Source organism: Plectropomus leopardus, chromosome 15 (genome assembly GCF_026936395.1).
Source record: "Plectropomus leopardus strain MGB_pleo_1.0 chromosome 15, ASM2693639v1, whole genome shotgun sequence".
NCBI classification, from domain to species: domain Eukaryota; kingdom Metazoa; phylum Chordata; class Actinopteri; order Perciformes; family Serranidae; genus Plectropomus; species Plectropomus leopardus.
In genome coordinates this window covers 9928728-11076540 of record NC_142190.1, presented here as the reverse complement: position 1 = coordinate 11076540, position 1147813 = coordinate 9928728, and the positions used below count along the sequence as shown (strand labels likewise).

General features: G+C 38.8%; 28 protein-coding genes, 2 long non-coding RNA genes and 30 other non-coding genes across 94 annotated transcripts; 14 read left to right on the top strand and 46 right to left on the bottom strand.

Annotated features, from left to right (window-relative positions):
- Positions 1-2129: 2129 nt before the first annotated feature.
- On the bottom strand, positions 2130-32147 carry trim37 (tripartite motif containing 37). 2 transcript variants are annotated; one of them, XM_042499160.2, is made up of 25 exons: positions 31913-32147; positions 28596-28675; positions 28199-28300; positions 27128-27168; positions 26779-26895; positions 25179-25266; positions 24940-25062; positions 23331-23454; positions 21917-21984; positions 21306-21430; positions 20336-20386; positions 18772-18853; positions 17913-17989; positions 16086-16265; positions 15796-15910; positions 15499-15690; positions 15096-15229; positions 14796-14878; positions 12669-12896; positions 11792-12100; positions 11024-11173; positions 10437-10632; positions 10227-10318; positions 8713-8835; positions 2130-7184 (listed from the first exon to the last, which is right to left on the bottom strand). In XM_042499160.2, exons 2-25 carry the CDS (start codon positions 28614-28616, stop codon positions 7138-7140), a joined length of 2868 nt encoding a protein of 955 aa, XP_042355094.2. In that variant the 5' UTR covers positions 28617-28675; positions 31913-32147; the 3' UTR covers positions 2130-7137. The 2 variants fall into 2 exon arrangements, with proteins under 2 accessions (XP_042355094.2, XP_042355093.2); XM_042499159.2 differs by having other exon boundaries at positions 2130-4340.
- Positions 32148-33697: 1550 nt separating this feature from the next.
- pou2f3 (POU class 2 homeobox 3) lies at positions 33698-52803 on the top strand. Its single transcript, XM_042499726.2, has 13 exons — positions 33698-33834; positions 34104-34160; positions 39851-39879; positions 42212-42313; positions 43328-43433; positions 44726-44814; positions 46059-46235; positions 47171-47312; positions 48371-48504; positions 49249-49413; positions 50028-50070; positions 50167-50281; positions 51446-52803. The coding sequence occupies exons 2-13, from the start codon at positions 34112-34114 to the stop codon at positions 51483-51485; spliced, it is 1191 nt and encodes a 396-aa protein (XP_042355660.1). The 5' UTR covers positions 33698-33834; positions 34104-34111; the 3' UTR covers positions 51486-52803.
- A 1352-nt stretch (positions 52804-54155) lies between these two features.
- On the bottom strand, positions 54156-73563 carry slc37a2 (solute carrier family 37 member 2). 2 transcript variants are annotated; one of them, XM_042499466.2, is made up of 18 exons: positions 72962-73561; positions 71062-71143; positions 69413-69503; positions 68940-69018; positions 68665-68800; positions 65659-65735; positions 63254-63420; positions 62616-62653; positions 62386-62535; positions 60814-60904; positions 60647-60709; positions 60034-60119; positions 59294-59342; positions 58909-58982; positions 58212-58290; positions 57958-58055; positions 57719-57783; positions 54156-54450 (listed from the first exon to the last, which is right to left on the bottom strand). In XM_042499466.2, exons 1-18 carry the CDS (start codon positions 73018-73020, stop codon positions 54435-54437), a joined length of 1500 nt encoding a protein of 499 aa, XP_042355400.1. In that variant the 5' UTR covers positions 73021-73561; the 3' UTR covers positions 54156-54434. The 2 variants fall into 2 exon arrangements, with proteins under 2 accessions (XP_042355400.1, XP_087944251.1); XM_088088125.1 differs by lacking the exon at positions 54156-54450 and having other exon boundaries at positions 57715-57783; positions 72962-73563.
- Positions 73564-74025: 462 nt separating this feature from the next.
- ccdc15 (coiled-coil domain containing 15) lies at positions 74026-81810 on the bottom strand. The gene is made up of 10 exons (XM_042499462.2): positions 81372-81810; positions 80217-80366; positions 79627-79755; positions 78431-78547; positions 78211-78339; positions 75927-76046; positions 75728-75831; positions 75237-75431; positions 74840-74988; positions 74026-74738 (listed from the first exon to the last, which is right to left on the bottom strand). Exons 1-10 carry the CDS (start codon positions 81546-81548, stop codon positions 74689-74691), a joined length of 1320 nt encoding a protein of 439 aa, XP_042355396.2. The 5' UTR covers positions 81549-81810; the 3' UTR covers positions 74026-74688.
- A 1790-nt stretch (positions 81811-83600) lies between these two features.
- On the bottom strand, positions 83601-93342 carry psmg1 (proteasome (prosome, macropain) assembly chaperone 1). The gene is made up of 7 exons (XM_042517065.2): positions 93134-93342; positions 91935-92038; positions 90178-90323; positions 87813-87875; positions 87489-87687; positions 83911-84041; positions 83601-83773 (listed from the first exon to the last, which is right to left on the bottom strand). Exons 1-7 carry the CDS (start codon positions 93250-93252, stop codon positions 83696-83698), a joined length of 840 nt encoding a protein of 279 aa, XP_042372999.2. The 5' UTR covers positions 93253-93342; the 3' UTR covers positions 83601-83695.
- Positions 93343-107550: 14208 nt separating this feature from the next.
- On the top strand, positions 107551-113129 carry LOC121953100 (uncharacterized protein C11orf87 homolog). The gene is made up of 2 exons (XM_042500048.2): positions 107551-107990; positions 109320-113129. Exon 2 carries the CDS (start codon positions 109418-109420, stop codon positions 109841-109843), a length of 426 nt encoding a protein of 141 aa, XP_042355982.1. The 5' UTR covers positions 107551-107990; positions 109320-109417; the 3' UTR covers positions 109844-113129.
- Positions 113130-121806: 8677 nt separating this feature from the next.
- mybbp1a (MYB binding protein (P160) 1a) lies at positions 121807-147728 on the bottom strand. The gene is made up of 27 exons (XM_042499009.2): positions 147489-147728; positions 146319-146414; positions 144914-144997; positions 144761-144835; positions 144438-144545; positions 142919-143109; positions 141935-142102; positions 140870-140987; positions 139836-140125; positions 139182-139292; positions 138972-139097; positions 137774-137980; positions 136748-136856; positions 136533-136623; positions 134280-134440; positions 133255-133371; positions 132627-132800; positions 131398-131571; positions 130750-130907; positions 130504-130638; positions 129117-129207; positions 127444-127575; positions 126994-127062; positions 126761-126874; positions 124551-124652; positions 124319-124443; positions 121807-122428 (listed from the first exon to the last, which is right to left on the bottom strand). Exons 1-27 carry the CDS (start codon positions 147663-147665, stop codon positions 122065-122067), a joined length of 3867 nt encoding a protein of 1288 aa, XP_042354943.2. The 5' UTR covers positions 147666-147728; the 3' UTR covers positions 121807-122064.
- An 885-nt stretch (positions 147729-148613) lies between these two features.
- On the bottom strand, positions 148614-154138 carry tbl2 (transducin beta like 2). Its single transcript, XM_088088430.1, has 7 exons — positions 153914-154138; positions 151978-152102; positions 150936-151120; positions 150640-150791; positions 150346-150472; positions 149927-150079; positions 148614-149334 (listed from the first exon to the last, which is right to left on the bottom strand). Exons 1-7 carry the CDS (start codon positions 154038-154040, stop codon positions 148875-148877), a joined length of 1329 nt encoding a protein of 442 aa, XP_087944556.1. The 5' UTR covers positions 154041-154138; the 3' UTR covers positions 148614-148874.
- A 1476-nt stretch (positions 154139-155614) lies between these two features.
- Positions 155615-168103, bottom strand: pom121 (POM121 transmembrane nucleoporin). The gene is made up of 13 exons (XM_042499597.2): positions 167510-168103; positions 165239-165448; positions 164940-165089; positions 163815-163895; positions 163521-163692; positions 163343-163431; positions 163184-163263; positions 161479-161600; positions 161275-161374; positions 160683-160952; positions 158381-160069; positions 157587-157685; positions 155615-157148 (listed from the first exon to the last, which is right to left on the bottom strand). The coding sequence occupies exons 1-13, from the start codon at positions 168079-168081 to the stop codon at positions 157048-157050; spliced, it is 3735 nt and encodes a 1244-aa protein (XP_042355531.2). The 5' UTR covers positions 168082-168103; the 3' UTR covers positions 155615-157047.
- A 411-nt stretch (positions 168104-168514) lies between these two features.
- LOC121952490 (G protein-activated inward rectifier potassium channel 3-like) lies at positions 168515-175594 on the bottom strand. The gene is made up of 4 exons (XM_042499210.2): positions 174597-175594; positions 172637-172859; positions 170661-171867; positions 168515-169353 (listed from the first exon to the last, which is right to left on the bottom strand). The coding sequence occupies exons 2-4, from the start codon at positions 172814-172816 to the stop codon at positions 169145-169147; spliced, it is 1596 nt and encodes a 531-aa protein (XP_042355144.2). The 5' UTR covers positions 172817-172859; positions 174597-175594; the 3' UTR covers positions 168515-169144.
- Positions 175595-175714: 120 nt separating this feature from the next.
- On the bottom strand, positions 175715-184799 carry zw10 (zw10 kinetochore protein). Its single transcript, XM_042499027.2, has 16 exons — positions 184570-184799; positions 183279-183413; positions 183056-183157; positions 182643-182720; positions 182039-182198; positions 181307-181459; positions 180713-180910; positions 179541-179677; positions 179264-179446; positions 178680-178903; positions 178279-178350; positions 178021-178190; positions 177785-177915; positions 177479-177610; positions 176798-177000; positions 175715-176449 (listed from the first exon to the last, which is right to left on the bottom strand). Exons 1-16 carry the CDS (start codon positions 184672-184674, stop codon positions 176329-176331), a joined length of 2304 nt encoding a protein of 767 aa, XP_042354961.2. The 5' UTR covers positions 184675-184799; the 3' UTR covers positions 175715-176328.
- A 2950-nt stretch (positions 184800-187749) lies between these two features.
- Positions 187750-197445, top strand: mks1 (MKS transition zone complex subunit 1). Of its 2 annotated transcripts, none has more exons than XM_042499692.2 (18): positions 187750-188094; positions 189456-189577; positions 190312-190364; positions 190566-190733; positions 191752-191849; positions 192139-192267; positions 192492-192596; positions 192836-192944; positions 193079-193135; positions 194063-194105; positions 194198-194260; positions 194385-194455; positions 194537-194606; positions 194738-194845; positions 195225-195358; positions 196098-196180; positions 196360-196457; positions 197011-197445. In XM_042499692.2, exons 1-18 carry the CDS (start codon positions 188018-188020, stop codon positions 197118-197120), a joined length of 1698 nt encoding a protein of 565 aa, XP_042355626.2. In that variant the 5' UTR covers positions 187750-188017; the 3' UTR covers positions 197121-197445. The 2 variants fall into 2 exon arrangements, with proteins under 2 accessions (XP_042355626.2, XP_042355625.2); XM_042499691.2 differs by having other exon boundaries at positions 191749-191849.
- Positions 197446-200379: 2934 nt separating this feature from the next.
- On the top strand, positions 200380-219443 carry ap2b1 (adaptor related protein complex 2 subunit beta 1). Of its 2 annotated transcripts, XM_042498677.2 has the most exons (22): positions 200380-200513; positions 203676-203730; positions 203963-204068; positions 204651-204786; positions 205196-205441; positions 205879-206069; positions 206864-207085; positions 207676-207796; positions 208099-208194; positions 208330-208445; positions 208543-208708; positions 209027-209125; positions 209490-209749; positions 210783-210975; positions 211702-211743; positions 212716-212868; positions 213022-213167; positions 213628-213757; positions 213972-214056; positions 214489-214575; positions 216010-216164; positions 216941-219443. In XM_042498677.2, exons 2-22 carry the CDS (start codon positions 203694-203696, stop codon positions 217013-217015), a joined length of 2862 nt encoding a protein of 953 aa, XP_042354611.1. In that variant the 5' UTR covers positions 200380-200513; positions 203676-203693; the 3' UTR covers positions 217016-219443. The 2 variants fall into 2 exon arrangements, with proteins under 2 accessions (XP_042354611.1, XP_042354613.1); XM_042498679.2 differs by lacking the exon at positions 211702-211743.
- A 19-nt stretch (positions 219444-219462) lies between these two features.
- LOC121952732 (serine/threonine-protein kinase pim-1-like) lies at positions 219463-248591 on the top strand. Of its 2 annotated transcripts, XM_088088128.1 has the most exons (10): positions 219463-219528; positions 238651-238763; positions 239772-239872; positions 246242-246520; positions 246957-247216; positions 247307-247354; positions 247472-247690; positions 247884-248064; positions 248181-248354; positions 248456-248591. In XM_088088128.1, the coding sequence occupies exons 4-10, from the start codon at positions 246256-246258 to the stop codon at positions 248545-248547; spliced, it is 1239 nt and encodes a 412-aa protein (XP_087944254.1). In that variant the 5' UTR covers positions 219463-219528; positions 238651-238763; positions 239772-239872; positions 246242-246255; the 3' UTR covers positions 248548-248591. The 2 variants fall into 2 exon arrangements, with proteins under 2 accessions (XP_087944254.1, XP_087944253.1); XM_088088127.1 differs by lacking the exons at positions 219463-219528; positions 238651-238763; positions 239772-239872 and adding an exon at positions 240665-241432.
- On the bottom strand, positions 220703-220791 carry trnay-gua (transfer RNA tyrosine (anticodon GUA)). Its single transcript is given in 2 exon segments — positions 220703-220738; positions 220755-220791. It is a non-coding gene; the product is annotated as a tRNA-Tyr (tRNA).
- trnay-gua (transfer RNA tyrosine (anticodon GUA)) lies at positions 221043-221131 on the bottom strand. Its single transcript is given in 2 exon segments — positions 221043-221078; positions 221095-221131. It is a non-coding gene; the product is annotated as a tRNA-Tyr (tRNA).
- Positions 221723-221811, bottom strand: trnay-gua (transfer RNA tyrosine (anticodon GUA)). The gene is given in 2 exon segments: positions 221723-221758; positions 221775-221811. It is a non-coding gene; the product is annotated as a tRNA-Tyr (tRNA).
- trnay-gua (transfer RNA tyrosine (anticodon GUA)) lies at positions 222063-222151 on the bottom strand. Its single transcript is given in 2 exon segments — positions 222063-222098; positions 222115-222151. It is a non-coding gene; the product is annotated as a tRNA-Tyr (tRNA).
- trnay-gua (transfer RNA tyrosine (anticodon GUA)) lies at positions 222740-222828 on the bottom strand. The gene is given in 2 exon segments: positions 222740-222775; positions 222792-222828. It is a non-coding gene; the product is annotated as a tRNA-Tyr (tRNA).
- Positions 223080-223168, bottom strand: trnay-gua (transfer RNA tyrosine (anticodon GUA)). Its single transcript is given in 2 exon segments — positions 223080-223115; positions 223132-223168. It is a non-coding gene; the product is annotated as a tRNA-Tyr (tRNA).
- On the bottom strand, positions 223757-223845 carry trnay-gua (transfer RNA tyrosine (anticodon GUA)). The gene is given in 2 exon segments: positions 223757-223792; positions 223809-223845. It is a non-coding gene; the product is annotated as a tRNA-Tyr (tRNA).
- trnay-gua (transfer RNA tyrosine (anticodon GUA)) lies at positions 224775-224863 on the bottom strand. Its single transcript is given in 2 exon segments — positions 224775-224810; positions 224827-224863. It is a non-coding gene; the product is annotated as a tRNA-Tyr (tRNA).
- On the bottom strand, positions 225115-225203 carry trnay-gua (transfer RNA tyrosine (anticodon GUA)). The gene is given in 2 exon segments: positions 225115-225150; positions 225167-225203. It is a non-coding gene; the product is annotated as a tRNA-Tyr (tRNA).
- Positions 225455-225543, bottom strand: trnay-gua (transfer RNA tyrosine (anticodon GUA)). The gene is given in 2 exon segments: positions 225455-225490; positions 225507-225543. It is a non-coding gene; the product is annotated as a tRNA-Tyr (tRNA).
- Positions 225795-225883, bottom strand: trnay-gua (transfer RNA tyrosine (anticodon GUA)). Its single transcript is given in 2 exon segments — positions 225795-225830; positions 225847-225883. It is a non-coding gene; the product is annotated as a tRNA-Tyr (tRNA).
- Positions 226812-226900, bottom strand: trnay-gua (transfer RNA tyrosine (anticodon GUA)). The gene is given in 2 exon segments: positions 226812-226847; positions 226864-226900. It is a non-coding gene; the product is annotated as a tRNA-Tyr (tRNA).
- On the bottom strand, positions 227490-227578 carry trnay-gua (transfer RNA tyrosine (anticodon GUA)). Its single transcript is given in 2 exon segments — positions 227490-227525; positions 227542-227578. It is a non-coding gene; the product is annotated as a tRNA-Tyr (tRNA).
- trnay-gua (transfer RNA tyrosine (anticodon GUA)) lies at positions 228167-228255 on the bottom strand. The gene is given in 2 exon segments: positions 228167-228202; positions 228219-228255. It is a non-coding gene; the product is annotated as a tRNA-Tyr (tRNA).
- On the bottom strand, positions 228844-228932 carry trnay-gua (transfer RNA tyrosine (anticodon GUA)). Its single transcript is given in 2 exon segments — positions 228844-228879; positions 228896-228932. It is a non-coding gene; the product is annotated as a tRNA-Tyr (tRNA).
- On the bottom strand, positions 229184-229272 carry trnay-gua (transfer RNA tyrosine (anticodon GUA)). The gene is given in 2 exon segments: positions 229184-229219; positions 229236-229272. It is a non-coding gene; the product is annotated as a tRNA-Tyr (tRNA).
- Positions 229521-229609, bottom strand: trnay-gua (transfer RNA tyrosine (anticodon GUA)). Its single transcript is given in 2 exon segments — positions 229521-229556; positions 229573-229609. It is a non-coding gene; the product is annotated as a tRNA-Tyr (tRNA).
- trnay-gua (transfer RNA tyrosine (anticodon GUA)) lies at positions 229861-229949 on the bottom strand. Its single transcript is given in 2 exon segments — positions 229861-229896; positions 229913-229949. It is a non-coding gene; the product is annotated as a tRNA-Tyr (tRNA).
- trnay-gua (transfer RNA tyrosine (anticodon GUA)) lies at positions 230201-230289 on the bottom strand. The gene is given in 2 exon segments: positions 230201-230236; positions 230253-230289. It is a non-coding gene; the product is annotated as a tRNA-Tyr (tRNA).
- On the bottom strand, positions 230878-230966 carry trnay-gua (transfer RNA tyrosine (anticodon GUA)). The gene is given in 2 exon segments: positions 230878-230913; positions 230930-230966. It is a non-coding gene; the product is annotated as a tRNA-Tyr (tRNA).
- On the bottom strand, positions 231218-231306 carry trnay-gua (transfer RNA tyrosine (anticodon GUA)). Its single transcript is given in 2 exon segments — positions 231218-231253; positions 231270-231306. It is a non-coding gene; the product is annotated as a tRNA-Tyr (tRNA).
- Positions 231558-231646, bottom strand: trnay-gua (transfer RNA tyrosine (anticodon GUA)). The gene is given in 2 exon segments: positions 231558-231593; positions 231610-231646. It is a non-coding gene; the product is annotated as a tRNA-Tyr (tRNA).
- Positions 232235-232323, bottom strand: trnay-gua (transfer RNA tyrosine (anticodon GUA)). The gene is given in 2 exon segments: positions 232235-232270; positions 232287-232323. It is a non-coding gene; the product is annotated as a tRNA-Tyr (tRNA).
- On the bottom strand, positions 232912-233000 carry trnay-gua (transfer RNA tyrosine (anticodon GUA)). The gene is given in 2 exon segments: positions 232912-232947; positions 232964-233000. It is a non-coding gene; the product is annotated as a tRNA-Tyr (tRNA).
- trnay-gua (transfer RNA tyrosine (anticodon GUA)) lies at positions 233252-233340 on the bottom strand. Its single transcript is given in 2 exon segments — positions 233252-233287; positions 233304-233340. It is a non-coding gene; the product is annotated as a tRNA-Tyr (tRNA).
- On the bottom strand, positions 233589-233677 carry trnay-gua (transfer RNA tyrosine (anticodon GUA)). The gene is given in 2 exon segments: positions 233589-233624; positions 233641-233677. It is a non-coding gene; the product is annotated as a tRNA-Tyr (tRNA).
- trnay-gua (transfer RNA tyrosine (anticodon GUA)) lies at positions 233929-234017 on the bottom strand. Its single transcript is given in 2 exon segments — positions 233929-233964; positions 233981-234017. It is a non-coding gene; the product is annotated as a tRNA-Tyr (tRNA).
- Positions 234269-234357, bottom strand: trnay-gua (transfer RNA tyrosine (anticodon GUA)). The gene is given in 2 exon segments: positions 234269-234304; positions 234321-234357. It is a non-coding gene; the product is annotated as a tRNA-Tyr (tRNA).
- Positions 234609-234697, bottom strand: trnay-gua (transfer RNA tyrosine (anticodon GUA)). The gene is given in 2 exon segments: positions 234609-234644; positions 234661-234697. It is a non-coding gene; the product is annotated as a tRNA-Tyr (tRNA).
- On the bottom strand, positions 235718-245521 carry hepacamb (hepatic and glial cell adhesion molecule b). Of its 3 annotated transcripts, XM_042498680.2 has the most exons (7): positions 245367-245521; positions 242255-242596; positions 239727-240008; positions 238667-238760; positions 238506-238579; positions 238339-238412; positions 235718-237139 (listed from the first exon to the last, which is right to left on the bottom strand). In XM_042498680.2, the coding sequence occupies exons 1-7, from the start codon at positions 245449-245451 to the stop codon at positions 236990-236992; spliced, it is 1101 nt and encodes a 366-aa protein (XP_042354614.2). In that variant the 5' UTR covers positions 245452-245521; the 3' UTR covers positions 235718-236989. The 3 variants fall into 3 exon arrangements, with proteins under 3 accessions (XP_042354614.2, XP_087944255.1, XP_087944256.1); XM_088088129.1 differs by lacking the exon at positions 245367-245521 and having other exon boundaries at positions 242255-242941; XM_088088130.1 differs by lacking the exons at positions 238339-238412; positions 245367-245521 and having other exon boundaries at positions 236982-237139; positions 242255-242942.
- Positions 248592-249046: 455 nt separating the features above from the next.
- styxl1 (serine/threonine/tyrosine interacting-like 1) lies at positions 249047-254376 on the top strand. The gene is made up of 8 exons (XM_042499880.2): positions 249047-249186; positions 249288-249349; positions 249560-249659; positions 250267-250400; positions 250477-250622; positions 251371-251474; positions 252389-252501; positions 254228-254376. The coding sequence occupies exons 1-8, from the start codon at positions 249084-249086 to the stop codon at positions 254357-254359; spliced, it is 894 nt and encodes a 297-aa protein (XP_042355814.2). The 5' UTR covers positions 249047-249083; the 3' UTR covers positions 254360-254376.
- Positions 253431-253519, top strand: trnay-gua (transfer RNA tyrosine (anticodon GUA)). Its single transcript is given in 2 exon segments — positions 253431-253467; positions 253484-253519. It is a non-coding gene; the product is annotated as a tRNA-Tyr (tRNA).
- A 1936-nt stretch (positions 254377-256312) lies between the features above and the next one.
- tmem120aa (transmembrane protein 120Aa) lies at positions 256313-283320 on the top strand. Of its 5 annotated transcripts, none has more exons than XM_042499538.2 (12): positions 256315-256512; positions 258322-258440; positions 259956-260087; positions 260369-260428; positions 260520-260615; positions 261465-261554; positions 262109-262174; positions 262313-262374; positions 263071-263163; positions 264329-264393; positions 264647-264715; positions 265425-265974. In XM_042499538.2, exons 1-12 carry the CDS (start codon positions 256435-256437, stop codon positions 265536-265538), a joined length of 1044 nt encoding a protein of 347 aa, XP_042355472.1. In that variant the 5' UTR covers positions 256315-256434; the 3' UTR covers positions 265539-265974. The 5 variants fall into 5 exon arrangements, with proteins under 5 accessions (XP_087944120.1, XP_087944119.1, XP_087944121.1 ...); XM_042499536.2 differs by having other exon boundaries at positions 263068-263163; XM_088087994.1 differs by lacking the exons at positions 264329-264393; positions 264647-264715; positions 265425-265974 and adding exons at positions 275512-275559; positions 279443-279675 and having other exon boundaries at positions 256313-256512.
- A 1106-nt stretch (positions 283321-284426) lies between these two features.
- mcama (melanoma cell adhesion molecule a) lies at positions 284427-357434 on the top strand. 5 transcript variants are annotated; one of them, XM_088087988.1, is made up of 20 exons: positions 284427-284746; positions 286073-286128; positions 288193-288245; positions 289780-289921; positions 291804-291944; positions 337354-337487; positions 338635-338863; positions 338982-339052; positions 339192-339279; positions 340207-340386; positions 341947-342074; positions 343138-343282; positions 343663-343778; positions 344562-344703; positions 346903-347033; positions 348112-348253; positions 348948-348983; positions 352197-352326; positions 353797-353917; positions 353997-354134. In XM_088087988.1, the coding sequence occupies exons 5-20, from the start codon at positions 291887-291889 to the stop codon at positions 354117-354119; spliced, it is 1974 nt and encodes a 657-aa protein (XP_087944114.1). In that variant the 5' UTR covers positions 284427-284746; positions 286073-286128; positions 288193-288245; positions 289780-289921; positions 291804-291886; the 3' UTR covers positions 354120-354134. The 5 variants fall into 5 exon arrangements, with proteins under 5 accessions (XP_087944114.1, XP_087944118.1, XP_087944117.1 ...); XM_088087989.1 differs by lacking the exon at positions 288193-288245 and having other exon boundaries at positions 284429-284474; positions 284659-284746; XM_088087992.1 differs by lacking the exons at positions 288193-288245; positions 353997-354134 and adding an exon at positions 355834-357434 and having other exon boundaries at positions 353800-353917.
- A 4526-nt stretch (positions 357435-361960) lies between these two features.
- On the bottom strand, positions 361961-382633 carry LOC121952169 (E3 ubiquitin-protein ligase CBL-like). The gene is made up of 15 exons (XM_042498686.2): positions 382056-382633; positions 377968-378215; positions 375046-375192; positions 374575-374731; positions 373638-373759; positions 373305-373442; positions 372435-372522; positions 372099-372230; positions 370736-370942; positions 370395-370511; positions 369935-370224; positions 368483-368650; positions 367218-367321; positions 366458-366643; positions 361961-365756 (listed from the first exon to the last, which is right to left on the bottom strand). Exons 1-15 carry the CDS (start codon positions 382197-382199, stop codon positions 365407-365409), a joined length of 2598 nt encoding a protein of 865 aa, XP_042354620.1. The 5' UTR covers positions 382200-382633; the 3' UTR covers positions 361961-365406.
- An 828-nt stretch (positions 382634-383461) lies between these two features.
- On the bottom strand, positions 383462-388160 carry alkbh4 (alkB homolog 4, lysine demethylase). Its single transcript, XM_042498687.2, has 3 exons — positions 388003-388160; positions 386335-386523; positions 383462-385071 (listed from the first exon to the last, which is right to left on the bottom strand). Exons 1-3 carry the CDS (start codon positions 388117-388119, stop codon positions 384550-384552), a joined length of 828 nt encoding a protein of 275 aa, XP_042354621.2. The 5' UTR covers positions 388120-388160; the 3' UTR covers positions 383462-384549.
- A 730-nt stretch (positions 388161-388890) lies between these two features.
- lrwd1 (leucine-rich repeats and WD repeat domain containing 1) lies at positions 388891-401754 on the top strand. 4 transcript variants are annotated; one of them, XM_088088825.1, is made up of 16 exons: positions 388891-388964; positions 390480-390566; positions 391115-391349; positions 392097-392216; positions 392370-392516; positions 393496-393588; positions 393679-394044; positions 394191-394305; positions 394445-394551; positions 395336-395546; positions 396327-396399; positions 396836-396979; positions 397165-397268; positions 397831-397992; positions 399162-399271; positions 399985-401754. In XM_088088825.1, the coding sequence occupies exons 2-16, from the start codon at positions 390487-390489 to the stop codon at positions 400135-400137; spliced, it is 2220 nt and encodes a 739-aa protein (XP_087944951.1). In that variant the 5' UTR covers positions 388891-388964; positions 390480-390486; the 3' UTR covers positions 400138-401754. The 4 variants fall into 4 exon arrangements, with proteins under 4 accessions (XP_087944951.1, XP_087944950.1, XP_042355464.1 ...); XM_088088824.1 differs by having other exon boundaries at positions 397162-397268; XM_042499530.2 differs by having other exon boundaries at positions 394188-394305.
- Positions 401755-404706: 2952 nt separating this feature from the next.
- Positions 404707-424439, top strand: bckdk (branched chain keto acid dehydrogenase kinase). The gene is made up of 11 exons (XM_042498810.2): positions 404707-405114; positions 408561-408629; positions 408739-408849; positions 411151-411198; positions 414830-414949; positions 415491-415589; positions 415935-416008; positions 416571-416699; positions 418114-418203; positions 418501-418656; positions 420278-424439. Exons 1-11 carry the CDS (start codon positions 404869-404871, stop codon positions 420420-420422), a joined length of 1287 nt encoding a protein of 428 aa, XP_042354744.1. The 5' UTR covers positions 404707-404868; the 3' UTR covers positions 420423-424439.
- Positions 424440-449517: 25078 nt separating this feature from the next.
- LOC121952256 (uncharacterized) lies at positions 449518-452457 on the bottom strand. The gene is made up of 3 exons (XR_015778929.1): positions 451822-452457; positions 451379-451510; positions 449518-450462 (listed from the first exon to the last, which is right to left on the bottom strand). It is a non-coding gene; the product is annotated as an uncharacterized LOC121952256 (long non-coding RNA).
- Positions 452458-452613: 156 nt separating this feature from the next.
- orai2 (ORAI calcium release-activated calcium modulator 2) lies at positions 452614-464079 on the bottom strand. 3 transcript variants are annotated; one of them, XM_088088513.1, is made up of 4 exons: positions 463731-464079; positions 461336-461407; positions 460636-460871; positions 452614-457565 (listed from the first exon to the last, which is right to left on the bottom strand). In XM_088088513.1, the coding sequence occupies exons 3-4, from the start codon at positions 460864-460866 to the stop codon at positions 456990-456992; spliced, it is 807 nt and encodes a 268-aa protein (XP_087944639.1). In that variant the 5' UTR covers positions 460867-460871; positions 461336-461407; positions 463731-464079; the 3' UTR covers positions 452614-456989. The 3 variants fall into 3 exon arrangements, with proteins under 3 accessions (XP_087944639.1, XP_042355889.1, XP_087944638.1); XM_042499955.2 differs by lacking the exon at positions 461336-461407 and having other exon boundaries at positions 463731-464078; XM_088088512.1 differs by lacking the exons at positions 461336-461407; positions 463731-464079 and having other exon boundaries at positions 460636-460899.
- Positions 464080-467731: 3652 nt separating this feature from the next.
- Positions 467732-492651, bottom strand: usp28 (ubiquitin specific peptidase 28). 3 transcript variants are annotated; one of them, XM_042498690.2, is made up of 26 exons: positions 492494-492651; positions 489534-489611; positions 488552-488672; positions 488124-488211; positions 487029-487191; positions 484060-484146; positions 483724-483861; positions 483433-483500; positions 483262-483338; positions 483027-483175; positions 482794-482921; positions 482533-482628; positions 482278-482451; positions 481195-481394; positions 479653-479723; positions 479147-479375; positions 478031-478366; positions 477771-477907; positions 476441-476722; positions 475157-475252; positions 474199-474377; positions 473668-473746; positions 472175-472254; positions 471564-471687; positions 470067-470265; positions 467732-469416 (listed from the first exon to the last, which is right to left on the bottom strand). In XM_042498690.2, exons 1-26 carry the CDS (start codon positions 492536-492538, stop codon positions 469241-469243), a joined length of 3600 nt encoding a protein of 1199 aa, XP_042354624.1. In that variant the 5' UTR covers positions 492539-492651; the 3' UTR covers positions 467732-469240. The 3 variants fall into 3 exon arrangements, with proteins under 3 accessions (XP_042354624.1, XP_042354626.1, XP_042354625.1); XM_042498692.2 differs by having other exon boundaries at positions 477771-477904; XM_042498691.2 differs by having other exon boundaries at positions 489534-489608; positions 492494-492650.
- Positions 492652-493643: 992 nt separating this feature from the next.
- htr3b (5-hydroxytryptamine (serotonin) receptor 3B) lies at positions 493644-502203 on the top strand. Of its 2 annotated transcripts, XM_088088417.1 has the most exons (10): positions 493644-493677; positions 494604-494606; positions 494758-494921; positions 495016-495060; positions 495721-495830; positions 497246-497415; positions 499145-499302; positions 500146-500356; positions 501332-501541; positions 501930-502203. In XM_088088417.1, exons 1-10 carry the CDS (start codon positions 493644-493646, stop codon positions 502193-502195), a joined length of 1371 nt encoding a protein of 456 aa, XP_087944543.1. In that variant the 3' UTR covers positions 502196-502203. The 2 variants fall into 2 exon arrangements, with proteins under 2 accessions (XP_087944543.1, XP_042354628.2); XM_042498694.2 differs by lacking the exon at positions 494604-494606.
- A 3673-nt stretch (positions 502204-505876) lies between these two features.
- Positions 505877-515526, top strand: htr3a (5-hydroxytryptamine (serotonin) receptor 3A). Its single transcript, XM_042498693.2, has 9 exons — positions 505877-505946; positions 507318-507481; positions 508453-508497; positions 508989-509098; positions 509212-509381; positions 510244-510404; positions 512971-513181; positions 513918-514154; positions 514324-515526. Exons 1-9 carry the CDS (start codon positions 505877-505879, stop codon positions 514632-514634), a joined length of 1479 nt encoding a protein of 492 aa, XP_042354627.2. The 3' UTR covers positions 514635-515526.
- Positions 515527-524264: 8738 nt separating this feature from the next.
- On the bottom strand, positions 524265-713637 carry zbtb16a (zinc finger and BTB domain containing 16a). 2 transcript variants are annotated; one of them, XM_088088753.1, is made up of 8 exons: positions 713548-713637; positions 712433-712559; positions 698419-699743; positions 636293-636390; positions 595193-595279; positions 547088-547258; positions 535263-535433; positions 524265-530946 (listed from the first exon to the last, which is right to left on the bottom strand). In XM_088088753.1, exons 3-8 carry the CDS (start codon positions 699654-699656, stop codon positions 530717-530719), a joined length of 1995 nt encoding a protein of 664 aa, XP_087944879.1. In that variant the 5' UTR covers positions 699657-699743; positions 712433-712559; positions 713548-713637; the 3' UTR covers positions 524265-530716. The 2 variants fall into 2 exon arrangements, with proteins under 2 accessions (XP_087944879.1, XP_042355985.1); XM_042500051.2 differs by lacking the exons at positions 712433-712559; positions 713548-713637 and adding an exon at positions 702875-703081.
- Positions 548422-550594, top strand: LOC148187218 (uncharacterized). The gene is made up of 3 exons (XR_015779035.1): positions 548422-548495; positions 548641-548741; positions 550021-550594. It is a non-coding gene; the product is annotated as an uncharacterized LOC148187218 (long non-coding RNA).
- Positions 713638-731462: 17825 nt separating the features above from the next.
- On the bottom strand, positions 731463-1034324 carry ncam1a (neural cell adhesion molecule 1a). 11 transcript variants are annotated; one of them, XM_088088676.1, is made up of 23 exons: positions 1034038-1034324; positions 836219-836293; positions 832224-832433; positions 830719-830862; positions 825403-825540; positions 824983-825100; positions 819757-819917; positions 817940-818082; positions 811461-811490; positions 802729-802879; positions 795320-795504; positions 794789-794885; positions 791487-791654; positions 784635-784760; positions 780484-780498; positions 780293-780328; positions 778693-778740; positions 770385-770509; positions 768740-768920; positions 748893-749100; positions 746609-746722; positions 745336-745797; positions 731463-738402 (listed from the first exon to the last, which is right to left on the bottom strand). In XM_088088676.1, exons 1-23 carry the CDS (start codon positions 1034087-1034089, stop codon positions 738282-738284), a joined length of 3108 nt encoding a protein of 1035 aa, XP_087944802.1. In that variant the 5' UTR covers positions 1034090-1034324; the 3' UTR covers positions 731463-738281. The 11 variants fall into 11 exon arrangements, with proteins under 11 accessions (XP_087944802.1, XP_087944803.1, XP_087944804.1 ...); XM_088088677.1 differs by having other exon boundaries at positions 745336-745779; XM_088088678.1 differs by lacking the exon at positions 811461-811490 and having other exon boundaries at positions 1034038-1034323.
- Positions 1034325-1147813: the final 113489 nt, after the last annotated feature.

The window sequence follows — 1147813 nt, the reverse complement described above, 5'->3', positions numbered from 1 at the left end:
TAGTTTTAACTGAATAAAGATAGAGTTGGGACTGCCTTAAAGTTTCAAGTCAACTGAAATTGAGAATAACCCCTCTCAAAATCGATCAACATAAAACCTAAGACAGGTTTTTGGCAAAATTGCCTGATATATATATATATATATATATATATATATATATATATATATATATATATATATATATATATATATATATATATTAGATAGGATTTTTTTTTTAGATAATCTGGGGTTCCTACATTTTACGACTCTTAAAGACTTTTTAAATGCGACTCAGAATTAAAGAATTAAACACCATTTTTTCACAATAACCAAAACATCAGAAATAAACAATTAATAAAATCCTACTTCCTTTGTTTTTGTATGTTGAAGACTTTTTTTCAAGACATTTCATATCACTCAAGGTTGATTTTTTTTAGGTTATTGAATATGTTGTCTTTTGAGATTTTTTAAGGATCTGTGGGAACCCTGATAATCTCTTTGTAGGAGATAAATGTAGGTTTGGGCCAAGATTGCTTTAAAAAATCACCTTGCCTATTGGGTTTCTATTAGGAGTGGAGTAAATTTGTATACCTGAACTTGTGTCTCTTCATTAATCATCTCACAACTCCGCAGATTAACGTCAGGACTCGTCTGAGCTGCACATAATTAGGATTTTCTGTCTCCAGTTAAGATACTGACAGGCAGCAACACTCAAACCATCCCTTCAGACAGCTGTGGCTGACGTCACAGATGCTCCATCTTTGATTTCGTACAGTTTAAAAAAAGAGAGCCATCTGTGTGAAAATGAAATACAAAGCAGAGGTTAACTGGCTAACCCATTAATCCAGCTCCGGGGTAATAAAATCACACAGTAGAGGGGTCGACAGAGTAACAGGGAACCTGAACAAATTGTTTTCATGTAGCGGCGAGAAATGCCAGAAGCCACACAGTGTGAGGAGCGATGTGATGCTGTAACAGGGCTTTCATGTGGAACAGTGCTGTCTGCTGTTACATAAACAGCTTTGCAAAAAAAAAGTGAGCAGTCCTCCACATTCTTTCTATAAAAAGACTCATCATTTCACCCCACACTCATAATCTGGCTTTATTCTCTCCATTCCTGCAGTTTGAGGAAAAAAGTGATAAAATCCAGAGGAAAGAACGTGAGAGCTCTTCCTTCAGTGCGGAGACAAGGAGCAATGTGTGGATTATACTTCCTGTCCCTGTATGAGGGCTGACAGGAATCCTACAATTTAACTTTTAAGACTTTTATAATGCCACTTGGAATAACATTTAAAACCAACTTTCCTATAACCAAACCTGAAAAAAAGACAATTATACAGGGGGCTAGGAGGAATTTTGAGAAGCACATTGGGAGCCACCAGGTAGAAAATTGCCACAGTGAGATTTATTTTTGCCGAAATTGTAATTGTAACATAAAACATGACTTCTTTTAATCTCATAGTGGAGAAAAAAAGAAGTTGTCTTGGTGATTATGCGTTTCTCACTCTCAAATCACGTCTTTTATTTTGGATGTATGATTTTGAGGTACAGTCTTCTCATGCCACGCTATCAGCGTAAACACAGTGTGCTACAGTTACGATCATTCATGCAAAACGCGGTACATTATGAGTTCACTGTACAGTGGATTTAACGATGCTTCGATGCAGATTATTTTTAGTTGATTTTCAGATCTAAATTTCCTAAACGCAACATCATAACAAAAAATGATTCATAAAATCCTACCTCCTGTGTCTTAGCATTTTAAGACATTTTAATACAAATTAAGGCCTTATTTTGAAATTAATTAATTCAATGCTTTTCAAGTCTTTTTAAGAATCCGCAGGAATGCTGTGTCAAAGACTTTAGTCCCAGTCTAATCACTGATCAACCAGTTTGTTTTAACTCAGCATTCACTTTTAGGTATTTTTTGCCCAACATTTTTTTCTGTGAAAAAAGAAAAAAAACAAACAAAAAAACAAACATTGTCCTAGTTCTCAGTAATTAAAATAGTGAGCGGAAAGTTTAAGGCAAACTCTCTTTTGTATGAATCTAAATTCTACATTTTCACATTTCACCTTGAAGTGATGATCGTCTGTGGTCAGAAGGTAGTTGAAGTGGGAGTCAGAGGACGGGAAAAATGCAGTCACTTCCAGGATCATAAAACATTTTATTTGTGAATTACACAATATTGAAATGTACACATCAAATAATTTGCAGTGCATTATGGAAACATTCAAAATAGAAAGCAGCTTTTGACACAAGCACAAAAGAGAGTAAAGGTTAATAAACAATGAGAGCCTAAATTATGTACAAGAAAATGTAAAGAAATGGTAACAAAATCACGACTAAGAGGACTGGAATTTCATACATTAACCTTATTTAGTTTGACTCGTCATGTCAGCAAACAAGACGTCCTTTCTCCTTCAGCTGATAAAGTCATGCACTTTCAGGCACATGTACAGCAAGCTGCTGAATAACTAAGATATTTACGACGTAAACTAATGACTGCAGAGGTGTACAATGCCATTATTTCTTAGATGCAAACATTAAAGGGTTAGTTCACTGGTTTTCAACCTGGACCCTTTTTCCCATGTATTTGTGACTGTCTGACTTATGGGAACAACAACTTTTCAACTTGCACAAGCAGCCGGCATCGGCAAAACAAGCTGCAACCGACAGACCTCAAATTGTTATTTTAAGTGTCTGACAGCTGCATGGAAAAAATCCTATAGAAAAATAGCTTTTTGTTACAGAGTAAGATCCTTTATGTTTAACTAGAAACAGCCTTAAAATTAGTTTCCAAGCCAACACACTCCATTGAAATAAACAGCAATGTCAGTGCGTAGGCTGTAAAGCAAACATATTTTCACATCTAACTTTGTGAATTCAGGGTTTATTTCAACCAAACCAGAGTTGGCTTTTGCTAGAACAGCGGAAAGATGAACCGAGACAGCTGAAATTATTATTTTTTCCCTCCTGACTTTGAATGAAGTGTGTTTTATAATGATCAAATTTGAATTTATTCATGTGGCGTCTGGTGGTTTTAGCAAGAACAGTGTCAGTGCTGTTTCTGGTTAAAAAGGATCTTTTTCTTTGCCGAAGACTGTATCTTTGCAGGGATCTTTTCTATAATGTTGTCAGACACTTGACATAATATTCTGAGCCTGTCAGTGGCAAAAATAAGCACTTTTAGTGGACTCACATTGACACATAGAGTGTTTACAGGTATCAGACAGTTAAATTAAATGCTTTTTAATACGTTTACAAAATAACTGTTTTTAGTCTGATTTTTGGACAAATAACATTTTTCTTACTCAAACACTACATGTAAGCACAATGGTAAGCATGTAGTCCCGTGCAAAGGCAGGATTCATGTAGAAATACGGTTATTAGAGTGAATTAGATTAATTTAAGTATTAAGTAAAAAGACAGAATTAGCTTTAGTGCATGATTAAAGATTGGTAACGTCTGAAATGTGGAATTTCACACAGTGACTCATTTTGACAAAATAAATTAACCCTTTGAAACCTGAGTAAACTGGTTTGATTTCTTTCAAGACACGAGAGGGCCATGAGCCATTTAACAACACATGGCCAAAACAAGAGTAAGAAATTTGTAAAAAAGCTACCAGAAAATTACCTGAAAATAAGAAAAAAAGAAGAAAAAAAAGTTTTTAAAAAAGTAAAGTAAATAACAATAAGCAAGAAAATTACACAAAAAGTACAGAAAACTAAAATTAAATTTCTGGACCTAATTAACTTATTTTCAGGCCATTGTCTTTGTCCCCATTGACTAATTTCTCTCAATTTGTTGGACATTTTTTACCAAGTTGGTCATTTAACCCATGATTTTGAAAGAAATTAAACCAATTTGTTGAGGTTCCAAAGGGTTAAATAGCTTGTGAGAGGCATCTGAATGCAGCACAAGAAAACCAACGTTGAACTAGGTTTTAAAGGGTTAAAAGATGGATAAATAAAATTGCATAAAATATTTGTGGTAGCAAAGATCATTTAAAGACTTTTAAGGCTTTAACAATACATTGCAGCCTCTTTCACTGCTGCTGGCTGCAGTGATTTATTTTTTAAATTGTTGTTCCCATCAGTCACTTAGAGATAAAACATGAAAAATGAGTCCAGGGTGAAAAATACCAACATTACCCTTGAAGTGACCTTCAAAATAAGATGTGGCTCAAGGACACAGAAAGTCAGTAAACAGTCAATCATCAGTCTTATTAAGTGCAGAAAAGTCTGTTTAACAGCTCACACATTGTACTTCTGTTCTGTATAACAGCACTTCAGCGCTGTGTTCCTCCCAGATTTGCAGCAGCCTTTGACGTGTTTGTTTAGTTTGTAGGAGCACTGAGGTGAAAAATAATATATCCATGAAGAAAAGCCAGTGAAGCAGTCAGCCATCAGTGCAGCACAAAGCACGTTACATAATTACACAGATTTTTAAACCTTTGCTGTCAAGTTCTCTGAGAATTAAAAAAGAGCCTTCAATGCACCACAGTTTGAGTCTGTTCACCCAAATTACAAAAAAAAAAAACATTTTCAGTCAGATGTCTAGTGGTATATAACTCTGCAGATGTTTTTTTTTCTTTTATTTCTCAAAGTTTGGAGATGTCTTTTTCTGAAATTTCTGCCTCCTCACCAACAAATAAAGTTTAATTAGATATCATTTATTTTGCTCCATGTATGTAAAAATGACATTTGAAAAATGTATCAAAAACATTTATTTCCACACAAGATGTTGCTGTTATTCTGTACCAGGAAGTTCACAGGATACACTGGCAACAGTTTTGAAAGTGGAAACTGAGAAAAGAGATGCTGCGTTCAAACTCGTGTTCATGTCATGGGAAGTCGTGTAAATAAGGTCATGAACTCAGATCTCTCCGAAAATTTACACTCACGAGTTTGTGAATACCACAGCGTCATATGGACTCCTCTCGTGTAAACATAACCCCATCTGAATGCAGCAGGAGTAAATGGTATTTTCACAATTGTGATAATTTTGTCAAAGCAAAAAATGCGGCTCAAAATCCAATTTTTGAAATGTGAATATATTTGTACTTTTCTATGACAGTTAACGGTATATCTATGAGTTTGGGACAGTTGGTTGGTCAAACAAAACATCTTAAAATATCTGCCTCAAATTATGTGGGGACTTTTTCAGTCTTTGCAGTGATTGATGAAAGTAATCAATGCGTTAATCACTAGTGGAAACAATCATCACTTGAGCCCTACATTCACCTCTTTTGTTTTAGTGTGGAGGCAGAAATCTCAAAACTTGGACAAATAAAACAAAAACTATCTGCATGAATGGATACCACGACAGAGAATTACTCTGGGTGAACTATCCCTTTAAGAAAAAAGGCTTTGCTCCATTTCAGCACTAAAAACAAACCAGGTATCGACCCTTTCTCACAGCTGACATTTTGACTCGGAAAAGCTCGGGGTCCTGGTGTCGTGCATGTTGGCTCACTGTCTCACTTTACTGGGACACTTTAATAGAACAAAGCCATAGTTAATGTTATTAGTAACACCTGTGCTTTTCCTTCCACGACAAGTCAAAACATCTGCTGTGAATGCTGTGACCAAAATTTAATGTCAGGACAACATCTAATGCCAGCATAAATTTGACATAAAATATAATTTTGTTGGATTTAAGTTGTGTTGTTGAATAACTAAAATTCCAAACTTCTCATGCCAACTAGGCTTTGGCAGTATCACGTTATTAAATTTAACATCTGTCCAAAGTAAGAGTCCAGGGCTGAGTTTGACGGCTGTTGTAGCATCAAAGACTGAGGCGTAACTTATCTCAAGAGTCCCCCTGAAAAAAGGTAGTCCTGTTGGACAGCAGTCTTGATGCTAAACTAAGCTAACCAGCTCTCTTCTCATCAAACTCTTTGACAGAAAGCAAATGTTTCCCCAAAATCTCAAATTGCTCCTTTAAATGAATAATAAATAATAAATAATGGCTGAGTTTTGAGTTGTGTATAAACTGTAGTGAGCAGCTCACTGTGGGTGGAAGCCATGGAGCATGTTGCACCTCAGTCAGTGATGTCCGAGCAGACGACGTCATTGTGACAGAGTCAGATCTGCAGCATGCTTCAAAGTTTCAGCCCACAGACATCACTGGAGCAGCAGCAGTTTCATAAGCCGTGTGATTCAGTGATCATTCAACCTTTGCAAATGTCACATAAAGACAGACACGGTGCTCGCTGCTGCTGCTGTTATTAAGAGACATTTACATAAATTACCAGAAACGAGCTCTAAATGAGGTTCACCTTGGAGAAAAAAATGCTGCAGTGTCACTAAAAGTGAATGTTTGAGGAGTGAATAAAGTCTTTTTGGCACCGATGCTGGAAGGTGCAGGGACACGGGTGAAGGAAGTCGAGTAGGTGTGGAGAATAAAGCCCAGACAGACTGAACTAAACATCAACAGCAAGCCATTATAAAACCACTAAGCTCTTATGACAGGCTGCAGATTATGTACAGTTTCTCCTCAGAAATATGCCGTAGACTGTAGATTTGTAGAAGCATTTATATACAGAGAAGGTGTGCAGATTTGTGCTGATTAAAGTGACTAAATGCCCTGCAGCAGGTAAAACGTAATGGTTCAGGTTTGCAAAATAAAAGTACACCAACAGTTTTTATGCCTTAAACATTAGATTCAGTCATTGCACAAGCGGCTGTGGTAGTCGTGTTTTACTCTTAAATATCTACTGAACTGACCAAGAATGAACTGAAAGTATGTTCATCCCTTTATAGTGACGACCAAGAAACGCATCGGGGAAACAAGTGGTCGAAAAATACAGTAAAGGTCCAATTTTAGTTCTTTAAGTTGTTTTAAAGGGGCAGTTTCATTGCGTTCACACAATATTGTGACATGATTTGGCCGTCCACCACCACAACCACCTGAATTACTGGATGTCATTTCCATTATTTCTGTTAAGGTCCAATTCTGAAAATACTCAAGATACCAAGAGAAATCTGTTTCTGGACAAGCAGGTGAGTTTGTCTTCATTTCGACTTCATGCATAACGAGCAGTTTCTACTCTACAGATGTGTTTGACGAGCGATGAGCGTCGCCTCCGGGACGTTATTGCATCGCTGTGCGGCTGATTGTAGATAAAGCGGTGGGTTTCAGAGGGAATCACCTGTCAGCAGGCAGACTCATGTCATCAGACAGAAGCTGCTCTCCTGGAAGAAGGAAGTGGAGGAAGAACTCATGGAAAAGAGTGTGTATACAAAGACTAAATCCATGTTTGAGTAACGTGGTTGACACGAAACATGAAAAAAAAACCTGCTTGCTCCCAAATGTGCCAGATCATTTAACCTCTTAGGTAGCTGTGACCCACACATATAATTTTTCTTTTATTACCACACCAGATGTTACTGTATTTTCAATTTAGCGGCTAAATCAATACGATCGTATTAACGATGGATCTCATGACATGAAAAGGAGACACTGGTTGTAATTAACCCACAGAGAATGATCTGCAGACTCTGATCAATGGAGCTTTGTAGCGCCTTTCAGTGGATTTCATTTTAATCGTCCTGAGCATAAAAAATCAGATGGAAATAAAGGACATAAAATAAAACTTGAAATGTTATCAGAAAAGTTGGTATCAATAAAATAAAAAACAAAATGTGACAAATAGGGAAACAGGCAAGATGAATAAATCATGATGCATGTACATACACACACGCACGCATGCACGCACGCACGCACGCACGCACGGACAAAAGTCTAACCTGGGAAAGCTAAATTAACCTACTACAAACCTTCATGCATTACAAACTGTCACAAACACAAATAAGAAACAGTGTAGCTGTGTGGGCAGGAATTGTCCCTCTCGGCTCCCTTACAGTCAAGATAATGGCACAGACGAGGAGAGGATTTGCGCCTAACTGTACTGGATCATAACATATTGGGTATACAATTAATGTGCAGATGCTTTGGTTTAAATGATGTCAATTTTTGAGTCAAAACAAATGTCAAACTGTGGCCTGCAAGACTCTGGGTAAAGCTTGTTTTGAGCTGAGAGGATTTACTGAAATGCCTTCTGCTACGTGATTTTTGTTGACGATTTGAGGCTCCGACAAGCCAGTCATGAGGAGTGAGGAGTCAGCAGTAAATGACGATGTAAACCAGGTAAACACGTTTTTCAACATTTAGGAATCACCACAACCACGAGAGATCCTTGAGCATACAGTCATGAATGTGCACATCAGTTGCAGACAGAGAGATACACACATACACTTCTGCACACACACGACCAAAGGCATAATCCACTCCAGGTGTGAGATAATGATAAATGTCATATTTAAAGCATGTTTTCCACATTGCTATTGAGTATGTTTTAATGCATGAAACTTCAAAAATTGTGTAACCAGGTGATTATCTTGATGAACCAACGTCTAATATTTGCATTGTTAATTTTTTCCTTTTTCTGAGTTTCCCCAAAAAATGTTTGCATCAAATTTGGGTAAAAACTTAACATTTTTATTTTCCTGCCTACAAGTTTACTGTTTTGGTTCACTCTCACCGCTGCATTTTTTGGTACACAGCTGGGCGTCAATGTGGGATATAAGTCCTCAATCTCAAAAGTGAAGTGTTTCTGTTCTGTTTGTCAGGCGTTCGTCTTCTTTTGCCCAATCCCAAAGTGTAAAGGGGCTTTGACCTGAGCTGTGTGTGCGAGTTGTCATGTACATGTGTGTTGGTTACCTGTGCAGGGAGGAGTCTGGTTGTCATAGCGAGAGTTGTTGCTCTGCAGAGCTTCGTCCTCAGTGTCGCTGTCACTGCTTGTTGCTGCCACCAGGATGGACGGTGACTGATCTACAGACAGGACTAAAAGACAAGACTAGATGAGACAATCAGACCTGTGTTTATACTCTTTCACCCATATTTAGAAATTTATGTTTAAGGACAAAATATATATAAAAACTGGAACCAAAATAACTTTTGAACACACTTTTAATCAGAGTTTAGCAGTCAAGTCCTGTTGTTTTACAGGTTTTCTATGATGTTTCTATGTGAAAGATTGATTTAGTAAGGCCTTATTCTTAGTTGATGTATTTAATGCCTTTTAGACTTTTCTAATGATCCACGGGAACCCCGTAAAAACTCAAAGCCGTCGATCAAAAGTTGGGATGTGATCACAAATTTTAACTCCTGATTGCAAGACAAATAATCCAAAGCAAAAGTTTAACATTTTTGGCAATACTCGTGTTTGCTTTCATGTTCAGAGTATGATGAGAAGATCAATACCACTCTAACGTCTGCTCATTTCATATCAAGCGTTAGCCAGCAGCCCGTTAGCTTAGCTTGTGCCAGACTATTTCTTGGCTCTGAGCAACAAACGGAGCCTCCAGGAAGTTACTGGTCTCAGCCAACATGAATCCCAGTACATAACTGGGGTCATATTACACTTCAGTTTTTGTACATATTAAACAAACGAGATATAACGTCAATGAGAGAGCTTTAGAGGTGCTGACAGGTGGATTTTGTTTCCATTGAACAGAGCCAGGTTAGCTGTTTACAGTCTTTGTGTTAAGCTCAGGGTTTCCGCTGCTTACGGCAAGTTAGATTTAAGACTTTTTAAGATGTTTTTAATGCCACTTGGAATGAAGTTTAAGACCCGTCTTCTATACCAAAACTGAAGGACAATTTTATTTTGCCCAGATTTTTATGGTAATATAAAACATGGTGTTTTTTTCCCAGGTGGAAAATGTAAATTATTTAAGTCAAGTGTTGAAAAAATATAACCCTTTAGTAATGGAAAACATGGAAGACAATGAACATATCATAATAACATCTATTTAGTTTACCAACTAAAGTGGGAAAAATCTGGCATTTCTTGCCTGTTTTGTTGGCGGATTTGTGTTTCTCAATCTGCATGTGAGATTCCACCGTTTCATAGCCCATCATGACCAGTTCAAGAGGAGAAATTTATTAAATTATTTAACAAAAAATAGATATTACCAATTATTTTTAGGTTTCAATATGCAACATCAGAAAAAACACAATTCATTAGATCCTATTCCCCATGTACAAGCATTTTTAAGACTTCTAAAGATCAATTTCAGTCATTTTTACACCAACTAAGGCCTTATTTTAAGATTGATGACTATAATGCTTTTTAAAACTTTTTAAGGAACAGCAGGTACCCTGGTTAAGCTATGTGGCTACATGTGCTACAAAATAACACTCAGAGTCTAACAGTCAGAGGGTAAACAGACCTTCATTTGGCTGTGGCTGTGCAGAGGGTCCCTCCAGCAGGGAATGATGGGAGTTTCCTGAGCTTTCAGATTCACACTCCAACATGGCTGCCCTGCAGGTCGAATGAAACAGTCTTTGTAAGAGGCAGGCAAAAAGATGAGGGCAAAAAAAGCTCTCTGTTGTACTTTATGTAACAACGTAACTGTGTATGCTGAGTCTCTGAGACACACCCTAGGGTCCTACTGCCGCAGTTCTTGCTGGAGGTCATGTAACTTGGTCCTCCCAAAGAAAAAATGTCGTCCCTGGACCCAGAGGCTCCGTACAGCTGCTGCTCCGACGAATACTGCTTGGAGGTGGAGGCCTGCTCTGACGAGGAGCTGCCGAGAGACACAAGGGGACCCTGAGAGCTGTCAGCCTTCAGCGCTCCTGGAGCAGAGACAGGAGCACAGTTACACAACGGGAAAACATGGGACTTGATTTGTGTTGTTTCTCAGTTTGAAACAAACTTAAGTGGGTGTTGAGACCCACCAACTACACTTTTAACCTGCTGGTGAACTAAGTGGAACATTAAGAAACTAAAGAGCCAGATGTTTCCCTCTGGGGTTAATCGCAGAAACACCAACATAACTGCACATGAATGCTGCAGATTTTCCAGATGAGTAAACTGTGCTAACAAGCTTACCATGTAAAATGTATGAGGTGATATTCAGTCTTTGCTGGATTTAAGGTTTGTTTCTTCTGTACCCAAGTAGCAAAAAAAAAAACACAATTTGTACAGATTTTAATAGAAACACAAGTTAGAAAACAAACTACTGACCCTCTGCACCTCCCAGCACCTCTTTAAGATGCAGACTGAGCTCTGTGGTCACGTCTACTCCTCTCAGGTCCTTCTCCATCTCCTCTGGACTCCTCCTCTTCACCACGAGAGAGCTGCTGCTGTCCAGGACAGGAGACAGAGATTTCCTGGCTGCACACAGAATAAAGACAGAGGCAAATGTGTAATTATCTCAGATCTATGGACCCAAATAACTGTAAGAGTCTTGTGACAATCATCAAAAAAAAAAAAAAAAAAGATACTAACTAGCCCTGTGAGCCCAATCATCTACAGACAAGTATAAAGTGGGGTTCATGTCTCAGTATCTCGCACTCATATGAAAGCAAAAGTACTGTAAGATAACGGTGCCAAATATACTTACAGATAAACTTCTTTAAACTAGACTCCAAAAACACCTTGGGCTCATCTTTACATGGTGAGAAATTACGCTGATACTTAATGACGATCATGATGATTCGAGCAATATTCACAATTTGAACCGAGAGCAGACTTCTTATTTAAACTGTTATAAAATGCTAACTGTGTCAGGTTTGTTGGAAGCAACAAATACTGACCTTCAATTTTGCTTTGACAGAAAAAAAACTAATTATGTACGAACAAAAGATCAGACAGTCAACTTATTTCACTTGCAGCATTACTGTAGGTTGGGCTTTTGTTTTATTTTGATATAAGTGACTCACACAGTCTGACAAACAACAAGGTTATTTATAGTTCTTTTGATTTCTAATCCTGCAGTGTAGCAGTCCTCACCAGGGCGGCAGGGCCTGGACCGAGCCGCAGCCGCTCTTCCCAGCACGTCGAGCTCACCAGGCTTACGACAAGCCGCCAACTCTGAGTCAGCATGGTGGGAGGGCACCTCCTCCAGACTGAAGCCCCCTGAGGGGCCAGGCCTAGGCTCTCCAGTCCCCCGAGCCTCCAGCACTTGACTCTTGACATCAGACATCTTGCTGCGGACCTCCGCCATCTGAGCCTTGAGGCGGATCAGGACCCCAGAGTCTGGAGCTGAGCGACGCACAACCTGAGGCCGCCGCTCTCTGTCTTTCCTGGAGTGATGATGAGCTGGTGGACGAGCAAGAAGCAGAGGAGCGGAGTTACAAACTGAGTTAATTAAATTAATTTGGAAAAACTGCTTATATTCACTAAATTGTCACTAAATTCTATGTGACTCAGTGGCTGAATTTTTGGGAGGGTGATTTAGCAACCTCTAGATGGGGAATAAAACAGCCCCTACACTAGAAATGGCCCCCTCCCCCTTTTTTTCTTATTTTATTTATAAATTTTAAAAATGGATTTATTTTTTTTTTAGTTATGTATTTACTAATTAATTAATGGCTCTTTTTTCTCCTTTCTTTCTCTCTGACACACCAGAATGATGGTTTAGAAAATAGGCACAAGCTAATATCAGAGATGATTTCAATCATCGCAGAAAAATGAATTGTATTAGTCCACTCTCAAATGTGATATCACTGAATCCTTTAAAAAGATAAACCTCTGTACAGTCACAGTTCTGCAGCCGCTACAGTTGTGAAAAGGGACTTTATTTTTGAGGGACTGTGGCTGTGAGTATTGATTCTCAGTTTAGCTGGAATGATCTGTTGGGATTTAAGAACAGAGCGTGTTTACAGACCCTGGCTGTGCAGCAGAGACACAGGAGGCCGAGGCTGGAGGCCCCACAGAGACTCCACGCTGCTACGCTCCTTTAAATCCAGCAGCTGAATCAGGATGACCGGGTCGATCTCCAGGAGGCTGCTGCTGCCCGGACCAACGGCACCGGCAGCAGCAGCTCCGCTACTACTGCCACTGCGACTGGCAGCAGCACTGCGATGTAAGGAACGCAAACTGGAACTGGATCCACCTGCAGAAGACAGATTTTATGCGGTTTACATATTTTCTTTAGGGAAGCTAGGGTTACGGCTTGTAATAATTCAGAGCAAAAGGAATAATGTCTTTCTTAAAAAAGAAAGTGGAGGCAGAGATGGTGTTGCACTAGAACTAGGGCTGCATATATTAATATCCATCACAATTTTTGCTTCCCACAATCAAATGAATGTGACAGACTGCGATATATACATTTAATCTTAAAAAATTTAAAAGCTGTTATGTTACATTATGTTGAAAGTTATCACTGGAAGATTACTGTAACAATGTAATACAAACAACAATAAATCAAAGACTTTCCCAGGTCTGGAAAATGACTGGGTGAAATTCCATGGCTTTTCCAGGTTTTTCATGACAATGGGAACTCTGTGTACAGCGTGCCAATATTTCAGACAAACTGAAAACCACATCAATTGCATTAAATTTGGCCAAAGATACATGTCCAAATAACACTGGAATCAAATGAAGAAGAACTGTATCTTAAGTCTGAATTTGTTGCAAAAAATGTTAATTAACAGGAATGCAGCAGAGCGTGAAAACTGGAAGTGTGTTCTATTTTTTTAACTTTGGGAGATAATAGTTTTGGTACAATGTTATTTATATTTTGTTTCTCGAGGTGAATAAGGACTAGTCTTATTTTGATGCAAAGATTTGTAAATTTATTTGCAGGAATATAAAATATGAAGTTAAAGCAGTGCTCTATTCATTTAAATGTGAATGTGTAATAATAATAATAATAATAATAATAATAATAATAATAATAATAATAATAATAATAATAATACTTAATTGCCATTTCAATATTAATAGAAATATATTTTTAGCCTGCAGTTTCATAGTTCATTTATTGTCAAGATCAAATTTAAATCTAATAAAAACAAACCATCATATAATTATTGCTCCATTATCCTTTCTAAAATTTGTTTATGTTATGTCAGCCCATATTCTTCTTAATTTTTGTGTAGATCTTTCAAGAAAAATGTATTCTGCCTTTTCGGGACTAAACTCCATTATTTTAAAAAATATCAAAGCAAAACTTTATTATAAAAAAAATCACGACACAATGGGACTTAAACAATGTGCAGCAACGTTTTGCTGAGCTCAACTCTGACACCTTGCCAAGTTAACACACACACACACACACACAACCCCCACACATGTGCACATACAGACACCAAGTGCTTCTATATCAGCATGCTGGAAGGTGCTACAGTGCACCAACAATGACTCATGCTCTTCATGCCTTTCAACACCAACACAGTCAAACACACTGAAGGAGCTGCTCTGAGGCCCACTATCGTATCGCTATGTTCTGCTTGTACAGCTGCCAAACAACAGAAATAGATTTGACTCCGTAAATTCTCAAGTAGTGGCTGCAGCTTTTATTTGCCTCAACTGAAGAGAGAGTGAGGCCTTTATTTGTGGAAGGACATTAAATATTTGATGGTTTCAGCTCCACAAACGTTTGGGATTTGCTGCTTTTCTCTGTCTGGATATCTCTGGGTTTTGGGAAATTTCTGATTTTATACACCAAATGTTTTACGGCAGAAAATAATCTGCAGTAATAGAATCTATGTTTGCATCAGTTTTGCTTCGTTCTCAAATGTAGTCAAAGTTGATGGAAAATGTTTGGGCTGGACCCCAATATTTGGCTATTCAAATATTCGGTACTTTGGTAGGTATTCGATTTTCAGTCTAGGGATTCAGGTATTCTTTTTTTCCTGCAGAGCACAAATGTCATTTCAATGTTTGTGATAAATAAATAAATAAATAAATACATCTTAAATCTTAGATTTGTGGAGTCAGTGTGCTCTACTTCTGTGTCATGGGGCTTTGTCAGGTCATTATGAGTAGTTTGTAGGTCTATGAATTATACCTGTGGCTCCGGCCAAGTCATCAGGAAGCTCTCCCTCTTCAGTCTCCAGGTTCCCAATGAAGTCTACATCATTCTCTCCTGACCTGTACAATTATAAACCAACAGAAATAGCAATGTTTTCAGTAATTCTGCGAATGGTAAACTCTGATTTTGTGTACGGGCAGGCATGTACAAAATTCCCACTTTGAGTCACTGTCCCTTTACCACAGCCCAGAACATAAAGGCCAAAACAGAGATGATTTGGGCTTCTGGAACTTTAATAATATGCTGCATTAAGAGATGCAGACAAATTCTACTCACATGGTCTCCTCATCTATGTCATTCTCCTCGGTGTTGCTGGTGGCCGTGGAGCTCCCTGAGGTGCTGCTGCCATCCAGCGGGTTCACCTCCTCCTCTGTCAGACAGTCCACTTCCAAGTCACCGTCCGACAGCTCCTGAACAACACAAAGAAGTCATGATCACACTAAGCTCAGGGTTTTGTGATAGACATAACCCATTGTCTCCAAGAGTCACCTCACCTAGTCAAAGACAGTTAAGGCCAAAAACGGTCAAACACAAACATGTCCCATAAGATAAGACGTCTGACTTCATTGCCTTTACAGGGCAATAACTCACTTTGTGCAGGCACAACTTCAATTAACCAAATATACTTAGTTAAATATCTAAACAGTAGTAAGTCCGCTGCAGGATATTCTGTCCTTACATTAGAGTCATCGTGCTGCGTCCTCTCTTCTTCTTCCCCTTTTTTAGTGTTGGTCAGAGTGGTCTGGATGTCGTCGTCACTCTTCACAGAGCGGGGGTCTCTCTCGGAGGCTGTGGTGCCTGCAGCGAGCCTCAGGTCAGGGGGTGAGGAGCTGCGTGACGTCTGACGGCGAAACAGCTCGATGGCCAACCTCTGAAATCAGAAATATGAATCAGTTCATGAGATTTATAAAGTGGACACAGCTGCATACTATCTTACTCAGAGCAGAAAGAAGAAATAAAGACACACACACAGTACCTCTTTGAGGTTGTTGATCTGCTGGATGTAGCCGCTCTGAGCCGACTCCAGCTGGCTGATGTACCAGTACTGATCTCTGCACTTCTGGAAGAAGGTGGGTGAGCGAACCTGGTAGCTGTGAGGCACAAACACATGACACCCCTTCTGTTATTCTCTAACAACAAAACTGCTTTACTGAAAGTTTCTAAAACACCTGAGCATGATCTACAGAATGATGATGATGAGAGTGTGTGTGTGTGTGTGTGTGTGTGTGTGTGTGTGCATGCGTGCGTGTGTGTGCATGAGCCCACCGGAGGACCAGTGTGTCTGTCTGCATGTTCAGGTAGCCCTCGCTTGCCAGAAGGTCCAGTCTGAAGAAGCGGTTGTAGCCCCAGCATTCACCGACCTCAAAGTCAGAGGCAAACTCGCGAATTATGTTCTTGGTTGGGTCGCTGGAGGCCTGATGGACCATCTCAACACGGTACTCATACCTATAAAGTACCAGACGTTACATTACCAAACAGAGGAACATGAAACAAGAAATGTGAAGAGAAGGCGACCTTTCCTATGGTGTTGTGAAAAACAAAAATTGATTCTTTTGTTTTCCTAGATAATACAGCTGCATGGTGCACAATTTAAAAAGGCCTCTTTAAAGTTACTTTTAACAATACCTGCATCAAAGCTGTTCTATGATGTTTTTTTATTTTTTTTATTAGCCTAATATAATTATATATTTATTTATTTAAAAATATAAAGAGGAAGACCATCCCTTTAATTTTGTTGGCCTCCTCACTCTCGAGACAGCGAGAGAAGAAAGCCCTTTAAGAGTCCATCTGTATTCTGTGTTTATTTTCTTTTCTATATATCTTTTGGGTGGATTACCCTTCATTAATAAACAAGCCATGTTGGCTTTTTGGTTGCGGAGCTCGCGTACTTGCAGTGGCGAGTGAGGCTGCAGTAAACTCAGCACTGCTGTCTGTCTTTCCTTGGAGCAGGGCAAAGAAAAATGCAAACAGCAAAGACGAAAAAGGCAAGACTCTCTTACAGAGCTGAAATGAAACAAGTTCTCATAAACAGGGTCATACTGCGTTTTCCTTTATGGCGTGGTGTTTTGCAGCTGGTGGGGCTCAGCTGCTGCTCTTAAGTTCAGCAGAGAGGAGAGACAGACATCTTAGTGGAGCAGAGGTGACTAAAGATGAACTCTGTTTTGCTGTGTGACAGCTGACATAAAATTAAGGATTGGACGCTCTGTAAGATAAATATTGCCTATCACAATCAGTAAAAAAAATTGCCTTGACCGGCCCCCAATCCGATGTTTGAGATCAGATCAGGAAATCCCTACTGAAAACATTTAACTCCTGTTGGGGATTTCATGATATGACGCTTTTATCTATCAACACTCTCACAGGAAAAATCACGGTTTTATGTTTTTTTACGATTATTTATAAAGGAATATATCATTATATATAATGTTAATAATTTATAATATTTATTAGCTGCATTTTAAATAATTAAGCTAACAACATTTAAAAAAGATCAAAACAACAATGTATTAGTCCTTCGATACTCTGTCTGTGGCTTTCAGTCCCACTACATGCATACTTTTATTGGGAGGAAAGGCAGCTTGTCAATGTAGTTTGTAGAAAAAGTTACTCAACCAGAAGTAAATGGAGCATTTGGGACTATTTTCAGCCAGAGATTACTACACATTTGGTGCTCCGAGGAGTGTTTCCAGAGGCAGGATGGTGTATGGGACAGGAATGATCACAATAAAAACTCCAATAAGTGTGTTCAAAGTAATGACTGAACACGTGCTTGTAATAGTTTTTGAAGGAATAGCTCCAGGACACAGAGAAAGATATCACTTGATAATATTTGTTAGTAGGACGATCTTATTTTCATTATTAATTTTGTCCTTTTCATGGATCCTTAACTTGGCAATAATTCATTCTGTCATGATCACAACTGCTCCGTGGGTGGAGAGGTCCTTATGCCATTGTTAATATTATCATATTTACAATATCACAATTAGACAAATTAAATTATGTTGCCAAAAGACAGAAATCTAAAAGCAGCATTTTCAACCTGATATTTCATCCACGTAGAGAATTGGAAATTTATTCAGAGATAATTCATACTTAGATGTTTCAGGGAGTCCAGCAGACAGCTCAAGGAACACAGACAGGTAGTTTCCACGGACCACACCGTTACCATCCTAAGGAAACAAATCACGAGAGTTATTTTTCCTGCATTTCCATAATGACAGTAACCAGTCACCATCACCTGGAGAACAAACAACAAATAAACTGCTCGGGAATACAATTTCTCAGTACAAATCCACTATAGTGTTCTCATAACTACAGAGGGTCAGTGCTTTATTTAAAACTGGCTTATTATAGAGATATTTCTAATACTCCCTGCTTTATTTGTATATTATTATATTTTTGTAAAACACAGTGTTTTCTAAAGTTCTCAAATTTGAATTTACCATTCATGATCAACAACGTTTTTTTTAATTAAGTTTTATAGTGCTAGGAAATGTAGGTCTGTGCAAAGAGCAAACAAAAACAACAAAAGCATATAAAATTAACACGGAAACCACACTTCAGTACTCTATTTTCTCTTTTTTTTTGACAGAAATTATTTTTATTGATCACTCACAACCCTGACATCATCATATCTGGACTATTGATACTATTTGCAACTCAAAGATGAACAACTATGCACTATAATGTAGATGCTAAAGCTAACTCCAGACAGTGAAGCCAGGCTTTGTAGAATTTCAAAACTACAGTCCAAAAAGTCAACATTTAAAATGTAGAAAAATGACTCACTACAGTAGGGTTAGGATTTTGAGGTCAGGGCCAGGGTTAGGGTTAGGAATTCATCAATCCAAATGTCAAAAAAAGTCATAATATAGCATTTTGAAGAGGTTTTTGGTGTAGAATCTCAAAAGAACAGCTATTAATGAAAATTATCATAAAAGGTGGAACTCACTGGGTAAACTTTGAGTCTCCAGCAGAGTCCTGATATCTGTAGAGGAGGGCTGTAGACCGGGTCTGCCCGCTGCCTCAGGGTGCTGCAAACACACAAACACACACATATCAAACACTCTTATATACACACAACTTGACAAGTGTTTACATCCTATAAACTTTGCTCTTTCATGTATTTATCTTTTGGGAAACCGCTGAGACCCTTCAGTGGACAGAAATCTTGAAATATATCGGGGGTGGGGGGGTGGGGGGCTTTTTCAAAGCGCTCCCTATACTCTTTGTCGACAACTCTCCCTGAACCCCACTGACTTTCTTCTCTGCTGTTTTGCCTCATAGAGAGCTACTTTGTTCATTTCAGACAGATGTTCCTTTATATTTCAGACTCAACTTTTGATAAAAGAAAAGTTTTCAACTCGAAGAAGTTTGTGTTGTAGTTACAGCCCCAGTGAATACAACCACTGGCTACTATGAGTAGAGCTCTAATTTTCTGCCCGAAACCGACGGGGCCCTATCCAGCAAACCGCAATTTCTCATTGTTCCCTTGGGCTTGAATCGTGTCGGGTTCTCGCTGTTTATTTATTATTTTTAAATGAAAATGTCGTGAACCGTCTCATGCTGACATGGCCCTTTGGCAGGAGTTTTAATGGACTGAATCAAGAAGGAAAGAAAGAGAAAGAGGGAGGGAAGAGGGGGAAAGTTACGAAACAGCAGAGGATGTGGAGAACCAGGGGAGAGAGAGGGATGGAAAATGGCAGTTTGCTTCTGCCTCCCCAGCAGTGGGAGAAATGTGCATAACATGCAGCAGAGTGGTAATCATCATCTGCTCACTGCGTTGCTGTGGAACGCCGTGAGTCCTAAATGCACCAAGGGATGCAGCTTACTTTGCCGAACCTGTCCTGCACATGCTGCAGGTGCTTTATATTTTACTGTATACACTGTATCCCAGTTCCTTGGTTCCTGGTGCACTTGCCTGATTGTATATTGTAAATGCTGCTATGTGTGTGGGGTTTTATTGTATTTATGAACATACTGCTCTTATCTAATTGCCCCCTACTGGGATTTATAAAGCTATTTGAAACTGAAATTGAAACAGGCTAACAGAAGGAAGAGCAGGAGAAGTGGTGCGAGGAAACACACCAGCTACTTGCTTGTAATACATGTTTTAATGTAAAAAAATTAACATATAATATATAAAAAGTAATATTATATAGGCCTATTTTTACAGTGCAAATTTGGATTGTAAATTGGGCTCAGCTGCTGCCGTGGGTCGAGGGCAGGCTGGGCTTGGACAGAAAATGTGAGGATTCATGTCGGGCCTGATTTTTGGTTCTGATCAGAGCTCAGAGGGTGGTAAAATAATGGCATCACATTTTACCGTTTAACTACTATTAAAACTAGCCAAGTTGGGTTGCAGAATTTGAGGAAAATGTGTGATTAGCAATTCAACTTTTATTTTAAGATTATTTACAAACACACACAGCTGATAAACCTCTTAACAGCAGTGGATTTAAAAGAAAAATATTGTCTGCTGCAGCAGTGACGGCTTAATAGGGGAGGAGATTTACCTGAAGTTGACGAGAACAAAAGTGCTGGAGTCGTAGGCAGGAACCAGCTCACTGAAAGCACACAGAATACAGAATACACACTGAATAAAGCTGTAGTTTACTCACACTGTCTGGCTTCTGTTTCATCAGTTATCCACAGACTTACAGGCCTAAATACATTAAACATAACTGAAGACTCAGCATCCTTTCTATTTCTTGATAGGAAGTTTAAATATGGGATGCAGAAATGAAACAACTTCATCAAAGGTTACAAACAGGCATAATATTGAATTAATTGTGTTTCTGTTATATTTGTAGTGTGAAAATTCACTTCAAAACAACTTATTATTCATCTATCTCATTACTGCAATCCATTTTTAAAGACCCATAATCCACATAGTCATGATTTTGTATCTTGAAATATTGAAATCAGTCTGTTGATATATTCTACATTCTATACTTATTCTGAATATTACGGTTTATTCTGTATATATTTTACATTACTGAACAGCTTTTTGCATTTCTGTTAAGATGCTAAACAACATTTTACTGTCTCAGTACTTGTTACTTATGCAATTAGAATAAATCTGAATCTGATATGATCCAATAAAAATATTTTGATTAACATTTACTAATTAACCATTTCAGTCATTTATTTAAATGCTGAACATTCTCTGTTTCCAGCTTTTCAAATTTAAGTATTTGTTGTTATATTTAAATGGGCATTTTTAACAATTTTTGGACATTCTATAGTTTTAAAGACTAATCAAATAAATTAATAAAATTTAAAGATTGAACCAAAAATGATAAGGGCATATTTTATTGCACCTAACTTTTGACTCATAAAACTTTACATAATTAAGAGATTTGCAAAACAGCTCAAACATTAATGGCCTTTGCTTTGCCAGTTCGCTTTGACTTAAGCCGTTTCACCTGAAATAACTTGGACAAAGAGCGCTAACGTGACCTCACCTACAGCGGAGCAGATTACCTGGTGAAGTCTGGAGGGACCGGCGTGGTGACAAAGGACTGCATGGGTTTCCGATGGACCTGCTGGAACATGAGCAGGATCTCTGGGCTCTTGGAGATCAGTTCACTTTTACTGCAGGAGTGAAGCTGTTTAACAAAGGAACAATCATTGTGTTGTCACCACCATCATGTAACTGAAATATCAGAGATGACACATTGTTTCTGGCTGAATAGCTGAGTGGATCTCATGCACCACATTCAATGAGCATCTTCACATGCACTAAATGATCCAGTGTACTAGTTTGTATACCTGTACTTACTCCAGTATTGGAAGCAAAATGTTTTGGTAACATCGTGTTTAGAATTTAGTCAGTTTTTAGTTGTTCTGCCTCCCAAAAGTATAGTAATTTGGTATTAAAATAGTAAAAAAAACAGCTCTTTAACTATTAAAATATCGAATCTGATCATTGTTTTGATGATGGGAGGGGATTTAAGATACCTTTTATTGCACTCACACAGTACAATACAAAACACACAACAGGCTTACTAATGAAAACAGCTGAGCGTACACCTCCAACAAAACAACATCATGCAGCACCGTTAAATGAATGGAGGCTCCAAGCTGCTACCAACCTGATGCTCCACCTCCTGCAGGAGAGACTCCAGCAGCTCTGTCTCCTGGGTCAAGGACGTCTTCTGGCCTGGTGGGGAGGAAGCATTTCTATTTTCAGTGTACTTGTGCTGAATGTCAGCCCTGATGGAGGCCGCTGAGTGTGAGTGGTTGGGTGTGCAGGTTGTGGGCGCTGAGTGCACGCATCCACTCAGTCCAGATAAATATTTCACATGTATATTGCCCCGTAGCTATAAAAGGGGCCTCTCACAGCTTTCAGCAGGGAGTCTGCATATTTTGTTGGGGGAAGGTCTCAACCTTTAGACACAATGTGCCAGTTAAGGTGTCTTGCATCAACAAGAGGTCTTTCAGACATGGATTACATAACACTGCTTGCATCATAACGCTGTTAAAAGGATTTTTTTTTTTGTCATTCAGACAAGGATGACATTTACCTCCACACACGGCCGTTTACATATTCATGTTATCCTGTCTATATTACACTCTAGACATTTTCGAAGCTTAAATCAGAACATTGACATTTGAATTCTAAATCAACGCTCAAGTGCTGCCTTTTCTGCATGTTTATTCACATTTCAGACAACTCTAGAGCACTGTAAAATCTTAAAAATGATTACATCTTTTCTTTAAATACGTTTGGATTTTTAAATTCACATGTTTTCATCTAACAACATATTCTGATTGAATCCATACTTTTGGTGTTAAGCCTTTTAAAGACAACATTTTCATTGTGGTCAAGAAACTTTTCGCTCTTGTGCTTGCCGCACACAAAATGAGGCACAAACCTGAATAATACATCTATTCATTAAAAAATGCTGATTAATAACAATAAGACTAACTCATTTAATGTGATTTATAACTTTATAACAAGTTAGGATTTTTTATTTGGTGATGACATTATAAAATATGAAAAACACTGTTTCAGAGGTTAATTTGAAAAACCTCAATAGAAGCTTTGAATGGGAAAAAAAAGACATTCGGTACAGGAATTTACCGTAAATATATTATATTTTATTCTTACATTTTACCTATTGCACAATTTTATGATTAATGTCTTGGAGTCTAATTTTTTCAAGACTTTTTGGGGGGACTTTTTGCTTTTATTTGACAGGACAGCTTAAGGGTGAAAGAGGGAGGGGAGATGACATAGCAAAGGTCTGCAGGTTGGAATCTGCAGTGAAACATCATGATAGACGATGATATCGTTGATAAAAGATACTATAGTTGTTTTTACCAATGTTCAAAGTAAAATTGTTTTAAATGATGCAAAAAATAACTAATTTGAATTTTAATCAACTGTTTCACAATTTTCAGTTAAATTGTGATTTAATAAAAATTAATGTGAAGATTTTAAACCCAAATAAAAAACGAACGCCAGAATCAACACAGCTGCAGTGTGACAGCGAGGAGTCTTACCCATGAGGGTGATGAGTTTGTTCTTGAGCTGGTTGTCCAGACGAGCGATCATCATTTCCACAGCGTTTCGGATCTCTCTGACCCTCTCATCCTTCGCTCCCCTGACAGCCTCCACGTTCCTCTCCTGACCCCATGACAGAACACACACACACACACGCATGCATGCACGCACACACGCGCACGCACACACACACACACACACAGCTTCAGGTTACTCTAACAGACATCAACTGAAATATTAATATGTTAGTGCCATCTAGTGGATGACTGTAATCTTCAAGACACCCAAACTACTTACATTTTTTAACTTTCCTAAACTTTTCATGTCACTATTTTAATCTTTTTGAATTAAGGTATTTTATGAGTGAAGTGGTAATTCAATGACTGTTTATCTCCATGACTTAAAGAATGAGCATGGTCAGTATATAAAGTTTTTCCCCCTCTTTTGCCTCACTGAATACTGCGTAAGATGCAGTGCTGCATTAGAAAGGCTTATTTCTGAAATGCTTTATTTGATGTCTTTAAAAGGCAGAAGAAACACTATCATACTTTTTCTGTTTTACTACACTTTTGCATCCCAATATATACACAGTATATTTATTACTCCTCACTACACATATACATTTACTTCATTCCTGTTTACATTACAAGCAATTACTGTAAACATATCTAACACAAATATAATTATATTTCAGCCCTATATTTTAACCTCAAAATTATTTTATGTCTTAGAGTATAATTTTTGACTTGCTTTTACTTGATTTTTTTATACATATTACATGAGCATTGTCGGAGGAGCCTGAGATGTAAGACTTTCATTGCCAACAACTATTTCTCTGTAATTGTTGTCCATAAGCTATGACATGACTTGAAACTTGATAATCTCAAATTAAAACTCACAGTTAGAGAAATGTCACCATGTTGATGCAAAAATGATAAGTGACTCTGGGTATAATATTACATTTTATGGCAACATGTAAAATTGCTGACTTCTTGCACAGAGAATATTTAACAGAAATCTCTGAAAGATTTTGAGACATTTGGCCTCATGGAATAACAGCTCATACGAGCAGATTTGCTCTGAAGTGGCACGTACGAGTGATTTAAGACAACTTGTCAAATTATGTAATTTTCTCGCACATTTCTTCACAGGTACAAACAGATTTCAAGAGCGGTCCAGACCTGACAAAACACTTTTTTCACTTAAGAGTTATTACGCATTAATCTGAATGGATTTGGAATATGATCCAGAAACCAACTAAATTTTTTTAAAAAATGAAAATAAAAACTTTTCTGTTCACTATATATTTTTTGAATGTCTGATTTTATAGGCATATTTTTGGCAGTGCAGTAGCTGCTGAAAATTCTCACTCCGACAGCTGCCTCAGGACCTTAATGTACAGCTATTTATGATTCTCCTCACCCCTTGAGTCCCGCTGTGCTCACACATAACAATTTGGCCTGAGGGTGGTGTTACAGAAACGCTCATAGACGTCCAGAATAGAAAGGTTACATCCTCTGAGGAGAGTGAATATGCTCAGTAAATGTTATGGCCACAGGTCCTTTAGATTTTAGGATATTTTTGTATAAATCAAAGAGCAGTCCTCACCACTTCCTGCACCAGACTGATGAGCTCCATGAGGCGCCGGCGGAGCTTGGCGACTTCCTCCTTCACCTTGGTCACGTGTTGCTCGTAAATCTCAACCAGAGGTTTGAAGGTGTGGCCGCCGTGCTGGACACAACAAAAAAACCACATCGATCTCTGGTTAGAGTTTCTCTTACGTGATGATTCAGGTATTAAATCACTGTAAACAGAATATTTTGTGGTTTTAGCATTACGAACATTACCATGCCTCCCCACAGAGCACACTGGTGACAGATACATTTCTTGCAGGTCCAACAGAAAACACTCAGCTTCTCGTGGTGGTTCTCACATCTGCAATCAAATGAAACCAGGATCTTAACATTTTTTAAAACATTTAAACACAAGCATTTTTAGTGAACAAACATTGATGGCACAGCTATTGACTGATTGGTTATCGGGGTACATCCAGGGTTCTCAAAGTTGAATTTAAGACTTTAAAGACCTTTTTAAAACCACAGACACACCACCATCTTGGCCCACAAAGCAGAGCCTGGGGCATCCATACCATAACATACCATAACATACCATACACTTTATTGTTCCCATAGGGGAAATTTGTCTCGGGCTCAGCGCTGCACAGATAATGCCTCCACATTTACAACAAAAACAACTGTCACACCATGACATTAAAAACACAAGCCTGAACAAAAACAACACCAGACATGCAACTGCACATAGTCCCAGTTTCACTGAATACAAATTGTACACACATTGCACACTACACCTATTGCACTCACCCAGTAATAAAAACACCATGAGACTAAATAACACCATTTCTCAGGCAGCATTGTTTAAGCAGGACACTTATCGAGCATCATGACTGCGAAAGGACGGCTCAAACATTTTTTAGACCTTTATCAATGAAAGAAATAAAAGAAATGAAATGTAGTTCCCATTAGTCAATGAGACACAAAAACATGGGAAAATAGGGTCCCTGTTGAAATATACTGGAGTTACTCTGAGTTCCATGTTAATCATAGATACACTCCAACTTTGAAATGTTATATTATGGTTACATAACTAAATCAACTTTTCAGCTACAGGTTTAGCGGGCAGCTTGCAGACCAGCTGTGGGTTTAAGCATTGTTTTCAGGTTGCCAGTTTTCATGATTTTGGGGTGAGCCGGAAAGTATCTCAAAGTCTTATCCCACCAAAACAAAACTCATGCTGAAAAGTAAGCAAAACAACTCCTTGGTAAAAAATGTATAGTTACACTGTATATAGACTTCACGTCTGAAAGTCAGACTTTGTACACAGAGATAGGTCTATAAAAACAAATTGTAAGCTTTTGATTTCGTCTCCAAAAGCCACGTAACATCTTTTAATTACATTAAGTTGTGTCTCTTTCACTTGATCTAAAATTTCACATCTGATGCAGTTTGAAATGTCCATTTATATGCAGGTTTAATGATTTTAATGGCAGAGCAGAGAGTTTTAGTGATAAAATTGTTCACTAAATGTAATCCAAAGTTTTGCAGAATCTCAACAATGATGTTCTGTTTGTTGCCCACGTCTGTTTATATTTTTTCCTTTGAGTTTGGTAAATACCTGCAGGCATCACACAGCAGCAGGGTCGATATGTACACCTTCCATGCATCATTTTTATTTTAAGCTTAACATCAGAAAATTCCCAGTGTGTTTTTCGTCCTCAAAGATAGTATACTCTAGAAGTAGCTGTTGTTCTTCCACCACATCAAAGCAATGATGTGCAAGGGAATTAAGTAGTGAGAATTAATTATCATCATTGTTGTGGTTAAAATCAGATTTCATGTATGGCTAGAAATCCTGGTAGGAGGTGCTTACTTGTCCTTGTCATTGTCCTCGTGTTTGGTGAGGCTGCAGAGCTGCAGAGTGTCCAGCTGTTGTGTGACCTCCTCCGCCCAGCGACAGTTGACCAGTTCCCTCAGCTGGAGTGGAGCCCTGTGTGTTGATGAACACACACACACACACACACACACACACACACACTTTAAAACCTTACCACATGACACACACTTAAGAACAAACATTCTAGATTGAAAGATGCTACTGAATGTGATTTCCTACACACTTGTTACATTTCTATGAAAAACAATTTAACTGTGTCTTGTCTATTTTAAAGTCGCACACTTTCAACAGTGAACAGACAGTATGCGTTTTAGCGGGCGCTTACCGACAATGTGGACACTGGGCTCTCTGCTCCGTCAACCACCGCTGTCAAAAAAGATATTACAGTTCATTGATAAATACATTTAAATAAAAACATTGCAAACAAACCTCTAATGTTAAATATTCTTCTCTGTTCTGCTTAGGATACAGCTGGCAATTCGGGCCGTCCCAAATACCACTTTCTGGGCTCTGGAGCTTCGGTGTTAACTACCAGCGAATAATCGGAGCTTCGGTCAGCTGAGGGGGCGACTGTGTGCTTCACAGCTTCAGCGAGGGAGAGATGCCCTCGATAGTTTTCAGCGTCAGGAGAGAGGGAGGCACTGTGCACCACAGAGCTTCAGCGTTAGGTGATAGAGAGCGCGGTTTATATATGATTTTTTTCTGACCTCTTTACTCCTCTATGACAGTAAACTGAATATCTTTGTGTTGAGGACAAAACAAGACATTTAAAGGACATTATCTTGGACTTTGGGAAAACAGTAATCAACATTTTATACAATTTTCTGACATTTTGTAGATCAAACAACTAATAAATTAGAAAATATTTGAAAGATTAATCAACAATGAAAATAATCATTGGCAGCAGCCCTACTGGCAATAGAGAATTTGAAGTTGACATCAAATTTGTATTCATCCACAGCTGAAAATAGTTCCCAACAAAGGCACTTTTTATTCTGCTTGTGTAACATTCGAGTGATGTGAGTATTAATCTGGTAGAAAGGGTATTACGAAAAAGACACTACTATATTGCATTGTGGAACACCATAGTTTTGGAGCTAAAAAGTCTGGACATGATGTTTCAATTTTGACCACACTTTTTTTAACAGTCTATTGTGACTCTCCCAGTTTTATGAAAGTGTAATATCCCATATGTTCAGGGTATCAAACCTTCTTTTAACCCCCTTTTAAGTTTACATCTGTCTCATTCTGCCAGAACTGATTCTGGGGAATACATGCTATTAAAATGTTTGTGACATGTTTGTGTATGACACCAGAATTTACTCCTTACAGCAGAACACAGAGAAGTGCTGCGCGAGAGCTTTTTCTGGACCCTGCCTGGAGGAAACAGACTTACTCTTATGCAGCTGAAGCAGCAGAGTTTGGAGCAGTGTGGGCAGAGACGAGCATCCCTCAGTTTCTCCATGCAGATGAAACAGCGAAACACCTCAGCGATGCTCTGAACAGGGACAGCAGAGAGATGATGAAGCTCAGTTTAAAACTATCTACAGCCACAGAAATCACCACAGGGTTGAATCAACATCACTCAGACACAGTGTCAACAAAAACTGACTATACAGTTCACAAAGGTCATCAAGTTTACTGCAAAGCTGTTTTACTGAATTATTCTGGATTGTACAGTAAGTGCAGAGAAGAACAGACTTATTACATCCATAAACATCAAAATAATATCCAGTCGGTCACTTGCTGGTCCAGCTGTTAGGCTGGCCTGAGGTGTGTGACACTGTACATACCTCAACACTTTGTTCATCCATCTCAGCCAGTTTGAAGTTGTTGTTTTCGTAGATGAATCAATGAAGTCGTAGCCGGCGGTCTAAAAAGAAAAGCACTGTTAAAATGAGCTGTGTTTGTTTAACTGTGCTTTAAGCTTCCAGAAAGGCTGAGCAATATAAACATATTATACTGTACAATGATATGAGACTATATATTGTCCTAGATATTGGATATTGCTTCTTTTAATACTTGTCTTTATCCACTTTGTCATTTTATCTATATTACAAATGATTATTTGTCAAAAATGGAACTGTGTTAATATTTTTTCCAAAGTACCAGTTCCTACAATATTGTCACATCAAAGAGGGAATTTGGGAAAAGAAAATTTATAATGTTCGATTCAGTCTCCCAGTTCTAGCATTATTGAAGTGCTATATATATATATATATATATATATATGTATATGTATATTGTGTATTGAGATATAGCATAAAAATATCTCAATATAATTTTCAGCCCATATTACCGAGCCCTAGCTTTTTTTTGACAGACCTGATATTTCTGTTTTGCCTCTTAGTCACTGGAGTATTGAGTCAAACAACACAAATGTGCCACTGCATTGTGATTTTTACACTACAGCTGACTATTTTAATGAAACATCATATTGCTTTCAGTTTTTGCGTTTTATTTCCCTTCACTTACCATGTCATGATCACTCTAAAAATAATGATGAAGACATAAAATTAAAGACATAAAATTCACCATGATGAACTGCACAGCTCAAGTTTCAAGTTTTTACAAGTCAATATGATACAGAAATGAACCCCATGAAACTAGTGGTTGCTCAGAGGGCATGAAAGCCTCTAAAAAAGTAAACATACTATTTTTTTTTTATACTTTAACAATGTTTTTAGACTGTTTTAGATTTATTTTCTGACTATTCCACATTGTTTTATTTTGTGTTTTAGTTTTATTTGTTCTGGAGGTCTCTTTTTATTATTATTTTTTACTTTATCTCTTTGTTTTACTATTGCGCATTCTGTTTAGGAAAGTGCCATACAAGTGAAGTTATTATTATCTAAACATTTAAAAGACAGTTGATGATTGTTCATATGAAGTACATAAAACCATACAAAAGTTTGGAGTCTCCTGCCACAAAAGCGCAATTGGGGACAAACATATGGCTGAGAGGACGACTCTATATTTCTATATGTTCCTTGTCTATATGATCATGTTTTTAGGTTATAGAAGTCCTTTACAAATAACTGTTACTTTGTATGGAGGGTTTGTTTAGTACATAGAGAACAAAACACTATAATATGGTTGCACCAGACTGCCAACTGAAAGAGCATAAAGAGACAAAGACATCTCTGTGCAACTGTTCAGCAAGAATAGAAGAAATCATCAGACATTAGTAAAAGAAACTGGGAGCTAAGCATCAAAATGTGTACAGATTTAAATATGAACAGGTTCCTGTCTAAATGTTAAGTGCACAAAAAACCTATAACATATTAGAAATAAACGGCAACGTGTTGTTTTAGCAAAGCTTTTGCTCAAACTTTATAACAGAAATAGGTCAGTCTAGAGTTAGCACTGACAGAACTGGATCATATCCGCTAAGCATAGTGTGGAATGACAAATCACTGTCTAAACCTCTTAAATCTATCCACTGTAAGACTTCAGAGGCCTAAAGGAAAATGGCTTTACAGAATATTTAGAGCCTATTCTTACTACTGTGGCTCAGGAATGACTGAAAGTCACTTAAGCTTTTATGGACTCAACAACAAATTTTAAACCAAGATATAACAGTATTCCCCCCTGTCATGCAACTCTGTAGGGACACTAATTAAAAAGACATTTGAATCATTTAATTCTTTCCTCTCTGGGGGCAAACACTATTTCAAATATAAGTTATATAATACATTTTATGTTTAGATTATACTGTTTGTTTGTTTTTTAACTCTGTCAAAATAGCCATTGTTGAATGATAGAAGAAAAACATAAACATAACAGGTGAGTCCAAACTTGTAAAATGTAGTGTGCAGAACGCGCATTTGCATGGTCCTTTAGGGAAAATACCGATTACATAAAACTTTAAATAAAAGCTTAGTCCCAATTGAACACCCAGTCCCTTTTACTAGCCAGGTGCGGCAACACATTTTGACAAATAAAGGCCTATCTCAATTAGAGGCCCGGTCTGGTAACCATGCAGTTCACTTTTATAAATGTTCTTTGGATGTATAAAAGTGGGTTGTTGGCTACCTGATAGTAACACAGTAAATGTTAGTTAGCTGCTTAGATCACGCATATAATATGTATATCAGGATTGGAAATGCACTTTTTCTCCACCTGCCACTATGGCTGGTGGAGTCAAAAATCTACCAGCCACTGAACAGATTATCATTGGGGTTTTTTGGGCTTTTGAGTGACACAAATCTAACAGCCACTTGCACATTTTACCAGCATTTGGCCAGTGACTGGTGCTAATTTCCAACTCTGGTATATGTGTTTAAACTTTCTTCAATATGGACCTGACACACACATGTTTAGCTTGGTAACAATCTCTACAATTCAGCCGTTCAGTTAATTTTACTGAAACCGTGAGCACCAAAGAATACGGCATTGGAAACAAGAAAGACAAAAAAGAGGTTTGTAGATGTAGAAGACTGTTTTTAAAAAGGCAGGAAAAATGTCCAATTAACTGTATTCTTAATTATCATAATTATATATTTGATATTATTTTACATACGTACTATAATTTTTAAGCATTTTTCAGGTCATTTGTTTTTTTTGTTTCGATTTCTCCTTTTTTGTTTTATTTGTGTAGATTGTTTTGTTTATTTATTTTTGGGCCAATTTTCAGGTAATTTGTTTGTACTTTTCACAGATCCCATGCTAACATTGCTTCTTTCCCTCTTCCCATGTTTAAGAGAAAAAAAATCTAGCCGATTTGCCCAGGTCTCAAAAGGTTAAACAAATAATTTCATTATATTTCCATCTTTGTTAAACAAGTTTAGTGTGAAAGCAACTAAAAGCCCCGTCCCATATAGACGCCAGTCCCAAATATAAGCCTGTAGAGTTTCGTGATTTAAGCAAATAATAGTGCAACTAAGCATTTTCATCACCGCTAGCTTGTGCCAACCTGCCATCCCACATAAGAGGCCCAGAATCAGCAGACACACTGACAGCTAACCAACCTGTCCGGGAGCAGTAATAACAAGAGCTATCTTTATGCCTTTAAACATAAATTAGCAACCTAAATAAGCAGAAAACAGACTACCTGTATATAACTGTGATGCTAGCTAGCTTGCTGACATTAGCAGGGTGGCTCACTTACCTTCTCAGAGACTCGGCTTCGTCTGTCACACCTGATAAACAAACGAAAAAACTACATTTATCTATCCTAACACACCGCAGGCGTTGTCGCGGCTGATTTATCGACCATAAGAGACCAAAATGTGTCCAGTCGCAGTGGCGTAAAGGCAGAAGTTACGCTGAAAAACGAAAAAACGGTTTGTTTTTTGCCCTAAATTGAAGATGTAGCGGTCGCGCTTGCTCTGAAGCTGTCTGTCCCCTAGCAATAACCAATCAAATGGCTCCTTTTCTTCTTCGCTTGCTTTTAATGTTCCTCGTTTTTCAGACTGCTTAAAGGGGAGTTACCGCCACCTAATGGACAAACCACAGAATCACAGAAGAGGTGCATCAAAAACAGTTCCCCTGCTTCACTATTTATACTTTTATTTTAACCCTTAGAGACTGCTTTAACCCTTTGAAACCTGAGCAATCTGGCTTCATTTCTTTTAAAATCGTGGGAAGAATTTGATGAACAACTTATCGAAAAATGCCCCTAATACTACTACTACTACTAATAATAATAATAATCACAATATTAATTCATGTAGCACTTTTCAAGCTCCCAGATAAAAAGGTTTACAGAATAAAATAAATATCAGACACCCATGCAGGCCCTCCCCCTGCCCCCTTGTGACATAACCAAAATTCAGAATAAAAACAACATTAAAACACAAATAATAAAATACTGATGTGTACAAAGCATGAGGGTGTAAATTCATAAATAGAATTTTCCAATGAGTAAATAAAATGTGGAGAAGAGAATTAACCCCATTTAAGCGGACACAAATTAGGATTAAAAGAATAACCACATGTACAAGCAGAGAAGACGCTAACAAAAGAAATAATGTTATATAAAACAGGTTGAATTTCAATAAAAATAAATAAATAAAAGTTTTTGAATGTAAGACAGGTAAAAGTGCGAAGTATATGAAGTGCATAAAGTAGTCACATGGCAAAACCAAAACAGGACCACAATAAAATGCAAGGCAAGCAATTGATCGTGTGATTTTTGACAATATGAGACCTTTTGGATACAGCTATGAGCCAGTAGGTCAAAAGTTCAAGATATTTAGTAAAAAATCTTTACTTTTTAAAGATAGATTTATTATAGAATTCAAATTTCAGGCTCATGTAATCCAAAATATGAAGAAGTAAACACTTTATCAATATAGTATAATATGTGAAATTTAAGCTTTTTTAATTATTTTGACTTAAAATGCTTCCCCATCACTAGCACACACTGAGCCATCTCAGCTAACTGTGTGGATTTATTTATAATATTCTTGTTGTCAAGTTTAAAACAGTCTATATAGCACAGATGTGACATCACAACTTTAAGGAAGTTTCTTCTCAAAATATGGGACCTTTAAGTTAAAACTAAAGGTCAACATTTCAAGATGAATGAAAAAAATGTTGACTATTTAAGTTACAAATTTGAGAGAAATCAAAATTAGGCTCACTTAGTTTTGTATTATAAAATATTATTATAAAAATGTTAGCATGTTAGTTAATGATACATACTCAGCTGTCTCAACGATTATACATCATCTTGTCATCTGAAGCCGTCATTCAGCCTTTTTTATGGACACACACACACACACACACACACACACACACACACACACACACAGACACACACACACACACACACACTGTAATTTGCAGTAACCCCATTGTTGTTTTATGCAAACAGTCTGAAGCTGGATAGGACGCACTGAGACATATGCAAATCAGCCCATCAGGCAGTGCAGGGTGTACTGCAGAGGTGAACGTTTCTCCACTTAGGAAAATGCTGATGAGCAGCTGTGGATTTCCAAAACTTTTCATCCTAATACTTGCTTTATTTTAAGTAATCAGGGAGGGCAGACAGCCGCTGAAGCAGCACAACCTGTTTGTCTGTCTGAGGTGAGTCACTCCTCCTATTAATTACTTTTATAATATATTTATTATTTTATGAGTTTCAAGGGTTTTTTTGTGCTTCGTGGTTACTCCACATGGAGATGACGGGTGCGTTGTGAGAATATCTGCCTTGCTTATGAATATTACAGCTGTTGGTATGGAGGGGAGGGCGCATTAGAATAAACTAAAGATCATTTTCCTGGGTGGCCCGAGTGCTTCATTGTCCTGATAAAGCTACAATCCTGTAGGAAAATCAGCCATATTTATCATTACAGATATTAAGATGAGCGCAGACACGGTGGAGCAGTCAGAGGCTCCAGCCGAACAGGCAGGTAAGATAAATTTCACCTTTCCTCGTGGCGCACGTAAATACAGCTGAACCACACCAACACACACACACAGACAGAGACAAGATGAGGCTCAGGAGAGTGTGTTATTTATTCGTGATGCTGCACTTCTACACAAAGAGTTTGTTTGTTGACTGTATGTGAAGTATTTTAGTTTTTATTTCATTATTCTTTTTATTTTATTTATTTATTTGATTTGTCATGTTTTATCAGTTGAGTGTTTGATTTTTATGAAGTTTTCAATGTTTAAAAGATGTCTAGAAAAGTCAGGGATTATCTGAAAGGATACGTATTGGATGCAAACATCTTAGGAGTATTTTAAATCCTGCCTTTTACGGTAAAAATTTGACTTTTTGGTTCTGTTTTTTCACTGTTCGGTGGTCTGTGTTGCTGTTATTTACATCAGTTTTTTTTATTTCCTACTGTGTTATTTAACTCTTTAAAAGCCAAGCTAACTGGTTTGTTTTCTCCCCAAAACATGCAAAGAAGGCAATGAGAAACCAGAATTAGCCCTCAAAATTAGCAAGAAATTAGTAAAACATCACAAGAAAATTACCTGAAAATATTCATAAAAAGAAAGGGAAAGGGAAAAAAACCCAAAGAGACAAGAAAAAACTTGGGGGAAAAAGTGCAAAAATAAAACTTTTTTTTCTGTTACATAATTTTAAATACATAATTATAAAAATTATAAATATGGTTTTCTGTTTATTTTGTCCTTTGTTTTGGATAATATCTAATGACTAATTTTCAAATCATTTATTTGTCAGCTTTTACAATGTTTTGTACATTTCTTGTTAAGTTGCTCATTGGCTTTTTCCCACATTTTCAAAACAAACCAAATCAGTTTTCTCAGGTTCCAGAGGGTAAAATGCTTGTAATAGGCGTCTGAATGCAGCACAACAAAAACTGATGTTGATCCAGGATCTAAAGGGTTAAGCACAACTTTTTAGAGCAGCTCCTCTTAACTTTAATACAAAGAGCACATTTTGTGTAATAAATTGTTCCTCATACAAATAAAAGCAGCATTTTGCCCTGCTCCTGTTTCATAGGGAGCTTTTTGTTAGCGTGAGCCTATGTGAGTGTGTGTGTGTGTGTGTGTGTGTGTGTGTGTGTGTGTGTGTGTGTGTGTGATATTATGGCAGTTGGTTGCTATACCAGGATGCACCTGAGGCTGTTTGCTGAGAAATGCTTGCTGCCCGGGGGCCGAGAACGCCAACCAGCCACAAAACAAAACCGGGAACCAGCAGCAACAGAAAAAGTGGAACTTTTATTTAGACAATGGCTGCGTGAGAGAAGTGAACGTCTCTGTTTCATGGAAGTGCTGCACATCATATGTTTTTGTCAATATGCATGATCATTGCGACTCTTTTTCAGTGAGAGCTGCACTTTCTGTCGTAAAGACATTTGCATGCAGCTCTCAATCTCCAATATTGGCTTTAAAATGATTTCAGCTATCACAAACCGATTTTTTAAATTATTATTATTATTGACAAACTTAGTTTGCACAATGGATCAATGTTACGCACATTGAAAAGCATTGAATTTCACGTCTCCATCTGCTGGTGCGCCATCAAGAGTATGTATAATATCAAGGTAATTTTAGAGCCTGACTGATACCAGATTATTAGGGCCGATATCGATATTGGGGAGCAAAATAATTCAGATATTGATCTATCTATCTATCTATCTATCTATCTATCTATCTATCTTTCTATCTAGCAGGCAGGATATTTTACAGTTTACCAATAAAATTAGCCAAAAAAAACAACAACCCCTTTTTATTTTGGTACAAATTGGGCAACATATAAACAAAAACCATATACTATATCAGTGAGAGGCCAATATCGGCCAATAAAATCGTCTCTAGTTATTTTCACTACTGAAGAGACTTGATGATCTTTATAATTAATTAGGAAAAAAGTGGATATATATGATGTATCGGTTATCAGCCACATTAGTTGTTATATATCGGCATATCAAATATCAGGAAAATATCCAATATCGAGCATCCCCACATTTAATTGAACAGATTTGTCAGAAAAAAAATACAGTTTAATATAAGTTTATGTAGAATAAACATGCAGCAAAGGGTTTTGACAGTATTGATTTTAGTTTGAATCCAGAGTCTTGTATGATTACAGTTTGGGAGAGACTTTTCACGTTATCTTTCCTCAAATTGAGTGCTGTGAATGCCTGAACATAATCATAAAAAATCTGCATTGTGCTGCTTTGTGAATACTATGGAGTAAATACTGCATAGAACACAAGTTCAGGGGATTTTTTTAGATACATTTTGTAATTTTTGGGAAAAAAAAACCTCAGATAGTGTTACATTGCTCTCAAAATGCAAATAATTCCTGTGCGATTTTAGTCAGACAGTCTGACAACCTACATAACAACTTGTCATTATTGTGCTGCTTCACATCTTCATAAAAACCAGATTATTTACATTTTTGAATTTGCATTTTTGCATTGCTTTTGGAGTTGTTTTTGGTAGCTTGAGAATCTGAAAGAAATGGTAAAATAAATATATAAAACAAATATTAAGATACTGTCGTCTACAATGTCCTAGAAATAAAAAATATTAACATGTGAAAAGAGAAAAAGCTAATACAAAAGAATAATCCCGATGCAAGTTAGAATCTGGATCGGAGCATTTGTATGTTTATGGTTTTTTGTTTGTTTGTCCAATTACAGTTACAAAGTGCTATAGTGAATAAGATAAAATAGCATACAATGTAAAGATAAAAACAGCAAAAACATGAGTAAAAACAAAAAAAAATCTGGGTATTTTTGTGATGTTTAAAGTAAGTTAAACATAAGTTAAACATATAAGTTTGGTGTTATTTTACATTTTTCTCGTTTTCCAAAAATCCCATGATACGATCAAAACCAACAGTGATTGAATCCTGACATATCTGTTTCCTGGTCATTATTGTCCAAAAACATTTAAAAACACATTAATGAGCCACAGTGTTGAACTGGTTGACACGTTACTTCATTATCATAAACACACACATTGTAGTTTGTTTTGACTCAGTCTCACAGACACCGTCCTGCTGCCCCAAACAGCAACAAAATTAGTCTCTGACAAACACTCTTTTTCCTCCTGTCTGTTTAATAAAAACACAGTGACCAGCTGATTTGAATAAAACTGAAAATTGTGACTATTTTTAAGATTTACTAGAAACCAGTGGACTTGGAATCAGAAAATACTGAGAGAAGAAATGCAGATTTTAGTCTTTTTGTAATGCAGAACAACATCAGAAATTCTTTAAATTTGGGTTTTTCAGGGCTGTTACAGATACCGATTAATAGTAGTTAATGAGACACATAACCAGTATTTGGAACCAATATGCATTTACAACAAAAAACTAAAATCTTTTTGTCAATATTTATAATTTGAAATATAGCAAAGTCCAACACAAAACTTTGTTTAGAGGCCTTTAGCAAATGTTTAATCAAAACAGAAACTTTCGACATCATATACAGCAAGGTCTAAGCAACTTTTTTTTATAAAGTCAAGTGACAATTTAAATATAAAATGAATAAATAACAACAGCTCCCTGATGTTTTACAGAGTAAAAGTTCCTCCCATCTTGACACTTTCTTTGCACTTTTTAATTAATACATTTTATCTGCAATCATTATTATAAAACTCCAACACAGATAATCTGCAAAATGCCAAAATACTTGTGGCGTTCCAACATTACAGTTTTTGATGCCAGTGTTCACACTATAATAATGTAAGTAATTACAAGTGCAATAGGCCACAACTTTTCAGAATCATAATTACATCTAGTTTGCACAATGTACGACAACTTGCACATTGCATGCATGCATGTTTTTTTTTTTTAATTAATTAATTTAAGCCATATATTAGCACTTCTGTTTTTGATATTTGTTTATTTGCACCATTCTTGTTCAGAGTGGTTTTGTTTGTGTACTTCTACATGCTACATGAGAATTTCCCCACTGGGATAAATTAAATATCTTGCCACCTTTTGGCTGAAGTACAGGACTTCTGTGACTTATTATATATCGCAGGACTGTCATATTTGTCAGAATTGTCCCTCAAGACTAACTGAAGCCAGACATATTCTCAGGCTGAAGAAATGGTGCCTCTCCACTTGTTGCCAGTGGAGTTTTTAATCACTTAATTACACACTTCTAGGACGGACAGACAGAGTAAAAGACAAAGCAACTGGTTAAAATGGAGGCTTTTTTGTGTGCAACCACCGTTTCCAGCGTGTGTGCAGGCAGAGCTCTAACACAGGCTTCCTGCGCTCGGAGCTGATTTGCATGTCTTGGTCATTTCCATACTGGAAGTTTGGCTGTGAAGCTGGTTGTGCTGGGGGGCAGTGACATCGTGGGGCGGTGGGGGTTGTTATAGGTGTATTTGCATCGAGTGTCTCCTGCAGCTCACTGCCTCTCTCTCTCTGTTTCTCTCTCCCTCTCTCACACACACACACACACACACACGTACGATCCCAAATAGCCCCATTTGACATTCAAATGATGCAAGCTTATCCAGCACACCTTTGAACTCCCCTCCTCTATCAGCCCTCTGCCTGTCCGCTCACTCAACACTGACAGCTTCACACTGCAGGAGGAAAACTGCACTTCTTGAAAAGACGTGTCAGAAGTGTGTTTTGTGTACACACAGATGCAGTCAGCAGCCGGTGCAGTGAAAATATACAGCAAACTCCTAAAAAAAGTTCAAATATCAGACAAACGTCTCCCATACTGCCTATAATGCTTGATCAGATATTCTGCAGTACACTGATCTAAGTACCACATTATTTTATTATTTAACTTTAACCCTTTAACACCTGAATTAACATCAGTTTTCTTGTGCTGTATTCAGATGCCTTTCACTAGCATTTTAATCTCTCTGAAATCTGAGAAAACTCGTTTGATTTCTTTCAAAAACACAGGAAAAAATTTAATAAGCAACATGGCAAGAAATGTCCCACAAACTGCAAAAAATAGTAAAACCTGATAAGAAAATTATCTAAAAATCAACTGGTGGGATTAATAGATATAATCCAAAAAAGGGGGGGAAATGTCCAGAAAACTATACTTATAATTCTCTTACTTTTACATTTAATTAATATAATTTTAATGCGTCATTAATCTGTTTTTAGCGTTTCACTCTGTATTTATGTTGTAATTTGTTTGCACAGATGTAGTTTGGGTTTTAAGATTAAACTGTATGCATGTTTTCTATCTTTATATTAATTCAGGTTCATGGTAGAAATAAGTTGTTTTGACTGTAATATTTTACCACCTTTGGAGTGGTCAGTTTTAGTAAATCAATTTTTTATTTTATTTTTTTTTTTAAAGAAGAGAACTCTAGTTTTATGGTTCATTGGATTTTGTTTAGTTTGGTTTTATTAGAAATTATATTCAGTAACAGTCTACTGAGCCAGTTAGGAAATTATGTCATTGCAGCTGTAAAAAGAGGGCAATTTAGTGGTAAAATAATTGCAAACAGTAAACAAAGTATCACCATACATCACTGAAATAATGTCTCACGTACACACTGAACGCTCACAGACTCATTTATATGATTTAATTTGACCTGTGTCACTCTGGAGAAGCTGAATATAATTATGAGCCACAGAGTGACATTTTAAAAACCTGAATCTCTCTTCCTCTCCTCTGACTTTTAGAGCAAAACGGGATCGACTTCAATCGACAAGTAAGTAACCGAGTTTTAATAATTCACTGCACTTCCTGCGCTCAAATTCGTGAATGAATGACGACTGGATTGTTTTGATTAACACGCCGTAACCTTTTCCTGTTTGCCAGCATGATTAGACGCTAATGTTTGTATCCAGCACAGAGGGAGAAACTGTGGTCATGTGTACACTTCAGTCATGTATTTTAAAGGAAAACATGGATTACATTAACTTCTTTATCTTTCACAAAAATGCTTAACTTTAAAGTGCACTGATGTTAGTAGTTTAAAAGCCATTTGGTCTTTCTGAAATAAGTGAAACTGCCAGTGAACGTTGAGCGGGAGCATCACGAGAAAGCAGACTTGTCCAAACCCCCAGCAACCAGTTGCAAAAAAAATAAATATCAATCAGAATGATGTGGATTAGGAAATTCCATATTTTGCTATCCAGGACTATAGTAATCCAGATAAGCGGTACTCTAAATTAGATTACATTTCACAATGTAGGATACTAGCTGTGTCAAGAATAACTGGTAGAAAAGCCGGCGTGGAGTCACTTTAACGGTTTTCTTTAGGAGCCAGAAAACAGCATGGAGGATGCAATTATTAGGAACTACTTGTAACTGTGTAATTGTATTTAACATAAAGTAATGAAGTATTTTTGGTTTGATATAGACAGCTATTTGGGTAATATTTTACAGTAGCTAATCAAGTGCAAAAGTAAATAAATGCACCCATTTAAAAGATTTATTGCATTTTGTACCAGAATCTGCCCTTCTGCTGGGATCAGGATAATCCTGATATTTTAAAACAAAGGCATCCCAAACAAAGGCATCAGAAGTTTTGAACAGCACATAGTAAAGATAATATAATCCAGATCAAAACCAAGATTGGATTACATTGAATCCTTTCTTTTTCTTTTTAACAACTTATTTTCAAGATTTGACACAATCCAAGAGCTGATATGTGATCAGATTGCTTCTGAACAACTAGGCCCTGATCCTGTCATGATAACTAAGGTCTTACTGTTTGTAGGTTATAGTATTTGTCCGCTGTTATTTATGTTTTTGTTATTGACATCAACTCTGACCAAAACCAACAAAAGACTCAATAACTGCCGTAAAACGTTGGTCACTGTAGTTTCTATTGTTAGAAATATTAGTCAGGCAGGAGTATATGATGCATTTGTCTGGTATTATTTCAGCATTTTCTAACTTTTTTGGCTCATGATGCATCAAAAGTCACCTTAAAAATAATAATAATAATAACAATAATGATAATAATAATAATAGCAACCTATCATCAATTGTCTCTTTTCCAGTAAAGTGATTACACTAAAAATACAAGTGCAGTATTTACACAATATCATTATGGGTTCAATATTAATTAACATGGTACCAATAATTCATTTTTTAAAATATCACGGCTATTGTCAATACAGGTGTATTACAAAATCCATAGACGTAAGTGGAAAAACAGTCTAGAAAAGATACAGGATAACAGCTGAGCACTGTAGTTCTTAGAGTGCTTTTGTTTGGGACTATTTTTAGCGGCGGATAAATACACATTAGTTCTGTCGTGAATATTTAGCAGCAGGATGATGTATGAGAGACTGACTGAAAATATCTACATTTTCAATAGTTTTTGGGAGAAAGTTTATGACAGAGGAAAAGATTAATCAGAATGGGGATACACAGATAATACTTAGAAGGATCAGATGTTGATTTCTGTGTTGTCATGGGACTTGATGATAAGAAAAATAAAGAATAACATCAAGACTCTCTGTATCCTTAGTAACCAAGCGCAGTTATAGAATATAAACAGCCTTGAGCCACGAGAATGGTACTGAACCTTTACCTGAGGCTCAACTGACTTTTAGACGGCTAACATCCTCGGGATAAACCACCGGCTCCCTCCACAGATGTCAATAATGATTGCCACCTCTTCTCAAACATCTCAAATAGTTTGCAGCTATTTGGATACTTCTCCAAACACTGTTTTTGGCAGCGGAGGACCTTTCTTTCAGTGTTCGTGTTTTCAGGAAGTGACATGGCTTTCAGGGGTTAGGTGCGGGTGGGTGATGTGAGGATGGGGAGGGATATTTGCATACTGGCTTGCCCAAGGGGAGGGAGAGAGTCTATCAGTCTTTGTATTATGTTTAGTGACCAAACTGGTCCTGGAGCGAGAATTCACCAGTGTTTGTGTGCTCCATCTCTACACACAGACACACACATGTAAAAATGCACTCATTTGCCCCTGACACAGACAACGTTTCCCCTCCTTTTTTAATTACTTAATCTAATTATGAGAAACCTGAGGTAATACTGTTTTGGCTGTGCTTTTGATGTCTTAGATAAAGACGGAGGAGATCAGTGACTCGCCTCATTCAGCCGCCACGCTGAAGACATGTCACCTGACGCAGAGCTCTCAAGTGCCTGGAGGTCAGCTGTCTGGGGTAAACGCAACAACTCCATTTTTTTGTTGAGCTTTTCAACACATAAACACAAACATACACATTCACAACACACAGTGGCCACAAGTACTAAACCTCCGACTTCACACACGTTACTAAAGTAAAACTACACACACCACACTGTAAAAAAAGTACTACTTTGAAAACGTGATGTAGTTAAAAGTATTAAAGCATAATTAAGAGTATGTAGTTAAGTATTTTGTGACTGTTATACTGATAGAGATTATATAAGCATTAACACAACTGTTGTAGTTGGTTGTTATTGAGATCATTTTGAACTATTTATTATTTTTATTTTTTAATTTATTATTTTTTTTTCATTGATTGGTTCTTTGATCAATCTGCTGATTATTTTCTCCATTAATCGATTGGTTGTTTGGTTTGTCGATTAATTGGCTGATTCAGTTTCAGCTCTCCTTGTACATTTTTATATGTATTGTGTGCAAAAACCTTAATTTGTAAAGCAACAGAAGTTGTCAGATAAATTTTGTGAAGTAAAAAGAACATTTACCTCTGAAATGTATTGGAGCAGTAATAGAAAGTGGCATTGAAAGGAACGACTCAGGTAAAGTACACCTTGTAGGCTACTTAAGTAGTATTTGAGTAAACATACTCACATTCTACTGCTGGTAATTAGTATGATTAGTAAGATATGCATTTTAGGGACTAAAAGTGAAGGTATCTCAGACTCAATCGCACCCAATGTGACCTTTTTTCCTTTAAAAAAAACCTGTGCTGTGCTAAATAACTGGAGTAACATACTAAAAAGAAACTAAAAAATAGGTACAACAAGACATATGGCCACAGTAATATCTAAGAAATTGTGATCATCACTTTTAACTTTTTACGCAATTAAAAGTCCAGTGTGTCGGATTTAGTGCCATCTATTGACAGAAATAGTATATATTCATAACTATTTTGTCATTAGTGTATAATCACCTGAAACCAAGAATGAGTCGAGACTCATTCAGTTGGTTTTTTTTGTCTGCTGTGCAGGAGCTCACCTCTCTCCACCCCATGCAGCAGCTGGTTCTGATGCCACCGTCTCACCTGTCCTCTCCCTCCCCCTTCCTGCTCTCCCAGAGTCCCACCAGCCACCAAGGTAAAACCTGAAACAACACAGAAAGTTAACACAGGGGGGATTATTTTCAGGGATTTAAGCTGCCCTTTTGGTTTTAACAAAAAAGAATAAGCAGAGCAATTAATGGAGAGGTTTTCTTCAAAGGACTGACATTTTGGGGAATATACTGCATATAAATAAAAAGAAATATACCAGTTCGATGAGAATATCCACTCTCATGTCTGTATAAAGCAAATATACCCAGCTGGCCACCAACGTTGTTAGGCGTTCATATATAAATGAATTGAGGTTGTGACATCAGGTGACCAAAATTCAGCATCAGGCCGTCAAATGTAAACGTCAGTTTAACGTAGAATACTGATAATAGACGACATGAAAGTCACGTACACAAAGTCGTGAACTTGGACATCTCCAAACATTTACACTTACAAGGTTGTGAATACCACAAGGCATTAAAACGTCATAATGTTAACGTACGTACACAACATGAAAAATGTTGTCAATCTGCTTTTCATTACAACCAAAATTTAACAGCTGTCCATCATTAGAGTTCATTGTCTCTTTGACATCATATTGAGTGGCAGCAGCTCATTAGCTTAGCTTAGCATAAAGACTCTGTTCAAAGTTAACAAAATCCACATACCAGCTCCTCTAAATCCCACTAATTAACATCTTATATCTTGTTTATTTGTACAAAAAGGCTATATTTTAGCATAGATGTCTTAAAGGCAAAGTGAAACATCTTAAAAGCACAATTTTCTGTCTTTCCAGGAGTTGAGTTTAAAAAGTGATTATGAGTCGGGACATTGTTAGCCTAGCTTAGCATCAAGAGTGAAAGTAGAGGGAAACAGCTAGCATAAGCTTTGCTGGTTGAAATGTTTATAAAGTTACTTTTGAGCTAATAACAGGAGCATAAAATCGGTTTTACGGGGACTTACTATTGACAGGCAACAGTTATACATTCTCTCAGTACGTCTGACTCGGTCCAAAATGAAGAAATACACTGAACAATACTTCTAAAGCTAGCTAACATTGAATCTGTGCATAAAAAGAAGGGTAGAAAACAACAATTTGCGCTGACAATAGGGCCCGCCCTACTGTGCTTTACTTGGCCTCTGATTGGCTAACTTACCCTCACCCCAACCAATCAAATGAACGATGGCAACAAGTTCTAGCCAATCAGAGTGACAGTAGAAAAGTGCATTAGCAAGTGCATGTTGCATCCATTTCTCCACCAACAGCAGCAGCAGATTGTCTTGAGGTTTTTAGTCAGAAACTGATAATTAATGAAAACACGCTGTTTTCCTTTGCAGCTCTTCTGCAGCAGAACCTGCTGTCTCTTCCCTGTCAGAGTCAAACCAGTCTCCTTCAGCATCAGCCTGGACTGGCTCTGACTCCCCAGGTGAGTCAAACACAGTTTAGCTTAGTGTAAAATGCAGCAAGAAAGTCCTATCACCTATATACTGTATGTGACTTTTTGTTTTGGTTTTATATCCTGTAACTTTTATTGTTTTGTTTCACTCTTACTGCTCTCATCAACAAATTTAGCTGCTATAAAGAGAACGATATTTGACTCAAGAATTGGTGGAGACCAAAATGAGAGCTAAAAGAAAGTCAATATTGGACTTACATGTAATCAGGTGAACAAAAACATAAATACTCCAAATAAATGATGCTCTGCTGGATTTGGAAAAAAGAAACCGTTTGCTAACAAGTTTAGCATAACCATCAGTGTTGGGGTATAACTAGTTACATGTCATTAGATTACAAAACAAATATTATCTGTTACAGTAACTGAGAAAAAAGTAATTAAATTACAATTTCAAATCAAGGTAGGTTTATTAGTCCAAAATATTATTATTTATTGGTATTACTCCAAAAGGTGTAGCAGGATTTAAGGAAAGAAATTAATTTCATTTTTCAACCAATGTTTAAAAAATGACAATTACAAATCAAAATGATTACTCAGGAGATACATCTAAATAAATTATTTTCTGTGAAAGGTTTATATGTCGAATATGACATTCACTGTGTTACTTTGCATCTTTAAACTGTGCAGTAATGCTCTTATTTTCAGCTTTATCACTTAGTTTAAAACATTTCTAAGAAAAGTAATCAAAAAGTACTCAAATGTAGTACCTTATTACATTCCTTATTACATTTCTAAATGGTAACTAGTAATCTGTTACCTATTACATTTCAAAAGTAACCTTCACAACACTGATAACAACTTAAAAGATGATGATATGTGTATGATAAGTGTTGTATTAACAGCTTGATTCTGCCCCCCAAAAAACTGTTAAATTAGGTTTAAAAGAACAATTAGGGTACAAATTTGTACTTTTGGTATAAAGAGTATCTGCACAGTTAAATGCACAAATAGCAAACTTTAATACTTAACTTTTTTGCCGCAAGTACAGTTATCTTGGTGAATGTTGGACAGAAACACATGAGCCACCAGTCGATTCATGCTTAAGCTGACACCACTGTCAGCAAACACTAAAAGCTCTGAATACTTGCAGTTAAATCACAGTTACTGTTGTGCTACAGGACAGTTAAAACCTTTTTTGTTTGTTTGTTTTGTTTGTTTTGTTTTTAATTTTACCTGGAAACTGAAGATCTTTCTGTGACGTTTCTCTGATCCAGGCCATGAGTCGCTCGGGTCTGGCAGGGCCGTCTATGGAGAACCACATGGACATGTCCCACCTGCAGATGCCCAAACACATGTCAGTCCCACCACAGGAGGAACCCAGTGATCTGGAAGAACTGGAGCAGTTCGCAAAAGCATTCAAACAAAGACGCATCAAACTGGGCTTCACCCAGGTAATAAACAGAAAGCACCCCCGCTATATTTTCTTTAGAGACCCTAAAAACTACTGTTGCTTGTTGAGTTGTGAATATTTAGTGTCACGGAGAAGAGTTTCTAGAGAGCGTTTTTTTATAATTTGTATTTCTTAGGTCGCATTTGTGGTTTGGGCTAGACACCTGGTACTTAAGCTTTATTATAACTCAGGTCTCATTCGTATTGGCCCTCATATTTATTAAATTAAAAACACAAGCGGTCAGACAATCAGTTTTAAACACCCCAGAAGGTGAATGGGGAACTCATAACCCATGCTGTCTCCTGCATCAGCTTTGACCTACTGTGCTCCACATAGTGCGCAGTTTTTCCGTGAAATGATAGATTCACCTTAAGTTTTCCTTCTTAAACATGCGGTTTATGAAATTTTGGTTTTACATGTTGGCTGCTGGCAAGCTTGTATTTGGTCCCTCATTAAACTTGAAGCAATGTCAGTGTGTCTCTGGATTTTCTCATTACACAGATCAATTCGGGGTTCTTAACTCGATCGTATAAAACTAAAATGACTCAAATGCCTGATCAAATATGGGTGTGATCGTCATTCTTGATCTTGGAAACAGCAGTTTGACAAATAACCTTGAGTCAAGGTTCACCTCAGACAAACTCCATCCGCCGGGAAAGAAAGGGATGGGCACTTTTTTGTCAAACTGATCAAATATATTTTGTGCTTACGTGTCGCCTCCTTGGAAATATAAGGTTTTATCTGCGTTCTGAGAAGTTTCGAGATACTGAACTTCAAAGTTTTGCATTTCACAGAAAAATAATATATTAATAATTCAATTTTGACACAAATGTCAGATGGAACTTTACTATACTTTTAATTTTGCATGAGAGGGTGTTAAAAGTCTGTATGTGTGTGTGTGTGTGTGTGTGTGTGTGTGTGTGTGTGTTTTCACAGGGAGATGTGGGGCTCGCGATGGGAAAACTGTACGGTAATGATTTCAGCCAGACCACAATCTCTCGCTTCGAGGCTCTTAACCTGAGCTTCAAAAACATGTGCAAGCTCAAACCTCTGCTGGAGAAATGGCTCAGTGACGCAGGTACAGCACAGTAATCACCACTGTCACTTTTTATTTAGTGCCACCGATTATTCTGCCTTGATTCTGAAAAAAAGCATAAAAACAAGCAAAGCAAAGTTAAAATTATATAAAATTCTCTTCATGAATAATTTCGTAATTCCTTACAGTACAGGTAAGGTTGCAGCAGAATGAGATTTTTACAGTAAGATAACTGTATCAGAAAAGATCACGGTTTCACAGTACACGTTATAGCACAAATACTATTATTTGGAGTAGACTGATACTGGTTTTTCAGGGCCAATACAGATTATTAGTCAATGATGCCAATATCCGATATTTGGAACTGATATGCATTTACAAAAAAGAAAGAAAGAAAGAAAATCTTTCTGTCAAAATTTTGAATTTTGAATATAACAAACTCCTAAATGTCTTTGGAAAATGTTTAATCAAAATTTAGACTTCATATACAGCAAGTTACCAGCATTTTTTAAAAATAAAGTCAAGTGAAAATTTAAATGAAAAATGAATAAATAAAAAAAGTAAAAGTTCTTCCCATGCTGATGCTTTCTTTGCAGTTTTTAATTAATTAGATTTATCTGCGATCTAAAAACAAAAGACCCATAGAGATAATGGGCAAAATGCACAATATTGGTCCTGATAATCAGCCAGGCTGATAATCTGTTGACCCTTAACTATTATCATCATGAGGAAATGAAAACAAGGGTTGTTGTTTTTTTTTGTTGTTTTTTTTTTTTTTGGTTGAGCAAACATTTTTAAAAAAATGAATATTAAAACCATTTTGCCTTTTTCCATTCAGTTGCCTTTTTAAATATACTGCGCATGAGCAAATACAAACAGTATGAGAACCGTCAACTTTCATACCACCTTGAAACCGGTAGCCTATGTATCTGCAAACAGAAAAACAACTTTGCATAGATTTCTGAGTTAAAAACAAAACAAAAATGGTCATTAATACTAATTCTGCAGCACAAAACATGCTCTAAAAATGTTTTTTTATCAACCTCCCTGATTTTATTGCAGCTCAAAACTGATGTTATATGTTGATTATTTTACATCAGAGAACTCACCCTCTGACTCCATGAGCAACCCCACCTCTCTGCCGCCCCTGATGGAGGGCTACGGACGCAAACGGAAAAAGAGGACAAGCATTGAAACAAACATCAAGATGACTCTGGAGAAACGCTTCCACGATGTGAGTTCAAGGCTGAATCAGCATTTAATATAAACATTTTTTAGAGTGAGCCTGTTCTGCTTTTTAAGTTGTATAATTTATTGTGAACAGGAGACAAGTTGGTCAGTATTGTAAATTCTGTTACTAGACATTTGCTTGACACAGCTGACACTACATTGTTTTATTTTAAAATGTTAAGCTGACAAAGTTTTAGTTGTAGGATGGCCTGATCAGTGGCTGACTGACAATATCATATATCAGCGATTCCCAGGCAAAATTCACAAAAATCAGCAAGAAATGAAAATAAATTAAAAATAGTAAAAAAAAAAAAATTACAGGAAAATTACCTGAAATTTAGTTTAAAAAGAAAAAAGAAAAAAAGGGAAGAAGATTTTTTTTTAAATGAAATTAACTGGATAAATGCTTTAAAATCATGATAAACCTGTAGCATAATATTAACTATCCAATTATGACAGTTAGCTATAAATTTATTTTTTCCTAGCTTATATTCTTTCTTTTTTTTTTAGGAATTTACCCCTACCATTTTGAAAATAATTTTCTTAATCTACTTATTTCTTGCAATTTATTTTTTAAAATTTCTTCCCAAGTTGCTTATTGCCTTTTTTCTGATGTTGTTGAATGAAATCAAACTTATTTGTTCAGGGCTCAAAGGTTGAAATACTTGTGTGTGTTGCTTGCAAAAAAAAATGATGTTGCTCCAGGTTTCAGAGGGTTAAAGGAGGAAATAATTTTTTTGTTTTTCAGAACCCCAAGCCCAACTCTGAGGAGATAACCCTGATCTCGGAGCAGCTGTCGATGGAGAAGGAGGTGGTTCGAGTTTGGTTCTGTAATCGTCGTCAGAAGGAGAAGAGGATCTACTGTCCGGTGGCCAGTTTATCCGTGAAAAACCACAGTTACAACTCCAGAATGGTTAGTTCTGTCTGCGGCATCGATCCTTTTCACCTAAAAGATTATACCTATTTTATCAGGGTTCCCACATTCATGAAAAGTTATGAAATTAGAAAACCTGTTTTCCAGGCCTGGAAATGTTTTGAAATTAACAGATCATTTTAGGAAAGTTTTCAATATACAAATTGTTTTGAGTATTGTTTAAAATGTTTTCATTCAACATTTCGCAATCTTTGTTATGTTGCATGACAATTAATTAGATCTTCAGTTTTCTATCCCAAAAAAGGGGCACGACCTTGATGTATACCTGTTTTTTGGTCTGATCTTTTGGCGTTTGCAGCAGGTTGTAGGCGGAAATATCAAATTTGTAAGCAAAGACAGCAGTACTTTATAAATCATTTTACGTAATGAGTTCACTTTTTGTACTTTAAGTTTATTTTGATGGAGTTTACTCAAGTAAAATTTCTAATGCAGGACTTTTACTTGTGACGGAGTATTTTTACACTGTGGTGTTACTTTTACTTAAGAACCGAGTACTTCCTCTACCATTGCTTAAATATAGAAATTGTTGGTTGTAAAGCAAATATATTTTACATTCTTAGTGTGAACTTTATCTCATTTTCACTCTGTCTCAGGCCCCTTCATCCAGATCCTACAGTCCTCTGGCCTCAGGAGGAGGCAAGTACTGTTTCCTGCATTCAACCGCTGATAAAGTGCTGTTCTTCATTTAAGTATTTTTGCATTTTTAATAATATTTCGACCTTTCCCTTTCAGTTTCATCAAATTCCTCTCCAAACAGTGCAAGCCGTGACGCTTCTCCCAACAGTCTGTCCACAACCTCTGTGCCTTTAACGTCTCAGGTCAACCCAGCCTCCTACAGCACGCCAGGGTAAGAAACACTCACCGAAACAGGCCGCTTTATCTCGCCTTTTCTCTCACTTCACTTTAGAGTTGCTGTTACAGAGTTTTTTTTTAGCATCGGACAGATTTAGGCTAGCTGAGTAGCCTCATATTTACTGTGCATTTGTCTTAAATAACTCTCCACCAGGAAGCAAACATGCAAATTTCCTCAAATGTCAAACTATTCCTAAAAGACCAAACAGTTTTTAAACAGAAGCATCTATAACAGATAAAAAAAATCCATCATCTCGTTTAATCATTCAGTGTTCGTCATGCATTTTTTTAACTATTTGAAACCTGGGAAAATTGGTTTGATTTCTTTCAAAGAGGGGGGAGAAGGCAATGAGCAACAAGACATGGCCAGAAAGTTAGTAAGAAATTAGTAAAAAAAAAAAAAAAACAGAAAATAAGTAACAAAAAAAAAGAAAAAAGTTAGAAACAAAAGAAAATGATCCAAAAAAGTGCCAAAATGTTTTTTAAAAAATGTCTATTTTTTTCTTTAACATAATTTTAAATTTTTTAATATTTTTTTAACCCCCCCTATTTTTGAACTATTTAAATCACGTCACTCACTTCTTGAAATTTGTGGGACATTTGTGGGTCATTGATTGCCTTTTTATTCTATGATTTTTCAAATAAATTACACCAATTTGCTCAGGCTTCTGAGGGTTAAATAGTATGCGGATGCAGCCAAATAAAATTTCCAAGTTTCAAAGGGTGAAAGGAATAGATGATCATTTTAGGAAATGTGGTTACTTGCGGATGTTAATGCATGAGGCATTCGATAAGAATGATAAAAAAAAGATGTTACCAATTATGTTGACATTTTACAATGCAATGTCAGATAAAAAACAATTCATAAAATCCTGCATTTTTAAGACTTTAAAAGATGGATTTAAGACTTTTTACTACCAATTAAGGCCTTATTTTTACATGAATGAATTCAATGCATTTTAAAGATCATCAGGACGCCTGAAGAAACACTTCATCCTTCAGTTTAAAAGAAAAATTTACATTCAGTATCACCACATTTAGACAGGAAGGGTATGAAAAAGTGCAAACCGAAGAGTAACTAAAGCTATCACCATTCCCCGTCTGGTTTTTCTGTCACTTCATTTGTTTAGATAAATAATGCTGTGATCTGGTCTTACAGGTCCTGGTACCGATGGAATCCTACTGTGTATCATCACTGAGAAACTCGAACTGTATCATATGAAGTTTGTTTTGTTTTGAGAAGGACGTACATTGAAGACGTGACCGAGTAACACAATGACCCCTGTTAGGAACAGGGTTACAACTACAGGCTAAACTTTAGACGGACCCGTGAGACAAAACAGCAGAGGACTGCAAACACAGCGCTGTCAGGACAGCCTCGAGCTGTTTGATTTGTGTTCATGTGATTCCTTTTTTTCAGGGGGGAACATGAAGAAAAACACAAATATCGCAAACACTGGCGGGAAAAGTTCAATATGTTTCAGTTAATCAGTTTGAAGGATTCAGGTTCAGATTCTTTAAGATTTTGTGCCGAGCTGTTCCTTTTTATTCTGTCATCTTTCTGCTCATAGTTGTTGCTGTTATTGTATGTTTTTATGTTCATATTATAGTTATTGTTGTGTTAGTGACATTGATTCAATTCGACATCGTGCACTGCTAGCCTGTCTAAATAAATGTGCAGTCAAAACAAAAGGATTTCATTCAATTGTTCACACAAAAAGGCCTCATATCATTGAAAGCAGCAGCTTTATATTTAAGGATAGGTCTGTGTAACTAGAACTTGGGTTGTAATATTGCAGTTTGATTATTTCTTCTATCAGCTATGATAACAACTAAAACAGTTTATGTAGATTATTGCTCTCACTCTGCAGTCACTAGAAGTGACCTCAGGTGTTGCTAATAATCCCAAATTGCACTAGAAAACTATGAAAGCACAACGAGTCTAAATTAACTCTGTTTGTAAACTGTGGTGGATATTTGTAACACACTGTTTGGTCACTGAGTTCACTCTCTGACTTTGTTTTTTCCTCCACAACACGTTTGAACCCTGAAGGTATTCAGCTCTTTGCAACTTGTCCTCTTCTTTAAGATGTTGAAACTTACAAATAAAGACCCAAGATATAATAAAACAGAATTAAACACACCTTTTTTAAAGAATTCAGAATAAATTTAACAAAGTTAGCACTGTTATTGGTTATTTTTTTTCAAATGAGAAACATTTCTGTATTTTATTTTTTTGTCCTTACTCTTTTTTTTACACTTTTTGGAAGTTGGCAAGGCTCAATCGCAGTCTTGACAGAGTATTTTAGGTATATTATATTCATATTAGCTCATATTAGGTCTTTTTTTTGTCAACAAATCCAATGGAAAAGACTAAAACCAACAATGTTAGTTTGAGTTTTGATACTTTTTAGACTTCCCACCCTCACTGTGGCCCTCAGCCCCAAAAACCTTTAGTTTATATATATATATATATACATATATATATATACATATATATATACATATATATATATACATATATATATATATATATATATATATATATATATATATATATATACATATATATATATATATATATATAAAAGTATGTTTAGTGGCCCCCTTTTTAAAAGAAATAACTTCTGTTCTGAGTGTCCATTGTATATTATGTTTAAAAAATGCTTTGCAGTGGTTTAAAACTGAGTAAACCAACCACTATAATGATGTTATGTAATGTAACAGCAGATACTTTGTAAAGTGAAGTTTTTACGGATGTAACTGAAGCTGCCGTGCTGCGATCCTCTGTGAAATCATCTGTCTTTACCTCTTAACTCCAGGGACGCTGTCTAACTTTTAACTCCTGTCATTAAACTGAGGATGGCCACGCGTGTCAGGTCTTTCTTTCTTTTCCTTTTTAAATGGCGCACGGAGTACACAAGAATATTGCTTCCTGTGCTGAGGGCTACCTGAAGGCACCCCCTGAAGACCGTATTTAGAGGTCAAAGGTCAGTGAAGTTAAAATTTGGACGTATTCTTCGCAGACAGTCTGAAGCTCTTTTGTAAACTGTGAATATGCAATTTTTTTTCTCTTCCACTATTTGCAACCTGTTGCACGAGATGGAGCATGGTCACGTTATTTTAATCCTCCCTCTTTAGCATTTGTAAGTTACACATAAACATTTGATAAAACAATATAATGTGGTTGTAAGCAAATGCAATTATATTTAAGTGCTTGCTAATATCCTGCAGTTGTCGACAGTCACTGTGTATTTACATAGCAGCCTTCACTTTGGCAAGCTAAATAAGTGTTGGTACAGTCGGACAATTAAGAAGCGGTTCTCTACAAAATGAAATATACATATTTTCCCTCATACCTGTAGTGCTGTTTATCAGTCATCTGAAGAGACATTGTTTTGGTTTTGCTTCTGATTTTCAAACAGTCACATGCAACTGACAACAAGCTACCAGGCAAGTTTTTACCCTTCAAGAGAAATTCAGGGTTCAGTGTTTTACATATGGACGTCTACAACATCAAACCACCAACCCTGGGATTAGACCTTCCACTCTTTGAACAACGTTTTGCTGGATATTCATAATTTCATCCATAAAGTTGGCACAGACGAAAGGTGGAAATAAAAGAACGGGGCGCTGCTGAATTTTTAAACATGATTCAGACCTGAGAAGAGTCTCAACTACTTAAAATCAGCTCTTTCAGTGTTTTCCCAGAATGTTGATCTGAACTATCTCAAAGATAGATCCTGAGTCAACACTCATTAAGGACTAAAGACTGTGTAAAATATAAAAAATTAAATAAATAAAACTGACCTGAAATGGTGTGTACTGAGTGGATGCAGTGACTTAAGAAGACAAATTGAGAAAATGAGCAGTATGTACACTTTTAATGATAAAAGAATATTTAAAACAAGTTAGTATGAGCAGATTAGTCATATAAAAGGCGTTGTCTCCATAAAGACATAATTCTCTGATTTACAATAAGAAGAAGGCTTCAATCGTCACTTTAGTGCCCTGAATCTTCCACTGGTGGCTCTGCTGGTTTCCATTACGCATGAACGGAAAGAGGTCGTCCACTTCACACTGAGGTCGGTTTCGGCATTGTTCCTCTGTTTTCTGTGTTTGGGTCCCGGTTTGATTGTGTGAGTGTTTCAGATTTCTTTGAACCTGGAAAAATAAGTGGAGTTAATAAAAGTTACACTGAGTTAAAGAATGACTGACGATGCAATCAAATACAATAATTGTATTCCCTGTTTAAAGGAAAAGTTTGACACCGAGTTATTTGCTGACGTGCAGAGAGTTAGATAAGAATATATCAATAGCGCCCTCATGAGCTGGAGCCAAGAGACTGTTAGCTTAGCATGAAGACTGGAAACAGAGGGAAAAAAACTAGCCTTGCTCTCTCTAAAAATAAAATAAATACATTTTTAAAAACTTGAAAATTAGGGGGAGACATATTATTGCTGATGAAATTAAATTAAAAAGTGCAATACTTTGGCTCCGCTGTGGCTGTGGCTCTCTCTCTGATCCGTTTTCACCAAAGACTGTACGTAAAGACGGACGCCACGCCCTCACTTATCGCTGCTATGCCTAAGTGAAGCTAAAATACTCTGCAAACGGCTGCTGCCATCTTGTGCTGGTGGCGTCATTCAGAGCCAGAGTCTACGTCATGGATGTTTTATAAACGTAGCGGCGATCTCTGGGGTGGGGGAGTTTCCAAAACATCCATCCGACCAATCGCGAGCAGTCCCATTGAACGCAAGCGTGTAGATTACTGTTCACAGCTGTCTATCATGGCCGAAATTCCCCTTTTTGTGTAACTGAATAACTCATTAAAACCGAACTTATCATAGAAATGATCAGTTGAACAAACATCAGGGTGATGAGAACTACCCTCAGTGACAGAAACCATCTTTAACTCTAATGATTAAGCATTAATGGATTTATGTATGAAGCGAAAACTAATGTTGCGTCTCTAAATCACACTGGTGGCAGCGCAACAGGGACATATTTAAGCTTCCACACTGCAAATCTAACACTAATGCATATGTGATGGTGTTTTCATGTTATGTGTTACATTAGACGACAATAACGTCGACTGAAAGTTATTTCTTAAAAAAATAAAATAAAATAAAGAGCTCAATCTTTATCAGCTGAAACATTAAGTGATGACCTCATGAATGCATCAGTAGTTAGAAACCAGCAGTACAATATATTATTCTGATACACACCTTTACTTTTGTTACATTAATTATACTTTGTTTGTCAGAGTATTTTTACACTGTGTTATTGCTACTTTTATTGAAGTAAACAGTTAACACATGCATGCACTGTAGAAGATGTACACTTTTCAGGGATAAAAATTCACCTTTATTGCTGCTGTACATATTCCTCTGCAGTAATGAAGTAGCATGTTATTTTTCAATGACAGGTTTATGTCCCCACATGTTGTAAATCAAACATTTAAATAACTGAAACTCACTAATGGCTTTCCAAAGTGGTTTTCATGTAATAAATGCTACACAATGACTGCAGCCTCACTTTAACTGCTCACTGTTTCAATCTCTCTCTCCAAATTTTCATTGCAGATGGACGCACTGAAGAAAAGATCCAAAAGTGTTGTATGGGAGTATTACACTCAAACAACACCAGGAGAGGCAGTCTGCAATACATGCAAAGAGAGTGTCAGCATGAGAGGAACTCTAACTTTATAAAACCTCAAGGAGCTATTTTTATTTATTCATTTTTACATTTAAATTTTCACTTGCCGTTATAAAAAAGGTGCTGGGAACTTGCTGTATGTCGACAGTTTCATTTTTGATTAACAATTTGCTAAAGGCATTTAAATAAACTTTTGTATTGGAGTTTGTTATATTCTAGGGGTCGAACAATATTGTTTTTTCAGAGCCGATATAGATTATTAGTACTTTATGAGACCGATAACCGATATTTTGAACCGGTATATGAAAATATTTATGTCAATATTTAGAATTTGGAATATAACAAACTCAAACACAAAAATTTGTTTAAACGCCTTTAACAAATGTTTAATCAAAACTGACTTTCAACATCAAATACAGCAAGTTCCCAGCAACTTTTTTTTAAATCAAGTTCAGTGAAAATTTAAATAATAAATGATTAAATAAAAAAAGCTGCCTGAGGTTTTACAAAGTAAAAGTTCCTCCCATGCTGACACTTTCTTTGTATTTATTAACTTATTAATTTCATTGGCAATCATTAAAATAAAGTACCAATACAGATGATTAGCAAAATGCCAAATATCAGCCCTAATAATCTGCCAGGCCGATAGACCCCCTTTTTTTTTAGATTGTAAATATTAACAGAAAGATTTTCATTTTAATTGTCAATGCATATCGGTGCCAAATATGGGCTATTTGTCTAATCAACTGCTACTAATCGGTATCGGCCCTGAAAAACTTATATCAGTCGACCCCTATTAAAAATAACTAATTAACAGGTCATATATCAATTGATTGACCCATATAAAAATGACGAGAAATGTAAAATGATAATATGTGGGTTTATGGGGAGTTACACAGTGTAACTATTTATGGTATTTATGGTTATACTGGTCTTATGATTTATGTTTTGTTTTGTTTTTTTAGATTTCATGACTGTAAGATTTATGGTTTAGCTTTTTATTGAGCTAGGATGCCTTCTGTCTTCTCTACTTTAAACTTATTTTCATACATTTGAATTGTATGGACATGTCCTTTCACACCTGTTGGCCTGTTTTATGATCACTCTTGTCTATTTTTGTTAAACTCAGTGCATATAATTTCCTTACTGTGAAGCACTTTGTGTGAATGGTGCTATAATAAGTTAACTCTTACTCCTAGTTCTTGATGAATAACAGCTGATTAGATATAACATGTTGATTAGTGAGCTTTAAACGTGATGGTAGACAGATTTTTGTTACCTTTGGGCAGAGCCAGGCCAGCTGTTTCCCCGTGCCTCCAGTCTTTATGTTAACATAAACTAATTGCGTCCTGACTTGAGCGCTGTATTCTTAATGCACAGACGTAAGTAGCATTGTTCTTCTCATCTACTCTCTGCAGGACAGGGATTTCCCAAAATGCTGAGCAAGTATTTTAAAGACTAATTGGCAAACTAATCTATCAGCATCTTGACTCTTCTTTCTAATAGTAAAACAGGAAATGGAGACTATTATTTTAATGTGAATGACTTTTCTTGCCATGGGTTTTTATTGTAAACCATCCTTACTGGCTGTTTTAAAACATGCTTTCACAGATATGCTGTTTTTCTAATAGTTTGCTTCTCTGGCCTCCTGGTCAGGGTTAAAAAAATACACTGTTAAACTCAAGAGACTTCCTGACATTATTGTAAATAAAGGTTAAGTAAAAAAATAAATAAAATGATAAATTTTAATGAATGACAACAGTCTGATACTCACCCCCTGACTCGGGGCGTACGTCCACACCATCCCTGAGCTTCTTTATACACAAGCCTGGACAAAAACTGAAGACAATCAAACAATGTGTCAGTCAGTGTTGTTATAAAACTACAGAAACATCTTTATCAGTCACAATAATTCAATTATCCAAAGCATGAGAGAAAAAGATCCAAAATTTGAAGCTCTGCTGTGTAAAGAGATTAAAGATATCAGTGAGTAGAGAAAGGCTCGTATCTGACCAGGCAGGCCAAGACGTCGGCAGAGATCAGCATGTAGAAGACGTTGTTCCAGCCAGTGGGAGAGATCACACCGGCTAACAGCGGACCCACCGCAGCTCCTACAGAGAACACGCAGACAGCATCAGCACGTGCAAATACAAGTGTTTCTTTAAGAGGAAAAAACAAGCAGTTTCAACCTTTTTTTAGACTTCTAATATAACAAATGATGATTAGAGGAGCTTTAAAAGAGTCATGTAAAGTAACTTCATACATACCAACTGAACCAGTGCCGTCAATAATCGCTGTCACCGTTGACAACGCCCTGGAGTTTCCTCTCAGACTCTCATGTGTTCCCTGTTACAACACAGTGTTGAGATATTAAGATCTTTTACTTGATTAAAAGCAGCAATACCACTGTGTATAAATACACTGTTAGAAGTTAAAGTCCAGCTTTAATCAAAGTATAAAAGAATAAGTTTTACAAGTAAAAACACTTTTAATGCAGAGTGGCCCATTTCAGATTAATACTGTGTAATATTGCTGATGCATTTATTTCTTCATAACTTTGATGTTGGGAGAGGTGGAGCTCTTTCTAAATTATCTATACACTGTTGTGTAGCTTAACCGATAATAATACATTATAATTTAATAGTTAATCGATATTTTTTATTGATAATCTAATTTTGCAAAGTAACTTCAATTATCAAATCAATGCCCTGCAGTAAAAATTACAATCTTTGACTCCAAAATGAAGTGAAGTAGTAGTATGATGAATTGTAAAAAGGAATTACTCAAGTACAAGTACATGTAAATTCAACCTCAAAAAGTACAGTGCTTTATGAATGTAAATGTTTATGTTATTATATGTCATCAGGATCATAGAATCTGTGTTAATTTCACAACAGACTTGTTTTTATTGAACGATTTGTTAACAGGCGGCAGAGACTTTTCCCATGATGCCTCAGGTCTTACCAGGTCAGCAGAGACAGCAGTAGTGATGAGGGCGTACGGTCCGTTCACTAGACCTCCACACACCAGCAGCATACCTACATATGGAAAAAAACTGTTAATAATGAATCTACTTCAGAACTATTTTTATACACTGTGTGTAAATTAACTCTCGCAAGCAGATCATGATCCAACACTGACCAAAATATCAAAGGCATAAAAAGCAAATTGACTTGTTACTCTTCATATTTCCACAAAAGTTTAACACCATGAGAAACCCTTATCCAAGTAAGTATTTTCCATAAAGTAAGTTTTTGTTTGTTTTGTTTTTAAACTTTGGCTCATTCTAGCAGGAAAAAAACAAAACCTTCCAAGAAATTAAAACCAGAAATACAGTGAAGAGTCTTACCGACTGTAGTACCAATGCTGCTCTGTCCGATGTAATTATAGAGGAAAAGCTGGAACAAAAACAAAATAAACAATCAGCAGACATCAGAATCAGCTTTAATGACCAGGTACACACACTAACTTTGTGTTGCATTGCCTGCCTGTATTTTAGTGCACATGATCATATTGTTAACCCGTACCTGCATGTTTTTACATTTCATTAAGGGTCTACGTAATCACTCTTGTATTTTATCTCTGCTTCTGTCTGTTGCTGTTTCTTGTTGCTGCTCTACATGTCTGCATGTTATGCTTAGTTGTGTGTTGTTGCTTCATGCAGTGTGTGTGGCTTTTTGTGCTATATATTGTTGCTGCGCTATTGTTTTGTACTGGTGTTCTGCTGTTTCTGTGTGGGAGTTCCTGCTTGTGGTAGCTGTTGCTGTCGTTACGGTGTCCTGCTGCCGTTGTTATGTGAATTTTATCATTTAAAGGACTAAAGTTGAAAATTAGCCTGATGGTTTACACTGGCACATTTACAGAAATGTTGATTAATGTGTGTTGTCCTCATAAATAAAATAAATAAAATGAAATAACAGCGACGTCCACATATAAAACATACTGTATTAATGGTTTTAGTTTAGCCTCATCCTTTCAACATGTGTAGGCTAATCTTTGGAATAAAGCCACTGGTTAAAAGGGTGATTGTGCAAATATGTAAACAAAAGTGCTGTCGTTAAATAATTAGATTTATTAGATGACACTCACCATTGGACCAGCAGCGAGCAGCATGACGCAGCAAGTTGTTGCTCTTCCACCAATGTAGTCGGACACAAGGCCCGCCGTGATGCCTCCTGCAGACACACGAGATTCAAGTCACATCGTGTTTTCCTGGCAGCACTGTGATGATGTTTATCTGTCTGACTATTTTAACTCTGCTGTTTTCTATTTGCAGCCCGACCAAAAATTGAACTGCAGAGATGTATTTGCATTGTATAATTAGTATCTGACATATTTCCTTCTATATCTTCAAGCACTGGGCAATATTTTTTTAATATATTTTTGACCAAATACCTGGATATCAGTATTGTAAGGATATTTAAGGGTTGACTTCTGATGCTGTCACAAAATAAAGATAAATTGATAAATAATTGATAAACAATCATCAGTAATGTGGATATGACTAAGTGGGTTTGGATAAATTATAGAACAATCTGGTAAATTAAGAAAATAACATCACTTTACTGTAATTCTGCCTTTGAAACCAGGAAAAGTCAACATTTATAATCAACATCCTAATTTCTTTCCACATAAACTTGTTGAAAAATACAAGCTTGTTAGATTAAGTGATATTACTGATGAGTCGAGGCTCACCGCTTACCCACAATTCCTCCTACATCAAATAGTGTGGACAAGTCTCCCGCGTCTTTGGCATCAAAATGTGCTGAAAATGACAAACAAAATCCACGTTAACTTAAAAAAAAAGACTTACAATGTTACATGTATGATGTTATAAAACGATAAAACAAAAAGCATGTGTTTACTGACCAACATTTGAGATGTAGAGAGGAAGCCAGTAAAGGAAAGTGTAGCTGACCAGCTTGGCGAACAGCAGGCAGAGAGAAAACTCCACCACTCCCTGTGTGAGACACAAAAACACTGTGAAAACCACAGCAGGAGCTTTTCATCACCTCAAAATGTTTCCATTATCACAGTACTGTAATTCACAATCAACTGCGAGACAGAAAAACACCATGAAAACCACCACAGGAGCCTTTCATCACCTCAAAATTCACATTCAATGCACAAAACTATTTAACGCCATGTGTGATGTGACAGGAAGCTGGGTATCATGCATCAAATGTTGACAGTATGATACCTTAAATTCTACAGTGATATATAAGCTCTTATAAAGAATTTTAAACGTGTTTAATTTTGCCTCATTACAAAGCAGCCATACAGAGACTGAAATTTCTATAAACCAGAAATGATCTGATACCAGGCCCTTTTCACAGCAGACATTCTGACTTGTCATATTAGCAAAAGCAAAAGCATTATTATTAACATTAATGATTGTTTTGTTCTCAGTGACGACGTTTACATGCTCACTAACATTCCACTATTATTCTGAATATAATTTGATGTACATGTACAGCATGTTCTGCATGGATACACCTAATTAGGCGTTTTTATGAATACCTTTTTTTTTAAATACATGCAAATATTAGAAAGCCAACCTTTTTAAGAAGGCAGTTGAAGAAATGAAAAAGTCCAACAAGTCCGCTACCTTTAGAAAATTGTGAAAAAAATCCTAGTTTGATGTTAAGTGACTCCAGCTGTCCACTTTCCAGATTTTGATCTGATAAATGACTCGTAGGGCACATTAGTCCGCGTATGCATGGCTGCATGTAAACAGAAGAATTAGTGGAATTAATTTTCATTAGCCATAAATAGCTTAGCAGAAATATTTTGGGTGATAAGAATTTTTTAAAAAAGGAGAAAACAGAATATTTTGTGCTAGTTAATGTAGTCAATGTGACAGTGAGTGAGCCAACACTCACAATATCAGGACACTTACACTGAAGCAGCCAGTGTAATTCAGCCATCAGTTACATTTATCATTTATTTTTTGAGATTTTTTTACATGTCACAAAGTCAGAATATAAGAAGGGTGCAGCTGCTTTCAGGAAACTCTTTCTGCAGGTCTAATGCCTCAAAGAATTAAAAAGCAGAGTTTGAATTTAAAGTACTTGATTGAATTAAATTTTGTAAATCTGTTTTTTCTAATCAACAGAAAACCTGCTCTGTGTTCATTTTTTTCTGACCCTAACAACTGTCAAATTGTTCTGTCAAAATTTTATTTTGTAGAAAAATGAAACAATCAGTGTCGTTCCTGATGCCGCCACCAGAGGGTGACAAAAAAAGAAATTAAAATAATTCAAATCCTTCACACAACAGCTGCGTACCTTTCAAGATGCACAAATTCTGAATTTAAAATATACTGTTATCTTTTTTTGTTATGAATGAATAATGCTTTAAAATAGTACGTAGTTAGCCTGTCTAAAACTAACTGAATCCAAACAAGACTTTTGATGGTTAAAAGCAGTCGTCTCCACTCACAGGTATACTAAGAGCCCCGCAGAAGCTGATGGCCTGTGCGTGCTCCTCAACGACCTCCACAGGCTCTGTGGTGATGGCACCATTAACGGTTCTGTCAGCATGGGACGAGTTATGCAGGAGGGGCTCCGTCTCTCCATTCTCCTCTTCGCTCTGACGCACACATGCATGATGAGTTCAAGAGGTCCCGTTTTGTGTGAAAACGAAAGATGAATATTTGTGTTTTAACTTACGTGGTGCTGAGGGGGACTGCAGTTGACGTCTTCAGGTTCTGCATAAGAGAGAGGGAAAGATACAAGTGAAAACTAAAAGCAAACATTCAAGTTTGACAAGATATATTAAGCAAGACAAAATACAACATGTAAATATGTCACATTTTTCAGCCTCCACCCTTAATGTTAACACTAAACATGTCTCACAACTGACTCTATAGTGAGGACTGAAACTAATAATCGATCATTTATCTAAGAAAGGGATGAATCAACTGATCAATCTGTAGATTCAGGGTTAATAACTCAGGAAAAATGTCAAACATTTGCTGTTTTTTTCTGTTTTATATCAAAGTATTTATCTGAGGGGTTTAGATTGATTGTTAAAAAAAACAAAAAACAATCCATACATTGATCAACAATAAAAACTGGATCAGACCAGACAGAGCTGAAGTTGACTTAGTTTAAATGAGGTAATGGTACTCAACTGAGTTAAAGATTTGCTCAGAAACCCCCCCAAAATACAAAAACTCTTCAGATTTACACCAATCATGGAGCTGTCATATTTTTCATTCAAAACCGTAAATTTGTAATCTAAACCCTGTCCAAGATTAATGCTTTGTATTTTGGTGTTTGTGTTTTTCTGATAAATAGACACATACTCTCAACCAGGAAGAAGAAGCACAGGATCCCTGTGGAGGCGATGATGAGTCCAGGGACGATGAAGGACATTCCCCACGCAGAGGACACAAAGACTCCTGCGATGAGGGAGCCCAAGATGTTTCCCACTGAGGTGTGTGAGTTCCACACACCCATGATGAAGCCACGCCTGATGATCAAAACATAAGCACACAAAAGGTAATGAGTACGTCCTTTCAAACCGCTGCACTTATTTTGAAATCCGGTTGCATCTCACACATAAGGACAAACAGGAGCGTTTCTTCTCTCTAATCTCAAACATGCACACACTAAAGGATCTGAAAATAATGGCGCATCGTGCCAAATGTCGTGCCAAATGCTTCCTTTGAATTAATGATAGCAAGGTTAAATAGTGACAAAGGGTAATTTGATCAGGTTTGGGAACATTTTTTAAATGATATAAACGGTGGAAATAGGTATCTCTAATATGTGAGGGTAGAAAGACTATGTATTTATTTTATCATACTTTCTTTAATTAACATCACTCAAAGGGACACAATTTCTAGTATGTAACAAATGATGATATGCTCTGTTATATTTGTGCACTGAGATATGTATGACGTTGCTGTTGTTTGTATGTAATTGTTTTTTTAAAGATGGCTGTACTGTTTATATTGAAGTTGTTTTTGTATTTATATCACGTTTGATTAATTCAGAGACTTAAATAAAAACTGAAGTGACAAAGAACGACTGTCGTGCCAGAATCCCTACAGGATATAACATATATGGAGACGTCAATAGCAAAAATGCATAGTGCCAAACAACCATCTGTGTCAGCCAGGGTTTCTTTTACTGACAAAGTGAGGGATCTCATGTGCACGACCATTGAGTTATAGACCCTGTGCGTCTAATGTCATTTTATTTATTTACAAAATTTTTATTGTTAATTTTACTTTTCATTAAGTTTGTTATTTTTCTTTTCTTCCTTTCATTTATCTATTTTTTCTACATCTCATTTTCCCTCATAATTTCTTTATGGAGGTGAAGGGTACTGTTGTGTATTTGCGTGTTTGCTGTTTGTTCTACATATTAAAAAATAAAAGATGATAAAATAAGATTGTTGTGCCAGAGGGAGCATGAATTAACAACCTAACTTGATCTCATGGAGAAGCAGATGTAACCAAAACAGAGACTGAAGTTCTGCGACTGCTCTCTGTAACGTTAACAATGCTTTAAATTCAGAAAAACAAAGGCAGAATGGCTAGAATGGTCACTGTTGCTTGGCAACACCGTCAGCTGCTCTGTATTAATCTTAACCGTAATTATCCAGATTTTAGATCCTAAATATCAAATCACTTTGAAATGATCACGGCGGCCACAATGAGCCTGTGAGCAGTTCAGAAGGTTAAGATAATCTGGGTTGAACATTAAAACCGACTGTGGCCCCTCACGGGATTTGTCCCAGATTGTCAGGAGAAGTGAATCAGGGATAAATCAGCTCGAAACTCCTGTAGTCTGAGCCCTGCTTTAAAACAACCTTTATCATGTCTCATATTCTCATACAACATGTTTGAGGATGCAGTTTTTATGCCATTCCTTTGATCGTCGGTCGTCGGTCATGTTAAAAACTACATTTTGGGAAATATTGATATTTGCTCTCTTTGTGATAATTCCTGAGCCAGTTTCAACAGTGCTGACTGTAGACTGTTTCTGATGTTTGAGGAAGAGTTTTGCTATAGCAACACGTTGCCTGTAACCTGTCTGGGAAATTTTTGCGCACTCGACACTGAAACAGGAACCTGATCCTCTTAAAATCTGCACACTTTTTGATGCCAAGCGTTCAGTTTCTTTTAGTAATGACTGCTGATTTCTTCTGTTCCTACTGAAGTGTTGCTCAGAGGGATCTTTGGCTCTTTCTGCCCTTTCAGTTTTCAGTCTAGTTGTAAAGCATTTTGTTTTCCATGTAGAAAACTAACCCTTCATAACAAATGATTTCTGTTTGTAAAGAGGAATTTTTACAAACAAAAAGCATAAAAAATCATTCTATTTTATTTTATTTATTCATTTTTAATGTATTCCATTTCTGACCCTGAAAACTGACAATGGCAATGACAATGTTTTTCATTTTTCATTCTTAAATTTCAAGATAGAAATCAAATTATAATTTGTTTTTTGTTTTTTTCAAGGAAAAACTCAAAGACCAAAACACACATGGACCTGAGCAGCAGTGTGTGTATATAAGGGGCAGTTTAGATTTATGATTGAAAGGATTTGCTGCTTGTGGTCTGAGATAAATCACAGCCTGAGTCTCACTGTGCTGTCAAAACGTGACAAATGTTCATGTGTGAGTCAGCCAGCTTAAAAAAAAAACACTACTGCTGCATCGTCAGCAGGATTGTGCTGCTGATGCACATCGCTCAGTACTCACTTCCCCTTTCCGAACCAGTTGCCAACACAAGCCACCACTGCTGGCCATCCGGTGGTCTGCATCAGCCCGTTCATGACCTGCAGAGTGAAGCAAAAAGCATTAAAGCCTCTTAACGCTGGTACAAACTCTACATAATGAGGAGAATAAGAGGAGAGCAGTGAGCACACCATTCCTACACCTTAACATTCCCACACCAAACCTACACAAGCTCACACACACTTCTGCAGTCATATGATGCAGCTGTGAGTCATGTGATGTGTGTGAGGAAAGCCTGACTAAGCCACCGTGAGATCTCTGCATTTTTTCAAGGAAAGAGATGATAAATAAGGTCTATTACTGACCCCCAGAGCTCAGAGGTCACACCTGTAATGGGGTAAAAGGATTATTAGTCAGTACAATAAACCTGTGATTTCTTGATAGCCACATGTAGGAGCTTTGGTCTTAAAAAAAAATTCACGTTCTCTATGTTGAATTTTTATCTGTCTTAAATCAAGGAAGACTGTTATTTTCCCTTAAAGTGTCATTATAAATTAAATGAGTTTAAAGTGGGTCAACAGGTCTATAGGCCTTTAATCCATAGGTTAATATTTAGAGCATGAGTACTATTTCTAATTATAGTTTCCTTTGAGTTTTGAATTTACTTGTGGAATTTGACTCCAGGGAGGGTAACATGACGTGAGGCTCATCTGATTCCTCAGAGCTACTTTTGCATTCATGAGCTAACGACAAACTAAGGAACAGAACTGTACATGCACCGTAACAGCTGACTTTTTCTTCAGTTTAGTGCCGTTTTAAAAGTATTTTCATTTTCCAGTGATGAACTGAAGTTCATTAGCACAATATTAATTATAATTTCAGTCATTGATCAAGAAAACATTCACTGATTCTGGTCAAGATCTTTGAGGTTTTGGCTAAGACAGCTAACTCTGGGAAATTATGACAGGTATTTTTTTCTTTTTCTTACAATTTTCTGACATTTTAGAGACTAAAAATGAAAATAATAGTTAGTTGCAGCTTAAATATATGGGAAGAGAAAGTAGCTTGAGTCCAAAACTGGTGTATCCATTTGTTTCTGCGGTTAACCAACTCTTGCACACCTAAAATCTGATTGTGGGGGCTGATGTGTGGTTATTATTGGTTGATGGGACTTTTTAAAAAAGACTGAAGTGAAACAAAACTCTTGACAATACCTTAACTTGCACTGAGGCAACAAGCATTTCCTACAGAGTCCAACAACTTATGAAACCTGACTGTCAGCATGGCTGAACAGGTCAGCAATAAACATCTAATTTCTTCCCTGTTTCTCCCCTGATGTGAGTTTGTTGTGTGCAGTAGTTCTGCCTGCCAAAGTCTACGAGAGATTGTTCATAGCTGTTCAAGTGTCATATATCTTTACTCTGTTTGAAGGTTAATGTCTAAGTGTAAACAAAGAGTTGTACAACAACAGAAACGCACAAGACAGGATGCAAACCTACTCCCAAATTGGGCAGATAATTTGGTACACAAACTAACAGCGTTAAAGGAATAGTTTAACATTTTGGGAAAAATTTGCTTTTTTTCAGAGAGAGAAATGAGATCTCTGCACAAACAATCATTTTAAGTGGCGTTATGTGCTGTGTCTTTTTTGTAACGAATAATAGTTATCCATCTATGCAGAACTCCTGCAGTGTCTCCAGCCATACTGTGGCTCGCCAGATATGGTCAGTGAGCACAGCTGTTGGTCTCTGCAGAGGCATGATAGCACCAAAACTGTTATCCCGCTAAAGCTGTACACAGTGTCCAACTGTTCTTCCCCAAGAAATTTTTCCAATCAGCAACTTCCTCTAAAACCACAAAGTATCCTTAGATGACTGTCTGTTTGTGTACAGCTTAAACAAACAAGAAACAAGTTTTGCTACTATGGAGAGAGCCAGACTAGTCTGCTTCTAAGCCCAGTAGTACTAATAGATCTACGGAAAAACTTCTTAAATCTATAACTCTTTAAATGAATAAATTAGTGAATAATGTTTATCGTCCAAAAATTACAGGTCAGGTCTCTAACCAAACCCCACCCAACAGCCTAATTTACGGTATGGAGCTTAACTCTTTGACATATTTTCCACAGGAAAAAAAGGGTCACACTATACTTTTCTTCTTTCGAAACGCATCTGGTAAATGTTGCTATGTCGTGGACATCATATTGTGTCACACAATGTGATTGGTTGTGGTACAAACATCCCTGTGTTGATAGTACTTTTTAATCCACACCAACTCCAACCTGCTCGTGGACAAACTGTCTTCACCAGCCTGACTGATAGCATTTACTGAACCCAAGTTTTCATGTCAGCACTATGGAAAGAAATCAATAGTGTTTGCATTTATTGATTTACTGATTTAATTTCCCAGCCCACCAAAGCAAGTGAGGGGAATCTGCTGCTCGCAGAAAGACTGGGAGCTGATTAATCAATTAAAAATAAGGTGAACAAGTTAAAAAACTATACAGCTGTGTGATTTAAACAGCTATCTGTGCACATTATGCTTCACTAAACACAACTGAAATAGACTCTGATCTTAAATCCGTATGTGGAGGAATACGGCGGGCGAGGAGCCATTCTTGACTAGTGCCAATGTTCTCATAATGTGTGTATAATTTAACAAGTTTACAAGAAAAGTCATATTTTAGTACTATCTACTTGAATCAGAAAACATTTAATTCACACAGATTTAATTACATCATCAATCGAGTCTTGTGATTGGTTTGCTCGCTCCATATAAAAGTGTCTTTTGTCCAATGGATGTAACCTTTTACGTGTTTGTCCCTGCAATGTTACTGCCTTCATTCACAGTTCAGTAGTATCAGCATTTTTTGTGAAATGTTACGAGGTCTTGAGGTGGGAAATTGACGGTACAGATTTCCCTGAATCTTAATCCCTGCTCCCATTCACACGTTACGCCACATGTATAGACTGAATGTGTGTAAGGGGCTTTAGTGATGGTGTGTGTGTGTGTGTGTGTGTGTGTGTTTACCTGAACGAAGGCGTAGTACCCTAATGAGTGGATGTCCCAGTAGTAACCGAGGCCAAACAGACATGTGAACAATCCACTCATGAGCATCCCAAAACTAAGATAGTACCGCAGAGGCAGGCGCTCTCCAAATATCCCACTGTGGATACAAGGCATGATTATGACTTCACATAGCACACACACACACACACACACACACACACACACACACACACACACACACACACACACACACACACACACACACACACAGAGAAAGATCTGCAGAACATACAAACCTGAAGAACATGCCGATGGCGTAAGCAACCAGGAAGGAGTTATCCAAGACCCCAAACAGCGTCTTGTAGTTCTCCTGGTCTAGAGAGACGACACAGACAGCACTCTAAGCTTCATCCATATAATCGTTTTGTTTTCTAGATGTTTTGTCAACAAGTAAGAGTTGTGCAGCATCAAGAGCCCTTAACAGCTTCACACCCAACAACACTTGAAATTGCATGACATAAATGAACCGTGTGATGTGTGAACAGAACCTGTGCCTTAATGAAAAGCATTCATATACCAGACAGTAGCTTCATATCCTACATGCTGAGGACAACATCGTTCATTCTCAGTTACCAATATTTAGCATAGATAGTGTTGACGATGCCTTGGAGCTTTAACACATTCTTTTTTTGTTTTGCCACGTTAAATAAATAAAAAAAAATTATCTGTAAGTGCCAGTTATCTGTTTGTTTTTGCAACATTTACTTACCAAAAGGCGCCCAATCACACCAAGTCTCATTGTTGGTTATGTTGAGGTCTGCTGGCCGAATGACTGTGGAGCAGTTTTTGTGCAGCTCACTCTGAGAATCAGGCAGAAACACATAAAACTGAGCAGACGAAACAACTCAGCTAAAACTGTCGGTACTAGATATGTTTAGATGTTGGTATTATTACACAGGAGTTACAGGAACTTGTGAGTGCAGACATATGAGTAATTTTGTGTCTTTTTAACACACATTTCCTTGCCTTTTATTATATTAAACATGCCCACTTTGACATCAAATTATCTGTCTGTTGATTTTGAATGTAGTTGTTTTTTTAAAACTGAATCTTAACTATCAAATGCCTTTTCAGCATCTTACGGGTTATCTACGGATGAAGAGCTTTTGATATCACAAGCATGAATAATGTGTGGGAGTCTTCTGGTATCATCTGTAGCATTGTCTGACAAAATCAGTTTGATCATTATGGATAAAAAAGAGAAAATAGTGGGTCCAGAAGATTTACCTTTAGCTGTATGTATGTAGAGCATTCAAAGTGGAATTTATCTGTTTTTGGGAGTAAAGAACTGAATGCAAGATGTGAAATACGTGAAAATAATGCTTTCTTAAACGGGGATGGAAATCACGAGGCCCCACGATCCAACATTATCAGGATCCTTGACTGACGATAAAATATTACTGTGATTTTTAACGTTTTGTGATATGCTGAGTATTACGAAAACATATTTTGCCACTGTTTACCTTTTTCAACTGCAAATTATGTCCCCAATTTTTTTAAAAATCTGTTTTGCCAAATACGATAAAGTTTTTAGTCTGTCCATCTCACTTCAATCATATTTACTGCAGCAAAATGTATATAGTGGACTGAAAAAGCAACTGATTTCATTATTCTAGAAGGCAACCAAAATTTAATTTGTATTTATATAAGAAATGATATTTGGCATCTGCATATCAATACAATATCACCACATAAAGTATTGCCACACTATGCTGTGTCAACTTTTTCGCCTCCACTATTCTTAAACGATGTATGATGTATGTGGTGGCATGTCAAAAACATGTTCATTTATTTAACTAATTGAACCTAATAAACCTCTAATGTATCTGGAGGGAGTTCTGGTAAATTTGCATCAGAAATTCGTCACTTGCAGCTGCATCTGAGTTATTTTTTGAGTTAACATTTTTTTTTAAATGAGTCTAAAGTGAGTGTTGACTTCTGCCGCCTCTGTGGCTGTGTGCTATCTGCTGTTCTAAATTAACCTTGAGATCCAAATAACAAACGGCTTGAAAGGGCATTAATATTTTGTCTAATAAGAAATGGTTTCATACATTTATTCATCTCCCCTCTGATCCTCTCATATTCTTAAATAACAAAAGGAGGAGACTTGACAGTAAGATTCAGTACTTAAAATTAGTTGCTGTTTTGTTTTTTCTGCCACTAAAACCTCCGCTTCACTTAGCTAAAACAACTCAACAAACTCAAGACAGAGATTTTTTATCTTTTTCATCAGTTCCAAATTTATATGAAGGGGCTCCTGAGAACATCTTTACGTGCAGCTTTTTGACCCATGACCCACACTTGACAAGTTCCTGCAAAAACTGCAGATAAAAAAAGGAATTGAGTTGTCCCAGTCACCTTAACAATGCTGATAGGTTTCCGTGACAGATGGTAGGCCGTGTAGAAGAGGAAGGTGAGGAAAAGAATGAAACCGCGGTACCTACAAAAGAGAGAAAAAAAGATGTAGTGGCAAAGTCTCTCTGATAGGACAGTAGATATTTATAGTGAATCTTCTTTATTTTGTACATTGCAAGCACAATGAGACATAAAGAAAACTAAGAGAAAAACTGAAATCTTTACTTGTTAGTTTTTTTTTAAAAACTCTTGCTACCATAAATCAATCCTTAACATAAATAAAAATGCCTAAGAATTACAGCTTTCTGCTGTTAATAAACTATAAAAACATGTTAGAAACAGATTACGATTTGATATACCTTTACAAGTACTTTATTTCTACAATTTTGAGGTATTTACATTTTATTACTACTTTATAGGGAGATTGTACTGTTTGATCCAATAAACCTACAAGATTGTTCTATTATGAATTTGATAAATATCACGAAAATAGGATTTATTGCAAGGCTGTTGTATTCATTTGCATTAGATTGTACAGGTGTACCTAACAGACAGGTAGATTAGTGTTTATGGCACATCAAGGTTAAATGGCTCCATAACATTAGCCTTCTTCAGCTCTTCATTATGTTTTTATCACATACACTAGAAACATGGCATTGCACTGTGACATACGAGTTTTCAATTAACATGCACCACTCATTACTATGAAGTTACTTGAGTATTTTGCAACTGACAGACTGTAAAAAATTGCTACAAGTAAAAGCCCTGCTTTGAAAATGGTACTTGCGTAAAAGTAAGTATAATCAGGAAAATGTACTTCAAGCATTAAAAGTACCCAATGCAGAAAAATCTAAAAGAACACATAAACACACACACCTCCAAAGTATTTTTAAAAAGTAACAAAAAAAACACACACACACCCAAAAACCTTAAAAATTATTAAAATAAGAAGAGCAAAAAACACCCCAAACTCAAAATTATTAAAAAAAAGGATTTTGATGATAACTCTTCTTATGATTTCTATGTAAAATATCTTAATTTGTAAGGTAACTAAAGCCATTGGATAAATGTGTAAAAAGTACAATGTTTCTTTCTGAAATGTATAAGTGTAAGTAAAAGTAGCATGAAAATAAAATACTCAAGTACATGTACTTCAAATTTATACTTAAGTACGGTGCTTGAATAAATGAACTTTGTAATATTTCAATACTATAAATGTATATATAATATACTATATACTATAAATGTATATATATGTGTGTGTGTGTGTGTGTGTGTGTATGTATATATATATATATATATATACATATATATATATATATATCTTTTAACTGGTAGGAATTATCTAACTGCTGGGGTATCAGGGTCTTGATTAGTGTAAAATCAATAAAAAGGAGTAATAATCACCACAGTGTGATATTAGAAACTCAGATGTTACTAGAATAGGGTGAATCTAGTCTTTAACCAAATTCCTTAAATTCTTCATTTGTCGATGACTGTATTGATTAGTTACAGGTCAAATCTGTGTCGAGAAGGCAGGAAGCTCAAAAATGCCAATTTTCTAATGGAGTTTGGCGTGGCTCTTAATTGTCACATGAGAAACCAAAAGTACCCGGTGTATACTATATACTATATATATATACTATAAATATAAAAACAAGCAGCAGTTATGAGTTTATAACAGATAGGGTATAGAAAACAAGTTAATTATACGGGTGCGTTGGGTTATATAGCCTCAAATAGCCTACAAATTCTCAGAATGTGTTTATTGATGAGGTTAAGACAATCATTTACAGCGGGGCTGATAACACACACACACACACACATGAAACTAGACTAGCGGGTGTAATGAGGATGTTATTAACTGGCTGTTTGATGAACAAAAGGGACAATGGAAACTTACCAACTATCTCGAGAGAAGGCAGTAATAAGTCGTATCCCGGGAGCCAGAGACGACTTCATTTTTCCGATGAAAACGGTGTCAAAGTTTACCACAGAGAGTTAAATCCCGGGCATGTCCTCGGAGGGCTGTTCCCGGTAAAGAGGCACTGCTGGACGGTTTGTAGCTGGCTAACGTCGGTTGTATAACCGGGTTATTAACGGGTTGTAACGGTTAAAAGCGCGTCGGAGAGTTAGCTATTAAAAAAAACACACTTGTTTCGTGCTACTTAAAACACGAAGCCTCTTTAAAAAACGAATAAATTAAGGCACATGCGTAATTTAGACGCCAGCTGCTAACTACAGGAATAAAGCGGCAGTCTGGGAGCTTCCTGGTGGGAGAAAGAGTCCGTAAACATCCAGCAGGTCTCCATACTGAGCGGCTTTGAGTTTATATCCACCGGGTCCGGAGAGCCAGCCTACCTCTGTGCAGCTCTGATACACACATTAAAGACCAAAAAGGCGTTTGTTTCGTTAAAAAAAAAAAAAAAAAATATTATTAGCCCAAGTGTGTTATTCCATAAGATTTTCCAGACGGAGCCTCCCGGCGGCCATGTGACCCTCGGCTCCTCTGACGTCACGGCAAACAGGAAGCAGCTGAGAGGAGCAGCAGCTGATCCTCCATTGATTCCCAACATGGGGGTCGTGGCCCCTTCAGTGGGTCGCAAGATGATTAACTTGACGATGCTGATGAGTGCGTGAGTATCTCAACAGAGAGCAGTCCATTTAAAATGTGTCTCATGTAGGAAGATATTATTGTTATTCAGTTGTTGATATCAACAATTAACAGTTCTATTAGTGAGAATAGAGGTGTAGATATCATTAACCCCTTTAACACCTGAGCACAATGGCTTGATTTTGGTCAAAGGCAGTAGCGGAAGAAGGCAATGGGCAAAAAAAAATTGTCCAATGATTAGCATGAAATTTACAAAAAGTTACAAGAAAATTAACTGGAAATAAGTGACACAAAGAAACACAAAAAACAAAAACATATGCAAGAAAATGACCTTAGAAAAAAGGAAAAATGTATTGGAAAAATGTTTTATTTTGTAGAATAACTGTAAATATTTATCAATCAAATTTTCTGGACATTTATCCCTAGTTTTTTGATAATATCACCCTACTTTGCACAGTTTCGACCTGATGATGCCACTAGGGACAAAGTCTGATGATCATCAAAGTCTTTAGGATACATAATCTACTGTAGGTGCCATCAACGTCTTTACAAAATATTGCGCCAATCCATCTTGCAGTTGTTGAGATACTGGATCATCAGAGTCAACTGGATTCATTTTTAGGAAAACGTGTTTTGAAAAAATGTGATAATCCGGCTCATATTTGTTGAGATATTTCAGTCTGGGGGTTAATCGCATCCTAAAACTCCGGATAAACAGTGATTTAACTGGTCAGGGTTACGTGTGTCAAATCAGATGGCTGCTTATGTTTACATTTTAGATATTATTAAAACCTTATGTAACTGTAATGTTTGGGGGTTTTTTTGGTGTGAAATATAACAGACATAAAGTTTGAATAAAATCTAAAACATAACGAAAACCTCAACCTGATGTGACACTGAATGAGCCATCAACCTCATCGGCCTCTTGGTTTGACATCTTGCGTTGTATAATCCAAAATGTTGGATTGTTCCTTTAAACAGACAGCGAGGAGTCTGTTTCAGCGCATCAGCATCCTTTACTGTAATTCCAAACTCACCATTGTTGAATGTAACGCCTTCGCATATGCTGTGGAGATAAATGATTTTCAGTGTTTCTGATGTTTTCATATTTATTTCCGCTAAAGTTCAGCAGCGGTATATGAGACAGGTGTGTGTACGAGCGAGTACCTTTGGGATTGTTGTAGAAGACACAGTTGTTGGCGCAGGTGTCCGGGTGAGAGTCCCAGAACGAGGACGCGCAGCAGCAGAGAGGAGGCGGCTCGAGCTTCTCCTGAGACAGTCGCTCCTTCATCTGAGCTCTCAGAGCCTCGATGAACCTGCAGAGAGCCACAGTCAGACTGTTTATCAGGGCAGCTTCAGCTTAAGGATGGTGCTTAACATTTGTTTTTAAGAGTGCATGTGTAGTTCAGAGCATGTGGACCAGGTGGTCTGTGATTCACGCTACTCACCGACTATTTTGACTCTAGATATTTGCACTGTAACTCCAACTTCTGCACATCTGCACTATTCCTCTATTGCACCTTTTATACATTTTGTGCTCTTTATATTCAATTACATATATTACCTTGTGGCTACTTTCCCTTTCTCCTGTCTTCTCCTCCTCAGCAGCTCTTCATCTCTCTCCTCCTCCTCCAGCTTCAGTCGCTCCAGAATCAGCAGCTCTCTCTCCTCCAGCTTCTGTTTGACCTCCGCCAGCTGCCGAGCTCTCTCCAGCTTTCTCTCCTCCTCCAGACGAACCTGCTCTTTCTCTGCTTTGATCCTTCAGTGAAAGCAGGCATTTGAGAGATCTTCATTGAGATCAAGGCTTAACTAAGATGCCAGTAGATTAATCAATCTGCACGTTGTACACAAAGGTGGAACGTTGAGCCATATTTTGGTAAAATATGGAAATGTAGGAAATATTAGGAAATAGGATTTTTTTTCTGCTGCGAATACTTGTTATCAGCTTATTCATATGAACATTTAACGGCCATGTTTCAAAGATGCAGAGTGTTTGATGCTCTAAAAACACTGATCATTCAAGTGACGCGAGAGAAACTATGCGGTTTTCGTCACCTTGCCGTCCTCTTCAGGTGTTTCCTGTTCTGCTTGTTCTCCTTCACTTGCTCTCTCTCAATGCTCATGTATCGCCGGCGGTGCATCAGGAACTGAGACTGACGCTGCAGGGAGAGACATGCTGTCTGTAACACCCAATCTGTCAGGACATAATTTGAACACGTACAGTCAAAGCTTGATGCGCATGTCTGACGTCTACCTGTCTTTTCAGTTCTTCTTGGTCAGTCAGAGGCCACAGGACCTGCGGGACTCTGAGGCTGGACTTGAAACCAGGATCAGGCTGTGATTTGTCAGTATCCCAAAACACAGGTCCGCTGACCTGAAACACATACACAGCCAGAATAGACAGTATTTCTCTATATTCTCTCAGTCTGAAAAACAGGTTTTGATAATGACCAGCTTCAATCAGTATGAATGTACCAAGAAGCCAACAGCTAATTCACACAGCTAAATAAATATGTTTTGTATATCTTCAAGCTCGCCACATTCTCAATACAAATGTTATGGGAGAAGTCTGATGATATTCTTTATTTTTGTTATTGTTAACAAATCCCATAAAAGAACTGATTCTTTTAACAAGTTCTATGTTCACCGTAAAAAGACACTAATTGTTTTAACTTAAAAGAAAGCTTGTGTCAGTGCTGCCTTAAAAGTTTACTGATTTTGAGCAGACAGAAGTTTTTAATAATTCAACTTCTATTCTCAAATACTAAACATTTAAGGCAGCTTGGACACAAACCTTTTTAAGTTAAAACAAAAAGTTTCTTTTTACAGTGTGTTCAAACTCTGATGTTTCCTGTTCCTCTGAATCATAGAGCGCTTTTGTTGTACAAAAACATTAGAGCACTGTTGCACTATGACGTTTCTTCATTACCATGAAAACAAACTGTAGTTTATTTGAAGAAAATCCAATATACACCATCCTGCCGCTGTAAATACTCACCGAAACATTTAACCCGTGGATGAGAAATATCCTCCTGTTTGTATATTTACTAAAAATAACAGTCCAGCTGTTTCAGCAAATTAAATCTTCATTAGGAACTAATAGAGTGCTGCAGGAATGAGTCCTAAACTCAGGGGCGAGTAAGCGTTTTTGGACCTCCAGTTCCCTCATCTCTAAGTCAGTGGTTGTTAAAAGCCTTAAATAAGGTCTGTGGTTAACATAAGTTTAAGAGATTTTCTTGTTTTGTTCTACGAGCTTTTACTTGTTCTTAAAAAAAGACCATTACTGTAGCAAAATGAGACTAGAGAATGTTATCATACCAAACACTGTTACAGCCTCGTTGTAGTGTGGTGTGGTTTATTTAAAGCCTGACGCTCGCTTTTTACCTCTGTCAGCTACACTTTTGCCTCAAAAATCCTAAAGTCGAGTTTAATTGTGAAGATAATCTTGCCGAAAAAAAGTGTAAGTATTATAAACTTTTGTTTGCAACAGAGCTTATTTTCTGCAATAGTCCAAATTTTAAAATCCAACTGGCTTTTTGAGGAGTGACCCCAGGTGAGACAGACTAAGGTATTGTTGGTTCTTGACTTTTCATGGGATTTGTTGATAACAACTGAAATATAGAATATCATCAACATTATCCATTATCTTATCAAAATACTTCAGATTTGGTTTATGGACAGAAAAGATTAGCATTAGAGCCATGTTTGGGGTGAAAATCCCTACCTGACATACAGTGCAATAAATAAAAACTATCTGCATCGGTGTTGGCTGAGACAGTAATGGATGCAAATGTTTATAAGACAGCATCTAGATGTCGCATCACGTTTTGCTGGTTAGGCAGTCTTAAAAATAGGAACAAAGTGGAAAAAGTTGTCTAGCTGTGTCATAAGATTAATGGTGTTACCCTAAATGACCTTCAGCACTTGTTTAAAGTGAGGGTCATCTCAAAGGAACAGAAAATTAGAGCCTCAGATAGCATTTTTTTTATTTTTCCATGATTTATGGTGTCAGTGTGGGAGATGTGCATCATATGTTGTGTTATGTATATTGTATTGTATGTATTTGTATTGGACTATTGATGATGTTAAACAAGCCACAACTTTTAAAGCCACAACCACTTTTAAACAAAGCTAAAAACTTTCCTTTTTAAACACAGTCCTCTCCACTCTGTAATGACTGCAAAATCATTTTAAACTTGATTTTAAATCCTTTAAAATAATACTTTTAATCTTTGCACCTCTTGGCTCCACTTTTGCTACTTTTAACAGTGTATTTTTTAAAAATAAATTATTTCATAATTATTTTTAGCTTTTATACCTTTTCTCTTTACTCTTTTATTGTAAGTCTCTATCTTTTAATATGTTTGATATTTTATTGCTCTGTAAAGAAAATTGGGCGTTAACATTTTGAATCTCAAATTACGACCGTCAGGCATCCTAGATGAAACTTAAAATTTGCATTTAGAAAGCCATCAGCATGGCACACAGACTCAACCATAACAAAAGGTGCCACAGCTGCACTGTGGGTATTTATTAACCTTCTGCTGAACGAGGGGACATTCATGTTGACTGGTGAAGAGATAATCATCTCCCTCTTCCTCTTCTTCCTCTGCCTGAACATCCTCCTCTTCCTCCTGCTCTCCTCTCAGCACGTGAGATCCAGCTCCCTGATGGGTGCAAAGGATTTTTATTTCACTCACAAGTGTAGGAACAATGTGTTTCTAAAAAGAGGAACAAGTGTGACACACAGACGCTCACATGTCTGGTTGGAGAGATGTTCCATTCGCCTCCAGGAAGATCTGACTTCGTTTCCCCGTGTGGGATCATCCGACAGGAAGCCAGTCTGAGTCTGACCTGCCTCATGCCTCCGTTAGGCTGGAAAACAGTGGAAATAAATCCTCTTCCAGATTAATCACTGTCACATTATTCTGTCACTCACACAAGGAAACAATCTAATCATCCTGCCTGCCAAAAACACCACACACCATTGATTTGAAGAAATAAGGGCAACATAGGGCCGACACTACATTACAAAAGGGATGATAGGCGATAAAAGTCTCTGGCCGCCTGAGCTGACTTTGATCCTCCACAGTTAAAGAGCCTGACAAATACTGGGATTTTGAGGCCAATGCCATTATTGATTTTGAAAGTTCAAAGGATTTGATAATAAAAAAATCTATATTTAACATCCCAACACAAAATAATCAAACACTTTGTTTAAAAAATGAGAATCTCTTGAATTTGTGACCATGATATGTATTGAGTGGGACATTTTAAAGCTGAATTCTTCACCAGTGCTCTCTGGTGGACAACCTATGCAGTAAAGACACTTCTCTTTGCTTTTTGTGACCTGACATTTCTCGTTGATTATTGGCTGAACATCCAGCTAATTGTGATGACTTAACATGTCGCACTATAATCAAAGCCATTTATCTGCTGCAATAACAGCCCCCACTTGTCTGGTTTCAGTTTTCTCACAATATTTTTGAACCTGGCTGCTCCCATTCAGACACAAGAGCATTAGTGAGGTGAAAGAGTGACTTTCCAGTTTATCCCAGAGGTGCTGGATGCCGGCAAATCAAGTTCTTCAACACCAAAGTAAAAACATTTCATTATGTACCTGGCTTTGTGCACTGGGGCATTTTTATTTCCAGACAGAAAATTGCAGGTAAAGTATAAGTTAAGTTAAACTTTCCCTTTTTTGGAGCCAAGCAGCCTTGACTAAAGCATTAAAAACAGCCCCAAATCTGAAGCAAACAAAAGTATGTGTCCATATACTTTTGACAAATAAGTGCATGTTGTTATATTGATTTATGTAGGTAACACCAAAAACATAAAGAAACAGGTATCTTTTCCTCACAGTTTAATGGAAAGTGAACATATCAAAACAGTAAATAAACCATGAGATTACTTTGCCAAAATGTTAAATATTGAATAATATAATGCCCTCTCACCTCCTCAGAGCTCCTCTCCATCACCCTCTGCTGCGCAGCACTTCCCGCAGACATCGGCCTCTCACCAGCGGACACATGATGGGTCCAGGCCTGATACTGCTGCTGTGGGAATCTCCTGTCAGGTTTAATCTGGACATAAACACATTGTTTTACGATGAAGAGGTCAATAAGGCAGGGGCAACAGCAGAGTCATGCATCATCATAATCGTGTAGTGCCAAAAGAATATTTAATTTGGTCAATTCAATGATCAGTAACTCAAAGGACAAAAATATAATCCACTTTTATAATAAGTAGGCAATAATAATTGTAAACTGAATATCTTTAAGTTTTCGGACCATTGGTCAAATAAAGCAGTTCAAAGAACTGTGAGATAGTGATGGGATTTTTTTCCCTATTTTCTTACACACTGCAGACTAATTGTTTTATCAATTAATTGGAAAAAAACATTATATCCAATGTTAAAAATACTTAAATGCATGTGAAAATGAAGCCGCTCGGAGCTCACTTTACCCAAATCAGCCCTCGACCCTTACTGATTTTGTATTTTGTATCAATAAATCCATGTCAGTCACAATAATGTAATGTTTACCAGTGAGTCTGCCTGAGGCTGCTGTCGCTTCTTGCTGACTTGAGCTTGCTGCGCCACACGATGGCGTACTTCATCCTGAAATCGTTGAAGGCTCTCTTCATTCTCCCTCCTCTTTTCTTCCTGGATCTCTTCAGTTAGCAGAGCCAGAGTCTAAAACAAAGACATGCGAAGACTGTTTCGATGACTTCAGTAAAATATAGGACTCATGGAGAATTTTTAACAGTCCGATATCTGCGATCAAAACTGCCACAATCATTCAATAAATCTATCAATTCAGTGAAAACGAATCACTCTTTTTTGCACCATCCCCTCCCCTCTCATTAATAAAGAACAGTCCCTTGTTGAGTTTTAATTTTCTTTGCAACTTAATCAATTTTCTTTTTATCATTTTAACACATAAAAACTGTGGTCTGTGGTTCCCCAATCAAATTGAAAGAAAAGCGTCAACAAAAAACTAAGGGTTAACTTGAATTAGGGGTCGACCGATATTGGTTTTTGACAGCTGAATTCGATTATTGTATGTCAATATTTAGAATTTGACATATAACAAACTCCAAAACAAAACTTTGTTAAAATGTATTTAGCAAATGTTTAATCAAAATTGAAACTTTCAACATCGTATACAAGTTCCCAGCAATTATTTAATAAAGTCAAGTGAGAATTTAAATAATAAAAAAATAATAAAACTCAAAGTGTAGCATGTCGAAAAAAAGCCCCCAAAAACTTGTTTTTTAATGCCTAAAAAAGTCATAGTATTGCATATCGAAAAACGCTCTAGTATAACATGTAAAAAACACAACCTAAAGTTTGTTTAAATGCCTTTAACAAGTTTAATAAAAACTGAAACGTTCAACATCATATACAGCAAGTTCCTGGTAACTTTTTTATAAAGTCAAATAAAAATTAAATTAAAAAAAAAGAATGAATCAAAATAGCTCCCTGGGGTTTTATACATTAAAAGTCCCTTCCATGCTGACACTTTCTTTACACTTTTTAATTGATTTTATCGCAAATCAATAAAATAAAATACAGACACAGATCATCCGTAAAATGCCAAATATCGGCCGCAATAATCGGACAAGCCGATAATCTGCAGATCCCCTACTGGAAACAAACAAGCTAGTTTTGTTTATTAGCGTCAAAAGCCAAACTCACAGACGGGTGCTCCTGGATGTCTTGCCCGCCCTCCACCCAGGCTCCCACAGCCACCACCGCCTGGTTCCTCTCCGCCAGCACCTTGCTGGCTCCTCTGTGGGCTGGTTGCTCCTTTCTCCGGTTGACTGAAGCTTTGCACCTGCAGCTCGTCGACGTTATCCGCCGGTTGGCACTCATATCAGCACCGTTAGCCTCGTTAGCCAAGCTGCTAACTCACTGATCTTCACGGTTGGCGTCGTCATACATTAATATTGACGTAACGTTGTTAGCGGTTTTATCGACTGTGAAATTCACGATATTTAATGACTGTTTGGACGAAAAAATAAAGAAAAACACGTCTAACATTTGACAAAAGTTGGTAAACGCCAGCAGGTTTGTTTGAGTTTCGCTCACTTTATCTTCTTTTAGTTTCCGGCGTTTGATAAACAGCTCAGTGACGCAATACTGCCCCCATCTGGACAGGAGGAGACACTGAGAATATATTCAGCCAGCACTGAAAGAACTGAAAATAAAAACACACAATATTATTAAATATCATTGTACATAATTATATATAACATTATTGCTCAAAACAGCAGGTGGAAATCTGCTTCAACTATGCCAATCACGACAGCTCCCAGTGGTGTAAAATTAAAAAAGGACATCTATTCAAGTATTTTAATTAGGTGTAATTTAAATTTTCTGCCACTTTATACTTCTGCTTCAATAGAGCTCAGATTAAAATATTGTACTTCATAATCCACTGCATTTTTTGGGTAACTTTTTATTTATCTTTTTATTCTGTCATGATACTAATAATAATAATAATTATTATTATTATTATTGTTATTATTATTAATGAATAATAAAACCATTGTATTATTATTATTATTATTATTATCATTGTTATTATTATTAACTTTTATTGTTATTTTTATTGCATTTACTTTTAATGCTATGTCATTTTATTTGATGGTTTTTATGTGTATCATTATCATCTGTCTTCTTTCTAATATGTTCTTGCATCTGATCTCTTAATTTGACCATCATTGTGTCTTGCATTAATTTGCTAGGGTTTTTTGGTTTCTATTCTCATATTGCTATTGGGGTATCTTGCATCTACTTTGTTTTGTCAAAGTAACTTTGTTCTTAAAACTGCTATATAAATCTTTCATTTTAATCATACAAAATATAATCAATAAATAATTGTGTATTATTATGGATAAAGATAAGCTATTATATATATGTTTATATGTATGTTTATCTATTTATTTATTTATTAAACATCTACCAGCTGCAAAATTATAACAATACACATTAACACATTATTATAAAATGGGACATTTTGCATAATGAGTCCTTTTACTTTTGGTATTTTGATGCAAATATGTCTGTATGCATAATTTTTATTTGTTGACAAAGTATTTCTACACCATGGCATTGCTACTTTTACTCGAGGCAGGGATCAGGATACAGTTTCCACACCACTGCCAGTTCCTCTTGTAAGCAGAATATGATAAGACAAATTGTTGTATTTTCTCAGGCTCTGTGATGTTTTTAGGATCTCTTCAATGTCACATTGCATTGTTTCAGCTTTACTGTCCAGCTCCAGATTCATTGTTGTGGTAATACCATCACTGTGTGCAAAGCAGACTGGACACTGGGGATTCATGCATTTTCCGTAGTCACTTATCCTGTTAGGGGTCGCAGGGGGGGTCTGGAGCCTGTCCCAGTTGAAATGAGGAGGCAGAGCACATCCCACACAGGTCGCTACACTATCACAAGGCTGACACATAACAATACACACTCACACCTTCAGCCAATTTAGAGATCTCTAACCTGCACATTTTTGGACTGTGGGAGGAAAACCCACTCTGACAAAGGGAGAACATACCAACCCCACAAAACCCAAGATGACATTGTGAAAAAAAAATCAAAATTTTTAATCTTCAGAATGAGAGTAAATTTTGTGAACATCAAAGGAACTTTATCCCAATCGGTGCATTTACGGGTGCTTTCGAGCCCGCTGGCCACACCCGAGCCCAGTCACTGCAGATCATTTTTGCCAGTTCTGATGCACATGCCAAATTTCTTGAAACCCTTAAAAAACGGATTGCACAGCAGAAAAAAAATCTCTAAAAAACAATAGGTACCTTGTATTTTCAGTGCCAGTGACTGTTGGGCCCTGGCACTGAAAATGCTTGGGCCCTGATTAAGTAAATCATTAAATTACTGACATTCATTCAAAGGTTTTCTTTACTTAATCTGTTTATTAAAAAATGACAGTATTTTACCACAAGGAAATAGAATTACAATGCACTTCACAGTGTGCAACAGGACCATTTTCAGATATAAAGGTTACTCTGAATGTTGGTGGTTCTGACAAATTTGCGGAGGACATCTGTGCTGGGAGACGGGTCCAACTGAGGACAAAAACAGAAAGAAAAGCCAGAGTACAAAATGTTAAAAATAAGGAGAAGAAGAGAAACTCTTCAGATGTTGTTCAGTTTTACTCTGACCTTTAAAAGCTACTTCAGATATGAAAAGAAAAGCTGCTCACCTGTATGGACTTGCCAAGCTTTGTAAGTGCAGGCTTGAAGGTCTCCATGGTGACAGAGTCAGGGCCAATGACATCACTGTAACACTGGTAAACAACTGAGGCGATGTGGTGGACCTCGCAGTGGTTCAGTACTGAAGAAGAAGAATGCAAGGTTATCCGACGACTAGAATATGAAACAGATGGGCTGAAGACTTTCAGAGTCTGTAAGTGCAGCGGCACCAAAATGACCAAATCAGGATGAAAGACGATGTGAGCTCCGTGAGTGGAGAGGAGCACTAATGGCACCACATTTCATTGAGTTGGCAGATGCTTCTGTCCAAAGCAACTTTTTCCCCACATACACACATCAGAAGCAATTTGAGATAGTGTCTCGCTCAAGGACACTTGAGAAAAGTAGAGAATCAAACCAAAGTAAAGCTGGATTTATTGGCCAAACAATTTACATCCTGGTAACATTATGTGACTTTCCAGACTACCGGCCAGCGTTTCGGTTCATTAACTCATTGAGGGCAGTGATTACAGTGAGAAGAAGGTCTGCAGAGTCTTTTCTAGACATTTAGACACTAAAGAGAATAAGCTGATAGAGCAGTGATACTCGACCAAACGAAATCTGGGCCCAGAAAAGGTGCCAGGTGGCCCACAACCATTTTGTAATTTGCAATAAAAAATAACCTGACTCACACAAGGAAATGTTTTTGGACTTTTAGTTTGCATAGGGTGCCAGAGTGCATAAAACAGCATCAAAATAGAGCTTGTTTATCAAAAAAAGTGCCCTGAACTCCCAAGAGAGGTCCTAGCAAAGCCTGTAATGACTGAATATCATAGAAATGCCTCAAAATCTGAGAAATGTCCTTAAATACAAGAAATGTCCCCAAATCCTAGGAACATCAAAAAAATTCTTGACACATCTAAAAATCATAGAAACATCCCAAAAGTCTAGAAATGTCCTAAAATCCTAAAAAAAAATTCCTACAATCCGAGACACGTCCTAAAATCTTAGAAGTGTCCCAAAATCCTGGTGATGTCCTAAAATCCTAAAAAACTTCCCAATTTTTTTCTAGAAACATCCTAAAATCCAAGAAACCTAAAAAAACTTCTTGACACATCCAAAATCACAGAAATGTCCCAAAAGCCTAGAAATGTCCTAAAATCCTAGAAATGTCCTAAAATCCCAAATTTTCTACAATGTGAGATATGTCCCAAAATCCTTAAAAAATGTCCTAATATCCTAGTAATGTCCCAAAATCCTAGAAAAATCCTAGAATTCTAGAAACATCCTAGAATCCTAAAAACGCCCTAAAATCCTGGATATGTCCTAAAATCCCAGGAATGTCCTTGAATCCTAGAAACATCCTAAAATGCTGAAAATGTCCTAAAATCATAGAAATTACCTAAAATTCTAGAAAAATGTAAGGGGCTAATGCAACTGGCCGCTGGCCTCTTGTCATTTAGCGAGTTGAGTCTCCGTGCTTTCGTCTTTCTGCAGCCCGCTCTGTGTTGTTACCAACAGCCTCTACCTGTGCGTATACTTCAGGTCATGCAACTTAACCCTACTTTACCTGAATATTAAGACGTTTCTGCTTTTCCAGCAGAAGTTATAGTGGGATACAAATTTTTTCAGGCTGCATTATTGCACAGGACAATGAACTGGAGAAAAAGACTCTGTATGACAGAGATAAGCCGGTCCTGGAGAGTGAGGTAGTTAAAGAGAGAATAACAGTCTGTAAGTGCATCAGTGTTTCGAGGTGTTAAGTGTGAATGAGGCGGAGGGTGAGCTGTTTCCGTCCAGCCTTAACGTCCTTACAAGCAGTCTGACTGGCTGAAAAACAGCTGTTATGAGAGCGTGCCCCGTGGGTGTTGACGCTCTCCGGCCTGCGGTGTCTCAGGTTGTATCCACCTGAGCAGAGAGAGATGTGGGTGGAGTCGGTCACTGAGGATGCTCTGTGCTTTCCTCCTGCAGCGTTGTGTGTATTCAGAGAGAGGAGGTCAGATTCTCTCTGCAGTTTTGAGTCCTTTTTTTAGGACTTTTTTTAGGGCTGACGGGTAAGTTAGTCCCCAGCAAGCAGAGAACGTTCCCACAACATTGGCTGACAGCTACAAGCTGTAATAATGCTTTAAAGAAAACATTTTGATCTGATGTTCAAAGAATGTTTTACGGATGTTTATCATTTCAAATAATGTTCCTTGAAGAAAGAAGTAAATGCTAACTAAGACGTTACGTTATAACTGCAACATTCTGCGGATGTTTTGGTGATGTTGAGAGGTGACACATCATTGATCGTTCTTTTATAAAACGTTCCCACAATGTTACATGAGAACAAAGGAAGAACAGAGCTGACGCTTCCCCTCGCACACGCAGCAGGCAGCCAGGCTCCGACACACAGAAGAGCAAAAATGCTTCATAGACGAATGTCTTCATCTTATCGCAAGTTAGAAATGGAGTTAGTGAGACAGAAACTGTAAACTATAACATTTATGTATCCTAAATAAACAAGAAATATATTTTCTTGATTTCTCCAACGCTGACAGCAGAACCTTTAACAACGGAGCTTATCAACACTATGGTCTGTAATAATTTGGCCCAAGGACTTGTTTAATAACGGGTATCGGTACCCATGATGACTCGCCCCCCTCTTTGATGAGACCAAGGACGGTCATGTCATCTGCATATTTAATTATAATGTTGCTGCACGAGGTCGAAACACGGTCATGTGTGCAAAGGCCGTAGAGTTTGTGGCTGAGGTTTGGGGGTTCCTTTACTGGTTGTTAACTCAGCAGAGCCTCTATTTTCCATCCTCGCCACAAAAATGTGAATAAAAGGACAATTTATGTGAAAGATATAAACCTCTTCTGGTTTCTGACAATTACCTCATGTATGCACAAAATAAAATACTTGATAGTCGACAGAGCGTATCGAGAGGGGATACATTTTGTGGCAGGTTGAAAAAGCAGTCTGAAAATTTTTATATCCCTTTAACTTTTGCCAGGAAAGAAGAAACATCGCCATATTCATCGAGGTTATTAATTAAGGTTATTAATCTAAACTGGAACTTTTACTAGTAACATTAAAAAGAAGACAATCATGCACAGAAATATTAAGGTCTGGTCATTTGACTTCGCCTTTGTATTGTTTATTCGTTGATTGTGAATTCTTTTGTGGTTAAAACGTTTAACATTTAGCAAGTGGCGCCTAACTGCACAACTTATCAACATTAACTCATTTTCTAGAGTCAGCAGCACTCTGATGTACGACACCACACCTGACACCAGAATGCCTCTTTATAAAGCTAAAAGAAAAGGTCGACCGAGAGCACAGTTTCACGAGAGGTGGACGATTGATTTTTTTCTTTTCTTTTTTTTGGCAAGGGTTTAAGGTGAATGCTTCACTTTTCATCTGCAAGAGGAAAACCGTCTTTCTCCGAATCTAAAGATGCATTACTAAAAAAAGAAAAGCAAAGTCGTGCAGCTTGGATGTGCTGGATGTGTTCTCTCAAACATGAGCGAAGACAAGAGGAAAAGCTGGTGCTAATGTGGGTTTTCAGACACTTGAATTAGAGAATGTTTAAGAGTGAAAATACCTGCGGCTGGAAGTCCTGTGACTATGTTTGGCTGCTCCAGTGACTGGCACACAGGCCGACCACTGAAAGCACTGGTGTGGAGAGAGCGCAGGAAGGGAGCGGAGCTGCAGCACACATAGTCGGCCGCCTTGTACTCAGACACAGAGCTCTCTGACAGCAGAGTCACATTCAGCTGTCTGTGCTGCAGACAGTCGAACACCTACAAGGGACAGAGAGACACAACATCACCTTCACCATGTTGATTACCCCCAAAACACCCCAAATTTCTCCTATAACAACACAATTTCATCACAGTCCCATCTGACTGATTTTGCTATGTAATACCTTTTCTGTCCACTGGAAAAGCTGGTCTTCTGCAATGTAGCAAGTCACTTGGCATATCAAAACCTTCAAGAAAAGCGGCACAAGAGACATTTAATGCAACATTCGTGGATTTAAGACATGCTTAACCCTGTTGGAAACATACCAGTGTCACTTGATGGATCATAAATTAAAAGGGAAAACATGTTCATTTTCTTATTTTGTACATCCTTGATTCATTTCCTCTACTCGCTTCTCCTTCTCCTCGCTCTCTTTCACCTGAGATGCGAGTGGGGGAGGCAAGAACGAGAGACACGGTGAGAGAGGAGTCGAGGGAACAGGCACTTAATAAAACCAAATCTCCGTGCTTCAGAGCCGTCATTTTAAATCAGCGTGAATTAAACATGACGACGGCACAGCTGCATCATCAGCCGTGTGACATGCCTCACACATGGCTTTTAAGTGCTCGAAGCATCTGCATGACATTCAGCACATAAAAATACATTAACCACAGGCAACCAATATACAGTGGACAGCAGGGTTTCACATGGCTTGGACACAAAAATTCAAGAAAAGTATTAAAAATGTAACCATACGATGAGACAATAAATACTATAAAACTCAAACTGGATTGTGAGACCGTAAGTAGTGCAAACTTAAAGGTGCTTTATGTAAGATCTGGACATAATTTTAGTTTAAAAAATAAACTAACCCTGTCAACAGAGTGTGAAGAAGTTACATCTTTGACATTATGTCCCAGATGCTTATGTAATGTATTGTAGAGATATCCACTGCTAACAGCCGGGGACGGGCTGTCCCTTCTGTAATAATACGTCCTGGCCTGAGAGACGACAGTGAGTCACTGTAGGAGTTTAGATTCAGTGGATACAGCGTGGAGGTTAAAGTCTCAGTTAGTTAGTCAGTGTGGAAGAAACACAGCGATGGCAGAAGCTCCAGGAAAATGACTGTTGCCCCCATCACAAGCAGCTCTCAGAAAGAAGCAACGGCAAAGAAAAGAAGCAAAGCAAGAGGAAGCCAAACTAGAGTAAATATTGGTTTGGCTTTCTAACACTGGAGACAGCTCTTGGAGAGTAAAAAGATACAGTTTGATACTGAAATTAAAACGTTTCTTTTAGACTGGTAAGCTACATCTAACGTTGGCTATTTACCAAAACATATCTTTTGTGTAACTAATGACAACACAAACTATAGGCTTACAGTTCACGAGTTAAGTAAGATATTAAGTAAACTATACACAAACATTGCACATGAAGATCAGAAGACAGCAGCTTTATTTTGAGTGGCTGGTGACTGTAAATTGCAGTTGAGTGGACACGGTAGTAGAATGATAATTAAAGGGTGAAATACGTTCCCCTGTTCGGTTGGACAGGGTGGCTTGAACTTACATAATGCACCTTTAAGCAACTAAACTAAGGTTACTTTTGCATCTGCAGGTTCTGTAACATCTGCCCAACAGTAAAATTTCATATTAATTTCAGACGATGTGTGTCACATCGCTTAGTATCCTGCATGTCTTTGTACATAATCACATAAAATCACAGCTGACAAAAAGACTTGTGCAAAGAACACGCCTGTGCATCAGGTTTGGACTGTATGTAATATTTCATAACTTCCTGAAATGTCACCGGCGTATACGGTACACGACGGTATAAGTGTGCATTTAAATCAGTGATTTATACATTAATAGGTGTAGCAGTATGTGTTGTTCACAGCTGCTTGATACTGTATCAAAGTCTTCTCTTTCTGCTCATTAAAACCCTGCAGCCGTCTGAAGGCAGCAGAACAGAAATGTGTGTGATAAATCTAACGCCTCACGCACAACCATCCACTGTGTTTATCTCGATTAAATCATGTGCAAACGACACCAAGGATAATAGAAAATAACCACACACACCTCTGCACTCACCAGACTGACTGGTTATAACTCTATTCTGACAGTTTATGGAAGAGATGGCTGATTACGTCTCATTAATCCTTCGTGTCACGGCCTACTGTCCAACTCTTGTAGCTGAAGTGGGGTTTCATTTTATTCTTGAAACATGCAAACACAGCTGTATCAGGTTATATAAACAGCTTCAACAAACCATTATTGTTCATATGATTAATTTCTATTGTCATCAGACGCATCTGCTTTCCTTATATTGCTTCAATTTATTGAGGTTTTTCCTCTAATTTGCCTCCTGTTTGTAGCTTTACAATAACAGCCATAATGATGTGCTATTATACACGAGAAAATAAACAAACAAATTAAATAGAAGATCAAGTGCTAACTCATTAAACTGAAAGATTATGATTGAGTTTACAACAGGTGCTTACTGTGGCATTAATCAAACTGCACACACGCTGTTTTGCTCAGTGTGTCACTCACTGATGGGTTGTCCTTGTGTCTGTAGAAAACACACGCAGACTCCTCGCTGGTTTGCCCGGTTACAGCCCGGCTCCGCTCGTTCCACACGGATGCATGTCCCACCGCGTCCCAGTTTTCAGAGGTGAGAACGTACACTGACAGAAACCCTGTGAAGACAGGCCGACATTAAAATGATCCTCACAGCAGACATTGGGACTGGTGTGGATATTTTCACAAAGAGCTGAAACACTGAACAGATTGATCTATCAACATAAAATTGAGTGGTGACTTTGTTGGTAACTGATTAATCATTTTAATTACTTTCTTTCTGGACAAGAAAATACCAAAAACTGAATAGCTTTTTAACTTGGAGGATTTTCTGCTTTATCCCTTTGAAACCAATAAATAAAGGGAATGAGCAACTCGAGAGGTAATGCCCCAAAATTAGCAAAAAGTACAAGAAAATTACCTGAAAATTAGCACACAAAAAAGAAAAGAAAAAACAAAGTAGAAACAAACAAGGAAACTACTTAAAAAAACAGTGCTTTAATAATAATAATAATTCTGTAACATAATTTTTAATATATAATTATGATAATTATATACATGGTTTTCTGGACATTTTCCAGAGCTTATTTTTTAATACATTTCTAAATCTACCAATTTCTTGCAATTAGTGTGACATTCCTTGCCAAGTTGGTCATTTATTTTTTTTTTCTTATGTTTTGGAAATAAATCGAACCAGTTTGCTGAGGGTTCAAAGGTTTAATTACTTGAAAAGTGTGGAAGCAGCAATAGAAAAGTGATCTCAATTCAGGTTTCAGGAGTGAACTCTGGCATAACGAGTGTGAAAATTAACTTCATTTTTAAAGATTTGATGATTTTCTCAACCTTTACGTAAGTTTATCTGCATCCATGTTAACTGCTGACGAAAGTTACATTGAGGACATCACTCCCGATTTTGACCACTGACTATAGTTAAGACTGTATGTCTCTGTATATAGCCCGTGATTCTAACTGATTAAAATAGGCTGGAGGTGGCACAAGTGTGCAAAACTTGATTAAAATAGAGCCAGGGAGAGCAGTTTTCGCAAACAAACAACACACAAGAGGTGTAAGTCAGACAAAACAAGCAATTTGAAGAAATCATCTTGTGCTTTACCAAACTGTGATGGACATTTTTCACTATTTTTGTCATTTTATAGACAAAACAATCAAATGATTACTTGAGAAAATCATTAGCAAGTTATTTAGTGATGAAAATAAACATTAGTTGAAGCCATTCTGTCATTAATGGTTGACTGTATTACAGTTACTGGAGTTTTAACGTCTTTAGACTTCTTTTCCTTCTCCATGCACCTTGGAAGTAAGTAAACTTGTGCCAAAAGCCCCCAACCTGCATTAAATTTACATCCTGCTAACTGAATGGAATGGAGCCATCATCGATATTATTAATCGAGAACCAACAGTTCGTAACAAAGTTGAAGTAGTTACGTTACTTTTATTGATATTAACTGCGTCTGTAAGCTTGAACTGTGTGCTGATTTGCAGAGATTATTATGTTGAGCTAATAATGTTACCAGAAGTAAAAACATTTCTGGAAGTCTGTAAGACTGCAGAGCTAACGTTGCTGGATTACTCTATGTTGCAATTTCTTTTTGGGAATTATTTAAATTTAATTTGATCTGTAATATTGACTGAGCTGTCAGAAGAACTAATTACAGGTAATGTAGCAAAGAGGAGAGTTGTGACTCAGAAAGCTGCTGGCAGCCACTTACTGGCAGCGTTATGTCCCACAGCGAGGATGAAGTCTGAACACTGCAACTTGTTTCCAGACTTCAGCGACTCGGAGACTTCAGGGCTCCAGTGCAGATGAACCTCCCTGATGAAAAAGTGACGTGTTAGATGGAAGAAACCGTTGTGGTAAAACCCTAAAACAACTCAACATAATCAAATATTTAAAGATGTTTATTGAATTGCACCGGGGATGCAGGTGCCTTCAAGAAATCGCCATATTTTTGTTAAATCTCGTGCATCCTGGCATGAAGGTCTCTCTAGTAGATGTTAATCTGATTTTTTTGGGCTTATTTCACAGGTATATTTGTCATTCTCTTCAATACTGCCGCAATAACCAGAAAAAAACTTCCCTAACAAGTATTGCAACTTTGCTCAAATACTGTAATTGGAAACAATGTTGAAGGTGTTTGTACTTTTCATTTTATACTTTGAACTTCTACTTAACTTTTACTTTTTATTTTTTAAAGTGAGATGACTGGCTGCTCTGTAGACTACAAGCAAATGTAGTTAAAAAAAAACAAAACCTTGTATCAGGTGCTCATGGCAAACATAGTAAAATTATCCGTCATAATCCTCTGTCATATCCACTTTGTTAAGAATAAACAGCTTCTTTAAAAAAAAAATCATATTGCTATTAGTTTTATTACACCATTATCACGTTACTTATTTATTTTGTTTTTTGTTATTATTTTTCTCCTGCCTTATATGCCTTTGTCATGTCTTAATCCTTTTATGTCTTTTTTATACACACTAAAAAGAATAAACTGATTAGAGATAAATAAAAGAATAAAAAAAGAATAAATAGATTAAAAATAAATTTTAAATTCTAAAAATATGTCCTCTTTGCACGAGTTGAAACGAATAAATATATTGTAAAATAAGTACATACATATATGTTTTAAAATCTCTATATCTTTAACTGCACTGTAATGTGCTACAGTGTACTGATGTTACCCAAATGTCATGTGTCATGTCGCTAGCTAAGGAAGATGCTAATTAAGTTAACGTTATATAAACATGTGGCGGGAGGTACCAAAAGATGGAAACGTGAAAATGAAGACCACATACAACTTGATGTAATCAAAAAGTAATTTCATAATGATTTTGAACGTTTGTGATTATTTCCACGCTGTCTGACTCCCTGTCTCAATGCTAACGTTAGCTGGCTAACGTTATTTACCTTTTTTCCTCCAGTTCTCTGCGGATTTCTTCATCTTCTTCGTTTTCATCGAGCTCCTCCTCATCTTCCTCCACGGCCCGAGAATACACAGACAAAACTTCACCGAAAAACGTCGCCATAATCACCAGGTTTTGTGAAGAAAACGAAAGTTTGGCTACAGGGTGAGACGGCCAGTCATGATGCACATCCGCCACTTCCGCCGGCAACAACACCCCTTCAAAATAATAACCTCAAAACTGAAATCCTTCAGGATAAAAACATAATTTTTGACAAACAAAAACCAATACACAGAAAAAGAGCAAAAAAACAACGATAGCAAAGCTGGGCAAAGGTAAACCACGCAAGAATTTTATTTTCATAGCACGTGGTTTCAGGAGGAAGCACAATGTGCTGCACAAAGTGTTGTTGGAAGTTGCAGGCAAAAAACAAAACCAGCAACCGACCATAAAAGTGAATCAAATCCATTAAATCTAATAATAAAACCTTATAGGATAATAATTAAGATGGATGATAAAACAATGAAAGATACAAAGACATGCGAGTCAGACCTGTTAAAAAATAAATAAATAAAAGCAGTGAAAACAGAAAAATACAAGATAAACAGACCAATAAAAGATGATAACGATTGAGTGAAAAAAAAAAACAAAATGCAAAGAAAATGCAAACAAACAGGGTATTGCCTTGTATTGACATCTCTGACATACTACTTCTTCTACTGTTGCTGCTGCGTGCTGCTTGTTCCTGTCCACAAGTTTTTTGTTTGGTTTGGGTAGATTGTAAAACTGAATTGCTCCTCTGGGATAAATAAAGTTGTCTAAATCTGAATTTGTATCTGAAAATAGAATAAGATGCAATAATACTTAAACCAATAAAAGTAAAAGCACATCTGAGTTCAAAACAATAAAATGAAATAAATTAATTGAACCAGATAAACATTTAGCCAAACTAATATATACAGAAAAAAAATATGTTAAAAATATATATATACTTTTTTAATATCAATAAGTATACAAAATATGATATGTATCCTATAACAAAAAACAATTAATTTGAAAATACAAATAGTATTACAAGTTTGTAATTTGTAATTTGTAATTGCGCAATAATGCAAAGTGCAAAGGATGCTGTTAATGAAGTTTATTAATTAATGTAACATGTTGCTTTATATGCATGATGTAGGTGGATTTGACAGTGTGTGCATATAGGCCTACATGGTGCTTAGATTTATATTTGACAGTGATTCTATTTACATGTTTTTAAAAAAGTGTGTTTTTTAAATATAATAAATATAATTTACTTTTTTGTGTTAGTCATGTTATAGGGTTATTACACAGGGGTTGTTTTTGACACTATGTGACTCAGGATGTACACATAGACCTGTGAGTATATAGTTTAAACCTATAGCTATGGCATTAGCATATGTTTTACTGTAAAACATATTCCAACAAATGAGATCTGACTAAATATTTAAAATGCACAGACAACACACCGTCCATGCACATGGAGACGTACAACACCAGTCGATTCCCACAATCCCTGTGGGAAGCTCAAAGCCCCGGCTGCATGCATGAGTTCTGCCTGTCCAACGCATTTTTGCCTGAGCTGCTCACTTAAATCAATGAATGATTTAAGGACGTGTCTCTCCACTGGAGTCACATGGTGTTTGGTTATACAATGCATAGGAGCTCGAATATGACTAACAATTAGCGTAGGAATGCTTGATGTGCTATTTCTGGCCTTTATGCCAATTAAGGGTAAACTTGACATACCACATGACTCCGCCAGCTTCTTAGTGGTGATACATAATTAACACGAGTAGGAGAAAGCAGGAAAACATCGTTCTGAAAGGATGCTGGCAGGTCGTTGAGCTGTATAGCTCGATGGAAACATAAGCCAAGTCATGTTAGGGCAAATTGGCCTCAAGTTGACTGCAGAACATCCATCCTCTCCATTGTGTTGTATAATTCATTTTCCTGTAAGCTGTGCCCCGGGAGATGAGGGACAAACAGAAATGTGATGACATCAGCACGGCCATAAAAATGCTTCATTGTCACCAGAAAAAATGTCCAGTGTTGGAAAGACAAATTGGATCGCAGGGCAAAGCCTGGAGTAGAATAGAGAGTAAGCTCTATTACCAGTGTGGTGCAATAATGTAGCAAGAGGCCATAAAGTAGCAGCACAAAGGTTTCCTGTCACAACATGGGGCAACATGCTTCGAGGAGGCTTCAGGCAGCTGTTAATGTAATTGATAGAGGAGTGAGAGATAGAGGAGGAGAGGGAGCGCCGTTCTGCTGCTTAACAAACACTGAAGCCTCCAGGCTCGAGACAACAAGAGACGAATGTCAACAACACGACAAACTGGGACTGTCACAACATCATTGACTATTAACAGGACAGTAAGAGGACAACAGCACCCGAGCCTGCCTGCGCTCTGAGAAATAAAGTTGCCAACTAGAACCATATAGGGTTCTGCGGCTTGTTTCCATAGGAGAACTCTTTTTGGTTCCTCATAGAGCCTTCTATTAAGGTTCCAGCTAGGACCCCCTCAGAGGGACCTACCCTGAACCTTACATAAAAGGTAATACCTAGAACCATCTCTGAAAGGTGCCACCCAGAACTCACTATGAGAGGCAGAAAACCCGTCATTGGTGTAATGGTTCCACCCCTTCAGAACCTTTCCACCCTCCAAGGGTGTTCACAAGAACCCATACAGGAAGTTCTACCCAGAACGTATTTATATTCGAAGTGTTTCATCTGGGATTCTGCTGGGAAACAAAGGGTTTCATCTAGAATCCACCCAAGCGATTTTACCAAGAACCTTTTCATATTTGAAAGGTTTCATTTAGAACACATGCAGGTGATTCGACACAGAACCCATACATATTCCGAGGGTTTAATCTGGAACCCATACAGGCGATTTTACCTTTCATTTCTAAAAGATCCAAAACCAGTTCAGGGGATTCTATACTGAGAACCCTGTTATTTCAAAGTGTTCATCTAGAACCCACCCAGACAACTCTACAGAGAACCCTTTCATACTCCAAGAGTTTAATCTAGAATTCACCCAGGAGATTCTAGTAAGAACCCATTTATGATTAAAGTGCTCCCCCAAGAACCCACCCAGGCGATTCTACTGAGAACCCTTCCATATTCAGTGTGTGTTTCATCAAGAACCCAACCAGGGGATTCTACACCCAGAACCCATTTATATTCAAATGGTTTCATCTAGAACCCATCCGGGGGTCCCTAAAATAAACATTGATTACATTACCCAAATACATTTCTCCCACTATCATCATGGGCTTAATTCTTAATGGGACTCTCGGCCATACAAAGAACCCTTTCTTCAAAAAAGGGTTCTTCAGAAGCAAATGCCTCTGGGTAGAACCTCAGCCCCTCAGGATGAGCCCTTTTGGAACCGTTCTTTCTAAGAGTGCGTCTTCACTTTGCCCATGTAAAAGCAGCAGAGCCTGAGGATGGTGATCGTCTCTCCTACGGGCCAGACTGCCTCGCTGGTTGGCATGCACTGAACATTAAATGGGAATTGATTCAGTTACAGAGAGGCATCCCTCCCTCCTGCACAAATTAAGTAATTCAAGGGCACAAATTCAGTATAGTACAAGGTTTATTGCCAAGTAGGTTTTCATATAAAAGGAATATGCGTTGGCTTTTTGGTGCATAATAAAAATAACAAGACAAAATATAGAGGCCCTAAGTACTGCAATAATCAAGAAACATAAATAGAGTAGAAAAGATGGAGGTGAGCAGTTTTGTGCAGGAATGTGCAAAAAAGATTTTTCCAGTGAATGTGTAAATGTTCACAGCACAAAGGAGGGGAAATTAAATTTGCTTTGTTCAGGGGCCACTTTTAGAAAAGCGACATGAGTTCACAAGCCAGGATGAGAAGTGAGTACATTTGGGGCTTAGCCCAAACCTCTGGCAGAGTCCAAGGGATCCTCCTCTGCCACTTTTTTTTTTATAAACAAGCTCTGATTGATGCCTTTCATGCACCTCATTTATATTGAGTTGAACATCACTGATATAAAGTATAGATCACTGGTTGCCAACTGATTTCTCCTTAGTCATTAGTTCAAGGTCCACACATTAGATAAAATATCACCCCCCTCAATTTTATTTAACAAAATGTAAACAACATGTTGGCTTAGAACACGAAGAAATAAAATAGATTACATGAATAAACAGAAAAGACACTTCAAAATAAAAGCTCTGTGCCAAAATGACCATTTGTAAATTAATAGATTTCCATGTTACCGAGAATTTGTGAAGAAAACTTTGTTTATCTTGTGTGCCTCCACAGAAAACGGCCAACACTTTGATTATTGAGTTATTGATTGATTGGTGTCCACATTTAACGACAGCAACACTATATCAAAACATCCATTTGCAAGCTCTTACGCTACTCATGCAGCAATCCACATCTCATTTATGCAGTCGTTTGCTCAGTACTTCCTAAACACATGTATTTTCGCTAAAACCCTATTTAAAGCTGAAGTGAAATTGAAATTTATCTACACTCTCTTCGGATGTTTAGGAAGTACTGAGCATACAGCTGGATAAATGAGATGTTCAGTGTTTTCTGTGGAGGCATGCAGGAAAACTACATTTTCTCCAGAAATTCAAGGTAACACAGCTTGACTTATTGATTTAAAAATGGTCATTTTAAAGCGTGAAGTATTTCTTTAACCCTTTTTTCTGTATCATATTTTTAGTATATAATTGTAAGAATTATAAATATAGTTTTCTGAACATTTATTCCTATTTTGGATAATATTTAATATTCTCTCCAAAGCTAATTTTCAAGTTGTTTTCTTGTTGCCTTTTACTTTTCTTTTTTCTTTTGCAGTTTTCCAGACATTTCTTGCCATGCTGCTCATTGCATTTTTCCCATATTTTCAACTGAATTTAAATAAATTTTAACAGGTTTCATAGGTTTAAATGCTCTTGAGAGGCATCTGAATGCAACGCAACAAAACTAATGTCCAGGGTTAAAATGACAAGGACAACTGAAGATTGACATGAACGGGGAGCTCACAATCAAAATATTACAACAGAAGAAGCAGAACAGTGATAATACCAGCTATATAATGCTTTTTATTTTTATTTCTGTGGTTCAGAGGAGCTTTTTCAGCCACAGAGGGCACGCTGACATTGTTCCGAGTTGAGGAATCGTAATTATACTGGTGACCCTGACCTTTCCATCACTGCTACCATTTCCATCTACAGTCTAAGTGGCAGATTATGAGATTTATTGAGCAAAGCATCGCTCGCTCACTGAGAGGGCAAAGCTTTTATTTCAGCCCACTAAAGTATGACTTTTTTTTCAGGGCATATCATTTAGAAACTCCCACTCCTGATGTACAGATGCATGAAAAGTGAGGGGTCATTACAAAAACACTAAAAAACACCTTTGAGTGTTCATCATTCTTCCATTTTCCATATGTATGGCTGTCACAAAGGGATGGAGCGCTCCACACACACACTCATGCACCCACTCCATCAGACCACCTACTCACAGTCACATTTACCCGTTGGGGTAATTTAAAGTGTTCGCTCCAGCTGAGCTGCATGTCTGTGGACTGTGGGAGGAAAGTGAAAGCGCCTGGAGGATTTCCCACGCAGACACACACGGAGAACATGCAAACCCCACACACAGGAAGGATCAGTTGCTTAGGAACAGAATTGTTCATCAACTGGGGGTGTGATCACTTCTGAGTAAAGTGTGGGGTTTAATCATACCAACTTGTGTGTGAATGCTAGCAGGGCCATGATGATGCTCACAGTGCCTGGAGGTGGGTGGGAAAGGTGAGCTGCCGCTGATGATGTACCATCCACCAGCCAAAGAAAAGATCGATATAACGACGTCAGTGAGAAAACTGTGAAGAGGAGGACGTTTAGACAAGTTTGAGGTTTGATTAAATATATATAAATAACCACACTGACTGACTGACGTTAATGTTTTTCTGCAGGAAGTTCAACCTTTAATGGTCTGTTTGGCAGAAAAATTAAAAAAAAAAAAAAAAGTTTTCAACCTGATTAACCTTCTCCAGCATACTGTTGAAGTGTGTGTCTAAAAAATAAATAAGCTAAATAAAAAATAAAAAATCCCACAGTACATTGCTTTTTTTTGTTTGTTTGTTTAGAGCCAAACCTCTTCAGGTGGCTTTCTTCCAGGAAGTTAGCATTAGATAAATCACTCTTGGCATGCGTCCTGTTTGCACTGAAGTACTGACTACTAATTATATGTTATCAATCTTTTCATTAATTTACTGTCATTTTAGAGTTCTTATTAAACAGAATGGTTTCAATATCTACCCCCCAAAAATTCCATTAATGTTAAAGGATATATATTATTATTATTATTATTATTATTATTATTATTATTATTATTATTATTATTATCTTGGACTTGAGTGCAAAGACTTGTATTACTTGAAACTTGCAAATAAAAGACTTGGTTCAGCCTCTGATATACAGTAGTTTAAATGTGCTCTGCTCTGTAACATTAAATGCTTACTTACTTACTTACTATAGTTATATATATATATATATATATATATATATATATATATACACACATGCACACACATTAACCAGTCTGCCCTTCAAGTTTACTTTAATACTTTGTGTACATTTTGCAGTGTGATTTAAAATAAGAGAAATCATGAATGTGACACTTTAACTTGTAACCGATTATTTTTACAGAGCACTGTCACTACTTTGAGCACTTCATTACATTGATGCTGACACATGTATGAATGTCCTGGTTGCATTCGTGCATTGTGGAGGTATGAGAAATGTATGAAGAGCAAAAAGTGAACCCAGTATTGAGAAATGTGTGACCAATTAGCCGGACAGACCCCCTTTTCAAGGAAGAGTTCAATCTACACCTCTCAGACACAATGCCAATAACAATTTAAAGGATAGGTTCACTTTTCTTTCAAGTCAGTCTCACATGTCCTTATATACATGAAAGAGTTATTAATGGCTGTAATGATTCCTCCTGTCCATACTGGCTGTGAAGGGATCCCTTTTTAGAGCAACTTCGTAGAGTCTTTTTTATTAGCTAGCCAGTGTTCAAGTAGCCCTAAAATTCACTCTTTCTCTACAGGCTGGTGTCACGGTCACCTTGTGGCTCAATGCAACGTGCGTGGTTCAGTTCATATTGGTGATGTCAATCTTGGCTCTTTCCCCATGTTTCCTTTTCTCTGCCTCAACTGTCATTATTGTATAAAGCCATTTACAATGAGAACAAAGGGAGGTTGTATGTCTTCATTTAGGGTTGCACAAATGTAAAACCCTCATATAATAAATCCACACACTTTATCACACACGGCAGTAGTGCTTGGTGACAGGGTCATCATTAAGGAAAAAGAAAAATCAATTTGTGGAAGACATTTCCTCTCCGCGTGCCTCATTCAGTCTTTCCTAAAGCCATTTCTGCTGTGCACAAAAAGAAGTTGGTCTGCTCGTGTGTGTGTTTGTGTGCGCGAGTGTGTGTATGTGTTTGTGTGCGCGCGCATGCATGAGTGTATGCATGGTAAACCGGCTTTTGTGCAGTTCATTAGAAATTCTGCTGACAGAGACTTGCAGTGAAAGCAGTGGTGTATGCGTGGAAGGAATATCAAGAGGATGGCTCCTGCCTGGAGATGGCCTGCAGCTTTAAAGATATCAGCTCATTTCATATGAAGACGCAACGTCACACACACACACACACACACACACACACTGAGAGGGCAGCATCAATATGTGTTTAGCATTCAGACCCACAAAGCTTTCTCATTACAGTTAATAATCCTGATTAACACAATCTGCAGTCGGAGCGCCCCGGCACTGGAAGAGAATGGAGCGGCTCAATAATCAGCAGATACATAATGTACAGTGTCATTAAGAGAGACAAAAGTGTAGTTTCAGTCATAGTTTGGATTTATAATTATACTGTCAGTGGTGGAAACTAACCAAGTAAATTTACTCTTGCTCTTGCTTTTAACTAATTCCACCTATTTATTTTTATCGCATATTATGGTTGTTACTTTTTAAAGATGTGTTTTATACTTTTTATGCGCTTTTAATGTGTTTACTATTGTTTTTTATTACTTCTGTTATGTTTCCATTTATCTTATTTGTTTTCCACCTCCTCCTGTCTGCAGCTTATTTCCAGAGTTATGGTATCCATGTGCTGTATAATGATTTTATTTCATTTATTTATATATAGCAGCGATATGTGATGACTAGGGATGACAATGCATTGGTAAAACCAGAACAAGATGGAGACCAAAAAATTAGCTCAAAAGATTGTCAATATAGGACTTAAAATCACAAGGCAATCGGAAACAACAATAATAATAATAATAATAATAATAATAATGTTGCTTTGTAACTACTGGATGTGTAAATTAGCCACTGTTTAATAAAAAAAAAGTTTGCTATTTCAGCATTTCAGCAACTCTCAGCTCATCATTTTGGCTTTTACAGCTCATAGCTTCACTGTTGTGGCTCACTCTCTCATCAACCTCGTTTCCAGCCTCAGCAGGCAGCAGAAAAGCACCAATAAACCAACTGCTGCTTGGTGACGGGCAGGTGGCACACAGTGTGCAGAGGTGTGAAATTGGACAGGGTTTAAACTTCTCTCTCAAGCTCTTTTTTTCCATTTTTCACACAGCTACTCTGTCACTTTTTGTGTGTACGACACCATGAAAGCCTTCAGAGAGTCTGAATGTTTGCACCTTTATCTCTGTTTGTACAATTCATCATTGACTACAAAGATACACTCTGCACGACATAATCTGTTTGAAAAGGCCTAGACTCTTTTTGCACTTCTACTCCACAGCATCTCCAGAAAATGCTGCTGCTTGTTTGTTTTTTTAAATTCTTTTCAGTTTATATCGACCTTCAGGGCCCCAGAGAAGCTTTAGCTTGGGATTTTTTATATAAGTTATTCCACTTATTAGAAGATTAAGTGGTTCCTCTGTGGTTGGAGTTGGATCTCTGCTCTAATGTGGGTCAGTTTGACCCGAAAAGCTGAGCAGACCTGTGTGAATATTAAAATAAGTGCTATAATCACTCTCCATTTAACAGCCCTAAAACATATGCCAGGCCTTAAACTGTGCATGAATAGCTGTATAAATCTTTCAGTATGCACTCATCTTCAGTGAGTTCATCATCCAGGGACCCTCTCTCCCTCCGAGGGCATTCATTTTTCATGGAGCCCCGCTGGTGATGGAGCATGTCCACAAGTCGGAAATTACTGTGAGAATCTTAAACGCTCTGTGGTACCGACACAAAAAAAGCACAGAGACTTTTCTTTGCTTTTATCTGTTCTCACTACACAGTGTTTTACCTACCATGCTGTACTGTAATCCACTTTTCTGCATATTCTTTTGAATTTTGAGGTTACTCAGATAAAAATCTGTTCTGTAACCCTGCCAAATGTGTATGTATGTATATATATATATATATATATATATATATATATATATATATATATATATATATATATATAAAACAATAGAGTACCTTAATTTTTATAGTATCAGATGGTGCTCCCAAATCCTAAAATTTACTTCTAGCTCAGTACTATGAAATCTGACTTAAAGTGTTTTGTTCCCACGTCAGGCAAATCGAGTCTGGGGGTTACTGATGCATGGATTATGGTTTCAGCACCACACAATGATAAAATAAGTGGGATTTTAGCAACATCGCTGAGATGGAAAAGTGCTGGTAACTGACTTGACAGGAGTGACAGACAAGAATCAAAAAATCACTTTAAGTTTTTGCAGGACAAACGACTGTCTTATCAGATGTAATTTCAGTCTCAGCAGTGAATGATTTCTGTCATATTTAATTGATGAAGACGATTTAAAGTCAGATAAAAGAGACTGCGAGGACATCAGTGCAAAATGACGAAACAAATACCCCACAGGGGACGTTCCTGTGTGTTCTTCCTCCACACACACTTCAGATATTACACACAGTGTTTTCTCAGCTCTTGGATGACTCTGCCTGTGTGGCGTTTGTCAGCAGGAACTAAGAGGCTGAATGCAGAGGGGCTGTGGAGTGGTGTAAGCTGAACCACCTGCAGTTGGACTTCAGGAGAGAGAAGACTCCCCTGTTCCCTGTTTTCATAAGAGGAGATGATGACTACCAGCACCTGGAGTCCCCCTGGACAGCACCGAGGCCCCCATCAAGGAGTGCTGCTCAGAGCCGGCTACCTTCTGTTCAATATTTACAGTATCGAGCTGCAGATGTTCTCTATCAGTCCAGCCAAGCATCCCTCCCTACTGATTTACAATTTAGTGTCAAAGTGCAGTGCCAATGTTCCCATTTTAGTACAGACCCTGACTTGTTTTTATTAACCCTTTAACACTCAGATCAACATCAGTTTTTCTGTGCTGCATGCAGACCCCTTGCACTAGTATTTTCATCACTGAGCCTTAAGAAAACAAGTCCATAATGAGCAACTTGGCAAGACATGTCCAGCAATTTGTAAAAAATATAGTAATATATGACATATGACCAGAAAACTCTATTTTTAATTCATATAATTTCACATCAGAAAGTGCTGCGTTCAGACACCATTTTATTTTATCCTTTGAAAGCAGAGCAAGCTGGCTTGATTTCTTTCAGAAAAAGGTACATGTATACATATATATAAATGTTTATATGCTATGTTTATATATAAATGTTTTTATTTTATTTTTTCCTTGTCATTTAAAAAAAACCCTTTTCTTATAACTAATTTCTTACCAATTTTTGGGCTGTTTCATTTTTACCCCCTTTTTTTGTATTTGTATTTGTATTTGATCCAAACACAAGTAGACAGCCAAGAGACATTGCTGTTCTCATCTGTGTCCATCATGTGTCTCCAGCTGACCATGTGTGTTCAGATTTCATTACTGCCTTCATCACTTACCTGAGGAGGTCAAAGGGCCCAGGGCACCGCTGTGACGTCCACACACTCTCACTGGCATGCACACATGTTAACACCAGGTATAAAGAGGATCACCGACTATATATACTGGGGAGGAAGAGTAATGAGAGACAGGTGAATCTAATCAGGGTGGAGTTGGTAATCACACAGGTGGGAAACACACAAGGGCAGGAAGTAAAGTTATCTAAAAAAAGAAGTGAGATACAAGACAAAACAGGAAATAATAGAAGATTGACTGACAAATAGAAACAGGAAAAAAAACCAATTTGCAGACCGGGAGGAAGAAGAAATAAAAATCAAATAATTAAAATCAGCAACTGACCAGTAAAAATGTGAATTAAAACCAGAAAAAAGAATGAAATAAAATAATATGTAAGACTAGCAGTGAATAAACAGTAAATTCTCACCTGTATCCCCCATCAGCTTTACTGAGCTTTACAAAGACTTTAATGTTTAAGCTCCCTTTCACTACTCTCAAGCTCTAAAAACCCACTGTACACCACCTGCAGCAAACAGCTGACAGTTAGATTGGCCTGTGAACAAAGTGAAGCATTTAGCAGCTAAAGAGACAGATGTTTCCCTCAGGAGTTTGTGGAGACCAAAAACAGAGATTATTTTGGATTTAAATTCACCAGGTGGCCGTACCACCTAAATACATTTTTTTTTATTACTGATGCTGATTAAAAATGCACTTTTTCTTTTTAAATGGGCTATATATAAATCCAGTTTTCAGATAAATTGTTAATACACATGTAATATACAATAAATATTCTATTATGACATTAAAATGTATTGAAATTATATATAAAGTGCACATTATAAATATTTTTTTAAAAAGAGAACAAAGTCAGATTAAAGTATATTTTTAGGAGAGCAGTATTAGAAAAAGTTTTTCTTAAGTACATCTTAATGGTCTCTGAACATACAACTACACTTAATTGTATTTTAGTTATCTTTGATAACACCAATGATATATCATAAGCATACAGTGCATTGTTGCTATGACAACAGATCACACTATCAGTATATTTCTGCTAAGTATATACTAAGTCGAACTCTAGTCCTGTTTATTTTTTCCCTGGGGACAACAGAAAGAATTAATCATTTTTGTTTTGTTTTGTTTTCTGCTGTGTTCACAAAGCTGTTTTACCTCTGTCCAAATGTTGTTTTGTTTTACAGCTGTGAGCATGCCCTCCTTTTCATTTCTGCAAAACACAGTGGGAAAATAGAGTCATCAATCATCACAACACACTCAAAAAATCTGCCTTTTTTAGTACGCATATTTCACCACTTTTCCAGTGTGAACACACTACATACTGAAACCTGCTTGTAATTAGTATGTAGTGAGAAACTGGGCTGCAGATCATCCACTGAAAGATAAGTCACTACAGCAGACTTAATCAGTCATGAAAATGGATTTTTTTTTTTTGTGCAGCATTTTTTAACAATGCTGTAAGGTAGGTCAAGGTGTGGCCTCATTGTGGAAACGTGTCCATGCTGCGTTCTCCTTCACCCACACTTCTATATTTGGAGAACATGCCACACAGCCTGCAGCAATCTTCCAGTCAGGGAGGAGCTGAGCTCAATCTGGTGGAGGTCTAAATTGATGGTTTTCTAATTAACTTCCATGGGCGGATTAGAGACGATAGGTCCCAGGGCACAGATTTGCAAAAGGCCCCACCACCTCAGACTTTGTGTCAGCAGTGGTTTTGTGGGGGTCGTTACATGTCTATTTGTAGTTTTGTGTCCCTTTGTAGTGATTTTGTGTCTCTTTACGGTTGTTATGTTCATTTTTGCAGCTATTGTATGTCTCCTTATGGTGACTTTGTGTCTTTATAGTAGATTTGTCATTTTTTGTAGTAATTGTGTCTCTTTGTGGTTGTTTTGTCCATTTTTGTTATTACTTAGTTTCTCTTTGCAGTGATTTTCTATCTCTTTGTAGTTGCTTTGTGGAGATTTTTTGTCTCTTTGTGGTCATTTTGTCCATTTTTGTAGTGATTTTGTACCTCTTTTAGGTTGTTTTGTCCATGTTTGTAGTAATTTTGTCTTTTTGTGGTTGTTTTGTCTGTTTTTGCAGTGATTTTGTGTATCTTTGCAGTTCATTTGCATCTCTTTGTAGTCTTTTTTTGGCTCTTTGTTTAAACTTTGAGTCTCTTAATTCATAATTTGAATGACATTTTGCATATGGAGGCCAAGGGGCCCTTGACACTTTGAGCTCCTGGGCTTGTGCTCTGTGGGCCTGTTCAGTAATCCGTCGACACTTACTTTAAGTGACGTTTTTTTTGTAAAATATTTAATCTCTTCACCAAAAGTAAAAGTGAATGTGTAACATATATAATTCAAGAGTACTTTTAATGTGAAACCATGTGCTTAACAGTTATATTTAGCCCCTTATTTGGACATTTCCTTAATCCTTACTGAATTTCATGACTGCAGTGAGTCTATGAAGATTACCAGTTATCCAAGTGATTTGGGTTTATTACTCATCACCATCATTGAGCCAGAAAACCCAAATTTGGTCAGGAAGGAAGTATGTGGGGAGATGGGGAAGTGGCAAACATCACAGCTGACTTTTCAAGTGTTTTTGAATGGAGTTCAATAAAAGCTGACAGTGTGTGAAGGTCTGGCTGCTTTAGACTGCCATAAAACTTTGAAAAATATTAAATAAACAGCATTTATTGAATGAAACATTTGGCCCTAATCAACTTCAATCACAGGTCCCCTCACAAACAGCTTCCAGTGATGTTTAATGAGTATAGTGACAGCATTTAATAATAATAATAATAATAATAATAATAATAATAATAATAATAATAATAACAATACATTTTATTTATAAAGCTCTTTTAAAAGGAACTCAAAGACGCTGTTGATTTTGGTAGAGGTTTGTAAGCGCTTGTTGTGTTGCATAAGGTAGGAGGTATATATAAGACGGGGGTCAGGGTCTCCCACCAGATAAATTTTGAGCATCAAACACTTAATTTCCTGCATTCTGATTTTTTGCACCATTTGTGTCATTTCTGCATCAATTTATTGTGTAAGTGTTTATATTTTTGTCAAAATAAAAGTCATCTGCTGCTTTCATGTTTTTGGGACAAATGCACATGTACAAAATATTAAAGGTGTCCCTTGCGTCCCTCCCTAAATCCACACCTATGCTTACCAAGCACATATTCTATAATGACTCACAAACTCCATAGATGTCCATAAATATTCGATTTTTTCAACTTTTCCTTTCCATAAATCATGGAAAAAGCTAATTATTGACAAAAATCCTATAGTTATATTAGCTAAAATGAATGCATGCCAGGTAGACATTAGTTACACCCCCCATAATGAGGCTTAAACGCTTCAAATCATGCAGCATTTGAGTGACCACACCCTCAGGAATGCCAATGGTTACTGAAATAATTTACTTCTGAGTTTATTCTTTATTTGATTCATGAAGAGAATAAGGTTTTGTGAATATAGAGATCAGAGCGCAATAAAAGCACTCTGGTGTCTGTAATACATAGACTACATTAGAAGAAAAAAAAAGCCCTGCCAGCTGACTACGGGACCTTTAATGCAGCTGCAGCTCTTCATTCAGATGCTGAGCGGAGCAGCGGATGACCGGAGGAAGGGGCGCTTTTCTAGGAAAAACCAGAACACAGCTCTTTTATAATCGCATTTTCAAACTCAACTTTGGTGCACACTGAGGGATTTTCCCCTGTTACTTATAGTATTTAGCTGTGGAAGCGCTGTCCTGGATGCAGACTGAGCGGATTGCGGCAATCAAAGCGTCCTGAGTGATCGGAGCTCAGCAGCAGCATCTCATTGTATGAAATGCGTCACCGTGATCCTGTTCTCCCATTTACTCATATCGGCTCCCCACTCACGGACTGTTCCCCGCACTGACAATTTCATCAGGTAAGAATCGGCTTCATTTTAATTTATATGGCTTGAGGTGCACCAAATGCAGACGTTATTCTCTAACATTAGACAACGATGCCGCGTTGGAGTGCAGGAAAGGATGGCTAAATCTCGTAGGCCTACACAATACAATAGATGATGTATTATCCTGACTTCTACTCCATTTTATATGCAAAGCAACGTCCGTTTTTTCTAATTGAGCATGTGCTCTTGTAATGGTTGTTAGGTTTTATCTAACATAGTGATTCAGTGTGCAATGGTGTGCACTGACGACGCTGAAGTTGGCTTCGTATTCGTAGCTTCCGACTCAGCAGTTAAGGGGAGAGCTAAGGGGAACGTAATTTGCAAATCTAAACGACCGATTCTCGACTTTTTGCACCTCGTACTGTGGTGAAAGCATGTTAGACGTTTTGAGTCAAGCCTCGACGTTGTCTTAAACACCATTTCACATTTGTGAAACATTTATTATATTTGTGAAAATGCAAAAAAGGGGTATTTTTCACATGTAGACCTTATTGGACCAGGTCCAGATCAAAAATCATTATACTTAAACGGGTCAAATCTGGACTAGATTATCCCAGAGAAACATAAGACTTTTTAAAATACAATTTCAGATTTGTGAAACCTTTTTTCTTTGTTTGAAACTGCTAAAAACTGAGATTTTAATGCATTATTCACATGTAGATCACAACGGACCAGGTCAAAAACCACTGTACTCAGATGGATTAAATTTGGAGCAGATTATCCCAGAGAGGCTAAAGATTATTTAATATGTAATTTAAGATTAGTGAAACTGATATTCTATTTCTGCTAAAGCAAAAAATTGAGATGTTGCTTTTTTGTCATGTACACAGATAGAATAAAAATTTCACAAATCTGACACTGTATTTAAAATAAACTTAAACCTTGCTTGGATAATTCAGATTTGACCTCAGTAGCCTACAGTGGATTTCAAGAGAGACCTGGTTCAGTGTGGTCTTCCATGTGAAAAATACAGTAAAGTCTCATTTTGCATTTTCCCAATGAAAATAAAGGTTTTAAGACAATGCTGAGGCTTTAGTCAAGACGTCTACCGAGTAACTAGAACTATTTGACCACAGTAGGAGGTGCAAAAAGCTGCGAATCTATCACTAAGCATTATATTCCCCTTAACTCCCCCCTTAACTGCTGAATCGGAATCTACGAATGTTAAGCTAACTTCAGCTCTGCCCGTTTAAATGCTCTCAAACTGGTGTTACTGGTGAAGCCTGGACCGGGTGAGGATGGGCAGGTGGGCGGGTATCTGATTGTTCTGAGCGGTTCTCGTGTGTCTTCTTTTCGGTGCAGGTAACCACATGCGCGGGCCGGTGTCACCGCGCTGAGCCCGGAGAGCACGAAGGGTACTGGGGTCAGAGAGACACGAGTGGCCGGTAAAAGTGGACCGGATGACAACCAGAACCTCAGAGGCCTCGGGACTGCCGGTGCCGCTGCACCGCTGTCACGGGCATTTCCAGGCCAATAACGGCACCTGCGCGGAGCAGCTCAGCTTTTTTCCACCGTTCTCCTCCACCCTCGCGCTCCTCGTGCTGGTGGCCGTGCTCGTGGGGATCATCCTCGTTTCCCTGGCAACGTTCCACTTCCACAAGAGGAAGCTCCGGAATAGGAAGATCCAGCGCGCGCAGGAGGAATACGAGCGCGACAGTCGCAGCCCCGCGCGCGGTGCCGGAACGAGCGGGGAGCCCGCGAGGCCGTGCATCATCGTCCGACCTGTGAGATGTGAGGAGAAGCTCTCGTGCCAGAGCGCGGAGAGCGGCGGGGACGCCACGGAGGGCAAACAGGTGCTGCACGAGACAGTTCCTCTTGACTGTTAACTTAGTGCAACCAGAGTGCCCCAGGGATGACGTTTTTCTGTAGGCCAACCCGGAAGCCAACGTTGCCCTGGTTCCCTCGTCAAAAAGCCTATGGGATTTTTCCAATGACGCTGGAGTTAGCTTCTGATTCACAGCTTCTGATTCAGCAATTAAGTGGAGGGTTAAAGGAAATGTAATTTACAATGCTTAAAGCATGTTAGACGTTTTAAGTAAAGCCTCAGCGTTGTCTGAAACCCATTCTCACATTTGTGGAAACTTTATTCTATTTGTGAAAATACAAAAGAAAAGTACATTTAACTGTCTTTTGCAAATATAGTAAAGGTTTCACAAATCAGAAATTGTGTTTTAAATAATCTTTAGCCTCTTTGGGATAATCTAGTCCAGGTTTGACCACTCCAAGTGTAATGGATTTCCTGGAGAGACCTGTTCCAATGTGGTTTAGATGTCAAAAATGCAGTAAAATCTCCTTTTTTTTTACATTTTCACAAATAGAATAAGGGTTTAACAAGTCTGAAATAGTGTTCTGAATAATCTTTATCTTTGGGATAATCTAGTTCAGATTTGACTGGTTTAGGTATAGCGGTTTTTGATCTGGACCCGGTTCAGTGTGGTTTGCATGCAAAAAACAGAGTGAAATCTTAATTTTTAGCATTTTCACAAATAGAAAAAGTTGTCACAAGTCTGCAATTGTGTTTTAAATAATCTTCTCTAGGATCATCTAGTTCTGATTTGACCAGCCTAAGTGTAGTGGTCAATGTGGTCGACATGTGAAAAACACAGTAAAATGTACTTTTTAGGGGGGGATTTTCACAAATAGAATGAGGGTTTCACAAACTTGAAAGTGCATTTCAGACAGCGCTGAGGCTTTACTTAAAACATCAAACATGCTTTCACCACAGTAGGAGGTGCAAAAAGTCGAAAATCGGTCACTAAGCACTGCAAATTACGCTTCCCTTAAATCTCTCCTTAACTGCTGAGTCTGAGGCTAACTGCAGCGTTGTATTTTTCCATTGGATTCTGGATCATTCTAGAAAATAAGCTCTGTGGTAAACAAATGTTTATGATACTTACAGGTATTGTTCAGCAAGATAATCTCCACGGATGAACACCACCTTCAGGATTTTTAAACCCTAAATGCAATTGCCAGAAATAAACTATAATAAACTACACTATGGTCGCGTCGCCACCACCATGAGGCTGCAAAGCTGTGTTCGGCACGACGCGGCGTGATGCGGCGCGATGACTCGTTAGCCACTTGTTAGCAATGATGTTTTTAAGACACATAAAAACTTCAAAGTACACAAGTGAGGTATTTACTGACGTAAAACAGAACAAGAAAGTCCCTTCAGCTTGTGTTAACCACAGGCCTTATTTCAGACTTCTAACCAAAAAACCCATTCAGAAAACCCATTGAGTTTGAGACAAGGGAACTGGAGGTGTTGAAATGCTAACAGATTTCCGGGTTTTAGGATTCATTACTGGGGTTCTCTCTTCAGGGAATGAGACTGTGGAATAAACAGGAAAAGCAATAAGGCACAAAGAACTCCCACACCCATCTCTGCTGCTTGTAGATGACTTAGAAACATTAATGCAGAATACTGAGCAGAATAGAGGTAGTACTACAGTGGCGTAGGTTAGCTATGAGGCCACACACCTTCCTAATACACTAGTATTTAGCCAACCGGTAATTCCTTATGGCACTGTATAAAGTATTTGCCTGCTTTGACTTTTGGACCTCTTCCTCTTCCCCAGCCTAAGACATTGTTTAACCCTTTGAAATTTGAGCAAATTGGCTTTATTTTCCTCAGAAACATGGAAAGAAGACAATGACAATTACCCCAAAATTTGCAAAGATATTAGTAAAAAGTACAAGACTATTACTTGAAAATAAATGAATAAACTTACAAACAAATAAGGAAATGACATGAGGGTGTGCTTAAAAATATATAATAATTCTGTAACCTAATTTAAAACACGTAACTATGATAATTCTACATTTTCCCCAGTTTTTTTCTGTAGACGTTTTCCTTTTTTTATTTTTTTTTTTTTTTTAGAAAACATTTCTATATCTATTTCTTTCTTCCTTTCTTTTCTTTTTTTTCTTTAAAAAAACCCATTGTTGTCCTAAAGGAAATTTGTCTTGGGCAAAAAAGTGCTAGGCACAGCTGCATAACATTAAATACACGAGAATACATTAACCAAAGGGAAAACAATACACAGTGGACAGCATGGTATCACATGGCTTGGACATAAAAATTAAGGTTAAAAATACACTTACACCATAATAAGTTAACTATTCTAAGTGACAAGAAATACTTCACCTTACCCTGAAAATACCTCGATCAAATTTAAAAAAAAAAAAAAAAAAAAGTGATGGGGTTATGTTGTTTATTTTCTCTTTTTCTACTAAATTCTTGCAATTTTTGGAACATTTCTCACCAAGTTGCTAATTGCCTTTTTCTCCCAAATTTGGGGGAAAAAATCCAATTTGCTCAAATGCTCAAAGGTTGAAATACTTGTAATAGGCGTCTGAAAGCAGCACTAGAAATGTGATGTCGCTCCAGGTTTCAAAGGGTTAAACCTCAAAGATGTTTAAACTTTAAATCCTCCTTGGGATGTGACACACGGTTGTGCTAAATTATTAAGAGTTGGTGACACAACACAGACCATAATGGCTCGCTGATCTTCCTTGGCATGTCTCTCTGACACACTACCAGTATGTAGTTAGACTATAATGGATGTTGTGGTGCTGTTAGGCAGTGCAAAGCTGCATATAGGCTGTAGAAAAATGGCTTATTTGTTTGCGTAGTATTTTTTCCTTAAATTAAGTGACTTAGCATATTTGCCTAAAGTACTGTCCTCCAATGTCTGGTAGACATCTGTAGGTAGCTCTAGTTAGCCTGACAGGATGCAAGACTTTTTGCTGTAGTATTGCACATAAGATTTTTTTAAATGTGTCAGATAGTAAGTTTTAGCGCTTATATAGTATTTTCATTTTTGAGTATTTATAATGTATTCTCTGACATGTAATAAATTGAGGATCCTTCCAACAGAGGGTTTCAGTTTGAGCCCGTCTTTATGTTTTAAAAATCCTTCATATTGTATCATAGTGGGCCTACTAGAAATTCTGTGTCATTTATTATATGAATTCACTGTAAATGTATGCCATTATGAGAGCTGGAATGTTTTACAGTAACATCATCTTTCTGGAGTTCATATAACCTGCCTTATCAAAGGAAAATATGTAATATTCTAAGTTTATAAATAAATACTTACATTATGTTAATCCTTTGAATGTGTCAGTAACCTTTAACACTTGTTGGCTGGTACAAATTCCCACCATTCACCCCATATAATGCCATACACTACATAATATGCAAATGTTTAAATAGATTTTCAATACGTCACACAACGCTCATTTATGTCAATAATGGAGATCCACAGCATTTGCACAGGGTCTCCCGCATACTGCTTACACAATTTATATGATACACTGCAAATTCTGACAAGCTGATCTTGGTAATTGAGTGTCTGAAAAAGTAAATTGAACAAATTATATTAATTTATGGTTACTTTACATCTAATTGTTGTTTACTTAAAACTCTGTTGTATTTACTTGATTTTGTAAATTTGTTGCAACCTAAAAATGACAAGTGAATTTAAATCAATCTTTTTAAGTTTTAGCAACTTCAGTACCCAGTTTACAATGCTATAATTCTGTATTATGCTATTTGCAAACTGCTGAATAATATTTGTATTTTCTAAAACATGTTAGAAAGATCAAGGTAATTTCACTTGTAATTTTTAAGTTGAAATAACTTCACAAAATTCAGTAAATACAACTACATTTCAAATAAACTTGTCACTTAGATATAAAAACCCCCTCTAAATTAATAGTAATATTTACTTTTTAAAGGAGAGGAAGATTATTTTAAGTCAACTTGCCAGATTTTACAGTATATATTAAATAATATGCAAATTTTTGAATGGATTTTCAATATGTCATGCAACGCTCATTTACCTCACTACACAAATGACCTTCCCAAGAAGATCCATAGCATTTGCACAGGGTCTCCTGCATACAAACCCTTTAAGAATAACTACTTGTGCAATTTCCATAGTACACTGTAAAATCTGACAAGTTGATCTTACCTTAAAATAATCTAGGAAACTGATTGCCCTGAAAAAGCAAAAGCCAATATAACTAATAATCTTAATTTATGTTTTTTTTACATTCAATTAAGTTTACTCAAAATTTAGATAGATAGAGGACACATTCATAGTTAATTTTGTGAAATCGTTGCCACTTAAAAATAACAAATAAAATGACTTTGTTCTTTCTAAGTATTAGCAACTCCAATAAACCAAGTTGACTGTGTTATAAGTCTGTATTCTGCTGGTTGCAAACTAGTCAATCATATTTGTATTTTCAAACATGTTAAAACAGAACTCGCAGATCTGTGAACTTCATCAACAAGATTTCAACTACACTTAAAACATAGATAAATTAAGATTAGTAGTTACATGTACTTCCTTTGTCGATGCAGTCACTTTCAAAGGCTTTTTTAAGTAAGATTAGATTTTACAGTGTACATTAGATAATATGCAAATGTTTGAGGGGATTTTCATTACGTCATGCAGCACCAATTACATCACTAGACAAATGACCTTCTCACGGGAGAGCCATAGCATTCGCACAAGGTCTTCTGCATAAAAAACCCTTTAAGAATCACTGCTTACGCAATATCTGTGGTATATAGGACCATGTGCACGTGTACTGAATACAGAATCAGATCCACTGCATACAGAACATCTCCTGTATACACCTCATCAATCTTTCAATTTGATTTATTGACATGAAGGTTATCCATAGAAGTACCACCCTTAATCTCAACATCTCCCCATAATGGCGCCACAGCCTGTCTTATTGGAGGTCAGTGGAAGTGAATCAGCATCAGTCAGTGTGTTGGCCAGGTACCAGGACACCATGTTCCTAATTGTACCCAGCAAGAAAAGGCCTGGGAATATGAAGCAGTTTTTGGCAACGCTCCAGCCCCTGGAAGATGCACTGACAGACTGCCCGTCGTCTATCTTATCTCATTGGCATAAGTGCAACAGAATGAAACCATTTATCTTCGCCGGGAAATTGGAAGTAAGTCAACGGAAGATGACTAATGCATTCTACATTCAAATGTGTGTTTCCTTTGGAGCAATTTATAGATTAGGATCCGGAACATCATACATGTTTCAGCAAAAAAAAAAGTGGAACTGTAATAAAGAGACGTGGATTTCTTATAAATTACGTAACTGTATGCAACCGAGACCAGATATAATTACAATATTTTGTCTTCCAACCATTGTCCTGAAATACGTATCTCTCTATTTGACTGTGAGGCACTTTTCCATCTGCTAAAATTGGAGATAAATTATATTTACTGGAGGGTCGAAACACCTCTTGCTGGTAAGATGGGATGAGGGAAGAAGCTGGCCAGCTGTCAGTGGCAAATAATGGATGCAAGTGACGAGGGATGGAGGCCAATGGCGAATAGATGGATATTGGCAGTTAGAGATGGATGAAATGGGTGGGAGTTCGTGGCTAGGGGAGGATGGGGGTCAGTGGTGCTCAGGAGCAAGGCATGGAAAGAGGTCAGTGGCTGGGATTGGATGGAGATCGATGGAGAGAAATTGATGGAGGACAATGGATGGGAATCCACAGAGGTCAGGGGCTTTGGAGAGGATGGAGGTCAGTTGCTAGGAATCGGTGGAATGGATGCAGATCAGTGTCAGTAAGTCGCAAGGGATGGAATGGATGGAAGTCAGCGGGGCTAAGAATGTTTAGTGTCTTGGAAACAAAGTAAGTCAGTGGCTGAGAATGCAGCGAGTTTGGTAGCAGTCAGTAGCTAAAAATGGATGAATGAATAGAGGAACGTTGGTGGTAGTATTTTGTTCGGAATGGATGCATCCAGTGGCTAGAACTCAGTGAAGGTCCGGCTATGGCTAGAAATGGATGAAAGCCAATGGTTTCAGAGGGGTGAAGGTCAGTGACTAGGAATGGATGAAGGTTAGTGGCTAGAATGGATGGAAGAATAGATGAAAGTCAATGACTTTGGATGAAAGTAGGCCAGTGGCAAGGAATGAATTAAATTCATCGGCAAGAGTGGATGGAGGAATGGATGAAGTTTAGTGGCTACACGTGGATTAAAGTCAGTGGCTTTTAGAGGTCAGTATCTGGAAATGTATAAAACTCAATGACTAGAAATGGATGAAGGTCAGTGGCTTAGAATGAATGAAAGTCAATGACTAGGAATGGATGAAGGTTAGTGGCTAGAGATGGACAAATGTCAGTGGCTAGAAGTGATGGAGGAATAGACGGAGGGCAGTGGCTATGAATCGATGAAGGTCAGTGGCTACAGATGGATTAAAATCAGTGGCCAAGGTAGAAGAAGGTCAGTGGCTAGGATTTCATGGAGGTCAAGTGTTTGAAAAGAGTGGAGGTCAATGGCTAGGAATGGATGGAAGACTGGAAAGAAGCTAGTGGGTAGAAAGCTATAGTCAGTGGCTAAGGTCAGTGAGAAAAAGTAAGTGGTTAGAAATAAATGGAGGATGGGCTCAGCAGAAGTTGGTGGCGAGGGAATGATGAAGGCCAATAGCTAGGAATGGATGACTGTCACTGGCTAAAGGAATAGAGGTCAGTGGGTAGAAATGAATGAGATGATGGTGGTCATTAACTTTGGATAGATGAAGCAGGATTGCTTTTTTTATTGTCACTCGTGGCGCTGCAAAGCAAAGAGAGAGACAGAGGCAAAGACTTTTGTATGACTTAAGTTTGCTCTGGGAATAACCTAGTTATTGTGTATAGCCTCATTTAGAATTAATGAGGCCAGTTTTCAGGGTTTTGTTGTCCCACGGGGTTCTGCTCCTCAGTGCTGCAGATAAACTTTGCAAAGGACGATGGCTGGCCAGTGAGTGGATTAGGTCCTCTGAGGCTGTTTATTATAGCATTAATACAGTTGTGTGTAATGTGTGTGTCTCCTCAGGCAACTGGTCTTCAGTTAGCATAAGCATTTACATAGTACCACATCTCAAAGGAAGATTTAGTGAGTATCTGTGCTCCAGAGTGAATGAAGGCCTGGTTTAAAAAATGCTATATAAATAAAGTTTTATATACTTTAACTTTTATTTACTGTTCCACCAAGCTTATCCTCCTATGCCACTCCCAGGAGAAATTTTACACTTCCATCCCTACTATAGATAAGGATTGGTGTTGAATTGATTGGCTGCACCATGGTTTTTGATAAATGGTTGGGCTGTTTAGGTCAAGGATACTCAATTTTCTTTGCGCGGGGGCCACTTTGCAAAATGACAGGAGGCAAGGGGCCAGTAACAGCAGCTTCACAGAGGTCAGGAGAACAAAGGGCATTTCTAGGATTTGAGGACATTTGAGGCGTAGCCCGAACCTCTGTTGGGGGGGCCACCTTCTTTTTTAATTTTTTTTTTATAAACAAGCTCTTTTTTCAATGCACCTGGCACCTTATTTACATTAGAGTGTCAATCAATTAATTTTCACTGTGAATTGAAAGATAGTTAGGGGGCCGGGTCTATCGCAGGCCATACTTGGCCCACTGGCTGTAAGCTGAGTATTAATGATCTAGGTTCAAAAATAATCTTTGAATCGAATCGACCCCCCCCCCTCGGTTGATAGTTTTTTCAGTCTTGTAGGCACATTTTCGCAGGGGTACAATACACAACGAACGAGTAAAAGTTGATTAAAACTGCCAGACGGTGTCATTTTGAAAACACTGCAGGTACCAACAAAATAGATGGAGCTTGAAAGTCGCTAAAAAGTGGACGGGAGGAGAGTTGGATGGGTCTAACAAACCCTGGACTTTCACTCGGGAGCTATGTGATTGTATTGCACAACCGACTTTTACCGATGTAAGTTTAAACTAATGAGCAGAAACTGCACATTTCATGTGAAAACATGAAGTCTTTTTGTAAAGGACGCAATACATGTTACAAGTGTAAATTGACACACCGTCCAGGAGTATTAACAACAGATGCAGGAGGACAGCACATCATATGTAGATGTGAAAGTGACTAATTGGCAATATTTGACGAGTTGGGATAAAACTGTGTTGTCCAGAGAACCATAGATTTGCTTTCATTTCTGGATAAACTTGCAGAAACTTAAAACTTTAGTTTTGTTTGGAATCACTGCTGCGGTTCACACACCAGTTCTTCTCACCTGCTTTGGAAAAAGGTCAGAATTGTTAAAAAACACAGTATGAGTTTTGTAGAGAGAAAAAAGAAATGGGTATGGTCCTTTAAATTACCGTTACAGGAACAGGAATATTTCTGCACAGCAGGTATTTAACAAGAGACTGTGTGAGGCTTTTGGGACGATTTGGGCAGCCTCCCAGTAACAGTAGAACTCTACTTAAGTTGTTCCTACAAGGCCTGGCAAGTAAACTACTGGGTGCACTAATTAATAGGTTTCCGGTTGCACTCAATATAGAACCAACACCCTGCCAGCATCCTGCCAACCTGCCTGCTGTGGAGCATCAGACTCCAAAGGGCCACACTCAAACAAAAACAACACGGGCGAACACAAACTATTTCATAAGGTGAGGGGATGAATCATCAGGGCTGCATTCAGTTACAGCTTACTTATATTGATGAGACTCTGCCCTCGACTTTACAGCCCACTCTTATTATTCCACTGAGCTGCATTAGCAGATTGGTTCTGCGCTCTATATCTCAACTCACAGCGATGACAAGTGACAGTTCACTGTCAGGAAGAAAGGACACCGCTGCTCCTATTCTCACCCCTGCTGTCAGGGTTCGAGGTGGATGATTTGTCACCACCAGTGTCTGTTTATACACTTCATTATTGCAGGTTCAAGCTGTGACTGCCAGGTATCAGGAACTCAGACAAGCACCTCAGCTGCTCTGTATGCAAAGGAAGGAGTAACAGACCAGCAGGTTCAAAGCTTTTAGCATTTATTGTAAAAGCTTAACTTCTGAACTTCTTGTTAGAGCTACTGAACATGATCTCCATCTGATACGTACACACTCTTTCTGCCCTCATTCTCTCATTACATTTCCTAGTATATTCAGCCGTGGATAGCTGCAGTGTGGCTCTAGGGATGGCAGTGTCAGCCTATATATTGGTCGATCCACCACCTTGACCCAGACTGAAATGTATCAACAATTTCTGGATGGATTAAGATGAATTTTTGTACATCCATTGTGTCCAGAGATTGAATCCTAAAGGACTTTGCTGGTCTTTGCTGACAGATTTAAATAGCCTCCTTTGATCTTTTTTAAATTGTTCTCACACAAAGTTCAGATATTGGCCACAAGCCAAAGGGAAAACTCGTGGTCACAAAAATGTGAATGATTTATCTACTAGAGAACTCTTAAACTTGTCAGAGAAAAGCATGGATGTCAGAGTTTATGTCAAACTCATTTATGACCTCAATGTTAATTTAAACCAATTCAGTTTTGTGTTAACTGAGTTTTTTGCCATCTGGGGGTGGTGCCTGGTTTCACTCCTAATTTGACAAATACTGATAGGTCAGTGGCTCTTGGCGGTAAACACTGACGCACAGAGGCAACCTTAGTGGCGGTTTGACACAGGTGGCAAGGGTTTCTGGGCAACTCTGAAGTATAAAGAGCGAGAGCGTCTGCACAGGGCAGGTGAGAGATGAGGTGGTGAAATCAAAAGTCAGTCAAGTTATTATAAAACGTTGTGTGCTTGTATGTGTGGCATGCTACGCTAGTGACGTTACTCTACGCTCAAAACAACTGTAGTTATTTGAAGCCAAACCATGATTGTTTATTTTCTAAACTTAACCAGATACTTTCACTGACTAAACTTAAGGAAGCAAACTCTAAAAACAAAGTGTTTTGCCTACATTATAAGTTTATTTTGAGAAAGACTATATGAATTAAAAAGCTGAAAAGGTACATTCCCTGTGAAACTGAAAGTGAAAAGACAGCATCCATGTACCTGAACATCCTGATGCAGTACCTAGCATGTCATATTTAGACTTTTTTGTTTGTTTTTTAATTCAACATGTCGGCAAACTTCGTTATTGACACAACCAGCAGATCTGAAGCATCAAAATTTTCATTTGGGATCATGTGTCTGGCCACCTAGTCACATTCACTCTGTTTTTGGTCTCCACCGACTCCTGAGGGAAACATCTCTCTTCAGCTGCTAAATGCTCCACGCTGTTTACTTGTTCTGACTGTGTCTGTCTTGGTGCTTGGAGCTTTTTTTTTTACTGAAAACAGCTGCTATAGACACAGACTTCGATGAGAACAGTGATAGTAAATCAAAACAGTTAAAAAGAAAACAAAACAAAGAGCTTAAAGGAGCTACAATGCTTTGTAGAGATGAGGTTAACTGCAGAGTTGGGTGATAAATCTGTGTTCAGCACTATATAATTAAAATATAAACATATATAAATATATACACATATACTCAGTTTATGTATTAGAGCAGTCTGGTTCTATTTTCATACAGATTCAAACTCTGATATTTAGTTAGGACACAGACAAATGTACCACCATGCGTCTTGACTCACTGGGACTGTGTACTGTGCATGCAGCACCAAACACGTTGTATGTAGGATGGCTCCAGTTGATACTGAAGGTTCCTAAAGTGGAGATAACTGATGGATGGGGCTGCTACCTGCCCGGCTCTCCTGTAGATTTATGGCAGCATGGCTTCCTGTCCTGTATAGTAATCCATTTGTGGGACACTGCATCATTTTTCCGACAGCTGAATTGGGGTTCTGTGCAACCGCTCACCGTAGTTTATAGCACAAAGGCTGGCAACATGAAATCCCGTGCAAAGGCCAGAGACGTTTTCACTAATGAGAACGTTATATAATGAGGTTAAATTTCTCCTGTCAGTCTGAACAGGTGACACAGAAAGGTGAATGTTGACACAGGTCCTCACATGTCTTTCAGTAATGGTTTTATTGAACTTTATCATGTTTGGCAGGCTGAGCAACTGGGTTTTGGTCAGTGACAAAATTAATGTTTGGATAAATCAATTAAAAAGGGGGAAGTCTGACTATATTCTGAGTGCTGCAGACAGAGTAGGGAAGTTGTTTATTTTGGTCTTTTACTGAATTTGCTGATAGAAAGTGAAAAGGTGAAACTTGATTTAAATAGATTTCCTGCAGATATTTTATAGAGTAGTTACAACATTTTAACAGCTTATTGTGTTGAGATTCAGTAGTTAAACTGTTTTGTATTTTCCGTAGATGTTTATCTAGAGTATATGTGACAAGTCACTTCATATTCTTATAATAACTTAACATTAACTTCCAAGTTCACATACATTATTCTAAGAATATGAATTCATGAATTGTTGCATATACTCAATAAATAACTTATTAAACATCTATAGATTAAAGAGAAACAGATGAATTGTTGAATCTCAACTAAAAAATTGTTGAAATATTAAAAATACTAAATACTAATATATAAATATTAAAATATCTGTACGTGGACTATACTCGGGGTAGCTTTTCCTCATTTACTGGTTTTAATGAGTACTCCTATTTTTTGGTGCTTAACTTTATCAAAGTCTTGTTTTTATGTGTGTGTGTGTGTGTGTGTGTGAGGGGGAATTCTATTTTTATTGTATGAAGCACTTTGTGTTACAGTTTGTATGAAAAATGCTACACAAATAAAGTCTGATTGATGAAGTGTTATTTTAAAATAGTAAAAGTTGAGATTTCTGATATTTGTTTAGATCGAATACTGTATTTATACATTTATACCACTTTCCCAGGGGCTTTTTTTAAAGGTCTGGCTATAACAGACTATAACACTGGACTTATTAACCTTAAATATAAACCTTAAAAATAAAAACTATAATATTCATAGCAATAATATGAAATGGTCTGAATAAAAGGCATATGATAGAACAGTTGGAAGCAGAGTTTTGAGGGATTTCCAAGAAGAGAAATGGATTTATTGTTGGAGACATGTTTTTCTAATCTAACAGCAGTCACACATTAGAAAAATAATCCATCTTGATTCACATCCCACAAATCTAAAGATTTCAATATGTATAATAATATCTCACATTGAAATGCTGATATCTTCATATTGTTCACGCAGGACAGTCAAGTAAGAAAAATTAACAGACGAGAAAACATATTTAAAAGGGAATAAACGTTTAAATAGCAGTGTCCACTTTACGTCTGCCCTCCTCCCTCTTTCTTCTGTTTTTGTTTCTTCTTGTTCTTCTTCTTCTTGGCTGTCTGGCTCTCGGGCTGCGTCTTGCTCTTCTTGGCAGGGTTGGGCTGACTGGCTGTGGCGCCATCGGCCGGTCGTTTCTGTTTTGTTTTCTTGTCATGTTTCTTTTTGGCTTGTCCTTTGTCTGCTGCTGGTTTGTCTTTGGAGGTTGAGCTGTCCGCTGCCGCCGCCGCCGCTGGCTCTAAAACAGGCTTGTTGCGCTTTTTGCGTTTCTTTGTTTCTGGCAGAAAACCTTTCTTCTTCTTGGGACCTTGCTGTTGGCCATCCTGCTTGTCGGGTTTTGTTTTTTCAACTTTGGGTTTCCTGTGAAGGTTAACACATGCAAGGTCAATGTGATGACCACAATTAACTATAAAAAAACACACAATAATGACAGTTTTTAAAAAACGAAAACACGCATTATAAGTAATAATGAAGAAATAAGCGGTTCGAATTTCTGTGGTTTGACCAACAACCTGTCTAAAATGCTTTTAATCAAAATTATTGTTTGAGAGGACACAGAAGAGCACAAATCACATGCTAAACCCATCTACTTCAATATTTAGTATGAAGTTTATTTTTTGGTTAAATTTGAGTCAATAAACTAAGTTGCTTTTTTTAAAAAGATATATAACATAATGGTGGAGCAAACAAATGCTGCTACACATTGAGGAAACACTAGAGTTGCTAGTTGAGATACATCAGAAACTGGACAATGAGTATTTTTGTAACCACTTTACTGCAGCCTTTCTGCAGTAATCTGATTCCTTTAACGTCATGTAGACAGCATACCTAGTTAACTTGATTGGGTGATAGAGAAACCCAATTTCCTCAGCTAGATTTCCTCTGCAGAATGCCAATTTCTTGGCCATGTATACACATAACTGGGTTTCCAAACAGCTTTTCACGTGAACGCACGTGCATGACAGTATGTCTTTAACCGCAGGGCAGAGCCCATAAACACGCGTCCTCGTCTTCAAAATACTACAAATAACCTACAAATACACAGCTATATTTGACAATTTAGCTTTTTTTAAAAAAAAAATCAACCAATAACATAACAACAAAACAATAATTAATATGATTAATATTAATAATTATGAACAAATGAAATACATATTTGATATTCCCTGAGCAAATAAAGGAAATGGTGCTATTATGACAGTGACAGTAACAGATACAGAGAAGTAACAAAAAGGAAAATACACCTGCATCTTTTTAATGTTCCTTAACCCTAACCTGCCTCTTAAAATGTCGCTTTTTCTATTCATTTTAGCCTTGCGTTCACATGTAAAATGTTTGTCGCTGCAAACGTACCTTTCGTAAATCTCCATCCGTCGTAAAAATTTTCATAAAACTGTTTTCAGTGTTGACATGCAGACAGGAAACCGGCGTTTTTGGCTTGTAACATCAGAGTATGTACCATTATCTCCTTTGTGAGGTGTCACAAATGAGGCGACATTTCGTGTATTGATGGACGCTGACAGAGAATTTTTGGTGAAGCAAGAGTAAGGTCAGTACCATGCCTGAAAAAGGCGTCGAGGTCAGATACTTGACCATCACAGCTGCCTTTCTTTATCTCGGTCTCAGCAGATTTAGTGTCTGTTCTCAGAGGTGTGCAGTTGCATAGTGGGAGAGACGGGCAAGGTGATTTTGGGTGAACACGGTGAGCTCACTTGTTTGTTATACTTTGTGCAAAATAACTTTATCTGGGGACATGTAGCGTCTTAGAGGACTGTTGTGGTTAAGTACGAGCCTCAGACAAGGACACCACCAGAATCTCTGGACCGCATACACTGCGCCACACTCTGTGTTCAACCGTGATTCTCCTCGATCAAGTCCTAATTAAATATTGTGTGTAATTCATCAAAACCTCCTGAGTTCTTCTTCAGTCATGGAATCACCAGCTCAGTTTTCTCCTCATCAGACGCTGCCAAAATAGTGCTCGCTCTAACATTTTACACGTTCAATGTTAATTTATTCTACCATCACATGTGTCTTTACACTCATTATCACTACTTTAGATTAATAGAAGTGAGTCATTGATCCAAAATTAGTGAAGGGAGGAAATCTGATTCCTGACCTGCTGCATGTGTCTGAGGATTTTACAGAAACCTGATTATTACCATTATAACCTGATTTTTCCTACTAATCTGGTTTGCATCACACACTGCATGCTTATCAAACCTAGAGTGCAAATCACAATAAACTCACGTGACTCCAAAGTGTTTCATAACGGCCCAGTAGGTGTCCTCCAGCTTGCCGGTCTTCTTGAAAGCAATGAGGCTGGTCAGAGGCTGCAGGACCTTCTGAAGGGGCTCCAGGTCCACAGACAGCTTCTGCACAGTGTGGGGAGCAGATAGCAGAGCGTTTAGTCTGAACTCAAACCACGTCAACACATTCCCATGAACTCGTGTTCATCCTCACACTTGCAGCTCACACCTACCTGATAGTGAATGTGTTTGACCAGGAACTGACAGAGCTCCAGGGTTTTCAGCACTTTCTCCTTCACCACTTTGCTGTCAGTTTGACCAACTTGCTGAAGACTCTAAGAGAAGAGGACAATGAGGTTAGACTGCTGTCCATGTTGGCTTCATTATCAGCGGATCCATTGCCAACAACCCTCTGGTTTGACGTAGTTTTGCTGTTGTTGAGCACGGACCTCTATCACCTCAATTCCTTAAGAAAGGTTCTTTGCTTACTGGAGAAATTAGAAAAACACATTTTTTCCGTTATTTTTAGTTAATAAAAGCCTTATTCCCACTGCACAAAAAAATGCTATAATCCCTAATGCAATAATAATGCGTACGATCAGCATTCACATTCGGGTCAAATGACTCTGCATTAGACTTGGGTATTTATCGCCTTTGGCTCCAACTGGCATTGATGGGAACACAACACCTGGCTGAATGCGAAAATTTCAGCTACTTAACTGGCGAGATGCAATGACGTGCCATCACTAATTACCCTCCATCTCCTCCCAAACTGCGCTAGTACCAAATTAGTCTGCACCGGGTTTGAAAGAGAGACTGAATAAGTAAGAGATATACAAAGAGATGACACCACTGAAAAGTTTTAAGCGACCTCTGTTCTTACTGCTTCTGCTGTTAACCCGTTCTACGGCTTGTCTGTGACGTCAAACGGACACACAAACAACAGCACACACACGCCAGCTGACACAAAGGTAGACTCATGTGCTACAGCACTGTGTTCAAGCCAATCACATATATTTAGCAGGTTTACCCATGTTTTAAAAACCTGTGAGAAAGGGGTATCATACAGTATAATGTGGTTTATAACAGCACTAAACTTAAGTACTATAAATTTGTCTTCTTGATTTAATTGATCTGTTATACTGTTGTTTTTTAACTCTGCCTTGGAAGGTGACCTTGAGTGTTCAGAAAGGCGCCAATACAAATAAAATGTATTATTGTGATTATTATGATTAATATAATCATTATTACATGTAGCTTTTAGAGATAATTAATGAACAGTATGTCTATAATCACTGTAATTGGTTTGTAATTGACAGATCCATTAATAAGTTCTTATACCTGCCTATAACTACATTATAGTGTGTTTAAAAATAAGAAATGTTATATAGTGCATGTAGATGTTAGACAGGGGGACTTATAGTGAAGTTATTTTAAAACACTGCATGTTGGAAACAGTTTTTAATTACATGTTTAAAGGAACATTTCATTCAAAAACAATAAAATTTTGATTTCATGCTCAGCTCCCCTTCATGGGAAAAGACTCAGAAAATGCTTTGTTCAGCAGTGGTTAGGAGAGAAAATGCTAATATTTGGATTCCCATGAGTACATGAATGGATACAAGACACCTGTATGATGCTGCACAGGAATTTCTGGAAAGTTTTTCACACATTTTTTAACATTTTTTGCTGTCTTAAGTTCAGACTCCATCAAAGCCTGTTTGCACCGATATGCCTTCATTTTTTGGGTTCTCCGTTCTCCTTAACGCCAGTTGATAGAAAACTTTCTGGGACCATAGAGAGCCGAGGGAGGGGAGTACTCTCTACAATCTATATTATCTTTGTGTGAACTTCCTTTAACAAAGCTTGATAAAGTAGAGCAGCTCAGAAAATGATGGCAGATATTATTTGCTACAAAGTTTTGGCAACTGGAGCGAAAAACTTTTTGGAGAAGATGTGTTTGTTTGTTTAGCAGGTCTGTTTTTGTCCGGGAGGAAAACAGCGGGTCAACACAGAGGTGAAGTGGTTTGGTGAAGAATTGCTGAAGTATGTAATTATGTATGTGTTTACCCCCCGGCTATCGTGTGGACACGCAGAGGTCATGGAGTGGCTCTAATCATCATTTATCACAGCACGATGCCGCTTTATAAACCTTGTGGAACAACATAATTAAAATTTGCACAAGCCTAAAGGACGCTGTTGTGTGAACGTCTCTGTTTATAATGAAGAACTGATGTGTAGTTATAACCTCACGTTATATTAGACACAGAAAAGTGACTTTTAATCACGGTTTTTACAGAATTTTTGAATTTTAAAAAGACAGCACTGATTTTGAATTGGAATTTTTTGGCCACTAGCAAATTTATTTGCAAACACTGCCTCCAACATTATGGCCTCTTGAACACTGTAATGTATCCCAGGACCGTGATGTGTGTTGACTTACCTCGACCAGCTGACCTGAGACCTTCACACAGAGCTCTGTCCACAGAGCGCCGCTCAGCAGCTGCTGAACCTCTCTGCTCTGCATCGCCCGCAACACCAACACACACGCTTGGCCCTGAACAGACACAAAACAATGTCCATCAACAGGAAGTACAATGTGCATACGAACTAAAATAGAGAGAGAAAGTAATACATTAATTTGTGGCTACTTAGATGGAGGAGTTTTGTCTTTACCTGCTGGTGAACTCTGACCCCAGACGTGATGTGCTGCATGGCCGTATCCAACAGCCTCACACACAAAACCTGGAAATAAAAAAACAGCATCATTAGTTGGAGTCGACTGATTATCGGCCTGGACGATTATTAAGGGCCGATATTTGGCATTTTGCAGATTATCTGCATCAGCATTTTACTTAAATGATCGCTGATAAAATTTATTGACTAAAAGGTGCAAAGTGTCAGCACGGGAGGAACGTTTACGATGCAAAACCACAGGGGAGCTATTTTTATTTATTTAATTTGACTTTATTAAAAGAAAGTTGCAGTTCATTAACTACTAATAATCGGTATTGGTCCTGAAAAACCAATATGGGTCGACTCCTAATCAGTAGTTACCACCAGCAGAGACGTGGTTTCTGTCCCCATGGTAACCTGTACTGACACATGACGTGTCGCTGTACTCACGGGGAATCTGGTGAACAAGTCTGTGAACATCTGAGCGGTCAGAGGGCTCTTCCTCTTGCCCAGGAAGGAGCTCAGAGCCTCACTGAAGATTTTGGAGACCCGATCCACATCTACGTTGCCCATGAATCTCAACTGCACACCAAGAAAGAGCAGACAGCACGACATCAGAGATTTTTACTGGTTTTAACAGATGACAGTGCAGCACCACAATTTAAAAAAAATGTTTATCAAAACAAAACAAAAGAAAATCAGTGTGAGGAATACACTCCGGCTAAAAAGGGGGCTGAGTTATCCAGGACTGACCCACTTTCTGACCCAGTAAAATATGGGAACAGATCTTGGAAGTTTTCTGGTGCAAAGCTGGATGTATTCATGAGAGACAAAAATGCAACGTTAACAACTATTGTCCAGTGATCCGACCTCAGCAGCACCCCACTGCAGAGAGGTTTAGATGAGTAGTTGTAAACTAGGAGTCAGGGGAACCTCACACAAAACATACACGACTCAAAGAGATTCACTGCCTCCATTATTTCAAGGTTATGTTACATACATTTTACCCTGCTGTATCCCCACTTTGTGATGAATGTAAATCAGACGATGGTACACTGTTGCATCTGTTTTCGGACTGTCCTTTGATTTATTCTTTCTGGGCAACTATTTTAAAAACAAATTAAAAAAAGAGACTTGACTCTCTTTGGATGCTCTGCGGGCTCTGCAATTCTTCCTTTACACATTTTAACAACCCTGATGATGCATGTGGTACAAACAAAAAAACTCATCCCCAAAGACTGGAAGACACCAATCCTACCAAGCTTTAGAAAATGGTTGCATGAACTTAAACCAGTTACATACACAGAGAACCTGCTCATCAATTATTTAAAATGTCAAGATAAACAGGAAAAATTCTGGGGTTTTGTCTTGCAACATTTTGACTCAAAAGTCATAAGAGTCAATATTATGATCATAGGTGTCACTTCCTCCACATATATCTCCTCAGCTGCAGCTGGCACCAATATAATTCTGCTCTTAATCATATAGAACAGGGTTCGGCAACCTTTACTATCAAAAGAGCCATTTCTGGCCCAAAACAAACAAAAAAAATCTGCCTGGAGCCGCAGGTAACACAACACATAGTCAAACTAGCCTGTCAATATTATTAATGGGTCTATATGAGCATTCATTAATATGTTTTACCAGTATTTATTATTTTTTGTTACATTAACTTTGCAGTGTTGGTGGTAAAAATTAAAGATCTATTTATGCACTATTATTATTATTATCTATATGCATTATTAACTTCTCTATTTTCCTCTGAGACTTCTCCTATCTTGGATTTGGAGTCCATAGCTAGTCAAGCTTTTTTGATTCAGGAGCGTCCACCACTTTTGAAATTTGGCAAAATTAAGCAGAAAAGGCACCACCGCCACAGAAATATGATGCATATTTTAGTTAATGAAATGCTAATACATTTTCATATTCTGTGTACAGGCTACATATTTTTGCAATTGAAAAATTGAATGAAAATCTTTAAAAAATAATCGCCATTCATTTCCATATAATTTTTAGTCAGAGACACAGGAGCCACTGGAGAGGGGCTTAAGAGCCACATGTGGCTCTAGAGCCACAGGTTGCCTACCCCTGATATAGAACAACCACACAATAAAAAAACATACGTCATTTGCTGCAGCTCCGTCAGCTGTCTGCTCCTCTTTGGTCTCAGCAGGTGGAGCTCCTCGCAGCACTTTCACCACATACAGAGACGCACTGCAAGGACAGTTCAACATCAGCAAAATACTAAACACCGCAGGCACAAATTATAGTTTAGGCTCCAATATTTCATTCTTGACCTTGGAAACAGACTCTTTCAGTTTGCTGTGTTTTTCTTGAGGTTTTGCAGGGCGTAACAAAAGCGTGGTATCATTCTGGGGACCAGTATATAATAAAAGCACTCGGCACCAGTGCCAACATATTATTAAAACGTTAATTCACATTAAAAAAAGATAGATAAAGGATGTTTATCTATCAACAATAAAACAGTCCTTTCCAGTCACTGCCTGTGAGCTATACAGTTACGTCCTGATCTACCTGCCACATCAAAGACCTGCAGTGAATGTGTGAATAGTGTTTAATGTGGTGAAGCTGCACTTAATAATGAAGCACTTTTGGGGTCTGTTAACTATTTCGAATATAAAAAAATACATGTGGTGTCTAAATTATATCAGTTTTATCTCTGTTAAAACAGCCATTATTTAAGGAAAGAAGAGAAACATCAACACAACAGCTGATTCGCCTTTAACGATCGTATAGACGTCTCAGAATCATTAAAATATGTACAATATGTATATATGATGCTGAAGCATAACGCATTTATTTTTATATATCTAAACCTTAATATACTGGTTTGTACATTGTAATGTAACATAAGACACATATTTGTATATGTTTGTAATTATATATTTTTACACACATTACATACTCATTTTAAAAAATTTTTTACATTTTTTTTAAATTAAATTACATTTTTACAAATGTAACTTTTTAAATTGTTTAAATACCAGTGGGAAATTGAAGTATAATGCGCAATATTTTTTACTAATTCGCATATTTATTTATTTAATATTTCTTGTTTTATTTATTTATTTATTTTTCTTAATTTTTTTCATATGTCTTATTTCTGCTTATATACATCCTTATTCTTGGCATCAGAGCGACTGTAAAAAAATCGCAATTTCCTCTCAGGGATCAATAAAGTATTTCTGATTCTAAAAGTTTGAACAAAATCATAGACATATAGCAAACTCAATCATGCTTATGAAGACTGTGCTGATAGAGCCAAAAAGGGTTTTTAAACACCCTTTTGGCTCAAATATGAGACAAGAGCAATTTTCTCACAAGTTAATGTACTGTAATTTTCTGTCATGCTGTGTGTCATTTCTCCCATTTACTCTGCTTTTTTCTCTGTTTCGGTGACCCGTTTTTCCTAATATGGCATAAACATTCACATATATAATGTTGTGTGGGAGAGTTCAGAGACATTAATCATTCAGCTGAGTCATGTACCTGAAGTAGTAGAGGCAGACTGAAGAGTCGGACAGTTTCTGAGATTTAGTCATCAGTTTCTCCAGCAGGTCGTGGAGCTCCCCCTGTCTGTCCCCGGCGGTCCTGCAGTAAACCTTGGACCTACACAACTCATTCCTAAATTTAAACAAAAAGAAAAAATAAATAAATATTCATACTCAGAAAAAAAACAAAAGAAAAAAAGAAACTACAGATAGAGATGTTTCCTCCACAGTGAAGGTGAGTCACCTGAAGATGCCTGCAGCTCGGCGGAGGAAGTCCTGCTCCTGCTGGTCGCTGCCGGAGGTCATTCCTCTGTCGATGATGGCGAGAAGAGGCTCCACCAAACCCAAAACAAGAGGACTGCCAGCCTGCCGCGCCACAAACACCTCAACCAGGTCCAGCACCTACAACAGTGGAGGAAGACAGTTTTGGGGACAATGGAGGTTGTATTTTTTTTCCCACTTTTGATGGAGACATGCTCACAGCTTCCTCCTGCATCCCATCTTCATGCAAGTAATTTGGCTTGATTTCTTTCAAAAGCGTGGAAAGAAGGCAATGAGCAACTACAAATGACCCAAAAATGATTGAGAAAATAATAAAAAAGTTAAAAAAAATAAAATAAAATAAAAAGACAATTACCTGAAATTTGCACAAAAGTAAAGTGAAAAATAATTATAATAAAAAATATATTTCTCTGTAGGCTTATTGTAAACATATAATTATAAATATAGATTTTTTTTGATATTTTCAGTAGTTATTTGATGATTTTTCTCTCTCTCTCTCTCTCTCTCCTTTTTAAGGCAATTTTCAGGTTATTTCTTTATCACCTTTTACTGATTTTTTTGCAGTTTGTGAGACATTTCATGCCAAGTTGCTGATTTTAGGCTGTGGTACCTTGATTTTGAAGTCTCGGACCAGCATCTTCTCTTTCTGTATTTTTGACTTCTCATCCTTCTTGGCCTGGTTCTTCTTCTTCTGCTCTGAGAACAGCGCTGCGAGGCCCTTATCCAGCTCCATCATGGCGTCATCGTCCAGATCTTCATCGCTGCTGCCGTCCTCCTCTGTGGCCTGAATACACAGAAAAACATCAACACTGTGAGCTCGGATCACACACACGTTGCTCTGTTTACTTCATCTAAAACCTCTCGACAGGAGAGACAAGGACGTGGCTAAATGAATCTAGCAGTAAGGTTACTTAATTATAATAAGCACAATTATTTTGGTCAATAACTCTGTTTTTCTTAACATCCTGTTTTATGTTATTTCTGCCTTTTTTAAAAAAAATTATTAATGTAGAGCACTTTGGTTAACCTTTTTTAAATGTGCTTTATGAATAAATCTGGACTGGATTGGAAAATCGGCATCATGACTATTTAACAAAATGACTCACTAACTTTGGAAACATCATGCATTTGTTGGACTTTAGAAAATAACTCATTTAAAAAAATGAAAAAAATGTAAACATCTGTTAAGATAAGCTATAAACACAGCAGGAGCGGGAGAGGCCCCGCACCATGGACTGTGATTACTCTGAGCAGTGTGCATGGAAATGAACTACGATGTGACAGATTTGAATATATTTGTGTCTCTCCTCGATGGTCTGAGTAGCTACATTTGTCGCCAGTCGCTCATTTTAGAAATAAAGTCACAAAAACAGTCTGAAAAGTTGCTAAATCGAGGGAGAAAGTCACTAACTTGTACGGAGTGCATCGCTGTAAAGAAAAGAAGTGTGCAGGACTTATCACACAACACAACAGGTCATTTAGACGAAATGCTTTTTAAGACCTTTTTCATGATAATTTTTAAATTTTATATTGATAATATGCAAGTCCTTTAAATAAATTTTAAGGACCTACAGATGTATGAGCATCCTTGCAAAACAGACTGCGGCACAATAGGTCACTGTATCTTGATTATATTAAATGTCCTAATCGATGGAAGTCAAAATTGTAATTGATAAATAAAATCAGACTGATCACCTGCTACTCTGGAATATTAATCACAGCCTGAAGACTTAAAAACAGAAGAAAAACACATTGCTCTGCTGTTTATAATTGTGCTTAAGTTCACACGTGTGCACACGTGAATCACAGACACACGGAGACGCAGCCTAAAAAACCCACCAGAGCGTTCTGCTGCTTCAGGACCTTCATCAGCTCCAAACGGAAGCTTTGGTCCACCTCTCCCTGTTCCATCTCCTCCTCCTCCTCCTCCTCCTCCTCTGACTCCTCTTCCTCCATGGCCTCATTATCTTCATCCTCATCATTGTCATCATCTGATCCGTCAGACTCGTCCTCCTAGAGGGGCAATAACCGTATTTTTTAGGACATCAAAAGTTAGCACAAAAATCAAACCGTAACAGTGAAGACACGTTTATTAAGTGGAATAAATCAAAGATTAATCATAATACGGCATTAGATGCTAAAACGATTTTACTGAATGAATGAATCTTTTATTTTGCACACGTAAAAACAAAACAAAACACACAAATAAAAGCAAACGAATTTTACGGCCAACTGCAATCAACAAAAAGACAAAAAAAGACCGATAAAAAAACTATACATTAATCTCAATAATAAATACTAAAGCCACTTCAGTTTAAGTATCACATGTATGAAAAGGAGCAGGAAAAAGTACACACTTACTTATTCCTACCCGTATATATACATTCACAGTCTACATAAACGACTTCCCAAATTGCATACGTAACCTGCTGAAAATAAGTTGTGAATAAGTAAGAAAAGAACCGACCTCCATCTCCTCTTCATCGTCCTCATCATCGTCCTCACTTGGTTTCTTCTTCTGGGTTTTGTTGTCGTCAGTGACGACCACAGCAGCGTCCTCATCATCCTTCTCCGGGTCCAGGACCTGCACACAGTCCAAAAACTCACATTACAGACATGTGAAACAGATCGAAGTAACTCTGAATACAATTAGAGATTACTCATTTATTTAAGTATGTCTAAACTGTTGTATTTTCCTTCATTTTATACACGTTAGAAACTCTGTTTTTAGCTTAATTATTAGCTCATTATGTTATGCATTCTTGTACCTCTATTTTTTATTTATTTGTACCTCTACTTTTTATTTGATTTGTATTTTTTGTACAGTATATTGATCTTTTACCTATTAAATGTTATTTTATTTGACCTTTACCCTTGTACTGCTGCAAAACTTGAATTTCCCCTCTGGGGATCAATAAAGGATTATCTTCTCTTATCTTCTATTTTTATTTTTATCTTACTTTTACTGGTATTACCAAATTAATTTTATCCATGTGAAGATGTTAGTATTCTATTCTTATCTTATTTTTACTTGCTGGTTTTATTATGTCTTTATGTCTTCTTTGTATTTTCATGTGAAGCACTGTGCATGCACTGGTGCATGTAATTTTTTATTTGTAAAGCACGTTGGGCTGCATTTCTTATATCAAAGGTGCTATACAAATAACGATGATGATAATTATTATTATTATCTGGGCATTTAAAAAACAAGAAGTCTGTCCATCGATCCCTTGTCTAATGATTGTTCCTGGATGTCTGGCAGAAGATTAACAGCCTGTTAAGAGACTTTTGTGCGACACTTAACTGACCTCTTTACAAACTTTACCCTCCTCTAATAAAAGCCTCAAGATTTGGCTAAAAGTTCAGAAAAAAACGAGTGAAGTGGACCTTGTGTTTTGGCAAATTGTGTTTATCTAAAATAATCTTGAACCTGTAAAATCATTTTCACAAAGTGTGACAGGTTATGAGATTGACTTTGAATTTGTTACTCACATCTAAGATCGCAGTGAGGGCCGCTGCAGTAACATGCGGGCAGATGGACGAGAAGACCGTCCTGCAGACCTGTCTGATGTGTCGGCTCGGCTGGGACAGCAGAGACAACAAGATGTCCACCATCACCTCCACCCACTCAGGCTCCTCCTCCTGCTGTGTGGCTGCAGCGCGGAAAAAGAAACACACAGTTAAAACAGGGTAACTGACTTTTTTTTGGCCACTTTGGGCAGCGACACAAACTGATAATGTCTCACTTTGGTCACATTTTGACACCTGAATCAGCTCCATTTGCTGAATTACCCCTCTACCGAACTTCTCTTTGAAAAATTAAATCCACCTCTCATCACACGCGCCTCAGATCAGAGCTTTGTAAATCAGCCTTTAGCTTCTTTGGACCAAATAAGTGGAACAAGTTACAGAAAATATTAAAATTAAACAGCTATGTGTCTGAAGATCATTTTAAGTGTATGATAGTTAATACGGTCAATGTACAGTTCTCCTGATTTGGTCAATTCACAGATAAGATCGCCATTTATTGTTTTCATTGTCATCATTTTTCCTGTTTTTTTTTTCCTGTTTTGTTGATCCTGAGCATGTATTTGTGGGGGGGTGGTGAGTCTGCAGTGTTTTTGAGTCTCTTTGTGGCTGTTCAGCCTGTTTTTGCAGCTTTCAGTTCCTTTGCATCTATTTGTCATCTTTTGCCGTCTCTTTGTTGTTGTTTTGTTTGCAATTTCATCTTTCTCATCCCTTTTACTGATTTTATAGCCATTTATACATTCTGAAAGCTATTGCTGCTAGTGATTTGTTTTTATTGAATTTATTATTATTGTATGATATATATACCGCTGAATAGAAATCCAGGGCTCTAAAAGACCTTAATGCTCAGTCAATTTTCCCTAATAAACAATGATTGAATTAAGTTTTCTTTTAATCACTTTATTTTGAGTTTTTTTTTGTTTCTTGTGGCCAATGTACTAAATGGGCATTAATATCATCAAAAACTGTAAAATGTAACAATAAAGTTTCACTGTACTACACTGCTTTTATAAAAACATTTCTAAAGCTAAAGAAAACATTTCAGCTAATTTAAGTTTTTTTTCTGAAAACTTTGAGATATCCAGTTTCGACTATTCCCTCGTTTCGTGGGGAAAAACCTCCCTCCGGTGACCACACTGACGGCTGAGTTAAATACAAACAGAACTAAAGTCTCAAATCTGTAGCAATTGGTGGAGACATTGTGCTCGTCTCGTCTGAGACCTGGTTTAAGTGATTTAGATCAGTAAAAATGAATCCTGTTTAGTGCAACATTAGGACGTGAGAGAGTGACGGAGGCGGCTAACCTGACACGGCAGATGGTTTGTCACACAGAACCATCTGAGAAAATGTCTTTGGAAACTGTTAGGAAAAAGGGCAGGCACCTTAAAAAGACACTTGGCAGGTGATTGGATGAATCATCTGTCTATCGACGTCTGTCACTGGCCAGTCGGAGGAAAAGAGAAAACATCTTTTCCATACAGAAAAGCCTTCAGTGCCTTTCTTTGCTCCTCTGTAAAAGAGGAAATACTCTCCTGTTCTAAAATAAAACAGATGTAATTGAAACATCTAAATTAACCTCTTTAGGCCGACAAGATGGATTTCCCTGTGATCTTGTGATATCTTGAGTATTCAGGGCAAAGCCAGGTAAAGAGGAAACACTGTCATCAGCAGCTGCGTTTACATGCACACTTTTTCTCAACCTGATTGAGGATTTTGGGTCAGCTGTTGACATGGGATGTCCTCTAATACGAACGCAGGCGCATGTAAATGGAGCAGCTGTTTGACATGCGTGAAAATGACACAACTGACACCTTTCACACACTCTTACGCCACAAGTGCATTTTCTCGCGGTGAAAAACAAATACTGGATAACTTCTGGCGGCAGCACAGCGCTCTGTCCCTCTCTGATATTTATTGTCTGCTCGGTGCAGTTTTTGCTGTTGTTTTGATGCTCTTAATCAAGCAACAGCACGATATCAGTGTACTTCTACTGGAGGCGATGAAGAGGAGAAGAAGGCGAGCACAAGAAGGCTGTAACGTGAGGATGGAGCACGCGCTGAAAGAAAGCAGCCAGAGATGCTTCATCATTTACATGATGCACATTTTCTTTTGATCGGTTTATAAAAAGTTTTAAACTCCCCCTCTGCAACTGACTGAAATTTGAATCAGTTTGAATCAGTTTCCATGTAAACATACCTATTGTATCTGAAAGCTCACCTTGTTTCTTCTTCTTCTTGGCCTTTTTTTCCTGAGCTTTGTCCATGCAGCTCTGCAGGTCCTTCATGATGTCCAGCAGCTCTTCAGGAGCCTTCAGGAGAAAGTTTTCGTGTCAGCAGATTAGTGTTCGCTGACCAGAAATTAAACTACAGGACAACATTAAGGCTGCAACAACACCAGTGCCGCTCTATGACGGCTCTGGTGGCGAGCTGTACCTTAAAGAGGTGCATGCCGACCAACAGGAAGAGCTGCTGGAACGCGATCGTCTCTGCAGTCTGGCCTTTCTTTGCTTTCTTCTTCAGGTTTGCCACCGACTCCAACATGCTGGAAAAACACACATGGAGAGCCAGAGCTGTCAAACACGTTCCTATAATAGTTTTCATTAAAAAACAAGCAAAAACAAGCTAAGATTGTCAACATTAAAGGAAGGTGACTGGAAAGTCACAGAAACTGCTCAGCAATAAATGTGACAGTGCTGTACGCAGGAACGCCAAACATTTAATGTCAGATGCCTCACATCCATTACACTCTGAGCTGCTTTACTCCGGCCGTCAATGTAGGATCCCAAAAATCAGTCGTCACATTTGTAGGATGTCCTTTATTCCCTATGCCATTCAAGCAATAAACTCTGAATAATCGTATGAGGGAAAACTACTATTTTGTAAGATGTGGTCTCTATATATAATGTAATATAATATAATATAATGTAATATATATAATGTATTGCTCATACCTGCCTGTTTGCAGTATTGTGTTTTGTACATTTGTGCATTTTTAATCGTGTGTTGTTTTTTGTGTTTGTATGAAGCTTTACTGTGACAAATTTCCAATGAGGTGGACAATAAAGTCTATCTGTCTAAAGTAAGATCTACATTGTAATAAACTGTATCATCTGTTAAACCTGAACTACATTCATGTAATACTCTATTAAGGAAAATGAAGAACTGAGCTGTATGTCGACCTCGTTCTGCTATTAATTTTACCTTGTTTTAAATAATCTTTTATATCCTTGCACCTCTTGTCTGCAGTTTGCTATCTGTAATGTTGATTTTTATTTTAAAAATTAATTAAATCACTATTTAAATAATTAAGAAATTGATTTTAACTTTTATTTTTGATCTCTTTACTCTTTTTTAAATTGTAAATCTGTTTCCTTAATGATGTTTTTCATATTTTATTGCTCTTGAAAACACCTTGCCTTTAGTCACAGAGACCACACTGAGGAGAAACTGTTGTCCTACCTGTCCCAGGCCTGTCTCTGCTCAGGGCTGAAGGGCTGGCTCCTCTGGACGTGTTTTGTCTGGGTTAGGAGGACTTGGGCGTACTGGACCAGGTGGTAGATCCACATGGTGCCATCGGCCGTGACGCCCTGCACACGCTTTAGGTTGACTGCCTCGCCTTCGGCCGAGTCCTCTGTCAGAGGCAGGTGGTGCATGGACAGGAGGAGTCTGAGGAGCGGACAGACGGAAAGTCAGTGATGCAGCAGTGATATGAGACACCTGAACATGATTTTTTGGATAAAACAGGGTCCCAATCTGGCTGTGACGGTCCATGTTTCTTGCGGGGTAAAGCCTAAAGCATGTCGTCAGATTTGTCGTCCTTTTGCTGATTTTCTGAAGATGTGAAAAGTCCCATTTCCAGTCAGACTTCTGAGGCATTAGTCAGAGATTGTTTCTTTACACATTTCCACATCATTTGGATTTTTCTATGTGGTTCCTTAAGGTCCTTAAGGTCTTAAGGAACCGCCAAGTCTTAAGGTGCCTTAATGTGGTATTCGAGGGACTTTTAACCCTTAAACAGCTCGACTGTCATCGGTTTTCTTGTGACGTCTTTCAAAAGCATTTTAACCTCTGAAACCTGAGAAATTTGATTTCTTTCAAAACACAGGAAAAACACAATGAGCAACTTGGCAAGAAATATCCCAACGAAAGGAGAAAATTAGAGAAAATGTCCAGAAAATCATATTTACAATTCTCTTACTTATATATTTAAAACTGTGTTAAAAGAAAAAAAGAAAAAAAATTGGGGGCAATTTCTCAATGTTATTTTCTTATTTTTGTGTTTGTTTTTTACTCAATATAGTCTTTTATTGCTTTTATTCTTAACATTTCTAAAAGTTTAATTTAGTACTTTAAATGCTTTTCGAGATCTGCCTGTTTTATCACTTTTATTTGCTTTATTCTGGCTGACATTTTGCATTCGCATTTTGTTCTTGCCTTTTTGACTTTTCTAGACCTTTCTCTGCTTGGCATGTTTGTTGCTGTTTATCTTATTATTCCCTGAGCTCCTGCCTTTGCTTTGACTGTTAAAGCACTTTGCAAACATCTGTTTATAAAGGTGCAATATAAATAAGGTTAATATCATTATTATTGTTATTATTATCACTATTAAAGAGGCAGCTGTCTCAGGACAGCAGAGAAGTTTTCCCTCGTCTCTCACCCAAAGAAAGAACTGATGAGCACTTCTCTGCTTTTATCGTCCAGAGGGACAGAGAGCTTCCCCTTCGTCTCTGGGATGTCGCCTGAGGCCTTCTTGGCGCTGAAGAACGCGTGGAAAAAGACAAACCTGGAAAAGAAACGACAGCAGCTGATGGTCCTCCATTCAAACAAACTGAGACGGTGACGTTGTTTAACTCCAGGTAGTTCTCACCTGGCCACATCCATGATGAGCTCCTCCTGCTTCTTCACCTGGTGGTTGTCAATGATCGAGGAGAGCCGAGAAACGATCCACTTCCTCAGGCGGAACACGGGGTTCTCCCTCCTGAGAAAGGAAGATCAGTTACATTCATCCAGTTTCTATGCAGACGCATAAACACGCTACTAAAGCAAAGACTGGATATTAAGATGGACGATGCTTAAAAGAAGCTAAAATATTCCGGATACAATCGCTGTCGTCTTGTACTGGTGACATCATAAAGAGCCAAAGCCTGCACTGTATCGATATTTGCAGAAGGGAAGTTCCCGCCAAAAAACATGTCCGACCAACTGAGTAGCCCCACTCAACACAAGTGCATGGATTGGCTGTCACAGCTGTCAATCATGGTGGAAAATCTCCTTTTTGTATAATTAAATAACCCATTAAAACCAAACTTATAAAAACAAACATAATGGTGATGAGAACAACCTTCAGCGACAGAAACCATCTTTGTGAAAAATTTATTTGGCGTGTACTTTGAGTTTTTAGTTTGACCCATGTCCCATTCACTAACATGGAGGGGCGGGCTTTATGACCTATACTGCAGACAGACACCAGGGGGAGCTGTCATGTTGTCCATCTTAATAAACACACGGGTGTTTCACTCACTGTTCCTTTCCTTCCTGATTGTCCTTTTGCTTGCGAGTGCTGAAGTCCAGCAGTTTGTCGAGCTGCGGCTGCAGGAACATGTTCTTCAGCCACTCCACGTACTGCTGCAGAGCTGCAGGCTGCAGGTGCTGCACCACCCTCCACACCGACGGCACCACCGGGTAGCCCTGGTTGGTCAGCGAGGAGAAGCCAATGATCACCGCTAGCTGTTTGTCGGCGTCCTGACAGCCCTGCAGGAAGTCCGACACATAGGTGTCCATCTCCGGGGACAGCTTGAAGCGATCCTTTTTCTGGTAGAGAAGAAAAAAATTGATGAGATTTGGATTAGTCAGTTGCTTATGTTCTGCTGGGAGTGAAAAAAATAATACTGACCAAACAGGGATGGGACATTAACCAATATAACAACAAAATTCCATGAAACATGACAGTAACACGACAATTAACGCTTTAATTTAGCTAATTTTGTCCAATACCCACAGTATTTCTACAAAACTATGATATGTATATGCCTGCAAATAAATAGCGAGCTTTTCCTAAAACACTGATGGTTCTGTGGTGCATCATAGAGCCTCAGCTGTCACCTGTCAAACAAGGCGATTAGAGCTTTCAGTGCACTTAGGCCTTAAATTATAGGTTAAATAATGTTTGGTGATAATATAGAAATGCTTTACAGATCATTTATGTTCCAATAAAAACATTTTTTGTGGTTACAAAAAATTGTGAAAAATCTCTCTGATGCTTATTGCAAAACAATTAATGTGAAACCTCGAATTAGTGCTACGGAAATGGACGTTAGTACTAAATTTGTAAACATGGAGGGCATTTTGAGATTATATTAACTGTGACGAATTTGAAATTAAAACCTGTTTCTAATATAAGCCCAATAAAGATCTGGATTTCTTTTTTTTTTTAGTGATCATTTGACATAGACAACTTTTTTTAAGTAGCATACATTAGACAAAAAATATGCTCTAACTGTCTGAGATCATTCCCTGTTGAAAAACGTAACGTGTCGTTTAGACGTCGCCACTGACCTGAGAAGACACCACGTGCTCGCCATAGTGCATCATCACCTCTCCAGACAAAACCTCCTTCAGCTGAGCCTCAGACAGCAGCGGCAGGGCGCTGCCCAGCAGACGGAAGCCCAGGTAACTGGACACAAACAGGACGACACCAGAGGGACGTGTTAGCGGGACGCATCAGCTAGACAAGGTGACACATAACATACAGACGTGATGAATTAACCCTTTCAAACCTGGATCGCAATCATTTTTCTTGTTCTGCATTCAGAGGTTTTTCACAAGTATTTAACCGTTTGAACCCAGAGCAAGTTGGTTTGATTTTTTTCAAAAACATGGCGGGGAAAAAAGGGCAACTCGGCAAGAAGTGTCCCGCAAATTTTAAGAAATTAGTAGATTTCGAAAATTATTTTTTTAAAAGCTAGTAACATTTTTCTTGAGAAATATATTTCAAATTATCAGTTAAATATTTTAAATTTTTCAAAGTAATTAATATTTTTTCACACAACTTCCCTAATCCACACATACACACACACACACACACACACACACACACAAACACACACACACACACAAAGCAACTGTACGCAACTGACTGTCCCTGCTATATTGATTCTGTTTTATATTTTTTCCTCCCTCTTTCAATGTTGCTCGTTTGTCTGCTCGCTCTTTTACAACCTGTCATGTCACTCAGTGTATTCAGCTCTGTCCGTCTTGCCTATCCTCACCTGTTTTGTCTTGATTCATAAAAAAATAAACATATAAAAGTAATTTCCCTGTTTTTTTCGTTTGTTTTTTTTACTTTCCCATTTGGTTGTTTTTTTCCTTCTAATTTTAAGGTAATTCTCTAGTTGTTTTTTTTTCTAATTTCTTGCTAATTTCTTGGTCATTTCTTTTCCCAGGTTTAAAGGGTTAAAGGAAACGCAGGCTGCAGGTTCTCCGTGCAGCTGAGGTAAATATAAAAATGGCCTGTAGAATTTCAGACACGATCAGCAGAAACGCGCTCAGCTCTGACTGTTGGGATAAAAGTTAGTTAGCCGCTTGTTGCTCTACGAGGCTGCTCGCTCTGTGCGGACTCACTGAGCGGGCCCCGGAGGCTCCTTAAACATGCCGTCGATGATGGCGTTATTCCAGAAGAGCTGGAAACTGTCTTCCTTCAGAGAGAGCTTCAGGAGGTCAAGGGTCACAGCTGGGAGGACACACTCCTTCTTCACCGAGCGAGCTGCCATCTTCAACACCTCCGTCAACCTGCAATACAACAACACACGCTGCTCAGATTTCCCACGCGGCAGCCGTCGGAAGAGAAACGGACGCTCACATTTTGCATAATTCTGGGGTCCCTGCAGCTTTTAGATTGAAGACTTTTTCAGACTTTTTATTGCAACTCAAAGTAAAATAAACTTTAAATATTTATTAAGGACTATTTTTCCTAAATGTTTACTTCAACATAAAACATTAGTTGGTTAGCGGCGCCCTTTAAACAGAGGTTTAAAGGGTCCTCGGCCCTTTGCTGCATGTCGCCCCCCGCACTCCCCCCCACGCTTAAAAACTGCCCTGTCAAATTAAGGCAATAAAAGCCCTAAAAAATAATGTAAAACATCAGATGGTCTACTTCAAATGCTGAAAAAAATAGGACTTTCTACAGTGGGACACGTGGAAAACACTGAACATTTTATATTATTAAGTTCATTTGGTAAATGTGTATGAGTGTTGCTGGTTCCTATATCCTTATCTGCCTGATGTTAAATTCGGAAAATTATTTTAAAAATATATATTACCAGATATTTTGAGATTTCATGATGCAATGTCAAAAAAAGAGATAAGAAAGTTCTTCTCCCAGCGTATTAGCATTTTTAAGACTTTCGAAAGATTGATTTAAGACATTTTAAAACCTATTAAAGCCTTATTTTTAGATTAATGAATTGAATGCCTTTTTAAGACGTTTTAAGGATCTGCGGGACCCCTGTGACATCATGTGCATGAATAGCAGCTAATGTTAGCTGATCAGCACAATATGGTTAAAGGCATTGCTGAATAATTGAGAGAAAGTCGTGGTTTTCGTACTTGGGGATGTTGTCGGCGTTGATGATGGTCGAGGAGCCCAGCAGCTTCTTGAGTTTCTTGGGTTTGAGGGTTTGTGGGAAACGCTGCAGAGCGACCAGCAGCAGCTGCAGCTGCTCCGGAGTACTGAACGCTGATGCCAGTTCAGTTTGCAAAGAGCTCAGCAGCACCTCCTCAAACACCTCCTCTGGGATCTGACGGATCGGACACACACATCACATCACACATCTGACAAAAACTAGGAAATATGACACATTTCTCTGGTTCTGAAGTCCTCACAGCGGCTACCAGTCACTCGGAGATGTTGAGTTCAAAATCTTGCTGCTTGTCGATAAATCGTTGTGGCTCAGCACCCAAATATATCTCTGACTTTCTGTTATCATGCAGCAGAAACCTGGAATAACCCCCAAGATTATGTTAGACAAGCCCCGACTTTGACCACTTTTAGGTCAAAGCCAGTAATTAAATTTTAATTTAATTAGTAATTAAATTTTAATTTATTTATTCAGCCAAAAATGAACAAACCGACCGTTTTCTTATTGGAACTCAACATATCCGCAGGGCCCTGGTACCCTCACATTCTTAAACCCAAAATAGTAATTTAGCAAACAGCTTAACACTGTAATGACGCCATGTCATTACAGTGCAGCAAACATGTTACAAACAAAAAAGCCTACCTGTGACCTCTTAAAGCTTCCTATGACACAATTTCTAACACAGACTCCATTTTTCTGGAGGGTTTGTATTTTTCTAAAATCCAAGGATCATTAGAGCAGCTGTGACGACCCCTTAATTTATCACAACAAAGTCATGTTTTGATACATTTGGCTCTTCGGTTTGGTCCCCCATACGACACAGCCTTGGTGACTAAACCACTTCCCTATGTGATCCACAACTTTTTTGGAAAATGGGTTAATAAGTGAAAAACATTCCTTTTTTCCACTGCCTACTCCAACGTGCGATGACTGCAAGCTTATTCTAAAACTTCATTTTAAATCATTTTAAATAATCTTTTTATCTTTGCACCTCTTGTCTGCACGTCTTCTGTATTTAAAATCTTATTCAAAAATTGTAAATCATTCAGTAGGTAATGTTTTTTCTTTACTCTTATTGTAAATCTGTGTCCTTTATTATGTTTTATAACCAAAACAAGGAAGAGAAAGCATATAACAACGAGTTTAGCTACACTCCACTGGCTTCCAGTATCTTTTAAAAAAGATTTTAAGGTTCTTTTACATATTTTTACAGATCTTAATAGTTTGGGACCAGCCAATATTATTACTCATTATTCATCTCTTAATATGTCGTATAATTATTATAATTATTATTTTATTTTATTGCTCTGGAAAGCACTTTGAATTGCCTTGTTGTATGAAATGTGCTGAACAAATAAAGCTGACTTGCCATCAGTTTTAGAAAAGAAAAGATGGATGTGGAGTTTTTCTTTTTCAATTTGCATAAATTAAATACTCCATCTGTTAAAAGTGGATAAATGGCTCCAATAGTGTCATAAAGCTGGCACCTCATTGAGGATGTCCGTCATGGTCTTAGTGGGCAGGTCCTTCAGGTGTTGTCTGCGCTGACTGAGGCTCTGCAGGAGCTGCACACATCCCAGCACCACCTGCGGCTCCTGCAGAGACACAGGAGAGACCACAACACCACGTTACACTGCAGCTCACGCACATCAACAACACACACACACACACACACACACACACACACACACACACACACACACACACACAAGCTTTAGATTCATTCCTCTTTTTCATCATGATCTCTATTAAAAACACCAAAATCTGAGCCTGTCCGTTAAAAGCGATGAGTCATGGTGAGACTACTTACTTTAGAGAGGCGACCAGACTGATGAAGTGCGAGGACGCCAAACAAGTTTCCAAACAAAGCATTTCTGAAAAGTTTCTGTAAAAACAAGAGAAGACCTTGACATTTACAAAGAGCCCATTCATGAATTTTTCAGAGAAAATATCAAACACTCACCTTTTTCACCGTCTGCACATTGTACTTCTCTTTGATTCTGTCGAGTATACTCTGCAGGGTAACGTCTCCAAAAGCACTTAAGACCTAAAAGACAAAAGCTCCTGTCATGCCAGTGCCAACAAAATGAACAAATGATCATTATTTCTTGCGTGGATCAGTTCTTACAGATCTTTTTTTTAACACTAACAGTGGAGAGGTCACCACTTCAGCCAAAATGGATCACTTTTGGATTCCAATGCAAAGCCTCATGAATGATTCACATCACCACGACCATCTACAAATGCAACTCTTACTATTTAAAACTAAAGAGGCACAATAACGGCACCGCAACCTGCTTGGAGGCAGTTGGGCACGCTTCGGCTCGACCTCAAGGACGGTCCATCTCGGGTATGACTTAAGATTTAAACTGGTAATGGAAACACAAATCAACACAGCATTTTTGACTCTGCACAGACAAAAGTGCTGATAGAAAAGTCCCAATAGGCAGTGACAGTGCATGAAGATATGTTAACAACAATGTGCAAAAATTACTTTTCAGATATCGTCAAATACAAGTCAATCTGAAATGTAAAGATGGATAAATAAATCAAACTGGGTTCAACACTAGAAGGGCCATGATGGTCATTTTGACCATTTTCATATTTTTATGTTGTATAACTTTTTGAATTAAAAATTACAGTGCTGCTGATCCCTGATGTCTCCCCTAAAAATTCCCGTATTTTCATTTAAAATGTGATTTATACAATTTGCACAGAAGGCAAAAAAACGTGATCAATGTTTTATATTTCGGCCACAGGCGGTCAAAATGACTGCATAGATTTTGCTGTAGTAAAATTGATACCTTTTTGCTCGGTGGCAGCTGCATCTTGGTTACTTAGCAACAATCATGGTCTCTATCAAAAGTTAAACTTTAAAAGCGGCCTCTTTCACAATCATAACTATCTGAAAATGTGCATTATAGCTCTCAAATTTTAGCAATGTTTACAACTTGTTTTTTTAAATTTTTTTTGTACAGTTAAAATAAATACACAAGAACGACAAAGACATGGTGCAGGAAGAGACAGAAAACCCATTGGGCTTATGTGGAGCCTCCATCTAACTAATGTGAAAGTTTCAAAAAGCCAGGCTATACATAACACATCATACATAACATGAGTAGATGGGACAAAAAAAACCCCAAAATAAATAAATAATAATAAAAGCAAAATAAAGTCTAAACTTGTTCAAATGTAATTGTAATTGTGGTGTTAGTTAAGATATCCTAACACAACAAATGCATTACTCTCTATATTGGGATCATGACATATTTTAGAGTTTGGAATCTGGCGGTCAACATGACCACTAACGGCCTTTCCGTTCTGGCCTTTCTATCATTAAACTGGTTTCGGTAGTCGAATCCACTCACCTGTCCCAGAGCCAGGCTGAATCCAGGTCTCGCGGCCTCTCGTGTGTGAGCCAGTCCGTCCACCAGCCTTTTAAAGGTGTAATCCAACTCATCTGCCTGCAGCACACACACAGCAACAAGCACATGATGCACGCAGGAAATCTTCTTCTCTTTTGGACTATTGTATAAACTGCATACATTTTTCAAAGTAAAATTTCTATAAGTAACACAGTTCAGACAGTTCACAAAATAAATTCCAGGTTATGTTATCCACCAATATACACATGCAACTTAAGATGAACTTATATGTTGAGTAATTTATGTCCTTTTACTTTAAGTAAATAATAAAAATACTTCTTCCACCACTGCTGACTTAATGACTCAAAATTATCTAAGTACTACTCAAAAACAGTACTTAAGCACAATATTGAGGTACTTGCTCCTTACTTGCTTTAAACTACATGGGAAAAAGGAAAATGGCTTGAAAAAAATGCTAAAAATGTAAATCTAATGAACTTTAAATATGTATTTATAATACACTTATTTAAATTATTATTATTATTATTATTATTATTTTCTAACAATTATTTTCTAATATTTCTACTTTTTTTAATTGTATTTCTTGTCTGTTTGTTTTTTGCAAATTTTCAGGTCTTCTATTATCATCCTTTCCTAATTTCTTGCCATTGCTTGTTGCCTTTTTAAGCCATGTTTTTTTTTTTTTAAATAAGAAATCAAACCAATTTTCTCTGGTTTCAAATGCTTGATAAAAAGTGTCCAAACGTAACACAAGAAACTGATGCCAATCCGGGGGTGAAAAGGTTAAACTAGCTCCACCTTTACCAGTTACAACCTCCAGGAGATGGACACGTTAATACAGAAATAAATAAAATCCAGTAATATGACATACATTAATCTGACGCTTTGCATAATGAATACTTTCACTTTTAGTTATTGAAGTATATTTTGATGTTAATAATTTTGTACTTTTACTTATTTTGAATGCAGGATTTTTACTTGCGACAGTATTTCTATACTGCGGTGTTGGTACTTTTATATACAATCTGAGTACTTCTTCCACCACTGCTGACATTAAAACTGTAACTACTACAAACTACTAACTACTGCCACTGTTACTTCAGTGAGTAAGCACGCTGCTCTGACACTCAGACTCTCAGAGTTACTGATCACCTTTTCGTTGGTCTTCAGGTACTGGATCAGGTTTTCCACCGCCTTCAGCCGGACCTCCTGATCCGGTTTGGCCAAGTCCCAGAAGAAGTCGAGGAAGACGCGGTTCTGTTGCAGGATCCCGGCCGGCCGGACCGGCTCCGGTGTTTTCACGGAGAGCTCCACCATCTCTACAGACATCTCCTCACACCGACACTACACATGCTGCTGCTGCAGGAGGAAAACGTGCCGCACCGCGAGGATACTGCTTCCGGGTCAACAGCATTTTTTTTCAAATCCTCGAAAACTTTATTTAATAAAGTAAAAACTGAATAGTAGCAAAAATCGGGACAGTATAACAAAAATAATAATAATAAAAAAAAAAAATACTTTGTGCTTTTCTGTTTGACTGCTTTACAAAATACATACATATTGTTACATATACAATATTTTTGTGTATATTTACAGTGGTGAAAGAAATACTCAAATACTTTACTAATGGAAATGTGTTGCATTTTTATATATTTTATCCTTTTCTTAAGGTGAGGTCCCTAAAAAAGCCCATTGTGGGTTTCTACCATACTATATATATATATATATATATATATATATATTAGCTATTTGCACATTTATATATATGTATGTAAATGTGCAAATAGCTATTTTTTTATTTATTTAAAGCACCTCCTGAACCCCACATCTCACATTTGAAAGGCATGTATTTTGTAAAAATCACCAAAATCACAGCATTTGTCAAAGCAGGAACTGTACAAAATTAAAAATTAAAAATAAGCTGTAAGTTTTTTGTAATAACTTTAACTCCCCAGCTGTTTGCTCTTTGCATTAATTCCAATACATATATTTGGTATAAAAATAAAAAATATATGGTTATTTATAGACTGTAGTGAAAATCTGAGAGCCCTAATCCATCCTCGTTCTTAGTGAAATTATATGGATATAATAATAAAGCAACTAAACTATCAACTTGTTGTGATGTCACAAACCCTGCTCTTACAAACATGTCTTGAACTGATATTTCAGACAAACTCATGTTCAAACAGCCTTCTGGTGTCAAACTCTGCACAAACATCATCCTGCAGAGTGAAGCAAAAACATCCGAGTGAGGGAAAAAAATAAGCAAAACACGCATTTTTGAGTGGAGCAAAATTTTAAATTGAAGCTTCAAAATGCAAATAGAAAATCAGCCACAGCAGAGTAACACTGAAAACATCATAACAGGACAAAAAGACCTGAACTCAAACCATTTTATCTTTCCATAAAAAGAAGTTCTTTATTAAAACTGCATGCAAATTCCATTTTTCCTGGACCAGATTGTTAGTGACGGAGGGAGAGTTGAGATTGAGTCACATTATCACAATCAAAGGGGAGTTTTTTTTGGGGGGGGCTCTTTCACTCAACGGGGGCAGCAAGCACCGTGTCCAGGGTACTCTGAGCCTCTCTGATCTGCTGCTCCAGTCTCTGCTTCATGGCCTCATTCTGCGCCTTCTTCAGCATGTCCTGCATGTCTCTGATGGCTGCCCGGTAACCCGGGGCGTTGTGAAACACTCGGATGGCCTTATCACCGCTGCACACCAAGAAGCGTCCGTTAATGTCAAATCTGAGGTCGTTGATATCTTCGCTGTGGACGCCGTGCAGCTCCTCCTCTAGTTGTCCGCTGGCAGCGTTGTACATAGCCACGTTACTGCCGTCGCTGACGGCCACCACCCGGCCGTCTGGAGACAAGGCCACCAGGCTCCCTTCAGATGACGCACAGGGGACTGTTTTTAGGAGGTAGGGGTCCTGCTGCTTTTTGTACTCCACGTCTGTGTTCCACAGCTTCCACGTACCGTCTTTGGAGACGGTCACCATTCTGATAAATATAAACAAACAATTACACAGCGTATATTATCAAAATTTCAAATTCATTTCAAATTGTTTTGCAATTAGCATACCACACTTTTGAATCTCACTTATTATCTTGGACTTAGACTTGGACTTAGACTTAGACTTAGACGACTTTATTGATCCCCGGAGGGAAATTTAGTTGTCACAGCAGCTTGGCACATAAGACATACAGAGACATATATAGAAAAATAAGAAGAATAACAGAAGATAGAAATAAACATAAATATATAAAAATAGAATAAATGGAATGCTGAAGTAGAATTATTAGTAGAATTAAAATTATTAACATGTTCTAACCTTTTTATTTATTACATACAACAGTGTCAAAACATGAATTATAATGTTAAAAAGGTGCTATGGACATAGTAAGCTCTTCCACTACTGACTCTCCTTTGCATATATATTTGTTGTACAGACATGAGTGGTACCAATTTTCTCATCTAACCATGTAAAAGAGAGCAAAGAAGCTTCTCAAAATGTCAAACTATTCTTTTAAAGTCAAAATAATGTGAACTGCCTCTTTGGGTTGAAGTTATGAGCAGAAAAGCCTTCATTACCTGTGAGAGTCATTGGAGAAGGCGAATGCGTGAACTCCAGCAGAGTGGCCCTTCAGGTCAAAAGCTCGGGCGACCTCTTTGAACTCTCCTCCCTTCCCAAAGCAAACCTCCCACACCTTCACGTCAGGAGTGAAACCGCATGAGGCTACAAACCTGAGAGCGCAGAGATGGACAAATACACAGAATTACATCTCCACTCAAGTCACGTGGGAGTTCATTAACTGCTTTTCTGTTGTTGTTAAAGAGCATTTTCCTGTTGATCAGCACCAAAACAGGCACATTAAATCTACTTTGATTCGATATTCTGAGACAATTACACATTAAAAGCTTGCAGAGGGGTGAATATGTTTTCTGTATTTGAGTGATCCGTGTTTGATCTTTTTGGTGGAAGCTTTGCAGTGATAGAGGTTGGGACTGACCTGCCACACGGAGAGATGGCAGCGTAAGAATTGGTTATCTGGTTAGTATTGATGGAGGCCAGTACCTCTCCTTTCAGGTCCCAGATGTGGATCGTGGTGTCAGTGGAGGCGCTCATGATGAATTTACCTGCAGAGGAGAAACAAAAAACATCTTTTAAACTGATGGCACTGATGAAACACTTAACCATTGTCCTCTGGGAAAAGTATGGCATAGTCTCTACTTATTAAAACACAATAATAACACACACAAAAAAGTCAAATTCATATGTGATTTAAAGACACTGTGTTCTGTACCCGTCTCTGCGATGCCAATGTTGAGGATGGGGGCTTTGTGTTTCTGTGGAAAGTCCTCAGGAGCAGCTTTGAAGGTGAATGTGCCGTCCTCCTTTTTGATCATTTTAAAGATTCGAATAGTATCTCCGTTGGCCAACCAGGTGATGAACGCTCTGTGATGAAAAGATGAGAGTCAGGGAAGGCAAATTCATCTGCGTTTCTATCTCTGTTCTGTGGTTATATGGAAAATCAGTAAACAAAGTTTGAAAACAACAACAACAACAAAAAGAGTTTATAAGAAAGAGAGAGGAGGAGACCTGGAGTCTGGGCTGAAGCGGACTAGTGTCGCGTGATCCAGCTCCACATTGGCCCTCAAACACTTGTGCTCCCTCTCCAGGAAGTCTTTGGTGCTCCAGATTCGGACGGTGCGGTCGTCAGCACATGACGCCAGGTACTTCCCGTTACTGCTGAAATCCAGGCACGTCACGTTCGCACTGTGGCTCTAAAAAGCACGTAGACACAACGTCATCCTTCAAAGAGGGGTTCAGGAGAAGGAGCCTGAAGCTAAGTGAGGCGTCATTTGTTCGTATTCAAGATGTAAACCTTTAAAAATGCATCACAAACACACTCAGTGAAAGTTTATTTATCATCTGTGCGGCTGAAATGCATTCATCATGCTACGCTGTTGCTGTGTCTCCTGTAGTGTGAACTAGAGTTGCAAATTGAAAGCACTTTCCTTAACTGATTATTGCTAAAATTCATGATTTATCATTAAATATATTTTTATATATTTATATAATATATATTATATTATATATATATTATATAATATATTTTATATATAATTTATTTTAAAAAAACATAAAAACATTGTTTATTTCACATAATACCAAATATGTTTTTCCCCAATCAAAGCTCACAGCAAATTTTGAATAAATTTGGACAGCACTGCATAGCCTATCGATAAATCGAAGAATTTTCACATGCTCGAATAATATCTTAACGACTGATTAACTGATCATTGTTTAATTGTTATCATCCCTGGTGTCAACACAGCATTAAACACAATTTAATGAAGGTTATATTGTTTTTAATTTTAGAAAGGTGCTGATTCGTCTTGATATCTTAATGTGGTTGAATTGTACACCTGAGAGACGACTAATATTTTGTCATAATTTTGATGGTAGACTGAATAGAAACAATAAGTAGAACCAGGGTCGTTTTGGAGCTCTGATGAGTTCATGACGACAGAAATGTCCCTGAACAACAATCCCAGTTGTACTCAGAGTCTCTTACAATACGAGTGTGAGTGTGTGTGTGTGTGTGTTTGACAGTGTGTCGTTTTGTGCTCCTGTTTACCTTCAGTGAAGCTGCCAGGAGCGGATGGCTGAAAGTGTGCTGTGACGTTTTATCTTTACGGCTGCGCTGTTTCTCCTGTCTCTGTTTCTTGGATGCAGCCGGGCCTTTTGCAACACTGACTTCAGCTGAGAGACAAAACACAGAACATCAAGCTCAACAACATCTGAAGTTATGAAACTGATACTTCAGTATTGCCACTGTGTGACCAAACAACATAAACCTTGTGGATTATCTTGTCACAGAGTCTGACACACGAAAAGCGATGACATGGATTTGCAGCTTGTAGCATCTGCTTACAATAGCTCTGAAGCAGTAATATTTATGTTATTAGAGACTAAACCTCGTGCACGTACTCCTTCTATAAAAATCCCTGGTGCAAATCCTTTGTAGCTAATGACAGGTGACAGTCACAAAAAGTTCTTGTCTAAATGGACATGTGTGTGTCAAAGTTTCTTTTCTTTTCTGTCAAACTTTTCTCTGTGTTTTAAATTTGTTGTTTGTAAATGCTATTTTGTGTTATGATGTTGTGAATATTTGTATGCTGATATTAATTTACTTATAATTTCTTATTTATGACTAGGAAGAGATTTTCATGGTACGTTACCCGTCTCAGAAAATTAGCATTATACAGACATATTATCATCAGTCAGAACCCTTCAACAGGTTAGACAAAGACATACAACATAATATATCCAGGGGTTATTTTAACACCTGCCACTGTTGCTGGTGGTTTCCAAAATCTACTGGCCACTCAGATTGTTATTGTTTCTTGACTGGTGAGTAAAGAAAATCTACCAGGCACGTGCATATTTTACTAGCATTTGGCCAGTGACTGGTGCTAATTTCCAACCCTGATTATATCATCATAAAAATATCCACTTAGTTTACCAACACACGTGGAAAAATATCTGGGATTTCTGGCTGGTTTTCTGAGCAATTTTGTGTTACTCAATCTGCATGTGATATTCCTTTTTTTATGAAAAGAAATGTATTTAACAAAAAGAAAGGATGTTAGATGTTACATCGGCAAAAAAAGTATTTTCCGGTCAAATTTTGCATACTGTACCTCTGCAACTGCAGTCACTCCGCACTTTACTCTTGTATATATGTATATATGTATAGTCTCTTAGTTTTTAGTTTTTTTTTAAGCGTATTCCTTTTAATATTCTGTTGTTATAAATTGTGTTGTTGAATATTGTTTGCTCTTTATTCTCTTTGTTCTTACTGTATGGCGCTACTACACCCCAATTTCTCAGTTTTGAGATCAATAAAGTATATCTATCTATCTATCTATCTATCTATCTATTAAGGCCTCATTTTTAGATTAGCAAATTCAATGGCTTTTAACATTTTTTAAGAATCAGCAGGAGCCCTGGGCATTAGTGTGCACTTGACCAGTTTCTTTTACAAATGACTGGTGATTTCCTCTGCTCTTGTTGAACTGTTGCTTTGAGGGATTTTTGTCTCTTTCAGTCATCAGTCTGGCTGAACTGCTGTGCAGCATTTTGTTCATCGTGTGCAAAATAAAACACCTATTTTTCAGAGGATTTCCCACAACCTAAAAGCAGTTGTGGGGCTCAAAGAGGTCAAACACAATCGTGATTGAATTATCATCTGTGTTTACATAATTGATAGTAAATGACTGGACAGAAAGCTGTGATCTGATTGGTCCGTCAATGTAACCTTTGCTGATTGGCCGACGGCAGGTGACAGTCGCACAAAGTTGCTTCAGTTTTTATTACTGGTTTCGTAAAAGACCGCGTGTTTCCGTGAACGAGCATGTGCACTAGTTTAGTGTTCACACCTGTTATTAATGAATGAATGAATGGATGGATGGATGGATGAGCGCGTGAGTCAAAGAGCACGGGGACAGAGTCGGTGACTCACCACCTCTTCAACAGTCAGCTAGAGTTACGTTAGCTCGCGAGGCTCTTACCGGCAAACTCCGCCGCCTGCTCTATCTCCTCTCTTATTTCTTCCTTCCGTCTGCCCACCGCCAGTGCCACCAGAATAACCAGTGCACCCAGTAACAAAGTCAGGGCGAACAGTGCAGCTACCTCCATGTCGAAAGTTTTCTGCCACGTACTTTTCACTGCTAACGTCCACTTGGCTACTATTCACTACTAGGACACTGCGCATGCGTACAACCGTCTTTGTCCTCTTCTTCGTTGATTTGATCGTGTAGCGGCAAACTGAGATAGCTGCCGCCACCTGAAGGACTGGAGGTCACAGTCGTATATTTAAAAAACAACAAATCTAGAGTACCGTTTAACTTCATTGCTATTATTTGCTTAATTCATTGACCTCATCGGGGTTATAATCGGGACACATATCTTTGTTCTTTCTTTCTTTCCAAAATCAAGAGAAGGAGGCAATGAGCAATGAAAGAAGACTTGACCCAAGTACAAGAAAATTAGCTGAAAATTTGTAAAATAATTTTTAAAAAAACCAAACAAACGAGAAAGTAAATCAAACGCATAAAGAGCAAAATAAAAGACCTCAAAAAATTCTTTAAAATTGTATTGATTCTGGAAGATAATTTTAAATATATAATTACTTTATGAATATAGATCGCTGGACATTTTTCTTTACTTTTACAAAATAGTCTTCTACATCTACCCATTTATTTCTTTTTTAACGTCTTTCTCTTCATTACAATATCAATAATACAGTCGTGTTTGGTGCTCATGGTTTCAATAAATTAACTGCATGACTGAATATTACATATATATATACACACATACATAGTATGTGTGATCTAAGCAGCTAACTAACGTTATCTCAAGCAGGTGGCCAACAGCCCTGTTTTATATATCCAAAAAACTTCTATAAAAACGAACTGAATGGTAAGCGAGGGTTTTTTAGGTAATTTTCTTGTACTTTTTTTTTTTTACTGATTTCTTCCTCAATTTTGGGTCATTTCTTCTTAGATTGCTCATTGCCTTTTTGCCATGTTTTTGAAAGAAATTGAGCCAATTTGCTCAGATTCCAAAGGGTTAAGGCTGTGCTTCTTTGAATCTTTGTTTCTTTTACAGATATGCACCAAAAAAAAAAACAAAAAAAAACATTGAGCAATTTGGCAAGAAATGTTAAGCAAACTACAAGAAATTATTGAGTTAGACATTTGTTTTTTAAAAAGCTTGGAAAAAATGTCTGAAAATTATTTTATAATGATCACAATTATAATCAAATTAATTATCAAATTTATTTTATTTTCTAACATTTTTTCACGTCATTTCCTTGTTTTGTTTGGCATTTCTCAGGTAATTTTCTTCACTTCACTAATTTCTTACTCATTTCTGGATAATTTCTTCATAATTTGCTCACTGCCCTTTTTTTACATTTTTCAAAGAAATCAAGCCAATTTGCCCAGGCTTTAAAAGGTTAATCTATAACAAAGCAAGCCTGTGATAACTATTTTTTTAAGGAAAATACTGCATAGCATATCTTTACATCAGAATATGTTTTTGGCAATTAAGACCTCACAAATAAATACGTAAGACTATTTTAAGGCCTAATATCCATAAAATTCAATGAACTTTTTAAGGATCTGCAGAAACCCTGATAACGCATCAGTGGCCTGGTCACATGATCTAATGGAAGCAAAGTACAAGAACAGGATCATTAAGGGTTAAAATGTGTTCTTGTTGGAACATCCACGTCCAAAATTCAGTTTTATTAATTCAAAATTAACCATCAAAAAACTGCATCAGATACTTATCACTTTTCACAAGAAGATGAGTTTATGACTAAGAACAGAAATCCTTTTTGATAAAATGCCGACATCAGGTTTACCGTCATGTTTGTTTGACAAAATTCTTCAACTCCCGGTGCAAGTCATTACAGAAAACAAAAACCCTGCATCATAGTGAGAAATTCTGTAACTACCAAGCATTTGACAGATTGTACTTTTAGTGAATCGGATTTTTTGTTAATGCTGTGTTATCTATTATGACTGATATTCCAGAAGTGGGGATAACGTGTTGATGTGCGGATGTTTAAAAACTGTTTTTATTAAAGGTACGTCTGTACTGACAGTAGTTTAAGGTAAATGGATCCAGTCGATCCTGTCAGATTTATTTGTTCAGTGAAGTAACACGGATTCAGTGCCTGGAGCAAAGAGAGGTAGTCTGGCACAAACAAACACATCTCAGGATTTAAAGATAAAGATCACAGATTCTTTTCACAGGCATGAAGTTGAAGAATTGGCTTTGGTTTTGTCAGTTAGGAGTAGTCATCCTAATCATATACTGACCTGCTAATTACATCAGTGTTGGCAATCACTGTCAAACAAAAAAAAAAAAAAAAGGCGGTCCACAGGAGGACTCTGGGAATGCTTGCAATGACAAAGAGTATGAAACAAGAACATAAGGGTCTGCACTAACTACATTAAGACATTTACTAAGTCGCCCTTTAAGTGCAGAAACACATCATTCATTTACAGGGTCAGAGAGCCAATTAAAAAAATAATTTAAAATGCAAACGTCTCATTACTTTACATTTACACTGCAGTGTTGTGTACCTTATCTGAATCAACTGTGCACGTCACCCCGTCCAGACTCGTTCAGATAATGTACTCAAATATTCTGTAACATACAAACCAGTGAACGCTTCACGTAAAAAAATAAATGTTTGAGCCGAGGCTCCATGTCTCTGCCGGACTTTCTCCTTAAGACGAATCAATGGGAGTGTCCACATACTGAAACGGAAAAGAGAACTTTGGATATGCTTTTGTTCAGAATCAAACTATTCACTCGTCTTCTCTCGCTTCAAGTAAAGTACATTGTTATGGATTCTGTTTCCTCACTGCTACATCCCCACGCTGGGTCATGTAGACATTCAGGCAGCGTTTACTCAGCAAGCTGGTGTGCTCTTTCTAACTCCTCTGAAAACACAATGTTTCGGGCCAGCACAACCCACTGGAGGAGGGGAGGGACGCAGAGGGCATGGTGGCGGCCTGGTTTAGGGGTGGTGGTATTGGGCTTAGAACAGAGCAATGTTAGCCAGATTAACCATAGCAGCAACAGCAGCAAGAGCCAAAGTCCTCTGAAAGCGGCCACATGGAGCAGGTTACTTCTTCCTGTTGTGTTGCCTCCTCGCCTGCAGCCTCTGACGTGCTCCGGATGGCTTTGATCCGGCTCCAATAGAGAAGGAGGGAGTCGCTGGAGACCCTGATGATCAAAATACATAAGGCGAGTCATTTTTAAACACCGATATTTCTGTCTACTTCAAACATTTTCACATAGATATGTTTTTACCTGACTACACTAAAACTTTCGAAACAATTTACCTGAAACCTATAAGAAAGTTTTGATTGTGAAAAAGTTATAGGACATGACGCATAGTGATGACTTTGTCACCAACTTTTTTAGCCAAACTTTTCTTTAATAAAAACTGGCCCACATAACCAGAGCTACTTGATAGCCTTTAAAAAAAACAGCATTTCTAATCGAAATATATTACACACAATCACAAAACTAATGTTCTCACAAAAGGATCAATCCTGTTATATATATAATTTATTTAATCATATATATTACTTATTATTTATTTTATTAAAAATACATTTTTATTTAAATTATCTCTCTTTTTTGCAAACAATGACCTACCAAAAGGAACAGCATTGAAGCCTTGGACTGGAGTTCCAGGACTTCCAAAGGGAATTGGACCTGCAGCGGCGCTTTGGCCGAAGGATGGGGTCGACGTCCCTGCGGAGAAAGCAGATCATCACTTGATTAAACAAAAAAACAAAACTCAGGCTAAATGATTGAACTTGACCAGGCAGATACCTGTGCTTTTACAGCAGTGTGAGTGAGGGTGGGTTTCCAGTCTCCCCATTCCCTTTTTTCTAATTTTGTATGGAGAGTTTTTAGTTTTGAATGAGGAAATTTTACTCAGGAATATGTTGTACATATCATTTCATTATTCACATTGAACCAAGAGTGTATAATGCTTCCAAATAATTGCTGGGTTTATTTTCAAATAAAAAAGTTCTTCATTCTCACATACCTTTATCTGATTATGTTTTGTTCCATCAGTGACTTACTTAGAGACAAATCTGCTGAACTGTCAGTTACGTTTCATAATCAAATGGACTAAAAACTGACTGCAGAATTGATTCTGAATCAAACTGTGAAACCAAGATTTGGCATTAGACCACGAGAAAGATTTCCACATGCACTTTTTAATCACATATTGTCTCTGAAAATCAGAGAGCAGTTGATCAGTAACGCAGCTGAGCAGTAAATGGGGATCACTGATGCCTCGTAGTATTTGTTCTGCAGGCAAAATCAAGTTTTAGTAATCGTGAAGCTAAAAATGTGGTTGTGACTCTAAAGAAATCTTTCTGTAGCTCTGTTTAAATTATAAACAAGCAAAACAAAGCAGTAGTCTTCACTCTTACCAAAAGCTGGTTTGTCAGTAGCAGCAGCCCCAAAGTTGAAGCTCCCCATCTGTGGTGCAGGATTATTGGCGACTGGTGTTCCAAACTGGGGGCATGGCATACTAGCTCCAAAGTTAAATCCACTGGATGCTGACTGCGCGGGGCCGGAGGGAGCCTGCTGAGGAGCAGCACTGCCAAACGTGAAGGTGGCTGTGGAGGAGCTCTGAGTCTGAGTTGCTGCACCAAAGCTTGGTGCAGCTGAAGGAGCGGTGGTGCCACCGAAAGTGAAACCAGCGGAGCTGGCTCCAAATGCTGGTTTAGCTGGGGTCCCAAAGGTGGTGGTTGTGGTGGCAGCAGCTGACCCGAAGGCGAAAGGGGTTGGGGCAGGGTTGGAGGCAGGTGCGGATGATGCTCCTCCGCTGTTTCCAAAGGTGAAGGGTTTTGGTGGGGCCGTTGAGGCGCCAAATGTTGACTGCACTGACGGTGCCGCTGTGGTGCCAAATGTTGACTGCGCTGTTGGTGCTGCTGTGGTGCCAAATGTTGACTGCGCTGTCGGTGCCGCTGTGTTACCAAATGCCGACTGCGCTGCCGGTGCCGCTGTGGTGCCAAATGTCGACTGCGCTGATGGTGCCGCTGAGGCACCAAAGGTTGACTGCGTTGCTGGTGCTGCTGAGGCACCAAAGGTTGATTGCGCTGATGGTGCCGATGAGGAGCCAAAGGTCGTCTGCGCAGCCGGTGCTTGAAATGACGACTTTCCAAAGGTGAAAGTGGACTGGGTGGTGGCAGCAGCAGTGGTGGGAGCTGTGTTGGCCATGGCAAAGCCTCCAAATGACGCAGTGGTTGTGTTCTGACTGGGTGCTGCCTGTCCAAAGGCGAATACCTTCTGGTTGGCAGCTTGAGGGTCCGGCTGTGTGGCACCAAACGCGAAGGTGCTATTGCTGGAGGTTGTGGTTGCAGCAGCAGCGGGGGCAACTGCAGTGGTGGTGGTAGCAGCTCCAAACTGAAACGTGCTCCCTGTATTAGGGGCCTGCGCTGTGTCTGCGCTGGTGCTTGTTGTGGTTGGTGTTGACCAGTTTCCAAAGAGTGATTTGACAGTTGGCTGAGCTGCAGGCTCTGTGGTGGAGGTGGTGCCAGTGGTGGTCAAGCCAGGAAAAGCAGATGGGGTAACTGTGGTGCTGCTTGTTGATCCAAACATTGAGGATGTACTACTTGAAGAAACTGTAGGAGCTGGGTCAGTGGTGGTGTAGGGTGGAGGCTGTCCAAAGCCTGCAGCTGTAGTGGCTGCTCCAAAGATGGGCTTGAAACTCTGGACAGGAGGTTTACTCTCTGGGGCTGATGTTGCAGAGGAGGTGGTGGTGGTGACAGAAAAAATGGGCTTAAACCCTGACGCCAGCAGGGGGTTGGTGGTACTGACTGAATCGGAGCTGCTGGCTGGGACAACTGCAGTAGCAGTGACTGGTTTAGAGGCTGAAGAAGCAGCGGGGGTGCTGATCTGACTCGTCAATCCAAACAGGCTTGTTCCTGCTGCAGGCAGAGGGCTGCTGGATGCCTTGGAGACCTGAGTCAGCACCTGAGTAAAGGCAGAGGGCTGCTCCACACCAGCTGAGGAGGACTGAGACTGGGAGGCAGGTGGGGGCTGTGGTGTAGGTGCTGGAGTCGAAACCTTCAGGGTTAAGCCACTGGGTTGTACTGGCGTGGTCGATTCAGACACTTCAAACACAAAACAAACAAGATGTTATTGATAATTGTTGGGAAGACAGAACCGGAAAAAATGACCTGGTTAAGGAACAATGGGACAGTTTGAGCGGATATATGTCTGGAGGACACAATGTGACTGTGAAAACATTGATGATGCAGTATAGTACACTTGTGAGTGACATGTTTCACTAATGCCTGGCACATTAGCTGCTTTTTTTGTTTCAATTTCTGTCAATACCTGTTAGTTTACCTGTCTTTTTTTTTTGTCTCAATTTGTTTCTGATTTTCTCATTAAAAATCTAAATGATAAAAAAAATAAAATAAACAAATAAATATGCAACACATAAAAATAGAAATCACTTCTATCTTTTTTTTTTTTTTTTTAATTATTCTGTGTTTGGGATCCTTAAGACACCAATTTATTTAAAAACTACCTTGTGGTTTCAGGCTTCATCTTTAGGTTAGAAAAACAACAAACAGGAATTATATGCGTATTTTTAAATGCTAGATTAAAAATGTTAACAAAAAGTCACACCTGCAAGACAACTTTGTACCAACTTCGAGTATATATGGCAAAAATGAGTTCAGAGCTTCCCTGAGAGCATCTCACGTTCAGTGATTGTACCTGTAGTTGTGTTGGCAGCAGATGTGGAGCTAGCAGGGGAGCTGATCTTCATCTTCAGTGCCTCCAGCAGTGGGTTGGAGGCTGCAGGTGCTTTGCTAACACTGCTGCTGGGGCTGGGATCCAGATTGATGACTGGGATGGCAGGGCTGGAGGCTGTGGACAGAGGAGCTGCCAGAAGGCTGCTCAGGGTGGTGGTGGTAGAGCTGGTTGAGGAGGCAGGCTGGGTGGAGGTGGAGGCTGGGGGAGAGACAGACTTCTCTGGCTCTGGAGCTAAACAAGGACACATCAAAGGGAAAGGTCAGAGGTCAGAATGGCAGCATCAAAAGTCTGGTCAGGTCTAATGGTCCTGATGCCACAGCCAAAACAGAACGCATTTTAGCATCTCTGAATGAGCTAAGATGTAATGCCACATCAATATTTGGAAGAATAAGCCTATCACACAGCTGCAATACTCAAGAAATTCGACTTTTGATTTTTCAGTTACGGTGGGCTGCAGCAGCCTGCCACTATTCCAGTGTTTGTACAGTGCAGCACGGCCCAAACAGTGTATCAGTTAAAATAAGAAGAATTAACTGTGACTGCTTCAACTCACCAGGCGTCTCCAGGACCTTCTGGATCTTGCTGATGGCAGCCTTTTTCTCTTCGTCGAGGTCTTTCACAGTTATAGTGTAGCCTAGCTCTGGAGGCGGGGGCTGCAAATCGACAAGCACCAAGAGTTAAGCAGAGAAACCTGGGGTTCCTGTAAGACGTGACTATATCAACATGGGTTTACATCTGAAAGTTTAGCATCCATTACCAGAGAGATTTGATCATCCCGGTGGCTGGACACCAGCTGGATTTTCCGTTTTCTCTTTCCACCACTACCAGTAGAGTCTGTTGAGGTAGGGACTGGGACCTTGGGGACTGGAGTCAGTTTGGCTGCAACATCATCATATAATGGACATTAATTAAATCCATGTAAGAGATAAAAGCCACAGTCTAATTCTATTCAACCAACTCAGTTTTTGCCATGGATGCACTGAATCAGCATTAGGCTTTCTGCAGTAGTGGGTATTACTGGTGTTTCACAGTGTTGAAGCATAACACAATTACATTGCTTGTCCACTGCCCCTACCATCATTCAGTAGTAGTCCGATAAAAACTGAAAGTGCCTACTCCATGCAGCAGCAGCAGCAGCAGAATCTCAGTGCAGGGTAGCAGCAGTCAGATTTCACTAATCAAGCCATGAGAGGAAGTAGAGTTGACCGACAAAACGATGGCTTTAGTGTCAAAGCAAAAGGCAAAAGCATCTATTGGGCAGTATTTCAGATTTAAACTCAATGCTAATGGGAACCTAATAACAATAACACGTGAAAAGAAGAGGGTTACATTGCTAAAAAGCTTGACATGTGCAGCCTGTCACCTGCATCTAAAAGCTCTGAGGCTCCTGCTTCTTGTTGCAGTATTTCAAACTGATCTGCTATCAACAACTGCCCAAAATGACCACTATTTTTGATGAACGTTCGAGCTAATTTTCTCATTTTCTGCGAGTACTTCAAAATAAAAATCAACTTGTGTTTTGCTAGTTAAATGCTTCTAATGTGAAGCTTCAGCAGCAGCAAATGTTCGGTTTCTATTGGCGGTAACTTCATACAGCATTCTACTAAATATTGAACAACATCGATCTTGTCTTGTAAAATGTCTGATGTAATCTGTAACACGAGTGGTGTCACGACCTCATTAACCTGTGGAATTTTTCCACTGTGGCTTTGTGATCAGTTTGTGCAACAATACTGACCTTAATATGGGAACTGAGTATCCCCAGGCGTGAAGTAGCTTCTTTTCTGTGTCTTCAAATTCTATTATTCTGCTGTCAACTACATTCAGTCACTGTGGACTTGCAGAGCCACGACAACCCTGTCCTCAAGTTGCCTTTTATAAAAATAATTCTAAAGGCACCCAATCGCTGAGAGATCAATGCGCTGACTGTGAACTACACTGTCCGTGGTTCAAATCTTGCCAGTAACTTTTTTTTTTAGATATTCGAATGAGTTCCAAGTTGCATTTTTTTTTTTTAAAGGAGACCACCTGTGCACGCCAAGTTGATGTATCTGAATTATTATTAGTCAGACCAATGCATCACAACGTTAAACTCATAGCAGACAAAGTGAGACCAACAGCTTACACATCCAACTGTCCATTTATGTAACACACTGTTTGACGTGCATCTTATGTCAACGGCTTAACACAGAAACACTGCACTTAATCAGGTTAAGAGCAGAGGAGTCTCATACAGATTAGCTCGTGTTTGGAAAATTTGAAAAAAAGTCCTTGGTCTAGAAGGAAAGAAATCACATTTCAGTTCAACTAAAGTAATCCTCTTTTTCTTTGGGCAAAGTAGACGCACTCTTACCATTAATTAAAATGCCCTGTCAACATTATAAAGCCTTGTATAATCTGCCTCATGTCTAAAGTCCTTTGTTTACTACATAAGACAGCCACTGGACATAAATAAGACTTACAAGTCACAGGTGCCTTGTCGGAGGCTGTCTGGTCTGACCGCACTGAGGAGGCTGAGCTGGGAGACTGTCCCTCGTCCTCTCTGGTGATGAAACCACAAGTTACAAACTGCAGTATGAGACTAAAAGTAGATGAACGGCTGTAAATCATCTGAGACATACCTGGGTCTTTTGGAGGCTCCTTCTGGAGTCTGACAGCGGGATGATCCGGGGCTGGACAGAGGGGAGCTAGGTGCTGACCGCTTTCTCCACTGTGATGGTAAACAAAGAGTTAAAGCTTAACAACTCTGCTTTATCTTTGCAGGCTCATGAGCACTGTAGTGCAGTGGGTAAGTATTACCTGGCTGAGGCCTAGTGAGGAGCTGTAGGAGCTCTGGATTGGGTTTCTCCTGGAGCCCGGGGTTCCTCTCGGGGCATGGACCCCGCTGCCAGAGCTGATGGAGGAGGTGCGAGACCGCTTCATAATAGAGTCCTCCGCCAGGGAGGCCATCCCTCTTTTCAGGCTTCCTGGCCTGGAGGAAGGAAGGAAAAGCATTTCCACTCACATTTAGACAGCCACACATCACACGGTGTTATGGGCTTCACAGCGTTAAATACAGACAGAATGATGTCACTTCAGAAAAGTTAAACTCACTTAGGGACCAGCTGTGATGGTGTGCCGTTGGGCAAAAGAGGCTCGAAAGCAGAGTGTGCGCTTCCACCGCTGTCGTTACGCCTGTGGAAATAAAAGAATTACAAACATGCATAACACTGGAAGTGACTAAGACCCTCTTTACACCTTGCATTATAATCAGGGTTCACACACATTTTCATGGACCAAATTTCAAAACTTTTCCAAAACTTTTCAAGGATTAATCCTAATCATTTTTTTCTTTTTCCATTTGCCCTGCATTTTCAAACATATAGGATTCAAACTATTCAAACATAATTTCAGCTAGCCGGCATTTATGAAGGGAGAGCCGGAAAGCAGGGTGAAACTGAAGAAACGTACCTGATGGAAAAACAAATCGTTGTCACACATCAATGTAAATTACGGTTATAATTTAATAATACAACAAAATTCTTTTCCAATCAATGATTTAAATGAATTCCATGAAACTTCCTGGTTTTCCATGACTGTGGGAAACCTGAATAATGAGTCTCTTATCAAGATTGTATCTAGTTATGATTTTACTACATTTTATTAGTTATTAGTTTTTATTACATTTACACCTGGAATTATAACGGGCCCGCACTGAGATCTGATTGAGATCCGAACGCTCTGTCCAGCTCAAACAACTGGACGCCAGTCTTTTCATATGACCGGAGTTCATTAATGGCTCAGTTTTCATTTGTATACTTTCATCTGCCCAAACTAAAAGCTTGAATCCATCCACAAGTTTCTTTAATATCCACAGACGTTCTTGCTGCTTTCTTAGCTCTCTAACCGTTCCAAACCAGTCTTGCCGGGTTTTTTTCTGCCGTCGTAGTTCTTGAATATGGTCACAATGCTTCCCTGCACAATTTAACCCAATGTATAAAAAAAGGTCTGAATCTTGATTTAAGTTACAATAGGAAAGATGAAAAAAATCTAAAACCATTTCCAGAGACATAATCTCTAACATGCCTGGTTTCATCTACATGTTAAATTAATGGTCATTGAGACATATGTGCTGTAACGATAATGTTGCCTGAGGCTTCGTTCCAACATGACGGCAACATTACATTAAGAGCCAGCACGCTGTGTGTGAAGCACTCTGCTTGATATTCAGCTTTGTACCTTCTTTTGCTTTTCTGCTCAGTTGTGAAGCTCCTGTCCTCATCCTCCACTTCTCTCTTGCGGCTTTCTTTCAACACCTTGAGGACACTCTCTCTGGAGCAGGGGTCCACAGGGGCCCTGGGGAGCCCTGCACAGCTCAGATGGTCGAAACTAAAAACAAAAACAGTTAACAATGAAGCTCTGGCAGATGTTAACATTCAAATAGCAGAGCTCAACCCACAAATCGGGTGTCAACACATATTTAACATTTTTAATAGTAGCTTAAAGACAATATGTGGAATATGTGTTTAAATTGAGACCTGGGGGAGCTGTGGTGGTCCGGCCTAGCGATCTTCACAGTGACGGGGCTGAGGACAGCCGGTGAGTTACGAGGGCTGAGGATATTTTTCTTCCTGAAGCCATCCCACTTGACAGGAGGTAATACTCCCACTGATGAGACACCCGGCTGCTGCAGGGGGTAGTGACGCTGGGGAGTGATGGTGAACCTGCCCACTGTGCCCAGCGGCTCCCTGGGTGGTAGAAAAACAATATGATGCTAGAGTTGACACATCTTACCTGCATCAAATAACAAACATACAGCAAAGATGTATTCACTTTTTTATATAACACATCATACAGAGTCTCGTTTGTGACTTCAGCTGTCCGTTTATTACTCCGTTTTAGTCACAGTCTTCCCTATGAGGCCCTTTGGGGAAAAGTCCAAACTTATTTTTGTGATCACAAAGATGTCTACTGTATGCCAGGAATGATAAAAATGTTTGGCTTGGCTGAAAACATCATTCAAACTCATTATTTATTTTCCACACATTGCACTGTCCACTATACTCCTCTCCACTACACTCTCCGTGTCAGGCCAGCGTGGAAATATCAGATTTAAATGCTGGCTTTGCCCTCGGTAAACATTTCATCACTTTGGGCAGACAGGGGACATCTTTGAGATCACAGAAAATTCCTTTGAAACTACAATCTGCAGCTAGAAAACAAATTTAAAAAACATTTAGATTTTCCCCTGAAGCGTTGAGTAGAGGTTAAAAGACCAAATCATACAATAACTTGTAGAGGGCATTTGTACAATATGTTGAAACTGCTGTGCATGTTTGTATAAATCCATGGCATTTTTCTCCACCAACAGTAGCCTCAGAGGACCATTATACCATTAAGCCACGAGCTGACTTCAGGAGAAATCCAACACTTATTGCCTTTACATGATGACAGAAAAAGTAAAATTATTGTGTTAGTGTGATTAAATCTGTACTTTTAAAACACATGTAAACATGTTAATTCATATGTAACATGCGCTGACTTGTTGGCAGGCCAGGCACACTTATATTGGAAAATTATGGGATCTTTAGATCCAGGAAAACAAGTTCATGTACTTTTTCTGTAGGTGTTGCTGGCAGTCTGGGAAATAAAAAGTACAGATCACTCACTAATGTTGATATAATAGGGAACGATTTAATACAGCACAGCTTTGTATGGCAACATTGTACGGATATATTACCACATTTTGTTTTTTTATTATGTATATTTTTATTTTTGATATATATTTTAAACTTTTAGTAGCCTACAAGAATAATAAAATCAAGAGCTTCTTAAATCTACAAGATACATTTTGCTGCCGTAAAAGTGACTGAACTGAGATGAACAGAGTGAAAATTTTAGATGAAACAAATTTTGGCAGAGTTTTGCTTTGGGGACAAAATCTTGCAGTTGGAAAATGTAATTAACCCCTTAACACCTGAATTAAAATCATTTTTTTTGCCTGCTGCATTCAGACACCTTTCACAATAATTTAACCTCTAAGAAAATTGGTTTGATTTCTTTCAAAAACGGAAGAAACATTATGAGCAACTTATGTACCGCAAAAGGTGGTAGGTTCACAATAGGTGACAAGGAAATTATGTGAAAATTATCTGGGATGAATTATTGATTATTACTATTTTTAAAAATGTCCATAAAACTATATTTATACTTCTCTGAATTATATTTTTAAAATTATTATTATTATTAATTATTTATTTTTTAGGCACTTTCTTGAGGTCATTTCCTTATTCTGAATTTTTTGACCATTTCCTTTTAAATTGCTTGTGCCAATTCAAAGAGTCAAATTGCAATCTATGTTATCGCCATGCACAATATATCACAAAACATTTCTTTCCCACTCATTTTCTTATTTTTTTCCAAGTAACTTTATCGCACTTTTTGCGAATTTGTTGCTAAATGTTGTGTCCTTTCTTATTTGGTTGCTCATTGTGTATTCTCATGTTTTAGAGATAATTTTTTGCTCAGATTTCAAAGGGGTAAGCCATTTTTCCACTCATTTTAGTAGTTCACAACTTCACAATATCGCCTTTTTTTTCTTAGAAATATCTCTGGCTCCATCGACTATTCATAAAGAGGTAGGACTAAATACAGTTTTTCTGATTTGAGTGTTGCCGTTAATAACGCATCCAACGGTTTCGGCGTCAATAATTAACGTTAAAAACCCGCCAAGAAATTGAACTTTATCTTCTCCGCCTCCTAACAGACCGGAGCTTATGCTGAAGTAGCGTGTTTGGTTTTGAACGCACCCGGTGAATGACAGCCTCCTGTTGGGGGTGTAGACAGCATGGTTGGGTCTGGACAGTTTCTCCCGCAGTTGTTCTCGGGGGTTTCTCCCCGCTCTCGGCCTCCCGAGGTCGGCGGTCGGACTTTCGGGTTTCCCGATGTAACTCCCCATGAGGAAATCCCGGGGGCTGAAAAGAAATGAGTCACTTGACAATGTTTCCCTCCGATAAATCCCAGTTTCAGCGTGTCTGTCTCTGAAGTGTCCCTCTGCCTCCCGGAGCTCGGTTTTGTTTCTGCCGCTCTTGGTTCTCCCCCGTGCGGCTGCCGACACGCCGGTCACCCCCCAACCCCACAACCAGCGCCGAAGAACGGCTGGGACCGTCAGCCCAGCCCGAGGATTCAGGCCTAACCTGGCGGGAAGCGGTTCTCCGCTGTGATAGTAGCACACAATACAACACACTGCAAGAATTAAAGTCGCGTAAAGAAAAGTAGGAATATAATAAAGAGCAAGACTAACTAGGCCTAAAGCAGAGAGAATCGCTAAATGTTTCTCTCTCGGTGACATGGCGGCAGCGCGCCGCCGGAGGACTCTCATATCCCATCATGCTGCACTTCTCACGCTACTTCTTCTTCTCTGGATTTTAGTGCTTTCCACTGTTTGGTGCATCAGCGCCACCTAAAGGGCCGGAGTTCACACTGAGGCGCTGCATTAAAACAGTTTTATATTTTAGCATTTTGAAGATCAGTATGGTATTTGTGAGGTGCATTTTTATCCATTAATGTAAACTACAATTACCACAACGCACCGTAGACCTTATTGTACCTGAGGGAAATGTGCCTTGGGCTTCAGTGTCTGAAGTATAAATCAATACAAACAACAACAACAATACATACACAGTAGAATACAGCAATAAAAACATCAACAAATACATTCATCCATCAGTCGCACATCCCCATCATGAAAATGCACGTTACAATTCTTTGCTGAACAGCAAAAAAGAAATGATACATATTCAGCTTAGGTGTTGAGAGATTTAAGGAACAGTAGATCAGCAAACACCTCAAATAGAACAGTAGCTGAGTAAATGTAACAGGTACTTTCCACTCTATGACATTTACGATTGATTTGTGATGCTTTAGCTAATTATTTTATAAAATGTGATAAATAAGCAAAAACCACTACAACCAGCTACAACAATACAAATCTGCTTACGTGTATTTTCATTCAAATGAAAATACACTGACATGGACCAGTCTACTTCATAAGGAGTATATAATTTGTTGATTGTATCATAACTGCAGTTTTATCCTTAGGTTTAATGATGTCAAATGAGTCCATTCACTGAATAAAGACTGCAGAGTTGAACCTGTCGGTGTTGAAAGTTCAAGAAAATTCAGTGAGAAAGTGGATCTTTGAGTGGAGCTTATTTTGGAGCACTACTTTTTCAATTGCATAGAAATGACCGCAGACTACTGGGTTCAGCAGGGTGTTTATTTTTAAAATATTGTTTAAACACAACATAAAACATTCCAAATTGTAATACTACACAAGACAGAACAACAGAAACGATGGTTGCCCTGAGATAAATATTCATGACATATGATAATTTATCTTACTGATTAAAGTCACTCATTATATGCAGACAAAAACTGCTTATTCAGCCAACATTTGTGTAAAACAAATCTTCTTCTCTTGCTGTGCTCCTGTCTTTTGCACTGAGTAGAGACATTTGGACTTCAAAGATTTTGTCAAATGCACTGTAGTCCACACGAAACGCCCCTTTCTCCAGGGAAATGCACGACTCAAATCGGTGGCCCCAGAGGACCTCGTCCTGTGTGTATGAGGTCCTCGCCTGGCATGTCATACCTGCAACACAACAAAGGATGAGAGGATCAGGTAATGTCATTTTATTGGGAGGAGTGATAACATTTGAAATTGCCTATGTCCACAATTATGCATATAAGTTTCAAACACATTGTTTAATTTTCATTGCTAGCCGTTAACATCAAGTCAGGCAGAAACAAAGATATTTGAAGCACATCACCTGTGTTGTGTATTTGGTGATGAATCATATAATAAACGATCAGAGAGAGTCAGTGAAGATACGACATCCTGAAGATTAAGTTGCAGGCCGTGGTCTTTCCATCCAACTAAACCTCCCACTTTGTACCATTTAAAGGTCCAGTGTGTAGAATTTAGGAGAATATATTGACAGAAGTTAAATAATATAATAAGTATGTTTTCTTTAGTGTATATTCACTTGAATATAAGAATTATTTTGTTTTTGTAACCTTTGAAGGATGTGTTTATATCTGCACAGGAAGAGGATCCTTGTCCAAAGAAATCATCTGGTTCATATAATTTGTATGACATACTTGGGCCATGTTAAAGCAAAAAAACAAATCCTTAGATTTTGAGAATAAAGTCATAATTTTACGAGAATAAAGATGCAATTTCAAGAAAAAAAAGTCGATATTACAAGAAAAAATGTGTAAATTTAGTTGTAATACTACAACATTCAACTCGTAAATTTTTTAACAAAAAGTTGCAATATTATGAGATTAAACTTGTAATTTTATGACAAATAACACCACAGATTGAGACGGGTCACTTCTGATCATTTATTCATACTTGTTATACCATATTACCCAATTTTCCGATCTTACTCTGTGACTTAATTAGTAACTATGACTTTATACAAGTAATAATATGACCTTTTTCTAAAAATCGAAGATTTTTTATTTCTTTAAGATAGCCCTAATCCTCCAGCATAGTTTTGGAAAGGAAGAGACCTTTGTGTATAATTCAGCTCCCAGTAAAAACCTCCTTAACATCTGAATCATAATTTATCAGAGAAAAATGGTGAGCACACATTAGCAGTTCCTGAGCTAGCGAAAACTGATTTGTAACGTGAAACGGCTTTTTTCGGTGTTTATACCAGTTTAAATCAAAATATCCATTTGTTTTGGAGGGGAAGAGACTGCCACGGAGAACTTTGCTCCCAGTATAAAGCTCCGGTATCACGAACAGTCGAACACAGAAGGAATTCTAACCGGGAGAAGTTTCAGCTGCTTGCAATCTGCAATCCTCACTTCTACAAGCCACTAAATCCCTCTAAATCTTACACACTGTTCCTTTAACTGTTTGACAACTCTTCTTTAATTTTTACAAACCTGATGCTTCCACGATGCCCTCCAGGATGACAATGATCTCGAAGGTCTCCCTCTTCAACCGCTCTGACCCCACCTCCCAGAAAGGGCTGCTTTCATTGATGATGTGGGTGATGGTCTGTGGTTCCACCAGGAGCAGCCTGTCTCCACCGGTGTCGTAGCCCAGATTGATCTCAGACTGCTCCAGGGGAATGAACTCGCCCTCCTTGGTCTGCCTGGACTTGATCAGCTTGGCCCGGATCTTGGCGTCCACCATGTGGCTCGCTCTCAGGTCACCAATGCGGAAGAGCATGCACAGCTTCTCGTCACGCTCACATATGACACAGTGCTTGCTAAAGATCAGCGTCTGGGCTCTCTGCTGTGGCCGGGAGATTTTCACAAACATGCAGCCCACCATGAGAGCATCGATAATGGAGCCAAGGATGGACTGGACCATGAGGAGAACCGTACCCTCGGGGCAGTTGGCCGTCACCATCCTGGAGCCGTACCCAATTGTCCTCTGGCTTTCTAATGACAGCAGCAGGGCTGAAAGGAAACTGTCTACATTTTGGAAACATGCCTTCCACTGTGGGTCATGAACATGTGCAATGTCGTCACGCAACCAGGCACCGAAGAGGTAGATTCCACCAAAGGCCACCCATGTGAGAATGTAGCACATAGTGAAGACGAGAAGGAACCAGCGATACTTGAGGTCCACTAGCGTGGTGAAAATATCTGAGATAAAGCGACTCTTGTCTGCAATAGGACCCAGATTGACCCTGCACTTGCCATCCTTGGTGACGTAACGCTGCCGCTGATTGCTGGCAGAAACATGCAACGAGTGGTCGTCCCCGAGCAGCTTACAGCGCTTCCTGTGACTCTTTGCACCATTCAGCTTCTCTATTGCAGACATGGGAACGTTGCTGCTGCTGGTGGAGCCTCTAGATTGCCACCTGGAGCTGAAACGCTTCAGGCCTCTGTTGCGATGCGAACGCTGAGGCTTCGAGGTCACTTCTGCTGGTTCCAGAGGAGCGGCTTGGTTAGCGTGCTGTTGGTGCAGTTGCTCCTGCTCAGCCAAAGTCAGAGCGTGAGAGGACTGGCTGAAGGGACTCTGGGAGGGAGAACCCTCCTGAGATGGTGGAAGTGACGAGCACTTAGCATAGTTCAAGTTGTGGATAAGAGAGCCTCTTTTTGTGGTCATCATGGCACCAACACTGGATTTAGTTATAACCTTACAGGAAGGAGAACAATGCATTAAATAAATTCATGTGGGGGCGACCACTAGCAAACTAGCTCACCCGGTAGAGTGTGTGCCCCATATGTTGAGGCCTGTGGCCCTTTGCTGCATGTCATTTCCCCTTTGTCTTCCCCCATTTCCTGTCAATCCATAGCTGTCCTGTCAATAATATACATAATCTTAATAAACAGATGTCGGTACACGGTCTGTCCTAAAGGCAGGGACTGATGACGATCATTGTGTCAATGATGTTCCAAAATAGTTTGAATTCACCAATTAGTTACTCTTTTACCCTGCTTGTTTTTGCCACAGCCAGGCTTTGATTGTTATTATTTATGTATAAAGTTTCATGTTACCTGTTTATGATTATGTTTAAGTGTTTCTCAAGGAGAAGTCTCAATTTGAAATCTCTGAAGATATGAAATGTTGCAGGAGGACAATGGTGGTAACACAAGTGAGAGGGCAGTGTGTTGTCAGAGTACAGACAGTGTAGCTTTGTTTGATCTTAAACGCTCTCTCCCAGTACTGGACCAATTACAGAAAATTATTGTTCACATCAGTCACTTGGACACAAAGAAAACACGGTCCAGGCTGAAAAATGCAAACAAAGAAACATTTCCTCTTCAGCAGATCGCTGTCAAATCAGTCTTCTCAAACTCTGCACACATCTGTCTGCAGAGTGATGCCCAAACATGCAGGTAAAATAAGAAAAAGGAAAACACATTTCTGTGCACATCATATCATATAATATAGGAAACTGTACCTTATAAGTGTAAGGAGTGTATCGGATTGATTCAGACTGTGGTCGAGGCAGGTACGCCAGCAGATATTTAGCAGGTCGATTCTGCGTTGGGGGAATGGAGTTCCTGCGAGGCTCGATCCTGACGGGGCCCCTGATCTGACTGTTGCACTGAACGTTTTGTAACGTAACAGTGGAGATCATTGCTGAGGTCCTCGCAATGTTGATTTCTTTTTAGGTTCTGCTTCTGTTTGGGTCACAAAATTACATCCAATTACGTTATATATGTCAGTTTTCAACAGAGTTTACGAGGCAACAAAAACTCATGTTAATGCAGAAATATGTTCGAATATCTGGTGACAGAACTTAAGAGGTTTTGAGACAGTTATTCAATGCAACATGACTTAGGGCTATATTACATTTTCTCAACGTTTTATATAAATGCTGCTTCTCTTTCAAGAAAAAAAAAAATCCTGCGAGCCCTCTAGATGCATCTGCTGATCAGCCCGAGCTGTGATGGTGTATGATGACGTGCCAAAAGCAAATGTTTCACTACTTCCTTATCAGCACAACATGAGGTTTCATCAGCCTGAAGTGGGCTGATCGGTGTCTCTATCCCCTCTCCGATTTATTACACATGTAGGGATTATCACTAATCCTCAAAATTAATCGGAGAAACACCAAAGAACATGATGGATTTGAAAAGATTACCAACTGTATTTGCCCGAAGGCTTAGAGAAAAGTATTGTCCAGATGTGTCCAAGTGAACTGTGGTAAATTCACTCGTCTCTTCAGCAGAACTCTGATTATTGTGTCACAACACTGACACACAACATTTGAACAAGTTTCTTAATCCACAATGCACATGTGATCCAGCTGTGTGATGCAGCTGTTTACAGGAGCCAATCAGATGGACAGGATTTTACTGCGGGAATCTATCTTATTAAACAGGCACGGAAACTAAAAGGTCTGATCTGAATCTGAGTGTTAGACTGGTTTTAGCGAGGGTGCAGGTATCTTGAGGCAGTCATTTAATTTCTTGCATTTTAGTTAATTTTTCTGCACCATTGTTTGCATTTTCTGCATCAATGTATGCTGCAAATGTCTTTAACTTTGTCAAAGTAAAAGTCTTATGCTACTTTCATACTTTTATTTGGAGGGCAAATGCATATGTCTAAATACTGAGGAAGACCTGTCCTTGTAAACTATCATACACAAATCAATTTAAATATAACTGGTAAATAGACAGAAAACAGTAAACACACCTTTGTTACACTCATAACTGTCCCTTGTGCAACAATAGCAGCTAGGATCTAAAATTTACCTTCAGGCAAGGCGGCATGACTGGGAAAGTTAAAGGTTACATATCTAATAAAATAAATAGAAATAGAATAAAAACAAAAGGAATAACTACTGTGGATATAATGATAAAACTTAAATGTGCAACACTTTAAAATAATGATGTGGAATTATTAAAAAGTTGAAAATTATTTTTTCGTACATAATTTCTTATCTTTTTTCCTAACTTAAGTTCCATGGAAAGAAATAATAATTATTGCTAATCTGGTTCTAACTACAGGGCAAACATGAATTCCCTTGAATAAAATGCCAAATGCGTAATTTATCACTGAGAACTATTGGAAATGTTCAACTGACCTAAAAGTGCACACTGACTGACAGTCTCAGGTTCTGTTAATCAGCAAATATTTAAAGTTACGAGTAAAGAGAAACAACTTTGCACCGTCTGTATTCTCCCTATATTTTCTAATGTTATGCACAAAATGAATAATAAAATATAGAGAATCAACAATTAATATAATAATCAAGTAAACTTAAGTAACTGAGGTCTTTAAGGGGTGTAGTAGCTTCCACTGATTCATATGTCAAAAGATCAGAAAGCTTAACTCCTAAACAACAGAATTCAAACAAAATAGTTTTAATAATACATTATTAGAAATAAAAAGCATACCTGTGTAAAACATACCTCAAGATGAACACAGCTGCTGCCAGAACTTGACTTCCATCTTTGAATCATCAGGTTTGATCTGATGAAGGAGGAGACGAGGAGCAAGTGAGGAGGTGCTGCTGCTGCTGCTGTGTGACTGTCCAGCTGTTTGTCTCCTCCCCCTGCATCACTCATGGAGAAAATACTGATGAAACTCTAAAACACTGCAGCTCCAAAGACAATCTGACAATTAAATTAATATTATAATGTGTAATAATGCATTTGTTACATACCGGTAGCACTTTCCCCAAAGAGGCAGCAGTCTGTAGCTCCTCAAATCCTTGCTACTTTTTTTCCCTATATTTTGCTTTTTTTTCAACTCCGTGGATCCTCCTGCTGAAGCCCAACTTTTCTACGATAGAGAAGCCCCTATCAACATCAGGAAAAGTTGTGTGGAGTTTGGACTGAATGCAGCAGACAGCGAGAGGATCCCCACCAACGGCATACGCCGAGCGGCCAGTCAGACCAGAGGGGAGAAACGGAACCAAGAGCGCCGGACAACGAGAGAGAGGAGAGCTGGCATCAGGGCGAGGTTGACCCGACTTGGACTGAGAGCTGTTCCTCTATCTCTAACCATCTTCACAGAGACATGGTTAACCCCTAAAATTCTGGATCAAGCTATTGCACTGGATAGACAGACCTTGTAAGGAGCCATAAGGACACAAGACTGATGCAAATACAAAAAAATGCACTGCAGGAAATGAATGATGCCACCAGCAGCAACATGCCCAAGCAACCGGATGGAAATTTCATAGTAGCTGCTTTAATCAACTCATCATTCAACTCCAAAGATGTAGCAGGATCAAAGACAAATTAAATTTCATTGACTAATAAATAAACCTTCTACCTTCTAATCATCAAAGTCCCTGATTAATCATGATCTTGTGTGTAATATAGTAAGTCTCCAAGGCATCAGAGTTTCCTTGCCTCATGAGGTGACCTAAATTGAAATGGGTCATCCTCCGAGGAGCATAAATGTGCTCTGGCACTCTCTAACTTTTGTGCAAGGTAAAATTTTTGACCTGAAAGTGGTGCAACATGGACCAACAAGGAGGCATCAAAATCATATAGATCAAACCCAAACAGTTTGGAAAAGGTTCTGTAAAGAGTCTTTTGGTTTATTTGGACAAGTAATAAATACATTGTAGAAGAGGTCAGTTAAGGTTCGCACAAGAAAGCTCTTGACAAGAGACAAAAGGTCGAGGGTATAACCTTTGACAGGACTTAATGGTTGTTTAGAGACGTTTAGGTCCAAACAAACTCCTGAAATGACATCAGTTTAGAAAAGCTGAGACAAACTACAGACGAGGTTTAATTAACAACGTGCAGTAATGTTAACGATAGGTACAACACACATGTCAACAGATGGCAGGCCGCTGGTTACACAACCTCAGTTGGCTTTGTTGTGGTAAACCCCCAAAGCTATATGACTGAGGCTGCTGATGTAAAGAAGCCTTTGTGTAATCTCTGTGGGACTAATTGCAGTCTGAATGCTGAGAAGGAACATATCCCACAGATTGATTACAACCGGCTTATAGGCACAGCGACAGCACCTTCATCAGACGGGGCAACTATGTCTCTGTGACAAACTGCTCAGTCTACACACAGAGAAATGCATATTCAATGCAACAGAAAATGGAAATGAATAAAGGCATGACTCATATTTTCCTCAGGAGGAAAAAGTGCTTTAGTATCGTTCTTATGCGTTCATTTATTTGATTTTGGTCAGAGCGACAGCTCTCCTCTCTGTATTCTGAAACAAGGCTCGGATCAGATTCTTCACCTCTGAACTAGAGAACTCCAGCGCCAACGGACCTTTACTGTCAGCCCACCTGTGGAGAGGAAACACACACACACACACACACACACACACACAGAGCTTTTAATGTGTAAATAATGTTGTGTATATTTTATGATCGTTAAGTGTCTTTAAGTATCACAAAAAGTGTTATAAATGAAATGCATTATTATTATTATTATTATTATCATTATTATTTAAAATGTATGATGGATACCAAAGCCTTTCTTTTTATGCACTCACATAAAAGTTAGTTTACTACTGTCTTATTAATATTTTTTTAAAACAATGATTTATCATCAATTATGTTTTTTAAGACCTGCAATTACCTTTTTTTTTAAAAAAAACTTTACATTATCATTTATTTGCACAGTTTCCTTACCTGTCGACGATTTCCTGCAGGTTGGCCCGCAGCACGATGACCAGCTCCTTAAAGGTGCTCCACTTCCTCACGTAGAGCGGCACTTCCTCCTGATACTTCTTGTTCTTGTTTTCCTCTGCCAGAGGGATGAAAACCAGCGGACCTTCCTCGATGAGAGTTTGACACAGAGTGTGGAGGTGCTCCCCGTCCTCAGAGGAAATATCCTTCAGATGGGTGAGTGGGAAATTAAATCCTCAGTGATTATCAGTAACGTAATAAAACAAGTATACAGCAGATTAGCATCACAAATTATCAAGATAATATCACTTCAGGGTTTGAACTTAACAAATTTGGGTATTTAACCTGGGACTGAAACCAAAGTGGAAGCAGCAATCAGAGCCCACACTTACTAATGACATTAGTGCACGTGCCGTGTGTAAATCGTGTTGAAATTAATTATCTTAGCCACTGTTTTAAAGGTTATTCAACGCCACTGTTTTATCTATTTATTTTTTTTACCAGGCTCCTAAGTGACCAACATTCATTTGTTTGTGGCATCCACCAACTCATTATCATTATTCGTCATCTAGATTTTATTTGATAATTTACCGTACGTGTCTTCATTGGGAGTTTTTGCCTGACAGTGCTCAAGAAAAGTCCCACATTTATGTTGAGGGACCGTCATGTTAAAAAAGTACAAACCTCCAGCATCATGATTTTGGCGATGACCTCTGTGATGGCTGTATTGAGGAGGTTGCCCATGGCTTTACAATAGATGCTGACTGGTAAGACATCCTGCCACACTGTGCCAAGCTGCTTCAGCTGATGGATGACCTGCAATCATGCAAATAGATCATCAGCGTATAAAGAAGAGGCAGTGAATAAATGAAAAAAAAGAACTGTTTCATACAGATATATGTCTGTTTGCTCAAACACCATTTTCATGACACACTCACTATTATAACACATTTACACAATACATATTATTTTCAGGGCCTTTCCTCTCACCTGTCTTACTGCTTTGCTTGCAGCAATGTAGTTATCTTCATCATCAAGGTTGCAGAAATTATGAGCAGTGGAAAGTCTCTCCAAAAGTTCTGCTCTCTGGACGTTCATCTGAGCTAAGAAGCACTGTGCACCTGGAAGAAAATGACAAAAGGGTGCTCAGTATATTTTAAGTCAATCTGCGGATCAGATGTTGATATTTCATATGTAGAAGTGGAAATTCAGAACTCTTTGCGTACCCAGTTTCCTGAATCCGGGCACCATGTCAACAAACGTTGCAACGCCCTCGCTGAGGGGCTGCGGCAGGTGAGATCTGAAATGGTGTCCCAGGGTGAGCAGGTGGTGGGCCAGGTACATGCAGTTGTTGTGCTGGATAGCAGCCAGGTGAGGGAACTTGAGCAGGTTTTCCCTGGATGGAGTTAGCAGAGAAACAAAAAAAAAAAACTCTTAGCGCCTTAAAGGGAGTAGGGGCCTTAAAGTAACGGAAATATTCTTACTTGTGGTACGTCGGTACGACATCGTAGAACAGCTGGAAGATGTTTCTCACAGTGAAGAAGAGTTGTAATGCACTGATAAGAACAACAGGAAGATTTGTTATATTTTGCAACATTTTGTTTTTTAAGATTATTTTTTGGCATTTTAACCTTTATTAGATAGGACAGATCAATAGCGTGGGGCTTTTCCGATAGGGGCTTTTCCAAAATATACGGTCTACAACATGGTTCTCCGCCTATCTCCTTCTGGGTAGTTAGAGAGTGTTAGATGTGCACAAACAGACAAAAACTGGCCGCACAGGATCTCTCGACTGGCCTTGACTCTTGATATGACATCACCGTGGCTGTGCGGACATTTGAGCCCCACAAAGAAGCATAAATCGAGCATTCGGTCTGTAACATACCATTGTGTGGAGCTTCCGACGGCTTCACACAGGGTGTTGAGTGCCAGCTCCATCAGCTGCTGCACCGACTCACTGATGCGGCAGGCTGGAAGGCACAGACTCCACGCAGAGAGCTGCTTCGCGTTCTCCATCATCATCTCGTCCTTTGTGGTCTCTTGCTTCACCTTCAGCTCTGAAGCTGGAGCAGGCAGCTTGGGAAGACGCAGTTTGTAGTCTGGTGTGATCTAACAGGAAAGATTGGGGGGACAAAAGGAAGCATTAAAACACATCTGGAGATTTTGGGAAATATTTAATGTAAAGTTGGACATGCAATGGAATACAACAGTGAAAATTTAGTGCCCAAGTTTAAGTTTGCCACAAGGGAAATAAATTCCTAATGAGTGAAAATCTGTCACCGAAAACCAAATTTCAAGCAGAAAAGTGGTGGCGTGAGAGAATGTCATGACAGGGGGTCAGAGAGTCTAAAGAAACTAACAGCCCAAGAAAATCACGTTTGATGTTTCCCGTTTTCCATTTCAGGGTAAAGCAACTGAATCAATCACCACGCTCCTGTTTCTTCACACTCAGCCCTCGCTCACACATACTTTGACGGTGTTGTGCATCTTGGAGGTCATGAGTTTGCGGGCCGCCACGATGACATCCTTGCACTTCTTGCTGGCAAAGTGACAGTTGACGTCTCTGGCATATTTGAGCAGGTCTGTGGAGTCACCCTGCAGATACTCCATCTCCTTCAGAGACTTCTCAAACTCCTCAGTTTCCTTGATCACCTGGAACACGGAAAACAAAACAAAATTTAAAAAAAGTAAAAACTGAATTCTGTATGTGTTACAGCATGATGGCAAACTGTTATTGGGTGCATACAGTGTTGTATTTCTCCAGCTGGCTGCTGTTGGTGGGGATGGAGTAGAGCAGACACTCATGGATGATGCACTGGGAAATTTCCTCCCAAATCAGCTCCCCCAAGATAGCTGACAGCTTTCTGTCTCCAATGGACACATCTGAAAAACAACACACACTTATTTGCTTACTGATCATAATTTAAAAATTGTTCACCTTCTGATCTCATTACTCAGGAAATGATCGAGTTGTAAAACACTGTGACAACTATAAAAGGTTAGATTGCTATTTGTCAACCTGGACCCCATTTTTCCATGTTTTGCGGTTAAGAGACTAAAGAAATTAGTGCAGTATTGAGGAAGAAGGCTGCAGCTGGCAGCGGTGAAACGAGCTGCACTGTAACCACTTGGGGCATGTTCACATTGTCAGCTTCCATCCACTAAAAGTTGTTTTTGCCACAGACAGGACAGCACTCCTGAGACTTTATTTTGAAGAAAAATGTCTCTGCAATGTAATGATGATACCCAAATTGAACACTTTAAAGTCAGAGGATTTGGATCTAAATTCATTATGTAGCCTATAAATCATAATTTTAGGGTGATGTTTTTTTTTCATCAACACTAGGGACTTCTGCTTCTCCTGGTAGCAGTCAACACCACTATCTACTGGCCAGAATCTGGTACAGTCAGGGAGACTAATCAGTTATTGATGACTAAATTGGCCAGAATATAATGGCTTTAATTTTTTTTAATAGTTATAGTTTTTTTTTATAGTTAGTAGTTATCGTTCTTGGCATAAGTTTCTATTTTTTTGATAAAACAAAATTGCTACCGCCAGAGTTTAAGATTGTTTTTAAATGGAGTCTGGTGGGTTTAGGAATTTCTGGGATGTTTCTGGTGTAACAGCAAGGATCTTACTCTTTAACAAAAAGGTCTATATTTGAAGGGATCTTCTCCATATTGTTGTCAGACACAGAATAACAATCTGAGCCAGTCAGTCAACAACAACAACAAGGTCTTTTAGTGGATGTTAATTGAAAGTGTGAGCATGCCCTGAGTGATTACATTGCAGCCTGTTTTGTGGCTTCCAGCTGCAATGCTCTTGCTCAATACTGGACTATTTTCAAATATTATTGCCTCCAAGTTACCCTTTAAAGCATGACATATAATTTCTACGTGGGCCTGGCTGTGCTGTACCTAGCAGGTGTGAGTGCAGCGTCCTGAGCACCAGGAGCAGTTTGCTGTAGACTTGTGAAGGAGTGGATCTCTCGTCGAGGCTCTCCTCCAAACACTGTAAGGCCAGGATGGTTCCCTCACCCGGCTGCTCTGTCACCCTCACCGACAGCGACGGGTAAATCACCAACGGCTTCAACATGGTCTTCAACAGCACCTGACCTGAGGGACAACAGAAATCAGCACTGAGCGGGTTCTGACCTGGGACACATGGTGCTTTAGAGCTAGATCATAGATTTATCTGGCCGATAAATCGGAGGATACTAAGCTTATTGTGGATACACAGTATGAATTCACACATCAACTCATACAGCACAAAAAAGGAGTTTAGAAATGCCAAAAACATGCTTAGGAAAAGCGTCCACCGCAGAGCACTGAGTAGTTAAAATTTTAAACTGTAAATTGTCCCGCTCAGTACAAATGTTGTACACAATTACCTAAAAGTGTGGTGCAAATTTTTAAGTAACTCAAAAAAAGTGTCTAGAAGGTATGAAAATGGATTTAATAGACTATGAAAGTGCTGCCTATTGAAGAGTGAGCAGTGTTGGTTGCTCTTACTGAAGAGTTTGATCTTGTGCTGAAGGTCTCCCTGGATGGCCAGTGCTTGCAGGACGCAGCGCAGCAGAGCAGGTGGTTTCTCTTCACTGTCCTTACTGCACGCATGGCTCAGGTTCAGCTCCACCTTCAGGAAGGACTTCATACCTGCAGGCTCTGATGACACATCCAAAAGTCACTACACCTTGCACTCAGATGGGACTTCTGTCATGTTTTTGAAATATACAAACTAAGAAAAGACCAGTTTATTCATCAATGATTAAATTTTGGACAAGCTGGGTAGAAGGGATCCCTAATTGTTTTTTAGACAATGACTGTAATTAATGCAGTAACTGGGTAAAAGGTGAGAGTGAGTATTGATTCGCTGCCTGAACAATCCTCTGTATGATCAGTATCACATATACACCTACACGCAGATGGAAAAAAGCAATGCTACGTATAGTTTAATGTACCTTTAAGACATCATTGAATGCTGCTGCATTTGAAAATGTAGGCTTTTTTTTGTTTGATGAAATTTTTTTTTAAGAATAAAGTTCAAAATTAGCAAAGTACAGAACAGAGTATACTTTATATAGATGTATTAGTACCATGTCGGTCTGTCAGACAGACAAATACATTTCCCAAAGGAAATTAATGCAGTCAGCTGCTCATGTTCACTCAAACAATAAAGACACAACAAAAGCATAATAAAAATATCAATTAAGAAAAAAAAGAAGAAAAAGTAGAATGTCTTACCCTTTGAGGACGGTAATCTCCAGATGACGAGGCGCTTCCATTCATCTCCCAGGTGGTAAATTAGGTTTTCTCTTTGCACTGTCAACTCAGAGCTAAGAGCACTGAGCAGTGGCAGCTGGGACGTCTTCCAGCCCTTCAGTGAATCCACACTGGCTCTTGCCTGTAAACAAACAAAAAAAAAGTCATATCAGTATCAATTAGTACATTGACATGCACTCAGGGTGCTATTTATAGACTGAAAAGAGAGGCGGAACAAATATGAGAATGTGGTTAAAATCCTCCTGTATAGACAAGCTTTTACTGTTAAAATAACATTTCTTATTTAGCTTTCATTTGTTCTGCATAATGTTTACTGACGCTAAATCACGCATGCATGTATGACACACCCACATGGCATTTTTTTCCTGTTGCAGTTATTCCTCTGACATTTGAGTCAATTTATTTAACAAGATATAGCCACTTCCCAGGATGACCTGGGGTTAAGACTACTGGGCACTACTGGTGATTGGATATACATGTAATTTGAAAAAATGCTGGGTGAAAAAGTGCAGTCACAATTTCCTCTTTTTGAAAATAAGACAATAACACAATAAGCAGCTCTCACCTTTTCCAGCTGGTTGGCTGCATCAACATACTTCTTGTCCAGTAAAGCTTTGTTGAACTCCTCCATTGCACTGTGAAACTGAGTCACACAGAAGACGTGACAGTTACAGAAACATGCAAACGTGTAGATTGTTAAAAATTATAGCTAGACGTTTACAAATGCATATAATAAATGTTATAATGATCTTATTAGAGAAAGAAATTCATAGAAAAGTATGCAGAATTACAATCATTTCTTTCTCAATAAGGTGACATTAGCACCCTAATGATTTCAATAAGTGGATGTGAAGTTACTTCTATCTATGATGTGTTCATAGACTGGCTAATGGAGTAATGTGGAAACTCCCTGACACTATTGATTTGTGAAAAATATTACTTCATAATTTATTTAATTAACTGCCATGTATGTTGTACCTCTTTCAGATGTCCAAGCATTGTTATGACGATAGTGTTTTTCTCCAGCTGCTGCTTCAGCTTTGCATATTCTGCCACAGCCACGTGAATATTTTGCTGCACCTGTGTCAACAAACACAAACAGGTAAAAACTATAGTACTGCCCTGAAAGCTGGACCCAGTCTCTGCTTTCAAGTGACCTGGTCTGAGCTTTACTTTCATTTCTAAACAGTATTATGCATACCTCAGTCTCAATGCAATTTTTAAGGACATCCATTTCTTTGGAGACCTCCTCAACCTGCACCATCAGCTCCTCAGATCCTTGAAGGCTCGGGAGGAAGTCACTATACTTCTTGTTTATCATTTCACACACTTCCTCCTATGAAAATAAAACACAAAGAAACAGAGTCAATGGATATATTGCATCATTAGATGTCATTACTCATGCATACAGTTGCAGTGATATACCAAGAAAACGCATGTCATACTATGTAAATTTGCTTATCTATGGTATTGGAAAGCAACCTGAGAAGGCATCTCACCACGGTGTGCAGTGCAAAACTCCTTTCCTTCTTGACTGCCTGTCAGGCTGTTTAAACATACTTTGGTTTAAGTTTCTACATAATACAGTGTTTATTCAATCAAAAAAAATCATTTAAGGGTCACTTTTACTGATAACAATAATAATAACCTACTGATTGTAAAATACAGTATCATGGTGAACTTTTCAAGATGGTTATTGTACCATGAAAATCTCACACTGTTGCAGCCCTTCTCATGCATTAATGTAAAAGCAGGATTTTTCTGCTGTAATTTGATGCAGTAGAGCTTATTTCAAACTACTAACTAATTATAATTTTCATTATGGATTAATTTACTGATTATTTTCTTCATTGCTGATGGTTTAATTTTTAAAAATTGTCTAACTTGTGATAAATACAATCACAATTATTAGGAATCCAAAGTGACACCTTTACAATTTTTGCTTTATCCAAACAATAATCCAGACATCAACATAATTTCAATATACATTAACAATATTTAAGTAATTAATGGGAAAATCAGCACAGTTTTACGTTTATGAAGCTGACATCGTGAAACGTTTTGCATGATGATTATCAAAGTAGTTTTAAAAGCTCTCCGTATAACTTGTGTTCACACATTTTAATTTGTAAAGTTACAATTAATTACAGCAGATAAATATGAGAAAAAAAGCCGAAACATTATAGTTTTACTGAAAATAATAGAGCCACGTAGCCTGATGTCACCACTGAGCCTGCGACTCATTTGGCTAACTGTTAGCAAACAAAAAGGCAACTAACATTAACAGAACAGTCTGCTCTACATCAGCTAATAACGTGGCTGGCATTTATGTGCAGCTGTGTATTATTTCGGGGAGCACCGTAAAAATCTAGCTAGCGTTATCTAAATGATCAGAGAAGTTTAATGCCTCTCTGTGTTAGCGCTAACTGCTAACGCTGGTTCAAACTTTACTTAGCTTCGCGGAGCTAATGCTATGCTAGCTAAAGGATTACCTTCGTATCTTCCACCTTGCGCGACATTTTGCTTATTTTGCAGGACAAATCTTCCTTCTCAAGTTTGCCAGAGCTGGCGAGCACTTCGGTCACAAACGACGACATGCTGTTTGTGTACAGTACCCTTATAATGTTTCAGAAAAGTGTGACAGGTCAGCACAACAACAACTCAGGACCCGCCAGGTGGTGTGATTGGTCCCGAGACGCGCCGAGACGTCGGCGTCTGGTCCCGCCCCCTGAGTTCTTCTTCGTTTGTTTTTATTTAGTGACAAACCTCTACCGCCACCCTCTCTCAAGAAATGCCGAAAAAATGAGAAAAAAATACAGAACATTTTTCAAGAAAATTACCTGAAAATAAGAAAACAAAACGAAACAAAACAAACAAGAAACTGTCCCAAAAAGTGCTGATTATTTTATATAAGAGTTGGTGTAAATTGATGCTATTTCCTTCAAAAACATGGGAGATGACGCTAAGCAACTTGGTGAGAAATGTTACACAAATTGAAAAACATTAGTAGATTTAGAAAATTATTTTTAAAAATTTTGGAAAAATGTCTGGGGAAAAAGGAAAAAAGGCTAGGGAAAAACTATGCAAACAATAAATGTAACTACATATTTAGAATTATGTTACAGAATTATTAGCACTTTTTCCAAGTCTTCTTACCGTTTTCTAACTTTATTTTTATTTTTCTTCTTTAACTCAGGGAATTTTCCTGTAGTTTTCACTAACTTCTTGCAAATTTTTGGGTCATTTCCTCTTTCATTGCTCATTGGCTTTCTCCGATTTTTTTTTTTGTAAGAAATCAAGCCCATTTGCTTGACAAACAAGTCTGAACGTGTACTAAAAACTTTTGCTGATCATCTTGTTAATATAAATAAATTTTAACATCTCACTCTCACAACAGACTGTTCCCTCCTGCCTCAAGATAGCCATCATCATCCCTGTACCTCAAAAGTCTACCGTGTTTAGTCTTAATGACTAGTCTTAATGACTACCACCCAGTGGCTCTTTGAGAAACTGGTTCACCAGCAAGACAACATCCCTGCCAGCCTGGACCCTCACCAGTATGCTTTCAGAACCAACAGATTCACAGACAGATTCATATCTACTGCTCTTCACTCAACAGCTACATCAGGATGCTGTTTGTTGACTTCAGCTCAGCATTCAACACAATCTCTCCCATGCAGCTGTTTGGAAAACTTAACACTCTGGGCTTCAGTACAACACTCTGCAACTGGATACTGGACTTCCTCACATGCAGACCTGAGATGGTTGGCATTCACATCTCCTCCTCTACATTAGTGCTTAACATTGGAGTCCCCCAGGGCTGTGTGCTTAGCCCCCTTCTGTTTACACTGTACACCCATGACTGCACTCCCAGACATCAGGAGAACTTTATTGTGAAGTATGCGGAGGACACCACCATCATCGATCGTATTATAAACAATGAGAATTCATACCGGGAGGAAATCAACAATCTTGCAGGGTGGTATGCAGAGAACAACCTACTAACCTAAAGACACACACCCCTGTCTACATCAGTGGAGCAGGTGAACAGCTATAGGTTCCTTGGAAGTACTTTCACTGAGATCCTATCATCATATCACCACCCAGGTTAAAAAAAGCACAGAAAAAGACTCTACTTCCTACGGTAACTTAGGAAGGCTAAACTTCAGAGCAGGGGTGTCATAGTGGGGGGAAAAGTGGGACTGACTACCCAGGGCCCAAGTGGGGAGGGGGCCCTTATAGGGCCTGAAATAAAAATTATTTTTTTATTTTCATTTTTTTCTCTTTAAGTAGTGACTGCAATAAGTTAACTAAAATTATCTGAGTTAATGAACAAACATTCAGAATTCCTTTCTAGAAAAAATGTGGAGTCTCTCTCAGAGGCCCCTCTCACATTTTTCAGGAGTGTAAAACAAAGTTATAGTTGTTTATTGCTTTTAATGGGTCATCAGGTAATGCAGGTGTGGTTATAACAATTGTACAGGGTTGGCTTGGGCCGTAGTGATGGGGCCCAATGAGATATGTTCTCATGGGGCCCAGAATTCCTGGCGACGCCCCTGCTCCAGAGCAAGATCCTGGTTAACTTCTACAGAGGAGCAATAGAAAGCACACTGACTGGAAACATCACAAACTGGCATGGTTTGTGCCCAGGACAGGAAAGCTCTACAGCAGGTGATTAAAACTGCCCAGAACATCACTGGTTTTTTATCTACAGAGCATCAGTGACCTCTGTGAAGTGTCTGCACAGAGCAAAAAGGATACAGAAAGACAGCAGCCACCCCAGCCACAATCTGTTCACCCTGCTGCCACCTGGAAAAAAATACAGACGTATTCGCAGGCTGTGAGACCCCTCAACTCCTCCTTTGATACCAAAAAGATGTAGCAGGATTCAGGATCAACTTTAATTTCATTTCTTCTTAAACCACATTTAAGAAAAATGACAATAAATCTAACTTGTAGGTGTTTTTTATATCTAGCAAAAAAGTGTATTTTGCTACGCTGGTCTGCGCTGCAGATTCCTACTGTTGATATGTGGATTTCTCAGATATCAGCTTTGCTTCCACTGGAGAAACTGACTTACGAACTAAACCATAAATTGGACAAATTTTGGAAACTCTGGAAACCCTTGCATACTTTTTTACAGAGACTCTGACCTGTCCACTAACAAATATTAATATCTGACCCTACCCTGTCATGACATTTATTCCCTGTACCACGTCTCTCCGTCTACGCCTTTCACTTGTTATTTTCGTTTTTGTTTTTGGTTTTGTGCTTTTTGTTTTGTCCCCCCCCCCTTTTTTTTTTCTTTCTTTTTTTGTGTATCTGTTTTGTTGCAGCACCTGTTGTTGGGGAGGGTATTTCTGTTTTATATGTTTATTTGTTGTACTTAAATGCAAAAATCCAATAAAAAGAAAATGTATAACTTGTAGGTGTTTAAGTGTTGCAGCCATGTATGTGGGAATTCGTTTAATTCAAAACAAATAAGATAAAAATGTGTAGATGTGTCTGTTGAATGTTTCCAACACTGCAACAAGCAAAAACACAACATTATAATAAGACGTGCATTTTCCTGCCATATCGCCATTTCACTGCTCTGTGCTCCGGCTCTGAAGATGGCGGTAATGCTCATGTAAGCTGGTTTGCGAACCGCCAAAAAAATCTAAACCAGAAGAACTACGTATCTCCATGGCAACGACTATTATCCATTTTCTGTGCTAACTTCTTTGCTAAAGGCTCTTTAGCTTCTTGTGTTTGCTGATATGTATTAAACCAAGTGTTTATATAGTGACTTTTTTCACTTTTGAAAACGCCGCAAACAGTTAGCTATCAAACTGCGTGTTGTTGCGAGTACGTTAAAGACAAATAAAGTAGCTGTTTGCTAACTGTAGCTAACGAAAATAACTAGCTATCGTCATTTTGCTTAATATTAACGCAAACTTCATGGCTGACAGCTGGAACACAGATGCCGGGGAAGCTGTGTATCGGTCCCGGGATGCTGTGAAAAACATGAGAATAAGGTAAGTAGCTAATTGTAACGTTAAGGTTAGTTTAGCTACAAACCCCCAGTGTGCTAACAGTACTGAGAGGTGTTGTGGGGTTCACAGTGGTGAGTTTCCCCTGTCTCAGGACACATTTTGTCTTTTTGTGAACATTTTATTTATTGAGCACATAACACAAAGACAACATACAGAACACATAACATAGAAGAGATGTTTAAAATAATAATTACATACCTATCAATACTTTTCATGTCCACATGAACCCCTTGAAACCTGGATCGACAGCAGTTTTCTTGTGCTGCGTTCAGACGCCTCTCACAAACTACTTGACCCTTGAAACCTGTTTTCCCCCGAAAACATGGGAAAAAGTCAGTGAGAAACTTGTCAAAAAATGTCCCACAAATTGCAAGAAACCATTAAAGGGTAGCAAGAAAGTTACCTATATATGTTGTATATAACTTTAATTCCATGGTTCTGTTTCTTGCACTGTTACACTGTTACTTGTGTTACTTGTTTTGTTTTGCACTGTAAGACTCGTACTTTTTATATTTTATATTTTATATTTGTATCTTCTATTTTATCTGTTTTCTTTTTCTATATTTATGTTGCACCAACCCACCAGAACAAATTCCTCGTATTGTGTTAACTATACCTGGCAATAAATCTTTTTCTGATTCTGATTCTGATTCTAAAAAATAATTTTAAAAAGAGGGGAGGGTTGTCATAATAGTTAAAATAATGTTAAGTACGTATATATATTATGATTTTTCAGCATTTTTTTGGTCTTTTTGTTGTGTGTTTTTTAAAAAAAGCAAACTTTTTGCTTATTTTCAGATAATTAATTTTTTTGTAACTTTAAAAAAAACCTAATTTCTTGCTAATGTTTTGGTCATTTGCTTGTTGCCTTCTCCCCATGTTTTTAAATGAAATCCAACCAGTTTTCTCAGCTTTTTAAGGGTTACAATGGTGATATGACTTTATAAAATACACCTATTACTTTGGCACAGAATGCATACTTTACGTTTACTGTATAATCCAGTAAAAAGAGCACAAGAAATCAAATAACCATATTTGTATAACAAAACAGTAACAATAATAGCAATGAAAAAAGTGATAAAAATAAAATGAAATTCTTTTAAAAAATAGATAATAACAATAACAACAATTATCTATTTATCAATCTATCTTTCTATCTATCTATCTATATGTATATACGTATACATATTTAAGACAAAGAGGTAACTAGAATTCCAACATCGCCTATATTAAAGGGACCATTATGTGTTCAGTGCAGTTATTTTTTGATAGTGTTGACACTGTAGGATGCAGCTATAGGACACTTAATTTCAACATGTTTTTCATCTGTTTCTCCACTTCAGGGTGCGTATAGAGAGGGTGACCTCCATAGCAGCACTTTCTCAACACCACCAGCAGCAGGCTCTGTCCCAAGAAGAGAGAGGAGACATTGAACTGGAAACCCTCACCTCACAAGGACAGACAGGTAAAAAAAAAACAATCTGTGAACCTCCTTAAAAGTTCAGCATATTCCAGATTCACCTCAATAATGCTCCATATCTTAACCTTAAAACATCCTCAAGCTCTCTTTAGGTGACAATTGCCCTGCTCTAGTCCCTAAAAAAACAACAACAAAACACTTTACTCTGTAAGTTCAGTTGAAACTCTGTGTAACAACATGAGAATCCAGAGTCAGATTGTGATGATTTCCCTTGGATGTAGTTGAACTACTTTTTGAAACTAGTCAAACTTTGACAAGCTATTTTTTGAGAGTTAAGAAGTAGTTTAATTACTTCTCATTGTGAAGTAGCTATTAGTTTATTAAATTACACTTTTAATGTAGTTTCCCTATCACTGGTGATTTTCTACATTTCCCTGCTTGACTTTCGAACATATCAGGAGTTGCTGGTTTAATTGTCAGCTGAGTTATTGCCAGCAAGTATCAGGAAGTACTTGAACATTTAGGAAACAATGCACCTTTTACTCAAAACACAGTACTTCTTGACTGTGTGAATAGTTGACTATTTTGGCGGCTGTTGGACACTTAGTGTTGTCTTTCTTTGTTCTGCAGTTCACACTAAGTAAGATTTACCATCAAATACCAGAATGGGTGCAGAAATGTGATAGATATTGTGTATAACTTGTATTTGCACGTGGTTTATTGTGGATTTTTCCCTCAAATATTTTAATATCTTGACATTTCTGTTCCTCTGTCAACAGGTGATAATGAGGAGGAGCAGGTGGTGGGCTGGCAAGAAAAACTCTTCAGTCAGGTAGAGTTTTTAGCATCCTCAAAGTGCTTTAGATTATATATAAATAAATAAAAATAATAATAATAATAAAGAGAGTTCAAGAGTTAAAGGTTACTTTGCTATTATTCCATTACTTTGTCATGCAAAAATCTTGATTTATCTCTGTGTGTCCTGTTTGTGAGCCCCACCTTCTTACCCCCGTGTCTCTGTCTGTGCTCCCAGTATGAGATGGAGCTGTTCCAGAACGAGGCAGCGTGTCAGACTCCTCTGGACCGTCAGTACCACACAGAAGTGAAGGCGCTGAGCAAAGCAAAGGGCCGACGTAACCACAGGATTTTTACATACACTGATCATGACCGTTACACTGCCTGCCTTCCGTTCCACCAGCTGGTAGGTTATGCATCCTCCTAATTATTCATATAGTGGGGGTGTATTTTTGTAAACAAAACAGAATCTGAATAAGGGCCATTAAAAAAATTTGAATGATTCAGTTTATTGCACTTTCTTGTATTTGTGCCTTTTAATTATTTAGCACAGTTTTTGGTGTTACGTGATAATTATAGCTCAGATACCAACTATTAAAAAAAGACATTTTCCGACAGCAGTGATTTAGATTTGATTTTATTCTATTGGGTGTTTTTTTAAAAAAAATCATTTTAGTCATGATCTTTATATTTGTTATGACTGTGATTTTAAAAAAAAAAAAAATCTTTTTCAAAATAAGCAAACAACACAGACACAGATTGACAGTACAAAAACATCAATTTACATTACAAATAACTCAAAAATAAATGAACAGACAATAAAATACATGTGCTCGTAACGATTTGCATAAAAATGTAACTATTAAAGTTAAGTACAACAATAACATAAACGGTAAAAAGGATGAGAGATAGGATAGCATTAACCTGTTATAACACTAATGTGGTGAAAATTGGGACATAATGCAGACCGTTATTAAATCATATGGGATGGGAGATTCTCCATGTAGTTGATAAAAGGTTGCCATATTTTATAGAAAAAGTATCTTATTCCTTAGTGAGTAAATTATCTTTTCTAGAGGAATACAACTGTTCATTTCTGAGAGCCACAGTCCAGCAGGCAATGATGGATCTGACTACCATCTTATTGCAATGTACTTTTGGCGATGAGCAGTAGGATTTCTGTTAGCTTGATGAAGTGGCTATTCCTTATATTAAAATTTGAGTGGTTGCCCAGAAGGCATATCTCAGGATCCATTGGGAAAACTGTGATATTTTTTATGGTAATTTAATCTTGTTCGACACCCTGGTGTTGCACACAAACCAGACTTCTCTCTACACTTTCAGTGTGAGTGCTGTCAGTGAGGAAGGATTCCTGTCTGTAACTATGTTTGTAATTAGCTTGTTGTTTTTTAACTTGAAAGCAGCACTCCACTGACGTACTGACCACAACCAAATCCAGCCCCACGTTCTTGTCTGAAAGGATCACCAGCATAAGACACAGACGGCAGGAGAGACGTACCATGTAGGTGAAACAACAGCTCACTCATTTATTAATTCAGTGGTCCTCCGTGGAGAAATTCTGTATTCTGTTTTACAAATGTCAGTATGTAACTAGAGTCTCCCCTTGTGACTGTCTTTCTGTCTGTGGAGCATATAGTGTTTGCTTTGAACTGTGTAAATAAATAAACTTAGGATCAAATTTCTTTAATTAACTTTCATCCAAATGATGCTTATTAATCATCAAAGAGAATACCTGTAATGTTTACTGTTTTTAACTGTCCTTTGATTGGATGATCTGGCATATTTTGCAGGGATTCTAGTATCCCCAAATCAAAGATCGTCAACTGGGAGCCCACAGAGGAGTTTGTGAAGAACCGTCATGTGGTGAATAATGCCATGCAGACCATGCACATCATGGGAGATCTGGGCCCCCCTGGAAGGTAAGACCATTAACACACTCGCAGCGTGGCAAAAAAAGACGCATCAAAGCAGACTCATCCATCAGTTTCCACCTGGTGATCTTTACTGTTCTCAAAAACTCAATTTAGCCCTTTAGGAGGTAAGTTTTGCAGCTCAGAAAATAACTACATGAAGAAACCTTTTGCTTTCACTGACAGTATGATTTGAAATCTAAAACATTTTTTTCATGTATTTTCTTTCTCAGGCTTGGCCAGAAAGAGAACGAATATTTGTTGGTAACCATAAAGGCAGATGGCAGTGGAACAGTAATTATAAAACCTGACTTCAACAAAGGCAAAGAGCCATACAGGCGAGTTCACAACATGACTCTGTGCATCTCCAGTATTAACAGATGACTTTTGATATCATGTTTTAAAACAAATGTTTGATCAGCAAGGATATTTCTAAAGCTGCGTTATGAATTTGTAGCCACATCATCGACTCACAGTTAAGGTTTTAATATCTCTGATGGATTATGATGAAACTATGTTCATCATATTTATTGATTAATTAAAAGAAAACCAGTCTGATGTGTGTGCTGTTGTGTAGGGTTGTAACAGAGGGGGAGAAGAGAGAAGTTTGGCGTCTCACCGTGGAGAACGTAAGCCCAGTCATGCAGCCAGAGGAGAAGGAGAGGGAGCTGAACATGTACAAAGACGTGAGTTCATCTCCACATTTCCTCCAGGACCAGAGCAGAATTAAGGAGTATTTTAATGCTTGTGTTCATATTACTGATTATCGAGTCAAACAACATGTTTTATGATATGGACACGTCCACTTTTCTGTCTCTAGCTGTACGTACGGCACAAGGAGTACCTCAACAGCCTTGTTGGACAGGACTTTGAAATGGTAAGTCATTTAACAAACTGTAATTAAAGCTGAATTTGATCTGAAAATAGGGATCAGTGCTCATAATAGTTTACCAGAGGCCGAGGTCACATTTTCACGTAGCTTGTTTAATCAGCCGGCACGGGACATCAATATGACATCAGAAAAAGTTGGATTCTTCGTTTTAAATACGTAAAATTTTGGTTGGAAAGAAAATCGGGGTTGATTATGTTTTAAATGCCTAATGACTTCAGAATTACTTCTTGTCTGGACATTAACATTATGATACTTAGCAGATGTTTGGTTTTGATTGATAATTTGATTTGATAAATACTTTATTAATCCCAACAGGGAAATTAATGTGACCAGCAGCTCATATGCATAAAAACATACAAATAGTCACATTAAAAAAAACCAAAAAACAACTACATTCAAGGTCAAGAAATACATAAATAAATAGGCCAATGCAAATAGAAATGAGTGAGCCAGCAGAGTGGTCTCCATTCCTCACGACTAAATGTTGTTATTTTACATAAAGTTGACTTTATCATGAGACGGTTGGAATAATGTTGGGTTTAAACCCACCAAAATATCAGTGTATCTGTTGTCAGTATTCTACGTCAAATTGACGTTGGCATTACATGTTATTCTGACACTGATTTTATTTTCATTTGATGCAACAACCTAAATTCAACAAAATATCAGTGCCTAACTGTTGACATTGGTTACCAGCTGGCGTCTATCCAGCCATCCGAACCCAAAGATTTTCTACTCACTGTCATATGTGACAACAAAAAGCAGCAAATCTTCACATCTCTGAAGCTGGAGCCAAAATGTTCCTCATTAATTAACATCTTTGCTTGGAAATTACTGAAATGATCAAATATTATCATTGGACCTAAAATAAGAGGCTGGGACTTTTGCACTGACTATCTCTCTCTCCTTTAGCCTCCTTTAGGTATTCTGCGTTACGTGATAAATGGAGAGATTGGTGAGTAGGACAGCTTTGGTCACCACTACTGTGTATATAATCTGTTTATACTATCTTGCCTAAATCTCCCCCTTTTTCCTCCTTTTCCAAAGTTTCAGCCAAAGGCTTTGAATATGATAACTTATACATCCACTTCTTCATGGAAATGCCCAACAGTGAGTCACATTCAGCATATCACACAAGTTACGTCGGCATGCTGAGGTGTTGTTGAGACATTTTAAATCTGTTAAACTAAATTCAGTTAACCTCCTTGACTTGTATTATTCTTTCTTGTTTAAGATTGGTCCAGCTTGCCATTTCAGGCTCTCTCGGGGGTTACTCACACCTGCCGGGCCAAAACATTAGGGAAGGTGTGTATACCATACAAGAGACCTGTGATCAGCTTGAGAGTGTGGCTGCTTAGATTTGTAAACCCTTCTCTATGCCCACAGGAAAATGTAGCTTTCTTCAGTTTTCCCTTCAGCTTTGAGGCTTTCTACATGAGTGAAAAAGAGAGTGAAGGTGAGTATCAGCCATGGAGTACTAAGTTTAAAGAATTTGTTTCAGGCATTAGTTATTTGTGAGTAATTTTTGTTTTATTTGTGCTGCGTTCAAGAAATGAGAATAATACATGGGTTTTGTCCTTGTTTCAGACTCAGTTCTGCAGTGGCCAGTGATCTACTTCAAGGTTCTGTCTCTGGACTCGTGGCAGCGCTATCGAACTGAAGGCTACGGCTATCTGCTTTTTCCTGCCATTCCTGGTATGCTGTGTATGCTGTAACGTTATTAGATTAAAATTAGGACTGCTGCAGGCATTTAATTTCATTGTTGATTAATCAGCTGATTATTTTCTTGATTTCATCTGTCTTTTTTCTGGAAAATGTAAAAAAAATGTGAATAATGATAAGTAACAATTCATGAAGCTGGAATCAACAATATTTGGGCATTTTTGCTTGAAAAATTATTTAGATTATTTATCTATGACTAATGTTTTCTGTGTTACTCTTCTGTTGTTACAAAGCAACTAAATGTTTGGTAAATTAATGAACATTTCATCAAGTCCTTGCTGGTATGTTCATGCTTAATGTCTTGTGTGCGTGTGTGTGTGTGTGTGTGTGTGTGTGTGTGTGTGTTTTCTAGGTAAGCATACAACAACATGCCATACATGGAGACCCCTTCAGACGGGGACGGTCTCTGCACTGAGGCGCTTCTTTATTGGAGGATCTCCAGAGCTTGAAGAACTCAGTTATGTCAGAATACCAGGGACCTTTAAGGTAGGCCTAAACCTCTGTGTAAGCTCTTTGGGTATTTGAGAGCTAACATGAAAAATGTAAGATGATCATTTTCACTCAAAGATGCACAGATTGATTTGGATTTACACCCAGTAGTTGCACTGCTTTCCTGTGGCTGTCAGCACAGTTTAAGTAAATGGGTCCATCTGGTGATTTAAAACATAATCTTACTAATTGGAAGTGAAGAGAAAAAAGGTAGAAAACAAAAGAAACTACACATCGTGCTGCTGTTAGTTAAACTGTGAGTAGTTTTCTGTGAAGATCGGAATCATTTTGCTTAAAATTGTATTTCCAGTCGGATTTATTGTTTTATTAATGTACAAAAAATATAATTATTTAAAAAAGCACAAAAACACGAAAAAATATAATAATATTTAAGCTCTGTATCAATATTCTTCACAGCATCACTCATGTAAATGCTGCTCCTGATGCTGATTAATCACAGGGTTTTTGCCATTTGGAGCATTGCTTTACTTTAAGGTTAAATAAAAACCCAAGGTAGGATCACTACTAAGTTACTTAAGTTGCATCATATATAATTTGTGTCCACTGTACAGGCACTGTGGAGGTAAACAAACACAGTTCTGGTTACATTCAGTTTTTGTCACACATTTGCAAAGGCCGTTTAGGAACCTGCATCATATATGTCCATGTTCACACGATGTTAATGAAGTGTTTTTAAAATTTATTTTTATTTTTATACTTCCACATATGGCTGCAGGGTGATAGGTTGAGCCGCTTTGGCTTTTGCACTGAAACCACAGGAAGTGTCACCTTTAATCTGCACTGCATCCAGCAAGCCAGGTGAGTACACCCTAAATATGTCAGTAATGATTATTATAAACCTCAGTTTTTGTCTTTGCACAAACTTTCTGTGAAATGTGTTATTTGTCATCATCATCTATCATACTGCTAAATGTTTTAATGCCCTCTACTATAGCTGTAGAGTGTCCTTTAATGTGTTTATATTGTGTATGTTTCAGAGCCTTTGTTGATGCAGCCATGTTGAAGAAGAGGAGGCAGAAAGTTTTTGACCAGCTGGGAGGATTTAGTCAGCAAGGAGCTGTTTGCAACATACTAGGTAAAGACATTCAGTCACAATGTGTTATTCACAGGGTTTAAAGATCAGCTTGAAAGCTAAGTTGTGTGCAGCTCTTCGGTTTGGTCCAGCGTTTAAGCTCAAAATATTTAAGATATCTGCAGAATGAAGAGCAATTTCTACAAAGAGTGCTGGATTGCAACAACAGATCTAAGGTCACAAGAAAAGAGGCTTGCTTTGTTTCATGGCAAGTGGAGCCAAAATGTTCTATGGAAAAACACATGATGATTAGAAGCACTTTTGTTTAAGACCTATTTTGTATGAAATAAGACAAACATTTACAAGAAAATCAGATCTATCAACAATGTGTTTTAATTGTGTGTAGCAAAAATAGAAAAGTAAAGCGAGAAAGTATTTGAGGAGCTACTGGCTGCTGCATCTGTATGCACTTCTGTCATCAGAACAAAAGATGTAGCAGGATCAAGGACAAATTTTAATTTCATATTTAAACTATATTTTTAAAAATGAATATTAAATCGACATTGTACCTTAATTGTATTAACTGTAATGTTTATTTGTATTTGCTTTCTGTCAGAGGCCTTTCAGAGGGCCAGGAAAAAGATGCAAGAGGCCCGAGAAAGTCTCCCCAGAGACCTCATCAGCGCCACCTCCCAACCCCAGATCAAATCCTCTGCATTGCTGTGAAAAACAGTGAAAGATTGTGTCTGATTACTATTTATGCTTTGTAAGCACACGCCATTCTTTGTTACAGCTAACATGTGGATTTTATGTTGCAATGAATAAGGAGCAAAGCCAATATGGTTACGACCGTAAGTATGGCAACACCATGCATTGCATTTTTTGTACAGTGAGTTTGTCTTAGATTTAAGACAATAATAGTCTCATTTCCAGAGTTATAGACTGTGAGGCTCATAAAGAGTGATGTTTTATAAAATAAATCATTGTTTTATATTTGGATTGTATATATTTTTCATTGGTTCTGTCAATTACAGCAAATATGTCAATTATATTTTCTGTAATTTAATCTTTTTACATGAACTATAACCACTTTTTGTGTGTACTTTTTTCCATGTGATTATAGCCATATTTATTCAAATGTCTTGCAAAATTATATTCATACAATTTTATTTGTTTTGTATATGCAGTTTAAGGCTGAATAAGTTTTGTTAGGAGCTACTGGTGTATTGCAATAGTGGACTGTAACTAAGTACATTTACTCAGTTGTGAAGTGCTTTTATATCTTGTATTTACATTTTATACTACTTTATACTTCTTCCCCAATACATTCTAGAGGAAAATATTGAACTTTTCACTGCACTACCTTTCTCATTACCTCAATTACTTGTTACTTTGAAGATTCTGATTTTTAATGCAAATATAAATAACTGATAAATTATTATGCATTATTATGAATTAAGTTGACTGGCAGTAAATAAAACTGCTGGACTTAGCTCCACATTTACCAGCTGCAACATTTAAGTGATGAACATATAAATACATAATAATAATGATATATATGATTATGAAGTGGATCATTTCAGCAAAATGACAACTTTGCTCAAGTACCTATATTTTTTATGCTTATACTATTTTTTCTACTTCTACCCAGTTCTCAAAACGTACGGAAGCGGATAATAAGGAGAATAAAGTCGAAATACAATATCGAGATTTAAGTCGAAATTTCGAGAAAAGCAGTCGAAATGTGGAGAATAAAGTCGTAATATAATTTCGAGGTTAAAGTCGAAAGGAGAGAGGAGAGCCGCGCCGAACTCTGTGTAGTTGCCCGGCGAGTTCTGCTCGTGGCCAGGTGGATGGCGGCGGGGAGGTACCCCCCTCCTATCTCCTAGGGGAAGCTCCGGAGATCAGCGCCGACCTCTGTGTACTTGCCCTGGGAGGGCTGTTCGTGGCCGGGGTGCTACTACCTAGGGTCCCCGGGATGAATTTCCAACGTTTTCCCCTCCTCCTCACCACCACCAGTCAGGCTGCCAGGCCGGCGTCAGGCTGCCAGGCCTCACCCTCAGGGGTGAGGCCTGGCCTCCGAGACCCCCGTCTCGATCCCAGCCCGCCCTGGGGGTCTCATCTCACCCCCAGAGCCAGCCGTGGCTATCGTAAGAGAGTCAAAGTTATTCCCGCACTTTACCCGCGGCTGCATTGAGGGACCCCTGCCCGCCCTGTGTCCCAACCCCAACTGGGCCAGGTCATCCCGGGCCGGACCTCCGGGAACCCCGCCTCAATCCCACCACGCCCTGGGGGTCTCACCTCACACCAGAGCCTGCCCTGGCTGCTCTAAATGTGTGAGATTTACTACATAACCCGCGGCTCCATCACGGAGCCCCTGTCTGCCCTGGAGACCACCCAGCTGGGCCACGTCTACCCGGGCCGAGCCTCCGGGACCCCCGCCTCGATCCCAGTCCACCTTTGAGGTCTCATCTCACCCTCAGAGCCAGCCGTGGCTACTGGTTACTCCTGCACTTTACCCGCGACTGCATTGAGGGACCCCTGCCCGCCCTGTGTACCTCCCCAGCCAGGTCAGGTCACCCCGGGCCAGGCCTCCGGGAATCCCGCCTCGATCCCACCACGCCCTGGGGGTCTCACCTTCCACCACTCTGTGGTGGCTGGTGGCTGGTGGTGGTGAGGAGGAGGGGAAAACGTTGGAAATTCATCCCGGAGAGCCCCGGTAGTAGCACCCCGGCCACGAGCAGCCCTCCCCGGGCTAAAACACAGAGGTCGCTTCGGCTCTCCGAAGCTTTCCCTGGTGGATAGGAGATACCAGTCCGCCGCCATCACCCCGGCCACGAGCAGCCCCCGCCGGGCAAATCTCGAAATTATATTACGACTTTATTCTCGACATATTGACTTTTTTTCTCTCGAAATTTCAACTTTATTTTCGTCATTTCGACTTCAGTCTCGACTTGCCCAAAATTATTTTCTCCAGAAAATATTACATTTTTTAAGAAGTTGAGTTGTAAAGTTGAATCCTACCTGAGCAATACGCAATGTTTGCTGATCTTTTTTTTTGTTGCATATCAGAGCTGAAACAGACAGAAACGCATGACACTTTGACACTTGAGTACTTTTAAAGTGTTTTGTTCATACTTATACCTTGGTACACAGAGAACTTCTTCTGCTCCTGCAAAAAAATAGCCTAATGTTACAGTCATTTTCTATTTGACCTGGAGTTTAACAGAAAGACACTAACAACACTGTTATAATTTCAGTCATCAGATACCAACCGAGTCTTTCCTTCCGTGCTGCATTCACTGCCATGGAAAAATTGTAGGACAGTTTCCAGTCACACCTAAAATCCGTGCTTTTTAAATGTAAACCTCATTCTTAATTTAGATATAGCCCTGGCACTGATTTATTTTACTGGTAAACATAAAGGACAATGTAACTGACTGATCTGTCTATGTCATCCACATGCACATGATTATATGTAGTGTCACTGCAAATAATAGTGACCTTGCATCATGCAGTGTGTCCTATGCTTTGCATACATTCATATTGCTTTATTAACAATTTGCAGATCCAAATCATATGAAAAATAAAAATACAAAATACATGGTTAAAAAAATGAGGAAATAAGATTTGATTGTGAAAAAAAAAATAGATGGTGGAAAAAATAAAATTATGTAAAAAATTGATGGTGAAAACAAAAAAATATGGTGGAAAAAAATGTAGATGATGAAAAAAAATCTCCTGAGAAAATGTCTAGTTCTTCCAAGAAAAATCCTCCCTAACAAATTGGAAGAACAAGAAACTTTCTCTGGAAATTTGTTTTCACCATGATTTTTTTTCCAGCGTCATTTTTTCCGTCGTCATTTTTTTCTCCATTATTTTTTCCACCCTCTATTTTTTTCTCCCAAATGTTCCTTTAGGGGCCCCATGGGCTCCATATCTTTTAGTAAAAGTCTTCAGTGAAGCCTTTTACTAAAAGAAAAAAGGAAGTCTTCCAGTGTCCGATGACAGTGAACGCCCCATCACAATCCTGATTCTCCATCTTCCTCAAACCAGGCAAGGGACCAACCTTCGTCTGCAGCCACCGCAACATTTTCCCGCTGACATACACTCAACCAGGTATCTAAAATATCTCACACTTCAACATTTCTATCACGTTATTGCTATTTTTGTGTTATTTATGGGGGCCAGTCCGTTGGGCGGCTAATGACAGACGAAAACCCAGCTCCCTGTAAATGGAAGCTGGGCCGCCGCTGGTCACTTTTCTGTTTTGATGTCAGATTTAATGCTAATATCACAAGTCAAACCAGACTGGAAACGCGGACTCACCAACGTTAGTTGGTTTGGTTTGTAACGTTAATATGTCGTTATTAGCGAGCTAGCATCGTTAGCGGCGATCGTTGAACTGGTGCATATAACGTTAGCATGCAGCAAGCTAACGCTAGCAAAGCAAAGCCGCTGTGGTTCGAGTTAATTGTAGCTGTATTGATGTGAAGAGGTCAAACGTTTTCACGCCCCGGGTATTATCGGAATTGCCACAACTAATATAGGTTTAGCCTTGCTTTAAGAAGGAAATTGATGTTATTACAGTTAACCTAGCAGCTACAGTGCCAGCGTCAAAGCTATTTGATTGTAGTTAGCTAGTTGTGTGTATGTTAAGATAGCTAACGCTAACGTTTACTTTACGCTTAAATGCGTTGTGGTAATGTGTAACGGTGGATAGTTGGCAAAACTGAATCATAAATCCAATTTTCATGCCAACAAACGTTACTTTTTGTGTATTTGACATTGAATATGTTTGTGTAGCATCCTACCAAAACCCTGGACATGCCTCATAAAAGCCAAGGAACTATGTGCACATACAAACAACCTACTTTTGTCGTAAATAACATGGCCAAAAGTATGTAGACACCTTAATATTTGACCCCACTTTTTGAACATGTCACTCTACTACACTGTATTATTTATATGTATATTTATAACCACTTCCACTCTAATGGGGAGGCTTTTCACAAAAATGTACCTGTGGTGGTCAAGGAAAGAAATGCGGTTGTTAACTTTTGTTTGATGACTCTCTTGATTTTAATCTACATGTGGTGTACCTGGTGAAAAAGCTGAGGTTAAAACTGTTTTTTTCCCATAAATTTTCAAAACAAGTTGTGTTTTTATTTTAATGTAAAAAGTCCTGTGTTGGACTATGGTGATCGTTTTTTTACATGCACACCTCTGCTCAGTGTCTCCATGTGGATGTTTCAGTTTACCATGTGTCCTTGAGGTTCATTACAAATTGTAAAGCTCTGACTCACCGTTAGTGAATTTTACTCTCGGGTAGGATGGCCTGCTCTGGTGAACCGTAGGCTCGTACACTGGTTCTCCTTTATATACAAGGCAATTCTTGGTCTGCTCCTACCTATTTGTTTTCATCATGCAGAAAAGTACCAGCCAGAATTAATTGTGTTTTCAAGACCTCTTTATGATCTCTGTCTCAAATGTTCAGACAGAAATTGGGAAAAGGGCTTTTGGGTATTCTGCACCCTCAGTCTGGATTTTGTTGCAGATGACTTGAAACTTAAGGAGCTGGTGTCGTTAAATGTTTTTAAATCTGAAATAAAAGACTTAGAAGCAGATTATATAGGATGTCAGTGTTTTTAGCCTCCCTGGTTGTAGAACTGACTCCCAGACTCATTTGACTCATGGATAATTATTTTTATGCAAATTTTATTGCTTGTGAATTGTATTTTGTCTCCTTTGGTGTCTCTGTCTGCAACTTTGTGTTCTCACTGCTGACTGTCTTGACCAGGTCTCCCTTTGCAAAGAAATTCTTTATCTCAGTGGGACCAACCTGGTGAAATAAAGGTTAAATAAATAAATAAAATAATATTGTGGAACCTGCTGCAAGGGATTACTTGCTCCCTCGCAGCCACAACAGCATTAGTGAGGTAATGTTGTGATGTTGGGCAATAAGGCCTTGAATGTGGTTAAGGTCAAGGCTCTGTGCAGGCCAGTCAGGTTCTTTTATATTATACTGGGACAACTGTTCCTTTATAGACCTTGGTTTGTGCACAAGACACTGTCAGTTTAAAACAGGAATTGACCCTCCCTAATCTGTTGCCACAAAGTTGGAAGCACGCCTATCTAAAATAAAATTATATACTGCTTAGGGTTGCAACAGTGTGAGATTTTCATGGTATGATAACCATGACACCAGAAAATATCATGGTTTCATGGTATAGGGCATTACACAATACGATTGGCCATTACAATGTCCCCTTATGTTGATTGAAATTTGAAACCTTTGGGTTTGGGTGAAAAGTGGCAAGTAGTCAAATATGAGATGCACAGTTAAGATTCTCCATCTGGTTGCATTTTTTGTCAATACCATAGATAAACAAATTTACACAGTATATTAACAATCAATTTTCATACCAAGGTATACCTTGAAACTGATATCCTGCTGCAGCCCGAATGCTGCTATAGCATGAAGGCTTCCCTTCTTTGGAAATGAGTGACTTACAGTATCCAAAACTTGAGACCATTATTCAAACTCCAAAAAAAAATTATAGGTAGCACTTCAAATCCAGGCAGATACAAATTTTCTGTCATACTCAAAACACCAACTGATTGCCAGATAGTGAAGCCTGATTCATTTCTGCAGATATGATGTTTCCACAGTCAAATAGTGTGTTTTACACCACCCCAACATGTTATCTTGGATATCCATGTTACGAAGCTGCCAATAAATAGTGCTGACGTTGCTTCCTGTGGCAGCTTGGAACTTGCTAGTCAGTATTGCAATTTGAAATGATTAGCAGTGCAGTTGACGGCCCAGTTTTGCAAACTTGTGTTGCCTGCAGTTTCATGGGAAGATACTGTTGTTTTTCCCAAACATTTCAACTTCACATTAACGACATATACAGAGGACAGGGGTAAATACAGTGGGGCAGAAATCTGACTTTCTAACTCTTATTGTACACAGAGCAAAATCCTAAATACAGCACTTTTGCTTTTGCTCCCTGGTTTCATGAGTTGAAATAAAAGATCATAAATAATGATAATATCTAAGATGTTTTTTATGTACATAAACAGATTATTCCTCTGACATTTTGTGCACAGATTTGTTTAATTACGTGTTGGTGAGCACTTACAGCTGTGGCAGCTGTGGCATATCAAGTTGCTGATTTAATTGCATGGTTATTATACAGGTGTGCAATAATAAGAGGCCAGTCTAAATTGTGCAGTTTTGTGGATGGCATAATAACACACTTTATTTCTCCTGTACAGACTTAAAGGACCACAATCATGACCGATTCCAAATATTTTACAACAAACAAAAAAGGTGAGTAAAAACACGTGGTGCTGAGATGATTGTCAGTGTAAAAATCTGACAAACATTTTAGACTTTGCTGTTATTTTTCATTTTCAGTCTATGCAGTGAAGAATTTGTTTAACCCTTAAACATCCAGTTTCCTTTAATTCACTGTTTGAGTAGCTTCAATGTTGGAAAAATCATTCTGACAAATTTATTCAAATTGTGCTGCCGCCGACACTCTGTGTGATTCATCTTACAGGGGAGATCTTTGAACTGAAGGCAGAGCTGAACAATGAGAAGAAGGAGAAGAGAAAAGAGGCAGTAAAGAAGGTCATTGCTGCCATGACCGTTGGCAAGGATGTCAGGTATTTATTGAAATTCAAACTCTATTAGAGCTTTCTGGTTTGTGTCAACCGACGGAAATTCTAATGAAATGTGTAGTTACTATGATGAGATCTGCTTTTGTTTCCATTGTTAGTGGAGTTACATTTGGTACTTCTTAGGAAGTGAAACTGAATGTAAGTTCTAGTAACTTGTAGGGTTGCCAACAAAGCTATTTTAATTTTGATTGGTCAAAAAATATTAGTCAATACAGTGGAAATGCACTTGGAAACCTTGTGCCAGATCGTCACCAGACACTTAAAAGTGAAAAGTAAAGTGGACCCAGCCGGTGGCGGAGGTAGGAATGTCAGAAATGTTGAGAAAACTGTTTGTGGAGAGCTTGGAGCTCTGCTTGGTGTCACACCTTTGCACATTTGGACTATTAGGAAACAAATCTGGAAACGTTTATGTATACAACTCTCAGGCTGCCCGAACAATACTTTTGAGAGAATATATATTGGCCTTTAGGGTGACTTGTTTATCACATTGCTTACAACATAAATAAAAGAATGAGCTTGAAGCCTCAATCTGTAAACCCTGACTGAGTTCCTTTGCTTTGTGATCAGTTCTTTGTTCCCAGATGTGGTGAACTGCATGCAGACGGACAACCTGGAGCTGAAGAAGTTGGTCTACCTTTACTTGATGAACTACGCCAAGAGCCAGCCTGACATGGCCATCATGGCTGTCAACAGCTTTGTCAAGGCAAGGCCCTAAAGAAGATGCTTTTTGTACTGTGTATAATGCTGTCACTGCATCTGTGTTAGTTGCAGCCCTAATTGTCGTGCTGTTTGGAGTTGTGTTTTACAGACAAAAAAAGTCATGAATATGAAGTTGCATTCTCTGTAGATGCCAGGCAGTTTTCCAAAAATATCTTTTGATGGGATATGGTAGTTTGTACACTTGTGTTTATGCCATTAATACATTAAAAAACTCTTTAAAACTAATTTTCTCCCCTGTACAAAGCAAAGCTGTAGTGAAAACAACTTTGTATTAAATACACAAAGGATACATTTAAGGTCATAGACTTAGTCATAGCACACTCTGCAATATGACTTTCGGGAAGTTGTCTAATATTATTAATCTAAACTGCCTTTCCTGTCTCGCCCTCCAGGACTGTGAGGACCCCAACCCTCTGATCCGAGCTCTGGCCGTCCGCACCATGGGCTGCATCAGGGTGGACAAGATCACAGAGTACCTGTGTGAGCCGCTGAGGAAGTGCCTGAAGGATGAGGACCCGTACGTGAGGAAGACGGCGGCTGTTTGTGTGGCTAAGCTTCATGACATCAATGCCCAGATGGTGGAGGACCAGGGCTTCCTGGACTCCCTGAGAGATCTCATTGCTGACTCTAATCCCATGGTGCGTGTCAGTTCTGTTCAACCTGAGCCATATTTTCTTAGGTTTTGATTTAATGCCAAGACAGGCCTGAAAACAGATTCTGATTTAAGTTTTGGCATGTATATCTATTATCCACTCATCAACACAACCAGTGGAATAAGGTTAAACTCAAACAGTCGAACTGACCAAGTGAGCTTCAAATGCATTTTAATGTCATTTGTTTGCCACATTTCCAAGAAATATTTGCATGCAGCAAAGGGAATTAAAGTTTGGACTTTGTTGGAGGGAATGTTTTTTGACTACTTTTTGAGTTTTCCTGAGTTTCTTTTGGATTATGCTGATGAGTAATGCTCCTCCCAACTCTTAAAGACGTATTGATTTGCAGTGAATTTGTTGATGAAATCCAGATGGCATAATAGCTACAGAGCTATTTATCACAAAACACCTCTCTTCTTCAGGTTGTGGCCAATGCAGTCGCAGCCCTGTCTGAGATCAGCGAGTCTCACCCCAACAGCAACCTGCTGGACCTCAATCCCCAGAACATCAACAAGCTGCTGACGGCTCTCAACGAGTGCACAGAGTGGGGACAGATCTTCATCCTGGACTGCTTGTCCAACTACAACCCCAAGGATGAGCGTGAGGCCCAAAGGTAGCAATCACTCCGACTGCAGTATGCCATGCCCCCCCCCTTTGGAAGGAGACAGCTAATAAGGCAATATGTTCAGCAGAGCAGTGATTTATTTTAGTTTGATTAATAGATTGAGATGGAAATGCCAAATGCAATTCTGTAATTAAGATATGTTTATTAAGTAGTTAAAATGTTAATTTCTTTGATTTCTTTCAAAAACATGGGGAGAACTTAACGAGACATGGCCCAAAAAATGGCAAAGAAATTAGAAATAAAGTTACAGGAAAATTAACTTTAAAAAAGTTATGTATTTATTGTAAATAGTTTTTGAGACATAATTTTAAATATAAAAATATTATAATTATAAATATAGATTTCTGTACATTTTCCCCTGTTTTCCTTTTCTAATAATTCTCCCCTCTTTTTTAAAACTAGAAAGTGATTTTCTTGTCAGCTTTAACTAACTTTATTGCAATTTGTGGTAAATTTCCTATCAAGTTGGTCATTGCCTTTTCCCCCATGTTTTCCAAAGTAATTTAACCAATTTACTCAGTTTTCAAAGGGTCAAATACTTGCGAATGGGGTCTGAAGGCAGCACAGGAAAACTGATGACAATCCAGGTTTTAAAGGGTTAAACTAGTTAGTTTGTGATGCCTAAAGACGAATGATAAAAGCTGAAACGGTGTAAGAGCAGACATAAGCCCAACACAATCTCTACAGCTCTCTCCTTTTTGAAATGATGACCCTCACACTTGTTTCAGATTAATGTTAAATTTCCTCACTGACTCTCATCTTTCCCTCCTTCTCTTTCAAAGCATCTGTGAGCGTGTCACTCCGCGGCTGTCTCACGCCAACTCAGCAGTGGTGCTGTCAGCTGTCAAGGTGCTGATGAAGTTCTTGGAGCTGCTGCCCAAAGACTCCGACTACTACAACACCTTGTTGAAGAAGTTATCCCCACCACTGGTCACCTTACTCTCTGGAGAGCCGGAGGTGCAATATGTGGCTCTGAGGAACATCAACCTCATTGTCCAGAAAAGGTGTGTGATCACAAACAGCAGGGACTGGGTTTTTATCTTTCACTGCAGTGGACTTCATATTGCTGCTGCCCATGATATTCTGTAATGGCATGAAAAACGTTATGTTGGAATCTATTTTTATTATTGCTACATGTGAGTTATTAAATTATATTAAGTATTGAGCTGTTAGGATATTTCCTGGTTCTACAGCTGAATGACAGCTGTAGCTCTGCTATTATTTCCTGTCAAATATTCACACACACTGGTGTTAAACTCTTGGAGGCTGCTGGTTTTGGACTGTTTTTTGGTTGCCATGTTTCAGATGATTGTTTGGGGCTTACCACCCTATAGTAGGATATTCTTTTAGTAAAATTTAGCTTACTAGAAAGTAGAAATTAACAAGCCTGCAGTATGAGGTCTACAAAATACCCTTAATACATCACTCTCCTACAGTAGGAGCTTGCATTTGCTTAATTCAAAAGTAACATGTATAAATGTGTATACCTCAAATAGAAAATAACTGGTTTTTTTTCAGATTTAAGTTTGACAGAGAAAACCATTGTCATGTATCTAGGCCACAGTCTGATATGTATTGTGTTGCTTTTGTGCAGGCCTGAGATCCTAAAGCAGGAGATCAAGGTGTTCTTTGTCAAGTACAATGACCCCATCTATGTGAAACTGGAGAAACTGGACATCATGATCCGCTTGGCTTCCCAGGCCAACATCGCACAGGTACCTGATATGAAACAACATTGGAACATTTTTAGAAAGATAATTTTGCAACGTAAGATTTCATCTTCTTTAACAGTTATGGTTTATAGTAACCAACCTTTGCATTGGAGTGGATTAAATTAGATTAATAGATCAACTTTTTGTCCTTCAAATGAATTCCATTGTTGTTAGAAGGTCCACTGTAATTTTAATGAAACTGGAACAAATAAGTACAATTGAATCTCAACTAAAACTGATCGATATGTAGTTTTGTATTGTGTACACATAGAGTTAATCTCAGTTGTGTTCTCGGTCACTCTCAGGTGCTAGCTGAGCTGAAAGAGTACGCAACAGAGGTGGATGTTGACTTTGTGCGCAAAGCTGTAAGAGCAATTGGACGCTGTGCCATCAAAGTGGAGGTAAGAAATACTGTCATCATGGCTGATCTTTATGCCAAAATATTCTCATGCGCATCATCAGACTTGTCACCAGAGTGTTGTGATGGTAGCAACACCCTAATGTTGATATGATGCCTCTGTCCTGTTCCTCTCCAGCAATCAGCTGAGCGCTGTGTCAGCACCCTGCTGGACCTGATCCAGACCAAAGTCAACTACGTGGTTCAGGAGGCTATTGTGGTCATCAGGGACATCTTCCGCAAGTACCCCAACAAGTACGTTTCCCACTAAACCCCCGAGAACTACTCAGTCACATGTAAAGCAGTTTCATTCTGACCACTGAGATACTGGTTTTGTTTTGGTGTTGTTCAGGTATGAAAGCATTATTGCCACACTGTGTGAGAATCTGGACTCTCTGGATGAGCCTGACGCCCGTGCTGCCATGATCTGGATTGTTGGCGAGTATGCTGAGAGAATCGACAACGCTGACGAGTTGCTGGAGAGCTTCCTCGAGGGCTTCCATGACGAGAGCACTCAGGTGGGTTCATTAGAAAAAAAACACACGGCAGGTCTTGAATCACTTAAAAAGTTGCTGACATCGAATTCAGCAAATACACAGATCGTGAGGATCTGTTTTGGAAACAGACTTGTTTTGTGTTAAAGTTGTATGTTTTATACAGATAATAAAAGCGACAGGAGAATTCTGCCCAGTTGAGTTTGTCCAGCATAACACAGCATATCTCCTACACAATGCTCTGTTTGGCTGTTAGCATACTGTGCATGTTTCCCACTCTCACTGCAAGGCTCGGAGTCATTGTAAATGTAATAATATAACAGTGTGTGTTTTGATTTACAGGTCCAGCTCACTCTGCTGACTGCTATTGTCAAGCTGTTCCTCAAGAAGCCATCAGAGACTCAGGAGCTGGTGCAGCAGGTCCTCAGCCTGGCCACTCAGGTGAGTGTCGTCTTTTATTCTAAAGAAGTGCACATTTTATTAATGATGTTTTTTTTCTTTAATTTTCTTTTCTTTAATTTGTTATTTGTTTACTGAGATTAAGAATCTGTTTTTTAAGAGACCTGACCAGGACAGTCAGCAGTTAAAACACAAAGTTGAGACACAAAGGGAGACAAAATACAAATCACAATAAATAAAATTTGTATTCAAAAATAACTATCTATGAGTCAAAAAAGAACTCTCTGGGAGTCAGTTGTACAACCAGGCAGGCTAAACACATCAACGTCCAATAAAGTCTTTCATTTTAGATTTAAATAGATACAGTGAAATATGATTTACAGCACGTGTGTTGAACTCTCTGCAGGACTCTGACAACCCTGACCTGCGTGACAGGGGCTACATTTATTGGCGCCTGCTGTCCACCGACCCTGTGACCGCCAAGGAGGTGGTGCTGTCAGAAAAACCCCTGATCTCAGAGGAGACTGACCTGATTGAGCCCACGCTGCTCGACGAGCTCATCTGCCACATCGGCTCCCTCGCCTCCGTCTATCACAAACCCCCCAGCGCCTTCGTCGAGGGCAGCCACGGAATCCACCGCAAACACCTTCCTGTGCAGCACAGCAGGTCAGCCACAAACGTTATGATAGATCCACACTTCAAATTTTCTGCTGGCAGTTGTGCTCCCTTTGATTTTTCACACATGGTGTGACCGCCTTTGGCTTTCTTGACGTGTGTTTTCAACATGACAGGCAAAGACAAAGTGCTGTTTATGTGCCTGAAGAACCATGTTAGATCTCTTTAGGGCTCTTGAGTGATGTTGTACAGCCTGAAAGCAGCAGCTGTGGTATAAAATGTGGCATCAAGTTGGGAGTGGAAAGTACAGAGTCTGCTATACAATATCTGTCTTCTGCCCACACTAAGTAGAATTTTATTATATGAAATCATAACAGACAGTTATTCTCTGTCACTGTTTCCAGTTCAGTTGATTGAGTTGCGGCACAACAATACACACACAATGTGCACTGCGCATTACCTAGGTGCGGTGGGAGCTATCTAGAAGAGCTGCTCATTCAGTGATTCGCTTTGTAATGGATGGTGGACAGTAGGCACTATGTTTGTACATTTTAAGGCAGCCAGCTGTCTGTCAGCAAAGTCAACAGAAAAAAAAAATGAATAATGTGAGCAAAAACAGCAGCGTGTGATGCTGCTTGGACCCCTAAAAATATAATAAGCAAGATATTTACGTCGCAAAACATCGAAATTTCACCACCTCTAAATGAATAGTGCTTCGAAATGCAGTGCTAAAGTTCACTAAATTGATGGACCAACAGACTAAAGGAACAACCCCTTGTATTTCAGTTCATTTTGGGGTTTTTTCCCTCAAAAATCACCTGCTTAGTTCCCAGTTACTGGGTGTTGGGCTATTTAAAGCAAAATTAACTAAAACTGACATCCCTGCTTAAAAGACATCAAGAAATGGGCACTTAAAAGTTGTTAACCTTAAAATCTTCATTATATAAAACTCAATGTTTGATAGTATTCATGGATATTTTAAGCCACATTAAATATAAATTCATGCTAAACCTTTGACTTAATGTCACTACTGGACTTAAAATTTTCCTGTCTTTACCAGTACAACTGTTTCCTCCCGTGACAGCATTGACACAGGTGAGAGCCCTGTGAGCGGCGGACCAGCAGCTGCCATGGATCAGCCACATGTGATTCCCAGCCAGGGTGACCTCCTTGGTGATTTGCTGAACCTGGACCTGGGCCCTCCAGTCAATGTGCCTCAGGTCTCCTCAATGCAGATGGGAGCTGTGGATCTTTTGGGAGGTGGCCTGGACAGTTTGGTGAGCTTGAAGACACACACACACGCACACACAAGCTTTAATTTTGCTGTAGAGTGGAAGCATTGGCTAAACTTGGCTGAAGATGTTCCATGCTTTCTTGTTTGCACAACAAGACTTATCTTGAAAAGTGCTTTGGTGTTGAACCTTTAAAGAAAAATGAGTTAATTATAGAAGCTCACAGCACAGAGTCTCTACAGCTGTTATTTAAACTGTAGTTGGCCAAAATGTTTGCATACATGTTGTCATTGCTGAAGACTTTTATCTTATAACACTAAGTTTAGCATTATTTTCAAATAAAATTGTGCTGAGACATTTTTTCGGTCTTTTACTGTTCACTCAAGGAGGCTTGTATTTTACTTAAATAATTTTTGATATGAAAACTTATAAGAAATGTTTTTGAAATGAATTCAAATCCTGAAAAAATGGTACAATAACATGTTAATATTTCCAACACAGAGCTACATTAAGTCTTGTTGAATTCTTCCTCTGTAAATGGTCACTCTTCCACTTTCTCCGAGCCGCTGGAATAACTGGACTCCTTGATGATCTTCTCGCAGATTTTAATGTCTAACGTTCCATGGGGAGTTGGTATTTTCCCAGAACGTGAGGGCTCCTCTTGATGGGTTGCGGTTGCTAAGAAAGTCTCTGTTTCTGTCTTTGTTTGTGTGTTTGGTCTGTCTGTGATGTTTGGATGCTGTCTTTGGGGGCCTCTCTTCTCTCCTGTAGCTGGGGGGAGACCTGGGCGGAGGTGTTGGGGGAAGTCCAGCAGTAAGTCCAGCCCTTCTGTTTGGCAGTCTGCCTGTCTGCATGCTGCATGCTGCAATTTAACCTACCACACTCTCAAACCAACTTCTTCATCTTCTTACAACTGGCTTCTCTGTCTCACACTCATATATTAATAGTTAGAAAAAAACACAGATGTTTTGCATGCTTTTGCCCATTTTCTGTCCAGGAAAAATCTTCCCACAATTTCCTCTTGGCACTAATCTTGGTTCGAATAGGCTGCATATTTTAGAGTGGACTTTTATTGTGTCCAGCCCTAGTCACACCTGTGTAGTAATCGTGCTGTTTAATCAGCACCTTGATATGCCACACCTGTCAGTTGGATGGATAATCTTGGCCCAAGAGAAGGGGGGCTTTCACTTCAGGGACCGTGCCTGGATCCTAGTACACTTGACCCCAAAGTCCAGTTTGTTTGATTTTTGTGAACCATACTGTACCATGCAGATCCATGCCAGAGTCACTTGGAGTACAGTTAACGTACACTCCCGTACAGTGGCATCAGGTGTGAACACCAACTGTTGAAGAAAATCTCTTCACCCTGAATGTGTGACAGGTGCGTCAGAGGAGGGAACAATCTAAAAACAAAGAGACAAATTCCTGCACACTGTCCCGCTTATTACTGATATATTTGAGTGAAAAAAAAAAAGTTATTTTAACTTGTAAAAAATGGGAACAAAAACAAAAGAGTATATTTCGCTCAGTGTGCCATTCTAATTTATGGGCTAAAACACACAAAACTGCAGGAAGGCTCTTTTAAACTCACCTCACATTTGAGCTTGTTCACACTTTCTCTGTCATGAGGGCTTTGGCTAATCTCCTGCTATATTTCAAATGTTTATAATGTTTCTTCCTTTGGCATGACTTAAGCTTGTCTGTGAGCAAATAGTCAAGTTGCTAGTAAAGCATAGTGAAATTATGGTTGCTTAGATTGTGTGTGTGTTTTTGTTATTTCTTTAGGTGGGACAGAACTTCATCCCGTCATCTGTCCCCAGTACTTTTGCACCGTCACCTACACCAGCTCCTCCGGCTGTCAGCAGTGGCCTTAATGACTTGTTTGAGCTTTCCACCGGCATGGCCATCACCACAGGAGGCCACATAGCCCCGAAAGCAGTGAGTTCACACCACCTTAGAATTCTCTAGAAAAATAGAAAACATGCATTCGGTCAATTATAGATGCAATGCTCAAAATGAAATACAAAATAATGGGAGATCCTTCATGGTTGGACAGTGTACTTAACTTTTTCTTTTTTTTTTTTTTAACAGGTGTGGCTGCCTGCAGTGAAAGCCAAAGGACTAGAGATCTCTGGAACCTTCTCTCGCCGCCAGGGTCACATGTACATGGACATGACTTTCACCAACAAGGCTCTGCAACACATGACCGACTTCGCTGTCCAGTTCAACAAGAACAGGTCAGTGAAACAACACAGGAGATGTTGCATTGAATGACAGTATAACTATCTGCAAATTGAATCAACATCTCTCTAAAACCGTAAACTGCTTTATTTGACCTCTTTCACACTGATTTCCAGGGTCAGACTTCAGTAATCTTACCTGTGAAATGATAAATAGATCTGCACTTGTATAGAGCTTCTCTAGTAATTGTGACCACTCACAGCGCTTTCAAACTATAGCCTCAGTCCCACTGCACAAAAAAACATTAACACCTGCTAATATTTGGCTTTTTATTGCAATGAGAATGTGTACAACATGCATTCACACCTGGATCAAATAACTTACTGTTTTTTATAGCATCTGGCTCCGATTGGCCATAGCTTGGTGCACCTCATAAATCAAATGTGTATTTGTTAACTGAATGCAGGTACTGAATGTCATTAATGTTGGGTTTTTGTTTGTTTTTATTTCCCATAGTTTTGGGGTGATTCCTACCAGTCCTCTGCCCATTCACACTCCCCTGATGCCCAGCCAGAGTATTGAGATCTCTTTGCCCATCAACACTATTGGGCCAGTTATGAAGATGGACCCTCTCAATAATCTGCAGGTACAAAAGTACTCACTCACCAGACATCTGAACAGCAGTGCTACACATTTACAAAACCATCTAATACTTTTTGTGTTGTGTCCTGTTAAAATTTTAAGTCATTGTGTAGAGTAATATAACGATAATATGAACCTCAGCACATCTCGGCTGTACAGAACAGGTATAATGAGAACAAAGAGTGTCGGAAACCCATGTCTTGTTTACTTGTGCCCAGGTGGCTGTGAAGAACAGCATCGATGTCTTCTACTTCAGCGTACTCATCCCTCTCAACATATTCTTTGTTGAGGATGGAAAAATGGGTATGATTGTTACTCACAACTTAATTGTACTGCATCACATTTCTCTTTACACCACCACTGTCACACCATTCAGCAGTAAATAACATCTTCTATAACCATTAAAGCACGGATAAAATATTGCTTGAAAAATGTTTATTCATATAGTTTTCACTTTTCACTATACGATATCTGAAAATATATTTGAATCGAGCCAATTTTAGAATCAGGTTTGAGCTGCAGCTTTTGAAGAAAATGAATGCCATAAAAATTTGAATCTCATAAGTAACCGAAAATCAAAACAAGAACTCTGTAAAAGGTCTTAAATGTGCACTTTATGGCTACATGCATGCAATACTAAAAGACCAAAAGACCATGACCATAGTCGTGTTTCTCTGTGTTGAAATCAGCTTCCACATCACTGATGTTGATAAGATTTTGTTTTTTCTTCTTCAGAGCGACAGGTGTTCCTGGCTACCTGGAAAGATATCCCCAATGAGAATGAGCTGCAGTACCAAATAAAGGAGTGTCACCTAAATGCAGGTAGGACAATTTTGTAAATGTTTCCCTCTGTTTCATATCAATGTTTCTGATGTCTCTCAAAACAAAATCTCTCTGATGGACAAGTAAAGCTGATCACTGTTATAGTGAGTTTATCTGTTTAATCTGTCTTCTCCATATCTGTTTATTTATTTTTATTGAATGCAATTGAAGATGTATGTTTCTATTTATTGTGCAACCAGTAAAAATACAAGTTATCAGTTTGATCAGACAGTACCACTGTGACATCAGCTGATGTTATATTAAACATACCTGAGATTGTATCCAGGCTTCTTAATTTCCCGCCATCTTCTTCTGATGACCATTCAGAGTGTAATAAAATTTTTATTTTTGGAAATATGTTCATGTTTGTGGTGTAAAATTTGTTACAACGACAGTAAACGTAGGCTAATTTATGGCTCTGAACATCTGTAATGCAGAATGATAAATGCATAGTAAAAAGTCCCGGTGCTGTTCTGCTGTACATTAGCACTAATGAAATGCCTCTTGTCCAATTAAAATACTTAACAGTTTCTAATATATTTTTTTCCAATTTAATCTTCACATGTTAGAGTGGCTTTCTATTGTGACCAGTCTGAGGCACACCTGTCAGTAATGATGCTGTTTAATCAGCATCTTGATCTGCCACACCTTTCAGGTGGATGTATTATCTTGGCAAAAGAGGTGTGCTCACCAATGTTTTAAAAAAAATCTGTGAGGAAACTTAAAGAGAAAAAAGCCTTTTGTGTGCATAGAATAAGCATTTTATTTCAAATTATGAAAATTGTGAGCAAAAGCAAACAAAAAAAAAGTTGTGAGTATATAACATATACTATATGTAAATTTATAAAACAAATTTTCATTCTACCTCCTACAACCAAACAAATTGTCCCCTTTTGATCCCTTGACATTGACATTTTTACACTCATCCTGGACTAGTCCCAGTGTAAAAAAAATGTTCCTCAGAAACCATGTCTGGACTGAAACCTCGCAGTTCTTTTGCTACAACTCACCCAAAGACCTTACTCCTCTCTCTCTTGTTTTCTTTCTCCATCCACATGCATATCTTGGGACGTTTCCGCTTCCTCTGTAACTGAAGGACATTTCCAACTTGTCCTTAACTGTGCTGCTATTATTCAGACAGCAGGATGGCTAACAACCTCTTAGCTTGGCCCAATACCATCAGGTTTACTGAAATCTGAAGGTTTCCCATTATAGTTCATTAAAATCCTTGTAGAACTAAATAACTGTTATTACCTGATACACCTTTTGTCAGTGTTAGCGTTTGCATTAGCTCAGTGTACAGTAGTGTTAGTACCTATAGTGATTATGGTTCCAGTAGTGATTACAGCCTTCTTTTGTGTGTGTTTTATGTGGTTTCTCTTTTTTCAGTAATTTAGGTGTGTTAATTACTTGAACTTGATTCTGTTGTTGCAGACACAGTCTCAGGCAAGCTGCAGAATAACAACATCTACACCATCGCCAAGAGAAACGTAGAAGGCCAAGATATGCTGTACCAGTCCCTCAAGCTGACCAACGGCATCTGGATCTTGGCTGAGCTCCGTATTCAGCCCGGCAACCCCAACTACACGGTAGAGCATTCAGGAATTTACCATTGAACCTCCATTGATCTCTATTTTTTGCACATTATGAATGGAAAAAGGCCAGGTAACATCTACATGGTTTACTGTAGAACTTTAGTGCAGCTCGGTGGGTTTGAAAGGGGCAGAAAGAATTTTAAGGTATGAAAACTTTAGGATTAGGGCTGCCACTAAGGGTTATTTTCATTGCTGATTAATCTGCTGATAATTTAGAACAGCAACATGTGGAAAAGGTAAGTTAAATTAAATTAAAAAGTTTTTTAAAAAGTGAATCTTAAAGAACCTTGGATTCATTTAATTTGTTTATCTTATTATCACATTGGGCATTGAGAAACATGGAATTTTGGTGTTTGGTATCGACTACTAAACTTGCCTGCTTAAAAGGCAATGCCAAACTTTGAATTCAGACAGATCATTATAGATTTAAAAAATGTTTTTAGGTTATGTCTTTTTTTATTTTATGGTGAAACTGAATGCCAATTTTCAGATTTGTGGTCAATAAGGTTTCTGTAATTCAGAATGAAATATTGACATTTCCCACATTAAAATGCTAGTTCAAATTGTAAGACAGCCCTATTGACCCACAGGCTCTCTTGATAAAGGTAATGACTAAATACAACTAAAAATGTAAAATGTACCTCTGTTCCAGTCCTGTATACCTCAGAGTTTAGAGACAGATTTGATTCGGCTCTTAAAGCAGCGTCTTGCTTATATGTGTGACTGAAGGTGTGTCCTGTTCTAACTCTGCGTCCCCTCTGTATCCACAGCTGTCTCTCAAGTGTCGGGCCCCGGAGGTTTCTCAGTACGTCTACCAGACGTACGACGCTGTGCTGAAGAACTGACCTGCTCTACCACTCAGCAACTCTGCTTCATCCTGATGACAAACTGCAGTGTTTAATTAATCATTTTCTGCCATCTGCAGCTGACTGCCAAAACAAGGGAATCCAAACAGGAAACAATAGATTTTTAAATAATTTGGAATATTGGGTGTATTTTTCTGTTGTAGTGATCAACAGATGTCAAAACAAAAGTATTGTGGGTGTAAATTGTACTGGAGTTAAAAAGTACAAAAAAACGTTGATGTTTTTTCCTTTATTTTGGCAGTTGGGAGCATCATTGAACCCTGACTCAACTCCCCATGTCGATTTTTACCTTCCAGTGAAAACATGTCTGCCATTCCATCCTTAACTTAGTGTCTTAATGTTGTAAAGATGTGACTGATGGTGAAACTGTCATGAGTGGAAAAATTATCTCCCAAGTTTCCACAAAGCCATTGTTTTCAATTTTGTACTATGTGTGTGGCTCACACTCCTTTTGGTTATTATTATTTTTTTTTTTTACCTTGATTGCTTCAGTTGCACCTACAGAATAATACCAGTGTTGATTTGTTTTCTTTTGCCATTAATGTGTTTGACACAACAATGTGACTGTCAGAAGCTACTAACGTCTGTGCTACACCAGGTTTGCCTCCTCATAGCTTACTTCAAGAGACAAGATGAATTTACAAACATTATATCAAACAGGAAATCTATTCCTGTCCTTCCTGTCATGACCTTTAACATAGCTTCTTGTCTTTAATGTGCAATAGAAACATTACTTTTTCCTCCAAAAGTATCAAACATTGTACAGAAATTAGAAAACTTTATGACATTCCAAAAAGTTGAAAAATGAAAATGCAGACCAGACATTACATAAGTAAGAGGACCAATAACTCTAATGTAAATGATGGCATTTCATTTCTGTTTCCCACCTGTGAATTACTTTAGTCGCACTTTTTTGTCTTTTGTCCTGTCATTTGTGGTCGATCCCACGGATAAATAACTGCAGTTGATAAAACAAAGAAGCATGTCCTGCAGATGTCTTAATTACAAATGTCTCTCCATCTGCCTTCACCATGTAGTCTTTATCAGCTCTCCGCCTTTTTCACCTCATCTACGCATAAATGCACTTTTTTTTCAGCGTTTGTAGATGTTTAAATGCTCACATTCAAAAAGCACATTACACAGGTAACTGGGATGCAACAGATAATTCCAAATGTAAAAAGCAAACAGAAGTGAAATGCCATGTGACGCACCTTCAACAGACCTGGTATACCTCTGGTATAATAGAGCAAAAATTTCTTTAATTATAAAGTCATAGAAAATAAAAATACATGTGTAGTGAAGTGTTAGCAGGCTGTTGAAGAGGAGGAATGCAAACCGTCAGTGGAGCAGACAGTACAGAAGCCTCTGACTGAAAATAACGCACAGTGCATTTGCTTAATTTCTTGTTTAAATTGCTGGTTGCCCTGAGTTTCAACCTGCAAGTCTTCACTTGGAACCACTACACAAAACACAGCAGCTAATACATGTTAACGCACCGGTGCCACTCCGAAGAATATTTGCTGTATCATTTTTCATGTAACTCTTTATGTAATAGCCCTGTTTACTGCAACCACATAGTTGTACATGGCTTTATGCATCGTCATTCCTATTTATTGTGCATCTACCTCTGCGCGTTTCCCTTTTAGGTGGCTTCGTTGTTGCAATAGCTTCAATTCTGTAATGTGCTTTAAATGTTTTCACCTTTTCTTTTGATTCCAGTGTTTGTAATCTTCATGCCGTTGATGTTAACTCAATCTAAACCTGTGGCAAGTCAGCCAAACCAATCTCACAGGACCAAGCGTTCACGCAAATTAAATGCCAAGTTTATGTTTTAATACCGTTATATCAATATAACCCTTTAATGTTGGCTTTGTGTGTGCTATAGAACAAAGGGTGCATACGCCCTCAGGCCCAGAGTTGCGGTAGTAAAGTGTAGTCCAGTGATGGTGTAGTTGATGTAGCTAATAAATGAATATGTTTTGGTATAACTCTGAAAAGGAAATGAAGCCCTGCCTCTATCTCTTCAACAGAAAAGACATTTTCAGCATAGCACTTGTGTTGGTGACACTATTTTCCTACACGGTAATGTAAAAAATATGTTTATGTGCCTGCATGAGCCCACTGTCCATTTTATCCTTTCTCATTTAGGCTGTGGCTTTGCTTCATTTCAAAACTAACCTCCCAATTTTATGTCTCTGTTGCAGATCTCATATTTTTTTAAGCAGCATTGTCTCCAGCACTCCCTCACATAGACGTGTAATTGTTGCCAACAATACAGGATGTACGGTGAGAGATGTCATAGCATCTTATGAAATGGAATATTCCAAGCATCTTTGCTGTAACCTTGTTGTAAATGATTTATTGTCACAGTACCACATCTTATGTCATTAAACTGTCAAACACGTGATCCCTTCACTGTGTGTTCAGACGTGCGGTGTAAACAAAGCAGAACAGACTTGAGAGGCGTGTCAGTCAAGTCAGTGATCAGAAAGGTAAGTTGAAAAGCCAGACACACACATCATCAGGGATCTGTATCAAAAATCAAGATAGTAGGGGCAGCTAAATTAAATATTTCGTTTAAATTATTTTGGTGCATATTGCCAAATTACCACGATCACACTGTCACTCAAAAAACCTGGGGCAAGGTAAGGCACCAGCATGCAGGTTTGTTTAGGGTCTCTGTGGAAATGATGGAGTTGTCATTAACAGCATGCTGTGTGCACTGCACATGATGGGGGCCTTGGAGGTGACAGGGTACATACACAATGCACAGGGGGGTGGGAGTTAGGCCTTGTCAAAAGGGGGGCACAAAACAAGTCAATCCAGCTTTAAGTGCAGCCACTGGAGCTGGAGTCATCACTTTCACACATAAAGGGGGGGCAACAACATACATAGAGCAACATGTTTACAGATATTTTCCTAAATGTACAGAGTAGTACAGGGCTCTAAAACTGTTAAATAGGACTGGGAGAATGGGACAATATTTTCCCTATTTGTAAAAGGACACAGTTACAGACTCTGCTGATTAACGATTTGATGATGTATATTTCCATAATAATTCAAAATATGAATTAAATGTTTGTGGCATGCAATGACTGAAATGGTTGTGCAAAAGCAAGTTGATGTTCTTCTGATGTGTGCAGGTATTCTTTTGTTCATCATCAACCTACAGTCCTTTGCTTTATCTGGGCTATGGAAAGTAGGCAGCAGTCGTCAATTGTTTAGCCCCTGCATGGAGACTGAAACTCCGAATTAACCACAGTTTATTTTGCAGGTACTAACAAAGCACATGCCTAAATAGTTGGATGACTATCCTCGATGCCCAAGGAAAGGATTAGACGAGGGTCAGTGTTTCAGACGAAATCAAGCAATAAAACCTACAGCTCTGAAAATGAGGCCCATTGACATATTTCACCTTCTACACCATCGAAGGGATGTTAGATTACTTTGTTCAGGTTTTGCATGAATACTGAAACTGATGCTTCACCAAGCTTTATTTACAACATTAAAAGACACATGCACACTGTTGGAGATGAACTCCATTTGATAACAAAGGGTCATTGTGTCAGACCAATGAAGAAATGTAAACAGCAGCTCTGACAATGAGGCCAAATGACATGTTTCACTTTCTGAATGTGTTGTCCTTAAACAACAATGAAAAGTCCATCCTTCGAGCCGGAGTTGAACCAGCGACCTAAGGATAACTGCTATTTTCAACCTACAGTCCTCCGCTCTACCAACTGAGCTATCGAAGGGATGCTCTAGGCTCCTTTGTATAGCTTGTGTATGGATGCTGAAACTGATGCTTCACCAAAGTTAATTCTGGAAATGTACAAAGCATCCTCTTAAAACTATAGAACTGCACTCGACCACAAAGACGTTGCCGTCAACAAGGGTCAGTGTGTCGCACCAAATCAAGCAATGAAACCTACAATTCTGACAACGACCCCCACTGATATATTTTACCTTCTGAATGGTTTGTCATTACGGACCATGGAAAAGTCCATCCTTCGAGCCGGAGTTGAACCAGCGACCTAAGGATAACTGCTATTTTCAACCTACAGTCCTCCGCTCTACCAGCTGAGCTATCGAAGGGATGTTTTAGTTTCCTTTGTATAGCTTGTGTATGGATGCTGAAACTCATGCTTCACCAAAGTTTATTCTGGAAGTTTACAAAGCATCCTCTTAAAACTGTAGAACTGCACTCGACCACAAAGACGTTGCCGTCAACAAGGGTCAGTGTGTCGCACCAAATCAAGCAATGAAACCTACAACTCTGACAACGACCCCCACTGATATATTTTACCTTCTGAATGGTTTATCATTACGGACCATGGAAAAGTCCATCCTTTGAGCCGGAGTTGAACCAGCGACCTAAGGATAACTGCTATTTTCAACCTACAGTCCTCCGCTCTACCAACTGAGCTATCGAAGGGATGTTTTAGTTTCCTTTGTACAGCTTGTGTATGGATGCTGAAACTCATGCTTCACCAAAGTTTATTCTGGAAATGTACAAAGCATCCGCTTAAAATTGTAGAACTGCACTCGACCACAAAGACGTTGCCGTCAACAAGGGTCAGTGTGTCGCACCAAATCAAGCAATGAAATCTACAACTCTGACAACGACCCCCACTGATATATTTTACCTTCTGAATGGTTTATCATTACGGACCATGGAAAAGTCCATCCTTCGAGCCGGAGTTGAACCAGCGACCTAAGGATAACTGCTATTTTCAACCTACAGTCCTCCGCTCTACCAGCTGAGCTATCGAAGGGATGTTTTAGTTTCCTTTGTACAGCTTGTGTATGGATGCTGAAACTCATGCTTCACCAAAGTTTATTCTGAAGGTTTACAAAGCATCCTCTTAAAACTGTAGAACTGCACTCGACCACAAAGACGTTGCCGTCAACAAGGGTCAGTGTGTCGCACCAAATCAAGCAATGAAATCTACAACTCTGACAACGACCCCCACTGATATATCTTACCTTCTGAATGGTTTGTCATTACGGACCATGGAAAAGTCCATCCTTCGAGCCGGAGTTGAACCAGCGACCTAAGGATAACTGCTATTTTCAACCTACAGTCCTCCGCTCTACCAGCTGAGCTATCGAAGGGATGTTTTAGTTTCCTTTGTACAGCTTGTGTATGGATGCTGAAACTCATGCTTCACCAAAGTTTATTCTGGAAGTTTACAAAGCATCCTCTTAAAACTGTAGAACTGCACTCGACCACAAAGACGTTGCCGTCAACAAGGGTCAGTGTGTCGCACCAAATCAAGCAATGAAATCCACAACTCTGACAATGACCCCCACTGATATATCTTACCTTCTGAATGGTTTGTCATTACAGACCATGGAAAAGTCCATCCTTCGAGCCAGAGTTGAACCAGCGACCTAAGGATAAGCGTTTTCAACCTACAGTCCTCCGCTCTACCAACTGAGCTATTGAAGGGATGTTTTAGTTTCCTTTGTACAGCTTGTGTATGGATGCTGAAACTCATGCTTCACCAAAGTTTATTCTGGAAATGTACAAAGCATCCGCTTAAAATTGTAGAACTGCACTCGACCACAAAGACGTTGCCGTCAACAAGGGTCAGTGTGTCGCACCAAATCAAGCAATGAAACCTACAATTCTGACAACGACCCCCACTGATATATTTTACCTTCTGAATGGTTTGTCATTACGGACCATGGAAAAGTCCATCCTTCGAGCCGGAGTTGAACCAGCGACCTAAGGATAACTGCTATTTTCAACCTACAGTCCTCCGCTCTACCAGCTGAGCTATCGAAGGGATGGTTTAGTTTCCTTTGTATAGCTTGTGTATGGATGCTGAAACTCATGCTTCACCAAAGTTTATTCTGGAAGTTTACAAAGCATCCTCTTAAAACTGTAGAACTGCACTCGACCACAAAGACGTTGCCGTCAACAAGGGTCAGTGTGTCGCACCAAATCAAGCAATGAAACCTACAACTCTGACAACGACCCCCACTGATATATCTTACCTTCTGAATGGTTTATCATTACGGACCATGGAAAAGTCCATCCTTCGAGCCGGAGTTGAACCAGCGACCTAAGGATAACTGCTATTTTCAACCTACAGTCCTCTGCTCTACCAGCTGAGCTATCGAAGGGATGTTTTAGTTTCCTTTGTACAGCTTGTGTATGGATGCTGAAACTGATGCTTCACCAAAGTTTATTCTGGAAGTTTACAAAGCATCCTCTTAAAACTGTAGAACTGCACTCGACCACAAAGACGTTGCCGTCAACAAGGGTCAGTGTGTCGCACCAAATCAAGCAATGAAATCCACAACTCTGACAATGACCCCCACTGATATATCTTACCTTCTGAATGGTTTGTCATTACAGACCATGGAAAAGTCCATCCTTCGAGCCAGAGTTGAACCAGCGACCTAAGGATAAGCGTTTTCAACCTACAGTCCTCCGCTCTACCAACTGAGCTATCGAAGGGATGTTTTAGTTTCCTTTGTACAGCTTGTGTATGGATGCTGAAACTCATGCTTCACCAAAGTTTATTCTGGAAATGTACAAAGCATCCGCTTAAAATTGTAGAACTGCACTCGACCACAAAGACGTTGCCGTCAACAAGGGTCAGTGTGTCGCACCAAATCAAGCAATGAAATCTACAACTCTGACAACGACCCCCACTGATATATTTTACCTTCTGAATGGTTTATCATTACGGACCATGGAAAAGTCCATCCTTCGAGCCGGAGTTGAACCAGCGACCTAAGGATAACTGCTATTTTCAACCTACAGTCCTCCGCTCTACCAGCTGAGCTATCGAAGGGATGTTTTAGTTTCCTTTGTATAGCTTGTGTATGGATGCTGAAACTCATGCTTCACCAAAGTTTATTCTGGAAGTTTACAAAGCATCCTCTTAAAACTGTAGAACTGCACTCGACCACAAAGACGCGTTGCCGTCAACAAGGGTCAGTGTGTCGCACCAAATCAAGCAATGAAATCTACAACTCTGACAACGACCCCACTGATATATCTTACCTTCTGAATGGTTTGTCATTACAGACCATGGAAAAGTCCATCCTTCGAGCCGGAGTTGAACCAGCGACCTAAGGATAACTGCTATTTTCAACCTACAGGCCTCCGCTCTACCAACTGAGCTATCGAAGGGATGTTTTAGTTTCCTTTGTACAGCTTGTGTATGGATGCTGAAACTCATGCTTCACCAAAGTTTATTCTGGAAGTTTACAAAGCATCCTCTTAAAACTGTAGAACTGCACTCGACCACAAAGACGTTGCCGTCAACAAGGGTCAGTGTGTCGCACCAAATCAAGCAATGAAATCCACAACTCTGACAATGACCCCCACTGATATATCTTACCTTCTGAATGGTTTGTCATTACAGACCATGGAAAAGTCCATCCTTCGAGCCAGAGTTGAACCAGCGACCTAAGGATAAGCGTTTTCAACCTACAGTCCTCCGCTCTACCAACTGAGCTATCGAAGGGATGTTTTAGTTTCCTTTGTACAGCTTGTGTATGGATGCTGAAACTCATGCTTCACCAAAGTTTATTCTGGAAATGTACAAAGCATCCGCTTAAAATTGTAGAACTGCACTCGACCACAAAGACGTTGCCGTCAACAAGGGTCAGTGTGTCGCACCAAATCAAGCAATGAAACCTACAATTCTGACAACGACCCCCACTGATATATTTTACCTTCTGAATGGTTTGTCATTACGGACCATGGAAAAGTCCATCCTTCGAGCCGGAGTTGAACCAGCGACCTAAGGATAACTGCTATTTTCAACCTACAGTCCTCCGCTCTACCAGCTGAGCTATCGAAGGGATGTTTTAGTTTCCTTTGTATAGCTTGTGTATGGATGCTGAAACTCATGCTTCACCAAAGTTTATTCTGGAAGTTTACAAAGCATCCTCTTAAAACTGTAGAACTGCACTCGACCACAAAGACGTTGCCGTCAACAAGGGTCAGTGTGTCGCACCAAATCAAGCAATGAAACCTACAACTCTGACAACGACCCCCACTGATATATTTTACCTTCTGAATGGTTTATCATTACGGACCATGGAAAAGTCCGTCCTTCGAGCCGGAGTTGAACCAGCGACCTAAGGATAACTGCTATTTTCAACCTACAGTCCTCCGCTCTACCAACTGAGCTATCGAAGGGATGTTTTAGTTTCCTTTGTACAGCTTGTGTATGGATGCTGAAACTCATGCTTCACCAAAGTTTATTCTGGAAATGTACAAAGCATCCGCTTAAAATTGTAGAACTGCACTCGACCACAAAGACGTTGCCGTCAACAAGGGTCAGTGTGTCGCACCAAATCAAGCAATGAAATCTACAACTCTGACAACGACCCCCACTGATATATTTTACCTTCTGAATGGTTTATCATTACGGACCATGGAAAAGTCCATCCTTCGAGCCGGAGTTGAACCAGCGACCTAAGGATAACTGCTATTTTCAACCTACAGTCCTCCGCTCTACCAGCTGAGCTATCGAAGGGATGTTTTAGTTTCCTTTGTATAGCTTGTGTATGGATGCTGAAACTCATGCTTCACCAAAGTTTATTCTGGAAGTTTACAAAGCATCCTCTTAAAACTGTAGAACTGCACTCGACCACAAAGACGTTGCCGTCAACAAGGGTCAGTGTGTCGCACCAAATCAAGCAATGAAATCTACAACTCTGACAACGACCCCCACTGATATATCTTACCTTCTGAATGGTTTGTCATTACAGACCATGGAAAAGTCCATCCTTCGAGCCGGAGTTGAACCAGCGACCTAAGGATAACTGCTATTTTCAACCTACAGTCCTCCGCTCTACCAACTGAGCTATCGAAGGGATGTTTTAGTTTCCTTTGTACAGCTTGTGTATGGATGCTGAAACTCATGCTTCACCAAAGTTTATTCTGGAAGTTTACAAAGCATCCTCTTAAAACTGTAGAACTGCACTCGACCACAAAGACGTTGCCGTCAACAAGGGTCAGTGTGTCGCACCAAATCAAGCAATGAAATCCACAACTCTGACAATGACCCCCACTGATATATCTTACCTTCTGAATGGTTTGTCATTACAGACCATGGAAAAGTCCATCCTTCGAGCCAGAGTTGAACCAGCGACCTAAGGATAAGCGTTTTCAACCTACAGTCCTCCGCTCTACCAACTGAGCTATCGAAGGGATGTTTTAGTTTCCTTTGTACAGCTTGTGTATGGATGCTGAAACTCATGCTTCACCAAAGTTTATTCTGGAAATGTACAAAGCATCCGCTTAAAATTGTAGAACTGCACTCGACCACAAAGACGTTGCCGTCAACAAGGGTCAGTGTGTCGCACCAAATCAAGCAATGAAACCTACAATTCTGACAACGACCCCCACTGATATATTTTACCTTCTGAATGGTTTGTCATTACGGACCATGGAAAAGTCCATCCTTCGAGCTGGAGTTGAACCAGCGACCTAAGGATAACTGCTATTTTCAACCTACAGTCCTCCGCTCTACCAGCTGAGCTATCGAGGGGATGTTTTAGTTTCCTTTGTATAGCTTGTGTATGGATGCTGAAACTCATGCTTCACCAAAGTTTATTCTGGAAGTTTACAAAGCATCCTCTTAAAACTGTAGAACTGCACTCGACCACAAAGACGTTGCCGTCAACAAGGGTCAGTGTGTCGCACCAAATCAAGCAATGAAACCTACAACTCTGACAACGACCCCCACTGATATATTTTACCTTCTGAATGGTTTATCATTACGGACCATGGAAAAGTCCATCCTTCGAGCCGGAGTTGAACCAGCGACCTAAGGATAACTGCTATTTTCAACCTACAGTCCTCCGCTCTACCAGCTGAGCTATCGAAGGGATGTTTTAGTTTCCTTTGTACAGCTTGTGTATGGATGCTGAAACTGATGCTTCACCAAAGTTTATTCTGGAAGTTTACAAAGCATCCTCTTAAAACTGTAGAACTGCACTCGACCACAAAGACGTTGCCGTCAACAAGGGTCAGTGTGTCGCACCAAATCAAGCAATGAAATCCACAACTCTGACAATGACCCCCACTGATATATCTTACCTTCTGAATGGTTTGTCATTACAGACCATGGAAAAGTCCATCCTTCAAGCCAGAGTTGAACCAGCGACCTAAGGATAAGCGTTTTCAACCTACAGTCCTCCGCTCTACCAACTGAGCTATCGAAGGGATGTTTTAGTTTCCTTTGTACAGCTTGTGTATGGATGCTGAAACTCATGCTTCACCAAAGTTTATTCTGAAATGTACAAAGCATCCGCTTAAAATTGTAGAACTGCACTCGACCACAAAGACGCGTTGCCGTCAACAAGGGTCAGTGTGTCGCACCAAATCAAGCAATGAAATCTACAACTCTGACAACGACCCCCACTGATATATTTTACCTTCTGAATGGTTTATCATTACGGACCATGGAAAAGTCCATCCTTCGAGCCGGAGTTGAACCAGCGACCTAAGGATAACTGCTATTTTCAACCTACAGTCCTCCGCTCTACCAGCTGAGCTATCGAAGGGATGTTTTAGTTTCCTTTGTATAGCTTGTGTATGGATGCTGAAACTCATGCTTCACCAAAGTTTATTCTGAAGGTTTACAAAGCATCCTCTTAAAACTGTAGAACTGCACTCGACCACAAAGACGTTGCCGTCAACAAGGGTCAGTGTGTCGCACCAAATCAAGCAATGAAATCTACAACTCTGACAACGACCCCCACTGATATATCTTACCTTCTGAATGGTTTGTCATTACAGACCATGGAAAAGTCCATCCTTCGAGCCAGAGTTGAACCAGCGACCTAAGGATAAGCGTTTTCAACCTACAGTCCTCCGCTCTACCAACTGAGCTATCGAAGGGATGTTTTAGTTTCCTTTGTACAGCTTGTGTATGGATGCTGAAACTCATGCTTCACCAAAGTTTATTCTGGAAGTTTACAAAGCATCCTCTTAAAACTGTAGAACTGCACTCGACCACAAAGACGTTGCCGTCAACAAGGGTCAGTGTGTCGCACCAAATCAAGCAATGAAATCTACAACTCTGACAACGACCCCCACTGATATATCTTACCTTCTGAATGGTTTGTCATTACAGACCATGGAAAAGTCCATCCTTCGAGCCGGAGTTGAACCAGCGACCTAAGGATAACTGCTATTTTCAACCTACAGTCCTCCGCTCTACCAGCTGAGCTATCGAAGGGATGTTTTAGTTTCCTTTGTATAGCTTGTGTATGGATGCTGAAACTCATGCTTCACCAAAGTTTATTCTGGAAATGTACAAAGCATCCTCTTAAAACTGTAGAACTGCACTCGACCACAAAGACGTTGCCGTCAACAAGGGTCAGTGTGTCGCACCAAATCAAGCAATGAAATCTACAACTCTGACAACGACCCCCACTGATATATCTTACCTTCTGAATGGTTTGTCATTACAGACCATGGAAAAGTCCATCCTTCGAGCCAGAGTTGAACCAGCGACCTAAGGATAAGCGTTTTCAACCTACAGTCCTCCGCTCTACCAACTGAGCTATCGAAGGGATGTTTTAGTTTCCTTTGTACAGCTTGTGTATGGATGCTGAAACTCATGCTTCACCAAAGTTTATTCTGGAAATGTACAAAGCATCCGCTTAAAATTGTAGAACTGCACTCGACCACAAAGACGTTGCCGTCAACAAGGGTCAGTGTGTCGCACCAAATCAAGCAATGAAACCTACAATTCTGACAACGACCCCCACTGATATATTTTACCTTCTGAATGGTTTGTCAATACGGACCATGGAAAAGTCCATCCTTCGAGCCGGAGTTGAACCAGCGACCTAAGGATAACTGCTATTTTCAACCTACAGTCCTCCGCTCTACCAGCTGAGCTATCGAAGGGATGTTTTAGTTTCCTTTGTACAGCTTGTGTATGGATGCTGAAACTCATGCTTCACCAAAGTTTATTCTGGAAGTTTACAAAGCATCCTCTTAAAACTGTAGAACTGCACTCGACCACAAAGACGTTGCCGTCAACAAGGGTCAGTGTGTCGCACCAAATCAAGCAATGAAATCTACAACTCTGACAACGACCCCCACTGATATATCTTACCTTCTGAATGGTTTGTCATTACAGACCATGGAAAAGTCCATCCTTCGAGCCGGAGTTGAACCAGCGACCTAAGGATAACTGCTATTTTCAACCTACAGTCCTCCGCTCTACCAGCTGAGCTATCGAAGGGATGTTTTAGTTTCCTTTGTATAGCTTGTGTATGGATGCTGAAACTCATGCTTCACCAAAGTTTATTCTGGAAATGTACAAAGCATCCTCTTAAAACTGTAGAACTGCACTCGACCACAAAGACGTTGCCGTCAACAAGGGTCAGTGTGTCGCACCAAATCAAGGAATGAAATCTACAACTCTGACAACCCCCACTGACATATCTTACCTTCTGAATGGTTTGTCATTACAGACCATGGAAAAGTCCATCCTTCGAGCCGGAGTTGAACCAGCGACCTAAGGATAACTGCTATTTTCAACCTACAGTCCTCCGCTCTACCAGCTGAGCTATCGAAGGGATGCTTTAGTGTCTTTTGTATAGCTTGTGTATGGATGCTGAAACTGATGCTTCACCAAAGTTTATTCTGGAAATGTACAAAGCATCCGCTTAAAGTTGTAGAACTGCACTCGACCACAGAGACGTTGCCGTCAACAAGGGTCAGTGTGTCGCACCAAATCAAGCAATGAAATCTACAACTCTGACAACGACCCCCACTGATATATTTTACCTTCTGAATGGTTTGTTATTACAGACCATGGAAAAGTCCATCCTTCGAGCCGGAGTTGAACCAGCGACCTAAGGATAACTGCTATTTTCAACCTACAGTCCTCTGCTCTACCAGCTGAGCTATCGAAGGGATGTTTTAGTTTCCTTTGTACAGCTTGTGTATGGATGCTGAAACTGATGCTTCACCAAAGTTTATTCTGGAAATGTACAAAGCATCCGCTTAAAATTGTAGAACTGCACTCGACCACAGAGACGTTGCCGTCAACAAGGGTCAGTGTGTCGCACCAAATCAAGCAATGAAACCTACAATTCTGACAACGACCCCCACTGATATATTTTATCTTCTGAATGCTTTATTGTCACGGACCAATGAAAAGTCCTTCCTTCGAGCCGGAGTTGAACCAGCGACCTAAGGATAACTGCTATTTTCAACCTACAGTCCTCCGCTCTACCAACTGAGCTATCGAAGGGATGCTCTAGTCTCCTTTGTATAGCTAGTGTATGGATGCTGAAACTAATGCTTCACCAAAGTTTATTCTGGAAATATACAAAGCATCCGCTTAAAGTTGTAGAACTGCACTCGACCACAGAGACGTTGCCGTCAACAAGGGTCAGTGTGTCGCACCAAATCAAGCAATGAAACCTACAATTCTGACAACGACCCCCACTGATATATTTTACCTTCTGAATGGTTTGTCATTACAGACCATGGAAAAGTCCATCCTTCGAGCCGGAGTTGAACCAGCGACCTAAGGATAACTGCTATTTTCAACCTACAGTCCTCCGCTCTACCAGCTGAGCTATTGAAGGGATGGTTTAGTTTCCTTTGTATAGCTTGTGTATGGATGCTGAAACTCATGCTTCACCAAAGTTTATTCTGGAAGTTTACAAAGCATCCTCTTAAAACTGTAGAACTGCACTCGACCACAAAGACGTTGCCGTCAACAAGGGTCAGTGTGTCGCACCAAATCAAGGAATGAAATCTACAACTCTGACAACCCCCACTGATATATCTTACCTTCTGAATGGTTTGTCATTACAGACCATGGAAAAGTCCATCCTTCGAGCCGGAGTTGAACCAGCGACTTAAGGATAACTGCTATTTTCAACCTACAGTCCTCCGCTCTACCAACTGAGCTATCGAAGGGATGTTTTAGTTTCCTTTGTATAGCTTGTGTATGGATGCTGAAACTCATGCTTCACCAAAGTTTATTCTGAAGGTTTACAAAGCATCCTCTTAAAACTGTAGAACTGCACTCGACCACAAAGACGTTGCCGTCAACAAGGGTCAGTGTGTCGCACCAAATCAAGCAATGAAACCTACAACTCTGACAACGACCCCCACTGATATATCTTACCTTCTGAATGGTTTATCATTACGGACCATGGAAAAGTCCATCCTTCGAGCCGGAGTTGAACCAGCGACCTAAGGATAACTGCTATTTTCAACCTACAGTCCTCCGCTCTACCAGCTGAGCTATCGAAGGGATGTTTTAGTTTCCTTTGTACAGCTTGTGTATGGATGCTGAAACTCATGCTTCACCAAAGTTTATTCTGGAAGTTTACAAAGCATCCTCTTAAAACTGTAGAACTGCACTCGACCATAAAGATGTTGCCGTCAACAAGGGTCAGTGTGTCGCACCAAATCAAGCAATGAAATCTACAACTCTGACAACGACCCCCACTGATATATCTTACCTTCTGAATGGTTTGTCATTACAGACCATGGAAAAGTCCATCCTTCGAGCCGGAGTTGAACCAGCGACCTAAGGATAACTGCTATTTTCAACCTACAGTCCTCCGCTCTACCAGCTGAGCTATCGAAGGGATGTTTTAGTTTCCTTTGTACAGCTTGTGTATGGATGCTGAAACTCATGCTTCACCAAAGTTTATTCTGGAAGTTTACAAAGCATCCTCTTAAAACTGTAGAACTGCACTCGACCACAAAGACGTTGCCGTCAACAAGGGTCAGTGTGTCGCACCAAATCAAGCAATGAAATCCACAACTCTGACAATGACCCCCACTGATATATCTTACCTTCTGAATGGTTTGTCATTACAGACCATGGAAAAGTCCATCCTTCGAGCCAGAGTTGAACCAGCGACCTAAGGATAAGCGTTTTCAACCTACAGTCCTCCGCTCTACCAACTGAGCTATCGAAGGGATGTTTTAGTTTCCTTTGTACAGCTTGTGTATGGATGCTGAAACTCATGCTTCACCAAAGTTTATTCTGGAAATGTACAAAGCATCCGCTTAAAATTGTAGAACTGCACTCGACCACAAAGACGTTGCCGTCAACAAGGGTCAGTGTGTCGCACCAAATCAAGCAATGAAATCTACAACTCTGACAACGACCCCCACTGATATATCTTACCTTCTGAATGGTTTGTCATTACAGACCATGGAAAAGTCCATCCTTCGAGCCGGAGTTGAACCAGCGACCTAAGGATAACTGCTATTTTCAACCTACAGTCCTCCGCTCTACCAGCTGAGCTATCGAAGGGATGTTTTAGTTTCCTTTGTATAGCTTGTGTATGGATGCTGAAACTGATGCTTCACCAAAGTTTATTCTGGAAGTTTACAAAGCATCCTCTTAAAACTGTAGAACTGCACTCGACCACAAAGACGTTGCCGTCAACAAGGGTCAGTGTGTCGCACCAAATCAAGCAATGAAATCCACAACTCTGACAATGACCCCCACTGATATATCTTACCTTCTGAATGGTTTGTCATTACAGACCATGGAAAAGTCCATCCTTCGAGCCAGAGTTGAACCAGCGACCTAAGGATAAGCGTTTTCAACCTACAGTCCTCCGCTCTACCAACTGAGCTATCGAAGGGATGTTTTAGTTTCCTTTGTACAGCTTGTGTATGGATGCTGAAACTCATGCTTCACCAAAGTTTATTCTGGAAATGTACAAAGCATCCGCTTAAAATTGTAGAACTGCACTCGACCACAAAGACGTTGCCGTCAACAAGGGTCAGTGTGTCGCACCAAATCAAGCAATGAAATCTACAACTCTGACAACGACCCCCACTGATATATCTTACCTTCTGAATGGTTTGTCATTACAGACCATGGAAAAGTCCATCCTTCGAGCCGGAGTTGAACCAGCGACCTAAGGATAACTGCTATTTTCAACCTACAGTCCTCCGCTCTACCAGCTGAGCTATCGAAGGGATGTTTTAGTTTCCTTTGTATAGCTTGTGTATGGATGCTGAAACTGATGCTTCACCAAAGTTTATTCTGGAAGTTTACAAAGCATCCTCTTAAAACTGTAGAACTGCACTCGACCACAAAGACGTTGCCGTCAACAAGGGTCAGTGTGTCGCACCAAATCAAGCAATGAAATCTACAACTCTGACAACGACCCCCACTGATATATCTTACTTTCTGAATGGTTTGTCATTACAGACCATGGAAAAGTCCATCCTTCGAGCCGGAGTTGAACCAGCGACCTAAGGATAACTGCTATTTTCAACCTACAGTCCTCCGCTCTACCAGCTGAGCTATCGAAGGGATGGTTTAGTTTCCTTTGTATAGCTTGTGTATGGATGCTGAAACTCATGCTTCACCAAAGTTTATTCTGGAAGTTTACAAAGCATCCTCTTAAAACTGTAAAACTGCACTTGACCACAAAGACGTTGCCGTCAACAAGGGTCAGTGTGTCGCACCAAATCAAGGAATGAAATCTACAACTCTGACAACCCCCACTGATATATCTTACCTTCTGAATGGTTTGTCATTACAGACCATGGAAAAGTCCATCCTTCGAGCCGGAGTTGAACCAGCGACTTAAGGATAACTGCTATTTTCAACCTACAGTCCTCCGCTCTACCAACTGAGCTATCGAAGGGATGTTTTAGTTTCCTTTGTATAGCTTGTGTATGGATGCTGAAACTCATGCTTCACCAAAGTTTATTCTGAAGGTTTACAAAGCATCCTCTTAAAACTGTAGAACTGCACTCGACCACAAAGACGTTGCCGTCAACAAGGGTCAGTGTGTCGCACCAAATCAAGCAATGAAATCTACAACTCTGACAACGACCCCCACTGATATATCTTACCTTCTGAATGGTTTGCCATTACAGACCATGGAAAAGTCCATCCTTCGAGCCGGAGTTGAACCAGCGACCTAAGGATAACAGCTATTTTCAACCTACAGTCCTCCGCTCTACCAGCTGAGCTATCGAAGGGATGTTTTAGTTTCCTTTGTATAGCTTGTGTATGGATGCTGAAACTCATGCTTCACCAAAGTTTATTCTGGAAGTTTACAAAGCATCCTCTTAAAACTGTAGAACTGCACTCGACCATAAAGATGTTGCCGTCAACAAGGGTCAGTGTGTCGCACCAAATCAAGCAATGAAATCTACAACTCTGACAACGACCCCCACTGATATATCTTACCTTCTGAATGGTTTGTCATTACAGACCATGGAAAAGTCCATCCTTCGAGCTGGAGTTGAACCAGCGACCTAAGGATAACTGCTATTTTCAACCTACAGTCCTCCGCTCTACCAGCTGAGCTATCGAAGGGATGTTTTAGTTTCCTTTGTACAGCTTGTGTATGGATGCTGAAACTGATGCGTCACCAAAGTTTATTCTGGAAATGTACAAAGCATCTGCTTAAAGTTGTAGAACTGCACTCGACCACAACGACGTTGCCGTCAACAAGGGTCAGTGTGTCGCACCAAATCAAGCAATGAAATCTACAACTCTGACAACGACCCCCACTGATATATCTTACCTTCTGAATGCTTTATTGTCACGGACCAATGAAAAGTCCATCCTTCGAGCCGGAGTTGAACCAGCGACCTAAGGATAACTGCTATTTTCAACCTACAGTCCTCCGCTCTACCAGCTGAGCTATCGAAGGGATGCTTTAGTCTCCTTTGTATAGCTTGTGTATGGATGCTGAAACTCATGCTTCACCAAAGTTTATTCTGGAAATGTACAAAGCATCCTCTTAAAATTGTAGAACTGCACCCGACCACAAAGACGTTGCCGTCAACAAGGGTCAGTGTGTCGCACCAAATAAAGCAATGAAACCTACAATTCTGACAACGAGGCCCACTGACACATTTTACCTTCTAAATGGTTTATCATTACGGACCATGGAAAAGTCCATCCTTCGAGCCGGAGTTGAACCAGTGACCTAAGGATAACTGCTATTTTCAACCTACAGTCCTCCGCTCTACCAACTGAGCTATTGAAGGGATGCTTTAGTCTCCTTTGTATAGCTTGTGTATGGATGCTGAAACTGATGCTTCACCAAAGTTTATTCTGGAAATGTACAAAGCATCCACTTAAAATTTTAGAACTGCACTCGACCACAGAGACGTTGCCGTCAACAAGGGTCAATGTGTCGCACCAAACAAGCAATGAAACCTACAACTCTGACAACGACCCCCACTGATATATCTTACCTTCTGAATGCTTTATCATCACGGACCATGGAAAAGTCCATCCTTCGAGCCGGAGTTGAACCAGCGACCTAAGGATAACTACTGTTTTCAGCCTACAGTCCTCCGCTCTCACAACTGATCTTTGAAAAGGGATGTGCATTCTTCTTGTTTTCAGCAATTGCATGGATACTAAAACTGATGCTTCACCAAACTTTATATACAACATTAAAACGCACATGCTAACAATTGTTTTCTTGATAACCAAACGGCTGGTTTTACATGGGTCATTGTGTCAGACCAATGAAGCAATGTAAACAACAGTTCTGACAACGAGGCCAATTGACATGTTTCACTTTTTGAATGAGCTGTCCTTTGCCACCAATGAAAATTCTGTCCTTTGAGCCAGAGTTGAACCAGTGACCTAAGGATAACTGCTATATTCAACCTACAGTCATCTGCTCTACCAACTGAGCCATTGAAGGGACTCTTTTTTATAGGTTTTTCATTGATTCTGAAACTGATGCATTGCAACCTACAGCTCTCACAATGAGGTTCATTGGTATATTTTACCTTTTGAATGGTTTTGTCAAAAAGTAGTCTTGGTCTTTTGTGGTAGTATTTACTGCGGAGCCCAGGGGATGAGGGGATTGATAATGTCTTTCAAGAAAAAAAAAGAAAAAGAAAAAAAAATCACTAAGAAATTTTGAGGTCAGCAACTAAGAGTTTCTTTCTCATAAAAGTATAAAACCACACACCATCGCCAGAGCTCAGGCACACCTCACACACAAGCTGACTGCTGCCAATTCGTCCACTGGCCCTGTCTACTTGTCTCCTCTGGTCTAATGTTAGGTATAATAAAAGCATGCTCATTTGTGACCAACTTTAAGTTTAGTTCTCTTGTTAATTGAGTCGTTGACAAGTAAGCATTGGCATTCAGATTGTTTTTAATTGTGAGAAATAAAACCTTTTCCATCAGTATAAGTCAAGATGCACAGCATAAAGAATAAAACACATAAAGACTCAAGGAGCGCAGTGGAAATACACAAGAAATTGATTTTTATTAAAGTTTGTATAAAATTTAAATACCATAGCTTTTTCACCAAAATGGCTTCACCTGTCTTCTCAATTAAAATGCTCTTAAATCATGTAGTATAACTGAAATAGTAATGTACAAACTGCTGTATTTCATTTCAACACTACAGAAAAGATCACACACAATACTGTAAATGAGAAATAGAGTAGCATGTCTGAAGGTGATTTTTTTCTGGTTTAACTTTAGTTTTAAGTTATTTCAAAATAAACAACAAATCCCATCTAGTGTGGTGGTGAATTTGAAGTGACAATAAAACGTAACTTAAGTATCTTTATCGCAAGACAGTTTGATTCTTGCGTCTCATAGAACCTGCCTCAGCTTCATGTAGACGCCATGCCAATTCCTAAGGTTTGTAATTTGTAATTCCAGTAACCAACAACAGTGGTGGTTAGTGGTGGATCCCAAAACCTGCCTGATGTCTCACTGCCTTCATATTCCTCTACAGGCTGTGTTGTTAACATCCAACACAACTTGTGTTCAATTTCCAGTTTACTTCAATAAAAGAAATTATATCAATAGGCAGTGATGACATTACTGTAAAACCCCAGAAAACGGTTTTGAATTCTTTCAAGGAACTCCGTGTGGATGTGAAGAAAGTTGCTTTCCAGAGTCAGAATGACACTCTGAACTCACACCTGCTGCGACGTGGAGAGTTTGAATCGATCAGCCCTCAGGTATACCTGTAGGAGGAGCGGGCAGGGGACCCATTAGAATGGGTCAGACAACCAGTGTACTTGGGGGAGCTGTTGTAGCTCGGTGGGTTGTCAAGTTCAGTGGGAGATCCAATACTGTTGCTGGATGAGTCATCCATGGAGGGATCCTGCAAAACAAGATGGCTTCAGCTCAAATCATTTCTCTGCTAACATTTACCCTGTCAAATAAAAGTCATGTAGTAAAATAGAATTTACACAGTAGAACAGGCATATAGGCTCCCTGATAAGAGCGCTCACTGGCGTCAGTGAAAGCCAATTGGTTTAAAGCACTGCAGTGACTGTTAGTTTACTTTGATAGATTTGAGACATCATTAACTAGCAGCTGTTAAGTGAGTAGAGGAGTTGCACTGTTAAGTTACTGACTTCTGCAGTAGAAGTGACAGATGATCAAGTTTTCAGGAACTGCTTGTTGTTTATTGTGTGTGGACATGCAGCTATTTTTGATTTTATTTGATTGTATTTGTTCTTGAAGTGTCTAACCCTCATGGGTTAACAAAACACAAAAATGTGATTGCTGGCATCAAATATTTCTTTTACAGAATTGCTCTTCCAAGTTTGACCAAAAAAACCTGCTAAAGGTTTCCTTCCTGAAGCACCACTCAAGTCATCCAGCCAAAGAAATCAACTTCAATGGATGTTACTTTTTAAGAAGTACATCCCTTTTGGTCTTATAGACAGGGCAGCAAAACAAGAAAAAAATCTCATTCTCAATTTCACTTAGCTTTGCACAACAAACAGGACAAACTTGCTGGTCTCAGGCACTAATGATAGTTTTTCCTAGCGTAAAGTTGCACGTAGGGATCGATGTCTTTTTTTTTTTTTTTTTTTTTACAATTTACGGTTAAGTTTAATATATTGGCATAAAGGGAATATAGTACTCATTACTATGTTTTTATTAGTTTATAATTACCCAAAACTAAAAATTTATGTTTTCAATGAACTTAGAATGAGCAGTTTATATCTAAATATAGCGTGGGTCCTTTTCCACAAAGTTTACCATGTTGTTCCACAGTAGCCCAGAAAGAACAAGCCAAACGCTGGCTCTATAAAAAGTCATTTGCATTCATGGTTTTTCATGGCGGTCAGTTGCAGTCTCCAACCTCACCACAAGAAGCCACTAAACCCTACACACTTGACCTTTAAATTACACTTTATTTTTTTTACTGTCCACTCTCAGAACAAACTTTAAATTTTTAGCCCCACTATAAATAACCATGTTTAAGCCTCTAGAGGACATTAGCATTGCTTCAGATTTTTACCTTAATCACAGAGTGTAATAAGATCATAGTGGTAATGAGAGAGATACCTTTTGCTGGAGGATGTAAAGTGAAGTTACAGCATTTACTCCATTGTGCTCTGTAAATTTTGGAAGCACACCATCTGTGGTGAAACACAAAATTGGATTGTCATTCGCCTAAATTCTCACTTTTTGTACTGTCAGTGGAACATTAATTCAGTGTAACAAAACTATACCTGTGTGATTGACTGGTGGGTGATCAGATTGATCATAAAACCTGGAGAGAGGCTTTCTAGCGGGATGTCTTGACCTAAAAAAGATATAGATAGATAAATATGATGCATTAACATTATGTTACAGTGTTTGTTTATTTGCATTCAGGATCTACACTTCTCACTTTTTGGAAGGTGTCCAGCAGGCACATACTGTTACCAAGGTGATGAGGAGGAAGATGCCTCCAGTGGACAGGATGATGTAGAGGGAACTTCTTCCTGGTAGGATATGCACAATAATAATGAATCAACATTAACATTACCAGAACAACACAGGAACAATATACATTGCCATCTGATCTTATAATATCAGGCTGTCACAAGCATGGGTCTCTTATTTATGAATAGATGCACATTTCCTTTTGCACGGTGATATGATTGGTGGGTGTAATACAGTGGAAAGAAAATAGTTTATTTATGAAACTGCTCACAACATGTTCTGTGGATTATTTTGAGTAACCAGGCCATGATTTCTGAAAAGAGACATAGCTCTCTACAGCCAATATCTCCAACATTTCTCACAACAGAACAACTGAGATTGAAAAATTGCACTAAAAATAAGAACAAAAATATGAATTTTTGATTTGTGGATAAACTCTCACTCTAACCTGCTGCATATGTCACTATGTCAAACATGATGTGTTTAATCCTTTGCAACCTGAGCAACCTGGCTTTCTTTCAAAAACATGGGAAGAAGGCAATGAGCAACAAAGAAGTAATGACCCAAAAAATTGGCAAGATTTTAGTAAAAAGTACAAGAAAATTACATGAAAATAAGTTGGTGGATTTTTTTAAGAAAGAAAGTTTAAAAACAAACAAGAAAATGTACCTGGAAATATGCTTTAAAAATATGATAATTTTAAGATAATTTGTATCTGTAATTATGATAATTAAACACATTGTTTTCCCAAGCTTTTTTTCTGTAGATATTTTTTCCCTAGCTTTTTAAAAATAATTTCCTAAAACCATTAATTTCTTGCAATCTGTGAAACATTTCTCACCAAGTTGCAAACTGCCTTTCCCCTCATGTTTTTGTAAAGAAATCAAACCAATTTTTTCAGGGTTCAAAGGTCTAACACTTGTTAAAGGCAATGGAAAGCAGAACAAGAAAGTGATGTTGCCCCAGGTTACAAAGGGTAAACTGTTGTTGGTGTTGCAGTTGTTAACTCAGTCAGTATCACTTACTGTAGACAGTCAGTCTGATCGGCATGCTTGTCATGTTGCCCACAGGATTCTCCACTGTGCAGCTGTAGGTATCATCATCTGCCATCAGCACCCGTGTGATGGTCAGCAGCTTCTGGTCAGGTGACAACATGAACCTCGTCATATTGGTGAGTGGCTTTCCACCTTTGAACCACCTGTATGTAGTCCTGGTTCCGTTGTCATGGGAGCAGTTGAGGATGACGTTTTCACTGAGCTCCAGTACTGATGAACTCTCCATGTGGATATAGGGCCTGGATATAGACTCTAGATATAGGTGACAGTACATACAATCGTTTTTAAAATTTAGAAAAAAAAGACCATTAAACATACTATTCTCCATCTTTAATGCAGTATATGTGGTGAACCTGGAGCAAAAAAATACAACATTGCAAAAAATAGAGCAATTGCAGAAAAGACATGTAGATGCACATGCCTAAAATCATTCTTTTATTAAGGTCTTAATTCTGATTAAATTATTGTCTTCTAATTTTCCATTGTGGTTCTCCAGGCTCATCTGTTTGTACCCTTAACTATTTAAAATATTTAATCTTGTAGTATCACAATAGTTTGTGTTTTGGCCACTCTGAGGCAGCGAAACAAACTAGACAACCTGATGAGAATCAGACAGAGGTCTACATAAAGACTGTGGCAAATATCGCAGAAAAAGAACCAAGTCGTTGTTTTACAAGTCAAAAATAAATTTCAAGACTTGACATTTAGATTCCAAGCCTGAAACAAATGGGAAATTTGGGGAATTTAAGAAAAGTATACTGTTTTAATAAACAGTATAATTGTATTTGTGTATTTTTTATTTTAAACACTACAATGTCAATCATGTTTTGGAAAATTCAAGACATTTGACTGATGGAACATTGACATCGATGTATAGTAGATGGGTCTTAAAAGCCATGAAATCTAGGACATCACTTGGCATGAGATTACATTCTCAGCAGTAGCGTTGGAAGAAAATATTCTCCCTGACAAAGTTTGGCTCCTGTGGAACGTTGTTGCTCCCTCCTACTCTTTTTCGGGATACAGGTGACCTTCACACAGGCCTCTATGTGGGCAGGGTTGATGCCATTCTTTCAGTATTACATGCACCAATCGGCTGCAGCATATCATGAGGTATTTCCCATTTAAATGTGTCCCTGTTGAACAGATTAGATGTGAACATAAGGCACAGGAGGTCTAAATACATGGGGTGTTTAGAGCACAACAACCACTACCACAATTGCTGACAACAAATAAATGTTCCCCATATATAGAAGAGTGACCCAGAACACGAGAGATACAACTAAAGATTAGACTAAAGTTTGCAGCAGCATCTCTACCACCTGCTGTGCTTTGTTTGTCAGCTGATAGACATTCATCATCATAACTACCGCCTCATATGCAATAGCTACACCTAGTGCAGTATGCCAGCATGCAGCGATTGACACATGGAGGTCAATGACCTCATGTTGTATCCAACGTAACTCCGCCCACCTACAACCTGAGCAGAAGCCTAATCAGCCAAAGTGAAAACACCTGTGTGGATGTGTGTTGTCTTTAAATCTGTCAAGCTGCCTGGCTGTCTCTCAAAGTTTGGATAAAGTTTTTCATTTCAGTATTTTTTTTTAAATGTCTGTTTGCTGTGCCACTCTGAGCCAAAAGTGACTAAATTACTGATTCACTCTTGATGGAGCAAGGTAGGCAGCTTTCTCCTCTGTCCATCTGTATTCCCACTTAACCAAAGGTGAAATGATGAGGCAGTAGCATACATACCTCTCTATTATTATCCATCGCGGTAATCTGGGGTCTCACTTTGAGGAGACAGGGCTTCAACTAACAAATATCATATATCTTATATCATGGGATTCTATGGACCCAGAGCGTTTTTCATTTTTTTCTGTAAGCATGAGGAGTAATCTGCAGCTCATAGAGCAGCATGATGACCTCATAAATTCCTCCAGGTCTACTTTTTGACTTTTTGTTATTTTAACAGCCCATTATTCAAGAGTCAGTGTTTTAAGGACTTGGGACTTGAATTGGACTTGATTCTAAGTCAAAGACAGTCATATGTTTTCTATGACACTGGTTTAGAGGAATAGGTGTGACTTTAGTATCACACTAAAGGTATATTGTGCAGAATCTAGCGGATATTGTTTATAAACAGCATCAGTGGTAAAAGTGAAAGGCCAACCCAGATTCACTCTCCTTCGCAATATTTGCCTTTTTTCCGGCATTGAGTCTGCAGTTTTTCATAACTTCCTCTTGCATGCGTGCTGCTCATGGTCTTGCACCTGCTCACTAACTTATTGCTAAAGAAACGTTCTGAATGCAGTAAGAGGAAAATTAGAAAATAGAGGCAGAAGACAGTCTCTGCAGATAAATACACTGCCTCACACTTCATACGTAATGATTGAGAGGGTTTTCTTTTCAATACACTGTTTTGCTTCTTTTTTTTTTTGAAAAATTGTGGGAGACAGATTTTTAATCTTATAATTGTACAGTAAAACTCATCCTCATACCATCCACAGTGAGTGTGATGCTGCCCTCTCCTGTAAAGGTGTCATCTGTGATGGAGATTTCCACATCATACGTTCCATCATCAGGCATTCTGAGGTTGTGGAGAAGCAGAGTCCCATTCTCAAATACCAGGATGCGGTCACGATATTCAGGCCTCAGAGTCCCAATGATGTCAGTTCCAATCGACTGGACGACAGTGACAGACTTTTCCCTTTTGAGCTGCCACTTGATGACCGGCAGGTCGGGGCTGAAGCTGTTGTAGCGAACTGACAGCAGGGCCTCTCCCCCTACTGTGCCTCTTATTAGAGTGTTGGGGATGGTCATGTTCACTGCCAGGACCCCACCTGCAGAAAGACACAGAAGAGTTTTCTGCCCTAGATGTTTCTTTTTTATGTCCACCCAGAACATAGCACTTGATACCATAGTGAGACCGTCCACAATACGTAGAACCTGGGCATTTGTCCATGCCAATAAAAACATGAAAGTAGCAGAGTATTTTTATATTTTTTCATGAAGTGGTAGAACGCAACTTGGACATAACTATGCCTCTGGTAAAGTAGGCTGTGGCAGTATGCAGCCTCAATAGTAATGACTGCAATCTGCCATAAAACAACAAGATGTAACTATGCACAATTGTGAAAGCAACATGAATTCAACCACTGTAAATTAATACAGAAAAAAAAATCACCAGGTGTTTGACATAAAAAAAAATGTTAGGGGCTATTTATACAGCAGTTTGACACAGTCGTGTCTTTAACTGTCATACTGAGTATCGTAAATCTGCAGGAACAGTCATCTTTATTTCAGCTTGACTCAAAGTTCTAATACAACCCCAGACACAATATTAAATTGGACAATTCTGCAAACCTGTGTATTTTTTTAAAATAAAAAACAACAATTAAAAGAACAAAAAACAAACATTCATTCTCAATTCTTTGTTTACTGCGTTAAAAATCAGACAAGCCACACACCCATCCAACTGACGAGGCATGATAATATCGGCATATATTTGCCTTAAATTGAAACATCTGTATCAGCCAACATGCTGACTTCTGCCTATATCACACACTGATATATATATTTTCAATAATTTAAGTGTGCATGTACAAAACATCAATCCTAAGTTTCAGTATTTTTCTTATTTTGCACAATAATTGAATATTACATACATTGAAGAACATTGTATTTTATGTCTCCAAATGCTTGTGGACCATCATGATAAGAGTATGCATCATATAATATTAACTACACCGCAGGTTAGAATTGATGATCACCAAAATTAGATTGGGATTATCGTCCAAATTAGTCGATTTCATATTAGCAAATCAGATATCAGCAAAAAATCCAATATCGTGCATCCCTACTTCCGATCTCCACATTCTGCCTTGGTACATAGAGGACACACCACTTCCTGCATTGACAATGAATGGCGGCATTGGACATAAGTAAATTGTGTACAGTGGAATCATCCCATTTGAATGTTATTTTGAGGAATGCCACTCTTCTTTGGCTTTATGAACAATCAACAGTTGTTATACGCAGGCGTGACGTAAACAGTCATCATTACTCACTCTACATGTCAGTTTTATTGTTTTTTCATCTACAGTGACTGATTACAGTAGTTAGCTGAAGGCTAGTGTGGGCATCCCGCCCCATCTCTGATGTATACTGGAACCAGTTTGCATGGAAGATACGCATTACCATGGGAACAGCTGTCAGTCCTCGGGATGGGCCAGCATGAGCCAACAAAAGTGGGGATTGTTTGTTCAAATTTCCTTCTTGGCAGTTCATGAAAAGAACGCTGGGAGCAGTCCAGATGCCATGCTAGCGTTGCAGAAACAGAGCAGCTCAGTGACTCTGCTGCTAGCCACAACAATAGCAGGACAGTGATGAGACACAGCCACAGCTGAAAATAACTGAACATCTGAAAACACTGGTTCTGAGTCAGCCTCTGGGTACAATTACAGTATTACTTACAAAGAGTGGGCACAAGACTGTAAAAGCACCCACACAGTCTAAAGCAATCAAATACCAGAACAACAAATACCATCTTTGTGATGTCTTTGATGCTGCAATATTACAGCACAGTCTCACAGAGAAATGGACAAGACCCCTTAAAAACGCATTACTAGTTTACATGTAATCAAATTACAAATGAAAGGAAGTAGTATACAAAGTGTTATATATATATATATATATATATATACAACATAGTTTATTTGTGTTTATGGTTGTTTTATATGATTTATTTGAATATTTTTAAATTTTATTTTCAAACATAAATAAGTTTATATTTAAAATATAATATTAATTCTATTGCTTTGCAGCTTCTTTGCTGTGCAGGAATGGCTTCTTTTGGTCTATCTTTCTCCTTTTAATCTTTATTGCCCAATTTAAAGTATTTGTTGGAAAAGTCATCAAATACAGTAAGTTACATTACTTTGATTAAGTTATGTAATTGGTTATATTACTTCTCACATGTTTAACTATAGTTTGTAACCTCTTACATGTAAAAGGTAACCTCCTTAACACTGTTCACTGGTGGTCAATTAATGTATTAAAATAACATGCTGGCAAAACGTAAACTTATGTACATCGGGTACATAAAGTACTTTGCGTAGTTAAGTAAGGTCTGAAAAGTCACATTATTATTTTGACGTTGGTTTGATCCAACAGCACTCCTCCAGCCCACCATTTGCAGGCGTTCTCACTCTTTATACGTAATTTGTGTGTCTATCACAACAAGTGATCCTCACTGACTTTGCATTTTCTTCCAGACCCAAGCTAGTATTGTGAAAGCACAGTAAAAGTAAATTACACTAAAAATATGAGTGTTTATTCCATAATCTACTGGGAGGACACTCTAGATCGAACAACACTGCATTAGAAATTCAAAACTTCAATTTGTAATTATTTGATCCCCATACTGACCCCAACACACAAACAAACAAAAGCTGCATTTTATGAATCAGCTGTTAAACTTTATCTTTGCAAAATCTGTCAAACACCATGCATCAACATGCAAGTAAAACATTAGATCATTAGGAAAACCTATGTGAACTGTTTATATCAGCAAATTTCAAAGCAAATTATAAAGTAGAAAATGCAACATACCTGAATTGAAGGAACCGAGACACACGAGCAATAAAATCTGGGAAATAATTTGAGGTTTTGCAGGAGCCTCCTTCTCTGCCTTCATCTTGGGTCTCAAGCTTTGTTTTCCTCCCAGACAACCAGCATGATTTGCGACTCTGGGCAGGACGGAGAACACAGTCATTCATTCAGACTCTGCCGGGACTGAGTACATGTTGTTCTCAAAAGCCAGTGTAGAAGCAGGACAAAAGTGTGTGTGTGACTGGATGTCCACTTTGTATGTTCAGTTAGCATAATGTTTTTATTGAAACAATAACTGATACATTCATAAACAGACCAGAAGCTTTAATGCTGTCTGCATCAGTGCTCATCACCCCACAATATCGGTGCATTAGTGTTGTTTAAACCTGGTTATCTTTCAGCCTTACCGGTGGTGGAGTTTAACTTGTGAAGTATAAGTGGCTCCAGAGGAGGCCATGGTGTAATAAGAAAAGAAGATTAACCACTGGGAAATGAATGTCCTCGGCAAATATAATGGCAAACAGACCATAGGACTTGGATATTTGTAGTGTATAAGCTGATATGTTAGTCCAATGTTATGATTATGTGAATAGTTAATTATCTTTTAATTATCGTTTTCTTCATGAATTCAAGATAACACAGCATGACTTACTGACTCACAAAGGTCATTTTGTGGGTTAAGTATTCTTCAAATGATCTGACTTATTCATATAAAGTAGACTTATTAGATTATTAGAGCAATTCAGAGAAAGTACCTCAAAATAGATCTCTGATTCCTGCTGTTCTGTTTCCCTCACTGTGAGATGATGAAAAAACTGTCATACAGATAGTTAATTCTGAATAAATTGTTCAACTGTGCTTTTCCTCGTTTATAGAGCGAAATGGGAGCATGTCAGAGGAGAAAAGAGAGACGGCAAAGGATGGCCTGACTAGGGGGATGAAAAGGAAGGCCAATCCTGAAAAGGCGACCCTCAGAAAACATATTAGGGTCTCTGAAAGTGAAAACACCTCAAGTGAGAGGGTCGGAGTTAAAAAACTCAAAAGGAAGGTCAGAGAAGATGGAGAGGGACCACTGAAGAAAAAGGTTAAGAGAAGACTTGACCTTCTCAAATATGACCGGGAGTCGGCTTCCTCCTCACCGGACACTGGCAAAGGTAGGCTTTTCATGTGAAGCTCATCACCATCGTTTTACTGAACACAAAGTTTAGACAGTAGTGGAAACCTTTGAGGTAAAAATACCAGAGTGTAGAAATACTCTGTCACAAGTAAAAGTCCTGCATTTAAAATGTATTATTGTTTATCATGATAATTACATTACAGTGTTTATTTTGCATTTTAATCTTAATCTGTTAAGTAACTAAGGGTATCAAATAAATATATAATAATCCCTTTGAATTGTAGTGCGATAGAAATATAAATAAGCAGAAAATGGAATTACCCAATTTGTACTTTCTCGTACTTACTTACTTGTACTTTATAATTAACTGGAAGAATGATGACCTGTTTTGTCATTTAGTTTGGAGAACTGTTTGTCCACGTTAGTGATTGTCAACAAGCAGATGTTCTCCCGTGTTTATTCCTCATCTCCAGAAAACTGCAACACATCTGTGGAGGATGTGAGCAAGAGAAGGCGTAAGAGGAAGGCTGCCGCTGATGGAGAGGGACCCACATGTAATAAGACAATCCTGATGCCAGAAGAAGTAAAAGATGAAGCCAGAGAGCTAAAAACAGAAGATCTGTTGGTAGATGCCCAAACAGCATATGAGGCCAAATATCAGCAAGAGCACCAGCTGGGTGAAGGAGGCTGTGGATCAGTGTTTGCCGGCTACCGGAAAGAAGATAATTTACCAGTAAGTGCTACTAACATTCTCATTCAGACACATATACACACACAGTATGGGCAGGAAGTGCTAACAGAAGTTCTGTTTTTTTTCTCATAGGTGGCCGTCAAACACATCCCAAAGGACAAGGTCTTTTGTAAACATGTGGTGAGCGAGCATCACCTTAAATCTGCTGTTTTTAACGCTGCACTCTATTACTGACCAGTATACAGTGAATGAATGATGGCTCTCTCGCTCAATCTCTCTTTCTTTGTGATGTTTCAGGATAAGAATGGAAAGGAGATATCGGTGGAGGTCGCCATAATGTTAAAACTGGCAGCCGGATCAAGTGGGTCAGTGGGGACGTCAGCACCTGTGTCCCTACTAGACTGGTATGATCTGGGCCAGGAGCTAATCCTAGTACTGGAGAGACCAGTTCCCTCCAATGACCTCACCGAATATATTGAGTTAAATGGCGGCTCTCTCCAAGAAGAAGAGGCCAGGGTAAGCTACTGGAGGGTCCGTGTGAATATATTTGTGTTTAAGCCTTTTACAGCAACTTAATGACAAATCATCAGCATTTTTGAGCATTTTAGCACGTATTGGCTTGAGAATAGTTTTACAATCTTTGTATTTTGAAGTTAAAAAAAGTTGAACCTCCACTCTGATACCTCATCTCTTTCTTTGTGTCTCTCAGATAATCCTTAAGCAGCTCGTTGATGCAGCACTCGATCTTGAGGGTCAGCACATCTTCCACCGGGACATCAAGTCTGAAAACATCCTCATCGAGACCGGCTCGGATGTCCCACGTGTGCGCATCATTGACTTTGGACTGAGCTGCTTCGTTAAGAAAAGGTCTTCTTATCACATCTTTTATGGTAAGAATCAAGCTTCTACTGCTGCTCTTCACTAACTTACCCATATGGGATTTTTACATTAAAGCAAAGCTGCAGCTCCTCATGCTCACCATCTTATTATTATGTCTGTAATCTAGGCACCTCTTCCTACACCCCTCCAGAGTGGCACAGACGCTTTACCTACAGGGCCGGCCCCACCACGGTGTGGCAGCTCGGAGCTGTGCTGTATGAGACGCTTCATCGGTGTACTGCTTTTGAGACCACAAAGTTTCTTGAAAAGCAGCAGACAATCAGCAATAAGCTGTCTGAGCGTAAGAAATACACACACACACACACACCAACAGAGTCAAATCTGTTCATTTTAGTCACATTCCCATGCATCGCCTTCACCTCTCATCTGCTTTTTCTCCAGATTGCCAAGATTTCTTGCAAATGTGTTTGAAGGAAGACCCCAAGCAGCGTCTTACCCTGGAGGAGCTACAGCTTCACCCATGGCTCAGATAACCCCAAAATATTAAACTGAAAGGCACTACATTGTCACATTTGAGGGTTGGAATTTTTTAAAAAATATTTATGCATGAAAAATGACTTGACGTTTATCAAAATTGTGGATTGATTAGTCAGTTCAGTTGCCTAATTGTTGTGTGTGAAAACCTCAAAAAGCTGTTTGTTATAAATAAGAGGAAACTGCCAGTCAGACTCAACATGACTGCAGAAATGAAACAGTTAATCAATGATAAATCAAATATAACTAAAACTTTTTCATCTTCATGTGTGGATAAACAGCAAGTCATTTACATGGTCAAGAAATTGATTCTTGTGACTTTAAGACTCTACATCATCACCAACCACCAATGAGGGAAAGCGCTGAGTCGCTTAGCAACAAAACCTAAACAAACAGCAACTATGCTCCTTGAAGGCATCTTAGAAAGTTAGACCAGGTGCTTATTTGTAAGATGCTATGTTCTTCCTAAAAGGTCAATCTATTTATCATGTTCATCTACTCTTGATATTTGTTTCTGGCCACTTTTTTCCCTTCAATGGCTGAAATAATTATATTTGAGCCACTTGAGCTCTACAATCTGCTCAACCAGTGCTGCCGAGTGTCGAGGCTGGCAGAGATCAACTACCTCTGTTTGGTTGGTAAGATACGGGATGGATTTTCTTGAATGATCTGTTTTAATTAAATTTAACTGTAGTTGTAACTTCCTTATATATTTTTATATTGTTTGTCTCTTTTCTAGATGCTCGTGAAACTCAGGATTACACAACGAGTCACATCATAACAGCCAAAAATGTCAAAGTGGTACGGATGTCATTTTGTCCACATTTTTGCGATTCATGCCTGTGTGTGTCAGGAAAATGAACTGAGCGTACCAAAAGTAAAAGTACTCGTCTTGCAGGAAGGCAAATTGAAAGACATGCCTTGCAATGCAACTCAGTTTCTTGGTTCCTTTATTCTCTGGGTTTAGTTTGTTTAATCAAATATCAAAACTTTCTGGTTGATTCTTTCCAGGATTCAGAGGGCACATTCCTCCTGCCAGAGGCTGTGGAGGTTGACAGTATGCAGCATGTGGTGGTTTATGACAACAACACAAGCAATTTACTGGAACAAGGTAATTGGTTTCATGGGTCGTGCTCCTTTTCTGAGACAGGGGGAGCTAGTAGTTCCCTTCAGATGAGATGTTGTATTACTGATGGATTAAAAAAAAAAATTAAGGATGTATAGCTATTGCTCAGGATTTTTTTTCAAAAAAGATCTGTCCAGCGAATCTAAGTGTCAGTAGAAAATTACTGGAAATACTGTTTTCTTATGATTCACTCGGCTTATGATGAATCTCTTTGATTATGTTCATAGAGCATGCATCTCGGGAGGTTTTTAACATGCTGTTAGGCAATGTGTTTTAATAAATTTAGTCATTGATTTGAGCTATGACAAATAAATAATAATAAAAAAAAGGTATGTGAAGACCATTGTTAGTTAGGTGATTTCTATGTTGAGATTTTTTATCTATTGAAATGGACAAAAAACATCATGAAGTATCCTAATAAAAAAATGAAAATAATTTATGGTTAGAAATCCACCATTACAATTTTTTTTAATCTTTTGCTATTTGGACTATAATTGGGTTCTGAACGGGTTAACGAAATGCTCCCCTTATTGATTTTAGCCACACAGGTATTAATTGATGTTTATCAGTTGGCTTCTGGCTGTGATTGCAGGCAGAGCAGCTGAATGTGCTCGGGCTTTAGCTAAAGTGAGCCTCTCTCCAGTCCACGTGGTGAGAGGAGGCTTTCAGAGGTTCTCAGGTCTGTACCCTTTTTTAAGGACTGAGAAAATCATCTATACCATCACGGTAAGACACCCGATACACCCGATGGCTCAAATTGGTGCTTGTAAATACAATTTAATATATTTGTGGACTGTCACAGGAGCTGGAAAACCTGAAGAGTTATCCAGTGGAGATCATAGCAGGACTGCTGTACATGGGTGACCAGAAACAAAGCATGGACTCCAGCGTCCCCAAAGACCTGAAAATCAGCGCTGTCATCAGCATCTCACAGAGGGACACTCTGGAGTAAGACAGGCCTGCATGTTTAAAATGTCATGCACTGTAAAAAAAATAATAAATCAATAAATCTGTTGCTTATATGGAAAAAAAATGGCAGCTGTGGTTGCCAGAATAATTCTGTAAAAAATACAGTGAAGATGTAAACAACTTTACAAAACAACACGTAAATTTAACAGTTTAAAACTGTTGGAATAGCAGCATTTTTAAACTGTTAAATTTACACTGCCAGTTAATAAAATGTATGCAATACCATCACAAATTACATTATGTGTAAAAACCCTCCAATTAAATTAATAATTTAAAATCAACATATTAGAAAATCATAATTATTTGTCTTTCAACTTCAAATAGCTGGTAAATAGCATGTAAAATAACTCTTTTGTCAATGTCCTAACATTTATACCATTTTTAAATGTTTTTTTTAAAGAGTTTAAAGAGTTCAAGTTTAAGAAATGTTCAAATGTAACACTCAGATACTTTAAATCCACTGTAAAGTTTTAAAAAAAACTACTGTAATCTGTAAATTCTGCACAGAAATATCATTAATTCAGCATATTCTTACTTTAAAATTAACCATTTTGTTTGGTTCGGTGCTTTGCAAAATATTACTAAATTTAACACTGTTTCATTGTTTTTCTATTTAAAGTTTTATGATGTCTGGTTTTATAGCACTCTGCTTTTAATTTTAGCAACATTTTTTAGAGAAAGCTCTGAATGTTGTGTATTGAGTTTGTTCTTATTGTGATTCTTTTAGACCTAAATCCATTCAGGGGAACCAGAGCGTCCTGCACATCCCTGCGGCCGACTCAGTGGCGTCTGATTTATATTCAAGTTTTGAGAGGATTTGTAGTTTTATTGGTAAGTTGTACCTTATTTAATAAGCTGTTTTAAGTTCTTACAAATATTGGTAGTCTCATATATAGAAACAGGAAGCACATGAATTGTTGGCATCAAGGTTGCACTCACTGTAGCCTGCAATGATGAAGATTACTAATCTAAATTTAAAATGCTGTAGTGCATCGCAGTTCAGATTAACGACCGACTGCACATGTATTTCCAAGCTCAAACTGTGTGATATTAACTGCATATCATTCATAAAATTCAGACTTGTTGTGTGAATTTAAATATGGAGATATTACTTTCTTGTACAATTGGTGTCACAGCTGTGAAACAAGATAGATTATTAAGATAAAATTATCAGAAAAAAGGAAAAGACGCAGATATTTGTGCCATCAGGTGCTGATTTTAAAGATTTATAATCTGAATATGTTAAATGTCAATCTGAATTTGTTTGTAAAAATTTAACACTGGAATCTGGGAATTTGTAAAGGCAACAAAAAAAGAAAGTAGATGTTGCACTGATTTGGGTATTTTAATTCAAAATTAGAGCTGAGCAGATTTTTAACACAGGACCACAAAACTTAAAAACAACTAAAATATATGGGTGAAAAATGCAAATAAAAAAATCCTTTCTTGTTTTATTTTTTAAAAATCACAGGTCTCTGTAGGTTTAAGCTGAATTTAAAGAACTGACTATAAAGTGCATTTTGTCGCTACAATTTGAATTCATAAACTCTACAGTCAGAGGTCATTTAGAGGGTTTCATTAACAAGTTTTTTTAAATTATTATTTTATGATGAAAGGAGTTACATGCAGTAGATATGATCGCCTTTTTATTGTGTGTGTGTGTCTAATTCACCATAAATATCGCTTATGTTGAATGGATTGAGTTTTTTGGTAACTGAAATAGCCATCCATCTTCTTGTTTTCAGGTACACACATCAACATGGGCTCTCGTGTCCTGATCGTCTCCAGGCAGGGCAGAAGCCGCTGCAGTGCTGTCGTCATTGCCTTTCTTATGCACCACCTTAAATACACACTAAAGGCAAGTGGGGTTCATTCGTTTTGGTGTCAGTGTGCGCAGAATGCAGCAGTGCTGTGCAAAATGTTGTAGTATAGTTACAATGTAATCTCAAGATGATAACAAGTAATAAGTTAGCAGTTACACTCTGCTGAGAGTGTCTTAAAACTTTTATGTTTTTGTTCCACATCAGAATAAGAAAAAGAAGTTTTCAAAGCCCTGGACATTCAACAGCATGAACAAAACTGTAAAAAAGAGCATTTACGGTTTCTACTTCTTCCAGTCTACGTGCTAAGCAAAGCTTACCGAGTCCTCGCTCCAGCTCCGCTGTTATATTGAGTGTAGTTTTTCTCTGATGATTTTAGTTTAAGGAGGTGATTTGTAGATTTTCTCATGTATGTTATAATGTTCAGTCTTTTCAAAATCAGCTTTGGCTAAGCGTCAGTTTCAGTATTCATGAAGATGCTGAACAATTTCGATCAGCTTGTTCCTTTTGTTAGCTCATTTAGCAGAGGGGAGAACTGCAGATTGATAAGTTGCAGTTATCCTTAGGTTGCTGGTTCAACTCCAGCTCAAAAAAAAGAAAACTGATGTGAATGGACCTTGTTTTCAAAGCTGTCGGTTATATTGCTTGATTTCGTCAAAAGAATGTTTATAAAACACATAATCCTGTTTACTGAGTGGTGTTGTTCTGACACAAATATCTTTTTTTCATATTTTTTTAAGTAGCACCATTCAGTAAATACAGATATGTTGCTTGTGCAGAAAAGCTATGAAATTGTCTGAAGTCTGGAGTAATTTTAAGCAGTTGCCTCACAATTTTGTCATGAATGTGCCAGTGTTAAAGGAGCATATGTAATCTAAGACACGTGACTCTTTGTGATGTGTAATCTTTACAAAATCACCTTCATTTCAGCATCTATGTAGTGGCAGAACGAAGGCATCACTTCATCCCTTCGATAGCTCAGCTAGTAGAGCGGAGGACTGTAGGTTGATAGTAGCAGTAATCCTTAGGTCGCTGGTTCAATTCCGGCTCGAAGGATGGATTTTTGTTGGTGTCCACTCACTGATTGTGTAAAAGGAAAATATGTGAATGGGCCGTGTTTTCAGAGCCGCGGTTTACACTGCTTGATTCCACTAGTCAAAAGAAAGCAATGAAAGATACGTTATAGGCCCCACCACCTCTCTTACAAAGAGCATGACACACAAATGGTGGCTGTGCCTTTCTTTTGTCGTTTTTATTCTCTTTGTAGTCAGTGTGTGTGTGTATGTGTGTGTTTGTGGATTTGTGTCTCCATGTGGTTGTTTTGTAATTACCTCTTTGTGGTCTTTTGTGTTTTTTTGGGGTCATTCTGAATCTTTTCCTGGCCGGGACATGTTAATTTTAGTGCCATTTTGCAGGTGAAGTCCAGGAAAGCCCTGACAATTTGGGCCCCTGTGACTGATAGGCCTGTTCAGTAATCCATCGCATGCTCACAGGATTAGTTGGACATCTTGGGAAATATACTTATTTGCATATTTGCCAAGAGTTAGTTCACAAAATTGATAATATTTTAATGTCAGACTGCAATATAAATCTTATCATCTAAGTCCCGGCAGCAAAGGGAATAAGTGTATTTCCCCTATCGTTAAACTACTCGTTTAACACACAGGCATAAATTTAATATTGATAATAGAAATAAAGCAGGCTACCATGAGAAATAATATAACATTTATAATACATAACACTATGGGTGTGCCTTCTTTTCAGGATGCCTGGAGGTACGTGCTCAAATGTAAACCTAACATGAGGCCAAACACAGGTTTTCTGCAGCAGCTGTCTGACTGGGAGCTTCACATTACAGGATCAAAAGTGACCAATATCTCTGAACCTAATTTTTAATAAATGAACCAACAATGTAGACAATTTTGTAATGCTGTTTTTACAGTTTAAAAAGGTGAAATTGATGTAAAAATTGTAAGGGGGTGTGTTTGACACACTTCTGTGACATTGTTTACCTTAAATACCTGTAATATCATTCACATAATCTGTACATAAACATCTATGAGGGAAGGTCAGCTCAAAATTATATATATATATATATATATATATATATATATATATATATATATATATATATATATATATATATATATATATATAAAGAAGAAATAAGTGAAGACTATGAGGGACTTAAAAAAAACATTAAACTGTGGAGATAAACAGTTAATAATAAAAGTTATTTATGTAAATGTCATTAGTTGTAGTTCAGTCCTTACGTGGATCTGCCAGAGGTGCTAACAATATTAGAGATGACAGGTTCCTCTCTCCAGAGTTACATAACATCAGCTCTAAAAATACAGGCCACATGCCAAGTGGTGAGAATATTTTGTCCTGAAATTTTCCTCACAAAGAACAAAGCGCCCTCTTTGCAGAGAATACACCAAACAGCCTATGTCACTGTAATTGCTGTGTTTTATAACAGTTCATGTTAATATATGTAAGGGATAATGGTGCTTCTCTCAGGGCAAAATATTTTCAAGACACACAAGCGGCTGTTTAAAGGTCCTGGTGCTGATTGGCTGAATCAACGGGACATCTGATTGGACCAACCAGTAGCGAATAAGCACGTCCACCGCGCACGACTCACGCACTCACGCAGAGGAATGATCGTGAAGTTTTGTAAAATGCGTCACTTTTAGCCGCAATAAAATCGGACATTGTACGTGGCCTTCAAAATAAAAGCACAAAAGGTGTAATCCTTTAGATGTTATTAGATCGAACTGCAAGATAGTTGATTTAACTCATTACATTTAACTCAGATCCGTTAAATCACAACAACATATATGGAGAATGTAACAGGCTACTGTTAATATAGATTATTTTGTTAAAAAATTAAATTATAACACTAGTTACAAGTGATAAAAAGGGTCAAATGCCATTTTATTACAATGTAACCAAAATATGTAACATCACATGGAAATACAGTTTAATAAATAGGGAAAAATTAATAGTACCCTATTTTTACCATGACTCACCCTGTAAAACCTGAGTAGCCTCCTGTGGTTGCAATCTATTTTGTTTTTAGTCCAGATTAATGCTTCATTTTCTGCAATAATTTCCTACAACATCTTTGGAAGAACATAAAAGTGACACTAGAAAATGATCGAAGGTGAAATAGAGATTATTTGGGTAAGCAAAAACGTGCAAAAAATGGGCAACCTGTCAAACATATATTTACAGTTACTTAGAGTTATGGTTACTGACTCCCTCTTCACCTCCACACTATTTTTAGTTAATTTATTAGCCAAAAAAAGAGATATAGATAGATATAGTCATAATATTGTTTTTGTAGGCTAATCGTGAAAATATGACATAATCACAACCCTAGTATAATGCCTTTGTATCAAAGATATTGTCTTTAAGTTAATGTACAGTGTTTCATTTTTTATGATAATGAATGAATTAAAGATTCAGCAGATCTGTCAAAGAAAATCATCAAAACAAAATGTTTTAGAACAACAGCAATATCAATGTCAGATTCGTGTCTCAAATAGTAGTTGTAGTAGTTAGATCTTGATTTCAAACATGACAAATAAAAAAAGACAACAAAAATAAAATATAAGCAATAAAAAAAACATCAGAAAATATTAAATATTTAGTAAACAAACACAAGTATTTCATGTCCAAAAGGGGAGTAAAAGAAAGTGAATACTCCTCAAATCCTACCCCCCTTTTTCAGTTCATCCAAAAAATTACAAGAAATACATATTTTCCAGGAAAGTAGGAAGAAATAACCAGAAAATAAACTAACACCAAAAACAATTCAGTCACTAGGGCTTTTATTCTGAAGGCCGTGACAGGAAGTCACTGTTGTTCGGTGGTTTGTTTTGACGCGGACAGCAGCTCAACTGTTGCACACAGCGGAGCGTGAATATTTCCCAACTCCAGAGGGTTTCCTAATGCCGGAGTAGAAAATGTTGTTCACTCCGACAGGTTTACCTGAATGTCTACGCGAATGGGAGGATTTAGAGAAGAACTACCAACAAATTCAGGTACGTTGAAACGACAGCGTATCTCCCGTGTCAGCTAACCCCTGTAGAGGTGCGCCCTGCCCGACAAGCTAACAGTCGGAGCAGGGTGGGAGCGGCCGGGGGATCCACCCTCAGCTGATAGAAAGGTAAATGTCCTGTGAAAACAAAAAACTCAGTGGAAATTGAAGTAGAGAAATGTAACCGCGTTGGCAACTGCTAGCGGAACTGTTGTTACATTGTCCGAGCACGACACTGTTTTGGGGGAGCACCGCTAGCCAAAGTTTATGGCCACTATATATAACTTAAAGTGTGTCTCTTAGTTATGGAGAGTACATTTACTCAAGTACATTTTTAACTGAGAATATTAACTTTATGCCACTTTATATTTTATCTATTTCGCTGCATTTCATTGTACTTATGAAGAGTGGGAATCACCAGAGGCCCCTGATTCGATATCATCACGATATGTAGGCCACGATAAAATATTATTTCAATTTTAAATGTTTTGTTATATGTTATTACAATACCATATATTGGTTACATGCAATGGAGTTTGAGGGCCACATTGAGAATTTTTTTTTTGAGACTTCGAGAATAAATTCGTAATATTATAAGAAAAAGTCATAATATTATGAGAATATAGATTTAGTTTTACCGAAAAAAACCCCCTGTGATTTATGAGAATAAACTAGTAATATTACGAGAATAAAGTTATAATTTTACAAGAAAAAAATGACCAAAAAAATGTGAGAATCAAGTTGTAATATTACGAGGATGTAGTTGCAATTTTACAAGAAAAAACGTAATTTTTCAAGAGTAAAGTCATATTTTTATAAGAAAGGGGATATTACATAATGTAAATCAACATATTGTCAGCAAACTTTAAAACAGGTGAGAGTGCAGGCACCACTGTCTCAGGTGTCGTGCTGTGCCACACACAGTTCAACAGGTAACCTGCTGACCTGGGATCTCGTCTGTTTTTCTCTGAACCTTCTCAACCTCAATTGATGAACCAACAATTTAGACAATTTTGTAATGCTGTTTTGTAGAGTTTAAAAAAAATGAAGTTAACGCGCAAATTCTGAAATTGTGTATTTGACACATCCTGTAACATTGTTTCCCTTAAATAACTAGTATCATTCACATAATCCACAAATAACCCTTTATAAAAGGAGGTCAAAATAAAAGACAGGAGAGACTGAAGTCTTTGAAAGACTAGCCACAGTTTATGGCCCCGATGTATAACTGAAAGTGTGTCTCTTAGTTGTAGAAAATACATGTACTTGTGTACAAGTTGAAGTTATGTTTACTTTATTTTAGAGTTTTAATTTATGCTACTTTATATTTGTACTATTTTGCTACATTTCAGAGTGTAATATTTTACAGTTACTGATCAGACAGTTGAATTTTGAACAGAAAGTGCTCCGAGGCACTCTGAACTCAAAGTATCATTCACTGTGGATGTCAAAACATGATCGTGATTACAACACAGCTAACTGTGCAGCAACTGTCAGCAGAGGTCACATGCTGAGTGGAATACAATAAGCCTCTGTCAGTAAATAAAACAATTACAACTCACAGACACTATATAGACACATAAGTACAAGCAAGAGGTGGGTAATTCTAATGAGAAATATCATAACAATAAAGTCTAATGACAAAAGACAAAAATTAACAACAAGCAAGTAACTTCCTCATGAAAGGACCTTTTTGTTATCTTTAGCCAATTAACTTCCTGTTGTTTATTGTGGAAGATTCACTGGTACGCCTCCTTTTATAATTTGGCACTGTACAAAAATGATATATGCTTTTTTTTTTTTCCACCCCCAGGACACACATCGTCTATATAAACAGAAACTTGAGGAAGTGACCAAACTGCAGGACAGCTGCTCGAGTGCTATAGCACGTCAGAGGAAGAAACTTAAAGAGCTCACTGCGTCACTAGAAGAGTAAGTATTGATCAGTGATTCAGTGAGCATCTGCTGGCAGTATCTGTGCAAGAGCAGGCCAATACAGTACAACATGATGGATTACTTTTAAGGCCTTTTTTAATGGTCTTCTTGTAATGAACATTTTCAGCTTATTTAAAATACAGCTGCCCATATCTTGGCGTGACCCCAAAAGTCAGTTGTATCACTCTGTTTGTCATTACAGGTTCTGGTTCTGAAAGTTATCATTTTTGTATAACCCCCCGATAATGCATCTGACATGCCTCTTAAGCAAGGACCTATCATATTGTTTTTCGTACTTGTACTTTGGGTCTATATTAGAACATGTTTCTATGCTATAATGTTCAAAAAACACTTGATTTTCCTCATAATGTTTGTGCTGAAACAACTGTATTCACCCTCCGTCTGCTACATTTTGGCATCTGTCTCTTCAAACTCAGCGTCTCTGCGTCGTCTATGCAGGAATCTGAATCGAAATTAGGGAGAAATTAATAACATCAGCAGCCAAGATTAGATGTTTCCCTGACGCTAGCATTGACGTGTAGAAGTGTAGGCTGCGTGATGTGTTAGGGCTGGGCAATTAATCAAAACATTCACAACCTCTAACTGACGTAATCTTGCCCATGTTGGTTATATATATATTTTTTGCTTTATTTAATTCTGTAAATCCTTTCCCCGCTGGGGTAGTCAACCCTCACGTATCTGGCGTGAGTCTCACGCTTTTGGGCTTTGACTCACGCTCTAAAGACACCAAGGCAAAACTCCTGCCAAAACTCTGCGACAGCTGAAGTGTTGAACAATCATGTACTGAAGTGAACGACTTTGACTCTAGAATACAGCTGAGTATTTGACGACTGTATGTGCTTTCATGGCGTTTCATTATCGCGGATCAAACAGCTGATGGTCCGACCCGGAAAAGTCATGGAATTTTCCAACATTTTCCAGGCCTGGGAATGCCATGGAATTCATGAAATCCTTGGAAGTTTTGGAAAAGTCATGACATGTTTTTATATGTAGTAAGATGAGTTGTGACAGTAATCTCCCATAGATTAGCCTCTCACATAATGTTACATGACAGCACATTTATTTTCTGTAGATGCTGATTTAAAACAGCTCTAGTATGCGTTGATGTGTGAAAACATTTTTTAACTATCATATACGTTTCTTCATTTTCTCCCCCGCTTCGTCCCTCCCTCCATGTATGCCACTTAACTGGAATTATGTTTGAATAAGAGAAAAATAGCATTGTGACGATGTAATTTAATATGTAGGTCGATGAACTCCAAAGTTTCCATGCTATGTCCAATTAGTGCTTTTAAATTGTACTGCTTTTTTAAGATGGAGCAATGTTCATGTTATACATTGTGAGTGGTCGTGGAAATTTTATTTTGGGTCCTTTTTTATATTTTCAATGAAAATGTTTGGGGACCCTGTTATTCGGTTTACTCTTCAGTCTGTGCTGTGTTTTAAATGTTGTATAATGAGTGTTTGTTTGTGTTTTTTATCCACAACTAGATGCAAAGACAACCATCCAACACCCAAATTAAATCCAGAGGATGTGGACACCATTGCTGAAATCCAGGACTCCATCAAAGACAGAGCAAATGCTTTCTCTGAGATGGAGGCTTTTCTGCCAAAAAAGAACGGGTGTGATTCTGTCATATGATCCATTGTGTGTGTTTGGGTGACTGAGGAGTTTTTTTATAAAGTGCAACAATGACTGTCAATGTGAAGCTGTTCAAAGTTGTTGTACATTCACATGAAATGTGCCATAACAGCTCTAACAGATCTGATACATGAGCGAAAAAAACACCCAATTCTGTTTGAAGCTTCACATTTCAAAATACCAAATTTATGTTTTATGTTAAATTTTATGTTTATGTTTAGGACGTTAGCATTTTGAACGACTGACACCTTTTTCTGTTTAGGTTATACCTCACTCTTGTTTTAGGAAACGTGAATGTTACACTCCTCAACAAACAGTCCAAGTAAGTCATGCAGATGTTCATTTTCTTATAACCCCAAATATGTCTTCAAAAAAAGTACAATGGTGTCAACATCACATTCACATCGTTTCAGATTTGCTTACAAAGATGAATACGAGAAGTTTAAGCTGGTCCTTACGGTCATCCTCTTCGTGTTCTCCTTCACATGTCGCTTCTTGTTCAGCTACAGGTAAGATTCACCTACAACTTTTTGATGTTTGCTGAACTTTTCTGAGTAAGATTTGTGAATGTAGATGTGCACAATGTAGCTATTTACCAGGATTAATACACATTTGGTGCTCTAGGAAATATTTATCATAGTAAGACGGTGCATGTGGGGCAGACTGAAGATGAACGACAGTGCCCCCGTTTGTCCTGATAAAGGAACAAGTCACTGAATATACTGTGATGTCTAGGTCTTTGAAAATAAGGTAATGTCCAAACTAAATTATAAAAATGGCTTCATTCACGACAGTTATTAAGTCACCCTGATAACTCCCAGTACATGAATGCTAGAGCCTTACTGCTAGTATCAAAATTTCCAAACTGACAGAAGTTTTCATATTAGATAAGATGCAAACCTTTATTGATCCCCAGAGGGAAAATTTGCAGTTGCAAAGGCACATGGACAGAAATAAAGATACATAGAAAAAGTAAGCAATACATTATTGTAAGTACAGTGTATGAAATTAAATAAGAATAAAAATTTAAATATAAACTATGCAAGACTTGAACACAAAATTTCACGGCAAAAGTGAACTGGCGGCACATATACCGTATATTTAGCACATTACATAAACAAAACATGGTGATAATTAAGCAGGACGGAGCATGTGGGGTCAACTGGACATAAATACTTGCTTATATTTGGTTATTATTTGGTGATTATGAGCAGTATGCGCCTGATCAGAATCAGTGTAGACAGACACAGGACTTCTGCCTCTGCTGTACGGCTGGTTTGTTTAATCATTTCTGCCATATGTGTACATTATTTGTGTGTTTAACCTCTTAATGTTAATCTTTTTTGACGTTGTCTCAGAGCCCTTGATGCCCTGTTCAACTTCCTGTTGGTGTGGTACTACTGCACGCTCACCATCCGGGAGAGTATCCTCATCAGCAACGGCTCAAGGTCTGTGACACATTTAATGTCTCCACCGTTTTTTGTTATGTTTTTTTCAATGGTACAAGGTTATTTTGGTTAACTACAAACTTAAACAAGGTGTGACTAGTCCTTTTACTTAACAGAAAAAGTAAAACTAGTCTTAATAACTGACGCTATATTATGCACTGAAAAAACTATCCAAAATAAAATTTAAAAAAACAAAACAGGATATGTCTTTTGTTTTAGTCTCTGTCAATTCTTGGTCTTGGTCAAATTAGTCAACACAACAAGCATGAGAGGCCACTGTTGCTTATGCTTATAGAGACCGGGACTAATAACAACTTGACTGAAAAGAGTGAACTCACTCCAAGAACTAATTAAAAGTAAATCTTATTTTCTCATTTTGGGGGTCATAATATGCGCGACACGCTGCATATGGACATATATATAATGTCCTGCAACTTTTTTGTTTGATGTCACGCAGACCAAGCGTGTACCTACATCTAGAATAACATCGTGCAGGTCTGGCAGTACTGCACACAGTCCTGATCCTGCCTGTCTGTGTCCTTGTGTTGTTTCAGGATCAAGGGTTGGTGGGTTTTTCATCACTACGTGTCGACCTTCCTGTCTGGAGTCATGCTCACCTGGTGAGCGACATTACCCAACATATTACATCTTCTCTATAACTGCACGAAGCATTATCATAACATTGACGGCTTGGTGTCAAAACTTAATTATTAAAATGTTTTTACACTTTTGAATGTCATGTTTGTGTTTGTTCTCAGGCCTGAAGGTGCTCTGTACCAAATGTTTAGGAACCAGTTCCTAACATACTGTCTATACCAAAGTAAGAGACTCAAACTACACTACATTCTTACATCATAAAATATACATGTTGTACTGCTCAGTAGTAAACTGGTAAGGCCTGTTGTTCACAGTGTTTTTGGTTTGTAATGCTTTAAAATCAAGCAAATCCTGTTTGTGACCCCTTGTCACAGGATATAGTGTAGACCTGTCTTATGTTGTTTTGTAAAGCTCCAACTATAATCGTGTGCTCCAGAGTGATTTCTCCTTCTCATATTGTGTAATTTTAAGGATTTTTGAGGCCTGAAGAGGTCAAAGTGTCTTGTATTATGCAGTTATTTAAAACAGATAAAGCATAATTTTGTGTAACAGGAATCCAGCCTCCATGTACAAAACAAACCCTTCATACAAAATAACACATTCGTAAGAGGACATGCTGCAACCTAAAAGCATGAAAGACCATTCAGCGACACAGAGTCATCCTCTCAGACATCTGACTGTACTCAGTCAAGCTTTTGAGGCACGGGATTACCAACTTTTGAACTGTGTCATGTGTACAAGGCTTATACCAGAAGATAAGAAAGCTGCCAGTTTCAAAAGGAAAGCTGAAGTTGTTTGAATATACTTACTTTTTTTTAAGTGTGCGTAAATAACACCTAACATATTTTATGACTGTGAACTTGGTCTACAATTAACAACTTCTTTTTCTTATATGTTCTCTGTTCTGTTTGCAAAGTAGGCTTTGTCCAGTTTCTCCAGTACTACTATCAGAGCGGCTGTTTGTACAGACTGCGAGCGCTGGGAGAGAGACATAACATGGACCTCACAGTGGGTGAGTGCAGTCTGAACTGCTGTCAGTCACACGCTTGTTAGTTTATATTCATAATTAAATGACTCTGAAATCATACAAGGAGAAGGTGCAGAAATCAGCTACACGTAGCTCCGGGGTCAGTCTACCACTCTGGTCCAGACTGAAATATCTCAGCAACTATTGAAAGGACCTCCATGAAATTTGATCCAGACATTAATTTTCTTCAGGTAATGAATCCTAATGACTGAAGTGATTCTCCTTCTTTCCATCTGTTGACAACAGCAGGTTCACAACTGTGGTTTTGAGTGAAATGTCTTAGCAAGTGTTTTATCAACTGTCCAGAATTTGGTACGGACATTATTGTCCTCCTCAGCATGACTTGTAATCACTTTTGTCAATCCACTGACTTCATCTAGTGCCATCATCAGATCAGAATTTCAACATTCAAGACCCAAAAAGGTTTATTGTCATCCCAAAACACTGCACAAAAAAAAAAACAAAGCACTGAGGTCCCGGTAAAGCAACAATAACATAGGACACTAAAATCTAAAACTAGCAGAAACAACAAATAAATACCATGAAATAAAACCATAGTCTAAGATTCATAAAACAATAGTTTCAGATTAGCAAGGATAAAAACAGCACAATTTAAAAAAAAAATGCATTAATTAATATAAGTACGAAAAGTCTCTGGTGTGTGGGTGTTATTGCAAATGAAAGAGTCTCCAGTGTGTGGCAGAGTTTGGCAAAAACTTTGGTTTATAACTAAATACCTGGAAAAACTTGAGTTTAGTGCTAATTAGGAATCCTTAGCAAAAATCTTAACGTATATAGCATGACACCTCATTGACTTTTACATTTTTCTTCACACTTTCCATCATGTAATGTCATTTTATCAGTGGATGACCATAAAAACACACTTAGCAGGGTACACTGTTTTTTGTGTGTCTTTTTCTCCCTTTTTTTTTTTTTTTATCCCTCCTACCCGTACATCTGTGGGGAGCACTGGGAGGAGGTGGATAATGTTCCACTTTTTTTACCATCCTCAAGCTTTTTTACTGAAAAAATAAAATAGTTACAAAAAACGTTTATGATTTTCAGTATAAAAAAAACAAAAAAACGAGAATAATGCCGGATAAGTCCATCTCAGCTCAGTGACTCTTGTCTTTCCTCTCCTGGTGTTCAGAGGGTTTCCAGTCCTGGATGTGGAGAGGGTTGACCTTCCTCCTTCCTTTCTTGTTTTTTGGTCATGTGAGTAGCCTCTCTCATAAAAGTGCTCGCTGCTTCCCTACGTCTAAGGCTCATTCATTTCATCAAGAAACAAAACATGGATATTTATCACTGCGTATTCCGAAGATTAAAGCGGATGAAATATTAATTAAAAATAAAAACAATCTGGGTGAAAATCTCACTTCAGATATGCAAAATAAAGAACTGGGAAATTTGATATCCAAAGTTACCTTTTCAGAGCATTTATGACTGTCGACTGTTCCTCCTCTCACAGTTTTGGCAGCTCTACAACAGCATAACGCTCTTCAAGATGTTTCAGCTCCCAGAGTGTAAAGAGTGGCAGGTTCGTACACTTCAACGTTCCCTCGTAAATTTATTCTGAAATTTTTCAGAAGTGTTGTACCACTTCTGTTTGGAGTCTGAATCCTGCCAGTGTTAAAAGGATTTCTGATGTCCATTTTGGATAAACATGAACAAAAATGTTTTTAAAGATCATTACAATGTATTTTTACTATAGATCTTGGCTCATAATCATCAGACTCTTTTTCTTCAATAAAAGTAAAATGTGTACAGTGACAGCACATTAATGGCTAGTAGCCATACCAGCTTGACTGTCATGACTCAGATTTGTTAAAAAATGTAACAAATAAAGGTATATTTATGATTATCTGGCACTTCTGATGATTATCTGGCCAAGAAAGCAAAGCAATATTTTTAGGAAGTATTAAATACTGAGACTAGCTAGGGATGCTCAAGATCGGCCACTGTTATTTAGGTTTGGCTAAATTTAAAAGGAAAAGGCACCAGGATGTAGATGTTTGACACATTTTAGTGAGTGAAAAGTTAAAACATAATTTTAATTTGATGTATAGGCTATACATTTTTCAGATTGGAGAATGTTAGAATCACTTCAGGCCTACAGATGAAAAATGAAAAATAACTACTATTCATTTCCATATAATTTTTGTGGTTTGTGTAACAGCGTATTCTATTAGAGTTCTTTAAGTCACAAAGAGCACCTCACTAAGCTTTGTTTTTTTGCTGCGGTGCAGGTTGCGATGTGCGGCTGCTCCTACATGGTGCTCTTCATGGGAAACTTCTTCACCACGCTGGGAGTGGTTTACCAAAAATACATGAACAACCAGGACAAGCCAAAGAGCTTATAAAGCCTGAACAGAAAAATCACCAAAAATACTCCTGTTTCTGAAATGTGCAAAGTTACCATTGGCTCTAATGTTCTCTTTAGAGCTCTTTATCTATGTTATGGTTGTCCTAGTGGATCATTTACATTTCCTGCGACTTTTATCAATGTTGGTTTCATTTGTGTGAAAAATTATGGTCAAAGCAATTCGTTGTACGGGTCGGCCAAAGATGTTTTCACATTGACCTGTCCAAGAAAAATAAGTACCCTCCAGGTCTTTCCTATTGAGGCTGTAAGGTTGTGTATCAGGATGAATTGTACAACTCTGTTGAGGAAATGTTACTGAATGGACACAGTAATGGGGTTTGCATCATATTTATTTAGGGTCTGTTACTCAAGAGCTGCTTTGTATTTTAGCCTTACAGAAAGTGCTTGATTAAAACACTCCTCCCCAAAAAAAAGTTTGCATGTTTTTGTTTTTCCTCATAACAAAAACAGCAAAAATTAGAGAAATTCTGGAAAGCTAATACAAATTTGTTTTTTTCTTCTTTCTTCTCCCATTAATCATATAACAACCCCTCAGATTTACATTGTGGCCCTTTGAGGGACCCGAACCCAGAGGTTTGGAGCTGTCAGACTAAACCAGCATATATATATATATATAAGTAAATGAAACAATTAACCAACTACAGCTGATAAGACTGCTTTTACTAAATTAGGATTTTGCATGCAATACGTTCTTTTCCTAAAGAATCTGAGTGATTTTTCACCACTGGTGAGTGGATAATTATTTTACTGCAGCACGAATATTCAGCATTTTTAGATCTAGATCTGTCATGGTAACTACTTTTTGTGGATGATATATTGTCTTACAGATAATTTCAGGAAACAATATAGTAAGTTTTAAGACCATGATATGTCACTAATTTACTGATATCATAATAACATAGTAATACAAGTACACCCTTTTTAAAGAGCAATGCAGTTTAAAAACCTTATAATATTCAGACATGGGAATGTAAAAAATGAATAAAACATAAATAAAATAAAAACCACACAACTTAAACAAAAAATCAAACTGAATCTCCGGCTCTATTAGCAAAAAATGTGCTCCATAAAATTCTGGCATCATTTTTGGCAAAATGTTGGTGATATTGTTATGTAACTAAACATACAAAGGCGATATCAAACAACATAGGGACATTACCTCGATAAATTGATTATTAATTATTGTGAGAGGCTTAATATGATCTTCTTATACCTATTTACACCTATAATGTGTCTGTTATAATAAGCTCATCCTGTTGTGTTGTGTTTCTGATGTACAAAATTTAATGTAAGAAACAAATTACATTTAAAGGGAAAAAAAATCATAATTTAAAGCTGTCTTAATACAAAAGTCAGGTGTTCATATGAACATTGGAACAGGTTTCACTTGCAGTAATAACTGTTGATACTGGCAGTTATGAGGTACTGCTCTAATCAAATCTGTGGTTCTTGCTCTAATGGCAGTGTTTTTGGCGAGTACATGAAGCATTTATTGCATTACATCAAAGTGACCACAAGGTGGAAGTATTGTATTTTGACTGAACGCAATCCGATTCCATGTAAACACGCAAAGTGGATTCATCCATCAAAACTGAAAATCTTTTCTTAGAGAAACATCATCACACTTTTCTTTATTTTTCCAAGTTGTGTTTTTAACGGGGATCCTGGGAGTCATTTCTCCAGATGGATCACATCTCTTTGAGTGTTTACAGTTCACCATCTGCTGCTGCAGGACTCTGAGGAGGATGAGGAGGTGTTGAACCCAAGTGCTGATTGTTCGCACGCCATCAGAGTCAATCGTCAATTTCAATGAGTGAATGTTGCTAATCAGCGAATGCTTCAGAGTAATTGTAATGCAAACAAGACAATTATCAGGCCTCAGTGGGAGGGCTGGACTCAGAGCTCTAGGGCCACATTTAGAGTCATGACTGGGAGCGAATGTTAATCTGGACTAATCTGGAATAGCGCCATGAGTTTCTGTGGTAGCTGGTTGGTGGCGGCCTTGGAAATGTCTTTTTGAGGAACGAATTCTGCGTGGAGTGTGGTTGCTACCTCCATAATCTGGGCGTCTGTGGTGGCACAGATGTCTTGCTTGATAGAGTTAATATCGACCTTCAGTGAGGTGATGGCGTCGAGAACATTTTGTTATTTTTTGTTGTGAAGGTGGGGCATGGCGGCGTGGTGTCTTCCTCTTGTTTCTCTGTTCTGGCTCTCGCGGTTGGCATTTTGGCGCAGTTTTCTAACTTTTTTGTCAGTCTCGTATCAGTGATTATACAGAGTTGGTTTGGGATTAATAAGTATCAGATTTCCAGGATTTTAGGACATTTGTCAGATTTTAGGACATTTGTCGGATTTTAGGACGTTTTTAAGATTCAGGACATTTCTAGGATTTAAGGATGTTTCTGTGGAATTTTCAGAAGTTTCTAGGATTTCAGGACATTTCTTAGATTGTAATTCATTGAGGTCATAACTAGGGTCTCTACAAGCTTTATTTTTATGCTTTTTGATGCACACCGGCACCTGATTTATACTTAAAAAGTACAAAAGCAATTACTAGTGTGAATCACTTTGGGTTTTTTTTGTGAATTAGAAGACGATTGGAGAGCCACCTGGCACCCTATCAGGAGGCCAGAGTTGTCCCGTTTGCCATAAGTTGAGTATCACTGTTGTAGTGTCTTTTAAACACACATCGATATACTGATATGCAAAAACACAAAAAGAAAAACTTCATGAACACCATTATCATTGTAACTTCACTAGATAAAGCTAGAATTCAATAAAGCTTTGTTTCTTAGGCTTTATGATTTAAACATATCTGCAGCAGAGCCACAGTGGCAGAACACAAAGAAATGTGAGCTGTAAAGAAATTTGCACTTCAGATCAGAGGGAATAATACCTGAAATATTTAAAATGGAAACCAGCTTCACTCCCAATTTATTACAGTAGATCTTCCCCCACCCCAGCAAAAAGTCCTGGAAGAGTTACTGCTGCAGGGCCAGAGAGAGCGAGCCTGGGCTGAACAAACGGGACGAGGAGCAAAGTGAACGGGGTGGTAGAAGGGGAGGAGGAGGGCTGGGGGTTCTCCCAGCCTGCACCTCTTTCATCTTTCTCATTAAAGCATGGAGCAGTGGGGGCCGTCAAGAATGAGCCCAAGGACATGGGGATCGGGGACTGAGTCTGAGCCTCGCATCAGGAGGTGGAGAGGGAAGGAGGGAACAGCCACAGCAAGCAGCCGGGCCGCCATGTCAAACCTTCACCTTAAACTTAACCCACCTTCCCTCTGGGACGCAGATAAAGACCTCTTATCTGCGCTCACCTCCTCTCCCGGCCTGGGAACGACTCTGGCAGCAGAAGGGAGGGCGAGAGAGAGGAAGAGAGGAGGTGTCTCTGGTTGAGTAGCTCTGAAATACACGTGCTTTCTCTCAGAGAGTGTGTATGAAAGAGAACGGCAGTTTCCATGTGGGACAGAGTGATTAAAAAAGAGGCGAGGAAGTAGTTCATGATAGAAGAGGTGATTCTGAAGAAAGAGGCTGATCCAGGAGTGGAAATCTCACTGAGATATCACTGAGAGATTTGGATTTATGTTGGTGATAGTCTTTTTGTTCTTTTGTACAGCTTGTTGAGATGCTAGTTTTTTCTCAAGTAAAAAAATTGTCTAGTGTTAGATTCATTTTTTATGACGGCGTATTAGGGCCACTGTATTAACAAAAACAAACAAAGAAAACGGAGGGCAATATTCTGAGGAAGTAAGAATATTCTCTGAGTTTATAAAATCGCAAATTTGTGAGAAAAAAAGTCACAAAATGTTTTTTTCGGGGATCAAAGAACCACATCACTTCACAGACTGAGCACCTGATAGCATCTGTGTGATGAGGTTGATCCAAAGTGAAGTGATGTGGTTAGAGATTGATATCATTTACATTGATACCATTTAGAGGCATGTGTTTCCTCTCATTTATTGCAGCTCTTTCTCTCTGTTCCTGCATTAGTCACACACACCTGCAAAACTTCAAAACACAGCCGGTTGAACTTCCGTTACCTGATGAACCTCGGTGTGGCCTCAGGACAGTGTCGTCTTTGGTGGTTGCAGCTCAGTTATCTACCTGCAGGCATCAGGTGTTTGTTTTCAGGGCTCCTAAACTCTGAGATGTGCTTCAGACTCTCTCACTTCTCAAAGTCTCTGGATAATCCACTGACCCCGGTGTGAGCATGCTGACTATTTGTAAGGAAAGAAAGTAATTCCAATAAAAACACTGTTTACAGTCAGCTCTGTGGATTATGCAGAGTAGTCTAATAGAGGTAGTGTCTCTGGAAAGATATGTTGCTGCTGAATATTTAAATGTAATTCCTCAGTGCTTTGAGCAAACTAAGCATTAATGCAAAACCACAAACTTAATGCTTGTGGAGGCAGAAATCTCAGGAATATATATCTCAAATCCTGGACGAATGAAACCAAATGGATGGTTGCCACTAAGAGGAAGTGAGGAAGTCTGTTTTTGTTGTTATTTAGGTATTTTAAAGTTAGTTTTCACTCTCAGGAGTAGACTTTAAATGTTAGCATGCGTATATATCAAACCAAGATGGTAAACATGGTATACATTATCCCTGCTAATCATGGGACAATACTCCCGTAGGCCCAGATATGCAAGAGCCCCACTACCTCTCCTACACAGGAGCAAGACACACAGACTTTGTGGGGGGTTTGTGTGTCTTTTTAGCACATTGTGTCTGTTTTTTGCATCTCTTTGTGGTTGTTTTGTGTCTTATTGTAGTTGCTTGAACCTATTTGATGTAATTTATCATCGTTTGTTGGTCATTTTCTGTCACTTTGTGGTCATTTTGTGTCTCCATGTGGTTATTTGTTTTTCTTTGAGGTAATTTTGTGTCTGTTTTGGTTGTTTTTTTGTCCCTTTGAAGTAGTTTGGTGTCTTATTGTAGTCATTTAGGTCTTTTTTTAATGTGATTTAGTATAGTTTTTCAGTCATTTTGTGTCGCTTTGTAGTCATTTTGTTACCCGTGGTTGTCTTATGTCTTATTGTAGTCGTTTGCATGTCTTATGAGAAAATCGGAATCGTTTTTTGATCATTTTGTGTCGCTTTTATGTCTCCATGTAGTAGTTCTGTTTTTCTTTTAAGTACTTTTGTGTCTGTTTTGGCCGTATTTGCCCCTGTGAAGTATTTTTGTGTCTCCTTGTGGTTGTTTGGGGCTGATTTGTGGTAATTTTGTATTTCTTTTTGGACATTATGTGTTGCTTTGTAGTCATTTTGTCTCCTTGTGGTTGTTTTGTGTCTTACTGTAGTCATTTGGATCCCTTTTGAGGTGATTTGGTATTCTTTTTGGTTGTTTTCTATCCCTTTGTAGTCATTTTGTGTCTCCTTGCGGTTGTCTTGTGTTTCTTTGTAGTTGTTTTGCATGCTTTTGTGGGTTTTTTTTGCCTATTTAACATCTTTTTGCAGTTCCTTTGCATCTTTTTGTTACCTTTTTGTATCTCTGTGGTCACTTTGAGTCTCCCCGAGTACCCTGGTTGGTGCCTATATATATCTTTACATTGTATTGGACATGATAAAGTCTAAGTTATCTTCTTTTCATCAGCACTGCGCTGCTTAGATTTTAAGATCAGACTCAGATCTGACAAAGAAACACTTTGAGGAGCAGAAGAAGACACTCAGCTGCACAGCGCCTCTTCCAAAATGCCGTTTGATGGTTCAAGAAGAAGGTAGAAATGTTAAGGCACATGGCAAGCAAGCCTTATCCTTACAGTCTGCTTTTTGTGGTTGCTATAGGAACCCGCAGTCCAAACCCCCAGAAAGCCAGAGTGTGTGTAATCATTTCTGCAGAGTGGGGGAAGTCCTACCAGGGTTACTCCCAAAGAGCCGTGTTAAAATAAAGATGAATTCTCTTTTTTCTTTCTCACTCTGCAGGCCATGAAGATCTCTCTCACTCTGTCTCGCTCACATTTCCTCTCTCCTCATGCTTTCATTTAACAAGTGGATGTAATCATGTTCCCCTCTTATTAAATATGCATATTTAATTTGGCACTCAGATCATATTTCAATAGGTGAAGGAGTGGCTGTCGTGGGACTTAATTTACTAATGAGAAGGGGAAAGATCTGCAAGAGCACAGAGCTGTGTTTTCTTTATGACCCTTGTTTTGTTCAGTCATTTGCCTAAATTATATGGGATGCACTCCTTAAGTTGTAATCACTTGGATGAGACATTCAATGTCAAGTGCACACCAAAATTTAATAGCAACAGCCTCATGCCAAAATATTAAAATATTCTTTGGTGAAGAATAAATTCATTTGAACTCAGCATGATTTGCAAACATCTGTCACTATAATAAACTTAGATGTCTTGTGCAAAAAGTATCTCTGTGTTGAAGAATGACAGGTCACTTATTTGTCCATTGACTGACCTCTGTGAGTACATCTAACAAAGGGTGGGATTTTTGTTTGTTTGTTTGTTTAATATTTCTGCTACATTTGGAAGGTAAGTATTGTACTTTTGGTTCTAGTTACTCGTTACTATGATGCATAGCTCTCAAGGCAACCAGTAGGTGTGATTTGCTAAGAAATAATCTGCCACATAAAACCAAATAATGCTATTTTTACACTTAAATTCCTGCGTGGACCCAACAAAGAAGATATAACGTGCTAATGGATAGCTGTATTTTCTGATCTATGCGTTAATCTAAGTAAGTTATCTTCTTATTTAGAGACTGTGCAAACATATTTCACTCTCTTTGATTTTAGCTAAAGAAAGTATGACAGTTCTCCAAGACTTCCTCTTGAGGTTAAGATTTGAATTAAAGATTGTACCCAACTACCTGATTACCTGATAATTTAAAGGTACAGTGTGTAGGATTTAGGGGAATATATTGGCAGAAATTGAATATATTATAATAATTATGTTTTCTTTTGTATATAATCAGTTGAAATCACAGTGATTTTTTTTTTAAACCTTAGAACGAGGTGTTTTCGTATCTATTTATATCTACATAGGGAGCAGTTCCTTGTTCAAGGAGATCACCATGTTGTTTTTACAATAGCCAAAGACACAGTCTAAACACTAGGGGCCATTTGTGTTTCCAAATGTTTGCATTGGCCCCATAGTTCTCCTACACACTTGGCACACAGGAGACGTTTCAGTGGGTTACAATGTGGAACCTAGATGCCATGAAATCCTACACACGAGACCTTTAAGTCACAAAACAAAGAAAAATCAATATTCCGCAGTAAATATAGACAATTTTAAATACACTGTGGTTCTATGTGTTTACAAAAATATACGGAGTCCGCATTTACAATTGTACACAACTGTGTCCCATAGAGTCCTTGACCCACATATAGGTAATATTCAGCCCTGAGGGGCCGAAGATTGAACAATGAAGTGGGTCAATAGGCCCACTCCCACACACACACTGTGTGCTCTTGTAAGCCAGATGGCCAATTTTCTCTGAGCCAAGAGAAAATTAATCAGAACACATTTTGTCCTCCGTCTGATTGAATACAATCACCCCACTCCGTTCAGAATAAACACCCTGCAGCGTCCCGCAGAGCACGGGCAGCGAGTCAGGTGCACCATGCTCATTCAACATGTATCCACACAATGGTCCATAGTGAAATACAGGAGGAAACATTTTTATTGTTAATACTACAGCTGTCATTTTGAGATGAAGTGTAAAATATTTTTTACGTGTGTCCTCATGTTTCTTAAACATGGCTTGTATAAGTTTACTTCGGTCAGTGATTCTGAAGTGGATTTGCAGCAGTCGGCATGGACAACCACAGATGTAGAACAGAGGACTTTTATTTTGACAAAAATGATGCAGATATATGACCACAGTACAGGAAATTAAAAAAAATGACATGCTCTAAAATTTTTCAGTCCCAAAGGCAAATACTGATGCTTGGTCAGTAGTACTTGGCATCAGACAGTGATGCACAAAGGCACCCTTTAGTGGCAGTATGAGCTGCACAAGCCAGCTGCATTTTTGAAGCTCCAGGAAAGTGCCATAGTATAAAGACCTAGAAATCCACACACAGCAGGTGGCAGGGATGTTGAATGGGTCAAACAAACCCAAGTCTGTCACCTGTGAGCCAGCTGTTTGTGTCCAGTGTGAAACCAAAAGTCAATCGAGTTATTTTTATAACATTGCAGCATGCTAACATTATGGTTTTTTTGTCTAAACCTAACCACCGCTTTTGTTGCCTGAACCTAAGGAAGGGACTAGAAACAAAATTTTCACCAAAGTTGTTAGTTTATTTTGAAACAGAGCTTTTGCTGTGAAAATATGTTAAAGTTTATTTTGAATAGAAACAAGACATGTTATGAGTGTACAATGACATGCCATCTTTGGGCGTCCAAAACCGATCCTGGAGTGGTGACTAGACGGTCGGTCATAGTTTGACGTGTAGGGCCACTAACCAAATGGCGAAAGACCCCAAGACCTTTGTGGCCCCCCCAGTGTTAAAACGAAACTAATGCCCTTGTGTAGAGCAGCAGAGAAGGAGCACCAGGTAGGTCTGGTGACACTGTGTGGCCTGGAGAGACATTCAATATGAAAATATCTATAAAAATATAACAGAAAAATTAAAAATTACGCTGTGAATTTACACAATTTGCCCCACCACGAGTCTCGAGAACAGTTTCAGTGCTCCTTGGCACAGATTCTCCAAATTTCCCCAGTACACTTGTTTTATTTATTAATTTAAGTGTTCAATTATGTATTTTGGAATTGTTGTTTTCCTCATGACGGTCTAAATGCATATTCAAAGCTGCCTCCACACTGCCAGGAATATAATTGTTGTTGAGAGTCACTGAATCGCTTTATTAAAATGGAGTCAAATTTAATAGTCTTTGCCAAAAGAAAGTGAAATAAAAATAAAAAATCTGATATAAACTGAGGCCTTTAAACCCCCATCCTCTCAGAAACAACACAGAGGACACGACCTTGCAGAGTCACAGTTGTAACCAGCACATATATAATGAGGACAGATTGGTTGCTTTCGAATGCGCTGACGCCGAGAAGCTAAGATGTGACTGCAGAAACTAATTGAAGCAGATGCTGACAATACTGAGGACTATGAGAGAACAAGAGGCTGCAGGGCATTGCACATGCTGGAGGCCTAAAATACATTGTTCACACACGCCCCCCCCCCACTGTGACAGGTTTAAAATATCACATCGCGCCTTGTGTTGCCTTGTTGAAAAGCTTTTCTTCCCAACATCCGGTTTATTGCCTTTGTTTCCATCTTTTCAGCACAAAACAGAGTTTAAAAAAGCCTTCTAAAGCTCCATTTAATGTCATTGTTACTTTCACTGCAGCCATTGTTGGTGAGCGCTAGTCGCTGCTATTTCCAGTTTCCCCTGGTTACCGTTTCCCTTTTAAATCATCACAAGCCCCCACGCTGAGCTTAGGTGTAAACAAGCAAATAAAACAAAGCTGCAGTGAGTAAACACACACTTGTAACACAGATTATGCATCGTGTTCTTTCGACCGTGACAGAGTTTATACCTGTGTTGACTCCGCAGAGGAGGCGGAAACAGGAGTTGTTCCTGTCGTTCACAATTAGGACAGAAAGAAAAAAGAGTACATAAATGAGACTGACACTTTATTTGGTCTGGAGTATGAAAAAAGAAACACACTCAGCTAAAATAACATCTATTTTATGTACAGATAAATGTTGAACGTTGTTGACGACGGACCTCACATTTCACATACATCTTCAGTATATTTTTGGTGGGATATGAGAAAAACTGCACAAACTGCACTGTAAGTTCATGGTAATTGTCACAAATAATAGCCTTAAATAGCCTATTAAGTTATATAATAATTATTTAAGTTTTTCTGCTGAATCACAGAATTTCTTATAGCAAATGCTTTATGGCCTGCGGGTTTATAAGGGTTCGATTTACAATATGTAACAGTTTTTTTTTCTGTTTCACAGAGGTTCAACTCTTCACTGGGGTTCTTCAGGCTTCAGGGGAGGAGCTCGGTAAGTGACTATTATTATTATTACTGATTACAAACACATCTTGGACTTGTGATCAATAAATCTTAATCAACTTGTCAACATTATTTCAGTCTCTTAGTCAGAATCAGAATCACAAATGTTCGCAAAGTAACTTGACTAGGTCATTTAGTGCATAACATTAAACACACTGCAAAAATAAAAAGACATAATATAAAGTAAAATTAAGACGTTTCACAAAAGAATATAACAATATGTAAATATGTAAAATGATTAAAGTTTTAAATTTTAAAGTGTACAGTTGTGCAGGAATGTGGAAACCATTGCCCATGGGATGTAAAAGTTAACAGTATAACACAGATACAAAAAAATGTGCAAGAGGGGAGTTAGTTGAGATTGAATTATGTGCTTCAGTGTAACACATAATGACAGCAGTATGTGGTCAGCTGAACACGCAAAATGTTATTTTTATAAAATGTAACAAAATTATCTCCAAGAAACATACTTAAAAAATATTAGAGAGCTACAGACCTGTAAAATAAAGTGTGCACCAAAAGAATGAATATTTCCAGCTCCTTTAACTGCAATCTACTCATTACATTATGAGATAAATTCCATGCACAGTTGACCTTTTAACCTGAGGGTGGGATCACCGAAAAGCTTCTCGAGTGTCCAAATTGGAAACAATGACGGGGAACGTAAATGTGTGTCAGTAAATCTCATGGCTGTTAGAATCTGATATTTCTTGTAGTGGATGATTTGACCTGAGGACGGGTCAGTGCGAGCCAGCAGGTCAACTTTAACACCAGGATTTATCCTGTGGGGGGAATATGATTACCACTGCAAATTTAATGGCAGTGTGGTCAGTATTTGCTGAACTGACAGACGATTCTGTAAAGCCCTAAATTGCATTCTTTGCATCCATTTTTAAATTCTTGCTTTCTACAACATCTGCAATAAAAACTGCAGCATTGCTGAGGTGAAGGAAACATCAAGGTTACAGTAAGGAAACCATGTTTAAGGTTAAAATTAGGTGACTAAAACAGTTGGTTACAGTTCAGGAAAGATTGTGGCGTTATTGCAGGTTTGTGATGAAGTCAGATGACCTCCTCACCGTTATTTTCTGCATCACTACATAAAGGAAATGATTAAAAAAAATAAAAAATAAAAATCACCATTAAAAATAGTAAAAGTGCGGACAAGAGATGCTTAATAAATGATTATTTAGAAATAATATAAAATTCTGTTTAAAATTAAAAGAAAAAAAGTATCTCAATGCAACTCACGCATTGCTCACTGCACAAAACTAAAACACTAAATGCAAAAAAATAAAACGTGCAAACATGTTGCTCGCAGCTGCAAAACATGACACACTATAAAAACCACAGTGGACAATGCGGGCATAAGGCCACTGCTGTGTCATGGCTGTCTGCGGTGCACAGGAGGGGTAACAAAACAGTGCTGCAACACTGAACCAAAAGCATAACAATAAAACAGCACAAAACAATGGGCTTTCACTTGCAATAAATGTCAAGAATAAAAGCTTCTTTCAGCTGACCCAAAAAGAGGTTAAAAAGAATGTGTGATGCTTGCAGAGAGACCACTTACAAGACAAATATACAGAATAGAAATGGTTGATGACACACAGTTTTGATGTGCACCCTGAGGGGAACCATGTAGCCTGAAACTGACCCCATAATTTTAAAATGTGAACACAGTGAATAGTTAACACCTCTGGGAACGCTACACACTTGACTTTTTTATGTGATTGGATGATTGAATGGCTTAAGGTTAATAGCGTTAGCCGCTGCACTTGGAGTTGTCAGTCAAGTTACAGGGGGCCGAACTCGACCCTCGTCGACATACCTTCAACGCACAAACAAGAAACAGTATCTCGCATTAGTATGTGAGGAGTTAAAAGGTCTGTCACCGCGCCTGTTTAAGACATTGCTTACATTTAGTAAATTCTAATTTTAAGTGCAGGTTTTCAGCCCGTGAGAACTTCCTCAGAAAAGCGCAGTGAAGCTCTTATTTCTTGTCTGTGAGCTACAAACAGCTGAAAGCGGCTGCCGTCATAATGCGGCTGAGAAGGGGGAATTTAAAGCCGCCTTATCAGAGCTGCCTGAAGGCTCCGGCTCTTCAGTTCAAACCCTGTTTTTTTAGTACTGAATTAAATTTCTGCTGGATTACTGAACACATGTAAACATTCAAGAGCCACATCATTAAAGCCACTCTGTTTATTGTTAGAGAAAAATGTTCAGAGAAAAATCCTCGCGGTTTACATGTTTTTTTTTTAATGTACTTTAGAAACTTGTATTAACTGAAGAAAGTGTTAATCCAACATTAAGTGATATTTTTTTCATAAAAGTACTGAACCAAATTGTGCCTGTAGTGCTGAACCCACTGAATTATCCTCCAGCTCTGTAGCCTGTGCCAGTTTTTTTTAGCCTCTTTTAGCATCTTTGGCTCATTGTTTTGTATCTCTCCCCTGCCAGTGCACAAGTCATATGTAAAACACTGTAAATCCCTACAGATCTGTAGTACTATCACTAATCTCTACTTGTCTTTATCTATGTTATATTGAAATTACATATTTTACAGGCTTTGCATTTAGATTAAGTGCTTGTTATCTTAATTCTGCCTGCGCTGTGATTAGATCTCAATTTAAATATAGGAGCTAGAAAAGAGCAAGACGCTATAGGCATCAAGTTATTCTTTGCAGCTTCTCTAAATATCATATAACTTGTGAGATACTTACTCATTCTTATTCTTTTGGGAGTGTTTGAAAGGCATTTTACATCATTTTGACCAGAACCAGGCTCTGCTTCTAGTCTCTATGCTAAGCTAGGCTAACCATATCCTCACTGCAGCACAGACATGAGAGCGGTATCGATCCTTTCATGTCATTCTCGGAAAAAGAAAGCAAACAAGCATCTTTCCCCAAAATGTTGATGTGATCATTAATGCAGGACTGAATAATTTATGTGAAAGATGGAGTATATGGGGAAAGTCTCTTACATGTTACAGAGATTTCCACATACCGCAGCACACAACACACAAAAGTGGTTACAGTCTCTTTATTATGTGAGTAGAAAATACATGGCAGAGTCCTCGAGGTCCTGTTAATGTAATCAGAGAAGAATGGATGTGAAGTGTGCTGTCTGCTGGTGATTAAGAGCTGCCCTGACCAAATTTTGATTCACTACATTTGGGAACAATTGGCCACCTGGGTCCCTGTACTGTGTCTATATGGAGTCCGACCCCGCCCCGTCCCTCCCTCCCTCTGTGCCCTCAACGAGACACTGATGTGTCTAAGCTGAGGTGTGCCAGAGTGATTCATTAGCTCATTAAGGCGTCTTGTGGCCATGGCAACAATCTTTCCGAGGGGTCAATGGTAACGTGACGGTCTCCTTCAGGGCGAACGCTGTCACAGGATCTGAGCAATGGTAGGAGGTACAATCAGTTACTCCCTCCCCCAAAACATCCCGAGGTCCCATAACCCATTTATGCCCTCTGCCTTACAAAAACACACACGCCTCCACACCGCACAATGCTCCGACTATAATCTAATCAGAAATTCTGAGTATATCTAATGATTCTTGTTCCAGTAAGCCTCCAGCTCTGTAGATTTCACCTCTGCTGAGGTGAAGGCACATGGTTTTCTTTCTCTGTGTTCCTCAGGATCACTTCTGACTGTCTGCTCATTTATTCAGCGTCTGCTGTGGGTGGTGTCGGACAAGAGTTCACTCTTTTAGGTTATGTTTGGTGAATTGAAAACGTAAGGGTTGAATATAATCTAAATTTATATTATATGTTTTGTGTTGAATTAATGAACATGTATATTTTTATCTTACAGAAGCTCTGCATGCTATGTAATTGCATCATGCTCCCTCTGTGTCTTTTGTAGTCCGAGCTTCTCTGTTCTTCGCTGTTAGATGGTCTGGCTGCGTGTGCATGTTGGCGCATGTGAGTCCTTGTTTACATGGCTGGATTATGACACAATGGGCCCCTTGGCACAGACATGCAGAAGGCCCCACCGCCTCTCCTCCCAACAAGTTCTTATCCCGACTCGTCACATGTTGCAGCTTCATCAGTGGACTTCCACGTCTACATATTTCGAGTTAGTTATCTTTCTGCGTCTGTTGTTTATGCTCCAGGATGCCACTGTGATGTCAGTGAATGCACATGGTAGGATGGTGTGGCAGGTGGTTTTGTTTAGACAACAGCAGCATGGATGGTTAGGTTTAGGGAAAGGAGGCGTATGGTAAAGTGTAGAAAAAAAAACATATAATGAGTGCCAAGAGTTGAAAAAATGTTCAGCTTTGTGTAAAAATGCTGTGCTCATGACTGTTACTTCAGCTGCCTAGTGACAGTGGAGGAGGGAAACACAACCCGCCACAAAGACAAGTCGCCATATCTGATATATACAAGCACTGAACCACAACAACAATGAAGGAAAAATGTGTAAAAATATTATATATATATTTTTCCTCTCATGAACCTACACAGACTAGCATGTCCGTCCTCTATCCCTGAAGTCTTCAGCCTTCCCCTCATCCAAAGCAAGTACTCTACCATATGCCGGCATGTTTGCTTCGGCGGATATTCTGTATCATAGCAACCAGATGCAGCAAAAGCTTCTCAGCTGAAAAAATACACTGCATCTCCAAAATGCTCTCCTATGCTCCCAGGTGTTTTCTGAGGAGCGCCCAAGTGTGAACGAAGCGCCCGGCGTTTTCAGCCGGGAAAAAAATGCTTTGGTAGACACGGTCCCGAAGAGCAAGACACCAGACTTTATAGTTGTTTGGCATCTTTTAGTAGTCGTTCCGCATCTTTTTGTTTCTCTTTGTGGTCATTTTGAGTCCCTGTGTATTTGCTTTGCACCCCTGTTGTGGTCATTTTTTGTGTCTTTGGGATTGTTTTGCCCCTTTCTGAAGTTTTTGTGAGTCTCTTTGCAGCTGTTTTTCATCTCTTTGTAGTTGTTTTGTGTCTCTTTGTGGCCTTTGTGAATAAACCAATGATAAAACATATAACAGACCCGGTTAGTACAGAGGAACTTGAATCATAAACCGAACAAGATATCAGGATGAAAAACTTATACAGAAGCTGACAGCTTTACTAATTCTAGTTTAAAAGTTAATCATATTAACCTTGAATTACTTAATTTGTTTATGCAAATTGCATCCATCAGCTGTCGTGGCTGAATTCTTTACATGACAAAATTTATGTTGTCAAACTACATTATTTCCATTGATTCTTCTTGTGTTTTGAGCTTTGACTCCTTGGTACACACATATTTAATGCAGCATTAAATTAACTGTGAAAAAAAGCAAAAATAAAACACATCCTTTTCTGGGGATTGCTCACGGCATGCAGTAAGTGTGAAATAATATGGCAAAAAAACTTTTTTAGGTTTTTTTGTGTTAAAAACTTTAATTGGATTTTCCCTTTTAGTTCATGGCCAATTTCCAGCAGTAAATATACAATTTCACAGTGTTCTAATACAACAGTGATGAGGCCGCTACATCACAAGGTCTTTTCAGTTGTGCTATAATCACTACAGCAATAAACACAACTGTCATGGTAATATACTGTACAGTCAAAGGTCCAGCCAGGCAGATTTTTATCACTATTGTTTTCTACTGTCTGCAGCCAAACACTGAAGGTCTTCCTGGGTGATGCATTGTGCCGCTACAAGATGAGCTTTGCCTGCATGATTTGGAAATGGGGCCTCAGCAAAACATAGTGGACCTGATAAGAGAGAGTTTAATCAAAATGTTTCAATTGCCCAGTTCATACTGCAGTGGGAGTGATAAGGATGCAGAAAGTGCACTTTTTTGGCTCCTAGGACTGCAGTCTGGGTAAAGTTTCTGAATTGTACGCTAGCCTAATCACCTCATCTTTGAATTTCCTTAAACTGCTGCAGGACATGGAGGATTTCTTCTGTCCTGTCAGAGTTTTACAGACGTCTCTGATGGGGAAATACTTTTGGGGCCACAGAGGACATTTTAGTTGCAGTACTGCCGTTGGCCACTGGGACAAACTGGTAGCTCAACTCAGCTGAAACTGCAAAACTTGACCAAAGTAGCCTCTTACTTTTTTTCAATGCTATTTCCAAACTGTATACCTACTTAGATAGACAGATTATAAGGGGGAACAGGACACACAGACTTTGTGATGGTTTTGTGTCTCTTTGTGGTCATTTTATGTCTCCTTGTTTTTGTTTTATGTCTCTTTAAGGTCATGTATCTTTTTTTTAGTCTTGTTGTTTTGTGTCTCTTTTGGGTAAAAAAGTCTTTCTTTAGTAATGTCGTGTCTCTTAGTGGACATTTTGTGTCTTCTTGTTGTTTTGTGTCTCTTTAAGGGAATTTTGTGTCTTTTTTAATTAATGAGGTAATACTGCATCTTCATTAGTTGTTATGTTCCTCTTTGAAATAATTTCATATCTTTTTTGGTCATTTGAGGTCACTTGTTGTCTTTTTGTAGTTATTTTGTATCTCTTTGAGGTAATTTTGTGTCTTTTTTTTGGTAGTTCTGTGTATGTTTGTAGTTATTATTAGTTATACACAACCTCTGTATATGGAGCACCGCTCTATCCACTGAGCCACCAGGCACCCTTGTTAAGGTATTTTTGAGTCTCTTTTGGGTAAAAAAGTCTTTCTTTAGTAATGTCGTGTCTCTTAGTGGACATTTTGTGTCTTCTTGTTGTTTTGTGTCTCTTTAAGGGAATTTTGTGTCTTTTTTAATTAATGAGGTAATACTGCATCTTCATTAGTTGTTATGTTCCTCTTTGAAATAATTTCATATCTTTTTTGGTCATTTGAGGTCACTTGTTGTCTTTTTGTAGTTATTTTGTATCTCTTTGAGGTAATTCTGTGTCTTTTTTTTGGTAGTTCTGTGTATGTTTGTAGTTATTATTAGTTATACACAACCTCTGTATATGGAGCACCGCTCTATCCACTGAGCCACCAGGCACCCTTGTTAAGGTATTTTTGAGTCTCTTTTGGGTAAAAAAGTCTTTCTTTAGTAATGTCGTGTCTCTTAGTGGACATTTTGTGTCTTCTTGTTGTTTTGTGTCTCTTTAAGGGAATTTTGTGTCTTTTTTAATTAATGAGGTAATACTGCATCTTCATTAGTTGTTATGTTCCTCTTTGAAATAATTTCATATCTTTTTTGGTCATTTGAGGTCACTTGTTGTCTTTTTGTAGTTATTTTGTATCTCTTTGAGGTAATTCTGTGTCTTTTTTTTGGTAGTTCTGTGTATGTTTGTAGTTATTATTAGTTATACACAACCTCTGTATATGGAGCACCGCTCTATCCACTGAGCCACCAGGCACCCTTGTTAAGGTATTTTTGAGTCTCTTTTGGGTCGACCGTTGTTAATGTTAATTTGAGTGACATTCTGCAAGTGAAGGCCAGGTGGCCCCCTGACTTTTTGGGCCCCTGAGCCTGTGCCTGGTAGGCTTTCTAAGTAATCCATTCATGCAAAATGGTTAATACACACAAAAGAGTCTGTCCAATGATGTAGTTTCTGGTAGAGCAATCCTCCTGTTCCCATTTGGAGGCTTGTTAGTGTGATTGCTGTAATTTTCTATAAGACATTAAAGACCTAGATCTTTTTTTCCAGAATAAACAAGTTATTAAAATCCTGTTTCACAAATGGGGGAGCGTGCCCTTGAAGCCCCCTGGCATTTCTTTCTCTGGTGAATGGCCTTTCTTACTGTCCCACCCCTTTCTCTGACAGAGTCTGTCCAAACCATCGGTCCTTGACTTTGTCTGGCATCCCTGTGGTGAAACACTCTGCCCCCAATCTGTGTGAGCAGAGCAGCCAGTGTGTGGGCTCGTTTCAGGCTGCAGGGACGGGTATGACGATGATAATGAACTGCAGTTGAATATCTTGTGACTACTTCAAAGATTTTTTTTATGCCATTCAACGATTACCTCTATATTGGCCTACAGAGGAGCCTGGATTTCATTTCTTTTGTACTTTGAACAGCTCAAAGCCACCACAGTTACAGCTGTGTAATATTCATGGATATGATACACTGCAGATACATGAAATCCTGTCAGGAAGACTTTGTAAAAAGGGGTCATGTTAGATGTAAGTCTGATTTTCAAAGCAGCAGTAAGAACAAAAGCCGCTTAGACTGTCATCATTGTTTCAAGATATGAAATGATGGTCATAACATAAAAGAAGCATTTGATTTTATACATACAGGTCAAGCAGGGAGGATCTTAAAAATGTACACGATCAAATTGTATCATGGGAAATGTAGGATCCTGTCATTTTTTTATTTACTCAGTCTGCCATTCAGTCCCTTACCTTTTCTCATTTCTCTGTTTTGTGCCTCCTTTCTTCCCGTTGTCCTGCCTGTGACCCAGAAATCGATAACAGCTTACCATCTGGAAGGAAGTCTCAATTCACTTAAATGCACCTAAAGGAGCGAGGATACGGGAGGCATGCCGGAGGAGCAGTGAGCGTTAATACAGAGGTGTGTTGTTTGCGAAAGTCTTTTCAGCACCCATGATGTAAAAAAAGGCATCATATAGGACTGACTTCATTTTCACTCTTTCATAAAGTCATTTTCTTGCTTGTATATGTTTTCTTCACTTTTTTTGTTTCTTATTTTGAGGTCATTTTTATGTAACTTTCTGCTAATTTCTTGCTATTTTTTGGCACTTTTTAAAAAAGTTGCTTCAATTCAGGAAGAATTCTTGAAGAATTGAAGCCAATTTGTTTAGGTTTCAAAGGGTTAAATGATGTTGCTTTTAAAACTGAAAAAACAAGCAAACCCTGGCTTCTCCAAGAAACGGATGTCTCATTTTGTTAAATGTCTGTTGCCTCAACTCATCACTTCTCGTGCATTTTTCTTGCCTCCTCCACCAGGTGAGAGACAAAAGTAGAGGAGGCGAGGAAAAGAACTGATGTCCAAACAGAAGTGAGAAAAGCCTCCTGTCCACAGCTACTTCCTCACTAACCTCACTGTCGTGCATTGCCATTCTCCATCCATCCACCAGATGCCCTCAGACTTCCCCACCTGTCCCAGTCACCTGACTCTCTCATTCACCTGCTAACCTGTTTCCATTTCCCCCCATCAGCCCTTGACACTCATTCCCTGTCAGTTTCTTGCTTTGTGCCTTCCTATGCAGCCATCTGGACCTGGATGTGGACCTGGATCTGGACCTGAACCAAACTTTTACCGGCCTACCTGTAAGCTTATAATCTTTGACAAATCACTGTTAATAACCGTCTGGACTGTATGTATCTCTGTTGCCACACAATCAGCTGCATGATGATGCAATGATTTTGGAGTTTGTTGCATACAAGGAGATATAAATCTACATATTTGTATCGTTATCTTTGATGCATTGTTTTTTGACCATTTTGACTCCCCAGCTTCACATAAGTGCAAACACTTGGTGTATACTTTTTAAGATTATATGTAGACCTACTTATTTCTCTTTTGTTTCAAAGAAATGAAGAAAAGCTGAAATTACTCAGTTAGGATACTTGTCCTCTCACGATAGGTGACAGTATGTTATGATATTATCCTTCAGCCACTCCTTTATCAGAAATACAACAGAAAAGCTTCTTTTAATGACAGTGCAGTCAAACAAACACACATTATTTTAATTAAGTAAGTTAAAAATATTTTTTCCCCCATCATGCGGGGGAATAGGAGTAGATTTTGGGGGGAGGCAGGGAACACATCACCCTAATATAGAGAACATGTAAATTTGTCCCCTTAATAACAACAAAAAAGTAGCAGAAGACTTTTATTATGACAAAATTAAAGGCATTTATACCATACATTTTATGCCAAAAAGGCACAAATTGGTGCATAAAAACTCACCAGAGTACAGGAAATTTTTCTGGTAGAGGACCCCTCCCAACTCCCCAATTCATACATGTCCGCCCCCAATGTTAACATAAAACCTTTGCCTTTGTGCCAGGGCACAGTGAAAGCTATTCGTTTCCTTGCTGGTAACTTTAAATGATGGAGGTCTGCAGCTTGTCGTCTAACAGCTCCATGTGTACGATCTGTTTCTTTTTTTCATTACTCCCTGCAATATGTAAAACTGATCTGCTACCAAAAAAATACAAAAAATGAGAATACCTTTCGTTGTAGATTTATTTTTAATGAGCAGTCGCTGTCAGCAAGGTTAGTGGCAAACACAGTGAATTTCCAGGAAAGGTGGACTCTGCCGCTAACTACAAAACTACAACACAGTGAGATCATTACAGACTTTGAATGGAAAGTCGAATAGGGACTGATGTCATGAAAATCATATTCATTCACTAATTTGGTCATATTAAAGGAACAGTATGTAAGATTTATGTGTTTTTGCAGATTGTGTCCAGCTGAAACTTTTCCCAGTTAGAATTCCCTTTAATTGTTGAGAGTCAGAGCACAATGTACTTCACTTTTCAGGGTACTTTCAATGTCAGGATTTATTTATTTATTCATGATTACATGTACAGAACATGTGTGTATTTTAAGTAAGTCTGATTATTAAATCTCTTTTTATTTTCCAGCGTCACAACAGCAGCAGGGATGACTGAAATAAAGAGAAAGAAGAATTAAGAAAAAGGTAAGGGGGGAAGGGATTTCACAAAGAGGCCCAGCTGATTTAAAAATACAGAAGAAAGATTTGGCAGAAGGGAGTCATCTTTTTTCTGCCTCTCCTCTCCATTACAGGGGAAAAGAGGGATTTCAGATGGGGTTTGGGATTTCTGCCCACTTCAAAGACTTTTTCACACGAGCTTGTGACTTTCTTTCCACTCTCACATAAAACAGACTTCACTTCCAAATCCAGCGATATTTGTGTGGCCCAACCTTCACATCTGCAAGAGTTCAAGAGACAAATATACTGTAGATTTTGACTGCAATATCACATCATTCCCAGTGACTACAACTGCAATACTGTTTCTGATTAAAATGCTACTGTAGCATTTTCAAAAGCTCCTGTGTGAGAAGTACTTACTTAAGTTACCAAGTACAAAAAATAATGCTTTACTTTCCTTGTCAAATTATTTTGAGTAGCTTAAAAAAATGACCCTGTAACAATGCTAAAGTTGCTTTTTATGTTAGTTTAGTTTTCTAAATATTTTATTTTCTACATATTATTTGTAAGGTATGTAACTTTCAACATGGGAGCAATAATTTGACATTAACATGTTGATGCTAAAAACCTAACTTTGTGTCAATACTTGCAATAATAATACTGATAATAATTTTAGGGGTACTACTGCTACTACCCGTGCTACTAAAACTATTTTTTTTAAACTAATAAAAATAAAATATCTAAAAAGATTAAACAAAGGAAAAAATGTAATCATGCTTTTAATTTTTTTAATGGAAATATTACAAATAAAAAAAACACAAATAACCAACACAATACATTAATATTAAATAATAATAATAATTTTAGATTTTTATCTTTTTTCAAAAATATGAGCATTTTTTTAAGGTAAGTATGGATCAGAGGAGGAGCTTAAAGAGGTGAAAGACTTGATCTTCTAGTTACAAAGTAAAAGAAAAAAGTCGAGCTGAAGTTGAGTTATGAGAGCGCATGGTTTGTCAGGGCGCCTGCACAGAGGGGGGTGTTATTGTGAGGGCGTCGCATGAATTTCCGGCATGTTATGCTGTCCGGTGAAGCTCCTCTCTTATGTGGCAGGTGAAGAGGAGAAGAGGCTGGTCGCACCATCTGTCATAGCTGTAGCACATGCCTGTCCACACCCTCCGCAGGACAGCAGCAGAGTTAGAGTGGAATGACTGCAGTGCAGGGGGAATTAGACAGAAGAAATAGAGGAAAGCTGCAAAAGAAGTAAAACACTGGTTGAGAAATGAGATTTAGGGACAGAAAATCCTCAGAAGGTTGCAGAAGGAGTCAGTGAGAAAGTGTTAGAGAAAAGTCGCTACTTAAAGGAATACTTCACCAGCAAAATGATCATTTTTATATCAAGTACACACCTTTAATTCGTTAAGGAAACTTTGTTTTTTACGCATGCCTGGATGGTGAACAAGAACAAGAACAGGCTGTTCTGAGGCACTTTTTGTATGAAAAGTAAAGCACCACAATCCGTATGTAACCCACGTCATTGGGAATGGTATGGGTCAAACAAACACAGGACTTTACCCCAATAGACCAGTGTTTGTGTCCTGTGTGAAACCAAGTGAACTTTGAGTTATTCTAAACCACTATTTTTATCTTCTTAAACCCAACCTTCATAACTTAACGTTAACTATGTAACGTGACAACGCCATTCGCTTGGCACTAATTTGTTAGATATACAAGCTGTTATATTTGCAGCTTCCTTAGATATCATGTTTACTGTTGCATTAGGATTTGTTGTCTGAAAAAAGTAAAACAAAAATCTAAATAAATTGAAGTAAACTATACCAAAGCATCAATTTTCAAAACCCTAACACAACTCAAGAGGTATAACCCAAGGCTCATTTATCTAGTTGTATGTTTAGTACTTCCCAAACACATTAAATTACACTAAAACTATAAAATTTAAAACACTTATGTATAAATGGTCTCATGCACAGCTTTTTTCCCCATAGGTTATAGTTTAGCTACCTTGCTACCAGTAGCTGTTTATTTCACTTCATGAAGAATGTCCGTTGTTTTTTTTGGTTTTTTTTTTAGGATTTTACCCTCTCGGCAGAAAGACAAAGTTTTCTTCTCCAATTCCACACGAGGTAAATAACTGATATACGAATGGTTGTTTTGTAGGTGAAGTTTTTCTTAAACATTACACAGAACATTTAAACTCTGTTGATGTTTGTTCATCTGATTCTTCAGCAGCAGGGGTATCTACGGTGTGCTTCAGGGCCTGTGGACACTGAGCTGCTGGTTTTAACAAAGGAGTGAATGTGTGGGCTGACAGTTGGGGAACAAAAACCGTTTTAGGAGAAGCCTGGTCAGAATCACGCCTCATGAGTAAGAGGTAGATAGATTTCATGTGAGAGATGGCTTCCTCCAAAGTTGAGAGAAAATTTGGCTCAAATCCAAACCAAATATTCCCTGATATGAGGTGAAAGATACACTTTTTCACATCTGTGCAGCTGCTGCTGTCCTCCTTTCAGTGTCAAGCTCACATTATGTTTATTTTATGTTGACAAAAGGCTGATTGTGTTATTATTCATAAAGGTGCCGTATAGTGTAAAATCAAGAAACAGGGCTCAGATTGTACTGATTGTACTGAGTACTGATTCCTCCGACCTGGAGTCCAGACTTCCAGACTTAAAACAAACCTGAAGAGTCTTATTAGTCTAATTAGTGAATGAGAGGTAACAACGTTTTTCACTTTTCTCTAATTTTTCCTTTTTTTGTTGTGGAATCCTGGATCTACTGTCATCTTCACGCCTTAAAAAAAATCCTTCAAATAAGTAGAAAATTAAAATTTAGATGGTCACATGCCACAAAGGTTTTCCTCTTGATCTTTTGTCTGTAGAGAAGAGAAGGATCCTCTTCAGCTGCTTTTTCTGAGGTTTCTTCCATTTTTTCCTTTGTTTAGGATTGTTTTTGTTGTTGTTTTGTTTTGGGTTTTTTTCGTATCTGAATTGAGGGTCCAAGAACAAATACTCAGGATGGTTTTCAATCCCGGCTGCCCTCAGATTAATTTCCAATAATGCTTATACCTTTAAAACACCTGTAAAAGCCTGCCTGATACCAGCAGAGGAGGAAGTATTCAGATCTGTTACTTAAGTAGTTATACCACTCTGTAAAAATGCTCTGTTACTAGCAGGGGTGTTGCTAGAATTTGAGGACACTGGGGGCATAGCCCAGACCTCAGTGGGGGGTTCTTAATTTCCTAATCAATCAGTGATCATTTCAGCTGCATTTTTATATTTTCATATTGTTTGTGTGCAAAAACCTTGATTTCTAAAGAAACTAAGGTTATCAAATAAATGCAGTGGTATTATAAGTATAATATTTACACTGTGTGTACAAGTGTAGTGTAGTAGAAGCAGAAAGTGACATGACATTTTTAAAAAAGTACCATAAATTTGTACTTAAGTAAATGTACTTATTTACATTCCACCACTGTCTGATATGTTTGTAGCAGCTGGAAGGAAAATGAAAATCACAGTGTCACAGTTTCATAACATGACCCCTGCCCCACATACTGCACGTCTGGAGGCTCTCTGTGGTAAACCTATAGTCAGCTATAAATGTTCTGCAACCACGAGATGTTGGTCTCCATGTCTAATACCTGTCCCGTGTCCACAGCTGTAGGCTCATGTATGACGGAGCTGGACAGCTGGGTGACCGACTGCAGGAAGCGTCTCTGCTGCAGCTGTTAGCCAAAGTGACTCCACAGTCTGTGATGGAAACACCAGAAGCCTGCTCGCTTTACTGGAGGAAGTCCAGCGTATGTAACCTCTGCTAACCTAAACTGTGTTTTCTGCATCATGGCTGTTGTGTTGAAAGAATATTAATATTGTCATGGTTGCTTCATAAGAAGAAGAATATTAATTAGATTACATGTTTCCTGGGGAGAATGTGTGGGCGAGTTAGAAACAGCTGGAAGTTTAAAAAAAAAATTAAATGGTGGTTAAGGTTTTTATCACTGCTAGATGATCTAAAAGTGGTTGATTTTAGTGGTGGTGGTCTTCATTGGTTGCTTGCTGATTTAGAATTTATCAAGTACTTTCCAAAATGGTAGTTTGTGATTTGTGCAATGGCTTGTATCATAATTACAGAAGGTTTATTTTTGTTGTATCTTCTATAGATCATACATCACAAAGTTCATTGCAAAAAAAAAAAAAAATCAAAATATGACATATAAATTAACAAAACAAAACAAATGTAAGTCTGCAGATGCGTCTTGAGCTGTTTTGTAAACGTGTTCACAATATCCACTACACTACATCCACTATGACTTATCAACAAGCAATTTTGGTCCATAAAAGGAAAGGAATTCTTTATTTTTGTTGTTCCATTGTTTCTCTGTTGTATGCTAACTGAACCCTATTTTCATGAACAAAGATGACAAAATAGTTCATTGTAATATCTTTAAAATGGTAATGAAAGTACGGGCGGAAACAGTAAATATGCTGATATTATAATATTGGCGCCACACAGACAGTCTAGTTTTTTTAGAACCAGTTCCAAACTAAACACCAGTTAGGCAGCAGCGTTTTTGCACACCTGAGTCACACGCAGGCCTTTTTTTCTACTTAGTTTCGACACTGTGTTCAGACCCATACATAATAAAACAGTTCAGCTGGCGGTGAAAACCTGCTTAGACCTGTTTTTTTTCCATAGAGAAAACTGGTCAGGAATCAATAAGGGAATCAATAAAGAATACTGATAAGCTCAACTGATGATGGCATTGATATCAATAAAATTTTATAAAATCCCAAATGTGATAAAATAAAAAACTGTGGTATGAAAGTACAGCTTTTTATGATAAGTTCAGTTGCACTTGTTTTAAAAAAAGTGTATTAACTTTTAAAAAAGCATTTAATGCTAAAGTTAATATATTATTAGTCAGTTGTTTAAATGGCATTACATTTAGTGAAGTGTAGGACTATGTAATGACTTGTTGGGACATTGGCTTTTGACATTGGCATTGGACTTGCCTCACTTGACTTGGAACTTGTCAGTTTTGACTTGGGACTTGTCGTGCTTGACTTATGACTTCACTCAGGACTTGACTTGGGACTTGTTACTCTTGAATTGGGACTTGACTCAGAACTTGTCATGCGTGACTTGGGAGTTGACTTGCGTCTTGCCTGTCTTGACTCGGGACTTGACTTGGGACTTGTCAGATCTTGACCTCTGGTACTCTGAGGATCCTCCACTGTTGCTAAGCTCTGCTAACCTCCTGCTGGCTGCAGATACATGACAGTGGTTTCATATTTTTTATTGTAAAAAGCAAATAAGTACATTTCCCAAATGTAGCTTACTGCAGTACTTGAAAATTGAATTTCAGGCTCATGTGTTAATGGATTTATCACCTTCAGCCACTATGAAAATGCAAAATAAGTGTCCCAGTTAAATCCAGCCAACAGGCCGTGTGGTTCAGGCTAAAAGGTGTGGAGAAGTGATAAGGTGCGCTTATGATCGTGACCTTGAAGACTTTCTACCCCAGAAGAAATCTGCGTGTGAATTAGGAGTTTGTAGCATAAGAAAACACTGATAAGCTGCACACACAGAAAGCCTCCACAATAGCAGGACCCCGCCAGACTGAGACTTTAATTGAGCGCCCTCCCCTCTCCTCCTCCTCCTCCTCCTCCTCCTCTCCTCAGTCTCCTCCGGGTCTGCTGGCTGCAACTTCTCGTCGACACACCACTTCAGAGTGTTTCGGACTGGATACGAAAAGCAGCACAACATGGCTCTCCTGCAATTTCTACCGCTGTTTCTTCACGTGTGCCTCCTCAGCTGGAGCGGTGAGTGAAAACTACATTTAAATTCGCCATTTTTAAAAAAAACATTTAAGTAAAGGAGCACCGCCGTTTACTTTGAATGAGAAAACAGCGCGTGGCTTTTCTTGGATGCTCCTACCAAATGTTACCGACACGAACAAGCTTTTTAAAGTTTACCCACCAGAGCACAGTTTTCTTTGTATATAATGTGTTTTTTGGTTAATTAGGCACGTGTTAGTTGCTTTTCGCTTCGGCTGCGAATTTGAAAGCTTATTTACATACAGTGAAATAAGAGCAGGTTGAATTTGTGTAGTTTTGCACTAATTTGACACTTTTTCATGGTTATCTTCGCTTGAAAGTTGTAAAATATTTAAAGGTGCAGTTAATTACCGCGTAATTAACGGGTCAATTAACCCTCCATACGCAGCTGATCAGCATGAGCACGCATTTGCATGTGACGAGTGTATTTTTAAAGGCTTGTGTCATAAACTGTTATGCGACAGAGTCTGGGTTATAAGTTATTACAGGTTTAACAAGACTGCTGTAAACATCTGAAGAACCACAAACCGCAGGACCAGACTTAGTTTTCAAATCAGGACAAGGTTGGTTTTGAGTCTTTGTGATGTTTTTCATCAGTTTGACACAAACAATAATAGAAATGTGATGGAAGAGGCTGGTTATAGACAGAGGACAGAGCAACAGGGTAATGGCCAATATGTTTCTCTCTCTCTCTCTCTCTCTCTCTCTCTCTCTGTGTGTGTGTGTGTGTGTGTGTCTGTCTATACACCTGCATTTATGAGAACCAGTCTGGGTTTACCATTGTTATGGATATGTTCTCTTCTAGGAGTTTTAATGCTAGAATAAATTCTTGACTCATTTGAAGATTAGCTCTCCCAAATTGTTGCAGTAACAGTAAAAAATTGTGTATCCTAGTTTCTGAGAGTTCAAGGTCAAACCCTCAGATGTCTTTTTTGGGTCAGTACTAGAGAGCCAAAATCCAAATTAGTGCTGCACTATGTGAGGAAAATATGCAGTCACGTTGAATATTGTCATTTAGCTTCGGTTAATAGATATTGAAGTGTAGCTACTGAGTTCTGGACTCACACTTGCACAGTACCTGTGACTGCATGTGCAGTATATGTGTGTATTTGCTTGGGTGTTGTGGAGCTCAAGAATTTATTCATGGACAAACTGTCAACAGATTGGGACCAATAATTAGCAATTTGCCAATTATCTATACTGGTATTTAATTTTAATGATTGCCAATAAAATTAATTGGCTAAAAAGTTCAAAGAAAGTGTCAGAAGTGACAGAAAGATATACATTTTTATTGTAAAAGCATATCGGTTCCAAATATTGGTTATCAATCTCATTAAAAAATAATAATCGGTATCGGCCTTGAAAAACCAATATCGGTCGACCTCTAATAACTACCACTTGACAACTTTCCTGGTCCACTCCTCTGCTCTGGTCACCGTCACCTGTCTGAGTGCATCCTCCTTTTCTCTCGCTCTCTCGACCACACACTCGGTACATATTGAGCTTTACCCCAAAAGAGTTGATCAATGTTCATGACATGAAGACATGAAGACTGACAGTCAGAGTACAGTTTAGTCTCAGAGAGTCGAGCAAACGCAAGCAGTTTTGTCATATGAACTCCAAACAATGTCCAAAGAATCAGGTCCGGATATTCACTCACTGAAATCGCATTGTTTTGTTTTTGAAGCTGGTTTTAATAAAACAGTCTCTTGCCATTCTCTGAATTTAACAATTTCGGCTTTGGCCCTTTCTAACAGAAGTTGCTGAATCTCGTTGTCTTTGTTGGTGTCTTTGCGTAAGTGACCTTTCTTTTTTACCCTGGGATGTTTTTACTCTTATGGTTACTTGCCAGATGAATGATAAAAATGTCATCAACACACCTACTTGCTTACTGTGAATTGTCCTGACAATGACTCTCTCTGTTCACTCATGGACTCAATCAGATATTACACAGACGACTAGGAAATACTAGAGATCTGTCAGGGTAAAGTCCATTTAATGTCCACTCCAAATGATTTGGACATTTGAGTTCTCACATGCAGCTCTTCCTGGTAATGTCTAGATAAGTCCAGGGTTGTTGTAAATGTGTGAAAGTGGCTTAAATAATGATGCTCACTCCCTTACTTTTTCTGGCAAATGAATGATTATATTATATTATATAATGATGATGCCAGAAGTAACTTTTTACTGGCTCCAAGCCTTCGAGCAAGGTTCTTTGAGCAAAGTTGGAGGCTAGCTGACTGAGAGGGCGAGGGCTCTGTCTGATTGGCTAGAGAGTTTGCGCATATTGCCGCTTATCAGCAGAAATGGTGCTTACAGACAGAATGCAATTTAGAACATTGTTACTATATTCATAATTTAGTTTCACTGTCTTTCGAAGTATGCATAATGTGCAAATTGACATCACGAAAAACAATAAAAAATGATATTCTGCAGCCTCAATCCAAAAATATACAATTAACACCCAAGTAAAAGAGAGAAAAGCAGAAAATCTTAACAGTTAAGGTGCTGAAACCTTGCTGATTGATGATTAAATTGATTAATATACTAATTGTTTCAAGTCTGAGTTTTGTTTATGACTTGGTAACGTCAGGTAAGGGAACATAAGGTTTAAGGGTTGAGGCTACTTATGCAATACTAGAAGGCTAATTGGAGCTTAAACAATTAATCAAATAACAGATTAATCAACCCATTTTTAGTGTGGTTGTAAAATTGATTTTTGATGGATTTAATAATATTTAAAGATAAGAATCAAAAGTGCTCTTGAAGGCAGACACCATGTTTACTGCTGGATTACCTACAGACAATAAAATGTAAACCTTTCTTAGTCTTCATGTTGCATCTCACAATAGGACAACACTCACTCTGTCCTGACCTTAAACCTCTTTTTCTCTTAAATCCCTGTTTTTTTACCCATCAGCCTTGTCTTAATTGGGTTAACGCTATTTAATCCTCATCTCCCCTCTACCTCCTCTGGAGACGCAGTAAAGCTGTCTGTTTTTGGATTAGGTTGTTGGTTAGTGATAGAGACCCTGGCCATCTAAAGAGCTCCCAAAACAGGCTCTTGTCAAAACTGACCTCCTCCCTAATGGTCCTTGAAGGGCACTTACTCCAATACAATTTGTGGCTAAAAGCGTCTCTCCTGCATGGAAATAAACCCATCCTTAGTATGACAAGAAACTCCAACATGCTTAGCTGATGCACTGTGCACAAACCTCCTTATTGATCTCACAGACCAGTGTTCATCAGTTTGATGGGCATGTTGTGTTACAGGAATGGGCAAGTGGTCCAGGGAGTGTGGTTGCACAGTAAATCAGCAGTGGCAGATATTTACTGAACAGAAAGCAGACACATGCCATCATGAAATACTTCTACCCAACAAGGCTTTATCCTGCAGTGCTTTTCAAGACTGAGTGATCCTTAAAGTCATTTTTTTGTGTAAGATATCCTTTGCAATCAAGAATTGCATGGAAAGATCTCAGGCTGCTCTCATGCACTGTTTGTATATATGTTCCTCCAAAGAGTAATGCACCATAATTCGAATATATATAACCAACATCATCATGAGCCAGTAATTCCTGTATAACTCACATAACTGGGAAGGCAGCGACGACATGATGTTCTGATGGAGGTAAATGAGGCTGTAGTACGAAGAACTAGTAACTTTTAGTTAGTCCCCAGTAGGGCGGAGTGTCTCCCTGAAACACTCCCAACTTTGCAAGATCATGTGGGGACTTGTCCTTTTAAGTAAAACAGCTTATGGACTAATTGCCCTTAAATGTTGGTGATATTCTGGCTTCAATAAATCCCATTTAACGCCCCAAATCACCATTAAATTGGTTCCACTAACAAGCATTGTCTGTGTGGAGCCTGATAGGTCTTTCTTTTCTGTGCCAGAGAGCTCCATTGTTGTCCAAAAACAACTAAAAACAAATCAGTGAGCCACACTGTTGCGCTGGGTGACAACAGGCTCCTTTATTGCCATGAAAGACCAGAGTCTCACTTCTGCAATAAATCCTCAAATGTGTATTAATCCACAGCTGAAAATAGTCCCTTAGAAATGCAGCATTTTGTCCCGTTTGTGTAACGTTTGCTAAAACCCACTATAACCAACTGTTTTAAGAAGTACTGAGCCTTTAAAAAATAGATATATAAATTCATGACTTGTTACTAAAAACAATACGTCGTCATTAGGAACAAACAGGCATGCGGCTGAGAGACGTTCTCTTAGTCAGAAAGCAGATGGACTAACACATGCTGGTGTGCTTTTTCCCTTATAATAAGAAGTGGGAGGAGTGAAAATACAATACTCATAGCTATACATCCTTTACCTTACCTCAGGCAGTGACTGATACAGCAGCTGATTGTGAGATGTTTTAGGGGTTGGTTGACATTTTGACAGTGTTTGGACTGACACTATTCAAGACAGCTTTGGTATCAGCCATAAACAAAGCATTGTGTCTCTCATGAGAAGACATTTCAGCAGCTCTCCTAATGGCAGACCATCAGAGCCAGGGGATATCGTGGCTTACCACTTTTTGTTGAGTGAAGCCTCTAAGAGACGACTCACTTCATCCTTGATGGAGAGCTTTCTGATTCTTGCTGAAGTTGTTTGAGGTTATTCTTGTTGAGGGTGTGGAGTATTTCGCTGTGGGATTTCTGCTCATTTCACAGTCTCCTTGTTGATAGAATCAATGCACAACTGAAGGGCTGTAACTTTGATATCAAGCCACCTGGAGGTTGTCGTTCATTAATATGTGACATTTTTAATTAGTGCAGAAAAAGTCGAGAAATATATTAGCTGATTAAAAGAAAACTACGATTGCCATCATTCAAGTAATTTATCAAGCAAGAAGACAAAACCATGTGTTGTTTCAGCCTCTGAAGTGTGAGGATTTTCTGCTTTTCTGATTTATTTCATCATCAGTTAAATATCTTTGCGCGATTTGTCAAATAAAACAAGCTATTTGTTGATGTAGGCTTGGGCTCTTGGACAATTTGAAGACATTTACTCCTTTTTCGGAGCAGAGGAACTTTTTCGTAGTTCTAAGAGTCCTTTTTGTTGTGTCTACACCACAAGAACAAGGAACAATCATGGCTCATAAAACGCCGTTTTGAGGGACTTTTTCGGCCCCTTTTTCAGAGTAGCTACTCTCCCTGCACAAACGAAACTATGAGTGATGTAAGTGTGCATTAATTGGTTGAACGTGGCTAATGCAGCACAGGCAACTGCCACAAAAAACCTGTTTGTGTAAACAAAGTGCAACACAAAACACCAGTCATGTTGCTGCACCAACTGCTTGCAGACTTATGCCACTTTGGCGTTCCTATCTGTGGTGTGAATGCATACACAGAGTTCCCACGGAGCCTTGAAAAGCCTTTAAAGGTATTAAATTAATCAGTCTATAAATAAGTCCTTAACTGGTATTAAATTGTTTTGAATCAATATTTCAAAAGTCTTACAAAATGCTAAGACATGTGATGTAGGATTTAATGAATCTTCTTTTTTCTGACATTGCGTCATAAAATCTGAAGATAAGTGGTGGTATATTGTTTTTAAATAACTTACAGAATTTAACGTCACACATATAAGAGAGACAAACCAATAACACTAATATACATTTACAGCATCCAGTCAAATGAAAAATGACCAAACCCTTTTCAAGGAATAGATAGTTATACATTGTTTTTTTGTGTGTTTCATTCCATAAGGTACTGGTTGATTTTTGCTTTATCAGCATTTGAGGATGATCATCTAACTTTTTACTTTGGGAAGACAAAATAAATTATGTTTTATATTAAAGTAAATATTTGAGCAAAATTGTCCCTAACTCTAAGTAGCCAGTGCTAGGGTTAGGGTCCATGTTTTTTTTTTTCTTTTTTTTCCCCATAAATAGTGGTTATTGTAAAATTGGTTTCATATTTCATCCCAAGTAGCATTAAAAAAGTCTTAAAAAGTCTTAAATCTAATTTGCCTTAAGCTGAAGGAACCCTGAAACAGAAAAATGCCTTATGGATAGATAAATAATCCATGAGAACAAAGATTATAAACATCATATTTTAGTTTTAAACAATGTGCTATGACTGTGTAGTGCACTTTAACATACATGTTCAGCGTTCACCATTGTTATTATTCATGGTGGTTCATATAGACTTATTGATATTCTAGAATAAAAGTAAGTGATGCATTTCATTTGATTAAATCATCTAAACTGCCAATCTTATAATTGAGATATTCAAATTGTTTGTGACCACAAGGTCAGACTTTAATAAGAGAAAACCACACTTATTCAAATATGAAGATTAATTTGTGGCTGCACAACCAGACCCAAACTATTAATGTTTGGTTAGATTCTTTGTCTTGTTTACTCATGCATATTTATAAATGCATTATATATAGGAAGAGTTTTTTTTTGGCTGTGAGAGTTGAAACGTCATTAATCATTCATTATTGGCCGGATAAGAAAATGTGTTTTTAGCAAGTGAAGTAGTGAAGTATCCAGAAATGAGTCAGAGGCTACCCCAGTGAGTTGATCTCCTCGTGTAAATACTGGCTGGTCTCCCTGACCTCATCTTCATCCGTCTCTGTGGCGGGGCGCCTGAGAACGCCTTCGCTCTGCCGCTGCAGGGCTCGTCTGCATGTAGCAGGAAGTGTGCAGCTGTTGGCTGCAGTTGTTCGTGTGGGATTAGTGCATTTGCCTGAGTGATAGCCAGGCATGACAGCCATATAATCTAATGTATTGGCTCATTGTTTTCATTAAAGAGAGTGCGCTGTTTGATCCCTGTGGCATTATAATGGTGCCTCGCTGTAGCATTAGGCATATGTAAGCTAATTCAAGTAACATGTATGTCAGCACGGCGGAGGCTCAGATCCGGTGCATCCCACTGAATTAACTCTTTTCATTACTTTCACCGATTATTCAAGCCTGTAAGCATTTCTCTACATGGACAGCACTAGACTTAAAAACCAGAGACCAGGGTGAGCATCATTTGTTCCATGTTAGCTTCAGACTATAAAAATGTTAAAGAAAGATGCTTTTGTTAAATACCTCAAGGCAGCAGGTCCACTTACATTGACCCTAATATTCCACTTATAATCAGAATAATCGCCTAATCGGATTAAAAATGCCTCATGATACCACCTCAATCAGAAGAGACCTGATAGGAAGGGGTTTCATTTGATTGAGAGGGGTCCCGTAAACCTTTGATAATCCGTTCAAGGGGAAAATATTAGTGCCTTATAACCATGTAAACCCTTAATCTAATCTGTTTTTTTTCTGGTAGCCTCTTCCCCTTCTGTTGTTTGAATGAACTGAATTTTCTCAATAAGGTTTGAAAAAAAACCTAAACAAATCAAATGTATTGGGCCAATCACATGTTGCATTGCAATTGGCTGCGAGCAAACCATACAAATAGTATGTTTTTCTAGATCTCGGTACAAAAAAGATTGCAGGCATCATGTCACAAAAGAAGTTTCGACACTTCTTGGCACAGGGTTATTTCAGTCTCCATACCATAGAGGCTGCCAGTACCCAGGCCTAATGCAAATGCACATCTTATTGGATCTCTTTAAATGGAGTCCATGTTAACAATTGTGTGAAGAAAGATCGTCCATCTTATTTGACCAGTTTTATCTTTTGGACTTTGATTGTATGTATTGTTATTACCCTTTTTAGAATGGCCTGTTCATTCATTGATATATGCTTTACAATGGATGTCAGTAAAAGAAAAAATGATGACTGAAAAGAAGTATTGTCCATGTAACTGCAGCCAGTGTTGACTGATCAATGTGGAACCAAGACCACCTTTTTTCCCTTACCTTAACTAAGTGCTTTGATTTGCCTTAACATAACTATAAAAACATTCCACTTGAATTTTATCTCCTTGAATCCGCTGAGCTGCTGCAAATTAACTCAAACTGGCAAAACTACTTGTATTACCTCGCTCTTAAAAGCACTTGTTTGGTGTTTGTTGTGTCAGTCTTTGGTTTAAAGCCTTCGCACGCTCTCAAGATCCCAGACAAGTTGTTGAAAATCAAAGCTGTAGCTGTTTAGCTGGCAGGAGCAGAGCTGACATTCTCCCTTAAGCCTGAATTGAAGGGTTTTCAATGGCCTTGTCTTTGCATGTGGAGTGTATCTGCAGTCAGCGGATGGTTGATGTTTAAGAGGGATTTTATATCCAATAGCTGCCTCTGTAGTTTGATCTCTGGCCTGCTGGGAGGGAGTTTCTCCTGTATTGACTACATCTCTGGTGCTGAAGAACTGCCCCGGCTGGTGTGTTATTCAAAGCACATCATTCAACAAAGTGAAAAATCTATACAGTGAAAAATCCACCTGAGAGGAGATAGGACCTGTTTTAAGGAGAAGGAGATGGTTTTTTAAGCAAACTCAATCAAGAAGAGGAATGTAGGAAATTACTCATGGGACGAAGGAACATTGTGTACATTCAGGTGGTGAAGAGCTCGTCATGGAGTCGTGCCAGAGTGCTAAACTTTTATCACCAACATGAACAATGTCTCCCTCACCACACTTTTTTTGTATTTATTTTTAAAAGTGCTGCAGGGTTTCACATCAGTTTTTTTTTGCTCATTGCACTGGGAGAGTGCTGAGAGGTTGTTTTTTTAAAAGGCCTCTTTGAATCCTAAATATTGGATTTGGCTGCACTGCTTGCTCTGGATTGATTGTTTGTATACAGTGTTGTAAAAGCAGTGTGATGAATGTTGTTGCCCTGGTTGGGTATTCTATAATATCATGATATCGTGCCATAAGACGATGATATCCATCCATACTGTATGACAGCCAGTCCTGACAAGACACTCCTCCCACGGTGTTTACATGTATCAGTATGAGCTACAAACAGAATACACTCAGGCTGCGTAGTAGATTTACCCAGATGTTGTCTGGAGAAAAGCAGTTTCACAGGGGTCACAGGGGTCACAGGGGTCCGTGTTTAAAACAGCAAAACTATATCTAAACATCTGTTTACAAACTCTCACACAAATCCAATCCAATCCATCCATTTATCCAGTTGTAAGCTCATCACTTCTCAAGCACGTTTTATTGCTAAAATGTTAATATTTAAATACTTCTGCATAAGCAATGCAGTATTGCTTATCCGCACTTGACTGTTTATAATGAAGTGTTTTTGTGTTTGGGGTGATTGTTTGCTCTGAGTCACATATGGGGGCGTAACTGATATACAAATGAGGATAACAACATGTTTTTTTTACATCTAAATTGGCGATTTATTTTGACCAAACAGGAGCTGGTGGTTGTTGGAACAATGGACTTATTAACTAGATTGCTAACAAGAGTAACAGTTTGGATGAGTTTTGTTTCTGCCTAGTTTGAATGTTTTGTGTTTTTTATGAGTTAATGAGGCAATTAAGTCTCGTCAGTCCTCCTTGACTGAGAAAAAGCTGAGTTCAAAAGGTGCACAGTTGTATTTCTCTGTTTAATAAGGAAGATAGGTGTGAAAATATAACAACTCTTAGCATTTTGTGTGTTTCTATTGTGTAATTATTAGCCTGAAAAGCCGTTGGGAGGTGTGTATGTGTGTGTGGGCGACTGGTTTGCACCACACACTTTCAGGAAGGTATGAAATACTGGCCAAGCCTAAGTAGCATAACATTGACTTCCTCTAATATTTCACTTGGCACCGGATCACACACACCTGGACAGTCAACAACACCAAATAATTTGAACTGGCTAACGCAGGATCATAAACAGCGTCTCACCTGGAGTCCAGGCAGAGAGTGTTGTCAAGTACATTAAAACCCCAGAAGCATTTTGAATCTATAATATCCACACTAAAAGCATGCAGCTGATTAATTACCACACTGTGAGCATAAGATGTGATCAATCAGTCATTGTCACCTCTGCTGAATCATGCAGATCCTGATGTGTCTCATCTCATGATCAATTTAGTAATGAGATGACGGCATGTTCTTTTTCTCTTTAGGTTAATGTTAAATCACTTTTACAAACTTACTTTTACTGTTAAACTTGTGTATTTCAGCTTTTTTCAGTCATGAGGCAAATATATCAACATTTTTCATCACATCAGGATTAATTAATGGTATTATTATGAGTTGCAAGTGGATATTTTTTTTTTGGCTAAAAGCAACAATAAATAATTTTTCGTGTGTAAGAAAAGCTCTAAAGAAGATTAAAGATAAATGCATAACAGGATGGAGTAAAACATGTAAACAAAGAAGCATCCTGTGGGCCAAATCGATCATTTATAAGCTGAGTGTATTTATATTTAGTTTCCTCACTGCAGGAACATCTTTTGTCACGTATTGTTTTCACTAAATATCCTACGTGCATATGCGAAACCGTGCTTATATTCATGGCTGTGCAAATGTATCTGCAATAAGACAGTCCTGTTTTCCTCAGTTTTAAAATAAGACATTCATTAGTAGTATTTCAGTCTTGAGCAGATTTGGCCATTTGTCTCTCAACTCTGCTCAGGCAAAATTGGCCATCTGTACATGACGTCCCTTCATATTTAGAAGGCCCATCTGTGGGACACATGGCACTCTCTTGGGCCGCAATCCAAGTCTTGGCAGTGGTCCCATCAGTGCCACAGGGAGAGACAAAAAACCTCCAGTATCGCCTTCATTGAGAAGCCTTTCCTTCCTCTTTCTTCCACTTCTCTCCCTCTTCGGTCTGCAAACAGAGCTTAACTAGCAGCTGCACACACCTGACGCCCAATCCATCGGACAAGGCACATTCTGCTGTGGGGGCAACAAGCAGGGGCTCATGTTACACAGAAATCGTACACCACAATGGTCTTCGGCTCCTTCCCGCCTTTTCTGAGCCGTGTCCCCCCCCGTCCTGTGTCTCCTCACACACCTCTCTCATGCCCCCTCCTTTGCCTTTTCTCTTTTTTTTCAGTGCAGTGGACAGAGCCTGGGAATATTTACTTTGCTCTTGTGGTCGTCAACAGTTGTGACTGAAAGAGCAGCAGCACACAGGGAAGAGTAATATGCAAATAAAGGCTCAGATGTACTTAATACATGTGTGACATGGTGCTGGAGTGATGAAGCTCACCATCTTCGGTCTGTTTAGTTTTCATCCACTGTGATCTTTGTTAGCGTTCATCAGAATCTTTAAATTAATGTCGTGTTTCTTATTTGATCAAGCTTTGGCACATAAAGCTGGCACTACATAACATACCACCCACGTGGAAAGCCTACCAAAACAGTTCCTTAGAAACTGGAAGACGGTACTCCTTAAGTGTCCAAAACAACAAGAACAGGAGATCCTGATGCCAAAGAAAATCTGATTCTGATCTGATTTCAGAGCAGCTTATTTTTTGGCTCTTTAGGTGTTTTTCTTTCACCTGGCGTTTTAGAAGCTGATGATCATGTAGTGAGGTACACATCTGTACGAGGGATGTCAGTTTTGGTTAAATTTGTTTTTGACTGCCCAAACCCATTAACCGGTAACTCACAGCTTAATTTTTAAGGAAAAACAAACAAAAAAACACAAAATCACATGAAATGTAAGAGGCACCAGGGCTAACATAAACGCTAAAAATAATCTGTATACTTTATCACTGAAGTGGAGTTTTTCCAGCTGAACTGTCTGTCTCACCACTAAGTGTTAAAAAAGGACTCCTGAGAAAAATCGGATATACTGGACACCTTATAAGTTAGGTCTGGGGTTGATGATGTCATAATGTAACGTGACTGACATTAAATGTCTCTGGAGGGCTACATGTGAGAGCCTAAAATTAACGCTAGCTGTCTTGCTGGTTCAACAAGGGCTCCGGTGTGATCGTATCCCCTTCAGAAGCTTTGAAATCCAGCCCTGAACTGACACTCTTCATTCATCATTTATCCATATTTCCATGTTGAAACAGTTATGGTTGTCAACTGTCCCCAATAGCCGTAAATGATGCCTTTATCGAACCAATCAGGCTGTTTTTCTGACTTATCGACCAATCAGAGGCAGTGTTTTGGACTGTGTCTGTCAGTGGCTGTTGGGAATGTGATGGGGAAAGGGCTGAGATGTGCCGGGTTGTCCCCTCCAGGAATTTACACTAGAAGATGCGTCACGGTGCTGCCAGATCAACACCGGTAGCAGCGAATCTCTCTAAAGTTGCTAGTGGAGTGTTTGTGTGAATGCAGCTTTACCTACAGACCAAGATGCAGAACCGGTCGAAAGTATTTACGATGGCAAACTGATTAACGATAAGATGAGAAAACATTTCTTCAAATGTTTAACTAATACTTGACCACGATATGCACTGAGTGGACCTTTCACAGTTGAAATTTAAGTTAAACTTCTAAACTGCACTCACTGAAATGATGACATCATGGAAAATGATCTTAAATATATCTTTGGTGTTTCTACTGCAGTTTCTTGTAACTTGTTCACTGAATACACCCAGATACTCAAATGGCAAGCTAATATCTGCCAATAATTTCAGTTATACATTTTATCTCTTGGCCTCTAATTTTGACAAGTGCAGTGGCACATCCAAATGGAGGGTAATTACACAGAAATTAAAATAATTTTCAAACTTTTTAGATATATATTTATACTAAAAGCACTTCAAGCAAACATCACCAGAGTAACTCAGCCTTTATTACAGAGTGAATTTACCCTTATGTCAGAGAGGCTGTTGAGTAATATGTTGCTGTAAAATGGTCCTTAATGCTCCTTAATGAACTCTCTTCACCTCTGGTCGGTTGAAATATTCCCCTTTTAAATCCTGAGGGGTATAGGTGTGTGAAATGTGACCACCGCAGTATGTCAGTGGTTGAGTTGTCTCTTGTATACTTAAGTCTGTTCTCTTGTAATGGATACGAGATATGTTTCTTTCTGGAACAATGCAGGTGACAGCGACTTGTCTAGCTGAGGGCTTCCCTTCAAACCACGTCATTGTCCTGAGGAATGTCGAGTCCTCTGATTTCTTTTGCTCTTATGTTTGTCAAACAGCCAGCCAATGTGTCAGTGTCACCTGGAGAACGCCTGAGAGCCAGCAAAGTAAATTTAGTGAGGCATGCAGCTCGTCACCAGGATTAAGTTGCAAACTGATATCATGAGTACATATGACGAGAGTAACAAAATAGTAAATACAACAGGTAATGTCTGTAATTAATCTGATATTTAAGGAGCAAAGGGCACAGAGGCTATGTTACCATCTGATGGTGAAAGTGATTTATTGTGACAGTCAACAAAAATAACTCAGAGTCCATATTGTTTTCAACCAAACACACGAGATTGTTGAGATTCTGTTCTGAGATGAACAAATATGTGGCGCAAATATAACAACAATTTTCCATTTTCAGCTGGAAAAAGAAAAGCTTTGGTGGACACATGACGTAGTTTGAGTGACACCAATTTAGTCCGACAAATTCATATCAACCAACCAAATCGACCAGGAGTTTACAGCCCTACCATAGAAAAGCACCAGCCTCATTCTTAAACAATCTGAAGAATAATGAATTATTTAAAAGCCGTCTGTCTGAGATGATTTCTTGACAGCCAGATAAGATACCTAATAGGCAATGACCTAACCTCTCTGGTTGCAGTCATGGTGGTGCTGTAGGAAAAGCCTGAGGATCACCACAGTCATTAAGATGCATCATCCGGGAACCATAGAGATATTTCCGTAATGGACCAGAAGACATTGTCATTAGAGCTGCACTGCTACTAAAATGGCTACTAAAAATAAAGTTAACATTTTGTGGAATCCATTTACCATCACATGCAATTATTAGTCGATATCTCATGCTGTCTGGCACTGTGCCACTCAGTTTCCTGTCACATCAGCTTGCATTCACATCTGTTGTCAAATTAAAATGAAGTCTGTTTAAATCCAGACTGACTTTGATGGTGAAAAGACATCTCCGTGTTCAACGTGTACATGTGCATATGAATATTCATGACGACCTCGGGGGCTAACCAGAGCGGCTTTCATGGTGTTTGCCTCTTGTGCTAATGGGCTGTGCCATGGCATGGATATGGCATACATCTGGTAGTGTTTTTTTCTGATTAATCTGTTCATTACTATCAGCTATGCAGCAAGGAATGGACTTGAATTTGTTCTCTTGACGCTCAAATAGGCCAGTTATGATTAACACTTCTCATATTTTCATGTTTTCTTGGTGAATTCTTAGCGTGAAATCTGCACACAGAAATCTAGAATACCCAGTTCCTGTGTGCTTTTTAAACTAAACTTTGTATGAAGGGGTGGAGGGGATGTCTGTGCATGATATCATGCACAGAGCAGGATTACAGTCTTGTGTCAGGGCTGTCTGTAAATGTTATCCCAGCCCTGGAGGCTCAGCGATCAGTGCAGTGGTAGAGGGCCAGATTTTACTCACATTTCATGCTTTGTGTGGGACTCTCCCCCTCAGTTGATTCATAGTGCATGCCTAATTATTTTTGTCTTTTACTGTTGTTCAGTTAGTGGTTGCGGGGCATTTGTTTGGCAGATTCCCCAGAGGACTCCTCTCTTTGTTTAAGTGTCCCTCAGGAGAACCGAGAGAGGCGGAAAATAAGCTGGTGGTGGAAAACCAGCAGCAACTGTTGATCGGACAGTGGAATTTGTCGAGAAGATCTCCAGTCTGTTTCTCGGCATCTTTTAACACAAGTGAGACTAAAGATATTGATTATTTTCTCTATTGATTTATTCGCAGATTTTACTTAGTGGTGAGTCTAAAGCAGGAATACTCAGCTTGCTTTGCCCAGGGGCCACTTTTGCAAAATGACAGGAGGCCAGGGGCCACTTAAGAAACATAATGCAGCCCCAGGCAGTTCAGGTGTGTGTCAAGGTGTTTATTGGATTTTAGGACATTTGCCCTGACCTCTGTGGGGGATCCTCCACTGGCACTTTTCTTAAACGAGCTCTGTTTTCATGCCTTTTTTATGCACTGTGGTACCTTTTTCACACTCAAAGTTTGAAAAGACATTCCAGTTTAAATCACTTTATTTTCAACAGAAAATGGTTAACAGCAACCCGGCACCCTATCTGGCCCACGGGTCGTAAGTTGAGTATCACTAGTCTGTCGTTGGTCGATAAAATTTTAAGAAAATAGCGAAAATGCCATCACAGTTTTATAGAGCCCAAGATGAGTCCAAAACCCAAAGTTATTAGGTTTATTATCATAGAAAAACTAAGAAAAGCAGCAAATATTCTTAAAAGATTAATCAAATATCTAAGTTGTTGTTGGTTAAGTCTGTCAGTTAACTAATTGGTTGATAGACTAATCATTTCAGCGCTGAACACATCTATAAATTCTTTAAATCTGTGTGTGTGTTACGTTTATTACAAGGTCTGAGCATCATTTTCAAAATAGATACCAATATGATACTTGAAATTTGACATAGATACTAAACTTTTTTTCCCCTCTAATGAATATACATACTTTTCTTTAGCAGTATGTTTTTCTTTGACAAAATACTTAACTGAAAGTCAGTTTAATAGTTTTAGCCAAAGTTTTCAACAGCATCTTAGCTGTTATTTGTCAAAATGTTTCCAAGGTCAGAATTAACTGTCGTCACTCTTGTTTTAATTTAAGAAGCTAAACTTCTCAAATGTTAAAAATTTAAATACAAGCAGCATACAAGAACCTTTACAAAATAAAAGTCTGTAACTGCAAAATGTATTAAAATGGTCCAGTTTGTCTGATTCAGTCACATCTAGTGGTGCAATACAGTGTCTTATTTTCATTTCATTATAAACTAATGAATAGTTATGAATACAATACACAGTTTCTGCCAGTAGATTCCCCTACATCCTAAACATTGGACCATTAAATCTTAGGCCATCAAATCAAAGAATTAGTAAACAAGATGGCGACAGCTGCCAGCTTTTTCAGTACTTGTCACTTTTTCATCTTTGGTGCTGTGGACATAGGCTTGATTCCCAGCCAAGTTATCTGAGTGCTTTGTATCAAACTTGTGACAGATTGACTGTGATTTTGGCAAAACATAAAACTGAAAAACTTAAGAACCTGTGTGCATTTTGTCTCTCTCCATCCAGCTTGCGGAAGTCACAGAGTTGATGTGTGGGAGAGATTTTAGACAAATGCCTGGCGGTCTGAGGAGAGATGAGCTGAATCTGAATTGGGGAAAGATCAAACAAATGAGTCCTTTTCTAACTGAGAAAGTCTTTAATATGGCTCCCACAGTATGCAGATAGAATAACAAGAGATTTTTTTTCTTGCAGATGTTTGGTTGTAGCAGAGTTTGCATGGTGACTCGTCGGTGGGCTTTGTTGATAAATGTCACAGAGGTTGACAGGGAACGTGATAACAGGCTTTGTTCACAGATAAGAATCTAACTCTGAAGGGTGATGTCCAAGTCGCAGACAGGATTTATTAAGGACCCATGGTGCAGAGTTGACTTTTGGGGGCCATTTAGTTGCTGCCAGTCACTGCCTGTGTCTTTTGAAGATGTGTTTGATGAAAGCTGTAATGTGATCTTCCTCTGCAGCTCAAATTTAGGGTTTGGAATCTGCCCTGTGGGGTTTCTCCTACAACCAAAATGTTAGAATAAAGACGTGTCAAGGCTCCAAGCTTAGACTATCGCCTAACTTTAACAACTGGACTGCAGACTCTTTGAATAACAACATAAAGGCGCTGGTTAGCTGTTGGCAAGCATGTTTTGGGTTGATGTGAGACACAGTTTAGTATCAAAGGCTACATTCAGACTGCGGGCCACTGAGATTTGTGTCTCAAATGAAATCTTTTAGTCAGACTGCCCACACTGTTATTTGCAAGGATTTAAGTGCCCAGATATTACTAACCCAATGCATGGGTTGCCTTCCTAACAACATATGTGTCAGTAACATTAGGAGCTATGCTGGTGATGTGGCTTTCCAACGTGGAAGCATGAGGAATGGAGGTCCATCATTTCACCCTCTAAACAATCATGCTGTCAAGTCGCGGTTATTTATTTAAATTCATTTTAACATCTGTCCTCAGACTGTTGTTCTCTGTATTGCCTTCATAGCATTGTGCTTGTGGCTGCATGGATTCATCTCAGCACTTCAGTCATTCTTGATTTGATGTTGTCGTTGTGTGTTGCACTGCATGTGACGCAAAACACACTTTGAAATCTGGTTATGTGGCCAGTGTGTCTGAACTGAGATGCTTTACAAAGTTGATCACATTCAAAACCACCTCCAAATGTTATTTGGATCTGATTAATATATATATATATATTTTTTTTTTTTTGCTGTCCAGACTTAATTAACTCCATCTGAGTACAACTTTGATGGCTAAACTGACGGCTATGGCACGCAATGCAACACCACATGCCATGCATGACAGCAAAATGTTGTATGAAATTGTTAATTTGTTATGTACCAAAAATATGAGCACTCAGCTAAGCGTGAGATTCTCTTGCATTTTGCCGTCTATAGCGCATTGTCTTTCACCTCCCTGCGTGGAGAAGAGACAGACAGCGGTGGTTTGTGTTTTCACAACCACACTCACCACAGCACTGCAGGTGCAACAAAAGGCCCTGCAAGCTAAAAATAAACAATAACATTAATGTAGTATTGTAACTTTATCAGCAAAAAGGATGTCTAGATGATTAAAATAATGAGGTGAATAAAGCTGATACAGGTTACTCACAGCAGCAGCAACAAAGCCAAAATGATTAAAGAGAGGGTTTCATATTTTATATTTTAATTTGTAAAAAATTAAATATAAATTACGAAACACTTTGGATGCAGAGGATTTTTTTCTTAATGATTTGCAGAGTTATTCACTTGTCAAGCATATGCTACAGTCTGCATTGGATTGATTTTAAAGGATTAAAAGTGCTTGAAGTGCACTGTCTCGGAAAAAAGAAGCATCGGATTAGGACTTGGTATCGGCAAATACTCAATATTAAATTATTAGATTGGAAAATTTCATGATATTTTTTGTTGTTTTTTATAATTCTTTACAAATACAGTAAAACACAGTGTCAAACCTAGCTGGAAAATCTCTGCTGACAATTTAAGAGGAAAAGTGTGATAAAGCTGTACCAAACCATGTTTGTGAGGAATTATTTCATGGCTGGAAAACAGTCAAGTAAAAAAAAAACTTGAATCAAAACCAAATGAAGACATCATGCTTACCGTGATGGATTATCTAGCTCTGTGGCAGACAGCATTTTGCTCCAAACAAATTAAAATTGATGTGTGTCTGTTTGTGTGTGTGTGTGTGTTATCACAGACTGATAAGTGCCTCCAAAATAAACCCCCAACACATTTGGGTTTTATCTGTGTGGTTTGTGCAGGTTTGCTGGAAGAATTTGCTGAAATTTCTGCAGTCTGTCCATACAGCTGACATTTTGCTGTGGATATTCAAGGATGAACACTTTCTGTTTTGGAAACCCTTCTTTCATGTCACCTTTATGCCAATTTTGACATCTCGTAAAGCAGTGAGTGTGATTTGTATTGGGGCTGTTGTGCTGCTGAATTACTGCATTAACAAACAGACACTGTATAACCACCAAAGTGTATCTCTGCAGTTTGGCCAGTGTGGCTTCAGACTTTAGACAAATTCATAAACTACAACAGTCTTTGTGTCCTGGAAAGTGATTTCTCGTTGCCCTAAATGCACCTCTCAGCTGTGACAGCAGAACCGCAGGAAAGCCTCCCAGCATCCCTTGAGGCGAAGACGAGAACATGAATCTTATCTTAGCCAAAGTCTCCCCTGCAGCTTTTCTGACGTCATCAGTGGGTGACAGAAGCAGACCCTGGTGTCAGACAGGAGTCATTTGAGGTGGTTTGGGCATCTGGCATGGGAACCTCCTGCGGAGGCTGGGGAGGTGGATGAGGTTGCCGGGGAAGCAGACGTCTGGGCCGCTCTGCATGCCCTGTTGTGAAAGTGACCCTGACCTGGCAAGGTCAATGAAAATTGGGTCTATTTACTCTACAGTGTTGCACAGTAAACACATTGATTGAGAAATTGTTACCTAATAGGGCCCGATGATATCCATTGTTGTTTTTTTCAAGACTCCAGAAAATGTGTAACCAATTTGGTTAAACCACACGCTGCATTATGTCTAAACTGGTTATCTTTAGGTTGTGGACAAAACAAGATATCTGAGGACATAATCTGGGGTCCAACACTGGACAACCCTACAATTTAAATATAATATTTTATTGCCTTTTTGTGTTGTGGGTTTTAGTGGAAGCATTAAGTATTTCTTAAAGTTTGTTGGGCTTTATGATAGATTAGCAGTCATAGCCATGTTCATTTCTCTTCAGCTTTTTCCTCCTGAAAGTACATGCTGTCCCAAAGATTCCTCTAGATGCTTCATAAAGATAGTTTTACAGCTTTAAGATTCTGGCGGACGAAGGATTAACCCGTTGTTTAAGTTGCAACATATGTCACACTTCTCATATATGCAGTCATATTACTGTAACAGACCCCATACAGAGCCCCGCTTAATAAGTGATGGCTCCTGAAGGGCTGCACAGTCACTGGCTTGATTATGTTACTGCATACATTATGTCAGCTACATACATCATGTCAAAAAGTTCAAGTAAAGAAGATGAAACTATTTTTTTGGGGAAACCATTTAAAAAATACTCTAGTATGGTTGACGAGCAGCAAACCTGGTGAAGAGATCTCTGACTCTGCAAAAGACCCCTGCAGAGCTGGAGGAGTCACGTCGCCATGGGCTTCCTCCACCTCCAGCCAGCTTGGCATCTGCTGCCCAGCAGAGACCAGGAACACGGATATCGACCGGCCTGAAAAAACACTCTTGTTAAAGGGTACATAACACATGGCAAATAATAGTAGAAGAGTGAGACACGCTATCGCTGGCTGGAGATGATTCATTTAGATTGTGATCTCCTTGTCATGTCTCTGAGTTGAGTTTAAAGACCATCAGTTCTTTATATCTCACCACCAACTGGGATTGTCATTTAGATCAGTGATTTTTAATGACTGGGCTACAACCATGCGGCACTTGTTACCCAGCGGCAAAGACACTATCTGACAACAACATACATCTCCTACCCCACCTCCCCACCCTCTGTCTGCAAGCCGTCTGCACATGATGCATGGTGTGAGCGAGTTTATGACAGATTTTGAGTGCTACATCTGAGAGGTTTCCATCACTAAGCTGCAGAAGAGTGAGTGAGAGAGAAGAGAGATTAGCCATAAGCTATAAGAAGAAAAAAAAATGTTTCAAATTACAATATGTCGCCTCTTACATTAATCCGACAGATTAGTTGTGAAGAAACAGGCTCAAATTTCTCAGGACCTGTTTGCTCAAAGGTTAACGCTGGCAATGCTCTATCTTCTCATGGAAAGACTTCTTTATCCTGTCTGTGGCGCTCAGCCCTGAGCCCAAATCATAATAAACGGGTCCGAAATTTGTAGTTTTATTTTATTTTTTAAAAAGGGCATAGCAGTTTACTAAGACAGCTGGGCTCTGTAGCTTCTAGCCAATGTCACTCAAACAGGAGTGTATAGTGCATTTCTTTGGGACTATCTCCAGCTGTGGATTAATACACATTTCATGGTCTAATGCAGTGGTTCCCAACGGGTGGGTTGTGGTCCTCTCTGAAGGCACCCCAAGTGTATTGTGAACCTGTAAAGTACAATGAATTTCTGGCACAGCGCTTTTATTTTAAAGTGACTTTTCTGTTCTGTTTTCTGTTTAATAAAGTTTTATTTCTTTGTGTTATAAGAGCAGCATTTCAGTAGTTCAACAGCTGTGAAGTCCATATTTACAAGGTAAAGCAATTCTTACCAGATTATAAAACAAAACAGCTGCAGCAAAAAACTGCATGGGGCTAGCAAAAAGTGGGCATGTCTGTAAAGGGTAGACTTATGGGTACCCATAGGACCCATTTTCATTCATCCTGAGGTCAGAGGCCACAGGACCCCAATGAAATGACCATGCCTTTTTTTCCATTGCTAAAATTTAGCTTAATTTTGGAGCATTATTCCACCCCTTTCTGGATCTAGCATGACATGGTTGGTACCCCTAGTTTCCTCAGGTCTTCTAGTTAAATATGATACCAGTATCAGCTTTAAAACATAGCCCAGTACAGCCTCTTAAAGACGGGAATGTCGGCCTGCGATAAACGTGATAAAAAAATGCATTATGTATGGACCTTAATCGCATTGCAGTTCGTGCACTAATGCTGACAGCCCCAGTTTTAAATCAATGTGTTGTTCACATTTTGTGAAATAAAACTGAATATGTGGTCATTTATGATGTGTGGACCTTGACCTACCCATTAAGGACAATTCAGGCTCCCATGACTGGACCAGTGGGGAACCATTGGTCTCGTGAGCATTTTCAGCATTTGCAGTGGGTTTGTGAAACTGCCTCTATATAAACCACACTGTATGCACAAAGCTGTATGCACTGGCTTACTAATGTTTTTCAAGTTTTTCAGTTTGTTAATATATCCATATAGGTTGTTTTTTCTTCAAAACCAATGAGTAAAACAAGCAGTCATCACCATGGTTGAACATTTCTCCCATGAAACTGCAGTGTACCAATGACATTGTCAAGATCACAGATGCAGACAGCCAGGATTTCATAGGTCATATATCTAAGGACCCAATCTCGTGGGCTTGGTGATTTATGGCGGCACACTAAGTTCTTTTCCTCTTTTCCTCCTCTGCCTCTGCTTCTAAATCTCTGATTAGTTAGACCGCTTTTACATTTAGCTTTTATTTTAATTTGAAGTGATTTATTCCTGTTTGAATGTTGGGTATTATATGACTTTTTGTCTGGTAGTTATATTTCATTCTATGTAGTTTTTTGAGTATTAACAGCCATAAAAGTCTTGCGTAAACCGTGATATCAGTGTTAGCTTTCACTATAACTTGTTAGAGCTGGCGATCGGAAACAAGGGAACAGGAACATTATTAGCCATTTCATAATGTAGTCAAGCTGAAGGTTTATGACATCTGTATATAAATACTTTACCATTTTGATACATTGACTTGAAGGCAAAAATTGTCTCCATCTTCTTCCTCTGAATCAGTTTACAGTACGAACACGTATGCCTGAATTACTCCTGCACTACCTCTTGCCATTGTGTTGTGTACAGTAGCTCACAAAACAGAAAACAGGCAGAAGTTTGTGTGTTTGTGAGCAGAGTTGAAGGTGCGCAGGTACGCTTGAGCTGCAGGCGGGCAGCTGTGCGGTGGGTGGAGATGGGGGTGTGAACTCATTTGCATAGTCATTAAGCCATGCACATTAAGTGAGGGTAAGATGTAGCGCTAACTAAGCCTTTTTAAGGCATGAAGGAAATTTTCTAATGTAAAAAAAAAAGGAATTTTGAGATGAGGTTTTAGGGGTTTAATCAATGCTAGGAGAGGAAGTTTAATAGTTTTAGGCAACAATGTATGTCTGTGGGACAGAGGAATGAGCCATATCAGACAAAGTCCATGTCATAGCCATTTTCCATTGGCAGTACTCTATAGTAGGGATGGGAATCGAAACCCAGTCAATTCATGTTGGGTACTGATAATGACATTGACGAACCTCGACAGACTTTTCCTTTAATGTATGTCTCTATTTCTTTTTATGTAGTCCTGTAGTGATTTAGTGCTGAACTTCCATAAAGTTAGGGGACTTTCCAGAGACAGATTATAAAAATGTGTGGTTGAAATCGAAGCAGCAGAGGACGAAACATCCTGACTTTTAAGCCCTGGATCCAACACTCGCCATAAAGCCACTCCCCCAGCCCCCCAAGGACTGTTCTTCAAAATTGGTCTGGAAGCCCAAGCTGAGATAAACCCCAGCGACATTGTCCAGGGTTTCTCAGCTCCTCCGAAGTCACAGAGGACATTATTGGACAGTTTCCACGGGCTGAGTGCTTCTCTCCACAGTCAGGAAACCGATCCTCATGTGTAAAATCAGCGCAGTGCCCCTTTAATAAGAGGCAGTCATGCTGTCAAAGGTGCTGACGTGTTTGTCGTAATAAATGAAGCCTCACCTTAAAACTCTGAGGTGACGAAAAAATGAGCTGATACTTTCTGACTCGAAAAACTTTAACCTACTTTTATAAATTTTCAAACTTCACTGAATAAAGTTACTTTCTTCGACTTTATTCAGCTCTGATTCAGCATTTTCACAGTTAAAGTGTCCATCCCCTTGTGTTTTAATATGAAGGCAACCACCGTCGTTCAGTGGACTCAATCTGTCACAAGCATTTTCTGTAAGCATCTGATCAGCGAATCATCTAAATGTGAGCTGATGGATCCTGTACGTGTCTTAGCTGAGCGGAATCGATTCTCAAGTTCTTTGCAAAGTGAAATCTTGAGGAGAAAACTGAGTTTAAAAGATGTTGTTTTGCTGTTGAGGGCAAAGCAGTGTATCTTGTGCTTATAAAAACAAATGAGATTTAATCCGCCAAGCTCAAAAATATGTTTTGTGTAAACTTCTCAAAGCCGTAAAGAGTTTTCTGCTCATTAGTACAACAGACCAAACACAAAATAATGAAAACAGGGTAACTATGAACATCTATAACAGATCATAAATGTTTTTTGGACTCTATAATGTAGTTGCAGCTATGACGGCACTTTAAAGAATACATTAACGTACTATGTTTGTCAATTAAAGACTTCCATGAAGACATTTTACAAGATAATGTCCAATAATGAGGCTATGTTTTACATTTGGTTGTAAGGCCAGGATGATATGCTTCTCTCCGATTTAATATTAAAAATTATCCAGAAATAGGAGAAAATGTCCATAAATCTATATTTAGAATCATGATACTTTTATATTTAAAATTATCTCACAGAAGAAATATAATAAAATATACCTTTTTTAGGTCATTTTCTTGCTTGTATTTGTTTTTTACTTTATTTATTTAGCTTATCTTTAGGTAATTTCTTTTAACTTTTTAAACCAATTTCTTGCTATTTTGGGTCAAGTCTTGATACGTTGCTTGTTGAATTCTCCCCATGTTTTTTTTAAAATAAGAAATCAAATTTGCTCAGGTTTCAGAGGGTTAACGTTGAGAGAGTGCCGTTCTAGTTGCAACTGTTTTCTACTTTATTGCCGTTCGTTATCTGTTTACAAACCAACCTCTACTTAAACATTTTTTGACAAATACATTAATAAGCACTCATATGGCTTAGAACTACATTATATTGTATTGTAAATTACTAAGTGTTCTTAAAGTAAAATAATGTAAAAAAGCACAGTGATGGGGTTCTAAGGTGAAAACATAATAATATCTCGGCTCTGTCTTTAGCATGTTGGTGTTATTTTCAGTTTGTTGCCTGGTTTGGCTCCAGTTCAGCAGGACATCAGGCTCTGTTTGGCTCTTAATGAACTGGCAGTACTTCATTCACTGACACTGGCACGCTACTCAGAATTGTGGAGCAGCACATCCATCACTTCTCTTCATTACATTCATCAAGACCTTTTCATATTTGTCTGTAGAAATCATACAAACTTAAAGCATTTACACTCTATGGGGGTACGATGGACTGCTTGGGAAAGTGTCCTAATTGAATAAGTTCAATTCAATTAGCAGAAATGTCAATGCACAATGAGCATTTCATTACAGAGAAAACACTGGTTTGATTCGATTTAAGCAGGTCTGACCGAAGCACGAGGAACAAACATCAAAAGCCTGTTTACAGACTTTAATGTAATCACAGTTAATAACACTCTGTGTGTACCGTCTCGCGACTCCGCCACAAAACTGTGGTCGTCTCTGCCGTGTGATGACGGTTAGGAGTTGCCGGGTAATTCTCTAGGTCGTCTTAGCTCACAGATCAAGGCCGCTGGTCTGGATCTTTGAACTTGACATTTCAAAAGGGAGAGGATAAAGAGATGCTTAAATATCAAATCCTCCCCCTCTCCCTCAGCCCTGATATTGGACCCTGTTAAAAGATCAACCGTCTAATCAAAGAGGAGCGTTCTGAGCAGAGGATTTTCCCCCTGCGCTTGTCTGTGGAAGTTAATTTATACATGTTTCAGCATAAATTTGGGTTTCTAACTTTTGTCTCATGAGCACTTTTGTGTTTGGATTCTTGTTTTACACCAAGCTGCTGTCTTTGCTACAAGTGTTGATTCATATTGTGCCTTTTGTTTTGTTTGGTAATACAAGTGTAGTGCTCTTAAAATTACGCCATCAGGGACATCATGTAGTTTGTAGTGGTAAACAGTATATTCCAGCTACATTATGGTCTCATTGTGTTTTTATAGATACATAGTTTTTAATTTTGTTCTTATAAATGTATTATATCATATGCAGCCTTTTGTCATTCCTTTAAGTATATAACTGAACAAGTTTACCAAGTTTAAATCTTAAGATCTGGGAACACCCCAACATTGCTAGAAAGAAGTCAAACAGTCAAACAATCAGAAAGAAAAGAAATCCCTAGATTAACCATTAACCCTTTGAAACCTGGAAAGGCATCAGTTTTCTTGTGCAGCATTCAGGCACCTTTCACAAGCATTTAAACCTTTGAGACCTGAACAAATTGGTTTGATTCCTTTCAAAAACTTGGTAAACAGGCAATGAGCAACTTTACAAAAGATACCCTACAAATTTCAAGAAAATAGGAAAAGGGGACAAGAAAATGACGTGAATTATTTAAAAAATAGTTTTTTGTTTTTTTTTTGCTTATTTGTTTTAAAAGTAGAGAGAAAAGGATATCAGTAAATTCTTTTAAACAAATAAATTCAAAAATGAATAAAATAGATTAAATGATAATTTTCAATTTATGATTATAATAATTATGTTTTTTTATGTTTAAGCACTTTTTCAGGTAAAGTTTCAGGCTATTTTCTTTTAACTAGTTATTTCTTGTGAAGTTGAAAAAGGAATCGAGCCAATTTTCTCTGGATTCACAAACAAATCAAATCAAACAATCATATCGTTACCCAGACTGTCCATTATAAACATCCATCACAGTTTGCAGCCTGACTTTTGTATCTAACGTATTTACTGTAGTTGTGCAAACACAGTTTGAGTCAAGTCGCTTGTATTGTACAGCCCAATATCACAAATATGCCTCAGAAGGCTTCACATTCGTTTTACGACAACCTCTGTCCTTTGGCCCCTTCTTCGGATAAGGAAAAACTCACCCCAAAAAACTTTCAAACTCTAAAATTTCAGGAAGGGAAACAGAGGTTGGATCCCTGTCCTAGGACAGACAGATGTGCAAATAAATGGTGTGTAAAGAATATACCAGTATAGTAAAATTACAACATACAGTGCAAATGGAAAAAATGTGAACATGTATGAAATTCAAGAGCTGTCAAGTAGCTTCCAGGAGTCACCAAACACGACCTCCTCTCCTGTAATCTGGAAATAGGACAGGTTGCACAAACACACAGAGGTAAAACTGAAGTCTGGGATTACAGCAACAAATAAAGTGGTTTACATAATCTCGTTAAAGTGTTGCTTTGTTGACAGACTGTCTGGCTGCTTGTTTTTCTTGCCTCTTCTGAAATCATTGTCCTCACATCTCAGCAAACAAATAGTTGTGTGCATACAATATTATCGCAAAAGATATGAATTATAACAAAAAAGATGGATTTTAATTCATTTTAACACTGAAATGTATTATTGGTTAGAGTTGTTATGGTGAACATGTTAGTTAAGAGTTGCCTTTTTAAACATCGAGTAGACCCAGAGCAACAGTAGCTTTCACCTGGAATCGTGTTTCAGCAACCTAATATTTTTAAATCCAATATTTAACTCCATTTTTAGCTCCGTATTTAGTCTCTCTGTTCATTATCTCACTCTAGTTTTTGTATTTTGCTGTTTTATATTGTGTATTTGCTGTTCTGGTGTTGTTGTCATCTTTTAATTGTGCACTGTCCTTGCAAAAATCAGCAACTACACCAACTTTTGAGGGACATATCTGGCTCTTTAGCTGCTGAATTTCTGAATTTAAACTGGTTTTTGAACTTTGAGAGGCATTAACAGAGCACAGAATCAAACTTTAAGCACAAAGAAACAGTTGAATCCTTGTTGTGTGTACTTTTATTAAAGGTAAATGTATAGAGTGATAATTTCTTTGCTTGACGGCTTTTATGCGCAGTGGTGTGTAGTTTGAAGCACGATTAGTAGGCAAGATTTAGTTTCCTTTGGGCGGCTGTTATAGATGATGGTCAGTTGTGAGCGTGAATGATCCATTTTGACCAGTAAACTGGAGAAAAATTCTTTTTGACAGCACTTGAACATGGCATGGCAGGATTTTTTTATAGATGCGCAGGTGTGTGAGATGGAAATCAACAGGCATTTCGTTGTGTGTGGTCTTGTGATAATACTCTTTCAAGTTACCCCCCCATTCCTCCACACACGATCACACTAACACACACACACACACACACACACACACACACACACACACACACACACACACCCACACCCCTCTTTGCTGTCCCTCCTCTTTTCTCTCTGCTTCTTCTCTCCTTCCCACAAATCACTTGACAAATGGGCCGCTCACAGGTGTTGTTGGAGCTTCCCTCCCCAGCTGCCCCCACAGCATGGGAATGGGGGGCCACGTTACTATTGTTCACAGCTGCTTATGGCAGTGAACCCCACCTCCTCCATCCTCCCCAGCCCAGCAGGACACAGTGCCACCCGACGACTGGGAATTCAGTCAAAACCACAGCCCTGGCTCAAGGTCTTGGCACGTTGTGGCCAAGCGAATAAGACAAGCGGTGGATATTGTCTGCTGAGCCCTGAGAACTGGAGTCTCCCAGTCTGGAGATCAAGATAAAGTAGGCGTTTAGCTCTCATATCAAACAATGCAGCTTTTTATGAGTTTTGAACACAGATATATCATTGTGTTTGACATTGTGTCTGACCGGCTGCAGGCATGTGACTCCCGTTAGAGTAAAAGGAGAAAGTGTTGAGTGCTTCCTGGAAGCGAGCGCTGTGTTTTGACGTGAAATACAAGGCAAGTTTGTTGTGAAAATACACGTGTTTTAGATCTGGAGACGTGTCAATAAGGCTGCTGTGAAGGTTGAACATGTTTTGAACCTTTGACTCTCACAGACTGTGTTGACATGCACACAACAACCCAGGTCACTGGGAGAGAAACTGTTTGCATGCACCGCACATACTGTCCTTACTTAATAAGAAAAGTTACGCAATGAGTTGAAGGAATTTATCAGTCTGTTGGTTTGTTATTCTGACCAGCTTTCTGTCTGCAACTATTTTAATTTGGTCCAACAAAGTCATCCAGCAATGCACCGAGTTGGCAAATCAAAAAGGAGTGCTAGATTACGGATGTCCCGATCCAATCTCATAGATCGGTATCACGGACGATCATGGCATTTTTTTTTAACTGATTGGGATCGGCTATATCATCACACGTAGAACCAGCGCTCTACTAAGCCTGCCGTTCTGCTGCTCCGTTTGTGCCTAGTGTAAGCTCTGCATCCCGAAAATGTGGTGAATCAATAACCTTATGGTATAAATATTCCAGCAGAGCTCCTACTTAATGGCCTCAGCTCCAAAAATATAAAAAAAATTCATGGCAGGCAATGTCTTATTTGTGGTGATCCGCTCCTTTGCTTGACATCAGTTGTCACACAGATATTTTTTACTTGCTAAACTTTCATGCACAGCAACGCAATAAGTGCATCCATCATCAACGCTTAACCCTCAGCTGTCTGTCTGTCTCTGCACTCCATGTGTGTAAGAGCAGGGGCCTCTCTCACAGCAAAACACACACCATGAATGACAGGGAAACCCAGTGTGAGACTAATTAACTGGTATGTGCACTTGTTTAATTTCAGCTCAGTGAGAGACAGTATCTTGCACCTCACTTGTTTGTTAACTGTTGCATGGTGTTTCACTGCAGACGCTTACAACGCTACTGCAACTGCAACAAAAGCACCATGAGCAAATCAACAACAAGAGTAATTTATTAATGTAATCACAAGCAAAACATTTACATATGACAAAAAGAAGCATTCAACAGAATACATTTGGGCAACTCTGGTTACATCGAAGCAACAAACACTGGTGAATACTTTCTTTAGGAGGGATAGAGAAGTTCTTTTGAAATACATTATTAGGATATCTTGTAAAAAAAAAAACATTAAAATGCCCGGGATGCTAGCATTTTTTTAATGCACTGCAGATCTATTCAGTTTTTTTTGTAAATATACATTGGATTGTTTTTAGAAACTTTGAAATACTTAAAGTGTGTATTATCTAGGAAATGGCATTGTGACGGGACTCTGTATCAGCAGTTACTCAATAATATAATAATATAAAATGAATAAACTTTATCGAGACATCCCTAGTGTTTCTACTGTTTACCTGCCATTTAAGGATAAGATAATTGCTGCCTTGGTAGCTTTCCAGAGTTGTAAAACCCTTTCAAGCTAGAAGCCCACATGTGCTTTGTTTGCTCCCCATCCCCGCCTTCCTCCACAAGTTTCCCTCCCCCACCCTGTGATGCCTGCCACTGTCTGCTGCTCTCTCCTTAACCTGCAGGTAATTGTCCTTCACCCAGCCTTAGAGCATCAACAAAGAAGGCAAATGATTTACTGATTAAGCAGACAAAACATGGACAGCCAAAAGTCTAATCTCATCTTAAAATCTTTTCTTTCTTTTTTTTTTGTTTCCTGCTGAATCTGCCACCATGCTGCAGTCTAGCAGCTGGAGAGCTGCTGGAAGAGATCAGATTTAGTGATTTGGTCAATAAAATTCCAGTAATACATTTACGGACCCTCGCATACCCATCGGTGCTTTCATCTTCCTCTTCTATCAGAAAAGCTACGTGCACGCCCGATCAGACACAGCTTCAAATATGAAAAAGTACTTGAGAGAACAAAGACTCATAGGTCTGCAGAAGTGCAACATGGTCCTTTTAGACCATTCTTTGGTATTAATGGTTAAAAGCGTAGTGGCATTATTAAACTGTTAGTGTGACGACAGTTTGTTTTATGTAAAAGTGTTATGTATTCGGCAGAAGTTTGAATCAAGTATCCAAATTGCTGTTGGCTTTCTGATCTGGAAAACTTCCTTAATTATGTTAAGGGTTTAAAGGATGTAACGTTTTACCACCCAATCTAATAAATCATAAAAAATGTAATATCCAAATTAATTGCAAGGCTTTAGAGCTGAAACGATTAGTCAAATAGTTTATTGGGAGAAAATTAGTCTGCAACTATTTTGATTATACATCACTTTTTCCAAGACATTTTTTCAAGCAAAAAATTGCCAAAAATGGTTTTAGCTTTTCAAGTGTGTACTTCTGTAGCCTTTCTGTCTCTGTAGTACTAAGCTGTTTTTCACCGTGTCTGCAGAATCAGTCTGGAAATGTCTGGAGTTGCCCTTTCAGAAATGTAGCACATAACAAAAGATAGTCCGTGTCAGAAGCTGAAAATACTCCCTACCTGGGAAGTACGTTCAGCAGGCAGGACAGGATGCAAATTCCACATTTGTTTTCTTCCGTTTCTGTGGAGGAAGTCATCAACACTCCCACTCTCTCAACAATGACCCACTCTGTTCACAAACAGGGTCAATCGGACACTACACTGACTTTACACTAGGGAGTTGGCTGGATAAAGTCTGTTTACTGTCTGATCCAACTGATTCGGAGATTTGCTTTCTCACATACAGCTCCTTTGGGTAATGTCTAGATAATTTTAGGTTTGCAGTGAATGTGTGAAAGAGTTCTACATTGAATATCTTTGACATTTTGGCCTGTTTGTCAGGCAAAACAAGCAATTTGAAGATGAAACCTTTGCCACTTTTGGGTTGCCTGCCTGCCTGCTTGTCCGTTTGTCCATCTGTCTGTCCCATCCTTGTGAACGTGATATCTCAAGAATGTCCTCAGATTTGTCCACTGAGACTCAAGGATGTACTGATTAAACTTTGGTGGTCAAAGTCAGTGTGACCTCGTTTCTGTCTCATTCTCGTAAAGGCAGTATCTCAATAACACCTACAGGGATTCTTGTAAAATTTGACACAAATGTCCATTTGGACTCAAAAATGAACTGATTAGATTTTGGTGTTGGAAGGCAGCAATGGGAATAGTTATTTTTATTGATACTGATACCATTATCAAGACTCTTTAACAATCCGAGTTTTTATCGATTCTTTACTATTATTTGGTGGAAACACAAGGCAACAACACGTTTTTAACAGAACTGGTTTTACGGTCTCTTTCAGTCATGTTTTTAGTGATTAGGAAATAAAATTTTAATATTTTGACATAAATATTTATCTTTAAACTTTGGCATCAGTAGTTTTAATTATGTATTGTAAGATGATGAGAGATCACGATAATATATTAAACACTTTATCATTCCATCTCTACTATCCATTTTACTTTGCTGGGAAACAAATTTCTCACCCAAACCACTGTATTATTGAAGTTTCTGGACAGTTTCTGAAATTCTTTTTCTTGATGTTACATTTAAACACACCGTGATGATGTTTCATTTACAGTTGCCTAAAAATCATTTCACAGAGCCGACCTTGAACACATCACAATGAAACTGTTGGCTGTGCTGCAGCAGCTGGTGGAGTTGAAGGAGGTTTTTTTTAAACCCGAACACAGTTGAAGGTACTGCATTTAGGTTTAATTTGATGTACAATCGATGTATGCAGACCATTGATTGGATTAAAAAAACGTGACTCGACTCCTGTTTGCACTGGAATTCGCATGCCCAGTGTACATGAATGGTCATGTGATGTGTGTTTTCAGGCTTCTGAGTATAGACAGAGATCCTTGCTGAAATTACGCAAAAATGTTCAGGTGTATGAAGATGAATTTCATTTTAAACGCCTTTTTGAAAGGCATTAGTGTTGATGTGGCCTTAGTTAGGTGTTGCACCGTGTGCCAACAGCTTCAGGTCTCTTTGGCTCTCCAAGTCTCTGACCCACAATATTTGCTGCATCCAGCTGGACGTGATCCAGGTTTCTGTCACATCGTCTCTCACCGCTGCCAGCATGGTTGGGATCATATGGTCAGTTGTAGAAACAGGAATGTGGAGACAACAGTTTGTGAGGTGGTTGGCGCTCTGCCCATTTTCACACCTGGCCAGACGCTACGGAAAGCAGGCGTGGTTATCGGACTATGGGTTTCAGACGGGCTTTGATATGCGGGTCTGCAATTGGAATTGAAATTATTATTTAATAATAACACAGTTTTTGAATCATGTACAGTGTGTGTGTGTGTGTGTGTGTGTGTGTGTGTGTGTGTGTTTTTGGGGAGGGTAGTAGGACTGGTCTGGGCGCAGGGAGTAGCCTCTCTTCCTCATTAACACAGCAGTGCACCTGTGATCACTCTGATATTCTCTTTGAGAGCATTAAGGTTCTCAGCGGGGGATTTGGGGGGTGGGATGGGGATGCCATTTTGATCCCGGTGAATTAGGTGTGGCATGCTCGCCCGACAGCTCGCCTCATGTCTGGGTGACAGGATAAAAGGAGAGGGAGTGCACAAATAGGCCTTTGTTGTGGGACAGGCACAGCTCGAATGCTAATACAGTCAGATGCAAACAGACACAGACCCACAAAACAATGCAAAGGAGTTCAAACAAATTTTAGGCAAACGCACGTTCACAGCAATGGAAGTGTTTGTGATTTCTCTGTGTGTGTGTGTGTGTGTGTGTGTGTGTGTGTGTGTGTGATAGAGGCGTAGCTTGTAATCACCATTAAAGCTAATTGTGTACGATTTTTATGTAAAAAACCCAGGCGACTCATCAAGTACAAAGTGAATCAAGAGAACGTTCCCACTAAATAGATGCAGCCTGTTTGCATAAATGATTGCGTTGTTGGTTATGAAGACCGGAGGAATTAATCATACATCGTATTGTTTTTGTTCACTTTATTGTTTGCTTTGTGCTGCAATGTTAGTTTAAGCAGCTCCTTTAATTTTTTGAAGTGATAACTCTATTTTTCTGAAAATTGTAACCAGGGCTGCAGCTTTCAGTTATTTTAGTAACTGACTATTCTGCCGATGAATCCATTGATGAACAGAGGAATTGAATACAAACTATTTTTGCTCTATTAGCCCTTTGAAACCTTAGCATACTGGTTTGATTTCTTTCAAAAATGTGAAGAAGGAAACAAGCAACTTAAGATGTGGACCAAAAATTAGCAAAAAATAAAAGAGTAAAAAAACGTTACAAAGAATTACCTGAAAAAAAAGCAAAAAGAAAGTAAAAAAACAAACAAAAAAAAAGATTTAAAAAAATGTTTTTTGTAACATAATTTTAAATATGTTAAATATGTTAATTATCCTTTCCCCCCCTTTTTTTAAAGCTAATTTTTTAGGTAATTTCCTTGTCAACTTTTTAATTTCTTGCAGTTTGTGGGACATTTTTTGCCATGTTGGTCATTTCCTTCTTCCCCTATGTTTTCTAAACCAATTTGCTCAGGAGCCGGAGATTCAAATCACTTGTGAATGGTGTCTGAACGCAGCACAAGAGAACTGATGTCAATCAAGGTTTCAAAGGGATCAATAGTGAATACACATGAAAGAAAATAAGACAGGTCTGTTGAATGAGCGGATAAGTGGATTCCTTTTTTTAAAAAATCTACATTTTTATTGCTTAAATTAATAACAGACAATAATTAGGCTCAAATTGCTACTTGTACCACTTAATATTTTACTTTTGGGGGGATTTGATGCATCGCTGTGAGAGAAGGGCTGTTGGTGTTTGTGTGTTTTCTTGTGTGTGTGACTAACACAATAACATGAATGAGGCTTTCACAACGTGACTGCAGCATTTTATTTTCTGTGATTATGTCCATAAATTAGCTTAGTCAGTTTGTGAAGAAGCCCAATCAGTCACCGTGTTGATTTACATTCTTAAAAAGGGAAACTTTGCTGATTTTTCAGACAGCTTTGTGTAACTTCAGTGTGGAAGTTTGTGCAGATGATCAGTGTTTGGCTTCCCTCTGTGCTGCCTGGAGCTCCCTGCTCCTCCGCAGGAAAAAGCCCACATGATGACGTGAAAACCGGGGACCCCCTTGGTCTGATGAGCGGGTAGCTCTGGGCAGCACGAAGGGAAGCAGAACAATGTTTATGGCAATCCAGTGGGGGGCTAATGGTAATACCACCTTCTCTTGGGTCTACTTGATGCTTTCTGTTGATATGCTGCAGATGACATCATGCTATTGTGCTGAGTAAATTCTGAGTTTTTGTTTTTCGAGCATGGGTGTTTGATTTTGAGGTGTCTTCTTCACGTCAGGTATCCACAGTGTAGTGCATTGCGCCAAAGAAATATAAATACATCATCAATATAAAACACAGTATATGGTTCTATGGATTAAAGACGCTTAGGAGCAGATAATGTGCACTGGTGATTTGCAGTAAAGGATTAATTCAAACGTCTTAAGGAATCATTTCAGCCTTGTTTGTAACATATACACAAGCTTTACCCAAAACCAAAAAAACAGTGGCATCCTTCTGCTCCTGTGTGTGATTTTAAATGGCATCTGTCTCTGCGAAAGAGGTGTGATATTTGTGTGACATATAACAATGACGATGCTCTGTAAACAATAACAATGACATAACATAATAACATGGTAATAATAGTCATTTACCGTCTCTGTTATATGGCAGCTGATCTCAGCCTCCGCTCGAAGCGTAAGGAGCTCCTGAATCTCATTGTTTTCCCAGTTTGTGGACATTTACGACTACTGTTGATCTTCTTTAAATTAGCCACTTTGCTAACAGCTGCTTTGTAAACCTCCCACGGTGGGTCGCACACATAAACCCAAATGTCACCCCCATGCCGCCCATGGTCACGTCCTTTCGGCTTTAGGTTGTACACAGAGCTGGTTACGGCACTGTTACTACCTCCATTCTCAGCTCAGAGATCAGACCAGTCTGTCCCCCGTTTCCACTATCATACGCTATATACAGAAAAGCGAGGCGGCATAATAGCGTGATATTCCTGCCTTAAACAGGCAGTGGAAATGCGGCTATTGTAAGGTAATTCATCAAGAGTAGGTCTATATAAGGCCAGATTTCATGCCACAGCCCTCACGCTCTACATATTTCTTTTCTGTATCTGCACTGTCAACTATCCAGTAAAGGCAAAAGTGCCTTTTTTTGCACTGAATATGTTAAATGGTCTTATAACAGTGACTTGTTATTAGAGCTCTTTAGTTTCTGGAGATTGAAATGGAAGTGATTATCTCTGGCCCTTTCTGCTGGATGGTTGAGGGAAAGCTGATTTAGTTGGCACCTAGTTTGTAGCTTTCAAGGATTTTCAGCACAGTGATGATGACCACAGGGCCGGGGATAAGAAGGCCTTTGTTGGAGTACAGCGTGCTGTCGTCAGAGGTCTGATTGGAAAAAAGGTCTCCTATTTATAGTGTTAGAATAACAGACGAGGCCTCATACCTGGCCCCTCTTACCTTAATGTCTCGTCTTTCACCCACTTTAATATGAGACAGAGACGAAATCACTGCTGTTTCCAGGTTCTGTCTCCCTCCAAATGTCATTTCTTCACCTTGAGTGAAATGAGATCACTTCACATGCTGTTGAATGTTAGATAAATCAGCGAAAATGGCTCCAAAGCTTCTTATGTTTGGTTGTTATGATGCCTGCAGTTCTTGATAGGTCAGGACGTGCTACATATTTGCGGTTAGCATTTTGTCCAAACATGCCAATCCATTTAGAAAACGGAAGGAAATCCAATCACATGTCCTTGAATTGATATTTATGTTTGAAATGGAAACCAAACAGAATTAGCCTGTGTTTCCCCAGAACTGTAGCGATGTGGTTAAAGAGGTATTTCACTGGCTGTATCTGCAGTACAAAAAAATACATCTCAAACTGGTGCCTCATGACCATAGAAAACAGAGAAAGAGGACACTTTTGTTCAGGAGGTACAAAACCTACAACTACCAGAATGCTACACGCTGGTGGGCGACGTAACGTGGAACGGTCCGTGTTAAACTGTAAGCTAATACATGTTTCTGAAAACATTTGAGGTAAGAAGTAAGCAACTCGGTAACAGATTCTCCGTTTGGATTTGATCAGTGCTGCTTAGTTTTACTGTTTGATCTGTTTTTTCGGCATCTGTTTTCACTGTGCAAGAAGCAGTGTAGTGCCTACTTCCTATTTATTAACTCTTGTCGTCATTACAGCGAAACAAAGCATTAAAATATGTTAAAATGCGTAAAATACATGTAGTATTTTGAGAGAGAGGGAGGGTCAGTTGTGTCTCTTGAACAACAGTTTATTCTTTGAGGTGGCGGCTGATGGCAGGCGATCACGGGCAGTACGTAAATGCAGAAGTATAGCCTGCAGTTTGAGCAGCAGCCCCAAATTTCACCGGCTGGTGAGGAGGGATATGTAGGTATTGGTTAAATGCAGGAAAGTTTACCACAGGTCATGTACACACACTACTCACATTGCTTGATGCAAAGCTAGTTGAAAATTGGTGAAATATCCCTTTAACAGGTATTTCTTTTATTGTGGATCTGAGGCTGTTCCCAGTTCAAACATTAGCTTCAGTAAGTTTTACTGTACTTCATTATCCAGCTAAAAGATAATGATTGATCCACAGTTGTTACAGTTGGATTGAGCCAGTTTCTGGAAAAACAGAGTTACAAGATGATAAATTTATGCTGCATCTCCATGTTTTTGGCTGTTGGGTCGAGTTTCTAGCAATGGTACGCATGACTTCTTAATGAGTTTTTAGGAATATGTGTTGCCATTGGCTCACTCTCAAAAAATCTGTTTTTTTCTGCTGATAGCTAAAGGAAACGCCCCCCCTTGATGTAGACACAGTGTTTAGCCTGTTGACCTTTAATTAGCCATCCTGTGGCTGTGGAGCAACCTGCATGCCTGCGCCCGGCAGCTCTGGAGGGGGTCCATTGATGGGTAGTAGATGCAGAGGAACACGCCACACTCACTGCTGAACATCAGATACAAGCATAAATAAAACATTCATGTTGCTCCTTTAATGAAGTCTCACCCATCGGGTGTGACGATGAAAAATTAATGCAGCTGCTGAAGAAGTTGCTAACCGGCGGGGATGATTAGCAATTCTTTAAAAGCCAGCGATGGTGGACTGTTTGCTGGAGATTGGAGGATGTAGTTAAACCCGTAAAACCAATAGAGAAACATTCCCAGCATGATGACATGTTTTGCATGTCATGAGCAGGAATGCAGGCAGACATTTGAGAGTTAAGATGTCAGTAAAGTCTCAACAGATTTCCTAAAAGAAACACAGATTCCATTTTGTTGACACATTCAGTTCAACCATGTTGAGTTTAGATGGTTTGAACTTGTAATATGGAAATCACATTCTCCGATCAGTGGACTCTCTGCATTTTGTTGTGCCTTAGATCAGAACTGAAGTGAGAAAGAAAGCCTCTAGCTTCTCTGAACACACTCTAGGAACAATCTACAGATTGATCTAAAGCTTCAAGACATGGTGACCTTGAATGAGTTAAAAAAAAGGGTGAAATCTGTTGAGTTCACGCTGTCTGTGTAAGTGTTTCATCTGATCACTTTAATGTGAGTCAAATCTCTCTGCTTTTATGTGCTTTTATGGTAATGGCTGAAACTCTGTCGCTGGCCAGGTCTCCCTTCTAAAAGAGATCTTTGATCTCAGTGGGACAAATCTTGTTAAGTTAAAGCAAAAAAAAAAAAAATGACTTGCTTCATAAGTATAGATGGAAGAAAGAGTCAAGGACAAAATGACAGCTGAGCTGTGGGAAACCAAGCCAGTGAAGTCCAGCAAAGTGTCTACACAGTCACAACTACATTTTAAGCACAGTTGAGCAAAATGCATGCATGTCTCTTTCACTGTGCAGAAGTGCAAATGATTTGGGTGGAGAGTTAATTGGTGCGGTGCCGTGTATTTTGGTAGTCGCAGGTTTTCTACAGCTTGATCAAAAGCGAATGCTAAAGTGCTTTTTCTCTGGTCAAATAGCCCAAATTTGAAACGTTTTTGCATCTTTCTGTTTTATATACAACCTAGTTCAATGAAAATACTGTATTTCCTGCAGTGAACAGTGGAGCAAAATGCACGTCTTTTTCGGTGTGCACAAAGTGATCGTTCTTGGCAAACCCCTGAAATATCCTCCATCCCACCACCAGACCACAACAACCGGTGCACAAGAAATATCAAAGTTGTCAGGAGCAGTTTTTTATCACAAGAGTAAACTGAATATATGATCTATAGCCCAAAATCACAAATTTTCTTCATAGGGCTTTGCAGTCTGATCTGATTGAAGAGTTGTACCGCTGGATCAGTCCCATTTTTCTGTTGATTTTTCCATGGAGCGAGAGAGTTAGGTAGACAGTTATATAGGAGGGTGGCTTCTACATTCTTCATCCTGCCAACAAACCTCTTAATGGTCAATTTTTTCATTAGTGAGCACAACTCCAGACATTTTTAAATCATCTGGAATGACACTGTGTGTGTGTGTGTGTGTGTGTGTGTGTGCGTGTGCGTGTGCGTGTGCGTGTGCGTGTGTGTATGCGCCATCTGCAACTAAAACCTAAGAATTTCACTTCCAAGAGGTGGTCTATCCAGGCAGACATTCAAGTGCAATCATTGCAAATGAGCACCAAACGTGCACTGTGCCACCTGATCCTCATAAACACTCAGTTCCACCACTGCACCTACCTTTCTGCATGTAGGATTGTTTGGAGTCAGGAAACTAATAAAATAAGTCAGGGTTGCCACAGATCCTCGAAAAGTATTTAAAGTTGAATTTGAATTAAATTCAGGAATCTACAAATATGACATTAATTGGTATTTAAATGTCTTAAATCAATCTTTCACAATTCTAAAAAAATGCCAGGACTTGGGAAATCAGATTTTATGAATCTTTTTTTTCTGACACTGCATTGTAAAATCCCAATATATTAAAATTACGAATACACGTTACATTGACGTCACGCAGATCAAGATGAAATACTATACTTTGTTTTTGGCCATTGATCATGGCAGAGGTCCACTGTCTGCTAGATAGCTGTCACAGTACCCCAGAGGACAATGAGTGCAAATTAAATAAAACTTGGCATTAAACCAAATTTAGGTTACAACAATACGTATCAGGCTCAATGTATTGTATGCACACAAAAAAAATTGAACTTGGCATGATAGGAGTCAAGTTAGTGAAACATGCAGAGTGAGATTTACAAAATTGCCACCAAAAAACAAAACAAACAACCCCCAGGTATTTCCCACTTCTGTTCTACCTTAGTCTCAGCTACAAGACAAAAAAAGTAATGTTTTATGATACAATAAACTTCTTGCCAAAATTGTCCCTAACCCTGAGTTACTGATGTCGGTATAGTTTTTTTCCCCTTCAGTTTTGCTTAATATAAGATTTTTCTTAAATTTAATTTCGAATGGCATTAAAAAATCTTGAATCTAGCTTGCCTTAAGGTATAGGAACCCTGTATTTGCAAGTGTGAAAAAGTTGACTAATGTCCTGTCAAAATTGCATTGTGTAGTTCAAAACGCTATGAATGAAAGTCAGTGTCATCCCGCTACATTTAACCTGAGCGAGTCCGCTGACAGTGATCATGGAGGGCTCTGTGCGAGGTCCTGACCTGGAGCGGTGATATGCTCTGCCGCATGAAAGGGAAGGCTCACTGATGCATAAAGTTGTGCCTTTGAGGAGATTTGCAGCACTTCCTTATCTCTATATGTGAAAGAATAAATCCTGGACCCTTCAGTGCTGCTGCCTGTCACCCAGGGAACAGGCTGCAGGGAGATTTGTGCCAGATGCTGCCTCTGAAAGCACAGCCGCATCAGAAGGACAAGGAGCTCTCATCTCCACTGTAGAGCTGTATGCTTTCACTGTGTGTGTGTGCGAGTAAGTGTGTGTCTGTGCTCTTTGATGTCAGGCGGTACACAGAGTCCCCCAGGTGTTCGACACCACACCGGGGTTGCGTATTGAGAAATCCTCCTCCCTGTCATCCACACTTACATGCTAGCTTTTTACACCCTCCGCTCTCTGAGGGACACTCAGTGTCCATGCACAACTTTTATTCAGAGTCACCATGTCCTGAAAAAGTCTGAAACGCTGATCGTCTCTTTCATTTCCTCATAAGTTGCTTCAAAAAGGCTGATTTTCTTTCCTAGAATGTATATGTGGAGGAAAATGTGTGACATTACATATGCAGAATAATGTGTATCTGCTTCTTTGAACTTCTCCTTGTATTCAGTGTGAATATTTAAGCAAGGGCTGTGCATTTCAGTTAATTTGGATTTCAATAGCCTCACACACATTATTTGGTGACTAACTTTTACGGGAAAAAAAGAAGCTAAATGACATAAAGTGGTAATTGTCTAATGACCGCCTGCTTGCTCACACTCAGCCTAGCTAGTGCACAGTGCAGAGCGACGAAGGGTCGCTTATTTGCATATTGGTCAAGTCATTGCGCATCAATAAAAACATCAAAACATTGCAAATTCAACGGCATAAATCCTCAACAAAACATTTGAATGGCATGAGAGCTACGGCGCCAATACTATAGTGCACCTCTTCTTGCACTATCAATCCAAAGAATGAAAACATCAACTTAAACTTAGAAAATCAACTCTGTCTCTAGTCACTTTTTTGACACCAATGTATGAAAAGGGTTTTAAAAAGTCACTAAATAAAGTGATAAAGTCAAAAAGTTGGCAAAACTGCCAGAAGGTGGGCATTGGCCACTGTGTTTCCGCATGTTAACACGGCCAGACGGGTTTTATCTCCCACCAGATCAGAGGGGTGCGCAGTGCAGTCAACTGTGGAGTAGCAAAATTAACCTATAGACCTACATGCATAACTGATCGAAAAATATTCATAGCAGTTAACGGATAAATTGTTCATCCTTGACATCCCTAATTCAGACCCCAGACACTGTGTTTTTGTGGCAACATCAAATGAAAATACTCCAGACTTTTAATTATGTTCCGCTGATCTCCCCCAAAATCAGCCTGACATGTTAAGTGGACGTGTGAGTTTCTAGATAACTTCTTACAGGACGTTTTTATATTCTCAGAATCATTCAGCCTCATTTCATGGCTCACTGGGCATGTGAGGGATTATGGTGAGTAAATGAGGCCGGTTTGTTGTGTCAGAGGTGATTTGGGCTCTTATCAGTGTTGGAGCTGCAGATCTGCTAAAGACTTAAGCTGACAGCCGTAATCGAATAGGAATGCCAATAATGGTGACCACTGTAGTTAGCGTCTGAGGGTATTGTCTGTGTGTTAGGCAGATAATGAGCGACTGTATGCAGAAGCTGTCCTGGACGTATCCCCCTCATTATGTCTGCTATTGTCTGATTTGTTTTGTGAGAGCATTGTGTGAGTCTGTCTCTATTTGCCTTGAATAGAAGGACAGGAAACTAATTTGTTGTCTAATTTAGTCTGTATCCCTTTTAACACACTCCGCCTTCTCTGTAAACATTTTAAAAAGGGTTCAAAGTGCTGTTTAACAGCCTGTATCATTACCAAGTTAATTTGAAGAGTTCAGAGTAATTACTCTAAACAAATAAGATCATTTCCAAGAATTAATTTGTAGCACCAGGTGAGATTTGTCTTGCCCCCAGCTGAATTAACAAAAATGCAGCGTCATTACATAGAAACAGTCAAGGCCCTGCTTTTTCGGTGCAAGTAGCATGAGCAGCAACATCCCGGCTTCTCTGTGGAAGCTTTGGTATTTATGGGGAATGTGGTCTTAATTTCAAGGAAAGTTGTTTGCTTTTAGTCTTCCCTGAAGCCCTGTAGCCCAAAGCCTGAGGATGTGAGGAGGAGAGGGAGGTGAAAGAGACAGAAGTGTTCTGTGATTTAAAAGAAAAGTCAGCATCTTTTACACAAAAAAATGGTCTGATCACGATCACAAGTTCTCCATTATTACAGTTCATCTTGAGAGGGACATGAACATTTTAGCCAAATTTCTTTGCATTTAATATTTGTTGTTGTCAAGACATTTTCACTCAAAACCACAAATGTCAGGAGATCAACAAAGTCATTAGGATGCATCGTCTCGAGGGCACACGAGAGAGCTCAGGCAGTATGCAACTACCGGATGGGTGGTATTAAACAATAGACACAGCGACACTCGAGGAAGTTACTATCATGTTAATGATGAGATAAAGGCAGAAAAGGGGACGGCAGCGACAATGTCGGTGGCCTCTAAATCGAGCCTGTCGGGACAAAGGGTAATACGCATCTCTCGTACTTTCAGTCATTTGTAATCCCCGCTGCTGTTTACTCTCCTACATCGGTTTTGCCTCCACATCGCCCCTGCTGTTTAAATACATACTGCATCTCGTGCCCGCGTCGTGTTAATTTTTGAGGAAGTGCACCGCCGATGCACCAAACCGATGCAGGAGACACGTGGCAGCCATCATGTGTATGTGTACGCTTAGTTAACAGCAACTCCAGCCTAACCGGGATGAGCCTCATAAACGGGTAGTTCATGTGTGTATAAACACACTAATTTTGGAATTGGCACCTATATGTTTGGTATTGGCAATAGTTTCAGACATTTCCCAGCCCTGCTGTGCTGATTGGCAAAATGGCAGCACTGAAACCAGTTCCTGAATCACAAAGGAGAGAAGGATGAAGGAAAAGAAAAAAAATGCCCATTCATTAAATATATAATGAAAAGATGATTTCCAGTACTGCTTCCTTTAATCGCAGTCATACTGTTAGTTTAACAATGACATAATAATGTATGAATGGTTTTGTAAACACCTTTCCTACCAGAGGAGAAGTTCATCTCCAGTTTGAAATGTAATTGTGTTTGTTGTTGAACTGGGAAAGTCTCTCCCCCTGCCCTCCCCCCTGTCGCTTATCCCTCCGACTGACCAGTCATTTGAGGTCTTGTTGTCCAGTCACAGGCCTGATCCTGTCAACACATCCAAATATTCTGGAGTTTTTTTTTCCTGAATGAATTAGCTCTGTATCACCCAGACACAGACAGCAGACAGCCACAAATATATGCGCACACACACACACACACACACACAAACACACACACACATCCACAGGCGGCAGTTTTGGTTGTCAGGGTCCATAGATCATGGGTCATGTGTGCCTGTGCTTTAGTCCATGCAGCATAAAGTCACAACAGGAACAGATAAGACCGGTCCCAGGTTGGCTTTGGAAGCCAAATCCCCAGCAACCCCCCAGAGCTAATCGGATTAGCTGAAAAGTTAGCAGCACGGCCCCAAAGAGACACGACATTTTTTACACTGACTTCTGTGACATATTTTGCTCTCCAGTCTCTGTAATCTGCTTCTTGTCTCAAAGCCGTCTCACATCATCCTGGTCACGGTAAACAACTTCAGCACATGATGAACTGATTTTAACCTTTAGTATAAGGAGGGAAAAGCATCTTTTGGCTGACTGGAGGGTGTGTGTGTGTGTGTGTGTGTGTGTGTGTGTGTGTGTGTGTGTGTGTGTGTGTGTGTGTGCGTGTGCGTGTGCATGTGCGTGCGTGTGTGTGTGTGTGTGTGTCTGAGGGAAGATCTGGTCCACCCAGGTGGGGGAACAATGGCGCGCCCGTTGTCTTGAAGGAATGGTTGGCTGAGCACAGGCCCAGGCGGAGGAGGGAGGGACGGAAAGAAAAAAATAAGTTGTGAATATGATTGGTGGTGGTGAGGTGGAGGGGGGGGGGCTGCAGACAGGGTGGTGATGGGGGAGCAGCCGGCTGAATGGGGGCAGCAGGGTGGCAACTGGACTCTTAAAGCTCTTTTCATGCTTGGTCAGTTTCAACCAACGCTGAAAACATATGAGAACATGGAGGTCTCGCCCCACTTAATTGTTTTTCCTTTATTTTAAAAAACCAACAAATGGTTCAAAACAAAATCTGGGATATCCCAAGTTTTTTTTTCCCTCAGTGTCTGTTAACACTAAATGTATGTATGCACAATACAGTTAAAAACAAATCACATGGACAGTTCTGCTGTAAGCAGGGTGTCTGAGGATCCATAAAAAGTCTTAAAATGTCTTAAATGCAATTGTATAAATATTAGGACTTAAAAGTCATTAAAATTGAATGTAAATGAGAAGTTATATAAAAAATAGCAGGGCTGTATGTTAAATTTTCTTGCACATGACACAGAGTTGGATTTTTTTAAAGATAATTTTTTTGGCTTTTAACTTTAATTCAACAGGATAGCACTTGAGTGAAAGGGGGGAAGAAAGGGGACGACATGCAGTATAGGGTCGGGGTTGCTGCGGCAAGGACATAGACTTTTGTAGATGTGGCAGCCGCTCTACCAGATGAGCTGCTGAGTGCCCCCAGAGGTTCAAAGTTTTACAGCAGCAACCACAAAATTGTAGTATGTACTATTAAAGTGTCTGTGTTGGTGCAGTTAAAAAGTAATTTTTCATGACCTTTCAAATGAATATAGTGCATTGTTTTAAATATCTTAACTTATTTATCATTAATATTTGTGCACATAGCAGAGAGAGAGACTTTGTTTGTCCACATTATATGTGTCTCGTGTGCAATGTCTGTATCATCACTTCGCTGCATTTTTATAAACACATTTCACTCAATAGACTACAACTACCAAGTAGGACAGCAATTCTCTATCGATTCACCCCAAACAAACACGCTGCTCTGTCTCATATGCAGCACAAAGCTGTGTGCACGGTTGCTTTTGCAGTAATTTCATTCATCAGACTGACCGGTTTTTGGGTGGCACACACAACATGTAGGCCTTTGTTGCACTGTGCAGCACTGAATCAGATACACAATGATCATACTGGGAGAAGCCATTGATGTTCTGAATTTGTTTGTTTTTCTGAACAAAAGTCTTGAAGACAAAAAAAGACAAGTGTAAGCAGAAACAGGCTGCACTAAAACAGATATTTACGTTGAGACTGAACATCACACTGTGACACCTGACTGTAAAAAGGGAGATGAGGGGACGTATCTTTTACCATCTTTAATGACAACTCCAGACCAGATTAAACTGAGACAACAGACTCGCTGTGCCATCTTGTTCTTCTTTGTCACTGTGTGAACTGGCCCCTCTGTTAATCGCAGCCAAGTCCAAAATGGCTGAAAAAGCACTTGGCTCTCTGAGTCAACAGCCCAGTGTCAAACTGGCTGGCCTTCTCATGCCGGCATTCTCCCGACGATGCCTAGGGAACTGGTTTTCTGGCCAAGATGTGGCTTTGTGGTTACAGTCAGCCAGGCAGAAGGGAGATGAAAATTATGCCATGTGGACAAGAAGCCTTTTCTTCTTTGTTCTGCTTAACATGGCAGACTGGCTCCAGGTTGGCCCGGGACTGCAGTCAATCATCTGCCAAACACAATGCAGTCTAGAATTACATTAGGGTTGAGGGTCAATTTTAGAATTAGATGTAGGTAAGGGAGAACAAAGTCAGAGTGAAATGCATTTTTATGTTGATTTTAATACTGTTTTATGGCTGTAATTGGTTCATGAATAATAATGGCACCATGGCACGGTACCTGCAGAAAGCATGACGTTGATTTATGTGCATCTCTGTGTGTTTTTCAGCGTGGGCCAAGGTGGAGCTGACTATGCATGAGAGTGTTGAGGTGTACCTGGGTGACTCGGCTAAGATCGCCTGCCAGTACAGCTTCACTGACGCCAGCAGCGAGCCCAGCTTTGTCATGATCCAGTGGTTTGTGGTGAGTAGTGCTGGACCCGCTGTGAAAACTGACACTGCCTGTCGGGAACTATCCAACCGCACATGTGTGGAGCAGGGCTGCCCCCTCAAAGTCAAAAATACCAGTTATGTTCAGGGGGGCCAAGCTCTGTTTCTAGTTGTAGAATCAGACTTTTATTTCCTGTAATATCGTCCACTGAAAGGAAGAAAAATTTTTTTTTAAGTCAAATCAAATAAGAGGATAAAGTCTAGCCAAGAGGGTTAAAAAATCTAGACAGTTGTAAAGGACAAATATAGTCACTCAGGGCTCAAACTCATAAAACTTCGTTTGAGAAAGTGCGTTAGGGTAAAAGTGAAAAAATAAATGTACATACAAATAAAGGTAAATATATATAAAAAGCAAGAATGACCAACTGCAAATATGAAAGTGGGACGTTTTGACATCAGTTACTTTGATTGATGCCACTGTTTCTCATTGCCGTTAGGATGATAAAACATACGACACAACCCATATTTTAATATACAAATTGATCACTTTAAAATGCAAAACAAGACTCTAATTATAATCAGAAATACTTGATTGATCCCAGAGGGGAAATCATGATACATTATGGTCATTTTGATACATAGCATACAGAGTTATAAGAAAGTAGAAATAAGTATGAAAAGAAAGAAGTATCTAAAAAAAAATGCTACAATGTTTAACACTCATATGCTAAGTATTTTAAGAATGTGTAAAATATGTGTAAAATGCTGTGTTAAGTATGTAAAAGTATGCTCCACTGTTTAACAGCAGTATGTTAAGTATTTTAAGTGTATAAAATATGTGTAATATACTAAGTGGCGGCATTTACTTAGTCATTGAATCACAGACTTCATGTAATTCATGTAAATATTAAATGAAAATGATGAGCAATGCACGTAGACACAGTCAAACAGCAGAGTGGACCTGCTTTTTTTGGAGCAGTACCCCCATCAGCTCCTCTTTGCTCGATTTGAACTCAACCCTCCCCTCTTTAGCCTCAGTCATGTGACTGATGGGAGTCTGCACAGTAACTGGCCTGTATTAATTAATGTACTAATTTTTGACTCTTTCTGGAACGCTTTCTCATTAGATGATTATATCCAAGAGTTGAGTGAAAGCGTGTCCCCTGTGTGTCCCCCTGCAGAGAGCTGTGGGTAACAGCTCGCGGATGAGGATCTTCTACGGTGACGGCAGTCAGCAGACGGTGGACAACAACACGGACTACACCGGTCGCATCGAGGTGACTTCAGACCAGCAGGGAACTCAACTCATCATCCAGGATGTGCAGCTTCATGACGAGAGGGAATTCTTCTGCCAGGTTAACGGGCTGGCTGCCGGGAACGCCGAGGGCAAGACTCACCTCAGAGTGTTTGGTGAGGAAGCTCACTAAACACTTTGTCAGTGGCAGAAATAATGATAATAATTAAAAGAAGTCTTAATGTTTCACTATGTTGATTATAAAAGACTGAAGGGATTATTTTCCATGTTCAGCTCCTCCAGAGGCTCCAGTGATCGAGGGAGTCCTGAGTGGAATATCTGTGACGAATGAGGTGCCATCTAAGGTGAGTCCACTTTATCTTAGACACTGAGGTCAACCAGTTCAATATGTCTGTTTCGACAAGTTTGTCTCGAGTATTTGTAGACTGCTGAAATGACCATCTTCAAGATAGTAAAGATTTGTCAATGTGACTTTCCATCCAGGTTGCATCATGTGAGGCTCGGAACGGCTTCCCAAAACCCAACATCACCTGGTACAAGAACAACACGCCGCTGATGTCTGCACCAGGACGTAAGTGCAAATGTGTCTGTCTCAGAGGGTCTACCTGTAACACTATAGTGTTTTCTTTGGTTAAAATGTGTATAAATACTGATACAGCTCTGGAACAGGGAAATCTTTTCTATGCACTGTGATTAGAAACAGTGAAATCCATAAATCTCTCAGAAACAGCAGCAAGGAACCACTCTGTCCACAGAAAACTGGGATATTTTAGCCTTTTGGCTCTAGACATGAAATGTCTGTTGGTCAGTTGGTCTACCAGAAATAAAATATGAATATGAAAATATGATTTTGTCCAGAACCAGCAAGAATACAAGCCTGGCTGTATGCATGTCAGCAGGCCAATGGTTCGGTCTCACAGAATCGCAAGAGTCTAAGGACCCAGACACATATCACATGGTACACTCAAATCCATTTATTTCAATGTAGATATGCGTCATCGCATCCTGAAACAATAGGTGCTCGGGCACCACGACAGCTTTAGTGCAGGGTCAGCCAGAGCTTTACAATTTGTCTGACAAACAATATTTTAATACACACTTAACAAGTCTAGGTTAAATCCTAGTACATGGCTGCACCATGTACAGTGGTTCCCAATCTTTTTCCTTCAGGGACTTTTTTACTATCACTGAGTTAACTGAAGACTTATTTTAGGGATATTTTATGTTAAATTAAGAGAAAGGTTGAAAATAAGGTAATGTGCCTGTGGCCCCAGGCCCTCAAATCACTACATCTGCCCCTGGTTATAATAATGAGAGCTCAGTGTGAGCGGCTGGATGATTAATAATTCGATCCAAAGTCTGACTAAACCTGAAACAGGAGAAGATTGTTACCTCTCATTGTGCACTTTGGTCCTTCATGTGTGAAAATTGCTTTAATCTGGGATCAGTATTGGTTGTGGTCCATTGTTACAGATTCATACTGTCTCTCATACTCCAGATGTGAATGTGTTGATCCTGGTGACACGAGAGTCCAGCGGCTTCTACTCCGTCCAGAGCACACTGGAGTACAAGGTGATGAAGGACGACAAGGATGCCCATTTCTCCTGTGAGGTCAGCTTTTTTGTCCCGGGAGCCATCAGGACAGTGGAGTCCAACAGCATCAACATCACTGTTCACTGTGAGTAAACGCTGAGCCTTTTTATACCTGATTGAGCGATCTGATCAATGGCTGACAATCGTTGATGTTTGTATCATGTCAGTTGACAGTAATTCACACAGAATAGTTGCTGCAAAGCTCTTCCATCTTTGGGACCTCAGCTTGTTCGGTTCAGTGTTTCCTCTGCTGTGAGGCCAAGTGGACCACATAAAGTTACAGCCAGCACTCGGGTGTTTAGTTACAAGTTGCTTTTTTTTTTCTTCAGTGTGCTCAAACTGGAGTTAAGGGTGCTGTAGTTATGGAGGAAAATTGGCACTGCCTGATACTTCATGGCTAATGTCCATAACTACAATTTTACAGCTTTGATGCCGCTCCATTTCTCCTTAAGGAGACATTGCTGTTGAGTTTTTCAGCTTTATTTTTGTCGCTTTAAGCACCACAAGCTGAGTGTCATCTAAAGACAAAACAGATATCTTTACGGCCGATATCTCCAACACTCAGCATCTCACACCATAACAATGTGGATTTCTAAATAGCACTACAGGTAAGAGATAAAATATGTGGTTTTGATTTGGGGTGTACTTTGGTGTCATTTAAAAGAGCGTTCCACCTTTTTTTTCTGTCTTTTTTTTTTTTTTTACACATGATGCACAGTTTAGTTGTCATGAAAAATACTTTAAACTTTGGCACAAAACCATACCAAACTTTTTTGATCTGTCTCAATATGAAATTGCTGAGGTATACCTTAACTCTTTGAACTCTGCAGTAGAAATGGTCCACCAGTTTCTTCATTGGTATTTTTCCTTGTGATGCCATTTCTTGGAAAAATCTTCAAATGCTTAACATCTCGCTAAAATCTGCGTGACTTAGGCTAAATGGTTATGTAAGCCAATAAATCATAATAATTGATTAAAGTATTGAAATTATGTCATGAAAAAAAACTTGACAGCTTTTTTCAACAGATTTAATGAAATAATAAGCTCACAAAACATATTGATCCATAAGATTTCTAAACATAGATACATAAACAAATAATTTCTTAACAATTCATAAGTTGTTTAAACTATGCACACTACTTAGTTTTTGAGATATGAGCAGAGTGCAAAGGAGTTATGATAGACTGATCATTGATTCCTCTGGTGACGCCAAACATTTTTGCACAGTTTTGCTCCAAATGTAATGTTGCCTAATGACGTCATCTCAAGTGTACGATGTGATGACGGAGAAAACAGAAGCCTGAGCTTTCTGCTGGAAAAAGAATGAATGTTGTAGCTATTTGTGTTTTTATTTTAGATCAGTAAATACAAATTTACTCAAGCAAGAATCTATGCGACGTTGGTTTTCAAAGGGTTAAATCTTGTAATTGTCAATATTGGATTTTAACAGATGTGTTATTTGTCTGTTGGTTCATTGTTTGAACCATTTTATTAGTGATACTGTGGCAGTCAGAGCCAAACAGTCTGTGCTGTCAGCGTTATGGAAATGGCCGTGTAAAGTGACTTTAGCAGCTCGCTGAATAAGCCTGCTTAATTTGATTTGGTGTGTTTTTGTGTTTTTGTGTGTGTGTGTGTGTGTGTCCAGACCCCACCACCATGGTGGAGCTGTGGAAGGAGTCGCCCCAGGGCTTGGTCAAAGAGGGGGATACTGTGGAGCTGCGTTGCCAGGGTGATGGCAACCCCCCGCCGCCCTTCATTTTCAACAGAGAACAAGTAAGAATAGGAGGCATTTTCTCACCCTAAAAGTCCCCAAGAGAGAGAATGGGTGACACACAGGAGACATGTTGGGAATGTTTTTGATATGCAGAGCTCACAGGGCCCCCATGTAGACATGAGTGTGCAAGGTCTGAGAAGGCTCTGTCAGCTCTGACCCTGCAGATCCAGGCCGGGGTCTGAGACCGGAGGCCACGCTGACGGGGCTCATGGGTAGGACTCATTCCCATGTCAGACACACACCCATTGTATGTGCGGACAAAACTCAGCTGACTGACGTTTTAACTTTTAGTAACCAGGCAGTCTGGGGCGTTCGGTAGGCTCCTGCTGTAACTATGACTTAGGAGTAGGCGTGAGACGATTCTAAAATCTAATGTCATGATTATCTCTGCCAAAATAATTGCAATTTCTAAATAAAGAAACACAAACAAAATATTCTTAACAATCCATAAGTTGTTTAAACTGGGTGCATTATTACATTTTTGAGATATTTTTATGAGCGCCGTGATAGTGACAGCAAACACACTCACAATAGTTGTATGTAATCGTGGTTTTGCAATGCGCTGAAAAATATAACAGATATTTTTGTGGCTTGTATTCTTACTGTTGAGTAGCCTAACTTGGTTTGGTTACTACAGTTAAACATTTAGGATTTGTTTAAACTTTGTATTTAACCATTTTTGTCTGTCGCCCTAATGGACTCCAATGTAAATTTTGGCTTCATTTGTAGCTGCTGTCACAAGATCTCAGGCGTGAAAGTAGACAGTAAAATGTTACCATGATGGCGAAAAAAATGGCGAGAAATGTTCTGTAACTTACATAAACCTCTGACATGAAGTTTTGTGACTCCAAAAAATTTGGTGGGTTTGAATCACCACCTGTTTTTTCACCCACAAACTCTCTTTCCACCAAAGAAATCTTGAGTCATCTTTTTCTTTTGGAAATGTTTTAGAACGTTTCTCCTAAAAGCACATCTAATACAAGAAACATATCTTAACTTCTGTCTTGACTTTCTCGTGATCATGACATGGATTCAGATTTCATATAAGAGTATTTGTTACAGGAGCCGGATGTGGAATTGGAGAGCAGCGGCGATGTGTTGATGCTGCCACCAGTGTCACGTAAAGACAGCGGCATCTACCAGTGTCGCCCGCTGGATATCGACAGCCACTCTGATGTCAAAGGAGAAATGCAGCTCACTGTGCACTGTAAGAAATGATCACATGAATATGCACACAAACAAACACGTAGGTATAACACAAGATAGATTTGGAACAGACTTTTACAGAAACAACAAAGGAGATCCTTCATGTTAGTAAGCTGTAGAGGTTTTGGTTTGCATTTTTTTTTCACTCTGGTCAGAGCCATGCCGGCTGTTTCCCTCAGCCTCCAGTGTTCATACGAAGCTATGCTAACCACGTTCTAAGTTCAGCTTTGTACTGAATGCACGGACGTAAGATTAATATTGATCATGTCATTTCAGGGTCAGAAAGAAAGGCAATAAGCACACAAAACTAACTTAAACTATTGAATTAATTCTGCCTAACTTTGTGTCTCCTGTGTTACATTTTGTCCGTGTTGTGTTCAGATTTGGATCCAGCTGTGGTTGTACCTAAAGACTCAGAAGTTATGCTCAAAGGAGAAGATCTGACTGCAACCTGCAACGCTCTGTCCTCCCTGAAAACATCCACTGCCTGGTACAAGGTACGTTAGACATTAGTACAGATGTAAGATTAAAGGGGACCTATTATGCCATTTTCAGGTGCATATTTGTATTATGTTCTTTAATGGTCAAAATTCACTTTATTTTCCTCTGTGCTGGAACATCTGTATTCACCCTCTGTCTGAGTTGAGAGGGAGGACAAAATAGATGAGTGGCAACAAAAAATAAATATTTTTGCTTTCTCTGAAGAACATTTTGCAACCCCTCAGAAAACTGCTATATTCTTTTGAGAAATATTTAGAGTAACCTGCAGCAGGGCAGCATGCAAAGGGCTTGTTGAACTAGAATATGGCCTAGATCAGTAGATGTGGTGACTGTTAAATACCCTCATGTCAGTCACATCATCAGTCTAGTGGCTCTGAAACAACTTTGATAATGAGCTCTGCAAACGGAAAGCTTTACCTCAGGAAATGTCTGCGTGGTTAAGCACATGACAACATAAGCACATATCAGTACAGATCTGCACCCAAAGTCAGACGGAGTGTGAGAGCGATTGTTATCTCATTTCATGCATGGTCTCATTTAAAACACTTCTCGGGAGATCGCAAAAGTCTCCTTTTTTCCATTTGTTTTTTTCTCACCACAGGGGCTCTGTACAACCTCTGGGAAACATGAATGTGCTAACTTTAATGGGAAACCATCCAATTCAGTGACCATCATTGGTCTACATTGCCATACTTAGTAAAGCCACACCACTAACTAATACAGGTTCATTGTCCATTCTCAATATCAAACATCACCTCTGTGTGTGTGTGTTTGTGCAGGATGGAAAGCAGGTGGGTACGGGGAACACATTGCACCTGACAGACGCCAACTACGACACATCAGGAGAGTACATATGTGAGGTGACCGTTCCCTCCCTGCCCGCCCTGCACACCAGCGGCTCCGTCCACATCATCGTCCAAGGTCAGTCATCCCCTGCACCGCTCCACCAACTTCTCTGTACTCCTGATGCAGAGGCATTAGACACTTTATTTGTCATTGTAGTTACATTGTAGTACAACGTAATTATGTTTTGTTACTCTCAGGCTGACAGCTGCACACAAAACTAATAAAACATTAAATAAACAGATACAAACAAGGTCAATTCACAAATATTGATGAAATTAAAAGGTTACAATTACTAAGAAGCATAAATAATAATAGTAATAATTAGTTTGTCTTACATGTTAATAAATAAATGGCAGCAGCAGGTTTAAAGTTGATTGTAGCTCAAGTCTTTGTATGATATAAAGTGCATGTGCTTTAAACAGTGCATTGCAGCTATCTGTCAGTCTGTTTATGTGTATGTGCGTATGTTTAACACACACAAAGTATAAAAAATGCTGTTTCACTGAAAGTACTGAGCTGCTGCAACTACGCACACTCCCATCTTGGCCTGCCAAGGGAAGTTTCCTAATAATGGTCTCTCTCCAGAGTCTTCTCCATAAAACAGAAAGAAATTTTTGTTAGGAATGCTTTTACTCACCTTTTTTAGGAAAGGACAATTCAGGTAAAAGATATTCTAAAATACCGAAAAGAGTTCTAGTGCTTGGCTTAAGTGGAAAAGTCTGCATATGGGGAAATTATGCAATAAAACAGAAAGATCTTGAAGTGTTAATTGCTCTTTCTATCACCTTTTTCACATTTAAAATTTGAATGTAAGCCCTCAAATGTATTTCTGTGTAGATTTTTTTTTGTATTTCTGTGGTTTGATCTCATTGTTTTTTTAAAATATATGGCCGTGTTTTTGTTACATGCCTTTCTTGGTTATGAATGGCCTCCTGAGTGACTCTATTTCTGCATAAGAGCTCCGATTTGAAACACCTGCCGCTGTTGCTGCAAGTGTCACGTTAAGTTTGGATTTGTGCCAAACGTCCATTTTTAGCTTCAAATAAAGAATTGCATCAAAGTTGCAGAGTGTGCAGCTTTTCTTCCCTTTAAAAACCCACCAGAAAGGAACGAGGAGGACTGTTCTCTGTCAAACCACTGAGAGGTTTTTAATTTGAAGCATCTGTGCAGGAAGTGTCAAGTTCACTCTGACTGTAGTTTAACATCCAACAAAAAGTGACTGGACTGTATTAACGAATAAAAACTGTATTTCTGCTGAAAAGAAAATAAAAGGCAGTAGGGTGGTGGGTATGACATGACTCTGATGTACTGAACTGATAGACGAGTGCTGCGGAAATGTATGTTATCTCGAATTAATCCACACATCAGGTAAACAGACACGAAATGTTGAAATTGAATTGATGGTATTAACCAGAGTCCTGAATGCATGTTATTTTCAAGACCCGCTCCTGAACCAGAACTGCAAATTGCAGTATCACACCTGACCCTGCAACCTGCACAGAAAACCAATAAATTCCTCAAATACACAAGATCTGCAGCCTGACCAAAATCTGCAAATCCTATATCCGATATAACCGTGTAATATTTGAATAATTTAGTTAGGCAGCACGTTTAAAATGATCATTTTAGGACATTTCGTACATGGGAAACTAAGGTAGTGATATAATAATAATAATAATAATAATAATAGATACTATGTTGTATATCAAAAATGTGATGGGCAAAATTAAAAACAGCGGTTATTTAAGATCACTATAAAGTATAAGGGAAGCTGGCAGGAAAGTCTTTCTGCAGCATTCAGTCCTGTATGCTTGTGGGATCAACCTGTGGCTGAAGGAGCTCTGCTGAAACACCTGCAGGGAGTGGAGGGGGCTGGTGGGGTTGTCTCCTCTGTAAGACCTGCTCAATAAAATCCAGTTCAGACCCAACAATATAATCTTTTATATAATGTATTTCGAAACAAAGAATATTCAGGAAATACAATTGAACATTAATTAAATTTGTTTTTGCTCTCTGCACATATTACCAGTCAACATGCTAGTTAATAACTCACCTAATCAAAGAGCCTCTCATTTTCCAGCTGGTGCTGAAGATGGAGCAAAGACATACTGTTCTGTTATTTTATTCTTATATATTTATCATCCAACACTCGTGATCCAACCAGCATTTTTTTTTCAGCTGGAACTGAACCCATAAATAAATTTTAAACAAAATGCCATCCCCATCCATGTGCATGTCTCTGGTGTAAACACATTATGCTGTGTTTGTGTTTAGGTGGTCCCCAGCTGGTAGGAGCGGAGCAGGAGGTGCAGCTGACGGAGGCGACAGGAAGGATGGTGAACCTGAGCTGTGAGGTTCAGGGTCATCCACAGCCCAGCATCTCCTGGAACATCATCGGCAGCCAGGTATCCGCTCTGACTCGCTCTGATAGGTGGATTTAAGATGCTACTCATCATGCAGCGTTCGGTTCAGTAGACCTTAGTTTGGTCTGAGATGCTGATGATCAGTCGACAAGTGAAGATAATGAGAGGAACATTTGAAACTTTTGCGTTCTCTAGCAAAATGTCTGCGCTCTCCCAAGAAATATTTTTTGATACGGACCTTTAAACCAGATTACAAGCTCAGCAGATGGAAAACTTTACTTCAGGAAATATCTGGATGATTCAGAGCGTCACAACATGAACACAAAACAAATCTACACCCAAAGACACTGCTAACTGTTAAATTCACACATTGATAAGTCTGACTTATACATTTTTGCTTAAAAAAGGGGAATACTATGCATTTGGTGGTAAACAAAGACAAATATGAATATGTAGAACAGTTTTTTCTTTGCCAATTCATCTGTTCATTTCTTTGTAATGCAATTCTACTGTTTACTTAATGCTTTGTGTTTAGCGTATTTCAGTGCCCCTAAAAATGACTTGAATGGTGCTATATAAATATACTCACGCTGCCTTGCTTTTTTTGGTTTTTTATAAATAAAAATATAATATAAATGATTTTCAACACCTTTTAAAACGAAGTTAGGAAGTGCTTTACAACAAAACAATAAAGTATATAACATCTAAACAAGTTATAAAACAGTATTTATAATATATAAAATATTGACAACAATACCATCAATAAATAACTGAACGAGCGTGTATGATATTTAGTATTGTAGTCAAACATAATGTTCTTATGTAAAAAAAAAGAAAAGGAACATGTGAAACAGTAAAAGTGAAGTGTCACATGGATACGCACACAGAGCTGTTAAAAAGTAAACATTGTCATACATTACTGTGCAGTATTATTTTGCAGGTTATCAAGCACTGTGCTGTCACAGTGGTGGCAGCTTGATTATAGACTTCATAGTTTTGCTAGTTGTGAGGGTCAGCTGTATTTTGGAGCGCACTTTGTCCCATGAGCATCATTTTTCAAACAATAAATACTTGCTGATGTAGAGAGAGAAATGTAAAGTGTGTTTGTGTGTTTTCACAGAACTGGCAAGAAGTGGTGAACAAGGCCACCGAGCACATGACTCACAGCGTGGTGTCAGTCAAAGTCACCTCGGACATCAGCGCTGTGTGCAACGCTTCCAATGACATGGGCACCGAAGTGAAGGCTTTCAGCATCAAAGCTAGTAAGAGCTTTTCTCCCACTGAAAAATCTGTTAAGAAAATCCACATTCAAGCTCTGAAATACATAGTAACCATCATTTTTAATCTTCTGAAGTATGCACTAACGTTTGCCTTTAAACAGTGCAAGTTTGAAAAATCCCTCTGTCATGTTAAAGGCCATATTTCATCTTTTCACCCATTTAATTTCCATTTATTTCAATGTGACAGGACTGTTTGCACAATATTTGGCCTGTGGTTCTCTGAAGGAGCTGCAGTGAGTTTAAAGTAATGACATGAAGGAAGAAGAGAGTTTTCTGCTCTCTCCTGCATGAGTGATGGAGTCAAACACTTATTTTGCGTTTGAAGCTTTAATTAATGACCATCATGAGCGAGAGGGTTGCTTGTCCTGAATACATAAGCTGTCTTTTTTAAAATGTCAGACTATGCACGAGCAAAGACTGATCATTTGCAAAGTTGGGACTCTAATTAATTCCAGTTTGCTCACAAGCTGTATCTGTATCGAACAGATTTCTTTGTACCTAAAAACATTTTTTAAGCCTTCTTGTGACTCCTCTGGTGACCTGCGGAGAGCAGATGGATGAAGCCAGTATTATTACACCTTCTATCACACCTCCAGAAGAATAAGGGATTGTTTGTAATCACTAAAGCTGCACATTAATTATGTGCGTATATTAAGCATTTTTTTCTTGTCTACAGTTCCCAGAGTCACCTCGGCTGCTCCCTTCTCTCCCGGTAAGATTGTTGCTCTCAGTCTCTTCTTGTTAAAAACGCCTCTTTCTCTTCAGCTCAGTTTCTTCTTTAGACAAAGTTCTGTCACAATGAATGGGTTGGAGGACTGTGTACATTATTCATGATGTTCATACAGGGACGTTATAGCAGGACTGTCTTTAGTTTGCCAGCAGATCTTTTGGGATGGCCTGTGGGCACATTAAATATTCTGTTTGATGCAGAGAGAAAAATCATAACACCAGCAAATCCAAGCACGCCAACAGTTATAATATTTGGACCAGATGCTCTGCAGTGGTAAAAACATTATTTGTATTTCCCAGAATTTGTTAAACAAACAAAAATAAATAGGTGTCTCATTTTTATTGACTTTTTCCAGACGGTCTTATGTTTTATTGTGGATTTTTACACACCAGGTGAAATTGCGGGAAAGTATGAAGAGGGGCATTATTACAGGGAAATTTTCTGACTTTATCTGAGCAGTCACTTCTTACCATTAAAACCTTCACTAGCCTGTGGGGAATGCAATGGGCAAATAAAAACATTTCAGACAGCCCCCCCCTCACCCACGACCATTAAAAACAACAGTGTCAAAAAGTCCCCGAATTGTTAACTGAGGTTATTATCGGCCGTATTTAAACACACGCACAGTCGCTCAGAGTAGAAGCTTCCTACACACATTTAACAAGCAGTGGAAGACCTTATCTAAGAATGAATTGCATCAGTTTTTTATGACACTCAGAATCATAAAATGAGTGACGCCGTCTCAGTCTATTAGTTTTTGTGGAGTCAGCATATTCGAAAGGCTGATCTGGATAATTCGGTGCAGGAAAAGCAAATAAAATCCACAAAATGGGCTGAAAGCTGACAGTGATAACGTCATGTCTGAGATAATACGACTGTGGAATTAGAGCAATGTGCTTGATGATTTTTATTGGGTTAGTAATAGTACAACAATTTCTTACAAATTCTTTCTGTCATCATTACCGGCAAAATAAACTGTAATTCAGTTTAGGAGGACCATAGCACAAATATGACTGTGACTATTTAATACTATGTATTTAAAGGGCATCCGCATTTATGTATTTATTTAAGTTTTGATATATTATTTTGTAGTTTTTTAGTACCGGTTCTGATTTATTTAAATCTGGAAATTCTAATTGTGGTCAAAGTATCTATGTTTTATACTCAAAAAATGCTGTATTCCCATATTCTCTAGCTCTCCTAAAAATTTTCTCCCATGTGATGTGATGTTTCTTCAGGATGTTGTTGTTACTTATAAACCCATATATTGCTGTTAACACAATGTTAGTTTGGCTCCTAAAGTCACAAAATAACACGCAAACTGGTCAAATCTTTGACTGGTCAGCATATCGGCTTCAGTTCAATGATGGAAATGGCTGTCTAACAGTAAGGTAAAGCGGTAAAATATTCCAAATACAGCGTACACTTAAACTGATAATGATTTTTTTTTAGGTGCTGCTTTTTTGGGAGGCTAAAAAACATTTTGCAGTTGTTTCCATCCACAAAAAAAACACCAATTGTTAGTAATTATAAGAATATTATACAGGACTTAGAAATACTGTAGTAGTCTGACAAATATGCTTTGTTTTCCTTTAAACGAGGTTCCTTCTGTCATGGGAAACCTGGAAAAGTTATGGAATAACACATTTCCCAGGCCTGGAAAAGCCATGTAATTAGTAAAAAATCATTGAAAGTTTGGGGAAAGTCATGGAATTTTGTTGTATATAATAAAAATGTTGCTGCAGTCTTTGGTGGATAACCTAACCAAATGTATTTTTTGTAGCTGTCAATGTAACATAGCTCTAATATGCACTGATGTGTGACAAGGTTTTGTTCACCAGCAAGAACATTTCTTCATTTTCTGCCCTGCATTTTACCTCTCCCATCATATATGCCAGCTTGCAATGTTGTCCATGAAAATGTGTGGGAACCCTGTTTAAATGTTTTTGTTTATATTATTTCCCACCAGTATACTGCTCGCCTCTGACACAAAATGAACTTCAGTAGCAGGGTATGAATATTAAGTGTAACCTCTTTGTAATGGAAAGTAAAAGCAGTTTAAAAAAAACTATTTTCATTCTGGGCGGATAATGTAAAGTCAGTTATTAAGGAGTGGGTCACAGATGCTGCGCAAAATAAATGACATTCTACTGCACTCCTTCCATTTTAATAACACTGATACATAATCGACATAATTTCACGCACAGCTAATTATTTCTTATGCATGAGAAAATGGACTTTGTTAGATAATCCACTTGAGAAAGAAAAAGTTTAAATAATGCAATGTGCAGGTATAGAGTAGGTGTTCCCTTATCTTCTGTTTTAAAAGGCGTTCTCCAGTCATTGAGCAATGCACTTCCTTAAAGTCGGGGGACTTGCAAAAGACAGATTAAGAGAAGCAAAGGCCGAGAGATTCTAACTTTTAGTCCCATTTAAACTGAAAAAATACTGAATCCTACACTTCCCATAATTCAACCTGTAACGTCTTTGTAGTCCTTTCCTACCTGATGAACACCTTTAAACATGACAGTTCTATAAAACTTTGTGCTGCCAGTTTGTAACGCAGGCTTTCTGTTATAAATAAAAAAGACCTAGTACAAACGTACACTGTCATATTTGGCCATTATATTTTGGGCTTTCCTTGTTTTAGGTCACTAAAAACTGACCCTTTTGTGAAACTCTATACATGGTGAACAGTTTGAGAAAGTCAGTTGAGAAGTTGTGGTTTTGGATTTTCATTTGGACAGAAAGTCTGTTTGTAACAGTGTTTGTGTTGACAAGATTCTGTTTAAGAACAAAGGAGAGAAAAACCCCATTTTCAAAAATACCCATGTCGACTGGACTAGGCCTTATTTCCTTTTGGCTTGGGTCGTTCTCCAAGACTCGACAAAGCTCCTCCAGAGATCACAGAATACATTATGCAACAGTTGCAACTGTTTTCACAGGCTGAGTAGTTCTCCGCAAGACTAGTGAAGCGACCTTTATGTGTACTTTTGGCAAAGACCCCCTTTAAAATGTCACAGAATGCAGTGTTTTGTCCAGAAGCTGTACGCTCAGGAAAAAATATTTGTTTTGTGTCTTTTGTGGCTGCAAATATCCTTAAACTGCACTGCTGTCAAAGTAGCAGGTACCATATGAACTGACGCTAACATGATTGATCTGTGTGTGTGTGTGTGCGCGTGTGCGTGTGTGTAGCTGAGGGCAGTGGGGTGATCATCGTGGTGATCATACTGTGTCTGCTGCTGCTGGCCGTCCTCGGCAGCGTTCTCTACTTCCTGCATAAGAAGGGGAAGATCCCCTGTGGACGCTCAGGGAAACAGGAGATGTGAGTACCTTGTCTTCCAGATCTACCTTTGACGTGTGCAGAATAACACAACTTTGGTCCCGTTAACAGGTCTGTGTATGCAGAGCTGATAAATCTCATTCTTCTGTGCTGCAGAGCTCAATTTTTGTCCTAATGCTGTTTAAAACACATTAATGGGCCACACTGTTGCACTGAGTGACATGCAGTCTTAACTTGGTCTGCTTTTTTATAATTTAGGCCTATTTAAGTCTTAGATCTGAGTAGTTTTTTAGTTAAGAAAACCTCTCTGTTTTCTTTGACTAAAGGTTTGGGCATATTTGATGCTAGTTGCAGTCAACAGTTGGCTATCTTTATTTAGTTATCAGATTATGCAGCAAATTTCAGTATATATAGTCTAGCCACACACAATAGTTTCACATAAAATGTTATCTGGTGAAAAACACAGACTGAATGATTAAGAATATGGAAAGCGTGGTTCGATGGTATCAATTTCAGTAAAACATCCAAAATGGGCCCAGATATCAACTTCCTTCTTTCTCTGTTAACTTGAACTTAAGTAACCCCTTTGAGTAGTCCTGACTGAACTCACTGTATGCTGCAGCTTTAGTCCTGAACAAGTCAAGTCATAGTTTTTGTTGTCAGAATTAACACAGGTTTCAAGGGCAGCATGATATGCAAAAAAAAAAAAAAATTTGTGACGATTTTGACAGATACTGCAAATGCGACTTTAGTGGGAATGGTAATTTTTTCATTTCATTTTCACTGAGAATAACATGAAAATGATGATCATGTGATTTTTGCTGGAGACTATTTCAAACAAGCATCTTGCCTATTCTGAAATATGATTTGTAGACATTTCTGTAGCACCACAATGCTTTATTTATAATAGTTTGTGGTGACATATTTTACCTTTATCAAAAAAATTGTAGCTCCTGCGCTTTGAATACCATCAGTGCCCATGTTCATTACAATGAATCTGGGCAGTGTAGTTTATTTTTGAGTCATACCTCTTAAACCATCCTGCTTCTGGTAATATTCACTTGAACTCCGAATGAGTATTAATCTGCATTTGTTAAATAATGCAGTGCACAGCCAATAAATAAATTACTGGACTTTCTTTTTCTTTTTTAAATACAAGTATACATCTTTAAATCTTTTTTTTCTTTTAAGATTTGAGTTGCACAGATGGGTTTGGGAAGTTGGAAAATACTGAGAGGCGGACTAATTTATTGGATTTGTAGACAATTACAAGAACATAAAATGTCAGCCTTATTCTGTTGGCTTAAAGTAATGAAAGAGGAACATGTCAGCGTATTTCGGGTATTCAGAGGATGTTGATGCAAAATTAAATATAGACAGACTGAATAAAGAAAAGCTTAAAGCTGGATATAATAAGTCAATGTTAAACATGAACTAAATGCTAAAAGAAGTGCCTCTGCAGTCACCTGTGTTTCTGTAAAATTCCACGAGCCAACCTTTTGTGCCTGTCAGCAGCACCAAAGAGAAGACCACCAAAGACGACATTGTCGTGGAGATGAAGACCAACACAAAGAATGAGGAAGCCGTCCTCCTAAAGGCTGTCAACGGAGACAAAAAGGGCCCTAATGACCAGGTATCTATTGTGGCTGGATGAATACAATGACAGTATTTCACATTAACAAAAAAAGGACTCAAAGTTTTCTCTGCTTTAGTCTCCTAGTTGTGGAGTTAAAAGTAAAGTTTGTCCTGAGGGAGAAAGAAATCATCATAGATGCAAGTCAGGAAATGCAGAGTCGGACATCCTGCTCACAGTAACTTCACAGACGCTGGTTTAAATTTGGGTATGTAATGTTTATGTGGGCTAATAGCAGGGGCTTTTTCCATCAATAATTTAATAGTTATAAATAAACTTGTGCCAGCTGCTAGCACGCAGAAAACATATCTAATGATGTGAGGATGTCTGGACATGTTACAAGCTGATACAAGCGACTTAAAGGGATACTCCCATATTTTTCAGTATTGTCTCCAGGGCTTTAATGCTGCCTGCTTGGCTTTACTGGTTGTTTCTAGTATCTAGTTACCAAATTTATATTACTGATTTTAATGATTTTCAGGCCAGAAATTTCAAGTTTTCAGTGTTTGACATTTTCCAAAAAAACGTGCTTGCTTGCTCTCTTGCGCTTTTGCTCTTTGCTGTGCGTTAAATGAGAAAATAGATATATGCAGTCATGTGTTTCATGTCCTGTGCTTCATGCTCATGTCTGTATGCTAAATATGAAGCTGCCACCAGCAGCCAGCTAGCTTAGCTTAGCACCAAGACTGTAAACAAAGGGAAACAGCTAGCTTTTGTCTGTCCAACGGCAACAAAATCCACTAACCAGCACCTTGACAAATATATAATGTGTTAAAGGGAAAGTTACAGTTTTCTACCTGGACCCTATTTTCCAATGTGTTTGTGTCTAGGTGTTAAGTTTGAACAACAATTGTTTAAACTGGTCTAGTATTTACTGAGAGCGCTGCAGTGTAACCAGGGCTTTCCACGGATCCTTCAAACATCTTAAAAGGCATTAAATTCGTAAATGTTAAATCAAAAGTCTTTCAAAAGTGTTGAATTGCTAAGACATGGGGAGTTGGACAACGCATTGCGAAATCTTCAAATATTTTGTCTTTTTTTTTCTTTAATTTACTGAATGCCTTTATTAACGTCACACAGGTCAGCACAGTGAATAGCCTATTTTGTTTCCAGCTTACAAAGATAGATTTTTTTTTCAAGAGTAAGATCCTTTTTGTTTAACCAGAAAAAGCCCTAAAATCGATGACGCCAAACTCACCAGACTCCATTTAAATAAACAGTAATTTTATCACTAAGAACATTTCATTCAAAGTCGACAGAAACGAAATAAAACTAATAAAAAAACGTCTTTTTTGGTCTTTCCACTTTTCCAGCAATCACCAACTCTGGTTTGATTGAAATGAACTCTGAATTCACCAAGTTAGATGTGAAAATATGCTGCGCTGATACCAGCTGAAATTGCTGTTTATTTGAGTGGAGTCTGGTGGCTTTGGCGATTGCAATTTCAAGGTTGTTTCTGGTTAAACACAAAGGATCATATGCTTTGACCAAAAGTTTATCTCTGTAGAGATCCTTTCTATAAATATTTAGACACTCAGAATAATAATCAGAGCCTTTCAGTCACTAAAAGAAGCACATTGAGTGCACATGAATTGATGGTCCAAACATGCCTTGGGTGGTTAAATTGCAGCCTCTCTTGCCTTTGCAGCTCTCACTCAGTACTGGCGAAATTCCAAAAATTGTGTTCCTATTAGTCACTTGTACAAAAAAACATGGGAACATAGAGTCCAGGTTGAAAAAAAACATGATTACCCTTTAATTATTGAGCTTTAGATGTGCTGTCAGGTGGATTTTGTTACCTTTAATAAACAGGAATTTTCCTTTGATTGCCGATCACAGATCATTAGTCGTGCCATAATTACTAGGCAGCGTGTTCATGTAGGTGTAACATGGATGTCCTCCTCTGTCCCCTGCAGTAAAGTCCCTGACGGTCCAGCAGTAATGCTGCACAGCAGGAGGCAGGACACATGAAGCCAGCAGTCCGTCAGTGTGTGTGACGCTCCCACTGATCTGAGACCTGCAGGGTAACACCACCTCACAGTCCGGACATTCCCCCATCATGCTTTGTTCTCAGCAGTATTCAGTAGATTTACACAGGAACACATACACACATTACACACACTCAAACACACAGGTATGTATGTACAGATGTGTATTTTCTTTCGAATGAATGTTTGCTTCCTCGACATTCAGTTTTTGTTTGTACTGTTTCCTCAAACTGTGCTCAGCTCTCAGCTGTTGTTCTGTGTGCGTACGATGGTGTCTCACGTGCACCGTCACCTTGTTTTTTTTTCAATGAAAGTGTATATATTATATATATTTTGTTATTTAAGATATTTTGGCACTCAGATTTTCATTTCATGGTAGCGTCTGGGGTCATGTGCATGTTGATCCCTGTTCATGGGTCCAGGTGAGTTTTGAGACGGGACACAATGTCAGAGACCAAACGCCGGCTGCTCCTCTGTGGCGGCTCCTTACTGTCGGTTCAGTCACACTGAGAGAAGGCTTGTCAGTGTGTCTGCTTCACTTTGATATTTGATTGACGCTAATGTTTGTATTTTGAAATTCACCAAATGCTGAAAAATGGGGCGTTTCCTCCAAAACTGATGTCTTATCTGGTTGGGAAAATGCTTGAAACGCAGGATAATCATAAAATCACTTGGACACACTGGCAACCTTCTTTAGCAAACTGCTGTCAAGCCCTTGTACTGTTTGTAAATAGGTGTAGTGTACAGACCTGCTAGTGGTGGCCTTGGACTGTAACTGAAGGTGAAAAGGTCAAAGGTTAGTGATCTGCTGTGCCTGTTTTTGCATCATACACTGAATTTGTTTTGTTTCTTTGGTTTGCTCTGTGTGTTTTCTTTGTTTTCACTGAGAGCTTGTTGGGCCCGAAGAAGCGCTCCAGTGTTTGTGTATGTTTTGATGTTTACTACTTACGAAACACACGCCGTACTGCTGACCGCTCTGTTTCTAGAGTCGATGTTTCAGTTAAGTTTTGCTCAGTTTGAGAAGCAGCTGGCAGACTGTTGCAACTTGCTTCACTCAGATAATCCATCACAGGAAACATTTAGTCTTCTACTCAAAGTTAAAGTATTCCAGCCACGATGATTTACTGCAGATTGATTTGAAAAGTCTGCTCTGCATAAATCTATCATGAATCTTTAACAACACAAAAACACACGGATGTTCTTCTCTGTGAAGGATTACTGAACTCAAGCAAGTGAACTGAATTAACAGCAGCAGCTGCAGAAGGTCAAAACATCGAATGTCTTTCTACAGTTTCCCCTCAGTTTGTCGTGTATTATCACTACATTCGATTAGTGAAACATTGAAGTCACAGCTAAACATCTGGGATTTTTGTAGTTTTTAAAAAGAGAAATCAGCTTGTTAACATGCTAATATTTCAGGGTTCCACTCAAAAACAATATAATAATTGTAAAATATCATAATATAATTTGACATACAGCATAAGATTAGATGATAGAAACCTTTAGTAAAAAAAAAGCCAAAAAAAAAAGTAAAAGGAAAATAAAAACCACCAAAAAAGGTTCCATTACAAAGTAAGATTCACATTATCTTACATTATTCCACCCCCACAACACAACACAAAGAGTTGCATCTTGGAAAAAAATATTTTAAAATCTTTCATATTGTGTACCTTTTTTTTGAGATCTTTTAGTCTTTCGAGATTCTTAAAATATTTTCAGTAAATGTTTTAAAAGTAAAAACAGCTATTAGAATGTAATGATAATAGATGAGAGGCACAAACTGGAGCTAATTTAAAGGATGCTTAGGAAAAAACAGTGTATTTATAGGCTAGTAAATCATCTGAAACATGCATGAACACTGGTAGCGCTCCCTTCACGGCCCCTGTTGTGAATATGATGTATACTGATTGCTCACCGTGTAGGTTTTTGTGAAAAGAGACATTTTGTTGCTGAGAGCGCTACATTTGCCCAGATGACTTGCAACATTAACAAAGTAGTGATATGTTTTCTGTTTTCTTATTTTTAACCACTGCGCTGAAGTTGTATAAATATCCAGGTACAGGACGTCCTCAGGCAAGAAGTGTCCTCGTGTGCAGGACGACGCTGTCATTAATGGTCAGAGAAGCTGCACAAAGCCATAACACCGACCGCCTGTGCAGTCAAGCATCTCTGATTTGACCCGTTAATCTGCACCTCGTCTTTTCGGTTGAAGTTTAAACTTTAAATACACTTTTTGTTTGTTCTGGATTTTTCATCAGTGGGAAAACAAGTTAACTGAACATTATGTTCTGTTTTTTTTTCTAAATGTGTGTAAATTAAGTACTGTACATGTGATTCTTTGATGCTTGCGGTTTTTTTTTTTTTATATTTTTTGCAAGAAAATAATGCCAAATAAAAATGTTTCATTTAAAGAGAGACTGTTTTTCTATCACTATTATACCATTATTTCAGAGGTATGAAGAGTACTTTTCCTTTTCTTTGTTTTCTTTTGCCCGAGGGCTCAATGTGAACCATAACAACGGCGAGTTCAGAGTGCTCTGTGTTAGGGCTACACAGTCCCACAGAGGAGACAGGAAGTAGTACTGCCTCCAAACCGCTGTCAGCACGAGCTGGAAATGACTCCAACAGTAGCTCAGATTTCCAGCGGCAGCCTGGAGGGAGGAAGGACCAAAGCGCACATCTGCAATGAATTCAGGGACCTCAGAGCTGCCCCTCCACTGCAAAACAAATCAGCTAGTCTCGATTCATTTAAAGTGTGCACCTCCAGGTGAAGACGACAGGTTTATCTCTGAGATAAAGTTTAAAACAACACTACCAGGCCAATGTGATCAAATGTTCTTAATGCTTTTACTTTGTAAGGCAGAGCACCCTTCAGACACAAGGCAATTCAAAGTGGTTTACAGGGGCCCGGAAAATCATGAAATATGATAAGAAAAATAATAAGACATTAAAATTACATTAAGTACTTGAAGAGATTCAAAGAGCAAGAGAGAGAGAGAGTGAAAAAAGTCATTGGAAAGCAACAGTGAACAATAATGTTTGAAGCCCTGATTTAAATGAGTTACCAGTTTCAGCAGACCTCAGGTATTCAGCGAGTTTGTTCCACAGGTGAGGAGCATAGAAATTAAAGCTGCTTTGCCGTGCTTGGTTTTAATCCTGGGAACACAGAGCAAACCTGTCCCAGATGACCTGAGGGGTCTGGATGCATCATATTGTATTGAAGTAAATCAAAATGTATTTATATCCGAGACCATGTGGCGCTTTATATACAAGTAACAATATTTTAAAATCTATCCTTTGACATATAGGAAGCCAGTGCATTATTTCAGTTGTTCTGTTAAGCTGCAGAAAATGGCACATCCATTCATTAAAATGTTCAATGCACCCACTATAGGAACACAACCAAATTAATACACACAGCAGCCAGCAGTTGAGAAAAGTCACCCAAAAAGTGTGGATTATATTTAGGGGGCATAGAAGTAGTTACTGAGGTTGCTCGACAGGTGGATCTCAGCTGACACGTAACATATTCAAAGAGTCAAACTTCCGATATGACAACTTTTTGCATTACATCATTAAATAAGGAGGCTACTCTGCCTCCCTTTTTAAGTGCTCTGGCCTTACTAATAAAATTATTAAGTTAGCGGAGCTGATTTGCTGGCTTTCATTCAACCAAGTTTCAGTTAAAGACAGAAAATCAAGCTTCTCCTTGACAATGAAATCATTCACTAAAAGTGACTTGCCTGACAAAGACCTGATATTTAATAGTGCTAATTTTAGCATGCTAAAAACATTATGAGGCAGAGTTTGAGGCTGGCTCACAACTGGGGTGAAGTTAGACAGGGATGCTGCGCGCTGAGAACATACTTTTTTCTACCTGAGGCTGTTTATAACCACAGACTGTATATAATTATTTACTTCCTTTATTTACAGTCTATGGTTGTAACAGGAATGGCAGAGGTTATGTCTCCTCCCTGCCTGTGGTGGGCGGTGTAATCAACAATAGATGGCTGACTAGAACAAGAACTGACAACCAATGAGGAGTGAGTATCCAGAGCAGGTCACACCTGCCGGTGATTGTAAACAGTCATGCAGGTGGGCTGGACAGAGTATGATGAAAATGTTTGCTGACAACAAATGTAAGCCCAACCGACTTGGATGAAGACCGTCTGTTCTGAAAAACGCAGGACGCTGCCGGAAAAGATTGATATTTTCTATAAACCCAAAGTTTTGAGCTGGATATTGAGTCTGAAGCCACTCGTGTCAAACCAGCAACCTACTGAAACGTGGACAACCACCTTCTTAACAGGAGTGAGCTCGCGGGGATTGGCACAAACTAAGTCGGAGACTTTAGCACCGGGTAGCAGATGGTGACGGCCTGCTTGGACCTCACGTACCTCACGATAATATCGCCGACCACCAGCGCTGATGGAGGAGGTAGCGCTGAGTGCGCCGCATTCACCGGCTGTGGATGTTGGGTTGTTACCGGTGACTGCTGCAGCGAGGCGGCGGTGGCGTCCTCAGCAGAGGGGTCCCCTGCCATCATCGGACGAGTGAGACCTCCGGTGCTTCTCCTGACGGCCTCCGTCAGCAACCTGCGGAGAGCGGAGGACTTCTTGGAGGACGTGTCCGCTGGAGGGTTGGAGCCTCCTTCCAGTGGAGGGAAATCCTGCATGTCCAGGATGTTGAACCTGTTGGTCGGCGGGAGGTTGTGAGGTGGAGCAGGTGGAGCCGGCGGGCCACAGTCCAGTGCTCCGGTTGACGTGGGGTCGAACTTGCCGTTGCTCGGGGCTCAGCTCCCACGAGCAGCGCTGAAACAGCCTCGAGCTCCGGTGTTCCGTTAATGATGGATCCGTTACAAGAGACAGTGGGATCAGAGTCCGAGTGTCTCGGGCTGGTCGCATGCCGGTTGCTGCAGCCAGAGGAGCCCAGAACTGTGATCTGTTTTCCTGGACTATGGCGACGGTGGAAAACTCCAAAATGAGCTCGTCCTTCTCCCTGAGCTCAGCTTCCAGACCAGCGATGCTTTTCTTCAGCCTTGAAACGGTAAAGTGGCATGACCGACACCCGGATCCACACTCAGCCATCAGACTAGCAGTTTGTCCGTACAAGTTGTGGGAGCTTAAAAGTTTCATTAGAAGCGACCGACTAGCCGAGCCACCAGGCTAAAAACAAACCTGCTAAGCTAGCGGCCAGTAGGCCAAATAAACTCCAGATCCAAACATGTGAGGGTTAAAATCTACGACCTCGTTAAAACGTGATGGTAAAACACCCAGGATCTGAAAGTGTAGTATAAGAAGACGCTTTAAAACTAGATAAGGTTTCATTTATTTCTGGCATATGTGATGCCAACACATTTTATAGGAATTTAACCACCAACCCTGCAATTAATGGCCATCATGCTTCACTTCCACAATGTTTTGGACCCCCTCCATATTGATAAATAAAGTCTACAGTCCTGCTAGCAGCTCCATACTAAGACAGTTTTGTTTTAAAGGTCCAGGGTGTAAGATTTAGGGGGATTTAGTGCCATCTAACAGTGAGGATTACAGACTGCAACCAGCTGAAACTTCTCTTATTAAGAATTCCTTCAGGAAGTTTTTACCATAGTAGTAACTAGATACCAGGTGCTGTTCAGTCCAGTGCAGTTGCAGTTTCTAGCTTCTGGGTTCACTTCTGCAGGAAAAAATATTGCAAATCACAGTCGTTAATATAAATTGGTAGAAGAAGTATTCAGATCCTGTACTTGAGTAAAAGTATTAATGAAACATTGTGAAAATACTCTTATAAGTAAAAATCTTGCACTGAAAATGTCACCTAAGTAAAAGTAAGTATGATCTCGAACATATACTTAAAGTATTAATAGTAAAAGTCTAGACTTTTTCTCATTGACTTCCATGGTGAAAAGTAAGTCGGTAGATAATCTTCTTTTTTTTTTTTTTTGATTATTAGACAAGTACTGTTGTATTCAAACGCCAATAATGGCACTTAACTGCTAAAAAAAAGTGTTTTTTGGGGTGTAGTTACCCTTGAAAAGAATGAAACAGATCAGGTATTAAAGAAAATACTGTTTAATTAAAAATCTTAATGGCTTAGGCATGAAAAACATGGCAACACAACGAATGCTGAGGATATTAAAAAGACAATAAATAAAATCATATTTACACAGGCAATAACAAAGCAATGAAGACAACTTTTTTAGTAGGCAAGTTCTTGTTGAAAAGGCTAGTTACCATGGTGACATCACACTTATCATTAACCAGTGGATCTGACCCAACACACCAGCTGACTTTACCAGAGAAGGAGTGTGTGTGTATTTGTGTGTGTATTTGTGTGTGTGTGTGTGAGAGACAGCGGAGCCTCTGGCAGTGATTCAACATGAGTACGACTGTCAGCCTCGAGTGTGTCCTCACACAGCGGCACTTTCATGGGCAGGAGTTAGTCTCTGTTAGAGCACAAAGCGAAGGGGCTGACGACACATTCTCTGTAAATCAACGCAGGCGGAGAGGCAGCCTGCCGCTTTGACATGCTTTTGCTTTTTGGGTCAACTAAAGCTGCGAGATTTTCTGTGTAATCATAGCGAGACAAATGTCGGATTCACCAGCCTCAGTGTTGTCAGCAGGGAAATCATCTATGTACACATGAGAGTTTTTGCTTGTTTCATCCTGTTTTATATCAAAGTTTGTTTCCTTACAACTTAAAGCACATTAAGCATGCTTCTATTTGGAGACAGCCCACAGTGGATTCCACAGACATGTTGACGAAATCAAGTATTGATTGAGCTCTAATTGTCTGTTTTTAATATCTCCTATGATGCTGCCTGCTTATCAAATGACCCGACTTCGAACTCTTGATGTATTGTTACTGAAAAACGAATATCTGACACAAGCAGAAGCTGCGTGGATTTATTTTAAGCAGTAAATGTGCAGGAACTGTTTTTGTCTTGGTTTGTCTGCTTGACGTGCAGGTTAGGATTGACGGAAGGCACATTTGCATGATACTGCAGAAATCACAAGTGACGACTCAGGATCTATTTTGGAGAGGATAACAAAGGAAATTGCACTCATAGTTAAATGGGACACTTGTTTTATGTGTGAAAGAAGTCATGAGATGCTCAGTCTTGTCTTGTTTCTGGCAGTGACTGGGTGTGAAAGCTGCTCATTATTGGTCCACTGGAAAAGAAATCTAAAAACCTGAGTGAAATCCACAACTTTGGATGACAATTTTTGTTTCAATTTTCTGTGTTAATTTTGAGATTTTGTTGGGTGTGAATGAAGTTCAAGTGGTGACTCGAGGACTTGAGACTTGACCCAGACTGAGTCCTGTTCCAGGACAGACCTGTTTACTCGGTTACAGCTTGAACTTTGACATTTCAGTCTCAGACAGAGCATGCTAACATGCCTTCAATGACGACACTGGTGTTTTATAATGTTTACCATGATCACCATCTTAAATGACCAACGATTAACCCGCTAATACTCTTTTACATTTATCTTGTGGTCTTAAAAATGTTAGAAAATGATGACAAATTTCCCAAAGCTCAATTTTACGTCTTCAAATAAGGGCCAAGACACACCAAGCCGTTGGTTGGCGTCAGTGATTGTTTGTTGCCCTAAACTTTGCTGTGTGTCCAGCCCTTGTTGGCTGTTTTTTTGGCCAATTCAGTATACAGAATTGGCGCAGAGCCAGTTCGTGAGAGGCATCACCTAACTGGCTTTTCACTCTAAGTAAATCAGTGCATAAGAGGTGAAACAGAAGTGATGCAAGTAAACTACTTCAGTCATCACCATGAATGTTTTTATAACAATGTCTTTGCATTGTGTTGAAGTCTTTGGCTGAGAAGCCCAAATTCAACGCAAAACAAGGCGAAGAATTGATACACAAATGATTATTTTGCAGGTGAAGTAGACAAATAATGATCAAAGTGGTTGCAGATCATGTTCTGGCAACCAGCTCATCTTATAATCGCTTCAGCTCCGATATCTTTTATGTTGCTTCAGAGTGATTGATATTGTGAACTGATAATTTCAACATTCATCCTGCCACTGATTCTATGAACTGCTAAATGACTGAAATGTCCGAGTTCCTCCAGCTGTAGTGTGATGGGTGGATTATTGTAACCAAATTGGAGCATCTCCAGAGTTTGAAATTGGAGGAAATAAATGGGGAGTCATTGCAAAACTATAAAATTAAGAGTTTCAGATAAAGCAATAATCAATAAAATCCAATCATTGGAATGTTTCTGTAATGTTTCGCAATTAGTTAGTGCTCGTCAACAATATCGCCAACATTATATGACGCGTCCTTCGGCATCTGTTCTTTCATTACATTCAACCCTGGCTTTTTACTGAGTACCTGAGTCCACATGACAACACGCCGCCTGCTTTTTTGCTTTAGAGCTCGATGTAAATCCCTTCAATCTGATCTCTTGGCTGCTCTGGGTACAAATGCGATGCTAAATCGCATCAACATGTGGGAGGAAATCTAACAGCACAAGTTAAAAAGTCCTTTTGCTTATTAGTACGATACTATGAGAGAAGCTTTTGAGTAAATAAACCAGCCTTCGTTGACAGAGCGCCTGGGAGGCAATCATGGAGTTAAATGACAAAATAAACTCAGCCATTGTTAGTACTACACACAGCACGACAAGTTATGAGAGTACTTAAACATTAAAATGTGTTATTTCATTACAGAACCATCATTGAACCGGGAGCTGAGAGGAAAACATGGTGTCAACTTGTCGAATACCATCGAAAACGGTGCGAGCCACAGTGACGCGTACGATGTGAAGCCCTGCGATACTGCACTGCGACTGAACATTCACATTCATCAGCATGAGCAAACGCACACATACACACGCCACAGAGTTAAATCACTAATTTTCCGACCGAACTCGCTACATTTTCGTACGCCACAAATTTGCCAAGAAGCCTGTAAAAGCACCAAACTGAACGGCTGCCAGCAGCGGGAGACTGAGTCAAAAACCATGATCCCGCTGCTGATCACTTCAACACGTAGCTTAATGAGAGACGATACTCAGACTGAGGGGAGACGCTGCCACAGCACGAGTGGACCTCAGCAAAGTACGACAGGGTCAAAGCTTGGCTACAGAGAGCTCACATTAAAGGCTTCTGTTCTCCGTGTATGCTGCGTTCACGTCATATCTGACTGTTCTGCCTCTATCAAGCTGCTTCTTAAACCAAACTGGACTGAAAGAACCTCAATCTTCAAACGGCGATTATTATTAGACAATGTCAAACACTTGGCATTGGTGTAACAGTACTCCGAGATAATTAAAATAATGTATTTCCACAACTAAAACTAGAACTTTGAACTTGCAGATGATTTCATCTCGTTCATCCTCTGATATGACGTGAACGCAGCTCAGATTGAAGCCAAGTACTTGTGGCCCTGCAGGAAAGTGCTCGGTAAATGCTTATCCATGATAATGGCACAGAGTGGAGACAGATGAGACAGAGAGGATGGGCTCGCCCGGAGTGACTATGTGGCGATGTGTGCTGTGGAGGGGATGGAGACAAACTCGCGCAGGATGTTTTTGGCCGTCTCCAGGTTGTTCTGGGCGATCATCAGGGCTTTCTGGATGTCCTGGATGGAGTAGCCTTGGGACATCAGACATTCGATCTCCCCGTTTAGGGCCAGGCTTCCAGGGCCTGCAGGAGGAGGAGGAGGAAGAGGAGGAGGAGGGGAGGAGGAGGCAGAGGAGGGGCCAGGGAGGTCTGGTAATGGAGCAGAAAATTCGCGGTTTATAGGCCGAGGCCGTCGGTCGGAGTTGGCTCGACGTGGGAGAGGCTTAGGAGGGCGTTCAGGGTCGACACCGGCTGCAAACATACCTGGAAACAACAGTGTACAACAGTGAGTAAAAATCGGAAACGTCGTGTTGAATTCAAGTACCTGAGTGAATACAGAAGTATTAATAAGATAGATAATTAATGCTTTAGTGGTCGGCCGATATTGGTTTTTCAGGGCCGATACCCATACTGATTATTAGTAGTTAATGAGACCGATAACCGATATTTGGAACCAGTATGTATTTACAATAAAAACAGAAATCTTTCTTTAGAGTTTGGAATATTACAACTCCCACACAAAACTTTGTTTAAACACCTTTAGCAAATGTTTAATCAAAACTGAGACCCTCAACATGATAAACAGCAAGTTCCCTGCACTTTTTTTTTTTTTAATAGTCAAGTGAAAATTTGAATAAAAATGAATAAATTCAAATAGCTACCCTGGTATTAGAAAGTAAAAGTTTATTTATTTGCACTTTTTAATTAATTATTTTTTTCAGCAATCATTGAAATAAAATGAAAATACAGATAATCTGGAAAATGCCAAATAACGGCCCCAATAATTGGTCAGGCCGATAATTTGTCCATCCCTATAATGCTCTCTAGTAGATTGTACATTTAATCATGGATCACACTATGATGAGTGACAGGCTGTTGTACCAATAATGGCGGGCCACTAGCATTATCCAAAAAAGGAGCAACAACTAAGGGGGGCGTAATATATACCATGTAAAATCACTTACTGGCATCTACTGCACCGTCAATGCTGAGACTGCTGAAGGCCGCCAAAGGGCCGCCGATATCTGACATGGTTCTTCTGGTGGGGGCGGGAGGGACGAGCGGTCGGGGACAGTCATACTCGTAAATATCCTCCTCACAAGTGTCCTCCTTCCTGTCCAGGGGAACCGCAGCTGAATGTTGAGGGAGGTCTGAAAAACAAACATGCAGTAAATAACACACACTTAAAATACCGAGACCAAAAGAAAACAAATTAAAGAAACACTTTCAGTGTGCTGTAACGCCATATAACCGCCGTGAAATACACTGTACTTAAATGTTCAGTTTATGTTATGACTACATCTGCATTTATCAAGTCATGAAAAATGTAAATTAATTTACTCAGCTTTACTAAGGAAGCTCATTTTCACGATTATCCTATTAAAAAAAAAGACCTGCTTCATGTAAGCATATGTGACCAGGATACAACTTACAATTCCAATGGTCAACTTTATATGCCATAAATTCAACAAGAGTACACCAAAAATTATGTATTTCCCAAAATATAAGCGTGCTTCTTCAAGAAACTTCAGCAAATGAATGCTAGCTACAGTAAACATTATAGTGAATTCTTGTATTTAGTACTTGTGCTAGGGCCTCAGTGTGAAGTAATACTGGAATAATAATAATAACACTAGAGTTTAAGATATTTATATGTAATACTGGAATAATAATAACACTAGAGTTTAAGATATTTCCAGTGACAATTAGTTATGTGAATGTTACCCAGTTCAGAAGCCTGTGCCGTCTCAGAAGAACCAGCCTGGGCCTGGATGATACACATGGACTCATAGACTTGGGGGTCCTCAGAGTCGCTGTCAGCCACCTCACTGGTGGGACAAAGAGAGAGAAAATGATTATTTGGAGTGCTTTTATTATGTTGGTCTTTGCAAAAAACTAGCCCTCTCTATAAAAAAATAAAGTTCTTCCAGAAATTACAATTGAAAGCAACTTAACCAGAATAAAAACTGCATAAAACAAACCATTTTTTGACTGAAAACCACTCATCACAGCTCTGAACACAATGTAAACAAATAATACCATTTTCTTTATACAATATAATAAAAGCACCGTGTGTGTCATCTTGACAAGACACACACTTTAATCTGCATCTTTCTAACTCATATCACAAATAATACTAAGATATTAATGATACTAAGCTGCATTAATTTTGCATGTACTAAGTCCTGCCACTGCTTCTCTCACCATTCATTTGTCGGCTTATATCAAAACATACCGCTCAATGGTTTTAACATTTCAGAAGCTTTTCTACTCATTCTTCCTTTGTTGTGTGGATTCTAACCCTGTATGTGACGACTCTCCCATCATAGTGACATTGCTGCAATATTGTCACACACTGCAGTTGTGTCATCTCCTTTAAATTATTTAACCAAGGAGGTGAAACACAGCAAAAAAGGGAAAGGGAGGTATTTGTCAGTTTAGGACTGGGACATCCATAGACAAACAAAATTGGGGCTTCAGAGCCCCCTGGTGGATAAAAATAATACCACTCTAGACATATTATCCTAATATTTACTCCAATATTTCTCTAACAGTGTCCATTTATTAAAAATTAAATAATCTGGTGCACATTTTAGTCACTAATCTCAGACTCGCGCTCCCTCTAAAAGGCTCATTAAATACTACTGAGGGCCTGGACATCATTGTTATTTGTCAAACAAATGTTTGTTCTTCTTTTTGTAAATATTGGTGGTCCTGGTTGGACCTGGTGGGTTCTGTTGCTGTGCGTGTAATTATCCTTTCTGTAATGACATCTATTTGACCAATCATGATCAACTTTATCATTATATATGATTAAAAAAATAACCTTAAGCTTGCTTGTTAGTTAAGTTTTGTTCAGTTCAGCAGCCCATGCTAAAAATCTTTACAGAATTTCCATGATTTCTACAAAGAGACACTTATAAATACATTTGTTTTTAAATTGTTAGGAGAAAGAATGGCCCTGCAGCACCGCTCGTCCTCCTGTTTACCTGATGTCATTGTGGTGGTTTGTCTGTGCCGGTGGAGGAGGCACCAAGGAGCCTGTTATGACCCAGGGGGCACCAGAGGCGGGAAGAGAGGTGGGACTCATGTACTCGTTCTCCTCAGAGTCAGACGGCGGGTTCTCCACGCTCGATACAGATGCCGCTGGCAGAGATCTGATCATATATAGAAAACACAAAGTGTGATGGAATTATCTGGATTTTTTCCATTTGTAATTTATAAATCAGGCTCCTTCATTTTTGACAGAGCTGAGGTTACAAAACCATGCGCATAATTTGAGCACAGAGGTTCATTCCTGATCTCGGGAAAAATTATACTATAATAAAAAACTCTAAAATCAGGGTTTACTAACTTCAGTTTTCCTTATTTAGACAAAAGTTTCAGGTATAGCTAAGCAGATGCACCTTAATTTTGAGGTTTTTATCACTGTATAAATATAATAGTAAAAATACACCATTACATTTTGATGCGGCCATAACAATTTTGTAATTTACTTGTGAAAGGATTTTGTGGTCAGTTATAGTACATTCTATAATGATTCTGTATTTTGCACCTGAGCAGATAATAACTTCGCAGTATTGTATATATTTTTGGATGTGAAACTGGAAGAGACGTGTGCCATGTGTATGATATGTGCATACCTTTTTTTTTAAGGTAAATGCATACTGTATTTTAGCATCGTGTTAAGGTTATTAAAATCAAAACTAGGTCATTTATATGTCAGGAGGGACACATCACGCATCATGCCTTGTATTTTAAATATCTGACTCACTCGACTTCCTCACAGATTTTTCCTACGACATGTCAGTGGCTGTGACTTAAAATCATATTTAGCAGCTGATACTAGTCCATGGTTCCTTCAGCTTAAGGCGAGGAAGATTTAAGACTTTTTAAGACTATTCTTAATACCACTTGGAATTAAGTTTTAGGCCTATTTTCTAATAAGTAAACTTGGAGGGGTACATTTTCATTTTGCCCAGATGTTTACTTTTACATAAAAACATGAGTTGTGAAAAGGTTTTCTGGGCACTTGTGTGTTTCTTAATCTGCATGTGAGATTCCACTACTTGGATTCGCATCATGACAAGTTTAGGGAAAAGGAATTTATTGAATTATTGAAATGTAATCAATTATTGTGAGACTGTACAATGCAACGTCAACAAAAAATAATGCATAAAATCTTAATTGCCACGTCTGAGCATTTTTAAGACTTTTGAAAGATTAATTTAAGTCAATTTAATACCAATTAAGACCTTATTTTTAGATTAATAAATTCAATGCCTTTTAAGACTTTTCAAGGATCCGCTGGAACCCTACTAGTCTGTCCAGGACAACTTGGTCACACAATGACTGAGTATGAAAAATTGTGCATATACTTTTCTCTTTTGGCAGCATAACTCCACCTATTCACTGCAGCTCACAGCAGCAGAGCTGCGTACCTTGCAGCCAGGCAGTACACAGCGTTAGTAGCCGCCTGAGTTTTGATTCCCTCTCCACTGGTTCCGTTGCTCTGCGGGGTGGAGGACAAACCCGACAGGGCCTTGGTAGCAGGACGTGGGACCATGTAGTTGGAAGCCCAGGCAGGCTGGTCGGGGGTAGAGGGCAGGGGTCTCCTCTGGAGTCTGGAGTCCTGGCCGACCAGGGAGGGGCGCTCTGGAGGGGGAGGAGGGGGCAGCTCTCTCAGGGCTGGAGGCAGAGGTAGAGGCTTGTCTCTATGAGTGGCTGCGATCTGCGGTGGAGGTAGGAGAGGATGTGAAGACACACATCAACACACATCCTTGTACTTCTGCAGAACCTCACATTGATTGTACAGCTGACAGTATATTTGAGGTTTGGCAATCATCAGTATGTTAAATCTCTGTTTCTTTATAGGGTGTGCTCACACACACACACACTAACCTTGGCTGTGGCTCCCTGAACCTGAGCGCTGTGGGAGCTGGAGGGTCTCTGCTGCAGGAGGTCCAGTCGGGGGGGCACCGGAGGCAGCTGAGACACTGGAGATGGTGGGCGCTCTACCTGCACACATACACATGCACACATACATTTAGAGATGTTGCGTGGCACAAAGCAATGAGAGACATGTTATGTCAACTATCTAAACTGGTACAAACAATTCTGCAGTCCAGCCAGTTTTGTCAGCAGTGGCTAAAATGAGTCCACATGGATTCCTGAGAATAAATCTCATCAGGTGAGCATCTGTCAAGTTGATGTTTTGAGTGTTGGAGGGCTCCTGAATTTACCTTGGAGCAGGCCAGCCTGCTCATGACAAGGTGGTCCTCGAGGCGATCGTCCTCTTCCTCGTCATTGCCTGCAGCCTCTGCTCGGCCGGACCCCTGGAAACCAGCAAAGGAAGCCCCGCTGGCCTTCGGGTGGAATGGATCCACTACGATGGGCTCTGTACCTTTAATTTCGCAGCGGCAAAAAGGGCAGCCTTGACCCTCCGATTCCTGATAGATACAGACAGGAGGCAAAGTTTAAAAACTCTGAGGGAGCAGAGTGAGGCCTTTGTCACATATGAGCTCAAACACAAATGACAGGTGGAAGAACCTCTTGAACATATGATAAACGATGGTGAAAAAAAAGTAGCAGAGGTGTAGGATGTTTTTCACATTATACCTAATTTTAGATTGACATCCATGATTCAAACGTATAAAAAATGGTAAAGATGTGTTTTTACATGTTTGCCATGCATAGTCCCATATAGCTAACACAGACCTCTGCCAATGCCATATGCCCAATCTAAAGTGAAAAATAATTTGTGTATCAGCCCCCAAATTTAATGGGTTCTTTCACTGCCTGTGCAACACCCTTCCACCGAAGTTTCATGAAAATCAGTCCAGTAGTTTTTCCGCAGTCATGCCTAAAAAGAACCGAAAAAACAAAACCTCCTTGGCAGAGGTAATAAATATTCCATCGGTACAGCCATAGCCATATCATACTTTTGCACTGATGCACCGTTTTTTTCCCCAATCACTAACCCTTTCAAGGTACAAGGTAGATTTGAAAATTAAATTTTGTTCTTAAATCCTGCTACATCCTTTGGAGTAGAGAGACTTTTATTTTGTTGACAATGTTAAGTAATTGTCAATAAAACATCCCTTTCTTGTACATGTTTCAAAAGACAGTCCTACAAGGGCAAGGTGGGATTGTGCCCTTTGAGCAGCTAGAAGGCTTTTATTGTGAAACCTGTTCAGGAAGTGTTAAGTTTCATTGACGGCAACTTAACAGTAATCAGAGAAAAAGGCAATAATGAAGCAATTGGACATAATTTCTGAATCAAAACATAGTTTGTTAGAAAGAAGGACTTGCACTGATGAAATTAGTGTTGAGGAAATTTAAATAATGCTGAAATAATCCAGACATCAAACATGGAGGAAATGAAGTTAACATCAAACAACGTCAGCAACAGTTTAGATCAGAATTGATCAAATCAGACAACAGTGAAGCTTGTTACTAAAACATGAAAATATAAAATGCTTTATATAAATCGTTTTTTACAGAAGTTAACAAAAGAAAGATGAACTTCCTTTTTGACTGTCAGGATTTACAGAGCAGAGAGTAAACAATGAAATAAAAGTTTTTATAGTGTGTGAGCAGCCTCACCTGCCAGGCAGTCAGACAGGAAGTGCACATCAGGTGTCTGCAGGGCTCGATCTTCACATCCTTGTCGTTCTCTGCACAGATCTTACAAAGCTGGAAAGTGGAGCCCATCTCACAGTACAGCTCATACTGCTCCTGCAGGGATGAAGGAGGAGGAAGAGGAGTCAGGGTGTTCATACTGAATATGGTAGGTGTTAACACTTCATTCTTAACCTAGAGGGTTTTTCTGATTCATTGTTAATGGCCTCTACATGCTACTGCACTTGTGTACTGAAAACAGCTTCCCTGAGGTACAAGAATGAGGAACGCTTTACAGATGAGAAACAAACAAGGCCAAACCTGAGTAACTTTGATGTGGTCCTGTGGAGAAGGTTCACACAGCCCTGTGAGGTCTGGGTTCTGTGCACGACCATCTGGGAACAAATAACTACAGAACAACAGCATACGTAAACACACAGAAACAGACGTTAAGGTTAGCATTGAATGAATTTTCTGAACTTAGATGTTAAACAAAACATTGCCTAAGAAGTTGCTGAAACTGCTCCCCTTGTACGTTACACATTTTTCTATTGTTCATTTAAAAACATTGATAAAGTACCTTTAAAATCAGGGGTTCCCAGCTAAATTGTGAGTTGTATTTAAACTGCAGTTTCCCTAATGTCCACAAGATGCTTGCTTCCAAATACTGCATCTTTTTTTTTGGTCTCACATCACTGCATATTTAGTAATAGAGTTGCAACAGTTAATTGATTAGTTGTTACCTATTAAATTAATCATCAACTAATTTGAAAACTAATTTGATTGGTTTACTTATGTTTTTCAGGAGTAAAATCGACATTGATCAACATTTTTCACCATATTATGACATTTACAGAACAAACAACTAATCAATAAGTTGCAAAATAATCAGAAGATTAATAAACAAATGAAAATGATTACAAGTTGTAGCCCTATTTAGTAAGTTATTGGTGAAGTGATGATTATTGCAAAATACTGAACACAGGGATCAGCCCCCCACCCCAAATTATAAACACAATACAAGACAATAACATGTCTTCAATACACCAACTAAAACTTCTAGCTATTCTGAAGTCATTATGGCTGTCTCTAATTTTTTTTTAAAAATCCGTGCGTTAAGGAATGTGTAAATTAGAACAACCCTTAAATACATAAACTGGTGCATTGACACTGTGTTTTAGTGGGACTCACAATCCCTCTCTGTATCCATCAATGAGGGCTTGGAAGAGTGGTTTGTTATGGGGGATGGTCTGCAGGATGTTCCCATCAGCTGTCACATAGCCGATTGCCCACTGGCCGAGCCGAGTGCAGCTCAGTCTGAAGATGTAGCTGAGAGGGAGACGACAATCTCAACCAACAGTAAAAACCGGCAGCGTTCAATTGCAGCAATATGTTTAATGCATTTGGGAATTTTGATCCCTTTTAGACTAATCCAAAACAGTCATAAAGTAACATTTCAGAGTTTTATTTCTATAGTTCCTTATATTTCTGGTCAACACGGGACAATGATGCAGAAATATTTACCTGCCAGGTTTGTGAATAAACCTGTGGAGTCGAGCCTTGACCTCGTCGTAGGTTAGGAACGCCATGTAACCAGGATGTGTGACTGCCAGACTGTTCCAGTTCCTTAAAAGGGACGACCATGGCTGCACAACACACAAAAAAGAGTTCATGATACAAATATCAACTGCTTTAGGCTTTGTTATGCTTTGATGACCAAATCAGATTTTCAAGAAATGCAGACAGGAATCTGATTCTGATAATTTGCAATAACAAGAATAACATCAAAAACAACATATATGTAAATAAAGTAGGGTTTCAAAAGACTTTTACAGAAGAGAAACCAACACAACTGAAAGTGCAAATGTTTTCCACACAACTTAGCCTGTTATTCTCTGAATTGAATTAATGTCTAAATGCTGTGAAATGTTATTGCCTTTCACTAAAAATGTGATTCAGCGAAAGGGTGGGCATTTTAAGTAACTTCCATATTTGAGTACTCTCAATAAATTATTAAAGTACTTGAGTATCTGCAAAAAATAAAAAATCCATGGTAAAAATAGGGTCTGATAAAAACACCCAGCTGAAATGCAGGAAGGGGTTAGGGTTAACCTTCCCATCTGCCCTGTAGAGATTAGCTATGATATGCAAATTAAACATAACACAGCTGCACAATAATTTTGTTTTTTTAATCAAAATACTTTGAAACATGTCTCGCCATACTGCTTGTAATTTAGATCGAGTGATTTCTGACTGAAAATGCTGAAAGTTATCTGCAGCTGTGCAGATCTAATAGTTTTGCTGAATGGATCTGTGCAGGTATTTACAGGTAGCAGTTAAATCACTGCATCCTGTCCAAAAAAAAATTCAGAGTCTAGACTTTGTAGCTCGTCACTGAATTACTGCACGGATCTGTAGAGACCATGACATCCTCAGGACGCTCTGTGATTATGAGCTTTACCTGGAAGAGCCTGGTGAAGATGTCAAACTCAAAGACAGAAATGTAGTCGTTGCAGGTGAGGTCGATGGTGGACTTGAGAGCCATGGCCTCCAAGCCCGAGCTGATTGGGTGAAACTCGTGGAGAGCCTGACGAAATGTCCTCCATGGCACAATGGTCCTATAGTACACGGGAGGGAGCGGGACCAGAAAGTTACAAATTATTTAGGAACCTAAACTCTCATCATAGCTTGAACCTGAAGCTCAGGCAGTAACATCAAAATAGAATCTAAGTGAATGGAAGTCTAAAACAGATTAAAAATTTACCTTTGAAACATAAAATGACAAGTAAAAACTTGCAAAACAAGCTCTAATCATCAAACCACAGATAGAAGTTTAGTGTGCAAACAAACACCTGAATAGCTGCTGAACAAAGTTTACAACCACAAACCAAAAGAAACATAACCTAAAATAACATAAAGCAAAAGAACTCACTTGTCCCCAAATGACCTTCTCCAAAATTCAGCAGCATCAGCTTTGGTGATCCTGAAATTGTCGCCCTGAAATAAGCCATTGGGGAAGATGGCTTTTAGCTCTGCTAACATGTGACTGAAGATCAGAGACAGCTTGGTAAGGTTTCGCCTGAGTGAGAGAGGACGGAGAGAAACAGATACAACTTAGTGTACATTATCAGACTAAGCTCTAATGTTTGTCCAAATTCATATCACTGGTCAGAAAGATTACAGGAATTTAAAAAACAAAGTAAATGTGCTTATCCACTACAAAACAAGGCAAATCACACTTGTATTTACAGAATATGTTATTACTTTTTCCTCACTTCCTAGCTCCTTTGATTGGTTTTTTATTACCCAGAACCTTCACATACTTCAAGATACTGAGATGTTATTCAAACTTTGAAATGTTTGGCCTTATTAAGGAAAGCATGCTTAAATTATTGTATACACTGTAAAATCTTCCACTTATACTTATCCTAGTATGGAAGTCAAGTAGTGTAATGTTCAAATCTTGCCTATAATAAATTCTAAATCAAACGTCTTTCCAATCTTATATCTTTTATCCATTAATGGTGCAGGAATTGTTATCTTGTCTATCTAATTGTATCTCCAATGAAAGTGAAAGACAACCAGTGATTCGCCCCTATTTTGGAAAGAGTTTTGTCACTTGGCCTTTCGCCTTGCTATATTTGTGTTGTTGTTTTTTTCTGGCACTGTGTCCGCGACTCTCAAAGCTTTCTCTTGGAAGTGTGCTGCTCACGGTCTGGCACCTGGTCGCTATCTTTTGATAAAGCCCTGATGTCACCTGCATGCTGCATGCCATAGAAAAATAAGACAGAAATAAAAAAATGCAGGCAGAGGACCTGCAGATAAATGCACAACCACACACTAGTAGCTGGTCATGATTGATGATTGAGAAGGATTACTTTTGTTTGAGTCTATATGATTTTTTTAGAGAAATCCTGGATCCTAGTTTACCTCTGAAGATATACCTATCAATGAATTAACTAATTTTAAGCTATAGAAAGCACACTCTTTTCTAGTTTAAAAATACATTCAAAAGGACGTTGCAGTGTGAGTGATTGCACCTGATAAAGGCGGAGGAGGACGAATAATTTAAGATGCCAACAAGTCTGTTAACGGGGCTGTACTAAGTGAATCCCCAGTGACTGATACATTTTCTAACTTTCACAATAGTTGTTGATACAGAGCATCTCCGAGGAAGCGCTTGATAAAAATCAGAGTGCGTCAGAGGAAGGATGTACTTTCCCTTAGTAATGACTTTCTGAGAAACAGAGGAAGTGGATGTGATTGCGACAGCTTAATGTCTTAAGCTAATGTCTTCATCATAGATCTGATTTTTTTTTCTTATATTCACATGGCTTCTACCAAATGTCACAGGTTAAATTTCACCAGTGATAAAAAGAGTGTCAACCTCACACTGACGTGATGTTTTCAAAGAAGTCTCCAAAATGAGGACAGAGCAGTATCTTACAGTTTCTATCTAAAATACAGTGGTTGTCTGACCTGTTTAAAAACATACATGCGATATATTTGTGGCAATAAGTCATTTCCTTCTAAATGTTGACTGACAAGATTAATAGCTGTTGTTGTCAATTAAATGAGGCCAATGAAATGTTTTATGTTTCTAGCTTCTTTTACACAGCCTTGTGAAAATGTCAACAGTAGTAGTAGGAGCAGAAGATTTCAAAATGTATTGAACATGTGTAAAACACTCAATAGATTTTGAAAAAATATTTAAAGATATGATGAGAGTTATGAATGCCAATATGCGTGTATATACATATATTTAGTTTTATTTTAGTTTTTCTTGGTTTTTTTTCTTGTCATTTTTGTTGTTTTGTTTTTTTATTTTGTTGTATAGCTCTAAGAAGAACAGTACAAAACAATTAATGTAAAAATGGTGTAATAAGCTAAGGCCTCAGCTTACATCCTTTAGGTCAGCAAAATTTGCTTTGTGTTTTCACTGCTTCAAAAGTACTGACTGCACACACATTTTCATGGACAAAATTTGGACAAACTTTGCTATGACTTTTCAAGGGCCAATGACAATTTTTTTTCTAGCCCCAGTCATCCAGCAACATATTAGATCCAGATAATTTTATCTGGACAGCAAAGATGAAACCAGGGAGAAAATGACAAAACGTATGCAATGTTAAACAAAATGTCACACACTGATGCATATTAGAGCTACATTTCATTGTCAGCTACAGAAAATTAATTTTGCTGTTTATCTTACATTACATGGAAGGTTATCCACAAAACATTATTTACTTTCACACAACAAAATTCCACAGCTTTTCCAAAACTTACTATGACTTTTACCAATTCAATGACTTTTCCAGGCTTGAAAAATGTGATTTTTTTGTGTGTATGTGTGTATTTGAGTTGAAAAACAATCTAACTAAACTAAATAAAACAGTAACAGACAGATTCACTTTGAATTGCTCCATTTACAATTTCAGTTTTAGCTAGCTTGTAAAAAGTCATATAATCCTTGTAAATACTGGACTGTATTGAATACTGACTGAATATGTACAAAGGCATTAGCATTTAGATGAGACCACCTTCTCTAAATCAACCAATAATAAGCACAGTTCTGTTCTGTAAAGCCACATAATCCGTAATGAATTAACTTTGAGACTCATAACACAGATGTAGCTTCAGTCAGCAGCAGCTCTGCCAATTAGGCAGTTTCTTACAATCATGATCTTCAGGGCTCATTTCATGGATATGGCGCCAACTTAAACAACCATAAGCCTGATCTTTGTAACATCTGTCAGCTACCCAAACACTTCCCCTGTTTCACAACTCTTTTTTTTTCCTCCTGCCAATTTCCCACACAGAGAATGAAGGTCATTTCTTCAGGATGTCAGCTTACCTGGGCTGCGAGTTCTCCTCGTACATCCTCTCCTTGGCCTCCTTAAAAAGGCTCATGGTCTGCTTCGTCTTGTTGGTCAGATTCTCCATGACCACGCGAAAATACTCGTTCTCCCCAAGGATCTCCATCTTGCCCTCGTATCGGGAAAGAACGGTGCGTAGGTGCTGGTAGGTGTCCGGCAGCAGGTCTAGGATGTAGGGTGGACTGTTCTTCAACGCCACCTTGGGGTTTTGACATAAACGCACCACCTGGAGAGAAAACACACACGCTCAGAGACTGTGTTAAAGGAGAAGTTCAGAATCTTTTAAGACTCTCAGGTGCCCATGTGTGCACTGAAACTGTTTTTTCTTGCTTGAATCATCTCTGCTGTCCATACTGGCTATTATGAGATCCTGTCCTAATATGTCCAATTATCTTGAGTTAATGAGGCTTCAGCACCCTGAGCTGGATAAATCAAAGCTCTGCCAAACTTCACATCAACTACTTGAGGCTTGGAGGCACTTTCCGCATTGAACATCTGGGGACAGCTGCTGTCACACAACACACATGGTGTTCCTTTCATAGTAAAATTGATGGTCTGCATCAGCCCCCTGCAGCTTGGCGGAGGGCAGCTTAACGTCAACATCAGGTGGAACGTAAACTAAGAAGACACTGCTGGGTCAGGAGTATATGTGAATAATAATAACTTCAAACTTGACTGCAGCTTTTTGGACTGGAGTATGACACAAGAGATTATGTTTTGTAATTTGTACATTTGATATTGCTGCTTTTTCTATGCATACAGTCTATTTAGTCACAAAAATGAGCTGCATGCTGACATCCGCATTTTGGATCCATGCAGACCCTTGTAGACTTGGACGAATGACAATATTAACGTCGCACATACAAAAACGAATCCTCGTGGACACAATGACAGGTAAACTATGAATTGGCCTTTAAATTAGGGATGGTGAAAAAATCAATACATCATAGTTTTGCAATATTTGTGGCAATATCATTTCATCACACAGATGCCAAGTATGTTTTTTTTTATTATGTAAGTTATTAATATTAAAATAGACGTCAAACTTTTACTAGCCTACAAGAATAATATAATCATTGCTTTTCAAGTCCACTTGATGCATTTTGTTGCTATAAAAATGAGAAAAAAAACATCAAAGTTTTCCTTTGGGGACATAATTTACAGTTGAAAAAAGGTAATAAATCACAATACATGTTATCACAACACATTTGAAACTGCAATTATATTGTATTGTAATATTATCACATCGTGGGTGTTACTCAACCCTACTGTTAACCACGAGCTTTGATGTTTATAATGTTTAGTTCAGTTGAAGAGTGCAAATACTGACTTCACACTCAAAAATCATGTTTAGAGGCAAAAGGAGAGGTGGTTATTTCTTGTTTTTAAAGCTCTACTGTGTAAGATTTAGTTGCATCTAGCAGTGAGGTAGCAGAACTGAAACTTCACCCGTGTGCCAAGCGTGCAGGAGAATTACATTGGCCAACGCAAAAATGTGAATGGCCAGTGTCTGATCAGACACACTCTGGAGTGAGGGACCTGTGTGGGACCTGCTCCATTTGTACATATAAATGTCTCCTTTTTTTCAGGTGATTACAAACTAATATAAACACAGTAAATTGATATCTGCAAAGGGTTGCTCCTGAATCCTACCCACTGGACCTTTAGCTCATTTTGAAAAGTCATATACAGTTGATGTTAACCTGTGAGAGTAACAGACTGTGTGTAAATGTTTGCATTGCTTGACAATATGACAGTTTAAAACAAGTGCACTGTTTACTCTCAGGGCTGAGGGAACAGAGTTGATAGATGTGGTTGAAGCTGATAAGAGTTGTTCTGCAATCAATGTGCAAAAGTTTGAAAATTTAAAAAACACAAACTAATCAAACTGATGTTTGATACAAAAAACTGCTCCACTGTTACAAATTCCAAGAGGCAAAAAACCTCCAATAACTCAATTTTATTTCATGATTACAATATTGTCATAATAACATTCCAATGCAAGGCAATAAACATTACAGTATTACTGTATTATTAGCCAGTCCTAAGTGGAAGCATATGAGCTGCGTGAAAAAAAGTTTTAAAACCTCCGACTGCAAAAAGGATCAGTCAATTCCATGTGACATGAAGACATCATACTGTAGATGTAAATGAGGCAGCGCAGCCACCTCTTTGCACAGTACACTGCACAACAGGCATGCAAATAGTGTATTGTACTCTGTCTTATCTGATATCCGTCTCTCCTCTTACTCCAGCTCCCCTGAATTAATCTCTTGTGAACTCTTGTCTCCTCATCCCTCCACTCTCCTCTTCTCCTGTCTGGCTCAGTTAAGATTGTGGAAAAGATAAACAGGAGTGACATTCGGCAATGAATATACTAAACTAAACCTTTTGTCCACACAGCACACACACACAAACACACCTCTTTTAATCTAATACCAAACATTAGCTGGGTGTCCTCCCACAGACCCCCATTGGCCCTTGAGGTGTTTCCACAAAGTCATCAAAAAGACTACAGTCACTGACCTAATTCGCTAAAATTATCCAAATTAGGTAATGCATCAGGGACACTATTGTACTCCAATTTTGAGGGTTCAATTTTCTCATGCAGACACTGCAGACAGCTCCATAACTCATTGCCAAAATACCTTTCTATATATGGATCTCCGAGAGTAAATCTAATACACTGTTTATTAAATATGAGAACATCTGTTTGACAGTGGTAAATAGGGCTAAGCAATATATTGCTAATTTAGTGATGTTATATATAAGCGATATATCAGTTTTAAGGTGTGCCGTGGCATGACAACTGACGGTTATCACGCTGTGTACATTTACTTAGCTAACATATTAGGGGGGAAAAAGGCAACTGGATGGCAAATCTAACCTGCATGTGCACATTTCCTTTTCTCCTCTAGTGCCTGTCAGACTTTACACATACTTTCATTGTAAAAAACTGAATTATGTTTCAATTATGATAAGGCATTTGATCAACCAAAAAAAAACCCAAACTTCTGTTTGCCTTCACTGACAATGATAATAGTAACTGTGTAATAACTTACTGTTATAACTTTTTTCTGATGTGGTTATTATACTGTAAAAATCTCATATAGTTGCAGCCTTATGTGACACTATAAATTATCTTAGATTATCGTTATATCAAATGTTTTGTCTTCTTCTGGTTTTGAATGCTGCATTAAATTACAGTAGGGGTGGGAATCACCAAGGGCCCCATGATATGATATTATCACGATACTTGGTTGGCGATACAATATTATTGCAATTTTAAACGTTTTGCAATCACATAGCAATATACTACCTTTTTTGACAACAAATTAAAAAATACTTTAGTCAACATCTTTTTTTATCTATCAAGATTAAATTTTCTGTCTTTTAATCTCACTTCAGTCATTTATTTTGCAGCAAAGCATATTCAAAGAACTAAATAACCAACTGATTATGGTATTATAGTAGGATCCCAAATGTTTAATTTGTATTTTATATTCTATTAATTCATTAAATAAAAAATCTAAATGTGGCATCCATGTATGGATAAAATACTCCCACATAAAATATTGCAATACGCTGATATCATTTTCTTCCCACCACTACTTTACAATAAAGTGATGTAAATTTCTGAACTTACCAAACTGTTATAGCGTATCTGTTATTCACCTTTACCCATTTAATCATTATATCCACATTACTGATGATAATTTTTTTAATCAAAAATCTCACTGTGTAAATATTTTTGTAAAAGCATTAATATTCAACTCTACAATATCGTTGCAATATCAATATCGCGGTATTTGGTCAAAAATATCAAACATTTTATTTTCTCCATATCGCCCAGGCCTGTGGGTAAATGTGTGCCTGTATATGTTAAGGTTCAGGTGCAATAAGAGGACAGTTTTTACCCATAAGTATAATGAAAAACAGGGAAGTAAGACTGAATGTTTTTCTGATGTAAAACTACTGATAACTGACAGAAGTCAAGTGACTCGTTTTCAGTTCCATGTTTTGTATTTATAACGGTTTCTTTAACTCTTAATAACACTGCCAATACCTTATCCATGAGTTTCCAGCATTTCTCCACCATTTTCTTATCGACCACTGCAGGTTGGTGAGGCTGGAGAGGCTGCTGGTGGGGCTGAAAGGCGTCCTTCATCAAGCCGATGAGACCGGCGCCCCTCCTCGGATTTCCGGCCATTAAGTCGGTCGGCGACCGGGGGTTAGCCCCGGGGCTGAGAACTGACAACCAGGGAATATCCTTGACACGTTTTTCAACACAACAACCGCCGTTTTCGCGCCCTATCTGTAGTTAACACTTGTGATAATTTGACATGCAGAGGCTGTTGAAGAGCAGAACAAAAAGGCTGTGTGTACACTGTACGCGACGCAGCTAGCTAACAAGCTACATTTGAAAAGCCTCTTCTTCAGTTTAATTCCGTCGCCAAATAAAAGCTCAGGACATACTCGTTGTGTTGTTGTGCCTGCTGTCAGACAGATAGCTATCTCCGCTTGGCGACGGCAACTTAGAGCCCCCTGAGAAATCAACCCGGCTTATAATAAACTCGGGGTGTTAATAAGCCACATAGAGCGATCAACAAACAGGTTGTGCAGCAGATCCAACCAACGAAAAGCCAGCAGCCAGAGTAAACACGGATGTCCGGCTGCAGCCTTCAAAATAAAGGATCATCAGTATTGGGACAAAAAAGCCACAAAATAAGTCTCGGGTGGGTTTGTGCGGTGATAAAATAAATATTCTGATAATCTAAATACTGCAATGTCATAATATTGCATTGCAAGATAAAGCTCTGCATTAATGTCAATAGTGGCGAAAGAAGTATTCGTATCAGTAGCAATAGGCCTGTAATGGTATATAAATACCTTATTACAAGTAAAAGTCCTGCATTAATATAGATATTGGTAGAAGTATTCATATCTGCAGCAATGAGCCTGTAATGATATATAAATACCTTATTACAAGTAAAAGTCCTGCATTAATGTAGATATTGGTAGAAGTATTCATATCTGTAGCAATAGGCCTGTAACGGTATATAAATACCTTAGTACAAGTAAAAGTCCTGCATTAATGTAGATATTGGTAGAAGTATTCATATCTGCAGCAATAAGCCTGTAATGATATATAAATACCTTATTACAAGTAAAAGTCCTGCATTAATGTAGATATTGGTAGAAGTATTCATATCAGTAGCAATAGGCCTATAACGGTATATAAATGCTTTATTACAAGAAAAGGTCCTGCATTAATGTAAATAGTATTGGAAGACGTATTCAGATCAGTAACAATAGGCCTGTAAAAGTATACAAATGTAATGTACAAATACATATATACAAATGTAACTTTGTTACAGGTAAAAGTCCTGCATTCAAAATCTTAAGTTAAAGCACAAAAATATTAGCATCAAAATATACTAAAGGAAATGCAACAAGTCTCAGATGGGTCTGTGCAGTAATGGAAGAAGTATTCAGATATTTTATTAAATTAAATGTTGCAATAGTGCAATGTCAAAATATTCCAATGTAAGAGAAATCTTATATCAGTGTGAATTGTGGTCAAAAAAGTATTCAGATTAGCAACAATAGGCCTAAAACTGTACATAAATACTTTGTTACAAGTTAAAGTCCTGCATAAGTAAAATTACTTACTATGTATAATGGACCATTCAGAGTATTATATAGGCTATCAGGACTAGTTTTTGTGATTTGACCAGTCACATCATCGGTGGGTGTTTGAGAGGAGCCACAGTCAGCCATTCTCAATTTTTTAGTATTACTGAATTATAATTACTGACAAATTAATGTTAGCACCACTCTAACTTAACAACTGTTAAAAGTGGGGCTAATCTTTCACTTCTTTATAATCTTTATGATGCTTCTCTGTACTGCAGCAGCTCAGATGAGCTGGAGCCAGCAGGGCTCCTGTGTGGCCACATCCTCACATCACCACTGAAGGCACGGCCATGCATGGACACGCTGGGATGAAATCTGTGACCCCTCAGTTCCAGTCACAACTGCAGGAAACGTAAGTACACATTCTTTATAAAAAATAATAATAATAATATTAAAAAAAAGTGTGTGGAAATTACATTTTTTATTAAAAGACAGAGATGTAAAGACTGAATTCTGCAAAAAGTTTTAAAGACTTTAACCATTAACAATTAAATCAAACCAGATAAGACACTCAAGGACAATTGTTACACAGGATTGTTGAAGATAATTTTGTGGAACAAAGTTTTGCTTTAATTCCATTTTCATGCATTTTTGATTGGTTGACAAGACTTTTAATCAGTTAATTCTGGTAGTATATTTTATGAAATCAGTAGTGCAGAATATTTTCTTTTTCTCTGAGTGGTATAAATAACTGCATGTATGAAGGAAAGTAGGTCTGAAGCTCTGAACAAAAATACATGAGCTAACAACATTTATATAGTTCTATTTGATAGAAATTTATGTCTGAATTTAATTTATCAAGTCACCCAAAAAGTCTGGACCTCCTCTGATAGCACAGCCTTCCTCTGCATCATCAGATGATCCTATATTGGAGTCCCTTTAAAGCTCAAAGAAATGCTTAAAAGTTGAGCTCCCAGCTCTGCCTGCTGCCCTGCAGGTAGGAACTCTGCAGACAGCTCTCTGTAGGTGCTGCAAACTCTGCGCTCCTGGACATCGTGTCTGTGAATGGCATGTTTCCACCTGTGCCGCGCATCTCCGAATAGCACCACTAAAGATCTGCGAGGAAGACGCACAGCTACTTGGACTTCCTCTGCTAATCCCAACTCCGGCAGACCCCGCTCGAGGGACATTGTGAGTGTAGTGTTTGACAACATGTTGATGGTGACCAGGCGTTCCCCCCACAGCCACGAGTCGTCTAGGTGTGGGTCGATGGCGGAGCCTCGCTGAGGATGGTAATCCAGATTGCACTGCTCCACCGGTTGAAAGCCCGCTAGACTTGGCTCTTGCTGCATTCGGAGCACTAGTTTTTGACTCAAAGCCGGCAGTCCATTGAAGCCACCGACACGTACTTTCCTTTTCTTGAAGTTAACTTTTGGGCCAAAGTCCTGCAACAACATTAGAAAAGACTTTTGTTTATTTGATCAGAATATTGTAATAGCAATAACAATGGGGAATTCACAATGCAGATTGCTTTACTTCCACTAAAGAAACAAAATATGACAGGTTACATTTTGGTTTCTTCGAAGTCATTGTCTTATCTGATAGAATATGTGTGCAGGCAGTATCACTGAATCAACAACCCATCCTGTTAGTGATATCACAGATGCGGTTGTCCAATCAGCGATTGGCAACTGGTGGCCTACAGGCCACATCCGGCCTGCCATAATCTGCAGAATATTAATGAATTCAGAATAAATGAGGAGAAAAAATGCCCTATAGTGTCTAGGATATCTAGTAGTTTTTTTCTTCCTATATTGACACCCCCAAAAAATTCAGATGGAATTAATTTTATAAAAGATAATTTAACCACCTCTAATATGCGAGTCTTGATTAGTTTATTTACAGGCTAATTTGCAGAAACACTGCATGCAGTGGTTCACTTTGTCTGCTTTGAAAAAAAAATGGCACAAATCCAGTTAATGAACCCTGTGCTAGAGTTTAAATTTTAGTTTGGGGAGTAAAAGGTTTGGTGTTTATTTTGATAGCCAATTAAATGAAGCGAAGGTTGACCATGGCTCATGCTGGACAACAGCTCCTTTGTGGGTCTATTTGGTTTAGAGATTAGAGTAGGTAAATTATGAAGGAGTGCAGATGTTCTTGCTTATCAAAAGTTACACTGGAATTAAATTTGTATTGCACCCAATTGGTGGGCAGTGAGTTGGATGGGTGCAAAACCATATAATAATAATAATGATTATGATAATAAAGTTTATAAAGTGCTTTTTGAAAAAAAAGTAATTTCAAGAAAAACAAACAGCAAACCCAACAACATGAAAACCATCAATGAAGCAGACAGGCAAAGCTGGCACCAAGGTGCCCAAAAGACCACGCTGAGGTATATAAAGTCAGACAATTAGAATAAAACAAAAATAAAAAGAATGCGATACCTGATGACAGTATAAGATGATAATGATAATTTTAAAAAAGATATGTTTAAAATTAACAGTGTGCTAAAATTAACAAAAGGCTACAGGTATTACAAAGTTTAATTGCCCAAAGCCATTACGACAGGTTTATAACACTAGGGCCAATAAACAAGCTATTGTCAAAATATGACACTTTTGTCCTTAGGCCCTTATTGTCTTGTAATTGGAAGAATGACCCTAAAAAATACAATGTAGGTCATGTTGTTTGTGTGTTTCATATACTTGTTTCCTTCGACCAGACTGGGACTCATTCCACACATCCTGGTCCATCGTGCTTATCAGCTGTTTCTCCTCCTCCTCTGATATGAAGTTCTCCCACAGGAAGACACCAGGAAAGGGGAAGGATGCAGCCTCTGCATCTTTGGGAACAGCAAGCCTCGTTTCAGGATCGTAGAGGAAATGATGCACGACCTTCATGAACAAAAATAACGTAATTTTAAAGTTAGGTCTACTCTCAACGTAGCAATGTTGTTATTTCTGATGAAGCACAATTTGACAATATGAAATATGCACTTCAATTCCAAGACCAGTCAAGCAGAGATAAGTGCAATGGCGGAAGAAGGACTCAGAGTATTTACTTTAAGGGGAACACAACCTAAATTGCAAACAACACTGTTATTTCAGTGGTCTAGAAAAGCTGAATATTTGAACATTTGTGAAAGTGAGCTGCTCTCTGTCAAAGCCGGACACCAGAGAAGTCAGTCGCAGACCTGTGATGTTGGGTATAAAGTCTGGAACTGCTCCATAGACATGAATGGGAGACTAAGTTTGTGGACCCAAAGAATATTTTTTTTTAATTCCCAAGTAAACTTCACTTTATGTTACTGGTGTCAGTTCTAAAACATAAAACATAAACTTATTTCCTTGTAACATATATCACCTTAAAAATGGAGCCTATCACACTCAAAGAAAATCTATTTCTTCTCTTTTTTTTATTTTATTTTTTTTTACAACTTATTCCAAAAAACAATGTTTAGTTTTTCCCTCCTTCCCTTTCCTTTTTGTCATCCATCCATCCCCTCCTTCCTTCCTCATTTTATAATAAGTAACCAAAATGCTTAAAGGACATGTAGTGGAGTAAAAGTATGCATTCTTATTTAGCTAATGTAGAGGAGTGGAGCGAAAGTTGACAGAAATATAAAAATTCATGTAAAGCATAGTCCCAAAAAAAAAAAAGTAATGTAGCAAAGTATTATTACTTTTTTACATTACACTACTGCATTTCATATTGATATCTATTGTTTTACAACTGATGCATTAAAGTGTTTATCGCTTTGATGTTGCACGAGGTAAAGATGGAGCTAACTTTAAGCACTGCTGAGTAGTGTAATGTATAATAATACATTATAATTTATTATATATGTATATAATAATAATAATAATAATAATAATAATAATAATAATAATAATAATAATAATAATAATAATATATTTATTAGTTGGTTTAAAATTTATATGAATTATCTGAGTTAGTAACTAGTTATGACATCAGTGTCGTGGAGTAAAAAGTATAATATCTCTATCTGAAATGTAGTGGAGTAACCTTGTTTTATAAAGTAGCATAAAGTGTAAAAACTCAAAGAAAGTACAAATACCTTAAAATGTAGTTTGCTACTTTTCACCAAAGTGTACAAAAACATAATGTTAACAATGAATGTATTAGCCATAACAATGTATCTTGTTGTAACAAGAAAAGCTGTATGTAGCTACGTTATTATGCTATAACAAAGACAAAAAATACAGTAACGAAGTATTTTTTAACTTTTTGTCACAGGAAGAACTGTCCTGTGAGGGCATCCGTAGCTAATTTTGATGGCGCAAGCAAACAACTACATCCGTTTACTTATGATAAAAACGATGTAACACGCAGTTTTTAGTTGTTATATTTACCTGTGGTTGATTTGCCTCAAGCTGTGCTTTTCCTTTCGCTTGTTCACACCTGAGGCATCGCCTGATACCTTTACAAGCGCACGAAGCTACACCGCCGCTGCTGTCAGGCGCCATCATCCTGCATCTTCTTCTTCTACTGTTGGTCTGTGGAGGAGGTTAAAGTAGATAAACACCGCCACCTAACGAAACCCGCGGTTCATTATTCACCACACAAATTATGACTATTTTGTTAATTAACCCATTCTCTACTTTAAACTATTCTAATTCTCAATTCACCAAGACAAATTTTTACGTACGACCGCCTTTAAGGCCACATTGAGGAACTTTTTTTGAGATGTCGAGAATAATGTAATACATTTTATGAGAATAAACTCGTTATATAACTAGAATAAAGTCGTAGTTTTACGAGAAAAGCTACAAGAATTAAAAAAGACTTTATTCTCGTCATATTATGAGTTTATTCTCATAATATGACAATTTTTTTCTCGTAAAACTAAGACCTTGTTCTCGTAATATCACAAGTTTATTCCCATACATGTACTTCTTTTTTTCTTATGATATCACGACTTTATTCTCGAAATTTTATATATTATCTAATATTATGACTTTATTATCGAAATCTAACTTCTTTTTTTTCTTTAACATGACCCTAATCTAAGCCTCCGTCGTTCAAATATTATGTTAAATGATCTTTTTTTTAAAAAAAAAATGAAATGTCTTTCTGTACAATGTACCGTTAAATACAAACATGATCAATAAAAAATCACAACAGGAGGCAGATATTGGGAGATTGTGCTGTGGGTTTAATATTTTGCCTGGCAGGTTAAACTCAGGGTATGAAAACCCAGCAAGTCTTTATTTGTCGTAAGCCACGCCCACCGGATGTACGTAGATTTTCCCCGGGAGAACTCGGTTTGTGCAGGAGTGGCGTTAAATCCCCTAAAGTTGCAAAAAAATTATCGGTAAGTACTTTTATCCACGATTATTAATCAATAACTTAACCTTATATCTGTCTACGGAGGAAAACGACCGAGAAATGCAGTAAAAAGTGGTTAATTGTAACGCAATGTTGACTTAATAGCGAGATACAAAGACGATGAATCCAACGTGGCTAGCCAACTTTTGTTGTTTCTGTCGAATAATGCTATCAATTTCCTCAAAACGTGTCATTGTATAACCTATAAACATATATTTTACAGGTAAGAGCACGTAACCGAAGAGCAAGTGCTGCTCGGGGTCTAAACCGTACTCTTGTGATAGTTGTTTAGCTAACTCAGGCGACCTCTCTGTGGTCACTTTTTGCTAAACACTCACATAAAGCATGAACCATTTCATTCATAAATCAGACTCAGTATGGTAAAAATGTATGTATGTTTTGTTTACTACGTAAAAAGCAGAGGATCGATTATATGTATTTAAAACAATATATGATATTTAAAAAAGGCGTAAAGAAGTAGTTTTATATTAGAAGTCAAGTTGAAGAAAAGTTAAACAGTTGCTGAATTTTAAATGTTTTTCCCATAGTGTAGTGATAACCAGCCAGGTAAGGGATTGTACTTAGCTTTTTTTTTTAACGAGATTTATTGTCATTGCAAAACATAAACTAACTTCTGAGGTCACAGGAAGCAACTATAAAAGACAATAAAGTCGAAAACCACCAGAAACAACAAAAAAATACAATGAAATATAACAATTGTCTAAAATTAATAACGCATTAGTGAAAGGATAAAAACAGCACAACTTTAAAAGTGCAAATACATTAATAAATATAAATATTTAAGTATTTATTGCCCATCAAAGTCTCTGGAGTGTGTGTGTGTGTGTTTTTATTGCATATGAAAGAGTCTCAAGTGCGTGGCAGAGTTTGTGAGTCTTCAGTTTATGAGAAGATGTTTTTGTAGAAATGATGATTTTTACCTACATTTTGTGATTATGTAGATCATAAGCCCATAAATAGAATCACAATCTTTTATTAGGTGGATCTTAAACATATTCATTGTCACAATAAACTACAAACTGCCACCAACAATACGCAGATTCCTCTAAACATGGCTGCCACTAACTTTAGTGGAATGCCTTAACCTCAATAGCCTATATATAGACTTGGTCTCTTTTAGTTTCAGTAAGTTTGGAAAGTTTGCGCTGGTAATACAACCACATGGAGAAGCCTTTTAAACTCTGTGCTCCTTCTCTCGCTTGTTTTGATATGCGAAAACTCAGGATGTGGTCTGTGTACCCTGATGTGCTCTAATGGGTGCATTCAAAGCACCTGGACACACCCATCAACGATCACAGGGTGTGGTCCGAGGTGTAACCACAGGCTGTATATAAACATCTTTATATACAGCCTTTGAGTGTAACAGACCTGAGTTTTTCAGCAGAAGAGGGCACTGAAACCATTAAATCAATCATACTCAGAACCCGACAGTTGTTTTTCCTGTATCTTAATTATTTTGAGTTGTGTTTTTTTTGTACAGATAATCAATGGAGAAGATAACAGAGAAACTCTTATTGGAGAAAGGCTCTCCAAAAACCAACAAACTGGAGGAAATCAAGACACTGAAGTAAGCATGGCTTTATTCTCCTTACATTACGGTTGGTTTTGTAGGTGAAAATCCATAACGCATTAAAGTTGTACTGTGGAGTATTTGTATATTGGTGACACCTATGTGCTGCAAGAGGCAGTTAATTTGATTATATTTTGAGGTCTTAACTACCGAGAAGTCCCATCCCATATACTGGATTAATACTGGTGTACTGGTTGAATAAAAAAAGAGATAAATATTTGAAGCATTGTTATATCCATTCTTGATGCTTTGAATCAAAATCCAAATTTGTGTAAGCTGTCTTTTTTTGTTGCATAAAAAATATATAAGTTTGTATACTTTTATTGTCATAAATGTAAAAAGTACAGTATCAGACGAAGTTTGAAACAGAGTTATTCAAAAGGTGGAAGTAAAACACATTTTTTGTATGTTTTTGTTTGCATATGTGGTAGCAGAGCTCCAGTGTGAACAGTGAGGAGTTGTTGCAGATCTTATTTAATGACTGCACAGTTTGTTCGATAGCCTGCTTTGTGGAAACACTGACTCGAAAATTCTTTTCTATTCAGTCTATCTAAGCTGGGATTGAAGCATCAGGATTTACCAGTCAAGCTGCTGTCCCGTCTCCAGTCCCTGGAGCGATGGGATCTGTCTGGGAACAGACTGCAGGAGATGCCCAAGGATCTGGAGCTGCCTGCACTTCGCTGCCTGGATCTCAGCGACAACCAGATGGAGGATGTGACCACTCTGGAGTCTCTAAGCGGTCTGGAAGAACTCAAGATGGAGGACAACCTTTATATCACTGTAAGGACATGGCTAATGGCTTTGTATATGCTTGTTGAAGACACAGTGGGTCAGTGGTTTGCAATGTTGTCTCACAGCCAGAAGTTTCTGCGTTGAATTTCTGTAGTTTGTGTATTCTCGCTGTGACTGTTTTGGGATCCTCCCCCGATTAGAAGTCATGCAGACTGTGTGCTGTGATTGGCCATCTACATTATGTCGCATATATGTGTAACCCACTGATAACGCCCCCCTGGAAACCTAAAATAAACAGAGAGCTTCCAGACTAATTTGCATTTCACTCTGGTAATAACAGGGCAACTCTAAATTGCCTATAGATGTGAATTTGAGTGTGACTGATGGTCTCTGATAGACTGTTGAGTGTGTTTCCCACCTTATGCTAATGTGAACAGGGATAGGCTTCACTGCACAGGAGAAATGGGTACAGATAATGGATATGTGGATAGCATTTCTACCTTACATTACTGCTTTTGGCTACTTTGCTTTGGAATCTGTTAACTATACTTGGAAGCATAAATCCTTTGTAACAAATTGTCAAATCCATGCAAAAAAGATGTAGGTTTCTTTAAAAGCAGCTTTATTTAGGCAGTTTTTTAAAAAAAACCTTACTCCAGCAATGTAGTATTGCGCTTCCATAAAACAGATTTTTATTTTATACAATATTCACAAGAGATCATTTGAGTCATTTCATAATGAAAGCCACCTCGGCAGGTCTTGAATTTGATTGTTAACGTTGCTTTTCTTCCTCAGGTGAATGATAATCACAAGCTGATGGCGTTGTTACCCAAACTGAGGATCTACAACGGTAAAGATATCAGCACTTCTGCCAACCACTTGCGCTTTGTCTACACTGAGAACCTGAGGACCAGGGTATGAAACAGATGGCTTATTTTGTCATATTTTATGATATTAAGGCTGTTGTTTCACTGTTGGAAGGATGTTACACTCAAACATGCAAGTGCAGCACCATTTTATTGCATAAGCTGTTGCTGTTGTCAGTGTACAAACTGTCTGTTATTTTAGGTAATTGCGCTTTGGGAGAAGAACTTCTCTCTCCCGGATCCCATCACAGCGGAGAAAATGTCCGATTTGGAGGAACGTTTTGTCAACACTGCCCGTCAGCAGGTTAAATTTGGACCCAGTTCAGTCAGCGACTTCACCAAATGGAAGGTAATTTCAGCAGGCTGTTGCACCAGCTACACATGAGCTTAGGGTGAAAAATCCACACGAAGCAATAAGTTGAAGCTAGTTAGTTTGATTTTGAGGCTGGGGCGATGTTTGGTTGCTACACAGATATATCATCTTAGCTACTGTGGCGCAAAGTCCACACTGACACTGTTGCAGAAAAAGACATCTTTACTTTTTGTGGCCAGTCAGAGAAAAGCACTATTCTGTAAATCACTGTACAACAAAAAGGTATGTTATCTAGGACAAAGCATTATGATTAGGCAATACAGCTTTAACCTACAGCGAGTGCAGAATAACAACGATGTAGTGTAATATAATCGTACCCTATAGTTGGGCAGATGAAATACGTTATAACAACCACATAATGGTAGTCTGCTCAGGCAAACTGTTATAAATTAGTGGCTGTTAATTAGAAATGTATCTAACTCTTTATATTTATTTGCCATTGGGCCACAGAGGGCATTTACTTGCAATTGCCCACTTAATTATATGTTATATATATATGAACTTTATTTTGTATGTTTTCAGACACCCCATTCAATTTTTTGCATTTTTATTTTGAGTATTTGAGTCCCAGCATCACTTGTGGATATTATCTATCATGGAGAACGCATTTCAGACACAAAACAGGCGATATAATTCACCAATCCTCCATCTCTCAAAATAATGCACCATGACAGTCGCTACTTTACAGATGACTTTACTGTGTTTGTGCTAGTGCTAGGTTGAAGATTCAGCTTGTAACTTATGCCTGCGTTGGAACTGTTTCAGCTGGTGCAACCCTTAAAATGTAAGAAGTGTGTAAACAGCACTGACCTACTTTACAAATTATTTATTGTTTGTACCAGGCTACATTTGAACTTAGCATAGCACGTGCAACCCAGTGCCAGACATTAGAGACATTTGTATTTTGACTTCTGCCAATTTAAGTAACTCTTTCTTTGTGTTCTTTGGTACTTAGGTGGAGATTATTGCTAAGGAGTATCTGAGCTCTCTGATTAATCCAAAGGAAGAGCCGGAGATCAAGGAGCCTACTGACACTAAAGAGAACTGTGTAAGATATTGTAGTGTTGGGAGATGCTGTGTAAATGATTATATGCTGAAGTTGAACTTAGTTTAGGGCTCACGTGTTTGCTTTTTGCAGGAGGTCTCAATGCCCTGCAAGAGGAAACAAACTGAATCAGTGATGGACACCAGCATAAGGCTGACACCTCGTAAGAAACTGCGCTCAGATCTCCCAGCCTCCCCAGCTGCAGAAAGTCCTCGCAAATCCGGCCGCAATCTTCAAGCGCTAACCGAGAATAACACCATCAGGATGAGCCCCCGAAAGAAAAGCCAGCCTCCCTCCACTCCCACCAGACGACAGACAAGTACAGAGACGCCCAAGAAAGGGTCTAAAGTGCAACAAACTAAAGATGATGCTGGAGCGCAGGTAAAACAGAAGAACAAAGCAGAGCTGCAGAGAGACACTGACAAGCTTTTCACAACAAAGAGCTGCAGCAAGACACAGGTAATAAAAACACGGCCATTACAATATTGAATGCACAGTTTTTGGTATTGTCAGAATATCATGTCATTAAAGTCCCTTCTTTCCTTCCACTCTGATATCTCTTCCTCTCCATCATCCTCTTTGCTCACGTTTGCTTCCTCCAGCAGCCAGTGAGTCTGAAGCCTCTCCACGTCCTCCAGTGCCACAGCAAACAGGACAGCTCGGAGGACTTCTCCACTCAGCTGTGGGCTTGTGCTTTCCAGCCACTGCCTGATTCTACAGGTACCGAGGGCATCCGCAAGGCATTTTAAACAAAGCTTAAGTGACCAAAAAAGGCTTTAAATGTGTAGCTAGTAGCTTTTAAAAAAACAACTATGTTCATTAAAAAGTAGAAATGAACTCTGTTTTCCTGAATTAACAGGCACTAGTGGAGGAAGCCGTTTGGTTGCTACCTGTGGTGGAGACTCTCTCTGTGTGATTGACTGTGAAACTGGGATGGTGATGAAGAAATACAAAGTTCCTGGCGAGGTTTGCTCCATTTATTCTCTAATAACATTGTCCTATGTGGTAGACTTCAGCATAAACCTAAATCACAATAAATTTGTTTTAACTGTTTTTTTTTACCCTTTTCCCTCTGAGTTGTGTCATAAGAGAAAAGCTTATATTCACCCAAAAAGGAAGAATTGTAAAAAAAAGCTTTCATCAGCAGAATTTTGCAGATGTTGGCTAATGGCACATTGATCTGGATCGATGTAACAACACAGTGATTACAATAATACTGATGCAGAGTGAAAACATTGATACATATTGTCATCTTTAAGATACGCCTTTATTTTGAAATTTACCATGGCATGTCTGTATCACCATTTCCATCGAAGCTCACCTCCTTCCTAAACATTCAAGCAGTGCTAGTAGCTGAGTGTCAGGCAGGTAATTGTAACAAGCAAAGAAAAAAAGAGAAATTTGACTGATATCTTCTCATATTGTTTGCAGGCCCCTGCGTTGAATAAAACTGTCATTGTATCGTGGCAGAGTTTGTGATGTAAACATAAATATCCTATCGTTGCCCAGAGAATTGATACATCTTTTTGTCAAGAAATTTACATCTCTAACACTTGCACACTTCTCATATAGACTTAAGATTTCATATTGCAACTGTCATTATTGATTTAACGTGATTAAACTATGGACCCAAGGTGACTCACTGTTGTGGGAATGCTAATTATATATGGATAAAACCGAGTACTCAGTTCATGATATAAGCTTGATGTGTTTGTCGGATGTTGTTTGTATCCATTATTCCTCCCAATAGGAGTTCTTCTCGCTGGCTTGGTCCACAGTCTTGATGTCCAGGGGAGGCGGGGCCTCGGCTCAACACTGCAGCATTCTGGCCGCCGGAGGAAAAAGAGGACTGGTCAAACTGATCCACCCTAGAAACAATGTGGCCTACGGGGAGTTCAGAGCCAGTCGTAAGGCGCTGTCTGTCCTGCGCTTCAACCACCACCAGGGAAACTTCCTCTTCAGTGAGTCATGGTCACTACTGTACATAAAGGACTAACTGAATGAGGTCTGTTTGCTCGACAGTAACATGTTTCAGAGGTCCAGCATCTGACAGATGAGAAAATAATTCAGCTTAATCATCTCTTCAGCCATGTTTTTCCCAGCAATATCGTTATTTCAATAAAAAAGCACCAAATGTGTTTTCATCCAACATTATCAGTCAACATTAAAATGAGGCCCTCCCTGATGTGAGTCATCTACAAAAAACACAAGCCCTTGAGTCTTTTTTCTTTTCTTTTGTATCGGCCATCATTTCTGTTATTGCTAATTCCTTTGCACTCAAGCAAGTTAGTTCGTAAGAACTGAAAACACAGCAACATTGTTACAAAGAAATCCAACAGTGAAAAAAACTGGATTAGTCAATCAGGCAAGTTTTAACAAGCCCCTGCTGAGCTTTCATTTATTTGTAGAGAAACGATCAGCAAAAAACATCCATATTTCATAGATAGAAGCAGAGGTGAACACCCGTTACTTATGACACACTATTTAATTTTCGTTTTCCCTCTTGTATTACTTGGGCTAACACTGTTGTGTGGTAACTGTGTCCTTACCAGCTGAAGATTTTAGATACACCTGTGCAGTAATGTTTTTGAGGGTGTGTTTTTGGATGCAGCTTCACTGGCACTCAATTTAATCTCCCAAAAACATATTTCCATGATCTTACTGATACTAACTTTTTATTTTATTTTTTTATCTCATTCACCTCAGTGTGTGGTCTCACCAGTTTACTTTTTCTCTTGCAGCGGGATCATATGACAATAAGATAGTGATGTGGGACATCGGCGGAGTGGACAGCCACTACAACTACAAAGTTGTGTGAGTATTTCTGCCTGCTTCACTTTTATATTGAACTACAAATCTGTCTTAAAAAAAACATTTCTAAACCAGAATAATATTTTTTAACAGATGTGAAGGACACTTTCTTTTAAACTTATATAATTAGATCCCCTTTTTTCACTGACAAAGTGCAAATAGAAAAATATTGTATTTTCCATTTGAAGTAAAATGCTTTTTAAACTCTTAAGCTGTGATATAAGGAAGAATCCATGACACTTGCCATGATGTGCAGTTTGCACATGTCTTATGGAGATTCCTTTCTTTGTATGCACACACTTTTGACAAAAAAATGTCAAATTTTGTGTGTAAATTCTTTGAACAAACCTCATGTGTACATTTGTAATGGGTCCAGCAGGGTAGTGTGGAGGTTCAGGCTGTGATTTTGAGAATATTTCTGCCATGTTTGTTGCTCCAGTCAGCTGCTGGTGTTGGAGATCAGCGCCACCCCGCTGCACATCTGCCTCCCACCCACTTCCCCCAGCACACACCTGCTGACTGCCTGTGAGGACGGCCTGCACTGCTACAACACACAACTTGGTGTCAGCAACAACACAAAGAGGTAAAGGCATCCACAGAGTGTGCACATGTGTTTGTGTTTTGAGAAGTTTTGGCTCATTCTGACCTTTTTCAGAAGCTTTGTTTAGGTATATCCCATAGAGACTCCCCCTCAGACATGCATGTAGTTACCTAAACATGACAGCAATTTTGCATGCCGGTCTTATTTAGTGTTGTTCCTCTCAGTAGGTCTGAGGAGATGGAGATAACTTTCCCCATATATAAGAAGGAAGATAAAGACCATGACTACCACACCATCGATGGCCTGAGTTTTCTTACGGATGACGTAGTGGGTGAGTAACTATTACAGTATACCACGGTACCACTGTAGTCTTATTTACAATTGTTTATAAAAGTATGCCCTCTCGGTTAGTAACATCTGGTCACACTGATATAATTAGGATTTTAAAGCCAACAATTAAGTCAGAGGCAGATATGAGAAGACTATTTAGTGGTTAGTGTGTGAAGCTCAGCACATAAATGAGCCTTACATTGTGTTTTATGTATCGAACAGTAAATATGGAAATTGATCAATAATGTCTTCAGTAAACAAATATCCTCTCTAAGTATTACTTTAGTCGACCACTTGATAGTGCTACAGTTCAGTTTTTTTCTGTCTAGACGGGGCTGGACCACATGTTAATATATGTATAATAGTGTGTCTAACCATGTATTTTGTAACTATAAACCTGCTATAAAACTGTTTATGGGCTGTTTTACTCGATGTTTTTTCCTTGTTTCAGTGTCAAACTGGCAAAAACCTCGCCCCCAGCTTACCCTTCTTTCTATGCATGTCTCTAATTTTCTGTTTTCCTTTCTCTCCTTTTGAAATGATGGGTCATAATGTTCCTCCAGCCTCCAAGAACTACATGCATGGTTCCATTTACCTGTGGAGCTGGAGCAGGACCAAGGCTCAGCGGCCTGACAAGAAGGACAGGACAGTGTGTGCCGTGGTTCTGGCTGAGCTGCAGTGGGCTAACACTGAGATCCCCTACCTCGCTCTCAACACCTGCCCTGGTGAGTTCACCTCATCTGATCAGCAAAGCTGCGTTTGTTTTAATGTCCAGATAATCCTGCATCAAACCTGAGAATATATGAAAATTGTGTACATGAAATCATGAAATCAGAGTGCCTTTTTTTTAACTGTGGCACAAAAGCAAAGGACAGCGTAACAACATAACTGTATTTAGTTGAATAGAAGAGAAAATTGTTGAACAACTAGAGGAAAAAGCTTTTTGCTCACTAAGACAAAAAGTCAGAGACCTCAGACTTTTCGCTGGGACAGCCTGCCGGAGAATCTGAGAGGAACTGAAAATATTGATACTTTTAGACATAATAATTTTTAGTCTGGCTTTTTGCAGTATCCTTCTATCCAAATTTTATGGTTTATACTTAGATAAGATCCATTTTTGATGTAAAACACTTTTAATTGCATTTGATTTGTTTGAAAGGTGCTCTTTAAATAAATTTTGATTGGTTGAAGTCAGCATTAAAACACAATTAAATCAGACATATGGCACTAATGAAACATGAACATGTTGAGTAAGAACATAAAACCTTACATTCTGTCAAGCAGATCTTGCAGAGTTTTAAAGGTTTATCTCATTTGCAAAAATGGGGAGCCATAAGTCACATGTCATTGTGCACATCAGACTAGATTACATGCACTTCTTATTGTTAGATATTTTAATGCAGTTGATCGTATTTTGGGAAAGGGTGAATTTGCAGTTGGTTTCAACTGTAGCAAATGACAAAATAGGTTTACCTTTATGGTTAAAGGTTATTTAACAGCGTTTCTTCAGCCTCATGGTGACAAAGACGTCTTAGTTTATGGGGAAATTAATCCATTTGAATGGAGTGTGTAAACGGGGCATAAATTGGCTGAAAAAGTGTGTACAAAAAAGTTTTTTTTGCAAAGAAGTAGGAATGTTTATATCATCTCTTTTCTTGTTTGAGTTATGGCCCAGATAAAGAGGTGACATCTGACACACAAACACACATTATGAGCACCCGGTAAAGGAACACTGCCTTAAAATGTCAGCAGAGGGACACCGCTTAACCCTGAGCTGCATTTTTTTTTTTTTTTTTAAAGTTTTGTGTACTGTATTCACGAGTAACAAAAAAAGCCTGTGTGTGTTTTTTTTGTTTTTGTTTTTGTGTGTGTGTGTTTATTTCCCTCTCTTTAGGTCGAGCTTATATAGTGTGTGGTGATGATAAAGGCAGGATATGGACATACCACGTCAACAACCTGCAGAAAAACAGTCTCCAAACTGGGAAACCCATCCTGCCCACTGAGGTATCCATCTCCCCTAAATGTCCTGTGAACACTTACATGACATTACCCTCTCTGAGTTCATTAATGAGATCTGGGAACATGATGACATAACTAAAAAAATAGTGAGGCGGGGAAAAACACAAGCAGTTAGACAATCGCACTGGTTGTAAACAAACCCCCCAGGTTATTTAGAGGAGAAAACAATGGTCAACAGTAAAATTACTATCCACGCACTCCATCGTAAACATCTGTTTCAGTTTTAGCATGTACCTGTATTAACAAAGCAGTCCAGCAGCAATCTAACAAAACTATAAATGACATTCATTTAAGAAAGTTGGTTTAGTAAAAAGCCTGGCTAATCTTATCCGATAAATCATTTTGGTAAAATTGGGTATTTTGTTTGTGGATTTTTTGGTTGTTTTTAGAGTGATGACATCATAAAATAAGACGACAGACATTCAAAGCTTCATTTAAAAACCTCGATAGAAACTTCGAATGTAATTTTTAAAAAAGGCTATTTAGCACTGCCATACAAATGATGCTGAAAGAGCCTTGGTAAGTTTTTCTTTTTTTAAATTTGAAACATTTTCCACATGTAACATTTCATTATTTTGTCACCATGTTATTCTTGCCATTTGCACCACATCATACTGAGCAAAGATCAACATTTAGATGGAAAGCCATCCCATAAAAGTCCTCATATGAACAGCTAACGTTGCCTTTTGCTTTGGCAGGTGTTGGAGTGGCCGACTCCGGTGAGGAAGGGCCTCGGCCAGGTAGAGGGCCCCTCCATCAACAGCGTAGCAATGGACCCTGAGCTCCAGTTTCTGGTGGCTCTTAGTGATAAGAACATGGTGATAGTGTGGAAGAGGGAGGAGACCCCCTGAGCATCACAGGCGGTGTGACTGCAACTCATGATGGAAGTCAGATGTTTGTCTTTTTTTGTACTGGAAAAAACCAGATGACAGTGTACCAAATTTTGGTACTTGAGAGGTAAGTGTTGTTTCTCATAACAACAACATGCCTTTTGCCTGCTGTCATGAAGACAGACTGCAATGAACCTCGTGAACATTTTTTTAAACTAATTTTCCTCATAATTTCTTTGGGGAATGTGCCTTTTTTTGTTGATTTGTTGTGAGATGTTGGAGAAAGTCACAGCCAGAAAAACTGAAAAAAATACAATAACTACAATTTTTATATAATGTGTATAAAATTTGCTGAATTTTCTACTGATACACATAAAAGTTGCTGGGTTTGGGAAAAGATTTCAGACGAAAAGAATTGTTGCTATGTGACATACAATCCTTTGTTTTTTTATTTAGTTATGTATCTTTAAACACAGCATGTAGAAATGTGCGGACCAGCTATAAAACACAACATCAAATTTACAGATAGTGTGTTATTTAGTCAATGTAATGACTTACTGTAAACTGGCATGTAAATAGTCTAAGTCGACCATAACTAGTTTTAAGTCTACAGGGTGACAGTAATGCAACATCAGCTACAAATGCAGCTGTAATCTGTCTGAGGCATCTCATTTTACATCTAGTTTTATGGTCTCCTAAGTCTGTGGTTTTATTTTATTCTACTCAGCTTTAGTAAAAAGCTACTGATGAATATTTGTCAGGTATCAAGAACCATGACTCTAAATAAATTCTGATGTTACCAGCCAGTTAGCCATAAAAACTGCACATGGTAATAAAGGATAAGGGTTGAGTTTGTAGCTTTTTGTACTGCCAACAAGTGGCAAAAAACAATGAGCGCATGCTTAATCAGTTTGACAAATTTATTTAGTCACTGGCCTTATGAATAGGACTCTTGACTGATTTTTTTTTTTTTGCATTCAATTTTTATTTCAAACGTACATATTACTTGTTAATAATAATGTGAGTGAACCTTATCTGTTATTTAAAGGCCAGTCTTTGGACCTTGCCATTTAAAGTGACTTTGTGATGTTCTGATAACATTAAAGGATGCAAACAGTCCTCACAGAAAAAAGTCAATACCGCTTTGAACAGTAAGGAGGCAGAGAAGAAATGCAGAAAATGAAAGCAGTAAAACGTGTTTCTTTTACCATCTAATCCTGAAGTAGTTTTTACTGTAGCTTTTTTCTGTATGCAACCCACAATGTTTTCACGTGTGAAGTCGAACAAATATCTTGATTTAATAAATCCAATTACTGCATCTAAAAAAACCACGCACTCCATTATGAATATGTACATTTATTTAAAGAAGGATTAAACCAGGGACGTGTATCTAAAACATGAGGTCATCAGGATGCCTTGGCAGTGATTAATCCCTCTGAAAGCTACTCACAACACATGCTTTGTGCGTAAATTTATTTGAGCATCCAAGAAAAATGGTTATATGGTATATTACCAACAGTGAAATGTGTAATATATTTTGGGTTAGGATAATATTAACAGTTTTCTATTGCATTCCTTTGGACAATTAAGATTATGTTTGCTAGTTTTCTCACTGATTAATAAAAAATATAACTGTCAGTGCTTTTTTATAATTTAGGTAGATAGACACACAGGTGCATAGTTATTTCATGTCATGAACTTCATTCGTTTTTATTTTTTCTTGCTGTTTTAGTAATTGAAACTCCATATTGTTTCATTAGCGGCGTGTCTTTGTGGTAAAGCCTCACCTCTGTGTGAAAGATCTATTGGCGACTTCGGACTAAGAATACCTCCGAAGCTCTTAAATTATTTAAAGCCTGGCACCTGTTAGCATGACATTTATTTTTAATTCCAAGAATAACAGAAAATGTTTAAAACGAGGATTTTCAACAGCAGGCATACAGGTAGTCGACCACTTTAAATTCTGTTTGGTGTAGCTTTTTCCCCACCTGTCCTGCTACGCTTGTTCTCCAGGTACACTGTAGAGTAATGTGGACTTTTGAGGCTGGGTTTGGTTCAGAAACTGTAATAAATACAGCCTTTGGGTCAAAATCTAGTTTTGGACCAGCTACTACGCAGGACATTCATAAGTTATAAAAAAAAAAAGGAAAACAATGGTTATTAAAAGTGTAGGTAGGCTATAGCTAACAGATCCACTCGTACTCAAAATCTGATCCATGCTTAATATAAATTTTAAAATTAGGTGCCGATCATAATGTCACACGTCATTGGCCACACTTTGTCATGCAGATCCTCCTAAAAATGTGTCTTAGTATAATCATCCTTGTAAACACAATCAGGGTTCCCATGGTCATGGAAAACCTGGAAAAGTCGTGGAATTTTGCTTTTTCTAAATCTTGGAATAATCTCTTAAAATAATCTCCCATGGATAACCCTCCACACAATGTAACATAAAGGCTAATTAATTTTCTGTCGCTGTTGACGCACCGTAGCTCTAATATGTGTCTGTATGAAAATGTTTTGTTTAGCGTCACATATTTCTCCAGTTTCTCCTTGCGTTTTCCCTTTACGTTTGCCAGCAGGCTGAAATTATATTTGAATAGAGTTTGAATTTGATAAGTTTGAAAAATGGTGGGAAAGTGGGGAAAATAGGTCCTTAAAAAAATCATAGGAAAGTTCTCAAATTTTGTGCATGAAAATGCAAGGGAACCCTGGTTGTTAAAACTAATTTATGGATTGAGAGCGTATTTTATTCTGTCTGAGATGAGTTATATACATTGATTTTATTTATTTTTTACATAGTTACTACCGTATAGTGATGTCTAGAGATGGTGGTTGTCACTTGGTGCCCACAACATTTTTTTTTACCCTTGGGCCCCGTAACAGGTTAATCTGGCCATGTCAAAAATGTTTACGTTGTTAATATTTACAATGAATTAAGTTTTAAGTTGCATTACGTAACTTATTTGTGTTTTGGGGGGAGGGTAAATAAAGAGATCCAGCCTGAAGGTAAAAACACAGGACTTTTAAATATGCACAAGTACCTGCAAAGTGTCGCCCCTGTCCCCTGTGGGCAACATGGTAATGATGGTACACAGTCAGTGAGTTCATCTTAAATTTAGAAATGTGTTGCCACAGGGCTCTATCCTTGATCTATTGCTGTTTACAGCAACTACCATAATTCTTCCTTATCAATACTTAAGTGCCAATTTTTGGCTGATACAATTTTATATGTGCCAGGCTCGTCTTAAGTCTGCAGTTGATGCTTTCCAATCATCACTCCTTAATTACAGACCAGTTTTAAATGCAGAAAGGACCAATTACATGGTATCCTCCACCTCCACTAGTGACTCAGACTTCACTGGCATCCAGACTATATATTACTCTTGCTGAGTCATACAAATACTTAGGAATTTGGCTTGACAGCAGACTATGACTCATGATTAATATGAAGCAAACAATAAAAATCAAACCAGGATATTTATACAGAATTAAAGAATTTCTGTTTTCTCCCAAATGTAAAACTACTGTGAAATCAACCTTCACGTCTGTACTTGACTGTGGAGATTTTCCATATTGTCATGCTGTCCCAACCCTGTGTATGGTAGTGCTTCATCACAGATATTTCATACTCATTTCTCTCACAAATCACAAAGCTGGGTGGACTTCCCCACAGTCAAAAACAAAGCTGTCTCCTGTTATTCATTTGCAAAGCTTTTTAACCACCTCACATCTCCTGTCATTTAAAGGGTCAGTGTATAAGATTTAGTGGGATTTAGTGGCATATAGTGATGAGGACTGCAGATTGTAACCAATTTAAAATCCCAAATGTTTGTGTGTGCGTGCACGCACACAATTTTATAACTGCCAGGTTTTTTAAAAAAAACCCTTAGACAAGATTTTTGCCTTGCTGGTGTTGGTTGGTATTGTGTCATGTTGTGTGCGTGGACTTTGCAGATGCTTTTGTGTGTGTGTGTGTGTGTGTGTGTGTGTATGTGCGATTTTATAACTGCCAGGTTAAAAATGACCCCTAAGACAAGATTTTTACCTTGCTGGTGTTGGTTGGTATTGTGTTGTGTTGTGTGCATGGCCTTTGCAGATGTATTTCTGTGTGTGTTTGTGTGATTTTATAACTGTCAGGTTAAAAATGAGACAGTATTTTTACCTTGTTGGTGCACAGCTTTCATGGAAACAAAGGCGGTGTTTCACTTTTTCAAATGTTGGTGTCATTCTAGAAAAAGTAATTAAGTTTCAAGTCAAAAACAGATAGATAGATAGGTACTTTATTGATCCCGAGGGAAATTTAAGTAACCAGCAGCATATTAAACATACAGAATAGAATAGATATAGACCAAAACAGGTCACTTGGGGGCTTTTCTATGCTGTTTAACATAGTGGCGGGTCATTTTTGACCCCTTAGACGACATAAGGGTTGAAATAACTCTGGTAAGGCACTTTGTGTTTACCGACGTGCTGCTCCTCGCCTCGCAGTACAGTAGGGGGGTGGGGGGCGTTGGAGCCGCCTGGCTCCGCCTCTGACTGACTGATTGGTTTAGCTGTCATGTCGTTGCCTCAGATCTCTTTCTCGCTGGCCAATGCGCAGAAAGCCCTTTCTGTACCCTCTCTACTGTATTCAGATACGTGCCTTTGTACACCATTACGACGCGACCCTGATGGCCTCGTAGCAACCCAACAACCTAGTGCTAGCACGGGAACAGGGCAGCCCTGTTCACACACACAGCTCGTCTCCAAATGCGTCCGGGACTGGCGGGTATAGCGGTGGAGATGCTGAGCGGTGCAACCTGCAGGGCCAGGCCGAGGCTCGGCAGCTTCCTGCTGGCCCCGCTCACCACAACAGTGCCGCCGATGTCAAGCACGGGGAGCCGCAGACTTCGCTCCACGTCCTCGATGCAGGGCTTCTCGGAGTTGGCGAGAGAGAGGTCCAAGACTGTCACGTCGTTTTACAACCAGTCTGCAATTGACGTTTCTGCGGAAAAGGTAAGAATGCGACTTTTTTACCGGTACACTCCTCTGAAACGTTACGACTGTGACAACGAGGGGGGAGTAAGCTAGCTGTAGCTTGGGAGTAATGCTAGCTGTTAGCAACGTATGTGCTGCGTTCAGGGACACTGAAAAGTCAAGTAAATACGTTTGTCGTACTTTGATGATTAACCAAGTGTTTGGAGATGTATGCAGATTCTTTAGTTAAGTAAAAGTACCAATACCACCCTGTGAAAATACTTTTTTTTTTACAAGTTAAAGTTCTGTTAAGTCCTGTAAGTTTAATCAGCAAAATGTACTTAAAGTATTTGAATTATAATTACCTAATGCAGAAACATCTAAAAAAAAAATACAACAAACCTGTAAACCTCAAAATTAAAACGGACCAAAAAAATCAGTCAATCAAAAAACACCCAGAGTTATAACAAAACATAATTGATAAACTTTTCTCATTATTTTTTGATGCAAAAATAAAATATTTAAGCAAAGTAGAAGTACCTCAAATTAATACTTGAGCACAGTGCTTAAGTAAATGTATTTTGTTTTGTTTTACCACTGTTTAGCTATTACACTATTTGACAAATGATGAACCTCAACTTTTCTCTGTATTTCGAAGAAAGCTGCCATCAGTATATGTTATGGATGTGTGAGTTATTAACCTAATTTTAAATAAAGATAATGTAATATGCAACGTAACGTCATGTTACATTTAAAAAAAAAAAAAATCTAATCTAATTTTAATTATCTTTAACGACATTACACTATTTGGTATCGTGTTGTTTATTTGTACGATTAAAAACATGTTTTCTTAAACGTTATTTTAACCGCTACGTTAATTCCGCTACTTGACCGATTTTCCCCACGCGGACGTAAACGCAGCATCGTGGTTCTTCATGAGAACATTTTGTTTTGTTAGCTGACATCCGTTAATCTCGAGCAAAATAACACCATCAAACTAATAAATCCCGTTAGTTTTAATGATTCCTTGTAACTAGTGTTGACTGTAGTCGAAAAGCTGCTAATACAAAGCTGCCATTTGGTGTTAAGTTTCAGCGATGGAGGTCAAGTTGACCAGCTCATAGGAAACCAGTACGTACCAGCAGTTGTTTTTGTATCCGAGTTAATATGTTGTCAACATGGATGGCTCTTTTCCCACAACTGCTGACTATAAGTCCATAACAAACTCATTATTCATTCTGACTGTTTTTGTGCCTCCCTCTTCTTTTCAAACCATGTTTTTTTTTAATGCTTGGCAAGAACATGGATGCCTCAGTGGTTTGTGTTATCATTTCCAGCTGTCTGTGGGATATAAAAGCTTTTTTTTTCTCTCAATGTGGAACAAAACAAACACGTCACAAGTATTTCTTCACAGTTAAATGAGGAACGAATTTGCAGCTGCATATGAAATACAGATTGTCCCAAGAATGAGCAGTATATTATTAATTTGTTCATAATTTTACATTCATAACATAAAAGTTTGAGAGAAATTGCTCCCATATACAATTTTCAAAAAAATAAATCTAGGTACATATCTCAAAACAGTATCAAACTTACTATGGTATACAATTGCAACCCTAACTGCATAACATTTTGACTCTTTGAATTTGGCTTTTAAAGACATTTTAGAGTTGAAAACAAGTCATATAATAGCTGTGTTGTATCTTAATGACCTCAAACATGATTGCATTTCGATTCACTGATATTATTATTTATTGACTGATCAAACTTAAAAATATGTAATAAAAAACCAACCAAAATTATTGATTTATGCAAATCTTACAACTTCATGATATAACTTATTGGGTAAACACCTGTGTGTTCATACTTGTATTTTCTGACTGATTTGCACCTACTTGTCTCATTTAAAAAAGTCTAGATAGTCACATAAACCAAAATAGTCAGCTGGAAATACAAGATGTAGTTGTGCAAACGTATACAACTATTACACTGTTGCAGTGCATGAAGCCACTGCAGTTTAATGGCTTATTTCATGCGTGAAGCCACAAATCTGTCTGGTTGCAGTTTTTGTGCTGTGACTTTAAGTCAAACAAACACCCTAACCTGGGGCTCTGGGAAAGTGCCACAAGATAATTACAGTGGATAAAAAACAGACAAAAATAAGACTGTAGTGGATGTTCATGGAGCTTCTCTCTTGAGCCACAATCAGGTCAGATTTTCCACGTGTACATTGTGTACTTGTACTTCCCAGCTCTGCACAGAAGCACTTGAACAAACCTTTTCATACTGTCAGAGCAGAGTAAACAAAGCTTTTCACATTTATAGCTGTTTGACTTAGTTGTGTTAGTAGAGCCCCATTAACACCTGGTAACCCAATGTAGCCAGACCAGTTGAGATGTGGTCGAGTCACAATACCCTCCCTGCATGCATTTGCACATTTCATTAACACGCATTTGTTCCTTTTCTATATAAGATATCCAGATACAGAGTGCATGTTAATGAAATGTGTAGACAAGAGTCTTTTATGTCATTAATTTAATGTCACTGACATTAAAACCAGTGCTTATTCCTGAGGCTGTCCTCACAAGCAGGTTTAATATGTGTCAATGCCTGAATAATCTTAACACTTTGTACAGTTTATTTTGAGACTTTTTACACTATAGTGTGTCTGCCGTGTTAATGTGACAATCATTGGCTGCCTTGGAATCGTGTTGCACATAATTGTCTGTTAGGTGTAGTGGTGCTCGTTGAATCGGTTATCTAATCGGTGACCTGGAATCCAGCCATTTACCAGTTAGGCTGGTAGGTTCAAAGGTTTCTTCCCAATAATACATGAGCATTAGTGACTTTCTCAGGCTGAGCCTGGTTGACTCCCTGCACACAGAATTAGAAAATAATTGGTCTAGTTATATATTTCAGTCATTTTTAGCAGAGCCATACAGTTATTGGATTTTCAAAGTATTTGAGAGTTGAAACATCAGATTATGATTTGGCAATATTTCACATAATTGCACATGGAGTTTCAACAGTATCAGATTTTTGTGGCATGATAACTGTCTCAGAAAATATCACAGTTTCACAGTACACGTGATTACACTATTAATATTATTATCATTAGTATTTATTCATTTATTTCAAGTTACAGTGAAGTATAAAGGAATTAAAAGACAAGTTGTTTTTTTTTTAATTAAAAAAGGCGTTATAGAAAAAAAATAGATTTCTAAAAGTTAAGTATGTACAAGTACATTTCTGGTACTAGTACTGAACCTCTGGTGTAGCAGAAACAGGTTTTCTGGAAAGTGTTATACCCATCCTGAGTTATTTCCCAATGTGTGTTGCTCAGTAAATGTTTTCTGAAGTTTTACAGCTGTTTCTTTTGTAAATAATGTTTATGGCAAAAGCTGTCTACAGGTCACATAGTGTCAGATGACCTGCAGTCCTGTCCGTGAATGTGTATGTGATCATACATGTTAATGTCTCCCCAGGCCTCAGTGCGACTGACCTTAGCGACCCTGCTGTATTCTGGGAAATCTCCTGACGGACACCACATCTTGGTAAATATTTAATCCAAAGAAAACTGCTGAGCGCAGCTTTAATGAGAAGCTCTTTGATCTCTGTGAATCTTCACTCACTTTCCACTGTTATCTGTGTGTGTGACCTCAGAGCAGTGCCAGGTACCTACACAAGGAGCTGCCTGTGCGAATCGCCCACCGCATTAAGGGCTTCCGCAGTCTGCCCTTCATCATCGGCTGCAATCCCACCATTCTGCAAGTGGTAAGAGCACTAGACACACCCGGCACCGCTCCTGGCTACAGCGTGGAGCTATACATGAAGCGAGGGAGTGTTGGCACTGCAGCAGATTCTATAATAAGAAAGTGACAAGTGGACCAGTGCACAGGAGGGTCACGGCTGAACTTTGAAACGTGGAAAATGCTCTCAATTGGTCCTCTAATCCAAATGTCGGATCTAGTTTCCTTGGGTAATACCTGAGCAGTGAATAGATATATCAACACAAAAATGATCCTGGGGCAACACCTGCTTTGAAGTTTGAGCAAATAAATTGCTGATGTATTTGCTAATCGTTCTCTTTATGGTGAACTACAGCTTACTCCTGGAAGCTACGCAGTGAGGTTTCTTGGGATTTGAGGTAGCGGGCAGACGTGGTGGCTAGGCCTGTACACGACTCAGAGTTATGCCAGTTGAATCAGATTTGGCAGGTCAATACGAATATTCAACGATATGTTTTGTTTTTCTGTACTACGTTTTAAAGTCTGATCGGGCTCTGAGGGACGACCAGTGTGATGGCGGCATTAAGATCAGATAGTAAACAAGCTAACGGCACTAATGACAGGTTGTAAATGTGACATTTACGAAAGTTTTTTTTTTGCAAACACTAGTGCTGTGTGCTGTAAATACACCACTTATAAGCAGAGGGTCTCTCCTCTCTCCCCCTCAGTGCTGCTGCCTGCATGTCTGGAGCAGCTTGTACCAAAGAGTTGCGTGAAAATCAAGAGCACTAACTCCACAGCAAAATCTAGAGACCAAAACTTTCCCAGAAGTACAGTACACAGCACGCTGACGAGCAAAAAACAAAAAAACTGACGCAAGAAGACGCTTCACGCAGCAGTTTCAGTTGACTGAGGGTCTCCAATTGATGATTTGAATCTACAACTTTCAAGGGACAGTCTGAATGGCAGCACAGTTGTGTTTTGTTGTAGGCCGTTGAAAACACATTACACTATTGTTGCTACAGGCAGATATAGTGGTAACAACTTGCTCTCTGAAAGCATTTAGCATAGATCATACACATTTATATTTTACTGTCTTGTTACCGTTTTCGGTTCTGACCTCTTCAGATTTTTCTCTTCTTCATGCAGCTTGTAAGCAGGGGAAGCTGCACCAGAAATCCTTTATCTGCCTGTAGAATAGAACATGTGGAGTGGCTGTAGACGTAATATTTATTATCGATATTTAGGTCAGCGTGACATAACCCATTACCTATACACAAAGCTTTCATTTTCACAAGAGCCGGGGACATCAGAGTCAACTGAAGGAGTTTTAAGATTAGGATTTGAAACTGTAATGGCAACCGGCAGGAGTTTTACTGACATTTGTTGTGAAACTGTTTCATCCCTTTTATCAACACATTTATTACTAAATGACACGTAAAAGTGATTTAAAAGAATTGTGCAGATTCGCCATTTTTGTTATATTTCCATTTTCATCTTTGCTGCAAACAAAATTTTGAAATGTTTTTCTACCCGTGAAAATTTCCAGACAGTTCACCCTTTTAACACTCTTTATAGGGACTGTCTCTGCAGGTGAAGGTCATTCCAGTCCACAGTGAAGTATGAGAAATAGTGACCAGGACACAGTACCTGGAGAGACACACTGCTGCGGATTTATTTTAGATGCAAAATTCCTTGAAACCCCCCATGTACAGAGGTGGTGGCACAGGCCTCACACACAGATGTCTCAAAGCCTCAGCTCGTAAACCCATAAAACTATTTGAACGGCACGCCAGTTCACAATCAGTGACATAAGTCTGGATCGGCATGTGTCGTGCATCTTTATTTTCAGTGAGAGGTTCTGGTTTCAGGGCCTCAATGTGGGAACAATGTTCACCCTGCAGTCTGCATGTCTTGTTCCCGATGAACTTTCACCCAGATTCCTTCCTTTCTCCTCTGTGCAGATTACATAAAGCGCAACTCCTTTTGTGTGCCACCAGTTGTAATGTAGGTCAGGGTGGCTTTACTCACTCCGTTAGCTTTTCTATCAAAAAGAAAACAACACTTGAAGAGGCTTTTGAGTTTCAACTGATGTTTGTCCAGATTATTAATTAAAGGCTGATGTAGTCCAGTTACATCAGAAAAAAGCTTGTTTTGAGGAGGACTTGTTTAGATTTGTTGTTGAAAGCATTCTGAAATGTTGTGTAATGTTAGCCACATGTGGACTTGTCAGAGGTGGTGGGGGGCCCAGTCAGAGGGTGGATGATGGTGGTGTGATGCTTTACACTTGCATGGATGATCAACAGAGAATCAGTCTAACTGTAGCCTCTCCTGTCCTTTCTTGCAGCATGAACTGTATATCAGAGCCTACCACATGCTCAGTGATTTTCCCCCGGTGAGTGCACGCACACACACACACGTACCCACATACGTACCTACACGTTCCCGTGGGGTCGTGAGTTAAAGTTCAAGTGGGAGCATTTGTTGCCAGCCCTTCCAGATTAATTGATCTGTTAAGCACTTTGCCAGTCTGAATGTAAGCCTAACCTCTAAGTCTTACTTTAATCGGGTTAATAATACGGTACTTTCTTTTAATTAAATCAGTGGAATAAAAAGCCAAAAGTTACATCTTCAAAATACTTATTTGGTCTGACCTAAATCCCCCAAATGATACGAGATTTACAGTCATGAGTTACCAGTGAAAACATGACAAGCAGGAACCACCTTATATTTTACAGCACTGTGCAAAAATAAGATTAACAATACTATATGTATATATTTGTATATGTATGTGTGATGACTTCCGGTGATGCAAGCAACCGAGTAGCCACGCTCTACTAGAGCTCCGGCACACTATCAAGCAATATTTGTTTCATTATTCCCTCTGGCGATAAACTTCAAACCAAAGCAGAGTAACTACTCTGGGTGATGTCCTTGGATAGTTTTTGGAGCACACCAGCGGGCAAAATGCCTAACAAACAATTTTAAAAGAAGAAAGACACAGCTGCGGTCTCCCCAAAAGATGGCAACACCATGCTATTATGTACAGCTAAAGACAACCGGAAACGGACCACAGTTCTGGAGGTAATGACAGCTGATATTGCTGCTATTGATGGACGAAAATCTAGAAAAGATGGTACATGACATCAACGTCAGTATTTCCCACAGTTTAAAAGAAGTCATTGGCCGAGTTAATGAGGCGGAGCAGAGAATTCTAGCGATGGAAAATGCATCAACCGAGCAACGCCTGATCGTTATGGAAAAAAGTAAAGGAGCTTAACGACAATGAAAACAGGGCTAGACATAAAAATTGACGGATCAACCGTAAAAGTTGAAGGGCACAAATGCAACTAAATTTATGGAGTTCTGGATCCCTAAAATCCTCCACCTAGACACCAAAGCGTGCCGCGTCAAGCTGGAGAGGGCACACAGGCTTTAAATACACAAATGAGGTGTGTGATAACTTCCTTCTTCCCTGAAGTGTAATTTGGGATGTGTGCTCACTTTAAAACGCACTTCTCTGCTCTGAATGGCCAGCACTAACTCTGCATATTAACTCTTAATCCTTTTCTAAAGAACACTGTTGCAACATTTAAGTTCTGTTGAAACCAACTTTGTTTCTTACAACAACGTGTCAGACATTCACTCTTTTGTTAGTTAAAAATGCGTGGCTATTTTGTGTTACCGTTTTTCCTGAGAGCTAACAAACCCTCAGGCCCGTTTCACACGGCGCACGTTAGGAGTACGTGACGGCAGCAGCGTGTTTAATGGTGTTCACATATGCAGCGTTTTTGCAATGTCGCCGTTGTGTCATTGCCACATTTAAAAGCACAAATTCCACTTATTTATGAAGTCATACAAGCAACATGGTCCTGTAAATCATTGATTAAATAATTGATTTACTCATTGGCTTTTAGATTATCGGTCTTCGTCAGGTGATGTATCACTCGCAAAAGCTGCAGTGCATTTAATTTAACACACATTTAGTTTATTTTATTAACAAAAACACAGTCTCGACCAATTCTACATCAAAAGGGATGTCAAATGACTTGCTGTGATTTTGCGGTACTTTTCAAGGGGTACGCATGGTCTCGTTGGGGAGGCCAATGTAATTTTAAAATTTGCTGCATATATGGTAAATGTTGGACCCCCCTGCAGTTTTTTGTATTAAATTTTAGGCCTGTATCCAACTGTACCATGTGAATATGATTTGGCTGTTCAATATGAATATTCTGTGATTTGTTTTGTTTTCTATACGAAGTTTTAAAATTTGAACGTGCTCCGCAGGGCATACAGTGTGACGGCAAAGAGGAAATGAACAGCCAAGAAAAAGTGACAACTTACGCAATTATGGTTTAAGGGTTCAGGACGGTTTCAGTTTCAGTAAACATGCTCAGTGTGGAATGTGGGTCAGTCCTCTTCAGTCAGTTCCTGGTTGACAGTGACATTGAACAGCCTGAGTCCTCGACTCTGTGTTGAACTCTATTACCTTTGATGAGTTCTTGGAAAATATGTCAAGTGTGTCCATCTGGTCCTGTGTTAGTACACGTTGGACTGCAGAAAATGACAAGCCTGCCGAACACGTTTTCTGTTCTGCACTGGTTTTTTATCAGTCTGATCTGAATAAGTTGCCCCCTGGCTTTCTACCAAACTAAAAGAGACTCTTCAGATTCAGAAAAACATCTTGTCTGTGCTTGCAAAGGTACAAAACAGGAAAAGGGTCTATTGTATAAAACAAATCCCAGAAGGGATAAGTCAGTCACAATAAGAATAAAATTATCTTCCACCGTTAGCTTTGAAGAAACACCAAAACTATAATGTGGGTTTGGAAATGTGGGTGTTTTTAAAAATTTTTTTTTTTAATCAGAAGTCAAAAGATCTCTCAGTGTAAGAATGGAGCCTGACGACGGCAGTCTGACGTCTTTTAGCTCTGCTGCACATGCTTTTCTGACTCTCTATGCCATAGCATGTAAAAATGGACTTAATCACTTTTAAAAGGGGCTGAAATTACCTGTATTATAATACTGGGTTCCCGCGGATCCTTAAAAAGTCAATGAAAAAGGCAAGGCAATGAATTAATTTATCTTAAAATAAGGCCTTAATTGGTATAAATTTGACTTCAGTTAATCTTTCAAAAATTTAAAAAATCCTCAGACATGGGAAGTAGGATTTTATGACTTTTTTTTGTTAAATAATTTTCGAAAAGATTGAAAAACACAATATTGCCTAGAAAACCAGAAATACCAGGTATTTCTTACTTCTGTTGGTAAACAAAATAGATACTTTTATGATAATGCAATATGTTCATTGTCCTCTGTGTGTTTCACTCTTAAAAGGACTGTTTTTGTTTCTCAACATTTGATGTAGATAATCGAAAGTTTTCACGTGACAAAAAGATCACCATGTTGTATGTCACAGTAAACATTCGGGCCTCCTTCTATTTTGGTTATTAGAATATTGGTTTTAAACTTAATTCGGAACAGCATTAAAAAGCTACCTTGCTGTAAGCTGCAGAAACTCTGTAGTAGCCCACATGGTAAATTACAGTGTGTTGATAATGTATAATATAATGCACATTTCCACAGCTCTAATTCCATCACTCTAAATATAATCTCTTTCTCTTTTTAAAGGAAATACTGTTTTATTTCTCTTAATTCTAGATGCTTCTACTTTGTCAAACTACAGTGGAAACACTCTGCATATTTTTCACATTAAAATCCAGAAAAGGGAGGGATTATGCCCTTTGATCCACTTTAAGACCTTTGCTGTGACACATTTCATAGACCGATACACAATAGAAAAACTTTCGAATTAGATGCAGTATACTGAGTTTATAGACAACTGGGAAACATGGAGCAAGTGTTGAGTTTCATAACATCAAATTAAAACAGGAGCAGATCACAGAATGAGAAAGCCTCTCTGAAATATGATCTTTTTTTTAAATGAAGCAAATGAAAGGCCTATGTCTAAAATGGAGCTTGTTTTAAGTATAAAAGTGTTGATTTGAAGTGTCTTGATATTTACAGATCAAGGATCAGGACGTGGAGGCTCGTTTCTGTAAGCTGGTGCAGCAGCTGCTGGACGACCATAAAGATGTGGTCACTATGCTGGCCCAGGGCTTCAGGGAGTGTCGCAGACACATGCAGGTCAGAACTGCTTGTCCAGAACTTCAGAACCCTGGATTAACCCTGGAATAACTAGGGATGCAGGATATTGATTTTTTTGCTGATATCCAATATGTCGATATATAACAACTCATTTGGCTTGGAACATCAAGTCTCCTCTGTAGTGGAATTGAAAAAATATTATGCTTACTCTTATCATGATGGCCCATCATCAGATGGAGACATAAAATACAATGCTTTTCAATGTATGTAATATTCATCCATTGAGCAAAATAAGGAAATACGTTAGCAAAGGGTTGGTGTTTTGTTCATGTTCATGGCGGAAATCAGCATTTTGGCTAGTTCCAATGTTTCATTTTAAAGACAAAATCTGCTCATACTGATGATGTGCCATTATTATTGTGCATCCCTAAAAAAAACTCTTGGAAAGATCCTGTTATGGGTCTTAAGAATGACATTTTTTTTAATGTTTCATTCTTTGCTCATAAAATCTATTAAAAATTGATAAGGTTAATGTTTCAGATTTTTGTTCTGTAGTAAATCGTCTTTATTACCTTTGCAGGATGAGGCAATCCTCCGCAGCTTCCTGGATACGACGCTGTGCTCTCGTCTGGGAATCCGAATGTTGGCCACGCACCATCTCGCCCTCCATGAAGAGAATGTACGTCTGAATGTTTATGTGATTCACATGATGTTTAAACATGTATTAAATATATTTTGGGAATGTTTAATGATAAGAACTTTCTGCTCAGAGTTTTACAATGCACAAAAAACACACTTAACAATGATCTGCCCTTGTAATTTTCCACATTATTTTTTAGGAAATGATGATTTTCAGTGTCTTTCTGTGTCTTCAGAGAAATTCAGTTCAGGACAAAGTGAATTTAAACTGAGGATTGTGATAAATTACAGTCATTGTTTTAATTATTATATATAGTTTTTTTTTTTATTTTTTTAATCTGTTTTCTCTCTTAATTTAAGTAAAAACTTCCTTTTCTCGTTTCAGCCTGACTTTGTTGGGATCATATGCAGACGTCTCTCCCCCAAAAAGATCATAGAGAAGTGGGTAGACTTTGCCAGGTAAGTGTTAAGTCACACAGTTTTGTTTAGTTATCACCTTTATATGACTTTCTGCTTCTGAACGAGCGCTCTGTTGACTGAGGGGAGTCAGAGTTCAGCTGATAAACTGTCAGGAACATTCGCGTTTCAGCACCTGGAGCTGCGAAAAAGATACGAGCTATCACTCGTGTTTACTCTCTGTAATCTTATCAAATGACCGACCTTTCTGGAGTCTGTGATTTCTACCAGGTTTAAAAGAAAGTAAACACAGAAAGTGTATACAGTTTGTGGGGCATTAATGGGTGAATGGCTTGGAAATAATCAATGTATCTGTTATTGTTTGGAGCAGTTAACAGATGGTGAAGACAATAAAATCAGCACATGTATAGTATTATTACTGTTACAATACATTTCATATCTCAGCAAATATTGTATGGCTTATAAAGAAATTTGGCTCACACATTTAAGTCCTCCTTAGGATCAATTTTGATAACTTTTTATCCAGCACCATCCCCAGGTCAAAATCTCAGTTTGTGCCATGTTTTGGTTTATGACCAAATTAACGGTTCCTTATGTCCTTCAGGCGTCTGTGTGAGCACCAGTATGGTAACTCGCCCAGAGTGAGGATCAACGGACACGTGGCAGCTCGCTTCCCCTTCATCCCTCTGCCTCTGGATTACATCCTGCCCGAGCTCCTCAAGAACGCCATGAGGTAACCGCATCATTTCAGTCATACTGAAGATGTAGACGTTTATCCATCTCCAGCCTGACTTTTCTGCTCCTGTTGTTTGAATACCTTGAGACTTACAGATGGAAATCACAAAGTCACATTGTAAAATTTTCTTTTTGCATTTTGGGTTGTAATAATACAGTCAGTTCTCAGTCCCACATTTACAGGGCCCAGGATTGATTATTTGTCTTATTTGCTATATCAGGCATTAAACTTGGGGAAAAACAAAACAAAAATGGTTTTAAATGGATTAAATGGATTTCCAGGGATGCTTAAAAACTCTTAGACAGTGTTAGATTACCAGAATATAAGGTCATAACATCTCTTTAAAAGTCTTTTTTGAAATTATGGTAGGTCTTAAATTTTGAAGGGACGCCATCTCAGCCATCGGCACAAGATTCACCTATTTAAATAGGGTTTGGTTTTCGGTCAGGACTCAGCCCAGCTCTCTCTTTTCTTGCAATGTTTCGATTGGTTCTCCACAAGCCACCTGCTCTCAAGAACAGAACAGGAGGAAAGACACACACAAACAGTGCAGATGATACTTAACACAGCTGGCCAGGGGGTCTCAGAGAAGACACAAAGCCCTCTGTTATTCCTGCTAGTTTGTTTGAAATCTGGACAGTAAAGTTTTCGGTGTGGATCTGCAATAATGTGATATCAAAGGGCAGAGCAGACCTTTATTTTGGTGCCTGCTTAGTTGGAATTTACAGATTTAACGGACTGTTTAAGAGGATGAAAGGTAGATTTACTGTAACGTGTGAGTGTGTCTTAATGTGGAGAATCAACTATAGCCTGCACTGTGAGTGCGAGGATTACCAAATTAGCCATTTTTTTTACACAGTGTTGTAAACAATTCAAAGCAAACGGTAATTAAAATTTAAAATAGAATGTTTTTAACACAGTTTTATTTAACGTTAAACGTAACAGCGAGACACAGTTTATTGTGTTTGTCATTGATTTAATTACTTTATGAGATTTAACATACGATTGTTATATGGAGATACAAAAATATGCAAAAATGTCCCTGTTAACATTGTCAAGTTGACAACTCAGCCCTTATGTGCACTGTTTTGCTTTGGAAATAGTATTAAATGCTCTCTGTTGAAGTTTTAAAGGGGTCATAAAAAGCATCACAAAGTCAAAGTCCATCACAGCACCTACAAATGGACCAGAAAAGCAGATATCAACAGTAACATCATTCTTCTGCATTCTCTAGTATTTAGTGCAAAAAAACCCAATAGTCTATACCCACTGTGAGCAAATCTTCTGTGCACCTAAAACAAATTCAATTGCCATAATTTTACATTGAAAAAATTAACTTTTTTTGACGTGCAAGCAAAATTTGCACGCTCACCATTTACACCGCGTGACATCCATGTATTTCTGTCTTCAGGGCCACTATGGAAAGCCATCTGGACACCCCATACAATGTGCCCGATGTGGTCGTCACTATTGCCAATAATGACATTGATTTTGTCATCAGGTGAGTGGCTAAATGTCTCTTCTATTGCTACTTTTTTAACAGAAAAGAACAGAACTTGAGGTTAAATAAATATGCGCACATCAAGGCAATAAAACACAGCTAAGGTTAAGTAAACGCCTGCACACTTAATCCATGTCAAAATTTTAACCTCATGAAGATCCAAGTAGTGATTGAGATGTTGTCTGTCAGGTGTTACATTTCCTTGTTTTAAAAAAAAAGACTGCAACAATATTTAATGAAGATCCCCAGGGCTTAACATACCTGTTACTATCAGATGTTGCATTTTTTTCCATTAAGGATTTCAGACCGTGGTGGCGGCATACCTCACAATATTGTAGACAAGGTGATGGACTACCACTTCAGCACTGCTGAGGAGAGCGCACAGGACCCGCGCATGAGCAACCTCTTCAACAACATTACCAACAGTGGAAACCAGTCCAGCCCCATGCATGGGTAAGAATTTAAAAATGAAGAATATGCTTCTTCAGCCTTTATAAATGTTGGAGAAATTACGCTAAACTTGCCAATGTGTGATCATTATTAAATTAAGTGGTTTTGTCAAAACATTGCAATAGATTTTGGCTACACTAATATGGATAAGTCTGAAAGCAAAAACAGTCACATAATTTCTAAAAGTCTGGTGCACACAAAAGTATATATATCTTTCTTTCTAAATGTAATGGTAGTTGACATGTTTCAGAGAAAACCTGAAGAAATGAGAGGAGAAACAAAACAAATGCAGACGCCTCCGTGAGGGCACAAGGGATAGCTGAGAATCGGTGCCAAGCAGCAGCAGAGAAGCTGTTCTGGAGGCTTGTGTTGGAATAATGCCTAACACACTTAATGTTTGTTTTTCTTTTGTCAGCCATCTGTGTGAGACGGAGTGTTGCCTTTAAATATATCAACAACCCGACAATCACGCCTCAGGCTCCATTTTCACTTTCAAGTGTCAGGATAAAATCAAATATGATTTAATTCAGCATTATGGACTCATAACCACATGTATGTGTTTCTGTCAGCCAGATCATAAATTAAATATCTTGGCTTTCTTGCACACCAGCGCTATGCTGCCCAGCAGTGTGGTAATGCACCTAAAGCTGCTTGTTTCTGCCAGAAAGCACCAGAGGAAGAATAACTTGTGAGGCTTAGTGGTTAAGCTACAACAATAACAGATTAGCTAGCTAACAAAAATACACAAAATTGGCATGGATCGGTTGCCAGAGTGTTTCAAACAATCAGCTCGAACACAGGAAGTGGTTTAGGGGTAACTGCATATCACAAAATGACTGTCACAGTCCATATTACACCATCATCAGTTGCACTTCTCTTCTTTTCAGATGATTTATGAAATGGACTCCTTCCTCTTAAAAGAAGGCCACAATGCAGTGATAAACTTTTCATACACTACTGGATTGAGTACAGTCAGATAGTTGCGAGGACTACTCTGTATGTTTGAATGGCGTTTCATGATTTTAGGTTGCAGAAAGTCTGAGTTTACAGCAGCTTTTTAAATGAAATTGCAAGTTTTTAGCCTTTTTTGTACTGAGGAAATCTGCACACCTGAATGTGTGACAAGTGTGTCAGAGAAGGGAGCAATCTAGAAGAGAGAAACTCCTGCGCACTGTCCCACTTACTACTGAAATATTTATTGAGTTAAATAAATAAACATAGCAGAACTTCATCAGACCTGATGGCATTGAAAAAGTCTTAAAAGGGTCTTAAATTCCACCTGTTATAAGCTATAGGAACCCTGATTAGTGAACTGGAAAACAAATTCAAAATCCAAGTTTTAGCAGTATTCTTCCCTGTCATGCAACACTGTCGCCATGGTCAGAGAGGAAATGGTGAGAATGAAGTTTTGGGTTTGTTTAATCATAATATCAAAGCCGCCTTATGATGGAGGGGACTTCCTGAGACCCAGACCACCCGTATTTACCTGCAGGTGGCATTTCACAGTTCTGAGCAAAGCTTGTCCTTCACGTCATCTGCGCTTCATGTTAATGTTTGATCAACAACAGATCATTTTCATCACGGTGCCTCACTGTCATATTAACTGCATCTTTGTGTCCTGCAGGTTTGGTTTTGGTTTGCCTACGTCCAGGGCCTACGCTGAGTACCTGGGCGGCTCTCTGTCCGTACAGTCTATGCAGGGCATCGGCACAGACGTGTACCTGCGTCTGCGCCACATTGACGGCAAGGGAGAGAGCTTTCGAGTGTAAAGCTCGCCACTGGTCATTCTCGTAGATCCCGACCAAGGAATCAGGCCATGCAGGAGTTCAGAGGGTTCCCCACCAGGAAGGCTGGCATGGACTACAGGACTTTGGTCCACGAAGTGATAGCCTTCACACAGTATGTTGTCAGAAAGCTCCTAAATTTACCAACCCACTACTTGTTCTTTTTGTTATGTTTTGCCTTAGACTGATTATAAGCTATGTTAGCTCTCAAGTTGATGATTTCAGTTGTTTTTCCTCTGTTTTGTACCCTGTGGCATGTTGTCTTGACATATTAGGGGGCGTATGAACTTTTGAATGTTTAGGTTATCGGGACAAACTGTGCATGAAAGTGAGCATTGGTGTTAATGTTCAAGGAAAGGAAAAAGAGCTTCAGTTTTAAAGAAGTTCACTCTAAAGTTACTTGTCGAATAACCTCAAAATAGTAACAAGACATTTTGATGATGAAATGTTTCAAATGAAACTTCTGAGACACTCCAGCAACCCTGTCAAAATCTCCTCAAAGTGTACAAAGCTGCTCACGTGTTCCTCGGAGATAAATATAGTTTGAATAACCGGAACCTTGCTGTATGTTTGTATCAAAAGCCACAAGAATGACTTGAGCAGGTCCAGTAAACCTCAACTCTTGACCGATACTTTACAAAACCGTCGAGTTCAGCTCAGAAAAAAAACTGCCAAAACACCAAAAGCTCATTAACAGATTTTCGTCGCCACGATGAACATCTTTGCTCAGCAGTATTTTTGTGGAGCTTTCAGGCAGGGAAGCCAACCGAGATGTTCAGTTGCCTTACTGTGTGACGCTAGTCCTTCTACTGCATGCCGACTGTTTCTCATTTTCTTTTTGTTGCCTTTATCAGTACACACAGATGTCAGACTTTTTTTTTCTTTGCACAATGATAAATTTTCCTGTCATAAAGCTCAGCACTTGCACCGATCATAGCAGTTTTTGACAACTTTCAGAGTAACAATATACCAGAGAAGTATTGTCCAATATTGTCTTCTTGTTTTCTGTTTTATCTGATTTAAGATTTTCTTTTTTTAGGGAGTTTGTCAGTTGTATGTCAAGTTTGCTGTCTTTTTGACATAAGTTTTATACAAGAATACATTTCAAGATGGGTCAGCGACAGGGTTTCTGCACTATTAGTTACAGAAGCTCAGATTGGCTAAGTTTGCTAGTCATTTTTAGGGCTTTTTTTCAGATCATAACTTGATCACATCATTACCTTGATACAACAAATGGCCATATCTAATTTTATGTGTTTTTGCCATTTTTCCCCGCTAATTTAGAAAGAATCAGTTCCAGACTTGTCACTGCTAAAGGTCTCAACATGCTTCAAACAAACAAGGCCGTGCTTCTCACAGAATTGGGATCTTTTTTTCATTCTGTGTCCCCTCTCTAAATTCAGAAGTTATTGTGGGTCCATGAATGCACCGCAGGCGGAGCTCTCGATGAGTTCTTTTTTCCCTCAGCAGCCTTATGTGTAGTTTCAGTCGTGATGTGGATAACTGACCAGTTAATCCGGTCACAGCTCATAAGATCAATGGATGAGTGGAGCTCCAAAAATATAAATTTAACATGTGGCAGCAGATGTTTTGACTGTGGCAGGTTGTGTGGGAAACCCTGCGTACAACATGTCGTCCAATCACTTCCACATGCACGTGTTGATGCTCTGAATGGTCACGAACTGCCATCATCCTCCCCCTCCTAGCTGCATCTCACACCTCTCTACTCTCTATCCAGTCATTTTGTGTCTTTTGCGTATCTTTATTGTCTGGTTGTAGTTCACTGTACAAACAGGGATAACGTGGTTCAATTGGGTAAAGATTTAAAAAGGGAGCTTGAAAGAGACTTTCAAACCCAGTAAACTTTCACAGCTCCAAACATCCAGCTAATCTGCAAGTGGGCGAGATTGTCATATTGTCTGCCCTCCCAAAAAGTTAAAAAAAAAAAGATGAACACACCGTCTGTCAATTATTCCACTGAAAAATGGTGTTTCAGACGCTCAGGATGACCCCACAGGCACCTTGTTTGAAGCAGGTTTAGTCACAAGAGCAGCTACAAGAATGTGATCCCTCACTGGCCTCCCACCCACAAACATCTTTTTTCTATTTTGTAAACCCCTTATTCCTTTAGTAAAAATCAGATATTGTGATATTTTTGACTAAATACTAATACAATATGATATCGATATTGTGGTTCATCGGTGCTTTCATAAAATAGTTACACAAGATTTTTGTTAAGTAATCATCAGTATCGGGATATAATGACTAAGTGTTAAATGCAAATAGAAGAACAGTTTGGTATGTTCAGAAAATTGCATAACTGGAAAATCTGAGGTGACATCTAGTCTCATATCACAATATCGATATAATATCTGTATATTGCCCGGCCCTAATGCTTGATATCAAACATTTTTTCTTGTTTTGTCACCCGAAATCTCATCATTTAAACATTTTATATCCAAGTCTTTTTCAGTCACCCCCTTTAATTGAAGATGTTAGATGAGTAACACGATAACACAATCTTGGAAAATATATTATTTATGATTATAGACAAAACTGTTTCTACAACTACTTCACCAAAAATGTAAGTTGTGATCTCACAATAACTTACCAAAAATTATTAGCAAACTGCCTTTCTGGGTTTCTAGCTAGTTATATGAGTCAAATAATACAGTACAGAAAATAACTGAAGCCACATTATGAAGTTTAGAAATTTGCCCCAGTAGATAATCACCTCAAGCACTCCTCAAGTTTTGTTGAACATTCCCCAGCGGGCACCAGTACATCAACCCGAGGTTACACTTTTAGTTTTATCTGTTGGGAGCATTTATCATGATATTAGCTTATACTGTTGTCTTTTTATTAAAGACATTTTGAATCCTGAGCTGTAATTAACAAGATGGGAAATTTATGAACTTTGCAGAAGCAATGAAAGCAGTTTTTTTTAACAGCTTTTCAGTTTTGGCTCTGGTAGAGATTCAGTCTGTTAACTAGTGTTTGTGTGATTGGCCTGGAGTTGAACATTTTATACTAAAGCTGTATCTTGAAAGCTTTAGAATCACATAAAATATATGATCTACCTGATGGGAACGTTGGACTGTTTTTTTTCTGTGAAAACCCACAAATAATACAAGATTCTGATATGTTTTATATCTTACAAATTAAATAACTGGTTCACTTTGATTTGTACTCACAAACAAGTTTACATACAAGTGTGTTTGCTTGTGAGACATTGTGATAATGTAAGTGAACAAGTTAATTCAGTAGTTTCAAAATACAATCTGATTTAATTTGTCAAAGGCTCGTATTTATTATAACATTTTATGAAACAAAAATAACCTTGTATAAATGACAATTCAAGAGCCACAGAGAATGGCCTATATTATCTGTACCTGTATTCTTGCCAGGGCCAACTATATGAATTAATGTGTTTATTGTGGCTTTGAAGGTCTTGAAGATGTAGTAAATATGTAGTGTATGCATGTAAAGTAAAAGGGAGGTTAACAAAACATAGCTAACAGAGGCTAGTAAACAAAAGCTCGGTGCCCTTTTTGAGACAAATCGATAGATTACCAGCATCATTCTGAAATGTTCTTCTATTCCAAAGTGTTGCTGGTAAAATGTTTAAAGTGGATTGTATATTTTGTATTTAGTAGCCAGGCTTCAGCATGAACTGCACTCTGCTGGGGTAAAATGAAAAGTGCAGGTGGCTTGTTACATGTATCACTTTAGTTTTTGAGGAGGAAGAAAATGTACAACATATGAGGTCATTATCCAGGTTTCTGATTTTGTAATTTAATATAGTTCAAAATAGAAGTAAGGCTGATCAACAACAACAAAAGATAATTTCAACATCACCTCCAGTATAAAGCCAAATATTGGAATCATGTTACTAACGAGATGCACTGCCATGGAGTGTTTTGACTCTGACTGAATATAATTTAGCTTCTCCCATGTTTTCTGTTGTGTTCCTGTATACATAAAAATTTTACTTGATTGGAACTTTTTTCTGTCATTTGTTAAAAATTTGTAAAGTAATAGTTGAGTATGACTTAAAACAAATCATGAAAAAAGATCATAGCATAGCATGTCTTCAAGTATCATTAAAAAGATCATAGTATAATATGAAATTTTTAAAACTGATAGTATATGCAAAAGAAAAAAGGTCTTATGAAAATATGTCATGAAAAAAAAGCATAGTATGCCATTGAAAAAGTATGACAAACATCATAGACATCAAACAAAACAAAAAAAGACAAAGTATAGTATGGCGACCAAAAATCACAAAAGCAGCATAGAATAGTATGGCGACCAAAACTCACAAAAAACGACATAGTACAGTATGGCGTCCAGAAATGTCCAAAAACGACATAGTATAGTATGGCCACCAAAAATCACCAAAAAGTATATAGTATAGTATCCATCCGTCCATCGTCCTCCGCTTATCTGTGGCCGGGTCGTGGGGGCAACAGGCAGACCAGAGTATTCCAGATGTCCCTGTCCCCAGCACCACTTTCCAGCTCCTCCTGGGGGACTCTAAGTCGTTCCCAGGCCAGAGAGATATTTAATCCCTCCAGCGCATTCTGGGTCTGCCTCTTACCAGTCTAAAATGCCTGGAACACCTCCAGTGGGAGGCGCCCAGGAGGCATCTTGATCAGATGCCTGACCTACCGCAACAGACCCCTTTCAATGCAAAGGAGCAATGGCTCTGCTCCGAGCTCCTCCCGGATGTCTGAGCTCCTCACCTTATCTCTAAGGCTGAGCCCAGCCATCCTGCAGAGGAAACTCATTTCGGCCGCTTGTATCCACGATCTCATCCTCTCGTCCACTACCCAGAGCTCATGACCATAGGAGAGGGTTGGGGCATAGATGGACCGGTAAATCGAGAACTTTGCCTTCCGGCTCAGCTCCTTCTTTACCATGACAGTCCATGCAACTCCCGCATTACTGTAGACGCCGCATCAAACCGCCTGTCGATCTCACGCTCCATTTTACCCTAACTCGTGAACAAGACAGCGAGATACTTGAAGTCCTTTGCCTGGGACAGCAACTCTCCCCCCACCCAGAGGTGAAAATCCACCGTTTCCGGCAGAGAACCATGGCCTCAGATTTGGAGGTGCCTAATCTCATCCCAACCGCTTCACATTCGGCTGCAAACTGCCCTGGTATATGCTGGAGGATACGATGGGATGAGGCCACCAGAACCATATCATTCGCAAAGAGCAGAGATGCAATTTGGAGGTCCCCACACCTGACCCCTTCCTCCCCCAGGCTGCACCTTGAGATCAGTGACAAGGGACAACCCTAGCAGAGGCCAACACCAACTCGATCGTGGTCTTGGTTGTGCTGTTGCTGTGGTCCTGTCCAGGGTGCCATGTGTGCAAATGCCATGATCCTGCTTGACGCAACCTTCTGCTGCCATTATTGTGAGTCATGCCTCCACTATTAATATATGCACAGGACTCTTACCAACACCTACAATATTTGCACGTAACATCACATGCAATCATAAAGTGCATTAAGTAACGTCTATCACTTTTGTTATATGATATGCTATTGTTACCATTATTGCTGTTAATCCCCCACCCCATCTCTTTCTCTTGTCCTTGTCATTACTGTGAATTGACCTTCAATGTAGAGACGGGTAATAGTATGCAATGTCAAAAAAAGGCCAAACATGTCATACTTTAGCATGTCAAAAAAAAAAAAAGCCTTAAAACAACAACATATAGTGCCTAGACACGCTGTAGCGTAGAATGTTGGGAAAATGGCCAAAAACACCAAAACAATGGATGCTGAAAAAATGACCAAAAAGGCAAGGCAAAAATGTCAACATATGACATGTCCCAAAAACTGTTAAAAATACCTTTAAACAGCATAAAATTGCGTGCCAAGACACACCATAGCACAGAATTTTTCAAAAAGGTCAAAAACACCATAATAATGGATGTTGAAAAAATGACTGAAAAGACAAGGCTATAGGATGGCAAAAATGTCAAAAATGACATGTCCCAAAATCCGCTAAAAACACCTCAAAACAGCATAAAATAGTGTGGAAAGACACGCCATAGCATCGACTTTTGCAAAAAAGGTAAAAAAACATAATAAAAATGGATGTTGAAAAAATGACCGAAAAGGCAAGGCTATAGTAAGGCAAGAATGTCAAAAAATGAAATGTCCCAAAACCCGCTAAAAACACCTCAGAACAGCATAAAGTAGCGTACCAAAACACGCCATAGCATAAAATTTTTGCAAAAAAGGCCAAATACACCATAAAATGGATGTTGAAAAAATGACCGAAAAGGCAAGGCTATAGTAAGGCAACAATGTTAAAATATGACATGTCCCAAAATCCACTAAAAACACCTCAAAACAGCATAAAATCGCGTGCCCAGACACGCCATAGCATTGAATTTTGCAAAAACTGCTCAAAACACCATTAAAACACAGGTCCGAAAAAATGAGCCAAAAAGCAAGGCTATAGTAAGGCAAAAATATCAAAATATGACATGTCCTAAAATCCGCTAAAAACACCTCAAAACAGCATAAAATCGCGTGCCAAGACACGTCATAGCATTGAATTTTGCAAAAACTGCCCAAAACACCATAAAAACACAGGTCCAAAAAATGAGCCAAAAAGGCAAGGCTATAGTAAGGCAAAATTGTCAAAAAATGACATTTCCCATAAACACTTCAAAACACCTCAAAACAGCATAAAATCGCGTTCCCAGACACGCTATAGCATCGAATTTTGCAAAAAAAGGTCAAAAAAACCATAAAAATAGATGTTGAAAAAATGACCAAAAAGGCAAGGCTTTAGTAAGGCAAAAATGTCAAAAAATGACATGTCCCAAAAACCACTAAAAACACCTCAAAACAGGATAAAATAGCATGCTGAAACACGCCATAGCATAGAATTTTGCAAAAAAGGTCAAAAACACCATAAAAACACAGGTCCAAAAAATGAGCTAAAAAGGCAAGGCTATAGTAAGGCAAAAATGTCAAAAAATGACATGTCCCAAAAACCACTAAAACACCTCAAAATAGCATAAAATAGCGTGCCAAGACACGCCATAGCATAGAATTTTGCAAAAACTGCCCAAAACACCAAAAAAAGGATGTTGAAAAATGACCAAAAAGGCAAGGCTATAGTAAGGCAAAAATGTCAAAAAATGACATTTCCCAAAAACACTTCAAAACACCTCAAAACAGCATAAAATCGCGTGCCCAGACACGCTATAGAATCGAATTTTGCAAAAAAGGTCAAAAACACCATAAAAACACAAGGCAAAAATATCAAAATATGATATATTCCAAAAACAGCTCAAAATAGCATAAAATGGCGTGCTGAAACATGCCATAGCATAGAATTTTGCAAAATCTACAAAAAACACCATAATAATGGATGATGAAAAAATGACAAAAAAGGCAAGGCTATAGTAAGGCAAAAATGTCAAAAAGTGACATGTCCCAACCACCGCTCAAAACACCTCAAAACAGCATAAAATCGCGTGCCCAGACACGCTATAGAATCGAATTTTGCAAAAAAGGTCAAAAACACCATAAAAATGGATGTTGAAAAAATGACCAAAAAGGCAAGGCTATAGTAAGGCAAAAATGTCAAAAAATGACATGTCCCAAAATCCGCTAAAAACACCTCAAAACAGGATAAAATAGCGTGCTGAAACACGCCATAGCATCAAATTTTGCAAAAACTGCCCAAAACACCATAAAAACACAGGTCTAAAAAGTGAGCCAAAAAGCAAGGCTATAGTAAGGCAATAAATATCAAAATATGACATATTCCAAAAACAGCCGAAAACACCTCAAAATAGCACAAAATGGCGTGCTGAAACACGCCATAGCATAGAATTTTGCAAAAACTGCAAAAAAAACACCATAATAATGGGTGTTGAAAAAATGACCAAAAAGGCAAGGCTATAGTAAGGCAAAAATGTTAAAAAATGACATTTCCCAAAAACCACTAAAAACACCTCAAAATAGCATAAAATCGCGTGCCCAGACACGCTATAGCATCGAATTTTGCAAAAAAAGGTCAGAAACACCATAAAAATGGATGTTGAAAAAATGACCAAAAAGGCAAGGCTATAGTAAGGCAAAAATGTCAAAAAGTGACATTTCCCAAAAACACTTCAAAACACCTCAAAACAGCATAAAATCGCGTGCCCAGACACGCTATAGCATTGAATTTTGCAAAAAAGGTCAAAAACACCATAAAAACACAGGTCCAAAAAATGAGCCAAAAAGCAAGGCTATAGTAAGGCAAAAATGACAAAATATGACATGTCCCAAAAACCACTAAAAACACCTCAAAACAGCATAAAATCGCGTACCAAGACACGCTATAGCATCGAATTTTGCAAAGAAGGTCAACAACACCATAAAAATGGATGTTGAAAAAATGACCAAAAAGACAAGGCTATAGTAAGGCAAAATGTCAAAAAATGACATTTCCCAAAAACACTTCAAAACACGTCAAAACAGCATAAAATCACGTGCCCAGACACACTATAGCATCAAATTTTGCAAAAACTGCCCAAAACACCATAAAAACACAGGTCCAAAAATTGAGCCAAAAAGCAAGGCTATAGTAAGGCAAAAATGTCAAAAAGTGACATTTCCCAAAAACACTTCAAAACACCTCAAAACAGCATAAAATCGCGTGCCCAGACACACTATAGCATCGAATTTTGCAAAAAAGGTCAAAAACACCATAAAAATGGATGTTGAAAAAATGACCAAAAAGGCAAGGCTATAGTAAGGCAAAAATGTCAAAAAATGACATGTCCCAAAATCTGCTAAAAACACCTCAAAACAGGATAAAATAGCGTGCTGAAACACGCCATAGCATCAAATTTTGCAAAAACTGCCCAAAACACCATAAAAACACAGGTCTAAAAAGTGAGCCAAAAAGCAAGGCTATAGTAAGGCAATAAATATCAAAATATGACATATTCCAAAAACAGCCGAAAACACCTCAAAATAGCACAAAATAGCGTGCTGAAACACGCCATAGCATAGAATTTTGCAAAAACTGCAAAAAAAACACCATAATAATGGGTGTTGAAAAAATGACCAAAAAGGCAAGGCTATAGTAAGGCAAAAATGTTAAAAAATGACATTTCCCAAAAACCACTAAAAACACCTCAAAATAGCATAAAATCGCGTGCCCAGACACGCTATAGCATCGAATTTTGCAAAAAAGGTCAAAAACACCATAAAAATGGATGTTGAAAAAATGACCAAAAAGGCAAGGCTATAGTAAGGCAAAAATGTCAAAAAGTGACATTTCCCAAAAACACTTCAAAACACCTCAAAACAGCATAAAATCGCGTGCCCAGACACACTATAGCATCGAATTTTGCAAAAAAGGTCAAAAACACCATAAAAACACAGGTCCAAAAAATGAGCCAAAAAGCAAGGCTATAGTAAGGCAAAAATGACAAAATATGACATGTCCCAAAAACCACTAAAAACACCTCAAAACAGCATAAAATCGCGTACCAAGACACGCTATAGCATCGAATTTTGCAAAGAAGGTCAACAACACCATAAAAATGGATGTTGAAAAAATGACCAAAAAGACAAGGCTATAGTAAGGCAAAATGTCAAAAAATGACATGTCCCAAAATCTGCTAAAAACACCTCAAAACAGGATAAAATAGCGTGCTGAAACACGCCATAGCATAGAATTTTGCAAAAACTGCAAAAAAAAACACCATAATAATGGGTGTTGAAGAAATGACCAAAAAGGCAAGGCTATAGTAAGGCAAAAATGTCAAAAAATGACATGTCCAAAAAAAAGCTAAAAACACCTCAAAACAGCATAAAATCGCGTGCCCAGACACGCTATAGCATAAAATTTTGCAAAAACTGCCCAAAACACCATAAAAACACAGGTCCAAAAATTGAGCCAAAAAGCAAGGCTATAGTAAGGCAAAAATGTCAAAATATGATATATTCCAAAAACAGCTAAAAACACCTCAAAACAGGATAAAATAGCGTGCTGAAACACGCCATAGCATCAAATTTTGCAAAAACTGCCCAAAACACCATAAAAACACAGGTCTAAAAAGTGAGCCAAAAAGCAAGGCTATAGTAAGGCAATAAATATCAAAATATGATATATTCCAAAAACAGCTGAAAACACCTCAAAACAGCATAAAATCGCGTACCCAGACACGCTATAGCATCGAATTTTGCAAAAAAGGTCGAAAACACCATAAAAATGGATGTTGAAAAAATGACCAAAAAAGCAAGGCTATAGTAAGGCAAAAATGTCAAAAAGTGACATTTCCCAAAAACACTTCAAAACACCTCAAAACAGCATAAAATCGCGTGCCCAGACACGCTATAGCATCGAATTTTGCAAAAAAGGTCAAAAACACCATAAAAATGGATGTTGAAAAAATGACCAAAAAGGCAAGGCTATAGTAAGGCAAAAATGTCAAAAAGTGACATTTCCCAAAAACACTTCAAAACACCTCAAAACAGCATAAAATAGTGTGCTGAAACACGCCATAGCATAGAATTTTGCAAAAACTGCCCAAAACACCATAAAAACACAGGTCCAAAAAATGAGCCAAAAAGGCAAGGCTATAGTAAGGCAATAAATATCAAAATATGATATATTCCAAAAACAGCTGAAAACACCTCAAAACAGCATAAAATCGCGTACCCAGACACGCTATAGCATCGAATTTTGCAAAAAAAGGTCAGAAACACCATAAAAATGGATGTTGAAAAAATGACCAAAAAGGCAAGGCTATAGTAAGGCAAAAATCTCAAAAAATGACATGTCCCAAAAACCACTAAAAACACCTCAAAACAGCATAAAATAGCGTGCTGAAACACGCCATAGCATAGAATTTTGCAAAAACTGCAAAAAACACCATAATAATGGGTGTTGAAAAAATGACCAAAAAGGCAAGGCTATAGTAAGGCAAAAATGTCAAAAAGTGACATTTCCCAAAAACACTTCAAAACACCTCAAAACAGCATAAAATCGTGTGCCCAGACACACTATAGCATCGAATTTTGCAAAAAAGGTCAAAAACACCATAAAAATGGATGTTGAAAAAATGACCAAAAAGGCAAGGCTATAGTAAGGCAAAAATGTCAAAAAATGACATTTCCCAAAAACCACTAAAAACACCTCAAAACAGCATAAAATAGCGTGCTGAAACACGCCATAGCATAGAATTTTGCAAAAACTGCAAAAAACACCATAATAATGGGTGTTGAAAAAATGACCAAAAAGGCAAGGCTATAGTAAGGCAAAAATGTCAAAAAGTGACATTTCCCAAAAACACTTCAAAACACCTCAAAACAGCATAAAATCGCGTGCCCAGACACACTATAGCATCGAATTTTGCAAAAAAGGTCAAAAACACCATAAAAATGGATGTTGAAAAAATGACCAAAAAGGCAAGGCTATAGTAAGGCAAAAATGTCAAAAAATGACATTTCCCAAAAACCACTAAAAACACCTCAAAATAGCATAAAATCGCGTGCCCAGACACGCTATAGAATCGAATTTTGCAAAAAAGGTCGAAAACACAAAAAAAATGGATGTTGAAAAAATGACCAAAAAAGCAAGGCTATAGTAAGGCAAAAATGTCAAAAAGTGACATTTCCCAAAAACACTTCAAAACACCTCAAAACAGCATAAAATCGCGTGCCCAGACACGCTATAGCATCGAATTTTGCAAAAAAGGTCAAAAACACCATAAAAATGGATGTTGAAAAAATGACCAAAAAGGCAAGGCTATAGTAAGGCAAAAATGTCAAAAAGTGACATTTCCCTAAAAACACTTCAAAACACCTCAAAACAGCATAAAATAGCGTGCTGAAACACGCCATAGCATAGAATTTTGCAAAACTGCCCAAAACACCATAAAACACAGGTCCAAAAAATGAGCCAAAAAGGCAAGGCTATAGTAAGGCAAAAATGTCAAAAAATGACATTTCCCAAAAACACTTCAAAACACCTCAAAACAGCATAAAATCGCGTGCCCAGACACACTATAGCATCGAATTTTGCAAAAAAAGGTCAGAAACACCATAAAAATGGATGTTGAAAAAATGACCAAAAAGGCAAGGCTATAGTAAGGCAAAAATCTCAAAAAATGACATGTCCCAAAAACCACTAAAAACACCTCAAAACAGCATAAAATAGCGTGCTGAAACACGCCATAGCATAGAATTTTGCAAAAACTTCCAAAAACACCATAATAATGGATGTTGAAAAAATGACCAAAAAGGCAAGGCTATAGTAAGGCAAAAATGTCAAAATATGACATGTCCCAAAATCCGCTAAAAACACCCCAAAACAGCATAAAATAGCATGCCAAGACAAGCTATAGCATCAATTTTGCAAAAGGTCAAAAACACCATAAAAATGGATGTTGAAAAATGACCAAAAAGGCAAGGCTATAGTAAGGCAAAAATGTCAAAAGTGACATTTCCCAAAAACACTTCAAAACACCTCAAAACAGCATAAAATAGTGTGCTGAAACACGCCATAGCATAGAATTTTGCAAAAACTGCCCAAAACACCATAAAAACACAGGTCCAAAAAATGAGCCAAAAAGGCAAGGCTATAGTAAGGCAAAAATGTCAAAAAATGACATTTCCCAAAAACACTTCAAAACACCTCAAAACAGCATAAAATCGCGTACCCAGACACGCTATAGCATCGAATTTTGCAAAAAAAAGGTCAGAAACACCATAAAAATGGATGTTGAAAAAATGACCAAAAAGGCAAGGCTATAGTAAGGCAAAAATCTCAAAAAATGACATGTCCCAAAATCCGCTAAAAACACCTTAAAACAGGATAAAATAGCGTGCCAAGACTCGACAGAGCATAGGATTGTGCAAAAACTGCAAAAAACACCATAATAATGCATGTTGAAAAAATGACCAAAAGGGCAAGGCTATAGTAAGGCAAAAATGCCAAAAATGACATTTCCCAAAAACACTTCAAAACACCTCAAAACAGCATAAAATCACGTGCCCAGACACACTATAGCATCAATTTTGCAAAAGGTCAAAAACACCATAAAATGGATGTTGAAAAATGACCAAAAAGGCAAGGCTATAGTAAGGCAAAAATGTCAAAAAGTGACATTTCCCAAAAACACTTCAAAACACCTCAAAACAGCATAAAATCGCGTGCCCAGACACGCTATAGCATCGAATTTTGCAAAAAAGGTCAAAAACACCATAAAAATGGATGTTGAAAAAATGACCAAAAAGGCAAGGCTATAGTAAGGCAAAAATGTCAAAAAGTGACATTTCCCAAAAACACTTCAAAACACCTCAAAACAGCATAAAATAGTGTGCTGAAACACGCCATAGCATAGAATTTTGCAAAAACTGCCCAAAACACCATAAAAACACAGGTCCAAAAAATGAGCCAAAAAGGCAAGGCTATAGTAAGGCAAAAATGTCAAAAAATGACATTTCCCAAAAACACTTCAAAACACCTCAAAACAGCATAAAATCGCGTGCCCAGACACACTATAGCATCGAATTTTGCAAAAAAAGGTCAGAAACACCATAAAAATGGATGTTGAAAAAATGACCAAAAAGGCAAGGCTATAGTAAGGCAAAAATCTCAAAAAATGACATGTCCCAAAAACCACTAAAAACACCTCAAAACAGCATAAAATAGCGTGCTGAAACACGCCATAGCATAGAATTTTGCAAAAACTGCAAAAAACACCATAATAATGGGTGTTGAAAAAATGACCAAAAAGGCAAGGCTATAGTAAGGCAAAAATGTCAAAAAGTGACATTTCCCAAAAACACTTCAAAACACCTCAAAACAGCATAAAATCGCGTGCCCAGACACACTATAGCATCGAATTTTGCAAAAAAGGTCAAAAACACCATAAAAATGGATGTTGAAAAAATGACCAAAAAGGCAAGGCTATAGTAAGGCAAAAATGTCAAAAAATGACATTTCCCAAAAACCACTAAAAACACCTCAAAATAGCATAAAATCGCGTGCCCAGACACGCTATAGAATCGAATTTTGCAAAAAAGGTCGAAAACACAAAAAAAATGGATGTTGAAAAAATGACCAAAAAAGCAAGGCTATAGTAAGGCAAAAATGTCAAAAAGTGACATTTCCCAAAAACACTTCAAAACACCTCAAAACAGCATAAAATCGCGTGCCCAGACACGCTATAGCATAGAATTTTGCAAAAAAGGTCAAAAACACCATAAAAATGGATGTTGAAAAAATGACCAAAAAGGCAAGGCTATAGTAAGGCAAAAATGTCAAAAAGTGACATTTCCCAAAAACACTTCAAAACACCTCAAAACAGCATAAAATAGCGTGCTGAAACACGCCATAGCATAGAATTTTGCAAAAACTGCCCAAAACACCATAAAAACACAGGTCCAAAAAATGAGCCAAAAAGGCAAGGCTATAGTAAGGCAAAAATGTCAAAAAATGACATTTCCCAAAAACACTTCAAAACACCTCAAAACAGCATAAAATCGCGTGCCCAGACACGCTATAGCATCGAATTTTGCAAAAAAAGGTCAGAAACACCATAAAAATGGATGTTGAAAAAATGACCAAAAAGGCAAGGCTATAGTAAGGCAAAAATCTCAAAAAATGACATGTCCCAAAAACCACTAAAAACACCTCAAAACAGCATAAAATAGCGTGCTGAAACACGCTATAGCATAGAATTTTGCAAAAACTTCCAAAAACACCATAATAATGGATGTTGAAAAAATGACCAAAAAGGCAAGGCTATAGTAAGGCAAAAATGTCAAAAAATGACATGTCCCAAAAACACTTAAAACACCCCAAAACAGCTTAAAATAGCATGCCAAGACAAGCCATAGCATCGAATTTTGCAAAAAAGGTCAAAAACACCATAAAAATGGATGTTGAAAAAATGACCAAAAAGGCAAGGCTATAGTAAGGCAAAAATCTCAAAAAATGACATGTCCCAAAATCCGCTAAAAACACCTTAAAACAGGATAAAATAGCGTGCCAAGACTCGACAGAGCATAGGATTGTGCAAAAACTGCAAAAAACACCATAATAATGCATGTTGAAAAAATGACCAAAAGGGCAAGGCTATAGTAAGGCAAAAATGCCAAAAATGACATTTCCCAAAAACACTTCAAAACACCTCAAAACAGCATAAAATCACGTGCCCAGACACACTATAGCATCGAATTTCGCAAAAAAGGTCAAAAACACCATAAAAATGGATGTTGAAAAAATGACCAAAAAGGCAAGGCTATAGTAAGGCAAAAATGTCAAAAAATGACATTTCCCAAAAACCACTAAAAACACCTCAAAATAGCATAAAATCGCGTGCCCAGACACGCTATAGAATCGAATTTTGCAAAAAAGGTCGAAAACACAATAAAAATGGATGTTGAAAAAATGACCAAAAAAGCAAGGCTATAGTAAGGCAAAAATGTCAAAAAGTGACATTTCCCAAAAACACTTCAAAACACCTCAAAACAGCATAAAATCGCGTGCCCAGACACACTATAGCATAGAATTTTGCAAAAACTGCAAAAAAACACCATAAGAATGGGTGTTGAAAAAATGACCAAAAAGGCAAGGCTATAGTAAGGCAAAAATCTCAAAAAATGACATGTCCCAACAACCGCTAAAAACACCTCAAAACAGCATAAAATCGCGTGCCCAGACACGCTATAGCATCAAATTTTGCAAAAACTGCCCAAAACACCATAAAAACACAGGTCCAGAAAATGAGCCAAAAAGCAAGGCTATAGTAAGGCAAAAATATCAAAATACGATATATTCCAAAAACAGCTGAAAACACCTCAAAACAGCATAAAACAGTGTGGAAAGACACGCCATAGCATAGAATCTTGCAAAAACTGTCATGTCAAGGAAATTGTTTGAAGTCGTTTTTTGTCTTGTGTCTATGTTGTCTTGTAATTTCCTGTTTCATTTTGAAATCCTAACTCTCCTCTTGTTTCAGGTCACCGACTTTCTCCCTTTGTGTGTTTTTCCGCCAGTGTGATTGTCGGTTCCGCTCTGAATGTCTCCACCTGTTTCCCCTTACCTTGTGTATATATAGTCGGCGTCTCTCGTTTTCCTGTGCCAGTTCGTCTTATCTCGTCTGACAGTGAACCAGTGCCATTTTCATGCCCAAGTCATGTTTTGTTGTTGCTTGCTCATTTGTATTGTTCAGGTTTGAAACCTATTTCTATTTGATATTTTGTTGGTCTCTTGTTTTCTTGATACCTCGTTAGAGTAATTTTTTGTTGTTACTTTTTCCTCTTCGGATTGATTTTGATTTTTGCATGTACCTGTGTAAAGACTTTACTGCTGCCTTATTATAAAAAAGTTAATCTTGACATTTTTTGAAATCTGGTGTCGTGCATTTAAGTTCAAACACCATAATAAGGTGTGTTGAAAGAAATGACCGAAAAGGTAAGGCTATAGTAAGGCAAAAATGCCAAAAATGACATGTCCCAAAATCTGCTAAAAACACCTCAAAACAGGATGAAATAGCGTGCCCAGACACACTATAGCATAGAATTTTGCAAAAACTGCAAAAAACACCATAAAAATGGATGTTGAAAAAATGACGAAAAAGGCAAGGCTATAGTATGGCAAAAATGTCAAAATATGACATGTCCGAAAATCTGCTAAAAACAGCCAAAAACAGCTTAAAATAGCATGCCAAGACAAGCCATAGCATCGAATTTTGCAAAAAAGGTCAAAAACACCATAAAAATGGATGTTGAAAAAAATGACAGAAAAGCCAAGGCTATAGTAAGGCAAAAATGTCAAAATATGACATGTCTTAAAATCCGCTAAAAACACCCCAAAACAGCTTAAAATAGCATGCCAAGACAAGCCATAGCATCGAATTTTGCAAAAAAGGTCAAAAACACCATAAAAATGGATGTTGAAAAAAATGACCGAAAAGGCAAGGCTATAGTAAGGCAAAACTGTCAAAATATGACATGTCCTAAAATCCGCTAAAAACACCTCAAAACAGGATAAAATAGCGTGCCAAGACACGCTATAGCATCCAAGTTTGCAAAAACTTCCAAAAAACACCATAAAAATGGATGTTGAAAAAATGACCAAAAAGGCAAGGCTATAGTAAGGCAAAAATGCAAAAAATGACATGACCCAAAATCCGCTAAAAACACCTCAAAACAGGATAAAATAGCGTGCCAAGAAACGCTATAGCATAGAATTTTGCAAAAACTGCAAAAAACACCATAAAAATGGATGTTGAAAAAATGACCAAAAAGGCAAGGCTATAGTAAGGCAAAAATGTCAAAAAATGACATGTCCCAAAATCCGCTAAAAACACCCCAAAACAGCTTAAAATAGCATGCCAAGACACGCTATAGCATCGAAGTTTGCAAAAAAGGTCAAAAACACCATAAAAATGGATGTTGAAAAAAATGACCAAAAAGGCAAGGCTATAGTAAGGCAAAACTGTCAAAATATGACATTTCCTAAAATCCGCTAAAAACACGTCAAAACAGGATAAAATAGCGTGCCAAGACACGCTATAGCATCGAAGTTTGCAAAAACTGCAAAAAACACCATAAAAATGGATGTTGAAAAAATGACCAAAAAGGCAAGGCTATAGTATGGCAAAAATGTCAAAATATGACATGTCCCAAAATCCGCTAAAAACACCCCAAAACAGCTTAAAATAGCATGCCAAGACACGCTATAGCATCGAATTTTGCAAAAAAGGTCAAAAACACCATAAAAATGGATGTTGATAAAAATGACCAAAACGGCAAGGCTATAGTAAGGCAAAAATGCAAAAAATGACATGACCCAAAATCCGCTAAAAACACCTCAAAACAGGATAAAATAGCGTGCCAAGAAACGCTATAGCATAGAATTTTGCAAAAACTGCAAAAAACACCATAAAAATGGATGTTGAAAAAATGACCAAAAAGGCAAGGCTATAGTAAGGCAAAAATGTCAAAAATGACATGTCTGAAAATCCGCTAAAAACACCTCAAAACAGCTTAAAATAGCATGCCAAGACAAGCCATAGCATCAATTTTGCAAAAGGTCAAAAACTCCATAAAAATGGATGTTGAAAAAAATGACCAAAAAGGCAAGGCTATAGTAAGGCAAAAATGTCAAAATATGACATGTCTTAAAATCTGCTAAAAACACCTCAAAACAGGATAAAATAGCATGCCAAGACACGCTATAGCATCGAATTTTGCAAAAAAGGTCAAAAACTCCATAAAAATGGATGTTGAAAAAAATGACAGAAAAGGCAAGGCTATAGTAAGGCAAAAATGTCAAAATATGACATGTCTTAAAATCTGCTAAAAACACCTCAAAACAGGATAAAATAGCATGCCAAGACACGCTATAGCATCGAAGTTTGCAAAAAAGGTCAAAAACACCATAAAAATGGATGTTGAAAAAAATGACCAAAAAGGCAAGGCTATAGTAAGTCAAAAATACCAAAAATGACATTTCCTAAAATCCGCTAAAAACACGTCAAAACAGGATAAAATAGCGTGCCAAGACACGCTATAGCATCGAAGTTTGCAAAAACTGCAAAAAACACCATAAAAATGGATGTTGAAAAAATGACCGAAAAGGCAAGGCTATAGTATGGCAAAAATGTCAAAATATGACATGTCCTAAAATCTGCTAAAAACACCTCAAAACAGGATAAAATAGCATGCCAAGACACGCCATAGCATCGAATTTTGCAAAAAAGGTCAAAAACACCATAAAAATGGATGTTGAAAAAAATGACCAAAAAGGCAAGGCTATAGTAAGGCAAAACTGTCAAAATATGACATTTCCTAAAATCCGCTAAAAACACCCCAAAACAGCTTAAAATATCATGCCAAGACTAGCTATAGCATCGAATTTTGCAAAAAAGGTCAAAAACACCATAAAAATGGATGTTGAAAAAAATGACAGAAAAGGCAAGGCTATAGTAAGGCAAAAATGCCAAAAATGACATTTCCTAAAATCCGCTAAAAACACGTCAAAACAGGATAAAATAGCGTGCCAAGACACGCTATAGCATCGAAGTTTGCAAAAACTGCAAAAAACTCCATAAAAATGGATGTTGAAAAAAATGACCAAAAAGGCAAGGCTATAGTAAGGCAAAAATGTCAAAATATGACATGTCCTAAAATCTGCTAAAAACACCTCAAAACAGGATAAAATAGCATGCCAAGACACGCTATAGCATTGAATTTTGCAAAAAAGGTCAAAAACACCATAAAAATGGATGTTGAAAAAAATGACCAAAAAGGCAAGGCTATAGTAAGGCAAAAATGTCAAAATATGACATGTCCCAAAATCCGCTAAAAACACCCCAAAACAGCTTAAAATAGCATGCCAAGACAAGCCATAGCATCGAATTTTGCAAAAAAGGTCAAAAACACCATAAAAATGGATGTTGAAAAAAATGACCAAAACGGCAAGGCTATAGTAAGGCAAAAATGCCAAAAATGACATGACCCAAAATCCGCTAAAAACACCTCAAAACAGGATAAAATAGCGTGCCAAGAAACGCTATAGCATAGAATTTTGCAAAAACTGCAAAAAACACCATAAAAATGGATGTTGAAAAAATGACCAAAAAGGCAAGGCTATAGTAAGGCAAAAATGTCAAAATATGACATGTCCCAAAATCCGCTAAAAACACCCCAAAACAGCTTAAAATAGCATGCCAAGACAAGCCATAGCATCGAATTTTGCAAAAAAGGTCAAAAACACCATAAAAATGGATGTTGAAAAAAATGACAGAAAAGGCAAGGCTATAGTAAGGCAAAACTGTCAAAATATGACATGTCTTAAAATCTGCTAAAAACACCTCAAAACAGGATAAAATAGCATGCCAAGACACGCTATAGCATCGAATTTTGCAAAAAAGGTCAAAAACACCATAAAAATGGATGTTGAAAAAAATGACCAAAAAGGCAAGGCTATAGTAAGGCAAAAATGCCAAAAATGACATTTCCTAAAATCCGCTAAAAACACCTCAAAACAGGATAAAATAGCGTGCCAAGACACGCTATAGCATCGAAGTTTGCAAAAACTGCAAAAAACACCATAAAAATGGATGTTGAAAAAATGACCGAAAAGGCAAGGCTATAGTATGGCAAAAATGTCAAAATATGACATGTCCTAAAATCTGCTAAAAACACCTCAAAACAGGATAAAATAGCATGCCAAGACACGCCATAGCATCAATTTTGCAAAAAAGGTCAAAAACACCATAAAAATGGATGTTGAAAAAATGACCAAAAAGGCAAGGCTATAGTAAGGCAAAAATGCCAAAAATGACATGACCCAAAATCCGCTAAAAACACCTCAAAACAGGATAAAATAGCGTGCCAAGACACGCTATAGCATCGAAGTTTGCAATAACTGCAAAAAACACCATAAAAATGGATGTTGAAAAAATGACCAAAAAGGCAAGGCTATAGTAAGGCAAAAATGTCAAAATATGACATGTCCTAAAATCTGCTAAAAACACCTCAAAACAGGATAAAATAGCATGCCAAGACACGCCATAGCATTGAATTTTGCAAAAACGGTCAAAAACACCATAAAAATGGATGTTGAAAAAATGACCAAAAAGGCAAGGCTATAGTATGGCAAAAATGTCAAAATATGACATGTCCCAAAATCCGCTAAAAACACCCAAAAACAGCTTAAAATAGCGTGCCAAGACACGCTATAGCATCGAATTTTGCAAAAACTGCAAAAAACACCATAAAAATGGATGTTGAAAAAATGACCAAAAAGGCAAGGCTATAGTATGGCAAAAATGCGAAAAATTGACATGTTCCAAAATCCAATAAAAACACCTCAAAACAGCATCAAATAGCGTGCCAAGAAACGCTATAGAATAGAATTTTGCAAAAACTGCAAAAAACACCATAAAAATGGATGTTGAAAAAAAATGACAGAAAAGGCAAGGCTATAGTAAGGCAAAAATGCCAAAAATGACATGACCCAAAATCCGCTAAAAACACCTCAAAACAGGATAAAATAGCGTGCCAAGACACGCTATAGCATCGAAGTTTGCAATAACTGCAAAAAACACCATAATAATGCATGTTGAAAAAAATGACCAAAAAGGCAAGGCTATAGTAAGGCAAAAATGCCAAAAATGACATTTCCTAAAATCCGCTAAAAACACCCCAAAACAGGATAAAATAGCATGCCAAGACACGCTATAGCATCGAATTTTGCAAAAAAGGTCAAAAACACCATAAAAATGGATGTTGAAAAAATGACCAAAAAGGCAAGGCTATAGTATGGCAAAAATGTCAAAATATGACATGTCCCAAAATCCGCTAAAAACACCCCAAAACAGCTTAAAATAGCATGCCAAGACAAGCCATAGCATCGAATTTTGCAAAAAAGGTCAAAAACACCATAAAAATGGATGTTGAAAAAAATGACAGAAAAGGCAAGGCTATAGTAAGGCAAAAATGCCAAAAATGACATGACCCAAAATCCGCTAAAAACACCTCAAAACAGGATAAAATAGCGTGCCAAGACACGCTATAGCATCGAAGTTTGCAATAACTGCAAAAAACACCATAAAAATGGATGTTGAAAAAATGACCGAAAAGGCAAGGCTATAGTATGGCAAAAATGTCAAAATATGACATGTCCTAAAATCTGCTAAAAACACCTCAAAACAGGATAAAATAGCATGCCAAGACACGCTATAGCATCGAAGTTTGCAAAAAAGGTCAAAAACACCATAAAAATGGATGTTGAAAAAAATGACCAAAAAGGCAAGGCTATAGTAAGGCAAAAATGCCAAAAATGACATTTCCTAAAATCCGCTAAAAACACCCCAAAACAGGATAAAATAGCATGCCAAGACACGCTATAGCATCGAATTTTGCAAAAAAGGTCAAAAACACCATAAAAATGGATGTTGAAAAAATGACCAAAAAGGCAAGGCTATAGTATGGCAAAAATGTCAAAATATGACATGTCCCAAAATCCGCTAAAAACACCCCAAAACAGCTTAAAATAGCATGCCAAGACACGCTATAGCATCGAATTTTGCAAAAAAGGTCAAAAACACCATAAAAATGGATGTTGAAAAAATGACCAAAAAGGCAAGGCTATAGTAAGGCAAAAATGCCAAAAATGACATGACCCAAAATCCGCTAAAAACACCTCAAAACAGGATAAAATAGCGTGCCAAGACACGCTATAGCATCGAAGTTTGCAATAACTGCAAAAAACACCATAAAAATGGATGTTGAAAAAATGACCAAAAAGGCAAGGCTATAGTAAGGCAAAAATGTCAAAATATGACATGTCTTAAAATCTGCTAAAAACACCTCAAAACAGGATAAAATAGCATGCCAAGACACGCTATAGCATTGAATTTTGCAAAAAAGGTCAAAAACACCATAAAAATGGATGTTGAAAAAAATGACCAAAAAGGCAAGGCTATAGTAAGGCAAAAATGCCAAAAATGACATGTCCCAAAATCTGCTAAAAACACCCCAAAACAGCTTGAAATAGCATGCCAAGACAAGCCATAGCATCGAATTTTGCAAAAAAGGTAAAAAAACAGCATAAAAATGGATGTTGAAAAAAATGACAGAAAAAGCAAGGCTATAGTATGGCAAAAATGTCAAAATATGACATGTCCTAAAATCTGCTAAAAACACCTCAAAACAGGATAAAATAGCATGCCAAGACACGCTATAGCATCGAAGTTTGCAAAAAAGGTCAAAAACACCATAAAAATGGATGTTGAAAAAAATGACCAAAAAGGCAAGGCTATAGTAAGGCAAAAATGTCAAAATATGACATGTCCCAAAATCCGCTAAAAACACCCCAAAACAGCTTAAAATAGCATGCCAAGACACACTATAGCATCGAATTTTGCAAAAAAGGTCAAAAACACCATAAAAATTGATGTTGAAAAAATGACCAAAAAGGCAAGGCTATAGTATGGCAAAAATGTCAAAATATGACATGTCCCAAAATCCGCTAAAAACACCCCAAAACAGCTTAAAATAGCATGCCAAGACACGCTATAGCATCGAATTTTGCAAAAAAGGTCAAAAACACCATAAAAATGGATGTTGAAAAAATGACCAAAACGGCAAGGCTATAGTAAGGCAAAAATGTCAAAATATGACATGTCCTAAAATCTGCTAAAAACACCTCAAAACAGGATAAAATAGCGTGCCAAGACACGCTATAGCATAGAATTTTGCAAAAACGGCAAAAAACACCATAAAAATTGATGTTGAAAAAATGACCAAAAAGGCAAGGCTATAGTAAGGCAAAAATGTCAAAAAATGACATGTCCCAAAATCTGCTAAAAACACCGAAAAGCAGCTTAAAATCGCATGCCAAGACACGCTATAGCATAGAATTTTGCAAAAAAGGTCAAAAACACCATAAAAATGGATGTTGAAAAAAATGACCAAAAAGGCAAGGCTATAGTATGGCAAAAATGTCAAAATATGACATGTCCCAAAATCCGCTAAAAACACCCCAAAACAGCTTGAAATAGCATGCCAAGACAAGCCATAGCATCGAAGTTTGCAAAAAAGGTAAAAAACACCATAAAAATGGATGTTGAAAAAAATGACCAAAAAGGCAAGGCTATAGTAAGGCAAAACTGTCAAAATATGACATGTCTTAAAATCTGCTAAAAACACCTCAAAACAGGATAAAATAGCGTGCCAAGAAACGCTATAGCATCGAAGTTTGCAAAAAAGGTCAAAAACACCATAAAAATGGATGTTGAAAAAAATGACCAAAAAGGCAAGGCTATAGTAAGGCAAAAATGTCAAAAAATGACATGTCCCAAAATCTGCTAAAAACACCGAAAAACAGCTTAAAATCGCATGCCAAGACACACTATAGCATAGAATTTTGCAAAAAAGGTCAAAAACACCATAAAAATGGATGTTGAAAAAAATGACAGAAAAGGCAAGGCTATAGTAAGGCAAAAATGCCAAAAATGACATTTCCTAAAATCCGCTAAAAACACCTCAAAACAGGATAAAATAGCGTGCCAAGACACGCTATAGCATCGAAGTTTGCAAAAACTGCAAAAAACACCATAAAAATGGATGTTGAAAAAATGACCAAAAAGGCAAGGCTATAGTAAGGCAAAACTGTCAAAATATGACATGTCCCAAAATCCGCTAAAAACACCCCAAAACAGCTTAAAATAGCATGCCAAGACACGCTATAGCATCGAATTTTGCAAAAAAGGTCAAAAACACCATAAAAATGGATGTTGAAAAAAATGACCAAAACGGCAAGGCTATAGTAAGGCAAAAATGCCAAAAATGACATGACCCAAAATCCGCTAAAAACACCCCAAAACAGGATAAAATAGCGTGCCAAGAAACGCTATAGCATAGAATTTTGCAAAAACTGCAAAAAACACCATAAAAATGGATGTTGAAAAAATGACCAAAAAGGCAAGGCTATAGTAAGGCAAAAATGTCAAAAAGTGACATTTCCCAAAAACACTTCAAAACACCTCAAAACAGCATAAAATCGCGTGCCCAGACACACTATAGCATAGAATTTTGCAAAAAAGGTCAAAAACACCATAAAAATGGATGTTGAAAAAAATGACCAAAAAGGCAAGGCTATAGTAAGGCAAAAATGTCAAAAAATGACATGTCCCAAAATCCGCTAAAAACACCTCAAAACAGGATAAAATAGCGTGCCAAGACACGCTATAGCATCGAAGTTTGCAATAACTGCAAAAAACACCATAAAAATGGATGTTGAAAAAATGACCAAAAAGGCAAGGCTATAGTAAGGCAAAAATGTCAAAAAATGACATGTCCCAAAATCCGCTAAAAACACCCCAAAACAGCTTAAAATAGCATGCCAAGACAAGCCATAGCATCGAATTTTGCAAAAAAGGTCAAAAACTCCATAAAAATGGATGTTGAAAAAAATGACCAAAACGGCAAGGCTATAGTAAGGCAAAAATGCCAAAAATGACATGACCCAAAATCCGCTAAAAACACCCCAAAACAGGATAAAATAGCGTGCCAAGAAACGCTATAGCATAGAATTTTGCAAAAACTGCAAAAAACACCATAAAAATGGATGTTGAAAAAATGACCAAAAAGGCAAGGCTATAGTAAGGCAAAAATGTCAAAAAGTGACATTTCCCAAAAACACTTCAAAACACCTCAAAACAGCATAAAATCGCGTGCCCAGACACACTATAGCATAGAATTTTGCAAAAAAGGTCAAAAACACCATAAAAATGGATGTTGAAAAAAATGACCAAAAAGGCAAGGCTATAGTAAGGCAAAAATGTCAAAAAATGACATGTCCCAAAATCCGCTAAAAACACCTCAAAACAGGATAAAATAGCGTGCCAAGACACGCTATAGCATCGAAGTTTGCAATAACTGCAAAAAACACCATAAAAATGGATGTTGAAAAAAATGACCAAAAAGGCAAGGCTATAGTATGGCAAAAATGTCAAAATATGACATGTCCCAAAATCCGCTAAAAACACCCCAAAACAGCTTAAAATAGCATGCCAAGACAAGCCATAGCATCGAATTTTGCAAAAAAGGTCAAAAACTCCATAAAAATGGATGTTGAAAAAAATGACAGAAAAGGCAAGGCTATAGTAAGGCAAAACTGTCAAAATATGACATGTCTTAAAATCTGCTAAAAACACCTCAAAACAGGATAAAATAGCATGCCAAGACACGCTATAGCATCGAAGTTTGCAAAAAAGGTCAAAAACACCATAAAAATGGATGTTGAAAAAAATGACCAAAAAGGCAAGGCTATAGTAAGGCAAAAATGCCAAAAATGACATTTCCTAAAATCCGCTAAAAACACCTCAAAACAGGATAAAATAGCGTGCCAAGACACGCTATAGCATCGAAGTTTGCAAAAACTGCAAAAAACACCATAAAAATGGATGTTGAAAAAATGACCAAAAAGGCAAGGCTATAGTAAGGCAAAACTGTCAAAACATGACATGTCCCAAAATCTGCTAAAAACACCCCAAAACAGCTTAAAATAGCATGCCAAGACAAGCCATAGCATCAATTTTGCAAAAAAGGTCAAAAACACCATAAAAATGGATGTTGAAAAAATGACCAAAAAGGCAAGGCTATAGTATGGCAAAAATGTCAAAATATGACATGTCCCAAAATCCGCTAAAAACACCCAAAAACAGCTTAAAATAGCGTGCCAAGACACGCTATAGCATCGAATTTTGCAAAAACTGCAAAAAACACCATAAAAATGGATGTTGAAAAAATGACCAAAAAGGCAAGGCTATAGTATGGCAAAAATGCGAAAAATTGACATGTTCCAAAATCCAATAAAAACACCTCAAAACAGCATCAAATAGCGTGCCAAGAAACGCTATAGCATAGAATTTTGCAAAAACTGCAAAAAACACCATAAAAATGGATGTTGAAAAAATGACCAAAAAGGCAAGGCTATGGCAAACATGTCAAAAAATGACATGTCCCAAAATCTGCTAAAAACACCGAAAAACAGCTTAAAATCGCATGCCAAGACACGCTATAGCATAGAATTTTGCAAAAAAGGTCAAAAACACCATAAAAATGGATGTTGAAAAAAATGACCAAAAAGGCAAGGCTATAGTAAGGCAAAAATGCCAAAAATGACATGTCCTAAAATCTGCTAAAAACACCTCAAAACAGGATAAAATAGCATGCCAAGACAAGCCATAGCATTGAATTTTGCAAAAAAGGTCAAAAAACACCATGACAATGGATGTTGAAAAAAATGACCAAAAAGGCAAGGCTATAGTAAGGCAAAACTGTCAAAAAATGACATGTCCCAAAATCTGCTAAAAACACCTTAAAACAGGATAAAATAGCGTGCCAAGTCACACTATAGCATAGAATTTTGCAAAAACTGCAAAACACAACATAATAATGCATGTTTAAAAAATGACCGAAAAGGCAAGGCTATAGTAAGGCAAAAATGCCAAAAATGACATGTCCCAAAATCTGCTAAAAACACCTTAAAACAGCATCAAATAGCGTGCCAAGACACGCTATAGCATAGAATTTTGCAAAAAAGGTCAAAAACACCATAAAAATGGATGTTGAAAAAAAATGACCGAAAAGGCAAGGCTATAGTAAGGCAAAAATGCCAAAAATGACGTCCCAAAATCCACTAAAAACACCTTAAAACAGGATAAAATAGCGTGCCAAGACTCGACAGAGCATAGGATTGTGCAAAAACTGCAAAAAACACCATAATAATGCATGTTGAAAAAATGACCAAAAAGGCAAGGCTATAGTATGGCAAAACTGTCAAAATATGACATGTCCCCAAATCCGCTAAAAACACCCAAAACCAGCTTAAAATAGCATGCCAAGACAAGCCATAGCATCGAATTTTGCAAAAAAGGTCAAAAACACCATAAAAATGGATCTTGAAAAAATGACCAAAAAGGCAAGGCTATAGTAAGGCAAAAATGCCAAAAATGACCTGTCCCAAAATCCGCTAAAAACACCTCAAAACAGGATAAAATAGCGTGCCAAGTCACACCATAGCATAGAATTTTGCAAAAACTGCAAAAAACACCATAATAATGCATGTTTAAAAAATGACAGAAAAGGCAAGGCTATAGTAAGGCAAAAATGCCAAAAATGACATGTCCCAAAATCCGCTAAAAATACCTCATAACAGGATAAAATAGCGTGCCAAGACACGCTATAGCATAGAATTTTGCAAAAACTTCCAAAAACACCATGATAATGGATGTTGGGAAAAATGACCAAAAAGGCAAGGCTATAGTAAGGCAAAAATGTGAAAATATGACATGTCCCAAAAACCACTGAAAACACCTCAAAACAGCATAAAAGTATAGAATTGTGCAAAAACTGCAAAAAAAAAAACCTATAATAATGCATGCTGAAAAAATGACCAAAAAGGCAAGGCTATATGTTTACATGTCAGGCCGTGGGGGGAGGGGCGGCACAGTGCAGCTGTGTTTGTGTGTGTCTTTTCCCTCCTGGTTTTCTCTCTCTCTTTCTCTGCTGTCAGGTGCCATCAACCTAATTTGCCTGCACCTGTGTAGTGTGACTCCCAGACTGGCCAGTAACACCCAGGGCTATCTTATAAAAGGACCTTGCCTGCAGTGATCAGGTCTCTGCCTGCTGGAGCTGCTGGGTGTGGTTTTTAATGCTGCCATTCAAGTGGCGTTTACTTAGTGAACTGGGTTGTTGGTGTGAAGGTGTGGATAGGTAAGCTGGGGTATCCCATATGTTTTTTACTCAAGTAAGTCACATTGTCTAAAAACACTGAGTTTTAGGGGTGGCGCACCTCTGTATTTATTTTTGGTTAAGCTTCTTTTCAGATAAGAAATTCAGGTTTTGTTTGAGTTTGTTTTCAAGACAAGATTTAGTTTAGGCCCTGTTTTACTGGGTTTTTTTTCAGTTTATTTGGCACAACCTCTCATCCCACCCTCTTCCTCCACAATTGTGAATGTTTGTTAGTAGTGGCTTCCAATAAATCATTTACTTTGTGCCACACAAACTCTGACTCCATCTTCTCTTTTGATTGTCATGTTGATGTCTCCTTTCCACCCATCCATCGTAGGAGATGTATTAAAATAAAAAGGAAATATGTCAAAATATGACATGACCCAAAAAACACGGGAAACACTTTAAAACAGCAGAAAATTGTGTGCCAAGACACGCCATAGCATCATATTTTGAAAAAAATGGCCAAAGACACCATATTAATGCATGTTGAAAAAATGACTGAAAAAGCAAGGTTGTAGTAAGGCAAAAATGTCAAAATATGACATGTCCCAAAATCTGCTAAAAACACCTCAAAATAGCAAAAAATAGCGTGCCAAGACACGCCATAGCATAGAATTTTGCAAAAACTGTAAAACACCATAAAAATGCATGTTGAAAGAATGACTGAAAAGGCAAGGCTAATAGTATGGTAAAAATGTCAAAATATAACCTCTCCCAAAAACAGCTGAAAACCCCTAAAAACAGCATAAAAGAGTGTGCTGATACACGTGGTGGCATAGAATGATACAAAAACAGACGAAAACACCATAATGATTGTCAAAAAATGACAGAAAATGCAATACTACAGTGTGGTGAATATGTCAAAATTTGACATGTCCCAAAAACAGCTGAAATGACCTGAAGCAGTGTTAAATACCGTGCCGCAACATGCCATAGCATAGAATGTTGCAAAAACAGGCAAAAACACCCTAATATGGCAATTCCAAAAAATGTCATATTATAGTGTGGTGAAAAATGTCAAAATATGATGAATGTCAGTTGAAGTGGTTGGGGCATCTGATCAGCATACCTACTTGGCACCTCCCTCCGGATGTCTTCTGGGCATGTCCAAACTTGGATGCATAACAGGATAAGATGTCAAAAAAGACCAAAAAAGTCATTATTTAGTCTGTCGAAAAAATGGCCAAAAAAATGTATGTCGCAAAATGTCAAATTTTGACATGTCAAAAAAATAGCTGAAAACGACATGGTATAGCTTGTCGAGATGTGTAATAGTATACAATATCGAATAAAAGGCCAAAAATAGGCTTTGGGCGTCGGCTCACACATAAACTCTGTCCTGTCAAATAAAGACGAAATAAAAAACGGATTTTTGGGACCGATGTAGATAAGACTTCTATGTGGATTGTGCACTGATTTTGCACCGATATGACTTTGCAAAAGTACTCAGAAGGCTGCTTTCTTAAACAAACAACTTTTATTTAACAATTTACTCATTGAACATTACACAAAAACAAAAATAAAGAATATATAAAAATGAAAAAAAAACATCAGTATTGTATGTGTTAAGCATCAGCCTTCGCTGACCACTCAAATGAAGAATATAAAAATGAAATACATATCAGTTCTGTATGGTCTTTGCTGACTAGAATACAATTTCAATAATTTCAAAAATTTTACTAAAAAGACGAGGTCTTGCAAAACTTCATGCCACAAGCTGAGAAAAAAAAAAGTTGAGAAAAATGTACATAAATGCCTGAAGGGGGCATAAGGGTTAAATGTATTTACACAGATAAAAAGGATAGTGAGCTACAGTCTAACAAATATAATAACTATAAACGAAATAAATTGATTCTGAGGCAGGCTCAACCTTTCAGTAAGCTCACCCTAAAGCTACTGTGTAATTCCAACCATGTGCATATGTGTGTGTCGCATTGAAACTGACGTCACGGCAGTGTCGCACGGCGTTGTTATGAGGAACAGCTACACTGAGATGGTCTAATGGAAAACAACCCCCAGAAAAGTACCCCATACCAAAGGCGCATAGTGAAGAATTAGAGTACAGCCGCTACCATGTAGTGGAAATGCGCCATGTGGGTTCATGGGAGCTGGACCTTGCTGGTTGAATTTTTGGGGAATTTTTGATTTCTTCAGCGGATGCTAACATGATTTGGTTTTGTGTTACTGTTTATCACGAAAAGCTGTTTTTATACTGTTTTTTTTTGTATCTGAGCTTAAATTTGATGAATACTGGCTTTTTATCACCACTTGTATCAGACATTCACACCGTTTAGACACATCAAAGTTAATAACAGTAGCATAGCAGATATCAAACATAAACTGTATGTAATTCACCATCAGAAAAAAAAGTCCCTCTAAATATTATTAGGTTCAGGGTTAAAGATAGTTAATATATTGACTGTAGCTGCAATTTGACCTTTTAAATCGGAAATTTAAATTCAAACATTTATGCAGGAAAGCATCATACAGTCAAAAACATTATGTTTAACTATTTCTGATCACATTGAAAATCTTTTATATGTCCATTATTTCATGTGATGAAAAGACGAGCAGAAAGCTTTAAACTTTTCAACTACAGTTACTTAAAACAGTTGTCTTTGCAAGTGGTTTACCTGTCAGCCACCAAAAGTCTCTCACCGCAGCTGCAGCATCCAGAAGCCGCCGGCGGATGACGGAAGACGGCTTTAATGCAGCGTCGAGTGTCCCTGCAGCTCGACCGGTGCAAGAAGTCCTTTTTTATTTGTCTGTCAAACACGGTGAAACAAAAACATATTGTAAAAAAAAAGTTTGGTTTTATTTTTGTACAATGAGAGTTTGCAACACATACAACTTAACATTTCAATATTTGATCCCACATTCTAAATAACATTTTCAGTGCACAATTTACTTTAAAACAAACACGTTAAACATATACAAAAGCATATTTTTCCATCATTTACAAGCCACCATAATCAAATTGCATTCACAAAACTTGCCACGCCAGCCACACCATTGCAACGATCCCCAATACACAACCAAACAACTTCAACAGCACAACAATCAAATCGCCACATACCTCGCTTCTCCTACAAGAGTGCAGACTGTCATCAGTTGAATGGCAGGAACAGTAATCCACAATATGTTCTTCACTCGACCCAAACTGTGCACTAAGCAATGAACAAACAAGTTTGAGTGTAGTGTCACGCTGGCAACAAACAACAACAACAAGTTTACTGCTCGAGGGTACCTGCTCGCGGTGTAGCAAATCTGGCGTGTGACGACACTCCGTGTGACGACACTCCCGTTACAGTTTCCGGGACACGCTGCTCAACCCGGAGCATGAAAAACACAACTATCGCCTCTGGTGGCCACACACACGCACACACACGCACACACACAATATCTAGTTTTCTCTTCTCTGTATTTTTTTTCATATTGACCTCTAGCTTACCCCCTCCCCTTTTTTCCTTATAAAAGATATACAGATAAGTTCATCTGTGAAAAAATAATAATAAACTTGTGTGATTAATTTTGATATGCTAAACATGTAGGACAACTTACCCTTTAGGGAATTTGTATGTTGGTAAACAATGTTTTCTATACATTGGTATAAAAAAATCTGTTTTTCCTTTTTCAGTTGAAAACCCCAATAGAAAAGAGAAACTCAGTATAGTATGTTGTCAACAAATCATTAAAACAACTTAGTATATGTTGTCAAAAAAAATCATTCAAAATGTCATTTTATAGCCCCCCCCCCTTCAAATCATAATAAATGACATGGTATAGTATGTTACCCCAAAATCATAAAAATGTCATCATATAGTATGTCAACTACAGTAAAAAAAAAACCAACAACTCATTTATAGTATGTTGTTGAAAAATCATTTTTAAAAAAATTATAGTGAAGTACTTTACACAAAATTAGCATTTCTACATCCATTCATAGGGCAAAATACCTTGTTTGACATCAGGTAATACAAACATTTATCCTGTTTAAAAATAGCTGTGATTCATTATAACCACACAGGAAACAATGGAAACTTTACCAACATTTTTTTTACATTTTATTTTGGAAGTCTGTTGCAGGCTGTGAATTTCATCTTCAGCTCCTATCACAGGTCTTCCTGACCTTTGCAGTATTCATTTCTGAAGCACAAAACCACAAACGAGACAAAGCAGGACTCTGATAAGAACCCCAGGACTCACTCACTGAACTACAAGTGCACTTCTGTCTCTGCTGAGAAGCAAGAAACAAACAACTGAACAACACTTTGGTCAGTCATCCTATTTGGAATGTGATAACAGGTTGGTACATTTACTTTTTTAAACACTGTAATATATTAAGAGCCCATCCAAGGAGGTGTCAATTCTCTGTGTGTTGATCATAGACTGTAAATAAAGATGGACGACGCGCTCCCACTAACCCCCTGTCAGTACCATCAGTACCAGGTCATGGATGCATTACAGGGAGGTCGGGCAGGATATCCAATCCGTTCCGCCTGCCCGATCTGTTCTGCGCATGAGCAAACAGTCCGCCATCATTGAGAGCTATCTATGGCAGCCTGACCTGGACAAACAGGTGTGTCAGTACCTGATCCATGTCTCCTGCCTGCGAATATTTATGCGGAGAAAAATAATTATATATATAATTTTTATGATAATATTAACTACATATATTGACAGTATATCAGCAACTGCCTGGCCAATTTTATTCAATTTAAACATTTTAAAGAACAAACTGAACTGCCTGCATTGGACAGGTAGCTTATTCTGTGAGCGCCATTGAATGTGAGCACACGGATTGGCTGTCACGGCTGTCAATCATGGCGGAAAGACACCCTTTTTTATAATTCAATAACTCATTAAAACTGAACTTATCATGAAAACAAACACTTGAACAAACTTTATGGTGATGAAAACTACCTCCAGTGACACAAACCATCTTTGGGAAAAATGTATTTGGTGTGTACTTTGAGTTTTTGGTTCCTCCATGTTCATGGAGGGGCGACCTGTACTGCAGTCAGACACCAGGGGGCAATAGAGATTGAATAACCTCACTGTCATGTCGTCGATCTTTATATACAGTGTTGATTAACCCACACTTACTTAAAGGTCGACTGTATTTACTATACATACTGGAGGTCACAAGGTCACCCTGCTTACAACATCCACTCAGTGACTGTTCTAATTCTCATTTTTCACTCTCAACAAGCTTTTCTTCAGCCCTTGACGCCCTCTGACTCATCTCTTAAAGTTCATTAGTTTAAACTTTGTCACCCTCTACATTCCCAGCTAAAGAGATCTGCTTCTGTTGTGACTTTTAGCAAAACAGCAGTTCAGAAAAGGCAATAATTCTGTAAGGCAGAACTATATTTGGACAGTAACACATTCATATTTAAGCACTTTGAGCAGCATCAGTGTGCAGAATCGGTTGGTTTGACACCTTTTACACAGGCGCTGTGGTCTTTGTTAAAGACAATAAAAGCTATTTGAAGGAGGAAAATGACAGAAAAACACATCGACACCAAATTCCCAACACATTTACAAGAATGTAACATTTTTTAAGACTTTACAAACCCTCAGTCAGTCAGAACAGAGTGAGGCATACACACATAAGCTCTTTGCAGTGTGATGCATGACTCAGATCTTCACAGTTAAATCAAGTTTAGTTTTACGTGAAGTGTCAGTCTGACTGAGGGAAAGGTTGAGTGTAAACAGTGTTCCATGCAATAGGATTTATCAAAGTATTGAATCTGCATATTGAATCCAAATATTTTCAAATCTCTTATTGAATCAAATGAATATTTGTCAAGAATTTGATTTATGAACAACTAAGATAGGGGTCGACCAATATTGGTTTTTCAGGGCCGATGCTGATAACACTTACTAGTAGTTAATGAGACCGATATGCAATTACAAAAAAAAGGAAATCTTTCTGTCAATGTTTAGAATTTGGAATAAACTCCAACACAAAACTTGAAGTGAAAATTTAAATATAAATGAATAAATAAAAATAGCTTCCTGAGGTTTTACAAAGCAAAAATTTCTCCCATGCTGCCATTTTCTTGCACTTTTTAATTAATTTTATACATGACCATTAAAATAAAATGCTGATTCAGATAATGGGCAAAATGCCAAATATCGGCCCCAAATAATCATAATTTGTCGACCCCTAAACTAAAACTCAAAGTATCAGATTGACCCTCAAGAAAGAGTATTTCTTTCACAGTATTTGGCTGAACATGGAAACCAAGTTATTGAGAGCATAATAAAAAATAAAAAAATAAATAATGGCAAGTAACAAATAGTATTTACCATTTCCTCTCACAATAGTGATGGAAACTCTTTGTGAGCAAGTAAGGAGATAAAAGATTCAATGAGAAATTTGTTAGGCAAACACCATGTTCACACTGGACTGAAGCGCCCCCATATAACAATTGTCACACTGCAGCCCGTCAGAAGTTGCCTGGCTATTCATACAAAAAAGAGCATTTCTCAGTGTTGGTCAGTAAGGCTGGGTATTGTTTAAAAAAATATGATACCAGTACAAATACCAGTACCATTAAAGTAATACTGATACAGATAGAGTACTTTATTCGATATTTATTATGTGAATCAAGTGGGGTCTGATATACTTTGAATGCTTTGGTGGCATCTCGACACAATGAACTGCCATTGTCGTCAAAAGCACTGTGCTCAACTTAAAGGTACAGTCAGTAACTTTTTCCTTTGTAAAAAATAATAGAGACCTATACAAAAGTAATCCTGCAAATCATCACGTATGGGCTCCTGTTCATGTGTGGTGGTGACTGTATTTGCAGAGACTCTGCCTGTATTTTAATGTTTCGATATTCTCGGAACAAGAATGGGTGGGGAGGGGGGGTGTTTACCTCACCCAATGGCAGTGCGCAGGTGAGGTTCAGAGTGGATAAAATTCAGAGCTCAGACGCTGTTCAGACCGGCAGTGGCGAAGAAGAGAAAATACAACCAAAGTGAGATGAAGTCGGCATGTTCTCACACCTGTTTATACTGGGATTGTCAGCGTTGTTTTGTTAATTGCAGTGCCATTAAGGTCTGTACATAATGCTTTATAAAAAAATGTTTAAACATGTTTCACGCAGGCCAACATTCCTGTCTTTAGGAGTTTGCACTGAGCTGAGTTTTAACGATACTGGTATCATATGAAACTAGAAGACCTGAGGAAGCCTGTTGTAACAATCATGTCATGCTTGCTTCTCAGAAAAGGGGATAAATAACATGCTAAAGCTGGGCTAAATTTGGCCGATGGAAAAATGGCATGACCATTTCACAGGGGTCCCTTCACTTCTGACCTCAAGATATCCAAATGAAAACGTGTTCTGTGGGAATCCATGAATCTCTCCTTTACAGACACACCCACTTTGTTAGTCCCATGTAGTTTTTTTTTTTGGCTGTCATTTGATTCCTAATCAAGTGAATCTGGTAAGAATTGGTCAACATGGACTTCAAAACTGTTTTGAAATGCAAAATTATGGAACTGAAAAGATCTGATTATACAAAACTGACACGTATTGGGAAGCACTGGATGCATATTTTATTACTTCTCAGAATTTGTCGTTTATATGTATAATGTATCCTTTATGTTATTCATATTAGATCATCAATGTCTTTTCTTGCCAGATTTGCTCTCAGAAAAAAAAACTGACTAGACACCAAAACAATCACTTGAATTGTGAGCCGGCTGCAGGCCAAAAGGTTTGACCGTTGTTAACCGCCTAACTGGTTAACGTGGGCACCAGAGGAAGTGGGCAGTGCTTCACAGAAAATCAGTGTGCTTTGTGGCGCTTCAGTGTCCAGTATGAACCCGGCATCAGTGTGAAATCTGTTTTTTTCCAACATGGAACTGGATCCAAACAGAGACTGGCTATCGTCACCAAACCCCACCATAAAAACACAGAAATGGAAAGAAAATGGCATAAATGGCCCACAAAATATGATAGCCCTTTTTTCTGTAAACCTTTTTACATTATCCTTTACCAACACATATGACAGATCGAGAACACGGACAAGGTCACAGCACAAATCTTAAAATGCAAGAATAAATTAGCAATCTGACATGTATTGGCTGTCTGTACTGTGAAGTGAGGAGCTTTAAGGCTCAGTGCCTACGATTTCAAGTAAGGCATTAATAATGACCAGAGCAAATGTCAGAGAAGAGATAAATATGAGACACAAGGAAAAGTCTTTAAAGCTGCAGGGATGTCATCACACAGTCTGGAGGCCTCGCTCATGGCCATCTAGCTGCACCTTAATCTTGTGCAGTTCCTCGATCTCCTGGTGGTGGCGCTCCGTCTTGTGGCGCACCAGAGAGCGATAGAAGTGAATGGTGAACACAACAAAAATCACCCCCACTGGGACCATGATGATGGTGGAGGCCAGTGCAGCCTTCCAGCCGCTGTCCTGCGGCTCAAGCGAGGCTGCCGTAGGCTTCCCTGTAGTGGTGGTGCAGGCAGGTCCTTTTTTAGCCCCGCTGCAGTCTACAGGCAAGAACTTGATCCAACAGAGGAGCACCACCTCTGCTAAAAACAGCAGGATGCCCAGGGCTGTAGAGAAGCCCCAGGCCAGCTCGATGTAGTGGTGCATGCGCTCGTGTGGTGACTCGCTGACAGAGTTGAGGTTGTGGATGTTGCTGACGGCCTCCACATTGGGCAGGATGCACGTGCTGATCAGCAGAGCGAAGAGGTGCACTGCCACCAGCACGGTGGTGCACACACTGAAGGCAATGAGGAGCACAGGAGGGTAACTGTACTGCATTTCCAGCTGCACCTCCACCATGGCCACCTGTCACGTGTTTACAAGGACACCAATAATACAGTCACTATGTGTCTATATGTGTGTTAAAACAGGATAAGGCTGCACTCACAAAAAAACAGGCATTGCAGTGAAACGACACTCCTTCCATTCTTTTGAAAGTATTTTGTGCTTCTAGGCGGTGGGAGCTGCTGGGGATGCTGGAAAAAGCGCGGTTGTAGAACTCTATACACCAGTCAAATACCTGACCTCTTCGGCAAACTTCAGTTTATTCAAAATTCTGCTGCTGCTCTTGTCCTGACAAAAACTAGGAAATATGACCACATTACTCTAGTTCAAAATTCCTTACACTGGCCACCTGTCACTCAGACAACTGTAAAATGTTTTTAATGTTTAATGAGATTTGTTTAAAATCTCGCTGCTTGTCAATAAATCACTCTGTGGCTCAGCACCCAAATATACTTCTGACATGCTTTTGACATATGAACCTTCTAGGATCCTCAGGACATCTGGTTGGCCTGCTGACTGTCCCAAGAGTTAGAGCTAAACATGGAAAAGCAGCGTTTGGTAATCATGTGGCAAAAACCTGGAATAACCTCCCAGATGATGTTAGACAAGCCCAGACTCTGACCAAAGCTAAAAACGTTCCTTTTTAACACTGGCTACTCCTGTCTGTAATAACTGCAAACATATTTTTAAACTAGATTTTAAATAATTTTAGATAATCTTTTTATCTTTGCATGTATTGTCTGCTCTGTAATTATTCTTTTAAATGTTTAAATCATTGAGTAATTGAATTTTACCTTTTATATCTTATATCTTTACTCTTTTAATGTAAATCTGTATCCTTTTACTATTATTTTTATATTTTATCGCTCTGTAAAGCACTTTGAATTGCCCTGTTGTGTGTATGAAATGAAGTTGCCTTGCCTTGACCACCAAAATCGAATCAGTTTATCCTTGAGTTCATTTTAATGTTTGTGCCAAATTTTAAGGAATTCCATCAAGGTTTTCTTAAGATCACTTTCAGAAGAGCAAGAATGAGATGAATGCCATCGCTGCCACGGAGATATAAAAACAGCGTTCTGCAGTGAATGTTGAGATGAAATCAACTTTTGGAGAAACATAACCTGATGCTCAATGTGAGGCCACTCTCTTTACCACCAATTAGACCTGATGATGCCCACAGTGCATGGGAACAAGTAATAATCTCTTTATATATTATATTGAGCAAAAGAAGTAAAACAAAGACTAAAAGTGTACAACAGCTTGAAGGTGTACTATCCAACAAAGGAAAGCACTTGCTTTGTTTTTGTGCGCACACACACACACACACATGCTTGTCTTTTGTGGTACTACGGCCATGATAATCAAAAGGAATTTTGCAGCTCCTTCAAGCCAACATTAATAAACTTAACGAAGACAAATTCTCAGTCAAAGAGATGAGAAGATTAGCTTTCTCTCCACCCTCAGCTCCCCCACAAAAGAGCCATTTAAGTGACACTCCCACTTTGCCATGCAACTCTGACTAATCACAGCAACGCCTGATATGGTGTGAATGCACCGTACGGCTCAAATCAACATACTGTGCATGTAAACGAACAGCCATTTACTCAGTCTTTCTAAGTCGTGTGATCTTCTCAGCCCTGCTCATATCAACGTTTCACATGATATACATCCTGTGACCTTGACATATGGGTCACACTGCACACACCACAGGTGAAAGAGCTACGAAGAAGGAATTATTTTGGGTGTCAAGGTCTCTACAAGTAAACATCCTGCTCACTTCCTACAGGTTGTTAAGTCATTGATAATTGGAGCACTTTAAGCCTTGGGTGCACATGAAACTCTGTTTAAATGATTGGTGTAAAAAACAACTTATTAGGAATAAGGGAGTCAACTGTGAGTCCTTAGACAGATTTCTGTGAGAAATACCGAATCATAAAGCTCAATATTTTGCAGCACTAAAGAAAAGTTGAAGCTAAAGATAACACTTAGAAAGTAGAAACCCAATGAAATTCGGCAGTTTAAAGAAGTTGCTACTTGCCGAGATGAAGTGTTGTAAATTTGTAACAGCTCTGATTTACATCTCTTCTCCACATAGCAACAGAAGCTGAGCCTCATGGGCACTGTAGTATTTAGAGGCATCTGCAAAATCACATTGACTAAGAAAGTATAACATAGAGGCAGCTGTTGGCAAGCCCAGTGTATATATGATGCACAGTAGTATAAACACTGGCTTGTGATATCTAAAATTTGACATGCATGTGGTTTAATCTTTAAGTACTGTCAATGCTGCATTTTGGTTTCTTTGTAAAAGTTACATTTTTTTGCTGTAATACAGTTACAATCAGACACTATAAACTGATAGGTGCTTTTAAGGATGCTCAGATGTTAGAAAAACTGATGATCGGATGCCATAAATCAACGTAATTATGATTATTTTATAAGAATAATGAACTATACGCAGTAAAGGTTGCTGCTCAGCAACAGACAGGAAGTTTAAAACCAGTTCCTGCCCACAGCTTTATTTTCCTGTGACATGTGGTAGATTAACCAGCAAGATTCATTCAGACTATGAGCTGTCTAGAATTCGGCAACTCAGTCAAATATTAAAAGGTTTGCATGAAATGAATCATAAAAAAACAATCATGACTTAAAAGTCTTTCACAGTTTAAAAAAACCCATTTTTGTAGAATTGCTTTTATGTGGTGTTGTCCTTCTTATTTATTTTACCCATTTTATTTATGTTTAAGTTATTTAATTTCCTTTCATTTGTAATTTTACTGCTTTTGTTGGAATTGGTCTATTTGTTTGTATTATTTTCTACTGACATTTTACGTCCTGCATTTTGCATTATTTGTCCTCTTGTTTAGATTTTATCCTAACTCGGCCCTTGTTTCGTCTCGCTTGTGTTTAGTAGGACTGTTTGGCTTTCTGTTGTTGTACTGCCTTCCATATATCCCATTTTTGCTTTTGCTTTGTTTTTCAAAGCACTTTAAGGGTGCTACATAAAAAAAGTAATTATTATGATTATTATTATATTTTTCAACAAGCTGCGTGTGACTGAAGCAGGTTCAAAAAGGTGGATGTGACTGACCATTGCGAAGCCGGAGAGCAGTGCAGAGGTCCTGCTGGAGGCCTTTAGCTTGGCTCGGCTCAGGTAGAGTTTCCTCCAGGACAGGGCCTGTACTGAGTGATGGTTGGAGCTCACCAGCTCCAGGTAACTGCGTCGCACCCAGTCCCTGTAGTCCATCCCCCCGCTCTCCGGGGCCCGCTCTGAGACTCCTGGGGCCGGGGATCCCATTGGCACGTTCAGCTCACTGCTCATAGCACCTAGTGGGTAGAAAACAGAGATGGTCATGTCAATATGAGGAACAACTGCAAAACAAAAAGAAAAACCCACAATTGTATTTTTTTCTAAAAGTTAAATCACTGAAGCTTTGTGTTGCTGTTCATAATCAATATCTCTCCCCTTTTAAGGAAAAAGAAGAAATATTCCATGAACCATGGAAATATTTGGGGGCACGAAGTCTGTCCGTCACAATCTCCAGCCTGCTGAAGGCAAAGAGCCAGGGGAGTTGTAAAGCGTCAGTGGAAACTCTTTGTACATAGTGTGTGAGTTGGGAGCAGTAGGAGATGGGGGGAGAACAAGATAGAAATACTATGAGAAAGATAACCTATGAAAAGATTAGAAAATTAAATAAAACACCCTTAAAGGTCCAGTGTGTAAGTTTTAGGGGGATATATATTGGTAGAAATTGAATATAATAACTGTGTTTTCTTCAGTGTATTATCACCTGGAAATAAAGAAACGAAGTTTCAGCTGGTTGAAGTGTGCAATCGTCATAGGTGGACGTCACAAAATCCCCCTATAGAAATGATAAATACACCCCATAACTGGAAGAAATTTTTTTCAAAAAGAAAATTGTCTTTTTATTGATCTATAATGCACTTTATCCTGTAGTTGATTCTCTCTCTACATTTTTCAAACTATATTTTTATGCTTATGTTCAACTAGTTGACCTTTCTGATACACCTCCCTTTAATAAAGCACTTATTAACGGTCTCGGGGCTCGATGTCAGAGCTTGTCAATGAATGAGGTCATTAAATGAACTGGGATCTATTTGGTGGCTAATGTCTATTCATGGCAAAGAAAATGCAAGCAGTCTGCAAAATGTTTTGATGATGATTAATTATTGTTTGAGGACTGCACTATGTTAAAACACAAGAACGATGAAAAACAAATAATGAAAGAAAATAAATAATGTTTTGACGCCCTTAATGATGCATTTTGAGCTTAGAAGTTTGAATACAATTATATGTGTGAACATATTTTTTTCACTATGTAAGTTCTATGGAAAAAAGTCAAAGCAGTTGTAGAACACTTAAAAAAATGTTCTTGGCCAAAGTGTTGTTTAAATTTTGTGAAATAAAACTGAATATGTGGTAATTTATAATATGTGGACCTTCAACGAATAATGAATCTGAACCCCATGGCTTGACCAGTTGGGAACCACTGCACTACACGACTTGAAACATATGGACACCCCAGTATACTTTAAACTACTCTGGTTTGGATCCCTTAGCTGCAGTGAAGGGAAAGCTCATAGCTGTAGCATATGATGGCATTTTAGATAATGGTGTGCCTTCAGCTTTGTTTAAATAAGATTTTCCTGTTCCTCATAGCAGTGCCCCAAGGTCAAACCAAAATATTTGTTTCTAGTTTGGTGCAGATGAACTTAGCTGGCCTGCACATAACCATGAAATCACACCCCATCCAAAACCTCTCTATATTTATTTACTTGTGATGGACAGAGGGAGATGATTATATTTAAAACTTTGGGGAGGGTCAAAATAAAAACAAACAAAAAAATTAAGTCACACCTCAGTAATCCCCCTCCTCTCATGAATAAAGTACAGTCCTTTAGAGGGTTTGGGTTAGGGGTCAACAAATCATTGGACTGGCCCTTTATTTGGGCCATTATTTGACATTTTGCCTACTACCTGTGTCGGCATTTAATTTTAATAAACGCTAATAAAATTAATTAATCAAAAAAATGCAAAGAAAGTGTCAGCACGGGGAGTACTTTATAAAAGGAGAAACGAGGAAACTATTTTTAGTAATTAATTTTTTAATTCAAATTTTTCACTTGACTTTATAAAAAAAATGCAATAATCTTGCTGTATATGATGTTAAATGTTTCAGTTTTGATGCCTATTGCCAATGTTAAATCAAAACTTTTTTAATAATGTCAAGTCAAAATTTAAATAAAAATTAATAAATAAAAAAAGCTCCCTGAGGTTTCAGAAAGTATAAGTTCCTCCCATGCTGACACTTTCTTTGCACTTTTTAATTAATTACTTTCGTCTGTTATTATTATAATTAAATGCCAATACAGCTAATCAGCAAAATGCCAAAATATTGACCCAAATAATCGGCCTGGCTGATAATCTGTCGACCCCTATTAGCTACTGTATGTGTCAATCAACCCAACTCCCCCACCCCCTGTTCATCACTGCAAACTACGAAGGCTTTATGCAAACACGGACCTGGTCTTCCGAGTTTGTGCAAACGTGTACACCTATCAGGGTAGCGACGGCAGAAAATATATACTAGCCACTATTTTTATTGTGGCAGTTTTACTTAGTCTAGTAACTGTATAATTGGGATAGCCTCCAAAATAAACTGTACAAAAAAGGATTGTGGACTCAACTTCAAAAACAGCTGTGAATTCAAATTGGAAAAGATGCAACACCAGGCAAAACATAAATAAAGACTGTCTAACTGGAAAGGAAGGCTCGGAGTCCTCCTGTGCTCCCTGATTTCTGCAGAGGTAACACTTCTGCAGATGTGTGCACCTTTACGCCTTCATATATATTTAGATCACTGACAAGTTAGCAGGATCCATTTACCGAGTTTAGCTAACAGAAAAGCTAGTTTGCGGTTATTTTATTCAACGTCACGGGTAAGCCAGAAGGCAAAACTGCTCACATTGACATAAAAGATTAATAAATGTGACATGAAATCACTCACATTTGTCACGGTTTTAAGCAGGAAGTTACTAAAAGTTAAACAAGGCAACGTAAGACACCGACTCCTCTAACGTTAGCTAGCTAACTTAGTTAGCAAACAAATCAACGCGATTTTCTAATCTATTCACTCATCTGTTGACAACTTTTTTTCATCTTACCTGTCCGCCGAGGTGCCTTTTAGGTTGCCCAAACTCTTAAACTCCAAGAAAGTTGTCTCTCCACGTTGCCCAAAACAATAAATGAACACCGTCTTGACCGCTCCGAGTGTTTTCGTTGAACAACTTCCGCTCTTCGGATGCGGTGATCAACAAATGTCTTCGTTCAGCTTGAGCCTGTAACGTTTCTCCTCCCCGACATGTTTAGCAAACCTGGGCGTTGTCTTATCTCATTCCTAAATAACTTCACCTGGCGTCCGGTTACCCTGTTTTCGGGTCGTTTGCAGCAGACTACCGCGGCAGGTGAAGATGAGGAAAACTAAAGTCGTTAAAATGAACGCTTCCGGTTGGGCGTGTTGCCTTCAAAATAAAAGCACCGCTGATTTACATTGAGTAAATGTCTTTTTTGGCGTCTGTGCATAAACCAGGACATTTGCCAAAAAAGAGCCAAGACCAGGGATACTCAGCTTGGTTTGCTTGGGGGGGCATTTTTACAAAATGACAGGAGGCTGCTCCAGCCCCATACATGTTTCTATGATTTTAGGACATTTCTAGGATTTTAAGATGTTTCTCAAATTTAAAGATGTTTCTCAAACCTCAAGACGTTTCCAGGATTTTAAGACATTCTAGTGTTTTCTGAGGATATTTCTAGAATTGTATGATGTTTCTGAAATTTAAAGACTGTTTCCAGGATTTTAGGACATATCGAGGATTTTAGGACGTTTTTAAGATTTTATGATATTTCTAGAATTTCAGGACATCAGGGGATTAGCTAAGACCTTTTTTTCTGATAGACAAGCTCTATTTTGATGCTGTTTTATGCACTCTGGCACCTTAGGTAAACTAAAGGTACAAAACCAATTCCCTGTGTGAATCACGTGTTTTTATAATGCAATAGAAAGTGATTTGGAGGCCACCTGGTACCCTATCAGGAGCCAGTTTTGGCCCATGGCCCATACGGTGCGTATTGCTGGCCTAGACTGATAGTGTCACAACAATTACAATTACAAAAAAACCCAAACCATTAAGTTTATTTATGGGCACCATCACATACAATGTATATTTATTACTTCTTATTATGCATATATTGCATCCACACTACATTCCTGTTTACATTGCAGCAGTGGTGTAGTGGAGGGTATCCGCAGCTATACCTATCTCTTTTTCTAGCCACTGACAAAATACCCACCTATCAGCCCAAAGGCAACAAAAATGTAACCTACCCACCCACCTCATTAACTACCACTACACCGCTGATTACCAGGCTGATAATGTTATCACATTATGAGTCTGTGTGTATTTCATTATGTGATCCTGAGGGCTGAGGCATATCTTACATACAGTATATGTTGTATTTATCCATTAACTCTAAATTTGAAACTAGTAGCAGCAGCAGCCCAGAGCCCACTGGACACTGCCCATGGCCCATTTCACTGTTTATGCAAAATATATGCAAATAAAACATTTTGATTTGCAGCTCAAGAGTACACTATATGGCCAAAAAAAAAACCAAAAAAACAAAAAAATAGGTGATCCTTAAAATCAGTCATTCTGTTAAATTGACAGAACAAAATGGACTTTAGTGTGCACAAAATAGATATGAAAACACTCCTATAGGAAAAAAAAATGGTTAGGCATGTTAGGAAAAATTGATGACCTTTGTCATTCACATATATTGATATTTTTTTTCTCACACTACTTTATTTCACCAAAATTGTTGCAGTTTTATCAAGCTGAGAGCCTCTCACACTGTGTTAGTCATGTCACTGGCACTTACACAGTGTCAGTACAGTTTACAGCAGTGCATTCATCACTGTCAAACATTATTTCAGACATTTCCATTTATGAATAGCCTATTTTTATAAAGGGTCCAGAGTTTGTGTTGATGCCAACAACTCTGCAAAGGTTTGTGGCTCATGATGCAACCAAAAATTACCTTTGGCCCTGCCTCAAGCTCCAAATAACCAGTTCAACTGCACACTGCAACATTTTTTCTCTTGCTGGCGGCTGAAGCTAACACGTTTAACGTCATTGGCCATTATTTGACAATTTGATTCTCCACAAAGACATTCTGTTTGCTGTTGCCTATCATGGGCCTGTCTTTAACTAAAATCCTATTTCAGGTGCAACTCTTGAGACAAAATAGACATTGCTGGATGAGGAAATGTCCACTGATGCAGAACGCAGAGAAAGCTCTGTTAAATGCTTTGTCCAAAACATCCTCAGCATACTGTTGGTCCTGTCTCTGTACTCACGATAATAACAAGGTTAGAATTCATATGACCACAACAGTGCGCTACTGATTTTTTGTGCAAATAAACCGTTAAACCACACAACTACAACTTTTGCACTAAATTATTGGATTCCTATGCAACTGAATTTCTAAAACCAATTGACTTCAGAAGGAATAATAACAGCACACATCCTGACACATTTGGACAGCTGTAGACATCATCAACAGTACCCATTACCTCCATCCTAACACATCCTGCATCAGAGCAGTTATGAAAAACACAGACAGTGAAAATCAGAGTTTAATCCATCGCTGTACAGACTCCGACACACTAGTATTATTCTCTTAATCTCAGTATAATCTCATCTCTGATGTGCATTTAAACTTGATTAACAGTGAAGAAACTGTACACTGCTGTAGTAAAATAACACACACATAGACAAAAGGGGCTCATGTGAATTTGGGAAGATTATATGTACCACTGCCAACTTAAGCCATGAAAATAACACAGAATCCCAGCACTTAAGATAAGAGACAGGCTGAGATGAAGAAAAGCTGTCACTGCGTCAAGTCATGTAAAGGCCAAGCGGCTGCACGAGGGAGATGCAAATGCCAAAAGAATTACTCAATCATTTTCACTATGGCTCAGAAGTTTAAGTATTTTTCTTAATGTTAACAAATACAGACAGGTGAAAACATTATTTTTATGCACTGGTCAATTTTGAGATTTTGGCTTTTTTCTTTGCTTCTACATGTCTTTTATCCAGTCTAGTGGGGGGAAAGTATCTAAAATACACATTTAGATGTTATTTTAGTCTAGATTTCTCTTCTGGAATTTTATGCAGAAAATACATATTTAATTGGATGATGCCTCATTTTCATATTTGAACAGAAGATTTCAGAAACTTGCAATTAAAAGATAATTTTATTGATGTTAGTGATCAACTGGGGAAGTTTTATGATAGTACTTATTAGTTAAAAAATGTTACTCTTAAGAATGTATGGAAAACTTCAATACATATTTTTTATGTTTTTTTTTCTCAAAATGACTATTTTCTCAAATTCTAAACCAGAAATCTCCGCTTCAGTAGCGCTCATGTACACCAAACTTTCTACTGTTATGCGTAGCTGTATTTTGAAGATGTTAATAGAGGGGTTTGTACATAGAACATTGCATTCCTAAAAACATGATGAAAGTTATTTTTTTGTTGACAGAAATTTCAGATTTATGGAGTGATAAAAAGAGATATCCAAAATTCTCTCTGATAAAACCGTTTCCTCATATGTGTCAACAAAGTTAAACAATCATTTTTAACCTGGATTTATCCAATGTTAAGATTTTTGTTCTGGAAATGTCTTCAGATCGCAACAGATTTAATTAGATAATTGCAAACGTAAACATAACATTTCAGAAAACTCCAACAACAATTTTTTTTGTTTAGTTTAGTTTCATTTTTAGTTTAAAATTGGGAAAATTTCATGGGTATATCTAGATACTAAATCTTTTACCTTATTAACCCGGGATATCTCCCCTTAAAAGACCAAACCAACAATACACTAGTCTGTCTCTCAGCACTTTCTACCTCCCCTGATCTGTCTTTTAGTCCACTTGTTTCTACTGAAACAAATCTGTGTAAGTCTTTAAAACAGCCAACAAATGCATGTCTTCTTTAATTGATATATTTTTCATAACAGCTGGACACATTTTAGCAAGCTTTACTCCTACACAAGCTTACCACTACACAAGTGAAGACAGTTGGTGATAAAGGTGTAAACAGAGTTTAAACCATTTATTGAGTATCATCACAGAGTGCAGAGTGAAAAAGCAGTGTGAAATCAGCAACCAGAAATGGTAGACTCACTCCATGTTGCTGGCCTGAAAATCCTAATTAGGAGGATTCATTCATGATGCTGCTTTATATCTAGGATGCCAGTAAATAAAGGATTTTATTTATTTTCCATGTCTTTCCTTTCAAAGGTTTTACATGATTAACAAAGAGCCCTTCAAAGGGGGAGAAAAGGCACATCTGTTGAGCAAGGTGCTGTCCAACAGGGCTCTGTCAAACTTCAACAAAGAAGAGTTGCTGCTAATAGTTCCAGTGCTCAGAGTTGTGCCCTGCCAAAATATTTTTATGCATAATATTAATGTGGCTATCTTCTTCTAGCTTTATCTACATGTGAAATTTCCTGTTCTGGAAAAATACAAAGTAATATAAAACATTTATTTAAAAAAGCATTTTTTTTTTTTTACCGTGCAATAAAAGTCTTTTTTTTCTTTTTCTTTTTTTTAGCCCTGTATGAAGGCCTTATTGTGCGTTCACACTGCCTAACAACACAACAAATCCTACCGATCCAGTCTAGTGACAGTTATATCATCACCAGTATTTCAACAAATTTGCCAGCCAATAAAACATGTCAATACCTGAAATCTGATTGTGTGTGGATCAGAGTTTCAAGCTTTCCTCTTCTCCTACTGATGACATCTTGTTTGTTCAGCTGATGAAAAGCTAGTTACAGGCACACAACTATACAAACTTTTACACTTCTCTCTGCAGTTTTTAGGTAAAATATCACTACATAGTACCAGCACTGGGCATGACGGTAAGTAATATGCTCTTTGAAGTTGGTACCAAAATATTAAATCTGTAAGCTAATGTTTTTATTGTTCATGTTTTATTTGCCTATTCGAATTTCCAATTGGTCAGGTGATGTCAGGCTACCAGAATGAGGCAGAAAGTCTAAAACATGTTTTTACCTGATCTGGTTAACAAATAACTGCTGTCAGTTCTGTGGGTCGTGGGAGAAAAACAATTATGTTCTGCCTCTTTCACATAACCTGCTGCTACTCTGAGGCCATTACGATTTTTAAGAACTGCCGGTATTTTTTTCCAGCAAAATGGGGGATGCTGAAGATGGTGGACAGTCAGAGGGAATTCATGAAAGCAGCTAGGAAGGATACAGAGAATGCATTTTGATTATGCAGTGAACTTTCAATCCTGTTGAAGATTTTTCCAGAGGGAAATGAAATGTCTTGATAATGTTACAGTGAGCACAAATCCATGTGACAGTCCTGCCCCACCCCCATCTACCCCTAAAGACTGTTTATAGTTTGCTATGTTAAACCTTTAAAATAATATAAATGTGCAATGCTAAAAAAGCAGGTAAAATAAAATACATAATTTGGCTTATTGAAAACGTCTCAACCCCACAACTAACAGTCAAGTTGTTTGCAAGTTGGACGCACGATTCAAGGAAGCTGTAAGGGATTTCTTTGAGGGCTTTACTTTACAATGACTATCGAGGTGCTGTGAATGGACTCCATGACAGCAGCCAGGCGACTGCACAGGTCGTGGGCCTGGTTGACATGCACTTTGGGAGGGTCTTTAAGAACTATTGTTTCAGCCGAACCGTCCAGAACCCGAGGCAGAAACTCACCCAGCTTCACCTGCAGTGAGGCTGAAAACAAAGGAAGAGCAGTAAGAATGGGGATTTTATTTTAGCACATTTAAGTCACTGTTTGTTAGTGTTAGTATCAGTGGAGGTCCTAATTTTCCTGCTCTACTATTGCACAGAAGATAGTGCATGCTTCCAGCAGGAGGCAAGGAAGAAGGCTGCTAGAGAGCATGCATGGATATATTAAAAAAAAACATTTTACATGTTCTAAAAATTACATTTGATGTAGATGCATGCAACATGCTCATTAAGCCTAGGGATACACACAATTTGTTTTGTTGAGAAACACTGAATGTAAGCACCAGAATAAACCATACAAATGACTGGATAAATGAGACTTGGATTGTACTGTGTGAGAGTTTGTAAAGAGATATTTTGATATAGTTTTGCTGTTAAGCGTGGACCCCTATGAATTTAATTCATCAAGAATTTTCTGTTTTTGGATTCTCTGTTCACTATGGAGGCATGGGGGGAAAAACGTTTTCTTCACAAATCCAATGTAACAAAGGCTGAGTAATTAACATACAAATGGTCATCTGGGCGTGAAATATTCCTTTAAGTAAGTTTAAATGTTTAGGTGAGAATTATTAAAGCGTTTTTTTCAAATGCAAAATTCAACACATGCAAAAAAGTGTTAATTCAAGTAATCTTACCATCCATGTCCTGGCCCAGGCAGCAGCACCAGTGACTGCGGATGCTCTCCATGGCGTCTCGATCTTCTTGAGATAAAGCTGCATCCCTGCTCATCAGATGAAGGCAGGGGATGACGGCTTCGTCCATGACGGCGATGCCCTCCTCCACACTGGTCTCCTCACCACTGCAGAAAAGCTTTGAAGCTCTTTCATTCAATGCCTGTGTTGTGGATGTTTGGAGGGGAAGGATGGAGAAAGCTACTGTTACAAGGTTTTCTCTGTATACATTATGTTATGTGTTTGTCAAGATACCAAATCAGTGCTCATAATGCATTGCAGGGAATCACACATACAGATTCACACATGTATCTATACGCACATCTTGGTGCATTGAAATCTTAATCGGATTAGTTTACCTCATACTGAGTGGATATTATGTTTATGTGTTGGTAAATCTTAATACATACATTTGTAAGTTAGTGATAAAAATCTAATATTCTTCATCACCTTTATTATAACTTAACACCAGGCTTAAAAGGTGTGAGTCACTGCCCTCTCTGGTTGAAAGTTTCAAGCCGAATGGCGGTGGTTGGATGTGATTCGAAGTGGGCACCTGTTGCACCTTCATCTACAACTAATCGTGTTGTCATGTGTTCAGAGTACACCTGCACATCACTTCAGCAAGGGGATTAGAGAACCCAATGGTGGTCACCAAAAATAGAAATTTCAGGGGCTGTTAAATGTCTCTAGATAAAAAGTTTGCATTAATGTTACACAACTGAAGACTACAGAATTACTGACCATGAGTTATGTGGTATAAAAACAATTGTAACACATTATCCATTTTGGAGCTGTTCTCACATAAAATGAGCTTCATCATCAGGTGAAGTATGCTCAGTTTTAATGGGATTCTGGACATTCAAATTTCCTTTTTCTCCTGAACATGTCTTGTTCATGTTGGCTTGAAGGCTAAAGTTCATGTGATATGATCAAAAGCTCCAGAACAGCCACTACAGTGGAATCCGTTTGGGTTTTTTTCTCACCTTCTGCTTCCAGGGTCAATACTGAACTTTGAACCTCCACACCATAGTCATTATTTTAAACACAACAACACAAAATTTGCATTGCATTGTATATACTTTTCATACTGTAAGTATGACTTAAAGTCAGCTATAAAACATTTGTCCTGTTAGAGACACCACTTAAATTTACTCTGTGTATAATTTTAAGTATATTTATGTATGTGCAGCGACGTGTTCCAGACTAAAATATTTCAGCAACAGTTGACCGAATGTCATAAAATGTCTCATGGACACAAATAGTTCCCAGATGATGAATGGCATGATTCCGATACTCCTAAAATTTCCCTTTTATGGAGGCCAAAATCTCTACTTGCATAAAAGAAATATCAAATCACAAGAGCAAGCTGTCTTTAAAGTTATATTTGTTCATTAAGCTTATGCTTCACAATAATGTACAGTCAACACACACACTGACTGTAAGAGCTGCCTTACTCACAGTGAGACATTTCCTCCTGTAATTGGCAATAAGAGACTTTTCCATGCCACGTTTCTCTCCATTCTTTAGCAGACTGGTGTTGGTCTCGTATGCATGAGCCAGGAAGATCAATGCCTCCCGCATCCTGCAGCACAAACACAAGGCGACAGTCACCATATCATTCTCTATAACAACTGAGTCCCACTTTTGACGATAAATAAAGAAGTATTTACGATTTTACTTGGAGCCCTCAAGCCTCTCGAGCTTTTTAACAAAATATTAGTGCTGCATATCTTTTCTTATGAAACAATGCCACCATCAAAAGATGCATTTTTTCCATCCTGTTTTTCATACTGCACAAGCTGAACTTCCTCACTCTTAAAGTCTTGTTATTCTCATGCACAGTGTCAGAAAATGATTAACTATGTTTATTTGTTTATAGTTGTATCTTTTTTCTCTATATTGTAAGTATAGAATGATTATTGTGACATTGTGAAACTTTTGTTATTAAGTTTCAAGAAATGTTTAGGTGTGACACACAGATGAACACAAACAAAAAGATTGCTATTGATCCGCAGAAGTGATCTGACACACGCTGGCCAGTGCTGTAGTGGTGAACACCTGACACCTACTTCCCGTGCTGGTAGTGCTCCAGTCCAGTCAGCAGGTAGACAAACACCGTTCTGAACAGCCTGTAGTCATCATGCCACTGCTGCGAGAAAACACAGGACAACCAACAAATGCTTTAGTCGCTGTTTGTGCTGTTTTTTAAAATGTCTGATCAGGTTTCTGCCACTTAACAGTCACTAAATACAGCCGTTATTTCGTCCTCAGTTGTTATTTGGTTAGTTTGTCATTCCATTTCTCTCCTCTCTCACAGGATAAATCTGCTGATATTCTATATTTTTCTTCAACAATTCTCTTTTGATGAAAATCAACATTGCCTTGGTCCGTCTCTCAATACTTTCCAATTTCCCAAACTTGTCAGTGGCTCTCAGTCTCAAGTCATCTGGTTTCTGCTGACGTTGATGTCAATAGTTTACTTTCGAAAAGAAGCTCAGGAATTTCTAAACACAGCTGGTTATTGTAGTTTTAGCAAATGTTACTCAAACAGGAGGTAGGTACTATTTTCAGCTGGTGTATGTGGGATAGGTGGTCATACTAAAGTGGATTTTCACTTTTGTCCAATCCCACTCCCACAAGAAAGACCTGCTGTCCCCCTCCAATCATGAAAGAATGACTCTTGTCTCATCCCATTCCCATAAAGCAAGAAAATAGCATTTATCCATAATAGAACAGAATATTTATATAATAAAACTGACTTTTTGTGATTATGATCCCAGTCTCACCTGCCCCGGTTGACTATATGTCCTGTCTCATCCAAGTCCCATGATGAATGGTGGAAATGACTCCATACCCACTGGAGAATAATAAAACTTTCTAAAAAAATCCTGCAAGAATCCCACAGGGTCCCAGGAATTCTAAGAAAAAAATGTCTACCGTGGGACCGACTCAAAACAAACTACAGTGGCCTTGTTCAGCAAAAAGAGGGAACGAGTCATCCAGTTCAACAGTGTGGCTCATTAATGTGTTTTCTAGGAAACAAATGAGCTCCACGGCACTGAGGAATAAACCATTTCTGGCTTAGATTACATTGACAGTACTTTTTAGAGGCATCAATCCATTGTTGGTTTTGGCTTTTTCATAGGATTTGACAATGAGAAAAACATTGAATATCACCAGACTTATACTTTCAATAAGTGACAAGTCTGATGTTAAGTTTCTATTATATTCTAGTGCATAAAACCTTTGGCACCATGGACATCAAATGTTTTTTGTAAGCTACTATTCAGTTGCCAGCACCTCATATTCTGTCTGTACTGTGTATCTTCGCTATTTCAGTCCAGTCCATTTTCAAAAATATCTGTCACAAAATTACTTTTCATGTCTATTTCTACATATTAATGGTCAGCATGTTGTCCCTGAACGTAAAGCAATTAAAAGACAGCAGAGACAGATATATTTCCATTGAAATAATTACAAAATGGGACAGATAAACTCCAAACAGCCTATTAATCAGTCAATGTCCAAAAAGGCAGAGGACAGACCATCTGTAAGACAGTACCAAGTACTCATCCATATCCATGTCCTCGGGTTTGATGAGGCGCAGCTTGGCTCGGGCTTCCCTCATGATACTGATGGCCCTGCATGTGCAGAAATGACATGTGTATGCTTTTAATTCACAACAGTGTTGAAACAGAACCTTCACACCATGCTGCAGGTCTCCACTCTAGACACTAGATGGCATAACAAGCATGCTTTACAGTCAACTGTATGTCTTGGTCTGTGAAATGCTGCTACTCTGAGTGGAGCCACATTCAGATTTTATCTCACTTACTTCTGCTATGTGTAAATATTGTACAATATATACACAACCTACTACACAGACATCTCCCAAATATTATCTGTTTTCTGACAAAGCAATTCATCTTGTCCCTGAATTCCTTCAGCCTCACAACTTGCTCTGATCTAATGTGTTATAATATCCATATAATGTCAAACAGAGGCTTCTCATTGATCTTTGGATTTGTGATCCATTTTTTCAGTATTAGTTTCATACTCATCGAATGTCCACTTGTCTTTTATCTGTGTGTACCTTTCATCAAAGCTGAGGTTGCGGTCAGTAAACTGCTCCAGCAGTGTCCTCTCAACAATGCGATTGGGTGCCTTATTCTGGAAGAAGTAGACGAGAGCGTGCTGCAGACGAGGGTCCTCCTGGGGTGTGGTCTCCTCCTGGGAGAGCTCATACAAGCGTGAATACTCCTCATGGAAAGCCTGAAGGAGCAGTGGGAGATGTATCTTAGTTTTAATTATATTTAAATTTGCTGATATGCTCATTGTGGGCAAACACGTAAAAGCGCTAGAAAAATTTCATGTGATGTAACCTTGTAACCAACAGTGACTGACACACCTCAGACTGACTTGAACAAAAGCTGAGTATGTTGTAAGAGTTTTGATGCTAACAGAGTAAAGGCTGGTAGACATAAAAATAAAAATAAAATCTCATCAAAACTACATAAAAACAAGTAAATCATTTGTATCTACTCAAGTATCTCCTCACAAGGAGAAAAACTTTCTTTTTTGTTACAAAGACAGCGGCACACCATTTGCAATATTTGCTGTGTTTCAGAGTATTTTATGATTTTAGGATTTTATGCATCAAAGACAAGGTTAAAGCACTCGTCTTGTTATTGATCTGACCTTCTTACATTTAGAATAATTAATAAAAAAAATAGTGTCATCATCATTTATAGAAAGAAATCTTTATAAAGTTTCTGATTGTTAATACAGTGTATGTTCTGTGCTGATGAATGATGAATGATGAATGATGAATATCCTTAAGAGATTAACTTTTATTCAAGTAGTCAGGTACCTCATTACACTTTTATTATTTTGTCCTGATTCTAATAAATACATTGGAAAGAAATATCTTATTTAATGTAGCAATGTAAAGATTTTATGTTGGCTGGCAAATCTATCTGAAAAAGTAACATTATTTAATTATTTTATCAACGTGAGACGCGAGGATCTCTAACATCCCTGAAAGACTGTACCTTGATGAGACCAGCCTCGGGGCCTTCCTTATCAAAAATTTGTCTGGCCTTGGCTATGGCGAGAATGACGCCCTGCATAGCTGGAGTCAGCATCATCTGGGAAATGACACAGCAATGAAGAGGAGAAATAAAAAAGACTAAAAACACCAACTGGGCAGCAAACAGTCTGACAATTAAAGCTGCTCATCATGTCTGTGTAAAGATCCTGCACAGTTTAGGTTTGCACCACACTCCTACACACTGAGATGTTGTAAATCTATAATGGAAAATGTCAGTTAAGTAAGAATTTAAAAATGACTAACAGCGACATTCAAATGTGTCCCAAAAAAGCAGTGAAATAGCAGTGGGTAGAATAAAATCACACACTTGTAGGTTTTCATTACAATATCTGTGTCTGAGTGGTCAAGCTCAGAAAAACCTGAGGACAACCTTCGCTAAATTTTGACTATTTATCAGTCAAGTGGAGTCATAAATCTAAGCGCCATCCCAGAAGAATTAGGAAGGATAAATCCTTTCTTTATTTTAGGAATATTGCACTCTTTTTTTGATTGAGGTCCTTTTCTGTACTTTACTTTTTACATATTACATCACAGAGCAAACAGAGGAAAAAAAGAAATAATAACTTTACCAATACCCCAACCCATGCCAGACCTTAATATATATCTATTATACACAGCCACATACCCATAAAAGGATATACATAACAAATAAATTATAATGATGTCATGCTGTCATCTTCCATATCCCCAATGTGGCTCAAAAAGGCTGCCAAAATTGTATAAAATTTCCAGGTATACCCTCTGCCAGTACATCTAATCTTCTCCAGTTTAAGATGGTACATGACTTCTCTGATCCAATGACTATATGTTGGTGTAATAGGAACTTTTCATTAAACAAAATCAGTCTCCTGGCCAGAAGAGGACAAGGGGCCAGCATGCTAATGTCCTACTGGGAGGGACGTCTTGGGGCCACACCAAACAGTGAAATAAATGAAAATGGCTCCACTGTTTATTCAAATATTTTAGAGAAGATGTCAAACATGTGTCAGGCCTTGGACATGTTCAAAGTATGTCCAACAGAGAGGTTATAATCTTAGACTTAATCTTCTGACTTTAATGCAGACAGTGTAAGATTTTAAATTGAATAACAGCATGCCTAAGACATTCTTCTATGGCATTTATCCCCAAACTTCAACCAGTTTAAATTATAATCTGGGGCATTACTTGAAGTGCAGCTATGTGGTATTAGCTGCTTAATTCATATTACATTATGACACATACTTACCTCTTCATTGTATCCATCAGCATCAGCTCTCACCATAATCCTGCCCACATTGGGGATCTCCACTTCTGAGACCTCATTCTCAGGCTGTCGCTGTCTTGCTGGAACCTCCTGCTGCTGCTCCTCCTCATTCTCCTGCTTTGTTTCATGTTCAGGAGCTTCTTTGGAAGCCTCTGGCTCACCTTCAGCTTGAGGGCCGCCGCCTGCCGCCTGTGTGTCGTCCTTCTCCACATCGAGGTCAGATGGTGCCTGGTCACTAGGCTCTGCTTCAGTGTCAGCAGGAGTCTGGCAGAGAAAAATTTAACAAGAATCACATTAATCTAAAAGAGCCTACAAATAACTGTCTCCCACTGCCTCCCCAAATCTAAACTGCCATATTCCTCTAAAGCTTTTGCTTTTGTTTTCTGTTCTTGTATATCTTGTATATGTTCTTTTCATACAAGTGTTTTTCAGTATTTTGTATTCTCTGTTTTGCATTTGTATTTGTTTTATTTTAGAATTTCATGTGAAGTGTCAATGAAAACCAAGAAAAGCACCATATAAGATCTATCTATCTATCTATCTATTATTATTATTATTATTATCATCATTATCATTCCAACAGATATCTATATAGCTATTTAAGCTGTTTAGCGCTTTTCACAATGCTCCTACACTAATCAGCACATCTGTATGCATTGTAAACACCTGTCTCGCAAACAGTATAGATCTGAAAATATTTAGCAGCATGTGTTTTGCTATTTTTACACCAACACCCCCCTCAAGTCTGATGGTCAACAAATTAGCTCAGAGTGTGTGAAATTCAAAATGGCTACTTGTATCCAGTGAAAGGTTGATCTTATTATATAAAGTCAGGTGGATCAGCAGAGAGACTGTTGCTAAATGCATTCAAAAAACATTTAGGAAGTAATATTTACTTACATGTGACAAATCAATATGTCAGTGAAGCTCCGGATAATACAACAGAAGTGTCAATTTTTAAAGTTATTATGTTTACTAACACCAAAAGTGTTATGATGGTGACTTTTCATTTGTTTGTGGTATTGTATTGGACTGCATATGTAATATTTTGACCACAACAAGATGATATGCCTCCAAAAAAGCCACTGTCTATTAAACTTATAAGTCGATAGCAGCAATTACAACTAACCTTTATTTTATCTGTGAATTACTTGACACCCCACCTGACATTAAACCCAGATTTCCATCACCATGCTAAGCGGTGGAATGGGATCCTTGACCCAGATGTAAACCTTTATTTATGTGGCCTGGAATTTCTGACCCATATTCCACAGAGGGGGAGCGGGTGGCTGGGGGATCTGGACTTGCCCACCTGACTCTGAAGCTCCGTCTCAGCTGAAGTGGAGCTCTGGCTCGGCTCCACGGTGTCAGTGACAGTGGCACTGCTGGTGTCGTCTGGCTGGCAGCCGGGGCTCTGTGGCGGTGGTGGTGACGTTGAGTCTGATTCTTCTGGGGTCAAAAGAAAAAAAAAAACGAGAGGAGAAAAGACAGGCTGTGAGTGAGATACATGACGAAAAGTACTGTTTACAGTTTATTTAATTAATTTCCTTTTCTGTTGTCACCACTACAGACCTTTAGTTTTCTCTCTGGGCTCTGGCTCCAGATCTTTCTCTGCTTCTGGGTCTGGTTGTGGCTCTGAAGAAGCTTCCTGGTCTGGCTCTTCAGTGGTTGGTCCTGACTGGGGTGCTGGCTCAACTGGTGTTTGCTGTATGATGTCTGGACGGGGGTTTGGGGGCTCTGCAGAGACTGTAGACTCTCCCTGTGGGGCTGCGGTCTGGCAGAACTGCTCTTCCCATTCGCTGAGCTCCTGCTGGAACCAGCGGTTATCTTCATGGACATAGCGTCTGAGGACAGGTGGCAGGGAGTCCATGCCATGCAGCACCTGGCCTGTCTCATCATCTGTGTCCTCTGTGTATGTAGGGGTAGTGTCAGTTAACAGACTCACAGAAAAAGCCACTTGTTGATCTAATCTGCACATATTATAATTGTAAATGACAGTACAACTGACAATACAAATAATTAATTGGTCTTCTTCAAATGAGTAACTAAATATTTACAATATATATAAGACAGGTGTCAAGATTAGCGACACATTTTAGAGATCAAGAGAAAATATTGCTAAAAGTTTAGCCTTCTGCCAACTGGACTGTTTAACATTTTTAACCATTGATACACAGGAGGTCTTTGCTTTTACTGTTCTACTTTATAACAATATAGAACAGTCTGCCTCTCAATCTCAGTTAAACTGAGTGGGAGTTACGTTTAAAAAAACTTGAAATATTTCTTTATATAATCTATAATTTCTATAACTTATAGGGACTTTCTGTTACATTATCATGTATTGCTTTTATGCCCCTCTGCATTGCTAATGCACAAATGTACCATTGTTGTTCTGTCTCAGTAAAGTCTGCTGCTGCTGACACGATTGCCAGTATTTGACAGATCCTGTTGCTGCTGGAGTCAAGACTTGTTTACCGAACAAAGTACTTGCTTTACAAACAGGTGCCCAGTCCAGGTTTAAACCCTTATTCTCCCTTTGGGAGAGTCTGTGCACACCAATGTTCACTAGTATTTTTTTGTTCCTCTTTGCTGTGATTCCACTGCAATAGTCTAAAATACCCTCTAGGATTATTCCAGGTTTATCAAATCAAATAAAATCATATCACTGAAAAACACGCAGAAATATACCTGTAATAAGGTGGGGTAGCCTGTCATCGATATACATCAGGCAGTAGGCACTGGCATTGGTCATGCCCCCAAATGAGTCTCGCTCCAGCTCCTCCCATGATGATTCAGTGATGCTTATATCATTGTACTTCATCCAGCGCTGGTTGGCATGGTCGTAGATGTAGGCCCAGTAATGGCCTGCTGATGCCTGGCCTTCATGGACGAGCACTGCGTGCAATCTGTAGGGTGCCTACATAGGCAGGGTGGAAGAGACATCATTGAATCCCAACAGTATAAAAACACCGACACCATATATTTGACAGTGCAACTTTTAAATCCACTGCAGCATAACATTCATCTGATTGGTTCTAATTTGTGCTCTGTTCTGTTTACATTACATTATTTTCTGTTTCTCCAGAGATCAATAACGTGTTATCTAATCTCAGACGATGCTTTCTACAGCTGTAGATGTAAAACGTGATTGAATTGCTGTTTGTCAGAGTGAATTAGGTGAGTGTAAATCTTACCTGGCAGAGACTGTTGTCTGAGTACATGCCCTCCAGTGTCTGAGTGAGCCTGTCAATGCTGGCCTTTAGCTCTTGAAAACACAAGCAAACACAAAAAACAAAGCAACAAACACAGACAGATAACAGAAATTAATACATTACACCTACAGCAAAGTGAAAATTAATTTCCATTACGATTTTTATTCTTTTATCTTTTATTTGCCTCATAATGACACAGTTTCAGAAAACTGGGTTCAATTCAAAAGAATATGACTCAACAATTCACACTGATTATAATCTATTGCCTGGGACAGACAGGAGTCATAGTCAGCTGAGATACTGGGTTCTTTTTCAGTGCAGGTGCGCAGCTCTGTGATAATGAAGTGGTATTTCCCAAGATGCTCTGTGGCTCTTTCTTTAATTATACCAGTTATATATATTCATATGCCAGGAAATTTGGCACGATCAAGAGGAGGAAGAAGTGCAGCAACAAAATGTGCCTTTGGGAAGTCATGGACTACAATTTTAGGGTCAAAACTGATCTCTTTCTGCACCATCTGCCTTTAACAATTTGTCATTTCTGAAAAAAAAAAAAAAAAAAACCTTCTTAGTGTGTAACACATAGAAGAAAAGGAATATATTACGCTATCATGAAATTATCTATTTGGTTTACCAACAGAAGTAGGAAATATCTAGCATTTTGACTGGTTATCTGAGCGAGTTTGTGTTTCTTAATCTGCATGTAAGATTCCACTGCTTGGACTCCCATTATGACAATTAAGAAAAGTTATTTATTTAATTATTTGACAAGAAATTGCCACCAATTATTTTTGAGTTTTTATCTTTTTCCAAGGTCAGAAAAAAACATGTCAAAGCACTTTTAAGACTTTCGAAAGATTAAAGTCAATTTTCCACCACTTAAGGCCTGTTTTTAGATGAATGAATTCAATACCTTTTAAGACTTTTTGAGGATACGCAGGAATCCTGCTGTTCTGCTCTTCATCTCTCTGCAGCATTTAAGTGTCTCTCAGCTCAATGTTTTGGTTTTATAGCCCACATGTTTTCTATTTTGGGTAACTCTCAGCATACTCATACAGCCACTGCAGGCGGCCATTTTCAGCAAAAACTGATAAGGCCACTGTACTGTGCACTACCTGCCCAACACAAAACAACAGACAAAGTTCACAAATAACTAGATGGCCATTCAGATAGCAAAGACCTCTGCCAAAGCCAAATGCTCTATCTCTCAATGTTAACAAAAGCTTTTAAATTGTCTATTTGCTCTGATCCACTCCAAAATTGAACAGGTTCTGCCTTGGTCCATGCAACACCCTTCGACCAAGTTTCATGAAAACTGGGCTGGTAGTCTTTCTGTAATCCTGCTGACAAACCAACCAAAACAACAAATGGAAACGATTACATGACTTCCTTGGCAGAGGAAACTAGCAAACACAGCGGAGCATACAGCAGCTAAACAGCCCGAAACAGAGACAATAGCACATCAAGACTTGCATAAGCCTGTGTTAAAAGCAACATAATCAAAGTCAGTTTTCACTTGCATACCATTTATGTCATTCTCTACTTCGGTCCTCCAACGCTGCAGGCAGGTCTTGACAAAGTGCAGCTCTTCTTCAGTGATGCTGTGGGGGGCTGGGTGTGGTGGGCGGTCAATGGGGTGTCTGCACTGGGTGAATGGTTTGTATATGGGGGTCCGCTGGCAACTAGAAACCAGGCCCTCCGATGAATCTGTATCTCCAGGTTCACTGAAGGAAGCAAGAAAAGTATCAAAGACAGGTCTATATGTTTATATTTTTTAAAGTTCAGTACATGAAATGATTATGGCGTAAGTAAATATTCTTTTTCAGCTCTAATTTCTGTAAACAAATGTTATTCTTCTCAAGCACAAGGGACTTAATATTAGTGAAACAAGATGTAATGAATGTTTTTTCCCAAATCAATTCAATTACCAGTATCAACAGCGCAGCAACTGAAGGACACATTAGGTACTTGAATAACATGCTGTTCATTTTAAAAACCTGTAGAATTTTTTTAAAATCTGCCTTGTTTGTGATCAGGGGCCACTGCCTTGTAAAGTCTCTGCTCTAGGGGTCGACCAATATTGTTTTTTTAGAGCCAATACCAATACAGATTATTAGCACTTAATTAGACCGAGAACCAATATTTGGAACCAATATGCATTTACAATAACAATGAAAATATTTCTGTCAAAATTCAGATTTTGGAATACAATAAACTCCAACACAAAACTTTGTTCAAATGCCTTTAGCAATGTTTAGTCAAAACAAAACTTTCAAAATCATATACAGCAAGTTCCCAGCAACTTTTGTTATAATAAAGTTCAGGGGAAAATTAAAATAAAAAAATGAATACAAGAAAAATAGCTCCCTTGGGTTTTACAAAGTAAAAGTCCCTCCCATGCTGATACTTTCTTTGCATGTCTTGCAGACTGCCTTCCCTGGTGTTGGTTGAGTGTAATATGCACACTTTTTCATCAATTAATTTTTATCAGTGATCATTAAAATAAAATGCTGATACAAATTATCAGCAAAATGCCAAATATCAGCACCGATAATCGGCCAGGTCGATAATCTGTCGACCCTTACTCTGGTTCTCTGTGTACTCAACCTGTCGTCTTTGGAGATGGGTTCACTGAGGGGGTGGCTTGCAGGGTTTGGAGAAACTGGTCTCAGATCTTCAGCAGGGGAAACATTTGAAGGCTTGGTTGTAGCGAACTCCAACACAAACTGCAGCATGTCAGCCAGAGGATACTTTGCAGGTCCTGAGCCATAGTTTTTGTAGCTGTGAATAAAAGCAGGACACAATTAGTAAAACATTTTTTTCCCCAAAAAGTGGCAAGGTTTTAAAGTTGAGGTGACTTACCACTCAAGTTTCTGCTGAAGGGCTGCAAGTTGCTCCTTGAGTTTCTTCACTTCTACTCTCCTCTCATGGGTCTGTTCTATGTTTTTGTGAAGATATCTGTACACAGAAAAAGTCCCCAAATATTTGTTAAAACATTTAAATAGACAAATAACAGCCTTGATTTTTTTTTGTTCCTACTGAAGAAGCTTCTTGTATCATGTCGGAACAACTGAAACTAAATCAATGTGCACATCATGATAGTGTTGTCTGTACAAAGCTCACCTGTCCATATAAATGATTTGTGAGAACTCCAGTTTCTTGTGTATCTTTTCAGGACGACCGAGCTGGGTGTTGAATTCAAATCTAGACAGTTCAAATGTCAGGACAGGTGGTAACTTTTTGAACCATCTCTGCAACCAAGAGAAAATACAACTGTGATAGCAAAGCATCAAAATGTACAAATGGTAAAAATACCTTATAGTGTAGAAATTCTGTCAGTTGATGAAATTATTCACCTCACGGCCAGATGTGGCGCTGTGATCTGAATGCAGTGACTCAATCTCCCTCTCAACCATAGCACCTTCTAGACATTCGTCCAGGTTGTTGAAGCCGTTGACTTGCAGGGGGTACTGGCCAAACTGCTCGATGTTACACAACGTCTTACCTAAGCAGAGTCACATACGTGTGAGTAATTGAGAACAGCATTAATTTTGTTTGTCATTGTGACAATAACTCTGACAAAACTCATACCCTCGTGTCTTCTTTCTGTCACAAAGGTGCCATAGAAAAGCTGGACCATGGGGTTTTGTTGTTTGTCTTCTCCATTACTGAAAATAGAGCATGACAACATACTTATGTTATTTAGAAAACAAAAAGAAAAGAAGAACTCATGCATGTGGATGACAACAATATATATCTTACTCATTGGCAGCCAGCTGAAATGCATCCTCTAGCCAGTCAAGCAGTTTGTGGGAAAATTCACTGACATCCTGAAATAAAGACATTAGAAGAAAAGAATGTGCAAACACGCTTTATGTATTGGTTTTGGGTATAAAATAAAATAAACTTTGTAGTTGTAAGGAGGTAGGGTTGAAGTATAAATACAGTCAAAAGTTCATACAGTTAGTTTGACAAAAATAAATAAATAAACCTAAGTTCCATTTTTCTAAACTAAGTTAACATTTTTGCCAAAAGACCAATAAAGTTTTGTACCTGTTGGGCCTCACTGGTCCTGAAAGCGTCTCGCAGTAACTCCACTGCCGCAGAGGGATCCACAAATCTGCGAGTTGAGCCCAACATGAGGGCAAACAGACAGCGCAGCTCCTGCATGAAAGCTATGTTCCTCTTGTCCTTTAAACACGAGCTCAGAGTCAAACTTCAACCCTGTTAAACTTTATCACACAGTCGCTACGTTCTTATCAACAGGAAATCCCAACAGCTTGTTTTCCTCTCTTGTAGATGTTTTAATTTGACATTTTGAGATAAAAAAAATAACCTGAATGAACGAAAATATGACAACAATTGTGCTGGTGACAGTAGCTTACTCACAGAATGGCTCTTACACTTCTCCAGTATTTGCTCAGACAGATGGTAGTTGAGAACCAGCCTCCTGAACACAGGCAGGTGGAACAGTGACTGTGAAAAAACAACAAAATAAAGGACCATGAATGCAGTGCTCCAGTCAAGATCAGATGTGGTAGAAAACCAGCAAAGCAGATCATGATTACAGTGGTTGTGCTTTGTAGTGGTGGTCTAAGTACAAAAGAAGTTGAAAACAGAGCATTCAGGAAGTTCTAAAGCCTAAGATTTTCACTCTCAGGGATTACATTTACACACAACTGTGTCATTATTTGACAATTTGGGTACACTTGATATGAATCTCTTGAACTGTAACATTATGTATGACAGAAAATAAGGAAAAGAATGATAGGTTCCATTTAAGATGCTTCAAACTGTCTGCAAGTGAGTGGGAGGCACCCGTTAATCTACTGTGCAATAAATTTGTGAATGCTTTAAGTTACTATGCTTTCTGGAAATACAAGGTTTGTGAGATAAATTCACTGTTATCTCAGCCTTTAGATAGTTTTGAGAAGCAGGACTTGGGCTGAACATTTTGGGCACATTCAACTAATCAGACATCTTTGTGAAATTCATATTACTGCAAATTTTGTAAGTTTAAAAAAAATGATCCTAAAGAAAAGTTGGATGGGTTTTCGAGTAGTTTCAATAAAATCAAAGTTTTCATTGAGGATGTATTATCACACATTAGGCGAAGTGAAGTCACTCAGCTGTGGTGGTTTCCACTTTTTCAGTTACTACCGGAATGCCAAATAATTCAAAACTGGCTCCAAGTGATGAAATAAATAAATAAAATATTATTAACGAAGTAGATACTCGTGTCTCAGTAACTTTGAAAAAATGTGTTGAAAAACAATTTCCTAAATTTTCTGATATTTTACTCCTTGATTTTACAAATAATACTCAATCACACAAACCACACTGCTTTGTTATAAGATACCTGTGATTCTCATGATAAACTTAATGCATTAACACGGGTCAGTTACTCTTATGTGTCATGTGTGGTTGGGAGTGGAGCTCTGAGCACTTCTGAATATCTTGATCTATATTTCCATTTCAGTAGGAAATTCAATTACGGCTTATCTCAGTTTTACTGTAATTTATACCACAAAGGATAATAGAGGGAATATGAGCCGGCAACTGAATCATGTGGTCACTCTGCCTCAATCTGATAGCATAATTACTTTTTAAGGCGAGACTGCTTTATCAAGAGTCGGGCTCTGTTGGATCTACAACAATCGCTTCAAATTAACAAACAGTATCGACACCAGCAAAAATATAAACAAAAGGGTATCATCTGAACGGCATTAGTATTCCAACAACGCTGCCTCATTTTCCCATTTCTATTCCCTGATAATAACCCCTGTCCTTTGGGGGTTTTACTTCTACATCGATGCAGGAACATATCTGAGTTCAACAGAGACAAACAATTACTGTCTCCTTTCTGTCCATTTCAAGCTCATACTAGGAAGTCTACTGCTGGCTCCATCATTGCAGCAGTAACTATTTAATTATCCACACAGCCTGTGCATCTCAATGTGAGTGAGGGCTCCAGTTTCTGTCGAGCCACCTGATAGGCCTGACTAAAACCAGTCTGGAATGGACTTGTAATGGAATTAGCAGCTCAAAGACATACTGTACACTGACATTTAGGAAAAACACAGTTTTCTTTTCTTCATAATATTTTTAAAAACTCTATAAGGATGGTATAATCAGTAAAAAGGTGAGAGAGAGGGGAGATCTCACTGCTAATGGGGAATACATTTTTTCAACCAGATTACAGAAAACGTAAACGTCATTAACCACATGTTCATTCATTTTAAACAGGTGTTAAATACTTTAGTTTATTGCTTGTTAAGACATTATCATGATAATTTTTAACCACAATTAAGTATAATTTGTGTACAAATCATAATTTTGTTAATGAAATATTGCAGCTAAGTATAAGGTAAGTAAATATAACTAGCATATGTGTAGTCCCGTAAAAAAGTAAAGCTACATCTAACGATTATTTTCATTGTCCATTTTTACCTTTTTTCTTAAAAAATTACTTAAACGATCAAATATTTAATTTTTCTGATGAATAATTTAATAGTTGACAACTAATTAATCATTGCAGCTCTAGTGAAGAGGTACGTTTAATGCAGAAATGTGGTTATTAAAGTTGATCAATACAGATCTCACAAACTCACTATTTAATGTTTTTTAAGTCTTAGCATTTATAAAATTGAATTTAAGACATTTGAAGACTCTCTTAGGACCTGCAGACATCCTGATAAACTGGTAAAAAAAAAACTATCAAAACTACTTTAGAGATTGTTAAAAGCCAAGAACAAACACTTGCTGACTGACTCTAAGGTGTGACACCTCTGACAGACTAAAGTTAGAAATCTTGGAAGGGAAACTCCAAGTCTATAAACGTTTGTTTAGCCAAGTGAGAGAGCTATTTTAAGTTTTAGCAGCTAAGGAGATACTGCTAGAACAGGTGGACACTGAGAAGGAGCTTGGCGAACTTAAATGACAATATGATTAGTGTGTGCTGTGCAGCTTTATTATGAATACTTTTATTAAGGTAATATACATTTAATCTTTCTATATTGTGTGCCTTTTTTATCTTAATGTTTTTTGTTTTAACAACTGTACATACTGTTATTTTAGGATGCCTTTTAACATAAGACAAGGGACTACTGCTGAAAATTAGCTTTCCAGCTAACTCGGGTGCATTTACATTTGTTTAAATGTGGATTAATGTACACTGTCCCTTTTTAAATAAATACATTTGAAATAAATTACAAATTACAAGAATACCTGTCCCACATTTCAGGACACTAAAACTATATGAAAACAAAAAGGAAAGCAAGAAAACAGATGTTGCTGTATCAGTTTGTGTCAAAACATCCTCATCACTTTGATGTAACTGCTCGCACGCTGATTCCCACCTGAATGACGGCACTGAACCAGCAGGTGTTGCCAACATTGCGAATGCCCACGGGCCAGTCGTCCTGACGGATCCAGTCTGCAGGGCTGCACATCTCATTCTGGACTTCACATCTCTTCCTCTTCATTCTCGCTGCGTTCTCCTCTGCACTGGCCTCCAGAGCCCTGCAGAACATCAAGTTATCCATCTGAAAGCAATGAACTGACGACTCTATTAAACACAGCTTGACTTAGTTAGACTCCCTGTCTTGTTTATAGGCTCAATAATAAGTAATAAGTTAAAGGTAAAATCCCCTAAAATCTCTCAGGAAACACAAACTGTGCTGCAAAACAGAATCAACTGCCTGGTATGCCAATTTTATAATAAAAATATAAATACACTGACGTTAGCAGGTAAAGATTAAAGTGTTATTACACTGGCATTTTCACTTTGGCAAAAAACACAAAGTGCAGCTGATGTGGATGTCAGTAGCTTTGCAGGTATTTGATAATAAACCAGAGTATTTAACAAATTGAACTTTTGTTAACATATTTTACTCTTTACCATAAAGGTCAACCTCATGGTGGCGCTAGAAGAAAAATCAGGGTATCACCAAAGTCAGTTACATTCATTGTCTGGGAACCAGTAAGGCCTTAATTTGTGTGCCAATCCATCCACAACTACTGAGATACTGATTAAAAATTTTTAACTGCAGGTGAAATTTGATGGCAGTTCACTGGCAATACATCCTAATAGATGACAAGATATTTCATCCTCTATCTGGTGGACCAACTGAACAAGTTAACGACAGTGCCAAACCAAAAGCCAGGCCACTAGTGTGACTAAAATGTAAGTGCACTTACGATAGCGGTACATTTTAATCAATTTTCATCTAAACAAGAGTCTCCGAAAACTGTTCCTTTGTGTGTTTTTCGTTTAGCATGGGCTGTCAGATGGAGGCAGTTACCTTTGTTGACTGTCTTAGCTTCATAATAATCTTGCAAATAATCTTGATGATGATTTTGGCAGTTTGTGAGAAAGTCAGCAGTAAATTAGAAAAAAACCCCACAGTAAGCAGTATCAAAGAAGCCTGTATAAAAAGCAGGTTCTCTTGTACCTGTTAAATTCTCTCTCCTCTTCTTGGGCATTGTGGGACTCCTGCAGGCTGAGCTCGATGGCCGTCTGCAGTTCATCTTTTTGAAGTCCTGAAGAACCAAACAGACAAAAATGTGTCAACAAGGTCGCGAAATTCTAGTTAAAACAGTTTTATATTCAATTTTACCAACATATTAGGAATAACAGATTGCATAGCTCTTAATCTGTGAAGAAAATTGGGTTGCCTTTGGTTCAGACATGTGCTATATAAATACATGTGCCTTGCTTTGATCTGAGCATTTATATCCTGTGCTGGACATGATATGCTGTCAACCACATGTCACTTTGCACTTTTATGTGATCATATTTTATATCTGAAATATTAAAAAATTTAACAATTAAGTGAATGCAGTCACAATTTTGTGCATGCTTGTTTTGTCCCCATTGTACCTTTCTGGCCCTCCCAGGCCTCTGCAGAGGTCCCTGACTCCTGTGGTTCTCCAGGATCCTGAACCTCTGCAGTCTGGGTGGTCAGCAGTCCAACGGCATGTCCAATGTCACCCTGACTGGCCTTAAAAAGAGAGAACAAGGAAAAGATAATGTCAGATATTCTGGATGTTATTAGTGTCTGCAGAAGATGTAGCAATACAGTAAAACAAAATAAACAAATATGAAATGCATGGAAATAAAGACAGAGCAAACTGTGTTAAAGGAACATAAAAAATCCCCTTCTGTGTTTGAAACCAGCAGCAGACAAACATTTCTAATTTTGTAAGAACTCTGAGAGCATGTGCCCCTCCCGAACCTGTGAGCTCCTGCTGTTTCTCTGTCTGCCCCTGGTACAACAGGTTGGATGATGCCTGCACCGCAGTCAGCCAGACTGTTTAGTGTACTGTTTGTCAATTATCACTTTTATGAGGTTCCTATTAACTCAGGCTCCTAGGGATTTTTCCTTTGCAGTCGTGTTTCAAAAAATAAGCAGTGTGCTGGGGTGGAAACTTGGCACCCTGGGGGTGCTTTTAATGTAATCAAAGAGTGTTCCTTTAACATTAATTACATGAGAACAGCAAGGGCTATGTTTTTTAGCCAACTAGCAGCATGGCTCTAGGGATAGATTCCCATGAGATTTTGTACACACATTTTTGTTCTCTACAGGATGAATTGTAATTTTACATCTCTCTAAACCCTTTCACGCTTATAACAAACCTTATGACAAACCTTATGCATGTAAGTCACAAGAGACCCCTGACTTTTGCAATTACTTTATTATTATCAAGTGTTCAGTATTTGGAAAATCACAATGCTGTGTTTATGTTACACTTCCTTTATGAAGTCCATGCTCTGGCTTGCATTTTGGCAAAATAACCAAGTGCTACAAACAGGGAAGACAACGTCAATGAGTAAAATTTGAGGACGACTTTTTAGGTCTTACATTCAAGGCTCTGTAGAGAATCTGTGGGTCCTGGATGCCAGTGATCTCCCTCAGCTGGTTGATCAGGATTTCACTCTGCTGATGGAAAGGATTGCCCAAACAGAAAACAATAGTCATGTCAACATGTCGTATGCCACACATTGTTTGGGTTGGTGGTGTAATCTAACAAATTATATTTCCTGATGAGTATCTGGACTTTACTAGAGTTTTTATATTTCGGTCAACTTTCAGTTGTGCTCTAGATTTCCTAAAGAAAATGTATACTTTCTTTCTGATACATTTCCCCTGAGAATTGTTGTCACTTTGTAATTACAATATTAAAAGGTTTGGCAAATCAGTGGTGCTAGCTTGCATGTGAGATCAAAGGTTTATCACATAAGGTTGTATGCAAACAAGTGCTCTGAAAACCACAGTTAATTCCACTTGGCGATAATACCCACTTCATAATAAGAGCAGAAAATGGCATTATGATTATAATGTTTCGAGGAGATAAAGATTTGTGACAGGTAACTGCGTGGTAACTGTTCCACTGTACTGTGTCAGACCTGGAGGTCAAAGGTTTTCTTTAAGTCCTTTGAGCTGTGAAGAAAACCTTGTTTTACTTTAGGTTGCATGTCCGCTCCAACATTAAGGTTGTGTACTTGTTATGAAGAAATAAACGGAATAATTCTCAGTTCTCTGCCCCTTTGCTTTTTAATTAATGACATTGACTTGCACTTTTACTTTAGTTTTGATGCATAAATAGAGTAAATATAAGACACTTATTACTTATTCACATAATATTCTAAAATGTAACTTTAACTTCTACCAAACTCACTCGTTTAAATCTGTACTTTTACTCAAGTGTGGCCTAGAGGTACTTCATCCACCACTGGTGTGGGTTAGTGACATACCCGCATTCGACTGATCAAAGTGACAAAACTGGGCCACAAGTGAGCCTTATACTGAGTACAGTATGTGGCACCTGAGGATAACGGCTTATAAGTGTGTCACTTTTAGCCTCTGACCGAGCTGGTCAAACACTCATGGGGTATATATGGAGCTGAAGGACAAATGTCCACATGCCGACATTGTCATGCCTATAGGAGGTCCACATGTTGGCTGGGTCAGGACAATGGCGCAATGAAACAAGGCCAGATTGGCTTCAATAAGCAGCATTAAGGGAATAGTTTGACATTTTGAAGATGTGCTTACATTGTTTCTTACTGAGACTTTGATGAGAGGATTAATCTAATCTCTCTGCAGCATATATGACGACCAAATGAGAGAGAAGCCAAAGGAGACTCCAGGAAGTTACTCATCTCAGCCAAGAAATATACTGGCGTGTGACTTTCCACGCACTTTTTGGCACAGAGTGGTTAAACTAACAAAATATAACATGTTATTTAGTGGCTTTAGAGGTGCTGGTAGGCAGAATGTTGGAGGGCAGGTAGAGTCAGATTGGCTGTTTGTCATAGTTTCCAGTCTTTCTACAAACTAAGCTAACTGGCTAATCGTGGTAACTTCATATTTACTATACTGGCAAATTAAGTGTGTTTCCCAAATTATTAACCTGTTCTTTTAATTCCTCTTATTACAGATTTGAAAGTTTAAGTACAAATTGTCACATTGTGTTTAAAAATTGTTTCCTTGGTGCTGACAAATTACTGAAGCCTACCTTTAAGCTAGACTTGAACATTGTGGGAAATGTATTGAGCCAACTAATTGTGTGCCAAATCGCCAACATACCAAAATCACATTATCCACATTTAGACTGGTGGACAAAAATTCTCAAAGGTTGTTATGTATTTTGACCTCATAAACATGAAAAAGAAATAACATAACTCTGCTAAGTGAGAAGCGCTATATATAAAGCCTTCTAACCCAACAGCAGGTGGACATGTCAGGGTATCTCTCTCACACATGCATAAACACACACACACACACACACACACACACACACACACACACAGGAAGCCAAGAGCAAGTTGACCAGACTTATATGGAGACCAGGGGGCTATCTGAGACCCTCTTGGTTAGCCTCTATTTTAGGCTACTGACATGGATAGCACAGGCTTCTGTTTATCATTCCACTCACCATGCCACCAGACATGAGTGACAAAGGCACTGGGTGTCTCTCTCTTTCTCACACACACCTCCTATGCCAATACCAAATAGAAAACAGAGGCAAATAAACAGAATAACAACACCACATAAGTTCTACTGTTGGTAAACCCTTATCTCTTTTGTACATATTATCATTAGAAGCGTGGCTCAATATACTGTCTGCTGGAATAGTTCATTAGAAAGCCCTATTGATAAAGCAACAGACTGCAGAGCCAGATACTGGTTTAAGTGCTAATGTTACACTCAAAAATAATCTAGTTAACTTTTTAATTATGAGAATTCAAATAAAAAAAATAAATTAAATCTTTTACACCCTGTATCTGTAGGCTATATAATTGATTATAGCAGTAATAAGTCCTGTGTCATATGAGACTAGCAACTGACAACATCAGATTAAAATGTGAAAATTTTGTTTATTAAGAAACTTTTTGCCATAGTGCCATATTACCATATTAACTCGAATAGTTGCCTCTATTTTTTAACCAACTTAAAGTAATTTAGCGAGCCAATATGCAGTTAGCAAAAAATCAACGCTTTTACAAATATAGCTATATTTAACTGGTAGCTAGCTAATAAGGCACATCTGAATTATGAATTTTATTAAAATACGAGCAGTTTGCTTCATTTTTGTATGCCGAATTCAAGAGTCTTTTCTGAACAATATGATAATGTTTGATATTTTTTTCTGCATATTGTTAAAAGGAAATTATGGTAAAAGTAACTTTAAAACGCAGTATTTTTAGTAGAAGTTTGGGCTTCGCACAGCAGAGGGGTTAGTGTTAGTTTCTCGGGCATTCCGATACAAACATGTCACTTGTTACGTTAATAACGGTTCCATCATCCTTTGCGCTCACCGAGTTTGTTGAGTTTTCTCCATTTTCAGTCTGTTCACCTCTCATTGCAGATAAAAAAGTGAATTTCTTCCTGTTTTCAACAAACGCTTTTAGCCCTGACTCCGAGTCACACCAACTCCATCTGTCAAACGCCGAGAGCGACCGGCCAGCTGCGCGCGCTCACCTGTCAAGACACGCGCGTGCACCAGAACGTTAACGCGCGCGCTCTCACTCACACACAGAGTGACAGGACATTTCTAAACTTAATACAATACTCATGTGACAAATTTAACACTTACCCCGATGATATAACTGCATGTCTCCATACTATAAGGTGATATCACCTTGTGTTTTTTTCGGCAATAAAACATAAAAATAGAGAAATTCTGGAAACATATTATTTAATGACTATGATACCCTTTAAACACATTTTAATAAGCAACACAGCAGTACTCTGCAGATAAGAGTTAGGCTACTTTTGTTCAAAATTAATTTAAAAATCTTTTTTTTTTAACCCTTAAACATATTTTTGCCCATTTTAGTTTTAAATCAAGCTTGGTCTACATTTTTCTAGCATAATATGGTATTATAATGTTCACTGACGCTTTTTTTGCTTTCGGTCCATTGATCACTGTTGGTGCCTTAAGACCTCTTTTTGGGAGGGGGGTGTAATGAATGGTTGAAATTGCAAATTGTGTCTCAATTTCAACTTCATTTATAATTTCAACCTCTTAATCACTAAATTCCCCCCTCCAATGTTTTCTTAAAATTAAAATTTAACACACACAATGTAACACAGGAACAATAGGCTACATATTGTATATCTGTTGCATGCTCTACTTGGTGTTTGCAGCTGAATTAAAATCACCTTTACAATAACAGCTACAGAAGTGTTCATGCTCCTACATAATGAAGCAATACACTGGCACTAAAGAAGCCTCCAGGGAGCTTCTTCTCCAGTGTGTTTCATTATGTATCACCTTACACAGGCAGTGGAAAATCAATATCAGTGCTACCAAAATGTCTGCACTATCCTGTTCATTGTTCGTCCACTACACTGAGTACCACTACTCTTGAAACTGTGGATATTTCTGCGTTAACTGAGCAGGTGTTTTCATGTGACACCTGGATAACACCTGTCATCTGGAGGGCTGATATCCTTTTTAGCTTGATGTCTTTCATTTGGTTGACGCTGTTGTTCTCAGGTAAGCTCCTCTTTTTGGCTGAAGATAAGATCAGATAATTGCATTTCTGAAATAGAATGATGTATTTATTTCTAAGTTAAAAAATGCTAGCAGTTACAAATATTTATGCATACTTTGTGAAATGTTTAATGAAAATAGAGCTCTGCAGTTTTCAGATTTTTCAAACATTGTTTGCTCTTTGATTACCTATTTCACTAACATTATGTCAGTAACCACTCTGTCACAGATTCAAATTCATAAGTAATGGACTTTTTTTTCTCAAACATTTACCGAAAAACAAGCCTCAGAGGTGAGAGTTAGAGGGACCCCTTTGAAAATGGCCAAGCCCGTTGCTTTCTCAGGGTTCCTGCAGCTTACAGCAAGTTAGATTTTAGACTTTTTAAGATGTTTTTAATGCCACTTGGAGTTAAGTTTAAGACCAATTTTCTAATTACCAAAACTGAAGAAGGCCAATTTTATTTTGCCCAAATGTTTATTGTTACATAAAACATGGCGTTTTTTGCCCAGTGAAAAAGTTAAATTATCTATGTCAAATGATGAAATAGCAACACCTTTTATAATGAAAACATAGAAGACAATGAACATATTATCATTTAGTTTAGTTTAGTTTACCAACAATAGTGGGAAAATTTCTTGGGAAATTTGTGTTTCTCAATCTGCCTGTGAGGTTCCACTGCTTCATAACATATCGTGATGAGTTTAAGAGGAGGAATTTATTAAATTATTTAACAAAAGATAGATGTTAACAATTATTTTGTGGTTTTACAATGCAACATCATAAAAAAATCACAATTCATTAAATCACATTCCTTGTGTATGACCATTTTAAGACTTTTGAAAGATCAATTTAAGTTATTTTAATACAAACTAAGGACTTATTTTGCAATTGATGAATTAATTACTTTTTAAGACTTCTTAAGGATCAGCGGGTACCCTGACTTCAACAGCATAATCAAATCACACAAAGTCAGATATGACTTTTGGTGTGCCACTCTAATGTTTTCAGTGGCCAAACCTATGAAAAATGTCTGTGGCTGCCTCTGGTTGCCCACTTTTCTCAGTGCCATCTTTGCCTTTCAGCTCATCTGGCTGAATGTGTGCCCGAAAAGCCAAAAAGATCAGCTCTGAACCAGCTGACCAGGACCCTCCTCAGGAAATATGACTGTGGAGTTCGACCTGTTCACAACTGGACCAGTCCCACCATCATCTACATAGACCTCATACTGCAGTCTGTACTGGATGTGGTATGTAAACTTTGAATGCACTCTGATCTCATCAAAGTCAAACAGCAGCCTTAATAAAAAACAAAAGAATTAGTATATGTTCTCCTTTTCACAGGATGGAAAGACCCAGAGCATAACCACAAGTATTTGGTACAGACAGGTAGGCGAAAAAAAAAACCAAGCATTTTTCTCCTCTATTAAAGCCATATCTTTAAAATTAAACTTGTTCAAATTAAGAGTGGACCGATTATCAATCTGCCTGATTACTGGGGCAGATAATTGGCATTTTGATGATTATCTGTATCGGCATTTTATTTTAATGATCACTGATAAAGTTAATTAATTAAAAAGTTCAAAGAAAGTGTCGGCATTGGAGAAACTTTTTATGTTACTATTTTTATTTATTTATTTTTAATTTAATTTCCACTTGACTTCATAAAAAAAGTTGCTGTGAACTTGCAGTTTTGATTTAACTTTTGAGGCATTTAAACAAAGTTTTGCATTGGAGTTTGTTATATTACAAATTCTAAATACTGACAGAAAGATTTTCATTTTTATCGGCCCTGAAAAACACTTATCGATCAACCCCTAAAACAAACTTATGCAAAACCTTGAGTTGTCATTTTAAAGTTTCTTGACATACCCTGAACTGTGAACAGCAACTCTCCCTTCACAGTGTGAGTGAATTCTGTAATATTGATTGGAATACATTTCATTCTCAATAATACAGGCAGCTAATTTAAATGTTGTTGTAACTATTTGCTTTCTCATTTAAACACATTTTATTACTTTCACCACAAACTTCCTGCTCCATTTTCAGATCTGGACAGACGAGTTCTTGGTTTGGGACCCAGAGGAGTTTGATGGCATCAATGAGATCTCACTGTCATCTGATGCCATCTGGATACCTGATGTTATCATCAGTGAATTGTGAGAAATTAACTGAAAGGGTCCCTTTAAACATCAGTGTCCTTCAGAATACCAGCGTCTAAAGCAGCTGAGTCTGAGCATGTGTTCTCCGGCTTACCAATGACTTCCATTGATTTCAGCTAACTAAAAAACACACTTGCAGGGACCTTGGTTGTTCGCCATAAACCCTATAAGCACTAAATCCTTATATCAAAGCAAATGTGAGTAGAACTTAAAAAATGTCTTTGGCCACCCCCAGTGAGAATAAAAGACACCTTTCTTAATTACAAGTGTGCTAAAGTTCAAACTTGGTGTCACCCACTAAAAAGGCTAAAGTAAATACACAACTAATGTCATACTGTTTTAAATATATACACGTATATACATACAGAAAAGATATTTACATAAAAGTAGCTAAAAGCACTATTGTATATTAAGCGTCTAATAAAAAAACTTAACTTTACTGTCCAAACCAATTTGATCAGCAACAAACATTAGGTTTTTGACTCATATCCTCTATAAAGATCAAAATTAAACAGGAAAAAAACTGGCTAACAAAGTCTGTTCTCCATGGGTGCTGACTGGCAGGTGTCACACAGCTGACCTGCTATTAGAGCTACCCTGCCAGGCAAGAATTTTTTTTTTAAATACTCAATGCGATTCAAGGCTCTGCAAGTTGCTAAATGACAGACCAGGAATTCTCATCTCGCTTTGCCCATGGGCCACTTTTGCAAAATAACGGGAGGCCATAGCCAGTTAATAAAGAAACATTTTCTTTGCTGTCAATGTTTGCTGTCCTCATCTTTGCCAAGAGGCAAATCCAGCCACAAATAATGCCAGCTTGATAAATAAGCTCTATTTTGATGCATTTTATGCACTCTTGCGTCTTATTTATATTCAAAGTACATAAAAAAAAAATCAGTGTCAATCAGGTTCTTTTCATTGTGAACTGAAAAATTGTAGGCAGGCCATCCAACACCCTATAATGGTCCAGATTTGGCCTGCAGGCTGTAAGTTGAGTATCAGTGACATAGACAAACAATTTTTCTTAAAGCACTATGAAATGCAATGAAAAATATGAAACAAAATTGCCACGTGATGCTTTGGTAAATGTTAAAAAAGCCCACATCTGGTCACTTAACAAAGCTAAATACTGGAATTGGTTGACAAGATAAGAAACTGACTTATCTTTCCTCTTATTCATATTCTCCTCTCTGCTTCTGTCCTACATATTTGTGATTGGTGTTGAAACTGCTCCTAGGCGATAATTTAAGTTTTATTAACTCGAATCAAAAGTGAATTTGAATTCCACTAACAGCACTTTTGACAAATGTGAACATTTGTAGAACTTAGACCACCAAATGGCCTCTACAGCATGACAGGTTTCATATTCTGCCCTGTTGTCTCACCTTTCCCCCCCTTTCTCTCGTTCCCAGTGTGGACGAGGGAAAGTCCCTACCCATCCCCTATGTTTACGTCAACTCCTCTGGCTCAGTGAAGAACTACCGGCCCATGCAGGTGGTGCTGGCCTGCAGCCTGGAGATGTACGCTTTTCCATTTGACAAGCAGAACTGCAGCCTCACCTTCCGCAGCTGGCTTCACTCAGGTACATTTCCTGCCTGTGGTGGTGGTTGTAAGCTCAGTAACGGATCCCCCGTAGAAAAATGATGGTGTATAATATCATGTGTGACAACACCACATAGGTGTACCCTACAAGACACTGAATGAACACCAGAAATAGAGAGCATTAGCAGTCTGTAAACACCAGACCAAAACCCCTGATGGCACAGAGTGGGAAGGAGTCAAAAGTCATCAACGTGATCTGCAGAAAAATCAAGGAGGCCATTCGCATCTGACACCAGAGATCATCTTTGAACAGAGACAGGGGTGATGATTATGTCTGCAATTAACTGCTATTTTCATGATGGATTATTCCGCCAATTACTTTTTCAATTAGTTGACTAATCATTTTGTCTATAAAATGTCCAAAAAATGTCAATCACAATTGAGATTTTTCGTAAAGCCCAAGGTGACTTCTTCACTTTTTTTTTTTTTATTGACCAACAGTCTAAAACTCAAAGATATTCAATTTAAGTAAAAGAGGATTTAGGGGTATAAATGGTGTCTGTAATATTCATGACTTTTTTTCAATAGAGTATATATCTACATAAGAGCTGAAATAATTAATTGATTAGTTGATCAAAAAAATAATAATGATCGCACACTATTACAATAATAAATCATTTAAGTTAATTTAAGCCAAAATGTCAAACATTAACTGCTTTGAGTCTCTTAAATGGGAGAATATCTGTTTTTCTTTGTCATTTAGCATAGTAAATAAAAAGTCTCAGTTTTTGACTATTGGTTTGACAAAATAAGCATATTTTAAGACGTTAATTTGGGCTTCAGGTCATTATGTGCAAAAAAATCAGCCGATCAATCAATCATGAAAACAATCATTAGTTGCAGCCCTAATCTATACACCTAGTGTGTCTCTTCCAAGGAGTCTGCCATGTTTCTACAGTAGCCCAGAATAAACAAACCAAACACTGGCACTGGTAGGGCCATATGAGTTTTTGCATTGGCCACTGTAGTCCTCTTACAAACTGAAAGAAATTTCAGTTAGTTGCAATCTGCAACCTCACCACTACACCACTTCTATAATTTTGAAGCCTAGATGAAATCAACACAAGTAAAAAGCTAATGTTAGGCCACAAACAACAACACTTTGGTATCGTTGCCACCATTGAGGCTGTAAAGCTGTGTTTGATGTGGTTTGGTGTGATGACGTTCTGTAGTTTCATTTAGCCATGTTAACTGATGTATTTTATTTTGTGAAACAAATCGTGAAAGTCTCTTCAGTTCTAACCAAAAACTCATTCAAAAAAACCATTGACTTTGAGACGAGGGAGTCACGTGCTGAAATGCTAATTTATTCTGGGTTTTAGGACTCATTACTGGGGTTCTCCATACAACTAGCTGTTACCATGTGAACGAAGTTCAGTACTTAGGATGACAGCTGAATCATTTCTTTAATAGCTGAGCAAACTTCCACTAATAACACTGTGTTTGAAAGCTTTGAAAAAGCTACAAGTGAAACTTGAGATTATTTACTCACCCGTGCTTCAACAGTAGCTCACTAATCAACGGTGGTGGTTTCAGTCTAGTAGATTTTAATTACAACTTTCAATTCTCCATGTTTGCATTTGTTTGGACAATGTAAAGCATGTGTAAAAAAGAAGAGCCTGGATAAAACCCAACACAATCTCAAAAGGAAAAGCAGATAGTTACTGCTTTCCTTTTTAACCTTCATTATCTCTCCCTTGCTTTCACAGTGAAGGAAATAGACCTGGCGCTGTGGAGGAGTGCAGAGGCCATTGCTAACGATAAGAGGGAGTTCATGAATGACGGAGAATGGGAACTGTTGTCCATTCCTTCCAGCTACTGGCAAATCCACCAAGACAACACCGACTATGCCCACATTCAGTTTAATGTATCTGCCTCATTGTCTCTATCATGTGCATTCATCACTTTCACACAGCGCAAATGATTTGCTTAATAAAGTAAGAGAGTAAAAAGGACATATTGCAGGTTATTTTAATATAATCCTAATAATTCTCATGTCTAAAGGTGTAGTATTGTGGAACAGCTCTGTAACAAGTGAGCCAGTAGCCGCGCTGTGATGGCTGTGATGGCTGTGATTGCTTATCGATGGCGAGCTTTAAACTGTAGCCCCTCTGTGGGTTAGCCCCCCTCCACGCTGTGCGGTGGAATTGTAAAGTGTAAAGCAATTGGCCGCGACCTTCATGGATCGGGCTAGTGAGCTAATGCCAAATGATGAGGCCGAGGCTGTTTCTGGCAAGTAAAGAGACAGATAGAGAGGGAGGCTGATAGACAGGGGAGGGTGAGCAACCATAATGAGACTGTCTCAGTGGCTGCCTGATCAATGGACTTCTTGTTAGTGGTGAGGAAAATGGCCCCATAGCCCATTGCAGGTGGAGAGCAGGGAGGGCTGCTATTTATTCAGCTCAAAGAGCGAAGGGCTCTCTGATAATGGAGCATTTCATGGCTCACTGGGATATTGTTACACTGGGGCAGATTTGTCGTTAAAGGTAGTATGTCATATGAAAAGGACAGAAAAATGTTTATTTACAGTTCTGGCAATATGTTAATTTTAAAAGAACTTGATAAAAATCTTTATGAAGCAAAAGTGTCAAGACCTGAACAAATAAAATCAGCATTATCTGCACATCTAGAAGGGACATGTGGTTAAATAAATGATATTATTTCTGAGTTTCCATCAGATTTCAGTTCTCTGTCCTAATAATTCATTCAGGTGTTGATCCGCCGGCGCCCCCTGCTGTATGTGGTGGGTCTCCTCATCCCCAGCATCTTTCTCATGCTGGTAGATGTGATCAGCTTCTACCTGCCTCTGAACAGCGGTACACGGATTGTCTTTAAGATCAGCATCCTGCTGGGCTACACGGTCTTCAGAGTCAACCTGACAGACGAACTGCCTGCCACTGCCATCAACACACCACTTATAGGTCACATGTTTTATGGTATTTTTTTGTTGTTTAGATAGTTTAGATAGATAGTCGCTGTCATTACTTTTTTCCCTACTTTCCTTTGGCTTCCAATTAGTGGCAACAGCTTCTTTTTGATTCAGGGCTAATAACTGAAAATATATATATTTTTTAAAAAAAGGCAAACCAAGCATTGTTTCAAGCTTGGGTTTATTTTTTTATTCTTAGGCGTAGGACAATATTTTAAACATTTAGCATTTTTTTCGCTCAAGATAAAAATGTGACAAGTAGTGTGCTTTTGTTTTGATAAAATTAATGGCATTTATACCATAAACTGATCCACAAATTGTTAGAGATTAAGTGTTTGATGCTCAAAATTTCAACATTGCCTGGTAGAAAACCCAAAAATCCATTATCTTGGCCACTCTAAAACAGTAACCTACAAAGCAACTTGCATTGTGCAGCACCAAGCAAATAGTAGAACGGTAAAGAAGAATTGCTTTTTTTTTGGTAAAAGATGTAACATAAGCTGTTGGCAAAATATCAGTAATTTGGCATTGTTTTTAAAACTGGAAAAAAAGTTCTGTTTGTGTTTGTTCATATTTTACAAAAAGGTTTAACCTGAGCCATGCCACACAATGTTGACAGCCATCATTTCACATCCTTACAGGGTCAGTAGTGTACAGCTGTAATTTATTTTTAAAGCAATGGTACTGGATTGGAACTGTGTACTCAGTATCTGCCAAGATAAACGTTAAGTTATTGGAATCTGTAACAAAAATGGTACAGGAATATCTCTACAAAAAAAAAGGTACAATTTGGACATCCTCTGTTTAAAAACAGCCGCAGAGTTAAAACTACAGTGAACTATGAGAGAATGATCAGGGTCAAGGATAAATACTGATTGTCAATAATGCTCTGATCTGGTTATTGGCCATTATTGTGAAAGCAGCCAGTTTTGGAAACTTCTCTGTTTTATCTCCTTTCTACATCCAGGTGTGTTCTTCGCAGTGTGCATGGCCCTGCTGATGCTCAGTCTGATCAAGTCTATTCTGGTGGTGAAGCTGCTCCACCACAGTGAGAAGGAGGTCAGGCAAATGTCAGTGTCTGCCTGCCTGCTGGACAAGTATGGCTCAGCTGGTCACGGCTTCACAGAGAGCGCGTTAACCTCCATTAAGACCCTTGATCGCATCAACCCATCTGGAGGTAAGCCACGAGCTCAAAGACTGAGATTTTCCAAAAGTCCTGCTGACAGGCGATACCACAGTGTGTTCTTGCTTTATACACCACCAAATCAAAAAGGTCAGTTTGCAAAAAATACAAGAGTCCGTTGGAGTCAAGGGTGAAAGAACACTTGGATAAAAGGAAGCCAAAATGCAGGAAAGTTTAAACCCTAAAAATTCAGAAACAATTTGGATGCTACCAAGTTCTGGTACTGTTGGTTACACAAGATGTTTAGAAACTCACTCTTTTTGAAAGTATAACAATACTGATGTCAGGAATATTAATGAAGTGTCCTATCAATCAAGATTGATCTGGATTGTTTACATCTACTTGGAGAAACTCCATTAATGATCGAATGATCCTCTTATAGATTATGAGCTTGAGCCGTCACTGGAGGAGGACCTTCTGTCCCTGAATGAGATCCAGGATGCTCCATCTGGGCTGGAGTGGCTTCTCCAGGAGCTGGTTTCCCTCCGCCTGGCTTTATCCCAGGAAGACAGTGAGTCTTCAGCTCAGGCTGAATGGCTGGCCCTTTGCTCCAAACTCGACATCTTCCTATTCCGCTTTTACCTGCTGGTTTTGGCCTTGTATGCTGCTACGCTGCTGATGCTCTGGGCCATTTGGAGCTTTGCCTGACCGCACAACCAGAGACTTAATTAATTTTTAATACTCTTACTGAAAGCACTTCTTGTTTACGGTCTTTATCATATCTACAGTGATTCAGCCTTTCAGTGGAGAAGGCTAAATATGTTACAAAGCAAAGGGAAGGATGATGTATTGCTATTGCAGACAGAACAATGTGTGTTTAGATTCAAAATATACTTCAAACGTCCAGAAAAGTTAATAATTACAAATAAATAAATATAATAGGATACACTGTATATTACATACCAATACTATGCTTTTAAAAAATACGTTATCAAAACTTTTCTTAACTCTTCTTATTTATGTAGTTTTTGCCAAAGTTTTGATCAGTCATCATTACTTTGTACTTTATCTGGAAACTCAAAACAAGCTGAGTTTGTACATTTCTGCACACCACAGATATGTTACATTTATTATTGTTATTATTTTGTCGCAGATATGTGGTGAAGGTTTGGTTAAGTTTAGGCAAAAAAACCCCACTTGGTTATGGTTACAAAGTCATGTTATTGATCTGAAACATCCATGTTAGTGGCACAAAAGCCGCTGAAAAAAGTAGCGACATGTTGGTGAAAAACACCCAAATTGGCAGCCACAAACATGGATGGAAACGCCATAAAGGGTCTCAAAAATACAACCAGTGTTGTTGTTTGTTGATTTCAAAGAGTGGTCTGCAGCTCTGCAAGCGTCTCGCCTCGGTGACACGCCATCCACCATCCCCTCCACCTACGAATGACTAAGCTATCTTATATATTACGCCACTTTAGAAACACTGATATGATACATATGAAACTCCCAAATGTATCGTGTTTGTGGTTAACAGAAATTTACAATGTCAACATTTTTTCTGGTGACTGGGCTGTTTTGGCTTATTTGTTAGTTTACAACCTCTCTGGTCGTATTTCACGTCTTTTTGCACTGTCATCGTGTTCCCAGATCTCAGCTATGGAATTTAACCAAATTATAATGTCAAAACTACTAGAATAAAATTCAAGTTGTCTGAAACTAGAACTACCCTTTAATATTCTGTTTGCCTAACCTCCAAATATTGCACTGCCACTGTATAGCAACATTATAATTTGAGAGAGACATTATTGTATCGCGTCTGTTATCATGAATTCCCGAAAGTAAAGATTTACTCAGAGATGGCGTTAAATAAAGCAGCTCTCTGGAGAAAATCCTCAGTGCCAGTGTGATGTTATGATATTGTATTCATACTTTAATCTCAATCCCACTGCCACAAAATAGATCAATAAAACCCATTCAGAGCTCAGCTGCTGTGTCTCTATTCCCTGTTGGCTTCCTAATAGTCATGACTAGAATATCAAGCGTGCGTCATAGAAAACTTGCCGGTGGAAAGATCCATTTTAATGCAATTTTCACACTATCTGCAAACCTCTTCCTCCAGTGGATCTGGTTACATGATGTTATGCAACCAAGCTAAAGATAAATGTTTAGTCAGTGCTTTGTTACTGTCTGCAGGTACCCATTGGCTGTGTGTTACGTTACAGGCTTTGTCTTTTAACTTCACTGTGAATATGAATATCATTTCAAGATGACTGTATCTGTTCTTTTGAAATAAATTAAGAGCCTTTAAGCTGATTGTTGTGACAATGACACATGACCGAAGTGAAAATAAAGCCTCAAAACCAGCCACGAAGCTGCCGTTTCTTATTTCTGAATTACACCAAGTCGGGAGAAATTAGAGTTCTCAAAAGCTGCATATTCATATTCAGTATTTTGCCTTTTGCCTAGGAGGCAGATTTACAACTTAAAAAGTAGGCCAGCAAATGCATATGTATGAAAATTTGAACCAAATTTGTGTTTTATGTTCAGGAATTTGAAATAGCAGATAGGGACAGATTTGGACAGTGAAAACAGGACAAATGACAGTTGTCAGGGTTTTTACAGTTTAAGGCAAGTGTGTTCAAGACTTTTAAAGATTTTTTAATGCCACTTGGAATTAAATTTTGGACCAATTTTACACACACCAAGGAAAAGAAACAAATACTGACATCGATTAGCTAAGGTTCGGGGGAGAGTTTATCTTATTTTTCAAATATGTATTGGAGCTCTTGGATTTTCTTAATCCAAGAGGCATTCTGTACATTACCATGATTATTTTTAAGTAACCCATTACTTTGAGCTTTCGCAATGCCGTGTCAGAAAAAGGAATTCATGAAAATCCCATCTCCAGTGTCTGAGCATTTTTTAGACATTTGAAAGATTGATTTAAGACATTTTAATGTCAATCAGTGCCTTATTTTTAGATTAATAAAAATCAATGCCTTTTAAGACTTTTTAAGGACCTGTGGGAGCCCTGAGTTCTTCTGTGATGGTTCTGTGCAAATGGGAGAAATTTTCCTTAAAAGCCTTCTTCCAGATAGTCGTTTCTCAAAGAAAGCTATTCATTTCAATCCAAACCACAACTTTTTCTCCTAACTTTAAAGCTGTAGTTGGTAACTTGGTAACAACCTTTTTTATATTTTGAATTGTCACTATATTTACATGGCATTAAATGAGACAGATCATCTGTAAGAAAAAACAAATTCCTCCGGCTACTCTTTTGCCTTGTAGGGCTTGTTACCCGAGGCTGCACCTGAACGATATCATTACAGCCAAGGAGTCTCCAACGCTGCGGTCAATCACGTATTTTTCAAATAATCCAGTTTTTAGCATAAGCTTGTTCGAAATGCACGAAGGAAAACACAATCTTTCAGTTCATCAGAATAAATTCAAATCAATATTATACAACAATATTTTTTATTTAACTGTGGATGAACCCAGTTGGCCTGCACAGACACCAGCTGACCTCAACTCCATCAAACACCTTTGCAATAAATTGGAACGCTGACTGCAAACCAAGTCTTATCGCCCTGCCTCACTAATGCTCTAGTGGCTGAGTGAAAGTAAATCCCTGCAGCCAGGCTCCAAAATCTTGTGAAAAGACTTCCTAAAAGAGTGGATGCTGCATAGCAGCATATCAGTGCCCATAGTTTTGGAAAATACATCTTTAAATGTTACATATAGGCATATATACTTTTGCACATGTTGTGCATTTATCAGTGGAAGTTTTATTTTAATTCTGGGTATAATTATGCATTTGCAAACATGCAAAAGTCAATGTTTTAAACACAAACTCAAATTATAATAGCTTAAACGATTTCCTTTAAATATCAGCGGCTGTGAACTTCAACATGTAGGATCTCTACATAAAGAAAGTGGTGTAAAAAGGCAGTTATGGCCACTAATGAAGGACATTAAATGCGATTGAAACTTTGCTGTCAGTAAGTGAGTTGACACCCTTGACTAAGTGTCTCTTAATTGTTCTAAATCACACTAACACACTGGTTCAGCGCTGGCGTTTTACTTAATTAAATGATTACTCAGACATGACATACGATCCGGTCACTAGCTTTTATTTCTGCAGTCTTTCAGCTCCATTTATCTCAGAGAGCCGCTGCTTTATTGAACAAGGAGGAGTGGCGTCAGAGCAGACGGATACACCCTCATGAGCTGAGTGACACTAACAAGGTTTTGAAAGTGAATGAGAGTCAAGTGATGGATATAGTGGATGAATATGGAGGATATGGGCATCAGGCATCCCGAGGCCTTTCATCAGAGCGGCAGGCAGACCTCCACAGCAGGAGAAGAAAACAGAGGTGAAGTGGCACCATGAGACTCTCAGCGGCCTGGACGGCACTCATCTTCCTTCTTATTCAAGGAGCATCAAGAGCCTGTACAGGTACAGCGGCTTCTGATTAACACTCGATTATAGTCTATTATTCAAGTCTTTGGCCCATTTAATTCAAGAGAAAAAGTGTGAGAAAAGCTGATAATTGAAATCATTTGGTGTGTTTAACACATCAACAGAGACTGACTGCAATATGAGACATAAATGCTGAAGTTTTATTCACAACTCAGGCAAAATCTTTTGATTTGTGGTTTATAAGATTGAATCATTTTAGTTAATTTGAGAAAATCATCAACTTATTAAATGAAAAAATATAATATCACAACTAAGGTGCTATGAAAGTGCTATTTTTCAGAATAACTTACAGTTAATAAAATAGTGTGAAAAAGTGATCAGAATTAAGCACTTTTAAAATAATCTAATAAAAAGCATTTGTGGTAACAGCAATTATACAAAGAAGTTTAATTATAAAGCAGCGATAAAATGCATAATAATACACAATGTGTTTTTCTTTTCTTTTTTTTTATTTATTTGATTGTGATATATTTTTAAATTTATTTTATTTTACAATTACTGTTATTTGGTCAAAATGGTGAATTATTTGACAATGGTTACCAAGCAATTTGGAATTACAGACACTGTTGCTCTTAAAATACAGAATACTGCTTCAAAATGTAGATGTCTTTCTGATTTGTCTTGGTTTTGTTGGATTTCTAGACTGTCATTTATGAGGGCATTTGTATAAAATAGAACAAAAATAATAAAATATATATGAAATTTGAAAACATGTTATTTAAATGAATTAAAACTGATATTACATAAAACTATGTAAAATTAGGTTAAGAGTAACCTTGTTTTAAAGACAGTGAGGTGAAAGACATTACATTTCATTGCATGAAAATTTCAAAATTTAATTAAATATATTGTAGCACATACCATTTACAAAAGTGGCACTGCTTAAAACAGCTAGGAACTGTGACTAAATAAAAATAAAAATAAAATAAAATAAAAATAAAAATAAAAATAAAAATAAAAATAAAAATAAAAATAAAAATAAATTAATTATCTTATTTAACGCTTAGTTTTATGCCTTTCACTTTGTTTTGACTTGAATAGAATTTGTTAGACATTTATTAGGGTTTTTTGTTTTATTGCCAATTTCAAATATGCAAAAAGTTTTACTTGCAAGTGCTTAAACCTCTACTTAGAAAGTATTTTGAATTACCGGATCTTAATAAAACAAAACAAGCGTTTTATTCCAATGAAGATAATATATAGAAAACTTGCATGTAGGCCTACTGATAAATTAATATATATATATATAGTATACCTCTCCTGTTGACAATAAATGAGACAAACACTGTATGTTTGACTCAATAATGTAATGGCACATAAAAAGATAATTATCTTAAACATTTTCAGTGAAGAAACTGGGCAGCAGCACAGGAAGATTTGCCAACGCCACATTAGTGCGGCTCTCTGAGTTCTTGAGCGCCGGGTACAAGAAGGGAGTGAGACCAGTGAAGGACTGGAGGACGTCTACTATAGTGGCCATAGACCTCATGGTTTACTCCATCCTCAATGTGGTGAGTTACAAACAAACAAGTCCACACCTCCAGAACGTCACACTAACCTGCCCTGCTCTGTTATTTACCGACTTTACTGTGTGTGTGTCATGACTCCTTTAATTATTGTTTCATAAGCCACATGCAATCTGGATGATTATCTGCAATTACACATACAAACATCTGCAAACTTAATTAAGGCTTTACAGGGTTATATTTGATATGTAACACTTATAGTAATACAGCAGAACGCATGGATTAACCTCAAACGAACCCTGAAGCAAATATTTAGCTGCCAGACTGCCAGACTGTCCTCACATGCCCGCACGTGTTAATTTGATTCCCACATTTACTTAAAAATATGCATCATAACAAACCAAGACTCTTCAAGACTGGGCCTCAAGATTAAAACTTAAAGCAACCAACTTTATTGCTTTAGGGTCTTAGTGTCAGTTTATATTTAATAGTAAGATCTTTAAGATTTCAGGGGCCTTGCAATGGTCTGGGGCAGTTGCCAGATTGCTAATCCAGCTGATATAAGGGCATATTTCATATTTTATCAATGAAATGTCTTATCAACAAATAAATGTTTATGCTCACAAAGAAATGGCTCCATACATACATATCTGAAATGTACATTTTCAGTTGACTTCAAATAGGATTTGGCATTTATGCGACTCTTCTTGTCTCAACTACACAGAAGATTTTTGATTAAATGTGCTCAGGGTGGACCAGTAGCTCCCTCTTCTACAACTTACCAGCGCTGATAGGTTTGATTAAACGAGATAATATGTGTGAACAGATTTTTGAAGCTTCAACTGATGCTCTATTTAAAAAAATAACTCAATAAACACAGTTACTTGTTGAATTTGAATGTTTTCCAATATATATAAATATGTATATAAACTGATATTAAAATGAATGACTGAAAATGACTGAATATAAAATATTTTTTTCTAAACACCCTGATGTCTTTTTGTATTCCAATACAGGATGAGAAGAACCAGGTTTTGACAACATATGTGTGGTACAGACAGGTAAGACAAGCACAAAAATCATAATAGTGCTCTATCAATACCACATCTGCAATACAGCTACTTTGATTTACTGCATTACTACAATATCTCCCATTAAACCAATTAGTAAGGACTATAATAGCAAAATATGCATTCAATACTTTGACAGTTTGTGATTTTTTTAGTCTAATTATTTTACTAACTTTGTTTTCCTTTTACTGATATTCTATGAGACACTTAATTGTACTCCATATATACTTTACATTTGTTACTCTACTGTTGCTGTTCTTATGTTGTTGTAATTTTTAAGCAATCTGCGAGAAAAGTGTCCTTCTAGTTCTATTTTATCATACCCCTTAAAACTATTTTATTCTATGTCTTTACAATATACCAATAACATTACATTTCTGTTACTAAGACACTCATGCTGTATGTATTTACACAAAAGTACCAGCCAATCTATTTATTATACTATACGCTCAGCTGGCTTCTTCTGTTCTTCAATATTTTAGTCGTGGACGGATGAATTTCTGGTGTGGAACCCTGAAGACTTTGATGAAGTCAAACAAGTTTCAATACCTACTGCGAATGTGTGGGTGCCTGACATCCTCATCAATGAGTTGTAAGAACTGTTGCTGTTTTTTACTACTATTTCTGTTACTTTTATTGCTCTACCAGAGCTGGCTCCAGTCTGTCTTTGCTTCTAAACATGACATTTTTGCCTCTGATCTGCAGTGTAGATGTTGGGAAGTCTCCCGACATACCTTACGTCTATGTGACACATGACGGACTGGTGCGCAACTACAAGCCCATCCAGGTGGTAACAGCCTGCACTCTCAACATCTACAACTTCCCATTTGATGTGCAGAAATGCAGCCTCACGTTCCAGAGCTGGCTACATACCAGTAAGACCTTCTTCACTTGCTTCATTACAATGTGATTTAACTTGCCTTTGGTTTAAAACATCACCTACACAAGCTTTCAAGAATTTTCCCTTAGCATTAATGTGTTTTAAAGAGCAAAAAATACCATCCGGATCTGCATTTGAGTGTCTGATGTCATTGATTTCAGTTATCTAAACTAATTTTCCAATATGACAAATCCACAAAGAAAATTGTATTTTTTTCTCAAGAATGTGTTAAGTTTTCTTAGCAGGTTAAAATTTCTGATAATAAGGCGTCCAACTCTATAAAAATGATCCCAACGTACTTTTCTGACACTTCCATAAAATTTAGCTGAATTAGGTAAGGTAGTGTAAACTTTGTTTTAACTCTAAAATGAAGGTAGAACGCAGCCCACTTTCTTTAGAAACATACACACATTAAAGAGTTTAACCTAAAAGATAACCACAGTTTATTTCAACTTTGGTCCTATTTTCACCACTCTGCCCATCATTTTTAACAATAACACTCTAACACTATCATTTCTCAGTGCATTTTACATTCTAGAGCTCATAACTAGTTACATCTATTTACAGGCACCTAACATGACCAACATCTGCAGCTCCTTATATGATGCAAATAATCTGATATTACGTGCTGCTAATTCTGGCAAAATGGTGAGAAATATTCACCGGCATCAGAAAACAACATTCAGCTCTCTCCTCCACTCTTCTCATTAAGACTTGAGTGGAACAACCGCTCTGTTCTGTGCATCCGTGAACTCTCCCCTGCTGTGATGTGTGCTTAAAGAGCAGAGCGGAGGGTGAAAGGTAGCTTGTTGCCATGGCCGTTTCATGCTGCTCTCAACATTGTGTTCGATCTGTAGTTGATGACATCAACATCACCCTGATGAGAAGCCCCGAGGAGCTCAGGGAGGACAAGAGTGTCTTCATGAACCAAGGAGAGTGGGAGCTGCTCCACATACTGTCCAACTACAAAATCTTCAGTGTGGACAATGATGACTACTATGCTGAGATGAAGTTTCATGTAAGTATTTAAAGATTTTAAGTTATATGTGTAGTATAAATACAGGAGCTGCATCTTGAATCAAAGATTTTCTCTTTTCATGAACTGACCTCAAGACCTGCAAGATTTTCCTATAAATAATGACCTTAAAAATATTCCTAATGCACTTAAATGTACTATTGCAACCTGCTGCAAAAAATGATTACCTAAAAGGTATACAGGATTTGTTGTTTACTATTTGTAAAAAGTGCCAACAGCTATAGTGAAAATAAATCCCTGATTTAGTCTTGTATTGTTACATTTGCGCCTTTCCTGCTGCACTGTGTGCAATTAATGCAGCGTCCTTTCGGATGCCTGCTGCCTAAAGTCTGGCACCTGCTGCTACCTTTTTATAAAGTTCCAACCTCAAATTTGCACTGTGCAGAGATACATCCAAACATATATATATATATATACATATATAACGAGCAAGCACAACATCCAGTGAAAATGCAACACACTAAAAAATGTTAAATGAACACACAAGTACAATTTTCTGAAAACTATTTCAACGTTAATTTGAGGAGTAATCACACTGACTAAGAATGCCATTTTCACCATCTCTTAAAATGGACTTAAAATCCCCCGTCAGCTCAGACAATTTAGGTAACTCCATAAATTATTTCAACAAGAGGAAGCGGTGTATTTAAAAGCTTTTCTGCAAGTTCTATGCAAATCCAATCCAACATCAAGAAAGTATTGTGAGAGTGCAAGCCAGAAGCAGAAATTTATGAAAACCAATCAACACGAAAATCTGTGGAAGGACAGAGTACGCGGTTTCAACAGGCAGTAATAAAACGTAAAGCACAATGGTAAACAGTATCCAGCCTCTTTAGGCAGTAGTCAGGTGTGCTCATAAAGAGCAGATCACTGTAGTCCAACAAAGGTAAAAAAAATATAAAAAAATGCTGATATCAATTCAGATCAACGTAGGAAGAAAATAAGAAAATACAGGCAGAGGTCAAAGTCTCCAGACATAAACATCACCACAGCAGGTCATAAGTGATGATTACAAGGGACCACTTTTTAATAAGTCCCCTCCATGGGACAATTTCTTTAATTTCTAAAGCAAGAATTGCACACTATTTAAAATAAAGTTACACCGCAGATCTGGCAGTAATTACTCTCCTCACACACAGAATAAATAAAGTTAAATCTTACAGGCCTGGCTCGGGTGACATGCAGCAAACAGTAGAAAAAGTCTTAACTAAAACAGACTGAGAGCAAATAAAATTTAACTTACAGTTCTGTGTCAGTCCTGCAGAGAAGGCTCGTGTCTCAGGGAGCTGAGTCTCAAGTCTTCAGGCCTTCAAAGGTGTTTCCGGTCACTCAGAGCGCATCTTAACAGTCCAACAGGTGTCTTCATCACTCACACACCTCGCCCGGCCTAGCAACAATGTCCAAGCTAAATCTGAAATTCAGGAGAGAAATGTGCGTGTTGGTGTCTTACTCGTTATTTCCGTGTATTTGCGCTCTGTGTGTCAGCCCGCCCCCTTTGTTTCCCCCGTCACCTTCTGCCAATCACAACAGGTGTCACTGACTGATGACTGACAATAACCAATAACAACCAAAAGAGCCCAAACCCAAACCAAAGGTGTATCCAGTGTATTTTAACTGAGACTCTTTCGAACTGAATTATTCACTTTATGAGCCCTTTTTTAAACTGTTTACATCTCACTTTTTTGAAAACTAAAATATTTTCAGTTTTGAATGCAGTTTTTTAAAAATTTAATAATTATTATCATTATTACATAATGACATTCAATTACACAATAACATTTTTAATTCTATTGTTCTAATTCTCACTTTTGAGCAGCTCCTGTTCAACTGTTAACATCTCACTTGTTAGAAAACTACAATATTTTCAGTTTTTAATGCATCTTTTTGCTTTTATTATTATTATTATTATTATTATTATTATTATTATTATTATTATTATTATTATTATTATTATATTTTAGTATATATAAATTATAGTTTTGTTGAACATTGTATTGTTTTAATACCCAGTTTTGACATTAGGTCTAAAAATCTTTTGTTTGAATTTTTTTCTGAATATTTTACGAAAACTTAAATATTTGTGGAGCACCTGCTGTGGGGTGTAAATCGCTGACCATGAACCACAAGGCCTCTGGATCAAATTAGGCTACTGTCTCTCAACAAAAAAATACCCCCATAACCTAATACTACCTAAAAAGAACGCATGGGCCCAAATAGTTGTGTATTTTTGGGACATATGCTTATTGGCTTTTTTATGGTCTCATGTTTGAGTGTTAAGTACAGAGGTGGAGTTAGTGTGTTTAGCCTTTGACATAAAAACTGGATCGCTCACAGTATAGCCAGAAATACTCCTCAATACTATTGGGAAGATCGATACACTGGTAATTTTACAATTCTGTGTATGTACAGATTTAACTAACGAGATACAATGTAATCATTATTGACAGTTTAAGGACAGAGCCATGCTTCCCCCTGTTTCCAGTCTTTAAGATAACCACATCCTGCCTTTTTTCCCAGCATGTTTTGACTTAAAACCTTCATTTCCCAGGTGGTGATCCGGCGGCGGCCGTTGTTCTACACCGTGAACCTGCTTCTGCCCAGTATCTTCTTGATGGTGATGGACATTGTGGGTTTCTATCTGCCACCAGACAGTGGAGAGAGGGTTTCCTTCAAGATCACTTTGCTGCTGGGCTACTCTGTCTTCCTCATCATTGTATCTGACACTCTGCCTGCCACCGCCATAGGAACCCCACTGATAGGTGACTGTGATCCAATACAGCAGTTTGCACTCAGAGGAGAATTTCAGCAAGGAGTGTCAGCTAATGATTTTAAAATATTTACCCTAACTTTACCTCTAAATTCATGCAGAATTGAAAAAAACATTAAGAAAGGTTGGTAAACTCTTATGTCAGGAGAACACAAAACAAAATTGAGCAGCAGTTAATCTGCAAGTCAAACATGCAGCGACAGATTGGTGAGGGCAAAACAAGCTCTGAGAGCACACTCAGACTAAATTCAAGCACTAATTTCAGGATTTTTTGAGAGACTATCCCAGCATGTGGAAGGCACAGAAACATCCTCAACACATAACCACAACATCACGGGTCTATAGCAGTAAAATACTTCCATTCATGCTCAATCCACCTGATTGTTAGAGGAGGCCCAAATCGAGGCACATGCAAAACTCCAAGGGGCCTGGTGCAAAAAATCCTTAAATTAAGATTATCTTAAAGTCCAAGTTACAGTTTCCTTAAAATAAAATCAGTTGCACAAAACACCCTTAAGTCTTCTCTTTAAGGTTTCTCCTAACATCCACCTGTGAAACCGGCCCCTGGACTTCAACTTGCAGTCTGCTGTCTGTATGAGTCACAATGCAAACCATGTAATTTAGAGGAGTAAAAAAGTATGTTGTATTGTCTAACTTCTATCTGCTTTTAAAGAATATCTGCAAGAGAATCATCATCAACAGCTTGTCTCATCTTACCTGTCCTGCAGGTGTGTACTTCGTGGTTTGCATGGCGCTCCTGGTGATCAGCCTGACAGAAACTGTGCTGATTGTGCGTCTGGTCCACAAGCAGGACCTGCAGCCCCCTGTGCCCCACTGGGTGAAGTATTTGGTGCTGGAAAGAGCGCCGGTCCTCTTCTGCATCCACAAGAAGCATCGCCTCTGCTCCGCACTGTCCTCCCAGGGCGCTGACCTGGAGCACTACAAGGACAGCAACTATGGGACCGGTAAGGTACAGGTGAAAGCATGCACAGTAATGAACAACTGTGAAAGGCATCTGAATGCAGCACAAGAAAAGTGCCATTTATCCAGGTTTCAAATGGTTAACCTTCACACCTGTTTCATAAAATTCAGATTTCAAAGTAAAATGAAGCCTATCCTTGTCTCATCTTGCAGCTCAGTGCACACTCCACCACACCTGTGACATAGGCCAAAGGCTGAGCCACCGCGATAGAGAAAGTGGACTCCTCGGATTGGGCTTGCCCCCCTCCAGAGACCCAACCCCGCCAGTCATGGACAACATCCTGCAGGAAGTGACAGCAATACGTCACTTCCTGGAGAAGAGGGACAGGTGCCGGGAAGTTGCTAAAGAGTGGCTGCAGGTGGGCTACGTGTTGGACGTGCTGCTCTTCAGAGTTTACTTAGTGGCTGTGGTGGCGTACAGCATCACTCTGGGCACGCTGTGGTCAGTGTGGCAGGTCGCCTGAGTCTTGCTTCTGCACAGCTGTGGACACAAGCTCCGAGGGTTGAGCGTTAAATTCAAAAGGCCAGAGTTATTGGCTCTGTGCCCTGTGTAGCTCAGTGGATACAGGGAGGCACTCACAGAGGGATGGAACAGGGAAAGGCTTCCTGTTGTTGGAGCCTTTGTACAACTAGGTTTGCCACTATATCCCTACAAATATTATTATCATCAATTTAGGTTTGATCGGAGAGTTCTCCATGATGTGAGCGCAATCTGAGATGTTTTCAGGGTCGGGTCAAGGCTTTTTGAAATGCCCAAGCAGAAATGCACTAACACACTTGTAAATGCAACTATAATTCACCATTATGAGGGATTAAAAAGGATGACAATAATGGTAGCATGACAAAAAAGATATATATTAGCTAAGGGTACCACTTTCATATTGATGTCTTATCAACCATCAACGATTAACCTTTTGAAACCTGCACCACCATTTATTTTCCTTTGCTGCTTTCACACACCTTTTGCAAGTATTTTAACCTTTAAACCTTGAGCAAATTGGTGCGATTTCTCTCAAAACTATGGGGGAAAAGGCAATGAGCAACTTGACAGAAGCCACACAAGTACCATTTACTAGTTTCAGGGCCTTTGGGTGGCTAAGGAGCTCTAAAAACAATTAAAAGAGTTTGTTTATGTTTGTCTTTTGGGGTTTAGAAGAATAAAAGTCGATACATGTTTTAATATCAATTAAAACATATATTGAATATGGCCACAATAATTAATACCTTTAAAGGGATAAATTGGTAAAACCTAAGACAAAGCTCGACAGTATGTTACAATAAAGGCAAACTGTGGAAAATCCAATAATGAATATACAGATTAAGAATAAAATTTGGATTTAGGGACAAGTTAGTGAACAGTAGGGTATTTGTAAATTCTGTTATTGAAGTGTAAAATTGATAAAAACATATAAAAATGCATTTAAATGGATCAGTAAGTAAGGAATTTATATAAGGTGATAATTGCATATGGTGACCTGTTTGCACTACATGTATACTATGGAAAACATTTGACTGCATGACCCCTTTCCCTGAATTTGGAATTTCTTACATATAGACACATAAATATGATGCATATTATAAGTTTATTTTCACATTATGGTAAATACTAAGTCTGTAAGCAAAATTGTGGAAACTTGTACTGCTTTATATACATATCAATAAAATGTTTAACATTTATGTATCACCTCATGTTATTAAATTTGTCTCAAAACTATTGAATTTTTGTAAAGCAAAGTTTCTTTGCAGCCAAAGTAAGTTGAAAGTGTTTAGTGACTAAATAAAACATTTACCATCTTCACCTTACTTTTATGGAAGCCCATGTGGGCCATAATTATAGACATTAAAAAGTAAATAAATTATTCGAAGCAAACGGTGTAAAATATTGTGGAATGTTTATGTGAAACTCACGTCATTATTTCTAATTATTATAATCATGTCAGTCTTAGAATGACTACCCACTAATTTGGACTTAACCCTATAGTGACTTTTTCTTTTTCAGTGCTGAAACGTCTGAAACGGAAACAGATTTAGAAATCAAAATTGCAACAATGAAATTAAAAAAATAGCTCCAATAAAACTTTAACACACTAAATTAATTATCAGTATTAATGTAGTAGCATATATTTTTTTTAGTAATTATTTATTTATTTCCAATTAGTTAATTATTTTGCATTGCTCATAATTTGCTGCAAACCTTTTAATAGCAGTATAAATACCACATTGCTCATTCATCATCAGTTAACTCCTGCAGTTCATCACAGCAGCCAGAGGATGGCACCATGCACAACAGCATTAGTGTCCCTCAACTGCAGCCAGGAGCTACAGGTTCGGTAATACTTCCAGTGGGATGGAGTCGCTGAATATTAAGTCCCTTGTTTGCAAAAATATTTGCACTGAATTTTAGTGCATGCTAAGGGATTCAATACATTAATGAAACACAAACGACTTAATAGAGACATTTTTAGGTTAACCTGGATCTGTCATGTTACCAAAGAGATCTTTCAGACTCTTAAATCTGGTTTATATTTCTACTTTCCCAATGAAGAGCCCAGTCATGCTCTGTGTTGTGACTGACTCAACTTACGAGAATACACACACACACACACACACACACACACACACACACACACACACACACACACACACACACACACACACACACACACACACATATATATAATTTCACAATAATACGAACAGATGGAAAATAAAACAGATAGATGTGCAGGTCAAATGAAAATACTTAAAAATACATACCAGACTTTTGGGGCAGTTAAAGTTACCACATATATATATATATATATATATATATATATATATATATATATATATATATATATATATATATATATATATATATATATATATATATATATATATATATATATATATATTTTTTGTTTATTATTTTTAAATTTATACCAAAACTTAACGTTGCTTCTTCTGAATTCAACATATCATCAGTTTGTGCAAATTAAATCCAACTTCAGCTGCTACTAATGCTGATATACAAGTATTTCACATCAACAACATGCTGCCTGGATTATATTTATTTATATAACTTATTATTGCACAGAATGTTTATATTGATCAGTTCTAGAAAATATTCCCCATCTAAAATATGCTACTCCTTAAATGTCAAGGTAATGTTGGCCAATATAATATACTGTAAAAAGCTGGGAATTTTTAAATCTAATTTTTGCCTCGTGCAGTGGATTTTATCTATATAATAGTGACCAAATTCTTCGTCCACATTGTCCGCTACTGGGAAGAACTCCACGATAGTGTTAGAGACGATGCGGTAGCCCCTCATACTTGCATCATTAAATACCTTGCAGCTTAAAATTAGAATCTACATTTTACACCTTTGCAATATGGCATTTCACAATGTCATATACGTGTGAAAAAATGTGAATGAAGATATACAGGGTATTTTACTGCACAGTTTCTTGAATTAATAATACTCAATTGAATGTCAACTGTATAACACAGCCCTTCGCTACATAAATTGTTAAACTGAAAAACAACTGATGCATTGTTCTCTGCATATGAACCTGTAAAGATATTGCATAGTATGACGCAGGATGCGCCTCTGATGTTAAGGACAAACACATTTTTATGTGCAGCTATCACCCTGACCAGACCTCAGATTTGATTGCCATATTTTACTTAAAAAAACAAAACAAACAAACACTGAAAACACTACTAGTGAAAGTAACAGTACACTTAAGGTATTACATTAAAATCATCCAATCCCCCCAAATAATAATAATCATAATAATATATATATATCAACTCAAAAGTATTCAAATAAATAAGAAAACAATTGTACCATTTATAAAAAAAAAAAATAATTATAACAAAATGTTATATTTTAAAAACTTTTGATGCACTTTATGCAAGAACCTTAATTTGTAAAGTAACTGGTAACCAAGACCTTCAGAAAAAGTACAATATTTCCCTCTGGCATGTAACGGTAAAAAGTTACAACAGAAATGACCTAGAAAAAGTACTTGAAAATTGTAATTATTCTGTAATGTAATTTTAGATATCTAATTATGGTACTTAGCAGTAAATATAGTTTTCCCAGCTTTTTTCTTTTTCATAATTTTCTCACACCAAGGTTTAGCGTTTTAAATACTTGTGAAAGGTAAAGATAAGCTAAGATTATCAGATTTTAGTTCAAACCTTCATTTAAAACTCTTAAAAACATGAAAACTACAGGATCGTCAGTTCAGTACTGAAGGCTAGCAGCCTAAATCATCCAGCCCTTAGTGGGTCAAAGTTAAGAGCTGAAACCTCCTGCTGCGGCACAAAGGCCCTTCACTGTTCATATTACCATCCTGACAAACCATTCACCAACCCCTGCCCCTTCCTTCCTAACACCCCAAAATAAGATCAAACACACTAAAGCAACAAGTCCAACAAAACCACTCACAATGAGAGCTTTTTCCCTCTCATTTCCTGTTTTTCTTTTCTGCCAAAATCTAAAAAAAGTCTGAAAAAATAACCACAGAGCCGCCATGTGTTTGGGGTGTAATTCTTTTGGAGTGAGTACATAAGTGGAGAGGGAAAGTGGAAAGCTGCCTCATTAGTTTCCAATACACTGAAGTCAAGATCTGATCCTGTGTGCCAGCGAGAGGAAATGAGCAAACATAGTGGCATTATTGGGACGCACTGGAGACACTTTTGATGTGATGTTTATTTGTTGGACACAAAGACGGGCTCGCCTCTTTGAGCTTTATTGGGGATGAAATCACAGCAGCCAGATGACAATGAAAGTGTATCACTTTAAGCTGCAACACATTAGAAGAGCTTAATGCCTACATGTGCATGTTTTAGCACATCAGCAACAAATCACATTACTTCACAGTATTATGTGTCATGTGTCTCATGACTCCAGCAGGAAGTTTTATAAACAGTGTCAGGACACCTTCTTTTCAGTGCATTTAATTGCTGCTTGTGGCAATAATAGGATGGTTACGATGAATTTTATTTTCATCAAAATTTTCATGCTTGCCCTATAGTTCGTGCTACAAAGCAGACAGCTAAATCAGTCATTTTGTCAGCCCTACAATCAGCCTATTAAAATATGCCTTTGTATTTGGAAATGGTTCATCCTCTGGGGAGCAAGTGCAAATTTTGGCCTGATGGTGGCACCAGAGGAAAGGCCAGGTGACACCGGGTCTGAATTTACCACAGACACACATATTGGCTTCGTGATAAATAATATCAAACTGTAATTTAATCTTTGCTTTTTTTGTTTGTTTTTTTAAACAATTGTGTAATAAAGTAAGAACAAGAGAAGAAGTGACAACAAGTACAGGGCAGACGACATGTCTGAATCAAAATTTAGACAGCATTTTTTGCACTCAACAAAAATATGAAAATAGGAGTGGACTTATGTTTTGATAAAATAAAAAAATAAAAATCTGTGTTTGACAATCAAAATTTTCTGGTGTAGGACCCTCAAACTCCCTGTCTTTTAGTGTCCCTCCCAACATGGAAATGAACCCTACAGCCCTGGACATATAAACAGCCAAAAGGAATTATATAAAGTAAGACAGAGACATATGATAAAAATAAATGGAGGCAAAGTAAGCTAAACGCAACAGTAATGGCAGTCTGCTTTAACTTTGCTTTTTGTGCAATATTTACCTACAAACTGGAATAAGTGCCTACTGGAAGTCAACATGTTAGCTGGTTTAATGTCATATAACATAAAGATACAAAATGATATGTTTAATCAACTGTTAAAGCAATAAAAACACAACAATTGAGGCAAACATGAGCAACAGCCTGCCACAAAAAGACTCATCTAAACCCTTTTCAGGTCATTCTATCACCACGCACGAGCTGAACATTTTGCGTCTCGGCTGGCTTCCTCTATAATGACTATCATGCGTGTGTGACAATAGAGGTGCACACATACACACGCCCTGCATATCTAATGATAGCATTTGTGACCTCTATGGCACAAGAGGCAGAACAGACAAAAAGCAGTCAGGCTTGAAGTGCTGCAGTAGTCACCATTAGCACATCACAGCCAGGTGGTGAGCGCGGAGCCAGACAGCTGAATGCGCTTCCACTGTGAACATTTGTGGAAACATGCAGCAGGCTGCTGATGGTTAAGTGGTGGCATTTAGTCAGGTGCTGTGGTTTGAAATGGTTACGAAAGGTTAATTCAAATGTAACTTTTTTGCTTTCTTGCATCAGTTTATGCTTTATAACAGCCACAATGTGCACGAAGCAGAACTAAACTCAGTACACTTAAGAAGCCTTTCTACCTGAGTTTAACATTGGGAAGACTGATGGATTTATAGGCTATTGAGCCGATCAGCTGGCTGTCACTCCATGGAGGTATTGCATGCACGCTATAATTATCTTTATATAATTTTTCATTGTGTCATTCTGAAAAGCAAAATACTTGGACACATATTGTGAATACTGACGCGTTTCATTGAAAACAGCCAGTCAGTAGTGTGATTGACACTCTATTCAATAAAAAAGCCTCACCTCCCTCTAGGTTTTATATATGTAAATAGCTTTAGTTTAAGTTGTCCAGATTGAGCTTTCTGTATCAGAAATTTCTGCCTCAACCCTACTAATAGATTTGAATGGAAGTGCTCACAGGGTTAAAAAAAAAGATGAATTCAACACTGTCTCTGATAATACATACACTTCACTGTCGACAGTTTGTCATTGGAACAAGAAAAATGCTAAAGGTCCATTGTGTAGGATTAAGGGGCATCTATTGGCACAAATAGAAATCTTCACAACTGTGTTTTTTCTTAGTTTATAATCCCCTGCAATGAGCCATTTACAGATTGAATTCACAGACAGATTGGGTCCTCTCCATTAATGTATGATTGTTTTCACATTAGGCACGATTGTTTCGTACTGCACGATAAAAGCTCTATTTCCATGGTATGAAATTCCCCATATAATCGGCACTGCTTCTGCATCATCCGATCCTTAGTGAAAACAGGAATTTCACGGGGGTTGTGACGCTAAAAAAAAATGCTGATATCTGATTTAAAGATGTCTTTTTTGCCATGTAAGTCAATGGGAAAAAGTCTGATTCTGTCTGATCCATTATGTCCAATAACATCTGCAAGGTCTAGAAAAGCTGCATAATTGAATAATTTTATCTCCATGTAAGTTTGTGGAGCGCTAAACCAGAAGTAGCTGGCCGGCAGAAGTCTCTCGTGCGCACTGCAGTTGAATGTATTTGGCTTTATGCACTGAGCATCTTTCTTAGAAATGAACAGGCTCCTGCCTTCAACGCTGTATCCAGTTCTCTTTATACATCCATGTCTAATGCTGCCTTCATGTACTCCTCTGAAATAATGTGTTTACCTTATTTATGAGTTACGAGCACATAAATAGTCCTCCAAAATTGTGATTGCGAGCGAGATATCAGGTAATTTTGATGATACCTGAGTTGCCGAGTTGTGACGTTTGCGTGACCTTTCAGGGCAGCAAAAATGGCAGAAAGCATGGAAACAGTGTCAACAACTGACAGTAAAAAATTATATATTTTGTCATTTGTTTCCTAGTAGTTATCATTTACTTTAAGTAGTCACACATTTTAGTATATGTTTCTATTAGCTGTACTGAGCAAACAAATGTTTAACTATAAAGCATGCCAGGTGAGTTTACTAAAATTGATAACAATATTATTTTATAACACAAATTGCCGACTTGATGTCATAAATGCATAAACATGGTGGGCAAAAGTCAATGTTTATGTTAATGTCAATAGTAAGAAACTTATTTATTAGATTGTGTATTAAATATCAAATTTTGATCACATGTAAAGTGACGTATGGTATTAATGTTAACTGCTGTCCATGTAGACTGTCCTAAATTAAATATAAAAATATATATAATATGTAATATATATATAAAAAAATAAAATTATAAATAAGCTGGAAACAGCTATCAACCTCTTGTTTAAATGCTCTTAGCATTAAAATGCAACCCATAGACTGCATGTTGTTCCCAATTTACAACCTCAAAGCATATAAATACAACTAAGGTGTAAGAACGACTTCCCCACTGGAAAACTACGACCCTCCGACATCACATGAACGCAGCATAAATCCAACGCATAGGACCTTTTAAATCAGTGTTGTTGTTCATGTTGTCTTATCTTTGGAGCTAACTTAGGTGTTTTTGCATTTCACTCCCTGGACCTCACCTGTCAACAAAGAGCGTGCTCCATTTGTCCTGGCTGACATGTTGTACAGCAGCAGGGGCTGACGAGGTTACAGTAAACAGCCTGCAGGTGTTGTGTTGAATTTCTATCAGAGGGGTAGAAGCTTGAACGATCCTTGTTGAGCGTGATCTAAAAAACATCAGATAAGGGATGTCAACATATTAAATATGTCAAATCACTGTGTGTTCAGCTGAACGCAGCCCTGATTCAGTGCACACTGTACACTGAATTAATCTTTGGGCGATCTGTAAGCACTAAAAATAGCGACACAGTAACTTCTCAGTTTGATTCAAGACTTGTGGTACACATGCTCGTTAAAACATCCTTGAAGTTACTATTAGTCTGCCATATGTAGTCATTGTGCAAACCATGCTTGTTAAGCACAGACTGGCACCACTGTAAAACCAGCAGAAAATACACAGATTTAGCTTTGCTTGCAACCTTACTGGCAGAGAAGCTAAAGAGGTAAATACCTACTAAAAACCTTCAAGCTCAAAAACGGAAAAAAAAATGTTAAAGTTTGCCCTGAATGGTGCTGAAAGGAACATTATGGAGTCATTACAATAAAAAGAAATCTTGCTCTCGGGAGTGTGAATGTGCTCAGTAAACTTCTGCTGAGCAGAGAAAAGTCGACATTTAGGAAGTTAAAAAAATGCATTAAAAACAGGGATGTATTTCGCATTTTTGAAGGGATTACATAACAGCAATGTAATAACTATAGTACTATAAACTATAGTAAAAACTATAGGAATATATTGTGATACTACTGAAGCTTTTGGTCTACTTTAGTTTCACCTGACTGAATATTATTATTATCATTATTAGTAATATTTTAATTTTTATGTATATTTTATTTGTAACAAAGGCAAGTGGTCATGAGAAATCAACACAAATAAACAACTTTTAATTTGTATCATAAATACCCAGCCTATTAAATACTGCCAAATACCACACTTTGTCACTGATGGCAGCAACAGACACAGATGCAAAAAGCACATTTCGCAGCAGCGGAGTCAGCTCGTAACGCTGCCGGACACTCTGCAATATAAGGACCTGGGAAGTCTGTCGGTGTGGGAGCGTGGGGATCCAACAAACTCAGGACTTTGACCCAAGAGCCTGCAAATTGCTTCCCATGTAAATGTTAAGCCAAACCATGATTTTTTCTTCTAAACCTAACCATGTGCTTTTGCTGCACAAGGAAATAAATGTGAAACCAGGTGTTTTGCCTATGTTGTAGGTGTATTTTGAAGTTATTACAAGTTACAAGCAGAAACTGCACATTCCCTCCGAAAACAAGTGTTTTTTGAAATGACAAAATGCATTTAGGAAGTGTTAATTGATACGCCATCCAGGAGTGTCAACAACAGACACAGAGGGGTGACTAGGAGGTCATTTTTAGACGTGAAACTCCGCTGACAAAGCGGTGATATTTAACAAGTTGGGATGAGAACATGTTGAAATAACGGTGGAGAATTCAGCAATGCAAATTTTAAATTGTGTCTTTGTGTTTTTTGCACTGCTCCCTGAACAGCTATTGACTTTTCATTATCTCTCACTCAAATGCTCTTCACACACATTCAACTCCACCATTTCCCTCATATTTGTGTTTTAAAGGTTTTGTGAGCACATCTACACATGGCACCTATAGGAAGATCCCCCACTCCTCAAGGTGCTGTAATTCACCACATTATTACACAATAAAAAAAAATATTTTTGAAGTAGCAACAAAAGAACCATATAATATTAAAAAGTAGACAAAACACACAGAGCTACAAAGTGATTATTTTGTGTTAGATCCTACAATCACAGTTCTGTTCTTTAAAGAATTCAGGAAACAAATAGCGAGCCATAAAGAGGGCTAAGACAGACAACATGAAGACCATTTTTTTTATTATTTTTTTCTAACCGCAGATTGAAAGTATACAACTGAACATTTGATTTTTATTATGAGACTCATAAATAAAAATACAAAAAAATTCCACTACAAAAAACAATCTACTGTTAGTAGGATGTAAAAAAAAAGATTTTTTTTTTTAATATTTTCACTATCAAAGGCACAACATTGACTTTAGTGACAACATGGAGAAGAGAACCTGCAGCATTAAATCTTTTATTTTTCCTTTTTATTTTTTTTTCACACTCCATCAGAGAACACTGAAATGTTACAAAGAGAGGTGTCTGATTCTACATGGAAAGAAACAAAAAAAGAACAACCTCTATATCAACAGACGGTGGCTATAGATTGGTGGCACAGCTCAACAGGAAACGTACTGCCACGGAAAAAAAATAGCACGTTGTCGCTGGAAAAGACAAAGGACCTTTGCAAAGCTCTAATGCAAATTTTCAAAAAATCATACAACTGACAACAATAAGAGAACAAAATAAAGAAAATAAAAAATAATAATTGGGCACCTTCTAAGATTAGGCTAAGATTAGGTGCTGAGGTAGACAAAAACTATAACAATTCAAATCATAATAAAAACACTATTTTCTTAATACAGAGCAACTTGACTGGCACTTGTGCTGTCACAACAATGGAGGAGAGAAGTAGCACAGACAAGCCAGGGAAAGACAGAGAGAGAAAAGCTTTGTTACATAAAAAGCTTTGTTATGCTTGGTCCGACAGGGCAATTGGTCCTCAGTGCTAATATAAAAAAATACAATGTCTTGGTGCTTTGTTACTCAAAACAGTTTTTAGTCTAGACCTCGATGGCACATGCATTGCAACACTGCATGAAATGGCTACTTTGTTCTAGAAACACCACACCAAAACACAGAGTGCCAGCTCCAGGGATGCCATGATTCCTCTCTGATGAATTTTAACATCCCCCTCTAAATGCATTTTGTAAAAAGGAAAAGTACTTAAAAAAAAAACTGAAGCAAAGCAGAAGGGGAATACCCTAGTGCCAACCTACCCAAATGGAGGTTTTTATTCTTTTTATTCTTTCAAGAGCAATATAAATTTCTCATCAGCAAACCTGTTGCTGACAAAAAAGAGAGGAAAAAAAACAGGCAATCTGAGCAGACTTGGGCTTAATTCGCTTGCAGAAAAACAAATTTCACGGAGCAGATTTTGTCCCGACAGTCTTTACAAGTCTTGCCTGTCTGGATTCCAGTAAATTTTGCCTACGCTTTGTTTTGTGTCGCTAAATAAATGCTTTTGGGTGCCGATCACAAAGTAAAGAAAAGAATGCAGAATCCCAGTCGCTATTTCAATAGCATTAAGGGTTTATTGCAATCCTTGAAAAAGAAGCCCTGCTCTATTCAGGATTTTTAAAAAAAATTAAAAAATCAAGTCATTTCGAGCGTCATGACATCCCTAGGGTGCTGGAGACACCATTTTTATTTTCTTCTGAAAATACGGAAACTAAGCAGATATAGATGGATATTTTTGTTGAACAAATTCCATTTTTAGGCACAAAGATAGTACAGAAACATCGGAGGAACACTGAGGGAAGAACTATATCGATGCCAATGTATATATATATTTTTTTCCAACATAGAGAAAAAAAGTGGCATAGAGTATCATTTTATTTTGTATCTGATCTGATTAGTGCATTTTTCCACTAATAAACACACACTCACACACACACACACACACACACGCACACACATAGTTACACACTCTTTGACGCACTCTTTCACCCACACGAAAAAGTAGAAAACATTCAGAGGACGATGATAGGAATAATGTGACTGATCAGGTCTTGCATTGTGGTGGTTCAGACTGAGCCGTGACTGGGTATATTATAGTGGGTGGATATTATATGAGGGTGAAAAAGCCCCTCAACTCACAGTGTTTGAGAATAAAATGGCAAGACACCACGGGACATGCCATCCCTTCTTCTTTTTTTTTCAAATACAAAAACAAAAGACATGTCGACAGTCAAGTTTGATTGAAAAATTGTGAATGACAAGTACTAATTGGTCGGTCTGGCAGCGCCCTTCTGCCATCCCGTATTTTATCATCTTTTTTTCTTTCTTTTTTTTTTTCTTTTTTACTTTGTCACATACACACACACTCGTAAAATTTGTGGCGGATAGATTTAGTCCTTCACCTACAATGCAATTGACATCCAGAAAGCAACACTTATTATTACAATATGTTCACACACATGTTTTTTTGTCCAACAATATCAAAGAGGAGCAAGGCAAAAATGATTCACACCCAGAGAGAGAAAAATAACAGGTAAAAAAAAAAAAAGAAATACAAATATTTGTGCCCTGCTGTAACCCTCCACAAATGGAAAAAGGACTGACACTGAATACAAAAATATCACAATTTTTATATATCAAATTGCCTCTGTTGGCTCTTGTTCAGGAATATGCTCATTTCTCAAGAGAGCTTGTCAGCCGAGAGAATCTCTATTTTTAACCCTCTGGTTTGTCTTTTTTTTTTTTTTTTTTTTTGATTACCACTTGCAGTTCCAATTGTCCAACGCACTCTGCATCACTGCAAATATGACCTGTCCTGGGCGGTTCAGCGTTTTTTTTGATGAACCTTCTTTTTTTTCACATTACAAAACTACACTTCTATTCACATATTTTCAAGTTTTAATTCTTGTTTTTAAACCCTCTTAAAAAGCAATAGTACTTCCTCTTATCTGCCACATCCCTCTTACTCATCACTTAAGGCTTCAAAATTGCTTTTTTTGTCTCTGCTCTTCTGTGGTTGGAGGTGCAGGGGGAGACTATAAGAGAAGAATAAACGTCCATTTGAATGACTTTCCAAATCCTATCGACCTCTACTTTTGTTATCTCTTACGCTTTTATATACATTTTGCTTAAAAACAGACAATCATAAATCAACTTTTGAAAAAAAAAAAAAGCATGAGATGAAGTAGCAATGATGAAATAATGCAAAACACAAACACAAAAAAATGTGCTTTTGCCAAAAAATGAAAACAACTTAGAGGTAGCTTTTATAACAAATGACCAAACCTTCCGGCTCTTTAACAAGCGGGGTTAATAATACCAAGTTTGGTAACAAGTAATGCACAAAGAAATACACAACATTAGAAAAACAACAACAAAAAAATCTCTTCACCGTGGCACTTAATTTTTCTCCGTACGCATTGCTTCATCACGTCGTGCAATGCATCTTTCCGACATACACTCATGAACACACAAACAACAAATGAAAACAAAAGGGAAAATTAAAATACACAAGCAACATGAGGTCACAAAACGAGGTAATTCAAGTACGATGTGTTGAGATCAAACTCAAGGTCAATAATAACAACAACAACAACAACAGGAGACGAGAGAGACGAAGCGCAGGGACAAAACCACAGAGAAAGAGTTGATTTATTCTGTCGTCTTAATGGTCGCCCCCTAAGCTGCTGGGCAGTGCCTCGTCCTATCAGTGATTTCCCCCTTTTTACCACCGGCCATTTGGATATGTGATCACCCCGGTAACGCTGTGACGTGCAGTGATGCTCATTAAAACCAAAGGTTCAACCGTAATACCTGCGGCTGCGCAAATCATGCAGGTATAATGCTGCGTTTCACAGACCTCAGAAAGTCAGAAATTCCCACCTTCTTCTTAACAAAAAGAGCCTTTCAGTTTGTGTTGTACACAGATTTTTTGGGGCAAGAATATTCAGAGTTGCAGCATCAACTATAAATGCTATACATATCTCTCAACATAGCAAAAGTGGTCATTTAAACACAATATCTGTTTTATAACCACACGAAAGGACCCCCAGATGATGCAGGAACTGCCTTTGGGTCCTTTATTCAGTTGACTCCAGTGATGCAAAGTCTCAAACAGAAAGGTCCTTGTTGGATCGGGGCCCTCTCCTGTTTTGCCCAGTTTTGCCGCTTACAGGTTCCACCCTCTGCAGGACTCTAGAGGTAATACTCTCCTCCAATCACAAGCATGCATTTCCTTTTTGAAATCTGCATAAATGTAGCTAGCCAATCAGGACCACTTGTAGCTATATGACGGTCTTAGAATCCTGTAATTCTTAAGCAATCAGTGATTTGCCCACTGACCTCAGGCCCCAAAGTAGGCTGGCTGTGGTGACTAACCTTTAGCTATTTAGGAACAGTGAAACAGGCAGCTGACCTGAGAGACACTGCGACACCTATAGGTGAAGGGATATGTTACGGAACTGTAAAGAGCTGGCAGTCAGCAGCAGTAGATGTGTTTTTATTAAGTAAGGATTTATTTTGACCAAACTGGAGCTGGTGATTGTTGGAACAGTGGACTTAATAACTAGATTACTAGCAAGAACAGCAAAGATTGTTTGGGTGAGTTTTCTTATGTTTCTGTTGAGTTTGACAAAAGTGTGTCTTATAATAAATTGATGAGGCAATTAAGCCTTGTCAGTCTTCTGTGAGTGAGAGAAAGTTAAATTCAAAAGGGGGTAAAGTTATATTTCTCTGTTTAACAAGTATTTTTATTAGTCTGAAGAGTTTAAAGTAAGGACAAGTAAAGACTGCATTACCTATGTAATGCCTATATAATTGATGTTGGATGAATAAAATCTAAACCAAGGCATGAAGATTAATAACTACTTCCTAGGTGGGAATTACAGGTCTCTGACTTCTAGTAAAAGGCAGCAATGACCTGCTATGCATTTTGCCAACAGCCCAGTTAGAACCTGGCTCACAGTCTTTCACATTCATGTTTTTGATGCCATATAACAGTCTTCAACCTGCCACACCACCTTTGACAAGCATTAAGGTGTGCAGCTAAGGCATTCCCAGCAATTCTTCAACATTCACACTGAGCAGTTGAAGTCACAGGACTCCCACGGAAAGCAGCCTTTTCCCATTTTGTGTCCCATCACTGCGGTGAATGGACAGATCTGTTGTGGTGTTACAAAGTGTTACCTGTTTCTGTGTCAGTTTGTGTAGTTCATCATTAGTGTGAGATAATGATAGTCATCTGGTTAAATGTACATGGATATAAGCAGTCCAGTTATCTATTGCTGAGTAGGTGGATATGCTGGGTTTAACGTGGCGTACTGTAATAGTGAGTTATGATTTAATGAAAAAATATATAACTTGCAGACATCAAACAGAGACTGTTGTCGTAATTTCTTTTAACCTGTGCAATCAAGCCATGATAAACTGCTGTACGATGCAGAGCTAAAAAAAATACAAAATGAAAAAAGTGACACAAGTTGGCTCTCTGCGGAGAGCCACGGGTGGCCAGTGGTGACTCGACCTTCTCCAGCCCTCATCTGACAGAGATGCAGAACGAGGAAGACTACTGAGAAAATTCGGGAGACTTCCAACGAAAAAAGCAGCACTAGCATCTTCCCCCCCAGAGCAACCAAACAGGTGCTTGGTTTGCAGTATTTTAGTGCTCCCATTCATCCAGTTCAACTGTTTCATCTACTGCATACGCCTACAGGCTCCGCTGCGGATTCTCAGGGGCTATCTCACTGCCACAGCTGGGACCTGAAGGACCTCAGTTATGGACACGTTATACTGGCAGAAAACTTGGAAGATCCGCGTCTACTGCACAGGCAGAAATGACACGAGGCTGCAAAATAGATACATCTCCCATTAGGGATGGAAAGGATTAGGGTTTGCTCACCTAAAGCGATTCATTCAAACTCTGGAGCGTTTAATTCTGCTTGTTTGAAGAGATGAAACTCTTGGAAAACATGTCTCAGTCCTCCTTAAAAAATAACTCTGTTGTGGCAAAAAACACCCTAACATGAGGAGAGGGCTTCTGGCTTCTAAAAGCCAAAAGTTGCCAATACTTGAAAAAGCAAACCATGTCATGAGGAACTGATGCTGATATTTACATATTATTCATATAATCCAAACTAGTATGGCTAAGAAGGGCGAATGTGAACAAACCAAAGAAAAACAAACTAACAAAAAATTCCCCGTTTGGAGATACAAAAACTCAAAATGGAGTGATGGCAAGGATGTGCAGGTTCAGATAGCCCTTGAGAATCTGCTTTCTCAGTCGCAGCAGCATCCAAAAAGTCGTTTCCTTGCAGCTCTCTCGCTTTGTGGTGCTGCATGAAATGACCTGAAACAATAACACAGTTGCAGATGTAGTGAATGACCCGGTGAATCCGAACTATGGTGGAGAATCTCTCTCCGTGTCCAAGTCTTTCTCTCCTTAGCACTTTTGTCCCACAATCACCACCCTTGAACCCCGTCGGTCGCCGCCTTTTGCATGAAAAGTAAAAAGAGAAAACAAACCCTTTTGCTTTCGAGTCTCTTGCAGTTGACGTTCCTACATCGTCAACACTCCACCACTGCCTCCTATCCGCTCAATTACATTCCACCTACCTCTCAACTCCACCCCCACCCTCTCACGTACCCTCCTGCTCTTCATTCGCTCTCCCGGCCTCAGACATAGCAGAGGTACAGGTAGGTCTTCTCTATGCGCCAGTCTGGGGGGATGTCTTCGGGCTTGTGGCCTTTCATGTGCTTCTGCATGGCTGACAGGCTGGGGCAGTACTCCAGGCAGATGGTGCATTGGTAGGGCGAGGCGCCGTTGTGGGTACGCAGGTGCTTGATCATGGCCGAGTAGTCCCTGGATCGCTGGTGGCACAGCTTGCACTCGAATGGCTTCTCACCTAAGGATGATAAGGGTGGGGTTGAAGACAACAATTATGTCAGCCAAAGTGCCATTCAGTGACAGTATTATGTGCTCGTTGAGGCGTGATGTGCCTGTTAATCAGGAAATAAATGCATCTGATACAGAAAGAAAATGAAAGAAAAAGGAAAGAATGCATTTCACTTGTGATTCATGTTAGTCATGTTATTCACTTATCTCCACCAAAACCAATAAAGTGCTCAATGTTCCTTAAAGTATACGGGAAAGAGAAGCACGGTCAATCAGAGCATCAGTGCAAAGGCCCACACCAGCAATGTATCATTATCTCTGCCAGGCGTTTGCTCATGTGTTGCATGAATGTGTATGTGTGCATCTGTTTGTCAGCTAATCTCACAAACTACAAGACCAATCGGCCTCATGGTTTGTGTGCACATTTCTGACTGTATGCTCAAGGATCTCTCAAGGTTGCAGTGATTCCTAACTGTTGAAAACTTGTTTCACTGACTGTTTTACAGCGTCACTCCTCTTAAGTGGTTGGTCGGGCCTGCAAGGAAAACCTTCTTGGCTAAAAACAACAAGCCTTATTGTTGGTTAAAGGTCTTCGTAGGGGTTCAAGAGGGAAATCCATGGAAAAGTTTGGTCTCATTTTGAGCCAGAGCATCGTCAGATTAATTAATTAATATTATTAATATCCGCTATGTTGTGATCCAATAAAATTAGGCCTGATATGACATAAATGGTTCCAAATTTTTGTTATCTTCGCCACCATGTTGACTGTAGGGAAGCCAGGTGGAAAAATTGCATTAGCCATATGAGTTTGATCTGTCTGCTGCATGGCGTCATACCACTCCGGGAACTTTTCAGAAGCATTAGGCTTTGGACTCAGTAAGTGGAGGTAAAACTGCAAGCAAGTGCACCCAAAACATTGGCAACAATCCCTGATTGCACAGGAAAATGGTGTGCACACAATTAAGGTAAGTATGGTATTACTTTGTTTTCTCTGGCAAAACTGGGGATAATCTTTTAAGCGATCATAGCAATTAACTTTATGCTTTATCACTGATACTAATGCTAGCCAGAGCTACAAAAAAAGATCCACAGTGTAATAAAACTGCAGACTGCAGCATATGAAACCTGTTGTTTGAGAAGTAAAAAAGTCTTTTTTATCAGGGCTTCAGGAGAGAAGAATGTCACATCACCACTAATTTAGAGACCACAGATTTCACCCTGGTGGCCCACAAGAAATTCTGCTGCTGTTATGATAATTGGACTGTGCGCACAGTAAGTGACAAGCCAAAACCCAGGAGTGAAATCCAGACTGTCTCCAGAACAGCAGTGTGCATCAGTAAAAGACCACACTAACTCTTTTAAGTCATTCCAGCTGCCCCCAATAATTGGTACAACTCAAAATGAGAAAAGAAGAATAAAAGCCAAAATGTACAGTAGACGAGTTTGTTCACCTCTGAGAGTATCAACACAGTCCTGCCCCTCTCGCAGCTAACAAATGATCTTCTAATTATTCGTGTGGTTGAGGGTTGAATTCAGGTGTTATCAATTCTTAATACTGCTTATATTAAAAAAGACCCTTCTGTTTTGGGATTTTGGAATTTTGCAAGCCCTTTTTTTAAATCATGCAATGCAACAGAGGAAAAAGTGCCACCACTGAAGTTGCAACATAGGTTTCTAAAACCATGCAGAGAATAACTTGCTTTTACTTATTAAAAGCGTATGACTGTTGGTGCTGTTGACACAAAGACAATCTGAACACTTTCTGTTATCCTCAGCCTAGAAGCTTCAACATTAAAGTACACAGCACATTGTTTTCCATGGTCAATTTAGTTGTTCTTCTATCCACAATTTCTGGTACTGAGAATAGTAACTATAAAGAACTGAGCTTGTGTATCTTGCCCTGCTGGAATTTTTGTCAGCATGACGAGATTTCATTGATTACTTTGGTTATTATGACTGGGAAAGTTTATGGTCAACACAGGGACAATAAGAGCTGAGTGATAATAAACCAAATCTTTTAATTGTGAAAATACTCACACAGACCTGTAGTGAATGAGGGAAGAACTAATGAAATGATCTAAATGGGCTAAAAATTCCAGAAATATGTGATGTTTAAATGTCTGTTATTTCCTCTATGAGCCACATTTAATCAGTTTAGTGCATTACACAAAATACAGCCATTCTGCCATGGAGAACTCCTGAAGGTGTCATAAATCAAAGTGTGACGCTGCTTTCTGGCTGTGGGGCTGCTATATTCAAGAAGCACATTTCAATTCAGCAACAGCGGCCATCCTAAATGTGCTAATGATTTGAGTGATGGCAGGGAATAATCCACCAGCGCTCAAGCCGGCAGACGCAAATTAGACATGTAAATGCTGACCTTTACCAATGGCATTTGAAATGAGCTGTCGGATGTGATCTAGCCCAGCGCTCGCTGTCACCTTTCAGCTGAAGCCTCGCACATGTGTGCTGGCAAAACGGGTGGCCTCGTGCCTCCGCCACTCGTTCTGTCTGTCCTTTCAGAGCCCTGGTTAACCTTGACCTCTGTGTGGGCTGGGTTACACCACTATTCAGCCAATAAGCATAAATACAGTGCTGCAGGTTGTCATGTGTTACTCCGCAGCAGTGTGGACACCTGCATTATGTTGATATTGATAACCAGACTGTAAACAGGGTTGCCTCAAATAACCAGCTAATAATGAATTGCAAATGGGGCCCAGGTATTGATCTGCCATTGGCATTTGGGATGTGTGGAGAGACGGGGGTAGGTTGCCAATGTCGATGATTCATCAAGCAGCTCCCTTTTGTGCGAGGTGGCCTTTGACTGTGAGCTTGTCACTTGCTCTTGTTATCTGCTGTTGCTCTCCGGCTTAACGCAAAGCCCCCTCCCCCACACAAAAGGGGAAAGGGTGGACGGGGGGGAGCCAATTATTGGACAGGCTGCCTTGATAGTGTGGCTTAACAGCTGGCTTATTGAATGGGAGATGGGAGGGTGCTGCTGCTGCGTGTGTGTGTGTGTTAGAGAAAAAGAGATGGTGAGGAAGCATAAAGCCTTGGCTGTGTGCCATCCTGGTGAGCACTCGTGATATCCTCACTCAGTCTGCTACGTAGTGTGCACTCATTCTCCAGGGCACCCAGCTTATCACTGTGTCAACATCTTTATGGGGCTCTAAATATACTGGGATCAATACAAAGTCTTCTGAGACATTCATCTACTGTATCACAGCAACAAAGATATTCATCGGGTCTGGTCTATGCCTTGCAACTTGGATTTCCTACAACAGAGTCCTTTAACAGGCACCCAAAGCTGCATCAATATGTTTCAACGCAGTGGTAAAATGAGGGGCAATGTAAAATGATGTTGAACCAATATCAAACTAGTAGAGGTGGAGGAATGGGATGATATATCAATGCTACAATTTGAAAGTGTGAATGGATACCTGCATTTGTAAGTGGACAACGCTATATGTATTTTAGAGTAAAAAACTAGATATGGCACGTCTGCACACCAGTCAAGTTGCAGTTACAGTTTACATCCATATCTGTGAAAACATGCACGCACCATAATTTCATGGTGGGCACCCAAGGTTTTTGACTTGGACCACTACATGTTTTATAAAGTCACTGTGAGCTTGGACCTTCGACTATCAGATTCTAATCAGTTCATTCTTAAGTCTAAGTGGACATTTGTGTCAAATTTGAGGAGATTACCTTAAGGCCATCTTCAGATCTTTCATTCACGAAAATGAGATGGATGCAAGGTCATTGAGACCTTGAACTTTGACCACCAAATCTAATCAGCTCATCCTTGACTCTCCTCAAATGTTTGTGCCAAAATTTGACAAAATTCCCTCACAGTTTTCTTAAAATATTGCGCTTGCTAGAATTAGACAGACATGGTCGCAGGGACCTTGACCTTTTTAACCACCAAAATCTAATCAGCTCATCCTTGAGATCAGCTATCCTATTTTTCCAAAGTCCAGTACAGATTATTGTTTAAAGGAAGATATCCAGTGAAACTATGTTTTGGCAAACAAAGGCAACGGTGTCTTAGTCATTTTATCACAGTGAGATTGCTAGGTTTGGTACCATTGTGCCTGCATTAAGACTAAAAAGCTCTGATCACCCACCATATCCGGCAACCTGTGCTTTAGCTTTAGATGCTGCACAAGATGCTTTTGGCAGAGGGATAAATTGCTGTAAATCAAGAAATAGTTCCAGCACATAACTCCACAAACAATCCTTCAAACATCAAAAAGAAGAAAAGCAGCGATTTTCTCTTCAAACAGCTGCTTTGTCGGCTGGACTTAATTTTGATCACAGTACCTGTGTGCACACGGTAGTGGGTTTCCAGCTGGTGCTTGAGGCTGAACTTCTTCCCACAGCCGTTACATTCATAGGGCTTCTCCCCGGTGTGGATACGTTTGTGGCCCTTCAGCGTGCTCTCATCTCGGAAGCAGCTCCCGCAGAACTCGCACTCAAATGGATGGTCCCCTGCTGTAATGTGGAGAAACACAAGCAAAGTTTACTTTGTCTGCAGTCAAGATCTTGTTGGGAAAAGGCAAAAGTACGGCTTGTGTAAACTCGCAGACTGAGGGGCAGAATTAACTAATATCTGAGTATGGTTAATGTGCAAACTCATCTTAATGTAGTTAAAACTTCAACTAAAGTCATGATAAACTAGAATATTTATGTTTACGGATGGTAAAAGAAGTCTGAGTATGGCTGAATGGTTCACACCACCCAAAAATTGTAACCAGACAGCTGTGAAACCTTTAGGGAGCAACATAACAATGTTTTTGTCAGATTATTTCGGTGGGTTTATGCACAAAGCTGTAACAATAGAGGTGTTTATGCTCTAATGGATACCCACTTACCAGCAGACCAATGCAACCCGCCTTTTGTCTTCTCTACAAATCACCTGCACTGTTATTTTGCTTTGTGCAGAATAATTCTAGCCTGTCACTGCCGTTCACTGTCCATGAGATGTATTATTGAACAGACAATCCCAGTCTCACAATGCATTAATGGATAACCTGACTGATGTATTTGTAAGAATATATCTTTTCTCTAATTTATGTCTTTTCTCAACACCTTCTCATCGTATTAAGTACTTTAACCCTTTGAAATCTGGAGCGACATCATTCTTCTTGTGCTGCTTTTAGACTTCTTTCAAGTATTTAAACCTTTGAACCTGGCACTAATTGGTCTGATTTTTTATTTCAAAAACATGGGGGTAAAAGCAATAAGCAACGTGGTAAAAAATGTTCCACGAGTTACCAGAAATTAGTAGATTTAGAAAATAATAAAAAGCTTGGGGAAAATGTTAAGGGAAAAGCTATATATATAATTATCATAATTACATATTTAAAATTTAATTATAGGGTTATTATAATTTCAATTTCAAACACCTTTTTCAGGTAATTTCCTTGTTGTTCCTTTTGAACTTTTCTTTTCTCTTTAAAAAAAAGTAGGTTATCACAGCAGGCAAAAAACAAACAGTCAGGGCCGTTAATTTGGATCACCATCTTTCTCCAAATGAACAACTTCACTGTCCACCTGGAAGAAGGCCGAGAGCCGTCATCCATGTTTCTGAATGAAACTCTGAACCCTGCAGAGTTTGGATACACTCAGAACTGCAAATCAAATAGACAACAAAAAGAAGCTTTTGCCATCAACTGGTGTACTGTTTCAGATTGGCGTTCTGAGCATGTCAGCATATTTGCACAACTTTGACAACTGTCATGCAAACAATTAAATATTATTGATTACTTGCCACAAATTTTGTTTGAACTTCTTTACCTTTGACACCTCAGTCAGAGGCGCTCTTGCTGGTACTTCTTGTTAAACTGGTTTGAGTCTAACAATGTTTGTTTTGATGACATTTCAAAATGCATTTGCTGCCCAGGTAACTTGTTAATATTGTGTAATTCGGGACATGGCATGCAACAGTCAAGAGGTAATAATATGGTTCGTCTATTTGATATCAGTTTGAGAACAGTCCAAATTTGATCTAACTTTGAACAACTGTAAGCTAAAAGGAAGATTGAATTTTAATTGTTTTATCTTCAGCATTCCGTAAAACATAAAGGGTAAGGGTGTCAAACTAATTTTAATTCATAGGAAAACAGTCCAATTTGATCTCAAGTAGCTATGAATTGGCCAACATGCTTTTTCATATTTTGCACAATGAATAAATATTACCCACACTTAAAAGTATTGTATTTCATGTCTCCATGCACTGGTGGGCCATCACGATAAGAGTATGCATAAAATAATGTTAATTCCATTCATAGACTATATATAAAGATTGACAACATGACAGTTTCCCAAAAGTGTACCTTTTCTCTCTGGATCGCCCCGTGCTGTCTGTCAGTATAGGTCATAAAGCCCGCCCCTCCATCTTAGTGAATGGGACATAGGCAAAACTAAAAACTCAAAGTACATGCCAAACAAATCCAATATCGTTCATACCTAACACAAATGTATCCCTGTCTGCCTTTCTATGCCTTCACTTTCAGTGTATAAGCTCACTGCCAGCATACTGCCTGTTTCTATTCACGGCTCCTCTGTCTAATGCTTTCACACTCGCTATTCTCACTCTGTATTTACAGAGCATCGCATTTCCATTCTGAGACATTAGACTTATTCCAAACACCAGGCCGACGGTAGATGTACAGTATGTATGCCTTCAGAAATGAAAATGACAACAGGGATCACATTTTACTCCTCGGGCTGCCGGAGCACAGGTCCCCACAGGGCAGCTGTAATGGATATTCAGATGTCAGTGATCAGGGATATTATGATTTGCAGGAGGCTCTCACCAGCAGTCCAAAGACTAATTGTATTCCTGTGTTTGATGAGGAGCTGCTCCTTGCGTCATTTGCTTCCCCCCTCCGGGTTACACTCTCCAGCCAAGTAATGTTGTGGATATTTATTAATGTATTTCACTCCACCGCTGCAGGTTTAAGTCACCATCAATGACCTATGCCTTTCATTATCTGCCTGTCCGAGCAGCAACGTGCCAGGGAATAAATTGCATTTCTCGTTATGTGCTGCTGCTGCTGCCCTGCTGTTAAGAGACAATTTCACTTCCATCCTGCATATTTTATTGAAGATTTTATGCCTGTCTATACAGTATGCATGTGTTTATGTGGTTTATTTAGGAGGTGAGACAGATAGAGAGATGAAAGAGGGATGAGACATTGCTTAACTACTGATCACATTTTGGGTGTGCTATACTTTCATGGCAGAAATGTTTTCTGTGCCGTGTGATGTTGGACGCCTTCCCATTAAAGGGAAGCTTTGATGGGGGTGGAGGTGCGAGGGGGGAGGAGGGTTAAAGCTGAGACAGGGATGGAGCAGGGGATGTGGCTGTATATGGCGGCGGCGGTGGGGGCTGGATAAAAATCAATAAAAGTGACAGTCTTTATTTGTCTGCGTGAAGTTATCAGTGGCTCCCGCTGTAAGACATTGTGCTCTTTCTAGCGTTTCAACCACAGCAGAGATCACAATCCATCACGGAGCTCGGTGGGCTCGCAAGACGCCGCAAGAATAATAATTGAGCTCAGATTCACCTGCCTTTAATTAGGGCCTCCGATCAGACCAGCGAGTGGGATGCTAATACTCACAGGAGGCCTATGGAGGGTTATTTACGCTTAATGTCCTGATGCTGCATTAACGTCTGCTGTTAGAGTCATCAAAATTCTTGATTTGTAGGAAAAAGCTCACTGTCTTTCTTGCTACAACACGTTTCTTACTTCAGAAATAACAGTGTTTATGCATTTACTGCAAAATATGTACACTTTTCATCAGTGCTGCCCATTTTTTCTTTCATGTCAGGATACTGAAATCAACGTACACAGAATTGAAACAACAGATAAAAATTAGATAATTAAGGATATAATCTCCTTTGTATCAGTTGTAGATTTCTTTACAGATGCTCTAAAGCTCAGACTGTCTTAGACTTAATTTTATTTTGAATTTGTTGCTCATACTCCTCCTATAAACCTAAATTCTAGGAAGCCATTTGGTAATGATTTGAAAGTTTAACACACTTGGACTCATTTATCTCAGCACCTGTCATCTTTCAATTTGAAAGGCCCATATACACCAAACCAACATCAAATCAAAGAAGTGGTGATGAAGGTTTGTTGCCTCAAGTCACCTGTGTCTCAGCCAAAAAGTTTCACCTGAACACATCACAAAGATTACAGCCAACGGCAAAATTGCATGTATGTTCTGTGTCTGCCTGACGGGCAAAAAAATAACACTAAAAATTACGAGCCATTTCTGCTAGAGAATTAAATTGGTAAAAATTAACTGTACCTATAATGTTTATTTTAGCCATTTTAGCCTGTTTGCTTTCCTCACTTTAGTTTCTCTTTTTGTGTGGTGATCTGAACTGCCAATCAGAGTGGTCCCTCTCTGCAATGAGCTCTGCTGGCTCCAAGAAGATTCAACATGCTTAATCGGCCAAAAAATAGGTGACATGGGCCGAGTACTGCTAACGGTTCAGGTCACACCCCAAAAGCAAGAACAATAGACATTTACCAACAATGTGACATTGACTAACAACTGACTGTCACCCAAAGATGAAATATGAATTTTCAATGCAAGTAGGTCTATTTACAATTTATTAGACTATGGTTTTAAATTAAAAATCTCCATGTCTGAGCTCCCTGTGCATCCCCACAAAAAACAACAACCCCAAAATATATCTCACTACCACTGACTTAACTAGTTTTATGAAATTGAAGAGTAAAAATGTGTTTATCATTCGAGTTTAAGTACTGTCCACTACTGCTTGATTAGGTACGTAGATTTTGGGGGGATTCAAGGGACACATCTCCATAAGTCTTTTGGCAAAATTACACCGTAATTGACATTCACACCATAATTTGATGCCAAAAATGCCAATATTGGTGCATAAGAATACATCAGATTGCAGGAATCTAAGTGTTTAAAGCTCAAACTTTCTGGCAGAGGACCACCAAACTCCACATTTCAGATGTGTCCCCCACAATGTTCATACAAAACCTATGCCCTTGAATATATTGACTTCATATATTATATACTAATGTTCTGTTTTTCCATTCAAAAAATATACAGTACATCCACACGGTAAAACACAGCGCAGATGCATGTCTGGTGTCAGCTGAGGCATAAAAGAAGAGAGTGGTATAAAATGCAGAGTGGCTGCTGTCAAGGCTCCAGCATCCTGTTTACAGCCGGGATGCATATCATGCATGTTATCTCCTGTAGCCACTCGGGGACGCCAAAGTGCAAAGTTGCACTGCAGAGCTTTAAATAAATCAGACACAATTCTATAATCACATTGTGAGGATGTAAAGGGCCAGACAGGAATTCATTTTGTCAGGATATTCTCACGGGGGCTGCAGCATAATGGGGACACGTCCTCTGTCCATCCCAAATCTGCCACTATTACTTCCTCTCTCCCTCTGTCCTCCTGTCTTCCTCCTTCTTTTCTTTCTGTTTTCTCTCTCTCTCTCTGGTGTGACCACATGGCGAGGAGGCCGCAGATGAGGACTCAGCACAGTGAGGTGGAACCACAGCATGGTGAGTGGACCCTTGGGTGCCCCCGAGCATCACCACCTGCGTCTCCTGACCCCCTCTACCCCCCCCCACCACCTCTATATTTACACCCCCTCCTCCCTATCACCTCCTTTGACACCCCAAAGGCCTGCTGAGGGTGCCTGTGCCCATGGGCACCCGGGGCGTGTTCATTATATACGGTAAGAGGCGGTAAATCACCGGGCTCCATCACTGCCAGGACCAGAACTGGCTCATTCTCTCTCTCTCTAAATTCAATTCAGTCCTCTCTCTGCCTCTCTCTCTGGCTGTAGCACTATCAAATACAGCTGCGAACACAAAACACCCCGCCACAGCAGACAGCAAATTGGCTCCGGGTTTAAAAAAAAAAAAAAAAACACACACAGACACTTACACACAGACAGTGCACAACAACGGAATATTAATGAAGGCCTGGTCTGTAAAGAGAGAGTGTGTGTGTCTGTGTGTGGGGTGTTAGGGACGGGGAATAGCACAGCTGCCATGACTGCCACTGTTATATGCCCACATTGTGTGCTTGAGCATACGAGCCCATACTGAAGTGTACATACATGCAATAAAGATATACAAACAAAATAAAGAGGCAACATGGAGCTGTGTGTAATATCCTGGCATGTGAAGGGAAGGTGATGAAACTGCAGGTGGAGGGAGGAAAATGAGAAGAAAGACGCTGTGAGTGAGAGCGGGAGAGATGGCATGATTAAGATGCTAAAATAAACACCATTAAATCCGTTTTTTCCCCCTCTCTCCCTCCTCGTCCTAAATGGTGATCCAGTGTCAGAGCCCGCACCAGCAGGGCTGCTTTGAAAAGATAAGCCGGCAGACAGGTAAAATGAAGCACACGTAATGAATGTCCATAAAAGTGCTTTTTGCTGCATTCTGTTGTCATTCGATATAACAGAAGGCTGATTCAACCAAGAACCGGGCTTTATCTAGAAAGCTTTCTACCGTAGATGAGCTGCAGCACTGTCCATTAAAATTAGGGTTGAACACTGGGAATTGAGATCTTGGTATTTGGAATTCTCGCCAAAATTTACTCCAATTTCCTGTGGGGACCTGTGACTTTGCACCTGTCTGCTTGTGCGTCTAAGCATCTGTGTGCTAAAGACTACTGTATATACTCTGACCTTGAAATGTTATTTTTACAGTAATTTATTTGGATCAACATTTCAGCTCTGGTGTTTTTCCCCCACATTTATTTTCATTTATGTCATAATTGCTGCTTAAAGTCCAGGCAAATAAGTTAAATATTTAAAAAAAAAAAAAATAAGTGTGAATGAAGTGGACTGCAAAATCTGTAAAACTCTGCAGATGGTTCAACAGGTGGCTGAATCAGATCTGAACAAGATAACAGTATTAAACACCCAAAAATAATACTGCCAGGGCCCAGACTGCTGAAACAACACGCCAAAATGGCTGCATGAGAAGAATCTTCTTTCTCTGCCACTGCATACATTAATAACATCTGCACAACCCTATAGGATGATCAGTGCCAGACCCCCTCCAAGATTTAATGTATTCATTATGAATAAGCTAATGAGAAATCAACATAAATAAGCAACTTTGCTAAGATATGAATTTTAAATAATAATGCTTTTTTAATGATAAAAAAAGAAAAGAAAATGATATGTGTAAATTTTTTAAAAAATCTCACCTTTCCTTTTGTACTGCACCCTGGATAACTTTAGCCTTTTTATCCTCTCTCACTCAAATGCTCTCCACATGAATTTTAGTTTGATTTTTTTTTAATGTCCAAGAGGGTGGGCAATTTTGGCGGCCATCCTCTGGATAGCACCCTCGTCGGATGCCAATGTCACCTGTTAGAAGTTTGGCCACTAAAGGTGGTCATGCACTCTCATATAAAATCAAACACACTGTAGAAATATTTATGATGCATACAACAAAATGTATATATATGGAATCATTTTATCAGGCAGTTCTAAGTTCATGAGTTTAAGTTTATTCAAACTTAATTTGCAGTGAAAAAATTCCTGGTTTCCCATGGACATTTCACTGGAAATTTAAAATGCATAACACTTTGATGTCATGTATGAAACCCACAGCTTTGTTAATGACAATTTTTTGTATGCTGGATGCATGTTGGACACTTTAAAGTAAAAAAAATAATAATAATAATAAGGTGGCAAACCGAGGAGGTAAGGTGCATATAGGACAATGAGAAATACCTGTGAGATGGATATGGACAGTTGTCTGCATTGGATGGACTTCGAAATTTCAGTTTTCAATTCAGTTTAGTTCAATTCAATTTGGTTTGGTTTGCTTCACTTTGATTCACTTCAATTAAAATCAGTTCACTTCAGTCAATTCGCTTTGCTTCCCTTCGATTCGCTTTGATTCAATTCGGTTCAATTCACATAGCCCAATATGACCAATCAAGATTTGTCTCAGAGGGCTTTACAACATATGACACCTTCTGTCCTTGGACTCTCACATCAGAAAAGTAAAACCTCCCTCCAAAAAAACCCTTACCTGGGAAAAAAACAGAATAGCAACTGAGGAGGGATTCCTCTCCCAGGACAGACAGACGTGCAATAAATTTTGTGTGAACAGAATAGCCCAACATGGATGAGGGCAGTGCACGTGTCTCTGCATAAGCTGGGTACCCATCTAGCCCTGTGTGTTTTTAAACACTATTTTTGCCTTGTTACCCAGCAAAGTGTGAATGAGATTATTAACATCAAAGTGTAAATGTAGAGGAACACCATGCCTCTTTTTGGAGGCTAAATTAGGACCTATTTCTGGCGCCCATGATGGCTGTGTGAGTTGCTGACTTTATAATCCCCTGACAAAAGGCTCCACATCATATTTAAACGATTGCTTTCGCGGCTGGCTCATTGTGATTTAACACACGCCCACAGCGGGATGCGGTTCAAAGTGGCATGAGGCTGGAAGTCTCATCTGCAGCTCCAGAGACGAGCTGAGGTGACATTTGCGTCGCCCGGGTGGGCAGGTGGATCAGAGACGATGCTCGTCTCCTCTCCAATGTCTGCTAGACGGAGCAGATGTGTGCATTGCTACTGTACAGGCGGCTCTAGCTGCTCCGTCCACCCCCCCTACCCTAACACACACCTCCCCCTTCAGCCCCTACCACCATCACACACTAATGGTGTATTCGCCTGACTTGTAAATAGGGCCGACTGCTCTCATCTCACTGCCTTTCGTTTCAAATATTTATCCGTGAGCCGGTGAGCTAAATCGGCTCTGACAGTGAGACTGTTATTTAAGGTCGCAGACAGGCGGTTGGGTGAGAGAGAGCGGGAGAGAGGGAGAGAGGGGAAGAAAAAAGCATCCATCCCTCGCCGGTGAAATGGGATTCATTTCCATGTGTTCATATTCTGTCATGGTTACGGGTTTTTTTTTCTCCCTCTGAATAGCAGCATCCGTCAGGCTACCTCTGCTCCCTCGCAACAATGTATTAGTATCCTGGCCTCGCCTCAGCAGAGAGCCAGCACTGAGAGAATTACTAGTGGACTGGAGAAAAAACAACAGAAAAAAAGCCCTCACTGTAAATAAGCTGCGTCTGACTGCTGCAGAATTCATTTTGTGTTGACCTGAATTAATGCTGTTTACTCAGCTGAGCTAAAGTAGCAATGTAACTGGGGAGGGTTAACATAAATCACTCCAATTTCCTAAAATAAAACATGGCTTTTACTTTGTATTATACTGTAAGATATTTTTGTCCATGACACCTCCTGTCCTGGGCCAGAGTGTAAGATTTTTGCAGGTGTTTTCCCACTATGGCTGTTCACTCTATCCTCAGCTATTTTATCATCCTAACTATGGATGTCCCAGTAGGATCTGAAGGATGGGTATTGGGCCGGTCAACGCAATTTTTAATGAATCATTATCGGTTATTTTGAGCATGTGACCCATCTGATCCTTCGTTTATGCTCTCCGCCGTAAACGGAGAGCGCGGTTCGTGGCAGATAATCAGGTTTTATCGTAATGCTGCCACACAAATACATAGAAACTTTTTAGAAAGAAAATTTTTTCATGTTCAACTTCAGCTGGTACACCACTTTGAATGGAACTGAAATTTTTGTTAACTTTAGGTGAACTAGTTTTACTATAATGTTATAATAAGCAGAATTGTGACTCATTTATAGTTGTTGTGAAAATGTTAAAGTTCAGCTACTTCGAAGTGAAATTGTGATTATATTACTCATTTACAGTGTTCTGTACTTATAATGCTACATTAAGTGGATTTTAGCACAATTTCTGAAGATGTTTTTTTTGTTTACTTGGTGATTTTGTTGAATAAACAAATGCTGCATAAAGTAGAACTGAGAACTATTTCTGATTGTTTTTTTTCCATCCAGGCACAGTATAATCTTGCAAATGCCACTAGGATCATTAGGCTGGGCCAGAAGAACAGATTATCTGTCTTATGTACTACTACTATACTCAGGATATAGTGACAGTTTCAACAAATATGATATAAAGTTAATTGAAAAAGATAAAAGTTACCTACTGTAGCTTTATCCACAGGTTTATGTTCATTATATGGACGTATAATCAAAAATATTTACACCTCATAAAAACAAATTTTAGTGGTGATTTTCTCTTGATATTTGCCCAAAGCCTAAAGTGGCTCATTTGTGGCATAACTCAGCAATTAATGCTTCAATCAGACATTAATGCTGTCAGACTTTTCAAATTGTTTAAATGATTAAATATGTCTGGAATAAAGTCTTGAAATTGCCACTGATGCCTATGACTTAAAATTAAATTTCTCTGTTTCTCTTACAAATCCTCGAAGAAAATATGAATCCTTCGCGCACTGTCTGCTCGGCTCTATTAGCAGTTTGGTAGAAACGGAATCAATTCGACTGCGCTCTGTTGAGAATAAAGGGGCAGACATAAACGGTGATGCAAGTTCACTGCAAATTCTTATTCGAGTATGACCAACAGAGTTGAGTAATTCCCTGACCAGAGATGCTGCTGCAGCATTGCACTGGTGCACCTGAGGCGCTGATGTAAATTGGGTTGTTCCAGGAGGAATGAATTATTAGTAGGTGTGGCAGGACCTAGCAAGTATGGCAAATTAGGAATCGGGAAATGTGGTATCTTTTTGACCTGGGTACAATTTTTTAAGTCATTATTCTTATGAGTTGCCCTAGTTAGCTCTGGCCAAAACATAGTCAATATTTTAACAGGTTACAATTTTATCGGATTATTGTGACTTTTATGCAGCTGAACTTGAAATGTAAGGCTTCTTATGCGTCAGTCTGTCTGCCATCCAGCCCTTAGCTATGGTCTAAGCCAGTGGTTCCAGTGGTTTATCCTTCATGGGCCTCTTTTCTTTGATTAAGGAAACTGATGACCCCTGACTAAGTGACATGTTTTATGGATATTTCATACTAAAGAGCATGACGATAACAGTAAAGAACAACTACATAAACTGTACAGTTAACCTAAATAGTTTGTGTAAAACAAGCAATTTGGATACATTTTGAGCAGATTATTTCCTGTAAATATTGCGTTGAAGATATAGTTTTTCTGATATTTTTAAGCATTTTTAAAGATTGTCTGTATGATGCATCTTTTTAAAAGGCTTCTTTTTACAAATTCAGAGTTTTCTTTTATCTGACACTTGGCCATTGCTTTATTAGGTCTTAAGCAGTTGTAACTGTGCACTCTTCTAATACAGGCTGTTTAGTAAAGCAAAGGCTGTGTGTGTATCTTGTGTTCAGGTCTTGAATGTGCCCTTATCCTATTTATTTTTTTAGGTTAATATCTTAAGAGCAAACAGAACAGCGGCATGGACAGATAAATTTACTCATTTCTTCATGCTGAGGATGGCTTTGTAGCTTAAATGCATCAGTTTCTGTTCCTTTAGCCAACATTAAATAACTATATTAATCTGTGCCGGTGTACTGCTTGCTTTTTGATTCCCGCCACAACCATGCATCTCTTTATATTGTTTAAGGTTTTTGCATGGGAGTTGAGTTGTGCGCTCTGCTATCTTTCATTAAGTTTCATTAATGCTCTTTATAGAAATGGATGAAATGCTGAGATTAAGGCCAACTGTGTATTTTCTTTTTTTAAATTTCTTACACCCCTTAAAATCAAGAGGCCCCCCTGTGAGGCTTTGCTGACCCCTATTAGAGGTCACTTTCCCCAGGATGGGAACCAGTGGTCTGAGCTCAGGCTACAATCGGCTGGCATACGTTTCCTTCAAGGGGCGTCTGGGCTTAGCATTGAGGGCTAAGGAAGAAGCTCTCACTCTGCAAAATAAGAACCACTGCATGCTCATGAGAAAGGAAGAGAGGTATGGTCATGTGATAATGATATCTCTCAGAGGTTTGCTCAGATATTTTGGGTTAAAATGAGAGCAGACCCTTGGGCTTACCCACAATACACCAGAGGGATTACACATCCCATCTGGTAGAAGAAGGTCAAGGGATTCCCCACAATGAGCTGGAGAATGAGCTGAAAATGAAGTCTCCGTGAAGCACACCAGTGCTTCCATTTATATCATCGATGACCTTCCGGCCTTACCACCACAGCACAGACGGTGTGTGAGTGCTTCTACTGACCTGTGTGTGAGCGTAGGTGACGTTTGAGTGCAGTATGGCTGGGGAAAGTCCGGTTGCATTCACTGCATATGTAGCTGCGAACGCCGGCGTGGACTTCCATGTGCTGCTGCAGTGCTGTCTGGGTCTGGAAACGCTTCCCACAAAGCAGGCAAAAGATGGCCATGTCCGAGCCTGCAGAGGAAAAGACAATGGGGGGAGATGGTGGTGAGAGCTGTGAAAAAGTCAGAACATAAACTCACGGTGAGGCATCTTTTCATTACTATAGTTCACATCTGTCGAACAGCCTACCTGAAGACCTGAAGGCAGCAGAGGGGGTTGATATATACTTTTTTAGTCTGGCTTTACCAGACTTTACCTATTTATTTTTTTATTGACTATTTATTTAGACATTTTGATCTGTTTTAATGTTTTACTAGACTAAACATATTTATCTATTTATCTACTTTGTGCTGTTATCCTATTATTTACCTTTTAGCTACTGTTTATACCGAGTATTTGTATTTATTTATTACTATTATTATTACTATTTTATTTATTTATTTCAACCATCCATAGACTTTCTCCTGCCTCTGGTGTTTCTTCACTTGTGGTAGTACTTCCTCAGTGTACATTTTTTCAGAAGTAAGTTTTACTAAAAATGAAAGTTTTGCTTTACATTTCACTGTGGAAACAGACAGGGCTGTCACTGTCCCCCACAGCACTAAATGGAAGAGCCACAGTGACAACCAATGCAGCTTTGCTCAAACAAATCACACTAAGGGTTGTGCATCAATGCAGTGATTAAGACACAGGATACACAATAACTCAGGGTGTTTTTGTTGCGGGCTCTGTCACATTACACTAACTGCGCCTTCACAGGCTTACATGAAGCCTACTGTATTTATAGGATTAAAGGTGTGCACAGCACTCGTGTTTCAGGGTGGGTGTGTAGAAGATAAAGATCTCCTATGCAATACTTCAATCGAATCTTGACTCCAGCGAGCACTGTGCATTTTTCTCCAGCAGAGATAAAGAGCGCACAGTTGCAAGCAACCAAACACATAAAATCACAAACACAGGAACAGACACACACAGTTGCACGCTCCCTTGAACACACTCCCTTCACACTTTTTCAATTACCAGGCTGGGGAAAACTCTGGGGAAGGACTGAGTGTTTGGAGCTCAGTTTCTATTTCATCAGTCAATAACACATCTTTGGGGCAAAGCTGACACTAATTTAAAAATCTATGAAGAGCAGCCCGCCTCATGTTCATAACCACTGGAGGAGGAGGAGGGCCCGCGACAGCCTCCACGCCAGATCAATCACTGTCTCGGCTGCTCTACACGCTAAAGAACGGGGATGGAGGGAAGATGCACCGCTGGAGGATGATGATATGAGGAAGGAGAAAGTGGAGCTGCTGGATTGCAGGTAAGGATAAGAGATTTCAGTTTCAGGTGAAGTACAAACCAAGAGGGGAATCTAATTTTGGTGCAAGTAGGGGAGAGAAATAAATATTGACAAACCTTCCCTTTCTGACTTAAGCTCCGTCTCTGTTTCATTTTCGGTTGTACAGGAAAGAAAGCAGCCGTGTCTGCAGGGGTGCAGAGTTTTCATTAGATCCTTGTTGAACGCTCATGACTGAGAGGCTGAAGTACTAATCTGTCAGCCCTACAGGTGAGGAAGATTCCTTATATGTTGGTGACCTATTGACCTTTTCTCTGAGCTCACCATCAGGGCAGACATTCTACTTTAACACAAGATTTATGTTATTCTTTTGGGCAGATTGTCGTAAAATTTGCAGAGTAGGGATACACAAATTCATCTGCTGAACATAGGCTGTTTTCACCTTGATGACTGCCATCCTCCTATCTGCATATAAGATGACCACTACTGATGGCAGTGGTGGATATATTTCTGTTGTTTCACATTAATCTAAGGCAGGCTGAAAAGCAGGGCTTGGGACATGTCCTGTTGTCCACGGGATATGACAAGAAAATGTGTTTTATATAGGGACATATACTATATACAAGTACTCAAAAAAATATTTCTTATGCAAAAAGTCATATAAAAGTTGTTACAGAAATTTGTATGAATGATGTGCTTATTTAAAGATAGTGTTATGAAGGACTGAATGACTTTAAACCAGTTCAGTTATTTTTGTTTTTTAATAATAAAGTCTGTCTATTATGTCTATTGTCTATTATTTTAAACATCAGTATATGGGTATTGGTCAAGACTTTGAAAATTGATGCATCCCTGTTGAAGAGCATATTTATGGTACCTTGAGCAGAAACCTCTCTGGTTTAATACCACTGTGGAGTTTCCTCCAGCTCCACTCTCAGGACAAACTTGATATTATTTTACTCCACTTACAGTAAGGCTTTTGGTTAGACTATTGAAACATCACACAAAATGTTAAGTTAATACGTTTGATACTCAAGTTTGAAACTAATATACAATTATTTTCTTTCATGGGTCTTCAAAATGCTCTGTCCTCGTTTCCCTTAGATTTTCTTTTCTCGTTGATTTTAAAGATCCCCCCTCTGTAGGTGGTGCTCTTCACCTTTTGGCTATGTTAAATGCTTATACTCATGCTAACTCCCAAATTCTTCACATTTTTTCCATGTTAACTATCTCTTCTTTAATACCACTGGACTTTATCCAAAGACCTGCAGGCAAGCTGTCTATATAACAGCAAATGTAAAACCTGTCAGTAGATTCAGTTGCATAAGTGCAAACTAGTACATGCATGAAACTAGTGCTAAGCTAGTTTCTCCTGTGTTGTATTCTCCCAGTCCGTCTCTCCTCCTCCTCTCTGCTTTTATCAATGAAGAGGCTATTGAATAGGGTCGATTGCCGCTGGAATCCCTCTAGGACTCCAGGTACTTAAGTGGCTGTGATTGACAGGCATGCCTCCTATTCACTCCTCTCTCTACCTCACTCCCTCTCTCAGAGTTTATCGTGGATCTTAGGTTTGGCTTGGTCAGTGGACCACCATAAGCAGAGGACTTCCACCCCCAGGCACCAAATAATTCATGGATAAATTAAGGACGCAAAGTAACACAGCATTATTGTTGCTGTTTGAAGAGGAAGAAAATGAAGATGACCCGAGCACAGTGAGGGAGGAGGGGAGAAAAAAGACTTTGGTCAAAGATGGAAAAAAAGGTTTTGGAATGTAAAAGGTTATCAGACCTCTGACCTCTGGTCTAGGTGAAGGCGTGGACATGGTGGAAATATGACACCCAGATACTGACACACACATACACCGAAAATCAGAGCTGGTGAACAAAGAGCAGAAGCGCCACATGAAACAGAGTTTTACTTTGAAGTCAGGGCAGTTACAGTGGCGAGCCATATAAAGTTGAATGCCGTAAGATATGTGTCAGAGAGTACTGTGGGTGTCAACTTGAAAAGAAGTCCGACAGTCACTGTTTTCAAAGCAACACAAGGCAGCTCGGACAGTAACACAGAGAGCAAACAGTCAATGTGACACACACAAAGACAAAACTGTATTGGTAAAGAACAAAGGTGATAAGTAGAAACTACAGTGTCACTACTTTGAAATTCCATACTTTTTCAGAATCAATTTAAAGACTTCTGGGTGCAATTTTCAGTCCATGTTTGACATCTGAATAAAAATAAGGTTATTAATAAAATAAGTTGTTTGAAAATCCAACTGTTTACATATATTTTACTTTATGATGGTACACACTCTTATGTTGCCAAATAATTGCTGTTCTCTGCACAAAGAGAAAGTAAACTAACTGGTGCTACCTATGCTGCTTATACCCAACATTTTACGGCCAACAACTTCTTAGGTGACACTTGTAACACTGGTACAATTAACTGGACAATATGTTTCAAAAGTAACTTAGATAACTAGTTCACCTCTCAGTTATGGACAGGTGCTGCATGATTTAGCATTAGCTTGCAAATATGATTGCACAATGATTCATGGGTAACAATTATCCTAAAATCAGTGTTCTGTGCTGGAAATTAACTGCTCTTTTTTGACTAAGCTGATTTATTTTTGCTTATCTTGGATTCATGTTATGTGTATTTTCATACTTTTTACATAATTTTTTAGCAACTTAGATGATCAGACAATAATTTGGCAGCTCTCCTTCTGTCACTCTTAGGACCCCTTTAGGGTAATGGATCCCCAGTTGAAGACCCAGGGCCTACAATACCGTACATTTCCCCCCTATAATATTAAATAAATAATATTATATAATTGTTTCGTTCATATATTTTTGTCTCTTAGCATTGTCTAAAATAAGACGCAAAACTGAACAAAAAAAAAAATGTATATAATTTTACAGGGTCTGTGCAGCCTTGTTTGTACTCTGCGTCCATGGAAACTAGGACGAACCTAGCTGTAAAGGTCGCTACGCAGAAACGGCTGTTTACTGTTTACTTTTCTGATTACTACATCACTGCATTAATCTCAAATGTTCAGACAATCTCAATATCGGGTTATTCATGATGCCATTCTGTGAAATTCAAAGATTTTCATGCCTCTGTCAAGGCAGGACACCCCGTGTGAAAACAGAGTTTTCATTTTTGAGATTTTGGGCTATTTTACCTCCAAAACATGTGCATATTTAGCTATGTAATGCATCATTTGCATATTTAAAGGTAACATTTTAGAAAACATCTAATAAAATAAATGACTTAATGTAAGAAATCAATTGGGGAAGTTTCATGGTGATATCTATATCTATCTAGATGTTAAAAATCTTACATAATTCACCTGGGGTGTTGATCCTCCAAATAATTTGGTCCCAGCTCCAGGGCTCTTGGGGTAGAGCTGTTTTGCAGGCTGTGACACACAGGTGTAGGGACAGCTCTGCATAGTTGTGTGTTGCAGGCCACAGGCTTATGGCCTTGCTTTCACTGAACAAATACTGGGGTCCATTTCAGATGCTTTCTCTCCGATTCACCGGAGTGAACATCCATCCTAAGAATCAGCTATTACTGTCCAACATCCCTTCCCTCAAATTCTGAAGTTTATATTTAAGAAAACGGAAAACAGACAATAGTCTGGAAACACAAATATTTTTTCATACTCTCTTTTCTTTCTTCTATACTTATGCCTGGAAATGACTAAAATCAATTTCCAAACTGTGTAGGAACCCTGAAACTAGTAACTGCTGGACATTTAAACATGCCACTTTCCATATACAGAAATACTAGACACTCAAAAATGATGACATCTGTGATCCTAGGAGCTTTGAAGAGCTGCTATTTATTGCAGACCTACCATAAAGAAAGTCCCATTCAATACCAAATTATAAAGATATATATCTCCGCTTCATTAACAAAAGAAAGAACTACATTCATAGCATATAGAGCAGTAAAAGCCATAATTAACTTGAGACGAAGATGCACATATGCATCTTCATCTCATTCATCGCTCAAAGAACTGGACGCTTTCGTTCCTCAAGAAGGGTCTTACTGCCAAAAGCGGACCACTCCAACAAAAATGACACAGTAAAATATACCGTATGGATAATGAACTAAGCTGTGCACTAGTATAACAGCAAAATAGATGTGAATGTGTGAACACATTGTGAATTTGGATTTTCTGGCACCAGAAACCAAAGATGGCAGTAGGTAGTAAATGCAAATCCAGGTTTGAAACATCCTTTTATGAAGCTGTGGGTGTCATCCTAGATGTTGCAATAAGAAGAAAGCTACTCGCTGCCTCTTGCAAACTGCAAACAGTTTGTAGTAAAGTGTAGTGCGAACCCTGATTAGTGTTGGACAAAATTAAGTGGTACAAACTATACAGTCAGTATGGGGAATAATGTGTGTCTGTGTTGCCCGAAAGTGAGTAAAGGTGTTGTCGGCCACTGATAGATGAAGAGAGCAGCGGAGAGATAAAAAAGGAAGGAAAGGTGGGAGAAAAGTAGTTGACCCAGGAGGTCCATTACAGTGTAAAATTGAGTCAGCCCAAAGTGACACCTGAAAGGAGGAGCTGGAGGAGCCAGAGTGGTGGGGGTTCTTACTCTCAGTCCTGTTTGGCTGTTTTGGAATAATTTACCTCCTCTAACCAGCCTCCCTCTCCTTCTCCCGCCATCTATTTATAAAGGCTCGGGCAGCTTGTGGTTGATTGTGTGTGTGGCCGCGGCAGTGCCGGCAGTATCTTAATGGGCCTGGAGTGGCAGGGCTGCTGTTATTTAAGTGGGGGACGGACAGAGGCCGGTAATGGAGAGGAATACTCCCCGATGGGAGGTGACAGTGGCCGGATAGGCAAACAGCAAAGAAATGGGGCAGAGGCCGGCCATTGAGGTGGGCACTTCAACTGATTTGATGTGCAGCATGGTAACTAAGCACCCACCCTCCTTTAGAAACAAATCTGAGAAAGTCTTAAAAAGTCTTAATTAATCGCTTCAAACCACAGACTGTATAAAATATTGGACGCAGCCACCATGACATCACCCATTGGTTTGTGGATTCCCATTTGCAGCCTTAAGTTTGTATTTTGTCCATTGCCATCTTGGATTTTTTGGAGCCAGAAGTGACTGCATTTGAATGATGACACTATTGGCAGACAGCCTGTCACCTAAAGCAGCCACACCTAAATTTTGCATAACTTTAGGCCTTAATAAAATGTAAACGGGTAAGTTATACAAAAAAATCACCCCGATACATTTGTCAGGAAAGAGAGAATTAGCTACAGAAACATAAACCTTTTTCTGAACCTGGCTCTAAACAGGTTTATTTCTGCTGTAAAGTTCTGTCTATCGGCACTGACTCAGTTTTTGGGTTAACTTCAGGTGGTCATTTGAAGAACTGCAGTTTTTTGGCACTTCCATGTTGCCTTCTTTTCCAGTGCTGGAGGTTGGTTCTTGATTAAAACGTACAATACATAGGATTTGAATTTCCAAAAGAACTCTTATTGTTACCACCGTGACACCAAACCAACCAGGTCTAATATTTTAAGCTATATAGCTTTAAAGAGTGTCAAATATAAAGATTTACCACCATGGCTGAAAGCTGAATCAAATTTGGAAGTGGCCTCACATGCAGCATTACTAAGGCCAAAAGGTGCTTTTACTTTTTACAAGAACTTATGGTCTAAATAAAAGCTACAGCACCCATTGGCCAAATAATTGTTAAATTATATGCCAAATAATTTGACAATTGGTTTGAGTAATTTTTTAAGAAAAAAAGTCAAAATTCCAGCTTCTAATATGTATATGTTTTCTGATTTCTTTATTTCTTTATGACAGTAAACAAAATATCCTTGGGTTATGGACTAAACAAGACATATGAGGACATTTTTTTGCCATTTTATGACATTGTTTTTAGACTAAACAACTAACTAACTGATTAGTTGAGAAAATACTCAACAGATAAACCAATTTTGAAAATAATCAATTGTTGCAGCCCTAGTCTCAGGTCAGGTCATTTTTCTCCCTTTGCTGTGGTGATAATTTTGAGAATCACTGCTCCATTAAATGGGTATTAAGGCTTAAAGAGAAGTGACTAAAGTTGACTAAATTTGGGTTCAGTGATTTCCATCAAGTGACTCACAAAATGGTGAGCAGTAAAGCTAGAGAGCCCTTAGGTGATGCCACTCACAGGCTCTACATGCCTGTTTTTCTATCTATGCTTCTTATTCTCAGAAAACCCTGAAAACCTTGGCTGAACTTCATTAAAACTCTTTGTCACACATGTGAAAGCCAATTTCTTACTAGAAACTGTGGACAAACAAACAGAATTGACTAAATGTTTTATGCATACAGCATAATCTCGGAGGCCTGACGGGAACATGTAATGTTTGACTTAAACAACTCGAAGACATGTCTTAGTCCATATAGTCCTGCATCAAATCCATCCTGAATGGCTGGTGTTTCTGTAGTCGAAATAGTCCTGACTGTGGCCTGCAATGCAGCGTGCTGAACGGAGGACCTGCCAGAGTTAATGAGGCAGACAGCAGCGGGACCTCAGCACAAGGTGTTCAATCACAGGCCATTACCACAGCCCCCAACCTCTGTTACTGCACGCTCTTGTCAATAGCAATCTATAATAAGCTATAGTTTATCTATAGAGAGGGAGACTAAATGTAGGCTTCTGTATCCTAAAACACCCTCATTAATTGTAGGCGTCTCAGTTCGATCTTAGGTCAAGGTCTAATAACAGAATCATGATATCAAAGCCGCCACAATATGATTTGTGATGGCTTTGACTTGCTGCCTTTGAGTGCTGGTTATGACCTTATGAGAGTTTCAGAGTTTTCTTTTTATTTTAGCAACTATAGTTTGTGGTGCAACACTAAAAATATGCAACAGGCATCACATGTTCAGAGTAAAAATACCTCAAAGGGAATTCGACCGATTTGTTCCCTTCCTGCCTTGGACGAACCTTGCTTTACACCAGCAAACACAGGCTTCAACAAGCAGTCACAACAACATCCATCCATCCAGGTGCTGTGCTGAATTCTCAGCTCTGTTAACTGCCACCGTCTAACCGCCAGCCACTACAAACACCAGTCACAACAGTCCTGCATGTGTCTGCGTAGGAAGGTGTGAGAAACGAAAGCTGAGGTGACGTTCTTGCTGCTCTTTAGCTCTGTCTAGACAACAAGTGTTTGTTGTTGCTCTCATCTGCAATCAGGCTTCATCACACACCAGGTCACGGCCGTTCTGAAAAGGTCGCCGAGCACCTTTTTTTACCTACGCCTCCATGGGGTGTCACTGAAGAAATGGATCTTGTTGTGAGCGTACAAATAAATGCCTTCTGTACTTTACTCTCGCATGGATCGGAAAAGGTCCCGAGTTAAATGTTAGGGTATGTCACTAACACTCAGGAGTTTACATTGTAGTTATCATTCCTGGCATATTGATGGCTAGCAAGACCCCTGTAGGCAACTGTTGCTACCGGTAACATTGCAGTCCAGTTACCATAAAGTTTACCTCAAACAACACAACCCCAATGGTAATGACCAACAAAAACTCCTCTTGTAATTTTAACCTGTACACTGAATTATGGACGGATTACTGAAGGGGCCTACTGGGCACGGGTCCAGGTGCCCAACGTGTCAGCCCCAGTGACCACAAAGAGACAAAAAAGACCACAAAGTGATGCAAATGAGCTGCAACAAGACACTCACTAACTGCAAAAATGTGCAAAACAACCACAAAGAAACACAAAATCTCCAAATAAAGACACAAAACAGCCACAAAAAGGATGAAAACAACCACAAAGAGAAAAAGAGGACTGAAAAGAGATGCAAAGGAAGGAGACACATAATAACTACAAAAACAGACAAAACTGCAAAGAGACACTAAACAGCCTTAAGGACATGCAAAACAACCACACAGAGACACAAAAGACTACAACATGACACACAGAGACAACAAAGGCATGCAGGGTCACAAAATAACTACAAGAATGGAAAAAACAACCATAAAGACACATTAAATGACTACAAAGAGACAAAAAACAATGACAAAGAGACAAAGAACTGACTATAAAGTAACACAAAGTAACATAAAGGACAAAAAAAACACAGAGACACAATGACTGAAAAGAAACAAAAAAAGACCAAAAAAGAAGCAGAATTATCTCAAAGACAAACAGAACAGCAAAAAAGAGACACAAAAGACCACAAAGTCTGTGTACATGTGTGCCAAGTGGCCCACTGTCTTATGATCCACCCATGCACCGAATACAGTAACATTGTGGAGCTACAAGGAAAATATTAAGGAGGACAATTACTGTTCAAGACCTTCCGAATGTTTAACGGTGGAATCAGTCAACATGAAATCTTTCCAAATGGTCACCTTGTCAGACTAAACAATAATGATCCTGACAGTTTCCAATGGAGCTCCGAGATTCTTTCTGACTTTTCCAAGAGAACACTCAAAATACAATGTGTTGTCATGGGAACTAATGTCTCTGATTGATTGCAAGATAATCAAAATTATAAAGTTCTGCTTGTTCTGAGACTCATTTCAGCTAATTTCTTGCTTTCCACAGCTTCGGCAATTCCCTCGTTTTAATGATAAAAACAGACCAAGATTTCCCAACTCTTAGCCTCGCTGCTTTCTTAGCCATTGAAACATACAATCTATTTTAGAACTTTTATTTAATTCTGAACAACTCATGCACATCTGGATTGTCTGTGCACAGCTACCACATGGTGCTAAAGGAAGCATGAGGGCTGCCAACACAGATGCAGAAATGAGGAAATAGGCATACTGTTAAAGTAGTTTACATAACAAGCATTGCATCCAAATTACATCACTCCACACAACCTGGGCAAATCATCTCCTGTTTGCCACATGCAAACTGTAGCTAATTGTTTAATCTAAGCAAGTAAACAATCTTAGTTAAAGTTAGGAGTGAGGTTAGACTTACTTTTATGACTATTTTGGGCCCTGAGGTCTACATGCTGAAATTTCCATGCCAAGAGCTGTCAATTTATCATGTGAACTTGAAGATTTCAGCAGTTGCTACTGTGGATATTTTTTGTTTACTCGCTCCTTCAATTTTGGAACACAACCATACCATTTCCTCCATTTTGGAGCACAGACCACATATTTGCAGATTTAAGAAAATCATGCTCGATTCATGACCTCTCAGGAAAGCAGGAGAAAGCACATAGTTTCAGAATCTGATTTATCACCTGTGAGCTAATGTGTACCATTTAATTCAGAGAATCCTGTTATCCAACTGTGCACAGCACTCACTTACATCGTCTTTTCTCAGCTCACATTTCCAGCCTTATTCCTGTTGTATGCTTCTAAACACAGACGAATAACTCCACAAACATAAACACAGCAGCCTGCTGTTTACCACGTCACACTCTGCTCACATGTTTTTGTATACGGTACGTGAAAGAGAATAAGATGCAATGTTTGTGCTACTGCTAACTGATTTAAAACACCTCCACAGAACTATATTGATCAAATACAGGGAGGCAGGAATGGCTGTTAAAAATGAGCCTCAGTAATAAAGAACTGCATCTGCATGTAGTGGAAAACAACTTGACTGAAGCAAGAATGCATTAAATGTTTATTTGTAGTCATGCATATGCTAGATTTTATCCAAATTAGAAATGATCAAAATGTTTTAGAGAGCTAAACTTAAGACTTTCCATTTTTCCATTTCATTCAATACAATAAAAAACTAGTCTCTTGCAGTTGAATGCCTCTGCAAACGAGTCAAGCTATAGTTTACATTCATTCATGTCAAACTCATATTGTATGTTGCCATGACAGTAGACAAAACTTTGAATATAGGTGCTGCTGCGTGTAATGGCGTTGAATAACGGACAGAAAAACGTTTTTGGCGAACATTATGATGTCGCAGTGAATTTGACTTTTAATCTTTTGGATAATAAATGTCCTCATTTTATAGTGTTTTCAAGAAATTTGTGTGAATTGTAGCCATAATTAGCACATGAATTCTTGAATTATGGCCCAAATTGTGTTTTGTGAGGTCACAGTAACCTTGACCTCTAATTATTTCATCCTTGAATCCAACTGGATGTTTGTGCCAAATTTGAGAATATTCCCTCAAGGCCTTCCTGAAATTTTGTTTTCATGAGAGAGAGACAGACGCGAGGTCACAGTGACCTTGACGTTTGACGATTAATATCTAATTAGTTCAACCTCTAGTCCACGTGGACAAGAGGTTGAACAAGAGGTGTGTCAAAATCAAGGAAATATGTAGATACGTAGACAGAACCAAAAACCATGAATTAAGTTTATGAATAATGCTTCCAACCATGGCTAATGCCAGTGCAGATGTTTATAAAACCAAACAGTAGAATGAAAGCTATAATTTGTGATTGGAAATAGCAACTGACTCTTGGTTTTGATGGTCAATGCAATGAGAACTGAAGAGCTGCCTGAAAAAACTACATTTATTGAAGTAAGTGGAACATTTTAAGAGATTTTGAAGTTTTCAAATCAGAAATTTGCAGGGAATGTTGTGTCTGCCAGCAAACATCTTAAATCTGTGATGTTTCCTAACCTGGGGATCAGGAACATCCCTTAAGGATTGAGATATAAATCTGAAGAGCCAAGAAATTATGAACATTGTGAAGTTTACACAATTTTTGATGGCTTATAGAGTAAGGCCTTTATAAATTCTTTAGAAAAAGCATCACGTATTGTACTGCACTGAACATATAGACATACTGTATCCATGGGGGCCACAGGTGGACTGCCTTGTTTCAGGGTTTGTGAGCCGAAATGGTTGGGAAACACTGCTTTAGGGCCATTTCCTCTTGGCACTGAAGGACACAGTACATGCATTTGATATCCTGTCTGTAAACACTAATAATACCACACTATCAACATTAGTATTCAGAGTGGATTTTTTAGTATTAGTAAATAATATGGAACTGGGACACATTGTACTATATTTGTGTAAGTTCAATTAAACACAACAAAACATGTCACTGGCTTTCTTACAAATATCCCAACAAAATGACATTAGCACACCGATTACAATCAATCCAGGAGTGACTTCAGAGGTTTACCGAATGAGGATCAGTTCACAGGACCAATAACTCTTCACATTATTCATGCAGGGAATAAAAAAAACATCAAGAAATCAAAGAAAAGGCAATCCCTACTGTAAGAAAATACAACAGCATGCAGTCAACAAACCCTGCCCTGCTGTGTCTTGTTTTGTTTCATCCCTGCCTCCCAGTTCCATCGGGCAGTGATAATTCACGTCGGGCCCGCTGCAGCGCTGACATTGTAAGATGAACTGCTCCCAGCTAGATTAATGCCACCAGATGCCAGGCGAGATGCCATATTAATTACCCAGAGATAATGTCAGCACAACCATATGGCAGCTCAACTGGCCATTTAGTTGACAGGGAGAGGTCTTTATAGCAGTGCAAATTTCCTCATCTGCACAACATCACAGTCGCGCCATATTCTCTCCCTGCTGTAGCAACTGGGGCACTTCACTGCTAATTTCACATTATTACTTAATACATTAATAGGATCGTAAAATGTTTTTTCGGTATTGATGAAAAATTAAGACCAAACCAACAACAAATTGGTCCAATACAGAATTTTTGTGTTGCTAAAGCCTGATCCTGTGCCATGTTGTCTAAAAACTATTGGACAATTGGACATGTCGTCTATTTTGAGTCTATCCAACATACACCTTCCTGCTACTCACCAGAGCATCAAATATGTATTAATCTGCAGATGGAAAAAGTCTCCAACAATCGTACTGTTTACTCCAGTCGGAGTGATGCTTGCTGAAAACTACAGTGCCCATCCATTTCAGGAAATTGCTGAGGCTTTTTCAACAATGAAACTATATATTTGTGACCCATTTTTAAAGAATTACGTCTTCAGTCACAGCAAATAGGCTCAGGGCTGAGAGCCTCAGACAGGGTAGGGAAGTCAGAAAGTATTGCAAGACGGACTAACATTTTAATGGGGTTCATTGACGTCAAAAATAAAAAAAATAGTGTATCGCCTGTAAAAATACGCCAAAAAAATGCAATAATTTCTTTCAGATAACCACAGGACATGCATATAGAAAGAGAAATCTGTATTCCTGTAATATAACTCCTGAAAGGTTTCATCCACCTTCGACTACTTTATAAGAAATCTCAAAGCCTTCCCCTGCACTACTGCAGTGGATATAAATTCTGAAAATGTCAGTAGAATTTATTTACCAGCATGTGTTTGTTTTTTTCTTCACCACCATGCTGACTGTAAAGATCATAAACGACGCGAGCTGGGAATTAATGTCAACGTGAGAAACAGTGGCGGAGCCCCTTTATCATGATTTACAGTCGCACCGCCGGCCCCCTTCTCGTTGTGGACCCGCGGATCATTTACAAAGACGGGCCACGCTCGCCATCCAGTCCAACCCGCCCTCCCACCACCATCAACCCCCTGACATCCCCTCCTCACCCACCACCACCGCCAGAGCACCCACCTACCCCACCCTCCAATCCCCACAAATCCGATTTAATCAGACAACTTGTGCAGTGTGGCTGGGAGTAAGAAAAAGGATAATTAGTAAACAGAGGAGCTACTCGCCAGGCTTCATTGGCATTCGCACCGGGTTACTGTGTCGCATTTAAAATGCAGTCTGATGAAGTCTACAGAATCAAACCATTTGTTACTCCTATTGAGGAGGCTTCGGGCTACTGGCAATTAAATTGGAATTAGCGCTGGGGAATGAGATACGGCAGATTCATACCAAGGAGAGAAGGGAGGGAGGGAAAAGGAAACAGAGAGAGTTCTCTGTCTGGACCTGGCTCGGCTCTACAGTGGGTCAAATCTGGAAGTGATTTGGTGTCCTTTACTTTTGTTTATTTCCTGCATGATTTCAGTTATCATTTTTGTAACCAAAATCCCCCACCCAGCCCATGAGTCTTGATCTTTTCAGCTGATATACCTCTAAAAAACAGATGCAAAACTGACAAACGAAATGATGCTTTATCACACAAAAAAGGAAATTTGTGGTTTCGACTGTTTTTAATATCTGAAGGCTTTAACTTTGTAATATATGAGATAAAAACAAACATATGACTGCACTTAAAACTGAGTCTTTGAGGAAGAGAGTGAAGAAACAAAGAGATGCCATTTGCTCTGCCACAGCTGACTGGGCACAGTGGAGCTCAGCATGGAGAGAGTGCTGGTCCACTGGCAGAGGGAGGAAGAGAAAGAAAGAGAAAGGAAGAAGGGATAGATGGATGGAAGGAGGAGGAGGAGGAGGGGGGGAGATAAATGAAGTGGAAATGAGAGGGAACAGCTCCTGTGCTACAGCTGGCCTCCCTAACTCTCAGCCAGCCTGGCCGTGACAACTGGCTTGCTCTTCCGATGCTGGCCGGGGAGGGGCCCCATTTCAACAGGAGGGGCCCTGGCCTGGGATGTAAAACTGGTAAAGGGCCAGTAGGGGCCCAGTGAGGTGGATCTGTTTTCAAATTTGCATTTAGCAAACTATAAGTTGTGATAACGCAGGCTAAAATCATGAGAAAGTGTTTTGAGCTATTATTATTATTGAGCTGCATTACTGGAAATGTCTGATCAAAGGATTTTGGAGGTACACCCATGGGCGTAGATTTCTGGAGAGTGAGGTTTTTAGGGTGCAGGGAATGTGCAGTAGTGTAATGCTACAGAAGTAACAATACTTTGTTAGAGTACTTAAGTATTTTTGGAAGTATGTGCACTGTACTTCAGTTCAGATTCAAATTCAGAAAAGTTTATTGTCTGTTGTGACAGTGAATCGTCTTAGATGTGGCCCAACATACAGTGCAAAACAAACTCAGACAATAAACATACAACATATGTTCCTAAAAAAACAGAATAAATACCTAATACAATAATTTAGACAGAGTGTGCAAAGTGGCATAGTGTTTATGTAGGTGTATGGATTGTTGTTTTTTATCTAAGATGTTTATGACATTTGGAAAGAAGGAGCTTTAATTGGTGTTTTTCTTGGCCAAGGGGACTTTATAGCGGCAACCTGATGGTAGTAGCTACCAGGAGTTTTAATATTTCTGCCAACTTTCACTTTTACTTCATTACATTTCAACTAATCATTTAAAATTACTGCAAAATAAGGAAGGATACTGAGGTAAGAAGGATTGGATGGGCAAATGAAGGAATGGCAGATAAGGATTAACTGGATTTTGTTCTTTAAATCCTTTTTGCAAAAGTTGCAAAAAAGACCTAGTTTTTCTTTAAGTTTAATGTACACTCCATTTGTAATGTGGTGTATGTTTTGAAGTAAAGAACTATATTTCAAATTTTCAGAAAAATGCTTTGTATTACCAGTGCTTATGCTTTTATTACGGTATGGAAGTTCATTACGTACGATAAAGTTACTTTTGATGCTGAAGTACAGTAAATATCAGATATAAATATCAAAATTGTTTCACAGATAAACAGATTTAGAATAAATATTTTAAAGAATAAAGGGGGAAATGTCTAGGGAACCACAATATTTATAATCATCATAATAAATATAATTTCTTGCCAATTTTCTTTTTCAGTCTTTTCTTCATTCATTGCTCATTGCCTTCTTCCCATGTTTATAAAATAAATCAAGCAAATTTTCCCAGGTTTCAAAAGGTTATAACCAATATAACGTCAACATTATCTGATGTTTCTATGTTAAACTGATTTCGGAGTTGCCCTAACATTGAATTTTGGTCACTTGACGTCACAACCCAAATTCAATCAAATCAACACCTAACAATGTCGGTGGCCAGCTAGGAATATTTAGAGCATGTACATCTGTCCCCCCAAAATTAAAACAAAAAAGTAGTGGAAGACTTTCATTTTCACAAAATTAAACAAATTTCCACCATAAATTGATGCAGAAAATGCACAAATTGGAGCAAAAATGCTCACAATTTTCTGGGGGATGAGGCCAAACCTAACAAAGACAAACAAGACAACCTACGCCCTTGAATTGACCCTTATAAGGGACTAAAATCAGGATATCTCAGCCTGTGCTGCATCCATTTTGACTTTTTTTTGTGTCTTTTATACCACCGAACTTTATGTCAGTGAAAAGCAAAACCACTCAAGTGCTTTTTAAATACAACATGCATTATATAATGCATTAACACAATGTTGCATGATATAAAATTAGTGTTTATGAAAGTATGCGCTTGCAAGTACTGTGCTTTTTAATGTCTACACAGTGATACATATTCTTACATCTATATAATGATATGTTCTGTGTGTACCGATGCAACCAAGACTAATACCTGTACATTTAATAACGGTGGCTAATAGAGCATTACTGGCTCAGTGCTAAATTAAAATTTAATTTTCATCGCGACCTTTCTGAAATTACAAAAAGCTAAACGAAATGTGCTCTTAGAGAGAAAAAATAGTAAGTGAGATGATCATTATCAGAGTAAAGTGCGTGTGTGCTCGTGACCACATAAATGCACATATGCACTCAAATGCTTCATTCTCAAGGTTAAATACAAAGATGTTGTTCAGGCAAAGTCCATTACTGCAGGAAACCAATGAAAATAAATGACAGCATTCAGTGGGAGGTTCGAGTATCCCACGGAGAAATTTGCGCAGCACGGTCATTTGTATACCCAGTTTTCTCCACATAAAATGCTCAATTGTGTGTTTACAGATGAAGCACCACGTTTGAGTGCAGTCCTATTTTTCTCTTTAACAGGAAATGGAGACATTTTCACTCTAAATATATCAGTGAATCTGTCGGCTGACGTAAATCCCTGTCACCGAGATTAATGATCTTGAACATGGAAAAAACGAAAAAAATCCCCTCAGATCTTATTCTGAGGAACTGATTCACTGGGTACAACAATAAGGGCTTTGCACGACCTGCAAGGGGCTTCATACAAATGTAAACTGTGTAAATTAACAAAAGGGTTTTGGCTTTGATAGTTAACCACTGAAAGGAGAGAATGACTTGGAAAGAAAAAAAAAAACCTGTGGAAAAGACCTGTAGTCTGATATGGGTTTTCTTTACAGCCGGAGACGTATACGACAAGATGAAAAGGAAAACAAAGCAGGAAGTGTCCCAGACTGATTCAAAAAGTGCCAAAAATGTCACCTCACACTGAGCGTGTGTGTCGCATCTGTAAAAGTTAATTACTAGAAGTCAACTTTCTATGTTGCTAATGTGCCGATTGTAGAACTCTTGCATCATTTCCTTCCTCTCTGATCACCGTCTTCTCCCACACAGCCTCAAAAACCCTCCAAAATCTTGTCCACTATTTTGTTTCCTAAAACATCTGAAAAGAAGCCCTCTGTGTTTCCAGCCTGCCTCACATATATAATTTAAAAGTAAGAGGGAAGATGATTTATTCCAAACATCATCTTTAGCCAGTTATCCAAACATAAAATTGAAGATAATATCATCCCACTCTCACAAAAGAAAATACAGATAAGAAAACAGTTCTGTCAAAGCATATGGAAAAAAATATAAATAGGAAATGTTTCTTAAAATCAGTTATAGGTAGAAAAATATTGCTTATGATGTTTAACATGGAAGCAGAAAATATGCAGCTCGTCTCTTAGAAATACATTCTGAGGTAAACATAATACCAAGAAAATTATGTTTTCTATGAAAATAACGAGAAAATGTTGCTATCATTAATGTTTCTTGTAAATCATTAAAATGTTGCTACTTAACATATCAGCAAAACATACACTGAAAATGTTTTTCAGTTTTTCACCAATACAGGCAATCCTGCAATACAGTATTCAGTTGTATCAACTATAACATTAATTTTTTCTTCTTCTTCATTAAGTGCATTCGATCGATCATTCGATGCATCCTGCACCTTGTTCAACCCCCACTGTCAGCAAAAGCCTGCCTTTTGAAGTCAAAGCAGCACATGAACATCATGTTTTGTTACATGAATGAAACACTGTCTCTGAACATAATCCTGGCAGTGATCACAATGCCGCAACATAATTGAGAAAAAGGTTTAGTGACAAACAAACATAATTTCAAGTAGACACGTTATCTTTTGAATAGATGGCCACTTTGTGCCATAACATAACATTTTTATCAAATATTATACTATTTACAGTTTTCATGAGTTTTATTTGTTACTATGTGTTATATTTTTCCATTAATATAAAAATGTAAAGGCATTTTAAAAAGCATCAGCTTTGACTTCTTTGGTTTCTATTTAATTATTCTGCCATTAAAAAGGGAAAGATAGGCTTCCTGTGATCATATCTTATAATATAGGCATAAATTAGAGTGATATTATTTGTTTTATGGTGTTTTAATGTTTAACAGTAAAATGAATTGTGGCAACCCTGTCTCCTTGAATACTTGTTTGAAAATTAGAGAAATGTTTCACATTGTGGTGAAAATGTAGTCGCTGCCTGGATTATATTAAAGACAAGGTGTCTTGAACTAATGAAACACTACATTTTAATAGCACTGGATTTGCATTTGGGTGGAGGCTTGTATCTGCTCCTGTTGACTATTTTTCATTCCCTCTTAATTAGGGTTTGACAGATTTTTGGCCTGGACGATTATTGGGACAGATATTTGGCATTTTGCAGATTTTCTGTATCAGCGTAATATTTTAATGAACGCCGCTAAAATTAATTAATTAAAAAGTCTGAAGAAAGCGTCAGCGTGGGAGGAATTTTTCCTTGGTAAAACCTCAGGGAGCGATTTTTATGTATTCATTTTTAAATTTCAAAACATTTCAAAATTAAATTTTCACTTGACTTTATCAAAAAAATTTGCTGTATTCAATGTTAAAAGTGTCAGTTTTGGTTAAACATTTGCTAAAGGCATTTAAACAAAGCTTTGTGTTAAAGTTTGTTATTTTTTCCAAATTCTAAACATTGAAAGAAAGATATTCGCTTTTATTGTAAATGCATATCGGTTCCAAATATCGCTTATCGGCCTTATTAACTAATAATAATCAGTATCCATATCGGCCCTGAAAAAACAATATTGGTTAATCCCTACTCTTTATCTAGAGTTCATTCCCGCACCTACCAAAGTGCTACAGGTGCTTTCTTGTTGTCTCAGAGTGTTTGTTTGTCCCTTTTTGTAAACAGCTTAATTTCAATTAAAACTACATAATTTTAAGTAAAAGTCAAAAAGGACACTTTCTACTTTAAAAAAAGGGGGCACTGAGGGTCAGAAAGACTGGGAGTAACTTGCCCAACTACCCAAACCCTGTCAACCTCCCATCACCCCCCACCTTCACCCCCTGTCCTGCAATGGAATTTCAAATCTCTCCTCGCCTTCCCAGGATTTATTCTTCTCACTGGCCATCTGGACAGTGGGGGCAGACAATGTAAAAGGAAAAGGGGGCTGGGGGGACGGGGTTGCAAACCCACATTAGTCACAGGCTCTTAGGTCCTTCGGCCCGTACAGACACACATATACACACTCACACACACACACACAAAAAGGCTGAAGCCAAATGACCCCAGCTCCCCCTCACTTTTTTCCCTTCACCGTGGCTGCTGACATCGTCTTTCCTGCCGGACAAAAGGCTTTTAGCACCTAACTCTACTGTCCTAACCGCAACACACACACACTCAGCATCCCTTCTAACACAGACACGCTGGACAGGATAGGGTGTTTGTTTTGTTTTCTCAGATGGCTGGTGAAGAAGGGAAGGGAAGAGAGGGGAGGGGTGGGAGAGAAAAAGAACCAAGGATGAGGGGTGTTGGGAGAAGGACGCTATCTGATGTGCGTAACTTTAAAAAGAAGAGCAAATCATACGTGAATGCTCAGGGGGAAGCATAGCCAAATCGCTCCTGAATGATAAAGGTATTAGGTACAATGGGGATGGCATGCTTCTCGGCCGGCTTAATGTAGTTAACGTGGGGCTTTTGTTGAGAGGAGCGGAGGATGAGTACAGGGGTGGAGGTCTGAGAGAAAAGTCACAGTGCACTACAAGCCTCCATTGTTGGGAACTTTTGCATTTAACACACATACACAAGGTTTTTTCCTCCAGAAGACACGCTGTGAGAATAACGCACTGAGCAGATGAAGGCCGCGCCCCTCTTGTAGTGCAAAACAGCCGTCCAGGCAACACAAGGAAACGGCGTGGTTCATTCTCACTCATGGCCAGGAGTATCATGGTGAAAACACAACACAATGGGAAAATAATCACCATAGTTCATGTACATGAGCTCAAAATGTAAAGGCCTTTATATGGAATCGGAAAAATCGTTAACTGTATCTTTGTTAACTAAACAATTAAGCAGTAAACAAGCAAAAATGGACATCGGCATCCAGCAAGCTGCTATTCACAGCCTGAATGCAATAGTGAGAGTGAACAACAGATTGCACTCAAGATGAGCAATGTTGACCCTCAGATAGACTTGGAGCTGTGTTATAACTGAGAAAGTGAAGAAGGGAAAGAGCTAAATTAGTAAGCAGTAAATTAAATAGTAATATAAGCATGAGCTCCGGATATTCAGGGTAGTGGTGAGGGTACAGAAGGACTTGAACAATTCCTCTATTTTTAGAGAGAAAAAACTAAATTGTTTCCAGTAATTTAGGTTTTCTGTCTGTAGTAGTGTCAACGGGATACTGGAATTTTTAACTTTGATATAACACCTTGGAAAATATTAATTTTCAATAATGTTTAATACCACAGTGGGAAAAATGTACACAGACACCTATAAACATGATCACTATAACATTATTGTCTTGGTTAGTAGCAGAGAACAGGAGAAATACTTTAGTAAGCATTTACAATAAGACAGAGCGAGAAAGTGTATTGATACTGAAGAAAATTAGTATTGAAACTGTTAAATGTCAGATATTTATATTCAGAATTTATAAGCATCAAAAAATTATATTTTTGACAACATTAGTCTTAAAAACAGTCCATTTAGACTGAACTAAAAACTGTGGGTTTTACTGGTTAAAGGACCACAAAGTTTCAGATATTTATCGAAAGAATTAATATGTTTGGAGAAAAATAAAAAACTGAAATATGGAGGCCCATGCAATCCTTCAATAATTTGTAGACAGATGCACAGGAGAAAACTGTCCATGGGTGAAAATGGATAAAAATGTAACCGATGTAGGTCTGAGGACCGAAACCTTATATACATATATTTATATAAAGTATATCGTAAATTCAAACAGTGTACAGTAATTTTCTACTCTTTATGTTTTAAGAGACAAAAAAATCAGAAAGTCAATCAAGAAAATACTAAGATTGTAATTTGATGTTCAAATAGAAGTAATTTTTTTCTCTCAAACTTTGTTTTAGATTTTTGAATTATTGTGTACTTATCCTAATGGGTAAAGGTGAACTGCATGCATAGGTGTAAATTATATGGGGGATGCAGAGGACTCTTATTTTGACAAAATTAATGACATTTGCACTGTAAATTGATTCAGAAAAGGCAAAAATTGAAAGTGCAGGAAATGAATCTCTGGTGCTCTAAATTTTCCCCAAAACCCAATGCTTCATATCTACCCCACCCAATATTAAAACAAAACCTTCTCCCTTGGGTTGACCCACATTAGGGACTAATGATCAGAATATATTGGCCTGTGCAGCATCAGTTTTTACGTTTTTTCACTCCATGTAGGAACGCACTTGGAAATGTTACAGTTGTTACAGAGAAGAGATCATATGTTTGTTCCATTTTATGCTCTGTAACTAGATATTGTGTAATGTATACATAGAGCTTGAAATTGCCTGCCATCCTGCTAATAAAGTGTAAAAATAAACTGAATCAAACACTAAACATTGCTGCATCTGCCTGGAGTCAGCTGCATTCTCTACATACACTGTTTACTATAAGGCAATGTGTTGAAATGGCTGCAGTGTTTCATCATCTGCTTTATTCCGAGAAAGCCATTTTGGGGTGTAGTGGAAAATTGAAAAGTGGACATTTCAGTAATTTGGGCTGGTGATTCAAGCAAAGTGATAAAAAGAGATCAAACTCAATTTAATTAGATTTAATAAATAGGTTTGGCGAGTTAATTACAAACTACACTGCGGCGTGTTTTAAACACAAAAGTCTGAAACAAAACAAAAACCTAATGATTCATATCATTTTTAGGGTCCCGTTTGTGTGAAACATCTGGCCGATAACATTCACTTACGGTGATGCATGTGTATGAAGTTAAATGGGTGATTATGGGTGTTAAAAAAAAGACGTCCAGGTGGGTTTACTACAGCCCACCAGAGACTAAATTTAAAAATCTACGCAATTTAAAATATGCATTCATTTGTTCACTTTATGTGTCCATCTCCATCGAGCAACACATTTACATTTGCTTAAAGAGCTTTTAAAGCCATTTCCCCAACAAGTGGTGAATGAATGCAATAAAGGGGAGTTCAGGCAGCTGTGACCTTGGAGCCAAACTGTGAGCGGCCAACATGACTTTGTGGGTTGGAAGAAAAGCCTTTATTTATAGATCAGCTGAGTGTCGATCAAACTCCATCGAGGGGAAAACGGCAGCCGTCGGAGAATGGGAGGAGGAGGGAATGTGTATGTGTGTGTGTGTGTGTGTGTGTGTGTGTGTGTGTGTGTGTGTGTGTGTGTGTGTGTGTGTAAGAGTTGCTGGGAGGGTTGCTTTTTGAAGAACTAATACAGTGGTGTGCCTCAATCTCACTTAATTCCATTTAAAGGAAATTGATTTGGAGGTTGGGGGGATGTGAGGGGAGCACGCAGGGCTGCTCTCTCTCTCCATTACAATTGTGAAGAAGATTTGGCCTTTTTTCATTCATTTGTGTCCTTTGGTGGCGCTACATACAGCAGTGTGCTGTTGTGCTATGATTTACAGTAGTAAGGCAAGAACGGGGGGACTTCAATGATCCCTGCAGGGCGAAGTGGCTCACTGCAGCAACAAGTACCAGCAAAAAATGGAACATAAATATTAAAACAGAATATAAATTAGGATTAGAGCTGGCCAGGGTTATGCAGCATAAATACATGCAACTGCTTGTATCAACACTGGAACATATGAAAACTAGGGGGGAAGGATACAGCATGAGTCTGTGCTGCAGACCATTTCACACTTTAACATTATTGTACTTTATCTAATAGGCAATTCTAGTTGCTGAAATACCATTTTTTATATTTCAAGTCCATTTATTTTATTTTATATTACAACTCTAGCAGTTAAAAAAAAAGAATGGTAAGCATTCTGGAGCAAAAAATATAAGTTATTTAAGAAGAGGACAAAAACAGAAAAACAAAACAAAACAAACAAACAACAACAACAAAACACCATGTTAGTACCTCTGAATGAAGTATTCAGATCTTTTACTTGAATAGAAGTACTAATGCTACACTGTAAAAATATTTGGTTACTTGTAAAAGTACAGTGTGTTCAAGTTTTAAAAGTAAAAGTACTCAGAAAAAAAAAAATCAATCAAAAATCAATTTAGTAAATTACAATAATTACAAGGAAATACAGCTAATCAGCATATCATTGAGTTATTAAAACAGCTGCCAATTAATTTTCTAATTAACTGACTAATCATTTCAGCTGCACTTGTATATTTTCATATAGTTTGAGTGACAAGAAAATCTTAATTTGTAAAATAACAAGTAACTTAAGATATTATATCACTGTACTGGATTAAAAACTACAATACGTCCCTCCTCAGTATAGTGGAATAAAAGTAGAAAGTGGCATGAGATTAAAAATACTCAAATAAAGTACCTTAAATTCATACTTAATTGCAGTAATTGAGTAAATGTACTTAGTTACAATCCACCAATTGTTTTGGTGAATACTCAACAGGTTACCATTAAATTAGTTACTACCTAACCTCCCTGTATAGTTCATCCAGTTTGAACTGATGTCTCTTATCAGACTACAGAGAGAAGAACAAATTGGACACACACATATTAATAAATGCTCATCCACTATTCACACAAAGCCAATATTTCATTTCTGCAAGACAAAGACAGAGAGAAAAAAAGAAAATCACACCACACATCTAAATTGTGGCTTTGATTCAACTCCTATCTTCATCTTCTTTCACCGGGGAACTCCACTCATCACAATATCACTGGGCAGCTTGTAGATTTAGTCATTTCGCTGCATGCACGCTCCGGCAGATGAGAGCAGAGGAGGTTCATGTTTTCCACATTTGTACCAGGAAAATCAAAGGCAGCTGAGAAACTCAGCGAGGCTCAAAAGCTTCTCAGACAGAAAGCAAGAGGAGAGAAAACAAGTGTATTCATTGCCAGGACTGTTAACAACCACCTGTATGTGCCCACCTGTGGTTTCTAAAATAGCTCACACAAAGAGCCAGTGCTCAGGAGGAATTAAAACTAATCCAAAAATAATCTTTGAAAAATGAAGACTCTGGAATATATTCACTCGCAGACATTAGCCTCGGAACAAACGTGCAAGCGTACAGATTCATCACTGTCATATAAATTCAAATGTCTTCAAGACAAGCTATAAATTCATACTGCAATCCAAAATGCTTCCAGATTCCGTTGTGCTAAACTGAATATTCTCACTCACTATGATCAAATTGGGATTCACTGAAGGCAGAAATGAAATCATTACTAAAAGACCATCATCTTAAGCCTCCATCTCTGGGGAGAAGTGAGAAGCCTGCTGCCCCAGATTGCCTAAAAATGCAGATAAGAAACGATCCTGCACCAGAAATTGGTCCTGCAGGACTATTACATCGGAGAGATTAGTGGAAGATAATCATATAATGGCGATGATAGCACCGATCGCAACAAAACGACCCCATAAAGTCACCTCTGAATAAAGAACAGGCGATACAGATGAGTGGGAATAAAGCAGTAAAGTGCTTGTGCTGGGGAGCATGTGTGAGACAGCTGTGTGCAGGAGCTCAGCGCGGCCTCTGACCAGCAGGGGGCGCTCCTCTGTCTCCACACACTCACTGGTTCCCACTAGAGAGCAACAGGGAAGGGGAGAAGTCCTCATATGACCTCCCAGTTCACAGGAGTTTGCCTCCAGAAGAAAAAAAGCCTCTTATATGGTATATGGTAAGACTTTACAGCCACGGTGTCCACCGCTGAGATGGTTAATGACTGAGAATGGAGATTAGAAAGTAGTTTAGAGGGTCAGGTGTTTGTTGCTGCGCAGTGGGGTCACTGAGGGTAAATGCTGTTTCACAAACGGGCACAGTCTGAGCCGCAAAGTCTTGTTAAATTTAGATAAATGCTAGAGATGCAATAAAATGGCCAACTTAACAAGAGCAATAGCCTTATATCAGTGTTAAGGACTTTTTTTTTATCCTGCAAATGGTACGAGATGAGTCCATTTGTTTTCAGTGCATTTGTTCTTCTTTTAAGATTTCGTGCAAGACTGCCGAAGAAATTACTTAGGCCAATCCCCCCCCCCCCAAAAAAAAACAAACAAATGTTTAAACACTCCAGTGCTATAAAAATGTGATTTTAAGAGTAAAAATTAGACATTGCATTTTATTTTGGAATTTTTCAGAAAGAAAAGTTTCATAAATTTTAGGGTTCATTGATTGACCATCATTAACTCTATATGGTGTCTTCTAAATTACAGGGTCATTACAGGGAAACCCTTAAATGTGAGTAAAAGTCACAACAACAAAATCAAAGGGTCCCATCAAAGATTTTTGATTTTCCTCAATGTCAAGGGATTCTGCTTCCCTACACTGTCTGTGGCACTAATTCATTCTTAGCAAATATGTAAAACTTTAAAACTTCTGCCATATTAATATTTTAAAAAGGAAAATGATCTTTTAAATCAGCTGGACAGTGCAGCTTTTAGTAAATGTTACTTAACTTTATTTTCAGCCAGAGATGAATGAATATTTGATTGTCTTGTGATTATTTAAAGGATCAGGTGGCTTATGAAACAACGGGCTCAGCACCCATCGCCTTTAGTACTTAAGACTGGAAACACACACTGGTTATGCTACTGTTTGTTGTTGCAGTCATCTTGTGTCCCTGCATTTTGTGTTGTTTTTTGGTAGTTTTGTGGTTATTTTTGTGTTTTTTTCCCCAGGTAATTTTGTGTCTTTTTGGTTGATTTAAATGTCTTTGTAATCATTTTGTTTTGAGGCAACTTCGTGTCTCTTTGACATAATTTTGTGGGTTATTTTGGTAATGCGTCTCTTTTTGGTTTCGATTTTTTGCAGTGCCTTTGCATGTCTTTGTTGTCTTTTTGTGTCTCTATTTGGTCCGCACGTAATCATTTAAGTGACTTTTTGCAGGTGAATGTCAGGGACGGCCCCATACACTTTGGGGCCCTGGGCCTGGGCGCTGTAGGCCTGCTCAGTAATCCATCCATGAGCAGGACGGTGTATGTGGGATTGACTGAAAATACACTATAGTTTATGCTCATTGAAATAAGGGAGCATGTCATCCAGTGCAACAGTATGGCTTATAGGTGTATTTTTAATAGTTTTTTTGGACACTAATGGAGCTTTATGGCACATATGAATAAGATGATTTGTCTACACAGACAGTACTTCTTAAACCTTTTTACCTCTTGAAGCAGAAAGATTCTGTGATGAGCCTTTTACTTGTTTCATGTGTGTCATTAAGAATCATTAAGGATCTTAATGAAAGACAGTGTGAGATTTGTGCTTAATGAAAAACAATGTGTAACATGTTGTTGATATCTTCCCACTGTGTCTTCCTCATATCCTCGTGTTGCCACTTTGTGTCTGCTCCATCATCTCTATCTTTAGCTCTTCCTCTCTTCCTCTACCTCTCTGTCTCCAGGCCATATTTCTCCGTGGACAGAACCCAGGAAATTATAGCGTGGTGTGGGAGGGAGAGACCACACTCGCTCTGTAACCCAGACATGTTGCTATAAATCCACACTTCTTTTTGGGGAGGGGGAGTCCTCCCACCTTGACCCCATCGCTTCCTCAGTACATCTGGCCTTGCAAACAAGCTGACTGACACATTCGACGGCAACATACACCAGACACAAACACAACCTCTGCTCACACACTTGGGTGGGCAGAGCGCATGCAGCAGCAGCAGAGCCAGCATCTCTAACTTTATACATGTGACTGAGCAGCACCATGCAGCCACAATGGGCTGATCTGTCTGTGGAGACAACGCACCCTCATCAAATGCCATTAAATGAGCAAGAAATCTGGAAACACGTGTTGTTGACAGAAATTATGTGAACATTTCATTCTTCCATAACTTAACAGGGTTACTAAAAGCCTCAAGTAAAGCAACTCAGGCTGCCATCTGTTTAAAGTACTTCTTTCTTTTTGTAATGATTTTGAATTAAAAAAAGTAAGCAAAGAAGAATGTTCAGTGGATGTCAAGAAGACTTTCATTGTGGTAGAAAATAACTGAAAAGAGAAGACACTCCAAAGGAAATGCCTTAAAAAATGAAGTATTTCACTTTATCCAAGAAGAACATTGCCTGGACAGTGACAGCGATTCACAGATGATAACAAATTCTTTATTAAAGAAAAGTCGATTCTGTGTCTAACTTTCTCCCCATGAGGACAGAACAGCACAGGCTTAGTCTCAACTCATCAAATACAAAAGTTTGGTTAATGCCCATTACGTCAAAATATGACATGATAGGTACCCATCTGTGTCCGTTTTTGACGCTCAGGGACAGTGTACAGGCTTTCAAAATAAACTTCTGTTTTCACAGGAAATGTAGGAGTTTCTGCTCATTAAATTTAAGCTTCAGACTCCATGGGTGAAAAATGAGGCCAATGTGGAAGTGCCAAAAACTGCAGTCCATTGAGTGGACACCAACCCCCCAAAAAGGGTAAATTTTGGTCTCCATAGCTAATTTCAACATTTGTGACAGCTGCATAGGGCTGATTTATTTATTTTTATTTTTAAATAACCCACCCTTTTCCATTTAATTGAGGCCCAAATTTACTCATATATTAGGGCAGGGCTGCTTGAGTGAACTGTAAAAAGAAACGACTTGGTTTTACTTGAAAAAAGCTAGTATATCGACTACCTTAAATTTTTGAGTTGATTTAATTTGAGAAGTTGTGGTAATTTTGTAATGATTCAACTTGTCTTTTCAAATTCAGTCAACTTAAATAATATATTTTTTTTTTTACAGTGTGACAGGCTATCTGCCGATAGTATCCTCGTTGTCTCAGTCAGATCCATCCCTCGCTTTTCCACAGCTCCAACCTCTCATCCAAATATGGTCACCTCTGGCTCCAATAATGGCTAAATGGGACTAAAGAATGTCATCATGCCACGTTGCTGCGCCGAACACAGCTTTACAGCATTGTTGTGGTGGCGTAGTTAAATTATGTGGTGTAATTTGCTTATAGCCCAATACTAGCTTTTTACCTCTAGCAACTGAATTTAGGTTTCAAAAATCCTAAACGCAGTGTTCATTTTTGGAGATTATCTTGCTAAACAAAAATAGTAACAATATAATGGAGGTTTGTTATCACGGAGTTTAAATTCTACAGTAATCCAGGAAAACATCATCCCTGGGGCACTCTATGCCAAACTCAAGGCTTCAAAATGGCAGTCCACAACGTCACAAAGCTATGTCCATTATTTGTACAGTCTATGGTTAAATGATTAGTGTTTTTAAAAATAAAAGTAGGGAAAAAATGTTGGTTAAAAGTTACTTATTTAGGTTTTGGCAAAAAAAGAATGGGTTGGCTTTAGAATAAAATCATGGTTTGGCCTGAAATAACTAGATTTGTTACTTATGATATGTTAAGCTAAGTCTAACCATCAGCCTGTAGTAGAGGTACCACCTCTACTCATGCAATGCAGTTCACTTTAATATGTCCATCAGCGCTGGGGAAGCTTGCCTAGGACACAGATTGTGTTAGGTCCAACACTGGCATTTGCTGGACAATGGACACCTCTGACTAACAATACATGTCAATAGACAGATTGGATTAGCCGTCCCATCTATTAAGTTCAGACGTGTATTTTTCTTTATTTTTTGTTTTACAAGCAAATTAAAAAAAACTTAGTAAAGCAGATTGAGTCAATGGCTCTTTTCAGCTGTATGGAACTAATTTCATGCCTTAAAAGGCTGTTAAACAAATCACACTGTCTTATGCTATATTTTGATTAATTGCTGCACCTCAGATGAAAGGTTGGTTTAATTATATGTATGCGTTTCACTCAATTTCTGCATACCTTTCTCCATATTCACTTGTTTCACAGCTGCGTCTGCAGACTGGTCAACTTTACTCCTCTCAGACTTTGATTCAAAGTGAATTCTTAAAGTTCAAACAAAACCCAGTTCCTTATATTCACTTGAATGGAGATGCAGATACATCTAAAAAGATCCTGCATGTTCTTATTGGTGAGGAACAAAGCACAGACAATGGGTTTCAATGGTGGACTCCAAATGAAATCCAGGACTGAGTCAAAGAGCTGCATTTTGTTTAAAAGACGGACTTTCTTTTTTTTTTCTTTTCCCTCCTTTTCTACCCTGTTTAAGATTCCTGGCCTTTCACCTGACCCCAGGCCTTAGCCAGGGGAGATGGGGGAGCTGGTTGCTTGTGGTGGTGGGGGTTAAAGTGTAATCCTGGTCCTGTGACCACAAAGGCTTGGCCCCTGAGGGCCAAGGACCAGCCACATTTTCTGAATTGCAATGTTATCCCTCGGCAAACCCTTTGGACCGACTGCATATCAAAGGATATGTAGAACACCCTCAATCGGTTATAGTTTAAGATCGTTTTTTGATTATGTAGGGCAAGAAAATTAAAAAATACAACTTAATGTTGTGGATTCTTGTTGAAGAATTTGTCAGCAGCACCAGTAAAAATGGAATAATCTTGTTTTTATTATATCAGTGCCTCAGTCCAACCAGTTTCACATCAATCTATTTACAAGAGTAATTGCCACATAGCATCATTACAACTGACACATATTTTAAACCATTGAGATGCTGATATCTGGCTGCTGGTGTATCGCTAATTGCTTGCTTAAGTAATCCATTAAGGAGTGTTTCTACAACAGCTTGCATGCTCCATTATCATTAGTTTTATTCTGAGGAAACCTTAACAAACCCTTTTTAACAGCGCCACGGCTTGGCCCTGAGCGCCTCTTTGCATTTAAACCTAAAGAATTTTCTTTTTTTTTTTTTTTTTTTAAGGAGCAACTTCAGAAGATAGAGAGAACTGAAGCGAAAGAGAGAAAAGGTTTAATTGACGCCTCCCCCATTTTCCCAGGGTGAAGACCAGAGGGAGGGGAGACGGGGAGAAGGGGGGATGTGACACTGCTCTCCTGGTGTTGCGACTGTACAAAAGGAAGCAGATTTGCAGAGGAGGTGACCCCTAACCTCTAAAGCTGCAGAAAGGGTCCTTGGTGGCCCCAGCACCACCCAATCAATCACCTCCCTGAGCCTGCTGGTCAGCCGGACTGTAAGGGGACACCGCATTCGGACCAGCGGACCCTCCCCCAAACATTCCTTGGTAGGAAACTTAAGGGAGTTTAAGAAATGAAAGCTGAGCTGGTCAATATTTTTCCGTAAAAATATTCTTCATCCTGTCAAACTCTTTAACTCAATCCTCTTTGCCCAAATTAAATTTTAGTGTCAGGAATCTGGTGATGGTAAATCTCCTCTCACTAAAATTGTCAATTATTCCTGAAAATATCCATTAAAATTTCATCAAAGCAGTCTAACTAACAAACTATTTGCACTGACTTTCACATGATTTTATCTTCTCAGGGATCAAAACGTTTTCGCTGACAGTTTACAGTTAACACCTTCTTTGTTGATAAAAGCTCAGAATATGCTTCTGATGATAAAAAGTGATGTCAAGAATGAAGAAAATGTCTGATTATAGAAAATACCAAACAGCTGCTAAAGAAATGCAATAAATAAATGCTGGAGACAAGTTTGTTTTTTCTTTTCCTCAAGTACAAATATAAATAAATAAATAAATAAATAAATAATAAATACTGATACACGTTTTAAGCAAGAGAAGCTCAATATTTTTCTTAATGTGGACAAGGTTATTTTTTCTCTTTTAAAGCTAATAGTTTTTTTATATTGACAAACCCACTCAACAACTAACTAAAATCAAAGTAACCGACTGTTTGAATGCTGTATTTAAACCATGTCCCATAATGTTTCCTTTTATAAACAGATTTTAAATAGATTTTTTTATTTTCTTACTTTTAAAATATGGGACCTAACATATAAATATAATGTAATACTGAAGCCTCCTTACTTAGTTTCTCATACAGAGTTCTTTATTGGATGTTTTGGAATTCATTTTAAGAAGTTACACTGTAAATGTGACATGAGTCCATGTTTTTACATTACACAATAATGTTTGTAGAGCCTGATTTCCACTTGCAAATGTAAAAAAAAAAATAAAATAGTAGTAGGAGTAGTAATACAAGCCTGCGTCCTAGAAATTCCATTTGTATGTTAGTAAAATGCTTTCTTAATTATATTGTTGTGGAAATGTAATCACTGTCTGGTCACTGCTCAGAGATGTTTCTCTCTTTCAGGTAAAGAAACACCACACAGATAAGGAGGATGGTGGGAGGACAGAGTGCAGGACCTTGACCCCAGAAACCCAGGATCAGGTCCAAAATCCTGTCCCAGGTTTAGGCATCAAATGCACTAAAGTTAAGATCAGAGTAAGATTATAACTCTGGTTAAATATGAATTAAATAAGTTACTAAAAGCAATTGTTGTAGTCAACATTGAGTTAATACTGTATTGCAAGACTTCCTATTTTGGCAGAAAATGACTGAAATATGTTGTAAGTATACATTTTGCTGATACATTCAGTATCAGCATTTTTGCAACTTGCCAAATATGTTATTTGGCAACATTTCCTCATTATGATAATAGTAAATTTAATTTGCTCAACATTGTGTTTCCCTCATAACATATTGTCTATTTTAAATTAGTTGTATATAGATGTAATTCCTAGTAGACAGGGCTGATTATATCATTAAGTTGTTCTAGAGCTGAGTTTGACATGCAGCAAGTAACTTGTCATACTTTCTGTTGCCTACACTTGACCAGTACCTCACTATTGCTGTGCAGAAGACTTTTGATTTTCCTATGAAATAACACTGTTGTGCCATAGCTGTTAAAGTTAGTCAAGGTCAGTGTACAATGAACAGCTGGCCGCTGACTTACCAGTGTGCTGCTGACACCACAGAGACTTTTGGCATATTTGCTTGTGAATAAATACATAATTAAATGCTAAATTAATTTTCAAGAGAATATTTACATATTGGAGTCAGGAGAGCAGGAGTGAAGGGCAGCGAAGACAAACAGGGAAAGGATCAGGTGAATTTTTAATGCACTCTAAAAAAGCCTCTGCCTTTACACAACTTTGCATTTCAACCTTTAATATGTATGACTGATACACTACTTCTTTCCCCATTCTTTTCATTATATGAGAGCATTAATATTCAACAGTAACTTATATTGCATTCAGTGATGCATTCTACTCTCATCTGCTTCAGCCAGGATTCTCATAATGTTGTTTAGAAATAATGGCAGCAAAACTGACACACTCGGCACACTCTGTACTGATTTAATGACAAGATTCAAATTCATCTTTCTAGTAATTCAAAAACAAAAACAGAGACAAAGCTTTCTGTTCCAACAGCAGTCTTTGGCCTCAAATCATGGGCAAGTCAGACTCTAAACAAAGATTCCTCAGGTAGATAAGAGGCATGGATCTTGTTGAACCAGTTTATGCCAGACCAAACAGATAATAATCATGAATGACCTGTGATCTGATAAAAGATAATAATGTTAGTTATCAACACATCATGCATGACTTTTGGTTTTCTCTTCCTGCAAGTTAGATTCACTTCGATTAAAGATTTTAAAAGGGCCTATTCATGTGTCTAAGTCATCTGCACTTTGCTTGCCAAAGGAAGCAGCCACCTGAGCTATATTACATAAATAGTTGGCTGGAAATAAAATGTTTAAAGGACCCACATTACTCATTTTCAGGTACATACTTGTGTTTGGGGTTCTTACTAGGACATTTTATCTCATTCAGTTAAAGTTAGTTGATATATCATGTTAATAAGATTGAGATGGATGCAAGGTCACAGTGACCTTTGACAGTCACCAAAGTGTAATGAATTCATCCTTAAATCCAAGTTAATGTTCATTCAAAATTTGAAGAGTGTTTGAGATATAACGCTCACAAGATTGGGACGTACATAGGTATGTATGGACAAATGGACTATACAAAAACATAATAAATAAATAAAGATGTGAAAAACAGATTTTTAAAATATGGGACCTTTGGCAGTTGAAGAAGTTTCACTTGCTATTGGAAAAACATTTTTTAATGGCAGCAGCTTTCAGACAACCTGAAACACATGAACTCATTTTCCAATCTGTTTATGGCAGCTGCAAGCAGGGATGGCTGTAAATAGCAGGGAAGACTGTGCAGGTCAGTATATCTGTATAACCTGTGCTCCTCAATACTCGACTAAACATTATGATAAAAAGCTAAAACTAATGCAGAACACAGGATGCTGAACTCAGCAGCAATGAAGATCAAAGCATTCCAGGTCACAGCAGTCTCTCCAAATAGAGCACATAAAAAGTGTAATTTGTAGCAAGAATGCTGTCTAATCAGGTGAACTGCTGATTCACTCCAAACACCACGCCTAAACAAATATGCACAGGACTAATTGTTACAATGAGCAAATAATAAGAGAAGAAACAAGAAAGTTCAGTGACTCAGGCAGTCAGGAAACATCAGACGCATGTACTTTTTGTCCATCCTCCCATGACCAAATTAACACTCACGGGATGCTCCTTTTATTTTTTTTTCCTCACAGAGCTTATCTAGTATACACTTGTGTTTTTTTGTGGTTGGTTGCAAAGGCCTTACCAGGTGCCATCTATCAAAACAATCTGTTCTCAGGGGGAAACCTGCTATTAACTGATAAGAGTCTGCCCTCGGTGGGGTGTAATGGGTCCCACTTGAGTTTCTTTTTGGAGTATTGTCCTAGCAGGCCACCTCCAAGACAAACTCAACTCAATGACTGCTCTCTGTTTCACTTCTCCTGGTCTAAAAGTATAGCAGCTGCTTCACGACGACATATGGCCTTCAAGAGCCAAATTCAGACGGGCCAGTTGAGGTGAGAGATTTCATTCCTCCACAGCTGAGAAATGTCAGTTTATTTTGTACAGATCAGCTTTCTCCTGTAGCGATACAAAGCTATGTTTAAGAATATTCAGTATTATTATAAATGTATTATTATTATTATTATTATATGAAAATCAGTTTCAGTATAATCACCTCTAGTCAATGGTGTGCATAAAAGACTCAAGCAAACGTGGTTACCTGACATGCATAAAATACAGAAGTTAAATCAAATACAGTGCTGACTGTCATTGGAAAGTGACAAAAAATCATACAAGCATTTTTGTATGTGTAGCTTATTTACAGCCCAGTTGCCCTGTTGTGCAGTGCATAAACCTAATCACACAATTTCAGCAGCATTATCACAACATAAATCTAAAATTGAAAAATAAAGAAAACATTTAAATTTATCCACTAAATATGAAACGCACAAATGCAACACATCCACAGTTTGCCATTATGTACAATGCCAACATCTGTTCTGGGGATTGGGTTGCCATTTCTTACAAGTCAAGAGTCTGTAAATTTTTTTATATATTTTTCTTGCCTTCCAGTCAGCCATTAACTTACAACTGCATTGCTAAATGATGATTATGTTGCAGTTGCAAACAGTAAAAACAGACATGAATTACAGTGCAGAGTAATTAATTATCTTGAAGTTATTGACTAGAGAATTTTCATTCCACTCTGAAACAAACAGGAACCTACAGCTGCCTGGGAGGTAGAAAAACACAGTGTAAAATGTTTGAAAAAACACTACAGCTGGATTTAAAAGGCGGGGCACTAGTATGTACATGTATGCAGATGATATTTGCAGCTTACGGGCTGAAACATGCAAAAGAGTGAACCTTTTAGGGGTTGACATTCTGAGTTTAATATGATCCCTAAATATCAGTTTCATATATGTAGAAATGAATGGGAACCAAACTCCTTACCTTTAATGTTTAAGTTTCTGAGTTTTAATCCAGCTAAGTGAAGCTGGGTTTATGTGGCTTACATGTATGAGGAGCAGTGTGTGCAATGTTTTAAACATTCATGTTATGGAAGTGCTGAGTATATGACTGAGTAAATAAAACTTGGGTTATAGTGCACGAGTTCTGTGAGAGTTTGCAAACAGTTGCTTTGATCTAGTTTTGCTATTGTTGAACACAGTCCCAATTTACTTCAATTCATCGAGCATGTTTGCCGTTATTGGATTCTGCGTTAACAGTGGTCACATGAGGGAAAAACAAACTTTTCTGCACAAATTCAACATAACAAGGGAAGCTTAATTATAGCTACCATTTTGAGGATGAAATATTACTTTAAGGTCCGCCTGCCTAATTAACTACCTTATAACTCCAAATGTAATGTATGTACTAGTTCACGAGGACGGCTGGAGGACCAAGAATTGTAACATTATGTCAACGCCTTTTTTTTTTGTAAAGTGAAGCTGTTTTCTTATAGTGAGCTTACTAAGTAGCTCATTTCCTTAATGGACAGATGAAGTCTGGGAACTGAAATCAAATTTAAATGGAATGATAATTAATTAGGTTTAGATGTCATTTTCATAATTGGTATAGTCCTAGATCTGTTCTTGTTTTGTCGTAATAATTTTCTCCTGCCTCAAGACAGAGGGAGAGGCATTTGTGACAACGCATATATACAGGAATCAACCTGCTGTCTCCCTCTGATAGGCACATATGTATCTTAGAAGTCACCAGCCCTGGCTGAAGAGGGAACCCCTTCCTTCCCGTTGAGGCAGCTCTACTCATTGAAGCCATCTACGGGAAGGCTGCCAAAATGACCCATCAAAGATTGACGAGGGTTAAGCTCCCATAATCAATATGACACTGCTAAGTGCCCTTTGATTGAGCTGCACGCAGTGTAAAAGGACATTTCTGTGTGCCCGGCTGCTCTTGCCACCAAGAAATGCAGCATTTGTCCAAAGCTAAACGGTCTTCTGAATGTCATTGTCACGGGTACATTAACTTTTATATGAGTCTGAGAGAAAGACTTGGAGTGAGGATGAACGGCCATTTTCATTAGCGTGGCTGCTCGGTGCCATTAAGGGTGCTGTCAGACGGACAGGGGCAGAAATGGTTTGCATCGGGGGTGCACGAGCAAAAGGCTGGAGATTTCATTCGTTCTCTTAAGATGTACCATGAGAAGCTAAAGGCAGTGGCTAAATTTGCCGGTGTGAAACCTTGTGTCACTAGGCAACTGGATCTGATGGCTCCTTTGTTTGGGGTGAAAGGTTGGAAGCACTCGTACTAATCTCCTTGCTTCACAATTAAGGAACACAGGAGAGCTGCTCGAACCTCTTCCCGCTCTCAAACAACAACAACAAAAAAGAAAAAGGATTGAAAGACTCCTCTATTGTCCCTCCTCCTCAGTCCCTGCTACCCCTCCTCCTGCTCCACGCTAATCGAAAGGTATTTGCACTGTAAATTAAAAGGGCCCTCGCGCGTTGCTGTTTTAACACTGACGCTCTCTCCTAAGATGTCCACAAACAGCTCCAATCTAATTACAGAGGGAGATTTACTTCAAATAACACTGTGGACAAAAGAACCCTGGCTATTGTTGACGTGGGGCCAGTGTTCCACATCTCTTTCTCTCTTTCGCTCTCTTGGGCGAATCCTTTTATATTCAAAGTCCTCGCCTTGCCAAGGTTAAAATGCGATGGGATATCGGAAAGTGGGGAACCTCCTGACAAAAGCGGCATTTTTATTCCCCGGATGGCAAAGGCCTTCGTAGATTCTGTCCCTTTCCTTATCTATCCTTTTTTCCCTTTTTTTTTAAACAAGCAGATCTCGGACAAAGACGCAGCGTCTGACATGCAAATGTAACGGGGGAGAATGGCGGCATCCAAGGATTTGAGATTGTCCGACAACGGGACGTGCTCGCTGGGGTTGCATTGTGACGTACGGCTGAGACACATCCTCAGGGTCGAAACAGGGAAGAAGGGGATGGTGGATATTGGCTGGCCAGATTTGCTGTGTGTCCTGCTGACTTCCATTTTATGGCCCGTGAATCGCAGAGCCCTCTGGGAGTCTATAATCCGCCCCCCCCCTTCACCCCCTCTCCCTCTGCCCATACCACATCATTTTATTGGTCTCTCTGGATGTGTGGCTGCTGTCCCTGGTTCACAATGATCCATCCAAGTGGGGATTCTCCCGCAGCCAGACTGTTGCACCACTACGGACATCCCAATTTGCTACTGGATCCCACCCACCTATTTCCCCCTTATAAGAATACTACCTCCCTCCCTGACATGCTGTTGTCCCATGGTTTCCTGTGGCGATGCATCAATGCGACTGTGCCCACCATGACACTAAGCCTCGGCACTGAGGCTCCGCAGTGCAGGGGCCCAGTTGGGTATTTCTCAATGAATGAAGCTGGGTGCGGGGGAACGTAGCTGTGCCAACTCTCATTCACACATTTTATCTCATTTACACACAAACCACACATCCACTATTCACATAGGCCACTGTGCATAACACTTATGTCCGTGGCAGATGATTACAACCGGGGGTTGGTCACACTGGAGCCTCGTACACAGTATCCATCAGCCAAACGGAGGATCTTCCTCCGCCTGGAAAAACTCATTTAGATCTTATCTGGGGAAAAATTTGTTTGCTGAGGGAGAGGGAGGAGGTTAGTAGCAGGAGAAGTGACTGTAGTCTAGCTAGTGCCGCTTGATTTAATTTAGCCACCGATAGTGTCTCTGACCACTTGTACTCTTCTTATTTTGGAAGGTGAGTGAGAGTGAGTGCCAAGGAGCGGGAGATGGAGGAGAGCAAAGAGAAAGTGGTGTTTGTTTACAGAAAGAAAGGTAAAGGAAACTGCTGGCTTTAAATGATACTCTGATAATTTCAACAGTAAATATATATTATTTTATATAACATATTATACCGCACAACAACCTATTAACTATATATATACAAAGCCAAAATGTAAGTGAGACCATCCTCAGTCATTCGCCCTATATATCTAGACATAAACCACTTAATAGTATCACTGTCTTAAAGAAATTTTCTTTTGATATTATGCTGTGATTGCCCAACAGGAAATCAATCAACAACAATTTTGATAATTGATTCATTGTTGAAGTCAATTATCCAGCAAAAGCACCCCCCAAAGGCCGCTTGATACAGCTTACAAGATTTGAACCTCTAATCGATGTTATATAGCTGTATTTGGAGTCATTTCAAAAGGTAGGCTGTGAGTAAAAAAGCCATTTCTCCCAAGTTCAATGTGAAAATGTGTTGCAGAAATACAGAGAATCTGAACAGAGAATCTGTCATTTTTTCTGCATTTCACCTACACGCAAAGAGTGCAGTGTCATTGGTGATTTTCAATAAGAAATACGTTTCGTTGTGTCCCATTCACTTGTACTTTACACAACACAAACCTATGCAGGTAGATAATGTTTTTCCGAAAACAAACGCCTATTACTCCAAAGTGTCATTCCCCAAAAATACACTCTCCCTGCAAAGATTCATGGCATGCAACTACACCACATAGTAACATTCGGCTGAAATAAACATTAGACTTCCAATTTCCGCTGCACGCATGTTTTGCAGAGGTGTGCTGGCATTTGTACGTACTTAAAAAAAACATTTTTTTTTAAATTTTATTTCTGTGCTCATTTTTTGTACAAAAATCTGTGCATGTGGTGAAATGACTTTAAACGAGACAAAATAATTTCAACTTCGTCATAAGGGGTTGAGTGTGATCTGGATTGAACATGAAGCCTTAAGTTTGTGTTGTGTTGATATGATGCAAACAGAATACATTAATTCTGTTTGTCTCTGTATGTCTCAGTGTTGGCCTGCAAGGTGGACATGTCACCTGATACCCCCTATGACCCAGAATGCCTTGTGTGAGTTCTCTGGACAGCCCGGCAGACAAAGATAGACAGACAGATGGATAATCTGCCTTCGACCACGGACAGCTTGCTCAATTATGAGTGGGATGCTGCAACGACGAGCACTAGCCTGGCGCTAATCAGCATTTTGACTCACCAGATGACACCGACAGGAAGCCCGACATGCTAACATTTTGTGATCAAAAGTCATAATGCTAATGCACATCTGGCCTTTGGCAAGAAGCTGCATTCAACTCAAATGCCTCATAAACATGGTTATTTCATCTTAGCTGTGATCATTTCATTCAGTCAGAGTTAAGAGCGAGCAGTAGTGGAATCACATTCACTCTTACAGAAACCAGAGGGCTGTATGTTCCTGTGTGTGTGTGTGTGTGTGTGTGTGTGTCAGTGTGTGTATCAGCAACACGTGTGTAGCACAGCCTGCCCGGGCTGGAAGAATATTTGCTTTGCTTATCGCCGCCCTAATGCTCACTGACAACTTAATAACATCACAATTAACTAAATGCTAAACAGATGCCAGTGCTGGACTAATGTGATTGAGACAATCGGCACTTTTGACGTGACCCCTGTGTAGCGCTGCCATTGGCCTAATTTGCTTGAGTGACATGACTGGACTGCATGTGTGTGTGTTTTGTGTGTGTGTTTGTATTTGAGGTGACTGATTGCGAGGCCACCGGCGAACAATTTACGCGAAAGAAAAAGATGAGGAAGAAAAGAAATAATGTGACTAAAACGAGCGTCTTTCCTCTGACCATCATAACCTTGTTGTATCCCCACCCCCCACCCTCCCACCCCGTCTCCTCTTTCCCTTTTTGCTTTTTCTGTCTCTCCTTGTATCCTCCCTCCCTTTCTGCCGTTCTCTCTCCAGCCAAACTATTTCTGGCTTGAGAAAAGAAAGTGTTTACTCTGCGGCAGAGGCCTGCTGGAATCACGCTGTGTTCCCACTGGCTAAACCCACTATTGCCACTCCATGGTTTGCATATTTTCCCTGTATTACAAGACTTTAAAAAAGGATGGAGGGAGATAAAGAGAGAAAGACAGAAAGGAGAAAGAAAAGAGTGAGAGAACAGCCTCCCTCTCCTATTATATGTGGATTTTCTCTGGCACTGCTTTGTGTGTGTATGTGTGCGTGTGTGTACATGGAGATGATTCATGTATAAACAGGAACACCAACAGTCGGACAACAAATTCTTCCAAGGCCTGTGGACTCCAGACTCATTTTTACACAGGTCACATGGGAGATGCAGTCCCCGTCGTTTCTACTGCTGCTCACAGCTCATGTTGAATAAGAGGCAACCGCTCGTACTGAATGTGGCCTTAGTTTGGCGGATGAATGTGCAGATTTCAGCGCAAATTACAAAGTGTGCCCTTGTGGATATATACGGTTCAGATTGGCAGTTATAGAGCCTGCAGAGCTTGTAAAATGCATGACTTCCTTGTAGTGAAATCTGCATTTTTTAAATCAGCACACAGGCTAAAAAACAAAGGAAAAAAGTACTTTAACTTCAATTTATTGCTTCCTTTTTTGTTTGTGAGCCACATTCTCTGTGAACATATTCTGACCTTTTGGTTTTCAGCACCAAGCTACAGTTTAATCAAGTGGAATGCGAGTGTGGTGGGTTTTACCAATAAAATACAAGAGCTATAAATTATGGCTGGGACCAAAACAATCTAATGAAAAAAAAAAAAGAAAGGAGACGAAGATAGCTGGCAGAAGTATAGAGATAAAAGCAGAATGAGAAAAAAAAAACTGCAACTCACAGCTCAGAAATGTCTTGTACAGCCTGACGGGGAGAGGCTTTACTGGAAATGCAAACTGAAAATGACACGTTGGAGGCCGTTTTCAAATGAGTAAAGTTTCCCAACATGGTGTTTTAGTGTAGGACAAAATCCATATTAAAACGGCGTTGGAAACAATTTACAGCTGATATCACAAAGAGGAAATGTCTCAGTGCACAGCAGTAATGGACAGCTACAGCTTTTCAGTCAGAAACTTTTACTTCTTTTTCTGTCCTTTACTAAACAAATGTCCCAAGATTTATAATACAGAATGTATTAATGGCAATCCATATTTAACAATAACTAGCTCCTGAAATTTTACTGCTTCTGTCAACGGCAGAGCTCACATTATGTGTTGAAGCACTTTATTGTCATTGCTTAAAAAAATTACAAGCCTCATTAAATGATAAAATAACCTTTTTTTCCCCAGCCCATAAATTGAAAGTGAATTTTACAAATTCAACAGCTAACTTTAAGGCTGGTTTCAACACTGAAAAAACTGCTGTAGATAAAAGCCTGACCCATGTGCCTGCATATGATCCCAGAGGATGAGAAGGGCATGTCAGACATGTCATTTTGCATTTAGAACAAAAAGTCTCTTTGAAAGGAACAATGCTGCTCAAATAAAAGAAAAAAGTCTGAGCACACTGGCATATTTTGAGGACATTTGGGTTTGCAAACTGGTAGTGCATCATGTGAAGTCAAATCTCCTCATCTGCAGTGGTGGCCCCAAGGAGGGGCCCTGCCCCCCCTGATACAATAGCTGTCCACCCCACTGGCAAAAAAAATCTGAGGCCAACATTATTGTCTGAAAGAGGCTGTGGCACTCATTTTTTAAGCTAGTGCAAAGTTAATGGTATCTTGTGAAACTGTCAACCACGTCAGCACAGACTGTATGAGAGCAGGCTGAAAAATGCTCAACAGTTAGGCTACATTGTGGCAACAGGACAGCAGGCATGGGCATTTTTAAAGAGGTTCCCTGTACTTTCACCTAATGATATCTAAACAAAAATAGGGTTATGTGTCCCCATGAGTCTTCTCTAAACTTGAGATGGCCTTTCCCAGTAAATGTTTTGTTCCTGAAAATCACTGCACAGTTCTAAATTGTCTTTTTAAGGAAAAGGATGACGAGTCTAAATAAAATAAAATTGCCTTACACATGTATACTGAAAAAAATAGTTAACCAAATTAGAATAATATCTTTAATCGATAATAAATAATTACGTTTTTTTTAAGTCAAATGATCAAGTTCGATTAACAAAACTGCTTGTAAATTGAGTTGAGAAAACTTAATTTATTTATGCGTTACTGATTGTTTTTTTAGTGTGTAGATAAAAAACAGATCAAAGCAGCATTGCTGTGGTACTCAAAATGTCAATTGTACTGATATGAGTCTATGCACATCAGATAATAAGTATGTTCTAACTGTAAAATCCAAACAAAGGTTATCAATATGTGATTCCCCAGCTCTCTATAATGAAATAGTTTTCCACTAGCCTATATACTTAAAAGCATAATGGAAGTCATTAAATTCAGATATGGCTCTCGGTTTTGGTGTGCCACCCCAATATTTTCAGTGGCCCCCATTTGGCCACCCATAACAAAAAAAATCTGGGGGCGCCACTGCTAAACTGGCAATTTACTTTTTCTACCGTTTAAAGTTGCTATCGGATTACCGACAAAAACTTATGGATGTATTTTCAACATTCACCCTGTTACAAATCTGATAAATGCAGGAAAAATCTGAATCCACATAACTATCCAAGACCAAGACGTGAATGATAACAATTATGAATCAGCTGTACTATTAATATATCTGCTGTATCAATTACAATAAAATATGTTTGTTTTTTCCTTCTTCATTCAGAGGAGGTAATTACTGCCCTTCATTCTGGGAAAGGCATTTTTATTTTGAAGTGCTGTCCTTCAAAATAAAAATGCCTTTTGGAGCTGACTCATATCAGTATGCACATTACGCTTCACTTCCTGCCAGTCACCTGATACCCACATGATGAAATTAAAGTCTCCACCAAGAAATCCTCCCTATAAGCATGTAGCTTTACATGTTGTGTTTGCCTGGAAGGCTGCGAAGCTAGGACTTTAAAAAATAAAGAGTCCAATTCTCAGCGCATACATTGCATAACAATTGGAGGACATGAGACAGAGACAGTAGTAAATGGGCTACAATTCTAAATGACAGCAGTGTTTTTCTTTAAGGATGAGAGCTCCATGAAAGCCAGACAGACTGTGTTCTTTGCTTGCAAAAGCCCTGAGGCGAGTCCCAGTTTAGAGAGATTGAGAGACTCTGATGCGATGCCATCCAATTTGGGAAAATATGTGACAAAAATTAGGCGTCAGTAGATGTAATGCAACTCACAAGTGACTTCGGCTCCTGAACACAGGCATTCCTGGATTTATTTGTGTGTGAATGCACTGCCAAAGAAGGGAATAGTTTGCACTGTGTGTTTGTGCTTGTGTATTTGCACGAGTTCAATGGGTAAAAAAACAGCCACATGATGTTTTGCTGCTAGTTCCCTTGGCATCCCAACCAGCTACCCCCCCTTCTTACACACACACACACACACACACACACACACACACACACACACACACACACACACACACACACACACACACACACACACACACACATTCCCATGCAAAAGAGATTGTCCGTTAGGAATGACGACAACTTCAGGAATGCATCAACGGCCCTCCAAACTCTCCCATGGTTTTGGATAACCACCTGCCATACGTCACACATACATAAGGGCTGTTGAGTAACACAGAGAGGTGTGCAATATACCAAACGCAGCTCTGTTAAAAAGCAAAAGACGGACAGGCAAACTGAGAAAGACACAGAGGTTGAGTCAGACTGCAGCTGATCCGGCCAACAGAGGAGATGCCACAATAGTTCCCATTCAAAGCAGCAAGAAACAGCCACAGTTTCAGAGGCCAAATATTGTCATCAGAGAACATTAGCCAAGGGCTGAAGCGCTGCCAAGAGGCAGGCAGAGATCAAATCTGGCTTTGATGGCCAACAGTAACCCCATGCTCCCACCACATGCCCTCTCTGATGTTTTGTGTCTTGGGTACTGTACACACAGACATTTCTGTATAAATAAATCCATGTTTGTTAAGCTTTCCGGCTCAGTCTGATTTAACACAGTACTGTCCAGCGGAGCTGCTTTTGTAATGGATGTAGTTTATCTTGTTTTGTCCATCCCTTTACATTCTGCTGAGATATCAGTATTTGCATTTTCTATACATACAGAAAAAGGCTATTTCTAAAAAACAGAATAAAAATCTAAAACCCAGCTTGAAGTCAGAGGATGCCATATTCATCACATCCCATGATACAAAAAGTTTGTTGGTCCGAATTAATAACAATGTACAAATTTAGCCATTGATAGAGCTTAAGAACTTCAAAAGTAAAGGAAATAAAGTCCACAAGGTCATTACAATCCAAATGGTCCATCCTCTTAGGACCATGAAATGTACTCTGAAAATGTCATAGCTATCTGCCCATTACATTATGAGCTTTCCCATGTGCATGTAGACATTTTAGCCTGAGAGTGCTATCAAAGAAATGGTGTGGTTGCAATCAAATGGTGTATCCTCTGGGGACCATGAATGTGTTTAATAAGTTATATTTCAATATTTTTTGTGTTTTACTGGTAGCAGGACAGGTTGGGTGTCACCAAAAATAATTAAGAATTATCTTTGGGGACTATGAATATACATAGTGAATTTCATTGTAATTTGGCCAGTAGTTGAAACATGTTGTTCTGAACCAAAATGACGGACAGCACTGAGAATTCAATTGGAAGGTAAAAAAAAAATCCCAAACACTTATACAGTACTATGCCTGTTAAAATAGGGCAAAAAAAATATCTGTGATACATAGTTCTGACTTCAAAAATCTGATATTCCAAGTAAATTTCCAAGCAAGCCATAGCTGGAGAGATTGGCCCATCAGGAAGGAAATTGATACAAAATATACTCCCGGAGTAAAACCAGGGCAGCACTTTCAGTGTTACAGTTGATATTTTGATGACCTGCTGCATCAAATCAAATTCGACAACTTCTTATTAAGTCTCCAGAAAGTTAGAGTGAGAGACACAGAGAGGGAGTTGTTTGTTTACCTCTCGCACTCATCCCATCAGTCACTCCCCTGCTGGAAACAGACCAACCAGCTAAATGCTGTCAACCTTCAGTTCACTATTGATTTTGAGAGTCACAGTCGTGACAGCAATCAGTGAGTCCGATATTGAAAATGAGAGCCATGCTTTCACAAGGGGTGGGGAGTGGAGGGCACGTGTCAAATGCTCAAATCTAGAGCCAGGGATGTCATAATATAGGTATACAGTAGCTCAAAGTGCACAGAGGCAGAGAAACTGGGAATCATATGGTGCAGTGAAAGTGCCTTGTCATATTTTACCAGAGCCCATTTTTCAGACTCTGATCCCTCAGAGGGGCTCAACACATGGATGATTACTATACTATTACTGCTGCTGCTGCGCCAGTTGTCTGGCAGGAAGACACGTCTGGCCCTGGCTGCGGCGCCCCCCCCCCTGCCATTCGTTCCAGACTGGAATGCCTATATTTAGAGTGCTCCTTTCCGCTGTTATGGCTGTTGGATCATTAGCCTCGTTTAACCCTTCTTTACCTCCAGCGGGCTGATTGGCTGAGGGCATGCCCCTCAGGAGTAACCCCCAGACCTGACTGCACCGCCCCACCTTACCCTCTCAAATGTTGAGGAGGAGGTGGGGGGGCGGTGTGAGTGGATGCAAAGAAAAAGTGGTGCCATGTAAAAAGTGAGCTACCAAGAGCACAGGGGTCACGGCTTCAGATGAAGGACAAAACACAAGATGATGATAATGATGATGTGTGGCTATTTTGGGGGATCAGCTCCTGGCTTGAATGTGCATTGGCAGCACTCGTTTCTCTCATCTTATTTTGTTTGTGGATAAAGTGGGTTGGTTAGTGAGTGCCCTCTCTGACCTTTCCTCAGATGCCACTATTAGGCTTAAGTTTTAAAAATAAAATAAAAGTATAAAAATCTGGGCAAATGGGCCATGAAAATTCTCAAGCACATTCATGCTCCACAGAGAAGTAACTGTTTTTATCTGGTCACTCCATGAGCATTTCTCCAATGTTCTTCACTCTGTATGTAAAATATCAGAAACTATCGGCCAGGTTAAACTTCCTGTGGACATTCAAGGTCACCAAAGGATGGATCCTATTGAACTTGGAGATCCCGTGGCCTTTTCTGTTGCAACTCCCTAAAATCCCTAAAAATAAAAAAAAAATTGACTTCTGCTAATATCTTATAGTCAACACTGCACAATACAATTTACTTTTTTTTAGTTTTGGATAGGCCTTCTTTATTCTCTTTTTGATTTTGTTCATTGCATTTGTTTGCTTTTATATGTGTGTGTTTTGCTTTGTTTTTACATGTTTGAAATAAAGATTTATTCAATTCAATTACGGTTTATCTCATTTACTGATATACTAACACAATTCTATAGAAAACTAAGTTTATATGTAATGTTGTCATCCGTGCTGAAGTAAGTATATAAGAAACTAATCAAACAATACTATTTTGTACACTAAATGTACCAATTGTAGGATACAATGACAGACGACAACCAAACTTTGGATCACAACTGCTACATTAATGAATTATGCTATGTCATTATTTATTTATGTGTATTTATTTGTTTGTTCTTGTTATTGTTGTTTTTTACAGTTGCAAATAGCTTAACATTATCTGTAGTGTGTTACATAATGGAGACATATTATCAATCATTTCTTTTCATTATTGACTAATATGCTGATTATTTTACCTATTAATCAATTGATCATTTAATCTAGAAAATGTTTTTTTTAACTTATTAAATTATTAAAATGATCAAAACAATTTATTGTAACCCAGAATGACATCTTTAATGCTTCTTTTGTCCAACTAACTGTCCAAAACCCAAAGACGAATCAATTTACTGTAATAAATGATGAAAAGCAGCAAAGTCTCACATTCAAGAATCTGAAACTACTATTGGCAATGAATTTTCTTTCACGTAAGTAATCCATAGATCGATTAATTGTCGCACTTATTGTGTTACGTTAGACTTATTGTCCAAAATGTTGGATGTTGAGACATACACACGCACTCCACTGAGATGTACAAATGCCACTGAGAGAAACTGAAGACTCACAAACACACAAACACAATACTCCAGCACATGCCCTCGCCCCAAGCACGCCATCTTTGTAACGCAGTGGTGGAAATCTGAGACAATCCTTTCCCCCAAATTAAAGAGTTCATCACCAGCAGTGAAACTGTTCTGGGCCATCACACATCTGCTGGAGGGGGATTTACTTCTTCCTATTTACATCTTGGCACCTAGATCGTCCTCATCTTCCCATCTTCATAGCTGAGCACTGATAAACAACATCGGCCTGCCAAGTTTTCCCGGTTTGTTGATTACTGTTGGGTCTGTCTTGATTTAGGGCGAGTAGGATTAATCCAAGATGATGTGATCTATCTATCTGTCAATCCATGGCTCCAGTTAGCCAGAGAGGGCTCAATGAGCCTCCACACGCCACAACACACACACCACACCACAACACGCACACTGATTGGCGAAAATACACAAACAGATTGGGAGTGTGAATGGGACCTGATGATTCAATGTGATCTCAGTGTTTCTCTGTTTGAATGCGATCTAATTACAGTGCGTACTCAGAAGTTTTTACAAGACATCTGGCTACTTTTACTTCACTGCTATTTTAAAAGCATTTGTCTTGCCAAAATGTGTGTATCGTTTTAAATGCAGCCAATTCCACAGAGTGGAACCTCTCTGGACAAAATCGACCAATGCAAACAGATGTAGCAGAGGAGCTCATATCTTTTTGTTTATGTCTCTGGTGTCATGATGACGTGTCTAGCCATGTGTGTGTTCATACCGGTGTGGATCTGCCGATGAGCCTCCAGGGATTCCTCTGTCTGGAACTGGGCACCGCACTGGTCACAAACTATGGCCTTCTCACCAGCTGCACAACAAAGAAGGAGACAAGAGTGTGGATGATTATTACACATTCATGTAGCACATTTGAAAAAGCTAAGGAAAAAGAGGGCATCTTAAAGTTAAGGTGGCAACAAAATACATTTCATTTAAAACATTGATTATTCCGATTTAGGCAAAAACATTCAACCATAACACACTCAGAAGGGTATCCATACTCCAAAATTTCTTGCTTTCAATGCAGCTGTTAAGGACACATAGTGAACTGGAAGGAAATATTAGGACATAGGGACCTACGGGTAGCTTTGCGAATCTTAACCAATAAAATGCTAATTTAAGGAGCTCACTACTAATAATGTAAGCTAATACGAAACAAAAAATGTCACCCAACGTTTGTCCATCAGAGAGCACTGACAAGTTTAAGTTTCAGGAAAATATGTCCTGCTTGAACAAATCTCAGTCACAGTTATTTAAAAAATGTTTCCTCATCAACACTTTCTGATGGCACATGAAAGCTTAAAAACTATTTCTTGCATATAACCACATTTCTCATTCCATGTCCAACCCATGTGTTAATAAGAAAACCATTGTAATTTGTTATGAAATAAAGTCTGCATTGCCATCAATAGAATTATGCCACCTAGCAGAGTACTGATATCAGAAAAATGACTGACATCATCAAAATGCTTATGTTTTGCATTGTGATACTGTATTGTCTGAAGGCTAAGCCTTTCATTATTTGATCTGCTTTCAATTTGTATCTATCCATCTAGCCTGCACGGAGCTTATAATTTGAAAAGTCAAACCATCTGCCTTCAGATTGGTCAGATTCAGCTCTAAATATAGTGAATATGCAAACAGTGGCAGGGGGTGTCATCTGCATCCCCACACATGCATGATGATGTAGACTGATTTGCCAAAAAAAAAATAAAAAAATCTAAGAGCACTAATCAGTCCATAATTTTTTTTCATGTGACGCAAGCAGCAAAATGCACACTATTCTCTAGCACTTCTATTCTGCAAGTCTCATTTCTCTTACTTTAACATCTATGGATATTTAAAGTGAACACTATCTAGCTTAATATATACACTGCAGTAGGCCCAAAGGAATGCATTTGGTGTGCACACAAACTGTGTCGCCTTAATATGCAAGGCTGACACATTCAAGTCATTGATAAGTACTCCTCCACTTTAGCTGCACCACACATTCTGCTTGTGTGTAGCCCTTGAGCGACGGTCTGGATTGCCATGTTCACCTATACTTTATGAAAGTGTACAACCTTGTACAACAATAAAAATGAGAGACAGGAGCCTGGCATGCTCACATACAGGTTGCTGTTGAAGGGCACATCAGATCAGGCCCAGGCAAACGACTTTTTATGGCTTGGCAACAAGCACTGTACATGCCATACACATCACACATCAAACAGACGCACGCAAACAAAACACACACACACACACGCACACAGAGTTAACATCTGGATATTGTGTGTGTGCAAAATAGGCGTGCGTGTGTGCATGTGTGCGAGTGTGCGCAACTGTTTCCAGTGCAAGCACAGAGCGATCTCTCCCGACCAGACCTTGGTTTGTTCTTGGCACGTCCTCCTGGGTTACGACACCTCCAGAGAGAGAAAGAGAACACAATGAAAACAGGAAGCCAATTCTTAGATGACAGAAAAAAAACTCAGGGAGAGATGGCTTGTGTGGTTTTGCAACCGCAGTGACATTAGGGAACGGCCTGTACTGTAATAAGCCCTACCAAAAGCAGAAATGACACGGACCGTTCATGACAGAGTGTGCCTGCCAGTGCTTATGCAACAAGTTATGCAAAAGACGGTAGGCTGCACAAGTGAGCGTGACTTGATCATAAGCCGCTGCAATGCAACCTTTAAAACCAGTACATCTTAGATTCGTCTGTGATATCACAAGATTTTTTTCCACTTTACAACTTTAGACTCAATAGACTGAGCTGGTGAGCAATGTCCTTTTTAATTGGCTGCATATTCAAGAGGCATAATTTGTAGTGCGAGCGTATGGTGCGCCAGTGTCAAATGCACAGATGAGCATATGGCCGAATTAGCTGGCAAAAGCAGCTACTTAACCTTTGGAGAACAAGACATGTAGTGGAGATGTAGACAGAATCCCCCAACACACTCACTGATGTCCCTAATTTGCATTAATCACATAGTCCCTCTGCTGCTTCTTTAACTCCCTGATTCATCATTGTTGGATCAACTGTAATTATCATTTTTTACGTGCTACCATAGTCCTGCCAAACTGCATTGGACTCCTTCCATCAGATCGATTTGAGCTCATTGATTGCCTTTGCAGGGGCAATTTTATGACCATACAAGTGAAACCCGACTCCATCAGGTGTTACCCAAGGACTAATGTTAGTGCTCACTACACATTATGTTTTTGCTTCTAACATACTATTCTGTAATCCAAGAAAATCAATTTGTAATCAGTTAAATCTTGCTTGAAAATAAGTACAGACGTCTGTTTTAGTGAATATCATGCCAGAAGTAAGTTTCACGACAGGGGAGTTTCAATTTACCATTTCCCTTCTTTCATTGCCACCACAGAGGTGCCCCTGAGCAAGGTACTTAACCCTCGGCTGCCCCAGGTGGGCTCCTCAGTGGCCAACAGATCAAAATGTGATTGTACTGGGCAGTTTCCAGGTGTGAATGTGTGTAAATGTGTTCCTGGAAAAGAACATTCAGCAAAATCTAATCTGGTACAAAAAGGAAAAGAATGGACACCAGTGGCTGCCTGGAAGGTGGGAAAACACATTCACAATTTGCAGCTTTGTAAACTGTACATGATTTGTATAAATCAGCTTAACCCAAGCATGGTAACCACAAGTAATGACTCCATTGCACAGACAGTGGTGCAACACTATAACCAGTCTTCTGGGGGGCCAAGACGCGTGTGCTATATAGGCCAGGGATAGGATTTTAGTGCAGGGCATGCCCCTGCTTGTGGCACAAGGACATAAATTGTCAGGAAATGCCTGCATGGTGCCTTGCTTCAAGGAGAATAAAGTTGTGTGAGGTCAACATGGGGCAAAGAGGGGGAGGAACCCCGGGTACACACAGCCAGGCAGCCACCCAGCCAGATGCCCGTCACTCTAGTTAGCCAGCTAAGTGCTAACAGGGGGCCCTCCGCTTGGTAACAGCCGCCATCAGCCATTTTCACTGCCAAATTAAAGCGATAAATCTTGAGGCCCCTTTGATCGCAAGAGGGTGGACTTGTTAGTTAGGAGAGACGGGGTAACTGGGACTGAGGACACACACACTTGACATCAGCTGTTCCTCTTGTCATGCATGTTCTAAATAATGGGTTTCTGTGTTTCTGTGAACAAAAACTCCAGTCAAACCAGACATATACACTGTAGAATCTAAAGCATGGATACTTAACTTGCTTTGCCTGGGGCCACTTTTTAAAAAAGGACAAAGGGCCAGGGGCCAGTCACAGTTGCCCCGTATAGGTTTCTTGGATTTTAGGACATTTCTAGGAGTTTATGACATTTCGTTGATTTTTTGGACATTTCTAGGAGTTTATGACATTTCTTTGATTTTTTTGGACATTTCTGAGATTTTAGGACATTTCTTTGATTTTTTGGTCATTTCTGAGATTTTAGGACATTTCTAAGAATGTTTCTTGCATTTAAGGACAGTCATAGGAATTTAGGATGTTTCTCTGATTTTTTTTTATGTTTCTGAGACTTTAGGACATCTCTAGGATTTTAGGACATTTCTAGGTTATTAGGATGTTTCTCGGATTACATTTCTAGGGTTTTAGGACGTTTCTAGGATTTTAGGCGATTAGGGGCCTGTCTGCTTTATGAACTTTGGGTCCTTATGTAAACTCCTTCTTTAGAACATGGGTAGGGGACCGACTGGCACCCTGTCTGGGGCCAGATTTGGCCCACAGGTCATTAACTTTATCTTATATTTTGGTAAGCAGGATTTTAATCTGCACAAAGCTAAAGTGAAGTAAATAAAAAGGAACCACCACAAAATCAAAAAGACCAATGCCAAACAAAAAGGAATCTCCAAATGTTAGACCAGCCTACTCTGTTGGTAGGGAGTCCTGTGTCACATTTCCACAGATTCAGCCCATAGCTGACATAATAAAAGTTTCACAACCCATGCTAAGTCAGTGTGTGTTTGTGTTCATGTTGGGAGGTGGGGATGGGATGGTGATCAGGTGCCACACGCCACTGAAGCCGCTTCCCTTTTCGCTTCCCTCTCTGAAATATTGCACAACTGTTGTTGCAGCGCAGTGTAGCTCAGTTATTTCATAAAGGGCTGTAAAAGAGAACAAGCCAGAGAGGGCTCCCTGCCAATCAAGTAAACTTCCTGCAAAGCCTGGCAGTAAAGAGCAATATAACCGCCCCGTATATACTGTAAACTTGATCTGTCTTTGCAGGCCCTGCATCCCCCTGATAAAGAAAACTTTCCTTCGTGTGGTGCCACATTGTTAACTTTTTAGAGGCACAAATCTCAGTGTGCTGTGCTGATTTTTAAAGTTAGATTGGCTACTGTTTCTGATATAAATGCTGGTTTTAGCTGTAGCTGTAAAAAATATGCTACTGTAGGTAGCAGAAGGCTCATATCAGGTTCCTTTGTTTCCTGAAAGGGAAAGATTTGTGCATTTTTACATTAACTTGTTTGTTTTAAAGGAGCAATGTGAAGGATTTAGTGGCATCAAGTGGTGAGGTTTGTAGATAGCAATCAGCTGAAACTTCTCCTGTGTGCCAGGAGTGAACTCCCAGTTACTATCCCTTCATTGTTCATGGTTTAGAGGTGTTGACTGAGGCCAGATTGTCAGCAGAGGTCACTATCTTTCCTAAACAAACTAACCAGGTGATTAAAACCTATAAAAATACTGCATACAAATCAATGCAGTGATGCTATGAAAAAACGCGTATGAGCCATCTACGGCCAGTGTTTGTCCATTCTGGGTTACAGTAGGAACATGTTGATGCATCAATCTCTATGGACGAGTAGAAACTCTCTCTCGGCATAAAGAGCTCATTTGAGGGTAACACCACAATTATGTATACAGAACAACAAGTTCTAATTCCAACTCGTTGCATGTTGCCACTTTGTCAGTGGACTTCCTTGTCTACATATTACGAGATTGGAATCCTTGTGAATCTGCTATTGATGCTCCAGGAAGCCGCTACCATGATGCCAACAAATGCGCATGGTGGGATGACATTGCTTATAGTTATGTTAAGACAACACAAACATATGGCAACCCATGCCGGGAAAAAAAAAAATACTCCATCACATTCAAACAGGAAACCAACACCAGACTACTGCATCAAAGTACGGGTTTGTTCGACCCATCCACCTCCCCTTTCACCCACCCTGTAGGCGCCCTCGTGCTACTTGTATTACATGGTTACCAGCAGCGATGCTGCCCTGCCACATTTCATGTTCACATGAAAAGTGCCTTTTGGCATTGCGCACGGTCAAAGCGACGCTATTTTACGATATATATATATATATATATATATATATATATATATAAATGAACTATATATATATATATATATATATATATATATATATATATATATATATATAGTTCATTTCGTTTCTGCTAATATAACCCTCTAAATCCTACACTCTGGACCTTTAAGAGGGATTAGTCTTTAATCCTGTTCAGGATGTAAAGTTAACAGAAACTGCTAGTGTATGGAAATGTGAGCTTTTCAAGTTATTAAAGTCTAAAGGTCCAAAATCAAAAGCCAAGAAACATAGTCAAGAAAAAATGGCCTGAATCAGCCTGTTCCAATCACGCAACATGGTTGGCCACCTCACACTAAAACAATATAACAATCCTATCATTCACATATTTGTTCAACTTGTAAGCCTCTTTGTTACTTAGTTGTAAAAGTGTTCTATAAATAAAACCTGTGATTACTGTTGGGTCTAGTTGACTCTAGGTACTCTCACCACTTCCTTGGCATTATTCAAGAGTGTTTCACTTAAAGTTAACTACTGTGGGCTTCCCCCAACATTGGCAACATTTCACCACGTAGACGTGATGAGGATTGTGGATTAGAGCAGGCCTCACAGGGAAGTGATGGTGCATTCCCTTGCCTGTAATTTCCCCTGACATACTAAGTGCTCATTCTCCCATTTCCCTAAATAATGTGGTGTGCAATGGTGCATTGTCCTATTTGCTGTTACACTCGTTCCATGTGTGCATGGAACCTGAATGCAAACCATCGTTACGTTATGATGCGGAGACGGAAAGCAGAGGAAAAGTAACCTCAGTGCCAATTTGGGGGTTTGTGGGTGTAATAAGTGAGTTTGGGTTCAAACAACACACACACTATCACCACACTCACATCACCCAGCTCCGCTATGTGATCTCATAATGCCACCATTCAGAAGCTCTGCTCATTCAAAAGAATATGTCAGAGACAGAGAAAGGCCCTGTTTGTTTGGGGTGCTTTTCTGTGCCTCCTGTTGAAGACTAAATATTTTTTGAGACTGTATATGCCCACACTCAGACTTGACACTTGTTGTTCCAACCTACTTTCTTTCACAGGTAGAGCATATATGCTAAGTCTGCAACAGATGTCCCCTCTTGGGGATCGCAGTCTAAACAGAATCTTTTATCAAAGACAATCGCAGAATTAAACATAAGAGTTAGACTGTCTTTGCTCATAGCGACACACAAAAAGTAGGCCACCATGTTGATACCAGAACTAAACATTTCATCCAGCATGAGAGATAAAGAAAAAGTGTTACTTATTTATCTGCTGCGGTCATTCATAATCTTATGAAGCCATAAATCTAGTTTTTCAAGCTAAACATGTTTTTGACATTAAATGAAAATGCAATGTGAAAAAAAAAATAGAAAAAAAGATTTAAAAGAGCAAATTTCTCAGGAAATCAGCAAAGTCATGCAAAGACCTTTTGTTTCTTGCAATACAGTCATCAAAATCAGTTGTCAAATGGTCTCACATGCCCGCTTGCATGAGATGGCATGACACTATTTAGCATCCATTAAACAAAAAAAAGGGGGGAAAAGCCTGTCTAAGAGCTTCCACATTGAGGAAAGGTTCAACAACAGAGCTTGACTGTTCCAAGAGAATGAGCCTGCTGTAATACATAAAATGCCAAATCCATCACACGTGAATACAACATGGTAAACAAACAGCTCTGGTGCATATGAATAGACTGCCAGCTGTCTTTATGACTACACTGTAGTCAGCTTGTGGAATTTACCTGTACTTTCTCATGATAAAATGTATCAGCCCCATTCGGTGAGAACCAGCTGTCCTTCGGGTTAGAGATGTGGCTGGTGAATAATATCAGTAACATCTAGTTTGAGCTAACAAAGTTGTGCATTGTGTAAAAGTTTGGGACCAACAATGCATGCTAAGTTTACTTTCTTTTGGACTGAAGCTTGGACTGTGCTTTTTTGGTTGCAGTGGCTGACAAAAAAAAAAAACAAACAACATTTTCATAAGATTGTTAAGATTGGGCTAACATGTTTATTGTCCAACATGTCCTCTTACCTATATGACCTCTGAATATTACCCATAGGATTTCCTAAATTTGTACAACTACTGGTGGATAATAGAATACTATATAGGACCATTGGTCACGGTTTTAAACATGTTGATAACGTTATGAAACGGTCATAACAAAACTACGAGTTTAAGTTTAGGCAACAAAACTCTGTTATTAGGTTTACAAGAGGCATCGTGTTTTGGCTTAACATTAGTATGCTTGTTTCTAAGGTAACCTAACGAACGGTTACAGAAGTAAAGTAACTCTACATCCTCTTTTACATGGGACACAAACATTCATCTCCTGGATGAAAGTCCAGTGCTTGTTCAAACCCACCCCCCTAGCAGACTTTCTTCCTCTTTCTACTACACGTGACTTCCTCCTTTGCTGTCATAATAATTACTTTGGCCACTAGAGGACGCTGCCTAAAAAAGTAAATTAAAAAAAGTAAATATGGGTTGTTAATTCTAGTTGGGACACTTTATCCGACCAAAATTAGCATGTTTTTCTTTTTTAAATGGTGTGCCACAATCCACATAACAGATGGGCCGCAAAACAGGTTAGTAAACATTACAAAAACTTACAGGCCAGAGACAATGTTACAGTGGTTACTTCTTTTTAGATCTTTTACTTACTTAAAATTTGTTGCTCCACCCAGGTGTCATATTTCCATTACTACAAACTGAAGCCAATTGGAGTTTATGCCAATAAATACCTAAGACTGCCACAGAGTTAGTTAACCATGTGGTCAGATTTTGGAGGAGAGCACTCTCGTTTTCTGCATAAAAAGGCCCGAACTGTGTCTAGAGTACACACTGCAACATTGAAATCTGTGATGACAATTTGGGCCAAGATTCCACTCAACAACATGTTACAAGAAAACTGAAAACTGCAAATTTGAAATTATAATTAGAGTTACATCAGGGTTTATACTCTCGTCTCCTGTGTTAGAATGAAGTCGGGGGTTCCATCTGTCTTAAAAACCTGTCTCAGGTAAAATTTCCCCTATCACACATTCCCTCTTAAACATACAGGCCATGCTGACCCTAAAAGTTACTTCATTTTACAAAAGAAGTTAGGTGATATATTAAAAACAAGTTGCAGAGGCCTGACGTTCTGATTGGCTAGTAACATGAATATGCAAAGGTTAACTTTTTTTTTTTTTTTTTACCCCTACTCCAATTCCTGTGCAGTGTTGGTTCTTGCAGGGCAGGACACAGTTTACTGTATGTGCACATATTTCTGCAGGAAGTGGCTGAATGATCTGTTGTCAGGAGTCAGGGAGGCTAAATGGGAAATTAAAAAGGCTAATTACAGTGTATGCGTCCATGGCCGACCAATATCACACTCAGTGGTTTTTAACAGTGTAAACAGGGCAGGAGAGAGAGCGAGAGCAAGAGAGAGGCAGCCAGACAGATTAGGGAGAGTGTGTGTGTGTGTGTGTGTGTGTGTGTGTGTGTGTGACAGAGGGAGGGAGGCAGACAAGCGCAGTCACCAACAAAAACATAGCCTGGCTGTTCACTGAGCCTACATAAATGGCTTACGTAAGACAGTACTCTCAGTACCAAAAAACAGCAAAAATCCATAAACACACACAGACACACATCCCCCCTCTGACTCCCCCGCACACACATGTTGGTTTGACTCCGCTAGCAATTTTCAGGAGCACAGAAAATAACTTCCACTGTCTCCATTTGATTCATGTCCTTAATCTTTACCTTTAACTAAAATAAAAGTAATGCAAAATTACATCAAAAGTATAAAAGGATTCTTGTTTTGATGCATCTAAAAGTCAATCTGGTTCACATACAAATAGCAAAACAAGTACACACACACACACGTTCGCAGGAACACACACAGACGCAGTATGCTGTCAGAACAATGAGTACAGACACCGCACGCTCTCTCTCTCACTCGTACCCCCCTCTCTTCCTCCCTGCCTCGCTCTACCTTCAGCGTTATAACGAGCCGTGCTGTACAGTTTTATTTACACCAGCCTCTTATCAGTGGTACAGCAGCACAGAGACTGCCAATTGGAGAGGACAGGCCACAGTACTGCCTGTACCCTGTAGTGGAGTAGGTGTGTACCGCCATGCTCCCAGCACGTTTTTATCAAGGCTCAGAAAAGACTGGGCCCGCGCCAGGCTGCCTCTCAGAATAATAAAACACACTCACACATAAACACACACACACAGGTTGAGTTTGCAATAAGTCAACGCAACTACAGGCACGTTATTACACAGGTCTTGCAGCACACATTGAATTGAAAGGGGTTTCCATTTAGGGATGTAATGGGGGTAAACCTGTCATTTTAACTACCTTTTCATATGCAGGAGTAGAGTTTTGTAAATGCATTTTTAGCTGACATAAATCTTAATGTGTAGCAGGAAGCATTTGACAGATGGCAACATGCAGGAGGTGGCTGATTTCAACATCTGACGCAATCACGACAGAATTCTCACAATTTATTTTGGCACAGAGAACTGTTTTGAAAACTAGTGCTGAGAAAAAAAATCCTAAAAGCTCTGATCTAATGATTTGAAAAAAAAAAAAAAAGAAATCTGATGATTTCTTAGAATAACACAGACAGAAAATAGCTGTCTAAAGAAATGCGTCTTAGCTTTCAGAATTTAAGCTGTTTAAATATCTAATATTGTCTAAATATTTATTGGTATACATGAAAAAAAAGTAGCATTAAGTTGCAAAGTTTAAAATGTACAATGCATGGAATTCATTAATGACATCTGATTTTAAACTGGTTGTTATCTCGACAGCAATAGGCACAGCAGCAATGCCAACATGTCTGAGCTTTGGTACATGCAATAGCAAATTCTAACCTACAACCCAACGACATTAACTGGCTAACTAGCTTTGTTCGTAGAACAAATTACCAGCTAATCATGCAGACAATATGTTTCATAATAGGACTAATGTTGATTTTCATTGCGGAATATGAAATATTTTTGTATAACGTGTATTTGGAACTCGAAGGGAAATAACCCCAGCTAGCATATAATAAAGATGATGGACTCTTTGGATAGACATTAAATTTTGGTCGGGATGAAAAAGGTATTGATAATATTTAAGATAGCTAACAATGTTAAATTTCATTATGTATGGACGTTAACATTACTATTTTCATCATAGCCTTCATACCTTATGACTAAATGCCGTTATTCTACATCAATATGATGGCGGCATTAGACGTTTGGAAGATGTTGGATTTTGGTTACTTAACAGGACAACTTAAAACCTACAAAGTGTTGACAACATTTTGTCAATATTATATGTCAAATTGACACTGGCGTTAGACATTGTCCTGATGTCATTCAGTGTCATAACCTTGATAGATCTAAATATCAGTGTCTAATGATGTTGGTGGCCAGCTCGGAAGAAGCTCTGGGGAAAGAAGAGGATATTTTTTCTAGCAAGGTGTAGAAGAATTAAAGAGATTGCTGTAAAAGGAAGATAAAAAACAGCCTCATGGAAAAAGTGTCAAAAATAATTTAAACTTTGAGTAAAGCAAAAGTTAGTATTTCAGTACATCAACACAATGTTTAGCGATGTTTATTCTGTTTGCAGGCAGCTTATTTTTCTGTTAACGTTTTTCAGGTGACACTTGTTGACTTCTAGCTAGCCACATTTCCTGTAGTTTTGGACCAGATTACAACCAACAATGCATTGAGCATAAAGGCCTGCATGCTCGCTATTGTGCACCATCTATGTAGACATTTGCCACAGTGTGTCTCACGCTAGTATAAACAAAAGTTTTCTGATTTAAGCCTTGATTGATCTAAGCTTTAGAGATGTTAATACACATGATAAGACATGGATGGGACAGGATGAGACAGTATGTGTCTGGTAGTGAAGAACCTTACAGGACAATTACAGTCAAAGTGTACTGGTCAAACACAAAGTAGCTGCACATGGAACATAGATAATGTACTGTGTAGATGATACTGCAGTAACTATAAAACATGTGCCGGTTCTCTCAAATGTCACTCAGACTCACACAAGCAGAATTGACTTTATGGTGTGAGCAAACACAGCGCTACAGATAAGAGGACATAATCTTGCCTTTCTGTGAGGGGGGGTAGGCGGGTAGGGGGGGCAGACAAGCCATCAAAAGCACAGGAACATGTTTGCTCCCGATGATATTGTTATCGACGGAGAGGAAAAAGAAATCAAAGGGAAGTGAGAGAGCATGCGGAAGAGGGAGGGAGAGAAAAAGGAGGAAACAGATGAAGACAGAGAATATTCAGGTCGCATTTGACAGCTTTACGGTCTGTTGCGCCGAATGGGATGTCTAGGGACGTGGCAAAGCAGACAAATATTGACTTGCGGAGCGTTTGCATGCACACACATACACACAGACAGTCGGGGAAAATACACAAGACACTTCCACATGAAGCCTCTAAATTCAGCCCCCCCTTCAAAATGGATGAGCTCACATTGCAACATCAGTCACCCTTGTTTTTTTGCCCAGCTCAACCTCTTAATCCATTTTGCCTGCAAACCAATTTGTTTGTCCAGTAGGTCACAGACAGTTTCCTGCCCTCACTGTTCCCTCTTCTTTTGTACTGTTTATTTCTCCCTCTCCTTAGCCTTACTTTCTCTGAACGACGGAGCCATTTCCAGAGCTTTTGCCCCCTGGGAGATCGAGGGCATCTCAGTCCACACATCCATCCCTCCTCCCTCCTTTCCTGCAGTCCCTTCCTCCCGTCTACCTCTCCCTCTCTCCTGTCCTCCTTACTTTCAAACTGTATTGACGTCAGAGAAACCTGGTTTAGAATGTGCACTGACACGAATGGACATGATGCATCATTTTAGATATTTGTTTAGCCTTCTAAACGTCTTATTTTGGAGATTAAGTACAACCACATTAGTGTTAATGCGGCATTGGGTACACTGTGTTTGTATGGGCTTTGGACAACTGGTGACATAATGATAAGAGTGTCATATCTCTTCTAAAACAAATGTTTATTTGAGACCGTATCCTGATTTGACATGAGTTTTTGGCTTGATTTTGACTGAGATGCCATTTATGTTATTTAAATGGAATTCCTTTTACCTTTGTTCATCATGGCCCAGTTGAATGTCTTTTACTTTCCTATCGGTTTTATTCACTTGATTTTATTGGTCAAGACTGGAATATCTTAACAAATACTCGAAGGATTGCTGTGACACTATCTGCAGGAATCTATAGCCATTTATTGTCCCCAGAGGAAAAACCCTAATAAAATGTATTGTTCCCTTTTCTTTTTCCCTAGCGCAATGATAATGTTGACATTTTTGGTTTTGAATAAATTGTCTTGAAACTACTAGATGGATTGCCATGACACTATCTACAGCCTTGTATTATCCCCAGAGAATGAATCCTAATAAAATGTGTTGATCCCATTTCTTTTCCTTTAGTGCCAAAATGAGGTCACCATTTTTGGTTGTGAATAAATTGTCTTGAAACTAATAAATGGATTACATTGACAATAACTACAGGCATTCATTGTCCCAAGAGGATGATTCCTAATAAAACATGTTAATCCTTTTTCTTTTCCTCTAGTGCCACCATGAGGTTGACGTTTTTGGTTTTAAATGAAATGCCTTGAAAGGACTGGATTGATTGCTATGAAATTTGGTTAGATATTCATGTTCCCTAGAGGATGAATTGTACCTTTGGTGATTCTTCGACTTTTCATCTAGTATCATAATCAAGTGATTATCTAAGGCTTTTTAACAGACCTTATTTTAAAGGCTTTGGCCATCTTTTCCATCGGAAGACGTTTGAGTCATGGTAGAGAAACTAGGTCATGAGGAAATTGCAAGAAAACTTTACAACTTGGTGCAAAAGGTTTCACACAAGCCAGTTTTAAACCAAAGGTTTATTGTTGTCTGATTGCTTTTGTTTGCGATGCCCCATGGTCTGTGAAATAAAACTGTCAAGCAGCATTGCATCCGTTTGTCTGTAAAATGAAAATGGTAGAAAAATGCTATCATAACTGCTGGAAATAATGGCAGTAGAAAGAAAACAAGACCCAGGTTGTAAAAACTTGGAATTTTCCCAGGTGTAAGAACACAAACGACTATATATTCCTCTCTCTCTAGTAATAGCAATTACCCTGCCGTTGCCAGACACTGACCAAGTGTTTCAAAACACCCCCACTCTCTCCAAAGCCTTGCCTCCCCTCCTCCCTGGCTGCCCCTAGAGGTGAAAGGTGCCATGTGTTTTCAGCTTTGAACCCCCCCCTGTTTTCGAGAAGAGAGGAGAAAATGGGGCTTTGACATGTATCCGTGTGCTCCTGCAGGCCACAGACGTGAGGATATCTCCAGGGCCTTTGGTGGATGTGTGCATTTGTGTGTGTAGTGGGTACATGGATGTCTGTGAAGAAGTGCTAGGAAGGAAACAAGAGCTGGATGCATAGAGGAACCACCCGGGGCTCTCCTGGTGTGAAGAGGCAGGAAGTAAGTTAGGCTGCTCTACAATGCCAAAGTGGACCATTTCTCACAAGCCTCAGGGCCTGGTATTAATAGATCCTGGTTGGACAGGGGTGGGTGGGCTTCTGGTGAAATATATGCTGGCCTGAATGACCTACTGAAGTTTGAGTCTAACAGCGTTTGTTGATAGAGGCTTTGATCAGACTAAGATTAATCTAAATTGAACTCTAAATTAATTTTCTGTCTAAATAAATTAATGCAGTCCTTGGGAATGCATTGTGCCACTTGTAGCTTTAGGCACATGACTACCAAGGAATAATCTCAGATGTCAATAAAAAAAAACACAGTGCTCATATTTACATAAGCAGTTTGCAATACTAATGGGACAAGAGTTTACAGATCTGTCCCCATTACAGCATTGTGTACATGAGTATTAAGAGTCCTGTTAACCCTGTAGCTATCAAGGGATCAATTTTAGTTTGACAATACTATCAAAGATCCATACTGGACAAAACTTTAAAATAAAACATCTACTACATTAAAGTTTATAGATGGAATTTAAGCATACTGAAAGCAGCATGCAGGAAATGTTAAGTTGCAAAGAGTTATATTAAAATATGAGGTGGACTGCCGGTGAAATGCACAACTGTGTGCAACTGTATGTAATGGCTTTTGATTTTCAAGATTTGCCTTTCAAAGAAGGAACTATGGCAATTACAACACATCCTCTAACATAGACAGCAAAATTGCTAATTACTGCAGTCAGTGACAGAATCACAGGACTGTAATATGAAAACAAAGTGTTGCAAATGTCTGCCTTTTGGTGGTGGATGTTCACTCTCCATTGTCTAAAGTGCACTTAACTGATTTGTACTCCTATAACTTCACACTCATGATTGTCAGGTTAAGGAAAAATAATCAAAATTGATAGTCTTTTTTAGTCAAAATATTCTACCTTGTCAAAATCTAACCACATGACCACTGGCAATCCACACAGAGATTCTGGTGTGGTATGCTAATTGAGACTGATGTGGGCTCAAGCTGCTAGCATCTGGTAATTTTACATCTTCCTAATCTCTATAAACAGATAAGTGCATATAATATTCAAACTTTGTAGACAACAGGACAAATTTTGGTATCAGAAGCATTTTGATTCAGTCTGAGTACTGACCATCACGTTAGAAAGGCAGATAAAAGTCTATGTGGAGATGTGTAAAGCATTGTCCAAAATCTAATCTCAGAACCCTACAGCTATCATCTGATTGTGGTTAAGCTTAATATTAGCTTTTTAAAAAACGTATCTGCATGCAGAGATTAGCAGGAATGATCACACCAGATCTCCCAAATTATTGGTCGTTACCCCAAAGGCGTACTGGCATTAGATGGGTAGTCAATGGGTTATGAGACTGACTTCTTTTTAACTCTACATCTCCAGAGTTTGTTGATTTGCAAACGTGTAGTCTCCAGAACATGGACATATAAAGAGAACTGAATATGTCATCAGAGAAGGAGCCCCATTCATTTTTCCAAATGGTTTTTGGACTGAATGAATCAAATTTGATACTTAAAGTAGTCATTTTGCAAAAAATGTAACAATTGATATTCAGATATCTCTTTCACGATCTAAGTCTGATGGAAGTCTATGTAAAAACGGATGTAATCCCACTGTTTAGCCACTACAAAAATTGGCTTTCATGCCCAGTACACTTCCTGGGGGCCTGCTTCAGACCCGAAAGTCACTTGACGCAGTTTATCCTGCAGCTCCCTATGGAGCCACAAAAGGTTACTACCCTTTAGACACATTTGATGTCACTTCTGAGTATCAGGTATTATTCAACAATTATTAATCTAATCAGTAATCATGCCTGATATCAGTCGAATCTGGAGGTCAGAGAGCTCTTATTGACATAACAATCAATACAGGGTCAATCTAGAGCAACTGGTAAAACAGTGGGGCAGTTAAGTTAATGTATAATCTAGTCACATAAGAGCAACCAGTAGAATGACCAACAAAAAAGCAGAGGCTATAGGAAAAGACTCTGATGATGCATTCTCATGCTTCTGCATCTGACTGACAACAGCTTTTTACAGATAACACTGTTAAGAACAAGTCAATGTGAGGTCACAGTGTTTTCAACAGTATTATCTTGCAGGTGTAGTGTTTAAAGCTGCTGCAACATCTTTCAAACCCTGACATTTTTTTCCCTGTGCTCTGCTCTTTTAATTCTTCCCGAGGAGCTCAACTCTGAGCCTTGTTTATTTCTTCAACAGCTAGTGAGCGCTCCTGATTCTACTGCCGAAAACTTCAAACCTGTTCCTTTACTCAACAGCAGTTTTCCAAAGCAGTTTGACATGAAACAGAAGCTGGCAACACCGCTCAAACAACCACACAGCAGTTCTGGATCTTTATTGCAATGTACACTGTGTCCAGGGAGTGTTAGCAGTAAACACATTTTTAAGAAATGCTTGGAAATGAGTGATATTTTCAGATTTTGGCATGTTCCGCATAAAAATAAAACTAAAGCCCTGCTAGTGGTACCTTAAGGCAGCAATGTTCATTCCAATAGAACAAACAACATAACGAAAAGCACTAGAGGCAAGACCATGGAGACAACCCGACAAAGGATTATCATCTGGAGAGCTAGATAGATAGATAGATAGCATGTGTCTATCTATCCATCTTTCCAATGTGGCTAATCTGACGGCTGCAAAAACACTATCCATATAATACCAAAGTACGGCAATATACAGGTTAAATTTTAAGATACCTCATAAAGGAAGAAACTGTGACAATTGTGAAAAAAACCCAAAACAAGTCGTAAACAGCTCTATTTGTACATTTTTTAAGTTAAAAGTCTGGTAGCATGCCTGTAGTGTAACATATAGAGTGCTTGCATAGTGGATCATATGTCTTTAAGCACAATATTGATAAAACTGGCAACACATCTGACAAGCCACACTCCTCACTAATTTGTCACGATGCATAATTGTTACTGCTTTGTCTCTGTACTCCTCTATATACACCATAACATCAACAACATCCACAAGACTGGATGTTGAAAAACACTTAATATGAACTTTTCTGCATGGCGATTTTTATTCATGTGTAACAAGATACATTTCCTTGAAAACGAGGGCTTTAGACACAATGCAAAACTATGTGGAAAGAAGGCATTTAATTCCTAGAGATATCTTGCCATGGAACATGTTGAACAGGCTGACATCTTCAGCTATAGGCCGCATTGCTTGCAGGGCAGGGAGTACATTCTCATACAATATTGGCTTTATTCTATGTGTGCTGGGAAGAGAGACACACAGACCTGAGACTCTGACCAGCAGTTGAACCCTTACCCCTGTGACCACTGCAGACTGTTGCCCTGCCAGCTGCTGGGAATCCAGCAATTGACATCCTCTTTACAGTGCTGTAAATGCATTTATAGTTCAAGAGAGGAAGGGATGAGATGGCTGCTGGATCAGGGCAGGAAAACTCATTTTGGCTGTCGTTTGCAGCCTAGGGGGTGCAGGTGGTGAGCTGAGGTTTAAGGTGATTGCACCAAATCTAGACACAGAAGCAACACTTGTTGCCCTGCTTTTTTTTATTTTGCTCTCCTGCAGTAGCAGGCAAAAAATGACTGCCAAGAAGTGCCAGAGAATGAAACCAAAGCAAAAGCTAAGGATGTCGCTGGAACTTTTACCAGTGTAACAAAAGACATTGACCTCCTGCTCATTAAAAACCTGCAAGATGGACACAGTGCATTCACCCAGTGTCATGTTAGCATAAGCATTCTTGTCAGATGCTGAGGAAACTACTGACTACTACATTGCAAAACATTTCACTGTCTTCTGTCTAGTCATCTTCTTCTGTCCTTGTTCTCCATTTTCTTTTATACAGTTAACCAAAATGGCCACACAAACAGAGAAATTGTGGCAGGAGTTAGTGGACGCCCCCTACACACACTCCCTCCCTTTCCCCAGGTCAATAACCTGTAAAGATTTAGTGTTTAGGGCCCATTATTTCCTGCTTTCAAGTCACACATTGTCAAAGGCAATGCTGAGTTTATTAAGGCTGGAGTCACAGGGCCTGAGAGGAAAGCAGGGAATACAGTGATCACCTGGGCAGTAAAATGGTGACAAGTAAAAAAGGAGGGAAAAGTGTAAATTGGCAGAGAATTACACTGAATTCTAAACTGGAAGTTGACCTGAATTCAACACCCTTGGTGCAAAATCTGGAAACATTGCAGCTTGAAATATGTGTATTTTTCCCCCGAAAATGATTCAGAAAATAAGACTAAAAAGTGAGCGTTTTAAAGTCAGTGGTTTCTACTATGTGTTGTGAAGATTAGTTATCAATACAATGACAAAAAAGACAACTGGAACATTGTTAAGCTATTGCTGATAGGAGTCAGTTCAACTCAGGAAAGAGGCCAAGCTGAGCCAACAGAAACAACAGGGGGGCACGGCTGAGAGTGCAGATGATAGGATATCCAAATGGTGAAACAACAGGAAATGCTTGAAACACGCTTTTTTATTTTTTTTTTTACTGCGCTCAGGTGCATTGATTTACATACTTGTTTATTTTGTTTGATTCCAAAACCCTCTCTTCCACCCTGTTAAATCTTCCACATAAAACGTAATAAGTGCTGACTTCAAACAGGCAAATCGGATCAATTAGGGAAATCTCACAACAAGAGCTATTTAGGGGAATAAACTTACCTCAAAATACCACAGAACTTGTAGTCATCAAGCCTGTGTTATCTGCCAAATGACACCATGCAGAGGTTGCTAACTCTTTTCCATTAAGTCATCTGTTTTTCCACAAATGGGGTGTCAGAGCAAGGATATTATTTGGTGAGCAAAGTTAGAAAAAGATGAGGAAAATCCCCCCCATTCAGATTCTGTCCAGACCCACAGCACAGATGACATTGAGATCCAATTAGTTATCATTTATGAGAGCCTGAGCTCAGCTTTCTGGCTGCCTTCATCAGCTGCTTTCATTTTGAGCTACAATAAAGTTGAAAGACATTGCTTACGGCATGCAAACTGCATTATGCATAGACACATATAGTCCTAAATAGAGAACAGACAGGGAGAAAGTGATTTTCACACACAATAAGTAACTGAAGTGTTTGATCATTTAAAAGTAAAACAAAAACTGTGGAATTCTATGGTATTTAACAATGTTATTAACAGTATATAAATCTCAAGTTTCTCTAAGAGGTTTGCTCATTTTAAACATGAAAACCAGTGCAAAAAAAGTTATTAATCTTCCTTTTTTTGAGCAAGATCTTTTGCCAGCCCTTCTCTTCCTGCAGACCCGTCACTTTGTGCACGGGTCTCCGCACAGCTCTGGATATAGATACAGCAGAACTGATACTGTAGAGGCAATGACAGCTCTTGGCAGGCAGCCAAAAGTAGGGAAGTGAGTGTGTATATGTGTGGTTGGAAGTGGTGGTGGAGGGGGGGATACAATCAGCTGAGGCAGAAATAGGCCAAACGGTGAATGTACGGTTCAAAGAGTTCGCCTGTCCTCTCTTGTTGCTCTCTGAGTAGGCCCTTTTCCCACTCTCTTTTCCTACTGTTACCTCGTGGGGTTATGTGGGAAAGTATTTGCTGGTGTATTTTCGTTTCATTTATTGATTGTGGAACTTATTAATTTTGTGCATTGTGGTATATCAGTTGAATACTTTAAAAAAGCTGACAAAAAGAAGTTAAAGAGTGTTATGTTTACTTGAAAAGGGAAGTTGATTCATCCAGATTGCATGACAATTAACCAGTATGGCGTTAGATTGTGTTTTAATTATCATGTGTTAGTTCTAGCATGTATAAGCTGTATTGTGGCTGTGGAATTTTACAAAGCAGAAATCTTCTACAAGTGATGCCAATAAGGTAAATCCATAAACACTTGAGCCTCATTTCCGCAAGCAGTCCAGTTCAGTTCAGTTTTAATCGTTACATAATATAAATGTTACATTTGCATTTCCATAGTCAAAGGTTATAGAAGGTATCAAAAGAACTGACCAATTGTGTCCTGTTTTTTTCGTCACCCCTGTTGAAGCATTAAGCACACTGATCCAATTCTAAAAGTTGAAGCTAGAAACACGGGCATGAACGGCATGAGCGTGATGTTTTGATGGCGTATTAAGCGTACAACCCACCACAGGAGATTTTAAAAGTAGCTGTGTGCAAACTGGCAAAACAATGAGGACAAGAACCTCATTACACTCCGAGCAGAGCAGGAGATGGACAGACGTGTAACAGAGACTGTAAGCGAGTTTTACAAGTATTATTAGTTAACACAACTGTTATTGTTTATAAAGAACTGCTGACGCATATGTTACATGTCGCACTAGAGGCAATCACTGTTTTGTTACATATCGTGCCTTTTTTGATTCAAATCACACACTGCATGATGCCAGCATCATTTGGTTCTGTGTAAAAACACAAAAAGAGACATTAAGAGGGGACTAAGTAATGGCCTTATAGCGCAATCTCGGTGTAAAAAAAATCCTCTCACGATTGGTCAAGAGATAGATTTTGACTCTTGCTCTTCAGGATGTTAATGCACAAACCTGCTATTTCAAATATCTCATCTTATGCAACAGAGACTATGAGCTCTCCAGTCTGTTCTTTTTAGCTATGAAAATATCATATGAACAGAGCAGTCTTACAAGAGTACAGTCTGTGATGGAAACTCTAACCAGACCCAAGTACCCATATGTCCATATGGGTTACATACCAGTTCTCAGAGTACTATACCAAAAGTATTTGGTGGAAATGCAGCTTGACAGGTCATTTTTAATCACTTTGACTGCAAAAAACTATCAAATACGCAGTTACTTAACAACCAGTTAAGACTCACTCAGCCTGGTATCATCTTCTGAAGCTCTAACATTGGTGAAGATGAAACTTTAATGATCTGTGTTAAACTGTGCCACAGGCAGCAAATGTGACATGGGTGAGACACTCTCCTTTTTTTCCCCAGCTCAATCTGCTTTTTGATGTTCAAGGAGCCGATTTATTCACTTCAACCGAATTGATGGAAACATCCCCAGTTTACATCGAATTTTATGCAACATTTCAAAGGTTTGTGTAAGTCTTAAAAGTGGGTGACAGTTTGACAGAAACAACTGTATCTGTGGTGTGTGTGCTGATGTCATGCTGGGTGCACTCATTATGTCTTTGTACTCTTTATGTCTTTCAGTTTAACCCACAGAGATGTGTTTGCATATTTAGTGGACACATCGTGAAGCAAAAGCTCTGTCTTAGAAACTTCCATTGGGTACATTTACATGCAACTGCCTTTTAAAGTAGTTTATCAAGGAATCTGACTTTGGGTCAGTGCATACAGATTATACTGGATTAAAAGAAGCAGGGTTAAGTCATACACCACACAGACTGCCTGAGGCATAAATTAACTAACAGGGCTTTCAGAGCTATAATATTAATGTTTTGTTCACTTTTGTTTACATGTTTCTCGCATGCTTTCATCAAACTCCAGGACTGAAAAATGACGCCAATGCACGAGTGCAAAAAAAACTGCAGTTCCTCGAATGGCCACTTGAGGCAGACTCCAAAAGTGAGTCAATCCCCATAGACCCCTATGTTAAAATGCCCAACTTTACAGCAAAAATGCATATTTACAACATGGTCTTATGATAACTATACAGGGGGTCATTTTTTAATATAACTTGCTCAACATTAAAGATGCGGTTGCTTTTAAGGGCAGACTGTGTGCAAGCAGGTAAAGGTTTACGTCCGTCGAGACAAAAGATACTTTCACAAGGAGCAAGCACAGCAATTACAAGGCTCCCTGATGATGTATTTCGATCTGCAATTTGTTTACAGTCTAACATTTAAAGCAATGCTTTTGCAGGATATTAAATACATTATTAGAACACTGGTATGGGACAAAAACAGCTTCTCATCCACAACGTTCCTAAAGATAATAAAGGTCTTCCGCTGCGTACACATATATTATGCCTAGCTCCATTTAGTTTTTATTAGGTTAGCATCCATAAGAATTCTATTACTGCCATCTGCTGGACTCTTCCCTTCCTCCATCTATTCCCACATTGCCATGACGTGTGAAAAGGTGCAAGATGGAAATGTCCCTGAATGTGGTGCATGTGTGAATAGCTAAAATCACTCACGGCACCTAAAAGGTTGCTCCTGTAAATTACTGGGAACTATGCAAAAGAGGCTAAAGAGACACTGTTAAGTGGGCTGTTTAACACCACCAGATGTTTTGTTAACTGCTCAATTCAAACCCCTAAATTAAACCCAACTCTTAAAAAGACTATGATTAAGATCTCAGTTCTGGCTGATTTGGTGTGTTTTATTAATACAGGTCCAAGAGCTGTGTTTGAAATGAAATGTGTGTTGACCATTCAGGCCGGAAAATCTGTCTAAAACAAAACATAGAAATAGCAAATGATGTATCAGTTTATATCCCAGCCAAAACAAGGGCTGAGAGGATAATTCTCCATGTTGTTTTAATTAAGACTACAGTCAGCAGTGTCATCTGACTTTATGGCTAAATGTTGTCTTTTGCATTTGACATGATAAAAATGAAAAAAGGTCCCAACTGGACATACACTGGAGATGTTGTGATCCTAAAGTACAGGGACGCCGCCAAGAATTATAACATTGCCATACTCTGGACAATGATCAGTATTCCTCCTGCATGTAAACACAACCAATAGCTCATTATCGGATGAAATAGATGCACACATTGGTGCAGCTGGAAAGTCTGCAGAGTGTTTCAGAAACTGACTGTAAGACAGTCAACTAATAGTTGCAAATCAATACAGCCTGCACCCCCTAACCTCTGGGGGGCCATCCAAAAAGCCTGTTTACCCCTGGATTGAAGTGCTTTTCCCTCTGACCAGCCATATTAGTATTCTGTGGCCACTTGCTTGTTTTCAACAGATATAACACAATATCCATGCTTTGCTTTTATGTCGCACCTCCCAGTGGAATTAGTAGCATAAAAGCAATCCTTGTGTGTCCTGGCTACTTCCAGATGGCTTTGGGAGTGCTTTTATCTTCTCCCTCTGCCTCGCTCGCTCTGTCTCCTTTCACTTTCTCTAGCTTTCTTTCTTCCCCCCACATGAAAGTGCCGTCGGCAGATCTTTGCTTAGCCGGGTTCATTCTCTCTTCATCCGAAAATATAAAAGTTTCAAAGAGCATTTCATGAGGGAGCTCTTCCATAAATGGGATTCATAGCTTTCTAATCTGCGCTGCGAAATTGATCTAAAAAGTTTCCCAGAGCTATTGGCCAACTTACATAATGCAATAAAAGGTCGTGCCTTAGAGAATATTTACTTTTATTACCATTTGTGTCACAAACAATCCCCCCACTCTGTTTTCCCTGTTGGGACTGTAACAGGAACTAGATCCTTTGCAGAAAAAAGCCATAATGACATTTCATTCAAATGTACAAACACATCTTAGTTTGCTACAGCAAATTTGGAACAAACTGCCATGAGAATGAGCTAAAGTCTTATTTCATTAAATAATTTAAGAGTAGGCAAAATATAAATACAAGATTTTAGCGTTTTTTGTTGTCTTTACTGGGGGAAGAATAATGACAGACAGTTGAACAGTAACAATTGTTCAATGACCTGACTGTTAAGTTAGACAATAAACATGTATTTCTCTGGCCATACATTTAACATGGGACTAAATAAAGTCTTGATTTGAAACCCTGGGCATAAGCAGGACAAAAGAATGACTGGACAGAAACATGTGAACAGAGAAGTGTGTGACTGTCTACACTCATGTAAAACCTGCCTAATTACACACACTGTCATGACACAATGAAAGAGCTGTCAAAATTGATTGGCTGACTTCCATTCCTGTCGATGTCAGTGCATACCAGGGGCTCATTACAGAAACTGCGACAAGTGGTGGTGAAAATCTAATAGGCAGCGTGAATGTATGACACACTGTTATACCATTTACCAGAACAATGTTATACTGTTGGGCATAATGCTGCAGAAATCTGAGGCATTTTTTCAAGCAGGAACAGTGGTTTGACTCTTTTTCTGGCAGGAGTCTGTCATACACTGTCTGTCTACGGAAATAAGTCTCACTTCACATCCAGGTGTGACTCCCTGTCTGTCTCATGAGTGGATGATGGTAACAATACACAGGGAGGATCGTCAGAGAAAGCTTTGATTTGATGTGACAGGAAGTGTTCAGCAGGCTGACAGCTACAGAGCTTCAGCTGCACTCAGAGCAGAGCGGACAGTTTACAAGACACACCACCCTTGGACAGACATCACATGTCATGTTTGAATATTAGCACACATGACAAGGTCTGTGGCACTGGGACAGCTTTACAGTACTATATATGAATTAATCAATATAGACAGAAGCTGCAGTGGCCTTTATTTCCTTTAGTAATACAGTATGCATTTTAAAATGCAAATATAGCTGCCGGCAGTGATTCCACGGTTCGGTCCAACATGGATGTTTGACAGTTTACAACACCTGCATTTAAGATAGCTTACACCTTTTATGACAATCAGACAGATGCTCACTCATCTACAACCGAATCTCTTGTGGGCCATGTTCTTTTTTGGCAACATCATCATCTCCAATTGGTCAATTTTGAAAACATGTTTCAACAGTTTCATGAAAAATATTCACCAAGTCTGGTTATATTTACTATAAACTATCATGGATTTATAGCCATATTTGTGCCAGGCCTACATGCACATGGAAGTGGAACTTGTGGTGCCCCCTACTGAGGCGGACTTTAGAGATTTTTGAGAATAATTTGTAGAGTGAGTATAGATGGATGTCTGTACCACGTTTGGTGTTAATCTGACCTTTGATTTCGTAATCATGACTTTTTAAAGTTAAACAATTTGATATTAAATCAAAGTTTCCCCATCAGGTAAATTGGGATCATGTTTGTTGAGCAGCATTTACAAAAACTACTTCATTTTTTTTTTTTTTTTTAAAGAAAATTAATAATAAATTCGTACAAACCAATATGGCTTCAGCCCTTTTGGCCTGAACTTAGATTGAAGGAGAGTGGAGCAAAAGTAAGTTAGGATTATGTGAGGACACCAAACTTTGCACTAGTTTTAATGATAAAGATGTAACTGGTCACAGTGTAAAATTTACAACAAAACAAGCAGGTCAGATGTATAGTATGTCAATCAAACTGTACACGCCCACAAAGAGCGGGTCTAACCAGGTTACAATAAAAACACCTGTGGGGGTGCACCATGGTCTGGAATTTATTAACTCATTTTCTTTCACATTTGCTCTTTTGCAGATCTTTTTTCATCTTCACATTTGATACTATTTAGATATTGAGCCCCTGTAGAATTAGTCGTAACTATCGAGTTAGTGTGTCTGACAAACACGGTCACAATCATCACATTAGAAATGTGCCATTATGGTCTATCAGCAGACAAACAAACACTGCATGTAAAGCAGCTCAGTGTTATTCTGTGAGCTGTCCTGGATAAATGTCGCACCAGTCCGTTTCTGCACTTTGTGTGTGTGTGTGTGTGCGTGTGTGTGCCTGTAGGTTTTACAGTCAAGCTGAACACACGCACGCCCGTGCACACACTTGCACAAAGCAACACAAATCCATACTAGCCACAGGCTCCTCTCCAATCTATTTTCTGCTCAGCTGGTTTTAAATGAAGTTATTATGACTCATTAAAATGCCCACAAGCTTGTGGAAGTCGGCCAATTACGATTTAAATTTAGCCTTCTGCTCTCACAACCTTATCTCCCCCCTGTACTACCCACCTCTCATCACAGCCACTGCTTTTTAATCTTTTGTTTTGGGAGGGGGGTGTTTGTAATGCATTCAGAAACCCTTTAATGACCCCCCCCACCCCCTCATACACACACACGCACACGCACACACACACACGCACACACACACACACACACCGTCTCACACATGCATATGCAGACAGCACACACACCTGTACATGCATGGCCTACTGTCACACACATTCACAAAATGAATTATGATTACAGAACTTCAATGATGAATATCTTTGCAAAGGATAATTACAGATCAAAAGGGAGACATACAAAAACAAGAACACAATTCAGACAGGATTTTTATATCAACATGTGCTGTCCAGACACACATAGCAGCACCTCCTCCAAATGTGGGAAATACCACTAATTGCTATACAGAACTGCACAACTGGACCTTGCCAGTGCCACACATACACACCCTCACATGCACGCTCTTTTAGTCTTTACATAACTGAAGTTTCCCTCAGTAAACTGTGGTTTCTCTTTTCTTTTTAACTAAGAGCATACAGTATTTGCAAATACATTTTCTTGTTGTGCTATGTTCATTTTGCAATGCATTAAAGGCCAGATGGCTTTGTCACATGTAACATACACAACCTGTTCTCATGCACTGTTTGTACGAAACATAATGCAGTACAATTTGTATACAACACATAAAGATGAGCCAGTTATTTGTGTAAAAGCTACATAATCAGAAAGTCTGCAATCACTGAACCAATGCACTGACGTAAGGAAGTGGTATAAAGATGTGAAGTTTGCATAAGGAGGACAGGTTATGAAGATGGATGGGTCACAAAACACAGAACTTTTGCACAGGAGATCGCTGTTTGTGTCCCATATAAATGCATAATAAACTCTTCTCTTATTTTATGTTTCTCCTCCTAAACTTAACCCATGTAACTTGAAATTTCCCAACCAAGCCTATTTTTCTAAACCTAGCCTACATAACTTCACAAAGCCCAAACATGGTTCTTTTCTTAAATTTAACCTACATAACTTTATGATAGCAAACCTAACCCTAAAAGCTATGCAAATTTATAATGCCAAACCATGGTTCTGCTCTTAAATCTAACCTACATAACTTTATGATAGCAAACCTAACCCTAAAAGCTATGCAAATTTATAATGCCAAACCATGGTTCTGTTCTTAAATCTAACCTACGTAACTTTACGAATCCAAACTATGCTTCTTTCCCTTAACCTAACCTACGTAACTTTACAATGCCCAACCATGCTGATTTTCCTAAACCTAACACACAGAACTTTGTGTTGAGTATGTAACTGAAGTTACATACATTGTTTGTCGACACCATTCGCTAGGTGCTATTTTATTAGATATCACACAAACCATTGTATGTCCTTTCTCACAAGATATCATACAAATCACTGTATGACAACAGGTTGAAAATACACTGTATTAAACACCAGGTCTAAAACTTGGCATTTGACTGCACTGTTCTATAATGGCTATTACATTTATTTGGTAACTTGGAGTAGAAATTTTAGCTGGGGAATATGATTATGATGATGATGATGATGTCAGTATCTGGCAATTGCTCTGAAACCAAGACTTTCTGTGTCCAGATTAGTGCAACGGAGGATTCACAATCAGCTCTGCCCTTCTGTCATCCAGATGCCCCGAGACAGTCTGAAGGACCCTTTGCCTAAAAAAAGACACTCCCAGAATACCTGGAGACTAGACTGAGCAATTCCACCTGATCCTGCTTTAGCCCCCTTGAGCAATGTTCACTATTCAGCCAGTATATATAAGAGCCCCCCAAACACACACACACACACACACACACACACACATATGCACGCACGACCTGATTTAACATCACACTCTGGAGCAAACAAATGTCTGCAGCCTGTGCATCTTCTCCCTCCTTTCAAGTTAATGGTGAGCAGAGTGTGTGTGTGCGCGTGTGGTTTACCGCATGTTGGTGCGTAAGTGAGAGTGTATGAGCTCGATTTGTGTGTACACATGTGTTCGGGAGTGTGTGCGCTCTACAGTATCATTCGAATTTCCAGGAGAGCAAATTAATTGGCAGTCTTTTGCAATAATTGACTTTTACCGTGGCACACACACACACACACACACACAGACACACACACATGCACATGCATCAAGCACACACAGCGTGCACTCACATCTTTTTCTCTCAGACACATACACACACACATGCTGCTCGCTGACAACAAAGCTGCTGGGAGGAGGGAGGGATGATGAAGCGAATCCAAAATTCAATCGACTGTGTTCTTGTTTTGAGCAGAAGGCACAAAGTGTACTGTACTGTGAGAGGCCATAAAACTCTCACTCTCCACCAAAAAAAAAAAAAAAAAAAACAGCCTTTGGTAGACACACAGACGTTTCAGCAATCACCCTCCATCAAAACACTTTGTCTCGCATACAAAAATAAGACTTGGCATCAGAGCGGAATACCAAATCAGGCCCATTAAGGGAGCACAGGGGCACTCGCTACTTAGCAACCAAAAGGATTTAAAGCTGCAATATCCCTGTAATAAAAGGAATAAGATCAAGTCCTCCTGTTTTTTCTTCTTGTCTGAAAATAGAGAGGGCTGAAAAGTCAACTTTGAGCTTCCCTATCTAACTTTTTGACTGACAGGCTTTGGGGGTAACCGATACCAAAAGGAAAAGGACTGCAGTAACTTGATTACAAACTAATCTGCAAGAGCGGCTTGTTTGACAAAAGGTGATTACTTGTGGGATTATTTTATTAGAAGTATTTATGCTCGAGGAAGGAATCATCTCGTTCACATCTTGTAAAGAAGAGTTGAGCTGACATGCACAATTCTAAACAGTATTACTTATTGCAGAGGTTCTGCTGAGCACATGAATAAAAGTATATGTATTTGTAGCTGTTATTAGCCGATTTTGACCACTGAAACAAGTAGACTTGTAAATGTCACTTCTCCCGTGTGTGAAGCATGCAGGGGAACTATTGTTGCCAATATGAAAATGCGAATGGCTCATCTGTGTTTGATTTGTCCCTTACGGTTACTGTTGTAAAAAACATGGTTGACTACATGCATGAGAAACTGTTCTGTATGTAGATTTAAATGGCTCATTCTAAGGTAAGAAAAACACAATTATTTTCTGGTGATTATAAGACAATAAAAATGTATATTACGACCAGTTCTTTTAATACATATCCCTGCGCCCTACACACTGGAGCATTAATAATATGTACTTTATTTTCTTTTCTACTTTTATTTTTATCGGTTGCAAAAACAAAACAGGAAGAGGGCAAACTCTGGCGCTATCAGTAGAAATATTTTGTCAGATCTTATCCTTGTTTGTTCATGGTAACTGTATTTTGGGGTTTTGCAATGCAACTCACACAACATGGAAGCTAGTATTTTTTATTTATTCATTTTTTTTCAGATTGTCTACCCTGCGGCTGGTTGGTTAGTTACCGAAAATATCACAAGGATGGCGAAAAGTAAGACCAGAAATTTTTTTGCTTGGACCAATTTCGAGTTAGAACTGTTATTGAATGTAACTCATGAGAATGAGGCCGGCAAGGTGGTGAGAAACAGTTACTGAGTCGTTACAAAGCAAATATTATGTCATACTAAGGCAGTAAGGGGAGCATTATCCATCGCCAAAAGAAGCCCTGGTAATAGGAAAAGAGTAACTACACAAGAGGGATGAAATCACAAAAGGTATGTAGACCTAGCTAAAATGTTTTGACTTCAAAGGTCTGACTTATACGACCTGATTAAGAAGCAAAAGTAGATGTCTGGGGAATTGTTTTCAAATGTCTCTTTCTGCGTTTTTTATTTTAAAAAAATGGTCAGTAGCATTTTCAAAGTTCTCTGTTTAGGGGTTCTAAATTGATAATAGGCATAAACGTACCGATAGTTATGCATTTTAAAACTAAAATACATTAGTGTGGTTGTGGGCTAAATGTGCAAAATTCTATCAGCCAAGTAAATTCTTATTTATTTTTTTATTTTGCATGTGTATTTAGAGCCAAACTTTTGGTTAGATGCTGTTCCACAAAACTGTGACTTGATGAAATCTCTTGTAAAGAGTTACTTATACTGGAAACGGAAAGTGCCCACATTTTAGGACAAATGAGTTGGCAGAAGGACAAGCCAACATCGCCATATATGAGCCTAGCTAAAAAAATGCTTCACATACTTAAGCACTTATAAATGCAGTTTAATGCCAAAGCAATGAGTTGTATGTACGCAACTGCTCTGCAACAGCATGCCAGAAAACATATTATTAGACAGTGAGACACCCTTTGCTGGTAAGTGACACGTCTCTCAGCAGTGCGAGTAACAGATAATACCCAAACAGCCTGTTCCAGGAAGGCAGCTACAGGTATCAGCTAGAACCATGCCAAGTAAAATGACATTTAAGGCTACTGGCCATCGAGTCTGAGTGTGCTTCCAGACACAGAGCTGTCAACCTGTTCAGCCAGAGACTCTATCACACAGAGGACCATCACTCACATACTTTTTTGGCCTGGCTATTTTTATGTTTTATTCCCCTAAAACCACTGTTTTTCCAAGAAGCCCACAGCACAGGTACACTGAGTTCTGGCTAAGGAGGGCAGCTGCTCAGAGAAACACGTTTCCAATGAAGTCACATTTGCTCTGAACAGAGGTCTAATAAGTACACCCACCATTGCTCCACCCCCTCCCCGTGCCCCCCTGTCTCTGCTAGGGAAATAAACATATTAGTCTGACAGTGATGGCTGGTGCTACAGTATTAGAAGTTGACCCCTGTGTTGTATCACCTCTCACTTGCCTGTCCCTGACGTGCACTCCTCTCATGTAATATAAGCCAGCTGAGATTTGTCCAGCTGCATAATCCCAGTGGCGTTTGGAACAGTAAATCAACAGGTCGGGGGAAGTATTACAAGAAGTGCACGGGAAGGGGGAGCTTTAGGACGCAGAGACGGAGTAATGTTATGCTACTAAAGCATGAGCTACTGCTGTTTATCCACTCTGTCTGTCTGTCATCTTGTGTTAATGTACCAGGGGAAATAGCAGTGTGTGTGTGTGTGTGTGTGTGTGTGGTATTTGTGTGTATTTCTGTGTGTGCGTGCACGCATGCAGGACAGAACATCAGCTGTGGTAAAAAAATGTACATGCAAACCGCTTAACACTTGGGCCATACTTTTATTTTTTTTGTCTGAACTACTTCTTTTCCTACTACTTGCTTTTAATAGCACTTTCCCCCCTGCCACCCCTCCCTCCCCTGAGTCTCCTGTCTCTCTCCTCACTCATGCATACACACACAGAGCGTCAGACACACACATACACACCCACATTTAGGAATTTGTGGCCTGGAAGGCAGTCAAGTTTCATTAATTTCTGGGTTTGGGTACAGTACAGTGTGTTCCTGGACTCACATCTGCGAACGATCATAAATGCTGGAATGCTGGCAGAACATCCAGACCTGCCGGCACAAATATGTCGTCATCACTGTGAGGGAAGAGCCGGCACAACGCCAAAACAGCCGACCGGCCGACCAGCCAAACAGCCAAACAAACGCCACGGAGATAGAAACACAGACAAAGAGCAATTGGAAAGCAGCCCTCCCGCCTCGCCGTGTTCATATCCAAATTCTTTGCATTTCTCCCTCATCTAAATGCTCTGGACGTTTACGTGGGCATTTAACTCCCACACTCAGACTGGAATCAGACGGGGATCAGATTGGAACAAAGCTTTTAATTTCAGGGCGCCAAGATGAACATCTGGTCAGAGACGTCAGGATACTGAACTTGTGGCTAAATCTGGCACATTTAATATAATGTTAGTTAATGTGTAAAGCTCCGGTCAGATCAAGTATTGAACAAGTTAAATGTTACTCATGTGCACAAACACCTACTGTGCACAGTATTGTGCACACCCCCATGTCTCATCAATTTGGAATAACATATTAAATTAAAAAAAATACATCCAATTTAAAAAATTCCATCATTTTTTTGATCATCTTAGAATTGTGCCATGAATTAAACCTAAGTCTGCCAATTTTAAAGATAATCTTGCAAGTCAGTGAAGTTACAGTTTGTCGTAGCACAATTAATTGATGTAAAAATAAAGGACATAGCTACCGTGATATCACCCATTGGTTTGTGGGCTGAATTTTGAATGTTTAAGTTCGGCATTCATATTTGAAGCCCGCAGTGACCATATTTGGACGCAAGGTTCAGGCTATGGAGGAGCCAGGGTTGGATCTGACTCACAGACTGTGCTAATACCACGCAGACAGCCTCTCACTCAAGTGACTTAGGGCCTTAATAAAATGTAAATGGTTGTCATGACTGCTGAAATTAGGTATGAAGACCAAAACCGTTTTTCGTACCATGTTGTAAACATGTCTATTTCAACTGCTCTGTTGGGCATTTTAACATGGGGGTCTATGGGGATTAGCTGTTTTGTAGCCAGCCTCAAGTGGCCATTTGATGAACTACAATTTCTGACACTTCCACACAGGCTTCATTTTTCATCCTTGTGGGTTGCTGCTTGGTGTTAAATTGCTCATTGAACTACATCTTATCTTGCACAATATACGTAACCACCAGCAACATGACCATTAAATGTGGCACATTTGATTTTGCTCTTGCAGAACAAAAGGAAAAGTATTAAAAGAGGTGAAAATTACGACAAGTCTGGTCATGCTGAAGGGTGCAGCTAGGCGAAAGGAGGTTTAATTGCATGAGCATCCTGGAATCATAACTTCAGCAAAAGAGAAAGTTATGGCGTCACTTACATAACTTTTGGGTGTGCAGTCTCTAATAATAAATTGTTCACAGTCTAACATTTCAACAGTTTTATGACAAACTGCAACTGTCTTAACTTCTAAAATGATATTTTAAATAAACAAACATCATATGTGTAATTCATAGCACAATTCAAACAGAATTAAAAAATATTTTTGTCTTGCTGTTAACCACCGTACACAATTTTTTTTTCCCAAAATAAGGGACTTATTCGCATGCTGGCTTTACAGTTAGTAAACCACCTATCCAGCTGTTGTTTTTTATTATACAACCACAACAGCTCAACCAACAGTGAACTTAATGCTGTGCTACCAACTGAGGTGTCGTAAAAAACAAATTCCCTACAGGGCTGGTCAGAAACACTATTCTAAACTGCAAACGTCACTGTGGAAATACACTGTACTGGCTGACTAATGCACAAACCAAACACGGGCATTCCAAACTGATGAAGCCTGAGTGACACACCATCACACACTGCTTGAATATGACCCCAAATGCCAGGAGATTATCATGTAAAGTCATATTTCCATCAATGATTGCTCTGGTTAGCGACTACAACTTTTGACTGCAGATTATAACAAAGACTAACTGTATGTGGAGCTGCTGAGTGCTAACCAAACAATCACTTTGTTAAAATTTAGTGTTTTTAATGTTTCCAGTGACAGCTTACCTACAAGTGAGCTTAACTGTGCTAATATTATACGAACACCATCTTTATAATACCTGCATGTATTGTTTAGAGTATAAACATGTTTTAATCCCTTTTTTGTTTTCCTAAATAATTTACACCTTAAAGTTACGAGTATTTTCTTGTATGGCACAGGGAATATCCAAAGTATGATGTTAAAAAAATAAATAAACAAACTATATTAATACCGAACTTTACCTTTTTGACTATCAATGAATGAAGAAACGTAAAGGGACAGTTCACCTCAAAATCTAAAAACTCATTCTTTTGTTGTTAGTGCAACTTATAAATTGTTATCAATCTATTGTTTTGGTGTGAGTTGCCAAGTGTTGGAGATATCAACCAAAGAGATGTCTGCCTTTTCTCCAATTTAATGTTATTAGATGGAACTTTGCCTGTGGTTTTAAAAGAGCCCAAAAATAACATTTGAAAAACTCAATAGCATTGTCTTTTTTTAGAAATCACCACCCAGTTTCTGCTTTGCAACACTGCAAATGAAACAATCTAGAGTGATAAATAGCACTACAGGTAAAATATTTTTGATTTTTGTGGTGAACTGTCCCTTTAAAATGGAATTAAATGAGCACTGAGACACGACCCACCAACCTTTATGAAAAAATATCTGAGATTGCAATATAATGTTTCCGTTTTGCAGAGCACTCTATATAAATCCTTAGAGGCTCGTGGAAAACCAGCCAAAAGGTGTCTCTAATGAACTCAACTGAGAAATAAAGCAATATATTAAAAAGCCCAATCGGCTGGTCAGTGCATCTGAAGATCTGCAAGAAATACTGTAAATATTATCCAAAGGTCCTCTGTTCATCTATGTAGCATAGAAAAAGGGTGAAGTACAGACAGGTAATCCACAACACTCTAAACTTAAATACAGTTTGGTTCCTTTACTACAAGGCGAAACATTACTGAGACCATCTCTCCATTCATACATCATCACAATGTGCCCTTGAGCAACACACTTAGCCTGCGACTGCTGGTTAAATAAAGATGAATCTTTTTTTAATGTGCTTAAAAAAAAGTGCTTCAGGTCTCACATGCACACTCGGCTGCCTAATCCAGGAACTCTTTACTATGTATACACACTGTAAATGGGGGATTAACACTCTTAAGATATAAAGGCAGCGAGATGAAAAGTTGGTGGTAACGGAGATGGCGATACGGGTGTTCAGGGAGAGTCTTATTGGTAATCTTATTATGCTGCATCGGCTCGCTCGGAAAACAAACTGTGAATCATATCAGTCTGGTCTGGTCTTGTTTGATTAGCTTCCACACACGCGCACAATCGTACTCTCCCTCTCTTATGCACACACACACACACACACACACACACACACACACACACACACAAAACTCTTGGGTTTGATTTAAAGAGATTATTTTAAATACAGTGGATAAAATACAGTTTAACTGATACAAAGCTGCTAGACAACAAATTAAAAATACGATGCTGTGTCTGTTGAAGCCCTTGACCTCAAGTGATTCTTTTGTCATGTTTTGATTAGTGCTGGGTATTGTTTGAACTTTTCTATTCAACTGCTAAGAGTTTAAACACAGGATTCATTTTTTAGATCCATTAAAGTACTTCCTCTTACTTTCTTCTATATTTTTGTCAAGTGTGAACATGGCTTTAAACAAGCCATTCTCAAAAGAAGCTGAAGTTTGTCAAATGTTCTTTAACCTAGGACACATAAAATAATTTCAAATAAATAATAGACAGTTGAAAATGGACAAATTATGCAACCCTGTCGCCAGAGAAAAAAGGTGGCATTGTTCGTTTCAGTAAACCAGAGATACGTACGTTAAATTTTGTGATGGATACCATGAAACTTTACTTTCCCTCATGTTTCAACAATGCAATGTCTTACATTTAGGTACTAAAACCACTTTGTTATGATTAAGAAAAGATCGGGTTTGGGCTTAAAAAGACCTGATTTTGGTGATACAATCATGGCTGGAGCCCTCAATGGCTCAGTAAAAACAACCACTCATAGCACTATACCCGGCAGGAAACACAGCGATGTCTCAGTCAAAAAACAACTGCTTTTCGTGGCACTATGCTCAAAAGCACAACAGGCTGCTAAAAAATACACGTTTAATGGCTTAAAAGCTGTAGGAAATACAGTCATAATTCACTCAAAAACAACTGGTTTTGTTGTTGGTCTCAAACAATGCACTGCGGCCTGGCATCCTGCAATCCACCATTGCCTCCACCTAAAGATAACAGAGTCAGTTTATATACCATGGTACTTTAGGAACCTCAATGATTTGTATGAAACATAAAGTATTCATAGTGTGCAGAAACATACAAAGCCAACATTTTCTTCTGGCAACTGGAATTAATTATGATTTAAATCAGAAACTGTCAGATCAGGTAATGAGTAAAGAAAATTATGTATACCCGACAATTTATGACACTTAGACGCATTTTGCTCAGCACAAAAGAAGTATAAGGGTGCAGCATTCAGTCCAAGTTTTGATAAATTTAAGAATAACTGTAAGTATTTTGGGGTTTCATTGTGGTTTAACTGCTGTTTAAAGACAGAGATTAAAAACAATTTTAAGTATTCTTATTTTTTTTTTCTTTTTATTGGGAGGTCTTTTTATATCAAATTGCTCAAAGTTTACACAAAACAGCAGTATAAAAGTGCTTCTATCATTTGAAGAAAACAACATCTAGGACCTCAAAATGCACCCAAAAGGGGCTGAGTCACAGCTCTCCACCCTGCTCTAACCCCCATCTGCAGGCTTTGGCTCAGCAAACACTGTCAAACACTAAACGTCAGGCGGAGATTAAAAAAAAAAAAAAAAAAACAACGTGGAGAGAGGACTGAGACAGAACGAGACGGGAGGAAAAAAAATAAATAGCTGGCACAAGGTAGACTGTACATACTGTACCCTCAGTGGTGGCAGGCAGCCCAGACTGGCGAGCCGCCAAATCCTCCGTACAACAAGCACAGAGAGACAGACGGATAGACAGACAGACAGACAGACAGACAGAGAGTGAGAGACAGAGTGGAAAGCAGAGAGGAGGGAGGAGGCAGCAGCAGCAGCGGCGTCTGAAACACTCCACATCCACGACACGCTGCGCATACCAAAAAGCCTCTCCACTCTCTCGCTTCATCTCCCCAATATTCTGTCTTTTCTGAAGCGAGCTGAAGGATGATGGCGGCGACGGTGGAGGAGGAGGAGGAGGGAGGGAGGAGGGGCTGAGGGTTGAGGGTTTTGGGACTCGGTGAAGTGTCATCATTACAGAGAGACACGATAAAAATCGAGACGTGGCGTCAGACCGAGAAAAGCCTTGAAAGTCAAACGGTGGAGGTGGAGGTGGAGGAGGGAAAAAAATGAAAAAGTGCAACAAAAAAAAAAAGACAACAAAAACTATCAAAGAAGCTTTGCCTCAGCGCTGTCTCTTCCCTAACCGTCGCCCGTCTTGACAGAAGCGCTTGTCTTGCCTTTTACGCCAGACCAAAGCGGCTATGAATCAACACTGATGTGTGTAACAGTACAGGTTGATGTCGTGCGTCAACACAGCCCCGCTTGGAAAGAGGAAAAAAGAGAACGAAAGAAAAAAAGTTTGTGCACTTGCTGCCACTGTTGCTAAAAATACACTGCCCACATCTTCCGCTTGGTTGCCTTTCTCAAGGTGGCGTATGTGGTTCTTCCTCGAGTTTTCAATGCTCTTTTTTCCATTTGATCTCCTATCAGCAGAGTTTTCACCTCATGTCAGTGGGTACAAATTGTGAGTTATTATTAACCTGTTGATATCATAAAAAACTTACAAATTATCTACTACAGTGAAAATCAACTCAGATAATGACTACAGTGAAAATCAACTCAGATAATGATTACCTCAGTGTGGTCTAAGCAAACACAAACACCTCCTGGAAGACTGTATTTATGTTCTGATTTTCATCCAAATCATTTCACACTCTTTTTCACACTCATTTATTAAAAAGCTACAATCTTAGGTCTTAAAATACCAACGACCCATGTACCTGTCACCCTTTTTCTTCCGTGTCCTTCCACAACTAAACCATCCTCCTTCAGAATTAAACATAGAACAGCTTTTAAATTTCACTGAAAGAATTAATGGCAAAATATGAAACCATTAATGTCCTTTTTTTAGTCCTTTTTTGTTGCAAAAGGCAGCATTTAACATTTCTTTAGTTTAGTACGCTTTTAGTCTGTTTGGCCCTTTTAAATTACTGAGTGCTGTGAAAATAAACTTTTTTGCTGTTTATCATGTTTAATTTTTTCTCATGTTGCTCCTATGATGTTAAAGGTACATATTCCAACGGATCTAAATAAGGTGATCAAAATATTCAAGTTCAAACTATCACATAATAGCAGATGTTGACAGAAGGAGGCCTCCTCTGCCACAAGCCTTACTTTCTCCAAATAGTTTATTTGTCCAAAGCTACTTGTATTATACTGCTACTACAAATATCATTACCACTACCTCATGACTATTATTTGTACAACCTCAAATACTGTGAAGACACCTGCTACTGCTTTCAATATCATCCACAGGGTTGACGTTTTCAGCCAAACTTTACCTGAATCAGAGGCTATTTTTCTCAAACTGACTAAGAGAAACTCATGCATGTGCAATGGCGACAAAATAAGAGGGCTTTAGCGTTCTCTAGGCAGGAGAAGCAACAAAGCAATAAGAATGTACTCTTAGGTTAAAAAATGTGAAAATAAAAAAACCCCATGCATGTTTTTGTCATGAGCAGGCTAAATTATTGCAATTCTCTGTTAAAAAATCCTCCAAATAAAACAATCCATACATTACAACATATCCAGAACTCAAAGTCAGGGCAAAAATGTCATACTAAATAACTCTTGTACTCTGATACTATAATTGGTTACCTGTTGTTTTTAGATTATAATTCAAAATCCTCCTTTTGGTTTACAAAGCACTTGCTGGTCTGGCTTGCAGTACATCTCAGATATGCTGTCAGTTTGTAACCCCAGTTGATCTCTCCGGTCACAAGGTGGAATATCCCCAATGTGCCTAAAGCACTTTCAGAGTCTGCTAAGATGGCATTCAGTATTTATGCACCTCAAGGATGGAAGAGTTTGACTGCTGAGCTTAGCCTGGCTCTGACACTGTGTTCTGTGTTAAAGCCAAACTAAAGACCTTCCTTTTACCTCAAGCGTTTTTTAAATGACCATACCACATTTGTGCAGTATTATGGTTTGTATTTGTGTATGTTTCTGTAAATTTTATTTATACGCATGCATGGTTGCTTATTTGCACATTTTTGTTGTTCTATTTTGTTCTTATGTAAAGCACCCTGCATTGCTTGTTTATGACATGGTGCTATACAGCTACATTTGCATTGAATTATTATTCCGACTGCTATTTGTTCTTGTACACCAATACTAGTTCTACTACTACATGATTGCTTTCATTTATTAGAAGGTGACAGTAATAAGTAATTAATAAAAATTATAAATAAATGGTGTTCAGTACTACAACTAACACAATAGACAAATTCCAAATTCAGTAAAACACCAAATGCAGTTAGGTTAACTTAGATCCATGTTAGAAGTCAGAGCGTGGCACTTTAAGGCGAAACTCCACTGGAGCATGCAGAGAGCTGCATGCTCTCTGTGTGTGCACATGCACGCATGCACGCACACTTCAGCAACAGGCAATATGCATCTGAGCACAAGATTACCTTGACTCACCCTGAGCTTCCACTTTGTCATAACTCCTGACTAAACACTTTGACTTACTTTTGCAGCAGAAATGCACAATATTATGTTACACAAGATAAGAGCCAGCTCCAGGACAGAGGCTTTAGGGCTGGAGGCTATGTCTGATGGAGCTCAGGTGGAGCACATGGTGGGGCACGCACTGCGAGACTCATTCTGCAAAACAGTCTGTATCAATACGTTTCTCTGACAGAGCTCCCGTCTTTCAGCTTTGACAAGCGAGCGTGAAGGGGGAGCAGCATTTGCAGCAGGGACTGTGGAAATGGGGTGTAATTCTAAAATAAACAGCGAATATTTCCTCAGAGCAACTTTTGTTTTTGACACGCTGGGTTGTGTGCTGAGCCAATTCACTGGCACAGCGTGAATTTGTCATTCATCTTTGTCACAACATAGCAGGAGTGTCAGCATCCATCTCAGTCATTGTTTAAGTTTTGGTGAGATACGAACAAACAAATGATCCTGGCAATTATCGTTCTCTGCCTACTGACAGTAGTTGTCTGGGGGAGTGGGTGGGTGGGGTGCTTTCCTACCACCAACTGCAATGACAACAATAATGCCAAGCAGACAATTGAGACCACTTACTGTGTCCCATTGGAAAACATACAGGGTACTGAACAGAGGGCTAAATTTCTGCGCCAACATCAACACATGGATTTGAGTTTGGAGTTTTGAGTGTGCGCGCGTGTGTGTGCGCGCGCGTGTGTGTGTGTGTGTGTGTGTGTGTGCAGAAGGGGTTCCCTCAGAGGTCCCATGGCTTTTACAGTGTCTCAATAAACCATCTGCACTTAGGGCTTTAGGAATGAGGAGCTCTTTGCTGCCTATAAAAGACGGTCCATGCCATTAAAACAGTGCTGTGCTAAGTAGGCTCAGCGAACAGGGACTGCTGTGGTGTGTGTGTGTGTGTGCATGTGTGTTTGTATGTTTGGGGGTAGGTGTAGCAGTGTCAAACTGGACCAATCAATGTGTCCTGTGTTCTGACTTGTACTGCCTTTCAGACCTCTAATGTCACAGAGGTGTAGGGTGACAGGATGATGATGTGCAGGCACCTCTTTGGTTAAGTTCCCCAGAGCTGCACAACTTTACTGAGCTCAAGAGTTTTTTGATCCATAAATCAGTGAAATTGGGTTATGCTCCACATTCACATATTTAAAAGTAGTGCATTTATAGTGAGACAAATTGTGTGAAAGGCCCAGTCTACTCTCAGGCTGCAGACATTGGTTGTAAATGCATGTTAAAATGTGTTCAGTGTGTGCTAAACCATGAGTTCATAGTATATCAAATTGAACCTGTTAATGCTTGTAAACTGAATGTGTCAGCTCCAAGAGTAAAGGCTTGAGTGAGGCCTTGTTTCAGGGCATAAATCTACTAAAAAAGAGATTCACTATCCCTGTAAAGGACCATGACAGTGCTTTTAACTCATTTGTTTGGAATCACATACTTAAAGGTATACTATGCAGGAATGATCCGTTACTGCAGACATGCTTGCCAGCAAACCTGAAAGCCAACCCCAGATTTGTAAAGGTGATGATGAATAACTATCATGATGATGATGATTTGTTTTGTGTTACCTTAGAGTGAGCCCTCTATATCTGTATAGATATTGTCTATACATCATAAAACATCAGAAAAAACATCCTAACCCCCCTACTTCTGGTGCCCTTGCTTGGACCACAACCATCTACAAACTTAACCTTCATTTTGATCTTAACTACACAAGATCTGGCCTGCTTCTCGCATGGTTGCGACAGTATTTAATTGACAGTCAGACAGATGTTTAAACTCCTTACAAAATACTCTTTTTTTTTTTTTTTTAGAAAAATCGTGCACAGTATACCTTTAACTTAACTGTTCTACTCAGAATGAAACTCTGCATATGATATAAAAATATAATTGTAAAGAACAGCATTAATGAATGCATAAAAGGTATATCATGTCTTAAAATCCCAGAGAAAGAAATCCCATCATTCATTCCCTACAATGAGCAGTAAACCCTGCAATGAAAACAGGAGGCACTGCTAACTCAACAGTGATTATATTGCATGGTTGTGCTTTTTGGGTTAGTTTGATTTCTTTACCTGAATGAGACAGCAAATGCATCCGTAGACGGAGACTGTCCAGGAAGCTCTTTCCACACAGCTCACAGCCGTAGGTCTTCATTCCACTGTGCATCTTCCTGTTGACAAAGAGAAAAAACAAACATTTTACTGTCTGGACTCTAACGTGCATCATGCTTGTGTTCCTATCAAAGTGGCTTTTTTATTTATTTACAGCTCTTTCAGCTTTGAATTTCAACAGAAAAAAGATTCGGCCTTTTGCAATTTGAGAAAATGTCACACTCCATCAGTCATAACATCAGCACATAGCAATAACCATCAGTGTAACAAGCCGTCCAACTACAACAATTTTTTTTTTTCTGCAGGGGAGCATCAGACCATGACATGGTGCTGTAAATCACAAGATGCTATTTAAGCAAAGGCATTATCAGCTACCTACATCTCAAGTGCTGCAGATGGATAAGAAGCTATAAAGTGAAATAGAATGATTTATACAGGCAAACACACAAGACAGCTACTTAGCGTTATGAACCATTTATGAGCCGGTTTTTGACTGGTGCTCCCTAATCTATAAGGTGATGTGTAGCTTGAAGCAAAATCTAATCAGCAATGAATTGTCTTTTAACCAGAAAGACAGTCATTAGGCTGTTACATAGTTTAAGCGCACAAGGTCAGACAAGACTAAGGTTCAATATTTGATTACGAGGTAAAGGCCTCGAAGGTTAGGTAACTAAATAACATCTGACAACGGAAAGTCTAGCCCCACGACTCTCTCTGTTACGAAATCCTCAAAGACCCCACGGCTCAGTACAAAGCATATTATTCTTGAGAGATATCTGAAAGTGCTCTAAAGCAATTAAGGTGACACGAATTGCCAAACAACTGCCACAGCGCCTTAAGCCTCCCGAGAACTTCAAATACCTCGCCTTGAGTGAGGTTCACAAAGGTACACACCCATGATTGTAATGACTGTTTGTCAAGTTGGTGCTGTTTCAGATTTGGCACATTTGATCTTCCAAAACTGTTGCTCATTCTCACAGCGAGGCTCCAAAAAAGAGAGTTTCTGTTTAGACAATACTGCTGCGGTCAGGTTAAATCAAAACTGGTAAGAAACTCTTTAACCAAATGAAAAATATTTGGTTTGATAAACAAGTTTCTATATTTGACGTTGAACACGTTAATGCAAAGCTGAAAAAAATACACCCCAAAGTTGCACAGGAAAAGCACACGATTCTATTCTCAGATGAGTGTTTGCTTCTGGCAGGCAAAAACAAGACAACGTCAAACAGAAGGATTTCAGAGTCTCCGTCGACGAGTCAGGTGGCGCAGAGTGATCAGCCAAGTGCATTCTTGGGGAAACAATGCCCTTGATAAGAGATCTGCTCAACTTGGGCGAGATGACAGCCATCCATCTTAGCGTCTCTCAACAAAGCCACAGAGGAGGAGGTGGTGCCACTCTCCCAAAACATGACTGATTGATGTCAGATGTCGAATGCAAATTGATTTACAGCTCTCTTTTGTGCCTCGAGAGGGCTAGGGAGAGACGGAGCGGGGATGAGACCGAGACAGACAGAGAGAGAGAGATTATGGCGGGTCTTGTGGCGGTGGCTACAGGAGTTATTAAGCTATGAAGTCTACTGTGGCTTCAGTGACTATTAATTGCTACAAAACATCCTTGAAACCTGACAGGAAGAGTGGTAAAAAATGGAGATGTGAAAAAAAAAAACAGCAATAGGGTTGAAGAAGTCATGATAGCCGTTGTAGTGGTTCGAATTTGTTGAGAGACCCTGGAAACTAAAGGCGGAATGACAGCCCCTTGGCAAGCAGTGAGTGATTAAAAGGCCCTATAAATGCCAAATGCCCCCAGAAGGAAAAGAAGGGCACTTGAAAAGCCAAAAAGGGAGAGGAAGTGACACAGAGAGATGGCAATGGCACAAGTGAGAAAGGAAATGATACTGTTACACTGCTAGATATCAATCTGGGATGGTACATTCAGTCCAGGAATAATATCATGATGTAATGCACTCTAATGAAAGGTATACACTTCCTGTTTTTCCCAGAATGCCCTTCTATGACCTGCCAAGGAATTTGAATATTGTATTCAATCAAAAGCAGACATAACAACACATCATCAAAGTGTGATCAGTCTGCTCTTGCTTAAACACATAGTTGTACAAATCAATAGCAGTTGCCTTACAGCTGCAATGCATTCTGGTCTGCTGAGGCAACTGCCAGTGGACAAGCTGCCGTCCTGTGATTGGTGCAATGTCATTTTTGACAATGACAGAAATTCGCACACAAACAACAAAATGGACAAAGGAATGGAACCAGATTTTTTTCCTTTAAAGGATCACAGGTGATGTACTCACACGCTTTCGCTCCGATAAGGGGAAAACACACACAAGCGGTGAACCACACAAAACACACACAGAGCACAAAGCCTTTCAAAGGTCTTTTGTGTCCCTCCTCAATCTGACCATTGTGCCCCCCAGACAGAGCGCTGATAAGGTATGGGTGGACTTATTAAGGCCACTAGAAGTGGAAGCAATGCCATGTATTTTCACCGTGTTGATGAGCAAAGTGTTGTGTGTATGTCCGCAGCTGAGAGTGTGTTAAATTTAACTGCAATAGCTAGCACTACCCACTAAAACAGCACATTACTTGATGTTCAACAGAATGGTAGTAGCACCAGTTCCAGCAATTGAGTCTGTTAAAGGGAAGGTTTAGAACGAAGCCTGTCCTATTGAGACACTAATGACAGTCCTTCTTTTGGTCTTTAACTGTATTTATTCAATAGGGTATGAACCTTTTTTTTTTTTTTAAGTCTTTGCAGGTTTAAAGAGCAATTTTCTATAAAAAGTAAGGAAAAATATGTTTACATTGTTTTGCAGTGAAGCTGTTTGAAAGAGGGTAAAAGAGGGTAAAATACACGAAAGTCAGGTAAAGTACAGTGACCCAACTTACGGAATTTAAGTCCAGCTACCCTTAGTTACTGTTGCTAAATTGGACAAGCTCGACAAAAAGAAGCATGGGTGCTGCAGTGTTTATTAGTTTCTGGGCATCAGGTTAATTTCACTCTCACTTCGCCAGCAGCCAGCTGCAGCTTTTAACTCAAATAGTGCAAAAAGTACATCACAACACAATAAACAACAGTTCTTTGGTTCTTGGTTCAGTGCATTTAGGTAACTAACAGTTTTAGCATAAATCAGTGGAGTTTAACATAGCAAAAATTTGCATCGCGGCTAACCGAAACATCCGCTGGTTAGCTACATGCTAATGATTTGCTGACTCAACCAGGGCAATGAATAGCACGTTAGTAAGGAGAGGGCGTCAGGCCTCAGACCACTTGCTGAAATCCGCTCTGTGATTTTACATTGTCAACATGAAACATGAATTAACACACAAAGACATAACATTAACTTACAATGAGTTTTTCAATCGTTTCGTTAAGTTTCTTACCACTTCAATACCAGGTCTCTGTCTGTATCAAGCGATCAGCTCGGACAATACCCTTTGACCTTTACTAACGAGACCAGTCAGTGGACAGTAGGGAAGCGGGCTGAAGCAGTCTGCCACAGTGAACATAAACTTAACTTTATTGGCTTTTTACCAAGTTTGTCACATGGATCTACCTTCCTTTTTATCTTTTTAACTGTTTGACATCTGAGTGATGAGCACGTGCTGGTTTGGCTAATGTAATGATTAGTTTTAGGTGTAACTCAACATAACTCAATACTCATGGCACTTTAATTCAAACTTAAAATTTATAATCAGCAAAGTGTCAGCCCACATGGACATACCATGTGGGGCCCAGGTTACAGAACCCAGCAAGGACAACAGTAAGGTAAGGTAAGGATATATTCACGATGCCAGCTTTGTTAGAGGATCAAATGTAATTTGCTCAAACCCATTTGAGACTGTCATCTGGTCCGATGACAGAGAGAGTTCCCACCATTTATGTAGTTAATTGAAGACAGACAAAAGCTGCACACCAACAACTACAAAATATTGTAGAATAAAATGCAACATTAGGCAATAGTCAGCAGTTGAGGAACGTTCTGTACACTTTGAAATGCTTTGTGTGCTTAAGCAGAGCTAATAATACACTGTAATACAGCTTCAACAAGATTTAATGATATGTAAAAGGATACTAAAATATATTGTCCCAGCTCAGTGACTTAGCTCGGATAGACCTCTCGACACACACTCACACTCAAATCCCATCGTAACTGTCTGCTTTCATGTTTTGCTTCTGAAATAGATGATGAGAGGTGCGTGTATGTGTGTGTGTGTGTGTGTGTGTGTGTGTGTGTGGTGGGTGGGAGCTCAGTGAGGGAGGGAGGGAGGGTGATTTGAAACAGACTGACTGCAGCCATTAAGGAAGTTCACATAAAACTCTCTCAGGCCATTTACTCAGTTAATAATCGACTTTGTCCAACAGTCACTTTTGACAACGGCAATAAATTTAAAATTTATGTCAACAAAACATATGCTGATCACCTCGTGCGGTGTGCTTCCTCGTAAAAATCCAGCCCAACCAAGAGCTGTCTGAATGCGAGTGTGTGTGTTTGAAATGTGAGCCGATTACGGGCCTGGGTTATTGAGCCGTAACAGCTTGCCTCGTGCAATTCAGAACTTTTTTTCCCATTTTGCCGCTGGACTTGGCTGGCCATATATCATAACTAGCAGTGCATTCGGAGAAATAAAGACCCAAGCTTCCCACCTGCTCCTCAACTTGTAATTTAACACCATTTAAGAAGTCAAAATAAGGAGATCTATTGACACAGAAAAAAATAAAATAACTCAAAGACCTATGAAGTCCTTTGATAGCTTTGAATAATCCAGATTTCATATGATAGAGCTTTAACAGACAGTGGAACTGCTGCCAAACTGTCCTCTTCAACTCACATCACCATTTTATATCACCAATGTAATTGACAAGGAAGAAAAGCCAAGCAGAGCTGTGCATGGTGACTTGCACTTATATCTCACTGCTTGCCTAAAATCTATTTATCCCTCAACAGCCTTGAGTGTTGTTCTCTGTCCTCATCTATCCTTTCATCTTTTATTTTTCCATTTTTTTCCTCCATCCTCCGTTTGTGAAGGGAGCTATAAAACAACCTGAAACGGTGTTCGTAAATAAAAGCTTTGGAGAGAGAGGGATGGGGGGTTAAGATGGAGAGAAGAAACACTAACAGATAAAGGGAGGCAATTGATAAGAGGTGGTAAAGTGAAGAAAGGCTGCGTGGTGTGTCTGTGTGTGAGACTGTTTGTTCATTAGTTCTGTTGGTCAGAAGAAAAAGAACTGATAATTGGGGAAAGGAGGGCTGCTGATTGCTGAATAGAGTTTGGACTTAAGTAGCCGAGGCATGGTGAGCATCTCATGTGGGCATCTAAAACATTTGGGGAAGCTGAAAAGAGTTGTTGAGGAAATTCATTTGTAACCTTTAAATGTCATATTAGCTATTGGCTTGGTATAAAATGCATTTTAAGTTATTATTTTTGTTTTTCTGTTTTCTCAAAAATGCATTCTGTGTCTTTTCTCAGGAGTTGGTGGAGACTAAAAAGAGGTAAAAGGAGGCTGAATATTGGGCTTACATTCAGCAGATGTCCAGGCACATGACTCTTAATAAATGCTAATGTTCCTCTGTCGGTGCTAGATATGTAAAGCTGTGTTCAAATCTATTTTGTCATTTTCAGTCCTAATGAACACTTCTGTTGTGGAAATCAGGAACTCGAACATTTTCTGAGAGCTTCAAGTTCACAACTTGGTGTATAACACTGCCCATGCTTGTGAGTTTCATTTGAACGCAGCAAAAAATCAACTTTTTGCAAAATGTTTGCAGTAACAGCTTAATGAGGTGATGATAATCCCTCAGGGCTCTGTCTGTCACACAGTGCAAAGTGGCAGCACAGTGCAATTTTCATTGCTAGTTTCAGACCTACACAGTTTTCACACTCATGGCCAGCACCCAAGTTGTGTAAGTAGTAAATGTACATACTTGCACCCATCTGTGTGAACATGGGCATGAGGGTCTTAAAATAAGGTGTGGTCAGGCTTGTTGTTGCTGTTTTAATGGAGCAGAAGGCGACTGCACGATTGGCCAACAAAAACCTGGTCTAAAGTCAACGGTGTAGCAATTTCCTGCTATTTAAAAGGGCTGCCTTTGTTTGTTCTCTGAAAGAAACACACAATAATCACATTTTGTTGTACGATTCCCTGAATAAAACGTCAACAATTCTGAAATCTCAGTAAGCCTATATGAATCCCTGCTTCATTTTTGGTCTGGCAAGTGCATGCCCAACAAGAGAGACCAATTTACGCTCAAGGAACAGCAGCAAAACTTAATTGATTATTTCAGAAGCTAAAAGTTAAGTTCTGTTTCCTCTGTCAAGTTTATAACTACAGTTTCTACTTTTGCTTCTTAAATGTCTCATATACTGCAGTGACTTTATTGCTATTACTACTCTCAGCAGTAAATGGCATGCAATTTGCAGTATTGGCCTTGTAAATAGCAGTGCACCAGGTGCAGGCACACCTGGCTTTTTAAGGGAATGGAAGACATGGATTTGTTGAAATTATGTTACGCCCAAAACACCTATGATTAATTAAGGGACTAAATAAAACCCATTTGCCCCGTGCACCTTACTTTGCATACAGATTATGCGTCGTTTCCGGCAAAGGTGAAGCAGGACACGCCCTACATGTACTTGCCCCATGCACTTTAAACCATGCACTATGGGTAGATTTAACACAGCCCTTTGTGTTTCAACTTTGTGTTTCTAATAATGCAACTTTTAGGTCTAACAATCATGATGAATGCTTTTCCACTAATGGTCAACATTACGCAGCGTACCTTTAACTCTATATGCTGATGTGGCTTGAAGATGGTACAATTTTCATGGAGGTTGATGAGCAGCAATTATTTTTAAATGCCAAAGAGCAGCTAAGAGAATTTCAAAGGGCTGTTCAAAACCTGTCAAAAATATGGGTGTGTTGAAAGAATGTCCATGAGGTTACTTCAAGCTATAATTAGTTAAGAGGGATAAAATACTACCGTCATTGTGAACTTTGATCTTTTTATATTAATTTTTCAAAACAAAAATGGAATCACTGAGGAAAAACGAACACAAAACAGGAAACACAGACATGCAGGTCACATGTGATCCCCTTAACATTTTTTTCCCCATCTTGTAAATTCAAAGTCCACTTAACAATTCACTTAATAGCCTGTTAGCAGAAACAAAATTTAAGATTTTCCATCTAAAGCTTTTAGACCATGCACTGCTATTATTAAATCAACAAAATCAAGTATTTTTCTATCTTTCTGACTGAACGTTATGTTAATAAAGCTGTCAATACTGGCGTTCTCAATGATGACTACATTAATACAGCAGACCTAATTATTTACAAGCTTGACTATTCATATATTATCTGTAACTAATAATGTATGTAATTCCAATAAATATGCAAGATACAGATGTAGCAACATTGAGAAGCTAGCACAAAGACAGGAGCTGGCAACAATCACGTGGGATAATTGCAAGGCAGTAACAGAGCATGTAACATGACGTTAATAGCAAATGCAGGTCAATAAGCATTGCACTGGAAACACAGGTCAATAAAAAGATGAGTTTAAAAAAATCAGCCGTGGTATAAGTGGGATAATGCACTCTAAAAGTAAGAGTGCAGCCATTGGTACATCCATTTGGGAATAAAAGCACAGGGTGGAAAAGGACCATTGCCGCACACACAAGTCCCTGTCATGGTGAACAAAGGCAAAATGATGCACGAGGCGATTCAGTGACACTTTGGTGGCTGATCCTAATGTGACCATAAGTGGCGCAGTGTGCCGCCGCCACCTCTTATTTTGGTTTTCTGACAGAGGGAGACGGAGGAGGAGGAGCGAGGGACTTTTGTCAACGTGAATTTCCAGTCCATTAGGGGGCTGACCATGTCACACGGACAAACATGGCGGGAGAAGTAAGAGGGTGAGAGGGGAAAAGTGGAATTGGCGTTCAGTGAAACAAAAGAGATCATCACAAAGAAAATAAAAGATATTAAGATTTATCTAAATAACAGCCCATTTTGGGGGTAAAAAAAGAAACCACACACACAATGATGGGAAAAATCACAGCACCTCATCTATTTGTTAAAGTCCTCCAAAGCTCACACACACATATCTTGTCTAGCAAGGCACCATGTGTGGTTCTTAACATTAACATGGGTCCATTTTGTGGCAGTCTGAAGAGGATGGTGAAAAAAAAAGCTCCCTTTCTGTCATTTTATCCCTGCTTTTAAGCCTCCCCAATTCCATTGCCCTCCCACCCCCACCCCACCCCTCTGTCTTTGCTCAATCAAAATGTATCAGGCAGGCTGGCGTAACACCGGTCGGCGTGGGCTGTTTATCCTGAGTCCTCCTGCACATATCAATGACTTGGCCCCCGTTGTCCCCCGGCGGGGAGACGTTCATATAAATTCAAGCCACACACGCAAACGCCGAGGCACTCGTGTTGAGCATAGATGAGTAGCAGGGCAAGAGGAAAAGAGGAGAGACAGAAGGATGGGGAGGGAGAGCACAACTGCCTTTCATCCTCGCTGTGTTATTTATAATATCACAGACACTGCCAACCCCAAATTTGCCCTGAGGTCGTCTTGGGAGGAAAAAAAGCTTCATCATGTTAAAAAAATTAACAACAGTAAACATGTTTCCTTGCTTGAATGACACAGTCGCTGTCTCAGCCAATAGGGAGCACATATGTCAACTGTAATTGTGATGCCAGCCATTGGTGGTGGGGAGATGTATCAGTTCTCTCAACTTTTGTCAAAATCTGATCAGTGCAATCTTGATAATGAGTGCAATTTTGACAGCTGGCTGAAAGGAGTTAGATTAATGATATCCGCAAGTTTCATTAAAATACAATCAGTCATGTCTCAGTTAGCTCACAAAAAGTGCCCTAACTTACAGTCCTAATTAAGGTATTGCACAAACTCCTGATGGCATCATGTGCAGCTTAAAGGTGCTTCAAACTGAATTTTGTGTCTCTAACGAATCCTTTTGTTTACAGTTGCACACGTGTCCGTTGCTACTCGAACAAGAGGATAAATGAGATCTGAAATGGTAAATCTGACCTGAGTAAGCTACTTTCAGGCTTAAACAATGCAGTGCTATATGCTGAGTGATGTTTGCATGATTTAATATAACCATGCAATAATAAGATTCCTTTTAAAGCTGAAAGGGACTGCATGTTCTCAAGGCCTCTCAACACCTTTCAGACAAGGAAGACAACAAACTTCTGGTTTCATTCAAATATGGCTTTTTGTCAGTGAGACAAAAGTGTCCGTTACATAAATGTTCCCTATGGTTTTATTCAGAAATGACAGGGCTAAAAAAGCCACAAGGCTTTCGTGAAGTGGCAGCGCCGGAGAACAGCGGTGAACATAATGATATGAGGGAAGAAAAGCGTTGTCAGGCGGCATCACTGGGAGATTTTAAGAACTTATTTTGCTGCTGAAGCCTTAATTAATGACCGTCGTGAATGCGAGGGATGCTCACCCCTCTTCTCACAGTGAATCCCCCTAATAAATGTTGTCATCGTCATTTATTAGATAAGAAGTTCGGCTGCCTTTTTAATAAAAGCCTGACAGAGCACAAGCGAGAAAGACAAGATATAATGTTGGGACTCTCAGTTATTTCTTTTTTGCTCACAAGTTGAATGTGAAGCACTTTACTTGATTTTCGCACTGATTTTTTTTTTTTTTTTTGCCTGCTCCAGGAGAGAAAAAACCTTGACTGATCTGACATGAGAAGAATCTCCTACAAATAAAACTTAAAATTGGCTTTTTCACAGAGTTTTGTGGTTTTACTTTCATTCTGTGAGAAAAATGATAACTACGTGATAGAAAGGAAGTGAATCTTGAGTTAAGTGTATTGTATCATGGGGATGTGTCCCTAAGGTCAAGAATGAACTTTTATGTTGAGAAATAAACAGTTTTTGGACCCGTTTCCTGTTCAAACAGGTTTAAAATGCAGAGGTCGCTGCGTCTCTGCATAGTTTCGCTTATGGCAGGTTTAATTAAATCTTGATATAAAGACAATAACGTGAGAAATAACAGCTTTGTGTCACCACATAAAGGTAACGATTACCCTTGCACCAATTATCACCACCTGTTACGTGACAATTGAGTGAGAATTGTCTCTACTCTGAAACTAACTAAAAGTCAGCGGACGTAACACCACCCAAGCATGATTGCTACCTAAACACATACGGTTAGAAGAGCCCGACTTCTCAGGTAATAGAAGAGGAATAATCCAAGGAACTTCTAATTGTGCTTCCTGGGCAGTAAGACACTATTTCAAGCTAATCCCAGTTAGATACCCGGATTCCCCCAAAGCTTAGAAGGTAGGATTCACTCTCTAATACCCTCGGCGTTACTCAGGAAGCCATTTCAACCTCTCTCCTACAGTTCTACTCAGTGTTGAAGTGCTTTCCCCCTTTTGACAAATTCCTTTTATTCAGTAAGAGGTGACAATGGAGAGAGAATATGACCCAGAGGTTGCAGTTCAAATCCTCAGACTGGCAGGAGCAAATTTTACTGGAGAAAAATATCAAAGACCCCCTCGGCAAAACACAGAAACCCCAAATACTCAGGGTGTTGTATTTAAACTTCTCAGCTGCCGACTTGAGAATAAATCATTCAAGGAAAGCGTTTCCTGTAGGTGAGTGAACTGAGCTGGATCACAAGATTGAAACAAACTGGGAAAAGAACACAAAAACAGTTCACAACTGCTGCTGCTGGAAGAGTGTCAAGAAAGTTATCAACCACCTAACTTGTCAAACATGTTGGTTAAAACACAGTAAATCTGTTATCACATAGCTAGGAACTGAAAGAGAAGAAAACTTTAAGTATTTGAACAACAAATATACATTTCAAAGCACTGTCACTCTTATTGATGACCCCCCCGAAAAACTGCAAAAGAATGCAGCAAATCAATACTTAGTAATCAGAGTGACATCGGTGTGTTGTCACTTAAGGTGCTTAACATAATGTGATGATGTGATGCGACGTTACACTACAAGCATGGATCGATTACTGAAAGGGCCAAAAACAGGCAAAATAACCACAAAGAGACAAAAAAATAACAACGAACAGCTACCAAATGACCTATATAAGACAAAATTACCACAAAGGGACCAAAAAGACACAGAACAACCCCATGGAGACAAAATTGCTACAAAGAGATATACAGTAACCCCAAGCAGACACAAAACCGGCACAAAGTATGTGTGTCTTGCTCCTGTGTAGGAGAGGTGGTGGAACCCTTTGCATATCTGTGCCCTGGCGTCCAGTGTCTTACAGTCCGCCCATGGTGGCATACACAACATAATGTTATCTTGTCACCAATGAAATATATGCAACAATTACTTCTTTTTACACAAATACTATCATATACCATATACCCCATGAAATGTACGGAAGGAATGAAAAAACAGATATTGTCCAAGCCTACATATTGTTGACTATTGGTTTCACAAAGGACACAAACAGTTGTCTCCTGGGTAAATGTCCTGTTTTGTTTGACCTGACTTTCTTTATCCAACATTACCTAACTTCCTTTCGACAGCCTGTGGTCACATCATCACAGCCTCCTTGCTCACAATTACGTGGGTTATGTACAAATTATAGTGTATTACCTTTCGTCAGCATAAGTCAAACAGCTAAATGAGAACAGCCTGCACTATGCGGGGATACTGGGCAGCACACAGGTGTGAGTGTGTATATGCACAGCTCCCTGCAATTTTTCCCCCAGGTCATTACTATAAATGACAGTGTGCTCTTAGTCAACCAGCCTGGTTAAATAAGGATTAGAGGGATAAGGAGAAAATAACTCCACACTTTTGAGGGCAGCAAATGGTGTTTGCAAAGTCTGCAAACCAAAAGTAGAAGCTCAGCTTTGCCTGCAAATAATTTGACATCCCCAGTTCCCCCCTTGTGTGATAACTCTTTTTTTCTCATTTTAACTAGACCTAAAGACACTTTCACTGAAGTGTTGGAACGGTGGGAACAAAGACTAAGGAGAGCGTGTAAGATCACACGTATAAAGTATTTCTGTTAAAGCCCATCTCTGAGACAAACACCAGCCCTGCTGCTCCCTCTTCCCCCTGCCTCTCTTTTGGTTTGTGCATCAAAAGATCCTGCCATCTGAAAATAGCACGTCAACATTTCTGTTTCGTCTTGTTGTTTCTCTCTATTTTTTTTTTTATTCTCGACAATGTTGCCAGTTTGCTAGATTCCTGTTTTTCCTCTGCTCCAGCTTTCTTGATCTGTGAGAGGTTACATCGCATCGAGTGAGACGTTTGGCTCATGCGTGTGTGTGCGCCTCGGTAAGTGTGTGTGTGTGTGTGTGTGTGTGTGTGTGTGCAGTAGCAGAGCTTTGGTGGTCTATAAAAAGCAGCCAGACGAAGTCTTCCCTCTCCCCTCATGCATTATGCATTGGCATCACCTTCCATCAAGTGACAGAAAAACCTCAAAGATGTCTAACTTTAGCTTCCATTCTGAAAGCCAAACAGAGGAGGAGATGTGTTATTTTGACTGCCACAGTCGAGCTAAGCACCTGTTACATCAATAAAAGCCGCATTTCGCAACAAGAACGACGACAACAACAACCTGTGTGATGGCACAGCACTCACAAAAACAGCGGTTAAATGCAGATAGTAGCGGGGAGTGCTTGAATGGAGAAAGAGTTCACATTAGATTAGATGACACTGGATCAAACTTTGACCTTGATGAGAAGTTTTGCCTTTGTTTTTGGAGTTAATAGGAGAATCCTAAAGGCTTAATGTGAAAACAGCTTCAAGAGTAAAAATATTTCCACAGGAAGGACACAGTGAGACTGAATTTTATATTTTGTATTAGTTTTGTATTAGCTCAGAACTGTTTAGATTTTTTTTATGTATTCTTTTTATTCTGTCAATACCAAATTAAGGCAAACAAGAGCTTATCACACCTTACAGGCGCCGTGACAAAGCAAGGTACATGATTAGTAAATCTATAAATTCCCTTGTTTTATCCAGGTCAGCTCTATGGCTGGTTTGATTTCTCTCTGTAGGTCACTATGACAGGTCACAGTAAAGATTTATGTAGCCCAGGGCTTTTAAACAGGCATAGACTCCATGAATATTCACCCTACCTCATACTGTCACCTATGTTTTTTCTCTCCTGCATTATTTTATTCTGTCAATAAAGCAAACTATGGCTCTCTGAAAGTGTCATAGTCACAGAGCTGACACACAGGGATGTGTTCAAATCAAGTGTTGAGGACAAACATGATTAAAAATCTATATATTTGCAGAAGTGAGTGCACATGACATGCAATTGCTCCATAATTATGACTACAACTGCTGACCAGATGTTGCTTATCTCGGGAAATACTGGCCCACTGTCAACATTTCGTCGACAGCAGTGTCCCAACTTCATAACGCGGCTCAGTGTAAACACTCTTGTTTATCTGGAAATGGGAGAGGGACCTTGTGATTTTATTTTTTGGAGCCAGCGCAAGCCAGAGCAGACCAGTTGACAAGGTGATTATTTTGGTATTTGGACACAGCTCTCAAACTATTATGCAATGCCTCTGGGATTGATTTACTGTACGCCTCATAACGCTGGACAGATCGCATTCTGGGAAAAAGATAGCGGCAGGCCAGTATGTTTGTGTGTCTCAGAGAGAGAGAGAGTGTGTGTTTGGGTTTTGTCTGTCTCTTTATGCAAAATAACAAAGATGAGATGATTAGCTGGAATGACTGTGTCCATGCTGAGGGACGTAAAAGTGCTTAAATAGGAAAAAAGATGCAATTGCAGGGAGTTATTTTGACACTTGCGATGGCCACAGGCAGGTTGTTTTGACGTGTCTGACCTCGGGAACTTATGTGTGTGTGTGTTTGGGGGGATGGGGGGCTTGGGGAGGTTCAGGTGGCAGCGGTGGCGCTAGGCCATCTGCACTGTCATTCACCGCACGTCCGCCTTCCAAGAGTTGCACAGCACCCACGGGCATCCCAAACAGCCCCAGCCGGAGCTCTGCGGGGCTGCAGTAAACAAGTCGCTCTCATCTCAAAGAGTGAGTGTGTGTGTGTGTGTGCCGGGGTGAGACTGTGTGATACTCTGTAATATTCCTGTACACATCATAGTGCTATAGCATGAGTGTTTTTCTTTTCTTTTCCCAGCCTGAGTGGTTTCAACTAAATAATGTAAATATGGTCTTAAAGACTTTGAAAAGGAAAAATTAATTTTATTTAAACACTCTGTATTTACAGTGCATATATAAACTATGCAGAGCTGCTCATATCAAAAACCAACAAAACAGACAAATTCATAACTTCATATAATATCATGCATGGAAACTAACAAGCCTTTATAGATTTAAACAGATAATAGTTCCATCTACTGGTTCATATTTAGGTACTGTTTTCACATTTTAAATGTATGGCAATAACGTCCACTAAATCAGCTGGTTACAAGATGACTGGTAGATTAACCCACTATAGTTGATTAACTAATCTAAAAGACATCATCTCATAGATCACTTACGTCCTGCCCTGACTGCTTGCATAAGCAGTGCGTGACAGCTACCTTGCTGGACTACTGCGGCTGGCACTTGTGTGGTGTTCACACAGGTGGCATTGCTGTTGTGTTGTTGCTGCTATAACTGCTGTATTTCCCCCATTAAAACTGATAATAGTTCACTCCACTCAAGCAATGAAAGCCACTGCATTGGCATCAATACAGTCATGTAAATATTTTATAATAAAAGTCTTGTGTTAACAGTTGAAACACTCTGTTGACCAAAACCTTGTCAGAGGGCTTTTATTTTGAAATGAAAGCAGAAAAGGTTGAGTTAAAAAGATAAAAATATGTTTTTTATGTATGTGACAGACAACAGAAAACAGACAGAAGATATTGAAACTGTAGTGAAATGTGGTGTAATAATATGATTACCAAAGTAAAATTTTTACTGTCATTTTTTTGCTAAAACTGCCTCTGTAATGCAGAAAAAAAGGCGAGACTCCAAATCTCTAAATGGTCCACAGCTGAGCAGTGGCTGCATTGTGACTGGCCGACGCTGCATATGTGGGCAGTGTGGCTGCTTTAACTGCTTGACATGGTCACCGAAATAAAACACAAGAAGTTGCATGATGCACGCACACTGCTCATGCAGGCAGTGTGTCCAAGACGTTAATCATTCATACCAAAATCTTGTATATTAAATTTTGGGTTGGATTTTGACCTTATACATTTTGGCATCTCCGTTGTTAATCATTTTAATTAATAAATAGACTAATGAAAATTATCCTCAGTACTGCATAGTCAACTGTTTATACAATACTTACTCTGGGATCCACACTTTACCCCAAACTTTCCTTTAATAAAATAAAGTCTTACTCTTTTGGGAAAAGAACTGTATTAAATATGACTTACTACAGATGAAGCCAACTCAAAGGAAGCAAAAAGATAATGAAGCATGACAATTGTGCCTATTTCTGGCAGCCCCCTGATATTCCCTGGAGGTTCCTAAACCTGACTTTGGGAATCATTGGTGTATATTATGTAACCACAGCTTGCTCTGTTCTTATTTATACCTGAAGTCTCTTCTTTGCTGCTGTCACAAGGAGGCATCTTTTAGTCTAATCATATCTGACCTAAAATGTGTCGTTAACTATGGATAAACATATTGCCTATGACTGCCCCATCTTATATTAGTACCTTCATCTCTGCACAGCACGCTATTAAAGGGAGAAAACTTCAGCGAGTGAGTATGACAGCTGAACAGCAGCCAGTGAATGGAGTGGGCGGTCTGTGCCAAGAATTTCTGTCGGCTTGAATCAGTGCCTTTGCCCGCACAGTGGAGGGTCATGTGAGAGTTTGTGTGTGTGTGAGTGTGTGTGAAATATAGCTGATAACAGAACGATCGGTGGCTTTTCTTCTCGTTTTTTTTTTTTTTTAATCCCACCAGTGCTGTGTTGTGATGGGCCGGTCCACACTGCCTGGTGGCAGTCCAGTTAATGATGTTGGTGTTATGCAGAAAATAGAAAAGAAAATTGAGTATTACTTATGCATCAGGTAAACTGTGTGATTCCAAAAAAGCAAATTTAAGAGGTTTTAATGCTGCCAGGCACTAAATTTAAGACCAATTTAAAAACAAAGCTGTGACAACCAGCCTTTTTTTCTAAAGCTGTTAAACTATAAATGAGCAGAATAAGAAAAAAAGAGAACCAGCGGGTGAAAAAAGAAGCATTATGTCCTGCTGAGTTTAGTGAAGGAAACGGATACATATTGTTTTCCTTAAGTACAAAGAATTCTGCACAGAAACATGAGTGAAAAAAGGCAATTTCACAGTAGGATTTAACACATAAATTCCTTTTAAAAATCAGGATCTTAAATGATTTTAAAACATCATGAGGACCGATCATCACCTTTGGTGTCACGCCTATGTATACAGAGGGAGCGGGGGACCATGGGACTAGAGCTCCGACAAGAAACGAAGCAGAGAGGGAAAATATACTGTGTGAGCGAAAGGATAAAATATGTGCTGACAGCTTTTTGGCCAGAGGGCTAGAACACTGAAATAGTAGCGTCTGGGTGTCAGGCCGGGGTCGCTCCCTTCACTCGAGAGCAGACTTTCCCTGACCCCAGCTAGGAAAACATCACACACCACTACAGTCAACTGATAATGTAGTATCTGACAGATAATGTACTAACTTGTCCAAATGTGACACTAATGCACCTTGGAACGGGTTGGCACTGTAGGAAGAAATCATTTCATGTCTTCCATCAAGCTGGAATTGTTTCTTTATAAAGAAATAGATAGTAAGAGTGGGGTGAATTCGACTAATTGAGTTAGTGCATTTTTACATAATGCAATGTTTTAACACCACTTGTGAAGTAATGATATTGGATTATGTAATAATTTTGATAGATATCTTCTGGTCCACAGCTGCAGTGCTTTTGGTGTGGTTTTTTGGACTGCTGGTGAGAAGGAGGTGGTGTACCTTTTCTTTACTGGTTAGAGAAAGCATAAAGGAAGAAATCGATATGACTGCTAATGCTGTGACTCACCAGACGCTTATGTGTGTGTGCGTGGGGGTTGTGTGTCTGTGTATGGAGGGGGGGGCAGACAGGGAGGAGGAATGGCGAGCTAACAACAAACAGGACCTTTGAATGTACTTCACAGCACAACCAGCGTGTGTTTTTGTGTATCCCTAAAGACTAAGGGCAGACAATAAAAATAAAGACTTATCATGGTATATGTAATCCAATATTGTCCTAAATTAGTCCTGCTCATTTTTTTCCCCCAAACAGTGACCACGATGGCCTGAAATCCTCTCCAGTTGACTAAAATTCCTAGAAAAAAGCATACTGAGAACATGATGTTTGTGTACTTGGAGGTAGCTGCAGCCAAGGTGATTACAGGACATCATTTGCAATGGGGGTGAGCCAGGAAACACCAAAATAAGAGTCCTCAATATTGCTCTTGAAAAACACCAAACTGCCTGTCAGACACAGCACAAATGAAAGATTATGCAAATATACCACAGATTCACAAGGTGCTTATCTATAGCGTAGGCTGTCTGTCGTATTGCTTTAAAAATAAGTCATTTATGTCATAAAAGTCACAATTTAATGAAAACTTTGCTTAAACGGCCAACATTTGGAAAAGTTGGTGGCCTACTATTGCTCAGTATAGCTTTGTCAAAGTCTGTCGGAGCCGACTAAAACAGGCAGGGGTGTAGAATCAAATTGTGGGCACATTTTCGGCCAGAACCCAGCCCAAACTGTTAGGCTTTTTGGGAACAGCTTGGGTTGAGATTGAGAACTCTACCTTGCCTAGCCCCTTACATTACCTTGTTACTGGTGGTGTCTAAAACTGACAATGTCCAGCAGTGTATCATATTACTGAAAAAGGTGCTGTTCGGTGGCATTATAAACTGAGAGCAGCAAAACACTCCGCCACTAAAGGTGCAAGCGGCGATATTTAGCAAGTTGGGAATGAGACCAAGCTGACAATTTTGCACCTTTAAGGGACAGCTTCCACTATTTCTTTATACAAAGTTCATTTTTTTCATTTTTTTTTGTCTCTGCCTCCATCAAATCAAAACTGTCGCTTTAAGAGGTACATGAAGAAAAGCTACACACACACACACACACACACACACACACACACACACAAACACACTAACCACATCTTTTAGAAAGAAAACTATCCTTTTTTCTTCCAGAACAGCAAATCAAACAGCTGCTCAGAAAATGTCCCAACCTACTTGAACAGAGCGGGCATCTTAGTATGTCTCATGGTTGGTTAAATATTTGCCAGCTGGGGTGCTTTTCTCTTCTGTGTGTGTGTGTGTGTGTGTGTGTGTGTGTGTGTTTGGCCTGCTTGTCATGAAAAGCACAGTTCAGGTGCTGAATCAATCATACATGTAGATAGAATCCAATAAGCACGGAGCGAGACTGCAGCTGGGGTCTACCGAGACAAGAGACAGAGAGAGCGAGCAGCGATGCCCATGTTGGCAGTGCTCACTCTATCACCCCGTCTCAGCAGATGCCATGTTACAGAGAGGGTAATTAATAGCCCAGTGGGGCCTGGGTGAGAATCGCCAAGGCACCCTCTTACACACACATACACACACACACACACAAAATAATAATGTCTCCATTTGCCCCCCGGAGCAGCTTTGTGCCAACTAGCCTTCACCTCATTATGCCAATCAAATCGACCAGGGGGTGTGGGTGGGGGTGGGTGGGGGTGGAAGGAGGAACAAGCTGTCCTTTCTCATTCGGCCTCACTCACTTTTACTGTCCATGTGTTCATTATAGAGAAAGATTTGATCTTAATAAGAACGTCACCACACAGAGCTGTCAGGAAATGGCCAAAGCGCTGAGTTTCTTTTTTTTTTTTCTCTCCCCTCAGATTGTACCTTGGTCTGGTAATAAGCCACTCACCACTCGGCTTCTTCCAAGAAGCTAAAAATGTTGGATTTACCAGTTGCCAGTTCTGAGCCACACACCCTGAGCTGCAGCTGGCTTTTCACAGTTCACTTTGCCATTTCCTTCCAAACTGCACAGGGTAAACTATTTACAGTCTGAGAGCCAGCAAACTACTTTAAAATAATAACAGGGATTTAAGTGGAAACAATTTCACGATTGAAACTCTGTCATGTGAACTCAATCTTTACTTTTAGCGCAAATGTCCCCTTGCAATTAAGAATTCCACTGTTGATGTAAGTTTATTCCTTTTAATATCCAACCTGCCTCTTGTTAGTTTATAGTTAAAATATTTTGGTTCAGCTTGTGCTGTTCAGATGACTTGTATGATGTCAGCATAAAACGCGGCTGCATAACTATGCAGCTTAATGGGACAACAATGTTTTTAATGAGATATGAAAAAATGTACATATTGTGAAAACAGAAGTGCAATTTTGAAAAGACGCAATGCATTCAACAGCCATAAATTGACACAGCATCCCAGACCGGCCACAACAAACGCAGAAGGATACCTAGCGTGTAATATGTTGACAGGAACGGCATTAACCAAAAGCCAATATTTGGTGAGTTAGGATGAGAATGTGTTGGTATTTTCCTATTTCACTCTTGCTTTCTGTGCTCACGACATTTGTAGGCATGTACCCCAACAACGCTCAGGTGAGGTCAGGGCTTAAAAAAAAAAAAGCTAGTGACCAAGTGTGAGACTGTAAGCAGTGGCATCCAAAAGACACAGTGCCAAAAAATATATAGTGCGGCAGACCGCCAAACAAAAGTGAACCTGGGATTGGCTTTTACTTTCACTTTTGCTTGCAAGCGTGTTTACAAACAGCAGCCAACGCTACTGCATAGTATACATTTAAACGTGCATTAATCAATAACTCTTAAGCTCTTGCTAAACAGTAATGATCTGTGGCATTTCATATAATTGCATGTCTGATTGTCTCCCTATGGAATAGCCATTTCAAGCCTTGACATTAGCTGGACTATTTGTCCTCCTTGGGCTTGCAGGATGTGATTTATTTCATTTATTGTATTTCTACTATTTTTTTTAAATACAAGAAAAAAATGTGTGCACTGACAACTAACATGGTTAATTTGAACCTTTATCCCAGAATACCACAATAAATCAACTATTGGCCACAAATTTGAATTACAACTGTGTATGGTTTAAAACTGAAGGGCTAAAGCATCTATTTTATTATATTTTTCCTCTTGAAATTGTGTCAGAGTTTCCCCTCAGTGTGTTTCGCATCGCCACCACAACAATCTAAACACCCTGACCTGCCGTCCTCAGGCAGCAGAGGAGGTATAAGGAGATGTATTTAGTGGCAGCCAGCCTCTGCAGAGGGTCTTCTTCGGTGTCAGGACAGTGTTTAAGCCATTTCGGTAAACAGCTTCGGTCCATTTCATCCCCTGTTACCTCATTGAAATCAGCTTTTTAACAAACACATCTCCATCCTTTTATTTTGTTGCTGACCCACTCCTCCACCCAAGCCCACTCCTTCCCCCGCACCCACTGCCACCACCAAACTTCCCCCGTGTGTTACCTGAGACAAGCAATTTACCTTTTTTGTTGTTTGCCTGACCTAGAGAAAACAATTTCAGAGGGGTCTTCCTGCGCTCTTAACAGCCCTTCGTTTGAACAGGTAAAGGCGACTGGCGTGCCACAATGGCTTTTTTTTTCTCCTAGAAGATGAATTGGTGAGCTGTCAGCTTCAGACAGGCCGAGTAGCAGTGTTTCTGTAATGGGACACTGGAAGTGTCTTTGATTAATGGAAGAGCCATACTGAGCTGTTAGGGAACCCGCCGTGGCCCAGCGAGAGCGATTGAGCGGCGGATACATGCCGACAGATGTGCGAGGGAGCGCGGGCCTCGATACCAGCAGAGGAGGAAGAAAAGGAAGGGGAGGAGAAGAGGATAGAAAACAGGAGTCTGCCTGGCTTGCAGCCATTTTTAACCTGAAGCCTATTTTCCGATCTTCTTTCATCTTACAGATTGATTTAGACCTGAATCTTGTCAATTGCTTCAGTACAGAACTACTTACATCTCTGCTTGCTTCAATGCAGCTCTGCAATCCAGTTATTTGATGCTTCGAAAATAATGACTGCCAGCAAAAATATGAAATGAGAGAGTTCCAACAACAATATAATGTCTGACATTCAGCTCTAACATACGAACAAAACAAACATTTTTCACAAGGATCCCTTAAAATTGCAGCGCCTGTTCTCAAAGAAGAATTGATCAGGGAGAAGTTATTATCAAAACAGTTCAGACATTTGCAGCGTCTGCTTGCAAGGCTGTAAATTCGACTTGCTTTCATCCTTTTTGGCAGGGAGCGACCGAGAGCAGCCCTGCAAAGCCACAAAGCTACAGTCAGGGGACCCCAGCCGTCCTCAAACTTTTGGAGAAAGCAAAGTCAGAAAGAAGGATTTTTTAACAGCAGCAGGGACACGAGCATCACATGTCACTGACTCTGTGCTGTTGTTGTCTCTGCGTCTATTCTGGTCGCAGAAATCTCAGCCAAGAGCGAGATGTTTCCTTTCTTCTCATCTCAAAATACATTTTGCTCAGTCTCTCATTTGCCGTCTTTTGGCTCCCACTGATAAACAAATCAAAAGAAAGAACACACTTGTTTGGAAAACTAAAAAATATTATTTTATTCCCTTGTTATTAACCTGAAACTCATCAGTGCCGAGAGAAGAAGCACATTAGAGCACAGAGCTGTACTGTAAACAGGCAGTCTCTAATTCCTCCCTGTACAAATATGTCAGAATAAACACTTATCTTCGAGAACGGCTGAGTAGACTTATGTGGAATTCTTTTTTCCCCCCTTGCAAAAGATAGCAAAATATAAATACTTGCGTTTTAAATGTTCACTGATAAAAATGGAACAAAATCATCCATCCATGACGACCGCTGTTTACAAGACAGCTGGAACAGAGGGTTCCAGGCTGTGCTCTTGCCGCTTTTTGTTTGGAATAATGCTTGTTTATTGGAATTGTGGCATTGCTGTGTTTTAAATGGAAGAACAGCATTTTACAAGGTAATTAGTCAGGCTATAATCCCACACTCAGTTGCGCACAAACACACACACGCAAACACACACACATGCAGTCTACCTCAGAACACTGCATCCTAATACTATCATGTGACAATCCACTTCTGTCACTCTTAATTCTGCCCAAAATGTGTCATGCACAAACCTGCTTGCAGAGGGATGGAAATACCTTTGACATAAAAGAAATCCTGATAAATACAACAAGTACCTGACCTGCATTTTAAGATGTTATGACACTTTTCTATAAGTTTCCTTTAACCCCTCTTCCTGCCGCAACCTCATTATCAGCTCTAACAGAGATTGGAGGGATTTTAGGTTAGGGCCATGGTGGGGGTTGGGGATGGGTGTTTATGTTGGCCCTTGTTTCCAGGGTCGGGAACCGTCCCGAGGGAGCGCATTCCTCACCCAGAGCACGACTAAAGGTATGTGAACCATCTGGACAAAGCCATAAGCCACAATGGCCCTACACAGGCCCATCCATGTGGTCCGATGGCCAGTCAGCGCTCTCACACTGTCGGCTTTTTCATTCCCCCTGGCGCTGGAGGCATGGAGCTAGATATCCATCGGCTCCACTATGGGCCAGCCGTCACTTCCACTGCATGTGTGTGTGTGTTCCATGGTTCCTTCCTCCTGGCCCAGCCAGGGTGAACAGGGTCATTTGTGAGGCCCACTGTGATGCCCGCACGACTGTGTGGATGCAAAGAATGTTGTCTAAGGTCAACATATCATTAGCTGAGGGGTCAATGAAACGATTGTTTCCTTACTCGCTTGCTTTATCATCATTTCAAATCATCATATGACTCCTGCTCGTGAAAACGCACACATACCAGCCATGAATGCACAAGTGACAAATGAAATGTGTGCCCACCATTTTCTTATATTGCAAAATGCTGATTTTAGCATGTTTCCTCAGTCCTTAACCAAACTGAGCAAGTCCCTCGACAAGCCTCTGGCACAGAAGATAACACTGATGTGGTTTTTTAGAAGCTAAGTTAAAGGGTTAGTTAACCCAAAATACAAAAATAAATTACTTGTTACGTCTTTCTAGTTATACAGATAGTTTAGTCTGTTTCTGAGATATCCGTGTCAAAGGGTGAAGGCACAAATGTCCCATGGACAAATATCTAAATTCTCTTACTTTACCCTCTAGTGTACTAGAGGTAAGAGATTGCTTTATTGTCAAATGACCATTAAAGATGCTCATAATAGTGTCGTTTTCTTATATTCAAAATCTCTACATTTGATCATTTTCGTGCCATAGCACAAAGATTCAGTGTTTCTAGCAGGCTTGTATTGACGTCAGGGTGGAAAAGCCACAGAAACAGAACTGACACTAGAAGCCCTTCACATTACCAAATGCCTTGGGGGGATAGCCGCACTATAAAGCAGGCTGACCCCTCTAAATCCACTCAATGTGAGGGTCACTTCGGCATACATTACTGCTTTTACACACTTTAAAACTAATTCACCAAAGAATTTATACCAAAAATAAGACTTTTGTCAGAGATGGCAACAGCAAAAGGCTGACATATTTAGGGAAAGGTGAAAAGTGAAGGATCAAACAGCATGTTTTAGCCTGTATATTACAAATTGTCCATAATCTGCATCTTGACTAACCATTTTGCAAAACAGGGCACTGTGTTTTAATGATCAGTTAGATTTGTTCTACACTGCTAGGCAACCACTGATTTCTATTCATACCTGTATCGTAAATGTTGATGAATATTAATCCATGTTTGATGTTTGCTGTGATAACACAACTCAAGCAAGTTTTAACAATCTGTTAAAATTGCACAATTTGTTGTTACAAAGCTAACAACATGCTGGCACGATCCTTTAACCCCACGTCTTAGCCTAACACTGCAAATACATGCAAAGACACAGTATCCCCAGGCCACAAATTTAGACGCTGGCAGAGGCATCATCACCACTTGGTCCAGTCTGACTGTTAGCTCACAGAGGACTGCTTCAGACGGTTGAATGTGTGCCGTTCTGGAGCCGAGTGGCCTGCTCAGATAGAGAGCAGAGATGGAGCATCAGTGCAGCGGCAGCTCAGCAGCTGCGTCTAATAAAGAAACCGAATTTGATAATCAGCTGAGACAGTCAATTTGCTAATAAGGGATTCTAATTAATTAATCAATGTGCATTTGGTGGGAGCAGGCGCTATTGTCAAGAGCGGTCAAGTGCAGTTTGCTGTGCCTCTCTTTCTCCCCAGCTCATTGCTTAACACATAAGTTGATTTCAATTTCATTTGGCACTCTGCAAATTTTCCCACCGCAGTGGGAGAGGGGAGGACAATTAAGTGTGAGCGAGCACAGAGGAATTTGGGTGTGTGCATGAGGATGTGCACTTTTACTGGTCTCCATTGAAAATAATTTAGGATTTTTTCTGCAGAACTTTGAACCAAACAGTTGTTTTCTATTATTAAAATGCTGCATGAGAAGAGTAATGAGACAAGCAATCTTATTCTATACCATTTCAATATGCCCATTTTAACAACGGCAGCAGAAACAGATAACAATCATCACACACAAAAAAGAAGATAGAGTGTAAATGATAAAGTATATTAACAGCATGATTAACGGATGTTTTTTGGAACCAGTGATTTGACAGTAATTAAGTTATACAGTGACACTCAACAGGGTTCAGGCGTTAAATATAATATGCACCACTTGTGAATATTATGGACTGAACACAATTTCTTCATTTGACTGCAGACTCACTCAATGAGCCTGGCTTGAGCTTTTACAGAACACAGTCTTGCATTGCATCTTGAAGCAATAATTGACAACACACTTAGCAGCTCCAGCCATATTACCAAAGCATGTGTTTGAAGTGGCAAATGTGCTTCAACCAGTCACTTTCAACCAGTGGTAGAAAAGTACACTTGTAAAATACTTGAACTTCTTGAGTATATCCAGTTTTGCTACTTTATATGTGTGCTATACTTTAATACTGAAATATCATACTTGTTTGTTTACTTTCAGGTGTGTTAAATTCACAAAATAAGTTACATTTAAAGAGTTACAGTCAACAGTATAAACAGTAAAGTCATGAGACTTGGGGCATTAAAATACTACTTATATGCTAATACAAGTAACATGTAGCCTAATGATTTAATGGGCCATTTTTCAGAAAGAGAGCTTTCACCATTGTTAGTTAATTAACATTTTGAAAAAGAGATTTTGAAGTGCTTAAGTATTTTTTTCCCACTGTGGTATGGCTGTTTGTTCCCCACAAAATAAGAAAGTTGCGTCAGTGTTTCAAACCTACTTCGGAAAAACGTTCTCTTCGTTCACTACAGTACATAAATTGCCCTTTTGATGAAACAAACTATATTTTAATTGCTCTCCTGACCCAACTTTCCAGCGTTAACAAGTGTTGATTGGCCTCCTCTAAGCTCTGACAGTGCTGATTTTAACACTTTCTGATTTCAATGAACGCTGGCACTTTTGCCGTACAGTTCAGTAATCTGTGTGTGGCTGTGTGTGTGTGTATGTGTGTGTGTTCAGGTTGCCGTGGAAGTTCCTTATGTTGAAGGCAGTAGTGCCCTCTAGGCGGAAACTCAAACCTCCCCCCACCACTGCAGAGAGCAAATAGTTTAAACATGGTCTATGAGAGAGAGCACGAGCGAGAGAGAGAGAGAGAGAGAGAAAAGAGAGGGAGAGAGAGAGAGAGAGAGAGAGAGAGAGAGAGAGAGAGAGAGAGAGAGAGAGCGGGCAATACACAGATGAAAAGTAGAGATCCTCTCCTGTTTTTTTCAGTCCTATGCATGACCTTAAAAGACCCGCAGCCCCTCACATATGTTTCAGGGGGGAAAAAAAAGGAATTTATGCAAGCACTGGCTTGCTGACCTCAATGCCTTACATATGGTGTGGTTAAAAATGTACACAGAGAGAGAGAGTAGAAAAAGATGTTTTTAGCAAACAGTCCAGATGACCAGTGGGATATATCTTTTGCATGTGTGTAGTACAAAACAATGTATGCTTTGAAACTCTTATTTGGACAAACACCAGACAGACAACAAAGTGCTGCAGAGCTGGAAGGGGAAGGAATTTATGGAGGGGTGGGGGTTATCATGCTGGTTGTACTGGTTTTGGTGGGAGGGAAGGAGCCTAGTGGTGCTAGGGGTCAGAGGTCAGCTGCTTGCACTCAACAGCTGTCCTAAAAGCGGCATAGATAAGGACTGAAAGCATCCTGTGTGTGCGTGTGTGTGTGGTGTGTGACTAATACCAGCCACTGGGCAAATAGATACAGTAAAGCTTGACCGACTGGAATCTTACAGCTCAACTTTCTATGTCCAACAGGCTGAACACTTCTCAAACTTTGACTTAAGTCCTAAAAAAAGGAGTAGATTACCCCACCAAGAGAGGGAGGGAGAGAGGGAGGGAGGGAGGTCAAGGCTTGACCGGTAGGCCAGGTCATTCATCAACTGCTAATGGGCAGAGCTTTATGCTGTCATGATGAATGACCTTTGTCCAAGAAGGAAAAGACGCAAAGCTTGACCGCGAGACAATGGCAACGGCAAAGGCATCAATTCTAGACATGTCAATCGTGTTCTGAAGGAAACTGGTGTGGTGTGTGTGCCATGAGCACGGTTTTAAAAAGTTTGTCTATCGGCTCAGGGCGAATGCTTATCTACAGCTTTGAGAGGAACAAGCAGAGGCGAGGTGCAGGCCAACAGCGTCTATGGAGGGGACAGGTCTTGTTTAGGCCTGTTTTGGCGAGTTTGGGTATTCACTCTGACCTCACCCCAGGCTTCACCACTCCATACTCCTGCCCCCTAATTTATTGGACACCATTCAGGCTAGTAATGGGGAGTAGCAATGCTACATACAGCAATGCAACTAGTTTGACTACATTTCACAGTAAAGGTTGGGTGTGTAGCAGTATCATCAACTGAAAAAGATAAATAGAAAAGTTTGTACATGATTGCATCTGCAGGGGGGATTTGTGTTTTGTGTTGTAATAAATTACATCACAAACTTATGAGTGTACAGTATATCATATTTATTTATAACTAGTCCATTAAATTGCTAAACTTCTAAGCCAGTACCAAAAGTAATAGTTGGTTGAACTTATTATTAAAATTATTATTTTATGCAATTGCATTCACCCAAAGAACACTAGTTTACAATAGTCAGGCATGTTTCCTTAAGTTATATTTGTGTAAAGAAAACTTTGATTTAGTGAGTTGAGTTGAGTTGATTTAGTGAGTATGCAATGTTTTTTGGACTATGTTTAACCCTTTAAAACCTGACGAAATTTGCTTAATTTCTTTTTTTTTTTGATGGAGAGAAGACAATAAGCACCTTGACAAGAAAGGACCCCAAAATTAGCAAGAAATTAGTAAAAAGTTACAAAAAATGAAAGAAAAGCAAAAACAAACAAATAACGACCTAAAAAAAGGGCTAAAATTAAAAACTAAAACAAAATCGGTAAGATCATTTTCTATAAAGGTTATAATGATTATAAATACAGTTTTCACAAAATTCTGGCTGTTTTTTAAAAAAAATAAGGATTTTCTTACAATTCTGTATACTCTGTGTTTAAAGGTTTATAAATGCTTGTGACAGATATCTGTACACTGCACAAGAAAACCGACGTCAATCCAAGTTTCAAAGGGTTAACTTTAGGGAATAAATTGTGTTCAAGTTTGACTGTTTCCTGAGTGTTAGAGGGGAAATGATTCAGTAGGATCATTATATAGTGTGATAAGTGTGCTTTATCTTATCAGCCTGTAGTGTAGCTCACCACTTTCAATATACATTAGTGTAGTGTTGCTGTAGCCAAACTAGTTTCAATGAAAAGACATTGCAGCTTCACAAGTTATAGTTTTCAGGGAGTTTCCAGAATACTGCTAGAGGCAAAACCACTACACTTACTGTATGTTTGCTCTGTGGATTGATTGAAGTTCTTATATGTTTATTTATTTTTCCCATAGGCCATATACATTTTGGAAAACTGGTCAGAGAAGTTTTTTTTCTTCCAGTAGCTTTCCCTGTCCACCAGGAGAGTTACCTCCTGAGCAGCGTGTGTGTTTTCTATCTCGCCTGGATCTCATCACTGTAATTACTGTCTGCAGGTAATAAGTCCCCCAGAGAGGAGGAACTCTCCAAAATCGAATGATAAAAATGGAGCTGATGAAAGTAGAGCTGCACTGATACATTTGACTGATTTGATCAAGACATGACTTATTTGATTACATAAAAGCAAAAATCAAACATGTTAAATTATATCAAATCAAGTGAACGAGGAGAGCCAAATTAATTGATTCAGTTAAATTTGAATTTGTTTCCTTAAACACTGAAGACCTGACCTGACTAGACAAATATAAGACTGTTAAGAAATACAGTTTAACTGTTAAATTTAGTAAATTAAAGTTTAAGCAGACAGCTGGTCTGTAAACTGTGATGATGTTTATATCAGATTGTTTAGATAATAATTTTACTCGTCTCCTTTTATTTTCTCTTTCAAGGGATGTTTCCAGATCTCAGAAATTAACTTGATGAGTTCAAAAGTTTTCTGTGACAAAATATTTTAAACTCAACATTTGGCTTTCTAGATTTTTTTTTTGTGAATTATGTTCAAAAGCCCTGAAAACAAAGTGCAGTTAAACCTGAACTTACTAATATTTATCCCAGATATGTGTTGCTAAGGTTAAGAATGAACCACCATGCTCCAGAGCCAAGTTGTAATAAATCTGAATTATCCTTTAATCACCAGCCTAAACTCTTTTCTGGCATCCATTTGTGTTTTGCAACTTAGTAAAAACTTTTTTATTCGTTTTTATAAATGACTCAAACAAACAAACTGTGCTGGACTCTGCATTTAGTGTCAAATTCCCTCTCAGTTCCTTTATAAGCTGCCCAGTGCACTCTAGTAAACTCAATGATGTACAAAGTGGCTGTGCTAAGAATAAAACAGGCTCATGTGAGTGATTCCAAAAAGCCTATCAAACGGAGCTGGAGGCGGCTCGTCTTCCTCCATGTCACTATCACTTCCTCATTTTGAGGTCTGCGCCCATTTCAGCAGATGCTGAATAAGTTCAAATACCGCATGCCTGTGTTATTGTTGCAGGAAGTAGCTGCTTACACACACGCGTGCACACACGTGCGCCCACACACTCCTTAACCTTTCTTTGTCAAATGTCCCTTCTGTGGTGTTCTCAGTCCGGTCTGTTTTATTATTGAAAGCGATACAAAAAGGAATCGATTACAAAGGATTCATTCTGCACAGTCCCCAGAAAGGCTGTAAAAACAAACGGGCCAGCGTGGCCATGTGGATCCAGCAACCTTATCATTTTATTAAAATGATGCCGGATGCATTTTTCTCTCTGTGATCACAGAGCGGGCGTCGCATTTGACTGAGCAAGGCTTTTGGCGGGGAGTCCACCTCTCTGATGTGTTTTAATAAACACGACCTTGATTGTTCCCTGGTGTTATTTTGAAGCGTGGAAATGAGCCTTCTTTTCAATAGTCTCTGGACTCATTCCTGTTGGCAACATTGCGGTCCTCCAAACAAAGTCAGTGCTGTGGCTGGCCGTGTCAGACAAAACACGCCATTTCTAATTAGCTTTGTAAAAAAAAAAAATAGGGGACGGTGGTGGAAACAGAATAACAGAAAATGTCTGAGCACCGTAATTGGTTAATTCGGAATCACGGTGTAGCTATGTTGCCATGCAAAAAAAAGACAAGTGGCAAGCTCCGAGGCTGAAAAATGAAGCCAACATGGAAGTGCCAAAAACTTCCAACCCCAATGCTACAATGCCCAACTTAACAACAAAAATAAACATGTTTAGCCTGGTACAAAAATGATTTTGGTCTCTACAGCTAATTTCCATCCCTCATGACAACTACACAGGGGTGAATTTTTTTCTAACTAACCCATTTCTGTTTTATTAAGGCTTAAAGTTACACATATTTAAAGGCGGGCCACTTTCAGTGAAGGGTCATCTGCCAATTGTCTCCCTGGATTCTCAGCCTCTCATTCAAATATGGTCACTACTGGCTCCAAAACCAAGATAGTAATGGCTAAAATGCTGAACTTGAGACTTTAAAACGGGAGTCGACAAAAATTCATGTGTGAAGTCTGATTAGCTTGATCCATAATTTATGCAAAAAACCTGGATGAATTAACTTCTTATTTTAAAAACATTTCTCATGTCCCTCCTGTAGAGGCTGAGAAATTAAATAAATGTTATCAATAAGTAAAAATATTAGACAAACTAACAAAAGGATCAGAATTTCCCACAAATTCATTTACTTGTGGCAGCCCACCACAATTGAAACATCTGCCGCCACAATTAGATTTTCTATATTTGGAGGCGGACTGCTCATTCAGTGTGCTATTGGATTATACTGTTTGGTTATTCATTGCAACACACTCTCGGAGCACAGAGCATACTCTGAGCAAAGACGGAGCAGCAGAACACCAGGTGCAGTGAAGTGAAACTTAACCGTTCATTCTGCTGGGTCTAAAAGTTTGCATTCACACGCAGCAGCTTATCCTCTCATCCATTGATCTAATCTCATTAGGATCGATAGATCAATTATCCAGCCCACAAGTCACAAAATACTGAGGAAAAAAATAACTCTTGTAGAGCTCTGCCTGTGCTGTGTTCACAGACCCACAAAAAAATCAGGATTTATAGAAAGGACACAGTATGATACAAAGGGACACATACGATTTTAAAGAGAAAAAAAAGAAATTGTTATCATCAGCTACTGCCACAAATACACTTCAAATTTACTGAGGAGTCAAGTTTGATTTCACTGAAAACAACAAACATAATCTCTTAAAACAAAACACACAAAACTCTCCAATTAAATTGATATCATACAAAAAAAGCAAGATGACATCATATTTCAGATTTGACTGATGTGTTTTGTTGATGAGCATCACCTGCACTTTCCCTCGTGAACATCTTATACGTTATTTTGCCGTTTGAATACATTTTGCTTAATTTTAAAGCATAGCTGGCATCAGAGCACTCTTGATTGGTTATTGTTCCTTCATGAAATCAGACTGATTCAAGCCCGGAGTTAAAGTTATGGAAAATAATTACAATTTAAATCACTTTTGCAGTCTGCCATATCATTTGGCCCTACTTGTGTATCACAATGTTCAAGCATTAAAGCACATAAAATAAGTCTCCTGGTAGATGAAACCAGGCAGTCTCCATGCTGCTGTACAGTGCTGCTCTTGCCTAAAGCCACTCACTGGTATCACTTGTAGGCGGACAGAGAATTCTGTTCCTACACCGCTGAGATGAATATCAAGACAGGTGCCGGTGACTGCACTGTATATTTCCCATTGCTAACGCCTCTCTCCCTCACTCATCATTCCTCTGTCACCTCACTGAAAGGTTGGTGTCTTTCTCTCCGAGGGTGTGTTTGTTCAGATGTGGGCAGCCAGGACACTGTGGCATGCCTGGGGCTTACCAATGAGATTAGACGGTGACAGTGACACGGAGGTGCGGCCAAATGATCTCCAAAACCGCAGGCGGGGGCTGGAAAAGGGATGTTCTCAGCCATACACATGAGTCACTGAAGCCCTGTTTGCTCTCCTGAGCTGCTGTTCTGCTCTTGTGTTTGTTTTTTTTGGTGAAATCAGTGCTTGCTTGTTTTAAATAGAGACAGTGAGATGTAAAGAGCGGATCTCATTAGTTTCATATTTTGGGAAATACACCCATCGACAAATTAGGAGGTGGTAGGAGAATAAATAGCTATGTACCACTTTTGTTACTCACCAACTGATAGATAATGATGTAAAATGGTGGAGAAGCTGTGTCTTAGCTTAACAATGATCCAGTCATCTGCATCAAACAAACTAAAACGGCTAGATTTATTAGCTCCTGTAGCATGAACAGCATGTCACAAACAGCCGAGCTGCAGCTGGGTTGTCACTGTTTGCTTTCCTGTATTGTAAAAACTCAAAGAATATTTCCAGACACTCTATCTGACCAGAAAACTACTTTACAGTAATTGGATGATCTTTACCTGCTGATAAATGTCACTTTGGTGATTTTTTTTTTTTTTTGCCACACTCTGTTGCTGTTTGATGTCATGCAAAAGTGGATGAGCATGTAGCGGGAGAGCTTTAGCATTTCTTAAACACCTGGTAGCTCTTCGTGAGATTCATTTCTGGTGCACAGGAAGTGATGCATTTTATGTTTATCTTTGTTTTGGAACCACATAAAAGCAGGGCTGGGCGTTTAAACTGTGCAGCATCGAAATGTGTAGGCATCAAAGGTGATATCAAATGTTTGGTGAGATGAGATTATTCGGCCTGCTGATTTACTCTTTAATTTTCTGCTTTCCTTACTTAGGGCTTTTTTTAAAATTTGGATTTTACACTAATGTAAATTTTTTAAAAGAAATAATGGAGTTGAAGGGACAAGTCACCCCAAGATCAAAAACATAAAAAAACATTTTTTTCTCTTTCCTGTCATACTTTTTATCAATCTAAACCTTCTCTACAATATAAAGGATCTAGATGGCACTCACTTTGTAGTGCTCAAAGTACCAAAAAAAACCATTTGAAAACCTCTACAGCAATATTTATTTCTAGAAATTATGATGCAGATGCTCAAGATAATCCACAGACCTTATTGTGAGCAGTTTTATGTAGGAACTATTTTTCTCTCTCCCAAATTACACCTGCCAACCTAATCAGGCTCAGCCAAAAAGGATACCATTGATATTTAGTTATTGAAAAAGAAATACTACTTTTATATCAGGTAGAGTGGTAACAATATTGGACATTTCCAGTGCTAAACACTAAATAAAATATATTAATAATTTATTCAGCATAAGCAATGATATACATCTTGGCTGAAAAGATGAGAAAAACAGCACAGCAACAGGTGCTGAATTGCAAAGATGCACACAAACTCTTGAGAAGAGTAGGTGTAGTTCTACTAAACCTTTCACAAATTATCACAAGGCCTGCTAAATTTGGCATTGCCATATTTTAAATGTAGCTAAATATGTACTCATACAAATCAACAAAGCTGCAGTTGAATGAGTAAATAAACTGCCTCTTCATCGGGCACTTGATGCTGGCCTCAATGTCTTTTCTGCTTGTAAAAAATAAAGAGCAATATAAATTTCAAAAACTGGTTAGTTGTACAGTAAGGATATGAGTCGTAATGAAATGTGTGAGATCTGCTACTGCTACCTGGCTTAAAAAAAAATACAAGTATACTCCACACAAAATTAAAGCAGAAAGCAGCAGAGAGACGGCAGCAAGGTCAGACAAATAGTGTGAAAAATAATTCCATTAATGCATTGCTGGCCTTTTGGTTTGCACTGCGGTTTCATTACACGGAATTGAGAGCTAGTGTTTGCTGCTGTCATTGAATCGACATACTTTCATTGTCATGTTGCAGCTGATGATAAAAAGGGTCAAAGCTGTTGAAATCTCCGAAATCTTTCCTGCTATGTCAAGACATTTTATCAGCAACAATAATTCAAGCTTCAGTGGCTAGAATAATACATTTCCATTGCTGCTCCTCTAGCTGGTGGTCCATTTATACTACTACCATTTTACCATCATCTGGACAACATTAACCCTTTGTGACTTAAACCTACATAAATGGATGGCACTGGTACTAGGGAAAAGGTTAGGTAGTGATCAAACATGAGAAATCATTTTCCAGTTATCCTTAACTAACACTGATTAAGTAGTTTCTGAGATATATACATACAGCCAGCAGGAACACATGAGCCACCTGAGCATTAGAATTTGAGGTTTGACAAAGCAAGCTTTGCCATCGAAGCACAGCAAAGCTGGTTGTCTTTTGATTGTGAGAAAAGAGTGTGTGGGGAAAACTAGTGTGTCAAGAATATAATCTGGTATGTTTTATAGTGAGCGCTCTCCTTCAGCAACAATGACTTTCTATAAGGTCATAAGCTTGCACACTCAAGAGCCCCATTCACAACACTTAAAATGCCTTCTGACATTTTCATTTGTGTAATAATGGATAAAAGACTCTTCTTTTTTTCCTTTTCCGAGGCCTCAACTGGAAAATTTGTAGTTACAGTACACTATTGTCAGTCCTCCATGTTACCGGACTATCAGATAAACATTAAATTAAACATTAAGGTGATAATGTGTTTTTTTCCACTCTTTTAGTTCAGTATTTTATATTCAAGGCTATTTCAGAACCTTCCCTTTTTAAGACAATTACAAAACGCTCCTCAAAAAGAGACAAGAGTTCACGCTGTTAATCACTTCCAACCAGAGACAAAAGAAATACCTCTGACTGCACCGCTGCTGTCTGCAGAAGGTAGATCATCAGTTGTATTTACAATCTATGCATGCTGCTAATAAAAGAGCCACTTGGAATACATGTGATGAGCTGCTAATGACATGATTAACATCAAATGAGAAGTTAATTTACATAGTGCGGACCCTGTAACACAGTCCAGGAGCACCAAGTGGGCACTTGATGACCATGAACACTTATGTTTTGGGACACAACTGCATGATGACATGCCACAAACAACAGCAGCTCGTAAACCTGAAATTAGTTAATAGGATGATCCTATTATATCATAATCATAGATTACCACTTGCCTCTATGCATTTTTTAATTAACTGAAATGTACGAAAGCATTTTGCCTTCCAAACTTCACAAAATCAGCAGTTTTTATAAACTCTTCACACACCTCTCTGCATGCAACCCCACACACCATCTAATCTACTCAATGCCCTATATTTTTCTTTTTTTGCCGAAATTTGGCATTTTGGGCTTGAAAAAGGTCATATTTAGGGTTATCCAAACTGAGATTCTTGCAGGTGTTGAAAAGCCCCTGCAACATTTTAAAAAACAAGCTCAAAACTAGGCTGATGAAATTCATGGTCATACACATGCAAGCAAGCATCTCCACCTCTGATTCTAGAGGAATGCAGAGAAACATTAACCACTATAAACATAATCATTTTTACTTGAAATAAAAAAGTACTTTAAGTCCCTATAAAACGGCAGTTTGAGTGTCCTCAGCCTCTGTATTGTGATGTATTTCAGTGACAAGGAATGTCTGAGCAGTGTACATTTACAAGAGGGATTTAAATCAAATAACTGATGTAATAACAAATGTGATGATGTCTTGCCTTTTTTATATGCATTATAATGTTTGGTTAGGGATATCCTGATCGGATCAGTATCAGATAAGATTAACGCATGTTTTAATTGATCGGGATCAGTTGTTTTGAGCACACGCCCCACCTGATCCTTTGTTTGAGTCTGCCTTCCTACAGATGTCATAACCTGAGAGCAGGATTTGCAGCAGATACTCAGATAGGTTTTATTGTAATGCTGCTACCCAAATAAGAAGAAACTGTTTTTTCATATATAACTTAAGCTTTTACACCACTTTAAGTGGAATTTAAATTTTCTTTGTTCATTTTTAGTGAATAGCTGTCACTATAATGCTGTAATACGTAGAACTGTGATCACTGTTTATTTGTTGCGGCTGGGAATGTTAAAGTTAAGCTATGACACTACTTTGAGGTGGAAATATGATTATATTACTCATTTATAGTGTTCTTTTTACTACAATCTGAGTGGATTTGAGAGCAATTTCTGAGGATACTGAAGACTTTATTTGCTTTGTTATTTGGTTGAGAAAAACAAACACTGCACTAAGTAGAATTGTGACATGAGCCATATAACAATATTTTTAGTTTGTTTACTTTGTTATTTTGTAAAATAAATGCTGCACTATTTGGAATTAAAATAAGAGTAATATAAAATATTTTTAGTTTTTTTTTACTTTGTTATTTTTGTGAAAAATAAAATAAAACCCCTTAAAGAACTGTGTGGATACAGACATTTTTGTATTGCATTGCAGAGCTATTTAACTGTAAAGCACATACTTTGGATTGATTTTATTAACATTAAAGTAATTGAAGTGTGCACTGTGCAGCTGCTTTATCCAGGTAAATACAACTATTGGATCAGGACTTGGCACTGGCAGATACTCATTATCAAATAATTCGGATTAGAATTTGGGGGCAAAAAAAAAAAACTAGACTGGGACAGACCTACTTTTGGTTAAACAAGAAGCTATAGAGATGTCACTGTCGCTAAAATTGTGATGGGTATGGCTTGATATTGTCTAGACAAAACAATTAAGTTAAAAAACTAACATTGATAACATCATTGCACTTCGATAAAGTTCAATGCACAAATTCAAAGCAACAGGCACCCAGCTATCCTGACTTTCAGCCCCTTTAATTGGTCAAACTCAAAAAACATTCGATCCTACATTCCCCATATTTCAGCCAATTGATAAACTCCTCCCCGCCTGATAGATGGCCATCATTCAAACGTCACGGTCCCAGTTTGTAATGCAACCTTTCTGTTAAAATGTCACTCCCTGTACCATCTCCAGTTTTTACCCAGGAAAACTGGGAATACTGAACAGAAACCAGAAAAACCAGAACCTAGTAAATTCATCTGCCCTTTTTTACCTCACGTCATAAACAGACATATCAACAGGTCAACCCGTGATGACGGGTGATTCAGCTTGCTACATTTCAGCATGAAGAACAATTCATGCAGCACTTGGAACTATTACACATCAGCAAGAATAAAAGCTGTCCACGTCAGCATTGAATGGAGATTTGAAGTACATGGTCGTGGGATTACAGCTGGCACATCATGTCCAGGATGTTTACCATATAATAACTGCAGAGCCCCAACACTGTATTGTTGCTTCAAGAGGATAAAGTTCATTCTTTCTTATCGTGACTGTAATTCTTGATAGCCATGCACACATCTGTCAGCGGCTACATTTCCATGGAGGATTATCTGACCGGCCGGCAGACACGCTGCTGCTGCTACTGTAGTGGAGTTTATTTAAAGGAGCAAGAAGAAATTTGTCCGATGATGGATTATTTGGCAGCGTGCAAACATGGCAACTGAAGTATGAGATGCGGTATTTTGAAGAGAGCAGGTAGAGCTGATGAGTCTCAGTGGGCACATGCTGTCCTAGAAAAGCAAAGAGCTTTTGAGTGTTTCAGGGAAAAAGATGCAGCGAGCTGGGGATGTCACAACATGGCTGAACTCCTCTTCTGCTCCATGCCCTAATCATCTGTGTCTGCTGTGTGCTCTCAATCTTATGGCTAAATAAATATATATGTCAAGGCTGGCAGGTTACTTTGTGACTACAACTATATAAGATCTTACCTGAAATACTTGGAATAAAAGACTCTCTGACATTGAACAGGTGTGGCATTAAAGGGATATTTGGGGAGTCTGGGGAGTTTGGGGAGCTATTTTTTAACTCTTTATTCAGTCAAAAGGCTCCACTGATGCATTTTTATATCTCTATATGCAGTTTGATGAGATGAGAACAGTATCCTTGGCTCAGTAAAAGCTTTCAGCATGAAGTATAAGCTCCTTCTAACAGCAGACACAAAAAGCTGCAACTATTTCTTTAGAGTTGCTGAACCTCAAATAATTTCATCAGTCTTGGTTTTGATTCTTTTTTTTTTTTACCACATTATGGCCTGAACATTAGATAACACCAAAGATTGTATAGATTACAGATTACAAAAATTCTTGGGGTTGCAGTACAATGACCAATGAGCTATTGCTCTTCTGTGTACCATTTGCACGTTGCAATGTGCTGCTCTTGCAGGTGCTAAATATGTAACACTTGTTCAGCTTGTGTGTATAAAATGCATCTAAAAGCCAATTTCAGTTTTTCTCAATTGGCACAATTCTTAAATGATAATGAATACTTTTATGCAAACCTCCACACCACTAAAAAGAAGCTAATATTATTGCACCTCTATGCAAATAAGTAACTACAATTGTCTACAGTTTACTCGATTACAAATTTAATATATATATTTTTAGTCAAAACCTATTCATCATCACATGCATAATAATCCATTCAATTGCCCTAATCTGTCAGCATTGTATATGGTGAATATCTTTACTGTATTATGGATTTTTTGTAACGTCCGCTAATTTGGTAACTTGCATTTATGCTGAAACTTGAACTTCGCTAACAGATTGGCAGTTTCTCACATCTTACATCAATCAGTCACACATTCTGTCAAGTTAGCCGACGGTGCTCTGCATGACTAAAGAAACATATTTGTACAGCTCGACCATAACAGAATCACTACTATTTCTACTACTAAACAGGGGCATCAGCCTACTCAGACACATTACTAACCATGGCTCTACAGTGGTAGAAGCTGGTCACTGACTACAGCCGAATATAAACCACAGTGTCTTCAATTATCCAAATACTCTGCAGGGGAAGCAGGTGTACTCAGTCAATACTCAGTATTACAGAATTCCAGTTATAGCAATACACAACAACAACAAACAAATACAGTAGCGCTACGTAGGTCAACAAAAGTCAGAATGAAATTCAATGCATGTGTAAAACTCATGTAAGAAACAAATGAGGCACACTGGGCAGAACATTATAGCATCCATCTACTACTGCATCCATATATTACAGACTGCACTGCTCGGAGGCTTCTATACTGGAGGAGGGCAGGCGGCAGCTCTGGACCTTCAGTAAGCAGCTGCCTACCATGTATGAAGCCTGGGAATAATAGTTATAGATATCTCCAACCAAGGACAAGTACCTTACCCTTTGAAACCTGAGGGAATTGTTTTGATTTCTTTCAAAAACATGTGAAGAGGGCGACAAGCAACTCTACAAGAAATGGCCCAAAACTTAGCCAGAAATTACTAAAAAAATTGCAAGAAAATTACACCAAAATAAGAAACAACAAAAAGAAAGAAAGAAAAAAAATTCTGTAACTAATTTTATATAATCAAGATAGTTATAAATAGAGTTTTCTGGACAAAGTCCCTTTTTTTTAGTAATATCTCATAAACCTCCCCATTCAATTTTAGCAATCCATTTCCTTTAACTCATTTTTGAAGGACATTTGCTGGACATTTCTTACCACATTGATTATTATGTTTTTTTTCCTGTGTTTATTTTATTATTTTATTTAAATCTCTGGTTCCAGATTTTTAAATGATGGTGTCTGCAGCACAAGAAAACTGATGTCAATGCAGGTGTTAAAGGGTTAAGCAGGTGGCGCCTCCTATGAATGAATGACTAGACCTTGTGCACTGCCAAAATTATTAAATAATTAAGTTGTACCAATGTGTGGCACTGGACAACTTTATGCATGGCAAGTGGCAGAAGAGCAGTTTATGCTCCTCAACAAGAGCAAGAGATGTGCAGCATGGTGGTAGCAGATGAGGCTGATACACTGAGAGAGAGTCAGAGCAGAACCTTAGAGGATAATGGCGTCTTTTAAAATATCAACTCTTTCAGCATCTCCACAATAGAGGGCTAGAAAAGTTTTGAAAAGAGAATAGATAACCATGAAACAACTCTATAAGCTACTGGTTAAAAGAAAGTGTAAAAGAGCTGCAGTTCCAGTACCTACAGGAGGTGTGCACTTCACCTAGAACATCGCACAGTGTTATGGATTTACCTTCATTATAACCTGACAATATATAGGTCCTCCACACCATTATTTTATGAATGAGGTTGGTTTCAATCTGCCCAAAGGCAGGAGACGTGGCCGAAATGTTATAGGCCAATGAGCCACGGTGGCTCAACAAGTGCACATATGCCCAGTAATGGCCCAAAAAACACCCAGGAACTCCTGAGATTCTTGGACATCTTCTGCAGAGATCTTATCCCTGAGAATGAAAGATGTTTGTGAGGCACGGCGTGCCAGTTGAGTAATTGTGTAGAATATGGAGGTGTATGATCATCGGTCTGAAGACCAAACATCTCTGCTTGTTGCAATAAATGTTGCTTGTGATAACATCAAAGCAGATCATTGCACGGGATTCTTACAGCATGTAAGAGGATTTTGTCCCCCCTGCATGGAAAGGGAAAATATCAGGTGTTATGCCAGTGAAATCACTGTCTGAATAGTACTCAGTTAGCTGGATAAAAATAACATTCTAGCAGTGTTGTGCACATTTCCACTTCACAAGATCTGGCTCAAAGTTCACACAGATTAAAATTAACAGGATCGCCTTCATAGTTAACTATTTTGAATTTTCAACTACGCTCACAGTCCCAAAATAAATCTCACTTTGATTTCTTCTGTGTTTTTAAAGAACAGAATAAAATGTGACAATCATTTACTTGAAAATATTTCCCAAGACTGGTCAAATGCATTTAACTCCTTGTGTTGTTTGAGATTTATTGCCTATGTGTTTATAACCAGTAAATTTCTGAGTGAGTTATGACCTTTTGCAGGTGAGCCGAGGTGTTGTGTTGTCCCATATTAAGCTGACAAATGACGAATGCACCTCAAGCTTTGAGAATCTTGATACTATTTCAAGAAATGAGCCAAAGTAATTGAGAAAACTGTAGGATAACTGGTGGAAGGAGCATAAATACAGTCAGGACGGTAACCTGAATTTTAGAGATGCTGAGGTCATAAGTGCAAAGTCTCCCACAGTCCCTCAGCACACAGATTTTTTTGGACTAGCCACCAAAAAACCTTAAAAAGTAAAACTTATCTGAATGTTTTATTCTATTATTTATTCATTTTTATGTAAATGTTACCTCCCTCGAATTATAAAACTCTTAAATCTCTAAAATTTTCCTTAAATTTTCTCGCTAAAATTCATGCAATCAATTTACCTATCAATAATGAGGTGGGTAAGATATTTAGCTGAGATTTAAATTAATATAAATTGATTTAAATACAGTTTAGTATTGTTAATGGAATATCTGCACATTTTACAGACTTTTAAATAGTAAAAAACCCTAAAACTAACATTGTAACATAAAAACATCTTAATGTTTACCTTAAAATGGTCTCTGTACCATTGTTGAAACTCCTTAAACCATTCAAATAATCCATTTTAAGAAAATGATAAAATACAGATGAACCACTGTCTGGGCTGAAACCTCAATGATTAATGCAGATAAAAACATAAAGCAGCAAGAACGCAGGTCAGGAACAGAATCAAAAAGTCCAACTACAAATAGATGAATAAAAATAAAGTGAGGCAGTGTTTAAATACAACATAATGTAAATGCACTCTCTTCTACTCCTGTTTATTTTAACTAGCATCTTTAAGAGCTCATTGAATGAATTAAAAGACAGTAAACAAGGTATTTTTGGACGAGAACCCCCTCGCCCAATAAAAACATTACCAGTCTTTTCCATGACTGCTGACGGGGTTTTATGAAGACTGTGTGTGTAATGAGAGTTTTCGTACGATTCACGACATTAAAAAGAAGACCACAACTCCAGAGGTCTGCACTCAGTTTAGAAGAAGAGAAAGCGAATGTTTGTGATTAAAAAAATGAAATGGATTGGAATCTATGGAATCATCTAACTGCTAGTTATCCTGCAGTCTGAACCCGGCATTACGTAACCTACTGTAAATCTTATCCAAAGTTCGAGATGGTTCCACTATTTACTCCAGACTAAATGTGCACAACAGTGTCACTACTGCACCAGTCAATAGGTACTCAAAGACCATCTTTTATTTTATTGATAAGGACAGTCTGAGACAGAGGGGTGTGACAGATTTATAACTTTAAGACTGGCCTGTACTGAGATTTTCAAATCTTAACAGATACTGAAAACATGAGTGACTCCACACATAACAGCAAGTATGATCAACTTAACATACTTCTCCCTAAAGTGTGTGCAGAGGAAATATTTGGATATAACAGCAAACCACACACACTAACACATTCCTTTCATTTACGTCTCTCCAAACCAGGAATGTCGCAAATGTCTCACGATCAAACGTGACTTAAACAAACACGACGGGCAGTGAACAGCAAGAATTAGCTGTTATGCTGTGGTCACGTTACGAGCAACACAGCAACAGGCTACAACTCATTTTTAATGGAAGCACGCAACATGACGCCACAAACTGAAGCCCAACAGTTGTCGCTGCAAAGGAAAGTTGAGCTGACCTCAACTTTTTTCAGTGCTCCAATGACACGATGATGCATCAACCAATCGTAAAGTTTGTTTTTAGCTGTGGGAGTGTGCTATTTATTTCGTCAGCTGACACTATGCTAGCTTAATGTAAGCTGGGGTTCACATGGGGATGCAATGGGGAGGTGGAATGAGATGTTAACATGGGGCTCATACTTTGATCATAAGCTTAAATATGCATGGACGTTAGGTGAGAAACATTGTGATGAAGGCCCTGTGTCTGAATTTGTTACAGAGCAAATTCTTCCTCTGTTAGTTATTTTTCAAAAATATGAACAACTTGAATCCTTCAGATTTGAAGCAAATCAAGAACAAGTTTACAACTGAGGTTATAAACTTTGTAATACTGGCATCAGTCAGCCATAGAGGTCATTTCCTTTCATCCATTACCAGCCTATGGGGTCCCCTGTCGACACATTGAACTGACTCAGTGAGACTGAAAACTGAAGACTGGAAAATTCAATTGTATCACAAAGGGGAAAACATCAATGTTCTTAGTTAAATTCCAATTTCACTCTCGCATGATCCTTGAAATAACAATGACTTACAATGTTATGATTTTTGTTTGTTTTGTCCCACTATTCTATCACCATTTCAATAAAATTGGAAAACACATTTTTTAGGTGCCATCACAGCCAGCGATGAAGAAATAAAGGAGAAGCTGCTAATAAAAATGAAGAAGTATCAGATACCACGGTGCTTATCTGTCTATGTATCTGTGTTTCTGCTCAGATTGTTCTAATAGCATCTGCAAACTGTACATGCAAACTTACACGAATATAAAGAGTTTGGCTCATGTGTAGTTAAACTAACCTCACATGGTGTGGAGGAAGCTTAGGTGTGGGTGTTAAACATAATGACAAAAAAAGGCATCATAGTCGCGAACTGGTTCCACACTAAATAAGACAACTGGAAATTAGACGATAAAAAAACACACCAATAAAAGAGCACTGTAACTAAATGCTGTGTGAACACATTACAGTAAACATTCGCATCCACAAACACAAAGCAGACAGCCGTAGTCTGTGCTCTGTCTCTCATAATGTCACTACAGATAGCGGTCCAACACCTTCCCAACAATGCTTCCTCTGGCCCAATAAAATCATAAAACGCCTCTCAGGCTGCTTCCCTCTTTTCAGTGTCTCTTTGAACTCGGGTGACGCTGAATGCAGCCGAGGAGACGGCAGACGTGACAGTGTGAACAGCAACAGTCTGGTGCTAGACACCACTTTACACCCGTACTGCAATTCACAGTTCAAAGTGCAAGCCTGAAAGAAAATATTTTAGAATGATGGGAAGGATTACCGATACGTGTGCCGAATACAAAAGGGTGATCCGGCGCTTTATCGTGTCTGACGGGGTTAGCAACAAAATGGCGGTGGATGGCATGTGTGGGAAGGTCTCGCCAAGGCGCGAGGTACATAGTGAGTACTTGTCAGTCCTCTTCCAGGAAGAAAAGCAAAACCAAGGCCATCGCTGAATGGCGAGACAAAAATCGAAAGCGCGGCGAGAAAAGGGAGGGCGATGTTTTCAAAACAAGCTTGAATAGATGCACATTTACAGTAACACAAAGAAATGGAGCCCTTTGAAGGGGAGAGTTGTGTTTTACCAAAGGACTGGGCAGAGAAACCAGCAATTTTGCGATTCTTCTTTTGAAGGTTTTCTTCTGTTTGGGGTGGAGTGTTGGGGGGTTTGTGGCGCACTGGCAGCTGAGGCAATCTGGGTCTCAAGCACATCTAAGGTTGGGCAATTAGTTCCAGTGCCACTATTAATGTGCTGAAGGGGCGCGCTCTGCAGGGGGTTGAGGGCTCGGCTCAAAGGGCTTCGGTCCTTGCTGGGAGGAGGGGGGTGAATATGGCCAACAAAGGTGGGGGTCAGGACCTCAGGGCCATGTGAAAGCTGTACCATGTCCACTGACCTCTGAGTGCTTGTACAGGCCCAGCCGCCACACCACTGGCCAACAAACAAGAGAGACCGGCCGCTACAGTTTTGACTGCAAAGACGATTTCAGCCATAATATCCCTAGGTAGGTTCATATTAGCAGTGCAATGCTAGCCTTCATAGAGTGTTTATTGCACATTTCGACTGTTTTTTGTGTTGCAGTTTAACTGGATGTTGTAATTGCTATTTCTGGTGTGTGGAAGTTGTACTGGTCTGCTTGTTTTTTGTTTGTTGGTTGGTTGACAAAAGACAGAACGCTGACAAATTAATAAACACCAACATGACAACAACAACACGAAACATGAACAGTGAAAACAGGTCAGTTAACAAACAAGGCTCAAGGATGTTGAACTGATGTTGGTGTATGCGAGTTGAGTGTGCTTGTTGTTAATTGCTGTAATGATGTAACAACTGCCCTCTTGGCCAGGTCGCTCTTGAAAGAGAGATTTTTAATCTTTGACATGATCAAATAAAGGATATATTTATTAAGGTCTAATTAATGGAGCAGCTAATGAGGCTCCTCCCTGACTACAGCTACACAAAAACACTTTGGAAAACATGAGCAAACATTTTGCACCCTTTCATTGTTAAATAGCTATTTTTGTTATTTTTTTAACAGCTTAGATGAAATTTACCAATTGAATATGTGGCAATCAACCTTAAGGAGCTGCTAACACTTATGAATGTTATTACTGTGGATTTAAGGGAGTTAAGTGTTTAAGAGCTTGATATTCTAGGGATTACAAGTATCTATAAAAACATTTTTTTTTATTAAAAAAAACTTACATGATTTGCCTGACAAATGATTAATTTTCACATGCCACTGTCACACTGTGAGGAGCATCTTCCTGTTTAGACTGTCAGGATCATCACTAGTCAGCCAATTAACTTCCTCGTCAGAGTGCCCCTGGCTGTCTGCAACTGTTGATTATTTTCAGTATGTGTTCATCTGCTGATAATTGTTTTCTACTGATTAATCATTTAGTCTATAAATTGCCATAAGACAGCCATCGCCGTTTGTTCCCAGACCGCGTACTGACATCTTCAAATGTCTTGCTTTGTCCAAAGGAAAAAAAAAAAAAAAAACAGCGGAAAAGAAGTGGAAAATCTTTGCATTTGAGTTGCTGGAAGCAGAGACCGGCATTTTCTGTTTAAAAAAATCGCATCAAAGGTTACATTTTTTGTTGACTGCATAACCAATTTGTCAACTATGCTAAATGACAACCCAATTTGTTCATCTACTTCTTATGAATATTCTGTCTCCTATTATCAGGAAAATATTTAAATTTAACTCCCGTGTTGATGAACTATGCATCGAGCAGAACATTGGTCGAAGACAGAGGCAAATCAAACGCCACACTGCATATTCCCTTTGTAAGGCCTCGCTCTGGCCTACATTGTACATTGACACCCACATGCAGCCCACATCTCTCTCCTGGGCTTTTGATCTCCTCCGTAATATGTCAAGGGTATTTAGAAGACAGAAAGCAAGACATAAGCAGAGAAAATGTAATGCCAGTGAGCCCTTTCCCCACTGCAGCTGTGCTCTCTGATCCGATCCATTTTTACCTTTTGCATGTTTTTTCTTTTTTATCATTTCGAGGTGAGAAATGTTCGTGCGACTTTGGCCTCCGACTCATTTTTAATGCGAGCCACCACAGTTGCAGTTACAGACAGATGAATGAGGACAGTCGCTGCTGACTAATACCCATCGCAGAGCTTGTGTTTGTAACAGAGCTTTTCAGGGCCAATCAGGATATTAACCAGCTACCTGTTATAGGATTGATTAGAATAAATTATTTCTTGATCCACAACAAATAGGCAGTGAATGATGAATGGAAGGTTAAACAGCATGTAGATGTGTGGGTTTCTTTTTTTTGTCAGGGTGAAAGAGTTGACAATATGTGTTTTTCTCTTTTTTTTTCTTTTAAAGCTTAATTGATTCACAACATACAACCTTAACCTCTCCGCAAACAAGCCATGGTCAGTCATGATTTCTATCAAACGTGTGTGTTTTCCTGAAGCTTGTTATTTTTTCCTCACCTTTATTTATCTTATTTTATATGAATAGTAAATAAGGTGCACTTTTCAGCAGAAATTTGGGAAAAAGGGAAAACTAGTATTTTAATGTGGAAGCAGATTGAAGATAATTTTACATGCTTTTGGTCGGTGTTTTTAGTAGCAATGCAGCGTGTTTCTGTATGAAAAATATGAACCTACACAATAAAAAGTAACTATAGATGTCAAAAAAATGTGGATATTCAAGTTAAGTACTCTGTTTTGCAGTTCTGCAAACGTGCTTCATTATGTTTAACTGCAGACTACATCACTGAACAAAAGGTCACAGAGAGAACAAGTCAATGCTTTCCTGGTCTTTTTGGGACATTTTTGGGAAAAAAAACATTATTTGAAACGCAAAACCGTTGCCTTTGTCTTTACCTCCTGATTGGTCAATGAATGCGGCTTCAGCCAGATTCAAACCCTCTGCCGTTGTGGTTTGGCGGGTTTGGCCGAAGCGCTGACCACTAGAGTTTGACAGGAGCCTTTGTGTCCTCTCAGGACAATAGGGGTGAGAGGTGGGGGGTCAAACCAAACTGCTGCACACCCCCATCGCACCGTGCTTCATCTGTAAAGTTCTCGTCTGCTGACCTTTAACCCCTCCCGTCATTGTCCATGTAAAAATAATAAAATCTGTTCCGGCAAATGAATGCCTGAGAGACTGCAGTCCTTATTGTACGTCTCTGCTGGCTTTTCCCTCCATCCTTGCCTCCTAATGTGGAAGGTTAAGATTACGGCAAGATTATGCTTGAGGCTTCTGGCAGATGGTACCGGTTCTCTTTCTCGTGCTGGCTGTTGGAAACTTCCCATTTCTTAATGAAAGGCAACAAGCAGGAATTGGGTTGGTAATGGATCGTGTGGGATTAAGCTTAATAAATGTACTTGACAGCAATTGCTTCAGCGTAGAGGTGAAAGATGTTGTTTTTTTTTAACCTGCTCTGAGACCATTTGGATTTGTCAGAAAATGGTTATTTCAGAGTACTGAGTCTCACATGAGAACGACCTATCTAACTCCATCTGAGGCATTGGATTACAGCAAGTTGCTGTAAAGCTTTTTTTTTCTTTTAGTGTGTATGTTTCTTTAGCTTCTATAGCGGGTCAAGTTATGCGCTGTGCTTATGTAGGTCACGGAGTCACTTCAGGACAATTGAGGTGAGCGTGCAGTCATTTGTGATGGTGTTGGATTTTCACTTTTTTGAGCAACACCCTGACAAAAACACATATTGAGTTCTTACACTTGCAGCGGGTTCTCATCCCTAATCAAGCCTGTTTTTTCTGACCTATGATTTTTCATTGCAAATACTAATTGAGATTTGAAAGACTCTAATTTTTAATAGCTAGAGCTGCAATTAAAACAATTTTGTATGTCAATTTTGCTGACATCAATGACAAAAAGTCCCAGAAAATTCAATCAGCTGGAGGGTTTGGTTATACTGCTGAAATGATAGCTGCATTTTGGTACAAGTTAGGACTGGGCGATTTGGCTAACAATGACAATCACAATATAAAATTTTCATATTGGACGATATCAATTATTATCTACCAAAAAAGTCAAATCATTAGTATTTCTTTTTTTATCTAAGGGCTGATTTTGTTCCTAAGTGAAGGTTGAAGGAATCATATGGTTAATTATGGTTTAAACTTATTTATTGTCAGAACGTGACAAACATTTGCCAGCATTCAGCAGCAAATGGTTTTACACATTTTGTAAGTGTTTCAGCGACAATGAAAACAGAATAAATCTACAAAATAATGGGTTTTACACCCATAGACTTTCATTTCTGCAGTTAAGTAGCGTTGAAAGGCTACTGCCATTTCAGAGACAAAAAAATCATGTTTACAGACATGTCAATTTAAAAACATTATATATTTACGTAATCGTTATATCATATCTTTATATGAAATAGCCGGTTAGTCAGTCACATTAAGTTGCTTACTCCCCATCAGCAATATATATGAGTAAACTTTACAGTGATTGTAGCTAACATTATGTGGAGAATTCAGTCACGGTGTGATGTTATCTGTGGCCAAAACAATCACACTAAAAATAACGTTATTCTCATTTAATGTTGTTATAACATTAGAATGTTGCCATACTCATAAGTGGTCACTGAAAGGTGACCGGCAGGGAAGTCCCCTGGTCTCGCTGTCTTCTTATTATTATTAATAGTGGTTGGTAATTTTTTGTTTATCTCTATGGAGGAAAATTATATTAAGGTTATTGTTTTATCTCCCAGTCCTAGTACCAATATTAAATTACCAGGTGATACAAATAGAAAAGTATTTAAATCCCAGTTTGACATGCAATGTTGTTTTTTTCCTCAAGTTATGTCACATCACAAAAAAGTGTGTGTCCAAGTCATCACTGCCGCCTTTTCTCTCTGAAGCCAACCCCCCCTACCTTTTCTTTTTCCCCTATGAAGCAGCACTCCCCCAACGCACAGACAAAAGTCAGGTCTGTAACCCCAGCGGCCCCACCCCCGTGCTCTTTGACCTACAGTGGAGGCCTGGCTGAGCACAAACAGTGGTCGTCCCCAGAAGCCCTCCCACCACCTCCACCTCCACCATGGGCTCCTGTTTCACTCGGGCAATGAAAGGGCCTACTGTAAATAACGGGGCCCTGGCTGACCCTCGGCGTGTATCTGGGCCTGAGACCCCTGCATCCATCCTACTGTAACAGAGCCCACCGCTCACAATAGACTCTCTCATGGGTGTTAGACTGTGCGCTCTCTCCCCTCCGTGCCCACTCAGAATGGGGATTAGAAAAAAAAAAGGAAAAAAAAAAAAAAGAAGGGCCCCTGTCAGGTCCTCCGAGGGGGTCAACCCCCTCCAAACCAGCATCACAACCCCATCCCACAGACACTTTAGCCTTTGTCCCTGTGTGAGACTTGGGAGCAGGGAAGGATGGAGGGAATGTGGAGGTGGGGCTAAAGCCTGAGACCAATCACTCTGACAAAATGCTGGATCAAACTCACAGCTCCAAACACCATCAAAGCTCACTCTGTGCTGAAGCCACTAAGACATTTCCACTTAATTCAACAGCGAGCGCTTCTTTCTAGATCAATCAGCTGGAGGAGAACGCTTGATTCTCTAAAATATGTTTATATTCAGGATGTTGTGTGCCCACACAATTAATATGTATAATTTAGGGCTGAAATGATAAATTGATTGATTAATTAGTCCATCAACACAAAAATAAATACAATTTCATAATCATAAAAATGAGGGCTGTCAAATGATTAATATTTTAAATTTAAATTAATGGCAGAATTTCAAAAGTTAATTGTAATTAATTGAATTGTCTAATCACCTTTTAAATTCCATTATTTTGCATTATAAAACTGTCATGAAGTCCATATTGTCTTGATTAGGAATCAAATGGCAGAAAAAACTGCATTGGACCAGCATGAAATGGGCATGTCTGTAAAGGGGTACCCACACAACCAATTTTCATTCAGATATCTTGAGGTCAGAGGTCAAGGGACCCCATTGAAATGCTTAACTGAACAGTATATATGTTCCGACAGTGCTCAAAATGAATGATCCAAAAATAGAAAATCTATTTGTGGCAGCAGATGTTTTAATCGTGGCAGGCCGCCACAAATAAAATGTATGTGTGGCAAACCCTGTGATAGCCTTGTTTTAATTATCTTCCAGAATCTTTAAATTTAGGATCTCTTGCTGGCTATGAGTACTATGATGAAGAGGGAAAAAAAAAAAAACTAAAGTCAAGTTAGGTGATGGTGATGAAATATCTTCACAGCCTCGTCCTGTCTATTGACTAGTCAGCCCCTCTCGGTGTGTGTGAGTGTGTGTGTGTGTGTGTGTGTGAGTGAGAGAGGGAGGGAGAGAGACCCAGAGAGATAGAGAAGAAGGTTTCGGGTCAGAGGCTAAGTGAAATATATCCCCACTCTGAGGCATGCAAGAGAGAGGATGCAGGAAGCTGAGGGCCAGAGATAAGGGCACAGACGTGGGCGATAAGCACCCAAACACCTGTTAGGGAAGCTCCAGCTCCTCGCCTCAGACCAACACTCACAGGAGGCAATAAAACACAAGCAGGGAAGGAAAAGGAGAAAAAAGACAGTATATGGACAAAACCATCAGAGAGAAAACTGCCGCTGTAATCTGCTTTTCTTCTCCGAAAGGTGAGAGCGGGGAGCGAAAACCGCAGAGGGTGCCTGGGTGCTGCTGCTCGTATGAGGGGGATAAAACCCCCATCCTGTTTTACACCATGCTTAATGGCATATGGTGGGAGCCTACAGCATCATTTGTAAGGTCAGCGGCGAGACAGGAGTGGCAGAAATGATGCTGTTTGAGTCATGACATGTCAGAGCCACCCGCTTCAGTGATCAGTCCAGGAAATGGAATGGCTTTTTTTTCCGTTTTTTACTATCCCACTCTCGCCTTTCGGGGCCCAGGGACAAACAGACAAACACAAAACAATCTGGAAGCGGTCAAGAGAGACCTTGGAGACGGCTGACAGTCGAGCAGTAAACAAGAAAGAGAGGATTCATGATGTGTCAGGAGAGAAATTCATGGGCTGATTATGGCAGGAAAACTGTCTGACCAATCGAATGACGTTCTCTGTCAAATACCAGCAGTAAACATCTGGAAATTATGATGTCAATTAAGGTAACACTGATATTCACTTATTCAGTCATAATCTGGCATCTTCCAGGCAGTGGTCAATATTATCACAGACAAAGTCTGATATTATGGTAAACATTTAAATATATTTCATCTTTTCATCACAATAAAAAAACACTGTAATTACTGTGGCTACCACTGATGGAAGATGTCATCAGTAACATCAATGAATACGTAGGGGCTTTTATCATTCACAGAGTTTACAATCTACAATTTTACATTAAATCTGATACTTTTAGGATAGAGGGATAGAATTAAAATATTTCTATACTGAATTGTATTGTGTTTAACAAAAAAAGAATAAATGTAATTAAAATAACAGAAACTTAGGGTTTTCCACTTGAATCAAACACACACACTAGCACCAGACTGTAATGTAGGGATAGAAACGTTTTAGAAAATATAACTGAACAGTTACACCAAACAAATTATTAAAATGGGATATTTTGCAGTATTTGTTTTTAATTACATTTTTTAAAATTTTTAAATTTGAATAATTATGTGTATAGATATACTCTAGATTTGAAACCAAGTTTACATGGAATGAAAATACAAGATTTGTGCATAAAAAAATCACTTTAATCTCCCAAAGTTAAGCTAAACTTGACCTAATAATGTTAGTCGCATAGTCAAAGTTATAAGTAGAAATAGAAATCCATTTTTGCAAGATATGATGGGGAAGTTTTTGGTTTTTAGTTTTGCGTGAGATACTGGCCATGTGAGTACAATGGATGAATTTGATGCACAACAGATAGAACTGATTATATATTACAAAGCTGGTCAATACTGCATTTACTATGGAAAACTCTTAAATAAAATAAGCTGGGATGCAACATTTTTATCAGCTTCACAAAAGCACAATTTCATGTTTGAAAATAATTTTAAAACAATTAAGCTTAATTCAGCTATTGGTAATTTCACAATTCAATTCAAAGCTGAAGAGAAAAGGTCCTGTAAAACACAGAAATATACCGACATGGTTTTGTAAATACACCTCTGATGATATATGCATGTTTTCTCTGACTCACACTCTGTTTTTCAGACATTCTTGCTCTTCAAGCAGACAAATCTCCCTTCAATTGAATCAACCCCCACCTCGCATGCAGCCTGTGTGAGGGGGCCAACCTATCCATCATCAGCTCTCTCCCTCTGGTAATCTCTCTGGGCGTCTTCGGTCAGCAAATACATAAATCAATTATGGTTTTAAGCTTTATGCCATGATTTACCCAACTGATCCCTCCTGGATTACAGCGGAGCTTAAAACGTGTCGGTCGGCGCTAAAGCTCCAAGTCGCCTTGACATTCATTGCACTCCTGCCACGACGCTCACCGAGCAGCATGTCAGACGCCACAAGTATAGATCTGACAGCATTTTCAATGGGCTCACAGGCGGATGGGCTGCTTTGTGATAATGCAATGATGTTCTTGTTTGGTAGTAAATGATTTATTTGTGTCTGAACCAATGTTACCTAAATTCGTCAACGGTTCAGGGTCCCAAGTGCGGAGTGTTTGGAAGATGACTTTTGAAACGTAATACGTTACAGATTACTAGTTATCCTGTTGAAAATAAAGTAATGTAACTATTTTAATCACTTTATCAAGGTAACTTGTTACATGGGATTATTTTTTAATTACTTTTCTAAAAATGTTTTAGACCGGGAAATAAAAATGAAAAACATCCAGAAATAGGCTATGACAAATAAAGGCGTTCTTGCATGGAAAAAAGATGCAAAGCAACAGAATAAAAGTTTTATAAACATCAACCCAAAAAAAGAATATATTTAGATGGAAGCCCTTTATAATCACCAACATTCTGATTATTAACTGTAATATAATTACATATTTTTCCCTGGAACTGTAACTGATTACAATTAAATTCATTTTGTAATTTAATTACATGAAACTAGTTTCTACCCATTAATGCAAAGAAATTTTCAATTTTAAAATGGCATTTTGGGGTGACAGTCAATAATAAATGTGAAATTATTACTAGTAGTGAGTAAACTAACATGCTAATTGCTAAGAAGCATAAAATTGACATGCACTGCCTTTAAATATTTCACTCAAATTCTTTTGACTATTGTCTGAACACAAATAGTTTTTATAATTATAATGACTCAAAATAATTTCTGACATATAGTAAAACAAGTATTGATATCTTGAATAGATGTCTCAACGTGAGTTCTCATATATCCTATGATTGCATATATCCTATGAAAACAAAACTTTGCTTTGATGTAAAAATGTTACTTTATAATTATTGCACAACTTCTTTATCTATTTGCACTGCCAATAGAATTCAGTATATTTGCCCTTTCTATAATTGAAACATTAGTCATTCATTGCTAATTATATTTTCTCATTTATGTCAAGTTGACACCTTTTCAGCAATTCACCAGCAGTATAATGACCCATTCTAAGTGTACATTACCAATAACATGAATTATCAGAAACTATGATGGCTGATTAATTTTCATTCAGAGACCCTCCCAGCTCATGAGCAGATAGCTAGCACTAACCGAGCATTCACCTGTTGAGCAAACATGTTTCGTCGGGCTCAGAAGAGCTGAATTAAATGCTCACATGGGGCTGTTCTAGCCTCAGTTTCCTACCTGAGAGCTCCTTTGTGACAGGTGACGGTGGAGAGAATGGGGGGTAATTTTTATGACCAGCTTCTTAGCGTGCTGGTATCACTCCATTGGGGCCCCTTGCCAATCTCTGGCAAACCATTCAAGTGGCAACAAAGAGGCTAATTAGAAGCTCTCTCGCTGGAAGCCCGCGGAGGGCTCTGGTTTGATACTTCCCAGGGAGGCTAGGGGGCCTCTGAGGTGGCAGCTTTTTCACACACACACACACACTTGCGCGCGCACACACCCACAGGACATTTGTGAGCACACTTGGGTTGGCCCTTTGGCTCTAGCACATTTGCTCATTGTGGCCGTCCTCCTTACGGTCTGCCAGAGCAATAGAATCAGAGAGGGGGAACCGACACATCTTCTTTCATGTGGCGGGGACCCAGAGAGGGGATGCTAATGGGATATCGATGGGATTAGAACCCAGAGCGTTCAGGTCCAGGAGAACAGAGGCAGGGCTCTATGAACTAGAACTAAAACCCACTCAGCTTTAAGGCCAGATCATTCTAATTCTATTGACTTTTTCTTTTTTAATGGGAAAGTTGACAATGATGCATGCACCTTAATACAGTAAGAAAGTCGACCTAAAAGAAGATCTGAAACTCTAATAAAGGTTTAAAAAAATACAAAAAAAAAATCTCCCCACTGAATTTCACTCACAGAGAGAGAGAGTGGCACAACCTCTTCCCCTGCCAACACTCACAGCAGCTTCTGGGCCTCGAGATAGACATCAGGAAGTTAAAGCCGATAACACATTTGCATGTCACCTGATAACTGGCTGTAATTAGTACTCCCCTTGAGCCCCCCCCTCACAACACGACCAAAAAACACACACACACGGACACACACAAGGCTAACTTCCAGTACAGTATGTTATCCTTATCCCTCCCTCCAGACCACAAGGCCCCCACGGGGACAAAAGATAGGGGCCTCAGTGTGTTCGTTTCATAGCAGACCCTGCCAGACCGCATCAGCAAAGGCCACGTCTGCCGAGCGCTGTTAGCCACACAGAGGCAGCTGGTCGCACCAAGTCAAGCTGCTAACTTTTATTGCACAAGCACCTCCCTCCACTCTTATCTCAGGGAGGGAGGCGATCTAATCAGACTACTGATTAGATCGCCTCCCTCCATTGCCATAGCCACTGTCTAGATATTAGACCCTCACCACCTTCTGTTTTCCCTCCCATTCCAAAAAAACATCTCAATTCCTTAAAAAAAAGCACCAGATTTAAGATGATGACTGCAAGACTGCACGACAATAAAATGCTTGATCTGTGCCAAGGTGAGTGTGTGTGCGTTTGTGCGTGTGTGTATAGTCCATTCCACATGATGTAGCCCCCTGTGTTAAGTCTTTAATCGATACATCTCCCTATCCTGACAGTGAGGACAGAGCCCAGATCTGAGATCAGAGCGATGGCGGTGTAAATCTTTACGGTTCAACCAGAGCCTTTTAAAGCCTGTCTATAATTGGGCCTCAGCCAGCAGCTGCCTCAGCTGCGGCTATCACCGTGGGCCCGGTCAAAGCGCCAGTTCCTTAGGGGCATAAACAAACACCGCACCTCCAATAAGGGCAAAAAAGCACCTGTGTGAGGATAAAAAGAGAGACGATGTGGCAGCCAGACTTGAATAAGCCCTACGCTGTTGTCTGTAGTTGAGGTATTTCTTGGAGAGGTGTTTTCGTCGAGTGAGGCTTTTTGTGCTTTTGGATTATTACACCAGCATGTACTGTACCTCTGAGTGCAAGCCGGGGAGACTTAGCTCACTGAGTGATTTCAAATAGAGGGTAATCCACTGCCATGTAATGGATGCTTTGTTGACGGGCTTCTTTCAGGAAGCAGGAAAATGCTTGCACAGTTTTACAGGTTAGGATCATGAGCTTGAGGCTGCATTAGTTTTAGTTTGAGATATTTTATTCCAGACTAAAGGTGATGCATGCTTGCATACAGAGAGCAAGACCGAGGCAATGACTACCTGCTTCAAACACTATAATCCATAATTTTTTTCCTAGCACAGTTCTTTTTTCTCCTCTACAGAGGAAAACTCTCTGAAATTGAGCAGCCCTGATATACTTAAAATATAAGCAGACATGAACAGCTGGAAGCAGACAGCGGCGGATGCACATACGATTCTGCCCAGACTACACTGTGGATACATTCCACACATGCGCACTAGAAATCAAAATGCGACACCTCGACAACAAAATTAAAATTTTCTAACACACATCCGTCCGAATAGTCATACATTTTGGTCATCATGCACAGATGTCTGATGGAATTAGTCACACAGACCTAAACGGACCCTTGTAGGCACTCGGATGCTCAGATTCAGAGCCTTCCATTGAGCTTGACGGGGGTCCGCGCTATGTATGACGACATTAAAGGGGAACTATGTCCATTTTCAAAGTTCAAACGTTTTATTTCTATGGTCTAACACGATCCAAAAATATATGTAGAAATTAACACTTCTCCAAATTCCCAAAAGTAGAGGGCTAAAACTCAAATTTGCGATATAAAGTCCTACAATAGAATAAAGTCCATTTGGGTATAAAAGAAGGAGAAAAAACATTTTGTGGGTCCAAAAAATTAGGCTCCTATTCATTGCCTATGACGTAGCTCCAGACCTCATACACTTTAGAAATAAACAAATTGTTTAACTTAAAAAAAAAGCCAGTGTCGAGCCTTGAAATTTTAATTCAACTGAGTTATAAAGACAAGCTGGGGTAATTTTGTAATGATTCTAGGGTTGCAACTGTATGAAATTTTAATAGTACTATAATGGTCTAAGCAAATATCGCAATTTTGCAATATCACTGTGTTACAGAATTATAACCAGTCAAAATGTACCTTAAATGAATGGAAACAGAAGGGTTAGTTTTGGTTGAACAAATGTTTTATCATTATAATTAAGATTTTTTTATTTTAATGGCAGTACATATAAAAAGTCTCCCTTTTGAAAATAACTAAAATTGAGGTAAGATTTTCTGTCCAGTTGCATGTTTTTTTCAATATCATAGATATGAAAATGTATACAGTATCATAATTGTCAATTTTCATATCATGGTACGCCTTAAAACTGGCATATCGCTGCAACCCTAAATGATTTAACTTGTCTTCTTAAACTCTGCCAAAATTTAAGTCAGCCCTGATACTAAGTTAAAACAGTTTTTTTTTTACAGTGTACTTTATGACAATGACAAAATTGAGACGTTTTTCTCTGCTATCTTGACTTTGAGAGAGTAACTCATGTTCACAAATATTAAATGAACTATCATGGAACATGAAAATAACATAAATAAATTCTTAATTTAGGTGGTGTTAATTTAGGAGTAAATGGAGAGAGAACAGAGATCGTAAGAGTTACTATCACTTGGCCTGTGTTGCATCTGTTTAGTGTTTCACAGTTGGACATCACTATTTGATAACCGTCACAGCTACTGTGGGTGAAAATGGGTGCCGCAGTGCTTTTTTTTCATCCTAACATAGTTTTCAAACCACAAGCAGCAACACCAAATGTCCATTTATTTCCTACAGATCCCCACAGAAAAGTCAGCCAATGTGTGGATTCTCACATTCTCTTGTGGTTTGGAAAAGTTGATCGTAAAGTTGAATTTTTTGACAGGTTTTTCTATTAACTGTCAATTGTTGGCTATAGCTCTGGCAAATAAATAGAGGGATAAGAGGATGGCATCTCGGCAGAACTCAGAATAGACGAGGAAGTGGAAAGGAGCACCACTGTTAGTGACAGATACCTGCAGCAAAACCTTTCCTTAAGCTTTAGCATCTCCTTAATGGAGAGATTAGTCTCAAATATGATGATATGTGATATGAAGATCTGCCGATCCAAGAGATAAGGTGGAATTTTCAAAAAATGAAATCTTATGCAAGTAAAGATTTAGAATCTATCACCCTTTTGTTGCACTTTATCTAAGCCACTTATTACCCAGTTGCTCATGGCATGAATGCATAGTTAGAAAGCAGTGGTTAATGGTTGATAGCAGCTAAAGCACATGTGTCAGTGTGTAGGTATACTGCATGTATACCCTCCGCTGGCCTCACCTTAACGTGCAGGGTATATGTGTGTGTGCACATACATCTGCACCTGCAACAAACACTATAGGCCGCTATCTGTGCTCAATCTGCTCTTGGTTTACTGAGGAGGAGTGCCAAGGGTTATCTGTCCCACTCTGATATGCACAGATAAGGGCCTTGGGCCCACTGTTTAAACACCTGGGGCCCGGGGTATTAGAGCACCCTCCGTACCCCTTTGCCACAAAAGCAGAGGAAATGGAAGAGTGAGCGCTGACTGCTGCTGCTGCTGAAGGGAATGTGTGAAAAAAAGTAATGAACACATGAGTGTGTGCGCGTGTGGAGGTTAATGCAAGGCTGACTATTTCCACCCCTCCCACCCCATACCCCAATACTCCATCAATACTAAAAATAACATGAGCAGACACAGAAAGGAGAGGAATTCATTGACTTGTCGTATTCATGCACCCCCTCTCCTCCCTTCAAAAAACCACCGGCTATATTATGAAAAGCCAGAGTTAAAGCATTGATGGTTATCAGTATGTTTAATGGCTATATGTTGGAAAAGCTCTCCTTTAAAATAGGCTCTTTTTTCACTTATGTGATGTACATTACAGCGAGGGTCAGTCATTTGCATGAGAATGGACGATTAAGTGAAAGAGATAAACCCAAAGCTAGTTCCCGTGAATTGGATGCTGTGTTTGGAATACCAAGCAGCGGTGGGTTTTTTCTTCTTCTTTCCCCCGCCACTGCAGAATTAGCCCCCTGCATCATGCATTTATTTTCCCAATAATCACTCAGGCCCTTCCTGTGTTGATTATTTTCTCAGTGCAAGGGTTACTAAAATATTGCTGTAATCCTGTCTCCCTGAAGCATTAACAACAATCACCCTGGGCTTCCTTTAAGAAATAAATCTGGGGCTTGTCAGAGGGGAGGAGGTGGGGTGGACTACTGGAGGAGAGATGGGTGAAGTTGTTGTGGTCAGATTGCTTACAGTAGATTCACTCAACCTATATGGCAACTATAATGTGTGGTTCCTCAGCTTCATATATTTCTTTGAAAGGTAAAGATATGGCTGGATATTTCATACAGTTTTGCTGTACTGGTGCCAATACAATACTAGCGTTTCATTACTGTTAATAGGTTTTTGATATCTTATTTTAAAGAAGCCAGAGTCTCTAATATTACATGTTATCTAAACACAAGCAATCATATGATAACCTGACCTACATAAAGCAGACTAAAATGAGCAAAATTACAAATCTGACTAGACATGCAATGCTATATTTTGATATTATGCACAAAATACTTTCAACACCCAGCCCAACTTAAAGGTAGCATCTCTTGTGCATTTTATTGGCATAGATTTCTTTTATTTTAAATTCTAGTCTTTAAATGTCTTGTTTCATCTGTCCAATACCCAAATACTTTCAGTTTAGTATAATAGAAAAAACAGAAAAATGCAAGAAATCTCCATATTTTAGAGGCTTAAACAGCATGTTCTGCCAGTTTTGCCTATAAGAATTTACTTGAATGTTTAATCAATGATCAAAACAGATAGGTGATCATTTATTTGTCAACTGATAATTGTTGCTGTTCTAATTAATACCTATGCAGGTCTAGCACATTTTCTCACTGTTCTCTAATATAACATGCTGTCTAAACATAAGCAACCATATAATAACATGACCTGTATAAAGTTGTCAAAAATTAGCTAAATAAAATAAAAATTACAAATGCGACCAAACGTGCAATTACAGTTTTGATACTGCTGGATTTTGATCTTTATCAAAAAGTGTTTCGAGACTAAGGGCTGCAATTAATTATTTCCATTATCTAGAAATTTGCAGATTATTCTCTTGATTAACTGATTAAACGTTTGGTCTATAAAATTTCAGGAAACAGTAAGAGTTTAGTCCAGTCTTGTTTTGTCAGGATGCAACCCAAAGATTTTCTGTTTAACACAATATAAAACAGAGAGATGCAGAAAATCTCAATATCTGAGAGGCTGAAAACAGCATTTTCTGCCAATTTTGCATAAAAAATTACATATTCTAAGATCAGAATCGGCGATTTATCTTTTTTGTCAATGAACTTATTGCTGCAGCTCTATTTGGTACTCAGCCTGTTTTCATATAGCTTCTTTTGTTCTTGCGCATCTTATCGACATATTTCTGCACCCATAGGTGACTCCTCACACACCACTTGTGGAGCCAACAATGAATCTAGTCTGAGTGGGGTGTTTTTTAATGATACAATCCAGGGCACGGAGGAATGAAAGGGAGCAGAGACTAAATTTATACAGGAAGTGGGTACTTTCTGGTGTGTCCATTTTAACATCGACGCGCACACACAGACACCTCACACCAACGACCTGTGCCACATCTGGAAACAATTACACTCATGTTTGACTTGACCTGCCTGCACCAAGTGAACTCTGCCAACTTTTTTATGTGTTTGTTGCAGAGGCAGTGGTGACCCTGACACAGTGGCTGTGGGGAAATGATGTGTAATTAGTCAAAGGGAACACGACTCCGCTCGTCTGAAATAAAACATCTTGATTCACATCAAAAGACTCAGCCAGCTTGACAGGCCGTACACAGGGGGAAAAAAAAGAAGCACGGACTTGATATGCTATCAAATGACCCACACTGGAATTTGTGAGGACACGAAGAGCGTCTGAATTATCAAGCATCTCGGAGTAGCACAGCAGACCTTTCATGTGCGGATGGCAAAGCAGACAGCGGATGATGCAATGTTTGATTTCTACACTTCAGGAGGTTGTCAGGACAGCGCGTACAATATTAAACAGTGTCGTGTCAGTGTATCAACCAGTCTAAATTAACCCATTAGTATGCTATGGGGAGAGGCGGGAAGATCAATGCATGAAACGGTTTGGAAATCTCCTTTGATACAAGATTTCCCAGCTTGAGCGAATTGATGAAATTCCTCTTGAAACACAGGCAACCATTTCACACGCCAGACTTTTCTCAAGACAGAGACTAGTGTAGCCTGTCCTTTAACACAGTGAGACTGCATTAAACTGCATCTTACACAGAAGCTATATAGCGCATGTTAAAGCCTGCTTTGGAAGAACTGATCAGAAGCGGTACAAAATTCACTTCTACAGATGCTGGGTTTTTTTTTTAAAGACACATTGTGTCAGTGCGGTGTTTTCAATGAGCACTCATGATGAAGGCCACACAAATTTGTACACTATTAGAAGTAATTGCCAACAAGAAAAAACTGCAATTCATCTGACACACACTCATATAAAACAGAGTTAAAACACTGCACGAGAATTGGTGTAAGGCTGTATACAAGGACGCTTCTCTTTGGGGTGAAAAGCCATTCTGTAAAATTCAGTATTTTCTAAAGACAACATTGAGACAGACTTAAAAACAGAGGAGCACGGACTGCATCAGTCCAGCAGCTCTTACCCATGCATACCAATTTACTGGCTCAAGTATGAGGGGATGGGTGATGGGATTCAAATCCTTGAGTGAACTTTAACCACTGTGCATTCCTATTGATTTGAGCAAACATTACAGGGTGAGAAGGTGGCCTTCAAGTCAGAAAAACCCTCTGGTCAAAAAAAAAAAAAAAAAACAGCACTCTGACGGTGCAAAATTGACAAAGAAGTGATGCAACAAGGTGCTTCGCAATTATGACACATGCAGAGACAAATGCAATGAAATATATACACAAAATGCAACAGGTGAGTTTCAGAATTCTGTTTCCAGGCCTTTAGATTTATTTTTACGCATTGATTGAAATAGCTCTGCTGCACTGATTTACTGCCACTCCTGTCCTAGAACTACCTCCTTGTCTCCGAGCCCAGGTTCAGCACTCATTTCCTGGGCTGACCGTCTACTCCAATTATCAGGCTAATAAGGGCCCCCCTTGTGCAGTTATGGGAAAGGGGAGGTGAGTTGGGTCCAGGATGAGGGGGTACCACTTTGGTAAGTGTGTGTGATAGCTGCCGCCCACATCTTGTAAGGCGTGACTAATGGTCTTAGACAATGTTACGACAGCACTGCTTCGGCAGTCACCTGGACAGGCTTATTGAAAGAGTGGATCTCCGGGCCGGAGCCACAAAGAACTAAGGTTTGTGTCCGTCAGAGAACGTCACTTACTCATACATTATATGTGTGTGGACGGGTTATTTAGTTAGTTGTCTCAAAATGAGTAATTTTAGTTTAAGACTGGGTTGCACCAATAACAATTAATTTAATCTAAGAAAAGCTCTTATCAGAGTTTAATACAAGTAGATTTAAAATGAGTAAATCCAGATTTCAAATTAACCAGAGCTTGGTTGCACCATTAAAAATTTATCTCAGTTTAGTAAAACCAATTTTATTTATTTAAACTGATTTTTTTTTATTTTAACATTATTTGAGGGGGCTTTTTTTTTTACCTTTATTGGACAGGACAGCTAAGTGTGAAAGGGGGACACCAAACAAGCCTCATACAGATGTATAGTTCTTTTATTCCTAAATCAAAAACTGGTGACTTACACCTGAGAGGTCTTATAATTGAATCCCTGTTACCCAGAGCAATCGTGTTACTAAAAGATATTATTAAGAAGGTGTTCAGAAATTCAGAACATAAAGCAAACTGCTTCGGTAATCTTGCATGAACCATTAAAAATGTGATTCATCGAAAAGGGAAAAAAACAACAGCTGTGCTGAAAGGCTGAAGAGGACCATAAATTTCGAAGCCAAAACAATTAAGCAGCCACTCATAAGAAAACTTGGCTTACCTGTGCTGCTCCACAGCTTCGTTATCTGGTAGTTCTGCACCGCAAACATTGCAACGTTCATGCTGGTTCCTGCCGTCTGGTTTCATGCCCACCGCCAGCTCCCCGAGTTTGCTGAAGAACTCTCTCTGGATGAAGCTCTGAGGCAGGAGTCCCCCGTAAGCACTGAAGTCCATAGACATTGCCAGGGCAGGGGACATGGGGAGAGCGGAGGCCATGGATGCTGGCATGGACATGATGGCATCTGATTTATGATTGACAGGTAGGGAGTAGAGCGAGGCCAGATGTTTCTCCGTCATTCCAGCCATTGCTTCCAGCCCCATCTGGCTGACATCAGCTTGAGGGTCGCCCATGCCTTCGTCGCGGACGTAATGTAGCTCACGGGCACTGGTGATTACGCTGCTCCTGGTTGGTGTTCCCGGACCATCTCTGTTCCTGTCCTCCCCACTTCGCTCTCCATTGCTGGAGGCGCTGGACTCCATGTTTGAAGGGCTGTCATGTCCATTGCCACCCATGTCCACTTGCATCATTTCTGTCTTGATCTCAGTCATCATGTGGTGGGAGTTGCCGTGGATGAGATGTTCACCGCCGTAGCCCTGCTGGAGCAGAGACTGGCCGATGCTCATCAAGCTGTCCACAGCAGCTTTGGTGGGACTCAGGGTGGAGACACCGAAGGAAGTGGAGACCGAGGGACTCTGGTCCACCATGCCAGCCATGATGGCGGCTTGCTGGGTACCTGACAGACAGGGGCTCTCCATGGAATGCTTTTTGGAGTTCTTGGCTCCATTGTGGCCTTTGCGCTCATCATCCTCCTCTGTGCTCCCGTCGTTAACATTCACCTCCACGTCGTTCTCATCTGAGGACTGGATGGTTTCCAGGATCTTGAGGCATTGCTCTTCCAGGTATTCAATCTCCAGGATCTCTGCTGCATACAGAAGGTCATCTAAATCCTCCACCTTGGCCTGGAGCGTGGCAGTGTAAGCATACTCCAAAATCTGCTGAAAAGTCTTTGGTGAAAGAAAGTCCAGGGTGTAATGCTGGCTGCTGCGGTGGAAGAGGATCTCAAACATTTTGCTTGTGCAGGCGAGCACAGTCCGGTGAGCGTGGAACTCCTGGCTGTCCACCATGATGACCACATCACACAGAGTCCCGGCAAGACGCATCTGGTTGGCCTTCTGCAGCAGGGCAGTGGGGTGGTTGGGGTTCTGGAGCTGGATCATACCCATTTTAGTTAAATCCATAATGTCGATGCAATCCACGAGGCCGACTCATGAGGCTCGCCTTCCGCTCAGCAGTGTTTTTAGCTATCTTTGTAAACAAGATGAAACCTGGGTGGAGAAACAGAATGAAAAAAAGTCAGTTCTGGTAAATTCTAATGTAACAGTAAACATGTGCAGAACAAATCCACAATGCAGTATTTTTATTTCTCAAAAATTGAATGAGTTGTTATTTTATAATTGAATCCGAAAAAGAAAAAGATATGAAATTAAATTAAGATCCCCAAAAAATTATCTTCCACAAAAGTATTCACATACTAAAAGTAAAAAAAAAATGCACTGAATTTGTCAATACATTTATTTAAAGAATGCCTCTATTTATTTTGTAAATGGCAAGTGTGAAGCCAGCAGAGTTTCAAATTGCAAACATCCTGCAGGGATGGTAAACACTCTGTGCAGTCGCATTGTTCTCAAAATCAGCGGAGAGTATTGACTGTAGATTTCTGAAGAGAGACAATTTGCGAGCCGTCCAACAGGCTCACCCTGCATACCAATCACTCCGACATATGTTATGTAAAAAGATGTCTCCATTTGGGTTATCTGATGGGGATGTACACACAGTTAAACAAGTGTGAATTGTGGTTTTTTTTACTGCTGCCTGGCCTCACAAAGACCGTCAGCAGCCTTTCTGAAATTAAATAGCATCTTACTCAGTATTCCCATCACAGACGGGAGCAGAGAGCAGCGGCCAGAAATGGATGGAAAGGAAAGCAGAACGAGGCAAAAGAAACACAAATGCTTCAGCAACAAACAACCCTGCACTGCTCTCATTCATTAATGTTGGATAACCAAATGAATGAATGTGTCTGCTGGTTTGTCCAAGTTAAGGTCAACATGTTGCTCACCTCCTGTTTACAGCATACTCTGACTGACACTAAAATAAGGGTTAAATTTTACAGTCTGATCACTATTTTAAATGTTTAAATATTTTAAATGCAACTCCTGTTAACATGACCGTTCAGTGATCATCATGACCCACACTGAAACAATGCTCTCCTTATTGTTACAATTAAATAAACAGTCTATATATACTCTTAATGAATGAATGAACGACTGCAAGCCAAGTGCCTTCATTGACCCACATCCTGGATGAGCTCATTGATATCCAATTTTTATTTACTCAATCTATTCAATATATGACAAACAAAAATAATGAAATTTTCATTTATCTTTGTTCATTATTGTGTTCAACAGCCTAATTTTAATTTTCAACAATTCATTTTCAAAGAGCTTTATTTCTTTTGTCTTTTTTAAAAAAAAGGGAATAAAAAGAGAAGTTTATGTCTTTTCCTTCCTCCCCGCCTGAGAACAATACACACACACTCAGACACAGAAAAAAAAAGAGGAAATATCATCAGCCTTCCAGCTAGAGGACGACTTTTCTTAAAAAATAATAATATCAGTAATTCCCAGATATGCACTTAAAAAACGCTGAAGTCTAAATCAGAACATGCAGGAGGAAAATGATGCAGGGAGCTTTTGTTTGTATTAAAGGATGGTGTATAATAAATATTCTTGCAAGCTTTTGGGACACTGAGCAGTTTTTTTCGGCGCATTGATAAAATCGATAAAAGGTGGTAGGTGATGATGAAACCACAGGTTCTCATCTAACTGAGCTCAGCCTCTCAGTCAACAGAGGTCATGCCTAAAACCCGACATTATCTTTATTACAGGTAAGCCAATAGCTGCGATTTATGGCCCCGTAAATGATCAATGCTTGTTGCGCTCTGTGGGTTTCCAAGCAAAGCTGTGGCTTCACTGGGACACAATGTAGGCTAAAGTTGCCGTGCGGGGACTTTATCGCATCTGTTAGCTCTCTATTAATAAAAAGGACAGGGCTACGTGCGTCTAGACAGCGTTAATAGTGCCAGCCGCACCAGACAAATTATACGGCGCGTTATGCATTATGCAAAACATCACGCACTACATTAAGTACATTAAGCCAGGAGAGATTTCCTCGCTGGAGGACAATGTAGAGCTCACTGCTGACAATAACCACATTGGGCCGACTTCACAGAAAGGCAGCATAATCAATCTGATCACGAGTTGTCTGCCATAGCGCGCCTTGGCGACCCAGCCACAACAAGAATAAACAGCGTTCAATATTCCAGACCACGAGCCACACTGACACACACAAATGTGCCGAAAGCGAAATGGTACGGCGTCTCTAAGGGGGACAATCAGGGAGACACTGAGCGTGCTAAAAAAGTATAGACAGACAGCTGCCAGAATCTCTCGCCGATTCACGCCAGCTCTGCTCCGATCAACGCACAGGTGGACTTTGTTTGAGGCTGAACACTCAAATACTGGCTCTTTAAAATAAATGAGAAGGATGTGAAGAAAGATGCCCAGAGGATGAAGAGAAAAAGAGTGAAAGGGGGCGAAGAGAGAGATCAGACAGTCTCGATAACAAATCAATTTGCCATTGCATCCGTTACCAGTTCCCCCACCTCACAGTACGCCGCGCGTGCAACTGCAAATCGATTATTAGTCACCAATCAAACATCTAGTTGCCTGTCAATCAATTGTAGTGTGACTGTGCAGTGATTGGATTTTTTTGGTTTGTTTCGAGTATAAAGACCAGTGTCCCCAGTCCTCATCATGATGTCATCACGGCTAAATGAGCCACACTGGTGCGTCTGGAGACACAAGGACGGGTATCAGTGTCGCTGTCTAAAAATTGCACAATTTCCATCAAAACGAGCAAACGCGATTTCTCCAGTAAAGTCACATGGAGGAGTGTGTGTGTGGGGGAGCGTCATATGTTGTCTGGCTCCCGGTGAAACAGCCAGACCTCACGTCCTCTAGCTGCGATCTCCAGCATACTAAACCAGACCGAGAGAGGGGAGGGGGTTACGTCAACCTTAACATCTCTACAGTAGACTACCGTGCGTTAATGCAAACTTCAACACCTTGCAGCGCAATCAGGAAAACACTTGTTTTCATCTAGCACTCCGGTGCGCGGATCCAACTTGCGTGCCAAAGTCGCGTTTACTGTTAACTTCAGCATGAGGTTGAACGGGGACAAGCAAAAACGATCCCCGGCGCCTATAAACGCATCAAAATATCCACATGGTGAATGAAAGTACACAGAGAAAACAGTGGTAGACGCATGCAGAGAAGCGGGTCTGGCACTTGTCGCCGGGAAACTGCAGCTGCGTTTAGCCCGGTTTGGTACTCACCTAAGTTGCACGTTTTGATTCCGTATAGTGTAGGGGGAGTGGGGCTACAGCATAGTAAGGCAGTTCGCAGTACCCGCTCTCTCAACACGCACTAACTCCTTTCTTCTCTCGCCTTCGCAAATCAACACGGCGCTGACGTCAACGCAGCCAGTCAGCCAGACGAGCAGCAGGCAGGCGGGCAGCCGGCTCTGCGCTCCAGCCACACAAACACTAAGAAAGTGAGACACCTAGGGGGCTGTCTCATGTCAAACGGCTGTGTTACAGTGTGGCAGTGAAAGGTGAGCGACACTGCCCTCCCTCCAGCTGTTTGAATGCATACAGCCTACAGTTGCTCTCGAACTCCAGCCAGGGGCACACTTAATGCTTTGGCGGTCCTGCAGGAAAAAATCAATATGTGTACTCCCGGAGCCCCCTCTAACCATTTTCAATCAATTCATTGAAAGTATACTTATGTTTAAGTGGCAGCAGAGCACAGCACAGGTGAATATAGAGGTTAGCTGGGAAAAACAATGCAGCAGCTCTCATCCACCATCCTCAGCTACAAAAGATTCACCCTGAAGTTGCTTTAAAAACTATCCCTGCTATTTTGTTATATATTTTTGAATATTTTAAAAGACAGTAGTACTGTTGCAAGTAAAAAAAAATACAGAAAGATGCTTATAAATCAACGTATTGCTTCTCAAAAGGTTCAGAACTGGCATATCGTGATATTTAAAGTGTTCACATTCATTTTCAAAGTCTTACTGTATTAAAACTGGGAGCAGCTGGAGGTGGGATCTGTGTGGCATCACCAATTCTATTTTCTTGTATTTTCATGCTATTGTATTGCCCTAGTTCTGCAACTTTCCCTATTTAAAAATATTATTTGAATAAAGAAATTCTTTCACAATACTAACTGCTTTTCTCATTATTATAACATGCAACAATAGTAGCCTGCAGAGAGACCAGGTTATAAAAAGTGGTTTAGTAGATCAGTAGGGGGTTATATTTACCACTGGAATGCATAATGTTCAGTAAAAGTTTAGCAGGCTGCAGACTGACCATTGCTCAGTAGGGATCTTGCATAATAATGTGCATTTTGGTCAAGTGGCTTGCAAGCAAAAACTAAATGCTAAAATATGAAGGTTTGTCTGTTTTTGTGTGCTGAAATACACTTTTTGAAGGTATACTTCAAGTTACCATTTATATATAGATAAAATGACAATTTATAGATCAGTCATGCTGCGTGATCTTGAATTCGTGGGAAAACTTTACTTTTATTGCATGCCTCACAGGGAAAAAAAGTGCACATTAACTTTTGATTTGGATTGATTTATTGACTGATTAGGGACCACATTTTAAAACAGCAAATCTATATCAACACACCTGTTTACAAACTCTCACACAACAAGTGCAGTTTAATCCAAGTTTCATTTATCCAGCTGTATGCTCAGTACTCTCCAAACACATTTGATAACCTTGTACTGGAATATAAAATAGCATAAATTAGGTTCACTTTGAGTTCAGTTTTTAGTAAAAACGTCTTAGTGCAGAATGCATGAGTTTGGGACGTACTAAGCATATGATTGGATAAATGAGACTTAAGATTATACTGCACAAGTTGTGTGACAGTTTGTAAAGGGATATTTTGATGTAGTTTAGCTGTTTTTAAAGATGGTCCCCAGTCAATCAATAAATCAATGCATTCACTGTCCAAGTTTTTCATGACGATACATGAGGGAAAACAAACCTTTCTTCAAGATTTCAAGCTAACACAGCATGACTAACTGATTTACAAATGGTCATTTTGAGGGTGAAGTATAACTGCAAGGAAAAAAGTATCAAGCATTGGCTTCAAAGACTCAAATATAATTTCTTCAATCTATTGTAGAGGCAGTTTTGTTGGAGATACTGAAACTAAGAACACCCATGAAACAAAAGAAACTGCACTGGGAACAAGTGGCACTTATGTTCTTTTTTATAATACGTCCTTAATGATCGATATGGTGAATGACCCTCAGCTGGATGGTTTTGGAGTGCATTAACAACCCTTAATTGTTTCTCAGCATAGCTTTTATTTTCCTCTTGTTTTTTTTTTGTCTTGACCAATAACCAGGGCACCTCATTATTGTTCAGTCTAATCTAACTTCTGGGACTCTTTTATTGTAGAGGCATACTTTAAAGCTTCTCTAAACTTGATTGATACTTTTGCCTTAATGATGATCACTGACTAGAGACTGTTCTTTTTTACCGATGTCTTAATTTCATATTTTATATCTATTGTTATGTTCCTTTTAAGTGTTCCTTTTAAGCTCTTACTTTGGGTTCTTAAACTCCCAAATACAAATTGTACTACATTTAAGCACTTCATTTTTGTCTGTTTGATTAAAAAATTATGACAAAAAATAAGCAGTAGAAGAAAGAGGAGAATATGAGCAGGATTTGTATGTAAATTCATACATTTGTGATTCCTTTGTGTAGACATTTATGTTTCCTATTGTTGATCCTCATACATTATGTAATGCCAGCAGCATGTCAACGTTTTCAGATAGCCAGTGAAATATCTCAACATGTGCTAGATGGACTTGCATATAATTTATGGTTTGCAGATGGTGAATTTTAATGATTTTGTTTAATCCCCTGACCTTTTGTATAGTGCCATCAACAGGTTTACATTTTGAGAAATAAAAAAGAAAGATGTTCTGCTCACATGGTCAAAAAATTATTACAGTTTGAAGATTAGATGAAGTGGCCATGATAATAACTGCCAACAAAATTAAAATTAATTAATCCTGTGTTAAAAAACTTTTTAAAAGTTGTATCAGTTTATTTGTAAATGAAATTAGATTCTGATACATTACTGCCTCTCAGGTTTAAGACTGAATTGCACCTATAAATGAAAATTCAGCTTATCTGTTAAACAGTTCAAATGGGGTAGCCAATCAGATTTCAGGTTTGGCCACTCCAAGGCATTCCTTAGACACGCCCCTGTTGAACAACATGTTTCCATGAAACATTATGAATCGCTGTGCAACAGGCTTTAAGGCATGTTTACATCCGTTTGGTGGATGTGTCAGAGGTGTTACCCAATCAGCAGTGACATGTATATAAACTAATGTTTAGCAGATCTTTACTTATTGTACGTACATGTTTTGTTTACATGTAAACTCACTTGATTTGGCAATCCAAACACATGTTTCTCATGCCAAAAAAGCCCTTTTAAATGAGGAGGAATGAAAACCCTGCTGTATTAAATAGCAGTGCACCTGCGTAAAAGAATAGGGTGTTCAACACGTCTCGGTTTCAATAAATGTTTTGCTACGTTTTATCAGGGCTGAACGCAGCCCAGGTGAAAATACATCAATCTGAGCTTTGCTTGGTGGTACAAGAAGAACCATTTACAACACTTCTGCAGTAAGACCAAGAAGCTAGGAGGGCCTCATCATCCAGGATGATGAGTTCAGCCGTCTTCGTGCCTCAGGCTCACATCAACACTTCACTGACTGAGGCTGATAAAATGAAAGCTATGGACAAGTCAGGTCAGAGTCGACTATCTGAGGGAGGCTGGGGTCGTTCTGTGTCTGCAACAGATCATTCAACATGTTCAATCAATCAGCAGTGCTCGGCAGCTCGCTCTGGTTTGTGGCGGTGTGCTGAGGAGGAAGTATTGACATTAATATTAACAGATAATTATATATACGTCCCGTTAACATTGTTCTTGGCTGTGTTCAAGAGCTTCTTTGACCTTAAATGATCCTTTGAGTGACTTACAGCTAACTGCTTTGGCTTGACAAAAAACTGCAACAAGGCCATTAACTTTTGATTTGAGTTGGTCTTCCAAATTCAAGACATCTATTTTATGATTTCTGAATTGGATTCTTGAGTAGTTTTCCAGTGACTGGAGGCCCCAGTTTGCTTTAAAAGAAGTGGCTGCCAGATTGCAAAAACACTGCCTGAAACCCACTTTTGTAGTGCTAGACCAGGGGATCAGATGTGTGACAGTAACGCAGGTTTTGAGCTTCTCTCTTAAAGGGACAGTTCATCCCAGATTCAAAAATACATAACATTCCTATTACCTGAAGTGCTGTTTATTAATATATATTGTTTTGATGTGAACTGCAGAGTGTTAGAGATATCTGCCAAAGAGATGTCTGCCTTCTCACCAATATTGTGGAACTAGATGGCACTCTGCTTATGTGGTGCTTAAAGTACCAAAAATACATTTGAAAAATTCAACAGAAATGCCTCTTTCCAGAAATCAGGACCTGTTCACTAGAGATAATCCACAGATCTTGTTGTGAAAACTTCATTCTGCGTGGTGATACAGCTGGTGGGTGTAGATAATTGAATGTAGATAATTTGCCAATCTGTTGAATTGTTTTTAAAAAAAATATTTTGTATAACCCTGAATGTTTAAGTACATTCATATCCATACAAGTACAAGTTTTTAAGTACGTTCACATATACACTCCTTAATAATGTATTGTTTTATTCTTATCTGTGTCCTATTTGCAACTGCTGCATTGCCCTTATTTACCCCACTGAAATGGTTTAAGCTTCATCAAATCTAGCCAAATCACAACGAGAAAAAACTGTATTATTGTAACTTTGACAAAACAAAGGATGCTGGTGCCAAATGAATAAAAGCGCAATTCAATTAGAGGACAATGTAACCCACTCTGGTGAAGAAATGTGTTAATATAGGTCTAGATATAGTTTCTAATTAGCCACAATAACTATTTGCCATTTAGTTTATTCTTAAAGAGCACAAAAGCACATTTCCCTAACAAAACACTACAATTCAAAGTTCTGTCTTCCTATTTTCTTTCTTTGAAGAGCAGCAACAGGTCTGTGTTCTTGCACCAGGTTGTAAGTAGTCACACAGTTTATAGCTGCTTCAAAATGGAAAGCAAAGGTTTGAAGGGGGCTTTCAGGAAAATCTCATTTCCTTTAAAATACAGTGGTGCTCTGGGAATTTTTAGATTCATCCGGGCACGGATCACAGAGTGCTTCATTACCTTTGAGCTGCGTGCTGTGCAGGCTTACCCAGGGATAAAGAAAAAGGCACTCCCTTAATCTGGCAATAATCCACCGTTTTACTGAGGGAAAGGAAGATGAGGGCTAAATTATAAAAACCAGATCATCACTGCACTTTAAAATAATACCAAGAGTTAGGAAGAGACGGGCTGCCTGGAGGAACTTTTGGTTTATAGCTGAGGTTAGAAATGTAACCATTAACTGTCAATGAGTCAGTGGGGCTCATGTGTGATTCAGAGGTTGGTTATCGACAGTGGGATGTATGTGCTTTCACTGTACAGAGACTGCACAGATTTATTTTTTTATTTTTGGTGGAGGAGGGGGGTGATCACAAATATATCTTTATATATATATATATATATATATATATATATATATATATATACATGAAAATAAACTCTATATTACATGGTTCAATTTAAAAAGAAAGAACCTTGAATATGCACAAAAGGTAGTACTAAAAAATAAATGACTGTTGAATTTATTACTACAGTGATCTGTAATCTCACAGTAAGCACCCAACACTAACTTTTTTTATGTTAATTAGCTGTTTTCTCATTCAAAGAATACTTTTGACACATGATAAAGTCTGATTTCTCTTTTCACTCTGAAAATAATTTGAACAATCAAATGATCAAATAAAACTTAGCAGACTTGTCCTGTATGAAGAAAGTTAAGGAGCACAAATTTGGCAAAAAGAGTCACCCCAAACATGTAGTGGCTTGTGATTTAATCTAACAAAACAATCAAAAAATGCAAAAATGTTGTAGGCATAAGAATGGGAATATTTTGTATTTCTGTTACTGCACTGAAGCACATGAAAAGAGCTGAAGTTACTTACAAGTATTTTCTGATTTTACTTGTTTCTCCATAGACCGCCACTGTTGTCCAAAAACACATCAGTGAGCCACAGCATTACACAAAGAGGCATGTTTATATATTACCATGAGCACAGGCAGTGTTTTTCAATTCAAGTAAATCCCACATACGCCATCCTGTTGTCCTGAATACTCGTTAATCCACCACTGAAAATAGTCCCCCAAAAATCAGTTCTAGTGGTCAAGTAAGTGTGTACACATAAAAGGAATTTGTTTCTGGTTAGGCTGCTAAATAATGCTCCAAAGTTAGGCTCAATTCTGACACGCAAAATTTTGGCATGGCAGTTTTCAAAGGGGTCCCTTAAACTCTCAACCAGCTTATTTGAAGAACAGTGAATCACCTAACATGTATAATACAGAAACATAAAATCTTGGTGGAAATCTTAATGTTAACTGTACCAGTATTTGTCCATGCACATCAGATAATTACTGATACTGAGTTTAAATAAGAAACCAAAGTATGTCAATATGTGATGCCTTAACTCTCCACACTGACATAGTTTTCAACTAGTTAATAGACTTTAACAGCATAATCGAATCCCTGTAATTAAATGTTTCATAGAGGCCACCCTCATGAAAAATTTCTGGGGTTGCCACTGGATGTAACAGCTAAAAACAAAGACAACAAAGCTGAACAAGGTAACCATTAACATTTGACTACTATGTATAGATATAAGTATTGCAAAAAAACCAACTATCTACACAAATATATAAAAACACAACACACAAAAAATTGTAGACAGTGAAACAATAGTGCAATGATGCAGAGTGCTCAGGGTGCTGAAAGAAAATATGGAATTATTAATGTAACGGGCGGCTTTATAGGCTACATGAGGTTGGTAGTAGAGAGCGCAACACAGAATCTGCCATCCACAGTGCCCTGTTTGTCAAATGCACTATTTGCTCCTGTTTGTGTAATGTTTGCTACAACGCACAGCCATTTTTGGTAATAATTGGGAATTTATTTAAAAATATAACTATGTGCGGCTATAGTTTTTTATAAAATATATATCTTCAGTAGGAGTGAGAAGGCTTTTGGCCCGCAGAAGACAGTTAAAAGGTCGGAAAGTATTGAAAGAAGGACTAACGCATTGTTGGTTTTGGTGTTTTCATGGAATTTGTTGGAGTTTATTGATTGGCTCTTTGGCTCTTTGGCTCTTTGACATCTTTGGCTCGTCTAATTCCAGTGAAGTTGTTCTCAAATCATTAATTTAATGCATCAATAAAATTATTACCATACTGTTTTTGTTTCACTTGCTTTTGTAGCTATTCATTATTCACAGTGAAGCACCATATAACATGTAAAATGTGCTATAAATGTATATATATAGTTTAGGTTAGGAGATATAGAAGTATTGCGGGTTAACATGTATGTTGCTCTGCTGACCAGAGACTCCCCATTGTCTGTGTCCTGTGCAGGCATGGTGCTTGGAGGAGGTGTGTGTGTGTGTGTGGTGGGGGTGTGTATAGGCCCCACACAGTGGACCTTTGTGAAACTCTGCCCATGCAGCCAGTCTGAATGGACTCTTTTTACACTTGTGTAAACCTGGGGGCGTCTCCGGCACTGAGGCCACACCTCCCTGACCTCTGACCCTCACCTCTGACCTTTGCTGGATTTGGTGGGGAAGTGCTTTTTGCTTGCCATGTGCTCATGGGTAAAGCCAAAAATCACAGTTAGGATCTTAGTTTAACCTCCAGTCTCTGAAAAACATAACTGTCTGCAGATAGACATGACAGATCAACTGGTATCCAAGTTTAACAGGATCTTTTTAAAAGCAAGATTAAATAAATGAAAACTAGACAAAATCTAAATAAAGTTTAAGTTAAAAGACAGAAACAGGGGTGAAAAAAATATCTAATGGGAGTTCCATACAAAAAAAGTCTACCATTAGTGCTTTATCCAACCAAAGTCAGTTCATGTCAAACCTTTCTGACCCCTGAATGACCAAGCTCCTCTTGTTGACCAAGTTACAGGTTTGCCCACTTACACACACACACACACACACACACATACACACATTGAGTAACCTCGCAGAATGGGCTGACCTGATTCAGGTTAATGGGTGAAATGGCTATGTTGACCTAGGTGTTTTATTTACCAAGTGCCTGTTTACTTCTCCATTCCAAGCCTTCAGCTGCACCCTCAGAGGACAAACTACAGCGCTTAAGAGAATCCTCTGGATCAATACTGCTCTTGTCTTGAATGGTAAAAGAATGGCAGCCCGACAAACTGGCTTTGTGTGGTCAGTTTCAGGTGAAGAGTACCTTGACCTAAGACTCATTTCTTAACTGAGCAATGATAGACCATTACAGCATGGTGGGGATTTTTTTGCCGTGTTAAAGGATGCTTACAAAGAGGATACATTTGCTTTTGAAAAGACAGTAAATCATTATCTGTAGATAACTTTGTCCTGTTTAAAAGCTGAATCACTTTTCACCTCAAAAAGCAATCAAAAAGTTAGACCAATATATTTGTTTGCTGATATACGGCTGTATTGGCCAAATAGAAGTGAGTTCGATATGGCTCTAAAATAATATCACCATATTTAAGTTTGTTTTTCTTTTTGTTTGTTTTTTTGAGATGACAGTATTCTTGATGATGACAAAATACTAAAAAATCTATATTTTAGAATTATTTCAAGAACATACAGTTGCAACTGTGTGTTATAGTTTTACATGTTAGCGCAAATGTAACTGTGTGCCTTCAAATAAAAACTCAACAAAAATGTCTTCAGTTGTGGTGTGCAACAGTATGACTCATTATGTCAGTTGGAATACTGCCATTATCACAATATGAATTTCTCCTGTCATATTAGAAATGATACCATTATTATTGTGAACAATAGGATATGGCACACCTCTATGGCCAAATGTCATATCTAGTATAAAGAAGATTTATTCCTCTCTGACACAGCTACAGAAGAATGTGTTTTAACATCAAATGGATTCATTTATAAAAGAATTTTTATTTACAGCCGTCCATGGATCAGTGAGTGCCTCTACAACAGAATAATATGGGACAGTCTTAAGGAGCACTTTAAGAGTTAAGATAATGTCTACTGGGTGGTGGATTAAAGTGTTTCTGAGTTTTTTCAAACATGACAAGACAAAGTTCAGGGAGAAAAACAGAATACCTGGAATATTTTTCAGCAAAATATGCCATCAGCAGCTTCGGTAGGACAGCAGTGCTACTTCTGTGTCTCATTAAAGCACGACAGTGAGACTCTGATTCATGCATACTTTCAACATTATGATCCTTGAGCATGCAAGTGCATTCCACATTTACTATACAGTGTCTATTCAACCAAAATAAAATTAGCTACGCTAGTCAGTCGTCTAAGAAAGTAAATACATGATTTGTGCATGAAAAGTAGCAGAGTAATTTTTCCCCACACATAACATCGTGTTTGGAAGGCATTAGTGTTTAGAGGTGGCCATTAAACCCTGTTAAAGCAGCCTACTATCCAAAGCAATTACATTCATATTAGACAATTCTGCAAACCTTGATTTACATCAAATGCTTATGGTAAAAGTATTGTGTTCTCGCTGTAGGGCGGCAGAAAATAAAGGTGTAGAAGTTGGGGAGGTGGATAAGCATGTAGAATGTAATGTATAAATTGTAAATTGTGTTTAACAATGCAATGCAGGGCACCGGTGAGCTCACCTGGTGGGGCAGGCGCCCCATGCACAGAGGCTGTGTCCTCGCTGCAGCGACCATGGGTTCAACTCTTACCTGCAGCCTTTTACTGCATGTCATCCTGTCTCTCTCCCCCTTTCACACTTCTGCTGTTCTATAGATAATTAAAGCAAAAGCAAAAACATAATCTTATAAAACAATGTCATGCATCGTATTTTACAAGATCAATGTCTGCATTATTTGAACTGATGTCTGATGTGTCTAATGACCTTGTCTTTTTTTTTTTTAAGTCACCTCCTGTGTCTAGTGGGCCAGAAAACAAATTTTCATCCTGGTGGACAATATTACTCAAGACAAGTACAGGTAACTCAAAGTTGTACTTAAAATAGTACATAAGTAAGTATATTTAATTACATTGACCAAAGTCCATTGACAACAAACCCTTAACAACCTACATTTTTTAGACATGGAAAACCTTGTCCCTTTTCATGAACAAGAAAAACATAAAAAAATTAAAAAAAACTATTTAACATTTAATATAAACATCATGAAGATTTATCTTTAAACACAGGTCATATTCAAATACAAAAGGTCATATTCAAATACAAAGCCATGCAGTATGCAGTGCAGTTTTCATAGAACTAGATCAGACTTGTGTGGAGCTGCAACAGTAGAGCATTTATTTTGGGGATGTATCCTTTCCTTGGTGTTCTAACCAACTTGTATTCAGACACAAGAAAACAAAGGTTTATTTATTATTAGCTATTTCTTAAATAATTCAATCTGGGCACAGCCTAAAGGAAGGCATTTCTCAAACCCCATTCACCAGAGTGAAGTGTTTAACTCATGAATTGTTTTGTCAGTATCAGTGTTATCATTTACTTGGTTAGTCTTTTTTTTTCATTGATAACATCTAAAAATCCTTCTAAACAATGGAATAAAATCGGATCATGTTAATAGCTCTACAGATGTTACATAAAGAAACTTTGCATTCCATGGAAACATTCAGTGTCTTGTCCCAAACATTTGGTTGAACATGCTTAAAAAATGTACTCAGTCATCAAACTCTTTCAGGTGTATGCATCAACATCACTCAAGTCAACTGACTGCATCAAAAAATAGGATAAACTTTGCAAACTCACCATAAACAGGCCATGTGGCAGCACTGACTGTCCCACTGTGAACTTCCTGGAAGGAAGGAAGACCTGAACTGACCTGCTCTTAAAAACTGCAGTGCCCCCTGGGGAATCTATGGGGGAATCAACCAAGTGGTTAAAATGGCTCAAACAGGTTGAGTTAAATGCAGCTTTATTAATAGCAAGGCATCACAAATCAGCTGCCAGAACAAATGTGGACATTGTATTGGACATTGTTTCTGAAAACCACAGATATGTGTACATTAATATGTCGTGGATATGTTAAAATGTTGCATTTCAACAACAGTGGTTAACATGTGGTTATGTTTAGACACAAAAAAGCTTCCACTTGGTTATGGTTAGGAAAAGGTCATGGTTTGGCTTAAATACTCACTGCCACAATGCCGCCAATGTTTCCCTAAAAAAAACTGCCATTTTTAGTTTGTTGGGTCTTGATCAGTGGTCTGCAGCTCAGCAGCCATCTCACCTCACTGTCCACCATCCCCTCATATGCATGCAATCTGGACTATGTCCCTTTTGAAATGTTGATATAATATGTATGAAATGTACAACTTTAACAAATCCATGGTTTAGAGAAATGTACAATAACCACATTTCCTTCTGGTGACTGGACTGCTAAAAAATGAGCACCTCAAAATAAAACTTTTTATTTTTGACAAGACTTTGGGCCATTATTTGCGACTACATTGAAATAATGGATGTGCCTTTGTGACATCTATCCAGGTTACTGAAAAAATGTATGATTTAGCATTGCATGCAGCCATGCCGCTGATAGAAAAAACCTGTAGGTATGTACATATATATGTATGTGACAGGCTGCCACACCGAGACTGCAAGTTTTTAGGGGAAAGCAACATTAACTTGATGATTCATCCAGGCTTTAAGCTTGTATTTTCTCTCCTGAGTGGAGATCACTCAGAACAAAACAACAAAATAGGAGGAACAAAACAAGAGAATAAAAGCATTAGAAGAGACAAGGCAGGCAGAGGGCAGAGAAAACATCTTTTTCTCTGAAAGCTTCATGTATTTCTCTGGACTTCTGTATATGTGCGTACACAGCCTTCTCATCTCTTTTCACTATATCCTTTTATATTTGCTAAATGAACACTGATAAGGCTAATTGTAAGAGAAAAAGGAGATCAGAGTTAATTAAGAGAGCCATTGTTTAGTGATCGCTTGAATATCATCTCCCACATATGAATTTCTAATTAAATTCTCAGTTCATTAATGCAGCTTCAAGGTCTGAGTCTATTCTGGTTTCGACAGGTGATACATAGGAAAAGGAGTCTGGCACAAACCTGCTCAGACAAACACAAAACCCCACATGGACTTTGGGGGGGTAATTTTCTCATTAATAATTAACATATTTGAACCCATTTACACTCTTCAGCTATGTGAGCTGATCTCCTTGGTTGAAGAAATCACAACAGAAAAGTGGTGATGTGAGAGGAGAGAGCCCCAGTTACAGTGTGACAGGAGATCAATTCCCTCCCATGCCTCAGGTAGTCCTTATGCATTGTACAGTGAGAGTGGATGAGGCAGACATTGACCAAATAAATCAGGGGGATTTCACTGTACATCGAACTGAGTCTTTCCTCAGGGAATCCTGTTCTGCAGGGTTCACATTTGTTTTGGTCTGTGGGAAGTACGTGGGCCTTTAAAGATGGGGCCTACAAAGAGCAAGGGTAAAAGATGCAAGACTAAACGTGCTGAATCAGTGTGCAATAAGCAGTTGAGACTAATCGGTCATAACCCACACGTGATTATCTTTTTTCCAAAAATGGCCTTTTTTGCTTTTGAGAGGTAGAAGAACACTTTAAACCTGCAATAACTGTTTTTTGTCACTTGGGGGCAGTGGAAACAAATTGTGTACACAACACTGACATATTGCATTTTAAGTTTACATATTGAACTTTTTGAGCAAACCTTTGCTTATTTACACAGTCAAAAATAACAAGTTATAGTGCGATATTATTGTTTGAGTAGTGTTACAAAATGTTTTCATCTCAACTCATCACATGGTGCCGCTTTATCAGTGACCTTCTGCATCTGCTTATGACATTTTTGGTATCCTTCTGCATCAGCTGTTTATGCTCTGAAATACTGTTACCATGCTTCGACAAATGCACATGGTCCTTATGTTTACACAACCTGAGCACATGGCAACCAACACAGACCATCACAGTGGTTAGGTTTGGATAAGAAGGAAGAATGCAGAAGGTAGATTGTCATTTTTTAAACGAAAAAAACAAAATTTAATTTGTCCTCCATCTCCATCCAGGTGCTTGGGCATGTTGCTGCCAACACATCTCATCTTCATTCTCCTGCGACCAGACATTAGCCAGAAGGAGGCTTGGTAGAGGAACAGCTCTCGGTCCAAGTCGAGTAAGCCTCGCCATGATGCTGGCTCTCCCTCTCCACCTGGCGTTTTCGTTTCTTCCCTCTGGTCTGACTGCCCGCTCAGCATATGCCATTGGTGGGGATCCTCTTGTGGTCTGCTGCATTCAGTCCAAACCTAACACAAATTTTCCCAATGTTGACGAGGGCTTCTCTATCGTAGAAAAGTCGTGCTTCAGCAGAAAGGGCCATGGAGATGAAAAAAATAAAAAAAATAAAGCAAAATATAGCAAAAAGGTAGGAAGGATTTGAGGAGCTAAAGACTGCCATCACGGATGTATAGTTTTTGCAAAAGAGGAACATGGTAAGATTTTGGAAAAAAAACACCTCACATCTACATGGGAAGCGAAACACCAGACTCCCACATGAAAGTCAAGTGTTTGTGTGACCTATTCAGCACCCCTTCCACCCACCCTAAGAGCACACTCTCCTTATACATTGTCATCGGCAGTGTTACAACCTGATACTGTCCTTCTGTGTCTCATGCACACTTGAGAGACACCATCCTTGTGCATGTCATGTGGACACGCCTGGTGCTGTCCAGTCATCCAAAAGCATATAACAACACCACCAGCTCTGTTCGGCCATGTTCTCAGCTAAAATTATATGCCAAACTGTTTAAATGGATTTGACTTTATGTGGCCAAAAGAAAACTAAAGTTGTAAAACATCCACATGTAGCTGCTGTGAACACATCAGGCCAAAATTCCTACTAAAACAGAAAAAAAATCCACAATGGGCAGGTCAAGGGTCATACACATGAGGGACTGCTATGACATGCAAGGTGAGAGTATGACAAATGGAAAGAGCTAAAAGCAAGTAAGTAAGTGGGTCCTGGGACATTTTTTTTCTTAAGAATGTGGCCAAACTCTACAGATTGCATTTACACCTGGCCCGAGATCACAGTGTGAGCCAGAGGTGGTGTAGCCAATCTGTTCGCATTCTAATTGTGTGCATTTCTGCATAAACAGGATTATTTTCTCAATTCACAAAAGATATACAGATCACAGGTTAATGCAAGATGCAAATGGATTGTAACTGAGAATTTAGTTTTGGACACTCCCTTTGGCTCCAGCCTCAAGCCACAGTGTCAACTTTACACTGGCTTCTGTCATGAGTTGTTATCAAATAATGTGAACAACTAAACAAATACTTATATCAGTGTTTTCATATCAAATATGAATGTTTGCACTTGCCAACTCTTAGTATCTAGCAGAGTTGCATTACTGTAATCCTGTTGGTTTTTGCCATTGGGATTTCAAAACACGTTTCAACCACAGGTTGGCATGTAGAGCAGCAGTGTTATGTAACTAAGCACTTTTACTCAACTGCCGCACTTAAGTACAAATCTAGTACTTCTGCAACTTTATATTTAAATCTAAGTGGCAAAGTTTGTACTTTTACTGCACTATATTTATCTCACAGCTTAGGTTACTTTTCTGATTATGGTTTTTCATATCTTCTCTGACCAGTGAAAACCACGTGCCTCCAATTTTGAATGAATGTAACATCTTAAGCTAAATAAATAATTTTAAAAAATCTTGGATCAGCTCCAAAATGCATCATCACAAAGCTGAAAACAGCTTTTCTGACACTAATGAAGTGTGGTAGGACCCAACTGCAGCACAACATAGCAGGAGAGTAGTTGGTAATGATCTTTATTTAATATTTTGGCAGCAAACGTGAGTACAATCAGGCTGCAGGTAAGTCGGGACAATTATCAGTTTGTAGAGAGACTGGGGTGAGCTCACGTTGACAGGTGATAGTTAAAAGTTTGGGTGGGGAAAATGTGAACATGGAGCGGACTGGCAGGTTAACACATCAGTAAAACACTGACAGAGAATTTTTTATAGCACAATGAATACTTTTTATTCTTATACTTTAGGTACATTTTGCTGAAAATACATACAAACTTTTATTTTAGTGAGGTTTTGAACTTTTACTTGAGTAAAGGATCTAAATACTCATTGCTATTATGGGTATATACTAATGCATATTTTCTTCCTTTAGGACTTAATCAGTTGTATTATAGGCTTGTAGTCTTTAATGATGCAGAAAATAATGCGTAACACCATCAAATGTTTGTCATATCCCCTAAAAATGATGTAACCACACGTTCAGGAGTTTGTTCAAAGCTTGAAGAGAGAACTAAAATGCCATATTTAAAGAAACAGCATTACACACAGACACACACACACACACACCCACTCACACACACAAACACACCTCAATTTCTTCACAGTGTCACTGTGTGAATTTGTTTGTCTACCTGTGTTCAATTGCCCTCGGTTTGATTCCCTCCATCCTTTCTTGAAGGGCTGCTTAATAGCCTCTTTCCTTTCAGAGGAGATTGCATGGACATCTTGGAAGGGCCAAAAAGCCCAGAGATAGACTAGTTTAGTAGAAAGTCCGTGTACTTAAATTAATCTCACATCACTGTAATGAGTAAGGGAAAGACTCGATGGTGAAATGGTGGGTGAAGAAATAAATGTGGAAAGACAGGCTGTAAGGAGAAAAAAAGGAGATTGAGAGAAAAGGGAAAAGATTAAAATGCAGGTCCATTGATTGGTATAATGTTGTATTAGATTCAATGTAATGCTTTATAGTGAGTCTTTTAATCCATTACACCTCCCAGCAATACAACATACTGTAATACTCTGTGACACTTAATAACATCCAGGAGGTGCACTCAGTTATATTGATCAAAGACACAATGCAAAGGAACTGAACAAATTCATCACCTCGGTTATTATTTATGAAAGTAAAACATGATGTATAACAAAACAACCTCCAAAAATGAAACTGATGTTTAGATCAGCACATTATCCAGCCTCCTCCTCATCAGTCTACTGTGCTGCCCTGCTTACTCCATCTTTTCTTCCCACTCAAGTCTACTTTTACACAAGACCCTGTGGTGAAAGAGACTGCAGGCTTTTCCTGCCTCTTGGACACTGTGCATGGAGAGGTGACCCAGTTAACACAGGCGCTGAAATCCCTTTTGAAATTGGGAAATCCACAGTCCCTTTTTCAGGTTGAATTCGTGATTGTGCTGTGATTAGTGTGCTAGTGTTCTTCTTTAGGTATCCATAAGATATTGTGGTAACCCAACCCAAATGCCAGATTAAATATTGGCATTGTGTGCTTCTGCAAACTGTGGATATGTTACATTTTTTTGTTATTATGTCAAGGATATGTCAAAACTCTGTTGTGTTTTGTATGTTTCAACAAGGATGTGGTTAGCATATGGTTATGTTGAGGAACAAAACCCAACTGATTATGTTAGAAACAGATTGTATTCAGACTGAAAGAATTGTTTTGGTGGCACAGTCACATCTGGAAATGCTGCCAATGTCCCACAAAAAACAACAACAATAAATACAAAACATGCTTTTGGTGGCACAATTGCCACTTGAAATTCCACCAATATCATGCTAAAAAACACATTTTTTGTGTCACAAATGATGCTGGAAAGGTTTCAGAAGTCTTACCAGAGACGCCCACTTCTTGTGCCACAATCGCTGCTAGAAATGCTGTAATGTCTCACTAAAAACACCTGGCTTTGGTGACACAATCCCCACTGGGAATGCCATTGATGTCTTGCTAAAAAATATTTGATGGCATAATTGTGACTGGAAATGCTGCCAATGTTTCACCAAAAAAACATCCACATGTAGTGTCACAATAGTAGCTGAAAATGCTGTAGAGGTCGCACTAAAAAAAACACCTGCTTTTGGTGCCATAATCGCCACTGGAATGTTTTATAGCACTACTAGTAGCAGATGAAACAGTAAAAACAGTATTAGCACCAGTCTCAGTCATGATTGTAGTACTAACAGTATTCATAGTAGTTCTACATGTACAAAAATGAGCAGCAGCAGCAGTAGTAACAGCAATAGGAACTGTAACAGGAGAAGACATTTTGACATGTCAGTAAGAAAAGCGCAGATGTGAGGAAAGTTGTTGATGACTGAGTTCCATTTAGCTGCTGCAGTTTCAGGTTCCTGGTATTGCGCACACCAGCTCACTGTCACTCTAATCCACTGTCATGGCTTGGATGGCACACAGGATCAGAGTTTAAGTGTATTTACATCCACCTCCACCTTTTGTCCACCTCCTCCAGCTAATGCATTACACTGCAACGCCACAGCTAGCTTTAAAGAAAAGAACCAACTCCTCCCCTCATCACCACACACACACAGTAGGGACCCAGCTGTCTAAAATGGAGCAGTATTCCAAAACTTCTCTCTGAACTTGTCCCTGCCTCCCTTGCTCTCCTTTTCCCGCATGTTTTTCAGTTTTGATGATCATTTGCATGCAGAAATTATCAGTGTATCTTGTTTAACTTAAACTTTCACAAAGTTTGAGCATTTTTAAAAACATTTGTTAAACAAAAGCCATGTAAAAACTCTGAATCCCATTGTGGCGACTCAAACTCTTGTGTCCATAGTGTTAAACCAGTGGACCGATGGCAAACGACACAGTAATCACCTTACAGTGTTCCTGGTGTTCCTCAGAAAAGGAAGGCCAGCACCACGGGGAAGCTACTCACAGCTAATCCTTTAGCACATCTTTCTCTCTCTCTTTCTCCCTCTTCTTTCTTCTTGTTTTCAATATCTGTATATCTGTGCAAAAATAATTTAGGGTAACCTTGGTTTGTTTATCTCTCAACCCAGTTTAACTTGAAACCATTGCATCACCCCCCTTACATCTTATTTTTGGTTTGATGACAGACTATAGAGGGTTTCAAAGTCTCAAAACTGAGCCAGCATTCATGAGATATGCGTCTGGTTTATAACAAATTGAGTGTTTTTTTTTATAGTTTTGGGCTTCATTCCTGTTGTAAATAACAATATTGGACTCACAAGTTTAAATGATGGCATCTGGTGATTCAGTGGCATTTCTGAAAAAATCACCCTTGTGGGACAAGAAACAAGAAAACAAGAACTGTATACAACTTATCTGATTATCTAATTCCTTTAATTTTTTTTGCCTCATCACTCTTAACTGAAGCAAAGTCCATGTATTGTCAGATCACTGTATACAAACAATGCTGTTTTTACTCTTTTAAACCTCAGCAAATGGCTTAGATTTCTTCCAAAACAAGCGGAGAAGGAAAACAACAACTTAAGAGGACATGGTCCAAATATTAGCAAAATATCTGTTAAAAAAAGAAAATTACCTGTACATAAGCATTGAAAAAAGGTTAAAAAACCTCCAAACCTAACAAACAATAAAACAAGCAAGAAAATTACCTTACAAAATGCTTAAAATAAAATTAAAAAAACAAACAATAAAGACATATTGATTATTTTTCTGAAACATAATTTGAAACAAAAATATTATAAATATAGTTTTCTGGTTTTTTTAAAAACCTTTTTTTTAAAAAAAAAAAAAAAATCCTTATTATCCTCCCCTCTTTTTTTAAAAAAACTTCTTTTTCAGGAATTTCCTTGTCATCTTTTACTAATTTCTTGCAATATGTGGGACATTTCTTGTCAAGTTGGCTGTTGCTGTTTTCTCCCCATGTTTGTGAAAGAAATCAGTCCAGTTTGTTCAGGTTCCAAAGTGTAAAGAAAAGCTTATAAAAGGCGTCTTAATGCAGCACAAGAACACCGATGTCTATTCAGATTTCAAAGGGTTAACTTCTAGAAATGATGGACAAAGTTCTAGAACTGGGACCCAAGTTGCAATAAACAACAATGATCCTGTGGTTCACAGTTCAGATTGAATTACTTGTATTGTTTTGTAACTCTCTCCTGAAAGGAAGAAACATAATCAAATCAACACAGAGACATGCAGTTCAAGTCTTACATTTGCTATTCTAAACACTTCCTGTCTTGTGTTTTCTTTTTTGCTCCTCTGGCACACAAGAAGTGATATGACTATCAAGGAAGAGCTGACAATAAAAAGTATTCACAGATGTCGTATTTGTTCACACGATTTGCTGTATGTAATGTAGAGGCAATGAAGACTCACTGAGGCTACTTGAAGCAGGAAATGAACCTGGTTTATACTGTATTGCATTCAGCATTTTATACAGAAAAGATGATAAAAATACTCTAAAATATATTATAAATGTCCACGTCTTTTTAATATTATTAGACGTCAATATAATATTAGTGTTACTTTGCTTCAATGCATCGGATTTTCTATGTTATTTACAATTTTAATATAATATAATATATTCTTGATGTGCCAGCCTAGTATCAATAGAACTTTAGAGACTCTTATCTTTCATGGTCACATTCAAGAAGCAGTATACTTACAGTTTTCTGAGCATTCATTCATAACAAATATTCAAAAACTGGTGCTGAAGGTGAAACCAAGCTCTATAATATGAAAGAAAATATTATTTTAAAAGAAGTAATGAAGAATAATATTGGCGAGTAGTGCACGCAGAATAGTATACAAAGCATACACTAGGTACTGCAGACAACATAATGTTTCTGCTTGAATTCAGTTTGGCAGCATTTTAAATCGTCTGGCAATCAGCACTTTCATATATTAGTTCTCAAAGCAGCATCACACAACAGAGCCACAAAAAGGAAATCATATGAGCTCAAACTGCAGCTGCGTTGTTCAACAATGTGTCTTAATGACTCAATGTCAAGACGAAGAGCTTTGAGAAATCCTAAAAGCCGATGTCAGTTCCAGGCAAAGTGAATCAGCGGAGCCTCAGAAGGTGAACCATAGACTGTATACAAAGATAGACGATATGTCCCCACTTAACCCCGCTTTGCTTAAGTGAAGCTAAAATATTCGGGACATGGTCGCTGCCATCTTGCGCTGGTGATGTCATTCGGAGCCGGAGTTGGACTCCATCGGACTCCAGCATGAAAGTCAGTTGTTTGTCACACCCATCTACCACCCCTCCCGCCCACCCTATAAGCACATACATGTTCCCTTTATTACGTCATCAACGGCATTGGTTTGGTTTTATTTCGAATGTTTAATGAGAAATGATACATGAATGAAAATACAGCTAAACAAAATATTATACAAACTGATGAAATTAGATATTTCTCCATTTTGATAGTCCTACAATATATCAAAATTATAAATTCACGGTTGATGCATGTACTTTCATCAAAATATATATTACAAACGCCATCAGTTCTGTCCGGCCACGTTCCAGGTTAACGCAGAAGTTGACATCTGGCGTCACACTTGTATGCCAAAAGCACTGACAGAGTGGATGTATTTGACATGCTCTGAATGAGAACAGGCTCGTTGGCTCCACTAAGGCTTCCTATACTAACCTTAGTTACGTTTAAATTGTCTGGCTCTAATAACCATAAACTTTACCTTAACCTTTGCCCATGTCAATGTGGTGATTTAAAATGTTTATCAAACAGAGCAGCGACACAGCAACAAACCCAGGTAACCTTTTCACTCTGATATTGTCCTTACACATGATGTTACACACGATTTTTTCTCAAGTTCTCTTCTCACTTGCCTCAAACATCACTGATAAGTCAGTGTGCTCTAAAATGTTGAGAATGTGTGCAACATAGGGCTTCACTGTGAATGAGATTGTATATGTGAAGACAGCCAACATGCTCTACCTCAAGGTTGACCATGTTAGAAGAATCCATCCCAGTCAGGAAGGAAAAACACTTGACCCCACATTCAAGAGCTTATATACCTATACAGAGTAAAATGAGATGACGTGGGAGGAAGATGGACGTTGAAGGAAATACTAGGTGAAGAATAAGAAGATAGACAACCCAAGTTTACAAAACATCAGTTAACAAATAAAACATTAAACTAGAGGCATATCAACGGGGGACAACTGCCAGCAACTTTAGTTCCCAGTGTAAAAGTAATTTGACATGTAATTAGTAAAAGTGGTCGTCATGGTAATTGACCACAATTCCTTATTTTTGCACAAACAAACCCCCAAAATGTCAAGGCTCTGTGTTTCTCGAGGGATTGTCTTTGAGGTGCGTTTCTGTTTTTCTTTGTATCCATACCTCTATTGATGATCAATGGCCTGCAGTGCTATTCAGATATTCTGTGGATAATTAAAACAAAAAAGAGAATCAAACCTCTTCTCGTCTTGAGCTTTTTATCCCAATGCTGGACTAAAAAATCATCTGAGGAAACGTGCCACCCTGTGAAAACAAAAATATATAAATCAACTAACACCTTGTCAAGTCAGGCAGTGGTGTTGGGAAGGCGGGAGGGCAATAATTGCAGTCGTTTCATGTGTGTACCTGTTGTGTCAGCCCCCTCTATCGCCCTTCATCCTCTGTCTGTCTGTTCTGTGGCCAGCGGACGGGAGTGGGCAACAATACTGCCAGCTGCGGCCACAAGCTGTGAGCAAAAGCCATTCATTTAAGAGGAGTTTTTGTTCAGCTTAAGAAGTGAAGTGGGAAGTTATTTCTTTGAAGAAGCCCCCTTCTGAAGATTTGCTGATCAAAAACCGAATGTTCTGTAATTTGCCGGAACTCCTGTTGCATTTCTTTGAAGGGTCCGTTGAAATAAGAGAAAGACAAAACTGCAAAGAAAATGAGAAGTCACTGTTTCTGTAAAACATGAAATATCTCTACATGTGAATTTTCCATGATCTGGACAATACATTTCTAACTAACTACATAAAAAATAAATAAATAAAGTGCATCATGCTCATTACTCAGTTATACTTCAGTCTACCTCAGTCTTGTGGCTGTAAGATAAAGAGATAAACAGCATAAGAAGCAGCAGCCAAAAACTTCCTAGATTTATTACATTGGAACCATGTAATAATAATAATAACACACTATATCTGATAAGGATGATTGAAGCAGTAAGTGCTTTATGTGGATTATATGTTCACATTTGTCTGAGTAATGACTCAGAGGAAAAGAAATATCATTTTGCTGACAGGGCAACTTAGTGACAAAAACAAAAATGACTGGAGCACATTGTTTGACTGTTACGGTATTGTGCAGCACACGTATTGAAAAACAATGCTAAAACATAAAGAATCATACAGTAATTTGTCTCTTTGATGGTTCATTTTTACCATTTTGAAAAAAGTTGACTAAAAAATGCACCATAATATATTTCTAATGCCACAAGCCTTTTGCTGTCTGCTTAGAAATGAATATAATATACTGCTGCACCTTCTCACCAGCACATCCAGCAAACAGAGCTCTGTGTCCATCCAAAATATTTTGGTACATGCAGAATAAAAACTTCAGTTCAGAACAGTTCCTTCTGGGATTAAGGGGAAGATAAATAGACGTAGAACGATGACTCTTTGCAACTACAAGAAAGTTTTGATAAAAGGGCAAAAAGAGAGAGAAAAAATTATGTGAGGAAAAAGTTTTTGGCATGATTGCCACAGCAGGAAGTGTGTGCGTGTGTGCGCTATGATGTAACACTGATGTGATTTAAAGGTTGGGAAGCAGAGATGAAGCAGAGTGTTCTGGATAGGAATGCATGGCTGGCTGGCTCTTTGCTGAGGCAAAAGCAAAAAGGGACAAGACAGGAGCTGCCTGGAAATGAGAAGGCTGAAATGTGGCTCTGCATGAAAAAACAAATATTCCTCAACAATCTGGAGGAAAACACACACACACACACACACACACACACACACACACACACACAAAAAGAGAAAGAGAGACAGAATCTGCTGTGCAAACATCTGCTTCTGTGTATTTCAAAACAAACTGCAGCTCAGCCTCAGGTATTTTCAGCCTGCACTCTAATCTTCTCAACAAAGCTGACCTTGATGGGAAGTGTGGCCTTCTGTTTCATCAAATCACTTCAGCTTCACTGAATACATTCGACTGTTTACATCAGTTTACAGGCTTTCACTGTGGAAATTATTCCCCCGTTTGGCACAAAATATTACCAACATTGTACTGTGGAATATTATCATGATGCTTATTCTCCGCAGGCAGATGAGGAGAACGCTGTTTGTCAGCAGATGCGCCCACTGCTGAATTACGCAGAATGATTTAGTGTTTATTCTATTGTGAAAGAAATTATCAAGGATAAACATTATTTTAAAAAGGTGAGATATTTCTTACCTTTGAGAAAATCCTAGAAGAGCACATCAGCGTAGAATTCGGGGTGAATGCAGAGGAGACGTCTCCCTCAATATCTAGAAGGTGCATTTGTTTCCTGCAACTAAAAACATGAAAGTGATGGAGGACTTTTGTTTAGACAAAGACATTTCCATGCAGCAAAGGCAAAAATTAGTGCATAAAGATTCACCAAAGTGCAGGAAAATAATTGTTGTGGAGAAAACATTTTCTCATGCAAAGCTAATATTTAAAAAAAAAATGTTAAAAATGTTGTAACTTAAAAAAAAACAGATGAATATTCACATGCAGGGAAATCGCTTCACACTAAAAGCATTAACGGACACAAATGATGTTAGAATAGCAAATGGTAAAAAAAAATATTGGTGTAAAAAAAGCAAATGTGGGATGTCATGTGACTTTTTCTTACTGTAAAAATACCTCATGCTTGCTATTGGAGTGGTGACATCTACCAACACTGCATGCACACTGCAATTTAAAGAGTGTAATAATTAACAAAATTCACAAAATATCAGTTAGATTAGATCATTTCAAAAACAAGTCTTAGTGTTAATCTCAAGTGGCTGGTTACAGTATTTTGTCAACCTGGGCAGCGTGTAGGAAATGATCGGTCCACAATGAATTCTACATGGCTGTTGACTCACTTCCTAAGCTCTTGAATGGTCCATCTCAGGAAGTCAGTCAGGAAATGTTGAAACAACTAATGAAACAGGGAACTAAGTTGTCACGAGACAGATGCTACTGATTGCAAACCACCATCTATTTCCTCACATATTCATCACGAAAGACCTTTAAAGTTATATAATCCTTTTGCATGATAATAGTCTTTTAAGATGTCTGACTGTTTATTTTTCTTGTCCCATTGGACTTCCCTGTAGCAATGCCATCTTGAGAGTTATTATTACTGAGCAAAATGATCCAAATCATCGAAATATGTTAATGAAACTGAATTATCCATCAAAAATACCAGAACACAACCTGATATGATAAAAACATTTTATATGCAGAGATTTTGATAAGAAATTAGACATATGTCGCCATAAGTTGCCATTTCAAAAATAATACATGAGATATTGCAGTTACACTGTGCAGGATTTTCCAAAAACAATGATACATACACAATCCCATTGGATCATCGCTCATGACCCACTAGAAGTGTGTGGCAGTGTATTTATCTGCAGAGGCTCTGCCCTCTGCCTACCTTTTCTTATTTTCCTCCCATTGGCTGTGTCCGAGAGGCCACATACACTACACCAGAAAACAAAACAAAACCAATAGATTGAAACAAAACACTTAGTGGAAAAAGGTTGTTCCAATCAAAAGTGAATCTGGCATTGGCTTTCACTAACCTACATAACTTTACATTAAGTTACATACTTAATGTAAAGTTATGTAGGTTAGGTTGAGAAAAAGAAAAATGGTTTGGTGCTGTTATGTTACAAACATAGTGTAAAGTTACATACTTAACGTAGAGTTGTGTACTAAATGTAAAGTTATGTGGATTAGATTATAATTAATTTCTTTAAGTGTAGAGAATCATGGTTGGTCATTGTCACGTTACATACTTAAAATAAAATTGCGTAAGTTAGGTAGATTTAGGTTAAGTAGGTTTTGGAAAAGTATTTTAACTAACTTAAAATAAGTTAAAATGCACTTGATGTCACACAGGACAGGAACACAGGTCTCCTGGGGGAAAGTCCTGTGTTTGTTTGACCCATCCACCACCCTGACCCTAACCCAACCTCCCTTTTTACGCAGACCTTTGATCTTTATACTGTTTTCTTCTTTACTCCCATCAGTGTATTGGTGATGTGATTGCAGCCTTCCCAATTATGTGGATTACACAGGAATTACTGGCTCATGGGTAACACATAAAATCTTGTGCATGCACGAACAGTGCATGGCAGTTTGCCTAGTAAGCTTGCTAAAGTCCATTACAACATGTAAAACACAATAGTAGTTTGCAGTGTACTTACAAGCGGTTAACAGACAAGTCGTAGTATACCTTTGAGGATTTACAGACTGATGTGTTAGAAGCTGATCACCAAGCTGCCCTTGATTCCACTTGCTCCTACAACCTCAGCTTCATCCAGGACACATCTACTTTTTCCTTAAATTATCCATTCAGAAACTGATGTGTAATGTGACACGTGCTGTGTCCATGTTATTTACAGCCTGCCATGATGGTTTTGTTAAATTTTATCAATCTGACTGTGAATTAATGCTTAAACAATGCTGCACATGGCACCGTTGATAATGACAAATGGTTGACAAAAAGCTACATAAATGGCACAAGCACTTTACTAATTAACTCATTACTACACATTGACTAATGTCCCCTCTAACCAAGAGATAGGTGAGGTGTGTACCAAACAGCTTCAACACGAAGCTTCACTACAGACTGTGTGCGTGCAAAAGTAAATGTGTGTGTTCAGCCAGGTAACAGCAACGAGGCTACAGGCTCTCTGCTGTCAGTTATCTGTGTGTAGGATCAACCCCAGGCCACAGAGGACCACACTGGACCATTGTTATAGTGGGGGAGGGAAGGCTCCCTTGAAAGGGACCCTAATCTGGTGTGTGCAAAGTTGGGGTTATTGGTGGAATGAAGTCTGCCGCAGAGGGAAAGAGGAATGCAATAAAGCTTTGAGGAGCATGTTTAAATGGCAATTTGAGCATTCTGACACTGAATTTGATCACTCATTGTTGATCATTTTGGGGTTACTAAAGGGTTTTACATTCTTTACTTGAGGGAAAATAGCAGTGACACAGTGTAAAAATACTTATATAAAAGTTCTTCATTCAAAAAGTAAATGTACAGAAGTTTTAGCAGTAAATCAACCTTAAATATCGAGAGTAAAAGCACTGTGGAATCATTCCTTTTAGAAGGCTAAATTATTGATGAATTTGCACTGAAAAAGACTCAAACAGAGTTCATCTCCCATCTTTTAGGGACAAAATCATATGAGCCACTTAAATGTTTCATATGTGAAAGTTACAGGCAATTTGTATCTCCAGCCATTAAATAAATGAAGAGGAGGGAAAAAGTACAGAATTTTCCTCTAAAATGTTATAAAATAGAAAAACTCAACATTTTTAAATTAAAATTGACCAGCACTTGTCTAGCGTCCTCATTACAGAGTGAATCATGATCCAGTCATATTAGTCATTCAGATAAACATGAGCAGATCTAAAGTGACACTTCACGGTGATCTCTAAGGTTATTTCTCAGTGTGAGCAATCACTGCAAGCGATTACATGCAAACAAATATAAAACTGCATTCTGACGTGTGCTGTTTGCAAAGAATATGTATGACCTTCAGCTGTGTTTAGTCATATTCCTGATTTAGAGACGTTAACCAATACTTGATTGCTGCTTCTCCATAGAACATGTGTACGTTTCTGTTATATTAAGTTAGCCTGCCACCTTTTGGTCAAATTAGAGAATTCCTTTAGATCAATGAAGCCTTTTCAGGAGGTATTTGTTTGCCTCTGAATGAGCACAAACAGGACAGACTTATGTGCATCACAGTGAGGGATCCATGTGATCATTTTTGACTTAATGTTGAATTATATGCACTGAATGTGAATGTGCCAGTTAGTACATTTTCTGATTTGGTCCATCTCTAGTTCCTTACATCATAGCGAAAGAAAAGATGACTTAATATAAACTATATTTCTAATTATTTAGGAAAGTTGTATGATATAAATGATTTTGCATATAAAACATTTGAGCCCTGTAATTTAGCTGTTATACAGTGTTGGCCCTCAGCGGACACTAGGTTCAGTCTGTTTTTTAAATTGGGGATGCGCTGCTCTCTAGTGGTCAATATACATAACTGCATGATACATGAATAAAATATCCCTAAAAAGCCTTTAGAAGTGCATGATGGTGTGGGTGAATGTAGCTCTCTATATGAAAGGCAATGTATATGTGTATTTCACTCTCCATCGAGACGAACAATGACAGCACAGTTTTATAATGACTACAGAGTGACAGCAGTTATTGTTTAATCAGACTCTTGGGATCCACAATTACATGTCTCACTTTTTCTAGTGTTAAATAGATCAAATAAAATTGCATTCAGATTCTCTTCTTACAACATTGTGTGAAAACTTGAACTTTGAGTGGGAATGTTGTATTTAGTTTCATAAATGAGTTTTTTTTTAGTTTATTTTTGGTGTTTGGTATTTTTCCTTTACCTAAGGTTCAAGCATGGGTGAGAAAAAGCATTCAAACATGCTGCTCCTGCTGTGTTGACCCACACAAACACAGGGTAGCATTAATACATTAGCACATTAGGGAATATTTTTTAGGTTGCTATGATTTAACAATTAATTTGAATTGCTAAGATCTACAGGAAGCAAACAGAAAAACATCCTTTTTTGCTGTTCATTTGAGCAGCACTGATTCGTCTGATTGACTTTTGGGAAGAAGTCCACTATTTGAAAAGTATTTTAGATGTGACTATTTAACATTTTATTTCTCAAGTTCTCAAATAGTAATTTCACATAATCAGCATATAGTTAACACCATTTTCCACAGTATGGTATTTACTATTATCCCAAGTATTTTCCACAAGTATGTGGTATTAAAAGGTATGCTTAATTTTCCTTAATTATTTTTTTACTGATAAATGTTATAGCATAATACACCTATAGAATTCTTTTTTTCCAATTATTAATAAGCAACTGCAAAATTACAAGTACACCATTTAACTTTGATTTCAACATATTAAGAACTATATTACTAAAAACACACTTGTACTATTCATAATCCTTGTAATTGAAATAAAGGGTTACAACGTTTTTACTTTTTTTTTAATTTACCTTTATTGAACACAAGATTTTCTGGCAGAATGCAAAGTCAAAATGTGTTTTCCTTCTTTCCTCAGTTAGTACTCAGTATTTACACCGGTGACAGAGGACAGATGGAGAGACAGCGGAGTGGGAGCCTACCAATGCTTGACCTACAGTGTGAGAGCTGCTGTTTACAGAGAGAAGAGCTGAAGAACTGGGAGCTCTGGATCAATGACAGTGACCAGCTGCTGGCAGTGGAGGCTCAAACCTCCTGTCTGACTGAGTTTGAAGCAGTTGAGAGTTACACAGTTGTGTGTTGGTGATTCTTACTGTGAGACAGAGAACCTTGGCAGGATGTTTTCATCTTTTTCAAACACTGAAAAATTCATGTTGCTTTGTCTCCTCGCAAACGCTGAGCAAGATGAAAAAACCCGCTAGATGTCTGAATCAAGAGGTGAACTCAAAGAGAAAAATGCAAGGCTGCCTCTGTGTCATTCTTGAATTTCTGAGGTATCTGAACAAGGGGGACTGGCTCACCCAGTGTCCTCCACAAATGAATTTCAGGAGCAGAAAAAGTTTTCAGGTAAACTTGCACAAAAATTGGTCCCACATTTGCACATTTCCAGAAAATCTCAAGCTTGTTTGTGGACAAAACAACAAAAAACTCACATGGTTATTTTTGTATATTCTCACACTGTATTTCAGCAGAAAGAGTAAAATTTTCTTAGGACACCTCTCCATTTAAAAAAAACATACAATTCAGAGCTTTGTGAAGTGAAAACAGTTTTCCTTTTAAGCAAAAATAAAATGTTTGGGAAACAGGTTACAAGTTACACAACACTTGAAAGAAGATCGATACAATACATGAAGCCGTCATTATTCTTTTCCATATCAAAAACTATGATATCAGTTTTCTAATATATTTTGCATGCTTGCTTCTGACAAATCCAACAATTTCAAATATTTTAGAGAATATGGGACCTGAGCAAAGTGTCATTGTGTCTTATACTTGTGTAATTTAATGGTATGCTAAATGTCATTCTCGTGTGTTGCCAGTTATCTTGGATGAGGTGTCAATGTGTCCAAATGTTTTCTCTTAAGATTAATTCTGGTTTATTACAGCTTGGCTCCAATTTTTGTAGCATTGGCCATAATTTCTATTTGTTATTCTAACAATGCTGACTGAAAAAGAAGCACAAGAAGAAAGACAGGTCGTAAACCACGTCAAACTGAAAGTGACTGCTTCTACAATGATGGCTTTGCTTGATGCCAAGTCCAGAAATCTGGGGTATTATTATTTTGCCATTCACCTTTGTATTTTGTTTCAAATAAGTCTGGCCAACTTGATGGTTTGTTTGCAACCCATCTAATTCTCTGACTGCTTGTGTTTTCATTGGGCTAATTTATCAACCTGTTCTCATTACCAGCTCATGAAATATTGACTCTTTATCATGCCCCCTTTGCATCTCATATAGATGCAAAAGGCATCCTTTAGCATCTGTGACAAGCAGCTGGCTACTGGGTTACACATGTTGTAGCACATGGTTAACTTTGTCAAAACTACAAGAGTAATTTAAAAAAAATCATGTTTTGGATTAAAATAAGTATGCAAACAAACAAAAGTATGTCACGTTCCTATGTCAGTTATGTAACACTACATCAAAATGTTGATATGAAGAACGTTATATAAGTTTTATATTATTATATCAAAATGATACTGACTTTTGGTTTCACACAGGGCAAAAACAGTGGTCTCCTGCGTAAAAATCTGTGTTTGTTTGACCCATCCACCACCCCTTTCAACAAGTTTCTTGCTCGTAAAAGTAATCAGTTACTCACAGCATCAAATATTACCTCCGATGGGTCACATTAGAGTTAACCGAAACCCCAGCCAAAGGATGCCTTTGGCAACATGCCGAGGGGGCGTTAGAATATGACGATTTGGAAATGAGAACAGGCTGACGTTTTAGTGATGTTGCCACTTTTGCAGATCCCAGCAACTGAGTGGGTATATATGACATTATAATGAGAAAATACTAAAATAAGCGAGCTGTAACAAACCAGAATCATCCTTTAACGAGGACAGTGTAAAGGATCCAGCATTTACACAAAAACACATTGACTCAGCCATTCTGAAAATACGACACAATCCGAACAAAGCACTGCTTAACTCACACCTGTAAAACATAACAAATGAAAAAGCAAATCTGCAGGAAGATGAAGATGTGGAACTTTTAATGGACAGACACGGAGTGGAATAAATGTATGCCACCACTTTCTTATTCAAAGGCACTGTGTCTTTCCAGTTTGCAGCTGTTAGACTTCTGTATGTTGGTGTTGGAAAATTCTGTCTCACACTATCAGCTACATCTTTTCACAATCAAACTATTTGCTCGACTCTATGACAAAGGACACAATGGATTCACACATTCACAGTGTACTAGCTTGCAGTCTAAAGTAGAAGGAACACTGTACAAAAAAAAAAGATGGTTCACAATGACTCACTTTTTTTACCTTCCAAAATCCACAGCAGGGGGACTATGGCTTGAGAGAGAACATTTTGAAATCCTTTCTATGCATGAAAAGAAACCTTCAAACACCACACACCAATTTCATTACTTATTAGTTAAAAGAGGCCAAATTTCTTCATTCAGTTTAGTTGAAAAAACAGGACCACTGAAAGGCTTTGCTTAATGGCTTGAGTGTGTACATTCATTTCAAGATCTCCATTTAGCGCAACTGTCAGAGTTACGCTGCTCTCCAAAGTTTTTCAAAAGGAGTCTTTACAACTGTGAAACCTGCTTGGGTTTTTCATTGGTTTGAAAGGACCATGCTGCTTTTGGTAGTTTAACTCATTGGTTATCTTACCAAATATGTGAAGAGGATTGGTAACAAAATCACCTCTGTCTCAGTACTTCTGTCCAGTGTGCATGCTAAAATGTTAACTAGTAGTATGTTAAATAACCATAGCCATTTGGCATTATCCAAAATCTTGAGATTTATCATTAAAAACATCAATTTTAAGTCAAGAATACAAAAATGTTAAAACCTAATAGACAGTTGTGCTTGTAGTAAGTTAATTGATGTGAGCTTGTCTGTAACTGGTTTCAGCTGGTAAAAGATAATCTGATGCTGGTGAGATGTTTTAAAACAGCATGTGCTCAAAAGTCTTAAAGAAAAAGTTATCGGCTGGTTTCATAACAAGCTGGTGGTTATCTGAACTTATTGGAAGTTTTTGGCTGTGTTTTTGCTAGTTAGCCAGCATATCCCAACTAGAGTTAAGACCATGAAGAGAAGTGTCTTCTTCACTAGATGTTTATTCTTTTGCTTGAGTTGCATTTTTTATTCTTTAGTGTTTTAAACAATTAATTCCCCTTTAAAAAGCTTAGATGGTTAGACTGGTTAGCTGGATGGCTCCTTCAAAAGCACCTAACCAGACTTATCCAGACTTAGAACAAGTGGAAACCTCCCGGGCTAAAAAATTAAGTCAACACTGCGTTGCCAAAAAACTGCAGGTCCTCAAATGTTTCCAAAAATTAGTCACTCTACAACTTTGCAGCAAAAATGAACGAATTTACAGCCCGGTACAAAAAATAATTTTGTTTCTTCAGCTAATGTACCCCTTTATGAAAATTGTATCCAATGTGAATTTTTATATAAAACACCCATTTACAGTTTATTAAGGCTTATTAAGTCTCTGAGTGAGATCAACCCCTCGCTCCTCCACAGCTTCACCCTCTCTTCCAAATATTGTTAATTCTAGCTAAAAATAAAACCAAGAAGGCTACTACCAAACTTGAGGCTTCAAAACAGGAGTCCACAAACCAATGAGTAATGTCATAGTAGCTACATCCATTTTTTTACAGTCTATGACTTCATATAGACACACATTTTTTTCTCCAGTCCTGCCATTCTGTGCTGTAATTGGCTAATACTACTGTGCTATGATTGGCTAGTATCTGTCACATCGATGCGTCAAGGTCGGACATGGTTAAGGTTAGTACAGCGCCAGTGGGGATGGATTTGTACTAGTCAATCACAGCACAGTAGGGCAGGAATATGTGAAACAAAAGAAATAGGGCAGATAAGCCCCATCAAACAAATCAAGGACGCAAATCACAGACGAAAACTACATGCAGTTACCTGCCCGCAACATTCTTTAACAGTTGATGCAGTTTGGGTTTTGTTTCAACAGTAAAATGCGAACATTTATTTACATTATATTAAATACACTATGAGTCTCAGCTGCCTAGAACACCATGTTTCATTTAGTATATTGCCTAATGTCTGCGGATATTGAACATGCACAATGAACAGATATAGTATCTATAGTAGACAGAGATAATGATCATGTAATCAGTCCTCTCAGATACCAAATAACTACCCAAGTAAGCCAGCGTAGTCCTTTAAAATTTGTCTAAAGAAATGTCTAACACAGCACTATATTATGTGTGTATCCTCTGTTGCTTTGTATTATTTGTTCAACTTAACAAATCTGCATTTTCTGTTTTTAGAGAATATCTGGCAAGGCATATCAGACAAAGACACAACATCTCTGCTCATTGTGGTTCATTTTATAATTTCCAGAAATGTTCCAGTAAGTAGACCTTGTGCTGAGATTATAGTGGTAAAGTGAATTTAGATTAAAGTGATAAACTGTACTAAACCTACAATAAATGTCACATCACTGCAGGCACAAACTAATTAAAGACTGCAAGATGCTGGAAGCAGTGATGACACAAACTCATGTTGACAACAGTTGTGGTGAAAGAGAGAAAACGATGGCTGAGAGAAACAGATGTTTGGTGCAGAAACCTCAGCAAGCTGAGCCCTCAGGCCAATCAGTTATACAAACGCAGAGAACAATAGCGGTTAGCACAGAGAAGGCAACAATGGCTATGAACCAGAGAAGAAGGTAGAGATGGATAGCCCAGAGGGAAAAAAACAAAATGTGATATTCAAGACCAATTGCAGGAAGAGAATTGGTGTGTCAAGAATTCAATGAGTTTGGCCAACAAGCCTGCAAGGGCTTGTTTTCTTCAAACAAACATGTCTACTTCTCAGTTCAAACCTGCTGACTGACATTGTTTTGACAAAACACATGTGGCCTTTTGACTCACTATTACGCCGGAAACCTGTCAGGTGAAGAACTGGTCCGAAATGCTCTGGAAAAGGGTGAGGTGTGTATATGTGAAAGGAGCACATTGACCTAAAGAAAACCAGTCTGCAGTATAAACAACATACACATAAGCTGTGTCCAAATGAAGGCGCCGACTCCCTCAAAGAACCTGGTTTATAAAGAGTGGCACTTGAGGTGAGCAGGCGCCAGAAAGGAAGTTGACAGAGGATTCATCACTTCTACTTCCTAAAAGGCATGTCACACAAACCGAAACAATGGGTGGTCCCAGTAGGCGATTTGGTATTTTTTAACAGGGGATGTATATCTCACTCACTCGAGGTGCACTGCTTATTGGAATGCACAAATTTCATAGGAGGAGTAGCATTAAGTGAAATTATTTAATGTTTGCAATCGGTCTGTGTCTGCTAAATCAGTGCTACAAATGCTGTCCCGTGAAACTTCCTCAAAATTTAATAATTGTCAATAACTTTATAATAACTTGGTTACAGGTCTGGGTCCAGATAAGACAGCATCTGGTTCTGGACCTGAGGGATGGAGAGGAATGGCAGGGATACATTTTGGACATTTTGCCAACAACGGGAATGGAGTCTCCCCTTGTCCCCCCTCAAATCGCCTACTGGTTGGTCCTCATCAACTCCTAAAGTCAAAAAATTACCAGCAAGAAGTTGCTTTCAAACTAGCATTTCATCTCAAGACACAATGGCTTACTGGCAATCAGTGTACCATGTTACTCGTGAGTCTATCCATATAACTTATTTTACTTTTACGACATCAAGAAAAGGTGAACTTGAAGGCTTGGCTTCCACTATATACATCCTGTATCCTTTTTCATTGGTCCAGTTTATATATTTCCAGCAATCATGAGAATACAACTAGTATATATTTGGTCGCCTGATCATTGTCTGACTTAGCGAGTTATAAGGACTGAAAGCAGTATGAACAATTGACTGGTGGATTTGATGATGTCTATGACTAAAGGGCACACCAATATTTTTTTCAATCAATCAAATACAGACAAAAATGGCCTGGGTCCAAATCTTTGAATCCACCCAGTCCAAATAGTTGACTGGTTTGTCTGGCAGCACAACATTTAACAGTGGTTTCGTGGTTGAATAACAATTGACCTAATGAGCACCACAGGGGGACTAACGATTAGTCGATCAGCGCCACGGGTGGGAGCAACGCTGTTGTCATGCTGTATACTGGAACCAAGGACCTATTATGACGTAGTCCTGCAAATAGGAGTTTGAGGGATGTGGCCCCAAAAAGGAACACAGCAATAATCTTCAACATGACCATTCCCTTATCCTAAACCCAACCCAACCCTGTCTCCTGAAAATGATGCTCATATACGGCAAATTTCCAACAGCGAATACATTTAAAAAGAAACAATTTGTACCAATATAATAAACCGTTTTAATAAACATAAATGCCAAGAGACAAAACGTTCATTTGGCAGTTATGTTTCTTTTATAATGTATTGTGTGAAACCATTTACCATACATAAACCAAATTGTCAGAGAGACAAGGTTGAAAGCCCTGAACCTTGACTTTAATAGCATGATAAATCTGTCCTTGGTGTCTTCTTCCGTGTCTCATAGCTTAGGCTAAATGATTTCCAGACCAGAACCATATGGAGACAACATTTAAGAAAAAAAAAAACACCTAAAGAGTAACGAAATGACAGCAACATGTACAGAAATACAGTAACTTTGCAAAACAGGCATGCTAACGTTCTAATCTCTAGCCCTGGAAATAACACATTAAAAAAGCTAAATAGGCAGTAACGTCTGCACATTATTTAAACACAACAAAATATTGACAAAAGAAGAAAGACCCATAATCCATTACCACGATGCTGACCATACTGCATTAAGAATAGTAGTATTGGTAATGTACCAGTCTTACATGTGTGTACATCATGAGGGCAGTAATCTGTGAAGTAAAGCTACAGTCCAAACATGGTTATCTACAGGAAAAATAATATAGATTCTTTTCCTTATTTAACAGTTGAGAGTGAACTATAAGTATGAATTTTCCTTTTTTTCTGTGACAAATAAACAAATAGAAACTGACGTAAAAGGAACTAAGGCATGTGCATGAGGTCTTTACATTTTCCTGGTCAGAAGACACTGTAGAAAGAGACCCATGAATTCTTTTTTTTTTTTTTTTACCTTTTATGTTGCTTTTTTGTTGTTTTTTTCTGATGCAATGGGGTGGTGTGTGACATTGCTTTGAGGTTTCAGTGACTGTGACCCCCTCCCCCCCCCCTTTGAACCCTCAAAACCCACACCCGACCAACCCTCCCTAACCCAACCACCCTCTTCTTCCCGTTACTCTTGGGTGAGGAGATTACGCTTTACTTTCATTGCCGTTCGTCTGGGGAGCCTCGTTGGGAACTGTCTTCACCTCAGCTGTGGCGTTCTTCACCTCCGTGTCGCCTTTAGTGTTATCCTCCTTCACAGTCTTACCGCTATGGGGACAAACACAGGAGCGAGAGAGAACCAGAAAGAGACAAAAAGAGAGGAGATTCTGTTAACAGCGAATCACTAAGTCTTTCACACAGCTAAACTGTCTGCTCTGAGCTGCCTATTGTGTCATTTTTCAAAGAAAGATGAAAAAAAAGGGGGAGAAAACATGCAAGATGCTTTGAGGGAATTTGTTTTCCCTTCTGGAACTGAATGCATTTCACACATAATGGGATCAAGCTCACTATCCTAGCCAGACATCAAATAAGAGTACATGGATGTCACAGCTATTTTCAAGGAACAATGAATGCTGATGTGGAATGAGACAGGGCCGGTACAGTAGGCACAATGCATGAAGGAATGAAAGACTGAGGCATAACCTACAACACAGACTACAATACACAAGAGGATTACACGCTGTCTGGACTGAACCACAACACAATGGAAAGAGACTTTAAAGCCATACTTCACTTAAGTCGAACATTTTCTGGTGTTAGCAGATGCACCCTTGTTGGAATACATGTGTAGTGATGTGCTGCTATGGTTTTCATTTTGCAAAAGTGGTGCTTCACTGTCATGTCACACACAGTAATCTCTTCTTGTGTCCTCTGTGTCAGCTCTCAAATAGCAATTGTAATCAATATACTTTTTTTTTTCCTGCTGACACATATAGTACATGCTCTCTGTGGGCCTTACAAGTCCAGGCCAGGGCCTGCTCCATATACTGAATCCATAAATACATCCAACCCTACAGACTCAAAACTGGAACAACCTTAAGATAGATGTCTTTATACTATATATGATTTTAAAAACTTCCACCCCTGTTACTTGAACTAATGTTTTTGTCCATAAAAACAAGTCTGAACTTCCACTAGCATCCCCTAGAGGCTGCATTCTGCATTACATCCTCCAGAACTACAATTTTACTATTTGTGGGGATGACAATGTAAATTCTGCCCTGAAGGTTGCACTAAAAGAAAGAACATGAGGTCTTTCAAAACAAACACAAACATCCTGTTGTAAGCATGAATGTTGTAAGGAAATTTCACGGCAATCTGCCTCAGAAAGATAAAGAGATACCTTGTTTACAAAGCTGAAGCTTTTGCCTGAATGTGTTGCAAGAGGGAAGGTCACGGTGTCTAAAATGGATAGGATTTATCCTCTGGGGAACATGAATAGACCTTGTGAATGGAAAGATATTTTTCCAAATTTGCATTTTTTATTTGTACATGTGGCTGTTTAGGACTTAGATGTTTAGGGGGTCTTTATAAACGTTGGGGTTAATCCTCAGTGGAGCACAAATATCTATTAAATTACTGTCAGAGATAATTATTAGATTGGAAACCTCTGACCTGAAAGAGGTATACTGACTGATATGGACTGACTAACCAGTAGAACCAATGCATTTTTCCCCCTTACCATGGTATCATCAGTAGTACCAATTACCTACTTTCTTTTCTTTTTTTTTTTTCACAATTTCCAGTCCTTTTTTAAATTAATTCAAAGTATTTCACCATAGCCAAAATACCTTTCTGTAATCCTAAAAACAAAAATAAAAAAATAATATAAATAAATAAATAGGAGAGACTGTGATTTTGCATGTATCTTGTGCCCATAATCCAAAACATTCTTATATATAATGTACCACCTGAAGTTAACTGTTAATAAAGTAAGTTACAGCTCCCTTAAAACTTAGTGCCAAATCGTGCACACCTTCATCATCTATAACAGTAGCAACTATTTTACTGCCCTGTTCTTAGTATTATTTGTCCAATTAACAGTCTGTGGCTTTGCAGTTTTTTTATATGCACTTTTTAGATTGCAATATGTGATAATGTATGTTAGGTGTGGACCTTGAACTAATGACGATGGAGAAATATAGACCCTGTGGCTGGACCAGCAGGGAATCACTGATCTAAAAAGTTGTGCATTACAAACCCCCTAAACTTCAGTCACCTGGTTAACCAAAGCAGACTAATGACTGACATGTCTATAAAAACCACTATAATATATTCATACTTTTGCCATCATTGATCCACTCTTGACATCTTCTGGACATGTTGAGTTGAAATCATTCTGCAATTTAGATGTCACTTTTTGTGCAGACCCAGTGGCTTTGCAGCATGCTCCAATCTACCAACCTGGGATGACTTAATTGTGATTTATCAAAGGTTGCTTTAAATGTTGCACAAATGTGACCTTAAAATGTTTTGTTTGAATCACTTCAGTGATGAGATTGTTGACAAAGACAATAAGTTCAATGAAAAAGAGGTGGTTCAGTCAGCAAGTGATAACTGCACATTATACAGAGCTTAAGAGATTTCATTTTCCACCTACTCTTCTATAACCCAACCTGCCGCAGCGCCTGACCTTTAAACTATAAAAATTTTTCATGCGGCACTTTTTTATAACTATGGCTCTCTAAAATCAATGGGCACTACATCACTTTTACAGAGGTAAATTACCTTTCTAAATTATGTACTTTAAGCACTCGTTCCCTATAAAACAATCCTGGCTATTGTTCTCTTAAAACATGCTCTTACATAATCAAGAGCACTTCAAAGCTACACTTACTGATTGAATGCTGCTTTTGAAACTGTATTTTAAAAGTAATGTTGCAATATCATGAAAGGCATCTACACTGAACAAAAACATGAAAGCGTTACTGTTGTTTTTGCTCCCATTTTTCACCAGTTTATATATATATCTAAGATTTCTTTTATGCGCACAAAACACTCCTCTCAAATTTTGGTCACAAATTAGTTTGGATCTGTTTTTGATTTGTTTTTGAGCGCTTCTCCTTTTCCAAGGTAATCTATCTGTCAGGTGTGTCATATCATGAGGCTGATTAAACAACATGATAACTCCACAGGTGTACTTTGGGATGGTGAGAATAAAAAGTCACTCTAACATGTGCAGTTTGATCACATAATGCAGTGACTGAGCCATTGGCATGCTGACTGCTGTTACCCGTAAAGTGAATGCTCCTTTCACGACCATAAGCCTTGAATATGGCAGTACATTTATCCTTCTTCACAAATGCAACTCATCCAGTGTCTTCCCCTGCAAGATCTTCTAAGACCAGCCACCAAACAGCTGATGCAACAATTGGTTTACACAACCAAATAACTTCTGTGGAAATCATCAGAAACCACCTCAAGTAAGCTCATCTGCACACTTGACGTTCATCATCATAGTCTTAACCTAACAGCAGTTAATGTTGTAACCGACTTGATTGAGCAACAGCTGATCTTTGATGGTGTCTCGCACTTCCTTCACAGATGAATCCAAGTTTAGACTATACTGAGTGTTAATGAGAGCACATGGACAAGTTTTGTTGCTAATGCCAGTGCTGCAGCAGAGTGCATTATGGTGGTGGTGGGGTTATGGTAAGGACAGGCATAGGCCACGGAGGATGCTGAGGCATTTTGTTGATGGCAGTTTGCATCAAAATACTGTGATAATATCTTGAAACCATTGTCTTGCCATTCATCCATCACCGTGACCTCATGTGGCAGCATCATAATGCACAGTCACATGTTGCACTGACCTGTACACAATTCCTGAGAGCTGAAACATCCCAGTTCCTGCATGGACTTTAAATTCACCAGACATGTCACCAATAAATAACCCCAGTGATGAGACCTAAAATCTGGAAATAAATGAGCATTTTCGCACCTCAGGTTCCCTTGTCTCAAAGTCAATGGGCTTTCTGACAGAGATTTCCACATTTTGTTCTATAACATAAAATATGTCAGTAACTACCCCACTTGCAAATTTTGAAGCTTTTATAGGTCTTAAAAAAGATGGTTTAGAACAAGTGGCTAAATGGAACTACAGAACGTCATCACGCCGAACCACAGACGCGTATTGCTGACTATGCAGCTGTAGTGTAGTTTGTTTTAGCTTAGCAATAGCTTTTTACTTCTGCCAATGAATTTAGGCTAAAAAAAATCCTGAAAGTTGTGTTCATTCGTGAAGATTATCTTGCTGATCAAAAAGTGTGAGCATAATAAATGTTTGTTTACCACTGAACTTATTCTCTGTAATGATCCAAAAAGCAATAGAAAAATTCCATAGGCTGTTTGACGAGAGAACCTCGGCGGCATTAGCTTCCAGGTTGGCCTACGGAAAAATGTCATGCATTGGGGCACTTTATTGTGCACAGTTGGGATGCTTTGGATTGGCGTGTATAACCGCATGTTCCCATTCCAGCCAATAGCACTACCAAATAACTCTTTTGTGTGCACAGAAAAAGACTCAGATCTTTAATTTAGAAGTGTGAAAAATGGGAGCAAATACAAAAGTGTTGAGTTCAGTGTAAGTTTGTGATATGCAAGGGTCTACAGTTTTTTGGAAATGGTCTGCAAAGATGTTTTCAAGAGAGAAAAATGGGTCCTGGGGAGGAGTACGTCACTCAAGAACCCACAAGAAGCCTGACAAGGCATTTCAGTGTTAGGATGCAGAAGAAGGATCACCACATAGATCAGTGGGAGAGCTGTGCTTCAGTCCTGTCAAAGAGTTATGAAGAAAAATCCCTGCAATGACAAGTTTAGTTCTATCAAGGTGATGTTGAGCTGACAAGAGCTCTGCTTCCAACTAGCTCTCAACTCCCCATACTTCATCACTGACATCTTCCTCTGGCCATCTGAGTAGCAAAGTATGAGATGAAGGAGGGAGAGAAAGAGGAGTGATTGTCAGTAAGCCTCTGTAATTCATCCTCAGCCATAGCTATCTCGTCATCCTCAGGCTGTCAGGAATCAGGAACATCTGCAAACTCCTCAGGGTAAAACTCCAAATAATAACCTTACACAGCACCGCTAAATAAGTTCTTCTTTCTACAGGAATTAAAACAGAAAACAGGTGTCTTAGAGAGATCCTGAGATTGGCATTTTAATTGGCCCTCAAAATGAGGAGGACACAGAACAATGGCGGTGCTGCTTGGAGGTCATTTTCTGACAAGTATTTAATTTACTTGTACAAGCTAATTCACTGCTGCATGACAGAGAGGGATGGTATTCTTCTGTAGAGTTTGCCGCAAAAAGACATCTTTCAGCTCTTTCACAGAGTGAACAACAATTACTCATTTTGGGTGTGCAGCAGAAGTTTAAGCTCACTTGTCCTCCAAGACTCCAGCTAAGACAAACGAAAGCTTTATTAGCTGAATCTTTTGTAGCCATATGGTTGTTAACATATTAACTACAGTCAGCTGTGGGTTACACTCTGTGGCTTTCACTTACTGTAACATGGCAGATAATAGACTCATGCCTGTTTAATGTTAGCCGTCAAACTAAGCTACAAGCGTACAGTGCTGTGGGTATGTGACTTAAGAACTTACTGCTTATTTTCAGAGTTTTTACTATCATTTCTATTGGTTAGCACAACACTGTACTCATTCCAGTAATTTAGGAACACCGCAGCGTTACTCGAAAGAAAGTCTGATGGGGAAAAAATCACGAGCCAACAGTTTAACCAGATTATCTGAACCACTTTTTGGAAGCCAAGTAGGTGCTTAAATTCTTGTAATTTTTTTGAGTCTGTGTTTTGTTTCTTCTGAAATTTCTCCATTATTGCATGTCAGTTAAAAGACATTACATGACTATCGGATGAGGCAATAGTAAAAAAAACATTGATGTTTCCCAATCTACTTATCTTTGGGTAACTTTTTTATTTTTATTTTTTTTTTAGCAATGTCACCGTGTTCCATGATCTTAGCAATTAACTTGATGAGAACAGTTGTACTGCTAGGAATGATGGACACAACTACCAAAATAAGAACTAGGTTTATCCTTTGCATTCCTGTCCATATTAGAATTATTTTATATATTTATGCTTGTTAGAACATCTGGTGCAGGACTTTGTAAGAATTGTTGGAAAGCCTGAAATTTGAACAAGGAGTGTTAAAAATGCATATTCCAGTCAACTGAATAATCACAGAGATCATTTGGGTGAATTATAAAGAAGCTGCATGGCAGAAGAAGGGTTGAACAGTCCATTAAGTGAGCAAACAAACAGGTGGAGGGTGGAGGTGGTTGTTGAATGGAGACAGGCATGCACTGGTAGTATCCCAATGTATTGATTTCCTGCGCCATCTTTCTGCATGGCCTACAACTGACGTTCTTAAAAGGAAAATAGCACCCATAAATGTCCCAAGATTAATCATCAACCTGATATGCAAATAGATTTGTTTGGTGTACCCAATATTGCTTAACAGCTTTTGAAAATTGCAGTATGTCTAGAATCAAACTTCTATAAGCTGTAACACAATTTCTGGCTGCATTTCACTCAGGAATAATGAGGCTGTTTTTGGTGGTGACAATGGTATCTCAGCCTCTGGATCTTCTCTTACAATACATATGACTGAATACTGCTGAGCCCACAGCCAAACATATTTTTAGCAGGTGATCAGGCAAGATTGGTGAAATCTACTGAAAGGCAGCAGTACTTAGAACCATTGATGAAAGTCTAAGAGACTGACCCATTTTGCTTTTTAAAGTTTTTTTTAACGTCAAACATTGTTTGAGGCTTTCAGCTGCCTGTTTATGTGTGGTAAGCTTTTCAGTTTTTGTGTGAAATGAATCCGAGGCCACTGAATTCTGCTGTTTCTGTCATTCGGCTGCACATTCCATCCTTAACCATTTCCAAAACTTTTTGACTTCCTCATAATCAAACTTGCTTATAACCAAGTAATGTCATGAAAGCAATCAAAAAGTTTTATATTCTTTAGAAAATGATGAAGCAAGATAATAATATAAACTTACTTAACTTTTTAACTTTGACAAACCAGAATCTGGGATCTTAGCCATCTGTCACCAAAACCACTGTATCTGCATTTTAGGGTGGAATTTTCCTTAAAATATGGCACCCTTGTGGGCTATTGGGATGCTACCAGAGCAGAAGTGACAAAGTGAGGAATGGGGGTATGGAAGTGTTCATACTCATTTTGGGCTGGTGTGGACGAGTCTGTGCACAGGGCATTGGGCGCCTCCTTGGTCGGGCCGTCTACTTGTAAGTCCTTACTCTGGGTGCTGTCAGGGGCTTTGACTGGGTCACGCTGGCTCTGTGGCCCATCGGCATTAGCAGAGGGCGGGCTGACTGGCTCTGAGACAGGGAGTGCTGGGTTGGAGGGGGGAACTTTAGGGGTGTCGCTGAGGTCGACCAGGGGCCCAACATCAGATTGGGTGTTAGCATTTAGCGAACTGGACTGGGCAGCAGGGCTCTTTTTTGGGGCTGCTTTGGTTGGGCTGGAGGCGCTGGTGGTTAGCGTGGTGCTCTCACTAGCAGGACTGCTCTGTGCCGTGCTAAAGCTCTCAGCAACTGAGTTAGTGGCAGTGGAGGGGAGCAAGTTTACCACCGTTGAGGTGGTGTCTGCAGCAGCAGGCCTGTTTGGTGGGGAGGGGCTGGATAAACAAGGGAGGAGAGGGAGGAGCAGGTTGTGGACACACACAGAGCCACCAGAAAAGTGAAAGAAAGAAAGAAAAAGGACAAAGAGAAAAAAAAGGGGAAGAGGGGGAGTGCAGGTAAGGGTATAAACAAGGTAGAGTGAGTGCTACTGTGCTGCAGTGAAAAAGAAAATCTACATAGTCAAAATGTTAGCAACAAAATATTTGTGGAGGGGTGAACAAAAACTATCACAAAAACTATCACAACAATAAACCTTAAAAAGAAAGTAGGAGTTCCAGGAATGGGATGCTAATACTTTTTCTTTTTACAATAAAGGAAAAGGCAGGGTTTGTTGGTTGTCTGGATTGGTTAAAGACTAGCTTTGACACTACTTAGAGTTGGTGTTTGTTTCTGTATTCAGTCACACAGTCGTGTAAAATTATCTTCAGCTTTGCAGCTCACATGCTGCTGTTATGGTTTAGTGGTCAAGCATACAGAGGTGCACTTGCAGACCCGAAGCTTGTTGAATGTTGAGCTGGAATAAATCTGTGACTAATGGTCTTTCACTGTACAGTATAAGCAGTTTTTTGTGATGTGCACCCATTTCCACCTCGAAAGTGTGCAAAAGGGGCATTAAATCAACAGAAATACATTGTGTCAGTAGTACCCTATGGTGTGTAGCTGACCTATTATTAGAATTGTATCTGTGATTAAACATAGTTTGGGCCAGACCAAAATTATTTTCCTCATTTACCTCCCTTTCAAAATACAATGCAGACTGGCTGGGACCCCCCTAGACGAAGGAATTGTTCCTTTTTTCGTACTCACTCAGGTTCTGTCAAAGGCGTGGTCTCGTTAGGCTCATTTGGACCCCCTCCTTGGTTTGGGGTGTTTTCTTCCTCTGTTCTCACTTCAACAATAGGCTCCTTGGACTCATCTTTTCTGTTGTCAGAAGACGACAGACAGTTAGCAAGTTATTGAACTAACTTCAGTTGTAGTTAATACATACGGTTGGGCCACATAAACAACAATATTGCAGCGTGTTTTTAAAAAATAATGAGATTTTTAATAGATAATTATCAGTAATGTGGATATAACGACTAAGTGGGTAAAGGTAAATAACAGAACAGCCAGAGTAGTCTGGTAAGTTCACAAAACTACATCACTTTACTGTAATGCTGCCTTTAAAATAAAAGAAAGGACAACACTTAAACGACAATATCCAAAATCTAACAGTATATCTGGTTTCATATTATGACATCAATATAATATCAATGTATTGCCCAGCTCTAATAGTAAGTTAAACACTGGCAGATTCAAGACTAGCATGGCCTACTCGACCAGAAAGGCAACTCGTGTCCCACATACATAGTCAGTATGTTTACATGCTTAGTTGAGCTACGGTCATAGCTTGATTAGGTCATTTAAGTGGACTGCTGTCCTTGTCCGGGTTTTTTTTTTCTTTTTTTTCCGGGCTGTTATTGCCTGTGAATGTTACTCAAAATTTGTGGCTTAAACATTCAAAAACCTCAGCACAGTCCTTTAAACTGTCAAACACATTCTCTTATTTTCTCATTCCAATATTTGATCATCCTCCACCTGCTGCCACCTGCAGCCTCTGATTGTAGGTTTCCCTTGGGGGCTTATCTGTTATCATCACACTGCTCTCTGATTGTGCCGAGCTTTAAAGCGTTTGCTTGCTGTGAATGACATGTTTGGATCTGAGGTGCCAAATATCAGTTCTGTACATGTCATGATTCACCCTTAATAAATCTGTTTCATGTGAGCTGTTTAGTTGGAATATATTATTTGTTTTTGTGAAGTTCACAGCTGGTACAGTCAGACTGTTTATGATACTGAACAGAACTGTTGATCAAATAAAGACAAACATGCAATAAATGAATTGTGACACGATTAGATGTTTACAAGGGTAATCTGTTAAACATGGTTCTGAATATTTTAGTATTAATGCTTGCTGGCGTGCTGTTTTCAAAAGTAAGATAAGATATGATAGATCCGATAAGACATACTTAAAAAACCGCATAGGAAAATTTGCCCTGGAATCTTTCCTGCAGTTCCACAGAGAGAAATAACTATGTCAACATAATTTAAATCTGTGAATTTTAACACTTTTGCAGCTAGAATTTATCCCCCATCCCACTATGTAACTACAATTAAATGATTTGCATAATCTGGGAAAAGCTGAATATAGTCTAGTTGAAATTTGCTTGTTGGCAACAAACTCACAGTCATAAAACAAGATCAGTACAAACTGGTACATGTTAAGCTGAACAAAGCAAAAAGACTGGAAGCATGAAACTGCCACACAAAAGGAACCTTTGTCAAAAGAGAACAAATACTGTAAATGTAGGTTTAAGCCTCCAGCAACACATATTAACCTTCTGCATATCATTGTTGTCAGGGGCAAACCTCGCATCTTCACATTGCACTATTTTTATGTTTTTTCATAAATTGATTGTATTTGTTCCCCCCTGTCTATCAGTGGGTTTTACCATTTCTTAACCAATGAAATGTATTTTAAAAACAGCTTTTTCTAATTCCTAAAAAATAGCAGTTTTGGAGATAGGGGGTTTGAGCCCAACAGCAGCGCTATGGTTAACCTGCATGATAGACATTTATATCCTGTATCCAAGAATCAGCCATTCAAAAGTAGTTGTAATGTTGCTGCTCTTAAAAGAAAAGTCTTATTGTGACATTTTTATTTCTACATGAAAGTACAATTAAATTATCAATATAAAACAGAGCAACTGATTTCATTTTGAAACATCTTTCTGTCCACCTGATGAATTTAAGTTCAACATTTACTCTCATTTTAGCTCTGCTTTGGTCTCCACCAAATAGTTAACCTTGTTCGTCTGCTGTTTGGCGCTCAGCGGATAGCATGCAGTGGGTGTTTTAGTCCTTTTTTGAAAACGACTGCCAAAACAATAAGCTGAAGGACGCTAAAAAGCTCCATAGAGGTGAGGGGAACTCAGACTCTATGATAATGCTCTGTGGTATGTCACTATTATGTTTTGCATCATTAAAACTGATTTGCGCAGCTTTAAACAATAAATGGAAAATAATATGTCACAAGATGATGTTTACTTACGTGAATGCTGCCTTGCCCTCCTCAATGTCTTTGCCCTTAGCACCCGGGCCGGCCTTCCCACAGAAGTTCACAGCAATGCACATGAGGAGTCCACACTTGTTGAGGAAGTAGCAGGTGACGTCCACTCCCACCAGCAGCAGGAAAAAGACGACAATAAGGATGCCTACGATGGCTCCGGTGCCCAGGCCTGAGCCTCCGCCCACAGCATCTGAAGGAGAGGGAGAGGGGATACACAAGCAAAATAGGCAGGAAAAAGAGGGGGAGATGAAGAGTTAGGAGAGAGGAGTGGGTTTAACATGAGGGAGAGGGGAAGGAGAGAAAGTTAGAAAGAGAGAGGGAGAGAGAGATGATGAGGAATGCAGTCAAGCTTTTAATACAGTGCTTAAGGTTTCAGTTGTCAAGACCTCAAGTGTGTCGTTCTTTTAGAGGGAATTTGGAGACAAATCACGGCAGAGCCACCAGGAAGCTAATACGCTGAAACACAATAAAAGCCTCATCTGCGCTTTCATTATAGCTACTTGATATTTACTCTTGAAAATCATCAAGGCCGACACACTTGAGGCATTCAATTTCACACACAATCAGAACTTACAAAGAAGAAAAAAAACACAGATCACAATCTAAGTCACTATGTGAAGATAGACAACATCTACAATATATTCCGAATACTATGTACAAACCATATATTACACTGAGCCTGTAATGCGAACCCTTCTGTTTGTCACGGGGTCTCCATGTCAAATGAAATGAATGAAAATTAACATTTTTGATATTACAAATATAGACATCAGTGTTACCTCCAAGTTTGATGGCAATCAGTAGTTGTCCAGACAATTTATGCATGATTTGTAAGGCTTTTCAAAGATAACTTGTAGTTAATCTGCCTATTAATTATTCAGAATTGGAAAATGAAACAACATTGAATCCTTGCTTGATTGTAGATTTGGAGTTTTTTGTCTCCACAAACCAGTCAAGTTTATATCCATGTCTCCAAAAACATGCTTCACACAAATCTTCCTTCCAGCAGCACAGGAAATGTATACAATCAGCATTGTTTCAAGGTGGGGACCCAAGAGATGGATGGATGCAAGGTCACAGTGACCTTGACCTTTGACCCCCAAAATCTAACCAGTTCATCCTTGACTCAAAGTAGCGTTTGTGTCAAATTTGAAGAAAAATCCCTCAAGGCTTTCTTAAGATATTGCATTCACAAGGATGGAACGAATGAAAAGATGTACGTACAGACAACCTTTAAGCATAATGCCTCGACCGCGGCTGTCGCCATCGCAGAAGCATAAAAAGGCAATAAGGGATTTTTATGTAGGAAACTGGGGAAAGATTTCTCAACCTTAAGGTTTCTCAGGCTCAGGCATCTAACATCAATACGGCAGCATATAGTGCAAATACAACATATCATTATCCATAAATTAGACATGATTTTAAAGATGTCTTGTACTTGGATCAAAGTTACAAAAACCCATGGTCAATAAAACAACTTTTAAGCACCATCTTCACTTTTCAAATTCACTTGCTTATCGGGAAACATTGTCTCACATTAAGAAAGAAAATCTTACACGTATCTTTTTTCTTACCCTAGATTTTCAGAGGCAGACCACTAGAATAGACATAAATTGTAATCACGATCAATCAGCAAGGAATCAATCACAGAAAAACTAAACTCAAAATGGATTTTCTTTGAAGGTTGTATAAGGGATTTGTTTCACAGACCAGCAGTCCACTTCCCACTCTTATACACCCTACAAAGAGAGAAACCAAACAGCCTCTATGGATTTTTCTTACTGCCTAATCGTTTTTATAGCTGCTTCAAAACTTTCTTAGGAAATGTAAAGGTTAAAAAGGGTTATCTGAGCAGTTGTTTATCACAACATACAGAAGCTGTCATTGCATTTATAATTCCACTTTGAGGGCAAAGCGCAAGTGCAGGTTATTTTCTCCCTCAGATTATTGCACATAAACAAATGCACACACAGTTTATAGACAGGATGGAATAAAAAGGATTTTGAGGTCTGAAGCAGCTCAGGCTTTGCGGCTTTGCATTTCAACCTCGCCCTTCGAAGCTCTCATACTTTGTTTTGGCATTTCTGAACAAACATTTTTGAACAAACCTGGACTTATAAATGATAGCCATGTTTCCATCTTTGCATGCAACTTGTGGATGCCTGTTATTGAAAAAAAAATTTCATATAGAATCTAGAATTCTTTGAGGGAAAAAAAACCCAGAATACATGCAACATTCTTCATTTGCTTTTGGAAAAGTCATGAGAAGAGATTGAGCTTTCTAAAACATTTAAACATGCAGCAAAATTTTCACTTCACAGGGGACAAAACAAAAGCTACTCACCACAATACTTCAAACAGGAAAAACATTTGTGCTTACTTACAGTGCAGGAATTAAAGTGCATATACACAAAATAATCAATGACCCTGACAAGTATGGTAATATACAATCACATCAGTGGAAGGAGTAGTAGCATATCTTGCTGGTTTGTCAGCACTGATCGTGTCATGTACATACTCTGCTCTGATTGGGTGGTTATTTTTTACTCTGTACTGGTGCACAATGAAGTACTTCATTTCTCTGGCATCATTTTTTGATGCACCCCTTTTATTTTTTAAGGTCCAGGAGCCAATTTAAGTTATATCACTGAAAATTGGTAGCCATTGACCATGACTGTCACTGTGTCTGAAGTACTTTTACATAGTTGGGTGGAGTAGAAAACAGCTTATTCCCTTTCATGAAGGATTCAGAAGGAACACAATTGATTGCCACCAAATTGCTGCTTCTGTACATTAGAGAACATTTGCATAAAACTGAATCTTTTCCAACTTACCCACATTATGCTGCTGGGTGCCTTTTGAGCCTTTGAGTAGTGATGGGAGGTATGATTTTCAAAGTGGCCACCTTGATGTTGTCCCATGAAAGGACATGAAAGTGGAATCGGATGCAGAGCTGGTTTAAAAATGTCCCTTTAGACAGTCTGTTCAGAACCTAATGAGACATTATGACTTTTCGTTAAAGATTAAGTCCCTCTTACACAGGTTAGTGATGGCCTGCCAGTGTCTGTAAACTGTCTGGGGGGAACTGGAGCACTGCAGTTTGCAGACCATCTGTAAATTTATATAAACTGATAAAACCTGCATGTCCCCAAAGACTGGGGCAAAGAGCAGGAAATAGACTAACTGCAAATATGTTTTGCAGTTCTGTAACCACTGCACCAATAGTATGAGGTCATTTTTATATTGGCCTCACTATAGCCCAGAGCATTTTGCAAAAGCGAAGTGAAAATGAACAAAAAATGCATTACAGCTGTGAAAAAACCAAACAAACAAAACCAAACAAAAAAAAAAACAACTATAAGTGGTTTAACTTGAAATTCTGTACCCATTTTTTTGTTTAATGTAGACAATGTATTGTCACACCAATGTATTCCTGCAGCTACAACAGACTCTGATCCAAACTATAAACCATAAACATCAGGATTTCTGTGCAACGGTGTGTCTAGAGCTGCCCTTTTACACGACTGATTGATCACATAAAGACAATCTCATTAAAGGAGAAAGAGAGAAACCAGTTCTGGTTTCAATGGACCGGATTGCAATGCAGCAAGTAGGAATGATCGTAGCTGAATGATCATACTTAGAGACTCAAAGACCCAGTGAAATCAATTTTCAAAGTTCTAGTATTTTTGAAGACTCATCCTGCACTCTGGAACAATTTTGTCCAATCAAATGTGATTTGGAGCATCCAGGTACACCCTTCCATCATAGAGCTGATGCTTGACTACTAAAAAAGTATTTCGCTGCTGGAAAATGGTCTTTTCTTATAACTAGGTTGTCTATGCAGTGGAAAATGCAATTGAAATTGGTGCTACATGGTGAGAGGAAACAGGGAAAAGGGCTGTGACATTTGCTTTCACTCAAGAGATAGAAAATGTACAGTTAAAGGGATGCACAGCACTGCACTTGATCAATTAATGCTAAGACTGATAGGTGACAGAATAGATTTTAGGTAGGAAATATGCAATGCAGTAACAAAATCCTGTTCAAATTTGGTCACTTTTGTTTCTGTGGTGGCAGGCATATGAAAATGGGGAAGTACAATCTGCAGTTCAAGCAACATCCGAAAATCGCAGCGAAAATCTGCTGTGGATCTGAGTTAAGAGATGAGCAGGGAGATGTGGTGGCAGGTGAGATTAAGTTTACTACAGTTCATTTACATGTTAAAAATCAGCAGAGTATCTCTAAGGCTCAACTGATCCATCTATCACAACATGAGTTGACATTTCACTTCATCATATGGTTTCTCTCATAATATCTGCTAACGATTTAAGCAGCATAAACATGTTCAGGCCACTAAGTTTTACTCTGGCTTCCATTATTTACATTGTGCAATTACTTTTTCATTGGTCCAGTTTATGTGACACATCCTTACATGTAAAATTTCCAGACTTTACGAGTTGACACACACTGCCTGAATGCACCATTGAACAAGTAACAGGCACAAATTAGAGCAAATGATGGTCACAGTTCTCTTGGCGTTTCAAGTGGGACAGCCTTGTTGACACATATTCATCTTTAAAATGCAGACTTCAAAATAGATGTTTTTATGGATGCTGTAGATGTATGGCTTTCAATGGCAAATGACTTGCACTCAGGTGCTTTCTGAAACCTCACAAACAGCCACATCGCAAAGCCACAGCCACATGACAAATTTAAATTAGCTTTTCGCCTTTCAAACATGTTATGTTTGTGTTTACTGCATCTGTATGACAGATATGTTATTTCAAGCGGGGGCACAGCCCCGTGGTCAATCTCGACGTTTCATTTACATTAACTGTCTTCCTATTCTTGACTACACCGAGGCATTCAATCCTTAATTTTCTCTGATGGCTATGATCAAAATAGCAGGAGCGTGCCAAAGCTCTGTGTACTTATAGGTGACTACAGTGTTGCAGACAACACTTGTTTTTCCTCTGCCAATTGCTTCATTTGCATTTTAACAGGCACAATAAATCATGTGGCATGTATTCAGTGCCGAGGGGGGTTTTCTCACCGAGTGCTCTCGCTGATGGAGAAAGCACAAATCTTCATGTCAGGATGGACTACACAAACATTTCTCTTTACAGGCTTGTCAGGTACAGTACTGAGCCAGTTCCCCAGCAGACTGCTGATAACAGACCGCATGTGATAAGCCCCAATTTCACTGAAAACCACACATTCCTGAAAAATCAATAACTGGTCACTGTCCAGCATAGACAATCTGCCAGACTTGTGTGCTAGTACATAGACAAAAAGATTTATATTGGCAGTTAATTTACATATCATTATAGCACCAGAAGATGCATTCAAATAGTGGCTACTTATTTGAATGCATAATTCAAACAGAATGCACACAGACTTTTTGATTTAACTTGTCAACCACTGCCAAACACTGCAGTGGCTCTTCTTCTTACATGTTGAAACACATAGAGAGGTATTTTTATTTTTAAAAAATCCAGCAGTTTCTCGAGATATCAAATATGCCAGGCTGAATTTGAGGGAAATGGGTTTAAAATTATGCCCGTCTGAAATTTTTTACAGGTTATAGATTGCTGCAGCCTTAAATAAACAGTTAAATGAAACTATTCACGAGACTGTAGCTGCAGAGTATAAGACATTATGTGTGTATCAGGACTCATCCTGGCAACCCAGCAAGGCAAAGGACCACATTCTGAAACATCAACAGATGATTCTCTATGCACTGAAGTGCAGTGGGAAATGTACAGATTTGTACACTGAAGAGGCACAACATATTATAGAGGAGCAAACATCTTATTCATCCATTTACAGAGAAAGAAATGCAGTTTTGAGGGCGCATGTGTTCCAAGACAGGGAGGACAAGATGGTTTGACAGTCGTGTAAAATAGGCCATATGCCAAACTTGAACTGAACAAAAGAGGGGGGACTGTAACTACATCCATCGACCTCTTTATCATCAATGCCTCTGCAACATCCAGAAAACTAGTGGTAGGAGGCATCACCTGGGTTATGGCCATCAGACTCCAAAGGTGCTTAGCCATTAGCACTCTTTAACCAGTGCCTTATTGCTTGGTCCTGATAATACACTACACTAATCAATGCAATGTGTTGTATACTAGTAGTCAGATTCATTAAGATAAGATAATCCTTTAGTAGTCCCACAGCTGGTAACTTTGCATTGTTACCATATGATCATCTCTGTACGAGTACTCAGTGTACTTTGGACCAGTGTGGCATATCATATCCTTCAAGATATTGCTGGTATACTTTTTAATATGATAAGAAAAAAATCATATTCCAATAATGGCAATGTTCAGACTTGTTGACATAATGACATCATACTGTTATTCATGGAAACAACAAACACGGCTGAAAGCAATTGCCAGGAGAGTTAAGGAGAAATGGCAGAGGGTCAGGTGGAAAACAAACAAACAACAAAACTCAATCTTTTTCAAAAGAGAAGGAGATCACCTTTTGATTTATTTTAGATATTAATGGATGATTTTTTTGTTGTACCATTTCTATTTTATACAGAATCTGAATATCACTGGGTTATTATTGTTGTTCACATTAGAAAGAACTGAGAGGTATTTTTTGTTTAGTTTTTACTTAACATTTAAAAGAAAACTGTTAAATTATATGTTCTTGAAATTAAAAACAAAATATTTTTTTGGTAATTTGTCATGTCACCAAGAACATCAAAAATACCTTCAAATATTGTGATGTAATTTCAGGGCCATATTGGCCACCCCTTCTTTGGACTAACATGAACTATTGGGTTATGTGCACTAACAGCACAAAAAGCAAAGTAGTCGCACACTTCCAAAAAACATTTAAGGCAGTTGATGGACCAATAAAAGATAGCTAATGCTAAGAGCTTTGCTCCAAATGGTGCATGTGCTCATAAATTGTACTTAAGGGAGTGTGCAGACCTTTCTTCATGTTTTATAGGTGCACTAAGAGACACTAATGAAACTGTGAATTTTTTTTTAGTTTTGTGAGATTACTCTTGAGCTGTCTCGTCCCCTAATTGTTTTAATCACATGTATCTGCAAGTAGCCTCCTCATTTCATTTTCTGTGTGGTATTATCAAAAGTAGTGTGAACAACACTCTTAAAAATTTAGCATTTTTACGCTGACTAATTTGAGTATACTTCATTTAGTCACTTTTGAAAACACAAAATACTCAACATCTGTCAACTTTGCTTTTCCTATGACGATTATTTTATTGTTTTCCTTTAGCTCTTTGGTTCCCTTTCTCCATCTGCTATTTCTCCTTCTTTTAGTATTGCATTGACCTTATTTAGTTCGATAGAAGTTTCTCCAATAACTCCCCTGTTTGTTTCCTCCATCAGAGCTCTGCCACAGTGTGGCACTGCACCGCCATTAAAATAACATGAGCTTCAGATTCTGTTTTCTTTTTGAGCACAAGGAAGCAGAGTGATGCTGACAACTGACTCCCTCTCTGACTGATTAAGATCTTTGGAAACGCTTCATGCAGGAGGGAGTGAGTGTGGCTGGGTGGGATTTAAAGCATTTAAATCAAGTTTTCAGCTGCAAGCGGTGCAACACACACTACAGACTGATGTGCACATTGGCTTGAAAAAAATATGAATGTCTCATTTTCATTTTCATGCAGCAGAGAGCAAAGGGAGGGAGCACTAAGATAAGTTAAACTTTATAATAAATCTAATTTAATTCAGAGAGACAGAACATTGTGAAACACAGATGATTATAGGCTATCTATTTGTTTTTTGTTATATACAAAACGCTCCAGTCGTTATTAGATTTTAAAATTTCCATCTAATAACAAAACAAAAACACCATGTAGTCCTCTGTAATGAAAAGCTAAGTTGTGGAAAATGACAAAAAGATAAAAGACACGAGAAACAGTCGAGGAACATTCTCAGATTACAGAATAAATATCACTTGTCGCTTCATTTCCAATACAAATCTGCTGATTTGTTTTTAACTTCTATCCATATAAACACCCCATTAACCACATCAGGCTAACAAGCTGAGAAAACGGTTTAGGCTGCATGAAGAGAATGAATCTCAAATTCCTGAACAATAGCGGCAGCTCTCGCTGTAGTCTGTATGCAGTGGGTGACTGCACCGTTTGCTTCAGGGAAGGGAAATATTCAGTTGATATGCAACACAAGTAAGTCTGATGCACACACTTAGATGGAGATCCTGATTAGCAGAAATGAAAATCACTCAGCACTGATCAGCACTATCATTACTCAGTAGGCACTGATGAACAACAGGAGGGACCAACAAGTGACAAAGAACACCTCAAGGGTGTCGTAAGCTCTTATTATCCTTGTGACAGAACTTAGTTGAGATTAAACAGCAGTGCCAGGGATGAAAAAAATGAAGGAATACAAGTCTCAATTTATATCCCAACATAGGAAGGAAGGCAAGAAGGCCATTTTTCAGAGAACTGCCCAAAGGAAACTACCAAGAGGGAAAAAAGATACCCATATAATTCTTCATCTGTCTTCTCATTCCTGTGTGGGGAATCAAGGCTTTACCACATATCAATGTTATTCTACCTCCAGGCGAATAAAGTTGAAGCAAGCAAGCAAGCAAATTGTAAGGTTCTTCTTCATCCTAGGTTGGCAGAGTCGGCCTCTCGAGCTACATTCACCTTAGCATCCTCTCCAAAGCTCCTTTCAAAGGTTACAAATCAGATGGAAAAACCTTTGACATGTGCTCATTTGAAGCTGAAGTGCTCTTTGCCACAGGCTGTTTCAAATGGGAGTCGAGTATACGGTGTGCTCGGTGCACTTAAAACCCATGAGGATATCTTTGATGGGCAATTGACAACAGAAAATACTCTCGTTTTGGAAGATAGTGAATGATTTGGTATTTTCAACACGATGCTGAAGTACAAGAACATAAATGTGGCAAAATGTCCTTAAAAACGTCATAGATACTTCAAGAGGTTTTTTTCCTATATGACTCAAAACACCAACCTATCTGTACTTGATCATTTGGAGAAACTTGACAGAATGTGAACTGGCTAATTCTCACTGGTCACCATCAAGCCTCCTACAGACTGTGAGATTTTATCCACAAAAAAAAAAGTTTAGTGCAAGCTACACTGTGAGACATGGATCTAATAATCTAAGTTTGATGTATGCAGACTGTACAGTGTCAGTGCTTACTGAATCACAGGCAACGATGTACGTCCATCAATGTCAATACGCAAGACCAAAATGTCATTAATGCACATCATTCATCTATGTAGTGCTAAGAGAAAAATGAAAACAAACATAAATTGGGCCGTTGCTATGGTGGCATTTATTTGTGATGAAGAAAGTATGAAGAAGAAGAGGAGGAGGAGAATGTGGTTGTGGTCAGTGCTTGGGGAAAAGAGGCCAACTTGGCATGCCACTTTTGCAACAAAAGCTCAACTTATTTATTAGCATTTACTAGAATTTAGCAGTGTTGCACTGATCAGAGCCTCACTGCATGCTGCGTTTCTATTGGTTGGTTCGTAGACATAGCTCGTAACAGCAGTAACACAGTGAGATGGTCATCCCAAATTTCTGACACTGTCAGAATTTCGTCACAGGCTATCTTTGATCGTAAGACCGTGACAATGGCCATTCTTGAACCTCTCACACTGTGCAACGTAGGAGCACCATTTTAGAGCCACAACTAAAGACATTGCCACATTTTTTTTACGTTGGTCATCTTTCATCTGGGACAGCCCAAAATCACAATGTGTATACCAACTGTGGTTAAGTTCTGCAATGATTTCATTTCCAAGACAGACAAAACAATCACCATTCACATCTGTCTGATTACTGAAAATGTATCAATGCTTTATTAATTCTCTCACATTGAACCGTTGTTGATCATGGCTGTAGGTGAGTCTAGTCTCTTTGTGTATGCATTGCATGAGTCGTAGAGCAGAGTGTGGAACAAATGTTTGAACAAATGGAAACTGTATAGATGGCTTTGAGTAACCTACTGTACACACCGATGGCCATTGATCAGATCTGTAGCTCTTGGTTACCCATGTTAAAGAAGAGCTTTTTAAATTTCTAAATTTATTGCTCGACTACCCCAGTAACAAGACTGTCATCCCAAGAAAAACAACAGAATCAGTCATTTGATCAAATGCCTATTTTGACACTGTTATGATAAACGGAGAAAAACTTCCACTGGCTCTGAGAATTAGGATTCTTCTGTCAGTGGCAAGAGGAGAATCAGCAAGCCACAGAGCCACAAAACAAAAGGGGGACATCTGGGTGGATGCTCTAGGGGTCTGAAAAGCATGTAATTTAAACACAGGAGATAAGCTCCTAGTTTTTTACAGACCATCACTCCTGGATTATTTTAACCATGACCACAATCTTTCCCTAACCATATCCAAATTTTTGTTCTATTATCCACAATGACTATGGTTCCCGAACATTAAAGAAGTCATTTTTATACACACACTCTGTGAGTAAGGCATTTTTGTGCCGAACACTAAAAATTAAACTTTGCTTTAACAGATCTGTAACTGCTTATCAAACAGTCCCTCCAGGATTTGGTGGGATGTTATGTCTAATTATGTGACAGCTATTAAATAATTTTTTTAAAAAAGGGCTGCATGTTGCAATGTTTGAGGTTTTGTTTTGCAATAAAATTGCCAGGACAGGTGAAAATAAAATAAAAGTTATGATGCTGTCTCAGATTCAGAGTGTGTTATTATGACCATTCAGTCACTGTGTCTTACAAAATTATAATTTGTTTGTGATGACGGTGGTGGGTTAGCACGAGCTGACACAGAACGACCTGATCTCATCCAACACTGAGCTGTTAATCTCACATTGACACCGCAGAAGACTTAACTCTGTTGTTAGTTCTGTTGTGTAACGTTAGCCATGTGATGCTAACAGTTAGCCCTGCCACTGAGTGTCTGTGACTGTGTCCAAGGCACAGAGCTCTGGTCACGCACCAGTCGTCTCATGAAAAACACACAGAAAGAGAGTGAGTAGGGCTGAGCGATTCAACAAGCTGCCTGTTTTAAAAAGTCAAGTTGCGATAAAGTTGTGGTGATCGGACAAAATTTCAAGGTTGCGCAGAATACAAAGGGACTGACTGAATTTGCATTAATTGTTGCGATCGCAAAATACTGGAGGACTGATAAAACCTTTCTGTAACAGTGGTTTTTAACAGGGATAGAGCCAGACACTGTACACATTCAGGACTCTGCTCAAACCTAGGGGGTACAGGGACATGCTCCTGCAGTGATTTTTCTTCCATTTATGGCATCTGAAGAAATCCTCATGTATATCCTTTATCCTATTATTATCAAATTGTTCTGCATCTGTTGTAATCATCAAACAACAAATGTTGAGGTTGACTTAATTTCACTCCTGCCAACTAAAGAGAGGCAGAATTGTCTGATGTTTCTATTTAGGTTACAGTAAATAGGCAGGTTAGGAATTTGCACTACTAATCTTGAAACCTATTTTTTTGTTTGTTTGTTATACTACACTGAAGGAGAGTTCAGAGAATTAATGTTTGAATGAATAAATGTTCTAAATGCAAAAATCGATGATTGCCAACAAGGCCAAGTAAATTTGGTATTCGATACTCCGAACTGTATATGAGGCCATCAGAAGAACATTTACTCAATTTCAGATTTGTTTGGGGAATAGCATACGTTTGGGACTTTTGAGAAAACATTCAAAGCCGAATATTTCTTATTGTGCTGCATTAGGCTGTTAGATATTTAGTTGCTATTAAAGCTTTAAAAAAAAGCATCTCTGAATGAAAAATAGATTATACTGCCATGCATGAGACAACTTAACAGTAACAGAAGCTGTTTTTTTGCACAGTCGGTTTCTTTCATCATTTAAAATGATATACGATAACATGACAGTAGTTTCCTGTCTATATTATAAGCTAAAGTGTATCTACTAATGCAACTGTTAATACAAATGACAACTCATCATTTTACAGAATATGATAATGGCATTTTCATTAACATTCAGAAACTACAGCTCCCATGCGTTTTTCAAAGAGAAAAGTAGCTGTTTTTGTTAGTAACAAAAACAGCATTGTCATATTTAATGTTTTATTATTTACTATTATTTTATTTATTTATTTATTCCTAAACTTGATTGTAACTGAAGAAAATAGAAGAAAACCTTGTTTGTTGTTCAGAAAAGAAACCCACTATGCAAAAACAAAATGCAATAACAGAAGCTGAGGTAGCTTAGAGTCATATATAATTGCAAAGCCTCTATACGATATATACTGTTTACCATTTGTTCATTTTTTTGTTCAAAATGCATATCTTCTTCCATTAGGTTATAGCCAGGCTTCTAATCTTTCAACATCTGGGTTTTTAACAGTCATGTGTGGTGTAATGCAACACTGAATGCAGAATACAGACATTTTGTTAAAGCTCCAGAGGAAAAAAAGGGCTAAAATTAGCTTCAAATCCAGGCCTTAAACAGTCAGTACAAGTCATCACTGTGTCACACAGCTCAGTACGTTCAGTCACTAAAGCTTCAGAAAGCCATTACTTCCATGAAAGAAAAAGAAACACAATTTATTTCAACCCTACAATGGTTACATGGAAATACACTGATATGTACTTACAAAAATGTCTCAGAGAATAGAATAATTCCACATAATTGAAAATGAAATTTTTAGTGTTTGACAGCTGTTGCACGGATGTTTTTTTTTTCTGCTTTCAAGTAAAAAGAGAACATTAACTGTCAAAAAAAAAACAAAAACAGCTGATTTTTTTGTGTTTCTTGAAGGTCAGTTTGAAAAGAGTATGTACACTTTTGTCACAAAACATGATTAGTTTTTCTGCACAACCTCCTGTCCTCTCCTGACAAGGCGGGTTACATAATAATGTCTTTGAGCATAATATAATGTTGCAAAGTAATAAAGTGTCTTGAAAAAATGAATACTCTGACCCTAACCAATATTATATGTTTCTGCAAATGTTATCTTTCCTCATTTTGTACAGCAGGACATTTCAAACTTGTATCCAAAAATAACAGAAATGAGGCACAGCATTTGTACTCTTCACCTGGTTAACACATTCATAATGCTTGACTGGGGAGCTTCAAAAGCAGCTGCATAGCACATCAATGAATACTGGATCATGCCTCGTGTCAGCTTTCATGCAGTGTTCATGCTTTTATGTCATTTGTGACATAACAGTGGAATGATGTGTCTGTTTAATAATAGGCAATAAATTCCAAAATAAAAGTCTCTTTACAATTGCCATTTCTAGTTAGCACATTGTAGACACATAATCAAACAGTGTAAGGTAATTAATCTATTTATCACCCCTCTTAAGATCACATTAAGGCATTATGAATGTGTTAGTAATCATATCAAAAACAAAGCGGCAACTTTGTCCACACTATATCCCAACACAGCACCCGAATCCAACTTGTAGCATTGATAAAACCTTCCAAAATGTTCCCTTTCTGAATCTATCCATATACAACATGAAAACAGATGAAAACAAAATATTAACAGAATCTAAATCCCCAAAATTTGAGAATGATGCAAGTACTGAGCACCCTGTAATAACGTCATGAAACCAATGTCTTGACTCTCCATCTTTTTTTTTTTTTTTTTTAAATCTTGTGTGTGGCTGCACAAGGGTCAAAAGGCATAGAAAGCAAAGGAGTCTAGGGCCCAAAGATTTCAAAGGCTCAGACTATCCTCTTTCTCCTTGAACGAAATCAGTTTATGAGAGCCAGAGCACAGTCAGCACGGACAGCAGAAGTGCTGCCAGACTGTAGGTCACACATCGGCAACCCAGGGTAGCTGAGGTTATTGTCAACCACAGATGACAAATGAAGAAATTTTCAATATCCATATCATTTGTTTTTTTTTTTTTTTTGGAGTGACAATCATAGCACAAGTGACAAGAAAACAAAAAGATATAATAAAAGCACAAACAGAGAGAGAAATTTGTGTGTATGGCAATGTCATGGTCCAAAGGTGCCCAAGAAGATCACACATGGAGACAAGAAGAAGACACGGAGAAAAAGGGAAGCAGGAGAGAAAGAGGGAAAAAGAGGGAGAGAGATAGAAAAATAAGGTCAGAAATACAGATACAACTGAATCGAGGAATAAAAAGGAAGTCTAAGTTAGAGGATCAAAGTAAAAAAGAAGTCATAGCATGTTAGTAGCACAGCAAATGACACGTGGTTCATGGCATGCATGGGTGGAAGGGTCACACACATGGAAGTAATGGGGAATGTCAACAGAAAGGAAGACATGTCAAAGACACAACAGTCCTGCTTTAAGCTTTGGTATAAACATGAGGAGCTTTGAATCAGTCATGGTGCGGATCAGTGGCAGAGTTTAGGTAGATGACAACCTGGATGTGAGAACACATCCACAAGAGTCAGGCTATTATCTCTCATTTGGAATGGCCAGTGGTGTAATGTAAGTTTGCAAGTACATGCTTCCTTGATAATAATCCAAAAGCCTCATTAATTCACCCATCAGGTCATTAATGGAGAAATTATGGACTCGGCAAGGCCTCTAAATGTTTTTGCGTGTGTCTTTGGAAGCTGAAAGCTGGTTTATTGACTGACAAGAAAAAAAAAAAGAAGATAATTTCAATATCCAATCAGCAGCTCACACTAAGCCTGTAGAGCAGTCATGCCGAGTTGGTTTGCTGCCGCAGCTTCAGCTACTGACTTGCTGTGTGAAAGCAGCAGACACAAATCTAGTCATTATGAGATATAGATTTTTTCAGTTTAATCAATTGTTTTGTAAAATTGTAGCAAGGAATTCTCACCTCTTTCTGACAAAACAACAGCACTATGTTCTTAGCTGCATTTTGTGCTCTGATTTACATTTTGCAACTTTGCAAATGCATTCATTAGAAACATTTTCTCATTATGCTGATCAAACTGTAATCCGGGCAGCATTCAAAATATATTTGCTGTTGCAATTAGTGGAATATAAATGCTCTCTGAGACCACTTTGGGAAAGCATGTAATCCATAAAGGTATTACAGGTGTAACAAAAGAGCAGAAATCATCAGGTCTAAACAGATAAGGTAGGGAACAGTTATTTTGATACCTGTTTTGTCGGCAATTCTTTATCACTGAAAGCACTATGTTGTAGTAGAGTACATCACCAGACAGATGTCTGGTGTAAATGTGCACACATGTAGAAAGAAGAGGGCGGGGCAGGATTCACAGTAGAGCCACTTCTTCAGCTACCATTACACCACTGGTCATGGCAGGGAGACCGGCCCATGCAAAAACCACACATCCAAAACAGAAGCTGGTTATGAAGGTCAAGTCTATGACATGGATGAATGGGTGATTTCATGTTATCAAAAACTGTTAATAGCTGTGTTTTGTAGTTTCACTCCAATGTCAACCTTAGCGGGGGAGATTTGGATGGATCAGTTGTCAACACCTGCCACTTCTGTGTCTGAATTAGCGAATTGACTTAAAGACTGTGTTTGTTTTGACACCTTTTGGCAAGAGAATTATGATGATGTTTTATCTCTCCTCAGCTGGACAGCATTTTGCCTTCTGTGACTCTGTGGCATGAAAATGTTGCCCAGCTGTAACCCGTGGAGAACAGAAATTACACCAGCCAAATTTTATAAAGGTTTCTGACACAAAAGATTCAACAGAGAGGAAACTTAACACTGAGATGTTTTCACAGATCCTATTCTAAGATTGTTTTTTGAGGCATTTTGTGTGTGGCTGCTTTCTGAGCATGTGTTCTCAGCAAACAAAAAAGAAATTTGAACAGATTGAAACTCAACCTCAGATCAACCCTGCACTCACAATTTGCGTCATCCTGCCAATTTAGTGCATAGAGACAGTATATATTTAGCAAAGAACCTAGAAACCTACTGAAATGAAATGCAGATGTTGCAGCTAAAAATAAACCTCGGCAATTCCCCACGTCTCGAAGTGAAGGAAAAACAGCAGCAGCAACTTGAGGAGTACTAAACATCCAGAAACAAAACAATTAAATGAAAGTAATTACAGGAATTAAAGGGGGGACTGACTTGGATGAAGCCCATGTGAACTTCTGCTCTCTTAGTATTATAAGTGATCCAAACCTCCCACTGCTATATGGCTGTTGCCCAGCAAGCGCATGTAAAAGAAAAACACTGGGTTCTTTATGTGCCATGCACTGGCAGCCGTTGCATAAAAGGGTCTTCGGTTAAAACAAAATAAAAAATAACACACAAGATTAATCCAGTTGGAAGTGGCACCATGCAAAACTCATACGGCTGCATCCCCACTGAACTAGGCCACACACTGTATATTCAGGTCAGTCATGGCCCCTGAATTGTGAGACCCACTAAACCTGGCAGTAGAAGAGAAAGATAGAGGCTGATAGAAAGAATGAAAAGAAGAGTGATTGTGGAAATACGATAAGAGGGGCAATGGGGGACACTTTTGTTCAATGAATAATGGGAGAGTGAAAGAAAAAAAAGATGAGGAGATGATATGTGAGAGCCAATTTCTTGTCATAGTGTAAATATTTAAGGACATTATCAGTTTTACATATTCAGAAACTTAGCTGTAATTAGGGACAGGGTTTGGGAAAGTATTAAAAGCTGCTGGCGGGCGCAGACCTCCAATCTCCAAAATTGCAATAAGTGGATAAAGAGACAACGGGCCCCTTGGCACATGCACAAGGCCCCACCACGTCTCTTACACAGGAGTGAGACACACAAACTTTGTGATGGTTTTTGCCTCTTTTTTTGTCTTCCTTTAGTTGTTATTCATCTTTTTGTGGTTTTGTGTCTGTTTGATGTAACGGTGAGTCTTTTTTGGTCATTTTGTGTCTATTTTTGTAATTATTTTGTACTTCCTATGTATCTCTTTGTGGTCTTTTTGTGTCTCTTTATGTTTTATTTTGTTTCAGAAATGAACTTGTCCTGCAGTGGTCTCTCTGGCTTGGTGCTCCATCAAACTCTGTTGTCAATGTTTAGTGGTGGGAAGCCAGTGGAGGATCATGCCCTACTATTTGGTTTGTTTTGCGCAAATTTTGTAGTGGTTTTGCCTATTATTTTTTGGTGCTATTTGGCACCTTCTTTTAGTTGTCATGAGCCTTTCTGTGGTTTTGTGTCTCTCTGGTGTAATTTTGTGTCTCTTTTTGGTTGTTTTACACATTTTTTTTGTGCTTTTGTGTCTCTTCACCTTGTCTCTTTGAGGTAATTTTCAGTTTCTTCCTGGTCGATAATTTGAGAAACATTTTGAAAATCAAGGCCCTACTAACACGTTGGGTCCCTGAGCCTGGTATGCCCATTTGCAGTCAATCCATGATTTTACGTTTAATTTTGTGTTGGAAAAATCTTTTGCCCATCACTGCAGAGATCTAGGCTCAATGCCCTGCTGTGGATTTTCTGGCTTGATGCTCCATCAAACTCTGTTGTCATTATTTACTGGTGGGAGGCCAGTGGGGGATCATGCCCTACTACTTGGTCTATTTACACAAGAAGAACAAAAATCACTTATCTCAGTCTTGCCTAATGATTTTCTTCAAAAAGGTTCAAATATAAAACCACTGGGTGAAACTGTAATTAGCAAACATTATTCAAACTGAGTAAATACTGGATTTGTTGGACTGAGGGTTAGTTGAGGGATTTGGGGGCATCATTAAAATAAAGAGAAGGTATCGTACATTTTACCAGGTTATTTTCAGTCCAACTTTCAGGTACTGTAATTGTAGTTTATTTTTGTTCCTCACAAAGGCACCGGTGTGCTGGAAGACATACAGATGTATTAAATGAAGCATTACTACAGTTCATTCATGTCCTTTAAGTTAGTACACTAAAGTCACAATAATATATTGCATCAAATATATTATAGGGAATTACTTGGCATGAAGGCATGGTGTATTCATTACACATTCCTATCTGTAACAATTTATTATTATTTTACATCAGTTCTCCTCATAAGTGTCTCATTGCTTGTAATTCTGACATGTGAGAGAGCAACTGATTTGCTTGAAATTTTGTTTGTAATTTTCAATAGATTCCTTAATGTTCCCTTGACACCCGAAAGAAAACACGGTTGAGGCAATCAAGATCTCTTTTGTGAAGGAAATAAAAGACAGTTAGAAAACCCTAAAACCAAAGGTGAGAATGTAAGAATGACAGTGTGATGCAGAGAGATAGAAAACCTGACGGGTTCTTTTTCACTACAAGACAAAAATAACAGAAGAAAAAGGCAGAAAGAAGTTTAACCTGTTTTATAGCTCAGGTATAGCGCAATGGGGAGGCAGCCCGAGTTAAAATGAGCATCTTACACACAACACAACAACAGAGCAAAGGCTGACCGTGACCACCTGGGTAGAGAAATATTTGGTATTAACTGGACAAAATGTTCTGGGTCTGACTGATATCTGGTTCGACTTCATTGCTCACTGAACCTGAGCAGTAACAGCCTTATAGGAGCTCCTGAAGAGCAGGAGAGCAGAGAACCACGATGCTGAGTTTTATCTGTAGCAGCAGAGCATCGAAGAGTAGGTAAAAAAAAGACTGCGAGCGTATGCTTGTGCTCTTCATATGGATTCAATAGTTATTGTTGATATTTTGCAGCCTGGCCTCGGAAACTTTGTGAAGTGAGCGCAATGTTTTAAAATGCTAATAAGGTGCTCCGTTCATGAAAAAACCCCAGAGAAATGTACTTCTGCAAGGGGAGGGATTAGGTGGAGGAGACGTAACTGGAAACAAGCAGAAGTTTGGCATTAACAGTAGAAAGAAATAGAGTACAGGCCAGAGGTAAAAGGAAAATAAACTCCAGACGACCCAGCTTCAGGTCTGTTTATTTACATGAAAGTTTGACTTTTCAGCAACTTTTGAAGCACAACTGTTTGATTACAACACATAAGCGCAAAGCTTTGTTATTTTTTTTTTTATCCACACACATTTACTGTATGAATCCTCCTCTGAATTATCTCTTGACATTGTGTTTATGAAAAGTAAGAACTACTGAAAACCAGAGTCAAATTCTTTTCATTCTTAGACTTTCTTGGCCTATAAAGTTGTTTCTGTTTCTGTTGAGTCTCGCCAATTGTTTGGTTTTACAGTCTACACACAGCATCTTATATTTCTACTCAGTACTACAGAGTAAGCCTGTAATTTTTAACATTGTAGAGGGACGTCAAATTGCATCACTCCACTTAGGAATGGCTTTAAATTGGCTTGATAAATCTATCATAATTTGTCTGCATGTCTGCCATTCCCAATATCTTAATTTAATCTTAGTTTAATTTCCTGACTTAAACCTAATCTAACCTTAACTTACATCAAAGATTTACTTTTCATTTGATAATAACCCCCCATCTAAAATCACATAGCTGTTACATAAAATCCATTCAAGGTGGAGGAATATTTTCCTCTGATTATTCATGACTTAACACTTGTTTGCATTTTAGAGTTTGTGCTCATTTCATTTATTTTCGTGAGACTGCACCAAATTTTGTCTTTTCAAACCAACTGTATAGGCCGCAATATTACATGTCATCATTTTTATCTCTATTAGCAAATATTATAGTACTTGATTTTCACTTCAGTAAGAACTGCATCATATAATTTCAGTTCATTACCAACTGCACCAATAAGTAAGAGTGAAGTAAACAATACACCTTGCTCATGCAACAGACAGAGGCAGATGAGCTATGTCAGACCTCACAGTCAGCAAGCTTTGAATAAGCACTTGGTTATAATTAAGGATTCCAATAATAGAGCCTCCCTGGTCACGGTAGAGGCCTCAATGCACTGTGGTTGCTGTGTGTGGATGCTCCGGGTGGGATGATGGGAAAAGTACCTGGGATGGTAGTTGGGTCTGTAGCTGTTCTGAAGGAGATGATGCCAGGCTCCGACTTGCCCTGCTGATTCTCTGCCACCACGTGGACCTCATACTCTGTATTCCAGTCCAGGCCACTCAGTGTCACATACTCACTGTTATGGGGGATGCGGATCTCTGGTTTCCAGTCAGATACATGCTTCTGAGAAAGGAATGCAAAGGGGACAAGTCTCAAAACTAGGTAAAAAAGTTGAGATTGTGGAAATTCTATGCAGGCACAAAGAAAAGGCTCATGTTGGTTAATTTAAAAATGATCCCATTTTCATGCTCGTCAAGATAAAAACAGGACAGCGATGGTTCAGTTGAACTTGAACAAATTGGATGGGCTTTTTTCAAAAACATGAAAAGAAAGCAATGAGTAATAAAAGAAGACATGACCCCAAAATTAGCATGTAAAGTAAATTAACTGGAAACACAGTGTTTTATTATAGTTATTCTGTAATATAATTTTAAATATATAAGTGTGATGATTATGAATATATTTTCCCTACCTTTTTTCTTTTTCCCTAGTTTAAAAAAAATCTACTAATTTCTTGCACTTTTTAGAACAGTTCTTATCAAGTTGCTCACAGCCTTTGTTCCTATGTTTCTGAAAGAAATTGCAACAATTTGCTCTGAGTTGAAGGTTTAAATACTTATAAAAGGTGCCAGAAAACCAGCACAAGAAAAGTGCTGCGCTCAAGGTTTCAGAGGATTAACTCTTTGGAAAATTTGCTCAAATCTGATCTCGGTGGCATCACACAACCGACACATGCCAACTGCCGCCTGAAAAAATGTTTTCCTTGAAGAAAAAAATTCGTTTTTTTGGGATGTCAAAGAACTACTTCAACATTAAGCATTGTACATTATCTTTTTTGAAGAAATCATGGCAAAAAAATCAACGCATTCTTATCCCAGGTAGTCAAATACTGATGCTTTTTCACTGCCTTAGCGTGCGATACTCACACCGAAAACACTCTTTGGCGTTTCTATGAGCTTGTTCAGACATAGTATTAACATGTGTTTTGGTGATCACAGACGCAGCCAAGATGTCCACACTTTTGCTAGCTGCTCTGCAATATGCTTACTTGTCAGGTACAGCTGGAGATACCGCTGTCAGCAGAAATTTGCACGTCTCCTTCCTTAGGGCAAAATGATGGGTTGTCACATAAAACTTACCTAACTCGACACAAAATGTTTGAGTTGTAGAGCATTAGTGCGCTGTCGCCAAAATAATCACTACATCCTGCACTGATGACAAAGATCTTGACCGCTACTCATTACGACGCACTGGTGTTTACACCACCAATGATAGGTGTTATGATGCGCCCCAGACCACCTCAGCAAGTGGTTTGAGTGTTTGAATCACAATGGGTCTTTTTACACTTGTATTTAGTGCTGTCCACTTGTGATCAGATTTCCCAAAACGCATGTTAATACCAGGTCCAAACAGACTCCGTAAGATGACCCTTTGCCTGTAAGTGACATGAAGCTCTCTCCTGGACGAAACACAGAGGCCACTGTGACATAGTGCTGGTTTTTGACGACCTGGGAATGAAAACGGCCTGAAAAAACAAAGCAAAACAGCAAAGTGGCAGCAAGTTACCTCCTTGCCCAGTATACTCACAGCCTTGTATCTGACCAGGTAGTGTTTAATCGGGGAACCGCCATCGTCCTGCTTGATCCAGTTGACCTTAAGAGAATTGCCCCTGTCTTGCATCATGACTTCTAGTTTGGGGGCACTGGGTTCCCCTACACAGGACAAACCAAGGAATTATGATTAGTTGACGTTAATATGGTTGTTGCATCAACATCATCCTGAGGCTCTCAATATAACTTACCTAACTGTGCTTCTACATCTCTTTCTGTGTTTGAGTCTGCTAGTGTCTTTAAGGTCAACACAGCTAAAACTTTTATTGATTGGCAGTTCCATTGATGGAAGTGATTGCTAGTTTAACCTATGCCATTTTTAGATACTTTAACAGCAAACATTGCAATCAGAGAACATTGCAGATGTGGAGACAGTAATCACAGTGTGATTGAGGATGAGAACACAGACAATACAATCGTAAAGTCAAATCTCTGTGGATCACTGACTCCAGTGCTCCATACTATGTTGACAGCAGAATTCATAACTTACATTAACACCCAGGTTTGAGCAATTGAAAGCCACTAACATTTTGTCAAAAAGAGATGAAATGAACTTGCAATCTTGCAAGATTTGCTTACAGGAAAAAGTACATCAAATGTCAAACTAATGCTGCAGATTTTAAGACGGCGGCGTTGTTTGGAATTGTGGCACATACTAAGTAAAAAGCCCAACTGGTTAAGTGAGACACCGAAAGGAAGTGTCCAGGGTGAACCTGGCGTTATGGTTACACTGGAGTTAGTTTATTCAATCATTTAAAAAAATATATTTAATTCTAAATTATCTGTGGGGCATGGAATATGAAGGATGCCGAAAACATAGTGTCTGCTTAAGGGTTAGCATGTCGCATCAAACCCAATGTTATACCAAAGACGGATGAACGACTGTGGTGTCCATGTTCTCATCAGTTTAATGCCTCAGTGTGATCTATGTGTACATTTCCCTGACAAGGACCTTTAGTTATCATGTAAATTACGACTTTTGTTTGTAAGAAGAGAAAAGAGGGAACAGTGCAACCCTGTAGCACCACAAATCCTCTTAAGGATTGGGTTTGGTTGATGAATAGGTCACAAAGTGTTGGACACAGGAAATCACGATTTTGGGGTCCCTACAGCTTCAGGGAAGTTAGATTTTACACATTTTAAGACATTTTTAATGCCACTCAGAATTTAATTTAAGACCTATTCAACAAAATTGAAGAAAAAAAATCATGAGCTGACATCAGTTGCTTAAGATTAGGTACAATGTTGCCCAAATGTTTGTTGTATCTTAAAAAAGACATTTTTTTTTGTCCTGTGAAAAGGCTAAATGATCTACGTACTTCAAATATTGTAGTTTTGTAAAAGTATCTATTTAGTTTACCTTGAAAAAGAAGCTTGTTGTATTATCTAATTGGTTGTAATAAATGTATAGGCCTACATTGTTGTTTGTTCCACTCTCTTGATCTACGAGATGTTAATATGAGAGAAATCTGGTAAATTATTTTTAAAAAATTAGATGTTCCAATTATTTTGAGATTTCTCAATGCAATGTCTTAAAAAAACAGTAAAATTATACTTTAATAACAATCACGTCTTGGCATTTTTATGACTTTTGAGAGATTGATTTAAGATATTCTAATACCAATTAAGGCCTTATTTTTCCTTTTAAGACTTTTTAGGGATCTGTGGGAACCCTGTATTTATTTCCTGTGTCATACCAATGGCCAGTTTTATGTTTCTTTCAACCATGACCACAAACTTTCCCTGAGCTTAATTAAATGGACATTTTAGCTTATATCAAAATCTGTCCTTGACCGTACCTAAGTTTTTTATGTGCCTAAAGCACACCAAACCTTAGCCACCTTTGTAACGGTGAATTGAATCAGTTTTGGAAGGTAATGGCAATGTTATCCTGCCTATAGGGGTGTAGGATCAGAAAATACTAACATGTTTTGTTTTTTTTTAAAGGAAGTTACGTCACTACGTTTCGGGGGACATAATCGAACCAACATACTAAATTCTCAAGCATACAGCGAGGAAGTATTATGATTATGAAGGATAGGTTTTGGCTAAGGGTAGCTTGAAGGGACAGAGGGTAGTGTGGCTGCTTAAGAGGGAGCAGCTGAGGTGTTGTTCTCCTTGGCTTCTCATTATCTGCTCTGTCCACCTGACTAATGACTGCTGACACAATTACTCTATTACTTTTAATAACATATACACAGCCTTGTGGGCAGGAAGGTCAAGGTGTTTTGCATGCATTTTTAGTGGCTTTTTTCTCATGCTACTGTAAGGGAGGAGACTAACAAATCAAACTCATTAATTATTTACATGTTGGCTACACACAGATAGCCTTGGGATGATGTTATGAAACTGACTACCTTATGGTGTTACAGCCTTTGCCCTGTGCTAACAATCTGGTAATAACACCTTACAAGCAGGTGGCAGATAAAAAACTCTCATTATGTTATATAATTGAAGACACGATGCAGATTTGAACTTGTCTATGTTGGGAAGTCATTGAGTGGGAGGGATAAAATAACATTGGAAAACATTTCAAATAGACAGAAAAAAAATTCAGCATTCTTGTTGTCACACCCAGTATTGAACATTTCCAACATCAGTGTTAGTGGAGTTAATTAAATGAATATGCATGAAGGCACTTTTTCTTTGATCGTATGTAATCACTCATCTGAGTGCACTGCCTGAAAACTGCATTCCACTAGACTGGAGTGAGCATGACAGAAGCTGGAAGTGAATCAGACAGTGTTAGTTAGTAACAACAGCAGTAACATGGAGGCAAGTAGACACTGGTACATTCAGCATTGTTATTCACAAGCATCATTCGGGGTTAGGTCTGTTATTTTCTGGAGCTAAAACAGAGAGAGGAGGGTTAGAATGAGAAGCTTGTCCATGCAGGCTGGAAATTTTGGGTGCTGTCACACATTCAGATAGGGAACATGTGGAGTGCTGCCCAGTGACCTCACACTGACACAACATGTGTTCCACATGTAGCCCGCCCTAATACAGCATCCCCATCATTTTCCAGCATACATTGAGACATAAAGTGGACAGAATTGAACAAGAGTTACTGAAAACATGCTGTTGGATTCAGGAATTCATTTTTGTTTTGGAAGTTGTGTGGGTTCATGGTTCAGTCTAATATGATGTTTAAAGCTGAAATCATGTAATCGTTCTAGTTGTGTCAAAGAGTGTGACCCTAATGATTAACCTTTACAGATCACTATTATTAATGCAATGCATCACTGTCCAGCTTTGACCCTTTAATTATGATCTATATAATGTGTTTCACATTTTACTGTAAATATGACTGATATAAAAGTAAGGCCTTTATACACCAAGTTGATCTTTTTCACGAGGTTTCTTCAGTCCATCATCTGATAAGAATTTTTTGGTGCAGAAACTGAGTCTGGCGTGTTTAATTGGTCTACTCATTGCAATATGAGTTCAAATGTAGTTGTCAAGTTGTAAGGGTGATTTCTTGGGTCCCCACTTAAAAAGAATATATTGGGTCAATCCAATTATGAGAGGGAGTCCAGTGCAAAGATAATTGCTCTACTGGTAAAAGCTGTTGACCTATTCCGGCCAGTTGGGTTATAGTTAGGGCTTATTTAAACAGTCTTTACATACAAAAAATGATCCATCCTTTTCAAACATTGTAAACTTCCATGCATCTATTATTTAATTTTTTTTTCATTTCGTATAGTCGTATCTTATAAATTATACTCCATTGCCTCCAGTAGCACTGCTCCATTTTGTTCATATCCATAAGTTTTCAGAAAACATGCATATAGACGAACTGATGCACAAACACAAGGCTCCACCTAACTCCGTCTCTGTATCTAACGTTGAGCATAAATGAGCCCTTAGGCTAAGAGTCAGGGCCTTGATCTTATAAGGACAAAGACAGATGCAAAAAATGCAGAAAATCAAAACTGTTCCACTTGTTTCTATTTGTAAATGTGCAAAAAAAAATTCAGATGAAAAATATGGACTTGGTGTACAAATGGATTCATTCCGAATATCTCTAACTCTTCAACAGGTTTCTCAAATTTCTGAGATTAAGATAAACATAAATGAAATTTTGTCATGTCATCCAATCCTCTCTCATAACCTTAAAATGTGAAACATTTATAAGAACTGTTGAATTGGTGAGCTAAAAGCATTGGTCTTCTTCGTGCATTTGCAGAAATGTGAGTACTGAGAAGACATGACACCAAAGACACAGACACATGCAGACAGGACTGACTTTTTCTTTGTGAAACAGCAGAACAAGAAGGAAGATGCAAAAATATAACAAAAGAAAACAAAAAAAGGACTAAACTTGCATGCTGCAGTAATGCAATGGGCTGCTGTGAGTCCAATCACTAAAACATTGTGCTAAGATCTAAGAAAAGAAAAATAGAATAAGAAAAGTTAGCTATGTGGCTGAAAATGAGGACTAACAGTGCGTGCCATGCAGATTACAATCAGTGGCACTTTGTGAGGGTGCTCTTGTGATGTTTGAATGTGACTTGAAGAGCAGTGGTGAATAAGGAGAGGAAAGATTTTGATATAACTGAAGATTGACTGGTTTCACTAATTCACACTTGTAGGTACACAGAAGCAAGTTTTGGCACAATTTGAAGCAAAAAAAAAAATAGGCAAGGCTGTCAAAACCAGTCTATTTAATTTAATTTCTTATCAATGTTTTCTTTAAACAAGGACAAAAAATAGCACACCAGGGAATTACAAATAATAAAAATGTGTTTGGATTCAAATGTATCTACTAACCCAGTTGTACGTGGGTCTTTTGCCAATAACTATTGTGAGCTCATATGATGCTGACTGATCTTGATATTCTCACCCAGCCAACCCACTTCATTTATAGTCTTCATTTTTCATTTAAGTTTTCTTCAAAAACTTTTTTAAATAATGAGAAAAACTTTAAAACCAGTTGTCCTATGACTGGCTGGCACAGCACTATGGCTCTTTGAGACATGTGAACCCTTAACAATCTTACCTTCTATGTTATCAAAGTAAGATAACTAATGCAGAGTGAAATTTAAAAAGACAGATGGAAAGAAATCTGTTGGCCCAATTACAATTAGATCTGTAGCATATGTTGCATCATTGCAATTTACAGCACCTAAACTGAAACAGGTAATTTGGTATGCTTCAATGTATACGTGTTTCCTTTCTAGTAAGATAAGTTTAGCAATCCATCCACTTTAAATGACTGTTTTATTGGTGCCTCTATGGAGAGGAGCAACCGTGCTAGAAAACAAGTTCACAGATGGGTAACATTAAAACGCCTTGCTCATGATGCATTTCACTTTGAATCAGAGTTGAAGGCAACACTGTAACAAATAGCTTCAGATGTATCTCAGCTAGCTGCTACCTTTGAAGAACTTAAATCAAAGATCCCATTTCTAGCTGGTATTAACGCGCAATCTGGATGTGGATGTCTTATCTGGATAAGGACAAATATGTGTTAATGAGGGTGTAAATGTGATTGCAAACATGGAGTCAAAGAGTTAATCACATCAAGCTAGCTCTTTTAACCAAAGTGGGAAAAGACTGAGGCTCTGGTGTGTATATCTTACATTATGAGATCAGATTGCCTATATACAGAATTAATTTTTAACAAGGCACTGGGAGAGGAATATAGTCTTGCATTTTTACGGTAACAGAGGATGGGCAAAATGATCATAGTTAGCTAGAGGGAAGAAAAAGGCTTCAGATGAATGAGATGAGGAATGTTGAAGTAAAATAGTACACATCTGCTAAATGTTTACTACATATTTGCGTTTTTAAATGGCGCAAAGATGGATGGAAAATGGCCAAATAAACTGCTGTAACGTTTCATCTATGAATCTAATTTAACAAATGCCTCCTATGATCTTCAACTAAACAAAAAAAAGTTACCTTCTGTTGGCCAGCGAAGACGACATCATCAGCACCATGCAAGAGCCACATGACAAAGTCACATGATGTGCACGCACATGATTGGTTGAAAGGATAATAAAAAAGAAGGAAGGAGGGTGGGGGGGGAGGCGTAGGGGGCACATGGAAACATACAAAACATTTGTGAAATGATGAAAACATGTCAACACAATAAACAAATAAACAAGAATGTTAAAGACAAAATATAAAGAGGAACACAAACAACCAAGAAAAATACATAAATCCATAAACATTTTTTTTTTAAAATACATATTAAAAAAACAAGTTAAAGAATACATGAAGCACCTCCAGACTTTAAGTTTTGTTTTTTTTGGAAACCATGTAGAATATAAATAAATACACTGATGTTGATTTAAAGATACAACCAAAACTGGACATCCAGAATTGCCTCATGCATCCAGACAATTAACAGCTTTTCCTCTGACAGATTTACTTTTGTTGAAATATTTTGCATTAATAGCCAATCTGAATTTGAACTATGGTTGGCTCTAACAGCATGACAGCCATTAAAGACAAATTAAAGATGTAAAAGAAAAACAGCAGTTTTTCTGGTCCCCCTGGGACAAACAAGAAATCAGGGTCAAAAAAGAACAGAGGAAACTCTGCAGCTTTGAGAATACAAACCATGCCAACTAAATGTGACACACAACACAGCAGACGACATCATGAACACATGAAACATCGGGGGAAATTAGACATCAGCATTGGGCAACGGTCTAAAAGCATTTGCGAGATTTGCTTTGAGTGATGCATTTGCAGAGGACATACTATGAACAATGATATCCTACTGACATCTAATATGAAGCCAAATGCTATTAGCTAAAAGGGAGAGATTCGGTTAGGAACACTGCAACAACACACAATCATCATACAGTACATCAGTATCTCAAGAGACATACAACATATTCTTCAAGAGACTTTGTACCACACAAATAAGTCATGTCTAATAACACACTGTTACCTCAGATTTTGCTTTAGGAATCAAAGCAATGAGCAGTTAGATGGGTTAGTTGCTTAAAGGTGCGATCAGTTATAATTTTACTGGCTCTTTGCACAAAATAATGATGATATCAGCAGGGGCTTAAACGTGTTGCTTATTAGACTCAGTCACCTCTCTGTTATCTTAATGCAGGATTTCTTAACAGGCAAAGCAGTCCTGGCTCAGTGTATTTCCTGGTTGTGTCGTTAAGGACCACACTAACTCCGCTAGTGGAAAAGACTAGTGTGCACTATACTGTCATGATTGACAGATGATCTGGTGAGGAGTCTGAGCTGAATGGACACACTCTGAAACATCGGAGAGCTCTTAAGGAAAGTCAAAGCCTACGGTGACAGAGTAGTTTTGATGAGAACTATAACATGTGAGGCAGAAACACGTTTGGGATGTAGCAGGAAGTGGAGGAAAATGCATTTTTACAGAGTTGTACCCTCTTTTTTTAGTATAGTCATGCATCATGAAAGACTGTCAGAATGGCACCAATGAACCCAATAGATGAGAACAAAAACAACTGAAGTAAAAAGCCAAATTCAAAACCAATCAGTGGTTATTACTATAAGCACTAGAAGATTGCAGCTGTAAGTGTGACTAATAGGTAGTGTGATTTACAGACTAAATACAGTCTGGCGTGGTGTTTAGCTCAAGTAGTTAAAGTAGTCTCCATGACAAAATTGGTATTTACTGACCTTAAATGATAGATTTGACTTAAATGAACCAGTTTGTTGTCAACATTAAAGTCAGAAAATGACAGTAAATTCTACACGACACAAAAAAATTAAGGTGTTAGCAACTATCACTCAATGCTTTTGCCAAAACCTTTTGTGCCACATTGTTGTGTGACAGTGTTAAGTCTACTAGCAATGAGCATTATGTCCAACTGTTAAAACAATACCCACTATCTCTAAAAATAGCACTTCAGTGTCAGCGTAGAATTCTGTATGCATTTTCATGAACTACCAGGTCACAGCAAACTTTGTATAACCATACTCTAAATTAACTGCACCACAATCAGAAGGGTCTTAAGTATGTGCTGTGATTTAAATCTTCATGAATGGACAGATTGTGTTAATTATTTCATACAAAACACAACAGTCAGGGTGTTAGAAGGACAATCTTTATGTCCTTTACAACTGTTAGTAAAATCAAACAATGAGAATTCACGACTGTTAGCAAAGCCAATAAGTTGCCAAACTCATTTTGCTGTGACTATACTCTACAGAGTGTGAGCTCCCCTGTGAGCCACACCAGGAATAAATGGACATCTACATTAACCGTGAGGCCAAGCAAGAAAGAGAGCTAGAGGTGAAGAGAGACACACTGCACACTGCACGACTGGCATACTCACTACGGGCCATACTGGTGGCAGCAATAGGGGGTGGGATCTCGGATGAAACTGAAAGATGGTGAAAAGATGGTGAGAAAAGCTGGAGCTCTCCTCAGCAGGGAGCAATTCGGTGCCGGGTCACTGCTGTTGTCATACTGTCTCTGTGATAAGAAATCTGTTAGCACATACACTGTGCTAACCGCTGTGACGCAACAACATATGCATTACTTTCTGCATTAGGTCATCCACGTGAGCCGAGACATGTAATTTGCAACTGGGACAACAGCACTCTTACTCTCTATCATCATAGTTATAGATTGTTACGCACACAAAACACTAAATCTTATACCATATATTTCATTCACATTTACTTTTTATTGAAAGTTTATATTCTTAAGGATTTATATTTTATGTTCGGACAGATACAGAGAAATCAAGGCCTGAGGTGTTGAGAACTATTGACATAGTCTTTGACCAGCATTAGCCTCTGAACAGGGCTAGGGCCCTGTATGCTGGACTTTGGCTTTCACCTGCTTAATATTTAAGATGAGGGGAAAGTTGAGGACAAATTTCCCCAAACAACAACTTCTGAGTCAAAAAAGAATATATTTCCCTATAATTTTGGAGCTTATGCCTGTAAGCAATACAGGTACTTCATGCTGAAACACAGCAAACTCTTTTGCAGTACTTGTAAGACCTCTGTTGCTTGTTGAGCATCCTACGCTGCCTTCTTATATGAGCAGCCTTTGAATATACAGCGTCTACTTCCTTCCCTTTTGTACCAGTGTCAGCAGCCTTTGTTTTGGTACTCGTGGTGTCATTTACAGAAACAACTACCAATTAGTTAACGTTGTCAGATTTCTACAAAGTCTAGCCTACACTTCCCTGAAGCACCACACACACACACAAGCACACACATACACACACAGACAATTATTCTCCTGAAACCAAAACAATGCCAAAAGTAGTGTTTAAAAAATGCATATAAAAAACTCATTGGTCCAAACCTGAATGCGATGCAGCAACAGAAAAGATGCAGCATTGAGCATCTGTTCTGTCTAAAGAAAGCTGCAGCTCTCAGCCACCTGCATCTCAACAGAAAATAGGAAGCTCTTTAGACTCTTTCTTAATGTGCATCCCTGTGACCTCTGAGACACAATTGCTATCAAGTCTAATGGCCAAATTACTGCGCCAAAATAAAAGCACATTGTGAGCAGAAATGGGAATCTTAAAGATTTCTGGGAATTGAAGGCCTGAATATTTAAACCTTATGTGTCCACACGGGCCATTTCTGTGCAAGGTTGCCTTGCTATTGACATGAATACCAGTAAATATTCTAATTCCATGTTAATTACCACATGAAAATACATGTGAAATCCTCTGTGTGGTCTCTGAAGACAGTGTACTGTCTTTAAAGACCTGATAAAACACCCACTGGCTGAGCTGCTGCAGTGCACAAGTACAATAAACCTTATTCTAGAGAGACACCGAAAAAAAGATGCTACGAACAAGCAATACTAAAGAAGCAAGGGTAGCACAAAGGACTAGGGTACAAATAACACACTCGCTACAGACTGTACTGTGAAGCTGTCATATCTATCTTTCACACTGTTAAACAAACCTGAAACTTCATTAGAGTAACGGAATGGACTGCCACCTGGAAAATTAGTACAACAGGTAATGAGGAGAAAATGTAAGTTTTGGACGATGATTTCTAGAGAATGGTCAAAATAAAGCAAATAAATGCAGTAGAGATGGAAACATGTACAGAGGGAAAATAAAGCAAATGAGACAGGCAGAAATGTAACTTACTTGTGAAAGAATACTCTGAGAGGTCCAATGGAATACATAATAGATGGAAAACCATGATGAGAAAACAATAAAATAAAAAGCAGAAACAAAGACAATGAAATGAGAAATATGAACAATGAAGGAGGGCAACACTCTTCTGCCACATCATTAACCCACTGTCACACTGCTACTGTGTCTTATTGGACTTTCTATCTGCAGCAAATCTTGCTTGTCATTGTTCTGCAGTTAATCTGACTGTACTGTATTACCCTCCAAATTAGAATTTCCTGTACTTAATGACCTCATGCTCGGATATGCCTTTAGTCGTGGTAGGGATTTTATATTTTCTTAAAAGAACACTGGGTTTCTGGATGACAATTTCATGCAACTCAGATGTCACTTAAATGGGACCTATCATGCTCTTTTGGGTTCATATTTGTATCTTTGGTTTCTACTTGAACATATTTACATGCTTTAATGTTTAAAAATAAATAAATAGATAAATAAATAAATACATAACTAAATAAATAATTCACTTTATTTTACTCAGTCTGCCTGTGCTGGAACCACAGACTACAAATAAAGATGGACAACATGACAGTTCCCCCAAAGTGTACTTTTTGAATCTCGGGTGCCTCCATGGATGTAATAAGAGACCTGAAAACAGGGGTGGATGCAGGGACGCGTTCATTCCTATTAAAGTTGCTCAGTGGCACATGAAGCCAAAAACGTTCAACTGACGCATAAACCTGGATGATCGGCACTGCCCAACATCATTGGGCCAATGAAGCAAGTGAAATAGAGACTCCTGTCAGCGAAGCTGGCTACTTCCAGTTTGGCGCTCCTCTAAATTGAATGAGCATAGAATGATTTAAAATTGCGACACTTCCAAATTGTCCAACTGTTATCGAATCAAATGAATTAAATCCTGGTATGGTGTCTCATAAGTCATTTTGTCGGGTTGTGGAGCTTAAAGAATGTATCTACTAATTCACAAGCATCTGTTTTTACAATCCAAGCCCATGGGAAAAAAATCTTTTTTGGGTTGAATAGCATCAAGTGACTGACTCGGCAATTGTAGTCCCATTTTTTGGCCACTTGTTAAAATGGCTTCAAAGACCGGCACACTTCCTGAGTGACTGGTTTCTGGGCCTTCCATATCTTGGCATCTCTGTACCATTATTGCCACCGGCGAGTTTAGTGGCACTTTCTACTGTGAAAAATCACCAATAAAAGCTTCTGAAGCAGATGACCATAAAAAGAAGTCATGAGCTGACTTCAGCTTATATAGAAAGTAATAACAAATATTGCAAACAGAGTATTCAGAGTGGCCTGGAGCTAAAGGCTTTTGCTCATAAAAATAAAAGTATCCTGTGTTTTGTGTGTTTTTTTTTTTTTTTAACTTAGGCCATGTTTAATAAAAACATCCAACACTGTAACATTAATATGATCAAAAATAAGGAAAGCATGATAGGTCCCCTTTATATGACAGCAGCATACAATCTAAACTGATTCCTCCGTGTCCATTTCCATTTAATTGCTGTAAATGATTCATTAAGCTTGACCTCAACGAAAAGTTTACAAATTTAAAATCAAAGCTCTAGTTAGAAAGGTGTAAACTCAAATAATACATCAGACACTGATTTGTGCTGAAACATCTTGAAATAGCACAAAGCCTCTCTCTAAGGGGATCAGGCAAAATAAGGAGGATGCTGAGGAGTACTTTTCTACAGAAGCAGCGGGGTGATAAAGCACAGATGGAAGCGTGACACAGAGGCTGGTACAAGCTGAAACAAAGATTTATTCATGACCCTGATTTGAAACGCTGACTGAGAAATAGGTCTGTTGCCCTCTAATTGCAGCCTGGGCAAAGTCGCTCTGCAGTGGAGAGAAGGATTTAGGGATAAATCTGGTTTGTACCATTTGGTTCTAATTTTAGTGCTTTCGGTCATCATTTCTATTTGTAACAATCATTATGCACCCACCAAGGAAACTGGGTGCACAATGGCATTAGAGGACACAAACATGAGTCAAACTATCAAAAAACATAGGAAAACTAAAATTATTGCCAGACTGTCCATTGTAAACAACCATTATAGTGTTTATACCAACTTTCTGGTTCAGTATTGACCGGTTTTGCTCACTGTAGATGTGCATGAAAGATTTCGTGCACACTGAGGTATTACTACCAACATTGCTGGTGCCCTCAATTTCAGTTTAACCTCCAAATAAAATGATTTAGATCATCATACCAAAACTGCTGGCTTGATTGCATTTCTGATCGTCCGACTGTTCCTGCTTTTTGACTTTGTTCAATGTTGCCATGTCCTCAGAAATTACTTTGGCAAATATAAATATAATGTTATCAACAGAAATGATAATTGAAACTATAAAAATAATACCAAAGTTGCTTTAAAACAGAATTATCCATTAAACTCCAACTTTCTCACCTCATCGTCATTCTGCAATCAAACAAATGGAACAAGACCTACAGAAACCTCCGTTATCAAGCTAATTGCTTTCAGAAAGTGAGGCCCTTTTCCCATGTTATAATGTGAAAAGTTAGTCTAAGCATTTATTTGGCATTTTATTAAACACTGTACTGGATAACTGTGGTCTTCTGCATATACCCTCTCTCAGCTTCAGTAAAAAACAGTTTTTGGACTTCTATTTAGGAAGGGAATCAAGGATCGTTCCAGTTGAGACAGTGCTGCTGTAGTAAAATAATAATTTCAAGTGAATGTGGAAACACAAAAAAACAATATGCAGACCCATATTTCTACACAACATAGACCTTAATTCCTGTAATGCCATGTGTGACTCTCTGCATGAGTGTCTCTGCTGCCCAAACGAGCAGAGCCTCCTTAACCACATTTTAATGTCCTTTTATAAAAACATTTGCAGCAAGCAGGCAGATATTTTTCTTTAACTAAAAAAAAAAAAAAAACAAATGCAAAAAAATGCTGCACAGATATTCTCATATTTCATCCATTTTCATGACGAGATAATAAAACAGTTGCCAACGGCTGAAAACCTGTATAGGCCTTTGTTTTTTCCACGCAGAGAATTGATCACATATCAATAAAGGAATTGATGAAGAACTGCACCAATAAGCAGAATCAGTAATGGCATTGGTGTCATTAAAATCTTATCAATTCCAATCACTACTTTTATTGAGCCCAATTTATACTTCAGTGAGATAGCACTGTATCTGGCATGCTGTTACACATAATCAACACAAAACTGATGCATTTAATGTCACATTCTGATTGGTGGTGACAGGTGTTGTGCACCTGCTCTTTGCTGTAAGGTTGCAGATGATGCCATATGCCTACCACAGCTGTGATTTGACGCCAGATTATTCACCAAGACAAACTTAAATGGTGAGAACACAGAGGGTGACAGCAAGTCGCCCCAGATCATCCAGAAAACTGGTGCGAGTTTTGCGGCGGATGCCGATGAAATGTGACACCATCAAAACTCCCCTCATCTGCCTGACAAGTAGGCGTCCTCCTTGTATCTTCCTTGTTCTGCTAAGGTGACTCTTTCTGCTTTCCTCCAAACACAGCGAGACAGAAAATTCCCTCCGCCTCCAACATTTCATCATGCGCTGCCATTTCCTTCACGAAATATAAACAACCTTCAGCAGGGCTTGACCCCTGGCTGCTATATTAACAATGCGCGCTGTCACTGAACTATAAATACAGAGTTGACACTTCTTCACACTAAGGTATAAATCAGCCTTCGAAATGCACAAGTACTTTCCAGAAAGCTTTCACTAAATCATCTGAGTTGTGGACTAAAAAGACAGAGCAATGCAGACTGGAAGGAGGCTAGGTCTGCCTTCCACACTGCAAACATTCAAGAGGGAAAGAGACACAAAATACTGTCCAGTGATGAAGACACACAGGCTATACTTTGCAGAGTTAACACTATTAACCAAGCTGGATTATGAAGTGGCATTGTGAATTATAGTTCCTTCAGGCCTGGCTGGAAAAGGACTGCACCGGGGGGGCTTGGCATGAGAATAGAGCGGAGTAGGGGTGAAAGCATCTGGGCTCAGCTAGACATGAGCAGGCAGTGGAGTGAGCAACAGCATTAGGTTCAAAGCATCGGGGTCAGAGGAACGCTCACTGAGGGGCAGGGACACGAGCAGTGAGGGCAGTACTTACGGACTGGTTCGGTCTTGAAAATGATGCTATCGCTGCTCTCGCCTTCGCCCTTGCCGTTGATGGCCGACATCTTGACCTCGTAGGTGGTCTCTGGCTTCAGGCCAGCAATGGTGATCATGGAAGTTTCTGTTGGAGGTGAGTGGGTGTTAGTCCATGCACGTATACAGGGGACCAAGAATGAGCATAGAATAAAGGTACAATATATGTTGTTTGCTCTCTATGTATGTGAGATGCAAAAACACCTGTTAAATTAACCCTTTGAAACCTGAACAAATTGACTTGATTTCTTTTAAAAACAGAAGGGTGACAAACAACTTAGTTTAAAAAAGTTTAAAACAACAACAATAAAAAAATAAGAAATTGTCCAAAAGAAATCTCAGGTTTAAGATGTTTAAATACTTAAGAAAGGCATCTGAACACCGCTCAAGAAAACTCATGTCAGTCAAGGTGTTAGAGGGTTAAGCTTAGTATGTTAGTCTTTTGTAAATAACTAGAATACACACATTTTTGAGAAAAAAAAGTAATCAGGCCTTCCAAGGCATTTAAAAAAAGATCTGATGCAGTCCAGCTGCATCATTTTTCTTTCAAAACACAAAGCTGATGACTGTCACATGGATTTTTTTGTTTGAACTGTTGTTTACTTGCGGTAGTTGTCACATATTTTACTTGTTCTCTGCTTTTGCTTTTCCTTGTTGTGTTGACTTTGTGATACTAAATTGTTGTTTATTTGTATCATTACTCTAAGCAGAATTAGGGTGGACTAGGAACTATTTTGTGGAAGCTAATGGAGATCCAAATGATGAATAATTCAAAAAATTTATTTGGTCTTGCTTTTCGGCTTTTGTTTGTTTATCAGGCTCCCTGTTTGCTTCCCTTTCTGCACTCATTACATTCACTGACATGATTTATACAGTATGTACTCCATCATGTTTTTGCAGTTATTCTGTTGTGTTTGTTTTTAGGTGCGTACTGTACCTTGATCAAATTTAAAGAAGTTACCATTTTGGTATATTGTTGTGCACATGTTGATCTCACCTGGACTCAAATGGGACTGAGCAGCACTCGCTTTTACCATTGTCACTGCAATCAGTATTTATTTCCCCTGCATTAGAAGTCACTCATAAATCCAGAGCAGGCAGTAGCTGCTGGCTAAAAGGGATTTTGATTATATTACATGTGCAGCATGACGTAACAGGTAGGCTGGAATGAACTGGAATATAACTGGATTATTCATGGAAACTCAATCACCAATAGGAGCAGAGGCAGATTGCGCAGACTGCGACCACTAGGATATCTGTATGTAATGGCCAGTGAGCACACGGGCAAAGCAGAGCTGCATAATGAAGAGCTAAGAAAAGGGCAGGTTCTAATCACAGTGGGGTTGGGCGGTTTATGATTTCAGCTTTATTTAGCAGAAAGAAAAGACTTGTTTCAACACAAAAGGGGGTCACATTTAGTGCAGAAGGAAAACAATTAGGCAAACCTGCTACTGTAATGTTTGAATGTAAATTGAATGGGTGAAGTGAATTTATTTAACCAGTAATGACCTGACAGGAAACCATTTTGATAGCTTTGGATATATACAGTGTGAACTTGTTTTTTTTCGGGACATAAAAACAGAGCGTCTAAAAGTGCAATACAAGTTCAATATAATGTTTTTAAGACCTATTCCAGATTATTTTCAACCAAACTTTTCTTATTCAAATATAGCAGGTAAGTATTAACACAAGTGTTAATGTGGTCCTGTGCAGAGGAAGGTTTATGTAGGAATAGTGCAACAATACGTAAATAATTAGGGTTCAGTGGTAGGTTAGAAGATTTGTAACATCAAAAATGTGGACTTTCATGCAAAGAGGTTGGCTTATTTTAGTTTAAATTCCAAACTTTGATGATTTTAAAAGTCAAAATTTATACAGTTGAACTGAAAACATTTAAGGACACGGGACACCCTGAAAAAGGTTAAATTTCTTAAAATTAAAATGTACTACACTGTTAAAACAGTATTAGCAAGGCAATGATATTTCAATCAGGATACACAGATACATACTTGTTCCTAGGCTTCTAACGTAAAAAGACACTTGGCTGGTATTTCACTGTGTAACAAAGAGTTGAGTAATTCTATGGCTGAGAACAAATGTAGGCCTCAATGCAAAACACCTGAGAAACACTTCTATTCTGTTACTGTGACTCAGAGAAAATTCTAAAAGTGATTCACATTCATGTCTGAATGAGACGGGCTTTCAGAATGAAACACGCATAAGTGACTGCTTGGGGAAACTGTATGAGTACAGCTAAAAAGCATAAGGCCAAATTAATTCACAACCAGGCTTTTAGTAGCACCAGCTTCAGTAAAACTGATGCCGCTGCAGAAACCATTCATGTTCAGATGAGATTTCCAGCTGGCCCGGAGTAATTTACCAATGATTACCACATGCTGGTTTCCGCAGCTTCTCTAAAAGGTTATCTTCTCTACAAATCACAACAATTGTTACAAATTTGACTGACTTTGGTGTGTGTTAATCATTGTGTTGCTACAGTTACTGCGTGCTTACTGCGGCATCCATGACTATGTGTTGGTGTCTTAAAATAAATCTTGAAGGGATCAAGGAAACATATGGCATTAATGACCTGGTCTATTTCTTACCTCGACTGAGCATTTGCTAAGATTTTGAACCAGGTTTTGTTATTTGAAAATACAGCAATTACATCATATATTTTTGATACAAACACCAAAAAGTAGCCTGGCTGTGTTCATTTTGCAGACTGAGCCCTGACACAGGAAACATATGTTTGCATTTTGTTTGTCAGCGTCAATTGCAACACTGAAAAGGATGCAACAATTAAGCTATAAGGCTATAAATATTATTTATTTTTATCAAAAAATCCCATGTCTGTTCCCACTGACAATTGTTGTCTGTGCATGCAGAGCCTGATACCTTATTCTTCTGTGCCATAGAACTCAACTGTTGTCCAAAAATCTATCATGAGCACATCAATAAGGTACATGAGTGGCATGTTGCTTCATTACCATCAGCACGTTGACTGCAATTTAATTTGAGTCAATCCCTATCTCCCTGCTGTCTAAAATAGCCCCCAATAAAGGCAGGACTTATTTTTATCCTGATTTGTATAACATTTGCTAAAAAACACAGTGTTTAGCTTTTTTTGTTTTTTTTAAGAAAATCAATTTGCCATTTTAAAAAATGTCTCTATGTTTATGTGAATTGTTTTTAAAGATTTAAGTTTTCAGGAAGAATAAATGGGCTTTGGCCTGAGTGCTGGGCCGGGAGCATAAGATAAGACAGAACTTTATTTATTCTGAGGGAAACTGCTACAGTATTGACTCAGAAAGTATTGAGAGATAGATGAACACATTGTTGGTTTGGATATTTCCATGGGATTTCTTTACATTGCATACATATTAGCAGCATATTGGTTATTTATCCATCATTATAAAACAGTTATTAGTGCCTTATTCTGCATGAACATATTCTACAACCACAAGGCCCTGGGTCTTCAACAGGGGGTCCAGGAACTCTAGGGGGTCCTCAGAGTTACTGCTGGGGGGTGAAAATTGTTGTTTGATCATTTCTTATTTAAAAGAAAATCAGATATTTCTGAACAGACACATTAATCTGGATTGAGCATATTTTGCCTTTGCAACAACTTTGTGAAAGTGGGTCGTCCTACCTCAAAAGCAGGGGTCCCTGCTTCGTCTCTCTTTAAGATAAGGAGTACTAACCCGACCCCTGCACTAAGCCATTAATTACAACACCTCACTTAAGAATGGGTAGAAGACTTTTAGTTGGAACAATTAATTTAGAGTTATTTGGACACTTTCAGCACTTGTAGTTTTGTGTTTTGTTTACATAAGTCTTATGAAGGGAAAATGACTATTCTCATGGTACAACTTGTGGCTGTGGCTCAGGAGGTAGAGCGGGTTGTTCACTGACCTGAAGATTAGCAGTTCAATCCCTAGCTCAACCAGTACTTATATCAAAGCATCTTGGGGAAAATACTGAACCCTAAATTGCTCCTGATGTGTGTTAAAGCTGAGAAGTCGGCCACCGGTGTGGGACTGGGTGAATTCGACATGTAGTGTTGCAGCACTTTGAGTGGTCAGACTACAGGCGCATTTCCACTACATGGTACCATCTCTACTCTACTGTACTCTACCCTCTTTGGTATTGGGTAATTTTCTGGGCGTCGTTTTACATTTGAAGATAGTACTGCCTCACTGTAGCTGGTCGTAATAGCGACACCGTGCAAAACTGCCGTGACGTCATCTTCAACGTGACACACACACATATGCACAGACACGCACTCTTTGGATACGCTCGTCGACGAGCGAGGTGAGGAACATTTCTACCTTGTCGAGCGACAACGGTTCGATCTTTCTGGTTGCCATTTTGGGAAATTAAAAAAAAGATACATAACTGCAGCTGCTACAACAGCTTAGCTGTTTAAAAATGGCGGGCATGTGTTTGCACTATTCAGGGTATTCCGTGTGTGCCGCGCATTGATGACACAATGAGGCAGTGACGATTCTCTCTGACCAATCAGTGGTCTGCAGTGTTTCCACATCACCTTTTAGTACCTCTTAGTACCCGATCAGCTTTTTTTGGAACACCAGGAGAACATGATGGAAATGCTTAACTAATCATCTAGAGACTAAGGCATTAATAAGTGCTTTATAAAAGTCAAATATGCTACTAATATGCATGCTAATATGCAACTAATTAATGGTGAATATGTGTAACTTAAGATAAAGTGTAGCCAAATATAGCATGGTAAGTCTTACAACTGACACAATAGCAATTTATTCATTACCTCCCGTGCCCTTCTGCTTCAAGGGCATAACAACAAGCATGTTGCCATTATAGTACAGTAAAGATTGATCATTTTCATCTATTTGCAACCTTGATTTAGCTACAATATGTAATATGCACTACAAACCATATATGATACAGGCAAATATTAATATGTTATGCATAAAACCTAAAATGTAAAGAGTTAATAGACATGTTTAGGATACAGCATGGCAGGTGTATACTTTAACTTTGACATGTAGCTTCCTGTGTGCACGCTGCAGCTGTAGGCATTTATATATGGACCCACAGTAATGGGTGTGGTATGGCAGTACTGCTTTCAAACATGTGATGGCAGCCCTGGTTCACAATATTGTAAGAGACACTTTCAACTAAATATCCTTTTTTATTGACGCATTTCATCTACTTGATAATTTTTTTATCTGTAAAAAATGATAAGAGTCCTCAGCTGCATATGATGGAATTTTAGAGCCTACATTTCTATCAGTGATCCTGATTTTACATATTAATGCTACATACTGTAACAAATGTATGCATGTATAGTGCTACAGATATGTTGCATTTCGTGTACGTGTGTTTTAAAAAGGCTAGGGTGTGTGTTGTGGTTGATGTGGTTGAATGAGATATTTTTGGTAACATTTACAGTTGCTGTGTGGGTGCTTGTGCTTTGTTTTGTGCCTGACAGGCGGCTCTTGGGCCTTGAGTTGACAGTGGAGGCTGTCAGCCACAGACTGATACGTCCCATGTGGCAGACAAGACGAGAACCATCCAGATTTGTAAGAGACACAAACCCTCAGTGGGATGGGGATATTATCTGGGGCCTGTCAGTGTCTGAGCTGACTGTCATTTAGGCTACGCTGTGTTCCACCTCTCCTCCTGACATCAGCTACTGTCACGTTTGGATTAACTGTTGCTAGCAGAAATGTTTTCCTGCAGCTTTGGCCCATATTTCCTTCATCTTGGTGATTCTCTCTAAATAAACAGGTCCTAAAATAACAACAACAATGATAATTTTATGTCATTTTTGCTTGTATGTTCACAAGTTTTCAACATGCAGCCAATATCTGTATATGAATGGATGGAGTCAGTTTTCCAGGAGTATAAAAGCCATGGTGATGGGAAAAATGTACTGATGAAAAAATCAAACATTCATGGACTTAGTCAGTTGTATTAATTTTCTTTTACATATTCCCATCCACCCATGGTATATATCCTGGCGCTTCAGTTTCCACTGTGCTTTGGGTAATGGAAATAGAGAGTGTAGCTAATATTGCCATGTTGCTACTTTTCCACCTGAGCCTTGTTTTCTGTCTATTTATTTGGAGTCGGACAATATAATAGAAATATGATACTTTTGTGAAAGCTGCACCATTAAAAGTCAGCTTCTCTTCACACTGTTACAATTACAATGAGTGGATTATTTTGATACTCAAAGAGTTAATACCTTATGACTAAGAGGCAAGATCTGAACTTTTAATTCACACCTTTTTATTTTTACAGAATTTCTAAACAGTTTTCTGTTATTTATCAAAACATATTGGAGGCTGAGTAAAACCTTCTTTGAGATGCCTTTTGCAGCAAGATGCATCATTTGGTTGCAAAGGCTTTAAACAGCTTAACGGGGTACTAAGGTGTAGCTGATGCAGGTGATGCATCTTAAAGAGACTGCAGAAAAACACTGACCCTGAAGAGTGAATTTAATAACATCCCTTGCATCCACTTTGCGTGATTAAAAATATACTTTTCAAAGCTTTTAAGGAAAATGCATGTAAGTGGTGGTGACTCAGGGACTTAAAGAGCAATTCAACTCTGAATCACACTGTGCAGAAGTCAGTGTCACAGCAGGCGTTTTTATGTCACTGACATAATATGATGGTAAAAAAGCACAAAGTGAGAATTCTTTGAAATGTTTTTTTTTAAATATATTGAGATTGCACAGGTGTTATAACATGCTTCTGATAGCCAAGGGGAATCACAGAGCAGCCATCCAGTGAACATTTATCAGGAGAGGTGGTTGACTTACCATCCTTAGCGCTGTGCTCACTGCCAGTCCAATCCTGGCCAGGCAAACGCCATTCCACTTTGTACTTGATAATGGGCACTCCACCCAAGGAATCAGGCTCCGTAAACTTTACCACTGCGGTGCTAGAGAAAGGTTCCACGTGGAAAACTTCTGGTGATGACGGCACCTCTGCAACAGAGCGCAAGAAAAAAACATCCTTTTTAAAAAACTCAATCTAAAAGCTGGCTGTGATGCAAAGATTACTATAAAATACAATGATTCACATAATGTATTTAACTCCAAGTATACAATGTTAATTGATGCCCAATGCCCATGAGGAACAATTAAAAAAAAAAAAAAAAAAAATTTTCAAGATACTATTTGATTAAAGGAAAACTTCACCCACAAAATGACCATTGGTTAAAAAAAAGAAAAAAAAAGTCATTTTACCTTTAATTCATGACGAAAACTATTTTTTTTTGCATGAATCCACCAAAAACAGTGAACATATTGATTTACTGATTGACTGATTGCATATATCAAAGGAAAATGAATAAAAAGAGAAAAAAGCCTTAACAGATTCAATGAAAATACAGAGCGACTAACTGCTTTAAAAGCGGTACATTTGAAAAGCTAGTTTTGGAAATATAATACCTGTAATTCCTCTGAAATAAAGTATTTGAGCCTTGAAAATTATGCATGATGACAAAGAAGTTCAGTTTCTCTACAGTGTAGTGTTGCAAGACTGTAATGCCTGTGTGGTTCACTCAGATTGATAACAGTCACTACAACAACTGATATTGTACCGCTCTAAATCAGCCCCTTTGACAATTGTGGTTGCCGGCATGCCTCTGGTGCCCCAAAGCCTCTGGTCACTAAATTACTGAAGATCTGTTGGACATGCCCAAAAAAGCCTGCAGCAACAGCTTTACCTCCAGCCTGAGTTACACTTTGATTCATGAGGATAGGACACAGTGTCACAGAGATGGAGCACTCTGTACGATTTAGTAGTCTTCTGTAGACATGATTGTGTAATGCTGTCTTTTTATCTTTCTGAGGCAGGCCCTAATGATGGTAATAAGTATGTCCGGTGCATGTTAATGACATCCATTTAATTTGGGTCTACAGTCCCTGTACAATTACTGTTCATAAAATCTGATACAGTATATTCATAATTTTTTTGAATGATGTGACTCTTTGACCTTTCCTTTAGTGCCTCTGTAAAGTTACAACTTTCACTTGTGCATAAGAAAATTAATTCATTTAAATCAACCAAGACTTTACTAATTACATCCATGCTCCCCAGAGGACGAACCCCTGTGATTGTAGTTCTTCATGACCTTCTGTCTAGCAACGCCATTTACCTTCTAAGAACAACAAACTCATCGTTGTGAATTTAAAAGCTCACAGTTATATTGTTTGATGTAATAAATGTTATAGTTTGAATGTACTGAAAGCACTGCTCAGTGCTGGCAATTACAAAACAACACTTGATGCCTCTCAGTACCAAAATGTGAAGGAATCAACTCATCATTAATCACTTTCTGTGTGCAAACTTCCCTGAGCCTCCCACTGCCATCATGCAAACAGGAACACCACCGGTCCTCCTTCTGTAAAAATAAACCTACCTCATCTTATCTGGATTGTGTGCCATTAGAATGTAATGCAGAGGCTGTTTAATTGCCCTTGAAATTGAAATCATTTTGTCTAGTGAAGCTCTTTGCCTCGTGCCACTTGTCGAATTTTCTCATTGACATATCAATGTGGAAAATAAGGTGTGAAGATGTATTTGAGTGGGGTTCTTTTTGGTACCCTTTTAGTCCAACTATGGATGGTGGGAGTCACTTTAGGCATTTTAATGATTCATGCATCAGATAAAAAAGCCAAGAGAAAACACCTCAAAGGGCCTACAGTATATTGCACAGTGGCAGCTGAGGTTGTTAGCACAATTAATTCGACCGCACTGTATTTAGACAAGGTCCTCAGTGACCTACCTCCTCTAATGACTCCAAAACAATTTGCATACCAAACTAGAAGGGCACTCAGAGAGCACAGACCTCTGCCAAGGCCAATTGTTTAGTTGTCTATGATATGCAAATCTGCAAGTGCAACCACTATATATATAAATCTTCTGATATATTAGAATTATGACAAAATATGGTTGAGCAATACTTGTGTAGATTACCTGAGAGGATTTCAAGTACACGTGAATGTTAAATGCATTTTGGAGTCATCATATTTCTACAAATGGCTATGTTTTATCACTATACTTAACTACAGTGATTCATGACATTTATTCAGCCAAAGCCAAATTCCCTATCTGGAAACATTGATGAAAGTGAATAACAATTCGTGTATCTGCCCTGTGGTTTGGATCTGTCCCAGAGTTTAATGGCTTATTCCTTGGCCCGTGCTTCACATTTCTACCAAATTTCATGAGGATCAGGCCAGTAGTTTATCTGCAATCCTGCTGATAAACGGTCAAACTGAACCAAAAACATAACCTCCTTGGTGGCAAAGGCAATAAAGCTAAATTACATCAAAGACATCATCAAGAATGTAATCCTAATCCTTACATAATATTTGGGTCAAACTTGACCCCATTTTAACATTTGACAACAGTAAAAAAAATGCCCCAAATGACATTCATTTGAACCTTGATATTGTCACTGTCTGCATTCCCACCACTTCTGGCCAGTTTTCAACCAAGATGTTATCTTGTTATGTAACAAGATCACATCAAAATAAATTCAAAATTAACCTGAACCATACTGTGAAGATGTAAAATATGAACTGTATGTCAGGGTTAAAGGACAATTCCACTGCAAATTGATTGTTTGCTCATTACCTGTCTGTTCTGGTGTGCATTGTGATTCTGAGCAAGGTTATAGTTTATTTTCTATTTATATGTCACCTTTTGAACAACATTTCACACATCCTTGCTCCCTATTCTGGCCTCTAAATAAATAAATTTTCTTTAAAATGTTATCCATAACTTATACTGGGCCTTGCCCCTGGTTATATTGCTAAGCTGTTAACTGTGTTCCCACACAGGGGATTAAACTTGACCTTGTAATGACCATTTCGCTGTGGGTGATTGGATCTATAATGTTGTAACTTTTACTGTTTCCTCTCCTCTGTATTCTTTAACTCAAAGCATCACAGACTGGTCAGGTGGGTGCTGTTCTCAAAACTCAAACACTTCACAACTTCACACTTATCTGATTTACCTTTTTCTTTAAAATTGTGTTTGATCTAAAAAAAAAATGCTACAGACTTTAAAATGCTACAGAAATTAAATGCAAATTTTTCAGCGCACAAACCTGCTTCAATCAAGAGGAACTCCCTGGACTCACGGCCCATCGCATTGGTTGCTGTGCAGTTGTAGCTTCCAAAGTCACTCTGAGAAAGAGGGGTAACCTGAGAGACAGAAAAAGACACAAATACTGAGAGGTCATGTTGTGAGGCACAGCAAGAGAACAAGAAGAAAAATACCACTAAGATGCAAGCAGACCCATGATCCTGAGATAATCATTAGTTACTGGTTTTGTGCCATTTAGTGGTTTATTCATGGCTGATTGAGGGTGATTCATGTGGAAAGTGGTCGCTATGCAGGTGCACAGGTATCTACTTTACAAACTAATCATTACACACTGTTTTTTTAACATTGCATCGAGCTCTCGGTTCACAATAATTTGTCTACTATTACAATCATGGACCTGCTGCAGAACTACATGTTAACTATTCCTGTGGAGGATGACATGCTTTGCCACGATGGTCAATTTTTCCAAAAACACGTATCTCTATGCTTTATTAACCACTGTGCTTCTGTGTGTCAGAAAGGTGCAGCAGACCTCCAAGTAGCTGATGGTTGGTGTGTTGTAGATCTTCACATAGGTGTCGTTAGCAGAGGGCAGCTCGATGCCCTCTCGATACCAAACCACTGAGGCTCTGGGGTGAGCTTCCACCTCGCAGGTGATGTTGGTTGGGTTTCCTACCCACGAGTACCACACCACTGGACCCTGGACCTTTGGAGCATCTGCAGCAGCACATAAGGGAGTGAAGATGGAAAATATCACAACAAAGCATATTTGGAAGAGTTTACTGATAATCTAAGTGTTTACTCAATCTGTTCATCTGGCCAAGAATAAAATCACAAAATGCAAGTTTATCCTTTTCAAACAATGACAATGACTGCTTGTGTGCAATTTCTTGAGGTAGTCATGTGCAATGAATCTGAATAGTCATAACATTTACATATTTTCCTATTTTCCAACCACTTTTATTGGACATTGTCATAAGGTCGAGGAAATATTTAGATTAAGAGGGACCATGGGCCAAGAGAACTGGACTGAACTTAAACTAGGCAACATTTAGAGGCAATGCCGTCTGGAAATGCTTCTTTTAAACGTGAATCTACTTTGAGATCATTGATGCATAAATGCATGTTTATTTTAGGAATTCTTCAATTCCCTGATAATCTCAAACAGAGGAAGACATTGGATATAGAGGAACAATTATCTTCTCTGTACTAAAAGACTTCCAAATCTTAATATTGCTATTCTGCACATACAACAAGACATCTCTTTGTCACACAGTATTGCTTTGGTGACAATGGGATGCATATACTAATAAACATCACAATCATTTTCATCTTATAGGTATCTGAATGTAATATTTCTATAATCCAGTGGCAACTCTTGAATTTATTCCAGAAGTGTGTGAGAGCAAGGAGAGAGGAGATGTTGATTGATTCTACATCCTTTTTTACACGAGAACACGTTTTATCATCAAACCCGTCAAATCTCTGTATGAAAAATCCACGGGGCTGATAAGAATCAGTCAGTCGGGAAAGGCCACATGGAGTCTTCTATCGCAGGAGCAAGGAATTGTGGGATGGCAATATTGCCTTCCTCCCCTGCAGCTCCACTTCTCAGTATTTCCTGCAGATCTTATCACAGCTACCAGTGAGATACTTCATTTAGAAATCTTTGCAATCAAAAAAGACATTTAAAAACACACTCCTGAAGGCAGCTGGAGCAATCACGGCAATGCTGACAGAACCTGAAATCTTAATGGCAAACAAATGCGAGCAGTATAATGGCTCTATTTTTCTTACATCTATACATTCAAGGCAAGGTCTTTAATGATATCTACTGAAGTTTTAAAGACAGCCTATGGTGCTTTTATGGAACATTAAATTGCCAGTCTTTGCCCATTTAACTTGTGTCAAAAAGTCACTTTTATTGCAGGATGCTCCAGCTCAGCAATTACAAAAATGTAACTGTCTCACAGGGCTGAGTGCCATTATTACAAAGTAAGTCTAACAGGCGCATAATTGTGAGTTAAAGCATCTACAAGGAGTTTTTAACTGGTTTTAAACAGTCTCAGTTTTATACTGATGCCTCAATATGACCTTCATAAGAAACAAGACCATCAGTGAGAAGATTGGTTATTTCTATATAGTTATTCTTAATGCATGTCTAATGGTCTGATTCCCCGTAAAATCAGACACGATTTGTGGCACGCAGACCTAAAGAGTGTTTACATTTTCCCAAGTAAAGCTTTGCAGTAAGGAGATTTTTATTTAGACTTTTATGGCTATGGCTGATCCTGAGGCCACAGCAGCAAAGACAAGAAGAAAATAATTGATCAAAGAACCAAAAAAAAAAAAAAGCTAAATGGGACAGTAATAGAAACAACATGAGTCAACTCTGGGAGTTCATTCAATAGATGGAGAGAACTGTGGAATTTGAAAGGATTCTAAACTAATTCTGATTTGTCCCTCTTCCTCTTAGACTGGACTCATGAAATCCATTGTGAGGCGTGGTTTTACATCAATATATGAACTTATGCTGGTGGCTAAAACAAAGAGTTTATTTTAATATCCTCATATTAGACTTATCAATCTTCTTTAATCACAAAAACATGCAATATCTCATAGCAATGCACCCTGCAAACAGCTGTGTTTCAAAATAAAAACAGTATTAATAATAAGCTGAGTCTTTCTTACTCTAGCCTCCAAATAAATGCACACGCTAGCCAGATCTTTACGCCACGGGGTGGTGGTGCTCATGCCAAAACCACTGCTTTTGTCCACAGGGGATGTCAAAATCAACACAAAATGTAGTTGCTTCAAAAGTACACTATGCAGGATTTTCCAAAAAATTAATGTATAGACTCATGCAAAAGTTATCCCTCTCAGTCATCACTTATGACCCACTGGAAGTGTGTGGCACTGCATTTTTCTGCAGAGACTCTGGACTTGAAAAAAAAGAAGACAAGAAAGATAGCGACCATACAGTAGCAGTTTGCATCCAAGATAAAGTGATAAAGATTGTGGAGACAGCAATGTATAAATGCAAATAAAGCAAGGCAAAATGCCAAATGGACAGGGCTTATTCCAAAACTAGAGTGAATATGAGGCTGGATCTACTTTCACTGGCGAGTGCTAAAGGAAAGAATCAATTTGCTGACTTGGCCTGTTTTCTGTTGGACAGGTAGGTGCAGGCAGTTAGCTTAGTTAGCTTGCTAAAATACCGACTTTTTCATTATAACAAATGAACCATTCCCACAATAGCATAGAGGGGCCAAGTTTTAATGTTGTTCCAATTCCTGCATAGCATACCTTTAACAAGAGCACTGAGTGCACAGAAATATCACAGCTGTCAGTTCCAACTGCTAAAGAAAATTCAGCTGGTTCGCTTTTGGGTTTGTGAAAACTTTCACTGCAACTGCTCTTTTCTGATATCTGCTATGCTAGCATTCATGCAAAAGCCTTTGACGTGCTCACTGATTTGGATTGATACCATCTGGTCAAAACTCTTCACCCTTAACCTTTTTTTTTTTTTTTTGTGCATCATCACAGTATGAGGCTATAACAGGAGTTTGCTGTTTTCCTGCATTGTTTCCTTTTATTAGATCCCGCTCACATAACTGAGCAGTGCTTCTGAATGCAGTGAAGTATGCTTTGCTTCCTGAGTGCCGTGAAACGCTGTGGCCCCTGACACTACCGAAGCTTCACTTCTGACCCCGAATCCCTGAAAACTCTGCAGCGTGCTGCAGCTGGAATTGATGGACGAGGCTGAGTCAATAAATGCTCCATCTCCTGCAGTCCTGATTAGGCTCTCACTCTTTCTATCAATGCTGCTTTTGGGCTTTGTTGACTCACTACAGTGCTTGTGACCTGCCTGTTTGATTTCTGTAGCTTCCTAGGCTGGTCTAGGTGAGATTATTGATACCTTTGCAAATAACAGGAATGTATCTGCTAGTGCTGCTCATGTAGGTCACATATAACATGAAATACATACAGAGTGTTACCCACAGAATGAGAGTGTATGTGTGATATCATGACGTTTTATTTTTTCATTCAAATTCCCCTCTGTATCATGCTGTATCCCCTTCTCTAAATAGAGGTTTTTGGGAGTCTGTGAATGCAGTGCGGAGAGACTCAAATTAGTTTTTCATTTGTGGTAGTTCCTGCTACTCCAGGAGCACATTTTTACACAACACACACAGACTCACAAAGTGAAAACAAGACCAGCCATTGTCATGGCTTGTAATATTTATAATTAATTGATACTTTTAGAGTGAGTTGATTGCATATATATGCTTATTCGACCATGTCCAGGGTAGGTTTCTATGGTAAAAAAATGAAAACATATTGACTAATGAACCTAAACAGTGGTTTTCTTAAGGTTCAGTCTTCAAATATAGGCATCGCCATTGCAGTTCAAGCTCCACTGCAGTTCAAAACACTTCATTTGATGTTCTGCAGGTCTGCAGAACATCACACCCAGTGTTTTGAACTCGGCATGCTATGCATGGGTCGTAATTTCTAACTGTACAGCCAACAGAACAGATATGTGTAGATAAGAAGTGACCTGCTTGCAGCTCAAACAGTGTTTTCATTAGACATTCATGCTAAACAAACCTCAGCCGCTGACAAAACGGAGCGCAAACAGAGAAGATATTAACACTTTCCTATCAGTCCTTCAGCAGCAAGCGTCGACACACTCAGCCCGGCTAATGGGATCATGCTGTGCAGCAGATAGGAAGTTCCATGCTTAGATAACGTCTTCATTGTGTGAGTGGGCGAGTGGTGATAGAGGGGACAGAGAGTGAGAGCTGTGCTCAAGACAAAGCACCTTTTCTTATCGATAATTGCTTGGCAACAGTGAATCAGCTACCTGATTACTTGCTGATTACTCTAGCTAACTGCGAGCCCTCAAACAACTCTATCAATGCAGCGTTGTGATTATATCTCTGAGCAAATTGCTGGCGCATTGAGAGCAGGGCATATTAATCCAATTAAGCGTTCATTGGCTTTATTTATCTCTTTCTTTTTTAGCAAGGTAACATTCGATAGATTTCGAAACCAGATCAAGTATGATTTGGCTTCCATTGTGCTCATCCAGTCTTGCTAAGGATATGTTTTGACTTACCTATGTGAAAATGTATGCAAAACACTGAGGAACAAGTAAATTTCTGAGTCTGTAATTTTGCTTGAGGGAAAAGTATGTCAGTTTCGCCTGAGAACAGTGCAATTTTAAGACATACAGTCTCTAAGTATTAGGGCAGTTTTGTTTAGTCTGTGCTACAGCACATCAGAATGCAGGTAAAAAAAAACAACCATGGAGTGAAAAAGCTGACTTGCTGCTTCAATTTAAGGGGGGGGGGGTATTGGGCTATATAACCGTCAGTGACAGGAAAAATGGTTGTACAAGCCTTTTAGTCTACGGTTAGGGTTCTCAAAGACCATAGTAATCAGACAGTTGCAAAAAAAAAAAAAAAAAAAAATTTGCAAGAGAAATTTTAAGCCACAAAAGCCACTGTACCTCCAGGCTATGTCAGAACTGAGCCCTTTGTTTCCATGGTAACAAATCGCAGTGGTACCACTGACCCAGCAAACTCTGCTCTCTCGCCCACCATTTATCCCCAGAAACAGAGGTGACTGCCCAGACACTGTATTTTCATTTCTTTGGTCTTAACAAGCTCTTCCCCTGGTCCGCCTCTGATTTTCTGATTTGAATACTTCTGACTCTAGTGCCATGTTTTCATAAATATAGATATATTTTAAATTCTCCAATAAACCACAGAAATTAATTGCAAAGTAAATGTTGCTCTACAGGTTGAGGCTGGTGCTTGATCAGCCGTGTTTCTGAGTTTTAATTTACCCCTCAAAATAAACACATGAATCAGGCAGCTTTGTGCACCTGATGCCAAGCAGCTTGTTGAACCAGCTATGTGTAAATTCAGCTTTTTTGAACATAGTTTTTGTAACAAGCACATGCATGCTTGTAACAGAGACTTGTAGCTGTCAAGATGTTGACTTTTGCAGAATCTTTTTGCAAAGAGGAAACTTGTCCAAAAATGTTCACTGATATTTGACATGGTATGGTATCTGGTAAGATACAGTCTTCCACACCTTAGTAAAGTACTAATAGTCAATAAATGACTATTAACAATTAATAAGTTCATGACAAGATATAGGCAAAATATCTAATAATGGTTAGTATGCATGTGATAGCATACATTATGTTCAAAATAGTCTGATAGGCCTCTTTATTTCTGTTACAGGAGTGTCCTTCTCTCTTTGTCTGAAAATGCACCAGGTGAAACTTTACAATGTTTTAACTTGAGTGTAAATAGACATAGGACAAATGGACAAAGTAGCAAGTTTAATTTAAAATTAACCTTTTACAGCCAGCGGTAAGTGTTGACTTTGTTCTTGAACTTAAAATACAACTTATTATCAGCTGGTGCAACAGGCTTTAGACTTCCATCTGAAGACACAATATTTGTGGAGTCTGTCAGTGTTTGTTTTTGTGAAAAGCTCATGTTATTGATTTTCCTGCCTACAGGTAAAATCAACAGCTAATGAACAGAGCCAGGAAAAGCTGCCAGGGTGCTGTCAAAAGCCATTTTAGGAAACAGAGGAAACCACTACCTGAGGAAAAAGAGACATGCTGAGAAAACATCTCGGCACCAAAAAATGTCAATTGCAACGCAATTACTCCTTGACTGCAGTGAACATCGTAGACTGACGATATATCAGGGGCAAAAAATGGGATTCTACAATCGACAGCTGGTCACTAACGTTTTTAACAGACTGTTAATAACATGACATCTAATTTGAAGACAGGAGCAGCTGAGGCAGCTGTTCCAGGTCAAGACTAACACAAGACAGATGTATACTCGTTACAAAGTTTCCTTGAGAAGAATTCTTTTAGCCTTTAGATCGTTCAGAACCTCCTTTAGCTGAGTATCAATGAAACTGTCAAACTCTGGCACTTCTTCTTTGACCTACTGTAAGTCTCTAATGTGCGTAGTTGTGGGTGTGAGTTATGGACCTGCATTGCACTCATATAGAGCATTTCTAGTGTTTTAGCCACTCAAAACACTTTTACACTATGAGTCTACTCAGTTTTCAAACATTCATTTACATTTATCGGGAGCAATCTGGGGTTCAATATCATGCCCAGAGATACTTCAATGTTGATTGGAAGAGGAGGGGATCAAACTTCCAGTCTTTCGATTAGAAGACGACCCGCTTTACCACCTGAGCAACAGCCACCCCAAAAAGGATTCTGGCCATGTGAAATTATTATTATTTAACATCTGGCATCACTTAACATCAGAACTGTCAAAAATGATAATAATATTCAACCAAATCCCCAGACTAAATGCTGGTATTCTACATTTTTGCAAACCATGGATATGTAACATTTGTATGTAAAGAACTTTATTTATGGTTCAACAATGCTGTTATAGTGTGGTTATGTTTAGGCACAAAAACAACTTGGTTATAGCCAAAAGGTTTTGGAGCTACAATGTTGGCTGTAAATACAGCAATGACTTGCAATAAAAATGCTCGCTTTTGTTGTTTGTTAGACTCAAACAGCAGTCTGCAGGGTCTGTCATTCACCCCCTGCCGGTGAGAAAGTCAGCTCTTATGCATGTAATCTTAGGTATGTCACTTTAGATATGTTGCTATGTTACATATGAAACATACTAATGTAACATACTCATGGTTTGCAGAAATGTGTGATGCTAACATTTTCCTCTGGCAACTGGGCTTATGCATTTACTTTAAGTCTAAGAGTAAGATGATTTGTCAAAATGACAATTTATTCAACAAATATTAAAGTTCTTAACTTCATTCATTAATAAGTAAAGTAAAACATTACAAACTAAAGGTTGATGTGTTTTGACAGCCCTAATAAACATTTAGAGCAAGTGTAGGATGAGTTTGGTGACTTACAGCGGACTTCCAGGTAAATGTGCTGCTCGTCCTGGCCGATGGAGTTACTGGCAGAGCAGAGGTACTGGCCGGCGTATGTGAACAGGACGTTTTTCAAGGTGAGCGAGGACACTCGTGCATGGCTGCGTACCACAATGTTTCTATCAAGGCTCTACAAAGAAGAGGAGAAAGTAATTAGTCTCACTTACAAAGCCTGACATTTTCATTGAAATGGATGCGTACCTCACTTCTTTGTGATTCGCTCAGCTTGTTTTAGAGGGTTTTTATAATTGTTGGTCTAAAAATTGAGAGCTTCCTACAAAAACAAACAAAAAAAAGGAGGCCATTGGGTTCTGTTTCTAGTTTGTTTGGAATAAACTGGATAAGACAAAAAGCAGAGGATGAACTGGGAACTGAACTTCATCAACTAAACAAGACAATATAAAGAAACTGTGATGAACACTCCTTGACTGACAGGTGACCTCCGATATTTGTATTGTAGTGTGAAAACACCACGTGATGAGCAGCTGGATGAACAAAAAAGACAAAACTGCAATGAGAAAAAATAGAGAATCTAATTCAGACTGAAAGCCGATGTCTTTCATTTGTTAAAAAAAAAATCAAAGGATGAGGCCGGCGTTACTCTATATTTTTCCTATTGTAAGGTAAGTGGCACAGACAGAATGGGGATTAGAACTAACTAGGGATTTGTTGGCATTACTAAAAATATAGAGATACACCAGCCTTATCCTTCACAGTGGATGTCACCAATATTAAAGTTCTAGGTCAGAGTAAATGTTATTGGCCCTGGTTTTGAGAAATTCAGGTAGTCAATGTACACAAAGCAATCTCAAACATCAAAATATACATGCCGATCTTAAAGGGATATTTTGGATTTTTTTGAAATGGGGTTTTATGGGTTACTTATAGTCAATGTATAACATACAGTAATTTTCAGTCGACATGCCCCCATATCGGAGAAGCAGGCTGGAGTCTGACATGTAAGCAATGCACTGTACTATTGTGGAGGTAACAAAGTGTATTTTAGCCACCTAATACAAGTCACACCTAAAAAAATCAATATCACTTCAAGTGTATGCTATATTGAGACTACCTTCACCGATGTGCATTTCCATCAGACAGCCCTTTCCGACTGTGAAGACATTAACGTCTTCAGTTCCCCATCTATTCTCTTAGAGAAGTCACCAGACTTCATTGACAAAAACAGTCATTTTAGCTGGCAGAACTTGGGAGCTGCTGGTCTACTGCAGTCTTGATCTGTCAGTTAGTTTGTGCTATTGTGCAACTTTGGTGAATCAACACTAACCCTTTTAAATGCCAAAGTCACAAAATAACAGTGTTCAAGGCAACAGTAGATCAGCAGCACTTGTGTTCAACAATGTTAAATCGATGTTTTTCTTAATGGAATCTGGCACTGAAGAGAGGTATTTAAAAGCTTCATTTTCCCATCAGAAATCACCGTCTGATGGTTATGTTAAGCAGTGAAAATATTTATAATAAAGTGGACACTTAGACTGACATTGATTTTTTTTTTTAGGTGGGACTTTTTTTAGCTAAATAAACTTTCTATCTCACACTTATACAAACAGCAACACAGTGAACATCATAGCCAATGAGAAACTATCCCTGCATCAGCATGGAAATTGGTGAGGGCACAAAGCCTGGGAAAATAAACTTCAAACTCCTACAGTATGTCGATTGCTGTCCCTACTATTTAGCAGTCTAGTTGCAGGTTTACAGCCAGTCTAATTGCAGTTGGAACACTATAATTGCAGTTGTGACAAATGAATTGTTTAACCTTGTTTTTATTTTCCTCAGCAGAGCGCCTTTATTGCCCTGCCTACTTGGTTGAACCCGTTGTGTTGTGGATAAGCAGGGTCACTGGGGATGCCGTCTACTGAGCAAGCTGTCGGTGCAGGTGTGCAGCTGACATCTAACTGTAGCCAGTGACCTCACTTGCCTTTTTAAATCATGCACTGCAGCTGGTTTGATCTGCACAAAATATAAAGATGAGGCCAAAGGACGAGATGCTCTCTTTGTTCTTAGTGAAGTTTATGGCCATTTTCACACAGTGTATTATGTTGCCAGAAAACTAATGCAAGCTTCCTAGCAGGACATAAATTGAGATATATTCTTGAAAATGTGCTCCAGAAGGTAGCTGGCAAAAAAAAGACATCAATAATAAAGAAGAGCCACGTGGCAGGCCCTATAAAAACTCTAGCTGTTAAAAATATAGTACCAGCTTCTCTTCCCTCTGGGCGACACATAGTTCAAACCAACAGGGGATATATATCTTCCTTCTACCTGCCATGATTTGCTATTAATATTTCAGAAATTCTAGGTGCTTCAGCGGTTATGTTTTATAAATAATTGAATGTTATTTGTTGTATTAGCATTTTGGCGTGAGGTGTTATCCTCTACAGAGCACGGGGATGCAGATGTGGCAGAAACATTTCTGCTGTATGCTGAAGATCTGAGGGAGTGTCCTGGCACATTTTGAAAGGGCAGCATTAATCTTGCCTTACTGCAGTGACAGAGGGAGAAGCTGCACTGGGGACACTGTAGGAATGTAAACAGGGATAAGGTTAATTGAGAATAATGCTTTAATGATACAACAGAGGAGGAAGTGAACAGACGGACCTTTTGAACAGGAATTACTCATTAATTCCAATGAATGATTTTAATCATACAACTCTGATTCGTCACCAAATTAATTAGAAACGGCAGAGTCGTAATGGAAGGCATGGAATTGACTTCACGCAGTTTCCCGTGTTTGCGTAGTCGCTGCTTCTTTGTAGGGCAGAGCTGACACTCTATTACATAACCTGTCAATACACGCATTTTGCTTGTCAGAAATTCTGTACTACAACTGTTACAAAGGAGGAGACTGGAGCCAGAATCTGCACCTGCTGTGTCTATCACTGATGCAGTGAAAGAACCCAGTTCACTTTGTATGTGCGCTGCTTCTATATTGCTAATTTTAAATCAAAGCTGATACAAGGGTGTTTTTTTACAGTAACCTCTCCACCACCTACAGAACAGTACAGCCCTACTGACTGACTCATACTGCATTTATACTATACTGTATATCTGTAAATAAATAACAATGAATTGTAAGTATCATAATGGTAATTACAAGGCAGTCCATGTGAGAATTTTCTGGCTTCCACATGAATTGCAAAGTTTTGTCAGCAGTCAACCTGGCAAATAATCTGACTCAGACTTAAATATTAGGACTGAGAGTCTACAGCCACATTAGAGGCTCTGCGAGACTGTGTTGACACCATTGTGAGCTGACCAAAATGCAAACATACTAACATGGAAAATGTTACCACACTGATGTTAAACAACTAATGTTCATGATTTTTTTTTAACACATACTATACATCCGTAAATAACCAATTTGCGAATTTTATGGTTTAATGCATCTGAAAAAAGGCGGTTGCTAAGAAGTGACCGAATGAGACTACATAACGTCAGAACACCAAACACATCATGTGACCATGGTGTAGTTCATTAGCCTAACATTAGCTTTTTGCCTCTGGTGCTTGCATCTACACTTGAAAAAAAACTGGGGTTTATTTGTGCAGATTGTCTTGCTGAACAAAACATGTAAGTATCATAAACTTCTGTTTGCCGCATCTCATTCTTTATAATAATCCAAAGTCCAATAAAACTCCACTGCCTTTTTTGACAAGGGAACCAGGGTAACCGTAACTTCTGCATCAGCCAGCAAAAAACGTCTTCCTTGGAGTACTCTATTGATTAACTGGGAAATTAGATCTGACAAAGGCAGTAGATGAAAATTCAAGGGATCAACTAAGTCTTGACTACTGGTCCTGTGGGTAACATGGATGTCTGTATTAAATTTCACGAGAAGCAGTCCACATAGCTGTTGAGACATTTCACTCAGTAGCAAATATATTTCAACCTGCTGGTTGTGGACTTGAGACACTGTAGCTTTTTGCCCTTTTCCACTGCAGGAACTTTAGTAAAGTAAGAAGGCAAAGAAAGTAAGCTGTTGTGGGACAGAAAACGGAGGAGGAATTGGAGCTGATATTGTTATTGATTTCATTTCACATAAATGCTAAAGTTTGGGGCCCAAGAGGGCATGAGGCATGTCAGACTATTTTGTAGTTTTTCAGTTTGCCCTGCTGCACGTACTGTGGTCCTTAACTCTGCTTTAATCTTGTGTCACCTTTTTAAAGTTTTTCCCTGCATTGTTTGGCTGTTGGATGTATCCAAGTTTCTGCCAGACTGAGAAATCCTCTGCTACACCTTTTCTTTTCTAATTGCTGACTCTGACTCCTCTGTATGACGCCAGACCGCTGATTACAATTGGAGGCCTGGGCACCTTCATTTGTCCAACCAGCATTCTCCTTTGTTCTTCTCTTTCGAAGTATAATATTCCCTAGTCAATATAGAATACAAAAAATGGTTATTGAGGTGTTTGTTGTTTTCATTCTTCTTACGATGTGACAACACATCCACTTGACCAATCAAGATTGACAGCACTACTGGCAACCCCTGAAAGTTCCTGCATTTAGCGTTAGAGGAGTGTCTTGTTTGTTCCTCCTGAAGTGGAAAAGGACAATAAAGCTGATGAAAGTAGAGCTGTGAGTTCTTAGCTGAGCCTAACAAGCTGAACCAACCGTGTATTAAAATGGCCACTGCATCTAAAATACAATTTCTGATTAACTTTCTCCCAATGAACAGGTGGCATCCTCCTGCAGGATGTGACACATGAAGGTGAACCTGCACCTCCTCCAGAAAGGAAAACCAATGATGCATTCAAGTGGTCCTTGTCAATTAAAGTCAAAAATGTTGACATTCAGGGTGCCCTGGTGGCCTAAGGGCCATGGTGTTAAGTTACTTACCATGACGCTACAAAGCAGCACATAATGGATATGTGGTGAATATTCTCTTTTAACATTATATTGATGTTTAATTCCCTGTACTTTAAAAATGTCTCATCTGCTAATATCACACAGAAAAGTTCAAACCTTGCATCCAGTACTTAGTCTTCCTAGTTCAAGCATTACATTTATCAATGAATGATGAATGGCGATACAAATAAGTGGTAAATACAACACGGCCTTGTGACCTGACCTCATGAGTTAGTAAGAATTCCCTGAATGCTCTATTCAGCACTGCTGGCATCGATGGCATTCAGTGGGTAAGTTATTATAATCAGACCTTGATTCTGTTCAAGTGTTAGGCTGCTTTCTAAAGTGCACTTCGCTATGAAATAAAGAAATACTGTAATGGCTTTGCAATTCTCCTTAGCATACTATCACCATTCACGATCCATTTATCATCATGACTAATCATATTATGTGTGCTTATTAGGAGCCTGATTTATGCCCATCACAGAGATGAGTTCAGCCAGAGTCTACTGCAACAGCCAAAACTATTATCAGTGACTTAAGATTAATTTGATCGCTGATGTGCTCATCGAAATGCATTCGCTGACAACTGATTTTCTTTGGTGGGCTATACACGAGAGCTGTTTAAACATGGTAATACTTCTGTCTTTACTGCTTTGCAGAACCATAGACTAAAAATATCTTCACATAAAATATGAAGACTAAATCTTCACCATAGAGAATGAGACAAGTTAACCTGTCTAGTGCTTTTATCTACGCAGCCTGATACAAGCCACTGTATCAGGTTTAACACACTATTTCTACTCTTACTCCTGTCACCCTGTAGGGACAAGCAGAGAAACCATGGGGAGGAGGAGAAAGGAAACTGTTAACCGTAAGTACAAACACATTTCTCAACTGGCAATCGTCTACTGATAGAGAGTGATACATAACTACAGCAAAGGGCAACACTTCACATATATTAGTAGCTGGTGGTTGTCTATAAAAGCAAGAAAAAGCTACAAGGAAAGCAAAATTATGGTTCAATGAAACCAGACAACAGTAATGTATGTACTTTTCACATACAGTACTGTACTACTATAATCAAAAAACTACAAATTAACTCAACATAACATAATAAGACCATCACATAATACATACACTGCAGCTTTGGTATGCTGAGCCTTAAAGCGACAGTTATCCCCTAATCAAAAACACAATTTTTTCCCTCTTACCAGTAGTACTATTTACCAGTCTAGATTGTTTTGTTGTGAGTTAATGAGTGGTAGATATATCAGCCATAGAGATGTCTGTCGTCTCACTGATGTAATGGAACTAGATGGCACTTGGCTTGCCATGCTCAAAACATCAATAAATAAATAGATAAATTTGAAAAAGTTAACAGCAATTTCTCTTTTACAGAAATCATGACCTTGTTACTAAAGAAAATCCACAGACCTTGTTGCTGAAAAAAACATTGCTGTTGAGTTTTTTTTCCTTTAGTTTTCTTTTTGGTGGTTTGAGCACCAAAAGCTGAGGGCCATTCCACTTTGAAGCACAATGTGCTGCACAAAGTGTGAAGTAGAGGTTGCAGGCACAAAACAAAGCCAGCAATTCAGCAAAAAAAGATAAAATCCCTTAAAACGATATTTAATTTATTTAATTCAAATGAATAGAAGAACTAAAAACAAATTAAACAAACAAATTAAATAAGATGAACAGACCATTAAACAACATTATAACATATGAGTAAAACCAACAAAATAAAACAAGATAATAGATAAACCAGTGAAAGTAAAAGCACAACTTAGTTAAAACCAATTAAAAAAATAAAAAAAAATAAAATACTACTTAAAACAGTCAAACTACTTGAATGTGTGGCTAAAAAGGATTTTCTTCAGTGTGATTTTAAACAGAGAAGCAGACATCTCCACAGCTGATATCTTCAACACTCAGCATCTCACGCTTAAACATTCTAGATTGATAGAAAGCACAACAGGTAAGAGGAAAAATATGTATTTTTGATTTTGGGTTGAACTATCCCTTTAAATCACGCACCTTGAAATCCAGGTTCAACAATGAGGCGCAATACTGGGATGTGTAAAACACACTCATGTGATCACATGAGTCACAATAAACTTTACAAAAATAGCGAAGTAGCTATTCATGTACTGACTTATGTCCCTGGCTGGTGAAGTTATTTAAAGTCAGAGGCAGATTGCATGATTTTAGAAGAACCTGTCAGACCTCTCCGAGAGACTATTCACACTAGTGGTGTCAGTACTGCTCTTGCACACAGCCCAGAATTCTGAGCTGCACAAGTTCATTTATCATGTGTTTTTTTATATTAAGGGTAACTTTGGGTCATAGGACTCGTTGAGTATTTTCAAAGTGAAGCTTGGGAGGGAAAATTAATTCCTTTCCTTGTTCTGTGTGTGTGGCAGTGAGTGAAGTTAGCTTGTTACATTGTGTCAGTTCTATAAAGGAAGTAGTTCACACTTTGTGGAGGGCTAAGAGTTTGCATGTTTTCACCCTATAAAACACTACAACAGGGAACTCGAGGAAAATAGTGCTTTTGGGATTATAAGTAATCCTTTGAAACCTGAGCAAATTGGCCTGGTTTCTTCCGAGAGCATAAAAAGGCAGCAGTGAGCTACTTTACAACAGCTGAACCAAAAATGAGCAAGTAATTTGTAAAACTTACAGGACAATCTCTTGAAAATTAGAGTCCTAAAATAATAAAGAAATATCGCTGTAACATTATTTTAATACATATTTCTAATACGTAGACATTTAGTTTTCTTTACATTTTATTACATGCATTTTCTCACTCTTTTCAGGTCATTTTTCTTCTTAGATTTTATTAATTTCTTGCAATTTGTGCAACATTTATTGCTAAGTTGTTCATTGCATTTTCCCCATGTTTTCGGAAGAAATTAAGCTAATTTTCCCAGGATTAAAGCTTTTAAAAGGTTTCTGAACACAGCACAAGAAAACTGATGTCGATCCTGGTTGTAAAGGATTAAATACGCTTGTAATCAATTACTTTAGCATGCCTAGAGTTAGTAGTTAGTAGTATTCTTAGAGATGCAACTAAATTATAAGGTCCTGTAATGTATGTACCTAAAAAGGGAATTCCATCCACTTCCATTGTATTGGGGTAGGCAGAGAAATCTGAGACAGACATGTTAAAACTAAACTTAACTATCTGCCATGTTAGAGAAAGGGTAAGTGAAACTTGTTTGTTTTTTGGTAATTTGGGTGATCTGACCCAATAAGACTTCTAAATGAGGTCCAAGGTGATTTGGCTCCCCCTTTTCCCGAAGGTGTTAGCTGCTGCAGTGTGTGTTTGAAGTAAAAACATGCAAACTCTTTGCTTATGATAACAGGCTACACCATTAAAAACCACTCTGTTAAGTTTTAGTACAGCTTGGTGAGTTAGCATCATGGCTGACACTCAGCAGAGCAGATAGTGTTTTCTATGAGAGGTTGTAAAGCTGCTGGCCTGCCAATAACCCAGCGCAGGAATCCCTGAATCAAGCAAAGTCTAAGAACTAACCAGACCATGTTGCAGGAAATAGCAGCATGCAATATGGTCAACATCTAACGACCGTCTCTCCATCTCGAGATGAAATTTGCAGACAAACAGGGCCAAGTAAATAGGGCAAGTCTAAATGTGTACTGGAACTAAGTGGATTAAATGTACTGTACTACGTGTCTAATGGGCTACATATTTAGTGCACAGCTAAATGTGGTGAAAGTGGGCTGAATGACAACACTTCTGCTCTGCAGTAAAAAGAGGGTGGTCTACTATGTAAGTCTGGACTAACACAACTAGATCCAGGCTACCATATTTAGTAGCTATACCTCGTATTTGTCTGGTCGCGTCCAAGAAGCCTGGAAAGGACAAACACAGAGGAAGCAAAGACAAACAGCAACACAGTGGAGCAAAGTGAGCTTTTGAAAAGGATCCACACAATGCAGACTGGATTTACCTGCAGGACATGTGCAGTGATTTCATGTTTCAAAGACCATACCCGCGATTTTGAATGTTTTACCTCATTGGCTGCAAAAATACATCGCTGCCAATCCTTTCCTGAGACACACCAGAGTGCATTTTTTTACCCTCCAGATAGTTTTTGATTTGCATCCATTTCCAAATAATAGGAAAGTCAAATTGCAGTGACTTCAAAATTGCTAGGTGAGTTAGGTAATCCATCATGGTGAACTTTGTGTCTGCTCTGGTATCGTACTGTTTATGCTAAAATAAGTCTACCATGCAACAGTAATGTAGCTTTGATCAAAACTAATGCGGACATAATGCTTACTGTGATAGATTACCCAACTCAAGTTTTGAGCATGTGCATTGATTTTCATACCCGAGTGAAACAAATGGAAGCGAATGCAAGCCAAAAGGTGACATAACACATTCTAAAAATCTACGTCGCTGTAGTATGATTTGTAAAGTGATTTATGGCTAAGAGGCTTAAACATGTTTACATACTGGCATGATTCTCAAAAACTTGAATGTATAACCAATTAATAAAAACATTGATGGGGATTATGGGGAATTATTCACATTGAATATGACTGAATGATTTGTATACTAAGTTATACTTATCACAGCTGTGATTAATTCTGTCATAAATACATTATGCTGCTTTATTAAAATATTCAAAACAAAAGATAAGCAATATCAAAGGCCCGGTGTGTAGGATTTACAGGGATATATTGGCAGGAATGGAATATAAGAAGTATTTCTTTTGTGTATAATCACATGGAAATAAGAATCTTTATGTTTTTGTTGACATGGAATGAGCTGTTTATACTCTTAAGGGTTTTTTTTACAGTAGCCCAGAATGGACAAACAAAATACTGGCTCAAGACAGAGCCATTTATGTTTTGTGTTGGCTACCCCAGTAAGAAGCCACTCTGTGATGAACGCATTGGAAAAAACAAACATTTATATGTGAAATTGCTTTATTCAATGTTTTGGCGGTTTAAATCTGCAGATGATTCAGCTCCCCCTGAACATCTAGATCTTAAGTTGTCAGAGAAAAAACAGGCAATCAAACATTAGCAAGTGCTAGTCTAACTGGCCGTCTCCCACATGCCAAGCAGCATCGGAGACACACTGATTTTAATCACTAGGTCCGTTTGTTTTGGAGAGGCAGAGACCTCTGCGGATAATTCGGCCCCTGGTAAAAACCTCCTGAATGTCTGGATCTTAAATTATCAATGAAAAAAGGTGAGCATTAGCAGGGACTGGGTCCTTTGATAGGTGCGGTGCCCCCTGGTAAAAACCTCCTGAGCAATAAACACTGAAGGACTTCTAACTGGGAGAAGTTTCAGCTGGTTGCAACCTGCTGTCCGCACTACGAGATGCTACGAAATCCCCCTAAATCTGACACACTGAACCTTTAAAACCAGATAGCATTAAGTTCAAGGTTTTCTATATGTGAAAGGAATGTGCTGATGTCAAGATTTCTGTCTTTGCAGTTTAATTTGGTCCAGGAATTTACAGAACTGGTCAAAATACCAAAATTGACATTCCTACAGCTGCAAGGGGGCTTCTCAGTTGGTTATTAATCAATGTACTGTAATAAGAGAGAATTTGGAGGCACACTAAGGAAAACAGGCCACTGAAACTAATTATGAGTGAGTCATTACCGGTATCGAGGGACTTTGCTTTTCTAATCAGTGGCTTTCTCATCATGGCATTCTGTGTTTTGATTAACTCACTCCTTTATGTACAGAACACTGGCATGCACCACTTATCCCCCGTTAATAACAGGCGCATACTGATAACTTCTATCATAGTGTAAAAAAACCATATGGTATCAATGTGCAAAGAACCTCAGAAACACAATCACACCGAAATCCCTTCTTAAGAGATAATACGCTGATACTATCTGCTCCAATTTTGACAAGACAGTGAAGTTCAAAAGAGGAAGTAGCAGCCAGTAAAATGACTGTTCTGTCATTTCACATCAGTCTGAATATGTCTGCGCTCCTGTAATATTGCTGGCGTGATGTAGAACTAGAGCATGAATGGAAGACAGAGTGTGGCAAACAGAAAAATGGACCAATGATGAAAGACGATCCATTGAGAATTAGTGACAGTTATTACCAGATGATCAGCAGGATTTTCTGATTATGGCGGCATTAAATCAAAATTGATCTGACAGTGATAGATAGGAAGGGGAGGGATGATGACAGGCTGTGAATAGACGAAGATACTCTGTGACAAGTGCAAGTGGTGATGGGCAAGTCCTGTCTTGCAGGTGGAAGATAAGATTCAGTAAGTCGCAAAACGGGCGTGAGTGCATCCACTGATTAACAGTGATAAATGGCATTGTTAATAAAAAAAAAAAAAGGGACACCTTGGCTGAATCACATTTACAAATTCCCTTCTGATAATCCGATTATTCAAAGAACCTTCCAAATCGTTAGCCTGATAAAAATGGGAGGAGCTACAGTAGAAGACTATCCTGATTTAAATCAAAAACATTAGTTTAATCCAAGACTGAATCTAGTGTAGCCCCAATACCTTTAGCACACTACAGACACTGCCTTTCTTTAGAAATCCTTGAAATGTGTGCCATAGAAATGCCATCATTTTTTCTTTTTCCTGGAATGAAACTGAGGTGGAGACATGCCACCAGAGGAAACACTTTTTACATGGATTTCAACATTTGGCACAACAACCAGCTCCAAGGTCTTAAAATGCTGTATTGCATAGCCAGGTAAAAGTAATGCCTCCTCATGTTGAAAATCCCTGATATCATTCATCCTTGTTCATTCTGTGCATATTGTTTTTAAAAACTTCAATTTATTTGAGTAATTTCACAGGGGCTAATGTGCTTCGATGACTAATTCAGCTTGAAAATGAAATGCTTTTGCTGTTTCATCTGCTTTTATAGGTTATTGTTAATGCAAAACAATTAATCCAAGATGTTTTGCCACAGCAAAGTAGTTTTCAAGGCCTGTTATGGTGTGAACGTGCCAAATTGAGATCTGTTATTCCCTTGGGCAAGAGTTTAAACGCCTTGGCTTGACTGCTTCGGAGGCAAAAATAGAAGCCCATTCGTGATACTGGGAAGGTTTCTGGATTGAATTTATGGAGTCTCATCTCAGCCTTTGATGAAGGCTTGTTAAATGAAACATGTCAACCCAGTAAATAAAATGGTAAACCGAGGCCAGAGTATTAAAATATTTCTGGTGTTTTTGGAATGTCACTGTCCCAGTTGATAAATGACTAACAACCACTGCTTCTCTTCTCTTCTGCAGGATCTGGTTGAAATCTGCATAATTAGTTATTGGCACGGAACGCTAAAATGGCACTGTCGGTCCCTAAAGGAATCTAAAAGCAAAAAGAGCGAAACTTTTCAAAGACTCTGGTTATAGCAGATGGTGAAAGAAGTAAAACTGAATTACTTCAAGCTTATCCCCTTTAGTAAAGCCGAGGAGAAAAAAAAAAGACTGAACAAAGACGAAACACAGATTGTGACACAAAGCCATTGCATCTATGGGAAACATCTTATTAGCTTCCAGGCGCATGGGTGGACTTCAGGGGGACTGTTTTAAGGTATACTGTGTAGAGTGGTTGGTTACTGTTAAAAATGCTCGCCAGTGAAAGCGAAAGTAAAAGCGAACCCTGAGATTCAGACTCGTTTTGTCTTTGGCCTCGCTATATTTGCATTTCCTTGGTGCTGTGTCTCCTGGATGCCTGGTGCTTTAGTCTGGTCAATACCTTTTTGGGGGGGTGCAAACCCATAAATGCTGCAAAAACAGACAATAAAAAGAAAATTAAAAAATACAGGCAGAGGGCAGAGTCTTTGCGGAGAAATATACCGCCACACACTTCTACTAGGTCATAAGTGATGATTGAGAGGGATTACTTCTAAATTGAGTCTACGCAATGTTTCCAGAAAAATCCTCCATAGCATGTCCTTGAAATGGGAGCTTACTAGGCATACAATATTTAGGCTCTGATCTATCCATGGGATTTGTTGACAATAACCAAAACAAGGAATAACACCAGTCTTTTTCATCTATATTGATTTTAACAGTACAACGAGAAAATATGCTACAAAATGTCTTAAACGTGGACTTCTTTAGTTTGAAGTTGTTATACGAAGGTAAACCAGTTCATCTCACAGTGATGCATTTGATGTTACATAATTCATCACATAGCACTAGCTGAATGCAGCTGGACAGAGCTGTGAAGTAAAGTAGGCCAGTATGGCCCAAATATTGTGCAACCGCTATGTCCTTTGGGACAAAACAGTACAGGTGCTTTCACTGCATTTTACAGTGTGTCTCCAGGAATAGTACACCTATTGTTATATTGTTACATGTTGCATATACTGGATAAGAACTGTGTTTGACAATGTGAGGCAAGGAGTTCCTGCTAACCACTTTTATATTGACAATTTTATTGCAAGAGAGAGCACTAGAGAGAGAGAGAGTAGAGGAGCATAAAACCAAAACTAATTGCTAAAACTTAACTTTGTTTTCTTTGTATTTCATAATGGTTACTAATACTATTACTAATACATTGAAAAAAAACACAGTCAGACCTCTTAGCAACACACAGGTAGCTGCCTCAGAAAAACTGTATGTATTGGATGACAGAGTTTTTACGTCATTCAATGGTCTACTTTAGTCAAAACTTTGTATACTGGCTATGACAGGGAGTACTTTAAAATGTAGCACAGACTGACCCATATTCAAGGGCATTACTTCAAAAATAGCCTATGAAATAATATCATTATTGTTATTATTCAGTTTTTTTGCTAAATAATATCACTAATAAAGCAGAATTTAAAGGCAAAGTGACAATCCATAACCCAGGTGACAGGAACTTCTGCACAGGTAATTTAGTGCCTAACTTCAAGTTTTTATTAAAATATTGAGGTGTTATATTATTTTTGCAGTTTCTAATGCCAGCAGAAGCACTAACCAGCGTTATAAGGTGTTCCCTCTGATTCCACAAACCTGCTAGAGGCAGAAAGGTAATTATCTTAATACTGTTTGCTGCATTCACAGCAGAAAATTACCCCTCTGAAGTGACTAATCCGTCTACTGCTCACATGATGCATGTTGTCAGAAAAGACCGTTAAGATGGATTTCTCAAAATTATACCATTTTAATGAGCTGATAAGAGCATAACAATAGACTCGGGATGAGATTCTCTCTCCAGTCTGGTGACTGCCAACAGCTGTGACCACTGTAATGGAGAAAATGCACAGGGATGGTATTCATAGCTCGTACATCTTAAGAAGCCTTCTACCATGTTCTATAGTCAAAGCTTAAATCCAGCGTTATCTCCTGCGCTCCGGAAGGACATGAAGAGAAAAACGAGTATACACACCAAAGCATGACAAAAATGCATAACCCTTATGTGAATGTTTTTGTGCCGAGACTTTTTTACTCTTATATTATGTTCATCCTGGGAAAAAGTGCCCACTCATTTGCAAAGTGGATTATCACAGCAGTTTGCCAGAGAAGCATAACTGAGCTCAAAACAATCTGATTTGGAGATAGCAGGGAGACTCAGAGCTCCTGGCTTTCAACACTGCAATAATTAAGCTAATTTCACTGAAATCATTTTCACTTCCTCAGACTCCCTCTCACTTTATTTTCTGTGAATTTCCAATGAGCACTTTTCATACTAATTTTACAAAAATATTCCCTTTTAAATGCTAATGATTAATAGGGAGAGAAGTAGAGGGTTACATATACTCTCTAAAACGCTGGGGAATATCATACCATGGCACTGCCTGGAAATTGGTTTTATGGCAATCTGCACACTCTCCCCTCCAGCATTCATGATGAAAATGTACAAAATCATTAATGCAATTCCAGCAGTATTTGAGACGGCTGTCAAAAGTTTAGCGAGATGGTCGAATTCAAACTTTACTGTACAAAGAGGAAAGTCAGTCGGCAATACTGGACTCAATAAGACGCTTTGAGTGTATGATGCACTGCAAGCAGCTGATTGGACGGTCATTTCAAGACTAATCGAGCAATCCATGTCAGTGGACCAGTGACCAAATTGCTCAGAAATATCCATGTTAATATTGATGGATGTGTTAGCTCTGTGATGGATTGGAGTTTTTGGAAATAAATGACTTTTTGCAAGGGTTTTGTCAAATAACAGCAATACCCCAAGGAGTCCACTCACATACGAATGGTTAGCAGGGTCTGCAGAGTCTGTGCTGTATTGCTATTGCTCATGGAAAGAAAAAAAATTAAGAAATGTTAACGTTCAGGCAAACACCAAAACAGATCTTTCCCTCTAGAGTGCATTGCCCACTTTTGCTAAAAAGAAAGGGAAGTACCTGCTCTCCTTCGGTGAATACCCTGTTTGCGAAACTCCAGGAGATGGTGGGTGTGGGGTCGCCCGATGCCTCACAAGTCAGGGTGACTTGTTCGTCATACTCTGAGGCAGTCTGGTTGTTCATGTAAGTAATCTTGGGTTGCACTAGAAACAAGACAAAAATGGTGAACTTGTTAGCAAACTAATGCCAGTCCAGCCACTTGATAAATTTGAGTTGAATTATTTTTTTTTTAGCTCTCTTTTGGTCAACTCCTGAGAAAAAAATACTTTTCTAACTGCTAGATGTTTGACTTACTTTTACAGCTGGTTGCTATGTAACATTGCCTCTTTGGTGCTGCCCAGAGGAAATTTTTGCTGCTCATAATATTCTTTGCTTTATCTCTGAGAAATAAATATGCATCTTACTTGGTGATTACTAAATTCTGGTCTGTTACGAGGAAATAAGGAGCAAAAGAATATATCAGCAGGGGCTCTTCTGCTGTGCTCATAGGCTTCTGAGAGGTTTCTCAACTCTGAGAACAGATAAAATACACAGAGTTGTGACTTTCTAAAGTTTTCTTTCAGATCTTACTGTCATCTTAAGAGCTGATTATTTCAGACATAATAAAGATCAGTGCAGGGAGAGAGACAAAAGCACATTTTAAGATATTGAATTTGGATCAGGCTGAGACGAGAGGAAAGCTATTTCACAGAAGCTGAATTTGAAGAGTAACTTAACCCCCAAGCCACTTTAGTTCAGTGGCAAAGCTCTCTCTCTCTATATATATATATATATAAATATATATATATACATATGGGTATATAGTGGTGTTGTTTGATTTAGATTCAACTCTTGACATTTAGGGGGAAAGTAATACAATTCTACATAATGTGTTATAAATATGCACAGTGGCTGCCCTACAAAGGTTGTACCTGGCCATTGCAATTGAATTTTGCTTTTGGCTGACTGTTTCCTTGCTAGCATGCTTTTTTAAATGCCCAAGACCCCCATGGCTGCCCTGTTACTGCCCGTTGATCGGTTGACTGGGTGTGTCTTGGCCCCCTCTCCCAGCTCTGCCCTTTTATGATACCTTTTTTCACATTCTAGGGAGAATGCACACAAGTCAAAATTCAGGGGTTCGATTTCTCTTTTAGAAGTAAAAGGGAAAAGGGTCAGAATCTCATATTTATGTCATATTGAGCTCTGCTATGTCTCAGAGAAATAGACTGGGCAAAGAAGAGATCTTATTTTGAATTTTCCTTTCCCCTGCTTTAGTGGGAAGTGGACAACCGAGTTTGTACAATCCAAAACAATAAGCTATTAGAGGCTAAATTGTCCAGCAGAGCTGCTGCAGAGTGGGCTAATAATTCACTCTGTTTTCTGTCAGCATGGGTGACATCTTGCACATGATTCATAGTCATTTCATCTATTGTTGAAAATATTTATTAGCACAGCTTGAAATAGCTGTTACATATTGTTAGTATTAGTGTAGTCAAGTATACAGACAGGCTTCATTAGAGTTGGGGTTTCATACCCCATTGACCTATAATAGAGCTGCAAGCACATGATTACATAAGACTGGTGCAAATTTTCTCATGAGGAGAAACTCTAGTGTGATATCTTCCAATGTCCTAAGGGGTGGCTTAATTAGTTTTCAATAGGGGACGCTTTTCTTTAAACTGTATGCTTCACGCTGTGTAACTCTGCACCCAGCCACTGGAAAAAGCTGTAGAGAAGTGTACGGCAAATGTCAATAAGTACAAAAGAAAAGGCCAGATAGAGAAAAAGAGCCACCGTGTTCTTCATGCTATCGTAAGCGAATTGAGTTATTCTCTCACCGAACACGTTCAGGCTGACTTCCTCGGCTTTCTCTCCCGCCTTGTTCTTGGCGATGCAGGTGTAATCTCCTTCATCCACTTTCTTGACATCTTTTATTACCAATTCTGAACCATCCTCGTTCAGGCTGTACTTATCACCCGTTTCAAGGACAATGTTGTTACTGTAGCAGAGGGGGAGAAAACAAGAGGAAAAAGACATGGCGGGGTTCACATCACAAGTGTTTGCTTACATAACTTGAGCGGCCTACAAATAACTTTCTTAACTCACTGGTGATGATCTTGGGATTTCATCTAAGGATGAGAGCAGCTGGTGTACAACAAAGGCTTGGAGACCAAAAAAAGCTGTCCTGTGCTCAGAGAACATCACCAACATTTCCACAGCTTTTGTTTGCCTCAGCTCTCCTGTAACCCTTACATCTGTGTTTTTAAGAAGGCCATGCACCGATTCGATGACGATGCATGTTTTTCTTTTTTCAAGTTTTAGGAAAAAGCTTCTTTCACGCTTGAGACGCAGAAGTCTTCTCTACAGATTAGCATCCTGTTTGTCTAAGTGTTTGTATGCCTGGAGTAGCAGCCTTCCTGAGGCAGTTTGCAGGTAGACAGTGAATGACAAATAACAAATGGAGCTTCAGCCCTCTGTTTTCTCACTGCCTCACCCATCTGTCCTCCCCACAACCTCACTGTCTGTCTCAGCTCTGCTCTGGCCAGGAACTGCATCTCCCTCAGCTTTGCACATCCACCTCACACTCCAGCCTGTCTGCAAGGAAGACAGCTGTGAAGAGCATCAGGGCGCTCAATAGTTGTATTCACTCACATGTCTGCAAAAAAAGCTTTATTCAAAGATTCCTCGGCACAGCGGTGGTGCTGCTGCTGCTGTGTGACACCGATAAATGATGCACCATGAATATAAAAGTACATTGAGCAAAGAGCCGTAAGAAGAGAAATGAATGCTGGTTATTTGCACCTGTCAAAACTGAGTGGTGATCAAGAATCATTATACAGCAAAAAGTAAGATTTACTTCACCAGTTATTGGCAAATCTATTAGCAAGTTTGTGAATAAAGTCATTACTCATTTCCTAGAAAGAACTGGTTACCTGGAATCTAGAGATTTTAGGGACTGGACCGACCATTGGGTTCTGATAGTTGGTTCTACTTTGGGTTAAGTTACAGGTTTATCAGATACCAGTATTTGCAACATGTTCTCATCCCAAGTCATCACATATTGCCACTTTGTCAGTGGACTTCAGCATCTACATATTACACTGTAGGTATCTTTCTGCGTCTGCTGTTGACATTCTGGGATGCCGCTACCGATGCCAGGCTGTCAACAAAAACACATGGCGGGTTAGCTATAAAAGCACGTGGTTATGTTCGGCAACAAAAGCACATGGCAACCAACACCGGAATGTAAACAAAATGCAACAAAGGTGAGCAAGGTTTGATAAGTTCATGGTTACATGGTAAGGTGTAGAAAAAAATTTCACTTTCAGACAGGAAGCGAATACCAATTTTCTGGGTGAAACTTATCAACCATCCCTCCAGCCTGCCTTATAAGGACCTTCCAGCTCCCTACATTACATGTACATTACACATACCGTCTGGCCATCCAGCGGCGTATTATAACACCACTACTGGTTCTGTCTGGCCACATTCTCAGCTGATGCCACCCAGGCAGCGTATCATACAGCTACGAGAGATGGCTTTTGGCGTTGGGATTCTACTGCAAAAGTGGTGGAATTTGAGAACCTCCGAAGTTAACAAATCTCTCTGCCAAAGATCTTTAGTTAGAAAGAGAGGTATCACTCTATATACACGTTGAGGAAGTGAAGTGTTCTTGAATTGAGTAAAAGCTGATGTTGGAAATATAAGATGTATAAATTAAGTTAACTGCTGCTTCACTGTGTCAGGCACACATTTAATCAACATTTCATATCTGATACCGCTCATCTCATTTCCAGTTGGTATTCACAGGTTGTGAAGATTAATTAGACTGCCACTACAAAATTGAAGAGTTTTTGCCTTCTCTGCCAACAAAAGCTGATTATAGATCCCTGAAGAATTTTTGAGTTTTAGTTATTTATTATTATGTTAAAACTAAATAGATTAAATAAGTGATTTTTGAGGACTTGGCTTGGTGGATTTAATACAGTATTCAGATTCAGTTTAAATGCTGTCACAACGTATATCTTTTAAGACAATAATGTTTTCCAAAACAAAATCATTTTTGTGCCTTAACCTAACCACACCTTAACCACAGCATTCTTGAGAAAAGTTTCAAAGTATGTAAAAATAATGTATAAATGTAACATATTCAAGGTTTGCAGATATGTGCCATGCAAACATTTTTCTAGCGACTGGTTTGCTCATCATTAATTTCAGATTCGACTGCTCTTTGTTTTGAGACCAAATAAACAAAAATACGGTTCACAGAGGGATTAGGAAAAAGAAGGGGACATGTGCTATTGATCCATGAGTGGAAATTACATTTTTCTCTGTCTTGTTATTTTCAGAGATTAAACACATGTAGGTCAAAAAAATACACACACATGTACAAAGAGGACTTATACACATGTATTAATGCAGAGATGTCAGATCGAGGGTAGCCCAGGAGGAAAACTGGCACCTCTCCAGCTACCAGTATAAACTGCATACTTGGTCTGTACAGGGACTTGAACTGGCAACCCCTCAGTTCTCAGGCCAAGTCCTCATGGACTGAGCAACTGCCCACTTTGAGTTGCTCTAAGGTAAATAAATATTGATTTTGATTGTTTTCCATTTTTTTTTGGTAGAGAGCCTGCAGCTATTTTTTTGGGCTCAGCCACATAGCAGTTCCATCTCATACATACAATGTATACATTTTTAGTAAATTAAATTTCAACCTTTCAACACCAATGTTATAGCTATGCCAAATTTACATTTAAGATCAGCTGGTACAGCCAAGTGCAGATTCATTACAGGTTTGTGCATGTGTGAGCGCCTGCTATATAACCACTCTAACCAGTTCAAAATGCTATGCAATTTAAATAGCATGTGGAGAGTGGAAACCAGCCTAATAATACTCATCAAAGCCTTTTTGTACTTGTTACAGTCATGCAAATGGAAATACATCTAAATCTCATCATCTCTCCCACACAACTATTTGTAGGCAAAGCCTTGCAAATTCATATTTATGCCCCATTTACAAACACTTTACAACACAATTTCCCTGAAATCTATGTTGTGCATATGCAATCCTTTTAAAGGGGGGACAAACTGTTTGGTCATGAAGGCAGCAGGAAGCAGGCAGCTTCACCAACAAATAAGAAAGATGAAATATATTTTATCTCAGAATTGATCAATAGGCTCAATTTATAAAGAGGCACAAAAGCTACCAGCCCTGTTGGATTACAGCAACAGTAAACCTGAGCCATGCAATTTGTGCCTCCAGTTGGTGTTAAAGTACCCTTTCAGAGGGCTTGTTTCAAGCACAGCTTGATTTGCTTTTATTTGAATGAGAGTGATGAAAAAAGCTGTGTATTCTTTGTTCAAGAAACTGAGTTGAAAATCTTAGATGAAATGTTTTCAGCATAGCGACTATGGACAAGTGTGCGATTAAACTTTGGTGAGTTTTAGAAGTCTTTCACCACTCCACATCATTTTTTCTTTTCCATTTAGGAAAAATCAGACTTTCATTTAATACAAAGCAACAAGTTGATTCAAAAACTTTGCTCTCAGGTTCTTCCTGCCTACAGCGGTTTAATATCTTCGTGAAAAGGTTTTGCCTTGAAATACTACAGCTTTAAGTCTGAGCAAAAAGAGAATGACAACCAGCTCTTCATAGGATAAAATCACTATAAATGTTACTTAAAAAAGACTTTCATTTTCTTTATATATATATATATATATATATATATATATATAGTTATCACTAAGCCTCTTTGAGTGAACCAGCTGGACTTCAGAGGATGTTACATTTGTTATTGTGTATTCAATAACCTCATGGTCACATGCATCCTAATAATGTAAAACAGTTATGTATTGCAACCTTGAAATCAACCCTTCTTTGCACACCAGTATCTTGTCACTACATGCCATGTTATACTCTCGGTGTGTCTACACACTGCCATTGTCACTGTGTCCAGCAGCTGGAGACAGAGGGCAAAGATAGCCTGACGACATTGCCCAAAAACTGTCCACCTGATTACTACATGGCCCTCTGATCCACTTGTGATACAGGCTATAGGGTGCATCCTGTCACTGAAGGGCACAGTCTCACCCTCAGAGAAGTGTCATTGATGAAGCTAATCTCCTCCCCGCACTAAAGATAAAAAACCCCAGGGTATTATTTGATTAGAAAGATTTGTAACTAACTGAACTGAGCTGGAAGTTGTGGCCATTACAGTAGTTCCTAAAATACTCTAAAAGCTTCAGGAAGAAAGTCCTTTATGGGAGGACAGAGTACAAGACAAAGCACAATTTGGGTATTCCTTACCTACTGATTTCTACCTATAAAGTAAAAATTAATGCACATCCAAAATTTAGGTAAGAGTAAAGCTATCAGAGCATCTCTTTATTCCATCCTCTTATTCTCATGGCCGCAGACATTAACTAAAATGTTACTGCTGAATGGTAAAAATTCCATAATTGGAGCTTTGTGACTTGACTGAATATATATATCAAATTGTGATTTCTTATTCTGATTTTAGCAGCATTTTTCACCCAAAAAGCCAATGGAATAAAAACTCCTCGAACAACAGTTATGGAATTAAAGCTTGGCACAAAAGCTCGAAAATTAATTAAAAACTATACAGATCTACAATATGCAAATGGCCTCCATGTTCTAACAGTGTAAGTCCAACCAGGATTGGTTCTTATGATGTTGAGTGTTCTGTTTTTGTGCATTTATCATTTCGTCTACGTAATCTTCATACAACTTTATCCAGGCTGTTTTTACCTGTTTGGCAGATTATTAAAAAAAAAAGAATCTATTGTACTGCTTAATGTATGCTTTCAGAATTTGTGGCTAGGCTGTCTTTGAAGTTTTTGGTGAGGTGACACAAGAAGGTTCACTCAGCGGGGTGTATATTTCATTCTTCCTCACAGCTTTGCATTGCTTGATGATGATTCTCGTTGAAGTCAAGGAAAAATAGGTTAGAATAAAAACAAAAGGATTAATTTTTTTGCGTGCGGATCTACTGCTGATCCTACTCATGGAAACAGGCCAATAATAGAAATAGATGACATACTGTGTCCAGGTGACAGAGGGTTCAGGGAAGCCGTCCGCATCACAGGCTAACAAGGCAGAGGTGCCGATGTCTGCTGTGGCGTTGACTTCGGACTGCCTGGCACGGATGGTGGGAAGCACTGAAAAGAGATGATGAAGATTGAAAAGTAATGAATACATGAAGCAAGTGAATAAACATTCTGAAGAGGCTCCATCTGGATGTATAGACATTTTGGATAACTTGCTCTGGTACAAAGAGTTGGGCAGTTAAACAGACTCACACCATCATTTTGGGGAAAAAAATATGAATCACATTTAAGGCTTTCAAAACAACATTTCCAGGGCTTTCGGGGTCGTCATTACAGTACTCTTTTATTTTGAGCACAAACCTATTTTTGAGCAACAGGGAAAGCAGGGAGCAAAAGGTGAAAAAGATGCTTACCATTAACAATGACCTTGATCATCCTGAAGTCAATTTCTCCCCTGGCCATGACACGAGCCTCACAGTTGTACATGCCCTCATCTGTCTTCTTGATGCCGCGGATCTGCAGGTGGTCATTATCTATGATCCTGAATCGCACTGAAACAGGAAACGCGAACAGAACAGCAATATATCACGTATGATGTTCAAGATTATGCAGATTATACACCAGAACAAAACAGTCAATTTGAAGTTGTCTGAGTGGCCTGTATGGAGTAAGAACAAAAGATATATGATGCATGTTGTATATGCTTATTTTAAATATCTATGTAGCATTGTAAATTATGGATTTTCCCTCCTACTCTCTTGGGGAAAACAAGGTGCTAACAAGAATCATATAGGGTTTTTCTGCTAAACTTCATAGAGAGCCCTTTTTGGTTCTACTCAGAACCATTTAGGAGAGTTTCACTTAGAACCCAGCATAAAGGTTTATGAACCCCCCCAAAAAAGCATGGATCAGTTATTAATGGGACCACCACATGCTCTTCTTCTCTGAGAATTTCTTGCTGAATGCCTCTATCTTTGCCCTCTCCGTTTTGTCTTTCCAACCTGTAGGATATGACACACCCACTGATATTGTCACCGTTTGCACTACAATTTTTTTAGTTCTGGCTGGGAAATAACTTTTTGGTGTCTAAACTAGGATGGCAAATTGTAAGCACTTTTCTTAATTGATTAATCAGTAATATTAATGATTGATTAATCAATGAATTATTATTTGAAAAAAAACAACAACAAAAAAGTGCTTATTTTAGACAAAACTAAATGCATTTTATCTTTAGTCAAAGCTCACAGCAACATATTACATATATTTGACAGCATTTTATAGCCTATCGATTAATCTATTAAATTTCACAATTAAATTCTTATTGACGGATTGATCGATCAGCAAGTCATTGTTATCATCCCTAGTCTAAACCTATTTATTTTTGGTCAAAATGCTCTGAATGGTTTAAAATTAGAGTGGAAACTAGCATAGAACTGGTTCCATGTTGGTGGAAAAGGGCTATCAAGGGGTTTAATCTGAAAACCCACCCAAGAGAACCTTTAAAATATTCCAAGGGTGTCATCGAGAACCTACTGAGGGGGGTTTAAAAACAGAACCAAACCGAGACAATTAAAAATAATTGGTAGAACTGAACCTTTGTTCCAAATTAGACCCAAAAACAAAATGCAAAGTACAGGGTATGTGTAAAAAATTAAGAAAAAAATATTTCGCCAGATCATGTCGTTAAGTATGGCATGAAATGATGGTAAAGATATCCATTGTAGCAGAAAACAAGTAAAATTAATTGATTAAGGGGATCCCAGATACATCAACATTTAAATATCACATTTTAAACATGCGTAAATGTTTGAATATTTTAGGGTGAGGATCTATTAACACAGATGGTTTCAGCATTACTGCAAGAAATCTGTCCACCAAAAAGGGATCTTTGGATGAAAGTGTTCTTAATGAAACCCTTACTCATACAAAGAACCTGTGAAGAACCCTTTCAGAAATCTGAGATGTAAGAAGTACCAAACTGAGGTATGAGGTATAATTAAATGTGATCGTTTCCTTACATCTTGAAGATCTGTCTGTGTACATAAAATCAGGTAACAGTTCAAGAGAGACATTTTATAACTGAAACACTTTGCTTAAATGCTCAGACAGGAAGTTGAAGACGGATTAAAAAGTCCCAATTATCCGCAGTAATCAAGCAAGTGGTTGGAAGAACACAGGGAGCCCAGCGTGACACTGTGGCTATACCAGACGTATTTCAGCAGTGTTTTACACCATCATCGAGCCTGACAAAGTGTTGCAACTCTAATTAAAGCAGCTGTAAACACAAAGTACCAGACTGAGCTGTCTTAACTGAAACCAGGTGTTTGTCACACACGTCTGGGGAGAAGCATCCAGCACAATATTAAAATCCAGGCTCTGACCACATCTGATTTAAGAGCCTTGAAAACTGGGTCGTTTTTGTTGTTTGTTCTTTATATGTCCCAATTTGGAAAACTAAGGCACTTGTCCAGAATTTGTGACTGACTAGTGTATACTTTAAAACGCAGTGGATTAAAAATTGTGGCTGTTTAGGGTTTTAAGTGTAGCGTTTATAGGCCAGTTGGTTCCTTCTTTGGGGATGGGAGTTCCTCTAGCAGTCCAATGCCGCCAGTTGAATTTTCATGCTAGTGAGAAGGTATGACATTTCTCCGCCTATTTAATAGAGAAGCCCAGCATATAAACTAAAGAGCGCCTGTGTGCTATAAAAACACTTTATGCATAAAATTATGCACTGAGGGCTAGAAGGGATGTTGGCTCTTCCTATCTCTTTTGAGATTTGTGCACTTTAAACAATTTTACCTTAGCTATTGTCAGCACACTGGGGCTCTCTGCCAGTTATAGAGGAGGGTGGCTGAGTACATTTACCGAACCTGAAAAAACAGTGTAACATATGCTCCTCTAAAATTACAGTAAACTATTGGCAGCTGTACACGACAACATCCTATTGTTATTTTACAGTGTCAATACCAAAAATGACTTCAACAGTATATTAGTGTTATACAGTAGAATGAGAAATTGACAGTGTAATATTGACTGAGCATCTGGATTTACAGTGTTTCACTGTATTTTGAAAGAAAAAGAAAAAACATTACTGTTAGAATTTGGCTCCACTACTACTACACTACATTTCAGAGGCAAATACTGCTCTTTTCACTCCACTACATATATTTGACAGCTGAGGTTTACTTTGTATTTTACATATAAAAAACATTTGTATTGCTTAAAAAAATAAAACAACCTTATGGATTAAACAAAACAACATAAAAAGATGTTAAAATTAGTCTCTCCGCCACTAGAAAAAACAATAAAATGTTGCTTTTACCGTATTTTCGAGGTTTACTACACACTATTGTCAGCTACTGTTTCTAAACATACTCACCAGTGAAATTAAAAGCCCAACCCGGTTTCACTGTCATTTTCCATTTCTTCTCACCATATTTGCGTTTTTCTGCGCTATGTTTTTTGGATGCCTGCTGCGTACGGCCTGTCACTAGGTTGCTACCTTTTTTATAAAGTCCCAACTACACCTAAACCTTGTTGAGGTACACACCCACAGACGTCATTCGCACAGAAAATTAGAAAATACAGACAGAGGGCAGAGTATACGCAAAAAAAATATACTGCCAAACACTTCTAGTGTGTCAGAAGTGATGATTAAGAGGGCATAATTATTTCGATATTTTGTTTTTTAGGAAAATCTTGTGTAGTGTAGCTAAAGCAGTAATAACAAGGACACATTCTCCATTATGGGTATTTGTATTCCTGATACTAGTATATTTATCAGCGAATGCTTTGCTTTGGTTGAGGATTTTAACTTGTGTAGGATCTGAATTTGATTATGGCGTTATGTTAAATCTGTAAAATCTGAATATATGATCCGTCTGTAATTTCCACAATATTAGCGTCTTCTATTTCCTATTTGCTTGCACATGCAAATAAGTACGAAATCCTCCGTGTACAGAAAGCAAGTGTAAAAGTAACATCAAATTATTTTCTGAGTCAAACCTCTTTTAAGGTCTTATTGAGATATTTAAACAAAAAAATATACTTTACATTTTATCAACCAGCTCTTAATTTGTGTAACATTGATACTTTTTACAATGACAAACATTCTGATGGGAGGTCTAACAATGCAACATGCAGCATATGGTTAGGTCAACTGCTGTGAGGAAAATTACATAAGCAGTTTTCAGTTTTCAGTGTCGGTTACAATTAGTGGTTTTTCCAGTGAAAAACACATTCCTTGACTGGGCTCCAAGAATAAAGGCGGGCTTAGCACAACACTGTGGTGACTCCAGCGGTCACCGGGGGAGGGGTTACTGTAAGGTTAAAAAAGGCCCAGGCCAAGTGTAAAACCAAATCATCGCCACCTCAGTCCTTACACAGCAGATTGAAGTCTTAGTTGAACTTTCTGAGGTAAAGCTGCTCTGCACCGGCATTGTCAAGTCTGCTGCCTGAAGTTGACATTGTCCACAATAACTCAAAACTTAGCTTATATTAACAACAGTTTCCAATGCTAAGCTAGAGACACAACAGCAAAATATTTTAAAATGTGCAGCTCCATCTACTTCTATTGTATTTATTATATGTTTGAAACTCTAATAGTTTCCCTTCAGCAGAGCTAAATACCCTTGTGTCACGCTTCATAGCTCCAAAGCGTGTTTACTGGCAAAGCAACAATTGTTTAGAACATAGGAATCAGCAATGGGGGAGAGGATCATATTGCAGAAGTGGTTTGAGAAGTTACTATGGACCTTTTGATGTTTTTGTTTTGTTTTTTCCCCCCGCTGTGACCGTGACTCACCAATGGAATCTACGGTAAGGGCTTTAAATTGAAACTGATTACAGCTTCCGCTGCCGTCCTCTGAGAATAACCCTAACCCCCCTAACTTTTCAGAACCTCCTTTAAAGCCTAAAGGCACTGAGTATTTGATATACTCAAAGGACAGATTTTCAGTGAAGTGTACTCTAAAATAGTATGTTACAACAGTGAGCAAACAACTGTCCGAAACACCATGTATGTGCTCCTAAAGCCTTTTTGCCATGTAATGGTTAATAATGACCTTTTTCTGTTGCCGCAGATTGTGTTAATATGTTTTAGGGAGGAAGATGTTTTTTGAAACATAGGTCAACATGTTAACCTGCAATTCACCACAATAAGTTAAACTATTCCTGACTTTTAATTTGGCCTAAGTTTACAGTGGAATTAAATATATATAATTCATCATTATATAATTCATGGTTGGTCTAGGCTGCATTTTTGCTTTTGTTCTTAGTTACATCTGCGGCAGACATAAACTACATTGTTAGTTCTTCTCTTAACCTTCTGCTTCTCTCTTTTTTCTTCACTTTTTCAGGTTATTTCTGCCTCTGGAGTCACTCTCCCTCCATTTGGGGAATTTAAAGTCCAATCTGCCCTTGGACATATTTTCTAGCGACAATAACCACTTCATGCTGGGCCAAAAAGATACAATTTCCATGTTCATGCATCATCTATGAGGTCTAAAACTTCCCCACTGAAAATTCATGGTTTTGTTCATAGATGATGGGCAGCGGGGGAAGGAGATGAGGAAGAGTGTGGCAAATTGATTGGAAAGCATGAATTGGCAGACAGCGTTGGCAGGAGGGTAGGGTGACTGCTCAGGGAGTCAGGGGGATGAGACAGGATGGCAGGTTGGAGGTGGCGAAGTAGCTCAAGCATTTGAACATTTGTATTTGGACTAGCTCACCATCTTTGGCAACTTGAATCCTGGAGCCCTTGTGCTTCCAAATGACGGTGGGCGGCGGCGAACTGACCACATCACAGACTATGTCGGCATCGTCGCCTTCATTGAACTCCTGTGGGCTTGGAGCACTCTCAAAGGTGATCTTCTCTGTAGAGGTGCGACAAACACACACATTAAACATAACTATGAATATTTCAGCATTCAGACTGACATTTCTAAAGGTGAAAACTCTCATGTGGCATATTTAGATTGCTTAAAAAATCTTACAGTTGATTAGCAGTGTAATGAGGCGCCATATGGCTGAGCTTCTGCTTCTCTAATAAATGTTTTGTTGGTTTAGTTTTATGTAATCACAGATGGTGTCGGAAGGTAGTCAAGGTAAAGAAATGTTTGAACTATCTTTACTGACTTTCAATGGGACCACTCTGTTGGATGCTTTTTCCAAGGTTTACTTTGCAATCATCGCTATTAACCCTTCCTCATAACATTACAAACTGCTGTGGAGTATTTGGGCATCTAAGAAGACTTCAAACTCATGAATCTATTACTCAAACAGGATATCCTAGATTATATTTCATTGTCTTCCCTGAAAGAATATGACCCCATACATGTAACCTCTTGCAAAAAAAAAAAAAAAAAAATTCAGGTGCTTTTATTTTCTCTAAAAATAGACTGAAATGACCAGTGTGTCAGATTTAGGGCATTATTGGCAGGAAAGGAGATAAAGAGTGTTGAGAGAACAGTTACTTTTAACATGGCACTGCTTTATTCAGTGTGTTTTCTGGTTTAAATCATCACATTCACTTGGTTTGGAGACCTCTGCTGATAATTTGGCTACCAGTAAAAAACGTCTGAATGTTAGTATCTTATCAGAGAGAAAAAGGTGACTTCACATTTGCAGATGCTGGGCCAACATCTGATTTGCAACGTGAAACGTTCGTTGGGAGAGGAGAAGATCATTGCAGATAATTTGTCTCAGAGTCAGTCTCAGAGATATTAGTGAAGTTTCATCTGGTTGCAATCTGCAATCCTCCTTACTAGATACCACTAAATCCTACATACTAGACATTTAAGAGTTAGGATTAAAACAGGTGAAGGTAAGGGACTGAGCTTCTCAAAACACACCTGAGAAGTCAAGAAATAAATTACATTCATATTGTTCTAAATGCTTTTGCCACAAACTAATTGCTTCCTGGACTTTGTTGACCAAAAAAAAAAAAAAGATGAAAGTGAACATAATCCAGGTAGCAATTACATTTCCATTTGAAGTTGTCTGTCAAAACCAATTAGTAGAATACAAAACTAATTTCAAGGAGACAGCATAAGGTTTTCAGGAGTTGGTATTTTCTTGTATTGCACAGAGCGAGCAGGCTGTTTCCAGTGTCTTTTCTCCAGTGTCATTTGTCTAATTAAAAATGCGAAAACAACAACTGTTTTCCCATTAACATACAATGCAAGCATATGTGTTGATGCAATTTAGTAAAAAAAAAAAAAAAGATGAGACTTACGGAAGATCTTCACTTGGACTGTGGCCTGGGCTTCCTTGTCCCCATTCTTTGCCACACACTTATAGATACCGGCGCTATCCACGTTGGCGTGATATATGGTGAGGGTTGACATGGATTCATCGCCACGGTTCACAAAAATGTCTGGCCTGTTGGGGAGGATCTTCTCGCCACTGGGGGCATACCAGTCTATGTCCTTCACATCTCCCAACACTGGAAAAAAAATGAAATGAGAGTGAGGCACAGAAGCAAAAATTCTTCAAGGAGCTGCCATTGTCTATTTGACAGTTTATTATTTGTGTATTATCTCATACTGTAATACAAGTGTTTGTATGCAATACATCACATCAGATGTATTGTACATCAGATACATAACTAATGTGAAACTACTTTGACATGTTTAGGCCAGACTCAATGTCCCTATACAGTGAATAAACATACACCAGACTCAAAATGAAAGATGAAACAAACAGTCAGAAAAACTGATGTCTACAACCCAGAAATCAAGAATTCTTGGTGCGACGATGGCTTAGAAACACTATTGTTAAATTAAAAGCTGTCTCCCCACAGTAGACATCTTTTCAAGATCACAGTACATATGCTAACTAAAACATAAAAAGACTGGTATAAATTATTTTTATTTGCTCAGTGGGACAGAGGAATGTTCAGTTGGAGGCAACTTTCTTTTCCACATTGTTCATTTTTTTTTTTTGAAAGATGAGCCCGAGCTGAGACATATTTTTTTGTTTGCTTGAAACACATTAATGTCATCTCATCTCTTTACGAACACAAAGGGCCCTAAATGCATTTTGACACCCTTTTCAATGGGAGTTCAGGCTGAAGCCACGTTCTTTCAAGGAACAAAAAAGAAAAATCACTTTGAAAGATAAATTGTCAAGGCTTCAAATTTCACCTGTATGAAGATAATGAGTTTGCGCTTTGTGATTTCACTCTCAAAGAAACTTTTTGAGAAAGTTGCAGTATTGCAACAGGTTTGCAGCCAAAGTCAACTGGATACTGTATACAGTCATTTTGAGAGGGATACTTTATCGATTTTCAAACAGTCTTGTTCTTGGACCCAAACACCTCAGAAACTCCTTTTCTAAGGATGTAATTTCTCTAGATAGCATACCTTGGCCTCTAGCACAACTGTGAGGAACCTTGGAGTTTTATTTGATAAAGATTTATCTTTTGCCTCCCATATCAAACAAACTTCTAGGACTGCTTTCTTTTACTTGCATAACTGCAAAATTTAGACATATACTGACCCAAACGGATGCTGAAAAATTAGTACACACATTTGTCACTTCAAGGCTGGATTACTGTAACTCCCTATTATTCGGTTCCCCCAATAAATCTCTTAGGTCTCTCCAACTGGTGCAGAATGCTGCTGCACGTGTTCTAACATATTTCTCCTGTTTTAGCTTCTTTGCACTGGCTTCCTATAAAATGGTTCCCAAAGTCTCCAAAAATAGGATGGGAGCCAGAGCTTTCAGCTACCACATTCCTCTTTTATAGAACCATCTTACAGTTTCGGTATGGGAGGCAGACACTGTTTCCATTTTTTCAGGATAGACTTAAGACCTTTCTCTTTGATAAAGCTTATAATTAGGGCTGGCTCAGGTTGCCTGGACCAACCCCTAGTTAGGCTGACATAAGTTTTATCTGCCAGGGGACTTGTTAGTCATCATTGCTTTCTAACCTTTTAAGCCATAATACTTGATTAGTGACCATAGTTTCTTCAATGAGCACTTATCCTTCTGGAGCAAAAGTGTCTTGTGTTTTACTTGAACTGATACACTGGGCTCCTTTTCCTTCTCTTTCTCCCTCCATCTGAAAACGCTCATGTCTGTTTACTGCTTTACACTCACTGCATTACGCTATGTCCGATGCCTCTCCGGAGCATTCCTACTCCCTTGTCTCCTTGTTTTCCCAGATTCTGGCAGCAACCTTGGCTGCGCTTGGTAGTGGTGAATTCTGTGCTGGTGCTGTGATCCTGCCTTTGGTCGCGCTCGTGCTGTGGCTGCACTAATACTGTACCCCGGCACGCCCTGACTGTGGCCTCGGTTTTGCCACTGCTGTGGTCCTGCCTGAAGCTACGCTTGTGTTGTGGGTCCTGGTTGTGCTGATGCCATAATCGTGCTTGGCGCAACCCTCTACTGCCTTTATTATGAGCAACACCTCCACTATCAATATACACATGGGACTCTTATCAATATTATCATAGAGTGCATTTAGTAATTTCACACCTATTGTTAATGTAATATGACATTCATCTGTTTCCATTATTGCTGTGCATCTCTCCCCCTCTCTCTTTCCCTCTCTCTTTCTCTTTCCTTTTTGTCATGATTGTATTTTAACTGTTATTTATGACATCTATTGCTCTTCTGTCTGTCCTGGAAGAGTGTTCCTTCATCATCCTCTGCAGCTCTTCCTGAGGTTTCTTCCTCCCTGACTTGACTTGTATCATAACAATGTCAGTAGTATGTGCCAATGAACTGTGGTAAACCTCCCCCCATCAAACCCACAAAACATGTTTTAGCTTATTGTTTAACTGTAATACGAGATGATTTGTTATCAGCTTGATGCTATTGTCTCAAACAGATGAGTTCATATTACGTCACCCACTGGCTGGAATGTTTATTGCTCTGGTGCGATGCAGTGCATTCTGGTAATTTTAGATTTCTACCCTAAGCCAGAGCAAATGTGGAAGTACTTTTTCTTGGTTTTCTCTGGGCATGTCGCACCAAATTCAAAAGTATTTGTGTCTTTCTACTGCATAGACAGCCCAGTTTTATTAAAAGACCATTGCCCTCATTTACCAATCTAACGTGAAAACCTGCACAATTCCAAGATATCATCCTATGACAGGGCTTGCAAGTGAAACACTCTTATCTTGCCAATCGAAGTGTACGAATGACCAGCTGATAAATATAGCCACTGGATACAATTGTCATTTACATATCCAATGTATAAGTAATATATATTATTTCTTTTCGTGCTTAGACGTGCTTTGGCTTGCCAGTGTTTAAAATAAAAGTTTCGGATGAATCAGAGCCTAGCAGCAGTGGTCTTCAGCCTTCAGTCAGCCAGCAGTCAGTCCCACAGAGCTGAGACACTGCCAGCTGTGAGAGAGAGCGAGCAACCGACGTAGTCTGCTACAAAATATAATATTTTGTCACATTAACTATATATTTCTGCATATATATTTGGCTGCAAATTCTTAGATGCCAGTCAGACTATGATGGGAGATTTGATTGTAAAGCCTCAGCTCACGTCCACATTGATAAATGCAGGGCTTTGCGTGGAAATGACAGTATGCCCAATTTGCAGTCGTATGTTTGTGTCAGAAATGAGGGCCCATATTCCCAGCAGCGAAATACTTTAAATGATTAGTTCACCTAAACCAAAGAAAACCTATTTTCTTACTTTTAATAGGAGATAAGACCACAACTATTAGCATGGTTAGATACCACTTTGTTTCATAATTTGGGTGAATGGCACCATTACTTTATAGGCTCTCCATTTAGACTTTGATAATAACTGTGACCCTCTGACTAGCATGATTTTATTCATGTACTGAGTGTTCTATAATGTCAGACCGCTGACCCACCTAATGTAAATACCACCTGAATCTCAGAAAAGCTGACAACTGCTCGCTGCAAGATCTTTCTCTCATTATCTCTTCAGACTGCATCTCTCTCCCACCTCTTCAAAGCCCTTTTTCTTACTTGACTGTGATCTGAACTTCCCACTACCTCCTCAGAAAAGACCGCTCAATCAATGCATGGAGCCTCTTTTTCTGCATTGTCTTGTCTTGGATTTCTTTAATGCTTAACTTCTACTGAGAGTATATTCGCAAGAACACCAGTCTCATTATTTAAACCTGCTTGTATCTTTTATATCAGATGATCTAAATTCATACTGCCAGTATCGTTTTATCAAGTGACATTTGCATCAAACCGTGTTAAATGAGGCATGTTTGAGATGGCTCTTACCTTCGCAGAGGAAAAACTTGGACTCTCCTACGCTGATCTCTCCTTGTGTTGGAGTGATTTGCACCTGGATGGCGGCTGGGTAAAGAAAAAGAAGATAGAACAAAATATACATTAGTCTGTGGTTGCAGCAAGAGCCATGGTGACACAGGGGCAAAGCACAATAAGGCAAGGCTCAAAATCAAATTGCTTTGCCTGCTCAAAAGAACAAGCACTTTTCAGGCATACCCTCTATGAATGAAACTCTGAGATGAAATTTCTATGCTCACTAGAGTGCAACATCTCCATGCACAGAATGGGTTGTGAGTCTAGATTTTCTACAAGGGCACAGCTGAAGTGTCTCGTTGTTAGCAGGCTCGCTTGTTACGGATGTGTTGTAGATAGGAGGCATTGTTAGCTGTGTGAGCTGTTTTACATTTTTCATGTATTTAGCATGCTGACATCAAGATTTTAATTGAAATAGAGAAGAATTTGTTGTTTGCAAACACAAACTACAGCAGAGCAGCTTTTTTCCCAATAATCACCCACACTTTCTTTTAATGTCAGTCTTTCAACTTTCTGTTATTGTTTCTGTCTAAAATTGTCCATAGTGATCAGTCCTTGTTGTCTGTCCTTATGGCTCTCATTCAATGTGCCTTTGTCAGACAAGCTGGTGATGTTTAACCCATGGCTGTCTTGGACTTGGGGAACTGTATCAAATACAGCTTATGATAGTAACACAACAATTATGCATCTTTTTCTGTTCCTTTATAATTTTCATCTGGACTAATCGACTCAGCTGCAACCTGAAGAGCAAAAAATTAAGCAAACACAAAGTGTCAAAAACTGCAGTTCCTTGAGTGGCCACTTGAGGCTGGCTCCAAGAGCGAGTCTCTTTCCAGAGATCTCTATGAATATGCCCAACTTTACATGTTTGTCTCATTAGCTAATTTCCCTGTTTATCACAACGGTACAGGGGGTGAATTTTATAAAACTAACCAGATTAAATTGCTATTAAGGATTAAAGTTACGCATAATTAAGGTTGTGGCCTCCTTGAGTAACAAGTGGGTTCCATTTGTTGTCATGTAATCATGACATGACCCCAGACTAACATAGTAAATGTGTAGCTGTTGCTAATTCACTGTTTTCTCAGTTCATAAAAGGTTAAGGTAAGATTTTGGTCACTTAAAACAGTCCTGTTCAGCATTTGGTTGTACTAAAAGAACCTTTAAGGAGTCGGATGTTTATATATGTATATTTTGTTTGTGTGGTTTTAAGCTTGGTTTTTTTGCTCGCAAAAATTTAACATTTTCATTAGCATGATCACAGTTAATTACTGCTGTAAATGCACAATACTAACCAAGCTAGCAACTAGGGATGAGCAATATGGAGAAAATCAAATATCACATTCTTTTTGACCAGATATCTCGATATTGATATTGGGATGATATTGATGCTGTGCATTGTCATTGGTTCCTTTAAAAACAAATATTTACACAATGTGATTGGTGATAAATAATGATCAGCAATATGGTTATAAAGACTTGGCTAAAGGCAAATATAAGAGCATCTGTAACAGTCTGGTAAGTTCAGAAAATGACATCACTTTACTGAAACGGAGCCTTTGATATCAAGAAAAGAATAGTGTGATATAAAATCAGAAATCTAAGACGATATCTAGTATCACTTTGATGTTGATATAATATTGATATATTACCCAGCCCTACTAGCAGCTAGCATTAGGGTTAGCTCCACCCTCTCGTCCAAATATGGTCACTTCTGTCTCCAAAAATCCAAAATGTTGATACCCAAAATTGACAAACTCAAGGCTTCAAACAGTAGTCCTCAAACTAAGGCTGGCTTTTTGGTAATTTTGTTAGTGTTTCTGGTGTTCTTTTTTAACCCTAACACCAAAGTTTGGGTGCACCTTACATTATATCCTGAACAACTTCATTCAGCTGCCTTCTGTAGTGCCAGAGATGACGAAACTCAATGGTCTTGCTATCCACAAGTGAGAAGTTCTACTTCATGCTACAAACATTTCCAAGGTGTGAATTGTTAATGAGTCTTGTTCCTGTGACAATCAACGATCTGACACCTGACAGAGTCAGAGGAAGTCAATGCATGAAGTAGGCACCTCATAACAGCATTAACCTGGAAAGGTAGAAGGCGCATCGCAGATGGATGGAAACTGTGTGGCAAATGATCTGTTGATAATAATTAAGTTGAAGAGATTAAAAAAGAAATGTCTCTTGAATGTATGCATTTGTAATTACTTTGCCGTAAGATGAACTTCAGTCCTCAGAGACAATCTTCCATATATTAGTAACTCTATCTAAAGATTTTTTTTCAATGAGTGTATATGCATGCCACCTGACTGAGTCATTGCAGGGTGCTCTCGTACTCGTTTACCCCATCCCTGCTTCTGCTGGCAGATGATTTAGAAGGCATAATGCTGTAAATCAAAGAATATCCTCTTCCTTAGACTCTAATGCACTTCATCTCTCAGCATCAGCTAAAGCTACAGCGACACAGATGAGATTTAGAGAGAGCGCAGAGAAACACCTGGTGTTTGTTCCTCCCTGCGTGCTAACAAATTCAAATTTAAACTCTTGCATATTCAGTGAAAAGTGTAAGAATGTGCAATAATTTTCAAAGGCTTAATCAGGAAATCATCACTTGCACGTGTGCACCAGAATGACAGGACATGTGATGATTTTTTTAAAAGGTGGCACGCTTTAATTTAAGACTCTTCAGCGATGTGTGGCATAGGAGTGGAGCACAGACTGTGAAGCAAAAACACCAGTGAATCGTGATCCGGAGCTTGACAGAGAAATCCCGCTGAGCCTCCAGCGTGTCGCCACTTCACACAAATGAGTGAGTCAGTCTCAGCCCAATTCTCACCAGGAGATTCATGGGAATGGTTTGCAAGGACTCACCATTCAAACACAGGTAGCCAACTATCATCACAGCACAATGAGACATCGGTGTTTCATAATGCGACACTTTCATAGCTATAGAAACACTGAGAAAAGCTAGTCACAGCGGTGGCCTTTGAGGTAATTTTTTTTCCCCTTGCACACTCCAGAATGTGAATATCCATAATCATTATGCTGTGAAGCATGACCTGGTGTGTATATAGAATATAAAACTGCATAAATGTACACAATGAGCTTTTGTGTTTCGAAGAATTTAGAGTGGGAGCTTCAAAGGAACATATTTCAGTGTATGCGAGGATGATTTGGTTTTTTTTTTATTGTGTATATGCTTTTTAATTCCAGTACGTAGGCATGTAAGCATCACAGCATTTAAAAGCAAGTGATCTGGGAGGTTTTGTGATGGTATAAAGGCGCCATGCCACCTTTGCTACAATGAGAAGACACAATCACGACAGGTTATGTGCCAGCAAAACATGAGCATAAGTTAAGCATTTGAAAAGTTGACTAGCGCTGTGATTTACCTGGTCAAGGACACACTCAAATATCGATTTCATTCAACTATTCAAGGTGAGAATAATACCTCCCTCATGGCTCAGTCAAAAAGTCATACAAATATTGATTTGCAGCAAAATACTGCCTCTGCCATATAAATGACCTGGCCTTTGTTCTAGGCTGTGCAGGCTCCAGAGGCATGGAAAACCACTGCCCACAGTGTGTTTGCTTTTACAGGCTGGAGGTAGATACAAAGAAAACAACATATCCATTTCCTTCGCCTCATCTAGTAAGATCACAGATACCATGCTGCAGACTCTAGCCATGCCTCCTAAGACTAGGACAACTGGCCAAAAATCAACTGATCATATCTGCAACACTAAAGACAACAAAAAGGAGTTCGAGCGGTGTGGGAAAGATAGCTATTCCCAGAGCCATTTTCTCAGTGTATGTCTCTAAATGGCCACTTGTGCAGTGTCTCCAGGATGAAGTAGCTGTTGAGTCTCATGCGTCAGGCAAAAGTGTGTCTCTGCTGAGAGCATATTGTGAGTAGTGAAATCAAGGTGTAAAAACAAGAGAAGATGCCAGGTTTAATTACTGAACAAATCTAAAACATTGCTTCAGAATTTATCCAAATGAGGATTTTTGTCTTCAGGTAAGCCTTGGATGATGTTGTCTTTCTGTTTATTGCATCTCCATTTGATTGATGTCCTTATTTTAAACATATAAATTCCACAAAAACTGTATTTAAAACAAGGAATAACAAAAGAAATAGAAAAAGAAGACAATAAATGCCATCCACAATGGCTTTAATTTTACTCCTGCTCCAGCCCCCCCCCCTCACACAAAAAAAGGAATGACACTGCAAGGTACTTCTACTGAGGTACAAGGCAACATCGTGTTCACAGTGATCTGGCCGACACCCCGCTGAGAAGACATAAAAACAGAAATCTCCTCGCGGCAGTATGTGGAGTTCTATTTCATTCTTCCTGACTGCCAGAGACAGCGCCTATGAAGCGCTTTTATGAAGTGACATGTTGTTGTCATCTGTAGATAAATATAGAAATTAATTAGAGCTATCTATAACAAAAACTTTGAATTTGTTCTGTAAAAGGAAGGTTCGAAAAAAAGCTCATTTAATCCAAGCCGACAGATCTGAGACTGATTTAATAATGTTTTTGGAAACAATGGTTGCATTAAGGAGCTGCATCTATTAAAACATTTGTATTGCTAACCCCTAACTCTAACCCATCAACAACCCTAGCCCTAACCCAGTGGTTACATCGATGCTCTAAAAGTGTTTGTGTTTGTTGTAAATATGCTAAAATATGCAAAAAAAAATACCAGTGTTATCCATAAAAGTTTTCATCAAAGCGCTGAAATTAAGAGAGACATGACCTAAATTACATGAATTAAAAGGTAAACTTTGAAGCCTGGAAGCAGAGGAGATTTGGGTGAAGGGGTGTAGATTAACAGAGGGGATAGAAAGAAGTGCCTGGCACAGTGAGGAGAGAGCTTGGATAGAGGATGAAGCTATCTGTGCCCCGATGTGTTCACTCATGACACCAATCTAATATCTAGCCACTAAGCCTGTCCCTCACTTCAGTCCTCTCTAAGGACTCCAAAAGACTTTAAAAAACAACGATAGAGGGATAGATTTTTGGAGGGATTATGAAATATGACCCGCTGGAACCATTCACCAAACTCACATCACTGTAATAGCAGACCACCAGTATAATACTAGCCCTTACTGAAAAAGCACTTTGGGATCCTGCCATTCATTATGCTGGGAAGTTAGTATAAGTGAGATTAGTAGTTACAGGCATTACTAGTGTGACTGGCCCTGTCAGGAAAGTGTAACTAGCCTTAAGAGAATCTGTCTGTGTCTGTACTTCAGTGACTGATTTTAATATATTCACTTTACTCATTGAAGTAAAAACACTTGTGTGATCAAAGTATGTTGCCTGCAGCAGCAACATTAGATTAAAAGGCATTATTTAGCCCAGATTGTTAGAACATTTTACTAAAATATTTTCCGTACAGCAATGTGGATGAGGTGGGTAAAACTGCGAGAGTAGAGAAACATCTGGCATATGCACAAGAAAAGAAAGTGCGAACCCAGCTCCCACAGACTTAGTAAGGGGGCTTAAAGAGGAACTTCACCTAAAAAGATATTTTTCTTCTAACCTGCAGTGCTATTTATCAGTCTAGATTGATCTGGAGAGAGTTGGCAAGTGTTGGAGATATTGGCTGTAGAGATGTCTGTCTTCTCCCAAATATAATGGAACTAGATGGTACTTGGCCTGTGGTGCTTGAAGCGCAAAAAAAAAGAAAAAAAAAAAAAGAAAAACATTTGAAAAACTTAACAGCAGTGTAACATTACACAAATCATAACCAGGTTACTCAAGATAATCCACAGACCTTGTTGTAAACAGTTTTATGTAGAAACTATTTTCTTTCTACCTCACTACACCCTCCAACCATATCACCGCACCAAGGGAAACATACATCTACTGCTAGCTCACCTCAACATTAAATCTCTGCCACGTCCATTATTTATTTATTTGTATTCTTTATTTTTACAGGGACAGGGCATATATAAATGTAATTGCCCCAACTTGCTAGCAGCTAATTTGCATCTGTGGTCCCTGGGCAGGTAAAAAAAAAAACAAACAACAAAAAACAAACACAAAAACACAGAAAAGCAAATAGCCTACACTACTTAAAAGAGGACAACACATAAAAAGCCATCTATATAAACATTTCACATCATTTCACAACATGATACAGAAAAGTTTAGCCGAAATTTGATGTTTACATCTTTCACTGTCACCATCACGAGCCTCTCGTCAATGAGTAGATGCACACTTCCTTCTGCACAGTAATCAGATTGGTCAGTGTTGTGAATGAAACTGCTCACATCAAGGTCTGTGGATTAACTTGGGGAACCAGGTCATGATTTGTGGAGAGACATTGCAGTTGAGATTTTTCTAATGTGTGTTTTTGGTGCGTTGAGCACAACAAGCTGAATACCATCTAGTTCCATTGTATTGGAAAGAAGGCAGATATCTCCATAGCCAATAGCTTCATCACAGCAAAACAATCTAACAATCGAACTATTCGTTTATGTTGGCAGTGTACTAACGATCAAGACATGATACTGTGTTAAAGCCAGGCTCTGATAGTATACCGCAGAAAGTTACTCAAGTACAAACACCAAGAAACAGCAATGTACACTGTCCTTCACACACAGTCATGCTAACTAGCTAACTTGGACACAACCGATCAATACAGCCTCACTGTAGAAATCCAAGGAAAATTGGGGTTATCTGGTTCACAGATTGTACTTAAACTCATTCACTGAGAATATATCTGTCTGCACAGCAGCTGTGACTCTGACAAATGTTTGTAGAAATAAAAACTCAGATGTGTCTCTCTCTCCCTGTAGACTTTCAGTGCCATGTCCCTTGCATTTCTAGCTTTTGAGGGGAGCACAACTGTAGAACAGGAGATGACAGTTTCCACCATCAAACCTTAGTGTAACCCTGTTCTTTTTCTTTTTGGAAAAAAAACAGACAGTTTGCTTCCTGAAACCATCAACAGAGGCAATTAGAGGCCACAGCAACCCAAGACACCAGAAGTTATTTCACTGCCTCCACATGGAAGATGGTATCCCACAATTTTTACCAGCAGTTCCTCCTTACCATTACTGTGTGCTCACTAGAACATCCTTAAAAACTCTCTTCACTAAAAACTACATATATGACTCATTTGCAACAGTGAATAAACTCCTCCACAACAAATACATGCCACACAAAATTATGCTTTTTCATCGTGGTAGGATAATAGCCAGGATTTTAGAAATGCTAGGGTCATAGGTCCAAATCCCCTCTGGTGGCAAACTTCCACCTCCACACAACACAACAACAGAGCCTTATGATAATAAAATACCACACACTTTTTAATTATTATGAGATAAAAAAACAAAAAAACAATGCAACTGTAACCAGTTCATTTATCTTTCCCTCTGTTCTTTGCCTATTAAAAGTCTATCCTCACATTTCATAAGCATTTAGGGCAATACGAACCAAATTAAATTTCACTGGTATTATCCTTTAATAAACACACTGAGGTAGGGTCTTTTATATGAGCTCAAGGAAACAGAAAGCAATTATTAACTCCCCCTTACCCACATATACATCCATACATAGAGACAAAAACACACACCCGCCCTATGTTTGCATTGTTAATAACTTGCCAGCAGATTGATTATTCAAGTTATTAATTTGACAAAGTTAGGACAGAAGTTAGATGGAAGAGCACATTCAAAGTTACTCACTGTAAGCTCAGGAGCGATATTAGCAACGGTGTATTAATTTACTGATAATCCCTCAACACTTTGAAGCAAATATGCCTGTGAGGTTTTAATAACAATGACCAAAAGCACTGAGTGAGGATGCGAGTGCTGGGCTTTTTCATGTGAGAGAATTATGGACTTTACAGAAACAGGCTTTTAGCATCTTAAATGCAGGGTTCTTTAATTCCAAATATTTACACAGAAAACTTGTCCATCTTTACTTCTTTTGAAGGAGTTTTTAAAGTGAACAATGAAGAAGTAGTCACTTCTGTTGGGGGGAAACCTGGAGTTTGAGGCAGCTTCTTTCCTGTCTTGGATCAGGAGGTTTGCATGCCTAATTGGAGGCTGGCAGCCGGTGGTGACTGGCTCCATTACAAGGAGGCTACAACAGTCAGCTGTTGGTGCTTAACATGCAAGTCATGTCGGAGCAAGCACACACTATGCAAGGGCAGACAGTACTGTGTAGGGCCACACTGGGATGCATATACGCTGGCATATAAGCTTAGAAAGCAACCGTGGATGGAGTATGCAGCAAGAAGACATGCAGATGTACCATTTTGTATGTGGGCCTCACTTTTCACTGCTGTGTACAACATTGAGTGCTATTAATTGTAAATCCATGTGGTCTGAAAAAAATGCCAAGATGTTAACAATGAGGACGCAAGCAATATCCAAACACACATCGACCACCTAATGTCTCCCACTCAGAGCTCTCCAACGGCAAATACATTTTCCCAGAGAAATCTTATTTCTCCATCTCTTACAAAATGAGGTTCCCCCTCAACTCCCCTCAGGGCAGGAAGGAGGAGTTAATGAACTCTTGAGATATAATGAGACAATTTTGATCTTAAATTGATGCTATTCTGTTTCATAAGAATATTTTGGAGCATTTCTTGCAATTACTTGACAATTAAAAGTGAAGTTGTGGGAAAAATTTGGAATGTGAAAAAGCCCCTAGACTCCATTAAAAAAAACTTCATGTGTGTGGTTATGTGGTATGCCCTATTAAACTGAGTCACGAGGATATCTGCAGCTATCTTCAAAATGTAATCTATGCCAGAAATTTTCCAGCACACTCCTCTTGACACACTAGCAAGAGATTATGTTTGCAACCCTTTATCAAATAACTGTAAGTGCTGCACAAACATTTGGTTGTCTTTAAGATCTGTAAACTCACAATCTCATGCACACACAGACACTTTTGGCATAACTAAATGACATCATTTGAGATTGTTCAAAAAAATCTTGTTTTGATCAGAGAGGGATTAAGATGAGCTGGTATAAGGTTGTTTCTCAAGCTGAATTTGAGCAGTAAGAGAGCTCCATCCCTGAGACCAGGTGAAGTAAGCTGTGTGAGATCTATACTTGGAGTCTAACAGGATTTTCTATCGCAAGTATTCACCTCACATGCCCTGTAATGAGGAGGCACTGACACACAGCTTGGAGTTAAGGTGGGACATAGCTGAATCTCTGACTGAATCTCTTGACTCCTCATTCCTCAAACATCAAAGACCTAAAATACTATGTGATACAACTCCTGATTATTCTCATCTGATTTATTCTAATCTTTGAGTCTGAGGTCTTTCTGGGAGTCGTAACTCTCTTCCATTTACCTAAAAAAGCATTTATGCAAATTCCTTCACCATTTAAATGGCTTAAAAGCTCTCGCATTCAATTTAACATATTTTGTGCTACATGCAGGTACTGACAGACTGTCCTCTGAGCAGATGTCAGCCATAGATTGGGGGAAGCTGATGAGGATTATTTCTAATGTATTTTCAAAGTCATATCAGGGATTTAAATTAGTAACCCTTCAATCTTCGAAACTTCTTACCTCTACGGTACTGTTGCCCTTCAAAAAACACAGCATCATCTCATAGAAAACACTTCTAATACGTCAGTTTGCTTGACACATTGTCTATTGGCATCTTGGAATCTGAAGCTGAAATAGTTTAAAAAGAAGTAAAACAATGTGTCAGTTGCCTCCCAAGTGTCAGACATGACCTCACTTGAACATATCGAGCTCTTCTGTGAAGCCTTCTTCTACCATCTCAAAGCTGTGTCAATCTAGGCAAGCCCACTGTCCACTTGTGCTGCCTGATATCACATACAGTGCAATGTCTTAATGGACTTCACAGACCCACACCCACTCTCTTCCTCTAACCTCTCTCTAACCCTTGCAGACTTGAAGAGGCTTCTCCACAAACTTCAAAAGGATTTCTGGCAGGCATTTCCAAAACCTCCAGTACATCCTTCACAGTGCTGCATAAACACCAACACATCACTGCCATCATGTCTGCTCAATGCTGCCTCCTTATACACTCTGCAGCTTCCTTCTCAACCCTTTCCCTGACCTGCCGGTCAGTCCACAGAAACACTTCATGTTGCTCCTAGCTATTGGATAGCCCCAGGGTGTTATGGCCTGTCAATCTATATTATCTTTTTTGTGTCATTTTTCTTCTTTTTTTTAATACAACCTATATTAAACCTACATTAAAGTAATACAATCTACATGGAAGTCTCAGTTAGATGTTCCAGCTACAAAACCTGCCACTTGTCAAAGATTAGCCTTTCCACAATGTTGTGATAGCAACAATTAGTGCAAATTTATCTTATCTCTGCGCATTCTGTGCAACCTTGGGATTATGTCCAGTTATTGCAACATTAGCCTGAATTTGACCATTTAAACAGGTAAAATCTCATTTCACTGTAGAGCTGTGCAAAGAGTAATGATTAGCTCTCTCCTTGCCTGCCTCTCTTACTTTCTCTGTTTATGACACTACTGCTGCACGGGTGTGAGCTCTGTGCTTGTAACAGAGTTATACACACACACAGTGACAGGGCTAACTGTTAACGTTACACGGCTAACGCTAAAAATTAGCGAACAGTATGATTAAAGGAATAATTCACAATTTTTGATGTAGGGGTTCATGAGGTACTTATTTATAGTCAGTGTATTACACTCAGTAGATGGCGGTCAGTGTGCTCCCTGCTCCTACATAGGAATACAGAAGTTATATGGTTTAGAAAATGTACTGCCAAAGGAAAGGACTGTCTGACAGCGAGGTGAAGTGGAAAAAGCACTGTTAATATAGCGCTAACTTGGACAGATTTTGATTTTTTTAGGTAAGCCTTTTATAAAGTGGCTAAAATAAATTTTGATGTCAACACCCTCCACAGCAATGTTATTCTGAGCTTTGTGGTGCGAGTCGTATCTGTTTCTGCAAATACGGAGCATGCCAATCACCATCTATTGTATAAAATACACTGACTATAGATAAATATCTCATAGAGCCCCAGTTCAAAAATCCTGATTTATCCCTTTAACATACTTTTCAGGCTCATTGAAACATTTGGTGAGCCCTCATACCCCTTGATTGAGAGCGTTACCCTCCAGGAAAAGACGACTCCCATCAAGATTGCACCCTTTACTCTGAGCTGATGAGTTTACCCAAACCATAACAGGCCATAAAGGGGCCATCAAACCCTGTCAACATAGGGCTTGTAACATTATCTAAGTGTATGCAATAACTGCAGTAGTAACATTAATATTAGTACGACTCCATCAACAGTACAGAATTAACAGTAGTGGTATACTGCCATTTGTAATTCACACTCTTCTGCATAAAGAATTTTAAATTTGCAGGTGAATAGTGAATATGCATAATGGCTGTTAGCCTCCTAACAAAACTAACTTTGAGAATTACATTTCCAATTTGTGTTTCAAAGCCTGATAAATTAGCCTTTCAGAAGCACATCCCAAACTGTCTGCACCACTTATCATTAACCTGCTGTACTTCGAGAAACTGCACAAAGCACTAAGCAGCCGTTTCCATGTGCTGTGTGTGGGTGTCAGGCCTTAATCAAATTGACATAGACGTGTCAGCTACTAAGCTCCTTCTCTTCGCATCTTCCAGTCATTCACCACCACAGCTTTGTCAGGATTATGGTTGTTGCCATCATTCCCCAAACCCGCCACCACTCCAGTTGTCATCCAAGTGCGTTACAAGTGGAAAGGAGTGAATCTGGAAGAGCACAATCTTTGATGCAGAAATCAACAGTTTAAAGTGTCTTTTTTTTGCCCCCAGAAACTTACAATGTAAAAAGTTTGAGACTAATTACGATATGTTGTGACATCGGCTCCTTTGTACAGCCTCATGAAATGTGCTGTCTCACTCCATTGCCTCCAAATAAACAACTCCCTGACACATTTCCAGTAGCTGCTCCTCTTTTGTCATTATTAATATTCGTATATCAAACACAGGCCAAACAGTGAAATGTCCCTTTTTGTGCCGACTAATGTGAGCCTCCTCATTCTGACAGGACCTAATTACTAAACCTGGAGAGAATGCTACACAAAAGGCTAAAAGGCAGGAAAGGGCAGCAGAGGAGGAAAAAAAAACCGCTACAGCATGAAATCTGGCTGTGAATAAATTACATGTAAAACCAGTCAGAGTAAAGGGCGGAATGACTAAAGATAATAAAACACAAGGCACTGATCTAAAGCGCTGCCAGCAGCTCATAGAAGCAGTAGCTGATGAGCAAGACAGTGCTCAGAGAAATCCATGGCACTCGGCCCACATATTGTGTGTACAAAGTTGAAATTTTTTGTCTTGTTGTTGGGACAGAGGAGGTGATTAAGAGTAAAGAATAACAATAGTTTATCCTCTGATGAACATGAATGTACTCAGTAAAAATTCAGCATCAAATGTGATATCTCTCCTGTTTAAGTAATTACGCAGGGTGTTGTTTAAAAAATAGAACGGTGCCAATACCAGTACTCTTAAAAATGATACCAATATCAACAGAGTGTTTTGATACCCATATTAAGAATGAATTGGAGCGTAGTATAGCCATATTTTCGAACATTATCGTGGCTATTCAGCATGCTGAGGGTGAGCTCCGTGTTGAGGACAATTGTAAGAGTTTGCCTCGCTACACACACTCAGTGACAGGGCTAACTGTTAGCATCACACCTCAAACATTACCTAACGGTTATTAATGGATGTAATGACAGAGTTGAGCTGCTTTGATGTCAATGTGATTTTTTTGGGACCATTTAATGGCTAAATGTTAGATGTTGTCACTGCTGCTGTGTTAGCTCATGCTAACTGGGCAAATGTTAAACTGATAGAAGAGTGTGGCCCTGCAGACGACAGCAACATAAAGTTTGCTGATGTGGTGGGGAGTTGGGATAGTCCGGTATCAGACCGCTAGTGCAAAAAGGATCAAATTCAGGTATTGTTTGACTGGAGATGTTTCAATTCTACTTGGTACAGCGTAATTATGGTCAATGTCTTAAGGGTATTAAGTACTGATACCGAGCCCTAATAAGTGCGCCTTAACATTTTGGCATGTTGCCCGAGAAAAAAAAAGGTCCCAGGTTCAACAGTTTCATTAGGATTCATCCTTTAATGGAACAAAATGATAGTGAAAGGAGCATGTTGACCTGATGTTGGTGCTAGAGGAAAAGAGTGGGTCACCAAATTAGAAATCATTCTCTGTGAACCTTAAAAATGCATTCAAAATTCCATTATAATCCAGACCCTTTTTGCTGAGTGTCTTGATTTGGACTACAATATTGGATGGACAGTTGACATGGCATTGGCATTATGCAGCTGTGCAGCTAATGGTGCAAAAACAGTATTGGCAAGTTTAAATTTTATTATGACCTGCATGATATAATAGAGTGGTAGTCATTACTCTGTTGGGGACGTTTAAACAGTAATATGCAGACTCTGATACTGTTGGCTCTGCTCTCTTTCACAAACCCGACCCATTGCACTTCTCAGCTAAAGCAGATCATGGAAAGTATTTTGAAGTAATTTTAACCAGGTCTGACCTGAATATGCCTCAGCTCCTACCAATTAACTTCCTGCAGGGTCTGTCTGTCACAAGGTCAAATCCCCCGGTACATTATAATTAACAGCAATACAACTGAGGCCAAACTATAATTTGGAAAGAGAAAATGTAATATGTTTTAAATGAACAGAGGACAGAAATTACAACAGCTTTTCTCAACCAAAACAATAATCACAGCATAAGGCAAAGGTAACAACATACTTCCTTTCTTTAAGTGAAATGATTGCATGTGTGTTTTAATTGTGCATTCACTTGCTGATTGCTCTTATTTACCTCAAATTTGATACAATATATCCAAAGATATGCACATGTAGGAAGTCAGTTTGCATGAGTATGAGCCAGCCTGGCTATTCTGGTCTGTGCTGACTCCAACATTTGCTGAAATAGCTCTTCGGCTCAGCTATGCCACGGATAAAACCAAACTCTGCTGTGGTGACTGTTGGCAACTCACAATGTCTTCTTTCAAACTATAAAATAAGGGGAAAAAAATCCAATAAAGTGGAGTGCCTTTTTGTCCCTTCCACTTTCAGCACTTTCTTCTGTGCATCAGGTACAGCTAATGGCTTTTAAGATGTTTTACACATGATTGTATGCTTAATGCATTTGTCCCCAAGTTAAAGCAAGGTGTTGGCTCTCAATTCTGGAGCAGAGACTGAGACAAAATAGGGAATCCTGAGAAATGTTTGTACCAGCAACACTTATCATGACAGGCACTTTCTAAGGAGCATACTGGATAAAAACGACCCAGTCAGAGCCAAAGAACCATAAAGGTTCAGGGATAACAAAGTGGTGTTGATGTAAGCAACACGTACATCAATATTTTTATCATTCGTTTAATGCGTCCTTGGAAACTGTTTAAAAGGTTAAAGCAACATCAAAGTGTCCAAGGATAACAGCAGTGCAATTTTATTTTTTCTTTATGTTGGCGATTATGCCCGTGAAAAATTTTAACATCACTGTAATTCATATTTGTAACAGCCAGAGACTTCTACTCATCGTTTGACTGCAGCTTTATCTTGAATAATACACGTTCTAATAAAGTTCTATTTGAAATACTAAATGTATAAACCACTAGGGCCAGCACATGCTTGATCAGCTACTCTGTCTGAAAATCTACAGAAGAAGAGCAACTGGTGCACCATTGCTCTACTTCAGTACAGTGGTGTCTCTAAAGCCCTAACCAGATCTTGGAAGTTGTAGTCTGACAACATATATTAGTCTTATTTCTAGGAATATAGAAAAATATGATGCACAGAATTAGATTCATGCTTTTTTAAAATTTTTTTGTCATTTATAATTACTTATGCTTGGCCTAAGTAGATCAACAAATGCTTAGAACTCATTAAACAACAATTTAAAAGTGAATTCGGACGGAATTATTAAAAGAAATTCAGAATAGGTTCACAGTTACATTTAGAAATGTCCAACCTACTGTTGTTTCCACGTTCAGTATATTGGAGAGGTGCCCACTGGTGTTTTATGGAAATTCGTAGCATTAAACGTGACCAACATTAGAGGACAAAAGATTTTTTTTTTCTTTTGCCCAAAACTAATATTACTGGAGGACTTCAATTTTCTCCTAGAAAGGGTAGTGTTTGAGTTTGACATCCAAGAAGCCAACTCAAGGCTGTATGTAAAATTCACTTGACAGTTAAATGGAAACACATCTTGTGAGGCAGTCTCTAAGAGCCAGTCTCCATTTCCTATCCAAGTTTTGTTTTGGTTCTAGTATAAGTCCAGTATCTGTCATGTATTCTCTTTGCATGCTCAGAGGCCATTGGGAGTGAAATTGCCAGTCTGCAGCCTAATTAACTAATGAGGCCAAAAGGGCTAAACCGCTGCCCCCATCCTCTTTCTTTCTTTGACCCTGAGGTGGCCCTGCATCTCACCAAGCTGATAATCACTGCAGAGCTACAGAATACTCCCCAGCATACTAATGGTAAAGAAACTAATATCCCACGCACAGCAGCAGTCAGTTTAGATCATCTAAACTGTATTACGGTCTTGTTCCTTTTACAGAGATATTTTCACAAAAATATTTCTTCACTTCAGAGGAAACACAATCAGTGTGTGCAACTGAGGTTTCAACGTTTCTGATCACATTCTATTTAGCTTTCAATGAATCATGACCTCACTTCGCTTACTGTAGATCTGCTGTTTGCATCGGTGGAAGAACTTTGAGTAAATCCAAAATCAAAACAGAGCATAAGAAAATGAATTATGAGATAATAGTATGTGCACCCTTGGTTTTATCTACTATTCTGTAAGCTGTTGCAACTGCTTAGGGCTCCAAGGTTGTGCTCTTTATACAAGGTTATGTTTTGCCTTGGATACAAGGTGTATGGATGCCAGGCCTGTGATAAACACTACAAAGATAAATAACCAGGCTGGGCTTGTGATACAGTTCATTATCTTGGGGTTATCCACCTTTTATTTATCACTTTGTTGTAATGTTGGAATTTACAGAATCATCTCATATTCATTTGTTCATTAGCATTCATTGTTTAAGTCATACTCACAAACAGGGCCAGATTAACACTTCAAACCCCTCTTCATATCCCACGCCCCCCGAGAGTCTGGGGCTACAGGACAGTTGGCTGCTTTGCCCAGGTGATAATCCAGCCTGGCGCATATCCCAAAAACAGGTCAATATTATGGATCTAGCATTTGTTTTTATTACATTGTATTTTGATGTGAATTCCTCAAAGCTGCATGCATCGACTCCTTGACCGTGGGGGCAGACGAACCCCACAAAAGGAAACCAAACACTTGTAGTAAGGTTTCTGTCCACCTGACAAATGAAGGTCCAGCATACACTCTCCTTGAAGCCCTGCAAAAATGAAACAATGAGCTAAAAGGAGGCTAAAAGCTCCTCAAAGGAACTGCAGACCTGAAGGTGTCTCAGTGGGTTTACTATGACTAGCACTTTTTACATTGTAATTTAATCCTTTGTTATTTTAAAACACAGATTAGTGGAGCTGTAAGAGTTTAACATTCTATACAATGACCTTAGTGTTCTCCATATGTGCTCAGGAGATAAATGATGATCCAAAACAGATTCCATCTGAAACTCCTTCCTGGCTCACACAAAGCTTTCCTAGTACACTGTCTGAGGAGCTGCCGTTGTGTTATCCTTCATGGGCCAGCAGCCTCATCTGAATTGTTGACAGTGGCTAAATGACCCGGGAGGCATTTTTGGCAGTGAGTGGTTTAGATAAACTTGCTGAAATGGAGTCAGTCAGAGTTTCCCCTCCAGGCACCTCAGAGAGCCCCTTGGCTCCAGGGTCGATTGGTTATCACCATCTTCGCTTCCAAAATATCATTCTTATACGTGTCACACTTACACGTTTGCACAAGAAGTGGACAGATAATCAGACAAAAAAATTCAATTTCTTGCAGCAATCTAAGAATCAGATATGGGAGACATGATGTTATGAAGCCCAGTTGAGTGGATCAGTTACAACCACAATTTGGAGAATCCAAGATTTTCTAAGAGAGACTTTCATGCAAGAAAATCTGCACCTTTCAAAAGCTGATCCCATCAAACAGCTGAACCAAATGAAGCCTGGTAAACATAGGGGTAGTGACCTGAACAAAACAATGTCACTATGACAAAATTAATTCTGTCACTTCTGCTAGAGGAGGACAGCATATGCCACCGAACATGAGAGGTGGAAGAGGAGAAAATAAATCAGGTTGTGTTTGTCAGAGAGGGGGAGCCGGCCTGACCTCTCTTAGAGATTTTACCATTACCAGTCTAACACATTCATGAAGTGGATGGACTTCTGCTATTAGGGTCTGCCCTTCTGGGTCGATGATATCCTTTTTAATTTTCTATATTTGCTGCCTGATAATGGGCCATGCAGGGCAAGAGACATTTGTGCTGGATGATAATTGGGTCAGTATTAATGGTGGTGTATGGCTAAATGGGGAGAAACACACAGACAGAGGGTTAAAGAGGAGAAAACAAAATACGTAGCTGATTCATGAAGTCATGCATATGATTATGCATGATTTTCATTGCTAACAATTTAAATTTGGACATGGCCTACAAAAACCCCACAGAAGGTCACATGTCATATCAGACAACAGGCATATGCACACCCATACAGTAACCCCAATGTTTCCCCTTCATTGATTTATTTTATTTCATTTCATTGCAGAATTGCATGCAGTACATTCACTTGGCCCCGCCTTGCCACAGTCTCTCTCTCTCCGTATATGAGACCACAAATTATATAGAAACTAGCAAGGTAGCCACCCCACAGTCAGTCCACCTCATTCCCTTCCACTGTGGACAACTTCCCTGGGAAAAGAGTGGAAGATGGACCTTTAGTCCATGGCTGTAGCAACTCAAATTTGTCCAGCACAAACACCCAAGTGTTGCGTATTACAGCAGGCTGGTGGTCGGTGGCAGTTCTGGGCCTAACCTGCTTTATGGCAGCAGTATATGCATCTGCTTTTGTAGAACAGCCAATATTCTTAACATTTCGACTTTTTTTTGAGATGCTAGGAAAAATAACACTTCCTCCTTTATTGTATTTCTTGTCATGCCTGGCATTAATACTAAGACACTGAATTAATTCTCAAAATTTTGACTTTATTCTTGACATTGAGTTGGTATTTTTTAAATGCAAAATACAAAAAATGCCCAAAATCTACCCCTTATGCCTGGCCCTAACACTACCTTACACTTTACAACACAAAGAGAGTCTCTTTTACAGCACAAAGAAGAAGGTGCTGTAGTTCATTTGAAAACAGGTCATACTTCCCATTTCCTAATTAGAATGCAAGTATAAGCTATTTCAGCTTTTATCCCTCTCCTTAATCTTTAAAATAAACACGCCCAGAGCAAGACCCGACAGGAGGAGGAAAGCAAGTAGCAATGTTGTCTTTGCAACAAGAAGCCATGTGGTTCATAGGAAGTGATCTTAATTTAGAGAAACACCAGCAATAACAATACCCCTGGTGTGAGAAATAGTCTCAGCCATGTTCTCATTTGTTACGGGTAATTATACAGAGGTATTGCAATTAATCTGACAGTGATATATGGGTGTTTAAATATGCTAAACATAGCACTTTTAAAGCAAAGTGAGGGTGACTTGCATGTATGTGTATGGAGGAGTTTAACCTGTGGTGGAGGAGGGAGGATAAGATATGGCGTGTGTCCAAGGCACAGGCACCCTCAGCATATATAGCCCACTGAATCAAGCCGAGCCTGCAGTGAGGATTGGATATGGCAGGATCCATGAACAGAGGCTAACCTTAAATCCAATTGAATCTTTTGCAATCGCTTTACAGCCTCTGGCCAGTTCTGTGCTTATTCCTCGCACCATCCCTCACAGGACCAGAGACACTTCCTTCTCTCGCTAAGCACTTTCAGTATCATCCCCGCACAGACGTAAACGCATACCAAAGACACACTCATTCAAATACCAGTGGATGATATAATAAGGAGCCAGACTAGATATTAAGAAACAGAAACCACAACCGCAGGGATGTGGTTCTGGATTTATAATTGATGGGGCTTCCAAACTGGCTGCTTGAGATAGAATAAAACTCTTTTACATAATTGAGAATGGCTTGTTAATGCATTCCTCTTGAGCCTTTCCATTTGACCACGCACTGCTTGCTGCGATGCAAGCTTCAGCTGACAGCTCTTCCACAAACAAAAGGACGTTCCTCTTTAAGCGTTTACCCACACCACCTTGGGTATATCCAAGAGTCGGCTGTATAACTTTCTCGTAACCTTCCCTGAACCCTTTGCAGTCTATCAGCCGACAGAGCGATGATACCCATCCCCTGAAAGACGACTTGTTCTCGCCACTGAGACACTGTCTATCACTTACGAACAGCTGCAACTTGGATATCCTTCAGCTGCAACAGGGGGACCTTAATCCAGCTCTCAATTTGGGCTGAGCTCCCACAGCGCATTTGTAATCTCAATCAAAGACAACAGCCACAGACCACCTTGTGAGACAGTAGAGAGTGACTGCTGCTGCATACAGATTCAAGAACACGCTGAAACATAAATGAATTAAAAAAAAAAAAAAAATCTAATAGACTAACTTGTCTGGATTAATTTTATACTTTGCTCATTGCTCTGTAATTACAGAACACATTAATATTACAGATGCAATCAATATGATTTTAGGATACGACTTTATGGAGATGCACTCTGCACCAACAATCACAAGTAATCAGGTTGACTATTGTCAATTGGATTATTTGAGTTGACTGTTGTTAACTGGATTATTGGGATTACGGGATTGTTGCCTCTACATCCTCGGTTACACTGCAAACAGGACAGTGCAAACAGGAGCTGCTAGTAGCCAATGCAGAGTGACTTTTTAGGGAAAAGATTTGCAATGATATAAAGCAAAATATAGAGCTGTCCCAGTGAAAGAATTTCCCCTGGGGCAAATAAGTAATGCAATATGCAGCGAAACTGTAACTTCTTTTGTTGTTTTTGCAAATGACTTTACATTAAGTCTAATTTTAGCACTTTGTAATTAAGCTATTTTTTGGGTTACCATTAGGCATATTGTTGCTTTTTAAATGACGGAGATGACACAATTTGCAAGCAAATTAAACACTTGGGAAGTGGTAAATGCAGAACACAGGAGGGCAATGAGGTTCAGTGATGGGCGCAGCTTTTTTTGAGCTGAGATGCTTTGGTTGTGTCTGTTTGCTATGACGCAGAATATCAGCAGGAAGGCAAAAGCATGTACAGGATGTACCCACCAGTCTATAAGGGTTTGGTATTGATTTCTCCTCCATTGTTGCTTTTGTCAATTGGTCTTTGTAATATTTGTCCCGACCCTCCTCCACTGTGATTGGACAGCTGGGTAAAAGGTGACAGTGACGAGCAGCTGGACAGTTTTACCCGAACAAGAATATTTTTTAACGCTCATATTCTAGAAAAAAGCCTAAATGTGCAGCGTTCAGCATATAATAGATGCTGAGCGCCTCATCACATTTCTGGCCTTTTAAGCTTAGTGTATATATGCAGAGCTCCCATTAAAAAAAAAAAAGGGGGGGGGGCATGAACATTACAGTAGTGGTAGTTGCGTGCTATCCCCTGAGGATGGTTTGTCAATAGTGCAGGTGCATATTATAGACTACTGTACAGCTAACTCAGACTCCATGGCAACATTATGTTTCTTATTCGGATCCATATATGTGTGTGTGTGTGTGTGTGTTTATTCATTGCAAATAGTTAAAAAAAAACAACCTTAAAGCACTGAGGTGAAATATTCAGTGAAAATGAATTACTATTTTTTTCTTCACATTACTTAGGCATAAAAATATGCAACATAGTTCTCATATCCCTGCTGACATTTCGACATTTCCTCTATCTTTGATTTACCCATTTATTGAAAACCTTGTGTACAGCTATAAAATAAGTTGTGTTACATCATGATCTGTACTAATTACTGTTTTCATTATTGCTTTCAAGCAATCCTAAAAAAGCTGACCAAAACTGACTTCAAATGACGAAACACTTTCTCATAACTGTGACAAACACCGCACATCATTAAGTCACACGTTGCTCCAACACTGTATAATCTCTCAATTTGCTTTGCAAAAAAACAGTTTTTGCAAACCTGTAAACAGCCTCCATCATCTTTGCATCCATTTATGCATGTGCCCAATGTGTAAATCTTCACAAGCAGAATGCTAAATCCAAGTACAATGTGTAAGGAAATGCAAATGTGAGATTAGAGATGATTTTCTCACAGCTCAAAGCAAAAAATGAAAAAGGACGTGCAGCGAATCTCAAAGGTGCACAATCAGTTCTCCAAAGTACAGTATATAACATGCATAACAAATAGAGCAGAGTTTGGTGAGAGGAGTGTATTCCAGACATCCATTTGCAGAATTTACACAGCCCCCTTTCAAATAGTTTTAAATAAAGCAGCGCACAGCGACAAGTGCTGATCTCATGGCAACTCCAAAGCATGTCATCAAGTGCCACTTTAAAACATCACATGATTATAATGCCTCTGTAGTGTCCATATTGACCATGCAAAATGCTTGGGATCACTGCTTTATAAAGTGTATCCCTCATTGAAGCAGTTCAAAGGTTTGGAATTAGCCTGCTGAATACAGTTGTACTGTATGATCAACTTAAGCATGTTACGCCATTGACAACTGCACTGAATGGAACTGTATCAAGAGCATTAGCGCCATGTCAACTTCATTAGCCATGCAGCTGTACTTAACTTTTGTCAGTGTGGCCGCAGCACTTTATTCCCATCATTATTATCCAAAGACATTCTCCCAGAATGCCTCTGCCTTAAAATAAACTGCTCACGGTGACGGCACAGGAGGAGAAGTGGAACATGTATTCACCATGAAATATATGCTAACTAATTTACGACAGTGCTTAAAGCGCATTAGGCGCATATTTCCTAGTCCTCAGCCCCCCCAAATCATTCCTCCCTCACTGTCAACCAATAAATTTGTCTGGTTAAATATGATTATGAACATTGGAAATGCATAACTCCTACAGTTGGGTGTAGAATTTGGTGTTTGAACTTTGGTGGATGACTGCTGGGCATTGAACTCCACTTATAAACAGGTTGGAAGGGAGGACACGCAGAATAGATGGTTTGTCTGGGTGTCTGGTGAGGAAAATGTGTGATCTGCAAGTTATCAGCCATGTCTGAGATATGGAGGGAGGGGGAGTTGGTCTGAATCCCTGTATTCAATCTAGCGAGATTTTGCCCCTGACAGATTCTATTTTAATTGGATTCCTCTGTCCAATTCATTCTGGAATAAATCTTCCTCAAAAGGACACCTAATCTGACACTTGTCATCATCAACAAAGGCCACAGAACCATCGATTAAATAGCTGATAGCTCTTGCCTTTGCTTGAAATGCTGTTTCCTGAGGCTTGGTTGTATTCTAATGCAGAGGAGAATATAGTGGATTTTTTTGCCCTTTTCATAATGATGGTGGCAGCACTTTCCAATATGTTCCTAAAAAATAATGAGAAAGGAGTGTTCCTAGAGATTTTCAAAAAACACTTTTTCCTTTCAAATAGTGATTATGATACCTGAACTTGCATATCGGCAGATACAGAGTACTGATCTAATGGCATTGTGTAAGAAAATTCAAAACAGCACTATGCTACTAGGGCAGTGTGATGGTGCATTGGTTAGCATTGTTGCTTTACAGCAACAGGTTCAAACCCAGTGTGTGTGTGTGTGTGTGTGTGTGTGTGTGTGTGTGTGTGTGTGTGTGAGAGTATGGGTTTTCTCCAGCTTCCTCTCACAGTCCAAAGACATGCAGGTTAATTGGTGACTCTAAATTGCCCGTAGGTGTAAATGTGAGCGTGAATGACTGTTTGTCTCTAGGCGTCAGCTCTGTGATTGTCTGGTGACCCGTACAGGGTGCACCCCGTCTCTCACTCAGTGTCAGCTGGAATAGGCTCCAGCCCCCAAGCAACCCCTAACAGGATAAGCAGTTACAGCAAATGAATAAATGTAGGCTACTAACCCATTTCCACTACAATATGCCAAATACAATGTGTAGAAATGTGATAACAACTGTTATGTCTTAAATATATATCCATGGATCGCTCAGGGGGCAATGCCTTGGCTGCATGCTTTACAACATTATTCCAGTGTGCAAAGGCTAACCTACGCATTATTTATTCCATTCACAATATTATACTTTTTATTTTTTTCACTTGCTGCCCAAACAGCACAAATATACTGATACTAGGATGGGGTTATTGTCATGTTTTTTCTTGCATGGCCTCTGGGATCAGCATTGTGACACACACATACACCACCGCCTCTGATTCATCGACAAACTCAACCCAGACGATAATGGGATACATCTTGTGCTCAGTAGACTTTAGCTTACACACTTTAGTGTGAATAAATGGATCAATAACCAGAGAAGACATTTACTGTTTTATTTATTACTTTTATAAAGTCTCTTAAACACTTTTGTTCTGTTCTGAATTACAAAGCTTTTGAAAAGAATCGCATTACACCGAAGTGGAGGCAATTTACAGTTAGTTTCTAGACAGCAGTGTTTCTGAGATTTAAAAAAAAATAGTAATAAGAGTATTTTTATGTAGAATTTGAAGGATGACTATGGATGGTTTATGGTTTGTTAATAATTTACATGGTATCAGTGCCCAATACAGCAATTACAGACAATATCAGAAGCATTTCCAAAACTGGTATTAGGGCAGCTCTAAATTTTGATAAAAATCATCAGACATGTTTGAGTTTAACTACAAATCTAATCTAATCAATTTGTTGACCTGCCTTGTTAATCCAGTTATTGCTATTATTGTCACCAGATATCATTCATGTGCTTCTGGGCAAGGACACTGAACTGTGTCCACACAGTTTAGCAGTCCCTCAAGGAGGCTTTAGGTTAAGCAGATTAATATGTCACTAATCGATACTTTGTTACACAAACTCAGTTGCTATCAATGTGTATTAGAAAGGTTGAGATAAAAATGTTATATTTATGGCAAGAAGGTTCCTGGGTGCTTTTGCAGTTTTTCATAGTGCCAAACAGCATGTCCAGAGTCAAGATGTCAGCGAAGTGAGCTGGGTCAGATGAAATTTTTAAGAGATTAAAAAGAAAAGAGAAGCAAATGCATCCACCATCTTTTTGAAATGGAAAGCCTTCACTGGAACAAGATCCACAACACCACTACAAAAGGAGTGACGCATCACATCACAAAAATAAGAGATGCGATGTGTTATTCCCTCACCTGAGTTAATTACTGTGTTTAGTATTAATGGCTCCACTCAACAGTCAAAGGCCACAACAGTGGCAGTGAATGCTTTACACCTGTTGCTGAAGGTAATAATTAGAGACAATGGATGAATAATAACAGCAATTAACAAAATGTGAATATCTGCTTAGTATTCTCATCGCATACATAACAGATGGACTGATGTCGTAACCAAATAAACAACGTAGGAAAGTAGAAATGTTTCATGTCATCAAAGAACAACAGTTTTAACTGTTCCAGAAAACATTTTGGTGACAGGATGACCTGCATCAATTGCTCGATGGCTGCAGTCATTGAAGGAGTCATATGAGGAGCACAACAGCAACAACAACAAAAGCAGCAGGTCAAAATATGTAGACATAGTTACCTGTCACAAGACAAACAGGTGACTATGACCTTGACTGAAGGGACTAATGTTTGACATGCTCTGCTGTCATGTCACATTTAAGACCCTTACACCTGCTCTTTGGATTGTATGTTACAGTGAACACAATGACTCAAGGGGACACATGAATATAAATGTGGAGAGGCAACATCAGCATTAGTGTAGTGTTAGACAGGCTAATTCATGGTCTACTGGCTATACAAGTGTGCATTTTTTTATTAATAACATGTAAATGCAGCTGTTTTGGAGCAGGGGATCAAGGGGATTTTTCTTATTTGCTGAAACGTACAGAGATAAAGACATTGTGAGACAATAACGGTGGGCGGTGATAGGAATATCAAAGATTATTGCTGTAAAGTGAGGTGAAACAGAAAGGCGTGACATTCCTCTTTATTGATGCTAAAGAACAAATCTGATTAAAAGAGAGAACAAGTGAGCAGTGACACCTCAACTCTCATTTCAAAGGTTTCAATGAAAAGGTACAGGATGAAGGATACAAGCTCAACTGTGTGCGCCGGAGACGAAACAAACAGACAGGGAGGGGGATTTGTAGACAGCAATCGAAATCAGATTCCTGCAGCACCTCTCTATCCCACCCTATCTCATTTTCGCTGCAAGTATCCCATGGCGAAATTCGTCCAGAATCCGCAATCTGTCAGTGGATGCTGTCATCCTAATGACACACTTGGCATACTGATGATTCCCATCTGCATGCCCCTGCATCCAGCGGAGTGGATGTGCCGCTACCACATACATTATTTAACCTTCCGAATGGGCCGAAAGAGATTGGTAAAAATAACATGTCTCTGTGGTCCAGCTGGATGCTGAGACACTCTATTATAGCATTTTCACTCCACAGATTGTTAAATAATGTATGTACATAAGGCAGCAGGGAGGGAAAACAGAGTCAGTGCCAAGAAAGGAGAACAGAGGAAAGAGTAACATAGGAATAGACAGAGAGAGAAGTGGCAGAGAACTGGTGACTGCAGCCCAAAAAGAAAAAAAGAAGGAAGAAAAAACACCTTGCCCTTGTAAAAATGAGCACACACAGCCAGAACTAGGCTAAAGCTAGCTCCCAAGTGAAAAAGTGCATATGCTGGTTCTGACTTGTATATATAGGGGTTGCACATCATATAGATTTTTTTTTCCAACCACGTCTTACTGCAGAGCGTCATTATAATCTGCTTTTGTCAAACCGACACTTAACAACTCTAATAATTTTTGGCCATGCAATTATTTATTTCCATTTCTTGCCAGAAAAATCATTTATTGTAAAACATAATAACGCTACATCATGCCAGAGAGCCTGGAACACCAATGTTAGTGTAGCCAATAGCGAACATCTTAGGCAGCACGTGAGGGCCTGAAGAAACATTTTAAATAGGAGTGACATCCTTTGCCACGGAAGCCAACTGTTCTGCAGCCTGTCTGCCTCATCTCCTCAGTCTGCTGTTTGCAGCCGTATTGTGCCAACCCTGGCTGTCTCCCCTGACCACTGTTATCAACAAAGCAGCAAGCAACACACTATCTGGCTGCTCATCCTCATGGGGAGATTCCGATAAAAGTAACAGTTAGCAACAGTTGCAACAAGCCTTTGGGGGATAGCTGGACGTCTTTTGAAATTCCTTCGAATATTTTTAATGACCATATTATCGAGCATTTTCAGCACAGTACCAAAACAGAAAAGAAAACACATATGTTTATACTATAGTGTACATGTTATGACTAGGATGTTGTGCAAGGATGTAAAATTCCATGACTTTTTAATACCCTTTCATCAGTGAGCCAGAGCGCTTCCATGGCCTAAAAGTATTCCCTTTTGCTGGTTTGTTAACGTTGTTTTTCAGCTGAGATAATTTCTACAGGGGTAAACAGTTTGGCTTCTACTCCAGCTCGCCTGAAAATCGGCATCTGCACTAAATGTGATGAACAACTACTGCCCTCATGTCCTGTAAACTCATGCAAATTACTTGTAAGATTGTACAAACATATATATGACTACGCAGTATGTGTACATTCTGCATTGGTCAACATTGCTTGTAAGCTTTTTTTAATTCCTTTCAGAATAAGTGGCATTAAAAGAACCCGACAACTCAGTAATTTTATGATAATACTGCAAACAGCTAGAGAGGCTGAAGATCTGCTTACCGTAAGCAGCAAAATGATGGATAATTCAGGCTTTACTGTTTAGAGCTTAGAGCTAAGCACCGTTCAAAGCAAATAATTTTGAAAAATGTATTCCATTTCTCTTCCGACCAGATCAGCTCATAGCAACTGAAGCATGATACAACTTTTTTTTAGGTCATGTTTAGGCACTCACTTTCGAGCAATTGGGTAAAGTTCGGCAAAGATCATGGTGTTAGTTAAATATTGAAAAAGTCAACACTGACTGAAAGTATGAGGCAGCATTTGTTTATCAAACGAAACTACAATTTTTCCTTTACCTTAACCAAAGCACTTTTGTTGACTCGAGACGTGAACTCTGATCTCCGAAGTAATTGGAAAAACAAATGAGTGTTACATAAACACAACGTATTCCACTGTGAATGCCATTGACTTGATAGGCAATCATAGAAAAAACCCTTTAAAAGCCATTGGGAATTCATTTTCTTGTTAATCCTCTGTAAAGCAAGATTGTCTGAAGTCTCAAGTTTTAGCTTAATTGGATATCAGCTGGGAATCATTTGCTTCAATCCAATCTAGGGATCATTTGCAAAGCTATGGTAAATAGAACTCAATCTTACACACTGGTTTTAATAAATACACAGTATTATCTTGCTATACAAAAAAAAAGATGAACATTTTCTTAAACTACAGTAATCTATGTGTGCAGTACATATTGTATTAAGTGATCCAATGTATTTGAATGACATGACTGCTTTAAGCGGAAATCTTGGGACAGCAGATTAAAACAAGTAAAGTAATACGTGTGCTTTTGTTCAACATTAACTGGCTTGATGTTTTAACAAAAGACAAAATGTCTTATAGGTGTTTATCTTAAGAAACCTCTCTACATGAAGTAAAATGTAAGGGAATGAGAATGAAACGGGTTTCTAACAAGAGACAAGTTAATACTTTGATTACTTCATTCCTGCATTGCTTGCAAAAGACTTGCTAAATATGTCATGTCAAGACAAGCAGACAGAAACAAAAGCAACAGTGTTTGGAACTCCCCAAATGCTTCCAATTTCTCATCCTGTGTGCTGCATATCTGTGGTCGCTTGTGGGTGGTGTGTTGCAGAGTGGGGTGTGTGTTTCTGTATTTTCTTTGGGTTTATATTTGTGTGTATGTTTATGGACATGTGTTTGTACACACTACACGCTGTGTATCTGACTGAGTGTGTTTAGCTGAAGGATTTATATGCTGGCGAGCTGCTTTGCCTGTGGCAGTGGTGACCATTGCGTGGCCCTCAGCTTTGTCATGGTAAACAGACACCTTTGGTAGAGTGCTTTACCCGGAGTATCTATTGTCCTCCCCTGGCCACAAAAACAAAGGGAGGCTCCCATGGGTCCAGATGTACATAGTAAAAGCAGCCAGATTTTTTTTTTTGTGTGTGTGGGGGGGGAGGTCTACATAAGCACAACCTGGAGTTCAGTTCAGCCAGAGAGCATTTTACCCACATCTTGTGCCCTTCTGCTCGTTCTGTCTTTGTTCTATTTTGCAGGCAACAACCCAGTAACAACCATTTCCCAACACCAGAGTACAATTACACATGGTGCTACAGAATGCAGTAGGTCATGGATGTGAATTGTTTTTTTGGACATTGACTTTATCAGATGGGTGGTGTGGCAACCTGTTTTTTTTTCCAGCATTTCAGTGTTTTCAGGACAGACAAACTCTGCAGTCTTTTAACTGCAAGACAACAACACTTCACACTGAAAGTTAGATAGATTGGTTCTTTTGGGTGGGTTAACAGCTCTGACAGACTGGGTTAACAACTGTTGAGGCAGTTATACACCAACAAACCGACATCAGAGAACAAGAAGCGATGAAAGCCAACTCTTGGCCAGTGCTTGAACACACTGCAAAGGTTACAACCAACGGCCAACCAGCGTTAACGCTGTCCACCTGCACGAAAGGAAATAACTCACCATAGCAGCAGGCGGCAGTAGTCTAGTTAGCCTGTTTGCACATTGACAACACAACCCAACGTGTAAAGAACAAATGATATTTCCAATTCAACTGACATAACTCTGAGTCAGGTACAGCCCTAAATCCTACCTAATATTAAAAGTTTGTTTCAATCTCACACCCTCTTGACTTCAGTCATTTGATTGCTTCTTTCCCTACACTTATCTAAAATGCCAATCAGGGTGATTTCATTAACTGACTGGCTTCACTGTCTCCAAAATGGATTCAGGAGCAGCAATGGCTTAAGTGGTAGAGAGGGTCGTACTCTAATCACAAGGTTGGCGATTTGATCCATGGCTTCTTCAGTCAACATGTGGAAGTATCCTTAGGCAAGATCCTGATCCCCAAATAGCCTTTTATGGCTGTTCCATCGCTGTATGAATGTGTATGACTGGTTAAAAACTGAGAAGCAGGTGGCACCTTGTACAGTAGCCTCAGCCACCAATGTATGATGGTATGTTTGAATGGGTGAATGTGACTCAGTGTGAAAGCGCTTTGAGTGATTGAAATACTAGAAGAGTGCTATTCAAGTGCTGGTCCATTTACCATTTACCAACGATTTAATATGATGAACTGGACTAAATAGTGGTTAGGGGCTGACAAGGGCAGACAAGGGATGGCATTAATGGCTTGTTGTGTCAGGTCCCCTACAATGTAGTAAGAATGGCTGTCTTCAACAGAGTGCTCCATGAAAAACTGGTGAGAGACATTCAACTCCACAGTTGCAAACCATGTTCATATCTAACGATGTTCATAGGTTGCATGTTAAACTGTATTAAAATTATGCGGTGAAACAGCAAAAAATGCCCTCATATTTCCTCAAAATGTAAGACGTGAGCAGTTTCTGATCTGCCATCTCTCTCAATGAGGGTTTTAGATTATTATTAAATCTTAATCATATACAATACAACAATATTGTACAATGTCATTACTTGGAGTAGTTCTGACCATCAAATGCAGAGAACAAGTCTGCCATGTCCGGAATTCACCAGGTTGTTGAAGCATGAAAACGGGCCGCATGCAGTGCATGACAGACATTGGTCAAATTTGGTTTAGCTTAGGTTACCCAAAATAAAATGGTTAAGGTGAAGGACAGACCTCAGAAATGTGCATGTGAGTGTGCAGGTTTACTTTTGCTTTGCAGGGGAGATTGTTTAGTGAAATAGAACGTTTCTGCTCAAACTACAGTTTCCTTGCCCCTATCTGGGAGCACAGAGGTCTACCATCTACCTTACTGATACCACCATACAGTATGCAGTAGTGAAACTTAAGTCTGATGTAAGCTTTATGGAGTATAATCTGGCTGTAACCTGTTAGCAGGCCTATGCACAAGTTCCAAAGTAATGAAGAGTGCTCATTGCTTTCCGCCGTTTTAGCTTCAGTTTCGAGCAGCTCTCTCTTTTCTGAGGGCAGCTAAATTTACCCCAGTTCTCTGCCTATGTGGAGCACGCCCCAATTCCCAAAGCCATTTATTTTGACTGCGACCGCTGTCAGGAATTAATCTGAGTTATAGTGGTTTCCATGGCAACCTCCTACACCAATTATGTATGTATGCATATGAAACAAGAGGGAAATGATTTTTTGTGCTCTTTAAACGTTCACTCCCTCCAGACATGAATATGCCCTGCCATATACACCCACTTTTGACAGGGTTTACATTTCAAAGAGACGGGATGAGAAGAAACTTAAAACCATCAAAACACACTTTGATAGACTTAAGCAGTTCGGTTTGTTATTTAGGAGGCTGACTTTTCTTTCTTTCCGTTTTATTTGGTCTCGTCCCCAAAAAACCTTCATGCCCGGGCCAAAGTTTGCTCTTTGATCGGCATAAAAAAAAAAAGAAAAGAAAAAAAAAACAGAAAAAAAGGATGGCTTCTGTTCATTTGCTTTAAGCCATTCTGGCTTTCGATAGCTGGAAGAGAAACATTATGTGGATGGATACAGAATGCATAAACCATGGTCGCTGTGACTTGTGGCGCTACCGACAATAAAGCTAATCCATTTAAGGGGTCATAAATTCTCATAAACTCAGAATGAAGAGTTAGTGCTAATATGTGGTGAGTGCAAAAGCAGCAACAACACCTCGTGCATTTCTATGAGACTTTGAAATGGAGGGACTCTCCAAAGCAGAGGGGGGAGGAACACAAACTCCAGCAACACAATCATTATTTTTGACTGAGTCAACAGTACAAAAGATTATTTTTATCAAAGTCAGATCGTATGACCAGGAAATGAATTCCATTCTGAATGTGTGGTCAAAGCAGTATTGCAAAAGACAAATACGCTCCATTCCTAACCACTAATTCACTCATATAGCCCTTAACTTAGCCAAAGTGGCTAAGCCAAAGGGGTGGTCCAGTTGATTGTGTAAAGCAGTCTGTCTCAATCAGGGGTCCATAGAGCTCTACAATAATGGGGTTTTGTTTATTTTCACTACCATAGAAATGAACTCCTTGTGAACAAGGGCTATAAGAGTGACTATTCTGATCACAGGTTACTTTCTCTATGGCAGGCATGTCCGAAGTGTGGGGCTTGACTTTCAAAATATACGATATGTGGCCTGCTGCACAATATTCAAGCAAGAACACTGTATTTTTCCATTCACCTCACAATAGTAGGACTATTAGAAGTTTAAAAAATGTCGATCAAGTAGGAACTATGCAGGCGGAACTAATGTCTTTTGATAAATAGATGGTAAACAAGCAGACAACTTTTCCTAAAAGATATAGCCACAGCAAGAAGTGTCGACAGTAAGGGCAGCTGCTTTTAAGGGCAATGAAAAGTTGTATACATTTTCACTAAAAGATGAAACTGTTGCATTTGTACTGTTTGTGATTTTTAATGTATTTTTTTTAATTTTCAACCCTTGATGCAAGAAGCAGCTGGCCCCAGATATTTTCACATTTTCTAATCTGGCGCTAGTTCAACAATGTTTGGACAACCCTGCTCTATGGTTATCTCCTCAACTCTACAGAATTCTTCTGACAACTACAGAATGATCAAATCGAGGGTCTGTGACCTTATGTGTATCAATTTAAGGGATCATTGCAGGGTTTCCCACACATTCATTTATTTGTGGCAGCCCGCAGTGACTGTAACATCTGGTGCAACAAATACAGAAATACATGTAATTTTTGAGCTGGACCATTCATTAGGAGTCGGGTTATGTGTTGCACCTCTCAGATCGCAGAGCATACTCTGGGCACAGATGGAGCTGCAGAGCGTAAGGCGCATTGAAAGTGAAACTTAACGGTTTAATCTGCTGGGCCTAAATGTTTGCATTCACTCACAGCAGCTGCTCCTCTCATCGATTCACTTGATCTGATCAGATGATGAAATCAGTTTTCATGGAGAGCTTCCCCTGTGCTGCATTCACAGACCCATACAATCCTCAAATTTACAGAGGGGACACAGAATGATTCAAAGGGACACATACATTTTTTAAAAAAAGTTTACTGTTGTCATCTTCCACCTGTCTTCATCTACTGCCACTCACACACTCTCATCATGGGGGAAGCACTGCATTGACATGAAAAAGGTTGAGAGCCACAACTGGTTCGTCGCAATGTTGCCGTGTTCCCACCAATCTCTTCACACATTGTACAATGAGTGTTACAATGTGTACTAAGTAAGCTTCCTTTGTGTGTAGGTGGTAATATTGTTATGACATGAGAATATATCCGCCTGAGAAACAACCATGAATATTATTGATTACTGCCAAAGAAAATTCAGTATGGTGTATCCTTAACAGCTCTTGTAAATATTCACTTCACTGTGACTGCTCTGTGTATTCATCTGCATTTGAAACTTTAACATGAGACAGTGGAAACTGCTAAGTTGTTGTTTTTTTCTAAAGTATCTTCTGTGTCCCTTTGGTCCACTTACACTCAGTCTTTCCTTATCTTTAGGGATAGGAAACATTCTTATTTCTGAGACAAATGCATTCCTTTGAGAACTCCTGAACACAGCAACATAAGCACAGAGTTTTATCCATCATCTCCAGCTATTAGAAGTTAGTGTCATTTTTAAAAGAGCTTGCAAATGCCTCTTGTGGACAGCTGAATGGAACTCTGCGGGGAATTCCTCCCAGCAACACGCGGGTGAAATAAAGTGTAAATCAAGTGTGAAAATAAACCAGAGAACAGAATGTACTATCAAATTTATTATTAATGTAATAGCTTCAGTGGGAGATGGTGGAGGGTATACATGGAGGATAGGAAGTGACAAATCAAAATTTAAGAAAGAACGAAAATACAAGTTTTAGTCAAAAACTAACTAACTACACACTGAGAGGAAAACACCTCATACATTTTTGGGTTAATGGAGTCCTTACTCACTCTTTGCCACTGTTTAAAGCTGTCAACATTCATTTTTTTCTGCTAGATTTATCTACCATCCCTCCATAACAATATACAACAGGAAGCAGCCTCCTCCTTGCAAATGATGCTGCCCTCATGGACAATAATTAATAAATATGTGATTTGTATATTCCAACAATCCACCTACACCCTCAAATTAGTGAGTCTTCTGAGGACTGTTGGTTATACCATATGCTATGCTTGATCGTTTCATCAGCTTGTTATCTGGACAAATCACACAGGCACCGAGAGCGCAAATGAACACGGAAATGCACTTAGCGTGAGCTAGTACATGACACGATGTTATAGCTCTGCTCTGATGAGAAGAGGCTGCATACAGTAGATCTGTTAAAAATGGCAACAAGGTCCTTGTATGATTAAAATAATCTACCGCGGCATATGGCTGAGGTCACGTGAATACTTCTAATGTGTCGACAGAGCAGAGATCCTTGAGGAAATGTTCTGATGGGATGCCAGAACTTCACAGATTCTGTAGTGTAGAGCGACTGTGGTAAATGCTTTAGTTGTGTGTTTACTTTCTCTTTTCTTGATGATGATGCAGCTTTGAGAAGAAAGAAATACTCTTGAAGGCAAACATTCATGATGTTACATCTAAATGGCAGTGTGCAGACGGATGGACTCCTGATTACAAATCATATATTCTATCAGTCCTCCTATTATTTTTCCATCTTGCACAATCAACCAGCTGCCTGTTGTGTGTGTGGGCTGAGAGACACGAGACTGAGTGCTCGAAAATGACTGTGTCATGTGTTTGAGTGCATTACGCTTCTGGGAGGCACCATTACAACAAATTTATCAGCGGTAGGCGAGTGACAATTTCTGAAAGACTCATAAATTGAATCTAAAACAAATGTGTCAACCGTCTATTAAACAGTTGGGTTTTTTTTAGTTGAATATAAAATGGTTACAACCCCCCTGGTGGCCATGTGGTTGCTGAAGACCAAAGATTGTCATTAACTCTCACTTTCTACCTTACCATTAAAATCCAAGCTACAATAGAAAAGCAAGTGAATGTTGTAGGTTATGCTGTGTTCCATTTATATCTAAAGTCAAAGAGCCGAGCTGAGAATGATGTCACATCCAAGATGATTGCGTTCCAGTACAAGTCAAAACCACGATGTTGTTAGCAATAGCAGTCCAATCCATCAATACCACTTAATAGTAAGCCATTATGCTGTATTTTGTGCATATAACACTGCAATATGTCCACAGATAGATGTTGGACAGAACTGTGTGCATGACTTTTAAAAAGACACAAGTAGGAGCGGCCTCTAGCTCACCTGCTAGAGTGTGCGCCCCATATGCCGAGGCCTTTGCAGCGGCCTGGGTTTGTTTCCAGCCTGTGGCCCTTTGCTTCGTGTCATTCCTCCTCTCTCTCCCACATTTCCTGTCATTCTACAGCTGCCCTAACAATAAAGGGAAAAATCCCAAATACAGCTTTCACTAATACTGATAAAAAGGAGCAGCTATCATAACGATTTCACTGTCAGCTCTTTACTAAACCTGTTTCACAGTGCATCCTTAACATCGAACTGGACATTCCAGAAATAAAAGGCATATTTGTCTACTTGCAACAGGAAATCTATCACCTATTTATAGCGTATTCCCTTGTTTAAAAAAATCAGACCAAAACAAAAATGCATACCTGTGCTAATTTTGGTAAAGAGTATAGGTCATCAGTAGTCATTAATAGTTTCACTATATTTTGCATGTATAAATTATTGTAATATTAGTAGTTTTCCACTCAATTTTGTGTGTAAGTATATTGTAATATTATATCCCCTCAACAACCACCAGCTGGGCTACACAAAAAATAGTCAAAATGATTGCCTTTTGTGCTCAAAAGATAACAGCTTTTGTATGCCTCAGTGAGTATCTGACCAGCTGTAGGCCTGCAGTCAGTGTTTGATGACAGACAAACTTAACATCACCGGTGCAGCCCAGTTCCAGTCGTCACAACACAGCCAACCAGATGTCAAGCATGCTGTCTCTGCAAGGAATCTAGTACATCCTGAGTTCACGCCAACCACAGCTTGCAGTCATACTGTTCAGACTGCTTTTTTGGAGACAGTGAGATCATTATTATCTTTGCTTTAATCTAGAAGTATCTCCCGTGTTTAGTCTTTTACACATTAGAAAGGACCTAGAATGTTCTGGGTCTTGAAAAACTGGTCTTTCATTCGCTTCTCAAAAGATTTCATTACCAAACGTAGCACATCTGCTGACGCTTTTAGGCTGTGTGGTGGTAGGACTTCAGCGTGTATAAAAATGACATTTTAGTTTGAGGGCCATTCATTTCAGTTGAGGCGCAGATTTGCTGGTGAAGGCCAAGTAAACTTGTGTGGTGAATTTGTTGTTGTTGATTTGACAACAGTGACCTTTGAGCTTGTTTTTGTTCCCACCAATTCCAGAAAGGAGAAAGCTATTATATTACTGTAGCTGTGTATGATTTTGTAATTACCTCTAACCCTGCTCTGCTGACTGAGAACCAACATCAAGTGAGATTTCTTCATCCAGTTGGATCAGCCCTGTCTCCTATGAGTCAGGTTCATATACAACTTATTTGAAACAGCAAATAAGTTTTGAGGAACATGATGAGGAAATGTTGCCACTCAAAGTACCTGGCAAGTCGTAAAAATGTTGATACTGTACTGATAAGCAAAATATTCACTGATGACAAATTTCTTGTTTTCCACCAAAATAGCCAATCTTGCAAAACAGTATCCACTTGCAGTGACTGCAGCATTATTGTTTTTATTTTTATTATTAACATCTCATCAAAATCATGATCTTTCCCAACCTTTACAGAAGTTCTTTTGTTGCCTTAATCTCAGAGAGGAATCTGGACGCTGAACCGGATGCAGCATGTGTGGTACATGAATGTAGTGTTTTGTGACGTGAAAATGCCATTGACTTGCAGTTATTTATTTGCCACAACAACAAGGTGTCTTCTAGCTGCTAGTTTGCTGGGGAACAGTTGAACTAGCATCCTGCAAGCCATTGTACAGGTGTTTAAAAATAAACTGGATGACCTCCTTGCCACATCAGTTTCCAACAGGATATCAGAAACTGTAATAAACTTGGCTAAATCCTGGACAGCACCGTTTGGTTTGCTGTGAGCAAACCTTGGCACAGCCAGCAGCAGCAATGCACGACCCACAAGTGGTCACTGTTATAAGACAAGAACGGAACATGACAATTGATAATAATGTGATCACCATGTGAGGAGCTCTTGTTACAACAGCATCATCAAACCACGCCAAAAAAAGAGCTGCCGGTGCTTTTTGTATAAGGCTAGCTGTTAAACCTCCTCATGCCACCTACATATCCCACAGGTCTGAGTAACCATGACGGGATCAGGGATTTTACAAGTTCAGATCAGAGGAGATTTTCAGAGGGGCTTCAAAAAGGAGTGTAAGCCACTAAGTCCTGAAGGGATGCCAGTTTCACTCTTTCCTCACTGGAAACCCTCACTGCGACTATAATTATCTCTGGCACCACTAGCACTGATGTCGCTGCCTCCACCTATATGTATGAGACATGCTGCAAAATGAGTAACTAAGGTTGCTGTAGATGAGGCATACTGAGAGAAAACGTCTTCAACATGAAAGTACATTACAACTCATCATCAGAAAACAGCTCCCAGAATGCAGTGAACATCACAGACTGATATCCAGCGGTGGATGCAAGGGTGGGTGGAATTTTCCTTTTGGTCCATTTTACACCCACTCAAATCACTAAAGAGCTGCTCAGGATACCCGATAAATAGATGCCAAATGGGTCTTCTCACTAAGCAGCTCTGGCCTTCAGACTCTGCCTTTTATGTAGCAAGCCAGCCAGTTAACCCTGCTGCCTTTGCGCATCGGCCTCTTCACTCTGATTTATTGCTCAAACCTACCCAGAATGCCAACAGAAACCACATTCCATGGGCTTTGCGTGTTTAAACAAATGCACTGCTTTTTTCCAGAATATAAGCTGACCAGACACAAATGCAGTATCAGTTTGGGTCAGTATCAACACCAGAGAGACACAGACTACCTGCCATAAAAATCATTTAATTTATCATCCTTTTTTTTTTCTTTATACCCTAATGATTTCTTTAATACCGCTTCATATTCCTACCTCGGCTTTTTCAGAAATGCTTGGTAGAGCCATTAAGGATGAAGCTATTTTCTGATAGCCATTTATACTCATGTAATTTAAAAAAAGACCCAAGGGTACCTTTACACCAAATTGGGTATCTGTGCTGCTGAAAACCAAATTTTTAGATTTTCTCAAGACCTTTTTTTATTGCTACTGATACTGAAATAAATCCTAAATAAGGCAGTAAAGATGATAATACCAATTCATCACCTAACATACGGAAAGAGTTTTTTGAAATTATATACCATTTAAGAACAGGAAACTGATTGTTAAAGGCATAATTAAATCAAAATGCTATAGTCAAGCAATTGCATACAAAGTAATTTTTCTCTGCATGGTGAAATGGGACTAAAGGCTTTATTTTCATGGCAGCAGAATGTGCCGTAAGCAGCCCTTGACTGTATTTTCCTGGCCTTGAAATGTACATTGTCAATCTCTTTGGTGTATTCATGCCTGTTGTTGAACGGATGATGCAAAGGTGAATGGAAAGGCGCAATGAGATGGAAGCTACAGCACAATTTGAGGAGCTGATACAGAAAAAAGTGGTGCTTTGACCTTGCACAAACAATAAACACCCAAGGACCAGGCTTCTTTTCAGGAAAGTTTATGGAGTGTCCACATGGTGAGCAAATGGGATTTTCCTCAGGAATATTCATACACAATTGCATTGTCAGTTGCTGTAAAGATAGCATCCACAAACCCTTGTTGCTCTGTTCTATAAAAATCCCCCAACAATATGATTACACTGCTTCCAATGAGTGTAATGCACACTCCTGTGTATGCAATGCAATCACTGTCAGTTTTGATTCAACCATGTGTTCTGCAAAAGCCTTAATAATGCAGCACAGCAGTTAAAAACTACAGCCTTACTTTAACTTATCACTGCTTCCTATCTGCTGGTGGGCCATCTAATCTCTCTGCCTTTTTGAGGGCGTCCCTGCTGTAAATCCACTGGTGGGGGAGCAGATATCATCTCATGTCAAGAAGAATCCACCTCATTCATCTCACTGGGGGAGGCAACGTGCCTCACTCATATTTGCCTCCCTGCTGCTTCCAAATACATTTCACATATAGGCACTCCATTTTTTTCTATAGTGTAGCCAAAGGAAATAAACAGGATATATGCAAAAACAAGTTCTAAGTCATTTGTTACAGTGTAATATTTTGTTTTGGACCACACTGGGATATGTCATATCAGTTGCTTCTATTGTGTTAACATGTTCATAGCTGAGTCTAATATGGGAGTCTTTGTGAGTTATTTTAAACAGATGGTGAACAGGATGAGCGTATTCATTTTGATACATGGTGAAATTAAATGACAAGAGCCAAAAGAAATGAAGGAGAAAGACAGTGCAGATGTGGACGAAGTAACAGCCACTGGGCTTCAGCAAAGCCATTTACATATGTAGAAGGATTTCCTTTTATTTTACATTCATTATCTATACACACTTCTCCATTGCAGTGGGCAATCCTAACTCGGTATCACTTCCATGTCATCAAATAAAGACGCTTGGTCAGTGGCTCTCGGACTCAAATACCAAAGCACAAACATACTTTTTAACCGCAGTATGAGATGCATTGGGTGGCACCATGTTTTGACACTCTGAGCAATACTTAACTTATAAAGAGCAAAGATGTCTGCATAGGGTGGGCGGGACAGGAGGTGGATGGGTTTTAACAAAGTCTGGACTTTTACCCGCGAGACCGCTGCTCATTTCCAATGTGTAACCATAAGTCAATTAAGTTGGTATGATGTTACATTACATAAGTTAGAAAAGGAGGTATTTTAGGCCAAACCATGATGTTTTTCTCTAAATCTAAGCACATGCTATTGTTGCCTAGACCTGAAGAAGTAAACCTAAAAGTTAAGTGTTTTTTTTGTTTTGTTTTTTTTTTTTTTACATATGTTCTAAGTTTATTTTGAAGCCAGACTGCATTCATTTAACAAGTAGAAACTGTGCGTTTTCTGTGAAAAAGAGACAATAAATGCAACAAGTATATGTGGCACGCCATACCTGGACATCAAACACAGTGGGGGAGGGGTACCTAGCGCATGACAGTTTAATGCTTAAGATTACTGACTAAGTGTTGGTTTAGAAGAAGTTGGGTGGGAGAATGTGTGGTGTACTTTCTTAAAGTTTTTCTTAAATGCCATGAAAAGTTATATGTCTTACAAAATGACTGATATTTCTGGTACCTGCTTTCCCACAAGTGTGGTTAAAGTTTGATAGGGCACACTGGAGGCAGCAGTTGAAGAAAGTAAGTCTTCCTGATGGTAAAACTGCTATCTTCAGTGCAGCAGTGTAACAACTGTCATACAGCGTCTGCCATTGCCATTTAGAAGAGCACAGTCATTCGGTGTTGGTAGATCACAAGCCTCCAGAACACTTTGCTCCGGAGCATAGATTTCCCAACTCAAACTGACGGGATGAGCTTCATTCCTCCAATATAAATTCACTCAATCTCTGTTTTAAGAATGGTTGTTACACAATCATTACACGACGGTCATTACACAATCTCCTATAGGTGTTCATTGGGTTGAGATCTGGCAACTATAAAGGCCAAAGCATATGATTCACATCCTTTTCATACTTATCAAGCCATTACCGAGCACTCTGAAGTGGTTAAGCCTCTCCAGCTTTATTTGTCACCTGTCTATATGTTGTTTGAGAAAATAAAGAAAAAAGAAAAGAAAAGCAAACAACATAGTCTTAATAAGAGGCCAGAAAATAATGCCTCTAGCTTCATTATAAAAGAGGTGGTATTAATCAGATGTGGTATAGCCATTACAATATAAAGCTGCTATCCATAATAATGATGTCACCCTCTGCTAATTCCTTGTATGCTTCGACAGCGTTTTCAGGAAGAGGATTGTCTCAGCGAATGTACCTCTTCTCCTGACATACTGCCTGTTTGCTAAGGTGATTAACACCACATGTTCTTCAGGATAATCCTGGCAAGCAAAAATGTCATCACCAGTCACATGGTGGAGAGCAACAATAGGCAGTAGCAACAGAAGAAAGCATTAGGCACAAAGTTAACAGACTGCATGCAACAGTGCCATGTCCACAAACCTCAAAAGAGTCAACCACTTTCATACAGTTACAGACAGCTCCCTGTCACTTCACTTGCTTTTCTTGCCACCAGTATCGAATTATGGTAACTGGGTATATGTGTGTGAGCACAGGCTAAGAGTTACAGGCTGTTCACCTCTTTTAGTAGTAAATATGGAGACAAACTCTGAAGTGTTTTTTGTGTTTCCTTTCTTACCATTTCTTTCTCTCACAAATACTCTCAAACACCCACGTATGCACTCAAACACGCATGCACGCGCACACACACACACACACACACACACACACACACACATTACAGCCACCAGGCCCCACCACAGCCCAGTTGCCACTGCCTGAACTGCAGTTGCTATGGCAACACCTGCATCTCTGGTAATCCTATGAATAGGATGCAATGAGCGGAGCTTCGGCAGGGGGGAAACAGCTTAACATGGTGGCAGGTGGAGACAGTAAACTAAAGCACGTCACTCAAAAGGACACTTGACACCCATTCTCTTATTTTCTTTTTCTTGAAAAGTGGTCTTGAAGTTGTGTTACATAAAATCTGATGTAAAATAAATCTTCTGCGTTTCATTTTCAGTTAAAAAAAGTTCATATCTTGGCTCCTTTCATGTACTGGCATTTTATTTTAGTTTAAAGAAGTTGTATGGTTTGTATTGGCATACATTTGTGTGGGAGGACTTTGTTGTATATGCTTTGGTATTCTCTTTATCCCCAAATGGAATGCTGGATCCACACCAGTGAAGTGGTAAAGTGAAAAGGTGTAGAAGCCTTAAACAATCCTAAAATCTCCAACATATAATAAAGATGAGCAACACCTCCCGTGTTTTCCCTCACCGTGCCTGCAGAATAAGCTGAGAGTAGACGGAAAGCCTGAACGCTAAGCTTTGTCAGCTACAACCCCATCCACAAGTTCAGCTAGCTGTCCAAACATTTGTATTCTCATCAGAAAGTGACAACATCATGTCTGGCGCCACAAGACTCAATAGCTGCCAACACCAACACAGTACGCTACTCTGCTAATAATAAACATTGTGACTGAAATTCAGTGTCAGATTGCATTACTAGACACCCGATAAAACCCCGTTCTTTATAAGAACCAAAGCAGTCTTGGATGCCTAAAATAGATGATTCATTCATTTCATCCTCCCAGAATGTATGGACCATTATACCAGTTATTATGATACGCTGACTTTGGAGCAGGACTGTTTTCAATTACCTTTTACAATTTCAATTAACAGCACTATATAGCTGTATTATACCCCATAACATCTGTAAAAGTGTCACCCTTGGTGACTCTTGGTTGGTTAGTTGACTGGCTAGAAAATAGCTTTCTTCAGGCCATGTTTCAACCAAAATGGGTTTTTCTCCAGCTGAAAATCCTCAATTTCTGTTTTGCAAACGCTTAGCTAGATACACAGAGTGTTTTGCAGCTGAGACGCTTTGGTTGCGTCTACTTTCCAAGATACGGAATATCTGTGGAAGTAAAAATGTTGGCACAAGGTAGGGCACTTGATCTGGATGATGGGAAGGATGAATCACGTGGGGAGTGAGGACAGACCAGGTCTTTGTGTATTAGTTTCTCCAGAATAGATGCTCAGCGTCATTGCAAATTAACCTAAACATATGCTGGCCTCAGAGAAATAATGCTTTGGTGGACACACAACGTTAACAGGTAGAGTGCACTCAGTGTATTGTGTTAAATATTTAACCTTAAGATAACATAGATTTTTTTCCCCCATTGACCAATTGATTGGTTAACCTTCAGCCAACCAAGATTTCTTTGGGTTGACTTCAGCCCAACACCCTCCCTGTACGTTCTGTGGGGAAATCTGCCGAGATGTAACACTGAGACTGCAATCAGAAATGGTCCAGTGCGGGTGGAAATGTGAGGGCAGCAAAAGAAACACCCAAAATATGACTCAAGGCTCAGATGATTATTATGTATGCAGCCCAATCACTTAGGAATGCTTTGTATAATTTTCTAATTTGCCTCCAGGGCCCTTGGCCTAACATTTGCCATAAATTACAGCTGCCATGTTGAATTTTGAAATCCGTTTCTCACTTACTGTGAGCGACAATGACTTGAAGTTTTTGGCAAGAACATGGACTGTGAATAAGTTTATCTATTTGGAAACACTTCAGGAGTCAGTTGAGAATTATCTTGTTATCACTGTAATCACTTTTGAAATATGGACAGTGAGTGAGTAAACCATCTAAAAGAATCCAAATAAAATATATTCAGGACTATATGCGAGGGACTTAAGGGAAAACAGATATAAACACATTCAACCATAAAATACAAGCACGGAAGCTGTAAGCTCTCTGATTGTTGCCACCAGGCCAAACATTTATAAAAACAAGACCGTTTGAAAGTTGCTCAATTCTCTTCTTTCCTCATCTCTTAAAATGCTAAAATGACACCCAGAATCCTTTGCTCAGCACTGGCAGAAAGAGAGCTGTTTTCCAAGCGAGAATAGACTTGCAAATTAAAAGCATCCCACTATAATTTACTGCCGTCATTTTGCCTCCATCTGCCTTTGGAACAGGGCAATGGGTTTGTCAAAGAAATGAGAAGTGGCTGCTGTTAATGCACCACTGCAGCTGCACTGTATCTCTGCTCGTCTCTTTCTTCATTGACCTTGCTTGGCTTGGTCTGCTAGTCTCAGTGCAGTGTCCACTGTGGGACACCCTTGTCTGCTTCCTGCTCAGTTTATCCTATAAATCAGTGTCAACATGAAACGAGCCAGAATCAAAAGACAAGTATCTATCACTTCTTTATGAAATATACATGTGTATATAACCTTTATTTAACTAGCAATTCACATTGAGATTAAAGCCACTTTAACACGTGAGACCTCACCAAGACAGGGTCAAAAAGCAGCATCCAACACTAACAAGATGACAACATGACATCAAACAACAAGTGGTACAACAAAATAACACAAGTCATTAATAAGGCAGCAATACTGTTTTTAGTCAACTTTTTAAAATCTGTTACCAGTGACCAATCTGTTACTTAATTAAAGCAAGTGCAGGTTGTCTTGAGCACGTCTTTTATTCTAAGTTTTATATAACTTAAAGAGATAAGGGGCTCAAGTTTGACCTTGGCCTGCAGATTGGTTCATGACCAACATTATAGGAGAACTGGCTGTATTGCCAGCCTGTGAAGCCATTTGCACAACCTAAGATTATTACTACATGTGTGAAAATGAGCACAGAATAAAGACTGAGGAAGAACAGGTTTGTAAAAGAGAGGTGGGGGTAAGCAGTAGAGACACAGGAGGGAAGGAAAATATGTGAAAAGATGAGACGGGATGGTAAAGATGGGGAGGAAGAGACTGACTCTGAGAGGCCTGGTCAGGTGTCAGCTGGCGATGACAGCCACTTATCTTTTGTGGGGCTGTAGACGACAATGTTTGCTATCAGCCACACTCCCTAATTCCCATCATAGACTGTTCCCGCTGCCATGACACCAATCAACGACCCTGCTGAGCATCTGCTGACGATCAGACAACTAAAATTGACTTTAAGAGTCACACGGGAGGGGAAGTTTATTTATGGGAGCAAGTTTTTAGGTTGTGAACAACTTGAAGACAACCATTCAAGGCTCTGTGTCCAGTTTTAAAGGGGATTTGTTAAAACTGAATGTTATGCATCATTGCAATGATGTAGTGTTATAGCTGTGCCTCAGAGTGCCTTTGTTTTGAAGGAGAAATGCAGGGGAGAAACATCTGGGCCATATCCATCAATGTGCAAAAGAATAGCATGGGTATTTTTACCTGCACCCAGCAGCATAAGTCACCCTGTCATTCTGTCAGTAAGCTTCCAAAACTTTAAAGGAGCTTCACTGTTATAGCAATCATGAGCCTGTATCGCTGTAGATTAGCTCATTTAATAAAGCTGAGAAATTACAGGCTTGTTTTTAGACATTTTGAAACCTGAATTTGGTTTAAGTATATTTTCCTTGTCAGTACAAGTGTCACGCACATCAAGTCAGTATTTGACCGAATTACTCCATCTGTCAGAAAAGTGTTTTTTGTAAAACATTATACCATTATTTCATTATTATATTCTATTAGAAATATGCGTGAAATGTTGACATAATTAGCAGAAAAATTGAGTTATGGCCAAAATTCTGTTTCGTGAGGTCACAGTGACCTTTGACCACCAAATTTTAATCAGTTCATTCTTGAGTCCAGGTGGAGATTTGTGCCAAATTTGAGGAAACCCCCTTTGCATTCAGAGAATGACATGGACGCAAGGACACAGTGACTTTGACTTCTGACCATTAAAATGTAATCAGTTCATTGTTGAATTAATGTAGACATTTCTGCCAAACTTGAAAAAAAAAAAAAAAAAACAAGCAAAAAAAAAAAACCACGTGTTCTTAAGATATTTCATTGGGAAACATCATCATTGTGTCCAAATAATCGTTTGTGCCACATTTTTAGAAATTCACTTAAAGCATTCTTGAGATATAGCCTTCACGAGAATTGGAAGGACAGACAGCCCAAAAACATAATGCCTCTAGCCACGGCTAACTTCGGCGAAAAGGTATAAAAATCTTAATTTGGTCAAAGTGATGGAAGCCGAGATCGGATAAATAAGCAGTAACCACAATCTCTTGGTATTTAAGCAAAAATGGCTGAAAACATACTAGCCGTTACAGCGCTGTCTAGTAAAATGCGAGTGAATTTGTTTGGCAGGACAAAATATAGGTGTTAAAAACACAGAATTTACATATTTTTGGAGTTTAGCCCTTAACATTAGCATCTGTTTAAAGCCATGTTCAGGTTAAAATACTGCACCATAAAATGCAACATTCAAGTTCATTTCATCACAGGTTTTTTTTTTTTTTAAATAGCATGGTTTTAACAAAATCGCATGTGTTTGGAAAGCACTAAGCATACAACTTGATAAATGACAGATTATATTTTCCGAGTTTTTTGAGAGTTTGTAAATGGATGTTAAATTATTTTGCTGTTGTTAAACCCCTCCTTTAATTCAGTTCTTAAAGAACTTTTTTCTTTTGTTTGGATTCTCTGTTCACCATGGAGGCATGTGAGGATATAAACGTTGTCTTCACAAATTCAAGGAAACAGGGTAATTAATTGATATACAAATTATAGTTTGGTGGGTGAAGTATTCCTTTTCAACAACACTGTGGAGGTCACTTAGCAAACAGCTCCGGCACAAAAAATGCAAGGTTGTCTGCAATGGCAAATCAAACACACATTCTTGCGAAAGTATTTTGCAACAACCTCTTTCAATTGTGGGACTGCATTACAACTAAAGCATGGTGGTTGTCACTTGAATAACACAGACACAAACTGCATCAACAAAGTTAAAATGGAAGGACTTTTCAAACATTGCCTGTGTGGATTGCGGGTATGATGCTTTAGCTGACTCAGCAGGAGAAATAGCCGAAAGAAAACAACCGAGAGCAATAACTGGACTGTGTGATTTCTAACTTTAGACGTTTCAATGCAACACAATGCAGCAGTGAGGCGGCACTGATCGATTTCAGTGGAATCATTCCGTCCGTGCCAGATGCCTCATGGTGGCTGTGGAGCTTGCAGGTTAGGGAGATTAACTTCCCCACTTTTCTTTGCAGAAAGTTTTTTTCCTCAGTAATAAGTAGTCCCTGTACTCCCCTTCTCTTAGGCCTGTCCTGGGCCGGTGTTTGATCTAGAGTTCAGCACTGATGTGTAACCAGCCTCTGACTGCAGGCTGCTGCCTTCACTGATATCATGCCAGCTTAACCTAAAAGCTGACACGAATGACATTTTTATGATTGTGCAAAGGAAGAATGTGGCGTCCTGCGCCAGCATTGGTAATAGCTACCACATTGCTAGCCCTTCAGAAAACCAATACAAAGCTTTGTAAAGAGAGGCTCTCGGATATTTCGCTGGGCCAAAGGCTTTTGTGTCCCCATTGCCAAGGCCCTCCCTCTCCCCTCTTTAAACAGCCTAAGGTGTTTTTGTGTACATTTCCCTGAATTTGAGATAAACTGTTGAAGTAGAAAAGAGTGATGGACACAAGGGAAAACAATGCCAGCATAAACAAAAAGGAGATTAGACCCAGGATTGCAATGGCAGGCTCCTGGGAGATAAGGCACAAAGGAAAGCCATATTCCCTCTTTTTCTGGTTTGTGTTTGTGGGTCCTTTTCTTGCATCTGTCTAATTGAATCAGCTTTGTTTTATAATAATGTCTGATCCAACAGGAGCTGAAATACATTGGAAATTGGAATGAACTCTGCATGGCTGCTGTGTGTTGTTTCCAAGTGTTTGCTTGGAAAAAAGCGGGGACTGTTGCACTTGGCAGAGGTAGTTAAGTGCTTCAGTTATTTTGTTTATGACTTCCTGTCGTCCTCGGCCACAAATTACATAGTTATGCCGGAGACGTGGTAGGTCGGCGCTAAGGATACAGTGTGTTATCTTAAAAGCATATCAGACTGATTTCGGCATTCACATATGTTGCTCCCACTTTAGTATTTCACTTTTGTCTGTTAGCATCCCCACTTCATTTCACATTCAGCTCCATTCATGGCGAGAAACAAAAGAAGAAGGGATTTTTTTGTCTCGCTCCATGATCTGTGACAGATGTAGAGCTTCTATGCAGAATGAATAAAGAAAAGAGCAGCAAGGAGACAGTGACAGTGCACAGAATGAGTCCCCGGAGTCTTCTGAGTTCATGCTTTAGAGGACAGTTAATCGTGTTCACTGAGTCTGATTTGGCTGATGCTGTAACGTAATCTGTGATTTTTTTTTTTTTAATTGAATGGTGTATCCATTAAGTAAGTTGTTATCTCCACAAAAGAGCTAATATCAAAAGCCTCAGATTAGAAACACCATTCACACATGCATTTAATTTCACCCAAACAGCAGCATCAGAAGGATAATCGGTAGTGATAAATTAATCTCTGCAGTTTTGGAGCTTGAAAAACGCCAATGCAACAGCAACACAAGCAGAAGAGCAGCTTTGATTGTTTTCAAAGGCAGCAAGCCTGATGGCTGATTCCTAATGGCTGTGGAGGGGGTTAGGGAGATTAACTTCAAATCTTCCCAGAATTCATTTAAGAATGTTTCACTCCTTAATAAGGGGGCTGCCTCAAAAACAAGCACTTTTCCAGCTCTGTCCTGGGGTTTAGTGTAGAGTGTGTGGTAGCTTCTCATCTGAACTTAAAGGCACATTGCCCAGGATTATTGCCCAGGAGTCCCAGCTTTCTTGTTTCTTGCTTTTCGAGGAATGCTAATCTTGTTCTATCACATTTGATGCGACACCACTTTAAAGAAATCTATGTGGATTTCCTAACTGCTGTATAATGATTTAACTGAGCACTTACTTTGAAAAAGAATCAAAGCCAAGAGTATACTTTTCACACATTAATCTAATATCCAATATACCAGCAACACAAATGCTCTTAGAAGACCAGACTCTTACCTTTAGGTAGACATGGAGAGGTGATGCAACATAAGGATGGTTGAGAAATCACCAGGCAGCAACGATGGGGAGGCAGAGACCGTGAGAGAGGAATAAAGAGAGGGAGACTGTAAATTCATTGCAGAAAATATTTCATCATTGAATACAGAGCTAACCTCAATTGTTTGGTGTGTCTGCGATTGTTTTCAGAGATGAATGGGTATGAATAGAGGGGCAGTTACAAGGCTGCATACCTATATATGAAACAGCGCTAGCAACACACAATGTGTATTCATTACAGCGTGGAAACTTTAGGACATTTTCACAAAGCCACAGCGGAGCAAAGGTCCAGTCTCGCAGCATCATGGTTTTATTTAAGATGGTTAAAAACAAAGAAACTCTCCCCAGTGCTGAGAGGGAGAAGCAATATAACACAGACATGGTAAAGTAAAGCTGAAAAATGTTCCACATATTAAGCTAATCATTTGTATGGGGAAGGGGGAACGAGAACAAGGATGGCTCAGCTGTCATGTGTCATGTATGATGAGGAGAGTGACAACTACGCCAGACAGCTGCCAAGCTGCAGACCAAGAGGAGACCAAAAAACAACGAAACCAGTTGGGATTAAGCGAGTTCTCTTTGCAGCTTTTATGCACCAAAGTTTCTCTTTTTTTATAAAAGCTTTGTGTCTAGTAGCTTTTTTAGGCATGAAAAGCAGTTGTTTTTTTAACGGAGACATCATTGCATTTCCTGCTGGGATAGTAAACAAAAAAAAAAAAAAAGACGTTTTTTTTTACCAAGACACTAGCGCTGTGCCTGCTGGGATTGTTCCCCCCAAATGGAGGTGTTTTAAGCCAAAAGCATGATCTTGTCTGAACCATGGCTAAACCTAACCATGGTGTAAATGACGTGCAAAGTTTCAACATATCTGTTATAGAAAAATGAACAAATGCGTCATATCCAGATAGATGCATACATTGACAACATTTTTCTTGTGATTGGGTTGAAAAAGTCTTAAATACAGCAATAACATGCAGGTCCACAGGGTTGCAATATGGTTTGCATGTCTTTTACTGGCAAAATTGGCAAGAATCTGGCATGGCTATTCATGATCCCCAGAGGACGGTTAAAGAACTTAATGTAAAAGCTGGCGCTGTTTTTAAGCCATCCAATAATGTCTTTTCCCTTCTGTTATTCTATGCAGTGATTGGAAACACAAAGTGCATGTTACTGTTTGTTACAAAAGAAAAAACTATATATATACATATATATATATATATATATATATATATATATATATATATATATACATATATATATATATATATATATATATTTAAAAAGTCACCCCTCAGAAGATCAGCATTGCATGTCACAAAGTTTGATGAAAATCCAGATGCAGAAGAAAACTAAAATAAAAAATGGAGGATTAAGCACCCTTGGTGGAGGTCTGCGCTCTCTAGGTAACCTTGTATCATTTTGGCTTCACATACTGGCTCAGTCCTGATCTCTAAAATTGGGCCTTTGAGTATTTTCCATCTGACTGGGCTTTAATTTAATTCAAACAGAGAGCAACAATCCACATTTCTCAGTTTATTCTCAGTCACAGTTTTAACATCGCCTGTGACTATACAGCATTAGCCTATCCAAACACTACCAAAGCATTACAAATGAAAAATAAGAAAGCAGATAGCAGTGGGAGGAATGCTTTTGAAGCTGATAAATAGCCATACTAAACCCACCAGATGTAAGGGGAAAAGAAGAAACGAAGAAAAAAGGTCACTCAAGCATATGTCCCTCTGAGGAACTTGATACCTTAAAATCAAACCTTTTTTTCTGCAGGAGAACGTATTATGAACCCCGAGGCATACTCATTTGTTTCTTTACAAGCATAGCTATTTATTTGATATCACAATTGTGGATTCGCACCTGTTTCTGAGCAAATGTGAGGGCCTAAGATATCGCACACACCTCACCACTCTTTTCAGATGAGCAGCGGATATTGATGGCAAGATGTGATGTGTGTAGAAACAGCAAACTGTGTGTCAAACTATGAGAGCAAACACACTCAGCGGGGGAAAACCACAGGACAAGTCAAGACAAAGGAAACTTTTCTCCTCAAGAAGCCCTGGATGTGGGCGCCTGGAGGTCAAAGAGGAGGGATGCTGGTTTGAATCCCTGGACGGCCAGGGAGGCAGTGTGTGTGGGAAAGAGAATAAGTAACACTCCTCTCTCCTTCAAGCAAGTCCTGGGGTGCTTTTTGAACATGCCTCGTAAAGGATTATTTTGATTTTTGACATTGATCTTAGTTGCATGGTTTTCATCATGCAATCAGATATGACAGCATCATATTCACCAAATGCTTACATCAGGAAAACAGAGGATCACTACGGTGAATCCTGACAGGCAAAACAAAACAAAAAAAAACACATTTCAGGTCGTTTACAAGCCAACAGTTTTGATGTATTATCTAAAACACTTAATTTGGAAGTAAAACTAAAAGTATAACAAGCCGTCCAAACTAAATTTAAAAATATGTTATTAATCATTTCATTCTAACACAAACCAAATGCCTTTTGTCACATTCCCTTCCTCTTTAACTGTAAAATGCTGTTTCCTGTTTCTATCAGTCATCATCGATCATCTGTACAGACAATCTTCAGCATACTTCCCAACCTTAACACTGCAAAAAAATTGGTCGGATTTTAAAGCTACAAAATTTGAGTTTCAGGAAGACAGTTTCCTGAATTCTGGTGGCTTTTAAAGAATGAAAATAAATTAATATGTACACTGAACTTCTTATGATTATTACATTTGGTATGATTTGATATGCTTTTGGTTCATGACCCCGGTAATCCAGCAGGAGGGAGGGAGGCCAGGCTGTAGGCTTGGTCCATGCTAGGGACCCACAGCTGGCTGTGCTCCCTGTCTCAAACACCCCTGGGACCTGGATGTCTATGCAAAGTGGAAAGGGAGGCTAATAGTATCTGAAAGACAGCTGGGAATCTTGCCGCAGTAGGTGAGGGCAAGATGGGTCTGCCCCAAACCCCTTGAAGCACCACTCAAAACCCTGCAAGAACATCCCATCAGATTTATGCATGTGTAATGCAGAGCACATAGATGCAGTGTTCACCGGTAGCTGTGATTGACTCATGCGGGCCCAATGGGGTGCCCCTCTCTGACTGGCTGGAAAAGGAGGGAAAAAGGGGAAGCGCTAACAGGAAGGAAACAAAACGCTTTTCATTGGTCGTGTCAAGTAGTGGGGCTTATGTATGATGTACTTCGCAAGAAACAAGTTGTGATAACAAAAAGGATTTTTTTAAAAAAGCTGTGAAAAGTCATAAATCCGGAGAAATACAGGAGAATTGTGACCCTGGAAGGACACCAGGAGAGAGCAATTATAAACAAAACTCTTTCAGAAAAATGTGAAGGTTGACGTGTATGATCCTTATTGTCCTCATAATCTTTTCCAACCTGGCAAAACTACACTTTGATACTATGCACCCTACGCTTGGAATCATTTTCAAGATAAGCCATATTTGGAAATGTATTAGACATTCAGACAAAACATTCCAAAAATATTTTATGAGGAATGTAAATGTTTTGAACAGTCATGCTACTCTCAGTCTTGTCTCAGTCTTGTTTTAGTATGTTGATGTAGTAAGACTTCAGAGCATTACACAAAATGAGTCATATAACGGTTTTCCAACACTATAGTTAAGGTTGGTTTAGATTTAGGCACAACAAACACTTGGTTAAGGCTAAAGAACAATTGTGGTTAAAATAAACCATCAACTGCTGGATACACACAGCTGTCTTTGGTGTCAAAGACACATATTTTTGCTGACCCATCCATCCCTCCCAAAACCATCTTCCGAAGACACTTTGACCACATCGGACTACTTCACCTTAGCAATTCAAAGAAAAAATGTATGCCTGTAGCTGAATTTATGTGTAGCTCGTTGTTGCTGTAAAAGCACAGAGCTCAATTGGCTGACAAAATTAAGATTTTAATAAAAGAAAAATATATAAATAAATAGTTGACACATTCTAACAACCTGGAATTCCACAGGGAATTCATACTAGATGAGCTATGCATGTCTGGACACAATGCAAGAAGCAGAACAAGGGATGGTAAAAGATTGTGTGGGTTTTAAGAGAGGACGGAAATGAGGAAAAGAGCAGTGGGCATGGAAATAAAAAGGAAACGCTGAAACAACCACTGCAGGCAATCTCTCCCTCTAATACGGCAAATTAGCACTGATGAATTAGCCATTGTCAGCAGCTCCTTTGCATGCTCTGGGCTACAGTTATTATGAATACCAGAATTTTAATACTTATTTAGCAGCATTCTGAAAGATTACATTTGGTATTTCAGTATTCAAGGTCGATGGTATGACCATGTGTTCTGCAAGCGGAAGTCCAAGTTAACCCCCACACATGCTAATTGAAGTCAAAGTGGGAGAAGAATGACTCAGATTAGTCCTACGTCACTTTAAGCGTGCCAGTTTACAGTCCCTTTCACTGTTCGGAAACTTCAGATCCAGACCTCAACCCCATTGGCTATTGACTATGTCAATCACTATGATGTCTGGTTTTAATGTCAGCTAATGTTCCCTTTGTATTGAAATATTTTTTGGAAATGGTATTCGCTGATACTGAATATCTTTTCTGTTAAACAATTGATGACATTTTGATTTTTAACAGTAAAAATCACACCATCATTATTTACGCTGCATGTCAGCATAAGCTCATTGTAATGTACTGTAATTGTGAAAAATCCTCCTGCTGATTTTATTCTAGCCCAACTTTGAGGTCAAAGCTTTCTTGATCATGTTAATAAGACTGAATACATTTACATGCACAAAATATTACGTTTTTTGTCCTTACTTTGAAAAAGATACTATTTCACAAATTTGTTCAAAAGTCTTATGAAAATGAATATTCTACTAAAATTGCCTTTTACATGCAGTTGCACATACTCTGATTAATGTTTCTTAATATGTTGTTCATTATGTTCAAATATGAGAAATTGAAAAGGCTGGAGCCACTCATGCCATTTTGCTTATTTTCAATAAAACAAGATTTAAAAAAAAAAAAAAAAAAGTTTTCAATCAGTGACAGATTTGTTTGACCGTGTAAACACAGCCTCCCCTCTTTCATTTCTTCAAACACCTGCTTGAAAATGTTGTTGGAAGATTTGCACGTATCTAATACAACGGCTGATATCAAAGTCTTTCATCATGTTTAAAAGTATACGTATTTTCTCTTTTAATCAGAAATGTAGTCAAAGTTCTTTTTGCAGGACTACACTGAATGGACAGTTTGGCTTTTGACAGTTGCAACTGTTAAAGTCAAAACGCTGGAAAAGAAAATTGCTGCAGCATCACACAGTCCACTATGTGACTGGTAAACAAACCTGTGCAAGGAGTGAAGCCAACATCACAACCCACAGAGCTGGCACAAAGCCACCCGAGTCAGAGCAGTCAACTGAGTGTGTGACTGTCTCAAGTCATTGAGGTAAGTTTTTGTGTTGTATTTTTGTCCTGTCTGCTATGGACCCATAACAATGGAAAAACAGATGGCACGGTGTGAAAACTGTGAAAGTTAAGTGAATGTTTCTGTCACAGCACAAAATGGGATGCCAAACATACAGAAAAGTACAAAGAGAAGTGAGGGGGGAAGAGGGTAAGAGTGTTTCCATGAAATATTTACAATATTACTACAAAGACTTAAGTATAGGCAACACATTAATGCATACACCCATGTATCCCGTTATTATAGCCGTGTAAGACTGGTACTGATCTGTCCCGGTTGATGTTTTACTTGCAGTAATTACTTTATTTACTTCTAAGCAGGTCAGCATTAACTGTGGAGTACCATAAGGACCAATACCTGCACCCCTTCTATTTAATCTACTGTACATGCTGCTGTTAAGCCAGGTCTTTCAGAACAATACTAATTATCATACTTACGCAGATGATACTCAAATCTATATTTATCTCTCATCCCACAACTATAGTGTTATTCACCCACAATAGTCTCATAATAACGCTCGTCTTTGTACTGCAGATGTTGCTTAAGTTTTCAACCCTTCAGACAGTTTTTCTACATCATGCCCCTTTGAAGCAGGTGAAGTTGTGCCAGAAATCACTACATCCGTTGACACACTTTGCCAGAGCATTGAACTGATTAATGACTGGGTGTGCCAGAATTATCTCTCACTAAATAAAGACTAAACTGGGGTGAATGAGTTAATGACAGAGAGAAAATCATCGCAAACCATGAAGCAGTTGCAGCAGCAGCCTTTTAAGAACGTTGCAAGAGTATTTGTGTCCAAACATGATCTATAAAAGTGATTCCATTCACGTGTCCTGAGCAGATAAGACTAATGTATCATTCATTTTCCTCAATTTACTGCTTTACATATGGCTTACTGGACTGGAACAACTTGTTGTTTATCTATTTTTTTATCCTCTCTTGTTCATTTTATTATTTAATTTGTAACCACTTTGAAATGCCACTTTGTAGTACAAATGCTATATAAATACATTACCTCACCTTGCCTTTTGGATGTAATAAATAAATCACTTCATGTATTTGAGCCTCTCCAAGTTTGTTTTCAGTGTCTATGCAATGGGACTGTTTATCTTGGCTACACACACCCGAAGCCTTGATTCAAGAGCACAAACCTTTATAAATGTCTTGCCTGCTGGAATTGTTTTTGCTTACTGAGACGGAACAAAACCAGTTTGGGTTAGTTGTTTTTCTGTACCAAAATCTTATTGCACTGTTTGAAAATAGTGAATCATTTTCTATTACACGAATAAAAGTGACAACTGGCCAAAGATACACAAAGAAGATCTTCATGTTTCAGAATCTGCTAACACCAAAAAAAGTGATTGAGGTCATATGTGTGTGTCCTTTTGCCCTCATTGCATATTAAGTGGCAGTCACACAAATAAAGCTGAGCACAGTTCTGGCCTTCGGGAATCTGTTTCAAACCAAAATGTCACACTGAATCTGTCAACTCGCAACCACACAGTGGGAAAATGGAGCAGGAGAAGCCAGTCAGAGCACAGTGGTCAGTTAGCAGGAACTGACCTACATGTGAAAGAGAGGGGAGAGAAAAAAAAAAAAAAGCCTCATTTTGATTTTGATTCTCCATCAAAATCAAGAACTCAACAAAAAAACACAAGGGCAATTCAAAGGGGAATAGTGGAAGGTTATTTTTGGATTAAACTAGAAAGTCAGAAACTTTCACTGAATGACAGGCATTTATTTCTTTTCATGACGAAAACTTAGAAATGGTCAGGCATATTAGCCATTAGATCCTGTGTTGGCAACAAGTTATTTTTGATAATTTTAAATTAAACTATTTTGTATTCTTAAAATTAATCAATATCTATTTAAATAAAGAAACAAAGCATGTTATTCTTGTTTTATAAGATAATACATATCTAATCAGCAGTATATTATTTGACACACATTATCATATTTATGTACACTCATGCTTTTACACACACATATGATTCATGCTCAATGATTCATACACATTCTGTGTGAATCACTGAGCGCTGTACCACACTCATCTCCATATTTCATGCACACACACCACCTCAACAAATGTGAATGCTAGCACACAGACCACAACCTCAATCTTGTGTTTACACACAAATACACACAGTCACAGATGGCAGTTAGTGCGGTGACCTTGGAAACAAGCAGGCGATCCATTTGGAAAAGTGGGAAAGTGCTTTATCACTGGTTGAGCTCTGGACGTGACAAACTCGCTGTCTGCCAGCGGATGGAGGATTGATTTTTCAAGAGAGTAAACAAAATTTGACAATTGAATTTTTTATACATAAATGCAACCCTTGCACTCATTCCCACCCTGAAATATCAATACATAGAGCTGGGCCAAGCATCCTGAATAATAGCAATAAAAACAAATTTGGGATCAACATTGAGACCATCCATTGGCTTTCCATCAATAACTGTTCAGTTATAGCTTACATAAAAATAATCACCAATATCTCAACTTTGTAAAAGCTACAACTTAGTTTGTCATGATGCCCAGCAGCAGCCTCACGGCTCAACAGTTTGCCCTTAAATCAGACACAATTTGCACCATGTTTGGCTCTGATCAGTCTGGGAGCCTTGAGCAAGCAAATGAGCCCAAAGCTATCAGCCTCATACTATCATCCTACATTCTGACAATGTTTTAGTTTGCTTTGCTAATGCGCAACCTGAGCTCAGTGTGCATACACATCAGAAATCAAGATTTCATGGACACGCTGCAAGACGAAGCAGAAGGACAAAATGGTAATAACGACTCATTATGGAAATTATCTGGTATTAAAAGGTAGTGTCAAAGCCCTTTTATTACAGCATGTTTGAAATTCTGACAGTGTGTATTTTTATTTATTTATCTATTTTTTGAGACAATTCAGGTGAAAATTGGTGCTGTCTGTCATTCATCACAGCGGTCTCATGTCGGCTCGGATGGGATGTGTATCTCCAGTAATTGCTGTCTACTTCAAGCCCTAATAAGACGTAGAGGCAAAGAGAGACACTGAAGCCCAAAATGACAAACTGTCAATGCTGATAATAAGCATGTACCTCCAGAAGAAAACTGCAGCCTTTTTTTTAAATTTGACTTTTGAGTTGAATTTTTGAGCTTATTCAGTTTGACAAAGTATCATAAATCCAATGAGGGTGCTTTTTCCCAGGTGCATGAAAATGAACAAATGATGTGGGAACAACAAATCACTGGAAAATGGAGATGTGCGCTTGTTGAATGGAAACAGCGATATGTAGATCACTCACTCATTACTCAAGGGAATGTATTGAATTAGGTAAATCGGAGTTTTTTCATTTGGAAATTTCATTTAAATTTTAATGTGGCAAATTTTTATGATGCCACAGTAACTCCATATCCGAGTCAGTATTTAGTCAGACTACGTGAGGCGTATAATACTTGCTCTGCTAAGCAAGTAAAACACATTCACTTCCTTTGTTTGTGAACATTTGCATGCTGATCAAACCACTACACAGGATGCTAAAACAAACAGAGAGCATGATGATACATCGGTACAGTTTTGGAGGCACCTGCCCAGTTTAAATGCAAAGTCTGGCACTGCCAATTAAAACAACAAAGTCTGATATAACTCTGCTTCTGCAGTCTCACACACAACCAACACACACAAGCATCCCGCGCGACACTGTAAGGACATAAAAGTATCATTTGAAAGATGATAATTGCATAAAAATCTACAAAAAGTGTCTTTAATTACCCACAGTCTTTGGCACTATGGTTTGGGGGTGTTGAAAGCCTTGCTCAAGGGCGCTTGAGTCAGTCAGGGGGGAGTAGCAGAAGCTTAAGAGAGAGGGTTACTCATTGACTTTCTCCACTCAGTATGCTGATTGGAATCTTTGACCTTCTGGCCACAATTTCTTCTCTCCAGACTCTAGATTTATTTCCTCATCCTGTGTACATTTTCATCACATAACTGCTTCAGTGCTTCCTCATATTTACCCTCATGATATACAGCTTTCAGAATAGCAGGTCTCTTGCTGAGCGGGCTGTGATGACTATCCCCTTCCACATTTTCAAGTGATTATGGGCAGCACACTAGATGCGTCTCCTTCAATTATCTCGACTGCTTAACAGCAGACTGCACTCGCTGCGTTGTGCTGTCACCCACAAAAGTCAAACTCCTAGACTTGGAGCTCACCAGATTGTTTTCTTCTTGTGCTGGCACACAGCACAGCAAGTGAACTGGCACTGAGCCGAAAACGCAGGAAAGGGCCACAGCTGAAAATAATCCCTTTCTTTCCTTCATTCTTTAAGTGGGTAAGGAGTCAGCGGACAGCCAGAGCCACCGATGTAAACTGACGCTCCGGCTGAAGCGCTATTAATCCAGATGTTGAATTAATCATAATTCCACTCCATTCTGTATGCAGCTGATGGTTCTTTTAAGTCATAATACCCTGAATTATTCACATTTCCCCTCTGAAGAGTAATTTCTCTCTGAATTATTGAATTCCACAATTCTACCACAGTCTGTCTGATTGGCCTGTTAATACATCAACTGTGCCTTCAACATCTAACACATTACTTTGTCTCTCTTTTTTTCGTAATAATTGGCAAACCACACACAATTCCCTTTGAATCTCTGCCACTCTGAATCACAGGATGAGTCATCATTCTTAGGATTAAGGAAATATTTCACTTTCGCGTTGCCCTGTCATTTTTCAATATGCTCACTGGTACTGTTACTGTAGCTGTCACCTCCATACAGTCTGCTCCACTGTATATTATGATATTTGGACTTTTTTTTTCCGCTCTTTAACGCTAAATAATTACTGAGTAATATTATTTCCAAGAATAGACACCACTCCAACAGTAGAGGACATTTTCTCAGGAGTACAATGTTCACAGATGGACCACTGCTGGGACATTTTTAGAGACCAGATGTGGTACTTTTGGTACATAACTGTTCTATTTTTAAAGATGCACATTTCCAGCTATAAGAGTACTTTTGAGTGTTTGTGGTACCTTAAAAATACAGTTGGTAAACTTTTTGTCATATTTGCATTCACCATCACTACACTGACATGGAAGTACATGAAACAGATAGTCCCTAAAAACATCAGGCTCCTCCTCCCACTCCTTTGCTTTTAATGTCAGTTCACTGGAATCTACCACCAGTGGTGAAAAACAATCAATCAGAGCTGAGCGCTGTCTCACGCAGCTGTCAATCATATCAATAACTGACTGTGAATTGCATATAATATTAATAATATAATAATATTATATTAATGCTTCTGGTAACTCCCAGAGTTCCTAGGGAGCCACTGTTACATTAAAAAAAAGTGCACGTGATACACTCATTTACGCCCCCCAAAGGATGAACACAGTTCCATGCTGGACACACCGTGAGCTTGTCCCTTAGCACAAATTTTCAATTTTGCACACAATATATATCATTTAATCAAACAGGAAAATTTCTATGAAGTGAGCACATTCAAGCTCCAGCAAGGAGATGTAGGAATCTTTCCTCTGGAACCATGCATCGAGAAAAGAAAAAACCTCAGCATGTTGCTTGTCAAACACTTCCATAACCCGAAGTGTAATTACACTGCAGCATATAAAGGCTGCTAACGTGACTTTTGATTTAGTCTTGTTTGTCAAAACTCACCTGGCATTACAAACCAAAGCAGAATATTGCCAAACCTGAACTAACCTCTGCAAATTGTTGTTACAGGTCTGTGAGCCAAAACCTAACTCTCATTCTGACATTTCATGCCAAATAACCTTGATTAGCATTCACATAATTTGTTTACAAATCTCTGTTGTGGATACCTCATTATAACTCATTTGTCAAGTGCCACGCCCCCCACAGAGGCCTGGATGGGGTTCTGCACCGGCTGCTGCTCAGCCTTGTGTTTAGACATGGAAATATGTTATCGGGATGAACAGGATGGGTGGATGGGAGCTGGGAAGGACACTGAAATTTTCATTTTTTTAAATGTAATGATTATGTTTCATTAAGCCTACCTAAGTACATGGCCACACATTGCTATTTTAGATAAATAAAACAGACACATACATGCAAAAACATGGACATGAGGCTTAAGAGAGCACCTTTAAAACTAGGTCAAACGTATTTAAAAATCCAAATAAAAAACCTAAAATAGCTCACAATAAATGATGTTTAATTGAGAAACATTATAGCCATCAAATTTTGGTAATAATCGGAAATTGCAGCATAAAAACCGAACAGCAATTAACAGCCCTGACAAGAAATACACAAAACTGATGAAACATGATTACAGCTAAAATGTAATGTAAAAAAAAAAAAATAAAGCCTCCCTCCTGGAAACATCAGCTGTAGACAATAAAACTAAGACTGAAATGACTCTGAAGTATTGATGTGGCCTTTCTAAATGCTGTTGATTATTTTCAACAATTTCAGCATGGTGTACGTGGGTTTTCGGTTACATATCCGTGAAAAAGAGACGTGACATTCTGTCAGGAAATGTTGAGCAGGAAGGGACCAGGGCTAAAAAAGCCTTGCAGTTGTTTCACAGAGTGCTCGGCTCCCAGCAGCTCTCTAACATCGCTCTCATGAATATGAATGATGCTTAACCCCTCGGAGGAAAGCTGTCATGTCAGACACAACTGCAGCATTGGCACATTTCTCCAGACAGAAACCATAGCCAGCCCTGACAACAGGGTGTCCAGCACAGGTGATTCAGTGTGACTGCACGTTCACACTTAAATGCTATTTTTTCCCACTCAACAGCACTTTTTATTTTTTTAAAACTTTGATAATAAACTGCTGGTCAGTAGCGACTGTCATGATTGATTGATGCATTACAGATGGCTCATTCTAAAGGCACAACTCTGCTTTTATTATAAAACTTATGTTAATTTGGGTCTGAAGTCTACAAGCGAGCTCAGACACAAGTACATTTCAGATGGAAATGGTCGCATGTAATTGAAAGACATGAGTGGGTGACAGCAGATGCAAATTTGCTCTGGTCAGCACAGACTGTGGCAAAGACGTGGCACAAGTTGAAAATGTGTCAACTTGAACAAAATAAACAAACAAACGAAAAAAATTAGACTTAAAGTCCCTGATTTGGGACTTTGACATATTTCCCAGTTAAACTGAATATTTGAGTGGCGTACAGTTACAAAAGTGATTTAAATTAAATCCTTTGTTTAGTTTGGACCACTTAAAAGTGGGCAGACTTAGAGTTTAGCATAATGCAGAGCTACAGCGAAGTCAGCTGCTTAGTGGACTGTTGACTTCACACACTTGCTGTTAGATCAGGAGAACGAGGGAACAACAAATGAAATTAGACCTGAAAACAAAATGTTTTGACCACTGACATATAAACATGCGACATATAATCTCTTTTTATCTCTTTCCGTATTGCTCTGTTAGCCACTACAGCCATAGACTGTATAAAATGATTGGTTTGTGGATTTCCAGTCTGAAATATCAAGTTCAGCCATTTCAGCCATCACCACCTTGTTTTTCTTTATCTTTATTTTTTTTGGAGCCAGAAATGAGCCAGAAGATTTGGACAAAAGGTTGCTGCTGTGGAGGAGTGAGGGCTGGATCTGACTCAGAGACTGTAGCGACTTAAGCAGCCCAGCCTTAATTATGCGTAACTTTGGGCCTTAAAATGTAAACAGGTCATGTCAACCCTCATGCAGCTGTCATGAATGCTGAAATTAGCTTTAGAAATAAAAACTGTGCCAGGCTGTACACGTTTATCTCTGCTGTAAAGTCGGGCATTTTAACATGGAGTACTATGGGGATTTACATGCCTCTGGAGCCAGCCTCAAGTGGCTATTTAAGGAACAACAGTATTTGGCACTTCACCATGAGCTTAATTTTTCTTTTAATTTTCTGCTTGACTACAACCCACAAATGTTAAAGTGTGATTTTATATGACCGCTTTGGCTTCAGTCACCTAAAGTCTCATGTAATCAGGTGAACTCTTGTAAACGCCCTTGAGTGCACAATCAGTCATTAAACATTTGAGACCTTTTGTCAGGTATTACAAGAAGAGAAAAGACATGATTCTGATGTAAAAAATACTTTGATACTGATTTTTATAAATATACATTTGGTATATGTCAAGATATACATGAACAATTAACACAGGGACACAGGAGTTAAACTGGGAAAATGTATTTATCATTTCAAGGGGACTTAAAGGTAAAACCTTATCAATACCCAGGATGGACATTTACCTCTTATTTTATTTGAGCTTTATTTCCCTCTAACCCTTGAAGGGTTAAAATATCCTTTAAATATTCTCTTTGTTACTTCAATGTTGAAATGGTTAATAGATAAGTTGGCTTTTGTTAAGGTGACAATCCAATTATTTGAATTTGTTCTTATTCATGTTCCTTCATTATTCATAGTTTCTTTTCAGTGCACCCTGGCAAATTGAAAATTGCTCACTTTTTGTGAATAAGGAAAAAAAAAAAGATGTTTCACGGGTGGCTCTAGACTTGCTGTAGCCTGTCAACCGCTGCCAGTTGAGTGATGATGTAAAAAGGAGGGTAGAGGTAATACAAGAAAGCTAACATAGGCACAGGCATAGTTGTATGTTTTTACAGAGCTGGGAACTTCTCTTTTGTCATGGAGCTTCGCTGACACAAACCATGCCTTAAGCAAGGTCTGGAGGACCGACCTTAATGTCAGGCACAGTGGGAAAGAAATAATGACGTTAGTCAGCAAGCTCAGTCACAGAGGCATAAACACGCCTCTGATTCACGGAAAGATACACCTGCCACAATGTTGGTGCCCACGGGGGGATCTGGGACAGTCTAAAGCAGCTTGTTGCCTCAACTGACGCTTGATGCCGAATGGCGAAGCTGGAGCGATAGTCTCACATGGGATTGAGATACCAGATGAACAAAGTATGGACAGATTCTGGGGCCTTGGAGGCAAAAATGAGAAACTCTCACTATTTGTTAGGCCTTGAGGAGTCAATGCTCTGCTCTGTCTGAGTAATTAGGGACAAATATGTCAACTGCTCACACAGATATCTTCCATATTGTATATCCTCAAACACTGGGAGATTTGCAATTTCAGATAACGGAGAGTAATTATACAGGTCAGATTTCCTTTTGAGGTTTGTTTTGGGCTTGATAACCACTTACATAACTACAATCAAAGCTAATAATCACCATGAAGAGAAAGAAATGGACACATAGTTCACTTATCATATAATGCAGCATAGGGTGTAGTTTGGTTAAAAGCACAAGTGAGCAGCGTAATAGCTGATATGAAAGATAATGCGTGGCTTTTAAAAATATCACAGTAAGGTAATGTTGCTATTTTACGCTATTAAGTATGTAAACCAGTGTGTGAAAGGCCGATATAAAGAGATGTTAAACTTGCTAAGTATAACATTATTGCAAAGATGAAGGCGGGATGACAGGAAAATAGTACGCCTCAGGAACACAACCGGATGCACAGAGACGGTTAAAACAGCAGCAATAAAGACATGAGTGTCTTAACAACCTGTGAAATATGTTCGCACTGCTCCCACTCTGGAGAGCCTGCATCTCATTAATGCAGCTTGGGAAAAAACATTCTGCCCAAGCACATATTGTGCTCTTGAGATTTTTTGGAACTGATAAACACCTCGTCCATTTTTTATCGCTCCTATCTAAGGACCATACCGCTGGTTTTTGCTTGTTATAGGCCATTAACTCTAAATCACATATGCTTCATGTTATTACCAACTTTCCTACCTCCAGAACTGCTTGTTAGTAGATTGCAAAAGTTTAAAATTAGCTTGACAAGAAATTCATCAAAAGGAGCCAATATTTTCATTTCCTTTTCTTACTGCAGCATACAGCTGGTTCTTATTCCTAACTTGTCAGATACTGCCATTTGGTCAGTAAGGTGGCATCAGTCTATAATGCAGCCGGACCAAACTTGTCACAGCAGTATGATATTCTGCTGGACAGTCAATTTTTAATGCTGCTATTAACGATGTGATATAATGAGCTGGAAAGTCCTGATCTAAGAGAGGCTGGGAGGGGAAGTGGAAAACATGGATTTTCACCAAAGAGCCTGATATTTGCTTCCCAAATAAATGTGGAGCCAAATCATTGTTGTTTTTTTTCTAAATCTTACCATGTGCTTTTATTGCCAAACCTGACCATGTGCTGGTGTTGCACAAGAAAATTAACATAAATAGGGGGTGTTTTACCAATGTATTTTTAAAAAGAATGTAGATATCTACATAAAATTTACACGTCATCCCCGAGCGTCAACAGCAAATGCAGGAGTGGACCTAACACATGTAGACATGAAAGGCACTGATCAAGCAGTGACATGATGAGTTGGAAAGAGAATGCGTTGCAGCAGACTCTTGTTTCTTGTGCTTTTAAGGACATCTAAGAACTGACGGCCGTCTGCCCAATTGCATTGCACAGCTTTCTATGTATCTTCTCTTAAAGTTAAGTCCTGGAGCCAAACAATCAGCCAACATGGTCATTATCAAAAAGATGATGCAATCTATCAAATTTATTGCATTAATAAAACCATGTCCAGCAGCCAATATACAAATCTCAGATTTCAGTGTCTCTCACACTGCCCTTGAATGGACCATCAAGGGCAGCTTCCATACATCTCCCGCTTGCAGCTACATTGCCATGCAGGCATGACTTCGATTAAAGATAATAGCAACTCAGTGTCCCCTGTGATAGATCACCCATTTTAAGGAGGTTCCATTTCTCTACAAGATGATTTTTATAGCACACTGAATATAATAAATGGCAGCAAATCACTCAACAAAATGTTTGGCATGCTTTGAAAAATGTTTGGCAGTTATGTAAACCACAGAGCAATGTGTAGTTAATAGGTTCAAACATGCAACCACCAGTATTAGCCCCATCCAAAGCAAATAACATGCACACATGCCGGTGTTTAATTTTAGCGGGAGCGTATCAATATACTAATGAACGGCTTTGTTCTGACATTTTACATTTTGCAGGTTGCTAATCCTGCCACATGTTGTTGTGGCTCAGTTCATGTCTATCCTCCTCTACATTGGCAGGAAGAGCTTAGGATCAGTTGTGTCTCGATAGGCAGGAGGCAGGTAGAATTTGCTGAAGGATGGAGGGAAGGAAGGATGTGGAGTGGAGGGATGTTTGTGCGAGTGAGGGATAAGCAGGGCTGGAGACGTGACAAGAAATGGGATCAATGGGAGGAAAGAAAGAGATAGGGAGGAAGAAAATCCCAAACCTAAGAAGAGACAGATGCTTCACAGCCAGCAGTGCTCCACCTCCAACACAAACATGGATGAGGGATGATGGTAAGAGGGGGAGGGGGGGCACTTGGTAAAGAGACAGTGTACAGTGCGAGAGCTGCCCTGGCTGAGTTGTTGTCCATTATCAGAAAAACTCCAACGCTCTTTTTTTCTTTATTGCGATAGCCCGTTCTCTCACAGAGTGAATAGGCCATTTTTAGGCCATTACAAAAGCTGCAAAAATAACACCAATTACTGAAGTGAAAGGCTTTTTTTTTATGCGCGGGCTGGATGGGCAGTGCAGAGATAAAAGACAGAACAAAGTCTACTGAAATGCCCCGAGTCAAGGTGATTTAATGAGCACCTGGTATATTTGTTTTAGTTTTTGATATCTAAATGTTTATTTATTTACAATTTTCATGCAGCGCAGTACTAGTAAAAACCACAGACACTCTCATGTACTGATATGATTGAACTCCTTTTCAAGTTGAGCACACAGTGTACCCAGTCTGCTTTGAGACCCAACATAGTTCAAAGCCGAGTTTCAAAACCTCAATTGTGAGCTGAGAGAACAGTTTTAGGATTTTTATAGAACATGCAACACATTCTCATCCGAAGTTGTCACATATCGCCACTTTCACGTCTACATACTATGCTCTAGGTATCCTTCTACGTCTGCTGTTGATGTTCTGGGATGCTGCAACCAACAAAGGTACATAGTTAGGATTAACAATGCAACAAACGCATGGGTGGTTAGGTCTAGGAACAAAAGCATGTGGTAAGGTTTAGAAAAAAATATAATTTGGCTCTACATTCAAACGGAAAGCAAACACCCGGCTGCTGGGTGAAAGTCCAGAGTTTGTCGGACCCATCCACCACCTCTCTGATAACCCTCTACGGACCTCTCTGCTCCCTATATTATGTCCTTACTGGCAGCATTTCAACCTGACCCAGTGGCGTATTATACAGCCATGACAGGTTCAGTCTGGCTGCATATCATACAGCCATGCCAGGTGCTGTCTGGTTGACAGACAGTGTATCTTAACACCACAAAAAGTTCTGTCTGACTGTCACCGCCCAACAACATATCATACCAACGTGCTAGCTTTTGGTGTCAATATCTTATGCCAAAATCACTGACAAAGTGGCGGTATATGACAACTTTGAAATGAGAACACGCTGGAATGAGATAATGTAACAGCTGCAGTTTTGGTAAGATTAAAAAAAATAAATTAAAAAAAAATTTAATTTTGATTATACCTTATAAAAGATCTGTCTTTATATGTAAAGACTACTTAATGAGTCAACAAATCCTTTGAAATTACAAAAAACAACAACAACGGGATCCTATTGTATTGGTGTACACATCCCACTAACTTAAATACAAACTCACAAAATCCACCACTGAATATCCCCAAGTCCCCAACAAATGCGCCATTTAGGCTACTCCTGTTTAAGTAACTTCTTCTAAAAAGTGTTCTGATCATTTAGAAAATCACAGTTAGGTATAGACTTTTCTTAGCACCACAGCATTGCCTGGGTCCAGACCTTTGAATTTGCCTCCAGCACTGAGTTGAATGATTCATCTGGCTTCAGGACATGGAACAGTGGTTTCTCAGTTAAAATAAAAATGGGTAGCTGATTAGCCAATCAGGGCTACGGGTGGGACTAATGCTGATGTCAACCACCAACCAATGAGGAGTAATTACAACAATGGTGAGTGCTATTGACAAGATAGGCACTGCTATTCAGACCTCTCAAAATTAACATGTCTTCTCAGTATCGTTTGTTTTTACTTTGTTCTGCTGCACTCTAAAAACCCAACAAAACAGGTGCCGCTATGAATCAGTGTGGACTTAAAATGATGTTAGATTCAGTCAGATATGTTGGTCTCCAGTGATTGGTTTGGAAAAAATGAAACCTCCTCCCCATGGAAATTGGTCAGAGTGAGAGCAATGTCAGACTGAGGATGGAAACGGAGTGTAACGAGTTGACAACTCTGCCTGATATCAAGCAATTACTGACAAGCAAAACTGGTGTGAAAATCTGAACTTAAAAAAACAGCAGCTCTGCAGCGTACTTTGTTGCAAATTAGATGTACATCAAAATCCAAAACACCAGAGCTAAAATCTGGAACAGGACACATACAAATTAAATTATTGTGTTTATATGTATGTGGTAATCTTAGAACCTCACACATTTGTGAGGGTGTTGAGCCCAGTGCTCTACCCATAAACAAATAAATGTCAGTTTTCCTGCACTCCGTTGGCGACTCTTACACTTCCACTAATAACCGGATCATCAAAGCTTTGTGACGTTCAGGTCCTGAATGTGGATCGTGAACGTGGAACTCCTGGATCCTCCAGGTGAAAAATGCTTTGGTGAACTAAAGGGGATGTGTTTATTGTCTCTGGCAACAGGTTTGTTTGGGCTGAAGACAACGAGAGAAAAGAAATGAGGCACTTAGCATGAGCGACAATAGTCACCAAGGCTGAACAGATGGAGAAAGACAAAGGAGGAAAAGACAAAAACTAGAAATCCTGTCTCACGGTCGTATGCTTTGCCAGCCACTCAAGTTACACCTTACATCCATTTCCGTCCAGACTATAATATACAAATTGGAGACTTTGAAGGGATGTAATGAAAAGGTTTCTGGCAAAATGCAAGATACCACCATACTGACCTGCATGATTCAAGTAAATAATTTCCAGTTGTTCGCTGTGTTGATTGTGAAGCTCCTTGAAACAAATCTTGAAGCAGTTTGATTTGCAATATAGAGATATATAATTTCAGTTTGCTTTTAAAGCTTTGTTGTTTTGTTAAGCCATATGTCTTTAGGTGTATAAGCTCATAGAGAGGCAAAAAACAGAGTTAAATTCCTTTTATGTGTTCACATGCTTGGCCAATTAAGTTTATTGTGATCAAACACAAAGTTGTAACCATAACAGTAGAAAATGCTTCAAATGTGGATGTTACTGCAAAGAAGCTACAAAATTCTAAAACATGGATGCTTCCAAGATATCATGAACTCAGCAGTATAAAACATTTTTATCAACACAGTTTAAATATTAGTTTAACCAATTTAGTACCTGACCAAATATCCCCCCTTCTGTTCCTGAGTTATGGCACTGAAAAATGGCCAGGAGAGGGATTTGGCAGAACGTTATGATGTCACAGTGAGGATGACCTTTGACTTCTCGGATATAAAATGTCACCACTTTATCCTATTAGAGATTTGTGTTAAACTTTGTTATTTTTAACTTATGAAATCTTAAGTTATAGCCAAAAGTGGTCTGTGAAGTCACAGTGACCTTAAACTTTGACCATCAAAATCTAATCTATTCATCTTTAAGTCGAAGTGGATGTAAGTGGATGTGACAGGTGGACAACCATAATGCCTCCGGCCACAATTGTCACCGGCACGGAAGGAAATGCTCCACCTTTGCCACAAGGTGCGAAACAACAACAGGCCTTCGGGACATGTACATGGGCTTGTCTACAGTCTGTGCTGAAGGCTGCAGTTCTATTATCAGCTCACTGTTTTGTTTAATCTGGTGAAATCTCATCGGAAGCGGCCGTCATCACCTTCTGTTTCTGCTGCACGACCACTTCCTTTGCAATTTAACAGATAGCTCTTTCTGCGAAATAAGCCAGAGAGTGCAAACAGGGAGATGACAAGTGGCTTCAAGCTTCATGATCTCATCTTCCCGATTGAAAATCTCATTTGTGTGACTACAAGATGTCCTGCTGGAGTATATCTCTTGACCACATTTTGTACAGAAAACAAGCCCTTTCTCCACTCAGTAGTTTCACTGTAATGTGATTTCCATTAGCCCATTGTGGCCGCTCCTCGAGGCAGCCAAAGGCACAAAGCAGAGACAGAGCTTTGTTTTAATGTCGTTACTGTCAGAAGATATCACAGTATAGCAGTGACGTGCACTTCAGCTGCAAGACGTGGCTCTGATCAACTAATTGAGGTCGTTTGTTTGACAAGCTGTAATCTGTGAGCAGAATAAAATGGACTCCTGTTCATAAAAATGAAGTAAACAGTGTTTTTGATGTACTGGTCACAGATGATGACTTATTGATAAAGCCATTATGTTGTCTTGCATTAGTCAGGCTATGCATGTTTATGATAAATGACATGATGCCAAATTGGAACAGTCTGTCTTTAGCTAAATGATGAATGGCAGGAGCCGTCTCCTGTCCAATGTGTCTGATTATCTGCTGAATCGACTCACTCACACTGTCAGGTGGCTGCGGTATGCCTAGCTCAAGCTCATAATTTCAAAACAGCAACAACATCGCTGTCACTCTGAGGCACAGATTTATTTCCACGAGTGGTTTCCAGAAGTCCTCTGCCAGCACTTCCGAAAATATATGAATGCCTCCTTCCTGCATTTCTATGTGCATTTATGACTACTGCGTGACTAAACCATTATCATTAAAACAGTCATAATATCTCACTCAACCTAATAATGAAAGCTAAATATACAAATATGTTGAAATGCTTGTGGGTATTATTATGGCACCCACAGAACATAATATTTTATTTCATCTTTATAGAGTTTAGATTTAGTTTTAATATGTATAACTGCTATTACAGAGAGAAAGTGAATGCAATGTGCCAATCAAAGAATGAAAAATGTCATTTTGGCAGCCAGAAACTCATATTAATACTGTATAAAGAAATATGTGAGCAATATTGTGCTTCAAGGCCTCACCCTGATTTTGTGACCATCTTCAGCATAATATGATTACAACTGATGACAAAATATGAACCTAACTTTGTTACTGTGCCTGATATCAGCTCATGTCGGCTGTGGATTGTGTTAAATTTCAACCTGAAAGTGAGCTTCAAAACTATTTGTGATTTTTGGATCGTGGTTAGAGTACAACATAAGCCCCTTTCACACATGCACTGCAAACATAAATTTATCTAGACATTACCTGGAGGAACCGTATGTCAGATCAAAATTGTCTGAATCACTTGGATCAGATATTAAACAGCTCCCTAAGTCTGTGTAATGTGTGACTGAGCCCATGTGTGAACCAAACAGGTATTTTGTCATAGAATTTACAGTGCGCGTGTGGGCATGTTGATGTAGTTTCTATCATAAGCCTTTCGCAAAACTGAAAGAAAGCAAATGTCAGAGGGTAAAAAAGAAGGGTCATTTACACAAAAAAGCCAATGAAAATATCACACTGGAGAGATGACCAGATTCAGGAATTTCTGTCGGCAAGGGCTGAAGCCAAAATTGTCAGACAAGGAACAAACCAACTCCACGACCGCAGCGTACTATGCGTCATGCCCTCTGCACGCTCGACCCAGGTGCCACCTGAAGCCAAAATCAAAGAGAGTGTTTCCAGTGGGTGAGAATGTCTCCGTCACAGACAATCTCCTGTTGTATGCTATGTCTGTGAAAGGGAAACTGCAGACAATATCCGGACCTGATCCTCACTGTCTCATTGAGTTCATGTGAGAAAACATCTATGAACAGAATTTGAATGTAACCTGTATGAGAGAAAATACATTTCCTAATGCTTATTATACAGGTAAATGTATCTGGTATAGACTGGTATAGATCAGGTAAATGTATAATGACTTTTTCATTAGCACCATGTATTGGCTTGACTTATAAAGGCTGTGGGAGCAGGAAACCACACTGAATGAGGTCAAATGTAACTAATGGTGTACAACTGACATTAGTACTGCTGTACACCTAATATAACAGTTCTCTCTAAATTCTGACTTCATTATAACAGACTTTTTGGGTAAATATGCATTCTAATTCTCTCAAAGTTAAACTTTTTTTTGTAATACAGTACTTTTCCTAATGAAACTGTAAAAACTTTTCTCTCTCTATTTATTTTTCATATACGAGGAAACCTATAATGACATTTTTTTAATCACTCAAAGGAATAAATAGTGAAATCTCTGGTAGAAGTAAGCCCATTCCAAACTGTATCATAAATGTGGCACTACCCACACCGCGGGCAATGAACCAATCCTCCGGAACATCCAGTCATTTTGATATAGTACGATGAAAGTCCTCTGAGCCTTGTTAAAGTGGGATGTATTGGCATTCTAATAAAGAGAATATTTCTCTGAGTGTGAAATACGACATGGGGCATCCTGCCTAATAGTGCTTTACTTCTGCAAAAGGTGTTCAGGGACCAGGGGATTGCTCAGCTCCCTCATTCCTATCGTCGTCCTGGGGAAAGTTTAGTGTTCTTTAGTTTCATTTATTTTAAAAGAAAAACCAAAAATGATGGTAAATCATGATATGCTATGGGTCTAACATAGCATAGCATAAAAAAGTACAGTGACAACTGTAATACAGGGAAATTCATGACAAAACCTAATACAGGCTCAAATTTATACAGAAACTGCAACAGATTTAAAGCAGGAAACCTCAACGACTGTCACTATAATTAGCGATGGTCAGTGTGACTAATGCAGTACCGTCCACAGCTGATCTGTTACCAGTGATTAAACATCTGCAGCATTGCAAAATGTATGAATCTGCATGTGCTGACTGACAAAGAGCATCGGTTTCCAAAGCAGAAAAATGATGTAAGCTGTAAACGCTGACTGACTGCGGAAAGGGTCTTGTCTTAAAATAGCCTGGTGGGATAATTAGTGTGTGATTTACGAGTTGCTGAAGGTGTGATATACACAGTCGCAGTGTAAACTGTACCGGCATCCTCCTGAACTATTTATGATGTGGAACACGACCAACAAACGGCTGCACTGCACCAGGGTGTCGACTCGAGCGTATGTTCTCACCCTGCTACACATTTCTGTGGAAAAGCAGGGTGGTATGGGAGAGGGCTTGAGGGTTTTGATGTGTAGCTTCTATCATTGCTGAAGGCCCATTTGTCGTAGCATTCTCCCCGATGAGGCTTACAACCACCAGCTACCCACAAAGTACAAAGGAAGAAATTGTGTTTACGCAAGAAGCTTCTGTCTGAGTCCCAACAGCGGTGGCAGCAGGCCAGTCGGAGCAGCAGAGCACTACCCTGCTGCACCAATGAATGCACTGATAAGAGTCTTTCAGAGAGGCCATCAAGTTCCTTCTTCACTCCCTCTAGCTTCCAAGGAACACTGGAGTTTATGTAATGGGTCACACAACCATCCAGGGATCTTAAAGCGCTGTAGCAGCTCAGCTAATTATACAGGCAGAAATTAGCTTTTCAAGTGGATGAGGAGAGCAGTCAGTTCTCAAAAATATGCTGCTGAGTCAGTCCCATAAATTGTATACGGGAATAAGTTGTTTCATTATAGTAACAGTATAATTGCTGCTTTTAAAACTCTTTTTATTATTCATTTGAGTTTTTGCCAATAGCACAAACATTTAGAGAGGTTCATCAGAACTAATGAACTGAATATTAATCAGATGAAGAAGTCTAACAGGGCAAGAAACATCTTCAGTCAGACGATCTTACAGGCCGTAAGCAAACCCTCAGGTGCAAATTATTTGGAAGAAAAAAACGATAACAGTGAAACTGTTACCCAAACTTAAAGGTGTACTGTGTAGGATTTAGCGGCATCTAGTGGTGAGGTTGCAAAGTGCAACCACCTGAAACTTGCTCCGTGTGCTAACCGTGTAGGAGGGCTATGATGGCAAATGCAAAAACGTGAATACCCTACTCGAAAGTGTTCGGTTTGTGTGTTCTGGGGTACTGTAGAATAGTGTAGAACATTGTACTTCTAAGGGTAACAACCTAATTATGTCTGTATGACTGAGTACCGATTCAAGTTAAATCAATTTGATGTATGAGTATGTCGGGTTCAGACAGAAGGTGGAAACACCACAAAGCCCTCCAAAGATGGGAAGCTACCTGTGGAACTCCATAATAGGCTCCCCGGCTCGGGAGGACTTTCTGGCAGAGACAACGGAGCTCCGCAGAGCCACTAGGTTTGGAAAGGAGGCAGAGGTGCTGTGAGATGACCTGAAGCCGGAGCGCCACAGGTCTACCTGGTCTATTTTCTTTTCTATTTTATTTAGAAATAAGCTAATATTACTGCTGTTTGTAATTGTATTTTTAAATGATGTGCTTTTTCCACATATCTGTCAGTTGTGTCTAAACAGAGGGTGAGAAAGACTCGCAGACACATACACACATACAGGCAGACAGAGACTTTTTTTTATAATAAGAAAGGAGCAGAGGAGCAGAATCACTTGTTGATTATGGCTTGTTCAAAAATTACATTTTTGTGAGCCTATAGAAAATTTAGTAAAGAAAAAAGGTACCTTTGAGTACTAGCACTGAAATCAAGCTCTCACCAACAACACTGGTACAAATGGGATCGCTACCCAACTCTCCTGTGGAAATAACGCAGCTGACTCTAGAAGAGGATCCGTCCATATGGAAACGGCTCATTCTAAGATAAGGACAATACAACTAATTTCAGGTGATTATACACTAAGAAAACATAGTTATGACTATTGTGTATCCCTATAAAGTCTACACTGGACCTTTAAGAGTTTGAAGTACAAATGTTAGAAACATTATTGAAATCCATGTGGTTGCACACGGAAAATGTCTAGTTGCAACCAAATCCACCCCTGGCTATGACTATGTCTCAGTGTGAGTATAGGCTAAATGGCCAAACCAGACAAAATACACTGCTTTTTCACAGTCTCCAACAACCATTACAGTCTGCAATGGGTCAGCAGTTTCACATGATGCAATTTTCATGCGCATCCGCACTGGATTTCTGGTCAATTTCCATCCCATGTGAAATCCCTGCATATTTCTCTTTCCTCATTGCTCATTTCGGAGATGAATCAGTCTGAGGCTAGAGTTACTGAATAGTAAGTCTGCACTTCTATGACTAGTCAAGAAAGGATCAGCCCCCAGAGTGTCACTATAGTTACCACTCTTCATTGTTAAAATGTGACTTGATTGTTTGTGTCAATTACAGATGATTAGATTAGAGGCTGGTCGATCTTGTCAGAACATCCGTTACACCCCAGTGAAAAGAGAACGTTGATTAAATTAAGAATATTTATGACTTATAGAAGCCTTTTTTCTACAGATGGGAACACCAGTGTGACATCTCTGATTAGGATCTACATGGAAGACAACAGATCCCTCTTGTTTCTGGAATATAAGAGCTGCGGGTATGAAAGATTACGAATGACAACTGGGCCCTCCCGAGGCATCAGCCTGCCAGTGGAGGGTGGGTGCGATGTGGGTGTCAACTCTACATTCCTGAGGCAAACACAAGCATCGCCCGGGTGAATCTACAGTACATCTCTGCTCTTCACCCCTGCCGGGCCTCTCCTCCATAAAAATGAGACAACTGCCTTCATGACAGACTGGGAAGGAACAGAAGCAGCTTCCTGTCGTGACGAGGGCGTGTTATTCACCCTTGGATGCTGTCAAACAACAGCCAAGTTTATCACTTCCTCCCAGGGTCCTCTTGGGCCATCTCACTCCGTTATACTGATGAATGGGCTTGCCAACTAAATTCTAAAATAAAAGTCTTGCAAAACAAAATATTTTATGTATCACCATGAGATCATATTTAAGCATGAGCCAAAGAGACAAGGGCAGGGAGAAGGAGGAGCACTTTGTGAAAATAAACTCATTAGCAGACAGAATGATAATCTGTGATCACGATGCTCCTGGCTTGGCCTAAGGCACGCATATTAAGTGATTATCACAGCCTGGAAACCTAAACCCAGGGGAAAACCTTTAATATACGTTGTGTTGAAGGGCTCCATTCATTAAAAAGCCTCATTCACAGGGAGGCGCAGTTTTACTGAGAGTCAATAGCAGTTGTGTAATAGAGGGAAATCAGCAATTCAGGAGAGAGAAACCCTAATACTGGGTGGGGATTAGACTTAAAAGATGACTAATCAATTCAGGTCCTACTTGTAATGCATGCCAATAGCAAGTCTTATTGGTCTCCGAATGCTGACAATTAATTGGTACAACATCTAAAACTCTTTTTTTTCTTTTTTTTTTTTTTTTATTAGGCAAGTCTTCATTTTTTAAATTTAGGACCTACCTGAATGATGTTGAAAGGGCTGTCCACACTGAGAACGATGACTGTAACGATAACAATGTGGGCATCTACACTGATAAAGGATTATGTTCTGCAAACAGCAGCACCAGGCATGTGCTGCCAGTCCAGCTGTGCTGCCATGACATTTTTGGAACCTGATTGGCTGTCAGAGTTTCTGATGTTCATCATTTTACTCTTAAATTGATCACAAGTTAAATTTGGATGGCGAAGGCATAAGCCACCCTACTCGCCCTCTGACTGGCTAGTACTTGTACCCTTCATTGGTTGGGTTTGTTAGGCTTAGGCAAGACAAGTGAGATTGGTTAAGGTTAGGGTAAGAAAGTCAGGATTAGCCTGTCAGAGGCAGAGTACGGCAGAAAAGGGCAGGTGATACTTTCACCATCCTGTGAAAAACAAATTTGCAATCTCAGTCATATTACGCGCTTCTGTCGTTGTTGTTATAGTATAGCAGTGTGGACTTTGCCATCCACTTGAATTAGACCAATTTTAAAAACAATATATTCCTACTTATTGTTTAGTTACTGTGGACAGCACTCGACGCTCTATTACAACACTTTAACATTTTGTTTACGATATGAAGATGATAATTTCTAATGGTTTTGGTGCCACTCTGACTCCTTTAGTCAAAATCATCTTGTCCATATGTCCATCAGAGTCTAGTGGATCGAATGGGTATCTTTTTTTTTTGCCAGATTATGAACACTTTCCATTTTGGACAAATAAATTTTCATCTTTTGACATCCAAATGTCAACACTGCACATAAATGATCTGATGATGTCATTGTTGGATCCCGTTTAAATGTGCTTAGCCTATACATATATACAGAGGAAATATCTTAAGATTTGAATTAGCCCACAGCATATCCTCTAGCACAAACCTTTAGCAAAATCATCAGTACGTAGTTCATTCCATCCAACACAGTCATTTTTTAGGGTGTGTGGAACTGTTCAGCCTCTGGAGACTGCTACGAAAGGTGTTATGACAAATGTGACTAAATTTAAGGTATGGTTCTGAGAGCAGAGGATGTAAAGAATGCACTATTTATTCCTTCACTGCTGTTAAACTGAAACAATATTTGACATAAGGACAGCTGTTTCATTCCCCACCTTCCAAAACATACAGTGTGCTAAAAGTACAGTGTTGGTACTGAATACATGTCCTAGTTGTTTATTTGCTTGTTTGTTTGCTTGCTTGGGAAGCGAGGGAAGGGGGTATTTTATGACATCTGTTAGTCCAATTCTGCCAAATACACAACAAACAAGAGAAGGAATGGAGAAATGAACAATTATTGATTGGCTGCAAAAAAAGAAATCCTAACACGGATGATGGAGCTGCTTTGAATGTCTCTGTTTGTTTACTGACCAGAAAATGTTAGCTATGTAACCCCTACTGCAGACATGAGCAAAGGATTTCAAAATCTCTCTCAACTGTGTTTCTTCCTGCTGCTTGCCTTGTTTTGCTGAGAGCCCTGTTTAATCTAGTCTATATCGTCCATATTTATCTGCAAAATAGCCGCTATTTTGCTGAAAGCCATTTCATCCTGTGTATGCTGAAGGGATTACTCTCCTCAGCTAACATCTTTCTTATTAAAGCAATGCTAAACGGATGAGCTATTGCTAGAGGTAAAATACATGGTTGATGACGAACAAAAGTGACAAGTGAACAACAAATAAATTACAGTTTAAGGAAGGGTGCTGCCATCAAGGACAAAGTGAGGCCGGGGGTAACACACTCAGTCAATGACTGTGTAATATATCTCTGGTATGATGTTGTCAAGGCAATATGCTGGGATTTAAACACAGCAATATCAGCCAGCAACACAAGGACCCGGGAAATGATGTACTACACAGATCTCAGATTGCACCGCAAATGTAAGTTGTTACTTTCTGGGAAGGAAAATAGGGTACATGACAAAAGATCACAGAAATGTTAAATCTAATTTAAGTGCGGGTCGACTATTCTCCACCCGGAGCTTATTAAAATATTGTTTTACATCATTTGTCATTGTGCCTTACACAAACCTTACCTATCTGTATGGCTTCTCACTGTCCAATCAATTAGGGTTAAGAAAAACAGACTATATTCTGCTTTTAGATGAAAGGGGGCTCACATGCAGCCAGGCATCTTTTCTCCTAAAATAATTGAAAACTTTGAGCTAACTGCATACTAATACACAAATTCCAACCTTGATTTGCAAATATGCAGAATTATGTTTGATGGACTATGTTGCAACACAAAGCAGAAATGAAAGAAGTATAAGCAATGTGCATGGAGGTGTGAAAATTGCTACAGTCAACAATTAAGTAATGAAAAGAAATAAATCTTTGAAAAAACTTACAGCAACATAGACTTCAAAATTGGCAGCATTTGCTATTTTTGAGTAAGACAAAGCTGATGCTACCAGTTGGTGTCACCATATTGAATATTTTGCGGAAGTCCAGCCTAGGTAAGCACAAAATGTTAACTCTCCCAATTTGAAGAAAGGATGATTCAAAGCCCACTGACATTCCTTTACCCTCTTTTGGTTGTTTCTTGCCATCATAATGAGAAAAACATTTGAATATGGCCCTTATTCCTTAGCTGTTTTTTTTCAATTTCTCTGTAGGTACAGTGAGAGCAAAAACAGAATAAAATAACTTCTATTAACATTAACATCTGTCAATAATGCTGATTCTGAGGTCAAAAGCAGCCAACTCATCCTTTGAGATGTTCCATACTGTTCAGTGTGCTGCATGTAGCTGTCTGGATATATATTGGTCTTATTTAATTTATAGTTTGCTTTTGTAAATAAATGTACAAACAACCTTATTATAAAGCCTCTTGCAATGTAGTCTGCACCAGCCAGGGTAAAATAAATATTCTCTGAATAGGGAGCTGAATTAAGAGCTTGAGCCAGTGATAAGAAAACAGGAGATGGCAGAAGTTTTTTGCAGTGATTTCTGAGGTGGCATTCTTCCAGACTTTCCCCTCATTTGCAACCCATTAGGCTGGTGCATATTCATTATATACGGCTAGGGGCACATAATTCAGATGCAGATGGACTGCAGGGAATTTGCAGGGAATTCTCCTCTAAAGACACTCTGCTGTCTCGGCTGTAAGACTGGCGTACATTTTGGCAGACAGGTGGTGACCCAAACCAGCATCCATCAGAAAGATAAATTTGCTTTTTTACTTGACATTTTTGATCTCCCAAGGGGGGTATTTTATTGTGGCAGCTGCCAACAGTAATGGATTATGTGGGAGGAAGAGGCAAATGGATAATATGGTAAAATTGTTTCTAGATGATTTCTAGATGAAAAACACTAATGTCAAGAACATGTCAATGATTTTTAAAATAATTTTAGTGTTTGGGGGTTAAAAGTGAGAAACAGTACATTAGTCCTTTAAATGTCTACCTTAATTACAGTTGGTTGTTGGTTAAATGTTAATTTAGAAAGATTATGTTTATCTTTATTACCCCCACAAGAAAATAAAGGATGAATACATAGGGGAAAATGTGTTTAACTCTAAGGCTGCTTAAATACTGATGTTTAAGATTTAGCAATGTAGCATGCCGGTTTTACCCTTATCAAAATCCACTGAAAATAAAAATGAGATATATCAGTGTGATGTAAAGTCTCTGGGCATATAGATTGGCTTTAAAACACATAATGTTAGTGTTTTATCATTTTAGCTTTAATACCACCTCATATGCGCCAACTCTCTTCAGCCCTGGGATGCCACAGTCATTTGGAATCTTGCTAATGCTGATTCAGATGGATACTCATACAGGTTTTTGCTTATGCAAATGCACATAGCAGAATGATGAGAGCACTGGCTCTGGCTGAAAGGTTTGACCACTTGCGGTAACCACGTGGAGTCCTAAGATTTCCAGAGAGCTCTCATTTTTCCCTTATGACTGGAAAAGTCAACACAGCATAAAGGAGGAAAGGGGAAATTCTTAGTGAGGATGAGGTATTCCAGATAAAATGTCTCCTCTGCCTCTTCTATGGCTTCACAGATTACTGGTTCCTTTTGCTTGAGAGGCTAAATACAAGTTTTAGCCATTCACTGCAAGTGCTGCTTGAAGGAAAACTTTCAAATTTCAATGTCTGTGCAAAAGCAAATCTGAGTAAGCCCTTCAAAATCACAATACTATCCTGGCTTCTATGTAACAGCTCTTCAAAGTTTCCTCATGTGTGTTATAAAAACGCCTTGGGTAGCAGCACAAGGACAAGAAAATACAGCAGTGTTTCCCTGAGTGTTTTCCTAATTTCCTGAGAACTCAGTCCGAACTCAGTTTGACAATATTATGTCTGGAACCTAAAGAGTTATTTTCAAGCAAGCATGATTTATTTGTTTTGGAAGCAGGAAAGTGGAGATGAAGTTCTTGAAAAACTCAAAAAGAAAATCAATGAACTGAGGGAATGAAGTGCCTGGACTTTGCTTATGATTCTGAGGTATTCTATGCAAGACAAACCACACTAATTACAAGAAAATGTGTCCTTTAAAGTGGGGCGTAAAGCTCTGAGACAAGTTTCATGGTCTTGGGCCTTGGTGGCTTTGGGGTTAGAGAAATATGTTCGTGATAGAGAACTTAACTGGCCCTTAACTACAGAAATGGCAAATTAGAAGATAAAATGTTGGAAAATAAATGACCTTCTTTGCTGTTTCAGTAAAGAAGGACTGTTAAAGAATACACCTGTTTTATTGGCCTGAATCACACTGTGGGTTTGCACCAGAGAACAGTGTGAGAAAGCCTTGAGTCAGCAGGGTTACTTCCCCATCCATAATGAATTGAATCTGTACAGTGAAATACAGTGGCTTAATCAGCAGTGAGTAAGCACTTCGTCCAAAGAGAGCTGGACCGGTCCTTAGCCTCTCTTAGCTTTTGGCATGCTTTGATATCTGAATCACAGACTGCCTGTTAGGGTACATTAACAGTAACTGATGCAGAATTTTTGACTGAAATGTTTCTGTCATTTCTCACTGCAGTGTGGGGCCATGAGCGTGCAAAGCTGGCAAATGCAGCTGTTGGTTTCCATCCTCGCATCAGCTTAGAGGAGCAGTCATGGAGGGAAAATTGGTAATGTGAGACTTGCTAATGTCATACCCTATTACCCCCAAATACCTCCATTTAATTCTATGGATCTCCCGACTGAGAATGGTTCTCCATTTTTACTTGATCTCGTGCTAGATGGTTGTCCCATTACTTTCCCAGAGAGCAATGTTTTGATTAACTTCAAATAAAAAGACAGCTTCACATTCAAGTAATAAGTGGTTGAGTTTGGACTTTCACATTACTTGTTCAAATGTGAAATGTTCAGACGTGTGGACTCGAGTCAGACATGACTCACAAACTTGATGACTTTAGACTCGGCTTGACAAAATCAAAAAGGACTTGCTCCTTTACTTTGACACTGAAGAAGAATAACTTTACTTTGGCTTGAGCCTTTTGACTCGAAAATACTTGATACTTTCCCCAAAGCCCTAAGATTAAAAACTATGTTGTTCAAAAAGTGTGCATGAATCAGAGTATTTCCCTTCATTACCTGGATCAAGGTTAATGTTCCACTTTTTTAACCAATCCAACGGTATTCAATCGATTTTTAGGGGGAGAACGACAAAGAACTGATGTTACATTACTGAATGCCAGTTGGAGAAAATGATACCAAAGATAATTTTGTTTGTGTACAGCTACTTGGTGGTCAACAAAAAACAAACTACAGTATGCAAAACATGCAAGTCAAAATTACTGAAGAGCCAAATCATAAAAAAATCATAGTTTGAGATGCTTGTGTGGCCAAAACTGTCACTTTTCTGCTAAATTTAACTTTAACGGTTCACCTTCAAGCCACCAACATAATTGCAATGGGCAGCTCCCAGCCAGATGTGGCTGTTCATAACTGCACCAGTGTGAGAAGGCTTTGTGAATGTGAGTATATTAAGACTGAGCTGAAGCACTGAAGCAAGATAAACAGTGAATAAGGCAAAGAGAGACCCTGGAATCTTGAGGGGCACTAGATATGGCAAATAAACACACCTCACATGGACTACATGTGGTCTTAGCAGCAGGAAACAAAGAGGATCCAACCCACTTTGAAAAATAAATGGTGCTGGGAAATATACACAAACACGAAACACTCACACACACCCAAGTACTTCTCCCAGCCAATGAAAGCCGTTCCCTGTCTTTGGGATTATGGTCCACTCAGATCACAGTCTAAATTTAAGAAGCTTGCCCCCCAGATTTCACGAACCGTTTGTTTCTAATTAAGGGGATCTGTTTTTATAATGTGGGCATTAGGGCAATAGACGTCTGCAGGAGGAAAAAAAATCTTCAAGAACTGTATTTTAACAGATGGTTGTATTAACTCGGTATTTTCATCTGCTGGAGCAGTGGCTGCCAAAATGGGGCCTAGGGATCTCCGGTGGTCTTTGAGACAGTTCCAATAAGTCCCCAGCAAAATCAGAATTTGTTTAAATATTTACTGGATTCTTTTAAAAACCACCATGTGGAGAATTTCTTTTCTGTGTGTGTGTGTGTGTGTGTGTGTGTGTGTGTGTGTGTGTGTGTGTGTGTGTGTGATTAAAACAAAATCCATTCATTCTGATGACATATGTTTTCGTTCACAGAAAAGCATGTCGATAACAGTGAAAACTGGGGTAGTCTACTGGCTCACTAATGCCCAATGTTAGATATGTATTAGAATTAGGATGGGGCCTTTTGTCCATACTCTGCATTAATTTAATCTGTATTTGTGCACAGTTTCTGAAAAAGATTGAGATTACAGAGGAAGTCTAGCGTTGTTTAACTGAGCATAGGACAACCGTACACAACAAAACTACTTTAAATCACTCAAAAAGTGAAAAGAATATTTTCATTCGTAAAGTTAATGTGAATGACCCTTGGTGGGGATGGAGCTTGACACAATGGCTTGCTTGAAACAACAGTGTGTCCCCTTGATTCAACCCCTTTGGGCATCAAAATTGTAACTTTTGAATGTCAACATCAAGGGGCTTTCACAATCGACAAAACGACTACTCTGATAAGCTGTTTCATTCTTGACACTTATCTTTCACCCCACCTAAAAAATCTCCAGTGGGCATTACTGGAACAAAAAATTTGTCAAAGGAGGTCTTGATGTATTAAGCTTATCTTAAGAGAGGTCTTAAATGTGGAACAGTTTTAAGAACACCCGTGCGACCCAGAGCCCAACGTGACTGACACATGAGAGCAAAGCCTCAGAGACAGAGAACAAAGAACATGCCCTCTTTTTTCACACCAGATCACTGAAATGTAGCTCGGTAAAACTGGTGGGCGTCCATTTGTGCTCATTTCAGCGACAAACTTTAATTGAGACTTGGAGGTTGGGGGAAGATGACTAAGGGGGAGATAATCATGCTTTCCCGGGGTGATGAACACAGAGTGTGTGCAGCGGCAGCTTGCAATGGTGAATCTAGTCTGTGAGTTCTCCCCTTTTTTCCCAGGATGGCTCATCAAGCCAACATTAGAGCCTGATTTTTTCCATTGTCAGCAAATGCCAGCATGCATTTGCATCAGCACACTGCCTCTGAAAAGACACCCAGACTTCTTTGCTGCCACCATGTAGCTACCAGTATCCCGGGATTGGAAAATTAAGTGCTGCTCCTATAAATGGATCCTCAAGCCTCACACACCAGCAGCACTAATTAAGAGATCCTTTGAAAATCTCATTATCATCATATAAAATATGGAATTGGCACTTGGAATTTTTGGTATGTCAAAGCACTAAATGAGCATAATTTATCTGTGAGGCTGTTGATCAATACCAATAACTTTCTAACCACTGTTTCTGGCATGCACTCTAGTTTGGAACAAAGCCGCCTCTGTCCTTTTCAGTATAGAGTTCGACAGCAGGGGTAAAGTTCAGCCAGAATGAAACCAAAGGTGGGATCAACTGAAATGAGTAATGAGAGCTTTGATCAGCTTGGTGCTCACTTGCCCTACAGAAGTGCAGACTAAAAAAGGATGTAGGATGTAGAGCCTGTGACATCATCATAGTTATCTAAAGAAAGATGTTCAATGCTGGGTTGCATTTAGTTTCTCACTTTCATCTTCCTTTGACATAATCAATTCATTGAGCACTCAAGAAAGACGTGACATAAAAGTAGTGGCCTTCTGATCCTTAAAAGGGAACAAGGGCAAAAGATGAACTAACGATAAAATCAAAATGCCTTGATAAATGCTGTAAAGAAACAAACTCTCCTGAGATTAAATAAATGAGAGCAAAGACAATGGACGTATTAGAGAACTAGATACAGAATTGGAGGCTGGACTCCATTCATTCTTATGTGTTTCTCAGTGCCACATTCAGCAAAAAATATTTAACTGGCGTGTATAAAACCTAAATGAACAGTGCTGCATCTGCATCACTGGGCCCTTAGCGCAAGCACATCAGAGACTTCCAAGCTGGCTACTTCAGGTTTAGCAATCTGATAACTTGAATGGGGAAAAAATTACTTAATTATTCAGGTCTTCTCGACTTTCTAAATGTTATCAGACTAAATGGATAAACTGAGTCCTTTTGCATGGTTGTGATGCTTAAAAATGTATCCACTAAGTTACAGACATCTCTTTCACAGTTAATGTTTCTTGGAAAAAAAGTCTCTTTGGACCCAATGGCATCACATGATGGACTTGAAAGTTGCAAACCAGTGTTTGGCCACTATGAAAATTGGGTTTAAAGCCAGGTGCACTTACTGGGGGCCTGCCATAGAGCAAATAAGTTTGGAAATGTTTTTTTTGCAAGTGACAACCTCCGAGGCTAAAATATGAAGCCAACACAAAAAAGCTGCAGTACTTTTAATGGCCAATTGAAGCTGACACCAAAAAGCAAGTTAATCCCAATAGTCTCCCTGTTAAATGCCCAACCTAACTGCAGAAATACAAGTTTGCAGCATGCTACAAAAACAGTTTTAATCTCCATATCTTATTATCTCATCGATAATCACTGTAAAGAAGGTAAATTTCGACATAACTCCCCCTTTAAATTTTATTTAGGCTAAAATTACACATTTTTAAGGAACACTCTGACAGGCTGTCTGTGTGGAGATCCACCACTCACTCCTCCACAGCTCCAACCATTCATCCAAATGTACATTTTTGGCTTTAAAAATCCAAGACGGCAATAGCAAAAATGCCAGACTTGAGGATTTAGAACAGGAGTTATCAAACCGATTAGTAGGTAGCATCAAAATGGCTACATCCATTAATTTTTATACAGTACATGGTTTTCAACCATTAATAGGTCAAAAGTACTGAGAGTTTTATTTAACTTCATATTAAGTATTTTCATGCACTCAAAAAAGTTCACTGGCAGATAAGGAAATCTGCAAATAAGGAAAAGTACAACATAATCTCAATTACTATGAAAGTGTGTTGCATTTGTCAAAGGAAAAAAGGAGATGATGCTTCCATGCATTACACTAAATTGTTACAAAACATCCCATAATACTACATTGAGATCTGCTAATTGAAATAAAAGAGCTCATCGTTATAAAAAACAGACAAGGCATAATTATGACAAGATTTAGTTGGGTTAAATTGTTGTTTTGTTTTTTCCTGTGATGAATGTGATTTGCTTCACACCAGCTGCAGCACATGCAAAGGATACAATCTAAAAATAGAGGCATACATTCCCCTGCCATAACACATTTATAGCAATATAACACTGTGATGAACTGCCACAAACAGTGCCGCAAACAAGCATTTCATACAGTTGTTGAAAGGGAAAGAAATCGAGGAAGGATATTGTTCCCTTTGCTTCACGTAAATCAGAAAAAAAATATTCACTTTGGGAATTTCTTTGATTCGTGTGAGGACAACATCCGGAAGCAAACATTTTATGTGGAACTAAATAGAGTGCTGGAATAAGTTTTTAGGAACAACCAGCCAACAGAATTTAGGATATTCTAAAAACACTACTACTATTACTACTGTGTGTGTGTGTGTGTGTGTGTGCTTATGTTGCAGCCTCTACATTATTTTTATTATTTTAATGAATACATCACTATAGAACTAGAGTCATTTTCTATGAATCCTTGATGTCAAATATTGTGTAAAAAGACTGGTACAAATTTTGTGGCCAGTGAATACTTGATAGTTGATTATAATACAAATGTGTAACAGATGATGAATTGTCCTATAGCTTTCACAAATTGTGCAACACTTTCTCTCAAGAACTTCAAAGGTGCAGTACATTATCAGTGTTATTTTTATTTTTATACCCCTTACCACAGACTACCAGGCACAGAAAAAACAGGTTTGGCTGGGTCCTGACCTTCCAATCCACCCACTTCACTGAGTTGACTGATTAGTCTGGCATCGCAAGGTGAAACTGCGGTTTCCTGGTTGAAAAAATAATCGATTCAGTGCGCACGGTGTGGGGACTGACAGTTAGCTAATCAGCGCCACAGGTGGGACAAACTCTTCTGTTAAGCTCTTGCAAAGCGTTGTCAAGCTATGTGCCTGTGTACTGATTTTTGGGGCTTAGGGCTGAGTTTTGGTGCTTAAGGCTACGTGATTTGCAAAAAAAAAATGGGCAATGATTATTTTGATGAATATTGTAATTTTGAAATGAGTCCATTTTATTTTCACTGAAAAAACATTTAAAAAATAATGACTGTCATTTTTGATGGTGTGAAGAGTGTTCCCCTATGCATGGAACACAAGGACACCAGAATGCTTCATTTATAATGGTATTTTATGCAATTTGGATAAAAGTCCTATTGGTGCTACCCACTCAGGATGTGCTACCAGTAGCTATAAATCTATAAATAACTCAAAGTAGAGTAGCTTATTCTGTTAGGTAGGAAGTATCTATTAGTATGGAGTTCTACCTCTATAAATGTGGTTAAAAGTATCGGCATGTCCTCATTCCCATTCTAAGCGATAGGCCTATTTTTCAGGTCACTGGAACTAATGAAAAATAATATCAACTATGTCAAAAATAGACAAGACAGATGCAGCTACAGAGGCTGTTCTAAACTCACACATCTAATCACCCTCAAAACCAGTATGTTAGCATGGATACACATCAGTGTAGACTATGAGCTCCATTAGATTCAGGCGGATACAGTGGTCTGTGGTGATTGGATAGATCAAATCGAATCCCCGTCCCCCATGGAAATCTGTTAGAGTGGAGGCAATGTCAGACTGACGATGGAAATAGAGTGTAACTAGTTTGTAACAATTTTGTCTGATTCAAGGTGAAAAAAAAGGCAATAACAGGGGACTCTGATGTTTGCCCAGCACTTGAACGTCTGTGAAACGCTTTAACAGCTATTGTGTCAGTACAAAAGCAGGTTTCTGTTTAGAGGCTTTGCATGAATGAGAACAAGGTTCCACACACCTGTAAATGAGCTGCGTTTATCCCACAGATTAAGACAATGTAACATTCAAAGGTCTGTGTGAACAACATTAACAGCTAAAGAGCTCAGACTGTCAACTTTAGCAGCCCATCTGGAGAGACTAGTCCTTCCATAAAGCCGGCTGCACAGCAGCTTGAGCCTGTGGCGTAGACCAGGGTACCAACAGACAGCAGCCAAGTGTATGCAATTATGCAGAGAAAGGGCTTGCATCCATAAACAAAAAAATAAAAAAATGGATGTCCTAAAATACCGTTAACAAAATGGTAAATGTCATCACAGCAATGTCAATAACAAATATGTTAGAGCAGCTATTAATAGTTTCCTGTTGCTTTAAACAGATCTACGGCTTCAGTAGAAAAAAACTGCAAACATCCCAATTGAACCCTACTTTAAGTATATTAGAAAGGCAACAAAATGTATTTGCAGGTGACAAAGTTTTTTACCAAGCTACAACTATAAAGTAACAGGCAATTGGTAACAGCTGGACAATATGATGTTTTAATGAAAAATAAATTAATATAGTGCAGACCAGTTGTTCCAAACTGATGGGCTGCAGTCCAAATGTGGGTCGCTGGTCCATTCTGAATGGACTGCAAGTGACTTACGACCATGTCAAGTTTCCCGAAAACACATTTTATTTTGCAGTACAATGAATTTGCAGTATATAGCTTTTATTTATGTTATTAAGTGCCGTTTCTGCAGTAGAGTGAGATGTTTTTTTTATTTTGATATTTTCATGAGAACAGTAAATATTTTATCACCCTGGTCTTGGTATTATCTGGCCTGTTAACATGCTCTACATTTGAAGCAATAATAAACAATTTTTTGGTCTCAGTTTCTGTTGAAAATTTGGAAATCCAACAATAATTTCAGTTTTTACAGTTTCTGGCTGTGATAAATTGTGTAATTCTGGCGATCTTTACTTTGGCAGGCCCGTGGTTTTGAAGACATGTTATTTTTAAAAATTGCAAAAGAGAAAATCATCCAAAACATTTTAAAAGGGGAAAAAATAATTAAAAAATCAGAAAAATAAATAAAAAAATAAATCCAAGATTCTTAGAAAATTACCCATATTTTTTTTACAGAAAAAATGCAATACATGTGTAAAGAAAAAAAAAACAAAAAGGCAATTTTTTTGTCTTCAAATCCTAAAAGGCCCTTGGTTTTAACTTTTTTCACTTAATTCTTGCAATACATTTCATTTTATTGTGTTTAAAGTTAATGTGTTATTAACACTTTGTCAAATAAAACTGAATATATGGCAATTTCTCTATTGTGCGGACCTCGAACTAATGACTGAGGAGAAACATGGATCCAGTATCTGGCGTGTAGACTGCATATCAGCATAGCAATATTTTGCCACCAAAACAGATCTTTTCTCATGATTGTCACATGCGATAGCTTGAACCATACGCCCACCTGCTCCCTGCTAATACAGAACAGCAGATCAAACTCAACGTAGGCCCTGTGTGCAGAGCTGATAACATCCATGAAAAAGACGATTTACATGCTGTAGGTTTTGGCTACATCTTATTAGTCCCCATTGGGCGGGATTAAAGTGCTGTTGTCCTGCTGGCTTCTTCTGTGGCTGAGCAAAGCTGCCTTAAAAACAGACTCAATAAATACCATTCGATTTGCTCGCCACAACGTTGCCTGTAGACACAGCTGTCAAAGTTTTCCTGCCGTTTAAAATGTCCAAGCAACATCTTTCACTCTATACTGAGGAAAAAAATCACCCAAAACTCTTGTGGGTATCAACTGCATATGCACTGTCAAATGCTGTGCTCATAACTGCCTGGAGGCTTTGAATGAAAAGTGTGCATTTTTGTTTTGATGCTTGCTGGAGACTCTAAAAACTGTATTTGGCTTCATGGCAATATAAAAATAAAAAGTGAGAAGTGTAAAAGTCTATGGTTTTGCCATTTACCAGTTAGATGATAGTAAACTATTGATGTACCTAATAAATATTTATATAGAGACAGAAAACAGCTCAAGTACTAATCCCTGTCAGTCCAGTGGAATATCCCTGAAATAAAGATTACAAAACTCTCACAAGGACAAAAAAACCCAAAAAAAAACAGTCCCTGTTTTCTATCACTCCCATAATACAGCACTTAGCTTCTTAATGGTGTGTCCTCCTTTTATTTGAAGATGTGAGGAGAGATGTGCACCACTTTCTATCCTCACAAGGCCTCGCTCCTTCCTCCCTTCCTCCGGCAGTGTATCATATTACTAATCAGATTATCTCCACTCTTCAAGGAACTCGTCACCACCCCCTAAACTCCCCATTGAACACGCTGGATAACATGGGTTGGCGTTCGTTTCTTTTGTCCTAATGACAAGTACCTTTGCATTATACCAATCTGTTGATGGATGGTGAATGGTGAATTGCCTGAAATCCCTGTTATCAAGCTCTATATTCTTATTGTGTATTTCAAATCCAGGTGCCTCATTAAGAGTCCAATGTGCACCTCATCCCCTGAAAAAAAGCTTTTGATCCAGACTAGAAAGTCAAATAACTGACACAACTTGTAGGTAATAATGGATGAGGTATAGTCATTTGTGCAACAACAAAGTAAATCAGAACACCAAGTTATGAATGAATCATAACAATGCCACAAAACATAACAATCAAAGTTTTTTTCTTTTAACGATTCTTTAAATCTTCCAATTACAAGTATTGATTCTTCCAAAAATCACAGGAATTTGGGACAATTTGAGAGAATCTGAGCAATCAAAAGGGACAGAGTGTGAAAGAAAAACAGTTATATAGGATTCTAGCAATAAATCGATAAATTAGCTGAGAACTCAGAGCAACAAAAATTGGTCGGCGCATTTTGGGCCATTAGGTAGGCTGTTTGGTTCAAATATTCCATTGCCGCCTACATTGTTTATTAGGGGCCACATCTAACATACTGTACCAAACAATTTGCAGTTGTCAGTGTGAGCTGTGCTGCAGCTGCCAGAATTATTTTAGGACACGGTAGAAGTGTGAGGAACGCTCCAGATATGAAAGAAAGAGGTTGATGCAACAGTGGAAATCATCCCATGTGTGCTTGGTGGATTAAACTGTGGTGTCTATGGGACTGGCTGTGGATTTACATAAACACTTACAATTGTTCTGCTTTTTTCTTTAGTTCTTGTTATAGCTTCTATATTTGGTTACTCCTTTCACTTGTAACTCTTCGCCTAATGCAGTGAATTTATGGTGTGTACCTCGATATGTCTCTGTCCTTCAAGAGAACACAGAAAAAATAATTTGCTACGTGGCATGCCTTTCTGAAGGCACATATTGATTTCAACAGAGCAGCAGAAACTCAACACAATGATGAGTCACTTGTGTAGCTCATAAAGGTTACATATTTGATAAAAGTGTTTTCTTAGCCGTTGATTATGCAGAAAGTAAAACAAAAAAGAAACAAAACACAACAAAATAAAGGGTGCCTCTTCAGTCTCTAGTCTTGGTACTCTGCCTGAAACCATGTAAACAATGTTGTGTACTCCATCAAAAGTTGTTTCTCAACTCTTGAGAAGTATACATGCACACAAGAAAGCAGATTATTGTGGAAGGTGTTGTTAAGGAAAGACACCTACACCGGTGCAGTATTATTCCTCGCTGAAATGCTTGAGGCTATTCTTTTTATGCATGACTGAACTAATTGTTATGATGAAAATTTGTCAAATTATCAGAGTGGCACCTTTAAACTTCCTCAAGAATCTTTGCTTGTGGTTCTGCTTTTCTGTGAAATTGATGAGTATAATCCATTAAGCCAGGAGGATAGCAGGGGTAAAGTGAGTGTTTTCTGTCTGAGCTATGTGATGCATAAGTTATTAATCTTTTAGTTCAACCACTATGTCACTAAAGCAAATTCATCTCTACTTTACTGGTGTGGTGTTTGGATCAAAACATCATGTATTTTCCTGACCTTTACTCTTACTTTGGTGTTTATGTAAGACACTGTCTGGACTTTTTATTACAGAATTTTTTTGTTCTACTGTTTTTACAGGTACCCCATGATTTATTGTCTTTTAATATGACTATGTTCTCCTGTGGCTCTCTTGTAAGACAAAAAGTGCAGTAAGTAGCTAAACTGCAGTATTGCCTCTTTCATGCTAGAATGTTAAACAGGTTTTCCACAGAGGCAGTATTTCTGTTTGTCAAAGAGATGTTACACCAACCTTCACTGCTTTGGTCCTCAGGGGGGAATTAAACCAAATATCTTGTAATTAACTAAGTGGCTGTAGCCACTGCCCATTGTTTTGCAGATCACCCATCTGTGACCATGCAACCATCCAATCTCCATGCTGTTGCTAATGGAAAAATATTGATCCTGGCTGTTCTATATTCAGAGAGGGGGAAAAAAACACACACACGAGAGTGAGTGAGAGGTAGAACGGAGTCAATACAGTCTACATTAGCAGCTCTGGCTTTGTGTGCTCTGACAGATGGAGCTATTGATGTGATGTACAGTATTAGTCTATAGAAGGGGAACTAGTTAAAATACGAAGCCAATAGTACAAAGGGAAAGTCACAATGATGCGGTCAGAGGTGGAACATTAAATATGTTTATTCAATGACTGTATCGAAGACGTTGTAGAGGTTGGAAACCGTTGATACACGGAGCAGCTGTCTTGGATATTGAGGGTGAGATTAAAGCTTCAGACTGGTAAATTGTTAATTCAAACTAGTCATTGGCTGCACGAGAAAGGAAAAATGGTGGCCATCAGAATGTCAATTCGAAGTAGTGACAGGTACATCGCATATAGATCACGGAGAAAAGACAATGCAAATAGCCTCACAACAAAAACAACAACAACAAAAGAGGATCTGGGGGAGAAATCAGATTTGAGCGTTGAAACCAAGCAGTAATTTAATTAAACTTGATGAAGATTCCTGCTGCTGGCAGCATTTATGCAACAATTTATCAGACTGATGCTGGTTAAAGCTCTCCCTACATATCACTCAAGGACATGCACAATTAATAACTTTCTCATGCTCATCTTCGATGTTAAGAGGACTTTTTACATCTTAATAAAATTCTTCAGACTAAATTTGAGGTTATAAAGTCACTTGTGTCCTTTAAACAGCAAACCACACTGAGTGTGCAGGCATTCTATTTATTGAGTGAGAATCTGTTTAACCTTGACTGTTCTTGTAAACTTACTGTCGAACTTTTCCCCCACAGACCTTGGCGCAAGTATGACCCCTATGTTTTCCTCTATGTCTTGGCATTGTTGTTCCTAATAGTCGCTTTGTCATAAAAGTTTGACCTTTTCAAAGAGCAGCAGAGGCACACAGAAAAGAGGGACAGCTGATCGATGCAGCAGCTCAACCTTCAGAAAAAGTATTGTTCACTTGCAATGTGTGTGAATATAGCTGCCATTAAATGGGATGTAAACAGATGGTCTGATAGATCTGATGAACAATCCAATTTTTCCTTGGCCTGTTAGAACTTTTGGCAAGGATCATGTTTCAAATAAAGAATCAGTGACAAGGGGGCATAAACAGCATCCAAAGAAAGTAAATGGACCTTTTAAAATAAAACAGATGTGGGGACTGAATGTGGAGAAGTCTTAAAATATGTTTCATGTGTTAAATCTGTATTTTCCATAGACTTGGTTCTTACACAAAAGAGCTAGCTATATAGTGTTCCATTATGTCACCTTAGAGATGCTGCAAATTCACATTTCTCTGACAAAATAATTGGATGCAGAGATGTTGTTTAGTCTATTGGGGATGTCTAAGAGTAGCCTTAAGTCTTCATTAGCAAATTGCAGGTCACTGTACAAGTTCTATAGGTCTCTGGGTGCTAACTGACTAGCACTAGTACTAGTGGATCCGAATATTTTTCACTTAAAGCTGTTTTTTTTTTTCCCAAACACAAAAAAAATAGTGCTACCAACCTTTGCTACAACAACGTTGGTACACTTGGTGGTGCTTTAAAAGAAATAACTCAAGCTGTGTCACCCAAGGTGGACATTAGGTCCCATGCCCTTGCCTACAATGATGCAATTATGGATAATCAGAAACTCCTCATGATCTCATCTTTGTTTTACTGTCCAACATCCTGAATATACAGTTGCTCCTCTCAAGATGATTGCCAAATGGATACTGTGCCAAGTGAACCCTCTGTCTGGAGCTGATGGGTCACTTAGTGTCCGGAGCTTGAGCTACTCTACCAGCCAAGCAGTAGCCCAGGGGGATAAACAGTTCATTGTCTAACTTCCTGTTCCCTGCGCATCCTTGCACAAACATAAGATACAAAGAGCAACTTTAATAGCATGCATTTAAGATTTAACAAATATTATGAGCACAACCTCTGGGTTTATATTAGTACACCAGCAACACTGAGCTTGTCTGAAGAAAATTAATGGCTATCTCAGTGTTCTGCAAATGATCTTTAGCTGAATGTCATTCACGCAATATTTCTGTTGCAATTATGTTTTATATATTTATTTGTAATATTAAATAAACTAACAAATAAATCATGTACAGCTGCAGTGAAATAATAAAGTCTTATCCAACAGCCTTTGGACTAACTCTACCTTCCATCTTGAATAACCAACAACAAATAAAAGAGGTTACTGTATTTCTACCAGAATGTGGGACAGATAATCCTCTGTTCATACTGACATTTTAACGCAAATTCAACAGTTTTGTCTAGATTGGATATCTTAGTCTTTTGGCCTTTTCATATTATTTCTGTTTTTTAAAGAAGTTATCTGATTTATCAGTAACTGAGCAAAGAAAGCTTTATCTGAGGAAAATCCTCCCCTATGTTGGATATGTTAACACACAAAGAGAAATTCTGTCAGATTTTTTACAAAGGATAGGGACTGAACTCATTTATTGCTTCCAGTAAGGTAGCCTCTGGCAGGGTAAACTAACGGTATGAGGTATGGTTGGTGTTTCCAAATCTCAGTTGTCTCATTGGTAATGCAAGTTGGAGTAACAGAATCAAGAGTTAATTTTAAATAATGTTGACAACTGTGGCAACTGTTAGGCAAACTAAAAGAAAACATGTTCAACTGTTTGTAGTGGTGGAAATTTTTGAATCTCTGGCTCTTACTGAGTCAGGGTGAGGTAGTCTGGCGGGCTAGTTTAGGCCAACAAGTCATTACAGTACTGGATTAACTCATACCCATTTCCACCAAATTATATCTGGTTTTTGAGCAGGTGCCATTCAGGATTCTTGAACCCTTTGAGCTAACTGATAAACCATTCTTCCTTTCCACCAGTTTGTAACTGGACCATTGCAATCGAAGATATTGGAGGGCGATTGCGGCGTGCACAGTCGAAGTAAACAGTAGTAGCAAGATTGCCGATTGCATTACCTGCAAACGTTTTGTTTGGTTATTACAGATTACATGGACCAAATAAGACCATGGCAACATCTTTTATATTCACACCTGGGATTGGTTCAGTCACCACAGGTCATCAAAGTCCAGTCTTTTTACTGCTTAATAATGAAGATCAGGCATAATGTGGGTGAAACAGCAGGCAGTAATCAAGCTCAAGAGCTCTTTAAGTAATAGCTTGCTATATTAAATTTCAGCTTGTTTCCACAGTCATGGGGGAAAAGTTTCAGCTTTTGTCCTGCTGCACCTCTAAAATGACTTATTAGCTTTTGTTACTGATTCTCCCTCAAAGCAATGAAATTCAAAATGTCAGGGGATCCCTTCAAGCTGTGATCAGACAAGCTTTTTAAAGAAGGTGCAGAGTATCCGCACAGAATTCAGAAACAGCCATGATCTGCTGCTCATTTGAATGGTTTCACACACACGTTGCTCTCCTGGGGGCTCAAACGCTGAAAGGCTGGAAGGTGTGTGTGGGCGTGTCTACACGCTTGTGTGGATGGATGATGATCAGTGCAGTTTTGCTCTCAAATCAGCAGCTATTGATTCATCTGACAGAGCAGATAAATAAAGCCGGCCATTCATGGGGCGTGTGTGAGCCTGGAGAGTGTTTCACAGTAGCTTGAAGCTGCAGTGATCCGCTAATGGGCTTGTGCTGCCTTGTTCCTCATTGATCCAGGCATCGGAGGGCTTGCCGATAGCTTATGAGCCATATCCTGCGGCCCAGACGCCGGCATTTATGCTAGTCCATTAAACCTCCTAACACCCCAAAATGACCCTATATGAGCACATCTCAATTATTAGATCATCAATGTACTGGTTCCGCTTTTCTGTCATTTATTTTTTAATCACTCGCCCCATTGCTACCTTCATCACAATGCTCCGGATCATGCAATTATGAAAACAACATAGTGTAGGCTTCACATTGCTGGCATTATTAATCACGACAACAGAATTAAATCTGACCAGACAAGATGTCTTTCTGCTTAACAGAGTACCGTATTGCATTACGTCTCTGTTGTATGTCATCACAAACCACCGAGCAATGTGTAGCGGAGGCAGAGAACCTATTTTGGTGACTTATTTAATACATGGAGGGTCATGAGCGTATACAACAAGCGTATTAGAACTGCACTATATTAGTGTTCACAGGTTGAGGGCTTGATTTACCAGCTCACCTCTAAAAATGTCATTGCCTGGCGCATATTTTCATCTTACAGAGTGTGAAATGGAGCAAATACAACATTGCTGCAGCCTACCCTCCTGGAAAGGTTAGAGACTGCCCCCCACGAGAAAAATGACAGCATTAGTCATTTGTTAAATTGACTAGAACAATCTGTGTTTATGTTTACTCGACAAGGACCTCAAGTGGCAACATGAATTGTGACTCTTGGCTGTCTGAAATGCAGGATGAAGCAGCTGGATATTTTAATAGTACTGTTTTATGCTTTCAGACACTTATGTTGGGCTGCAGTGTTGATATACTGGGAAGTCAGGAGAGGGGGAACAAGTGGAGCACATCACTGGTGAGCTTTGCTCAACTGGATAACCACATCAAAATATTATTCTGACCACAAGCCGAGCAACTAAATTCCACCATACTCCATGCACTGTTGAATACTTGGGAGAAAAATAAATTTTCTTCGAAATTTTCTCAAGTTTTACCATAACATTAACATTTCCGATTGCATTTTTATTTATCATTATATATAGATTATTAGCTATTCTGATGTACCACCGTGTGACACACCTTTTCACATAATTTTTTATCCAAAAAAAAAAAAAATGTCATCAATGTATGATCTATGTAATGAGTAAGATTCATGAAATGATATGATGGCAATAAAAATAAATACAAATTTGAAATTGGTTTGTGACCCACATTTGTGTTAAAATAAAGTGTAGAAGAAAAGCTATTAATCTAACCCATGTTTCTTCGTTCTGTTAGGCCACAGAGGTGCAAAGCAGTCATGCATTATCATGCAGAGGGTGCACACATGTTCACATCCACTCCAGTCTGGCTGTAGCTCTTTGATCTGCAATGTGTTCAACAAGCTTACACACAGTCCGATCAAATTAAAGTTACAATCTGTGATCCAAATGTAAACCACAGCGATGCCCATCTATCAAAAACACAGTTTTGGAATCTGGTTGGAAAGTGATAAGCAGGACTAATAATCTGTTTTGACACTCTTTTGAAATCTTTTGTTGGTCTGTGACCAGTACACAGACAAGATCAAGATGGAAATGATCTATAATTCAAACTATTGCACATGTGATTACCTTTGATTTGCAATGTTAAAAACAAATCTCACTTGACTATGAAACTTATTGTGCTTGTTTTGGTTGATATCCTCGGATCAGAGCATGAGAGTTATCTGTTGAAGCATTTACGTGTCCCTGTTGTGTTGTTACATCAAAGCTGAATATTTTACATCAAAGTTCAAATATTCAAGCTTCAGCCCTTTAGGCTTGTTGCTCCTCTGTCAGGGATGTTGCTGCCCACCAACATTTCTGTGAAGTATTAATGTCCATCATTTGAAATTTACATCTTTAAACATTACAGTAACAAATGGCTTCATCTCAGCCAAGCCACATTCACTATCTCTTCACTGCCCCCCTCCCCAACCCCCTTCCTCCGCCAAACCTGCATGATTTCAAGGCTGGGGGAGCAGTAAATGTAAACTGCCTTTGAGATTATAGTTTCAGAAAACAATCTGGGAGAAGTGGGCTGTGTCACACAGCCATCAGTCTAAAAACCCACACAGTGTCATGAGGGAAGCCAGGTGAAGAATTGCATCTGGAGTGCAGCTGCAGCAGAATGTCACACCTGTTGTACACCCCGGGGGAGGAAGACATAAACTCAAGTGTGCGAGTGATGTTTGTATTTTATGTAACTCTATTCAAAAATCTGTTGTGCCTGAGCCTGAACTTCTGTGCTTCTAATAGAAAGTCTTTTTTTTCCCCCAAAAAAACACGTTTGTGTTGTTAACAGGTGTTTAGTGGAATTGACCAATGCAGCCTGAGCCCCGGCCCAATGCATCAATACTCCAATCTTAGCTAAACAAGAAGTCCTTAAAAGGGCAACCCCAGACAATTTGCCTCAACACATTAGTGAGATATTGTAACTGATCACACGAATAGGACATTTGTTTCATTCTGTTAAAAATGTATTAAATTAAATATGTTCATTACAACTCAATGTCAGCTCTATATCACTAAAATGAAGCCTATAGATAACATCATTATGTATAAAGCAGAGCCCAGTATCCACTTTCAACACATTTCTGGCATTGACAGAAAAGTGTCCAACAAAGCAATCATAACTAAGAAATGTGCTTAATTAGTCAAAGAAAACTAATTCCTTCGGCTAAAGTTTCTATTTCAACCTCCACAATAAATGCTTCGGAAGACATTTTTTTGACCTGAAGACTATAAGTGAGAGGTAAAAGTGAAAATCCTTTACTTTTTTTTCTACTTGCAAAGAGGGTTTCCCACGCATTCATTCATTTGTGGCGGCCCGCCATGATTAAAACATCCACCACCACGTGTTCATCTTATATTCTTCTCATATTTTCCTAAATTGTAGAAACTTGTTTCTAGCTATTTTTTATGTTTGAACCAAGCTGGCTGAAAACCGAAGCACCAAACAGGCCTTCACATTCAAAATGCATTTCTGATGGTAACTGCTGATTGCTGCAGACACAACAAATTAGAACTTATACAAAAGTGATCTCTTTGGCAATGCTTTCTAGATAAGTGGCTCATTTAACGATGATGAACCGAGCACAAACAATTTGGAATGCAAATGTATGCAAGACATCAAACTCTCCCCCGGTATACTTTTTAGCAATTCGGTTTTTAGATCATAGACACGTTTCTGCTTCAGGCAGAAGACAACAGGCTTCTGTTCTCCTTCCATGACGTCTTCCTTTTCAAGAATTAATGATCCCAATCTAGTCAGTGTGATTTTAATGTTATTGGAGGCCTGCAGAGATGAAAAGAAGAGAGATGTTGCATTGTTGTGATTCAGTGTGTCATCAGCGGTTTGGATGACAGGCCCCTGAGGTCAGCAGCGCGAACAATTAGACATCATCCTCACCTTGCAAACCCACACACACATGCACAGATTAGTCTCAATAAACGTCAGCAACAACAGATCTGCTGGTTGCTATGACGATGCCTTCAGCAGCTGAACACACTATGTGAATAACAATATGGCCCGGTGCTGCTGCCGACTTCAGAGAATGGCCAAGACCAGAAGGCCTTTCCTCAGCTGATCATTTTAAGTTATGGGCATGGGATGTTTACTCTCTGGACTTTTACTTTGACAGGATGTTCACAGTTTGCAGGAGGAGAAACTGTCTGAATATGAGGTGCCTACAGTCTCACTTTCAGACCTGCATACAGCTGATAGACTTTTCTTGTCAACATTGTGCCTAGAACACAAACAAAGATTCTCCCTTTTCATCATGCTTTTCTTTAAAGAAACTTTTGTTTATTAAGAGTATTGTTTTGTAGTACCATTGAAAGAGCAAATTTATTGTTGAACATATATGTGTGCACTAGAATTAGATGATGTGTCATTGCTTCTTATTTGAGGGCCTATCTGCAAACCACAAGATAGCCATAAAAAATGACCATTTCTACCTCTGTAATGGCCTTAATGTGATCACGCCATTTTTGTTTCCCCACTAACAAAAGAAACGAACACAAAAAGAAGCATTAGTGACAAATCTATAATGAGCCCAGTGCCACCTTTCAGGTCAATGTAAAACCCAGCAGTACTTTTGCTGGGTTTTACATTCCTAAAGTATGCAACTACAAAAAAAAAAACAACAAAAAAACTGAACATCATATCCTCACAGTAGTGCATGAGTCATATAATCTGAGTGATGTTCACCTGGCTTCTCCTAGTGCTCTTAATGGCATTTGCAAAAATACACTGTGCCTGCTGAACAAACAACGGCAATCAGAGCATGAGGGAATAGCAGCTGTCAGTCACTGCTCATACACACAGCTACCAGCTACCTCGCGCGCATGTTGCACTCCGTCAAACTCAATATCTTCAGTGTGAAGCTTCAGGAGGAACTTTGCAAACACAATGGCTGAAAAACAACCACCAGCAGTGAAAAAACTGTCCATCCCCCCATTTGCCACCAACAGCAAACACAGCAAAGACAAGTATATTTTACTGAAAAAGACAAAACGCAGGTTAAAGAGGAGTAACACCAAGCCGAGACCGGTACAGGTTTTGCATCCTTTCAGGTCCCGTGGCTCTTTCTACCTCAAAAAACTCACTCTGATGTTTACCCTCCTTCCATCTTTGGCTCAGTTTAATGCTTTCTTTTTAGCTTACTTTCCTTTTATTAACTTGTCTTTGCCATGTATGCTCTTGTTGGCAGCTCAGTGTGTGTACAAGCAATGATTGATATGCATTAGAGATTCCTTCTGGCCCTTATTGGTTCTTTTTGTTCACATGCACATGATTTTTTCACAGCTTATTTGTCTGGTGTACGACTGTCAGGATATAGTGACAGTTTCCACAAATATGATATATTTTTTAAAAAGTTACCCTCTGTAAACTAGAGTATTTCTTTTGAAATGAAGGCTTCACGGGCTAATATCAAACAAAAAACAAATACAAATATATTTTTTCCCTTTTTTTCTTTCCAGGAGCCAGCAGTCACTAGGTATTATCAAACTGTGGCTTAAGGCACTCAGCTTTTGTAGTTGATACCATTTCATTATTCAGTAAGTAAGCTCAAAATCATGTTTAATAGATTTTGACAAGCTAAAAAGAGATACTGAAGCAATGTAGGAATGTAAAAGCCTCACTGAACAAATATAAATTAGGCAGTGTGAGTCGCAGGCAGGGCAACGGGGGGGAGTGTACCTATTTGACAGAATGAGCACCTCTTAACTTGCTGACACACACCGACAGAGTTGTGATGAGCGTGATGACATGTAGGACTTAGGTTAATAAGAAGCCGCTCATGTTTGAAAGGCTGAATCATGGTTTACCAGACTGAGGAATTGCCTCTATATGTTCTCACATTACTTTAACACAATAACAGGCAATTTTGCAGGTAGCTGCCCATTGGGTAACACTGAAAATGTGGGCTGTTGAGGCCAATTGAGTAAATTTGTCTACCTCTGTTTCCAATTTCAAGTCTACATCATTTTCACTCGACTCATGGAACTACAGGAAGGTCATTTTCAAATTCACAAATAAATCAGATTAGTATGAGCGCAACCACAAAGTGTGCCTTTGATGATGATGGAGCGGTGCTGTAGAAGATATGGACTCTTTCCCACCACAACAAAACGAGGCATGGCAAACTAGCTGGAAAAATGTTCCTGTGCTGCTCCCACTGTGCTTCCAACCATCCTTTTTATTAACGTGAAGTATTGTCGCAGCCTGGCACCAAAACGCCTCTCTGATCCAAAACTCCCCCTGAGAGAGGAAACCAGGGACAGGGAAACGAAGAGGGAGAGAGGGGAACAAAAAAACGGCACAAGAAAGAACTGAACAAAGTCAGAGTTAAAGTATAGAGAAAGAAGGTAAGAACAAAGAGACGGAGAGAAAACTGAGCAATAGGAGGGCGGAGGGAGGGAATGCAAGGCGAGGAGATATACTGTATAAGAAAAGAGAATGATGATAAAAGAACGAGAAAGCAGGCTCCGGCTCTCAGATGTAGCTTTCCCCGAAGAAGAAGGATTTCAGAGTCGCCAAATTGGCTTTTTTTTTTTTTGCTTTTTGCTTGTCATAGGTAACAGGGGTTTGCTGCTGAGACTCCACAATAAACCCACTGCATGCAGCATTTACATATGCAATTCATTTACAAAGGAAGTCTGTCAAAGGAATAGAAAGAAGACTGCAAATTAGAGCATATCAGAGTGTAGGATGGTGAAAGAAATGACATGAAAGGTATGTTTTCAGACCCAAGCACCAACCACAAGCTGAGAGGTAAAGTATGAGCCTTATTAGGTGCACAGGCTAATGGCCATGAGATCCAAGCATCAAGAATACTGGGGCTGTACTGAAATCCCTCCAAAAGTCTTCAAATCCTCCTGGAAATTCAAAGCCACTACTGCTCAGGTTCAGTAAATGTAAACTAAGACTGATAATGTCTCTTCGTGTAATATGTGTATTGGTAGCATTATTAAATGAAACCTGTTGATTTTTTTTTAAAACTCATGGCACTCTTCAGCAAAGGTTTGATAAATGGGTTCATGTTTATTTCTAATAGGAGCACAATGACTCTGTGACAGTAGGTGTGTTTCTGTTCACCCTTTTTATGCACATTTTCAATTTGCGCATGAAAAACCTTAAGTCGGAAGGCCAAAAATTTTTTAAAAAATCTCAGAATGCTTCAAAATTGTTTTTTTTTATATTTGAGGTACGTGCAAAAGTTAGTTATCAAGTGCTGGTAAGTGCAATGGAAACAGGTTCAGTAAATACATGAAGTACATTCACAATGCACCATCAATGCATAGGCCAAGCTCTCTTTGTTGTCTCTGGAGGTTTTTAACACAGTTGTGTGTTACCAGAACTCTTCTAAGAGCACATAGCTGTAATACTAATTGTTTCAAAATCTCTATTTCCATTTTACAGTTTGCTCTCTGTTATTATACATCCATGCTTTTCCCTAAATTAAGGTTTGAATGGCATTTATAAAAATTATGTCACCTCGTTGCACCCTCTTCTCCTGCAGTGATTTGACTGGAGAGGTTGCGCTAATTACTGCTTATCGTTATAATCCAACTCCCAATATTCACATAACAGTCATGGATGAAAAAGCACATAAATTCACATTTTCCTCTGACTATATTCTGAAAATTCGATAAAAATTTGCACTATATTTGGATGAGAACCCAACTATTGTATTTTTTTTTTGTATTAAACTTAGATGGATTTTGTGTGTAATCTTAACATTTTTGGTTCAGTTCCAGAGTTTCTGATAGGAAGTTGGCTCGACCAATGTCCCTGTCTGAAACGGAGAGCAACACAAGTTAGATTCCTACTTCAACACCTATTGTAGATCCATAGAGGTGTTTATGTACCTCTTCGCAAAGGGATCATTTTAGAAAAATGTGATCATGTCAATGGTTTTACACATAATTTCACTAATCAAAACCAAAATTTGATTTATTTTTTCCCCTTGCAGAAATTGTGTATGTGAGTAGTAAAAACACTGGCAACAAACCTACATCCATCTGCCAGGAAGAATATAACCACTTGATTTGTCCAACTCAGCTTGCTGAAGCCTCAATAGCCTTGGCAGACCAAGGACGAGTAACAAAAACTTCAAAACCTCCCTACATGAACAGGTGACTGAAGTCATAGATGCTATATGCAACATTTTTCATAAGAAACCCAATGTGATGCTATACTGGAGGTGAGCATTCTTTTCTTTTTCTGTGAAAAATGTTTGTGCTATGATCAAGCTTGCTATGACCTTGCACAATATAATAAACAAGAGCCTGATTTTGGCTTCCTCATTAAGTTTGATCAGTGTGTTATTGACACTTGGTGTTCTTAACACTGCCATGTATGAAGCCTTCTTTGTTTCCGGGTCTGACCACTGTTTGGCAGACATTAGCTCTAAAAAGCCATTTAAAGAAATATCATTTTATTTCATTGAATGGTTGGTGAATTTAAATTAAGATGTGGAAAAGTGAAAGTGAGATAAAATCTTTCCATTCAACAACACATATCCATATTTGTGCAGCTCCTCTCTCCCTCCAATAATCCTGGTTGAAGCTCTCTAGCATTCTTCAGACACCACCTTGTCACGGTCAGACATTCCCCCCCGAAATGATATGCTCATGCATATTGCTTTCCCAGACAATCCATCACTATTGCTTGAGGAAAATGTCAGAAGTGCTTGCTTAGGACAGGTAGGGGTTATTTGTGCACGCTGCTGTCAAACAACATCAAAGCACTCAGTGACCTTTGGAGAGCTCAAGAAGGATTTTTATCTGCATGCAAAATTCAACCTTGGAAGAAATATCTCTCAAAGTGTTTTGCCATGAACTGCCTGAGCACATGGAGGCTACAAAAACAAGGCCTAAAAAGGAGATGGATACATAAACAAAAGTGGCGATCAATTTCTGTTGTTTACATGTTCTGTTTATGAAAAGGGAAGGCATATCTACTGGGAGAGATTACTTATGATGCCTCTCATGGGAAGCAATGATAAACACAATATTGCCTTTCCAGCTACATACTGTAAATCAGATTCTATACTTTGTTCCCTGTGGAGTTTAATTCATTCTGGTTCCCGGCCAAAAATCATTTACCACAAATACAATAAATCCTCTCATAGAGCGAATTGATCCCTTTTACAGTGGTGTCATCAATTTTTCAAGGACACGATCCTGCCGTGTTTCCAAAATCTAATACTTTCCTGTTTAGAAGACAAAGTAAAGGAAACACTGTTTGAGTCTATGTTCTCATTTATTTCACATATCTGCACCCATATTTCAAAACAGGAGGCCTAAAAAAGCACATGTTCAAATGGAATGTTTGTTCAAGTGGCTAACCAATAAATGGAAATTTAGCTCTTCATGAGAGCTATGTAGGGAACAATGCTTTGGATGTTTGATCTAATCTAAAGGTTATGTTTGGGATTCTTCAAATCTATATTAACAGAACATAAATTGAGTGAAGACACAAAGGTAATGGACGAAACGTGTTGTGGAGTTCAGCTGAAACTACCAATAAGTCTTAAAATGTACACATAGCATGCAAGTGTTACATTAAGAACTTTGCTGTGAGAAAAATCAGAAAAAATCACTGTACTGTAAATAACGCAGGTATGAAACTACTCAAGAATGATTAGCTAGCGTCCCAGAAAAAGTCATTTCAAAACCAATTCTAATCAAACTGACCCTCTAAAAGTTCAGGTGAAATGAAAATAAGTGAGGGAGAAATAGCACAGCCAATTGCCCAGGATTTGGTCTGATGCGTTTTCAAGTCAGTAACAGCTTTCAGATCAGTAGTACAGCAACTCTCAGTAAATACATGCAACAATCATCTGATAACTGACAAAAACTTTGTTGCTCTTGTATTCCATTTGGTCTCACAGAGTACCAAGCAGAGGAAACACACAAATACTGGAGCGTCCAATTAATGCGCTGAACCCAATGTGCACATGCAGTCTGTTTGCTCAGAGGGATGATCTGTGATTGAATGATTCATGCAGCTCCCCCTCTGGTGTGCAACAAGGCAAAGATGGCTGATAACTCAATCTAGTTGAACACTAGCCATGCCCTGCAGCCACGCTACCAAAATGAAACGCTCCATTCCTCTATGAGCACTAAAGAGGAACTCAAACAACCCGTTGCATGTGAGGTGAATGCACAGGGCCTTGTCTGCTGAACGGGTGGAAATACACAAAAACATGCTGCCACTACAAAAACACTGAAGGGCTCTGGCCTTCTCTGTAGAGGGATTTATCTGCAAAATCTAGATCTTGCGGCTTGTCATTATTAGGCAATTGGCTGAAAAACGTCTTGATACTCTGAGGGAATTTTTTTGTTTGAATTCTGCCAAACAAGCAGTGCAGCATTGCCTGTAAATGCTATAATAGAATGGTTAAACAAAAAGCTATGTAAATTCACCGTTTTTTTTACCGTTAAGGGGTGCTAAAATGCCAAGTAACCTGATGATTTACAGCAACAATCAGCACTGATTGAGAGTTTTCTCAATGACAGACAAACTGACACAAGTCTCAAAGAAGTATTTTACTGCTGGAAAGATGGTCTTTGTCATAAAACTGGCTGCCTATGCAGTGCAAAAACGCAAATACATTTGAAATTGCTGCCACATGGCTCAAAAGGTAAAAAATCTACACTACCAGACCAATAAATGCTCCCACTGATGAGTGACGTATTGCTAGCTTGTGTGTTTTGACACAAGAAACAATATCGTGGTCGGCTGGTTACAAACAATCTCAAATAATAGTAAAACAGTAAGCTAAAAATATGTTTCTGAAAACATTTTAAGTGCAGAAAACAGAATGGTGCCCACAGTATGGCGCCAGATGACACAATACAAATTTTTGTTGAGAGATGCAAAGCAGAGAGATGAGAAGGAAGACTCGGGCACTGGCAAGATTAAGGTAGTTCATTTACATGTAATACCCACATTGTTATGATACAAAGCTGACGGACGATCGGCAAATTATCCCATTAAGGTATGGTATTAAGGCATGCATAGTTAATTTTTCTTACAAGAACTAATATGCAGGGGGAAAAGGGTTTTTTACACATGAAACTGTGTTGCAGAGGTGGTAAGGCTCTAACGTATGTCATGGTAGCATTTTTGAGATTCTGATGCTTTTAAGGAGATCACTTGTTTGACGGATGGCTCGGCATATACCTGACAGCAATCCAGCTTCACATATTTATACATCTCGCCTCGGCTCTTTACTGTTTTCCGTCCCTTTAACCAAGTTTGGATTTTCTGTTTTCAAAACTTCCCTTCAGAAATCTATGGCTGACATCACAGACGCTACTTTGATCTTCAAGGCAAATTTGGTTTATTTTTAGACGCATTCCCTGAAAACATCGAGCATCCATTCCTGGCCCCAAGGTAAAAAGATACAAACATTAACCGGTGCAGTGTTGGCTACAGTGGGGGTAGATGGTGAAGGATGACCTTTACATGATGTAAAATCCCAGCAAGCATCCTTCTGACCGATAATTTCATGGTGCTTTGACCTTGTTAACCTGAGTCTCCAGTAAACCCAGTTTCAGAGCTCTGCTGATCTTACTTCCCACTCAGAATAATGAAACAATTGGATTGGCAGAGAGAGCATCACAGGAAAGAAGGCCTCCTCATTAAGAGCCCTTTATTCATTCTTATTGCATTACAGACATCTTTTGTCTGCTCTCTTTTCTCTGTTCTGTCTTCTAATATATTCAGCCCAGCCTCTCACTGGTTAGAGACCTTGCAGAGTCATTGGGTTTGGAGAAATGCAGTCATATATTGGTATGGATTCTGTGCATCACTGTGTGAATCTATATGAAGGAAGCTGAATATGTAACTCAAAGTCATTGTAATGCATATAGACTGAAATCTTTTCACTGAGCACATTTTGAGCAGTACATTTGGACTGTGGTGCATTTATATAATATATGCCTCAGTTTGTTTTACAGGCCAGAACGATACATTTCTAATTAAGGTGGCATCAAACTATTAAAAATGTTGAACTCTGTGTACTTTATGCTTCTGCTCAAAACTAATTCCACCACACTTCTCTGAAAGGCGTTGTATTTAACTCTGGAAAAAGATAGTCAAGTGTTGTGTCACATCATGGGTCATCAAATACCAAAGCTTAGGGTTGGTTCGATTCAGCTATCAAACCAGGATGTTGGTATTTGTCAACCAAGGAATGAGACTCAGCAATCAGCTACCTAGAGTTACATACGGCACCTTTGAAGGTCATAATTTCAAACCTTATGGATTAATATTGAATGTTTGACTTTGTGAAATGAAGACTGAGGAAAAATTAATTATACGTATTTTCAAATAGGTCTCGTCTTCACAATAAGCATCTGTGTTAACTTCCAATTAACTCTCTTGCTTTCATTCAGCATTGGTAGAACTGAGCAATATGGAAAAAAATTAAATATCACAATATCTTTGTGTAAATATATTGCCAGGGTTGCCAGTTGGTGCTCTTAAAAAAAATAGAAAATATGTTTGAAAAATAGTAATCGATAATGTGGATATCATGACTAAGAAAATGAAGTCAAGTAAGAACATTCAGAAAAATACATCACTTGTCTGTAATGTAGCCTTTAAGACAAGGTCAAAGATAACAGCATGATATCCAAAATCTGAGCCAATATCTAGTCTCACATTACAACATCATAATATCAACATATTGCCCTGCAATGGGAAAGGGTTTAAAAGGCTGGCTCCCAAAACGGTTCACCAGGAGTTACATAAGGGTCAATCAATGTGCACTCTTCAAACCTTAGTTACACAATTTTCAAATAAAAGTATAAAATTTAAGATATTTTTGCTTTCAGTCTTGCATTTACAAGGTGGCAATGTGGACAAGTTGCATTTACTATAATGACTCAAAAGAACATTATTTTGATAAATTAAAATATTGAAAATAAGTGAAATGAGGAGTACCTCTGAGAAAACACAACAGCTAGATAAATATTAACATTTCTAATTAATATATTTTAACTGATATCAACTGTATACTGTCAGTTACTTGAAAGCATTTTATTTAAATTAACTTTTGCCTTCACTCAAACTGAGAAAGGTTTGTCAGGTAACGCTTCTTTTCATTGATTGCCGGGGGGTTTGATTTCTACTTCAGTGAAAATTTGCTGACAACATGAAGGGCTTTTGTCTTATACATCTCAATTTTCATTACTTGGGACAATCTGAAGGGTGGACATCAAAAGGCACAACTGCTGAAGTGAAATCAAAGTTACCAAACCTAGAAAATGCCAATGTGGGCAAGAGGGTAAAGCCTGGGTGGAGCAATGACCACCAAAGTTCTCTTGAAGCCTTAATATCCCTTCAATGTAACTGTGATTACCAAAATTACTACTGAGACTCACAATAGGAGAGGAATTAGTCGCTGGGACTTGAACCTTGACTCAGGTCTGTTTAAGACAGAAGCTAGGCCTTCAGTTGAAAATTCAGTTCAGTCTAAGTTTTCTAAACTAGCAGATTATAGAGGAATAAAGCTCTTTACAAGTGACTTCCCCAGCTTAGTTTTATTGGGTGTGAGGATGAAGTGCCCCTCTGACATGTCTATGAATACCATCTACGTAGCTCCTGGGTCATGTCATGTCAGATTTAAACAGAGGCAGCCATCTGTCTGGCACCTGGATGAATCTCATCAAGTGAAACACTTGAATACTTCCAAGTGATAACCATGAAATGCCATCCTGTTCCACTCCTCCCCACTGTGACGTGAATGTGGCATAAATTCAGCCCTCCACCTCCCCTCATTACCAGATCTGCACTAGCTAGTCTTAGGACTGCATTTCAATCTTGTCCTGTAAGCCTCTGTGGCTTTACAACAGTTTGCCACAAAAGACACTGCTACAGACTGCTAATATTTGCAGTGAGTTCCCCTCAGCCCTCCTGGACAGCTGTGAAATATATTCAGAGGAAGGAAGACAGAGGCAGAGACAGAGCGAGAGCACACTACTCATCCATGTCAAACAGAATCCAGGCTACTGTTTCTGCAAGAACGCATGAGACGGGAGGAGAGAGATTTGCATTTAACATGTCCTCTAACCTGCTCTCTCTCTGTCCTTACCTTCTCTCCCATCTCCTCCCAGACAGAGACGTACAACCCCGTTAGTCACCAGCAAGGCTCTGCTCTGCGCTCAAATATTACAGTTTTTAAAAAGCCATGTTGTTTGCCTACTGGGAGGATTCATTAAGTCAGAGCATTATGTGATTATGGTTATGATAATTCAGAAACACTGAAGATTACAAAAGAATAGAAGTGAAAGAAAAATGTGTGTTTCTGAGAATGTGAGGAAGATATTGTAATGCAATACGTTCCAGCTTTGCTGCCCGCTCTGTGTTGCAACATCATTAAATCAACAGCGGCCTTGCTCTGCATGAACCACAGGTTGTTAGACTGGAGACAATGAATCCTCACTTGCCTTCAGCCAAAAAGAAAACCTAACCTGAATTTCAATCTAACCTTCTGAGAATTGGAAAGGAGGACAAACAACTAGGCCGTGCGAGGCCATATGTGCACTCACACTGGTATACACAAGTACACCTCTAATCCAACACTCTGCTTTAACATGCACATGCTCACTCCAACTGACTTAAAACAAATACTGATTCTGATTATAATTGTAACAATAGGTACAACTTCAAACCTGATGGGTTTTTTTCTGTTGCCATGACTTAGACACAGAGTTTCTCAGCATTTTTTTGGACACAGTTCAAATGTCCTAAAATACAGTTTAAAAACATAAACTCTTTCAATCTTTGAGGCTACTCTTTATTTACAGGTTTATGGCATTAGTAGGCTATTTCCATAACTAGGAATATCAGTGGTACGAAGGACCAAATCACTGTGATGTGTTAACAGCAACAATGACTTCTGGGTAGACAGCTGGTAATTGAGTTGTATCACAGAGATATCTGAAATCAGTAGACAGGTCTATTTCTTTTGTTTTCATCCATAACTAATGTTTAAAGATATATAGGCATGGAATTTAAGCAAATGCAGTTGTGGACAGGGGCAGCAAAAAATCTTATTTTAGCCACAGATAAGATTAATATCAGTTTAAGTTCATGCTATATTTAAAATACTTTTACTGCTTTAACTTACACACTAACCAATCCTGGAAGCAGGATTCAATGTTCTGAGAAGTAAAATTGTTGTTTTCGTCAATGGAGAATGATGGATTTGAGAAAACTGTTTCAGTGGGCTGCCTAACAGCAGGGCACAGTGGTGAAATATTCTAAAGAAAGCTTACATTTACACTAAAATGTATTTATTTATTTTATGTGAGCCCTTTTTAGGTGGCCTAAAGCTAACCAACTGATTTAATATATGTGACATGTTCCCCTTTTTTATTTCCTGTTGGAAGGTTTTCAATGTAATGACTGTGAATGACATCAGCTGACAGGAAGTAATCATGGTCCCAAGCTGTTGCCTTTCATGTGTATGTCCACAGGTTTTCCACACAATACACGTACCTATATATAAATGCAAAGAGGAGAGGACAATGTTCTAGGGATATATAAAGTGTGTTCATGGGACAATTTGAGCCTTGGTGCTTACAGCTTTCTTTGCCCATCCTCATGATTATTTTTATCCAATGACTGTGATTTGAGTTTTTGCCTCAAGGGTTCCTGTTTTATACTGTAGAGAATGAGCAGCATTAAAAGGCACGCAGCATGTTTTTATTTGATTTCTAGCAGAATTCTGATGCTCACCAGAGGCAGTGGGTCAGGCAGTATGACATGTGTCTCCATATCTTGAGTTATACCTCTGAGAGGGGGCATCGTTTTTATGGCAAATTGCTTTGATAAGATCCAGAGAGATCTGACAGAAATGATTGTGCATTTTTAACTTGATTTAGCTTACTTTTCACAGGTAAAATCACACCAATGCAGTCTGCACAAAAACAGGTCCTGTGAGCCTACACCAAGTCTGAGAAACAGCCTTAGGTCCAAGGGTAAACACACATTACTGCCACCACAGAGTAAACAGGCTTGTTATGCAGCAAGTGAAGCCTTCCACCGTTCAGTCTGAGGAAAAACAGAGCGCCATGCAGACACTGCTAATCAGAAAAAAATATATAAAAACACCTGCTCTCCACTTTTGCAGTCAAATAGTGGCATTTCACAAAAGGATGAGACAAACAGATGAAAAAAATAGAGGTGGGGGATAGATTTCTCATTTCTGCTTAAAATGATGCAGGAGAAGCTAAACTAGGACTCCTTTGAACATCACAAATTCCCACAGAGCCAGCAGGATGAAGACGCTCAGGGTACAGTGTTCATGTAAGGCTGAGCCCAGCGCTGAACCCACAGCGAAACGCTCCTCTCTGAACTTGTGTGGGGAGGTTTAGAGGCAGATTTGGGAACAGAGACAATAACCTTTTCCTTCAGCCGATACACTAATATTCACAGAACTCTCCACTGCCTGAACAGTATGTACAACAGACTTTGTCTTGTTTCCAGGACATCTTGGAGCAATGAATGCTGAGGCTCAGCAATGTGGGTTATGCAGTGTTCTGCCTTTTTTGTGTGTGTGTGTGTGTGTGTGTGTGTGTGTGCTTTACAGTGTACCAGTCCTGTCCTAAGAAAAGCTCCAGGAAATTACAACAAGAATCGCAGTGGCCAAATGATAAAGTTCTCTTACCTTGATATGACAGATGATAAGGCCCATTCGAGGTCGCCACATGCGAGAAAGGGAGAAAAAAATGAAATACATTAGTGAAATCACAATCTTTACATTCCCATAAATTACACACCCACTGACGATCTTAATCAAAGTTATTCAGGTTGAAGTGAGCAACATTGTGTCTGCACATTCAGCATTTAAATAACAGAGTGGTAACTGAGTGAAGGGTGAGTGATTCGTTCAGGCCAAGACTATACTTTGATGTTTTATGGCGGAGGCTTAATGTTTTAACGCAGACAAGTTTCTGAGCCAGAGAAAAGTATTGCACTTGTAAAGAAAAGTGTCAAGAGCGAGACTTAATGTCTATGCAGCAGAGGAAAACGCAATGTGTTGATTGTACAGCTTGTACCTATTCTAATAGAAATGCTTCTGACAAGTGTGTGCCAGGAACAAACAATTCAACATCAGCCCAATAACAAGTTGTCAGGAAGAAAAATGAGAATCAGGCACAACGTTTTGTTGTTTTATCCTGCAAGACAACTGGTTCTGCGTCCCAGACATCTCACGAGACTCAGACAGAGATGGAGATCCACAATTGTTTTTTTGGGTTTTTTTTTAACTCTTCACTTGTTTAGCTTGATGTTGATAACATCCAGTAGCTTTTCCTGACCTACATGTCTGTCTCAGGCCCCATCTGCCCAATGATCTTTCTACTTCACCCAAGTGGTATAAGACCACAAGCCTCTCCATCATGTCACAGTAAGAATTTTTTGGGAAACATTTGTCATATTTTGACAATAAATAATAGTTCAAACCACAATACTATACCACTATACCGTTTCTTCACCTTTCTCTGCAGGATCACAAATCATCCTTAAAAGCAACAATTATTTGAATTATTTTATAATAACTATCCATGTCGACTGATATGGACATTTTGGTGTGTTAATATCTTAAGCCATATCTCCCAGACCTAAGTCTGCAACACAAAAAAATGAGAGCAAAAGATAAGCATATATACCTCTGTAAATATGTATATAAAAAAACACAAAAAAACAAGACCCACCTAATAAAATCTGAGACTACGACAGAAGTTAGATGGAGAGCTTTTGGTTTAATGAACTGCTGTGCTGCTTTGTTGTGTTTACTGGCTACTGATTTCCTTTAGCCTTTGGGTGCCATGCTGGCCTGAATCATTCATCACTATTAGACAAAGCATACGACCATCCTATAGCTAACACAACACCACACACACAGACAGATGTTGGAGTTCTTTCACTATATAGGGCTGAAGGTTACGGTACATCCACTGTAAAAAGTTTAAAAACTTGATGTGTGCTGTATAAAGAAAGTGAAAAGACCAAACTGGTAATTCTCCACAGTTTAGCCCATTAACTGCCAATAACATTTACTTTACATTCCTGCTGAGCATTTTCCAAATCACACCTTGAGTTTTTTTTAACTAATGTCTTACTATCCAGGCAGCTTTCCAGGGTTTGGTTTATTTCGGCTCTGAAAATCAACTTGCGGAGAAAATCATAATACCTACTGAAACAAGGTACAGCACTCATCATGTGGGAAAGTAGCTGTGAGCAGGGGTCATTTTGAAAAGTCTTCCTCTAACAGTGCATTCAAGAACACTCAACCATCCAAGTTTTGCTGCCTAATATAAATCCAATCTTTTTAGTGAGAGACCTCATTCATATCATTCTTTTCAGCATTCAATAGTTTTATTTAAGAGGAGGTGTATTTCTATTATTGGGGTCAAATTATGGAACGATGCAAGCATAAGTTTAAAAACGTGTAATTCATTTTTGGTTTTCAAAAAAATGGTTTGTCAATCCATTTCTGAAGGTTATAAGTGTGAATACGTTTTTGTTGTTGTTTTTCTTTCATTCTGAAGGGAAGCTTAAATTGATGTAGGTTAGACAAATATAAGGCATTTTGCTCCTGCCTGTTCGGTCACTACATCATACACAGTCTTGTTTTTGTTTATACCGACTGTACTCTTTGTGTATATTGTATTATGTATGATGACTTAATAAAATACTACTATTATTTGTTTTACTTACTTTTTGTATTTTCAGATTGAAATTCTAGCACCATAGCTTATGAGCGCAGGACCTTTTTGTAACAGTCCTTGAAACCTTTTGAAACGATACCCTGTTTGATATTGAATAACTACTAAACAAAAACTTAAACTGAGGACTACTTGGGGAAATTCATCCATAAAAACTGAAAAATAGTCAACAGGAATGTAGATTATCAAGTACTGAAGTTTCCAAAATTTGCTCAATGCAGTTTTACACATTCAAATGTATTCCCTTTTTGCTAAAATTGAACCTGGTGGATGCCTTACAATGCATTCAAACAGCTTCACTTTGCTAGCAACAAAACATTGTAAAGCAGTAGTTCGTCAATAAATCTTCTAAGCAATTTGCATCTGTCAGCCTGGCTCCTATCCGTGACAGTTGTGCTTTTTATTGAGTCGTCATAAATCAGAGGGGGCTGGTTAATGAAAAGGAGGGACATAATATGCAAATGAGTCCTTTAGACCTTCCAATGCACAATGGTGAAAAAAAGAAAAACGATGGCACTCAGAAGGTGTTTTATTTTCCTGCAAATGTGCACATGCATATATGTGTGAGTGGAAGGGGTTGAATATTTCATTAATGAGTCTTCTGCCTTGAACCTGGGACCTTTCCATGTATTGAGCAGCCCTTTTGTGCAGTCAAAGATAAAGAGTAGAGGTTTAAAATGCACCCACCATTATCTGTAACATCAGATTAAGTGGAATATGAGTTTCGGATCATTATTGTACGCCAAATAAATAGTGCATTTTGCAAATAAGCCTGCAGTATGGAAAAGACATTTTTCTCCCAAACACAAACCATGTAAATTACGTCCAGTTCCATAGATACTACACTGACTTACATCACATAATCAGTTCGAGAAGAGACTGTGACTTTTGATTATAGCAGTGAGAGGTACCTTAAGTTAACAATATGGGAGTCTACAAAGCAAGAACAAGTAGCCGAGCCTGTACAGTACTTTCCCTTCAAGGTTACAAAGTGCTGTGAAATGAAAAGAACAAATCCAGCACAATAACACTCAACCATAATAAAGAGAGGACTTTCTGTGCTGGCTGTGCTCAGGCTGCTCAGCAAAAGGTAATTAACATTACTTGCAGGGATTATCATTATAACAACAAAAGTTTGCATACAAAATAATGATTCCTTGGGAGTTACAGTCTTTTCAACAGTTCGGTGACCATAAGTATTAAAAAGTGTGTAATCATCTTGACGCATACAAACAACTAAGACTTGAGGCCCCTTAAGACCAAAATTCAGAAACTATACTGGATTCACAGCAAACTGTCACAAACTATTAAGTCAATGGACAGCGTGTTCCACTATCAGGGCATCAAAATAAGCTGCTTGGGCATTACGAGTGACTTTGGGGCACCCTTAAGCATCTGTACGAGACATAGTCATCTCCAAAATAAACCTATCCATGTCATTATTAAACGTCCAGAGTAACAATAGCGAGGCCTGAGAAGTACCACAGTATTATGGCAACCAGGGTATTTAAAAATACCGACATTATGATTTTCAATACTGTAAAAAATACAGGCACTCCTTTTTTTCTCTTTTTTATCAAAGTTATACGGAGATGCTGTATTAAGAATCTATTGTATGAGTGGTGAAAATGACAATATGGGACTTTAAACAGCTGGCCGAGCTACAACAGAGAGAAATTGCAGGGAAAAAGTACATATTTCAACATCTAACTCAGTGAATTAAGGGTTTATTTTAAACAACCAGAATTGGTGATTGTTGGAAAAGTGGACCTACTTGCTAGAAGACTTACAAGACTAACTGGTTTGGGGAGTTATATATTGTTCCTGACAAATTTTGAATGATGTGTGTTTGTACTTCTCTATTTAATAAGGAAACTGAGTTACTTAATCATGTACATCATTGTGACTTGACTCATGTGACTAACAGCAAGCAGTATCTTTTTCTACCTCCAACCAAGTAGTTTTGTTGCCAAAATCTAACTGCCAACCCCTCCTTAGTCACGTGAGTGGACACATGACATTTCACCTACCCCTTTTGGGTCAAGATACGACGCAAAAGGTTGAATCATTATAATAGCACAGGGCTTCTGCCCAAGTGTCAAGGTATGACAAGCAGGAATACAACTCACGGGACAAAATGTGTGTAACAAGAATTAAAGTCTTAAAAAATTAGCAGCTTGCAAAGGCTCTTTTACACACTGCAATATGAAGATGTATGACACAATCCAACATAATGATAAAAATATTATATGGATAAGAATGTTAAGTTTGTCCTCAGGTTTGAGTTAATACAGATTTAATATGAAGTTAATAATCAAGACACTGGGTCATTAGAATCTGGTTATTCCCTAACACATGTGGAGGTGGGGATAAGGGATAAGGGATAATCAATATCCATGGAAAATTTTATGGAGATAAATATGATTGTTTGTTTTAAATAACTTGTTTTCAACCAAAGTGTTGGACAAAGGGACATACTAACCAAATGGTGGCACTTGAAAAAAGATCAGAAGTCACAAAAATCAACACGATGTATCCCATGTCGATAATGAATATCACTACCAAGTTTAATTTGGTCAGATTACTGTTGGGATATCCTGCTTTACACAAGCTGACACCAGTAATGGGACAGAGACATTCTGTGCTGTATTTCCTCTGAACAAAAGCTTGAAAACAACAGGGCAATCAAACAGAATATGAAACTCAAAGAAAACCACTTCAGATAGAAAGGCAAAAAACCCCCCAAAACAACGGACACTGTAATTGCAAAGAAGGAGTTGGTGCAGGTATTGCGCAAAGCTCCCATGCAAAGCAAAGCTGTCTTTATTCAGGCTGGATCTAAGGTTATCTGCTTCATCTGTTGTTTTTACTCTGTGGAATGCATCGACTGAAACCATTTAATATCCCCCGAATGTACCGGGTGTTGCAAATATTATGGTAAATGATGGTTACTTTGAAGTCAGCTATTGATTTTGCCTAATATCTCCAGTGAATGTCAGAGGGGTTACAGGGATTGCGGTGTGCATGAAGTGTTCAGTAGCAGTTGGCAGACACACACACATATTGTTTAGCAGTCTTGCTGGCTGGCTCTGCTCTGTGTGGTCGGTTCTGGAGGGAAACACTCCCCTGTGGATTTTTTGGAATTACATTAGGAATGTGGTGCTAGGTAGTGGGGTTCAAGGGTTCAATTTCTGCCTTTAAACATCAAAGTTATCCCTGATGTTCAGATTTTCATACTTAAGATATAAACCTGCACATACTGGCTGACTATGGAACAGATTTTCAAGCCGTCTGGGTGTGCAATGTAGGAAAACAACTGCTGGAGTAGCCAGGCTTTATCATAGTATTAAAGGGAGTGAGCTGGGGCAAGAAATGTGCTTTCAGATGATCAGAGAGGGTGTAAACATCCATCTTACATGGTAGAAACTTCTGTGACTTGTAATATATCTCTGGACTCAAGTCTGCAATTGATCACAGTATTCAGGATCAACATATTTCTGATGGGGAGTCACTTTGATAGACAAATTCAGGATTAAAATGTCTGCAGGAAAGGATGGATGCACCAGCTCCTCAAATGCTTCAATCTGTGCAAAACGGCACGTTCCACACATGATCAGGATTATGAGCGAGGTGGCTGTGCATATCTGTTGAGTTGCTCTTGTACTTTTATGAGACGAGTCTCACAGATTGCATAATCCTAATCAAGTTTATCCCATCAGCACTGTTAAATCTAAAAAGGGGCCAGTACTCTGGCTTATACAGTGCCTCAAAATTGAGTCGTTCTTCCTCAGTCCATGTAACTGAAGTTGTGTTTAATGTTTACCAGTATGATAAGCTTCACCATGATGGAAAATGGTAGATGTAATTCAGGGAAAGCCTTTCAATGCACCTGTCTATTTAATATAAAACCATCAATACATAACAGCAGCGAATTAATAACTTCATCACAATGTAGTATAATATTTTGCCATATTGATTTCTTGTGTTATCCCTATATACACAAATTCAATTACATCATATGGTATGTAAGAAGGCCCTCTCCCACTGCAGAAAAAACCCAACAACACCCTCTATAACATTTTGATTTTTAATTCAATAGGAAAAAAAAAATATAATCAGCATTCACTTTGGGACAAATCACTCAGTAGTAATCACAGGTATTTATTGGCTCCAGCTTCAGTCAGTGCCAGTGATGAAAATATGACCAACTTTTGCCCCCTTTCTGCGTACTACAATGAGGCACTACCACAAAATATTATCCGTCTCCATTCAAGCAATACTCGAACATTCTTCAAAATTCATCAGCATTAAATTTGAAAGAAGGACTGAATAAGCAAGAGAGGAGTGGGAGAAGTAAATACCGAAACATCTTTGATGGCCTCCATATTGCTCTTTGATGCTTACTAATTCATTTCCTGGCGGTCTGTGACGTAGAACGTGACACACCAGAAAAACTAACAAACAAACAAAAAAGGTCAACTTTTGCTGAAGAGCTATGTACATGACTCTAGTTTACTGGAAGAGGAAAATGATCACCTATTTTTAGTTTTCCCATGTCTAAAAAAATCTGCTTAAGGTTAGAGAGGCCAGAGAAAACAGAAAAATAAACACAACGGTGTTTCTTTTCATGTAAAAGTCAGAATAAAACTATCTTAACTAGTTTAGAATTGTGTAAGAAACATTATCAGGGATATTCTTTATCATACTAATTATTATGAGACCAGATAGCACTACTTATGCAGGAATAGCTCTGCAAAATAGAAACAGTCAGTTCCCACTGTAGTTGGCAATTCAGTCATGCAGCCTCATCAGTCATGCGGTCTCCTGTGCCAACTTAATCACCCATTAACCAGGGAGAAGTGAACTGTGGACAAACAGCATCAATTCCTCAGAGTGGGCAGAATGAATCCCAACATCATGACTTACCCATCCAGAACTGCCTTGTCAGAGGAGATGGATCAACTGGATCGACATGTTGATGACTAGTGATAAACTCTGTCATTGCTCAGCTTTTTGAAATATTGCAAATGACAAAAAAAAAAAAAAAAAAGGCAGATTCTTATTTGCCTGGTGTCCATTCCAGTCTGTTAACCCTCGGGGGAGGTGAGCTAATCCCGAGGCCGATGCTGGTCAAACGTGTTAATAGGAGTCTCGTGGTTGGCCAAGTGTAGGTGTTGTGATAGAGGTGTTATGATAGATAACATGGCCTCTCTGGAAAGTACTATCTGCACAGCTGGTTTATCAGTGTAAAGTACAGCTGCATTACAGAAACCAGCAGCAATATGACTGTTTGAAATGGCACACACCTACTGATATTTGCACAAATTAACATGTGTATAGACACTGGTGGTTAGTGCTCTGCCCACAGGGAGTGACAAATGGGAACTTACAGGTTGGTAAACACAAATCTGTTGTGTGTAATGTGATGGAACTAGGCTAGCCGTAAGGTGTGGGAGGTGTTTAGCTGATGTCTGTGCTGCACTAGAGAAGCAAACTCGCATTGATCGTTTCATCTGTTTCTGGGGAAGACGGCAAAGAGAGTATTTCTCAAAGTGTTTTGTTGTTTTTCTACCTGTTCACTGGCTTAAGGCTCAGTCACACAATAATCTGTAACAGTCAACTTTTGGGGTGAAAACAAATCATTCCAGTGGAACTGCTTGTGGAGACAGAGTAAACTTTTGCGGCACTTTTGAGTTCAACTTCGGTGAACTCTGGCATGCAAATTTGTGCTGTTCAGCAATTGAGCAAGCCCAACATAGAGGAAACTATAATTTAAGTGCTGCTGTACCATCTGATTTTATATAAACTTGTCAAGTGGGAAACAATGCATGAAGAGCTTGTTTCACATGATGCACAAGTATTGACTACATCGGCAAGATTATCGCAACTGTTCTGTCAAGTCAAGCAAATGAATGTCATCATGCCATTAAAAAAAAAATTTAAAAAAATAAATAAATATATATAACTGTCACCAATCCCATACAAAATTCAAAGATTAATATGTTACATTTATCCATCAGTGAGTTCATTCCTGACCTGAAAAGTCACACTATAGTATATCTTGGGAGTAGTGAGTTATTGTAAGTCCACTTCTTTTGGCAGTAACTAGATATGCAACTAATGACTTTTTAAAAATAATTAGCACAATGTAGAATTACTGGAACTTAAATGAGCTCATCACTTGCTACTTTTGTCTGGATCATAACAGAGAAATGCAGCCTTTTACTCAATTCTTATCCCGTTTATGATTTAAAGCCACGGGCTATGATATGTACCAAATATCAATCAGCCAATCAATCAGTCAGTCAGTCAGTATGAGACTGTCACTGCACGTTCAGGCACTTGCTTTCCTGGAAAAATGGACATTATTTTTTCCCTCCTTGTGATTAAGGACAGAAATGTAGTGGTGAGTTGTAATCTATGTGCATGATTTGTGTTCACCTACTGTTAAGGTTAAAAAGCTTAAACCCAAGTGTGTTTATGTTTTCTTAAATTATGTGTAATTCTTTTATTTCATTACACTTATTGTGAAAATAATTTAATTTCGGATTTCTGAGAAACACTTATTTCATTTTACTCTGCCAGAAAGTAAAAAATAGACTTGTGTTTCGCTTGTTTTGAAGGCCTGTCAAGGCCAAAATAATAAGACTATCAAAACATATCTATCATGTTTTGTTGTGTTTTATTGTGTCTTATTGTTTCACCAGCTTACTTGTCCTTCTCATACTTATAATGGGTACAATCATAAATAAAATTTGACAGTGATCTTGTCCCAAACTTCACAACAGCAACACTTAAAAAATATAGCTATGTATGTCTTAATAACAGAATTGAGGATGATATTTAAAAGTATTGCAAAAGTTACTTTCCCTAGTAACTAATTTCATTTACATGCAGTAAAATTAGTAATGTAATTCACTTACTTTAAAGAGAAGAAACCAGTAACTGTAACTAATTACTAATTTTCACAATAGACATAACATACAGCATTATACTAAAACATGAGCCCAGATATGGGTGCTTATTTCTGCATTCGGGCTTAATCTCTAACTTGTTGTCCCTTTGCTTGAACACACATACTTGATGGAAAGGTCACTGCATGCCCAATTAGCCGTGACGTCTACAGTTATGATTGTTTATGACAGTTAACAAGAGCTCCTCTGGGCCAGGGGATCACTTAATCCAGAGTTCAGCACGGGTTTTCTGGAATAGGTCATCCATCAGGCGAACAAACTCATCTAGTAGCAGCAAGTAGCTCAGGAATAGTAAGGCTCTTAATCATGTACGTCAACTGCACCAGAGACAGCTGACAGACTACGGGTAAACATAGCCGAAACACGCAATAATCAACCTTAAGGGTTTATTTACCTCTCGAGTATAAAACAAAAGGAGGAACAAAGCAACAAGATGTGATTGCCATTTCAAACATGCCTGTGAAAAATTTGGTATAAGCTCTACCATCCTTGTGTGGATTCCCTTCACCACCTGCTGAAGCAAGATAAATTTCACAACCAATGAACAGCCACTTAGGTTCACAATGCTATAAAGGATGAAAGCAATGATGTATTTGTACTAAGAGGCACAGAATGAAACTCTCAGCACTGGCAAGCACAGTTAACCCCAGAAGAGATGAATCTGAGGCTCACTGACAAAAAAAAAAAAAAAAGGCCAAGGTTTTCTTTGCCGCAAAATTGTTTTCTTGGAGTTGTAGTCTTTGCCCTGGCACAACTGTGCACTAGTGTAGCAGTTGGATGTTCTGGTTATTTAATGTTGGCTGTTGTTCTGTGTTTTCAACATGCCCTGTTGATTTGGGACCAGTACCCGAAAGCCTTAGGTTCATCCCTGCTTCAAGGTCTCTGAATTGAAGCGTGTTCACATCCTGGTTGCGCGTTGTACTTCATACTATGAAGCATGAGAAATCACACAAGAAATCTTGTGTCTCTACTGTGTTTTACTTCTTCATTTACCCTGCACAGCCATTCAAGCAGACAAGCCTGCACAGAGGGAAGTACTGACCAACACAAATGAATCCACTCCAGCTTTAACTGTCAGAAATAACAAGGCTTTTCAGTTTTCTGACAGACTTGCCACAGCTTTGGATTGCAGAATTCAAGAATTTCTTCCTATGTCCTATTTCAACAACCTAATTGCTCATGGGCTTCTGACTGTGGCAGCATCCCCACTGATACATTTTCACTTTAAAATGATGTTTTAAAACAGAAACAATCTCTGCACACTAGGGCTGTTCTTTTAAAGTTGGACATTCAAATCATCAATTGAAGACCGCTGGGTCAACTGAGACTGCTTCAAGTGAAGTAGTCAGGCTTTTGGGGTTTTTTTCTTGCTAGTCAGTGTGCTCTACAGTGTACTTCTGGGGACATTTTGGTCTCCAAGTTTTGCTGCGTTGTGAGCGCTCTTGACTTTCACACTACTCTGTTTCAAGTAGCTGCGCCTGTGGCAGCATGGAGGAGATATTTGGCAGGAGGGAGGGGCTGCTCTTCTGTTTAGAAGTTGTCAGATTACAGCACATACCAAGATAATACGCTATGGTGTTTGACTTTGATATCTAATGTCAGCAAAAAACGTCGTTGCTCATTTCAGACCCATCGTTAGCGCCGTTAGCTTGTTTACTAAATCCTGCTTGGCCTGTTCAAACTTTAAATGGAAAACAAAAAGACTCATTGAATCTTCGTATTGAACGGCAAAATATGATTCAACTAACATAATCCTGAGTCAGGTACAGCCCCACTGTACATACAAGCCTTTAAGCACCATTTCAGGATTAATCTCCATCCATGCTAACATTGACGGACATTATGCATATAACTTGACTCTTTACATACACTATTCATGCATGCATATGGTGGTTAAGGCCAGGGAAAATAGAGTGGAAGTCATTACAAAGCAAATACGACAACATATTAGCATATTAGTACAGTGCCCGAGGCATTATCCATCGCTGGAAACCATGGCAATGAGCAAGGAGTATCTTCTCAAAAAGGTATGTAGGCCTAGGTCTCCATTTTAGGGACCTAAAGCACCTAAAGACTGTGGCTGCTACGCAGAAACATAGCAATAGTTACGGATTTCAACATTAAAATGCACTAGTGTGAATGTAGCTCTAGTTACAAGCTGTAGGTTACACATACCAGTGGCCCAACTCAACAATTGAAACGTTAAGGGAATAAAAGAGCATGATAGATTCCCATGGCAAACATGTTCACCCAGTCACACAACCCATTCATCTAGTGTGACAGGCGACTAACCGAGGACTACTGCTGCCCTTCCCCCAGTGACAGACAGGGATTTGTGTGACAAAAAAAAACTGGCCAACCATTTTGTGTGAGCTTTACATGTTCAGTGATGTGATATAGAGCCACATAGAGTTCCGCCAACATTTAATGAGGCAGTTGATTTGGATGCTATTGGTCGATGGTGTCCCAATTTGTAACACACTGTACTTAACAGACATTCTTATAGACTGTTTCCCAAAGATCAGTGATTATAATTGGCCTGGCCCGGCACAAATGCTTGTTTCATTTGAAAAGTCACAAGAGTTTAAGCTACCCAGTATTTCACCAAAAAGAAAAAAGATGAAAAGAAAAGCAAGGATTTAAGAAAAGTCAGAAAAAATATGCATGTTTTTTCAGTATCTTTCCTAAATTGGTGGTATTTTCATGATTCCTCATTTTTATTTTACAGGTGGAAAACTGCAAAATATATAAATAAATTAAAGGATAAAATTCAAGGATGGCCTAACTGCCTGAAAACCTTTTTGCATCAGAATAACTGAGAAGATTGATACATTTTAAAATATAAGTTAAAATCAAAACATATCTGTACCAGTCATCTATAGAAACCGTAGTATGTTCATAATTAACATTAGCGGTTTGACTACACGTTTCATCACGAGGCAGATCAAACCTACCCCTCTCAAAGACACAGATCTATTCTGGTTTTGATCAATCATTCACAACAGTGCGGAGCAGCTTCTCTGCAGTGTTGCCACTGATGTGCATTTTCATTCTCTGCATTATCATTTCCAACAGGTGACTATATAGGCTTTGATTCTACAAAAACAGAACGTTTCACATTTAATGTGCATTTCCCAAGATTCCAGAGTTTATAGATGAAAAACAAAATGGTACACCAACTTAAACAAGCCTTTGCATTTGCCTCTGCGGCCACTGGGTGAAAGAAGACATCAGCATGATTCATTTGTGGGTCCAAGTGGTCTGTGCTAAATGTACCACAGGTCAAAGGTGGGATGACAATTGGGGGCATTGTCTTGATTCTGAAATGACCAAAGCCTCTATTGTACCATTTTCCCAGAGATTGTTGGCGCCCTTCAGCTCTGCAGGTTGCCATGCTGACCTCCAAACAACCTCTCATCATCTCGGCTCATAGGGAGCTTTTACATGGCTGCCTCTTAATTCTATGCCAACTAGACAAAAGTGAATGAGAGGAGTTTCAGAGCATGGGAAGCTTTTCACATGCTGTTTGACAACACTCTGTCAGGAAAATTTGTCAGGACAACGAGGTTAAGTGTGACAAGTGCTATCGGCCATGGGAACTTTGTTCGCTTCTCGGGTGTCTTGATTTGTTATTGTTTCATAACGCCTTCAAGATGGGGAAGACTTTGAAAGCATGCCTCGGGGAGTCTTCTCTAACAGAATAGTCTCTCCTCAGAAGTCGACATGGAGATTATGGTTACATTGCTGAGACTTGGTCTTAAAATCTATTTCTTAACTAAACAGTTTAAGATAACACACAGCGTAAGGCACAGATTTTCAACATGAATAATTCAAGAGTCAGACTCCCCTGTGTAGGAAGGCTAAAAATATTACAGTTTCCTAAAAGATTTCCAGATGGAAACCGGTGATCCAGTTCATCAGGAATGAGCCACTGTGAAAGCACTTTTTCAATCAAATGAACAAATCTTTAAAATATATTCTGCAGTATTTTAAAATTCCAATTAAATCCTGCGTGGCAAACACATATATTCCAGATGACACTCCAGGACTGTTAACGCTGTCTAGACAGAGGTTAGGAAGTAACCAATAACCTTCCAAGTGCTTCCAAGGCAGCAAGAACTGCCCCCCTCCCTGTGACTTTTTCCATCCATTATTTGTGTGATCTCTTCCCTTTCTTCGCCTTGCCAAACTCCATAAAGTCTATGCAACATACCAGTTATCTGTCTGGCCTGCATGTGGGCAAATGGAAGGCTTGAGAAATTCTGTGCCCCATGAATAGTTTAGCAGTCATAATGTTTGACTCCAAACAAATCAGGAAAGGTCAAAAGACCAATGCTGCATATGGAAGGATGCTTAGCCACTCTAATATTTGCTGAGTTCTTTGGATTTTAAGCGAAAAGTGAAAGGTAAGGTTTCCACTCTAAAGCCTCAGTTGTGCTTTCTGCACAGAGGGTCACACGGACATGAGCTGACGCAGAATAGTGACAAGGAATGGTTCTTTTTTTTTTTTTTTTGCAAGGAACGGTTCTAAACTCCCAGCAGGTTTTTCCTAGCGGAAAATCAATATTCTTCCAAGCTGTGGGGGGCAGTGTGTCGAGAACTCACATTGACAGTAAGGTACACCGTTTTTTCTGCCCATCTGCATCCACATAGATAGAAAATGTCAGATTTGCACAAGTGGCAACCCCTGGGGATAAAATATGATGCCAATGTGGAAGTGCTTAAAACTGCAGTTCAGCAATTGGCCACTTGTGGCTGGCTCCAGAAGCAAGTTAATCCCCTTAGACACCCATGTTACAATATATGACTTAACGGCTGAAAAAAACATGTTTCCAGCCTGAAGTAAGAAGTAGTTTTGGTCTCTACGGCTAATTTTACACATTCATGATCCATTTACATTTTATTTAGGTATGAATTTAATATTTAAGGGTGGGTCCACCTGAGTAACAGGATGTGTGCGAGGTGTCGTTACATATCCGACCCCTTTACCCTCTCGTCCAAATATGGTCAGTTTTGGCTCCAAAATACCACGACAACGTTGACCAGAATGTCAAATGCAAGGCCTCAAAATGAGAGTCCATCACATTAACTATGTCCACTGTTTTATACAGTCTATGGCACAAGCAAATGAAAACCCACTGCACAGGAGCCCTGCAAAGGAGCATGCCTTATAGCGCAACTTAACTTGTGACCTTTGAAGATGCATCAGGCATAAATCTAATAAGTGGACTATGTCAGTCGTCAGACAGCCCTCTGGTTAGCAAATCTTATTTAAAGGAGACTATGAAAACATTTTTAAGTGAGCTCACATTCAGTTTAAACCTTCTACAAGAGTGGCTGAGATCGGATCATCTTGCCATTTGTGTTTCTTGCCCTATTGGACTTCTTTGTAGCCGAATCACTGTGTCACCAGATGAATTACTTTGGTGTCATAACTGACATTAATAAACGACAAAAATATAATAACAAGACCTATGTTGTAATAAATGTCAATAATTTTAAACTCTGGATTCTTACAACAGCTACAAAGAAAAATTGTGTGGTTACATTAGTGAGGAAGAGCGTGCCTGTCTAAATAACGGACAGGGATGAAAGCCGTCTTTGCATGACTGACCAAATGACAGTTTGGCTATACGCTGTAACGCACATGGAAATTGGCAGCAAGCACTGCTGCATGAATTTAACCCCATACCCCACACCCACCCCAACCCCCATGATTCCCAGAAGAGTCTACAGGTCCGCTGGAGCAGATATATATTTCATTTCTATTGTGTCATCTGTTTAACTCTTCACACTATGAATTCTCTCAGGCGTTTCAACCCCTAGGACTCTGTCATGCACGATAAAAACCACCACTGTTGGGGTCTGGTGAACTAATGACATCTTTCAAGATCCCCTTAAGAGCACACAGCTGCAAAGACGTGGAGGAGGGTGAGGAAAATGTAAAATATCTTGGCAAACGATACCCTATACTTGTAATTCAAATGAGTTTCCCTGTATGTTAATGTCGACCACGGCTGGAGAACAGTGGGATCGGAGTGAGCGGATGGTGACTACAGTATAGAAGCGTGTACATCAAAGCAAGGGGTCCATAATCTTTTCATCAAGTTGAGCGGGTACTGTGAGTGGTCACAGCTGGTTTCTATATGAGAGAGCTGCCACAATACAGAAGCAGAGCAAAGGCATTTTTATTCAACAGCCTCGCGCTCCTCTGTGAATTTTGCATTCCAGTTGCCGCTGCTCTTTCAATATACATGGAAATCATTACAATGTGCATAATCATACTCCTCACAACAACAACAAAAGGCTGTGGAGAAGGGGACTGATATGTAAATAGATATCTGTCCATTTGTTCTGCTAAGGCCAGTTACTCGGTTTGGGAGGCTTTTTTTACACTGATGAAAGTGTTACAACACATCACACACACTTAGCCCTATGGCCCGAGAATAGTCGCACCCCTTTGGTGCTACAGTATTATGTCACTTGTCTATGATGCCAGATTTGGCAGCGGAGCTGAAAAGCACTGAGTGCAATTTTCCACTAGGTCAATGAGACGGTGGACGCAAACAGTTGGGTGCTTGGAATCTAATGGATCTATTTTAAAGCCCTTCTGGTAAAGAGGAGGGAAAACCTCTCTAAAAATAGTTCAATACTTAACAGATGTCGGTCTGCTGTTTGGTATTTCAGGAGTAACTGTGTGCCAACACCCCACAACACACACGCACAATGAAAATAATCTATATAGCTGGCCAGCAACAGCTTTGTTGTCAATGTCGGAGCATGGCATGTGATATCAGAAAACAAATGAGTGAAGTTTAAGTTTTCATTTTCTCTTGTTTGCTGTAATGAGCACATCGTGATTGGTTCATTAATAAATGCTTCTCTGTGTTGGGATCATAATGTCTGTCATTTTTAAACATTTTTAGTTTTGTTTTAATCATTTACAGAGCATACAGCAACAGGAAGAGCGCCTCAAATGCAGGCTGTGATCAGAATCGGACTCATGGAAGCAAATAAATACCGTAGGTATGTTTTAATCTTGCCAGGGCTACTATTTCAAGGATTTTCACCTTCCTGATCCAGTGTGATCCTGGCTTTTGAATCTTATTTTTGTTTTGTGCATCATTTTTATCAGTTATGATGAGATTGTACTCGTTTAATAATTACTGATATTTTGCAGATAAACTGCTGTGATGAGTAAACAGTAGAGAAAAAAACAAGCTGTCAGGCAATCAGACTGTCTATAAACAAGCAATCATTTTATCTGGTAATGAAATTTAAAGTGAGCACCTGTCTGTCATGAGCAAAGGCAGAAAGTCTATGTTTACCTGCACAAAATATTCCATGCTTCTTGGCCTTATTCTAGAAATGAAAGTATTCCTACTAAGCTGTTTACACGGCTAATAAAAATGAATATTCCACTAATATTCTAGTTAACATGTGTACTTGTGTTAGCATGCCCGACTATGCTGTTTATCATGTCAAAAATGGAAAAGTGGAATAGTAATGGAATAGTAATTTTTTAAAGTTTTCCACCGGTGGCACCAACTTCTTGGACGGTGCACCCCCCTCTAAATAAGGTCAATGTTGCAATAATTCGCACATATTCAAAAACCTGTTGATATACAAGTCCTTATTATATTTAAAAGTTTCTTAACCCAATCAGCAATGTGGGCTTTTCTTTTGGGCATGCATCTTTACCACATCCTCATAAACAAACTATTGCCAAGTTGGTCCGTGTACAACATATCCATGACAACGCACAGAGCTGATCATAAACAGACAAGAGATTTGGTGTTGTAAGTCTAAGTAAAAACCCCGATTCAGGCGTGTATCCCAAATGTGTTGTATGCATGCCTCAAGAATGCTATTAAAATCTGAATAATATATATCCCCCATCTTGCTAATGCTAAATTTGGAAAAAGGCCTAATTTGGAATATCTAAACAGAATATCACTTTAACATGATCAAATTCAAAATACAGTCATATTCGGGATAGTAGTGGAATGTTAATGTGCATGTAGCCAATGACACAGAGCATCAAAATATCATTTTGGGGACTGGCTAAATAAGCAACAACATGTTTTGTCCTTTAGCTTAAATAACTTTTTGAAAATAACAGCCACGTTTGCAGTAACTTCCCTATGAATTAGTCACTTAAATTGAGGGCTACAGTACAGAGATGCTGCAAACAGAACAACTTGTTGATCTGAATGTAATCACTAAGCACCTCTCATACATTTGGAAGAAAAATATTTACATGTACATGTATTGATCTGCTCTGGTCTAATCCTGATTTGGTTTTAACCAGTTATAGACCTGCCCTTGACCTGGGCCAGAATAATGTGCTCTTCCCTGCGGCCATGAGCATGGAGGGTCGTAAATCCATTCAGGGGGGGATTGAACACCCTATCCATCCCATGTGTCTCAGGTTCATATGCTCCTTAAGGGGCCCACGTGGGGAAATAAATTAGAGGGATGTCTTCGACCATAAAGCAGGCTCTTAAAAGAGAGTGTGGTTGATGCAGCTGGCCTTCTTTGTTACAAACAGGCACATGCAGCCATATATGGCGCCTGGTTCCCTCGGCAAACAATATACTGAATATAACCAAGCCTCAAGGCTAAATCTGCCTTTTGGAGAAGAGTGAAAGGAGTGCTCAAGACAGCAGATGAATCAGTGTTAAACTAATTTACAATTCCACCCCAACCAATGTTACCATTATATATGTTGTATATACTACATCCAAATGTCAGGAAGCATTTAAGAGCATTATATAACCTATAAGGCGATTGCTCGGATGGTCCTTTAATTCAGTTATGGCAGCAGCTGAGATAGGTTTTCCCTCCTCCTCACCGGGTTCAGTTACTAGCGGTAAGAGCAAATGTGTTTAGCAGCTGGTAGCATATGGGGTCTCTCCCTTTCTCCGCTTGTATGGGATAAGAGCACAAAGACGCCAGCAGTGCACAGCTGTCTAGACAAAAGCAAGTGAGTTTTGGAGGGAAAAAACCAATGAAGTCAATGAAGTTAAACTGGACACCAGGACAGGAGGATATATGGCTGATGCTGAGAACCTGTCCTGACATACTGCAAGCTCTGGCCATGCTGTCCTAAAGAAAAGTTCAATAAGCACTTAGGAGAGGTTTCTGGACTTGTGCGGGGGTGTGAGGCCTAAAAATGTAACCTTACTCCACGACACATGTTTCCAGGCTTCCTTCTATACAGGGGGGCTGAGGGGTTGGATGAGGATGTAGAAGTGCAGCTCGCCTGTGTGAATAACAACACCGCACATAAAAGAGAATAGAAAAACACAGGACCGGCTACTAAGTATGGAACCCAAAAACAGCAACCCCCCAGCAGTGAGCTAGAAGTATAGAACAGCATGTTCTCTGTTGGCAGGAAAAAAAAAAATAATGAGACGGGACAGAAAAAATACATAATGAGATGGCAACAAAGGTGCAGATCTATTTTTGCAGAGTGCAAAGGCAGAACATGTTTAAGGGAGGCCTACAGTGCTTATTTAAAAGGTTATAATTACATTTTTTTAATGATCTTAATACACTGTGTGGTCAGAGCTAGTGATAAATAGATCGTGAGATTACTGGCTTTTAAAATCTCAGTTGCAGGCCTGTGAGTTTATTCTGATTTAATGCTCAAACTCAATTATCCACATGTAGTCTGCACCCTCATTTTGATCCTATTAGTTATGGACTTTGAGTGCCTTTCATTTTGTTCCTCACAAGGCACAGGGAAATGTAAACAGCGCTGCACGCCGGATCAATGGCTGCAGTAGATAGAAAAATACATGTGGATTCACATTTGCTCAATAGTTGCATGTACGTAACAGAGTTCAGGGACTTAAGTGGATAATGCATCCAGCCAATTTATTTCATTAGCACAGAAATGCGCTAGATAACAACACATGCACCTGTATCTAAAACAAAGTATTAAAATAATAGCCCAGAAGCCGGCCTATTCTGAGGTCTTACAAATTCTCTCATTAGGTTTAATTACTTACTTTCCCACAGCTGAAGGAAAATCATTACTGAAATCATAACAATCTAAATTTGGGCCCGTGAAAATGAGTATTGTCAGCTCATTTTGTTTTAGCTGTCCTCTGGGCTTCAGAGTCATTTCCAGTGTTTATCATGTGCCCTATCAGCCCCCAGCACTGAGAAACTGCACACTAGGAGCCGGCTAAGGTTCCTTCGCTTTGTTCTTGGAGCCAAGTGGCGGAAAGGAAAGACTCTAATCATCTGCTTGTCTTCGTTAGTGTGGAAGAGGAGAGATCTTATTCCCTTTTCAAGTGTGATAGCATTAATGCAATCTCACTGACATGTACTGTAGATGACCACTGAACAGAAAACCACAGGAACTTCAAAAACGAGCCGGAGTGTTTGTAGAACAGAGTGGAGTCAAATAATCCGGCAGTTCTTTGAAGCAGACAGATGATTGAATGGGGAGGATTGCCAGTTAAATTAATGCAGTTTGTTTAAGCAAGGGTCATTTTTAATATTCCATAGTGATGGATAGATTATATTATTGTTGGCAAGGCTGCAAGCCCGGCTTGTTGATTTATGAAACAATCCTTCACACTATGGTCCTTGAGATTACTTCTCTAAAACCCCTCACTTTAACCCACCAGCCAACACTAAAAAAGCTATCAGCCTCTTTCCTTTCACATAAGCTCCCAGGACTCTGTTTAAAATCAGTTAAGCAAATCGTGCATAATAATCTGCTCATGGTCATATTTTTACCAATCAGTAGTTCAGTGGATTTCTATATATGCCGGCTTCTTATTTTCCCCCTTTGTAGTAGATCTACAAGAGTTGGCTTTTTCACTGTGTTTGATTCACATTAAGGGGAACACATTCAATGGTCAGTAAACAAGCGCCTGGATTAGTGTTGACAATTCTTCAGCTTAACCGCATACGACGGATGGAAAGCTTTAACTACCTTCTAATCCCCACAGCTCCACACCAGGCCACAAACAAACATGCACAAGCACTCCCTGAGCTAGCACTTTCACACAACTACTGCAGGGAGGAAATTAATCCAGCGGGAGGGGGACAAAAACACTGGAAAGATGATTTCTGCTTTACCAATTAAAGAGGTCTTTTCAGCAAGTTATGTTCACAGCTGGGTGGTACAGCGAGGCTTTGTGCGCTGCGTGGAAAGACCGGTGGCGGTATGTTCGAAGCTGACGATAACAACTAACGAAATCATGAACGTCATCACAATTTAAAAAAACTTTATCAGCAAATTATCAGTTCATTCGTGGGATCCATCAGCTTCCAGAAAAAAACGATAACCATATAAAGCTCCTGACAGACATCTAAGGAGAAACATTTGTGTCGTTGGCTTAAATTAAGGGATCGTAGATTTTTCAAGGGAACGATGCTGATGCATAATACTTTTAATAGATATAAAAGAATACCGTATTTTAGTATGAAAACAGAAGAACTGTTTATAATTTCATAGACATTAATGTCAACAGTAAAATTGTGTTTTATCAATATATTTTAGTAGTGTCTATACAACATAGTGTAGGATAGTCTCCATGATGTCTCTTCAATTCCTATTTGTTTTCACTGCCTGCCACCATTTTGTCCATACTCCAGCCTAAAAATTCTGTCTTTTATCAAAGTCAAAGAAATGCCGCAGGACAAGCAAGCTGTAACCACCAGCTGAGTTTGATCTGTAAACTTTATCTGCAAATTGTTAGACATCCATCAGTTTCCATAGAAACTGATATCAACCTACAGCTTCTGACAGACATCTAAGGGGACACATTTGCTCCGTAAGCTTAAGATAAGAGATTTTAAGGAACAGTAGATTTAAATGAATACTGTATTTTCATGTAAAAATAGAAAAAAAATAGAACCATGTATCATTTTAAAGACATAAATGTCAAAAAGGAAAATGTGTTTTATCCATATATTGTAGTCAAGCCAGGCTTTACAGCATACGACATCCCTCTGCCCTTAGACCCTCACATCACCTAAGGAAAAATTCCCGAAAAAGAATGACGAGAGATCTCTCTTCCAGGACAGACGGACGTAATATAATGTCTGTGATGTCTCCAGTTTGTTTCAAAATAGTTTGTTTTGAAGTTTGGATTGACTTCACTGACCCCCACCATTTGGTCCACACTACAGCTAGAAAATTCAATTTTTTTTATCAAAGTCAAAGAAGAACCATGGGACAAGCTGTAACCACCAGCTGAAGGTGATGTGCAAACTTTATCTGCAAATTCTTAGTTTACCGCAGTGATGTCGACCTGACAGACATCTGAGGAGAAACACTCACTCCAGTAGCTTAAAATGAGGACTTACAGGTGCAGGTAAGATTTTAAGGTGATGGAGTTGACAAATAGCACATTAATTCAAATGAATTGTGTTTCTCTATATGAATAAAGAACATATATAATTAACAGACATAAATTCTAACCATGAAAATATATTTTATTCATATATTGTAGTGTCTGATGTAGTCTCTGTCATGACTCCCATTCTAGTCCAAATCATTTGTTTTGAAGGTTGGATTGATTTCACTTTCCGCCACCGTTTTGTCCTTACTACAGCCAGAAAATTCTGTTTTTCATCAAAGTAAAGGAAGTGCCGTGAGACAAGCAAGCTGTAACCACCAGCTGAGGATGATAGGTTGTGACAGTGACCAGTCAGCCAAGTCAACCTGCCCCAAAACATCCCTGTCTTTTATGTCTTAAGCTCCTCTTAAAGGGAAAATTATTCTAAAAAGTGGTTGTCTGGACAGTATACAAAGCTGTGAATGTTTCCTACCCAAGTAGGATTTAAATATGCTGTCTAGAAAACACAAAGTTATTTGTGTTCGCCAATGTGACTTATAGTCTGGGACAGGTTTTGTATCTCAAAGCACTTTTCCAGCTTGAAATAACTTTTTCACCTTTCTACACAAACACCTCCACAGGAGTTCAGGTGCAGTCTGTGTCTGACATGAGCTGCCCTGGGGATCTGCTGTCACTACCGGCATCTAGCTATTTTTCCTCAACTGTCAAGATCAATAATTGTAAAGACTCTTGAAAGTAAGGACCTGAGACATCAGTGGAGTTCTCCAGCTTGTTTGTATGTGCAGCAATACAGTTCATAGAACTTTTTTGTTACTTTTTTGAGTGTATTTCCATATAAAGATTTTGTTTTTTCTCTTCGAGGAAGAAGATGAGTGAGAAACAAACAAAAAAAAAAAAAAACTAAATAAAAAGGTTGAGAAACTTCATGGAAATGCATCATGTGCTGTAGCCTTAACAGTCACCTGATCTCAACCCAATTCAAGAGCTAGGGGAGATTTTGCATAAAACGTTTTAGACAGTGCACTTCACCACTCAGAAGTAACTCAAATATCACAATAGTTTTGACCAAATTCGATATTGATATTGTGACAATGTTCCATTGCTTTCATGATATATTTAAACAATGAGATTTTATACATAATCATAATTAAAGTGGATATTATAAATGAGTGGGTAAAGGCAAATGATAGCGCCTATCTGATAGAAACTTACAGCACTTTACTGTAATGCAGCCATTAAAACCAAAACAAAGACACTTATGATATCACAACACCCAAAATCTAAGATGATGTCTAGTCCTATATCGTGATATCAGAATATTATCAACATATTGCCAAGCCCTACCACCACCATCATCAAAGCAAAACTTATTTTATACATTATATGTAAGTCCTTCCCTTATGTCTTTGATTTTGTACTACAATTTTGATATAGTTCAGTCATGGAAATGACTTGACTCTGTAAATTTAGAGAGCAAAAAATCTCAAAAACAGGGATAAACAAGCTTTCAGCTGCTCTTTCAATCAGAACTTTGAGGAGGAATGAATATGGTGGCTCCCCTCCATAACCCAGACCAGGATGACTCCATTTCAAGGCCATCTTTCTCTCAAATTTCCTTGTGCAAACCGCAGCCTTCTGTGAATCAAGTCAGTAAGTCACAACACCACTGCCACAGATAATGAAGAGGGAGCGCCCGGTGCAGCACCAAGACAAGCACCAATAGAGCAAACAAAAGTAGATGGTTTGTTGTCACATCAGTCGCAATAATCAAATATTTAGCAGAGCCGATATCAGGACACCTGGGAGACATTTCCCGGTGCACAGAAATATCTTTCCAAGGCAGACAGTGTTAAAGCTCATTTTGAGGAGAGCCTGTCAATTTCTGCCCTTCATAGACGTTTCCAGCCAGTGGCAGACAGTCAGATACAGTGGCAGACAAATTAAATTTCAGCATGAGGGCAACTGGCTCCTTCTTCCTCGCTCTACTTGACTACTTTGTATGAGGCGCTGATTACCTGCCATCTGTTCTTATGGCGGCACCGACTTGGACTGAACATTATCATCATAATTATTTTTAACTGAATCCATGGCATTATCTGTAATAAGCTGAAATGTCTCGCCATTGGCCCTCTCTTGACAGCTAATTAATAGACCTACATTCGTCTGAAATTCAACTCATGTAGAGACCAAACTGTGCTCTCCAGACTGTCGAGTGCTGATGCTGAAATGCCGAAAGCCAGCTGACAGTCAGACGCAAAATGGGACACAATTTGTGAATGGAAAAATAAAGTTGGCTGCCTTCAATTATTTAAAAGACCCCGGGCCATGTTCACAAACATTCAGAGAAAACTTGGACTGAAAATTCCTAGCAAGAAGGTTTAGGAACAATTCGGCTGAGTGAGGACTGGACAGGAACTTTAATATCGGTATGCAGGCTTGGCTGACTGCAGTGATAAGAACGATGCTTTCTTTTTCAATGGCCAATAAATACAATTCCTCTGTAAGGTTCAGCAGAATTATATTATGAATATTTACAATACAAAACCTGCAGGTATGTAGATATCTAGTTCAGAACTGAAGAGAAGAGCGAAGCTTGAGAGAGAAAAAGAAGATTCTTGGCAGTTCTGGAAATAGGAGTAAACCCAGTAAAAAGAAATGAGAAGCAGCTCAGCTCTCCAACAACCTCCTCCCAGCACTCTCTTCATGCACACGCCATGCCCGTTTATGGGATGGAAATCGCCGGGTTGTGCAAAGGTTGAGGGGGAGAGAGGGAGAGAGATAGAGCTTCCTTAATGGCTCAAAGCCAATAAACACATAAATAAACATTATAGCAGCAGATACTTTTACAGGGGCAGGTGGTGAAAGGCTGGTTAAGTGGCACAGAAAGCTAGTAAAACGCCAAGAGTCCGGCCTTTAATCAAGTTTTGGTGGGGCTCTCAGCAGTGATCTGATTAGATGCAGACACCGGGCTCCCTGTGATGAATGTGGGTGGGACAGGGTGCTCGAACTTTCCCGCTCACCCACCCCTCAACCCAGCGCCTCCCCCACCCCATCACTCTCCGAGGCGCAGGCGAAAGATGGCAGCTGAGCTCCTTCCAGAACACATGGATTTCCAACCGTTTGCCTGGATGCACCATATGGTGCAGGCTATCAGCGTGGCTCCTGCCAGCCTCACAGTGCATACTCATGAGTAAACAGAGCAAGCTGATTGGCTCATTTTGCTCGCTACCATCAAGGTGTTCAGCTGAAATCTCCCTGTGTTACTGTTTCTTAATAATCTGTGACTCTGTTGAACTGAAAGGTTAAGAGTTGCTGTCGGGTGGTTTTAAGATAGGAAAGAAACTAGGAGTTCTACATAATAATAAACACACAGATAAGGAGACTTGGATTACTCAACTGTACCAAACGCATTAGTGTAGATTGCATCCACAAGAAAGCTGACTGATGAAGAAGCCTGGATTGTGCAAGAACAGCAAAAAACTACACCAGGCACAGAAAAGTGCTTACAGGATTGCCCAGTGACGAATACAAGTTATGCAAACGAGGCATCTTAGTTTTTGGCTTCCTGTCACTCCAACTACAACTGAAACTCAATATCAACTCGTCCAGCAGAAACTACCTTTCTGTACTGTCACTCAGAGAAAAACCTCTGCTAAATATTCAAACTCATTAGAAATGAGAATGTTTGTGATTATCAGATCTCAACCCAACATCCAGTGCTATGGGATATTTTATCGTTATATAAAATGAGGGAATATTTTTAGGAAGAACATAATGTTCATTCCCCCACACAGAGTCCCAGACACTCAGATAAGGCTTGCCAATGAGCACTGAAGCTGATCTGAAGGCTACCTTGGCTATTTTTTTTTTTTTTGAGAAGAGACATTATTTCTAGAGCTGTGCCTTGAAAGCCCGAGATGACTCAATCAGTCGGAGAACCTCAGCTGACTGAGATTGCTTCAAGTTAAACATTTTTTTTTGTGCTGAGTTCTTTGGGAACGTTTTGGTCCCTAGAAGGGTAAGCGCTCTTGAATTTCACACTACTCTTTTTCGCTGCGGACATGCAGGCAGCAGCAGGGTGAGAGAGATAGACCACACCGTAAGGTGAAGAAGCGGTGAATTTACAGCACACTGTTAATATGATACAGTCTCTGGCTTTTGTTGATATCTAGTGTCTGCAAAAAATGCTGCGCAATTGCGAACCCTTGTTAGTGCCATTAGCATGTTAACTACATATAGTGAATGCCGCTGTTACACTGAACGTCTCGTGGGGCCCGATCAGACTTTCAAACTTTGTATGGAAAACAAAATGAATCATTGATGATTCTTATTGAACAGCCAAAGCCGATTCAACGTGCATAATTCTGAGTTCTCCCTTTCTTCCTTAAAAAAATTTAAGCCTTTTATCTTGGTCTTCCTCTTGACCAGATATCCTACACTTTTGGAGAAAACTTATCCCCAAATCAGAAAAAAGTTTCCACCCAACACCAGCACAAGCCATTCCTCCATAAGTAGATGCATGATTCCTCTCTCACAGTGATAGGGTTTGTAGGTGTAGTTCTGCAGAATAATTAAGTTCCTACATTACACTGCTCACAATAACGTCTGTGGATTATGTTGCATAACCATGATGGTTTCTGGAGAGAGAAAGTTAAAGTTTTCAGATCTATATTTTTTGGCACTTTGAGCACCATAAACCAAGTGCCATCAAGTTCCATTTTATGTGATAAGCGGATATATCTCTGTAGCCGACAGCAACTTATACCAAAACATTGTAGATTGATAAAGAACACTACAGGTAAGAAGACTGTGTGGTTGAACCTTTTCCGCTGTGTATCCCACTGTTTGGTGTTCTGTCTTGTATCACGATGCTGTGCAACAAACATGAAAATATTCTATTTGTTGAGTAATTGTAAAAACACATGGGAGTGGTAGGTTTTTTCTCTGCTACTAACTGTAGTTTTACACTCTTTATTTTGCGCTTCACGTCACATAATGAGTGTTACAAAAAGAGTCGACAAGGTCCCAATGCACTCTTCAGCGGCTGCTTCTCACATTAATGTGCGGAGTATCTCTGACTAAGCAGCTATCATGTACTAGCTTTCTGTCTGTCAGGCCCCCTGGCAGCTGTTTTCTATTAGCCTGATATTAGCCTCCATGCAATTAAAGTCTACACCCACGCTTAGAGGAAACTGGTGGGATGTGTGCTGAGCTGCTATACAACACGTCTTGACAGCCCGTGCTCTCTGGTCCGGTCATTTCATTCTTGAGTCAACACATCAGGGGGCAGATGTTTTGATGTGCTTTTCTTTCTGTGGGGCTACCACTGTTGCAAAACACATTCATCACAGTCATAAGTGGACACCTCTGAAAAATTTAGCAGATCATTTACTAAGATAGCCTTGTGCATTACTTAACATTTACATCTGAAATGTGTTGGTTTTATTATTTCATGTTGAGGAATGGTGAAAGCTTAGTAGTTTTATATGTTTTTTGTTTTTTTTTACAAAATTAGCTCCAAAAAAGAGAGAGGTTGACCTGTTGAAATGTATCATGCTTAGATAAAGTACATTTCAGCCAAAAGATAAAAATACTGGTACCACCAAATGAAAGTGCTGCCAGCAGCTCTAGCTTAAAAGTACAAATACATCTTCCTGTTTTAATTTCAATCCACTGAAACTGTACTATGGCAGGGTGCATACATTTAAATAAAGCTGAAAATTTTGACATCTTATCTTTCTGACTGCAGATTCTCCTCTGTCTTCACTCAAGTTATTAGACCCCTTTCTGTTATGTGCTGGGAGACATCAGAGCTCACGAAAATATTCACATATCTTCCACATTTTATAATCATAAAGTTGATAGGAGCATTCTTAACAGTCTGCACTGTTAAAACACATCAAATGGAAAATATGAAATTGCAGGCATGTTTAATAGCTTGTGTTATCGTGTTGAAAAGAAATGTTTTCAGTGATTAGCTGTTGAAGACTTGGACTCTTTGTCCATTCGGAGAACACTATACATCACTGTTCTTGCTGAACTTCACTTAGGTCAGGCTCCACCATGTAGTAAAGAAATGACAATATGAACACCATCAATCATTATGATGACAAACAGCGGGGAGATTAAGGCCTGAAAATGACTAGAATTATCCGCTAACATGCCAAACACAAAGACTTCATTGGAGCTGTAATCTATTTAGAAGAAAGGGACGCAGTTCAATTTGACTTGTCTGAGGCGTAAACAGCTTTCTGTGAGTCACACTGCAAACGCGCAGGGAGGACAAGCTTGTTACGGCTCAGACTCTGCAGTGCTGATACATTTGCTTGTAGTAGTTTAAGCATATTACAAGAGTCAGGGGATTAAAATGATAGTAAAATAATTAACTCCGAAGTACATGTGACAAAAGCACTGGGCAGAATGTTCTGTACTTTTGTTAACAATATGTAATTTGACACTACATTCGCACCATCTGTGAGCGAGTAAAACAATGTTGGCTGAGATTTTTGCAATATTTATGCTATTTTCAAAATAAATTAGGAGTGTGACAAGCTCTGTGTTCTCCTTAATAAAAATAGTTTTTGTTGTTTTTGTTGTTTGGTTTCTCTGGTCTTTAAAACCTAATGACGTGGTAAACCTTAAAGGGACAGTTTACCCCCAAAATCAGAAATATTTTTTTTTCCTTCTTACCTGTAGTGCCGTAGAGATATAGGCCTTCTCCCTAATATAATGGAACTAAATAGCACTCAGCTTGGTACTCAAAGTGCCAAAAATACATTTGAAAAACTCAACAGTAATGATTTTTTTCAGAAATCACGAACTGGTTACTCAAGGTAATCCACAGACCTTGTTGTGACCTGTTTCATGTTTCTTCTCTCAGTTGAACTACACCCACCAACTGTGCAGAAGGAAGAAAAGCTCACATTACACAGCTGAGCTAGCTACCATTAACGTTTACATCTCATGCTCTCACAGGAACAAGTTTCTTGTCCATGAGTTCATGCACGCATCCCACTGCACCACGATTTTGTTTGTGGGTGTAGCTCTGTATAAAGACAACAGTTCCTGCTCACAACACGGTCTGTGGATTATCTTGGATAACTTGTTCATGATTTCTGGAGAGGCATTGCTGTAGAGTTTTTAAAATGTATTCTTGGGCACTTTGGGTGCCACAAGCTATCTCGATTGATAGACAGCACAACAGCTACAAGGCAAAATATTTATTTTTTCATTTACAAGTGAACTGTCCCTTTAAGATGAAAGCCCCTCACAACACCAGTCAAATCCTTGACTCACCCACATTTCATCTGACCCCTTTTCTGTTAAAAAAAAAAAAACCTCTCCTCCTCCCTCATGCTGGCAGGCTCAGCCATCCTCTAAAGGTTGTAATTGCGGCTGCTTAGGGGCGATTTTGAGGGCACTAGCCCATGTTCCCATTTTTAGAGGAGGGCAGTTTGAGTGTGGTCATCTTTGAAAAACGGGGCCCAGCAATATGTTGTTAGAAAATCGGAGGCCTTTTAAAATGCCTACAACATTTTGGCATGTTGTTGTTTTGACTGACAGCTGGGGACGGGTGTGCCAGCCCTGTGGGAGTGACTTGGAAATGATCCGGATGGGGAGTCATTAGCAAGCCATGGCTGTGAAAGGGTGGGGCAGGCGTCTTGGTGGGCGGGAGGGTGTTGTTGGAGTCGACCTGCTTTGCAACTGGCTGGGCACGCGGGCGACAGATGGAAGGGAATGCCATGTGTCGCGAGTAGGCGACGCAATCCTTCACAGCTGTCCAATAGGGCAGGGGTGTGCAAAAATAGCAGGGCAGGCCCATGAGAGCTCACGGTGGGTATGTGGAATGAGGAGTAAACATTCTCATCGCTCACTTTCTGGCGGGGCTCGCTTGCTACTCTGACCGTGGCTGATTAGACGGGCCTCTGAGCGCTTCCACACAGGCAGGTGGTGGGACTGCGGACCCCCCGCCTGTGCACCTCAGGTTTCCCACATTTTAAAGGCGCTATCTCTGACTTCTATTTTGTGCCTAGCGGTGTTGCTTCAACAGCCACACCCCCTCATCACCCACGGGGAGCTATTCACCATCAAAAAATGTAACTTGAGTACAGGCTGTAGACGATAATACCAGCAGGCCACCTCTTCAATGTACAGAGCAAGAGAAGGAAGAGGATTTAGTATTTAGGGAAGGTACAATTTAACTAGGTCCTAACCCAGTATATGGCTGGACAATAAGGTCACTGTGTAAATTATGGTCAAATTGTTACACAGTAGTCAGATAGTCAGTGGTTATGTCTATAATGTGAAGTCCTGGATATTAAATGGTTATCTGCAACTGTAATGGTCCAATTAATATTTGTTCTTTAAGTGTCCTGAAGTAATATTCAGCATGACATAAGCCTTTTTCACACAGAGATCATGCTATAGCGTATAGGGTCTCTACCAAGTCCCTTCTTTATGCCGCTTTTGCATTTTACCAAACAACGGCACCATCATGCTGCTCCAGTGTATAGCATGCATATAGCATGTTGGCATCGTGGAAGCAAAACAGGTGTCCTAGGCGTGACAGGGGTGATGTTTAACACAACAACATCTGCCTCGAGTGTGACATAAAACACACACGTCAGCAGCGCTTTATAAAAAAATAGAAAAGGAATAAACACGGCAACAATAATCATTAAACGTCTTTGTTACATAGCAACTGATCTCGCCCTCTGCTCGAAGGGTGAGGAGCTCCTGAATCTCATTGTTTTCTCCAGTTGCAGACATTTACAGACAGCGTTTGTGCTGCAGTTCGCACACATCGCAAGTTGTCAAAATGTCAAACACGTGTGGCCCATGATCCTGTCCTTCCAATTGTCCCTTTTACACAGACAGTCAGTTACTACCTCCAAATCAAGCTGTAAGGCAAGTAAATTCAGGTCCCTCATTCTGGGGACAGTACAGTCGGCTACTGTCGACAACTTGTTGTTCTGGAATACTCTATCTAAAGTGCTATTTTCGTATTTCAGTCACTTGCCAACGCACAGTAGACTGGCAATGGTTTGTTAAACAGATCATTGCTGTGTTGCGTGACAGTTACGGACATGCCAGCAGTTGGGATGCTGGACACAGCATCATTAATTTCTTGTCTGCTCCAATCACCAATACCTGTCTGCTCTGAGTGCATCCGCCGACACGCTGTCTTTCTCCACAACACTCCTGCTATGCACACACCACACTACTCTTACAATATCTGCATCAAAGTGTGTCAGCACCCTACAAATACAGGGTTGAAACACTATGTTTGAAACACATATACAGGAAAATATGAATTCATACAAAAAAAAACCACAAAAAAACGGTGGCACCAAAACTTAAACATATAGAGCTCCCCAAAAATTGCTCAAATTATACATTCTGGGTTGAGCTTCGCTGGTAGATTTATAAACGTGTTTGCAGCAAAAATAATCATGGAACATGGTTTGGTAGTGGAGGCAAAGACAGAAATACCGTAACGACTTTCTGTTTCAAAAGAGCAACAGCGCATGGGGAAACTCAATGCAGCTGACGATGGTGGAAATTCATCGCTTTCTTTTACCAATGGTGTTACTTCATCACTAACACTCAGTGATTCAGTAACGGATTTACACTTTTATAGAAGTGCTTTGCTGCGCTCATGCCAAAAAATGTGCGTCTTAAATTTGACTTTACACCAACATTCAACAGCCTGTTCTTATGACTATAAAAAGCCACCACATGAAGAATTAACCAGTCACAGAAATACATTACTGGGCATAAAGAGAATATTAAATGACTACAGACCAAATGCTGCCTGGAGAGTATAAAACATTCAACAAGCAGGAATATAAGATAATGTTATATATAGGGTGAAAACATGTGACGTGGTCTTGGATCATATTAAAAAAAATCATTCCTACTACAGGTTTGAGATATAGGTCTTTAAATTTTCTGCCATCACCTTAATAGGAGGTGGAATTTTATTTTGGATGTTTACAGCTTTGAGAAATTCCTGTGTCCTTGGTACTCTGAATTATCCGCAAATTACACAGCATCAGTTTTAACAGGGAATATTTCTTTGGTATTAAGTATTTCCAATGAAAACGCAGCCATGTGTCAAATATCCAGTACACTAGGGGCATTTAATCTGAACACTGGTTTCTATTCATTTAAACCTTTTTGTAAGGGTTTTTGTTTGTTAGTACAGATAGCTGAATATCATATTTAAATTTTGTTACAATCTTAATGTAGATAGACACCCATCATAGAAGTGTATAGTGCATTTTAACCTTCCCCTATTTTTTAAACAACTACATCTACATCAGCAGTGCAGTGCAAGAGGGTGCTCTTCTAACAGATACTGTATGTCAGCCATCACGCCCTTTAAACAATGCATTTGTCATCCTGCTCAAAACATGAAAGGAAAAATGCCAACTTTTGATGCAGTAAAGTCTTTTTCATTGCCCTCTTAGTTTTTTTCCCCACATTCTCTTTCTAGGCTGTACCCTCTCTGCAATTATCCTGTCTGCCAGCCCACCCCAAACACTCAGGCGCATGTTGACGTGATGTGTAGGTGATACAGTCCTGAAAGGAAGCCATCAATCCTGCCCCGGGATGACAGCATGCAGCGATGCCAGGGGCATGTGATCAGTATTCAATTAGAATTGCATTTGTCAGCTTCCTCATGCGCATCACTCAACAGAAGGTCGCCTACCCATGATAGAGAATTATTCTGTAAAAAAATATTGTTGTGCTCTAATGAAATAAATTAGAAGCACAATTTGGTACTCAGGTGATGGAGGTGATGGCAGGAGCTTAAATAGACTCCTCATGGATTTGTCATTCAAGGAAAAAAAATCAAAAGAACACATTCAATAAAGGCCTCCACACATAAAAACACAAATGTGAGAGAGTGACTCATTGCAGAATAAAATTAAACTTGCTAGTACAGATTTTAAAAAGGTGCTCCGCATCACTACTCTGCTGTAATGTCACTTTCACAACAGTAAAGGCAGACATTATGTTTGCTGTGATGGATAACCTAAAGTGCATTTTCACAGCATAGTAGAATAAATGGAAACAAATGGTGGCCTGGAGTAAGGCCAAAACGAAAAAGAAAAAAATAGGAATATGTTTTGGAAAAATGGTCAGCAGTCATATGTTCATGCATCGTACTAAAGGTCCAGTGTCTAGGGTTTAGGGGTATTTGTTGAAATGGAATATAGTGTAATATTAATAACTATGTTTTCATTAGCTTATAATAACCTAAAAATAAGAATTGTTATGTTTTCGTAACCTGGCAATGAGCTGTTTCTGTCAACATATGGAGTGGGTCCTCAACCACTGAGTCCACAATCCTGTTTCTACTGTAGCCCAGAACAGACAAATCAAACACTGCATATAGATAGGGCCATTTTTTTATTATGCCGCAACCTCACCCCGAGATTTCGCTAAATCCTTTACAACTGATCCTGAGTCTGTTAACCAAAGAGAAAAAAAGACAACTGAAAAAAACTTTCTAGTTTTGGTAGAATTTGTCCTTGTTGTCCTTTTAAGATAACTGTGTCAGTGATCTCTCCAAATCCCAGCAACATCTCTTTCCAGAATTGGTGTCCTCATTACATACACTGCAGGGACTATTTGTTCAGTAGAAAGTAGGGATATTATACAGGACCTCTATGAACTACATTGGTGCTCCAGATTGTTTTTCCTAATATGATGTTTCAAGTCTTGCTTTCTTGATTAAGCAATAATAATCAATAACAATTTAAGTGTTTGGTCTTGTTATTCTGATGTGCACAGAATTAGTAATGGGTAATTACACCACTTAATGAAACAAGATACTTTGATTGCATTGTGGACACATTTCTGTCAAGAGCTGTAAGTACATTAATATTTGTTTGTCTTTCAGACTGATGGATCACAGCGGTGAACTGATATTTCTGTATGATATCAGTATCAAGGGCCACCCTGCGGCTCATTACTTCTCATTAGCCCCACCTCTTTAGTGCGTTTAACACTTGCTTTGCAGATACCACCGCTGCTTTCTCTGCCAGACCATATTGGATGTACCACACTGCTGTGAGCCAGAGGCTATTGCATTAGAAGTCTTTTATTGTCATTTTTTTAGTGCTGTGAGAACCACAAATGGGATTCTGTTAACCTCAGTTGTATTGGGGTTGAGGCAGAAATCACTGACAGATAAGTCAACTGGTTTTGTAATGTTGGTGTGCTGACCCTTGAAAGGGCTTTAATAAATATAACAATACATTTAAAGAACTCCAGTATGGTCCTTTAAAATCCTTCTTTTTTTTTCATTTTTCCCTATACTATGTGGGGAGTGCTTCTGATGGGAAGCTAAGTTTAAAATAGCCTAATGTGATCCTGTGAGGGCTAAATGCAATCCAAGCTGTGAGTAGACCATGATAAATTTTGAGTTGAAATCCAAGCGCTACGAGCAAAGCTCCATCATGGATCACCTCACGGAGCAGGACGTTGACATTGGATACTCCCCGTGGAGAGGACCCTAGACCCTGGGACAGTGGGTTTAGCGGGTAGATGGGGCCCCTCTCTTTTGAATAAATGCACAGTGGCGGACGGCCGGCAGCAGACGGGAGCGTTTAAGGAGGGACCCGTGCGGCAAGGGGCTTGGACGGCATCCAGAGGCCCTCGCTGAGCAGCTTAATCACAACCAGATTTGGAAATTTAAGATGAAAACAAAACTGGGGAAGCTTGTAAAATTTATGAGGTCTTTGGAAGGTGAGGCTGCAACTGTTTGAGGGGCTGTGTGTGTGTGTGTGTGTGTATGTGAGTCCTGTAACTTCACTTTATTATCTGCAACATTATCACAAGAAAGTCATTACAGTCACGTCCTATATCCTCCACTAGCTGTCATGTTTACAACATGCCCAGCCCTGACAGACATGCTGACAGATTCATTCCAGCATTATTTACCCTTATGCCATTTCCATATGGTGGCCCATATTCTCAGGCCTGTCTCCTGGAAATTACATTCACAGTGTACACAACTAATTTTCACTGCCAAATGCATTTTATAATAAAAGACAAGTGTTGCCAGGATTACACTCCATGGCAACCTCATTTTGTTTGAGGGAAGTACAATGTTTATTTATCAAGAGGATGTTGACACCACGGGTCGGATTTACATTCTGAGACATGGTGGAAGTTAGGTTTTGTGTCTCAACATTTGCAGAAAGATGCTCATTATGATTTAGCTGCTACAGGTGCTAATAGAAACTTATTCAAGAGTAAGGTATTTTGGAGGAAATCAAATGAAAAGAGTAATGTCAATGATTTACCAGTAATCAGGGTATTTGTGACAAGTTGCACATGTTGGTCTAAGGGTTCATTTTGATACACTTTAGTCAACTTCACTGTGCACCACCCAGTTCTGGCAGAGCTAGTTTGCAGCGCTGCTCATTTAGCAATTACCGTTAGTAATGCCATTTCAACCCAATAAAGCTGCTGTGGTAGCATTGTGCTCATCCTCTGGTCTCCACCCCAGAGCACCCACAGAGTAAGCAGCTCAGTTATTAGTTGTATATATATATATATATATATATATATATATATATATATATATATATATATATATATATATATTAATTTGTTAGTTACCGGTTGATGGGCCTATCAACAGCAAAGTTGACCAAAACTGTAGTCCCTAAATGAAAAATGTCAATGAATATTTTACTGATAATTTCAGTTATCAACATCTTTGCACTTTGCCAGATACTTTAAGTAAAGTCTCACCTCCTTATCGGAAGTTCTTATGTATGGTGCTGAAAAAAAATCACCAGTTTGGGCCAGCAATATCTTTCAGTCAAAACATATTTGCAAATAAGTATTACATAAACTTAATCTTAAGAGAACTATATGGTGGTCTTACAGTATTTCCCTTCACTTTCAATTTAATTTTGGGGGGGGGGGTTAACACAGAGCTAAATTTGGGCTGATGTTGGCATTAGAAGAAAGTTCAGACCATTAGGACTCATCCTCTGTGGACCATGAATATAAACAGCAAAGTTAATGGGAATCTGAATGATACGTGCGAAGGCATCTGGCTTTGGACCCAAGAGTTGGACAGACAGACGGCTGACGGACCAGTCACAATCACCACCAGGACCCGCCAATAAAGGGGCAAATTGGCCTTTAGCAACAGCCATATAAATAATGGCTTTCTATTATTTCCAGCAGACGAAGTCACCTTGGATATTTTACACTCGTTTTAACACATAGTTGTCCCCTAAGGGCTTATTTACTGGTATAGTAAAAGTACTCCAATAACTCACCTATTGAAGAAGACATGAGAGGAAGTCAGCAAGTGATCCAAAGGAGCAGAGAAGAAAGAGGCAGAGAAAAAAAAGAGGAATTAGTTACATTGTAAACAACTTTCAAACAGTACATACAGTGCACAAAGTCACAGATGCGAAGCCTTCCAGATGCAAGGTGAGTGAAGCCAAGAAGCCTTTGAGCACAACAGCTTTACAAACAACACTGGATCATTTACTGAAGAGAGGGAGAAAAATGCACTGCTATTTTCAGCTGACCTTTAAATAAAGTCAAAGTTTGGGAGCGAACTGCAGCTCCGTTCCTCGCCTCACCACAATTTACCCTGTACAAGGTTGATCGTGTTTTCGCATTAATGATAATGACACACCAAGCAAGGGCACAAAAGAGTAAGGCATTGTTAAAATTATGAAGGTGCACCCTTTTAAAACCAGCTTTAAAGGGTGTGATGTCAGAGCTGCAGTGTTTTATCCAACAGTTAAACCCCCGCAGCTTGGCGTAGTGCTGTTTGCTTGTTTAATTCAAGTCAGCTTAAAGGATTAACACTGTCTCAGGTTACATCACAACCTTTTACTACTGAGGTCAGACTATAATCAGGGCTTCATAAAGGGCATTAAATACGCATATTTGCTCTATCTGTCATGGTTAGGGGTCAGTGTTCCTCAGCTGCTAACTGTAAACACTGAACAAATGAGTTTGAGAGGGTTTACATGACTACATGTCCTCACATGACTGAAGCCTTTATAATTTAAATTGCACACATACTGTACTGGGCCATAATGGCAAAATCTAACCACAATTTTTTGTTTTGCACTTTATGACATCTTCTTGTTCCTGGAATGCAATCAACCATCCACAATTATTTTTAGCATAATACTACAGTATGTCTCTATTTTGGGAAGAAAATATGCCAGGTTGGTCAATAGCTCTTCCCTTTTCACGCCATTTCCTTGAGTCAAAATCACCATAAAACATTTCCTCATTCATGCTCTTTAATAGCGAGCGAATCACATCATTTTTGAAAGAGCGAATAGGCTGTGGAAAGCGAATAGCAAGGTCAACTTATTAATCTACCTGAAGAAAAGCCCCTCTGTCCTTTTACTTCCCTAAAGTGGTAATAATCTCGGCCCTCTCGGGTGCTCAAGAAAAGGGGGCACGGAAAGGGCAAATGAGAGAGGCAAAAAGTAACTTTAAAGTGATAGGAGTGTAAGCAAAAGGCTGAAAAGGTCACTTATATTCAGAGTGAAATGTCTCAATATGAGTCCACCCACTGTTTTGATTGCACATTGGCAGCATCACCCGGCAGCATCCTGAGGGTAGCATTTAGAGATAACATTTTATCAACAATTTGATCTGTAGCTCCTGTTAACCCTCCTAAATGATATTCTTGTAAAAAGACAGATAATGGTGGAAAGAGGGGTGCCACACAATGGGAGCACCCACACAAAGACTGCTGCCATCAGTCATCTAACATTTCCAATATGACAGTCATTTTTTGTTAAATCACAGTAATTAGGGAAGGTGTCACCCAGTGCAATGGTTTGGCTCATGGATGTGCTTTAGTTTTTGGACAATCAAATAAGTTACTGTATATCAGGTTTTACATATACAGATAATACTTTAGTAAGTAGAATTATAAATTGTTGAATGTTCGTTTCATGTTATCGTTTATACAACATATTCTCCCTGCCAACTCGCCAAATACCGATGCTTGGTCTCTGGCCCTACACATCAAAAAACGATGCTCTAGGTAATCATCCTACGTCAGTTTTGCAAGCTCAGGGTAAGCTTGTTGATTTCAGACGATGAATGCATTGTGTCTTTTCAAAGTGAACTTCTGTTTTCACAGGAAATGTTCAGTTTCTAAAATGCATACAGTCTCTTTTTCAAAATAAACTTGGAACATTGGTAAAACATTTCCCTTTTAAAAATACAAATGAGAAAATTATGATACTGCAAATAATAATAATACTTTCGCTGTATAATGTCATTGTAATGTCAAGACAATGCCTCATCCCCTGACACTGCTGAAACACACTGCAAAGAGAAACATTTCGGAAGATTGTGTGACCTGTAGTCAGAAGTTCAGGAAGCCTGTTGGTATTAAATGATCTTGGTGTTTCCACCATGCACTCCCACCACTGTGTTGTGATCCGATGGCGGTGAGTCGTGTCCCCCAAGATACAAACACACAGCTCAGGGAGGAGAGTGATCTCTGCTGTTTGATAGAGCCTAACACTCGTTCTCAGATTGCTCAGCCTATACTTTACACAGCTGGCAAAGTAATGTGTGGACTTCTGTGAAACTGAGATCTGGATTGTTCAGAGATTGCCTGTCAGGACAAATAAATAAATCAGTGGGTATTTTTTTGGAATATGCCCAGCCTTTTTGGGAAAATGCACGGCTTGCAAAAGTTAAGCGTGTTGTAAGTAACTGTGGTCAGTGTGCGGTCTGTAAATTGGTTGTGCGTATCTGAGCAGCCAAAAATAAATTGGTAACGTTGTTAGATGCTGCTTAGAAAGTGTGTCAACAACAGCCACAAAGCAGGGAACCACTAGTGCATTTTTTTTTATTAAGTAACTGAAGTCTTGTTGAAGTGAATGAGTCCTGCACAGTATGAAGTGCTTTCGCTTTACTCATTCAGCATGTCCTAACAACACATTCAACACAGTCAACAGCTTGAGCACTTCAGTAACCATCATGTTCCAGTCTCACAGGTTTTATTCTTTACTCCAAGATCACAACCTGCCAAACCTATGATTCTACATGATCCGATGGTGTTAACCTAGTAAGTGCCGGCTCAGGTGTGTGCTCACTGAATGACATGAGGGATTTCAGTGATGTAAGACACCGGGTGGCAGATTTGGGAAGTTCACATTCACTATCTGACCATGTCACCAAAACAAGAATCAGTGTGGTTTCGTATCGTCTGACTGGGAACATTGTTGCCGCTGATACTTCTTAATAAAAAGTTTTTTTGTTTGTTGTTTTTTGTTGTAATCTTTAACATTTTCGACAGCTGTGGTTACTTGTGGTCAGTATTGTGCATGAATAAGCGTGCACTTATATTTGGTAAAAGAGGAACTAAATGCAGCAGATTGCAACTAATCAACTTGAATGTGAGCACTGTTCACTCATTCAACAATTAGTGAAAGCAACATGGCTAGTGCTAATGGCACTTTGGACACTGCAGCTGCCAATGCTGCTTAAGTAGGTTCATATGGATATTTAAAAGACACTTATGAAGAAATCAGTACTTAGTCAGACAGAAAATACGTCACATTTATATGCAAGTCGTACCTGAAAAACAAGTTTGAATGTGAGTCACATCAGGAAGTAATTTCAATTTCAACTGGATTGGGAAATATCTAAGAGTGAATGATGATCACAAGATTTTATTTTATTTTAAAAACAGAAGACATGAATGTAAAATAGTTCATTTTAGGGGTCTGTGACGTTATTTTATTTAAATTTTATTTTAAAATTTAAATTTAGAAATAATGATCGTGAACTAGTTAATTTAAGTCTGTGAACTGAACTTTGAGCTCACTCTTGTAAAATGTGAATGGGCTCAACACTGCTGGGGCTATATGTAGGTGAGTGGTTGTATGTGTAAAATGACAGGAAGTCTGTCAGAAATGTAACAAGAGTGGGGCAACTGGTGTATCTGTTAACTGTGCAATATAGATTATTATTACATGATTATTGCTGAAACAATTTTAATATGATGTAAACCTCCTGGGGTATTATTTAAGTTAAGTTAAGGAATTCATATTGACTCCACCTATTAAAGGAGCTATGTATATTCTCAGGAGCATATCATGGAGGTGGCTGAGCCGGTGGCTAGCAGCTAACGGTAAAAGTGCGAACAGTGCTAACAACAGCAACGGTGCTGACGGAGTTAACGGTGTCAACCAGGGCAGTATCTGCGGGAGGACGCTATGCATCTGCCTCTGACTGTTTAAAAGGCCATCATTTCATAAAATCCTTGAGCCCCTCCTTGATGACACAAGTAAAATAGCCTGGGTCAAAAGTTCATTTCTACTCTGCTTATTAACAAATAACTGCTTAATAACAAATTAAAGTCTCAGCCAATCACAGAAAGACACCAATAAGGGCTGTACCCAGTTTCCAGCTTCATGCTCAGTAGCAGTCAGTCTGTTGCTGGTAGTTCACCACATGGCAGTGAGTTGCCTTGTCGGCGGGATATATTTTATCTTTTTTTCAATAATCCTTTCCTGGAATCTTTTACTTAAAAACTTTGTGGACTGAGAGATCCTGAGGGCCCCTGAGACTGTAAGTTTCAATGAATAATAATGTTGAGAAGTTTAAGATTGACAATGTTACTGTTTTTGGTTTTCCAGTCTGTTGAAATCCATGCTTTTAGTTAATTGAATGCACTCTTGTATATTTCTTGTTTATTTCATTTAATGTGTGGATCACTTCAGCAACAGTTGAAAAGTATTAGTGCAGTAATTCATTACACAAGTGACAAAGCTCTCTGCTTGCTTAATATGTTACTGTTGTCAAGACATTCTTATTTTCTGTTCAGTGCAGTTTGTTTCATTTAGGTTGAATACTAATAAATGAAACAGAAGCCACATATAACTTCACAGTCTAGTTAAGATTGTCTTGCAGTATATGTGTGTGGTAATTAATCAGTCACCATTTGAGGACATCCTTTTTTCCAGTTCTTTCTAGACTTACTGCAAATTGATTTAAGTGACGCTTCATAATATTTAGGAGGTCTTAAGCTTAGGCTTTTCTCCATCGCAATGATGCCGTCCTGATGTCAGCTGCAACCACCGTATTAGCGCGGTGCAGAATTGCTGCAATGAGCTAGCTGGTCTGATACACATATTGAACTCACATGCACTAACATGCATACACAGCCAGACCACAACAAAGAACAGAGAAGCTCACTTTACAACACACACAAGTCATGTGACTTCATTCTCTGTTCAAGACACCATTACACCAGTATATGCTTACATAGCAAATAGTTTCTTGCTCCTATAATAACACTCTGAATATTGTAAATAGCTCCTCTAATGAAGATGTAATTAATTTAAAATTGTGTTATCCATAAAGATTATACATGGCCCATACAATTATCTTTCACAGCATCCATGTTTTAATGGTCATACACGAGCTAAGTGTTCTTCTGTAAATGATGCCGCAAGTAGGAACACATTCATAGGGCTGGTTCTCTCTATTAATCTCTCTGTTTATATTTATTTTAATTTTGCCAGTGCATTCATCAGAGCTAGAAAGTTGTTATCAGCTAGTTGGTTTGCCACCATAAAGGCTAGCTGCTGCCAGCTCTTGTCATAAGCATCAAGTGTGTGTTTACAGCAACTAGTCATGAGTCAGCTCTGCCTGCTTAAGTTAGAAATTGCCAGCAGATAAATCCAAAGGTATGAAACTGATTCTTCATTTGAACTGCTGCTGCTTTGACAAGAGAAGAGAGCCCTTGGCTGTCTGCTTTGTGATTTGAAGGAGTCACCACCATGTCTGCTCCATACAGCTCCAACTGACTGTGCGGTGGCGTCCAAGCTGATTGCTGAAAACCAGCACAACAGAGCAGAGAGTGTGCCAGTGGCAGAGCACACAGGCACAGATAACAGGCTTAAGCGCTGGCTGAGAAGTATTAAGACCAGACTCTTTCAACACTGACTCAGTACGAAACTGCTCCAAGTCAAGGTCTTACTAGACATGGACCACTAAGTAACCCGGCAGTCCTAACTTGACTAACATGCCGTGGAGGCACCATGCCTTTCTAACTAAGTTTGGTCACTGCATCTGTATCAATTCAATGAGACCAACTTCATCTATTTACACCCAGACATTCAGGACCAACAAGGACAAGCAAACAGTAAGTACTGCATCTCTTTTTGCTATACTGTGCGTAAACACTGTTCTCAGTCTTATCTGTACAACTTGTGAATATATTAGGGCTAGCAAGTCACAATTCAACCCCGACTCAACCTGTCTACAAAGACGTAGGAAAGACATGTAAGGGTGTACACAACTGACACTATTTAGCCCAAATAGTAGAGGCTTGGAAATCAATAGGACGTCAGAGAAAAGTCACATTAGTCTCTGGTCTAATAAAGGGCCAGACTGTGTTAGAAGCAAGTAAGCAGCCATTAGTGAGGCTGCTCTGCGTTTGATGTCAGAATACAGACTGAGAAAGAAGCCCATAAGTCCAACATCTGAGAGTTGTCTTCGGGGAGGGAGAGCTAAAAGATCTTATGAAAGAAGTGCTAAGCAGACAGCACATTGCCTATCATTAAATATTGATGTGTCTCAATGGTAAACTGACAAATTTTAAATGCTGTTTATTAAGTACCTTCAGTTAGAGGAGCATGCCAGAGCCTTTACACAAACCCCCTGCTACTTCCTGTTACACTTCATTTACTTGTCACTGTGTCTTAGTGCTCCCACTTACTGTATGTAACATGCTCCGCTGTCAACTGCAATTTTTGGTCAGTGTCCTCCAGAAACAAGGTTATTTGCAGCTTTTATTGTTGACACAACACTTCAAGACTAAATGGGTAAATATTTAATTACTAAAAACTATGCTAATGCCACTGCCAATATTAACAGTCCTACTGCTGTGCAGGTTATACATAACTGTCATGCAATTGGAGCACACTGTGTGAAACTACACAGGAACACATCAAATTAAACCTTTCGGCACTTCTCTTTCATTAATGTTTCACGGTAAATCAAATCTAACGATCAGTTTTTATACAGAGAGGACAATTTTCAAAGCTCAATTTATAGATGCAATTATCAAAACAGTTGCCTACACAGTCAATCAACTTTTCCTCTAATGAGCTTGCTACTATAACTCAGGAGGGGACAGTGGAGTCTGTCAAACAACCATGCTGGGTGTTGTTGATACAACAAGCCAGGTCTGATGTTTCGGGGAAATTAGTGCCTTTTTTTTTAATACACAAAGCACACATACTGAATAAACCAATTAAAACATGGCTTGCCCCATTTAAAAATTCACTGTGAAATACTGGGTCCTCGCTGGATCATTAGCTCTTTGAAAGTTTTGTTTTCTTTTTTATCATTAACGTATGAGACACAACAAACGAGAGGCTCCTCTGTTCATCCCTTCTAAATTTCAAACTACTGACTGTGTGAAGAATCTAGCAAGAACCATGCAGAAAAGGGAGGAACGTATAGATCGTTGCCAAAAACTTATGGTGAGGAAGAGTTTTGTATGAATTACACAGCATATCATCTGCATACATTAAACATGTCTGCATGCAGTCCATTTTGGTGTTCAATGTATGCTGTCATGCTGATTTATGAACTTGAGCAAGTACAAAAACCTTGTTGCTTTGCTTTAAAGTAAAATAGAATGGCACTATATGGGGCGCCTGGTGGCTCGGTGGATGGAGTGGGCGCCCCGTGTGTGGGGGCTGTGTCCTCGCAGCAGCGGCCGCGGGATCGACTCCAGCCTCTGCCCTTTGCTGCATGTCATTCCCCCTCTCTCTCCCCATTTCACGCTTGTTCTGTCCTGTCGATTAAAGGCAAAAACGCAGAAAAAATATCTTAAAAAAAAAAAAGAAAAGAATGGCACTATATGCATCACTGTTGTCTCTCTGCGTTTCCCTCTGTACATGTTTAAAATGGGAATAAAGTGGTGAGAACAGCTAATCTTCTCTAAAACATCCATACTACAAAGATCTGAAACTTGAAGCTTACAAAATTCCCTGACAGAATTTAACAGTATGAGGTGACTACAAGGTAGTAATGTATTCAGAAACACACTCAAGCGCTTACAACTTTGTGTCTCTGATCTGGACTAGTGGTGGCAGATGTGGCTAGAAAGCTAACTTAAATGCTGCAGACACTCAGCACAGTTCAAACTCAGAATAATTTATCATCAGGCATCTCAGATTTCAGCAGACATAAGTCCGATTTCCTCAGATTGCTCGCCAGTGTCTGTTTCTAAGTTCTCTCGTTGACCTTTTGAGCTAACAAACCTGGTATATGCTGCTCTTTATGAGTGGATATGCCCTGCAATTCGTGTGTATCTGCAGTTAAATCACTTTCCAACATCAAGCCCTCATGGGGATTATGGAAATGCAATTATTTTTTATCAATATGACAGCATAATCAACTCATACCTAGGCAATCTCATTATACCCCGGACAGCCAGATGCCTAATCGGAACCTCTATTATCTCTACCTCTGTCTTTTGTCCTGTATGCCAACAGATTCAATTGTAACATCATTAGTGGCTTTTATAGGGGCAATGACCCTTGTGTCTTCCCATAAATGATCCGACTATCCATCGGGCGAGCTTATCTTTTACATTAGGACATGCGCCACAAAAGGTCAAAATACTGATACTGAGTCTGATAGGATGGTTCCCAGAAATGTACACATTCATCAAGTTGTTGAACAGAAGGCTAAGATCCTTTATTGTACTCAATGTAGTTTATAAAACATCAACTTCTATGACTCATCTAACAGTGTAGAGTTGTAATTTTCCTAATCAAGCAATGGCAATATCATAAGCTTGTCACAAGCTGCTGAACAGATTCTACCATGCTTCAGCTGAAATTGTGGAAGACATCCAAAATCCTTGCAAAGATCTCTAGTTATTTTATTTTCTATTACTGTTCCTCTGTAAAGATAGGATAGTCCGTCTTTGTGTTGTACCACTCTGAGAACAGCCCACGTTCGTGTCTCCTGCAATTGCAAGTGCTGATGGCTGAGCATCGCCACCTGGGCCATCATTTCGGCAGTAAGCCCTCCAGTCGTGATATGACTGAATCAGGGGAGGAATGCAGTGTATTGGAAGCAATGAACAATAGGATTGCTGCCCAGTGGAAACAGGAATCCGTTCTAATATTCAGCACTAGAGGAATTAAAGTGAAGTGAAAACATCTGACTGTGTACCGGAAGCTACTGGGAAAAAAGTGTGTTCCCTCAGCGTCACATGTCCGACACTAAGAAGACACAAAAAAATGATCTTACCTAAGATGAGTGCATAAACTATTGCTCCATTAATTGGTTTGTCAATTTACAGAATTAAACAACAATCTTGTTAGTACACTATTTTTTTTTTTCATAATCAATCAATGATTCCAAATATCCTTGGTTTCTACCATCTCTCACCGTTTTATATGATCTATCTTTGGTTTTGGACTATCTGACCTTAGCTCTGGAAACTTGTGAGGGGCATTTTTACATTCAGACTTCTTGGGGGAAAACATTTCTACAAAAATATGAGGAAGTATTTTGGGTGCTATTTGAGTGGTTCACCAAAATAAAGTCTATGTATGCGGAAACTAGTTAAAATAAGAATACAGAATTCATGCAGTGTTTTGAATACCTAGTAATCCATCGCATCTCTTTATACACAGAGATGTACCATTCTCAAACGGTATTTCCACGTTTTCTTCTTTTTTTTTAACTTGAAGTACAAACATTATGTTTGTACTGTGTTACATAGTAAGATAAGAATAAAATCAAGTTCTGAAAAGTAACATTCTCCAGCAGTTTTCACAAATATTGAGGTAGCAGTACAGATCCTGGGATGTTTTCAATGTTAGCTGACACCCTTGAAATCCGCTGTGTTAGCCTGCTCTTTAAATGGCTTTATTATGGAAGTTACAGGATGTTCAGGAAATGAACAAAGTTCAAAAATAAGCAGCACTGGTTTCAGATGTGGTGAATATTTAGAGGGCAAAAAGGCACAAATGTTTTTCCTGTTTGATAAAAGTGGCCACAAATCCAGTGGACTCTCACAAGAGAGCTAAGAACAACACAAGCTAAATAACAAAGTAGAAGTCTTAAATGCTACCCTACCACTTGTTTTCCAAAGAAAAAACAAATACTCTTTGTCAATGCCAACTTCACAATCAATCTTGGTTACTCTGACCCTTCCTGCCCAAAGCAACATATCCCTCTGGGGCGGAAGACAGGAAATAGTTGTGATTCTCATCAGTAACCTGTCACGAACCAGTGAGTGATGGCTTCCAAACCCCGATTTAATATCATTTCCAATACACCTGTCACATTTAATGGCATTTCGCTCTAAAGGTACACAGTCAGTGGGCTTTGTTACAACTGGTTTCACTGTGACAAACAGCTTGCTACCACTACTGCAGCTAGAAATGTAAACAATAATGATCATTTCAGCAGTGCAGTGATGGAAAAATCCAACGAGACAGGAGGCTTTTGTCCAAATCCCAATGGAATGTCAGCAAGTAACTTTTCCATTTGTTGATATTTCTTTGAGCCTTCCGACAGAAGTAATGGCCATTTGAAAACTTTGTCACTGTAAAAGTTGTATTTGAAGAAATATGGTTCATCATCAACCACTGAGCACCCATCAACCATCGAACTGTAGTTTAAACTTTTTACCATTTGATTTGGTTGGTTTAAGGCGGTGTGAATTCTGTCATTCAAATTCTGGCAAAACAACAGCATCAACAGTGCTTGAATAGGTTTGTATTACTATTCAGGCAATTCATTTGCTAATGTCAGGAAGCGATCCTCTGACCAATCAACAGTATACAACAGTAAGTGAGTCTTACTATATGTACGTATTTTAGCAGATTCTCATTAAAAACTATGATTTTCAGGCTCTTTCTGAGATATAACAACATATCCAATATTTTTAAACATTAGGATAAAAACTAACCGGAACTTATTTAACAGATATTTCCAACTGGAAATTGAATTGAGTTGCTCATGTATGCCTCTGTCTCTTGGAAACACTGTTGTAGGTAAATTTTTCTAGCCTCCGAACCACTTATTGACAGAAAGATTGGCTGCTATAATCCCTTCATCTTTCCACGCTGCCTTAAGCCGCTCGCAATATCTCTATCCATCTGGTACACAACAACGCTTGGGTCCCTTGGCTTATCATGTCTAAACTATCTCATGCCTTCTACCTCATAGGCAGACTTAATCACAACCTTGCTTTCTTCCTTTCCAGCTGGCCAGCAAACAGATAGAGCCTCCTGCCAGTCTGCAAAGCTTTGACAGCTAATACAACCCTCTAAAACTCTTCCAAATCTCAGCAAAGATGCATACTGGCAATGACTGGAGAGGGATGCCACATAATACGTTTACCTGTGGCAGGGTTTTGTCTGTCTGTTTTGTACATAAGCAATGTTTTGACACTTGCATTAAAGGTCTTAGTTTTTTAAGTACTATCTTGGCCTTTTGCCTTTATTACAGTTCATGTGATCAGTTAATTAATGGTTTGGCATTTTTGCTTAAAAATAAGTTAAATATTCAAAAGTTCCAGCTTCTCTGGTGTATTTTGTGTATAGTCTTGGTTGCTTTTGACTATCTTATTTCACAGTGCACTAAATATCTAAAAGTTTTGGAGAACTGGAAAGTGTAAACATTTATTACCAAAATATTCTTTAGTAGCAAGTGATACCAAAATCCAAGTATATACAACCCTTACGTCTTTTCTGTTTATTCGACATTGGTAGCAGTGAAAGCTAATAACTACTTCTGGGTCTTAGCACGCTCCTCATGTCAAAAAAAAGTAGGCTGCAGCTGAAAAGCAGCTTAATGTCAGCGGCACTTGTGATGAGGTCCTGTCCTCCTTTTGTCTCAATTGCTCACAGATGTTCCCCGCCTCAGATACCGCAATCCAACGTACTGTAAATAAAAAGGCTGGCTGGACACAAACCAGCAGATCTGAAACATACTACTGAATTGTCAATAGAGCTTGAAGCCCTGAGGCAGGCAGTGCCAAAGAAAACACGCACCATTTCATTTAACATTTGCAATGAGCTATCACACTGCGGCTTAGAAGCCACTTGTGCTGCTGAAATGTGATTGCAGTCGTATGGGCAGGATGACGTTTTAGAACAGAAGCCAATTAATGACCAGCAGCTGATAAATTAACTCAAATAAAATCAGTTCTTAGGTTACGGTATATTCCATGAGGTTTTTGAGAAGATGTATCAAATCTCAAAGTAGCTCCTGGTTATGCGGCCTGAATATGTCCATGACCTGAGCTTGCCTTGCTTTCAGTGAAAAGACAGCGAGACCTTGACTCCCACTTCTGTTCCAGTGCATAAAAATCTACAGTAACAGCCCAAATTACTGTTCTACATAGTGTAAAATCCCTTAGAAGGATAGAGTTAATGCTTTGCACAAAGCATTTCACCACTGTGACTGGCTGCCCAACATTTTTCATCTTTAAATTGCATATCACGACATAGATCTTCAAATATAAAAGATGAGAAAGTGCCAGCCATTGTGAAGCTGAAGAGAATGATGTACCACTGGGACAAGTGATTAAAAGATACATTTACATTTGTTCATTGCGGAAAAAAATGTGGCTTAAAGAAAATGATATTCATCTTTGGCGTTGACAACTTCTTCAAGTACAGATATTATAGCACAAATATACAGTATGATGCCCAGTGGATTTCTCCACATAAATGCTCGCTTCCACCAGTCACTAATGGATTACTAGAATCAACACTAACAAGTGTGCATTATGACTTGACTCAGCTCCCCAGCACTGCTCACTAAACGATAATAGAAGTAGGGCATGGCTGACAGTTCTCTGGCTCTAGCTTAAAGCCCTACTAAAAAGAAACAATTAATGGCTATTAATGAGATTAATGGACCCTTTTTAAGTGGCAAAGGTAATGGGGCTTTTCATAAGGCCTGACAAATGTAGCCTATCCATAGAGGAAGTTAAACAGAGTACATGAGAATAAATATTAAATAAGTTCTAGTGACTGTGATTACTTACACCAAGTCATTTTGGAATCACCACTCTTTTGGATTCTGTTGTGTTGACATGCTCATCAATACCCCAAACCACCACGACCAGAATGGAAAAACCACCCTATACATTAGAATCCTAAAAAAAAGATTTGACAGTTGTAATACTGTGATTATTTCTGATTTATATATTTTAAAAGCTTCATAGTGTACATATATTGTTTTTGACCTTTATCATGAAATTCCGCTTCCATTACCATTCAGATAATAAAAGAATGAGTAAATAAAAAGTGAAATTAATCACAAGATATTTTCTCAGTCTTTTTTAAACTACTTGGAACCAGTTGCAGATAAGTGCACTTCTTGAGACTTGTAAATCATTTACCACCAAAGAAAGGAGCCAAAGCCATGATGGTCATGTTAAGAGCACAAGATAAAGTCCCAATCTTCTTCACTGCGATCCTGATTAAAAAAAAAAAAAATGGAATTTCCAGATTGGAGGTATTTCCATGACCTAAACCTTCCCTGGAAATGTTGTTAGGAGCAATCACATATCACGATAATAACATATGAGAGACAGTTTAATGATTATAACACTCATTTAATCCATGTAAAGGCAAAAGTTGCTGTATTCCCACTGCAGACTCAACTCTTTATTGGTTGAATTTCGTTTGCTCAGCATCTCATCAGCTCATAAAAAGCTTCTCCCGCTTTAGGTTGCTATCTACTGTGGACCGCAACTGGGCTGGTGCTGTTGAGGCCTGTCTAAGCAAGACGATAGCTGCAAATTGACAAGGGGCCAGTTAAGCCCCATGGTAGAACCCTGCCCTGATTAATTAGAGCCATGGAAGAAGGAAAAAAATATGTGGAGCTTAGTGCTCCTGTAATCCTTCTCTCCAGAGATCATGTGCTCGGAGCTTGACCAAGCAAAATACAATGAAGATGACTTGGTAAGGCAGACAGTGGATCCTCTTTCTGTTTGTTCCAGTTTTTTTTATTGATCTACGTTCCACCATCACCAGCAGAATTAACTGCAGGCAACCCAAGAGAGTTGTGAATATGTTATTTTATTTGAGAACATAAACAAAGCTGTAAGAAACCACTGATGTGCCTTGGATAGAGATGAGAAAGGGGGGAAAAGTTATTGTGGAGGTATTAGATGAAATGAACCTTGAATGTAGTATTTTTGGGCAAACCCCATGAGAGTCTGGCTTTGTTTAGCAATCATACCATTTCTCCCAAACTGCCTGCCTTTAATAAAGTCATTATGCATTGTGTTTTCACAGGTTTTTTTCTGTGTGCTCCATCACTTTGCAAGAAGAAACACAGCATATAATCAAACTAACAGGCCATAAAAATGACTGAGAAAGACATAAAATAAAAAGAAAATAAAACAGCATGACAGGCTGTTCAACAAATAGATAAAATAAGAGTTATAAGTAAAGACAATAAGTCATTTTGTGAGTGATTAAAAAGAAAGCTGAATGCATAATTCAAACTGTAATTTCAATTGTATTTGTGTAGTTTTAGCCACTATTTATACCACCAATAATACCATTGTGCTCACCAATTAATTAACAATTAGGAAGATGGTGTCATTGCTTTCAAAGCAGTCTGGCGGATAAAGAACACCAACAGTAAGGCAGTCAGATATGTTTCACACAAACCCTTAGATATGTTTAAAAGAGAAAAACAGGGCCACACAGTTAAATGATAATTCAAACTGTCTTTTGTTAACATCTATCACAATTAGAGATCGACATTCTGCACACTTACAAAATATCTATACAATCACTCGGTTTCAGGATCAGTGTAGTCAGCTAGTGTCTGACAAAATGTCTCCCTTTCTGTTCCTGAGTTATGACTTGCACAGTTGCCCAAATGTGTTTTTGCAGAACATGATGTCAAACTGAAGTTGACCTGTAATCTTTTGGATATCTAATACAATTCCTTTATCTTTGATCCTATTCAAAATCTTTGTGAATTTTTGTCATAATTCACACATGAATTCTTGAGTTGTGCCCGAAAACATATTTTGTGATGCCATGGTGACCTTGACTTTGACTATTAAATTCTAATCAGTTCATTCTTGAGTCCAAGCTGACCTTTGTGCCAAATTTGAAAACATGTCTTCAAAGATTTTCTATATATGTATAGATATGTGTATGTGTGTATATTAAAAATATTTGTGTTTCCTTTCTTTGTCATTTGCCTCCTTCCTGATCTTCAGCTATGAACTCCCCACTATGAGGGCTATAACTCCCATTGACTTCTGTGTCTGTCATCTCTGCTGGCTAGAATTACTCCTCAGTCAGATCTATACGGAGCGTGACCCTGAAAAGTGTTTTCAATTACTGCTGCTGGTGTCAACCTCTTGTGCTGAGCTTATTGAAATTGAACACCCCAAACTTAAAACAAGGCCACAAAGTTACGCTGTGCTGCTGCTATCAACAACATGAAATTACACATTTTAAAATGGCTCACAGAGTAATGCTTGGGATAATTTGAGAGCAAATTATATTCAGTGCATAGAAACATCAGTCGAGGCGCTTTAGGCCACATTTGGTTCAGTACAATAAATAAAATATCAGAGTAAAATAGCTGCTGCTAAAATGCAATGGCCCACATTTGTGCTGTGCACTGTGCTCTCTGGCGACCTCGCCGATGGAGGTCAGGGTCTGCTCCCACAGGCCATGCATTTGAACTGTGGCTGGTTTGTAGTCACGGTTTACAGTTGTGAGTCACATGACCTACAGTATAATGTAACCTTGAGGAATGTTTGCTGGAGTGAGACTTTCAGGAGCTAAATGTAGGTCACCAATGCAACGGTCATACTTCATCCTTACAGACTACGGACTCTATGAAGTGTCGACACTTTTAGTGTACAGGCAAATGGAGGCTCTCCACTTCCTTGAGTATGTGATGGACATAGATAAGAGTAAAGAAAAAATGGTCTTCAAACCAGTATGGCATGTCATTGGTCAGCAGCATGAATCGGTCACATATTTGAGCAAAGGATGGTGGTGAAATAGTTCAGAAGGGGTTAAAGGATTTCATTTTGGCCTTAACATTGGAAGCGGTTGTGAATAAGAGAATTCAAGCTGGGGAAACTACAAACCTCTTATGCCTGCTTTTAAGCCTACAGGGGGTGAGTGTTTGATCCTCAAAAGACGGAATCGGGCGATGGTGGAAGAAGTATCAGATCCTTTTCTAAATTATAAGCAGCAATACCTCTTTGCAAAAGCACTCCTTTACAAATAAAGGTCATACATTCTAAATCTCACTGAAGTAAGATCACAGGTTTCATTAAGTATTAAATTATTCAGCTGTGTTATTGTTAGTGATGCATTATTGTATTTTGATGTTGTAAATGGAGGAGCTAATTCTGTGTTAAAAAAGGTAATGTCTGTGAGATCTCTATGTCAAACCCATCTTGGGATGGGGGGGTTATGTACATTGTAACAGAGTCCTGAGAAAAGGTTTAAGCAGTTAAAACACCAACAACAAAGGTGGGATTTAATCTGCAAACAATAGCAGTAGCAGTATGAGCAGCGGTTAAATAAATGGACTGGAACAAGAATGTTCAATATGTCCACTGAAGTTTAAATTATTACCAAATTAAATAACACAACTGCAAGTATGTCAGATCTGCATTCAAAAGGTCTAGTGCGTAGGATTTAGTGGCATCTATCAGTTAGGTTGCAGACCTGAAACTTCTATATGCCAAGTGTGCAGGAGCACTACAGTGGCGAGGCAACACGAAAATGGCCCTACAGAGCTAGTGTTTGGTTTGTCCGTTCTGGGTTACCGTAGAAAACATAGACATGAATTAGGATTAATTAGGTTGCCAAAAAAATCAATACTCAGACACTAATTGATACTAGATATTAGTAGTAAATACAATACTAATTTGCAATAGTATCAATACAAACAGTGCCATTAACCGACAGCCACATTAGCCGTCTGTTATGCTGTTGTTAATAAGCTAGCGGCTAACGGCTAATAGTAAACCGACAACTGTTAATGTGCGAGCTAGGCAACCAATGTTATCAGTCCTTGCCTGTCTGTAACTTCAGTTGGCAGTGTCACTTTAAGACGTTAACACAATTATTTGTGTCTGAAAAGTGTTGTGTTTCTCTTAAAGTACCAGACTAAAGCTGAGAAAAGTTGACCTGCAATTAGGCAAAAACACTCACAGCCTTCCCAACCAACTGTATTTGATCAACAATGAAAATATGGTGCCAAGTCGCCAGAAGCACAGAAAATGAACAGGGCTGTAGCAGAGAACACATGCATGTCGCTGTTGCCAATACATTCCCCTAAATCATACACACTGGATCTTTAAGTATGTGCTTGAGTGAGTTATGTCACCTCTCTGGATTTGAATAGTGTTGTTTTAACGGTGTGTCTTGTGTGGTTCTGCACACACTACTTGGACCAAACAAATCCCCACACTAATTTAGAAGACAATGCATGAATTCCTCTGGAAATGAGTGCTGCTATAAATGCAGCTGTCACTTTAAATATGAACTCTGTGTGAACTTTACATGATTATAACCATTTCTAAGCCATTATAATTTCTTAACACCTCCGTTTACTTGGCAGAGGTGTGCTGCTCCTGTCCCGGAGCCCCTGAGCTATTATAGCCTTGGCTGGCATGGCATCATGTTGTCAAGGGTGACGACTTTGCTCCTATATATTGTGTAAGTGTAAACCCTGCTCACACTGATTTGCGGTGGCACCAATAAAGTTCAAATCCTCTACCCCCTTCCTCCCCTCTGTTCTTCTCACAGGAGTCCTTGCCCTCGGCTGTATGCCATGACACGGTGCTAGGCCAGGCGGGACATTCCCATCAATCACACTTAGGGGAATGAAGTGTGTGGATGAAGTTAGTGATGCAGCAGTGGTCGTGATAATGGCCTTGAAAAGTCGGGAGTCTGCCAGCCTTCACCACCTCACTGTATCAGAGATGGAGCGGACCAAGTTGTCTTGGAAGAGGAGGATTCTTGCCCAAAGAATACTGAGGAGGTGAGTCATGGAACATTCCTGAGACAGGTCGCTGGGTGATTCAGCTTTTACCTTAAGTAACCCACGGATATCATACAAGTTGCATGATTCATCCAATACACACTATTACTTTCATGACATTTGAGAGTCTTTTCTGCTACTCACACACTAATGGTCAAACTGAAATATCACTAATTTACCACCTTGGTGACATTTCTCCTTTTTTAATTTGACAACTTCTTGCTCTCCTTGATGGCATTTAACCTATAAAATTAAGTTATCTCTTTTAAAACGATACATATATTCATCTTTTAACCCTGAGACATGAGATTAAGAGGATCAAAGAATACCGAAAGGAAATGTTTGCCCTGATAGCAAGACAGCAAGCATCAGATATGAATTTCACCCCGCTGATGCCTTTCAAAAAACGATGAAGCCTCTATCCTGATCCCAGACCTCTGAGCAACTCCCAGCATCTGATTTTTCTAGTGATTCAAACAGTTTTATGCTTATTGATGAGATTGATTCAACTGTACAGGTTTTTGGAAGTTGACCTAGAGAAATAACAGCTTACAGGAAAAAACTGCATGCATTTGATCGATGTCTCAATTGCTCCTAGCGACATCATCAAAAACTTTTTCTGTGCACTGAAAACAATGTAGGGGAAAGGACATATCACATCCTACTGACTAGTTAGGGCAAACAGCGCTAACATGAACACAATGTCAGACTGAATAATGATGTGAAAACAAAATGCCTATTCAGTTTGATATTCAGGCTATGTTGCCTCAGCTCAGCCTTGCCATTGACATTTGGGTGGACAAACACACTACTCCATGCCAATTCCAGGCCTCTGATTCCAGTTCAGCCCAACAGCCCAGGAGTAACTCCCCTGGATATCAGATAATTCAAAGGTCGGTTTCTTTGGCACTACAGTGGGATTTGGCAACCAGGATGATTCCATCAACTTGAATAGTCTTATCTCTGTTTTCCATTTCTGCAATGAAACAGCATTGACTTTAGGACGGTATCATGAAGTGATACTAGTGCTGTCTAACTATGGTTACAGATATTTGTTTGCAAAATGTATCTATTAGGTGTAATACTGGATAGTATCATAAAAGAAATGCAGTCATAAGCAAGCAGTAGTGCAAAAAGTTCTTGGTAGGTAGGGTCCCGTTAGTTAGGAAAGGACCCTCCTTTGTCTGTTCAAGTAAGCAAATACACATACATCTCCCTACTCTTAACAAGCTGTCTCTAATGTCATTTTATGTGTAGGCTCCCTAAAATATGCTAGGTGGAAAATCTGTACATTAGCTTTTGACATTTCTATAAAAAAGCATATGTGGTACCACTTACGTTAATATTTGTATTACTTAAAAATGTGTCTAACAATATGAAAATATCGGTGTGCATTTAAGGCACTCACCGAGCCCTCCATTTCTCAAAGTGCCTGCCTGACAAGCGAATGCAAGTCGTAATTAAAACAGAACCGACAGGCCATTCTGCATGAATCATTCAAGCATTTACCATGTTCCTTGAAAATGAACACGTCTGAAAATAGACGTGTTGAATGTGTTGATGAGCAGATGTGAAAAACAGCTATTCATCACGGAAGAACTTGCTGCAGTGCAGGCTTTTCCAGTCCTATCAGCTGGTAAGGGGCATCTGCACAGAGACAATGGCCCTCATTCATTCATCTCTTTGCATTTTGCTCATGTTCTGCATTTACAGTAAAGGAAAAACTGTGTTTTTCTTGATACAGCTCACAAATCTTTGTGGATTTATACCATTGCACATGCTTACCTAAGATGTCCCAAACATTATAGTTCTAATAAGCCCATCACAGCCATGGAACAAAAGACAAATTCTACTTGCCTTTTCATTACATCAGTAAATCACTGTAATGCGGTTTAAGTGCAACCATCATTCAGACACACACTTAGAGCTGCAACTACCGGTGGAGTCTAAATAGGCAGTCATAACAGTCCAAGTTGATTTGTGAACATTTGCTTTTCAAGTTGAAAGCCTGTTGCACTCTTTGTAATTTGCTCTGAGCATAAGCAAAGTTTCTCAAGAGGACCTTTAATTCAAACTGGCCCATACCCGGGGATATGTGCACTGCTACTGCATGCAGACTTTAGTAAAACAGCAGGAATAGTGTTAGTGGGCTAAGATAATACTCACAACTTCTAATTGTTTTTGGAATTGAAAGCACCCAATGTTGTAACGCTACGTGACAACAATATAGGTTTTTAACGGCTGTCAAAGAATGAAAAAATTGTACTTTACTTTGTCATTCACACTGCTATTCCACCTTTGACCACAATGCGGCTTGCAATGGCAGAGTGGCACTGTCTGTGTTTTCACTCCATGGGCAAAAGAAGAAATGAGTCAACATTAATTATTAAGTATTTTTATACAAAAAGGGCATGAGCAGTGGGTGAATGAGACAAAGGGCTTTGCTAGTTTCTACCTATGGAAATTCTCAAAGCCCATGTGCAATTTCAGATTGATTGGGCAACATATTACGGAGAAAAATGGATGCAAACAGACAGACAGATGGAATTTTCTTTATTTTAGAGTGGGATATTTCACTTTTTGGTTGAAGCTACAGTGAAAAATGAAGGGTGGCAAAGTGAGTTACACTGCTTCAGATTGTGTGTTTTTAATTTCATAAAATGGAAACTGCATTCTATGGTTGTAATCCATGTGTTCCCAGGTACTTTTCAAGACTATTCTATATAATGCTTGATAAGGGAGGTTCTTTAAGGACAACAGCCATTCATGGCTACAGCAAATATCCACTGGCGGGCAGCGTTTCAATTCGTGCATAACAAATGATCATTGACGACCCTAAAATTGGGGGAATCAAACAGGCAATGAAGCAAGATATGAGTATGTGCTCTGAATTTCTATCCCCCTGAAATGCAGATATATCTGCAGGAGGTCCACTAAGCCCTTCAACACCCAACTAATTGATGCACAGGTTTATGAGTACAGATGCATTCAAGTGTTAGGCTGTAAAAGACCACAGTTTCAAGACAGATATAATCAAAACAAAGTTGGACCAAAGGCAGTAAAAACAGATCTGAGATTAAGGCGAGTTCAAGATTTCATCAGAACTTGCTGTGGACAAACGGCTCCAAACTGAAGGAAACATCATCAGGGTTGGAATTCCAGCCGTCGTCTAGTCAGACAATAGACAGCAGCTGCACACAGACAAGTCCATTTATCTGGACCCCCAAGAGGATACTCAGTAGGCCTTTTATTTCCCAGCAACTCAACAGACTTATACCATTTGTTCTCAACACTAAAACTGTACCACTGTTCACTTACAGTATGATAGAGTTCTCTACTAAAGGGAGGCTACCCAGAAGTGCAGGCAGTGAGAGGCAGAACTAACAAACATACACCCACTTGCTTTAGAGCACTGTATAATGTGTCTCTTGTTGCTCTCTCATATTTCTCTTGTATTCTGATCTAAAGGGACCCTGGCTTTTTTTTGCATTAGGTCTAGATATTGAAATTGGCAGCCACCCATGTAGCATTAAAATAAAACTGTTGTACCATCTATTGTGTCATCTCAAACATTTAATAAAATGCTGGGCCTAACAAAACCAAAACAATTCAAGTGTGAAACGTCTTTGCTTCACCAATGATTGGTGAAAAGAAGCAGCAGCTATGATAGTAATAAGACATTATTGCAGAATCAAGATTACAGTCAAGGCTCGCTGCACACTTCCAATTCTCATGGAAAAGCAAGCGGCCTGGTTTATGGCTCGAAGAGAAGCACTGAGAGAAAAAACGATGGTTTACATCATGGCAAGAGCTGTGGACAGCACTTGGAACTAGGCAGGGGTACATGGCTAGGTTTGTTGGCCTTACCGACAGCATAAATATACCAAGAGCGCATTCCGCAGTGAAACTGAACTCCTGCTACTACAACTGACATATTCACACCCCCTTCACCTCCACGTTCCCAGAGCATACCCCTCAATCCCATATCCCTATGGCAAAGACCACCAACTGAAACTCACATCTCCTGTTACAACCCCTGACAGTTATGCAAACGGAGTAGGAGAATTTCACAAGTGATATTTTTCCCAATACCAGCTCTGTGTGCTTATGGAGGTCCTACACAATCATACGTTCATGCTGGCACCTCTCCTGCATTGACAGGGTTCAAGGGCAATTTGGGCTTTTCTTACGAGATCCCTAATGTTTGACTGAGTGCAGTGTCACAGTGAAAGGAATGCAGCGTTTGTCTGGGATCCTGTTTGAGTTAGTGACCAAGACACATAGAAACACTAACATATGTGGTACAGCTTTTAGTCTCTGCAGCGGCGCAAAAGCAGTTGTGATTCAGCTGTGTGGAAAATATAAAAGCTATCCTTTCAGATAGACAGCTTCTGGAAGGTAGAGGGTGCCAGAAATCCTATACTTTTACTTCACTCTTTGAAAATGGGGGTGAACATCTGCTCATCTTTTCTCTAAATTCATTTTTAATGAAAAAAGAGGCACGACTGTTATCCCTTTTGGGTTCACTGGACTGTGTCACCAGCTCAGACAGTATGTTCACATGGTTTGGGAGTGCACAAAAAAAAGAGAGGGGATGTTGGGAGAACAGGCAATTACTGTACGCTAGTGTGACAGTACACATGAGGCTCTGTCTGAGGCCCCCGAAATAGTTAACATCATGGAAGAGGGAGACTCAGTTGTATCGATGGGGCTGTTCCAAATCAGCAATCAAATGGCGAAGTGAATAAGTAAGTCGCTGTGCATTGTGTTTACATGGAGAACATGAGAGGTTAAATTATGCCTCTTTTTTAGCTGTAGATAATGAGAACTACTGTGCAAGCACATCTGCCAGGGGACTCCAAAAACCTGGCAACGCCGCACACATCTGAACATAAAAAAGGAAAACAGTGATGGAAATAGTCATAAGGACACAGAGCTACCAAGAGACACAAAGCAATGTGACTCCAGCGGATAAAAAGTAGCAACTCCAATGCCAGAGCTGCAAGCAACATGAGGCCTGTAATATGCAATGAGGAGAGACAAAGAGACAGAGCAAAGTTCTCATTGTTTGTTGTTTAGAGCTTGGAGAGGTGTGGAGATGTCAGTTTTAGTGCTTCCAAAAGTGAGCATGCCTTATCTGGTCCCAAAATACCCTCCACCAGTTTAACATTAAAACAAAAGATGTGATTTCTTTTTACTCCTACACACAAATGCAAATAGATTTGAAAATGTGTATTCTTCTTTCTCTCTTTGTTTTGGTTTTCCTTCCACACTAATCCAGTTTTACACCCCTTTAACATTTAGCTTTTTTAAGCACTCTTTAGAGAGGGCTTTTTGAAATTGCTGATGTTAACCTTCACAGACAAGGCTGAATGCTTTTGCATAACGGCAATAAAACAGGGTTGTTGCTGTTTTTTTTTTTTACAACTTGGGTCATGTTTTTTTTTTTTTTTTATAAATGTTTGCAGTTGCTTTGATTTGGTTTGAATAACATTGTAGTCAAAATAATAACTACAGAGATCTGGCATCCCTGTGAATACAAAAATGCTGGCTAACAATATATCTTTTTTCACCTTGGTCTTCCCTCCAGGTAAGTTTGCTAACCTGGTGGCATTGTGAAAAACCAATCATGAGCACTGTGTTTCTTGCCTTTTTCAACTTGTTCCCAGATTTCTTCAATTCACTTGCATTGCCAACCATATGCTACCAAACTACAAGAGGAGTGAAGTCAGGATTCATTAGTGTTGATGCATTAGACTGTCCTCTAATCTAATCCAAAGAAACCAGAACCTATGTAGATGGATCTGTGCAGACTTAGTCAAGTGACTTGCTGAGTATAATATTTCTCGGCGTTCACACATCAGCTCTGGTTTCAGATCTCTGTGGAGGTGTGAGAGCTCTTGGGAAATGAGTTACCACACCCAGTGTTATCAAGCTTACTGTGTGGATTAACACTGGTACAACCATTGCAGCGAGAGCAGATTGATAAAATCAATGATGCAGCAAGCAGAAAATTTATGCAAAACATCTCAGCAATGTGTATGAGGGAGACAGGAAAACAGGTATGTCTTGAATGCAATTTACAGGAGTAAAGCTTTGACATATTTCATGTCAGTTTCACATGAATAAATCACTGTCAAATCAGCTGTGCTGGGGCATTATGATGCTTTCAAAATGCAACAAGTGCTATCAATAACAGAAGCCCTAATAATCTGCCAGATGCTTCTGCTAAATGCAAAATTTCCGGCTACATTCAAATGTGAAATAAAACACAAATCAAATGTAACCGGAAATGGTCTTAAAGAACGTTTGTTGATACTTTCAAAAAGACTCATGAGCGCACTTTTTGGTTATGGTATGGTTAAGATGCGGCAACTAATACAGTTGACGCTTCTTATGGAGATGGAGTCTATTGCTTTTTTCCGCAATCCAATTCAACACCCTGACCTCTGTATTTTCACTGAGCTATAAAATGTCTCTCTAATTCCTTTTCTGGTGCTTAGTGTAATAAAATGTCACAATTAACGCTGGTTGTAATTACGATAGTTCTCATGACGGATACTACATTGAAACACACCTCGCAGAAAATGCATGTTGTTTTTTTTGCTTTAAAATCACATAACAGCTTACATTCAGTATCAAAGAGGTTGCATTTGCTTCTTTAGTGTTTTTTTAAAAGCACTCTTTTTGTAATGAAAGCATTGTGAGGGCTGTATTTTACAGGGAAGGACATGTGCAGGATATTAAGGCCGGATGTTACATTGCACATTCACTCTAGGTTAGAGAGCAGACAAGGCCAGAGATACCACAGATACCATGACTCATATACTCTTCTTTTATAACAATGTGCCAGTGTCTTGAGCATCTTTTTCCACAGCTAAATTCTATAACACCGTTGATTAGTAGTTTTATATCGTTCCCCTTAGGCTAAGAGAGCAGTGACACTAATCCATACAAATATACTTTTAAGGGTTAGGATTCTGTCTGATTGAAGCTTGAATGCAAGAAAGGACTTTCAATAGGGTGCTTTATAGAAGAACCATAAAATAGATTTTTAACAGTTTTTGTAATCCTGTGATCATAAATTGCAAAACAGCGGTGTGTACAGTATCTAAAGCCTCCTCCAACAGCCTCAATTTTAACCAAAACAAACCTAGGGATGCTAGCTCCATGCTAATTGGCTCAACATGTCCAGACATACTATGTAAAACTCAGTTAACCTTTGTCCATCAAAACTGACGGAAATCTGACAAAGATGGATGCTTCATCATCCCAACGGACACACATAACCGACCGGTGTGATTTCATTGCGACCACTACAGATAGAATTCTCACCCTCACAGCAGCTGCAGTCCACAGTGTGAAGGTGAATTGTTAGACTTTTTCCAAACTGTCTAGACTTTCCATCCTTCCACAGCAGCATGGGATCCCTGATAGTGGAAATCTATTCTGCGAAATGCTCAGAACCTCTAATGAAGAAATGAAGCATGGAGGAACCATGACGGACCATGGCCAGAGGGAACCATACAGAGGGAAAGAGGGCTGCAGAGAGAGAGATGGTTAGAGTGGAGAGAGTATGACAGGAAGGAAAGAAAGACGGAAAAGGAAGGAGAAAGACTGAACAGACTACAAAATAACGTTTTAGAGTGGAGTTATCCTATGTTTACTCGATCCTTGTGGAATTGTCATGTCTGAAATTAAAGTAAACTTTACAATTAGCCTTAATTTACTACTTAAACTGATACTTTTCATTTCAGAGGAAAATTAATTTCTTTAATTCGACATATTTGTACAGTTTAAATAGGAAAATGTTTGACTAGCTTGAAGACCATTTCAAGCTTCATTGGTTGTTTGGATGGACTTCAAACAAGGACGTTAGTCCTTTCAAACCTTCTGACACTCAATAAATGTTGGTTAAAATGTAATTATAAAAGTACCATTTTCAGCACACTGTTTAACAACCCAATATCATATTCTGAGCTGTCCTCACCACCAGGGAAGCCCATTTAATATGAACATCGTTGGAGAGTACCCCGAAGCGACTTTGTGATGCCTTGAAATGTGCAATCTGGGCTAAACCAATTCAAATCAATATACCCCTTTGAAACACCTGGTTATGATTTGGTGATGGCAAAGAAAAAGGAACAAAATTTATAAGACTAAAAGCAGCTTTCAGGCCCTTTTTAGCTAAATTTTGGGGGGTTTAAGGTTACTGTTTAGACAGCTCTCTTTAACCTTGACTCTCAGCAATAAAAGCCCAAATAAACCCACTGCTTTTTGGTTTTGGGTATGCAGTGTACAAACAAACAGAGTTAGTGACTAGTTGTTTCAGAAAGGCAACGATGTACTAGCTGAAGAGATGTTGTTCTCAAGGGGTTCAACTCCAAATAAATGATAATGCTTCTCTGTGTCTGCTGGATGTGTATATCAGGAATGTTAGTCATGACCACTTTACAAGCTGGTCATACTACGTTTGCTTGTGTGTGTGTTTTTGCTCCCCGGTGACCCAAAATCGATTATCAGAGCTCAAGAATGCACAATATGTGGAAGACGTACATCTGGGTGTGTGCTGTGTTGTTTGCAGTGTTTTCCTCTTGGCTCAGTATCACCTTTAGCCCCCCTTTGGCACAAATATGCCAGGCTGACTCATCCTCTCAGGTGAAGTCAAGCAGAAGACATGATGGCCCCATCCCCCCAGAGCCCCGCCTTTCTGCACACACACAATAAACCCCCACCACACCGCCACTACCTCCTCAGCACCACTCCAGGGAATCCCGTTATTTCACCCTGTCTGCTGAGGGACTTCTGGGATCACATCACATATCGGTCTGGCGCCTCGCCTCCTGCCACCATCAACAGTCATTGGGAGGGGGGCACACCCTTGCTCAGCATGGCTCAGCTAAGAACGGCTTTTAGTTGTTCCTGCTCATTATTGATGACATTTTCTCCATGATTATTAATTCATCAGAATTATATTATATTCCAGACGCAGTCCAGACACTGTCACGTCTGTGGTGTCTCTGGAGCCCAGCAGGTCCTATAGGAGTCGGCCCCGCCCACTCCATCAATCCCCTGCCCCCCTCCATTTCTGTTATTCCACATCTCTAATTGGGTTTTGTTTATGGGCTCTGTGATCACTGGCGACAGCATGATGGGTACTGTTGCCTCCCAAAGTCTAATGGGGGGGAAACTTGTCTATTTATCTGCTGCCTGCTTCACTTTCACTAATCACTTTGTCATCTAGCATGCAATTGTTTCATTCAAGACATGTGGGCATCTGTAAATATTACAATAATGTCTGTTTGATACTGATGTTGCATCAAAGCAGTGTCATCGCTTTCATTGTTCAGAGATTATTCATTCCAGTTACCAACATTAGAAACATAAGCCTGGGATATTAGGTGTCTCTGCTGTGCGCCTTGGGTCTGTTGGGGGTTTATTGGGCTGACTAGTCAAAGGTTAGGGTTACTGTTGTTCACTGAGGCCATCTTTTAAGCTCCACTAATCAATATTGTCTATGGGTCAAATGGCTAAAGGGTTGCTCATGATGAACGCAAAGAGAATTTTCACCCCCTTCATCTTCAGTTCTCTTCCCCATAATAGAGTTCTTAGCCTCTTTTAGGTCATTGTTTTGGTTTTATGGCCCCAAAATCTCCACCCATCCGCAGCTGCTTTCAGCAAAAAGCTTTTATAAACTCCAACATACGCAACCTGCCCAGCACCAGATGACTCTCAAGTATTGGTGGATGAAACAAAGCCATGATGAGATTCAATAGTGGTCTTACATTAATCATTTAGCCACAATTACAAATTCTAATGAATGGTATTGTTGCCTGGTATCTGCTGGATGCATAAAAAAGACAACCTTTCCTAACACTGGAACTGTCATAACAGCACCAATAGTCAACAATACAATATTGATATCTTAGTATGTAGTCCAAAAATATCATGTTTCATTTTCTCCACATTATCCAGCCTTACGTCAAGCACATTTAAAAGGTTCCACTCATTTACACTAGAACCTGCTCACAAGACACAGTCTCATACTGTTGACAGTGATTGTAATGGAGGAGATGGAGGAATGTTGCTCATCGACTTTGCCCACCAAGACTTTCCCAGCTGGTCCACGGATTTAAACCTTTGAGGAATCACTCTTTGAAATCAAAAGCACTGACTTGGACCAAACACAACCCCAGCATCAGAGATAGAACAGGTGAAAGTGCTGGATTGCTGTTAATCTAATGCTCAATTCTCTTGACAAAACTGGTGACAAGAAGCACATAGCTCGTCTCAAAGTGAAGTGAAATCCAGGAGATAGTCTCAAATCCCCTGAGAGCACTCTGAAAGCTGGCTAGAGGGGAAGGATACTGAGGCCCAATGTTAATTTGTTCCCCTTGGTCAGCTTTTTTTAAATTTCACTGAGTTTACTGATGCATAGCACCAAATGTAAAAGAAGAGCAAACTCTGTGCTACAGACACATTTTGGTTTGACTGAAATATTTTGGCAACCACAACTTAAAGCATATTTACCTTGCTGAACAACAAATACATCCTCTCAATGGTGAAGTTGACGTGAAAATGTAATGCTATCACAATAATGGTTTGATTATCAAAATAAATAATACTTCTCTGTTCATAAATAATATTTAAAGTTCCTGAGTGCCATTGCAATTCAGGTAATCATACACATGAAGATTTAGTCGATGAATATGGACAAAAATTGATCATAACATACCTACAGGGGATTCATAGGATTGCCGATCGACACTAATTACTAAATACTAAGATTGTTCCTCTTACAATATTGTCTATGAAGAAAAATCTACATTTACAACCTACCTGCACTTACAACTTTGTGTACATTCTGGTCCAAAAATGTACCATTTTCATCACTTTGGAAGATCAATTGCCTTACTTGTCAGGGTTTACATTCTGTAGCCAATAGTCATGGCCCTTCAGCCTTGATGCTCATCATTACCACACCCTCCGATAAGCAGATTACGCTGCCAATAAATCAGTAGTCACATGCATCTGTTAAGAGACACTCAGTCTTTTCTGAGGCCAGGCATCCATCCTTCAGTGAAAGTTCAGTGAAAAGCTAAAAACTAAGATAGAAGCCATGCTGAGATATTATCTTCATACATCTCTCAACTTTGTGAGTCTGCACAATAACCAAGTTTCGTTTGGTAATAAAAATGATGTGTGTGCTGCATTTTTGGGATGTCTCATTAAAATTAATCTCTCTCAAAACGACACTTTTGCCTCATAAAATGATAATGAAATTCCTTTGGGAATTTGTTTTTTTTTCCTCACTGTCTTTCACTATGAAAACCTCTGCTTGAGAAATGACTGGCTAAGAAACTTGTCAGCGGTCTGGATGAACGAAGAACAATAGAAAACAAATCTCTCCACCCTGAAATATAAGTCTCTAAGCAGCTCTGATCAGACAATGGTGACACACAGAGAGACAGCAGCATGGAGTATTCAGAAAAAGTCTCAGAGATAAAACCGCTTCTGAAAACTCACAGCTGATGTGGCATAACTCCCATTAAGCTTAATGAAGTTCTAATCTAGACTTTGATGAGAATTCACACTGTAAGGCCAAAAAATAGCACAAATCTCAGGTAGCTTTCTTAGTCAGCCATCTTTCCTGGACACCAACTGGGATTGCAGGCTACAGCATCTGAGCACTGCATCAAATCCAACACAGAATGCCTCAAACATAGACAAAGGACCCCCTACACCCGTGGCGAGCCAGAGGACAGTGATTAATGAGGCCACACCAGTGGAGAGTGGCTCCGTTATACTCCACCTCCACTCTTGTCTCTGCTTCAGCAGTGAGAGTGTCAACAAGTAACTAATGACTGCCAAGATGTCCTCTGTTATACATTTCCTGAAAACATCACAGTCCTGATCACCTCTAATGCTGCATTCACATGGTGGCGGTACATGGCTGGAGGCAAACTACTACTGTTACTGTAATTATTTCCTGAAGAGATGGGCATCTAAGTGCTGCTGGTAAAATAGCCCCAATGAGACCAAAGTTTTAATTTGGTATCCATTTTTTTTCTTCTAGCTACTTGGAATTAGGTGGACCTAATTAAACTAAGCATTGTCTTTGAGCAGTAAATAATTTTTGAAAAAAAAAAGGAATATCCTCATATGGGGACAGTGGGTTTATTTTTAAAAGTCACAAGTGTGTAATAAAGCACAGAACAATGTCTTTAAACAAGACAATAATAAAGTCCCAATGTCCTCCTACAGGTACCTTGTGATTAAGAGCATTTTAGATTTATCCTGTTGCTAAAATGTATCAAAATTTGTATGCCATATCAAACAATGAATGTTTTTTTAGCGTAAATAAATAAGTTTGAACCAAAGTTTTGATCAGTTTCTGTGTCTATGAACAAGAGCGTAATATCTAAGTTAAGGATAATCTCGTAAAACGTGCAGCAAACCCAAAATGTAATTAAAATGAGGACGCAGGGTCCCAGGAGGAAAGGTTGGGTATTTTACATTTTGTAGCCATAGTCTGAGTAAGTAAGATAATGTGATGTAAGTCATATACTAATATAGATAATACAATATAGCAGATGTATCCGAATTCATCCATGAAAAATTTCAAATCAATGAAGTCACACAAGACTAAACAGTGCACTATGTGTGAAGCAAAAACCTCACAAACTCATTTGCTTGGAGTCATTCATTTGGATAACAGAAATTAGTTAAATAATGACATGATGAATTCATATCACAATATGATTCCACTGAAAGTCCATAAAAGATGACACCGAATTATCCCTCAACCCTTATTCTGCATAATTTAGTCAACTGAATTAGCCGCAAATGTGTTGCTCCAGGTTTTTGGCTTCAATTTGACAACAAAGGTTAATGTGGGAATAGTGTTTTCTACGTCTCTTTCTCCATTGTGAAGTCAAGGATAAAATGATACCAAATTTAATCAACGTATGTTTTAGACTATTAAAATACAGAACAATTTGTGGAGGAAATTATTTCTATTGACAAACAACAGTGACACTGTGCTTACAAATAAACTCTCCTCTTTCAAAATTACCATGCCAACCAGTTCGGCTTTGCCCTTAACAGACATCCCATGATACCACCAAACATTGCTTTCTTTTTTTAACGGCCCTCGTGTGAACGCAACATAAAACTGTCACCCATTCAGGCTCACTTGTCTGCTATAGACTATATTTTAGCCAGCTCCTCCCTTTTCTGACAAAAAATAGGCACTGCAGGATTCTTATAAAGTTCTTTCCCTCCACTCTGTTGGTCGGAGAATCCCTCGCGCCACTGATCGAACTGCAATCTCCCTGTTCAAACACAGCTGCATCAATGGGCTTTTATCACACTGCATCCCCCCTGGATACAAAGATATGCACAGCTGCTGCTCTGTTGCCCAGAAACTGACTGTCATTTCAGGAATACCCCCCATTCCACAAACAGGATAGTGTTACAGGAAGCACTGCAAACAGCTCAAGCCTCCAAACTTGATTTCCCCATTTCGGTCCACGCACTCTATACTGCTCCCATGCATCCATTTGCCGGGGCCCGTCTCACTAATGAGAGTTCAGATGTCACTGAAGAAGTGGAGATGGGATGAAAAGAATAACATAATTGCCCCTTCCCAAAAGGAGGAGCATGCTGTTATTGAGTTTTTGGTATCATTTTCCCATCACTAGAGACTGACCTAAACCTCTGTTCAATCAATGCATACCGAGTTATGAGCTCTGTAATTTAAAATCACATTATCGGATGCAGCTCATTTCGTTTGAGTGTCTTTACCACGAATCCCGCTAACAAAGATTTTTGTCAATCTGAAGCCAAAAAGCACTTCAGGAAATGCATCCCAGGTTGTTTGTTTAGCTAAATTGCTTTTTTGTTCCTTTCAGGCCTTCAAGTTGAAAAATGTATTACTGAGCTGTTAACATCAGCTTCATTTACTTTTATTTTCAGGATTATGAGTAAATGTGAACATTTTAATATTATGAAACAAAGTGAGAAATATATTACTTTATTAGAGAAATGCATAAAAGTCACACCATGGGAAATGACTTAAGGAAAAATACAAGTTCAGTTTCGTAACTTTATAGGTTTTATAAGGATATTCATTAAAGTAAACACCTTTCCTTAGCACTGAACCTCATTCGTTCAACCCCATGCTCCATTAGTAGTCCCTTTATGCAATTTAAGCTTTTTTTATATAAAAAAAAATAAAAATCAAGACAGGAAAACAGCAGCGATAACAAAAAGATTCGACCATGAGGGCATTTATGAACAGCATTTCCTCTTCCTTCTGCCACTACAGTGCTAAGAGTCTGCCACTCTGAGTCCTTCAAAGCAGGTTATAAATAAATTCAGGAAGGTTGCTGGGGTTCTCCCTTATTAACCTGACAGGTATTTTATATTCTGTACAGTTTGAGGCTTTTCTGCAAGAGGGAGCTGGCATTTAAGGCCCTCCCGAGGCACTAAAGCCATTGGGCTAGTAAGAGGAGCCATATCCGTGAATGAACTAATTAAGCTCCTCAATGTCCTCGGCAAAATGGTGCCCTGAGATTGTTCTCAGCAATAGCAGTAATGAGAAAGAGAGAAACAGGAGGGTAAAAACATGGGAGAAAAAAGCTGGGGGATGGGGGATGCCAGACCTCATACTCAAATGCATAAGGAGCGTGTACGGTTCAGAATAGACAGATTAGCGTGAAGGCAGGACTTCGAGCCCTTTCTCTTCCTGTCCGCGGCGAGAGGACCTGTTACATTTCTGAATGCAAGGACCGTATTTTCTCGTCTTTGTTTTTCTACCCTTGGTTGCGGCAAGGCTCATTAAAGTCCATAAACAATGCGAGATGTGCTCTCTAATGAGCGAATGCTTCTGTAAAAGGGCTCTGTCTTTGGGAAGCTGGCCATGTCAGCTCACGCTGTATCCAAACCCAGTCTCATGCACCTCAGGACTAACAACCGGGCCATTCTCATCAGGCTCATTTGTGTCCTCCATCTCCTCATGTTCATTGTTCCCTCATTTTCTGTACTCTACTTCCCATGGAAATTACAGATCGCTGTAGCTCCTAACAGTCATTTCAGCAAGACTTTGCCCCGTGAAATCTGACACACTGATTAATGAAGATTTGAGACTTCCCTCCATGCTCCGCTCCTTCAGGGCTGTGTCCAAGGAAGTGGGTGTCGACAAAGTCGTAGGAGGTGTCTATGGAGCAGGGTGGCTAACTAAGTGATCTGCTTGGCTGGCTGCAAAGCGCAGCGGAGCTGAGTGAAACGGCACACTGAAAAACAACAGTAGGCTTTCACTGAGCCATAACAGAATATGCTTTCTTTGAGAAGGAAAAGAAAAAGATTTCAGCAAAACAAACAGGAAAATGGGAGCATGACGTGGCATTTCGAGTTGCTCTTTCACGCTGACAGTGGGTCAGACACTGATAAGTGATCTACCTACGGCTCACTAGTCACAGCGATTCTGAATAATGATAGAAGCCGCTGTGAGATAAATCATCGTTATTTCACAGATACAACATAATACTGTAACAATCTCCACAAACGAGTGTACAGATAAGCTGTGAACGTAATAATGGTGTCTTGTTCGAATGTGAGTTAGATATTTCTCTAAAGAGGAAAATAATATGTAAGCAATGAAAAGGTTAGAGACTGGATGATAGCAGTTTAAAGCCCTGAGCCCCTAGAGGCTACAAAGTTCATTAAACCAATATTGTGAAAGCATCATAAAATATCTTACAGCGTGGCTATTAGGGCTACAGTTGCAGTAGTCTTGAGGGTGCAGTTGGGGTAAAGGCTGCAGAATAATTTATGGCCAAAGCATTCTGTCTCTTCATTGAACACTCATGAAATTTCATGGCAATCTGTCCATTAGATAATGAGATATCATCAGTGGAAAAATCATTAGAATGAATCAAAAATGTAAAGGATTCATCCTCTTGAGGGTTTGGATATACTCAGTAAATTCCATGCTTTGACTGAAGCATCACCATTTTTTTTTTTTTAAATCCTCCTTTGTAGACTTGCCCAAACCAAAATTAATGGCAGTCCGCCCAATGTCAAGGTATGTTGGTCAGTATCAAAGTGTTTGACAGACAGAACAAAAAACATCTTTAAAAATACTGCTTTCATATAGGCCCAGAGAGATGAGGACTCTTTTATGAGGCCAGCTCTTTGTCTGAGCGCAGCAATAACTCAGCGAACACAGTTATTGCATTGCTTAAAAAAAGCAGTCAATCTTGATGTCTACCAACTTGGCCGAGCTACATGTGCTCCAAAGCCATTAAAACTCCAGCAAGCCAAAATCTGGTCCACTTAATAATCATGATGGAAACAGAACAATCTCATGCTATCTGAATATGTTCAAGTAAAACAAGAAGATATTCCTTTTGATAGCAATATTGTAGTTATCTCTTACAATGGAGACTTGCACTGGTGAATATTATAAGATATATTCTTCTTTCTCCTGCTTTGCTGTCAATGCCTCCTCTGGAGACATTCATATTTCACACACATGCATGACGAACACATATTGTGTCTGTTTTGTAAGTTAAACATTAGGCATAAAACACGAAAGAGAGCAAGTAAAAGATAATCTGCCAATAGTGTGCAACTATGTAACCCACTGCTGATAATATAATGTAAAAATAAAATCTGATACATGACATTGATGAATGATGAGTGCTTTGAATGTTTTATGGCAACTCTTTTTGGGATAATCCATTCAGCCAATATACGCACATGGCAGCTGGGTAAGGTTTAGTCAAAACCACAAGAAAAAGATCACATGACAGGACCTGGACTGGGTCTCCAGAGTCTTTGGGTCAGATCCATGTCTTTACCTGCAACCTCACTACATAAAAGGAGGCACTTTCCCTCATCTTTGACATCTGACAAGAACTGAATTTTTTATAATCATTGGATATGAATGTGAATCCAGCGTATGCTTTGCCTGATATCTGACAGGATTGGAGACCTGTATCACTCCATTTCCATCTAGAGTCTGACACTGTCAAGCATTGACAAGCAAAAAAATTGAAAATGGCTTCGCTCTCCATTCACAGAACTTGTTCTTATTGTCTATGCCTATGGTGTGTCAGAGTTTGACCAAAGAGCCTTTACGTATGCTCCTCCGTGTGTGTGGAATCTTCTGCAGAAAGACGAATAGCTGCACACAACGCTTCCTCAAGGCTGTTCCAGAGCACTGTTGCAGGACTTTTTATGTCTTCATCAGTGTGTATCCTAGCTGGTCTTTTTATATTTCCTCTTTTTATGATTCACTTGTAGCATATATTAACATAATTTTTTGGTCTTTCCTTGTAGGAACTTTATGTTGTGCGCTTTTTGTGTTTTATATTGTTTGTTTAAAAGTTATATATTTTGATTTTTGTTCTATGTTGTCTGCCTGTAACTTTTGTTGCTGCCTGTCTTGGCCAGGACACTCTTGAAATAGAGTTTTTTTCTGGTTAAATAAAAATAAAATAAATTAGAAAATGATGTCTACTCCACACCATTAGTAAACCGCAGTACACCCGTTATACGTCGAGAAGGCGGAGAATGCACACCATTTGACAGTTACTGTAGCCTGCAGGTCTTCCGCATCTGCCACTATGACGAGAGTGCCATCACCATGACCACATGGTCTATACAAACAAAAACAAGTCAAGGGAGACTGATAAGACAGAGAACAGATAGATGTCATTCAGGCTTAAATAAAATCAGAGAACATCACTGTCCATGCAAGCAATTATTTGTCAGCTAGGCAAGCTAACATGGCATTTTCCCTGTAGGTCGACATCATTATTTGTTTTTTTAGCTGACCATTGCATGGTTGCTGCCACTGTCTGACAGATTAAAACCCATTTAAACAGGTTTACCTGCCTGGAACTTAGTGGAATGGGCAGATTCAAAGGTCTGGACCCAGGCAGGGATATAGTGGGAGGGGTAGCTGAATCTACTCTACAGTGGTACGTATGTGTGTCAGTGTTTTTATGTCAGGCTTTCTTTAAAAAAAGATGGGCATTACAGTGCCAAAAAAAAGTATCTGATAACACTGCCTGTCAGTCTTTGACATTGCATGAGACATGATAATACAGTACAAGCAGTGCACGACAGCGAGTTATGCCCCGAGACACTTCATTCTGTCTAAATGTCCTATTTGTGCCAAGAGACAACTGTCAAATGGACAGGCATAAATAAATCTTTAATCTTTCTTGCAAGATCTTGGAACTTACTTCAAAAAAACTCCTGAATAAGTGGAGTTTCCGTTCCCTGCTGTCAGATTGTTTGTTTTTTTCTTTATGAGAAAAATAAATTCTGAAAGTGAAGTCTGAAACCATAACTTCCTAAGATGTTTTTTTTACAAATGTACTAATCTGATGAATACGTTTTACTGCCACTAAAGACATATATTCAATATAGACTGTTGTTGCACAGATTAAGCGCAGCGTCATTGAGGTGAGAGCACCACTGAAGCATGCTAAGCACATGATAAGTCTTTGAGCCGGAGCCTTTGGGCAGAGCAGTCTCTGAGGCTTCGGTTGGCTCGGGTAAAGAAGGCCGGGCCCTCGACCCCTCGTGTTGAATCGTCTGAGCTCGGCCCATCTGGCTGCTTGCACCATGAGCCAGTATCAATCATATGCAGCATGACACGCTCCCTTTGTTCCTGCGATGTAAACATATTTTATCCTTCTGGTGTTCAGACTGATCTGATCTTTATTTGACATTTACCTCACAATCTGGTATGAGAGATAAATAGTAATGGAATAAAACTAATAAAAATAGCCTCATTAAATTCTGAATGTCTTATTTATACGGATGTATGGAGACATTAAACATTTTGAAAAACCAAAATTTAAACATAATTGGCCCACCTAGCAATCCTTTAGGGTTTATCCAACTATACAGTAGGAAGGCATGAAAGCACAAAAACACCTTTTGAAACACCCTTTGGTCTGTCTTCCTCATTTCAACCATGAGGGGAAAGTTAGATGCGTCTACACTCTGGTCGTGTACCTTGACAGGGGGTGAAAGCAGACGCTGCTGGCATTAAATTAATAATTTAAAAGACTTCAGAGAGCTTAGTTTGAAGGTTATTGATTGGTTAAAGCTTTTTAAAAGATTGTATTATTGGGCAAAATGCAATGATTCCATGAGGTAACGAGTGCTTGCAGCATTTCTAATTCCCAAATTCATATGCCAGAGATTTTGCATTAGAATTTCGAGCATTTTACCATAAATCATGCAGCACAAACACTGCAAGCTGCCAAATAATACAGAGGACAAACGACCAAACAACTGTGCCAAGACTGGAGTGCCAAAAAAACTAGGAGCATTTCTTTATCACCTGTCAACATTCATGTATCATCAACAGAACAAATTCTGTCCTCCAAATAGGGCAAAAAGTCTTATGGTATCCTTTTTCATCTGCAGGCATAATTTGCTGAACTGTCAGTAGAGCAAAATAATTACGCCACTACAGAACTTTGCAGTTAGGGTAGCTTATTAAAGCAGCAGAGCAGCACATTATGCAGAGAAGCCTCGCAGATAAAATGAGACAGCTGTCAGTCAGGAGAGCGGCTATTCATTCCAGAGACATAATCAGGCCACAATACACAAGCGAAAATTTTGCTCCTCTTACAGCAGTCAGTTTATCAGCTGAGCGTCAGAGCCTCGTCTTATTTTTAGATATTATGTGAGGGGAAAAACAAGAAAAAAAAGGCACATCACATGGACTTATCATTCAAGGCAAAGATCTCTCTTTTCATGACACGAGGTATCATTCAACTCATGCAAATGCATTTAATTTAGTAACGAGAACAGTAAAGAAAAGATCTTAGAATAGGAATTCTATGCAATGTCCTAGATCTGCAATGTGAAGCAAGCATACGGCAAGGTAGTGAGATAATTGAATAATGTTGAAGTCATACCGAACAACACTATTATTTTTAAATCAAATCAGTGGATGAGGGTCTAAAACATTCATCCATGTCTAACACCATTACTGCTCTCAGTGAACTTTATTACATGAAATGGGGCTCCAGCGACAGAAAAGGAAACAATGAATCCAGAGGTTGAAGTGCCCTGCCCACCCAGTGGTTCCTCCTTGACGACACTTTGCATTGTGTCCCGCCTCCCTCTCATCCTCAACCCCTCCTCCTTCCTGCCGCCCTCCACCTTTGTCTGCTCACACTGAGCCACTCCCGCAGCTTTTCTTCAAGAGCGGCTCTTCGACAATGCTGTTGGTGTGAAAGCCTAATAAATTACAGACCTCTCCTGATCTCATCAAACGCAGCGGCCTGGACAGAAACACATAATGGAAAGGACCCTTAGAGGGGTTTGTGCTGGGTCAAATGGGGGTGATTGTCTTCAGATTTTCAGGAGAAATTGGGGGTGCTTTCCTAATTTTAAAATGAAAAGGTATTTTAAAAGGAGATGTCAAATCCTTTTCTGTGAGGTACATTTGTATTTGTCTTTCATTAACAGTGTCAGGCTCTGTCAAAAGAGAATACTTGTTAGTGTGTATCCAAGTACAGAGCCCCTGAGGGGTCATATGGAGAAAATATTATCATATTAATCCTAATGCTCAGTTTGGGAGACATTTTGAAGAAAGGCTCCCCACAACTTAAGTAAAATTAGATTTAAGACTCGAAGACTTTTGTAATGTCAGTCAAAATTAAATTTAGGCCCATTTTTACAGTAACGACAAAACATGAACATCATTGACAAGTGTTAAGGACAACTTCCCTGTCCTGTGTGTCCTAAAATGTGATTTATTTATTTATGTATTACTTCAGTGAAAAGGTTTAATTTGTTTTTCAACATGAAAATAAATCTAACTAAACAAAACACAAAACTTTTAAGGCATGGTAGTGACAAGGGTCAATCAGAAGTGGGAAATACTTCCTGTTTGTTGGTGGGTTGTGTCTGTGATTTTTGAGTTTTCACTCTACATGTGTGATTCCCATTATGCAGAATTCAAAAACCTTTCTGCATAAAACACACTGACTCTTGTTTAGGCCCTTGTTTCAGCCATGGTGCAAAATTTTGGGTAAACTGCCAATTTTCATTAAAGTAGCACTTCCCGCAGACAGATGATCCTCTGCTCTGAGCAGAAGAAAAACGAATGTGAAAAGTTTTTGGTTCTGCTACTCTGATCTGTTTGATGTTTATGCAAGAGGCATTCGCTTGATTATTTTCAAACAAATCAATGTTACCAATTATTTTGGGATTTTACAATGCAATGTCAGAAAAACCTGACTAACACAATTCTTCTTTCCATACCCCAAACATTTTGAAGAAAAGGATTCATTAAATATTTTTTTATATACATATACAATATATATACAGTATATACTTATATACATATATACACACATACACACACACACATACACATATATATTATATATATATATATATATATATAAATATATAAACAGTTAAGGCCTTATTTTTAGATTTATGAATTCAATGCCTTTTAAGACCTATTGAGGATCCACAGGAACCCTGCTTTCAGAATAAATGCATGGAATTACAATTCTGTAAAAGTGGAAATGTTAAAAACCATCTATTTTATTGCACTTACTAAATAGACTGAAAACAAGCTGATCACACTCGGGTAATATATTCTCTTTTTTATTTATAATCTGTGTTTTATTTAATAGGTATAAATGCAAAATTGCATTACTTTCAACCCTTTTATTCTGAAGGTCAGAGGTCCATAACGAATGCCTTATCCTTCCCATGAACGAATCTTGACTGTGCAACCCTCCTAATATTATTTTTGCTTACAGTTTATCTGTGTAAATGGATTTCCATGCTGAGTGCACATCATATTAATCTGAGCACACAAATTAGTAAATTAATAATTAATCTATAACACCATGCTTGGTATGGTAATCCGTCCGTTTGGCTTGCAAAGATTTTTACATCAATATTTTTTTTCTACCATATGATGCCCAAGAGGCTCTGTACAATACACTCAATTATTAAGAAGTGGCTTATGATGTAGATTAGATTTTTAATTTGTGAGTGTGGATTTCTGACAGATCTCATGGAAAAATAATCCCAATTTTTACATTGAGAAAAAAATCATTTCTATATCCTAAGAGAATGTGATTTCAAAAATGTTTGCTATATTATATAACATTATTATATAACCCTTTCTCCACAATATGCATAAAAAAATGTAATAAATCTGATCTGAATCAGGGATTCTCAGTAAACAACCCACCAACAAGAGCAAGCATGATGCTAACTTTAAATCCTTGACATTTTTTTTAATACTCGCCGCTACACACACATTTTGCTTGCTTCTCAAAAAATCTTGAGTTTTGACGCTCAGCCCTCCAGTTGCAAAATGTTTTCCAGTTCACTTTGTTTCAGTTATGCCAGCAGCCACTCCCTCTTAGCACCTAGATGGTGTTACCCTACAACCACCTGCTACCAACCCAAACACAAAAACATCATCTATTTTGATCAGTCTGACCTCATCGGTGTTCTCATGTGATTTCCATATGGGCAGCAGCGGGGCTCTGCTTATATGCAGCTCCCATATTAGATTGTAGGCAGGATTTTACTAGTTAATTAGATGATATTTGACACAGCAGTTTGATCAAACGGTCCACAGAGTCTGTGCTGCATCCGCTGTCAGATCAACAGCTCTTAGATGTGTCTCTGTGTTTCCTCTCGTTTCCATAGAGTTACCTCACAGCAGATTTCACAGCGATGTACACAGACAGGACTGAATACTGCACTTTTAAAACATGCATACACTGCATCATAATTGCTAAGATTGCACATTTGCCCTCTTTAAAAAGCAACAAAAAAATACAAAGTGTGTCATCTCTCAGCTGTTTTTCCATTTCAGAAAGAATAGCTCCACATCAAATGACCATTGTCCAGAAACATAATCCCTATATTCTTACATTTTACCAGAATTTAACAGTTCCACAGTTACTATTTAATATGTTTTCTTTCCAGCTGAATTCACTAGTTGGTCTCGAGTCTGTCGTTTTCGCACATGCAGCTATTTGAATGCACAGCAAGGCTGCTTAAAAAGAACTCCCCAAGTCTTGAATAAGAATTGTGAACTCAGCTCCCACATTACTTACTGTATAGTAGCCACGTTTTTATAAAGATTAGATGAAACCTTAAGACAGGATATAAAATATCTGTGACTATGCAGCTTGGGGAAAACAGAGTGAGTGTGTGCCACCTGAGCTTGTGAACAGTGTGCAGTGAAATAAGTCAGTCTGGACTTTAGCTGGCATGGTTGTGAAAACACCACGGAGTCACAGAGGATGCTCGCCTCAAGAATGAGCTCACTGACAATTGTGCCAATTTAGAAAGTAAACAAGTCCACAGAATATTGCACATGCTGCACATCTCACCCTGTTCCCATCTCCCTGAAGACAAACTTGTTTTTTTTTTTGTTCTTCACACAAAGGCTGAGGCGGCACGGCACCTGAGGAAGCCAGCCAATCACAAAGTCCCTGGGATGAGCTAACTGCCATTGCTAGGCATTACATCATGATGGTGAGTCACTCCCTGGGAGTAAGACTCAGTAAAACACATGCCCGATACAATATGGCCTTGCCTCTTCATGTCAGCTCAGCAAAGGTAAAGTGAGACAATGAGGTCCAGAAAATGCATCGGAAGCCTGCTCTGTCTTTGTGCTCATAATGTGCATCAAATAAACACTGTTTATCACTGAGGCGAGAATAATCCTTGAGTTGGTCTCTGAGCTCGAGCAGTTAAATTGTGTCAGACAACTTTAGATCAGGTAAACTGTGTAAGCGCCAAGACATCCCAGCAAGTGATACTGAGAGGATGCAGAGTTTATAAGGTGGAGCATCGAAGCACACAGTATGTATGTGCTAACACAAACTCCTCACACAGCATTAGGCCACCTACACATCCCTTAATATCAATGGTGGCCAACAAATAAAAAGCACACGTGACATCTCCCTACGCTTTATCACAAGTCAACAAGCTTAGTATTTTAAGCTTGTTTTTTTTTACACATTTTGATGTGAATTAGTATAATTATAGCATACTAATTATATACACAGATTAATGTTGTGACGGTGTGAAATTAAATGCAAAATAAGACACCATGTTGGTTTCTCCTGTCCTAATGGGCATTATCCCAGCTTTGTAATACACATTGGCGGCAGTCCATTTGGCAAATTTCTCAGCAAGGGCGGGAAAACACATTTTAATGGAGTGCATGCTACAACCCAACCAATGTGTTGGCTAATTTATCACCAACATAATGCATATACCAGCATATACTTGGGACATAAGTAATAGCTTTTGTTTAGTATGACTTATGAAAAGGTAGAAACAGGTTCTTGTCAGGTAGGGCAACAATATAAACATGTTAAATTACTGTCTGGTGTCTTACAACTATTAGTCAGACCAAACCACAGACTTTATAATAAAGATGAATGACATGACAGTTACCCAAAGGTGAAGGCAAACCATCCGAATCTCCCCTTTAGGTAGTTCTTATCCCACTGCTGTAAGTTTGTGTTCATTCCTTTTTTTATAAGTTTGATTTTAATTAATTTACTTGACAATAAAATAAAAAAGGGACTAGACATCATGATTGAGAGCTATGTCAGTCAGTGTGCTCGCAACCACTGGCGCTGCTCACAATTAGTCAGGCGAGTTTATGGGCAGCAACTCAAAACTTGTAGGTGTTGGAAAGACAGAATAGCAATATCTATTAGGATTTGGGGATGCCAAAGCATGTTAGATATATGTCTGCCAGTCTATGCTGTTTGACATGCAGTTGGCTTTCATGTAGTTTTTGTTTTTCCTTAATAGGGCTGCACCAAACTCGAAATAATGTTAGTCTAATCAGATTTGGCTGTCCAATGCCATTATTTTTCCATTGGTTGCTTTTCTTTCCATACACAATTTAGGAGTTTGAACATGGGTCCTCTGGGCATTTGAGGTGACAGTGACGTTAATGAAATATAGTAAACAAGTCGAGTTAGCCCCGAGTTAATATGTGCAAACTCACAACAGATTGGAAATGTGCAACATTTTTGCCAATACCAGATATCAAACAAAAGCCAGATACAATACCAAATTAACATGCTGTGAGCTGCAAATTCACAACTTCTAAGCAGAAGGCAGTCGATAACTTTATCTCAGAGCAAAGCCTCCCTGCCTCCAGGCAGCTGCCTCCATCTAACTGAGACTCATCCTGAGTCTGGGTCCATAGTGTAAAAGTACTTTGTACATTAACAAAAAAAGACTGCGTGACTTTAAGAATCTCAGTCAACTGAGTGGTCTTCGACTGACTATTTGAATATTTGAATTTCAAGTGGCAGCCTATTTACTTGCTGAACATGCCATATATTCACGTCAGTAAGCAGCATGTGCAACTTGTGTACTTAATTAAAATAGTGTGAATTCATCATGGACCGTCACCTTGTCAGTTGGAATTTAGAGTGCACTCACTAATTCGTCGCATCTCTTTATCCCACATCCAATGAATGTAAGCAGAACGAAAAGCTCAGGATAAATAAGTGATTACTTCAGCAGCCAATCAAATGCTCAAACAACAAGGAAACCAATGTTAGCTTCCATGAGGACGCTCGGGTTAATATGTAACACTAAAAAGAAGTTAGGGCTCATGCAGATAATGGCAACAGGCCCCACTGAAAAGTGATAAGATTATCAAGCAAAACAAAAAGACATTCACTGAGTAAAGAGCGAAATATTCCAAAGACTGAAACACAATTACAATGAATTGTATGGAAAAAAACATCACTGCATGCATCTTAAATGAGCAACAATTATCCCTGTAGACACCAGGTGTACATGAAAATGAGCTGCCTCTCCAGGTGGTTCAAAAAGCAGCATTTCTGAGTAGAAAATCCTCCTCCTTGAAGATAAATAAAGCAGGTGTGATATCAGCTAGGCTGCTGAAATCCTGGAACAAACTGCCAGAGACTGTCTTACACTTTTACTTCAATGAGCCCCTAAGCTGCAGCACAAGTGAAGTAGCCAAAAACAATACAGAACTGGCTACCTCTGTTGCAGCATAGCAACTATAAACGTCATGGAGGAGCTGGGACGACAGTTGAAGTTACCCAGCAAGTCAGTGTAGCCACTGCTCACCAAAGATGGATAACCAAGTCCAAATACAGTCGAATATTAAGTCTAAGTGGTATATTTCCCTACTGACTAATAAACACAATTTACACTAGCAAAAGTGGCAATATGAGTCACATCTGACTAACCCTTTTCTAGATAAACCATGGAGTAGTCAGCAACGGGGACCATGGTGCAAAGGAATTAAGCACATTTAATTGGGGGGAAAGAATCTAACATCTAAGGTTATATGGGACCCATTGTTTTTAGCAGTGTAAATATAAATAACAGAGACAAACAGAAGAACAGGTAGTGAACACGCAAGCCACTCTGTTTATACTTCATTGGGGGTGTGCTTAAGCTGAAGTGTCCACATGTGTTGCTGGCTGACTCCACACATCGGTATGGCATGGTGCCTGTAGCACACACTGGACACACAACGCATACATAAGTAGCAAAGGTACAGGAGCCAGGATGTGCCAAACCACTGGTTTGAGAGGTGATGCTGGTAAATAGTGTGTGAAAGTTGCCGCCTATGTGCAGGCTCACATTGGAAACAATGGGTGTTTTGATGCATGTAATACACAGCTGGTATGTGATGCCCTTTAGTCCTGTTATAGTAAATGGACGATCTTGACAGTCTCTCGTACAAAACTGTAAGACTTATCACATATCTGATTAAATGTTGCAAATAGCTTTGCAGTAGATGGAAGACCACTGCTGAGCACCATATGCAGCAACTGTGTGCTTCAGTGTTGGACATCAGCATCTGAGATCTAGCAGCGACACATGGATGACATGCCTGCCTTGTCTCATCGCTCAAAAGCATCATTGAACAAAGGGGCAAACAAGCAAAACCTCCTTCTTTCTGCACTTGTGACTCATGACAGAAAGAGTGCCAGCAATCCATCATTAAGGATGCAAATCATTCTGTGCTGCCATGCATATGTGTGATCCCTGATAAAGGTTACTGCAGCTGAAGTGGAGTTTGTTTTTTATTATTTAAGAGTTGTCTATCCAAGCATGCCTAAATTTATTGTGTGTTTGAAATAAGCAAACTGTTCAGTAAAGGAGTGTAAAAACATCACTTTTGTCACTGGAGTATTAACGCAAGACAACTCAGAAGTGTCTTTGACTTTCACAGACAGAAATACCATCTGTTCACCAGTGCCAGTCCTGGGGGAAGTAAGTTAGAATAGTGACAGACTATAAATAACACTGGGCCCCATGCTAACAATAAAGAATACTGGAACATCGATACAAACAGTATCTATTCCAAATAAAATCGGTGCTTGTAGTTCTCCAGGCAGTTCAAGGAGGACAGGGACATCATGCTGAGATTCTGTTACGCAGTAAAGTAGTCCATCGTCACCTTGGGCATCCTCACCAGACTTGGCAGCCTCACTTAAAACAGAGCTCAGGAAAAAAAAAAAATTCAATGCTGCGAGCCAAAGCAGCACAGATCAGCAGAGCTGATGTAGTGAGCGTGGTGAGGTGAGAATAAAGGACTCTGCCGAGGATGCTGAGTGTCACAGGAGACAACTGTCCATCCAGCATCACCTTCCATATTCTCCATGAGCAGCGTGGCTATTAGCCTGGAGGCACCAGCGGCTTCAAAGACTGTTTTGAATTCGAACCACTTCAGGAGACGGTATACCTTCTGAAATGTGATCGTGGGGCACAATCACATCAAGCACAGTTTTTTTCTGAATCCATTAGAAGCAGATACTGGTGCACCCTGGTGAGAGGCATTAGTCTTCTTTGAAGAGAACTGAAGAGTTTTTCAGTACAAGTTAAGTTCGACCAGGGGAAGCAACCAGAACATGGAGGGTCTGAGATGAGTCGTCAGTATATTTGGCAATTTTTACGTTTTGTTTATTTGAACGGACGGACCACCAGATAATATAAGTGCATTATGTGTGTCGTAAATTACGAAGACTAATACTGAACCCGACTGAAGAAGTCATACTTGTTCTGATCTCAACAGATTAACAGAAATTACTAATACTGTCAAAAAATGACTTCCATAAATGAGCCCTGGTTTGCATTTAATAATCAGTTTTTTAAAGCTTTTATAAAGGAGCAGTGTGTAGGATTGAGTAGCATCTAGAGGTGAGGACTGCAGATTGTAACTGTTTGCAGAGGTCTATTCCACTCCAAAACAAACGGAACCAAGTGATTTAAACCAGTGAAGACACTAATTAAAGCAGTTTCATGTTACAAAAGAGTGTCTCTCCGACGCTGTTCAGCTCATAGCAGATGGGCCAGTGGCCCAGTACCTGCTAAAGTGTGCCCACCTTTTTCCTCTGATAACTTAAGATGCAGACATTCAGGAGGTTTTCAACAGGAGCCAAAATATCCACATAGATCTCTTGCTCACCAAACAAATGGACCAGTTGATTTAAACTGGTAAAAACACTGAAAAAAAGAAGATTCAGGTTAAAAATCTGTGTTTCTCTCGTTACAGATGGGCTGCAACTATGGTGAACAACCTGAAATCACGAAACAGCCCTAGCTAAAGTCAGTGTTTAATTTGTCTGATCCTGGCTACTGCAGAAACATGGTGTTGCAACACAAATATATATAATTGACAGAGTTACTCTCAAGGTTAAATGGTTTAGCTGATTGAATCACATTATTTTCAGACAGGTCATTAGCAACTACCTTGGTATTTGTTGAATGTAAATTACCAAGTAACTAAGGACATCATGAAAAAGATAAGTTTGTAATTAGACCACCAATAAAGTCCGGATGTTAATCTTACATACTCACATGCAGTACTTTGCAACGGGAACACACGTTGTAGAAAATGTTTAGCAGTTCTTACATGTCACTTCCCACTGATATGAAATGAAATATGAAATGATAGTTTTCAGTTTTACTTTGATTTACTTTAATGTTCAAGGAAAAAGATCATGATGCAAACCATCATAGATCCAATTGCACAGGTACATGCACACTGTATATACTGTATGAAGTTTTGCAAACTAATGCTGTGCTGATAGAGAAAAACACCCTCCTTGAAAAGTTGGAGGATTGGGGGGGCAGCCCTAATTCTGCATAACAAGCCCATCTACTTTTTTTCAGTTTTTTCCCCCCTTTCTTTTTCCCACATTGAATTCTCTATAGGACGCCTTCATTGCTCACACAATGCAAATCACTCATGGACCCTATTCATGCACTGATTAATATGCAAAGACAGCCCATCCTCATCTAACAGTCAGCAGAGAAGAAATATAACAGCCAGCCGAGTCATTTTGAACTTATCTGCAAGGAACTGTCTGCACTTTTTTGATTCAGCATAAAGACACTGTGAGATGACATGAATTTATGGATAATCTATCAAATTCCATAGCCACACGTGTCATTCTCATTTTTCTTCATTAATCTGACCTTAACATTATGTTTTATCCACAGATCTGTAAACAGCCACTAATGACAGTATGACTAGTCCTATGGTCATTACTCTCAATGCTCCTCTGTTTCTTTTTTTAGTTAAAAAACTGTAACAAATTTTGGGATTGTAACCATAGACTGCATAATATAAACACAAATTTGGCCGAACATCTGGCAAATCAACCAAACGTGCAATTATGAGTCAATATGAAGTAACTTTTTGATGCTGTCTTTTGCTTTTATAATAACTGTGCAGTAGTAGTAGTCAGTATACAGCTGATTCCAAGGGGGGCACAGCTGTAATCTGAGCAGCGCCTACACTGATGAGAATTTGATCACCATAAACTGTGATAAATTGGTACAAAATGTGTATATGTCACTTTGAATACAGCATGGATCTTGTTGCGACTACAGAGCAAAGTTCTGAAGATCCAGAATCCAGTTTTACCCAGAGAGCAGACTAAAAACGCCTTATAATTTTCCCTTGTTTGGCTGCTTTTTCCAGTTCCCCTAAGTCAAAAATAGCCTGTATTATTTTCATAGTGGCTTTGAACTCACCACAGCAGTTAAAGTCCCATATGTTAGCCATTTACGAATTGTGTATTTTCTCTCCCTCCAAATGTTAAGAGAAACTTTTTACCCTCTTTTTTTAAGGGATCAGCTCTTTGCTTGATGCATGAAAACATTGTTTTAGATCTAGAGCAGTCCATTAAATGAACTTCACAGTTCACTTCACAGTAGCTTAAGATACTGAGTTCAAGCACAAAGTAGATCCATGTGCCTTTGAGTCCTGAGTGTCATAAACGTGTATAAATGGAAGGGCAGGTGCACAGCACTGGGTGTGCAGTATTTGGGGGGAAAAAAAGAAGTTGCATTGGTAGGGTCTTGCTGATTCAGATACCAATGACAGACAGAAATACAACTGAGGAAGTCCAGTTTAAGCAATAGATGCGTGACTCTGAAAGTCTGTCAGATGCCAAAACACTGCACCTCGCCCATGTTACAAAGAATTCAGTCAGGAAGGTCCACTTTCAGCATCACCCAGCAACGTGCTGTGTAGCTGGGTGATGCTGAAAGTGGACCTTCCTGACTACTACTAGTACTGCAGTTTAGCAAAAAGTTGAGCCAGGTTCAACTTTTTTGCCTCCAGGGTTTCCCCAGACATGTATTTACTTCTGGCAGCCCTCTACAATTAAATCATCTTCCTGCATTAATAGATTAGGAGTATCCTCTCATCCATTGATCGGATCTGATCAGCTCTGACCGAATCAACAGATTTATTTTCCCCCCACAAATAACAAACTGCTACTAAGGAAGCAGCTGAGCGCTCCACCTACACTGCCCTCAAGGACCAGCAAAAACCTCCATAATTTAGAGAGAGTACAATTATACAAAGGGGCACACACACACAAAAGTTTGCCATCATTGCCCACCCCTTTATTCATAATGTCAGCACAAACATGCAAGAAGACAGTCCATCTTAAAAGTTGCAGGCTAAGTGTCAATTCTCTATTGACCAATCAACAGACTACAATGTTTCCAGCTCCTTGTTTTAGTATCAGAACAGTGTGCTATGTACTTTAACAAAGGGATGATGAAAAAACATAGTGGAATGGAGCGCTTCTCTCGGTTCCATACACAATTTTTGGCAATGAAAATGTCAAAACTAACAAGTCCCAAAGTGTAAGTAACAGAACTGAACCAGACTGCTTAGTGTTAACTACGAAAATGAGCAAAAGTGCCACCTCTCAGCAAAGTTGGGTACTCTTATTTTAAATAGGTGTGACAAATAGTTTTGTCTTTCTGATTAGCCTCCATCACCTTACACTCTTTCGGGTTGCAGAATGATGGCCATGGATATCACTCCAATAACACAAGGTCAGAACTGGTAACACACACCAGACTCAATCCATCAGGCTGCAGTGTAGACAGACCAAGACAAGAGAGGCCACCGTCTGTGTCCACATCTAAAATCATATTCTATTTAACTTGGCCATTATTCAATCATTTCTTGGAAGCCAGTGCAGCTCCTCGTCCTTATGTTTGTGACTACACTTGAAATTTAATTATCACTGAACTGGAACAGGAACTGGAAATCAATAAATGTAATTAAATTGCTCAGCCTTCAAACTGTGTGATACTGTCATTACCCTTTTAATATACCCCGGGCCTATCAAATAATGTGATCAATTTCTTTGAATTTCTTCCCCTATTGCAACCGACCAGAGCTAAGGCACAGTTGTCTAATTATCTCCCTCTTGGTTCTTTTCACTTTCCCTCCCATATGAGGTGCAGTGAATTGTGTGGGCGTAAGAATATTTTGGTAGGTTCATGAATCATATAGAAAGAAAAAAAAGAGCATATCCTAAGTGTTCTTGGTACCACACCACCCTCTACACAACTAGCAGTGACAGGTTGACACAGTGGGTGTGAATGGTGGCAAGAAACTGTTGCTTTGAAAATACCTCAAAAATATTCCGCAGAACTAAATAAAGCCTGGGTTTAATTACTCAGTACAGAGGTGCATAGAGTTCAGTTGCATGCAGAGCAAATGTTCGCAAATATTATCAAGTCACAAATCTGAAAGCTGACAGGCATTGTGCCCACATAAACCATTAAATCCTAGCCGATGAGGCTGTAAATGTTTGACAATTTTAGTTTATCATAAATATATTCAGTAGTTTGTCCACCAGAGGGTACTGACAAGTTTATTTTTCAACTATAAAATGTCAAGCGCAGTGCATGTATTGAACACACAGCCTAAATTAATAACACAAGGGCCCTTAGTCTATTTATCCCCCCATCCTCTATCAGCTGATATCTTAACCACACTTTTTAAAACTCAAATATTGATATCAGCCTCAAAATCGTGTGTGAGTGAGGGTTTTTTTTCCATGAATAATGTTAACCTGGAGGTAAAAAAAAGGAAAGTAATAAAGAAAATGCATACTTTTCAGATATGGAGGAAGAATGGTGAAATCTAAACCCCAGGTCAGAATAATTACCCTTGTATATTCTGATTGGGCTAATTTCGACTAAATGAAATCATTATTAAATCAAACTATTCTTCCTCTCTCCAAGGACCCCTGGGGGTCCTCAAACTCCACTTGCAGCACACAGTTGCAGTCTGTAGAAAGAGGGGGCAGATGCAGGGAGGGAAGGAGGATGTGAGAAGCGGGAGAGGTGGGGGTTTAGGGGGAAAATGCCCCCCCCCCCCCCATAACCATGGGAGCTCTGGGATTGGATTCTATTGTATACATTGAATGACTATTCAGTCGTTCTCAATGGATGACGAATTTCCTCCCAACCAACCACATAAAAAACTACGTTCAAATCAGGCTGAGCCTGTATGTCAACATCATTTTGCGCCTAAAAACGCACTGCGCTAAGTTGGAAACTCCACTGCCCTACAGCCTATGGCAAAATAGAAAAAAAAATAAAGAAACTAGAGCTTATGTTACATAAAAGAGGGTCGAACTGTTAACCTAAACGACCAGACCGGTGTTAAACTCTAAAATCCCACATTGACACATTAGTGCATATTTGCGTTTTCGTGCCAAATCCGATGATGGCCAGAGTCGGAATCGTGGACGTATCTAATCCGTCCAACAAACAGAGTTTAAGCGCGTGCTTATAAAAAAACTAAAATTGATCTTGATAAGATGTCCCAAAAGCCGTTTTTAGTGGACTGAAACAAAGCATCCCCGCGATCGGAGCGAGCGACGCTCGGACACTGCATCCTCGGTGCGTCACGGCTGACCCAGCAGAAGTGAGCGAGCCGAGCCGGACTTTTGGATGAGAACATACGCCGTTTAGTTAACGTTATTTGATATTTGAAACGAGAAAACTGTGCCTTGTAAGCAGCTATACAGAGTGTGAGAAATATTTGCTGGCATGAGGGGACCACGAAAGCGTCCCTGCATCACCAGTCCTATAATCTCAGCCAGCATCCACTAACCTTTAACCACACCAGTGAACTTAACTTGCATAAAAACGCTGCGCGCGTGGGTAATTTTCCTCAAAATGAAGCTACACTTCACTCAAGATAGTAAGTCAGACGGATCTCAGATGGCATCCCTCTCTGTATTGCGCGGAGATATTCAAAAATGCACCGAGGCAAGCGGCTCCTGAGACCAAACTCGAAATAGAAAAAAACTGGATAAAAAGCGTCCCAGTTGGTATTCAACGCCGCACCCGGCTCAAACAGAGCAGACACTCTCACTTCTTAGAGAAACTTTTGACACAATTGTGGTGAATTTTGCAGAGCACCAGCTCTAACCTAATGCCACTGTCCGGAGTCAGTGACAAGGATGCCGCAAGCGGGACCAGAGGATGCTGCTCCGGAATCAACACCGCTCGGCCTGCAATCTACACAGTTTTTGCTCTGGCCACAGCCTTGGAATCACCTAATATGAATAATAAATAACTCAGCTTCTTACCTGCACAGCCAATGACCAGCAATCCCCAGATGAGGTCCCTTATTTGAAGCATTGTAATGTGTCACAGATATTCTCCTTGAAGAGCAGACGCACTTTAAACAAGCGAGGTGTCTCTACAGAGGGGGGAAACAGATATCAGCCTTTCCAGGGATAACAACTGCTACCGGACGGAATTTTGGTCCTTGTCGCTACCCGTGTTCACGGCACAATGAGTGACAAGCAGCAGCCGTAGCACGCACTCACACACACATGTACTCAATAGATACCAACACGAATTACTCCGCCCGGTAGGCAATACCCACACAGACACACATACAGACACACACACACCAAGGGGGCGGGCTGAGGTGAATGCAGTAACAAAGTAGTGCGCGGAGCTGCCGGTGCAGACAGCAGATGGTCACCAGAGGCTCTAATTCGGATTACTGAGCTTACAAACTACCTAACTGAGGTTTAGTAACACATGGAGCAAGACAATTATTCCAAACTGAGGACCAATTAAAAGTGTGATTCACATCAAATTATAATAATGATAAATACATTATTATTTTTTATTTATTAATACATAATATGGTGTTATTCTGCACATAACAAACACCACCAAATCTTATTCTAAAAAGTAAACTTATTCTGATCACGTAATGTCATATAAATCTTGATAGGACAATGATTTATTTCCAATATAATTTGAAGAAAGTTTCCATAATAGTCTAATTTGTTTTTTATAGGGATGGTCGATATTGATATTTTTTGCTAATATCCAATATGTCGATATATATAATAACTCATTTGGCCTATAACCAATACTGATATCGAGATCCCCCCCAACACACACACAAAATTTTAGTGATCATAAAGTCTCTTCTGTAGTGTTATTGACATCATAATACACATACTCTTAACATCATGGCCCACCAGCAGATGGAGACATAAAATACAATGCTTTTCAGTGTACATAGCATTCATTCATTGTACAAAATACGGAAAATACTTTAACCACATAAAGAATGCAAAGCTTTTATATGCTGCTCTACTTAATCTGGTCTTTAACCCCTTAATAGGCATTGTAGATGCACGGTAGACATTTGTTGCGACCAGATTACTTCACTAAAAACTTTTCAAAATCAACAGTCGTTTTCAAAATCAACAGTCGTTTTTTTATACAATGCATTGTAGTATTTTGAATATACTGTAATTCTGTTCAGTTCTATTTTTATTATAATCAACTGACTATGTTTTTTTCTACCATATATTTTAAACAGATTTTGTTACTAGGTTAATTATTATTTTTATTATTTTTTCATACGTGTATTTATTTTGTTTATTTGCATATTTCATTAAGTTAATTTTATTTTTTCTGATTTTTATCAAATAACATTGATAATTTGTTGTTGTTTTTTGTACCATACATTCTATACAGTTTTATTTTTACTAGATTCATTTTTATTTGCACCTATTTATTTTATATAGATAGATAGATAGATAGATAGATAGATAGATAGATAGGTGTGTGTGTGTTTATTTTATTGTATGGCCATTTTTATTTTTCGTTTTTTTATTAGATCAACTATTGCACTTTTCACAATGCAGTATACTAAGAAAATGTTTTTTCTTAATAAATTGATGTATTTTGTTAACATATTCTACAGTCTTTAATGCTGTATATTTCTTTGCAAAGGAATTTCTTAGGTTGACTGTTAAAGAGTTACTTAATATTACATATTCACTTTGTCAAATAAACAAAAATACATCTGTGTTTATGTAACTCAAATTAGGTTAAAATCAGTGCTATTTGATAAACACACCCATCTCTGTTACGGTTTACTACTTTTGGTAAATGAATCAGTAGCAATTTATAACAAAATTATATGCTTTCTCTATAAAAATAATTCAAAGAAATTATTAATTTCTTAATTTCTTCTGTACTTTCACCATATAAAGATATGCAATTATTACCGCTGGGGAATATATATGCTCATGTTGTCCAATGTCAAGTCTATATGATCATGTGAGAAGAACAAATGGTATATGGTTGCTAGTTTAGTCTGTCAAGACTTAACAAGTTGAGCACATCTACAAGCCAAGCAAGCAGTTATTCCTTATGAAGTTAATATGGCTTATTTCCACACCTATGGAGCAACATTAACATTCATTTGAGGTTTTGGTTGTTTCCACCTGGTGGATGTTAAGTCTGTATTCTCCCTCCTTTTAGGTCAATTTTGGTCTCCACCAAGTCAAACTAAACTATGTTCACTATTTGTTAATCTTTTCCACCTGCTGTTTGGTACTGGACACATGGTTGAGTCAACCTGAGACTGTTAACGGATAGGTCCTAAAGTACTTCAAACCTTCACTGGCTCAGAGACAGTGAGTCTCGGTATGTGAAGGGGTCACTTGATTTGACTGACTCAGACTAACAAAGCCTCATATTATCTTCAGCTGAACTTTGGAACTTTTTTACGCTTTGCGTCTGGTATAGCGAGGCGGAATAATAATGCCGACGTCGCCCAAACTCTTAACATACATGACCGTTATATAAGGATAGACTTAAAAAGTCAAAGCATTCAATTGGTTGCACTATGGGCTGCATACAATTAACATTTGCAAGCAGAAGTGTAAGACAAGAACTTTTTCCCTTTAGCTAGATTACTTTTTTTTTTTTAAAAGATGCTTACCTGGGTCGCTGCTCTGCTGTTTGCTGTCCACTGCCTGCAGTCCACCCTTTGGTTCAGGGAATGCTGGAGAAATGGCACAGTACAACAAACTGTAAGTTAGTTTTAATCTTTTAGAGACTATTCTAACAGTATTACTGCAATGCCAAATGAAACCACAAGGTGGTGCCTTCCTTTGGTTCTCTTCACTGTTTACCAGTGAAATACAGAATTTATCATAAAATTGTCTCATTTGTTTTAAATCACAGCAAGGACTCGCACCTCGTTATATCACTTAATTGCTCATCTCCTATTCCACCTCCTGACCCCTCAGATCTGATGACCAATCACTCCTCTCCATTCTGAAAATGTTGCAGTTTTTGGTCCTTAACTGTGGAATTGTCTCCCTTCAACAATCAGATTTTCCCCGTCCATTAAGACATTCAAAACCTGTCTGACAACCCATCTCTTTTCTTTCGCCTTTGGACCATCATTATGATGACATGCTCGACCACACTGCTTTACACAACCTGTATTTTAGTTTGTTGTTAGGGCAATGCTCCTTTTGTGTTATAGTTTTGTCATATTGTATGCTGTCATTGATTTGACTTACTTTCTCTAATTTATGGCTGTTTTTATTTGATCATTTCCTGTGTTTTTATTTGATCATGCCTCTGTTTATTTTATCTCATTGAGAAGCACTTTGGTCAATGTTTGTTGTTTTTAAATGCACTGTATAAATAAATGTGACCCTTTTGTGATATACTAGAGTTGAGAGTTGAGCGCAGAGTGTCGCTACACTCCTCCAACAGACCGTGACGTGAGAGGACTCTAAACGGTAACGAGCAAGTGAAGGTTATGTTGTCTGTGTTTTACTGCTCATTTATAACAAGAGAATATAATGCCCTGGAGACCTGGCATATTTGATGTTAAGTATTGCAAAATAAATTAACAGTGTGAAAATCTCTTTTTCATCATCTGTCAACTCTCTGAGCAAATCTGCTATCCTAGAGCTCCTGCTAACTAGCCCATGTCACGAGCTCTCTGCACCGTCACCCCCCACATTACACCATGAGTGCCCCACTCAAAACAGCTTTCATTTTGTATGAAAACACTAACCCACTAATTTTATTTATTTTACTTATTTCAATTATGTTTTATTTATTTCCTTTTATTTGTGGGTTTATTGCTTTTGTTGTTTTGGGTCTTTTTATTTGTGTTATTTTAATTTGGTTTTACATATGCATCCTGCATCTTGCATTATTTGACCTCTAGTTTTAATTTTATCACAATCTTCCCTGTACACCATTGCTTGCATTCAGTATGGCTTTGGCTTTCTGTTCTTGTATTGCCCTCTAAGTATCCAATTTCTAGTTTTGCTTTGCTTGTCAAAGAACTTTGCGATCTCTGTTTTATAGGTGCTATATAAATTAAGTTATTATTATAAATAATATTATAAGTAATATATAATAATATATAAATGATTTTAGGTAAACCCTGAAATGAATGAAGTGAAATGTCCCTCCATGTTGTATGTCCTAAAAAAATTGAGACACATCTGTCTGCTGTTTTTCAGTGGTGCTAGCCATTCCTCACCAAGTGCCCTCAGCGAGTTTGCTGCCCTGCACACCTGTGGCTCCTTTGCTCATCAGCCCTCCCTGCTGCCTGCCTCACCATCTGCACCTCATTAACTCTCTATCAGAGCTGCAAGGAGGGAAGCTATTGTTTAGATTAAACTGCTGGGAAAAATGACATGCTCTCTTCAACATAATTTGCTCTGCCATCAGAAGCCAGTAGTAAATTTGATTGATCGCTGATATTGGAGGTACAAGTCTTGTGGTTGTCAGAGCTGCAAATTAAAGCAGGGGTAATTCGTACAGCATAATATTTGTGATGATTAAAATTGAAAGTAGCAACCAAGTGATGAAATGTACAGTTCAAAGGTGGTTTCTGACTAATTTCCTTGGTAATTATTGAACTAGCACACTCAACCAGACCAAACTCAGAAACTGAAAACCTGATAGAGTGCCCCAGAGAAGACTCATTTCTGCAGGCTAACCTGGAAGCTTGCGTCACCTTGATTTGATTTTTCATTAGATTATAATAAGTTTTACAGTAAACAAATGTTTATGATACTTAAACACTTGTTCAGTAGGATAATCTTCAACAATAAACACCAATTTCGGGATGTTTTTAAGCCTGAATGTAATTCCTGGAAGTAAAAAGCTATTGCTAGGCTAGTCCCATTTCGCCAATTTTTAACAACCATCTTTTTGAAGACACACAAAAGCTTCAAAGTTTGCCAGTGGGGTATAAATTGATGCTTTTTTATGTCGTAGACCAAAACGTCTAGTCTTTTGTGTTAACCAGAAATCTTATTTAAGGCTTCTAAACAAAAACCTGTTCAAAAAAACCCACTGACATTAAGAAAAAGGAACCGGTGGTGCTAACATGCTAACAGATTTCTGGGTTTGAGGACTCATTACTGTGGTTCTCTGTTCTCTCATTAGAAATTTAAAAAAAACATGTAACAGACAGTTGTGTTGCATTGAATTTCTTTCTGATCTTCAGCTAAACCTGCTGTTTTGAAAGAGCTACTGTCCTTAATTCAACATAGCAGGATGCTAAACTTGAGACAGTGCTTTAACTTGTGCTGCTAAAAGCTACAGCTAAGCTAATAGTCAGCTAAGTGACAACATGTCTGACATGTCTTTTATTTAGTTTTTTAATTTAACTAATGTAACTACATTCATCTCAAGCCTCTGTTAATCCCTGAACCAAAGTGCTTTTACGAATTTTAAAGTTAACTTAAGCTAGGTTGTTACTTGTTAGCTAGGAATTAGCTTAACTTAGCTTAGCTTAGCTTTACTCTGTTATTTTGAGAATCAAACCTTCTCAAATACTTGAAAGGTGACTGCAATTGTGTTTGCAGACAGTTACTCATATGGAGGGGTGCAGTTAGGTAAATAGTGGAAATTTCAATTATCAACACGTGTCCTGGCCACTGGAGGTGTAGGCTGGTGCACCTATTTATCTGTATCTGTTCAACCAACAAAATTATCTAAAATTATCTATAGGCCTGTTAGGATGGAGGTCTGGAAGTGGGTTTGGTTTTTTCAGAAACTTATGTTAAGTCAGGAAAATGTTGTATTTTCTGACCTTGCTTTAATCAGATATATATATATATATATATATATATATATATATATATATATAGTGCTGGGCATAGATTAATTTTTTTAATCTAGATTAATTTCACTGCAATCCTGTAGTTAATCTAGATTAATCTAGATTAAAATTATAGATTTGAATTTTGCCAAAGACATTCAAAATAATATCTATCTATCTAAATGATGAAAATGCATCACAAACTGCTTGAGAAAGCTGTTCTACTATAATATTTGTTAAAGAAAAATAATGTTCCATAAGATTTACTTTGGTGTTTAACTTTTTTTTATTTTGTTAAACACAGACATTTAGGAACAGGTTCTGTCTCCATGTGGAAAAAGCTTTTTCCTGCTAACTGGAATGAACAGCAGAGGGCGCAGCCTCTGATAACATGACCCTAACTGAACTGTGGGCCTACATTAGAGGTCATGAAGAAGACCATTAACAGTCAGCAGCTTGAGCCTAATCACTCCAGTCACTCAGGCAGACCAGCTTCCGCCTTGTTCACGCCCCCTCCGCGTAATTCGACCAGGTATACATCCGCGCTTAAACAACAAAGTGAAATTGGTGCCTTGCTCACTGTATAGACCCAACTTAGTGAATAGTTTAGCGCGCGATAATTTCCTTATCGCGCGATAAGAATCCCGCGTTAACGCAGCACGTTAACGCCGTTAACGGCCCAGCACTAATATATATATATATAAATCTCTATAGATCAATAAATCAATAAATAAATAGATTTCTTTGTTTTTTGTTTTGTTTTAAAGGACAATTATCAAAGTACTAGGCTTGTTAACATTTGATTTTTGTATGTCATGTCTGATATTTTATTTTTATTCCATTTAATCCTGAAAGCATTTTCTGCGTCATGAGTTGATGTTTTTATCTAGTTTTAAAGCGTCTTCTTATACTACACTTTTAGATCCTGGGTGTTTTACCTTCGTGTTTTAACGAGGTCGTAGATTTTAACCCTCACATGTTTGGATCTGGAGTTTATTTGGCCTACTGGCCGCTGGCTTAGCAGGTTTGTTTTTAGCCTGGTGGCTAGGCTAGTCGGTCGCTTCTAATGAAACTTTTAAGCTCCCACAACTTGTACGGACAAACTGCTAGTCTGATGGCTGAGTGTGGATCCGGGTGTCGGTCATGCCACTTTACCGTTTCAAGGCTGAAGAAAAGCATCGCTGGTCTGGAAGCTGAGCTCAGGGAGAAGGACGAGCTCATTTTGGAGTTTTCCACCGTCGCCATAGTCCAGGAAAACAGATCACAGTTCTGGGCTCCTCTGGCTGCATCAACCGGCATGCGACCAGCCAGAGACACTCGGACTCTGATCCCACTGTCTCTTGTAACGGATCCATCATTAACGGAACACCGGAGCTCGAGGCTGTTTCAGCGCTGCTCCTGGGAGCTGAGCCCCGAGCAACGGCAAGTTCGACCCCACGTCAACCGGAGCACTGGACTGTGGCCCGCCGGCTCCACCTGCTCCACCTCACAACCTCCCGCCGACCAACAGGTTCAACATCCTGGACATGCAGAATTTCCCTCCACTGGAAGGAGGCTCCAACCCTCCAGCGGACACGTCCTCCAAGAAGTCCTCCGCTCTCCGAGGCCGTCAGGAGAAGCACCGGAGGTCTCACTCGTCCGATGATGGCAGGGGACCCCTCTGCTGAGGACGCCACCGCCGCCTCGCTGCAGCAGTCACAGGTAACAACCCAACATCCACAGCCGGTGAATGCGGCGCACTCAGCGCTACCTCCTCCATCAGCGCTGGTGGTCGGCGATATTATCGTGAGTGGATCGAGGAGCTGGACGTTTCAGTGGCTTTACAGGAGTGGCTTCAGACTCAATGTCCAGCTCAAAACTTTGGGTTTACAGACAATTCCAATGGCAAACAAATTTTGGCAAACAAATTTCGTCGCACTGTCCAGCCCACCTGCATGACTGTTTAAAATCGCCAGAGGTGTGACCTCCTCTGGATACTCACTCCTCATTGGTTGTCAGTTCTTGTTCTACGCAGCCATCTATTGTTGATTACACCGCCCATCACAGGCAGGAAGGAGACATAACCTCTGCCATTCCTGTTACAACCAGTTTAAAACATTATTGTTCACATTATTAACAGTATTAATAAACAATGAAATACTTGTGTTAGAGAATGCCATGTCAAAAAGTAAGGTGTTAATGGACAGTAAGTCAAAGCTGTATCACTGACACATACAGCATATTACATCATAAATGACATGTACTGAAATCAAAGCAAAACAAATGGGTTTTTTGTTTTTTAAAAAACAATATTCACTTTCATATTCACTATTCACTTTGTTTTTTAAATGAAAACGATGACCACATAAAGTAAAAAAAAAAACTGCAGGTTCTAAGTTTTATTTTGATGTATAATTTGTGTGGGCTTAAAAGAAATCCAGCTGCTACACCAGGCTTTTTTTGTTGCTGCTGCTCCTCCTCAAAGCCAGGAATGGTCAGCCTTCAACTCGCTGCCTGCTGTGCACTTGCTGGGGGCGACTATAGCATATAGCAATCTTTTTTTTTTGTTATAATGTGTAGGAAATGAAACAGCTATCGAGTGAAATCAAAGTCCTATGTTGCAAACAGAATGGGTATTTTTATCTTTTGACCATCCAAAATTATGTGAAGAAGATGTAAAGAAGTATCAATCATGGTTTTATTATCTCCTGAATAATAACGAGCAACGATGGGAAGAATAAATCTCTGTTTCCATCGCATTATCTGTGCTTCCTGAATATGTTTTTTAGATTTGGGTTCATTCTAAGGACAGAATAGGCAACTGAGCCTGAATGTATCGAAATGACCTCTGGACCGGTCAGTTTTGACTGAAGTTCTATTTGAATGTTGTCAGCTTCAGCGATGAATATCACCAACTGAATTAAAGCAACCCTTTAAATTATGAAACTTTTTGGATCTCAATTTGTGCACATCAAACAATACATATATATATATATTCAAATTAAGCTGTTGGAAACAAAAATTTAAAAAAAAAAAAGAGTTCAGAACAAATAAATTCAGATACATGCTTTTCAAACTAAAATATTCCAGTGCTTTGAATTCTGTGATGTATAAATTTCAATAAAAAGTACTCAGTGGCTTTTAGGTCATTTATTTGCTTCCACAGTTCATGCACCTCAGCTACAATGGACTCCAGTATTCATGACCAAAGAGCTAAAACATTCATAGAAACCTCTCAAACTACCCCTGCAGCATAATACAGCTCTCCTCCGCCAAGTACGTTCCAAATGCTCTGAAACACAAGCAGGCACATGCATTGGCTAGCACGAGAGCACCTATCTTCTGCTCTTTTTCTGAACACTTCAATCTTCTTTATGTCCTTTGAGGAAACGGGTTATGTTTCTGGCCACCTGATGAATGTAAGTCCAATATTAACTCCCCTCTTAGGTCTGTCTAGGTTTCCACCAACTCCTGAAAAAAGAATATATCTGTAATTTTAGCAGAATGCTTGTTGCTATAACTTTGCTATAGCAATATTGTAGGTTCATGAGATCTTTTTTGGAATGTATTTATACATATAAAAATATTGTACCTGAAATAATCATTTCTGTGAAAACTACACCAAGTCATTATCCTGCACTAAAAAAAACACAGATTTTGTAAATATGCTTATTTTTACTTCAATTCTAAATGAAACAGGATGTCCCTGCTTCACCAGAAGGTCAATGTCTCCCAAGTACACACTGGAGATTTCAGGTTAAACACACTTGTGTAGGTTGCATGCTGGACCATGACTGGCTAAACTTGACACAAAATCATGTCAGTATACACAAATTGACTGCAATGAACTGCATTTTTTAGCGCTTTACCAGTGCTAGCAACCACTCAAAGCGCTTTACAACAGCAGCCAGCATTCACTCATTTATACACACATTCATACAACGGCAGCTGAGACATAAAACACTTCTTAAACTGAGATTTGAGCTGAGCAGAGAAAAGCAGATGAATTTGAGAGCAGACCTCTCAAACTGTGCACATGCATCACTCTGCACAGTGAAGGTCAAACATCCACGTGAACTAACAAAAAAAAAATAAGAAAAAAAAACATTTTTGAGTAGAGGGGACTGTAACAGCCTTGTGAGTCCTTGGGTGGCAGAATCACTATTTAACTACTTCAGACTTTAACTACAACATCTTAAAAAGCACAAAAATATAAAATTGAAACAAGTGAAACATTGCATTTCCTGTAAAGAGATCTTTCAACAGTAAATGTTGATTCCATTCAGAGTAAGGTATAAAACTGAGACGAAGCTTTGGCAATATCAGGCTCATCATATTGGCTTGAAGAAATGCTAAAATCCACAGGCTAATTAGTGCACTTCCTCTGAAAATAGGACATTCTCTGCAGTGTGATACCAAAGTCTCCTTGAACAGTTTATCTCGACTTCAAATATACCCCAAAATAAGAATAAAAGTGCCTGCAAATTCCTCACATCATTATTTGCATGAAGTCTGTTTAAATCAAATATGACTACAGGAAGCAGCCATTTAAAGAGCTGAAACATACAGCCTTAAATGTGGGACAATACATGACAGTCAGGGGGTTGGCTGGCTCAGGTTTGTCTTCACACGGTGTCACTGAACTGACAGATATTGGTAGTAGGGTTGCCAAAGGAGTGAAACCTAAATGTGTTATACAGGTAATAACTGCAATCTTAGAATTACATCTCTGCTTAACAGAAAGCAAGTAGAGTGAGGCTAAGACTGATGTGATGCTGACAGGGCTGCACAATATATGCTTTATTTATTTTAATTCAAATATAAATAATCATTTGTGTCTGTTTTTCCACAAAAAAGTAAATAACCTTGTCAAAAATAACAAATCTACATCAACCCCTTGCCTCACATTGAAAAATCCAGATTCCATTGCACATACACAGCACAGTGAAGGTCAAACATCCATGTGAACAAACATTAAGCAAAAACACGTTTTTGAGTGGAGGCGAACTTTAACAGCAATGCAAGACCTTGGACGGAGGAATCAAAACTGAACTGTAACTTCAATAATGAACAAATACAAAGTAGCAACATTTCAGTGGAATTGTACCTTATATGATTTCATGTGACAAATAAATGGACTGACTGATTTAAACAACAGTTTAAAAACATGAAAATACATAGCCTAATTGAAACAAGTGAAACAAGGAATAGGAGAAGAAGAAATAAGAACTTCCCAATTGAGGGAAAAATAAAATATAGGGGGCCCTTGACTAATAAATGTTGCTGAATCTATTCAGTATGGGTTATAAAACTGAGCCGAAGCCTTGACAAAATCAGTTTCATCACATGGGCTTGAAGAAATGCTTAAATCCACAGCCTAATTAGTGCACTTCCTCTGAAAATAGGACATCCTCTGCAGTGTGATACCAAAGTCTCCTTGAACAGTTTATCTCTACTTAAAAAAAATCCCCCAAATGAGAATAAAAGCAGCTGCAAATTCTTCATACCATTATTTGCATTGAGTCTGTTAACATCAAAGACGACTACAGGAAGCAGCCATTTAAAGTCTTAAAAACAATGGAACATTATGAGCAAGCCACTGTCCAACATATACGGTATGTCTTTCTAAAACACCGGATATGGTGGAGTTTTCCTTTTAAGCTTTAGTTCTTAACAGCAAAAAAATGGCAAATTTATCTATATATGCTTTTCATTTAAACCACACGGGTCTCAGGTAGCAGTCAAACCTAAATATGCTTTAACAGGTAATCACTAAAATCTTAGAATTGTATTTTTGTTCAACAGGAAGCCAGTGGAGTGAAGTCAAGGCTTTGGTGATGTGATGTTTTTTTAGCCAATGAATAGTTCAAATTTTGGCAATAACTCTGAGTTGGAAGACATAAGACTGTTTTGAAATGTGGTTTATCATTTAAAAAGGAAAAGGAAAGCAAAAGATTTTTGGCAGCAGTGACTGACAATCAAAAGGATGCCGAGAACACCCCCTGCAACTCATGTAAAGTTTCAAAAGTTGAACAATAAAAATTCTCTTCTTAGAAATTAAATGCAATTTAGTTAGTGGAAGTATTTCCCATTTGAGAGCAAAGTACATAATAATGCTAAGAAAATTAGCATGAATTCATATTAGATGAAAAAAACTCTTACATCAAGGGCCAAGACATTTCCCAGAATAATGTTACTGGTGAGTTTGAAGGACCTAAAGCACTTATTTCAAGGGAACTCAATATAGAACCTACAATAAACTATTTATTTCAGCCAGATGAGCATTGAATTACCTGAACCAAAAATACAACACATCACCTTTTCCACGTTTAATCAAACAAGAAAAACAAAACAATGACCGTATCAATACATCTGAGGAATGACAGTTTATGAAGCATATAAATTGAATGCAAAAAGACAAGTTAATTTAAAAATATTAAAAAGCTGTTAAACATTTTATGACTGCCCATATCTACAGCTGTAAAAGTAAAATAAGTGTAGAGAGTAAATGTAGAATTGCCATTTGCATTTTGGTTTTAGAAAACACATTGCAGATTGTTACAAAATTCCAACAACAGAGGCACTGCAAAGCGTCCTGCACTGAACCATTTCTGGCCTAATTTCTTTGCCGTGTAGTTCTAGCTGAAATTAACATTGTGCACAAAGTTATGTTTTCCCTCTTACTTGGAACTTTTACAGTTAAAAGTCCAGCCAAATGAACAAATTTCGTCAGTGACTGCTTGCACTGTTCATCGCTTCACAGAAGTCACCTTCTCTCAACACCAATTAGCCTAATGACTGTCAATCACTCATCCAAAGTGAAGCACAGGTAGAGCTGTGTTCCTTGATTGGACTTTTATCTTGGCATGATGAATCACTGCCCAACTGTTTTAAAATCCCAATGTCAGAACCAGGAAATAAATATAAACTGATCAACCTTTTAAATTCAACTCATTTTTTAGTTTCTTTTCTGGCCTTTTTTTCTAACATCCTCCAAAACATATGTGCTACCAGGGCCTTTTACAAAAGGTACAGTGTGTAGAATTTAGGGGGTTCTGTTGGCAAATGGCATTTAAAATTCATTCATATTTATGGTTTGATTAGTGTATATTCACCTGAAAATGAGAATTGCAGCATTTTTGAAGATGCTTTTATCTACAAATGGAGCAGGTCCTCTTTTATCGAGGCCGTCACGATCTTCTATGGAAGCTCAAAACCAATCCATGCTTATTTCCAACTCGTGAAATGAAGTCAGTGATTTCAGTGTCAGACAACAATTCAAAAAGGCACCTTTTGAAAGAGATGATACGCCACTGGGCACCAACAGTTTAGTACGTGGCCAGACGGCACTTTTTGTTGCAGTATGATGTGAGACATATAGAGTATTTACGGTTTTCATTCCACATCTATGTGTTACAATGTGCAAAAGAACATGTAATATATAATATTGAGATCCTTAGGGAACCGCAGATTTCAAGTTCGTTTAGTAAATTATTTCCGAGGAAAGTGCAATCCAAATGCAACACCCCAGTATTGACCTTTTAGCATTCACTTAATCATCAATTTAAAAATTCGGGTGGTCAGTTTGGCTACGTGATGTTAACAGCCACTTCTTGACATCAATGAAAGAAAATAGGATTAAAGGCTCAGTCAGTGAAAAAAGATACCCCTTATAATCTTAACTAAACTGAATATTTGGTCTCAAGTGGCTTGCCCTCAGGACACATCTATTTTGGTTTGCTAACAAAGCGTACTAATGCTTTTACCACTCATCACAGGCATGTTGAAGTGGAAAACAAATGTTTTTCTTGGTCATTTTGGAGAACGTCTGCAAGAAAAATGAGAATGACATCTAAATGACTATATAAATCAGTGTTGCTTTGAGAGAGCTCTAACGTAACGATTTTTCTTGGTTTTGCTGCATAGATAAAGACGACTCGAGGACCTAAAAAGCTGCAGCAGAATCAGGTCATCTCAGGGATTTAGCACCAGTTCTCAGAGGCGTTCAGTCAGACATTTGGTGGATGTGCTTGGCTAGGGAGTCAATGGTGCAAAGCCTCCATCTGTGGGATTATGGCCTGAAATGATAAACTAATTGTAGCAATATGTAATAGTGGTCTGGCATACAAATGTTCATAGGTTTATTTCTCATAATGTTGCATTTGTGACACTGTCTCCCTCCCTATCTCTCTCACACACATGCCCATACATTCCTTCTTACATGCTGAGTAGGTGTGGATGAGCTGCCAGGGATGATGGAGGAGACTGAGACCATGTTCACAATAAGCTGGTTAAATGTGCAAAAGTGTGTTCTCCTCTCTGTTGTGTCCTTCGGTCTAAACAGTGTCACAGTTTTTCACACCAAAAAGATAAATGGAGCTTTTCAGACACGCTCGAGTCTGCTCAGGTGCTGTGTCACAGAAGCCAAATTCCTGCCACATCTAATTCATTTAACTAAGGTATGTTAGCATGTGTATCATTGAAACCTTCACCTTATGATTAAAATGTGCCATTGCACTAAAACCCTCTCACTGAACTGTATCTGACACAATGGAAAAAAAGTCTGGCCTACTTACTTTCAAACATCCTATAATTAAAAGAGCAGTGTGTGGGATTTAGTGGCATGTAGTGGTGAGGATTGCAGATTGAAACAATCTTAAACTTACCCCGGTTCAGATACCTTCAGTGTAAATTGTTGAAGAGGTTTTTATCAGGAGGTGAATTATCCACAGATTATATCTCTTTCTCTCCAAAACAAGTGGGCCGGGTGATTTAAACCAGTAAAAGGTTTCACAGTTTCACATTAAAGATCTGAAAACCAGTGTTTTCCCTATGAATTCTTTTTTTCCTCAGCAGTTTGCGACCTGCAGGATGGAGAATTAATCTGCCGGTCCAGACTGAACTGGTCAGATCAGATTAATGGATAAGAGGAGCAGCTGCTGCGAGTGAATGTAAACTGATAGACCTAGCAGAATGAGCGGTTACGTTTCAGTTTCAATTCACTTGACATTCTGCTGCTCTGTCTCTGCCCCAAGTACACTCTGCACTCCAACAGTGTGGTGCTATAAATTAGAGAACAGTATATATATTCCAGTAGCACTCCTAATGAACACTCCTGCTCCCAAAATCCAATTGTGACAGCAGGTGTTTTAATTCTGATTGGCCGCCACAAATGAATAAATGTGCGAGAAACCCTGAAAATGGCCCTGCCTGGACCCAGTGTTTGATTTGCATGTTCTGGGCTACTGTAGACACATGGCAATGCAACATGGCAGACCCTGTGGATGAGGATTTGCTCCCATTGTAGATATACACACCTCATTCTAAGTTAACAAAGACTTGACAATTCTTATTTTCAGATGATTATACACAAAAGAAAACTTACTTTAAATATAATACTCAATTTTTTGCCAGTATATCCCCCTAAATCCTTCAAACAAGACCTTTAAGTTGATTGATTTTTTTTTTTAGAAAACTTAGAATACAGGAAAAAACATTGATTTTTTAGGGCGGGTGGTTGTATACAAGTCATTTTATTTAGCTCACCAGCAGATTTTCAAAAGTCTCTCTCTGTTGGTGCTTTTCCAAGCCTTCTGCCCTTTAAAAGTATATTAAAGTATTTCTTTTTATCAAACAGTTCAAAGCAAAAACAGAGATAACACCAAGAACAAGCATCAATGGATCTACAGTAAGCTAATGGACCCGGCCCCTTCAAGAGCTCACACGTAGAAATTAATCTCAGAGCATTTGTAACCTTTAGACAGGTATCTCATTGTATATTCTAAAAGACCATGCTAACCACATTAACCAAACCTACAGGCACTAACACAGATGCAATAAAACAAATCATATTCTCTTGTCACTTAAATAAGGTAATGTGAAATGTACCATTAGAACTAATTTTATGTTCTTTTTGTCACTGTGACTGCAATGATGTGGTGTATCAATAACGAAATCAAATACATTATGGTGTCAGAAGCATAATTCTAACTGCAAAAGACAACTGTATCATTGATTGATGCAGAGAAGAGAGGCTAATCCACAGGAGGTGAGAGGAAGCTTTTCTTCAAGCAGCCTGATTCCGTTAGAGGTGATTAATGCATGCAAAAAATAAGATGGATTAAGAGACCTGTCACGAAAAATACCAGGCAAGCTTGGGACAGAGACAAGAGCAAATCAAAGTCTTAAATGTGACATGCTAGAACTGCTACACTGCAGTGGGGCAAAGGGACCTAATTCACACAGTACATGAATTAACTCTGGGCCAATAGTTTTAGTGATTCAAGCAGAGTGTGCTTACTAAGCAGAAAATTACAGCGAGAGGAGTCTGACAGATGCCCCCCTGGTGTTTGTAGGGAGAAGATAAAGCTTGAATGGGATGGAAGTCTCAGTTGAAGAAGTACGATGTTTGCTCCACTTAAATGCCGGGTCAATATGTATGAGGCACATTATTGACTTGTTTAAAATTGCTTGAACTTTGAAGTGCGCTCTAGTAGAAAAAGCAACAATGTATATCAAGTTGGTTGTCATCACAGAACAATCAGTCAGATATTTTGTCTGACACAATAGGTCTTGTTTACTCTGAAGGGTGTGAGGAGATAAATCACTACCCTTATCTATATACAGTCATGGAAAAAATTATTAGACCACCCTTGTTTTCTTCAATTTCTTGTTAATTTTAATGCCTGGCTCAACTAAAGGTACATTTGTTTGGACAATTATAATGATAACAACAAAAATAGCTCATGAGAGTTTAATTTAAGAACTAAGAACTATTCATTTTCCATGGTTTTCTTGATAATAACCAAAATTACTTAAATTCTTACATCAATAGCTATGGCATTGTACCGCCAAAAACACTACTTTTAAGCATTCCATGTTTTCTTTTCTGTTTGCTTTAAACACATGATACACACAAGAGTTACTACTTGATTGCATAACCATTGTTTTTGATGACTGCAGCCATGCGTCTTGGCATGCTCTCCACCAGCTTCTGACATTGTTCTGCTGTCACAGCAGCCCATTCCTGTTGGACAAATTCAAACAAATTTTCTTTGTTTTTGGGCTTGTGGTTCTCCATTTTGAGTTTGATGATTTTCCACAGGTTTTCAATTGGATTAAGATCTGGTGATTGAGCAGGCCAAGGCATGGTGCGAATGTTGTGGTTCTCCATCCAGGCTTTAACTGACCTTGCCGTGTGGCAAGGGGCATTGTCTTGTTGGAAAATCCAGTCATTCGAGGCAGGAAAGAGTTTTCCAGCTGATGGAAGAAGACTGTTTTCAAGGGTAGTCCTGTACATGACCTGGTTCATTCGGCCTTCACACAATTGCATTTGCCCTGTTCCACTCAGACTGAAACAACCCCCAGATCATGACTGATCCACCCCATGTTTTACTGTAGGGGCAAGACAGTCTGGGTTGTAAGCTTCTCCAGGCTTCCTCCTAACCAGTAAGTTGGCTGGAGTGGGCATCAATTCAAAATTGGTTTCATCACTGAAGAGAACCTTAGCCCAATCATCAACAGTCCAATCCTTGTGGTCTCGAGCAAAGAGTAACCGGGCCTTCCTCTGCCTTTCATTGATGAAGGGCTTCTTGCGTGCTCTGTGTGACTTCAAACCAGCTTCAACAAGTCGGTTTCGAACTGTCCTTGCCGAACAAGTCACATTTCTCGACAGTGCCCACTCATTTTTAAGGTCCCTGGAGGTCTGACGACGATTCCTGACACAGGAACGGATGAGTGCACGGTCATCTCGTGGGGTGGAAAGACGTTTCCTGCCACGGCCAGGTAGCAATTTGGTAGTGCCATGTTCAGCTTGTTTTTTTTTGTTGTAATGAACAGCTGTCTTGGAGATCTTCAGTTTTTTCGCTACCTGTCTCTCCAATTTGCCAATTTCCAGCAGTGCCAAGATGGCTGCCTTTGTGGCTTCACATAATTCTTTTGTTTTAGGCATTATGTGAGAGCTGACAACTTCTGAGTTGTGCTACAGCTTGAATGTAAGCAGGAAACCACTCTAGGCCTTTGCATGTGCAGTGCTGCTTGTGACATGAAATGGCCTCTTATATACCCTGGGAATCAATTAAGCTTAAGAATGTCAAATAGGACATAAAGTATTATGTGACCAGCTGCATTTTTTGTTGTGTTCATTGTATTATATGTTTAGTGGTACCAGATATTAGAATGAACAAGAAATTGAAGAAAACAAGGGTGGTCTAATAATTTTTTCCATGACTGTATTTCACCTATAAAAGAATATTAAAACACCTGGAATTAAAGTGTGTGTCGTGTAAATCCAGAAAATGTAGCAGCCTAGTCACCAGAAGAAAATGTTGAAAATGAAATTGGTTGCTTAAAAATGCAGCCCTTGTAGGTATCCACAAATCACAAATACATTAAATTTGCATGTTTCATATGTAACATCAATATTTCCAAATTAGCATGGCCACTGTGTGTGCCACTGGCTGTGTGAGAGGTGTTACTACAGTCTATAGGCGGGTTTTCATTACAGATTTGCGTAAAGTGTAGGCGATTTTTTCAAAATGTTGATAAAACACAATTGCGAGATGACTGCGTTTGCATTGACTGATGTTATGCACTTCTCCTCTCACAATAACATTCCAAAAAGCATGACCATGGATGTTCAAAAAATTAGGAGGTTTACTTCTATTGCAGCCGCCGCACTAGCCGTTATTATCTCCTATCGAAGGCGCCATAAATGTATTATGCAAGCCCCATTTATGAGGGAGTGGCCACATATGAGGGATATGCGGAGGTGATAGTCCACAAATCTCACAGAGGCATTGTGGATTCAAAAGTTCCACATCTGCCCAACTTTTGAAGAGTTATGCGATGCAATAACACCTCTTGTAGGGCCTACTGTATCATGCCCTAGGGAGCCAGTTCCTACCTACTAACACGTTGCCATACTCGCCATCGTATCTTATATTTGCAATTTCAATGTGCGTAATTTAATGGAAACCTGCTTTATGAGTCAAATCCAGCCCTTGCTCCTCCATAGCTCCAGCCTCTTGCCCAAATATGGTCACTTCTGGCTCAAATAGTCCAAGATGGCAACAGCCAAAATGCCAGATTTCAAATTATGGGAGCTATGTGCATCATTTTTTATTCAGTCTATTGTCTACACGCTGCTGTGCTCATCCATGTCCATTTGAAACACATCAGAGCTCCGGTACAGCCGTGTCAATCTTGTGAGTGCACTTTCCTAGCCATGCCTCACCTGTCCACAACGGTGCCCTCAGTGTGCTCCCCTGCTCAGCACACCTGTGACTCGCCCCCTCATTAGCCCTCCCCGCTGCCTCCTTCAGCAGCTGCTCCTCATTACCTCATTAGTAGCTCTGAATATATAAAGAGTGTTTTCCTGTGTCAGTTTGATTGGATGCTTGTTTCAACATGAAATATCTAAAGCTCCAAGATTTTACAGTAGGGCTGTCTTGTGTGTGTGGTCTTCTCTTTATACCATGGAGAAAAATCAAGGGAAATGTCCTAAATGATGACTGATATATTTTGTTTGTAATTCACATGGTGACAGCTGAGCAACAAGACATTGAATAAGGGACATGGGATGCCCCTAAAGTATAACACCCGAAACCACTTGAAGAGTCAACTTGACAGATCTCATCTGGAATCAGGAAAACAAACGCAACTCCCCACATGGTGGGTGCTTCTCATTATGCTAACACATGTCCCCACTCCCTCACTCGTGCCTCTTCATCATGTGAGAAAGGATGTAAGAGAGAGATTTAAGGAAGAAATGCAAGGACAGAGGAGCCGAAGCTCCCAAATGAGTCTTATATGATGTCAGTCACTTTGCCATAGGTGGAGTAGGGGCAGGGGAAAAAATGATACAGCATAGTACTGTGATATTTTGTGTGCTGATATTATATTGATACACAAATGTCAAGTGTTATACATGACTGATATTTCAAATACAAGTTAAACTTTTGGTAGCCTACTGGAATAATAAAATCAATGCAATCAGTCCAACAGATACAATCTGCTGCATTAAAATAGCTGAAGTGAGAAACTATTAGTTTTATTATATTATATATTATATATTATATATATATATAAAATAATGTGTGGAGAAATTTTACCTTGGAACATAGTTTACAGTTTAAAAAAAGGATATATATCTTGCTATATCGAAAGTAATAACATCATATCTCTAGTGGTTCCCACCCATAATGTCGATGTGTGTATGCATCATGTCACTTGATAAAAGACTTCCACAAAGGGTACACTTGTGTTTTCTCGTTTTCAACTCCTCCAGAGGCCTCCTCTATCCTCGATACTTTGAGGTGCATTTAAACAAGTGTTTCACCAATATCTAGACAATCCACTCATATAACTAGGCTGTCTCTGCAGTAGATGCAAATACTTTTGAAACTGGTACTACATAACTAGCGAAAACAGAAAAAAAGGACACTATTGCACAAGAGGTAGAAAACCTACAACTACCAGAATGCATTGCACCTGACCAGACACTCGTTGGGGGATGACATAATGCAAACGGGTTCAAATGAAACAATGGTGGCTGGTGATTACTTATTACAGGTAAACAATCATGTTTGAGCTTATTGAGGCAAACAATATGCAACTCAGTAACAGAATCTTGGCATATATTTGAAGAGCGCTGCTTAGTTTTACAGTTTAATCTCAGTTTTATCAGCCTCCGTTTTCACTGTGCAAGAAGTAGTATGATAAACACTTCCTGATCACAAACTCTCACTATTACACCTAACCTCACTTAAATATGTTTCCGTAAACATCTTAGGAGAGAAACAAGCAGTGCAGTAACATTATCTTTATTTAGATTTGATCAGCACTTCCTAGTTTTACCATTTGGTCAGATTTCATTCCAAGTTTGAGAGAAAGAGAGAGGAGCGGGCAACTCTCTTGATCAACTCTGTCTGCATTGTTGGAGGCACGGGTGGTGAGCAATATGAAAATGCGGAAGTACAGTCTGTAGTTCGAGCATCAGCCCAGGAGCAGGCAAAACTCCTCCAAATGATGTATATTATGTCACTTGGAGGAGTTTTACCACGTGGGGAGGAGGTATATCTAGGCACTGGTTAGATGGAGGGAAGTTTACCACAGTTCATCTATAAATACACAGTGTTTTGATCCAAAGGTGGTTGAAAATTACCGAAATATCCCTTTAAGGGACTGGAAGATCCCCAATAGTGGTGAAATGGGAACAATTTCTGGGTAACACAAATGGCAAGTTGTACTGAAAACCAAACTGATTTTAGATTCACTGCTGCATTTGGCTCAGAAATGCTCACAGTATACCAGCTTGGAAAATTGTAGATATTTCACTTCACAAATACGGTGAGGCGAATGTCAAAAATCATAGAGATTAAAAAAGAAGAAAAAGAAAATTGCAGCTTGAACCTGACATGCAGGAATTGAAGCAGCATCAAACAAACTGCGCATCATGGCAGGCGAGGAAGTGATGAAATTCAAAGTGTTGTTGATTCCAGCCATGCTCACCCAGCAGCTTCCCCCGGAGCAGCAGGGGAATCTCGGCCCGCAGCTGAAGCTTGTCAACAGGCTGTCATGGAGGCTGAATGTGAGTCAGTAACTCACTCTGCCCACACTTCAAAATAACCCCTCTCCTTCACTCGATCTCTGCTTCCTCCTCTTTTAGTTCCACTTCACCGAATGGCTGGCAGTCCCCTGCTCTGATGTGCCCTCTATTATGTAGGCATGGCGCCAAGATGCAGACACATTGTGAGACGTCCCTCAAGGTGCTGATCTGAGTCAGGCTGACAAGGGCGTCCAGGTTATTTACAAGAAAAGATATTGCTATTCAGTTCCCTGGTGTCAGTCTCCACAGGACATTTATAGGTTTCCGTGGCTGTGTTTACTTTCTCTTCAGGAGATGATGGAAGCCCAGAGAGGAGGTTAAAGTATTTGTTTCTGTCTGCATGTCACCATGTTCTAAGTGGTTAACTTGTGCCCTCTCAGTCAAAAGGTTACAGATTGGATTCTCTGGTTTTTCTCTCCCTGTTACATGTGACACGTTTGCCAGCATGTTTAGCTTCTATTCTAGAGTTCAAAGCATTCAGGTCAGGTGGACTACAGGTAGAACTTTGCTACAGGTAAAAATGTAATTGATGGGATTTCACTAAACTTTTGGCTTCTTTACAACCATATTTTGACTGCTTATCTTTTAACCCAATCACCAGAGAAAATGTTGGCATTGTAGGTTTCTACAACAGATATGTTACATTTGCACATTACTACATAGCAGATGCGGTGAAATTTTACAGTTCAACAACACTGTGATTGCCATTTAATTCAGTTTTGCCACAAAACCACTTGGTTATGATTAAAAAAAGGTCATGTTTTGGCCTAAAATACAGGGCAGTATCCCTACTGGAAAAACACTGAGAGGTTACTAAAAAATGCCAAGGTTTGGTGGCTAAAGACCCAGGAAAACAAACTCAAATAGTGCTCTGCAGATTGGCAACTCAAAGTCAACGCATAAACTACGTCACTTTAGAAAAGTTGACATATGTATTAAACATGCAAATGTGATGTATTCATGGTTTGCAGAAACATACACAAGCAACATTTTGTTCTGATGACTACATAAATCTCAGAAATTACTTAGATCAGTACAATTTCAGCATAACCATTAAATATAATGGGCAAAGCTATGAGAATAAGATTCATGTTGTTACTAACTGAAATGAAACTGGATTTTTAAAATTCATTTATGTTTACAAATAGATTTTTCTCAGACTGACTGTGAATGTCACGCTGCAGGAGGCTGAGTATCATTTGACGTGTCTTACATTCGCATCTGATCGTGTGATCACAGGGTTCACAACTGTTTGCTACATGGCCTCATTTTTAAAAAGGACATTTCTCAAATCAGGCCGTAATGACAGCGCTCTCCAGGGACTGTTTCGAAGTGCCCTGTGGATGGCAGTGGTCAAAGTCATCATTAAAGTATTTAATGACAGTCCTCAGGAAACCATTATCATTTGGGGAGTGATTCATTAAAAATTAATCTCTTCCTTCGACCCCTTATTATCACCACCAAGGTTCATTATGGTGTAGAGTAGCACTGGGAGCTGAGCCCAAACCTCAGCCCTTAGTGGAGGGAAAGGGGCTGACCTGATGAGATATGAAATGAGCCCTTAAAAACACTGAAGAGGGGCTCCAGTTCAATGAAAGATCTGAAGAAAGAAGTGTCTTAACAGTTGAGGAGAAAGCTATCAATGTTTTCTCATTTTGATGCTTAAAAATGGAGACTGATAGCATACTCAGACTTATTTTTGCGGATTTTTACCTTGAAACCTGGATCAGTTTTCTTGTGCCACATTCAAATGCCTTTCCCAAGCATTTAAACATTTGAAGCCTGAGCACATTTGGTTTGATTTCTTTCAAAATATTTGGAAAAAAACAATCACCAACTTGACATGAAATGGAGATTGCTGATTTTTTTTTTTTTTTTAAATGTGAAAGATGATGAAAAAATGCCCTTAAAATTAGCTTTACAAAACTAGAGAGAACCAGTAAAAATGATCATATGACTCACATAAAATATCAAGAAAACTATAATTATTATAATTATACATTTAAAATTAGGTTACAGAAAAAGTATTACTATTTTGATTTATATTTCTAATTTTTATTTATCACTTTTTCAATGTAATTTCCTGTTTTTATTCTTTTACTTTTCTTGTGCTAATTTGAGATGATTTTATTGAAGACTTTTCCTAATTGTTTTGGTCGTTTCTTGTTTAGTTACTCATTGCCTTTTTTTTCCTTTTTTTGAGAAATCAAGCCAATTTTTTTAGGTAAGGGTTAACCAATTACAAATCACAAAAGCCTACGCATGTTTTTATGCTATCCTGTATCAGTAGCATGTTTGGACCCACTTAGTTCTCTTGTAATCTGCTGTGTGTCTGTAGCACCTATTATATCAACATCAGAGAAAGAAACAATGACAAAACTGACTTAAAAACATCAAATATTGAAGAATTCAGGTATTTTGCATCCTGGGTCTGATCTATCATATCTTTTTGTTAGCATTATATAACTTCATTCAAAACTTTGTAGAGAATGCTTAACTGAATATGGCTTTACCACTAAGTCAAAGGGAAAACAGAAAAGGAAAAAGAGAGAGAATTTCCATTAAAACCGTGATAACACGCTTTTAATAGCAATGAGCAATTTTTTGTTATCTTCAGATAATGAGGCAAAAGACCAAAGTTAAGATCAAACCGCTTTCCTATCTTCACTCAGCAGGCCTGGAACATTGAAACAGACTACCGGTATTTGGTCTGTTATGTAATAACTTCTGTGGCAGAAATGTTCTGATATAAGCAGAGCAGGATCTGAGCTTTGAATGCAAATATCACAGATCCATCCAAACACCCATTTCCCAAGACTTATGGAGGAGAAATCCGTGTCTTCAAGCCATGCACATTATTATGTTCACTGCAGTCACACACAAATGGTTTATGCCTCATTTTCTTCAACTGTATATGATCTCCCAGGCTCATAACACCACATGACTCTGTTTGCAGTATCCCAGGAAGATGCACGGTTGAGGCAGACGGAAGGGAGTGTGGAAGAAAATACTGAGATGTTGGAAATAGATAGGTTATGGTACAATTCTGCTTTCACCATAAAGCAAAAATATAATAAGCAATGGCATGCAATTAGTAAATTCCAAAACAAAATCTATAAAATTGTCATCTACTTGGATTTAATTAATGAGATGACAACTGTATCGGACATGGACTAATGAGTCTTTCTGTACTCTGTGATGTAATTAGGTCTGAGGTGATTACCACTGCATGCTCATCTTTGACTGCTGAGTGACGCCAGTGACAAATGTGCCAAAACTACGACAGTTTCATGAATTTCATTTAGATAAGAAAGTTGTACTTTTCTTTCTGCTTGAATTTTATCTTAGTCACTCACAATGGGTCAACTCAGTCAGTCAGACGGGAGGTTTTAATAGTGTGCACCTTTCAAAATGGCTGATAAACACACTCTGGTAAACACACCATGTATTCATACGCTGTTATTTATGAAGGTAAATTCTAGCTCATTTTTTTGGTTTGAAAGCATTGAAATTTTGTTCCAGCATTTCACAGGAAGACTTGTCAACATGTTGCCTGACTTCTGTTCTGCTGACTGTTTGACGAAAAGAACAGTACAGACTGCTGGAGGCTGTAGCCAACAAAACTCAGCACTTACTATCTGCTGACCGAATACCTCATACAAATCATTTTCACTGGGAACTGAAATGGCTGCATGGCTTACCGGCTATCTCACAACATGTTTACTGCAATCATGGGAATTGCAGTAACTGCATGGCATCACATTATTTATCTCTAACGTCTTTATCCGACCCAACGTTTCTGAACACAATGAGAGTCATAATGTGACAGTAGGTCCTAAATTTCACCCGAGACATCGGAGGATTATGACACTTTGGGCCCCTGGGCCTGTTCTTGGTCATTTAGTAATCTATAGATTGTTGCAGAAACCCATACATTGTGATTGGAAAGCATCACTAGAGTCACTTCTACAACCTGGATGAAGGTCAAAAAAGTCAATCTGAAACAATGGGGTGAAACAATGGTTTGAACAATGGTGAGAAATGAGTCTATTTAAATGAAAAAACATTGATACCTTGTCTTGTTTTAGCCAACAGTGTATTTCATCTCCCTCGACAGTTTACCTCACTAGCATCAAAATTTCCACAGAGGGTTTTCCACTTACTTAATCCTAATTCAGAGTATTTTATTTCACTAAACCCTTTATAAAGTTCTGGCCCAACATGACAAACTGAAAAGTCTTGTTGATGAGTGTTACACAGAAAACTTTTTTTTGCCATGAAGGCAATATTTCAGTCAGTGAAAAAGGGATATTCTCCACCCAGATGAGACTGAGTTAATATGACACAAGTGCAGCACTGTAGAATATAATTTACTGTAAATTAGTTATATGAGCAGCAAACACTTATACAGGGGAATAGACTTCCTGAACTGACTGTTGTGCAATATGAATAATTACTGTGCTTGCACTTAATTGGCAATTTGGATGTTGATAATTTGCACTTATGACACAGCGTGATCCTGGGGGATGACAGGAGGGCCGCCGTGGGAGAGGGGCTGCTTTTCTGAAAATCTGCTGATTGTGTTGTGGCCTGCTGTCTTTATTTTATCTCATTGCATACTTGTGCATTTTTTCCCCTTTTTTTGTAAATTCATTACGTTTTTTTTTTTTTATTTTGTTCAATACCCTGATATGATGAAATCTACATTAAACAGATGCTCAAATCCACCGTCTGCAGTTAGTTTAATTGCAGAGTCCCAGACTCTTGAGTGAAGGCATTTTAGGAGCTGTATGAACACCAACCCTCATCTGATGTTGTGAGTGCTGATGCATTCTGTGTAAATGAATGCACGCCCTCTGTCCCTGTCCTCATACTCACAGCATCCCTCCTACTCTTCCGCTAGATCTCTCTGACAGGCAGATACACAAACAAGAAGTGACAACAATCCATAACTCCTGAAAGAGAGGTCAGCCTCATCCTTTAACTCAAATCGTTTGGACACTGGAGCTCTGCTATGTCACGGGTCAAAGTTTAATCAGATTGAGGAGGAGGGATGAATTTGTGACAGGAAATAGATCTCGCCTCCTTCTGTTGAAATGAACAGGCAATGAATTTCACTGTGACTGCAGTCAAAACACCTACCATACTTTTCCCTTAACGGCTTTCAGATTTATGATGACTCAGGCTGGGTTTTACTTGGACTGGCTCAAACTCTACAGTCTCTGAAAGCCCTGCTCTGAGGGGAAGTGGCAGAAAAAAAGGAGACCTCTCTTATGAATGCAAGATTAGTTATCGTATAGGTTTAGTGTTGATTTAACTTTGAGTTGACTATGAAGGCAGAAGGGGGTGCAGTGGAGCACAAACTTTTACTGCAGACATACCTTTATCTGAAGGTCATGAAATTAAAAAAAGACACTTTGGTACAAGTTTACTTCAGCTAAAGACTATACTTGAATACCTGTGAGATCATAGACCACCTGCAGTATTTGGAGAGTTACTTTTAAATTTTATTCCATTACAGCTTACTGAATACATGCCCTAAAATATCATTTGTATCATAATACATTACTCGAATTAAGTAACATATCCTTAAAACTTTGGATTTCTTTGGGAATGTTTCAGCATCATCTTACTGAGCCCATTTGTCTGGTCTTATATTTCCATGCAAAAAACATAAAACAGTGTCCTGACTGGGCATCTCCACTGTCATTGTCATGTGGCAGGTACACTGCACACACTTCAGAAAAAAAAAATCTGTTAATGGGAAATAGGTGCTTTAAAAGAACACTGCATCGTGTTCTCAGAGCAAGCGAGCAGCGCTCTCTGTCCACACTGAACGTGTTAAATATGCCCTTCTTCTGCATCATGTAAACAAACCACGTAGGCTACCTATTAGCTGTGTATCCACTGGAGACGTAACCACTGAAAAGATGGGTGAGTATCTATCTTTTTATGCATTTTTACTCGGCTTGGGCAGCATCACATTATTACGGTATACTGGTATTTAGAAATCCCAAAGGTATGTTTTTCAATACTGTCATAAATACAGGTGCTCCTCTTTCTATTGAACTAATTGTATGTCGTGCACAGCATGCATCACCAGAGCTCAGTCTCTGCTGCTGAGCTAAAAGACACCACAACACCTAGTGGTGGAGGAATAAGTTAAAGGTGTGTAAACGGCCAACGGCCAGCAACATCAGAGAGAGACTGTGGGGAATAACACCATATTTTTTATGTCTAACTTGGTGAATTAAGGATTTATTTCGATCAAACCGGAGCTGGTAGTTGTTCAAACAGTGGACTTACTAAATAGAGTACTAGTGATGGTTTGGGTGAGTTTTATTTCGTTTCTGCTGAGTTTGAATGAGGCGTGTATCATGATGAGTTATTAATTAAGCCTTGTCAGTCTTCCATGATGGAGAAAAAGTAAAATTTCAGAAAGTGTACAGTTGTATTTCTCTTGTTTGATAAGGAAAATAGGTGTGAGAGTATTTTGTGGGTTTCATCACAGTTAAGGTAGGATAGAATGGAGGAAAAACACCCCACAAAATACAGTTAAGTGTCAAATTCAAACCGTAAGACAACCATAACACTAGTATTTTGTATTTAAAATATGTAACTTAGTTACTTGTATTACATTAGTCTCTGACCCTGATTATTGCAAATCATAGGCATTTTATCAGCCAGCAATATCCAACCATGTAATTACATTCATAATTTGTGAATTAAGAAACTTTATTCTATTGATATTGTACTTAAAAGATGAGCTCAATTTTACAGCAAGAATTACCTCTGGCCGTTTGAGGGGATAGTGTGGTTGAATGTCCCTATTTCCACTTTTTTATAATTGTATTTTTCCCCCCTTTTCATTAAAGAAACTGAAATAGGCACTATATACAGTAATGTCAAGGACATACCTTGCCACTTCAAACTAATTCAAAAATGAATCCACAGTGCTGAATTGGCCCTCATCAAATATCATTTTAACCACTATAAAGCATAAATATCAGGGAGCAATAAAATGGTTAAGTGCAAATTGACACTCAGACAGATATGATTTTTGGACCCGTCTCTGTTATATAACCAATTTTCTTTTTTGTAAATGGAAGAAAAAAAGGGAGGAGGATGTGTGTGCGAATTAAATAGAAAAGTAAAGATGATGGAGCAGGAGGAGGGGAGCAGAAAGTTAGAAAGTTTAATAATATTTTCAGACTTCTCAATTAAATTGTAGCTTTGCTGTAGCATGAAACCAAGATACTCAACTGATATAAATCACACCTGTTTTGAACACTGTGGTATTTCAACCCGGAGATGCATGTTGCCTCTCATTTTCATTTGTTTTGTTTCATTATTCATGATTTTTTTATCATTGAAATTTTGATTATGCTGTCGCAAAACAATAAATGCATTCATGTGTGTTAACTCCAAATTACTGCCTGCTGTTTTGCAAGACTTCCTCTAGGTGGTGGTGCTGGATAAGCAGTTGCCTGTTTCTTTGCTTTACTGTCTGTGTCGTGCATTTGATCTGGTTTTCACTGTGGCTCTTTGAAAACTGCTTGGTGAGATGTTTAAATTGATAACAATGCCCTATATAGAGCCAAAATTTAATGTCAAAAGTGACATGATGCACAGAAAATGGCTTTCAAAAAGGCAAGAGAGAATGTTAAATTGCATCCCATGTCCTGACTAAGCTATCACAAAAAAATGTCATTCCAAAATCCACGGTCAGTAATCTGCTGCTCTAACACTGTCCTCTCTGTTGGGAAGGTCCTTAAACAAGATTTTGGAAGCTGGCTGCAGAGATTTTCTACCATTCAGCTATGAGAGCATTAGAGGAGTCAGCCGCTGATGTTGAGATAACGCCTGGCTCACAGCTATGATCCCATTCATCTCAAAAAATGTTAGATGGGGTTAAAATCAGTTCTTCCATCCTAAACTGGCCCAAAAAATCTTTTTGGAAACGAGAGCATATCAAATTTTGAAAGAATACAGATGAACATAACAAATCGCTTTTAAAAAAGACATTTATGACAACGTGCTGTGCTTATGTGCACTATTTTTGACATAAGGTTCAATATAATAAACTAAATAGTTGAAAGCTTTCAACCATATCACACAGTACTTATCAGAGGATGGAGCTGATGGAGTGGGACTTATTCCATTATCTTGAGCACTTTGAGCATTTTCAGCACTTTTCGTGGCGTTTTATTACATTATTTTGTCAAAGAGTTGTTTCAAGAATGAAGTTTTGTTGGAGATCACACACATTTCTGCTATTGTTCAAAACTGTCATTCTGGAAAGGGATTCATACAGACATACTGGTCATTTTCAACACTGATTTACCATTAGACCCATTTTGTTATATTTTAGGAGGAATCCCTGATGGAGCTATGGAAAAAAGAAGGGTTTATTTGTTACACATCTTTTTATTGGTGGCAAAAATTATGATAACTCTATCATGGCTGCCACTCACCCTCCCTCCATGGTAAGACAGGTTAATGAAAGTGTACTCAATAGAAAAAAATAGAAACAAAACTCAATTTAAAGAAAGAGAGTTTTAAATCTATTGCCTCTAATCAGCTATTTTAGATAACCAAAGTGATAAGGTGCTGTGCTGATTTGATTGTGACTTTGGCAAAATTGATATTAGATTCTTTTCATGTATTTTTAAAATTAAATTAAATTAAATTAATTTTTTGGATGTACATGTTGTCACGATTTATAATGTGTATGTTTGTTTGACCAGCTGTGGTTGGTTCTTTTTTTTCCATTATCAGACAAAGTAGTTATTAAAAAAGAATTTCAAGCTCAACTTTCAGGCCAACAAGAAAGAAAATTCAACAAGTAGTCAGGAAAATGCCATTTTTGAACTAAGGTACTTGTTAATTGTGAGGAAAAGATAGTGTCTTTCTGTAAATGACCATATTTTGGTGGCACAGTTCTGGCAAGAAACATATTAAATTAAAAAAAAATTTAAAATTTTTAGGTGAGTTTTTATGGCACTATCCCTGCTGGAAATGCTGCTATGTCTCTGTAACATAGCAGCGAACAGCGGTCTGCAACTTGGCAGGCATCTCAACTAGGTGACAATAATCACCCATGTTTAGTAAGAACCTAAGAAGCCACTTAAGCATACTTTTGTTTTTGATTTTTGCCCCCAAGAGACTAACAAACAAAATAGCATTAGCAGAGCATCTCCACACATCATCACTTGGTTTGATCAGGCTTGGAAGAATTAAAGGCTTTATTATCGATGCATGTTACGACCATAGCCATGTCCTCCCTGTCATCTTTTAGGAAAAAGCAACAGCATAGAATGATGGATGCAAAAAGGAAAGGTTAAGAGTGCTGCACAATGTGCAATGTATAGACCAGACAAAATGAAGAAGTGTGCTGTGTCACGACTGATCCACTTTCATCCTCCCACAGTGCAGCACTGTTCACACATCGCAGTAGCCTCGATGTGCCACTAGGGGGAGCTGCAGTATAATATGTGTGCTCGACTTCAAAGACGGCACTAACTACTGAAATAGCATCAACTGTGAGAGAGTTAGTCTTTAAAAAAATACTGAGAAGGGGTGGGTGGTGTGTGTTCTTGATCCTGAGGACTTAATTTTCCAGTTAATGAGTTAATTATGTTTGCAGTAGATAAATGTTGCATCATCAGGATTATGAAAAATGTGAAGCAGTGAATGCTCAAAGAGACACACATGGTAATGGGAAAGAGGCCGTTTAGCACAATTATGTTTCCAATTATATGTAAGACATCCATTAAGCACTTCACCTGGACGTAGGTTTCAAGGTCCTTCTTGAACGATGTCACAGAGAATCAGAAGCATTCGTAAAATGTGCTGAGCAAAGTGTGAAATTTGCTGTGATCTTGCACTCTGTCAGACATTCAGACAAGTTGTAAACAAACCTCCAGGTTAAACCAACAGCAAATGTGTTACCAAAACTATCCTCTGAAATCCACAATCACAGTTTACTGACCAAATTTAAGGTTGAACTGCAACCTTCTGGACTTCTGCCATTGTTTGTTTGTTTTTTTTTATTCTGTCAGGCTAACTAAAAAAACGTTTACCCACAAAAACCCTTTAAGCATAGCTCAGGTTACACATGGTCAGCATCTTGTGTGGGGAAACTGTAAGCCAAACATCAAAACACAGACCAGCAACTGAAAAAGCACTATCGCAATCATCCAAATGAGAGATCTGCTGCTACAAGATCAAGAGAGCAAAAGACAGACAGCCTCTTCCTCAGAGATGGAGAGTGGAAGCTGAGATAAAAAAGTTGCTCATAACACACACTGACTTCACTTGCTGTGATGTCGAGCTGACATGAGCAACGACGACCTCGTGACAGGAAGCAGCTGCCGTTTTCAGAGCCACATGCCCCAGCTGCTCTCCGCCAACTGCACAAGTTTAGTGTTTGATGGGAAATGACTTGCTGATGACTGAGCATAAAGCACTCAGTGGCTGAGAACCCTGACAAAGCTTTGATTCTTACATGTCCAAACACAGCTAAGTACAGAAAAGACTATTTTTTCTCTTTACCCAACCATGGGCGAAGATTTCAGGGGGGACACAGGGGACACGTCCCCTTCAACCCCCCTCAATAAAAATAGCAAAATAGGAGAGGAATTTTATTTTAACAAAATTAAAGATATTTACACCATAAATTGATGCAGAAAAAGCACAAATTGATGCATTAACCCTTTGTATCCTGAGCATATTGGTTTGATTTCTTTCAAAAACATGGACAGAACAGCAACTTGGCCCAAGACATGGCCCAAAAATGAGCCAAAAAGTTGTTAAAATGTTACAAGAAAACGAAAGGAAACTTTGACGATTCTTATTTTCTATATACTAAAAAAAAATAAACTTATTATAATATATGCCATTTCTGCCAATATATCCCCCTAAATACAACAAACTGTACCTTTAATCACCAAGAAATAAACACAATGTCTTGGATTTACTGTATTCTGAAATGTAAGGTTCAGCATTCATTCTTCTTTACAAATGTCTGACAAATGTCAAATCGAATGTAAAAGCAATATACTGACTTGAAATGACAACGTGCAAATGATCCCTTTGCTCCTCAGGTTCAAAAATCACACATCTCTCTTTACATAACAAAGACTCACCCTGTTTGTGTTAAACATTATTGTCATTATTATTATTGTCTTGTGACTTTTTAGTTCTCCCGGTACATTAATTACCACCTATAAAATCAAAAAAACACCTATATATTATTAACACATACTGACAGGTGATTAATGTTAATTCATGGGCTGAGAGACCCCAGAGCAGGAGGGCTCACCGCATGCTTTGTGTGAAAATAAATTATGAAATTCAGTGTTCTCACGTCTCATTCCAGATAAACACCTACGAGACTCAGAACTTTGTCAAATAGTTTTCCTCTCATTTGTCACCTACTTTTAAATGATAAGTCATATATTACTGATTATGTTATTTATATTCCAGAGCAGTCGTCAGTGTGTTCAAAGCCGCAAATAAGCATTAGGATTTCTGCAGGAGTTCACTCATTATTAGAGGCAACTCATTATGTCTTTTGACATATGAGGCATCTGCAGTGGCAACACACAAAAAATTGAAAAGCTACATTATCTAGTCAGGGTAAGGGGACAGCCAAGGCTCCATCAGTTTGTCTGTGAGCAATGGAAAAGCTGAAAGATGTAAGAATGTGATAAACCAACGGAGTATGATGCAGGAATATCTAGATATCAGTAGTTGATGCCTGCCTTTCCTAAAAAGCCTTTATGATGGAGCAAGTAAGAGACACAGGAATTAAATCATGTCCTCCCTATTCATATATTCAAAAAAAAATTAGCCCTAAACGCCACTGGAACATTGTTTATTCAAGGTTTATTTTGGTAACCTAGAAAAACTCTCAATCACCATTGGCCTATATCAAATGCGACACTTGTAGATCTGCAGTAAACCAGTCAGAAATCAAAAGTCTTCCATTATATGAAGATGGAGTATCTAGAAACAGGGCTATATTGACATTGACATTGAATATTTGACAATTTGTTTTGTTTTCCAAATTAACAAGCTCCGCTGGACATTCAGTGTGACACTGGCCTTTACGTCATATAGTAAACAAGCTAATGGTGCTAACAATGGGTCATAAATGTACAACATTTTTTGCCAAGAGTAAATATCAAACAAAAGCCATAGACTGTTTTGTATTAAGTTGCTGTGAGCTGTAAATTCACCGATTTTAAGCAGAGGGTGTCTCCTCTCTCCACCTCTGCGCAGTGGTGGTGCTACTCTTTGGAGCATGCAGACAGTTCATAACTGTCTGCATGCTCCAAAGAGTAGCAAAATTCAAGAACACTCACTCCACAGAAAAATGTGGGGAAACAAACATCCACAAAAGTGCACTGCACAGCAGGCTGACTCATTTTATTCTCATTTTATCTCATTTTATCTTTATCAATCAGTTAAATTACAGAGTTTGGTTCTATTGTATGAAGCACGTTGTGTTACAATTTGTTTGTATGAAAAGTGCTTTACAAATTAAGTCTGACTGATTGATTTTCTTCTAATTGCCAATTAAGGTTTGCAAATACCTGACATGTTGACAGGATTAAGCATGGTGACAGTGGATCATAGTCCTTCTTTATATTTTCTGCTATTATTTCAGCAGCAATAACCTGCTTTGAGTCTTCAACAGGGTGTCACGTTTGATCATCAGACCCTAAAAAACCTGCTGAAATGCTGATCGAATGACAATAAGAGGACAAAATGAGAGCGTGCAACTTTTTCTAAAGTAGCTGAAATTATAACAAATATCTTAACTTTGCTTTTAAGGCACTTGGATGAATTAAACTTTTGGAGGTAGAAACACCTGCACACTGAGCATCATTCATGCATAAGTTGTCATAAAGCAAGGCAGCAGAAGGTGTACTGAGCCCCAGCGACATGCATCCCCACTGCGACTGAGGACTTCAGATCTTCTTTAAGTTGTTCAAACTCTTCGAGTTGAAAGCCTTTTGAATCATGCCAGCTAGCAGGGTGGCCCACAGCGACATGACATAACCATTCACTATGACAGTGTGCTGTAAATATAACTGAGTCGAAGCGCTTTCCTATTCAATTTGTTCTATTTATTCACAGTGTGGCTTCACAATAGGAGTGTGCCATCCACCAGCTGCACTGGTAGTGTGTGAAAATCCTGCTGTTTGAAATCCTAACTGAGATACACGCAGGGCTTGTCCTGTGGGACAGGAAATGTGATGTGACAGATGGGTGTTTATAAAAGAACAGAAAGCATGCACGTGTCGTGAGAGTAGATTTAGTGATGTTGAATCTGTCTGCCGCCCTCTAGATTTAGTTGGACAGTGTCCACAGACGTGCTTTTTTCCACTGGCACCTTTCTGTTTATTTATATAAACAGTTAAACGGTCCTAACGGGGAAGAATAACAAGGAGGAAGCAAGATTAATGCATGTAATTAAAATTTAAATGATTAATTGATTAATCACAAGAAAAACACACATTCACTGTATGTCATAATGATGGAATTCAACGTTGATCTCAAACAAAACTAGAAAACGGGTCGAAGAGTAGCAGCTGTTTTGAAAGGTGCAGGATGAGAGGAAGCTTGATCGAGTGAAGAGTGGATCATGATCGATTGTGGCATTAATTTTGCAATATAAAGAGACTATATAAAAGATTTTGCAAAAAACAGAAAGACTGAGGATCACACACAGCATATAACAGTAGCAGCTGTTTTAAAGGTGCAGGATGAGAGAAAGCATGATGGAGTAAAGGGGGGGAATCATGATCGATTGTAGCATTAATTTTGCAATACAAGAACGACTATATAAAAATTTTGCAATATATAGAAAGACAGAGGATCACACACAGCTGTTTTAAAGTTGCAGAATGGGAGGAAGCATAATGGAGTAAAGGGGGGGATTATGATCGATTGTAGCATTAATTTTACAATATATAGAAAAGACCGAGTATCGCACATGTTCGGGATGATTAATTCCCTTCCTGTGTGAAACTTTCTCAAGCTGAAGGTGTTTGAGGAGTAGAATATTAATCTATATAAGGGAAAAGTATAGTTTTTGCTTATTATATGCAATATTCTTGTCAAACAGCAAGATTCCAGTGACTGTGTTGACTCAAGTGCACTGGGCCAGTTATAAAATCTCAAAAGCATTATGCAAGCAGGACGGCCCAACAGATTTCAAAGAGCAGCAATCCAGTTCACAAAGTAGGCAAAGACAGAATTGTGAATGTGATCAAAACTGCAAAAAAGCCCATCTTGTCACTGCGTATATTCAATTTCAGTGAGCAATATGGCTTTATTTGCTATCTGTCTTCACCCACACAGTTTTGGAAGTTTGTTCTAGCATTAAAAGCAAAATATGAACAAAACAGACTAGATTTGATATGGAGGTGCAGTGTCTCTCTCTTAGACTGCCTTTAAATAATATTAGGGTGCAGTGCAGTGGTATTACTACATAGTAGTGACTATGAATCTTTGAACTGAACTGAACTAAACTAAACAAAAAATGTTTTGAATCAGCACAGGTTGGGAGCCTCTGGTTTAATATTTAATCTTGTGATGTGTTTGTGTCTTTGGATGTAAAATATTAATCTGAAAAGCAGCAACTATAGCTGTCAGATAAACATAGTGGAGTAAAAAGTAGAGCATGTCCTTAAGAGATATAGTCAAGTGGATTAAAAGTATAAATTGGCATAAAACGGAAACACTCAACTAAAGTACATGTATTTAAAGGGGCTCTGTACAAAATTCAGAGCATACATATCATCTGGACACAGTCCTTTGAGCAAAGTGCAAAGCCCCCGGGATAAGCTTTGGGACGCTAACATGATGTCAGGCCAAACCGTCTGACCAAAACAAACAACAGAGAAGCTCAGATTACAACCATAGACTGAATAAAATAATGGACGTGGCCACTGTAATGACCCATTGATTCATATTTAAAGCCTTAAGTTGGCATTTTGGCCATTGCCATCTTGGTTTTATAGAGCGGCAACCAAACATATTTGGACAAGAGTGTGATGATAAACCTAACACAGGCTACTAGCTAAGTTAGCACAATACATTTACAGCTGTGATAATACTGATGCTAATTATAATTAGCAGAAAAAAACAGGATAAAAAAACAATAAAACAGAATAATCTGATTATCAAACTATCCAGCTAAACTTTTCTAGTTGACCAAAACATTCGAATTAACTTTCAACCGAAAACACACTGAAAAAGTGACAGCTACAGCTACACCTACAAAGTCTTACACCATGGTTATTTATTTACTCATAACTTGGAAGGCCATCGAGAGCAAGCTCTGTTTTACAAGGACGCTCTGAATACATACAAAACATGAGATGTGTGGCTGACACTAAAGTGCACATTAAAGGCAAAAACACACGATAGGCAGTGCATACATCAGCAAATACTCCATCAACACATAGGGCAACATCCCTCAAGGAAAACCTAACAAAAATGACCCAGGTAACAACTTATCAAGAGCCAAGCCAAGGTATGGCAGGCATTGATGCAAATTTTACAAAGTGGCCAAAAGTGGAATTACACCATCTTGGTCGGTCACGTGGTGCACACTGGCCCAGAGAGACTTTTCCCCATTGGCAGACATTGGGAAAGAGATGTCTGTAAATCAGTAAATCATTTTTTGTGAGCGAAATGACTTATTTCAATAGCTTGATTTAAACCATCTTGTTTGATAACATTTGGACCACCATTCAAGCTAGTGAGGTGCTAATCCAGAAGTCGGTTGCTCCGCTGACTGAAGTTACTGCGCTCAGCTGCTCAGTCTCTAGTAAGTATGCTCTATTGTAGATCCGGGTATTTTACACAATTCCACACTCAGAGAAGAGCTTTTTGTGCTTCATGCACCAATGAGCAGCTCTCATAGGAATGAATGAGGCCCTGCCCCCATGGCTGTATTCAGACTTCCCTATAATTCATCCATGTCAGGAACGGCACACACCTTTCAGTCAAAGTGGCCACGCCCTAAAATATGCATACCTCTAAGCCTTAATAACATTTGAATAGGTGAGTTATGGAAAAAGTTGCTCCTGATTCAGTTGTAATGATTGGGGATATTAGCTTAAGAGACCAAAATCGTATTTTGTACCATGCTGTAGACATGTTTATTTCTGCTGTAAAGCTGGGCATTTTAACATGAGGTTCTATTGGGACTGTCTCACTTTTGGGGGCAGCCTCAAGTGGTCATCCAAGGAAGTGCAGTTTTTGGCACTTCGATGTTGGCTTAATTTTTCAGCCACAGAGGTTGCAGCTTCATTTCAACACATATAGAGGTAGTGTGACTTCATTGTGTGCTCAGGGCACCATTACTCCACCATATATTTAAGTAGCAAATATTTGTTTGCTGCCATATAAATGCTGTGACTGTCGCATACAGAACCTTCAGGAGTGATAGAAAACCCTTTTTGTTTAAAAAAAAGGGCATGAATGCCAGTGAAGAAACCATGGCCCGTAGGGCATTAACATAAATATTATCTGTCCTTGAACTTTACAGATGGCATATGGTGCAGTAAATAAATCTTTGTGTTGACATTAACCTCTGTCAGCTTTTCATCTTACTTTGAAGTCACCTGCTGGTCCATTTGTTAATATCTACCTGTGTGGCAACGTCTCACAGGAATCCTCAGATATCATCTGTCATTCTTGCATCCTAATATCCACACAGTTCAAATTAAAATGTTTTATGCAATAAATATGTTATACACAGATTTAATCACAGAAATCAAATGCACGTACACACACATGCAGGCCTATCTGTACTGACTTCCTCACCCTGGAAGCTGCCAGGCTGGAGATCAGGGACTGAGGCTCTTGCCTCCCGTCCTGCTCCCTTGAGGTTAATTATGTTCACTTTACCAGCCGTGACTCACTTTCTATCTGCCTGAAAAGCTCACAGACTACTACAAGCCCCACCATGGCTGCTGTTATCACTAACAACTAGCCCCTCCAAGCAGTCTCTTCTGTTCACACGTGATATATCGCAGCCATGCCAAGGATGGCTAATTAAAATGACTGACTGTGCACCACCCTGGATGTGAAGCAGGTAGTAGGCACCATGAGGATGTTGCTGTGCTGGTGTTTAAACTCAAACTGACATTCTCTCATGTTATATGTTGTCTTTCTTTTAGTATCCAGTTAGAGTGTCTGAGTATATTTGGAAATGTGCGTCTCTTGCCTATGTCTATTAAGAAGTGGGATCCAATGTTTCTTTTGTTTCACTGTCTCTTCTTTGATATCCCTCATTTCTGTCAGTATTCCCTCTTCCCGCATGACTCAGACTGCGGAGAAGTAAACGTTATTCCAATTAATTATACAGTACATGCATGGGAAATTTTGCTCCACAACAAAAGCCATAGAGAGATAATCTTGTTTCTTCTCTGAAATATATTCCCACTTAATTGAACCTGCCTCATCATTTTTAACATTATAACCACTGATTGCGCTCAAAATTACTTTATTGTAGTGCTTAACGTACTTTCAGTTTGCCGGAAGCACTGCTGTCCAATACACACCCAAAGGACAACTCTCTCCACAAGACTAACTCACAAAATAATGGAAACACATCCTTTCAGCCCCGACACTGCACCAGAACATGTAAGGAATTTAAATTAAAACCATAAACCATATACAGCTGATTTGGTAACACACTCTCCTTTGCTTTATGTTCTGAGAGTGAGATGTACAGTAGCCTCAGCCCATTGTCATTCTCAGGTTGTCAAATACCAACACTTTGTCATGCCCTTTAGTAATGACAGACGAAAGGACATTTTTTTAAACATTGCTTTTCAGTCGATGCACCTAAAATAATGTGACATTTGGCCACTTTGTTAGCATGCAGGTCGCAGTAACATCGGCCATAACAGCCAACAAAACAAATACTATGCAAGACATCTGAGCTGTTACTTACAGTTTTCAGGGCATTTGCCAAACTTGTTGTAGATTTGAGATATTTCCTTTGGCATTTTCTGGAACTAAATATTAAAACCATTTCAGATGCCTGCCTTTTTAAACATCGTGGTAGCATATCCGTCACAGGTGGTCAACTTATCACAAAACTAAGCCTATTTCTGAGTTTAAACGTCTTTGCCTGGGAATAACTAATAATTAATGTAAATTAATTTATTCAAATACAAGACAGTCGCAGAGTAACTAGGACCAGCATTAATGTCAATAGTTAAATAACATATCGTAAATCTAAATTTAGACAATCTGCTTTTTCTATAAAGGGGTTTCAACTCTTGATGCATTACCAACAGAAATCAAATTGATTCCAGACTTAAAATATTTAACAACAAAAGTCAAATGCTGGCTAAAAGCAAACTAGAGTTGTACACACACCTTTAGCTAATTGCACTGAAAATGTCCAGAGGCTATAAGTGACAGTGTATTGGTGTATTGTGGTATATAACTTTAACAACACTGTAGGTCTGTATGCAAAAGTACAACTGGGTACATGAGTTGAAAATTAGCAGCAGTTATTCACTCTTTGTGCAATACATCACTCTTACACTCTATTGGAAAATTTCATCTTCCCTTTCAAATATTTTTTTTAAATTTAGTTCAGTTCAATGAATTATGTGATTATGTTGAATTCATATTTTTTTTAGTTCATGGGCTATTTTGGATTTTTGGGGTAGTTGTTTAAAAAAAGAGCATTAGAATACTGATTTGGACATCAATTACCATGGCAACAATCAAAGCTTTGAACCATTCAGGTCAGCCCTAGTTATATCACTTACATATCCAACACATGGGCCCCATACAAGTGTGGGGCCCATGTGGGTAGTAAATGGGATGAAAACAGGCCCTTTATGCAATTGTCCACGGGTTCCATAATGGCCCCATGCCAAATTGCATTGGTGGATAAAACACAGCCTCACAGCCCCACATGGGTAATGCTCAAGATACCTGGGTACAAAGATATGGACCCCAAAATCGTTTTAAACATTATTTTATATCATTACTTTTGAACATTACTTTTAAAATAAATTTGTTGCATAGACCTTACTACAACTTTTTCACAACATTAACCAGGTATTACAATGTGTTCCAGCAGTGCATCACATTGATACACTAAGGGGTGCCCTGTGCGTTGCTATGTGATGCCAAGGGGCTTGGCAAAGCTTCAGTATTTGACAACTTGGGATTGAGAACTGGTTCGTAGCCTAGAGAGCTTGACACACTGCAAAGTTGCAAAGTAATATTTTTAAAATTTTCCCAGAGCAGGTAGGCACACGGAAGGAAGCATGCATTCATGCAAGGAAGCAAACCTGGGTAACAGAAAACTATTCTGGCTCATGCACTGGGTGAGCATTTTTTATTTGACTGAATGGTGCCATCCTCTAGTTCTTTGAACAGCTAGAGATTGATGAAGCCTGTAAGATACAGTTGAAACTGATTTTATTGACATTAATTCTAATTTGCACAGTTCAGAAATCCAGACTTTCACTTCTAATGAAGTATTCTTCCACAGACATTTCTCTCCATCATTACTTACTCGGCTTTTTCCACTGAAAACCCTCATAAACCCATACTTTTTTCTTTCCCCAGAATGTGATTGTTAATGCAGCAGCACTGTTTCTGCCAGCACGGACAGCGTGGCTCGCTGGTGAGAATGATTGAGACAGGGCTTAAAGACACTGAGATAGCTGTCAGTAAAGAGTCCACAATGGTCCATTCAGCTGCTTCAGTAACACAATAGTTGCTGCTGGTAACCATGACAGTGACAGAGTGGCCCTAAAATTACTCTGACATCTCGTAACACATCAAATACATCGGCATGGCTACACACTCATAATTGATACTCTGGTCAGTCTTGTTTCATGGCTTTGTTAACAACCTGTTAAGTCTTCATGCTTTCTTATTTGACACAAGATGACGAATGCATGCACAACCAGCATTTCACTGCTGGATAGATGGTCTTTTACAGAACTAGGCTGTCTATTAAGTAAAAAGACAACGCAATAGCTTTGAGATTGGAGCAACATGACCGCAGAAAACAGACGAGGGACTGTGGCATCTGCTTTTGCTCAAGAGGTAGAAAACCTACAACTACTAGAATGCAAAGAACCACAGCGGACCAATTAACGCTCCCACTAGGTAACATAATACAAGTTGCTTATCCAAAAATAAATAAAAATATGGCAGCCGGTAACAAACAATCTCGTATTACATTCAAACAATGACCTAAGATATGATTCTTAAAACATTTTAGGTGAGAAAGAGAAAATGCAGTAACATTATTTTAGTTCAAATTTGATCAGCACTGCTTAGTTTTACAGTTTGGTATGGATTTAGTCTGAGTTTGAGACTAGACTCTTTCTGTGTCAAAATAAAACATCATTTTAGCTTCTGCCCAAATGGCCAAATATGATGCGTAGGAATGGGATTACATTGGATTGTCTATAGTCTGAGGGGTTGACCTGACTCAGTCAAAACTACCCAGGGGCACTTTTTGAACATGTAAAATAGAGCCATAAAAGATCCCCGAACACACCAGTGACAGCCAACTCTTCTGGGATGGTTTAAATTACCAAGTCAATAACTGATATGAGAATTCATAAGCACACAGGATGTGATGAAACTGATACAATCCAAATCCCTTGTTTCAGGAAAAAAATATGGTTTTAGAGCAGGTTATTTTAAATTATGCCCATGATGCCTCTGACTGTCAGATCATAATATAACTTTATGTCTTCAGCCGTGAAGAGTAACTCTGGCGGGACTATAAATTACTGGCCTATGTCTACGTGCATTCGCTATTCCCCAGCATCCAATAACAGCTCTTTCTTGTGCCTACTCACTAATAAATCTTTATGACTTGTTAACCATAGCATAGGGAGGCAGTTTGATACACAGAGCTCGTCTGCTCCGCTGATCTGCTGCTAAGTGCACTGTACTTGAGCAAGACCTTTGGCAGGATATGTATGAGCTCTGCTTTTCTGGAAGCATAGGATATATGGTGCTCTGATGTTGCTTGAGGTTTCAGGGTGATGGCAGTGTAACACCGGCTGCTCTAAAATCCTAAAGTAAATGCAAAAGTTCTCCTTGTTGGCCAGAGTTCTTTTTCTGTTTAGTCGCCTTCTCTCCTTTATTGGCTTTAGGCCTTTTTAGTCATAACCTTAAACGATCTCAGATTTATTTATAAATGATTTTTTCTCACTGATGCTTTTTCAAATCACTGTTGCTTCCCAGCCCCTCCCTTCACTAGCCTAAAGCAATGTCACTTGAGGTTTCTGCCTACAGATCTTCTTTTCCTTCGCCCTCCAGACCTTGTTTGTCAGAGTTATTTTCTTTCTTCTTGCCAACGGGATATTCTTACATGGTGCGAGCGGTGGCTTACTCCTTGCTGGACTTCATCCAGCTGACCTGACTGACCTCTCAAAAAGTATTGATCACTTTTCCGGTCGTTGCATCCCTCCATCAAATATCTCTTCTTAACCCGGTGTGTTTTTGAGCCTGAGGAGGCAATGCAACCACAGGCAAGGTCAAGTGCTGGTCTGGAGGGGCAGAAAGGTGAGGGCATGTCTCAATTATTAACAGGGCATGTTGGGTATCCTGAATTCAAAGAGTTCTGAACTCCCTGTCCATATGTTGAACAATTCGTCATTATTAATATTTCAAATATCTCAGAAATCTAGTTGTATAAAAGCGTATCCAAATGGTTCAACATTTCTGTTGAGGCTGACCAGTCTGACAGGATAAAAATGTAATTGGTAGATAGAGGTGCATTGCAACCAAAAACCTTGGTATGGCACTCCAAAACCAAAGACCATAACTAGGGTTGCCCCTTGAACGTCCAAGATTCCAGTCATCAGTCAGAGATCCCTCAGTCAACTAAGACTGCTTCAAGTCGAGCAGTCTTTTTATTTATTTATCATTTTTGCTAGCCAGTGGGCTTTGCAGTATAATTCTGGGGACATTCTGTTTCCTTGATTTTGCTACTGAGTGAGTGCTCTTTAATTTCATGACAGTCTTTGATTAAAGCTGCAGCTGATGCGATGCAGCGGCACTGAGAGGAAGAAACACTCTGAGAAAACATTAGCTTAGAAATGGTTAATTTACAATGCACAGCAACTTAAGATAAAGTCCCTGGCTTTTGTTTAATACACTGTGTTGCCAAAAAAATGTTGTGCACTCACAACTAGTTGTTTGCACTGTTTGCTTGTTTACTATATGAAATGAATGGCACTGTCACACTGAACGTCCCACTGAGCCCATTCAAACTTTAAAAATGTATATGGAAAAACAACAACTCTGAATCATCAAATATTCCTACTGAACAGCCAAATCTGATTCAACTTCCAAAATTCTGAGTCATGTACAGCCCAAGCTGTGACTGAATTTCAGGACTTCGATTACGCTGTTGAAGTAAGTGGTCAGAGTTCAAGGAACACCTTTGAAAAAAAGCCATGCCAGGTCTTCCTTCATCCAAACTTTATCCTCCTTCCCCAAAAGCTCTGCTTACACGGATACTAGTAAAGTCAGCCTCCAATTATGTTTGCCATTAGGCCTAGCAATTGTTTCAGGAGGGCAATGACCCCCCCACCTTAACCTAATTATCCAGGTGTAGGAGAAGAGCAACTATAAATGTGTTACTTGAAATGCTTGGTTTTATTTTTTTCTGCATATTATTAATTACCCAGTCACATCAGAAAGTTGCACGACGAAATATATTTGTGTTTTTGCAAAAAAGGGCACTTGATGCTTGAACTCTTGTTAGCAAACAGGATAATAAATTAATCCAGTTAACTCATGGGAACATATTTGCACCACCTCCTCTTGTCTCACGGCTGACTGCAAACCACGCTGCATATCGTTCATAGACAAGTTTATACCCCAGCAGAGCAGGGTCTGACACAGCTAACTATATTGCTTCTCCAATTTTGGATTCTCACTGGTTTTTGGTTCCCTCAGAGGTCAGCATTGACAAGACAACTGGTCAATGGTCAAATCCACATATCAAAGTTCACCAAAGTTCCAGTGTATGAGAAAGCTCCAGGCAGATTTACTCTGCCTCTGTGAATTAATCCACTTATTAAAGTGATTCCACTGAATTTAGTTAATTCTGGTATGACATTAAGCTGTAATGAATGCTGGAATGACCTCGCTGCTTTCTGAGTTCATGAAAAGAAAAAAAAAGGTGTATAAAAATATCCCCACAAAAAACTCTGTGGGCAATAACCCTTGCGGTCTTTCACTTTTACTGGACAGGAAACGTGGTGCTTTTAACAATTAAGTGTGTGTGCATGTGTGTCTGTGTGTGCACAGTTTTGCTGTGCAATGCGGGATTTTTACAGACATTTCGGGTGTGCTCACTTAAGGTTTTACCTCCAAATAAAGTAGTTTACAGAGTCTGGCTAAGCTGTTTGCTTGTTTACAACCCCTTTGATTGTCTGCCTGACCCATCTGCCTTAGTGGTAATGATGTTCCCAAATCTCAGAAATTAGATGTGACATTTAGTTTAGCACTGGTCAAAATGAAAGAATGAATTGTACAATTAGCCTGAGTAAGAAATAAAGGGTAAGTAAGAGGTGTTTAAATCTCATTGGTTTTAGTCTGAAGCTTGGTTCAAGGTTCCAGATGGCAACAAAAAACATTTCTTCTTTTTCTTTTTTTTCTTTTAACCTCAGCTGTGCGCTCAGCCGGCACACCACAGCCTACAATTGTGTCACTTTGTTTCACACTTTGAGAGGCTCCGTCATTTCTGTTGGGCGCTGTAATGTGAAACAATAGCTCCCATCAACCCATTCAAACCAGGGATTCTGTTCGTCTAGTATAAGTGTACTTCATTGTGTCATGTTCCAGTGTGAACTCACTACATATTCAGTACACAGAATTAGAGTTAGCCTCACACACCTGTGGCTCATCCATTCATCAGTCCGCCCCGCCGCCTGTCTCACCAGGTGCACCCTATTACCTCATTTGTGCTTCTGTATATGTAGTCGAAGCTCTCCTCCTCCATTTATTAAGACCTGGCTGTTATGCAAATAGCAACAACTTGAAACCAAATGCTGACACAAAGAGCCGGGCTGTTATAGTAGCTGTGACTTTATACATTTTCTCTCCTCATACTTATTCATTCAAATTGTTGCGCACTCAGCGTAACAATTTTAAACCATAGCGCTGGATTTACTATCATATTTGTTCAGTAATGTTACAAAATATGAATATCAAGAAGCTGATACTCATTTAGTCTTTAAGGGCTATTGTTTGCTTTTGCTTGTATAGTTGTCATATATATATATATATATATATATATATATATATATATATATATATATATATACATACAATACTGTGCAAAACTCTTACTGTGTAAAAGTTGTTTTAGCAAAGTTATAATGAGGATATCTATCTATCTATCTATCTATTGTTAAAAAAAGGGGGAAGTCATAACATAATGGCATCTTCAGACTGATGTCAACATTTAACAAAAGACAGCTCAAACAACATAGAGTTTTAGACATGTCTTGAATACACCAGAAAATCAGTATTGTAAATCTCATGTTGTCTGCCCAAGAGAGTTCCAGATATGCTAAGTGGAAAGGAAGGTCACACACTTCAGCCTGTTAAAGTTGTTTTACTCTGAAATATTAGCATTGTTTTTACTGTACGCATATTTCCTGAATGTTCTCATTGTGTTTTAGTAAAGACACTACTGAGATATAAATATGTACGATCATTATAACCTTGATAAAATATCAAAGTTTACGGTGGCCTAAGAGCTTTGCACAGTACTGTACCAGGCTGTTCTCATAAACTGTTCTTACATTTTCCTACAAAAAGTAATGCACCCAAACTTGTATAAATCCCCCGTAATCATGAGTGAGTAATTCAAGTACAACCCATGTTTTTTTGGAAGGCTGCCATCACATGATCAATGCACTGGCAAGAGGACACTGTCAAACAGTCTGTAAGGAGGAGGGTTGGGGTGATAGATGGGTCACAAAACACGAGACTTTCCCCTGGGACTTTCCTCAGGAGATGAGTTTTTTGAATTGTGAATTGTGACTCAAACTTTGAGTCATAAGGTACGTCCCCACCATACTTCTTTTCCATATGCCTAACCACAGTAACTTTCACTGATTAAACCTAATCTATGAAACTTTACATTAATAACATAACTTCACATTAAGGATGCAACGCCATTCATGGGGCACTAATTGTGAGGAAGAAAAAAGCTTCATAAACAGTAGATAATGATGATATACCCTTTAGTCCTTACTGCACATTGAATCTCATGTAGGGGATGGCTGACCTCACCACAACAAAGAGCCATCAGCATCAGATGAAGAAGATAGATGCCATCTTCCATAAAGATTCAGTGATGTTTCAGTCTTGCTTTTCAGGAGGCTGCATACTTGTTGTTAAGGTAACCAGCAGCATAGGGACCTCACATGGAGATGGTATTTGCACCCCAGGTTGCACCAGGATGCATTTGTAGCTTTTTTTAAAGCTGCACTAATCAATATTCTTGTGTGAATCATAGGTCAAATACATTCCCTTTAATGTTAGTAGTCCCTCATTTTGTCGAACTCACCCGGTGAGGCTTCACATGTGTCGTTTCAAGGAAAGGGCACATTCTTAGGAAACGCTCCAAATCAATCTGTGTGACAATTTCTTTTGGCAACTTGACAAAATATTTCAAGTGGTAAATTTAGTAACAGGAGTTAATACCTCAACTCTGATTAGCCCTGTAATGCAAATACAGCCAGGCCATATTCCTCTTAAGAGCAGGAGGGCTTACCATGGATCAATTATACTTTCAAGATTATACTCAAAACAGTGATGATGAAGACTTAAAGTGGATTAAGGTCCTATTTTAAAGTTCTTGCCTCTTCATATTAATTTCACTGGCAAATCTTAAGAGGTGCCACATCAGTAGTGTTTTAGTAGTCCAGATGTTTTTTTTTTTTTAAGTATACTATGGATAGCACTATCACTGTGTGTTGTAGGTCATTGCAGTATTTGCTTGTGACTATGTCAAAGATGACTAAATCAAAGAAAATCATTTGCGTGCCATGAAAAATCGATGTTCTATGGGAAGATACCATAGACACTTGTATAGGGGCCCAACAAGAGCCTGAATTTTTTAACCAGCTATCTTCAGGTTTAACCGCAGCTCAAGTTTTAGAGAGCCATGGCAACCTATATGGAATGGCTCAGTTAAGAGCCCCATCTGATCTTTTTTTAGTGTTCCCAGATCACCGCATTTAAGGTGTTAGATCGACTGTTATCAGAACTGATCACAGAACTCATGGCACATAAAGAGAAGACACCAGTATATAAAAAGCTAAAAGTCTTCTCCAACTAAGCCCATTGAAACCTTGTTCTGGAGACCCTTTATCCAGGATCAGCAATGTTAGGCTCAGCAAGGCCAAAAGAGGGCCAGACTGTGGTGAACTCACTTCCTCTGCTATGGTCCTCTAGTCTGAAGTAGGACTGAATGGACACTTAATCGTCTCACTGCGGTGCAGAGGTGATATAGTGTCACAGTCAGAATATGTGAATAAGAGCTACAAGGTTTGCTTTAAGGACTCCCTCCCAACAGGTTAATGGGGAAGGTCATAACAAAGTAAGGCATTGTGCAGGGTAAAATTTTAGGCACGAAGACAATGGGGAAGGAATTAACATTTCCTACGGCTTTACACTTACATTGACACCTACATGTACAAGGTGGCATAGATTATATTAACTATTCTCAGTTACCCCTTTCCAGAAGCTCTTATTTAATTTTATCAATAAACTCACCATTGTACGTTTGTCTATAATCCAATTTTCCTATAAAAAATTGTTTTTTAAATAATGCTCTAATTTTGTGTCCCTTGGTCTCAATATATATTTTAAATGTTTCTTTCTTGTACAATGCACCTGATGTATTTGGTAATTTAGGTTTTGCATTTACATCTTTTTGAGAGAGTAACTTCCTGTTGCACTTGGTGCAGAGACTAAACAGAACTGACGTTTATCTGGTTGTTAAAGGGTTAAGTATGTAACATGAATTGATGTTATGTACATATATAAGTTTAGATATATAACAAATTTACTTATTTTAATCCAAACTATGATTCTTTTCCCTACCTAACCACACCAGTAAGGGTGTTAATTTAGGAAAAACTCCTGTGGGTTGTTATAGAGAGTAGGAACAAACCACGTACACAATTGTATGGCTTAGAGGACCTGTTGCTCAAATCATTAATTTCCATTAAGCTAGATGGAAGATGGATTAAATAGAAGGAAAATTAAACCTTTCTTGTGAAAGGATTTTGAAAAATCTTGAGTGTATAAAATATGGAATACATCTCTATCAGTGGAGGGAGGCATCACAGGAATGAAAGATGGAGGATGTACCATGGAGAAGAGTGAAGGATTCATCATGGGACCAAAGAAGGCAGCCTGCCAGGCTGTTAAAACAAGCAATCCCAGAAAATCCTTTTCACAAAAATGCTAGAAAGCCTGCAAAATTCCACATAATTACAATGTTGTGTCTCTACTGGAAAAGCATGGCAGGGAATGTCAGTGAGCAACAGAGTAAGTAAGGAACACAAGTACATAATGAAGGGATAAATAAAGTATGCAAATCACGAACCCATTATTCATACACGAGTAAGCGACTAGATGGATCGGATTGTTACAATTTGACATGGAAAATAATTAATTTAAAAACTAGGATATTAGGATATCTAATAAGAGGCTGACAGCTACATGTAAATGTGTTTGCTGAGCTTCTCCAAATGCCATTGGAGAGGTGTACACATAACATGAGGGGACTTGAGAATAGGCGAACCTTTTGCCAGATAAGACATCAATATTGGATGATTCAAACATGGGTGCAGCTTCTACTATGATACTGGACTAGCTAAAGGAAAGGCACACCCCACCAATAAATCTACTGGTAGCCTGCCCAACGTTACTACATGGCTTTTGAACCAAAGTTGTTAAGTACAATAATGTGTTGTTTATTATATATTTTGTGAATGTGAGTTTGTAAGTGGATAAACCTCTTGAAAAATGTTGCATTTGCACATTTAAAATCAATGTCCCATTATAAAGAAAAACAAGTAGCCAAGGTTTGTGCTTTGATAAACGTATCTATCATTAATTAAGCAGGCAAATGTTTTAATGCACTTTTCACAATTAAGATTTTATGGTAATTGATTAACTAAGGAACACAAGCAAATGGATTCATTAAACTGTTATTTAAACACAGCATTAAGGGTTTTTTGTGTTTGGGTTTGTTTACACCTCTGATTATAGTGTGAAAAAATAATGACAAATAAGCTTATTAATTATGACACACTTATGCTTTTAAGGAGATAAGGCAGCATTATCCTTGCGATAACATAAATGCAGGTTGAGAAATGGCCCAGCTTGACCACGACTGTTGTGACACTGCAGGTTAACAGTTTAAAGGAGTGGATGATGTGACTCCTGCCAGCAGTAAATAAATTGGGACCACTAGAGGCATCTCAGTGGACTCCTTCACACAGAATAAGGCTGATGGACAACTGAACCAGTGTCTTTGAGTCAAAAGGAGACAGAATTTACTACCTTAATATCTGCTATGGTATACTGTAAAGACAGGAATGTTTTCTAAGACATGGTCTTGGAACAAGCTTCTTATATCAGATGTTTTCAGGAAAATAAATGCAGAGCATTTTAGGCTATGCTGTAAAGCATTGCAGATTAACCAATCTTGTCTATTAGAAATGATATACTTTTACAGCTAAAATGCTAGTAATGTTTACAAACAGATATCTGCATTTGTATGAAGAACCAATCTGTATTTGCACAGGAAATAATTTCTTGTTATCAGAAGTGTTCTGCTTCTGTTTGGATTCTGAGTATTGACAAATCATTTTTTAACAGCAAGTAAACAGTCCACGTGAAGAGATCGAACGCACAGGCTAAAAAACAATCTCAGAATTTATCAGGTATCGTCTGACGATGAGCTAGCTTAATGCTAGCTTTTTTTTATTATTTGCATTTATATGCAGGTATCTGTCATGGCTGTACCCAACTCAGAAATATGCCAGTTCAATCATATTTGGTTGTTTAATACGAATATTCAACGATTCATTTTGTTTCTCATCCAAAGCTTTAAAGTTTGAGCAGGCTCAGCAGACATTCAGTCTGACAGCAGCATTCACGTCATATAACAAACAAGATAATCACACCAATGATGGATCGCAAATGCGCAAAACTAGATATCATATAAAGCCACCGACTGTATTACATTAACTTGCTGTGGGATGTTAATTCACCACTTCTTCACCTTTCGATGCAGTCTCTCTTTCACCCTCTGTGCTGCTGCCTGCATGTCTGCAGCTGCAACTGCTCGACTTGAAGCAATCTCTCTCTCTGCATGATGATTCAAGTCTCCGGCTTTCAAGAGGCAGCCCTAGTATCTTTTTATAGAGATTAGGCAAAATGACTGGCGCACAGAAGTTGAAGTCTTGGCCCGGCTATTGGCTACATTGGATCTGGAAATATTGGCCCCTTGCCGAAGACTTATCATTGTCCGACCAACAGTTGATGTGTTCCATGATTGATTTGCTATTGAATACATATTAGTGAAATGTAATCCCTCCCACATTCTTTTTTCTCTTCTGTACTTATCATAATTTCTATACAACATCTGCTGTTGCAATACAGTGCAGTATATAATGTGCAGTCAAGCTGTTTTTATTTTGTGATGCACAGATCTCGACTTAATGAACATTTTCTTTTATAACTAGGTCAAGTTTGAAATTATGAGCAGCTGTTTCAAGCTGATCATCTCTAAACAGTGCTTCAGTGTGTATCATATAGTGAAATCCAACCTGTCTGGTTCAGAGCGAGCTGGGAACTTTTGAAAGACCACCGTCTATAATCTGAGGATCATTACTAAATAGGAACAGAAATGTCACAGCAAACATCTCAAATATAAACTGAAGGTATTTTATGCAGCACCTTCCATCTTCAGTGCTGCAATAACAAGAGGGATGTCTTTGTTGAAGGTGAACACACTGTAGGCTTACAGTTGTTTGTGGTATGCATGTTTTAAATGCAGAGCTAGTGATCCTGCTGTTGTGGATTGTGTTGGTGTAAACAAATTGCAAAGACAGTTGTATATCAGCTAGAACAAAAGGGAAGTTTGATTTTATGTGGGGAGAAAACTTTTTTTTTGTTTCTCGCATTCACCACATGCAGTCAATTTTAAAAACAGGAATAAGAATTAGTATTTTCTGAGAGGAACATGACTATGGGCTGTGTACCAAATTGACAGTAATCCATCCATCAAAAAACCTGCAAAATAAAAATCATGATTGCTACAATTACTGCAAATTACATCAGGTACATTACAGGTTGCAAATATCTATTCCCTGTGCAGTAAGAAATGATAACGAGAGCTCTTGATTGTGCTAAGAGATGTGCAAAGCCAGCACTAACTACCATCTCTTTAAATAATTGATGCTGATCCTGTGTGTGTGAGAATAAAAGTTAACAACTGGCTGAGAGCAAGCTGAAGCTTCTCTTTTAGAGGCAGGAGCCAGATAATGAAGGAAACAGCAGTATACTGCGGTGAAAACACTGCTGTGCTTCCTGAGGAAGGCACCTCAATGAGATAATGAACTGTGGATGTGTGTGAGATTTTTTGACTAAGAGCTTCTCGTCGTTTCTTGGGCCTAGCCATGCTGAACATCTTTAATCCCCTACCACCATACAGTAAATCTGTTAGCGCTCACATCAATGTTTCAGCCGCCTTTTTGGAATACTTTAGAGCATCAGTGAAGAGGGATGGGTATAAACAGCTTGGACTAATCCCAATACCCAGGACAACAAAAAATAATTAATTGTGCCTAATTTGCTGCTGTCTAAACAGAGATTGGATTTCGTTTAATGCTAAACAGGCCAGTCCAGGAAATAAACACATTCCTAATTTAAAATGCTCCCCAAAGTGTTCCTCGCTTTTCTCTCTGCTCTCCACACAAAATATATGCAAATGACAGCATTTAGGTTTCATTCCCTGCACTGAGAGGAAATGGTGGAAGATCCCCGAGAGGGTTTCAAGTCTTAAGCGAGGCTGCTTCATTCTTTCTTCAAAGCCGCATCCTTGAGCTACGGCACCCTCCGCTTCCGTTGTGAACTTGTTTGGAGGGCAGAGATGTTTGAGCAACTTATGAACTCTGTCACGGATCAGGGTGGACGGTGGCCTAAGCCTGGCGTGGAGCTTTCTGATATTTTTTTTTCTGCCTGTGTTCAATCAAATGAGAAATTTGTGAGTAAAGCTGGGTGGATGCTGAGAGGCTCAACAGCTGCAGCTGCTGCTGCTGCTGCTGCTGCTGCTCGTCTGAAAGCAGGAGGGTAAAAAGAGTCGGGAGCTTATCTCGAAACCTTCTGATCAGTGTGGAGTAAAGACAGACAGATGACTGACAGAAATAGAACATGGATCTCTGACAGGACCCAGTTATTTGCATCATCTCTTGCATTTTCACAAAGGTATATGTGATGTAATTTGATTGGCACTTTAAATGCACTACTTTCCATGACCCATTATGATGAAACATCTCACCAAGAGCGGCGTGAACATATGCCACTATAAACCATTAGAATGCAAATTGTTAAGGGTGCTAAGTGTCACACATTTAAAGGCGCACTCCACATTAAGTTGAGCTTGCTTGTCACCAGGACTACTACTCAGCCTGTGGAAAAAAACTGCAAGACGTCTTCTGCGACAAACCTTCACACATAAACATGAATTTACTCGAAAATGAGAGACCCTCTCCTTAGAATAACTTATCAATGAACAAAGTTTGCAGGGTGAAGTAATCTTTCCTCTTTGAGCCATCTATTCTCCCAAAGCAAAGTGAAAGTATGTACTCAGCAGGGTAAGTGGCAAGGCTGTGGCTTTGTGCATGTACTTTTCATTTACAGGCAAGGTCACAAATGTGCACACCTTGGGATACCTGTAGTTTCTCTGAAACACGGCATCCTTCAGGCATGTCTGCTCATCACAAAGGGTCCAAAACTAAAAGATCTACAAAAAACTTTTAATACTTTCTAAAGGACCACTGTTCATGATCAGTACTTTTCCTTTTCCTTCTCTCTTTACAAGGACGGGGTTAAAAAAGATTTTCCAACACACAAAATGGAGAAATCATCAGAGACTCAATTTTTATATGACATCATATTAAGGCTTTCAGAAGCTAATACAGGCTTTTCCAGACCCACTTGAGTGTTACCTCTTGTTTGTGTGCACTTTGGAGCCATGAAATCAGTGCCTGTGTGTGGCACACAAGCCACAGAAGGACTTCAAGGCTATTTTAAATCCACTATTTGTCCTTGGCTTTGTCTAACTGGTTATAATTGACACTACAAAAGGCCAGCCTTATGGCAGGTCCACTACAGGTCACAAAAAACACTATTTATCTCAATATAAAATCTACTCAAAATACAATATTACAGAAACACTGATTTAAGATTAACAAGAAATATAGCTATTTTTGTTGAGAGACTACTAAATTGGCAGCCCAATATCCCTCAGTACACTCATATACTATTGATTGGCTTGGCCAAATCTTTTCATTTCCAAATCGAAAAGTGTAATATGGGATCAAAAGCAATTTGAACAAATGCCTACAAACAACATATCTTTATGCTCAAGTGACTGAGCCCTCTAGTGGCTATAGGAAGTATGATTCTGGTCGACTGTGAGCAAAGGTGAAAGTTGGATGTTGTTAAAGAGTCACAAAGTCTGCAGAGTAAGGGGATCGGGATGCTTAGGCCTGGCAACAAAACACTAGATTTTAACATGGGAAACCATTGTTCGCTTATTGTCTATCAACACTGGTTTCTTTAACCATGACCACCATGTTTTGGAACAGTTTTGGAAGACACTATCACGATACGTCATCTTCTGACAGGGGCATCAGATCAGAAAATGCTTAGATGCTGTTCTGGTCATAAACAAAACAATCTCGAGACCCATCGGATATCGGTATGACAGTGATACGCCTCCAGGGGCAATGGTCAAAATTTCAGGGGTTCTGGTTTAGCCAACAGATATCTGGGCCAAGATTTCCTTTTCTGCGTACTGGTCATTACAGCTAATATCTATCAACAGATATCTCCATATGAAAGATCAAAAAAAGGAGGAAAAATAGAAAATGCTCGAAAAAAACTAAATCATTGTCAGACAATAGCTGATGGGTTCAAAGATTAAATTTAGCCGTGGTACTGCAGCTAAACAGTATTCTGGTGCCCAGTGCTCACCTGATGGAGCAGGCATCCCATGTACAAAGGCCATGTCCTTAGTGCAGCAGCTGCTGTTTCAATTCAAACCTCCACCCTTTGCTGCATGTCATCCCCTCTCTCCTTCTTTCACGCTATAACTGTCCTGTTAAAAAAAGGCAAAAAGCCCCCCAAACAAACTAAAAAAACTAAAAAATAATCAGCATACTCATTATTGATTAATCTGAAGATAATTTTAAAAAATTAATCGATTAATCATTTAGTTCATATCAAAAGAGCCCCAAGTGACGTCTTCAAATTGCTTCTTTTATGAAACCAACAGTCCAAAACCTGAAGAAACTTCAAGGAAAGCAGCACATGTTCAAATTCAAGAAGCTAGAACCAGCAAATGTTGAACATTTTTGCTTGAAAAATATCTGAAATGAGTATTGGATTATCAAAACAGGTGGTGATTTTTTTCAGCCGATTTTGACTAATGCCTCCTCCTCCTTCTGCTTTCTGTAACTGACTGTCAACTTGCCGCTGAAACATGATTGCTCACTACTACTTGGAGTATGGATTAGGGAAACCAAAACACCTCTGACACCCAATTCTTGTACCTTTGCTTACTGATTCTGCATTTATATGTGTTTATAGAAATTCAAAACAGCATATAGTGTCATTTAATTTGGAAAACCTGTTGATTTAAACACTTCACATGATCAAGCATCATTATTCATCTTGACAGAGCTAGGAAACAAAATATGTTGTTTGCTTGAATTCAACTACTTGCAAAAACAAATATTACAAGTAAATAGCGAGACTGCCATTTGATTCTTTTGAGTTGTATTGACGTCTGACAATTTGTTGGAATTGTTCTTTCCACTTTCATCAATATTCTCTCCTATGCCCCTCAAGCTTTGTGAAGATTTGTTTGCTTCTGATGACATTTTAGCATTACACCCTTTGAATAAAGAGAAGGATATGGTAAAAAAAAAAAAAAAATACAGTCTGAGAGTGATCTACACTCTGCAGGTACCTGCACCAGCTGACTGGGACTGTGGTGCCTCTTTATTTCAGAAAAAAAAATAGTAATAATCTCATTGTTAGATGAGAAAAATACTGCTTCCACTACCGAGGGGAAAGGATTTGAAAGAGAGGAAAGGATTTAAGAAACTTTTAATCATTAGGAGTGATGAAACACGAAGAACGTTTGGGGGAAGGAGTCAAGGGTGGCTAACAAAACAGTGTTGAGAGAAAATGAAGTTATGTTCCATGGGGATTAAGCTGACAGATAGCAAAGGTAAAGACTGCCTCCTTTTCCAATCTGCCCATGATATCAGGTTTGATCAGGAATAAGGCAGCAGAAGCCAAGTGCAAAAAACAGGACAGAGTCAAATACCGCACTGCCACTCAAGATGGGAGAGATTTCTAGAGTCTGCAGTACAAAATAATACATTTAAGAAAGAGAAGCTGGAAAGAGACTATCTTTTAGCAAACCGCTGAGGGAACTGGTAATGCACTATCATCACTATAATGCATTATGTCAGAAAAAATGTAATTGTTTGCATATAAACTCTACAGAAAGATGTAAAGAGAAAGACTTGGTAAGGATGAGGTAGAGAAAAATGATAACATGGTAACAGTAGGCTGGATTGTTACTTGGCTGAGAAGAGGGAATGAACTGGGGAAAAGTGACAGTGGCAGTAATTAGGAGAGTTAGTCATGCAAAGGCTGTTAAAAGAGCTGACCGTTAATACTGGATATGGAATAAAGGCAGCACAAAGATCAGGGAAGTGGATAAAGGTAGACCCATGAGCTTTAATACCAAGCCTCGTGTCACTTTGGATTTTAATTTTATGGGATAACAAGGTAGGAAATTGTGGTAGTGTGTGGGATTCAAAGGAGTGCCCAGCTAAGATACTGAGGCTCTGCACCTTTCTGTAATAACAGACAATTTACTTTATTGAAGCTGAGGGTATAAAGGTAAATCGGGCTGTTTGGTTGAGTTTTATGTGCTCAGGTAGTGCAGAACTGAGCTAGAATTACATATTGACTGACCATTTTATGCAGTGTCCAAATGGTGGCAGTAATGTAACATTCTCAAAGCTATTTAACTGCAGAGGAACAGTAAGCCTGCACTGGCTGAGTCCTGAGCTGTGTCACCAGCTTCAGTCATGCTCTAGCAGCATCTGGTCATTGTGAGTAGAGTAAGTGAAATTATTTATAAAAACAGTGCATCCATATGACACATTCTGTACTGTCTTTACCAACAGAAAAATCTACATATGCATCAACCTGTATTTATAAATAAATATTTATAAATTGTCATTACGGTCTAATAACTGAATTAATGACAATTTAAGGTCTAGAGTGTCGGATTTGGCAGCATCCAGCTGAAGGGTTTAGTACCGCTCCCATTTAAAGTGATACCGGTACCGCTACATAGAATCATAATAGAAAGTAATTTTTGAACAAGCTGCAGTCAACAAGCAATTCATCTCCTTTGCTTTTTTCTTACCACATATAAGTCTATCTTTTTTCTTTTCTGTGTGTTTATATGTGTGTGCATGTGTGTGTCTGCTTGTCCTTCTCACCCTGTTTAGACACAACTGACAAATGTGTTAAATGAGCATGTAATTAAAAAAAAAAATACACATAATCACAAGCATCAGGTATACTAGTCTATAGTAAAGAAAACACAACAATTCATAGTTTTAGGTGATCATACACAGTTATAAAGATTCGTTATCATTTCTGCCATATATTCCCATAATCCTGCACACAGGACATTTAATTGATATAGTCCTGATTCTCTCAGCTCAGTTAATGAAGTTCTTAAAATGAGATTATGGTAGAGAATATATCTCAAAACAGGGCATGCATGATTACCTGATAATGGAGAAGGACCAACCTGCAGGCTCTTGCCATGTCAGTTGATACTTTGCTTTGGTGGTGCGTATTCCCATGCACCCAAACAAAGTCACGATTAAGCAAATTGCCACAACCCAACTGCCAAACAGTGAACCTGGGGCTTTTGGGGGCCCCGGGGCAGTTTCTCAGTTTGCAAGTATTATGTAAATTGTTGCATCATTAATGCACCAACTCTACTTAAAATCACATTTTGTTTCATCGATAAAGACTGGATATTAGGTGACAGATAAAAACAGTATTTTGAAAATCCATGTGGAAATGATGCTTTTTACCATAGCACAAGTTTGTTTTTTATTGGTGAGCACTGATGCATGCCCCTGCAAATACCCAGCAGGTGGCTGAACGAAGCTCATATGTCTGCGCATTACACACTCTATACCACTGACAGCTCATCATTTAGATTCGCATTATGAACAACTTACTTCTTTTTTCCCCTCAACAGTGGCAGAAACCTAAGAGACCACCTTTCTGAAAAGTGGTTAAAAGTGGTCTCCTCTACAGGGAGGCTGCAACTTCAAACATGCCTCTCTAAAGAGTTAGCTGCGGGTATAAAATTGCAGTTGAAGCAGACCAGTTTCATAGCACACTAACTAAAAGAAACGACAAAATAAAAGCAGCCATTACATGCCCATCTAGCCATGTGGTTCGCCTTATAAACTGTCCCTGCGGCCTCCAATATATCAGTGAGAGCAACAGGCTACTGTTGATACAGATAAATGAACACAGTGATAAAGACAGGACGCTCGGTCACCAATGGCCCGACATTTGAAGGGAATCGATCATACCCCAAGTGATCTCAAGCAGTCATCGTGCACAGCACATAAAACCTTCATCTGTGTGAAGCAACAGTTTAACCTCTAGAAAGGAACTACAGGAGGAGTATATGTGCATTTGTATCCTGCACAACATCACCTGTTATTAGTGTGAAATTTGACTTATGAAAATGTGTCTACCATGGATTGAATTGTCACTGTATGGTGTATTCATATGCTCCTATGACTTTTCTCATTTACTTTCTGTATTTGTTGTAGCTCAAGTTGCTCAGCTACACTGTTTATAACCCTAAGAGAAATTAAGAAAAACTGACTGTTTGAGTTTACTTTTTAATTGAGCTTGAAGGGACATCCTTGACCTCACACGGCCTATTTGCAGTTTCCAGAGCTTCCACACACATCTCCCGGCCTTTATTGGCATCCAAGCTGATTGTTTGCCCATCCAAATGTTCAGATTTTTAACTTTGTTCTTTTATTGATTTATTAATATTATTGGGACAAACTGTTAAAAGAACCAGTGAAATTAAAAAAATAAAGCTTTTTCAAGCTTTGTCCATCTGTAAATTGCCCATTTATATGGCATATGTGAAAGCATTGACATTTTGTATTTAAGTGTTTATCAAAATATATCAAAATCCCTCTCCTGTGTCTTCCTGAAATGTTTAACATGTTTTTGATGACTTATCTTGCACTCAGAAATAAACATAAATGTATACAATCAAATCTGATTTCCAATTTAACAAAACGCTCTCAAATGTACTGCCAGATGACTCCACTACATAGCTGAGATCTGTATATGTATATGCACTGATGGACGGGGATGCCTGGGCCACACTGCCTGCATGAGCTGCGCATGTATGTCGCGTGTGTTTACAGCTGCGGAACATCTAGAGATTCAGAGTCTTGTCTATTTTTTCATCTTAGCATCATATGTCCTTTCACTAGAGTTGCAATGTCGATACCTGTTACAGACATGAAAACTAGAATTACTGCCTTGCAGTTGCAGGTCTGTGAAAACAGTCAAGTTAGAGTTCACATCCATGTCTGTCCAGACTCATATGTAGCCATGACAGTAGACAATGCTTCAAATTAAATCAGTACAGTTTCAAGGTGGGCACCCAAGATTTGTGTGACTAATTCAGTAATTGACCAAATGTCCTTGTGTTCCTGAGTTATCCTGTTGAATTATGGCAAGAAAACATTATGGTGTTACAGTGAAGTTGACCTTTGACCCAAAATTTCATCACTTTATCATTGTATCCTATTTGTATGAAAATTTGTCACAATTAGTTTATGAGTCCTTTTGTTATGGCCAAAAACATGTTTTGTCAGCTCACAGTGCCTTGACCTTTGGCCACCAAAATCTATTCATCATTGAGTCCAAGTGGATATTTGTGCCAAATTTGAAGAAATTTTCTCAAGGCCTTCCTGAGATATTGCATTCACGAGAATGAGAGGAACAAAAGCTCACAGTACCCTTGACCTTAGACTACTAAAACCTAATAGATATATAATTGAGTCCAAGAGGATATTTGTGCCAAATTTGAAGAAATTCCCTCAATGACTTCTTGGGATTTTGCTTTCAGGAGAATAGGACAAACGCAGTTCAGCAAAGTAGCCACAGAAGCACACCGTGTGGCACGGGCGTTAGACTGAAGCATGTTTGTCTTGAAAAAGACCTGACTGAACATACATCTACTTCTCAAAAGAGAATATTTTGTTCCTGTGTGCATGGAGCACATATTTGCATTTTGAGATTAGTTCTCATTTTCTGTTGGATCAAATGCACTGTTATAACTACGAGGGATAGTGAGCTTGAAAAGCAGTCACTTATTTGTGTTGTTTATCACAGCTATTCTTGTACATATAAATCATATTTAATTTGATTGACAATGACTTTAAAGGTCAAGTTTTTTCCTGCACACTGTGATGTTGCATCGATTCCAAAGCATTTGGATTGGAAATAAAACGATGCAGATACATGTTTGGGAAGGAGGGTCAGATAGAAACGGTTGTTTGTAGAACCTCAGTGGTGGAGAGATTCCCTGTTAGGCCAAGTTCAATACCACGGCAAGTGAAGCCACTCTTCAAACATGCTCCGCCTGACTGGATGTGTTTAAATCACTGTGCTGTAGTTATGTGGTCTGACAGATTGCTTTCTTTTCCACAGTGCAATTGATTTTCCTAAGTCTCTACCTGGTCTTCATTCTTGCTACTCTTTTGAACTGAATGTTGAACTAAACAGTATTCGCTCTTTCGGAAAGTATAGAATCTGTTGTGTTGATGAATGGAGCTATAAATACCTTGAACTAACACTGTACGGAGTGCAGCGATGTGTTAAAGTGAAGATGGAAAGTAATATCAGAGGTATTAATTCTATCCTCAGGGTATCAACATTAACGCTTATGAACACACTTTGCAATCAGTCAGAATTCAGTAAATCTGTTCAGTGACTTTTTTTTTCTTTAGTAATCCCGCACAAACAATACCAATACAGAGCGAGAAACATCAACAGTATGTGAAATTAGCAAATACACACACAGTGAAAAAAATCATATTCAGTCTATTTATAGTGAACAACACCCAACTCCCAACACCAGGAGCAGAAGAATAGACATAATACAATGAGCACAACTAAGGCTCAGAGTGGATGATTAAATCCTTTTTATCATGGGATGTTGAGGTTTGGTTAGGTTAAGCACAAGGGTTGGTGGGGCTTCATTGTCATGGTTACAATAATAAAAAAAACACGAGGTCAAGGTCAGAAAATTACCATTTGTATTTAAATAGATGGTAAATTCTAGAGTTTGTTTTTAAATTTGTTTTTCACATCTTGTGTGCTAATAAAATTAAATCCAAAAACAATCATGCACATGCTTTAAAAAACAAATGTTGGATACTGAGTTACCACAAATGAAATTCCAATCAACCAAATTATTTTAGGTGATAACCCATCAGTTATCAGTGTGAGAATGCTAAGCTTACACTTCCTGTTTTAAAATGAAAGCCCTTTTTTCAACTTAAAAGCCCTGGAGCAATGCATACACGGTCCAGCAATACTGGGTTTTGATCTAGTCTTGTTTTTTTATGTTTAATAAATCATGGGAAAAGTATTTTGAAAATTTTGAAAATACAAAATTACTCCTATTTAGAGTATCTTGTTTGCATCTGATTTTTTTCAGCCATGTCTAATACCAATACCAAATACTCATGCAATTGAAATACATATTTAAGTTGGGTGATATCTATTATTTCATACCTTAATACCTTGCTGACTTTTTACCGGGGTATACAGCATATGACAATATAAGTGTTTAGGCGTGACTCTGAGGAAAAACATATAGCCAATTGATTGCCAATTGTGTTTTTTTTTGTTTCAAACTATTGTTAATACCTCAGCCTTGAAAAGTCCACTTTTGGTTGACCTCGAATAAAATAATGGATATCACAAAAGCTTTAGAAGCTGAAACTATCGGCATGACTAGATGGCCTCTACAAGAAGAGAACACATTTTTCTTGAATGCAAAATGTTCATTGTCTTTTAAATATCTTTTTTAAGTTGCGTGGGAAGACCATTTAAGTGTACATTAGAGAGCTGTTTAGACTGCAAATACTTTTTTTAGGGATAATAAAGTGGGTAGACTGTGGAAACACCTGTGTCTCCCTGGTTCTCTGTATTTGTGAGCCCCTTTTCACTCCACTCTAGTAGCTCTGTAGCAATGTGTCTGCATCTGGATGAAAGACATCGGCCTGAGCAGGTGCTTGCTTTGTATAATCTTTTATAATATATAACAATAACATTATAGTTCCGTACATTTCTTGTTTTAACCTCCCAGCAGAGGCTTTCTTCAAGTAATGAAATGAAAAATAACAAGCAAAGTAGGATTTTAAAATGTAGCATCTGTAACCATCTTATTCCCAAGCCGGGGCACACATTATTTAATGTTTGGTCTGCCTTAACAAAGTTAAGGATTAGGGAGAGGCAATAAATATGGAATAGCTCAGCAGAAATGATCATATTAATAAACAGCTGTGAAGTAAAAGTAGTCTCATAGTGCCTTCATAACAGTACTGCAAGCTGTTGGTAAAACCTGTTCCAAAGTCAGAATCAAAAACCCATTCATTTTAAGGAACTCTTTATTATATTTGCCATTGCTGTTGGCTGACTCAGCTCGAGCGTCCCAACACATTGGGTGGCAGACATGCAACTGTGGAGTGCTTGGCTATTTGCAGGCAGCAGATAAACCAAGAGCCATAATTCAAACAGCGGTTTGTGTAAGTGGATATGAAAAGCCTTTGCAGTGAATGACAATGGTTTCACAGTCAAAGAAAGTTGAAGAAAGTTAAATTAGACTGGGATTCCACATCCAGTTTGAATGAATCATTTTTCTAAGCACTTTTCCTTCGGTGTGTCTCCCCATTTCGCCTCAGGGTTTTATTTTCATGAATTAGTATTTGCCAGTTTAGTGGTAAAGGCATTCAGTGAGCTGGAACGCAAAGGCATTAATTAAACATTAAAGGCTTGAGTTGAACAATAACAAGAATTTCCTGGTGGTGAGGAGCCATTCCTCCGCCTGCCATACCAGTAGCACGGATGACTGTAAAGACACTCTGGCTGCCACCACAACTATTCTCCTAATTAACTTAACTGGTCAAGCGATTATCATCACCTCATGAACACTTTGGTTAGTGTAATGATCGGTGTTTCAGCAGTGGCATATGGCATGAATTTATTGTCTGTTTCAATTTCTTTATGTATTTACAGCAAAATTATGACAAATGGTGACTTTGCTCAGTAATAACATGCATGTGTGCAAATTCTATAAATATATTTTTGCAACAACCTCAAACCCAAGTTCTACTTTCACCAATTTCCCAATTCCAAAGCACTGGAATTAGAAAAACTGAGGAGGAAGAAAGATTTGTGGAGCGATCAAAAATGCCTTAAATCCCCTCCAGACATGTTTTAAGACATAAAAAAAATCTTTGCTCGGAAAAATAATTTTCTGTTATTACCCAGTTCAAAATTCTTAAAATTACATTTATAATTTGTAATTTGGGAGGAAAATCCTACAGGCATCAACTTAATTATTCATATTATTCTGGGGAAAAAAACATTTCAAGCACAGGCACAAACCTCTTGGATTAATTTCCATATATATGCAACTGGTAGTGTGAAAATTACATTTGTAAAACATTTATACATGCTTGTAAATAATGTCTACAGATATTATGAGCATGCCCACACTTTTACAAACAGTCCAAGTTGTACTTCATTTTCTGAACATATTCAGAAATATATTGTATATCAAGCCCTGTGCTTTATTGACAGCAGCTCGCAGTTGCAGCTCCACAGGTAGGCTAATGTTAATATGGAAGTAAAGAAAAACTAAACAAACTTGGCCGTAGATTATAACTCATGGACAACAGCGTGTTGTTAGCATAGGCATGAATGAGTAAGGACCACATCAGCATCTAAATGGATCAAAGGTACATTTTCACCAGCCAATTAGCTAGCTTTCTAGCTTTATAACTGTCATTACTGGTGAATGTTTGTTTGATCAATCATACAATATGCCTAATGTGGGTTGTTGTTCAAATTTTGTGGTTCATGTGTTGTGTATCAGGTTTTTTATATATAGAAACAGCAGAAATTTTGACTTCTGTTTTTTGCTGGGGATAAGATTAACACCTGATCTTAGCAACAAGCAGCCTGCCTCTGTGAAGAACGTTACCGGTGTAACTACTAGGTCGCACTTTGAATGCAGAGTTACTGCTGACCAAGCCAAAAGAAGTTTGGTTGGTGTAATTCTAAAGACTGGTCTGAATAAAGACCAACTCAGCAATTTGTACCAACTGAACAGTTGGTGCAATCTGCTCCAGGTTAGGTTCAATGCAAACATTTTTAAAATGTGTTTAAACTTAAGATATTTATGAATAGGCAACTAAAAAGACAGCCAAAGACAGGAGAAAACTGCAAATTCATTGCTGTGTTTGATATTGAAAGTCTCACATTTGCCAAAGGCTTTTAACCAAAGTTTTGTGTTGGAGTTTGTTATATTTCAAACTCTAAATATTGACAAAAAGATTTTCATTTTTATTGTAAATGCATATCAATTCCAAATATCCTTTATCGGTCTCATTAACTACTAAAAATCAGTAGCGGCATTGTCCCTGAAAAACCAATACTGATCGACCCGTACGGAAAAACAGCACTTAAAGTTAAAAAAAAAATCCAAGATTGTGCCAGCACATAAATGATGGTCTCCTCCACATGAAAATGGGATGTTTTACAAACAGTAGCTACCCAAACACAAACCCATCCTTCACGACCTTACTCTGCCTCTCCACAAAATAGAAAAAACTTTTTTTTTCAGCAGTGGGATTGAATGTTGGCACTTGACGTAAATCATGAATTCTCCAACATAATTGTTATCCTTGGATACTGAGCTGCACGAGAGCACATCTCTATGAGCAATTAAATCCTTGAGAACATTATGCTCGTATGAAATATGTTTGCCACCTTTATATAAATAAATCATGCGCTCACAAACATGAGCATGCATTAAGAGTGATAAATATGAACAATAGACAGTGCCTTTACTCATGGTGATTTACAGCAACCTTGCCACTGCAGGCAAAATCTGCAAGATGGATGGTTGATGGTTGATCTGATTGTCTATCTATAGCGTTCAGTTTGGCTTTCAAATATCAAAACACACTCTATTTCGGTGCAGGACTGCTTTCTCCTTTTTCCCCTCCCTCTCTTATACCACTGTCCCACAGGAGAAAGCGAGGGTGTTTTTCAAGCTTTGCCTTTGTTTACCTGGTTCTTTGTTCTGGGCTGTCACATTATCTCTCTAAGTGACGACGCAGCCTCCCTGCGGGCTCATAATGAGGAAATAGTGGTGGCACACGGCCTTGTTTCTCTGCATTGAGGGTATCACCGCATGTTAGGGCATGCCATTGTTCAAGTGTGGACTTCTTTGGCAGTTGACAGATTTATTCTAGCCTCTATGATAACAGTCGGTATTCATTTTATAAGGGCGTATATCTTTGTCTTCTTTACTGAGGAACCATGCACAGAATTGGCATCGCTGCATCTGTAGCCTATTTTCTAAAGACAGATCAGACTATTGCATATATTGGCTGCCAAGTTTTAACAGTACCAGTTAAAAATTAAGTATTATCAAGTGTTTAAAATATCCACCCAACCAATGAAACACTGCCCTGACATTAAAAAGTTGAACAATCACATCTCTCTCCACACAGTGCAAGATCAAATCGAATGCATACCCTTGCAGAATTATTGACATCCACCCTGCAGTGCTTTCGCAGTGTTCCCATCTCAAAGCAAAAGTTCACATACAGACTCCTGTGATGTTAGACTGTTCAATCAAAATTTATGAACATCAACAGATCTCTCAAAGGAAACAAGGCAGGATGAAATCTGAGATCTCTAATACAAATCAAGATATTTAAACAAAGTTGACATTCCCAAACAAATGCTGCATCAATTTGAGATTTTACATCTAAATCAGGTGTAAAAGAGAATGAATGAAACGCACCTCCCCTATGTTTGAGAGTACACTCCACAGACAGACCTGTCAATTTTGATGATGTCATCTAGCTTTTACCTGCTACCCCAAAAGGTCTCACTGTTCGATTTTCACCTTTATGCGATTGAATTTTTGGCCCATGCAATGCTTTTGAGAACTATCCTCATAACTCACTTGTTTTCAGATTTCTGTTGCACTCATACTCCCATATCAGACATTCATGAGCATTCTGCAGTAAAGGAGCTGCTCTTTAGACAGAAGATCTTCTCATGTTTCTTATGTAATTAGCTTATATGAGGACAGTTTAAGTATCATGTTCAATAAGACAAGTCCTCTGGAATCTTATTGCTGTGTACATGATTTTGACCATATGAGATGATTATAATAGCATTGTATTTTTTTTTTGCATCAGCGTGATTCACCTGCCTGTTAAACAAAACCAAGAGAAATCCACTTGCTTTTGTGTTAATATGATTATGATTACACTTGCACTCAAGGTTATTTCCATCAGCAAAATATCTGCAAGTTGTAAATAAACCAATTCTGATTTCCCCTTGATTTCTGGAAAGACTTCCTCCATTCAAATTTCTATATGGGTGCACCTGACGATTATTTTTTTATCAATTAATCTATCAATTATTTTTTGATTAATCTATTGATTATTTTTTAAGTGATCTTACTATTATTTTTTTATTACTTGATTAATATAACAATATATTTACCGAAAATAACATTTTAAAACCTGTCATACACTGCAGGGCATTATTTCCCCAACAAAAAATAGCCCAGTTCTAACTGGTAATCTGTGTTTTAAAGTCTGCAATTTTAATAACACTATAACTTTCTCTAAAAAAAATGATTATGACGAGTACATTCTTTCTGCATCAAAATAGTCCAGCCTCAACCTTAAGGCTTACCGCTGCCTGATGATACGAGTGTTGCATTTTCATATTTATAAGCACATATTCCACTCATTTATGAAGTTATACAAGCTCCTGCACAGCTGACAACCCCGTCCTGTAAATGTTTCAAAATAAAATGCATTATATCCGCAACTGATGGCATTCTGTCCACAGAGACAAAGCCAGATAGACTCCCTTTTGTTCTGAAAGGGAAGCAAGGAAGTTGAGGTAAAACAAATATCTTTGTAATTCCTCATCTCTGTGACAGAGAGAGACTTTAAACTACGGTATGAATTGGCATAGAGTCAACAAACGCAAGCGCCACGCATAAAAAAAACGGTGAGCCATCGTTTCTCTAGATGTGCTGAAGCTGACACGCAGCTCAGACACTCCTGGCAAGCGCTGCTCGGGCGAGCAGTGTGCACGCTCTAACTTGATATGTTTTGTGAATCGACGTATTCACTTAATCAATTACGTCGACTACGTCGACGCATCGCCCCAGCCCTAGTTAACTCCTCTTGGAGACATTATTAAATACAGGAACTCTGCGCAGCTCAGAGTTACATTACCCTTCCACTTTCCTTCACAGCTTCTCCATATTTCCCAGGAATTGGAAATGAGCACACAATAGCTTTTGGGATGTCACAAAAGGAAAACTGTATTGTGCAAATAACAGTGAAGATAGTATGCATTGGGTGATGTAAGGTGCTGTTGATTTTTCCAAACACAATAAAGCAAGTTAAAATGATGCGCCCAAACATTCATTTGTCACATAACATCAAGCAAATCTATTAGACATCTTCTTCATATCACTTAGGCTTCAATATTATTACCACTGCTCATGGTATTACTGATTTCTAGACATATATAACAAACTCATGGGTTGCATGAGTCAGCAAAATGCCTCACCTAGAAACAGGAGGAATTGCATAATTCATGGATTAACTATAAATGCTAATTAGGTCTACGGTCTAATCCTTTAAAGGAAAACTATGGTTTATTAAAACTTTAATTTAATTTCAGAGCTTTGGCCATTGCTTCTAAGAACAAGGAAACACCAAGTTAAGAGAGTCTGGAAATAATACATATTTCAAACAAATCCAAGCCTTGTTAAACTTTCTCACAGTTGCTCTAAAACTCATGTTTATTGTGGCAAAAGTACTGTGTTGTTTCCTTTGAGACTAAAAAGAGTTTGCTACCACTCTGTTTTTAGTTCCTGAGACCTGCAGGACGCTGCCATTGTGCCTCTATTACAGTCCTTCTCTAATAACTCTGCCCCATTAAATACTTTCATAGCATCCACCATCCCTTGCAGTGTGTAAAACCATGTTGCAGGAATAGAAATAGACCATTCAATACCCTGTTATTAATGTTATGTGCCACCATTATAAATTAACTCTAATAATAACTTAGCTAATTGGTTTGGTGGACTGAAGTCCACTGACAAAACACATTGAAACAGAGATGTACTGAGGTGCATTGTTAATGAAACTGGGAAATAAACTGTATATATTCATGTAAAACATTGACTTTTCTTGACAGTTACGAGTTTGTTCCGGAATTTGTGCTAAACCAATTATGCTGCAGTCACACCAAATATTGCTCCCCATTAATTTCAGTGAAGAACAAGGTGCAATGCAGTGTGGCTGACCTTTGACCTATAAAGTAGCAAGACTCACCAATTTCTAGCTGATTTCTTGTTGAAAAATTTACAGAGTGGGCTGACAAGACAGCTCTTTTTTTTCCCACAATGCCCTTTGTTGGCCACTGAAATATGTGCAAGGGCACATATCAAGCAGCATAAATTCTGGTTTGTGGGTAGCACTGTGCCAAAGCTCAGTCAAGGTGGAAGAGAAAATTCTTGCCAGTGTGATGATTTGCCAGAGTCTTACAGTCCATCCTGAAGCTAGTAGGCAATAAACCACTGTGTGCACTATCTTGGCATTTGATAAACCTTCAAACTGGACTGGTTCATATTTTATCTTCACACCGGTGCCCTGTAGTAATGCACCCACACCAATGCAGCCCCTTGCTGTGTTTTGCTGGAGGGTTATTGTTGAAGTGCACATGGCCTGATGCATTAAAGATAGTCTTGTTATTTTGTCACTACTATTTTATTTTCTAGGCCTCATTCTGAAGTGTTTCTCTTCGTCTGATTAATTTTAGGGCTGAATTAGCAGTGGGCTTATGTTACACTTTGCTAGTTTTGTTATGGTACTATAAACACAACACAGATTTTGGCAGCCCCCACTATCTGCCTGGATAAATCAAATTAATGGTTGTATCTAAACTGTAGCTTGACAGAAAACACAAGAGTTTAATGGCTAAAATTCCCCTGTTGCATGCCTGCTAATTTACTCTCAGAATTTTAACATTGCGCATACAAGACTCACACCAATGTTACCTGTCAGAAACCACAGCTTCACAAGTCCAACTTTTACATCCTGTCACTTACCAATTAGTCTTAAGTACTCCATATTTGCCCAGTCAGCATAATCCTCAATTAAACTAAAGCCATATTTCTGATGTAAGGGGCAACATCCAATTTTCATCCATACTTTGAGGCAGCTAATTAGCAAACTTAAGCAGCCTCACTGATTTGTTTCACCTAAAATAACTAATCTGTCCAGTTGGAGGCAACCATCCATACATCAATTGCATCCACTTACTCAAGGTATTAAGTGGCCCGGAGTTCATCCCAGACAACCAACAGTCACACAATTTAGGGTCTTCAAAAAGTGAGAGGAAGGAGTATGTAAATGTCAAACAAGATAGGATCGAGAACTAAACCCTGTGGGACACCATAAGAAAGAGAAGCAAGAGATGAAAGATAGTCTTCTAAATAGACTGAGGCATTGTAAATCTAGATTTTGGAAGATGTAATGGGACACCAGGACTTTAAAAAATACAGCACTGAAAACATCTTCATAACAATTTCAAAGATGCAAGAGTTTTTTTAGTAGTCTTGCATATATCTGGAGGGATGGATCAGAATTACATGTGCCAATAAAAACTGATTAATGAACGCTAGGTCGAAAGGGTCTGTGATAAAATCATTGAAGTTTAAAAGGTGGGACCTCTTACTGCATTGTTATCTTTAACCTCATTAATAAACAAGGAAAGTATACTTTTTTTTTCATTTTCTGTTTCGTTGATTATACAAATCATACATACTTAGTTTTTTTTTTATACATATTACTGTCTTTTCAGCTTATCCTTACGTGTATTTTCTCAATTAAATTTTTTTTGGTTCGATTCTTTACAGGGATGCATGTAACAAAAATACCGTTAGTCGATTTCAAAAGATGGTCATGCAACCCTCCTCAGCTCTCTAACATCCCCTCTTCTCAAAGCAGGTATGGCCTTAGTGACTCATCAGACAGAGCAAAATGATGATGATAGGTGTGTCTCGGTAAGCAGCAAAAAAAAAAAAGTTTTTAGTTTAATAACATTTGTAAAGAATCTTGCTACTACTAATAAAATATTGAAATTGCTTTATCTGATCTCTGTTTAAATTCCCAACAAAAAGTCCATGTACTGACCAGTACTGAACAAGTGAGTAATTGAGTAAGACAATCCCACATTTTTCAGTGTGAATATAGAGTTTTAGTTTAAAAAAATGTGCAATTCCAAAAAGGAAGGCCAACCTCTATTGAACCTCTTAGTGAAACCTCTCTGATCCTTTGGGGAAGAAAGTCAGTGCAGATGCTTCAGTGAGGAACCCTATCACCAAACTGCTCCTACGATTTACTGCCAGCTTCTTTCTGGCACTCCTTCTATGTCATTAAATCTTTTCCTATATTGGGCTGCTGTTTGAGGAGGGCCAGAGCAACAATTAACCAAATTTGTTCCCTCCTCCCCAGCTAATTTACCATCATCTGTCCTCGGCGGCTCGTTTGCAGTGCCATATATTCGCTCTTGGAGACTGGGTGCTGCCTGCACAAGGACGTCCGTTTTCTCCTTCTCCACACCACACTTCGATGCAAAGCTAGATCTCTAAATGAGATTTCTACAACAAATGGAGTAATTTGTCAAAAGTGTAAACAGAGAATAAAATAAAAAACACAATCTAACATTACTGTTTCTGGATATTTTTACTGTATGTCCATGACCGTTTGCAGCCCACACATCTGATGTATATTTAGAATGCTTGCTGTACTGAAATGTATTATTCTTTCATGACATTTCTGGTTCTTGAGATAGTCTTGTGTCGCCTGGCTGAAGGATTTTTTTATGCGGACATTCTGAAAATTAGTTTTTTCTTTTTGTTCTTGATATGGATGGAACAGACTCGTATAGACTGAATCATCGGGTTAATACTTCTGGGTAGACAACTGTAAATTGTTTTGAATTTCAGAGATATATGAAATTGGCAGACTTCTTTTTTCTTTATGTTGCAATATTTAGCCATAACTGTAATGTCTAAAGATATATTATTAAAAATGGCGGGCTGACCTATTTGACATTTTTGCTGTGCTTATTTTGATGTACTGTGATGCTTTGTTAGCATCTCTGCTAAACCAAATGTGGACGGGCCACAGCAAAATGTATTTTAGCTACCTAAACAGACCCACCTAAAAAAAAGTCATGACCAGTTATTATATATTTTTGCTATATAACTTGTGCTCACTAACTAATCAGGGCAGCAGTAAACCAGACACTTCCATGGTCTAAAATGACGGCTTTATGGCTTTCTTTAGGTAGCTAAAAACCAACTGATGCACGTAACATACCTTCCATTGTAAAAGTGTCAGGTATAATACTCAAAATTTCTGTAATTGATCCTTACGTTCATTTTATGACTTGACCAATTATCATAACCACGAGAGATTGTTGCGTAACTATCACTGGCATCTACACTGCATTTAACTGTGTAACATCAACCAGAGTCCAGCAGCATGAAGTCTTTGGACTGCAGCTGAAACTGTACACTCGAAGGCAAACATATCAAAAGTACTATGTAAAACTCTTATAACTTTGTTATTTCAGCAAGGTTTATAATGATCATACATATTTATTTCTCAGTAGTATCTTTGCTAAAATACAACCAGACCATGCAGTAAATATATACAGTAGTAGCCAGCTTCCAGTGAGTTGCTCAGCAGAGAAAGGGATAAAGACTAAATATGGAATCGAATAACCATAATAAAAGGCTGTATGTTCTGGTTGTATTTTAGTAAAGAAAATACTGGGAAATAAATATGTATGATCGTTATTCTATTGCTGAACTAAAACATTTTAGGGTGGCCTCAGACTTTTTCACAGTGCTGCAAAAATTATCCGAACCTTCTCTTTGGATATGGATGTTACCAATTCATGTATTGTTTTCTCTTTCTAATATTTTCTTTCCCTCTCTAAATATCAAAGCAGCTTTGAAGAACGTACGTTTAAATATGTACTTTAATTACAATCAGTGACTGTCACATTAAAATTAGCCTTTTATTAATAAATAAGAATAACATGAGAAGCTCTCTTTTATTACCCAATCAGAGACAAAAAGTAACACCTGATTGTTGGTTTCTTTGTCTTTCTGGGCCATTTTGGGATGAATCCCTTTGACAGACTGAAGTAGCAGCACTATGATAAAAAAATCTGCCCTCCTCAAGAAAAAAATGCACTTAATGCTTCAGTTCAGTGATGTGGCAGTCAGACTCAAACAGGCATACCTCCAGTCCCAGGCTACAAGCACGCTAACTGGCTGCCTGGCTGTTTGGAAGCAGCACGGCTGTCTGCAGGAGGAAAGAAATATTCCTGACGTTTTGCATGCATCCATTATCTTCCTTGTGGGAAAACAGCATGAGTCCTTTTGGGGAAATTGTTCTCTCAGTTCTAATCCTTGCGGAGGCATCAACAGAAGACTGATGTAGTTGCCTCTGAAGTAGCAAATGGAGCTGTGCTGTCGTCTCTCTGTTATAACACAATAAAGCACAGAGAATTTGAAAAGACTGAAGAGAGACTTTAATGCTACAATGAGAAATCACTGTGGCGCATGGCCAGCTATGTAGACGGAAAACATGTCCTTAAACTCTCGTACCAGTACCTGATCTACACTCAAAGCACAAGGTGTTCTCTTTTTCTATATTTATTTTTAGTCGCTGGTAATAATATGGAGTTAGATTAAAGCACAAAACAGAGAGACAGAGACGCTGCAGGTCAATCTGAGTTGAAGGGGCGAGAAAATTAGTCCCTATGCTGTGAATCAGGCTTGGATGGTATCACGATATTAGGGTATACCTAATAAAAATGTTCCTTTTTTGCACTGCATAATCCACCCACTAATGATTGAAAAATTATTTTTAAACTGGATTTTATATCATTTTAAAAAATCTTTTTACCTTTCACCTCTTGTTGGTAATTTTTATCTAACATTTTTAAAATTATTTGGTAACAAAAACTATATATCTTATCTCTTTACTCTTTTATTGTAAATCTGTAGCCTTTATTATTTGTTATACATATACATATTTCATATCCCCCCTAGCCTACTGTTTATACAGAATAATGAATCATACAAAATGCTGGGCAACATGCATGATTTTTTGCATAAATGTGACTGGGCAGGATGATATATATTTAATAGTTATTAAAACATTTTACACCAGTTTTAGAATATTTTACTCTCCAACAGACAGCAAACTTCAACACCAATATAATGTATGCAGAAGCAGCCACACTAGCTACACAGTCACAGAGCACTGAAGTCAAGCATGGAAACAGCAAGGCGAGGATGAGGGAGCGAGAGCATGTGGGCGAAAGATGTGGCCTATGACCAGTTCATCATTGAGTAGCTCATAATAATGCAGGGCAGTGAGGATGCAGCCATTTCATATGGGAGACAAGCGTTTACTTGGATACTGATGCGCATTCGACCAGCGTTGGACCCGTTCATATGAAACAGTCTTCACCCTGTCGCTTTACAAGAAAATTCAGTATGTGATGTCAGTCATACACTTCACCAATAAACCTGACAATTATGAAGAGTTGTATAATGTACACGCTTTTGTTTAGTACCACTATCCATATTCAATCAATCAATCAATTGAAATTTTATTTATATATCACTTTTCAAACAAATCGAATGCAATTCAAAGTGCTTTACAGGGTTTGACTAAAAAACTAAAAACAAGAACATATGAACTGCACAAAAATGGAAAACAGAGTAAATAAAAACTATAAAAATATTTTTTTAAAAAAGACACTACAAAAAAGCCAGACTAAAAAGATTAGTTTACATTTAAAAGTTTAAATCATACTTCCTCTGTCTATGCAGGGAGGCATACATATATCTCACACTAGTTGTCTATATTTTTTTCCAGCCCAAAAAGGTTTATATTCTACAGTAATATGATCACAATTTCAAAATAGTAACACTCGCTATTTTTTATTCATTTTTTTCACCAACATGCACATAGTATAGACAAGAGGCTGTGCCATGAGCTGCATTTCTCACATACTTGACCACGTACTTCGTATGTGCCTGGGGGATTAAAGAGTATATTCACTAGACGATCAAGGGCCAAGGCCCACTCATCCTTCGCTGACACCAAAATATCTTCCTTGAGGACTTCAGAATTTGCAAAATGCATACACAACTATGACAACACTGTAGGAGGTTAATATGTTGTTTAGATAAGGATACAATCCCTATCAGTCTCACCAACTTTCAAACCTGGCCGCCATGTTGTCACTGTTCATTCAGAGTAAGCTGCTGACCTTCCTTCACATCCTGATATACTGCCACCATCATTAGTGAGATTGACTGCATATTGGGGACACATACTTTAAGTGTCTGAGGATATAAATAATCAAGGGAGTCTGAGGGAACACAGGATACATTAGTTAACATCATGCTTTTACAGATGCAAGAATGTCAATGGCTGCACAGTTGCCGGATTAAAATGTTGGAATGTTGGACGTCCCTGCAAACCTTGCATGCGTGACACTTTTATGTTTCACACACGTGGATGGCATGACGCTTAGGCGAGATATCTGCCAAGTAAAAGACACCAGCAGATCACTGTACGAGAGCAACTCCAAACATATACAAAACACTTTTTTTTATGAGAGTTCAGGACATTTCCAGCCATATGTAGCACATAAAACCTGCAAAAACAGTAGATATGTTTTAAACAGCATGTGGAATATTTCCAGCCATTTCGGGCAACAAAAAAAGGTATTGTTTATCTACAGTTTGGTACACCATGTTTTTAAAATGTTTTTGTTTTTTTTTTAACCAGTGTTTAGCACATTTCCAGCCATTTCTGGCAATAAAAGCAGCTATTTTTAAACTAAGGTGCACGATGTGTCCGGGGATTTCTAGCAACAAAAGTGAGTATTTTTTACAAGGGTTTGGGACATTTCCAGCTGTATTTGTAGCAACAAAGGCAGGTATTTTAAGCCAGAACATGACGTTTTTCTAACCCTAACCAAGTAGTTTTGGGGCCAAGACCTTACCACACATTAACCACAGTGTTGTTGAAACATAACATTGTCAATTTAAACATTAAGAAAAGTTAAGTTTAAATGTATCTGCTACATATAAAATATACAAACATGAGTTATACAGAAACATACAATGCCAACAATTATTCTGTCGTTTTGGTTTTTACTGGCCTTGGTGTAAACCACTGTGAGCTATGAAGATTATTACATCCTGCATTAGAAAAGTTTTTTGTTCACAGTTTAACTCAAATATGAATACTGCCCTCAGAAGTGATATGTAGTTATTTTTTGCTGCCGCCATTCCTTTTTTGATTCGACAACTTGAAGGTCAGAGATGTTAATCCTACATATTCGGGCTCTAATACTGGGCCAACTTAATCAATGGGATCATCAGCAGTTAATTCCATAGAAATCCATTGTTTTTTAAGATACTTTTTGTTGGAATTTTAAATTAGACAAGACCAAAGCCCTATCCTCAAGAAACCATATATATGGTGTTGGAGAGTTGGACAAATGATCATCAAAATGACTGACCTAAATCACTGTGCCTGTTTTTTCAGGCCTCAACAACCTGTTAAGTTTTTTCCAATCCCCCGACCACTTTGAGGATGAGTTGGCAAAAACAGAAATGGCCTCTTAAGTGATAAGGAGATTAATTTCTCAACAGTGACTATTCTTTATCGGTGCTACCCTGCGCCTTATCAGTGCTACTTTAAAGCAATCCACCTACATTAGGAAGGACATTTCAGCTGGCCATTTGCTATAAAAACAAGTCACACTGATATCAGACAAAGCTATTGCCATTTCATGTAATTGAGGTTGATGTTGTGTACATGCAGGTTAACTGCATATTTAGCTCCTGTGATATATTTCTGTGTACAGATAAAGGAAGCTCTGCTTTTTTCAGCTCTTCAGGGTTTCCAACTGTTGGCTGCTTGCTAAATAGTGTAATAATGACTCATCCGGCCCCAGCTGTTTAGGCAAAACAGAAAAACTATTTTCAGTTTTTTTCCTCATTGCCATGCTCATGTAATCACATGAAAAGCTCAAGGATGAGGCTGTCCATAAAATCCAACCTTCACAGAAGTATTTCTCAGGAGACTTTTACTGCCACTGGGAGTGGTTTGCAAAGAGACACATGGACACGTAGCTGCTGTGAAGATATTTTTAATTTCAGCTGTTGAACTAGAGTGCCCATAAAATGAAATGAACAAGTCAGCCCTCTTTGTTACAAGCACAGCAGGCTGGTTTGATATGCATTAGTTTGATAAAAAATAAGCATTTATATGTATGAATGTGTCTCATTTTGTAGCATCATATATAAGGAAATTACTTCAAAGTGCCTCTGAATGCACAGGACGTCGTCCATGCGTTGTGAAGCTACTGATGTAGCAGCAGTGAAAAATGTTCATTTCTGCAATGCTATTTTCAGTGGCTGTGTTCATATTTTCAGCCGTCTCTGTAATAAATCATGAGGTCATCATGCCATGCAGGGCGGAGAACTCACAGTAACAATAAAGCAGTTCTAGTTCACACTGGACACAAGACGGTTTTAATAAGATGGAATATGGCTGTTTCATTCAAAGGTTTTTCTTTTCCTTAAGTCCTTGACTTCCTGTGTTTGACACCTGACCCAAACCCAGCTATGAGAGCTGTAAAAAGGTTAATAGTAACTGTCAGACAGATTTAGCCATGTACATAAGCTTTAGTTTTAATTTATTCTCGCATGAATTCATTTATATCGTTTTAATGAAATGACCCTTTAGGTATACATAAATTGGATTAACTGACATTAATGGACCACTTGGGGGAAGCAGATCAAGCTGAAAACACAACATTTTGGGCACAGGCCAATCTCGGAGAATTGTGTATCCTTTGCAAGTCACAGTCTATGGGGGCTGAGAAGTGAGGCCAACAGGGAAGCGCTAACAACTGCAGTTTCTCTAATGGCCACTTGAGGTTGGCTCAATACCCAAAAACTCCCATGTTAAAAACATGTTTACAGCCTGTTACAAAAAAATAAAACAGTTCTGATCTCTATAGCTAATTTCCTCCTACATGATATCTGTACAGGGGGTGTTTTTTTATATAATCTGCCTGTTAAGATTTTATTAAGGCTTTAAGTTACAATAAATTAAGTGTGGTTTGCTATGAGTGACAGACAATCGCCAATCGTGTCCTCTCCTTCTCAGTGAGATCCACCCGGCCTTCTCCACAGTGCCACCCAATTATGTTAACTCCTGGCTTTAAAAAACCAAGATGGCAAACACCGAAATACCGAACTTGAGGCTTTAAAGTCCACAAACCAATGGGTGATATGAGGCAGCTATATCCATTACTTTTACAGCCTATGATCATGAATACTTCACCCACAGATTGGTTATTTGTAAATAAGATAGGCATGACATGATACCTTGAATTCCTGAAGAAAACATTTTTCTCACATGACTTCACGGAGACATCAGACATCTTGACTTGTTGATTGATTGGGGACAACATTTAACAACGGCAAAAGTAGGGCTGCCCCCTGAAAGTCGGAGATTTGAATCATCAGTCGGAGTCTCCTCAGTCAACTGAGATAGCTTCAAGTCAAACAATCGGTTTTTTTTAAGGGGTTTTTGCAAGTCAGTGTGCTTTGCAGTGTGCTTCTGGGGATGTTCTGGTCCCCTGGATTTGCTGCAGAGTGAGCACTCTTCACTGTCACATCACTCGCCACAGAGAAGAGAGACTCTACACTGTAGGGCTCTGAGATACCGTTATCTTCTCTCTTCTGCTTCGATGTGGTGAATTTAAGCACAGCAACTTAATATGACACACTCTCTGGCCTTTGTTTGATATCTAGTGATGGCAAAAAATGTTGTTGTGCATTTGTGATCTGTTGTTAGCACCGTTAGCTTCTTTACTTTATCACAGGTATACAACTGTCACACTGAACATCCCGCTGAGCCCCCTTCAAACTGTAAAACTTTATATGGTAAGACAAAACAGATCATTGAATATTTGTGCTTAAAGGCCAAATCTGATTCGACTGATATAATTGTGAGTCGGGTACAGCTCTAAGTAAATCTATATCAAAACACCTGTTTATAAACTGACACAACTCATGCAATATAACCTAAGACTCATTTATCTAGTCGTATGCTCAGTACACAAACACATGCATTTTCACTGAAACCTCACTATTTAAAATTTAATTAAAAGTGAATCTTGTCTATGCTCTCATTACAGCCAGACTCCCTTTTTTCTGAAAAAAATGCAGAGTTGTGTGAGAGTTTGTAAATACATGTTTTGATGTAGTTTTTCTGATGTTAATTGTGGACCCCAATCAATCAGTAAATTTATATCTTTATGGTTTTCTAAGGACGTGTGCAAGAAGAAGTTTTCCTCCCAAATTCAAAGTAACACTGTGTGACTAATTGATTTACAGATGGTCATTTTATGGGTGAAGTATTCCTTTGAACACAAATGAAATGAGAATAATGCACCCAACAAACACATATGACAAAAACAACCCTTTTCAAGACAAGGCCTCTGCCTTATCACATCACTTGATGTGCTGTAGCAGAATATTCCCATATTCCCAAACAAAGTAATTAAATGACCACAGACTAATTGCCACATGGTGAACCTGGGGCTTGTGGGATCCCTGTGGATGTGGGGGCCTGAGGCAGTTGCCCTCTTTGCCTGTCTGACAGACCAGCCTTGTCCAGCAGACATGCTGCGTAATTGGCATTCATTTGGAGCCGAGCTGCACACCACTAGTTTAATAACTATCACATATTCATTCTGCTTGTTGCTTTAGTTTGGTCTCCACCAACTCCTACTGGAAATATCTGGCTCTGGTGTACTTTCCTCATTGACTAGTCACCAGCTTTGTCAGTTTCACATTCAATGCTGGGCAGGTAGGTTTATCAGAAGTTTCTGCTGTCAACAGCTGCCTGCTGTATCTGGGAACATGGTTCATAATAGAGGCAAAAGCTAAGGGGAAAGTTAGCTTGATTATTCTCTGTGGGTTTGTTGCTACAACCCCTTTCATAGAGATTTGATCAATTGTCATTTTAAGTACACTGATGTGTACCTCACAGATTCTTATGCCTTTGGTGCACTCTAAAGAAATCAGTCATAGCGATACTCCAGATGGAAATCACAGGAGTAAAAGTGAGGAAGGAACTTTCATATAGACAGAAACGCTATCTTTTCATTTCATAGCCCTCAATTTCTAACCAGCCTTTGATGCATTTTTTTCCCAAAAATGTCATCTGTCAATAACAACCGTGCTTCAGGCCTTGTATCTTTGATGAGCAGTCGGTGCCTGCAGGCTACAAACCATATATTACCAGGTACTTGAAGTGAAGTCTGTAATTCATGTTTGCACTTGAATTGAGTTTTATGTTTACATTTATGGAGAGTCTCTTGATGGTGTTAAATGCTTTAAGTTAAACAAGACATCTGCACTGCGCAAACCTCGGATGAACTTGTCTTTCAAAGTTTGACACGTCTGAAATAAAGTTCTATTTCCGACTTCGTTGCCAGGCTGTTTTGTCTGCAACAGTTTGTGATCTGGAATAGCAGTGAAGATGACATTCTTTGTTCTGAAAATAATTGGACTGTCCCTTTGAGGCTGTTGTTTCTTGTGGTGATTGGCTCATTGTTTACAATAATTACCACACTCTCAAAATTAATTTAACAATATCACACTGACGTGGAAATTCTGCATTCAACACATTTTGCTGAGAAATTAGTTTTAATGACACGAAAAAGCTAATAAAATAAACATTATTGTTGCTGTTGCAGACATGGGGCCCATTCGGTTTGCGACATGGGGTAATTTCCATTTCCTGGCAAAACCTTTGTCTTAGACTTACACTCACAGGGCTAATAAAGTACTATGAATTGCTTATCTTAATTAATTCAACAATATATTTACCCCTAGGTGTCTTTAATATTCTTACAACTCCCTTGACTACTCTTACATTGGTGTACATAAACATTTGTTTGTTGTTATGATGATCAGTGCATTGCAGAACGGGATTTACGCTGTACTCTTGTTTACTCTGACAGGAGTTAGTTATTTCCTACATTTCCCAAAATGCTTTTAAATGCTATAATAAACTGCAGCTTCAGTAAATGTTTTATAGTTACCTTGTCAGTGAATATTTCTCTACAGCATCTCTAAAGTCTCATTTCTCATCTAAGATTGGGGACCTCAGAGAAATCCCACCACTGAACTGCACCCACAGAGCTCTCCTTCACTCACAGACTGTAGCTGGAAGCCAGTCCCAGGTGCTGAGTGTGTGGTGAGCTGCTGCCTTAATTCAATCGCTAATTACCCGCAGATTGCAACTGCAAATTCAATGAAAGGCACAGTGCAAATCTGCCCTGCGCTTTCACATATGCAAATCTGGCCTCGTGTTATGAAGGTAACGTGTCTGTCTTCCCTCTCCAGGTCAACAGAACTGCAGTGCAGAGAAACAGGCATGCCAAATTGGGAGAAAAACTGTGGGAGAGAAAAAAAATTTCAATAAACATATGGGCTGAATCTTCCGAGCAGGTTACACTTCTGGTCACACCCCAAGTGGTGATGTCACAGGTGTTTGATGATTGACAGCATGGAAATCAGCCACTTTGAACTCACTGATTGCATCTATTAGTAGAACAGTGAGCATTTACCAGAACACCAAGGCTTTCTCCATACAGAGTATGCCAACTTCAAACTTTTTTGGAAGTTCAAACTGCTTTTCCACTCTGACACCTAAATGTGTTTCCAAAAAGTATTTTATCCTATTTTCAAATGTTACTGAAATATCAATGCCGATGATGAATCACCAAGGAGCTAGGGATGTAACAGTCCACATGAGTCATGGTTTAGTTCATACCCCGGTTTAGGAGTCATGGTTCTGTGTGAGGTTTGTATCAAAAAACAACCCAACACATATGATGCATTTCTTTTCATTGATTGGAAACAAACAGTGGTGCAAGTGTCAAAGACAAACACAATCCTCTTGCTGGTGACTGAGAGCATTTTGTCCACTGGCAACTTTAGTACACTATTTAGCATTTAGGACTAGGATCATTTTAAGCACTCTTGTGTTAGACTGTACAAAAACTGAACAAACACTTTCCCAAAAGGCAACAGGTCACAACAGGTTATAAAACTGAAAAGCATCTCTTATTACAAATGTGCCATATCACATCATTCACACTAATATCAGTATTTTTTTTGTATGATTAGAAAACTCATACAGTGATAATAACAATATTTCAATTTGGTGACAGAATGGCATCATATCGTAACAGATAGGAACAACAAGCAAGGCTGAAAGCGACATTGCTACCAGACAGGCGCAACTTCAGTGGTGTGGAAACATTTACAGATTGAAGACAATATGGGTATTTTGCATTGTTTAGATGTGTAATTTCTGATCTACATTTATATTAACATATGCAACTATTACATTTATTTTGTTGCAATTGTATGACATTGAAACAATTCTCAGTATTTTTGACATATCATCAATAATATCGCTATCGCAAAAATACCCTGAAATATTGTGAATTATTTTACTGCCATTTAACACCAACCATCTCCAAAAACATCCATTGTAAAAATGGGTGGGCTAATACGCTAACACCTCTGGGCCTTTGTACTTGGCTAAATGCAGATTTTGAATTGGACGGTATTAGGCTGATGACGGCTCACAAGTCCATGAGACCAAGAACAAGAATGTGCTTCAAGAACGGCCTACTGCCAAGCTGAAGTGTGGTCTTAACTGTGAAATTGTAACTACAGTGTGATGAAATCCATTTCATGTTAGCGCCAGACACATCAAGCCAATGGTCAGCTCTTGGTAAATGTCAGGCCATTGATGAGCGTCTGCTTGCTGTAGTTTTTGCAGTGTATTTCAGACTGTTGGCTCAGTCATTGTCGATTGTCTTTCAGCCAATTCAGCATGTTTAACTGGCGGTGGAGCCAGTGAAGGTTGTCAGTGAGAGAAATGACTGCGATTGGCAATTTAGCTCAGTGCATGAGAAGAGAAATGCAAGTGAGGAAAGCAAACAGATGTCAAGTGGGCATGAGGTCTAAACAAACTTCTGATTTCCCTGTTTGACTGATACATACAGACTACCGCTGCCTGTTGGTATGGAGAGTTATTTCCTCTCACAAAGGAGAAGAACATACATGCTGGTTGGCTGCAGTTTTTGTTGTGTGCTCAAGTGCAACTTTTCGGCTGAGACACAAGGCAACATAAGGCAATACAACGGTTGGCGTTTGTCTTAGTTCTGGTTTGGCCTTGAATCTACTGTTACTGTATGCACTTATAAATGAAGCCAATGCTTTCTCTGGTTGCTAAAGGCCCTCAGGCCTGCTCCGTCCTAGTGTGGTCCAAATCCAGGATCGCCTTGCTGTGAGGCAGCATCGCTAACACCTGAGCCACAGTGCCATACAGAGCCCAGCATAGGCTGCCCTGTGTGATCCACAGGTGATTTATACTTCAATTAAGTAAGAGGATCTCTCAGTAATACTTCATATCATACTTACTCTAAAGCTTTTAGGGTAAAAAAATGAACACAAACCTTACATAACACAAACCCACAACTGTGACATATCATTAATATTTATACATCTCAATTGATATTCAGAGACTGTAAGCTGAATATGTAAGAGAAGAAGAAATGAGAGCTCAGGATGGTGTGGCAGTCCAACAACTCCATTACATACACTCACACAAAAGACTGTAGTCATTATGAGTGCCTATAACACGAATACACTAATAAGCTATTTTTCTTTGCTGAATGTCTTTTAGTCTATAATGGCACTGAATGTATTACTAAGGTCATTATTTGAAATAATTTGTATATAAATTATAACATGTCAAACCTGCCAAGTATAAAAATGATCAGATATGCAAAGTGAAAGAAAATTGAGAGATTGTCTGTTCTTCAGGCAGTCCAGCAGCGCAATAAATCTAATATCAAACCTCTATTATTCTAATTTAATACCCTATTTGAATGGGACCTCAGGACATCCCATGATTTTTAATAACTGCAGAGATTGAGAGTGATTTTAATGCTATTTGAATTTTCCATAACTGTGCCGTACCAAGTAAGAATTAAATGGACACTTTGCGAACCTGAATCCTTTTGTACTAATGGGGAGGGGACATGAAACTCTAAATTACAATTCCCCACAATGACTCTTGTATACTGAGACCTCCCAATCATCAACTCTCTTACCTGACTGGTTCTTATCAGACATCAGACATTTGTCTCACAGTAAACTTACAGCCTGTATTCCCTTATGGTTTAAAGAAATATGCTAATATCAGTGTAATTGTCCATCACTGCAGGTAGGAGTTGGGTCAAAGGAGGAAAAATAAAATTGCATTTACCATCCACTTACCCAATCAAAAAAGCAAAGTGCAGCACAAAGAGAGAAAACACTCCATTCCCTCCTCTTACATTTTACATATGATTTATAGATATGACTTCTTTAGTCTTCCAAAAATAGAGAACAACCTTGAGAGCATTTTTCTTCTCTTACCCACAAAGTGACAAAGTATAAAATACTACCCTTACACAGTTGAGCAAGTTACGTTATGTATGGTATTTGAAGACACCATGTATTCCCATGGGAACAGCACATACGTCTGTTGCGAGACTAAACAACAGAAAGACCATTATCCATCTGGAGACATTTCTTAGATTTCTTGGTAGACTATATCACTCCTCAAATAAGTGCTGTGGAGGAACGCCACAATAACTCCAATGTACTGTAGCAAAATCACTTAGTAAATACTAGTAAGAACTATTCCCGAAGAGATTAAGGGGAGGAATGACAAGGTACCACAGCGAAAAAAGGATTAAAATAAGGGATAAACTTGGAAAAGTAGCTATGCTGGCAGGCACTGAGTGTGTGAAGCAAACCTTATTCAGAATCTTTTTTCCCCCACTTTCTATGCCATGTTGGGTGAACAGTTAAAGCACTATAATCTATTTTGTTCTAGATCCCTTCTGGCCTACAAAAGAAAAAACTTGGACAGACAGTAGACAAAAAGTTTAGCTTTGTAGAGAAAGGCTGTCTCCTGGAACTCATAACCATCACCAGACTCTTGAAGTCTTATTTCCAGGCTGTCTTCTCAGTGTTTTTGCATTTCAGTCTACCCCAATAAGAAGCCAGCACATCTCAACTTGTACAGAGATTGCACACTATAGGAGAACTCTGTTCAAAGGTCTAAGTTTCTGCTCAAGCCCCAAACTTCAAAGATTCAATGCTGCTTTGAAAACTTTTTCATACAAAGTATTACTCTGTTAAATGTATAGGAAATTTCTAATGAAATCAATTGAACAAACCAGTAACAATATAGAATTACAACTAATAATCAAGTTCACTGCATTGCACACCACCTGGGTCTGGTGAATCTTATGACGCTTCCCATTCTGGGATTACAGCTGGTAATGCTGTCCCGACCCAATCATAGCCTGTATATAAAGATGGACAACATGACAGTTCCCCCAAAGTGGGACTTTTCAGTCTCAATCGTCCCCTTGTGTTCTCAGTATAGGTCATAAAGCCCGCCCCCCCATGTTAGTGAATGGGGCCAAACTAAAAACTCAAAGTACACTCCAAATAAATTTTTCCCAAAGATGGTTTCTGTCACTGAAGTTAGTTCTCATCACCCTAATGTCTGTTCAAGTGTTTGTTTTTATGATAAGATCAGTTTTGATGAGCTATTAAATTATACAAAAAGGGGATTTTCCGCCATGATTGACAGCTTTGTGTGCCAATCCGTGTGCTTGCATTAATCGGAGCTGCTCGCGATTAATCAGACAACTGTTTTTGGCAGGAACAACCCCAATGAGGATATCAACACTGTGCAGACTCTGGCTCTCGTTGACATCACCATCGCAAGATGGCAATGCCTGTATCTCAGATAGGTTAATCTCACTTAAGCATAGTGGGGGTAAGTGAGGCAAAGTCGTTCGCTATCAAAGCAAAACTGACCCAAACTGACATCCGTAATCACCATATTTAACTATTACATATGGCCAGTGTAAAGTGCACCTCAGAGGCACGGTAGTGATGTGAGAACGCCAATCCAGCCACATACTGCAGTCCTGGTGCCAAGAAAGATGGCTACAGCACCTACCGTCTGATAACAGACAGGAGGATTAACTATTCCCATAACCAGCCTCGCCTCCAGTTTAGGACACAGCTTCAGATTCAATTTTAAGTTTCTTTTCATTACTTTTTGTGTGGATAACATGACTGGAATATCATTTACAATAACTCTGACAAACAGTATGTGGAAAATGAATCCCTGCCATACACTACTGCCATCTTCCTTGCAGCTCACAAGAAAGATGGTAACAAGGGAAAGTCAGTCTCGAACTTTCTGTGTGTGAAAATGGAAAGCGAGTCCTCCTGAGGTATAGTTGTGCCCGGTCGCGACTGTAGAGTATAATGACCTCAGATAGGTTAGCCGGTGCAGCAAGCAGGGTCTAGCAAGCATGATGAAACCGGAGCAATGCCCTGCTTCCAGCATATGATCAATGACAAGAAAGTATCAGTATGTCAGCGAAGGACTGCACAGCATGCCAAAGGAGGACATACACTCCCAGAGGACCTTGCACAGGCCTCTGCGACTCAGTCGAGGCAGAAGAGGTTAACATGCTCCGTTCCACATAAGGAGACAACTTGTGGTGTCATTTGTCAAATTCATGTTCTCCTTCACTTCTCATACCGTGAGCACTCTCAGTAATCTAACAATCTGGATGTTATAGGGCTATATTTCCATAGTGAGGGTGAGCACGACATACCACTGAGGTTTCCAGACTGTCACAGATATTTAGTATCAAATAAACGTATTTCAGTGTTTATTTCATAGTGACAGTCCAATTACCGGGATTACACTGCCACCTTTTAAAGTAGAAAAGATGTGTTCCACAAAGATTTTATAGCGGCAGCTGATTTCCAACTCTTGTCCATTATTGGGCTTTCAAACGGATTACACAATTTGAAATGCATCTTCAGTTTTAAAGATACAAATAAACTATACTGCATGAAAATTAACCACGATCACGATGGCAGTTAAATTTTGATACTACATTTTTGTTAATTTTCACTCTAACTACCCCAGCTTAAGAATTTCTGAGCTCACATACAGTTTGGAGTTAGGTTAGAGGGTAGGCTTGTTTCTGTTTGTTTGGCTTATTGTTTCAAATTTTTTGGAATCAAGGAAAGTTTCATTTTGCCTCTTAGGAGAGGCAAGTTGGCTAAAACACTGATACATAAAATGTATCAGTAAAAGTGAATGAGTAGAGACTGTCCTGCTCAGTGTGTGTTGAGTTAGTTGCGGTAAAACAAGGTGCTCTGTGGTAGGTTAAATACAAAAACGGAGCCAAAAGGAGCCAGCTTACCTAAGACACGGTGGAGATGTCTTCTGAAGCAGCCACAGGCACTCCTGTATCAGTGAGAAAAAGTACAGGAAGGAAAGAAAGGTAGGAAAAATGCTGACACCTTTCAGCACACTGTGACCGCTTCAAATGGCCCCTCCACCACATTTTAGGTAAACTGGCTCTTTTTGGCTCAGATTTTCACATAAAATATTGCATCAGAGTTTGTAATTTTTTCCTGCTTACTGTGACATCTATGAGCTGTTCTATCTATTCAGTGTGCAGTTTCATTTCCATAATTAGACTTTCTGACATGTCCATGTTCTGAATGTTTGTTAATGTTTTTGCATTTATAAAGAGAAAATTTACTAAAGGATTCTGCTCCCGAACCAGTTCTTTATTTTGATCCAACATTACACCCAGTATTCAACCAAAAAATATATCCCATTACTAATAAGCAAATACTACACCATTCGGAGGTTCAATGTAGTAATAGGGGTTGCGCTACCCTCCTCAAAAGTAATTGGAAAAAGGTCACACCAAATAAGAAAACATCTAGCTCTTTTTGCCAACATTAAATCTAAAAATGATTCCAGGGTAAACAAATGAACTAATGAGCCATAATTCCAAGGACGCACTCCTAATACCGTCACCGAGAGAGGCCAGAGCAAACCCTGCTAATTGGCACCAGCGTTCAAAGTTGCACAATAAAGGCGAGGCATGGTAACATATGCAACAGTTAATAGGGTTTAGCGTGTGAAATAACGGCAGTGGTGAGCTCGTGAGGGGGGCAATTATGACAAGGCTGTGCACATCCTAGATAACCGTCCGCCTGACTCAATCTGGCTAAGCCCCCAGGGAGGCAGCTCGCAGCAGCTCTGGGGGCTGCAGAAACTAACAAGAGGAGGAGGGTGGAGAGGAGAGAAGAGAACGCATCCACATAAACAGGCGTCTAACGAGCTCTGCACACACTAATATTGAGCACGTGTAATGTAAAGCCATCTGGATTACAGCAGAAATGCACATTACACAAAGGCATCTCCGCACACACCCACACACAAGAATCCCATGCGAACATAATGCGAATGCTAAAATGAAGATTAATAAGTACAAATAGTCTACAAGAAACACTTCAATTAAACCCCCACCCAACAATACCCAAGCTGAGATAATCCCGATGACATCATCAGTAGTTATTTTCACAAAATTTTTAAGTTCCTCCAAAGACAAGGGACAGTAGTAAACTGACCTTGGTTATTAGAATCAATGAAGTGCCCTTTTAATGGATTGTAAACCAGTTTTGAATTTGCACTTATTTATTCTTGACAAATACCTTAGTAAACACTTAAAAATGTCCTTGAATGTGTTGACAACTTCGTTATTGTGTGGTCTAAACCAAATACTTATTATAGTATAAATTCTTAAATCTTTACCTGGTTTATCAAACCAAAACAAAATGTCAAATTAAAAACTGAATAAATAAATAATACATGAGAGCAGGGGTAGGCGATGTATTGCAGCTTGTTCCACGAGGGATGTATAAAATGAAAATATTGATAACATCTAGTATGAATGTCAGTGTTTCCCACACAGTGACATAAATCTGTGTCCTCCCTTTAACACATTAAAATTTGAGATTATTGTGGGTCCGTGAATGCAGCACAGCAGGTGGAGCTCTCCATGAGTTTTTTTTTTTTCCCAGCAGCAGTTTGTCACTCCAGGGGTGTTTGCATTTGTTTGTAAGTGAACACAGTTTTAGACCCAGCAGAATGAACAGTTACAGTCTCATTTTCAATGTGCCAGACGTTTTGCTGCGCCGTCTCTGCCCCGAGTATGCTTTAAATAACTGAACGGTGTATATACTCCTAATTAACAGTCCAGTTCCAAAAATCTATCTGCGACAGTGCCCTACAAATGAAGGAATGTATGGCAAACCCTTCACATCTTTTCTCTAAGCCAGGGCACCGGGGTTTTCCATGCATTCCATTTCTCTCTCTCTGTCTTTCTGTCTCTCTTGTACTCTGACATTTACCCCCTTTTTGCTTTCTGCGTCGCTAGCTTTGTCACTCTTGCACTTTCTCACACTCTGTCTCTCAGTCGCTCTCCTTCAAATTCTCCCGATTTGTCCACAAAATGATCCAAAGACTTGAATGTGATAATCAATTTGTTCTTCAATCATCCACTTCCACACTCAAACCCAACAAACTACTGTTGTTGAAAAATAAAAACTTCCCTTGCACTGTTTTCAGACCTGCAAAAACCTCAGACTTCAGAGAAGGGACACAGAATGATCACAGGGTTCAGGGACATATATCAGAAAAAGAAAAAAAAAAGTCTGACAGCCCACTGACATTTATTTGTAAAAAGGATGTTGATGTGCAGCGTCTGTGCTTTTAGACCTGAAAAAAAAATCACTGCATTTTTGTTATGTATAGCTAAACAAAGTAAATATTAAACTCTTAAATTTAATGGCTGCACAGTGTCATTAATGCACAGCATCACTCTTACTAAGGGGCCCTGGTGCTGTTTTATGTATGTGTTCATCTCCATAACGTACTGTTCCAGGAACCGGCTGAAAATTTCTAATCATATTATTTCTCAAGAATGTAATAAAAGAAGACCTTTATTCAAACACTGAACAGCAGTGCCGTACTGAGAGTGGTTACCCGCTTTGTTGGCAGTTCCAATATAAATAAGGACAAGTGTTAAATATTTCTGTTCACATAACAACTCCCTTTATCCTACACTTTTATCACAGCCGGTGCTGATACTTGTACGCACACATACAGACACACACACACATACATACACACACAGTATGCTGATGCAAAATGTCAGTCACGTCATACTCATCATGATTCAAGCTGAAAGATAACAGCGCAGAATAATTCAGACAAATAGCAACATGCACAACAAAGTAAACACACAATGACAGAAAATGCTCCTCATCTCCAGCTTTAAACCCAGCTCACCCAATTTCAACTCGGTATTCTAAATTGCAACATCACCACAGTTGATACTTCATTTTTTTGGGGGGGGCAGTAATTCTAACACATATACAATTTTTGAGGTAGAAAAAAAAGAGAATCTGATGATGCTCGAGGCCCTAAAAGACATTTTTGAAGGCCTTGCTGCCTGTCTCCTTTAGTTTGTTAAAAAAACAAAAAATACTGCACTGAATCAAAACAAGACCAAGCCAGGAAAGCCTATGTGAGCTGGAACACAAAGTCACAGTATACTGCCAACAGATTTTAACAAAAATGAGGATGAGTCCAAACTGGGAGGGGCCACTTGCATCCCCTCTTAATATTCAAAGTATTAGATTGGCCCAGTCTAAGAGGCAGCGCTCCACTCTCTGCTGTCCGCCCATGCCACAGCCAAGGACTATACAGTAACTACCGACATCAGAAATTGAAAAATAAAAATTCTATGACCACAGTCCAGTTTGGCCAAGAAAGGAGCAGCCATTCGGGAGTCTTCCTGAACATCCCGATGGCCAAGCCCGGCCCTCAGTTGGACGATCAGACGGCTTTGAAACAAACCCCAAGGTTATCCAAATTTGTTTGAAAGTGAAAATAAAAGGCAAACAGTGAAATTATAGCCCAGATTGTCGGTTGTAAACATCCATCACAGTTTATGAAATCTTTGTGGAAATGTCCATGTTGCTACTTTTTGTCGCTGCTAAAAGACCAAGAGTTACTCATCCACCAGTCAGTTCATGGCAACTGTTAAATGACTGCTTTTGCTTATTCATGCTTGTATGTAATAACAGTAATTATCCTTATTTGTGTTCTATACAATAGATGTCTGGTAGCTACAGACAAAATCACAAGGAGGAGAGGAAACGTCGGGATTTGAAATTCTTGCTTGTGTTGAATGAATAGAAGACCCAAGTAGTTCGTCAAAGTGGTTCAACAAGACGGTGTAACTGACAGATGATGTGTGTGATATTAAGTGCAGAAAAACCTCTGAATTGAGCACTTGTCACTGACAACAGAAGCAAAGAAAGGAGAGAAAAAAAGGTTCCAAGGATCTTGCTACCTTAGGTGATGAAAATGAGATTCTAATTTGTAAACCACACTTAAAACTTTAAAAGCACTGAGCCAGAAGTGTCAAAATGACTCTAAATTTAGCTCCAGCTGTGCCTCATGAACCTCTCATTGCAACATTATCACTGAGTTAAAGCACATCAGGGTTGTCACACTAAATATCTGCAATTACAATCTTCTGTTTTTGCCAAAACAGGTTTCTAGCGGTTAAAGGTGTTGACTACACTGATATGGATGTAAAAATACACCGGGCCTGACAAATTCTGCTCAGTGTCAAGGGTTGTTTGAAAAACTGAAACATATTCAGTTTCTATTCAGCTTTTGTCATTTATTGTACAAAAACATAATACCTTAAAGGGGACAGCTGATTTATACTGACAATGAACCACTATCACTTGTTAATGGATGCTGCATGCCTGTGAAGAGGCCACTTGGGCAACAGTAAATATCCGTATAATCATATTAATGTGGTCATTTCTGACTCAGCTTCATTGAAATGGATTTATGAAATGACTGTATTCTGGGGATGCACGATATTGGATATTTTGCAGATATCCGAAATGCCTAAAACAACCTATTTGGTTAATAACCAATACCAAGATATATTTCATCCCCACTTAATTTTTGTGATGATCAAGGCTCTTCTGCAGTGGAATTAACATCATATTATGCATACTCTTATAGTGCTGGCCCACCAGCAGATGGAGACATGAAATACTTTTCAGTGTATGTAATATTCATTCATTGTGCAAAATAAGAAAATCATTTTAAATGAGAGTAAATGTTTTGTATCTGTTCAGTTTGTCAAAAATAATAAAATACATTGGTTTGTAATATCGGCAGAAATTAGCAGAAATATCTGATATTTCATTATAAGGCCGATATTTGCCGATACCGATGATGATATTAGCATTCATAATCCATCCCTACTGTTTTCATGTTTATGTAGTTGTAATGCCACCAATAACAGTGAAATACAATTGTTGTGTGTAATATAAAATAAGGTAAAAAAAAAAGGTCGTCCAGATATTTTTTGATAGACTTTAGAATTATTTTTTTTTTTTTTTAAAAAAAAACATTAAACATTATTGCACAAAATATTCCACCAACTAAGCCATTTACAAGTCAATAAAAATGAATATTCCACTAATATTCCTGTTTCTATGCACAGCCATGACACAGCTAACATGCCTGTTGGGGGGTTCAGCATGCATCTCTACAGCTTTGTAAACCTTTTGGTTGGTTCATGGACAGCACATCCATGACCACGCACAGAGCATAAACTGGCAAGAGGCTGTGTCTCACAAATCACAGTAAAAACCTGAATGGAGATATGTATTCCAAATACACTGTATACATGTCCAAAAAACACTCATAACACCTGAATATCATCACCTCCCACTTATCCTGATCAGAAAATGCTACATTTGGAAAAAAAACATTTGAATATCCAGGCATAATATGCTGTTCACATGACCCATAACAAATTTAGAATATTGTCACATTCAGAATAATCATTAAATATAATTGTGCGAAGAACACAGTCACTGTTCGATGTGGGTAACGGTGCAAAAGAGCACACTCCTCACCATAGTCCTAAGTCAAATCCCTGGTCAAGTCCCACACAAGTCATAATGTGCCCATTACTAAATTTAATGTACGTCTAATTCTAAGTTCTTAAACATTAGGTTAATATAAATTTACAGAAATGTTATGCTTTCAGAAATTTATTTTCTTACTATAACATAAGCTTCATAAACATTTAAAAGCAAAATGATGTGGTTTGCCTTGTCATGTCTTCCTGTGATGACGACAGGGGTGCGATAGCATTTCGACTCTGACACAAGTTTCAGATCCCTAACATTTAGATTCCAGTCAGCAGGATTAACTTCAAATGGAGTGGAGAGTCATTGGGTTTTGAGTCGTTTTTCATTTTGTCACATCTGAACTCATCTGACTGATGACTAGAGGTATTTGAGTCAATCAAGTGGATCGAGTACACACATCGAAGACTCAAAAAAAATTTTCTGAACCCAAATTGACTTGTTGTTGGTGCTCGGAGCCTCTCAGAACTGCTGGCTTCTCCTGACCAGCTTGGTTACAGATCCATACCCAACAGGGACCAGGAACAAGATCCTCCAAAGTGCTGTTCTATATCAACCTGCCCATGAGCTCCTGTTGCTATCATGTAAGCCTTCAATTGGCTGTCAGGTACACTTAGACTCCTCATCCATTTTCGTTATTCCACATAATTAAGCCTTTGGCCTTAGTCCTTTAAAACGCTGGAAATGATACCTGTGTGTAAACCCACCACTGTGCAAATAATTATCTGTCTCCAAATCGCCAAGAGAAGCACACGTTCAAATTAGGAAGTATTACAGAGATTTTAAGGCAAAAATAAGATTTTTTTTATGGGAAAATAAAAAAGGACTCATGATCATTTTACTATAAACCCAGAATCAAGTTTAAACATGTAATTCAACTGAATAGATGTTATGCCACGACCCACACTCAATGCTGACAACTTGACAACATTGTTGCTTGATCAAAACCCGGTATAGACTGTGTGATTTGGGGCTGTCCCAGATGAAAGATGACCATTGTGACGGTGTTGTCACGGTCTTACGATCAAAGAGAGGCGGGAATAAAATTCTGACAGTGTCAGAAATTTTGGGTTGACCATCTCACTGTGTGACTAATGTTATGACCTACATCCACTGACCAACCTATAGAAATTCAGCATGAAACAACACACCGATTAGCATGACACTGCTAAGTGCTAGTAGATGCTAATAAATACTTTGAGCTCTTGTTGCCTCTTTTCCCCTTCCTGGACCATTCCCACATCCTCCTCCTCCTCCTCCTCCTCCTCCTCCTCTTCAGACTTTTTTGCGACACACATAAATGCCATTATAGCAAGGGTTCGGTTTGTTTGTTTACATTTTGCTCTTACTATTGCTGCAGTATAGATGGATGGAGCATGCCAAAAAAAGTTTGGCAAAAGTTTCGTTCTTGCATATTAATATCAATGGACGTAGGTCGTAGCCTGCGATCCAGTAGGTAATGCCATCGCACAGTCTGCATACATCAAACATGATGTCATACACAAGTTAATTAGGATCCATGTTGCAGTGTAGACTGCAGGAAATTTAATAGATTGTAAAAATCTCACAGTCTACATGAAGTTTTAGTGACCATGCAGACTGCCAATTTATCTCTCCAATGGGACCAGAGAGAAATCTAAACTTCTGACCATGGCTGGATCAACAAGCCTTGTCTACGGAGGGCAATGTTAACATGTTGACTTTAAAAGCTATTTGTAAGGTTTCTTATCATCCACTTATGTTTTCTATAGTGTTCTAATGGCCAAACTGCCTCCTGCATTAAGTGTAGTCCCTGCCTCTCCAAAGTGCATGGGGCTGCAGCGAAGATATTGATATGCAAATCAGCATTTGATGTCATTTGGCATCTTCTACTGCCTTTTTGAGCAGCCAATATGTACTTTTGTGGGAAGAGAGGATGCAACACCGAGAGCATGCTAATGGAAATAGGGGGCCTGCCAGCTTTTTATCTCCATCTCCATCATTCTCTATGCTCACTCTGAAATGCTGCAACTAATACATTCACCTCTCTGTAACCTCCTTCTCCCCTGGCACACCTCATTTAATATCATTTTGATCACAAAGTCAGCTCAAGCGATACATGTGGAGAACGGAGCACATTCACTGGAGCTCGCTCCAAAGGCAACAACCAGCTTTTCAAAACCACAGCTGCCAACTGACAGACTGCCATGTCTGTGTGTCACTTTTTTTTTCACAACCATTAGGCATGTTGAAAGAGGGGATGCATGTGCCATCACTGAAAAGGACATCAAACCAAAGTTGGTTCTAGTTCTGCTTGATAGAAATATATCCTAACAGAGAGATTTAGTACAATAAACTTGAATGAACTCAGAGTGGGAGTACTCGCTCCCTCCGTTTGATGTGCGGCTCATTTCATTGTGTCGCTTACACAAGTTTCAAACACACGGCTGTAATGCCTTTGTAGAATAGGCAGAACATACACATATGTCAGGGCTATAGCACTTGAACGCACTGCCTCCTGGCACTCCGCTCCCTGCTCTCCCTCTGCCTTGGATGCCCTCACCTGAAAACACACTGCCTTTTCAGAAGAGCACAATAGGGAGCCACACGCTCAGTCGGGTTGGATTTTGGAGTGATTTTAAAGGAATAAAGAAAATTCTTGATGAAGTGAAGTCATAAAAGTGAAAACGTTTTCTTGTCAAAGCCAGACTCCGCTGACAAAAACAGTTATTTTACCTTGCCTGACACAGGAGCTGCTGGTCTGCAAAGTCACTGCCTCAATCTGCAGTCTGAGCGTTACAGTGTGACTTTGGTGTTTTAAAAGTTTTGTTCTGATTCAACAAAGTCACACAATAATACTAACTTACAAACTGATTGAGGCAGTTGTAGACCAGCAGCTTCCATGCAGTAAAATTACTTTATTGTCAGTCTGGAGTCTGGCCTTGAGGAGTGCACAGATAAGTTTTGCTTTTAATTCAGTTCCCTGTTGTAAAGGGCTGTCTGTTTGGGAAGTACTGAGCAGCGTATGACTTGATAAATGAGACTTGGATAGTACTACACATGTTGTGCTTAGGTTGGCTGTTCATCAAAATCATCAAAAACTTTCTATGTTTTTGGATTCCTTGTGAAGTTTTCTTCACAAAGTCAACATAAAACAGGGTGGGTAATTGATATAGTGCAAATGGTCATTTGGGGGCGAAGTATTCTTTTCAGCTATTTGATTTTGTATATATTTTATTTCTACAACTGGGGATAAGCCATTCTAACCTGGATACGGCACACATCTGATGAAGGTATTTTATTTCTATAGTTCCAGTATGCTACTTCCCCTAAAATGGCATTTTTTAAAGGGGAATTACATAATGTAACCAGCCTTTTTGTTGTTGAACAACTGTTTCTCCATCTGCCTAGAAGTGTGGGTTGCCAGATATGGTCAGTGAGCACAGGTTATCGTGAAGGTCTCTGAACAGCCATAATGGTGCCAAATGTCACAACCTCACAGTGATGATAAGACTCAGAGATTCTGCGAACCATCAGTGCAACTCTGTTTGTTCGTTTCTTATCAGGAAAGAAAGACACTAAGCATATTCCCCAAAATCATATACTCCTCTGGTTGATTTCTTTAAACAAAGCTTAACTAAACACTCCCCGTCAACTCAAATGTTGACACACTCTTGATAACAGCAAACTAAATTTGTATTTACTCACTGAAATGACCAAAGGCCTAATCTGAATCAACAAAGCATTCACCACAAACAACTTGTGCAAAAATAATCAATTCTGCATTGTGTGTGTGATCAAACTGCATCATACAAATGCAGAAAATTAACATTGACCAGAATATTCCATAGGCACTCTTAGTTCAGTATATGGACAAAAGTGTAGTCTTAAGCATTTTGCCTGTCTGAAACATGATCTCAAAAATGACAAAGTAGATTTTCTCCACAGAAACAGTATTGTCTAATTTAAGCAGCTCCTGCAGTTCTGTGCTCAGACAACGTTGGGAACTAAAGGGCAAAATCAAACTGCATGCACAACAAAGTTCTCAGTAAGGCAACAGCTAGGAATAAAGTTGTCAGGGGGGTTAAAAAAAAAAAAAAAAAATCACCGCTGTGCTACTGCAACTGCTATGTTTCAGAATCATGGGCTTTGCTTTACTCTTAGAATGAACCACAGTTGATCCTCAAACACTCAAATAAGGTGCCTCGAACACGGCTCGGTTTCCATGCTTCAATAGAATAACAGAAGAAATTTGTTTATCCGATGCAATGATTTAATACCAGCCTTTTGTCAACTGAAGATGAGCAAAATCCAACTCGGAGCATTAGCAATCTATGCTCTGAATTGCTCCCTGTCTGCAGATAAAAGCTTTGCCTTATTGATAAATAATTTTGATTTCTACTTTAAGATGTCTCATTAATTTTAATCGGTACAGGGTTACACTTGGAAATTATAGAAAGTGAAATAAATAGGAAAGAAAACCAACACTCCACACTCGAGGAAAAAAAAAGTATACTGTTGTGTTTGCTCTGAATCAAATAACCCCTGTTTTGCACACAACTGCAAAGTACCTGAAGCAAATCAATAAGAAAGCTGAGAGATTTCATTAAGTGAAGAGCCCTTGTGGTGACTCTCGTGGAGAGCTGCGCAGATCCAACAACCTGTCAGGGCCTTGTAGTTGATTACAGCAGGGATTTCAGAACATTATTATGGGTTCAGGGGTCAAATTGTACACTGCTGATCCCATCTGTGGGGACTTGCTTAATCTGAAAGCAGTTTTGAGCTGATTGCGTTCCTCCTCATTTATTTTGCACACCACATAAGAGTCGGAGGAGCATGATCTATAAACAGCAAAGAGTAGTGTGCTTAAACACCCAGAGCTATTTATGCAATAGTTTTACAAGGTATAGATGACCATTGCTGACTCTAAACACATTTTAAAGACAGATTCAAGTACTTTAAGAGGTCAGTTTATGAAGGTTGTCTTTCCATTAAATATAGGACTAGAGTAATAGTAAAAAAGGGAAAAGGCTTTTGCAAGGGGACTCAAATATAAGAACTGGAAAGAGAACTCAAATATAAGAACTGTTACTTTAAAGGTCTAATGTGTCGGATTAAACAGGAAACTAGCATTGAGCTTGGAAATAACAAAAACTGAAACTTCTTGTGCCAAGCGCAAATTTTCTTTTCATAGGATGGCAAAGGCATGACCTGCCCTATTTTTTATTTTTATTATTCACTAGTACTTGTTACATTTGGTTGTGTTGGTTAGGTTTAGGCATGAGGAGTGAGACTGGTTAGGGTTGGGGCAAAAATATCAGGATAAACCAATCAGAGGCAGAGTAAGGCAGAGTAAGGTGGGTCATGTCTTCACCATGAGATGAGACTTTATCAGTCCCATAGAAATATTACAAAAATTCAAATATGCTCATTAAGTATTATTATTTAATTTTTACTTGCAAACCTGCTCCTCATGCAGATATAAAACAGCCCATTCTAAGGTCTTAGAAAACACAAGGATTCTTAGTTTAAATAAACACATAGATAGGAATATTATATTCAATTTTTGACAATATAGCTTGCCCTCCTAAAACCTATACACTGGACCTTAAAAGAAATGTTACTCAAGTACAAGTTACACATTTAGACTCTCAAATAAAGTGCATTAACTTCAAAATAACTTCCTACACATCAAACCAAAGAGCCACGATCTCAAAACCACAACAAAATTATGGTCTACAGAGGTGCTGTGCTTTTTTATACAACTAATCATCAATTATGCAATCAGAAAAGAGGACAAGACTCTAACGACTGAACAAAAGTGATTGACAACACATTAAAAACAAACAATCAAACAAAACCTGTGGAAACCATGGTTGGTGCAACCAGAACTAACTATCTGACACTTCTACAGCAGAATAAAACATCTCCAAAACAACACAGATATAAACAACATAAACATCAGCTACACCCATTAACAGCACTAAAAATAAAGCTGTAGTTTTTGCAAAACGTGTAATGCACACGCGCACGTCAACACGAGCAGAGCACGTGTTTTGTTGTACTCACCTGTCTGTCGAGCTCCGCCAAGCCCTCCTGCTTCTGCTCCAGGTTCAACTTCTCTGCTCCTTCATCCGCCAAGCCTTATAAAGCCAGTCCACAAAGCCTCTCTGGCCCCAGTTTATCCAGTCCACACAGCCTCTGTGGTCCCAGTTTATCCAGTCCACACTGCCTCTGTGGTCCCAGTTTATCCAGTCCACACTGCCTCTGTGGTCCCAGTTTATCCAGTCCACACAGCCTCTGTGGTCCCAGTTTATCCAGTCCGAACAGCCTCTCTGAGCTGAGTGAGGCTCTGCAGTCACACGAGTGTTGTCACAAACAGCAGAAAGGCTTTACGCACCTCACAGCGGGTGAAAGCTCCGGAATGTAAAAGTCATGGATCTGTTAAGTAAAAGTGAGCTCGAGGATGCATGGGATGTTAGCTCCTCGCATTTTACCGCACCCAGAATGCACCTGTCACGTCATGGGTGTGTTTGATTTGTGTCACCGAGCGTGCTTGCGGGGTGGAGCAATGAACCTCTGATTCATTAAGGCAGATGCACTTAAACACTTTTAAACATGATAACATATCATAACATAACACATATCAATAAAAGTGTACATTTGAATGGAAGAAGTCAGATTTTGCAACTGATCCCAACCCTGGCTACAGTTTCAACATGTAGAAAATACATCAAATTTGGCAAGGAAACTCTTTATGCAGGAGGACCACTGCTCAACACAGCTATGTTTTGGCAAAAATGCTGGAAACATCAAAAAGTCCAAAAAATGAAAAAAAAATAAATAAATACTTACATACTTTAGTGTACAATAAACAGTAATGGTTGGCTCTTTACTAATGGACCATTACAATGAAGAAGATGTAGATATTAATACAAAAAAATGAAATATTACATCATCACATAAAAAATGTAATTGAAATTATCACTTTATTATGTTAACTCCAATGATTACGTAACTCACAATGACCTGTTCATAAATGTAGTCTATACATTTTAACATTCTTTTTTTTGTAAAGGCATCAATATGCAAATGTAGCAAGCAACATTTGACAATTTTCAAATTTGGGTCAAATATTTTTTATTGTAATCACAATGACTTGTGCATGATGGAAAATGCTCTTGTGGGATTTTATTATGACTGCTCAGCGTGGAGACGGTTGCAACAAGTTGTTAAACCCTATCAGCCGTGACGGAACATCATGTGATGGCTGGACACACTGACCTGGACATGTGCTAACCATGTCATTTGTAGTCAGCAGTACAATCAGTTCAAACTAAGTAAGTTTTGGTTCATTCACACAAAAGGTCAAAACAGTATGAAAGAATACAACTGAAAAATATTACGTTTATATCTCAGAATTTAAAAAAAAAACTTTAAATACTTTTTTTAAATTGTATTTTTTACAGTGATTGCAGTAGCAGATGTTGAATGTGTCCTCTATTATACTGGTGGAAAGGATGGTCTTACTGAGCATGTGCAGTATGAATACCATAATTCTGGCATGTTTATGACTGGGTGAAAAGGACTGTTGCAACTGTCACATGTTGCAACCTCCACCCCTGATTTTGCATATAGTCTTTTGATACTGTCACGTTCATCACTCATTCATCTGGTCTATATTAATGCATATATCATTAATTAATTCATCATTTTATGTGCTTATAATTTATTTAAAGTTACACCTTATAGACCCACATAGAAAAAAAAACACATGAAAAGAAATCAAAGTTAAATTTAATTCACTCCGAAATAACTCATTTCTACTGATACTTAGAAGTTCGCCAACTTTTTCTGAGTTTAATTTCATCTAGCAATGTTTTGGGGTGATTTAGTTAATTTGCCAGAAATCATGTGCAATTTTACATTATTTATAATTATTTTTAATTACTTTCTCAAGCACACCATGATTGAGCTATACTTACAACTGCTTCAAAAGATAAATTCTGTTCTCTGTGTTAAATCAAGCAACTTTAAAGTCTCTCCCTGATTTTCATGCTGTGGTGAAATGTGGTAAACATGTTGATTATAACGTTGAGTGTTAATCCCGAATAGAATCTGTTTTGGTGGATTTGGTGACACCCCTGGGGAGCGCTAACAACATGCTGTAGAGAGCTCAAGTGGTACTGCTTCTGTTTCTCACTAAAACACAACAGCTCCATTTTCTGTTTGCTGTGTAACAAAGCCAAACACAGATGACGATGTGCCTCTGCATCAAGATATTTCCAATGCAGCTCCATTTTGACTGTGGCAAACATCAAAGGCAGAGGTCATGCTCATGTGTCAGGCCTTCAGTATCAAAGAGTTATAACTTCTTTTTAGATTTAAAATTTTGCACTAACATTATCCAAGGGTGGATTTTCCTTTTAAGTCCTCCGGTTCACTTGGCAGCAGGTGTGTCATCTCCCGGTAACGGAGTTTGGAGGGAAGCTGCGCACAGCGAAAAGACAAAAAGAGGCAGAAAATCATTTCATTGCACTTATTCACCCATACTTTGCTCCTCATGAGGTTTGACAGATATAAAAATCTGACAAATGTTTCAATAGTACAGTAATTTTCTCTTCAAATGTAAAGCAAAGAAATACATTTCATGGCCTAGTAAAGTTATTATATAACATATTAATTTGGAGGTAATGGTATGTACTGAGGCCTCCTCTTCCACTGACATTAAATTATGAAAAGCTGTCAGCAAAGACAACATGCTATAAATGATTCTCCCTGTACTTAATATTGTCAATATTTCTCTTTTCAACTGTCCTGTCTTCACTTGCAAGACCTATAGTGCAACCTACCAGACTTTAATGAAGTTGTCAATTGCAGAGCTTCTTATAAGGAAGTAGGCAGCCATATGGGGTGCCAACTATAGAGGAAAGGTGGAAAGGCAGTATGATATGCCAGCAGACAAACGGCTCGCCATTCATACTCTGTTAATTACTCAAATGAAAAATTTAAAATGAAACCACTGAAAAGTTATTGTAGTGGCATTCATCGAAGCTGCAACTAATGATCAGCAGTTTATGACATCTGTTACTAAAAGGCTACCCACTGGGCACTCTGACATGTTGTGTGCAAATGAATCAACAAACTGTGGAAGATACACTTAGTAGCTTTTATCTGAAACCCACTCACATAGACCAATATCTCAGTTTTAAGTAAAAGCGCCACTAAAAACATAAAAGACAAGGAGTGGGGGCCCTCCTACACATAGCAGAAAATCTTGACAGTGACGAGGAGGAGGATAGAGAGAGAGGGAGATGCAGCTGGTATTGGGGGGCAGCAATATGAGAAGCCTCAAAGGACACTGCTAAATAGACAGGGACCACAAGAGGTATCCCAGTGGGACAATGAATAGCACCTTTCCCCTGCAAAATCTTACAATCACCCTGCACTGATGTACATCAGTGCAACAGAAAGACAAAATTTCTGTCTGTATTAGACATTTGACTGCACTGATATGCTGAGCATGATAACGTGTTATGTTAACCTAATTTTAATGTGTCATGTCTTGCCATTTCTGAAATCCCCACCTTTTGTTTAATGGAAATAACAGATTGTTATCATTATTAAATCACATCATTAAAACAACAACAACAACAACAACAACAACAATCTTGAGATATTCTGTCAGCGACGCTGTTGTTTATTGTGTGTTCGGGCAGCAGAAGGGGCAATAAGCCAAAGCAAAAATGAATCTCCCTCAAAGTAACTGACCCAGGTTTTAATTAGGTGTGTTGTATGATATTTCATAGCACAATATTTTATGTTTCAAAACCACATTGAGCCAAAATTGGATCGCAATAATTAGCAAATGCCATCAACTTGCTACCACACATGTTGCAAACAGCATGGAGTGAGTTCCCAAAATGAGAGTACAGACGTATCAACAGGCACCAGCTAAGTCGATGACAGCTCTAACAGACTGATTTGTAAAACTTCCCAGGTGCTTCAGTTAGGCTCATTTTCTTCCAGAACTTCACACTCGAGTTGTGTGCAATAACGCTCTTTTATAACACCAGCAATCAATTGTTTCCGCCACTTAAAACCATGCAGACTGGAAAGGTTGAGGCCAACAATGTTTTATTAAAATCAATAAAGCAATAAAGCAACTAAACCTACCTGTCCCCGGCTATTAGACAGCGGATGAAAATACAACTCAAATGGTCAATAAATAAGACCTGAAATAGACTCATCCTTGCCTTTTGACCCCGGCTGGTGACAAATCCCATCTAGACCTGACTCAGTACCTTCCTGGCTAATTGGTGAATGACTGAATGTAAGGAGGTGTAAATTACAACGTAAAGTCATGTATTAATTGAAAACTATTTATAATGTGTAAAACACTATTTATAATGTGTAAAACACACATTTGGATGTGGTATCATTTCCCCTCATCCCCCAACAATCTAGATAATACATTTTCAATTTCTCATCATGTCCACCATCAGTTAAGGCGTCAAGAGCTCTGAGATTAGCCAGTCTGTTTTAAAAACAAAATCCTTCTCTAAAAAGTAGACTGAAATGATTTTAAAAGCAATTTTTCAAAGGGGTGTACCGCTAAACCTCTCTGGCAATTTAGGGGGAGTAGTGCCTCTTTTTTTTACCCTGCTCCCAAGAGTACATGCATGCAATTACTTGAAATACTGCGAAATATCCATGAAAAACACACACACCACTGTGGATGAAACAAAGCCAAAGGATAAAATTGCACACACAAAAAAAACCCTCACTCAGCCTGAGGGATTCAACTCACATTTGGTTGAGTGGCATGAATATTTATCATGTGGAGAATATAGGACTTGTGTATATTTGCTTTTAAATAATATCTCCAAAAATATGAGCACAACCTAATTTCATTAAAACATTAGGAAATTGATATATCTGGAGAAAAAAAAATCATTTTGTGGCAGACACTCAAGGGAAAACCCGTAAATCACCTTAATAATGTGAAATAAAGGTGCTCTAAATAATATAGTCTTGTATGTAAAGACTTCATTACAACTGAAGATATGTTTTCATTTAAATCAGTCGACACTCTGGCATCAACCCACATAATGATGAAGGCGGAGAGTGGTGCTTTGAACACCATGAACCTCACACCACCCCTGGCTCTTTTCGGGGGAGGTGACTATTGCTTGGCTTGTCAGCCTGCAATCCTGCCAAGCTCTCGACAGACCAAAGGTATGGACGGTTCACAAACAGAATGTTTAAATCTGGCCCGCATCAAAGGCTTGAATAGGAAATCACAATCAACTGGAGAGAATGTCAATGAACTGCATAATCCACAGCTATTAAAGACACCGTTAGAAGGTCCAGGAAAAGCAAGGTTGTAGATTACGTTATTTTTTCTTTGTCACCAAAAACAGATTTGTTTCTCATTACAGGTGTTGGAAATGCTTCAGTCTTTTCATTCGTTTGATCTGCTTTGCCCCTATTGCTAATACTGTGATGTCCACACAGCCTGTTTTCTTTACGATGAACCACGCACTAAACCTGCCTTGCAACCGTGGATAACATGAATAACACCACAAACTGTCCGGCTGCGTTCTCTGCTGAAAACGTCCAGTGGCGTATCATGCAGACGCAAAAGGTTCCATTCAGCTGCATTCAACTGATGCTGGATATTCATCTATTATGCAACCACTGAAGGCACTGTCCAGCTTTCTGGCAATCTACAATAACACTGCAAATGTCTCTGTCCCATTGCATTCTGCACTGAAAACGTCCAGCGGCGTATCATGCAGACACAATAGGGTTCCATACAGCTACGTTCTCAACTGATGCTAATCATCCCTGGATCATGCTACCATGGCAGGCACCCAACAGCTGTCCAGCAACATATAATAACACTGTGAACATTTTTGTCCAGTCACGTTCTCCACTGATGACCTCCAGTGGCACATCACAGAAATGCAAATGGTGGCTTTTGGCTTCAGGATCTTACACTAAAAGCACTGCAAAAGTGGTGGTTGGAAGCAGCAGAATGGCCACCATTGACCTTTCAGAGGCTTAGTCACCAGTATTTGTTTATTTACAAAGTCCTATCTTCATACATTTTCAGTTTGATTGAACAGAGATCTGACTGTTGCTATAGTCTGTGATCTCAAGATTTAGTTTTGTTGTCTGTTTCTTGTGCATGGACTGAGCTGGGAAAGAAAGCTTTTGTGTGCTACCCTCACTTTGTATAGCCTCCAAAAGGACTGAAACTGAGAGAAATTGTCTCTCTGGCTGATTTTAAAGCTCTTATCAGTACAAGGGTGAATGAATCAGTTGGTACTTGTAATTGTGCATAGGTTTTTAACATTTCCACATTTTTATGGTATATCTTGTTGTTTTTATTGTGGTTGTTGTCTATAACTTTTCTTATGTTGCTGTCTGAAAAAGAAAAAGAGATCCTTGATCTCAAAGAGACACACCTGGTTAAATGCGGGTTAAATAAAAAAAATATATATAAATTTGACAACTTTGGCGTGAGAATGGGCTGGGCACCTCCTGGCATTCACCTGCAAAATGTCACTTGATGTAACATGTACCAAACAGGAAGAGACCAAAACAATCACAAAGAGATGTAAAGGAATAGTAAATAGATACACAAAAAAACATTAAATGACCAAAAAAGTCACAAACTTACTTAAAAGAAAACCAAAACAATGACAAAGAGATGCAAAACAACACTGAAAATAAGAGGTAAAATCACAATAAAGCCTGTGTCTTGCTCGTATGCAGGAGAGGTGATGTGGCCATTTTCATCTCTGTGCCGAGGTGCTCTTAATTCGCCCGTGGTTGTAACCAACAGGAATTCAACAAGTTTTCATCAGTGTCAAGCAGATAAAGAAGGGATTGAATAAACCAGCTGATCAAACTTGCTTATGGCTCTTCACACACTGAGCCATGCTGTCAAACGGCCGCGAGCAGTCGAGCTGAGCTGGCATGCTGTGAGTTCAAGGCACAGCAAGGTAAAGCTGTTTACCTTAATGTTGGAGGTTTGCTGGTCACAGACCAGAGTTCGAGGCTATCGCCTACAGCCCTTTCCAGCTCACTGAGGCTGCTACTGTTTGTAGCATCCCTCCCTGCAATATTTAAAACTGATCTGCTGACCAAATAGCCCAGAATATATCCATAAGTGGTTGATCACCCACCTCTACATAAGAGCAAGATACACACACTTTATAGTTGTTAAGCTTGTTTGCATAGTTACTTTACACCTTTTGTCATTGTTATGCACATTTTTGTGCTTTTTTCCCCAATAATATTTTATTAATTTTACATTAACAAATGAAGAACCAACAGCACAGATCTTACCAAATTACAAAATAATAATAAAGTGGGTTACATTACCACACATTTGGATCATACTGTATGCATTATTGTTTGCGTTAGAGTCATGTCAAAGGAAGAAATTTAACAGTCAACTTATTTGTGAAGGCAGGGTGCCTTTTTGTGCCTTTTGTTGTTGTTTTGTTTCTCTTTGTGGTTATTTGCCCCTTTTATTAGTCTGAGTCTGTCTCTTTACAGTTCCTTTGCATCTCTTTGTTGTAAACCTTAATCTCTCCTTGGTCAGTACTTGTTAATAGCAGTGATATTTTGCAGCTGAGCCCCTCTTGTACACTTTGGGCCCGGGCCTGTGCCCAGCAGGCACCTTCAGTAATCCTCCCACAAGGCTTTGCCAGTGGAAAGCCTTAAGCTTTTTGAAAGATTTTTGAGCAGCAAAAACTCCAGGAAGGGTTCGCTTTGCATCTGCAGTAACTTATTGCAGCTCCAATGTGGCAGAAAGCTATCAGTAAACAGTAAAACAGGGCTGATATGTGAGATTACAAACAGGAACACAGGTGTGAGCCTAAACTACAAACCACAGAGATTCAACAGAGATGAAAGATGGCGAGTAATTACCAGCTGGACAATAGTGAAGAGGGATTATAACAAAGCAAATAAACGGGCAGATTGGGCAATAATAATGCTCTCTTAAGGAAGCTGACCGTTATCATCACCAGATCATAATGACGTCTGGAGAAAATTAAATCTAAGTAAATCACTTCAAAAGGTGTTTTCTTTTCATGCTGCTCTGGGGAATAATACCAGTTTGTATTCCTATGAGGTGACCATGTCCCCAGTAGGATGTTTCCATCAGCATAATTGAATCTGAAGAATCCCTGTTCCATTCTCACCCAAACAAGTATGGGGATGAAGGAGATTTGGGGAAATATGAGGCTGTGCAGAATTGTGTAACAACAGACATGAAATTTAAAAGAATTTGTATGAAATGCCAGATCCTGTTTAATAATTAAATATGTTTGGCCAGTTAAAATACTGAATGAGAAATTCAAAATAAAGCATTCTGTTATTTCTTTATAGCAGAACTTTTGCAAGTGCCTTTTTTTAATTGTCAGCATCTGTTAAGACAGAAAAAGATCTTCATCTCTCAAGAAAAACACTTGTTTTCAGAGTCATACATTCAGTCACTGAAATGATTGAAACTACAGAGCATATTTTCTAGAGCAGTGAGATCTAATGAGAACATAAATCAGTTTTAACAAATGAGAAAAAGTCGCAGTTTTATAGGGTTATAAATGTATATTGGGGTTTTAACACAACCTCACTAAACAGCCCATTTCCTCTGCTCTCTCCGCTTCTCTCCTTCAGTTGGATCAATTACTTTCTTTATCCTGTCAATATTTTGAAATTTGACAAAATGAAAAAGTGCAATTATCATCAGCGAACTGTTATGAAATATTGTTTTAAAGTTTTGCTTTATATTTTTGAGCAACATACTCTCTGTTCCTTTTTACATCACTCTCATATCCCTCCTCTTGTTTCACATCAGTGCTAAAAACAATGTCATTGTTATTCCTGCTGTACTGTTGCATTTACATAAATGTACACAAGTACCTGCTCCCTCTCAGATGTTGGCTTCTGCATCTCATCTTGCATTTACAAACCAATACAGCTGAAAAATCAACTTTTCAAACTGAATTTACGGCTTTGCAGATTGCAGTTTCACTTTCAGTTTACATTTTTTATTTGTGAGGTTACAGTGACCTTGAATTTTGACCTTTAACCACTAGATTCTTATCAGCTCATTCTCGAGTCCAAGTTGACATTTGTACCAAATGTGAGGAAACTACCTAAAGGCCTTCTTGAGGTATCACATTCATGAGAATGAGATGGTTGTAAGGTCACACTGACCTTGACTTTTGGCCATCAAAATCTAATCAGTTCAACAGTGAGTCTAAGTGAGTGTGCTAAATTTTTAAGAAGTTCCCTCATGGTAATCTTGAGATATCGCATTTAGCAGGATGAGACAGACGAGGTCACAGTAACTTTTTGACCTGATTTTTGATCATCAAAATCATCATCATCATCATCAAACTCTAATAAGTTCCTTGCTGATATCAAGTGAACATTTGTAGCAAGTTTTAGGAAGTTCTCTCATGAGATATCATGTGCACAAAAGTAGGATAGATAGATGAATGGATGGACAGATGGATGAATTGACAACCTAAAAACATAGTCCATTCAGCCCTAGTTACTGCTGGCGCAAAGACGTAAAAAAAGATAAAGCCAACTTGCAATATTAGCAAAAAAGACACACATATGTGGTCCTGCTGCAAGCTGAAAAAATAAATGTTTGCACACTGAAAAGCAGCTACACCCATGGAGCAGGCTCACTGGAGCAGCTTTTGTTGATCACAATGGCAATGCAGCCCCACGCTATAAATGCTACAATCTACAATCTGTTGACAGCTGCAAAAGATGTGGTGTTCACCTTTGTGTTCACTTCAATATGAAATGGCTTATTCTTGCGATGAAACATCTTTCCTTGGAGATCTTGGGCTATTACCATGTGTGCACACTTAGAATTGAATCACATTGTGGTAACCTGTTAAAGGAAGACCACTCAATTCCAATGGTGGACCAAGTATTCAGATCCTACCCTTGAGCAAAAGTTTTAATACCACCCTGTGACAACACTCTGTCTGTCACAAGAAAAAGTTCTATATTGAAAATGGCATTTAAGTAAAAGTAAGTGAGTATAATCAGCAAAATGTACCTTAAGTATGAAAAGTACAAGTACCCGATGCAGAGAAATCTTTAAAAAAAAAAAAAAAAAAGGAACACAGCCAAAACACTTAATTATTTTTAAAACAAATGTTAAAAAAAAACCACAACAAACTTTCAAAAAAGTACAAAACACCAATGCAATTACCTAAAAGAAAGAAAAAAAGAAAAACCCTTAAAATTATGAAACACAATCCAAAATAACAACTCAAAAAAAAAAAATAGAACAAGACTTTATCAAAATAGTTGGCAATTCATTTTCTGTGTATCGACTGATCAGGTTAATCAACTACTTGTGGCAGAAGTACCTGTATAAACTGTAATTTAATTTATTACACACATTTCTTTTTTTTTTTTAAACACAGAAATCTTTATTTGTAAAGTAACTATAGCTGCCAGATAAATGTAGTAAAATAAAAAGTACAATATTTCCCTCTGAAATGTAGTGGAATAGAAGTGTAAAGTAGAATGAAAAGAAAACACTCAAGTAAAGTGCAAGTACCTCAAAGTTATACTTAAGTACAGCATTAAGGAAATGTACTAAGTTACACCACTAAGTCCACCACTGCTCAATTCCCTTATGCTCAACCAATGCATTAGTATGTATGTTTGTATTTTCACACTTAACCAGATTGTTATCTTTGCAATTTAATAGCAAACTCCACCAGCTATTGTACTATAAATATATAAATGCACCACAAATTATGACTCTCACGTTAATATAGTTACCTGGGCCTATTGTTTTGTGATCGTATGTGAGACTTTTGTCTTGATAGACAAGAAGGTTTTCTAAATCTTGAATCTATTTTTAAAGTGTCTCTTTGAAACATATTTTTCTTCTGTGAGTAAGACTAACTTCTCTGTTTCCTCACCTCCTTCTCTTTCATTACAGGAACCACAGGAGGGATGGTGGACCTTTAAAGCCTCTTCAAGAAGTTGCCCCCAACCTCAGTCTCACACTCTGGGTTCCTCTCTGCAACGCCTCCTGGCTTATGCCCAGTACTGATCCCCATATGAACCTCTGTTCATCATCTCCTGCTTGACCCCCATTTCTCTCCACCTCTGGACCCCTCTCTCATCCCTCTTTCATGGACTCTCATTCACCACCCCCAACCTTAACCGTCCTTACCTTACCCCATAATTACCAGATTTGCATACACAAGTGGCACTGTCTTTGTTAGTGAAAGTACTTCATGTGAAATGCTGCTGTCAGATTATTCTTACGAATACCAATGTTCCCTTTTATGGCTTTAAATGCAGCCCACACCTCCCTGTAAAGTGCTGGTTAAATCATCATAGGCTCACACCACAATATTTATCCACTCTCATCATCCATCATGTAATCCCTCTTGGCCTCAGATCACAGGACAGTGGTTACATTACTTTCCAGAGAATCAAAAAATCTGCAGGCAGCAGAGTGTTTTTCCTTCTCTGCAACCTCCTCCACCACCAGCGATAAAGGAAGCACTGACTGTGGAAACCTTCAAATTGAAACTCATAGCCTATCTGTTCTCATTGTCATATGACCGACACTAGCACCGTCTGGCTCACTAACGCCAGTCTCTACTCCTACCCCAGCCCAGACACCTATGATACAGAAACAGGCCAGTGGGAACCCAGTGCTACCTCCAACACTCCTCCCACAGTTGCTGCACCACCACACTCAGTCGCCCTGCTATATGTCTTCTCAGTAGTGGACTGAGGTTATGCTCCTACTTCTGAGGACGCTGATGCTGGCCGACCATCTGCAACACTATGTTTGTCTGAACCATATGCCTTCATTTCACTGTCACCTTTCATTTTTCTTTGTTCTGGTACCTGTTGTACCAAAACATTCTCATCCCAAGTCGTCACATATTGCAGCTTTTTCTGTGGACTTCAGTGTCTAAAAATATACATGTTTTAGGTATCCCTCAGCATCTTCTTTTTACACTCTAGGAAGCTGCTACCTTGATGTCAACAAAGGCACATGGTGGGATGATGCAGCACATAGTTACTTTTAGGTAACTATGTGCAGCCTCATTTAGTTTTAATTGTGTACAACTACACTACACTAAACTAAACTAAATGGCAACCAAAGCCAGAACGTCAACTAATGCACATGCTGGCATTGATGGTTAACTTTAGGTGACAAAGTCAGGGATGGTTAAGTTTAGGCGAAGGAGGCACTTGGGTAGGTGAAGAAAAAGTAACATCACATTAAAACGGGAAGCGAACACCAGACTCCCGCCATCAAAGTCCAGGTTTGTTTGACCCATCCATCTCCCCTCCTTATATTACATCGTTACCGGCAGCGTTCCCATCTGACACCCTCCTCCTACATTTCATGTGCATGTGACAGGTTCTGTGTGGCCATGTTTTCTGACACTGCCTGTGTGTGCATCTGGCAGAGCAGCAGGTGCTGTCCAAATGCGTTCTCACCTGATGCCATCCAGCGGCATTTCAGGCGCCCAAGAAAGGTGTCTTTTGGCATTGCACTCCTACGCCAAAAGCACTGACAAAGAGACTGTGTTTTACTTGGACTGGTAAGGGCAAAGAGGTAGAGGCAAGGGGTATATTGGGATTGGGCCTTGGTGTAAATGTTTATTGCCCTCACAGGACAATTGTTAATGGTTCCAAGATGACTCAAGGGCACTCTGCATTAAGTAGACATTTTCAAGCATATTAATCTTGTAAAGCCTTTATTTGTGGACCAAGCGAACTAAGCAAAGAATCTGCAGATGTTTAGGGATATGCATGCAGCTCTTTTTTTCCAATTGTGCTGCAATACAACTTCACTGACACAGGTTCATGTGATGAGGTTGGTAAAAGTAAATATGCCGAGTTCCTGAACTAGTGCTGAGCAGATGCATGTATTCTGGGAAGCAACTAATAAAAAATCCAGCTCCAACACATCAGGGCCCAACTTGCACTCACACTAGTTTTGCAGCGCCACCTACAGCCTGGAGAAGGACACCAGCCCATGTCCTGCAGCCTGGATTTCCAAACAGCTCAATCCAAAGTTTTCTCCCCACTGCAAACCTCTGCTGCCAGGCCATATCTTATCTGGGCCCTTAGGCTGCTGTTAAATTAATACGTGTGCGTGTCGGCTCAGCTCACTACAGAGTTGTCTATCAATAAACTTTTTTTTCCCAACAGAAATTACTACTTTCCTTTGCATATCACAAAACTGTTTTAACACTGGAAACAGCAATTTGCATCTTTACACGGTCTCTCAAAGATACTGATTGCAATGGTTTGTGACATTCCTCTTTGTTCATTTTCTCTATTGTGGACCAATTATGCTCGTAATTTCGTAGGTCTTGACCAGTGAAGATTAATTGTTATTTTCAGTATTTCTTGGTTCATGCCTAAAATGTACATTGTAGAATATAAATTAACATTTGACACGTTTTACTTAAAATGTGTCGGGGCAATTTTCATTCCAATTGTTTCATTGTGAACAAGGCTAAAAATAAGGCAAGATAAACCTTTGATTATCTTCAGCAGAAAAATCACTAAGCAACAAAGGACATACATACACCAAGGAGGGAAAAGAAACAGGAGGTACAGCAGAGTACCTGCAGTACCCACTGATGATTAGCATTCAAACATGTTTAAAATGTTACTACATACAGAATGTCATGTAGCCAACCTAAATACATTTGGAAAAACATAATAAAATATCATAAAGCCTTGTACCCAAAGAATGACAATTTTCCATTTGGGCCAGTCATTACTGTATGTCAGCTTGCTTTGATCTTTTAATCCCTTTTGGGACCAATCAGTCGAGTACAGTCTGAATCGTGGAATGCATAAATGAAATGGATAATATACAAACACATCAAACTCAGGTAAGCCTCCACAACAAAGATTGTAGCAAACAAGTTTGTGCTTCATCCCTCTTGGCCATAGGGGCCCACAGAGCTAATTACCAAACTATAGGGTCCCTGTGAGCATTTTTTATTAATCTAACTAAGTGTATTTATGTTTTTGGCAATTCTGCAACTGCCCCATGGCAAAAAAATGTGCATTTTTAAATTCTGTTTACACCCTAGTCAGATCACTTTTAATACACTGCACTGTATAACTATTAAAATTATGCATAACATAGCCTAACTCATTTATTTTAGAAATTTAAATCAAATGGCTAAAACTCATTCATGCATTTATTTCACCCTCACTCTCCGACAACACTAAGGACGCTGATCATTTCATAACCTCATGAGGTCTGGTTATTGGCATCCATTGTGTGGACAGGGTGCAAGGATGAATTAATAACCAGACTACATAAGGGTTGGTTATACATTCAAGAAGAGCTAAATTGCTGGTGTCAATAGCTCCTGTTAGGGTCACCCAAAGATAACTGGTCCGAAGCATGGGGTCTGACCCAGAGTGATTCCAGTATCTTTTGGACTTTGAAAGCACGCTACCTTGCTACGTCTGGGAGAGGAGCTTGTTGGTGAGCACCTTGTTACTTGCAAGCACCTTGTCTACACAAGGCATGAAGGAATGACTGTTAACACTTTCATGTTACTATCTCTCTGGTGAAGGATATCACGCTCTGGATTTAAACTCCCAGAGTGGATGGACTCTCATTTTCTCTCAGTTTCCCCGTGGTCAAGTGGCCACATGCTGGCTCAAGGGCTGGCCTTACTAGAAGGGTTTGGATGAAATGGCACCTGTCTGATCTGATACTGAATGAGATTTGTCATTGGATGCATTGTCCATCACACCATGGTCCAGCAAAAGGTGGTCCATAAGTTGTACCTGGTCTCAAAACCTTAGCCCATAGGTCAATGATTGACTTCATGGTCTTCACATCTGCAGCTGTATGTATTGACTAATAGGAAAAGAAACCTGGTAAACCTACACAAGTACTAAAGGTGAAGGCCCCTGTCCGCATGAACTCCAGTTCCTCCATTAGGAGGGATTTTTCCTGGAGCCTTGGCGCGGTAGGGGACACAGAATCTGAGTGAGTGATGTTCAAGGCCTGCATTGTGAGGCAGTTGGCCAGAAAGTCACTGAAGCTTGTCATGGCAAAACCAAAGATCCCACCAGAGTGCATACAACCACTGTTCTATGTTTACATTTTGCCTATTTTTCTGTTTCTTTGTATAATTATTGTATATTGTTGCTCTGGCTTTGCTTTTACATGGATGACTTTAGGCCAACCATATTGATGCACCACACTGTGTTCAAAAATATTGAACATTAAAAAAGATTCAAATGACCTCATGTTTGCGTATGTTTACATGCTACATCTAAAAAATGGCCTCTGGGCAGATACACTTTTGGAACAGCACCGACTTTCTGCATTTTCCCAACCACGGCTTTAACAGCTCCAACTTT

What these genes read in the sequence shown, in the direction of transcription:
- trim37 (XM_042499159.2), bottom strand. Translation starts at nt 28,616, where the DNA reads ATGGATGAACAAAGTGTTGAG. An exon ending in GGAGACTCAAAGTTTACCCA is followed by an intron (nt 17,990 to 18,771) that starts GTGAGTTCCACC and finishes TTGTTTCCTTAG; the next exon opens with GATGGTAACGGTGTGGTCCG. An exon ending in CCAGACTCCTCCCTGCACAG is followed by an intron (nt 4,341 to 8,712) that starts GTAACCAACACA and finishes TTTTCACCTCAG; the next exon opens with TGCTCCTACAAACTAAACAA.
- pou2f3 (XM_042499726.2), top strand. Translation starts at nt 34,112, where the DNA reads ATGAGCGCAGACACGGTGGAGCAGTCAGAGGCTCCAGCCGAACAGGCA. An exon ending in GGCTCCAGCCGAACAGGCAG is followed by an intron (nt 34,161 to 39,850) that starts GTAAGATAAATT and finishes TCTGACTTTTAG; the next exon opens with AGCAAAACGGGATCGACTTC. An exon ending in GAAATGGCTCAGTGACGCAG is followed by an intron (nt 47,313 to 48,370) that starts GTACAGCACAGT and finishes ATTTTACATCAG; the next exon opens with AGAACTCACCCTCTGACTCC.
- slc37a2 (XM_042499466.2), bottom strand. Translation starts at nt 73,020, where the DNA reads ATGAAGTCGTCTCTGGCTCCCGGGATACGACTTATTACTGCCTTCTCT. An exon ending in GCAGTCCCCCTCAGCACCAC is followed by an intron (nt 62,536 to 62,615) that starts GTAAGTTAAAAC and finishes TGTGTGCGTCAG; the next exon opens with AGCGAAGAGGAGAATGGAGA. An exon ending in CAGCATTGGTACTACAGTCG is followed by an intron (nt 58,983 to 59,293) that starts GTAAGACTCTTC and finishes TTCCATATGTAG; the next exon opens with GTATGCTGCTGGTGTGTGGA.
- ccdc15 (XM_042499462.2), bottom strand. Translation starts at nt 81,548, where the DNA reads ATGAGTGCCAACCGGCGGATAACGTCGACGAGCTGCAGGTGCAAAGCT. An exon ending in ACATCCAGGAGCACCCGTCT is followed by an intron (nt 80,367 to 81,371) that starts GTGAGTTTGGCT and finishes TCTTTGTTTTAG; the next exon opens with ACTCTGGCTCTGCTAACTGA. An exon ending in CACCTGAAGAGGACGGCAAG is followed by an intron (nt 75,432 to 75,727) that starts GTGACGAAAACC and finishes CTTTCACTGAAG; the next exon opens with GATCAAAGCAGAGAAAGAGC.
- psmg1 (XM_042517065.2), bottom strand. Translation starts at nt 93,252, where the DNA reads ATGGCGACGTTTTTCGGTGAAGTTTTGTCTGTGTATTCTCGGGCCGTG. An exon ending in CACAGGACTTCCAGCCGCAG is followed by an intron (nt 84,042 to 87,488) that starts GTATTTTCACTC and finishes CTTCTTCTTCAG; the next exon opens with TACTGAACCACTGCGAGGTC. An exon ending in AGCTTGGCAAGTCCATACAG is followed by an intron (nt 83,774 to 83,910) that starts GTGAGCAGCTTT and finishes TTTTGTCCTCAG; the next exon opens with TTGGACCCGTCTCCCAGCAC.
- LOC121953100 (XM_042500048.2), top strand. Translation starts at nt 109,418, where the DNA reads ATGACAACCAGAACCTCAGAGGCCTCGGGACTGCCGGTGCCGCTGCAC.
- mybbp1a (XM_042499009.2), bottom strand. Translation starts at nt 147,665, where the DNA reads ATGTCTGTAGAGATGGTGGAGCTCTCCGTGAAAACACCGGAGCCGGTC. An exon ending in TGACGGACATCCTCAATGAG is followed by an intron (nt 143,110 to 144,437) that starts GTGCCAGCTTTA and finishes CCGATCCGTCAG; the next exon opens with ATCCCAGAGGAGGTGTTTGA. An exon ending in CGAGCTGCAGGCATCTTCAG is followed by an intron (nt 130,639 to 130,749) that starts GTGACTCACCTT and finishes GTTTAAATTTAG; the next exon opens with GAATGAGTTGTGTAGGTCCA.
- tbl2 (XM_088088430.1), bottom strand. Translation starts at nt 154,040, where the DNA reads ATGGAGGTAGCTGCACTGTTCGCCCTGACTTTGTTACTGGGTGCACTG. An exon ending in GCAGGCGGCGGAGTTTGCCG is followed by an intron (nt 152,103 to 153,913) that starts GTAAGAGCCTCG and finishes TTTGTCTCTCAG; the next exon opens with CTGAAGTCAGTGTTGCAAAA. An exon ending in CATTGGCATCGCAGAGACGG is followed by an intron (nt 150,473 to 150,639) that starts GTACAGAACACA and finishes TCTCCTCTGCAG; the next exon opens with GTAAATTCATCATGAGCGCC.
- pom121 (XM_042499597.2), bottom strand. Translation starts at nt 168,081, where the DNA reads ATGAGAGTCCTCCGGCGGCGCGCTGCCGCCATGTCACCGAGAGAGAAA. An exon ending in GACCACCACAGCTCCCCCAG is followed by an intron (nt 165,090 to 165,238) that starts GTCTCAATTTAA and finishes TTTTGTTTTTAG; the next exon opens with TTTCGACCATCTGAGCTGTG. An exon ending in GGGATGATCAAATCTCTCTG is followed by an intron (nt 161,375 to 161,478) that starts GTAATGGATGCT and finishes GTCGATTTGCAG; the next exon opens with CCCCCGCCTCCAGAGCTAGG.
- LOC121952490 (XM_042499210.2), bottom strand. Translation starts at nt 172,816, where the DNA reads ATGATCTCCACTGTTACGTTACAAAACGTTCAGTGCAACAGTCAGATC. An exon ending in ACACTCCTTACACTTATAAG is followed by an intron (nt 171,868 to 172,636) that starts GTACAGTTTCCT and finishes CCTTCCTGTAAG; the next exon opens with GTTATAACTAAATCCAGTGT. An exon ending in GGGCATCGTGGAAGCATCAG is followed by an intron (nt 169,354 to 170,660) that starts GTTTGTAAAAAT and finishes GTTGTGTTGCAG; the next exon opens with GTATGACATGCCAGGCGAGG.
- zw10 (XM_042499027.2), bottom strand. Translation starts at nt 184,674, where the DNA reads ATGTCGTCGTTTGTGACCGAAGTGCTCGCCAGCTCTGGCAAACTTGAG. An exon ending in AAAATTGCATTGAGACTGAG is followed by an intron (nt 183,158 to 183,278) that starts GTATGCATAATA and finishes TTGTTGACACAG; the next exon opens with GTGCAGCAAAATATTCACGT. An exon ending in GCCCGGATTCAGGAAACTGG is followed by an intron (nt 177,916 to 178,020) that starts GTACGCAAAGAG and finishes ATTTTCTTCCAG; the next exon opens with GTGCACAGTGCTTCTTAGCT.
- mks1 (XM_042499691.2), top strand. Translation starts at nt 188,018, where the DNA reads ATGGCTGACAGCTGGAACACAGATGCCGGGGAAGCTGTGTATCGGTCC. An exon ending in AGCTGAACATGTACAAAGAC is followed by an intron (nt 192,945 to 193,078) that starts GTGAGTTCATCT and finishes TTCTGTCTCTAG; the next exon opens with CTGTACGTACGGCACAAGGA. An exon ending in AGCTGTTTGCAACATACTAG is followed by an intron (nt 196,458 to 197,010) that starts GTAAAGACATTC and finishes GCTTTCTGTCAG; the next exon opens with AGGCCTTTCAGAGGGCCAGG.
- ap2b1 (XM_042498677.2), top strand. Translation starts at nt 203,694, where the DNA reads ATGACCGATTCCAAATATTTTACAACAAACAAAAAAG. An exon ending in TTCCGCAAGTACCCCAACAA is followed by an intron (nt 208,446 to 208,542) that starts GTACGTTTCCCA and finishes GGTGTTGTTCAG; the next exon opens with GTATGAAAGCATTATTGCCA. An exon ending in GTGTTGGGGGAAGTCCAGCA is followed by an intron (nt 211,744 to 212,715) that starts GTAAGTCCAGCC and finishes TTATTTCTTTAG; the next exon opens with GTGGGACAGAACTTCATCCC.
- LOC121952732 (XM_088088127.1), top strand. An exon ending in GGAAAGAAGATAATTTACCA is followed by an intron (nt 247,217 to 247,306) that starts GTAAGTGCTACT and finishes TTTTTCTCATAG; the next exon opens with GTGGCCGTCAAACACATCCC. An exon ending in TTCTTATCACATCTTTTATG is followed by an intron (nt 248,065 to 248,180) that starts GTAAGAATCAAG and finishes TCTGTAATCTAG; the next exon opens with GCACCTCTTCCTACACCCCT.
- hepacamb (XM_088088129.1), bottom strand. Translation starts at nt 242,732, where the DNA reads ATGTTTTTATTGGCATGGACAAATGCCCAGGTTCTACGTATTGTGGAC. An exon ending in CATCACACTCACTGTGGATG is followed by an intron (nt 240,009 to 242,254) that starts GTATGAGGATGA and finishes ACCTATATCTAG; the next exon opens with AGTCTATATCCAGGCCCTAT. An exon ending in TTTACATCCTCCAGCAAAAG is followed by an intron (nt 237,140 to 238,338) that starts GTATCTCTCTCA and finishes CTTGTTTTGCAG; the next exon opens with GATCCCTCCATGGATGACTC.
- styxl1 (XM_042499880.2), top strand. Translation starts at nt 249,084, where the DNA reads ATGGCTGAAATAATTATATTTGAGCCACTTGAGCTCTACAATCTGCTC. An exon ending in TCACAGAGGGACACTCTGGA is followed by an intron (nt 250,623 to 251,370) that starts GTAAGACAGGCC and finishes TGATTCTTTTAG; the next exon opens with ACCTAAATCCATTCAGGGGA. An exon ending in GAGGATTTGTAGTTTTATTG is followed by an intron (nt 251,475 to 252,388) that starts GTAAGTTGTACC and finishes TCTTGTTTTCAG; the next exon opens with GTACACACATCAACATGGGC.
- tmem120aa (XM_088087993.1), top strand. Translation starts at nt 256,435, where the DNA reads ATGTTGTTCACTCCGACAGGTTTACCTGAATGTCTACGCGAATGGGAG. An exon ending in TTTCTGCCAAAAAAGAACGG is followed by an intron (nt 260,088 to 260,368) that starts GTGTGATTCTGT and finishes TTTTCTGTTTAG; the next exon opens with GTTATACCTCACTCTTGTTT. An exon ending in CTCATCAGCAACGGCTCAAG is followed by an intron (nt 261,555 to 262,108) that starts GTCTGTGACACA and finishes GTGTTGTTTCAG; the next exon opens with GATCAAGGGTTGGTGGGTTT.
- mcama (XM_088087988.1), top strand. Translation starts at nt 291,887, where the DNA reads ATGGCTCTCCTGCAATTTCTACCGCTGTTTCTTCACGTGTGCCTCCTC. An exon ending in TCATTTTCAACAGAGAACAA is followed by an intron (nt 342,075 to 343,137) that starts GTAAGAATAGGA and finishes TATTTGTTACAG; the next exon opens with GAGCCGGATGTGGAATTGGA. An exon ending in CGTCCACATCATCGTCCAAG is followed by an intron (nt 344,704 to 346,902) that starts GTCAGTCATCCC and finishes GTTTGTGTTTAG; the next exon opens with GTGGTCCCCAGCTGGTAGGA.
- LOC121952169 (XM_042498686.2), bottom strand. Translation starts at nt 382,199, where the DNA reads ATGGCCGGAAATCCGAGGAGGGGCGCCGGTCTCATCGGCTTGATGAAG. An exon ending in AGAAGGTCATTTGGGGACAA is followed by an intron (nt 374,732 to 375,045) that starts GTGAGTTCTTTT and finishes CGTGTACTATAG; the next exon opens with GACCATTGTGCCATGGAGGA. An exon ending in ACCACATCAAAGTTACTCAG is followed by an intron (nt 372,231 to 372,434) that starts GTTTGGCCTTGT and finishes TCATCCCTGCAG; the next exon opens with GAGCAGTATGAGCTGTACTG.
- alkbh4 (XM_042498687.2), bottom strand. Translation starts at nt 388,119, where the DNA reads ATGATGGCGCCTGACAGCAGCGGCGGTGTAGCTTCGTGCGCTTGTAAA. An exon ending in TTGAGGCAAATCAACCACAG is followed by an intron (nt 386,524 to 388,002) that starts GTAAATATAACA and finishes TTGTTCATGAAG; the next exon opens with GTCGTGCATCATTTCCTCTA. An exon ending in AGTCTGGTCGAAGGAAACAA is followed by an intron (nt 385,072 to 386,334) that starts GTATATGAAACA and finishes ATGTTGTTGCAG; the next exon opens with GACTTTGGCCCAAAAGTTAA.
- lrwd1 (XM_042499528.2), top strand. Translation starts at nt 390,487, where the DNA reads ATGGAGAAGATAACAGAGAAACTCTTATTGGAGAAAGGCTCTCCAAAA. An exon ending in TCTTACGGATGACGTAGTGG is followed by an intron (nt 397,269 to 397,830) that starts GTGAGTAACTAT and finishes ATGTTCCTCCAG; the next exon opens with CCTCCAAGAACTACATGCAT. An exon ending in CGCTCTCAACACCTGCCCTG is followed by an intron (nt 397,993 to 399,161) that starts GTGAGTTCACCT and finishes CCCTCTCTTTAG; the next exon opens with GTCGAGCTTATATAGTGTGT.
- bckdk (XM_042498810.2), top strand. Translation starts at nt 404,869, where the DNA reads ATGCGTCCGGGACTGGCGGGTATAGCGGTGGAGATGCTGAGCGGTGCA. An exon ending in TGCTCAGTGATTTTCCCCCG is followed by an intron (nt 411,199 to 414,829) that starts GTGAGTGCACGC and finishes TGATATTTACAG; the next exon opens with ATCAAGGATCAGGACGTGGA. An exon ending in GACATTGATTTTGTCATCAG is followed by an intron (nt 418,204 to 418,500) that starts GTGAGTGGCTAA and finishes TTTTCCATTAAG; the next exon opens with GATTTCAGACCGTGGTGGCG.
- orai2 (XM_088088512.1), bottom strand. Translation starts at nt 460,899, where the DNA reads ATGACCATCTCTGTTTTCTACCCACTAGGTGCTATGAGCAGTGAGCTG. An exon ending in TGCTCTCCGGCTTCGCAATG is followed by an intron (nt 457,566 to 460,635) that starts GTCAGTCACATC and finishes AACACGTGACAG; the next exon opens with GTGGCCATGGTGGAGGTGCA.
- usp28 (XM_042498690.2), bottom strand. Translation starts at nt 492,538, where the DNA reads ATGAGAGGTGAACAGACTGAAAATGGAGAAAACTCAACAAACTCG. An exon ending in TTTCAGCTGGCTGCCAATGA is followed by an intron (nt 483,339 to 483,432) that starts GTAAGATATATA and finishes CTCTATTTTCAG; the next exon opens with TAATGGAGAAGACAAACAAC. An exon ending in GCCCAGAGAGAAAACTAAAG is followed by an intron (nt 477,908 to 478,030) that starts GTCTGTAGTGGT and finishes TTTTGACCCCAG; the next exon opens with AAGAATCAGACTCAACGTCA.
- htr3b (XM_088088417.1), top strand. Translation starts at nt 493,644, where the DNA reads ATGTCTTTCATTTGGTTGACGCTGTTGTTCTCAG. An exon ending in ATGCCCACATTCAGTTTAAT is followed by an intron (nt 499,303 to 500,145) that starts GTATCTGCCTCA and finishes TAATTCATTCAG; the next exon opens with GTGTTGATCCGCCGGCGCCC. An exon ending in CATCAACACACCACTTATAG is followed by an intron (nt 500,357 to 501,331) that starts GTCACATGTTTT and finishes TTCTACATCCAG; the next exon opens with GTGTGTTCTTCGCAGTGTGC.
- htr3a (XM_042498693.2), top strand. Translation starts at nt 505,877, where the DNA reads ATGAGACTCTCAGCGGCCTGGACGGCACTCATCTTCCTTCTTATTCAA. An exon ending in AGCATCAAGAGCCTGTACAG is followed by an intron (nt 505,947 to 507,317) that starts GTACAGCGGCTT and finishes AAACATTTTCAG; the next exon opens with TGAAGAAACTGGGCAGCAGC. An exon ending in ATGCTGAGATGAAGTTTCAT is followed by an intron (nt 510,405 to 512,970) that starts GTAAGTATTTAA and finishes TTCATTTCCCAG; the next exon opens with GTGGTGATCCGGCGGCGGCC.
- zbtb16a (XM_088088753.1), bottom strand. Translation starts at nt 699,656, where the DNA reads ATGGATTTAACTAAAATGGGTATGATCCAGCTCCAGAACCCCAACCAC. An exon ending in GCATTTGCTGTCTCATTCAG is followed by an intron (nt 595,280 to 636,292) that starts GTAAAGAAATCA and finishes TTTGTTGTGCAG; the next exon opens with CTGGTGAGAAGGCCATAGTT. An exon ending in CCACTACCGTGTGCACACAG is followed by an intron (nt 530,947 to 535,262) that starts GTACTGTGATCA and finishes TATCATCCTTAG; the next exon opens with GTGAGAAGCCATTCGAGTGC.
- ncam1a (XM_088088676.1), bottom strand. Translation starts at nt 1,034,089, where the DNA reads ATGCTTCAAATAAGGGACCTCATCTGGGGATTGCTGGTCATTGGCTGT. An exon ending in CCCTCTGTCACCTGGACACA is followed by an intron (nt 819,918 to 824,982) that starts GTATGTCATCTA and finishes CCTCTGCTACAG; the next exon opens with TAACAACATTGTCCTTGAAA. An exon ending in GTTCCTCTTGATTGAAGCAG is followed by an intron (nt 791,655 to 794,788) that starts GTTTGTGCGCTG and finishes GCTCTGTTGCAG; the next exon opens with AGGTGCCGTCATCACCAGAA.